This window comes from Pseudonaja textilis, chromosome 2, assembly GCF_049901715.1.
Source record: "Pseudonaja textilis isolate UNSWEBS1 chromosome 2, rPseTex1.2, whole genome shotgun sequence".
Classification (NCBI taxonomy): Eukaryota; Metazoa; Chordata; class Lepidosauria; order Squamata; family Elapidae; genus Pseudonaja; species Pseudonaja textilis.
This window is the reverse complement of record NC_141991.1, coordinates 242592726-243746158: the sequence shown is the minus strand read 5'-3', so window position 1 is coordinate 243746158 and position 1153433 is coordinate 242592726. Positions and strand designations below refer to the sequence as shown.

At 39.5% G+C, this 1153433-nt stretch overlaps 8 protein-coding genes, 3 long non-coding RNA genes and 1 other non-coding gene across 54 annotated transcripts in view; 6 read left to right on the top strand and 6 right to left on the bottom strand.

Annotated features, from left to right (window-relative positions):
- Positions 1-6403, bottom strand: part of MBD2 (methyl-CpG binding domain protein 2) — a 58850-nt gene extending 52447 nt beyond the window's left edge. The window contains exon 1 of the mRNA XM_026715052.2: positions 5700-6403. Within this exon, the coding sequence (XP_026570837.1) occupies positions 5700-5815 (116 nt within the window). The 5' untranslated portion in view covers positions 5816-6403. The remainder of the gene's footprint in view (positions 1-5699) is intronic.
- The window catches only part of LOC148127445 (uncharacterized), a 475162-nt gene extending 118492 nt beyond the window's left edge, over positions 1-356670 (top strand). The window contains exon 2 of the long non-coding RNA XR_015741519.1: positions 356577-356670. This is a non-coding gene — a long non-coding RNA (uncharacterized LOC148127445). The remainder of the gene's footprint in view (positions 1-356576) is intronic.
- POLI (DNA polymerase iota) lies at positions 9764-37452 on the top strand. 2 transcript variants are annotated; one of them, XM_026715065.2, is made up of 10 exons: positions 9764-10216; positions 12249-12374; positions 15742-15906; positions 23377-23529; positions 27810-28046; positions 29423-29601; positions 31060-31151; positions 32845-32978; positions 35166-35368; positions 36596-37452. In XM_026715065.2, the coding sequence occupies exons 1-10, from the start codon at positions 10105-10107 to the stop codon at positions 37268-37270; spliced, it is 2076 nt and encodes a 691-aa protein (XP_026570850.2). In that variant the 5' UTR covers positions 9764-10104; the 3' UTR covers positions 37271-37452. The 2 variants fall into 2 exon arrangements, with proteins under 2 accessions (XP_026570850.2, XP_087783617.1); XM_087927491.1 differs by having other exon boundaries at positions 10062-10289.
- On the bottom strand, positions 40324-51262 carry STARD6 (StAR related lipid transfer domain containing 6). Its single transcript, XM_026713661.2, has 6 exons — positions 51173-51262; positions 50519-50568; positions 46385-46511; positions 43169-43286; positions 41200-41293; positions 40324-40560 (listed from the first exon to the last, which is right to left on the bottom strand). Exons 1-6 carry the CDS (start codon positions 51260-51262, stop codon positions 40404-40406), a joined length of 636 nt encoding a protein of 211 aa, XP_026569446.2. The 3' UTR covers positions 40324-40403.
- On the top strand, positions 53227-71995 carry C2H18orf54 (chromosome 2 C18orf54 homolog). Of its 4 annotated transcripts, none has more exons than XM_026715101.2 (8): positions 53227-53341; positions 56075-56406; positions 57630-58310; positions 58831-58978; positions 63703-63808; positions 64434-64565; positions 68348-68418; positions 71213-71995. In XM_026715101.2, exons 2-8 carry the CDS (start codon positions 56124-56126, stop codon positions 71295-71297), a joined length of 1506 nt encoding a protein of 501 aa, XP_026570886.1. In that variant the 5' UTR covers positions 53227-53341; positions 56075-56123; the 3' UTR covers positions 71298-71995. The 4 variants fall into 4 exon arrangements, with proteins under 4 accessions (XP_026570886.1, XP_087783613.1, XP_087783615.1 ...); XM_087927487.1 differs by having other exon boundaries at positions 53241-53341; positions 63682-63808; XM_087927488.1 differs by lacking the exon at positions 53227-53341 and adding an exon at positions 53390-53978 and having other exon boundaries at positions 63682-63808.
- On the bottom strand, positions 63718-79972 carry LOC148127446 (uncharacterized). Of its 3 annotated transcripts, XR_015742412.1 has the most exons (4): positions 79169-79964; positions 75033-75103; positions 69891-73045; positions 63718-66267 (listed from the first exon to the last, which is right to left on the bottom strand). It is a non-coding gene; the product is annotated as an uncharacterized LOC148127446 (long non-coding RNA). The 3 variants fall into 3 exon arrangements; XR_015742410.1 differs by having other exon boundaries at positions 63718-73045; positions 79169-79969; XR_015742411.1 differs by lacking the exon at positions 75033-75103 and having other exon boundaries at positions 63718-73045; positions 79169-79972.
- Positions 77256-92068, top strand: LOC113445771 (uncharacterized). 2 transcript variants are annotated; one of them, XM_026715111.2, is made up of 9 exons: positions 77256-77479; positions 81349-81597; positions 83700-83906; positions 85595-85828; positions 86483-86636; positions 88346-88455; positions 88822-88935; positions 90419-90568; positions 91758-92068. In XM_026715111.2, the coding sequence occupies exons 1-9, from the start codon at positions 77396-77398 to the stop codon at positions 91890-91892; spliced, it is 1437 nt and encodes a 478-aa protein (XP_026570896.2). In that variant the 5' UTR covers positions 77256-77395; the 3' UTR covers positions 91893-92068. The 2 variants fall into 2 exon arrangements, with proteins under 2 accessions (XP_026570896.2, XP_087783616.1); XM_087927490.1 differs by lacking the exon at positions 77256-77479 and having other exon boundaries at positions 81159-81597.
- Positions 102195-207784, top strand: RAB27B (RAB27B, member RAS oncogene family). Of its 3 annotated transcripts, none has more exons than XM_087927486.1 (7): positions 102195-102362; positions 190467-190638; positions 198846-198931; positions 200119-200222; positions 202061-202184; positions 202608-203855; positions 204005-207784. In XM_087927486.1, exons 1-6 carry the CDS (start codon positions 102265-102267, stop codon positions 202795-202797), a joined length of 774 nt encoding a protein of 257 aa, XP_087783612.1. In that variant the 5' UTR covers positions 102195-102264; the 3' UTR covers positions 202798-203855; positions 204005-207784. The 3 variants fall into 3 exon arrangements, with proteins under 3 accessions (XP_087783612.1, XP_087783610.1, XP_087783611.1); XM_087927484.1 differs by lacking the exon at positions 102195-102362 and adding an exon at positions 167427-167635; XM_087927485.1 differs by lacking the exon at positions 102195-102362 and adding an exon at positions 167741-167782.
- On the bottom strand, positions 210237-260108 carry CCDC68 (coiled-coil domain containing 68). Of its 3 annotated transcripts, none has more exons than XM_087927482.1 (11): positions 240143-240243; positions 237471-237610; positions 236269-236355; positions 229738-229875; positions 228469-228594; positions 225829-225957; positions 222795-222877; positions 220685-220790; positions 217287-217370; positions 215287-215363; positions 210237-211105 (listed from the first exon to the last, which is right to left on the bottom strand). In XM_087927482.1, exons 2-11 carry the CDS (start codon positions 237588-237590, stop codon positions 211057-211059), a joined length of 999 nt encoding a protein of 332 aa, XP_087783608.1. In that variant the 5' UTR covers positions 237591-237610; positions 240143-240243; the 3' UTR covers positions 210237-211056. The 3 variants fall into 3 exon arrangements, with proteins under 3 accessions (XP_087783608.1, XP_087783607.1, XP_087783609.1); XM_087927481.1 differs by lacking the exon at positions 240143-240243 and adding an exon at positions 259990-260108 and having other exon boundaries at positions 210396-211105; XM_087927483.1 differs by lacking the exon at positions 240143-240243 and adding an exon at positions 259945-260103 and having other exon boundaries at positions 210396-211105.
- Positions 356671-382422: 25752 nt separating the features above from the next.
- TCF4 (transcription factor 4) lies at positions 382423-802369 on the bottom strand. Of its 31 annotated transcripts, none has more exons than XM_087927456.1 (20): positions 800678-800716; positions 798826-798917; positions 797024-797096; positions 663508-663569; positions 659522-659618; positions 583232-583296; positions 545410-545539; positions 545202-545251; positions 450819-450924; positions 441787-441920; positions 440266-440398; positions 436101-436168; positions 433425-433503; positions 430821-430897; positions 428340-428543; positions 402225-402360; positions 399633-399795; positions 392998-393227; positions 391499-391649; positions 382423-387748 (listed from the first exon to the last, which is right to left on the bottom strand). In XM_087927456.1, the coding sequence occupies exons 2-19, from the start codon at positions 798895-798897 to the stop codon at positions 391513-391515; spliced, it is 2016 nt and encodes a 671-aa protein (XP_087783582.1). In that variant the 5' UTR covers positions 798898-798917; positions 800678-800716; the 3' UTR covers positions 382423-387748; positions 391499-391512. The 31 variants fall into 31 exon arrangements, with proteins under 31 accessions (XP_087783582.1, XP_087783583.1, XP_087783577.1 ...); XM_087927457.1 differs by having other exon boundaries at positions 399645-399795; XM_087927451.1 differs by lacking the exon at positions 800678-800716 and adding an exon at positions 800041-800508 and having other exon boundaries at positions 382423-387741; positions 391491-391649.
- LOC113449567 (U6 spliceosomal RNA) lies at positions 590811-590916 on the bottom strand. Its single transcript, XR_003375844.2, has one exon. It is a non-coding gene; the product is annotated as a U6 spliceosomal RNA (small nuclear RNA).
- Positions 798912-908071, top strand: LOC148127444 (uncharacterized). 2 transcript variants are annotated; one of them, XR_015742409.1, is made up of 3 exons: positions 798912-799417; positions 862730-862854; positions 908025-908071. It is a non-coding gene; the product is annotated as an uncharacterized LOC148127444 (long non-coding RNA). The 2 variants fall into 2 exon arrangements; XR_015742408.1 differs by lacking the exons at positions 862730-862854; positions 908025-908071 and adding exons at positions 799644-799731; positions 815045-816044.
- The last annotated feature ends 245362 nt before the right edge of the window (positions 908072-1153433 follow it).

The window sequence follows — 1153433 nt, the reverse complement described above, 5'->3', positions numbered from 1 at the left end:
TGCTGTCTCTCTGAGCAGCACCTGACAGATTTTCTTTGGTCTGTGCTTGGAAACTAAGCAAACTTGGATCCATCCGTAACCTTCCCAGGAAATCAGCAGAGAATTCCAGGGCTGGAAAGTCAGCAGGAATGTTGAAAACCATCCCAGAAGGAAACAGTGACACACAGCGCTTGTTCTGTGGCCAAGAAAACTCCATCATGCGATCTCCAGGACTCCAGCTCAACTCAACGAACTCTTTGCCTTTAATTGTTGCTAGCTATGGAATCCTGGCACTGATCCAATCTAGGCTGAGAATCCTCCCACATTGTTGGAAGACTGGGGTGAAAGCAAGCTGACTCAGAGGAATAATGGCGTTGCCTGAGGCTACCTAGAGGCTACCTAGAGAGTTTTGGGCAGAAGGAAAACTTGAACTTTAATCCTTTGTGATTCATAATGAATAAGAGAGGCCTAAACTTGCCTACCTAAAATAAATGTTTCATACATCTGTAGAAATATCTTGAGGGTTGCAAAGCCATGAAATCATTTTTTTTTTCCCAAAGTGACTCCATGGAGAAGGGCCTTGGTGGTGGCAAAATATCTTGTTTGGTTAAGGGAAAGGTGATAATTGCAACCTTTGGTGGACTTTTTACTGAAAATGGGGGTGGTGGTGAACTTTGAACTACGGTTTTGATGAATATGGGGAAAGAGATAAATCATAGAGAGAGAGAATATAAAATAAGAATGTATTTATAACTGCTGTGAAGATTGGAAGAAGCAAAGTATACTGTAAAACTCACATGTTCTCAAAAGTCCAAATAAATATGCCCATTGGGTTAAAAAAAAAGAGAGAGAGAGGATTTCTGCTGCAAACTTGAAACAGACAGGTAAAAAAATGAATGTTTTAAAAACACAGATCAACTGCACCCTACGTATATGTTCTATAATATTTGTGTTTCACACGCTAGCACAGAAAGCAACCGTGTCCAAAAAGCAGCATGGAATTCTGCATGAAGACCAAAATAAAAATTGATCTTGCTCTGAACCCTAATTCTCAAAGTCTGGATTTAAACACCCATGCTTAACTCTAGTCGACATAATCATGGATTATTGAATAAACTAGTAGCAAAGCAATGTTAAACAGGGTCAAACCATATTAGTAGACCACAATACTACATTAATAATGAAAGGCTAGTTTTACTTTTTACAGTTGCAAATGCCTAAGATGTGGCTATTTGTAGAACCGCCTTATCTCTAATAAGCTGAGACATTCTTAAATCCTTTTTGGTCTTGGTGTTTCAACTGTAGACCGTTGAATCTGAATATGTCCCTTGATCCAAAACTTGTAAATAATCTCCTGTCTGACTCTCCCAGTTTTTTAAAAAGCTGATTTTCATTCTAGGGATGCAATCAGTTAAAAAAATACTCACTCTATTTCATTTGCTTTTGGAGTGTTTTTGTCTAGGTTGCCCCTAAAATGTTTCTGATTATCTTAAAGCCTGGAACAATTTCATTACTAGAATGGCAGATAATAAGTTCCAGTCCAATCCAACTTAGTAATAAGCAGATGGATAAATAAAATTGATAATAAATGTTAGTAAGTTAACTGATGTAAGGTGGACTATTAACTGGAGAGGACGACAAATGTTGAGTATTTGGCTGCAGAGTGCAATGGTTTCTGAACATCCAAAATGATGTGCCTGGATGATGCTCTAAGTCACACATATGTAAGTAGGCCAGAAAATCTGTACTCTCCGACCTTTTTGGCTTGCTTGGGCTGCACTCAGTGAAGAGAAATTGTTTCGGGCCTCATGTAAAGTGTATAATATAGTTCATGTATATGAACCACATCATAATGTTAAATGTTTATGTTCTTGGGAGTGGCGCATTACTGGCTATCCAGGGCTGCATACGGCCTGTGGTTTGGACATGGCGGTTTTAAACGGTTCTGAGCTCCTTTTAAGTTTCTGTTTCCCCACTTTAAAATGGAAAGTTAAATTCAGTGCCATGCTGGAGAAACTCGAAATGACAAACAGAAGTTACAAATCGACCTTTTGATACCACAAGATGCCCACCTCCAATTAATAAGGCAAGGATGCTGGTTTCTCAAAAGAGAAGGAGAGGACGTTTGGCTGGAACAAGGTAACCTCTCTTCCAGGGATCTTGTGTTAAAGCTGTCTTAAAACTTGACAGCTTTAAGATTTGTGGACTTCAACTCCCAGAATTCCTCCTCCAGTCATGTTAGCTTAGGAATTCTGGGAGTTGAAGTCCACAAGTCTTAAACTTGCCAAGTTTGAAGACCCTTGAGTGGTTCTGAAGGTTTGGCTCCCCAGGTGCAGAAGCTGCAGGGTGTGCGGTCTGACAGCCACAGGAAAGGCAGCTGCTACAACCTCAGTGTGCAGTGCGCATGCAACAGGACAGATGAAAAAGTATGTGCTATCACACCTGCCTTCCTGCCTTCCAACAAAAAAAAAAAAAAAAACCAACCAGTTACAGTTTTGTAAGTGTATCCTGAACAGAGTTCACAGTTTCTTTGTTTTCCTCTCATGTTTACGAAGGACACAGGTGCAAAATCCAATGTAAGCTTGGTATACTAAGAAACACACTAAACAGTGTATCTCAAACTATCACAAGAACAGCTTGAATGAACTTATATCACATCGCTGCCACCAATTCCCTGTTCAGATAAGGTACTTTCTTTCTGTGTTGTATTTTAAATACACACTCACATCCAAATACACACAGCTGTAAGCAGTAAGTTGCAAGTAGAGAAGGAAAGCAATTTAGCTGTTTCTTTTCCAGCTATTCCTTCAGTAAATATTACTTGCAAGAAATGTCCCAGGAGGGGAGGAGAGAGGAAAAGAGGGGAAGGGAGGGGAGGAGAGGAAGAAGGGGAAGGGGAGATGTTGGGTTTTGGGAGACACTGGTAATATAAGGTTTAAGTAAGTGTTCCATTCACCCACCCCCCAAAAAACTGCTTCTTTGTACCCAACTGAGCACCCAATTCCTTTTTATTTATTTTATTGATTATGTTGATCTGCAGTAGCAAAAAAATCAGGAAGAGTCTGATAGCATCTGACACATTTTATCACAAGGCTGAAGTTCCAAAAACACTGAGACCTTTTAAGAAAATCTGTTCATCAGAAAATATGTTACTCCCAGTTCGTAAGCTATTAGTAAAGACAGAACGTACAGCAATGCCACTAGTCTCAGCCACGGTAACTGGCGAGGATGGAGCTGTTTTCAGTTGGAAAGTGAAAGAGAAATTATCAAGTTGAAAATCAAAGTTGAAGGCCCTTTCAAGATCAGATTCCAAGGTGTTTTTTTTTCTGCCGTGCTCTCCAGCAGATAATAAAAATGGAGGAACACCCAGCCTTGGATTCCAGCCCACAAGAGCGAAGAATGGAATCATGGGAATATTATACAGGATTCCCTTCAAGCAGGAACAAGAATGCCAAGTTCCTTTGGTTAGCCAGACCTGCAATGAAGGTTGGTTTTTTTTGTTTTTTTTTTAATGTACCATCCAAAATTGGGGAGTGTCAGTTCAAACCTCAACAGTGGTACACCAAGGCTCATGGAGGAAAGAAAACCATGGAGTACTGCCTTGGGCTGAATAAGATGAAGTAGGACTGCCTTTGAGTATTAATCTGGGTTCCAGCAAGACGCTTCCCTCGTTTACTGAAGTAATCCGCTGCATTGTAAACTAACCAAACAGGCTGAGTTTGCACAGCTTGCTAAGCCACCAACTCCTGCCATCTACAGTGAGACCAACCAAGCGTGGCAAGCTGTTAGGCTTTAACTGTCTTGGTTAGGCTTGGGTGGGTGAGTGCAGAGTTTTCATACGGGTCACCAAGCACTCGGTGAGGCTTATGTTCCAGGAAAACCTCCCACTCTCCCCCCCAAACACCCAGCACATTGGCGAGGGGGGAGGGAAGAGGCCCGAGTGAACAGGACAGGAGGAAGACAGGAGTTTCCTCGTGGCCTCTCTCCTAACCCAACCTAGGAGAGCCACATGTCCTGGACTTCACTCCACAAACATTGCCAAGTTCACCTTATCAGGCACAGACTGCTAGGTTTTTCATTGGAAAAGGTGGCTGTTTTTTCACAGCGAGCTTCTCGGAGCTATAAATGGAACTATCCAAATAAACAGAGAGGACAAAAAAAAATATCTTTCCCCTCCCCTCCTCCCCCACTCCCAGTAGCCAGGCTGGACTATTAACTCAGGGGATATAGTAGAAAACACGTGGTCTCAGACATCATGAACCAAATGGAAAGAAATGAAATTGAAAGCACCTTCTTTTTGTCTGCCAAAGTTTCCCTTGCTGGATTAAAATGTTCAAAACGTGCAGTTCACTCAACCAGCCAAGTGGCTTGGAAAATCCAGCCTAATGCATCCCCCCCCCGAAGAGCACCACCGCACCCACCACCGGGGTGAGGACAGACGGAGGCTTGCCTCCCAACTCAACCCAACCCTCCCTCTCCTTTACCAGCTTTTTAAAAAACCTGGTTCCCCTACTTGGCAAGCAGAACAGCAGCCCAGAAATTTTATCCCGCCTCTGTCCTGCCGCTCATAGAGTTTGGAGAGGAAAGTTGAGGTATATCAGAGTCAGAAGTTTAGAAACTGTAGAGGCCAACCTGTGGTCTGAGATAATGCAGAGCCTGGCTAAATCTATCAGATGGCCCTTGCAGCCAAGAGGCTGGGAGGCAGAAAATGGGTTTATTTTCCCAAGGCAGGAAAATGGAACTTCAAGGAGGAGTGGATCGGGTGGTGGTGGTGGGGTTGAAGTAAAAGAAGGGAAAGGAGTGGTACCCGAAGGGAGCGATGCTGAGGAAATCAATCCAAGGGGGTGGAAAGGGAAAAACAGACCTATCTATCTATCTATCTATCTATCTATCTATCTATCTATCCATCCATCCATCCATCCACATATACATATATACATACATACATACATACATACATACATACATACATACACAGATATATACAGATATGTAAGTATGTATATATATACCCTAGGTACAAGTCTGGGGACTAACAGGCTGTCTCGCTCAGTGCAAAAAGTTTTAAGTTCGGAAAATTAGGAATGTCAAAAAAACCGTCCAGCTTTCCTGAAAGTTACGAGTTGCTAAACTTTTCCCCACTGATCCCCAGGCGCCTGAAAAGGAAAAGTGTGTGTGTGTGTGTGTGTGTGTGTGTGTGTGTGTGAGAGAGAGAGAGAGAGAGAGAGAGAGAGAGAGAGGAGGGAGGGAGGGAGAGAGAGAGAGAGAGAACTAGTAATAGATGTATAAGAGAGAGAGAGAGAGAGAGGGGAGAGAGAGAGAGAGAGAGAAAGAAAAAGAGAGAACTAGTATAGATTTATAAGAGAGGGAGAGAGGGAGAGAGAGAGAGAGAGACGCGGAGACGAAAGGCTTCTTCGGGCGTTCCAAAGCGCCGCTTCACCCAAAAGTTGGACCCTCTCCGGGGACGGGCCCCTCTCTAGCCATGCTCAGAGGCACCCCCGCCGCTTCTCCTCTGGCAAAAGCGAGAACCGGAGCATTTACGAAACCTCCTCCGGGGTTACGCCCTGACTCAACCCTGACAGCTCCAGCTTCCTAACGCAGGCGGGGAGGCCAGGTTCCCCGGAGTGGAGGAAAGGCTAAGCCCCGGGCTCCCTCCTTCGGCCCCAGACTTGCTCTCCTCTCCCCCCACCCACCCCCCCTTCTCCTCACAGCCGGCTCACCTGAAGTAGTAGACATCGCTCTTCCCGGCGCTCAGCCCCGATTTGCGGATGACCTCCTCTTTCTTCCACCCGGGGGGCAACGCCGGACAGTCCACTCTCTTGCCCCGCTTCTCCATGCGGTGGGTTCGGGGGTGCCCCTCGGCCAGAGACGGAGGAGTCGAAGCCGGGGAAAGTGAGGCGCCCCCGAACCGAGGCCTGCTGCTGGTGCTCCTGCTCCTGTTGCTGGCCAGCTCCTCGGCCCCTTCGGCAGGGGCGGAGGGGAGAGGTCGGCGGGACGCGCGCTGCCGGGCAGGCGCGTCGGAGCGGCTGTCCAGAGGCGGCGGCGGCAGAGGGAAGCCGTGTCCACCCGGGACCGCCGCCTCCTCTTCGGCGTCTGCTGATGCTGCTGCCGCCGCCGCCGCCGCCGCCGTCGAGCCCTTTCGGCCAGTGCCGGGAGGAAGAGTCGGGGCTGCGCGCGCAGGGCTTCCCTTCGGCCAGGCGGCGGCGGCGGCGGCGGCGGCGGCGGCGGAGCAAGAGAAGGAGGAGGCGGCGGAGGCGGCGGCGGCGACAGCGGCGGCTGGGGGAGGGGCGGTGGCTGCTGCTGCTGCTCCTGCTGCTGCTGCTGCTGCTGCTGCTGCTTCCGTAACTGAGCCTCGGAATCCGTGTCATCGGCGCTCGGAACCTCGGGGTCATAGAGCCCGCGCCGCACAGCCAAGGGAGGGGAGGAGAGTGGGAAGGATGACGGCGCGCCAGCCAGCCAGCCAGCGAGCCGCCGCGCCCACGCCCGGCCCAGCCCCCTGTCCCAGGCAAGGCAAGGCAAGGCAAGGCAAGGCAAGGCATTCCCGGCTTCCTAAGACCGCCCCCCCCCCGCCCTTCTTTCCCCTCGACCCCGGCCCGCTTCAGACTGGAGGGACGCCGGACGATGCTGCCCGGTTGCTTCCAAGCCGACGCCTTCCTTCGGGGACGGGCTTTAGGCGCCTTCGAGGTCGGAAAGTCTGGAATTCCTTTTGGCCGGGATTGAGATTTTTTTTAAGTTGAAGTTCAAGCCTTCGTTGTCAGAGGACAACCTGTGTGGAGTGAGATTGGCTGAGCCTCCCTTCGTGCACACGCACCCAACCCCGCCAACACAATACAACTCTAGAATGGAATAGAATGGAATGGAATGGAATAGAACAGAACAGAACAGAACAGAATAGAATAGAACAGAATAAGGAATAGAATAAAATAGAATAGAATAGAATAAGGAATAGAACAGAACAGAAGAATAGAAAAGAATAGAATAGAATAGAATAGAATAGAATAGAATAGAATAGAATAGAACAGAATAAGGAATAGAATAGAACAGAATAGAATAAGGAATAGAATAGAATAGAATAGAATAGAATAGAATAGAATAGAATAGAATAGAATAGAATAGAATAGAATAGAATAGAATAGAATAGAATTCTTTATTGGCCATGTGTGATTAGACACAAGGAAATTGTCTTGGTGCAAATGCTCTCAGTGTACATAAAAGAAAAGATACATTCATCAAGAGTCAGGAATCAGAAGGTACAACATTTAATGAAAGTCATAGGGTACAATAAGAAACTCCCAGGGAAGTCAGTGAATCTAACTAACCCAGTGAATCCTACTAACAAACACACAATCCTAATTGCACCATGCGAATTTTATTGCACGTCGCGCCCTGCAATCGGAAAAGGCAGGCGTGCGCGGGTTCATGTGCAGAGTTCTTTTTCTCCTTAGATTCCCCCCACCCCACCCCCGGGACGCTTAAGAGTCCAATGTCTTTGGAACTGAGCGGAGGATGAAGACGATGAAGATTGTAACTTTTAATCCGGACTTTTGAGACGGTCCAGAGTAGCTCTTTCTTTCATTGCCCATAAAACTAAAACCAATAGATTTCACATGATCTAAACTAAAATGAAACTTTCGAGCAGAGCTTCTTGAGAGTGGGTTCCCTGCCCCCCCTCAACTTCAGAGGCTAATAATCGGGGAGAAAGAACAGAGTTGCGATTGTCAAGAGGCTCTCTGACCATGTCCAAAGTACTCTCCCCGATCACCCCTCCCCCCCCAAAAAAAAACCCACCATCCTGAACTGGATCTAATGGGTGCAATTGGGACGTCCTGAAGAGCAGTACTTTTCGGGAGTCCAGATTTATACATTAGAAACGAAAGACCGCGTGGGTGGGCCGAACCCACCGAACTTCAGCCGGGAGCTGCCACACGGGACCTCAAAAAGGCGCGGGGAGAACCTTGAAATGTCACGAGCTTCCTGTTGCGAAAGTTTCCGGGCAGGAAAATTGTTCCCGGATCCTTCAGCAGAGGCCGCGGTGAGAGGTGCGGGGGAGGGGGGTCATTTGAGGGCGTAGCGAGCTCTTTCGGTGGTGATAGACTCGCAGGACCGGCGCAGCGTGCAACATGCTCACATTGGTGCAATATAATATCATGTAATGTAATGCACATATATGTATAGAGGATTGTGTGTTTGTTAGTGTGATTTTACAGGGTTGGGGACTTTTTTTTTCCACTGTGAGTTGAGATGTATTTATGTTGGGGGGGGGACGTGCACTACTTGAGGCTCAGCCAATCTCATTGTACACATGTTGTGCATTGACAATAAAAGATTGAATTGAATTGAGTTGAGTTGAATTGAATTGAATTGAATTTGAATTACAGAGGCGCGGGAAGAGAGAAGAGAGCTAGGCATGTAAAGGTTCGTGGGGAAGGATGACGGATCCCCTTCTCTTTACATCCACCCTCTTCACGGATTTTCAAAAAACTAGTTAAAGGCCTGTAGAAATGCCAGAAGTCGGTCTCCTTCCACTTGAAGGTCATTTAATGCTTCTAAGTGGCTCAAAAGGCAGCTTTCAAGAAGGGTAAGAGGTCGAAAGCCGTTTAAAAGAAGAGAAGCGATCGGCGAAGCTGAATGTGGACTTTCGGGAAAAGGCGCTTGCTCGGCAAACTTTTCCCTAACTTGGCTCCCTCTGATGTGTATTTGGCTCCCGTGAAAATCAAAACGCTACTCCGGAGAAGTTAGTTTCACGGGCTGCTATTATACAGTAGCTTAACGCCAGGGGGGTTAAGACTCACCTGTTGAGTTTCACCTGTTAAGTCAGGGAAGAGCTTTATAAAGTTGTCGTACGAATCCAGTTCCTTGGTAACGTCGAGTTCTGGAATATTGTTTCAACCCAAAGGTACTTTTTTCCAAAAGGCAACTCGACTTCTTGGCTTTTTTTTTCCTTTGAAAAGTTTTACTTCTTCCTTTGATGCCTTTTCAAAGAAAAAGAAAAAAAACCAAGAAAGTCAAGTTGACTTTTGGGAAAAAGCACTTTTGGGACAACCGTGACCTGGATGATTGAAAATTTCCACAGACAACTCAGAAAATGGGTTAGTTGATTCAATAACCGGATGAAACTGGTTGTGTGAACACACTGGCACACTTATGAACTAGCCATATTTTAGCCCTAGTGTATCGTTAGGGCTAATTTCTGATTCTTCATATTCTCCAAACCCAGAGCATCCTTCACTGTACTTGGCGAGGTCCTTATAATAGGCTAACCCATGGTTTAACATGAATAAACCACATTGGCTGGATGTACCCAGCACACACACGTTTTGGGTTGATGTGCGGTGGGAACCCAAATACTGAAATTCCCATTCAGATTCATTTATATATTAAAAAAAAAAAATCCGCGCTGTCCTTTTCTAATCAAAAGGATACAATTTTGTTCTTTTTGTTTCTATTCCCGAAAATAAAGTGTTGCCAAAGTCTCCGACCACAGTTCAACTTTGTATTTCGTTGCGAAACGGATATTTCCTAATATTAGAAAGGAAGAGGGATTCTCCCTCTTTGGGGTGGGGAAATTAATAGCTTTTATTCACCACCGTATATTCTAATAGCACACCAACGAGGCACTAGGCACCCTGGCCCTCTCAGACGTGGTTATCTCTTGTTAAGAGACAGATGGCTTTAATCCCTTTCACTTTCTTAGAAAAGCGAATTGAACTCAACGGAAGCGCCTGCACACTTTCGTTTTGCGCGTCAAGCCTTTGCGAGGAAACACGTGACTTGTTCCTGGGCCACTCTGAACCCGTAACTAACCCTAAGGGCTGAGTTCGCACGACCAGAGGGCTAAAACGATCCTAACTAGTCGCTGGTGAACGTGTGAACCCGCCGAGAGTGAGTCGCAGGCTTCAAAGAAAGAAGTTCAAAAGTGTCTTAAGCTAGGCCGGCCGAACGATCCGGAACCGGTCCCCGCATTCTCATTGGTGCGAGCGGAGAGAACAGAAGGATGATTGGACGGCTCTCCTCTTAAAACTCCTCCTTCCAAGGCTGGGCGTCTGAGTTCGGGCTCCGGACAGAGGCGGAGCGCCTTGGCTGGTCTGACCTGAACCGCCGGCGTTGCGTAAACGCCGCGCGAAAATGGAGGACTCGGAAGGCGAAGAAGGGGAGGAGACTGAGGCCGAGTGGCTCTTGCCGGGACCCAGCAGCGGACTCCAGAGAGATCCTCCTGGGGCCGTAGAAGGAGTCTCGCGTAAAGTCCTAGGAAATCTTCCTTCCACCGACTGCCGCGGGATCTAAGGCAGCCTTGGCCCTGTGGACTAGGAGTAGGGCAATAGCAAGGGAGCTAAGACCGGGCTGGGGTTGGGGGTATAAGTACGAATAAGTACGAGAGAGAGAGAGGAGAGGGGGAAGGAGAGGGGGAGGGAGAGAGAGAGATGGGGAAGTGGGGAGATAGAGAGAGGGGGAGATACATAGGGAGGGAGAGAGAGAGGGAGATAGATAGGAAGATGGGGGGGAGATAGATTGGGAGAGAGATAGAGAAATAGGGAGATGGGGGGATACATAGGGAGGTAGAGAGATAGGGAGAGAGAGAGGTGGGGAGGTGGGGAGATAGATAGCAAGGGAGAGGGGGAGAGAGAGAGGGAGATACATAGGGAGGTAGAGAGATAGGGAGATAGAGATAGGGAGAGAGATAGGGAGAGAGGGAAGGAGATAGAGAGTGGGGGAGATAAAGAGATAGGGAGAGAGAGAGAGAAATAGGGAGATGGGGAGAGAGAGATAGGGAGGGAGGGAGATAGAAAGGGAGGGAGATGGGGAGAGAGAGAGGGAGGTACTGGGGCCCCAATCTAGCCAAAATTTTACCTAGTAGGTTATGTGAGTCTAGGCCAAGTAGTTTTATAGTTCAGTGTGAGGTAGAAATTCAGAATAAATAAATGAAAATAACCTTGTCTCTGTGCCTCCCAATTCTGTAGTTGATATCAATAGTGCATTGGAGCTGATGGAAGATTTTCTTTTTGGAAAAAAAAAAGGGGAGGATTTTTCAGGAGGCATCTTCAAGGTCAGAGTTAGGAAAAGGGCAGCAATAGAGTTCCCTGCTTGCCCAAATGGGAAAACAAACCAGGATGCTTCCTGGAATTTTGCCCACTCCTGGGAAAGAGCAGGAGAGATCCTAAGTGTTGTTTTTACTAATGTGTGATTGACATTTCATCAGCTTTCTGCATCCACTCAACACTTTGAAATAGACACTAGTGGCCATGGCTAGGTTTGCTCTGTACGCTTGGCCAAAATGTAGTTGGCTTCATTGTAATTCCTTGTGCTGTAGAAATGCAGAAATCGAAAATTATTCTACAGGCTGAAGCCTGCACTTCCGTGGAAAGGAGTAATAATATTTCCCTCCAGATGCAAAAAAAAAAAAAAAGTTGTTTGTAACTGTTTGTATTCACACAGAGCTTGTTTACCAGGCTGGTTTGTTCAAATAACCCAGTTGCTGGGATCAATTGTCATTGAACAGGGGTGTCAAAGTCATGTCATACTGTGGACTTGACATATTGCAACTTCCCCCTTCACTAAAATGGGGGTAGACATGGTGCATCCAGCCCGTGGGTTGCGAGTTTGTCATTGAACAATATAGAATAGAATTCTTTGTTGGCCAAGTGCGATTGGACACACAAGGAATTTGCCTTGGTGCAAATATTCTCTGTATACATAAAAGAAAAGATACATTCGTCAAGAATCATCAGGTACAACACTTAATGATAGCCATAGGGTACAATAAGCAATCAAATCATGGTAGGAAACAGTCGATATAAATCGTAAGGGTACAAGCCACAAAGTTACAGTCATACAGTCACAAGTGGGAGGGGATGGGTGATAAGGAGTAATGAGAAGATTAACAGTAATGGTAATGCAGACTTTGTAAGAGTTGAACAGTGTTGAGGGAATATCTTACAACTGGGCCATAGACCAGCCAACTCTATTTACAAACTTGCACATGAGATGGGAAGATCCTTGGGATGCTTGAAGTTGATAGAAAGAAAATCACGTATGAACTATGGAGTGGTGTTTTAAACTGAAAACTACGAATAGACATTAAAGCAATGTAGGGTTTAATTTAACCAATAATGTATTGCTGTTAAAGCAGTCCAAAATTCAGCATCCTGATTTGAAGCCCAAACAGAAGTGATTGTGGCTATGCTGAGTGATGTGTTAAAGAGGCTGGAGATTAAGAGGTAATATGAAACAGGCTGTTTTTTTTTTTTTCTGAATGTCAAATTTGTTTGCAGGTTATCCTGGCCAAGCCGTGCCTAAAGGAAATGCTTGGAACCGAATCATTGTGCATCTGGATTTGGACTGTTTTTATGCCCAGGTAGAAATGATCTGCGATCCTGAATTAAGAAGCAAACCTTTAGGTAATTTCAGAAAGTTGGTGGGGAATGCTATTCCACAGGAAATGTTGTAGAGTCTCTATGCCTGAACTTCTTATGAGGAAACAAGCAAAATATATTTTGTTTTCTGTCATAATCAAGATAGCAGTGTTTGTTCTGGTTTAGCAATTCTTGTTGGCTGATGTGATGACCCAGAGCACGGCACAAAGGAAACACAGTAAGATAATCACTAGGAGTCCCTTTATTAGCTCCAACTTTGCCCGCAATGTCCTGGTTACCTTCTGGCTGGAGAAAAACTCTCCCAGGAACAGCCTTTGGCTGCAGAGAATCAAGGTCAACAAAACCTATAAGTCCAATCAAGGCCAAATGAGGTAATTAGTCTGGCAGGGCAGGAGCAAGAATTCCAGACGTGAAGGCACGGCAATAACTCAACACGGTTGGGAAGGTGCCAGGAACACAGATAACCAAAGTCAACACAAGATAAACTCACATTTGCTCCCAACAACTTGCTGCACGCAACTTCCTTCTTTATACACTGTGTTCCCAGCTGCAGCTAATAAAGGGAATCAGGACCCTTTGCTCCCCCATAAGCCACGCAACCCACGTTGCTCTCTTCTCTGTTCCTCCCTGCATGCCTAAGATGAAGAGGGGTGGACCTGGGTCTTCCTCTGAACTTCCTCTCCCTTGTTCTACCTCTCCTCTGCTTTGCCGAGATGACTTTGCCCTTCCCCAGTTTCCTCCCACAGCCAATGGAGCCAAATTCCCACTCCCTGTCAGCTGTTCGTCTTCCTTCTTGGATTCAGAATCTGACAAGGGCATGACAGCTGAGTTAATCATTAGGGCAGGATTCACACAGCATACTAATCCATAATGTGGCTTATTTGGTTCTGGCTTCATATATGACCCAGTCAACAGTCTAGGTCTAGGATTTAGTGTGCGGTCCATTGTTGCTTATTTAGTAAAAATCTGGTTAACACATAATAGAGTATGTTGTATATAATGCAACTCAGTTACTTGATTTGAAATGTCAACTGGATTCAGAAAACTAGGTCAACCTACTCAGATGCTTCAAACCATTTTGAGAAAAAAGGGCTGAGTTTTCAGTCTGATTCAGAAAAGAGATTCAGTTCTGAAATTCAATCAAAGTGAAACTCTGTGTGTTTTCAATTTCAGTCCTGGACAGCTATCAGAGCCAGATTGCCCACTTCAGTGTGGGACTGCTTCTCAACACTGAGAACAGTCTGTTTCAGGCTTGAAATGATACAAATGTTTTCTATCCCCGCTGTTTGAGTGCCCGGTTGAGCGGCATGGTGGCCTAATGGTGAAAACACCCACCTCCCACTCGGAATGTTGAGAATTCAATCCAAGGGTGTGGCAGATGTTTCTCTCCCAGGGTGCAAAGGGATAAAATCTGCTGTGAACTTCCATGTTGACGTCAGGAATGGCATCCGGCCAGTAAATGCTCAGCTCCTCCATCCAGTTGTCTGGACTCTACTCCAAATCAATTTCGGGGTCATAAAAAGGGAGTTTTAAAAAGGCTGGTATAGCGAATAAGGCATTGGAGTAGAGGGGAAACACTACTTTAGCTCAGGAAATCACACCTTCTCAGCCCTTATTAAGAAGATTATAACAAACCATTTGTGAAAATCTTGCAAGAAAATTGAATGAGCTTGTTAGGAATGAAGAGGACTCGAAGGCAAATAGAGACCTCCAATAGACCTACTGACAGCAGCCCATACACTTGTATACAAGCTAAGTAGTGTAACGTTATGAGGTGTTTTTTTTTTTATTTAGAAGTGCTTAGTTAGGAGGCTAAGTGTACATGTTGCCTGCAAGATACAATAGTTGTTTAGGAATTTTTTACACCCTAAATACCTGCAGTTTTTCTCGCTGCATAAACAATCGATGATCTAGAACAGGGATGTCAAACTCAAGGCCCGTGGGCTGAATGCAGCCCGCAGGGTGCTTAGATTTGGCCCATGGGGAGGGGGGGACACTGGAAATAGCAAAGGACCCACTCATGGTGCCTCTGACAGTGAAAACGGAGCTCATGTTCTGACCCAACCCTGTTATCCACAAGAAAATCTCAAACAAACGCAGCAACTCAAACCTACACAGCTTTAATCTGCAAATAACTTCTTTGTAGATAAAAGATGGCTTGCAGCCAATTAGTCCAACCAGAAATCGACAGAATTCTTCAGATAAGCCGGAGTCTTACACACACCTCGACAGAATTCTTCAGATAAGCCGGAGTCTCTACACACAATGCTGGGTCCTTAGAGCGTTTTTGCCTTTTGCAAAGGAAAAAACCTTTTGAAACCAGGCTTATATTCCCTGGAGGGAGAATACTCCTGAGTCGCCTATGCTGCTCCAGCTGTTCTCTTCTACGAATCATCCTGCGCTCACGTGCACTTGGCACAGGCTCCTCGGGAACCTCCTCATCACTGCTGCCAGCTCCCACAATCCCTGAAGGCAGCAGTCCATGGTCCCGGCCCCTCATCTGAGTCCTCGCTCTGCTCCACCATCCGCACCTGCTGCCAGCTAACCACAACAGCTCAGGAGGGCCACATGCAGCCCTCCCGGATTCCATTTTTGCTGACAGAGGGCAGCAGATGGATCCCACCAGCCCCGCCAGGGCCACCACAGATGCCCCCAACATGAGTGATGTTGAGTGTCAACTCATAAAATATTTCTATGGTCTTTTTAGATTTGCCAACAAAAAAGGAGGGGGGAGCAGTGGGCAGCTTGCATTCCATAAATGTTTTCAAAGATAGTTTCTAGGTGACCGAAGTTTCTGCCATGCAAAATTCTAACTGGAGAGTATGATTGATGACTCTTGGCTATGGATGTGTCCTATTCCTCTCCAGAGGAATATGTATTATGATGCACCCAGAGGGTGGCGGATAACCAGTGTCAAGGGTGACAATGAATGATGTGTCTCAGAGTTGGCTATACCCAGGCTGTGCCGGCATGTTTACTCCTAATAAATCTTCTTTAAGTTTTGGAAGTTCAGCTCGAGGCTCATGATTTAAATGGGGGAAACTGCCGGAGCCCTGACATTGAGCTGGCCATGCCCACCCGGCTATGCCCCCTCCCCAAGGTCAAACACAACCCTGATGCAGCCCTCAATGAAATTGAGTTTGACACCCCTGTCCTAGAACTTCTTAATTGTACTAATCAGCATTTGGCCAGGGCAGTCTTTGATTATATTATTATATTATAATAATTATAATTATATTATTCATCCTTTGGCACAGAAATGGGAAAAATTGGACTCGCAATGGTATATGTAACAGGATCTACTGTGATACGTACTGTGATACGTACAAACTATGGAAAAGTATTTGGCATGAAGTCACCTGTTATTCTTAATTGCTGTGTTTGCACCTAGGTGTGCAGCAGAAATACCTGGTAGTCACCTGCAATTATGAAGCCAGGAATTTTGGTGTGAAAAAACTCATGGGTGTGAAAGAAGCGAAAGAAAAGTGTCCGGATCTGATACTGGTTAATGGAGAAGATCTGACTAAATACAGGGAATTCTCTTACAGGGTTACAGGTACTGCTTTGATTTGATCCTTGGAACCCTGGAAAATGTTTTCTTGGGGTTTAGTTGCAATACGCCCTCTGCACCTAGAGACTATAAGTAGTCCTTGACTTACAACCACAATCGGCACCAGAAACTCAGTCACTAAGCGATATGGTTCTTAAGCAAGTCATCATCCATGCTTGATTTTATATACTTCTGTGGCATGGTCATTAAGCGAATTCTACTTGGAAACCACTTGTAGACTTTGTGCTTGAGGTGGGGCGGGGGGGAGGAGGAAACTTTGATTTGGAGTTTTACCAGTTGGATAGATTTGTTGTTATAGAAATGGCTAGTTTAAACTATTGTGTGAAAGTAAAAAAGTTGAGGTTTGATGCCAGTGCCTTATTTTACTGCCTCAAAGGGAGTCTGAAATCAATGCCTTTTTTCCTCTTCCCCCCTTTTTTCCACACTTTTCCCTTCCCTTTTCCCCTCCCTATTTTTTCCTACTTTTGTATTTTTTTTTGTATGTTTTAACATAAACTAATAACAGTGGTTAAATTCAGTGGTTCCACCTTTATCCACTAACTTTGCTTGTCAAAAGCCAGCTGGGAAGGGCACATATGGCAATCAGTAAACTCAAAGGTACTGCAACTATTGTAAATACACACCAGTTGCCATGCACCCAACTTGTGATCACATCAGGGCTGCTACCAGTTTGTATGTTCATTTTAAATCTGGTTCACCAAACCAGTAGTTGCAATGGCTGGCTGGCCTCGTCTACCCTGCCCCTCCCCTCCCAGGAGTCTTCACGTGGCCCATTTTGGATCCCAGGTCAGTGCAAGGCCCACACGGGGGCTCAGGGAGGATGAAAACTGGGCCCCCGGGCAGGGGGGAAACGGGCCTCCCAGAGAGTCAAGGAAAGTCTCCAGAGCTCAGAGAGGTGAAAAATGGGCCTCCCGGAAGTTCCGGAAGGCCGGAAACAGTTCTGGAAGGCCAGAAATGGGCCCATTTCCGGCCTCCACAGAGCCTCCAGAGCCCAGGGAGGCCATTTTGACCCTCCTGGAGACTCAAGGAAAGCCTCCAGAGCCTGGGGGGGGGGCAAAAATGGGCCTCCTGCCATGATGCAGGAGGCTGGTTAGGCCACACCCACCATGGTCACGTCCATCCAGCAACCAAGCAGAGAACCAGTTCCTAAATTTTTTGAAGCCCACTCTTGGATCATATGACTTTGGGGATGCTTTGATGGTCATAAGTGTGAGGACTGCTCACAAGTCACTTTTTTTAGTGCTACTGTAACTTCAAATGGTCACTAATGAATTCCTACATCTTTCCTTATTTTAATCCTACCTAGTGCTAACTCATAAAGCATGATTTATAAGTCACAATGGCTGAGTACACATTCCATATTAAATCCAAACTAATAAAAAACAACCCTGTGGTGTGGTTTAACATATTTAAATCTAGCCATTAAGGATGTAAACGTGAATTATCATTTAACAAATCATGCCAATCCAGACAAGTATAGCTTATTCATAACACGGTTTGGTAAACTATGAATTAGCGCATGTGAATCCAGTCCACGGTCACCGAATCTTGTGGTCTTGTTCCTTCAAACGTTTTTGACAAATTTCTAGCAAGCTTGATGTCACCGTTCACCAGAGGTTTATCAAGAAAGAAGGAGGTGTGGAAAGACTACAGGAATTCCTCTTTCTGCTCCCACTTTTGTTACACTTTGTGTAATCAAGCTAGGAGGCCTAATTGAGGATTTCCCTGAAGGAATTTACTGTGTATTATTATTATTATCTTTACTGTCAGAGTACAACATGTGTACAATGAGACTGGCTTAGCCTCTCTTCATGCACCACCCCACAACACAACTCACAGTGAGGACAGAAGTCCCTAACCAAAGGAATGATGTCATAGAAGTATGTTCTGAAGTATTGTCCCTTAAGTTCAACTGGGTTTCTCAGCAAGGGGTCAATCTGTTCAGAGCAGAGGTGGCTGTTAGGAATATAAGTCACCTAACAGGTGGCCAACTTTGTAGACATGTTGCTCTGACCCAGCCTTAGCAGAAGCAAGAAACTCCTTGTCATGAAAAACCACTCTTTATATACCTCTTGTGAATTAATGGCATTCAGACTCCAAAAAGTCCAGGCAATAGTCCTTCAAGGAGTTAATTGCAGTACAGACCTTATCAGTTCCTTGCAATAATTGCAAGGCCTTGAGCTCCCAGTCGAAAGGCTGCAAATTAAATTCTGGCAGGCAGTCTTTGTGGCACAAAACACAATGACCAAAATCTTCAGAAATACGAACTATTGTCTCCTACGACAACCATTCCCCTTTCCTTCTATTTATTCCCCAGACAGGGAGGGGCCATTCAGTGTCCACATGTGCTTTGCTTCCCGAGTCAATTCCTTGTCCTCTGTTGTTCCCCTCTCCTAACAGCTCTGTGCATACACACTTCTGGAACAGGCCCCAGCTGTTCTTCCTCGCTCATATTAGCCTCCAAAGGCAGCTGCCTCTCTGGTGGCTGGGAAATGTCGGGCGGCCCTGGCTCTATCTCTGCGTCCGACAGAGCCTACCCTTGACTCCAGAACTGGCCCAAGTTCCTCACCAACCTCCTCATCGTCCGATTCTGCCGCCAGATGCACTGGCATCTGATGAGCCACAGCACATATTTCTTATCTTGTTTGTATTGAATTGAGTCTCGGTGGCGCAGTGGTTAGAGTACAGTACTGCAGGCCATTTCTGCTGACTGCCAGCTGCCTGCAATTTGGCAGTTCAAATCCCACCAGGCTGAAGGTTGACTCAGCCTTCCATCCTTCCGAGGTGGGTAAAATGAGGACCGCAGATTGTTGGGGGCAATATGCTCACTCTGTAGAACCACTTAGGGCTGTAAAGCACTATAAAATGATATATAAGTCTAAGTGCTATTGCTATTTCAACAGGGCTTGTTCCTTTTAAACTCAGGATGGAAGCTCCATATGAGATTTGCTTAAATCAGAAATCAGCTTCCATTTTGGGATCCCGACTAAAGTGATTTTTCTCAGGAAGAGGCCCATGAGATGTAAACTGAGGAAAGAGGCACTGGGACATCTTATAGTGGCCTTTATTTGGGGGCAAAAGAATCTTTTCTCAAGCATCTCAACAATTTTGAGTGTTCATTGTGTATATATATATATGGGGGAGGGGAGAGCATGAGATAAAAATGAAAATTGTATCTCCGCCTTCCCAAAGTACAAATGAAGTTGAGGATGACTCAACAAGAGGTTAAACATTGCAACATCATAAAACACCGTAAACCTGTATAGTCAGAACATGGATCTCATTGGGCTTATCGTATACCTGTATAGTCAGAACATGGATCTCATTGGGCTTATTGTAAACCTGTATAGTCAGAATATGGATCTCATTGGGCTTATCAAATGTTTGCTCAAATGCATTATTAAAATAAAACAGAGCTTGAAGAAAGAGATTTCTAAAGGAAATCTCTGTAGGTGAAAAGCTCTGTAATCACCATTTGATGGGAAATTGAATAAAATGATAAAGGTTAGTACACACTCTGGACTAATTTACACAACTGGTTATGGTTAACTTACCCATAATTTGTTTGACTCAGTTTCCTGGATTTGCACCATATAGTAGTCCTCTACTTATGACCTCACTTGAGCCCAAAGTTTCTGGTTTAAGTGAATTTTGCCCCGTTGTCTGACTTCTCTTTTGCCACAGTTGTTAAGTGAATCTGGCTTCCCCATTGACTTTGCTTGTCAGAATGTTACAAAAGGGGATTGCATTACCCCAGGACTCTGCAACCGTCGTAAATATGAGTCAGTTGCCAAGGCATCTGAATTTTTATTTGACCACGTGGATGCTATAATGGTAATAAGTTGAAAAATGGTCACAAGTCACTTTGAAATTTCAAACAGTCACTAAACAAATTGTTGTAAGACAAGGACTACCTGTATACTGAAGTATAAAACTAACCATTAAAATTTTATAAAACCATGCTAGATTAAAATGTGTCTTTCTGGTTTGTGGTCCATGTTTTTGGGTGGGTGTGATTAAGGATAGATTTATCGACTGGTATGTGGCTACTAAGAGTTGACAACAACTTGATGGCACGTAATCAATATTTTGTAAACCAAGTCATTAACCAGGGGTCTTCAAACTTGACAGCTTTAAGACTTGTGGACTTCAACTCCCAGAATTCTCCTCCAGTCATGTTAGCTCAGGAATTGTGGGAGTTGAAGTGCACAAGTTTTAAACTTGCCAAGTTTGAAGGCTTTTGCGTTAAGCCATAAACCAGGTTTTTCAACTCACATTAGATTCACACCTCAGGCTAACCTACAAACCAGTCACTTGATCTGAAAATATAGAGAGAGACTTTTTAGATAGAGGTGTTCTGTGCATAGTATACATTAATAAAGTTATGAGCTGTCAAACTCATATTCCATTGAGGGCCGCATCAGGGCTGTGGTTGACCTCGGGGAGGCCTGACTGGGTGGGCATGACCAACTTGATGCCACTCACTGGGTGGGCGTGGCCGACTGGGTGGGCAGGGCTAGCTTGATACCACTCCCCAAACTGCTGGCATGTTTCCTCTTCGCCCTGGGTAGACCAGGCCGAAGCCACACTGACCCGATGTTTCCTTTTCATACAGGGTAAATTGGGCCAAAGTGATGCGGGCCAACCTCATACATTTTCCACGATGGCCCCCGAGCCAGATCTAACCACAGGGCCTTGTGTTTGACACCCCTGAACTATGACCTCTTCTGAATGGGATGAGACTTTAGTTCAGATCTCCTGAAGTTGTCCCAAGACAAGACTACAGTTTTACAGAAAGCATCTCTTACATATGCTCCAGAATGTCCCGTATGGCATTGGCCTGTATCTCATACGATTAGATCTATAGAGTTTGACCTCCCAGGCACTTCAGCGATTCATTTATCAGATTGTATCTTTATGGGTGAACCATGCTAAACCTCACTAAACCACTGTTGAACCTCATGCAATCACATTTTCAGTGAAAAATTGCTGAACATTAGATGCAAGCGATCATCCCTGCATATCTTCTGTAGACCTGGGCAAGGAAGATGTGATGACCCGGAGCATGGCACAAAAATAACAAAGTCACCAAAATAGATAAATTCCCTTTAATGCCTCCAACTTGGCTCCCAATATCCGATTATCCTCAGCGGGAGATCAAACTCTTCCAAAAACAGTCTACAAAGGGAAGAAATGCAGTCTGAATGCAAAATACAGATAAAGTAGAAATAAAAAAAAAACCAACACAAATCATGCTGAAGTAATTAACAGGGCAAACCAGGATAATAACTTGCAGACTTCCAAAAGATAACGAGGCACATACAGTTGGGATGCCAAAACCCAGATAAGCCTCAACAAAGATAATGCACTCTTTGCTTCCAGCAACTTTGCCATGCGTAGTTTTCCCTTTTAAACTGTCTTCCCAGCTGCAGCCCATGAAGGGGATCAGGGCCCTTTCCTCCCCCACAAACCAAGTTGCTCCCTTATCCATTCCTCCCTGTGTGCCATAGGATGAAGAGGGTGTGGCCTGAATGCCCAGCTGGCCTGTGCCTTTTCCCAGTTTCCTCTACAGCCACCATAGCCACATTCCCACTCCCTGTCAACTGTTTCACCTCCCCCTCAGAATCAGATTCCAACTGCAGCATGACAGAAGACATTGTGGATTGATTTGCCTCAATGGTGTGCTGGAGGGTTCCAGTTCTTAAAGGGCCAACATCTCATGCAGTGTATCCAATAGATGCCTCTAGCAAGCATCTGAGCATCTTTTGGCTCCTGAATATTGGGACAAGCCCTGAATCGAAACAAACTAATATAACAGTTTTGTATTTTTTTAAAAAAAAAAATAGATTGGAAGATGATCATGTGACCCTGGGACACTGCAACCGTCATAAATATGAGCCAGTGGCCCACATCTGAATTTTGATCACGTGATCATAGGAACGCTGCAAAGTTCTTCACTGAAAAAAGGCCATAAGTCACTTTTTAAATTGCCCTTGTAACTTTGAATGGTCACTAAATAAGCTGTTGTAAGTCAAGGACTACTTGTACATTTAGTTAATCGTGCCTCCTATGTATGTTTATGGCTCAGCTTATTAAATAGTTTAGTAGCATATAATACTTTGTACAATGCTAAACTAGAATATGGTTTGCTTGGGTGAGAGTTCAGGGTATATGTGAATTCATAGCCTTCAGTTTATAACCAGTAGCCTGTATTGTGTGAATTCAAACCAATTGTAGCCCTTTAATAGCCTTTGTTTATTAAAATGTGGTTTTTTTATATATTTAATATCTTTATTGCACAATTTCTATATTTAATTGGAAGAAAAATATGGACATTTTAAACTATATTTAAAACTCAGATAACAGATAATCAGAGTTGGAAGGGACTTTGTAGGTCATCTAGTCCAAGCCCCCGCCCAAGCGGGAGACCCTACACCATTTCTGACAAATGGCAGTCCAATCTCTTCTTGAAAATCTCAACTGATGGCGCTCCCACAACTTCCGAGGGCAACTTCTGTTCCATTGGTTGATTGTTCTCACTGTCAGAAAGTTTCTCCTTATTTCCAGGTTAAATCTCTCCTTGTTCCGTTTCCATCCATTATTCCTTGTCTGGCGTTTGGGTGCTTTAGAAAATAGCTTGACCCCCTCCTCTCTGTGGCAGCCCCTCAAATATTGGAAGACCGCTATCATGTCTCTCCTGGTCCTTCTCTTTACTAGACTAGCCAAGCCCAGTTCCTGCAACCGTTTGTTGTATGGTTCAGCCTCCAATCCCCTAATCATCCTAGTTGCTCTTCTCTGTACTTTTTCTAGAGTCTCAACATCTGTTTTATAATGAGGTGACCAACTCTCTTAACCCAGTGCTATATAGTAACAACTAGCTCTATACCCATGTTCACTAGAAAACTATGTGATCTGGCTTAGTTTTGGGGGAGAAAAATAAGGGGGGAAAAGTGTGCCTCTGCCTTCCAGCATCCATCAGTATTCATCTGGCTAGCATCCTGTCAGTGTGTGTGAGTTGAGGGCTTTTTGGAAACTGAAACATGGAAACTGAGACAATATTTGCTGTGTGAGCAAAAAGGAGACAGCAAAGAGCCTGGGCGTGGCTTAGCTCAACTGTTCTGTACTAAAGCTGGTTGCTGCTGTGAAACTAAAACGGAAACTCCTCTCCTCTGCTTGTGTTTTGCATTTGGAACAGATTCCTTTTCAGGTGGGGAGGGGGAGTAGAACTCCTTAGCATCAGACCGTGTTAATAATAATATAGGAAATATTAATGCTCTGATGGTCATTTCAAAAAATCCTTTCATAGTGAGTACCTAGAAGCCAAGAGGAACATACATGCCAAATTTCAAGATTTTAGGCTTTATGGTTCTGGAGATTTTGTGATGATATGTGAGTGGTATTTCGCTTTTATATAGAGAGATTATCATCTTTCTTTCTTTTTTTAACATTTTACAGAATTGTTAAAAACATTTACTCCACTGGTAGAAAGACTGGGATTTGATGAAAATTTTGTGGACATCACTGAACTGGTCGAAAGGAGACTGACAGAGTGGAAAAAAGCAAGCCTTCCTAACATCTCTGTTTCTGGTCATGTATATAATAATCAGAGTAAGTACTTTTTAAAAAACCTGTGATGACCCAGGGTGGGATACAAAATAAACACAGTCACAAAAACAGGTGAAGCCCCTTTTATTCCTTCACTTTGCTTCAAAGCTCCAAATATCCTTGACTGGAGACAAAAAACCTCCCCCACAAGCAGTTACAAAAAGGAAGAAATGTCATTTAAACTAAAAATGCCAATAAATTATAAAGAGTAAAAACAACACAAACCACACTGAAGCAATTAAGGGAACCCAGGCAAGATAAGGGCTTGAAGACGTCCACAGATATCGCAACACAAACTGGGAAGGACGCCGAAGTCAGGGAGGAATGACAGACTAGAGATATTTCCACGCTTTGTTTCCAGCACTGGCCCATAAGCATGTCCGTTCTTTTAACCAGTTCTCATAGCTGCAGCCCATGAAGAGAATCAAGGCCCTTTCCTCCCCTGTAGATCACACCATTCACGTCTCTCCCTTATCCTCTCCTCCCTGCGTGCCCTAGGATGGAGAGGGGATGGGCCTTGGTCTTCCTCTGACTGCCCAGCCAGACTTTGCCCTTCCCCAGCCTCCTCCACAACCTCCGGAGCCACACTTCCATTCCCTGTTGGCTGTTCCTCCTCTCCCTTGGAGTCAGTCTCCAATAGGGGCATGACATAACCACAGTATCATATTTGCACACCAGATCCCACAATAATGCTAGGTTGATAACAGAAAGCACATTTCCAGTATAGAATGACATTCAAGCTTGACATATAGGTAGTCCTAGGCTTACAACAGTTCCTTTAGTGACCGTTCAAAGTTACAATGGCACTGAAAAAAAGCAACTTATGACCATTTCTCACACTTATGACCTTTGCAGCATTCCCAGGGTCATGTGATCAAATTCAGACACTCGGCAACTGGTTCATATCTATGACTGTTGCTGTATTCCAAGATCATGTGATTGACTTTTGCGACTTTCTGACAAGCAGAGTCAATGGGGAATTCACTTAACAACCGGGTTATTAACTTATCAACTGCAGTGATTCTCTTCACCACTAAGGCATCTTAAAATGGGACAAAACTCACTTAACAACAGAAACATTGGGCTCAATTGTAGTTGTAAGTCAAGGACTACCTGTATACAGATAGTGCCTGACTTACAACCACATTTAGAAACCATTCAAAGTTACAATGACCCTGCAAAAATGACTTACGATGGGTCCCTGCACTTACGACCACTGCAGCATCACCAAAGTCAAGTGATGAAACTTTGGTTGCCCTTGGCAACTGACCTATATTTATAACAATTGCAACATCCTTAGGGTCATGTGATCACCACCTGCAACCTTCCCCGCTGTCTTCCAGCAAAGGAAAGTATCAGCTTTGGAAGCCATATCAGCGCCAGATGCTTCCACACTGCCACATTCTTGAGCCTGGGAAAATGGGAGGGGGGAATTTATTGGAGTGTATGTGGTTAGACCCAGAGGAGTAATACCTCCTTAAAAAAAAACTTTGGTCCAGCTGCCCCACTGGTAGCACCTCGTAAGGGCCCCTTTCCAGGGTTACAGGAGAGGATGGTCCACAGTTTTGAAGGTGGGAGAGGGCTTTGTGCCCCCAATGCCAGATAAAATGGTAGAACCATCTTCTAGGATAGGGGTCCCCAACCACCAGTCCCTAGACCGGTACCGGTCTGTGGATCATTTTTTACCGGGCCGCAAAGCTTGGGCGCCGCCATCTTGTTTCAACGGCACTTCTGGGTTTTCAGTTGCTTCCGGGTTTTTGTTTGGAAAGCTGTGTTTGGGTGCTCACAACTTAGTTTCGTCGAAGAGGGGGGGGCGGCTTCGAACGAAGAGCCGTCCCGATGGCGGTGGAGTCTCGTGTTACTCAGGTACCGGTCCGTGGAAGAATAAATAATTGTGAAACCGGTCCCTGGTTCAAAAAAGGTTGGGGGCCACTGTTCTAGGAGAAGGAAAACTCTGATTTCAAACCTCGTGGGAAACCTGTTTTTGAACCATTGGCATCTGGCAGACAGTACAGAATAATAAAAACAAGGACAAATAGGCTGAAAAACAGCTTCTATCCCAGGGCAGGAGCTCTTTTGAATTCTGCTGTATAGTGCAGTGTTGGTGTGGTGTGTGGGGTTTTTGGTTCAATGTGGGGGGGGTGAAGGATGTGTGTTTGTGTTTATTTTCATGGTCATGATGTGCACTGAAGATGGTGTTTGATTTCATTGTACGAGGTGCAATGACAATAAAGTAAACTAGCTAAATGAACTAGCTAAATATGAGCCAGCAGGGTACAGCAGCATCCAAAAAAGCTAATGCTATATTCACAGAGGGATACAATCAAGATCAAAGTAAGTACTAATAGCACTCTATAAAGCCTTAGCAAGACCACACCTAGAGTACTGCATCCAGTTTTGTTCACCACATTATAAAAAAGATGTTGAGACTCTAGAAAAAGTACAGAGAAGAGCAACCAGAATGATTAGGGGACCGGAGACTAAAACATACAATGAACGGTTGCAGGAACTGGGCATGGCTAGTCTAGTGAAGAGAAGGACCGGCAGAGACATGATAGCGGTCTTCCAATATTTGAGGGGCTGCCACAGGGAGGAAGGGGTCAAGCTATTTTCTAAAGCGCCTGTAGGCCAGACAAGGAATAATGGATGGAAGCTGAGCAAGGAGAGATTTAACCTGGAAATAAGGAGAAACTTTCTGACAGTGAGAAAAATCAACCAATGGAACACTTTGCTCTCGGAAATTGTGGGAACACCATCACTTGAGACTTTCAAGATGAGATTGGACTGCCATTTGTCAGAAATGGTATAGGGGCTCCCGCTTGGGCAGGGGTTTGGATTAGATGACGTACAAGGTCCCTTCCAACTCTGATTATCTGTTAACTAACAGAATGTGGCAGTGTGGAAGCGTCTGGTGCTGATATGGCTTCCAAAGCTGACACTTTCCTTGCTGGAAGTCAGTGGGGAAAGTTACAGATGGTGATCACATGACCCTAAGGATGCTGCAATTGTTATAAATATAAGCCTTGTGGCTATATCTATGATTGGAAAAGGCTTCAGGAGTCAAAATCCGGAGCTGGAGTCCCAGAAGCAGTTCGTGACTATGTACAATCACGTTCTGGTAACTCCTGCGATGCAGCTGGAACTAATCGTATTGGCTCTGCCTTCCATTAGACTATTCCAGTGAGGTGGAGATGGGGGAATCTGCTGCTTGGGTAACAGTTTGTCCTCCATATTAAATTATACAGGCCTCGTGCTCTGGAGAGAACACTCCAGCTTTGCATACAGCATTGAAACAACATGGGAAGTGGTAGTTACCGGTTTCATAGCACGATACCATAGTCTCTTGTGACTGAAGGATGCCAATTCAAAATGTGGTTTACATCATAGCATTCTTCTTCTAAGTCAAGGTCATGTTATTTCTGCACCTGGCTGAGGAGTGGTTGAGGGAACATCTCAAGTTGGGATGGATGGTGATTGGGGCATGTGATGCAATGAGCGGGTACAGGGGGTGGATTTGTAATATTTTACTTATTGGAGGGAAACCCGGAACTTTCAGATTTAGGATTTCCTAGATGTGCCAGTTTACTATTCTTCTAAACGGAACCTCTGAGAAGATGTCAGTCTCGGAGTTATTGGTGGGAGTTGAGATTTTCTGGAATGCTAACAGAAAGTCAGTGGGGGGAAACTGGATGCAATTTACTTAACAATTGGGGATGTAAATGGAGGACTAGTTGTACAGATATTTGGCAACTGACTCATGATCCTCATTTCAACCCTGAACTACAAATATTCTCCTTTATTGGTAAGAATAAATCTGCCAGGTGATCTCTTAAGACTGTGTTGGTGATCCTATGCCACAAGTGCCGGAAGTGGCACACAGAGCCATTTCACCCGGCTCACGAGAGGTCGCCCGGAAGAGCCCCACTGTGCATGCATGCGAGCTGATTGTCGGGTATCTGGTGTGCATGTGCAGGGGGTAGAGGGTGGCTGTGCGGGAGACACACGCACATGTGCAGGTGTGTGATGTGCGAGGGGGAAATTGCACGTGCATGCTCAAAGATGCACAGCACGTGAGGAGGGAGTCACATGTTCAGATGCATGGCGTGTGAGGGGGGTCACATGCGCATGTGCAGAAGGCACGGAGGAGCAACACATATTGCCTTCTGGGTGCTGGCATGCGAGCATGCACAAAGGGGCATGTGCGCAATCATCGGCACGGGAGCTGAAAAAGGTTAGCCACCGCTGTCTTAAGATTTCGTCCCCCCGCCCTCTTTCCTACACAGCTGTTGATTTTCATGACCCGATGCACAGGAGCCTAGCTATGGGATCTCAAATTGCAGAGGAGATGAGAGGTGCCATGTGCAGCAGGCTTGGGCTCACGGGCTGCGCAGGAGTGGCCACCAATAAAGTCCTCTCCAAGCTGGTCTCTGGGACCTTTAAACCAAATCAGCAGACAATTCTTCTGCCTGAGAACCGGCAGAACCTGATGGCCAGCCTTAGTCACCTAAGGAAAATACCAGGTGAGTTGACCTTGAGTTTGGAAGATAAGGTTGGGCTTGGCTTGAGAAATATTGTACCTTTTTTTCAACGTAGGCTTGTTTACATTTGATGTGTTACTATCTTGTAGATCAGGGGTGTCAAACTCAAGGCTCACGGGCTGAATCCAACCTGCAATGTGGTTGAATCTGGCCTGCGAGGCCATCCTGGTCTACCCAATGCATAAAGGAAAGATGGCCACGCCCACCCTGTTAACCACGCCCAATCAGACAGCCACACCCACTCAGTTGGCCATAGCTGCCAAGGTCAACTACAGATCTGATGTGGCCCTCAATTAAATTGAGTTTAACACCCCTGTTCTAGATGAAATTAAGATAACATTCAATGAATACCGGACTTTAATGTTGTCAGTGTATGAGAGTTCATAAATTGGAAAAGACACGTAACAGGTCAGCCAATGGGGACTGTTTGATGACTAAAAAACAGCCCCTGTTGTGAGCCACGTCAGATGGCTCGGAGCCTAGACGTGGCTTAGAATAATTGGGCTGTATATATAACAGTTGGATCTTTGCTTCTTTGTTTATATTGCTTCTGTGATTATGACTTCTGGATTCTTCTGGTTCTGATTTTTGCTGCATGGGTATTGTATACATGCATCATACGATATATTATTGTATGTAAAGAAGTTTCTTCTATAAATGAATCCTGCTGAATTATTTACTTGTGCACTGGTTGGATTGCTACAAACTCTTAACAAATATGCCCGTTTTAATATGGATTGGTGTGATTTCTTTAAACTTAGATGTGATTGTATTGTTAATATCTCTGTGCTAAAAGAAAGTTGGAAGTCACTTTTGTTACATTTGTTTGATGTATTTTGTTAACTTGTTTTGTCACTCCCTTTCCCCTTTGTGTTAGTTGGTATTTTAATGTACAGTGTCTTAAGTCCCACTTCAGGCATGAAAGCCACTGAGCCATGGTAGCACAGTGGTTAGAATGCAGTATTGCAGGCTAATTCTGCTGACTGCCAGCAATTCGATTCTCACCAGCCTCAAGATTGACTCAGCCTTCCATCCTTCCGAGGTGGGTAAAATGAGGACCCAGATTGTTGGGGTCAATAGGCTGACTCTGTAAAACCGCTTAGAGAGGGCTGTAAAAGCACTGTGAAACGGTATATAAGTCTAAGTGCTCTTGCTATTAAAACCTAATAAAGATATTATAATAAAAAAGGAAAATACCAAGTAAGATGAGGAAACAAATAAACTTGCTTTGGCTTTGATACATGCAGATAGGTGAAACGAGAGCAGGCGCCTTCCAGTTCTATATGAACTTCATTTTAGGGCGTGTGAGAATGATTCGTCTGGAAAGCTGTTATAGCAAACTCTCTTTTCTCGTGCAGGGATTGGCTTTAAAACAGCAAAGCGCCTCCTGAATCTTGGGCTCTGCACTGTGCAAGATCTCCAAGACTGTTCAGTTGAGATTCTGGAAAAAGAACTGGGAATTCCAGCTGCACATCTCATCCAAAAGCTCAGTTGGGGAGAAGACCATTCTCCAGTCATCCCATCAGGAGCTCCTCAGGTACAACTGAAAACTGTATCTGGAGACAAGAATTGCCCTGTCCCTTATGTCTGATAATTCTAGGCAAACTGGGGTTTTCCAGATGTGAAGACTATATACTGTAGCTTCTTGATTTCTCACTCAACAAAGACCAGGATTGTATAAATCAGACTTCAGAGAATTGGTGGTCCCATGCATCTGGGCAACTATCTTGAGAAATGTTGGACGTGCATAAGTGCACCATCGTGCCTCCCGTCCCTGTCCTATTGTCCCCATTTAATCATACCTATTTTCTGTATTCTTACTCATGTTTATACTTATACCTATTATTTTGCAAGAGACTGACAAATCAAATAAATAATTGAATGGACAGTTGCATTTCTCAGGAAGAGATCCTACATGCCCACATATTGGACTAAACAATTGTGGTTTGTTTAGTTTGGGCTTAAGTGGTTGCATGAACAAAGCTGTTGTGAGTTTATAAGCCATAGTTTATAACAATGCATAAGTATTTTTTAAAAATTGAAACTTCCATTCATGTTTTTAAAGACTGGCTGATGTGCCTTGATATATGACCTAGTATGCTGGAAAGGCAGTTATGATTTATTGAATAAACCAAGATTAGCATAAAGCCAATCAATTTTTTGAAATACATTGATCCTTCCCCCTACATCTCCTTCTCATTAGAACAGTAAGTATTGTAAGAAATTAGCACCCATCCTCTCTCCTAGAAAATTGAAATAGCCTAGGAAATATTAAAAAGGCAGAATATTTCCTCTAAAAAGAGAAGCAGAAATTCACCTCAGAAGCAGAAACTCACTCCCACCTTTGTTAATGGGTGGGCCATTAAGGCCTGGGCCACAATACTTTACATAACAAAGATCTGCAGGTAAAGCTATAGCAATTGCTAAAAGCCCTTTTAAGGGCATAAATCGTCCAGCAAGGCCCAACCAAGCTTGGAACTCAGGACAGCCTACAAGGGTTGCCCCTGCATGGCCCCATGGGGGTCTGACAACCAAGAATACAAGCTCAAATTCAAATCCCAACAGAGGGTATAAAACCCAGCCATTCTCAGCACCTCAGCCCTTTTTATTGATCTCTTCCTTTTCACTCTGGAGCTCCAAGCCATGTGGTCCTGATATTAAACCTTCCAAACAGCCTCCATGTTTTCAGTGTCTTTTTCCCCACTTGGAACTGAACCTAGAAGGATATTTCTCCCAACAGTATCTTATCTGTATTTTAATAAGAATAGAGGATTAATCAGAAAAAAAAATGTGTTTGATGAATCCAATTCACTGTTTGAAATACTGTAATATAATTTTATTGCATGGTACTTCTGAATTCTTGAAAAGGAAACATTGGTGTCAGAAAAATCAACTGAATTTACAAATACACGAATGTCTGCTGCGTATGTGACTTGTGCATTTACTGATCTAAATTATTATATTCATTGTTTTATTTTTAAACACTATACTACAGTCTCTCAGTGATGAGGACTCCTTTAAAAAGTGCTCTTCTGAACCAGAAGTTAAGAAGAAAATTGAAGAATTGCTCACTAATCTTCTAGACAGGTGATTTTAACTCAAATAGTTCCACAATATTTGGGGTTTGAGCAAGGTTTTGAAACTGGGGGCTGCATTGTGTATGTGTGAATATATAGAACGGGTGAAACAGTGGCACAATGAGATCACAAGTAAATATTCAGTTCCTTTTTTTAGTTATTTGCATACTAAATGCTTCAGATTTACACACTTTCCTCACCAGTGGTTCCTTCTGGTGGGGTAGTAATCCTTCACCTCAGGTGGCCTGGCAGGAGCATGAGAAAGGATCACCTGCAAATCCTCAAAACAATGTAAATTTCTGTTCTGGGGGGCTGGGTTTCCCTCGGGTGAAATTCAAAAATTTTTCCCTACTGGCTCTGTGGGCGTGGCTTAGTATAATAGCAATAGCAACCAGAGGTGATTTTTTACTGATTCAAATTATCCTTACTACCTCTCCCGAACTGGGCAAAGATGATTGAATTTCACCCCTGGTTTCCTGGCATATTTCTTGAGCTATGGCACAGACCACAATAGCAGAGAATTATACCCAGCATATATTAATTAGTTCAAGGAAGCCAGAATTAAGCAATAGCAACAGCACTTAGACTTATAGACCGCATCACAGTGCTTTACAGCAGTGGTCCCCAACCTTTTTTGTGCCGCGGCCCGGTACCGGCATCACAAAATCATCCGCGGCCCGGTACCAGCATCAGCACGCATGGCAAGGCGAGCCAAGCGACTGGCCAGCCAGCCGTCCCCCGCTTCTCCCCGCCACCTTCAACTCCTCCTTTGTACCTGTGTCGATGGGCTTCGGGACGGCTTCGGGACGGTCGCTCGGCTCGCCTTGCCATGCATGCTGAAAGAATCCTCGCACCTTAGTTTTGTTCGAAGCCGCCGCCCCCTCGATGAAACTAAGGCGCGAGGATTCTTTCAGCACCCAAACGCCGCTTTCTACCTGGAAAAGCTCACCGGAAGCACTTTTTCATCAAAACAAGATGGCGGCGCCCAGCAAACCGGCGGCCCGGTAGAAATTTTTCCACGGACCGGTACCGGTCCAGGGACCGGTGGTTGGGGACCCCTGCTTTACAGCACTCTCTAAACCAGGGGTGTCAAGCTCAAGGCTCACAGGCTGGCCCTGGCCCACAGAGTGCTTAAATCTGACTCGTGAGGCCAGCTTGGAAATATCAAAGTTTTGGCTGGCAGAGTCCGGCAAGAAACATCTGTCCCATTTTCTCTCCACTCCCCACCCCCACTTCCCATCCTCCCCACCTCGGCTGGCCCACGGAGGAAAACTACAACGCTGATCCAGCCCTCGAAGAAATCCAGTTTGACACCCCTGCTCTAAGCAGAGTCAGCGTATTGCCCCCACCAATCTGGGTCCTCATTTTACCAAACTTGAAAAAGATGGAAGGCTGAATCAACCTTTGAGCTGGTCAGGATCGAAAGAATCAAAACGCCTGGCCAGGTGAACAGAGTTAACCCGCAATGCTGCATTCTAATCCCTGCGCCACCACAGCTCATTCACCGCTCTACAATCTAATGATCTTCCTTACTGCTCCCTTTGTTCTGCAAATTGTTCATTTAAGAGGTTATACTTGTTGGTGAATTGCCAATTGGCATTAATGCTTGACATAGATGGGGAGGGAATACTTCTCTGTTTCTTGAGCCAGGCCAGACTGAAATGTGGACACCTTGGTTGTTGATGGCTCCGTGTTTTCAACAGGTTGTACAAAGATGGCAGAAAGCCCCATACCATCAGATTAACCATCCGCCAGTATTCTGCTACCAATAAATGGTTTAATCGGGAGAGCCGTCAATGTCCAGTTCCATCTCACTTGGTCAAGAGGATCGGTTCAGGTAACTGTATCTTCTGGGCCTTAATTTCCTCCTTTGACTTGATGTCCAAGACAGTTTATGAAGAGGGTATATTGCTTTTTTCCCCCACTCTCTTTTTTAAAAAAAATATTTTTAAACATTTTATTAAACAAAACAATTGAAAAAATTGAACATGGTGAAGTCGGTTTGATGTGATTTTGAGTCAATATCGCATTTATATACATATACATATACATATACATATACATATACATATACGTGTATGGCATTCAGCTTTGTTCAGGTATTTTCCCACGTCATTGTAGTTGTGCTTTTAAAGTTGTAGCAACGTTTCAGCAGAATCTCATCTGCCATCGTCAGGCTTCTGATGATGGCAAATGAGATTCTGCCGAAACGTTGCTACAACTTAAAAGCACAACTACAATGACATGGGAAAATACCCGAACAAAGCTGAATGCCATACATGTAAGTACCTGCGAAAACTTAAGAAAACATACATATACATACATACATACATACATACATACATACATATTCCTATAAACAGTTATTCAACTGTATACATATATACATTTGTTCATTCATATAATACATTTCTAACATCATTCGTCGTCTTTTCATCTCATTCAATCATTTACCCTTTCAACAACTCCTTTCCAACTTAAGACTTCCGTTTCTGCTCCCACCAATGATAGAATTTATCCAAAATTGCGTAGTATGCCGATTCATCTTTGTTTTTCATTTCTAGAGTTAACTTGTCTATAGTAAGATTTTGTTTATTACGTCTTCTTCACTTGGTATAACTGTCTCTTTCCAGTTCTGGGCAAATGTTATCCTTGCTGCAATAATAATGTGTATAATCAAATAAAGTTCATCTTTCTTATATTTTTTGACATAATTCATAATAGAATTCTGGTAGGTGATCTACTTTAAAACCCAACATTTCCTCCAGCCACTTCCCCGTCCTAAGCCAATACTCTTGCGCTTTTTTGCATCAGCACCACGCATCCTTAAGTCTTTTCTTCTGTATGTCATTCTAAGCCAAAAATAAAATAAAGGATTCCTTTTAGACAACAAGAACTGATAGGACACGGCAACAAAGGTGGCAAACAATTGAGTTTGAAAGTTTTATTACTCAGATGATGTATTTTACAGCATACAGTGATTCAGGATGTCCCATAAACAAAACTGAATTGACATGAAAAATTGTCCTTTCTTTTTTCTTTTTTTCTCCTTAGCATTCTGCCAAAAATAGCAGCACTCTTTCTCATTCACATAACATGCAGCACTAAGACTACATATATCAGCTTTTGTAACTGGCCCCTTTCAAATGTCTTAGGATTGCAACTCCCAACATTGCTAAGACTCTACTGTCTTGGAATTCTGGGAATTGTAGTTCCATCATATCTAATGGGTTGTAGGTTGCCCATTGAACAAGTCTTCATTTGAAGCAGATGTTCATGTTACTCATTTGTGCATCACCCCAGATCTTCAGCTGGTGCTCCAAGACAGAGTAATGTCCAATGTACAGAAAGTCCATTGCTTTATTTTACAAAGTCTTGTCCCAAATTCTCATTGCTTTCCTTGCCTCTGTTAGCCTCTTTCCTCTCAAGTTCACTGTCTCTTTGTCCATGGAGATCCTTCAACCTCTGTCTTTTCAATCCCAGCCAACCTGAACACTTTCTTTCATAGAAACTAGATCAGCCTGCTTGGGAATGTCGATTTTTTAAGCTCCTTAAGCTTGGAGAACAAGAATTCAGTTTGTCAGGTGCCAGCAAGTTCCCAGTTATTTGGCGCTTGGAAATAATCACTACTCAAAGGCATTCATTGTTACTCATCGTCTTCCCAGGGCTATTCTTGCAGGTTGGAGTCTTTACTGATTTCACAGTGTTGATGTCCCAGCTATTTCTTGCCTTTTAATGAGGGATCCTTGGTGGTCTCTGAGGTTAGACGTTGCATTACCCAAACTAGATAACATCAACAGTGCACTAGCAAGAAAGCAATCAAGTTCAGAGGGAACTCATTTCAACCCTGAGCTCCAAATGTTCTTCTTTCTTGGTAATTTTAACCATGCCTAAAAATCCCACCTATTTCCGCATGTCTGTGTCTGTTTGTCTGTCTGTGTCTGTGTGTATATAATGTGTCTGTGTGTGTATGCTTGTCTTCTTGAATAAGAGTCTGCTTACATGAATTTTTATTTATTTCCAGAGGACACCAGTGTAAAAGCTGACCTCGTTTCCATTCTTATGAAACTGTTTCGAAAGATGATCAATGTTGAGGTCCCATTTCATCTGACTTTACTGAACATTTGCTTTTCCAATCTTAAGGACCCACCAGCTTCGTCCAAGGAGTCTATTCAATTTTATTTGAGTCAGTCATCACCTTCTTTAAGCTCCAACAAAGTTCTTCACGTAAGTTCTACACTTCTTAATATACATAGAATCCTTGATTTGAAGCCATTCGTTTAGTATGGTTCAGAGTTACAACACCGAAAATTGTGACTTACAACAGGTCCTCAAACTTATGACTGTTGCAGAATCACATGATCTAATATCAGGCACTCGGCAACTAGCGTTTTATTTACAGCGGTTGCAGTGGCTCGGGATAATGTGATCATTATATGCAATCTTCTCAGTTGGCTTCTGACAAGCCAAGTCAAAGAGGAAATATTAATCCTTGTTTATATTTTTGATCTTTCCTGGCTTCCAACAAGTTATAAAACTTTCCCCATATTTTGTAGTAATCAGAATCATTCTTATTTTTTAATTCTTGTGTCAATTTATCCATTTCTGCACAGAACCAAATTTTCCTAATTATTTCTATTTCACCTGGAGTTCCTTTACATTTCCATTTTTGGGCATAAACTAATCTTGCAGCCGTGATTACATGGATTATTAAATATATTATATCTTTGTTGTATTTTCCCACATTAATTCCCAACAAGAAAGATTTAGGTCTATATTCTACTTTAATTTCACACATCTCTTCTAACCGTTTCTAGATTTTCTACCAGAACATTTGAGCTTTCTTACAATTTCACCATAGATGATATGTTCTATTTTCCTTGTTACACTTCCAACATATAGGGGATATATTTGGGTACATTTTAGCCAATTTAGATGGTGGAGAATTAAAAATATTGATTATCAGGCTTGTTTGTCTGTCTCTACCTAGGTGGATGAATTGGTTTGCTCCTAGTCTGTGACAGTTTTATAGGTGTCCATGTCTGCTCCTTCCCACTTTTCGATTAATATGCGTTAAATATTACAAGAATATTTGAATACATATTCAAACATACAGATACTATGTGAGGGACCCACAATTTATCATGCATATATGATTGTAGTACAACAAGTGGCGCGGTAACCCAGACGTGGAGCTCTCATCTCATAATCATGAGGCTGTGAGTTCAATCCTAGGTAGAGGCAGATATTTCTCTTGGCACACTGAGAATATATTTGCTGAATATAACTCCGCATTGGCAACAGGAAGGGCATCCAGCCAGTAAACACTGAGCTCCATTCAGTTGCATAGATTTCATCCTGCAAGGGGTTATGGGTTTGTTAAAAGGAGATGATATGATTGTAGAATTATTCTCTTTTGCATGTAGTTTAAAAGAGTTCTCATTTGCTATGTAGACAACAGAAGACAGAAACTCAGAAAACACAAGGATGGAACGTCAAGGGGAAGACAGTGATGTTTTATCAGAAGAGAGAAACACAAGATGTGTCCAATCTCAGCTCCACACTCCTTGTCTGCCAAAAGCAAGTGATCTTCAATGCCCAAGTCCACTACTTCCTGCTGGAATAGATTATGATGTGTTCAACCAGCTTCCAAGTGACATTAAGGAGGAAATATTCTCTAGTCAAAAGGTTAGAGATTCCACAGAGACTTTGTGGAGCCAAAGAAGATCTGAACTGGGGGAAAAATCACCATGCCATCCAAAAATGAAAATAAGCTCTATTTCCCTACATTCTGGAGACCTTGGTCAAAGTACTAGAACTCTGGCATTTTCTGGCATTGCACCCACAAACGAAGAACCACCAGTGGAAAGGCAAAATCCCCATGGAGAAGGTTCTTCCCAAAATCATTCAAGCCAAGGATCAAAAGTGGCCCTTCCTCCTTCTGTGGATCCCAAAACTTTTTCTGAGCTGCCTGCAGAGATGCAGAAAGAACTGCTAACCGAATGGAAGAGTCAAAAGTGTGCTTCCAAAATGCATGCCAGCAAAGTTGTGACACTTAAAGGAACCAAGAAAGGACAGGCGTCCTCTCCAGGGTCAAATAGTTTACTACGCTATTTCAAACCAAGATGACTACAATTTGGTGGAGAGACTAAGCTTATGTATCTGGAGATAAAACCTTTCTTCAAGCAAAGGTGTGTTTAGGGCTGGGAAATTTGACAACCGTCACTGCAAATATATTGTAAACGTATCAAGGTGGGAAAGCAAAGTCCACATGTCTACATATTTGCAAATAAAACAGACCTCCTGTACAATTTTGACACTTACATTCCTGAGCATGAAAATGGTTTACCATAGAATAAATGTCCCTTAAAATTTGAAGAATGGGTAGAGGTAAACAAGATGTTGAAATACAAAGCAGTCGCGGTAATTTGTCTCCATTTCCTTAGTTATAGATGCTAGAGGCTAGGGCACCATCCTGGTCTACTTTGATTTGTGAATGCTAATCGCTAGCATTCTTAGCGATGGCCATACTGGATTGAAAATCCTGGGAGCTGAAGTCCAGACACCTTAAAGTTGTCCGGGTTGAGAAATGCTGCTATAGGCTTACATATTCTTGCCAATGGAAGAACAATAGCAATAGCACTTATATACCACTTTACAGCCCTATCTAAGCGGTTTACAGAGTCAGCATATTGTCCCGCAACAATCTGGATCCTTATTTTACCGACCTCGGAAGGATGGAAAGCTGAGTCAACCTTGAGCCTGGTGAGATTCGAACTGCCAAATTACAGGCAACTGGCAGTCAGCAGAAGTAGCCTGCAGTACTACACTCTAACCGCTGCACCACAAGCAGGGCATAGGCCTGAGAATACAGGAAATCCTCCAGAGTAGAGAGCCTTTCTTTGGTCTTGGTTCCCACTCTCAAAATGGCCGTGCCACTTTCTAGAAACATTTTAGCAAGCAAATGTGAGACTGAGAAGAAGTCAGTTATAAGTATTTTGGGAGGGGGAGGACCGGGGGGGGGGACTTTACCAGTTCACACCTATTCGCTAAAACCGGTTGTTAACATTCTAAGCAGTTCGGAGAACCAGTTGTTAGAAAAAATCTCCTTTTGTTTTTTTCCAGTTTACTGCCCTAATCCTGTAGGGAAGGCAGTCCTTACATTCTGGTGTTGTAACTGCCCCTCCATTAATCCTCATTACATTCTTGGCAGGACTAGACTTCCTATCTCAGGAACCTCTCTGGAGTTATTTTCCTCTCCTTTGCTGGTACTTTGCTTGTGTGGAGTGACCATTCAAAGTTACAATGGCACTGAAAAAGGTGACTTATGACCATTTTTCACACTTATGACTGTTGCAGCATCCCCACAGTCATGAGAGGCCAGGCGAGGAGATGCGTGCTTCAATGTGAGCGATATTGAGTTGGCCATACCCAGCCAATAACATGACCACCAAGCCATGCCCACCACCTAAGCCATGTCCACAGAACCGGTTGTTAAAAAAATTGGAATCCCACCCCTGCGGGGGAACCATAGAAATGGCAGTTAGGTCAGTCTTTAGACTGATTCACCATGGTTTATTATTCACCATGGTTTGGTTGATCAGTAGATCTGCTTCCAGCTGCGTTTTAGAAACAGCAGCCAGGAAAGAACATAGTTTTCCAGCATCTTTTAAAAAAACTTCCAGTGTTGGAGCATTTACAACTTTTTTAGTTGTTCTGTCAGGAAATTTCTCCTTAGTTCTAAGTTGCTTCTCTCCTTGGTTAGTTTCCACCCACTGCTTCTTGTCCTGCCCTCAGGTGCTTTGGAGAATAGTTTGATTCCATGATCTTTGTGGCAGCCCCCCGAGATATTGGAACACTGCTATCATGTCTCCCCTTTTCATCAAACTAGACATACCCAGTTCCTGAAACCGTTCTTCATATGTTTTAGCCTTGAGTCCCCTAATCATCTTTGTTGCTCTTCTCTGCACTCTTTCTAGAGTCTCAACATCTTTCTTACATCGTGGCTACCAAACCTGAATGCAATATTCCAAGTGTGGCCTTACCAAGGCATTATAAAGTGTTATTAACGCTTCCCGTGATCTTGATTCTATCCCTCTCTTAATGCTTTTTTGGTGGCTGCTGCACACTGCTGGCTCATATTTAAATGGTTGTCCACTATGACTCCAAGGTCCCTCTCACAGTTACTACTACAATTAGCACGGCTTACAACCCTAAGTTCAAGTTCAATTATGGGCATCAATCAAGGGCTAACTGTGGTGCCTGTAGTCCTTTACATCAGGTATTGGCAACCTGAGGAAATTGCATGATGCACCTGTCCTCTTTTGTTGGCCTCTGAAGCTGCTTGGGACCATAACTGCCATAACTGCCAAAAACCAGCTGAATGACTGACTCCCTGCCATATTGAGATTGGAAACACCACCAACTAACAATCCCAAAGGTGCTTTTTCAGGAAGCAACTGAGCTTTCTTGGTTTTTTTTTTCTTTGTTGACATTTTGCTTCTCATCCTGAAAAAGCACCTTTGGGACAACTGTTATCTGGATGACTGAGAATCTCTACAGATTTTTAGCTATGCAATTTGGGATGAACACTCTTCAAATGGTGTGGGAGTAGGAACGGATTTCCAAGAGGAAAAATTGCAGACTACGGGAACCAGGAGCACTACTGAGGTGACCCTGAGGACACAAGATAAACCTCCAAGTGCTTCAATGACCCTCTAAAACCGGGGTCTTCAAACTTGACAGCTTTAAGACTTGTGGACTTCAACTCCCAGAATTCCTCCTCCAGTCATGTTAGCTCAGGAATTCTGGGAGTTGAAGTCCACAAGTTTTAAACTGGCCAAGTTTGAAGACCCTTGCACTAAAAGGATACAAATGACCAGCCGTCTGCAAGGAATATACATCCTTCCATTCCCCACCACCATCCAACCAGAGCTGAAGAAGCTTCTTGGATGAGAAGCGAAACATCTTCAGGAAAAAAAACCAAGAAAGTCCAGTTGCCTCCCGAAAAAGCATCTTTGGCACAACCGTGACCTGGATGACTAAGAATCTCTACAGATATTTACAAACTGACAATATTCTTTCCTCCAAATATGGAAAGAAGGGGCTGGGAAAGATGGCGGGTTTGCATCCCTCCCCCCCACAAACGTTGAGTGAAGTTCTTGACCCCCAAAAACCTTGCCTATCTCTTCTTGACATTAGACCAAACGTGGGTCTGTTTTGTATTGAAGACAAGCTTCCTTGCACCCTCTGACAGGGGATTTTATCTCCCTGATTGTCTCAACATCTTTAATCCACTCTTGCAATCGGTCACAAAGTTTATGAGGCTCATGGGCATAACGGAATTGATCACTGAAGGCATTAGAAAGCCTCCCAAATCCACCTGGACGACCATCATAAGTTTGGTGTGCTCTGGGTTCCTGAAAAAAAGAAGAATGGGGTTTTATCAGTAAGAGTTCTGAGGAACGTCCCTCCCCACCTTCTCTGAATCCAGTGTGGATCAGTGGATTTCAACTTCTGCTAAGTGCAGGGATTCCTATGACCTTTTCTTGCTTCTCTTCCCCTAGGGTCCCCTAACCCTAAACCCTGATCACAGTTTAAGCTTGGCTTGCAGCACTCGAATAAACTTTGGATCTGTTTTCTCCAACAAACTCTTTAAAGATGAGCATGGGAAGAATTACATCTACACATTCAGGTAACAATATGAGTAGTGCGATGGCCTAGAAGTGGAGCTCTCGCCTCACAATCAGGAGGCTGTGAGTTCAATCCTAGGTTAGAGGCAGATATTTATCTTTCTGGGCACAATGAGGATATATCCGCTGAACAGAACTCTGCATCCGGCCAGTAAACACACTGCTCCATTCAGTTGTCCAAAACTCCACCCTGCAAGGGATTACGGGATCTTTAAAAGTTTATGATTCGGGTAATATTATCAAGCCATCCTTCGGCACTTCTGGCAAATGAGTAGAGTCCGGTTCATTTAGAGTGCTTCCAGCTTTCAGGTTAAACGTTTTCCCAGGAATAAAAGTTTCTGCAGTGAAATAGCTCAAAATCCTTACCCTGGTAGTGGAAGACAGGCATAGCCAGAAGAGAAAGTGGTGCCCCGAATACAAGCTGGAGTTGGAGGGAAATTAGGATGAACCACACTGATGGCTATAAGAAAATACAAAGCAAATGTTGAAATCTGTTTAAACAGCCAAGCTGTCTGAATCTGACAGCCATCCAAATATGAAATCAGTGTCAACTAAAAAATACTTCTTTGGTCTTTTTTAGTTGTCATCAGAAAGGGAGTAGAGGAAAGCAGTGCATTCCTTAAATGCTTCAGATAATTTCTTTGGGAACCAAAGCTTCTGGCCCGCAAAATTATTACTGGAGACCACGATTGATGACTCTTGACTATGGATGTGTCTCATTGGAGAATATACATCCGGGGATGGGGGGAAGACCAGGGTCAAGGGTGAAATGAATCAATGTGTCAAGAGTCGGCTGCAACTGGGAAAGACTGACATGTCAACTCCTAATAAATCAATCTTTTTTACTGTGAGAGATGTGGCTAAAAACTTATGATTTGAATGGAGGTGCATATCGGAGTCCTGACTGCCAGCCGACTCTGATACATCATTCATTTCATTTAAACCACAGACCATGCTGATCATTGAAGTAAAAGGAAAAGGTGTTTATGTATCCAACAATGGAGTTCAGGTAGCTTTTTTTTTTCTTTTTGGCAGTTTGACACGATCAAGAAGTGTAGGGCCTTCTAAGCAAGCTTGTTAAGAAAATGAGTATTGTTAGCCTGCAGAACACACCTGACCAGAATGGGACAACTTACCTATAGTCAACTCACCATGGCCAACTCACAACTCAAACAACTCACTATAGAATAATTTAATTATTCAAAATAATTAAAAATTGTTTTAATTTTTATCATCCACATTTTAGTTTGTCCTTCCCTTGGCTTTCTTTATGATTCTATTAGAGTATTTCTTCAATATTAGTATAACTCTTGTCCTGCGGTAAATTGGCCAGTGGATAATTGGTCTCAACGAGTTATTTTGTAGACTCCTCCTGACAGTCCCTCTGATAAACTCTGACATAAAAGATAGGATGATGACATGATCTAGAATAGATCAGAGGTGTCCAACCTTGGCAACTTTAAGACTTGGCTGTAGAAGTCCACAAGTCTTACTTCCACTAGAAGTCCAGAGGTTGTCAAGGTTGGACACCCCTGGTGTGTGATAGATGGAATCTTATACCCCGTGAGTCCTCCAAAACTACTTTCTGAATAAATGAAACAGATTAAAAGCTGAAACTGACTTCTTAAACAATTTCACCATTCTGAATAGTGTTTCTCAACCTTAACACAACTTCAAGATGTGTGGGCTTTAACTTACAGAATTCTGAAAATTGAAGTCCATATATCTTTACAATAAGTTGCTAAGGTTGAAAAATGCTGCTTTAGACTCTTGAATGACTGGGAAAATGGAGCTGTTCCATAAGACTTAGGGTACCCAGTTTATCACTTAAAGCACCATCATCTCACCAAACCTCACCAAAGTAATAAAAAGCAGCAAAATCGGAGGACTTGCCACTCAAATGACTATCAACTGCAGTCCACTGGCAAGGCATAGAGATATGAGTCTGAAGGGACGTTATTTTACTGGGACAAAGAAATTAGTAGTTGTTATTATGTGCAAAGAATCCGGACCAAATTGTTAAGTCAAAAAAAATTATTGCACAAACTTATACATAAGAATCTAGTCAACAGAAGATTCTAGTCAACTACCATGTTAAATTTGGGGTAGATGAGGGTCAACAGAATTCAAGAAGGGATTGACTTCAACCTTTTATGGGAACATAACAATTCTAGGCTGATAACTCATTTAACTCTGCCCCCAGTTCCTCCTGTTCTTTTCCTTCAGTTGTTTAATTAATTGCATAGATCTTCCTTTCCTGAATATTTGGGTCTGCACACACATTTATCACTTATACACCATAATTTTTATCTTCTCCCAGTAAACAATTACTTACAGTTTGTTGTCATTAAATTTCCATCGTAGGTTTTTAAGTGCAGCATAAAGACAAAATCTCTTGGCGAAACCATTCCAAGGCCGTAACTGTGGGTAATACTGTGACAAATGAAGGTGTCCTATGGTTTAATTTAAAAAAGTCCACAAATGAAAATGCTGCCTAGTAAATTAAAACAGGTAGGCTGTCAGCTTAGAAAAAAAGTGTAAATCAAATTATGCAATTTTTAGCCTGAAATACTTTTTATTGCCCATCAGTGGACCTTATTTAAAAACTAGGTTTGTAAAGTCATTTTTTATGTTTGAACTACTTGTGAGTGACTTAAACACTATTCACTACAATTCTTCACTGAATAAATTAATACATATAACTGACACAGAACAAATATTCTTTATGTACCTATAAAGAATATGGCCTATTAATTTATAGAGGACTTCATATTTCTACATCCTGCTTACCACTAATCACCCATTCAACAAATCTGTTATGCAGAAGAAAAATGTTGCTTAAATGATTCCAAACATTAGATGGCCCTAAATAGAACTGCTGAGCGCCATGTTTTTAGATATGGTCGGTTCTTTTAGAAAAGATTTCCATGGTTGGTTGCAAGAACATTTCTTGTATTTTTAGAAACAATTCTATCTTTAGATCAAACTCATTGGCTATGTTCACATGTCCAACTTAGTTATTGAATTAATCCATATTTACAAGGTTGTTTACATAAAATACTAAATCATAAAGTAACAAATGGGTTAGGTTTCCTAACCGTGAGAACAATTAACCAGTAGAACAGCTTGCCTTGAAAAGTTGCAGGTGATTCAACACTGGAAACCTTTAACAGAACTAGCCATTTCTCTGGAATAGTATAGTCTCTCTTACTTGAACAGTGGTTGGACTAGAAGACCTACAAGGTCCCTTCCAACTCTTATTATTCTCTATTCTGTATTCTGTTGCTCATTATAACAATATTTTTAAACACTGACAAATTTAAAATGTGTGAATTTCAGCTCCCACAATTCCCCAGCTAGCATGCTAGCAGGAAAATTCTGGAAGTTGAAGTCCACGCATTGGTTAAAGTTGCCACAGTTGGAAAACACTGCATTATACTCCCAAAACGGAGAAGGAGGAAACTTTTCAGGATCATAGCAGTATGTCTATGCAGATATCAGACTTAAAACAGACTGCATATTGTGCGAACCTAGGCAAATTGTGTTTTTTCATGTCTGTGGAGATTCTCAATCTTCCTGGTCATGGGTGTCCCAAAGGTGCTTTTTCAAGAGACAACTGGACTTTCTTATTTTTTCTTGGAAGACTTTTCGCTTCTCGTCCAAGAAGCTTCTTCAGCTCTGACTGAATACCGGGGAACAGAAGGAGTTACATTCCTTGCAGACAGCTGGTCATTTGCATTCTTTCAGAGTCAATGAGGCCACTTGGAGATTTGCCTGGATCGTCTGAGTAGTGCAAATGGGTGTGGAGCCTTCTTGGAACTGCGGAAAGGACTGTGTTATGGAGCTGTGTTTTCTGCAAGATGTTTTCTGCCCTGTGTCTCTTCTCCATCTTAAACGGAAGTGCAAATGGTTCCTGTAGTCTGCAATTTTTCTGGAAATCCATTCATTCTCCCGCACCATTCGAGGAAGTTCATCCCAAAGTGTACGGCTAAATGTCTATGGAGATACACTGTTATCCAGATCATGGTTTCCCAAAGGTGCTTTTTCAAGAGGCAACTGGACTTTCTAGTTTTTTCTTTGAACATGTTTTTTTTTTTCATGCAACATGATAGTGTATAGATGATTTTAATGAAACAGCCAGCCAATTATGCACATCAATCACAAGGTAAAAGAAAATAGACAAAGGATCTACTTCACGCCTAACCACAATTTTTAAAACTATATTTGATAAATAGATGAACCCAAAACAGGAAGTTCACAAAACCAAATACATCATAGTTTTGCGTAATGTTTAAATACAGCTTTGGTTTTCCATTTTATCCTAAAGTGCACATTTTTCTTGCATAGACTTCAACTCCCAGAAATCCTGAACCAGCATGGCTGACTCAGGAATTCTGGGAGCTGAAGGCCATAAGTCATAAAAAGGGCCATTGTTCACCAGCCCTGCTGTAGGGGTACGTGGCAGTGACCTTGGAAAACAGGAGGACGACTACAGACTAGATCAGGGGTATCACACTCCGTTTCATTGAGAACCGCACCAGGTTTGTGTTTGACCTCAGGGGGCTGTGGTGGGCCCCATGAATCCCAGTGGTGGGATTCAAATTTTTTTACTACCGGTTCTGTGGGCATGGCTTAATGGGCGTGGCAGAGGGGAAGGAAATCTCCAGTCAGAGGTGGTATTTGCCAGTTCTCCAAACTATTCAAAATTTCTGCTACCGGTTCTCCAGAACTGGCCAGAATCTGCTGAATACCACCTCCGGGCATCGCCAACTCAATGTCACTAGTGTTGGGGATGCCTGTGGTGGGCCTGACTGCTCTGCCAGTGAAAATGGGCTCCCAAGCTCCGTTTTTGGCTCTGATGACATCCTGCAACCCTCTGACAGCAAAAATGGAGCTCGGGAGGACCACGGGCTCCATTTTTGCTGGCAGAGGCACTGCAGGCTGGTCCTTCACTGTTTCCAGGACAGCCCTGCTGGCCAGATTTAAGCACCCCGTGGGTCATATCTGGCCCCCAGGCCTTGAGTTTGATATTCCTGGACTAGATAAGCATCATACAAAGGGTATTTTAGTCCAGAGTGGACCTTTCCTTAGGTTTCCAGACAATGAAAGACAAAAGGAAAAGAGGGAGGAAAAAAATTCATATTCACAAAATTCTGTTACTGTACAGTTACAATAAGCTACAGTAGCATAGTTATACCCTCTTCGCTGGACTACCTCAAAAGGTTAATAGATAGCAATCACTGAGTGCCAGAAGGTATGCTATCTATAACAGAGATGGGGAACTCTGGCCCGTTTATGACTCGTGGACTTCAACTCCCAGAATTCCTGAGCAAGCACAGCTGACTCAAGAATTCTGTGAGTTGAAGACTACAAGTCATACAAACGAAAGTTCCCCACCTCTAATCTATATCCTCAAAATAACACCCCAAATTCAGCTAATTGTTGTCTTATGTTTCAGTTCCCCAAGAAACAGCTATCCTATGAAAAAGGCATAATTTGCTAAATGCTAAATTGCAGCGTTCAGCCGCTCTTCCTTATCTCACAGAATCACCTGGTCAATTCTTTCTACAATTTTATACGACTGCAATGATTTGTCCCACTTGCTGCGATATTCAGGCCGGAAAACAAAAGGGAATAATTTGACAGGCGGTATCTCCATCGACACTTCAGCCCGGTACCTGGAAACAAATATTTCAGGGTTAATTGAACCAAGAAGGATCACCAATGCATCTCTGAGGGAAGGTCTTTCTAAATTGTCTAGGGATAAATTGTCGTGGGGAAGAAAGTGTTTGGGGCGGATTTTATATGCCCCTGTTCTGACTCAACCTTAGCATAAACAAGAAACAGATTCCTTGTCCCCCCCAAAAACCCCTTTATTTATCTCCTGTGAATTAATGGCATTCACACACTGAAAACTCCAGGCAAGAGTCCTTCCAAGAGTTAAATGCAGTAACAGACCTTATCAGTTCCTTGAAATAATTGCCAGGCTGTGAACTCCCAGCGGTAAAGCTGAAAATTAAGTTCTGGCAAGCAGTCTCTGAGGAATGAAACACATGAGCCAAATCTTCTGAAATCCAAATTGTTGTCTCCTACAACCACCACTCCCCTTTCCTTCTGTTTATTCCCCAGCCAGGGAGGGGTCAATCAGCGTTCACGTGTGCTTTGCTTCCTGAGTTGACTCCTTGTCCACAGTTGTTCTCCTCTCCTAACAGCTCTGCGCATACATGCATCTGGAACAGGCCCCAGCTGTTCTTCCTCCCCACTTATCTCAGCCTCCAAAGGCAGCTGCCTCTCCGGTGACTGGGTAATGTCAGGCAGCCCTGGCTCTTTCTTTGCGTCTGATGCAGAGCATTCATCAGAGCCTTCCCCAGACTCCAGAACTGGCCCAAGTTCCTCCCACCCCCGACCTCCTCATCGTCCAATTCTGCCGCCAGCTCTGCTGGCAGCTGGCAGGCTACAACAGCCCCTTCTGCTGCTAAAAAGTTGAGAGGCATATGGACTCAATAAATAAATGAATTATTTTGTGGTTGATGGCACAGTCAGCCAGATGCTTTAAATGAGCGATCCCAAACTTTTTTTTGGCTTTGTGTACTAGTGAGGGGACCCTGGTTCCAAGCGGGCCACAGCCCTGGGAGTTGGGGGCTCCTGTTTTATACTGCATTTGGCATTCTTTGTCCTTCTCAAGGACCTGAGTTCTGTATTTGTTACGAAGAAGAAAAAACACAAGGAAAAATAATTCTTTGTGGGTGGAATGAAAGAACTTTTTTCTAAGTCGAAACAAGATAAATGATGGAAAACAGCTTTGTTATTTTTTCTTCTTCTTCCCACAACCAATCTTTTCTTTCCTAGACATCAAAAAAAAAAAGGATCAGCTCCAAAATATTAGCCCTTACAGGTAGTTCTCAACTTACGACCACAATGGAGTCCCAAATTTCTAAGCAAGGCAGTTCTTAAGTGAGTTTTGCCTCATTTTACGACCTTACTTGCCACAGCTGTTAAGTGAAACGCTGCCCTATTGACTTTTTTGCTTGTTTGGAGGTCACAAAAGGAGATCGCATCAGACCCCCGGATGCTGCAACTATCAAAGAGAAAGAGATCAGATCCGTTTCCACTCATATCATGGCACATACTGGTAGGTAATCCTTGATGTACAACTATTTATTCAGTGACTGCTCAAAGTTACAACAACACTGAAAAATGTGGCTTAGGAATCACACTTACAACCATTGCACCAGTCACGGGATCAAAATTCAGAGACACTTGGCAACTGGATCACATTTATGATTTATGGTTGCAATGTCCTGAGGTCATGTGATCCCCTTTTTTCAGGGGTAGCATTCAAATTTCTTAACAACTGGTTCTGTGGGCATGGCCTAATTTGTGGGCGTGGTTTAGCGATCATGTGACTGGATGGCCGTGGCTTGCCAACTGGGCATGGCTTGGTGGTCACGTGACTGGCTGGGTGTGGCTTGTATGTAAATATTGTAAATATTTATTTAAATATTTAATTTTTTATTTAAAAAAGAGCAACTTTTACCCAAAAGCAAAGCAGGCAGGCAGACTGAGTTTTTGCCAAATCAGGCAAAGCAGGTAGGCAGATTGAATTCCTCACAGAATCACAGATTCACTTGGAGATCTATCTATCTGCAAACTGCTACCTGAGTCTGAAAAATACTGAAAAGTAGAAGCTTCAATCCTAAGGAAGGTTCAGTTCTGCTTTTAGATTATTTAAAACTCAAGAAATCCAAAGATTTCCTGCTTTCTAGCTCATCTAAATCTCCTGGCACAGCAGAACACCTGATGGTCGAGGAAAAAGAAAAGGAAAAATAACAACTTAGCAGGCAAGTTTGATGGCGCGCATGCCAGGTAAGGAGTGAGTGGGTTGGGAGGGGAGGAGCCAGCCAGTGGTGCAATTTGCCAGTTCTCCGAACTGGGCCGAATCATGACCACCGGTTCTATAGAACTGGTCCAACCAGGTAGAATCCCACCCCTGCCTTTTTTGCAACTTGCTGATTAGCCAAGTCAAAGGGGAAAGCCAGATTTACTTAACAACTGGGATACTAACAATTGTAGTGATTCACTTAACAGACACAACAAGGAAGGCAATAAAAGGGCGGGAAAACCTCAATTAACAACTGTGTGCTCCAATCGCCGGCCCTCAAGACACTAATCAACCAATAGGAAGGCACCATATAAATATGACGCATGGAATAGCCAAAGCACACCGTCTGGTGGGAGGGAAGATCCCTGAGGATGGGCTCCAGCATGAGTCTGAAAGCTCAGAAGCAATGGTGGGATTCAATTTTTTTTACTACCAGTTCTGTGGGTGTGGCTTGGTGGGCGTGGCATGGCTTGGTGGGTGTGCTTGGTGGGCATGACAGGGGAAGGTTACTGCAAAATCTCCATTCTCATCCCAGTCCAGGGGAAGGTTACTGTAAACTCTCCATTCCCTCCCCACCCCACTAACCTGCTTTCCAGCTCCGTTCTCCTGTACAGGGCAACCAAAGAAGAGCCAGCCGATCAGCTGAGACTCGGGAGGCAGAGAATAGATGGGGGCGGGGCCAGTCAGAGGTGGTATTTGCCGGTTCTCTGAACTACTCAAAATTTCCGCTACCGGTTCTCCAGAACTCGTCAGAACCGGCTGAATGCCACCTCTGCTCAGAAGATTAAACTTCTGGCCCTGGGTCACTGACCCAGAGTGGGTCTTACAACATTCACAACTGTCCCAAAGGTGCTTTTTCAGGAGGCAACTGGACTTCCTTGTTTTTTTATTTCTTTGAAGACATTTCACTTCTCATCCAAGAAGCTTCTTCAGGTCTGACTAGATGATGGGGAATGGAAGGATTTATATTCCTTGCAGACAGCTGGTCATTTGCATTATGTTAGAGAGTCATTGAGGCCACCGGCGGGTTTGTCTGTGTCCTCAGGATCCCCTGAGTCGTGCAAATGGGTGTGGAGCCTTCTTGGCTGCAGAATGTTTTCTGCCCTGTGTCCCTTCGCTGTTGGAGACAAGCGCAAGGTTGTTGGGGATGAGACTGTGTTGTCTGCATCTCAAACCGAAGTGCAAATGGTTCCTGTAGTCTGCAATTTTTCTGGAAATCCCTTCATTCTCTCACACCATTCGAAGAGTGTTCATCCCAAAGTGCATAGTTAAAAGTCTACGGAGATTCTCAGTCATCCAGGTCATGGTTGTCCCAAAGGTGCTTTTTCAGGTGATGCTGGATGACTGAGAATCTCCATAGATATTAAGAACTGACTTGCTTACCAACAGAAATATGGGCCGCAATTGTGGTTGTAACTCAAGGACTACCTGTACTTAGTTTCATGAGATAGTTGACTCCTCAGCAGAAGAAGATATCAAACCACGCCCCCTCCTTTTGATTCATACAAGTCGTATCCTCTTACACTCAGGGTCTTCAAATTTGGCACGTTTAAGACTTGTGGACTTCAACTCCCAGAATTCCTGAGCTAACGTGACTGGAGGAGGAATTCTGGGAGTTAAAGTCCACAAGTCTTAAAGCTGTCAAGTTTGAAGACCTCCGTCTTACGCTATGTCTATTTGTGAATGCAGCCTTCTTTAGCTGTTCTTAGAATGGAGAAGCCGCTTTGAAAGCATCCTGCTTGTTGACGCTACTTTTCACAGCTCTGGTGGGTAAAATGCACTGGAAGCAAAAGTGATACTTACAGGATTCCTGGAAATTCTGTTGAAGGTTTGGCCAGGACATCCATATGTTTCTCAAATAGAGAAGAAAGGGAACAGGAATTAACCATCTGTCTTTCTGCGATATGCATATAATTTTAGCTGCATCAAGTATTGTTTTATTCCTACTAGCAAAACCGTGTACTCTGCAAGCAAACCTATTCCTAAATAAATACATACGCTGAATGAAAGGAATCAGTGGCATTTCAGAAGCTATGAATTACAACTCGGGGCACCTCTCATTTTAATTGCTCATTTGGCCCAAGTAATTCATTGGAGAAAGCTTTCTGTATTTTCTTATAATTAACTATCTCCTGCCTAGGAGTGACTATAGGGATTCTCAGACATCCAGGTCATGGTTGTCCCAAAGGTGCTTTTTCAAAAACCAACTGGACTTGAAAACATTTCACTTCTCATCCTAGAAGCTTCTTCAGTTCTGGAGAACTGAAGACACTGAAGAAATTTCTTGGATGAGAACCAAAGAAGCTTCTTGGATGAGAAGCAAAATGTCTTCATGGGAAAACAAAGTCCAGTTGCCTTTTGAAAAAGCACCTTTAGACATCCTGCCTAAACATATTTATTTGTTTGTTTGTTTGCAAGGGGCAACTAGTTCAGATAAGACAAACATACTTTTCTTACCGTAGATTTTACCACTTTCCATCCTTCTTTATCATGGAGATAGAAGAAAATTTTTGCGGAGACCTCTTCAGCATTTTTCCTATAATCCATCTAACTGGAAAGATATGAAAGTGATGCGTGTATCAATGGCATGGGATATCCCAACAGCAGGAGAGAAAAATAAGTTTTTGAAGTAAAAGTGTGCAATAGCACTCATAGAAACACACACACACACACACACACAAACACAAATGCTGAACCAGGGCAGCCTTTTTCAACTTGATGCCCTCTAGAGCAGTGGTCACCAACCAGTAGGCCGGGGACCACTGGTGGTCCATGAGAAAATTTTGGTGGTCCACAGAGAAATGTCCCCCCCAAAGCACTCCCCCCAAAGCAATTAATCCAGGCTGCGTGGGAACACAAGGCTGTGCCACCCACATAGCCCGCAGGAACACAAGGCTTGCATCGCTTGCATTGCAAACAACGCGAGGTAGTGACTGGAGGGGGGAAAGGGTGGAGGGGGGGCTTGCCGACTTCCCCCCCTTGCCCCACGTGCCTGGCCTGGCCACCGGGCTGCTTCTTTCCACTTCTTTCTTCTTCTGCTTTTGGCTGCACGCAAGGAAAGCAGCAAAAGTCTTTCTTTCTCCCCCCCAAACTCTGCCAGAAATGAGTCTTTGGGATCCTTCAAGGCATCCTGCTCCAAGGGGCTGTGCCAGCAAAGACTCCCTTCTGACAGAGTTTGGGAGAGAGAAAGAAAGACCTCTGCTGCTTCTGCTGCTTTCCTTGCATGAAGCCAAAAGTCTCTCTCTCTCCCCCTGCCCGAGAATGGAGGTGGAGACGGTACCCTGCGATCCCAAATAAAGAATGATTGATCAGTAGGAAAACGGGGTGGGGAATTTTCCTACAGACTTTGTTCCTGCAACCACTGTCAGTCAAAATTCATATCAGCGGTCCGCGGGATTTAAAATTATGAGTTTGGTGGTTTCCTGAGGTCCAAAAGGTTGAGCAGGGGTACCTAGAGCAGGGGTACCCAATCTTGGCAACTTTAAGCCTGCCGGACTTTAGCTGATTGGGGAATTCTGGGAATTGAAGTCCGTCAGGCTTAAAGTTGCCAAGGTATCCCTGCTCTAGAGGGAACTGGGGCAATAGTTCCCAGAATTCTCCAATCAAGATGGCCAGGGTGGGAATTCTGGGAGTTGTAGTCTCAACATATGCTGAAGCATGCCAGTTTGAAGGCTATTGTGAACTCACCCCAAAACCACTTCCTAATATTCTATCAACATTTCCACACGATTGTAACGCATCCTGCTTTCAGGAAATGCCTTGTAATACAGACTACTTCAAATCTCTGTTGGCTTTGTAATCCATGAATATCTTTGTGAATCAAGCTGTAACAATCCCTTTGAAAGATCAGTTAGATCAGAATAATAGTTCCCTCCTGAGTCCTACATTATATGGGTTTTTTGTTTTTTGATTGGCAGCATGAAGTGGTTTGCTATTGACTTCTCCCAGAAAGTTCTTTCGATCCTCCAGTCCAGGCTCCATGGATTTTCTTAAAACCTCGCTGGTCTTTTTAAAGCAGCACATAAAAATAGTTGAGGAGGGTCAGAATGGATGGGAGACCACCAGGAAGCCCTAAGACTCTAAGGATAACTGAGACAGACCAGGGAAAGCGGTTTCCCAGGACAAACTGCCATCAAACCATGCTGGCAATGTTATTTCTTTGAAAGAAGTGCAAACTGTCTTGTGTGAGTTTCCCGACGCTGCTGCCTTGCAGATATGCCGGGCAGCTGTGGAACTCCCGTCTTCTCGAGATCCCCGCTTGGCTTGGACGAAAGGGATCGAAGGCCTTAAAAGTCCCACCCCGGACACAATAACTACCATGCCCATGGCACTCGCCCTCACCTCGGAGCATCCCTCACCGCCTCCGCCTCCCCGGCCCGCTAGTTGTAACTGCGATATCCCAGCAGGAGAGGGCGGTGTGGCTGGCCGGCATTATGATGCCTTTCGGCCCCGACGCCTGCTGGGAGTTGTGGTTCCGGGCTCTCCGCTTGCGCCTCGCGTGAGCCAATGGGCGCGCGGCAGGGACGGAGCATGCGTGTTGGAGTCCAGCCGGCGCCATTGGCCCCAGAGCTCTGAGGGCTGAGGTGTTTTCAAACCGGCGGGCGGGAGATCTCGCCGGGGAGGCAGGTGAGGTCGAGGGGGAGAGCGGTTGGATTTCTTCTTTTATACGGCCGGAGGAGCCCGGAAAGAATTAGGGCAGCCTCTGAAACTGCCGGAATCCCTTCTCAGTTATAAAAACAATAAATGAGGCTGTTCTCCTGTTTGAGCAGGGGGGCTGGACTAGAAGACCTCCAAGGTCCCTTCCAGCTCATTCTATTTCTATTCTTATTCCTAATTCTGTTCTATTCTAAACTCTATACAAGTAGGCCTCGATTTACCACAGTTCGTTTAGTGACCGGATTAAAGCGGCACTGAAAAAAAAAGTGGCTTAGGACCATTTTTCACACTTAACCGCTGTGGTAGCATCCCCAGGGTCATGCAATTTACATTCGGATGCTTGGCAACCAACTCACATTCATGACAGCCGCCGTGCCCCGAGGTCGCACGATCCCCTTTTGTGACCTCCTGATAAGCAAAGTCAACGGGGAAACGAGATTCGCTTAACAACTGCAGTGATTCGCTTAACAACGGAGATAAGAAAAGTTGTAAAATGGGGCACAATTTGTTTCACAAATTTCTCACCTAGCAACACAAACTTTGAGCTGAATTGTGGTCGTAAGTTGAGGAGTGCCTGTATATGTTCTGAGATGTAACTTCTTTTCTGGTAAATGGAATTAAATTGATGGTTTAGGCATGAAGTTAATCTTAGAGGCATGGCAGAAACGTATAATTAACTACCAACAGTTGGTAAGTGTGTTATCTCAAGGGCTCTTATTCAGCAGTTGAATTGGATAGATGTACAGACATGCATAATATTAGATGGTGGTGAGATTCATTTACTATTGCAAAAAGCAGCTTTGCTTGCAACAGCTGACATCCAGCCGCTACATCTCTACTAACGCCAGCAAACAGCAACATCTGGGAAGGACTTGATAGGTCAGGGGTCTTCAAACTTGACAGCTTTAAGACTTGTGGACTTCAACTCCCAGAATTCCTCCTCCAGTCATGTTAGCTCAGGAATTGTGGGAGTTGAAGTCCACAAGCCTTAAACTTGCCAAGTTTGAAGACCCTTGTGATAGGTGGACAAAAATGCCAACTTCAGTCTGAACGTCTGGCTGGGCATGCAAACGACCATATTTTTATTTTTATAAAGGCCTTGGATGCAATCCCAAAACAATTGGAGCACCACTGGAACACCATTGGCATTAAAGACAGTCTCTGTTTTGTTGTTAGACTGACGTCTTGACTGACGTTAGAACTAAAGAATAAAGGAGAGACAGAATATCATGATATAAATTTTTTATGGAATAAATTTTACCAATGTTCGGAATGGAGAGGAGGGAGCCAGAACAGAAAATAACTAGGATTTGTAAAATGGAAAGTTGGTATTATTTATGCAAATGTAATTGAGTACAATGGATAAAATAAATGTATAAAAATTAGCAATGTGCGAGATTGCATGCTGTAAATATACTAGATAGAATAATTGTATACAATTAGAAATGCATGATGAGTATGTTATCTGTTTTATGCCTTAGTGTGTATGGCAAGAGACAATGCCAGGATGGTTGTACTGTGTCCAATATTTTAATATTTAAGTAATAAAATTTATAAAAATAAACAAAGACCATTAAACAACATCTGCCTATCCAAGTTCTCTGGGAAAGACTTGATCAGTGGATAAAAATACCAAATCCAGCCTAAACATTTGACTATGCAAACCAACCATACTCTTTTCAATTATTAATTAAAATTATTTTAAATAATAAAAGAATTTAGATTATTATTAATGCAGTTAATTGAAATAATAATTTAAGTTATTGAATAATTTATGGCCAAAAAGAAAACAACAAACAAAATGGTATCAATAATAATAGATGACTTTTAAGTTTGTCCAAATAAAGTTGTCTTTTGCAATTGGCGGATGGGGATTTTGGGAATGCAGAGATAGTTCAAGTGGTGCCTCAAATATTTTGGGATTGCAAAAGGCAGCTTTACTTGGAGTAACTTACATCTTGCAATAATACCTTTAACGCCATCAAACAACATCTGCCAATCTCAAGTCCTTCCCAGACTCAGGTGGATAAAAGTGTCAAAGCTAGTCTAAATATCTGGCTGACTGTGTGATGAACTATAATAATAAGAGATTACAGGGTTGAGGTGCTAATTATAGCTCTTTTATGAAGTAAATCACAATTGACTGGGGTCACAATATGTAAGATATATATTATATTTTTCCAACCCTGGTTGAATTCAAGCCTGGATAAACACAAAATGCTAAACTTTCTGTAGTCTAAAGTCTGGAACAGCCAGCAATGAGTTGCTCCAAATTGTTCTTCCTCTGCTTCATTCACTATAAATTCCTCTTCCTGTAAAATGTTGAATATAAAATCGGCATAGTATCTTTCTTGTTTTTACTTAAATCTGTAATACCATAGTTTTCATAAGCTAGTTGAGAACCCTGGGACAAAATAGTTGTATCAAACTATACAGTGTAGTTTCTCTTTCAGGATTGTGATTTAATTTGCTATCCAATTTAGCAAAAAATATTTTGGTTTTCTGTCATTAACTGTATAGTATACCTACCACACTATAAAACTACCACAGTCAATATAAATTATAAATGAAATAATTTAAATTATACCTCTTCTTTTCTGGGGGTGGGGGATGTATTAAATGTGAAAATCAAAGCAGATTTGAAAATGTATTATTGTGTCTTAGGAGGACTCTCAAAATCTGTATTTTCTTGCTTATTGACAGTTCTTGAAAGCTTCAGCAAAAGTTGCAGATGGCCCCTGAATGAAAAGTAATGTCCTGCTTGGTTAAAAAAAATAATAGCTGCTCTCCAGAAACAACTGTGTCATCTCTTCTAGCAAGTGGTAACTTTAAAAGTGGCCATGACTCCTTGAGTCACGGTTCAGTCCAATACAAGGACAAATTGTATAGCTCTGCATCTCAAGCTTTAGAGGCCTACATTAAAGATTTTGATCTCAATCTTTCATCGCCAGATGTCAGACCTGGAAAAATTGAAATTCTTTGGAGGGCTTCTGAAAATTTCAGGTCCTCAAAGGATGATTTTGAGACCAAGAGTGGTATGTGTATATGTTTCCTTTTCTGTAATGTGTGCGTGGAGGAATCTTTATTAGAGGTCAATCTGAAAATAACATCCAAATGCCAAGCTAATATATATTTCTTATTTATTCATTTATTTGTTAAATGTATTTATTAGATGTTTATGGTACCCATCTATAACCAACTCACACAATTTCCTGTGTTCCTTATACAAGTTTGGTGTTATTTGTATTCCCAGTGTTATGTATATTTGTGTTTTTTTTTTAATATGGGTTGGTACATTTCATGAAGAATATAAGTGAAAGCTAAGCCCATGTAGTTTATGACTTCAACTTCTTTCTTCTCTTCTTCCTCCTCTTCCTCTTCTTTGCCTTGATTTTCTAGAAGTATCTAATGTTATTTGGATTCCTATCTTGTAGTGCATTTGTGTTTTTTAATATGAGTTGGTGGTACGTTTTATGAAAATAAGTAAAAGTTAACCCATGTAGTTGATATGATAATTCATATTATTATTGTTGTTATTATTACATTCCTATATTGCCTGTACTTTGTAGAATTGGAAGCAATGTACATTATGCCTCAGCTTCTTTTTCCCCCAAGAAACAACTCTGTGACAGGGGTTGGGCTAAGAATTAGTCATTGCCTCAAAGTCACCCAGCCAGCAATATAACTTGAAATGCTGGACACTAATTTGTCTTTGCATATTTATGTTATGTTATTTATGTGATTAAATAGTCAAAATAATGTATTTGTATTCAGGTAGGACTGGTAAAAGTATTTGACAAAAAAAACCACATGTCTATCAAGAAAATATAGGGCTTCAGTTAGCAACTGCCAATGGCTGGTGAATCACCATTATCTCCTAAAATGATCCCTGTAGGTCCCGAAACCAGTTTTAACAGCTGTCCCAAACATTGCAATATCAGCAAATCTCCCAAGATTTCCGCATTGTCATATGAAAGTTTATATTGAGATAATTAAAATCTTCAAAATTTCAGCCTTTAAAGAATGTGGTATCCGGACCATCATTTGATAGCACCAATGGTTTGAAAAAATAGCTCATTTCTTGATGGAAAAAGTGTCTTTTAATCTCTAGAAATAAGCCTCAACATTAGAAGGAAAAGATGGTATAGAACGTTCTGTTGGCTGGCTGACTGACAAGAATGATTACAAGTAACTTTTGAAATATTTTTCTTTCTTGGAACCTGTAGATTAAGTCAAATTATGTCTCTTCTTGTTTTAGAAAATGCCAAGCAGCATAGACGTCTGGGAAGAAGAATTGTTTATGAGCCAGATATAGTCAGTCTGACTACAGATGATCTTTTAGCATTACCTGCAGATGGTTCCCTCTCTTTCAGGATCTCTAGGTCATTAGCTCAGAGAAGCAATGTGAACAGGAGGTCCTGGACAACATCTGCTTCTTGTTCTCATCCCTGGACTTCATCCTTCCACGATAAAGAAAAAGAAGATTCTTTGAAAAATTCCTTGCTTCCCTCTTCATACCATGAAGCTGGCAGAAAAAAGGGTACACGATATAAATTTCCAAAACATCATTCTGTGCTGCCGGGGAATGACCAGCTTGCCAACCGAGAGACCATGCTTCATAAGAATTATCCAAGATGGCTAACAAGCCATAAAACTGAGTTGAGCATTTCAGACCTCAGTAGTATTCCTGAATCCAAATATCCCATCTGGCTGAAGAACCACAATCTCTTATTGGATTCAAGTAATGAAAATTCTACACAGACCTCACATCTGTTTTTGCAAGATAATCAGGAGTTGATGGAGTTTCAAAATATTAAAAGACATAATGATATGTTGAGCCTAAAGCATGAATGTGATACTCAATCAAATTGCCCAAAAGATTCTCCAAGTGCCTGTTTTCTACTGCAGGGCTTAAGAGAGCACAAGGATCCGCTTATAGGTAATACATAATAGCATTTATTTTGATGCCAGACTTAGTCAACTTTTGAAAATGTCTCACAGTGATTAGGTTTAGGTACTGTGAAGACTATGCTTTGTTTATCAGTAATTTAATGAATAAAGTGCAATTGTTAATTTCAATTCTCAGAATTCTTCATGGGTTGGTCCTGGTTAGGGATTTCTGGTAGCTGAAATCCACTGATCTTAAAATTGCCACGGCTGTGAATAGGAGTAGCATTTAGACTTATATACTTCCCCACAGCACTCCGTCAGCATATTGCCCCCAACAATCTGGGTCTTCATTTTACTGACCCCAGAAGTATAGAACACTGAGTCAACCTTGAGCCCCATCAGAATCAAACTCCAGGCTGTGGCAGAGTTTGCTTGCAATACTGCATTTCTAACCACTGTTCCCGAGGGCTCCTAACCCTGCTTTAGACATTCGTATTTATTTGAAAGAATATACAATATGTATCTTATGCATGATATGTGACTCTTTAATTGTGACATAATTATTTTAGATGACACAGAGAAACTAATTCAGAAAGCAAGGAGGGCGCTGGAACCTTCAGCTGAGCAATCAACCAGTCTCCTGAAAAATGACGGCAGTCCATGTACAGTGGATATTCTAGAAGCAGAAAGAGTGTGGGATAACGTTCCAATTGGTTTGTGAGTATACAAGAATTCCATTAAGTTTTTTATGGATACACAGAGTGGGACTCTTCAGCAATAGCCTGAGAAATACCAGTTTCTTCAACCTGCTTGAATATGATAAAATGATGGCATTTGTATAAGAAACCTAAGAAGAAGACCCCTGTTAGACCCTGTTGTCGTAATGGTGAAACCAGATTCTTCATGAGTTTGTCCGCTCCCCTTTGAAAGTTGTCTCTTTCACGAGTGCACCTGTAGTTTTAACTGTATACTCACTATCTCTCCTGATCCCTCAGCCATTTAGCTTCATCAGCCGTCTCCAGATCATTGTATTAACAAAAGAACACAGAGTTCCAGATTCACTTCTCCCTAGTAGCTTGAGAAGCTACCAAATTGCAAGTGGCATCTGCAAAATTCTTCACTGCTATTATAACCTACCAGTCCCTGTTACCCACTGGCTTCACACTGGCTCAGTATCCCCCAAGGGGCAAATAATTTTCCTTGAAGATTTTTGGCCCTTTTCTCTATGCCACAAGCCAAGCCTGCTTATGTGTTCAAAAACTGGTCATTCCTTTTGTGCTTACTGCATTCTCCACTGGGATTCTCTGTTACAGGAGCACACAATGCTTTGGGAAGGTCAATGGCCAGGAACTGTGTCAAACGTGTGGACAGGGCTTTGTTTAAGGAAAACTGCTATGTCTTTTCTTTGAAAAATGTAACTTGTTTCCTTTAGGAACATTGCTCCACATTTAATGCAGAGGGAAATAGCTGTCAACATTCAAGGTCAGAAGGCAAAAAAAAAAAGAATTGGGAAATGCCAAGTTATTTCCCCACAGGCTTTATTAACCGTTGACATTGAATACAGATAGTCCTTGACTTACAACCATTTGTTTAATGACTATTCAAAGTTACAATGGCACTGAAAAAAGTTACATGACCATTTTTTATACTTATGAGCTTTGCAGCATTGCCATGGTCACATAATCAAAATTCAGACACTTGGCAACTGTCTCATATTTATGACGGCTGCAGTATCCCAGGGACATGTGATCTCCTTTTGCAACCTTCCGAGAAGCAGAGTCATTGGGGAAGCCAGATTCACTTAATAACCAAGTTACTAACTTAACAGCTACACTGATTCACTTAACGATTATGGCAAGAAAGGTTACAAAAGGAGAAAACTTGCCTGCCTTGCTTAGCAGCAGAAATATACATATATACACATACATAATTTATTATACCACTCAGTTCAGAGATACAAAGGTATCAGATAAAATACTAGAATATGGATGTGAAAATGAAAAGGTGTAGTAAATTCCCTTTTGAGTCATGTTCAACTCCTGGTGGCTTCATGGACACTTCCGTATAGTTTTCTCTTTCAAAATTACAAAAATTATTTGCTATTGCCTTATTCCAAGGAAGTTCTTCCCACTTCCCTTGTGACTTCCTATGAAAATAGTGAACAGTTGGGTTCCATCTCACTGTTGCTTGTTCTCTGATTCCAGTGTGCAGATGTTTCCAACATCATAAGAGGCATAACTACCTAGTTGGGGGAGCAATGCAAGTGGCACCTTCTTTAGTTTAGTTTCTTTTTGTCATTGCACCTCTTACAACGAAATCTTTAGTGCACATCATGATCATGAAAATAAATACAAACACACATCCTTTACACTCCACACACTGAACCGAAAACCCCCAACACTATACCAACACTGCACTATACAGCAGAATTCAAAAGAGCTCCTGCCCTGGGATAGAAGCTGTTTTTCAGCCTATTTGTCCTTGTTTTTATTATTTTGTACCATCTGCCAGATGGTAATAATTCAAAAAAAAGGGTTCTCAGGATAAGATAGATCTTGGAGAATGTTTTGAACTTTCTTAAGGCGGCAGGAGCTATAAACCTCTTCCAGAGAAGGGAGAGGGAAACCACTGATCTTCTGGGCAATGATGTTAACCCTCTGGAGTGCTTTCCTATCTGCCCCTGTGCAATTGGCAAACCATATACAGGTGCAGTAAGTTAAAATACTCTCTATGGTGCAGCGGTAGAAGGACACCAGCAGTTTTTCATTCAGTTGTTGTTTCCTGAGAAGTCTCAAGTAGCATAATCTCTGCTGGGCCCTTTTGACCAGGTCTTTATGTTCTGTATGGCTGTGCAGATTCTTTCAGTCCCTTTTAGTGCAGTTCAGGTAAGCCCAGTAAATGTTTTGAGGCAACCTGGGCTATGATAGAGCAATTGAAAGCACCAATATTTCTCATATAAATAAAGAAATAAGGAAGAACACAGTCAGGATCCTGGAAAGAACTTAGTAAACTAATATATTTTCTTGGCAGGTTTGGAGCATATAGGTAGCCCTCAAACTTCCATCACTAAATGGTGCAGTTGTTAAGTAGGTCATCATGTGACGGTGACTGATTTTATGATCTTTTTGCTGCAGTCATTATGCCAATCACATGGTTAAGTGATTTGTGTGGTTGTTAAAACAAAACCGGCTCAAGTCTCCCATTGGTTTTGCTTACTGGCAGCGGGCTGGGAAGATCACAAGCAGTGATCACACGATTCTGGGATGCTGCAACCATTGTAAATACATGCCTGTGTTCAAGTGCCCAAATTGTGATTATATGGCTGTGTGCATGCTGCAATGGTTGGAAGCGTGAGGACCGATTATAACTCACTTTTTTTCAGCCCCATCGTAACTGCAAACAGACAACAACAATAATAATAACAATAATTAATAATAATAATAAAGAAAGGTAATAAAAACTACCTGTAATCAGAAAACCATGGCCAGATTTATTTTTTTTTCTTTCTTTCTTTCTTTCTTTCTTTCTTTCTTTCTTTCTTTCTTTCTTTCTTTCTTTCCCACCTTTATTATTTTTTCAAATAAGGTGGCAATACATCTTTCTGCTCTTATTTTTCCCGCAACATAAGAAATGCATGCTTTATTCACCAGCTCACCTCAGCAACTTGCTTACTTAATAAATTTGTTGTACTTAAGAAAAGGCGGGAGAGAAAAATCTTTCTATGGCTCTGGAGACCCTTTCTGTGAGATCCTCATTTCTCTGAAGTCCACTCCAAAACCTTCCTGTTTCTCCCTAAAACCCCCACAATGAGTAGGCACTCCTGTTTAGTCAACAAGGTGACAAGTGCTGTGCAGCCATTCGCCTGGCAACAAAGTTGGGGGACAAAATCCACGTCAGCAATTCTTTGCTCATTCATTTTGACATTTGCTTATTTTGTTCCTTCTCTTAGGAAATTCTGCATTTGAGTTGCATTTTCAAAGTATGATTTTTATAGAGGATAGTAAATCTGGGAATAGATTCTTTGGAAAGATTGAAGAGTTGGAAAAATGGCAGCCGAGAATCTGCTTGTGCATTTTTATTATTTTTTAGCCATTCTGACCTAGTATATTTGTTGCTTGGTGAATAATAGCTCAATTTTCTAGGAAGGTACTTTGGTGTATGTGTGAGAGAGAGGGAGAAAGAGGGAAAGAAAAGAAAAGAAGAAAGAAAGAAAGAAAGAAAGAAAGAAAGAAAGAAAGAAAGAAAGAAAGAAAGAAAGAAACTGACCTCCTACTGCGAAGTGCCTTTCTGGGCACTGATAGTGGACTAAACAAGAAAAAGTTAACTTTACTCTTTCAAGCTAGAAAGCAAGGCTTAAAGATTCCTTGCTGTCCCACAAAAAAATATATGCATGCATAAATCTTAGCTAAGTGTAGTTCAATTTCTTTATTCAATTGTATCAAATAAAAACCTAGTCCAGCAAGAAGCACCAAAAAAAACCCCACAAGAAATTGCAATAGCAAACTGAAGCAACTAATAATTAAATCTTTAGTTACTAGAACTATATCTGAGTCCTTCTGATAAGGTGGGACGATCTGGTCCATCACCAGTGACCAGAATAGCACTTCATAATAAGTCTAATACCATTCTTAGTGTTAAAGGATGGAACTGACAGGAAATGGATACTGTATGCAAGAAGTCAAATTTGCCTATTTTCTAATGAACTTGGAAGGTTTGGCTCAAATCTACTATTTAGTAGTAGAACTGTTAATGTAGCCACTCCCCTGAGGGAGGAAGTTGTGATGCCCTAAGATAGGTGTATCTTGCTTTATATGAAAGCAATGCATTCCCTGACCCACTAACTGATGATGGGTATCTTCCCAGTTTTCCTGCTCTGTTGGGGACAAATAACCTTTCAGTCCTCTGGCTCTCATTGTTATATTCTCTGGTATTAATAACCTGGAGGCGTTTAGCTGGTGCCTGGTTCATTTTGTTGGATGGCTAGGTCAGGAAGAAATTGGGAAGCTTAGTCTCTTGGGCTCAGTGGAATCTGGCACTGGCCTCGATCACAAAAAGGATTCAGTTGTAGCATCACCTTGTTTTGATGGAATTTGCCTGGATCCCTTGATACCGAGAAAGCCCCTAGTTGTCCAAGTATCTTAGTTGAGATTAAAGCTATCAAAAAGGCTGTCTTGCAGGCAAGAATTTTAATGAGGGTCTATCTGATGAGTTTGAAAGGAACAGCAGTTAGAGCTCTCAAAGCCAATAACAAACCCATAAAGGAAAAAAGGATAAGCAGCTAAAAATTGAAGGGAAAAACAGAATGATTGGAATTTATGAATGTATTTATTGGGCTATTCTTGGATTGTAAAGATTCTTTTTTTCAATTATAGTGTGTAAACTTAATGCAGAAACTTTTTAAAAAGTGTTTCTTACTTCAGGTTCCTAATTTCTATCTACAGAAAATCTCCGGTACCTATATCCTGTGTGGAGGAGAATTCTCCACCAAACCCCAAGGCCAGCATGGTCAATAACTTTTTAGAAGACTGTTTGCAGAATGGTCAACAGGTAAATAAAACATGAAGGGGTGAACATTAACGTTAAGCCTGCATTAGTTAGAGCAGGGATTTCCAAAGATTTTGAACAATTGTCAATACTAGTTTAGGTATGTGGGTGAATGGTCTCAATTTCACTGAGGCAACAATAAAGCCAGGAATGCCAGCAAGTAAAGTGCAGAAAGAAAGTAAATAATAAGCTAAATAAAGGTAAAATATAAATGTAAAGGAAATTTAAATTTAGATTTGATTGTTTACATTTGACGTATCATTTACAATCATTTGTGCTGTTTCCCTCAACTACCTTGATCTAGCTTTAATTCCAGAAAAACTCATATTCTGGAGGGAATCATGGTGCCATACTTCTGTTTCAATATTGTCCAAATGCCCAGAGCTTAAAGGGAATGTTTTGGTTAGACTTCTTAACTATTAGGTTTCAAATATCTGATTGAATACAATATTTCTGTCTTAGGACAGAACAAAGGCTAAAGAAGAGATTTCCTACAGAGATTTCAGAATATTCTTTATAGGTAATAGGAAGTAAACATGGGGGGAAATTCAATTTTACCCCACAGTCCAAAAGTCTCATTTGGGAAAGATAACTTTGATAGGCAGAGTCTTTCTTTCTTTGATTCCAGGAGAGTACTTTTTCGGGTGGAAATCATCATGGTCCTGTAGAAGCTTTGAAACTTATGCTGTTTAACCTTCAAGCCGTTCAGCACAGCTTTCACAAAAACAAATCTGACAGATCAAAGGAAGAGTCCCCCAAAGTAAGCAGCTCTGTGAAAAACGAGATTCTCCATGGTGTTTAATTATTGTACGCTTATCTGCATCTGGCTCTGCACTATTAGCTCCTGACTGCAGGTCTGAGTTCCTAGATTTATTCTTGAGTGGTGAGACTTTGACATTTTCTCCCAAAGATGGCAGATCAGTGGATGGATGGATGTGTCTAAGGACCCATGAAGGAAACCCCCATATGTGGTTCTACCTTTAAACTATACAGTTCTGTGGAGAGAAAAAATCTTTTAGCTTCTCTGAATGCTTTGCATATCTTTTCCAGTGAGTGTTTTCAGTTTCCTGTGAGTTCTACTGGTAAATTATTGGAATCGGAGTGTAATAGTTACATTATAGTTTGGAGGTTCTATTTTTTCATTCTTATCACCTGATGTAGCCCTTCAGCTCTGCCTTTTAGAAAAGAGAAGCATCTCCTTTAAGGTCCAATTTGAGACAATGACAGCATTATATTGCATTCCCACCCACCCACCCCACGCGTATGAAAGAGTGATAGAAAGGGGAAAATAAAAAAGGCAGATGATGAAACAAGATCAAATAAAGAGAAAGGAAGTGTGCTAATACAAGACCTGGTAGGCAAAGTGTAGGAAGAAAAATATATAGGACCCAAGAGGGAGATCAAAATAAGGATTCACAGAAGGGCCCTTTTTGGGTGGTGGAAACATCTGAAACCAGCTGGAAGGCAGGTTGCACTGGAGAACACGAGGTGCAGAGCCCCAAGTGATGATGTGCCAGGAGATTCCTTATCCGTTTTCACCATCCTTTTCCTCCTCGTGGAAGAGCCAATGAGGGGAGGTGTGCTGGTTCACAAGTGGCAGGGGGGAAAAGCAGGAGTCTGGACAAGGAGCATGAAGATGGCATAGCTGTGTAGTTGGTGAGTTACCAGCCATCTTCTATTCCCCAAATAGGCAATCTGTCTCAAGCTTCTTTCAACCTTAGGGACCATGATTAGGCCAGGCAGCACTAACAATGGTCACCTCCCATTTCAAACCCAGAAACCGGGATTGGGCCAGCAGCCCTTGGGTATAAAAACAACAATAACTTGTCCGTCATCCTCCTGAAAACACCAGGAGATATCAAAGCCTCCTTATCCTATGTGGCAGCACATGAGTTATATTCCATCAGAGTTAAGGCAAATCTTGGCAAACCGGCTTGCCTCCGGGATATATATATAGGTTCCCCCTCACAGTTCTGAAGGAACCAGATAATGAAAATGGAGAAGTGCTATGGTAGGTTTGACAAGCATAGGAGGAAGACTGGGCAAGGGGTTGACTAGAAGACCTCCAAGGTCCTTTCCAACTCTCTTATTCCATGCTATTCTAACCTCTGGAGATGAGAAAAGATACTCATCCCACTTTCTTAGCCTTCTGAGTTCTGACTCAATGGTTAAACACATCTCTGTTCCCAAACTTTTAATCGTTAATGTTATGAATGCTGGATTGAATGTTGTTATGTATCCATTGACTTTTGTTTTTATTATTGTAATCTACCTCAGGAATAAAGAGGAATCCAGGGGATGCATTGAATAATCAAAGTAAAAGAAAAATAACGTACCTGTTTGGTCAATTCAGTTAATGAGATAATTGTGGCTACTTCATTGAACAATTAGATATAATTTGAGTGGTCTCTGTCCTACAATCAAAACGAACTTCAACTTTTTTCTCACCTCTCTGTCAAGTTCTCCCTATAATTAAATAGGCAGGTCATGCCTGGCTCACAGACGTTTACAAACACTTCCATTTAACAACAACAATAAAACCCCACACAGGCCTATCATACAGAAAAAAGTTAGAGAAGTGGAACTTGTAGGAATCTGTGGGTGTTATGCCAGAAGGAAACCAAACCCTACATTCCCCAATAAAGGTAGTCCATAATTGACCCCAAAGTTTCTGTTACTAAGCAAGACAATTGTTAAGTGAGTTTTGTCCCATTTTACGACCTTACTTGCCACAGTCGCTAAGTGGACCGCTGCAGTTCTTAAGCTAGTAACCTGAGAGTTAACTGAATCTGGATTCCCCATTGACTCTGATTGTCAGTAGGTCACAAAAGGTGAACACGTGACCTCTGGACACTGCAACCATCATAAATACATGCTAGCTGTCAGGCATCTGAATTTTGATCATGTGACCATGAAGATGCTGCAATGGTTGTGTGACAAACGGTGATAAGTCACTTTTTTCAGTGTCATTGTAACTTCAAACAGTCACTAAACAAATTGTCGTAAGTTGAGGACGATTTATACAAGTTATCTTCAACTTACAATCGACTGGTCACTTAGCAACTGTTTGAAGTTACAACAGACCTGCCCAATGGTATAGGTAGTCCTCAACTTACAACCACAATTGAGCCTAACATTTCTGTTGCTGAGTGAGACATTTTTTAAGTGAGTTTTGCCCCATTTTATGCCCTTGCCACAGTTGTTAAGTGAATCACTGCAGTTGATAAATTAGTAACCTGGCCATTAAGTGAATTCCATTGACTTTCATTGCCAAAAGGTCGCAAAAGGTGATCAGGCGATGACCTATGAACCAGCTGCCAATCGTCTGAATTTTGATCGCGTGATCATGGAGATGCTGCAAAGGTTGTAAGTGTGAAAAGCGGTCATAAGTCACTATTTTCAGTGCCGTTGTATCTTTGAACGGTCACTAAATGAACTGTTGTAAGTCGAGGACTACCTGTACTTAGCCCAGTTCTGAAATCCCAGCAGCTGTCCCCAGTTCTTCAGTCACATGACTGCATTTCAGATGGTCAGTAACCAGGACACATTTGCAGCCGTTTGCAGCATTACAACATTTTTGTTCCAAACCTGCATTTACTTCCAGTTTTCAGCAAACCTGGCCCGCGGCGAACGGTTGATTGACCTAACGACCACTGCAGAACAGGTTATAAATTTGGGTAGGTCATCTGGGTGACTCACCTTATACCCATCACAACTTACAACTATAATGGGCATGCTCCATTGAGCTCGTAAGTCAGGGACTACCTGAGAGTATCATCATCAAGTGTCTAGCATGGCAGAGGTAGGGTCATCCTTTGGGGCTGGGTTTTCCTCTGTAGGCCCTGCACCACAGATCATCAACCTTGAAGGAAGCAGGACTTCAGCCTATCCCACAATGGCAAAGGAGACCATTGAGCCCTCTGACCCACCACTGATGTTGGCTCATACGGACAGTGTTCCCAAACACGGAAACATTGTGTTTCATACGGGCAAAGTCAGAGAAACATTGTGGCAGGATTGGAAATGAGCTGTTCATGGTAGAAAACCCTCCGAGTTTACTGAGCTGAAGCAAAGTTTCAGGCAAAGGGATGAGAAAAACTGATCGTTGATTACAGGAAATATTAATAGCTAAAAGGTTGAGCAACAGATGACTAAATCTAGATTAGATCTACACACAGGCATATTGCAGGATTTAAAGTTTTGTTTAGGAAATAACTGAAGGAAGCACTATCCTTTACTGTTACTTATTTGCTTAGACTTCCTTGTGTTTTCTCGTACATCAGGAATCTTTGATAACATTCAGTGCCAAAGATACGGTAGATTTTTTTTTTTTTCATGGAATTATATGGAGCTCCAAATATTTAAACTTGAGTAAGCTGTACAATGAAATCATTCTTGTTTGTCAATACCTTGGAAAGTGAAACATTCTTTTAAACTTGACCTTTGGATTTTCCCTCAAAGAGAAATAACAACAATAATAAAATAACCTCCACCCCAGACTATGCTATTGAGCAAAGTTTCCTCCTTTTTTTTTTTAATAAGGTTTCAAGTGAAGATGAAGATTTCAAGTTAACCGATTGTGATATGATCCCTGTGGCCCAGTCTCTTCAGAGGTAAGAGGCGCTGACATTCAGAGGCTGAGATTTCCAGTCCAGCTACGCTGAAGTGTGCCTGGGTTTTAGTTGATGCTTTGAAGCACCCTTTCCACAACCTAGGAGGTTTAGGATCCATGCCAGTAGCCTATCCTAAGGTGACCTCATGTGGATGATTTCATCTTTTCCCCTCTTCAACTCTTTTCACGGAGAAGGGAAATCATTGAAATGTTGCCCGTCGAAGCTGGCATTTTCACTGAGAACGCACTAGCTCAGCACTGGAATGAGATGACTTACAGCATTGACGTGGATAGGTGGATGTGGACAGATGGACGCAGCTGGGCCAGTGTGACTGGGTGGGTATGGGTGGCTCGGTGCAGCCCAATGGATGGGGCCAATTGGGTGTAGCCGAGTGGATGCGGATGGGGGCAGCTGAGTCGGTGCGGAAAAAGTCGCCCTGGTTAACTGGATGTGGGGACAGCTTAGCATCCCACCAAGATCCCACCTCATCTCTCTGAACTGCTGGCAGCCAAGCATGCGCATACCCATCCACGCCCACCTGGCTGTTGTGAATCATCCTAGACCAGGGGTGTCGAACTCAAGGCCATAATGTGGTTGAATCCTGCATTGCCATCCTGGAAAATGTAAGGCGCCGGCCCGCGTCACTTCAGTCTGGTCTATCCAGTGAGAAGAGGAAATATGCCAGCCACACCTGCCCAGTCAGCCAGGGTCAGTGAGTGGCATCACACTGGCCACACCCATCCAGCCATGCCCCCACTCCCAGCTCTCCGAGGTCAACCACAGCCCTGATGCGTCCCACAGTGAAATTGAGTTTGACACCCCTATCCTAGACCCAGCTCAGTGACCCACAAGGCAATATCTGTGACTACCATATAGGGCCCTTCATCAGGATAGTGGCATCAAGTTCTCAAGCCTCAAGATAATTTTTTTAAATTAAAAATGATAGAGCAAGTTCAATAAAAATGAGAGAGATGTCACCAGTCTCATGACAATATGGTGTTCTTACAAGCACCCTGTGGAAAGAGGCTTGATGTTAGAGTTTGTCTTACAGTTACAGGTAATCCTTGATTAACAAATGGGACCAGAATTTCTGCTGCTAAACAGAAACTTGTCAAGTCTGAGCTACACCTGATTAGACAACATTTTTACCATAATTGTTAAGAGAATCCCTTCATATTATGAAGTACAAAAATATGAAAGCAAAGAATAGGACCCAGTGGGGAGGAAAAGGGGAAAGAAAAGTAAGGAGGGGATGGAGAAAAGAAAAGAGTATTGACTTCAGATTCTAGGTTTTAGTAGAATAAAGCATTTACATCGAACCTCGACTTTTGTACTTTTCCAAAACGATGCAAACTAGCCATTTCTATAGCAACAAATCAATCTAATTGGTAAAACCCAAAACCAAAGTTTCATTTTTTTCCCCAGTTCAAGCACAAAGCCCAGAAGTTGTCTCCATGTAGCAACAAAAGTACTTATAGTCTTTTCTTTAATCAAAACAGTTTAGTCATCTCTGTCAGCTCCATCAACTTCTGTAGCCATTCGTCCATGGTGGGAATCGAAATGTCCTTCCATTTTCGTGCATACAGTAGTCTTGCTATATCTTGAGAATCCCCGAAGTTGTTAAAATGAATCACGTGGTCGTTAAGCAAATCTGGCTTTCCCTAATGACTTTGGTTGTCGGAAGCTGGCTGTCAAGGTTACAAATGATAAATCATTGTAAATACTGCCAGAATGCTACAACTGTTGTAAATAATGCCAATTGCTGAGCTCCCCAATTTTGAACATGTGACTGTGAGAATCCTACAACGGTCTTAACTGCAAGGACCAATTGTAAATCGCTTTTTCGGTGCCACTGTAACTTCAGCGCCATTAAACAGTCACTAGATGAATGTTTGTAAGTTGAGGACCACTTGAAGTTTGTAACAGGTCCTATTAAAATGGTGTTTTTTTTAAAAAAAAATCACTGGGCTTTCCTAAATTACATGACAAACAAATGTATAATTATTTATTTTGTTATTTTTAAATCTGGATTGGATGGAGAAGAAATTGTGAATTTATTCCACTTGTAAATTTTAAGTTGGATTTCTTAGCCCTCCACTGAGCCACTTAAAACTTCCCTTTAGTTATCCAACTGGCCATGATAGGAAGCATGTTACTGAACTAAAAATTGAAGCAAATTCTTTGAGGCTTCATGAAAAGTAATCTCTGGGTCACTTTTTGTTGCAACCTATGGATATGCTACTCTCCTATCATTTTGTCATCATTACCAGTTCCTTTCACTCAAAGCACATAGGGCAGCAAGAATCTTCCAGTGAATCCTATCTGCGGCAGCATACTCTAAAAATATGCATATGGAGAAAGACTTGAAAAATGTAATTATGGGGTTTTTTATTCCATGATGTGTCTAAGAGCAATAATCCTTAAGCCTGAACAAAAATGCCCAAAGCCACATTAAATGATGCTTTTAGAGGTACATAATCTGCATTACGAGGAACATGTGGGGGCATTGACTTGGCCTGTTAGGAACTGAGTCCTTGGAATTTGGTAGTCTGGTTCACACATAATATAGTAAGTAACAATGTTTTGTTTCAGGGTGAGTGTAATATATAATATGTCCCTGATTGTGTGGACCAGGATACTATAGCTTGCTCAATAAATCATAAATTCCTAGCTTGGCAAAGACTATGAATGCTATCGTGGAAATTGTGTGAATGCTATCGTTAGTCTGTCAATTAACTTTATACGTATTTTTGTATACTTGCATTGTAAGCAGAATAGTCTTTTTCTTTCATAGAGCTTTGCATCATTTAGCTCGACTTAAAGGATTGGTGAACGATACAAGTGGTAGAGAAGAACCAACAGAATCGCTCAAGACATGAAGAAGCATTGATCATAAATATATCTACAAAATAAATATAATTTAAAACATCAATTGAATGGAGGGGCATGTATTAAGACACTCGTGAACTTCTGAACTCAGCTTTTTTCCAAATCTTGTATTTCTGTAAATAAGAATGTATCTAACTAGTCTCCAGAGGCATGTTATCTTTTATGAAACTTTGCCAGGCCCTAAGGAAATGTGCAAATTATAGAAAAGGGTTGCTCTACTTTGAGACTGTTACTTCCTTAATAGCTGTTTTCATCCTAGCTTGGTAGAAATAGTGAGCAGCACAGGCATCTGCTAAAGAAAAAAGCAAGCTTTAAGCTCTGAAAACTAATTTTATAATTTTTTACTATTCCTGATAACAGAGGCCAGAATACAAATGATTGTTATTAAATCAGATGCGGTATGGTTAAAAATAATAATTGTATAAAGGGATAAGGATAATCCAGATGATAAAATGAAGTGTTAAGGCAACATTATTGCAGAAATGAGTTCTTGTGTGTCACTGTAATAAATCTGCATAAATATAACTTATTTTTAAAAGCACAATTGTTCTGTTGGAATTTAAAATACCAATATCTCCAAAGATGGACTCTGTTTCCATTTTTTTATTCATCTCCCACTAAACCACAGATTGGAATTCAGCATAACAAATATTTTGGCTATACACAGAATGACATCACAATTCTCTGCTATCTAGTTTCTGCTATTCTGCATAATCTGCTTGCTTCGTATTTTAATTAACCAAGCTTTCTCCATACCTGAAAGGTGTTATGTGTCACCCTGGTTAAGCATGGACTTAGTGCCAGGCCTTAGATTAAACCATTCTCATCATGTGTTCAGCAATGGCTCCTCGTGAAACTGGAGAGAGATGTCAATTAGACTACTATAGAATTCAGTCCTGAGCCCAAAACTGTCCTTCAGGACTTGAATGAAGAGGTGGAAGGAATGCTTGTCAAAACTGATAGGTAAAGAAGGGGAAGATCGAAGATGGATGATATTCATTTATTAATTCATTACTTGCATTTGTATGGAAATCCCCTAGAATCATCAAGGACCTGGGTAGCTTCTCTATGTAAAATAAAAACCATATTGCAAAACCTACAACAATAACATCAAAAGGTATAAAGCCTCTAATCATTAATGGTTTAAAACTAACTAAAGTCACCCATCCCCAATATAGGACACCAGTTACTCCAGAGCTTTTATGAAAAGCAACCAAATTTATGGCCACTGTAAATACTAGCTTGGAGGAAATCCTCATAACCTCAAGAGCAAAGGTGGCCCAGAGCAAAGAACTGTCCAAGAAGATCTGCCTCTGAGACTATGGAGTCAGACTTTATGGAGTGACAACCACAGCCACCTCTCAACCAGCATATATTAAATGGGCAGATTCTACTTGGAGTAGATGGTTTTGAAGACTACAAAGATTGGGAGTATAATGAGTTTTTAGAAGCGATGATAGCCACCTGGTCTCAGAAACCAACCAGCATCTGATATCACTCCAGTATATGTCAATTGTGTACCAGCTAACACCTATCAGCAAGCAAGCTGCAACATTCTGCATCAGCTAGATCTGAGATCTCTTGTTCCCCTGGTAGATCAAATGAAATGGACCACTTTTGCTCTGGTAGCTGATCCAGGAAAGGGGGCAATTGGTACAACAACTGGCACTGACAAAGCTGGTCCTTGCTATGTTCTTCACTTGCTGTAGTAGCATCTGCTGTAAGACCAAGAAGACATCTAGAAGATGGAAGGAAAAATTGTGTCGAGAGATTAGAGAACTGGATTGGAAATGACAGAATGAAATTTAACTGAGACATGCAAAGTTTTTACTTGGGAAAAATATAATACCACAATACCAAATGGGGAACATGTGGCTTGTTAAGAGTAGTCTTTTGCAAATTGAACATGAGTCAGCAGTGTGGGAAGACTTCTGAAAAGAAAAGAGCTACATCAACAAAAGGATAATTTCCAAATTGTGGGAAATAATAATTCCTCTATATTCTGCGTTGGTTAGGCTCTGCCTTCAGAAAACTGAACAAGTGCATAGGCATGCAATGAAGAATGCTGGGAGTTGGGAACTTGATTTAATAACATTCAACAGCAAAATTATTTTAAAATTCAGAAAATCTAAAAGGGGCAGATACCTTAGAAGAAAACTAAGTCTTTCATGGAAAGACTGAAGGAACTGAGTATGTCTTGTTTTGAGGAAGGATAACAAGGGACTAGAACAGCCATTTCCAAATGTGAAAGAGACTACATAGAATAAAATCAAGAGCTGTACCCTCTCCAAATGGCAGATTTGAGTACAGGTGGTCCTTCCTTAACAACCACTCATTCATCGACAGTTTGAACTTATAATAGTGTTGAAAGAGTGATATTCTCAGCCGGCCTTTTAGGTCCTGCAGAGTACCCAGAGCCCGACATACTTGGTCCTCCAAGGAATGGAATAGCATAGCATAGCATAGCAGAATAGAATAGAATAGAATAGAATAGAAGAATAGAGTAGAATAGAATAGAATAGAATAGAATAGAATAGAATAGAATAGAATAGAATAGAATAGAATAGAATAGAATAGAATAGAATAGAATCAAAAGTTTTAGCTGTTGCAGTGTCCCTAGGAGTCGCATGATTGTGATCTGGGTACTTGGAGATCAGCTTGCAATGATATCGCAGCATCATGTGATCAGATTATCACCATTTGTGATCTTCATTGCCACCTTCCAACAAGAAAAGTCAATGGGGAAGCCAGCAGGAAGTCACAAACATCCATCATGGGCATCGCACTCAACTACAAGATGCTGGCTTTGACTTTAAAGCCCTACTTGGCACAATGGGCAGTATATTTGAGGGCTGCCTCTCCCAATGCATCTTACCAAATCCAACAGAGGTAACATGCCATGGCTTCCATGGGCAAAGGAGCTACATTTGGTGGGTCCCAGGCAGTGGTCCTTCTCTGTTTTGACGCCCAATCCTTCCCCTGAAGTGAGAGTTGTTTCATCACTTTGACTTTTTGATTGTGCCATCAGCCCTGGGAACTAAGTGGGCTACAATAATGGAAATGACTCTTTGCCTAATATTCCTTCTTTTTTTTAGTTTTTATAGTTTTCTTTAAATAAGAATTAAAATATTTTTTAGTATTTATTGACTACCTGACAGCCAAAGTCTCTTGTTATGAGATGGCCAGTTATATAAATTTGATCAAATAAGTAAATAAACAAGTTGGTTAATGTTTTGTAATTTAAAAAAAATTCCCTGGGGAAAAACAGAGAAGGTGGGAGATCTCTAAATTTGAAATATAAGTACATAAAAGTAAATAAGGGTAGAAATAGTCTAATTGTTGCCAGTCTACGTCATTTCCCCACCCTCCCATCCCACATAATCTCTTCAGATTGATGCATTTAAGGATTTAAAAGAATTGGCTGTTTAAGATGTGTTAGCTTGCAAAGAAGAAAGGATAGAAGGAATAAGTAGGTTTTTGAAAATAGGTAACTAGCTATTGTTTTTAATCAAGGATTTTCAGTTTGGCTATCACTGATAGGCCTGTCAGAACTTTACATAGTTACATAGATGTTACTCATAGACCACAGTCCCCATACTCACAGTCCCAATGTACGTGCCCAAGAATCAATCTGTACCCAGTGATGGGCTGCAACCGGTTTAATAACCGGTTAGGTGAGTGTGCGCTTTGTTCAAAAAATGCCCATTTTAAGCTTAAAAAGTTACCTTCTAGGTCAGCGCTGGTGAGTAAAACAGCTGAGGTGTGGCAATCTGCTGTGCTGCGTGAATCAGCTGGGCTAAAAAACGGATATATAGGACAGGAAATGGCAGGGGCAGGGGGACAGGGCCAACTGCTCACTGGAACAACCGGTTCAGTAGAACCAGTCTGAACCAGAAAAAGCATTCCCACCTCTGTCTGTACCACAACCTCTTGCCTTTTATACACCAAACAATCAAAATCATTTACACCCAGTCATACTCAGTCACGCCATACCCAACCAGAAACCCATCTATCCCCCACAGACAGCTATGCACCCCAGGGAGAAGCTTCTTCACACTTTGAAGACACTATGGCTAGTTTCCATCCTGCCTTGAGCAGAATGCTTTCTTTGCCGGACAGACAGGCAAGAAGCAATGGATGGAAACTAATCAAGGAGAGTACCAACCACCTGGAACTAAAACAAAATTTCCTGACAGAACAATTGATCAGTGGAACAGCTTGCCCCGAGAAGTTGAAGGTGCTCCAACACTGGAAGTTATTAAAAAGATGTTGGATAACCATTTGTCTGAAGTGGTGTAGGGGTTCCTGCCCAAGCAGTGGATTGGGCTATAAGACCTCCAAGGTCCCCTTCAATTCTGTTACTCTGCCAATTAAACCAGTCATATGGCAGGATGTAGTAGGTCTTGGCTCCTTGTTCATGTCCAGTTGAACAAGGGTGTGTGCTCCACACTGATTAATCTCACTGAAAAACTGCTGCACCATCCAACAAATGATGGCCCCCGCAGAAACTTACCAATCTTCAGCTAGGCACCCGTGAGCTGTTACAACTCCAACTCCTATCACCTTGAGGACTCTCCCCTGAAGTTGATCTAACTCGGGGTTCCCAAGTTGGCAACTTTAAAACTCGTGGACTTCAGCTCCCAGAATTCCTCAGCCAGCATAGCTATGCTGGCTAAGGAACTCTGGGAGTTGAAGTCCACAAGTCTTAAAGTTGCCAAGGTTGGGAGCCTCTGATCTAACTCAAGTCACATGCAAGCTACAAGACGCAGGGAAGTAAGAGAAACACAAAAGCTACAAGCCAATCTCCACTTACTTGATGTTCCATCTTTGTATCTCTTGCCAGAATTCCCACCCACCTGATGAGACGAGACTCTGGCCTGAAGGTCAGTGCGTGCAGTCCTGTTTGTCAGGGCAGCAGAAGATGCTAGTTCTGACCCAGGCTTCATCAAATGTAATAAAAAACAAACTTGTTTTAAAAGGAAAACCTATTTTATTGCAACACTGGGAATTGCTTTCATTCCCATCCAGAACTAATCTTAAACAGTTCCTCAAGATAGGCACACACCTTTCAGTACTGTGGAATGCTGCCAAAAACAGAAGTATCCAATTAATTATAACAGAAACCAACCGAAGTACCAGAAAAAACCAACCAGAGTACACAGAGTTTCAAGGAGGACTCGGAATCTATCGAACTATTTTGCTTCCTGCAAAGGTTTCATCATTGAGGTCTAACTTTTATCCCTTACGGGAGGAGCAATCATCTCCCAGCCTTACTCCCAAGTCGTCCCTCTTGTTTCAGCTGCTCTCATCTTCTAGCAGCTCTGCGCACACGCACACTGGGAACAGGCTCCCCTGGGTCCTCTGCCTCACTGCTGCCAGACTCCAAAGGCTCCGGAGACAGCACCCCACTCCCAGAGGGTCCTGGCCCCAGCTCTGCATCGGACGCACGACCCTCATCTGAGTCCTCTCCAGACTCCCGGACTGATCTCCTTTCTTCCCCATTGTCTGATTCCACTGCCAGCTGCACCGGTTGCTGGCGAACCACAATACTGGTTAAGAGAACCAGACAAGGCCTAGTGGCAGATCCTGGATGAGCCCCCAAAATTGTTGTCCCAGAAAGCTGTTTCTTCCCAGTGTGCAACTCCCAATAAACCACACACCAAGAGGGTGATACGCAAAGGCTTTATTCTGCCCAGAACAAAGGACAGAGGAGAATCATTCCCACTGGTCTGTGGAAAGGCCACTTCTTCAGCAGTACTATTTTAATAGGTTCTTTTCCAAAGAGCTCACCTAAAGCCAACCCCTCGTAAGGCATCCTAGAACCAGTTTTCTGGAACCACAGAACTCATAGCCAAATTTAGAAATAGATTAGTCATTATGAAAGCCTTCCTGCTATAAATTGTTCTGCTGAAACAGGGGATGTCCTCATTTGCATTCATGTTCACACTGACATTTTCATTACCAAGCAGTTATCATAAAATAAAAACCTGTTGCCTTCTTCATCTATAGAAGTATTGGTGATAGGACCAAGATATTTTTTTTCCTCCTTCCTTTGGATTCAGGCAAAATTGTACTTTGCTAATACAAAATGGATAATTTGGGATTTGAGCTGAACGAAGAAGCACCTCCAAGCAATTTCTCCAAGCCAGAAAAGATTAAACAAGAATGTCATGTAAGTTGCAATAGTTTACAATGTTTGTAAAATATTTAGAAAGCTACATTAGTTATTAATAGAAAAAAATATGCATTATAACATGAGTGGGGAAGTATAAAATCTAGAGGATGCACAACTAGACAATATATTTTCTCCCTCATTTCTAGTTAATCCAGAGAAACTGCTCGCTGGACCGAACTCTAAAAAGTAGCATTTCTCATCCTATTGAAAAGGGCAATTCAGCAGTTAGGTCTTCTGAGAGGTCTTCTGAAGTTGCTTTCAGATTTGTAGAAGTACATGATGAAAAGTAATTTCCATAATGCGAACATAACGTTTGTCCTGCACAGGGTATAATAAGCAATAGTGCTATGCATTGCAAACGGACAGATTCATGACAAGAGTTAGCTGAATTTGTCTTAGATTGTTAGATCCATTTAAATAAAATTCATACACTATAATTCTGGTTAATAAAAACACTAGGTATGATTAAGGAAAGTATGTTTGATGAAAACAACCATCATGATTTCATACCATTCATATGACAAGCTAAACCCACAAGATTGTGGCAGGGAAACCTATCTTACATGCCCCACACATACAAGTTGGCTCTTCCCACTGAGTAGCAGGAGCATTTAGAACAGGGGTGTCAAACTTGTGGTGTCGTGTCATCAAGTGATGTATTGTGACTTCCCTTCACTAAACTGGGGTGGGCGTGGCCAGCACATGACGCATCCAGCCCGCGAGTTTGACACCTCTGATTTAGAGTATGCAAGAAAGACATTAAATAAATATATTTGTTTATATATATTTATGTCATTTTTCAACTTTTATCTTAGTATGCCATTCTGGCATTTTTAATAAATTATGAAGCTGGCTTGTTTCTCAGTAACTATCATTAAAATAGGTCATCAATCTCAGGCCAGGCAGATATAATAAAACTTGTCTGGCTAAGGGGGTGTCTAGACAACTTTGGATATTACAAAGTTAATATTGATTAATTTATTATTAACTTTTCTTCCATGGTGGAAAAAAAGAAAAAAGGCAGAGAGAATTAATATTTGTTTTAGGTATTAACTCAAAACATCCTGTACTTTACTTAGAAAATTGAGCCAGCTGGGTTAGGACAAGATAATTCAATAATCGAGCTGAACGTCAAAGCTAAAAGGCAAGAGGAAAAGAAGAGCTTTCCTTTCTTGAGTAAAGCAATGGATTTGCTTCCCAAGCCCATCAATCAATGTTATCTTTGATCATTGCAGCAACAAAGCTGCCTGTTACTTCACTGTCTTCCAGAGCTGCCAATTTGATAGAACACAGATTCATAGGGCTGTAATTGGGGGCTCTTAGTCCAACTCCCGACTCAAGGCAGGAGATTTTACATCACCCCAATCAAATGGTTGTCCACTCTATTTTTGAAAACCTCCAGTGATGGAGCATCCACAGCTATTCCATTGCTAAATTGTTCTCACTGTCAGGAAATTTCTCCATATTTCTAGTTTGCATCTCTCTTTAACAAGCTTCCACCCATTACTCTTTGTTCTGCCTTCAGGTGCCATGTAGACTAGGTTGAACCCCTCTTTTCTGTGATGGCCCCTCCAACAACTGGAAGACAGTTATCATGTCTCCCCTTTAACCCTTCTCTTCACTAGACTAGACACACCTAGTTCCCTCAATCATTCATCCTATAGTTTAGCTCCCAGAACCCCTTACCATTTTGTCGCTCTTCGCTGCATGTATATCTTTTCCATCCAGCAAGTCCACAGAGTTTGTTCCAGAAAGTCAAGACAGCAGTCATGATGGTGTTGTCAAAGCTATGTCCATTTTCACACATGTAATTTTTTTTACTAAAGATTCTTGTTTTACAAATTTAGAAGCTATAGAAAAATAAAAAGAATGTAGAAAAGAGGGGAGGGGGAGGCTATATTGAGAGAAACAGGAATGACAGAAGAAAAAGTGAACAACAGCGTAGGTCCTGAAAAGAGAGGAGGAAAAAAAGAAGTATTTAAAGAAGTGACTTCTAATCTTCTTTTGCAGCAGTAATGAACATAATTAATACAGTTTCTTCTCTTCCGAATTGCCAATGTTTCCTACTTCCCAGAGAAGTTTGAATGAGTAAATCCAGAGTTCATCATTTTCAGGGAAAAGAACCATAAAGGCTTTCCAGTCTTTTGCAAAAGTAGTTATTGCTTCTTCCCTAATCAAACAAGCCAATTTAGGCGTCTTGACAAATTCTGTCATCTTCACGATCCGTTCCACATATAAGTATGTGAAACTAATTAAGGTCCTGTCAGGTCTGTCTACAGTTCTGGCTATCCAGATGCTGCCTTCAGGGACAGTGAAGTATTCTACACCTTTCCTTTTCTCCTAAGCTGAATTCTTCAGAAAATTCTTACTTCCTGCAAGAAAAGCAGAGAACAAAACCTGCCACTTTTACAGGAAGTAAAAGTCTCCTGTGCGCCTTTGAGTCTGTGTTGATTCCTGGCAACTGCCTAAACAAGTCCCTGCAGTTTTCTTGGCAAGATTTTTCGGAAGTGGTTTTTTTAATTGCCTCCTTCCAAGGACTGAGATAGGGTGATTAGCCCAAGGTCACCCAGCTGGTTTTGTGTCTAAGGCTGGGCAAGAACTTACAATCTTGCAGTTTTTCAGCCTGGTGCCTTAACTACTCCAAATGGATCTTAATTTTAGATGTTGATGCTTCAAACATCACTTCCCTTCCCTTTCAAACATCTGAATTCACTGTTAAATAAGTGATGGTGGATAATTTGATTCGGTTGGGTATATTTTATCAAAAATATACCCAAATGAATGTTAATTAGTTTAGTTAGTTTACTTTATTGATTAGCCCTTGGGCCATATCAAAGTGCAGAGTTCCGGACACAACATTACCAAAAGCTGATAGAAACAATTTAAAATGGAATTGAATAAAATACAATTTAAAATAAAATTGAGATAAAAATTGAGATAAAATATGATTTAAACTGAAATTGGAATAAAATACAATAATTTAATATATAAATAAAATATGATAAAATTATATTTCAATATCACCCCTACAATCTACCCCAATCAGTCCCACATATGCCGATCTCAACCAAACCATTTTGCTCAAGTACTGTGCTGTATTAGATGTTATTTTCAGATTCTGGCCGCACATAAGGTAAGCTGTTTTGATATGGGGATCCCAATGGGTCATTCATTTAGTATATAAACCAAGGTATCTGTCTCTCATCCTTCTTATACAGGCAACAATCAAATAGGATGGAAGCCAGGTTTTTTACCTCCACTGCTCCGCAAATGCAGAGACGTCGGTTATAGGGCATAAAATAGAATCTGTCATATCGTGTCAAGCTGTTCGAATCTCGCTTGTGTAGCTATCTCCCTAAGATGTTTTGGCAGTTGTAACTTTAAATAGGTGTACATTTTGAAAAATACATTTGTATTTGCTCAGCCATTTCAACTTACCCACCTTACTAAGGATAGCTATATCATTTTGTGCTTCTATATCCTTAATTCTTTGGGCAACTATTTTTTTAAATCATTCCCCTGTTATGCAAGAGACAGTAAGGCGTCAGCTTCTTACAAAATTTGTCAGTTTGGTGATCCAGGAGATTTGTGATTGTGATTTTACCTGCTCTAGTAAACATAACTCAGGGAATCTTATCAGTCTCCATTTCATTGATTTTGTGCCAATACTATATGCTCTAATTCTGGATAGTGCATGAATTGTATAAATTCAAAAAAAAAAAAAAGCTGAATGATAACATGCCCTAGAAAATATGGATGTTGGTACAGCTATGCAGACAGAGCGGGAATATAACAATATTGTTGTGACCCAGTTTTACACAGTTGCCTTTGTAATTCTTCCTTTTTTCTTCCTTTCTGCCCTAAAGATGAAAAAGAGCCACTGGTCTCTTCTCCATGTCTTTCTGGTTTGTCTGTTGGCCTCTGCAGTAACCACAGTGGTGGGGGTGTTGATTCTGTCTCTGGTTTATGCTAGCAACCCTGGCTTTAAAAGACAACAGCCTGAAGTGAATCTAGAAAATCATGGATCAGCTTCCCAGAAAATTCCAATAACATCTGCCTACAAGAGTCAGGTGGACCTCAGGTTCCAGTTTCTCCACCATCATACTAAATCCAAGGTATAACTGAACTATTTCTTCCATATTTGTATTGCACAGGCCAAATATTTGGGAATCTTAGTTTTTAAGGGTTTTTATCCCTGGCTACACTTCTATTTGGTGGAATTCAAAGAAAAGGTAGATTCTTTAAGTAAGGGCCTAGAAAAACTGAACAGCAAAAAACATATGGGTTAAAGCCAGGGCTATCACTGATCTGTAAGGCTCCTTTGTGCAATAAGTTTTTTTAAAAAAAAATTCAACGGAACTGAATGAATGAACTAAAGAAGCTTCTTGAATGAGAAGCAGGGGCAAATTGCTACCAGTTTTGCCACTGGTTGAAGGACCAATCCTGGATCTGTGCTTTATTGATGGACTCTCTAGCACTATGTCTCTCGATGACCCCAATTTGGGGATGTGTGGATTTCAGCTCCTAAAATTCCATAACCAGCATGTTGGCTGGGGCATCTTGGAAGCTGATGTCCACAGATCTTCCATTTGCAAGGCTGAGAGACACCACTCTAGTGTTTCAACATGTGCTTTCAAACTTTTTGGCACCAGTGATCAGTTTTGTGGAAGACAATTTTTCCACGGACCACCGGGGGCGGAAGAACATGCAACCTAGATACCATGTATGCTCGCCCACTGCTCACTTCCAACCCACCACAGACCAAAACTGATCTGCAGCCCAGGAATTGAGGACTCCTGCTCCAGTGTAATGTTCACTGACTGTTTCACAAATTTCAAACCTTAGTGAACTTTATCTGGAAGTGGATGCAAACCTCTTCCTTTCCGTTGCTTTTTTCTGAGTATAGACGCAGAACAAGCTCTGTCTAAACAAGGGGTCTCCAGCCTTAGCAACTTTAAACCTGGTAGATTTCAACTCCCAGAATTCCCCAGCCAGCTTTGCAGTTGAAGTCCACCAGGCTTAAAGTTGCTAAGGTTGGAAACCCCTGGTCTAAACCAGCGGTCGCCCACCAGTGGGCTGCGGCCCACTGGTGGGCTGTGAGAAACTTTTAGCGGACCACAGAGAAATCTAACCCCCGGAGCACTCCCACAAAGCAATTAATCCAGGCTGCACAGAAACACAAGGCTGTGTGGTCCACATGACCCATGGGAACCCTCCCCACCCACTCTCTCCTTACCTGGTAAACTTACCTGCTAAATTGCTATTTTTCCTTTTTCCAACCATCATCTGTTCTGCTGTGCCAGGAGATTTTGATTAGCTAGGAAGCAGGAAATGGTTGGATTTCTTGCTTTCTAGCTAGTCTTTAGATCTTCAGCTCAGCACAGCCGAACCTCCCTTAGGACTGAAGGTTTGCTTGAGGGCAAATTCAGTGCAGACTCACAGCAAGCAAATTTGAGAGACTGAGTTAGTCGATGGCAGATAGATCACTGAATGATTCTGTGAGCAACTCAATCTGCCTGCTTTGCCTGATTTGGGGTAAAAATTGCTCTTTTTTATAAAAAATTCAATATTTGCATTCATGGTGCATTGTGAGTTAATTTTGTGAGTTTGCTTGCTAGCAAATTTTATGAGTTTGCTTGCAAGCAAATTTTATGTGACAGACTGAGCTAGCCAATGGCAGATAGATAGATTTCTGAATGAATCTGTGATTCTGTGAGCAACTCAATCTGCCTGCCTGCTTTTCCTGATTTTGGGAAAAAGGTGCTCTTTTTTTTTTAAGAAAAAAATCAATATTTATATAAATATTAATAATATTTACATACAAGCCATGCCCAGCCAGTCACATGACCACCAAGCTACACCCACAAATTAGGCCACACCGACAGAACCAGTTAGTGGTCCCTGGGATCTAAAACTATGAGTTTGGTGGTCCCTGAGGTCCAAAAGGTTGGCGATCCCTGGTCTAAACAGTTGCTGCTCCAGGCTGCCTAAAACCACAAAGATCAAAAGAGATTCACACTGTGGATCAGATTCAATGATTAAAACGTTTGTTTCCATAGTTGAGAAATTAAACAGACATTATCTAATAAATTGGTATTAATCCACCAAGTGAATATCCTTTGATATCAAGAGGGAGCCAAGATTCATTGGATTTTTAAAAGCTATTTATTAACTGTGTTAAAGCCATTAATATTGTCATGCATCTACAACTTCCCAGGTACACCAGTTTCCAGGAGGTGTTATTCAGTGGTCAAGATTTTGCAGAAATGGCGATGAATACCAGAACAAGGAAGAAATGGCGTTTGGAACAAGTATCAACACTCAGCGTTCCAAGTTGATGTTTGGGACTCTGCTAATCAAAAGCAACGGATTGCGTGCTCCACACTGGCATTTCAATGCCAATGAACAGGGTTACCTCTTAAAGGTAATATTGAAAGTCGAGTTTCAATTTACCTAATTATTTTAAAATAACTGGAGAGAGGGAGAAAGAATATAAAAGTAACTAGCAAGTAGTAGAAGAGTGGAAGAAAAGAGCTTACTCTATTATCATAGTTGAGCTCAATTTATGATCATAGTTGAGCTAAGCAACACATTTGAGCTTTGCCCCATATTATGACTTTCTGGCCACAGCTGTTAAGTCAATCACTGTGGTTGTTAAGTTAGTAACATGGTTGTTAAGTGAATTCCCCATAGACTTTGCTTGTCAGAAGGTGATCAGTGACCTCTGGACACTGCAACTATCATAAATATGAGAGTGCCAAGTATCTGAATTTTGTTCATGTGTCCATTAAGATACTGCAGTGATCATAAGTGTGAAAAATGGTCTTGTCACTTTTTTCAGGGCTGTTGTAACTTCGAACAGTCACTAAATGAATGATTGTAAGTTGAGGACTACCTATATTGAAACACCTGTGCATATACATAGAGCACTTAATCCTTTCCACCCAAACAAACAGAACAAAATCCAGTAGCAGAGATTAGCTATGTGGGTGGCATTTTCTCCAAGAACCCTGTGAAATAATTCTTGGGAGATAAATCTGAATTTTTGAGTCTTTAACCAAGATATATCTAAAAATAATTCAACAGCACTTTGGTAAATAATCTGCCAGGTTGTGGAACAAAGGATAAGTAATGGGACAACTTACAGTCAAGACAAAAACTTGGGAACCTGTAAGAGACTGTTTGTGATGGAATGTAGTGAGGAGGTAAATTCTCAGGAGTAAAGGGGTATATTCCAGAGGAGTCAGAGGCAACTCAGCCTGAATATCATGTGTGTGTGCGTGTGTGTGTGTGTGTGTGTGTGTGAGAGAGAGAGAGAGAGAGCTTCTCTTTAATTGTTCACAGAGTATATTGTAGATGCAGATTGAATCCTCAGCCTGTTAAGATTTTTGTCTGTAGTTGGGAAACAATATAGAACTCAGTTTGTGTTATTCTTGGTATTGGACCTGATACTTTGTGAAGAAAGCATGCACATTCAGACTTGCAAGGTTGTTACTCAGTGGTAGAATTCAATTTTTTTTACTACTGGTTCTGTGGGCGTGGCTTGGTGGGTTTGGCAGGGGAAGGATACTGTAAAATCTCCAGTCAGAGGTGGCATTTGCCGGTTCTCTGAACTACTCAAAATTTCTGCTACCGGTTCTCCAGAACTGGTCAGAACCTGCTGAATACCACCTCTGTTATTACTATAACCTTATAATAAAAGTAGTACCAATGTTCCTAAGTCTGGTTTCCTAGTCTAGTCTATCATGAAAGCTGACTTCAATCCTGCAAATCTGAATATGCCTCTCCCATCACTCCCTTTATGTCCATGAGAACTAAGGAAAGTTTAGTCTGAGATGCTTTCTTGACATTTATGCTCCAGACTTAGATTCCTTTTATATGACCATGGCCTTGGTTGTAGCCACCTGATCCCCAAGGTTGTTCCTATTGTCCTATACGCATGATGACCTTTTTACGGCCATATAAATACATGTTTATGCAGATCATAAATTTAGCGCACATACTGTTCAAGCCAAATCAATTTCAGACTCTCATTTGCTTGTGTTGTTCTCTTCCCACATGATTTCCTGGTCAATTGTAATATATTGTTTTGCTGCCGTTGTGTTTTCACAGGGAACTGCATGGATTGGGGTAGTTGATGCTGGTGGAAATACAATAGCTACATACAACGTCACGGCAGGACAGATGATTTTCTTCCCTCGAAATACCTTGCATTGGGTCAAGAATATTGGTGCAGAAGAGTGTTTGTTCTTGCTGTTTTTTACAACCCACGAGGAGCTTCAGACTCTGGACCTTGATGATACATTTTTCTTGACACCCAAAGACATTGAGGCAAGATCTCTAAAGGTCTGTACAATGGGAATTCCGAATCCTATTTCTTAACAGATCCACAACTACTTTGACTGCCATTCTGAATAGGTGCTGAATAGCCTGCTCCTGGATACCTATCCATTGCCAAATTCAAATATCTCTCTGGGTAAGATATAAAATAAGCAAGCAGACTTTGGCTGAAGCTAACTTGGAGCATTTTTCTCCAGGCCTTCCCTTCAAAAGGAGAAATAATCAAAATCTTGTAGCTTAATATTTGTAAAAGAAGGAATGGCGGAACCTGAAGTCAGAACCTGAGATCTGAACCTGAGGTCAAAAGAGGAATCAGCTAGAGTCTCTAAGTAGCCACAAACAGTCTTAAGTTCAACTTCTGTTGAATTCTGTTGACCCTTATCTAGTGTCAAAATAATGCTAACCATTAGTTGAGTAGATTCCTGTGCACAGGCATGAGTAAATAAATCATTTTAACTGTTTGTGGCTACTTAGAGACTCTAGCTGATTCCTCTTTTGACCTCAGGTTCAGATCTCAGGTTCTGGTCTTTGGCACCTAACAATTTTCGCCATTTGTACTCCATTACCACTCACCTCTTTGTAAGCATAAATTAACTTTATTGGATGAAGTCATTGCCATTCCTGGATCCACTAAATATGATATTTACTTGTGTTTTCTAGCCTCAAGGTGGTATGGCTTTCATCCGGTCATTCCAAAAGCAAGCAGAAGACCAAGCCATCAATCTTCCACCCAACCTAGCAGAACTTGTTCAGAATGCCAACTACAACCAGTCTGCAGATATGCTTGTATGGCGGTACTTCTTTGACCTAAAAGGTACTACAGAGCCAGCAAGGGGGACATTACAGAAGAGAACCCCTTTTGCCTTATAGGACTTTTGGGCTTTTAATGCATCAAAGAGTGGTGACATCATCACATTTTCATGCATTGTATTTCCAATCAGATACAGAAATGTTTATCCTGGAAATAATATAGGAGTGTAATGTAATGTAATCCAGAAGGTTCTTTCCCAGGGAGAAAAGAGACAATAAACTTTGAATCTTTGGCATGCATGACAAGGGCGAAGAACCACCCTCCCGCCCTGAGAAGTTCTTGGGATATATCATACAAATAGTCATGCAAATAACTGTTTTGTCCGGCAAGATTTCTGTCTATAGGGAGCAATAATAAAGAAACTATTCTGAAGTAACTGCTCCGGTCATTCTTGGGCCTGAAAAGGAGTCTCTTAATTATATGGATCAACAGCCTGAGATAGGGCCTTCTCCCATATAAGCTACACAACAGTTGCAATCACCACCAGAAACTCTCCTGGTTGTGTAATATCCGGCAGATAGTATTTTGGCATTGGCTAAGAAGGCCTTTTCTTGCTTGCTACATTAAAGCATGCATTGGTATTGCTAAAGAATCAAAGAGTTCGAAGGGACCTTGGAGATCTTCCAGTCCACCCCCCTGCTGAAGCAGGAAACCCTACACCACTTCAGACAAATGATTATCCAACATCTTTTTAAAAACTTCCAATGTTGGAGCATTTGCAACCTCTGGAAGCAAGTTGTTCCACTGGTTAATTTTTTCTGTCAGAAAATTTCTCCTTAGTTCTAAGTTGCTTCTCTCCTTGATTAGTTTCCATCCATTGCTCCTTGTCCTACCTTCAAGTGCTTTGGAGAATAGGTTGACGCAAGATCAGGTCAATGTTTAAACTGTTTCTATTAATTTTGATGCTTGACATTCTTGCATTATTTAGGTCCTAGATGTTTGCAAAAAAAGTAATCTTTTTTGTAAATGTATATATGCTTGATACTAGTACTATAGACATGATAAATCCCAATATCATAATTCTGCTCTTTGCTCCCCCACGCCAAAATTGAAACCAAATCAAGAGGTCCTTCTTATTTTTAAGTTGAACAATGAAATCAAACACTTTTAAAATATAAATTTATAATCATATCCTTGTTAACTATAGAGTTTCTTCTATACCCTTTAAACCAGGTATGGAAAAGAACAGCAAAAATCCATACTAAAATGATAATATATTGAGAGCATCACTGTTAAATAAAGTAAAATAAAAATACCATCAGTTCAGCATCAATTACACCATTCTTTCTCAACATGATATTATTTTGAGAAAATATTTCTCCATTCCTAGCAAGCTGCCTCTCCCCATTGTTATTCACCAATGGACTTCAATACATTTAACACTCCGTTGGTAGCACCCCTTTGCAGTATTGAGCAGACGATAAATCATCTTGCAGAGTATCTATCTTCATTGCTGTTAATCATCAATGCCTAATTGGTGGCACGTAATCAATCAATCAATTAAAACTAAGATTTCCTGCAGGCAGAAAAGGTTTTGAAATGACTGTAGCAGGCATATATCAAAAATTCAACGTGGCTTCTACAAAATGTGAAAAACATTAGCTCTCCATTAAGCAAAAACAATACTACATAAAATTATGGAGCTAATATAAAGCCCTTGATCATCACTCAGGAGATTACCAATTTTTCCACTATGTTTATTTTCAATTCAGGATCTTCCAAATTCCAGTTCCCAGGAGGAGTCATCCAGTGGGCTCGGTACATAAAGGACGGAAAAGGCTTAAAACCCAACGAAAAAATTTACAGTGAATTTCTCCATTCGGTAAGTATGCTGTAAAAATTGCTATCTTACTCTGAAGGCTAGTTATGGCAGTCATTATCTTATTCGAATTTTATTTGGGGAGGGTGGTATCATTAAAAACTCCTATAAAATGTGAGTTTATATATGTATCCATTTGCAATATGGGAAATTATTCCACTGTTCTGCAGTTTATGGACTAAATAAGTAATTCACTCCAGACTTTCTGGATAACAGCAAGGTATGCATAGTATACCTCTGTGGTAAATACAATTATCCACAATCCATTAAAATTTAAAGGCAAATAATGATAAGAAGGATGCCGTCCTTCTTCAGCAATTTCCCCATTGCTACTATTGTGTATGTGCAAAATTTGTTTCTTCTTTTCAGAAGGAAGATGCTCTTACTTTAGCAACACTCCGCATCTCCAACAATGCTTTACGTCAGCCTCATTTCCATTTCAATGCCAATGAAATGGGCTATGTCATCAGTGGCTGCGGAAAGGTAATAACCCAAGTTTAACCACTGTGATGCAAGCCAACATTTCGCAAAGTTAAGAATTCTGGGAATGATATTGTAATTGAAGAGTCCTGGATAAGCTTTACAAGTAGCCCTTGACTTATAACCATTCGTTTCGTGACTACTCAAAGTTACAGCAGCACTGAAAAAAGTGACTTATGGCATTTTTCACATTTACAACAGTGGTGGGATTCAAAAATTTTTACTACCGGTTCTGTGGGCGTGGTGTGGATTGTGGGCGTGGCTTGGTGGGCATGGCAGGGTAAGGATACTGCAAAATTCTCATTCCCTCCCCACCCCACTAACCTGCTTTCCAGCTCCGTTCTCCTGTGCAGGGCAATAAAAGAAAACCCAGCCGATCAGCTGGGACTCAGGAGGCAGAGAAAAGATGGTGCGGGGGGCAGTCAGAGGTGGTATTTGCTGGTTCTCCGGACTATTCAATATTTCCGCTACTGGTTCTCCAGAACTGGTCAGAACCTGCTGAATACCACCTCTGATTTATGACCATTTCAGCATCGGCATGGTCACACAATCCAAATTGGAAGCTTGGCAACCCGTTCCTATTTATGTTGGTTGCAAACTTCTGACAAGCCAAAGCAGATTCCCCTAACAACTGTGTTACTACATTAAGAACTGCAGTGATTCACTTAACAACTGTGGCAAAAAAGGTCATAAAATGGGGAAAAAAACTAACTGAACAACTGTCTTGCTTAGCAACAGAAATGTTGAGTTCAGTTGTGGCTGTAAGTCAAGGACTCTGCTTTTCAGCTTCTGGTGAGGTAGAGTTGAGGAGGTAATAAAACAATCCATTGGCCCATGACAGATGGTACCATATCCATCAACTTATTTCAAAGAGTGTGATTGTCCTTCCCCAATCATCTGGCAGCTTTTCCGGATGAATTCACACAGCTTACTATTAATCAGGCAATTTGTTCATAAGAGGAAGCCACCAATGGTTCACTGTGAATCCATCCGCAGGTATAAGCAACGCAACGTGTTAATTTTGTAATGAGGATTGTCCTTGACTCACAATTACACGTGAATTTCCATCGGTAAGCAAGGTGGTTGTTAAGTGACTTATGCCTGATTTTATGAACTTTTTGCCATGGTTGTTAAGCAAATTAGTCCGGTTGTTAAGTGAATCACATTGTAGTTAAGCAAATCTGGTTCCCTGATTTGCTTAAGGTTGTAAATGATGAAGGTTGTAATGGCGAACCCATGACACTAGGATACTTCAAACATTGTAAATATAGGACAGTTGCCAAGCATTGGTATATTTCAGTCACATGTCCTTGAACATGCTGCGATGGTCATAAGGACTAGTTGTAAGTCACTTTTTTCAGTGCCATTGCAACTTTGAACGGTCACTAAATAAATGATTGTAAGTTAAGGACTTCCTGGAGAATAAATCAAAATCAAGTTTCTGGAAATACAAGTATTAATTTGTTCTGGTGCATCTTATTTGCAGGTAGGTGTTATTGTTTCATCTACTCTGTCTACTGACTTTACCATTGAAGTTGGAGATGTTGTGTTCTTCCCAGTTGGAACCCAACACTACATCAAGAACACATGTGATGAGGACCTACTTCTCATTTTGGCCTTTAGTACCAACAACCAGGTGAGACATCTGTTTGAATTCCTAGAAATTCTTCTATACATGCCACCAGAACCCTACAATTTCACTAGACCTCTCGGTTATTATGAATCAAATGCAAGTATTAAATGTTTGGGAGATCAAAATAAAACAAGTAACTGTACATTATGGCACGTTGCATATATTACTAAAATTGCTCTGTGCCCTCATCCACAATGCTGAACCTACCCTGGCTTCCTATGGTAGGTTTTGAGTTTTGCTTTTGTTCCATAAGATCTTCAATAACTACTAACCAGAGAGTCTGAGAAAACAGCTTCTCCCGTACAGAGCTGTGATCAGCATTGATTGAATAATGTTTGATTGAACTACTCTCTGTGTTTCTTATTAAGAGCCCTGATGGCGCAGTGGTTAGAATATAGTATTTCAGGCAAACTCTGACCACAGCCTGGAGTTCGTTCCTGATGGGGCTCAAGGTTGACTCAGTCATCCATCCTTCCAGGGTTGATAAAAATGAGGAGCCACATTGTTTGGGGCAATATGATGATATTGTAAACTGCCCAGAGGGAGCAATAAAGCACTATGGGGTGATGTATCAGTCTATGTGCTATCGCTATTTGTCTGGATCTAGGAGCGTGTTTCAGATTCAATTCCAAAACTATCAAACACCTTTGGCTGCAGCAGTAAATCAGTGCTCTCCAAACACTTAAACCATAGCTCATCTTCTCAAGCTGACTTGGCAGAAGACCTGTAGATAAGAGTTCAGCTAGGTAAGATCTTTAGGGAAGACAAAAATGACGCCTCACATATAAAAATTGACTGCCCCCTGCAATGTAGAATGCCATAGATTTCTACACTCAAGGGATTAAATCCTAAATTTCTTCTTCCTGCTATCCTGACTTAACACGAAGGAAGTGAGCCACTTAGAAGCCTTGGGCATCTGTGATGGGGTTACCCAATGGTGTGACCTTCTTCCTTGCCAAAGGAGGCTGCTGAAGAACCAGATCTTCACAGATCTTATAACAAACAGCAGAGTGGGATTCATCCAGATTGTGGGGAGGATCTCATTCCACAGGGCAGGTGCACCTTCTCATAATATTACATAATATTGCATATTATTATTCATACATTTACATAATATTACTTCAATGGTATATAAACATTGACACATACTCTGATATCTCCAAATATGTTATTTGTTTGTTTGTTTCGGCAGTTGCAAACTCTAGATATGGACGATTATTTCCATGCAACAGCAGACCAAATATTAGCCCAGCTGTTCTTCAAAAAGCAAGCTGAATTTAAGAAGATCCCGAGGCTGAAGGAGGATCAAGCAATTAATCTACCATAGCATCTTATTCTTATTCTATGTTTTAGATTTTAATTCTAATATATAAGCTATCTAGAGTTGCCTTTGCAACTGAGGTGGTACATCAGTTGATTAATTTTAAAAAATCAACAATAATAAAAGGACATCTCTATTAATTCTTTTTTTGTAAGAATGCCAAAGGAGCCTGTCATTTTCAAATCTCATGGTTGAATTTTATAATATACTTCAAATAAAATAATTTAACAACCAATATGGGCATCCCATTTTCGTTTGTGTTAGGTCATTGAATTTAATAGCTGGAACAATGAAGTGTATGCTATAATTGTTTGCCATATGTAAAAAGGGGGGATTTTCCCGCCTTTTTCTTCTGTGAATTCTGTATACTGTTTTAGGTTTACCTCATGATACTATCTTGTGTTCTTCCTCTTCTGGATGAGGACAGACTGCTATAAATTTAAATGTTAGATATATTTATATAAAAGACTATTAAGTTTATGTCCATGTCTCCTACTTCACCTGGATGACTGCTCCACAATTCCTTGACAATTTGCACCTGCATAATCTCTATGTTTTGGCTATAATTGAAGGCATTAGTACAGTTGCCAATCTCACAGAGTTCCAGCACATTTTAGGACCTTGATAGTCTTGAAAAAAAAGCTAAGCAGGATCAAGCTTGCTTAGTATTTCTGTGGAAATTCTAGGGCAGTAAGTTAGACTCAATAAAATATTCTGGGATATGGCATTAGCCAATCACTTACTTTCTTATTGTTGCTGAGAAAACTACATAAGTATATCCATAAAATTACCCACAGTCAAGCTTGACTTAGCTTGACCTTTCTCTTTTTAGAAGAAAATAGGCACGCATTATCTTAATTTGCTATTGGTCATTCTCCCAGTGCTGTGATAGATTCACTTTCTAAATCATTTTAAGGCTAAGCATCCATTTTAAAGCATCTTTAGGTCCTTGAATCCAAAGCGTTGCAAAGCATAACTACATGTCTAGATATATGGTTATACACACCACACACCACACACACACACACACACACACACAACATGTATCTGTGTATGGTTTTTGGATTTATATAAGGAAATGGCACACTATCACAGTGTTAATCCTAGGCACTGAATTCAAACTTCGCTGTTTCTTCTGAAAGTCATCAGGAAGTTGGCTTCTTGTTGAGTTGCTCAATTCATGTGTGATCAAATGTTTTATCAGTTGGAACTATACCGACAGTGCCATTGATTAATCTCTGGCAAGTACAGAACAAGGTACTTTCCAGCAGATGTCTCTCTTTAGCTGCTTTTTAAAAATATATATTGTTTAACTTAAAGCTTTGCTATATTTTGTTCTGAAAGAAACTGGTTCAAATGATATGCTTAAGTCATTTAGATGCACTCACCAGCACCCACAAAGCAAAACAGAATATTGTTCCTATTCTTAAGTAGCTCAACAGGGACAACTGTTCTTCTTCTTCTTTTTCTTCAGCGTTTGTCTCGCGCTCGGGCGAGGTCCGCTAATGTCCTTGAGTACTGCTTCCACGCCTCTCTGTCTGCCACGTGTGTCGGGTCTGCCTTCGCGATCTCTAGATCGGCCTTGATCGTGTCCATCCAGCGTTGTTTAGGTCTACCACGCGGTCTCGCTCCTCCAACAGTCACCTTCATTACAGATTTGATGATGGATTCTTCCTTGGCGCGGCTCACGTGGCCGAACCATCGTAGCCGGGACTGCCTCATGACCGTGGGGATGGGCACGACGTTGAACCGCCTCACGCACTTCTTCGCTCCTGACGCGATCGAGTAGGGTGAGGCCTCACCGACCATCGGAGCATTCGCATCTCCATTATCTGGAGTCTGCTTTCGACTTCTTTGGTCGTCGGCCAGCACTCTGCGCCGTATATGGCCACGGGGCGCACCACAGGGACAACTGTTAATATTTTAAAAATATCCATTCAGGAAACTTTATCATAAAATCTAAGCTCTATTGTCCCATAAAAAAATCTGAACCCAGTTGTTGGGATAATAATAATAATAATAATAATGACAACAACAACAACAACAACAACAACAACATAGACAGATAAAAATGCCAAATCCAATCTAAACAGCTGACTAACTATGTGATTGACCATAATAATTTTTTACATTCATAAGGCCTCCAAATCATAGAGACTAATACCATGGTGCGCACTTACACACACACACACACACACACACACACACAGAACACATGTAAAATTTTGAGTTCTCAATAATTCAAAGGATGGTAAGATCAACCACGTCTCAAAAAAAAAACCTGTGCAAAGAAGCCCAAATACTATATTTTAACCTTGTTAAACTGCAGGTTCAACACAAACTCATTATGTAGGTTCAATAGAGTATTTGTATTAGATATAATAGTGTCAGATTTTGTTTCGTATTCAAGCAACCACAACCATAGCAGTTTGATTCTTACACATACTAAGTCAAAACATAATTTTGTATAACATAGAATAACTGAATTATAGTTCTGGAAGGAAACACAAGGATCATTTAATCAGGCAAGAATCTTATATGTGCAAAATGGAAAGACATAACAATTTCCATAATGGAAGCATGGATGTTAAACATGGGGTTGGTGGAGATGGCAAAGCTGAACGAGTTTAGGACAACTTGCCACAAACAACTCGCCATGGCCAACTTGCTATGGGGCAAGAGTTACACTAATACTGACATAATGGTGGAATAAAAAGCATTAAAGAAAGGATGGAAAAGGAGGGACAAAATAAAATGGGAATGATAAAAATTAAAATACTTTTTAAAATTATTTTAAATAATTACACTGAATTGCTGAATTGTACCATAGCGAGTTAGCCATAGCAAGTTGTCTCCTTCCAAAGCTGACTGCTTTAATTAAAGACAAGAACTTAATCGCATGGAAACTGTTTCTGGGCAAAACAGAAAATGATGAAAAATTTGATTTTAGCTGTTGATAATTAGATAAACATTATGGCAATAGAAATGGTTTGTCTATTAGAAATGGAAAGCAAAAAGTTGTGATTGTAACTTTTTTGTACTCTTCTGCAGGGAAAAAGCCAAAAGTCACTGCTTCTCCCTCTTCTTTTTTTGTTTCAATATCTTTGGATACTTCCCCATTTCTCTTTTCTTTTTCTATTCTGATTTTTGCTTCTGTTGGTTTTTTATAATATAATAAATCTTAATACCTTTAAAACATCACGTAGTTCTTTAAAAGGAATGTAGTCCTTGACATTCAGGGAAGAGACTGCTAAAGGCACAGATGGTGTAGCTTTTCCCACCAAGGGGCACAAATATGAAACAGACACTTATTTATTCGCTTGCTTGTTGGTTTATGAAAATATTTGATTTTAATCCACTCAAGTGTGCTCAAATCAACTAATAGCTGGCAGCAGACATGTACAGATAATTTTTTATTTTAAACGTAAGCAAATAACTAGCACATTATCATCAAAGTGTGGCAATAATAAAAACACAAGGAGTAGCAGAGAGGAATTTTGGGAAGCAAATTACTTGCCCAATTACAAGTCATATTGTGGTTTGTTTGCTTTTGGCTTAACAAGTTGGTTGAATTCTGGTTTGTGGTTTAGCACAAAGACCACACCTTTTTTCTTTTCTTTTTTTTTTGTATTTCTTCCCACCGGTGGTGGGATTCAAAATAATTTACTATCAGTTTTGTGAGCGAGGCTTGGTGGCTGTGGCATGGCTCGGTGGGCGTGACAGGGGAAGGATACTGTAAAATCTCCATTCCCATCCCACTCCTAGGGGAAGGTTACTGGAAAATCCCATTCCCCCCTTGCCCCACTAACCTGCTTTCCAGCTCCGTTCTCCTGTGAAGAGCAACAAAAGGAGACCCAGCAAATCAGCTGGGACTCAGGAGGCAGAGAATAGATAGGCGTGGGGGCAATCAGAGGTGATATTTGCTGGTTCTCCAAACTACTCAAAATTTCCACTACTGGTTCTCCAGAACTGGTCAGAACCTGCTGAATACCACCTCTGCTTCCCACCCAAGGTTATGGTATGTTTATGATGCGATCATATCAATGGAAGCGGACATTATGACCCAGTAGGATCATTTTTGAGGATTAAAAAATAAAGCTGGCACGGATTTAGCACCACAATTGAGCCCAAAATTTCTGTTGCTAAGTGACACAGTTGTCAGATGAATTTTGCCTCATTTTTACGAACTTTCTAGCCACGGTTGCTAAGTTGAAACACTGCCGCCGTTAAGTTAGAAACACGGTTGTTAAATGAATCTGGCTTCTCCATTGACTTTGCTTGTCAGAAAGTCACAAAAGGTTGATCACATGCCCCCGGACACTGCAGTGGTCACAAATATGAGTCAGTTGCCAAGCTTCCGAGTTTTGATCACGTGGTCGTGGGGAATGCTGCAATGGTCGTAAGTGTGAAAAATGGCCCAAAGTCACTTTTTTTCAGTGACATTGTAACTTCAAACGATCACTAAATGAACTGTTGTAAGTTGAGTTTTTATGTTATGTTTTTAGGTATCTCTGGGAGAGCTTAAAAAAAATCAAACCACGGAACATAGAAAAAAATGTGCAAATATTTCTGCCTTTATATCCTCCTCGTTCCTTTCAGGCTAACGTAGTATTAAAAAATAACTTTCTGCAGGCTGATTAGAACTTAGAAATCTTCCAATCAATAACAAGAGTCATACAATAATAATGAAGCCTCCAAACAAAGTGTCAGCCCATATTGCATTAAAAAAAAAACTGAGAAAGAAATTGACAAATTTGTTTCCAAGATATCTTTTTTTCTAGGGTATATCATAGTTTACCGTTGCCCAGAAATAATTATATTAAAGTGAAACAGATTATCCACCAAAATCTCAGAGAGAGCTTATATTTGCCGTATTCTAAGCTTTTAAATTTATTTTGCAGGGCTAAAACAGGAGAAAAACTGAAATAGGGCTTTTAATCACTGGAATTAAATTGTGCTTTTTTGTCTGCATCAAAATGCGAAGGTATAGGAGACCAAGTAAATAAACAAAGGCACAGAAGAGGGTACAGTTGCGTGAAAAAGGATTGTGTTTGTGAAATCCTCAGCTCAATTTCATTTGCAGAGAGGGAAGAAGCATGAGAAATAATCATGATTGGCTATGCTTGTTACAGGCTCTTCTTTCAAGAGAACCTTTTGGTCCCATCTAAGGTCACTCTGCAGCCAGAGTGCTAACTGATCTAATTGACTGCATGATGACTTTCCTAACTGCTCAATAGTTAGGTGCAATCATCTTACTAAGAGAGTCTCTTTGAAAAACTAAACCAAAGGGAATTGGCCCAAAAGTTTTGCACTGGGAAGGAAAGCAACTACGTAGTAATAGTGATTCATGTCCGAGAACCCTTCTTAAACCCTCCAAAATATCCAGCAATAGTATTTTGGGACAGCCTTAACCAGCATGGATTAATTTGTGGAAACGCATCTATTGCCTAATGACTGCAGCAAGGCAGAATGCCTAGAGTCGTGTGACAAGGGCAGGAGAAAGGTTATTGAATGAATGTGTGGATGGATGGATGGATGGATGGATGGAATAACTGATGGATCAATGAATGAACAATGACTTTCAGAAGAAGGGTGATCTCATCCAGATAGGAAGCCAACTAAATAGTCACTGAGTGGGGCAATAGCAACAGAAATACCAGGTTGTAACTTGGTGAAGGTTTTTCCCGCTTGGGCACTGTCCAAATGTATATCTCAAAGGTGCTTTTCAAAAGGCACCTGATTTTTGTTTTTCCTTGAAGATATTTTGCTTCTCATCCAAGAAGTTTCTTCAATTCTGAAGTCCAGTTGCCTTTTGAAAAAGCACCCTTGGGACAACCATGACCTGGATGACTGAGAATCTCTATTGATATCCAAATGTGTGTATTTCAACATGATTGTTGCTGAAATTTTTGGAAGGTTAAATCTATATTTGAAGGGTACCAAGTACAGAACAGATTAGCCAAATGTCTTGGAAATAGCTGCAATATTGCTAAGCCTACAGGATAACATCTCATTATTTCTTGACCTTTCGTCTTTAGTTACTACATTTTTCAGAAAGGCCTAAAATATTTCTGATCTTTATAGCAAAGCAAGAACTTACTTTGATAAGGCCACAAAGTTATATTTTTGCTTTAGTGCTGGAATTTGTCTCATGTACCATTTTTTCATAATAAATCAAACAAACATGGACTTTTCATCTGCATAACTAACTTGGAGGTAATTATGAAAATAATATGACATTTAAAAAGTAACAGGAAGGCAAGATTGTTGAACACTTTAAAGCCAACAGCCTGGTTCTGACATTTGACTATGAAATATTTTGATGAGAAAAAAATTGATCTTCTGTTTTTGAAACTCCACTCTAGGAAGATCCTAGTATAATTCCATAAACACATGTATGGAAGGAACAAAATAAAAGCAGACAGACTGCACATACATCAAGAGTTGCTTAGAAATGGTACCATGGAAACAAGGAACATTGCCATGGCAACAGAGAAGCAACTGCTATGGTGAGATCTGAAAGGCCATCTAAACTTTCATAAGTATGCATGGTATAGTTCTTGCAAAGCTTCCCATGACTGCATTCGCACATCAAACTTCACTCTGTTGCTGAATCAATCCAGTTCCTAGCTTGGTAGCAGCTCTTGACACCACAAATGAGTACTCAAAGATCCTTGACAGAGTTTGGATCATCAACAATGTCTTGACTATTCAGCCTGTATTTTATTTTATGGGGTTTTTTTGCCAATATGTAGAACAGAGCATTTATTTGTTGAGATTTGAAGTTGCCATTTGTTTGACCATTCTGATACATAATCAAGGTCTTTTTGAAGGGTAGCAGTGTTGTCTGTGGTGTTGAATAGCTTTACATCATCAGTGAAGAGAACACAGTTGCTCTTGATATAATCACAGAGGTCACTTATGTAGAGTATGAAAAGAGTTGGTCCTAGAACACTGCCTTGGGGGACACCACTATTGACAGGTACAGAATTTGATAGGACGCTCCCAATTTTGACCATTTGTTGACAGGAATGCTTCTATCCAGTTATGCAGGTGTCCAGAGATAGCATAAGATTTTAGTTTTAGGAGTAGTTTGTCGTGTACCACTGAATTGAAGGCTTTACAGAAGTCTATGTAGATTGCGTCTATTGCTTTGCCCCGATCAAGTTCTGTAGTCCATATGTGTTTGCAGTGTAATAGTTGCAGATTACAGGATAGTTTTTTCCTAAAACCAAATTATTTATTAGAGAGTAGGTTGTTCGTTTCTAAGTGGAGGTTGATGGATTGGTTAATAATTGATTCCATGACTTTACAGGTGACGTAGCATAAAGAGATTGGTCTGTTATTTTCAATTAGGCTGGGGTCTTCCTTTTTGAAGATGGGGATGACCGTGGCTTGTGACCATAGGTTAGGCAAGGAGCTGGTCCTGAAAGATTTTTCAAAGATTATGCTTAGAGGTTCGGCTATGGCAGTGGGTAGCTTTTTTAATAAGTAGGCACATATTCCATCCAGTCCAATAGATAGAGATGGTTTTAGATTACATAGTGCCTTTTCAACATTGTCTTCTGTAAAATCAATATGTATTAGATCATTGTAGTAATTTGATTCTATCAGTTTACAGAAGGGATTATCTTAATATCTTCCTCAGCTGGACCACAATGCCATGCTATCAAATTCGATTGTGGAATGGTTATGATAATTGAATAATATTTAACTACCTCAATACCCAGGCCTCAGCCTCCTCTCTTCCAGCAAAATCTAGCTCAAGGATGTGATCCACCATATGTTATATCCCAGTAATAGTTGGACTGATCTGTGGCTTCCATAAAGACAAATCCTGAACCGGCCCTAGCACAAATGCTAAATTCTTGAGGACAGTAGGTTTGAGTTCTCAAACATCATACTGAAGATATACTTAGCCAGCTTGGTCAAGGAAGATATTGAACAACAGAATGAGCCAGTGTTTCTCATCCTTGTTAACTTTATTTATTTTTATTTATTTGTTTGTTTGTCAAACATGTACAAGATAACAACATAAACAGGAACAAAGGGAGTAAATACAGATAAATGGGGACAGTAAGACAGGGACAATAGGCACACTGGTGCGCATATACACTCTCCCTTTAAGGACCTCTTAGGAATGGAGTGAGGTCCAGGGTAGACAGTTTGAGGTTGAAGCTGTGAGGGGTTGATGCTGTAACAACGGAGTCGGGTAGGGCGTTCCAGGCATTGACCACTCTGTTGCTGAAGTTGTATTTTCTGCAATCGAGTTTGCAGGGCCTTACCTTGATTTTGTATCTCTTGTTTTTCCATTTATTATTGTGATTGAAGCTGAAGAAGTCGTTGACAGGCAAGATGTTATAGCAGACAATTTTGTGAACTATGCTTAGATCGGACCGCAGGCATCATGGTTCGGGATTGTCCAGGCCCAACATTTTGATCCTGGAGGCATAGGGAATTCTATTGTGAGACTATACGATGTATGGACTTCAATTCCCAGAATTCCCCAGTCCATACATCTTAAAGTTGCCAAGCTTGAGGAACATTGGTCTAGACCAGAGGTGTCAAATTCACAATGTCACAGCATAATCACATGACGTATCGGGACATTTTCCCTCTTCACTAAACCAGGCGTGGCTACTGTGTGACGCATCCGGACCATAGGCCAGGAGTTTGACAGCCCTGGTCTAGACTATTCATCTATGTAGTACTGGAGAAGGGAAGAGTTCCAGAGCCTGTATGGTGCATGTAGCCTCCATCCACAACTTTTGTAGTCCTCAAAGGTCAACTAGATTTGACTATTGAATGTCCATGAACAAATTGCTATTTGACTCAGAACGATTTGGGATCAGAGCACAGTTAGAACTAACTGGGTGCCATCAAGTCATTGACAACTCTTAGCAGCTACATAAATAGTCTTTCTTCATGTTGATGTGACCTTAACCTGATATTTCAAGTCTTCTAACAGTGCCCTGTCACCACGGACTCTATCCACCTTCCTGCTAGTTGTCCTGTTCTTCACTTTCCTTCCATCTTTCCCACCAGGAATGGAGTGTCCTCCTCTTCCTCCTCTTCCTCCTCTTCCTCCTCACTAAATCTTCATATAATGTGTGGAGGATAATCTGAGTCTCATCATTTTTGCCTTGACTGCCTGTGTGATAATCTATTCCATGATCCGTTGGTTTGTTTCCTTGACTGACCTTTAAATTACAATTAAGAAATTGAAAAAAAAAACCTATAAATGCAAAAATACAGCAGTGCACATTTGACCTTATTTTTTTTAGTTAAAGAAAGAAAAGGAAAGGAAAAGAGGTGCATAGAACCTCTGCCTGATTTGTCTATGGAGATTCTGTCGCCAAGGTCATCTCTGCCTGATTTAATTCATTTATTTGCCTTCAATTACCTCTCTGCAACAACATTCACAAACCGCAAGAATAGCAAAACAGAATACAAACAACATCCTATCCCTGAGGATATCCACAGTGGCCCAACATAAATATATAAATAAATTGCAGCTTCCGGATTGTCTGCCTCTTTTCTTGAAAAAAAAAAGGGAAAAAAATAAAAGGAGGAAGGATTTTTAAAAAAATGCCTGCCATTTTTTTTCCTTTTCAGCAACTGTTTCAGAACTCTTATATATTTGAATACTGTACATTCCATTCTAAGACGGTTGGGGCAGTTGACTGTTTGAATGTCCTTGTTGGTTCTAGGAGAGCCACCGAGCAGCCTGTTTACTGGTTGTCCAACATCTGGTTAGACCTGACTTTCCCTGGAAAGGTGACTGTTTGATGCTTATCAGGTTTAGTTACTGCAAACTAATTTGACGACAATTCTTAATTTTCTGCTCAGGTTGGGTTATAATATATCAGTCCTATTGATTTTCTAAGGCATTTGTTCTTTTCTACTCTCATGCAATTATCTCCCCCTTTATGTATTTTCTAAAAGGTTTTCATAGGGGAGGAGATTTGAATCAAGAGTGGCTTTGAACCAAATCTGGGTTGTGGTTGCTGTTTTGCTTCCAATATAAGCATCTTACACCTTTCTCTGTCTTCAGAAGCAACTTAGTATGTGATTTACAAGAAGTAACTGCAACCACTAGCACTAGGACCCCACAGACATCGTTCTGAAATTCTGGCTGGTAGTATGCCAGAGGTATAGATACAGAGCACCTCTTGCTATTACGCAAGGAAAGGGGTAGAACTAGCCTCACCCAGAGAAGCATCTTTTGCTTCCTGAAAGGTATTTCTCTACCTGCTTGATACCTGCAGCATCTTTACCCTCTCAGGGGCTTTATCTGAGTCTAAGCAAATCAGCTGCATTGCCAGATCCTCAGTTCTGTGGCTGCATTTCGCCTGCCTCTCAATACCTTTATTTTCTTATGTCCATAGAACAGACAGGAGCAACAGTGCCAGAGAGAAATGGGCTAGTTATTTTCCTGCTGACAGACTCCAGAAGAATAATTTCACATCAAAAGGTGTAAGTCAATTCTGTTTGCTTTTCCCCCCCCCCTTGTTTGGCATCTTCCCATCTTTGCAAAACATTCTCTTGTTTTCATGTCCATCCTCTTGGGGGGGACAAATGATCAAATGAAATATTTATATGACGAGGAGCCTACAAATCAGCCTTTGGAAAATGCAGTGTCTCCTTTGCTTGTTTGTTATATGAAGAGAGATGTTTTTTTTTTTTTCTGATGATTTTTTCTGCTCTTCTCTTTGGAAGAGATGTTCTGGAGACTAAGGCAGGAGGGGAAACCCTTAAATAGGGCCAAGATGACTTAGGTTAAAATCAGGAAGTAACCAAGCATGGGAAACCAAATCACTTGCCTCTCTAATCCAATTTAGTCCTGCTGACTTCAGTGAAATATATTTCAGTCTATTGGGTTTACAGTATGTATAGCCACGTTGGAGATGAAATTCAAGGGAGATTAAAAGCTCCAAGTTTGCAAGTGGCACAAAAAGGTACCCGTGAATCAATTCTCTAGTGCTGTAGAGAATGGTAGCCAGGGCCAATGTATAGGGAGAGTAATTATAGGGTGCCATAAGGGCTGTGTGGTATATGCATGGGTCTGCTGAATGTTGGTGTGGGATGTCCCTCAGAATATTTTGGTTTTCCAAAAAGGGGCGTATCACTAGACAAAGCATGTTCTGTCCAAAACAGATGATAAATCCTGCATTTGTGGAAAAATGCTAGAAAAAAGGGAGAGGGGGGAACAGGCATTAGGATCTCTGTGTTTGTGTGCTATGTATTATGTGGATCACATACAAATACATAGTTTCTCAACCTGGCAGAAGGTTGAAAGAGATCTTCAGCTATAGATGATCTATTTGGCTTGCAAATTCTTTCAGGGGCAATATTTGATTTTATGTCTACTTTATTCACCATCAGTGTTGTTACTCCAAAGTTGTCACTTCCCTTTTCATTAGCTGTTACTGTTCTCTCTAGTTTTGATGGTTGGATGATGATGCAAATCCATTGTAATTTGGATTTTCAAACAATTTGATGAAGACAGTGAATAGATATTGATTGGACTTAAGGAATATTCCCAGTTTTGGTTGGTTGGTTTAATGGGTGTGAGTACTGTCATGATAGTTGAGGCTGGCTTGATACATTACTCACCCATAAAAAGAGGACTCTGGATTTATAGTGTTGCATGTAAAAATGCAAGTAGAAAAATAGGGACCACCTTTGGTGGGAAAGTAACAGCATTCCGTGCAACTTTGGCCTTTAGTCATGCCAGCCACATGACCATGGAGACGTCTTCAGACAGCCCTGAAATTCTTTGGCTTTGTAATGGAGATGGGCTTGGTCTTTCTTTATGGAAATAAGAAAGTCATGAATCTATGCAGGAGTAGCAGCAGAGTCTCCAGCACATAGATAGGTGTAGAGAAGGAGACGTTCATACTACCATGTTTCTCATATAATAAGGCCAGGTCTTTTTTTTTTTTTTTTTTTGAGCCCTGAAAAAATGGCTAGGTCGTCTTTTCGGCAGTGACTTAATTCCCCCCCCCCTTGCATCTTCAGGCGGGCGGGCGGCGACAGCTTGGATGTTGACCTCGGCGTTGGTGGGGCACTTCGTATTGGGGTCAACGCAGGCAGCACCATATCCGGGTGTGCAACAAAAGTACTTCCTAACGGCAAGCCCCCCCCACCATTCCCCCCCATTTCACATGTTTTAATATAGGCCTTAATTTGGGGGGAGGGGCTTAATTTCATTTCATGCCTATAAAACATGCTGGGACTTCCTATTGGGGGAGGCCGTATTGTTGGAGAAACGGGGTAACTCTGTGGCCCCAACTACTGTGTTGCACATATACATGCCTAAAGCATCCGTGTGAATTTTGCTATCATCCTCCAATCAGAACAATCCCAACATGACAGTTTCCTCCCATAAACCACTAAATGAAGACCCATTCAACATATGGCAGCTATGAAGATGCCTTCATTTTATGTGTATGTTCAAAACAAAGTAAAGAACTGAGAATAGGTGTATTCTCTTTTTCTAAAGTCTTGTTGGGCTCACAGTTCTAGAAATTTCTTAAGAGGGACCCTGTATGCAGTGACAGGTAAGTAAGTATTTGTGATAAGGAACTCCACCGCCCTCCATAAACAAGGATGAACAAGTAGGAAGCTACAAAGGCAGTAAGCTTATATTTTGCTAGAATAACAACCAGATTTTCTTAAATTATAGTTTTGCTATCTTCTGAGCTATCAGAACTGTTATCAGAATTGTACACTTTTCACATTCTGAAGAGATCCTACCCATTGAAGTCCCACTGGAAGGCTTACAAAAAATCTTTCTTTTTGAACAGGAATTTGATCCTGTTCTTTATCATTATCATTATCATTTATTTTGGCTTGGTTTTCATGATTTGATCTCTTGGAACTATTCCTGCCTCCTAGTTCCTGGAACTAGATTGATGTTTCTGACTCAATCGTCCTAACAAAATTCCCAAAGGAACACCTCTTTTTCCACTATGGCTGTTGCCATTATAAGCCTATCTTGAATGATGGCGTGAGTGGTGGAATGATCTTCTCTCCTGATCATTCTAATAATTCTGTCTGCTAGTAGTAGGATTCAAATGATAAGGAATGAATAGTTGTTGACATGTCAAAGTTCAGTAGGTGCTAAAAGGTGCTATCATCTAGCCAACATTTCTTTAGTGTGATTCTTCCAGATGTGATGGTCAATTCCTTGACCTTTGCCCTTTCTGAATAGAATTAAGGAAAGTTGTGACTCAAAAGATCTAGACCAGGGGTGTTAAACTCAAGGCCCACAGGCTGGATCCGGCCCATGGGGTGCTTACATCTGGCCCACAGGGCCAGCCTGGAAACAGCAAACAACCAGCCAATAGTGCCTCTACCAACAAAAATGGAGCTCAGGGAGGCTGTGTGTGGCCCCTGGAGCCCCAATTTTGGCTGCAACAGCCTCCTGGAACCCTCTGCCAGTGAAAATGGAGCTTGGAGGGGTGTATGCAGCCCCTGTCACCCCATTTTTGCTGGCAGAGGGCTGCAGGAGGCTGTCGTGGCCAAAAATGGGGGCTCCATTTTTGCTGGCAGAAAGCTATCAAAACAAAGTAAAAACAATACAAAAGGAGAAATGTTTTCCCTTTTGCATTTGGGCATGCAAGAAGGGATAGGAAAGGAGAAAGCAAAAGGGGAAAGACAAAGAAGGAAAGATGGGAAGAGGGCAAGGAAGGAAAAATAAGAAAAGGGGGAGTGGGAAGACAGAATGAAGAGGGAAGGAAGAAGAAAAGGATGGAAGGAAGGAAGGAGGGAGGGAGGGAGGGAGGGAAGGAAGGAAGGAAGGAAAGAAAGAAAAGAAAGAAAGAAAGAAAGAAAGAAAGAAAGAAAGAAAGAAAGAAAGAAAGAAAGAGAGGAGGGAGGGAGGGAGGGAGGAGGAAGGAGGGAGGAAGGAAGGAAGGAAGGAAGGAAGGAAGGAAGGAAATTACAATGAGAGGGAGGGTCTCAGGGAAGTCCTAGCTTACCACTTGGCCACCACAGGTGCCCCTGACACAAGTGAGGTGGAGCTGGCCACATTGATCCCGAGCCCTCCTCGGTCAAACACAACTCTGATGCAGCCCTCAATGAAATTGAGTTTGACACCTCTGATCTAAACAGTAAGCAAGACTGGTATAGATTTTTTCTTGTACTGTACCATGCTTTAGCTAGTAGCAAACCACTGAAATATGTCTTTTAAAAGAAGGTTCACAAAGTCCCATTTAGGGGACAACATACAGCTCATGGGCCATCTATGACCTGCTAAGTTGCCTTGTGCTCCCAATAGTGGCTTGGAAAACTGAGTAACTTTGTCTCTGCCAAATGTCGCTGCCACCAGAGGAAGTGCTGCCAACACTCCAAAAGGCAGACTGTCAGGTGCTTCCAATGCCTCCAGGTGTCCTCAGTGCTGCCAGTTCTTGTGGTGCTGCTGTTCTGCTAGCAGCCGAACAGCGGTTCGCAGCTCACAATAATTTTTAATTTTATCAATGTGGCCTTTTTGCCTCTACAAGTTGTGCAGGTCTGATCTTCACACAGAACCTCCAAGTTTGGCCTTGGAGATACTAGATGTATGGGCTTTTCATTCTCAGCTCCACCTTTCATGAACTACTTCACAGACAATATGCATGCATCTTTAGGTTAAAGGAATATTCATTTTCAGTCAAGAATGTTCACTTCTTTTCCTTTCCATTTTATACACCTTTATTTTATATGCAATTTTTCTAATCTTTTGAACAAGCCTAAAATTTAATGAAAGCTATTCTCCTGGTATATCTAATATGAGCAGAAACAATAGCATTCTACTAGTGCGTTTATTTGGCCTTTTGCAGTGTGGTTCTCAGTCTGTAAATAGAAATGAAGTGTGCATTGTTGAGTGTCACGTTAGCAGAAAGAGCAGCCGTATTGTAAATATGTCCAGATAGAAGTCAGTTGACTGATTGTGTGGCATCAGATTACTGATGATTCTTAGTGGTCGCATAGATTGACCATCTTCAGTATGATTGGTCCACAACCTCAAATCTTCTAAAGATGTACTGCCAGGACAATTCAGTTCATCCATCTTGCTATGGGTTGCCCTCTTTCATCTTTCCCAACATTATGTCATATTTTCTATTCTGCTTTGTCAATGTCCAACTTTTAATTCCATAGAATGTCACCAGATATTGGAATTGTAAGTATTTACCTTTTAAATACATTGTAAGTACTTACCTTTTATTTAGCCAGTCAAATGAGTTGTTTGGTGCAGAAGTGGGAGACACAATCATCATGGGCACAGATTTCTCATCAATCTAGGTTGGCCATCACTACCATAATCTATATTCTTCAAAAGGCAGTGTATCAGAGGTGGTATTCAGCAGTTTCTGACCAGTTCTGGAGAACCAGTAGTGGAAATTTTGAGTTTGGAGAACCGGCAAATACCACTTTTGACTGGAGATTTTACAGTATCCTTCCCCTGCCACGCCCACCAAGCCACGCCAACAGAACCGGTAGTAAAAAAAATTGAATCCAACCACTGCGTGTATGCCTATTCTATTATCCATGTCTATATTCCACACTTTTTACAGAAATCTAAAAAAAATGTGAAGAGCTAATCATAGTAAAATAGCATTTGGATGTCGGGATCCAGACCAGTGTTTCAGTGTTATGTACACTGAGAGCATATGCACCAAGACAAATTCCTTGTGTATCTAATCACACTTGGCCAATAAAATTCCTTCCTTCCTTCCTTCCTTCCTTCCTTCCTTCCTTCCTTCCTTCCTTCCTTCCTTCCTTCCTTCCTTCCTTCCTTCCTTCATTCATTCTCAGCCTTGGCAACTTGAAGACGTGTGGACTTTAATTCCCAGAATTTCTGGCTGGGGAATTGTGGGGGTTGAAATCCACATATCTTCAAATTGTCAAGGTGGAGAAATATTTATCTAGGGTGGTCCTTACTTATATGCTGTTTGATGGGTCAGATTTAGATAGATGGGAGGATAGGATTTACAATAGAAGATAGGATTTCTATGAACTGTCATTCAGTTGGTAAAAATAAAAAAAACCCTATAGGCTAATATGTTTTGGCTTTAGAAAGCTGTATGAGTAGCCCTTGACTTAAAACATTTAGTTCATTTAGTGACTGTTCAAAGTTACAATTGCACTGAAAAAAGTAACATGACCATTTTTGACACTTACAACTATTGTAGCATCCCCATGGTGGATTTTGATCATTCATGTGATCAAAAGTCAGATGCTCAGCATGTGGTTCAAATTTATGATAGTTGCAGTGTCCCAGGGTAATGTTATCACCTTTTGCCACCTTCTGACAAGCAAAGTCAATGGGGAAGCCAGATTCACTTTAATAACCATGTTACTACTAACTTAACAAATGTAAGGATTCACTTAACAACTGTGGCAAGAAAAGTCGTAAAATGGGACAAATTCACTTAACAAATGTTTCACTTAGCAAAACATACATTTTGGGCTCAATTGTGGTCATAACTCAAGGACTACCTGTGCTAAAATTGTGGAATGGTTATAGGAAGTTATAAAAATAAACACACAAATCCTTAACCTGCACAACTTGTTGGCATTTTAATCCTGGATCCATGAGAATGACATATCCCAAAGTGGTGTTTAAAAAGTTTCTGTTTTCACTGAATTTTATTTATTTATTTATTTTATTTTGTCAAGATTATAAGATAACAGGTATTAAGTATAAACATAGTTATGAATACATGAAATGGATACATATAAGAAAAATAAAAAGAAACAATAGGACAGGGACAGTTGGTACGCTTATGCACGCCCCCTACAGACCTCTTAGGAAAGAGGTGAGGTCAATAGTAGACAGTCTAAGGTTAAAGTTTTTGGGGTTTGGGGAAGAAACCACAGAATCAAGTAGAGTATTCCAGACATTTACCACTCTGTTGCTGAAGTCGTATTTCCTGCAATCAAGTTTGGTGCGCTTAACCTTGAGTTTGTATCTATTGTGTGCTCTTGCATTGTTATGGCTGAAGCTTAACATTCATTGACAGGTAGGACATTGCAATATATAATTTTATGTACTATACTTAGATCAGACCAAAGGCAGCGTAGTTCTAGGTTTTCTAGGTCTAAAATTTCAAGTCTGGTGGCATACGGTATTCTGCTACAAGTAGAGGAGTGGGGAACTCTTCTTGTGAAATATTTCTGGACTTTCTCAATTGTATTGATATCAGATATGTAATGCAGGTTCCAGACTGATGAGCTGTATTCAAGTATTGGTCTACCAAATGTTTTGTATGCTCTAGTTAGTAGAATGACATTACCGGAGAAAAAACTATGCGGGATTAGGTTTACAACTCTTAATGCCTTTTTGGCAATGTAGTTACAGTGGGCTCTAGCACTTAGATCATTTGAGATGAGTATTCCAAGGTCCTTGACAAAGCTTGGGTCATCAACAATTCAGTTGTATTTTATTTTCTGAATTTTTGCCAATATGTAAGATAGAGCATTTATTTGTTGAGGTTTGAAGTTGCCATTTGTTTGACCATTCTGACACATAGTCGAGGTCTTTTTGAAAGGTAGCAGAATTGTTGGTAGTGTTGAATAGATTTACATCATCAGAGAAAAGAACACTGTTGCTCTTAATATGATCACATTTATATAGAATATGAAGAGAGTTGGTCCTAGAACACTGCCTTGGGAGACTCCACTGTTGACAGGTACAGGTACAGTGTCAACATCTTTTTTATAGTGTGGTGAACAAAACTGGATGCAGTATTCTAGGTGTGGTCTTACTAAGGCTTTATAGAGTGGTATTAGTATTTCCCTTGATCTTGATTGTATCCCTCTGTTAATACAATTTAGGATTGCATTGGCTTTTTGGGCTGCTGCTGCACACTGCTGGCTCATATTTAGCTGGTTGTCCACTAAGACTCCAAGATCCCTCTCACAGTTACTGCTATTGAGCCTGGTTTCACCCAGTTTATAGGTGTACTTTTGGTTTTTCTTGCCTAAGTGTAGGACTTTACTTTTCTCTACATGGAATTTCATTTTGATAGATACAGCCCAGTGTTCTAGTCTGTCAAGATCCATCTGGATCTTGAGCCTATTTTCTTGGGTGTTAGCTATTCCTGCCAGTTTAGTATCATCATCTGCAAATTTGGTAAATTCCTCTTCTATTCCCTCCCTCATCGAAGTCATTAATGAAGATATTAAAGAGTACTGGACAGAACCTTATGGCACCCCATTGCTTACTTCTCTTCATGTAGACTTAGACCCGTTAAGATTCTAAGTTCTGACCTGTCATGCCCCTGGTGGAGACTGACCCTGAGGGACAGGAAGAACAGCCAACAGGGAGTAGAAGTGTGGCTCCAGAGGTTGTGGAGGAGGCTGGGGAAGGGCAGAGGCCAGCTAAGTCAGAGGAGGACCCAGGCCCATCCCCTACCCATCCTAGGGCACTCAGGGAGGAGAGGATCAGGGGAAAATGTGGTCTACTCGGGAGAAGAGGACCATGATCCTCTTTATGGGTTGCAGGTGTGAGATCTGCATAAGAGTTTGGACCTGCCTGCTAGCAAATGCTGGAGACAGGCGCGTTTTTTCCTGGATGAGGTTTATCTTGGTTGGTGTTCTTGCAACGGACTGTACCTGGTTATCTTCTTGAAGCTTGTATCCTGGTCTGTTGTGGAACTTTCTTCAGTGTGGTTTGTTTTTGGTTTTTGCTTCGTTATCTGCTATTTGAGTTTGAACTGTTTGGAATGTTATTTTGAAAATAGTTTAATCTCCAACTGTAAACAACTGAACAGTGAAGCCAAGTTGAAGGCATTAAGGGACCTTTATTTATGTTTTGTTTTTTGTTATATTTGTGGTACATGCCGGGTCATCACATGACCATTAAGGTTGACTCCTAAACTTGAGTTCAAAACCTATGTTCTCTCTCCGTGGGTTCAAAACTTGTATATTTTTTTTCTCGTGTTTACTCTCTGTAGCACTCAGATATCATTATTTCTCCATTTTTAAAATAGTGGTTGTCTGTTTACATTCTCACCTTCCTACACTTATTTGAAGACTCTCTAGCTAACAAAGTCCTAATACCTGATAGCAGAAAAACCCTGCAAAGAGAGAACAGTATAATTACAATATATAATAGCAGTGGCAGACATACTTCCAATGAAGATTTTCATGTTGAATGTTAATATGCCTTTGAACAATCACTTTATTTAAATTCCTGAATGAGTACATAGAAGATTTTGAAGTTCTCTCAGCAGCTGGGAGTTAGCAGCATTAGTAGTTGGGAGTGCTTGAAAGCTGTAATCCACTAGCTGGATAGCACAGGTAATAGAGGTGAATTCCCTCTGAGAGTTCATTTAACTGGGATTATTTATGCCTCCCTATTAAATGTAATAAGGTCATGTTCAGATAAAAGGGAATTTAAAACTATCAAAGTACTTTGGGTTGCTAGCTATGTGTGTCATTGTCTTGTCAATCAGAACTCCAAACAGTGTTATCTGGACTGAATGTATAAAGTATCTTCAGAAAGTTTTTTTCTCTCTTTCAAATGTTTAAAAGAAATTGGTGTGTATTTCCTTTAAGGAGATTTAAACTAGCAAGTTCTATAAAGCAGGATTCTGCATTTCCCTCTTTTTTCCCTCTTACACTGATAGCACTGTTACAATGCTGGAAATATATTAAATGCAGCTTATGTTAATTTCTATAACAGAGATTCAAATATGGCATTCTCCAGGGTTGTGGGTAAATTGCTGGGATATTTCTGTATGTTATCCATTTTTATGGATATCATTTTTGTCATTGTTTCACCTATTTAAAATACATACCAAGTTGCAAAATATGGGATGGATCCAAAACAGACCTATTTCAAACATTCTGTCTGGAGAATTCTGGGAATTGAAGTTCACACATCTTAAAGTTGTCAAGGTTGAGAAATACTGATGCCGAGAAAGCACCTTACAACTTTGCAAGCTTCCTGGTAGGGATATGACACCTCCCTCCTCCCAATGCACAGCAAAACATTCGTTATGGGTCAATTCTTCTATTTTTCCCATTCTATATTTTCATGGCAAAATTTGGGGGGAGGAGCATATGACATGAAACCATCGTAAAATAAAATTAAATGTATCGATGTCATTCTATGTTTTCATTTGCCAAATGTTATAGATCAGGTGTCAGTCAGTGATCATCTCAAATGACTCTCTCAATATTGACTGGTAATGTCTGGAAAGTATTTAAATTTGATTTTGGATCTCTGTTTTGAAAGAGCACGTAAATGGTACAAAAGAAGCTTTCACCCAGGCTTTGCCAGCTGTGATTGAAGCCCCTTTCCCCTTTTTTCTTCCTTGGTTTGTTACCTTTGCCATCTTCATTTTTTCTTGTGCCATGCTTGGTTTCATGCAGCAAATCAAGGGATGTATTCCAAAAGTGATGGGAGCATTTCTCCTTTAGATTGTTTTATGTTTTATTCATTTTTTATTTGTACATTTGGGAAAAGCCTTAGAGAAAAATTCTCACCTTCATTTAAGCTGCACTTTTTTTCATCAATAGAAGGCAGTATAATATGACATATGTTTCTTCTTTCTCTTCTTCTTCTTCTTCTTCTTCTTCTTCTTCTTCTTCTTCTTCTTCTTCTTCTTCTTCTTCTTCTTCTTCTCCTTCTCTTCTTCTTCTTCTTCTCCTTCTTCTTCTCTTCTTCTTCTCTTCTCTTCTTCTTCTTCTTCTTCTTCTTCTTCTTCTTCTTCTTCTTCTTCTTCTTCTTCTTCTTCTTCTTCTTCTTCTTCTTCTTCTCCTTCTCCTTCTCCTCCTCCTCCTCCTCCTCCTCCTCCTCCTCCTCCTCCTCCTCCTCCTCCTCCTCCTCCTGAATTTGTCCCCAAGCATTTAGCAGTGATTGTTATGATGTGCTAAACAGATTGAAGCCCCCCAGACATAGAAGGGAGCAGGTTAGTATTCAACAAGCAAACATGTTGATATCCTTCATCACTTTTCAGTGAGGTTTTTATATAATACTCTCTATCACTCTTCATTCTGGATTCCTGCATGAGTGAGCATTTTGATTTGAAAGATCCATTAACCTGGAAGACATAACCCACCTATTCATTAAAGGAATTTAGGTCACGAGGGACTTAAAATGAAAGGCATGCTGTTACTATAAGCATGACTAATAGGCCTCACAAATTAGGAAACTAAGCTAACAAAGGGGAAAATAGGAAAGTTGCTAAGATCAATGTAGGATTTCTGCTTTGGTATGATGTTCGTAGCTTTCCATTTAGAATAATGGCTAGAAACTGAGCAAGTTACCTGGGAAATCAGGAAAGAACAGCTGGGATGTAAATTGATCTGATCATTGATGCATGCTGTCTTGCCTTTTGAGTATGAATACATTTGCATTACTTGCTTGGCTTTATAAGATGCTTACATCCATTTTCAGAATATATCCAACCACTTTCTTTGCCTGTCCCGCTATTGTCTTCTTTCAAGCTCCATTTTCTTCTTTAGCTGTTACTTTCTTTCTCCATCTGCTAGAGAAAAGATACAGATTGCTATTACAGCCTGCTTTCAGCCTAAATAAATACAAATAGCTTTGCAGCCCAGGCAAAAGGTCTGATATATCTTTTAACAGTGCTAATACATAGTTGTCATGCATAAAAAGCTACGTGTGGTAAAGATATTGGATCAAGGAAATCAGTCAAAAGGTAGATTAGTCATTTTTTTCTCAGTCCATCTAATTCCCTGACTACCTTGAGCTCTTAGAGAAAAGGTGAAGAAGGTGCAGAAGGTGAGGAAAGAAGGAAGGAAGGAAGGAAGGAAGGAAGGAAGGAAGGAAGGAAGGAAGGAAGGAATATAAATATTGCCTTAACTGTTGGTCTGAAAGTGAGGACCCACTTTTCTTTTTACCATTTATCCTCCATTATCCTATAACTGGGAAGCAGTGGCTCAGTGGCTAAGATGCTGAGGTTTCAATCAAAAGTCGGCAGTTTGGTGGTTCGAATCCCTAGCACCATGTAACGGAGTGAGCTCCCATTACTTGTCCCAGCTTCTACCAACCTAGCAGTTTGAAAGCATGTAAAAAAATGCAAGTAGAAAAGTAGGGACCACATTGTGGGAAGGTAACAGCCACATGACCATGGAGATGTCTTCGGACAGCGCTGGCTCTTCGGCTTTGTAACGGAGTTGAGCACTAACCTCTAGAGCCGGAAACGACTAGCACATATGTGCAAGGGGAACCTTTACCTTTATCTTATCCTCTAACTGCAGTGAGGCAATTTTGGTCAAGAGATATTGAACTTTTGTTCAGAATCAGGTGCAGTTCTTGAATTCACAAACAAAACTACATATTGGCATGTAGCAATAAGAAGCTTTCCAAAAGCAGCTTGAACATTCTATAAAGCAGCTTGAATATGTACAATGGACTTGCTTGTGCTTTCTGGGAAACAAAAGGATCTAGAAACTTGTACGTTCCTGTAGGATACAGGAGGTTGAACTGAGAAATACAGGAGGTTGAGCTATCTAGCTTCAAATGAAAATACATTGATTTAGGCTAGCTATAATTAGCATGGCTTTTACCCTGATCTTGATAAGTTAAAAAAAAATAGACTGAAGGAATGTAATGGGATTTTATAGGTGGAAGATCAAAAGTTAGATTAAGCAAGTGCTGTTTCTTCATAAATTAACTTGAGACCTGACATCATGGATCAAACTAAAATATTTTCAATTAATTAATGGGCTGACTAGTCTACTTAAAAGGATTTTTTTGGAAGATGAAAAAGAAAATTCAGATATTATGCCTTCAAGAGATGCAGATTAACAAATAAAATGTAAAACTGTTCGAATGTAAATATCTCAGTAAAAAATGTGTAGCCTTGGGCAAAAGGAAAAAAATGAAGTAGTATTATGGGTAAAAAAAATACCACTGAATTTGGTGGTGGGGGGACCCAAATTTATAAAAGAGAGTTATATTATGTGTTTAGGCTGCATTTGGGGAAATAACATTTGCTTCAATTTATGGCCCAAAAGACAACAAATAAAGTTCTGTAATTCATTTCTTCAATTATTTCTTGAAACTGCATTTTATTCTCAGATATGAACCTTTTTTTCCCTCCAAACCTGAATAAATTTGCTTTGTGTAAAATGAGCTCTGATAAACTCTCTCAAAAGTCTTAAACTTACATGTCATTGCTATCTTTTTTCAGTTCATGGAGAGACAAATATCCTATAGAAAAAATAATTATTACTCTTCAATTCATAAAACTGACTTAAAAACAAACACGAACGGGACTTCTAACTCAATGTTAATGAATCTCATAGGCATGAGAGGTCCAGTTCTCACACATGCAGGTCATAACCCAATGTAACAAAAGAATACTTACTCCCAAAAGGTGGAGATTTATATGAACTACTACTATAAGAAGACATCATTTATCAACAGGGATTAAACACTTCTGCCAAATCAGTTTCACTTCTGCTGTTTCGTTATTTACAATATGGTACCTTAGTAAAACATTTATGAGAAAATTGCTATTCTCTCTGGAATCAAAGAGAGAGAGAGCTGTGCAAAAAAAAAAAACAGAAGGAGAATAAATTGAACCAATCAGAATTAAGACACACAGATAACCCAGTTTGGAACTTTGAACAAAGTATTAAAATCAATGTGTGATTAACTTGTTTTACAGGAAGTAAATGAGGCCTATACGAAGCTTATCAGATCAAAATATTTTGAAAAAGTAAGTCAATTAAATTTGGGCTTACCAATTGTGTATAGAACTAGACAAAAAGAACTATTACTTCTATTTGGAAAGGGACAGATAGTCCTCGTCTTTACAATCATTCATTTAATGAGTGTTTGAAATTACAACAACACTGAAAAATATGACTTATGACCAGGGGTGGGATTAAAAACTTTTAACAACCGGTTCTGTGGGTGGGCATGACCATGTGATTGGGTGGGCGTGGCTTTCTTTCTTTTTCTTTCTCTCCATCCTCCATTTTGGGGCTTTCTGGACCTCAGGGAAGCCTCCGTGGGGGGAGCATTTTTGGTCCCAGGAAGTTTCCCTGGGGCTCGGGAAGGCAAAAAATGGAGCACGGGGGGAGGAGAGGTGCTGTCCCCTCCTCCATTTTTTGCTTTCCTGGGCCTCAGGGAAGCTTCCTGAGTGAAGCAGTAAGATGGCGAGGGGAATCCCGGCACAGCTGATCATAGGAACAGATGATGGGTGGGAGTGGGGAAGAAATACCCTAAGGAGTGACTGGGCAGGGGAGAACCCAGTCAGCAATATCGGGCATGCCCGCGATGTTGTGCATGCGTAATAAGGACTGACAGGGCAGGGTGGGGAGGGGAGGGCAGAGAGGGGTGTGACCAGCCAGGGGAATGATTTGCCGGTTTTCTGAACTGCGCGGAATCATAACAACTGGTTCTATAGAACCATTGTGAACCAGTAGAATCCCATCCTTGCTTATGACCACTCTTATTGTTGAAGCATTCCCATGGTCATGTGATCAAAATTTGGATGCTTGGCAACTGGGATTTATTTATATTTATAAATATATATTTATAAATATAAATTATATTTATGACTGTTGCACTGTCCCAAGGTCATGTGATCACCACTTGCAATCTTCCCAGCCAGCTTTCGAAAAGTACAGTCAATAAGGAAAGCCATCTTCACTTAATGACTGAATGATTCACTTAACAATTGCAGCAATTTACTTAACAATGCTCGTAAAAAAGAGGTTATAAAATGGGGCAACTGCCTTGCTTAGCAACAGATTTAACAACTGCCTTACTTGGCACTAGAAATTTGTGGGGGTCAATTGAAGTGGTTAGTCAAGATGCAGATACATTTCCACAGCAAAGGAGATAGTGGAATAATTTATTAAGCTTTACTCAAAATTATCTGGTAAACAGATATTGGATCCTGATAAGATTAAGGAGTATTTGAACCACTATACAACTTGCACAATTTAAAAAAAATCAACAGAAGGAAGTTCTTCATAAACCCATAACAGAAAATGAAACTAAAATGTCAAATAAAAACACTGAAACCAAACAAAGCTCCCTACCTTGAAGGCATGGTTAAGACTGTTTGATTAAACCATTAACTCAAGAAATGAATAAGATTCAGAAACTCCATGAAGTTCCTTCATCATGAAAGAAATTTCATCTCTCTGATCTACAAAGAAAGGAACATCCCCTACTGTCTAGAGTCATATAAATCTTTTTGTGGTTGAATATACACTTCAATTTTTACATGGCAATTCTTGCAAGAAAGCTTCCTTATTATTATTGGTATTAGAGCCCTTGGCAAGGAAGATACATCAACAAGACAAAATTAAAGGAATTAAATAAACAAGAACATAACTCACAATTATATGCAGGATGAGTTTGTACTTACAGCCATTAGGCCACTGGATAATGGAATATGCAGAATAATGGAATCTATTAGTTTTATTCAGTGTCAGACCAAAAAAGTTTAAAATTGATATGTAACTTAAGAGAAGCAATACTTGCACCAAATAATGGGATTTAATATTGCTGCTAAAATAATGAAAATTTGGGATTAATTGACCAAAAGAATAAAGATCTGTTTAAAAATAATTATTCACAGACTGGAAAATATACGGCAGCAGGTATTTCAAAATGGAAACAATTGTTTTGGTTAGGAAGAATTTTACGTATTGAAATGAGTATTCTAATAAAGCTTGAGTTTTTGTTCAAAACTATTTCAATCAAAATTGAAAGCATGGTATTAATGATTGGTCAGAGAAAAATAACATTATTTGATTTGGTCCAGTTAAAGAATGAGGTTAAGTTCATGGTACTGCAAGATTTGAAAGAAGCTGAACAGACCCAAATTTTATAGTACTGTATACTATCAACTTGGATCACAGATTGGATTATTAATTTATGGTTGAGATATCTGTGCTGAGAGAGCAGGACTGCTGCACAAATATCTTTGGCCTGTTTAAATTAAAAATAAATATCTCATAACAGATTATGCAATAATAAGCAGTGTATTAAACATCTGATATAAACAGAAAAAAAGAATTGATCTAGACCTATCACTTCTCATCTTGTTATTGAATATTTATTTCCTGATGAAGAAAGCAGAAATAAATCCTTTTAGGAGTGAGCCAACAAATTGTATATATTGAAATATATAATAAATTAATATATAATATGTTAATAAGTCAAAGATTTTGAGACTTTATCTTCATAACTACCAGAATCATCTGACTGGTTTCAATAAGCAGAATAATATTAAAAGAACTGCAGAAACAAGGGAAACATCAACTTGACTGAATTTGAAAATGTTATAAAATTTGAAGCATTTGCAGGTCTCATTTATTGTTATTGACAATGTGATTCAGAAACAGAACAAGGCAAATGCTGCATGTTTAGATGGATGCAGAATCCACATACAATAATTGATTTTCAACAATGGGAACTGCAATGGAAGAAGAACATTAATTTCATCAAATATACCTATAAAACTGGCATAAAAGATTTTATCAATGGCACATTGATTGCTAAAATGGACAATCTACTCTAAAAGTTGATAGAAATGTAACAATCAGACCAGAGACTTTTATCATGTTTGGTGGTAATGTTGTATTGCTCAACAGTTTGGGGAAGTGATTTATAACATAATTTTACAAATTCTAAGAGCTGAATTTCTTTTCCAACTTTTTTTTTTGTTCCCAATAGGACAAAAGCTTACACTCCTACAAAATAGAGCAAATTAGCATTGCGTTTGGTAACTTCTGCAAAGATATTTTACAGTTTCTATTAGAAAGTATGTACAGACTATGCCTTGATGTCCAAAAGTAATTATATATTTCCAAAGTAAATCTGACACAGAATTTAACTTAACCTGGAAACCATTTGGAGATTATAATTCTATATATCAGGGCTTGTACCACACTCAACATTCATGTTTATCTTAATATAAAGAACTAATATTCTAGTTTCAATCATTTAACAAATGAGAATAGGTGTTTAGCTGTTCAGATATAATTGTAAATTGTAACACTTAGTAATGGTATATAAGAATGACCTTGGGAGACAGGAAGAAGAGCTACAGACTAGGCAGTGGCAAGATAAGAGACATGCATTATTGATTGTAAACCTTTTGAGATTAAAAGTAACAGTAGCTACAGACAATATCTATAGCTCTCCTTCTTGTCTCCCCAAGTCTTTCCCACATACCATGGTAATTGTGTGTGAACAATATTTGATGCCATCTGAAATACCACTAATTAACTGGGTGTATTTTGTTGTATACACAAACCACCTTACATCCAGTGTGAAATATTGTCCATTACATGCAGAAATGGGCTAGAGAAAGATGAGAAAGGGCTTTCCACAACCCTTTAGGCAGTCACAGCAGGTTAAAAAAAAATCAGTTCAACATTCCTGCACTTTTTTTTTAATTAATTGAAATGGCGGTAGAACAAACATGGAACAGCAGTCTTTGAATAATTAAAAACATGGCAATATTCCAGAAATGCCAAGAGCTTAGTTACTAACATCACAGGATGTGCCCTTCCCCCCAGCCTATTGTTTGCAGGAATTATTCTGCTTGAAAATAAATGACTGTTGATTTATCAGTTATAGTAACTGATAATCCTCAGGATAGAAAAGTGGGCAGCCTGGTTACTTGGCAGGGTATTTTAAAATTTTGAGGGTGGGTATATTCACCAGCTTTTATCACTGTAAGACTTTGGAACCACTTTCCATTGTCGCAGCAGTATATTCTGGCACTGCAGAACTGATCTCTCTAAATCCTTTCCTATTGCCAGTCTGAGGATGCAGATGGGAGCAGATGATACTTGCCATCCCAAGCAGTGTAGAATTGTCCCTTGAGTTCTGGGAATTACTCCCCAGAGCTTCTTAATCCCATTAAACTACTAACAAATGTTTTAATTCTATGGATTGCTATTTAGCCTTTTTAGGTATATGCAGTTTTCCTTCTGTAAAATCTCAAATGTTTTTAAAACATTTAGAATCAATTTGCAATTGTTAATTGGTGGTAATATCCCCAATATGGGAGCATATTTTTCAGGAATATATTTTTCAGGAATATATTTTTCAGGAATACACTAGCCACATATGTATTCTAGCCATTTTGAAATAAGAATTAGTTCAGAAGTCAATACCTCATAAGAAAAAAACCCAAAATGTAAATTTTCTACCCAATTCAAAATAAATAATAAAAATCAAAGTGTATTTTAATTCTCAAATTTAAAAAAAACAATCCTTATTTGACTGTACTTGTAAACTGCCATAGGATTTATGTCACTCACATTAGCAGCAGGAAAAAGATTCAATTTTGCAGAAAGATCTGGATTTGTTGTGGATCAGCAAAAACTTTCCAACTCTGGTGGTTTAAAGATGGCTAAAACAAAACTTTTTCAGTCTTACCAAGATTAGACAAGGGTATGGCATGGAAGTATTTTTATATGAACTGTACTTCTAGTGCCGAACACAAATTTATAATGAGATGCTTTCCGCCATCCTATTGCAAGTATATAAATAAAATCATGATTTTATTTGACATCTTGAAACAATAAGGGCAATATAGCAAAACCATGGGTGAATTAAAAATATGTAGCAAATGATTAATGACTGGTGGTGGTGCAATTAGAAATAGCATTGACTTGACTAACAATCATTTTTTAATTCAGATCAGAACTAACTCTAAGAATAACAAATTGTTAACATTGCAATGTAGTCCAGGCAAGGAACTTATTCAGAAATATTACTTTCTTTCTCCCAAAATATGACCTACCTTGAAAGTAAGTCCTAGCTTGATTTTTACACATGTGCCCAATATAAGCCCTGCCCCCCCAAATAAGCCCTAATTAAGATCTCACCCACTCCAGAGTGCACGGATAAAAATTAAGCTAGGGTCAGGATGGGGGGAGTGCTGGAGCTGCCCTACTACTTACCTTTGGACAGTTGTAGCCAGGCCTGGCATACCCCGACACCTGCCTTGCCAGCCCATTTCTTCTACAGCCAGCAAGTCTGGCAAGGCTTTCCTAATGGCTTCTCTAGGTGATAACAAAGCTCTGGATTGATCCAGAGCTCTGTTATCAGCTGCAGAGGCCTTCAGGAAAGCCTTACTGGCCGCAGAAGAAGAGGTTCCTGAAGGCCTCTGACAGCGAAAAGGAGGCTGGGAGCGACATGTGCAAGTGAGGTTAATCAGTGGGTGACTTCCCCTGAAAATAAGACCTGGTGCCTTTTTTGGTGGCAAAGCAATATAAGACAGATCTTGTTTTTGGGGAAACACGGTAGGTTTATTTTTAGGTAGGATTACATTAATAGAATATCACAAATCTAAAAGTACATCTTTCCCCTCCTACCTTTATGGTCCAAGAAACTAGGGAGGGTCCTTTCTGAGACCATGTCCCCCATTCCTTCTGCAGGCTCAACTACCTATTACCTAACTATTGCTTAGTCTATGACTCTTCCTCCTGTCTCCCAAGGGAATTCTTGGCCTCCCGAGGTCATTACACAAAGGTAGCCAATCCAGAGATCATGCATTGAGTATGAGGATGTCCCACTTCTGATAGCAGCTCCTCTTTGGGTTTATGCATACATAGTGGGTATGTAGTTTGGAGAGAAAGTCATGTATCAATTGAATTCGGTGCAGGCCTGGTCATTTCTAGTTCTGTATCACCTTCAATGGGAAAACACGGCTTCCAACCTGGGATGGGCAGACAATGTTTTTTAAAATGTAAGATTGCATTCACCTCAGTGGCAAATGAGACCAAGAATGCCTGACGGGAGGTGAAAATAATATTTGAGGATGCCCTTTTTAAGGCATACAGGTAGACCTTGACTTGCAACAATTCAGTGACTGTTCGAATGACAACAGTACTGGAAAAAGCGACTTATGACCATTTTCACACTAATGACCATTGCAGCATCTTCATGGCTGCGTGATTTATATTTGGATGCTTAACAACTGACTCGCATTTATGATGGTTTCAGTGTCCTGGCATCATGTGATCCCCTTTTGCGACCTTCTGACAAGCAAAGTCCGTGGGGAAACCAGATTCACTTAACCATCCATGTTACTAATTCAACAACTGCAGGGATTCACTTTAACAACTGTGGCTAGAAAAGTTGGGAAATGGAGCAAAACTCACTTAACAAATTTCTTACTTAACAACGTAAGGCCTCAGTTCTGGTCATAAGTTATTGGAAGAGGGGCAATTTTTCAACCTGCAAAATTCTGTTAATGTAACCCTACAATAAAGAAAGTTCTAGTCAGGGGTGGGATTCTACCAGTTCGCACCTATTCGCTAGAACTGATTGTTAACATTCTAAGCAGTTCGGAGAACCGGTTGTTAGAAGAAATTACTGGCCTAATCCTGTAAGGAAGGCAGGACGGAAACATTCTGGTGTTGCTTACAGAAACTGCCTCTCTGTTAACTCTTATTACATTCTTGGCAGGATGAGACTTCCTGTCTCAGGAACTTCTCTGGAGTTATTTTTCCCTCCTTTGCTGGTACTTTGCTTGCGTGGAGTGACCATTCAAAGTTACAATGGCACTGAAATAAGTGACTTATGACCCTTTTTCACACTTACGACTGTTGCAGCATCCCCACAGTCATGAGAGACCAGGCGAGGAGATGCGTGCCTCAATGTGAGTGATATTGAGTTGGCCACGCCCAGCCAATAACATGACCACCGAGACATGTCCACCCAGTCACATGACCACCAAGCCACACCCACCACCTAAGCCATGCCTAAAGAACCAGTTGTTAAAAAAATTGAATCCCATCTCTGGTTCTAGTGCAGTGATGGCTAACCTTTTCGTCGTCGCATGCCGAAAGTGCACACACACGCACGCATGCCTGCACCCATAATGCAATGTATGCACAACCCCCACACACTCCCTATGCCCTCTGTGCATGCGCACATGACCCTCACGCTCTCCCCTCCCCCCTGCACATGAGCATGCATCTCCCACCTGCGCCCCACCCCCCACGCATGCATGGCAGATACCCAAAAATCAGCTGGCTGGTGAGAGGCGCGTGCGCATGCACAGTGGAACTGAGCTGGGGTGACGTGTGCCGGCAGAGATGGGTCTGTGTGCCACTTCCGGCACGTGTGCCATAGGTTCACCATCACAGCTCTAGTGTGTCTGGGTGTGCTTCTTGTCTGGACTACCTCACAAGGCTGGCATCTATGTTGCAAGTCTGAAAGCACATCTCTTCCTCTCATCTTGGAAGGAACTAGGGAGAGTCCCTTCTGAGATGTTTGCCATGCTCACATTCCTTCTGCAGGCTCAGCTGCCTCGTATCTTAAATGTATGTGGAAGATGCCTGAGAAATGCTCAGTTGTCAGCTGGCTGAAAATAATTTCCAGGGATGAAAATTTCCCCGCTTTATTTAAATCTTGTCATCTTAATATTTCCCTGATTTCATTACCTTGTCAACGAAAGTTCCATAAAAGAATTAACAAATGTAATCAAATCATTAAAAATGAGTAATAAATAGCAAAGCCAGGTAAAATGGATATCTAACAAGAATAAAACAATTGTCTGAGAGTGTGAGAATGTTTTTCTGTCTTATAATTGATAAAGAAATGCCAAATTTTTCCAAGTATGATTTCAAAAATTATTGAACTTTCTTATAATTGGCAACTTCAAATGACAAAATTGTGCCTTGGTGCTCTCTAAGCTTGGCAGTTTTCTTGCAGATGTTTCATTACCACACTGGGTAACATCATCAGCGCTAGAAGGGATGATGATAAAATGATAGAAATTACTTCATTATTACATTTCCATCAAATGTTGGAGTATTTGAGAACTGCTATAACAATCATAATTGAGATAATATACAAACAGGAAAATATTTTGCACTCATTTTCTGTAATTATGAAATTTCTTTAATTATGACAAATTGCTAGTGGCCAGGGATGAGAAGTATCCGGGTATTGTTTTAATTCTTTCTGTTGTAGAAAAAAGCAAACTAAATGATAATATACACTCTGCTTATCTTGCCTGGAGTGTGGAATCCCAATATTTTTGAGGCAGGCTTGAAATTTGATGGAGTTTGGAATTTCATTCTGGTGGAGAGTGGAGGAACTTGTTAGCCAGTTGGGAACTTTCTTGGATCATGAAAAAGACATTGGAGGAAGCAAATGTTTGCATAGAGTAGGAAATAATTTTAGAAAATTATGTCTAAGTGGGGTAGAAGTGAAATATATACAGCAATTCTGCTTTTTTAAAAAATATGTTCAAGATCCCTGAGGGAAGGGCTGTTTCCCTTGAGAAGAAGGAAAAACTTGGTATTCCTCAAATGTTTTAAACTACAATTCCCAGATTGCAATTTACTAAATTATATGCAAGTATTGGAGACAAAGTCTCTAGTTGCTTATATCTAGCATTGAACTTGAATATGTGCTAACATAATGTAAAAGGATGAAAAAGTGACTAGGAAGACATTTAATTTCATGCCATATAAAAATAAGGAGATTTTCTGTTCCGTTTTGCTTCTGCGTGGTATTCGAAAAGCACATTTTTCAGAGATGTAAACAGAACCATCTAAACATCAATCACTGAACATTTCTGTAAGCAAATATTTAGGCTGAAGGAGTGTATCTTTTAACTCTATCACACCTGTGCTTATGAACTGACTTCAGCTTTCCTTTGCTTTACATGCCTGGGGAAGGTCATAAATGTGAGGCTTGGTTATTAAGGCTATCTTCTCACCCACAAGTCATCTAGTTTGGTTTTCATGGAAGTGAACAGAAATTGGTTTTGCTGAACTAGGCTAAAACTAGAGCTTTTGCTTTCACATTTGCTGCTGAGTTAGGTCAACCTGAACCAGTCAGCCTGACTTCGGGAATTGAGGGAAATGTCTTTCAACAGATGAATATTTTCTGTGCCTGCTGGCACATTTCCCAGTGGAACAGGAAAAGGCAAGTTCCTCTCCTCAGTTAACTTGGTAAACGGTGGGAGAATAGGAGCCGGTTTTATGAAATGGTGAGACCTGTTTTTCCAGCATGGTGCATGATTAACAAAAGCCCAACTTCATCCTGGAAAAGCAACATTCTCTGCATCTCCTCAGTGGGAAACCTTTTAAACTTGTGTTTTGAATAAAACATGGTGATTGCGGATGATTACTGAAGATGCACCAGCTGTGCATCTTGGAGAGACAAAACCCTGAGCCAAAGAAAGACTTCTATTCTTGTCTATTGAAACATTGACCCCTTGGCTGTTTTTATTCTTCCTTCTAAGGTCGTCCTCTTCCCAAGGAACATCTGTGACAATGGGCAAAACTACACCTACAAAGGTGTCTCCTGTTCGTTTCACAAATGCATCCATACAACCTTTATTTTTCCTCTATTCACCAATGAATCTGGCTGCAATGACCTGTACCAGTGGTAGGATTCAAAGTTTTTTTACTACCGGTTCTGTGGGCATGGCTTGGTGGGCATGGAAGGGGAAGGTTACTGCAAAATCCCATTCTTTCCCCATGCCACCAACCTGCTTTCCAGCTCTGTTCTCCTGTGCAGGGCAACAAAAGGAGATCCAGCTGATCAGCTGGGACTCGGGAGGCAGAGAAGAGATGGGGGCGGGGCCAGTCAGAGGTGGTATTTGACGGTTCTCCGAACTACTCAAAATTTCTGCACCGGTTCTCCAGGACTGGTCAGAACCTGCTGAATACCACCTCTGCTCTATACTACTCTCTTACTCAACCCTCTCGTAGCATATATGGTTACCAAATTTAATGTAGAAATCTACCAAGTGTGGGCTGTCATACCTCAGTCTACCTGACTAACACAGCTCATGCGTGTTCTTCTGTGATTATTCTCTAGTTATCCTGTTTCACCATTTTTGCTAACACTGTTTATTCTTGTAGCTTTTGGGGATAGCTTGCTCCGAATCTTGTTTTCAATTATGACTTTTATTTCTCATCTTTTAATTCTACAGTCATCGTACAATATTTAGGCCTCATTTCTTATCAAATCGTAGCTGTTAATCTCATAGCCCTACATTCTTATTTGATGTTGGTCAAAGACCCAAATGATGATATCCCATTAAATTGATATACAAAATTATCAACTCAGAAAATGACACCTTCCCCCCTTTCTACTTAGTATTCTTGATGCTTGCATTTCCACATGGTTGAAAAATGGACCATAGATGGAGCCAATATGGCTTGGGGCCGTAGCAGCACTTTGGATTAATTGATAATGTTTCATTGCTTTGCAATTCATTGCCTCTGGTTATTAAGAAACACAAGCAAACACAAGCTTTGGCAGCACTGATTAGTGCTTCCTTGGCATCCCTGGATGCATTAGTTTCTATTCTGTAGGAATTTTTTGTTTCAAAAATTGAGGAATGTTTTTATTTCTGGAGGAGGCTGGGCTTGGTGGAACACAGTCTGTCATAACGTGATCCTGCGCAAGCTCTAACCGAATGAGTGACAGGTAGACCTATTCTGCTACTGTTTGTTTGAGCCATTCTTGAGGTTTGCTGGCCTGTTCCAGATTCTGAGGTTTTACCTCTAAGAAGGCTCAGCTAACTGACAGCAGCTAGATGACTTTAGCTAATATTGAAAAGTTAAGCAGGGTTAGACCAGGTGAGTTCTTGAATAGAAGACAACCAGGAAACCCCATATTACACTTTAAATTGGGAAATAAAATAAAAAAACACTCTAAAAAGACAATGGCATACCCTTATAATTGACCACAAAACTATGTGGATGTGAAGGGTCATCAGGGATTGTTTGTCCCCCAAAAGATTATCCTTTTGTTTAAAGCAGCAATATCCAACTTTGGCAGTTTTAAGACTTACAACTTCATCTCTCAGAATTTCCCAGCCAGCAATTGTTGGAGTTCATGTCCACAAGTCTTAAAGTTGCTAAAGTTGGAATCCCCTGGCTTAAAGCCTTCTTAACTCTATTCACTGGATTATAATTTCCAGGTTAGCTAGCCTATTGTCATGAAATTGTCCCAATTTTGGAAGCTGAGCAAGATCAGACGAAGGTACTTGCTGGATGGGAAATCCCTACAAAATCTTACGATTGTAGTCCAGACTGCCAAGTAAAATAAAAAACCAAGAAGTAGTCATGTGAGGGCGGAGCTGGCGCCCCAATGGTTGGACGGGAGATCTTGATTCTCCAAGATCACCATCGATATCTCAGCTGCTGGTCAGTCCCCATGGACCTAAACTGTCCCATAGAGATGGTGATTGACAGGGGCACGTCCTGTTGATCCCAGGGACATCGGAAAGTCCCTGGTTGATCCAGGGAAAGCCCTTTTTGCTGGCGGCAGAGAGGCAACCTTCCAAGCTGCTGAAGCTGAGACAGCTCCGGAACGGAAGAGATTGGAAGAAAGTGTGTCAGCTTGGTGAGATGAACTTTTACTTATTATTTCTTGGAGGGAACACCCTGAAAAAACGGAAGTGGACTAAAAGTGAAGAGGAAAGAGTTTAAGCGGCGTTTTGTTAAAGTGAAAGTTTTGTTCTTTTTTTCCCTTTTTATTGGAATTTTGAACTTGGCAAAGCTGTTTTACTTTAAGCTGGACTGGTACTTTTTAATCTTTTTATTTCTGTTTGTATTTCTTTCTCTTTTTTTAACAATCCTTTTGAAAATTATTTTAATTATTAAGACTCTTCTGCTTGACTTAAGATTTATTTTTCCCCCTCTTTAAAAAAAAGTGTGGGGGGGAGATTTTACTTTTTTTTTTTCTTTTAGTTCCTGGTTGTAGATTGAGGAGGGGGAAGTGAAAGTGAAGGAAAGTTTGTAGCACTGTCACCCAGGGGCTTGGATACATTGTTTCTTTTTCCTTTCAATAGTTTGTATTACAATCAAGGATTCTGAGCTGTGTATTGGAAAAGATAGAAATCAGCATGGCAGTTTGTTTATTCAGGTGCTCATTTCTGAACAGATAGCTGGAGTTTGGAGTTGAAGTTGAAAGAAAGAAGATTGAAGTGACCTTGAAAAACTCTGAGCTGACTTATCAAACAGCCTTGGATATTAGGCGGCAGAGGCTTGTTTTATATTAGAATTGATTTTTACCTTTTGCCTCCCTTTCTACCCCCCAGCCCCCACTAGTCGGGCTCTTTTTTTTTCTTTTTAATTGGATTTTAACTTTTTAAACCAGGAAATACAATATAAACCTTTTATTTTGGTTTTCTTTTTTGTTTATTAAAAGGAATATATAGAATATTTTTCCTTTTTCTTTTTGCCTTTTTCTTTTTTTACATCTACCATTGCAAATAATTGGATTAAGGTATACAAGTGCCTGAAGAGTTTCTTTTTCCTTTTTTCCTTTGGGGTGGCAACCGTTTGCCTTCATTTTTTTTTTTTACTTTTCCTTTTCCCTCTTTTTGTTTTCTTTTTTCTCTCTCTTTCTTTACAGATAAGCATTACAAGATGAGTAGAAAGACAAGAGCCCCAGCTTCTTCGATACCAAGTCCCTCACTATCTGGAGGACAATGATCTATACAGTCAATATTTCAACAGGAAAAAGAGAAAGAGAAAGAGAAGGAAGTGACATTACAGATGATCATGAAAGGAATTCAGAAAATTGAGCAAAAAATTGAAAGGACAGATGAAAAAGTGGAAAATATTCCACAGATGATGATGAAATATGAAGACAGATTCAAAAAAAATGGAGAAGAAGATATACAAAGAGATAAGAAAATTGGAGATATTGATACTTGTTTGAGCGATATTGAAAAGGGCAGGGGTGAATCATTAGGATGGAAAATAGACAAATCAGAATTTTACTTAAGATTTCAAAATATGGAAGAAGGGAAAGTGAAAACCTTGCTGAAATGATGGTAGAAATATTGGCAGAAGCACTGGAAATAACTAAAGAAAAGATGATGGGATGGATGAAGTGTTTCGTGTCTACACAAGATATGCAACAAGGAATAGACTACCAAGGGAAGTTCATATCAGATTTACTAAGAAGATTATTAATACACAGATACTCCAGGTGGCGAGAGAGAAAACACTAAAATATAAAAATAAAGAAACTGTGGTGCTGAAACTGATACCAAGAAGAGTAAGAGAGATGAGAAGAGAATATTTATTCTTAACTAAAGAGCTACTTAAAAGAGGAGTAAACTACAGATGGTTGATGCTAGAAGGCCTTTTGTTCACTTGGCAGGGACAAAGACACAGAATTGACACAGTTGGAAAAGCTGAGCTATTCTACTTAGAATACTTTAGAGAAAAGGAGGAAGAAGAAAGTAAGGAAGAGTCACTAATTGAATTCCAAGATGAGTGTATAGCAGTAATTGAAAAAGAAAAAGAAGGTGTAGTAGGTGGTGAACCCAGAGAACAACGAGAATTGAGATCTACTAGAGCAATAAAACCCTCTTATAAATCTTAATATGGATGAAAGAAAACTGATTACGATTAACATAAATGGACTTAATTCATCTATTAAAAGAAGGAAAGTATTTCACAAATTAGATAAATTAAAATTTGATATAATCTGCTTACAAGAGGTACATATTAAAAAGCAACATGAATATATACTAAAACAAGGAAAATTAGGGAAATTATTTATATCGCTAGTGCAATCGAAAAAAGAGGTGTGGCATTATATATTAAAGAAACAATTTTGACAGAACTAATTTATACAGATGTTGATGGAAGGATTTTGATGGTGGAGATCATGGATAACAGCGTTAAAACACTTTTAATTGCAATTTATGCCCCGAATGATAAATAAGAAGAATTCTACAGGAAATTACATACAAAAATAATTGATTTGGACTATGTTAATATCTTTATGATGGGTGATTTTAATGGAATAATTAATGACTGGTTGGACTATAAAACACAGAAAACAACAAAGAAAGTTAGAAAGATGCTACCAAAATCCTTCCTTCGAATAACAGAAGAATTTAATTTAAAAGATGCATGGAGAGAGAGAAATGTGGAAAGTAAGCAATATACTTTCTATTCAAATAGACACACATCCTGGTCTAGAATAGATATGATATGGATGTCAGCAGAATTATTGACTAATGTATGACAGATTGAAATAGAAACAAGCACATGGGCAGATCATAATCCAGTATCAGTTATTTGGAAAGGATACAAGAGGAGATCTAGATGGACTCTAAATAATATGATTCTGAAAGAAAAAGACTTTAAACAGAAAATAGAGAAAGAACTTGTTTTCTTCTTTAAAGAAAATAGAAAAGAGGATACATCTTTACAGAATCTCTGGGACATGATGAAGGCCTACACAAGAGGATTGATAATAGATTATACTAGGAGAAGAAACAGAAAACAGAAAAAGACATTTAAGACATTAGAGGATGACTATAAAAGACTGGAAAAAGACTTACAGAAGTCCCCACAAAAAAAGACATTAAAAATAAAATGGATATAATTAAACATAAAATGGGACTAATGGAAAAAGAGGAATTAGCACAAAAAAATAAAAGTGCGAAACAGAATTACTTTGAAGATGCAAATAAACCTGGCAGATGGATAGCTTATAAATTGAGAAAGGAAAGAGGAGCAAGAAGAATTAGCCAATTGATAAATAAAGAAGGACAGGTTTGTTATGGAAATGAGGAAAAGAAAAAATTATTTAAGATTACTATGGAAAACTATACTTTCAAGAGAATATTCAAGAAGAAGAAAAATCAAGCAATATCTTCAGAAAGTGAACTTACCTCAGATACCCAAAAATATTGAAACAATGTTAAAAGGAAGCATAACAATGGTGGAAATAACAGAAGCCCAGAATGCTGAGAAAGCTCTAGGTCCAGATGGGTTGCCAGCAGAATTCTATAAGACTTTTCAGGAAATATTGAATTTTCATCTTCTAGAAGTTATGAATGAAGTTATGTAAAGAAAAGAACACCAAAAACATGGTCACAAGCGTACATTACACTTATACCGAAGGAAGGTACAGACCTGCAGCAAGTTAAAAATTACAGACCTATATCTTTATTGAATTCAGAATATCAAATCTTTGCTTCAATTTTGGCAGAAAGACTAAAAAGATACTTAAATAATTTTATTCATACTGATCAAAATGGATTTCTGCCAAAGAGACAAAGACAATGTGAGAATCATTTTGGATACTCTGAAATATTATGAAACACACCCTGAGAAGCAAATGGCCTTGATATTTCTAGATGCTCAAAAAGCCTTTGACAATGTGAGTTGATTTATTTTATTGCAACTGATACAAATGGGCTTTGGTAAGAAATTTATCCAAGCCATTGAAACAATATATCATGAACAAACTGCAAAGGTGATGGTGAATGGAGAATTAACAGAATCCATAGATATAAGAAAAGGGACAAGGCAAGGCTGTCCATTATAGCCTCTGCTGTATGTGTTAAAAGGAATATCAGAGGAGAAGAAGAAATAAAAGGAATAAAAATTAAAAAGGAGGAGTATAAATTGCAAGCTTTTGCAGATGACCTGGTATTTATATTAGAAGACCCAATGGAAACAACACCCAAATTAACAGAAAAAATAGAAGAATATGGAAAAGTAGCAGGTTTGAGAATAAATAAAGATAAAACAAAGATATTAACAAAGAATATGTTAACAAGACAGAAGAAAGAATTGGAAGAAACTTTAAAAATACAGGTCATGAACAAGGTTAAATGCTTAGGGATTTACATTACACCAAGATGCAGTACCCTTTAACTATGTTAAACTGAAACAGCAGATTGCGACAGACTTGATGAAATGGGAAAAATTGCAACTATCATTGATTGGGAGAATATCCACAATTAAGATGAATATATTGCCTAGAGTTTTATATTTATTCCAGACAATTCCTATTCAATTAGGGAAAGAGTTTTTTGAAGATTTAAATAGAATTGCGTTGAAATATATTTGGCAGGGTAAAAAAGCAAGAATAAAATTAAAGCTGTTACAAGATGCAAGAATAAGAGGAGGATTTGCCTTGCCCAATTGGGAGCTGTATTACCAGGCGACAAGTTTGATGTGGGTAAAGGAATGGATAACACTAAGGAACAGTAGATTATTGACTTTAGAAGGTCATGACTTGCTGCTGGGATGGCATGCCTTTCTCTGGTATAAGGGAACTAAAACACAGGGGTATTTTAGAAGACATTATATTCGTGAGGTACTGTTTTTGAGTTGGGAGAAGATTAAAAGACAATATTACTTAAAAATTCCAATATGGATATCAACTATTGAAGCTTTTTCTTATCCAGTAATATATAAAAAGGAACAAACAGATATGGGGAGTTATTGAATGAAAAAGGTGAGCTATGCAAATGTTGCAAGAACAAGGTGTAAAAATGAATTGGTTTTCTTATTTGCAAATACAATCTAGGTTTGATAAAGACTCCAAGGTAGAAGGTATTTATAATAAGTTGACTGACTTAGATAAAATTTTGATAGGTACTGATGAAAAGTTAATTTAAAAACTTTATGGACATCTATTAGAATTTAAATTGGAGGAGGAGCAAGTTAAAGAAACAATGGTTGCTTGGGGGAAAAATTTTGGATATGGGATTGATTTGGAAAAATGGCAAAAATTGTGGTCTCCAAATTATAAAATGACAATGTCAACTGCATATAAAGAAAATTTGTATAAGATGTTTTACAGGTGGCACCTACCTCCAACAAGACTTGCGAGAAGGTTTAAGAATAAATCAGATAAATGCTGGAAATGTCATCAGATACCTGGTTCATATTACCATATGTGGTGGACATGTTCAGACGCAAAGAAATATTGGACTAAAATCCACACATGGTTGGAAAAAATGATAAAACAACATAGACTTTAAACCAGAGATCTTTTTATTGAGAGTCATACTGGACATATACAATAAAGAACTGAAATATTTGATTGTAAATGTTTTAACAGAGGCTAGAATTGTATTTGCGAAGAACTGGAAAAAGGACAAAATACCAATGCAGGAAGAAGTTATCAAAAAAATTATGGACTGTGCTGAAATGAGTAAACTGACATTTGAAATTAGAGAACAAGAAGACAAGCAATTTTACATGATATGGGATTTGTTTTATCAATGGTTGGATAAAAAGGCATGGTAATATAATAGACCAGATAATTTTGTGATAGAAATCTAATAGATTGATATAAAACAAAATATAGATATATCTAACCACTGGTTGAAAGTATAACATAAATTTTAAGATAAAACTTGGAACATCTCGTATAAAATGATGGAATAAATCATTTAGTCATGGATGATTAATAACTGATAAATAAATAAACATATGTTAGTTTGACAATGTGAAGACTGATATAAATTGTGAGTAAATGCCTACAAAAGCATAGCACAAAAGATACATAACCAGCTGACACACCGTATGTATATAAAATGGAAGAGGATTTTATGTTTTTATGTTTCTGTATGTGTATGTTTGTGTTTAAAAATAAAAACAAAAACTTTTTTTAAAAAAAACACCGACCAACCACCCTCCCAAAGCTCTTCCGTAATACTTCAATGAAAACTTGATCATTGTCAGAGATATGGTCAGACATTACGTTTCATTTGAAGGATGTGTTCAGTTATTCCATTCTTGGGTATTATCCTCCACATATCTAACAGGAGGAAGAATTCCATGATTAAGTGCTTCTCTGGACACATAAAATTGCTTACAGATATAAGAACGGGTGAGATTTAATTTTTGTATATATACTTACTGGCAATGGATATATTACACACACATCCATCACCAACCATAAGACAGGGAAGCTTTCTGGTTAAAGCAAGTGAGGATAATTCCTGTCATTTCAATTGTGTGCATAGTTTAAATAGCAGCTCTCCCTGTGATTTTTTTTCTTTTTGTCTATTTAAATTGAACACCTGACAGTCTATGAATGAGGCATTTTGAAGGTTGGCAGAAAGGCTGATGAAGTAGTTCAAAGGAATTCAAGAGAGGAAAAAACAGTGTGTCAGCATTTTTTAAAGCCTGTAGTGCTTCTACTTTTAATTGAATGAAATAGTTTTGGACCAGGGTGTCATCTTTAGGTCTTGGGCCTCTTTAGAGATAAGATCTTACCCTTAAAGAAAAGTATTTGATAACCAAGCAATCTTTAATCATTACTTACAATTGTTTCAGGTTTGACCGTACCATAGCTGCTATATAAATATTGACTGATACTGAACTGTACTGCAGTATTTATTTTACAGGTGTTCCTTTCTCATGAAATATTCTAGTCTGAATAAAGTTCAGCAATCTTTTAAAGCAATATCTAGTCATCACTATTAGCTATTAACCTGGTAAAGGGGCAGTTTTATACTCAACAGGATAGCTGATCCATCTAATTATTCATTCTATGCTGTGACTAGCAGCAGTATAACTGACTTTTCTGTACTAATACATAGAGTCACTTCACCAGTAATACTCCCAGTAAAGGCAATTTAATATAGACCATTATGCATTGTTTATTTGGTGAAGGATACACCTTACATTTTTCATTCCTGAATCAGCAAAGAGAAACTGTATTTTTAAGATACAGCTTCTCCTTCAACAAGTCATACAATTATAGGGTTAATAGAGTCCAACCCTTTGCAACCCAGCCTCTGAAACACAATGTCTACAATTCTAGAATTGTACAGCTCTTAGTGTCAGGATTTTCCCCTTATATTTAAAGGAAATATAGGTAGCTTTTATTCTTAGCTGCACTACCCCTAAAGCTTTCAGAACATTTCATCTCTTCAATGAATTTGTAGGCCTAGAAGCCGATTTCATGCAATGGTAAGTAGATTGTTCAGAAAACAAACCTGTAACTGAGAAGAGATTTTCAACTGGATTTTCAATATTTCTGACTCAATGCATTAGGCAAACAGAGGTGTGTTTTACATTCTACCACCCTTGATTGTCTAACCATACTTCACTGAATAAACTACCAATGGCTGGAATTGCAGAGGCATGTGTAGCCATAAACCGTGGTCTATAAAGGACTATGGCTGGCTACATACACATTGTACTAAACACAAATCAAGCAAATCACATTATGGCTTAGTGTGGAGGGTGAATCCCTTACCTCCTAGAACCTTAAAATGTCTTCAGTGCGCTACTTCATCACTGTAAAAATAATAAAAGGCCTATCTTCGTTACTGTTATTTGACACACATTGATTGAATGACTCTAGATATAAGTAGGATAAGTTTAAGGTTTATATGTATGATTTAGGGATCACAGAGTGCCTTAGCTTTATATGGAAATGCTGGGTGGTTTGAATAGTTAATTACAGAAGACTTCAGATTTCAATCCTTACTTTTAACCAAGTGTACTTAATTCTCTTCTACTTAGAGAATTGCAGTTCCTAACATTGTTGAATTTGTGGTGGGTGGGAGGGAGAAATGTAGGATAGTTTTTGTGGCTAAGTCATTGGTTGGTAATATTCTATTCTGCCTTTTAGATATCTAAAGTTTGTTCGTTTCCCCTATATGAGTTTTCCTTTCCATACAGTTAATTCAGTTTTCTGGTGATGACGGAAATCTTGAGATCAGAATCAGACCACCCCAAAAAGTTAAGGAGAAAGGACAAATAAGTGAGCAGGGCTTGAAGGAATCTTATAAAAGTGAGCTTATGAGTTTCAGTATTTCAGTTTAGAATAATTTACCATACTTTATTATCTGATCCTTTCTTTTTTCAACTGGAGCTGCCAAGAATTGAACAAAGGACTGTACATAGGGAAGCACAAAAATATCAAAATGGTTCAACCTACTTCAAAGATATTGTAAAACTTCAAGATTTTTAGAAATATATAAAAGCAAAAATCCAGTAGAAAGAGCAATTAGACTAATCTGACTGACACTGACAATCCATTGACCATAAAGTGAAGGTTTAAAGTTTAAAGTGATAAAGGAGAATGTTGTGGAGCGGCGGAGGAACAAGGCTGAGCCAGAGTGAACGTTAAAGGCTTTATTCTAAGAATAAAGGGTTGCCGCGTCTGCCTTCTAACTAGGCAGGTTAGCTGGCGGCAACGGGGCTGACACTGCCCGACAGCCGCCTTTTATAGACGGCTGTCAAATGGTGTCAGCCAATGGGAGCGGCTGGTGCTCCCGCTCAAACAGCGGACCTGGTTGGGGGCTCCAACCAGTCCCAAAGACATAACAGAGAATACCTAGAATAAAGGAGTATGTCTAAGTTAAGGACAGATTCAGCTTCTGTGAACTATCCCAGAACTGTGGTCCTCTCTTTTTTGCAACCAACAACACAATCCAACTCTTATTGTCACATAACCAGTGCAGAATTGTGCCTGCAGGCACAATTAAAGGGACAAGCCAGATAGTCCCATATGCCAAAGAAAAATTACATATATACATATACATTTATGGTTAACACTAGCGTAGTTACATTTCCACAGCCTTCCAATACCTCAGATCTTCCTCTGCATAAAAACATCCATTTTCTACATTGCTTTTATCTCATATTTTTTTACAACGTTTATGATGGCGTTTTTTGACACACTAAGTTTGACATTGTGTAAGATGCAACATTGCATCCCAGAGGCCAGTGACTATTGCACAAACTTGCCCTGTAGTTCTAAGCCATACATTTTAAATCGTCGTCAGCTTGCAAAATGTTCCATCAATAAAATAAAAATACCAAAGATGCCATATATATTATTCAGTGCTCCCCACCCAAGATAACGAACTCTCAAAAATGTGAAAAATCAGTGTTGCTAATTTGTTTGACTTTGTTTTGCTTTGGGTTTTATGTTGACAAGTTGCTGTAAGAACTGTTCACCTACTTCCTCTACATGGAAGAGTGGTGTCCAGGAAAATGTATGGTCGAGTCCATTCTCAGCCACAGAGACTATGAGATCAATTTATTCACTCTTACCCCAACCTTCTACTGGGGAAAAATGGAGAAAGTTGTGTTATTTACGCCACTTTGAATTTCCTGGAGGAAGCAGAACAGATATAGCTCATAAATATATAAATAACGTGGTTAGCTTGAGCCTGGATTAGAGTGTTAAGATTTCAAACGTAGGTGAGAATTGAGCAGGATTAATGACAGCATAAGAACACCGCTTTTCTGTGTGAATCTTTTGTCATACCAATAAAAAACCCACAATCATGTTAAAAATGCTACTGAACAGCTCTGGAGACTGGCAGAGTTATTGTCTTATTTGCAATAGCTAAAATATATTTACCACACCCAACTTTGCTCATTCAAGTTCTGTTTTACCAAACATTTGTCCTCTCCCACGCCCTCCCCTCCCTCCTCTCTCCCTCTCTCTCTCTCTCTCTCTCTCTCTCCCCCCTCCCAATATATATTGATACAGTATATTAATAAAATAATGGTACTTTAACTTTTCCCTACAACAGGGAGAATTGGCCACCCCTATTCTAGGTCCAGAAGATAAAATTGTTTCTTAATAAAACATGATTATGCTTTTACACATCAGCTCTACTATTGAAAACATCTGTTTATGGGCCTTTTAGTTGAATGAACACACTAGATCAACATTTGATGTGACGTGTATTACAACTTATGGGTGATCCTTTTCCTGCTTAGCTGGGTTGTGAGAAGTGACATTCCCAAATGTTTTTGGAGTGTATATACATTATTTTTTTCTCTTTTCAAGACCCCATGATGTTTTTAGTGCATGACTTAACATGCATAAAATATTCCACTGATGTGTTATGAGGTTGTTGCTTTAAGGGATGTTACAAAATGCTTTGTGTTCTAGAGCCCACCCAGTAATGTTCAGCTAAAGACAAATATTTGGATGATGTTTTCTTTGTTGTGTTTTAAAATCTGAAGGAATAATGGGATTCTTTAAAAAGCCACTGATTTTGTTTGTTATATGAAAATACAGGAACTGTACCATCACAAAGACATATTCATGTCTATTACAGCAACTCATAATGATTTGAATTATAGTCTGAATAATAGATGCTTATAAGAATATTTTATGCTATTGATTTCTGAAGGGCATATTTTACAACCCTTGTATAGCCAACCATCTTTGGAAGCATGTATTTTAATCCATTAATAACTTTTATCCTGTTTCGTCCAGTTTGCTCTTCAAAACTCAGCTTCATCGTTTGTGTTTGAAGGAGATTGGGGGCGGGGTGAGTTGAATTCCATTGTGTTACTGTAAAAATGTATAAGAGCAGCACAATTGGTATACATTTATCTGTCTATTTGTTTGACTTCTATACCCCTAAATCAATACAACCTCCCATCAGGTTACAATACAGTCAACAGAAAACATCTATACACAGTTAAAATTCCATGTTAAGTTTATATTAAATTAAAACAACCACTAATCAAATTACAAAAATATGAGAATAATAATGATATGTGAACACTGAAATCATAACCACACCAAGTACAAGCAGTCCTTGAGCTACGACCGTTATGGAGCCGGCCCATTATGGTCATAAGCTGTTAATGGACATAAAATATTTAAGCAGTGGTGGGATTCAAATTTTTTTACTACTGGTTCTGTGGGCGTGACTTGGTGGGCATGGCAGGGGAAGGATACTGCAAGATCCCCATTCCCTCCCCACCCCACTAACCTGCTTTCCAGCTCCGTTCTCCTGTGCAGGGCAACCAAAGAAGACCCAGCCAATCAGCTGGGACTTGGGAGGCAGAGAATAGATGGGGGCGGGGCCAGTCAGAGGTGGAATTTGCCGGTTCTCCGAACTACTCAAAATTTCTACTACCGGTTCTCCAGAACTGGTCAGAACCTACTGAATACCTCCTCTGCATTTGTGGCATTTTTAGCAAATCCCCAAAACAAACTTAAGTAAATTCAAGATAAAGTAATGATGGCTATGATGGGTGGAAACTAAATCAAGAACAGAAGCAACCTAGAACTAAGGAGAAATTTCCTGACAGTCCAAACAATTAATCAGTGGAAAAACTTTCCTCCAGAAATTGTGAGTGCTCCAACACTGGAAGTTTTAAAGAAGAGATTGGATAAACTTTTGTCTGAAACGCTATAGGGTTCCCTGCCTAAGCAGAGGGTTCGACTAGGAGACCTCCAAGGTCCCTTCCAAATCTGCTATTCTATTCTAAATATTCTTTGGAATAGTTCTATTTTAAGTCATTTCTGGAAGATTAGAAGGGATGGAGGAAGACTGGACTCTAAATGGAGGCTCTTCCACAAGGCCACAACAACTGAGAAATAATACTTTCCTTCCTTTTCCTTCAAGGTGTGTTCATGAATATTGTTTATTTCCGAGTAAGTCTAGTTGCCATTTAGCAACTCAAAGACTGGAGTGAAAATGTCTGGTCCTAGAAACAGAAGTACTTCTGTTGGAAAAGAGATTGGGGCAGCATGACCTAGTTGGTTTGCTTTTGCTGTAGTGTTGTTCTGAGAACAAGCTGACTACATAGCATTAGGTACTGCTCAGTCCTGCTTGTTCACCATTCTGTGATTAAACCATTACGCTGAGCGCTCTGTTTAGCTGCCTACAGAGCTGACAAGCATAAACAAAGTATATCACAGTATAAGTATTTGGGATTACCATTAACATAAACATAAAATTGGCTGGATGTCTCTGGGATGTTAACAATCTGAATTTCATCCAGTCATCCAGTTTAGAGGAAATGAAGGCTAGGAAGCAATGGCTACCACTTTGAATGGATACAACCTATCATTTTTTTTGAAACAAGCCAAGTGTAGAGTTGGTTTAACAACCTTGTAAAACCTAAGTCTGAAAAAAAAAATAGCCATTTTTAAAAACTAGTTTTTTCCCAACAAAACAAAACAAAATAAAATCCTCAGCATACATCAGATGTTATGACATGCCATTAAATAAACCTACAATACATTTCAAAGGGCTCATAACAATCATACAGTTAAGATGTGTGAAATGCCAGTCATAACTTGTCCTCCCATGTCTTTAAATGATTTTTTTCTGTAACTTCCTGTTCGGTCTTGCCCCGTGGGTTTCCACAAAATGATTCTACACTTGTCTTCTTTGCTGCTATTTTGTTATCTATCCCATGTGAACATCTGTTCATTTTATCTCACAGTTGTTTATTTCAGAGTTCTATCTGGACTATTCTGTTAGTTATATCAAAATATCTTAGGAAAGAACTGACACTTCTGTCTCTTAGTTCTTTAGTACCGCAGTAGTAGCTGAACAAACAATTTAATGAGTATGTGGAGAAGAATATTCTCTCCCCTTCCTCTTCCTCTCCGCTGGTATTTCAAATACTTTGGCTCACACCTTCAAAAACAGGATTAAACAATTCTGTGGGTTCCAATGGGATTTGTGCCTAGATAACATGTTCTGAATTTCAGAAAATATTCTGAGTCACAATAAATTGCCTAGATACCATGAGAAGTTCAAAACAAGGAGTATGAAATTAACAGGTCTGGACAAGTTTCAAGTTTTGATCCCACCATTTATCATTTTAGAAAGATGAATTTTCTAGTGTTCCTTTTTTATTCTTCAGTTTGAGAATAGGCTAATTTTTGTATAGTTTCCAGTGTAGAAGACCAAATTTGGTACCAAACAACTGGTTTAGTAGGACAGTGTGCCTACTTTCCTTGCTAAGTTGCTAATCTACAGTAAGGAATTTGGTATAGTATAAGGCAGTTTACTGTGTTATCAGGAGCCAACTGGACAGAAGAAGAATACATCCATCAAAATTGACAATAAAAGAAATCATATAATAACTACTTTAATTCATGTTAGAAAATATAAATCTTCTGGAGATTTTAAAAGAGGCTCAAAAGGACTTGCCTATTAGTTAAAAAGCAATTAAAAATATCTTCCAAGTGCGAGGCCTCTTGAAATGCAAGGTTTAGATTCTTTAGAACAACTCTGAAGCACTTTCTCTTTTTACACCCTGCAAATCTTGGTTACCTATGGGGGAAGGAAGTAACATTGTGTGTGTCCTAGGGCCACTGTGGTTTATACGTTTGCTATGCTGTTAATAAATATGCCCCTGGATTCATGTATTGCATTAATCTTGTTTCTTCAATACAGTACAGCTGGTTGGTTTTGTCCAATATGCTAAGCCATAAACCAGAATAGGATTACCTACCAGAATAGGATAAGATAGGATAGGATAGGATAGGATAGGATAGAATAGAATAGAATAGAATAGAATAGAATAGAATAGAATAGACCTTGAAGGTCTTCTAGTACAAACTCCTGCTTATGCAGGAAACCCTATACCATTTCAGACAAATAGTTGTCCAATCTATTCTTTAAAACTTCCAGTGTTGGAGCATTCACAACTTCTGGAGGCAAGTTGTTCCATTGGTTCATTGTTCTCACTGTCAGGAAATTCCTCCTTAGTTCTAGGTTGCTTCTCTCCTTGGTTAGTTTCCACCCATTGTTTCTTGTCCTGCCCTCAGGTGCTTTGGAGAATAGCTTGACCCCCTCTTCTTTGTGGCAGCCCCTGAGAACACTGCTATTATGTCATCCCTAGTCCTCCTTTTCATCAAATTAGACCATACCCAAATCCAGCAACTGCTCTTTATATGTTTTATAGCCTCCAGTCCCTTAATCATCTTTGTTGCTCTTCTCTGCACTCTTTTCTAGAGTCTCAATGTCTTTTTTTTTACATTGTGCCTGAATGCAGTATAAGTGTGGTCTTACCAAAGCATTATAATTGCCGAGCTTGCACTTTGTTTGAAGCCAGATTGATGTTATGGCGTAGTGATTAAGTCCCGGGGTGAACTTATCTGGGGTGTTGCCACAGATCCAGCTGACTACATTTTGTTACTCTAAATAAAAACAAAATAAAGCATTCCTTTTTCCTCTGAGCTAAGTACTGTAGGACAAGATCAGAGATAATCCAACTTCTGGGGCTGCCACTGTTCTTTGGTACAACTGGAAAACCAATTTCTAGAGCAATTTTCCCAGATAGGAAGAAAGAACTGTAGCTGGTAACAATGGCTGAAGGCTATTTACCACAAACCCACTGCTCTGGAGGAAAATGACCCACCTTAATGCATGATATTGCTGTGTTTTTCCTGAGAGATGTTCCCTTTTCATCCTTTTGGTACCTTAAATCTGCACGTAGAAATATTTGGAGGTGCAGAGAATTAGAGTTAGGATGAATCATTAAAAGAACCTAGGAGAACACCTCACATGTATAAGCTGCTACTAGATGTTCTGAGTTTTCTTTCCTTAGATATTTTTGGGGTGGGAGGGGAAGAAGTGACTGAGATATTTTAAAAATGATATGAAATCTATTTTAGAAGGCAGACTACAGTTTTTGCCTATTTCCTAAGCAAAAGCAAAAATATACCCAGAAATAACCAAAATACTTGTTGCATTACCATGTTGACAGGAAAGAAAAAAGGGTCTGCATGAAGCTGATTGAAAATAGAGCCTCGCCGTGATTTGAGGAAAAAAATCTTTTCCTTCATGAGCCCCATTTTTCCTTCAGCATCTTCTTAGCTTGGTGTAAATCCTCTTCAAGTTAGTTAATAAATAAGAGCACTATTATTGACAAAGGCAGAGTATCTGGAGGGTATAATAACAAGAAAAGTGAGAGCCCAAATCATTTTTCTTGTACTGCCAGTTGGCTGTTAACTGAGCTAACACACACACAGGGCCGGGCCCGGCAGTAGAAAAGCCAGCTCGAGTGTTTGAATGATAAAAAAAACATCTTTCTGATAAGGCTTTCTGTGTACCCATTCTGCTCGAATGGCTAAATATACAGTGGGGAAGAGTGAAATCAGGACAGGCTTATTCCATAATTATCCTATAATATTTTCTGTGCTCAGTTAAGAAGAAAGTTTCCTGCTGGAAGCCACAGGGCTTGAATCTTGAGAGAATCAACACAAGGATCTTGTGTGCCAAACTATCACAAGATCACAGAGGATCACATGGGCCTTTTCCTTCCTTTCAGGGCATATGATTAGAAAAGAACAAGTTCACAAGCAGATTGTCACAGGCTTCTAAGTACAGTAAATTCAAATGTCTAGAACAAGTTGTGCTGCTTGGAATTGGGAATAACAAGGTCAGATAAACTTTGTGGCCTGCAAAGGGTTTATGTTATAATCGAAATCCAATAGTTATGCCCAGGAGATGCTCCCTTGTGAGTTGTTAGTACAAATGGCCTGAGCTAATGATTTCCTTCCTCTTACACGCCCACGAGCTTTGCACTTCTAACATGATATCTCTGGGTGAAAAGGAATTAAGTCCGTCCACCCATTAAATAATGTGTAGCCAATGACTCATTTGCCTTTCAAATTGTTAATTTGAGTTACATTTTCTTATCATGAATAAAAACGCCTTGACACAGTGAAGTGAAATCAGTGCTTGTTTTATATTACAGATGGCCCTTGCTTGGCCACCCTAACTGGGAGAGGAGTTTACGTTGCTAGGTGAAGCGGTTGTGAGGCAAAACATCACAAGGTCCCCCCACTAAGCGATGGCAGTTCCAGCTGTCCTAGTTGTGGTCATTAGGTGATGATCTCATGCTTCTGCCCTGCCACACTTATTTTTGTTTCAGTTCCGTCCACTCGCCTATCTACCCTCCATATCTGCCTTTGAACTCAGCAAGCGCCATTTACTCTTGCTGCCTCCTGCCACCCTTCATCATCTTTTTCCTTCTGCTGCTGACAAGGCCTGCCTGGCTGAGGCCGTTGTGGACCCTTCGCAAGGTCTCCCTAACACCAGGCGAGGCTGAGCAAGCCCTTACACAAGCTAATGAAAGGGTGTTATCACTGTGTACTGTCAGCGGTGGGATTCAATTTTTTACCGGTTCTGTGGGCATGGCAGGGGGAAGGATACTGCAAAATCCCCATTCCCTCCCCACTCCACAAACCTGCTTTCCAGTTCCATTCTCCTGTGCAGGGCAATAAAAGAAGACCCAACCATTCAGCTGGGACTCAATGGGAGGTGGAGAATAGATGGGGGCTGGGCCAGTCAGGGGTGATATTTGCTGGTTCTCCAAACTACTCAAAATTTCCGCTACCGGTTCTCCAAAACCTGTCAGAACTGGCTGGAAACCACCTCTGTTGCACAAGCTCAGGAAGGCCAGTGGTTCAGTTGCCTTGGCCAGACATGCCTCATTAGCAAGAGAAAGAAGGTCACCCTGGAGTGACAGTGCTACAAAAACCATGTTTCCAGTATTATAAAGTCTGTCTTGTATGGCCCTCAGTAGGCAGTAGCCAAGTGCAGGGTGGCCAAAAGAACAGAGATGGGGGAGAGATAGACCAGTCGGGAGAGTTGAAGCACATGCTGTGGTCGTAAATGCAGCTGAATTATGATCACATGATCAGGGGAACGCTCCAATGGTCATAACTTCAAGTTGTAACTACTGTTAGTTCAGTGCCATTGCAGTTTTGAATGGCCACTAAATGAATGTTTGTTAAGCCACAAGTACTTGTATACTCAAGACTGCTTTGACACTTCTTCCTTCCTTCCTCCCTCCCTCCCTCCTCCCTCCCTCCCTCCTTCCTTCCTTCCTTCCTTCCTTCGAATTAATCAGGTACCCAGTTAGAACTTTAATTGATTCATTTATTAGTCAACAAATACATTATTAGCAAGCAATGATCGATTACAATCACTAAAGTAACTGTGAGAGGGATCTTGGAGTCTTAATGGACAACCAGCTAAATATGAGCCAGCAGTGTGCAGCACCGCCAAAAAAGCTAATGCAATCCTAAGTTGTATTAACAGAGGGTTACAATCAAGATCAAGGGAAGTACTAATACCACCCTATAAAGCCTTAGTAAGACCACACCTAGAGTACTGCAATTAGTTTTGTTCACCACATTATAAAAAAGATGACTCTAGAAAAAGTACAGAGAAGAGCAACCAGAATGATTAGGGGACTGGAGGCTAAAACATACAACGAACGGTTGCAGGAACTGGGCTTGGCTAGTCTAGTAAAGAGAAGGACCAGGGGAGACATGATAGCGGTCTTCCAATATTTGAGGGGCTGCCACAGGGAGGAAGGGGTCAAGCTATTTTCTAAAGCTCCTGTAGGCCAGACAAAGAATAATGGATGGAAACTGAACAAGGAGAGATTTAACCTGGAAACAAGGAGAAACTTTCTGACAGTGAGAACAATCAACCAATGGAACAGAAGTTGCCCTCGGAAGTTGTGGGAGCGCTATCAGTTGAGACTTTCAAGAAGAGATTGGACTGCCATTTGTCAGAAATGGTGTAGGGTCTCCCGCTTGGGTGGGGGGTTGGACTAGATGACCTACAAGGTCCCTTCCAACTCTGATTATCTGTATCTGTATCTAAAATGTAAAATCTGTCAATTTTTTTATAAGCCAAAGTTTTTAAAGTAAGGGAAGGAGACACTTCAACTGACACCTTAGAGAATTTATCATAATTCATGCTTTAATTGAACATGTTGTGGATGTCAACAAAAGATGCCCCATTGTTAAGGCTTGCAGAAAATGTGAAGAACACTGTGGTCATTTTGAAGGAACTTATCTTGTCGTCCTCAGTTCATGAGCTGGTTCTGGTGTTTCATTCTTGGACAATATAAATTTGATTTTTCACTAAAAAAAAAACCCTTTCATAATGGAGAACAATGAATCACCAAGGGTTAGTAGTTTACTCCTAGTTATGCAAACTGTTGTCTGCACACAGCTACATGAAATGTCGCACAGTTAAAAGGAAGAAAGGAAAGGCTGCACTAATTTTCAGTTATTACAAAATCACCCAACTTCCTGTTAAATTACAATGAAATAGGGATCAAAAAATATGTTTCTTCCTTTGTAAACTGAACATTGTATACATGGATCTGTTTATGGAATCTGAAATTCGGAGTCAAAAGATAATGTTGTCCATGATAATTGCCCCAGCTTTTAAATACTTGTACGATTATGGTTGTGTTAAGCCATGTGTTGTAACTTTTCCTGTTGACAGTGTCTTTGGAGTTGTAGAACCAGTTTTGCAACATTTCCCTCAGGTTTTCATCTTTGACATGTGGCGAAGGAATAATTCATTTGCAAGCAGAAATTTGTGTTGATCATTGTGAAGCTGTGAATGATCCACATATGCATGTTTTCATGTGTAACTTGTAGCCCTAACTTGCACTCCTTACTTGAACAGATGTGCCAATGGTCACGCATTACTCAACCCAAGCCATCCTATGGTGTTTTGTATGACTTCCTTCTTCTGCAAGTTTGACACTCTGAATTAATATGTGGCAGCTAATGGAAACAACAAAGCAAAAAATTGACTGTATTTATTAATACCTGTCCTCAAAATAGTAGTTATATGATGGGGGAAAGCATTGACACAGCAACAAGGACCTAAAATGCAGATTCTAGTCTGGGAATTAAGTAAAGTGAGATTTGAATGAGAATTTGGGGAGGGAGAACTTTCTAAACTTTAGCTGCAATCCTACAAATATAAGAGACTAGATAGCCATTTGTTGGAAATGGCATAGGGTTGACCAGCAGTTGGACTAGAACAGGGGTTCCCAACCTGGGGTGCTCGCACCCCCTGGGGGTGCAAGACGATATTCCAGGGGGTGCGAGAAAAGTCCAGGTAAATAATAGGATATTGGCTATATGTTGGCATTTTTATTTATTATGCAATGGATTAACTTTGTTTTCATTTTAGAGTTAAGTATCGTTATTTAGAGGCCGTCACATATATAGCTGAAAAGATTCAATCCTACCATATATTCAGTAGTTCCTAAAGTCTAAATTTCAGGGGGTGTGAGGTTCGAGTGAAATTTCTTTAAGGGTGCGGGGCGAAAAAAAGGTTGGGAACCACTGGACTAGAAGATTTCAAGGCTGCTTCTAACTCTATTAGTCTGTTATTTAAGTTTATTAACCCAAGTTCACTGAAGCCTATTTCCCCAACAGCACACACAGGCTACAATTCCCACCTTGATGATGTTTAAGAAGACTTTGAAATCTGCTGATTTCCCCGGCTTTGATTGGCCTTAATAGGATTTTAAACTGTTGGCACAAATGCCTTTCTCTGGGTGTACTGCACATCATATTTTACTTTTTTAAAAAAACATTCTTGCTATCTTTAATGTATCAGAATCATATGAGTTGGATGCCCTTTTAAATTTAGTAAATAACTTTTTCTCCCTAAAGTAAAATAACAATCAAGCTGATACAGCAGTTGCATTATGGCTTATTCCCTTTGGTAATATATTTCTACTCAGGATTATCTTTGGATTCTGAAAGGAATGTAGTTTTCAATGCCATTATAATTCAGGGTTCTGTATCAAGAGATTGTTGCTTGAGAAATACCAGCAGGGAGGATACAAGTCATATCTCCAAAGCAGTGGTGGGATTCAATGTTTTTACTACCGGTTCTGTGGGCGTGGCTTGGTGGGCGTGGCAGGGGAAGGATACTGTAAAATCTCCAGTCAGAGGTGGGATTTGCTGGTTCCCCCAACTACTCAAAATTTCCTCTACCGTTTCTCCAGAACTGGTCAGAACCTGCTGAATACCACCCCTGCTCCAGAGCCAGAATGGTCCAGACAGAGCCAGTGGGACTATTAGCCGGAAGGACTTTCTTGAGAATCATGTATGCCTGATTTGATGGCAGGCGGGCCCGTATGTTTTTCTCCAAGCAGATTGACCTTGGAGGAGATGGTTCCTCAGAGCTTTTGGGACAAAATCAACAAAGGGCTTCTCTCAGCCATGCTGTCAAACTCAGCTCCTTGAATTGGACTCGGATATCTAATGAGGGTTTAGGTGATGTGTGAATCCAACTTGTGGCTCTTAAATGACGATTTGATCTTGTGTCCCCAGTTATCAGCTTCACAAATAGGCCAGATGGAAAACACAGCAAGATGAGCTAATTCTACTTTACTGTAAGGGCTACGTTAATAGAATTTTGTATGTCTCGGCGTACAAATCTCCCATTGTCTCTTTTTTACTTTCTGATATCTTGATTTCTCTTTGTCCATTTTTTTCAATTGTGGGCTTCTCCTCCTTTTGTCTTCATTGTTCCCTAAGGCAGAAACCTCTTCTCCCAATTCTTCTCATAAGTGTCCATACTTGTTTTTTTCCCATGCTATCCACAGAGAGATTGCTAGACTAAACTCAGGAAACTGTTACAAGTGTTAAGACATGTATTGACAGAGAACAGGTGTAGACTTGAATCGCTTGCGTGCTTTACAGAGATGGCCTAAGATTCGGAAAGAGTGTCTTCTATCCTTTCTCTTACACATTGCATAACAAGGTAAATGAAATGGAATTAGCCATTTTTTTTTCTGCTCCACTTGAACAACGCATTTCATGGCAGGCTTGGCCGAACGATGGTAATGCTTGGCATATTTTTCTCCTATGGTGAATTGCTAAAAAGTGTTGTTATTCATGTTATGTGCAGAAAGATTTGCAATATATTTTGATACGCTGCAAAATGTGCTGTTCCTGGGAAACAAAACTCATTAATGATGCTCTTTTTTCAATCAGTTCCTACAGAGTCTTAAAATAATAATACATTGTGTTGGGGGAAAAGGATTTCATTTCACTTCCCTGCGCTGAAGAATTCCATGCAGTCCTAGATCAGGCAAAAGTAAATACATTTATTAAGAAACTGGGCTGTGCAGAGGTCTGTGATAATATTTGTTGGCAGTTTTAAATAACTTTTCAGAAGGATCACTTCAGTAACCCAGCGATAGAAGACATGTTTTGCATGCCAAAGATCTCAAGTTCAGCTCATGACTTTCCCAGTTAATAGGATCAGAGATTATGTGGTGGGGACATAGTCATCAGAAAGGACATCAGAATTTTCATGGATACTTAGTTTATGCCCTTCGATGACCTGGTTCAACACTGTGCAAATGAAGCATATATACACATTTTGGCTGGCTTGGGGTAATTTTGTATTTTATATGCGAATCAAACAACCACCTAGATATCTATTCAAGTACTTCTTAGGTGCTTTCTTTTTATTATTTCCTTGAAATTGTTTTAAAATGCACAGTAGCAAATAGACTTACGCATGTTGAGAGAAGAGGATAAGGGAGGGAAGGGAAGGGTAAGAAAAGGGGAAAAGGGAAATGCAGAAAGAACTTCTATATGTGCCAGCGAAGCTACAAAGCAAAATATAAAACCAGGGAGACATTTCAGGTTCTCGTAATACATTTAAATGACTGTTAAGACTGATTAGCAAGTTGATGAGGTAAATAAATATTACGGTGAGTGTGTTATATTATGATGATGATGGTTGGTCACAGTTGTTTAATGGAACTATGTTTAAAAGGTGGTCTAATCGATGTTTAAAATGGAGATTCTAAGGAGCACCTTAATTAAACATTAATTACTACCCATTCCATCAGAATCCTTGAAGGAAATCCATCTTGATAACAATTCAAAATCAGAGATTAAGAACTCTACTGTTTGGCTAAGTTAAATATAGCAGTCATTGCTAACTCTCATTCCCAGGTCTAGAATTCATAACTTTTATGATGCAATTTTATGTTTATTATATTTTACGATACCTTGGTGAACCAGCTACCTTTAATTTTGTAATGCTCATAATTGAGACCCAAAACATTCATTGTTTCTTGTTATTGTAATGATAAGTGGAAAAGATCTTGGGAGATTAGGAGATGTCGCAAAAGGAATGCAAAGGTAGGAAGCAGAATAGCCCACAACTGGATGGCAGGCAGGGTAAGAGGATCAGAAGTCTCACTCCCTAGTTTCTCAGATTATAAGGTGACAGAGGGAAGTGTATACTTTCAGATTTCCATGTAGCTTCACAATAAAGTAGAATCAGTTCATCTGGTTGTGATTCCAATCTAATTTACCTTGAAAGGCTGACAGTTAATAATGAATATGGGCCACTAGAATGAATATGTGGCCGGGGAGTGGCTGAGGATCAGAAATGACTGAATAGCTGATGATGACAATGCATACATGATATAATGAAGGGGGAAGTGTTCACTAAACTTACAGCACATGTAAGCTTTATATAAACAAATATATTATTTAATTATAGGTAGTGATATATTGACATAATATGTTCAATCAATATAGTCTCTATTACTGTGTAAGTTTTCTGTAGGTTGATGCCAGTTAATTGGCTCAATGAATTCGTATTAACATGCCAAAAATCTCATTGTAAGTGTTCATTATTAGAGGACAAAAAAAAGTCTTTTGGAAAAGTTTGTTGCAATTAACCAAAGCTGCTTATTAATAAGGTCTTTAATGGATCTTTTTTGCATCATCACAATGACCACTACAAATATTTTTCTGTTTACTATCAATTAGTATTGCTTCAATCCATTAAAGCCATCCGTTGTAAATTTTTGAAGCTGATTAATCCCTTGAGTCAACTGATTAAACATCTTATGACATTAAATAGATACTTTTCCTATAAGAAAGTACTATAAGAGACTACAAAACTGTCAGAAAGTAAGGAAAGTTTCAGAAATATTTTCTAGAATGTATAACTGTGTTTTGAATGTTTGCTGGAAATGTGATCAACATAAAGGGACATTTTATCATGCTGAATACATTAATTCAGAAGATTTTGATGATTAAAGTACAACTGAAACTAGAGGGTTTTTCTTTCTTTTGGGACTAATTGACAAGCAACTAGATAAAAAGACATGGAGCTTTGTTTTTGAATATGAAAACTGCAGCAAAAATGCTCAAAAGTAGAAAAGGTTGACACTTACTACAATCGAAAAATGGTTGGTGAAGATAACGGAACTTGTGGAGATGGCTAAATAAGCCTCTTTGGTTAGAGAAAAAAAGTATCTGTATTTATGGTTGACTGGAATCCTCTTATAGACTTTTTGCATGAAACAGGAAAAAATGCACTAATGATTTGTGGTTTTGATTACTAGAAAAAAAAAAGGAGATAATATAAAAATGCGAGCTTTTTTGTAATCCTAGAGTAAGAGACAATTTTGTAACTGTACTTACATTGGCTGAAAAGGAAATTGAAAGCTAATTATTTTCTATTTTTTCTTTGTCCATTTTGGTTCTTTTCTTTTTTTCTCATTCTTTACTACTTTTGCTGTTTGTTCTTGATAGTTTTTACGTACTTTGTAAATTAATAAAAATGTGTAAAAATGTGTTAAAAAAGAAAGGGGGAAGTGTTCGCTAAACTTACAGCACATTGTAAGGTTTATATAAACAAATTCTTAAGAATTTTCTGGCTGATTTTGTAACTGATTCCTTATCCCCCTCACTCTACCCAATATCATCTTAGAAATTTTCTGTTCTGTTAAGCCATCATATTTTTCTATAGATCTTTTTTTCTTCACTCCTTGGCATTTTTAAATTTGAAAATGGTAACCTGCTCAATGTGTGAAGAAATGGTAGTTATTCTTTTCCCCTACTTTTCATGAAAGGTTGCAGTCAATTATGTAATTATTATTTTAAAAAAATTGCAGGTCTCCCTAGAACATCTAGACTGAAGAATACAAGTAGATCCAAAGTGGCTAGGAATTTATATATGATATATTCTTAGCACTTCCATGTATGTTAAAGAACAATAGGTGATAAATGGGACTTTCTCACTATTAATCAGCCTACGTGCTTATGGACTTGCTTCTTAATAATATTGAAATCAGGCAATGTTCAAAAGAAACCATCATTTCTTTGTTTGTGGATGAGGAGCCTTTGTCATGCCCCTGGTGGAGACTGACTCTGAGGGAAAGGAGGAACAGCTGAGAGGGAGTGGAAGTTGTGGAGGAGGCTGAGGAAGGGCAGAGGCTGGCTGGGCAGTTAGAGGAGGACCCAGGCCCATCCCCTCTCCATCCTAGGGCACACAGGGAGGAGAGAATAAGGGAGAGAGGTGGTCTATTCGGGAGGAGAGGGCCTTGATCCTCTTCATGGGCTGCAGCTGTGACAACTGGATAAGAGGACGGACATGCGTACGTGCTAGTGCTGGAAACAAAGCGTGGAAATATCTCTAGTTTATTGTTCCCCTCTGAGTTTGGCGTCCTTCCCAATTTGTGTTCTGATATCTGTGGACGTCTTCAAGCCCTTATCTTTCCTGATTTGTGTTGTTTTTTACTATTTATAATTTAAATGGCATTTCCTCCTCCTTGTAACTGCTTGTGTGGGAGTTTTTTGTCTCCACCCAAGGATATTTGGAGCTTGGAAGCAAATTGAAAGAATAAAAGGGGCTTCACCTGTTTTTTGTGACTGTTTATTTTGTATTCCACCCTGGGCCATCACAGGCTTTTTCCTTTTTCCATGGATGCACATTTTGCCTAGGCATTCCAATTAGCCTGAATTCTGGATCAGCAATAAATCTATTTCTGTGCTTCAAGTGGCCCTATGTCTTAAAAAGGGGGAAATAAAGATCCATGTGTTTAGCAACTTCTTTATACATTTGGTTTTGCTTGCTGAACAAGAAGTAGGAAAAAGAAGTCCAGCGGAGATGAAGTAGAGGAGGACTGGTGTGTTGTTGCTAAAGATAGTTATCATTCTCTTTCTGGCTGAAGTGAACTGATTCTATTGAAAACTTGGCATGAAGTGAATGTCTGTGTTGCTTTGGTTCTAATGGCTTCAGGGGTGGGATTCAGCCGGTTCGGACTGGTTCGGGCAAACCAGATGTTAAATTTACTTCTGGTTCACCGAACTGATAGTTGAACGACCAGCTGGCCCCGCCCACCCCTCCCAGGAGTCTCCACGCAGCCTGTTTTGGATGCTAGTAAGTGCAGGGTTTGCAAGGAGGCTCTGGGAGGGTGAAAAACGGGCCTTCCAGAAGTCTGGAAAAGGGCCTGTTTCCAGCTTCCAGAGGGCCTCCAGACCCCAGGGGGAGCTATTTTCACCCTCCCAGAGGCCCGAGGGAAGCCTTTGGACCCTGGGGAAGGCAAAAATACAGCCTTTCCGGAAGTTCCAGTAGGCCGTACCCACCATGGCCACGCCTACCCAGCAACTGGGCAGCGAACCGGTTGCTTGGATTTTTGAATCCCACCCCTGAATGGCTTATTCATATATACAAATCATCACTTGATGTTACAATGACAAACTTGCATGTGTGACTTGAAATCTTCTGAGGTCGGTAAAATGAGGACCCAGATTGTTGGGGGAAATATGCTGACTCTGTAAACTGCTTAGAGAGGGCTGTAAAGCACTGTGAAGAAGAGTCTAAGTGGTATTGCTACAAAGTGATGGGAAAAGTCACTGGGTCTTTGTAATCAATTCAGTTGCATGTGTTTTTTTAGCTTTTAGAGAACTATATTTATTTATAATCTTTCCCCTACTCTTTTTTTTTAAAGAATTCAAAAATAAGTCTTACAATATGAGTGCAGGTCAGCACTAATGGTAGAGTTTGCTGGTAAAGTAAAATGAAATAATATGTAATAATAAAATAAATATGCCCAAGTAGATAATAAATAATATACAATAAAAAGATGAGCATGCCCAAGTAGGCAATAAATAATACATAATAATAAGGTACCTACCTGATCAGAGTAAAAAATTAAATACATAATAATAAGAATGACCATCACAGACTATTTCATATTTTTCTTAAATCCTTTCCCCATTTTTTTCCTGATACGTTTCCCTTATTTCCCTTCTCTCCCACTTTCTTGGAAGAGTTAAATCAATTTAATTCTGATTGGCTTATTGAAACCTGGCAGCAAGCATCTAAGTTTCGGTCACCATAAATCTAACTTGGTCCTATCAAAATAATTGAAAATTGCTCATCATGTGGAGGACCTACAAGTTCAAATAAGTAAAATTTTGCCTACGAGGCCTTGTGCAAGATTGCAGTTCCTCCAGTGTGGTGAGTACAATAGGAGATTTCTAAACCTGCATGGAAAAGGAACTGCAAATTCATGTATCTCCCCATTTCAAAGGAAAAATAACAATAGGCTACCTTGGCCTCTTCCCCATTTTGGTTGACTCTAGACGTGCAATGCAATTGCAACTGTGAATTCTTAGGTAGCATTGTGGAAGTTGCGGTTGAAATTATATTGGGGGGGTGGAGGGAAGCTGGAATGGAAGGCACTTAAAGGTTAACTTTCAAGGCAGTCTGGAAGACCAAGCTTGCTTTGAACAACTCACAAATTAATGTTGAGAGTTTAGTTATTCTGAGAATTTTGCATTACTATGAATCAATTCTGAATCTGTTATGGCGTCCAGCTCAACTCATGAGATATGATCCATACTTCAATAAAACCATTGTTAAGAATCAATCTGTCTGACTCTCTCCATTTTTAAGACATAATTGTCCTATGTTCCAAGCAATCTCTAGTTTTTCTTTTGTTCCATTCATCTCAATAAAAAGATTCCAAAACTGTTTTTTCACGTAGAAAAATGGCGACATTGTGACATTTGGCACAGATCTCCTAAAAGATAAAATTAAAGTTCCATCTGAGGCTCCTCCCGTGTTGACTGGAAATTAATAACAGTACATCTGAGTTAGACAGATCAAGAATTTCTAAACAGAAGGCAAAGCAAAAAAAAAAAACCCTTATTACATTCTTGGCAGGACTAAACTTCCTGTCTCAGGAACGTCTCTGGAGTTTTTTTTCCTCTCCTTTGCTGGTACTTTGATTGTGTGGAGTGACCATTCAAAGTTACAATGGCACTGAAAAAAGTGACTTATGACCATGTTTCACACTGACGACTGTTGCAGCATCCCCACAGTCATGAGAGGCCAGGCGAGGAGATGCGTGCCTCGATGTGAGCAATATTGAATTGGCCACGCCCAGCCAGCCACATGACCATCAAGCCATGCCCACCAACTAAGCCATGCCCAAAGAACCGGTTGTTAAAAAATTTGAATCCCACCCCTGGTCTACATGTGTTGATGACCAGAGAGAATCATGAAAGGACTGTGACCAAATGAATAAGGCAGATAACTGCTGCCATCTTCTTATCTCCCAGACACAGATTATACCTGTTGCTGATAACCAGAGGATGGGAAAGAGCTGGGAGAGAATGGATCAGATATCTTCATGAAAAGAAAATATGTCTCAAATGGTGAGAGGAGGTTGAAATTGACTAAGATCCAGGGAGGAAAAAAAGTATTATTGCACTCAAAACAAAAAAGTGGGAAGAGGGATCCATACCAACTTTTCAACATTTTTCCTATAGTCATATCCTGCCTCGGCCTCCTCCCCTTCTCCAGAGTAGTGTTGACAGGATCCAGGCATGGGATATATTCAGCTCTGCTTGGCTGTAGACTGAATAGAAAAACAGAAGACACCACCCCTCTGGGCTACCGTCTCCATTTCTTTCATTCAGTTGTGGCTGAATTAGGCTGCCTTTTTGATAGCTCCTCTGTTTTTTTAATAAATAGAGGGACACTGTCAGGTTAAATTTCCTTGGATGTATGTTTCACCAACAGTCCTAAAGGGACTTGAGTCACGAGAGGATCTAGTTTGCCTTCATGCTTCCTTCACACAGGAAAAAGAGGAAAACATTTGGAAAGGCTGCAAAGTGAAGGAACCGACCGTCAGCTGGTTAGCGCCTTCTCCCCTTCTACGAGGGCTATCCACAAAATAAATTACGTTTTGCGATAGAAAAAAAACAAAGTGTAGGAAATTTTTTTTATTATATACACTTGAAAGTGACACTCAAATACTACTTTTCAACATATTCACCAAACAAATTGAGGCACTTATCATAGCAGTGAACAAGCTTTGTAATTCCATTGTCATAAAATTCAGCCGCCTGAGATTTGAGCCAGTCAGTCACGCCTGCCCGCAGTTCCGCATTGTCATCAAAGCGCTGTGTTCCAAGCCAGGTCTTCATCCTCAGAAACAAGTGGTAGTCGCTTGGTGCAAGATCAGGGCTGTAAGGCGGGTGAGGAAAAATCTCCCACTTGAAAGCATTCAGGACTTCTCGAGTGCGATTTGCTGTCTGTGGTCGGGCATTGTCACGCAAAAACAAAATTTTTGAGCTTAACTTTCCTCTACGCTTGTTCTGAATTGCTTTTCTTACGAGGATGGAAATTTCAATCGGTTTATGGTTATTTGCCAACAAAAACCTTATCACCGATCGCACCTCACAACTCGCGGGATTTTCAATTGCAGCACACATATCAAACGTTTGCTGTGAAATAACGGGCAGCGATACGAACCTCCCACTAGCACAACTAGATGCAGACTGAGCGGTGGATGCACAGACCAAAGATGGCTGCACTAGCTCCACCCCTTCTTGCTACAGACGAAAACGTAATCTAATTTGTGGATAGCCCTCGTATTTCCAAGGCCAACTCTATCTCTTGAGAATAGCAGGAGACCACCTTGAATTCTTCTTTGAGTACAGGTAGTCCTTGACTTAACAACCACAATTGGGACTGAAACAACTGTCGCTAAGGATGCAGTCATTATGTAAGTCATGTCCAATTTACAATCCTTTTGCCACAGTCCTTAAGTGAATTAAACAGCTGTTAAACAAATCCAGCTTTCCCCATTGACTTTCCATTGACTTTTCTTGTTGGAAGCCCTCGGGCAAGGCTGCAAATGGTGATCACATGACCTCAGGTTCCTGCAGCCATTGCAAATGCATGGCAATTTCCAAGCACCCAACTTCATTTGCAATTACCTTTTGAGGCTTTCCCTCCTTACAGAGGGTGTCAATGATGGTTTTCTGCACAACTGTCAGGTCAGCAGTCTTTCCCATGATTGTGATTCCTACTGAACCTGACTGAGAAGCCATTTAAAGGCTCAGGAACCCTTTGCAGGTGTTATGGCTTCATTAGCTGATTAGAGTGGGACACTTTGAGCCTAAAATATTGAACCTTTTCACCATATTCTAATTTTCTGAGATTGTGGATTTGGGGTTTTCATGAGCTGTAAGCCATAATCATCTCAATTATGACACATCACGGCTTGAACTATCTTGCTTTGCATGTAATGAGTCTATCTCATATATTAGGTTCACCTTTTAAGTTGCATTACTGAAATAAATGAACTTTTGCATGATATTCTAATTTTTTGAGTTTCACTTGTATACTGAAACCAGTATGGGAATGATTTAGAGTTGGTTTTCCTTTAAGCAGTGCCAATATGATGTACTCAGTAAAGAAGTTCTTTGAGGAGGATTCTAGTCTCAGAGTGCTGATTTGCTTGGGTTCATTAGTTGGAACTTTGACATCCTTTTTCTCTTCAGCATTTTGGATGGCTCTGTACCTTATCTAAAATATCTGTGAATTTGGGAAAACTTAGCTTAATCTACTTTACAAACTTGTTTGGGGGATAAAATGGGATGCATGTGGAAAAAACAATCTCTCATTTCAAAGTTTTTGGAAGAAATATATGGCAAAAGTTGTTATTAGTACTTATTTATATTTTTCTGTTTACGGAATTCAAAGGCTTTGTTTAACTCTGTTGTTTCTACTTCATTAACAAGAAAAATTGATTTGCAGTTGAGCTTTTTCGTAAAGAATTAGAAAATTAATCTCCAATAATTTAAATATCAATAGAAATGCTGCTTTATCAGCAATTCAAGTAAAGAACTGAAGTATATCTTTAAACCTTTAAACCTGAATGGATATTTAATTGGCATTTTCCATCTTTTGCATTCTTTCCTACCAGTTGCTAAATTGTTTATTCCATTTCCGCCATCTGCCTCAAAATTGAAACATTCAGATATTTGCAATTCCAACCTTGAAATGATTTCATCTACTACTTTAAGGGGGGGTGGGAAAATATACAAATAGGAACAGAAGGATGATAAACATTGCCTACAAACAGCCCCAGTGTGGGAAGTGGGGTGTTGATGAGGTATTGCTCTCTTTAAAAAACTGAGCCGGGCTGGAATTAAAATGGAGATGCCCACAAAAACTTGGTTCTTGTTTGTAATAATTTGGCTGATTGTGAGGTACTAATGAGTCAGCAGTGCTGAAGATTCCGGTTTATTGTGCACAAGCAGTGTGCTGATACGAGGCATGATTGCATTAATGGACGTAGTAAAATTAACAGACAGATTAAACCTACTTGGTACTTTTGAATTGTTCAGCCAAAGTCTGAATCCAGGTTCCAAAGCTAGGTTCCGATTCTTTCTTTGTTAAAAAAGGGAAAAGCCAGAATTTAGCTTCGTATGTTGCAGCAGGTTTTTGCTTCTAGTTCCAGGTTAGTTAAAATATACATTGAATGACTGAATGAATAATTACATGGAGTTAACTAGAAACTGAACTGGTTTAAAGTGAGTTAAAGGTATAAAGGTTTAAAGTTATACTTCTGATTTCTTCACTGCAACATCAGAAATAGAGAGGTGAAGCAGAGCAGGCCTAGACACCTAACTTTACATTGGAGGACAGGTAGTCCTCAACTTATGACCACAATGGGGACTAGTATTTCTGTTGCTAAGCAAGGTTGTTGTTAAGTGAGTCACACCCAATTTTACGACCTTGCTTGCTCCAGTTGTTAAACAAATCCCTGCAGTCCTTCGGTGGCTCAGGTGGTCGTTAAGCAAAGCTGACTTCTCCCCCCATTGACTCTGCTTATCAAAAACCAGCTGGGAAGGTCACAAATGGTGACCACGTGACCCTGGGACACTGCAACAGTTAGAAATATATGCTGATTGCCAAGTGCCTGAATTTTGATCATGTGACCATGGGGATGCTGCAATGGCCTTCTGTGTGAGGACCAATTGTAAGGCACTTTCTTGTGGGTCATTGTAACCTCAAAAGCTCACTAATGGAATGATTGTATGTATCATCTTCTACTTCCAAAGGTGTGATGACCCAGGGTGGGATACAAAATACACACAGTCACAAAAACCCAGTGAAACCCCTTTTATTCCTTCATTTTGCTTCCAAGCTCCAAATATCCTTGACAGAAGACAAAAAACTCCCACACAAACAGTTACAAGAAGGAGGAAAAAAAGCAACACAAACCAGGCAAGAGAAGGGCTGGAGGACGTCCGCAGATAACAGAACACACACTGGGAAGGATGCCAAACTCAGAAAGAAACCATAAACTAGAGATAATTCCACACTTTGTTTCCAGGGTTCACCTGTACGCATGTCCGTCCTCCTATTCCGTTATCACAGCTGCAGCCCATGAAGAAGATCAAGGCCCTCTCCTACCGAATAGACCATGTCTCTCCCTTATCCTCTCCTCCCTGCATGCCCTAGGATGGAGAGGGGATAGGCCTGGTTCCTCCTCTGACTGCCTAGCTGGCCTCTGCCCTTCCTCAGCCTCCTCCACAACCTCCAGAGCCACACTTCCACTCTCTGTCGGCTGTTCCTCCTCTGCCTCAGAGTCAGTCTCTACCAGGGGCATGACAAAAGATTCACATCAGTTCAAATAGAGAGAATCTCCTTCTTCAAACTATAATAACTTTTTCTGTCCGGTTCTAGAACAATTTTGGCTTTGAGAACTAGCTAGAATTATCTCTTATTGATCATCCGCTCTTGTTAGATTCTCCATTGAGTCAATGGGAGAATCCAGGTTGGGGAGTCTTTAGCCTCATTGCTCTACACCAGAGGTCTCATTCTCACGGCCCACGGGCCAATTGCGGCCCGCAGGACGATATCCTGTGGCCCCCACCATGATATGAAAGTATATTAGTGCGTTCTCCATGCGTCGCTAGCTGGCTAAACACTTCTATGTGCGGCCCAGCCTCACCCAGCCTCTGCCTCCAGCGGCCCCCAGGTAAATTGTGTTTGAGACCCCTGCTCTACAGACTGAGTTGAATTCTGAGGACACGCCTCCCTGGCAACGGCGCCCAGTTTTTCAACTCAGTCTCAGCTCATTCAGACATCCCTTAAGGGCTCTGAATAATGGGATTTTAGAAAAACTATATTACTCCCTGGATTTTCCTATCGTTTTGGAATTGTGGAAATGTTTGTCCGACTTCGTCAGCTCAGCCGCTTTTTGTTTTTCGCGCTCCTTCCATGCCCTTTTCTTTTTCTGTTTATTTATTGTTTTACTGTTTTGTGAGGATTTTGGAAGGACTGTGGACCCAGAGGGTCCTGGATAGCCTGTGTTGATTTTTTGCATGTTACTTCAAAAGCTTGTCTAGATATCAGGACCAGCAGTCTAGACATATCCAGGTGATCCCCCCTCTCACTTTTTTTGTTACATATTTAGACCTCTCAGCTGCCTATTAGGTCTGTGTATAAACACGTCACATTTCTGAAAATACTGCTTGGAAGTGCAGGTGGTACCCTCCAAAGTACAACTCAAACTTTCTTTTTTCCCTCAGAGATACACGGCTCCATTTCTGAATATCATTTATGCTGAAGTATTCCCTTCCTTCTCCCAGAGACTGCCGTATTTGTTTCAGTAACTGAGCCAAAGAAAATACCAATTTTATTAATTTATTATTTTAGTATTTTCTTTTATTAGTTTTTTTAATCTATTATGTTTTTAATATTACTGTAAACCGCCTTCAGTCACCATGTGCGAATAGGCAGCAATATACATTTCTAATAATAATAATAATAAAATATCCTTCTTCCCCATTCCTCTCTCAATTCCAACTGTCTAGAAATCAATTATGATTTCTATAGGTCCAAATCTAATCTGTATATTAATTTAAAGCCCCTACACTTCTCTAGCTCTCCAGCTTTACCGCCAACTAAATAATAAACCTTATGTAGTTCTTTCATAAATTCCTCCTCCCCCCCTCCACCCCCCCGCTACTCCTTTCCCTTCCCCATTAGAAATGGCTTTCTGGACACCCAGCATATCAGATGAGAATTAAAGAAGAAAAAGCTTATTTTAAAGTCTGATGCCAATCTTAGTACTTGTGCCTTGATAGAACATGTGATGAGATGACAGCAGCCAGTTTGCATAAAATGTGAGCAGTTTATGACTAACCCCTTGACTGAACATGACGAGCTTGTTCATTATGTAAAACGTAGAATTCTAGCATCTCGATAGGATATGGAATTGTATCCTTGGTAATGTGTTGACAGGTAGGACAAGCTTGCTTGCTATACTTCGCAAAATGTGACCATTTTATCACCCTGTAGTACAAGCACACTACAGTCAATCAGCTTGACTTTGTTAGCATGTACTATCCTGCAAATATTTTTGTTTTAATTGTCTCATCTATTTCAAAACACTTTCCCACAAAGGCTCATAAGGCAGTTGCAATCTTGCTATCCTGAGGATTAATACAAATGGCAGAAAACATATCTCCTTGTTTAGATCACTGAAAACAACCGAATAAAGACACAATTGGGAATGAAATGACATGACTACTACCATCATTATTCTTGCGATGAATCCTGATCATGTAATCCTGGTTATTTATCTGCTTTCCAGATGCATTCACATTTTACCTTCCCCTACTCATTGGTCAATATGGGCATTGTTCATATCACTCAGGAATTGTGGAACTAAAAATCTGGTAGACACCAAAATATGGAAAATGTCTAGTTTTCTTCTTCTTTACTTCCTCTTTTACTTCTTCGGGTGTTGAGGGAAATCCAACTTCTGGTTCTTGCTCTTCCGGCAATTCTGTAGTGTGCCTTTGATGTTGTTTCTTCATTTTCTTCTGGGTATGCCTCATGTTCTTTAACCTTCTGTTTTTGCATATGCCTGGTACAATATGGAACCCGAAGACATCCTCTCCAGGTGAACAAACTACTTTATTTGCTATTTTTGTATGTAGTTTAAGATTGGTTCGATGCCAATGGTTTCTCTTATGGTCTCATAACTGATTTTATTTCTTCTGGTTATTCTAGCAGCTTTCCACAAACATCCAATTAACTTTATAATTAGTATCCATGTTTGGCACTGGTAACACAGGCTGGGATGAATATGCTTTGTATGATATTCTTCTTTGGGCTGATAAGTACTGTCTTATGTTGTAGGAGTGAAGCTAGTTTTCTCAATACAGGTAGTCCTTGACTAACCACAATTGACCCCAAAATTGCTGCTGTTAAGCGAGATATTTGTTAAGTGAGCTTTGCCCCATTTTATGACAGTTCTTGCCACAGTAGTTAAATGAATCACTGCAGTTGATAAGATAGTAACATGGTTGTTAAGTGAATCTGGCTTCTCCATTGATATTGCTTGTCATAAGGTTGCAAAAGGGAATCACACGACCCTGGGATATCGCAACAGTCATAAGTATGAACCAGTTGCCAAGTATCTGAATTTTGATCTCATGACCATGGGGATGCTACAAAGAGCGTAAGTGTGAAAAACGGCGATAAGTTACATTTTTCAGTGAAGGGTCACTGAGTGACCTGTTGAAAGTCAAGGTCTACCTATGCTTGGTTTGCCTTACTACTTTGTATGTTGATCTCTTCGTCCATTTTACCATCTTTGGTGAATGTTGTTCCCAGATACTTGATGTGATTAACTGGGTGTGGCACAAAGGCAACACAGTCAAATAAGCAATAAGAGTCCCTTTAATATCTCCAACTTTGCCCCCAATGTCCAGGTTACCTTTGGCTGGAGAAAAACTCTCCCAGGAACAGCCTTTAACTGTGGAAAATTCAGTCCAAAACAAGGTACACACAAACTATAACTTAAAATCCAAACAAACCAAACAAATATTTTACCTCCCAGCTCCCCATAGCAGCTACTTTTAAATCCTGATGTTCACTATAGCCATTGTAGCTAATATCCGTGTATGGATTTGGTATTTTTCAGAAGCTCCTTTTCTTCATTGAGACAGTAATGTTATTTGGGGCTTGGGATGTCACAGAGAGATTTTTTTGAAGATAGATAGCTTCTCTCTCTTTTTTAATAAGGCAACTTCAAGTCATCCCATGAAAGTAATTAAAGAGAGATACAGGAAACTGAAAAAAAAAAGTTCTATCTTCATAAAATGTAGAATTATATGCCTTGAAATGGTTATCATTAACTCAAATATCCTTAAAAGAAAGCAAAAGAAATTGATAAGGGATAATAAACTTATCAATGGCAACTAATCAAGACAGATATTTCCAATATATCAGAAAGGAGAAAGATTGCTATACTCCCACAGGAAGAGCCCATAATCTAATTCTTTTCAGGTAGGATGGCTGGCTAAAATGATGGAATTTTCTGAATCACAAACAGTCATATATAATTCCAGAATCTGCCTGTTTCAAAATGTTTCTGAGCCAAACGTTGCCTCCAAATACCTAGAGTTATTGAAAACATTTTTACTCCTACATTTTTGCTATAAAGTAACCACAGGACTCGAAACAGAAGTTACAGTTTGAGCTGCAAGGTAGAAGCTTGCGAAAAGAGAAGATAATGGATTCTTCTTGTTGTTATTGTTATTAAATTTATTTGACACCCATCTCTCCACAAGGTCTTTTACAACTCTTTACAATTTTACAACTTCTTTACAAATGCCACATTTGCTTTGTGACCGTTGTGTTTGTTTAACAACCCGCTACAAAAATCATGAAATTGGGTCTGATCACATGATGATCTGTTTTATGTGACTTATGATTGTAATTGTGTCCCCCAATAAACTCAGGGACTTGACTTTACTTTATTGTCATTGCACTTCATACAACGAAATCAAGCACCATCTTCAGTGCACATCATGACCATGAAAACAAACATAAACACGCATGCTTCACACTCCAGACATTGAATTGTAAACCCCCAATACCACACCAACACTGCACCATACAGCAGAATTCAAAAGAGCTACTGTCCTGGGATAGAAGCTGTTTTTCAGCCTATTTGTCCTTGTTTTTATTATCCTGTACTGTCTGCCAGATGATAATAGTTAAAAAAAAAGGGGTTCCCAGGATGAGATGGATCTTTGAGAATGTTTTGAACTTTCTTAAGGCAGCAGGAGCTATAAAGCTCTTCCAAAGAGGGGAGAGGGCAACCAATGATCTTCTGGGCAATGACGTTAACCCTCTGGAGTGCTGTCCTGTCTGCCCCTGTGCAATTGGCAAACCAAACAGAGGTGCAGTAAGTTAAGATACTCTCTATGGTGCAGCGGTAGAAGGTCACCATCAGTTTTTCATTCAGTTGTTGTTTTCTGAGAAGTCTCAGGTAGTATAATCTCTCCTGGGCCCTTTTGACCAGGGCTGCAATGTGAGCACCCCAGGTCGGGTCCTCTTTTAGGGTAACACCCAGAAACTTAAAACTGGCCCCTTGCTCCACTCAATCTCCATTGATAAGCAAGGGCTGGATGTCTGATCTGTTCTTTCTCTAGTCCACTATAAGCTCCTTGGTCTTATTGGTGTTGAGGACCAAGTTATTGTCTCCACACTCAAAAGCAACTGGTCTACCTCATCTCAATAGGCAGACTCATCCCCACCCCAGCCTGGAGATGAGTCCCACCACTGTTGTATCATCTTCAAATTTAGCAACAGTATTAGTAGACTATGTGTACAAGAAAAATTTCCAAGAATTTGTGCCTATGAACAGTACTTCTTTATATAGTTAGAAACAAAAGACAAAAACACCAGGCAAGGAAACATGTCTCCTTACAAAGCACACTGAAATCTAAGAAATTGAATGAAGCTTTGCAGCAAGTTATCACTTGTATTTTCAGTCCACAAACAACAACAGAAAGAGGCTTTTAGTAGCGTAAAGAGAAATTTTCCAAGGGTGTCTTTTAAAAAATTATTTCAATTTGTTTATTTAATTTTTTCTACTTAAAGCCCACTCAGAGCAGAATGTTTGATACATCGTCATCAAAATGGTTCAGTGATACAAGTTGCAAAGGTGCTTTTTTTTCCAAGAGGCAAATGGACTTTCTGGGGTTTTTTTTCTTTGAAGATGTTTTGCTTCTCATCCAAGAAGCTTCTTCAGTTCTGAGCTGAACCTCACCCCCCCAGAAAGTCCAGTAGCCTCTTGAAAAAAGGCGCCTTTGAGACAACCATGACCTGGAGGACTGAAAATCTCCATAGACATTTTGCAAATTAGGTGTTGTGCTACTGCACAGAATATCCTACCCAGCATTGGCAGCTGCAGCCACCCCAAGCACAGATCTCTTTACAATCAGATAATATAATATTGGAAGAAATTTTCCTGAGTTTGTTCCTTTATGAACCTTTTATGCTTAATTTCACTTTGAAGCTCCTGCAGCTTGATGGGTTTATTTGTATGCCTCTAGTTAAAGTGATTGTCCTGGATCCTGGATCCTGTCTTCCTGCCTTAATAGGTTAATCCTGTCCTAGGACTTTTGTCTTTTCTATCCTGGGAATTAACCTTGTCAGGCGGGGAGGAAAAAGGGAGTTTTGGTTTACCTTGGAGAGTTTATTTTTAGCCTGATTCCCCTTATCTTGATGGCTCTACTTATTTCTGTGGTCAGCTTTTGTTTTTAACAGCTGTTAGCAAGCTGCTCCGAGTTTTTTCTTTCAGCTGGTGATTCTTGGTTTTCTTAAAGGGGAAAGGGCTGGCTTGAGTTTCTTGGTACTCTTTTCTGAGGTTTCTGGTGCTGTGAGGTTTCTGGCATTATCCTTTTGGGGTATACTTCACACAACAACCAGTTAAAATATTATGTTATGTGGCACAAACAGGAGCTTAATCCATGGAGTATTTTTTTTCCAGAGCACCTGAGGGCAGGACTAGAAGCTTGTCAGAGGGAGATTCATCCTGGAACTAAGCAGAAATTTCCTAACAGTGAGAACATTTAAACAATGGAATAGGTTGCCTCCCAGAATTGTAAGTGCTCCGTCGCTGGAGGTTTTCAAGGAGAGACTGCACAGCCAGACAGAAGATTAAATTGTTTACTACTCAGGAGCCAAAAAATGAAAAAGGAGCGGTATTGTTTTTATTGCCAGGGAGGATATAATGAAGACAATCTGGTCAATGGCTGAATAATACCAATTAGGTGGGAAATATTATTTCCTTTATTTATTTATATCCCACTTTTATTATTTTTACAAACAACTCAGGTTGACCCAACATATCCTATACAACTCCCCACTCCTTCCCCCCAACAACAACCCTGTGAGGTGGGCTGGGCTGAGAGTAAGTGACTGGCCCAAAGTCAACTAGCTGGCTTTCATGTTAAGGAGGGACTTGAATTCACTGTCATGGCTGAGGTGGATTAGAATTCACTGTTTCCTGGTGACTGGCCCAAAGTTACCTAGCCAGCTTTAGTGCCTAAGATGGAAGTAAAATACCTGTGTTCAGAGTCCCAAAGTCACCCAGCTTAGCTTTCATGGCTAAAGCAGAACTAGAACTCACTCTCTTGCTTTCTAGCCTGGTACCTTAATCACTACACTAAAAATATTCCCTTTATTTATTTTATAATAATCTTTTTGTGCATAACCTTTTCTGTATGGGCAATAACTGCACGCTTCTACCCTACATATCCCGTTACTGATTCTTCTAGTTGAAGATAGATTTGGGACCTCTGCATAAATGAACTTTACCCTACAGTTATATGGAAGCTAAATTTGGACTGTTCCACATTCATCAAGTCAGAAAATATTTGTCCATATTTAAAGGTCAGATTGGCTGCATTCATTCAAGTCTTAAAATTTGCTACAGTCACTCAACAATGAATTGAATTGACTACATATCCAGAGACCCAGCTTTATCAAGTCATATAACTGCAAAAAAAAACACACATTTTTTTCCCCCCACAAATAGTAATCTGCTTCAGATCCTGCCACGCAACATGGGAAGGTCAGGGACTCAAAGTGAGTCATGAAAAGAAAATTTGGCACAGAGCCTGCATGTATTTCCTTATCCGTCTTCTATATCAGTAAATACTTTGTGTGGCCTGATTGCCTGAAGAGCTGGTTTGGGTTTTATCTTAGCTGTTTTGGCAGGAGATGCAGCCAACATTAAGTGTGTGTGTGTGTGTGTGTGTGTGTATGCATGTGTGAGTAAATACATTAATTAAAGTGACACCTTTATCAAATACAATATAAACCGGTCTGCTAAGACAAGGAATCTGAAGAGATCCGTGGCCTTCATGATAGCTCTTTCTTCCATTTGGGAGCCTTAAAAAGAAATCTTCAGCCAACCTTCCAAAGAAACCACACAGCTCGTCTCTCAAGACTTGGTCACTTTTATTTTTACAGGTAGTCCTCGACTTACGACCACAGCTGAGCCCAGAATTTGTGTCGCTAAATTTGTTCAGTGAGTTTTGCCCCGTTTTATGATTTCCCTTGCCCCGTTCGTTAAGGGAAATCGCTGCAGTCGTTAACTTAGTAAGGCGGTTGTTAAATGAATCTGGCTTTGCCCATTTGACTCGGCTCGTCCCAACGTCCCAAAAGAGGATCGCACGCTCCTCCCCCACCAGGACACTGTCATAAATACGAACCCATGGTCAAGCATCCAAAAGTAAATCGCGGTGACCAATGGGTCGCAAGTCTGAAAAAGGGTCACAACCAAGTGGCCCTTTTTTTCCCAGTGCTGTTGTTCAAAGTTACGAACACTGATGTAAGTCAAGGACTACGGTACCTTTACCATGGAAAGCAATCAGTCGGCCACCCAAGGAACAAGGAAGATGGTGCAAGCGGAGGGGGGGGTGCAGTGGTTAGAGTGCAGTACTGCAGGCTACTTCTGCTGACTGACTGCAGTTTGGCAGTTCAAATCTCACCAGGCTCAAGGCTGACTCAGCCTTTCATCCTTCCCAGGTGGTTGCAAAATCCAGACCCAGATGGTTGAGGGACAACAGGCTGACTCTGCAAAACCTCTTAAGAGAGAGTGCTGTAAAAACATTGTGAAGCGGTATATAAAGTCTTCAGTGCTATTGCTAAGGTTTCACAGCGCCCTTGAGTCCTCCACTCCGCGCTCTCTTTTTCCCGGGCTACCTTCAGCCGCACCTGTCCTGGCCGGGGATCGGGAAGGAGGGAGGGAGGGGAGGAACGCCTTTTCTTCCCCTCCCGTCGGCCTGTAGAGGCAGCAGCTTCCCCGAGCCGAGGGCGGTGCCAAGTTAGAAGCCGACTGACTTTTTTCGGCACTCTAAGCCGCCCAATTCTCCCCGGTGTGTGTGTGTGTTTCCCTCCCCCTTCCTTCACAACCGCCCCATCCCCGTTTCCAAAAAGGTGGCCGGGGGAGGTGCCGGGAAAGGCGGAAGGAAAGTACTTGGCAAGCGGGCATCCGAGCCAAAGAAGGAACAAGGCTTCCCCACGCCGGTAAGTTTTCCTCAAGATCGAGAGTCGGGCTTTATTGGGTTCCGAAGCGGGACGAGGCCGGGAGTCGATGGGTCGGTACCTTCGCTGCAGGAGCGAAATCGGGGTCTCTTCCAGGGTTGCAAGGCCGAGGAGCTGAAATGCAGCGAGGTTTGGCGTTGCGTGAGATTTGTGCGCCGTATTATATATAGCAGGCTGTGCATCGGAAAGTTTTTTCGAAGGCAGGTTTTTGTTTTTTTTAATTGATTTTACTTTTTGCAGAAAAACACAACTCTCTTTTTGTGGCTCCGTGGGGGTTTGCCTGTCATACAAACCCTCAAGGGTTTAGAGTGGGGTTTTTGCACCCCCCCTCCCCTCCTTGTAGCCTGTTGCTACATTTTAAGGAGGAACTTTACAACATCAGAAACCGTCGCGGGCGCGAAAAGCGCGCCTGCTGCTCTTCAATTCCTGGGAGAAATGAATTTTTAGCCGTTTCTAAAGTCACTCCGAATTCTCCCACCATTCCCGTTAGGAAGTAGAGCTCTGTCGTCTTCTACTCTTTTAGCGTTAGGGCTGTTGATTTTGAAGATAGTGATCTCTGCTGATGTGTACAGGAAGTGTTGTGGTTACTTTAAAGAAATGAGCCCCAACTACGGAATCCTGTTTTAGACAAAGGTGAGGTAGGTTGTAATCCCTGTTTATGCTGTTTTGGAAGCCCTGCAAATCCTGGCTTACCTCTGAATAAGGCATACAATATAGTTGCACCTGTTGGGGTTTCCTCCCATGGTGGGTGATGGATATTACCAGGAGCCACCCTGGCTTGTTGTATCTTTTATGAGCCAGGATCCTAATTGTTAATGATGTGGTGCAGTTTGTAGGTGCACTTTTGAACACTGTTCTAGCACAGTGCCTGAATGAGTGAAGGAAATACATCAGGAAAACTATAAGAAGGCACAGGTTTTTGCCTTAAAAGTGCCTATGCTGATTGACCTGCCTGGATGGGAATGTAAAACTAGTTACCACAATTGAATAGAAAATGCAATATATTGGCATAACAGTTAAGTTATCAATGGGCACTTTCAATCTGTTGATTTAATTCTTTGGACATTTTTCAGCTGTTGTCACAGAAAGTGTGTCCACCTTCGAAAAGAATAAGGCTTTCCCCTGAGTAAATCAGCATAGTATTATATGCACGACATACTTCAGTTTATGTTTCAATGCCTCAAAATGAAATTGTTTCTTTATTACTACAAACTGGTGGATTTCAGTAACGTATATGTTAAGGCATTTACAGTTATAGAGACGTTCCCACACTAAGTTGCCATTTGCTTTCATAAAGTCTGTTCAACAAGCTGTAGTGGCTGGGCTTAGCCACCAAGTACGATTTACAAATATTATGTAGTAGGTTCACATGATGCAGCCCTTAGTCAACCACTTAGTGCAGAGGGGGAAATCTACCTCCTCAAAGGTAATTATCACGGAATTAGTTCTTAGTACTGTAGAAAGTTTCTTGAAGACTTGCCAAGATTAATCCTAAAACAATTCAACTAGGACAAATTGTGCTGGTTTTACCATTTTGAACTGAAAAGCAACCTAGAAACTTAAGGGGCATGGCAGGGAGGAGGTGGGCAGCAAGGATGTCAGAAAAGTCAAAATGGCTGCTAGGAGTACACAGTACATCTTTTTATTAAATCTCCATATTTTTAAGCAGCTAGCTTCACTGATGATTGCTTATATCCTGATTTCATTTTCATCGTTTTTTACTTTCAAGTTGCCCAAGTAGATTTTTATAGAAACCTAAAGGAAATTAATGTTCTGATTTTATATGTCAAAATGTTCTAAGTTGCATCATTACTGAGGTTGCTGAATCTTGGCCATTGTGCACGTATGGTTTGGTGACTTTTGCTTTTCTTTATGAGAAGCTTGGAAGTCACTTCTTCGGGGATAGTTGGGTGAATGAAACAGCACAGACACCCTTTTTAAAATACAAGCTCTATATGAGAAAGACAAGCTGGCATCGTTTCAACAATTTCAACCACTGCCTTTTTTTTTTTCATCTTTGCTCTTCTTTGTGTGCATTAAGTTGGGCTTAACGCTTTTGAACGCACCACCACATCCCGATTTTCTTGCAGATGAATTTGGGGCAGTAAATGGCTAGCCACATTTCATTTTGATGAAACTCTTCTATCGATTTTGCTGAGATTCAAGCCTTGCTATTAATCCTCTCAAGGGAGATTGTTCTGAATTTCAGGATATTGGCCTATCTTTAAAAAGTTTCACTACATGAGCCATTGACCACAGGTGAGCTTATCAAAACTGTTCTCCACTGAACCTTGAAATATCCAAGAATTACAACCCCCCCCCCCCCACTTTTTTTTCTGCTGTTATGCAAAAGTTTGGGGATTAATTGATGCTCTTGAAGAAAGACTTCAAGTAAAATCCTAAATAAATTCCTGTACAGTCTCGTCCTATGCCTGGCTACTCATAATTTTTGTCTCTTTTATATGTTTTTCTGTTATTGTTTTTATATTATTCTTTAAGGAGAATAATTTTCAATTCAGAATTGTGTTCTTTTGAGGTAAATATGAGTCTATGATGTATTGAAGTTACAGTCTCGCATGCAGATGAGTGCTTTGGATTAAAAAAAAATAATCCAGAGTTTACATGGGTGTATGCTCAGCCCCTTCAAGCAGCCAAATTTTATTCCCCTGGGCACATACAGCTGCCATGTGATCCTGGGAAAAGCCATACTTGGTCTGAAGTATCCTTAATAAGACCACGTGTTTCCATTCAAGCTCCAAATTCCGTCTTGCCCTTCAAAGCTGAAACAGTGCACAATCCTAGGAAATATCTCACGCTGGACTTAGTGTGACAATAATCTTTTATTTCATGCTATGTCTGGGTGCTTCCTTGCTTCCAAATTTCTGTTTCTCCTGGAGAATTCTCCCTTGTGCAGCTTTTGGGTGACACCATGTGACAGAGAGAAGGAGTTCAACAATTAATTTCTCCTACTTTGAGACACACGAGAGAGTTTTAATTTACTAAGGCAAACTTCACTTAATGGAATGTGGCCTTCCACTCAACAACCATTTCTTTTTCAGATGTATATATGTTTGTATGTGTGTGTGTGTGTATTTTTTTTTCTTAAGTTTTTGCGGGTACTTACATGTATGGCATTCAGCTTTGTTCAGGTATTTTCCCATGTCATTGCAGTTGTGCTTTTAAAGTTGTAGCAATGTTTTGGCAGAATCTCATCTGGGAAAATACCTGAACAAAGCTGAATGCCATATATCTCTATCTCTATCTCTATCTCTATCTCTATCTCTATCTCTATCTCTATCTCTATCTCTATCTCTATCTCTATCTATCTATCTATCTATCTATCTATCTATCTATCTATCTATCTATCTATCTATCTATCTATCTATCTATCTATCTATCTATCTATCTATCTATCTATATTTTACACAGGCTTTTTATCTTTAAGCCTCCTGGAGTCACTGAGAATGAGTTGGGTGACCTTATAAATTTGCTTAAGTAAATAAATATAGGATGGATTTTTCAAAGTTGCATTTTGCTTGTTCACATTGATTCAGTTGCAACTTACAACTTGTGTTACTCACAACTTGTGTTATTTTATTATTTTATTTAAATTCCGCCTTTGTACAAATTACTCAAGACGGTGAACATATCCAACACTTCCTCTTATATTCCCCATAACAGCAACCCTATGAGTGGGTTGAACTAAGAGAGAATGACTGGTCCCAGGTTACCCGTCTGGCTTTCATGCCTATGGCAGGACTAGAACTCACAATCTCCTTGGCCCAAAGTCACCCAGCTGGCTTTCCATGCGTAAGGTCGAACTAAAATTAATGGTTTCCTGATTTCTAGCCTGGTGTCTTCACGACTAGATCAAACTGGTTCTGTTTCTTACTCCCAAATGAATGTGTTCAGTGGTGTAACACAATGAACGGATTAGACCAGGGCTGTCAAACTCCCAGCTGGTGGGCTGGATGCATCACCGCCTGGTTTAGCGAAGGGGGAAAAAGTCCTGATATGTCATATGATGTCGCTGGGACGAGGTGAGTTTGACACCCCTGGATTAGACTCAGCTAAAAAAATTGTGCCAAATGGTGCCCGGCATAATCTGGAGTAGCCCGCTCTAGATTATGAAGGACAAATTTGAGTCTAATCTGTACCATGCAATTTGTAGGTAGTAGCCATGCTCTATCACCTCACTACCTCCTGATATAACTGATCGTGCAGTTACAGATATTGGGAATTCAGAAATGATTTCAGAAAAACACAAAGATCTTCTCATGTGAACCATCATGTATGGTTAGACCTATGACTTCCATTGCTTCGTCTCACTTCTACTGCACCTGGTCATTTATGGCTGTTGTGTCTGTACTTCTTTTCAGAGTCAAGGCTATGGTCTGGTGGTGGGATTCAAATTTTTTTACTACCAGTTCTGTGGGTGTGGCTTGGTGGGTGTGGCAGAGGAAGGATATTACAAAATCTCCATTCCCTCCCCACCCCACAAACCTGCTTTCCATCTCTGTTCTCCTGTGCAGGGCAACAAAAGAAGACCCAGCTGACCAGCTGGGATTCGGGAGACAGAGAATAGATGGGGGCAGGGCCAGTCAGAGGTGATCTTTGCCAGTTCTCTGAACTACTCAAAATTTCTGCTAGCTGTTCTCCAGAACTGGTCAGAACCTGCTGAATACCACCTCTGCTATGGTCAGAGAAGAATGACCCATGTAGCAGCATGAAACTGAGACATGTCAAGAGATAGCAGAGAAGGACAAAGAAGGAAGGAACACACTGTACAAATTAATGGTCATCCAAGCCAGGGCTGCTTCTCTTCCTGGGCTAGTTACCATAGCAAAGGATGAAAAGCAGCTGATAGAGATTAGGGATGGGAACACAACCCTGTGATTTTGATCTCTGAAAAAGTTGATTTGAATCAAAGTTGAAAATGCAACAGCGTGAGAAAAATGTAGCTAACTATGTAAAATCTTTTATCTGTTTGTGCAGAGTTCAGTGAATACGATTTTTTCTTCGCAACAGTTAAGTTGCTATGGGTGCTATTTGATAATTGAACACAATTCTCCCATTTAAATAGTAAAGATAAGGCATCACTTCTTATTAAAAGTTTATCAACTTTCATTATTATTTCCATGTTGTGTAAGCAAGAAATTCATGGCTGTAAAATAGCTTTTATGAGAGAAAAATATAATTCTCCATGTTTCCCCTCCCCATATATTTATTATGGAATGTTGCATGACTGGCACTCTCTACTTTTGTTTGTAAAATAGGCCTCTCACAACCGGTTCTGCCTTTCTGGTAAATAAAATGTGTGTATCTGTATGTGTTATAAATAAACATAGTACAACCTCCTAGCTCTGTGGTATACAGATGATTAAATGATTCAGACTTTTCTTCTGTCCTTAGGAGACAAAAAATCAATCTCACAAGAGATAAACAAAATCACACTATTTTAAAACAAAGGTTAATATAAATATAAAATATTTTTAAAAATTAACTCTAGGTGTTAAAACATAAACTTTTAAAGGTAACAGTGGGTGGATTTCAGATCTATTCAGATCACAGTAAAACAGTTGGTTAAAGATCTATGGAGAATCTCAGTCATCCAGGTCATGGTTGCCCCAAAGGTGCTTTTTCAAGAGGCAACTGGACTTTCTGGGATTTTTTTTTGGAGACATTTTGCTTCTCATCCAAGAAGCTTCTTCAGCTTTGACTGGATGATGGGGGATGGAGAGATTTATACTTCTTGCAGACAGCTGGTCATTTGCATCCTTTTAGTGAGTCATGAAGGCCACCTGGAGGTTATATCTGTGTCATCAGGGTCACCTGAGTGGTGCAAATGGGGGAGGAGCCTTCTTGGAACTGTTGAAAGATCTGTGTTGTAAACTGGAGATAGATGATGTCATATCCAACCCCTCTGTTGAGAGAGGGCTGTTCAATTTTGACAAATTTTGTCAAAGAGGCCATCTATGACCAAATGAAGGTTATCTCCTCTCCTCTCTTCTTCTCTCTCTCCTCATCTCTCATCTCCTCATCTTTGTCCTGTCCTCTCTTCCTTATCATCTTTTCTCCTCTCTTCCATGTCATCTCCTCTCCCCATATTTGTTCTTTCCTGTCCTCTCTCTCCTCTCTTCATCTTTGTCCTCTCTCCTCTCCTCTCCTCTCCTCTCCTCTCCTCTCCTCATCTTCATCCTGTCCTGTCCTCAACTTTGTCCTGCCCTGTCATCTCTTCTCCTCTCTTCCCTGTCATTTCCTCTCCTTTCCTCTCTTCTCCTCCCCTTCCTGTCATCTCCTCTTCTCTCCTCTCTCCTCCTCTGCCTACATTATTTAAGAGGGTGTGAACTCACAGTGGTATAATGGCAAGTGTAATAGAAGTGTGTATCTCCATCCCACCAAGACTGAGTATAGTTTTCCTACTTGCCAGTGCAGCCACCTGTACATCTGATGCAAGATTTGAATCCAAACTGTCCTTAAACTGTTTTCTTAAACTGTTCAGAGCAGCGGTTGCCAATCAGTGGGTCGTAAGAAAATTTTGGTGGGCTGCAGAGAAATCTCACCCCCAGAGCACCCCCACCAAAGCAATTCATCCAGGCCGCGCAGCCCACATGCCCGTGGGAACCCTCCCCGCCCACTCACTCCTTACCCGTCAAACTTGCCTGCTAAATTGCTATTTTTCCTTTTTTGTACCATCATCTGTTCTTGCTGTGCCGGGAGATTTAGATTAGCTAGGAAGCCGGAAATGGTTGGATTTCTTGCTTTCTAGCTAGTCTTTAGCTCTTCGGCTCTGCTTTTAAGCATAGCCGAACCTCCCTTAAGACTGAAGCTTCTATTATTCAGTGCAGACTCATGGCAAGCAAATTTGAGACACTAAGTAGCTGATGGCAGATAGATCACTGAATGATTCTGTGAGCAACTCAATCTGCCTGCCTGCTTGCTTTGCCTGATTTTGGGTAAAAGTTGCTCTTTTTTAAATAAAAAATTCAATATTTACATTCATGGTGTGTTGTGAGTTAATTTTATGCGTTTGCTTTCAAGCAAATTTTATGTGACAGACTGTCCAATGGCAGATAGATAGATTTCTGAATGAATCTGTGATTCTGTGAGCAACTCAATCTGCCTTCCTGCTTTGCCTGATTTTGGGTAAAAGTTGCTCTTTTTTTATAAAAAAAAAAACAAATATTTATATAAATATTTATAATATTTACATACAAACCATGCCCAACCAGTCACATGACCACCAAGCCACACCCACAAATTAGGCCATGCCCACAGAACTGGTTAGTGGTCCCTGGGATTTAAAATTATGAGTTTGGTGGTCCCTCAGTTCCAAAAGGTTGGTGGTTCAGAGGAAGGTTAAACGAGGCCATTTTTAATCCCTAAATCTGGAGCCTCTCTTCATAAAATGTCTGGTTACTATGATCTGGTTCAGTTTATTGTTTTCACCCAATACATCATTGCCTTCAGGCATCTATGTGGCACCTGCACAATGTCTCCTATTGTGACATTAATTGTATAAATGCAATTAATATGCAAGTTTAAGGAACTATCCCAGCTCCAGCAAATATCTATCCTTTGAATCTGCTAGTGCATCTCAAGATAACGTCTACATGTGGACCGGTGAGAGCTTATTTTGAGAAGCAAGAAGTAGTTCCAGGAAAGAGAGACTTATCATAATCAAGACTTAAACACAGGGGTGGGATTCTAACACTTCACACCTATTTGTTAGAACTGGTTGTTATCATTCTAAGCAGTTTGGAGAACCAGTTGTTAGAAGAAATTACTGGCCTAATCCTGTAAGGAAGGCAGGAAGGAAGCATTCTGGTGTTGCTTACAGAAACTGCCTCTCTGTTAACCCTGATTACATTCTTGGCAGGGCTAGACTTCCTGTTTCAGGAACTTCTCTGGAGGTTTTTTTCCCCTCCTTTGCTGGTACTTTGCTTGTGTGGAGTGACCATTCAAAGTTACAATGGCACTGAAAAAAAGTGACTTATGACCATTTTTCACACTTACGACTGTTGCAGCATCCCCACAGTCATGAGAGGCCAGGTGAGGAGATGTGTGCCTCGATGTGAGTGATGTTGAGTTGGCCACGCCAAGCCAATAACATGACCACCAAGCCACATCCACCACCTAAGCCATGCCCACAGAACCCATTGTTAAAAAATTTGAATCCCACTCCTGCTTAAATACTTAATTTCTTTTTACACTTTCATGTTACAAGAGCTGCTGTTGCATTGCATGAATGTATACAATAATTTGATCCATACAGTTACTATCAAGTCTCCTTTGGTTGTCAGAGTTCCTAGAGTCATTTCAAAGTGACATGTTCATGGCAGGAGGGTTGTTTTAATATAAATCCTATTAATAAAACTAAATGGAGGAGTATGTTTTGTTTTAACTGCATATTCCTTGTGATTGCAAATATATTCTGGTGTATATTTACTTTACTCATTTTGTATAACGTTAAGTGGTTTTTTTGTATGTGTGTGACTTTGAGTCAGGGATTTTTAAGCAATATTCCAGAAGTGGTTTGCCACTGCTTGCTTCCAAGGGCTGAGAGAGAGTGACTGGCCTTTGTGCCTAAGTCAGGACTCGAACTCAGGGTCTCCTGGTTTCTACCTTGGCACTTTAACCACCACACCAAATTGGCTCTTGCTATTTGGTAAATGTTGTTTAGTATTGATTTTTTTTTAAATATTACTGTGGTTGGGGACACATAAATAAACATGTTTGCTTGTCGTGTAAGTTAAAGGTATCAACAAATGGGGGAGAGTCTACATTTTATATAAGAAAAAGGATCCCAACTTTTCCATGGTTAGAAGCAACACAAGACCTGAAATCTGTATGTTTTTGAAGTGGATAGATTTTATAACTTTCCTTTTGTTTTTCTGACTAACTGGGAAAGTCTCAGGGAAGGGTGGTTTTTTTTTTTTTTTTTGGTGCATTTAGGAGGCACTTGTTGCAAAACAAGATACCTAGGAGAGGAAAGTAATATTGGTGATTCTCTTGCCATATCTTGCTGAGCAATCTGTTTTTTAGAGATTGTCTCCCTGCAGGGCTCACTTATCATTTCACAGTCAGCCGGAGAAAAACTGCTTTAAAGCTACAGGCTGATGCAGAAACACAGAGGCAAGAGGAAAGAGGCCTGATCCTTTCTCTTGAAGAACTTCTTGAATGTACAGGTAGTCCTCCACTTACAACAGTTCATTTAGGGAGAGTTTGAAGTTACAGTGGGAGTGAAAAAAAAAAGACTGTTGCAGTATGGTCACATGATTAAGATTCAGACCCTTGGCAATTGACTCATATTTATGATGGCTGCAGTGTCCTGTGAACAGGTTTTGTGACCTGATAAGCAAAGTCAATGGGGAAGCCAGGTTCACTTAATAATCACGTTACTAATTTAACAACTGCAGTGACTCAATTAACAACAGGGGCAGGAAAGATGGCAAAGGCCACTTAACAACTGAGCAACAGAGATTTTTGCCTCAACTGTGATCGTACGTTGAGGGTTACCTCTGTGTTTGGCCCCTGCACGACAGTGGAGTAGATTGGTTGCAAGTCTGGTAGAAGATGCCTTATCTTCTGCTTGTTGGATTCTTTGGCTCCAATTTACTGCTTCGATTGAATCAGGTTTCCCTAGAAAGGAAAAAAAAAATCCCCTGGGATTTAATGTGGTTCTAGTCTAGAAGCACACCCAGCTCAGCTGAGGTCTGCAATGATTATACTCTGCCTACAAAGGAGCAGCATTTTACTTAGTTGCTCAGCTTGCGTCCTGCGTTATGTTCATGCTGCACTATCCTTTTGTCTATAACAATAATCCAATGAAATAGCTGGGCTGAGAGAGAGCCTCTGGCCCAAAATCACCCAGGGAGTTCCCCAACTGAGTATAGACCAGAGGTGGTATTCAGCAGGTTCTGACCAGTTCTGGAGAACCAGTAGCAGAAATTTTGAGTAGTTCAGAGAACTGGCAAATCCCACCTCTAACTGGCCCCACCCCCATCTCTTCTCCGCCTCCTGAGTCCCAGCTGATTGGCTGGGCCTTCTTTGGTTGTCCTGCACAGGAGAACGGAGCTGGAAAGCAGGGTAGTGGGGTAGAGAGGGAATGGGGATTTTGCAGTATCCTTCCCCTGCCACTCCCACCAAGCCACACCCACAGAACCGGTAGTAAAAATTTTTTGAATCTGACCACTGGTATAAACCTTCTCTCTTGTCACATGGTTGCCCCAGTGCCAGCACTTTACCATGATGCTGGTATATGGTGACATTGAACAAGTTCTGCCTCCTGGAAAATCTTTTTAAGTAATAGAAATTCAAGACATGCCAAGACCAAAGAACCTATTCTTTAGTGTATCCTCACATTCTCTACAGAAATATATGAGAAGTAGGTTCTAGGTAGCACAACTTGCTGCGGGACAAGAGTTACACAAATATCAAAGAAACGGTGGAATAGAATCATTAAAGGATGCAAAAGAGAAGAACAAAATTAAATGTGAATGACAAAAATTTAAATAATTTGTTAAGTTATTTTAAGTACTTAAGTTGAATTGTTGAATTGTCCCACAGTGAGTAGGCCACGCTGAGTTGGCCACAGTGAGTTGACTGTGATGAGTTGTCCCATTCTGGTGAGAGCATGCAAAAATGGCCCCAGGAAGCAAAAGTAGTCTGGAAATATAACTCTTGTAGAGCATAATATGGCAGCACCCCACTGGCTTTTTTATATTCCTAGATGTACAGATGTAAGATAACATGAAACGAAAGGATGTGATGGGAAACATTGTCCTTTCTTCATCTATCTCCAGTTTTTGCCCTTATCCCAGTTCAAAGGTAAAACCCGTCAGGAATGGAAGATGGGCAGAAATATGCCTGACTGCTGAGTTATAATTCATATTTGAAGTACTTAAGAGCATTTGCGCCTCGTTATGGCAAAAAAAAAAATAAGCTAGTTATTAAGGAAGCAGATGGGCCCAAGAGAGTTTTATGTAAGATTTATTGATGTTAAGCAGTGTTAGACCTGGAAACACGTCCAAATTGCGTTTAAGAGTGTGTATGCTGTAAATACTCTAATCTTCATCTGATTCTGAAATGAAGTCAATATCTGTACCTGCTGAATCTTTAATAAAAGATTAAGGCATCTCAATAATGAAGGGTCTCTGCTTCATCTGAATTGCAAACAATGAGAGATTACCCCAAAGAAGTAGAGATGTCGTCCCTTAGATGCTGAAGCCCAGCTGCTCAGGGCATTAAATGACATCACGAGCATCTTGGATTCTGACATTAAGCATAATAGGTGTGGTTCTTGTAGGGGGCATTATCTAAGTTCCTGATACTAAGGAACTATTAGCCAATAATCTAGATGGGAAGTTCCAGAATTGTCAACTATAGCAACCAAATGGTCCTTGACCTAGAATCATTGTAGCTGGTGGAATCAGTCAAAGCTATCTGAAATTGCTTCAAGCCACTAAGACTGAATGAGTATCTAGTGACAAGGTTGAATGGAGAACTCTCAGCCTATTTATAGGTTCCTTCAGTCTCATTTTGGATTTGTTTCATCAAATACATGCCAGTCTACCAACGCTCCAGTGAATTAGGATAAGGCCTCCATTAATTGGATCTCATGTGGCCTTCATCTTCGACAGTATTTTAGCATCTACATTGCTATGGTTGGCTTTTATGGTAAGAAGAAAGGGGGCTTAGCATTATCAATAATATTGAATTCAAGATAGAAGTCCCATTTTTTCCCATTGTTAGTGTGTAACAGAGAAACTGAGGTATCTACTTTCAGATACCGAAACTCACTGGCCAACTTTGGGCTTTCTCAGACCAACCTATCTCAAAAAATTGTTGTGGGGATAAATAGGAAGAAACACCTTGTACAGCACTTGGAAGTTCAGCACATCAGCAGTTAATTTGTATCTGCTTGTTGTATTTCTAAGTGTCATAATTGGTTTAATCTGTAACCACTCACCCAATTAATTCAATCAATCTAAATTAACTTCGGATGGATTAGAAAAAGGCCGCCGTTTTTCTCTGACTTTGCCTCAAGATGAACTGGCCAATGACGAGTTCCGAGGGGAAAGAGGTTGTCAAGAAAGATTAATTTTTAAAGATGGGGTTGTTGTGGCAGAGATGAGGCCCACTGATCCTTGGAACTGCAGTTCTTTCTACTGGCAGAGTGGAAATGTTTAATTTGTTTATTACATTTATACACTGCTCATCTCACTCCCAAGTGATTCTGGATGGTGTATAAGGTTGAGATTCCTATTTCTTAAAAGGAAATGAGGAATTAGCTGTGAGGGAATCAGTAAGCATCTGAGGGGATCTAAGTCTTGTCTCTTCAGCATCGATGGTAAGCTGGGAATATGGATGCCGGCATCTATGTTAGTGTTCACATTTGCATAAGTCCAACTACGGGCAGACCTGAAACAAAAAGCAAGTGAGAAATAGCTTTGGAGGAAATGGGCTAATCAAGGAAGTTAAGGGAGGAAGAGATAAAAGCTTCAGCAGTTGTCAGAAAAAGGGTTTAAGGAAACAAATATTTTATTCCTCTAGAAAGCCTTGTTTAATGTCGCTGTGTAAGCCACAGTCTTCCATTTGGGATGGAACATAAGCCTAGAAGTTCTCCAAGTACTTTTCACAGACTCCGTTTAAAAAACTGTAAACTGACATCTCAATGCAGAAAGCAAAATAAAAAACCAGACCTTAAAAAAGAAAAAAAAGAACGTCGTTTCTTGCTTGTGAAAAAATATGTCACATGAAATGTTACAGTTGAAAACATAGAGGGAACGAGACATTTCATGGTAGCAAAGAGCCAGGGTCTCCAAATGTGGGAATTTGAAGCTGGTTGGGGAATTCTAGGAGTCAAAAGTCCACAAGTCTTCAAGTTGCCAAGTTTGGAGATCCCTGGCCTTGAGGAAGAGCAATCCGGGGGAACAGAGATATTTCATCAAATGTAGCTTATAACAAATGCCTGTTGTGTACATAAGAGTTTACTAGAAAATGCATGTGATAATTGGGCAGGACTTCAATTGTGTAGTCACAGCTGCATCTTGGATTTTGATCCTCCCTGTCTTGCAGAAACCTTTGCTGGTCATTCTACTGGAAAGGAAATATGTCAAATGTACATAATTTAATAACGTGAATAAGCTATTTCTAAGAGCTTCCTGTCGACAATTTAGTGTTTATTTTCCCTTCGATGTTACAAATGAGTTGAGATAATACAGCAATCCTAACTTTGAGCTGCAAAGTACCAGGCTAGGGAAGGCTGGTCAAATACCATGGTTCCCCGAAAATAAGACTTGATTTTATATTTCTTTTGCCACCAAAAAAGACACCAAGTCTAATTTTTTTTGGGGGGGGGGTCTTCCACTGACTCACCTTGTGGCAGTGGCACTAATAGCCCTGCCCAGCAGGAGCGGCCAGGGTCACTGTGCATGTCATTCTGGAGCCTGTTTCTCAGTTGCAGAGGCCTTTCCTGAAGGCCTCTGATGGTGAAATGGAGGCCGGGGGCGACGTGTGCAAATGGCGGCAAGTGGCCGCAGAAGAAATGGGCTGGCAAGGCAAGGCAGGTGTTGGGGTGTGCGAGGCCTGGTAAGTAGGGCAGCTCCCCCATCCCCATCCTAGCTTAATTTTTACCCATGCACCTTGCCCCACCCCTGCACCCCGGACTGGGCAGGTCTTAATTAGGGCTTATTTCGGGGGGGGGGTAGGGCTTATATTGGGCACACATATAAAAATCAAGTTAGGACTTACTTTTGGTGTAGGTTGTATTTTGGGGGGAACACAGGTACAAGTAGTCCCAACTTATGAACACAATTGGGACTATTAAGCAAGGGGGTGATGAAGCGAGTCTTTTGCCATGGTTGTTGTGTGAATCACTGCAGTTGTTAAGCAGCCATGTGGTCATGAAGTGAATCCAGCTTCTCCCCATTGACTTCGCTTGTCAGAAACCAGCTGACAATTCGCAAATGGTGATCATTTGACCTCAGGATGGTACAAATACATTCTAGTTGCCATGTGCCCAAATTGAGATCATGTGACTGTGGGGAACACTGTGATGGTTGTAAGTGTGAGGACCATTTTTCATTGCCGTTTTATAGCCCCTTGGCTATAAAAAGGCACAGAAGAGAAAGGTGATTTAAATTAAGAACAAACTGATGGGCTTATGCACGCCCCCTTTATGGACCTCCTAGGAATGGGGTGAGGTCCACAGTAGACAGTTTGAGGTTGAAGCTGTGAGGGGTTGGGGCTGTAACAACAGGGTCAAGTAGGGCATTCCAGGCGTTGACCACTCTGCTGTTGCTAAAGTTATATTTTCTGCAATCGAGTTTGGAGCGGTTTACCTTGAGTTTGTATCAGTTATTTGCCCGTGTGTTGTTGTGATTGAGGCTGAAGAAGTTGTTGACAGGTAAGACATTGTAACAGACAATTTTGTGTACTATGCTTAGATCAGACCACAGGCGGTACAGTTCTAGATTGTCCAGGCCCAAAATTTCGAACCTGGGGGCATAGGGAATTCTATTGTGAGTGGAGGAGTGGAGTACTCTTCTCGAGTGTTAATTTTGGGTAATGAAACGCCTGCAAGAAAACAACCAGGGTCAGAGAGTATCCAGGACCCCTCATTTCAATACTGAGCTACAAATATCCTCCTCTATCAATTATTTCATTGTCTGTAGCCAGGGTTACGACCATGTGTTCTTCACAGGAGGTTAGGTCAGGAGTGTGTGATTCATCTTGCTACTGAGCAAGATTGAAAATGGAGAAACTCAAGGAAATAGATACGGTCTAAGGGAGTCTGATTAATGCCTACTAGAAACTTGGCAACAAACAAGAACTTTGTTAACAGCGATTGCCGAATTGCACTGGCAGCAAGGAGGAATGCAAGCCCAACTTTCATTGTACGGGCAGTCCTTGAATTACTGTGGTTCATTTAGTGACCATTGGAAGGCACCGAAAAAAAAGTCTGATGACCACTCTTCACTATTAGAATAGAACAGAATTCTTTATTGGCCAAGTGTGATTGGACACACAAGGAATTTGTCTTGGTGTAAATACTCTCAGTATACATAAAAGAGACATTCATCAAGAATCATAAGGTACAGCACTTAGTGATAGTTATAGGGTACAATAAGCAATCCAATCATACTAGGAAACAGTCATTATAAATCCTAAGGATACAAGCGACAAAGTTACGGTCATACAGTCCAAAGCGGGAGGGGATGGGTGATAGAAGTGATGAGAAGATGAATAGTAATAGTAATGTGATAGTAATGCAGACTTAGTAAATAGTTGGACAGTGTTGAGGGAGTTATTTGTTTAGCAGAGTGATGGCATGTCTAGCTGTTCTGGTGTGCAGTGCTCTATAGTGTCATTTTGAGGGAAGGAGTTGAAACAGTTTATGTCCAGGATGTGAGAGGTCTGTAAATATTTTCAGAGCCCTTTTTTCGATTTGTGCAGTATACACAAGATGGAAGGCAGGTTGGCAGTAACATTCTGAAATTAAGGCTTTTGGGGGCCATCCTCTGAGATGGTCTGTTCCATGTGGAGAACATCTCACATCTGGATCTGGGGCTCCTATAGATTGAAGGCACATTGGTAGCCATTGTTTTTTCTGCAGTCCTCATTACTTTCTGAAGTCTGTGTCTGTCCTGTTGGGTTGCAGAACCAAACTGGACAGTTATAGAGGTGCAGAGGATAGACTCGGATTACAACGGTTGCAGCATCCCCATGGTCACATGATCAAAATTCAATGGCAACTGGCTCATATTTATGACCATTGCAGTTTCCCAAGGTCATGCAAACCCTTTTGAGACTTTTTCACAAGCAAAGTCAATAGGGAAGCCAGATTTGCTTAACAACCATGTTACCAACTTAACAACTGTAGTGCTTCACTTAACAACTGAGGCAAGAAAGATCGTAAAATGGGGCAAAACCCACTTAACAAATATCTTGCTTAGCCACAGAAATGTTGGGCTCAGTTGTGGTTGTAAGTCGAGGACTACCTATACATTGTATGTTCGTTTGACAGAGCTTACAGGTAGTCCTCGACTTGGCGACCACAGTTGAGCCCACAATTTATTCATATTATTGCCAAGTGAGAAATTTGTTAAGGGAATTTTGACCCCATTTTATGACTTTTCTTGCCACATTTGTTAAATGAATCACTGCGGTTTTTAAATTAGTAACACGTTTGTTAAGTGAATCAGCTTTCCCCATTGACCTTGCTTGTCAGAAAGTCGCAAAAGGAGAACATGTGATCCCGGGACACTGCAACAGTCATAAATGTGAACCAATTATCAAGCCTCTGAATTTTAATCACTTTACCACGGGGATACGGCAACGGGCACAAGTGTGCAAGATTGACATAAGTCACTTTTTTCAGTACCGTTGTAACTTTGAACCATCACTAAATGAACCGTTGTAGGTCAAGGACTAACAGTATTTGTATTGTTGCAACAGAATACACATCTTGTTTTCATTTTGACCTCATAAAGATTAGTAATAAGCACCTACAGGATAAGATGCTTAAAACTAATCACAGCTGTCACAGGATATGACTTGTGTTTCCAGTTTTGATTCTTAATTTTAACAAAAGGCATCAAAAGCTTGGATTCCTTTAAATCTGTCTGGAAAGTTAAGTACTAACACCCCCAAATTCTATAAAGAAAATTTTGATGTTTGCTCCTATGTATCACAGGGCTCCCTACACTTGGGTTACGAAATATTGTTTGCAAAATGGGGTTGTAAAAATATAGAAGCTAAAGTGTTTTTAAAATGGAAGAGCAAAAAAGTTGTGTTGCACTTTGTATTTTTTAAGTATGTTTAAGAGTTTATCTTAACTGTAATGATAAAAGACCAAAGATCCATTACTTTGCACACACACACACACACACACACACACACACACACACACACACACTGTATATTTAGTACATGAGCCTTCCAGAGATGCTTAGATGAGATGGGCAACCATACCATTTGAATAAATAAATACTACATTATATTATTAGACCCTATAGTATAATTTACTTCTCACCAAGTGATCCTAAATGATGTCTTGTATTTTATGCTGACCGTAAATGAATATTGTAATAGAAGTGATAGCTATGGTTTTGATTTATATGCTGTTGAATCACTTAGGGAAGTTTTCAGTAGCATAAACAATGGTAAACTGCTAATGGTAAGGGCATTAACCAACAAGACAAAAAATGTACATAACAAGCAACAAGTGATAAATCTTGATCATAATCATCATAAAAATATGTTCATCACAAATCATAAAATACAACAATTAGCGATAGTCATAGGATACTAAATAAGCAATCAACATAAATCATGAAGCAATATAAATCATAAGATACAACCAACAAAGTATAATCATAAGATAAGGAGATAGGTAATAGGAAAGATGAGACGAATGATAGTAATACAGCCTTACTAGAGAGTTTGACAATGTTGTGGGAATTAGTTGTTATCAGGGTATGCGGGGGGAGGATTGTCCTTGTGTCTGGTTGTTCTGGCGTGCAATGTTCTACAGCAGGGCAGTCAAACTCCTGGCCTGCGGGCTGGATGTGTCATGCGCTGGCCACAGTCATGCCCTGTTTAATGGAGGGTGGGGTGGGGAGGAAGTCCTGATAAATCATGTGACGCTGCCATGATGACCTGAGTTTGACATCCCTGCCCTGTAGCATCGTCTTGAGGGTAGAAGTTGAAACAGTTTATGCCCAGGATGTGAGGGACCAAAATTTGTCAAGAAGCATATTCTCCATTTATTTATTTAATCCGTAAGCAGAGTATATATTGAGGCAAGCCGGATTTGAAGATCAGTTTCAAACTGGCAGAAGAAAGGTGAACTACCTGTGCTGTAATGATGACAATACCCTGATATGCAAAAATGCAAAAAATCTGCCATCCCTGGTATTAAAGATCAAAAAGCAGAAAAAATAAAAACATGGCACCAAAATTAAACATGAAGAAATCCAAATTAGAAGGTGTTTTTGAATGTCTAGGGCTTTGAACATACTACATGATTGCAGCTCTTTAAAGCAGCCGTGTTTTCCCCAGCATCTCCCCACAATTTTAAAAGATTATCAGCAGGTGTTATGTTTGCGCCCCAGGACATACGAAAGCCTTTACTTTGCATTATGTCCAAACTGTTGCACCGCTCTATAATTTATAAATACAATATGCCTGTTAGAGCTGATTCTTAAATCAGATGGAATTCTCACTTCTACTAACATGATTATCCCCGATGAGATGAACTTTACTGTGGCTACATTGGCATTTTGAGGACTGAAACCCACATTTTCAGTGTCCAGTTTAGAATAATTGGAGACAGCAGAGATTTCTCACAGGCATTTGGTTTGAATAATGGATTCACAGAATTTGACAGCTCCAGGGTGTGGAAAAAAAATAGAACTAGAACTAGAATCCCATAACTGGCTTTATTGGAAAGTTGCCAACGCGGATGCCCAACTGAGTCTGCTTAGGGAAGAGACACTGAGCTGTCCTCTTTGGCACAAACAAGAAATAAATGGGGAAGGAATGCTTGATTGTCAATACACAGAGTTTCTGTTGTTCATATGGCAGATCCCATGCTTGTCTGCATTACTTCTGGGGTGGGGCCGAAAGGAAGCAAGAAAGCACAACATATTCTTCAATGTTTCCTTTGTCTTTCAAATCTCATGACAAGTGGGAGAGTGACAGAAATGTAGGGAATGATCTATTTTCCACTGAAATGATATCTAAATCCAGACCTATGTATGAAATGCAGAGGTGTCTGCATTTTGACCAGTAGAATTATAGTTCAATGTGTATGGAGATTCTCAGTCATCCAGGTCATGGTTGTCCCAAAGGTGCTTTTTACAAGAGGCAACTGGACTTTCTGGTTTTTCTTTGAAGACATTTTGCTTCTCATCCAAGAGGGTTCTTCAGCTTCTCTTCAAAGAAAAACTAGAGAGTCCTGTGGCCTCTTGAAAAAGTACCTTTGGGACGTATAATTTGTTCTGACCTAGGCTTCCCCAACAGCACAACGCTGAGACCTCTTCTGGATAAACCCTTTTTATTTAATTTACAATGGATTTCCTCTCCAACAAAGTCCTGACCAACAGTCTTTCAAGATAGTTCCCAATTACAGATCAGGCTTGGAGAGGGGCCAGGCTGATATCTTTCAGACGCTGCAATACTTGGCAAGCATGCCGGAATGAACTAATTGTTTCCTGCAAAACCCCACTCCCCTTTCGCTCCTCTTTATTCCCTAGGAGAGGGGCCATTCACCATCTACCTGTGGCTTGACTCCCAAGTCGGCCCTTGTTCCTCAGCTGTTCCCTTCATCTGGCAGCTCTGCGCATGTGCGCATTGGGAACAGGCTCCAGCTGTTCTTCTGCCTCACTGATCTCCGACTCCGAAGGCAGCTGATTAGTGTCAGACGGCCCTGGCCCCATCTCTGCCTCCAACACAGAGCACTCATCAGAGCCTTCCCCAGACTCCAGGACTGGCCCCATGTTACTCCCCAACCTCCTCACTGTCTGAATCTGCTGCCAGCTCTGCTAGGGCCACAATATAATTACAGTTGTTGTACAGGTAGTCCTCAATCAACTGGAGCCTGCTCGTTTCGGTGTTGTGACAGTTGTAAAACAGTTGGTCATGTGACTGACTTTTTTGTGTCAGTTGTTAAGCAAGCCAAGGGTTCACTATAGGCATGGTTTTGCTAAAAAAGAAAAAAAAAAGCAGAAGTGATGTCAAAACCATTGTAAAATTTGGTCTTGTGACCATGGGATGTTGGAAATGGTTGTTTTGTTGAGTGCCTGAAGTTTGGTCATGTGATCACAGAGGAGGCCGCAGCCATCGGAACTTTGAATCCGGGCCATAACATCCCCCTTTTCGGGTCAATCATAACATTAAACAGTTGCTAAGTGAATAGTCATAAGTTGAGGACTACCTGTGTACATGAATAGTTTATGATTAAATAATCTCTTTTCCAGAGAGAGACAACCAACCCATTAGCCTGATTACAAACTTTGAAATTTGGGAGGAATCTGCCAAATTCTGATGGGACGATAGAGAATGGCTAATTTCAAAACATCTTTATACTCCTAATGCAAATTAATTTTTTGAACACAAAATATGTAACAAAACATTTAAAATTCAGTGGTTTAAACTTGCAATTCTATTTATCAGGCAGCTGGTGAATGCTCCTTTGAAAGAGAGCAAGTGTGAACAGAACTTTTACATAATCGCTAGTGTGATTATGATTTTATGAACTGTGTGTGCTTGTATGGAATGCGTGGGAGAAAAAAGGGATATTTCATTGTTTGTTACCTAACCTTCATGCTCAATTTAATTCTTTACCAGCTTTTTCTTAAGTCGAACCAGAAAAACAAATGAGGTTCCAGATGCAACAATAACAGAAATATTCAAAATGCATTTAATGAGTTACCAGTAGTCTTCGACTTGTAATTATAATTGTGGCTGGAATTATGGCCATAAGTCTTGACGGTCATGAAGCAGATCGCCATGTGACCATGCCTGATTTTATGACCTTTTTTGTGGCATGTCACATGCTAAGTGAATGGTTGTTAAATGGAATGGCATCGTCGTGAAATGAATCCATTTGATCAAATGGATGCTTTTTGCTGGCAACCAGAAACTAATAACTTGCTGAAAATCACCCTCATTGGGCCATAGGATGCTACAAACAGTGGCAACACAAATTGATTGCCAAGCACCCAAAATGCAGTCATGTGAACATGTGTTTGTGTGTGTGTGTGTGTGTGTGTGTACTGTTGTCAGAACTCCAGAACCAGATCATAAGTACCTTTTGGGGGGGGGGGAAGGGGTCTTTCATAACTTTGAACGATTGCGAAGCGACCAGTCATTAAGTGAGGACTATCTCTTTAATTCCAAAAAAGACACTGAGCTCTGAAATAGCAAAGAAATGATGCTTCTTGCCAGCAGAAATTGGAGAGTGGTCAATAGGTTTTTACGATTTCTTTATGATTTCATAATTTCAGACAGAAAGAAGTTAGTTGATTAAAGCTAACAGGGCCGGAAGGCCAATGGTGTGAATTATTAGCTGAAACTCATCAGGTAGTAGGATAAAGTCTGACTCAGCTGCATGAAGAAGTAAGATAATAAAATCTCCAGTAATTGACTTGGAGGTTCACAGCAAGTTAAGTATTTCTATCTTTGTTCAGGAAGACTGCGGAATTATGGACACAGTTAGTCTAAGGCAGGGCTGTCAAACTCCCGGCCCATGGGCTGGATGCATCATACGCTGGCCCCGCCCATGCCCAGTTGACATTTCACAGACTTATGTACCTAACAGATAACAGACAGAGTTGGAAGGGACCTTGTAGGTCATCTAGTCCAACCCTCTGCCCAAGTAGGAGATCCTACACCGTTTCTGACAGATGGGAGTCCAATCTCTTTTTCAAAGTCTCAAGTGATGGCATTCCCACAACTTCCAAGGGCAAGCTGTTCCATTGGTTGATTGTTCAGACTTCAGAACGTTTCTCCTTATTTCCAGGTTAAATCTCTCCTTGTTCAGTTTCCATCCACCTTCAGGTGCTTTAGAAAAATAGCTTAACCCCTTCCTCTCTGTGGCAGCCCCTCAAATATTGGAAGACCGCTATCATGTCTTCCCTGGTCCTTCTTTTCACAAGACTAGCCAAGCCCAGTTCCTGTAACCGTTCTTCATATGTTTTAGTCTCCAGTCCCCTAATTATTCTTGTTGCTCTAGGATGCAGGTGGGTCGAATATCTGCACTTCAAAAGCAGGTTGTAAGTCCCATTTTCAGAGTCCATTATAACTTTGAACCGTGACTAAGTGACGGTTGAGGACTACTTGTATTAGTTCTTAATTGACTTTTAGAACTGGAAATGGGTATGGATTAGTTTAATATTTCTTTTTTCTTTTTCTTTTTCGGAAGAAGATTGCTAAATACGTAAAAGTAAGTTCTACTTTACCTGATTTGGAACTGGAGAAATAGCTTTCTTCACCAAATACCTTGTGACACTAGGATTCATCTGCAATAGACACTAAAGCCATTGTAGTGTAGTGGTTATGGAGATTATGGTTATGGAGTCAGCCATCAAATCTCACTAGATGACTTGGGCTGCTCAGTTAATCTACTCAAACCTATCACACAGGGTGGCTGTTGTGAGAATAAAATGAAAGGAAGTTTCTGCATAACTTGCCTTGAGCTCCTGCATTAAAAAGAACAAATACATCTAATAAATCAAATCTAACAAAATCAATCAATCAATCACATGCACTTTCATCTCAAACTATCCCACACAATTATAGTATGGATGAAATGAAAGAAGTACTCCCGGTAGTCCATTTTCAGCTCCTGGAAAAAAAAACACAGTGTATCTAGCCTAAACTTTAATGACAATTTAGTACTAATATGTTTTATGATTTTCCTTGTCTCTGAAGCCTAATTTTCTATGGCAAAGATACCAGAATATCCAGCATAACAATAAAAACAAACTAAATCACAAACTGAGCGAGAGTAGGAAATCCACAGTGGCAATAAAAACAGATGTTCCTTTGTGTATAAACAATTCAGGGGCCCATTTTTTTTTTTTTTTTAAAAAAAGAAAAGCCTGATGCCAGAAGAAGATTATTCAGGAGGTAGAGCCTCATCTATGCTGAGGGACTAATAGAGAAATTCGGTCAAAAGTGGAGCAGCGAGTTGATAAGCGGTTGGATTCAAGGGAGCTAATACTGCATTCCTACCGGTCCTTCATGCTTAAGTTCTGTTCTTTTCGTTCCTTCCTACTAATCTTCCTTTTCTCCTGATTTGCAGGTTCATCCAGGTCAGCACTATGACTGATGGGGACTATGACTATTTGATCAAACTCCTGGCCCTTGGGGATTCTGGGGTTGGAAAGACCACTTTGTTGTACAGATACACAGACAACAAGTTCAACCCAAAGTTCATCACGACAGTAGGCATCGACTTTCGAGAAAAGCGTGTGGTGAGTTTCTTCTTTGTTGTGTTTGTATGTGTGTGTGTGTGTGTGTGTGAGAGAGAGAGAGAGAGAGGTGGGGAGGCAGAAAGGTCTTCCTGAAGCTTCCATTCTCTCAAAATAAATCTTTTCAACATCTCAGTGGGACAATATCTGCTTCCTTGTGTGGGTTTTGCCCTGCATTTTGTGGCCTTCACCTGAATTGTATGTCCCCCTGACCAGTCTTTTCGCTTAGTCCAAAATGGCGTTTGTATATTGTTTCATCTCTTCCCAGGGTATAGGTCACCCACAACTTACAGCTGTAATTGAGCCTGACAATTAGATGGTAATAGTCAGCAGATTTCCATTTGACTGGAGCTGTTTTGATGACTTTTTTTTTTCAGCGGTCATTAAGCAAACCCAGTGGTCCTTAAATAAACTCCATTGTTCACTGTGGAACAGTTTTTGCCCAGAAATCAGAAGTAAACACCAGTTTCTGGCAAAAGCATTGTAAATCACGACCATATGACTGCGGAGCTCTGCCATAATTGCAAATTGTTTGCTGAACATCCTAGAAGAGGAAGAGGAAGAGTAGAGTAGAGTAGAGTAGAGTAGAGTAGAGTAGAGTAGAGTAGAGTAGAACAACAGAACAGAACAAACAGAACAGAACCTTGGAAGTTTTCTAATCCTAAATGTGAACATGTGACCAAGAAGGAGGGCAATGTCAGAACTTAAAAACTGGATCACAACATCCTTTTTTGGGAAAAGTGTTGTAATGACGAGGCAGTCGAGTTGTTTGATCATGAACAGCTGAATCATGATGATATTTATTGGAGTATAGTCTTGTATTTATATACATTTTTAGTTATCCTCCATCATTGGTTAACTTTGGTTACTGCTTAACTTTCGTTACTGTTTAGTACAGTAATCCATACAATTAATTATCTCTAGTTAGAGTCTAACATATGTTTACTTCCCCTCTCTAATCCCCCTTTATCCATAGATTAGTGACTTTGTTTGCCTGAGTTGTATTTGCTTGGAAACATTCTTTATCTGAGGTTTGCCATCCGAGATTGGAACATTCCTGCAATTACAACTCTACAGTTTTTGTCCAGAAATCAGAAGTAAACACCAGTTTCTGGCAAAAGCATTGTAAATCACAACCATATGACTGCGGAGCTCTCTGCACAGGGCCATAATTGCAAATCGTTTGCTGAACATCCTAGAAGAGAAAGAATAGAGTAGAGTAGAGTAGAGTAGAGTAGAGTAGAGTAGAACAGAACAAACGGAACAGAACCTTGGAGGTTTTCTAATCCTAAATGTGAACATGTGACCATGAAGGAGGGCAATGTCAGAACTTCAAAACTGGATCACAACATCCTTTTTGACTCATTTTCCCTACATCCCATAAGAAAGCGTGCCACCCCCTCTGCAATCATGGTCTTCTAAAAATAGTATTCTCTTGTAAGTTAAATTCACCCATTCCTTCAACCATACTAAAGAGGCAGCAATATAATACAACTCCTAATTTGGTAGTTCCAGTCCTCCTCTGCTCTTCATATCCTGCATTGCCTTTAAATTTATTCTAGGTTTTTTCCCTTACCAAATAAATTTAAGTTATTTTGTTGAGTTCTTAAAAAAAAACAACTGTGTAATTTAATTGGGATCGTCTGAAATATAGAAATTTTGGAAGAATATTCATTTTAATGGCAGCGATCCTGCCTAATAATGAAAGTTGCAGCTTACCCCATGATTCTAAATCCTTCTTTACCTGTTGCATCAATTTATCATAATTATTTTCCTTGAGTGTCTTACAATGTGCTGTCAACCATATTCCTAAGTATTTAATTTTCTTTGTCATTTGTATTTCCATAACTTCTTCTAACTCTATTTTCTGTTTTTCTGTTAAATTTTTAGTCATTAATTTAGTTTTCTTCCTATTAATTTTGAGTCTGCTACTGCTCCAAATTGTTCTAATTTATTCATCAATTTTTGTCCTCTTTCGATTGGTTCCTCAATAAAAAAAATCATATAGTCCGCAAATGCTTGCAATTTATATTCTTCTTTCTTAACCTTTTATATCTGGGTTCTGTCTAATTCTCATTAATAATGTTTCTAATGATAATATGAAGAGCAGGGGTGAGAGTGGGCAGCCCTGTCTGACTCCTTTTTCTATTTTTATTGGGTGGGTATATTCCCCGTTTATTAAAATATTAGCTTGTTGTGTATCATAAATAGTTATTATAATATTTTCAAATTTGGTGCCTAGATTCATATTATAAATTTTTTGGATTAAAAATTGCCAATTTAAATTGTCAAAGGCCTTCTCTGCATCTAAAAACATAAGTGCAATTTGTTTTTCGGGGTGAGCTTCATAAAATTCTAAGACATCTAGTACTGTTCTTAAATTGTTCCTGATTTGTCTGGTCGGGAGAAATCCATTTTGGTCTTCATGTATATGCGTGTTTAGCATTCTTTTTAATCTGCTTGCTATAATAGAAGTAAATATTTTGTAGTCGATGTTTAACAGTGAAATTGGCCTATAATTGTTTATATATCGAGGGTCCGAATCCTCCTTCGGGATCAGCGAAATCAATGCCCCCCTCCATGAGTCCGGCATCCTGGCTGCCAATAGAACATCATTAAAAACTTCTACCATAAAGAGGTCCAATTTGTTCCGCAATTGCCTTGTACAGCTCCCCTGGAATCCCATCTGGTCCTGGGGTTTTGTTGTTTTTCTGGTTCTCTATTGCTGATTTCAATTCCAACCAAGTAATGTCTTTGTTTAATAGTTCTACCATTTCTTCCCCAATTGCTTTATCCTTCACTTCATCTAAATAGTTTCTTATTCTATCCTCATTAACATCTTCCTTTTTATATAAATCTTCAAAATACTTATGAGCAATTTCTTTTTTCTGTTCTATCTCCTGCTGTATATCCCCTTTACCATCTATTAGCTGATATATCAATCTCTTTTCTTTCCTTTTTTTTAGTTTATAAGATAGCCATCTTCCTGGCTTATTAGCATGTTCGAAATAAGTTGGTCTAGCCAAATTCAAATTTATAATCATTTTCTCTTGTTCAATTCAATTCAATTTATGTTTAGCTATCATTATCTGATTTTGCAATTTGGAATCCTTTGGGGTACTCTGTAAATGGGTTTCTAGTTCCTTAATTTTTTGTTGTAATTTATCTTGCTGGGCATATTTTTCCTTATTCCTCTTGGCATTATAAGAGATTGTTATACCTTTTATTATTGCCTTCATTGTATCCCAAATGTTTTGTTTCGTGGTTACTCCATTATCATTTTCCTTTAGGAAATAATTTAATTCCTCCTTGAGTTTGTTTATGCTTAGTTCTTAAGGAAGTATTGTGGATCAAAGCTGAAAAGTATTTGTAGGATTTCCAGAATCTCTAGATTGGTACACAGACATTTGTAGAAATTAATGAGAACAGTGAGGATATTTTTTGAGGGGTGTTATAGTTAAAAACTTGTGTATGTGTATGTATGCACAAGTGTGTGTGTGTGTATGCGCACGTCCGTGTGTGTGTATCAAAATGATCTTCCCTTCCTTGATTTATTCAGTCTAGCTCATCTCACAGCCATATAGTATCCCATGCTGGTGGGATTTAGATTTTTCATAGACACACACATGAGACACTGCTATTCTGGAAGCCTCCACGTGTTGTGTTTGCCACTATTCGACTGCTGCATTTTAACTCATGTAACTCAAAAGTGTTTTTCGCAGTGCATAACGGAGGCAACCTTACACTGGTTTTCTCTTAAAGAAGATCTACTGAAGGTGCTGTGAGACTGCAGTAGAACTATTGTTTTGATACGAAAAAAGAGTTATCCGAAATTTTTAAAAAGGGTTCTCGAATGCAATTTTGCCTACTTGCTTGGCTAATGTTATTAAAGGACACAGAGCCAGATAAATCTATGTGTGCATGTACACAAAGGCATACACACTCATACCTGTTAAGTTTATTCTACTTCACTGTCAACAGTACAAAGATTCTGTAGGTTACAAATGAACCTTTGCAAAAACAAGAGTGATTTCGAGAGCTTGAGCTACCATAAGAAGCTGTCCGTAGAGATAATGAAGCTTTGTTCTAAAATGCATTTTCCGCATACAGATATTATTATTATATGTTTTCTTTTACATTTATACAATAATAATTATGACTATGTTATATAATCAGGACAAGCTGTTATATAGATAGAGAGAGAGATCAAGATAGAGTGAGTTTTGTGGAAGTAATGTTTCTTTTCTAAATATCAACTATATCTTCTGACACAAGCAAGCGGCTTTTTCTGAAATGTTCACCTACTTGGGAAGCCAAGTTCTCAGCCTGTTGCATGCTAAATTTATACGTTAAAGAGCTTGTGATTTGTGCCCACGTGTGTTAACCTCAAAACACAACCTTTTGAATCCTTGTATATTCATTGCTGGCTTTGATAGGATGGGAACTGCATGTCTTTCTCACTGGCTCAGGGTGGTTGAGATTGTTACTCACGATCCAGTTTCCCACGGAGAAGAATAAACAATAACATTTGCCAATACATCTCCTCAAAGACTTGATCAGACCATTAGACAGTTGAACCTCAGTCAAGGATATGTTTAGGGAAGAGTGGGTCCCTATTAGGTGGCAACTGGGCATGACCTATCTGATTAATAATAGCCAAACCTCTAAACATAATCTTTGAAAAATCTTTTAGAACCAGTACCTTGCCTGACCTATGGTCACAAGCCATGGTCACCTCCATCTTCAAAAAGGGAGACCCCAGTCTAGTTGAAAATTACAGACCAATCTCCTTATGCTGCGTCACCTGTAAAGTCATGGAATCAATTATTAACCAATCCATCATCCTCCACTTAGAGACAAACAACCTACTCTCCAATAAACAATTTGGTTTCAGAAAAAAACTATTGTGTAATCTGCAACTCTTACACTGCAAAAACATATGGACTATACAACTTGATCAGGGCAAAACAATAGATGCAATCTACATAGACTTCTGTAAAGCCTTTGATTCAGTGGTACATGACAAACTACTCCTAAAAATAAAATCCTATGGTATCTCTGGACAACTGCATAACTGGATAGAAGCATTCCTGTCAAACAGACAACAAATGGTCAAAATTGGGAGCGTCCTATCAAATTCTGTACGTGTCAATAGTGGTGTCCCCGAAGGCAGTGTTCTAGGACCAACTCTCTTCATACTCTACATAAATGACCTCTGTGATCATATTAAGAGCAACTGCGTTCTTTTCGCTGATGATGTAAAGCTGTTCAATACCACAGACAATACTGCTACCCTTCAAAAAGATCTTGACTATGTATCAGAATGGTCAAACAAATGGCAACTTCAAATCTCAACAAATAAATGCTCTGTCTTGCATATTGGCAAAAAAAATCAGAAAATAAAATACAAGCTCAATAGTCAAGATCTTGTTGATGATCCAAGCTCTGTAAAGGACCTTGGAATACTCACCTCTAATGATCTAAGTGCTAGAGCCCACTGTAACTACATAGCCAAAAAGGCATTAAGAGTTGTTAACCTAATCCTACGTAGCTTTTTCTCTGGTAATATCACACTATTAACTAGAGCATATAAAACATTTGCTAGACCAATACTTGAATACAGCTCATCAGTCTGGAACCCACATTACGTATCTGATATTAGACAGCTGAGAAAGTCCAGAAATATTTCACAAGAAGAGTTCTCCACTCCTCTGCTCGTTGTAGAATACCTTATGCCACCAGACTTGAAATTCTAGAACTAGAAAACCTTGAATTACGCCGTCTTCGGTCTGATTTAAGCATGGTATATAAAATCATACATTGCAATGTCCTACCTGTCAATGAATACTTCAGCTTCAACCATAGCAACACAAGAGCACACAATAGATACAAACTCAAGGTTAACCGCACCAAGCTTGATTGCAGGAAATACAACTTCAGCAACAAAGTGATCAATGTCTGGAATACTCTACCCGACTCTGTAGTTTCTTCCCCAAACCCCAAAAACTTTAACCTTAGACTGTCTACTATTGACCTCATTCATCCCTTTCCTAAGAGGTCTCTAGGGGGCGTGCATAAGCGCACCAACGTGCCTACCGTCCCTGTCCTATTGTTTCTTTTATTTTTCTTTTATTTTTCTTATGTGTACCCATTTCATGTATTCATAATTATGTATACACTTATACTTATTATCTTGTAAACAATTGACAAATCAAATAAATAAAATAAATTAATAATCTGGGAATCTTGTGAAGTGACCCTTTACTAAAAGGGTGTCTATCAGGTTTTGTGCCTTGTATCCTTAAAAGGTGTGTATCTCTCCTTTAGATCAGGGAAGTCTGTGTTTGTCCTCTTTATCTTAATTATTGAGGTAGGATTGCAGATAAGAGGGCAAGGAAGAGTGATCAGCAATAGAATGATGCAATCTGCAAGATTTGCAAGGAATTTCTTCTAAGTACAGGGATGTGCACTACAAAGCTTGCTAAATTACACAGAGTTTGCCTCAGCTGGCTAAGTACAGATCTCTCTCTCTCTCTCTCTCTCTCTCTCACACACACACACACACACACACACACACACGTCCACACCACTACTTTCTTACAAATCTTTTGTGTTGCCAAACCAATAGAACAGCTATATGTCTCCATAAAAGTAGTTGCTATATTCACGACTTTAAGAGTTTGCCAGGCTGTAAGGATTGTAGGCAAAAATATACTGCTTTTAAGGTATATTTAGAATAGGAATAGAATAGAATAGAAAATATGGGATGGAATAGAGCAGAGCTGTAAGGGACCTTGGAGGTCTTCTAGTCCAGCCCCCTGCTCACGCAGGAGGACCTATACAATCTCAGACAAGTGATTGTCCATTCGTTTCTTAAAAATCTCCAGTGATGGAGTGCCCGCGATTTCTGACTTTTGATGCTATCTTTGGGGGTGTCATTTAGTCTCTGCACATTTTAAAATCTCTAGACATTTAATTGGAATGAAGGGAGGGGGGAGATGTATACTTTTGAAAGACAGTTCCTCTCGGTGAATTATTGAAGGCCATTCCCCCGACCCCACCCAAATTTTCTTTTACCCAGTCTCGTGCTAAGCTCTTTGGCCATGAACAGACCTCTCTCTTTCACTTGCTCAGAGCCATCTGCTGCTCCAGCCTTCATTTATCATGGAGAATCTCAAGTGGAACATAATCCTCATTTCCTTGGACCAAAGACATATTATGTTTCTTCCTGGGTGGATGGTTGAGTCACCTCATTAGTTCAGCATCTTCTCTACACCAAAGCAACATGCTAAATTTTCTATGTATGTACAGGAAAGTAAATACGCAGCAGCTGTGCTGTTTAGAAAGATATTACCTAAGAACAGCATATAAACAAAGAAATTAGTTTATTGTTACAGTCTTAATTGTCCAAAGTTCAGACACTTTGCACCTTAGCTGTGTGATAGTGACTAACTTTTTGGAGACCGCAACAGTCTTCAGACTTATTTGTAAAAATAATAAAGATGGGATACAAATAAATAAAATCCTGTATTAAGAATTCCAGTCTGTTGAATTCCAATTTACTGCTTATACATTCATCTTTCAGCCTTCAAGGAATTTCCATCTAATTGTCCCACTCAATAACTCTGTAAGGCAAGTTGAGAGAATGAATGTTGAAATGCCTCCAAAACGTTGTATAGACAAGTGAAGAGACACCAATTTCCAGTCTAATGTTGTAAACGTAACATTTAAAATGTCCAAACTGATTTTCATCTTCTGATGGCTTCAGAGACAGATGGTGGTTTTTTTTCTGGCAATCTTCTAGGCAACATTGCAGAAGTGGCCTGACATTGCCTTTTCCTGGGAAGTGTTTTTTGTGATTTCTCAAGTCTAGCCTACAATCTTTGTGTTCATGGAAATTTCCTAGCCGTGAAGTGGAGGCCCATAAGTCTTAAAGTTGCCGAGGTTGGACATCCCTAATCTTGAGACTTGTACTTCCTATATCAATATTGTATTTCTAACTGTGTGCCCTCCTTCAATAAATGTAGGGCTGGCTGCCAAAATTAATTGTGGAATAAAATCCATAGGATCATATGATGTTTAGCATCTTTGCCTATCCTGCATTTTCAGTTTACAAATCATGACTTCACTTTTAATTAACTTTTAAATAAACATTTGTTAAAATAAACAGTACTAAAATAAACAGTGAAGCTTTTTTTGGTATGTTTCAGGTGTACAACAGCCAGGGGTCAAGTGGTTCTTCTGGAAAAGCCTTTAAGGTCCATCTGCAGCTATGGGACACAGCTGGGCAGGAGAGGTAATATTCAAGAACTTAAAAGTCCAATGCAGAAATAATTGGAAGGGGAAATGAACAATATTTTTTTCTATTAGATTCTGTCATTTGAATGCAGGCAGGTTTTCAAGAAGAGATTTTTTAAAATTATCATTTTATACATCATATTACTGTTTACAAGGAATCTTAAGACTAGTTCTTAACTTCAATTATTTGGAATTTTGAATAAAAAGTTATTTGAAGCATTTAGGAATGTCGGATTTCAGGGGTACATTTGCTAAAAGTCGCAGGAAAATGGGTAGTGCCTGCAGTTTACACACACACACACACACACACACAGACATCAGTAATGGGATTCAAAAATTTTTACTACTGGTTCGGTTGGCGTGGCTTGGTGGGTGTGGCTTGATGGGCGTGGCTTGATGGGCATGGCAGGGAAAGGATACTGCAAAATCCCCATTCCCTCCCCACCCCACTAACCTGCTTTCCAGCTCCATTCTCCTGTGCAGGGCAACCAAAGAAGACCCAGCCGATCAGTTGGGACTCAGGAGGCAGAGAATAGATGTGGGTGGGGCCAGTCAGAGGTGGGATTTGCCAGTTCTCTGAACTACTTAAAATTTCCGTTGCTGGTTCTCCAGAACTGGTCAGAACTTGCTGAATACCACCTCTGACACACACACACACACACACACACACACACACACACACACACACACACACACACACACAAATACTGTACATACTCAGACATATATATATGTGGTGTGTGTGTGTGTACGTATACAAACACAAGTTCTCTGCTTGAAGGTGTGTGAGCCATACACTCAGAAATTCTATGTCCCTGTGGATGGACCCCTGACTATTATCTCCCTGTGGGGGTTTCCTGTTCATCTTTTTGATATTGAAAGGGAAGTTTATATAACACAAATCCCCATTGGAATGGAACAGTTCATAAGAGAGAAAATGGAAATCATCCCTGGGGCTGCCTTGTAACCTGAAGGAAGATTTGTGCTTGAGCAGTCATTCTGGATAAGGGTTGACTACCCCTGTAAAGAGAATATTGAAGCTTTGCCTTGTCATTTGCCTGCTTGCTTGCAGCACTTTTCAAAAACAAGTTCAGCAATGAAATGTTTACCTAATACCCCTTGCTTTCTTCTCCCTGATAGCTCGTGTTGTATATTGATCCTTTTCACTCCTTTTTCTCCTGACAGATTCAGAAGTCTCACCACAGCATTTTTCAGAGATGCCATGGGCTTCCTGCTAATGTTTGATCTCACCAGTCAACAGAGCTTCTTAAATGTCAGAAACTGGATGAGTAAGTGGGAAAAGCAGCTGCCTCTCTTAGCCTTCAGCTCTTTAAGCTTCTGTGGCATTGAACCTGCCGTCTTCAATGCGACAGCTGTCCCCACAAAGAGTGGGATTATGTAAGCTATCCCTGATACAATTAAACACTCTGCCACAAAAGGCACGCAGGTACCTTAGAAGCGATGCATGCTCCTCTCAGAAGTGGCATTCTTTGCCTTGGCCACTGGCTGCAAGGTATCTTTTATGGAAGCTTTAGGAAACTTTGACCTAACAAAGTTGTTTTTCCACTCAGGCACAACTCCCTCCTTGAAGCCTCTAGCATCACCCACCATGTCATGTTTCTGCAAAACGCTGAACCCTGCCCAAACTAGTTTAAACATTACCAAAAGAATGCATGTGAATTGCTTAAAATATATGTATGTGAGTAACAGGTAGCCCTGGATTTAACAACCGTAATTTAGCCCAGAATCAGGGTTAGGGTTGTGGTCGTTATTGAGTTACTATGTGACTGCACCCCATTTTACAATCTTTTTTGTGGCAGTTGTTAAGCAAAAATGGCAGTGATTACATGAAGGCCGTGGTCACTAAAGCAAACCTTTTTTTACTCAATGAGTGATTGTTTTTTTTTTTGCTGGAAACTGGAAGTAAATGTCAGAATAGCATAGCATATAGCACAGCACAGCACAGCACAGCACAGAAGAGAACAGAACAGCACAGCACAGAACAGAACAGAACAGAACAGAAATCTTTATTGGCCAAGTGTGATTGAACACACAAGGAATTTGTCTTTGGTGCATATGCTTTCAGTGTACATAAGAAAAAATACATTAATCAAGAATCATAAGATACAACACTTAGTGATAGTCACAGGTTACTATAAGCAATCAAATCATACATGGGTTACTAATATGCAATCAAAAATGAAAACAAATAAAACAATATAAATTGTAAAGATACAAACAATATGGTTATACTCACAAGTGGGAAGATATAGGTAATAGGAAGGATGAGAAGAATAATAGTAATACAGTCTTACTAAGTAATTTGACAGAGTTGTGGGAGTTAGTTAGCAAAACTCACCCAAAATTGGTCTTGTGACTGCAGGCTGCTGCAAATGCTTGTTGCTAAATGGCAATAGAAATAGCACTTTGACTTATATACTACTTTAGAGTGCTTTACAGCCCTCTCTAAGCGGTTTTACAGAGTCAGCCTACTGCCCCCAACAATCTGGGCCCTCATTTTACCCCCCTTGGAAGGATGAAATGCTGAGTCAACCTTGAGCCTGGTGGGATTTGAACTGCCAAATTGCAGACAGCCAGCAGTCAGCAGAAGTAGCCTGCAGTACTGCACTACATCACCACGGCTCCTATGCCCCAAATGTGATCATGTGACGGAGGGGGGGCACAGCCAAAGCAACTCCAGAACCAGGTCATAAGTAGCTCAGGAGAGGTCTATCATAGCTTCAAACGGTTGCTAAACAATACCAGTTGTTAATCAAGGACTACCTGCTTTATTCTTGTTGCAGCTGTGATGCAGAGAAGAAAAGCAATTCTTATTGGCATTTACAGATTTATTATCTCGATGTTAATTTGATTGATTGGATGGCCCAATGTATTCTGGGTAATAAGACACTAACCATCCTATTTGTATCATAACATTTTTTAATGTAAAAATAGGTAATGAATTTGCACATACTTCATCTATCAGCCTTTCCCAGCCAAGTTGAGCAACACAACTGGAAGATACCAGGTTAGGAAAGGCTGAGAGAAACTATGATTTCTGCTCCTCTTCTGTTTCCAGGGAACATTTCTGCACTCCTTACCAAGTTTTTACATTTTCTTTCTTTAGGCCAGTTGCAAGCAAATGCTTATTGCGAAAACCCTGACATTGTATTAATTGGAAATAAAGCTGACCTATCAGATCAGAGGGAAGTCAATGAAAGACAAGCCAAAGAACTTGCAGACAAATACAGGTAAGGCAAACAAACATGTTGTCCTCTCAGCTAACTCAGGAGGCATTGATGTACCCATCTGAGTGATGCCATAGGTGGGATAAAGGCACAATGAAATGGCCAAGACATTTGGTTTCAGAGGAAGAAAATCAAGTCTAATTTTTATTTTTTTTCCTGTTGACGTGAATGATTCTTCAGGTAATCCCCATGTGGCTAAGTACTGATGCTAATATAATTTCTTTTTGTGAGAGGGGGAACAGGGATGAGTTCAGCAGACTTGAGGTCCTTTCAGAAAGTGACTTGATATTCTTAACTGTTGAATAAAGTCATTTTGCTTTTGAGAACTAAATGCAAGCTCCCCTTTGAAGGAAAACCTGTAGGTTATTGTTATAACTGTTCTCTCTTGAAATATCTTACCATACTTCTGATGTTTTCCTGCCATAGCATCCCATACTTTGAAACAAGTGCAGCGTCTGGCCAAAATGTGGAGAAAGCTGTGGAGACACTCTTGGACTTAATAATGAAACGAATGGAACAGTGTGTTGACAAGTCTCAGCTCTCTGACACAGCCAATGGTGGAAGTTCAGGAAAACTGATGTCATCTAAATCTGATGAGAAGAAATGTGCTTGTTGACTTGGCCATTCAGGTTGAAGAAAAGGAATGAGAAATCAGAAAGCAACAGAATGACCAAATACTAAATTCAACCTGGAACTCCATGGACCAAATGAGACTGCTGTTGTTGTCTTAAGCAAACCTGATTTTTTTTTCAATGCTGAGAAATCATGCTTCTGCATCCTAACAGGTGTAAACCATCTTCGTAGAAAATTCAGAGGCTCTTTTCTTCTTCATACAATAGGCGACTAAATACAGAAAAATATCTGCTTTGGGGACAGGATCATTGAAATGTTAGGACACACCTTTACAATAAAACAAGGGGTTGTCTTCGTTGGCCTGAGCCATCATTTCTCGTATCTCTTTGCCTTCTGTTGTAACCTACATTGTATGTTTGCTAACAGGTGATGAAAAAACACCCCGAAGAATATATTGTGTGGCTCATTGTAAAGATCTTTATGGTTTTGAATACCAAAAAGTTAATTGTTGTTTTATTCAGTTGGCTATTCTCATAAGGTAAGATCTGATTAAAATGGCAATATAGTCATTAGGTGGCATTATACATAGGTGGACTGTAGAAAAATGTCCATACAATATAGTACAGTGTTGGAAAACATACAAACCACAAGGTTTGCTCAAAGCTGAAAAGTACAATGTGCCTTGAAATACTTGACCAAGTATTTCATTGGTGGCTCTGAGAGTGATATTCTAATGAAATCCCCTTTCATTGAGAGGTCGTATGTATTTATTAAGTTCTATATAGATACAGTTAACATTTCTAATTAGTTCCAATGTTCTTATTAACACATACTTTATATGTACACAGAAGTTTATTTTTGCTTTTACTTTACTAGCAGAGCACTTCCTAAACATGAAGCTATGTTCAACGTTGATCTGGAATATTAGCTGTCAGAAGCAAAGACTTGATTAACTATATAACACCTTTCTGTTACTTCCACCACTTAAAATGAGAAAGGCAGGCAGGGCCAGGAACAAAAAAAAAGAGGAAGTCCCAATAATAATTTTGTCACAGTAGAAATACCGTTAAGTGAAGGATATGTACACTTTAGAGCAGGGGTGTCCAACCTTGGCAACTTTAAGACTTGTGGACTTCAACTCCCAGAATTCCTCAGACAGCAAAGCTGTCTGAGGAATTCTGGGAGTTGAAGTCCACAAGTCTTAAAGTTGCCAAGGTTGGACACCCCTGCTTTAGAGGCAAGCGTGATAGGATGATGGTGGGAAGATGATGATGATGATGATGATGAACCAAATGCAGCTTTAAAAAAAAAAAAACAGACATTGTCTTTCTACTATGCACCATTTCTCTGTGATGCCATTTCTGGTTTAAAAGGTCTACTTTTGCAGTTCAGCCATTCCAAAATTGTCTGCAACTCCCTTCCACCATTTTTTAAGTTTAAGAGTTCGTTTCACCAGGTTCTTCATGTTATCAACCGAAAGCAAAAGAGTTGTTTCTAATATCAATCACAATGCTCTTCATCAGTCTCTCAGTAATTAAAATACATATTTCTGTTTGCAAAACGTGAGCACATTTCCCAAAAGGAGAAATAATGTAGAGGAATATATTTGTGGTGATACCTTAATTTTCATTTTTTTTATTCCAATATTGTGATACCTTCAGTACACTTTTAAATGTTTACCGCTTTTTGTAATCTGTAGAACTCATTTTCAGAAATGGAAAATTACAAAATCCCAAAGGTGTCTTCACTTTTTGCTAGTGTTAATTGCTCAGCACTTATATTGGGAAATACTAATGTTTTTGTCTATGAAATCTGGAGTGTATTTGCTTGAGTTCAGAATGCTTTGCTTGAAATCAAGGGCTGGGGGAATACACTTAACTAGTGTTTCTCAACCTTGGCAACTTTTATGATGTGTGAACTTCAACTCCCAAAATTCCCCAACAAGCATACTGGCTGAGGAATTCTAGGAGTCCACCTGTCTTAAAAGTTGCCAAGATTGAGAAGCAATGTGCTTAACTAAGTATAAAAAAATGAGAGATTCTTTATGCATTAGCATGTATCTTTTTTTCTATATGGCCCTACACTGTGAGGAATATTTCATCTCTTTTTCCTGCAATTCTGCCATTTTATAACAAAGATATTTTAGCTTCCCAATGGAAGAAGAGAACAATACATCCTTAATATTTCTCAGCTGTTAATACCTACTCAGTGCTTTCCATTGCATAACAGTAAACAGGATTGTCTGTTGCAAAATTTGGGCGTATGGCTGACCTAGTGAAGAATCTCAGCTGACTTATTGAAAGCTGCTATTCAGAACTTTTCTTACATTTAGTTTGACAGTTTTAGATCTTCTGGCTTTGTAAATCTGATCCAGAGGCACGAATATATTCCAGTTGTATTCCAATCTCTCACACTACCTTACATATATTTTGTTATTTACTACCTTGGAGTAGCAACTTAAGAACTCAAAGCTACTGCTAAGGCACAATTATCATTGGCCATCAACGATAATTGCAATCAGGTGCTGGGTTATCTATTAGCATTCCTACCAGATCTGCCCATGCTTCTGTCTCAGCGTAATACCCACGAGTGAATGTTTTATGCATGCATGTTAAAACTTTTGATATTGTGTACACAGAATATTCCCTGGCATTAAGTAAGGCCAAATAGCTGTTGGTTTTGTAGCTGTCATTATGCACACCTGAACTCCTGCATGCATAAAATGTAAATGTTTATAGGGAACATTTATGAGCACAATGTTGAATCCACACGAACATGTTGACTTCCCAGATCGGCATTATATCATCTCATTTAATAGCCTTTGGAATTGGCTTGATGCAACTAAAAACTTGCCAAGATGGCAATACTGGAATCCATCTTGCATTTTCAATATAAACCCAAAATAAATTCCTTATCACATCCTTCATTATCTTTCTTTCCTTATCTTTCTTTTATGGTCCTATTTCATCAAGGAGATCAGGAGATAGATATATATATATATATATAGTATATTGATACCAAATATATTGGTGTAGGTTATGTTGCATATTGTAGTTCATAATTGGCGCCTCACCAAAGTAATCCTACATATAATTGAATATTGAGGAATAATTGTAATGACAACACGTTATGCTACTTTTTCCAGTCTTCCTTTTGACTCCTTTCGAGACATGGTATGAAATTCCCTCTTCTGACTTGGTTTCATGAATATTTGAATCAAAATATTGGATGTATGTATGATTAATATACCCATAGCTGTTCACTGCTTATACCCTGTAGTCCAAAAGTATTCAAATGTAATGAGCCAAGTTCTCAAGTGCTTCTGTTGTGCCTTTGACCATCCACAAAGCACACTAAGTCAACAATTATTTTCATAAACCATATATAATTGTTGAGGTGAAAAAATCGAGATAACTGTTAGTTCCATGTAATCATTTTTGCCTGTCTTTATCGACAACCATTGGCATTACATTACTGCAGCTCATACTGCGCACAGCTTGATTTCTATGTAAGGATCTCTGTTTGCTTCATTAAAGTTTGCTCCTCAGAGCAAAACTTGTCCGATGAAATGCACACGATGTCCCTAATAATTACTGTCCATGGGATAAATCAATATATATTTAAGAGAAGGTTGTCCTGTCACTGAAAATACGTTTCTGTACTTGCCCAGCAGCCTCTTAACAAAAGTCTTCTCTACCAAGACTTACATCGTGTCCAAACAAGCCATTTAGCTCCTGTTTTGTTATGAAAATCCACCTTCCCCAATACAGTTAAGTGTTCTGTAGTCTGGTATTACATGAAGTGACCACTGAAACTGTTCAGCCTTGTTGGTTTCTTTCTCCAGTCCAACTGAGGCAGAATTGGATAGTGTCCCTCAAGGTCAATTTCCTAGATCTGCCCTTGAAGTTCAAGGTTAGAAATCAGGAGGAGTTTGGCTACCGTAGATTAACATGGCTCTCCTCCGACAACATCCTCAAAGGTTGGAAGGAATTCTGCCATGTTTTCCTTTCTCTAAAATAAATGCTTGATAGCAGCTCTTCTAAAGGTCAAACTAAACGTAACCCTAATCACGTGGTTATGGCTGATACAAAGGGGATTAACAGGGGGAAAGAAAAGTTATCACAAACAGAAGCACCATTGCAATCACATTCTCAGAAGGGGTGAAGTTGTGCAGTCTGTCTTATGCTGTCAAATATTCAATAACTATAGCTCTCTTCAACTCAGACCATTTAGCACAGGGCTGGCTCTCCAATCTTGGCAATTTTAAGACTTGTGGACTTCAGGTCCACAAGTCGTAAAGTTGCCAAGCTTGGAGATCTCTGATTTAGCACAAAGTCTTTTATGAGATATTTCTTAAGAAACATGGACCCGTCTCCTTCGTACACTTACAAAGACCCTGCCTGAAGCTCTGCTAAACTTGATTCCACGCCAACTTTTAAATCAAGAAGCTTCTCGAATCTTAAACTAACTGCCTTCTCTCTCTCCTGCAGTGGGATTTTCAGTGTATATAACTGTATAATTCAAGGTACTTTTATGTATTTCTCACAAATATATTTATTGAAATTGTTCTTTTCAGATTTTGATTCAACACTAAGAGCCTCCTGAACCATCAGTTGCTTTTTCCCCCCCTTTGGCTTTTTTGCTTTTTTTTTTTTTGCTTTTAGTGTGCCCTTAACTTAGGTAACTCTGAGCATGTTTTCTGTTAATCTTTGAGACGGTTCTGTAGAAATTAAAGATTTACATTCTTTGCGCTAAGTGTTTGAATTATCTCTCTCTGGATGGACTGCACTGCCAGCCTAGCAGCACCAGTCATTAACCGTGTTGTATTACTACTACTATGCTGTGGCTTTTCAGTGATATATAAATATGTATTTATATGTGTGCACGTGTGCGTGAGTACACACATATACGTACATACTATCAGACTGTATCCATTGGTGTCTGGGTTTGTACAATATGGCTAAGGAATGTAATTCTGTAGTTTTGTTTCTGCACTGTTCTTTTGAAATTAAAAACTATTCATTTTTAAAGCAGCTGTGGATTATTGTCTTGAAGAGCAAACATGATCTAACGCAGTGGTCCCTAAACTTTTTCAGTCCATCACCCCCTTGGTGCCACAAACTCATCCTTGGTGCCCCCCACCCAGGGGTGGGATTCATATTTCTGTGGGCATGGCCTAATTTGAGGGTGTGGCTTGCTGGTCACGTGACTGGGTGGCCGTGGCTTGCTGCCTGGGTGTGGCTTGCTGGCCACATGACTGGGTAAGTGTTTGGTGGTCATGTGACTGGATGGGTGTGGCCAGGTGACTGGAAAACCAAATAAAAGTGGTCCTCACTTAATGGCCGGTTGTTTAGCAAGTGTTCTAATTTATGATCCCATGGCTACTTGAGCTATTTTTGGAGTTTTGACAGCCATGCACACACATATACACGCACTCCCTTCTAATCCTGCTGGAGCAGGTCATTGGACTAGAATCGGCAAAACATCTCTGATTAGATTCTAGTAGTGAACAGAATCTAATAGAGATGCTTTGCTGATTCTTGTTTGTTGATTTATTTGTATTTCTTTATTTTATGTTGCTGAATTGCATGGACATGTGTCCCTTCTTGTGCACAGCCCAGAAGCTTTTGTGATTCTTTGCAGCAAAAATTACTGACCTCTGGCTTTGCTCTACTTTTCAAACGTGCCGCCACTGCTGCGTTCTAGGTGCGGGCCCCACAGGTCCACCCCATTGAGCCCGCTGCACTGGATCGACCTGCCCAAGCAAGTCCGAGTGGAGCGGTGCACTAAGTCAATGGGGTGAGCCTGAGAGAGGGAAAGAGAGGGAGAGAAAAGAGAGAAAGAAAGAAGGAAGAAAAGAAAGAGAAAAGGGAAAGAAAGAAAAAGGGACAGACAAAGAGGGGGGATGGAAGGAAGGGACAGAAAGAGAAAGAAATAAAGAAAGGAGGGAGGGAGGAGAATACCCAACCTATGCAGGATCCGGCTTTATTTAACCCTTAAGTTGTTTATTTGTACATTTTTATCTTGCTTTTTGCTGTATAAGTGATGGTGAACCTTTTGTTGTGGTGTGCCAAAGCGTGTGTGCGCTGGTACTACAATGCAATGCGCCCCGTCCCCCATGTGCAGGCGTATGCAACACCCCCTGCTCCCTTATCTGCACTGCACATGCGCACAACTCCCAGCTGATTTTCAGCCCGTTTGAGACCTTTTTTGGCCTCCCAGAGGCTCGAGGGAAGCCTCTGCAGCCTTTGGAGGCCAAAAAACAGGACCGTTTCATCACTTCTGGTTTCGTCACTTCTTGTATTTCCGGAAGGCCCATTTTTTGGCTTCCCCGAGGCTGCAGAGACTTCCCTTGGGCCCCTGGGAGATCGAAAAAGGCCTCAAATGGGCTGAAAAACATCTGGGAGGCGCTCACATGTGCACTGCAGGTAAATTTGGCTGGGGCTCATGTGCCCACACAAATGGCTTTGCGTGCCACCTGTGGCCCACGTGACATAGGTTCGCCATCATGGCCATGTAAGATTGGAACTTTCCAGCTTGGTAGTAGGGGAAGGGAGATAGTTCTGTGTGAGTGGTAGGCGCATGCGCAAGGATGCGCAGCTCCATTTGCATAAGTAGTGGGCGCTTATCAGATTTTCTGGTTGCTCAAGTGTAGGGAGCAAGAAAGCAGAAAATACCCCCAAATAGGCACACATTTAAGGCAGAAAGGCTAATGCAGCTGCTCCCTGAAGGGAGTGGTGAGTTCTCTGTGGTGAGCCCTGCCTTGGAAAACATGATGTTTTTGAGAAAGTGAAGAGAGAAGGTTGGAATGAAACAGAGAAGAAAGAAGTTTCATTGCATTCCTGACTCATTCCCAGGAATCCAGGTAATCAAATCATGGTTACACTCATTACGCTGACAAGGTTGCCTTCAGCTAAATTCATAGTTTTTATACACAATGTACACAAGCTTACCTTACGGTCTTGTGTCTTAAATAATGGATTGAACATTGTACCAGTTATTTATTTTGCTGCAGTGCAAAAGATGGTCCAGCTGGATTTAAGCATAAATCTTGCTGTGGGCCAAAGAACCACCAACTTTACTTTTCATTATCACACTGGCCACTGGCCTTGAGATCTTTAGATGCTGTTCTTATCCTGATAACTATACCATGGAGCTTTCTTGGTTTCATGGCGTTTAGATTGTCCATTTCGTCATTACGCTTTGACAGTCTTGGCAAGCTGCTCTTGAAAGGTAATCTGAGGATGTTATCATCATTATAGATAAATAAATAATTTATTCATTTAATTATGGGGAAACTTGCTCTTGCGCATAAAACAGGGCCTAGCCAAATGTACGATCTGTTTTTATAGAGGTATAAATGAAAGATACATCTCTCTCTATATATATCCACTGCTTGATGAACTTGCCTTAGAAGAGCTCAATGCACAACACTTACATTTTAGCTATTCTAAATCATGACACAGGGATGGCTTCAGGACTGTGGCTCCTCTGTGCTTAGAGGCCCTTCCCAGAGGGGTTTTACTTCCTTCAGAAACATCATTTGCAAAATTATCATTTTACACAACAACGTGATAGTTTGCCAGATTCAAAAACACTAAGGTGAGTGTGTGGGAATGCTGCAAAGGGGTATCTCCATTCAAGGTTTTCTAAGGCTCGCTTTACTCATAATTCTCCATAAAATATAATACTAAGAGCTGCAATTTGGTGTGATGAGAGGGGTTTTTTTTTCTGTTAGATTGATGCAATCTCCACACAAGTGCTCATTCATCTTCTTTCTCTCTCTCTCGCCTGGTATCCATGATCAGGAAGAGAGAATTCTCACAAAACTAATATTAGTCAGTTGTGGATCAGCTGGACGACATATTTGAGCTTCACATCATATATTTAATCCAGGTGCCTTAGTCCACCGTAATATTCTTCAGTGTAGATTCAGATGCCCGTTACAGAACTTGCAGGAAGTAATTGGTCCTTATGAATTAATGAGCTCTGAAGCCAATGCATTTCCATCACTGGTAGGAACAACCACAGTGCCTCTAATAATGGGCCCATAGATGACTAAAAATGGTCTATCTCCTTCCAATATGTCCCAGCCTCCTGGATGTCTTCTGTCACATCTCAATTTACTTCTTCCCTTAAGAAGACCATCTTGAGATTCCATTCATTAACTCAAAAGATGATTTTTGTTAGGTGATGCCGAAGTGCTGGTAAATCCAATGGAAATGCATAGAAAAGTTATTTTGGAAAGAGATAACCATCCTTTTAGTGGATCTGAGGAAGGTTCAGACCTCGTAGGAATAGTTCAATGGTGTAGTCTGGATATTACATTATACGGCAAGTTCTCATCAATCCTGGAACAAGACAGAGAAACTTTTAATTGAGCAAGATATCATTTTGAGAAGTAGAGTTTAGATCAGGGGTATCAAGCTTAATTTCATTGAGGGCTGCATCATAGTTGTGTTTGACCTGGGGGGGAGGGGGAACTGGGGTAGGTATGGCTAGAGAGGGCATGGCCAGCTCTATGTCACTCAGGTTGGGCATGCCTGTCGTGGCTTGAGCGCTCTGCCAGCAAAAACAGGCTCCCAACTCTGTTTTCAGCTGCAACAGCCTCCTGCAACCCTCAGTCAGCAAAAACGGAGCTTGGGAGGGTCGCATGTGGCCATTGCGAGCTCCATTTTCAGCTATGACAGCTCCCTGCAACCCTCTGCCAGTGAAAACGGAGCTTGGGAGGACTGCACAGGTCCCTCCTGACCTCCATTTTTTTTTCTGGCACAGGCTCCAGGAGCTGGTCTTTTGCTGTTTCCACGATGGCCCTGTGGGCCAGATCTAGGCAACCCGTGGGCCAGATCCCACGGGCCTTGAGTTTGACACCCCTGGTTTAGATTGTGGAAATTAATCCTGTATTGACACTATTTGAAAACTCTGGAAGGAGGAGTTATTTCAGAGATCCTAAGAACTATGTTAGATTAGCCATTGTGAGGTTCAGTTGATTTAGCTTAGTTGCGTCATAAAGATTAACCAGGAAGCACAGTGACAATATCTGTCTCGATATAAATAAAGATTGCAATACAGTGGTATTATTTGGTTCTCATCATTAATTGGTTCGGGGAATATTCGGGGAGTATTCAACGAATACTAAAAACAGTGAGTACCAAAGAATTTTTCCCCATAAAGAACAATATAGTGAATTACAAATTCTCGCCAACAAGTTCAACCTTGTGCGTTGAGTACCAAACAAACAAGTCCTGGGACAAAAGTGTCATGTCAAAATGCACTGAGTACCAAATTTGATGAGTTTCAAAGAGTTGAATACCAAGGTACCACTGTAGTCTGAAAAATGTTTCTTTAAGTGAAAGGTGGACCAGTCTACATGGCAAATAAATTCCAAAGAACTTAGAATTTTAACATGCTCTGTTACTTCATATTTTGTTAGTGATTTTTTTTTAGTTCAGCAATAAAGTAGATCTGAAGTTTAACTTGTCTTGTATAGATCCAATTTCATGACTATTGTTTTCACTCAATAAATAAATTCATGCATTACATTATACTATGTTACATTTAACCATGGTTCCCTGAATAAACAATAACTATTGATTGGGTTCACACAACATATCAACTCCAAAATATCAACCAAACCAGTATTATGGCACATCTAAATCTAAACCATAATTTTTTTAAAAAGTATTATTTTTCCTGAACATTTTAAAAGGAAAATAGAGAAACAAAACCAGAAAAGAAGCATTGTGCTGTAAACCTATGAGCAAAATTATAGTCCAAACATGGTTCCTATATGAGATTAACTTTTGTATAAAATTTGTTCTTCAAATAGAAATTTTAGACTTCTAAGTACCGTGTTTCTCATATAATAAGGCCGGGTCTTATTTTTTTTGAGCCCTGAAAAAATGGCTAGGTTGTCTTTTCGGGGGTGACTTAATTCCCCCCCCTGCATCTTCGGGCGGGCGGGCAGCGACAGCTTGGATGTTGATCTCACCGTTGGTGGGGCACTTCGTATCGGGGTCAACACAGGCAGCACCATATCCGGCTGTGCAACAAAAGTACTTCCTAACAGCAAGCCCCCCCCCCATCATTCCCCCCCATTTCGCATGTTTTAATATAGGCCTTAATTTGGGGGGAGGGGCTTAATTTCATTTCATGCCTATAAAACATGCTGGGACTTCCTATTGGGGGAGGCCGTATTGTTGGAGAAACAGGGTACTTTTCTACAAGCCCATTAATTTTATAGAAAGAATTGTACATGCTTTTTTGTTAAAGGTAGCTGTTAATGTACTGCATTAACATACACACAGCCTTTGATAATATTCAGTCAAAAGATGACAGGTTGAAAAGGGAATTCAACTTTTAGAAATCTTTCTAAAAAATCATTTTGAAGCAGGAAATTAAAGTAGCAAACAACATTTTGAAAAATTCAAACCAAATTACTATATCTTTGTCTCCACCTTCTGGAGAATCTGCACACTGCAGAGGTTTAGTCCTTCGGTTGATTCATAGAGCAAAAATTTTGCGAGCTAATTCATAGGAAAAACACTGAGCTCTACATATCCTGTCAACTACTCCATTGTCTAGCCCAGCTCGTGGAATTTTTCATACACAACCTGTAGCACAAGAAGTTCAGCTTGTACATTGGCTGCTGAAATCCAACAAGCTTAACCAGGTCCGGGGGCTTCATATGTACACCATGCTAACCTAGGATTGTTTTAATCTCAGGATTTAAAAACTTTGTGGGAACGGATTGATTATTTTATAATCCAATGTATCATGTTAACCATAAAATGAGTTAAATTAGTAACCAAGTTTAGGATCATAGATAAAAATAGTGATTGCCTTCCAAAAGTTATTATCTGTCTATATAAAAGCAAAATAATCACTCACGTATCATCAGAAAAACTCCAGAACTGTAAAGCCTACAAACTTGAAATTTGGCTTCTAAGTGCTCACTAAGAAAGGATTTTTTGAAATGACCATCAGAGCATTAGTATTTCATATATTATTATTATTATTATTATTATTATTATTATTATTATTATTATTATTATTATTAGTAACATGCTCTGATGCTAAGGATTTCTACTCCCCCTCCCTACCTGAAAAGAAATCTGTTCCAAATGCAAAACACAAGCAGAGGAGAGGAGTTTCAGATTCAGAGCGCTAAGCAGCTTTAGTACAGAATAGTTGAGCTAAGCCATGCCCAGGCTCCTTGCTGTCTCCTTCTTGCTCACACAGCAAATACTATTTCAGTTTCCAAACAGCCCTCAACTCTCTCACACATTGACAAGAGGCTAGCCAGATGAATACCGATGGATGCTGGTAGGCAGAGGAAGAATTTTTTCCCCTGATTTTCCTCCCCAAGAACTAAGCCCAACCACACCGTTTCATAGTGAAGCATGGGTATCAAGCTAGTAATTAATATATTACTTGTTAAGACTATCCTTTCCCAATCTAAACCCTTTTGAAAGCCTATCTTCTGGACTGTTGGCTATTCCTGCCAGCTTGGTGTCATCTGCAAATAGAATAGAACAGAATAGAACAGGACAGAATAGAACAGAATATAATTCTTTATTGTCCAAGTGTGATTGGACACACAAGGAATTTGTCTTGGTGCAAATGCTCTCAGTGTACATAAAAGAAAAGATACCTTTGTCACGAGTCAAGAATCATAAGGTACAACACTTAATAATGGTCAAAGGGTACAATAAGCAATCAAATCATACCAGGCAACAAATAAAACAATATAAATTGTAAAGATACAAGCAACATGGTTATAGTCATAAGAGGAAGAGATAGGTACTAGAAAGGATGAGGGGAACAATAGTAATAATACAGTCTTAGTCAATACGCTGACAGTGTTGTGGGAATTAGTTGTTTAGCAGAGTATCCTGTCTATCCGCTCATCCAGATTATTGATGAAGATGCTAAAGACTACTGGGCCTAAAACAGATCGTTGGGGTACCCCACTGCTTGGGGTACCCCTACTTCCTTCCATATAGGTGCAGTTGCATTGAGGACTACATGTTGACTGCGGTTGATTAGTCAGTTAATGAATCCATTTGTTGGTGATGCTGTCTAACCCACATTTTTCTATTTTATCAAGTAGTAGGTTGCGGTCTACTTTATCAATTGCTTTATTGAAGTCCAAATAGATAACAACCACAACACTCCTTTGGTCCAGGGGTCTTCAACCTTGGCAACTTTAAGACTTGTGGACTTCAACTCTGAGAATTCCTCAGCCAGGAATTCTGGGAATTGAAGTCCACAAGTTTTAAAGTTGTCAAGGTTGGAGACCCCTGCTCTGGTCCACCAATTTTGTCACTTTGTTAAAGAATGCAGTAAGATTTGTCTGGCATGATCTGTTCTTGATAAATCCATGTTGAAGCTTTGAAAATTTTCAGACATTTTTTGGCAGGGTTGGGAGAAAAGAAAGAAGCCCACATATGCTGGTGTTTAGTCTTTCAAATCAAAAGAACTTTAGCGTTTCTAAAGATGTAATCGTTAAACCACCATAAAAATAACGTACCTTGTGCAAACAGCTTTGGAAATTTTTGGTTTTGATTGGCTCTTGTAGAATTCCACTTGACACTTCAGTTCCTTGTTCTAGAAATTATATAAATATATACATCATATGAACCTCAAATATTAAGACAGATCGATGCTCAGCTTTTTTGCCTGCATGTTCTATAACAGTGGTAGCTAACCTTTCTGGGCTCCTGTGTGAAAAATTCCATGCACTTGCACACTCTCACTCACATGCCAGCACCCAGAAGGCAAGCGTGCTCCCCCATGTTCCCTATGCATGCGTGCACAATCCACCCACTCACCCACGATGGCCCCTTACCTGCACTGCGCCTCACAGCTGATTTTCGGCCAGTTTGAGGCCTTTTTCAGCCTCCCAAAGGCTTGAGGAAGGCTTCTGCAGGCTTCTACAAGCTTTGTAGGCTGAGATCTAGCCCCGTTTCATCACTTCCTGTTTTTCTGAAAATACCGGAAGTGACAAAACGGGGCTAGATTTCAGCCTACAAAGCTTGTACAAGCTTGCAGAAGCCTTCCTCAAGACTTTTGAAGGCCAAAAAGGCCTCAAACCAGCTGAAAATCAGCTGTGAGGCATGCACATGCGGAGTGAGGTAAGTTTGCTTGAAGCTCATGTGCTGGCACAAATGGCTCTGCGTGTCACCTGTGGCATGCGTGCCATAGGTTCGCCATCGTGGTTCTATAGGATACCAGCAAATTGCAACTAACTAAAAAGATGGGATAAACACAGGTAGTCCTCAACTTACAACAGTTCATTTAGTGACTGTTCAAAGTTTCAACATCACTGAAAAAAGTGAGTCACGACAGTGTTTCACACTTACAACCGTTGAAGCATCCCCTTGGTTACAGGATCAAAATTCAGGTGCTTGGCAAATGGCTCATATTTATGACGGTTGCAGTGTTCCGGGGTTATTTTGTGACCTTCTGACAAGCAAAGTGGGGTAACCAGTTTCACTTCACAACCCTGTTACAAATTTACCAACTGCAATGATTCACTTAATAACAGCATTTATGTGGCAAGGAAAGCCATAAAGGGGAACAAAACTCACTTAACAAATGTTTCACTTAGCAACAGAAATGTTCTGTTCAACTGTGGTCTTAATTTGAGGACTACCTGTAGAAATGCCTCATAAATGTCATCACAAGACAGGCACCCTTGCGGTAGAGACAGCAACGCCTAAACTTGATCTTGCAAATTCCTAATTACTGAGAACACTGAAAAACCAAATGACTGAATCTGATTTAGATCTTGCAACATTCTTGTATTCTGTTGGAGCATACAGAAGGCTTGCCATAATGTTTAGGAAAGTGTATCAAAAACGATGTGTCCTGAAATTGATCCATGCAGACTTTGGGGGGTGATGGGGAGGAATGATTCAGCATAATGAATAGAACAGGTCTGAGTTTTCAAAGAGCAACAATAAAAACAATACAAGCAGAAGTGGAATGACTGTGGAAAAAGAAAGCAAAGATAGTATCAAGAGTAGTAATAGATGCACTGGGTGCAATTCCGAAACATCTGGAGAACTACTTGAAGAATATAAGCATGGAAAAAATCACCATCAGTCAATTGCGAAAGGCAGCTTTTATTTGGAACAATGTTTATGAAGATTCTCAATCATCCAGGTCATGGTTTTCCCAAAGATGCTTTTAAAAAGCCAACTGGATTTTATTGTTTTTTCCCCCTTGAAAATGTTTCACTTCTCATCCAAGAAGAGCTTCTTCAGTACAAAACTGAAGAAGCTTCTTGGATGGGGAGTGAAATGTTTTCAAGGAACACCCCCCCAAAAGTCCAATTGCCTTTTGTAAAAGCACCTTTGGGACTTTGTTTGGAGTAGCTTACATCCTGCAGCAACAATAACTTTAACACCATCACACAACATTTGACTATTCCAGGTCCTTGGTAGGTGGATAAAAATGGCAAATCCAGTCTAAAGATCTGGCTGACAGTCTGCCGAAACATAATAGTAATAATAATAATAACTTTACCTTTACTTGAAGCACTGCTACCTGGTCTTTTAAGTTTTCTATTCTTTCATCCTGATATTTCAGTTCATTATTCAGCCCCTCGATCTAAAACAATGTGGAAAAATTATTTAGTAGCAAAATTTGCTAGAAGAAACTTCGAAGTCCATGCCTTCAAAATTCATGAGATTATTTCACAGCAGGAACCACTCCAGAGTAATATTTCACATTGCCAGAATTATATATACATATGCATATACATATACATATGCATATACATATACATACATACATACATACATACATACATACATATAGGTCTTGGCATGTTCGGGTCTTTTCCCGTGTAAGATTGAGAATCTCAATCTTACAAAATCTACAAATATATGTATGTATGTATGTGTGTGTGTGTATGTATGTATGTATGTATGTATGTATGTATGGTATTCAGCTTTGTTCGTGTATTTTCCCATGTCATTATAGTTGTGCTTTTAAAGTTGTAGCAACGTTTCAGCAGAATCTCATCTGCCATCATCAGGCTTCTGTATTGTGTTCGTCTGTATAGAAGCCTGATACGTTGCTACAACTTTAAAAGCACAACTATAATGACGTGGGAAAATACCTGAACAAAGCTGAATACCATACATGTAAGTACCCATGAAAACTTAAGAATATATATATATATATATATATATATATATATATATATATATATATATATATATATATATATATTTTCTGAGGTTCTCGGGTATTTGTATGTGGATCTTTGGTTGTTCGGGTTTTCTCCCGTAAGATTCAAGTATCTAGGCAACGTTTCAATGAAGTCTCATTCATCATCTTCAGGCTTCTGTCTCCGGCTCTGTGCTTCTCAGGGAAGAGGTCCAACACCTCAAAGCCACAGGACATGAAATTGATTTTAAAAATACCAGAACTATCGCCAAAACCGAACACTTCAACAGCAGAATAATCAGAGAAGCCATAGAGATAGAAAAACGCCCACACAGCATGAACAAACGAGATGACACCTCCCGCCTTCCAGCCATTTGGAAACCCGCCCTCATGAACAGACGAGTACCTAACATGAAGAAGGACACCGAACCCACACCCATGAGAGCCACACAAGATGCCACCACCACACTTCCATGTAGAAAACAGACTCCCACCCATTCAGAAAATGAGAAACGACCATGGACCAGAAGCTGCACTGCAGCTGCATCACTACCCACTTCAAACCCCTCTGAGCCATACATGAAGCAAACCGACACCCACTATGAAGATGCAGCAGGACCACGAACTAGAAGCCAAACAGCAAGATCACAACTCTCCAGCTCAAATCCCCCAGCAACTAAGACTAACCTGAGCACAACCAAGCCCCCACCTGAACAGAACACGCCTCCAACCAATCAGAACACGGGCTAACCCCCAACCAATCAGAACACAGCCAAACCCCTACCAATGAGAACACACCCCCACCCAATCAGAACACAGCCAAGCCCCCATCCAATCAAGTCCCACCCCCACTGGCAGTTAAAAGGAGGAAGCAGCTGCAATCTCCATTACTCTGAGAAGCACAGAGCCGGAGACAAAGCCTGAAGATGATGAATGAGACTTCATCGAAACGCGTACTAGATACTTCTCGAATCTTACGGAGTGGTATATGTGGGTGTATGTATGTGAGTGTGAGTGTGTGTGTGTGTGTGTGTGTGTGTGTATACCGAAGTTTGAAGAATGATGTACTATAGAATCATATCATTTACAATCAAAAGTATTTTCAGATTTATCTAGAATTATAGGCAGTCCTCAGCATATAACCTTATGGAGCCAGCCCAATACAGTTGTGACAATAGTAAAACAAAGTCAGTCATATGGCAAATCTGATTTTACAATGTTTTTTGGTAGCGGTCATTAAATAAACCAATGGATGCGCTATGGACATCATTTTACCAAAAAACAGAAGTGCTATCACATGACCGAGAAATGCTGCAAATGCAGTAAATATGACCAAAGTTGCTAAGCATCTGAAATTTGGTCACATGACTGAGGAGGGAACCATCAGTCAAATCCAGATCGTAAGTCCTATTTTTGGGACCATTATAACTTCGAACCCTAACCAGTCATACATAAGCTGAGGACTACCTCTATATTAAGCACAATAGGTTGTCTCAAATGCCTTAAAATAATATGGAAGTGGGCTTCCTCTTAAGTCATCTTTGAACTTTGAACATACAAGTGTTAGATAGCTACTCGTATTGCCATATTTGTTCAACATTACTACATTATTGCTTTTATCATTAATATCTGTATGCTGCCTGCAGTTTACTGAGGCAACAAATAAACGGAATAAATAAACATCTGTTATGTAATTGATTTTAAATCTTATTTTTTCAAAACTGAATGAAAAATAACTTAGGTTTATGTTCCACCTTTTCTCCTCAGCTCAAGGTGTTTTTATATAAACCCCTTCATTTTTTCTCTCACAGAAAGAACCACTTTGTGACAGAGAATAATTGGTCCATAGTCACATGAGGATGAAAAGTTTGACAACTACAAGACATTATCCTTCTAAAAAATACAGCTACAATTTGGCATATTATAATTTTTGCCAACAATTTTCACTTAGTTACTCCTTTGGATGGTGAGTGTGTACATGTGAGTGGGTGGGTGTGTTTTTGAGGAAAAAAATATACAGATGTGTATTAAAAATACAAAAAAGGACAGACTAAAACTTTTGACTTTAGTTTTAATATTCATAATGAACTGCCTATATATGATTAGAGATATAACTTTTCTCTTTGCTTCTTGAGCTTTCATGATTTTTATCTTCAAAAGTGCCCCTTTTTCTGTTTTTATATTTTTCTGTATTTTGTCCAATGATTAATTGGATAACTTTTTCTCCCAAATATCTGCATCTCAAATATTTGAGACAGATATGCAGTTAATTGTGTTAATTAATCAGATAGTTATACAATATTACAGAGCACAACAGCAGGAGCTATTTAAAAATTAGACTACATTAATCCTATATTGTGATGTAATGGGTGTACATGTATGTATAATAAGTATTATATTTCAACATAACTTTTAAATATAAATGCATGACTGCAATACACGAATAGATTTGCTCATATTCAAATCAAAAGCAATAATAGTCTGATTGAAGTGTTTTAATTGACTAATGGCCAAATAATTGGAAATATTAACAGAAAATTATCCTGTGCAAAGGAAGAATTGTATAATGGTTACAACATCTCCCTTTTCAGTTCCTACATGTTGAAGGGAGGGGTCTTCTGTAAATCTGCTAATCCCCCTTATTTCTCAGTCCTTCCTTCTCGCACATACATGAAGATGATTTCACCACATGGTGACCTAAACTCAGAGAATGGCTTGGCTCCTAGGATATTGAAATAGATGATTCAAACCTGGTGAATCAGATTGTGCAAGTGTTGGTGCTGAGAATGGATGACGTGATCCAGGTGAGTAATTTGCTCCTGAAGAACACACATCTCTGACTGAACTTTTACACAGCTGGAACAAAGGAGAAAGAGAAATCAGCTAATGCAGGGGTCCCCAACCACCGGTCTGGGGACCGGTACCGGTCCGTGGAACAATTTCTACTGGGCCGCCGGTTTGCTGGGCGCCACCATCTTGTTTTGATGAAAAAGTGCTTCCGGTGAGCTTTTCCAGGTAGAAAGCGGCGTTTGGGTGCTGAAAGAATCCTCGCGCCTTAGTTTCATTGAGGAGGGGGGCGGCTTCGAACAAAACTAAGGCGCGAGGATTCTTTCAGCACGCATGGCAAGGCGAGCCGAGCGACCGTCCCGAAGCCGTCCCGAAGCCCATCGACACAGATACAAAGGAGGAGTTGAAGGTGGTGGGGAGAAGCGGGGGACGGCTGGCTGGCCAGTCGCTCGGCTCGCCTTGCCATGCGTGCTGATGCTGGTACCGGGCCGCGGATGATTTTGTGATGCTGGTACCGGGCTGCAGCACAAAAAAGGTTGGGGACCACTGAGCTAATGCATGCACTGGAAAAGCATCAAAGGAAGAAAGATGAAGACTAATTGGAATAAAGCCATTGAGAAAATTTGCATGAACTTTATGGAAGATGGACACTTTCTTATTGACCAAATGGGCAAATGGTGATGAAATGTTCATGTTAAGAATCAAAGAATAAACCATTGCATGTCTTCATGACTATCAGGCAGCCAGATTTGTTCCCTCTTCCTTCATCTCCCCTGAGTCACACCAGTCTTCTCTAGATAAGCATAACGTCACCCTTGCTGCTCCATTTAAGTTCTAAATTTGCGATTGGTTAATGTGATTGCATTATGTGCAACTACCCAAATTTCCCTGAAAATAAGACTGGGTCCTATTTTCTTTTGGGACCCAAGATAAGCACTAGGGCTTATTTTGGGGTGGGGGTGTCTTATTTTTTCCCATGTACAGGAGGCCCACTTCTTCTGCTTCCTCGCAGCTGGGCAGGAGGCTGCGGAGTGTACCGGTGCCACCACCGCAAGGCAGGGAAGGTGGAGCTGCTCCATGTGCTCCAAACCTGGCTCCCGTAGCCAGGCTATCCATGCCCCAACACCTGCTTTGCCTCGTGGCCGTGGCACCAACACACCACTTAGTCTCCTGCTCCGTTGCGGCCACTAGTAAGCAGAAGTGGACCAGCAACCATGTGGGCTCCTGCTGCACGTGGCTGTTAGTGCTACCGCCATGAGGCAGGTATCAGAGCATGGATGGCCTGGCTGCAGGGGCGCTGAGGTAAACCGGTACAGGGCATGGGGGCAGTTCTACCATCCCTCTGCCTTACCTTGTGGTCGCGGCACTGCAAGCAACCAGATGGAATGGGCTGCTGGATAGCTGTGCTTTTAAGTAGGGCTTATTTGGGAGGTAGAGCTTTTATTAGGCGCACACATAAAAAGACACTAGGGCTTATTTTCAGGATAGGTCTTATTTTCAGGGAAACAGGGTATTATATGAAGTCTCTTTTGTGCTTCTTTTCCTCTCCAAAATCCTGAACCTCTGCTTTATCCTCTGGTACCGTGTACGTTCTATAGCCTCACTTTGCAAATCAACTCTTTTTTATTGATAATTTGCCTACTGGAATGGGATTGACATGCTGTTTTGTAAAAGATGCAATTGTATACAGACTACACAGTCTATAGCCTGAGATGTAATGGGAGGCATTTGAAGTCAAGATAGAGAAGAGCTAGAGAAGAGCTACTCCCACCATCTATCATGTGCAGATTTTCCAGAGTTTCTGACCTAGGAGTGGGGTATATTTGATGCAGTCTATCCCACTTGTATTGAATGATACCATCAAACAGTATTTCCTTATGAGATCAGGTGAGAACATGTCATTTTATAGATTTACATTTTTCTTTCAGCTCTTGTATAATTTACAGAGTGGTCTATCTTTTATTAACACAAAGATTCTCCTCTGCTTTTAAAAACCTGGCAAGTATTTAAAGGCCACTATTGATTTAGGTTTTGAGCTTTAAAAAAAAAAAAGTTTTTGTGAAGTTCACTAACCTTTGAGCATTCTCAGCTTTTGACATCATCTGATGCAACTTCTTTTTTAAAAGCTGTTTCTTTTCATCCAGTGTTTTCTTTTCCTAAAGAGGGCAAAGGAACAAGGATTGTGCCTACTGTACACTTTTCTTTAGCAATCATCATCATCATCATCCGAAGTTCAAGCATTCCTCATCATTCACTTTCAGGGATGACCACAATTCCTGGCAAACTGCAGATATGCAAACCCTCATTGCTGGAAGAGGAGAGATAAAGTCATCCTACAGTATCCTAAACATCTGCTGGGGACAGGAATCCATATTAAAATGGGTTTGACCAGAATCTACTTGAATGTTTTTAATCTAGGGCAGTTCACCCTTCCTTTAGTCTAAGGTTACCATCAGAATAGAGCTGGAAGAGATCTTGAAGGTCTTCTACTGTAGTTCAACCTCCTGCTCAGGAGACCCTGTATGTGTGGAAGAAAATCTGGGGTGCCCTTTGTAACCCTCTCTTGTCCCTGTCATCTCTAAATCTCCTAGCTATATGAGGGAATCAAACTGAGTGGCCTAGAGGTGGAGCTCTCGCTTCATAATCAAGAAGCTGTGAGTTTGATCCTAGGTAGAGGCAGATGATGGACACGCTGAAACTATATCTGCTGAAAAATACTCCGCCTTGTAGACAGGAAGGGCATCCAGCCAGTAAACACTCAGCTCCATTCAGTTGCCCAGACCCCACCCTGCAAGAGACCTTGGAGGTCTGCTACTCCTATCCCCTACTCAAACAGGAAACCCTACACAATTTCAGACAAGTGATTGTCCGGTCTCTTCTTAAAAACCTCCAGTGACGAAGCACCTACGATTTCTGAAGACAAGCTGTTCCACTGGTTCATTGTTTTCAGTGTTAGGAAGTTTCTCCTTAATTCCAGATTACGTCTCTCCTTAATTAGTTTCCATCCACTGTTTCTTGTCTTTTCTTCTAGTGTTTTGGAGAATAGGTTGATCCCCTCTCCTTTGTGGCAGCCCTTCAAATACTGGAACACTGCTATCATGCCACCCCATGTCCTTCTTTTCACTAGACTAGCCATACCCAATTCCTGCAACCGTCCTTCATATGTTTTAGTCTCCAAGCCTTTAATTGTCTTAGTTGCTCTTCTCTGCACTTTTTCCAAAATGAATTACTGTTATTCTTAGGAACAGTTTTCTTAACATTGATGTTTCCTTTTAAATCATTTTAAAAATGGTTTCATTCAATAACCTGAAAAAAATATTTTTTAAACATTTTCTGTTTTCAAAGTAAACATATCCATTTCCTCAGTCTCCCCATGTCAGTTTTGCCAGTTTTCTGATCCTCCTTTTTTGTTCTTCAGTTTGTCTGAATCTTTCTTAAAATATGATGCCTTCATTTCTCTCAGATTCTATGAGGGGCATGTTTTATGTAACATGTCCAACTAGGATTGGACATCTCGAAGTAGTTGTCATGCCCCTACATATAATCTTTATATACTGTTGTTGCTCTCTAGCCCCATCTAGTGGCTGGAGGGACAAATATGCCTCAATATACGATCTTTATATACTGTTGTTGCTCTCTAGCCACATCTAATGGTCGGAGAGACAAATACCAATTATATTGTTTGAAGCTGACCCAAACCCTTTACCCATCAGCCTGAACTCTCAAAACAAGTGCATGCTGGGAAGCCAGACTCTATTTCCTTTAGCATTTGGAGAAGGCAGAAACACAACAAAGAATCCAGCTTAGCTCATCCTGCAAACAGAGCAACTATGCTTTGTTAATTTAGGCTTAATCCAAAGTGTTGGATGAAATGTTATTTCAAACTCCAGGCCACCTTAAACAAAAAGGGAATCTTTAGAAACAAATTGATGTTTTAGTATCTTGCCAGAGAGGGCAGTTCCATCTAGTAAAGGAAGCCTACCTAACCAGAAACTTGTCACAACTGAGAATGCTACAACTATAATTTTGATGAGTTTAGCTGTTTCAGGACCAGAGGTGAACATCATGTATTTGATCGCTTCCCATTTCCAAAGCTTCTCAGTCCAAATCCTTTGCTCAGATTCTATTAATGGAATGTGATTCCTTTGGCTTCCAACGTAATTACAGAAGCATATGGTGACTTGGATTTTTAGATAACACACTTATTGCAGTAACTCTGTTTGCTTCACAAGTGTCACTGCTTATTAGTGAATCCACTGAGATAAAAGGCCTTGCCGGGATGTTTCAATAACAACAAAGAATGAATATTGTAGGAGTTCAGATGGCTGTCACAAATTGGCTTTCTTCTGTTTCCTGGGGAAATGATAGCTCACCTCAACAGCTTTCTGTTAAACACCTACATTAAAAAATGGTTTCTTGCCTCCAGATCCCACACACTGTCACAGACTTTAATGTCAAATAGAGAGTGTCATGCAAAAATCTACTTATTAGTAAGGAACATGTAAATATTTGTCATTTCTAGTTCCGGCTTGAAAAGAAAAGGTAAAAAAAGCTTCACCAGTTGAAAAGTGTGAAATTAATCATCAGTTTCATAAAAAAATATCGCAGTATTTGACCTGACATGAGTAGTACAACTAACAATACTATGTATATACAAGTAGTCCTTGACTTACAACCACAACGAAGCCCAAAATTTCCATTGCAGTTTTAAAGCAACTTTTCTTGCCACAGTTGTTAAATGAATCACTGCAACTGTTAAGGTAGTAACATGGTTGTTAAAGTGAATCTGGCTTCCCCTTTGATTTTGCTTGTCAGAAGGTCACAAAAGGAGATCACGTGACCCCAGGACACTGCAACAGTCATAAGTATGAGCCAGTTGCCGAGCTTCAGAATTTTGATCACATGACCATAGGGATGTTGCAACGGTCATAAGTGTGAAAAACAGTCATAAGTCACTTTTTTCAGTGGCTGCTGTAAGTCAAGGAATGCCTGTGTTTCTTCATTTAAAAAAAAAGGCCGCTGAAATGGTTAGGAAGCTTTGGCAGTCATTGGGACATGGCGAAACAGGAGCCACAAACGTACGTGACCGACACGACTTCAATTTCACCTCTTTCATCCTTTGTACTCGTTTTTCCAGTTCTTCAATCTGGCCATATTTCTCATTCAGCTGTGTGCTTAGCTGTCTGAGGCTGTCTGTGCTTTGCTTTAAGATCTGCTCTTGCTCAAGGTTGCGGGCCTGCAATTAGAAAGCGAAATCAGGGCTCTGAAGAATTTAGAAACAGATTGTATCATGCTATTAGCTCAAGGCAAGGCACACAAACTGACGCTTGGTGTCAGTAACACCAGCACTCTGAATACAGCCATAAGGTAAAGGTAAAGGTTCCCCTCACACATAGGTGCTAGTTGTTTCTGGCTCTAGGGGATGGTGCTCATCTCTGTTGCAAAGCCGAAGAGCCAGCATTGTCTGAAGACGTCTCCGTGGTCATATGGCCGGCATGACTAAATGTTGAAGGTGCACGGAATGCTGTTACCTTCCCACCAAAGTGGCCCCTATTTTTCTACTTGCACTTTTACATGCTTTCAAACCTCTAGGTTGGCAGAAGCTGGGACCAGTAACAGGAGCTCACTCCGTTACGTAGCGCTAGGGATTCGAACTGCCGAACGGTCGACTTTTCTGATTGAGAAGCTCAGCGTCTTAGCCACTGAGCCACCACGTTCCTGAATACAGCCATAGGCCAGTCCTATTTTCAGAAAACTCTATAAGGACCTGTTCCCCATAGTGGACAACCTGACATCACAGATTTGTCTGGAGTTCTCAGTTTCTCTTTGGTGATTCCTACTTGGAATCCCTTCCAACCACAACTGCCAAAAACTGAGGGTGGAACTGACTAATATTCTGAGGTAAGAAATACACAAAACTAAAATGTTAACACTAAACTTGATTTAGAAAAATGTCTATCCTCTATGATGGCCTATCATCTTTTTAAAAAGTGCTTTAATTATATGGAATACACAAAGTTCCCAACTGGAAAATAGCAAAATTATAGAGTTGAGCTTGATGGGGATAGTAATGATAATGTCACCCTTACCCACTAGCAGCAAAATTGTACTATTGGTACTATTTTTGCTTTCTTTTGTCACAGTCATTCTACTTCTATTTGCAGGTCTTTGTGTAATTTGTGATTTTCTCTAATTCTTTCTCCTCTATTCTGCTGTCTCTAGATACTACCATGTCTACTATCAACAATTCTTAAGTATTCTCATTATTATTATGTCATAGAAGGGGAGACTTGAGATTTTTGCCTTAATGTACAATATTTTTAAAAATACAGACAAATATTGTGCATGATGGTCCAGTGCAACATGGAATCTTATTTTTCTAGTTCTCCAAATAATCCCTCTTTAGACAATTAGTCCATGATAATTTCATAAAGAGGCACTGTGTTTCAAAGATTCTGGTCATTGGTATTTGTATTAAATTTGGCTCACTGGTCAAAAAAAATAAATGAAGAGGCTCACACCTCAAGGCAGGTTACAGTTTTTGAGGAATTTACATGATCTTCCAGTGAGAGGTGGCTGGGTTGAGTAAAATTGTGCCTGAAGTCTGTAACTTTGAAAAAAGGTCTAGCCATGAATTTTAGTGGCAAAGAACTTATCTAAACATACAGTAGGTACTTTGAATATTAAAAGTCCTTAGTGCTCTCTGAGCTTTGTTGTTTTCCTGCAGACAGTTCATTTCCCAAATTAGGTAACATCATTAGTGCTGATGTTGTTACCTAATTTGATGTTGTTGTTACTTAGTTTGGGTAAAGAGAACAGCAAAGCTCAGAGAGCACCAAGGATCCCTATTTCAACCCTGAAATGTTCTCCTTTATTGGTATTTCAAATATTACTATATGAGAAATCTACAATTGTGGAAGAGAACAAATGTTTAAGGCTTGTTTTAAATGGTCTATTCCATTTCCGTGAGATTTGTTTGTGACTTTCACCTCTCAGTCAGGAGCTCAAGACAACATTCACAACATTAGTTTCTGTTTTTCCCTACAGCAATGACTCTGTTCCATGAGACCAAATATTAGATGCCTTGTCATGTGATGAAGAGAATTACTGGAAGAGGAAAAGCTATGCTGTAGCCCAATGTACAGGGAGAGACGGTGAATACCAATTTTGCTGGGGTGAATGGAACGGTTTGTTTTCTTATTCAGATTGATTTCTCACAAGTTCCATTCGAGAATCCATTCTGGTTTGTCTTTGGGATAGTCTGCATTTTTAAATCGAAACATGTTCAATTCATATTTATATATATAGAGAGAGTTTCTCTGTAACAATGTATGAGTCGCTATGTCTTTAAAACAATCAATACTTTCTTTAACGTAGATCAGTGAAGCTCACGTCAGTATGTAGACTAGCTTGTAAGTCTGCTTGCTTTGAAGTGTGGATGAAACAATGTTGTAGAATACCCCTGGAGTTGTCCTCTCATCCCTAATCATCTTTTCAAAATATCCAAAAGTTTCTCAAAAACTTTCTGGAGAACTGTGCTTTGCATGACACTCCAGGCAACCGTACCTGCAGTTTTCTTGGCATGATTTCAGAAGTGCTTTGTCCTTATCTTCTCCCCACAACTCAGATATCCTCGTTCCTATGGCAGATGCCCTCAACAACACATGGCCTCATTCCTAAAGGCAGAACTAGATCTCACAGCCTCCTAGTAAGCACCACACCAAGCTGGCTCTCTTACATTTCATACCTTCATTGTATTTATGACTCCTTCGTGTCTTTTCTTCAGGTCTTCAGAGCGTTTTGTGTAAGTCTCATGCAGCTTTCGGGAGCCATGCTTCACACACTCAGCACCGGTGGCCCTTAAAGCTTCGAGCTGAAAAGGACGCAATGAAAGGACAGATTATTTAAATCATTTCTCTTTTTCAAAAAAAAGGATCACATGCCATATTAGAGTATCACATACCATATAAATAAGTTCTCAGTATGAAATATTGTATGAAAATTTATGTTTATTTAGAACATTGATTGACATGGGGTGGAATTAGTTCACTCTGGGCATGATATGCTCTGTTTGGAATCAAATTTAATCTTTTCGTATTTAATCAGATCAATTGACCCGTTTTGGGGTAAGCATGTTGAACAAACAGGGTCTCTTCTTTAAAATACAAAGAATATCTCTTAGAGCAGGGGTGTCAAACTGGATCCAGCCCGTGAGGTGCTTAGATTTGGCCCGTGGGACTGCCCTGAAAACAGCAAAGGACCAACCCACAGTGTCTCTGCAGCAAAAATGGAGCTCAAGAGGGCTGCGCACGGCCCTCCTGAGCTCCATTTTCATTGGCAGAGGGTTGCAGGAGGCCGTCCCAGTTGAAAACATAGTTCAGGAGCCTGTTTTCACTGGCAGAGTACTCGGGCCGCCACAGGCGCCCCCCGACACAAGTGATATTATGCTGGCCACGCCCACCCCAGCCCTTGAGGTCAAATACAACCTTGATGTGGCCCTCAATGAAATCGAGTTTGACACCCCTGTCTTAGAGGGGGGAACTTTCAGCCTTGTAATATTTCCCCCTGCTCCTTCAATTTCGGAATTTGACTGTGAATTTTGTAACATTTTTATAGTGCCTTTCTATCTGCCTTTTTAAAAAATTGTTTTAATCTGTTTGGCTGTTTTATATTGTTTTTATTTTTGGTAAGCCACCTGGAGTCTCATATATATACATATACATATACATATACATATACATATACATATACATATACATATACATACATACATACATACATACATACACATACATGCATACATACATACACACACACGCACAAGATGGGTGGCTATTTAATAAATAAAATAATAAAAATAGTTTTATCAGTTCAACCATTTACACATGTTGGATTAGTTTCAAAACCAATAAAGAATCAAATAACCTTGAAAAACTCATCATAAAATAAAAATGGATCTCCTGTATTAAAGACACAACAATATTTTTTTTTTGAAATTCCAAAAATGGAAGCACACCTTCATCTTTAGCTTTTCGTTTTCTTTATTCATCCATACTAATTCTTCTTCTGCTTTGTTAATCTTTTTTAAGGTCTCCTCGTTCTTGGAAGACAGCATCTCTTCCTCAGGGACCAATCCAGATTCTGTAACATGTAGCTAAAATGAAGAAAAGAAGTAAGGATACATCAGCTCTTCCTACTTCTGCCATTTCTCTCTTTTTTCCTTTTTTTTTTGACTCTGTCTGCCTTTTATTAAACTGATTTGTACAATTTGCTGCAAGTGACAGATGCAGTTTATTATTCATTCAAATTCTTTGAAATCTTAATAGAACTGCACAATGCTGAAATTTAATAAGTATTTTCTTTTGTGTGCATGGTTAACCAAACGTGCTGTAAAAACGTAGCCAAATTGCATGCATACTATAATATTTTTTATTAATGGAAGAATGGTTAATCCAATAATACACCAATGCCAAACTGGAAACAACACGAGGTCTTTCAGAGCCTTTATTTCCCTCATTTGTTTTCCCAGGGTGGAAAAGTAAACAGAATTATTTTTCTAAGCGACCTTAATTTGAAATATAATTTATCACTAGAATACCCAGCAGTTCCAAAGTTTCCCCTTTGATTATATATTGATAACCCTATCATCCATGATTAAGATCCTTTTATATTACTTCTTTCTAATATAAAACATCCTTTTCCCTACCTAAGTTGTCCTGAATACAGTTCAATAGCAAAATAGGAGGCAGAAGCATTATGCATGCAACCTTGAACAAACTGTACTATAAAACTGTGGTATAAATCTAATAAACAAACTATAATGTGTCAGATTTATTGTTTTCCCCCCTAAAGGGGATATTCATGCAGATTACTCATTGACAGATTGAGGAAGAGCCACTGCAGTAAATGATGAATGCATAGGTGTCTGTTGGAGTTGGGAATGGTATCATATAAAGGTAATCCTCAACATACAACCACAATTGAGCCCAAAATTTCTGTTGCTAAGTGAGAGTGTTAAGTGGGTTTTGCCCCCATTTTACAACCTTTCTTGCCACAGTTGTTAAGTGAACCAATTAACAACTGTAACTTGTTATGTATGAAGTGTTAAGTGAATCACTTAACAACTATAGTAATACAATTGTTAAGTGAACCTTGCTTCCTCGTTGACTTTGCTTCCCTGAAGGTTGCAAAAGGAGATCACGTGACCCCCGGGACACTGCAACCATCATAAATGTGAGTCAGTTGCCAAGGGTCTGAATTTTAATCATGTGATTATTTGGCTACTGCAATGGCCCTGTGAAAAACGATCGTGTCACTTTTTTTTAGTGCCATTGTAACTTCAAACGTTTTCCGATCCAGGCTTCACAAAATCACAAAGCAGGTTCCTCATCCTGACAAAACCCATTTTTCTTAGGCTAATGTGAATTCCTGTCATTCACATCCAGCAAAGTCCTGGCAAACGGTCTTTCAAGGGTGATTTACAACCACAGACCTTATCAGGCTTGGAGAGTTGTCAGGCCGATAGCCTCCAAGCGCAATGCTGTAGCAGAAAATACTTGATATGGAAACAAATCTTCACCCTAATTAAATGAACTCATTGTCTCCTGCAAACACCACTGCCCTTTCTCTCCTTTTTATTCCCTATGGGAAGGGCCATTCACCTGTGCCTTTACTCCTGAGTCAACCCTTGTTCCTTAACTGTTCCCTTCTCCTGGCAGCTCTGTGCATGCACACAATGGGAACAGGCTCCAGCTGTTCTTCTGCCCCACTGATCTCTGATTCTGAAGGTAGCTGATAACTGTCAGACAGCCCTGGTCCCATCTCTGCCTCCAACACAAAGCCCTCATCAGAGCCTCCCCCAGACTCCAGGACTGGCCCATGTTCCTCCCCAACCTCCTCACTGTCCGAGTCTTTAATCCCTAAATCCTTTAGTTTTTCCATTAATATTCCCATTGCTTTCTTGCCTTATATCTCTATTCAATACTTCCAAAGCAAAAATGGATAACAATGGTGACAAGGAGCATCCTAGTCTAGTCCCTTTCTATATTGCTTCAGATTTTGCTGGTTTCCCATTCACAATTATCTTTGCCTTTTCTGAAGCATAAATTATTGCTGTATACTTTCAATAAGTGAATTGTAACTGAATCATTATCCATTTGATAAAATTCTCACCAAAGTCACAACTCATAAGATTATTGTTATAGGTAAAATAGGAGGAGGAAAGAGTATTAGATTAGCCTAGACTAGACTAGACTAGAATTGAATTGAATTGAATTCTTTGTTGACCACATGTGGTTGGACATACAAGGAATTTGTCTTGGTACAAATACTCTCAATATACATAAAAGAAAAGATACATTCGTCAAGAATCATATGTTTGCTGCTTTGAATTATTTATAGGAATATAGGATATAGGATAAAAATAAAGTTCATATCCTTCAAAATTTTAAACAAGAAAATCCCATTCAGATCATGAAACCCTTTTTCTGCATTGTAAAAAATAAATGGTGCTTCTTTTTCACTCTTACTACACGTATTTTCAATACACTTTTAATATTATCCTGCAGCTGCCCTTTAGGTTAAAAAACACAGTCATCATCTTCTTTTAAAAGACCCCATAATCCCTCACGGGGTGGAGTCTTGGGCAACTGAATAGAGCTGAGTGTTTACTGGCCAGATGCCCTTCCTGTTGCCAATGCGGAGATTGTTTCAGCAGATATATTCTCATTGTGCCCAGAGAGAGAAATATCTGCCTCTACCTAGGATCGAACTCACAGCTTCTTGATTGTGAGGCGAGAGCTCTACCTCTAAGCCACCACACCACTAGCTTAAAAAAAAATCCCCAGTGATCTTCATAAATAAAGTCACGTAAAAACATCTTCATTTTCTCAGTTAAAATCACTGTAAATAGCTTATAACCATTATTCAATAATGATATCGGTAATGATGTTGGCAAGGTCAAATCTTGAATACATGTATTGGCTTCCACCCAATGTCTGGTATCATATATTCATCACATGTTGGAAATGGCTGTGGTAGTTCATCTTCAAAATGTTTATAATCAAAAGTTGTTGATCCATTTGCTCCAAACACTTTCTCTATAGTAGTCTGGTATAGCCACTGGCTAACAGGAAGCTGACTTAGTCAATAAATAGATTGTCCTGCTCATAATCCTGGCACCACAGCCAACCCATTGGCCAATATGTCTTCTCAAAGGTGAAGTGATGGAGGTTGGCTGCCTCCACCACTCCTTAGGTTTCACCCATAACTCACTTATGCCAGTTGCTCTTCTTTTAGGGCCTCTATTTTTCTTGGGCCCAATGCAGCCACATATTCTGTGACATCTTTAGACTAGACCTGAGTAAGTGGTAGACAGACGTCACCAGAGAATAGATAGCATGAATTTTTGAGGCCAAATGTCCCACCTATACTTTCATCCATGCACTGAACCCAAGAGAATTTAAACTTCTAGCAAAAATGTTTTTTCCCCCCCCACCTCTCAACCCATGCAGTAAAATATCATCTTCTATTTGCTCAGCTCCCCAGGGTTTAATTTTTTGAAAGCATTCGCACAACGGACCTGATAAATAACAGCCCCAATTCCCTTAGGGCAATCTTTTCTGCCTACAAGATTAATTAGTACTCGGAAGAATGCATCAGGCTGCAAACTCATTCTGACAAGGTTTGCAGAACAGGGGAATTAGAGGCAAGTACAAAGCCAAAAATGCCTCAACATGCTTTATGAACACCGAACTCATAAGAGCCTTGTAACCTTTGCTTAAGGAGCACCAGGGTTATAAGACAAATTGTCAACATTGCTATTTTGCTAGTGTGACAAAATGCACAGCACATGGATTATGGAGTTCCGTAGTCCTCTTAGCAGCTTTTTAAAAAAAATGTACAGGAGCAGGTTGAGTTTGGCAAAATTGGAGAGAATCAAGAAGTGGGGATTAATCAGCAAATCTCCATGCAGAAGGACAAGTTTCTGGGTGTTATCTGTTCTGACCTAGGCTTCCCCCACCAACATAAAACTGAGTCCTTGTCCCGATAAGCCGCTTTTATTTGATTTACAATGGATTTCCTCTCCAACAATGTCCCTGCCAACAGTCCTTCATGATAGTTCTCAATTACAGACCTTTATCAGGCTTGGAGAGGGGCCAGGCCTATATCTTTCAGACTCCGCTATACTTGGCAAGCATGCCGGAATGAACAAATTGTTTCCTGCAAAGCCCTACTCCCCTTTCGCTCCTCTTTTAGACTCTAGGGGAGGGGCCATTCACTGTCTACCAGTGGCTTTACTTCCAAGTGGGCCCTTGTTCCCCAGCTGTTCCCTCCTTCTGGCAACTCTGTGCATGTGCACACTGGGAACAGGCTCCAGCTGTTCTTCTGCCTCACTGATGTCCGACTCTGAAGGCAGCTGATAACTGTCACACGGCCCTGGCCCCATCTCTGCCTTCGACACAGAACACTCATCAGAGCCTTCCCTAGACTCCAGAATGGCCCATGTTCCTCCCCAACCTCCTCATTGTCTGAATCTGCTGCCAGCTCTGCTGGCCGCTGTCGGGCCAAAACACTATCATAAAAGAGGACCTGACCTGGGGTTCTCATATTGCAGCACTGGTCAAAAGGGCCCAGCAGAGATTATACTACCTGAGACTTCTCAGGAAACAACAACTGAATGAAAAACTACTGGTGACCTTCTACCGCTGCACCATAGAGAGTATTTTAACTTACTGCCCCTGTATATGGTTTGCCAATTGCACAGGGGCAGATAGGACAGCACTCCAGAGGGTTAACATCATTGCTCTCTCCCCTCTTTGGAAGAGCTTTATAGTCTTAAGAAAGTTCAAATCATTCTTAAAGAATCCATCTCATCCTGGGCACCCATTTTTTGAACGATTACCACCTGGCAGATAGTACAGGACAATAAAAACAAGGACAAATAGGCTGAAAAAACAGCTTCTATCCCAGAGCAGTAATTATATTGAATTTTACTGTATAGTGCAATATTAATGCAATATCAGGGGGTTTCAATTCAATTGTATAGAACTCTAAGGATGTGTGCTTGTGTTTTATTTTTATAGTTATAATGTACACTGAAGATGGCATTTATGACAATAAAGTAAAGTAGTACTGCATTATTAAGAGTCAGTTTGGTGCAGCTGGTAACACACTGGGCTAGGAAATCAGAGATTCTGCCTTCTGCAGAAGGCATGAAACCAGGTAGATGGACCTGCCTGGACCAGTCCTAATGTTTCAGCTCTAGGAAGAAGAAAACAGCAAGCTGTTTTTTGCAAATCTTGCAAAGAAAACTACAGGAACAAATCCAGACAAGGCCCAGGAGTTCATTCTGAAAATATTGTTGTTCCTATTTACATCTAGGCTACCAGATGGCTCTGACTAGATTTGATACTTTTGATCACTGGATCCTTCCCAAGTGTCTATGGAGATTCTCAGTCATGTGGTTGCTCTTTTCCAAAAGGCAATTGGACTTTCTTGGGGGGATTTTTGTTTTGAAAACGTTTGGCTTCTCATCCAAGAATCTTCTTCAGAACTTTGGAAAAAGCATTATCTGGGACGATCCTTCCTAAGGATCTAGAACAGCTAAAATCACTATTGAAATATTCTGCCATTCTAAAGTAATGTGAATTTTGAAACTGATATGTGGAGATTCTGTTCATTCTATCAAATGCCAAACAGTTTTCAAGAGCCTTTGGGGTATGGAATCAAGCACACAAACCCATACTGATCAGATTTTTTCTGACCATTCATTCAGCAACTATTCAAAATTATGATGGTACTGAACAAAGTGACTTATGAGTTGGCCCCATAATTATGGCCACTGCAGCACCCCTGCAGTGATGTGAGCAAAATTTGGGTGTTTGGTAAACTGTTCAGCTTTACAACTGACTGTAGGGGTGCTGCAGTTGCCTCCCGTGTCTATCTTCCTCCACACCCAGCCCCCTGTGGGATCCTTGGGCCTACCTTCCAACAGGCTGGCTCCCCTAAGTTTTAGCAATAGCCCTTAGACTTATATACCACTTCACAGTGCTGTGCAATACTCTTTAAACAGTTTACAGACTCAGCGTATTTTTCCCAACAATCTGGTTCGTTGTTTTACCGATTTCAGAAGGATGGAAGGCTGAGTCAACCTTGTGCCGGTGAGAATCGAACTGCTAAATTGCAGGCCCTGTACTTACCTGGCATCCAAAATGGGCTACGTGGGTACTCCTGGGAGGGTCAGGGTGGGCGGGGCCAGCCAGAGGTGGGATTTACCAGTTCGCCGAACTAGATATAAAATTAGTTAGCAGCCCACCCCGTATCGATCTATCCTTGGTCATTTCAAAGGAAAGAAAAATAGGACAAACCTAAAGGATAGTATAGACTTGGTAAATCTGGCAGCGTGCTGAATGCCGGGTGAGAGTGGATTGGTCTGATGAACATAATTTTGGCTCCTGGGGGGCTTTCACAAGTCTGAAGGTCATCCATGCTATTGTGCAGAAGAGATCTATCTTATTGTCTGCACGACACAGAAAATCTTTCATACCTTTGAATCCAGCGTGCCATTTGCAATGCTATGGTTGAATTCCTTTTTATATAACAGAGGCTTCACTTTTGCTAGCGTGGAACGAATCTGCAGGGGAAAAAAACCAAACAAACTGAAATGGTTATGGTTTTTAAGGGGAAAATGTCTGATGTAAAGAAAGCACCAAGAAGCCTGTTTTAATGTTGATAAATAACGTAAAACAAACCAGGAATACAGGTAGTCCTCGATTTACAACAGTTCATTTAGTGACCATTCAAAGTTACAGTGGCACTGAAAAACTATTTTTCACACTTAAAACTAACTTATTGGCTACAGTGATTCACTTAACAACTGTGGCAAGAAAGGTCATAAAATGGGTCAAAATTCACTTAACAAATGTCTCACTTAACAACAGAAATTAGAGGCTCAATTGTGTTTGTAAATCGAGGACTACCTGTAATGTTTTTTAAATATTATGGCAATTGTAAATTCTCTGTTTATTTACTGATACTTTATTTTCCATATACTACGGCCTCTTCCCTCTTCTTTTTCATTTTCTGTGGCCATTCATTTTATTCTTTAAATGTTTTTTTTTAATTAAAATTAAACAAATAGAACTGAAAAGTTTCTTTTGCTCACAGCAGGAATCCAAATTTAAACTCCATGACAAATCACTATCTAGGCTCTGTTTGAAGACATGCATTAATGATCTCTTCTAGAAAACTGCGCCACTGTCCATTGTCCTCTGTTTGTTTTTTAATATTCAACCAGTCTTCCTGTAACTTCAAATAATTATTTTGTATCCTGTATTCTGGACAATAAAGGACAAGATTATATTTCCCTCCCTCAGTTATAAATTCTCAAGGCTAAATATATCCTTCTTTCTGGTTGGACTTGATTTCCAAGCTTCTAATATTTTTGATCTAGACATAATATGCAAGTCAATATGTATGTGTGTGGCTATTGTTAATTATCATTGCTAAAGCAATATTCTGGATAAAACACATGAACTGAGTCTTGTGTACGTGTGTACACACACACAGACACACAGACACACAACTCACTTCACATGTTTTATGTAGAATATTGCTTTATAGTGACAATTAAAAGGATCTTAAATAACTAAAGCCAACATTCCTTGAGATCTTGGACTGTCCATCCCAGACATTTAGCATAGACCAGTGGATCTGGTTTTGTTACATGTTCATAAAAGAAATCTGTACCGTTTTAATATATTCTGTTTCTTCAATAATCTCAGGCAAGGTAAATCCACAAAAGAGGAAAGGTTCTGCTGTCTTTGTGTTCTCTCCCAGACGATGTGTCACCTCTAAAGCGGTAGACATTATCCAAGTTTGGAGATAATCTGTAACGAAAGACCACAGATGAATGTAATAATTAAAAAAACCTACACGTGACAAAGGCTCAGATTCCAATCAGGAGACCAAATAAAGAAACCCTGAAGAAACGCATGACACAACAGGAGAAGAACAGACTGCTTCAGAGCATGGTAAAATAGAGTAAAGATAGCCTTTGACTTACAACCAGTGGTGGGATTCAAATTTTTTTACTACTGGTTATGTGGGAGTGGCTTAGTGGCGTGGCTTGGTGACGTGGCTTGGTAGCGTGGCAGGGGAAGGATACTGTAAACTCTCCATTCTCATCCCATTCCAGGGGAAGGTTACTGCAAAATCCCATTCCCTCCCCATGTCACTAACCTGCTTTCCAGCTCCGTTCTCCTCTGCAGGGCAACCAAAGAAGACCCAGCCAATCAGCTGGGACTCGGGAGGCACAGACTAGTTGAGGGTGGGGCCAGTCAGAGGTGGTATTTGCCGATTCTCCAAACTACTCAAAATTTCTGCTGCTGGTTCTTCAGAACCGGTCAGAACCTGCTGAATATCACCTTTGCTTATAACCACAACTGAGCCCAACATTTCTGTTGAAACATTTGTTGAGTGAGTTTTGCGACCCTTCTGGCCACAAGTTGTTAAGTGAATCACTGCAGATGTTAGCTTAGTAACATGATTGTTAAATAAACCTGGCTTCCTCGTTGACTTTGCTTGTCAGAAGGTCACAAAAGATGATTTTTGGGACACTGCAACCATCATAAATGCATCCCAGTTGCCAAGCACCCAAATTTTGATCATGTGACCAGGGAGATACTGTAATGTTGCAAGTATAAAAAACAATGCTAAGTCACTGTTTTATGAAAAAGTCATAAGTTACTTTTTCAGAGCTGTCATAACTTAGAATGGTCATTAAGTCAAGGACTACTTGTACATTCTGAATTAGTAAAGAAAAGTACTTTCCTAGTTGAACTCCCAAGTCCTTGAGTTGATTTATCCTATAAAATGTTTAGGAAAGGAGTGAACAATATTGTCAGTGTTCCAAATCTGATTCAAGATGGGTTCGGGGCTGACAAATATATGACCTTCCAGATGTCTCTGAGCTATTCTAACCTTCCTGTTACATTGCTGATCATCAAATTAAGAGCTGGCATTCAAGGGCATGTATCATGCATTGAACTCTGGCTTAGGACCATGATAGGCCTAAAATAATAACACCTTCCTTTTGTCTTCCGGTTGTTTTTCAAAGTTAAATAAAAAGTATCACCTTCAGTTTATTAACTTTGATGGCCAGTCCTACTATTAAGCTGAGCGACTAAGCTTAATCAATGACTTAAGATACTAACGGAAGAAGTCAAACCTGGTAAGAAGGAAAGTATTGGTGAACCATTTGCTTTTGTTGAAGGACAGAGTTGTCTAAATTACATGGTCTGGCCCTCTCTGAAGCATCCTATCAGATTAAGCTGCCAATCTAGTCAGCTACAGATACTGACCAGAGAAAGGTCCAAGCAGAATTTTAAAAACTGGTCATCTGGCACCATATTCCGAATTAGAACAGCAAACACACATTGGCAACTGGACTGAAATATAAGCTATCCTAAGATTCGGTTCATAATTATAAAACCATCTTTATTGTAAAACCCAGTTGAAGTGAATTCAGCAGGGGCCTCGCTAGTTATTATACAATCTAGGGGAACGGAGCAATTTATTTGGCCAACGCATCAGAAAACAACACAGATGTGAAATCTGATTGTGTCACAAAAATTTACAAAGCCTTTGGCTTCCAGCATTTAAATGCACATTTTCAAGACAATGTTAGATATGGTCAGATAGCTAAATCAATAGCATTTCTATTCTGTTCTAAAGACAACATTATTAAACATTTATCTTTAAAATACAAAGATGTCATTTATAAATGGAACTAACATCACCAGATTGCATAGTCCTAGTAAATGTTTCCTTATAATATGTTTAAATACGTTTTTAAAATAGTTTAGTTTACTTTATTGTCATTGCACCTCGTACAATGAAAATAAATACCATCTTCAGTATATATTATGATTGAAAATAACCACAAACACACATCCTTTACATTCTATACATTGAATTGAAAACCCGACATTGCATTAATATTGCACTATAAAGTAGAATTCAATAGAGTTACTGCCCTAGGATAGAAGATGTTTTTCAGCCTATTTGTCCTTGTTTTTATTATCCTCCAATGCAAATTGCTATTATTTAATGTAGTAGCCCAGTTATCTGTGATCATTTAATCTGGGGATACTCATGTTTTTTGGGATACCAGTAATGCAACTAATGTTGGATGAAACATGCAGTTTGCTTGGCTACAATCCTGAGAAAGTGTTCAGAGGCCTTGAGGAGATAAACTCTGCCACTTGTGGGCTAGATCCCTTCCTCACCTGGCTTGTAGTGCTGTTGGGGTGGGTATATGAGATTGCTGGCTGGCACAGGCTGGATTGTGAATATCTCATTGTGGGAGGGAAAAGGAAATCAAACAAAAAATCAAATGCACAGTACAGTATATGTGGTACCTTGCTCTATAGTAGTAACTGTGAGAGGATCATGGAGTCGCAGGGGACAATCACTTAAATACGAACCAGCAATGTGTGGCAGCAGCCAAAAAAAACCCAACAGAATCCTAAGTTGCATTAACAGGGGGATAGAATCAAGATGCAAAGTATTAGTACAGCTTTATAAAGTTTTAATAAAACCACACTTAGAATACTGCATCCAGTTTTGGTCACCATATTATAAAAAAGATGCAGAGACTTTGGAAAGAGTGCAGAGAAGAGCAACAAAGATGGTTAGGGGGCTGGAGCAGAGGTGGTATTCAGCAGGTTCTGATCCAGTTCTGGAGAACCGGTAGTGGACATTTTGAGGAGTTCAGAGAACTAGCAAATCCCTCTGACTGGCCCCGCCCCCATCTATTGTCTGCCTCCAGAGTCCCAGCTGATTGGCTGGGTCTTCTTTGGTTGCCCTGCACAGGAGAAGGGAGCTGGAAAGCAGGTTAGTGGGGTGGGGAGGGAATGGAGATTTTGCAGTATATTGTTCCCCTGGAGTAGGGTAGAAATGGGGATTTTACAGTATCCTTCCCCTGCCATGCCCACCAAGCCATGCCCACAGAACTGGAAGTAAAAAAAAATTGAATCCCACCACTGGGCTAGAGGCTAAAATGTATGAAGAATGGTTGCAGGAACTGGGTTTGTCTACTCTAGTAAAATGAAGGACTAGGGTTAACATGATAGCATTCCAATATTTATGGGGCTGCCACAAAGAAGAGAGGGTCATCCTATTTTTCAAAGCACTGGAAGGCAAGATAACAACAACAAACAGTGGGTGGAAACTAATCAAGGAGAGGAGCAATCTAAAACTAATAAGAAATTTCCTAACATTTATTTGTTGAGATTTGAAGTTGCCACTTGATTGACCATTCCGATACATAGTCGAGGTCTTTTTGGAGGGTAGTAGTATTGTCTGTGGAGTTGAATAGCTTTACATCATCAGCGAAGAGAATGCAGTTGCTCTTAATATGATCACAGAGGTCATTTATGTAGAGCATGAAGAAAGTTGGTCCTAAAACACTGCCTTGGGGGACACCACTGTTGACAGGTCCAGAATTTCATAGGACGCTCCCAATTTTGACTATTTGTTGTCTGTTTGACAGGAATGCTTCTATCCAGTTATGTAAGTGTCCAGAGATACCATAAGATTTTAGTTTTAGTTGTAGTTTGCTGTGTACCACTGAACCAAAGGCTTTACAGAAGTCTTATATATTGGCAGAAAAAAATCAGAAAATAAAATACAAGCTGAATAGTCAAGACCTTGTTGACAATCCAAACTTTGTCAATGACCTTGGAGTACTCATCTCAAATGATCTAAGTGCTAGAGCCCACTGTAACTCCATAGCCAAAAAGGCGTTAAGAGTTGTTAACCTAATCTTACGTAGCTTCTTCTCTGTAATATCACACTACTAACTAGAGCATACAAAACATTTGCTAGACCTATACTTGAATACAGCTCATCAGTCTGGAACCCATATCATGTATCTGACATTAACACAATTGAAAAAGTCCAGAAATATTTCACAAGAAGAGTTCTCCACTCCTCTACTCATTGCAGAATACCTTATGCCACCAGACTTGAAACTCTAGACCTAGAAAACCTAGAACTATGCCGCCTCCAGTCCGATTTAAATATAGTATATGAAATCATACATTGCAATGTCCTACCTGCAAATGAATACTTCAGCTTCAATTATAACAATACAAGAGCACACAATAGATACAAACTCAAGGTTAACCACACCAACCTTGATTGCAGGAAATACGACTTCAGCAACAGAGTGGCCAATGTTTGGAATTCTCTACCTGACTCTCTGGTTTCTTCCCCAAACCCCAAAAACTTTAACCTTAGACTGTCTACTATTGACCTCACCCCCTTTCTAAGAGGCCTGTAGGGGGCGTGCATAAGCGCACCATCCCACCATCCCTGTCCTATTGTTTTTTATTTTTCTTATAAGTATCTATCTCATGTATTCAAAACTATATTTATTCTTATACCTGTATCTTGTAAGTGATTGACAAATCAAATAAATACTAAATACTAAAAAAACAATTAACCAGTGGAACGGCTTGCCTTCAGAAGTTGTGGTTGCTCCTCATAAGTAGTTTCTCATAACTAATAATACTTTAAAATATAAGTGAAATGGGGAGGAAGTAATTGGAAGCAATTAAGCAAAATTTATAATTGTGCCCATAGAAGCATGATACCTATTTGAAAAGGAATGTGTAAAATGTTTAAGACTTAAATGAATATTAATTTTAACGATAGAGTTTAATTGCTATGGATTATTGTTTTAATTATATTATAAACTTATAATTTTTTCTTATTTTAAAATACAGTACGTAGCTTTAGAATGTACTACACAGAATCCGAATGAAAATTATGTATTATTTTAAGTGTTAAATTTAGGGGAAAGATATAAAGGTGTCATACTCCAATCAGTGATTACAGGAGAAATTTTGTGTTAATGAGAAAAGATAACAGACAGCTGAAACAGAACAGACAAAGGATATAAGTATAATGATTTAAATTGAGATGAAATAAATAAAACAGAATTAAGAGGGTGAAAAGAGGGGAGAAGTTATATAAAAAATATAGAATGGTAAATAAGATATGAAATGGTATATAAAAGTGAGCATGAATTTGAATTTATGTCTGTACAAAAAGATGTAACCTGGGACTAAACTGCTTTCCAAAAAATATATTTTATGTTTTCATGTTTTGTGTTTTGTTTGTCTATGTTTGTTTATTGAAAATTAATAAAATTTCTTTTTAAAAAAAGTTGTGGTTGCTCCATCACTGGAGGCTTTTAAGAAGAGATTAGATAACCGCTTGTCTGGAATGGTATGTGGAGGTTGGACTAGAAGACCTCCAAGGTTCCTTCCAACTCTGCTATTCTATTATTCTAATATTCATGAATTTATTGAATACTCATCTTTTTTTAAAAAAAGCATTTGCAGATTAAGAGTTACCTTGTGGTGAGATGGGTGGCAAATAAATGTAAGAAGAGTTATTGAAGAATTATTGAAGTGTTAATAGAACTTGTTATTGAAGTGATAGATGTAGTAGTATTGTTACTGTATTATTATTTTTATTAGTTTTTGGCTTGTGTTCTTTTAGAGCCAAATGATTGAAGTGTGTTGATTGATCCCCGGGAAGTATTTTGGTAATTCAACTCCTTAAAATCATTTCATCCAGAGGCAGCTACTAGTATCTTCATTTCCATTTTCCAGCAAATTGAATTATGATGATGGTTTATAAAAAAATATTTATTATTAAGTTTATGTTTTGGGTTTGTACAAATACTCAGCATTTTTTAAAAAAATTAAAACATACTGAAACAATAAAACCACTGCACCTAAAATTAAAAAAATAAAATATTGTTAACCTAATGAACCCTTGACCAAAACAACGCATTTCTGTTTTCCCTAAGACCTGGGAAATGAAAAACTACTTGAAGCTTGCAACAGCCATCATTTATTTTGTCCCTGATTATTGGGTCTGTGTTTATTTAATCCAGGAATCAGGATGCAACCTACACTTATTAGTCTCAACCTAAGTGTTTCATTTGAAGCAATGAAAGAAGACTTGTCACGTTCAGTTGTTACTCTCAGAATGAAAAAGATCTGTTGTTAATTGGAAAAATAACTCACCTGCATGACTTAATAAAATGTTCTGGGGATTTTGGTATCTTTTACATACACAAACACACACACACACACACATGCTTTAGCAGGGACAATATCATCTACATTGATGGTGGCAGTTGCCAAAAGTAGAAGTCACACCCAACAACATTCTTGCAAATGACTTCTGATAAGAAGTTAAGGAGCAACACCTACTTGGTATTTTTCTTTCTCTATGACCTAAATCTAAATAACAACAGTCATGTTTAAAATAGCATCCTAGGAAGTGATGAAAGTAGATAGTAGAACCAGTTCAGTCTAGTGGTTAAGAGCCCAGACTTGAAAGCAGGAGACTGTGAATTCTAGTCCTGCTTTACTTAGTTTACTTTATTGTCATTGCACCTTGTATGATGAAATCAAACGCCGTCTTCAGTGCACATCATGACCATGAAAATAAACACAAACACACATCCTTCACCCTCCACACATTGAACCAAAAATCACCGACACTGCACCAACACTGCACTATACAGCAGAATTCAAAAGAGCTCCTGCCCTGGGATGTTTTTCAGCCTATTTGTCCTTGTTTTTATTATTCTGTACCGTTTGCCAGATGGTAATAGTTCAAAAAAAGGGTTCCCAGGATGAGATGGATCTTTGAGAATGTTTTGAATTTTATGTTTTATGTTGAGAATGTTTAGACATAATGTTTAGACAGAGTGGTCAATGTCTGGAATACTCTACATGACTCTGTGGTTTCTTCCACAAACCCCAAAAACTTTAACCTTAGACTTTCTACTATTGACCTCACCCCTTTCCTAAGAGGTCTGTAGGGGATGTGCATAAGCGCACCAATGTGCCTACCATCCCTGTCCTATTGTTTCTTTTTATTTTTCTTATATGTATCCATTTCATGTATTCATAACTATGTTTATACTTATACCTGTTATCTTACAGTATAATCACTTGACAAAATTAAATAAATAAAATAAAATATAATAAAAGCCAACAAGGTGACCTTCAGTCAATCACTCTCAGTCCAACCCACCACACAGAGTTGTTGTGTGGGGAAAATAAAGAAGAGAAAAGTACAATGGATATGTTTGCCACCTTGAGCTGTTTGTAAAAACAATAAAAATGGGATACAAATAAAGAAATACTCTATATCCGTGATGGTGAACCTATGACCCGTGTGCCACAGATGGCACACAGAGCCCTCTTTGCGGGCACGCGAGCCATCACCCCAGCTCGGCTCTGATGCATGCGCGCACGCCTCCCACTGGCCAGCTGGTCTTTGGGTCTCTGACATGCATGAGGGGCACCCCACATGCAGGGGACATGCATATATGTGTGGGGGGTGGGGCATATGTATGGGGGGGTGCTTGCAGGGGTGGGATTCTATAGGTTTGCACCTATTCGCTAGAACCGGTTGTTTACATTCTAAGTAGTTCGGAGAACTGGTTATTAGAAGAAATTACTGGCCTAAACCTGTAAGGAAGGCAGGAAGGAAACATTCTGGTGTTGCTTATAGAAACTGCCTCTCCATTAACCCTTATTATGTTCTTGGCAGGACTAAACTTCCTGTCTCAGGAATGTCTCTGGAGTTTTCCCCCCTCTTTTGCTGGTACTTTGCTTGTGTGGAGTGACCATTCAAAGTTACAATGTCACTGAAAGAAGTGACTTATAACCATTTTTCACACTTACAACTATTGCAGCATCCCCACAGTCACGAGAGGCCAGGCGAGGAGATGCGTGCCTCGATGTGAGTGATGTTGAGTTGGCCACGCCCAGCCAGTCACATGACCACCAAGCCACGGCCACCAACTAAGCCACGGCCACAGAACCGGTTGTTAAAAAAATTGAATCCCACCCCTGGGTGCATGCACGGGGAACGTATGCGTATTGCATTTTGGGGGTTTGCACACATGCACGCGCATTCAGTTTGAACACTCAGTGCCGAAATGGCCACCACTGCTCTATATACTAGTGAAGGTTCAGTAAACACCTGATGCCTTCAACCTTGTTGGTGAATGTCTACATCTGGAATGAAAAGAGAATGTTAAACTGCTTGTCGTAGTGACTGCAGCTATGGCAAACACGGCTAATTATTATTATTTTACTAGAAAACGAACAGGCAAGTTGTGCCACACCCATTCTTTCTTACCTTCTAAGAAGACATTTACTTTTAAGGTTTGCTTCTCCCCCTCTGGCCAGGCCAGGATTACTTTGAAACAAACTGCTACAGAGCCACTAATTTATTTGCTAACAATGTCCTGGATTGTGTGTGAAGCCGAAAGACAAATACAAGTTTCTTTAAAAATATTGTTTTGCTTCTTAACATACTATGGTAGGAAGTTAGCATCCACCCCCTCTCCTAGAAAAATGAAATATTCTGGGAAATATTTAAAAGGCAGAATATTTCCTCTAAAAAGAGAAGTACAAACTCAGAAGCAGAAACTCACCTCAGAAGCAGAAGCTCACTCCCACCTTTGTTAATGGGCGGGACATTAAGGCCTGGGCCACAGTATTCTACATAACAAAGGCCTCTGCCCATCTCACCATCTGGCCTGGGAAGATTGCATCAGCCAGCACTCAGGTGAAGCCATGTGGTCCAGACAAAGGCTACAAAGTTAGCTAAGACCCCCACCCCTAGGAGTCTGACAGCCAGTGGGATATGTTTCTTACACAGGAACAGGAAGCACTAAGGTGGGGCGCAACAGAGGGTATAAAACTAAGGGACTCTCAACAACTTGGTCCTTCTTTTCCTTTACCCAACATCTTGAAGCGTGGGATCGTCCTTTTCACTCTGGAGTTCCAGGCCATGTGGTCCTGGTCCTCCATTAAACCATCTTTCCAAACAGCCTCCATGTTTCCAGTGTCTTTTTCCCCACTTGGAACTGAACCCAGAAGGATAATTCTTGCAACACTATCTTTCCTTTTTTTTCCTTTTGGTGATGCTGTAAGTGATCATGTAATGGTCACATGATCAAAATCCAGGTGCTTGACAATTGGCAGGTATGTCTGCAGTGTCCCAGGGTCATGTGATCCTCTTTTGCGACCATCCGACAAGCGAAGTCAATAGGGAAGCCAGTTTCACTTAATGACTGCGTTTCTAACATAACAACTGCAGCGACTGGCTTACCAGCTTTGGCAAGAAAAGTCGTGAAATGGGCAAAACTCACTAGAACAACTGTCCTGCTTAGCCACAAAAATTCTGGGGTCAATTGTGGTCGTAAGTAGAGGACTGCCTGTAGACAGTGGCAAGATATCCATGTGGCTAAAATAAAATTATATTCTCTCCAACAAAATCAGGTGATTATACAAGTCTGTTGGAATAATATTATCAGGCCTATTGTCAAGAGTTAGCAAATATCCACTCTACCCCTGAATGAAACAATTTGTTTCATTCAATTTGTTTGGCAATTTTATTAGCTTTGCATGAACTGGGATGGAAAATATTTGACTATGTCTTTTGAATGTCTGAGGGCAGGATGGAAATTTATAGATTTGTTTGCTCATATGTACATGGTTTCCTTTGACACAGTTTCTTCTGGCAGCCTAATGCTTCTTGAGCTATTTTATTTCAAGTAGGCCTCACCTAATAGTAATATATAGACTATCTGTTCAAAACACTATTAGGTGATAGTATATCGCTACCAGTTCTCTAGAACTGATCAGAACCTGCCGAATACCACCTCTGGTGTGTACACATAATACCTGATACATATCTTCGGCTCTGAGAAGCACAAAGCCGAAGACACAAGCCTGAAGATGATGAATGAGACTTCATCGAAACATTGCCTAGATACTTCCAATTTTACACGGGAGAAACCCCAAATCACCAAATATGTGTGTGTGTGTGTGTGTGTTTTCTTAAGTTTTTGCGGGTATTTATATGTATGGTATTCAGCTTTGTTCGGGTATTTTCCCACGTCATTATAGTTGTGCTTTTAAAGTTGAAGCAACGTTTCGGCAGAATCTCACCTGCCATCATCAGGCTTCTGTATTGTGTTCGTCTGTGTATACATATACATATACATATACATATACATATACATATATTTGAACAGGTAGCATGTGTTCATACCAGAGATGGTGTTCAGCAGGTTCTGATCAGTTCTGGAGAACCAGTAGCAGAAATTTTGAGTAGTTCGGAGAACCGGCCAATCCCACCTCTGACTGGCCCTGCCCCCATCTATTCTCTGCCTCCCGAGTTCCAGCTGATGGTCTGGGTCTTCTTTGCTTGCCCTGCACAGGAGAAAGGAGCTGGAAAGCAGGTTCGTGGGGTGGGGAGGGAATGGGGATTTTGCAGTACCCTTCTCCTGCCACGCCAACCAAACCACACCCACCAAGTCACACCACGCCCACCAAGCCATGCCCAGAGAACCGGTAGTAAAAAAATTTGAAACCCACCACTGGTACACACACACACACACACACACACACACACACACGTATACATATACACACATACATACATGTGAGTGAGTGCGTTTATTGAACAGGTAGCCTATATGTTTAAAATATGTATTTATATATTTTGTGTGTGTATATAAAATATATATTTATATCGTGTGTGTCTGTGTATAATATACATACACACACACACACACACACACACACATACATGTTCAATATATATATTGAACTACCTGTTCAGTAGGCTTCCTGTTCAAAGCACTATTAGGTGAAGTCTACCTGAAATAAAGTAGCTCAAGAAGCATTAGGCTGCCAGAAGAAAGTATGTCAAAGGAAACCATGTTTGGAATGTGGTAGGTCATATTATTCCTGCCAGAGGAAAGAGCCAGCTCTGCTATTAGGGGAAAAGACGCTGCCTCAGATGACAAATTCTTCAGGAACCTTCTTCTCCTTCAACATTTAAAGCCATTGTGAAGTCCTTAGCAGCTATAAAATGCCCCAAATTTACGATAGGGTGACACTGTTTGCTATTCTTCTTTGATGATAGAAATGGCAGCATATGGTTGGATCACAAATGAACTGGAAAAGCTAGGAACATTTCCACCCTTAAAAGTTATATGGTAATTAATGCTGTGTGGATTCAGCCTTAAAGTGCCATAGTGATGCCTCTGTCAACTAAAAAGATGCCCCTTTGGTCTTTTTAGCTGTCAGAAAAAGGGAGTGGGGGAAAACAGTGCATCCCTTAAGTGCCTAGATAATCACCCTGGCAGCCCAAAGTTGTCGGAATGCAAGAAAATTACTGGAGAGCCTGATTGATGACTCTTGGGGATGGATGTGTCCCATTGGAGAATACACACCCAGGGTGTGGGGGGATGATCAGAGTTAAGGGGGAAATGAATGATGTATTTTAGTATCAGCTGCCCCCAGCTAACACCACTATGGCCACTTCTAATAAATCAATTTGATTTTCTCTGAGATGCGGCTAGAGACTTATGATTTGAATCGGGGTGGATTTGTTGGAGTCCTGACAGCCTCATGATGATGTAGATCACTACTGTTAAATGACTTCTGTCATCTAAATAACCCTGAGAGGGGGTTGTATTCAGGGGTGGGCTTCAAAAATTTCAGCAAGGGGTTCTCTACCCAGTTGCTGGGTGGGTGTGGCCATAGTGGGCGTGGCCTAGTTGGCCTCCTGCACCATGGCGATGGCGGGGGGGGTGTTTGCCCTCCCCAGGCTCTGGAGGTTTTCCTCAAACGACCGTGAGGGTGAAAATGGCCTCCCTGGGCTCTGGAGGTTCTCTGGAGGCTAGAAACAGGCCCATTTCTGGTCTTCCTGAACTTCCGGGTGGCCTGTTTTTCACCCTCCTTGAGCCTCCACGCGCACCTGTACTTACTTGCATCCAAATGGGCCACTTAGGGACTCCTGGGAGGAGCGGGCTGGGTGGGGCGAGGCCAGCCAGGAGTGGGAATTGGGGGTTCTCTGAAGTTTTTCAGGGCCAGAGGAGGCAAATGCTCAACTTAAGATATCTGCTTCAAACAGAATATATTTCCTAATTTATATATTTATATTTGTGTATATTAATTTTATAAATAGCTCAAGGCAGCACACATATCCAGAATGCCTTCCTTCTCCAATTTTCCCCACAACAACCCAGTGAGGTGGGCTGAGCTGAGAGAGAGAGACAGAGACAGAGTGACTGGCCCAAAGATCCCCAGTTGCCTTTCATGGCTAAGGCGGGACTTGAACTCATGGTCTCCTGCCTTCCAGCCTGGTGCCTTAACCACTAAACCAGGGGTGTCAAACTCATGTTATCATGGCAGCGTCACATGACGTATCATGACTTTCCCCCCCTTCACTAAAACGGGCGTGGGCATGGCCAAGCATGTGACGCATCCGGCCCACGGACCACGAGTTTGACAGCCCTGCGCTAAACCAAACTGGCTCTATCCATGAGCTCAGGATTACAAAGGAAATGCATGCTTGCAGAAAATATAGAATTGGTGCTGCCAGGCCTCTTATTTAGCCTTAAAAACAATTCTCATATTTTCTGCTTTATTAGGAGTTGACACGTCAGGAAACGCTGACATGTCAACTCCTAATAAATCAGCCTTTTTTTCTTTGAGAGATGCAGCTGGAGACTTATGATTTGAATGGGGGTGCATGTCGGAGTCCTAACTCCTGAGGCTTTCGCATCCCTCTCAGCAGAGTTGGATATGCCAATTCTACTTGTGAAGCTGTGCCATTAAGCCTTAAGTAAGCCTTGTGTCATGTTTTACAAGAGGCTATTAAGGGCTGAATTCAGCCTGTCTTTTACACGTTTACTGACATTTATCCTCTGGCTTAGCCTCACCCAGAAGATGTCCAGAGTCTGTGGTTAAAACCATCAAGGTAGCAGCTGCGACAGTGCCATCAAAGCCCCACCCTGGTTAAAAATGTGCCATGCACATAAATTGCACCATGTTGGCCCACTTCTCGCCTGGGCTTTTCTTGCCACGCCTTGCCACGCCTTATATTCCAGCTGTTATGCATCGCTCATATCCTGAAGATTATGAGCAGGCCTTAGCATCCTGGAATAATCCTAGCCATAGTTTAAGGATAAAGTGAGTTTGACTGTTGATTTGGGTTTTAAATACAGTTAGTCCTTGATTTCCGGTTGGATTCTCAGTTACAACAGACCTCCCACAGCTACTTATGATCCCGTTGTCCCAAAGGTGCTTTTTCAAGAGGCAACTTTCTTGTTTTTTGTTTTTTGTTTTCCTTCGAAGACATTTCGCTTCTCATCCATTCCATTCCCCAACATGCAGTCAGAGCTGAAGAAGCTTCTTGGATGAGAAGCGACACATCTTCAAAGGAATAAAACAGAAAGTCCAGTCTGGGATCAAAGTCCACAAGTCTTAAAGTTTGGGGACCCCTGCCATAGACATTTAGCTATGCATTTTGGGATGAACACCCTTGGAATGGCGAAGGAGTATGAACGGATTTCCAGAAAAAAATTGCAGACTACAGGAAGCATTTGTGTTTCAGTTTGAGATGGAAACAACACAAACTCATCCCCAACAGCTTGTGCCTGGATTCAACAGTGAAGGGCAGAAAACATCCTGCAGAAAACACAGCTCCACAACACAGTCCTTTCAGCAGTTCCAAGAAAGCTCCACACCAGTGGTGGGATTCAATTTTTTTTACTACCGGTTCTGTGGGTGTCGCTTGGTGGACGTGGCAGGGGAAGGATACTGTAAAATCTCCAGTCAGAAGTGGGATTTGCCGGTTCTCCAAACTACTCAAAATTTCCACTACTGGTTCTCCAGAACTGGTCAGAACCTGCTGAATACCACCTCTGCTCCACACCCATTTGCACGACCCAGGGGACCCTGAAGAAAACAGACAAACCTCCAAGTGGCCTCAACAACTCTCTAAAAGGATGCAAACGGCCAACTGTCTGCAAGGAACATAAATCCTTCCATTCCCCACCATCCAGTCAGAGCTGAAGAAGCTTCTTGGATGAGAAGCAAAACATCTTCAAAGAAAAAACAAGAAAGTCCAATTGCCTCTTGAAAAAGTACCTTTGAGACAACCACAACCTGGAGGACTGACAATCTCCATAGACATTTATGATCTGGTTTCAAAGTTCTGACTGCTTCCTTTCCACGGCCACATGATTACATTTGGACTGTTTACCAACCAGCCCAGTTTTATAGCTGTTTGCAGTGTGTCCCACTGTCATGTAACTACCATTTATAACTTTTTTTTAAAGCTGGAAATCAGTATTTGCTTCCAGGTTTCTGCAAAAGACAGCCATTGGGTATATAAGTTTGCTTAACAACTGCTACATTCACTTAGTATCTCTGGCGTTGGCTTAGCCACTATGGCAGGTGTGTCAAACTCAAGGCCCGTGGTCCAGATATGGCCTTTCGGGTGCCTAGATTTGGCCCATAGGGCCAGGCTGGAAATAGCAAAGGACTGGCCTGCGGTGCCTCTGGCAGCCAAAATGGAGCATGGGGCGGGGACTGCGTGCGGCCCTCCTGTGCCCCGTTTTTGCCCTGGACGGCCTCTTGCAGTACTTTGCCAGCCAAAATTAGGCATGGAGGAGGGGGCTAAGGGAAGCCATCCACACCCCATTTTGACCAGCAAAGTGCTGAAGGAGGCGTCTATATTGTCTACTCCCCGCCTCACTGGCTGGGGAACTACAATGCTGATCTGGCCCTTAAAGACATCCAGTTGGAACATACAATCATATGTGGTGGCAATGCCCCAAAGCTAAAAAAATACTGGGAAAAATTGAGGAAATAGATACAAGAAATTACAGGGTATGATATCGGATTTGAACCAGAAACGTTTTTATTGGGGAAAGGAAAATTTAAAGAAACATACCCAATACGTCATACAACACATAATAACACCGGCAAAAATTGCTTATCCTGAGAGCTGGAAAGTAGATGAGGTACCCTCTGAGAACATGGTAATAAACAAAATACTTGATTGTGCCGAGATGGATAGGCTTACGAGGAAACTGAAAGGTAAAGAGGAGCCTGAGTTTTATGAGATATGGGAAATGTTGCATATATGGTTAGAGAAGCAAGGCTCGATACAGAAAAGAATTGTAAATATATGTAACGCTTGACACAGTACTGTTAAAATGTAAATTAATATGTATTTTTGAAATAAATAAAATACTAATAATAAAAAGAAGAAGAAATCAAGTTTGACACCCCTGCACTACGGCAATTATTTAACATCTGCTGGAAAAAAGATAATAAAATCAGTCACAATGACATGCATTTTAAAGTTATTGTAAACCACCCAAACATAGTGCAACATTTTGCTACAGGTTCCGTTTGTGCAACAAATGCAAACAATGGCTAGCAACTACTTCAATGTCTGCAGCTATTTCAAAAGAATGAAATTTGAGAGGTGCTTACAATAAGAACCAAGGAAAGTGTTCAAAGCAGCTCTACAAATCTTGAAGAAGATTCGCTTTCTTAAAGGATTCAAAAAGAGGTGCTTCACACACGGCCCTCTGTGTTTGAAGACATCTCTTTTGAAGGATTTGCACAGCCTTAATTCTCTAAATACCTTGGAAATCTTCAGACTGAAAGAACGAGGAAAGAGAGAAATAATTCAAAGAATACGAGGATGCAATCTACCTCCCTTTTGAAGAGAAACCCGGTGTTTTGATCGTTTGCATCCACACATTTATTATTAGAGGAATGTTACTTAAATTGTTTGTCCAAGGACTCCCAGGGAGTCATTTAAATCCCTCTCAGAGTCCTGCAAAATATTGAAGATATTTGCAAAAATTGAAAACAATGCCACTCTTCTCATTTTTTTCTTGTCAAAAGCTGTTGGGTTTTTCATGAAAAAAAATTTATGTTAATATTGAATCGGATTGTTATTATTTCTATATAATTCAAAAAATAGTGCACAAATGTATCACTTTTCATTTTTCATATGACAAATCTTGATCAGTACAAACCATGCAAAGCTCCTTTGAGGTCCGCCGTAATTTTTAAAAACAGGAAAAGTAAGGGTTTTTTTTTTTAAAAAAAGAAACACTGCATTAGGCTATTGCCACACACTAATTTCTCAAGCACAAGAAATTTCAGGAGCATTTGTACAAACTAAAGAAAAGGTGCATTAAATCAGATCAAAGGAAAGCATGCAGCTAGAATGAAGGCACCCTATGAGAATTTTGTGATAATTCAGTGTACAGCTAAGCAGCAACTAGGACAGGGGTGTCAAACTCAAGGCCCGCAGGCCCGATCCAGCCCATGGGGCTTAGATCTGGCCCGTGGGGCCACCCTGGAAACAGCGAAGGACTGACTCACGGTGACTCTGCCAGCAAAAATGGAGTTCGGAAGGGCAGCGGCCCTCCCAAGCTCCATTTTCGCTGGAAGAGGTTTTCAGGAAACCATCGCAGCCTAAAATGGAGGTTGGGAGGGCTGCAGGTATCCCTCCCAAGCTCCATTTTCGCTGGCAGAGGTTTTCAGGAAACCATCGCAGCCTAAAATGGAGGTTGGGAGGGCTGCAGGTATCCCTCCTGAGCTCCATTTTTGCTGGCAGAGGTTTGCAGGAAACCGTCGCAGCCTAAAATGGAGGTTGGGAGGGCTGCAGGTATCCCTCCCGAGCTCCGTTTTCAGCGGCAGAGGGTTGCAGGAAGCTATTGCTGTCAAAAACAGAGCTCGGGAGCCTGTTTTCACTGGCAGAGTGCTTGGGAGCCACCACAGGCACCCCTGACATGAATGATGTTGAACTGGCCACACGCACCCTAGCAGTGTCCACCTCGGCCCCCTGAGGTCAAACACAATCTTGATGCGGCCCTCCATGAAATAGAGTTTAACATCCCTGAACCAGGAAGTGAAGCCCTAGCAGGAGGAGAACTACACAGCCCTAATTTCTAATCCAAGATTATCATAAAACCTACAATGACCTAGTTAAAAGCAATGTCCCAGGAAATACATTCTCCTTGCCCTAGTACTGGTAGTGATAGACAGTGGACTTTGATCCAAGGGGGAGGTTCTCAGAACCCAGATACATATTTAAAGCAGTGCCTCGGGGAAACAAAATGCTGGCAGAGTGCCATCCAGCTACGTTTTTGTAGGTTTGTATTTGAAGGACCTGCTATCTAGCAACATGGAGAATGGAGAACTTCGTCAGTGTGGTTGGGGTTACATGGATATGGCCAGTAATTGTGTGGAAGTTGCCCTTCATTTGTTTTCTCCCACTTGTGCCATCATTTTGCACATAGTTCTGGTTGATATATTTCAGGACACACACAGTAAAACAAAAACAAGGCTCTAATGCAGGTAGTGGTGGAAGGAATGAGAAGAAGAGGATGAGCAAGAGCAAAATGGATGGGCACAGTTACAATGGCAAGACTGCATCTTGGGAGACTTGAAAAGTTCAGAGAAAAGCAACTAAGATGATCAAAGGCCTGGAGACTAAAACATACAAAGAATGACTGCAAGATTTGGTTTTGGCTCATCTAAAGTACAGAAGAATTAGGGGCGACATGATAGCAGCATGCCAGTATTTGAGGGTCTGCCACAAAGAAGAGGAGCTCAAATTATTCTCCAAAGCACCAGAAGGCAGGGCAAGGAACAATGATTGGAACGAAGGAGAGACTTCCTAACAATAAGGACCATTAGCCAATGGAACAGCTTGCCTTCAGAAATCATGGGTGCTCCATCACTGGATGTTTTTAAGAAGAGTCTCTAGACAGTCACTTATCTAAAATAGTATAGGTTCTCCTGCTTGAGCAAGGGGCTGGACTAGAAGACCTCCAAGGTCCCTTCCAGCTCATTCTATTCTAAGACCTGAAAGAAGACCTATTACCTTAGGGTTAGATCCAACATGGAGAACATCTACCTATGTAATTGCTAAGAATCAACAACGATTTGATGGCACAAAATCAATTTTTTTTAAAAAAAGACTGATAAGCTTTTTATTCTAGAGTTAAATCTATGGTTTTCCCCAGTATAATGAATGGCTGTGATAGTTGGACCATAAGGAAGGCTGAGCAGCAAAGAATCAATGCTTTCGAATTGTGGTGTTGGAGAAGTTTCTTAAGAGTCCCTTGGACTGCAAGACAAAGAGGTGAGTCAATCCTAAAGGGAGTCGACCCTGATGGTTCTTTGGAAGGACAGATGCTGAAGGTGAAGCTCAAATACTTTGGCCACCAAATGAGAAGAAAGGACTCGTTTGGAGAAGGCACCAAAGTTGGGAAAGATGGAAGGCAAAAGGAGGAGGGGATGGCAGAGGTTGAGATGGTTATAGGGTCATTGATGCAATGAACATGAATTCAGAAAAACTCTGGGAAAGAGTGGCAGAGGCGCAGGGGTGGCTGACATGTTGTGATCCATAGGTTTTGAAGAATTAGACATGACTTAGTCACTGAACAACAGAAAGCTTCTATTCATCTCTCACTCATACTAATTGGCAAGGAATCCCTAAAATCAGCTTTTTTCCTCTCTGTTGGCTGAACCTAAGACTTTTTGCAACCAAAGTCCTTGGGTTCTTTCTGAGCCACCAGTCTTCCTATGTGCTCCCTCCCCTTGAGATGTTTCCACAATGTGAGATTTCAACAACCAACATCCAAAACAGTGGTGGGATTCAAATTATTTTTTACTACCGGTTCTGTAGGCGTGGCTTGGTGGGCATGGCAGGGGAAGGATACTGTAAAATCTCCAGTCAGAAGTGGCATTTACTGGTTCACCGAACTACTCAAAATTTCCACTACTGGTTCTGCAGAACTGGTCAGATGTGGTATTCAGCAGGTTCTGACCAGTTCTGGAGAACCAATGGAAGAAATTTTGAGTAGTTTGGTGAACCGGCACATACCACCTCTGACTGGAGATTTTACTGTATCCTTCCCTTGCCACACCTACTAAGCCACACCCACAGTACTGATAATAAAAAAATGTGAATCCCACCACTGCGCTGAATACCACCTCTGATCCAAAAGATGAGAAAAGCACAGAGCCACTTGCTAACAAACTTTCCCGATTGTGCAAAAGAATATAAGGAACAGCAGCAGCAGAGACTCGCAATATTTCAGATAGAAGCAGAAAATGTGGGGTCAGAGAGAGGCAGCACAGATAAGAGAGTAAATAGCGAAAAGAGAGAAGATTAGGGCTGAAGTTTCATAGAGGATACCAGATGGAAAAATTGCACAGCATTCTATTTTTACACCACAAAAAAGATCAGGTTAGCATTCTTCTCTGCAGCGTGGATGAAAAATATAGATTTGTATCAAGTTAGTGACATATTGCTGAGCAAGGATGGAGGGGATTGAATCTAGATATGGCACCACATCTTCAATACACCTGTGTCTGTGGGGCTATTGAGATGTTTAGGGGCTTGTAAATCTATCTATATAAAAACGAAATACCACTCACGCATCATTACAAAATCTCCAGAACTGTAAAGCCTACAAACTTGAAATTTGGCACGTATGTTCCTCTTGGCTTCTAGGTGCTCACTAAGAAAAGATTTTTCAAAATGACCATCAGAGCATTAGTATTTTGTACAGAGGTGGTATTCAGCAGGTTCTGACCAGTTCTGGAGAACTGGAAGCAGAAATTTTGAGTAGTTTGAAGAACTGGCAAATACCACCTCTGACTGGAGATTTTACAGTATCCTTCCCCTGCCACGCTCACTAAGCTACGCCCACAGAACCTGTAGTAAAAAAATTTGAACCCCAGCACTGATTTCATATATTATTATTAACACGCTCTGATGCTAAGGAGTTCTACTCCCTTTCCCCATCTGAAAAGAAATCTGTTACAAATGCAAAACACAAGCAGAGGAGAGGCATTTCAGTTTTTCACAGCACCAAGCAGCTTTAGTACAGAACAGTTGAGCTAAGCCATGCCCAGGCTGCTTGCTGTCTCCTTCTTGCTCACACAGCAAATACTGTTTCAGTTTCCAAACAGCCCTCAACTCTCTCACACACGGACAGGACGCTAGCCAGATGAATACCGATGGATGCTGGTAGGCAGAGGCACAATTGTATTTTTCTTACTTTCCTCCACAAAAACTAAGCCCAACAACACAGTTTCATAGCGAAGCACGGGTATCAGCTAGTTTCTCAATATATCATGGTTCTTTGGAAAAACAGCTGTCATATTACTGTGATTGAAATCTGCATCTAGGTTTAACTGCAGGAAGTTTCAGTGTTGGGAGGCAACCTCAGGACATCAACAAAATATATTTATTTAATCCTATGATATCTCCAAAGTGGTTGAGGCAGTTTATATGCAATAATTAACACTGTTTGGGAATTATCCTGAGCAAAGGCTGGGTTCCCTTAGTCCTAAACTATTCATCTAGTCTTTCTTGGCCTGGTGTCCTTCAGATCTGTTTAGAGAACATCTTCCAGAAATTAAAATAGGCTTGGCCTATTCCTGAAAATTTGGAGTTTCAATCTCAGTGCAGCTGGAGGGCATCAAGTTGTAAGTTCCCAGCTTTTAGGGTAGGAAAACAACACATTGTCTTTCATGACTTAGCCAAAGATCTACTTCATCCAAGATCGGATGTCTACATTTTATGAAATTATTTGCAAACTGTTCAGTGGGTCTGGTAACCAGGTTAGTGAGGTTACAAGGCTGCCATCTTCAAGACCTTTAAGTTTTCTTGACAAGATTTGCAGTGGTTTGTCTTTGGCTTCTTCCTACAAAATTGAGACAGAGGCCCTGAAGTCACCCTTTTCTCTGTCATATCCATCTGAATGAAAAAGTAATCTAGATTTGAAAGTTGGGCAGGGCAAACTTAGTTAGCTCTTGGATAGGAGACCACCAGTAAATTTCAGAGTTGTAGGCTAGCCCAGGGGTCTCCAACCTTGGAAGCTTTAAGCCTGGCAGATTTCAACTCCCAGAACTCCGCAGCCATTCTGGAAGTTGGAGACCGCCAGGCTTAAAGTTGCCAAGGTTGGAGACCCCTGGGCTAGAAGGTTTGAAGTCAAAAGGACCTGCTGGAATGTAGTAGTTGGGGAAAACTCCTTCACTGACCAGAAGAAAGCAGGAAACCTTAACACCAATAGGTAGGTAGGTAGGTAGGTAGGTAGGTAGGTAGGTAGATAGATAGATAGATAGATAGATAGATAGATGGATAAAGATGGATGGATGGATGATGATGGTGATGATGATGATGAAGAAGAAGAAGATAGATAGATAGATAGATAGATAGATAGATAGATAGATAGATAGATAGATAGATAGATAGATAGATAGATAGATAGATAGATAGATAGATAGATAGATAAATAAATAGATAGATGATAGATAGATAGATAGATAGATAGATAGATAGATAGATAGATAGATAGATGATAATAGATAGATAGATAGATAGATAGATAGATAGATAGATAGATAGATAGATAGACAGACAGACAGACATGCAGGGATAGATAGATAGATAGATAGATAGATAGATAGATAGATAGATAGATAGATAGATAGATAGATATGATGGATGGATAGATGGATAGATGGATTGATGATGATGATGATGATAGATAGATAGATAGATAGATAGATAGATAGATATGATAGATGGATAGATGGATTGATGATGATGATGATAGATAGATAGATAGATAGATAGATAGATAGATAGATAGATAGATAGATAGATAGATAGATAGATAGACAGACAGACAGACAGACAGATAGACACACTCATACACCCACAACGCCTATAGCTGTAATGGAACACTGAAGTGCTTTCTTTTCAGATGAAACCCAGGAAGAAAAATACATTTTTTCCTAGACATTTTAACCGCCTTCCTAGCACTCTCCCCTTCCTCAAAAGAGACCCAAAGCGCCGATGCCCCCACCAAACCGCCCCCTTTCCTCCCCTTGACTCCCAAACTGGCTTCTCGTCTTCGTTCCCACAACCAAGACCCGCGCACCGCCTTTCCCGCCGATTCCCCCACAAGGAGACCACGAGGTTTCTGAGGCAAAGCGGCTGCCGGGCTTTAACTGGGGAGTTTCCCCCCACTCCTCCCATTTCCATTCAGCCCCGAAAGCTTTCGCCTTGTCTCTCTGAGCGCCGGCCTACCTTACGGGGTTGTTGTGGCTGGGGAGGAGGAGGGGGAAAAAAAGCGCGTCGGAAAGGAAAGCAACCCGCGGAGAAATGCACCAGCCATAGTTCGAGACTTAGCCAGGGAGACGCCGCCTCGCAAAAAAAGCGGGAAGCCTGATCGCGACCCACCGGCTTTCTACCCCACCCGAGGTCGGCCTGACAGGATTAGCCGCCGCTCCTGGCTCTTTACCTGGGCGGTCTGTTTGCCGACGGGATTCCCCGCCACCTCGGACGCTCCTTCTCCAACTTCTTCTCCCGGCCGCGGAGTTCCGGCCGGATTTTGCCCTTCGCTTTGGAGCTGGGCGGCTCCTTCCCGGCGCCCGCCCTCAAGCGCTCGGCGGGATTCCTTCGCTGGCCCTCCGCCGCCTCGGCGGCGGGAGGCTTCTCGAGCGGGAAGGAATGGGCCGAGCGCTGGATTCACACGTTGCAACGAGATACGCGCGCTCGGAGATTCGGGTTCTGGAACTGGGGTTGCGGGGTGTGTATGTGTGTTTGTGTGTGTCCCTGGTGCTGAATTAAGTCCGTTTTCTGAGTTCCCGGTTGGATTAATACAGTATGCTAAACCCGGTTAAGCGAAAGGCAGAACATTCGACAAAAGGGTTCTGTTCTCGCAACAACCATCCCGCATCTTAGTGGGGTGGAACAAATTGTGAAGCCCCTGCAGGTGGGCCGTAAACTCCCCTCATGGCTTGGCTTTGAAGGGTATTCTTGCTTAAAATGTGAGTGGCTTGCTTGGACTTCAATAGGATGTTATACTACAGCGCTCTTTCTCCCTCTCCCTCCCCTCCATCATCTATTTCTTCCTTCCCTCCCTCCCCCTCTCTCTCCCTCCCTCTTCCTCTCCTCCATCATTTATTCCTTCCTTCCCTCTTTCCCTCCCTCTCTCTCTCCCTCCCCTATCATCTATTCCTTCCTTCCTTCCCTCCATCTCTTCCTCCCTCCCTCCCTCCCCTCCCTCTCCCTCCCCTCCATGTCTATTCCTTGCTTCCCCCTCCATCTCTCCCTCCATCTCTCCCTCCTCCCTCTCCCTCCCTCCCCTCCATCATCTATTTCTTCCTTCCCTCCCTCCCTCTCTTTCCCTCCCTCTTCCTCTCCTCCATCATTTATTCCTTCCTTCCCTCTTTCCTCCCTCTCTCTCTCATTCCCCTCCATCATCTATTCCTTCCTTCCTTCCCTCCATCTCTCCCTCCCTCCCTCCCTCTCCCTCCCCTCCATCATCTATTCCTTGCTTCCCCTCCCTCCCTCCATCTCTCCCTCCCCTCTCTCCCTCTCCCCTCCATCGTCTATTCCTTCCATCCCTCCCTCCATCTCTCCTCCCTCCATCATCCCTTCCTTCCCTCCATCTCTTCCTCCTCCTCCATCTCCCTCCTTCCCTCCCTCCCTCCATCATCTATTCCTTGCTTCCCCCTCCCTCCCTCCATCTCTCCCTCCCTCTCCCTCCCCTCCATCTCTCCTTCCATCCCTCCCTCCATCTCTCCCTCCTCATCATCTATTCCTTCCTTCCTCCATCTCTTCCTCCATCCTCCTCCCTCCCTCCATCATCTATTCCTCTTCCCCCTCCCTCCTCCATCTCTCCCTCCCTCCCCTCTCCCCTCCCTCTCATCGTCTATTCCTTCCATCCCTCCCTGTGTTAAAACTTCCTGTTATAGGTATATATGTATTATTCTCAAAAGTGTGAAATGCACGTTAGGATGTCCACACCTGGGTAGGTCAGAATCCCGGCTCTTCCTTTTCAGCATTGCTCTGATTTCCAGGGGAAGGAACGGAGAAGAAGAAAGAATTGCAGTTAGTTCTTGACTTATGACTATAATGGACATAACGACTTATGGCATTATGGTCATAAGTTGTGACATTTGAACCACCTGATCCCCCTCTTTTTACAACCTTTTTTTTGCGGTGGTCGTTAAGCAAACTCATTGTTCACTAGGGGCCAAAAATCAGAAGTAAATGCTGATTTCTGGGAAAAAGTCATCAAACATAACTGTGGGACTGTGGGTCGCTGCATAGGGCCATAAATGTGGGTCATCAGCCAAGTGCCCCAAATGCAGTCACATGATTGGGTGGCAGCCACCAAAACTTTGGAACCAGGTCATAAATATTCGTGGGGCAGTCTGTCATAACTTCAAACAGTCACTAAGTGACAGGTCATAAGTCGAGGAACAAGCAAGGTTTGCTTATTGATTTCTCCTGGAGAAGGAGCCACACTGCCCCACTGATACAGAAAAAGCCGCAAGGATGCTCTCAGAAGGGAAACATTAGCACAAAAGTCCACCTCCAAATTGTTGGAAGTGAAAAAATGTATCAGGCACATTTCTTCACATGTGGTGGACCTGCAATGCTGCAAAAAAAAAAAAAAAAAAAAAGTATTGGAGGCTGATCCAGGTGGAACAAATGGTGGGAGAGTATATTTCATTTAAGCCGGAATTTTTTCTCCTAGGCATAATACCAGAAGGATATAGGAAGGACTTAATTTATCTAATAGTACATGTGTTGACAACGGCTAGAATAATATATGCGCAATACTGGAAGAAGGAAAGCATACCGCCAGAAATAGAGATAATAAGGAAAATTATGGCCTGTGCAGAATAGGACAGGTTAACTTTACAATTAAAAAACCAGGGGGAATCTGAGTACTATGAAACGTGGAATAAATTCTATCAGTGGTTGCATAGAAGAAGGCAAGGTCGGAATATGAGTAGTTATGATGATTAGAATAATTAGTACACAATGTATCAAACAAGACGATTGTAAATGGTGAAGTAACATTTATATATGTATAACAATTGTGAGAATGGCTGCACCGTGTTGCATTCTTATAATTAAAATAAAGTTTAAAAAGTCACTTTATTCTACGCATCTTACTAAATAAAAATGCAATACATTGTTATTTATTTATATAGAGTTCAATCCAATTTGGGCAGCTCACAGCATACAAATAAAGCAACAAATAAACCAAGATGGCAAATCTGGTTAACAACAAACTGCATCCAACCAGGACTCCAATTAACCTCATCCAAAGCCTTGGAGAAGAGTTGAATTTTAAGCTTTTCAGAATGGGAGCAGCCCAGATTTTGTGAATAATCCACATTTCACAGGGCAGGTGCCACACAACAGAAAAGGCACACTTCCAGAATTGTGATCAATGGCATGACTTAACTGAAGGAAACTGCAGCTACAGCACAGTGAAAACTGGTAAAAACAAATTACATTCCTGCAAATTAAGTTTTAAGTGGTGTTTTTAATGGTTTTCATTTTAGTTGTTCATCTAAAACTATTCTGTCATTTTTAAGTGTGTTAGCCACCTAGAGTCATGTATGTGAAATGGACAGCACTATAAACAGAATGAATGAATGCATAATATGAAGGTACTAAAATTATAGCTTTGCAAAAGGCATGCTTCTATATGGGAAGTATTTTTGTCTCTGGCATCCTATATCTGAACCATCTAAGAATTGTCAGTAATCATTAGATTGTTTTGAGTAATAGCACTTACCGGAGGAGCAGGATTTCAACCATTGCTACTACTAATAGTTTCACCAGGTAGGTGGTTGTCCTGAAGCCTTCCAACCAATGGAATTTGTGCATGCAAATATGTTAAAAAAGAAAAGCAGCTGATTGGTTTAGCAGCTGTCATATTCACAGTCCAGTAAGTGTACTTACTAGGTGTTTCCATACTTGTTATATCTTTTTTTAAAAAAAATCTTGAAAATAAACTATGTAAATTCCTTGGTTGAAAACTTTACTTAATAAGTTTGTGGAATGTTCCTTCTAGGCACTCATCAGAGTGAACTGTTTGTTATAAAACTCCTTCATCTATTTTAATCATAAAGAGCTTTGGTTCCAAAAATGCAAATAATTGACACATGCAACTTGATAAAAAAAAAAAATCAATGCCCTTTTAAACATAATTTCTGTTTGGGCCACTCCTTACATGAAAGTAAAATCAGATTTAAATCTCCTTGTTTGATTTGTCAATACAGGAAAGGCAGGGCTTGGTTTCAAAGTCTATTGCCACTGGTATATATGAGTCTGGAAGGAGATCCTGCAATCCACTTCCTGTCAATTTTGTTCCAAGAATAAGGGTATATGTGCAAAAAAACTCATCTTAGTTCCCAGAAAATATATACAGGTAGTTCTCAACTTGCAACCATACAGGACTTAGGATCATGGTGGACACCAACATTTCTGTTTCTAAGCAAGGCAGTTGTTAAATGAGTTTGCCCTATTTTACAATCTTTCTTGTCCTTGTTACGTGAATCACTGCAGCTGTTAAGTTAGTAACACAACGTTTAAGTGCATCTGGCTTCCCCATTGACTTTGCGTGTTCTAAGGTCACCAAAAGTGATCACATGACCCACCCATCCCCCAGGACATTGCATCAGTCATAAATATGAGTCAGTTGCTAAGCGTAAGACTTTTGATCACATGACCAGGGATATGCTTCACTGATTGGTTATAGGCCATTGTATGGTCAAACTCTCACTAAGCAATAGCAATAACGCTTAGATTTATAGTGCTTCACAGCCCTCTCTAAGCAGTTTACAGAGTCAGCCTCTTGCCCCCAACAATCTGGGTCCTCATTTTATCCACCTCGGAAGGATGGAAGGCTGAGTCAACTTTGAGCCTGGTGAGATTTGAACTGCCAAATTGCAGGCAGCTGGTAATCAGCAGTACTGTCAGTAGCAATCAGTTAGCTTGCAGTACTGCACTCTAACCACTGCACCATCGTGGGTCATTCACCATTCACTAAATGAATGGCTGCACATTGAGGACCACCTGTAATTGGGACCTGTTGCTAAGCAAGACAGTAGTTAGGGAGTGGCACCCAATTCTACACCTGTTTTGCCATGGATATTAACCGAATCACTGCAGTTGTTAAGTGAATCATGTAGTCATTAAGTGAATCCTACTCCCCCCACCCTGTTAACTTTGCTTGACACAAGTTAACTGGGAAGATTGCAATTACAATCTTTGACTCCAGGATATTGCATCCGTTGTAAATGCATGCCAAATTTTAATCATGTAATTGTGAGAATGCTGGAAAGTTTTTAAGTAAGTACGTAGGTCACTTTTTTCCCAAGACCATTGAACTTTGAACTGTCACTAAAGAAATAGTTGCAAGCCAAGGACTATCTCTACTGAAATCAGTTCATTCTAGCTCAAGCACAACCCAAGAGTAAAGTGCAGTCTAATTCAGTAGTAGAAGCTGCTACACCTAATGGTAACACCCTATCATTGGGTGTAACATCTAAAACAATGTATCTTAACCTTTGCAACATTAAGATGTGTAAACTTCAACTCCCAGAATGGCTGCCTGAGGAATTCTGAGAGTTGAAATCCACACATCTTAAAGTTGCCAAGATTAAAACACACAACTAGATCCGGAAGAATAGGTCAGGGATACACATAGGTTCTTCTATTATGATTGGCAAAACTCAGAAGTTGACTTTAGTATAATTGTGTGTGAAATGAAAGCAAAAATTCCAGGGCTTTTTTTTTTAATGTTTCAAATTCTCTTCCTACTCTAGATACAGTGAGTAGTTATATTTATAATCAGAAGTCATACTGCAATTTCTTCAAATCTTTCCGTGTGATGCTTCTAATCTCATGAGCCTGCCTCTAATCACACAATTTTCCTCATGGTACCTAATTTTCTTTTTTCAAGTAGCTAAGTAGGGTGGTATTCGAGATATAACTGTGGAGAAGAGACAGCATGGATGATAACATTACCACACAGGGTTCCGATAATTATTTTGTTAGAATTTTGTATTCACAGTTATGCACATCCAAATATATACTACGCACTCTCTTAAATATGTATATTATACACATGTATGCCAACACATTTATGGGTTACATGTGTATGTATGTGTATGTGTGTGTATATATGTGTGTATGTATATTTTATGAGAAAACTATTAAAGGTAAAGGTTCCCCCCACATGCGTGCTAGTCGTTTCTGGCTTTAGGGGGCTCATCAGTGTTACAATGTGCCCATTGAAATTGGGATGGGCTTTCCTCTCCTTTGAGTATTTGGCTCAAATACTTTCAACTCTGATTCTCTGATGTGCCCACGAGGCTTTTTTGGTATGGACTGTGTTGTTTGAATCACATTAGGACCATCACAGACTCTTGAAACAAATTTCTTTGCAGAACAACTGAGCATTCTGTTCCTAGGAAATTTGGATTATAATGTTCCTATGTATATCTAAAACATGCATATTTACACCATGAGATACTGTATCTTGGGATCATGTAATTGATGGAAAGACTGTAATTTCCTAAGTAGGCCACTGCCTCATTAATCAGATAAGATATTATCTGGAATACCTGCTTTGTTTGACTCATATTTCCTCCTGTTCTTACACATCCATGAGGCGGCCTCCACATCTGTTTGGATCAAGTAATTATATCTTAGATGTGGAATCCTTGGTGCTGTCTGAGCTGTCTTCTTGGAGTCTTCTTGATGATAGGTAATATCATCAAGGTTTTTCATCAGTATTCCTCTTTTGGAATTTTATCTGAGAAGGATGTTGATAAGATATTGGAGGTGGGGATCAGATAGATTTCAAGACAATATCCACTTTCTTGATTTTGTTCTTTGCTGAATTCAGAATACCTTCCAAATGTGGCCAAATTAGAGATGGAAAAAAAAAGGTGGTGGATAACAGAGGGAAAGAAATGATATCATTAACCAAAAATAAAAAATGCTATCATAGCATGGTTTGCCAACATTGTATGGAATATACCAGGGCTTATCATTTATCATGCAACAGTTGATATGGGAAAAATACTTTGAAGCAAAAACTATGATCAGCCAAAAAATATATGGGTAGAAAAGTTTGTATCTTTAACATATATATTAGGAAAACTGAGCACAAATTACAAATAATGGCAAGCAACAACTCTGTGGATTTTTTAGAATGTAATTAATTAATATGTGTAGCCACCCACCTCAATCAGTGACTCTGGGCAGCTTACATTTCAAAAACATTCCAATTAAAACTACAACTAAAACCATTTTAAAACAATAAAAAATGAACATCCAAATTAAATATACATAGCAGCTGAGACACTTAGCCACTTAGCAATACAGCCAGAAAAATCTATTTAAACATCTGAGAAGAAGAAAGATTTGGACTGATTGGTAGATCCCTGGAATAAAATATTCTCAGCATGACTACCGATCAGCTGATGTATCCTAATTTGCCAGCCCTGATGTTTTTCTCATGATAAGCTAGTTCAGTGGTGAGCAGCATATGACTCTCCATATGCCTCTGAGTTAGCTCTCAGCTTCCTCCTCCACTCATGTGCTGCCTGGAGTTGTGGAGAATTAAAGTTCTGCAGCATCTTGACTGCCAAGGATTTAGGCTACCCCACCACCCCCATACTTACTACTAGTTAAATACACATGTTGATCCACTGGCTCCCAAACCATTGTGGAACTAATCTATCATCCTGTTGTTTTAGTATTCCTCTGGTAAGTTCCACGGATGAATTTTGACATCTGGCAATACACATAAACTGCAAACTAGAGGTAATTGCTCATTCTTGTGAGGTTAGACTAAGGCAATGATTTTGAAAAATGCTCAGCATTAAAGGATATGTTCAGGGAATGAAAATATTAGCAATAGCACTTAGAGTTATATATCACTCCATAGTGCTTTCCAGCACTCTCTAAGCAGTTTCCAGAGTCAGCCCCCAACAATTTGGGTCCTCATTTTACTGACCTCAGAAGGACAGAAGGTTGAGTTAATCTTGAGCCAATGAGAATCAAACTCCTGACAGTGAGGTGAATTAGCCTGCAATATTGCATTCCAACCTCTGTGCCATCATGGCTGCTTTTTATTTTATTTTATTTTTTATTTATTTATTGTTGGTTGTTGCACAACAAAAATCTCTATTTTATCAGGAGAGGGTTCCTTCAAGTAGGGATGTTAAATATCTAAAAACTTAAGAGGGGTATGTAGTTGTCAGTGAAATATGAATATCATTGGTGGAGTGGGCACCACATACCCACATCCTCTCATGATGTGGCAGGTGATGGAGGCACCCATATTTGGCCATGGAATCCAACAACTCAAATCTGGTTCTAGAATAGGCCCTTCTTGAGAATTAGAGTTGAGCGTTAGAGTAGTCTGGCAAGATTCTGTCCATATGGTGTGAGGAAATAACTATACTTTGGCTGGATTGTTCTATATTGGGGATGTCAAACTCCTGTCCCATGGGATGGATACGTCACATACTAGCCATGCCCACTCCCAGTTTAGTGAAGGTGGAGGAAAAGTCCTGATACATCACATGATGCCGCCATAATGACATGAGTTTGAAACCCCTGTTCTATATAATTCTTGGGCTGGGCCTCACATCAACCTGGACGTCCTCAGTCAGATAGGTCTGAGTTTAAAATCTTGCTGCCAACTCATAAAATATTTCTATGGTCTTTTTAAAAGTTGCCAACAGAAAGGGAGGGGGGTGCTGTGCTGCAGCTTGCAAAACAGAAAGTGCATTCCATAAATGTTTTCAAAGATAGTAACTAGGTGACTGAAGTTTCTGCTGTGCAAAATTCTAACTGGACAGCATGTTTGATGACTCTTGGCTATGGATGTGTCCCATTGGAGAGTGTGGATTATGACACACTCTGGGAGGAGGGGGGAAACAGGGTCATAGGTGAATAGTAAACCATGTAAGGCAGAGCCGACTGCACCTGGGAAAAGTGCTGACATGTTCCAATAAATAATTGGATTTCTTTTGAAATTTGGCTCAAGGCTCACAAACCAACTAGGGCATCCCTTGGAACTCTGACACTTGCCTTCTTAAGAAGGCAGCAATGAATGGGATCCCTCACCCACTGACACCATATATAGGTCCTCTCTATACTTCTGTTATCTTGGATGGATATCTTTCTGTGGCAACTCTGGATATTCATTATCTTCCATTGGTTTCAATGGAAATAAAAATTGAATAATAAAAAAGGTCATAAGGCCTGTGGAGAAATGGAGAAAAAGGACATGGATCCTTCCTTGGGACTTTTCTATGTATTTTTGGTTGCACTGGTATTCATCAATAGAGCCCCTTTTTTTCTTCACTACTGTACTCCTTCCTTAAGCTCACAGAAAAGAAATTGAGTTTTAAATAAAAAAACTTCAAAGCCAGACAAGAATGTCATCACTGCTCACTGCAATTATTTAGCCCTGAACATATGGTGTTTCTTTGACAGCCATTAATTATTCATATTACTGTTCACATGATAAGAAGGAACACTCTGTGACAAGCTCTGTACCTGACTAAGCTATCAAATGCAAATTAGTCAAATGAATCAGACCTCTATTAAGTTTTTAAAAAAGACACTGTGAAAATGATGAGAACAGAACAGAACAGAACAGAACAGAATAGAATAGAATAGAATAGAATAACAGAGTTGGAAGGGACCTTGGAAGGGACCCTCTGTTTAGGCAGGAAATCCTACATTACTTCAGACAAATGGTTATCCACTCTCTTCTTTAAAACTTCCAGTATTCAAGCATTTACAACTTCTGGAGGCAGGTTGTTCCACTGATTAATTGTCCTAACTGTCAGGAAATTTCTCCTTAGTTCTAAGTTGCTTCTCTCCTTGATTAGTTTCCACCCATTGCTTCTTGTCCTGCCCTCAGGTGCTTTGGAGAATAGCTTGACTCCCTCTTCTTTGTGAACATTGGAACACTGTTATCATGTCACCCCAGTCCTTCTTTTCATCAAACTAGACTCCCCCAATTCCAGCAACTGTTCTTTATACATTTTAGCCTCTAATTTGTCCAAGAAGGTCCCCAGCCAGATACAGTAGTAAAATGCTTGCAGCGTGAGACATACGATTGATTCCTAAGTTCTCAATTATATCAGCAGGAAGGGTGTCTCAAGTTTGATCTTACTTATTGGCTTTGCATAATTCATTGCCTCTCAATTAATTTTCGTTTTCTTTTTGAGGGCAAATCTGAAAGATAGGACACACCTTGACCTGGAGCAATCCTCCAGAGATTAGATTGGTTCTTACTTCATGATTTTTCATAAGGCTCCGAAGACATAGCTTTGACTATGAGACCAGACCTGAGAATCTGCCTGAATAGTATACCCTGATTAAATAGCAGTATTGAATGTTGTTGAATGTTTTATAATTCAGATTCTGATTATATTTTATGGTTTTTAATATGTTTTTAAAGATGATCTTATATTTGTTTTTTACATCTTTTCATGTTGTATTTTGTTTACTATTTTTGGTTGTATTTTAACTGCTTTGAGCCATACAGAGTCATACATTTGAGACAGGCATCTATACAAATTGAATTAATCAGTCAATCAATAATAAACAGAAGGAGATCCTAACAAGGAAGCTTTTTCCTATAGCCACTGTTTAACCCTTGCAGGTGATTGCAATCCTAGTTCCCTCTGTTATAATCTAGAAAGGATGGCTTATGCTTTTGAATGTTGGGGTTTTTATTTGTCCAAGCTCCAATTTTTTTGCTGACTGCTTTAGAGAAGCAGATCATTCAAAACCCAAGAAGGTTTCTCAGCCCACAGAATGCTGAACCCTTCTATTTTGAGGGCTAAAGATAGTGGTGCTATTCTACCGGTTCAGCCCGGTTCAACCAAACCTGCCACCCACCCCGGTTCCTGGTTTTGAAGCTCAGCTGCTTCGCGTGGCACAGCGGATTGCCGCGCATCAACTGTTGAAGACACAGGGAGAGTGCAGGATAGCAGGAGAAGGTCAGTATCAAACCCTCTGTGTGTGCACGCAAAGCGCACCCACCAAGCCACACCCACAGATCTGGTGGTAAACAAAATTGAATCCCACCACTGGGCAAAAAAGACCACCAGGTGAGGAAAAATGTGCTTTGAGTTTAGATGGAATGTAGAAGCTGTTGAAATGGGAGAATGAAAGGTCTAATATTATACTTCTCTCGAGAAAAAGAACAGGTAGGACCAAGGAAAGAATTCAGGATAGACATTACAGGGAAGTTCTTACCAGTAGAAGCCATCATTAATAGAAACAGCAGCCAAATGTGATAGTTGTCCTTCCCTGAAGACTTCAAACAGTAAGTAGAGGATCAATGGTGGGATTCAAATTTTTTTACTACCGGTTCTGTGGGCATGGCTTGGTGGGCATGGCTTGGTGGGTGTGGCAGGGGAAGGATACTATAAAATCTCCATTCCCGCTCCACTCCTGGGGGAAGGTTACTGCAAAATCCCCATTTCCTCCCTATCCCACTAACCTGCTTTCCATCTCCGTTCTCCTGTGCAGGGCAACAAAAGAAGACCCAGCCGATCAGATGGGACTCGGGAGGCAGAGAATAGATGGGGGCAGGGCCAGTCAGAAGTGGTATCTGCCAGATCTCTGAACTACTCAACATTTCTGCTACTGATTCTCCAGAACTGGTCAGAACCTGCTGAATACCACCTCTGTAGTGGATCACTTATCATAAATGTGTTACTGTACTGAGCACTAGGTATTGGACTAATATTTAATGTTCTAATGTCTTTTCTTAAATATTTATCATTCTTAAATATTTTTTGATTCTATGTTCTGATTATCAAAGAAGTCCCTTTTACAAACCAAGGTCTCCTCAGTGTGGTTTTCTTATTTTTCCTATCGTTAATTTTACTTTTAAACTGATTTCAAAAATGTATTGTTCTTTATCCACATCTGATATATTAATTACTTGCTTTGATTATCATTATGTTACTTAATTGTTTGAAATGCTTTGTCTCTTTTGGAAATTGCCTAGAGTGCTATATTATAGAAAGGAGCCATATGTCAGTAATAATAAATTATGATCATCGTGATATTGGATAAAACTTGAGTTGATTCTAATCTGTCAGCACGTGTTGAACATTTTTCAGAAGGAAATACATTATAATAATACATTTTATTAGTGCACAAATTTGAGTTGAATCCAAATCAATAAACTGTAGCCCCCTGAGATACCAATCTCTCTATTTTGTCTTACCAGTTAGTAAGAACAAATATCTTTTTAAAAATATCCACAGGAGAGTAGCAGAACACAAACTAGCTTCAAATTGTGTATACTTTATTCAGAGGTGGTATTTAGCAGGTTCTGACCAGTTCTGGAGAATTGGTAGCGGAAATTTTTAGTAGTTTGGAGAACTGGCAAATACCACCTCTGACTGGCCCCGCCCCCATCTATACTCTGCCTCCCGAGTCCCAGCTGAAAGGCTGAGTCTTCTTTGGTTGCCCTGCACAGGAGAACGGAGCTGGAAAGCAGGTTAGTGGGGTGGGGAGGGAATGGAGATTTTGTCGTAACCTTTCCCCAGGAGTGGGGAGGGAATGGAGATTTTACATTATTCTTCCCCAGCCACGCCCACCAAGCCATGCCCACAGACCCAGTAGTAAAAATGTTTGAATGCCACCACTGGTGCAAAGGGATCAATGAACCATAAACTAGCTGAGCTGTTAAATATAGAATATTAATTTCACCTTGTTCCATTGTCTCCCAAACTAGAGAATCAGTCCATTTTCAGCTAATTCTAATTAAACAAAGGCTGAGTCTTAACGTCAGAAAGCCCACTCTACAAACTTGGAGGTCAGTGTTTATAATTAGCTGATGACATATCATGATGAATAAAGAAACACAGGGGTAGTAAATAGCAGCATTCAGACTTTTCGATGACACCTGTTCTTCCTCAGATGAGGACAATTCCATCTGTTCGGTAGATCTGCCTTGTTTAAGGAAGCCCCAGCCTTGTAAACAACTTGTCAGAGGCTGTGGGGGAACGTGACAAGGGCATGTGATTGATGAACGCATCTCTGACTAGTTCAGCTTATCATTGCTACAATAAAGATATCCCTCTGAGTTTGATGTGAGAGGACTGAAGATGTACGTAGGAACCATAGAATGACAAGTGAGATGGCGAAAATGGGGAAGCAACTGGTAGAATGTGTCTGCTCATATGGAGGCGGTTAAGCCAGATTTCTCTGATGTCTCTGATGTGACAAAAGACACTCCATGGGGCTGCCCTTGAAGGCCACCCGAAGCTTCAGCTGGGTCCTGAATTTGGGTAGTGCTGGCAGTGATGGGCCTGTCTTTGTAAGCCCATGTAGCAGCTGCTTTGTGAGCTGTACGGGCTGACAGTTTGCTTCTGGGTATAAACCAAAATAGCAATAGCGCTTAGACTTATATACTGCTTTACAGTGCTTTAAAGCCCTCTCTAAGCAGTGGTGAGATTCATATATTTTTACTACCAATTCTGTGGGCATGGCTTGGTGGGCATGGCTGGGGAAGGATACTGTAAAATCTCCATTCCCACCCTACTCTGGGGGAAAATTACTGCAAAATCCCATTCCTTCCCCACCCCACTAACATGCTTTCCAGCTCCGTTCTCCTATGCAGGACAACCAAAGAAGACCCAGCCGATCATCTGGGACTCGGGAGGCAGAGAATAGATGGGGCAGGGGCAGTCAGAGGTGGTATCTGCTGGTTCTTCAAACTACTCAAAATTTCTGCACCAGAACTGGTCAGAACCTGCTGAATACCACCTCTATCTCTAAGTGCTTTACAGAGTCAGCCTATTTCCACCAACAATTTGGGTCCTCATTTTACCCACCTCAGAAGGTTTGAAGACTGAGTTAGCCTTGAGCCTGGTGAGATTTGAACTGCCAAATTGCAGTCAGCTGGCAGTCAGCAGAAGTACTGCATTCTAACCACTGTATCACCACGGCTCATGCTAGTATTTTGTTATAAAGCTCTACTAGGCATAGGAGCTGGTTTCTTGGACCACCTATTCTCTATAGAACAGGTGACTGCTATAGAATGACTACTTCATTCTGGCAGGGTTGATATGTTCTGGGTTCCTTTGATTAAACAAACATTGATTCAACAAACACTGGGATCCAAGATCTACCTATTCTCTGTTACAGCTCTGCAGAATGGGGTGCTCTTTCAGATTCAAATACCCTGTCCCCCCTCTGGTGTTTCAAAGGGTCATAAAGACTGACAGTACTACTGTTGCAGCAACCCCACGGGATTGTGGGGAAAAAAATACAGGTCCAGTTCCAAGCCTGGAATAAAATGGAGGCTGAAAGATTCTGTTTATTAGTGAACAACCAATATATACATAGTGTGCAGTTCTGGGATAGCTGACAAAATGGAGTTGAGAGTGGATGGGTTTTATACCTTCTGGATTCTTATGGGGTCATGTAGGGGTCATGGCTGGCTCTATAGGCAAAAAGGGGAAATGCAAATCCTAGGCGTTTGTCTGAGCTAATCTTGTCAACCTTTGGCTTGTTGCTTAACTGAAGTTTCTATCTGACCCAGTCTTTCTGAATGGATTGCCAAATCTGCATTACTAAAAGGTGGCCTCCTCTGTTTCTGCTTGGTTTCTATCTCCCTTAAGTTGCTTTTTCCCATTTCTCCTTGAGGGGAAATAGTCTATTCTGCCTTTTTAAAACATTCCTCAAAATATTTCATTCTCTAGGAAGGTGGATGGGTGTTGACTTTCTACAATGGTCATGTGATCAAAACTCAGGCACTTGGCAACCGGCATGCATTTATGATATTTGCACTGTCCCAGAGTCACACAAACACGCTTTCTAATCAAAATTCAGCTACTCAGCAAACAGCGTGGATTTACAATGGCTGCAACGTCCTACGTGGGCTCATGTGGTCACCTTTTGCAACCTTCTAACAAGCAAAGTCAATGGGGCAGACAGATTCACTTAATAACTGTTTTACTAACTTAATATCTGCAAGTGATTCACCGTGGCCAGAAAGATTGTAAAGCAGCACAAGATTCAAGTAACAGTTCTCTTGCTTAGGGGACTAGAGACTAAAACATACGAAGAACAGTTATAGGAGCTGGGCTTGGCTAGTCTAGTAAAGAGAAGGACCAAGGGAGACATGATAGCAATCTTCCAATGTTTGAGGGGCTGCCACAGGGAGGAAGGGGTCAATCTATTTTCCAAAGCACCTGTAGGCCAGACAAGGAATAATGGATGGAAACTGATCAAGAACAGATTCAACCTGGAAATAAGGAGAAATTTTCTGACAGTGAGAACAATCAACCAATGGAACAGCTTGCCCTCGGAAGTTGTGGGAGCATCATCACTAGGACTTTCAAGAAGAGATTGGACTCCCGTCTGTCAGAAATGGTGTAGGGTCTCCAGCTTGGGTGGGGGTGTGTGGACTAGATGGCCTACAAGGTCCCTTCCAACTCTGATTATCTGTTATCTGTTATCTGCTTAGCAACAGAAATGTTGGTCTCTACATGTAGGGGTGGGATTAAAAATCCCAACAACCGGTTCGCTGCCTGGTGGCTGGGTGGGCATGGCCATGGTAGGTGTGGCCTACTGGAACTTCCGAGAGGGCTGTTTTTTGCCTTCCCAGAGTCCAGAGGCTTCCCTTGAACCTCTGGGAGGGTGAAAATGGCCTCCCCCGGGCTCCAGAGGCGCCCTGGAAGCCAGAAACAGGCCTATGTCCAGACTTCCAGAACTGCTGGGGGAGGGCTCTTTTTCACCCTTTATGCAGATCCTGCACTTACCTGCATCCAAAATGGGCCGTGTGGAGTCTCCTTGGAAGGACAGGGCGGGCTGAATCCCACCCCTGACTACATGCACTAAAAGGTGTAAGCATGCAATTGTTTTTATTCGCACTATAAATAGGAATAGCAATTATAACAATTGTGGGTAATGTTTACTTGATTGTTGGTCTGACCAAAAGAGAACAAAACGACTCCAGCACTTCTCCACCAGTAATCTGCACTCAGATCAGCATAGATTAACTCCAAGGTTAACTTCAGAGCAACAATCAAGTAAACAATATTCCTATTAAGAAACTGCCAAAGAGCCATCAGTGAACAGCCAAGCAAAAAATCTTTAAGACCGCCCCCATCCTCACACAGACAACCATTCATCAGAATATAAACTGACAGCAAAGAGCACGTCTTACTAGGACTGATGATGTTACCTAGTTAGGTAATGAAATGTCTGCAAGAAAACAAGCAAGCTCAGAGAGCACCAAGGATCCCTCATGTTGACCCTGAGGTACAAATATTCTCCTTTATTAATATCATAAAGTCCCCATTCAGGATGCTTTCTGTGATAGAATTTGTTGAACTTTTCCAGTCCAAGTTTCAAATTTCTCTGCTTATGGGGCTCCCTCCAAGCCTGCATTTGTTAGATGACTTATATATTGAATTTGAAAAATTAATTAAAATTAAAATGTACTCTAGATATAGTAAACTCAAATTATTTGTACGTGTGTTGAAAAGTCACCATTGATTTCACAGTTCGCACTAACTTATAATGTTGTTTGTTTGTTGGGTCTTAACATAATATATGAACTCAGCCATCGTGGCTTATAAAATGTGGCACATTGATTAGCACAATGTGTGAAGGCAAACACTTGTGCCTTATTAAGCCACATAAATCATGGTTTAGCATTATATAAGTGAATTTGAATTTGAAAAATTAATTAAAATTAAAATGTACTCTAGGAATTTGAATTTGAAAAATTAATTAAAATTAAAATGTACTCTAGATATAGTAAACTCAAATTATTTGTACGTGTGTTGAAAAGTCACCATTGATTTCACAGTTCGCACTAACTTATAATGTTGTTTGTTTGTTGGGTCTTAACATAATATATGAACTCAGCCATCGTGGCTTATAAAATGTGGCACATTGATTAGCACAATGTGTGAAGGCAAACACTTGTGCCTTATTAAGCCACATAAATCATGGTTTAGCATTATATAAGTGAATTTGAATTTGAAAAATTAATTAAAATTAAAATGTACTCTAGATATAGTAAACTCAAATTATTTGTACGTGTGTTGAAAAGTCACCATTGATTTCACAGTTCGCACTAACTTATAATGTTGTTTGTTTGTTGGGTCTTAACATAATATATGAACTCAGCCATCGCGGCTTATAAAATGTGGCACATTGATTAGCATAATGTGTGACGGCAAACACTTGTGCCTTATTAAGCCACGTAAATCATGGTTTAGCATTATATAAGCATCAGATCCAAGTGTGTGAAATATCTGTCATAACACCATCGTCATGGAGACCATGTAAATATTTAACTTTCATCATCAGCCTCCATCAAGATCCATAAAGGTTGTTCAATTGTTGCAATGCTACCCATCCAATTATTTCAACAAGTTTTCTATTGATTCCATTTACGGGAGCAATGTAATAGCAGTTTTCTTTGATGGATGAACTCAAATTGAACATGAATTACTTCCTTCTAGACCTCTAGCAGGCAGACTGCCAGAATGTCACACATTGGTTTTAACATGGAGAAATACCATCATCATTTACCTCCTTGAATATTGCCACAATCTCATGATGAAATGGCCTTCAACCTTTGAATTAGATCTCATCTCTGAGGAAGAACTTTGCACACAATGTTTTAAGAGAGATACACTGGTATCTCTCTTAAAACTGGTATTCAACCAGTTCTGACAGGTTCTGGAGAACTAGTAGCGGAAATTTTCAGTAGTTCGGATAACCAGTAAATACTACCTCTGGTTGGCCCCTCCCCATCTATTCTCTGCCTCCCAAGTCCCAGATAATTGGCTGGGTCTTCTTTTGTTGCCCTGCACAGGAGAATGGAGCTGGAAAGCAGGTTAGTGAGGTGGGGAGGGAATGAGGATTTTACAGTATCCTTCCCCTGACATACCCACCAAGCCATGCCCAAAGAACCGGTAGTAAAAAAAAATTGAATACCACCACTGGATAGTGGGTGTATCACTTAGAGCCATTATTAAGGGGGGAAAATCCTTTTGCTAATCAGGATTTCTGGAAATTAAAATCCCAACATCTTTTCAGGGCAACTAATTGGAGAAAGCATTTAAGGAGAAACCAAAGGTGCTTTTTCAAGAGACAACTGGACTTCCTTGTTGTTGTTTTTTGGTTTTTTTTTTGAAGACATTTCACTTCTTATCCAAGAAGCTTCTTCAAGTCTGACTGGATGGTGGGGAATGGAAGGATTTCTGTTCCTTGTAGACAGTCACAGCTGGTCGTTTGCATTCCTTTTAAAGAGTCATTGAGGCCACTTGGAGCTTCATTTGTATCCTCAGTGACACCTGAGTCATGAAAATGGGTATGGAGCCTTCATGGAACTGATGAAAGGATGGGATTATGGAGCTGTGCTTTCTGCAGGCATCCTGGATGTGCCTGCCTATAAAGACAAAAGTTTAAAAAGAAAATAATGACTGAAAGTAAACATGCTTGAACTGGTGAGCAGGTTTAATTGTTTTTAAATGACAAGGCTCTTTAAAAGAGCTTTTAAATTTGACTAGGTCCGGACCTTGAATCTTTGCCTGAATAGGAAATGCACAATTTTCTTCAGACCAAAGAATACTCTTGGAATTTAAGTAGATCTGAGATGCAGAAATTTATACAGTTTCTAGAATTTTGCAACTGCAATCTGGTAGTCCCTCTTTTGAAAAAAACACACACTAGGAACAGGGTCCAGGAGCCAGAACAACAATAACAACAGAATTGGGGCAGAGAAAAGACATCATAAATTTGTTCTGATTTAAAATAAGTACAATCAATACAATCAGTTTTTACATGTTTAATATTTCCCTTCGTTTCACATTAAGCATAACAATTCAGTTGCAACTTTGCAGGAGATTGGAGCTGAAGTATATTTCTATACTTCAGCAACACCTTCTGCCTTGCGTGTGTTAAATTCTTTAAGATCAAATTTAAAAGGGCAAGGACGCAATCCTAATCAGTGCATTCAAAGAGCATGCCTTTGATCTTAATTAAGTTTAATTACCATTCAACATGCTACCTGTGTTCGGGTAGAATGGTGTTAAAACAATCAGGTTATTCTTGTAATCAGGTCTGAATGGATGTTGTACAAAGTTGTGTGTGTTCGTGTCTGAAAAAACATACTCCCGCTGCTCCACAAAATTCTGTACATGGGAAGAATGGCAGCTTGGCACAATTAGGAAGCAGCTGTCATTGAAACAGCGTTTTTTCCAAAGCAAATATGATGGCAACAACGATTCAGTGCCAAAACAGTAGAATAGCACGCCCTTTACTTTCCATGCTCCTGCACTGATGGCTTTAAGGGAAGGAAAGCCAATGGCTGCTTAGAATTTCAGATTCTATTTACCTACCCATCCCTAGCCAGCCAATCAGGGCAGGTGGGAGGGGCCAGAAGTCGTGGCTCAAACAGACGAGATGGTAGCAATCAAAACTCCACCCACATTTTTGTGTCTATGTATTTTATGTATACATGTATGCATTCTATGTGAGCATCCTAGTGTCAGGATTCCCAATTAAATCGTGAGTCTTGAGCCAAACTTCCAAAACTTCAAAGGATTTATTAGGAGTTAACATATCAATATGACCTGGATGGAGCCGATTCTGAGACATGTAATTCATTGTCACCCTTGACCCTGGTTTTCCCCCATCCGCTCTGGGTGTATCATAATTCATATACTCCAATGAAACACGTTCATAGCCAAGAGTCATCAATTCTGTTCTCCAATTAGAGATTTGTGCAGCAGAAACTTTGGTTGCTTAGTTATTATCTTTGCAAGATATTAATGGAATGCACTTTCAGTTCTAAACTGCTGCACTGCTCTTTCAAATTCCTCCCCACCCCCTTTCTGTTTCTGACAAGTCTAAAACAGGCATAAAAATGTTTTATGAGTTGACACCTAGGTAACCTTCAGCAGGTGTTAATGCAGTTCCTTCTAGACTAGCTTGTCTTCTGGTTTTCTTGGTTTTCCTGGTTTCTATCTGCTCACTATGAAAGCGATTTCCATTTTCCAACTTTCCCTATGAAAGCAGCTGTCCCCCAACTGTTGCCTAAAGAAAACAAAAAGACCAAACACCTTTCCACCAGCAATCAACATCCAGGTGAGCATAGATTAAATCCAAGATTAACATCAGAACAACAATCAAGAAATAAACATACCCCATTAAAGGAACTGCCAAATAAGCTGATATATAAACAGCTCAACCAAAGAACCTAGAACAGGGCTGTCAAAGAAGATAGGCTCAAGATCCAGATGGATCTTGACAGACTAGAACACTGGGCTTTATCTAACAAAATGAAATTCAATGTAGAGAAAAGTAAAGTCCTACACTTAGGCAAGAAAAACCAAAAGTACACATATAAACTGCGTGAAACCAGGCTCAATAGCAGTAACTATAAGAGAGATCTTGGAGTCTTAGTGGACAACCAGTTAAATATGAGCCAGCAGTGTGCAGTAGTATCCCAAAAAGCCAATGCAATCCTAAGTTGTATTAACAGAGGGATACAATCAAGATCAAGTGAGGTACTAATACCACTCTATAAAGCCTTAGTAAGATCACACCTAGAATACTGCATCCAGTTTTGGTCACCACTCTATAAAAAAGATGTTGAGACTCTAGAAAAAGTACAGAGAAGAGCAACCTGGGTAATTAGGGGACTGCAGACTAAAACATATGAAGAATGGTTACAGGAACTGGGCATGGGTAGTCTTGTGAAGAGAAGGACCAGACATGATAGCAGTCTTCCAATATTTGAGGGGCTGCCACAGAGAAGAAGGGGTCAAGCTATTTTCTAAAGCGCCTGTAGGCCAGGCAAGGAATAATGGATGGAAACTGAACAAGGAGAGATTTAACCTGGAAATAAGGAGAAACTTTCTGACAGTGAGAACAATCACTTTGCTCTCGGAAGTTGCGGGAGCACCATCACTCGAGACTTTCAAGAAGAGATTGGACTGCCATTTGTCAGAAATGGTGTAGGGTCTCCTGCTTGGGCGGGAGGTTGGACTAGATGACCTATAAGGTCCCTTCCAACTGTGATTATCTGTTAACCCTCTGTTAAACTCATGGCCCATAGGCCGGATGTATCACGTGCTGGCCCACCCCCGCCCAGTTTAGCAAAAGGCAAAAAAAAGTCCCAATACATCACGTGATGCCACCATGGCAATGCGAGTTTGACACCCTTGCAGTAGAATATAAACTGAGAACAAATCTCATGCCTTAATAGCACTAGTTGGGTAATGAAACATCTGCAAGAAAACAACCAAGCTCAGAGAGTACCACTCTCTTTAAACCCCTCATTTACCTGTCATTTAAACCCTAAGCTACAAATATTCTCCTTTATTGTTGCCTTATTCTCACAAGATGGGCTGCTCAGTGCCATTTTCTCCACAAACACACTATTGTCCTTAGACCGCCAACAGGAGAGATTGATCTGAGCCATATTTGGAGTGTCAGAGCTCAACCAAGAGCGTGCAGATGGATAATATGACCACGGCATTTCTAGAACCTGTGTAACAACTTCTACTTTTAATGACTGCTATTGGCTGCTAAGATGCCAGCAAGAAAGGTTTCTGCCGGACATATGACCAATTGGTAGCCCTGGTGAAAAATCTAGCACAGCCTACGTTGGATGACAAAAATATTGCTAGTGGTATTATATCATGTATTTTTTCCTCTTTTACTTAGGAGGAATTTAGAAGAAGTCAGATATTTAGTCCAATCCAAAGCAGCAGCAGGAATTCTCTCATGATTTGCCCTAGTAATTAAACTGCTGATGGGTGCAAAGAGATGCTACCACGTCCAGCATAGCATACTGTATTGGTGAGCAAGTACAAAAGAGAAAAGGAGAAGAAATAATTGAAGATAAGTCTCTCTTAATCATTCGGATGAAACAGCCATATAGAATACAGGTCTAAATCAAATTAAACCACAGGATTGCATTCTCTGGATATTTAATGCTTTTGTGGGACTGGCTAGAACATTGGATTTTTGTAATGCTCGGGAGATCACTGCATGTCCAGCATCACAATAAGGATTAGAGTTCAATGAAACCTCCTCCCTTTTTTTTTTGTTAAACTGATTGCTGAGGAAACGCTTCTGCTTAGCCCATAATGTGACCATGCACTGCCACCTAATGTTGATTTTCTTAAAATACAGGAAAGATCTCAATTAATCAGAGGAATAAAACTACTTTTATAACAGCAGCAAAGCTCTGCCTCCCAATATCCTGAGACGTATGATGGTTTTTCTTACATCTTCGGAAGTTAGCTGAAAAAGAACGGGCAACTCTTAAGAATAATAAAAGCGCCAATTTGGTCTAGTAGTTAAGATGCTGGCCAGGAAACCAAGAGTCTGTGATTTCTAGTCCCAATTTAGGCATAAAAGCCAGCTGGGTGACTTTGGGGCTCTCTCACAGCTCGACACACCTCACAGTGTTGTTATTGTGGGGAAAATAAGTGGAGAAAAGAATGTTAGGTTTGTTTCCCAGCTTCGGTTATTTACAGCATAACAATAATAAAAGTGAGATAAAAATCTGAATAAGAAACATTCAGCAAAAGGACAATTGCTTTGCAGACCAACTACTTGGATCTGAGATAAAATCGACAAAAATGAAATTAATACAGTGACCAAAGTAGGACTTTGACCGAATGCCAGTATTTTGTTATCTCTGGGACTGGTCTCAAGGTTGACTCTGTTTTCTTAAAGCTTTAAGATTGGCAGCATTGAAGCTGATCACCTGACCAGTTCAAAGAGATTAAAGTTTCCATAAGCAAACTATACAGTCTACTTTTCCCCATTGTAAACACATTCTGGATCAGAGGCGGCATTCAGCCGGTTCTGACCAGTTCTGGAGAACCGGTAGCGGAAATTTTGAGTAGTTTGACGAACTGGCAAAAACCACCTCTGACTGTAGATTTTACAGTATCCTTCCCCTGCCACACCCACCAAGCCATGTGCACAGAACTGGTAGTTAAAAAATTAGAATCCCACCACTGTTCTGGATGCATTTCAACCAGCTGAGGTGATCTAGGGAAGCTGATATAGGACATTTCTCTTCTTGTCTGCCTTACATTGAAAACCAGCATACCAACTGGATTGTATGTTTTACCCAGGAGTGGGATTCTAATGGTTCGGACCAGTTTGGGCAAACCAGATGTTAAGTTTTCATCTGGTTCGCTGAATTGGTATTTCAACCGACCAGCTGGTCCCAACCACCCCACCCTTCCCAGGAGTTTCCACACAATGCAGGTAAGTGCAGGGTCCACGCAGAGGCTCTGGGAAGGGGAAAAATGGGCCTTCTGGAAGTCCAGAAACGGGGCTGCTTCCGGCTTCCGGAGGGCTTCCAAAGCCCGGGGAGGCTGTTTTTGCCTTCCCAGATGATTTTTCCTACCTAAAATTCCCTGACATAAAGTTTATTTAATCTGTAACTTGCTCTAACCAATTCCTAAAATTCCTATATAGGTAGATGGATGGGTGGATGGATGGATGGATAGATAGATAGATAGATAGATAGATAGATAGATAGATAGATAGATAGATAGATAGATTGATAGATGATAGATAGATAGATAGATAGATAGATAGATACATAGATACATAGATAGATAGATGATAGATAGATAGATAGATAGATGATAGATAGATAGATAGATTGATTGATTGATAGATGATAGATGATAGATGATAGATGGATAGATAGATAGATAGATAGATAGATAGATAGATAGATAGATAGATGATAGATGATAGATGATAGATAGATAGATAGATAGATGATAGATAATAGATAGATAGATAGATAGATTGATAGATGATAGATGATAGATGATAGATAGATAGATAGATAGATAGATTGATTGATAGATGATCGATAGATAGATAGATAGATAGATAGATAGATAGATTGATAGATGATAGATGATAGATGGATAGATAGATGGATAGAATGTATGGATGGATAGATAGATAGATAGATAGATAGATAGATAGATGATAGATGATAGATGATAGATAGATAGATAGATAGATAGATAGATGATAGATAATAGATAGATAGATAGATAGATAGATAGATAGATGATAGATGATAGATAGATGATAGATAGATAGATAGATAGATAGATAGATAGATAGATAGATATAGATAGATGGATAGATAGATAGATAGATAGATAGATAGATAGATAGATAGATGATAGATGATAGATAGATAGATAGATAGATAGATTGATAGATGATAGATAGATAGATAGATAGATAGATAGATAGATAGATAGATTGATTGATAGATGATAGATGATAGATGATAGATGATAGATGGATAGATAGATAGATTGATAGATAGATAGATAGATAGATAGATTGATAGATGATAGATGATAGATGATAGATAGATAGATAGATGATAGATAGATAGATAGATAGATAGATGATAGATAGATAGATAGATAGATAGATAGATAGATAGATGATAGATAGATGATAGATGATAGATGATAGATAGATGATAGATAGATAGATAGATAGATATAGATAGATGGATGGATAGATAGATAGATAGATAGATAGATAGATAGATTGATAGATGATAGATAGATAGATAGATAGATAGATAGATAGATAGATAGATAGATAGATGGATAGTAGACAAACAGAATTCTATTTGCTCCAGGCCACCTCTATTCCTAATTTCTATCTGAGGTCTGTAAGATGACTAACTCTTTGTTACTTTTATCAGCTTTCTAACCACCCAGAATTGTTACAAGCTTTAAGTGTGCATATTTCCCAAGAATAAGCATTCTTTGTTCTTTCCAGGCAGCCTCCAAAATAACAGGCTTCCTGGTCTCATTTCAAGTGTATACCCATAACCTTGTTTGTTTTAGCAGACACTCCAATCATTATACATGACCCCAGCACATTACAACTATCATAAATAGTTGCCAAGGGTGCTCCCTCCCTCTCTCTCTCTCTCCCTCCCCAGAGGCAAATACCACCTCTGAATGGCCCTGCTCTCGTCTATTCTCTCCCGAGTCCCAGTTGATTGGCTGGGTCTTCTTTTGTTGCCCTGCACAGGAGAACGGAGCTGGAAAGCAGGTTAGCGGGGTGGGGAGGGAATGGGGATTTTGCAGTAACCTTCCCCCAGGAGGGTGGAGGGAACGGGGGATTTTACAGTATCCTTTCCCTGCCACGCCCACCAAGCCATGCCATGCCCATCAAGCCACACCCACAGAACCGGTAATAAAAATTTTGCATGTCTGCCTGCCTGCCTGCCTGCCTGCCTGCATCTATCTATCTATCTATCTATCTATCTATCTATCTATCTATCTATCTATCTATCTATCTATCTATCTATGTCTGTAGTCCTTGACATACAACCGTTCACTTAGTGACCTTTCAAAGTTACAATGGTCTGTATATTGTCTATCATCTCTCTGCTTTTCTGTCTGTCTGTCTATCTATCTATCTATCTATCTATCTATTATCTATCTATCTATCTATCATCATCATCTATCATCTATCTCTGTCATCTATTTATCAGATCATTTTGAAAGGTAACTTTTGTGTGGAGTTAAACACAATGAAACTCTCTTTTGAAGTACCTGCCTTGTTACAGTGACTTCAACAAAAGAAAGGAATTGATATAAAGAAATTCTTTAGCGGTCTCCTCTTTTGCTGTACAGATCCAATAGATGTCACCCATCTAAGCACTTGCCAATATGCTAAGCTAAGACAACTTTGCCATTGTCTCCTCTAATGGGAACTATTGCCTCAGCAGGAGGAAATGAGTTTCTCTGCAGGCTTAACATTTCCCTGATCCAGGCCAGGGTGCTGAAGCAGTTCAGATAATGAAATGAAATGAATTTTAAATTGCAATAGAAATGCTGTTTAGCGAACCTGAAGATACGTATCTACATTCTGGGTAAAGCAAACAGCACAGATGTTTGCGCCTTTAAAACAGTATTTCCCCAAGTGGAAGGAATATCTATCACCCAAAGCATGCCCAAGAAACGTTGATGGATGACAACCCAGTGGTGGTGTAGAGGGAATGAGAACAAGTGTGGAGTGGAAACTGAGCAGAAATGTGAGGCTTCAAATGTTCATTGAGAGTGCAATTGTTACAATGTGGTATTAGCAGCTCTCATGCAATTTACCAGGGTTACACAAACATTTTGTCCTTATTTGACCTAATGGGCATGTGTGGACATTCACACATGCATACATTTGCGCAGGTGTCTGCATAATGTGCATCCTTCTGTATCCATGCTTTTTAGAACAAACAATATTAATAGAACATGCCACCTTCATGCATTCATATATGTGAATAGGAAACCCAGATCAGGCATATCAACTGCCATACACTACACCCATTGTATTGAGCGCAGCCCAATTAAATATGTCTGTGTTTGGGGGGGGGGAGAGATTTAACATAAGAAATTGTCCTTTCAAATTGTTCTACAATTTGTTGAGAGAATGTATCTGAAGAGTTTCATTCTAACTAAAAGAGGAAATAAATATATTTAATAAATTAAATATTAGAACACTTAATTAATTAAGAACACTTAATTCTCTCAGTGCTTCCTTCTATTACCCATGTAGTTGTGGCTGTAGTATTACTATTCATCCTTCTTATTATCTTCTTTATTCCCCCTTTTATTGGCATCACAATCATTATCATCATCATTATTATTAATCACGCAGTCAGCCAGATGTTCAGTTTGGGTTTGGCATTTTTGTCTACCTATCAAGTCCTTACCAAGGACCTGGGATAGGCAAATCTGGATGTTTGATGTTGTTACAGATATCGTCACAGGATGGAAGCTGTTCCAAGTAAAGCTGCCTTCTGCAATTGACTGATGGCAACTTTGTCAATGCCTATGTTGTTGTTGTTGTTATTATTAGTATTATTATTGTACACAAAAATGACAGTATACACAGCAGATGAGATAACCATGCTGGGTTTCGTATCACAAATCACTAGTCGAACACTTCCCAAGTGTTTAGGACTGTGTGATGTATCGGCGGATTATGCAAGCAGATCCCAGTAGGGTGGCTTTCTGCAGCTGACCAATGGTGATTTTGCCAGCACCAATTGTTTTTAAGTGCTTGCCTAGGTCTTTAGGCACAGCACCCAGTGTGCTGAGTACCCCTGGAACCACCTGCATTGGTTTATGCCAGAGTCTCTGCAGTTCCATTCTCAAGTCCTGATATCTGGTGAGTTTTTCAAGTTGTTTCTCATAGATGCTGCTATCACCAGGTATGGCAATGTCGATGATCCACACTTTTTTTCTTCTCCACAATTGTGATATCTGGGGTATTGTGTTCCAGAACTTTGTCAGTCTGTATTTGGAAGTCCCACAATAGTTTTGCATGCTCATTTTTGACCACCAGTTCTTTGCTACAGGCAGATAATAGTTGTGACACAAGTTCCAGTGGGCCATCTGAGCGAGTGTTGTGATGTTGTCTGTAGTCAGTCTGAGCTATTGTCTTGCAACAGCTCAGTATGTGATCAAGGGTTTTATCCACTTCTTTGCAGAGTCTGCATTTGGGGTCATCAGCAGATTTTTCTATTCTGGCTTTGATTACATTCATTCTGATGGCTTGTTCTTGGGCTGCAAGAATCAGGCCTTCTGTTTCTTTCTTCAGTGTTCCATTGGTCAGCCATAACTAGGTCTTTTCCTTATCTACTTTTCCTTGGATCTTTTCAAGGAACTGCCCGTGCAGTGCTTTGTTACACCAGCTGTCAGCCCCAGTTTGCATCGCTGTTTTTCTATATTGATTCTTGGTTTGCTGCACTTTGAGCAGCTTCCTCTTGTTGACCTTGATCAAAGCAACACTGTCTTTCACATAATCTGCCAGAGCGTGCTTCTCTTCTTTGACTGTCTGCTTCACTTGCAAAAGTCCTCTGCTGCCTGCTTTTCTGGGCAAATATAACCTGTTGACGTCACTTCGCGGGTGCAGCGCATAGTGTATGGTCATCAGTTTTCTTGTTTTCCTATCCAAGCTGTCCAGCTCTGCCTGTGCCCAGTTTATGATCCCAGCAGTATATATGATGATGGGTATGGCCCAAGTATTTATAGCTTTGATGGTGTTACCACCATTCAGTTTGCTTTTTAGAAGTTTTCTGACTCTTTGTGTGTATTCTTTGCTGACCACATTTTTCACTTGCCCGGCCTGATATTATCCAGCTGCAGTATGCCCAGGTATTTGTAGACTTTGGGTTGGTGGCACTTGATGGTTTGTCCATTGGGCATTTCAATTCCATCACTTTCTATGATCTTCCCTTTCTTCAGTACCACTGTGGTGGATTTGTCCAGGCCAAAACTCCATGCTGATGTCAGTGATGAAAATTCGAACTGTATTGGTCAGTGACTGGATTTCAATTTCTGATTTTCCGTATAACTTCAGATCATCCATGTACAGCAGGTGAGAGATTTTCTGTGAATTTTTAGCAGTTTGATAACCCATGATGATGATGATGATGATGATGTTGCTTTTGCATGTACACTGACAAATTCCTTATCAGACTAAGAGAATAACAGATTTGGAATGGTCCCTGGAGGTCTTCTAGTCCAACCCCCTGCTCAAGGTTGTCCAACATCTTTTTAAAAATCTCCAATATTGGAGCATTCGCAACTTCTAGAGACAAGTTGTTCCAATGATTAATTGTTCTAACTGTCAGGAAATTTCTCCTTAGTTCTAAGTTGCTTCTCTCCTTGACCAGTTTCCACCCATTGCTTCCTGTCCTGCCTTCAGGTGCTTTGGACAATAGATTCACCCATTCTGCTCTGTGGCAGCATCTTAGACACTAGAATTAGATAGATATTGGAATTAGATAGATATTGGAATCAGATAGATATTAGATGGCCAAATAAAGTATTCGATTCAACTTAAATGTTGCCATGAGAAAGATTAGGTTGTTATTCTTTTTAGCACTGTTCCTGCATATTTCCTGATTTTTTGCATTCTATTTTCCTAAGGATGCTATTAATCCTTAATGCAATTATGAGTTTGTGGTGGTTGTTCTTGTTCTTGTTGTTCCAGATCAGGATGCTTGATTGGGAGTGTCTGGCCCAAACTTTCATACTTGGCTTCTGTATTTAAGAGAAAATTTGGATCTGCCTATTCCTGGTCCAGCATTTTAACTGCTATTGTGCTCCATACTGGCTGCCCCAAAAACAAACAAATACTTTTCTAAAATAAAGATTTATGATAGTATGAACAGGTTTTATTCCAATGCAAAGTCGAATGTGAATGATGGCTCTTTTCCTTTCCCAAAATGATTAAATTCACATGCACAAATTTTCTCTATCATATTATGAGATAATTATTGTAATTAGTGACTTAATTTGAATCTAGAAGCAATTTTCTTTTCTTCTTTTCCTCTCCCTCCCTTCCTTTCTCTCTCTTTTCTTGGAAAACTAAATTAATTCCCTCGGAAACTGATGAGAATTTTTCAAACTGGAAATAAATGTCAGTAATAAATCAAGAGATAAGGGAGTGGGAGAGATTATTCTGCAATTAAAGTTTACAAATTAATTCCATTTCAAATCCTTGGAGCTTAATGCCAAAAACAAAAATTACAAAACACAAAAACCAGTAGCTAAATCTGCACAGGAAGTCTGTTTGGATTAAAACAAATATAACAGAAAGGGTTCTGGAAACACGCAGGCAGTAATCAATATTGATCTGCATATTAAACAATCCAAGAGATTTCAGTGCTACTTTTTTTTTTTCCAAATTGAGATATTATATTAAACAAAAGCATCAAACCTGTAACAATAGCTGAATGGAACCTGGACAGGTGACTGGGAAGTAGATGAGCATACTTGCAGTTTTACCCTAATGAATATAAATTTCATTAGCTGATAATTAAAAGGAAATTATACAGACATTACACTCACCGCCAATAGCATAAGTGATGAAGCTATATGGTGCCACAATTTCAGTTCCCTCATTGCTGTTCTCCCCATTGCTCCCTTTTTTTTGTCATTTTGGTTACCAAAGCAACCAAATATAAATAATGAACTTTGTCACTCTAAAAATGAAGTATTGATGTGTTGGTAGGTTGTTAAAGCTTAGTGCTGCGGCATAAAACAATAATGTTAAACATTATTAGTTTTTTAATTATGCCAGTTAATTAGAATTGCTCCTGTTAATTGCCTGCGATTTCTCTCTGGGTTTTTTTATTTTCAAGGTGGAAAAACTTTTGGGGTGTGCCTCCTCCCAATCTTAAGGATATGATATTTTACATACATGCATACAACTTTTATTTCTGTATCTGTCTCATGCATGCGCATGCACATGTATGTATATTTGTGTATGAGAGAGAGAGATTAATGGTTTGGCAAAATGAACTCTCAACTACGCTCAAAAGACTGAAGTTGGGCTGTGAATCCCACAGTGTCCACACAGGGGTGTCAAAATCCACAAGGCAATTGTGTGGCATTGCAATCAAAGGCCTGCTTGTTTTTGGATACGGAGCACACACAAACCTGATTGATTGATTGATCTTGCAAACAGAACATAGGATAACTGAGTTGGAAGGGACCTTGGAGATCTTCTAGTCTTATCCCCTGCTCTAGCAGGAGACCTTATACCCATGATGGTGAACCTATGGCACACATGCCACAGGTGGCACAGAGCCATTTGTGCCAGCATGTGAGCTACAGGCAAACTTACCTCACAGCTGATTTTCAGCCAGTTTGAGGTCTTTTTCGGCCTCTCAAAGGCTTGAAGAAGGCTTCTGCAGGCTTTGCAAGCTGAAAACTAGCCCCGTTTCATCACTTCCTGTTTTTCTGAAAAGACCAGAAGTGATGAAACGGGGCTAGTTTTCGGCCTGCAAAGCCTGCAGATGCCTTCCTTTGGGAGGCCAAAAAAAGACCTCAAACCAGCCAAAAATCAGTGGTGGGGGTGTGGGTGATGATTTCGTGTGCATTCCTAGGGGGCGTGGGGGGGTCACGCACTGCTTTCTGGGTGCTGGCATGGGAGTGTGAGCATGCAAACGTGCGCACAATTTTCGGCACAGGAGCCCAAAAAGCTTAGCCTTATACCATTTTAGACAAATAGCTGTTGAGTCTCTTCTTAAAAAGACTCTAGTGATGGAGCATTCACAACTTCTGGTGGCAAGCCGTTCCACTGGTTAATTGTTAGATGTTGGCAGCTTCAACCCCAATGTTGCTACAGATACTTTCTCTTGATGATACTGTCTTTTAAAAATTGCTTCTCTTTTAAGTTAGTGCAACGTGAACAGTGGATAATATCAACTCTTTGGCCTTTGCAGAAATACATAATCCCTGTTTATTTCACATGTTAGTGGCAAAGGCTTTTGCCCTGATGCCAGGGGGGAGACAATGGAAGTCACCTGTCCTATACTGGGAAAATGTAAAGAGAGATCCCACCTACCAGTGGCTCCCATTTTATACACCTAGACAATCCTTATGTGTACTCTCTGACATGCTATTATTAACCATATGTATGACATATTTAGGTGATTTTTGTCTATACAGTATGTCAATTTTAGTGGATTTCTTTCTGAGACTTTGCTTTTGGCAATGTAATTTAACAATTCCAAAGATTATCTGTCAGGCAGGTACATATTATATTTTCTATTAAAAATGTCCATAGCAGCAGTGGCATTTCTTTACAAAAATTGCTGTATATGCACACGAACATTTAAAAAAAAAACAATTAAAATGTAATATAATCTGTGTGAGTATATAAATAATATATACTGGATGTATACACCAGTGGTGGGAATCAATTTTTTTTACTACTGGTTCTGTGAGTGTGGCTTGGTGGGTGTGGCAGGGGAAGGATACTGTAAAATTTCCATTCCCTCCCCATTCCTGGGGGAAGGTTACTGCAAAATCCCCATTCCTTCAAGACCCCACTAACCTGCTTTCCAGCTCCGTTCTCCTGTGCAGGGCAACAAAAGAAGACCCAGCTAATCAGCGGGGACTCGAGAGACAGAGAGGAGATGGGGGGCAGGGCCAGTCAGAGGTGGTATTCTGAACTACTCAAAATTTCTGCTACAGGTTCTCCAGAACTGGTCAGAACCTGCTGAATACCACCTCTGGTGTACATGATCTGTGAATATATAGATAATCAAAATAGATACATAGATGACCTGTGTCTCTTTGTATGGGTGTATACACACACATACAAACCCACACAGATTATCTATATACAAGTAGTTCTTGACTTACAACAGTTGATTTAGTGACTGTTCAATATATAGTAGATCATTGCAATTTGTTGTGGTACGGTTAGGAAATACGGGGCATGAGCCATTGCTGTTGACCAACTATATAGTTATACCAGTTTATACTTATATGTTTATATGTTATGTTCATACTTATTCTTGTTTTTTTCATACATAAACTAAATAAAAAATAATGGGACTCACTCCAGCCTGACAAAAGATAAAGTGACAATGACTCTCTCCCGAAGTGGCTGAACTACAATTCCCAGCATGCCTCTCACTATTGGCCAAGCAAGCTGAGTTCCAGTCTTGATCTCTGTACCCCAAGGAAAAGATTATTAGCTCCATTTGCACCTGGACAGCAAATGAATCCCATTGCTTCATCAATCATAAAACAGCGATTAGTAGGCAATGATCCGTCAATAATGAAATAGCTTCAGTAATTAGTACTAATATACCACACGCTTATATTGATTGAAATGCATGTGTGTAGCTGAACACTAATGAATTTAGAAATACACGGAGATATCGACAAAAACCGCTCCCTCCCACTGCTTTGGGGCAAAGGCAGTTATATTAGCACAGGGTTGCCACCGTCTACATTATGTTGATACTTGCAGAGCATAGATAGGAATATTCTATGACTGCTAGTTTGGATTGATAGAGCTGCAGAAAGCATCAGGAAAAAGAACACACAGCTTTCAGAGGTGTGTTGATGACCACTCCCTCCATTTCCAGGACAATCACTTGGGGGAAAGTTGGACTTTAACACCTGCTCTTCCAAGAAACATTCTCCAAGTTTGTTTTGAAATCTTTCAGTTATAAAATGGATCAGAATACAGAGGAATAGAGTTGGAAAGGACCTTGGCGGTCTTTTAGTCCAACCCGCTGCTCAAGCAGGAGACCCTATACCAGTGGTGGCTAACCTTTTGGGGCTCCTATGCCAAAAATTGTGTGCGCGCTTTCGCTTGTACGCACGTGTACCAGCACCCAGAAGGCAATGTATGTGCCCCACCCACCCCCTGTGCATGTTCGTGCAATCCCCTCCTGCCACCACCCCTTTACCTGCACTGTGCCTCCCAGCTGATTTTTGGCCTGTTTGAGGCCTTTTTTGGCTTCCCAGAGGCTTGAGGGAAGCCTGTGCAGGCCGAAAAATAAGCCCGTTTCGTCACGTCTGGTATTTCCAGAAATATAGGAAGTGACAAAACGGGCCTATTTTTTGGCCTGCCGAATCATCTCTGAGGCACACACATGTGCAGTGATGTAAGTTTGCCAGCGGCTGGCGTGCCGGCACAAATGGCTCTGTTTGCCACCTGTGGCATGTGTGCCATAGGTTCGCCATCATAGCCCTATACCATGTCAGACAAACGGCTATCCAGTCTTTTCTTAAAAACCTCTGGTGTTGGAGCAGCTACAACTTCTGAAGTCAATTACTTGTTCTCACCATCAGGAAATTTCTCCTTAGTTCTAGATTGCTTCTTTCCTTGTTTAATTTCCACCCAGATTGCTTCTTGTCCTGCCTTCAGGTGTTTTGGAAAACAGGCCGACTCCCTCTTTTCTGTGGCAACCCTTTGGATATTGGAACACTACTATCACATACCCTTCCTGTTTAAGTCGCTGCCAAGGATGGTAGCCCCAGGACAAACATTGGAAATATCCATGCAGGGAGAAAGCCATTGGATTACTGTTGCCTGACCAGTGTCATGTCCCCGTTGGAGCCTGAATCTGCAGAGGAAGATGAGCTGGAGCTGACGGAGGTCGAAGGGGCGGCTTCATTGGCTTCGGAGGAATGTGGGGAGGACTGAGAGAGGGCAAGCAGTGGCCATGAAGAGCGACAGAGCTCAGGAGATGAACAAGGACCGATCCCTCCTGACCCTGATAAGGCAGGAACAGCACAGGCCAACCCAACAACTCGGGAAGAGAGCACCCTGTCCCTCTTCACAAGGCACATCTGGGGACTGAGATGCTGTGGGGAGGGGCATTTATCAGGAGCAAACATTGAATTGATAGAGTTTGATGTGCCTGTGCAGACATTTGGAGCTTGCACGACTGCTTCCTTCTTCCTTACTTGTGAACTCAGTGCCTTCTTCCTGACTTCGTGAACCCGGTATCTTGTTCCTTTTTTTGCGGACTCAGAAATAACTGTGCATTAGCAGGTTGATTAACCAGCTATTTCAAAGCTAAATTTAACTGTCTATTGTTGCTAACAGAAAATTCTTGATGAGGATGAAAGATTATTCAGCTTTGATAGGAGCTCTGGGGTTTAGTCACTTTAAAATTTATCTCCCACCCTCCCAATCCCTACCCCAGGCTAAAATTTCTTTTCAGACAACAAATGAGGGGATTGTAAAGGGGATTTAAGATGCAAGAGTTGCTATTAGCTCCTGATTTGCTTTGGAAATTTCAAAGCTTTGGCAGGACTCAGTCCAAGAATAACACCGAGAGATAAAAGAATTCCTTTGGCCTTGTTATGTGCTGAAATCTCCCTTTCAATTTCAAAACCTTTTATTCCCCTGGAAAAGAAGCTCTGTTTTTTTTTACCTTATGATCAAAATGCTCGGGACTTTCCTTTTCATTTATTGTATTTGCATTTCTGAGCTTCTTCTTGTTGTTGTTGTGAAGTGACTGATAATGGCAATCTCTCTACACCAATGACTGCATGTTTAAGGGTCACTCTGTTAAAATACTGAAGTCTGCAGAAGATACAACAGTCATTGGTCTCATTTGAGATGGTGATGAGTCTGCATATAGACGGGAGGTCAAACAGGTAATCCTATGGGGCAACTGGAACAATCTGCAGCTGAACATGCTTAAACTGATAGAGATGAGGGTGAATTTTAGGAAAAGCCCTACTCTAATACAGGGCCACCAACCTGTGGACCACAGCCTAATACTGAGCCATGGTTTAATTGGCACTGGGCCACAAGTGTGGCTAGCTGGAGCACATACGTCTGCACATGCGCACAGCCCTACTCACTCAAGTGTCAGTGCGAACATCACAGGCGCTTGGGATGCACGCACACACATGGACATGTTCCTGCCCCTCCTACAAAATCATTCCCTCTTTCCCCCCCTCCCCCCCAGTGTGGGCTGTGGTCTATGGTTGGAGAACTCTGCTCTTACTATATTTGACAGCATATTCTTCAAGTTTTGGGATTCTATAATCTTCCAAGATTTACATTAGAAGGAGTCCCTGCAGATTTTACTTATTGCTCACTATAGGGGGCAGTGCTCATCTCCATTTCAAGGCCATTGAGCCAACACTGTCCAAAGACATTTCCACAGCCATGATGTCTTGGAGCACTATTAATTTCCCTGTGAAGTGGTACCTATTTATCTACTCACATTTGCATGCTTTTGAACTGCAAGGTTGACAGGAGCTGGGACAAGTGCTCAGGTCTCAAAGCTGAACTGCTGGCTTTCTAGCCAACAAGCCCAGCGTCTTAACCACTGAGTCATGGTGCTGCCCTTCCTAACATTAGAACTTCCATCATTAAAGAGGCACAACAAAGAATGCTCTTCCTACATCAATTGCAACCAGCCTTCCTTCTCTAGAAAACCTTTGCTTTGTGTGGGACAGAAGGAGGGCTAAGCAAATATCTATAGACCCCTCACATCCTGGTCTAAACTATTTCAACTCCACCCATCTGGATGCCCCCATAGAGCATTGCATGTCAAAATAACTAGATACAGAGACAGTTCCCCCCCTTGTGTCATTACTCTGTGAATACTTAATCTTTACAGTATTACTTTATGTCTAAGTCAGTGGTGGGATTTTTACTACCGGTTCTGTGGGCATGGCTTGGTGGATGTGGCGTGGCTTGGTGGGTGTGGCAGGGGAAGGATTCTGTAAAATCCCCATTCCCTCCCCACCCCACTAACCTGCTTTCCAGCTCCGTTCTCCTGTGCAGGGCAACAAAAAAAGACCCAGCCAATCAGCTGGGACTCGGGAGGCAGAGAAGAGATGGGGGCGGGGCCTCTCAGAGGTGGTATTTGCCAGTTCTCCAAACTACTCAAACTTTCTTCCACCGGTTCTCCAAAACTGGTAAGAACCTGCTGAATACCACCTCTGGTCTAAGTATATTTGCCCATGTTGTATTATTAATATTATTATCATTATCATATTCTCTACTGCTCCCTTTTATTGTATCATATTATGATGATTATTATTCTGTTGCTTTTCATATACATTAAGAGCTTCTGCACACACATATACACAAATGTGTATAATCACATTTGGCCAAATAATTCTAATTCTAATAATTCTAATTCTAACTCCAACTCTAATTAATTCTAATCTAACTCTAACTCTAACTCTAACTCTAACTCTAACTCTAACTCTAACTCTAACTCTAACTCTAACTCTAACTCTAATTAATTCTAAATCTACCGTAATTCTAACTCTAACTCTAACTAATTCTCCTTCATCAATTCAAGCTGGTTTATCCTCTCCATTCATCAGGCTTCAGTATTCTCTTCCTGCAATATTTTTTAGGGTGTTTAATCTTTTCTCCCTATTTTTCTGGATAGCACTGCAGAGAAGAAGAAGAAAAAATGACCTTGCCAGTTACAAACCAATTCATCTTTCACGACACCAAGGGTTAGGGTTAGGGTTAACTTTAAGATCTATGGACTTCAACTGTCAGAGTTCTCCAGAATTCCTCACGTCTTAAAGTTGCCACGGTTGAACCCTCCTGTTCTGCACCAAACCAGGGGTGAATTCACTGTTCAACGTGTGTCATGCAACCCACCCCAATGGCTCATTGCAATGAATTGTGGCAAAGCTGTGTGCGCATGTCACACAGCTATGGAATCAGATCCACCGCTGTGCAAAATAGTTCTTAAAAGGAGTCTTGTTTTTTTGTTGTTCTCAGAACAAAACGTTTAGAAACGTTGAAAAGGGATGCTCTCCCATTTCATCACTGAGACCAATTCAAAGTTAAACAAGCCCCAGGATTATTTTGGAAGAAAACACTGCTGTGCCACTGGCTTCTGTTAGAAGTTGAGCAATCAGTTTTCTTTCATCCTGTAACACTGAAAAGTAAATTTTTAGAATCACCGATTTAGGAGGGTAGAGATACATACATTTTTGAATGTTCCATCTCCTCTCATTTAAACATACTCGTCATCCAATCCTGGGGATTATTTGCAAGCAATTGCCAGATTTGTATTCTGATCTCTCCTTCCACCCACCACCCATCACAAACAAGAAGATGGTTTTCAGCCTCTTTTTTTATAATCTGGTTGATTGGCAAATTTGACTGAGAGGAAGTATAATCATGTCTGATTTTGCTTGTTGCTGACTCAAAAGAGGCATCAAGGAGTACAAGTAATCCATTTATGCCCATTCTTGAAATATTTTTTTAAATAAAAATATCCTTAGCTTTTCTTTTATTGTGCATTAGTATTTACATTACAAAGGTCCTGCGTTTCTCTACATTTGGAGTTATAGGCAGAACATCAGTGTCTTTACAAGAGGATTGAAAAGTTTCCTATACGCTACAAGCAATTATTTCAGGATACTGGAAAAAGATCTAAGAAATTGCAACTTTGCTTCTCCGTTCTAAGGAAGCATTGGATTTTAGTTTTGGCAGCAGCGTCCAATGTCATCTTGCAGATATATAAAGATTTTAAATATCATTTAAAAGATATTTAAATGCGGCCATTGATATTCAAAGATGAGAGTATGACACCAACTGGAAAACTAAAATGTTCAGAATCTCTTAAACTAACTTTCTGGATCCTGGACATTGAACTAGCTTACTTATTTTCATCATTCATTCATTTATTCTCATACAAAAGCCATGATTGTTCAATGAAGATGAATTGTTGCCGTTTCAATTTGAGGGTATAAGGTATGGTGACTCAGGGGTTTAACGACACTAGAAAGGGTCTCTGCTGCAGTGGTTCGAGTCCAGCACTGTGTGTTGGAGTGAGCTCCCGTCACTCACCTCGGCTCCTGTCCATCTAACAGTTCAAAAGCATGTTCTATGTGAGTGGTCAAATAGGTACCACTTCAGTGGGGAGATGAGTTGGTGCTCTATCCAGGCAGTTAAATTCCTGCTGACACTGAACCTTCCCAGCTGCGATGCTCATTTGTGTGGGGGCTCTGGAGGAGGGAAGAGAGCCTTGGATGACTCTGTGGGAAGAGCAGCTTTCTTTCTAGTGCAAAACTAGCTCACCCTCTTGTGGCACACCGTGGAAGCATGGAAGCGTGATCCTGATAGAGCTGGTAAACAAGCAGCTCAACTACTACACTGCAATAGCGGTTTTCTTTGCTTATGTAATAATGCCATATACTACTAATAATATTAATTTAAGGGTTTATAATCCTTTTTTTTATTGTTAGGTAATTTGTTAAAATGCTCTAACCTGACAACCAGTGTTCGAGACCCAAGTGTCATACGATGGGGTGAGCTCTCATTACTTGCTCCAGCTCCTGCCCACCTAGCAGTTCAAGAGCAAGCAAATGCAAGTAGATAAATAGATACAACTTTGTGGGAAGGTAACAAGCAGACAGATTTCAAAACATGACATAAAAAGCATACATATCAAACAAGATGAAACCTAAATATCTTACAAGCTGCCAGGAGCTCCTTAATAATGACAGCAAAGATACCCAAGGATTGCAAGCAGGGGCGGGATTCTACCAGTTTGCACCTATTTGCTAGAACCAGTTGTTAACATTCTAAGCAGTTCGGAGAACCGGTTGTTAGAAGAAATTACTGGCCTAATCCTGTCAGGAAGGCAGGAAGGAAACATTCTGGTGTTGCTTACAGAAACTGCCTCTCCGTTAACCCTTATTACATTCTTGGCAGGACTAGACTTCCTGTCTCAGGAGCTTCTTTGGAGTTTTTTCCCCCTCCTTTGCTGGTACTTTGCTTGTGTGGAGTGACCATTCAAAGTTACAGTGGCACTGAAAAAAGTGACTTATAACCTTTTTTCACACTTACGACTGTTGCAGTCGTGAGAGGCCAGGCAAGGAGATGTATGCCTCGATGTGAGTGATATTGAGTTGGCCACACCCAGCCAATAACATGACCACCAAGCCATGTCCATCCAGTCACATGACCACCAAGCCACGCCCACCACCTAAGCCATGCCCACAGTTGTTAAAATGTTTGAATCTCACCCCTGATCAAAAGTTTCCACAGTACACAATGCCAGGTTTTGCGCAGAAGCTCCCCACAAATCCTAAGCTTTTTGTCAAAACCTGGCACCGGGACTTCATGGCTCTGCTAAGGTCGTGAAACTGCAAGATCTGACTTGGGCAGACACGTAACTCTGGCAAGGGAGTTGCAAATCTAAGACTTCCAGAGTGAGCAAATTTTAGCGGCTACATGAAGTTTCCTTCCTTTCTCCATTATTCAGTAAACAAGAGTTAAAAAAAAAAAAGCAGGTGAGCTCAGAATGAGCTCTAAACTTCTAGATTTTTCTTAATATGAACGGGAAATCAAGATATGTCACCAAATTCCTCACAATAACAACCATCTTCCTCATTGCCACTGCATACTCAAAAAGCCCATTCCCAGGATGTGGGAAGTCCTAGGCCAGTGGTGGCTAACCTTTTTGGGCTCCCGTGCTGAAAATTGCATGTGCGCTCGCTCTCGCATGCTCGCATGACAGCAGGGGTGGGATTCAAATTTTTTAACAACTGGTTCTGTGGGCGTGGCTTAGGTGGTGGACATGGCTTGGTGGTCATGTGACTGGGTGGACGTGGCTTGGTGGTCATGTTATTGGCTCGGTGTGGCCAACTCAATATCACTCACATCGAGGCACGCATCCCCTCGCCTGGCCTCTCATGACTGTGGGGATGCTGCAACAGTCGTAAGTGTGAAAAAGGGTCACAAGTCACTTTTTTCAGTGTCATTGCAACTTTGAATGGTCACTGCACACAAGCAAAGTACCAGCAAAGGAGGGGGAAAATATTCCAGAAAAGTTCCTGAGACAGGAAGTCTAGTCCTGCCAAGAATGTAATAAGGATTAATGGAGAGGCAGTTTCTGTAAGCAACACCAGAATGTTTCCTTCCTGCCTTCCTTACGGGATTAGGCCAGTAATTTCTTCTAACAACCGGTTCTCCAAACTGCTTAGAATGTTAACAACCGGTTCTAGCAAATAGGTGCGAACTGGTAGAATCCCACCCCTGCATGCCAGCACCCAGAAGGCAATGCCCCCACTCACGCCCCCTGCGCATGCGCACACAACCCCTGCCACGTGCCATGTGTCTCTGCTCATGTGTGCAAGACCCGCCCTGCACCCTGCATGTCTCTGTACATGCGCACATGTCTCCCACGCACCCCTTCCCGCACATGCGCGCCAGATTCCTGGCAATCAGCTGGTAGGTGGGCGGTGCACGCGCAATGGGGCTCTTCCAAGTGACCTCTCGTGTGTCAGCAGAAGTGGCTCGCGTGCCATAAGTTCACCATCATGGACCTAGGTGTACAAAATATACATTGCACATCAATCCAGGCTTATTTATCTCAATTACGTTTCTGTGGTTTTTTTCCCCCCTGCTGTTTCAAGATACAATAATTGCTGTTTTGATTTAACAGAGTCTACTGCTCAAAGGAGAAATACCTATTATTCAAAAATCCAAGGCGTGTCAAATGTCATAATTATCCTTCCAGCAGACATCCTTGATTTTATATGAAGATATCTACTAAACCTTCACTCAATTTGATCAAGCATGTTGTGGGAACCTAGTCTCAGTTTGTAGCTAAAATTCAATGTATATGGAGATTATCAGTCATCCAGGTCATGGTTGTTCCAAAGGTGCTTTTTCAACAGGCAATTGAACTTTCTGGTTTTTCTTTGAAGACGTTTCGCTCCTCATCCAAGAAGCTTCCTCAGCTCTGACTGCATGGTGGGGAATGTGAGGATTTATACTCCTTGCAGACAGTTGGTCATTTGCATTCGTTTAGCAGGTCATTAAGGTCACTTGAGAGGGGGCAGTTCTGATGGCCTCTTTAACCCCTCTTTCAAACCTCTCTGTCCAAAATATGGAGTTTGCTGTCTTCAAAAGAGCCTGTGTCTTTTAAATGCAGATGGGCTGCTGAATCTAGTCTGATGTGTTTGTTCTCCTATGTTGTGCCATGTGTTTATGAAGTGGTTGTTTTGTTTCCATAATGTACAGATCTGCACATGGCTCATTGCATTGTACTGCATATACCACGTTGCTCAGTTTACGTCTGGGTGTTTTATCTTTAGGGTGTATTCTTGGGTTTGAAGTGTGCACGCATGTTATATTGGCTGAAGATCCTTCTGAGCTTTTCCGATACGCCTGCAATGTACAGAATGACAACATTGCTTCGTTTATTGTTCTCGTCTCCTTTACTGTCTGCAAGGAACATAAATCCTTCCAATCCCCACCATTCAGTCGGAGCTGAAGAAGCTTATTGGATGAGAAGAGGAATGTCTTCAAAGAAAAACCAGAAAGTCCCATTGCCTCTTGAAAAAGCACCTTTGGGACTAAAATTCAATGGCTGATTCTCTTGGATACCTCCAGCAACTAAAGGAAGAGTAGCAACTAAAGAGAGATTCTTTTCAACAGCAATAGCGCTCAGACTTATACACCACTTCACAATGCTTTATAGCCCCTTCTAAGTGGTTTACAGAGTCAGCATAATGCCCACAATAATCTGGGTCCTCTTTTACTGACCTCAGAAGGATGGAAGGCTGAGTCGAGCTGGTGAGACGTGAACTGCTGAAATTCTGGCAGTCAGCAGAAGTAGCCTGCAGTACTGCACTCTAACCACTGCACCACCACGCCGCTTATCTTTTCAGTGATAGCATTCTAGTCGAAGGTGGCTTTGGAAAGCCGCAAACAAACTTAAGCAACAAGATGGCGCTATGTCAAAGGGGGGAGGAAGTTAACAAGGGTGAAGCTCTTCTTGCTTGGCAATCAAGTGAGGACTAAAGGATCAGCTGTTAAATTTCTGTAAGCTTTTTTGCTTTGAAAGACACAGGAACAGAGCCAACTCTTGTTACATTTTTTTGTGTGTGTGAAGAGCAACAGCAGCTGGGTTGGGATAAAAGACTTGATGAAACTCATCCAGAAGAGCTAGAGCTTAGTAGGAGAATCTTGGCAGAATTGCCACTTCTCCAACCTTAGATTTAGACTCTGAAGAAAGGACCCAATCACCAAGGCTGCAAGAGAACTTCTGACTTTGGGATGAAAAAAATAGAGGAATGGGACAACTAGACACAGCCAACTTGCTGTGATCAACTCACCCACGGCCAACTTGCCATTGGACAACTCGGGGCAATTTAACAGTTCAATTTCATTATTTAAAATGAATAAAGAACATCATTTTAATCTTTCCCATTCACATTTCATTCTACCCCTCCTTTTGCATCCTTTCTTTAATGATTCTATTCCACCATTTCTTTGATATTAGCGTAACTCTTGTCCCACAGCGAGTTGGCTGTGGCGAATTGATCGTGATGAATTGACATAGACCTTGAAAGAAGGGGCAGAAATTTAGGAAGTGTATCTTGTGGCCTATTCACTAGCAGTCTGTTTCTTTTAATTAGGCCAACAACCACAATTCATTTTAAACAATGCTATTTCAACTTAGAGATGATCAGGATGTTCCGGAATATAAAACGCTCTGAGCTCCTTTAAATGCTGCAGCAACATCAATATTAGCCCAACCTGGATCACTCTGTGCTTTGAACCCAATCATTGCTGTGACCTTCTGAATAACTTTCTTTCTAATTGAACTTTGACAGTTCTTGGTGTCCAACCCAGTAAACCTTGCTGTAGGTACTGTCACATCTGTTTTGCTTTGAATCTGGAGCCCTATTTTAAACACACTCTAGCCCTGTGATGGCGAACCTATAACATGTGTGCTGAAAGTGGCACGCAGAACCATCTCTGGCGCGCGAGCCGTCACCCCAGCTCAGTTTCAGTACACATGCACGAACACCTCCCACCAGCCAGCTGATTGTCAGGTATCTGTTGCGCCTGAGCATGGGGTGGGGGGAGTGTGGGGGAGTCACATGGGCATGCGCAGAACCATGGGGGTCGCATGTGCATTGCATTATGGTGCAGGCATGTGTATGTGCGCACACGCACACTTTCGGTACGTGATGATGAAAAGGTTAGCCATCACAGCTCCAGCCAGTGGTGGGACGCTGCCGGTTCGCCCCAGTTCTCCTGAACCGGTAGCATTGGTGAACAGTTGTCCCCATCCCCCGCCCCTTCCTCTCCTTTATTTCCTTGCTTTTTTTAGCTCAGCTGATTCACACGGCACAGCGGATTACTGTGCCTCAGCTATTTTACTCACTAGCGCTTAAAATAGGTGGTTTTTGAATGCTGTACACACCAGCTCTCATAGAACTGGTAGTAAAAAAAGGTTGAATCTCACCACTGACTCTAGCCCAATGATTTAGCATTTAGTTCTTGTTTCTGTTCAATATTTTCTGATTGTGTTTCTGGTCCTGCTGTTTGAGATGTAAGACAGGAGAGTCCACCAAGTAGACAGCAGCATAAACAACCGAGTAGGAACTGCTTAGCTTCCTGTTAAGTTTGCTATTTTGCTGTACAGTTTAAGATTCTGCCTTGTTAAAATGCTGCTCTCCTCTTCTGATAGCACCTTCTTCCCCACATTGTATCTGCAATTTCTGTCTCTTTTTCTGTCAGTCTTTATACCTTTTTGTCTAAAAACAAAGAGAAACAAAGATCTTAATTATACCCACAGTGATTATTCTCCGAAGAAGTCCCCAGTAATTAAATTTTAAAGAAAGAAATTATTTAATGAGGGTTTTTTTTCTGCAGTTACAGCCAAGCAATACATATTCATGGAGATGGTGATTAAGATGAAATGGTTCTAATTTGTATGACTTGATAAAAGCCCTTACTTTACAACTGTATTTTTTTAATAATTGTGTAATTACACGGAGAAGGATCCCTGTAAATATCACTTGTTTCTGAGGAGAATGGCGGACAGAGATATGTTTCTTCTCAAGACGTCTCCAATGCTTCTTATATCAGTTAAAAAGCCAATAGTTATCTTTGAATGTCACAAAAATATGCACACTGGGTTCAAAATTCCAGGTGGTGGTTGTTACTGGTACTTGACTGTTTTTGTACTTGATAGCTGGCTTTTTGGGGGATAAAATGGCCACCTGGCTTCTACAGTACTTTTTTTTTTTTTTCGCAGTCTATACTTCCCCAACTTGATGCTATCTTAGATGTATTAATACTGCAACTCCCAGAATTCCAAACTGGCTTTGATATGGAATTCTGGGCACAATAATTGCAAAATTTGGAAATAGAAATAGATGTCAGGCGCAAAGCATCAAGACCATACCTTAAGTTCCAGCAGAAAAGATTCATTATTCAAGCCTATATACATAAGAATCTAGCCAACTAACAGTCAGCACTAAATTGGCAGGAAGGTAACGGTCAAAGGAATTCAGGGAGGGCTGGATTTGGTTCACTTTGCAGCAACATTACAGCTCTAAACTAATGACACATTTAACTCCACCCCCCAGTTCTGCGTGCTCTTCTCCTACATCAGATTGGGGAAGGTATTTTATTCTTAATCCCAGCTAAGGGTTGGTTCAGTTTCCTTATTGCATTTTTAAATCCATAGTCTTATTGAGTCCTGTTAATCCCTTCCTCTTAAATTATAAATGTGGTGACTTTCCAAAATACATGTATGCTACGTGCTTCAGCATTTTATTATTTGGGTTTATTTTTTTATCTTCTCCTTTACCCTTTAATTTGCTGCCCTTTAGATTTGGGGTATCAATGCCAAAAGCATATTGCCAGCTTATCCTATCTAACGATAAGGGCGGTTCTAGATGGGGAAGGTTGTAGAGTGATAAAGTTAGGAAGAGGCCATCATTCAGCCTAATAGCCCAGTCTGACCATCTGCTCTGTGTGACAAAAAATACAATCATAGGAATTATGGGATGCCCCAGTGCAGTATTAGTAGCAGGTTCATGCCACCAAGAACAATGCTCCAACTGTCCTAGGAGGATAACTTTAGAACTAAATCCTCAACAATCAATAATACAATTATGTGCTTTTTCCTTCCCAAAGTTGCTTTCTCAAATATATCCATGTTGAACTAAACAGCAAAAACTGTGCTTGTCTTAAGGTATCTTGCCTAGTTGTCGAGATGTGATTTTGATCTCTTGGAAATAAGGAGACTAAAATTATTTACTGATCTGTAAAAGGACTTGAATTGCAGAAAATGAAAGGTGAATGCAAAGAGTAAGGAGATATAATAGATTCACTGAATATCGTAGATGATCTGATGATGCCTTAAGCATGTGCCTTCTTCATAGCAACCCTAATTTTAACCAGTACACAACCTTTTAAGCTTGATAATCACCTTTTTAATGCTGAGGTCATATCACAGGGGCTTTGACAAGGGAGCCAAGTTTTGCAAACTGGTATAATGTTGTCCTGATAGGTGTGACCAGGCCTAAAACTTTCTTTTAATACATACGTAAACTGCGAAAATGTCCCTTGCTTCAGCTTTCTCTGTATCACTGCAGTTTCCTGAATTCTTTTTTGGAGGTGCAGAGTACTTTGCAATACACTTCAAAAGTACTGAACTACATTGAATCATAGTCATTGGCACTGAATTTTTCAGTACAGTAGGGGAGGGGAGAAGGAAGGGAGGGAGGAAGGAAAAGTGGGAAGGCAGGAGTGGAATGGAATCATAAATGTTCTCAGCAGAAATATAGATAAAACGTGATACTAACCAATTAAGAAAACTTATTCAATGAAATGGAAATAACAGAAACACATTTTAAAAAAATCTGCAACATTTGCAACGTAAACTTTTTCCAACAATTCACATTTAAAAAGTATTTTGAAATATACTTATTCAGCCATTCACACCTTTTGCTGATTATAAAAATCTGAAAACTGTAAGGAAGGTCACCTGGTCTTTACAAAAGTTGGATTTTTCGGGTATTTCTGTGCAAATGATAGTCATAATTACTTCTGGTTTACAAGTGCTTAAACTTTCTCCCATGAAGAAGAGTTAAGAAAGGAAGGGGTTATTTTTATGCCATGTACACTTTCCGATGCCTCTCTGTGTTTTTTTACCAGATCTGCAAATATACAAATTTTAGATAATTGTACAACTAAATCAATTAATAGCATTCTTGTAGGAAAAAAACAGCTGAAGGGGGGGGGGGCAGAGTTAACCATATCATCAGATTAGAGTCCTTATGTTTCCACAAATGGCCCAAATCCAACCCCTCTTGAATTCTGTTCTAAATTGGCATCTTATATGGTGCCAGTTTAGTACTGAACTTTTTTTTATTAGATAATATCAGGATTAAGGATTAAGACTATCAAGTTGCAATTCTAAAGATTTATTGCTCAAGCCCATACACAAAAATCTAATCAACTAAAGTTCAATACCAAATTGGTACCAGATAAGAGTCAACAGAATTCAAGACGGTTTGGATTTGGACCATTTGGGAGAATGTAATGATTCTAAACCACTGGTGGGATTCAAAATTTTTTACTACCGGTTTTGTGGGCGTGGCTTGTTGGGAGTGGCATGGGAAGGATACTGTAAAATCTCCAGTCAGAGGTGGGATTTGTCAGTTCTCTGAACTACTCAAAATTTCTGCTATCGATTCTCCAGAACTGATCAGAACCTGCTGAATACCACCTCTGGTTTAAGCTGATGACTTATTTAACTTCATCCCCAGTTCTACCTGCTTTTCTCTTACAGGAGTGTAAATTAAAAGTTGGATTGCATAAGGTACATCCCTGGGCGTAACAACAAATGTTTAACTACCAGAAAGCAATCAGAAGAATCCTATTCAAAGATTCTTATTAGCAGCATTTGTGCCACATAGTTACTGAAAATCTAAGAGCTCAAATAGCCATGGCTCAAAAGACAGAGAAAGTCAGCTTTGAGTTAAAGGCTATCTGCCTGAAAACAGATGCTAATCTAATGATTTCTGTGTCTTTGGAGAAATCCCAAGGAACCTGTTTTGAGACGTGTTTAAAGCCTAAAACCAACTGCTTAGGAACACAGTGGCTCTCATGGTTAGGAAACTGGCTGGACAAGCAGAAAACCTGTGTTCGAGACTTCAGTGCTGCCATGGGCCAGAGTTAACTCTCATCCTTTGCTCCAGCTTAGGGGTGGCATTCAAATTTTTTAACAACTGGTTCTGTCAGCATGGCTTGGTTGGTGGGCGTAGCTTGTTGGTCATGTGACTGGCTGGGCGTGGCCAACTCGCTATCACTCACATCAAGGGGCGCTTCTCCTCGCCAGGCCTCTCGGGACTGTGGGGAATGCTGCAATGGTCGTAAGTGTGAAAAACAGTCATAAATTACTTTTTTCAGTGCCATTGTAACTTTGAATGGTCACTAAATAAACTGTTGTAAGTCAAGGATTGCCTGTATAAAAATACAAAAAGCTTCTCTGCTAGCAAAAAGCTGCCCTAAATACCAATCATTAGATTAAAAATACCTGCAAACCAGAGTTACAAATCAGGAAGGGTGCCAAAGCACCTTGAGGAATTTAAAATAGTTAAAATGCAGTGATAACTATCAGCAGCCAACTCTTGCTCATAAAGTGAAACTCTTTAGCAGAGAGGTCATTTAAACTCTCCAGAAAGAGCACACCCAGGAGAAGCAATCCTTAGATCGATTTGCACCACTTAAAGACACCAGTTGCTCTCACTCACCTCTCACGTTATCCTAAGGAAATCATCCAGATCACATGCCTCTCAGAAAGGCAGTAAAAAAAATCAGTGCCAAGTTTGCATCCTGCCTCTTGAAATACACCCCAAAAGGACAGTGCCAGATACTCCTAAAGCAGTGAAGGAAGGCCCCCTCCTCAGATAGAAATAGAAACCATGAGGCAGGAAAAAAATTCAAATACAATACAAATAATTAAATCACAACAGTAGTTGTTGTTAAACCAATTACCAGAACAAATAGACACACGAATTCTTAACCCAATTTCTTTTCAGGAATAGATTAACCATTTTCCTTCCAAACAAAGCTGAATAGAGAAAATTATCCCATCAATAAACACAGGATTAAATGTCACCAAGCACAGAATTAAACTTCACAAAAACCAGTTTTACACCAAAACTCAGAAAGAGTATGTAAAATCATGTTTGAATGTCACTCTTTCCAGCTAACCAAGAAGACTTGCTAAATGTCACTCATCTTAGTTCCTTGTCATTAAAAGCTTCTTTCCAACAGATCTGCTTCATTATTCAATTATTTCTTCAAAGTGCTAATCATTGCATCCAGGCTGGAAGAACTCCAACAGGGGAGTATTTCCTCCCAACAGCAGTGTAAAAAGTTTAAAACAACCCTTCTCCTTTAAGAAAGTCAAGCAAAATACTAGCAAAGGAGAGAGAAAAAACTCCAGAAAAGCTCCAGAGACAGGAAGTCTAAGAATACTGCCAAGAATGTAATAAGGATTAACAGAGAGACAGTTTCTGTAAGCAACACCACCAGAATGCTTCCTTCCTGCCTTCCTTACAGGATTAGTCCTGTAAAGTGGAAAAAAACAAAAGATTTATTTCAACAACCGGTTCTCTGAACTGCTTAGAAAGTTAACAACAGGTTCTAGCAAATAGGTGAGAACCAGTAGAATCCCACCACTGCTCCAGCTCTTGCTGGAGACATGATGGGAGCCCCAACTGGATGTCACCAGCTAATGTTTTCAACCCTGAAGTAACTCGGTGCTTCTGACACAAGTGCGATGTGACCAACCACATGGGCATTTTTACTGTTTTCAAAAGGACATCTGTCCTAAATTTTGGATTCACAACACACATCCACCTGCTCCCCCAAAGCAGGCTAAATTATCAGCTCTTTATTCGTAAATCTAGGATTTATCTATTAATGTTAAAGGGCGCTACAAACTTGTGCTTCGCAAATGCAATTTGACAAACGGAATGTTGAATTGCATGTTTTCCATGGATTCTTGCAATCCATTTATATCATATTTGGGAAGGGGGCTGTTTTTCTTACCACTCATTCTCCCAATTACATATGCCCTGTGCATTCAGTGTTAAAAGTGGTAGTTTTCTCTGATTGAGATTCCTAAGCAGGCTTTAATAATAATAATACTGCTATAATCTGCAGAGAGGAGATGAAATTTAAGTGATGTTACAGAAGGGATAATTAAACAGGGGGAAAAATATGTTAGGGCTGATTTTTCAAGCAAGGTTGCAAGTGATTTTCTGAATATCTATTTTGCCTTCTGCACCATGATTGCATTTGGTAAATCCCTAGGTATGTTTTCAAAACATATTGTTCTCTTTTATTATATATAGTGAGAGATGAGGATAATCAAGTTGTGTAGCAACTTGCATTCATTTTGCCTGTAGCGTAATACATTTAAGGGTTCTATAGAATTGCATTTAATTTTACTTGAAATTGACCAGTGAAGCCATTTGCACCCATACACAAAAATATGCCTCACCCCACCCACCCCTGCTGAAACTCTTTTGCAACTTTTTCTGTCCTTGTAGAAAGTGCGTTGAAGATAATTTATCAGTAATAGGGCTTCAAAAATTTTAGCAACAGGTTGATGGGTGGGCATGGCCATGGTGAACGGGGTCTAATCAGTCTCCTGCACCATGGCAGAGGGGCTGTTTTTGCTTTCCCCAGGCTCTGTAGATTTTCCTTGAGCCTCTGGGAGGGTGAAAACTGCCTCCCCCGGGCTCTGGAGGCTGGAAACGGGCCTGTTTTCACACTTCCGGGAGGCCTGTTTTTCCCTCTCCCTGAGCCTTCATGCAGGCCCTGCACTTACCTCGCATCCAGAAATGGCCGCGTGGAGATTCCTGGAAGGGGTGAAGTGGCAGGGGTGGGGTGGTAGGACCAGCCAGTGGTTCGCCAAACCAGCCATAATATTAGCAATGGGTCCACCTGAACCTGAGTGAACCCATAGCAGCCCATCCCTGCATAGCTCTCTTGCAAACTCTACCTCCAGGGAGCATCCCATGTGCATTTCAAATTAGCTGATTTTCCCATACAAAAAGCGAAGCACAAATCATCTCGACACACACACACAATAACAGAACAGGTATTTTTCTTCATCCCAGGTTCAATTTACTCCTTGAAAGATTTAGGAAGAGGAGAGCCGAAAGAATCGATAGCGAAAACTCCCAATATCCATGTGAGGCAAGAAAACTGAAGTATATAACTTCCAGTATAAAGATAAAAAGTAAAAAAAAAAGTCAGCTGATTTTTGCTACTCTTAATGCCTCAGAAAAATCTTCTCCGATCAAGGTATCTTTCAGTTCTGTGAATCTCAACTTTTAAAATTTTTAGCAGGAGTTGGTTGCTGGGATTTGCAGGGTTTCGGGAGAGCCCCTAGCTAAAATTCTGTGTAAATTCCCAAATAACGCTTCTGGCTGGCCCCACCCACCCCGCCTCTGTGGGAGCTTCATCATTGGAAGCTCTCAAGAAGATACTGGGCTGCCATCTGTCAAAATGGTGTAGGGTCTCCTGCTTGGGTGGCGTGGGGGTTGGACTAGATGACCTACAAAGTCCCTTCCAACTCTATTAATCTGATAATCTGTCAAAAACCAATGGATTAAAAACAATATTAGTAAACAATGGGGATTGTAGCCATTTTTACAAGTTCAGATTCCAGACTTTATAAGGCTTTCCTCGTGATCTTGGAAACCATTCTGGAATTGTCAATGCCAAATTTGAATTAATTAATGAAGTGAGGACTAAATCGGCAAGGACTGCATGAATACAAAATGTGATGAATCTTGTACACGGAAAGCAACGCTTTGGATAACGATACGTGGAATGACTTTGAGTAAGAATCGTGCATATTCATGCAACCAAATAATTGAATGGTAGGTACTCCAGGGCTTATTGAGATGAGGGCGGCCAGCTCTGTAATTTGGGAAGTCAGGAGTGATTGTCTTTATAATGAACCGGGTGTCTTTTAAGCCAAATGCAGTAACAGAATATATTTGTTGAAGCATAACTTCATGTACAGACTCCATGACACTCGACATAAACCTAGAGAGAATACAAATATTATACTAATGCTCAGAGTCGGGTTTCTTACAGTTGGGCAAATGTTTTTGTTTTGTAGATCATGTTTTATTGAATATTAGTTACTCTAAGTGATCCAATTAAGCAAAAAAGAAGATAACACAAATAAATTAAATAGAGTCAAAGGGCAGAATATAAATTCAATGAGTAGGAAGCCAAGAAGCAAATCAAATATATCAAATCAATATATCAACTGCGCCACTGGGGTTATAACAGAATAACAGAATTGGAAGGGACCTTTGAGGTCTTGTAGCCCAACCTCCTGCTTAAGCAGGAAACTCTATATCATTTTAGACCAATGGTTATTCAATCTCTTCTTAAAACCTTCCAGTGTTGGAGCATTTACAACTTCTGGAGACAAATTGTTCCACTAGTTAATTGTTCTAACTGTCAGGAAATTTCTCCTTAGTTCTAGATTGCTTCTCTCCTTGATTAGTTTTCATCCACTGCTTCATGTCCTACCTTCAAGTGCTTTGGAGAATAGCTTGACCCCCCCTGTTCTTTGTGGCAACCCCTGAGATATTGGAACACTGCCATCATATCACCCCTAGTTCTTGTTTTCATTAAACTGTACATACCTAACTCCAGCAACTGTTCTTTATGTTTTACCCTCCAGTCTCCTAATCATCTTTGTTGCTCTTCTCTACACACTTTCTAGAATGTCAACATATTTTTTACATTCTGGTGACCAAAACTGGATGCAATATTCCAAGTGTGGCTTTACTAAAGCATTATAAAGCGGTATTAATGCTTCACCTGATCCTGATCCTATCTCTCTGTTAATTCAGCCTAGGATTGTGTTGGCTTTTTTGGCAGCTGCATTCATGTTCATATAGGTGGAAATCAGGACAATGTTCAGCATTATAGGTAGTCCTTGACTTACGACTACAATTAGTGCCAGAATTTCCATTACTAAGCAAGGCAATTGTTGAGTCACAATGATTTTATGACCTTTTTTTGCCACAGTTGTTAAGTGAATCACTGCAGTTGTTAAGTGAATTGTGCAGTCATTAAGCAAATCTAGCTTCCCCCAATTGACTTTGCCTGTTGGAAGCTACCTGGGAAGGTTGCAAATGAACACTTGACCTCAGGATGCTCCAGCCATGATAAATACAATCCAGTTGTCAAGTGCCTGAATTTTGATCATGTGACTGTGACTATTGGTCCTAAGTCACTCTTTTCCATTGTAATTTTGAACGGACACTAAACAAAAAGTTGTAATTCGAGGCAATACTACTGTCAATTCTGAAGTGAGCTTGGCGGAAGCCATCTTGTGCTGCCTCATAGTTGCCACGAAGCCTGAGGGGAGGAAGGGAAGGTAGAAGGGAGAGAGCCCAGCTAACAGTCAAAACAAAAACTTTTCCTGCAGGAACCAAGGTCATCATACTAGGTGGCTATTGAAAGAGGAGAAAAGCCTGCCAGCTATATTTATTGGACAATGTGACTGGTGACATCTGGGGAGGGGGGATTTTCATTCTTTTAATTAGATGATAATGGCGGGAAATTTTACAGTTGGGTTTCATCAGCTGTGCCGATATGATGCATCCAATAAACATCTTTTTTGAGGAATCTACCTGCCTAGGAGTTCTGTTTTTGAATGCTGTATTGCAAATGTTGATTAGATTATTTCTTGAGAAATTCGGGGGCGGGGAGGAGAGAGAGAGGGAGAGAGGGTGAGAAATGAAAGTTAGGCAAGGATTTTTTTTAATAATGCTAAAACATACTTCCAAGAGCCAAACTCAACTTTTGAAGTTGTTGGTGACATTGATACCATTTTGGGGAGTAAAGTTAATAAAATGGTTTGCCATTTCCTTCTTCCCAACTTCTGTGAAAGGCATGGCATAGAAATCTCTACCGCTGGCACCAAGCTGGCATTATGTGAAAATATTTGAAAAACCCCTGGTAGTTATAGCAGGCAAAAGTTATAATATCTTTGGTTCATACATTTTCTCAATTTATTTGACTGTTCAAGGCTACCGAGCCAATGCCAAACAAGATTACTGGGTCTAAAAAAAAAAAAATCTATAAATGATTGTTATAAAAAGAAAACCAGTCCCCATATTATAGTGGTTTATTCTTTCATTAGATCACAACAGAATATCTTTGACCAAATATTCCCCTTGAGACTTCTTTTGATGATTTATGGATACATTTCTCCTCTTGTCTAGCAGCTGGGAAAGCAAGCATTTTCTTCCCAAAAGATAGGAATACGTGACATTCACCCCAACTCCATGAAATAAAGAACATATCAGCACCCATTTGTACCCAACTCAGAAAACTATGCTTGCATTTTTATTTTTTGGATTTATTAAGTCATTGTACAAGCTACGATTTCAGCATGAAAGAAATTGGCCAAGTGTGGCATGATAGCAGAATGGATTTTGTTCCAGGCACGTTCAGTAAATCCTCATAAGCTTGTCCTTTATTAGGCCTTGGTAATATAGTAAATAGAGAGCTGTAAACCTTTCAGAATCAGGTTAACAGTTCAAGTAAAACAGAATTGGCAAAGAGTAAATTGGAATTTATTGTTGCCGAAAATAAAAGACTTATTTCTTTCGAAATTCAGCTCCTGGAACCTCCAAACTGTAGTAACTCACATGCGGGCTTCTGTCTCTAAACGCATGTAATCCTATTCTTCGCTCATTCATGGCTATCCTGAATTCAGGACCATCCAAATTGGTGGATCGTGTGAAGCTTGAGACAATAAAAAAGTACCCCTGAATTAAAGAATTGTCATATTTACCGATTCAAAAACTTGGTTCACAAAAAGTGCTTAATTAAAATATGGTTTTGTTTGATTTGGGGAGGGGTGTGTGTGTGTGTGTGTGAGTCTGTCTTCAAATCATTCTTGAGTCCTCACAATTACCTGGATAAAGCCCAAGAAATAATTTGGTCTTGTCTTCTTAGGCCTGAGAAGGTATGACTGGTCCAAGATCACCCATCTGTGTCAAGATGGGACTAAAACTCACAGTTGTCTTGTTGTGGCCCAATTTCTTTAATCACTGCATTGATTTAGGAAAGTTGATGTGCAAACCATGTGATACCCATCCTCCTCCTCCTCCTCCTCCTCCTCCTTCCTCCTCCTCCTCCTCCTCCTCCTCCTCCTGCCATATCTGTCATCACACGTTGGTCATCACATGTTTGCAATCCTATTTTTATCAACCAGCCACACAAAAAAGTGCTGCTGAGTTTTGTCCAAATCAGTCCCTTAGATTTTGAAGCCATGATGTTCTTCGTTTGCCTTCAATCTTTCCTTCCTTAACAGCTGCTAGAATTGTATTTGCTCAAAACTGGAAAAATTAAAAGATTCCGATAGAGGAAGAGGTGATCATGAAAATATTGGAATGTGCAGAAATGAATAGATTACCAGTGCCAATTAAAGAACAAGAATTAGAATATTATATGATATGGGATTTATTTTATAAATGATTGGAACATAAAATAAGAAGTTAAATGAATATTGTTATAATGATAAGATATATAAGGTTGAACAATTTTTAACATGAATGTAACCATAGTAAGAAATTTATATTAAACATAAATATTTGCACAAGATATATGTACCTAGTCGAGACATTGTATAACTGAAAGATGGATTCTTTTGTGAAATAAAATAAAAAATTTCAAAAAAAAAACCCTTTCCTCGGAGGATTAAGTGAAGTAGCTGCATTTTTCTGGGTGTCGCATCACATGCCCCTACTTTGGTTTATTATTTAACCATGGTTAAAAAAAGATCTAATTTAAAATTAACCCTGACCACACCTGTACAAGCCACTGAATGAAGATAGCCAGCTTTGGAGAAAATACAGGTAATCCTCGACTTACAACAGTTCATTTAGTGACCACTTGAAGTTATAATGGCACTGAAAAAGTGACTTATGACCATTACGCCAACTCAGAAAGCTCAAACTGCCCAAGGAGCTGCTGATCCAGTTCTACAGAGGAATTATTGAGTCTGTCATCTGTACCTCTATAACTGTCTGGTTTGGTTCTGCAACCCAACAGGACAGACACAGACCTCAGAGGATAATTAGGACTGCAGAAAAAACAATTACTACCAACCTTCCTTCAACTGAGGACCTGTATCCTGCACGAGTCAAAAAGAGGGCTGTGAAAATATTTATAGACCCCTTCCATCCTGGACATAAACTGTTTCAATTCCTTCCCTCAAAACGATGCTATAGAGCATTGCACACCAGACCAACTAGACACAAGGACAGTTTTTTAACCAAACGCCATCAGTCTACTAAACAGATAATTCCCTCAACACTGTTCAACTATTTACAAAGTCTCCACTACTATTACTGTTAATCTTCTCATCGCTTATCATCCATCTCCTCCCACTTGTGACTGTATGACTGTAACTTTGTCGCTTGTATCCTTACGATTTATATTGACTGTTTCCTGGTATGATTTGATTGCTTATTTGTACCCTATGACTATCATTAAGTGTTGTACTTGATTATTCTTGACTCTTGACGAATGTATCTTTTCTTTTATGTACACTGAGAACATTTGCACCAAGACAAATTCCTTGTGTGTCCAATCACACTTGGCTAATAAAGAATTCTATTCTATTCTATTCTATTTTCACACTTATGATTGTTGGTGCCCATGGTCACGTGATTTACATTTGGATGCTTGACAACTGACTCACATTTATGACTGTTGCAATGTCCTGGGGTCATGTGATCCTCTTTTGCGACCTTCTGACAAGCAATGGGGAAACCAGATTCACTTAACAACCATGTTACTAATTTAAGAACTGCAGTGATTCACTTAACAAATGCGGTGGGAAAAGTGGTAAAATGGGGAGCAAAAATCACTTAACAAATTTCTCATTTAGCAACATAAATTTTGGGCTCAATTGGGGTCGTAAGTTGAAGACTACCTGTATATGTTAAAGTACATTATTGAGTTGGAATAAATATATAGAGTACATATTAAAAACAATCTAAATTCGACATGCCAGTAACAATCTCATTACTCATGTAAGTGTTTTGACCCAAACCCTTTTCCAATAAGACAAACAATAATCAAAGGGAACAGAAAGCTTTTAATGAGTCTTACAAATCCCCAGTTAAAAGGCTGCTGCAAACTAATTAACCTTGATAAGCATAAACCTTGCCAAAGCTGTACAAGACTGCCAAGAATCACAGATAAGAAACATTTCACAACACAAGAGTCTTCAAATACCAAATTAAGATACTGGAATGTCCACGAGGCTGAGTTTCAAAACTTCTTTGCTTCCTGCAAAGAACGTTCACTTCACAACTGGCTTTTATCTTCTTGAAGGAGGGGCCATCACCTTGCAGCCTTACTCCCAAGTCGCCTGGGCTGTTGCAGCTGCTCTTTCCTGCGAGCAATCCTGTGCGCATGCGCACTTGGCACAGGCTCTTCGGGAACCTCATTGCTGCTGTCAGCCCCCACAATCTCTGAAGGCCACTCCCTAATGGTCCTGGCCCCTCATCAGAGTCATCGCTGTCCTCAGCTGTCAGCAACTACTGCCAACTAACCACAACACTAAGTTACTTTTATCTCACTATTACTCTCACTAAAAAAAAAAGGTTTGAATATTTTGGTAATTTCAAAAAACTCCAAAGTCTGTTTAATTATGGCAATAGAACATCAGAGCCTGATATTTAACATATCTTTTCCAAATATTGTAAAAACATTCTGCAACCTCCACTTAAGAGTAATGTGAGTTGCTGTTTGTTTTAAACCAAGTGAAAATAGCTTAACTCCTGTTTGACTTGATTCTCTGCTTTTACCATTTTTCTACTAATAAAAAGGAATTATAAATGATTTAATTAAAATTCATGACTCATCAGTGGTCTAATTATTTAGGCAGTTAAGTACCACATGTCAGAAAGATTTTTACTCTTTATTCTATCTGCTCCCATTAAGCCTAAAAAAACCCCCAAAATACATAAATAAATTTGCCCAGTTAAGACCTACCTTTATGATATTGTTAGTGTATTCCAGGTGATTTACTGGAGAATGCATATCAGAGATTTTCCCCAAAGGAGACAAATTATACCTATACTATTGGGATGTATTAAATGGAGGTGCAACTGTCTTGATTATGTAAATGTTTCCTACTATGGTTTTGCTTGATTGTGAACAGATAGTCTTGTTAACAACTAGTCATTTAGTACATAGATAATAGAATAGAATAAGAGAGTTGGAAAAGACCTTGGAGGTCTTCTAGTCCAACTCCCTGCTCCAGCAGGAAACTCTATATCATTTTAGACCAATGGTTATCCAATCACTTCTTTAAAACTTCTAATGTTGGAGCATTCACAATTTCTGGAGGCAAGTTGTTCCACTGATTAAGTGTTCTCACTGTCAGGAAATTTCTTCTTAGTTCTAGGTTGCTTCTCTCCTTGGTTAGTTTCTACCCATTGGTTCTTGTCCTGCCCTCAGGTGCTTTGGAGAATAACTCGACTCCCTCCTCTCTGTGGCAGCCCATGAGATATTGGAAAACTACTATCATGTCTCCCCTAGTCCTTCTTTTCATCAGACTAGACATACCCAGTTCCAGCAACTGTTGTTTATGTATTTTGATCTCCAGTACTCTAATCATCTTTGTTGCTCTTCTCTCTACTTTTTCTAGAGTCTTAATTTTTTAAAAAAATCCTTTTTTACATCTTGGCAACCAATACGAAATGCAGTATTCCAAGTATGGCCTTACCAAGGCATTATAAAGTGGTATTAACACCTTCATGTGATCTTGATTCTATCCCTCTGTTAATGCAGTCTAGAACTGTGTTGGCTTTAAATGGTTTATTTAAATGGTTGTCCACCAGGACTCCAAGATCAAAGTGATTGTTCAAAGTCACAGCAGACTCCCAAAAAGGTACATATGGATTTTTAAATTCTGATGGCTGCACACAAACATTTTCACAATGACATGATCAAATTTTGGGTGCTTGGCAACCAATGCACATTTACAACTGTTTGCTGTGTCTCACAGCCACATGGCTGTGATTTTTGCCATGTTTTAGCCAACTACTAACATTCACTTCCGGTTTCTGGCAAAAAACCAGTCATTGGGTAGACATGTTTAACAAGCGCCACATTTACTTTAACAAGCACTGCAAAGAAGAAAATATGAAATCAGATGCAGGGATCCACGACTCAGAAATGTAATTCTGGGCACAGCTGAAGTCATAAGTCAAGGAGCACCTATATATGAGATCATTTTTCTGAATATCGTTCACCCAATGTGTTGTAAACCTGGGATGGGGCTTAGCGAGAAATTATCCATTTCATCTAAAATAATCACATGTATCCTTTTATTGGTTATATTTAAATGTGGATGATATATTATATTTTTATAATTTTTGCGGTTAAAAATTTACTTCGGGGGAATCTGTAGAAAAACTGCATATGGTCATCAAAATAATGAATCTAACTATCCTCTCTCTCTGTCTCTTTCTCTCTCTCTCTCTTTTCTTGGAGCAATGTGCACAAAAGTTGATAATTTTAAGTACAGATGTAACCTCAAGTTTAATAAATGGAATATTTTCACAAACACGACAAAGTGAAATTGATAATTTCACCCATCACGATTGCCCTCATATGCATGCTCTTTCATTGTTTTTATGTTTTAATATATGCTGCTTTAGTCTCAGGCTGTAAAGCTGTGAAATAAATTAGTATGTGAAACTGAGGTAGAAATGTCATCTTGGCATGAGCTAGATTCTATATCAAAAACAAGCTGATGTCTAAAAGTTTCTCCGTTTGGCTGAATTCAACTTGATATAACAGGAACAAAGACATTTAAAGCACGGTGGCTAAAGATAAAAGGATAAATAAGCATTGGATACAGACATACATTCTAAAATTATGATGAGTGACAGGAGAAATGGCAAGAAGACAAGATAATGCTGCCGCTATTGTAGCAAGCGCTAATAATAACTAGCATTTGGTTATGCAGAATATCATAACAAAGTGTGTGTTTTTTTTAGTGTATGGGTGGCATTGGAGTTAAAATAACTCTCGCAGGAGTGAATGATTGGCAAAAATATTGGACATTGGACCAATATCTCCTTGTTGGGAATAGGAGAAAAAGAAAGAAAGAAAGAAAGAAAGAAAGAAAGAAAGAAAGAAAGAAAGAAAGAAAGAAAGAAAGAAAGAAAGAAAGAAAGAAAGAAAGAAAGAAAGAAAGAAAGAAAGATTTGAGGTGAGGGACAGATCAAAACAGTTCCTGATTTATATGGCATTGTTTTCTTAGTCAGGTCTAGAACATAGAATAATAGAGTAGGAAGAGAGGTTGGAGTATTCTAGTCTAATCGGCAGGTAACCTTATACCATTCCAGACAAATGGCTGGACAATCTCTTCTTAAAAACCTCCAGTAATGTAGCACCCACAATTCCTGGAGGCAAGCTGTCCCACTGATTAATTGTTCTCATTGTCAGGACATTTCTGCTTAGTTCCAGATTAGATCTCTGTTTAATGAACTTAATTCTTGTACTGGCTCCAGGTGCTTTTGAGAATAGGTTAATCCCTTCTTTTTCTATGATAGACCTTCAAACACCAGAAGACCTAGTCCTTCTTTTCGTTAAACTAAACATACCCAATTTCCTCAATTGTTCATCATATGGTTTAGTCTCCAGATTCCTGATCCCCTTTGTTGCTCTTCTTTAGGGTCCAAAAATCTTCTTTGTATCATGGTGACCAGAACTGATCTACCTTGGGCTGAAACCCACCTTCCTGATTCTTGAAAATTGAGAGAAGAGATGAAAGAGAAAACAGAAAGCTCAGCTGGTAGGCCCCACAATGTGGAATGAACAGAAGGCCTGGGCGCTTTAGGTAAATAATTTTTCTGGAATACCATTTTTTTTTTCTCTGCCAAAACCAACCACAGTCCTTCCCACCCATCACAAACCTGTTAAGAAAAATGTCAATGAACGTCAACTATGCTAAGAACATTACATTACATATTTGATTGATTGCTAACTGAACACAGGACAGTGTACCAAACTATTACAAACTGATAATGTAAGACAGTGTTACACAACCTTTCTGGGTTGGCAGCCCAGCATGATGGGGAGGCGGGGAGAGAAAGAAGGAATGGTTAACAAATTATTGAAAAAATATTAAAAACAATTGAACACAGTGCGGCTTTCTGGGCCATCATTTTGGCCATACAAGCTATAATATAGAGATACACATAACGGTTAATTTCTTTTTTCCCTTATGTTATTAGTATAGTGCTAGCTGCATATTATTTCTATTTACATTTATATACAATTATATACACACTTAAACCATCTTTTATACTCATGCATTCGCATCATCTCGTATTTGTCCATTATATTCCATTCTCTTTGGTTAACAAAACTTTAACTTTTATTCCTATAAAGCATCAACCCTTTCTTTCTTTTTTCCTTGACTCTAGCCATTGATACATTTTACTCCAGGCTTCATAATACTCTGTCTCACCCTTATCTTTGATTTCTAAAGTTACTGTCCATCTCTGCACAGACTAATATTTTCCTTATTATTTCACTTTCTGTAGGGGTACCAAAGAAGGAATGGTTTGGTGTGGGGGGCAGGTGCACGGGTGTGCACAGCTTCATTTGTGTGAGCAGTGGGCATGTGTGCTCATTGCTCGTGCAAAGGGGGCTGCAAGTGCCAGCACTAGATGCTTGTGGGAGTTGGGCTGTGCACGTGAGGCCAAGTGCAAATTCGACACAGCCTGGTAGTGGGCTGTGGCGCATAGGTTGGGGACTCCTGATGTAAGACATAACCAATGTAAAGTAATAAAACAAAAAGCCACACAATAGAGCAGATTATAAAACCAAGAGCAAAACTAATTTTAAAAAAAGTCTAAAATGGTTAAAAGTAAGGCTAAAGGTTACAGTTATGGAAGATCATAAAATAGGAGCTGATGAACTTGGCTCAGGAGGGAATATTGAAAAAGCCCTTCTGGTTGGGTTGGGTTGGCCTGCCTTGCCTCATTGAACATCTGGCTAAGAACATCGGATGAGAATTATAGTTTCTAGGTATTAGATCAAGATAGATTTATTCAGTGGAGGGAGACACACTAAAAGTAGAAAGTATTTTGAGGATTGTGCTTGCATGAAAGAAAAATAGAGATAGCATGACTGGCTGAAGAATTCTGGGAATTGAAGTCCAGAAATCTTAAACATTTTATTTATTTTATTTATTTATTCGTCAAGCAAGTATTAGATAACAGGTATAAGTATAAACATGGTTATGAATACATGAAATGGATACAAATAAAAAAGAAACAATAGGACAGGGACGGTAGGCACATTGGTGCGCTTATACACCCCCCTTACAGACCTCTTAGGAAAGGGGTAAGGTCAATAGTAGACAGTCTAAGGTTAAAGTTTTGGGGGTTTGGGGAAGAAACCACAGAGTCAGGTAAAGTATTCCAGACATTGACCACTCTGTTGCTGAAGTCGTATTTCCTGCAATCAAGTTTGGTGCAGTTTATCTTGAGTTCTATTGTGTGCTCTTGTATTGTTGTGGTTGAAGCTGAAGTATTCATTGATAGGTAGAACATTGCAGTAGATAATTTTATATACTGTACTTAGATTGGACTGAAGGCGGCGTAGTTCTAGGTTTTTCAGGTCTAAAAGTTCAAGTCTGGTGGCATAAGGTATTCCGCTACGAGTAGAGGAGTGGAGAACTCTTCTTGTGAAATATTTCTGGACTCTCTCGACTGTATTAATATCCGATGTGTAATGTGGGTTCCAGACTGATGAGCTGTATTCAAGTATTGGTCTAACAAATTGCTACGTTTGGAGACCCCTGACCAAGTAGGCACCTCCTTAACCATATTAGAGATTTGTTTGCAAGAATAAATACAATCAATTAAAAAAAACAACCGCAAAGCAAAACACGTTTTTTTCTAACTTACCAAAGCAATAATATGCATTCTTTTTCAGCTAAACATTAGCTACAGCTACAGTCCCTTCTTACCAACAGCAAGTTTTATTGTACATTATGATGGAGATGAACATTGTTTTTATAATACTTTCTTTTCTTTCTAAACCTTTGATTAATCTTTTTTCCCCATTTTCCACAAATACCTATTTGAATCAAGTTCATTGGTCAAGGCTAATGAAGGCAATTACTGAGGGATTTTGACTTCTGGGGAAAATAAATTTGGTCAGATAATGCTGCTATTGATCTATTTTTAATCTCTTTTCAACAGTTCTCTCTTTTTTAAAAAAAATAACTTTTGGTTTTAGAAGCAGAGTTTATAGGATTCAAATGTAGCAAAAGTAAACAGGGCAAAAATATGGAAACTAATTCATTTTAATCCAACGGAAGGCTGATAATCCAATTTATTGGACTTTGAATTGTGTCAGCTAAATTAACTTTATTAGGTGCTTAAAAACACAGCCTGTCAGCTGAACGATGAGTAAGAAAAGCCAGTCAAAAAATATTGAGTGGCTACTCATCTAATACTTTAATTTAAATATGTATTTATTATGCATTAATCACATTAATATGGCCATCTATTTCATACAAGATGACTTTGGACAGCATAAACTTAATCCCTTCCTTCCTTCCTTCCTTCCTCCCTCCCTCCCTCCCTCCCTTCCTTCCTTCCTTCCCATTTATTTTTAGCAGTGAGGATATTCAAATAGAAATAGGACAAGTGGAGGGGAAATGGTTGATACTCAGACTAGTACATTTTTCAAAGAGGTTTTGCTCAATTCATTTGAACAGCTAAAAATTTTTTCCCCAAAAGAGTTTGTGGCTACTTGCTAAACTCACTCCCATGCTTTACAGGAAGGAAGCAGTGGAGAAATATAACGTACAAATCTCCATATAATGCTTAACTCCTTGTCCATTCCACCTAATGCAGGGTTTCCCAACCTTGGGAACTTTAAGACATGTGCACGACTTCAACTCCCAGAATTACCCAGCCAGGTCCATGTGACTTAAAGTTGCCAAGATTGGGAAACCCTGATCTAATGCAGGCAGGGTTGGGATTCTAACGGTTCTGACTGGTTCGGGAGAACCCCTTGTTCCGATGTTCAGCTTGCTCTGAACCGGTTGGCTGTGATGAGGAAGTGGGCCTGCTCTTTTCTGTGCTTTATGCCTTTGTTTAGAGCACAGCTGATTCGTGCAGCAGAGCAATTTGCCACGCCTCAGCTGTTTTCTTCACAGAGGCTGCAGTTGTAGGTAAGTATGGGCTTGCCTTTTTTAAATGCAGAGCGCGCACACGGGGCATGGGTTTGGCTGGTTATTATGCCAGTGGAATCCCACCCCTGAATGCAGCTCTACCTTTCCCAAACCTGGTGTTAAGCATGGGTAAATGAGGAAATCCAGGCAGTTCAAATAAAAATAAAGGTTTATTGCAAGTTTATGTTCTCTATAAGAATAGGAACTACACAGGGTAAAAGCTGTGGTCTGGACTTAGATCTCCTGTGGGTGTGAAGTAACTCAAGACTGATGACGTGCTTGACCCTTGCCTTGGGCTCACCCTGGTCATTTCCTACATTGTGTTCCACAGATGTATTTCTGTAGAACTGTATTTCTTATCTCCTTGACCACATGAAATACAATAGGAAGCTATACTAATTAATGCAATTTATATTCAAAACCACTGGTAGTTGGTCTATCCTGAAAACAACAGTACACTGTGATCTAGCAGTGCAATTAAAGCATACCTGGGAATCTTGCTCTGTATCTGAAATGCTTGGTACTTATTTTGTTATCTTATTCTATAGACCTGGAAGTAGCATCACCCTACTTGAATTCCTGCCTTTGATTTTTCAGTATTGTACTGGGCCCTGTGATCTTTTTCCATCCACATTTTTGTAACAATATCACTCAAGATGATGCAGTAGCTTTTATAAATTTGTTAAGGTAGCTAATTTGGTACAGAGGTTGAGGCCCTGAGCTTGGAACCAAAAAACAATAAATTCTAGCTTTCCCTTAAGTAAGTGTGAATGTGGTTTCCTTTGCCTAATTTTACCTACAAGTAAACTAGGGAGAAGTTTGACTAAGACATTTCCTTAATTGATTTTCTTGGTTTGGGCTCAAACCATGCTTATCTGACAGTACTTCCTTCTGTCTTTCAGCGCCATCCTCTATGTCCTTTACAAGGCCAACTCTAGTAGAAGTCAGGGTGGCTTCATCCATGCCTTAATTTTCGTCATGTGATTAGAATTGTGAAAACCAGGATAAAGCAGACTTCTACCCCATGGTCTATCTCAACCATACTGTTCTATATTAACATTCTCCAAATCCTGAATTCTGATTGGTCTGCACGGACCACAATCTGATTGGCCGACTAAGAGGCTGTGATTAGTGCGCTAAGACTCTACCGTGTCTATGGGACTGATCTACCTGATCTAACACATACATTACTAGCTTTCAAATCTCATAAGGCAGTTGGAAGCCTGCCTTATATGCACACCCATGTATAGTGCACTTTGAATCATTTTGGGTTGCCCCCCCAGGGGTGGGCTTCAGCCAGTTTGCACTGGTTTTGGCGAACTGGATGTTAATTTTATGTCCGGTTTGGTGAACCAGTAGTTCCAATGACAGGCTGGCCCTGCCCCATCCCACCCCTCCCCTTCCAAGAGTCCCCATGCGACCTGTTTTGGATCCCAGGTAAGTGCAGGGGGTGCGTGGAGACAAGGGAGGTAGAAAATGGGCCTCCCAGAGGTTCAAGAAGGCAAAAAAAAAACCAGGCCTATTTCCAGCCTCCAGAGAGCCTCCGGAGCCCGGGGAGGTTGAAAATGGGATAGTGCAGGAGGCCAAGTAGGCCACACCCACCATGGTCACATCCACCCAATAACTGGGTAGAAAACCAGTTGTTAAATTATTTGAAGCCCACCGTTGATTGCCTCCCTAGTCTTGCTGCCTTTTACTTCCCCGTCATACTATTGTGAGTGGAGTGGTGCATGAAAGAAACTCTAACCCAGTTGACACAAAACATAATACCTGCATCAGGCAAAGGAAGTCGGTCTCAGAAGAGGCAGGGGGATCAGAGAGAGGTTGGAGAAGCCCCAAATGCCACTGTTGATAACATGGAAGGTAAGCAGTATCTGTACATTAAAATATAAGCACTTCCAGCTCGTGGAGTTGAGCACAGCAGGATGTCCCTCCAGGTAATTTATAGCCCTACTGTTTTTATTATCTAGTATCAGTAAGAAAATCAATGCTTGACTACATTTATGGGGCCATTTAGAACTTCAAAGCAGGCATTTCTGCTCGAGAGGAGGTGATTAAAAGGCTCACCCACCAATGTCTTTCTGTGGATTCGCGTCCCTTTTTCCCCCAGCTACGTTCCCTGATGGTGCTTTGTAGGCAAAGGGTAAGTATTCAAAAAAAGCGTTCAGTATCCTCTGAGGTGTGATTGGTGACACTAGAGCAAAACAACGACAACCACCACGAGCCTTCTGAGATCACTCTCGGTGGAAAAGCGAAAGAGAAGGCAAGCCTGACAAAAACGATTCATGCTTCAGAGTTTTACTTTTCTAGGTCCGCGTGGGGAAAAAAAAAAGGACTCTCCCTAGACACCTTTCCCAATAGGAATGGATTTTGCTTCAGATTTATAGCATCGGACTGCATCTCTCTGCCATACGAGCTAGGCTGAATTTACAGTGCCAATTCGCCCTGTTATAAAAAAAACGCAGGCCTCATTCAAGTTCAGCTCAAATCATAATGACTATATTGACAGTTTGCAGAAATGATTGATCGTGGCTGTAGGATCCAATTTGAGTTGGTCACTAAGCTTTCTGGCTTCCGCGGGAACCCATCACCAGGGACCTTATAAAGAACAGTTGCTGGGATTGGGTATGTCTAGTTTGATGAAAAGAAGGACTAGTGGGGGATGGGATAGCAATGGTTCCAATATCTCAGGGGGGCGGGGCACAAAGAAAGAGGGAGTCAGGCTATTCTCCAAAGCACCTGAGGGCAGGACTAGAAGCAACGGGTGGAAACTAATCAAGGAGAGAAGCAATTTAGAACTAAGGAGAAATTTCCTGACAGGTAGAACAATTAATCAGTGGAGCAACGTGCCTCCAGAAGCTGTGGATGCTCCAACACTGAAGATTTTTAAGAAGAGATTGGACAACCATTGGTCTGAAATGGTATAGGGTTTCCTGCCTGAGCAGGGGAGGCTGGACTAGAAGACCTCCAAGGCCCCTTCTAACTCTGTTCTTCTGTTAACTCCTCTATCTCCAGAATATGCGCACTGAGCTATTCATGCATATATGAATATGTACCTATTTCAGAGAGAGAGAAGTTCCCTGAGGATGGGCTCCAAGATGAGCCCAAATGTTTGGAAGAACAAACCTCTCGTCCCAGTGACCGACTCAGATTGGATCCTGCAATATTATCCTGGGACACACACATTTATTTTCATTCTCAATCATTTCCAGTGTGTGCTCACCGAAACTGGTTGTTACATCGCTTGAATCTCACCCCTGCTTATCTCCCCCGCTCATGTCACTTGACTGTTAGTGGGTCAGATTCTTGTAGAGAGCTAAAGCTTGCAATAAATATTGATACTCCTAAATCTCCTGGTTTCCCTGATGCTTGGCAGCTTTACTACCAAGGCATTGTTTTAGCTCTTTCGTTTTCCTCAGTTTGACTGTTGGAGTTATGAAGTCAGGCTATATCAAATCAAAAGAAATCCATTTACTGTATGTTTTACTTTGGAAGATCTGAACTACAATCAATACAAAATTCAAACTTATGGCACATTCAAAATAACATAAGGCACATAGCAACACCCAAATCAAATCAAACCTTTATTGTAGCCCAGAAAATACAACAATAAAATAGATACACCTGTAATTAAAACCTGGACCCACAGGGAAAAAAAAGAACTTCAATCAGAAATTAAAAAGCTAGAACCAGACTCTGGAACCCACAGAAACCAAACCTGTCTCTACCCATAATAAAACAGCATTATTGATGTATGGGGATTGCTCTTATAGATTTAGTCTGGAGACCTTCCAGGATATTAAATTTAAATAAAAATGTAAATTGGAACATTATAAAGAAGCTCTAAGATGACCTCGGCAAGAAAAACCTTGCATGCTGCAGAAATAAAATGTGCCCCCTTTGTACAGAAGAATCTCAAGAGGTCAGAGAAGAGCAAAAAAGATGATTATGGGCCTGAAGACGAAAACATACAAAGAACGGTTGCAAGAATTGGGTACGTCTAGTTTAATGAAAATGAGGACCAGGGATGACATGGTAGTAGTGTTCCAATTTCTAAGGGGCTACGGCAGGGGTGTCAAACTGGCGGCCTGCAGGCCAGATGCATCATGTGTAGGCCACACCCACTCCAGCTCCATGAAGGGGAAAAACATCATTAACAGGGGTGGGATTCAATTTTTTTAACAACTGGTTTTGTGGGTGTGGTTTAGTTGGTGGGTGTGGCTTGGTGGTCATGTGACCGGGTGGAAATAGCTTGGTGGTCATGTTATTGGCTGGGTGTGGCCAACTTAACATCACTCACATTGAGGCACGCATCTCCTCGCCTGGCCTCTCATGACTATGGGGATGCTGCAACAGTCGTAAGTGTGAAAAATGGTCATAAGTCACTTTTTTCACTCCCATTGTAACTTTGAATGGTCACTCCACACAAGCAAAGTACCAGCAAAGGAGGGGGAAAAAAATTCCAGAGAAGTTCCAGAGACAAGAAGTCTAGTCCTGCCAAGAATGTAATAAGGGTTAATGGAGAGGCAGTTTCTGTAAGCAACACCAGAATGTTTCCTTCCTGCCTTCCTTACAGGATTAGGCCTGTAATTTCTTCTAACAACGGGTTCTCCAAACTGCTTAGAATGTTAACAACCGGTTCTGGAAAATAGGTGCGAACTGGTAGAATCCCACCCCTGGTCATGAAACTCACATGAAGACACCGTGACACAGTGAGTTTGACACCCATGGACTAAGGGGGTCAACCTATTCTCCAATGCACCAGAAAGCAAGAAGAAACAATGGATAGAAACTATTCAAGGAAAGAAGCAACCTGGAATTAAGGAGAAACTTCCTAACAGTGAGAATGATTAGCCAGGAGAATGGCTGGCCTTCAGAAGTTTTGGATGCTCCATCACTGGAGGCTTTTAAGAAGAGACTTTTAAGAAGAGACTGGACAGCCACTTGTCTAAAATGGCCAAGCAGTGGGGTTGGACTACAAGACCTTCAAGGTCCCTTCCAACATTTGTCTGATAAATGTGCACACCAAAACAGGGAAGCCTGGAATTGCACCCCAAGGTATTCCCAAGTTGCCTACCTGTTCTATGGAGATTACCTACCTATTTATGTAACCTACCTTTGTGTCATGCAAACCCTAGCACTGGGTTTTTTGAAAATTTACTATGAGCTTTTCTTTTTAAGCAGCACCTTTCTCATTCTCCATCTGGGAGACAGACAAAATTACTACATCGTCTGCATAGAGCAAGGATGGAATTGCTCAATTTGCTAATGTTGGAGAGTGCTGATTAAGAAGGTGAGGGAGCCCGAATTACTGAATTGATGTACAAATTTAAAACACAGGAAAATTGGGGAATGGAATATAACTGCCTTACCCCTCTTTTGATGGAGACAGCTCAAGAAAGGTCTCCCTACAGGAAACATCTGACTCTCAGTGAGGTGTTAGAATAGAGTCTGGATATGAAGGAACAATCTTTTATCCACGGAAGGTTCCTGAAGTTTTTGTCATAGCCTCTCCCTTGGAATCAGATAAAAGCTGATTTGAAATCCACAAAGGCTGCAAAAAAAGGAGCCTTTGAGGGTGAATTTTTCGGCTAAAAGTCGCAAGAGCAGATAGTGGTTTAAGGTTGAACAGTCTTCTCTAAATCTTGCCTGTTTTTCAGCAAAATAATATTTTCACTTTAGACCTGGTGCAAGAATTTTAAAGACCCTTAGCCTATGATTTGCTTATTGCATTAAAGGCAAGCTAATTGGTCTGTGGCTGGCAGGGATAAGTCTATTTCCTGTATTCTTACAGACAGGAATAACTCATTCCATTCATATGGAAAACATGAAACACTATTAATATCTGTAAAAAACAATTGCAGCTAGCATTGGGCGCCACCAATCTTTATTTACATTTTTTTATTAGCAACTCCGAACGAACGAAATTGCCTCGAGAAGCTTTCACAGATTTCAATTGCACAGTGAGATCCATAGTCTTGGCTCGATAGGTAATCCTCAATTTATGACCACAATTACGGCCATAATTTATGTTGCTAAGCAAAGGTGATTGTTAAGTGAGTTGCACCCAATTCTATGACTATTTTTTTGCAATGGTGAATCACTGCAGTTGTTGAGTGAACCAAGTGGTCATTAGCAATAGCAATAGCACTTAGACTTATATGCTTACCACTTCATAGTGCTTTACAGCCCTCTCTAAGCGGGTTTACAGAGTCAGCCTATTGCCCCCTACAATCTGGGCCCCCATTTTACTGACCTCGGAAGGATGGAAGGCTGAGTCAACCTTAATTCTGGTGAGATTCAATCTGCCAAATTGCAGGCCACCGGCAGGCAGCAGAAAGAGCTCGGACTCTAACCACTGTGCCATCGAGGCTCATTAAGTGAATTTGGCTCTCCTTGACTTTGCTTTTCAAAAGACAGATGAGAAGGTTGCAAATGATGATCGCATGATCTTGGGATGCTGCAACCATCATAAGCACATGCCAATTGCCAAGGGCCCAATTTTTGGTACCATGACCCTAAAGATGCTGTAAACTGTTAAGTGCACAAGCTGGCTGCATGTCACTCTTTTCAATTGTAACTTTAAACGTTCACTAAACAAAGAAGGACTACCTGTATACACAAAAGTCCATTTTGAAGAAATCACCATTTGGGAAGGGAATCCCCTCTGGATTATTTAACAGTTCTGATTTAAAATGTTCCTAAATTTCCCCAAATATCTGCAGATATTTAGCAGATGTGATTCCCTGAAGGACAGCGGTTAACCATTCAGATTTTCATAAGCTTAGCTGCTGCAATTAATCTTCCTAGTCTTCTCTCGGCACTTTTTCCTTCTTAGATTCTATAAGTGCTTTATAAAACTTCTCATGCTCTCTGAGTGATTGAAAGCAACCTAATGAGTTGTCAGATGGAAAAGTAGATACTGTAGTAAGAAGGGCCTTTTTTTGCTTCATTACCGTTTGTGTCAAACCAAAGTTTTCATCACAGAGGAAGAGGGCTAGAGCTAATGGATGAAACTCTAGATAGTGAGGCCTGGAGAGAAAGTGGATAATGGACTTCTAATGCAATAATATCTGTTCGGAAAAGTCTGCTAAACAAATCTGGGAATAGAGTTGAAGAAGCAGCAGAAGATTTTTGAGTAGCAAAAAGGAACTATGCTGTAATGACGAGGCAGTCAAGTTGTTTGATCATGAACAACTGAATCATGATGATCTTTATTGGAGTCTAGTCTTGCATTTATACACATTTTTAGTTATCCTCCATCACTGGTTAACTTTGGTTACTGCTTAACTTTCGTTACTGTTTAGCACAGTAATCCATACAATTAATTATCTCTAGTTAAAGTCTAACGTATGTTTACTTCCTCTCTCTAATCCTCCTTTCAGTTAGTGACTTTGTTTGCCTGAGTTGTATTTGCTTGGAAACATTCTTTATCTGAGGTTTGCCATCCGAGATTGGAACATTCCTGCAATTACAACTCTACAGAACTACTATAATCTAAGACAGTGTCGCTCAAACTTGGTGACTTTAAGATGTGTGGACTTCAATTCCCAGAATTGCCCAGTCAGTCAAGCTTGAGAAACACTGAGCTAAGACCTCTGTAAGATTGCAGCCTGTTCTAACCAGGGGTGGGGTTCAAATTTTTTTACTAATGGTTCTGTGGGCATGGCTTGGTGGATGTGGCTTGGTGGGCATGGCAGGGGAAGGATACTATAAAATCTCTATTCCCTCCCCACCCCACTAACCTGCTTTCCAGCTCTGTTCTCCTGTGCAGGGCAACAAAAGAAGACCCAGCCGATCAGCTGGGATTTGGGAGGTAGAGAATAGAGGCCAGTCAGAGGTGGTGTTTGCCGGTTCTCTGAACTACTCAAAATTTCCACAACCGGTTCTCCAGAACTGGTCAGAACCTGCTGAATACCACTTTTGGTTCTAACCCTCTCCTTGGATCCTGGATGAAATACACCAAAGCTGTTCAACCCTTTGTGGACCCCAGGGTCATCCAGCTGCTTGTTTTCATGATGCTGTAGAAAGTCAACACCTACTACCCTCCTGGGAGAATGACATATTTTGAGGATTATTAAAAAGGCAGAATATTATATTTCCCTGAATGAGAAATGGAGAAACATGTTTTTTTAGAGGTAGGAAGTAGACTCAGTCTTTCTTAATAGCCCCAGCAGAAACTGAGGAGGTCAGCTTTTAGAAATGCAGAATTGGCAATCCATTCAAGACAAGATATTGTGAAACTTCCTGCACGAAAATCTGAACAAAGGCAGAATGGTAGGATTAGCCCTCACTCAAGATGCCACATAGGACAAAAGCCATTAAGCCACAATGGGAATTGCCCAACATCTTTTCAGAGCAGTCCAAACTTCAACCAAACTTAGCTCAGACAAACACTTAGGATTGGCATTTCCTCTTTTGCCTATAGAGCCAGCTATGACCCCTACATAACCCCTACATGACCCCATAGGAATCTGACAACAGTCAATAGAATACATGTTCTTGCACAGGAACAGGAAGCTCAAGTGCAAAGCTCAAAGAAGGTATAAACTCTCTCTCTCTCTCTCTCTCTCACACACACACACACACACACACACACACACAAACTCCATTTTGGTCAGCTGCCCAGAACCAAAAACCCTGGTGGTTCTGTTTCATCAATAAACCATCTTTCTAATCAACCTCCATGTTTCCAGTGTCTTTCTCCCAGCTTGGAACTGAACCAGGTGGATATTTCTTTATGCAATGCCTTTTCTCTTTAGCGCTCCTCTTCCATATTTTAGTGTTTCTTCTCCAAGTCTCACCTAGCATCCATTAAACTCTCTTCTCAGTCCATTTAAGATTGACCAGACTACCTTTCTCTTAATAGGAGGTGGTCCTCCACTTAATGATGGCAATTGAACCCAACTTTTCTGTTGCTAAGGAAGACAGTTGCTAAGTCAATTTTGTCCCATTTTACAACCTTTCTTGCCACCATTGTTAAGCGAATCACTGCAGTTGTTAAGTTGGTAACACGGTTGTTAATTGAATCTGGCTTCCCCATTGTCTTTACTTGTCAAAAGGTCCCAAAAGGTGATCACATGATCCAGGGACACTGCAAATGTCATAACTGTGAATCAGTTGCCAAGCTTCTGGATTTTGATCAAATGACTATGGGGATGGTGCAACGGTTATATGAAGAATAGTCATGTCACTTTTTCTTAGGACTGCTGTAATTTCAACTTCAGATCAGAACAGGATAGAACTTGGAGGGACCTTGGAGGTCTTCTAGCAGGACACCTTATACCATTTCAGACAAACAGCTTTCCATTCCTTCTTAAAAACCTCCAGTAATGAAACACCCACAATCTCTGAAGGCAAGACATTCCACTGGTTGATTGTTCTCACTGTTAAGAAGTTTCTCCTTAATTCCAGGTTGCTTCTTTCCTTGATTAGTTTCCAACCATTGGAAAAAATGTAGTCCATATAAAAATGCAGTCAAAAAATGTAGTCCATTTTCTACATCTACTGAAGTTATCTACTCCTCTGTAACCACTGTAGGATATTTACCTGCCAACAACTCTTTCATTGCTCAGCTGTTTCTCTTCAGAATTATGTCTGATCTAAATATGCCTTCCTGGAAGTTTTAAAGTTTCATCCCTCATGGTTCCAACTCTATCTTTGTTCTTCTTCTGTGAACAATATATCTTTGTTCTTCTGTGAACACAAACACACACACACACACAAACACACCACAGAGACGCTTCCTTATTCCGGGCGCCTCATCCAGAAAACTAAGCACAGCGGTAGAAAAGAATATTTCGCTTGGATTGTTTTTCTCCTTCCAACACCCGCTCTAGAATTCACACAGATGCAGGAACACGTGTGACCAGATAGTGCCAAAGCATAGCTGGCTACTGGCTTGTCAGAGTGATGCTTTGGTCGTAGAAGAAGAAATATCTTCCTTGGAGAGCGCTCTTCATTTTGCTGATGGATTCAAAACAGAGCTATTCATAAAAATAGAAGTATTCAAGTCAGCCCAACAAAAATGCTTAGAGAAAGATTTCAGTATGATCTAAAATATTTAACTACAGAAGTAGCAGAGAACGTTGTGTAAGTGGTATTTGTCAGAACGTTGTGTAAATGGTATTTGAACTGAAGCTTAGAATTCATTTTCTTAATGTGAACCTTAATTGATTGATGGATAGATCGATTATGTGCTGTCAAGTCGGTGTTAACCCCTAGTGTCCACATCGATAGATTGTCTCCATGATGATCTGCCACCTAATCTGATTTTCAGGTCTTCCGACAGTGCTCCCGTCACCATTCCAACAACATCATTAACCTAAATACATGAACCCAATAATACAATACACAAACCAAAAACCAGTTACCCTTTGAAATGCACACTTCTCTGAATTTTGCAGCAGCCCCCCCCACCCCCAGTAAAAAAAACACATAGCAGGCAAACCTCTGCTCAAATGAATACATTAAATTTAATGGAATAACATACAATATCATGAGAAAATTGTTTAAAAGCTACACACACACACACCCCTTTTATAGGGAAAATGGCAAACAAAAACACGTGTTTGGAGATAAAATGAACAATACTCTCATTCCTTCACTTCTTTTATCTCTGACTGGTAGAGATTTTGGACAAACCGGACCTGGGAATAGAAGATCGGGAATAGAGACATTTGCCCTTCTCTTATCCTTGATCACAAACCATTTGCTCAGATAACAAGAACGTTATGAAAGACGTCAGTTCAGCAGATGTAGGTAAAATGAGACACTATTTTCTAGCATAGATATACAATATTATCCTTTTGATTGCTAAAAGGCACCATATCTGAAATTCACCTGCCAGATTCCTCAGTATAACTCACTAGATATATGCATCAGGAGAATGAAACAGAATAAGTGGGATAGATCCTTCATATCTCAAAGACAGACAGGCAGATAGACCTCTCTGTGTGTCTCTGTGTCTCTGTCTCTCTCTGTCTGTGTGTGTGTGTGTGTCCCCAATAGCATTTACTAGAAAGAACTGATCATTGTGAAGTTTGCAGCAGACATGGAAGTTGAAATTAAGTCCAACCTTCAAAACTAGAGTTCTGAAAACGTCTTAATGACACCAAAAGGCCCAGGTTATTTAAAAACCATATTTTTGTCCACACTAGATGGCAGTGTGGTATACAATCAAAATATCTAACTTTTGGTACCTCAACAATATAAAAAAAGCTGGAGGAAGTTTGCTTCTTAACATACATCTGTTATTGTCTACTTCCACATTTCTCTTCAAGAATGTTTATGATAGAGATGACAACTAGCTCAACATTTCTTGGGGTATAACGATGGATGGCACAGATCTCAACATGAAATGTAATTTTTAGCTATTAGCAATATTCCCCAAAATGATTCCCCTGAAATGGTATGAGAGAGAATCAAGCACTGTCTAAATTTTTAAAAACTTTAGAGGTTGATGTAAAGAAGGGTTTTTTTTTTTAAAAAAATATTTATTTAAATATGTAGATTTAAAGAGTCAGAATAATATGTCTCCTCTCAGGCAGGGGTTAGAGGTGACAAATCTTAAACATCCTATTGAGATACCTGATTTATATCTTTCTGAATCAAATAAAAAGACAAATATTGGCAGTAAACGGACGACATGAAATTACTGTATGGTTGTGTGGAAAGTTGATCACCACATTACAAAAAAAAAAATGTTGAGACTTTGAAAAAAGTGCAGAGAAGAGCAACTAAGATAATGAAGGGCCTGGAGACTAAAACATATGAAGGACAGTTGCAGGATTTGGGAATGGCCAGTCTACAGAAAAGAAGGACTAGGGGTGACACGATAGCAGTATTCCAATTTCTAAGGAGCTTCCACAAAGAAGAGGGAGTCAATCTCTTCTCCAAAGCACCTGAAGGCAGGACAAGAAACAATGGATGGAAACTAATCAAGGAGAGAAGCAACCTGGAATTAAGGAGAAACCTTCCTGACAAGTGAGGACAATTAACCAGTGGAGCAGCTTGCCTTCGGAAGTTGTGGTTGATCCATCCCTGAAGTCTCTGAAAAGAGACTGGACAACTTTCCTGAACGTGTTTCATAGACATCTGAAACAAAAGTTTTGGAAAACCTCAAAATCACAAAAGGAAAAGCAGCCATTCAGATTTAGCTGGTAGCATTAAAGATGTTTGCAAGCACCAAGTATTCTTTGAAGCAGAAGATGCAGTCAGTTTACCATGCAGTGTGGAAAAAAGAGGGGTGCTGTCTTAGTGCCGATCATGTCCTAACTTCGTTGGGAATCATTGAATCTGGGAAACAGCTGATTTTTCAAAGTTTGATTCCTTCGTCCTCATCATCCTCTTTTAATGACTCCATAATCCCTTGCAAGTCTCAGTCTGGGCAACTGAGTGGAACTGAGTGTTTACTGGCAGGATGCCCTTCTTATCACCAGTGCGGAGTATTTTTCAGCAGATATATTCTTAGGGTCCCCGTATCTGCCTCTCCCTAGGATCGAACTCACAGCCTCCTGATTGTGAGGTGAGAGCTGCGCCTCTGGGCCACTGCACCACTCAATCTGATTCCTTCATATAGCTAGGAAATTTAGAGGTGATAGAGACAAGAGAGGGTTACAAAGACCACCCCAGCTTTCCTTCCATACATTGCAAGCCAAGGCATGACTCATTTTTTTTAACTGGCAGGGGCAGAATTTGCTCCAGAAAAATGGACTAGGAGTAAGGCAAACAATCTTGTTGGATTTACTGTAAATTTAAATTAGTTTGTATTAAATTAAGTAAATAGAGTTTATACGATGTCTCCCTGGGTATGCCTTCAGCCTAATGAAAAATTATAGCCAGGGAAAACTTTTAGGTGGGGGAAAGGGAGGGCAGTTTTGCAGATTGTGCTAAAGGCTTGCTATCTTTCTTCTTATGTTTCCCTATTAATTCAGTGGCTGCCAAAGTTACTTTCTGTATTGAGTTTGTTCCTGATGATTTTGTTACAAGATGTGACTGGGTTTGCTATAGTGCAGCGGTCGGCAACCTGTGGCTCTGGAGCTGCATGTGGCTCTTTCATCCCTCTGTTGAGGCTCCTTGTTGCTGGTCGGCTCCACAATTGATAGGGCTTTTATTTAGGACAGGTAGAAGAAAAAGGATGCTGCACTAGGAGGAGACTCTATGGTGGGGGAACCGGACTTCCGGTTGGCAGAGGAAAAGAGAGGATGACGTGCTAGGAGGAGACTCTATGGGGGGGAACCGGACTTCCAATCGGCTCCATAATTGAATGGTGGGGCTTCCAGTTAGGACCTTTGTGGCTCTTTGAGTGTTTAAGGTTGCCAGTCCCTGCTTTAGTGGGTATGTGTAATTTTAGATTATTCTGGCCATATCATGTGGGAGAATTCACTGAAGAAGGCAATTGTGCTTGGAAGAGTTAGTGGTAAAAGGAAACCAGGACTCCAAAGAAGACGGTGACTAGACACCATCAAAGCTGACAACGGCCAGAGCATAGAAAAACTCAAAGAAATAGTGCAAGATAGGAAAATATGGAGACTTGGCCCATAGAATCACCAAAAATCAGATATGATTGAATGGATAACATCACTACCCTCACCACCTCCATCATCATCATCATCATCATCATCATCATCATCATGGAACTTCACAGCCTTCAGCTTGGATCCTCTTGACTTCTGCAACATTCAAGGAACATGCATAGCATGGCCAATGGATGAGGGAAGCTGAGCAAGGAGAGAACCAACCTAGAACTGAGAAGAAATTTCCTGACAGTGAGAACAATAAATCAGTGGAATGGCTTGCCTTCAGAAGTTGTAGGTGCTCCATACTGGAAGTTATTAAGAAGAGGCTGGATAGCCACTTGTCTGAAATGGTCTATGGCAGTGATGGTGAACCTTTTTATTGTGGTGTGCCAAAACCACGTGCACGCCAGCACCCACAATGCAATGCACCCCCTCTGCACATGCGTGCACAACCCCCCTTCCCTGCACTGCACATGCACACACCTCCCAGCTGATTCTCAGCCCATTTGAGGCTGTTTTCGCTCTCCTGGGGCTCGAGGAAAGCCTCTGCAGCCTCTGGAGGCCGAAAAATGGGCCTGTTTTGGCACTCCCAGTTTCGACACTTCTGGTTTCAGCACTTCCGGTCTTTCCGGAAGGCCTGTTTTTTGGCCTTCAAAGGCTTCAGAGGCTTCTCTTGAGATCCTGGGAGGGTGAAAAAAGCCCTCAAATCGGCCAAAAATCAGCTGGGAGGTGCGTATGTGCAGTGCAGGTAAGTTTGGCTGGGGCTTTTGTGCCCACACAAGTGGCTCTGCATGCCACCTGTGGCATGCGTGCCATAGGTTCGCCATCATGGGTCTAGGGTCTCCTACTTGAGCAGGGGGTTGGACTAGAAGACCTCCAAGATCCCTTCCAGCTCTGCAATTCTGTTCTGTTCTAATTATTCAACAGAGTTCAACAGACTTTGGAAAGCCATAGGTTGTCCTCCTACTCTGGATTTAGATGAGAATCCTTCCCCAGTCCAGCCAGACCTTCTCACCATGGCTACAGCATAAATATAAACAGCTAAATTACAGACTTTCATTTAAAACTCTCCAGCCTTACCTACTGTTTTCCACTGAGCTCTTTTGATCCCATCTTTAGACTTTCATTGGTCACAGATCATAAATTAGGACAATTATCACTCCAATAATTATTGCTGTAATTATAATCTGTTATCTAAAGCAAAAGTCACCATTATTTTATGACCCTGAAGCAAACGATGAGTCGGTTCTCTGATCTTTCAGTGGACAAACAGCAGTAAACAAAATGATAAAAGATTTGAGTCTATTGGAATAGGTTCTTTGAGATGAAGTCTTTCTCAGCTGAACGGAAAAACTGAAGGATAACTCAATACTTGTTCTGCAAGTTTTGGGCTCTTTGGATAATAGATACATTGACCAGCTTGGCTAAATTCATGTCTCTTGGCGAATAATGAGGGTATATAGGTAGTCTTCGACTTACCACAGTTCAGTCCCTTCGAAGTTACAACGGCACTGAAAAAAGTGACTTGTGACCATTTTTCCACACTTATGACCATTGCAGCATCTCCATGGTCACATGATTTACATTCAGATGCTTGGCCACTGATTCACATTTGTGATGGTTGCAGTGTCCTGGGTGTCAGGGCAGTGATGGTATTCAGCCGGTTCGCACCGGATCGGGCAAACCGGTAGCAAGGATTTGGCATGGGTTGCTGAACCGGTAGTAAGTTCTGGCTGGCCATGTCCCCAAAACCTGGTCGCCACTGGCTCGCTCACCCCGCCCGCCTGATGTTCGCCTAAGGTATTTCTTTCTTTTTTTCCCTCCCCACAATCAGCTGTGATCACCTGTGCCAGGATTCCCCTTTCTGAGGCCCAGGAAGGCAAAAAATAGAGGGAGGGGCTGAGCCATTTTTTGCCTTCCTGAGCTTCAGAGGAGCCTTATGAGAGGAAAAATGCCCCCCCCCCCGAGGCTCCTCTGAGGCTCAGAAGGCCCAAAAAACAGGTGGGACTACAAAAAAGCAAAAAAAAAAAAGCAAAAAGCCACACCCACCCAGTCATATGGCCATACCCACCAAGCCATGCCCACGGAACTGGTAGTAAATTTTTTTGAATCCCACCACTGTGTCAGGGTTCTGGCAATTGCCCTAATTAAATCATGAGCCTCGAGCCAATCTTCAAAAATATTGAAAAGATTTATTAGGAGCAACATGTCGGCATTAACCTAAATGAAGCCAACTCTGGCATACGTAATTTACAGTCACCTGTGACCCTGTTTCCCCACTCCCACCCAGGTGTATCATAAATCAGATTCTCCAAGGAATCTGGGCTGGGTGTCATCAATCACGTTCTCCAACGAAGGATTTTTGTGGGCAGAAGATCTAGTAGCCTCGCTACAATCTTTGTAAGATAAGCATGGAATGTACTTCTGGTTTTAAACTGCTATACTGCTCCTTCAGATCCCACCCACCCCCGTCTATGGCAACTCAAAAACAGGCATAGGAATGTTTTACGAGTTGACACTGAGGTCATGTGATCCCCTTTTGCGACTTTCTGACAATCAAAGTCAATGGGGAAACCAGATTCACTTAACAACTGTGTTACTAGTTTAACAACTGCAGTGATTCAATTAACAAATGTGGCAAGACAAGTCATAAATTGAGGCAAAACTCAACAAATTTCTCACTTAGCAACATAATTTTTGTGTTCAGTTGTGGTTGTAAGTTGAGAATGACCTGTACTATTGATTATATCAGTGGGAGAGCTGTTCAGATACTTTAGAACTGAATGCAGAGTAAATTTGATATCTGTTTAGTTTTGATTTTCAAAGCAATGTCATTGATGTACCAACTCTTCTTTTTTACAGCAGTGTTACTCAAATCTTCACAGCTTTAAGATGGGTGGACTTCAACTCCCAGCATTCCCCGGTCAGCACAGGATTTCACCTCTAAATATAGAGATAGACTTTGTCCAGGGCACAGAGTCACAACACAACTTGGGACAATTTGTATAATTTCTGGGTTTTAAGAGACAATTTTGATTGTCAGGACCTTTGCTACCCAATTTCAGTGTGCAATTCTAGGTCTCATTTTCTGGGAAGTTCCTGGGTCACGAAAACTCTTCTTTTTCCAGCTTCTACTCCTATACAACTCACTTATTTGCATGTTTTGATTTTTTTTTTTTAAAAAAAAAATCCCATCAGGAAATCCTGCTGTGTGATCTTGAGCTGGTTTGGAAGCCACAAATAGGGAGTTGAAGACCCCATGATACCTGCTCATTAAGAGTTAAACACAACTATTTGTCATCCTGTAGGAAGTTAAAAACCCACCCCACTCCTAGAAAAATGAATTATTTTAGGAAATATTAAAAGGGCAGAATGTTTCCCCTAAAAGGGAAGCAAAAATTCAGCCCCCCCATCTTTGTTAATGGGCCATTAAGGCCTGGGCCAGGCTACATAACAAAGATCTACCTCCTTCAGGCAGAAGCCATTTAAACCCTTCATTGCACCATCCACCAAGTTTCAGCCAAACTTAGCACAGACAACCTACAGAGCTAGCTATGACCTCTGACAGCAACCAATCAGGATACTCTTCCTGTGCCCCACGAAGTTTAAAGCCAGAGAGGATATAAAACCCAAGGACTCTCAGCATCTCTTTCCTTTGTCTTTGCCCAGGAGCTCCAAGGCATGTGATCTTGTCCACCATTAAACTTTCTTTCCGAGCAACTTCCATGAACCCACTGTCTTTTTCCCCACTTGGAACTGAACCCAGAAGGATATTTCTTCCAACAATTCTTTCCCACAAGTTTCTCTTTATCCCGATTTATCAACCAAGTCTGGAACATTTAAATTATTATTTCCAAATATGTGTTTTCCATTGGTATTCTTACCTAGAAATGCAGATCTCAGATGTATGTGACAGTGGAAGCAGGAATATTCAAAATTTTGGGGCCAGATATAACCAGATATTTATGTCGTGTTTTAAATTGTTGATTTATATAGAACAGTGGTGGCTAACCTTTTTAGGCTCCCATGTCGAAAATTACGTGCGCACTCACATGCCAGTATTCACAAGGCAATGTGCCCCCCCATGTCTCTGTGCATGTGTGCATAATCTCACCGTGTTCCATGTATCTCTGCGCATGTGCACATGAGCATCCATGCACATTACGCACCTCTGTGCATGCGCACGTATCTCCCGCACGTCCCAACACCCCGCGCATGCTCACCATATACCTGACAATGTGCTGTCGGGTGATGCATGTGTGTGCGCATGTGCTGTGGGGCTTTTCCAGGTGACCTCTCGCATGCTGGCGGAAGTGGCTCTGCAGGCCACTTCTGGCACGCATGCCATAGGTTTCCCATCACAGATATAGAACTTTTACCAATAAAAATGCTTCACAATTCAGTGATATGGCACCCTTCAAGACAACTAATCCCACTAACTAAACTGTGAAATGCAAATCAATCCTTCTGTATCCACTATCGTAAATGATATTTCTACCTATAATCACCAGATGCTTTCAAAATGGCTCTTCTCCTTATACGCTTTCTCCAGTCTATTCGGTCTGCTTTCTGAGACTTACAGTACAGAAATTGGTAGATGGTAGGGAAAATAAAATAAAACAAAGACCGCAGCCTGCTCAGGAAGCTCTTTCTATAAAATACAGTCCATTTTTTTAAAAAAAGGGGAAGGAAGAAAAGACAAAAATAGATTTTGCAAATTACCAGCCCAAGTCTAGCTAAGATCAAAACACCTGCAGCAGTTTGTCTGTTTCCCTTGCTCCCGTGCCCGTTATTTTTGGCAAGGAAAATGTCCCCTGTCATTTCAGTGCCAGTGTATAGAAAGGCATTAGTTGTGATTCTCTGATATTCTGGTTCATTATTTAGCGATTATTTGCAGCAGGAATGAAGTAACTACAAAAGGATAGGCATTTGAATGACGGGGAAAATACAGAATATAGGAAGGGGATGAGCTGGTTGATGAGGGAAAAAAATACCCCAATGATCCTTTCTGCTTTATGAAGCATTTTCTTTGAATATAAGGCTTGGAAATTTCAGTTTTAGATTCTCCGGTTTTATCTTTGAAATTTCATCTAGCATTGGTATCATTCGTTTCAACAAAGAATTAGATGCGTTTGGTTGTTTTTTTTTCCTAACACCTGCTCCATTCAAGGAACACAACATTTCAACGTGGATAAGAGACGATAACTGGAGGAAGAAGGGAAATGGAAAGGAAGCAGTAAATATAATCAGATTATCTTCCTCATCTGTTAGTAAGGATACCAGATCCAGGTTGAAAAAAAAATTGATAACCGTCTGATAGGAACCAAAAGTTAGACCATTCTGTATTGTCATGCTGCCATTTTGGAGTCCACAGTGGATTGGTTGTTCTAGATTTATTATTTTTAAAATTGTTTTTATTGCAGTTTTCCAAAAATACACATCTTATTTATATTCGTTACAGTGTTTTAGCATCGACAAATACACATATCTTATAGATCTTACCATATACACATCTACATTGATAATTTCTTAAGGTCTCTTGTTTTATTTACAACCATCTATGGATAAGCTCACATTGGAAATGAAAGACAAAGAGGATTCCGATTATTACGCAATATGGGATAAATGGTATGAGTGGAAAAAAATAGATATAAAGATTAGGAAGAATAGGTTGTTCTAGATTTAAATCATCCTGCTGACTAGACAATTGGGGCAAGGAGAGATGACTGTGCTAATCCATCTGTAAGGGGTTTGGTTGTGGAAGCATGAAAGCTAACATTAACACCAGCAACTAGGAGCAAGTGGTTTTAGGCTGATGTTAGGCTCCTGGCATCTATCAAAAAACCCAAATCTTTTCCGAGCACAATTCTCTTGAGTAAGCTTACTGGTAAGAAAAGGTTGTGATTATAAGAATTCCAGCAATTGAACTATCTCCCATTTAAGTTGGAGCAGATATTTCTTTAATTCTTTCTATATTTCCTCTCTGCGAACAGGGGAAATGTCAAATCTTTACTTGCAGCCTACGTCACCATCTCCTGAAATTTTATCAGCCTGGGAATTATTTGTTATCTGATCTCTTCCACAGTTTTCTGATCTTTTGAGCACCTGAAGCATCGGATCTCATGACATGTGATGTCATCATTCCTTCTATTGGATATGTATTTATTGCATCTTATAGATATGGAAATATCCAAGATATGTCACCAGGGCAATTTGTTCTCTCTCTCTCTCCCCCTCCCTCCCACTCTTTCTCTCCCTCCTTCTTTCTCTCCCCTCCTCTTCCCCTCTTCCTCCCTCCCTCCCCCCCACTCTCCATGCATATTTTAAGTCAAAACCAGACATAATATTTATAAGCGACTCAGGCAGACACTACTAAAAGGAAGAGGAGGAGATACATCACAACCAGACTTACACCTTCTACTAGTATTACTATTTAATGCAATAAAAGCAGTTCCAGTCTTCCTGTGGAGTTGATTTTTTTTGGTCTGGTCTACCTACTGGGGTTGGCACATCTAGTCTAAATGTAAATGTGTATGTGGGATGTCAGGGAGAAATTTGGGGTTAGCATCTAGCTAAATTAAGTCAAGGGGAATTCATGTCCACTTGAATGTGAATGCTACTTGCTAGGGGTAGAAAAGGTGAAATTGGCCTTGTGTGACATGTTAGTTTGCCTGCCTTCTAATATTCAGTAATATATTTGCACTACTATTTGAGTTGATTGCTGAACTGATCCATTTGAGGGTTTTGCAGAATATTGTGTGCCATGAACTCAGCAACTAGTCCAGGTTTTCATCTGTTGAAATCTCAGGTTAACCCTAGCCAGGCTTACCATAGGCAGAAGGAGCCACTAAGTTTGAAACTCTTCACTTGTTTGTATGAATTTGGCCAAGGTGACGATATGCAAAAGCAAAACAAAACATTATCTCCTCCTCCTCCACCTCCTCCTCCTCCTCCTCCTCCTCCTCCTCCTCCTCCTCCTCCTCCTCCTCCTCCTCCTCCTCCTCCTCCTCCTCCTCTTCTTCTTCTTCTTCTTCTTCTTCTTCTTCTTCTTCTTCTTCTTCTTCTTCTTCTTCTTCTTCTTCTTCTTCTTCTTCTTCTTCTTCTTCTTCTTCTTCTTCTTCTTCTTCTTCTTCTTCTTCTTCTTCTTCTTCTTCTTCTTCATCACAGGAGGAGAGTAAAAACATTTAGAGTCAAGCCTGAATCTTCTCATTGCTTCGGGACTGATAGGGAAAGTGTAGAACAGCATGAATCAGTTTTGGAACGCACAGGATAATGACAAACAGCTTCTTTTTCTTCTCTTCTCAACTCCAGCATTGTGTCTTTGACTCTTTGACCAGTATTGATATCATCCCTACTGAGAGACAGTGGCAGAATGCTCCGGCCTGGGTTAGCTCTTCAGATTGAGATAAATTCTGCCTCTGTCTCCTTTCTGATTACAATGACATCAGCCTGCATTAGGTATTGGTGCCTGGTTATCCCCAACCATGGTTGCTTGTTTTCCTTTGCAAGAGTCATCGGAGCTATTTCTCTTGTAAACAAACCCTATTTCAGGGAATAGCCACAAGCATTGATTGCCTTGCTATCAGTTCAGAATCTTCAAAGGGTTGTGATAACCGTTAAGCCTCTTTCAGCTGTTTGCTACCCAGGCATTTTTTGGACCTGTTGCCATGGAGACATGGCACAGGTACCACTTTTGCTGGCTGGCACACACGAGCAAAAGTGTGCCCAAATGGCTTAGCCTGCCAGCTAGCCAGCCAGGATGGAGATACAAAAGCCACAGCAAAGCCAACAACCGAAAAGGGAATTCTTCAGATGGATTTGCTTGGGTGTGTTGCAAAAAGAGGAGAACAAAAGAGCTAAGTAAGAATAACAGATAGTACAAATATAATCAAGCTCTCTGGGCCATTGATGAAATCCATGAAACAGGGAAGGGGACGTGGGCAGGCAAAGTATTTCAGAAGAGGAGGAGAGAGATGCAGCAATATTTCTGGGCCACAGGGATTCCCCTGCACACAAATCTTTCCGCTTTCAGGACCTCTGTGCATGCAAAGAGATGGATGCCTAGAGAAGCCCTCTTGCAGTGGTGGCTAACCTTTTTGGGCTCCTGTGCCAAAAATTGTGTGCGTGCTGGTGTGTGTGCGCTTGCATGCCAGCACCCAGAAGGCAATGTGCACCCTCCCCACGCCCCCTACGTATGTGCATGCAATCCTGCCACCACCCCCACATCCCCCCTTACCTGCACTGTGCCTCACAGCTGATTTTTGGCTGATTTGAGGCCTTTTTTGGCCTCCCAGAGGCTTGAAAAAAGCCTCTGCAGGCCGATTAGGCCTGTTTCATCATTTCTGGTCTTACAGGAAGTGATGATGAAATGGGCCTATTTGGCCTGCAGAGGCTTTTTTCAAGCCTCTGGGAGGCCGAAAAAGGCCTCAAACCAGCCGAAAATCAGCTGTGAGACACGCGTATGCGCAGTGAGGTAAGTTTGCCTGTGGCTCATGCATGCCATAGGATCATCATCGTGGCCTTCTTGCATACAGAAAGATGAATCTATGGAAATCCATGGATCTATTACAGATCATTAAAAGAGAGAAACTATACATAGTTTTCTACTACGACCACAATTGAGGCCAAAATTTCTATTGCTGTGCAAGACAGTTAAGTAAAGTTCCCCCCCTCCCCATTTGGGGACCTTTCTTGCTACATTTGTTAAGTTAATCACTGCAGTTGTTAAGTGAGTAACAGGGTTGTTAAGTGAATCTGTCTTCCCCACTGACTTTGCTCATCAGAAGGTGACAAAAGGTGAGAAAAACACAAGCACACACACACACAAGCACACTCCTTAGTGTTACACCTTAGAGCAGGGGTCGCCAATCTTTTGGACCTCAGGGACCACCAAACCCATAATTTTAAATCCCGCGGACCCCTAATATGAATTTTGACTGACGGTGGATTGCTGATGTTGGTGGGAAAGTTGGCCCCATATTCCAGAGCTTCAATAGTCACAGGACTGGTCCTTTAGTCATCCCAGAGCAGTTGCTCCTCCACCCGGGTCCACCAGCCTGCCATCGACTGGAGGATCTGTTCTGGGATAACCAAAAGTCCAGTCTTGTGACTATTGCAGCTCTGGAATATGGGACCGACTTTCCCACCAATGTCAGCAAGCCACCCCGGGGCGGATTTCCCTCCCCTGCTGTTGGTCTTACCTTCCATTTCTAGCTCTCTTGGCTCTACTCAAGGTAAGGTTTGCACTCACCCGAAGGATGGGGGCCAGTGGGTAGGTGGGCCCTATGGGTGGTGCAGCCTTGTGTTCCCACACAGCTTGGATTAATTGCTTTGGGGGGGGGGACATTTCTGTGTGGACCACCAAAATTTTCTCGTGGCCCACCAGTTGACCCTGGCCCACTGGTTTGCGACCACTGGTCTAGGAGACATTATCTGGCTGGCGATAGCAGTGTAAGTGGTGCTGCTCATTTGGTAGCTAAGAGGAAACTGTCTTCAAATTCTAAGTTCATTGTGAGCTTTCTTGCCACATTTACTAAGTGAATCACTGCAGCTGTTAAGTGAGTAAGTGGGTTGTTAAGTCTTCCCCACTGACTTTGCTTGTCAGAAGGTCACAAAAGGTGAACACATGATCCCTGGACACTGCAACCATCATAAATGTGAGCCAGCTCTCCAGTGATCACATTGATCACGTGACCATGATGACACCATCCTAAACCATCATAAGTCATTTTTTCCAGTGCTGTTGTAAATGAACTGTCACTAAGTGAATGGTTGTCAGTCAAAGACTACCTGTATATCAATAAAGAAGAAGAAAAACCCTGACATGTACTTTACCAACATTTAGGTAGTAACCAACAGACTGAGTATCACTTATATGTTGAAGCAGTGATAGCAAACCTTTTTGTTATGGCGTGCCAAAAGCATGTGCATGCCAGCACCCACAATGCAATGTGCCCCACCTCCCCTGCGCACCTCCCTTACTTGCACTGCACATGCACACACCTCCCAGCTAATTTTCAGCCCATTTGAAGCCATTTTTGCCCTCCTGGGGGCTTGAGGGAAGCCTCTGCAGCCTGTGGAGGCCAAAAAACAGGCCCGTTTTGGCACTTTCAGTATTTTCAGAAGGCCTGTTTTTCAGCCTCCAAAGGTTGCAGAGGCTTCCCTCGAGCCCCCAGGACAGCGTGCATGTGCAGTGCAGGTCAGTTTGGCTTGGACTCGTGTGCCTGCACAAATGGTTCTGCGTGCCATCTGTGACACGCATGCCATAGGTTCACCATGATGGTGCTAAAGCATTTGTCTTCTTTAAAACTATTCTTCGTGAGATTACATCTGCATGTTGGAGAAGTTGGAGGCAGGGGTGGGATTCTACCAGTTCGCACCTATTCATTAGAACCGGTTGTTAACTTTCTAAGCAGTTCGGAGAACTGGCTGTTAGAAGAAATCACTGGCCTAATCCTGTAAGGAAAGCAGGAAGGAAACATTCTGGTGTTGCTTACAAAAACTGCCTCTCTGTTAACCCTTGTTACATTCTTGGCAGGACTAGACTTCCTGTCTCTGGAACTTCTCTGGAATATTTTTCCCCTTCTTTGCTGGTACTTTGCTTGTGTGGAGTGACCATTCAAAGTTACAATGGCACTGAAAAAAGTGACTTATAACCATTTTTCACACTTACAACTCTTGCAGCATCTCACAGTCATGAGAGGACAGGCGAGGAGATGCGTGCCTCGATGTGAGTGATGTTGAGTTGGCCATGCCCAGCCAATAACATGACTACCAAGCCATGCCCACCAACTAAGCCACGCCCACAGAACCTGTTGTTAAAAAATTTGAATCCCACCTCTGCTTGAACTTGTGTCTTTGACAAAAGACTGCCCGTTTTCTACTCAGCAAAGTATTATTAGCAAAATATCTGGGAAATCCTGCCAAATTTGGAAAGTTTACAATATGGCAAGGTTTCTTTCACTCAGAAATTAGAGGATGAAGAGGTTCAAAGGAAAGAATCAGAGACAGTGTTCGCATGACAAATGAAACCAGAAACAAGCCAATCAAACGCACTAGAGTATACTGTATCCTCCTTCTTCTTGTGCCATCTTCATCTTATTGGCTATCCTATTTTTATCAACAGCTGCACAGCCGCATGAAAAAGTGCTGCTGAGTTTTGTCCAAACCAGTCCCTTAGATTTTAAAGCCATGATGTTTTTCTTCTGCCGGGATCTCCTTTGCCTTCAGTCTTTCTCTATCATTTTTCTGGTGTCGCATCACACGTCTGAAATATTCTAACTTTCGCTTTTTAATAGTTTTGATGATTTCCCTTGGCTTTCCCAGGCGGCTTATCACCTCCTCATTTCTGATTTTGTCAACCCAGCTCATACGTAACAGCCGTCTGGAAAATTCATACTTTATGGGTCTTATTAAATTTTGCATTTATAACCCACCCATCTGCCCAGAGCTCAAGATATTGATATATGGAGGCTTGATGGAGTTAGCCGAGATGGCTAAATTGATTAAAGAGAAGATCATAAATTAATTTTGTTTCTCCTTGGAAACCACTTTTTGTGCTTGAATTGGGGGGAAAATGAAACTTTCATTTTGGGTTTTCTTGATTAGATAGATTTGGTGTTCTAGAAATGGCTAGTATAAACTATTATGTAAAATTAATAAGTTGAGGTTTCATGTTATTATCTTATTCTTATACTGCAGCAAAAGAAGTTGGCAGTCAATGCTTTTCTCTCTCTCTCTCTCTTCCCCTTTTCTTCTATTTTACCTTCACCTGTCTTTATATTTCTGTATTTTATGCTTTGTTAAAATTAATAACAATTATTAATATTAGAATATACCCTACATGGAGAGTATCTGCTAATACTTCTGCAAGGTAAGTCAGGCTGCATAAAATTTGAATTCTGAAACTACAATGTCATCTCAGTATCTCAGATCGTACAAGTTCAACATTCATTTTGAAAATTGTTTTGTTAAACATGTAAAGTTTCAGCAGAAAACAAACCCCATCCACCGATCCATCCCTTGTAAACTGCAGCTGAAGGCATACATTTTTAAAAAAATAAAAAAAATCTCTTGATTACTCATTTTCCGTACTCCATCATCATAAAGGAGAAAATTGTCCTATGAGCAGCTTATATTTAGAAGCCTGGTAAAATGATTAATAGCAGCAACAAAAAAAATAATAAAACAAAGAGACCTGGGCCAAATCAAGACCTGATTAACAGAAACTCAGAATAAATTCATTTTCCTTGGCACGGGAGCCTCTATCTGCTCCCCACCAACACACACACACACACACAACCCAGTGGTGTGTTTCTTAGCAGAACTGCAGCCTAACTGATCAAAAGATGAAAACTGGGAACTTCCCATTTTGAAACAATGCAAGCTGGATAAGAAAAAACAAACTCAGTCACACGAATCTGGCAATGATCAATTTATAATTTTTGTTCCCAATGTTTCTTCTAAAAGAAATGTGGATGGAAAAATTTAATTACAGTCATTATAGCAAGCCCGGATTAGCACTGGAGTGATTTATGGTGTGTTTCAAACAAGCATGCAAGATCAAAGACAGAAGAGCATGTTAGTTACCAATAAAACTAAAGACTTGGCACTAATGCATCTCAATTGCTTTATAACGTTTTGATTTAACACCACCTTGGCAAAAGCACCCATGGGTTGGGTGTGGGGAAACGTGCTATTTCTGATTGCTTAAACTTGATGACAATTATTTTTTAAAGAAATTATGGATCAAGAAATCTGAACGGAAATCATGTTATGCATTGCGACGTTCTAAATATAACTATCTCAATCTGGAGTAGTGCAACTGAGTTTGTTTACTTCAGTTGCAGGGCACCTAATCTCAAAGGCCCTTTGTGGCTAACAAAGCCAACATAAACTAAACACATCCACTAACTGACATACACATATACAGACAAGCACACATAACTGAAGCTCATCAAATAGAGCTGTGAGTCTCACATGATCCCCAGCCTGAAAAACATTTCTGAATGAAGAAGTATCACACTATTCAGAATCATCAATGGGTATTTCCCAGGAACCATTAGACCCACAAACACAAATTCATCTTTGAGAGATTGAATCTCACTTTGTTCCTCTCCACTTAGACCAGGAGTGTCAAACTTGATTTTATTGAGGGCTGCATCAGGGTTGTGTTTGACCTCGGGGGGCGGGGGGGGCAGTGTGGGAGTGGCCAGATCAACATCATTCATGTTGGTGGCCCAAGCGCTCTGCCAGTGAAATCAGACTCCCGAGGTCCATTTTTGGCTACGATGGGCTCCGGCAACCCTCTGCCAGTGAAAACAGAGTTTGAGAGAGCCACGTGTGGCCCTCACAAGCTCCGTTTTTGCTGGCAGAAGTGTCACGAGCCGATCCTTCACTGTTGGGTGGTCCCGTGGACAGACCTAAGCACCCCACGGGCCAGATCCAGCCCCTGGGCTAGAGTTTGACACTCCTGATCTAGACACTCATAACTTCCAGGCTAACAGAAACAGAATGACAAGATTTGAAAGGGATCATAGAGTCTCCTAATCCAATTCCATGCTGAAGCAGGAGACCCTATACATTTCAGACAAATGGCTGTCCAGACTCTTCTTAAACATCTCCAGTGATGGAGCACCCACAACTTGTGGAGACAAGTCATCCCACTGGTTAATTGTTCTCACTGTCAGGAAATTGTACTGATGATACTGGACTTCATGCCAATGATCTCTCCCAATGGTTTCAGTAGAAGTTAAATGGAAGGAAGGAGGATTAAAATCTAGATAAAGTTCTCTAGGTGGAATTGTCTATCTGGAGTAGAAGTCTTTTGGTGGAATATTTTGCCCTGCCTCATGGACTGGAACCACCCGTTCAACAAGGAAAAGCCCCGCAAAATAGTAGCCCTACTCCTGTCCTTCATGGATGGTCCAGAAGGATGTCATGGTTGATATCAAAAACACTAAGAAATCAAGGAGAAACCAAGAATTGCACTTTTTAGATGGGCCAGTGACTTTTTTCCTCAGCTCTTTTTCATTCAGAAACAGTAACTGGAATTTGGCCTGAACAAGTGTCCATTTTGTGTGCCTTTTGAAGGGGTCGCCCCAAAGGTCCTTTCATAACCATGACCTGGATGAAGGAGAAATTCCATAGATGTTGAGGGGGTTGATAAGCTTCTCCCCTCCCCCAAGCAACATACTGACAGGCCCTATCTTGAGGGTGTGGGGTCAAATAGGACAATATAGTGGCCATTGACTTCAATTGAAAGTTACCCATTTGTGTGGGTGTGGCAGGCATAACACACATAAAAAGGAACATGGATTTGATCAAGTGGGAATGGGCACCATCTTTTTTTAAATATCCTGCTTTGTCCAGTGGGAAGAAATCTCATTGCTGTCAACATTTTGGACTGGGGCAGTAGCAAAATATTGACACCTGTCTCCTGCCCCGTTGCCCTGTTCCTAGCTTGATCCAATTAATCAGTCACTGTAGCTGTAACTTGCCCCAAACTGGATGGGACTTGGAGACAGAGCAAAACAATTCATATTTCTCTGTCACAGTAGATCCAAGGATGAGTTTTTAAATAAAGAGAAGGTGCTCAAAATCCTGAACCTGAAATGGAGTAAGTGGCTTCACATGATGCTTTTAGATGGGCCAATATTACATGCCTGACTGGTGGACTTACTTAAAAGAATAAATTATTTTTTTAAAAAAAAAAAAGCAGGACCAGCCTGAATGGTACTGGTCAAAAGGTGACATCTGGAAAGCCTAATTACCTTCCAGGTGTTTTGGTCATACTTAATTAATTCCTTGAGTGCTGAGAATATGCACACCTGGGGACCTAACCAGGGAGGGGCATTTGCAAACTGCACTTAAAAGCTCAGGTCCTTTTGCAGACAATCACTCCTTTCCCATCTTGGAGGAGCTGGGAGAATGAAAAGTCCAGGACAAGCCAATGAGGAAGCAGCAAAGAGAAGGAAAAATGGAGGCAACAGGTTAAGAAAAATGCCTTATGGGTTTTATTGTCCCCCTCCTTCTCCAAACAATCCTGGAGAGCTAAATGCTGATCCATTCCTAAATGAGAGCTGATGATGTAGGAAAATTCTATCCTAAGGTTTGTTTCAGAGTGAACTGTTACCTGGAGCAGCAAGTACCAAGATGGTGAAGAGTCTGGAATGGGTAAAGGTCCCCCCACTTTTCTCTTATATTTATTATATTACTTATATTTATAGTTAAACAATGAATATGTTTGACCTATGAAAAAGACAAATGAGGAGAGTTATCTATCATCTATCTGTCTATCTTTCTATTTATCTATTGTCTATCCATCGTCTATTTATCTATCATCTATCTCTATCTATCTATATCTATCCATATCCATCTCTATGTATCTATCGTCTATTATCTATCATTTATATCTATCTATCTATCTATCTATCTATCTATCTATCTATCTATCTATCTATCTATCTATCTATCTATCTATCTATCTATCATCTATCTATCTATCTATCTATCATCTATCTCTATCTAACTATCTCTATCTATCTCTATCTTTTATCTATCTCTATCATCTTTCTATCCAATGTTTATGGTTAAAGGATGAGAATGTTTAGCTTATGGAAGAGACAAATATGGGGACAAATCCTCATCTTCCTCTCTCTTTCTCTCTTTATTTTATTAATAGGCCACTCCTTCCTGAAAAATTCTGGATGACCAACAGAAACATCACTGAGCTAAACAAAAAGAGAGAGAGAGGGGAAAACCCTTTAAAATTTATCATTCATCTGTAACCCAATGCAATATCAAAATTATACTAAAAAGAAAACATTTGAAGGCAAGTCTTTGCCAAATTCATACCATATCTTCAATCCTGACATTCCCTCCTCCTTCACTTGGAGTAAATGGTTTATAAGTGTGCTCAGGAAACTCAGACAGGACAGAAAATGCCCTTCTTTCCATGAGACAAGATTTCTGCAGTGTAGGAGCAGCAATTAAAAGAACATTCACTTCGGAGATCCCATTAGGTGGAATTCTCATACGGGGAGATTCCTTATGAGACCTCCTTGCAGGGGAACTCATAAAAACCAAGATAGCAGAAGCCCCTCGCCTTCTCTATAGTCATGGATGCTCAGGATGTTGCTTCCTTGCAATCTTCTCCTTTTTTTTGACCCCTACTCCTGCAGATAACACTGTGTATATTTTTGCTTTAAAAACCAGCTCCGACATTTTACAAAAGACCTTTATTAGAACAAACATCCCGGCCCCCACTCCGTTTTCCTCAGTTATCAAATGACATCCAAAAATAAGGCTAGGCCCTGACTGTTTCTTTAAAGGGAGAGACAGTACAAAAAGAGGTATTTCAAAGTATTTTCTCCATCTCCTGGAGTTTGTGGTTTTTGAGCAGAAGGATGTTTTTTTGTGGGGGAAAAAAGACAGATCCTTTCCACCAATGGTTACACTGAATGACTACATCTGGGAAGGAGTGCATTAGTCATATTGATGCTTTTAATTAAGTGGTGGAGACCCATTAAAAGCACTCTTCTGTCCTGGGATCATTGCTCCATCCAGCAAATTTATTCATAATGTACTTAATTCTAATTCTTTTGCTCACAGGAAATTCAGCTTAACAGCTTTAGGATAGAAAGGTAACTTAAGGATATTTTTCATATCATATGGCTGGAAATTGTAGAATGAGGGATCCCAACCATGGTGTGAAAATAACCAAACATCTGATGTGACATACTTGACACATACACAAAAACACAAGTGCACACATACACACACACACAAGCACACTCCTTGGTGTTACACCATCGAGTGTCCTGACGTCACAATGCACATTCTGATGAAACCTTGGCTTCCTGTGAATGCTCCAGATCCCAAAATATCTGGAGGACATTAAATTGAGGATCCAGTGAAAACTTGGCTTTTCTGACGGAAAGTCTTTAGATGATTATAGGGAGGTGTGGGGATTTTTCAGGAGAAAACATAATATTGTCTAGGAGACATTAACTGGCTGGCAATAGCAGTATAAATGGTGCTGCTCATTTGGTAGCTAAGAGGAAACCCAGAGGTGGTTTTCAGCAAGTTCTGACCAGTTCTGGAAAACCAGTAGCGGAAATTTTGAGTAGTTCAGAGAACCGGTAAATACCACCTCTGACTGGCCCCGCCCCCATCTCTTCTCTCCCTCCCGAGTCCCAGCTGATTGGCTGGGTCTTCTTTGGTTGCCCTGCACAGGAGAACGGAGCTAGAAGGCAGGTTAGTGGGGTGGGGAGGGAATGGAGATTTTGCATTATCCTTCTGCTGCCATACCCGCCAAGCCATACCATGCTCACCAAACCACACCCACAGAACTGGTAGCAAAAATATTTTGAATCTCACCACTGAGGAAACTGTTTTCAAATGCTAAGTTCTTCCACTACAATAAATGAAAACGATGTTGTTTTCACCCAAAACAAAAACAAAAATGGATCCGCATTTTCATCTCATCCCCAAAGAGCTGACATCATCCCAGGACTGAAAGAGCCTTTTGTGTGAATCAACTAAGCAGATTTTTTAAAAAAGAAGGTTGAGATGATATTGAAGTTACGAATCTCAGTGACGTTATGGGTGACTCAAGAGAGCCTTTGTCTGTTTCTCATGCAGCCAACTGAAGAATGAACTTGTGAGCCAGCTATCTTTATTGCCGAGAGGAACCCACAAGCAGCGATCAAAGGGCCTTGTGAAGATTATAGGGAGGGAGGAAAAGGAAACATGAAAAATGCAGGAGATGTTACCTCATAAGGCCCATCCAACATTTATTTCATTAAAAAAAAGATGTACTTAGCATGGTATCATCCAGATGTTTGGAACTAAGTCCACATCATCTTTTCTGCCAGGCCATGGTTGTTTGTGTGCAGTGGGATTTGGAAGCCAAAGCATCTAGAACAGGGGTGGGATCCAACCAGCATAACAGCCGGTTCGGTGAGCGCACGCTTTGCATGCACGTGCGCACTATTTATAAATTACCAGTTCCGGCAAGCATTCATCTTCTTCAGATGATGGCGGCACTCAGCTGTGCCGCGCAAAGCAGCTGAGGAGAAAAAAGCCAGGAATAAAGCACAGCTTAGAGCCCGAATGGCGTGGGTGGGCCAAATAGAAGACCAGAAGATTGTTGCAGCGTACCGATTCGGTGTCATTTGCTCTTTGGAGCTACTAGTTCTATAGAACCAGGCTGAACCAGCAGAATCGCACCCCTGATCTAGAATGTCTCGACATACCTGCCTCTAATTTAAAAGGAATCCACACTTGGATGATTGTGATTGTAGCTGGATTACATTTCTTTTCGTTTCTTTTCGTTTCTCTTTCTTTCTTTCTTTCTTTCTTTCTTTCTTTCTTTCTTTCTTTCCTTCCTTCCTTCCTTCCTTCCTTCCTTCCTTCCTTCCTTTCTTTCCTTCTCCTCCTTCCTTTTTTTCTTCCTTCCTTCTTCTCACCCTCTCTCCTCCCTCCCTCCCTTTTTTATGTCTTTATGTTTATATAGCCAACCATTTTTCAACAAAATCTGTGTGGCTCCCAATCAAAAATTGAAAATCATTTTAAAATATAAAACTCAACCAATTAAAACATTTAAGACAACATGGGGGAGAAAAAAAGATTGTTTGCTCCTATTCATCTACCTGTAATTTGAAGCAGTAAATTCCAGTGCACAGTGAGCTATTTATCTAGACCAGTTTTAACTCTAGAATTTGAAACTTGCAAATATTCTACTGTTGGCTTTATATTCCATTCCCCACTTATCCTGTCAGAGCTGAAGAAGCTTCTTGGATGAGAAGTGAAACTTCTTAAAAGAAAAAGGAAGAAAGCCCAGTTGCCTCCTGCAAAAGCACTTTTGGGACAACACATGACTTGGAGGACTGAGAGTCTTTACAGACTGTTGGTTTTATATTATTTCCATTGTTTCATCCATTGGAAAATATATTCTTAAACTTTTGCATTATGAAAAAATCTATCCAGCCCACAACGCAATAAATCCAGGCTGCTGTTGAAACTCACAGGAGGAAGACTTGTAGTACTCATGGGAACCCATGCCGCAGTGACAAATTAAGATATGGAGGTAAAGGAATTCAGGAAGTTTGGATTTCTTCGTTGTTGACTAGAAAGCTTCCTTTAAGACCTGGGAGCAGTGAAATAATGTGGAAACTGTGATGAGTGCACCCTGCATCCTTGCTTATTCAAATGAAACCCATCTGCTTTCCATCTTCAGTGTCATTCAGCTATTGCTTCATTTGTCTTCCTGAAACTAGTTTTAATTCTGCTTTTCCTCATTGGTGAATTCATTACAGGTTTTTTTTACATCTGTATATAATGCTGAACAACCTGGAACAAGTTAGGAGGAGGAGGAGGAGGGGGGGAGGAGAGGGGGAGGGAGGGGGAGGGGAGGAGGAGGAGGAGGAGGAGGAAGAAGAAGATGATTTTATTAATTGGATATAATCCATTCTGAACTCAAGATGATTTGTTAATTAATTTTCTCAATATTAATGATAGTTTTTATCCTAGTAAATACTAGTTTACTATGTACTAATAAACAGTAAAATGAAGAGAGAAATGGGAGAAGAGTGATAAGAGAAGGCACTGGATTAGTTATGAAGTAGAAGGAGAGTCAACCTATGTAAGAAAGTAGTCCTCTAATGAAGGTGAGTACCCAGGTGATCATCCTATTCATTCATTATCCCAGTCTAGACTAACTTGGCTTTCACATGGCTCCTACAGAACCTCCTTTTGACATGTCTATGTAGATTCTCAGTCATCCTGGTCATGATTGTCCCAAAGGTGCTTTTTCAAAAGGCAACTGGACAAAGGGAAAAATAAAGTCCAGTTGCCTTTTGAAAAAGCACCTTTGGGTCCTTTTGACCTCTCTACATTGCCTTCTGTGTTGCGGCCCGACAGCGGCCAGCAGAGCTGGCAGCAGACTCAGACAGTGAGGAGGTTGGGGAGGAACCTGGGCTAGTCCTGGAGTCTGGGGAAGGCTCTGATGAGGGCTCTGTGTCAGAGGCAGAGATGGGGCCAGAGCCGTCTGACAGTTATCAGCTGCCTTTGGAGTTGGAGATCAGTGGGGCAGAAGAACAGCTGGAGCCTGTTCCCAATGTGTGCATGCGCAGAGCTGCCAGGAGAAGGGAACAGCTAAGGAACAAGGGTTGACTTGGGAGTAAAGGCACAGGTGAATTGTGAATGGCCACTCCCATAGGGAATAAAGAGTAAAAGGGGAGGGGGTTAGGAGACAATTTGTTTAATTAGTGTGAAGATTTGTCCGTGACTCTCAGAGACTCCTTGCCAAGTATTTTCTGGTACAGCGTTGCGCTTGGAAGCTATCGGCCTGGCAACTCTCCAAGCCTGATAAGGTCTGTGGTTGCAATTCACCCTTGAAAAACTGTTTGCTGGATATGAATGATAGGAATTCACATTAGCCTAATAAAAAGGGGTTTTGTCAGGACAAGGTGTCTGCTTCGGGATGCTGTGAAGCCTAGTTTCTGACTGAATGGCACTCAAGGAAGATCTTGACCCCTGCCTGCCCATCTATACAAACTATATTTGGGGTTGTCCCCCCATTTCTGCTTTGGAGGGCAAGTCTCTCTTTCATCCTAGACTCCAGATCCAGACCCCGAGCAACCAAAATCATCCCAGATGTTATTCCGATATAACTCAGGGACCCAGTTCAAGAGACGGCATCCAAACATCAATTTAACACGAGGACCGGTTACTTTCAGAAACATTTACCACAATTGGGTAATTAAGTTTGCGAGCGCGGGCGTGTGGAGGAGGGGGTCTGTGAACTGCACATCCGCCAACCTTAGAGGGCTGACGCATCATATCCAATTAAAAACAAATCTCCTTTGGAATAGCAGAGCTGAACTGGTTGGGAAGAGGCGTGCCTTTGCCGCTTGGGGCATCTCTGTTTTCAGTCAAAGTGTGGAATGGCTGCCAAAGCCATTCAGTGTTATTTCCCACTGGCTTTAAGGAAATTTACATTTGTGGAGACAGGAAAAGAATAAAAAAAAAACCTGCTCAGGGTTCGGATGTAATTTGGGGAGTGGATTTGACTTGGGCTGACATGGGTGAAAGAATTAGAGCAGCTGGCTGGCTAGGGAATGCTGGGAGTTGAAGTCCACATGTCTTAGAGTTGCCACGTTCTAGAAACACTGGATTTTTCTAATTCAGCATCCTCTTCTAAAAAACAGCATCCTCTTGTTTGTCATGAATTACAAACTGTGGTGAGGCAGGGATGGACCACATTAATTTTTCTTCTTCCGTTTAGAAAGTGGTTTATGCATGACAGAAGGAAAACATCAACATCCCTTCTTTTAAAATCTTTTAAAATTTTTCTTTCTGCAAAATCACAGTGTCAAGTCTTTCACTCACCAACTTATCTGTGTTGTATTTACACTTTTCCAGCATAAATGTTTCCCTTGCACTTGAAACTTTTCTAGGATAAATGTTTTCCTTGGGCTTTGGGATTTTAAAGGAAGGGTGCTGGATTTTGATGTATTAATAATGGCAAGCAATATCCCCCCACCAAAGCCTCTTTTGTATGCAACTCTTAAAAGCAGCTCAGCTACTCCTGTGTCTTCCTCTGATACACCCCTCCTTCCGATTTTTGTAGGATGTTCTGGATATAGGCATTTTAGGTTTGTTTCAGGCTGACTGAAGACTTTTTTTTTCTTCTTTTAAATATCCGAAGAAAATTCTTTAATAGCCAAAGAAAACAAGGCTGCCCCTTTTAGTAGCCTGATATTTGTAGCTTGCTGCTGCTCAAACATACTATTATCCTGAGAATTGCAGCTGCTCGATACATCTGAAGATTCAAGCCATCTGGAATTTCCTCTCTTCCTCCCAACTTTTTCTATAAGATTCCTTTATCAGATCCACTGACTGCTTTCTGCTGTCATGTCCATATGGATCCTATAGAATCTGGGCCTGCTCTCTCTTGCAAATTTCCCAGGGAATGGAAATGGTCAGCCCTCCACTGACAACTCCCTGTTGTTGCAACGTTCTACTCGTTTCCTGAAATTGCATTAAGAATGTGCACCTGTGTGAGTTCCAAATAGGTGGAAATCGACACCAGCTATCCCACACACCCCAATGCAAGGAACAGGTTCACTGAACTGCTGAAATTTAATGGTAATCTTTGGGTGGCTGGATTTCAAGGCTTCACACATTTCTTGTTTAAAACATATGCTGTTACTTTCGGCCTGTCCACAGATGCCAAAAGAAGGAGGGGTGGATGGGGAAATGTAACTTGTTCCTTTTTCTAATTTCCTCGGAAGACTGTTTTCTAGGATCATCAGATCACTTCCACATCTGTTTTGCTGGGAAGATTTTTTTTTTTTAAAAGAAAGAAATATAACTAGATATGTTCCAGCTCATCACAGACTAATTTTTCTTTACCAAGAGACCAGATGACATTGCCTATGGCTTGTGTACCTGAGGATGGAGCTCCGATAGATGCCTCCTGGGCAAAGAGAGGAAGGAACAGGACAAGCTAGGATTCCTTCACTGGTCTTCTGTTTTCTTTTCTTTTGTCCTCATAGAAAAGTAAAAAAAGTAGAGTGGGATCCACTGAAGGACCCGTGACCAGTGTCGACACTGTCAAACTACTAAGTCTGCATTACTATTACTATTAATCATCCCATCCTTCCTTTCACCCATCTCCTTCCACTTATGCCTGTAACCTTGTTGCTTGTATCCTAACAATTTTTATTGACTGTTTCCTGATCTCAGTCATCCAGGTCATGGTTGTCCCAAAGGTGCTTTTTCAGGAGGCAAATGGACTTTCTTGTTTTTTCTTTTTCTTTTTTTCAGAGCTGAAGAAGCTTCTTGGATGACAAGTGAAACATCTTCAAAAGAAAAAGACTATCTATCTATCTATCTATTATCTATCTATCATCTATCTATCTATCTATCTATCTATCTATCTATCTATCTATCTATCTATCTATCTATCTATCTACCATATATTTCTATTATTCTATTCTATTTTCTATTCTATTCTTTCTATATCTATCTATGTCTATGTCTATCTATCATCTATCTATCTATCTATCTATCTATCTATCTATCTATCTATCTATCTATCTATCTCTCTATCTATCTATCTATCTATCTATCTATCTATCTATCTATCTATCTATCTATCTATCTGTTAAGTTTGGGTAATGAGAGGCTGAACCAGAGCATGAGTGCAACAAATACTTTATTGTAATAATAAAGGACTGAACGTGCTAGCCAAGCCTGGAACTGGCTCGCAGCGATCAGCGACTGGTTGGACCCCGCAGCCTGCTTTTATAGCTGGCTGCTGGGGAGAACTCAACCAATGAGCGAGGGGAAAACCGCCCCGCAACGCGAACGGACCTGAGTGGGAACTCCTAGAGTTCCAGGGACATAACACCCTTCCCCCAGATGCGAACACGCATAGTCTTTGAGGTAGGCAGGAGGTTTATGCTGGCGCCCAGAACGGCGCAGCTCTGGTGGGTTGTCTGTCAGTTCAGAGTCTGTAGGGGAAGGCAGGATCGGTAGGGAGTCACTAACGTGCCCCTCGGTTCGGGTTGGCTCGGGACTCATAGGGCTGGTCACTGGGGACGTGCTCCCGTTGACTGGTTCGGACTGGTCAGCCATCTGGACGTCGCTGTCCGTGTTCGGATTCCTGGATCGGCTGCTGGTGTAAACAGGTCACGGGATTGGTGCTGATGTGGGGTTGATGCTGTGGCCTCGCCCCGGTCTGTAATTCTGAGTCACTGCTGACGAGGGTGCTGTGACGCCTTCGCAGCTGGTCCAGGTGCCTTCTCCAGATTCGGCCGTCCTCCAGTCTGACCCGATATGACCTGGGTCCGGTGATGGCCACGATCTCGCCCGGGATCCACAGAGGGTCTCCAGCGAAGTTCCTCGCGAATACGGGTTCCTGTAAGACAAAATGCCTAACCCCCGATGTGGAAGCGAGGGAGAGTCAGGGCAGTAATGTGGGTGAAGCCTGTCCAATACAGTCCTCAGGCGTCTGCCCATCAGGAGCTCAGCTGGGGACTTATTAGTGACTGTGCACGGAGTTGAGTGCTGGCTCATCAGGAAACGCGAGAGTTTGTGGTGCCAGTCATCCTTGCTGAACCTAGCTAGGGCTTCTTTAGTGGTCCTAACGGCTCTTTCAGCCAATCCGTTATTGGCAGGATGAAATGGGGCCGTGAAGATGTGGCGGATGCCCAGGTTGGCAGCGAAACGGCTGAACTCGGCTGATGCGAACTGTGGGCCATTGTCGGAAACAATGGAGTCAGGCAGCCCGTGTGTTACAAACAGGCGAGTTAATACCTTGGTAATTGCTAGTGTGGTGGTCGTGGATAGTTGTGCCACGTCAATCCACTTAGAGTAGGAGTCCACGACCACCAGGAACATTTTTCCGTGCAACGGGCCGGCTAGGTCGATGTGAATTCTGGACCACGGAGCGCTGGCGCTTTCCCAATTAGTGGGGGTGGCAATTGGAGGGGCTGGACGGGATTCCTGGCAGGGATGGCAGGAGCTTACCCATCTGATGATGTCTTCGTCGAGGCCCGGCCACCATACGTAGCTGCGTGCTAATGCCTTCATTCTGACAATGCCAGGGTGCCCCTCGTGCAACGCCTCCAGAACTCGGGTACGCAGTGAGGTCGGGATGACCACTCGAGTGCCCCACAGCAAACAGCCCTGCAAACTGGATAACTCCTGTAGGCGGGTCTTGAAGGGTGTGAATTTGTTTTCAACATCACCGCCCGGCCACCCCCTCCTCACCCAGTCCAGTACCTGGGCGATCGTTGTGTCAGTCTTGGATTTGGCCGCAATGTCAAGGGCAGTGATGGGGAGGTCCAATTGGGTGACCTCAAAAATAGCATGGACCGGAGCAGGGTCTTCAGCTGGAGCCGGCAGGGGGCAGCGGCTGAGGGCGTCTGCGTGGGACAATGTTTTTCCTGGGCAGTGTATGAGTCTATACGAGTAGGCCGCTAGGAAAAGGGTCCATCTCGTCATTCTAGGAGACAGGACTTGAGGGGTCTGTTTGTCCCCAGCTAGTAGACCCAGGAGAGGCTTATGATCCGTGACCAGCTCGAAAAAGTGGCCAAAGAGAAATTGTGAAATTTCTTCACTGCTGCGACAGCTGCTAGAGCTTCCTTATCGATTTGCCTATAATTTCGCTCTGTCGCAGAGAGCGTCCTGGAAAAAAAAGCGATGGGAGCCTCGGAGCCATTGGGGAGCCTGTGGCTTAACACAGCCCCAATTCCAAAAGGGGATGCGTCTGCTGCTAGCACTAATGGAAGGTTGGGGTTGAACTGAATAAGGACCGCCTCTGTCGTGAGTAGTGATTTGACGGCGCGAAAAGCGGAGTCTTCTTTGTGACCCCAGTGCCAAGGCGATTTTTTATCCAACAGTCTGTGCAGTGGTTCTGCCACTGATGCTTTATGGGGCAGGAAGGATGCGTAAAAATTCAATAGCCCCAAGAAGGCCTGCAGTTCTGTTTTGGAGGTTGGAGTGGGTGCCTCGTGAATTGCCTTAACCTTGGACTCCAGGGGTGAATGCCTGAGGCGTCAATTTTATAACCCAGAAAGTCCACCTGTCTAGTGGCAATGGCACATTTTCTTTTTTTTAATTTGAGGCCATGCTGTCTGAACCTCTCTAACACTGCTCGAACTCTCTGGAAGAGTTGGGGTCTGTCCCTGGCCGAGACTAAGATGTCGTCGAAGTAGGGTACTACACCAGGGAGGCCCTGCAGAATCCGCTCCATGAGGGATTGAAAAATGCCTGGGGCAACACTTACGCCAAATTGGAGACGCTTGCACCGGAAAGCACCCCTGTGGGTGACAATGGTCTGGAGTTCCGCTGTTTGGTTGTCAACAGGGAACTGTTGATACGCTTGAGACATGTCCAATTTGGCAAAAATGCTGCCAGGTTCAAAAGTGTGTAATAAATGCTGAATGACGGGCACTGGGTAAGCGCTAACTTGTAAAAACTTATTAATTGTGGTCTTGTAGTCCGAGCAAATTCTCAGGCTACCGTCTTTTTTGAGGGGTGTGACAATGGGCGTCTCCCATTTGGCGAAATCTGTTGGCTCAATGACCCCTTGTTTTAATAATTTATCCAATTCCGCATCTAATTTAGGCCGAATAGCGAATGGGACTCTACGTGGTTTTAGCCTGATTGGGACTGCCTGGGGGTCGACTGAGAATGAGATAGGGGTACCGTTATAACACCCCAGCTCTTCGCTGAATACATCTGAGTAATCAGCGAATAAGGAGTCAGTGTCGGAGTTTGAGACAGCATGGACTCCTGTTAGCCCTAGGCCGAGATGGGGAAACCAATCAAGCCCCAAGAGTGTGGGGAGATTGCCGTTAACTACCACTAGAGGTAGGTGACCTTTGAAAGTTTTAAAATTGACAAGGAACTTGCCTCTGCCGATTACAGGAATGTCCTTCCCCTGGTAGTCCTTCAGGCTAAACTGGCACCTCTGGAGCCGGCTTCTTGATAGACTGGGCTGTAGCCTCTTGAGGGTGCTCCACGAGATAATTGAGAGCGCTGACCCAGTGTCAACCTCCATGCGACAAGGCTTACCTTCTAACAAAACGGAGAGAGAGATTTTACTAATGGAATGGTAAGGGTGCTAGGCATGGTGGTGAGTGCGACAGTTCAATACTTGCCTCTGAGGTCCAGAATGTGAAAAGGAAGGGTGCCTTTGTGCCGAGTTGTGAGAGGCTTGACAGACCCTCGCGATGTGCCCTTTTTTGTGACAGATGTTGCAGGTGGCTCCTTTGAATTTGCAGGTGGCCCTCGGATGAGATCCACCACAGGATAGGCACAGGGTGATGTGCTTGGGTGGACTGATGCTTTCTTGCTTGGCTCCTACCTGCGGTTGTCTGGCGTTGGTGAGGCGGTGGATGTCGGTTTCATCACTGGGGTCTTCCTCTATGACCACCTCCTCAGAGTGGACTGGAACTGTCGTTGGCTTGGAAGTAGGACCATGGATTTCGGTGGCTGAGTGTGCTGCCAATTCTGCTGCCAGGGCCTCCTCGACGGCTTGTGCGAGGTTGAGGTCCTTCTTAGCGAGTAGGCGCCTTTGGAGGTGGAGATCCTTGACTCCGCAGACTAGCTGATCGAGGAGCATGTCCTCCAGGTAGGTTCCAAACCCACAATGGAGTGCTGCGGTCCTGAGGGCGGCCATGTACTGGTTGATGGTCTCTTTGTTTGATTGTTTCCTCATACGGAAAGTGAATCGCCTGGCAATCTGTGAAGGTCTGGGAGAATAGTGGTTAGTAAGGATTTCTAACAGTTCTGACCATGGAACGTTTTTTAACTCACGTGGAGCCACGAGTGCTGTGGCAGTGTCAAAAACGATGGCTCCACAGTAGATCAGGAAATATGATTTTTTCCGGTGCTCCCCTGCATCAGCCAGCCCAATTGCGTCGATGTAATGGTTAAAGCGGTTCTTGTATGACTCCCACTTCTCCTCATCCGGCTTGAACGCTGGGAAGACTGGATTGGAATTCATAGTGAGGAAGTCGGTTGTACAATCTGTTGGAAAAAAAGATCTCTCTGGGGCAGCAGCAGAAGGTTTCTAGTGCCTGTGGCAGGCAAGCGATTTCAGCTCTGGAGAGGCTTTTCACAACCCTCTCTTTCTCTCTGGGCTAACACGAGGCTAGGCTGCCGGCCGTTGGCAGCGTTTTGAAATTCGCGCCTGCGTGGGCGTCAGTGACTTCGAAATACAGCACCGCGCTGTACTTTTAAGGCAGAAATTCAAATGACAGCCGTTTGAATTTCGCGCCTAAAGAAACGAGCGGCTGCGGCTCGCAGCGCTTCACTTTTCCTGTAGCTGGGCTAACAAGCGGCTACAGACGCTTCTCACTTTCGTTGCTTGCTGACCGCTTTCTCTGGCTGCGGATCAGCGTTTTGCTCTTATCGCCTGCCGATCGTTCTCTCTGGCTACGGATCGGCGATTAGTGATTCAGTGGTTGCATTGTGCTTCTGGTAGCCATCCCATCCTCGTCGCCAGTGTTAAGTTTGGGTAATGAGAGGCTGAACCAGAGCACGAGTGCAACAAATACTTTATTGTAATAATAAAGGACTGAACGTGCTAGCCAAGCCTGGAACTGGCTCGCAGCGATCAGCGACTGGTTGGACCCCGCAGCCTGCTTTTATAGCTGGCTGCTGGGGAGAACCAACCAATGAGCGAGGGGGAAAACCGCCCCCGCAACGCGAACGGACCTGAGTGGGAACTCCTAGAGTTCCAGGGACATAACACTATCTATCTATCTATCTATCTCTATCATATATTTCTATTCTATCTATTATTCTATTCTATTTTCTATTCTATTATTTCTCCCTCCCTCTCTCTCTCTCTCTCTCTCTCTCTCTCTCTCTCTCTCTCTCTTTCTAGGTTGTCCTCAACAGTTGTTCATTTTGTATTGAAGCTATAATGGCACTGAAAAAAATGACTTACAACCACTCCTCACACTTAAAACCATCACTGCGTTCCCACAGTCACGTGATTAATATCTAGGTGCTTGGCAACTGGCATGTATTTACGATGACTGCAGTGTCTTGGGTGTGTGTGTGTGTCACAAGATCGCCATTTCCAATCTTCCCAGCCAGCTTCCCACAAGCAAGATCAATGGGAGAAGGCCGATTTGCTTAAGGACCATGTGATTCACTTCAGAACTGCGGCCATAAAGATTGTAAAATGGGGCACCTTGCTTAGCAACTGAAATTCTGGCCCCAATAGCGGTCATGAGTTGAGGACTCACCTGTACCACAATTTGGTCATTACAATGCAGGAAGCACAGCAAAAAAAAATTGCATGGGGCCACCACATTATCAAAACATGAGAAGTGCTGACACCTTAAGAGGGGAATTGGAAAAAGCCCGAAGTTTCTTTTTAAAAAATCATCCTTCTCAGGATGAACCTCCAACTGTGCAATTTATAGTTTTCGTACATCTGGGAGATTCTGCCCTTAACAGAAATGAGAAAGTCCTTTGCAGATAAATCGCTGAAGTCTTACAAATACTTTAAAATATTGCTTTAAAGATTTAAGAGTTAGCTCATTTATCTGTATTATCATCATTATTATGCAGCAAATCTGTCTTATTTTGCTACTAAAGTAAGTTGAATTGACAGCAGATAACACGCCTCCGCCATCTTGTGTTTTGGTGCTTGTTAATCTCTGATTATCGTTAATGATCTTTGGGTCCCTTTTATTCCACATTATTCAGGAATTTCACATAATCTTTCCATTTAAGTGTGGCTAGAGAATCTTTTAATCCACCGGGGTATGTTTATCCTCCTCAGGATTTCATCCATATTTCATTGAAGGATTTTCCTCTCTGAATTTCCTCTCCTCTACATCCATCATCCCTTGACACATGCTCACTCATGCACATATGCAAACACAATGCATTAATTCTAAGAGTTCGCCTTGCTATTTCTTTGATTTTTTTTTTTACATCTTTAAATCTGAATGGTGATTTTAGCATCTTTCTGTCCAAGCAAAGATGCTTCAGAAGCTGCATACAGAAGGCAAACAGTTTAGTTATCGTTCTCCAGAAGATGTGTCACAAGAATCTTCATCCTTGCGCTTTCTAAATATATATAAATGGCCTGTCCTGCCAAGTTTGGTATGGATGAGGCTCAGGAATGGGATGCAAATATTTTTACTACCAGTTCTGTGGGCATGGCTAGGTGGACGTGGCCATGTGACTGGGTGGGCATGGTTTCTTCTCCTTTTTTTGCAGCATCTCCCTGTGCTCCGTTTTTTTTTTTTTTGCTTCCTGGGCCTCAGGGAAGCCTCGTGGGTGAAGCAGTAAGACAGCGAGGGGGATCCCGTCACAGCTGATCATCATAACAGCTAATGTTGGGAGGGGGAAAAAAAGAAATACTGGTTCGGCTGAAACAGTAGCTTTTTTTTTACTACTAGTTTGGCGAATGGTAGCATTTTTTAACTACTGGTTCACCCAACCGGGCCCAACCAGTAGAATATCACCACTGATGAGGCTTCTTCCTTGGTGGTTCCTTGATTTGAGCATTCAGTTCAAATCAAATCTTTGTTACAATCATAGCTCAGCCTAAGGAGATTCATACAATCAGATAAGCAGGGATCGACACTAGACAAACAATCAAGCAGAAAGCAATGTTCTAATGAAGTAGCTGCCAAGGAGAAAAACCTCATAAGAAACAGCAGAGCAAGACACATGCACAGGCAGGAAACCTCACCAGCACTCATACGGATGTTGTTATCCAGTTGGGTAATGTAAATGTCTGCAAGCAAACATCAGGCTCAGAGAAGACCAAGGACTCCACAGTTCAGTCCTGACCTACATGTGTTGCCCTCTCTAAATTGGGATTATAATATTTGTACTGGCAAGGAATTCAGGAGCACCAATTAGAAAAGCAGATTTACTTTGATGGGCATTAACTGTCCAGAGATTCTTTTTACCTGACTTTTTAAAGCAGACGTGCCAGGGTTCAAGTGGGATTTTCTAAGATAGGATGAAGGACTTGGGAAGTATGAGAAAATACACATTTTCTGCCTTATTTCACAGATAGTCTTTATTCAGAAAGACCTTCAAAACTGCTGGGCAACTCCTGGGAATAAATTGGACTGGAATTGGGCTGGCTTAGTGGTATGCACCAAATAATCATTCTGTTCCACTCTTTGTCGGTCTTTGAAGTTCCTCTCTGTCGTTATCTAAATACTGAAAAATTATATCATAAAAAATATCCCTTGAACTGAACTGAACTCTTCATGGCTATATGAACAAATCTGTGTGATTTTCTTGGCAACATCTTGGAAGCGTTTGCCATTGTTATAGTTCAGGATGTCTCTCTGTGCATTTTAAGGTCCCAAACAGAAATCCCTAAAGCCCTGGGATTTTCAAATGGACTTCTATCCAAAGTATGCTCCATGTCACTCATGCATATCTTCTCCAAAATCAGACAAAGTCAGATCCAAGCTGCCATCTGCTCTATTTGAGGCTTTCAATCTGAACGGTGATAACTTCAATTCGTGATTGCCAAATAATGGAATAATAATTAAGAGACGTGGCATGCTTTTCACTTTGGAAATGTCTATGGTTGGGCCTCCAGGGAAGAAGATCTGAACAAGACCTGGACAATGGACAATACATTTTGAGAATCATGAAACAGGGACAGGCTTTTAGGGTCTAAGTCGGGGCCTTCAAACTTGACAGTTTTAAGACTTGTGGACTTCAATTCCCAGAATTCCTCCTCCAGTTGGGTTAGCTCAGGAATTCTGGGAGTTGAAGTCCACAAGTCTTAAAGCTGTCAAGTTTGAAGACCCTTGGTCTGAGTGATAAGAAGAAGAAAAAAATAGTCTGAAAAGAGGATGAACCAAAACTCACCTTGTTAAAGTAAGTCTAGACAAATTGGCAGCTCCCTTAAGTAGTCCATAATGCTGGGAAAAGTGAAAGGATGAAGAATTGGGTGACCAGCAGCAAGACGAATGGACTGACTATAGCAAAAAATTCAACACTGAGAAGCCTAAAATGATTAGTTGAGGCCAGAGTATTGGGGAGTCACTAGAAGTTTTCAGTGAGTTGGTGGCTCCTCCTTAATCCATCAATCAATGAATCAGTCAATGAATTAATCCAACAGTTTAGCAAGTGTGTATGTGTGTACATGTGTTTGTGTGTGTGTGTGTGTGTGTGTGCTGAGATTCTTTTGCTCCTTCTCATGCATGTTTGAACTGCAATCTCTTGACACTGTCAAAAATATGCTGATTTTATACCTTCCTTCCATTTTCCATCAAGACTATTCATCCTTTTCCTTTACTGTGACATGCAAATAAGAAGGAATAACTTTTCAAAAGTGACAAATGTAAGGCACAAATATAGGAAAGGCCCGATTTGTGGGTATGTGGAAGGAATCCAGCTATCCTTGTTTGACCCACAAATTAAACACGAGTCACCACTATGATGTAGCTGCTAAAAAAAGGCAAATGCTATCTTGGGTTGCATTAAGAGGAGCAAACCATCTGGATCAAAGGAACTGTTAGATCCCCATTTGGAAAATAGTATCCAGTTCCAGTCAACACAGTTCAAAAGAGACAGCAACAGATTATAGCAAATTCAGAGGAAGGTTGCTAAGATAGCAAAATATCTTGAAATAAAACTATAGGCAGAAAGTTTAAATGATCTGGGTAAGTGGTGGGATTCAAAACAATGTTACTACCGGTTCTGTGAGCATGGCTTGGTGGGTGTGGCAGGGGAAGAATACTGCAAAATCCCCATTCCCTCCCCACCCCATTAACCTGCTTTCCAGGTCCGTTCTCCTGTGCAGGGCAACAAAAGAAGAACCAGCCAATCAGCTGGGACTCAGGAGACAGAGAATAGATAGGTATGGGGCCAGTCAGAGGTAGTATTTGCTGGTTCTCTGAACTACTCAAAATTTCCGCTACCGGTTCTCCAGAACTGGTCAGAACCTGCAGAATACCATCTCTGATCTGGGTGTGTTTAGCTTACAAAAAAGAAACCCACTTAGGGGAGATATGATAGCAGTGTTAAAATATCTGAAAGACTGCCACTCAGGAGGAGAAATGGATTTATGGTCTAGTTTCTCTAAAGGGCAGGTTAAAACTACAAGGAAGAATGTTCAAACTGGAGTATTAATTCACTTAGTGCCAGAAAAAAGTTGGTAAAGACAAGCTAGTTGTTAGTGTTTGGGGATAAACCCCCAAGCAGAGTATGCAGCAGCAGTCAAGCCAGGCAGGCAAATGAGAGAGAGAGTGGGCCCAAGAGTATACACACACTGGAGACAAAAACACTGTTTGTGGTTTTAAAATAGTTATTTAATAAATGATTAGCACAGAGATCAAGAAGTGTCATTCAGTCCATATATCATTATCTAGTATATCCATCCAGTTATCAAGTCCATTAACAGTAAATACAATGTCCTTATCTGCTTGTATATCTTCTCCTTCTGATACCTTTCTCTCAAGGACAACGCTGAATCCTCAGCTCACCATGCAAACAGTCCTTGTGTTCAGTTGAAATAGTATCTGGCACAGTAGCCTCCAAAAGTAAGCAGATAGACGTTCCAACACAGCAGGCAGCAGACCAGGAACAGTAACCAGGTGCATCCAGAAGCAGGGTCTATTACGTTTCCCTTCCTACCTATATTACTGCCTGCAACCGCACCCACAATGACATTGCAGTTTCTTGTGCTTAAAGCTACAAAACACTTTAATCTAGGTTTACATATTTATTCAACCCAAACCTGGTTGGTGTATCCATATACCCAACACTAGTGTTGTCCAGATATATCTGCCAAGAAGCCAGAGGCATGATTTGGTCAGTGCAGACGATCAGTGTTGGGAGGTCTACTTCATTCTGCCGGATCTACTTAGATTAGCAATGAGAGACATCCTTTCCTCAGCCATTCTTCCTCTCTCTCCTTTTTCTTGGAAGACTAGATAGGAAAGATGGATGACTTAAACTGTGTTTAGATGTTCCCATGACATGATGGATTGTTAGGCATGGGTGGTTAAATTTATTTAATTTATCTAATTTATATAGCCACCCATTTTACAAGCAAATTAATTCTCAGTGATCCTGTAAGGACCACCTACTAACAAACTTAAGTCTTATCTTTTATTTTCCAGACACTGAGTGTCCCTTCCTTCTGCTCGGTGCAACTATGAATGTTTTGGCATGCTGTGTTAATCTGAGCTTCAGTCTTTGAATCAAAGGCTTGCTAGCTGAAATGTTAGAGGGGGAAAAGAAGATGCAGAAGGGGGAAAACAAATACACTGCTCAAAAAAATAAAGGGAACACAAAAATAAGACATCCTAGAGCTGAATGAATGAAATATTCTTATTAAATACTTTGTTCATTACATAGTTGAATGTGCTGACAACAAAATCACACAAAAATTATCAATGGAAATCAAATTTAGCAACCCATGGAGGTCTGGATTTGGAGTTACACTCAAAATTAAAGTGGAAAAAAACACTACAGGCTGATCCAACTTTGATGTAATGTCCTTAAAACAAGTCAAAATGAGGCTCAGTAGTGTGTGTGGCTTCCACGTGCCTGTATGACCTCCCTACAATGCCTGGGCATTGCTCCTGATGAGGTGGCAGATGGTCTCCTGTGGGATCTCCTCCCATACCTGGACTAAAGCATCCCCCAACTCCTGGACAGTCTGTGGTGCAACGTGGCCTTGGTGAATGGAGCGAGACATGTTGTCCCAGATGTGCTCAATTGGATTCAGGTCTGGGGAACAGGCGAGCCAGTCCATAGCATCAATGCCTTCGTCTTGCAGGATCTGCTGACACACTCCAGCCACATGAGGTCTAGCATTGTCTTGCATTAGGAGGAACCCAGGGCCAACTGCACCAGCATATGGTCTCACAAGGTGTCTGAGGATCTCATCTCGGTACCTAATGGCAGACAGGCTACCTCTGGTGAGCACAGAAATGCCACCCAACACCATTACTGACTCACCTAAAGAAATGCCACCCCATACCATTACTGACCCACTGCCAAACTGGTCATGCTGGAGGATGTTGCAGGCAGCAAAACATTCTCCACGGCATCTCCAAACCCTGTCACATCTGTCACGTGCTCAGTGTGAACCTGCTTTCATCTGTGAAGAGCACAGGGCACCAGTGGTGAATTTGCCAATCTTGGTGTTCTCTGGCAAATGCCAAACGTCCTGCACGGTGTTGGGCTGTAAGCACAATCCCCACCTGTGGACGTCGGGCCCTCATACCACCCTCATGGAGTCTGTTTCTGACTGTTTGAGCAGACACATGCACATTTGTGGCCCCCTGGAGGTCATTTTGCAGGGCTCTGGCAGTGCTCCTCCTCTCCCTCCTTGCACAAAGGTGGAGGTAGCGGTCCTGATGCTGGGTTGTTGCCCTCCTATGGCCTCCTCCATGTCTCCTGATGTACTGGCCTGTCTCCTGGTAGCACCTCCATGCTCTGGACACTACGCTGACAGACACAGCAAACCTTCTTGCCACAGCTCGCATTGATGTGCCATCCTGGATGAGCTGCACTACCTGAGCCACTTGTGTGGGTTGTGGACTCCATCTCATGCTACCACTAGAGTGAAAACACCGCCAGCATTCAAAAGTGACCAAACCATCAGCCAGAAAGCATAGGAACGGAGAAGTGGTCTGTGGTCATCACCTGCAGAACCACTCCTTTATTGGGGATGTCTTGCTAACTGCCTATGCTTTCCACCTGTTGTCTATTCCATTTCTACAGCAGCATGTGAAATTGATTGTCAATTAGTGTTGCTACCTAAGTGGACAGTTTGATTTCACAGAAGTGTGATTGACTTGGAGTTACACTGTGTTGTTTAAGTTGTGTTCCCTTTATTTTTTTGAGCAGTGTATATCCACTGGATTAAACAAACTGCTAAGCTTTTCACTCTGACCAGGGTGCCCTACTTGGCAAATGCTTATCCTTGTTCACTAGCATTTTTTTTGGGGGGGGGGGTTGATATAGTCATTCCTCCTCCTCCTCCTCTTGCTGTCACTAACAGTATCTCATTTACCCAGAACAGACAGTATTCATCAGGCAGCCTCTAACACACTTTCGGTATTAATGAAGTTAAAACCATGGCAACAAAATAGTTCTGGCCTATTTCAGATTATTTAATCCTCTTTATCTTGTCTTTGAATCTTGTGCTTACACGTTATTTAGCACATTTCAGTAAGTATCGGCACACTCAGAAAAACATCTGCACTAAAAGTTGGCTTTATGGCCAGGCTTCCCCCCAACCTGGTACCTTCCTGATATATGGGGGGCAATCAGAACTCTTGGACTCGCCAGTGAATGCGTCCATCACCCTCCCTGTCTTCTGGAATATCAGCAAATCACTCGGCTGGGGAAAGCTGGTTGATAAAAGGATATACCAACTAAATCTGTTGGGCTCAGATCAGGAGTGAGATTCTACCAGTTCGTACCTATTCGCTAGAACCGGTTGTTAAGATTCTAAGCAGTTTGGAGAACCGGTTGTTAGAAGATATTACTGGCCTAATCCTGTAAGGAAGACAGGAAAGAAACATTCTGGTGTTGCTTACAGAAACTGCCTCTCTGTTAACCCTTATTACATTCTTGGCAGGACTAGACTTCCTGTCTCTGGAACTTCTCTGGAGTTTTTTCCCCTCCTTTGCTGGTACTTTGCTTGTGTGGAGCGACCATTCAAAGTTACAATGGCACTGAAAAAAGTGACTTATAACCATTTTTCACACTTATGACTATTGCAGTGTCCCCACGGTCATGAGAAGCCAGGTGAGGAGATGCGTGCCTCGATTTGAGTGATGTTGAGTTGGCCACACCCAGCCAGTCACATTAACAAGCCACACCCACCAACTAAGCCACGCCCACAGAACCAGTTGTTAAAAAAATTGAATCCCACCCCTGGCTCAGATCATACTGAATTTCTAATGTCTGAATCTACTCTGCTGCTTATAAGTTGGGACAAAACATTTTGGTCATGATTTAAGGAGCTATCTTAGCAAACAGAAGCCCTTTGGTAAAACAGCTTTGTTAGGTTTCTGAAAAACAAAAATACAAATGCTGTGATTGGGTGCACTGTAATCAGGGTCGTCCATGGGGGTAAAAATAAAAACGTCTGTAAGATGGTGGCCACAAAGATGTAATTAAATCCCCTTCTCCCTTTAACAGGAATCTCATGTGTGAGATGGAGTGAGGTTTAATAAAATGATCGTAGCCATTATTGACCTCACCCCATTCCTAAGATGTCTGTAAGAGGCATGCATAAGTACACCATTATGCCTACCGTCCCTGTCCTATTGTCCCCAGTTATACGGATAAACTCATGTCTATTCTTATACCTATCATCTTGTAAGCGATTGACAAATCAAATCAAATCAATAAATTATCTTGCTTTTTTTTTTTTTGACCCAAGGTAAAGATGCCTGTGACTACAGTGGTTTTATTTAGTAATTTGTAGTCATATATTTATTTTTCTGTAAATTATATGCCTTCTGAGCTTCTGGCATGGTCCAGCCTATATTTCATCATCTTCTGTACTAGGCTGTGATGGGAGGGAGGACTTGGCAAATGCTTTGTTGAATTCAAGGCTTTCCATGTCTACCATATTCCCCTGGTCAAGTGGTCTCTAAAGCCAAAAAAAAAAAAATATTGGGGATCAGGTTCTTTTGGCATACCTCATTCTGGATTTTCGCACACTGGCTCCTTTCAATCAACACATTCTTTTCTAAAGGCTGACAAGTCAACTGCTTAATAATCTGTTCTGGATTTCTTTCCAGGACTGACATAAAATGGATTATTTTGTAATTATACTCTACTTTTCTTTCCCTCCCCGCTTTTGAATGGAGGAATGACATTTGGTGCTCTTCAGTTCTCTGACACTCTGCCCAGCCTCTTTGATTTCTCAAAGATCACAAAAAGGGTAACATCTACACGCTCCTTCTAGATTATGAGATGTACAGGTTTAATCCGGGAGATTTAAGTTCATGCTTGGTACCAGGTCTTTACTTAGTTGTGTGTCTCTCTCCCCCACATTCCCCTAATCAGTTGTTCTGCTTAAGTCTATTTTAGTAGAGCTTGTCTCTGGGGAAACAACCAAACAAATGAGAAGTTGAGGAACCTACCCTGTCCTTATCACCTGGTACTGTTCTAAGATAAAAAGGTAAAGGTTCCCCTCCCACATACGTGCTATTCGTCTCTGGCTCTAGAAGGCAGTGCTCATCTCCGTTATAAAGCTGAAGAGCCAGCACTGTCCGAAGAAATCTCTGTCATGTGGCCAAAATGACTAAATGCCAAAGGCACACGGAATGTTGTTACTTTCCCACAAAAGTGGTCCCTATTTTTCTACTTGTATCTTTTTACATGCTTTCGAATTTCTAGGTTGGCAGAAGTTGGGACAAGTAACGGGAGCTCAGTCCGTTATGTGGTGCCAGAGATTCAAACCGCTGAACTGCTGACCTTTCTGATCGACAAGCTCAGTGTCTGAGCCCCTATGTCCTTTTTGGTACTGTCCTACCATCTGTCAACTTTGAACTGAACCTGGCAGCAACCATTTTCCTGTTCCTCGGTTGCCACACAGAGGGGGAAGTGGGGAAGGAGGTTGGAATGCCTTACTAGAGATAACAGAGAGGTTTCTTGTGAGAACCAAGGTCATCTCTACTGGTAATGGATAAGGTCGGGGAAGGAGTGCTTGGAGAGCCCACCAATTAACCCAATTGGCCAATGTGACCTGTGACACTTGGGGGATGGGGTTACCTCCTAGTTTAATTATACTGAAACCATGGGAAATAGATTTAGAGTTGGTTTTCCTTTGAAGCTGTATCGATAGGATGTACTCATTAAAGAAGACCTTTGAGAAGGAGCCCAGTCTCAGATTTCTGATTTGCTTGGTTTCATTAATCAGAACCTTGACACCATGTTTTCTAACCAAATGTCCACTTTCTTCCTTTTACTATTAAGGTGATATTATCTAATACATTTTAAAGGAAGGAATAAAGCAAAGATTAAAAAGTGCCTCCCCATTTCCATTTGAAAAGTTGCACACATGAAGTAAAGTGTGTGTGTGTGTGTGAAAGAGAGTGGGAGGGAGGGAGGGAGGGAAGGAGTGAGAGAGAGGGAGAGAGAGAAAGTATGTGTATGTGTATCTATGTCAAATTGTGGCCTGTGCATGTTCTAATCCCTTTCCATTCACTCTCTAGGACAGTGGAGAAATGCATACACATTAAGTTAAAGTAACCCATTCAATTAGGCAAATCATACTACTGTGCACAAAAAGTGAAATTTGAAAGGGTCTATTCTTTATATTTACTTTGTGTAGCAAATGCTTAGGACTGAGTTGGCTTTTTTTTCTTCCTGAGATGGAGTGACAGCCAAGAGATAAATGCTCAGCACACAAACAAAGTTTTTCCTCCTATAGCTTGTCCATTTGGCTACAAAAGTGAGAACTACCGAGGTTGCAATTCTACAGCCACTGACTTCAGAGGAAACCCCTGACTAGACACGCATTATGATTGCACTTTTTAAGTACTTTCAGATGGTAGGAAATGCGCTGATTGTTAAGAAAAACTTCCTTGCAGTAAAACAGTAGTTCTAAAATGGAACCCACTGCAAAGGCCTCTTTAGAGAAGCTAGGCTATCATTTCTAAGGGGAGGATTGAACTCAGGGCTCTAAACAGCCCCTTCCAAATTAACAATGCCATATATACTGTATGAGGGCTCCTTGGTATTCTCTGAGCTCAGTTGTTTTCTTGCAAGTGTTTCATTATCATTATCAGTAGCACTGGTGATGTTACCTAGTTTGGTAATGAAACATCTGCAAGAAAACGAACAAGCTCAGAGAGCACCAAAGACCCCAAATTTCAATACTGGGTTGCAAATATTATTCTCTATTGAATCCATGGTGGTGCAACGGTTAGAATGCAGTATTTCAGGCTGACCTCTGCCCACTTCCAGGAGTTTGATCCTGACTGACTCAAGGTTGACTTAACCTTCCATCTTTCTGAGGTCAGTAAAATGGGGACCCAGATTATTGGGAGCAATATGAGGAAGTTGTAAACCACTCTGAGAATGCCGTAAAGCTCTGTGGAACAGTATATAAGTCTTAAGTGCTATTGCTATTCTATATATCTGCTGCCCCTGCTCCTTTCTTCTCTTTGTTTGGTAAAATCTGAAAAAATCGGCTCTGTCTCATCCCATTTTGACTCTATAAAACTCCAGGCTATGTTATTTAAATGCTTAGTGTAAATTTGTACTGCAGATCAATCTGACTTCAAACGCTGTTGAGATTTTGCATTAAGTTTTTGTAGTATACAAGTGTTTGTAAAATTTTATGCTTTACAAGAGCCTCCCAAGAAGAAGTGAAGAATGTTGGCAGTTTCGTTGTTTTGTTTAAGGTTGCCATAATGCCAAAGTTGAAAAAGTAGGGGACTAACTTGAATAAAATTCATGAGCCCTACCCCAATCTTCCATATAGTCCAAGGACTAAGAAGGGGATGGGGCTGTATTCTCAAAGGATTGACAGATTGTATTCTCAACCTAATGCATGGAGCTTTGAGAAAATGCTTGTCTGAGTTTGTTGGGTTGGAGCTTGTTACCTGGAACACTGACACCAATATTAGTGGTATATGGGAAGAAGCACAAGTATATTATGTTTTATTTATTTATTTACTTTTTAAATTTTTTAATTTATTTGATTTGTCAATCGCTTACAAGATAATAGATATAAGCATAAACATGATAAGAATACAGGAAATAGGTATGAATAAATGGGGACAGTAGGATAGGGACGGTAGGCACGATGGTGCACTTATGCACTCCCCTTACAGACCTCTTAGGAATGGGATGAGGTCAATAGTGGATAGTTTGAGGTTAAAGGAGTGGGGGTTAGAAGATGTAACAACAGAGTCAGGTCGTGCGTTCCAGGAATTGACCACTCTGTTGCTGAAGTCGTACTTTCTTCAATCAAGTTTGGAGCGGTTTACCTTGAGTTTGTATCTGTTGTGTGCTCTTGGATTGTTGAAGTATTCATTGACTGGTAGGACATTGTAGCAGATAATTTTGTGTGCTACGCTTAAGTCTAACCGTAGGCGGCGTAGTTCAAGGTTGTCCAAGCCCAAAATCTCAAGCCTGGTAATATAGGGTATTCTGTTGCAAGCAGAGGAGTGTAGTACTCTTCTTGTGAAATACTTCTGGACTTGCTCGATTGTATTAATATTTGATATGCAGTGCGGATTCCAGACTGATGAGCTGTATTCGAGTATTGGTCTGGCCAAAGTTTTGTAAGCTCTAGTTAGCAATTCGGTATTTCCAGAGGAGAAGCTTCGTAAGGTTAGATTTACAACTCTTAATGCCTTTTTGGCAATGCTGCTATTATTAGACATGGGCAACACAGAATCTGATTGGAGTAGCATCAACTGGATTAAAAAGCCATCACCACCACCAACCCACAGCAGAATATTTTTCTCTAACCCACAAATCTTGCAAATCTAGTTTAAAAAAAGAACATCCCGATTCAGGTTCAGCATGTGCTGCAGAGCTGTGGAAGGCGAGGAGAAGCAGGTTGAATTCAGCCTAGATTATTTCTAGAGAGCAGCAATATTTGTTGGTTTGACCAACTAGAACTGATCAGCCATTTCCCTCTAATGGTTCAGAAAAAATGCTTAGTATTTCTGCTGCGGTGGCAGCTCTCCCCGATTAACAAAGCACAAAAGCAAGCTCTCAGCAAAAATCCCGCTAATGAATCTTAAACACACATACACATGCATGCACCACACACAAACACCCTGATATTGCCAGTTAGGATGTGTCGGATGTGTTGCCATACTGCTAAAAGGTTTACGAACCACGCTGGTTTTGTGTGAAATAGATTTTGGCCTCCACCACGAAAGCGAAGTCCTTGTTTCTCCATGGCCAATTTCTCTACTCTTGTCACTTTCGTTACATAAATGTTACAGAGATTTGGAGCAGTGGGAGAGCGGGGAGTTAATCTTCCTATTTTGCATAAGATTTTTTTCAGCTTTACATCCATCCATCCTGCTTTTTTTTTTTTTTTTTTTTGTGAGGGATACCAGAGTACAATCTGATTAACCTCAGATTACAATATGGTGCTTTTTAAAGTGGTTTTCTTAAGGCAGGGGGTGGAATAGGTTTTTTTTTTTTTTCCAAATTGTCACTTGTGGTGTTCGGCAAGAATGTGGACCAATTTGATAAGCGTCCCTCATCTCAACAATCTGCATCTGAATTTTCTCTCGCAGGAATACTTTAGTGGAATATGTACAGTACATGCCGTATTTTCTTTGAATGACAGGCAAAGGGCTTGGTTTAGGGTAGGGGTGGGCAAATTTTTTTGGCTCGGGGGCCTCACTGACTTTTAAAATTTGACAGACGGGCCACCACCTGGTGTCGAAATGCCTGTCATTACAAATCAAAATCAAATGAATGCAATCATTCAATCATTCACATCAAACCTTAATTTTGTATCAATCTTCGGCGGGCCGGATTAAAAAGACCAATGGGCCGGATGTGACCCGCGGGCCATAGTTTGCCCACCCCTGGTTTAGGGTAACACCATATAGTTATTTAATTTCCACCCCACCCCCACCAATCAATGTCTGAACATTTTATGTCTTGTGTTAATTCTTGAAAAAAATGGGGGGGGGGGGTGAGAATCATCAAACCCTCAATTGTCAATAGCACCAGAACTTATAAAATTGATGTCAAGATTCCAGTGATCGCTCTAATTAAATCATGGTTCTTGAGCCAAACTTCAAAAAATTTCAAAGGATTTATTAAAGGCGACATACTGGCACTTCCCTGTATGAAGCCAACTCTGGCATGTGTAATTTACAGTCGCCTGTGACCCTGTTTCCTCCCTCACCCCTGGGTGTCTCATAAACCAGATTCTCCAATTGAACATGGGTTGGATGTCATCATTCACGTTCTCCAGTTAAATGTATTTCGGGGCAAAAGCTCTGGTATTTTAGTTACAATCTTTTAAATATAAGAGTTGGAATGTACTTTCACTTTCGAATTGCTGCACTGCCCTTCCAGATTTCCTTTCACCTCCCTCCCCATTTTTTATGGCAAAACATAGGAATGTTTTATGAGTTGGCAATCAATGTAGTTGAATGCACACTGAATCTTGGAGAAAAACTATCTCATGGTTACCAAATGAAGAGGTTAACTTCATTTTGAGGAAGAAAGAAAAAAACAACCCAACCCAGACTTCATATAAACATCAAAGTGGAAGACACTGTTGATTTCAACTTCCTTTCCATGTGTTAATGCCTTAATGCTGAAAGACATCTCTGCAGTCCTTGGATTTGTCTTCCTGAAGATGACAGTCCAAAAGAGCAGTTCTATATCTGAGAACATTTTGCAGAATCTGGTCTGAGTTGGTCACCAGAAACCAAAGGTTTATTCTTCCAAACTTTCAGGCTGGTGCTGGAGCTCATGATCATGAGGGAACTTCCTTCCCCCCAGAATTTGCCCAGATGCTGGGCTCCAGCATGAGCCCCAAAGCTTGGAAGAATAAAACTTTGGTCCTGATGACCAACTCAAATCATGCTCAAACCAACCCTGCAATGTTATCCCGGGACACCTACATTTACCTTCATTTGTGAGAAAACTTTGTGTGTTATACCAAAGGTGCTTTTTCAAGAGGCAATTGGGCTTTTGTTTTTTTTCTCTTTTCTTTGAAGAGGTTTCTCTTCTCATCCCAGAAGCTTCTTCAGCTTCTTGAATGAGAAGTGAAACATCTTCAGAGAAAATAACACACACACCAGAAACTCCAGCTGCCTTTTTAAAAAGCTCCTTTGGAACAATCATGAGAATTTCCATATACGGTTGTGTGTTTAGAGAATTTTTTTTGCTTTTCCTGATAGCTCTCCAAAAATGACCAAAAACACCCTGAAAAAGGAGGAGCTACATTTTGATTTGTATCATAACATCTAGCTTAATTTTTCTATAATAAAGGAGTAACAAAATAGTCTGAAAGGCTAAATAAATTCTTCCTTACTGCTATTCTTCTCAATTCTTTTGGTGTTTAGAGCTAGCGATCTTTTCTTCTCAATTCTTTTGGTGTTTAGAGCTAGCAATCTTTTCTTCTCAATTCTTTTGGTGTTTAGAGCTAGCGATCTTTTCTTTTCTTATTTTCCCCTCATTTCTTCTGACTGTGGTGCTGGCAAAATAATGCATAATGGTATGTTAATCGATGATTATAGGGCTGAAAACAGCAATCATAGAGTTCTATGCTGTAGTCTTGCAATTATAACTTGTGAATGAAGACCATTGTGGGTCATCTTTTAAAGAACCACATATTGTACAAATATGTGTACGAAATTTGTGGCTTGTTAGAGGTTAGTGAACACTGGAGCCAAAGCATGTTTTTATTACATTTTATTTGTAGAAAATCAAATCCAAAGCAATAGCTTATAAAAGATTTTCATTGCAATATGTAGGCCAGGACTGAAATTGAGTGGCTGCCTGATGTTGCTACCACAACTTGGCAATCATAGTCAATGACGTGGGAAGCTTAGACAGGAAGGGCTAGTGGCCCAGCTCAACTGTAGGACAAGGCTCAGGATGATGCTAAAAAAGAAATTGAGGAGCATGTATTCTTATCTTTATCTTCTTTCCCTGTCAAGATTTGTTATTTTCATTCCTTTTCTGACTTCCATTTCATCCCTTTGTCTATGGAGATTCACAATCATCCAGGTCATTCGGTTAGAACCGAAGAAGCTTCTTGGATGAGGAGACATTTTCAAAGAACACCAAGAAGTCCATTTGTCTTTGGAAAAAAAACACGTTTCCTCCCTTTCTACTTCTAGTTCTTCTACTTCTACTCTCTTTCTACTTCTTTTTGTCTTGGTTTCTTCTGATATCTCCTTTTCTATTCCTCATTTCTGCCTACTCTGCCTCTCAATTAGATTAGAGCAGAAATTCCCAACTTGGCAATTTCTAAGTGTTAAGGTCTTTAAATCCCTGGATTCCATGTAGTCATGGATGAGAATTCTAGGTGTTGGAAGTCTACACACCTGAAGTGACCAACACTGGATTACACAACTCCACACAAAAAATCACAAGTCTACACTAGAGCAATTCAGCCAAATTCAAGATCATTTTTCTACCTAAATTTATTTAAAAGAGTGGGAGATATTTGTTACCTTTTACAATGTACATATTCTGAGAGCCAAAAGGATTGTAGCTTCAATATGTAAATTGCCAAGTCCAAGCTTGGGAAATTGTTCTGGATTGGGTACTATCAATACCCTAAACCCAATGCATCTTTGCAAAATTCAGATGATGGCATTGAAAAGTTGTTTATAACGTTAATGTATGATCAAAATTCATTGCCCAATAATAAATGGCATCAGCTTAACAGTCACAGCCCAATATGTGACTTCCTGAATTTGGTTTAACCTTTCCCTAAAAAGGGGTGAGGGAATCAACTAACACATGAGAAAATCTTCTGGACTGGTCATTTGCAACAGGCCCAACCAAAATTTATTACTTCTTTTCTTTTAACAAGATATAAATACAAACAGCATTTATAATGTACAACTTCAGTGAATATCTCATTGGGGACAAATTAAGATGATCTGCCCACTTCGATCCTTAGCACAGCTCAGTCTGCAATACTGTAATAAGTCACAGTTCTGCCTAAAAATACAAAAATGATCTCAACCCGTACACGAAAGTATTAAAGATGGTGATCAACAGCAGTCTTGTGCGTGACTTTTTAATTGCTCCAATCTTTGCATTTAATAGATTAACCCTTATTTTTTTTCTAATAGTTCAGTTTATTTTTGCATACAGCTTAGCACCTTCTTGATGTCTGTCCATTGTTCATAGGTGCATTCAATTGTCTCATACATTAACAGATTTCCATTAAAATACAGGTGCTGTATTTACAGAAATTGATGGTCATGAATGCAATTTTACATGTATGTAGCACCTTTCATTCGGGGAAAAAAAAAGAGAACTATACAGAGGAATTACAAACAATTTGTTCCACCCGTTGAAATTCAAGTCAAAGGTGGGCCAGGTCAACAACTATATTACAATGCATAGCCATGTTACACAACCATTTAGGCCGAGGAGGACATGTGCTTTTATGTCCAGAAAGTAGATTTTTTAATCAACTACCCAGTGCAAAAGAAAAAAGAAAAAGTGAAGAGGCCTCTAGAAGGAATCATATTCTGAGAGAGGAACTTGGGTGATCACAACTTCAGTTTTACACATCATCTGGAATGGAGCACTTCCGAGAACACTTTAAAAACCCATTGCTTTTGGAGTTGGGAGGGCAGATGACAGCGCCACCTATTAGGTCATTCCTAGGCAGTGACTCCTTGTGATACCTACAGAAATGGGACAATGCAAAATGAAATGAAACGAAAGTGTCAGAAACAAGTTTATAAAAATGGCACATTTATTGCTACAGAACAGTCATGTACATGACGGCATCAAATAACTACAAAATGGGAAACATAAAGGTCTACAGCAAGCTGTGTGTTTCGCTTTGGGGGATCTCCAGCGCACAACCTGTTTTAGACACTTCTATAAATCAGAAATACACTGAAAACATGGGGGGAAAAAATATCGAGGCACTCAGCCACACGTTGAAAAACAAAGTGTAACTGTTGTTATCTTTTTTTTTTTAATCTTTTTGTCCCTTTTATCATTTTTCCCTTTTTTATTTAATTTTTTTCCCCTCCTTTTAAAATGTTGCAGCTATGGGTACAGTCGCAAAAAAAAGTTCCCCGCTGCGACCTCCAACTTAAAAAAAAAAAAAAGAGAGAGAGAAAGAAATAAGGGGGGAAAAAAACCAGAAGGAAAAAAAAAAAGGCTATCGTACAATTTCATCTTGGTAACACATATGTAAAATAACATCTTTTAAATAGTAAAATAAAGTAACAAACTTTTACTTAGAATGATTCCAAACATCTACAAAGAAGAAATATTCAGAATCTGACAACCCCGTCCCACCCTTTCACCCCCAATATTTGTGGTATAAAAGGATTGCTCCTGTGAAAAATAAGCCAAATATACTTTTTTTTTTAAATTTAGGCTTTTCTTTTATCCTACTTGGGTGTACTAGTCTATTTTATAGCAAAAAGGTCACTAGACAAACAAAGCTTTGTAACAAAAAGGCAGGCACTGATACATGGTAAACCTCTGCTTTTCCGTATCTTCACTTAGTTGCATCACAAGTAACAAGAATGAAAAAGGCCACAGTTCATATATTTTCACCATTACATAAGTCTATAATACTTGAAATGAGTATGGTCAAACCAGCACTGCACAAGGGTGAATCAGTTTCAAGTCCCATGAGAAGATGCTAGGAAAATGAAAAAAAGAAAGGAAGAAAGAAGGAAGGAAAGAAAGAAAGAAAGAAAAATCTTGGTGCCCCCACTGTGTTGGAATTCATTGTATTCCATCTTTAGAAAAATCTTTTTTTTTTCCTTTTCGTATCAGTCAGTGGATTAAGCTTGACTTGTGCTTTTTCTCACCCGATAAAATTCTCTTCGTTTGTGGCAATGTACTATTATTACACGGTCTGGCACAGGTTGCACTGTGCCTGTTGAACAGAACAATGAAAATTTCGAAATTGCTCCACATTCCTCCCACTCTATCCCTACCCGTCCCCACCCTTCCAATGAAATCAACGAATAAAACAAATCGGAAGACTGCATCAATTACAAGTTGCATCACTGGTTGAACTGACAGTTGTATAAACATTAGTGTCCTTTGCAGCTACACGTAAGACAAATGTAAAAAATAATTAAAAAAAAAATCTAGACGAACAGATTTCCTTAATCTGTGTATTCATAAATTACTTGAATGTGGAGGTGGATCATTCATTACACGTTGGATAGATTTCTACAATTGTAGTGTCCTTGTACTGTTCATTGTTGTATAACAATATGTGGTTTTTCCTTCGTACAAGTGTGCAAAGCACTCCAAATCTGCTGAATTTTCTGACAATCGTGGAAGCATCTCAAAATCTCAACACGATGCTTTGCTTCGAGCTCAAAAGACTTGCGGAATATATATGGAACACTTCAAATTCGAAACAACTTGCACACCTCTACCTCTCGGTCATTAAAAGTCATTGCCAGATCTTTTAACAAATGACAACTCCCACTGTGGACAGCAGCAGTGAAAGTTAAGCAATTCTTGATGTCTTATTTCTTAGGATCACATACTAAATTAAAGCAAGCAGAGGAGGGAGGGGAGAGGGTGAACAACAGAAAACATCATGACTGATTAATTTTCAAGTTTAAATTCCATTATGGAACAGGAAACCATGTCCAAAACCACAGAGATTAGATTACTGTTTTATAAACAACTAAGCCTCTATTGGTTCTATGTACATCACCATTTTCATTCCTGTTTAGAATCATCTCTGCTGTTCAAATGTACAGAATGGCTGGTAATGAAAACCATCTTTTTATCAATGTTCTGTGACTGCATGTTTCAAGATTCATACAATGTCATCAATCTGGGCAATTATTAAAAAGACGGCATTTTGATTTTGTGTTGATAGCTCTCTCTTATCCAAATTAAGTTTTATATACAGAGCAGACGATTTGAAAACTTTGCATTATGAATGTAAACAAGCAGAAATGCTCACACTGATGACATCAAGATGGAAGTTAACGCCTCTTTGATTTATCCAGGTTTTTAACGCAAAGTTATCCTCTGAAATAACAACTTCCCATTAAAAGTATTAGAATTGTTTTTTATAAAAAAACTTTAATCCTAAACTATATTAATAACTTGTCTATTAAAAGAGAATCCTCCAATGTTTAGAATACCAGTACTAAAAGAATTAGGTTTAAGACAAAACATTTTCATCTACACATATTCTATTAGAAGTATGGCATCTGCGATGAAATACTCATTTCTTGTTCTGATTTCAACTTACACAGTCTCTGCTCTGTTATGAGCTTAATCCACCTCCACATTTGAGAAACTTATTAACAAATAATAGTATTTTTAAAAGTTTTACTGCTACTGAACATATTTACAATTTTCAACACATACAGGTAATCAAAATGTTTATGGATATGGAAAGGGTGGTTCACATGGCAAACTACCATATTTGTTCTTTTAGCTTTTTCAGTAACATAAAATTAAGATTCTTATTTCTCACTATTTCATTTAAATGAGATTTTGTTTCAACCACAGTTTAAAAAAAAAGCAAAAGTTTGATACAATGTATTAAAACACATAATAACAAGAGTCTACATGTAAAAATATAACTTTTACATACACAATTTCAAAATAATGATACGTTTGCCATTTTGTTGCATAAAATTTACAAATGTATTTTTTTTTTCATTACTATGTAACTGGCAAAACAGGAGAACAGATGGAAAGTCTATAGACCGTTTTCAATGGGTATATGGCATTTACTCAGTGTTGATAGGTGGAAAATCTATTCAAACCGGGAGATTTCGTTTAAAAATAACATGCCAAGTTTGCGTGGCTATTTAAAAAAAAAAAAATCAGAAGCTTGAACCCGAGACAAAAAGATGCTGACAAAGACTGAATTGGGAGCAATGTCAGTTAATTGTTCTGTCTCCCAAAGTAAATCTTTGGAAGATTCACTGTGGGTGCTTGTTGAGATGCCCTGAAATCCAATTATTGGATGAGTTGCTGTGTCATAAGCTTGATCTATACCAGGGGTGTCAACTCAAGACCCGGGATGCTTAGATCTGGCCCACGGGCCATCCTGGAAACAACAAAGGACGGCCCGCGGTGCTTCTGCCAATGAAAATGGCCTCCCGGGCTCCGTTTTCACTGGCAGAGGGTTGCAGGCTGTGGCAGCTGAAAACGGAGCTCGGGAGCTCGTTTTTGCTGGCAGAAGCACTGCGGGCCGTCACAGGCACTCCAACACATGTGACATTGAGTTGGCCACTCCCACCCCGGCCCCCCAAGGTCAAACACAACCCTGATGCAGCCCTCAATAAAATCGAATTTGACACCCCTGATCTATACTTTCTATAATGTATATGCGTTAAGTAAAAACTTGGTTCATACTGGCCAGAAAAATACTGTTCTACTCCCTCCTCCTTAAGAAAGTGCAACTTAATGCTTTAGAACGGGTAAGGCTTGTTCTAATGCTGTGTGACAGTTGGATATTGGCGTTTTTTTAAAAAAAAATGAACGGAGGAGGCAGTATATGGTCTGTCTTTCAGGAATACCCTTTAAAATGTTTTTTTTTTTTTTTTTCAAATCAAACTCTCATACGACTAGCAACTGTCCCCCCCCTCACCCGGCCTTCGACCATGTATTCTGAAACACCTCGATGCATATTGTATTTAAGCTACACACATTAATTTAACATTTCTACTGGTTTGTTAAATCACAGCCACCTTTGATTTATGTTACATTTTTTTGATGATATAAACATTGGAAGGCACAGTGGTAACATTGTAGCATTCTAACCTTGTACCTCTGAAAATCTTAGAAATAGGGTCTAATGAGAGCAACAGTTGTGGTTTAGAATTCTCCACCACTCCACCCCAAAATTCAATTGCCTGGGCCATTTTCCCCCAAACTTGTGTTGACTGTAGGGGAGGGACTAGAGCCCCTCAGAATTCCTAACCGACATCCCAGCAGCAGTCTGGGAAACCATAGTACCGAACTTCCTTGGGGCTTGGAGGTCTCAGCAATGTGGCTTACGCTTATCGACATGAGACATACCTGATCTAATCCTGTATTCTCCCCAAAGGATTCAAGAGATTGCTTGCTACTTTTCTGTAGGCATGACAAGCAACCTCAGGGTGAGAATTCATCCTGGAACGGCCCCTCCAGCAACAGAGTTGGCACTACAGGTTACAATAAGGAACCGAAGGGGCCAATGGGGGAAGAGAAAGAAGACGTCAACAAAAACTTATTTACAGTAAAATCTTTTTTTCTTAAAAAAAGTTAATCAGTACTTTGTTTTTTCTTTCTTTTTTTTTTACAGGAGCAAAAAAGTCGGAAACAAATGAACAAAGCTTACCATAGTCACTAATTTTAATATATATATATATATATATTTATATATATATTTATATAATATTTATATATGTGTGTTTGTGTCCATGTGTTTTGTATTTTGACATAGGTCTATAAGATCCATCTGTTCCTCCTACCCTAAGGAATGGCTAATGTCATTACTTCAGTTTTCATTAGGACGTTTGCTGGTTTTGTAAATATTAGGGTAGCGAAGCATCCCTTTTTAATATCCAGTAAGTATAAACACTAGTTGACTAGTACACCAATGAAAACGTTCATTTTTTTTTCTTCAGAAGTACACTTTTCATTATTGCAAGTTTACAATTTTTAAATTAAATATTTTTTTTTTCAGACTTACAAATTAATTATATTTTTTTTTCCAAAAGAAGTTTAGGCACAAATGCATTGTCCCACAGTGTGGAGAAGATTGCCGTTCAGTCTCCTGGCTGTGCATTGACAGCTGTCAACATACTCCTTGAAACATTCCAATTGATATGTTGAAAAGAGGTTGTCCCTCAAGTTGCACTTTTGTTTTCTTTATTTCAAAATCAGGAATGCTGAAATCTCTTGCGTCTGTGATTCGTAACTACTCAGACTTGTCTTATTATATTACAAAAAAAGGGAGGGGGAAGGGTTAAGTGTTTATATGTTTTTTTTTTTAAGATAATACAGCTGTTTAAGGAAGTGGTCTCTGGTTTATGTGAAGAAAATGTGGCAACTTGGACCTGTGAAAGAAGCGGAAAAATTTCAGGTCAGCTAAAATGCAATCATCTTTATTATTCTTAATTTTATTTCATAACAACATATTCAGCATAAAAAAAAAACGGTTTTGGAAGCTGTTTCCAACAGTCCTTACTCTATCACCCAAATGAAGAGGCTTACTGCTCTTCTGGAAACATGTGGAAGATTTTTCAAACTTCAGGTTCAAAATACAGAGGCAGAATAAGTGGACTGAGCATGTGCTGAATCCTTACAAGATGGTTGAGTCTTGTGTCCCAAAGGTGCTTTTAGAATAGAATAGCTTTATTGGCCAAGTGTGATTGGACACGCAAGGAATTTGTCTTGGTGTAAATACTCTCAGTATACATAAAAGAAAATATACATTCATTTTTGCAAGAGGCAACTGGACTTTCTGGTTTTTCTTTGGCTTCTTCTTCCTCAGCTCATCTTCCTCTTTCTGGCTTCTTCAGCTCATCTTCTTAGATGAGAAGCTAAATGTCTTCAAAGAAAAAACAGAAAGTCCAGTTGCCTCTTGCAAAAGCACCTTTGAGACAACCATGACCTGGATGACTGAGCATCTCCATAGATGTTAGGTCTTGTGGTTAAGGCCACTAGAAGCCAGGAGAATGCGAGTTGTAGTCCCACCTTAGGCATGAAAGCCAGCTAGGTGATGCAGGGCCATTCACCAGGAGACTGAGTTCTAGTTCTGCCTTAAGCATGAAAGGCAATAGGGTGACTTCGGGCAGAATAAAAAACAAATAAATGAAACGAAATAAAGGTAGTCTTTGACATGGCCACAATTGAGCTCAACATTTCTGTTGCTAAGCAAGGCAATTATATTAAGTGAGTTGGACTCCATTGCTACAAATGTTAAGCAAATCACTGCATTAAGTGAATCATGCAGCTGTTAAGCAAATCTGCCCTCCCCCATTGGCTTTGCTTGTTGGAAGCCATCTGGGAAGGTTACAAATGATGGTCATGTGACTCCAGCAGACAGAGACTGTTATAAATACATGCCAGGTGCCAAGTGACCGAAATTTTTTTTAAAAAATAATTTATATTGAGTATATACATTAAAAACATTGAATAAGGTGGTCTTCTTTGACATACATTTCTGTCAATACATTTTGCATTTAGAAAGATAAAGAAGTTATGTACTTTTATATAAATTTATATACATATATACATTTAATCTCTGTAATTTTTAGATCTTTCTCATTGTTCCTCAAATATGAGGTCCCTCACCTTTTCCCTATTTCACCTTAAATTCTTATTTCAATTTTATGAACTCTCTTTCATGTCCCTCCAGAAATAAAATGTATTCCATATTTTATGGTATTCTGATTCATCTTGATCCTTCAATTCTAATGTCAACCTATTCATTTCAGCGCACTGTAATATCCTATCAATCGTAACATCCTCACTAGGGATTTCACTTGCTTTCCAGTTTTGGGTGAATATCAATCTTGCTTCTGTAATTACATATAAATTAGATAGCAATTGGCTTTGCTAAATTTCTCTTCCATTATTCCCAGTAAGAACAAATCTGGTTTGTAACGAATTTTTAGCCCCGTCATTCCCTCTAGCCATGACCAAATTCTGTACCAGAACCCCTGAGCTTTTTTACAGGACCACCACGCATGATAGTAAGTGTAAGTTCTTTCAAACACTTCCAACAATTGGGTGATTGGTTTCCATACATTTTGGCTAGCCTAGCTGGTGGGAGATGCCACCTATAAAACATCTTGTACAAGTTTTCCTTGTATGATGTAGCTAGTGTTAGGAGCCTCTGTGGCGCAGTGGTTAGAGTGCAGTACTGCAAGCTGCTTCTGCGGCCAGCTGCCTGCAATTTGGCAGTTCAGATCCCACCAGGCTCAAGGTTAACTCAGCCTTCCATCCTTCGGAGGTGGGTAAAATGAGGACCTAAATTGTTGGGGACAATATGCTGACTCTGTAAAACCGCTTATAGAGGGCTGTAAAGCACTATAAAGTAGTATATAAGTCTAAGTGCTATTGCTAGTGTAATCTTTTTGTTTCCCTCCCAAGTTTGCTGCCATGGGATTTTGACCATGTGACACTGGGGATGCTGCAACCGTAGTAAGTGTGAAAACTGGCCATAAGTTAATTTTTTTCCAGGGCTGTTGTAACTTTGCATGGTCACTAAACAAATGGTTGTAAGTCTAAGGATTACTTGTACAATGGAAGGAGGGAGATACCGACATTGCTAAAGTTACTAATTTCCCAGTAGGATGAACTCCTGTTGGTGAAAAAATTCCTTCAGTAAAGAAATTCAGGGAAATAATTTTAACTCCATTCTTCTTGTTCCACATCTACAAAACCCGCTGAATTTCCTGTAACCTGTTTGGTAAATTATCTGTTAGTGACTCAGTCCTGACATATAAATGTGTTCCCATTATGTCATACAAATAGAACATTTTTATGAAGTATTCTGGGGAATTTGGGGAACATAGAATAAATTCAAATTGGCAGTTATTGTTGTTGTTCTGTCAGAACGCTGGCAGGATCCAGCCAATGTGTGTAGCCAACCCCCAGAATGTTTTCCATGTTCATTAGGTATTCTGATGCTATGCAACAAGAGAAACAAACACGTTCCTAATTTGTGATTGTGTCTGATCTGGTCTAGATTTCTTCCTCTCACTTAGACCCATATGAGAAAATTGAGCTACAAAGCAATAAATAAAGGGATATAATAAAGACATGACAGGGTGGAGTTAGTTGTTCACTTAATTAAAAAAGAGAGCAAGAGAAGCTAACAAATAAAACAGAATGTAGCAAAAAGCAATTCAAATGAGGTATTAAATTAAGACGAAAAATAGTATTGGATTAAAAAAAAAGAGTGTTATCTATGTAATTGATGAATATGGAAGGGTTTTTTTGGTTGCCTTTGAGTCAATCTTGACTCTTGGCGATGGCCTGCAGTGTCCCTGCAGTTTTCTAAGCAAGATTTGGGAAGTGGTTTATCTTTATTTTTTTCCTCCTACGACTGAGAAGAGACTACAGATAGTCCTCAACTTACTGCATCACAGTTGTGACCATAATCTCAGCTGTATGTTGTTATGGTCGTCAGTTTTTCTACCATTTTACATGGGGTTGTTAAATGAACCATGTGTTCCTAAGTACAAAGCACGTGGTCATTAAGCAAATCATATAACTGGAAACCTGCATCTATTCTCCTGAATGGGTGTTTGTTTGGGATTTTTTGGTCAGAAACTTGTAAAAAAAAAAGGCTAGCAACTGGTAAAAAAAACCCTTCCATTGCAAACTGCGATCATATGATCACAGCATGCTACAAATGGTTGTAAATGTGAGCTTTGTATCTAAGGCAGAACTAGAACTCACAATCTCCTGGTTTCTGCACCATGGAAAGGCCCTTGTGGAAAGAAACAGTAGAACAATATTTGTTCTAAGGAAACTAATAGCCATGGTATTACTGTCACTAGGAGGAGACTGGTGAATAGAATAGAATAGAATAGAATAGAATAGAATAGAATAGAATTCTTTATTAGCCAAGTGTGATGGGACACACAAGGAATTTGTCTTGGTGCAAATGCTCTCAGTGTACATAAAAGAAAAGAGACATTCGTCAAGAGTCAAGAATCATAAGGTACAATACTTAATAATAGTCATAGGGTATCTAAGGCAGAACAATCAAATCATAAGAAACCACTAGAGAGCATTTCACCAAGGCAGCCGTCGTCGTCGCCATCTTGAATTAATGGTCAAGACATACGTACCTTTTTCCTTTTTTTTACATCTGCCCCATATGATTAGATGTGTCTCCCATCCCAGGGTGGGGTCCCGCCAAAGAAAGTGGAGGAGGGTCCGAAGATACTTTCTCTTCTTCCCTTCTTTTCAAACACGCCGCTTTAGGATTCAGATTTCTTTCTGTGAAACCAAAATTTAAGGTAACATTAAACAACTTATAGGGTTCCAAGTAACATATCCATAGCAAATGAAACTCTGAGGCAGGTAGACTCCTCAAAGAATAAGTTTATTGGATAGGTCATATTGGCACGGGCTGGTGAAAACTGACTCTGACTATTCCCATGGATTTTACCTAACTAAAAGTTTTTCACTTTCTCAAAACAGTCACATGGTCCAATCAGGATACTGTCCAATTGCTAAGTCCCCTCCTTCCGTGTACCTGCAGGAATGTCCTTGATTCCCAAGAGAAAGTATTTTGTTTGACTACAAACCCCAACTATCTCTATTGCCCCCACCCTGTCCTTCTTCAGGGTGTCAGTGCTAAAGTCTCAAAATAGCCTCAGTCTGGCTAGCTTCAGGGCTGACAACAACCTTTAAAGCCTGTGGCCTAGCTACTTTGTGCGTTCAAGTATGACATCTTGCTCATCCTGCTGTCAGTTCCTTCAACTGGCCAGGAATCTCCATTATAAAGAGAAATAATTTTGATTCTCTGAATCTCATATCTCTGGCTAATTTTCCACTTAAAGATTGTCTTCATTTCATCTCCAGGTCTCGCCCATCTCAATTTGTGACATTTGAGATAGAGATTCACCTGTATTTCAAAACAATTGTTAATTCAAACCAGAAGTTTAAAGTTATTTTAATCACTGCAACTTAGCACTGGTATTGTACAACGTAATTTATCTACAGTACTAAACATAGTAACCCCCTTAGGAGTTTGGAGTAATAATCATCACTGGATTGATAACACAATTGACAATGAATTTTGTGATACTGGTTTATTTCACTTTATTCCTTTATTAAATTTATATGCCACCCATCTTACTGTCATGTGACTCTGGGCGGCTTACAAACATCGTAAAATAACAAAAATTAAAAATGAGATAAATAGAAATTAATTACGTTAAAACCAAAATACTATGGGGTAGCATGTGATTTTCTTCCTATTCCACTAACCACCTCCAACGCATAATGCCCCCATCTTATAACTGAATTATAAATGACTTAAAATTGGGGACTTGCTTCTTGGGATCCAAGCTTTATTTTAGCCATTTCAATTATACTACTTTGTAGTGTAAGGATGATCCTTTCATAGCAGTTTAACATAGCAAAGTGGTGCCCTGGCCTGTATGGCTTCAGACCAAGGTTTTAACAAGCATCCTTATGACCTGGAGGCATCTAATCCATCACCGCATCATTAGTGAAGCACAGTAATCCTTCTAAGATCTAAGCTTTCTAGTCTTTCTTCAAAACATCTGAATGAGGTTGAGATTTGCAGAATGATTGTATAAAATTAGCCGTAACTCACCTCTGACTTGCTGCTCTAAACTGAGGATAACTGCTACAGCTTGATGTAAGATTAAAAGTTTGGTCTGGGGCTTGTCGCTTTTTAGATGGAGCTGTACCATCCGGCCCAGCTCTTTGAAAGCCTCGTTGATGTCACGGACACGCAGGCGCTCACGGGCGTTGTTGGCCATTCTTCTTTCCTTCTCGCGCTCTGCTTTTTGTTCCGGAGTAAGATCTTCATCGTCATTATTGCTGAGAGGGAACATTAGCACAGGATTTTCTAATGGGGTTGAAACTTCAGGTGTTTTATCAACATGTTACTCTCTTTCAAAATATGAGCCTTACTTAAAAGGAACACAGGAACATAAAGCTTTAGCTGCATTGAATAGTGTGAATGAGCAAAATGCTTCAAAAACAGTCATACGTGCCAATATATGGTTTCATTGGTATCTGTCAGATTGAATGTAATAAACAGTACATACATCAGTGAAAGAACTACAACTGTAGCATGACTTTTGATATATTCAAGACATTGGTCTGCAATCGTTCTAGACAAAATCAGAGACTTTTCCTTTGGCTTAATGGATAAAGTAAGTCTTTAGTAAGACTATTAATATTATTCTTCTCATCTTTCCTATTACCTATCTCCTTTTCTACTTATGACTATAACTTTGTTGCTTGTATTTTTATGGTTTATATTGTTTTATTTAGTTTCCTAGTATGATTTATGTAGATTCTAAGTTATGATTTATGATGAATGTGTTTTTACGATGACTATGATCATGATTTTTCACTTAAAGCTTTTATGTACAATGAGAGTTTATGCACCGAAGACAAATTCCTTGTATGTCCAATCACACTTGCCAATAAAGAATTCTATTGTATTCTATTTGCAAAAACAAATTGGAATTTTGATGGTATATATGCTGACAGCAGCAGAATATTCTATGCACAAAAATGGAAAGATACTTTGATTCTCACAATGGATAAATAGCTGCAAAAGTTGGAATTAGCACAGATGGCTAAATTGACTGCTTTAATTAAAGAAAAGAATGCAATTCATTTTGTTTCTACTTGGAAACTGTTTTTGGATTTTGTGATTGAGACAGAAAAAACCCGAAACTTTTACATAATAATACATACTAGCCATTTCTATAACTACAAGCCTATCTAATCAGCAAAAACCAAAATCAAAGTTTCATTTTTTATTAACCTTAGCCATCATTATTAACCTTAGCTATTTTTTCCTTTTACATAATAATATATACTAGCCATTTCTATAACCACAAGCCTATCTAATCAGCAAAAACCAAAATCAAAGGAAAAAGCTGAGGTTGTATTTTATTACCTTACTCTACCGCACCAAAAAGAATTGAAAATCAATGCTACCCCCATTTACCCTACAGTTTTTCCTCTTCTTCTCCTCCTCCCCTATTTTCCCACTGTTTTCATTTTTCTTTGTATTTCTGTAGTTTGATAAATTAATAAAATTTGGAGAGAATAATTGTTTTGAGCAGGTCTTAAAATCTGATTCCAAAAATGTGCTTCAGAATGCAGGTGGGCACAAGGGTTCTGTGCAACCCTTTAAAGCAGCAACGTATTATTCCAGGATAGTTGGAAAGACACATCTGCTTAAGAGGGTGCAATAAGATGCTGTTGAGTGTGCCTCTATGCATTCTGAAATATCTTTCTGGAATTAAATCCAAGGCACTGCACAGCTCTAATAGGTAAAACATGTTAAAACAAAAGCTAAGGTTGCTCTTGTAATACACGCATATGCTTTTACTTATATGTATTTATTTATACAGTGATCTTAGTTATTATTAACCTTAGCGATTATCTTTTTTCCTCTGTAGGATTTTTATATTATGCTAAAAGGTAATTTAGCCTGCAGCTAACTCAGGTTTCTCAAAATGTCTGAAGGATACCAAACTTTGTACAGAGCCTGCTAAAATCCAAAACAAAGGGGCAAAGTAGGATGTAATGATACTTGTTAACCTGTGTCTCTTTCTCTTTGCTTTAATCAGAAATGGCAATTCTGTAATAAGGAAGCCTGCACTGATCTAAGGAAGCTGAAATCTACACTCAGCCATATGGTTCACTGAAAACTTTGGATCGGTAACTGTGCTTCAAGGAGAGCCAACTGGGACTTCTGGTTTGAAGGGCTTCGGCGACAGACAGAAATCCACGATCGTGTGTGGTTTCTGTCTGGGCTCGCTGCTGGAGCACCCCGAGCTGGCTGGTTTTGGGGCTAAGCCACCCCGTAGAGGTGGTGAAGAAGGGGGAGACTGCCTGCAGGGTTGAGGAGAGCCGCATCTCTCCTCCTCAGCTGGCCATTACTCCCTTTCCCGAAGGCGGTTGCAGCGGTGGTCAGAAATGGCCACCACAAAGAAGAACTTGATCGGAAAAGAATGTGCAGGAGGAAGATAAGAAGTGAAAGTTTTGGCTGACTGGGTTAAATTGTAAAAGCAGCAGCCAAGGTACCCTGGAATTTAAACTTACAAAAAATAACATCGCTCCCAAAGAAGAGTCGGAAGCAGCGAAGGAAAGTGAAAAGGGAAAGGTTTGGCTTTTTTCTTCTTCTCTCTCCTTCCCTATACTGACAACTAAGAGACTTAAATAAGAAATCGGAAAAATCCACTTTGACATCAATAGGCAATTAAGCTGAAAATAAAACAAAATGCCAAAGGGATAATAAAGATTTCTGGACATTAAAAACTTTCTTTTTCATAAGCAGGAAGGGAGAGAAAAAGAATAAGGGCAGGATTTGGAAGAGGGAGGAGACTGCCTGGAATTAAAAAGAATCTAAAGTAAAACTTCAACAAGACTTCTAAAAGATACATTTTAACTGAAACTTTGCAACTAAATAGTAACCCCAGGAAGAGAAAGTGAAAAAAAAGAGCAAAAAAGAAACAGCTTGCGTGTATTTGGATTATTTGGTGATCTTTGGATTTTTGGTTATTATATTTGAATGACTAAAATCAACTGGGTGGTTGTTTACAAATTTATACAATGGCACCACTTCTGGATGAATTGAAAATGGAACTTAAAAAGTACAAAGAAGATGCACAAGAAGGGAAGGGTTCTTTTGGCTTCGTCTTTCAATTTTTAGAAATGGAGATTTGGAACTATAAGAAACAAGAAAAGACTGCAAAACAAGAAGACTGGGACAAAGAAGAGGCCATCTTTAATTAACAAGTAATTCTATGTGGGGAAGAAAAAGGAAAGGGGGGAAAGAGAATTGAGAATTTAAGACTTAAAAAAAACAACCAAAGAAAAGAAAAATAATTCAAAAAATAATATAATACTGGAAAGCAACAGAAAAGGGGAATACAGAAGAGAGAAATAGAGGTAGAGAGACAAGTGGGTAAAAAGGGGAGAGAGAAGAGAGGGAAGAAGGAAAGGAAAAGAAGTTACAAAGGACTGGAGCAAGATATAGAGAAACAGGACCTAATTAGAGATAATGGGTGAAAATCTAACTGAAAAAGGGATTCTGTAAAGGTACATAAGATTGTATTGTTATATTAGTAATAGAAATAATTTTAGAAAATTGGAAACAACGTATGATTAAAATGAGGGATAAAATAGTGTAATTTAGTGAAATGTTTGTGAATAAAATAAGTGAAATAAAATAAATGAGAAAATTGAATTAGAAAGGAACGGGAACATTTTAATTAGTTAATATTTTATAAAATATAAGTAAAGAGGGGGGGAATTAACTATGGAAAGCTTATAATTGTTCCCATAGAAGTATGATATTTAATTGAAAAGTAATGTTAAAGATGTTAAGACTCTAATGAATATTAATATTAATGATAGAATTGAATTGGAATGGAATGTTGTTTTAATTATATACATTTATAATTTTTTTCTTTTTTTAAGAATACAGTGTGTATTTTAAGAATGTACCAAGCAGAATCCGAATGGAAGTTATGTATTATATTGAATGTTACAACTTTAGGGAAAAGATATAAAGGCGTCATACTCCAACCAGTAACTACAGGAGAAATTTTGTTTAATGAGAAAAGATAATAGATAATTGAAACAGGACAGACAAAAAATATAAATTCAATGATTGAGCTATGCAAAAAATGTGAAATAGTAATAAGATATGGAATAGAATATAAAAATGAGCATGAACCTGAATTTGTGTCTGTACGAAGAAATGTAACCCGGGATTATGCTGCTTTCAAAAAAGATATTTTATTTGTATTTTTTTTCTCTTTGTGAAAACTCAAATAAAATTTACAAAAAAAAAAAAAAAGGAGAGCCAACTGAAAGAGCTGGGAAGGAGATATGACACCTTGAGCTCTAGGGCTCATTTGTAAACAACATAACTCTAATTCTTTATTTCTGCAGTGAGTTATATGTTCCTCCAAACGCCACAAATTTATGCTGTTTTTTAAGGAACAAAATGTAGTTAGTAGAAGGATAATAAGCAGTGTAGGGGCCTTGGTGCTCTCTGATATTTTCTTGCATTTTTTGTCTTGTTTATTTGTAAAAAAGTAACGGTAAAGGTTCCCCTTGCACATATGTGCTAGTCGTTTCTGGCTCTAGGGGGCGGTGCTGATCTCCGTTACAAAGCCGAAGAGCCAGCGCTGTCCAAAGGCGTCTCCGTGGTCATGTGGCCAGCATGATTAAACGCTGAAGACGCACGGATCGTTGTTACCTTCCCACCAAAGTGGTCCCTATTTTTCTACTTGTATTTTTTACATGCTTTCAAATTGCTAGGTTGGCAGAAGCTGGAACAAGTAACGGAAGCTCACTCAGTTACGTGGCACCAGGGATTCAAACTGCCGACCTTTCTGATCAACAAGCTCAGCATCTTAGCCACTGAGTCCCTTATTTATTATTAGTATTTGTATCCCACCTTTATTATTTTTACAAATAGTTCAAGATGGTGAACATATCCAACACACCTTCCTTCTTCTCCACAACAGCAACCCATCAGTGAGTTGGGTTGGTCTGAGAGAATGACTGGTCCAAATACACGCTGTTAGCTTTCATGGCTAAAGCAGCACTTGCTCTCCCATTTTCTAGTCTGGTGCTCTAATTACTAGATCAAACTGACTCTATAGTGCATTGCACTGATGATGTTACTTAGTCAGACAATGAAATGTCTGCAAGAACACAACAAAGCTCATAGGGTATTAAGGATCCCACTGTCCAACTCTGACCTACAAATGTTGTTTTCTATTGATAATGAGCAATATCAGAAATCAAATTGGCCTTTGTCCACTTAGTGTTGCCTTTTCCCTGGAAAACTGGATGCAGATCTTCTATTTGTTTATTTGAGTCTATATTTATGTAATGAACTATTGTCCACAGAATGGCAGTTGAGCAAAGAGCAGTATGACCAAAGGAATTCTAGGATCTAGATGATGATGAAAATGGTGATTGGTGGATTTTATTTCTCAATTTGTATTTTTCCTTCATGCTTAAGAGCACACTTGAGAGGGTTAGTAGTAACAATCAATCAATCAACAAACATACAATAAACATGAGCAGTTAATATCTGACAACAGCATTAACCAATCTGAATTAAAATGGTTTAGCTATATGATCCAATATATATTTCTTTCATTGCCACAATATGAGTTCTTTGTAGATACTTCTCAGAGCCTACTTAAATGCACTTCTTTGGCATTAGGTCTGCTGTGTTATGAGGATTTATATCATGTAGTATTTTACACACGTAGAAATCAGAATACAATTTTTATGCATTCAGGCATCTGGGAATCTCTCAAGGCTATTTCATAGTTCTTGACTGGATTACTGATTCCTTCAGCCACTGAATGCAAGAGATTGAAATAGTTGCATGCTGAAGGAGCAAAATGTTATCCTAAGTGCATATTAAATTAAATTTTATAAATTTTTATTTATTATTTCTGAGACTTTCCTGTATTCTGCTCCATTTTATAAAACCCATGCACAAGGAAAGATTGGTTTATTTAACACTCAACAACTGTTCTATCATTCAGATAAAAATCTGAATGTAATAAGAAGATTCAGAAGCTTTCTTGCTGATGAAATCCAATATATTTTATGAAAAACATAAGGGACAGACTAAAGGTCAGTGGTAATGAAAGAAGAATCTTGCCTACTCTGGCCATCAATGCCTGTAAGCAAGAAACAATGGTCTACATAAGGGTTCCAAATTATTATTGGGAACAAGAGTTGATGAATTTATTCAAGTTTCTTTCCAAATCTTGGCAATCATCTTAACAATTACTTCTGCTTAAATTGGACAAGCTACTCTGATTTATCCAGCTTACTGTTATGATTAGTTATGTTCTTTAAAAAAATCTAGGAAGGAATATGTTTATTCCACATAACTATTATAAAATAACTATTATAAAAATGGCATCTGCTTAAAATTTTGTATGTGTTTTCATAGGTACATCAGACCACTGAAACTGACTCCAATGTAAGTCTATATAGCTCTGTCCATACAGTCCGTCTTTTTCCCAAATTCAGCCCTTCTAGAGTACAAGCATCCAAACAGATACTCTTTAGTACTTCCAGAAAGGGCTATGAGTTTTCTTTGTTTGATTTTGACCAGCAGGAAAAGAAACTCCAGAGTTTCTTCCTGTTCTGTTCACTTCATCAAAATCCAATAAAGGAATTAAATGAAGCGACACTATTATATACGGTTACCTAGATCTTGACCTAGTAATTGATTTGATATCCTTCTTGTCATCATCTAACTTCTTGTCCTCGGAAGCTTTCGTGTCCTGGAGGTTCTCATCTCCTTCGTCATCTGATTTGATTTCAGAACTCCCTGAAGATATGCTTTGCCCTTGAAGTCCAGTTGGCATGCCTGAGAAGAAATGAACAGAAGCACAGGTCTGTATGCGGGCATTCGTACAACACATGTATGAACATGCATATCCCAAATAGTAACAATGTTTAAGAGTTGTGTGGATGCTACACTAACAACCTACTTGCATTGCAAAAAGAAAAAAAGACAGTCCATTTAATGAAAACAGCTATTAAATAGCAATAGCACTTAGATTTATATACTGCTCCATGGTGCTTTCAGCTCTCTGTGAGCAGTTTACAATGCCAGCATATTGCCCTCAACAATCTGGGTCCTCATTTTCCATTGTTTCAAGGATAGAAGGCTGAGTCAACCTTGAGCCGGTCAGGATCGAACTCAGTGGGCAGAGTTAATCCACAATACTGCATTCTAACCACTGCACCACCATGACTCTTTTAAACCTGTTTCTAAATAGTTTTGAAAGAAAACTATTAAAATAATAGAAAATAAATTAAATAAATATAGTTTTAAAAGAAAAAAAATTGCTTTCTATGAAAAACAGTTTTCCGTCTGTCGCTGGTGTAGAGTTTGTGGTAGGAGCAGTATTTTGGCTAGAAATACACTTGTTTCTTCTGCTCTTTTCTAGAAAAAGAAGAGAGGCACCATGAAAAGGCTTCCATGAGTATTTCTCACATCTTACTCAGGAAAGTTCCAGAGCTACAGGTAGAGATGAACAGACACTTTCCATTCCATTACTGTTGCCTTCTTTCTTTAACATTGAAAGTGGGTTTCATGAAGTCATATTCAATGCAGATTTTTTTTCTTTTTGCACTTCATCTTCTCATCATCTGATAATCCCCCCCAAAACAAGAAGAACTTGCTGCAAGCGAAAATACTTCCCTCTAACATTTAAAAGTAAGGTAACAATCACCACTACCACTGCTGTCTTCAACTAGCTTGAGAACCATTGTTCTACAGCGCTTTTCTTGAACAAAGTAATTAGATCTCTTTTTGTAAACAAGTCTCTCAAATTCCATCAGGAGTTTCATTTGTGCCTGTTCTGTTGGAACAATCCCAATTTTTTTTAATCTATGGAACAGACTGGCTGGTTGGGAATGCTAAAAGTGTTAGGGGAAACTGGAGATTAGGTAATTCCTATTTGTTTCTTTTAGAGCAAGTATGGGAGACCCATAGGCCCACTGATTTCTCTTCTGTAGCTACCAATTGCCAATATTCAGCAATATTGTTTTTCATCATTTTGTCTCAGGATGTAGAGAGGCAACCCCAACAATGGGAAAATGAACAGTCCCCACCAACACCTCACCACAAATTTCAATCCTGCTGGTCTGCTTCCAACTAGTGAGCCATTGTTCCCTTTGAAAGTCCTACAGGTAGGCCTTGATATATAACCATTCGAACTTACAACAGTGCTGAAACAACGTGACTTGCAACCAGTCCTCACACTTATGATCGTGGCAGAATGCCTGCCGTCATGTGATTGCAATCTGGGTGCTTGGCAACCAATGTGCAACTTATGACAATTGCAATATCCTACAGTCAGGCAATCACCATTTGCAACCTTCCCAGATGTTTTGATGGCAGCATGATGATTGCATTTCATCCAATCAATCATTCAATGAAACAATCAATCAATATTCTGCTTTGCTTTGATCCCAATTTCAATCTTAGGCACTGTTTTTGAAGATTTCATCATGTTTCAGAAAGAATTATTTAAGTGCAGAGCGAAATAAATGTGATTGTGCATGCCGGGATATTAGGTTTAACATGCCACCTTTAATAATTCAAATAATAATTCAAGCCGCATTGATAACTAATCTGGCAAGTTATCATCAATTTACCTCTCCATATAAAAAAAATCAATTTACCTTTCCATAGATAAAAAAAATCAATTTACCTCTCCATCTATACGGGTCTTTCAGGAGGGGTGTGATTTGAATACCGAACAAGTCCACTCCTTCTCCGTGGCTACCCTCTTGACATATGAAGCCCGCTGTCATAGAATTGGTAGTATAGATCAGGGGTCTCCAACCTTAGCAACTTTAAGACATGTGGACTTCAACTCCCAGAATTCCTCAGCCAGCAAAGCTGGCTGAGGAATTCTGGGAGTTGAAGTCCACATGTCTTAAAGTTGCCAAGGTTGGAGACCCCTGGTATAGATTATATCGATCAAAGCACATGACCAAGCAATATTGTTGTCAGTGTTGGTATGCTACCAGTTAGGAGTGGTTCGCCCAAACTGGTAGTAAAAAAGCCTCCAACAGTCAGCTGAGAGGAGAAAGAAGAGAAAAGCGTGGGATCGGCCCTCCTACCCGCCCGGTGCTTTTCTCTTCTTTTTCCTCTTAGCTGACTGGTGCTGCAGGCCTCAGCTCGGAAACCTGCGCACGTGTGTTAGGTGCACACGCATGTGCGCGTGATCACCGAACTGGCAGTGGAAGAGGTAGATTCCCACTGCTGGCTGTTGTAGATACCTCGGTAAGGATCCGGAGGCTGGTTTAAGTCAGGAGATGTTGCAGACTGCACTGGCAGCTGTGGAACAGGAACTTGGTTTGGCACAAGCGAATGGCTGCCACGGAGGCCAACGGCATCTTCACGATGAGCCCCAACCTGCAAGAGAAGAAGGAAGGAAAGGTGTAAAGAGGACCGTTTTAAGCCATTGGGTCTCCTACTCAATAGCTTGGGGAGATGCTGGAAAGAAACACAGGCATTTATACATCATGGCAAAGTTTCCTTGTAGCTTTTCACTAGAGGGCGCCGAGGCACTGTGATAGGTATATATTGTATGTATATACAAAAAAACACTTAACAGTCAGTAAGGCGCTATGAAGCACATTTAGTGACAAACACAGCAAAGGAGCTCAGGCAGGTAAAACATCAAATTGTCTCTCCCAGGGTAGTGCAATAGAGAGGCTGATTCGTACCCATCTGTCTTCTATCATGTCCGCCAACAGATCTGACAATTATCTTAATGCCCATATGCTTAATTGTGGGCTTCTCAATTCCCTCACTGCTATCAGAAATCCTGCAGGAATTTCAATTTGGCATCCAACTTCCCTTTTAAGGGATAGGATTCTTGGGCAAGCCACTTTCTCCCTGTTTTTTCTCTACTTTTATAATGCCAGCTAAGCTTCTGACAAGGCAACTAGTGAAGCATTGCAAAAACTCCCTACTACACGATTTGTAGTAGTAGTGGTAGTAGCAGTACTAATAGTATCATCATTGCCATCCCATCCATCCCCCTGGCTTTTCAGAAACCAGAAGCCCAGATCCAGAGTAAATTAATCTTCTCTATTCTATCATTAGCCATAAATTCCAGCTCCAAGCTGGAGATGCTCTTGCCAATATCATGACTCCAGATAATATATCTATCAAAATTTTATTAACCACACCACTACGGCCATCATTGTAGGCGTGAAGGTGTCGGGGTAATGGCGCTGTTGGCATAATTGATGGAACTAGCTAAATGGAAACATTTTTTTGTTTTCTGTTTTTGTATGGCACAATGTTCAGTGTGTCTGTTAAGTTAAGCTGGTTACAGGATTAAGAAAAGATACTTAAGGGCACTATGTTATTTTTTTACACAATGCAGGCTGTACTCAATACGATAAGACAACTTACTCAAGGTTTAGCCATTCAAAACACTGACTCAATAGAAGCGCTATTTATGTACCACTGCCACTATTATTGCTGTTGCCACTACAGCTATCACCAATGTGTCTACAATGATTAGGTGTTGTACAAACATTAAACAACAAGAAAAAGCTCTGCTTGCAAGCCCTCAGTAAGCAGACGTATACAGGAGGAAGAGGGGAAGGGACAACTAGGAGAACAAAGCCAATCTGATAGGCTGTGATGGTGAGATGCATTATGGTAGGAGCTGCTGTTGAAAAATCAGATGTAATGGTTCAAAGAACTGAAAAGGAAAGAAACTTTGGGTGGAAAGAAACAGGATAATCCTTAATTTAGCCAAAATACTGGGTTCAAGAATAGGAAAGACCCCAAAGGGTCTTGTAAAGTTAGAAGATAAAATAGATGTTTGACCAGCCATCTTGCATGGCAATTAGGTGGGAAGAAAGACTTTGACTAAGCACGTTAATGAAGACCTCAAAAACTTCTTGAAAGGTTGGTCTCATCATCTTCAACTATCAGAAAACTCAAGGAGGTAGCAGTGTGTAGAATTCTGCTATGTTGTACTTAAACAAGGGAATACTCTTAAAATCATTCTATGTTCTTTCAAACCAGTCTTCTCTAATGTCAAATTCTTTTGATGTGTTCTTCCTTCCTTCCTTCCTTCCTTCCTTCCTTCCTTCCTTCCTTTCTTTCTCTCTCTCTTTCTCTTTCTCTTTCCTTCCTTTCTTTTTCTTTCTTTTTGTCTGTCTGTCTTTCTCCCTCTCTCTTTCTTCCTTCCTTTTTTACTCCTCCCTCCCTCCCTTCCCTTCCTTCTTTCTACTGTATGTTGCCCATTTTCATGACTTGTGTTGGGCCACAGTCCCATTATCCCAGCCACTGGTTACACTAATAGGAATTGCAAACATCAGGTTAATTGCAAATATTAGGTTAAGGTCCAAGCATGCATTTCTTTTAAAAATGCAATAATTATTTTTCACACTTTTATTTTGAACATGAAGACCTTGATTTCTTTGCATTCATTTTTTTAGTCAAACACGTCCTCATCTTAATCCTACTTTGGATGGTTTCATTATAGACCAGTAGTAGTTACATAGCACTGTGGGCCCAACTCCAAAGAGCTGTTGTGGAGTGCAAATGTGGCACCAGGTGCATCTTTTCCTGGACAGGAAGCTTCCCTCTGCTCTTGGGAAAAGATGTGGTGGCTTGCTTGCTTGCTTCCATCAAGGCAATTCTAGCAGGACAGGTAGTCCTCGGCTTATGAACACACGTGAGCCCCAAATTTCTGTTGTTAAGTAAGACATTTGTTAAGTGATTTTTGCCCCATTTTACAACCTTTCTTGCCACACTTGTTAAGTGAAACACTGCAGTTAGTAACCTGGTTGTTAAGTGAATTGGGCTTCCCCATTGACTTTGCTTGCCGGAAGGTCGCAAAGGGGGAACATGTGAGTTGGGACACAGCAACTATCATAAATGTGAACCAGTTGCCAAGCATCTGAATTTTGATCATGGGGATGCTACAAAGGTTGTAACTGTGAAAAACAGTCATAAGTCACCTTTTCCAGTGCCGTTGTAACTTTGAATGGTCACTAAATTAAACTGTTGTAAGTCGAGGATTACCTGTATACCAAATCCAATGCAATAAGAACAACACACAATATACAATAAAAGAAACACACACACACACACGCACACGCACACACACGGCATGCGGTGGCTCAGTGGCTAAGATGCTGAGCTTGTTGATCAGGAAGGTCGGCAGTTTGACAGTTCGAATCCCCAGCGCTGTGTAACGGAGTGAGCTCCCGTTACTTGTCCCAGCTTTTGTCAACCTAGCAATTCCAAAGCACGTAAAAAATGCAAGTAGAAAAATCGGGACCACTTTGGTGGGAAGGTAACAGAGTTCCGTGCGCCTCTGGCGTTTAGTCATTCCGGCCACATGACCACAGAGACGTCTTTGGACAGCGCTGGCTCTTCAGCTTTGTAACAGAGATGAGCACCGCCCCCTAGAGCCAAAAATGACTAGCACGTATGTGTGGGGGAACCTTTTCCTTGAACATCACACACACATACATACACTACGGATGCAATAATTAATATCATTTTCTTGACGTTCTAGCCAGTTCCAAAGTATGAGAAACATCATAGAGAACGCCCACTTTTGATCTTCCTCTTACCACATCTGCAACAGACCTTCTTTGTATTCTCAATTGATCCAGATTTTGTAATACTAACAGCCTAAGCCATATAGGGCTTAAACCAGCTCTTGAATTAGCTTTAAAGAATTTTAGAGAGATGCTGCACTTGCTTCCTAAATGCTGAAGGACCTTTGGGGGATCAAGTCCAAAGTACTTCACACTCTTATAACCATTTTTACTAATATTCTGAATTCACCAACTCAGAAACAAGTGTAATTTTACGTGCATACATACAATGAGCAAAATTAAAAACACAGATAGATAATGATAAAGGATGATGAATGGTACTTTATTTCAATGTAATTTCCTGTTAAATCTAGCATTTAACCCATTTATTTCTTACGCTGGATCTTCAAGAAAAAAGAAATGAGGCATAATGACATAAAAGGGCAATCCAATGTGACAATTAGAGAATCTATCTAAGCCTTGTCATTCTGGTTGACAAATAAAACTTAAACCAGAGTTTCTTAATCTTGGCAAGTTTAAGACGTATGGACTTCAACTTCCAGAATTCTGGGAATAGAAGGCTACATGTCTTAAAGTTGCCAAAGTTGAAGGATATTGAGTAAGGCATTTAACATTCCAAACAATTATCTCTTTCAATTCATGGGTGGAGGTAATGTAAGAATTTTATCTGGTTCGGTCTTTCATTGTGACACAAACTGGGAGTGTGGCAGAGAAAGGAACATATTACTCGGGCAAGGATTTTTGAGAGATGTAAAAACTTTCCAGAAGTTTTAAAGGTATAGCACCTCAAATTAAATCTTCTAAAGAAGATTTCAAAATTTCAGGTTTTGAGAGGATGGTTTTCGGTGATGAGAAAGTTATTTAGATTCCAGAATTAAGAATAGGAGGCAAAGGAGATCATACACAGCTATTTTAATCGGATTACCTGCCAGATTTGATCTGGTCTGGGGGAAAAAAATCTGAATGGCCACTTGATAGGAGAGCATGGAGAAACAGAAAATAGCTTTTGTTTCTATCCAGTAGTCATTCAGGTATCTATGGGCCAAATCACCATACAACAGGGACAAAGAACTAATCCAACCATAAGCTGCCATTACTAAATAAGGCAGCCCTCATCCTATACCTGTTCATTTGAAGTTTATTACTGAAGTTTATTACTTACTTAAGGACTGTACACTTTTCTCTGTTTTTCCCCCCATTTCATTTCATCCCACTTTCCAAACTATCAAAATTATTTTGATTATTGTTTCTATTCAGTATACCATTAGCTATCCCAGGTGATTCCATGTCATCTGCAAATTTGATAAGCATTCCTTCCACCTCTTCCTGAAAATTTCAAGAGTAGAAGATACCTCTCTCCAAGGTGATGCACAACCATGAGCATCTGAATATGTTTTTTCAAGCCAGATATGCAGGTACTTAATTGTCATGCTGTTCATACCATGAAATAAGAGACACCTTGGTGGAAATTAGGCTTCCACCTCCCTGAAGATGGAAGGGAAGGTTGGGAGGGGAAGGTTTTAATTTTTCAACAGATTATACTCGTAAGTATTTTGAAAAAAAAATTGAGAGGGAAACAGAGAAGAATTGAAGAATGCAAAGAGTTTCCTTGCATTTTAAGAAGTGATCTGCCAAAGTGATATGGTTTACATCAAGGATCTTCAAACTTGACAGCTTTAAGACTTGTGGACTTCAGCTCCCAGAATTCCTCCTCCAGTCATGTTAGCTCAGGAATTGAGGGAGTTGAAGTCCACAAGTCTTAAACTTGTCAAGTTTGAAGACCCTTGGTTTACATGAAGTGAAAAATTCCACGAGTATGGATGTCAAGTGACCATAGTTGTATCAAATCAAACCAGAATTTTGTCGTGTCCATGCTATGAAAACAAGTGAGCTCCAATCTGTAAAAGTCAACTCCAAGTATTTTTTTTTCTTACTCTACGCAGACATGCCTTTATTTACCGGGCTTATATGCTGCTCCAATCACTGACTAGGTCTCAGATTTTTACAATCTTACTATTATGTAAACAGAATTAAAACAGGTATGTGTATATACCTAGAAATATACACATCAAGCCGGCAAACATTAACAAATAACCTTGTCTTCTGCCAATAAACCTTAACTGTGCTACTGAAATACACAATACTAATGCAGTACAGGCCTGTTTTACTTAACATTTATTACATTTATGAATCCCAACAGTACTGAACAAGTTTGACCCTTCATGGGGATACTATTCCAAGGGTTGGGGGCAGCGATTAAGAAGACCCTATTCCAAGTTCTCTGTAGATAACAATTTTAAGAGAGGGGATCCATAGCAGCTTTTTCTTCCTGGCCTAAATAGTTGGGTAGAATTTTGCGGATAAGAGTCCCCAAATATGTATATGAAGGGATAGAGAATTAGGAATATTCAGGCTGAGAAATCATTTTGCTGTTCTGCATTTATCATAACTGGTGGCTTGTCTACATCTCTGGTTTTATGGCCCAGTCTTAACTCAGATCTTGGATTTGAGCAAAATCTGATTTTTCTGTTCATGGAAGAAAGCCAAAAAGAAAGATACTGGAGGAAAACGTTGAATTTTTTAAAAATGAATATTTTCTACCATTTGGGCTTCATGGCCAACAAGAGGGTTGTGACGGCTATTCTTCTGGATGAGAAATTATTTTTCATTATGTTTTTGGAAGATTTGATTCCTGCTTGCTTTATAATACATGATCTAGGTCTTTGATTATTATGTGTATATTTTTGATTGAAACTAAGGACTTGGGGATTTGTAGGCCATTCAGAGATACTTGATTGGACTGGCCCATAAGACAAGTAAGTAAATAAGTAAGTAAGTAAGTAAGTAAGTAAGTAAGTAAGTAAGTAAGTAAATAATAAATGAGAGGAACAGTGGAAACATATTTACAATAACAGAGGAAGAAGAAACAGAGGAAGAAGACTCTCACTAAGACTGTTTCATATGTCAATTTATTCAACCATGTGATGAGCAAATGTATCCACAAAACGAAGGAAGATCTGAGTTATTCAGCTCCCTTTTCAAATAATAAATATGAATGTTTTGCCAAGTGCTGATTGCTCTACTTCTATGTAGTTTGAGAAGAGTCGAAAGGTCAGCCTGGGCCATGATCAAGCTACTTTTTGCAGGCCTTGAAGACTTCCAGATGTTGAGAGCCTAATTTATTTCTGAAGAAATGGCAAATAATTATGGCAAGGCCGGATGATGTAAAGGAATCCACGCAGTCCTGCTCTGGTACCATTTGTCTATGTAGAAATCAGCTTTGTGCTGAGTCAGTTTGTCAGGCTCAGAATGATTTATTTGGCCTTCTGATGGGTTATCCTTGCACCTGCCGGCTGATATCTTTTCAATGCTAATGTCGGAAATGGTGAGGATGACAAAATGAGAATTAGTTTGGTCTAGTGGTTAAAGTGCTGAAACCAGAGAGCCTGTGAGTTCCCGTCCTGCCTTAGGCATGAAAGCCAGCTGAATGACTTTGGGCCAGATGCTCTCTGTCAACCTAGCCCATCTCACAGGGTTGTTGTTGTGAGGAAAAGAAGAGGAGGAAGGAGTATCCGGTATGTTTGCTGCCATTTGTTACTCATAAAGTAACAGGCGTAAGAAAGAAATCGAACCACAAACAAACGAATAAATAAATGTGATTTGGATCATCTGAGATCAAGGTAGTGGTTCTCGCAGTTTTTCTCTTTGTTTGCGATTCTCTCCTGGAATTACCTGACTTCTTTTCAGAACATTTCATTTCAGAACATTTTCAACTAAATGTTATCTATAGTCTCTCTCTTTTTCTCTCTGTCCCTTGAGTCAATTTTTGACATCTAGTGACTGCGTGGACAAGTCCCTGAAGTTTTTGGATGTGGTTTGCCACTGCCTCCTTCCTAGAACTGAGAGGGACTGGCTCAAAGCCACCCAGCTGGAGTCTCTAGCCTGATGCCTTAACCACAATACCAAACTGGCTCTCCAAATTATACCTCGAGAAGAATAAAAACAAATTATTCCAGAAATATTCGGATTCACTTAATTCAAGTTGCCCAACTAGGTAACGGTGCTTAACAGACTTGGGCCGATCTCAAAAAATGAACCAGAATAAAACCTGGTTTATGCTTGGATGAAAATCAACCAAGAAATAAATCCCAGGGCTACAAGGAAGATTGGAAAATTGTAAACCTTCTCTGAAAAATGGCAAAGACCACTTCATTGTTGCCAATTAAACTACATAGACATATCCACATAGTCTTGTGAGTTGAGCTGAACTTAAGCAAACCTTTATCGTCACCAACATCCTTAAAAAAACAATGAGTATCCAAGAGCCCAGGTGGCACAGTGGTTAGAGTGCAGTACTGCAGGCTACTTCTGCTGCCTGCCGGCTGCCTGCAATTTGGTAGTTCGAAGCTCAAAATAGACTCAGCCTTCCATCCTTTCAAGGTCGGTAAAATGAGGACCCAGATTGTTGAGGGCAATATGCAGACTCTGTAAACCTCTTAGAGAGGGCTGGAAAGCTCTGTGAAGTGGTATATAAGTCTAAGTGGTTTGCATCATTCCCAGATGAAAGTGGGTTGGTGATAAGTTAAACACTGTTCAGAACAAAATTCCCCTCTCCTGGTCTGGGATTTTATTAACACTCCTATTTCTTTTAGTCTTTGCCGGCAGTCCTATCAGCCAAAAGGAATTCTTTCTTCTGATGTACATTAACTCAACTCAATCAGTGGAAGAACTTGCCTCCAGAAATTGTGAATGTTCCAACACTGGAAGTTTTTAAAAAGACTGTTTGGGTGGGGGGGTTGGACCAGATGACCTACAAGGTCCCTTCCAATTCTGATTATCTGTTATCTGTTAATCAGATATTGGATAACCATTTGTCTGAAGTGGTGTAGGGTTTCCTGCCTAGGCAGGGGGTTGGACTAGAAGACCTCCAAGGTCCCTTTCAACTCTGTTATTCTATTCTAACTGCCTGCAAGATCCTTTGATGTTTTGCTGGGGGGACATCTCAAGCCACCTACCTGTTGCAAAGAGGAAAAAGTCAGTGAGATGGACAGGTGAACTTTCGTTTACTTCCTCCTACTCTCCAAACTCTCACTTCTTGATTGATTCTATAACTTCAGCATAGCTGGAGATGAATTAGCAATGCAGTTTTTGCCCGATCTAATGCCCAGCAAAGAACAGTAAAGTTGGCAATTAGGAGTATTCGTATATATAACTAAGGCCAGTAACTGGGATAGCAAGAGGAGGAAGGAACAAAGACAGAAAACCTATTGGGGAGAGAATCTGACAAAAAGTGGCTTGGCAGCGTAGAGGAAACCGAGTGCTCATTCTGGCTCATGGGCCTTGTAGTGAGGAATATTGAGTTACAGCACTTGATTTGGCTCAGGAAGCTTCTGTTTCTTGATCATTAAGATGCCACAAGAGCCCTTTTCTTCTTTGGTTACAAAGGACAACATGAAAACTACTCAGCTGTGAGGATCACTGCAGGTCAAACTAAACCAGGGATGAACTAAATGTTCCTTTAAATAGCTTATAAACAGTTACTTACTTACATTCCCCCTCCTTACTCAAAAATAATTGTCGAATCTGGATGAAGAGGTTTTAAAACTTTTTCCATTCTTTCATTGTGGTACCGAGCTTTGCAAATCACTATTTGCTCCCAATGGCAGGTCCTTTTTATCTGCATATTGCAGGCAGTATAGTGAGCAGATTTTGCTTGGGATTGCCAATAGATTAAAAAAAAACAAATAGCAATCTATGTGAGGTCAATCTGGATTATACCTTGAAATAAGAAAAAAAAAAACTCATACTCCCCCTGTTAAGAGTAATATGCAGTCTGAACTAGAATGGCTTCAGCCAAGTCGCCCCAACTAACTTCCTTAATAATGTGTCTCATCAGATTGTCTATATTATAAAAGCAAGAAGAGATAAGAACTGATATACTGAAACTCATGGAGAGTACTGTCAATAAATAGCAGTCTAAATGGGCCTCCCTGCACTGAAGACAGTACAGTAAGACTGATCTCTAAGTAAATTTAAATAGGATTACAAGGTAAATGTATTTTCCTTTGCCAACTCCTAATGCATGACTTAAAGAAGTTACTACGAAGCCTAAAACTTGTGGTATAATGCGTAGCCTCTCTTTGGCTTTCAAAGTACCAAAAAAAAATAAAAAATAAAAATTCTAATGAAAAAGAAAGCTCAGCTGAAAATAAATAAGATTATGGTCAGAAAAGCTTTCAACAGAGCAAGGGTGTCAAACTCGATTTCATTGAAGGCCGCATCAGGGTTGTGTCTGACCTGGGGGGGGGGGCATGGTCAGCTCGACACCACTCGTGTTGGGGTGCCTGTGGTGGCCCAAGCACTCTGCCCGTGAAAACGGGCTCCCAAGCTCCGTTTTCAGCTGCAACGGCCTCCTGCAACCCTCTACCAGTGAAAACAGAGCTCAGGAAGGCCACCCTTCCAAGCTCCATTTTTGCTGGAAGAGGCACCCTGGGCTGGTCCTTCCCTGTTTCCAGGGCCGCCCTGCAGGCCAGATCTAAGCATCCCCCCCAGGCCGCATCCAGCCCCCGGGCCTTGAGTTTGACACCCCTGCTCCAGAGGCTGTTGTTGTGCGCAAGACGGAATATGAACTGATTAAAAAAGCTGCTGCCCAAGGGCACTGAAATGTTCAGGTGTAGATGAACACAACTAAGAGAAAGGACCACAAACCTTCCCAATTCAGAAAGCTGCACCACGTGCAAACGTGAATGCACAGAGGGATGTGCTATGTAAAGCAAAAATGGTTTGCTGTCGGAAGAATGATTTTTCTCCCTCCCCGGTAATGTCTGGCTAGATAGGAACTAGCCTATATCAACTCCTTAGAACTTGACATACGGACATCCACCATCAGGCGCTTCCATTACCAAAGAAGCCACACCTTTAGAAGAAGCACTTTAGTTATGAATGAAGATGATGGCCACGTTGCCTGTGGACAAAATGGAATGAATGGGATCCTTCATTTGAACTAATCTTGGCTGTCTCTCTCTTCTGTGGTTTATGGAGTCTGAAAATCTGGATGATAGTTTCCCCTGAGTTGAAGTTATTACTACTGAATGTCAAGTAACTGAATGGGAGAAGCAGCAGCCCTACTTCAGCATCTCTCAATGGTTTTTGATATTAGGGCAAAGCATGCTTTGAAAAATGATCAGTAAAAATGATTCAAGGCAGGATTGGCTTGTAATTGCATCTAGGCTCTGGAATTTTATTTGTTGCTTATATGTACACTGAGAGCTTATGTACTGGAGACAAATTCCTTGTGTGTCATCACATTTGGCCAATAAAGAATTCTATTTTATTCTATTTTATCCTATCCTATCTTATCCTATCCTATCCAATCCACTCTATTTCTATTCTATGTCTATGCTATGTCACATAAGTGCATATCTGATTTCTTTACCAGTGGTGGCACAAAAGGTTTAGCAACCAAACTCAATGGTTCAATATGCAAAACAGAATCTTTCAGACAAAGATTTGGGGAAAAAAACCCTTTAATCTGTCATATTCTCCATCTCTCTTTTGTCTCTGTGAACTGGATTCCCAAACTCAAAGCAGAAAGAAGGGCATTGGTAAACTTTCTAAAACTGAAGTTCTGAGCAATCAAGAACCTGCTATGTAGTTTAACTTCAACTGAATCACAAGTATTTAAGCAAACAACTAGATTATTTTATTTGGCTTGGATATCTTTCTTGGCTTGGTTATCTTCTTGAACGTGGATTTTCCTTACACACAGTATTCACATGTCTATGTTTCTGTACTCTGGTGGTAGACTACCTCTGTACAAGCAAGCACAAGAAGCTTATTCACATTAATTCTTAGTATACATATTTGATACATGAGATCATTTGGCCCCAATAAACAGAGAAGGAAAAGTTGATGTATTCTCAGTTTAATTATGCAACCATTGATACAGAAAGATGTTTTTAGGTGTCTTTGAATTGTAATCTCCTCCTGAAATTTCAATTATACCTAACAACCTCAAAGGGCTAAATTTCAGTTTCGAGGACTCTGCCTGCTATCTGTTATATCAAAACAAAGAAACTTATTTGCTCTAAAGTAGAAAAAAATATTTAGTCCTAAAAGTGCATCTTTAAAAGTGGTAGGAAATACTCATCCAAATGTTAACTTTTATTACACCCAGATGGGCACTCTGAAGTTTGTGAATTGTGGGCAGCAGATAAAAGCTGTAAAAAATTAAAACAATGGAAGGTTTCTTATGAAGTTATGAGAAGTGTATTCGGCTGTTGCTTAAAGTTAACTCTTTCTTTCTAAGAGAACTTCAAACTTATGCTCATTTTTGCAATGTGATTTGAGAATTAAAACCAGTTCCCCGAAAAAAGAAAATGGGGAACAAAATGGATGTATCTTTGGAATTTGGCATTCTCAACCAAAGAAAATATGGCAGTATTCACTTACTAAGTGCACAGAACAATTATACAACTCACAGCCTGGGAATCTACATTCAATCCTAATTGTATGTCTAATAAGCTGCATTAAGCCCCAAGGATGCTTTTTCAAAAGGCAACTGGGCTTTGTTTTTCCTTGATGATGTTTCGCTTCTCATCCAAGAAGCTTCTTCAGTTCTGACTGAATGGTGGACCATGGATAACCTTGCAGTCATCTGATCATTTGCACTCTTTCTGAGATTTGTTGAGGCCACTGGAGGTTTATCTCTGCCCTCAAGGTCCCCTCAAGGTCACCTCAAGTGTGCAAATGGGTGTGGAATCTTCTTAGAACTGCTGAAAGGACTGTATAAAGTCCAGTTGCCTTTTGAAAAAGCACCATTGGGACAATCATGACCTAGATGATTGAGAATATCCATAGATATTAAGCTCCATTAAGTTTAATGGGGTTTAATACAAAATATCACCCATAGTTTTGCAGCTCGAGGCTTATACAACCTACCATATGACTTACTTCTGAATGGAACTATAGAAATACAGAATGGATCTCTAGAAGCATTAATACATTGGCTGTCAATGTTTATTTTAAGTTTCAGTCTCTCTGATGTATAATCATGTACAGGGGTGGGATTCAACATTTTTAACAACTGGTTCTGTGGGTGTGGCTTAGGTGGTGGGCGTGGCTTGGTGGTCATGTGACTGGGTGGACATGGCTTGGTGGTCATGTTATTGGCTGGGGGTGGCCAACTCAATATCACTCACATCGAGTCACGCAACTCCTCGCCTGGCCTCTCATAACTGTGGAGATGCTGCAACAGTCATAATTGTGAAAAATGGTCACAAGTCACTTTTTTCAGTGCCATTATAACTTTAAATGGTCACTCCACACAAGCAAAGTACCAGCAAAGGAGGGAAAAAAAAAACTCCAGAGAAGTTCCTGAGACAGGAAGTCTAGTCCTGCCAAGAATGTAATAAGGGTTAACGAAGAAGCAGTTTCTGTAAGCAACTCCAGAATGTTTCCTTCCTGCCTTCCTTACAGGATTAGGCCAGTGATTTCTTCTAACAACCGGTTCTCCAAACTGCTTAGAAAGTTAACAACAAATTCTAGCCAATAGGTGTGAACTGGTAGAATCCCACCCCTGATTGTGTATATATGTATATTCTCTTCTGGTAAGAGAACAGAAATAGATACAAGGAAAGGAAATCAGAGGGAAAAACTAAACTGTACAATATTTTTAAGGAACAGCTAAGTTTAGTTAACCAAGCCACTCTAGCATCTTTCCAAGATTGGCATGTTTGTATTACACAACAATATACAATTAAACATTTTGTATTATATTTGGTTTTTGAAACAGAACTTTGTTCATTACCCTCATGTTCCAACATAATATAGGGAATCTGAGTGATTTTTCAAGGCTTACCAAGACAAAATCACACAGACAAAAGTTGTGTCTTAAAAGATTCTGAATGAAAAATATATGAGCAAACGACAGGAAGTATGTCACCTTGCTGGTTAGGCAGATATAATGTGTGTTTGTGAGCAAACCTTCATGGATTGTTTATTGAGGAACATTTTCCATTTTCCAATCATTTTTTTTTTTAAAAAAAAACAAAGATTCCATGAAGAGAAATGGTTAAATCTTTCTCTAAGGCCATAGCCTCTTTTGCCTGAAATCAACCACTGCTGAAAATCAAAGCAGGTCTTGGGGATGGGTTGGAGGCTGGGGGTGGGGGGGGGGGGGTCAGAGGAGGAGAGAAAAAAATCTCTAGATCCAACAAAAGAAAGTTATTATTAGACTTTCAAGGATAACTAGCAAAATGTGCATTTTCTGCCGAAACTGCTGAAGTCGGCTTTTTTCTTTTGGTTTTCTCCCAGTTTCTACATTCAGAATGCATTGGGAAAAAAATTGCAATTATGCTCCTGTCAATCAAAGACGATGATGTCAACCGGTCTGTAGGTAAGCGGATTTCTGGTGTAAACAGCACTGTAAAACATGCTGCACAAGACGTGTCTAATTTATGTAAGAAGTTTGCTAGTCTCGATCTGGTTTTTCTTCCTTTATTTGCAGTCCCTGACCAATGCAACACTGATTCAAAACCTCAAGTGCAGAAAAACAAAACCTGAAGCAATCAATATTGAAAAGAGAGTGCCAATTGACTTCTGCAAACCGTAGCTGCTGCAAGAAACATAGAGGTTGCCAAAATTAGGTCTGCGGAAGGAAAACCATAATCTCTTGCACAGAAAGGTGATTGCAATTTGTCACAATCAAGTTTACGTGTGCCAGGCAACAGGGAAGTAGAATGGCGGTATAACAATACATGGATTACTGATTCAACCTCTGTATCTGGGCATGCATGTGTATGACCTTGGCATGGGAGATGGATCGGGTTTCTAAGGATCTGGGAGACATAATTAAAGCAATTATTCACATTTTGGAGAATACAGCTAAACAGAAAAAAAGTATGAAAGATTCCTATGCACATGGTAGTCTCTTGACAACAATGTAAAATGAAATTGAAGTGGACATAATAATGAACAAGGAAAAGCTGTGGGAGAAAAAAAAAGAAAAAGGCAAGAGAACATTGAAGTACATTACAAGAATCCAAGATCGTCCAAATATGTAAACTGGGTGGAAAGCCCATTTTGTTTAAAGCCCTTATAAACTTCAAGTTTGTAATAAGAGAATAACGAAGGACACCTCACCAAAGTCAGGTTCTCACACTCTGCGCGCATGTTGTTGGTTCAAATTATTCACTCTTATTTAACCAAACTGAAAGTCTTTCATCTCCATGCTACACAGTAATAGTTTCCATATGAGTGGTGGCTAAGCTATAAATAAGATCAAAAGCAAAAGAAAGGACTTCGTTGTAACAAGGGGGGGGGGCTGAGTGTCTGTGAGTCAGTCTGAGCAGCATTAAATCAAGAAAAAAGAGAAAAGTTTTAACAGGTTTTTTTTAAAAAAAAAACAGAAAAGCACCACAGGGTTATAAACAGCTTTCTAAAAGCTTATGAAAATACATTCTGCGAATAGTGGTCATATGCAAAATCTATTTAGGCCTAACTCAAAACTGGCAGAGCGGAGGGTTTCGTCAGTAAGAGAGAGCGAGGTAGAATGCCACGTTTTAAATCTAGGCAGAGACCAACTATAAATGGGTAGGTGGGGGTGTGTGAGTGGATGGGAAGCAATTCTTGTCAGTCTTATATTTGTGCATGCTGTTAAGAGAACACAGCATGGCACTGCTCCGTATATTTCTCCACGGTCTTTCTGTTTTGTTTTTAAGACAGGGCCGGGTGGGTGGCCTCAGGCAATCTATTGTCATTATTATTATTATTACGATTATTATTATTGCTCAACGCAGGCCCATGAACTCCAAGTAAAAGGATGTTTTATTTGGCACTGCAGATCAACTCAATGGCAAGAGCCAACTTCCCAAACCAATTTTCTTCTGGAAATGTAAAAAAAAAAAAGAATATTAAACTGGAGTCTCTACTGGACAAACAGATGTTAATAATAACCAACGGGCGTGTGTGTGTGTGTGTGTGTGTGTGTGTGTGTGTGTAGATGCATTTCCTCTGCTGTTTATAGACAGCAAATGGATGGTTTTGTAATGTTTTAATACATCAGAGGAGAGCTTTGTCTTTCAGGATGCGATTTTATGGAAGGTGCTTTCTCAGTCTACCATTTCCGTTCATTTCCTGTGTTCCAAGAACACATTAATGGGGCATTCTGACATGCTTTGGATAACCCACAGGTTGCAACAACTGTTGTGTTGGAAAAAAGTGAGGAAAGCTATCAGAAGAAAGCAATTGCTTTTTTGTGCTGTCAGTACAATAAGGGCAGCGACATTCTGCCTACAGGGATAATTATTCATTTTATATACTGGTGGAATCAGGAGAGGTTCAAGATCTGAAAAGCAAGAAGGTTAAGGATATTAGCATTCAGCTTCGAGTAACGATCTATCGATAAAAAAATCACTGAGTAAAAATAAACCATGAAATTATGTAGCTGGTCAGATTACCCTCGCGTCTCAGCTCATTTCTCTTCCTTTATCCCCCTCCCCACTTGTTTTCTGAGCACCTGTTGAATGGTGACTTCACCTCTACACCTTGAGATTCAGACATTTTACAAAAACGGCTTTTTAACCGAAAGCCAGCTGTTTCTTATCTCTTCTACAGGGGGAAACAAGCATCAGGACAGTGCTGGAGAAAAGTTAACTCAGGGGCATCCATTATTCTCCAATAACTTTCACACACACCCAGCTGTACAACAAATCTGTCTGTATATAGAAAAGCATGGATCAAGGGCTAATGTGAAATTAAAACTTGGAAATGGAATACTAGTATTTTAACAATGCATCTAATTAGGTCGTTGGAAATGAATGAAATCATTGTATTAGGATTTTAAGTGTCTTTAAAAATAATGATTGGATTCCGCTTTTCCCCAATCAACAACACAATCCTTAAAAAAAAAAGATCTTAAGTGTATGATATAATTACACAGAATTGGTAATACTAACTAAATTAGTTAATCCTTAAACGTATAAAATGATTTGCTGCGGTTGCTTTTAAAATGCTCATTGTAGTGAGATGCTCATTGCCTTTTGTGAAAGAAGTCTTTTTTTTTTAATAAAAAAGCAGCATGATTACAATAACTATTTGTATTGTTATGATAATATTAAACAGGATATGTGAAGAGATTCTTACATTAATATGGTGAAGATGCAGCTTTTAAAATAATTTTATATTGTTTTCTTCTTTTGATTTGGATACAAGTGCCAACCTGCCTCCCAACTGCTACGATATTTCCTAAGGGTGAATTATAAATTAATCTAATGTTGATGTTTAAATAAAACATGTCTACTACCATGTGGTTTTCCTATATGTTATCATACTGAAGGAATCAGGCACATTAACAGCGGCTTAAATACTAACTTAAAAGCAGGTTAGATTTAAGGATGTTGTTCTACAAACAGAATAAATTCTAATCACAGCATCCTAGAATGGCTCCTAAAATGAAATAAGAAATGACTTTTGCTGATTTTACACTCTCCAGTTTTATGAACCATTTTTCATTGCTCTGGATCCAGTTTTGGGGTGGGGGAGGTTGCAAATGAGGGGACAATTTAGATCTGAGAATTCTACTAAAATGACTCCTCGTGTATTCCACAAATTTCATTTTCTGTCATACTCAAAATTGCAATTTGACACTCTGGAAGGGCTTTGAAGAGAGGCTGTTACAGTCTTCAGTTATCTGAAATGCTATTTGCCCCCTATAAATGTCAAATTATTAGAATCTTCTTCAAAAATTAAACTTGATGCACCCTCAACTTCTGAGTTAGGTAGACAGCAGCCAAAATATTGGCCCTTTTGAGAAGATGCTTCTGTATGTTACTATATAATGTATTGCCATGGTTTTTACAGTAGATACCAGGTAAAAAAAAATATTTTCAGTTATCCAGACTATCTATTCTCAAAATAACTTTCTTTAGGCATACTTTTCAATAGAAGTCATAGTGGTATCATGTACATCATTATGCAGATGACATAAATTATGTAGTTTGTGTCAGTCATATGATCAGGTGAGGGATGTATAATATGCAACTTATAACAGGGCTGTCAAACTTGCGGCTTGCGGGCTGGATGCATCATGCGCTGGCCACGCCTACACCCAGTTCAGTGAAGTGGGAAAAAGTCCCGATACATAACGCGAAGCCACCGTGACGATGCAAGTTTCACATCCCTGACTTATATTCCTGTGTCCGATACAGAGATGGGGCCAGGGCCACCTGGGAGTTGTGTGCTGACTCCGGAGTCTCCAGAATCTGACAGCAGTGAGGCAGAGGAACAAGGGGGAGCCTGTTTCAGTGCACCCGTGTGCGGAGCTGCCAGAAGGCAAGAATAGTTAAGACAAAAGGGGAGACTCCGGAATAGGGCTTGGAGGTGATTAGTCCTCCCATAAGATATAAAGGTACTTAGTCCTCCCATAAGATATAGAGGAGGAGCAAAGGTACAGGAACCTTTGCAGGAAGCAACTTTGTTTGCTCTGTTCGGATTAAACCTTGAAGCTCTGTGTGGACATTGTAATCCGTTTGGTTTTTTACAGTTAATTTGGCACTTTAGTTGTTGGCAGCAATTCAAAGGAGATAAAGGTGGGTGCTTATCTCGGGACACTGTTTGGGATTCATTACAGGCTGGGAATGAACATAATTTCCAGCCATTGAAATAAAAAGAGGGTTGTTTGGACTAAGTGTGTGATTAATTACGGTCTCAGGAAGCCTTGGTCAGAACACCTCTATGGCCAAAAGTATGTACAATGGATTGCATGCATGGCACACATCAGAGTCACTAAGGGACTGGATGGCAATGCAATTAGTGAGTAGAGATTGGACAGCTGGTATACCAATTCAGGTAAAAGGAGAGCTAAGAGATCATTTATAGACCTGGCTACTCAGAGATAGTCTCCAAATAATTAGAGGGGAAGCTATCAGAACTACCCTATTCCATTTTATGTTTGGGGTGGAAAAAAAGATTAAAGGCACAGTCCTGGAAGCTCACCAGCTAGCTATAAACTAAATGTTTCTGGGAACTAGTTAGCTGCTTTCTTTCAGAGAAGCTTGTCATTGGAACAAGGACTGTTACAGGAATGAGCCTGTGGCTAGTAATTAATCCTGCAATCTTTTGAATGGTAGTGAAAGTAAATAGGAGTTAAAGGCTGTGAACAAAAAAATAAGCCATAATTTAATACTCTCACCGAAATCCCAGAAATGATTCTATTACAGAGGTTAAAGAATGCTTGGCTTAGAACTGCAGTATTATCATTTATGCTTACTGTATTAAGATAAAAGGGAAGGAACTCCTCCCATCCGCTTACTCATCTGTCTCCCTGCCCAAAGAAATGGAAAAGAAGAAAGAAGGAAAGATGAGATGAAAATTATCTTTTGGAGAAAAAAAAAAGAGACTTCCTTTCACTTGAATGAAGTATTAGGAAAACGTAACTGTCAATATAGAAAACATATTTTTACCATTTGATTAGCAAATAAATAAATAACCCTGCTTTCCCAAACAGCTTGTATAAAGAATAGATTTAATGCAATTAAACAGAAAAACAGAAGAAGGAGTTTAAAAATGTTATCAACACCCAGAATTGGGTTAAAGTTGGGAATAAAATTATTGAAAATTAAATATGAAACCCAGGATTGCACAAGAAAAAGAGGGAAACATTCCAATGAATTACTTCCTTCCTGAACTTTGTACCCAGAAAAAAAATTCCTCTCCATACGTTTCTTTTGGGGAGCGACCAAATATTGTGAATTATGGGTTATGGTATTGTGGTGAGATAGGGCATTTTGGGGGGAAAAAAAGCTTTTTAAAAAATAAATAAAAATCATCTTCATTGTTCTGAAAAGGTTTATGAGGACTGATCAATCAGGAAGAGAGAAGATCCTGAATCCTAGGAGAAACACCTGAAGGAGCGGAATATGTTTAATTTGAAAAAAAAAGAAAAGTGAGGGAAACACGAACAAAGGTCTATAAAAGTCTAAAAACATTGCCATGTGCAACTGGGATAGGTCTTATCTTTTTCCAAAAGGGAGATTGGGACAAAGACTAACAGATTAAATGAAAATAAACCGGATGTGAAAAAATTTCCTGCTGGTAAGAAATATTAAGGGAGCAGGAAAGAAGACAATATACCTGAAAAATTGTGGCCTATCTATCAGGGATCGGTTGTGGAAAAGTGTACCAAGCAAAGGACTGGACTCACTGATGTGAAAGATCTCTTTTGGCCATTCAAAGTTTCTAATTCGAAAGCGAAGATAGATTAAGAGAGTGGGGTTGGGTGTAATAGAAAAAAAAATGGGGCGGGGGGGCGCTTTACAAATCTTTGCATTCTATTCTCACTGGGTACAATTTTGGGAGGTTGAGTCAGAGGCATCCTTCTTTTTATGCTCTTTAATGCAAGGCTGTCAAACTCCCGGCCCGTGGGCCCGATGCGTCGCGTGCTGGCCACGCCCATGCCCGATTTAGTGATGGGGACAAAAAGTCCGGAGACGTCATGTGACGCCGCCGTGACGATGCAAGTTTGACACCCCCGCTTTAATGTATTTTTCTTCCTGTTGTTGTTATTGTTGTTGTCCTTGTTGCTGAATAATAAAATAGAGCATATTGGCTTTGTCGGCCTTGTGTTGATTATTTGACCAAAAAAATATATATCTTTCTGTAAGCTTATAATCTAGGCAAAAAAATAAATAAAATCAAGGCACTTTTGATATATTTCTCCTCCCCTAACCAAGAGGTCCACAGCTGACAAAGGAAGAAGGTGTACAGTGGGCACAGAAACTCCGCCAGGCCGCTCTGAACATGCTTCCGGTCCATACCTCCCACTGATACTTTATTTACTGCAGCTGGCCAACATTTTATTGCCTGTTTCATGTATTAAAATTCAAAATGTGGAAAACATTACCAGTGTCCTGCTTGATTCCACCTCCCCCCCACCATTCAACTTCCTTTTCAGCATGGAATATATCAAATGGTCAAAGGCTAACTTAAGACTGACTCTACTCAAAAACTATTTCCTTTGTTCTCGTGTTTTTAACTTCGAAATTCAGACCAGTTTTCCACAAAGAAAAAAAAAAAATAGCAGCAGCCCTGATGCTTTCTCACAAGTTACAGTTTCAGACAGGGAGGAACACTGCTGGTGAATGACCAAGAACCTCAGCTTTTTTCCCCTCTGAAAGAAAGAGTGACATTTGCAAAGCAATTTGGGTGACGGGTTTTCTATTTGGGGGGGAGGCCGAGGTGGGGGTAGGATTTCAGACATCTTCTTTTGGTTCTGATGCTTCCATGTTAAGTGTTCAATTGTTTTAGGCTCCTTTAAATGCTTTATGAATTTTATATCAGCAGGAGAGATCCTCAACAGCAATAGAGCTTCATGCTTTATTTGTGGTGTAATCAACATTCAATAATCAAAGCAAACCAAAGCTACAAATAAGTTTCAAATGATGGTTCTGTTTTTGGAGGAAGTCAAACTCATTGGCCAGGTATTTCCATGAATGCTATATATGCACAGCAGACTTTTCTAGGGTTCTCTTCTCCGCCCCAATCTTTCTTCAGCTACATCTGGCGTATAAGTACATAAGAGGGAAGTATATATTTATGGAACAACTCTCTCTGAAGTGATGCCCTGGGTGCATGTTGCATCAGTTTAACATATGCAAAACAAAGAAAAGCAAAAAAAAAAAAAAAGAATACCAAAGGGAGGGAAGGAGAAAGAGAGAGGGGGGAACCTTCTCCTTTTCTCTCTTGATTGAGAGCAGATATACAGGAATAGTTGCAAGTCACAGATCTGGCTTTTAATAGAGCCAGATTTCTACATTAAAGGCAGTATTATTTGAATGTGATATGGTATATGTGGCAGAATTTCCCCATTGCTTCCAGTTCTGTATATCCAAGAGCACTGAATACATCTCTTGATAGATGACAGCAAAGGTAGCGTACATTGCAATCCAAACATTGGAGAACGTTCAGCCCACGCTACAAAGGAACAGTCTGTATCCAATAGATCAGGGGTGTCAAACTCAAGGCCCGCGGGCCAGATGCGCTCCACATAGTGCTTAGATCTGGCCCACGGGATCGCCCTGGAAATAAGCAAAGGATCGGCCCGCGGTGCCTCTGCCAGCAAAAATGGAACTCGGGAGGGCTGTGTGTGGCCCTCACGAGCTCCATTTTCCCTGGCAGAGAGCTGCAGGAGGCCGTCACAGCTGAAAACAGAGACTGAGAGGGCCACGTACAGTCCTTGTGGGCTCCGTTTTCACTGGCAGAGGGCTGCAGGATGTCGAACTGACCATGTCCACCCCGACCACACTCACTCAGCCCCCCTCCAAGGTCAAACACAATCCTGATGCGGCCCTCAATGAAATCGAGTTTGACACCCCTGCAATAGATGATTCAATGCATGGTCCCATTTTTGGTAGGGAAGAGATTAAAATAGGTATCTTTCTCAATGATGAACTAGAAGCAATCAATTTTCTTTTTTGCTGTTTATAAGCATCAATGGTCCAATTTTATCTTTTAATAAGGTATGGCTGGGGGAGAGGTTAATTTTCAGAGGTGATCTCTGCAGAGTTCCTTTATGGAAATGGTCCTTTTTTCTCATTTTTAATAACAAAACTATGCAGTTAATAAATACCCCCAAATTTCATGTTTTTCATCTTGATATGATTTAGGAGACTGAATACATCACCAAATCTGACTTGGAACTATTAAAGCTGGACAATCTGTGAAGCCTTCAGACTATGAAGATTAAGCTCATGTTGGAATGACAAGTACGGAAGGCCAAGTGCATTATTTACTTGTCCTGTTGTTTCCAAATATAGTTTCTTGATGTTTCCAGCATTTCTCTTAGCTCAGAGTTTCCCAACCTTCCGGCAACGGGTGGGTGGGGAGAAAGGATTGTTTGTGTGACTGCTCACTCAAGTGAAGATGTGCACGAGTGCTTGCCCGCCACTTCTGCAGCCTGGGGGTTGGGGATCCCTGCCTTAGCTGACTAAACCCATAGAGAGTATTCCATTGCTATATATCAGGGTATCAATTTCTGGTGAGACTGATACCTCAAACGGATGCCTTTTGCAGGGTCTTCAGCATTCTTTCCCATTTTTTGATAATACTTGTTCAGAATTCCCCAGCCTACATATGCAGTGAAACTGAACAGGTGCAAACTGTCTGTGACTAAAGAGACATTTAGATAACAATAAGAATGCACACTGCTCTATTACATGTTTTATATTCTCTCAGAGCTGTAGTTTTCTACAACACTGCTTATAAGAGATTTGTTATTTATCCCAGAAAAACAAAAAAGGGAAATGAATCTAACAAGCTACCCAGAGAATGCCCACTGAATCAGATAACTGATTGGAATGATCAGCAAGACAGAATGTTTAATATATATATATACAAAAAGCTAAAATGGACTAAAAGTGGCCAAATTTAGATTAAAAACATATATTCTAGAAATCTGTAATGACTGTGAGCGATTAAATACAACTTCAGACAGGTGCCATTATGAAGCATATCAATATAATTCATCCTGGTTTTTTTTTTTTAGGATTCTACAATTTCTCTTTCTAGATTATTCTTTCCTTACTAAAGCACTTAGTGATACTATAGACCATGGGGGTGTCAAATTTGCCGCATCACGTTGCCGTCACACGAAGTTTTTCCCATTCGCGGAATGGATGCATCTAACCCGCAGGCTGCCAGTTTGACACTCCTGCTATGGACTTTGTTACCTGCCATTTTTTGTTTTTTCTTCTATCAAATGAAACAGTTTTTGCTTCTACAGTTCCAAATTATAAACACCCAAGTAACTGTTTTCACAGCTTGTCCAGTTGAACTTGTCAATGCTATTTTGATCTTTGCGCTAAATCTACAACCCATCAGGTCCGGCAGAAAAGGTATATTCTGGGTTCCATCTGACAGGACCCAGATTACCTGACTTTTCTACAGTGGCTCCCACCCTCCATCATACCTCCTTGCTCCCAAGGTGATGTTAGCCTGCGTGCCTGTTAGTCTTCAGTAAGGTCTTGTATATGCGGTTCTTGCAGCAACTTTGGGAGCTGATAGGGAACCTGTGCAATTGTCATATAGGCAATCCTCGATGTATAACCACAATTGAGCCCAAAATTTCCATTTCTAAGCAAGACAATTGTTAAGTGGGTTTTGCCCCATTTTATGACCTGATCACAATTGTTAAGTGAATTAATGACTTTGTTAAGAAGCTGTTAAGTGAATCTGGCTTCCCCATTGACTTTGCTTGTCAGATGGTCACAGAAGACGATCACATGACCTCAGGACGCTGAAACTGTCAGAAATACATGCCAACTGCCAAGCATCCAAATTTTAATCACAAGTCCGTGGGGATACTGCAACAATTGTAAATGTCACAAATGGTCATAAGTCCCTTTTTTCAACTAATCACAATAGGGAGGGGCATATCAAGTTGACAGATAGGAAAAAGGGGGCGAGATATATTCATAGCAACCTATCAGGGTTGTTGAGAATGACCATTCAAGCACATGATAGTTTTTGATAGATGTCTAATTGTTGGTTTCATATTGGAATCATAAATAAATTAACCAGTTGATTATATTCAGCATTTTGTTGAGCATTAGAAAGGCATCCATACTGAAACCTCCCCTCATTTCTTATTTTTTATATGTGTTAGAACTTTAAATTTCCAGAATTCCTCCTCAGCATGACCATGAAGAGGAAGCTGATTTATACATGTAGTACAGATACATGGATTATATCAAATTACCTATTTTAAAGATTATCTATCCTGTCCTGCTCATAACACTGTTTACAAAAATGCATGTTAACTGAATTCAAATACAGCATGCTAGTTTGAAAAGTGAAAAGGTAAAAATAAATAATCAACGTTATATAGCTTGCTATTCCAACTCAAACAATTGATGCACATGCCAGTTTTGTACCCTACCGTTTCAATCCAATTATTCTAAATAAAGAAATTAAGATGGCATTAGGAGATTAAGTGAAGGTCGCAAGAATGGATAAGAGAGATTTTAGGTTTCTTAAGCATTCTGCTCTGTACTAATACAGTAGATTGGATGTTTAGATATTATCCCCAAGCCGCATAGAAACTGCTTTCTCTGAGCAACTCCCATATAACTGGGCCAGGTTTAAATGCTGAGGCATTTGGATACAGGGCAATGTGATCAATGAAATTGCTTGACAAAGAACAAAACATGAATGAAAAGCAATGGTAAGGAAGGGTAAGGAAGAACAAGGCCTTAGTCCTGCAGACCAGAACATCTCCAATTCAGACATTAGTTTAACATGTAGGAACAAAACCTGTTCCAGTTTGGTGCAAAGGGAACCAATGTTAACTGGTTCACAGAGGTACATGCGTGGTTGAGATTCATGTTTCCAAAATGCAGAAAATGTATGAGTTCAAAGGCAGTTGTTCCCCGGGAACCTACAGCAGTGAACATAACTTTATCTCCTCCAATTTTCCCCCACTGCCCTTGAGGTAGATTAGGCCAAGAAAGAGCAATGAGCCCACTGACCTTCCATGGCTGGGTGTAGACTTGAACCTGAATTTCAGAAGTTCTAATCCAACACCTTAACACTTTTTGCAGGCAACAAGCTCCTAGTCAATAACATATTGTAATGATGTGTGGAATGACTTTGGGAGGAGGGAGGAAGAGATGCTGCCTAGGGAACAATCATATAAAAGAAGGCCTAGCCTGAGGTTGCATTAAAGGGCAGTGAAAAATCTTCAAAAAGAAACCTCCCTATTTTCTCAGTCTGTAAAGGAGATGGTGAGAGATTTGTACTTTCAGACTAATGAGGTTCTGTAAATGGGGCCTCATAATAGATAAGACTTAGCTCATTTTATGGTGCTTCCTGTCTAGGCTGACTGGGAAGGCTGATTCCTGCTTTTACCCCTTCTCTTCTTGCTATCCAATGCCATATTTCCACCCCCCCGCATTTGCAGATTCCAGTTGGTAGGTTTAATTCTAGAAACATACCTAAGGATATTGTTTTGCATTTTTTCCCATCTTGTATTTGTGCCAGACATAGAAAGAAGCCAAATATATTTCAGCTAAAAATATTTCAGAGATAGATTTTAGGAAGGACTAATGCAACAGATTAGCAGCTTCTTGCTAAGCAGATTCTTTAAAAGCATGGGCTAAACGTATTCTAAGCATGATAAATTCTATAACTAAAAAAAGCAATACAAGAGAAATCAAGAGATGCATTTTAACATATACTGTGGAAGAGTAGTTATTACTTATGCAATAGAAATAATAAAGGTAGCTTAGTTTGTCATTAAGTACTACACTGACTTTCTACACTTTTGGCTATACAATTTGGGATGAACACCCTTTGAGAATGGTATGAGAGTAAGAGGAAAAATTGCTGACTACAGGAACCAGAAGAACTACTCAAGTGACTCTGAGGACACAGATAAACCTCCAAGCACTTCAACGACCCTCTAAAAGGATGCAAATGACCAGCTGTCTGCAAGGAATATAAATCCTTCCATTCCCCACTATCTTGTCAGAGCTGAAGAAGCTTCTTAGATGAGAAGCAAAACGTCTTCAAAGAAAAAACAAGAAAGTCCAATTGCCCCCTGAAAAAGCACCTTTGGAATAACCACGACCTGGATGACTGAGAATCTCTACAGACTTTTACACTGCCTTTCATTTCTGCAACACTAAATTGTACTGGAATTAAAAGCTTAGTTAAAAAAAAAAAAGTTTAAACATCGCAATCATGCATTATTTAACGTTATTTTTTTAAAGAAATCTGTAGTGTTGAATCTTTGTGGCTTACCATTAGTGAATGTCTATTGGCTGAAAGAAGGCCTGTCCCATATCCTGATCCGAGGCCTCCCATAGCTCCATTATGAGAAGGGCCTATTAAGCTATGGAGGTCGCTATGACTACCAGGCATGGCAGTTGAAGGTCCCACTGCATGGTTCCGGAGAACATGAATAGCATCGTCCAGTCTTTCCAAGCGGTCTTCGATTCGGCTTTGCTGATAGTTTATGACAAAAAATAAGAGAGCATCAGAAAACGTAACAGACTGTCTCCTGTTTGAGCAGAACTCACATAAATGGTGGATCATATATTTTGCACTGCTACTGCTGTGTGTCAGGCAGTTGAAACCGAAAAGGATTGCTTGTAGCTGAGCTGTTTCTGAATCTGTTTCACAAACAGATTTATTAAGGGTATGCTGCTTAATTTTTTCCCCTTTGCTCACCAAAATACTGTAAATAAAACAACTGACACCCAAAACTATCCTGCTAAGATACTATGAAAATTCTGTTTTCATTTACATGGGCAAAACAGTTCATGTTTGCTGCCCCAGGATCCTGAAATATTTTGTGTCAGAAATATCAAATTGCCATGACCTATTAAATTATTTCTGTATGCTAACTTCTTATCTAAGGCTTATTTACTTCTCACTGTTTTAACTGGAGCTATGAAAATTGATATGTGGAATTCTATGATCAAAAATAGCCTGCATTCGGACATATATTCCAATACTCAAAAAGAAGAATAAGAAAAAAAATACAGTATTTTATCCATTTACAGCACAAACATCTAAACAGGTTTCATAACACCAGAGCAATTTAAATAAGTTAAACAAGTACATTGCTGTCTGGGGAATTCTGTGAAGTCCACCCATCTTAAAAGTTCCTAAGATTGAGAAACACTGGTTACTGGTCTGTCTAAAAAACCTAATCGGGTTTTTAAAAGAAACAGTCCCTTGAAACCACCGATAATTTTCTGATTATTTAAAGTGCAAAGAATTATGGTGGGCATTGTTATTTTATTTTTTTAAGGCCGAGACTTAAGATGATATAAGGTAAAGCAATGTGTCTGGATATATTCTGCCAAAATTCTTCATTATACAATTCTCAAGAATGTTTCTGAAGTGGCTACTTCATTCTTACTGAAACCACATGGGAAAAAAGACTGGTGTCAACATCCTTATTTAATATATTATGCAATGCTCAGTGGAAAAACACTACTTAATTTCCACCTAATGGAAATGGTGATGTTCCTTTCTTATTCTGAATGTGGCTTCTATATTAGGACCATTGTACAACTGAAGCTCCAAACTTTCTCTTAGCTTCAGAAATGTTTTCTCATATGGCATTGGGGGCATTTGTGGAAATATATTCTTTGAGGAATACAAAAGGAAGACAATCCGAGGCACCTTTTGCCACGACACTAGCTGAGCAACTCTTTGAAGGCATTATTCACTTCATCTTGGCAAGCTTTGATTGTTTATCATTGTGACTACAAGACTCATAGACTTATGTGGAAGAGGCAATAACAAGCTAATACCATTAACCTAAGAAAGTAGGTGTTCTCTCTTCTTGTGGTAACATCATTCTGGAACCCAACATTCAAAGCAATTGTTTTAATTAAGTCCACAGGCTCTGAAAGGCGGTCTTGACAGTTTTGATGGGCATATATAGCTCAAGGACACCAATACGAGGTTATCTCTTGCCAGAAATATTACCATTGGCATTGGCTCTTATATTGATATTTTGGAAATATAACTGGGTAGCAGAATATAGTTTACATAGATTGATATAGCTTGATGAACTGATATAAGCTAAGATGCTCTCCAAAACAGCAGTACATCATCTTCTTTACAGTTATAAAAGATATTGAGAATGTTACAATGCATGCACATTACGCATATATGCAACACACTGAAACTGATGAATATTAAGAATAGCTTATTATGCTATTTTTTTCCATATACAGTTGAGGCTTGATCATCTTCCTGATTAAGCAAAGTGATCTGTTCATACTTCCATTTACTTATGGGAAAATGAGCCCTTTCCCCCACAAAAATACTATACTTACATTAGGCCACTCCATCATTTTGCTTTTTAAGCAAACTAAGTTTGATCTTCTTGTTTTTCTTCTACAAGTATAGATTCCAACCTTACACAGTTCATATTAGACAGCATGCCCTATTTCCATGTGTGGTATTTTACTACGTAATCATTGCTGAAGAGCTAAATATCTATGGAGCTTCTCAATCATCCAGGTCAACTATGACTGAGAATCTCCATAGAAATTTAGCATTGCTGATTAGCTTATGCAAGAGAGTATATAGAAATCTGTTGTGCTCTATGGGTGGATCTCCTATTTAGAAATGATCAGGAAAAGAGTGCACTAATTTGTGTTACGCTCCATTAGGAAAATGGATAGGAAAGACAAGAAGACTGCAATAAGATATTAACAGGTAGTTAATATTGAACAGGTAGTTCGCCATTGAAAAACATACCAAAGAATGTAAGGGACCTTCATAATTAGGAGATGATGATGCTTGCCCTCCATTTCTAGACCAAACAGCTGTTCCTGCTAATAGTAAAATGGGAGTTACAATTGGAACTATGCAAACAAAATGTCTTTCAAAGACACTGAATAATACCGTAGATATGTACATAACATTTCCCAACAGTCATATTAAACCACATCTCTTGTGCAAAATGTTGAAAACAAATATTTATTATGCAGCCCCACCCAGAAGCCACATCATGTCTCCAAACTGCATGCCAGCATATGAGATTTCATCTATTTTGTAGTTGTATATCAGAAAGCAAGTGGAAATTGATATATATTTAAAATAAATAAATAAAAGAATTGTAGCAAGATCCTGTTAGTTTAACCATAGCAGGAGGCATTATCGATAATTTTCATTTATTATTATCAGAGAAAAACTCTGTGGCAAGTTTGTTGATTGGTCTATTGGTCTGTAGCAATGCAGTTTTTACTTAAATGTTTACATTCAATGCATTCTAAAAATGTAAATTCTAAATTCTTGTAACTCTTTTGTTTTATTTAAGTCTTTTCAATCAACTACTGTGACATCATATTTATTGCTTTTTAAAAAAGAGCAAAATACAAGTGTCAATAGTATAATAAATTAGTTTTCTAAGAAAATCTCACTGAGTATTCTAGGATCAAGTGGATTTTTAAAAACTCTCTCCTTACAGAATGTGTTTATGAAGTACAATAATTTAGATACTGGAAAAGATATTTCTGTATATGGTACAATAATTCACTAATACTGAATAACTATGAAGACAGAAGACTGTTTCCTGGCTCATTTATGGCACAGTCTTTTTTCATGAAGTAAAATCACTGGGAGATACATCAGTCTTCTTTAATTTGGGGTCCTGTAGCCAATCAATAGGCACACATTATTGTTGTAACACATAATTCCTGGTTGAGCAAGTTTAATGCACATGAAAGCAAAATATTAACTTTTAAATCTAAATTAAGGGATTAATCATCCAGAGGTCCTTTTAGATCTTAGATGAAAGTTTACTCTGGGACAATAACAAAAATAGTATCATTTTGGAAATAGACAGAACGGTTCATATCAATCTCTGCTGTCAAGATATTACATTGTTGACATTAAGTATGTTTTATGGAATAATTGTTTAACTTAGATAGCCTTAGGATATTTTTCTTTTCTTCTCCATTTATTTATGATACACACACACACACAAAAGCATATACACACAATCATTCCCTCAGCCATATAAACTTTGCTGCATGGAATTGAAATACTTTCCAGACACAAGACAGACTTTTCTGTCTTGAACTTCAATTGGTATTCTTTTTACTGATAAGATAAAAACTGATAGTAACTCCTCTCTTCCTGCCTGTCTGAACTGCAGGAAGTAAGGCTGTGAACTTGCTAGATTGGAAAATGTAGTATACATGATGTTATGACTGTCTGCTAAATCTCTAAAGTCTTGCTTACTCATGAATTAAATATTCAATCTCTTTAACCTTGGCATTTATTCTCCAGTACCGTGTAGGAATGCTTTGTTTTTGCCATGAAATCACCCTTAGAACAAGTTGAACTATATTATAGGAAGAACATAATAATGGAAGAGGAGACCATATATTAGAAAGAGTCACACTTTCCTTTTAGCAATTCACATTTTCTCAAAAGGAAGAGCTTGGAAAGAGGAATACATTCAGACTTATATGCAGTATATTCAGAGTAAACCAGAGTAAAATTTCTGTGTCATGACAAACGGACAAATGTATTGATTAGTTTTAGATCCAACCCAATGTATTTTATATGTATCCAACCCAACGTATATTCTATTTCCTTAAATCTTTGGGGAAACGTAAGCCCAGTAATAGCAATAGCACTTTACAGCCCTTTCTAAGTGGTTTACAGAGTCAGCATATTGCTCCCAACAATTTTGGGTCTTTCTTTTACCCACTTCGAAAGGATGGAAGGCTGAGTCAACCCTGAACCTGGTGAGATCTGAAGTGCCAAATTGCAGTCAGCTGGCAATCAGCAGAAGTAGCCTGCAGTACTGCACTCTAACCACTGTGCCACCAAGGTTCATTATAATTAGTAATAAAGTAATAGTAATAGTTGCCTATTATTGTTGCAATAATTGTATATTGTTGCATTTGCAATAATTCTTAAATTCTTCTCTCTGCATGGGTTAATTAATTTATTGTGCAATATCTATGTCATTAATGCATGGTTTCAGAAAACAAAATAAATGGTGTACATAAGGGATGTTCAGAAACCAAGTTGAATATTCAAGAATCAAGGTTGTTTACTATGCAGCCTTGAGTTAAGGTAAAGCATACCTTAACATATTAGCCTGCTCCCTGGAACCAGCCTACACACTTGTACAGTAGGATAGAAGACTTTCTCAGCCTTTCATAGAGATCTTCATGCAATACTTTTATTTTACTATTAAGCCCTGAAATGTTAAAACAGGCGGCAGTCTGAAATTGTTTCCCAGAGAACTGAACTTTCTGATCATGCTCAAAAGCATTATTTTAAAGATTTTCTTGCTATTTCATTAACTAACTGTTTGGTAAAATATAATTTTAACCACAATACCTGAGAGAGAAGGGGGTGAACCAACAGGAGTTGAAGGATTTGATGAAAAGCTGTTGTTGGTATGATCTGGAGAGTAAATCTTTAAAAGATGATACAGAATTAATCTAAAGTCACTTGGAATGGATACAGACAGAGGATTGGCACTCTTCATTATAAATATACTTATACTTATAACTCATAAGATGAAAAGGATGCTATGAAGAACATGAAACCACTATGACAAAAACGCTATGAGGTAATAAGACAGTTGTGATGAAGGACAGCTTGTGGGAGGTTTTAGTTTATCCCTTAGATTAAATTATCATAGTAGGTTCTACAGTACTAAAATATGTATACTGTACATATAAATGGAGGGGGGAATCAGAAAATTACTTCAATTTAAGCTAAATATCTTAAATTATTATAGAAGTCAAGTTTTGTAAATAAAACATTGAAATATAGAATAGTGAAAAATACTTATTGAAGTAAACTCTACAAAATAGAAGATGGAAAAATTATCCCGACTGATGTGTACAACTGCATATACATGGCTGAGTAAGTATATTAGAGTTTTTAGTTAAGATTCTCAAGGGTTTATCTACTTAATACCCTGAATGGATAAAACTTCTGTGATCATTTGGGACCTGATTAGAAATCATAAACATCATTAGACTCTTATCTTGTCAAATTATCAAAGCAGACCATGCTGGGAATTCATATTGGCCACTATTTAAGCTGGGCTCATGAACTTTTCCTTAGGGTTCTGCAGAGGCAATTAAATTAATTAACCCCTTGATCATCTCTCAGTTAACCAATGCCTCCAGGCACCAGTTAAAGTAGATTTTGTACTGTATCCATTATTTGGGAGTTGTGCTAATTTTTGTCTTTGTAACATATGTTAGCTGGACATGGAAAACATCAATTCTCACGAGAACCCCATTGGAACCCCACTCTGCACAGAAAATACATTACAGTGAGAGTTCATTTAAAAGTCAACGTTAAGTTTTAATTTGTAGAAATGCACTGTGCTGTATATGTACTTAATGGATCCTTACCCAAATCAGAGATGGAAATAAATAGAATGGGTGGCAATTGGAAGTCAAGGCTGGCTTTTAAATAACTGCAGCAAAACAGATTGAGAGGCCCTTTGATCTTTTTATCCTGACTTCTGGGAGTCTGCTTTCCCATATGCAGTGCCTAAGCAGATAGTATATCATCCAAATTACTGAAAGATGTGAACTGGGGAATGATGATACGGTTTCGGATTACAGATTCATCACCTCACCAGGAAGTAGTAATTCTATGGAAAAGATTCATAAGCTTGGTCCCTGCCCGCATGGGTGGATTATATCTCCAAGGACCTATGCATAAAAAAGCAGGTTCCTTTAGGGAGCTGTTCAAAGGCCTTTAAGGCTAAAAAGGGAAATTCAAAATTCAAAATCCTATCCCACTGCAGTGAGACTTACCCCCTTTTACTAATGGGAGACTTGAAAGACACAGTTGAGGTAATTTGGCATTGAGATCGGGGGTGGGATCCAAATTGGTTTACCACCGGTTCGGTGGGCGTGGCTTGGTGGGTATGCTTTGTGCGCGCGCGCGCTTTGTATGTGCACAGAGGCATTCCTATTCAATTTCTCCTGCACTCTCCCTGTGTCTTCAACAGCTGACTTGCGGCAATCCGCTATGCCGTGCGATGCAGCTGAGCATCAAAAGCAGGAAATAAAGGTCAGTATGTAGCCGAGGCGGGCAGGTGGGCCCAGCAGCTGATCGTCAGAGCAAACTGGTTCACTCCCAGATGATCTTTGGAGCTACTGGTTCAGGCGAACCGGGCCGAACCGGTAGAATCCCACCCCTGATTGAGATAGGGATAATTTTTGAATACTGCCCACTCAGGCTCTAACGTAAATGTACAGCAAATTCATATTTAGGAGCTATTCAAATGATTCCATCTATCCAGATTAATTAGGGTCATGTCCCCAAAAACTTTACAACCCTATTTCTATGATGTAAAATAGGCATCTGAATCAGAAATTTTAACATCCTTACAGGATGTAAACTCTCAGCATTCTTTGGATGAAAATACATAGTCCTTGGATTATGACTAATCCCCTTAATGTTACAAATGACCCGAAAAAGAGGACTTATGACATGGATCTGAAGTTCTGATGGTACCTACTCTCCCAGTTGTGTGACTGCACTTGGGTGCTATGCATGTCTGTTTGCAGTGTTATGTGCCCTGTTTCATAGTGGCTTTGCAGAAAGCCAGCATTGTTTTTTTCACAAAAACATGCCATAACAGGTTTGCTTAATAACTGTGGGGTTTGCTAAATGAGTCATTTTATGACTGTTATGACCAAAATGGACATTACAGTCGTAACCTGAGGACTACCTCAAATTCAAATAGTTTTAAATATGGTTTAGGCTTCAAATGAGACCAGGAAACCACTACAGGGCAGGCTTGGCTACTGAATCATGTAACATAAACTTCTTACGATTTCCATGTGAATGGATAACGATAAAGCACTGCCTTCAATTAAGAATTTATCTCGAGTTATCTAGATTTTGCAGAGCGATGTGTCTTGACATGCTTTTATTCTCAATTATTTTAACTGGCCACGATAGATTTGTGCATATGTGGTTACTGATTCCAACCCAAGTTCATGCTATTCAAATCATCCAAAGCAAATACTTTCTTACAGATGCAAGTGCTTTTCCCAGCGCATCGCCTGTCTGTGAACTTCCTGCAGCTCCGCTTCCTCTGTTTGCTGAAAAACAAAACACAAATAAAACAAAACACAAAAAAAACACACACATGAAAACAAGAAAATGAATCTTTTTTTCCATACACTGCACCCATATCCATAATTCAGCTGCATTTTAATGGTGAGTTATACAAATCGTAATTTGCATTACTATTATTAATTATGGTGGATTTCATACATCTCAAACATACCTCTCATATTTCATGTTCAAAATGTTTTTGTTGCAATCTATTTCAATCTAGTCTTCTTTCTGTGGTGAGTGAGATACAGAGCAGTGGGTCTTTGTACAGTATGAACCTAGCATTTTACAAGAAGAGAACTGCAAGGCACCCTAGATGTTTTATTTTGCCATTCTCTTTTTGGCTAAAGAACAGAAGGCCTTATTCAACTGTTTTCAAACTGTCATCTATAGAGATGGGAGACTGAAATCAGCACAATTCCATGTTGTGTCCCCCTTAAAGTAAAGACCTAACTCATTGCCTCTATCCTACATTTAATCATGCTGAGGAAGCCAGATGTCTTATGTCAGTCCTTTGAGGCAGATAGCATCAGGAAGCAAAGGCCACAACAATTATTAGAATTTTATCATTAGAAGGCATAGTAACTGAGATTTACTCAACCTCCTCTTATACTAAAGGAGAAACTAAACACGGGAATCTTGAGGTTTTTCCCCTCACCCTCTCCTGCCTATCTGGGCTAAGTAGTGGTTTGGACAACATTTTTGAATCCCTTCTTCAAAACCATCTCCATGCCTGCTTAAAACTTGGAACAAAATTACTCCAAATAAGGCATTCTGAAAATCTGAAATCACCTCTCACTGGGAATATCTGACTTTATAGAGTTGCTATTGTGTGGAAAAATATGAGGGGGCGGGATACTGCCGTGAGCTCCAGTACAAAAGATGAGATATTATCTAATAAGTAAATAAATAGATTTCACAGTCCGCTTTTCAGAACCAAGAACAACACATGGAGTTACTTCTGAATAGTTCTTTTATTGTTGCTTGCCTACAAACAGAATCTTGCCCAAACTAAAGCAATTATCTGCCATAAGTATAGTCTGTGAATTGCTTGGGAGAATCTGACCTTGTTTTCTTCCTGTTCACCAGACTTTCAATAGGGAAGGGACCTTAAGAGGTCTAGTCCAACCCCTTGGTTAGGCAGGAAACCCTACACCACTTCTGACAAATGGTTATCCAATCTCTTCTTAAAAACTTCCAGTGTTGGAGCATTTACAACTTCTGGAGGCGAGTTGTTCCACTGATTAATTGTTCTAACTGTCAGGAAATTTCTCCTTGCTTCTCTCCTTGATTAGTTTCCACCCATTGCTTCTTGTCCTGCCCTCAGGTGCTGTGGAAAATAGCTTGACTCCCTCTTCTTTGTGGCAGCTCCAAGCCCTCTGGGGAAAAAGGCCATCTCTCCTGTGTTTCCAGACTACAATCAACTACACTGCTTCATGTAACTTGCAAAGGTAACAGATGGCTTTGCATAAGATAATTCAGAAACTATTTGAGTGATCCCATTGTGATCCACACATAATGCCAATGAAGTGGGGTCAAGAAAACTGCGCACATGAATTCATCAGGAATAGAGCTCCACTCAAAGCCTTTATCTTTATGAACTAATGGTGTGACCTCAAGCCTTGTGTTCTGTCCAACTCAAATAACATCATCAAACCCTTAGCATGAGGGAGCTAATAATTAATCCCATCCTTTTTAAATGTACCAAAAAGATATGTCTGTACCGGAATGTTAAATGCAACTATTTTCATAAGGGTGAAATTATAAAGGTGATATTACGATAATTATAATCCCCATGTTTCTAGCATAATGTCTAAATAATCATCTGCATTAATGGATTTGTTTGTGGATGCCCTTTTTATAATTGTATGAAATATTTTGTATATGCCAAGGTTACATTAAAAATTGTTCTATACAAGTTTCACTGGCAGGAATATAATTGTTCTGACCCAGCTCCCCAAACATGACAAATGTGATGTGAACTCAAAAGATTCCTTTATTAGGAATGCTGGCCATCCCAGCAAAAAGTTTCTCTCACAGACTAACAAGTCAGTCCAACTGGAAGATAAATAGTTGTCTGTCACACCTATTCATCTCCGCCCCCTGCCTTTTATCCCCACAGCTAGGGTGGAGCTTCGCTAGCAGAGGTGGCTCCTCCTTCCCCAGGACCGGCCCATAGATTTCCATGCTCTCCTCTCCTCTGCCTTCTGCACATCGATGCATCAGGCACTGGACCCAGCTGTTCCTCTTCTTCCTCATCAGCCACCTCCAGATCTGGGGGCTGTTGACTCTCCATCAGAGGGCTGAGGGATGGCCCAGGCTCCCTTCTCTCTCCCTGCCAGCTCCATTCCTTCTTCCTTCTCGGAGCTCCCAGATTGCCCTGATGCTGACCCTGACTCCCACACCACCACCTCCTCCTCCTCCTCCTCTCATTTGGCTGCTGGAGGGGCCGGAGGCCGACAGGCCACAACAATAATGGTTTTGCAATCTAGAGCCAGCTACACCAAACAAACAAAAAAAATTGAGGACTACTCTGAGTTAATAAATGCAACATCTAGCCTGTTCTCCAGTCTCTAACTTGAATGGGAGCAACGAGTACATTCAGGAAATAGAAAACTTCAGCCAATTTGATATTTTCCTCAGATAAGATGTACTGGCACAGCAGGATAAAATTCATGTCCCTCTTGTGCCATATGACAGTTTAGCACCCCACTGCACTGGAAGCTTACACTAGTAAAAAAATTAAGTGCAGTATTATGTGACTGTTCCCATAATGAAATCACAATAAAACCAAGGCTTCAAGGGAAGGCGCACATCATGTTCCCACTAAAAAAGCCACATACTGCTATGTATCTTGCAATTCAAAAATGTCATTTAAAGTGAGAGTAGAAAGTGGGATTAATACATGAATGAGGCAGATCTTCTGGACTAATCTTTAGCATATGCTACATTAAATCTTTGTTAGTAAGTGGCTGCTTAAAGGCTCTGAATCTTTGAAAACACACAGAAAATACTTTGCATAGATTGAAGCATCGCCTGAAGTTAATATCTTCCAGGGTTTTTTTTTTTTTTTAATGCCGTGTCGACTCCTAGCGATTGCCTGGACCCATCCCTGTATTTATCTTGGCAACATTTTGGGGAGTGGTTTGCCCTTGCCTTCTTCCTGGGGCTGAAAGAGATTGACTGGCCCCAGGTCATCCAGCCGGTTTCATGTCGAAGGTAGGACTAGAACTCAGAGTCTCCCAATTTCTAGCCTGGTGCCTTACCCACTAGACCCAAGTGCTTCTGTTTTAATATCCACCTAGACCCATGATGGCGAACCTATGGCATGCGTGCCGGAGGTGGCACGCAGAGCCCTCTCTGTGGGCATGTGAGCCGTTGCCCCAGCTCAGCTCCACCGTGCATGCACATGTGCCTCCTGCTAGCCAGCTGGTCTTCGGAGTTCTGCTGAGCATGTGTGGGGGGACGGGGTGCAATATGGTGGGGCGCATGCACAGGGATGCATGCGTATGTGGGGATGAACATGCATACGGGGAAGCGCATGCATGCGTGGGGGTGGGGCACATGCATGGGGCGCATGTGCGGGGGACGTGCGCATATTGCATTTTGGGGGAAGTGTGCACTTTGGGCACTCAGTGCTGTAAAAATTAGCCATCATGGACCTAGACAATTTCCTTTTGCTTGTCCTGCAATTTTCTCTTAGAATATCACCAGTTAACAATTATTTTCTCTTCAAGTTTCTGTCCTTTTCCAGATTGCAAGTTAACTTTGAGAGAGCAGCCAAGAATGAAATTTAATAATACAAGTTTACTTTTTTGGAGAGCAAAATCAGACCAGGCAAATAAAAGGGGCTGGATTATTCACAGATCAAACTCTTAACCCTGCACTCTTGTTGACTTGAGTTTCCAGTCAGTATAGCAAGAGCTCCAACCAAATATCCTTTTTAATCTGTGATTACACAAAAAGCAAAGTTTTCTTCTATGATATCTGATCAGCTCCACAAGCTCTTTCTCCAGAAAACAGACGAGGAGAAACTGCCGGGACTTGCCTTCTTCAATGTAGTAAGAACCCTACAACTCACCCATTATACTTTCTGTTCCGTTTGCCGGAGGTGTACAGGAAGAAGCACTGTAATGGGTTGTGGCACTGCGATGGAAAGTGGACATTGGAGGAAGACTGGAATTGATGTCTGCTGAGGAGTGTGATGGGTAGCTCTGTGGCACATAGCAGGAAAAGACAACATTTTAGTTAGCAGGTGATGGTTGTACAGAATTGCTGATTTTCTCGTTCATTCATTCATTCATTCATTCATTCACTCACTCACTCACTCATATTTATATAACTCACATATAAGTGACTCTGGGCAGTCTCAAAAAAATTAAAACTCCATAAAAACTATTTAAAAAACCCCATCCCACCTTCCTTAGCAGCAACAACACAGTCAAATCAGCCATTTGATTGGCTCCATCTCCATTCATGATCTTCAGACCTGCTCACGAAACCACGTTCAGAAAAGCAGCAGGCTGCAGGCTAACTGAACGTCAGGGGAGTCCTGTCCCATAAAGAAGGTTCACTGTATAATGGAACCACTATTTTTAGGAGATCTCTTATTGCCTATAAACAACCTTGATCACCCAGCTTGGATGGAAAGGTAGAATATAAAAAAAACAATTCAGTGACATCCCTCAGGGGGATTTTTGGGGGGTTTGAACCCTTGTTTCATCCTAAAATCTTTGATATGTAGCTGAGAGACCCACAGGCGTTAAGGTATAGCATGACCTGTTCCAGAACCCCAGCAGAACATAAGAACAGCGGATCAAAGAACAAAACTCCATTGTAAGGCTGTAAAAATTGTTCACATTTATGTGAGTAAAGGCCGTTTTAAAGATTGTCACGCAAGGAAGCATCTTCAAAGGAAAAAAAAAAAGAAAGCATCCTCAAGACAGGGTTCTGCTGCATAGAGTTAGCTTTGCTTGGCCTCCTCCTCATTTTGCAATTAGGATTTAAAGTCTCACACATGTGGGAAAAAAGATTTTATTTTTAAACCATGAAATGTACAGTGGTTTTTCTTTCTCTCTCTGTGTGTGCATGTTGTCCATGAAGAGACACCACATTTCTTCATTTATAATTCTGCTTTTGTCACATAGTTTTTCTTCAGAGGTGGTATTCAGCAGGTTCTGACCAGTTCTGGAGAACCGGTAGCAGAAATTTGAGTAGTTCGGAGAACCCACAAATCCTACCTCTGACTGGCCCCGCCCCCATCTATTCTCTGCCTCCCGAGTCCCAGCTGATTGGCTGGGTCGTCTTTTGTTGCCCTGCACAGGAGAATGGAGCTGGAAAGCAGGTTAATGGGGTGGGGAGGGAATGGGGATTTTACAGTATCTTTCCTCTGCCATGCCTACCACAGAACTGGTAGTAAAAAAAAAATCTGAATACCACCACTGGTTTTCTCTTAAGCAGTGAAATCCATGGCTCTTCTCTTCCAACAGAGATAAACATGAGTGTGTAAGAGAAAGTGGCTTAAATTGGTTAATAGTTTATCTTTTACATTTGGGCCACACACACACACAGATTGACACCTAGTGCTGATTAGTAGCCTTACCAAGCGGTCATGAGGATGAAGACTGCAATAGCTACTGGACTGTGGAATATGAGATGAATTGCCCAACATTCCTCCATATCCAGGAGGATTCATTCCACTGGATGAGTTCCACGGATCACTGCTGTGGTGGCCGTCTGCAAAATGTACAGAAGAAAATATGGCTTCTCTGAATACACAGTTTTCTCACTAACATTCCGAGGTTGTGTTTTTTTTTTTAGCAAATGTTAAAATTAGCATTCTAATAGGGCTTGACGAAGGCCTTATGTACTATCCAGTGTTGGATAGTAGCTGACAATAAAAGACAGCAAACACAAGTAGGGAAACTGTGTTGTCATCCTTTGTCACATGGGAGCCACACTAATCTTACGTAACTGCATGAGCATGATTTTTTTAAAAAAAGTTTTCTAAACAGGAGTGCAAATGACATTTCTGAAATTACCACTGATTAGTCAGAGATATTCTGTGCAATTTTGAAAACATTTGTGCTATTTTTATCAGAAACCTACACAGTTGTGACCTACATTGTTATTAATCCTTGCTCAATATGTTTCTTTAAAAGAGCATTTAAATAAGAGTCTAAATAGATTCTGGGGTTTTATTTTATCACACAAATATTTTGATTCCAAGACTTGACTTTTTGGCCAACTTCATATCCCAATGTCATATATAAAATATTTATGAATCAGAACAGAGATATGTATGATTTAGGAAGATGATCAGAAACTTTTCCTATAGACAGACATTTACCAACAAAAGCTAATTGGAAAAGATACATATTTAAACTTAAAAGAAATTTGTCCCCAGAATTTTGTCTTTTCTACCTTTCAGTTGATGAACCTTTATTTTTTGATCTCAGATACTTGGTTTAGGGGAAAAGTTGGGAGATAGCTAAAACGTCATTATGCTTTTAGGGTTATAGATCAAAATACAAGGATCAGCTAAACAGAACTCATTATTTTGCAATAAATTTTAGAGTAAAATACATTATGAGCTATTTTAAGATAAGGCGTAAACACATCTATTTTCTTCCTGACAATAAATTGGTGCCTAGTCTCACAGATTAACAAAACAATCTGGAGTGTGTTATTTGAGTTTTGATTATCCAGAAGATATCTAATGTACTACTTATCAGGTGATCCAAGAATATTAAGCAGTTATGTTTATCCACATGAAAAGTACAATAAAGTCAAACTTTCAATAGTATAAGCCACAAGGGTAAATTGTAAGGCTCTGGGGATGTTCCTGAATCTGCCTTCCAATATCCTTGAAGGAAATTAAATCAAGGAAGCATAAACACAGTTTGAAAGTTGGAAGTATGGTTGCATATCATATTTGTGGGTCAAATGTGAAGCTCTGTCTGGTTATTGGAATCTAATTGTTTCTGCCTTGCTGCAAATTTATTTGACAATAACCCAAAACTCTCTTTGAACTCAACTTTCAAGAAGACAGCAAATTGTTAACAACCATTGAGGAAGCTGAGCTATACAGAAAGTAATCTTTAGCTTAAGTTAGAAGGATCAATCCGTGTCTACTTTCTATCTTTAATAAATCTATGTCAATACACTCATCATAATGGGCAACATGAAACAATTTTCTCAAAGATTTTGATTGGATTGCTCATAAGGGGGTAACCGTCTAAAATAGGGGTGTCCAACTCGATTTCAATGAGGGCCACATCAGGGTTGTGTTTGACCTCAGGGGTCTGCGGTAGGTGTGACCAGCTTGATGTCACTCAGGGGCGCCTGTGGTGGTCTGAGTGCTCTGCCAGAGAAAATGGGCCTCTTGCAACCCTCTGCCAGTGAAAATGGAGCTCATGAGGAGCTCCTGCAGCCCTCTCTGAGCTCCATTTTTGCTGGCAGAGGCACCGAGGGCCTTTGCTATTTCCAGGACGGCCCCATGGGCCAGATCTAAGCTCCCTGTGGGCTGGATCTGGCCCCCAGGCCTTGAGTTTGACACCCTGATCTAAAATTTAAATAAGGAGCTGACCAACAATAAATGTAGCTGGGATATAACCGACTCCTCTCTAGCACAGAAAAAGGGTGCAATCTCTTTAAATTACAGGTAGTCCTCAGCTTATGACCACAATTGAGTCCAAAATTGATCTTGCTAAGTGAATCCTTTTGCTCCATTTTACAACTTTTCTTGCCATGGAATCATTGCAGTTGTTAAGTTAGTAACATGGTGGTTAAGACAGTGAACCAATGGCTTCCCCATTGACTTTGCTTGTCAGAAAGTCGCAAAAGGAGACCAGGTGACCCCGGGACACTGCAGCCGACATAAATATGAAGCAGTTGCCAAACACCTGAATTTTGATCACATGACCATGCGGATGCTACAACGGTCGTAAGTGTGAAAAACAGTCATAAATCACTTTTTTCAGTGCCATTTATAGCTCCAGAGAGTTATAAACACAGCACAAAAAATCATCGGTTGCTCTCTTTCTTCTTTGGAAGAGAATGCGAAGAGCAGACTCCTCTCTAGAACATTAAAAATCTCCACAGACCGTTCTCATCCTGGACATTCATATTTCGAACTGTTACCATCAGGGAGGCGTTTTCAGTATCTTTAAATGTGGACTAATAGATTGAGAAACAGTTTCTTTTCCAAGGTAATAATTGTCTTGAATCAAACAGTGCATTTGTGATTTAGTCCTATTATTATTATAATTATTTTAATTTTTAAATACTCTGTAGTGTGATTGTGATGTGGTGTTTGGGGCACTGTGCTGGAGTAGCTTTCAAATTTCATTGTATTCATGGAATGCAATGACAATAAAGGTATTCTTCTATTGTCGAGGACTACCTGTACTTTTGTCATTCTGTATAATGTAACTGGTATATGTTTGCCCATTGAAAGGCATCGCTTCCAAAATGTGTATGAAGGGTGATACTTTTAGCACGTTCTAATTTTTAAAACTAAAATTCACTTTCAAGTCCATGGTGTGTAAACTTGATCAGCACTAAAGAAACTGATCTCCCTTTTTTTTAAAAAAAAAGTGTGCAAGATGCTTTGCTGGTTTTGATTAAAGTTCTGGTAAGATTACTCATCCTATGAATGACCAGTGAGATACACCTTGGCCAGCTTACAAAGATGATGTGAAAGTGATGGCTTCCCATTGGTATGTGTTCTAATTACCTGGTATTCAGTAATATATCCTAATTCCACTCCCACCTTTTATTTTTATCATCGGAACAACAGAATACATCTTTGGTCAGACTAAGAAATAGTAACTTGCCCAAAGCCAGACACTGAGTTGGCTAATTAAATGAAAAACTGCATCGGGGTGTCAAACTTGTGTTGTCATGGCGTTGTCACGTAACGTATCATTCCCCCCCCCTTCGCTAAACCAGGTGTGGGCGTGGTCAGTGCATGACGCATCTGGACCATGGGCCACAAGTTTGACACTCCTGATCTACATGGTGGCTTGTCTATTAGATTGAAATACTCTAATCACTATACTGGCTATAACTGAATATATTTAGCTAACATGGCTAACAGTTACTGACAGACACATTAATTATAAATTTCCTTATCACCAAAGCCTTTTGTATATAGTGGGGTAATATATTTATCAATGTTCCACCTTTTGAGAAACTTCCAACATGGATATTCCTTGCACCACAGATTTCTGCAGAGGGAATACAGCCATTTGATTGGTCTGCTTTGGATATCTAATGGATTCATATGGTTTCCAGAGGATCCTTGAGGAACATCCTGTGGTCTTGGTTGGCCTAATTGAACCTTGAAATATAGAGGTGGCTGTGCCTTTTACTAAGATTGCTCATAAGAAGCCTCTCCTATTTTTCATCTAGGAGCGCCATCGTCCACTGAAAAGCTTTGGGAGTTGAAGCAGTACATGGGATGCCTAGAGTGGCAATTACATACAACAAGAGAAAATACAACTGAAGATATTTATAAATTCAACTTCAAACCTACTTGATGGCAGTAAGAGCAGTAAAATATCAATTTTCCATTATTATCAAGATATAGGCTGGGGACCATGAAGCAAATTTGGCCAATAGTCGAAGTTTAGTTTAGTTCAGGGGTCGCTAACCTTTTGGACCTCAGGGACCACCAAACTCATAATTTTAAATCCCACAGACCAGAGACCCTGGGAAAATCCCCCCAAAAAATCTGCAGGAAAATTCTCCACCCCATTTTCCCACTGATCGATCATTCTTTATTTGGGATCGCAGGATACCGTCTCCAGCTCTGTTCTCAGGGGGAGAGAGAAAGACTTTTGGCAAGGAAAGCAGCAGAAATCTTTTTTCCTCTCCCTCAAACTCCTCCAGAAATGAGTCTTTGTGAGACTTGTCATGTCAGTACAGCATCTTGGAGCAGGATGCCTTTCAGGGTCCCAAAGATTTGTTTCTGGCAGAGTTTGGGGGAGAGAAAGAAAGACTTTTGCTGCTTTCCTTGCGTGTAGCCAAAAGCAGAAGAAGCAGAAAGAAGCAGCCCGGTGGCCAGGCGAGGCACGTGGGGCTAGTGGGGAAAATTCCCGCCTTCGCCCTTTTCCCCCTCCCTTCACTACCTCATGTTGTTCGCAATGCAAGTGATGCCAGCCTTGTGTTCCCATGGTCCATGTGGGCTGCACAACTTTGTGTTCCTGCGCAGCCTAGATTAACTGCTTTGGGAGTGACGTTTCTCTGAGGACACCAAAATTTTCTCACAGACCACCAGTGGTGCCCAGTCCACTGGTTGGTGACCACTAGTTTAGTTTTACTTTACTGTCATTGCACCTTGTACAATGAAATTAAATACCATTTTCAGTGTACATTATGACTATGAAAATAAATACAAACACATATCCTTCACATTCTATACATTGAATTGAAAACCCCTGATATTGCATTAATATGCAGTAGAATTCAATAGAGTTACTGCCCTGGGATAGAAGCTGTTTTTCAGCCTATTTGTCCTTATTTTTATTATCCTGTACCGTCTGCCAGATGGTAATAGTTCAAAAAATGGGTGGATGAGATGGATCTCTGAGAATGTTTTGAACCTTCTTAAGGCAGCAGGAGCTATAAAGCTCTTCCAAAGAGGGGATAAGGCAACCAATGATCTGGGCAATGACATTAACCCTCTGGAGTGCTGTCCTATCTGCCACTGTGCAATTGGCAAACCATATAGAGGTGCAGTAAGTTAAAATACTCTCTATAGTACAACGGTCAAAGGTCACCAGCAGTTTTTCATTTAATTGTTATTTTCTGAGAAGTCTCAGGTAGTATAATCTCTGCTGAGCCCTTTTGACAAATGCTGCAATGTGGCCTGGTCCTCTTTTAGGGTAACACCCAGAAACTTAAAATTGGCCAGAAAAAAAATATACTTTGTTGAGACTGGAAAACCAAACTTGGGGAACAAGAAGCAATAGCACACTTTTCAGTTAGGATTTTGATACGGGAATGCAATTGCATTGGTTGCTATTGTTAATGCCTTATAATGATGTCTTGTCATGCTCCTACTGGATCTCTCATGTACCTTCAATACTATCGATCTCTGCTTCTTTCTGGGTTATCTGTGAGGGTTGGGAGCAAGGGAAACATGACACACTTCCACACCAGCTGGGCAGAATCAAGGAAACACAGATTTCAGCAAGTTCTGTTTATTGCTAGTTTGGTGGTATATAAAGAATGTCAAAAACTGCAAAGGAAGTTTTCCACCCTCCTTCATAGTGCTTTCATTAAGGTGGAGTCTTTTTGAAGTATCTGAAGTGCTTCTTCCTAACTTTCTGGCCACCTGGGCTGAATCCTTGTTTATATGATAAGCTGCTGTCTTTTGATTGTTTATGTCTACTCTCCCTTTTCTTATGAAAGCCTGCATTTTACTCCCAAGGAAAGTAGTCCCAGGAGGTAAAATGAGGATGACATGACATTGGTGCTGTTGTGGATTATGAACTATTCTTGTTTAAATTACATTTGGGGGGCTTTAATTCTCAATAATATTGATGCTTTAATTCTCAATACTATAATGCTACTCAGAGTCAGTCTCTGAAAACTCCAAGCAATGAAGAAATGTGGGAAGAAATAAGTGTAAACAAATCTCTATATTTTAACAAAAGGAAGCAGCAAAAGAAACACAACATTCAAAGAAGCTAGTACCCCAAAGGAAACACAAGGGGTTATCACAGGATAAGATCAGTAAATAAGTATTATACGAATAAGTCACACATAACTGTTTATTTAAACGTTTTATTTTTGTTTTTCCCCTAATCGTTTTGTTTTTAAAAAATATTATTTATCTCATCTCTGCTATTGGTAATTTTCCTGCTTGTGGTAACTTTTATTCATAAAGAAAAATTCTTTTTTTAAAAAACCATGGCATGAAGTCATACAGTTTATCGGTCCACTTCTGGACTTTCTTTTTCACTCTGTTGTATTTGTATGTCAAGCTAAGGATAGGAACTATCAACACATCTGGCTGACATGAATTCTAATTCATTAATTAAGTTGGTTCTGAACCTATTTCCTGACAAGTTAATTAGGTGACAATGATGGCTGTGAAAGGTGGCAAAAAAGTTATTCTCTGGAATGAAAAAAATTTTTTTTACAGAACATTCATAACATCAGTTATCTGCTAATAAAAGGGTCTGATATCTTTTCTACAGTGATGTAACAGAAAAGATAAGCAAGAAACTTTTGAGAAATTAAAATATCTACAAAAATATCCCAAGGGTGTCTTTTTTTCCAAGAGGCAACTGGACTTTCTGGTTTTTCTTGGAAGACATTTTGCTTCTCATCCAAGAAACTTCTTCAGCTCTGACTGAACTGAAGGATCCTTCCATTCCCCACCATCCAGTCAGAGCTGAAGAAGCTTCTTGGATGAGAAATGAAACGTCTTCAAAGAAAAACCAGAAAGTCCAGTTGAAAAAAAGCACCATTGGGAGAGCCATTACTTGGATGACTGAGAATTTTCATAGACATCTACAAAAATAGTTTTGCCTTACCTGATGTTCTATATATGGTTGAGCCAAAATTCTAATAATTTGGCTTCCTTGCTGTTTTTGTCCCCCCCCCCACCGTCTCATTATTCTATTGATTTCTATCTTGATTCATTGACTTTTTATTTTAGTACATTAGTTTTTGTATGTTGTGAAAAGCTGTGTAGGTATGTTTGCATAAACACGCAAAACACTGTTCATATATTACAGAATCAAACTCAGCCAATGAACAATACATAAATTGAATCAAAAAAGCTCAAAGGGAGAAAACGCTGGCAAATTCCCCCAATTATACATGAAGCTTAGTTATAACTGAGAAGATTTAAAATTCAGTCAATGAAGGAAAAATGATTCAAAGAAAAATGCAGTTATTTTTATTTTATTTATTTTCTTATTACATTTTTATGCCACCCCTCCTCTATAAGGTGGTGGTGTTCAGCAGGTTCTGACCAGTTCTGGAGAACCAGTAGCGGAAATTTTGAGTAGTTCGGAGAACTGGCAGATACCACCTCTGACTGGAGATTTTACAGTATCCTTCCCCTGCCACGCCCACAGAACCGGTAGTAAAAATTTTCTGAATCTCATCACTGTCTATAAGGATCTACAATTTAAAGGGAAAAAAAAACTGTACTGAATTTAAGAGCCAAGATGCCATTCCATAAGGAAGAGCAATGAGACTAGATGAGGCAAATTAAAATCCTTGCAAATTTCCCTGCCTGTTTTTTTCTAGTTGCGTTGGTTTGTAAAAGTGGGTTTGTGGTTTTCATGGAGCTCAAGCAATAATATTATTAATAAATACAGCTGTGGAATATAACGTTTTTAGTATCATTTTTTTCTCCATCAATGATTGGTTTACATGTAAAGTCTCATTTCTGAGATTATATTTAAGGTGAGTGAATGACTCCTCTCCACGTGTGACTGATTACACTGAGGTTTTTCCTGATCAATTTAATTGCTCTATCAATTGAATATTGTTACAAACCATTTGACCTACAATGCTAATATTATTAGATCATTCTTTGAACTGGATGCAAAGAACTGAACACGTTCATCCCATTAGCTGTTTTTATACAAAATATTTTTGTGTGTATCCAACACTAGGGCTTCAAGGTTGTGATTGAAACCATGCCAAAGGGCAGTAAGGCCCACTGAATATGATTAGACTTACAGCATGCATCAGATTGTTTTGCACATCTTGCTGAAAATATCTGTAATCAAGGATTTCCACTAGAGAAAATTAAACCTATCATTATTTCTTGAGCACTATTATGCGCCATTGGTGTTCAGAGTTCGGAATGCTGCATTTCAGATCTTACTCCTTAATTTCAAGTGGAAGGAAGAGGCATACAGATACATTTTTCTTCGTGTTTACCACTCTTCCCAATGAATAGCAATAGCACTTAAGACTTATCTACGCTTTACAGCCCTCTCTAAGCTGTTTACAGAGTCAACATATTGCCCTCCAAAATTTGGGTCCTCATTTTACCCACCTTGGAAGGATGGAAAGCTGAATCAATTTGAGCCTGGTGAGATTTGAACTGTCAAATTGCAGTCAGCAGAAGTAGCCTGCAGTACTGCATTCTAACCACCGCACCACCATGTTTCAGTGTTAAGATCTGGGTAAGGGACAGCTCCATTTTGACCCAGGAGCCCAGCAATTTATGTTTACATCAAATCATGAGCACATTTGCCATGTAGGAGTCTGTGTGTCTGAATTCAAAGTACTATTATTTCACTATATACTATTATTTCACTCCCAAATATGTTCGCTTCCATAAACATTTGGAAGAGCAACAAAGTCAGCAACGTTGCATATTGTGAATTCGTATTTGGCAGCAAAACCGACTGTACAAAATGTTTATTAAAAGATCCCTTTCAATCTGCAATATGTCTTGTGGCCTTGATCGTCCTTTATCTGTCTGGCATGCTACTATGTTAACCTCTTCGCTTTGAAAGAGAAATCAAGATTGCCTGGAATTGTCCATCTGGCAGGAAACTCTGTAAACAAAGAACTGAGCTCAGGACTTCAGTGTCCTGTCCAATGACCCTTAAGGACACGCATCAGAAAATCCCTTCTTTGATAACATCCTACCTTGCATGAAGAAAGAACTAGGAAAAGTGCTGGCTGCTGGTTTTGAGGATGGATAGCCGGGCGAATCCCGATTGTAATCGGCAGTGCTTGCAGAAGGGGCATAAACCTATGGACAGAAAAAACAAGACCAAAAAATTAAATGCACTAATAGCTTTCCAAGAATTGGAATTTTTAAATTTGTTAAAACTGTACAGCACCACTATATGATTCTCTTTATTGGTGCATGACTGTATTTTAAAACCTACTTTAGCAAATATTGAATCTACCAGCGAAACTCTCCTCTTGTAACCTTCAATTGGATAAAACAGTGCATCGCAGGGAAACAATCTTTGCAAATGTTAACTCAAATGGATTATCTCATAAAAAACGAGCCCAAAATCTGGAACCCCTGACTACTGTGGGACTGAAATTTGGCAAACATATGGCCTTTTCCGTATCACTGCCAGTCATCCATGATCATGTGATCACCATTTCCAATGTGCCCTGCCAGATTCCCACAAGGAAAGTCAATGGGGAAGATGGCAGGAAGTCAGAAGTTTCCTCCACTCCCACTATTTTTTGCCTGCCTGTGGTCATTCTGTTTCTTTTTTAGGTCAGGAAATGTCTTTGAAACTATGACCCAACAGGTCACGGTTTGTCTAGTCGATGATAAAACGACTAAAATTTTCTCCATGAAAACCTCTCCTATTGAGGGATCACACACCTATGTCCCCTTTTCAATGAATTCAGATCCTGGGAGTATGCACTTAAAAGGCCCACTCTAAATCCAAATATATATTCACAAAACACATAAACTTATCCCTCAGGATGGTTTTTTTTTTGCCATCTAAGTAGCATTTTTGTGGTAAAAGTCTACTCAATGAGATATTAAAGGCTCATAATTTTACTGTGGAATGCCAGCTTCTTATTCAGTTATTTTTTTTAAAAAAAAAATCTTTTTGAAAAAAATAAGGATGGAATCATGACCCTCATAGAAAACACAAAACATATTTGTGACCCCTTAGGAACAATGGAACATACATCAGTTCTGAGATGAAAAGGCATACCATCAGCATACTACCAGAGAGCCATTAAGTTTTATGAACAATCTGTTTTAGATCCTCCTCCAGTTTTCTTCAACCACAAGGAAGTTTAGACATAGCTTGGGCCAAGTCACCTAGTGAAAATCTGTGGTTGACAATGGAACTGAATCCTCCAGAGTGTCTCCATTCTTAGTCTGATGCCTCAATTGTACCACACTGGCTCAATCCTGTTTATTTTTCTGTTACACATTTTCACCCCTCTGTATTATCCTTTACTGCCTCTGTTCTCCAATGTGAAAAAAGGCTGTGGAAGCACTTTCCTCAACATGCCTTCTCTTGGGACTTGAAGCTCTGGAAGCCAATGAAGCTGCTGACCTCAGGGAAATGATTTCACAGTGAAAGAGAAGACATACATTCTGAAGTTTGATATTATTGCATGCCCTAGCACATTGTTCAAGAATGAAATATGGTAGTTTGAAAAAATAAATAAAGTGCTTAGGTTAGGCTGCATCTATTCAACAGACAATTTCTTCCATCCCTGAAATGAAATCTATCTGGCCCTGGAAATCTGAATTTATCTGTACATCACACTGGAGTTAAAAACCCAAACACGATTATTATAACTAACTTGAATTTAGACTGTACTACAAATGAATGCAAATTTGAATTTAATCTGTACTATTTTAAAATGAAGAATGGAATCGCGCATGATTGAATAACTGGTATGCGAGGGAGAACAAAAAAACTAGATCAGAATGTTTCTTCTTGATTGTATTATTTTGAATAGACAAATATTATTATCCTATGGAAGATACACAATCATGCTGGTTCTTCTAGCCATATTAATAGCAGAATGCAAATGCAATTTACTGCCCAAATGCCTTATCACTGCAGAACTTTGTATCTGCTCATACTTCCTTATTTTCCAACCCACAAATTCATCACCACAGGGAGGAGGAATTCTGGCAGAAAATATGATTGAAACAAGCTGTAAGAAATAAAATAGGAGTCGACATGAGAGATACCTATGCAGTTAGTCCTCAACATACGATTGTGATGCCAGTTTTTATGACCTGCTTTTATGACCTGTGGTCATTAAGCAAATCCATTGCTCAGGAATGTTTTTGCTGAAGTATTGGTTTTCAGCGAAAATATCATTCACGCTCAACTGACCATGGGATGCTGCAAACAGCTGTAAAGGCAGACCAGTTGCTAAGTGCCCAAAATGCGGTCATGTGACTGTGGAGTGGGGAGCAAGCCACTAGATCTTCAAAACTGGGCCGTAAGTATCTTTGGTATGGGGGGGGGGATGTTGTAACCTCAGTTACTAAACAACCAGTTGTAAGTTGGGGACTATCTTTACACCAGACAGCATACATAACAAAACCATTTAGGCTGAAGCAGAATTTCTGAACTTGAAAAGGAAAAAAATATCGTTCTACAGTATCATATCTGCTGCCCCTGAAGGTCAATACTCTGTAAGGCATAGTGTATATCTGGAAGAATTGTAATATCATGAAGGTAATTTTTAAAAAGTCTCTAAACTGATCTATTATATGGAAGTAGAGTTCAAACATTAACGGAACAATGTAAGAAACCATCAAATCATTCCTTTGTTCCCAAGACTAGAAATGGAATTTCAAAAGCATGACTCAAAAGCACTGAAAGTTCTAAACATATCCCAGGATACTAAACCTGCTCTTTTTTTGAGAAGCTCAAAATAACTAGTAAAAATCCAGATCAGCCCAGGACCACCAAAGCAGTGTGCATACATTTGGGGGGTGAGGCACCTCTTTTTTAGTGCTCCGCATATTTGTGCGTACAGTAAACTTAGTAAATATGCCAAAACTTCATTTACTTAACATTTGTTTACTAATAAGCAGACATTTCCCCCCCCTAACAATTCTTTCCAGGGGTGAAAGCAAACTCTATTTAAAAACTTTGATTTCTTATAAGTGCCTGGGCACTTCAGAGTTCCTGGATAATTATTTTTTTAAAATTTGTTGACTATATATACAGCTATTTGTATATTTAATGTTTCTGTTTTTTTAAGATCTTCCAATTCCAGATGGTCAGGAAGACCAAAACATTCTTATTATCTTGATGAAAAGGGATACTTTCCTGCCTTCATTTTGAAACAAGCAAGGAAGGATATCACAAACTAGCCACAGTCTTATTGGGATATTGACATGCTACAGTAAAATGAATGGAAAAAATAATCACAAAGCCAGAAGGGGAAAGAAGAATACAAATATACATCTTACAAACAGGACAATAGTTCACTTCAGAGAATAAAAGCTGCAACCAAGGAGAGAGATCCTAAAGATAATGAATGATGACCATAATAAGGATACAATGCTTTAGTGTATACTCCTGCACAAATGTTCTCAGAATATTTTAATGCTTGGATAGAAAGCACTGTTTTAGTCCTGATCATAATTATTATACAGAAGTAAGTTAAAAGACTTTTTGGGGAAGTATTTGAAATAACTGCATTTTAAAGAAAGAGCAGATGCATAGAATCCAAAGGATGGGAGAGTGATAGATGGTGATGTCATCTTTAATGCTTTGTCCATTATGTTTTTGTTAATTATTTATTAAGCAATTTTATTATAGGCATAGCCCAAAGGACAATTCAACTCCTTTTTTAAAAAAAGAACCAGAAGTGTTGCTATCATAATTAACCACTTGCAGATATATCCACGTAGGCTAAGAGCAGTGTAACCGTGCAGTCCATCCCATTTCTATAATCCATTTTCTGGATTCAGTTTAATATCACATCAAACCAAAAGATAATTTTATCTGGATGGGAGGACCTGGCTCAACTGCGGGCCTGCATTTATTTAAGTTGTGGTTTGCAAACTAACCTAGGAGAAAATGTGAGTGAATTCACAGGGTTTGGCTAAAAGCATCCTCGAACATCAGGAGCACAAACAAAGGCAGTGCTTCTATGATAGACCTGGCTGGGCTGTTTTCTGGTCTTAGGCTGTGCCATCTGGAATGGGAAAGTTTGCTTTCTCATTCAATACACTCCACCGGAGAATAACAAAGAAAAGTCACATTTAGGTTAATGGCTCCTTTAGGGATTGATGTGGCAAGCAGTAGCAATCACTTCACATTCCAAATGAATGAGAGACTGGATAGCTGAACACTGTTTCTCAACATAAAATATCGTGCACGCGCACCCATGTGCACCTCCCCAACCTATTCAAACAATGAAGACTTTTTCCTCTAATTTCTTTGCTTTATGTTTGGGGATAGCCTGGATAAACACCCATATACACAATATGTTTCCCTGAGGATGGTCTCCAGTACAAGTCCGAAAGCTCAGGAGACTAAATCTGTTGACCGACCCAGAATGGATCCTGCAACATTATACTGGGACACCTGTACTTGACTTCATTCTCTCTCTCTCTCTCTCTCTCTCTCACACACACACACACACACACACACACACACAGAGTACACTTGTGTGTTCAGCAATGAAAAGCTCCTCTTGTAGATGTTTATCCTGGACTTGTGTTGGTCTTAAGTCTTCTTTGTAAGGTGCAACAGAGGACAAGAGGCGTTGAAGTCCAGCCTGAACAGAATCCAGTAAGAGGATTGTGGGAACTGCCTTCAGAGAGGTATGTTATGTAGAATGAAATGGAAAAAAAAATCTGGAATATCACATTTGTACTGGCAGAAAGTCTCTGTGTTTTCCATATTCTCATTTATAAAAGTTTCCTGAATATAGTAAAAGGTTGCACGAGGGAGAAGAATATGTGAATCTTTTCTCTACATACACATGGAGAATTTTTAATGAGGATTTTTGGAAATCAAAAAGAAGGACTGGACAAAAATATACCTGATTATTTTGCATAATGGGTAGAAGTTGTTCGAATGTGGTATCATGGGGATCTGAAATAACAAAAATTATTATAAATGTCTGTGTTCTAATAGTTAACTGCCCATAAGAGAACATTCAGTACTTCTGGGATATGAAGGAAATAACCTCAGTAAAAAAAATTCTCTCCAAATTCTTGGAAGTTTCTCATAATTGGGGTTTGCAACCTAGAAATGCAGATCTAAAAATATTCCATCCTTTCCTGGGAGCATCTGTCTATTATAAATAATATGGTCTATTTCAGGAAGAATAATTTTGGTCCTCAAAACCATTTTTACAAATGGCAAAATCTGCTATGCACCCCTTTCTATATGATAAAGCAAACTGACCTGATTATGTTACATTACTATTTCCTGACTATTAAGCAGAATAGCAGATTTAATATCATGAATTTATAGTTGTAGGTTTCAACTTATATATTTTCCTGATTTGGATGTGATTGGGATGTGTGCTTGGCTTGTACTTGCATGCAGGCGGACTCCTTTACAGGCAGTGCTCAAGATATGACTGTTCATTCAACAACCATTCAAAGTTATGACAGGGTACTGACAACTGGCCATCATATAGAACTCCCATGGTCATGTGATCGCAATTTGGATCCTTTGCAAATGGTTCACACTTACAACAGTTGTAACATCCTGCAGACAAGTGATCACTAATGCCAACCTTCCCTGCTGGCTTCCCATAAGTCAATTGGGAAACCAGCAGGGATGGTTGGGAGTCAATCCAATAAACTGCTCACACTGCTTTTTCTCCTGAGAAGCCCTATGACAGAATACAAGATTCCAGGGATCTTGTACTCCTCATAGCCCCCTCCCATCCATATCCACTCCATAGCATGTTGTTCATCTGTCCACAGAAGGACCTCACTAGCCCACTCATGTCCCGAGCACCCACTCATAGCCCTTGATAGACCACTGACGGCATTTCCATACACACACACACCCAGCACCAGTACATCCCCTAGCATTCCTTGCTTGGGACTTCTACTTCTTCCAATTTGAGGACTCACATGAGCCTGGGGCCTGGACTGCCAACACTAAGCGATACAGTCATATGATATTGTGCTTTACAACTGCATCATTTAGAACAGAAATTCTATTCCAATGGCTGTCATAAATCTAGGATCACCTACATGTATTTTAACAGGACCAAGTTATAGGATTATGTGTACTATGGATACAATTCCAATAGCACCACTAAATGTGATATGAAAAAAAAACTACATAGGTTTTCTTTTAACTTTGAAGCACCCATAAGGACTGTTCATTATACTGAGAGGAAAAAAACTGTCTAGCTGAAAGTTACTTCCTTGTAAATTAAGCCCAATGGTTTTTGCTTTTTCTTCAGAGCAATTTTGGACAACTCTGTCCTATCCTCTTTATGACATTTCTTCAAATACTTGAAGACAAGTTTTCCCTAAATTTTCTGTCCTCACAGTTAAACATAGCCAACACCTTCAACTACTCCTCAAAGGTTTTTCCTTCTAGACCACTTATTCTATATTTCATTTTTTCAATGAGATGCCCAGAAACGGATCCAATATTCTAGGAATGTTCTGCTCAATGCACAGTAGGGAGGAATATGTATTTGTCAAAAAGATAAATAGTCTATTCTGATTGATTCTTAGATGGGACTTTAAGGCTGACTACAGGTCATAAAATTCCAGACAAAGACAATAGCAATCCAAAATACTATTTTAATTATGCATAAAAACAAACGTTGAGGTCCCTTTGGGGGAGCTTTTACCTACCGTATAGCTGCTTTCATTGGAGTTATACCAATTAAAATGCTGAAGGACACTCTAGAAATGACCCTCAAAATTTTGTCTTCTGGTAGGACCACCCAAGGAAAATGAGGATAGCAAAGTGAGATGAGACAAGCAAGAAGTTCTGAGCACACTGGAATGCAACTATGCAGAGGATGAGGCAGTTGGTAGGCTTTCAGTGAGATAAAGAAATAGGTGTGTTGAAGATGTTGGTTAACTACCATTTTTCCATTTTAGGAGTACAGCAGATAGACCAAAAGAAAGCAACCTTGAATTGGAAGAAATTATTTTCTAAGGCAAACCAAAGAGATGGACTGTGATCTGACTAAGTTGAAATACTGTACATAAATAAGATGTATCTGACTTATATGTTGTGGAGCTACCTAGAGTTTTTCCAGACTTAGGCAACCTAAAAAATCATTCAAACAATCAACAAAAATAATTGATAGTGATCCATACATACTATATAGTCAAAGTAGCAGTGGAATACCACCAATGTCTTCTGCCATATACATTTTTAATGGTCCAAATGAAGCTTATAGGACTTACTCTTAGCATAATGACTATGATGGTCAAATTGACAGGTATTCAACCTTTTTATAGTAGGAGACATGGAAGTCAGGATGCTATGATTTTTATCCAACAATGTTAAGAGCATGGAGAGAAACTACTCTGGACTCATCTTGGCGTATTATTTGGCATATTGTATCATTGATTCCTGGGAAGAACATCTCTCCTATGTAATTTTAAAATCTGCTTAGATGGAGAGATCCTTGCTGCTGTTTGATCTGGGTAAAGAGATATGATACTTGAATTGTTCTTGAATTGTTCTTGAATCTTGATCCAGAAGATTCATAATTGTCATCTAAATAGTAATTGAAGCAGTAGGCCAGGCTCCAAGAATGCTGAACTTAAGACTTAAGAGGGAAGTGATCAGTAGATCTTAAATCTGAAAGAACTGTAGACTTTGCTATTGAGGCTTTCCTTGTCAAGGCTGAAGTTAAAAGGGGAAATAGGAAAATCTAGGAATTGCAGGAAATGGGGCCATTGGGGAAAATGGGAGTCATCTGTTCTTTATCATATAAAGGCAGAAGAAAAAAACTCAAAATTATTTGAACTATCTGCCCTCAGTGAATTAGCTCTTGAGGATAATCATCACTGTTTATTCTTACAGAAAGTAATGATGAAATAGGGAATATCATAATCCAAATACTGTATGATGACAGAGAATGGGGTCATCTAATATGTCCCACTGTATATCTCAAGTACACTAAATGCAGAGATACCTAATAAGAGTTCAAGATTTTCATGATAGCACAGATAAACTGGTCAAAATGTCCAATGAGGAATCAGTCAATGCATATAATGCAACGCAATCTAGTATCTTCAGACTCCTTTATGTTGATTTATTTTTCTTAAAGAAGATGGAGACACATAATTTGTATGCTTTATTCCTCTAGTCTGTTTTATTGATGGTCATCATGTTAGAGCCAATGGCATCACTTACAAGAAAGTCAATGAAGATTCAACTGCAAGAGAATCAGATACTAAGAACATATTTTTTAGGCATAAAGACTCAATTCAGATGAATTTTCAGTATTCAAGCCTAATAGACTGCAATACTTTGCTATAGCAGGACTGCTTGATTGATCGCTTAGAAAACTAGAGAGAACAATCCCCAGATTCTGTCATAATAGATTTAGTACTAAACAATGGTAAAACCTATGAGCGGGCAGTAAGAATTGTTTCTGTGGTCCCACTAAAACATGGTTTATTTCTAGAATGTTCTGAGGCATGTGGTCAACTCTGGGAAAAAATAGTCTTGTTCTTAGGTGTTACCATTACATCTGAATATGGACGTTGAGTATGTCACATTATTTTCTATCATCTTTAACATACTTTACACAGAGATTTTTTTTTAAACATCCCCTTTCATCACTTATTTACAAACAGAATGAGGTTTCTAAACAAATTATTTCAAATATTTACACCTTGGTACATTCCAGCTCTAATCTCTATTTCTACAGAAATTTTACTGCCTCACCACTTCCATATGCTAGCAACCATTTGAAACCATGCCTCAAAGAATTCACTTTGTAAATAGCAGGGCAACAAGAATGTGTTTTTGAATATTTTCAGATGAGCATAATGCAAATTTCAATTCAGCTATCAACTCAAAATATTCATTAATATGAGCAATCATACAGCACAATTAATGAATTCTTGATTACTGGTTGGTGGAAACATATTTGTCAGGTCACAGTAATTGCAAAATTAACAGCAAGTTTGGAAATTCGTTCAAAACAACACAAACTACAACGTCAAAAATGTACAAGAAAAAATGGCACTTAAATATAGAGTATATATATTTTTTTACTGTTTATATGTATGCACATACACTTCTGGGAAATATATTTACTGGTATCCACTTATGAAGTTGAAGTAAGTTTGTTAGGGCAATTATTACGGAAAGTCCACAAATTAAATTAAATTACAAAATTCAGATCTGAAGCAACTGTGGCGGTCCCACCTTGAGAAAAAAAAAGAAAACCTGAATAAATATAGGGTACCAAACTGTCAAAGCTATGGGACTATCAACTGCAGTTGCTAGTATTAAAACAAGAGATGATAAAATGTTTATGGACCCTTCAACTGCTCAGAATGTTACACAGAGGTCTGGATGCAATGAAGGGAAAAAGCAGATTTATCTTAATGGAAGTCACTGTTTACATTAAAAATATAAAGTTGGGGTATAAAACAGAATGATACACAAAAAGACTGTTGAGTATGAATGAAGTATTCATTCTGTATTTTCCGTAGCATCTGTTTGTGTGAATAATTGTTCAATAAGTATGTTATGTATTTTTAATCTTTTAAAAAATTAATTTAACTTAACTTTGTTTAGTTAATCTAAATGTGCAGATACTCATTTTACAACATTCGGAAAGCCACTAGGGAAAAGTTTTGTTTTGAAGAAAAGAATATACTATTTTAAAAAAATGTTGGAAGAAGTTAACCAGTTTGCAAGAAATCTGCTTGAACAAATGTTGAAAGGATTATCCTAAAGTGCTCCTAAGATTGGAATCAATTCTTCAGTAAGGATTGACTTCCTGGGAAAATTAGCTATCTATATTTTGCCAAAGTTAAAACTGAGGAAAGAACGGCAAAAGTTATTACTTATCAATTACCCCAGGACTGCTTAGTTAACTCATCTACACAGAAGCAAGCTTCACTGAAGTTAGTGGAAAAGGAGGAGGAGGAGGCGGGAGGAGGAGGAGAATAAGAAAAAGAAGAGGAGGAGGAGGAGGAGGAAGGAGGAGAAGGAGAAGAAGAAGGAGAAGAAGAAGAAGAAGAAGAAGAAGAAGAAGAAGAAGAAGAAGAAGAAGAAGAAGAAGAAGAAGAAGAAGAAGAAAATATTCAGTTAGAAAATAAAACACTAACACTTTATTAAGAGCACATTAGACTGTCTACCAATAGATTAATCAATCTGAGATACAAACAATAATATAAATTATGTCTTAAGACCTCATGACAAACAGGAAAATCTCTCCAATCTCATTCCTAAACATTTACATTTCGGGTATAAATCAATTTTGTAATGACACTGCCTCAGACAGAGCTGGTGTGCAATCTGGGGATGCTCCCAGACTCAGGGCTTCTACTCAAAGAGCAGATGGCACCTACAGCTAGGAAGACCTTTGCACACCTTCAGCTTGTGTGCCAGTTGTGTTGGACAGGGAGGCTCTACTCATTTCCCTCCTGTCCTTGTGACTTCTCATCTGGATTACTGTAATGCACTCTACATGGAGCTGTTCTTGGAGATTATTTGGATGCTTCAACTGACGCACAATGGAGCAGCATGGATAATAAATGGACTACAACTTGGGGTACTGCACTGGTTTCCAGATGTGCACCTGGATTCAATCAAGGTGCTGGTTAATCATAAGCTCTTCGTGGCTTTTGATTATGATATTTGAAGGATTTTCTCTGTTTTATTTCTACCCTTCCAATCTGGTCAGGCAGGATGGACGTATTTCAGTCCCATTGACCAAAGAATACCATTTGGTGAGCCTAGTAGATGTATCTTTTAGTCATAGTCCCACCTGATGGAACATTCTCCCTCTGGAAATAACCTTGAATCTGTTGACTGTAAAGCCTCAAAGCCCTGGTTTTGTGCCAGGTCCTGGGACCCCAACTGTGTTCAGGGACCTATTTCTTGGTTGAATTATTGATTTGGGTTTGATATTTCTTGGCTCCTTTTGCATTTTAATTTTTGCAATGCTGGTAATAGTGTTAGGTATCCATATAAATTGTATCCATATAAATTGAATATACTGTATAAACAAGCAATCACAATGTAAAAAAAGAGAATACGAAAGAATGAATACTAAGAGAGGGGCACTGAAAATACCAAAAGCATATAATCTAGGTCTGGATTTTAATTCTAAATATCAGAATAAACAGCTAGGTCCTTGTTTGATACTATAAAGCGGACTGGGCCACATTTTCTTCTCTCTCAGCTGCAGAAAATACTGAGAAAATATATTCTACAAATATACTTTATTCCAGAAGGTGCAATGGACGTGATAAAAGCAGAAGGAAGGAAGTGGAGCCAACATATACATACATACTTGCAAGCAGTGTAATACCCTCAAATCTTCCTACATGTGACATGCCTGTTATTTTTGATTCTAAAACCTTCCAAAACCACACCTGGAAAATTCAATAACCAACTCTCCCAAAACATGGCAAGATTTCCCTGCACATTTTCAGCAAGGAAAAAAAAAACCCACCCAAAACCAGTTAGAAAGCAAAAAATTAAGCAATGGTTCCACAACCCAACCCAAATCTCTCCAGAAAAATACCCACCAGCTCACTTTCACAACTCAGTGCTTCTTCATTCTACTCACTATAAACCTTTTTAAAGGCTGATAAAATTATATTTAAAAAGTCTGATCTTTATGCTATGCAATGCAATTGTCCATGTATAAAATACATGTACATTAAGATGATTTCCAAGCTTTTACATTTTTAAAAAAATTGCAGCATTCACTTGTGCTCCTGAACAAGCATGCAGAGATACAAAACATTTGCTCAGGCATCAAAGAGATGCGTGCCATGATAGCAAAACAGTAGTAAAAACAGCAAGAGATCAAAAAGCGAATTGGAGGTATGCAAATGTCCTAACTCAGGCAAATGTTGAATGCTTCTGATGTTTTCCCCAGATATTGATATTTTATGGAACTCATGCTTGGTAGCTTTTGAAGGAAACAGTGCTGGCTATTTAAGGAGACAGGGGCTTTTAGATAATGTGTAAACTCTCCAAAATGTTGTGGTTGAGACAAAATTCAATACATTAAAATGGAATCAATGAATGGAGCGAATGGAATTTCTTATTATCAAAAACAACTTTACAAGGAGTGGATATACATCAGGTTGGAAATTGGATTGAGACTTGGGCCATAGGCTGAAAACCTCTGGCCAAAGTAGATATTATTGATCTATCTTAACGCGTACTGCAAACTGGCTGCAAAGGAAGATTTGGATATTCTCCAAGGAACAGTGGTTTGAGATGGAGATATGATTCTTTATACGGATCTTAGCAGACCACATAAAACAGAATTTGCAAGCAAACTCTGGCCATCATCCAGAGATCTTAACTCTGATCTACTGTATTCAACAAGGAAGCAAAAGCCTGATAAGTCCTTTTAATTCTTGGCAAATGTTCTGAAAATTAAAAATCAAACCATACTAGTTAAACCCTCTTTCCCCTCTAATTGGCTGGCAATTCTGCAAGATATTACAAAGAAAAAAAGCAAGCCGTTGGCCATACATATACTGGAAATCATACTACCAGGTAGAAAAATAAAACAGGTAAAACAGGTAAAATATGACAGCAATTTTGAAATACATTTAAATAAATGTGTCATTAAGAAACCTAAAGATAAAAACAAAAACGTGGACAGCATAAAAGTTTAATTAATAAATAATACATTGCTATGTGCTCTCACTGGTCTAGGATTCCAGTCTGTAAACCACGTTCTTTTCTGTAGGCTGAGCTGGGAAACTTTTGACTTTTAGAGGTAGATGCTGAGTAGAGATTCTCTCTTGGCTAATATATAGGCAAATCTTAAAATAAAGATGTCATACGTTTGAAAAGCAAATGTAATGATTTTTAAGTCTGCTCGAAGAACAATGCTATTTATGCAACAACTCTTTTGTGATTTTTTTTTTTAAATATGGGATTCAACACAAATTAGAGATTGTATCACGTAACAGAGAATTTCAGAGAATGAGCAAGAATATCAACTGAAATAACAAGAAGCCACTGAGGGGGAAAAAAAAGAGGTATGAATGTTCACTGGAATCCCAAAGCTTTGCAAGAAAATCTCCAAACAAGAGAGATTTCGCCGATCCTAAAAAGAAGAGAGAAATTTAGAGGGGCTGCTTCATGCATCCACCTCTAAAAGTCAAAAGGTTCCCAGTTCAGTCTAGAGAAAAGAACATGTATTATAGACTGGAATCCTAGAAACAGTGAGAGCACATAGCAATGTATGATTTATTAATTAAACTTTTGTGCTGTCCATCCTATAAAGCAACCCTGGGCACCTTGTAGACTATTAATATGGGAGTTTTTTAAGTGATTAGGTGTCAGTTGGTTTTAAGATGTGTCCTTCTCTCCCATAGAGATTAGAATACCTTCTCTGAAATAGGGGTTTATTTCTCTGTCAATACATACACAAAAGAATTAACACTAGCTTGGTGAGAATATTGGCTCAAATCTTTGAAATAAAAGAAATATATAAATTTTTTTGCATGCATGCAATATACATGCAAATTACCCCAATATGAGACTACATTTTTTTCAAGAAATGTTGTCATTTTGCTACCTGTGTTGCTATTTATATCCCTTTGATAATTTTAACCCTTCTTGCCTTAATAAATCCCAGGGATCTCTCTAGATAGTCAAACACTTAATAAAATATATAATTAGCATTTTTGCAAACATTTTAATAAAATAATGCTTTATATTTCATCTTTTGTACAACAATGCCAATTCCTTCCTTTATTTTTTCAAACATATGGTACGAGGTGAATTAAAATTCTTGAGTGTAAACTGAATTTTGAGCTTACATGAAATCCATCCCCTTTTGGAGTGACATTTAAAGTTTAACATGTCTCTTGGAGAGTCTTTCATATTTTTCACATTAATTATTGTCCAATGTTAAGGTATCATAAGAGCTCAGAAAGTACAATGTGATATTAATTTTATATTTCCATTGAACTAAAAAGTATGTCATTCCTAAGAGTTCATTTTTGTCTGATGCCTTGAATGTTTATCATAAGCTGTGATTTATTTTCAGCAATCTTCCTCAACTAGGCATTCCAAGAGCTATCCAGATAATGCTGAACCTTTTGCTACACTAACTGTGAATTTTGCAATCCTAACATATCTGGAATTAGGGAGCAGTGACTTCATTCAGTATGAAGGAGGGTTCAAACCAAGTTTCAGGGAATGTAACCATAACCTTCTGCCCATGTGGGAAATTTCTAGTGAAATCAATAAGAAATACTTACAGAGGGATGCTGCCTATATTTTTCAGCTAAGTGGAATTCCTAGTTTTCTGCAGAAAAGTTTTAGGAAACAGATCAAATTGTAAGCAGCGATTTTATGTCTCTGGCTGCAGCAATACAAGCAAAAAAAAAAGAGGCTTAAAGCACAGCCATAATGTTATGGAATCAAAGCTGATCATCCATCAGCAATGTTCAAAAGGGTTTGTCTTCCCTATAGAATCCTTTGCTTTTATGTTAGTTTCTGGTCCTCCCTTGTATGCATCCCCTGCTGAGCATGAATAATCATAAGCATCCTCTAGTCTTAAAGAAACGACAGTATAGAAGGAGCCGCAGCACCAGCCTTCTAAAAGGAAGAAATGATATTATTGTGTTACCCTCCTACTTGGTCTTGAAAGCACTATTTTGATCTTGAAGGGATAAACTTCTCTAAACTGCAGTGAACAGTCAAGTCTGTATTTTTGCTATGTGTTAGGAGCAGATTCACCATTTTCTGGACTAATCCAAGGAAAGAAAGAAAGAAAGAAAGAAAGAAAGAAAGAAAGAGAGAAAGAAAAAGGAAAGAAAGAAAGAAAGAAAGAAAGAAAGAAAAAGAAAGAAAGAAAGGAGAAAGACAGAAAAGAAAGAAAGAAAAAGAGAAAAAGAAAGAAAAAGAGAAGAGAAAAGAGAGAGAGAATGAAGGAATGAAATGAAATGGAAAGAAAGAAAGAAAGAAAGAAAGAAAGAAAGATAGAGAGAAACAAAAAAGGAGAAAGAGAAAGAAGAGAAGAAGAAAAAGCAAAGAAAGAGAAAGAAAAAGAAAGAATGAAAGAGAAGAGAAAAAGAAAGAGAGAGAGAATGAAGGAATGAAATGGAAAGAAAGAAAGAAAGAAAGAAAGAAAGAAAGAAAGAAAGAAAGAAAGAAAGAAAGAAAGAAAGAAAGAAAGAACATATGCCTAATTTACCCCACATGTTGCTGGTGGTGATTTGGACTTAGGGGAAGAACGGAGGTATGCGGGGTGGGAGCTGCTTGAAGGGGAGGGAGGAAGATGATGAAAAGACCAGCACCACAAGTGAAGCACATTACCAGCCCAGAGTGGAAAGGGCCGGAAGGAAAACCCACCCACCTCACCCTGCGTTTATTCTATCAACCTGCAATTGCAGCAATCAAAGCCATATGTCGGCTCTTCCAGATCTTTCTCACAGGACAAACATGCTAAAGGCCTAGGGCCTGGCATTGCCATCAAATAGTAATTGATACCATATGAGCCACGGAACAGAAAAAGCACATACAAACTCCCCCTGCCCCACGAGAGGTATGAAATTGCAGGTCCCGCTGAGAGGCTGAGTGCACAGTGCACCATGGAAAACAAGTGTACATAGCTATAGTAACCACCTGCAAGTCAACAAGACCAAAAGGACTCCCTGGCGAAGAGGAAACCGTGGAGGTTTTAACGAGAGGTTAAAGATCACAGGAGGTTAATGAAAAGGGTTATTTGGCACCACAGAAAATGAAGGAAGGTGTAAGGATGAACACAAGGGTGGGGAGGCTTGCTGGGATGGTATGCACCCTGTTTTCTAATCACACTGTGTGTTTTGTTTCCTAAAAGGATTTTGTGCTAAGAAAGAAAAATGTATGCTTGTGTGCGGGAAAGACATATTTTTTCTCTAGTGAGACCGGTCTATCAGGGTAACCTGGTTTATCCAATTATGGGACGGAGCATACTGCTTCCATTTTTTAAAAAATTAATCTTTATTACACATTTTTCAAACATTTATACCACATTTCCATTTTTGACAGTGCATCAGAGTCAGCTTCTTTCCTACATACTTTCATTTTCCTTTTCAATTCCTGGTATATTTCTCTAATATTTGTACATTTATATTTACCTTTTTATAGTTCCTTATATATACATCTCCTGCAACTCTTAAGTAATTTTATACTTTATACTATTCTTTACTTTTCTCCTCTAGCCATTCATACCATATGTCCCAAATCTTATGAAATTGTTTCCTTGTTTTTTAACTCCATTGTTAATTTGTCCATCTCCGCACATTCAAGCACTTTTTTTTATCACCATATCTTCTGTAGGGATATTTGTTTGTTTCCACTGTTGTGCGAAAACAATTCTGGCCCTGTCAGTATATGGAGTATGATATATTGATTTTTTTTTACTTAGATTGTCCTTTATTATACCTAATAAGAATAAGTCTGGTTTCCACTCAATTTTTTTGTTTAATAATCTCCTCAAGCCATTTCTTTATCCTCATCCAATGCTTCCTCACTTCTTGGCATGTCCACCACATGTGAAAAAATGTTCCTTGTTTATGTTTGCACCTCCAGCATGCCGCTGATCTATTAGGGTACATTTTTGCTAATCTTGCTGGTGGTAAGTGCCAACGGTAGAACATTTTGTATAGGTTCTCCTTATATGCCACCATCATTAATTTATAATTTTTCCCCATATTCTAATTCAATGTTGTAACCAAAAAAATTTGGCCCAAATTATCATATTTTCTTTGATGATTTCTTTTTCCAATTTAATTCTCAAAAATAATTATATAATTTAGTTATCATTTTCTCTCCTGATCCCTGTAATATTTTATCAAGTTCTTGTTGTTCTGTATAGAACCCATATTGTTCCAAATCGTTTTTGTATCTTGCCTGAATTTGGAGATATGGCTGCTTCTGTTTTTTTTTTTAATTTTCTTATTTAATTTTCAAATTTGTCCTTCTGGTTTACCAGCCTGAAAAAAAATGAAAATTATTCTTCCCGAAATAAAAAAAACAAGTTCACTATGAGAAGAAAGTGTTTGGTGTTCAAAATATCTTTATGGAAACCTCTTTATAGAGAGGTTTGAAGTTTACTTCGAAGTTTACCACCTTTATAGAGGTGGTTCGAAGTTTACTTAGAAGGGATAAAAAGATCAAGATGCTCAAGTGTTGTCTATTTGATATCAATGAACAGGTAGCCCTCCTCTTACCATTACAATTGAGCTCAATATTTATGTTGCTAAGTGAGAAATTTAAGTGAGTTCTGCCCCATTTTATGACCTTTCTTGCCACAGTTGTTAAGAGAATTGTTGCAATTTAGTAACATGGTTATTAAATGAATCTGGCATCCCCATTGACTTTGCTCATCAGACAGGTGCAAAACAGGATCACATGAGCCCAGGACAATGCAACCGTCATAAATATGAATCAGTTGCCAAGCCGCAGAATTTGGATCATATGACCATGGGGATGCCTCAACTGTCATAAGTGTGAAAAACAGGCGTAACTCATGTTTTTCATGTTTTTTAAATTTGAACGGTCACAAAATGAATGGTTATAAATCGAGGCCTTCTTGTAATTAGGCAGTCTTTCCTACCTTCAAAACCCAAAATCTCCTTCCTGTTGTAGTCTGCCGGCAGCCTGTGGAGTTGGCAGCAGAGTTGGACAGTGAGGAAAAGCATAGGCCAGTATGGGAATCTGGGGAAGGCTCGGAAGAGGGATCTGCGTCCGACACAGAGATGGGGCCAGGGCCATCTGAGAGTTATGTGCTGACTCCGGAGCCTCCAGAATCTGACATCAGCGAGGCAGAGGAACAGGGGGAGCCTGTTCCCTGTGCGTGCTTGCACAGAGCTGCCAGAACACAAGAACAGTTAAGATAAAAGGGGCAACTCGGGAATAAGGCTTGGAGAGGATTGGCCCCTTCCAATAAGACATAAAGGAGGAACAAAGGGACATGAGCCTTTGCGGGAACTTCATTCATTCTGATTTAGAGTTTAAACTCTAAAACTCCATGTTAACTTTGTGATCCATTTGGCCTTATACAGCTAATTGGCAATTTAGTCATTGGCAACATTTCAAGGGAGATAAAGGTGGGTGCTTATCAGCCTTTTCCCGAAAATGTGGCAGGCTTCTGTTGGACTATTCACAAACTGTTTGGGACTCATTACGGGCTGTGAATGAATGTAATTCACATCCGTTGAAATAAAAAGAGGGTTTTGGGGACTAAGTGTTTGATTGTTACTGTCTCAGGAAGCCTTGGTCAGAACGCTTCCAAGGTGAAGTGCATAGCTAGAAAACACATTGCACATCTGCCCTTCATTATTAGTCGCAGTTCTATCGCCATTCACTGCTACACAAACAACAGCCGGATTCTAAACATACCCTAAGCATTAGCAGTATCGTTCCCCCCCCCACCCCCCTTATCCCACTGTATATATCTTAACTCCACAGATCAAGTCAACTTAAAATATTTTCCAGATGGAACAGCTAAATTCTACATCTTGTGAACGCCCAAAGTTAAAAAAAGGTCAGCAAAATTAAAAAAAGAAAGAATTAAATGCAGCATGATGTCATTCTTGTGCAGTAATTCTCATTCCACGACAATAATAATGAAAATTGGACATGCATAGCCTCTATTCATTTCCCGCCCGTTCGTTTTCCCATTTCTTCAGTCAATACATTAGTTTTGTGCTGCCCCCCCCAAAACCACAATCATCAGAATGTATTTTTGAAATTGTCCAGGATCTGTTTCAAACCTTTAATCTAGTTATCGTCCTCCTTCACATTTTGTCGCAATTCCTGACTGCTTTGAAGAAACCATTAGTTTAAAGTGAGACTCCCAAATGGAGTCCTTTGCAATTTTTTCAAAGCGCTAACCAGCATGATTAACGATCAGGCATTGTAGAAACAGGAAGTTGTATAGGCACGCCTTGATTCATTTAGCGACCATTCAAAGTTACAACGTCACTGAAAAAAGTGACGTATGTCTGCTTTTCACACTTAGGAGTGTTGTAGCATTTCCCTTGGGTCATGTGATCAAAATTCAGATACTTGGCAACTGTCAAAAATATTTATGACAGTTGAGAGTCCTGGAGTCATGTGTTCACCTTTCGCAAGCTTTGGATAAACAAAGACCACAGGGAAGCCAGATTCACTTAACAACCGGGTAACTAATTTACCAACTGAGATGATTCACTTAACAACCGTGGCAAGAAAGATTGTAAAATGGGGAAAACTCACTTAACAATTGTCTGTCTTAGCAACAGAAAATGTTGGGTTCAATTGCAGTCGTAAGTTAAGGAACGTCTGTATAATGGACCTTCTTCAATTCGGTTTACAACTTGGTTAGGAATCTATCCCTTCATCACAATGATGTCTGTGAATTTTGTGTTTTATACTATACATTTCCTTCTGGTCACGCCCAAGAGGGAAGAGGGGAATAAGAACTATCAGTGCCGGAGAGACATGAAGGTGTATGCGTGGAAAGGAAATGTTAGGTTTTTATTCTCCATGCTATACTGGCACACTTCGACACTAGCCTGACTCTGTATTCCACCTGAATTTATTTTAAGGTTCTTTTAATTAAAATAAGGAGGATGAAGAGGAGGAGGTAGCAGCGACATGCTGCAAAATAACAAATCTTCTATTAATTTTAAAAATTACCCTTGGCTACACATCTTCCCCCAACACATTATTTAAAAAAGAAACATAGTGAAGGGGTTATGCCACTTGCATAATGTGATTTAAAAAAAACAAACAAACATATCTCTGAAATGTTAGACAGCATCTTGTCAAGCCACCTATTCAGTTTCGTAGATAGGTATTTGTGATTGGTTCTACTCACCAAGGATGCCACTTTGTGAGAGTGCTCTCAAATGTTTAAACCTCATCACCAGCCAAACTGAATTAAAGATCCTTGTTGAACCTTGTTATAAAATGGATATTGTGTCACATGTGCCATACTATAACCACCCACTGCAAATGCGCTTCTTTGGCCTGATAAATTATACATCTCTTCAGCCTACAGTATGCTTTTATGCATTGACGGGGTTACAAACTAGTTAGAACCATTTTCTTATTAAAAAATTAATGATAATTAAGATAATGTACACCGGGGTCAAAGATTTTCCTTTGGATTACCTGTAAGTGAACCACTGTTAATTTCCGTAGAGATCTTAATTGGAATAATAGAGAGGCAGCAATATCTAGTATTTGTGTTTAGACCACTGAAGGATAACCAATGGTTAAAACTTGAATTTGATGAATAAAAATCAAACATTTGTACAGTGCTTATGGCACAAACAAAGTTAAAAATTCATTCATTCACTTATGGCAGTGGTGCCGAACTGCGTGGGAGCACCAGAAACCAGAAGTTCAGCTTCCTAGCACGCACATATGTGCCAGCCACCTGGTCTTCTAACACGCATGTGCACGCAAGCGCACACAAGTGCACACAAAGACCAGCTGGCTGGCACACACATGCGTGCTGGGGAGCTGCTCTTCCAGTTTCCGGCACTCCTGTTAGTGTGAAGACCAGCTGGCCGGCATGCACATTTGCACAGGGAACTGCTCTTCCATTTTTCCAGCACTCCCGCATGCGCAAAGACAAGTTGGCCAGTGCGCAAGCGTGTGGCAGAACTCAGAAGAGCAACAGGCAACAGCTGGTGTGCCTGGAGAGATGGTTCTGTGTGCCACTTCTGGCACACGTGCCATAGGTTCGTGGCAATCCATAAATAAGCCATGATGGGCCTGGACACTCTTCAGAGAACCTGGTCCTTAGTCTTTAGGGCATGAACTGAACAAAATCATACCGTAGTCTTCATTTAACAACTGTCTGAAGATACAATGCCCTTCCCCACAAGTTACTTCTGACCCCTCCTCGAATTTATAACTGCTGCAAACCCACACCAATGGTCACATGATCGCATTTCAGGTGCTTGGCAACCAGTTTGTATTTATGCAGTGGTAGCGCAGTGATTAGGATGCAATACTGCAGGCTACTTCTGCTACCTGCTGCCTGCCTGCAATTTGGCTGTTCAAATCTCACCAGGCTCAAGGTTGACTCAGCTTTCCATCCTTCCGAGGTGAGTAAAATGAGGACCCAAATTGTTGGGTGCAATAGGGTGACTCTGTAAAACCGCTTAGAGGGCTGTAAAGCATTATGAAGCGGGATACAAGTCTAAGTGCTTATTGTTGTTGCTATGATCGGTTGCAGCATCCTGCCAACGCATGACTGTGTTTTGCAAGTTTTTTGCAGGCTTCTGGTAAAAATAGCACCACTACCCATACAAAAGAATGGATTCATGGCTGTGTGGTTCACTTAAGAACTGCAGTGATTCACTTTATGATTGTTGAAGAAGGATTGTAAAATCGAGTCAGGTCATGTGGTGAGCTGCTTAACAACCATAATTAACTTATGATCAAATGTCTGGTCTCCATGTGGTTGGTAAGTGAGAGCTACCTGTAGTTGTGCCTGTAATTTCATTGCTAGAACACTGTGGTGATAAATATTAATGGATATGTCTGGAAGTTAAGTTTTGAACAAACTTACAGGTTATAAATAATCTTTCAGGAGAAAGAATCTCTACCTTCTTGTTGGTATCTTGTGCATGAGCCAAAGGAAACCACAGCTCAACATGAGCCATGAATGCATTGCAATCAAAATGAGCCCATATCCAAATTTGGAATTTCGCTTCTGGAATGTCCAGGAAAGAGGATTAGGAGTGGCATCTCACAAAGGATAATTCTACTGCACACCCTAAAAAACATCTGATTTTGCTCCATGTATATCCCGCACATTTTGATAGAATGAGGATAACGGTTCCCCAAGAAAGTAATATTAAAATGCAGGCCAGAAAAACCTGGAGCACACAGAGTATAGATTTCATTTTGGAGGCTAACGGGAAAGTCTGCTGATAAAAAAAAAAACCTCCTAGCCGTGGTTTCCAAAGCAATATTGCTAGGCACTTTATTACTTTTTCTTCCTTAAATTTATAGCTTGTGTTGGACCAAAATTGAGGGCTTGGGAAAATTTAGTGCTCGATCATAGTTCTAGCAAGTTCCATGTTTTTTTTTGGGTGGGGGGGAGAGAGGGATAGATAGATAGATAGATAGATAGATAGATAGATAGATAGATAGATAGATAACAAATAATGCTATACTAGATGGCACAAAACAATAAAGTTCAGATCCAGTTTTGATCTCATAAGCATGAGGAAGGAAAATAAATAGGATCACAATATAGATAGGAGAACATATATATTTACATAACTGATCCTTTTCAGAATCAGCAGCATTATTCAAAGCACAGAAAAGAGTAAGGAGAATGTGCAGAAGAAAATATCTGTTTCCTGCTTCTATTTTTTAAAAATAGATAACACAAAGTGGCAGATATCGACCTCCTCCTTCCTCCTATTTCCCCCACAGCAATGATCCTAAGGGTGGGTTGGGCTAAGAGAGAGAATGACTGGCCCAAAGTCACCCCAGCTTTTTTTATATATACATATACATATATAGATATAGTCTTTAAAGGAACAACAACATGTTAAACCATTTTGATTCTGGCAAGGGTGCAACTTAGTTTGACTCAGAAAAGGCCTCAAAACTTCAGTTTTTTGAGAGCGGAAGGCGTGCAAAGGAAGAATGACAGAAAACAGAAATAAATGTGATGACAAACAACATAGGTGTAATTTGGCAGAAATGTGAAGTTGGCTGCCATATGCAAATTTGTATTTAAATTTAATTTAAGCTAGCATTAAAAAAATGGGTAAAGGAAGTAGCAGGAGGAAAGGAAAAAGAGAAATAAAGAAAGACCTGTGTTTTCCTTTCATTTTTATATCAGCTATGTGGAATTTTTCTTAGCCAGAATTTTTTTACAACGTTTTTGTTTTTCAATGTCCATATTCTGTTTACAAATACAAATTTTTTAAAAAAAGATATCAGGCATCTGCCCACACTCTTTCTATTCCTCACCTCTTCATCAGAATTCCCACTTTCTGAGAAATTTGGTCATTAGTACTAGTACAATGTGGATCAAATTAATTTTTAAAAAGATACCTTTAATTAATTGGCTTTTATCTGTTTCTGTGAAGTAACCCTCTAGGAGCTCCCTGCTGCGTTTCTTCTATGTTTTACAAATATTGAATTTTATAAACTGTAAGGCACATAAAGCAGCATTTTATCAGGAGAGGCTAGAATAAAATGTCACTAAACACAGATGTGACTGCTGAAATTCTATTTATGCCCTTCTTATCTAAAGATAAAAGTTAATACTGCAACTTGAATGTATGGCAGAAATTACCAGAGTTTGGGTCAATATTATTTATTTGTATAATTCCCTTGAATATCAGTTTTACTGCAGAAAATGGAATTTGTGAGACAACTGGATGGTGGAAAGGAAAATATTACTATATCTGCTTTATTCCTCCACAAAGTGTTGACACTTTGGGGGAGGGAGGAATATTGTGGGTTGCAAATTTGTATGCTCAAACTTATATAACTATCATAACTAAGATACAGATAGTCCTTGATTTACGCCTAGTCGCTTAGCTACCAAAGTTCTGATAGACCTGAGGGATACTTACAACCCAGATTTGAAATTCTAACAGTTGGGATCCTCCCACAGTCATGTGACTGCCCTTCGATTGCTCCGCTACCAGGATGCATTTTCAGCTGTTTGCAGTGTCTTGCAGTCACGTGATTATGATTTATGATGGTTTCCCTGGCATTTACTTCCAGTTTTCAGCAAAACCACACCCAGGAGAATGGATTTATTTAATGACCATGGTGATTGGCTTGCAAAAAATAAATCATAAAATCAGGCTGCTCGTGCCTGTTTTACAGCCATTATGACCATAATGGGCAGATTGCATGATGGTGATAACTCAAGGTTATCTCTATTCATTGAGTCACAAGGACATAATTTGAGAGTGAGTAGAGATATTAAAATGAGTCAGGAATCAAGACCCTAACTGAGGGTAGCTCCATAATTTCAAAAGTATACATTGTCCAGTGTGTTTTGTTTCTCAGTCATATCTGAATGGTTGTGAAGAAAGGCTTTTGTACAAAATTACTTTTTGTTTTCCTTACTGAATACTGAACTTGTTACCTAATGGAGGTCCATATAGTCTGCTCCATCAGGTCAAAAAACAAACAAACAACCCCTGCCCACATTAATGTTGGTTCTTGGTTGAAGAAGTCTATCCAAAGTAATTTCATTGCCTTCATTACAGAAGACCTATGGAACCAAAGTAGACAATAGATATGTTGGAATATGATGTCTTATTTTTAAGGGAAATTGCCTGGAATGGATCCATTTCTTTTTACTGATCTATACATTTTTACTGGTGGAATGGAGGGTGAAGTTTTAATAGACTCCCTTCTCCTTCTCCAGAAGTCTAGGTCCTGTCACGGATGTCTTGCAGGGAAAATCAGCTAAATGGACCTCATCTCAGCCCTTCATGGCAGGCCTGATCAGGAAAGAGGACCACAAGGATTCAGAAATGCTCCTTATTGTTTCAGGGTACAATAACGGAATCTTGATAGCTCGTCAAAGATCTCCTCTGCTCCATCTTATAACTGAGTGAAATCAAGGTCGGTTTATTCCGGGTTTGTTGTGCTTTCCATTTTTACAAGGACCGAGTTGCCATTTCACCTCCTTTAATGGTTTTTCTATGCCAAGGTTATTTCTACATCACCATCTGCCTTTCAATCAGGCGGGAATGTATGGAATCGCCGTTCTGCTTATAGGGGGTCCATCCCAGAGAACTTACTGGTGGGTACCAACTCTGGCTCTTACTGGTTGATCAGATTGTAATTTATGACCCATAATATTTTAAATGAAAACTTATTGAAGGATTGAGTACAATTTTGGATACTACAATGAAAGAAGTGTATCAATAGTCTGAATCAGGTCCAAAGGAAAGAAATACAGAAGGAAGAATTCAGTATACAAAGTTGGAAGGAGCTGAGTGTAGGGTTTTTTCCAGAGCAAAAAAGATAACAATAGTTCTGTTGAAATATTTATTAGGCTTTCAAATAGAACTTATTTGTGCGTGTGTGCATGTTTTCTTATGTTTACGTGGGTATTTATATGTATGGTATTCAGCTTTGTTCGGGTATTTTTCCACGTCTTTATAGTTGTGCTTTTAAAGTTGTAGCGACGTTTCGGCAGAATCTCATCTGCCATCATCAGGCTCGTGTATTGGGTTCGTCTTCATCATGTGTGTCAGGCTTTCACAGCCATTTCTGTTTTAAATTTGGTGCTAGCCTCGTGCTTTGTTTGAATGTTTTTTTCTTCATCCTGATTGGTTGTAGAGTTTCAGGCCATAGAGATTGAAAAATGATCTGAAAGCATGAATAGAAGAGATGACTCCACCAGACTGTCAATTATCTGGAAGCCTGCACTCACAAATAAAAAAATCTCCACATCACAAGCCAAGCAAACACCTGGGCACAAACAGACCCCCCCTGATACCTCCAGCCCAAACACACCCCAGCCAGCCACCCAGATGAAACCTAGCTTCCTAATAAACGATAGCCAGCCATTCACCCAAAGCCAAGCCACGCTGAAAGCCCCCAATACACAAAACACAATGTTGCCAGCTAATCAAGACAAAAAAACTCTACATAATAGACAGTAGATATTAGAAACACCAATCAAGCAGAACACAGCAAACTCCAAGACTAATAAACACAGACCAAGACTCCCAACCAATCAGGATGAAGAAAAAACCATTCTGGCAAAGCAGTAGGCTAGCACCAAATTTAAAACAGAAATGGCTGTGAAAGCCTGACTCACAGACGAACACAATACAGAAGCCTGATGATGGCAGATGAGATTCTGCTGAAACATCGCTACAACTTTAAAAGCACAACTATAAAGATGTGGAAAAATACCCAAACAAAGCTGAATACTATACATACATACATACACACATACACACATACATACATACATAAATGTATTAGCCAAGAACTCAAATGGACTTATCCAGAGAACATATACCTAACTGAACAGGGTCAAAGTACAAGAAAAGGATTTTAATGAAACATTAGGGGGGAAAGATATTGAAAATATGTATGGGCAACACTAGTCTTAGAAAATAATGGGATCTTTTTCCTTCAGGCTTATGTTATGAACAGCATCTTGACGGCCATGCATCATATAAACTAGAGATGAAGCTTTCCTGCCCAGGTAGGAGGATGGACTCTGAATGAGAAGGGAAATGGGATGACAGGAGCATCAGGTGCCAAATTACAATAATACAATGTGAAAAGAAAATGCTTACTCTATATGTCAGAGGAGATGTCAGTACCCATTAATAAATGTATCTATTAAGTCTGCTCTTATTCATGAGGGACATTTCCAAGTTAAACTAAAATAAATTATCTTTAATTAAATGGAATTGTCATCTTCCTCCTGCTATCTTCCCCAATTATTACGTCCTAATCAGTCCTTTTGGGAAAAGGCATGAGAGGCCCATCGACTATAAATGATTTGTCTCTTCATCAAATAATGGCACTTTGGTTTAATTGGAGAAGACTTGCACCCTGTTTTTAATAAATGGAACCAAACAAATAAGACAAACAAGCAGGTATCTTTATGCGTCACCATCCACGTCTACAGTTTAAAAAACTAAGAAAAAGCAAGTGAACCAAAAAAAGTGATTTGCCCAACTGAGAATTGATTTAATTTTGTCCTGAAAGTGACAGTAACGTTATAGTTGTTCTGAACCAGAATTGTTGGGAGTCAAGTGACATATAAATAATAATTTTCAGATGATTATAACAATCATAACAGGCACCTTGGGTGTAATCCCAAAATAACTGGGGCATCACTTGAACATCATTGGCATTGACAAAACCATCATCAGTCAATTCCAAAAGGCAGCTATGCTTGGAAGAGCTTATATCCTGCAACAATAACTTTACAACATTAAACACTCACATCTGCCCATTCCAAATCCTTGGGAAGGACTCGCTAGGTGAACAAATCCAGTCTGAACATCTGGCTGACTGTGCAACGAAACACAGTATGTTAAATTTGAATACCATCCAACTAACTCTCAACAGCTCAAGTAGCAATAGCAATAGCACTTAGACTTATATACTGCTTTACAGTGCTTTACAGTCTTCTGTAAGCAGTTTATAGGGTTAGCCTATTGCCCCCAACAATCTGGGTCCTCATTTTACCAAACTTGGAAGGGTTCGAAGGCTGAGTCAACTTTGAGCCGGTCAGGATTGAAGAAATCGAACTCTTGTGAGCAGATTTAGCCTGCAAATATTGCATTCTAACACTATGCTAACAAGATAAGCAATTTTCTGGGCCTTACTTAAATTTAATACTAAACTGATATATTTGAACAGTATAGAACATACAGACTTCAGATAATCTGTAAGCAATGTGATGTATCCATGCATCTGACTGAATGGGAATCCTGAATATATATATATATATATATATATATATATATATATATATATATATATATATATATATATATATGAATATATGAATATATGAATATATATATATACAGTCATCTCTCTCAGCCTCATGCAAGACAGCTTCCCTACTCAAAGCCACATGTGAAACTCATCACATACCAGGTTAAACTTTTCCAGAAGAAATTCCACAGTGCCTTTGAAAAACCTGTTCCATCGTTAAACAGTTTTTACAGTTAGGAAATACTTCCCGATGCTCAACCTACTTTTCTATCTTTGCTTCATCTTAAAGCCAGTGCTCCTTATATTGAAATGATGGTTCATAAAAATTATTCGCTCTCTTCAATGTTGATTCTTGAATATTTGAAACACACAGGCATCAATCTGCCTTCTTTTGTTCCTCTCCTCTATCATTTTTCAATCCCTCGTGTGACTGAACAGAATGGAAAAACTATCATGTGGGAGATAGAGATTTCATGAAATGGTTGCAAGCCACAGTAGATAAATTGATATGGTTGGGTTTATATATAGTAAGCAAAATATTTAGATTTCCCATGCCTGTAACCTTCTGATTTATCTCAGAAGATGAAATTATATGTAATAAAAATAAAAATGGTGCTACTGTAAGATTACAGGCCTCCTGACAAATTCTATATTCCCTTGTAAGTGATGAAGAGTTCATCCAAGAGATTCCCTGGGATCAATCTGCAGAGATTAATCCTGCATCCATGCTGCTACTGGTAGCATCCATACCCTGCATCCATGCTACTATTGATAGCTGAATTATATTGAGACTTAATTACAGTGAAAATAGACAGGTGTTCATTATTATTTCTAGTTTTTAAGTACATACATTAAAAAAAAAAGAATCCCACTCAAATCCCCCTCAGTCAATATTTATATTTGGCTTTGTGAAAAGTTGGCATTCCAGTTAAAATGAAGAGAAAGAACTGGGAGAACTGGAGGGCATCAAAGCAGAAAGCATTTGTTTGATGTTCAAAAACTAGCTGAATTCTTTACACAGCTAAAATAATAATCTTGATATGTGATTGATTAAATGGAACAAAGACACATAATCACAACACATTTTGGCTTTTTAACGGCATATAAATGTGATCGTCAGTGTCCTTGGTCACCTGGCTGATAGATGATCAGAATCTGCTAATCTCTAGTATCCTTACACAAATGACAATTTGCAACATGGAGCAGATAAACATTTCTACAACTTTTGGTGAATGATGTCAGGCTGTCAGTCCTTTGAGATATACCAGGCAGGAATCACACCTTACCAAAAATACTAGAACTTCTTTGAGTTGGCCTATAACAGAATCTTGCATGCCTGACAGAAGTTTCTTTTTCTTTCATTTTTATACCAAAGAGAATTAAGTTAAGGTACTCTTGAGTTTCCTTCTTATAACTTACGTGGTTGCTAGGAATATAAAACAATTTGATACACACCACCAATGAAAAAAAAAGAATAATACATAAAAATGTATTTAATATAATGTCAAACTTCTTTCAATTAGTTTGGGTGAAAATAATTTTCCTGCTACAGCTTCCTATAGTATAGTATCTATCCTTCTCTCTGCAACCATATAATCTGAATATTTGTCAAAAAGATGTTATTTGTTTCAAAGGAACTGAGAATCTAAATGAAATTAATTATTACTGCAAGATACACAAGCAGAAGTAGTTGATTCTTCACCTCTTATTTGCTTCATTCTCTTAATAGCTCCCTGAAGAATGTTAGTAATATACCTGTTTAACGGAAGGGTAAAGTAGGGTTGGGATATAATAAATTTGAAGACCTAAGCACCATATTAAATAACTGGTAGTATAGGATAGGAAGAGTACGATGCCTTTGAATCTGATGTTGGAGAAAATTCCTGGAGAATTCTAGGGACAGTCAGGAAAAAAAATCAATGAATCATCAACAAATCAACCCGAGTTCTCACTCAAGACATAAATGTTGAGGCTACTTGAGGTACATCAAGCAAAGATGGAAAAAGTAGTAGTGGAAAAGATGAAAGGAACGAAAAGAAGAGCAGCAGGGTGAATAGACTCAAATAGAATAGAATAACAGAGTTGGAAGGGACCTTGGAGGTCTTCTAGTCCAGCCCCCTGCTTAGGCAGGAAACCCTACACCACTTCAGACAAATGGTTATCCAATCTCTTCTTAAAAACTTCCAGTGTTGGAGCATTTACAACTTCTGGAGTCAGGTTGTTCCACTGATTAATTGTTCTAACTGTCAGGAAATTTCTCCTTAGTTCTAGGTTGCTTCTCTCCTTGATTAGTTTCCACCCATTGCTTCTTGTCCTGCCCTCAGGGGCTTTGGAGAATAGCTTGACTTCTTCTTTTTTGTGGCAGCCCCTGAGATATTGGAACACTGCTATCATGTCTCTTCTGATCCTTCTTTTCATCAGACTAGATATACCTGATTCCAGCATCCATTAGCCTCCAGTCCCCTAATCATCTTTGTTGCTCTTCTCTGCATTCTTTCTAGAGTCTCAACATCTTTGTAACATCATGGTGACCAAAATTGAATGCAGTATTCCAAGTGTGGCCTTACCAAGGCATTATAAAGTGGTATTAACACTTCCCGTAATCTTGATTCTATCCGTTTATGTAGCCTAGAACTGTGTTGGCTTTTTTGTCAGTTGCAGCACACGGCTGGCTCATATTTAAATGATTTTCCACTAGGACTCCAAGATTCCCCTCATAGTTACTACTCAGTTACAATGGTGATGAGAACACTGCTGGGAGACTTGAAAAAAAAACCCAGGTTAGAGATAGATTGTCATGGAGAAAATATATCTACTGTATGTGGTAGCTAGAATTGAAAATAATTTGATGGTACATAATCAATCAATGAATCAATCAATTAAAAATAACAAAGAATATTGGACTTGGACTTGTTATATTTGATTCCTGATGATTTTGTTGACATATCAAGTAAAGTGCATTCTTCCCTGTTGCATTTTTAACTTCCTCGTCCAATCTAAAGCCCTAGAAATTCATATAGCTGTGATCCTTTTCTATTTGGCTCTCATTTTTATTTTTATTTTTTTGGAATGGATTTCAAACAATATAGGCAGTCTTTCCTTACAGAGTATTCGTTCAAACTGACCATTCAAAGTTATGAAGGTGCTGAAAAAGGAGATTTATGGCCAAGCCTTAAAGTTGTGTCTGTCAGTGTCGTACACCCCTGCAGTTATGTGATTTGGATGCCTAACAACTGGTGCCTATTTACGTCTGTTGCAATGTCCCATGGCTGCGTAATTGTCATTTACAATATTTACAATATTCACAGTCAGCTTCCTACAAGCAAAGTCAATGGCAGGAACCAGCAGGAATTTAGCAAGTTGCAATTGTGTAATGTTGTGCTAAACAACCATGTGTGTTTCACTTAATGACCACAACGAGAATTGATACCAAAAGTGTTTCATTTTACAATTGTATCACTTAGCAATGGAGTTACAAGTCCCCATAGCTGTTGGTAGATGTGGACTTCTTGTATTATACTTTAAGTCAAATCCCAAACAGTTTAAACAAGCACAAAAAAGATAATTCACAAAGTTCTTTATGTTTGTGGTCCACCGACAGCCTGTGGAGACAGCAGCAGAGTTGGACAGTACGGAGGAACATGGGCCAGTCCGGGGGTCTGGGGAGGATTTGGACAAGGGCTCTGAGTCCAATACAGAGATCAGGCCAGGGTCATCTGGGAGTTTTGTGCTGACTCCAGAGCCTCCAGAATCTGACAACAGTGAGGCAGAGGTACAAGGGGAGCCTGTTCCCACTGCGCGCATGCACAGAGCTGCCAGAAGGCAAGAACAGTTAAGACAAAAGGGGCGACTTGGGAGTAAGGCTTGGAGGTGATTGGCCCTTCCATAAGACATAAAGGAGGAGCAAAGGGACATGAACATTTGCAGGAAGCAACTTTGTTTGTACTGGTCGGTTTGAAACCTGAAGCTCGGTGTTGAATTTGTGTTCTGTTTTGGCCTTGTATAACTAATTGGACATTTAGTTATTGGCAGCATTTCAAGGAAGATAAAGGTGCGTGCTTATCAGACTTATCCTGAAGGACATTGGCAGACTTCAATGGGACTATTTACAAACTGTTTGAGACTCATTATGGGCTGTGAATGACTAAAATTCACTGCCGTTGAAATAACGAAAAAAGGGTTTTGGGACTAATGTGTGTTTGTTAATGTCTCAATAAGCCTTGGTCAGAACACTATGAGGTTAATAGCCTTTTTAAAAAACCATTCATTCATTTGAATGTATGGTTGTTAATATTAGATGTCTCTGTGATTTTACAATTGTTTACAGGGTAAGAATTTATTGCTGTTTTTATCCTGTATCAGTGATGCACCTAATAACAGACTTGTGATATATATATTTACTACTATACTGCTTTTTGGTCTATAAAGTATCACTGTTTTGTGGGTATAATTTACTTTCTCCTTCCCTCACTCCCCATTTTGTTTTCCTTCTGAACATGCCTTCAAGTAATAATAAAATAGATTTCAATACAAAAAAAATGCCATCACATTTTACAATGAGTATCACTGTATAGTCACAAACCCACTGTTTATTTCGATGAGGTACACAGCAGTTATCAAAACAGGCATTACATGCTATCCTTAATGTCTTTTGGCCACTTACTACAGCTTTTTATGCAATTGCATTTAATGAAGATCATATTTTTTAGCTTCTTGCCAATTTGAATGTTATGGTACAGGAACTAGATATAAAGTTATACAGATAGATCAATGAATGTTTAAAACTCCACTGCAGAACAGAAAGCAAACAACAGAAAAGCTGAACGTGTGCACAACATAAATGATTACTAACTGTATAATTATTTCAAGGAGAAATGATAGTTTGTGCATGGGGTAATGAGATCCAGGAAAAGCATTTGTCAGTTTGTGGCATCCTTATCTCTTGATAACCATAGCTTACTATAAAAAGATGGTCTGAAAAATACTTCCATAGTTTTGCATTATGAATTAACATAAACACATTTTTATTCACTTTAACTGAATTTAAAAAAGGGGGGAACAAATGAAATTTAACCAGATGAAAATTACACAATTCTCAAAAAAGTTTGGCGGGCAATTACAATCTTTCCTTTCTTAATTTATTTGAACTTGGCTGAAGCCTCCTAGACACACTACATGACATGACTAAGTAAGGAATCTTTATTATACAATAAAACTGAAGCCACTACAGCAGTCAATTGCCCATAAATCCTCTTAGTTTAAAATTCAATGCTTCTTTTTTCCGCCCCTTTTCATAGCTTAATCAAAATCCTGCGTTGTGTTTCTCATGTGTGTTGTAAATTGGCAACTGGTTATTGAAATATTCAGGAATCCTGGTCTGAGAAACTCTAGTTTCCAAAATATTTCCCACACCAGCCTTCTCCAAACCCAATAGCAGTCCAAACACCAATGGAGAAGACCAAATTGAAAAAATAAAAATAGAATCTTTGGAAGCTGTGAAGTGTTTACAATTCGGCCATGAGTATTGAGTCAATCCAAGATTATTATTACATTTAACATCCAATCTATACAATTAATAGCAATGTCTTAGGTTGCACATTTTAGACTATTTTGCAATATATTTGATATTCAGAAGTTGATCAATTGGAAAGCCAATAAGGTTTTCCTTAACCATTTAAGGAAAAAGCACCTAGTCCAAGAAAAAAATGTATTTCATATATAATATATATTTTGGCTTATTGGCTTTCCATTTGATCAACTTCTGAATTTTTGTATAGCAATATTGAAAAGCTCCCTTATTTGGAGTGGGAGGAAAACAACTATCCCTACCATCTTATGATATCTTATTTCCATCTCCCTGCCATCTTATTTAATAATTATAACTAGTGAGTTTGTTAATTTTAGTACCATTTCAAGTAAATTGATGATCCAAGCTCTGTAAAGGACCTTGAAATATTCATCTCTAATAATCTAAGTGCTAGAGCCCACTGTAACTACATAGTCAAAAAGGCATCAAGAGTTGTTAACCTAATCCTACGTAGCTTTTTCTCTGGTAATATCACACTACTAACTAGAGCATACAAAACATTTGCTAGACCAATACTCGAACACAGCTCATCAGTCTGGAACCCACATTATGTATCTGATATTAGCACAGTTGAGAAAGTCCAGAAATATTTCACAAGAAGAGTTCTCCACTCCTCTACTCGTTATACAATACCTTATGCCACCAGAAAATTCTAGAATTCTTGAAATTCTAGACCTAGAATTACACCTTCTTCGGTCTGATCTAAGTATGGTATATAAAATCATACATTGCAATGACTTACCTGTCAATGAATACTTCAGCTTCAACCATAACAACACAAGAGCACACAATAGATACATACTCAAGGTTAACTGCACCAAACTTGATTGCAGGAAATACGACTTCAGCAACAGAATGGCCAATGTCTGGAATACTCTACCTGACTCTGTGGTTTCTACCCCAAACCCCAAAAACTTCAACCTTAGACTGTCTACTATTGACCTCACCCCTTTCGTAAGAGGTCTGTAGGGAGTGTGTATAAGTGCACCAACGTGCCTACCGTCCCTGTCCTATTGTTTCTTTTATTTTCTTATATGTACCCAATTCATGTATTCATAACTATGTATATACTTATACCTATTATCTTGTAAGCGATTGACAAATCAAAATAAATAAAAAATAAAATAAATAAATAAATTTTGAATACATGGAATTTAATTAGGTGGATATACAGAGACATCTGAGACTATCACAATGAGCAAATGCTTAAGCCCTTACCAGAACTATTCTTAACCTGACTATTCTTTAATATCTCAGCCCTTAGTTGATCAGATATACAACCATATTATAGGATTCCCAGATAAGAAATGATGGACTTAAGATAGCTTTGCAGAAAACAAAATGGAAAACTGTAGCTGAATGAAGAGCCACTGAGCAGACTAGCAATCTCCAGACAAACAGAAGGCTTGAGATCACCCACAAGTCCTCCGGGCAATTGCTCCTCATGACGAGCATGCAAGATGGCGGTCTCCGGCAGGCTTGGAGCTATGGGAGATGAGCAAACAGTGATCTTATTCAAACTGTAGTCAGCAATTTTGAAAGGATATTGGATTCACATACTTCCTTTTCTAATTACTTTTGAAATTACTTATCTTTCAGCTATTAGGGACCTTTGGATGAACCAGGTGGAAGGAATCAGAAAAATAAGGGTTTTTTTTTTTTTTCAATCTTTAGCAAAAGAGGTTTTAAATGTAACTTTAAGGATTTAAAATGTTTTTGGAATAAACAGGAAAAAGTTGTTTAAAACGTTGATTTTAGAAAGTCACCTATGGACTAAGGGTCCAGATAAATTTGAAACTTGTTTGAAAATTTGTTTTTGCATTAATTATGAAGAATCCTTCATGTGGGAAAATGGTTTTGTTTTGAATTCTTAAAAGAAATTAGACAGTAGAGGGAACTAAAGAGTATAATTAAAGGAGAAAAACACTCAAGCTCAACTTACAAAAATCAAAATGAAACAAAACATTTTAACATTGGTTATACCGAAGAATATTTTTGAGCAATGGACCCATAAGGTAATTTTAATAATGTCTGCCTCTATAGTGTTTAAAAGATATGGAACAGAACACGTTTTACCTGAAAAGACTGATAAGAGTTTTGAAAGTGGATATTAAAATGACAGGCTACAAAAGAAACTAGCCGATGTCTTAATAAATAAAGGGCTATATAAATAATAGATACAGATAATCAGAGTTGGAAGGGAACTTGTAGGTCATCTAGTCCAACCCCCAGCCCAAGCGGGAGACCCTACACCATTTCTGACAAATGGCAGTCCAATCTCTTCTTGAAAATCTCAACTGATGGCGCTCCCACAACTTCCGAGGGCAAGCTGTTCCATTGGTTGATTGTTCTCATTGTCAGAAAGTTTCTCCTTATTTCCAGGTTAAATCTCTCCTTGTTCAGTTTCCATCCATTATTCCTTGTGTGGCCTTCAGGTTGACCCCCTCCTCTCTGTGGCAGCCCCTCAAATATTGGAAGACTGCTATTATGTCTCCCCTGGTCCTTCTCTTTACTGAACTAGCCAAGCCCAGTTCATGCAGCCATTCATTGTAAGTTTTAGCTTCCAGTCCCTTAATCATCCTGGTTGCTCTTCTCTAGAGCCTCAACATCTTTTTTATAATGTGGTGACCAAAACTGGATGCAGTACTCTAGGTGTGGTCTTACTAAGGCTTTATAGAGTGGTTTTAGTACTTCCCTTGATCTTGACTGTATCCCTCTGTTAATACAATTTAGGATTGCATTAGCTTTTTTGGCTGCTGCTGCCCACTGCTGGCTCATATTTAGCTGGTTGTTTACTAAGACTCCAAGATCCCTCTCATGGTTACTGCTATTGAGCCTGGTTTCACCCAGTCTATATGTGTACTTTTGATTTTTCTTGTCTAAGTGTAGGACTTTACTTTTCTCTATACTGAATTTCATTTTATTAGATATGGCCCAGTGTTCTAGTCTGTCAAGATCCATCTGGATCTTGAGACTATCTTCTTGGGTGTTAGCTATTCCTGCCAGCTTAGTATCATCTGCAAATTTCGTAAGTTCCCCTTCTATTCCCTCATCTAAGTCGTTAATGAAGATATTGAAGAGTACTGGGCCTAAGACGGAACCTTGTGGTACCCCACTGCTTACTTCCGTCCATGTAGACTTAGACCCATTAAGGCATACTCTTTGCCAGCCAGTTGTGAATCCATCTAGTGGTGGGTATCTATTCCACTTTTCCAACCAAGAGAGTGACTTGGATAATCTTCCTATATTTGATTTACAAAGGTTTTGAAGAATTTTGTGAGAAGGGACAAAGAAAAAATGATTTGAATAGGCTCTGAAATGGAAAGTATGTTCAATATGATTCCATGCGAGAAATAATTTGTTTAGTAGCTAAGACATTTTTATTTTATTGTAACTGTAATATGTACTGTTATCTGTGTTATTGAGATTTTCTTTTTTATTGCTCATTTTTGTAGTTTAATATTTTTCTCTTTTTCTATAATAATTAAAATTGAGACTACTTACTTGTAAACTTTGAGGCACAATCTAGGTTTTATTAATTGGAAAACAGGAGATGCAAAATTGAATGAACTCTGTTTGGGTTTGCAGAGATGGGTCAGTCACCTACATCTTGTTTGGATAACTACATATATAAAATTCCCTTTACGTGTCCGTCTACTGTTTGGTGAAATTCTACAAAGCAAGCGATACCTAGGAAACAGAAGTTTTCCTAAAAACCCCAAGTTCAGATTTTTTTAAGGTTGTATTTAAATCTCTGTAGACATTACAGAGATTTTACTCAGACAGCTTATGGGGAACAAAGCTTTGCTGGGTTTTCATATTATTGGGATCTGGATTCTCAGGATGTATTCCAGTTGTATTCCATCTCTACGCTTGGAAGACACTGAAACACTGAAAGAGTAGACAGTTTGTGGTTGAGATGTAGTAATCACTCCCAACTGAAACAATGCCGTTACATGACCAGAATGTGCTGAGTTTTGCAAAGCAACCACTTTTATTAGTAATGTGGCCTATAATCAGCAGAAAACATGTGACATGAGATACCTTTCTTCCCCTTCCTCCAAAGCTGGCAGAGAAAAATGATGGAGCTACATAACTCTCTTTATACACTACCCGGAGTCCTTTGCTTGAGATGGGCAGATAGAGAAATTGAATAAACAAATATCATTCTCACTGCCAGCCAATATAAGAATTTCATACCTATCGTTGAACTGACAAAAGACAAAATGATTTAGGGACTGAGAAGGACCCTTTGAAAACTGCAACCATCCAACCAGCAGAAGAAAAGTCATATGTTATAAAATATGGGTGGAAGATCCTTAAGAGATAAACTCTGGGTCATGCATACTGTCAGATTCTTAGCCTGTTCGTTCTATTAATTAAGGTAACAATTAAGTGCAAAAAAGTGTTCTACATCTTGAGGTCTAGTGCAAATGCCAAATTACAGAAAATAAATGAATGTCAATGCATGAGAACAACATGACACATGCTCAGGCAGTCATATTACTGCATCCCAATCCCATGTCATGAACTATATATAGTTCTTTGATTTCGTATTTTGTGCCTTCGAGTCCTGGTGGCTACACAGACAGGTTCTCAATCCCAAACAGGTAGTCCTCCACATACAATCATTTGTTTAGTGACTGCTGAAAATTACAATGGCATTGAAAAACGTGACTTACAATCGTTTTTTACACTTGTGACCATTGTACCATCTCCATGTTCATATGACCAAACTTTGAGCGCTTGCCGTGTATTTATGACACTGTTCTGGAATCACGCGATCACCATTTATATCCTTCCCAGCTGGCCTTCTACAAGCAAAGTCAATGGGGAAAGCCAGATTTGCTTAATGACCACATGATTCACTTAACAACTATAGTGATTTGCTTAACAATTGTGGCAAAAAAGTGATTTGTTGAACAACTGTGGCAATGGGCACAACTTGCTTAGCAACAACTGCCTTGCTTAGCAACCAAAGTTTTCGGCTCAATTGTGGTCATAAGTTGAGGACAACCTGCTCTTATCAGTTGGTTATGTGCCATCAAGTCAGTGTCAACTCTTGGCAACCACACAGATTTTCTCCATGATCACCAATCAGATAATCCACAGGATGCCAAATGCTACATACATGTATAAATCTATGCAGCTGATAAAATTATATCACAACAAGCAACAGCAATATAATTGTAATGAAGGGTGCTAAAGTCCATGGACTTGTTTCTCTCACTTAAGTAATACATCCTACTCATTGGCTGTGTTGCCTAAATATTCTGGGAATTGGGTTCACAAATTATCTGGGGTTACAAAGTTGGAAAAAACTGCTAGCCAATGTAGCAAGTACAGAAAAAAATTCATTTTAAAGCACACCAAGATGTATGTCTCTGGTACAAACATGAAATAATGGGCAAATCATATGGGCGCAGCTCTTCTGCCAAATAAGTCCTAACCCTAAATTTCACAGTTGTAAAAACTAAACCCTTGGACTGTGCTCAGAAACACACTGTAAGCAATACAATTGATCTTTTTGCAGTTAAGAATTCTTTCTAACACAAGTTAACTATAGGACTTTTGATTGATTAAATAAGTATGTGTCTTCAGTAGAATGAATAATTTAACACCTCTCTCCCAAATCGACCAAAATAAAAGTTATCAGCCGAAAGAAATATAAAGTATACATATAAAGGGAAGAAATAATAGACTTCTCTTCAAGTTCAAGTTCTTATTTGAGCAGTAAGCAAAAGAAAGTATTTTTGCTGCACTGATGTTCATACTAAGCATTGCTCAATTTAAATCAGGGTCTAAAGCCAGCATTTGAAATAAGCTTAGGAAAACTAATAATAGAAAATTATGGTGTTATTGAGTACAAATGTGATGTAGTTTATAGAGAAATGAAGAGGTAAATTGAGGTAAAGGAGGAAGTAAAGAAAAAGAAGATAAGCATTGTTGAATGAACAGAAGCATTTAAACCTTAGGCAGATGTTTGGGACAGACACAAATAAGCTGACAAATATTAGGCAATATAAAGAGTGTACAGATTTGATATTCTCATCAGATGCAATCTTTTGCATTTGATAGATGGCACACAACATAATTCAAAAACAAACAATATTGCCCTAATAGCCATTATTTAACGTTCGTATAAATATCACGACACAGAGGGACATTTGGAAAGGCAGGAAAATAGCCTCAAAATACAAGAGAGAGAGAGAGAGAGAGAGAGAGAGAGAGAGAGAAAATTATCCAGTTCAGACCAGGACAGGAATCATTGAAATTGCTATCCAATGTCTATAACATGTCCAGTAAAGTAGAACACACTTCTCCACAGAGAATGGGAGATTTAACACTGAATTGCTCTTACCTGTTAGACAGTTCTTCCCCTAATTTTCAGCTGGAATCTGCCTTCCAGTAATCTGAATTCATAAATTTATATCCTATACTCTGGAATGATAGAAATCACGTTGATCTTTTTCTTCCTTCTATCTTTCATCTTCAGGTATCTGAGAATGTTACTATAGTTCTCCCCCAATTTTATGTTACCAAGCTTAAACATTCTCAATTCCTTCTATCTCTGCTCACAGAATTAACGTCTTATCTGTCTGAATATCATTCTTGCTCACCTTTGAACTCATCCCAATTTGTCTGGATTCTTTTAAAAAGTGTGATGCTCAGAACTGGACCCATACTTGAGGTAGAGTCTGATTCATGATTATGTTAATTTTTAATAACCAGATAGGTAGAATTCCTCCCTATATTATGAGCAACTTATAATAAAGTATAACTATTACTTTCTAGGAGATAGTAACTCGCTTAAATTTTATTTGCCTTTTCCACATGGCTGAGTGATACTTAGTTCAAAAATTGTGTCAAGCCTATGAACCTATCACATGCAGATATCACTGAAGTCATCCAAGCTTAATTAAGAACATAAGTGATGCTTCTGGAACAGCCTCCTGGCCCATGTAATTCAGCAGTCTGTTCCAGTGGCCAACCATATGCATAAAAGAAGCCCACTAGTCTCTAACAGATGACCTTCAGAGAGTCACACTGCCATTAAGACTAATAGTCATTGATCCCCATGACTTCTATGAATTGGTCCAATGCGTTTTTGAAACCAGCCAAGCTGATAGACGGTACTTCAATTCACAAATACTAACTCTGATTCTCTGCAAAGGTATATTAAGTTATGCACTGTTTATTAATGACTAACAGTTCTACTTTAGTTCTTTCCAAGTATTTACTATTAATATGGAGAAGGAAAAGGGTAAGGTGATGATGATGCTAAAAAACAAAACCAGTCACTTCCAGAACATGACTATGAAGGATTAAACAATCCATAGTGGGATGACGGAACAGATAGGCAACCTATCGGTCCTACCAGATCACCCAGAACCTCCACAAGAAGGTTAAAACTACTTTGATTGATAATGGCTACCACAATAAAATCTGTGTTTTTCCTCCTGCTTCTTAAAATCCTGTGAATAAGGCAGATGTCTGTCTGAGTCTAGTCTGCATTTTTCCATCTGCCGTGGACTTTAAGATATTTATCTCTTGTTGGTTATGCAGCTTGCAAATCTCCATTATCTTCCTCACTCTATATAACCTGGCAGGTATAAATGTTCCTTGTCAGAAACAACAGCATCTATTCTTGCTAATAATGTCTGATAATTACTATTACAAATAAGAAAATGTAATCTGATTGGGTTTGTAAGTAATGTTAAGGTAACATTCCTTTCTATTTGTTCATTTGGTAATGCAAAGGGAAAAACTAACGCAGATTACTTTTGATGGTCTGATTAAGAATATTGACCTATAACTTCATGTGAACTAGACTTATGATTTTGAGTAATAAAAAGATAAATTTGAATGGCCTTTTAGCCCATTAAACCCATTACCCGCTTCCTGTTTCAGAAATACAAGTTAAACATACAGGCCTGTTTCCTCCACTTATAACAAACCAAGGAAAGGAAACCACCATTTCTCTGCATAACCATTTTGACTGCTGTACTTCTCTTACTGGTAGGAATTTTCTCCCTTTTGGTTGGGCTTGACTTTCTTTTTCTACATCTCAAGTATGGAAAATGAAGAAAAGGTTTTGATTACCTTCTTTGTGGCTATTATTTATGTACTTTACTAGGTTTTACAGGTCATTCCAATCACAAATAATTGAGTAGTGGCTTAAAATATGAAATACAAAATAAGCAACCTAAGACTATAACAACAGATGTGACACAAAGAACATCCGTTGCCTGCCAAAAAAATATTGCAATGTCAGAGGGAATCCACAGAATCTCAGACTCCAAAGCCTGCTCAGATAACCATATTATAATGGCTTTCCTTTAAAAAAAAAAAACAGCAAGGGAGGAACTATATGGATATCTGGGGGATTATGACCCCAAAGATGGAGTATTCTGAATGAAGGGATACAGAGAGAACTTATTCCACCAGATTCTGTTGAATGAGTAAGATATTATGGGAAATAGGTGATCTAGTAGATAACCAGATCCTGAATCAAGAAAGGCATTTAAAGGTACCCTGAATTTCACCTTAAAACCAAGTTCCGGTCAGTGCAGTTCTTGCACTAAATGAAGAAGCACATGTAAGTATTTCAGCAGCTAGTTGTAACTCCCCAAAAGACCAACCATGTTGCAATATTTCAGAACAGAATAACAGAGTTGGAAGGGACCTTGGAGGTCTTCTAGTCCAACCCCCCTGCTCAGGCAGGAAACTATACCATTTCAGACAATGCTTGTCCAATCTCTTCGTAAAAGCTTCCAGTGTTGGAGCACTCACAATTTCTGCAGGCAAGTTCTACTATTTAGTTGGAAGATGTCTATTATCCAAGTGACTATGAGAAGAATCTTCTGTTCTAAGAGAGAACAGGCTGAAGCTGAAGCAGCTAGGTGAAGGCCTTTCTAACTACAAATACTTCTTGCTCATAAAGCAGCAGTTGTGATTCCAGGTTTACAAACTAATTCCATGTGGAGCAGCACAACTCCACCCAGATTTTTAAAAAAGGCATTTCCCTTGAATCAGAAAGCTGCAGGATTCAAAGGCTGGGATTAAATTTAGTTCTGTTATTTCTCATCCTACCTGTTCAACAACAGTAGCGACTTCTAGAAGTTGAAACACACCACAACAATGTCATAGCTTCAGATGGCTTCACCCCATGGTTTTATGTAATGTTACATAAGAAGAGTTAGCGCCCTGATCCCTGCAGGACACTGAGGAGCCTTGGGCTCAGTCACTCTGCTCCAATTCCCACTGGCTGGAAAAAGAACTATTGCAAGATAGTACCTCTTACTTCCAAGTCTTGGAGGCAATCAAAAATGGATTATCTTAAATCAATGGTATTGTGGTGTCAGTTCCTTGAGGTAGGACACTTTAAGAAACTGGCATAGCAGGATTCCAGGAATTGAAATGACCATTGAATATGAAGATCCTCTAAGTGGAAAGGGGCTTTCTAAATTTTGTGTGTAAATTGAGAGTCATGATTTTTTGCAATAACTAAGTTCTTTATCTAAAAACATAGTCTGGAAAGAGTTGTGCAGTCTCCTACGCTAACAGCAGTTCCTTTGTAAGAAATAAAATGAACCAATTGGTATACTAATGAAAATGGTCCTATATCCATTTGCAATTGGATGTTCAGTAATAAAATCCAACAAAACTATGGTCCAGGGGAGAAGGGAATGGCTAGAGCAAATCAGTCAGCTTAGTTATAAACAGGATGAAACATAACTTTTGACATCAGCTCTCATCTTGAGTACCAAAATTCTTTTAGCACAAGACCCTTTGTAGGATTCATTTTCTATTTATTCAGGAAAGATCCAATAACCAAATAGCCCTACTGCAGAAGATAAAATGAATGGTTGCAAGTCCTTGGCATGGCTAGTCTAGTGAAGAGAAAGACCAGGGGAGACATGATAGCAGTGTTCCAATATTTGAGGGGCTGCCACAGAGTGGAAGAGGTCAAGCTAATTTCCAAAGCACCTGAAGGCCAGACAAGGAATAACGGATGGAAACTGATTAAGGAGAGTGTCAACCTACAAATAAGGAGAAATTTTCTGACAGTGAGAACAATGAACTCATGGAACAGCTTGCCTTCAGAAGTTGTGGGAGCTTCATCGCTGGAAGCTTTTAAGAAGAGACTGGACTGCCATTTGTAAGATATGGTATAGTCTCCTGCTTAGGAGGAGGATTGGACTAGATGATCTATAAGGTCCCTTCCAACTCTGATAATCTGTTAAAATGCACATTTTTCCTATTTATACATAGCAGGTTCCTGTGAAGACAGTCTAGGACATTTCTAAGGAAAAATAAATATACTGAAGGATGAATCTTCTGAAAAAACACTATATTATCAGGAAATAACATTATATATTTGTTTAAAATACTGCTGTTGGCCATTCTGACTGCAAACTACTACTAGGTCAAATTAGCCATGATTACTATGAAATTGCAAGCATTAGTTTTAAATAGTAACATAAAGAAACACAGCCTATACTCTACCATTATCCACAAAACATGTGAGATTAGTAATATTCATCTTCAAAATAAAGTCTGTACCAGATATTCTTTCACTATGGACAATTGATCCCTACTGATACATGTATTCACAAGAAAACAAATCCTTACATACACACACACACTCACACACACTTGATGTATATGGCAACGTTTTAATACAAATGGGTATATATTCACTTCTTTATTTTTTCAGAAAGTTGACTTAAATAGTAGAGTGGCTATGGTTAGCATTCCATCATGGATGTGGATTTCTAGCTTACCATAGTCCAGCATACAAAAATTTTTGTATTGATCAGACTGCATAAGTAATTTCTATAAATGTATTTATTTCATTTTATTCAATTTAGGTACCACCCAATTCCATCTGCCTCTGGGCTGCTCACAATACAGTACCATTAAAATGAATATAAACCGAACCAAGACTGGATCCAGGCACAACATGCAGGCAAAAACAAAAATTACCACCACATAATTGAGGTAAACTACAAATGATTAAAACCCGGAAAATAACAGGTACAAATTTAAGTGCATTTCCATATATTCATGGTGCAATCCAGTCGTGTCCAGGAATAGCTTGTGAAGTTCAATAAAGATTTATTTCCAGGACAAATACAAGCAATCCTACAATTTGATTAAAATAGTTTAAATGTTTGAGTGTGCTATATTTATTTAAACTGTTTACATACCACATTTCCTTTGCTTTTATTTGTAGAAGGGTTCTTTAATTTAATTGGACTATTTTTTAAAATATGCATGTTCAATTATTTAATAAGATTTCTTCTCCCATTTCTTGTAGACTTGGGTGCTCCTAAATCAGCTCTGAAATGTTTTCTCCAATCCACTGGAGAAAATTTGAGCATGTCGTAGGAAAAAGCACAGGAGCGGATGGATGAAAGGAATTTGTTCCACTGTTGGGACACTATTCCATCAGTGGATGAACAAACTGGATATAACTCATTATTAATCAAATGCTATCAAATGCTTAAGATTAAGGTGCATTTTCAGAGGATTAATTTGGGCCAACCAGTCTCTCTAAGCCTAAACTACTTGTAGGTTGTCATAAGGATAATCTAACTCAATGAATCTTGTCATGAGCAGCTTAGAGGGTAAAATCCAACAAATAAAAGGGTAGATATAATGCAGAGAGGAAAAAACGGGGGTAGCGACACATAAATGTTGCCAACCATTTTCCATTTGACTAAAAACATTTACAAGAACCCACTGCCTGTATTCAGTTGTGTTTTGAATACAAAACATTTCCTCTATTGCCTACCGGTATGTTCCTATTATTGTCACAATTTATAGTAATTTCTGGATTTCTGCACCAAGTTTGAAAAGCTCCTTTTTTATAATCTCCATCAGTTGTACAGATTTCTGCATTAGTAGTACTAGCTGGAAAGCACTGAGTCTGCAAGGATAAGGAACATGATAAATGCATGTATTTTCTAAATTTGCTTACATGCAGACAATTTATACGCAGAAGTTAATTTTGCACTGTGGTATTTGTGGAGAGAGAGAGATGGATACATATACATATAAAAATATCTTACAAGATGGCAGTTTTAATTAGATAAGGTTATTGTGTAAAAAGTGTAGTTACTTCTATGAATTCAGAGCTAACTAAGAATATAATTAAGCTACCTAGAAGTTCTACAAGGCTTCTGATACATCGAGGATTTGGGGCTTAATCATTATGGAATATTATTTGGCCTGCCCTATATGAGACACATAAATACATTGTGAATGAAAAAACTGTGTAGAAATGTTAAAACAAACAAATATGAATGAGTTGAGACTATGTAAGGAACTGTATTTAGCAAACATTTGCCATCCTATAGACTGTCCTCTCTTTAATACTAGCTAAGCTAGCTTTTCAAAAGATACATGAGGATGGAGAATGTTATTCATAGGTCTAGAACAGGGGTGTCAAACTCATGTTGTCATGGCAGTGTCACATGACGTATCGGAACTTTGCTAAACTGGGCGTGGCCAGCACGTGACATATCTGGCCTGCAGGCTGGAAGTTTGATAGCCCTAGTCTAGAATGTAACTCATAGTCACGCTCCCAACTTAATCCCAGGTGAGCTTGTTTTCACCCTTGACTGGTTGGAATTAAATTGTTTTTTCCCCTGCTTGTTAACAAACAGAACTAATCAAAGGCCATCACTCTAAAATAACTTTATTTCTCCAACACAAAGACAGTCAAATCAAGAGTGGCTACATTAGGATAGAACTATAGTATTCCTATCCTAGTCAGTAGTTGAAAAGCACTATTTGAAAACAGAACAAAATGACACCAAAATAGCAGCTGCCTGTGGTAGCAAATAGCAATAATCTGGCATAATAAGAGAAAGATTTTTGTAAAGCTGTCCGTTTGTATTAAACCATTTATGCTTTAAATTTTTATTCCACAGAATTCCATGTATGCTGATAGCGATATAGGGATGGATTGTTTAACTGCATGTTTAAGTGGGAAAGAAGATTTAGATTCACTGACTTAGGCGACTTAGATTTACTGGTAGATTTTAGGGTAATTTTCAAATGGGTATTTTAAGAAGAAATCTCTTCCCAGACTGAAACTGTACTGTACTAAAATTTGTACTACAACATGAATGAGGTCTGGATGCATAGCCATTCATTTTTATATGGGATATCTTTTTAATAATAATTGGAATAATATCTAAAGGCCACTAAGGAAGATGCATTGAAGCTAGTACATGATGAAGGCTTACGGAATACCAGAGTCACCAAACTAGCCTACAAAAAAAAACCCCAAATGAGGAACAGAAGAGACACATGGCTAAACATAGTATAACATGGCCACTATGTACACGTACACACACACACACACACACAACAGGCAATGCAGACAGCAATAAAATCTGGCAATGGCTAAGAGCAGGAAAGTTGAAGAAAGGGATGAAGGGAATAATTCTGGATGTAGAAGACCGAGACTTAAGAACAAATGCATATAAAATCAGAATTGAACAGAAAGCAATGAAAAGCAAATGACATCTCTGCAAAGCAGCTGAAAAAAAGAGTGGACCACTGGATCAGCTAGTTAGTTGCTGCATGAAGATTGCACAGATGGCTACAAACAACGGCATGACAAAATAGCAACCCATGGTACTTTGGAATATATGCAAGAAACACCATTTGCCTTGAAGCAAGAATGGATAGAACCCAAGACAGACAAAGTAATAGAAAATGAAGAAGCTAAAGTGTTGTGAGATTTTAGATTTATCAAACAGATAAGTACCTGCTACACAAGCACCCGTCTTAACAAGCATTGATAAGAAAGACAAAAAAGCATGGACAGTGGATGTAGCAGAATCTGGAGGCAGCAGAAGAGAAGAGAAAGAACTGAAGAAAATTACAAAAAAAAAAAAACCTTGCAAATTGAAGCAGAACAACTGTGGCAAAAGAAAGCAAAAATAGTGTCAATAGTAATAGGCGCCTTGGGTGCAATTTCAAAACATCTGGAGCATCATTTGAACACCATTGGCATTGACAAATTCACAACCAAGTCAGTTGCAAAAGGCAACTTTACTTGGAACAACTTACATCCTGTGATACCTTAAACACCATCACACAACTTTAGCTAGGTCCTTGGGAAGGAGTTGACAGGGGGATAAAAATGCCAAATCCAGTCTAAACATCTGGCTACTGTGTGACCAGCTATGATAGATTAAATTATAATATCTGGGCTCAGAAAAATATATATATTTGCAATATGTTGTGGATGGTAGGTTGTAAGATTCTAGTTCTTAGAAAAGTGAAGTCCATTTATTCTTGTAATTACATCTCAGTATACTGCATCCTCAATTTACAGTGATCCTATGCATATACAACAGTCCTCAACTTATGATAACAACGAAGCCCAAAATTTCTGTTGCTAAGTGAAGTTTTGCCTCATTTTACAACCTTTCTTGCCACAGTTGTTAAGCTAATGCAGTTAGTAAAGTAATAACAGTTGTTAATGGAAACTGCTTTCCCCATTGACTGCTTGTCAGAAAGTTGCAAAACGGAATCACATGACCCTAGATGCAACCGTCATAAATATGAGTCAGTTGCCAAGCATCTGAATTTGGATCATGTGACCATGGGGATTCTACAATGGTCATAATTTTGAAAAACTGTCATAAGTCACTTTTTTTTCAGTGTGTTGCAACTTTGACTGGTCACTAAATGAGCTGTTGTAAGTCGAAGACTACCTGTATAATTGTGAATAAGTCCTATTACTTATGGAGTTGTTCCTTCATAGGAGACATGTGAAAACAGATCTTAAAGCTGAAAACACATTGGTTCCAGTGCCTTAAAATGATTATATTAATATTATATGCGAAAACACATATTGGGGCTTGTTCTCTACAGGATAAGAATGAATTATGGATTATTCCCGATGCATCCTTTAAGATGTATGGTTCTGTTTTTGTACAGTTAATCAAATTCCACTGATATTAGATTGATAAGTATGTTAACAGGTATGCCTTTCCATGTAAGCCAAAATAAAACTAAGCCAAATCAAGGCAAGTCTGAATAAGTTGACTGGAATTTACTTCCATGGTAAATTTTCATAGACCGATATCAAGAAGAGACTGAATCCATTATGTTGCTCCTTCTTGCTGCAACCGATTTCAAAACTAGACACGCAGGATTGCTTATTTGGTAAATGGGATTACCAAAGACAAATCTGAAGATATCATCTTACCCTTCCAGCGGTTGGATATTTAATACTACACCATTTTTTTTCCAGGTGTTAATAGAAAATTCAATTTTACATCACAACAGCTGGGATTGTTTTAAATAGCACAGCTGTCAGGATTTGAAAATAACTAATTTAAACATGGCCGCTGTGCTGAAAACTAGTTGAATGAAAACATGACCGATCTTCACATATTATTCCCTCTGCCAACCAAACTTCCGGTATGACTGGCATTGCAAAGATATCTAATAACAGGTTTCAGTCTGTTATTCAGTCATGCTTTGGCTATGGTGAGTGCATGGAATTTATTGCCCATAGAGACAGGAAAAAGGGTCACTGCCATTACTGTAAAAATTATCTGTTTCATATCTGCTTAATTCTGCATTTTTAATCATAGAAATAGAGGCGTGTAATTTTAGAAATGGGTAACTTTGCCATTAATCCGAAGCGCCAGCATTATATAGTCCATGCAAAAATTGCAGGCAGCACAGAAACAGTTTAACCATTATTTTTGTAATGGTTACACCCTCTTTCCTTGCTTATTCAGGGAAGTAATGCATTAGCTGAAAATAAATCCAAAATGGAACTAATTTTAGTTCCCACAATCCTAAAACAGCAGCAATTATTTAGAGATTAAAGAAGGATAGTAAGAGTGCTCAATTCTGAACTAATAGAAACAAGAAAAGTTTTTAATTCCTATGCGAGGAGTTGCCAAATTTAACTACAGTTTAGAACTCCCACTCTCTGCGTTGAATATCTAATGTCGTGGACTGCTGAATATGCCCCTCTAATTTACAAAGAAGATTCTTCTCTACAAAATTGAACAGGGAGGGTAGAACAGGTTGATATACTCTTAATATCAACCTACAAAAGGAGCAGGAGGTGGGGGCTCGGGGGGGAGAGGTGACAATTCAGCCTTAGAGGATTATTGGGAGGGTTTACAAAATGTGCAAGGGATGTTTTGAAGATGTATTTTAGATTTTACCATTATTTAACAAAAACATGGGTAGAGAATAAGCATGGCCTTATGGTTTATGAACTGTTTTGCTCATATCACCGAACGCGTAACAGATGTTGTAGGACAGAACAAGATTATTCCCACAAGAGAAACCACAATGGAAAACTACACTGTACGGGTTGCAAAGACTATGCAAAGCTCACTTCACTTTTAAGACAGCAAATTAAGAAATATGAATTAATACCATTTTTTATTAAATTTCAAAAAAGACATCATTTATCTATAATTCAGTTACAGAAGCCAGTGTAGCAGGCTGCAAAACCAAACGGCTATGCAATGAATTGCAGCAGATATGAAATCACAATTCCACATTTAATTTTTGACAATACAACCCAGTGTTTTCAGTTCAATTTGCATCCAGATTTACTTTGTTTAAATCAAGGGACATGGCAAACATGGCAGTCAGTTAGTAACTGGGCACTTCTCTATGTCTCAACACCAGAAATTTAATAAGCGGTGAACATTACGGAAAATATACATTTTAATTCTGAGTATTTAATTCTGAGCTCAACAGCTATGAACATTACTGAAAGCTTCCATGCTAATCAAAACTAGCATAATATGCCAGAGAAAATTTCACTAAGAATGCAGTCCTATGCATGTCTACTCATAAGTTCAATTGGATCCAAGAGGACCTCCTTCCAATTTAGTTTTTTTTTTTTTATCAGTGCTTAAGTTTATTTTCTTCTTTCTTAATCCCACCTTATAACCGCTCTCGAAAACTGCCTAAAGGATCATTGCTATTACTCTGTTATTCTGTGCCTACTGGAATTGTTGTAACAGGTGCAGCGTTAATAATATGCTGGGCAATCAACTTTTTTCCACTGATCTGTCAGTTTAGCTTAATAATGCCATTAAAAGTGTAAACATTTCTGCAATCCATATTTAAAAGTCAATAAAATAATGGGGTGCACTACTTATCTTTTTAATTTTTTTAAGTAATACATTTGATTATTTTAATCATGTCACTCCTAACGGAGTTTAAATATGCAGGCAACATCACTGTAGACTCCACTCTCCCCCAGCCCTTCCCCCCATCAACAAAACAATTCCACAATTCCACTTTGCTCCCTTTATCCTTTAAAGCAAAGATGATTTAGAGACAATCAGCACAATATTTTCTATCATTCTTAAACTGCTGTTAAGGGCAAGAAAAATATGCGGAATACACGATGTATTAAAAAGAAAAGGACTTTAACAGACTGCATACGTGGTGGAATCCACGCCAGAAAAATTAAACAACTTTATAATAATAATTACAAAAACTTCTTATAATTACAAAATTACAAAAACTTCTTATAATTACAAAAACTTTGCTAGAAGTATGTGGGTAGGTCTGTATCTTTATATGCAGATGTCCAGACACAGACAGATACATCGCTTCAAAGTCAAAATCTTTAAAATTACAGGCTTTGGTCTTATATCAGCCTTATTGACAGTAGTCAAGATTTGCAAAGTCTATAATTCTCACTAAAACACAAAGGTGAAAAAGCCACATCAAATGTTAGCCTGCATTGTTAACATGTTCTCTGTATTTGCAAGTCCCCTCCAATGGAAGCAGCTGGAATCTAACATTGTCGTGCTGCCCCACCAATTATATCAACATGGCCTTCTCTCCAAACAAGCGTAATTTGGTATCTATGAAAGCTCCCCTTTGGGATCCTGAGAATGATAGGCAAGGACTACATATTTCAGGGGCGTATAAATAAAGACAGTCCCATTTTCATTCATCGATCAGCCTTACACTGCTCCTGTTTGGCTTGTAGCATCTTAAAAGCTCAAATACCCGTTAGTGCTGCACAAAGCAGTATTTATAGTAGCCCTGTTTCTGGTTAGGAACCTATTAAGCCCATGCAGGTGTACAGAGTTTCCTCCATTTTCAACTTCATAGATCTTTTGGGTCACCGTAAGAATCAAATAAAAGCTTTTGAGGGAAATAAACCAGATACACAGAAGTATTTCCCTCCTTCTTCTACAGCCACATACACTTAGTTTCCTGCCTTTCTTTTAGTTGTCTGTATTATATGATACAAATGGAATCATAAACACAGATTGTTATTGTGGCAAAATGACATTTCTAAAGACAACTGTGGTATGGTAAATTATGCAACTTTAACCTGGGGTAAGTTTACAACTATGGGTATTTTCAGCTCTTCCTCTAATGCTTGAGAGATGTAAGACAATTCCGATCCATGAAAGAAAAAAAAAGTTTCTGTGAATTGCATACTTCTACCGTGATTTCTGTAACCATTTAGTTTTAACAGGGATAATTCCTCCAAATATTTTTTACCTTCTGCATGTAAAGAGCAGTTGACTAATTCCGATCACAAACAGTAATAAGAAAAGCAATAAAAAGGAACATATAAAATTTAATAGCTGTCCGATTGACATCTGCAAGATTTTAAACTGTGCATGTGGGCATATATATGATACAGACAACATGACTGAGATTCAATTTCCAGAAAATATGCTTCAATTTCCAGAACAAAAACATTAAAATATGGTAATCAATAGAATGCTTGATTTCTGGAAGCTGGGGTATGAAACTGAGTTTTCAGTTTCCTTTAGCATTATCAGTCAGCTTCATCTGTGTTCTGTAGAACGTACATTTTCCCGACATGTGTTTTAAGACAGACATCCTTTATGTGTATAAGAAGCTTGTCAAAAGCAAAGCTGGTCTGACAGACAACTATTCAGACAAAACAAAAGTGGAGACGATCCACAGTCCAGTTAAGCTGAGTTACTGGAGTTTAACCAATTTATCCTCAGGGACTGCAAGCCAAACAAAATTGTTTTGAGTCAACTTCACTGGGTTACAGATCGGGCTTATAATATTCTACAATTTATCATTTATCACAAATTCTCACAGAAGGTACATGAGCTTTTCCAAAGACACCCTTTGCTCTTGCACTCTCTAAATACATACACAACACACACAACACGTAAAGGAAGCCAGGAATATCCCTATGATTCTAGAGAGTCATGTCTATTTTTTTTGTTGCTTTCTCTAAACACATCATGGTAAAATGCAGTGCTAAACCCTTGGTCCTTGACATACTATGGCAATTTTACAGTAAACTGAGTATATAACATGAACCAGACATGGTGTATTTTCAAACAGGAAGCAAACTGCTCTTCTGCACAATTTCTGCGAAACACTTGGAAAGGTATTTCAAAGGCTCTACTGGGAATGAGCATTTTCAAACCAATCTAATTCTCTCCTTCTCCCACCCACCCCCCAAAATGTTTTCAGTCCAGAATTGGAAAAATATATTACTTAAGGACACCATACTAATTTACCATGTATGGATCATCAATTCATTATTCCATAAAACAACCACTATTTCATTTGTAAGAGTTGTAGAATACAGATTTGCTTCTAAAACAATTGCAACTTTATACATTTATAATAAAAAAGTGCTCTGCAAATTATTCATTGTATTTTTTATTGCAGTAGTGTAAGGCTACATTAAAAAATGAGGACTGAAATTGTATCCTAAAGCATCTATTTGTAAAAGTACAAAAGCTTAACTTTGGTAATATAAAGAAACAATATCATTGTTATATCAGCATTCAGAAAATAGGAGCTATCTGAGATAGATTGTTTTTTTAAAGAAAACTTTAAATATGAAATGTTTTCTGTTTTACTTGTGACACTAAAAAGTGGAACAGGATAGGTATACACATGGGATTTTAAATATTAAAAGTATTAGTATATACTAATCTTTTCTTATTATTTCTTGATATTAATAAAATATTTACAAAATAATTTATTACAGATTAAATTACATGTTGAGTTGGGAGGTTACTATAAGTTAAAGTCTTAACAAAAAGCCCTTCCAACTTGTTACATAGTTTACAGCTACAAATTTGCATAGATGTATATGAAAATAAATATAAATAAGGTATTTATTATATTGACAAATTGCTAAAATAATTAGATTTCATGCATAATAATAACATGATACCTTAAATCATACAGGCCTCATGGTTTTTAATGGACTGTATTTTTACTAAGATTTTTGACATGTTATTGGATAATGGTCTGTGAATATTTTATTTCTGATTTTCAGTTTTTCCAAACTTTAGTATCATAAATGGAGGATATGGAGGATAATTTGAACTACTGGGTATGTTTATCTTAGAAAAACAATGGAAATACAGGAATCTAATTGGCAGATATTTAATTTTACAGGAAAAGAGACAACAGTAAGTGTGATTTGCCATTACACATATTCTTTATCACCTGTATATAAATGAAATAAATGTACTGCTTGTTAATAAACAGAATTAATTATATTATTTGGCCTAGCCTGTTAGTAGAAACAATACTATGAAATATTTATTTCTTATAACTCTATGTGGCTGAAAAATGTTAATAATAATAAGAACAGACAGAATGCAAACACAAAAACACATTAGCATTTCGTTTTTTTGATTTGAGAACTTCACAAATAACTATTTGAGAACCACTATTTGTTGAGATGGCTTCACGCTTGTCGGTATAATGTACAAAAAAAGAGCAATTATGATAATTATAGGGCTCTCTATATGATTTATCACATGCACATGTGGGTGAGAATCAATGATGAGATCTTAAAATACTATTAAGTGAAAGTTTTGCCACTTTTGTTTTCAATTTCATTTGCAATATATGCCACCGTTGCTGTCTTCACGTTCTTTCAAGTATGTCATTTGATCAAATAACTGCTTGCTAAAATCTCAGCCATGTGCAATTAGGAATTCTAAACATGTGATTAAAAAAGTGAGACTACAGAATTTCAGACCATACATGCCAAAAGAGATATCTTAATGTCTTAAGAGTTGGGAGAAGCAATCTTTTTCAACTGCAGAGGCTTTGTTGATAAAGCTATTACGCTGAGATGTTACATAACAGAAGCATGCATTACAAAAATAAATAGAATTTTTTTTTAAAAATCTAAGCATGACCAAGAAAGGGAGCGTCACATATATACCACACATGTTTATTCATAGTTTTTTTTTCTGAAATTGTTCTTTCTTTTTTTTCTTTTTTTAAAAGAATACCTCAATTTTAAAGAAACATTTCCTTGCTAAAAAGAAGCAGATAAATATGAACAACAGGTGAACTGGAAAAAAGGAAGTACCTAACTTCCTTAAACACTATGATGCCTTTATACAAAAACTGATTAATTTAAAAGTCCCCAATTGGTCAGATGCCTTTTGCTTTAAAATAAAAGCAACAAAGACCTCATTCCCAAACAAACCCTTCTACTCACTCTAATATAAATACTGAAAGGTCTGGAATGATTTTGCCATTTTCCCCACTTTCGTTTATTCCCAGAGATAACCTACTTCCTCTCTAGATGTTCTCAGTTCAGAGAGTTCAAACTGAATTTAAAACAAACCATTGGCTTGTCGGGAGGGGAGAGGAGGAGGAGGAGGATTTTTAAGCTACATCTTATATAAAGTTAAGAAGGCTCCTAAAAAAATTACGTAGCCTGTATTTTGGTTGCACAAATTGGGAGAATGTGCAACACTTGAAATGAAATCTAGCACTTCCCGACAGGCACTCTAAACAAATTCAGGCAGGGCATACACAGCATCTGCAAGATGCCTGGCACCAGATCAAGAACTGTACAACATCTAATTGGAGCAAGAATAATACTGGCCATATAAAAAATAATTCCTCTTCAGATATATACCTAGATGTGTGTGTGAATGCACATGTCCACTCCATGCGCTCACACACAAGCAATTCTTGTTTTCTCACCCGGTGCCAGAATTGTGGCCTGATCATGATCCTTAAACGTGCAATTACGATTGACGTTTCTTCAGATAGGTAAAAATTTAGATTTCTCCAGTTTGAGGGAATAAGTCTGCCTTCTGCTGATATACCCCCAATGTTTATTCTCTTCGCTACCAAACAGGCACACAGATTCCAATGCACGTGAAAGTGTGAAGTTTGTTGCCTTTTTCTTGAACACACACCAACAGATTTGTTTTTAATAAACGTCGTTTAACAGTTCCTATAAATACATTTCATTTGACAGCTATCTCGGTGGTACAAGTACCATCTTCCTGTTCTGATTCTTTCTATCCTCACCTCCAAAAATCAACCCTACATGAAAATATTTATTAATGGGTGAATAACAGACAAAGATAACTTGTAATATGATGTCATATATCCTTCTGTTTATCCACAAACGAGACAGAATACATTCCACTCTGCTGAAGACATATGTGCCAGGTGAACATTTTAATTTTTTAGAAAGTTTGTAGCTTTAAAACCACAACACTAAAACAGTGACAGCTTGAATTCATATATCACATTTGCCCATCAAAACTACATTCATGCATTTTTTAAAAATAGTGATGTTAAAATAGTGGCCAACTCATTATTTCCTAACCTTGACAGTTTTAAAACAATATCATTTCCCATAAAAATTTATAAACTCTACATCCAATGCATAAATTAGCTGTCTCGTGTACGGATATAAAGGTTTGTAAATAAACCTCCAATTATTAAAAAAAAAACCCGCAACAACTCATGCAAAGTGATTCATAGTTCTCAGTTAAAATGAAACATTTTCCTTAACAAGTTGCATTACTCCCTAATATCCTTGAGGAACAATATAATAAATTGACAAAGTTTATGGTTCTTGATTGTAACCAGATATTCTGTAACCAAATAAATGGAGAAAAATATTAACCCTTCTAAAAGACGCTTCCATGAGAAGGATAAATTTGGTGTATAAAATAATATTAGCTACCTATATGTATTACAATGTGTGCATAACGGAGTGTGTTTTTCTGCAACACACATTCATAAGTATTGTGTAATTTATTTTGTGCCAACCCCCTACTTTAAAATGGGCCTTGTTTAAAACTGTAATAGTTCCCTTTTGGCCTAACTTGCTGTACCCTGATTGATATCAGATGCAATGTTAGAAATTGAAACAGCACAGACTTCAGCCTTCCCTTTTCTCGAGAACTTTAATGTATTATTTTCTAGCTTTTTCAAAAACATTAAAATGACCATTAAAATAAAAAGAAAAAGAAAATCTTTCTGAAGACATAACCAAAATATAAAAAAATAAACAATCTTCCTGATGGCAGGTAGAAAGCCTTTCCTGAAATTGTACACAAAACACCAGGATGCACTGCTTTTTTTTCTTAAACAAAGTACTTCTAATGGAAGCAAAAGCTCAGATGCAAGGCACAAATTCTACATCATTTATGCGATGTTGGCAAGAATTTCTCTCTCTTGTTTTGTAATTTTGCATCATCATTATTCTTTTCATTGCGTTTCAGTCTCAAATTCACGTTCTACATCAGTTTTTTTCCCCCTCTGTCAGTTAATTCTCAATCCCTTCAGCTGCGGAGCTGAGGCTGGGATTCGGGAAGCACCAACTCTTGTTTTCAAGGGAAAAACAAAACAAAAACAACTTCTCTGAACAGACAACTGAACACTTTCTGGTGGTTTAAAGAAAGCCCTTATTCCTAAACACAATTCGAAGAAATAAACACTAGCTTAAAAAGGAACAAGCTTGAGTTAACTAAGTTAAGTTAAGTTTCAGGTTGCAAAATCCTTTGCCAACTGACTGAAGGCATTTTCTGAAATTCAATTTTCTTCCCTTACCTTACGATACCTACGCTCAATACTACAACATTAGCAAGAATTAGATAGCTCAGGCAGAAGGTATTCTGAAGCAGCCCAGAACAACTTTCCAAAGCAATAAATGCAGCAAATGACTCTCATTCGTACCACAATAAAACTTGTCAAAATTACACCTTTAATTACAGAGCGAGCTTACCGCTTTCCCATTATAGTAGTACATCAAAGAATTTCCTCCCATGCCTGGAATTGTGTATGCACAATACATGGTCTTGAATTCTTTTTTTTTTTTCCTCTCCAGTACCACTCTAACAACTTTTATTTCAAACTCGCTGTCCCTTTTTTCACAACAATTCCTTCAGTCGCATTTTCCCATATGGCCAGGCCAAGCATGGTGAATATGCAAAGCAGGAAGAAACCATTCCTGACGTTAGGGGTGCTTGGAAAGGGGGGGGCGGCGGCTAGGAGTCTTCTCTGAGACAGTTAACTTTCCAGAGCAAATCTGGAATTCTTCCCAGTCCTGATTTAGCTGCAATTCCTAATGCAAAGAGAGAGAGAGACAGAGAAAGGCAGAGCTTCCACTGGGTCCCTGGATTGGTCTACTTGCTGGAATAATGCTGATTCTTAGTGCTTTTTTTTAAAAAAAAACCCCAAAACCTTAAATACTACTACTACTACTACTACTAATAATAATAAAAAAGTTGCCTTCACTCTTTTCTTTCCTAAAATTTCCACTGATCTGCCTTAGGGGTAAAAAAGTGGAATAGGGTCAATTATTGAAGAGAATACAAATGCAGTTAATTGACTCCCCCCCCCTCCTTCTCCCACTCTTTCTTTTTTGTTTTAATTTGATTAAAAAGCGAGTGGCAGGAAGGGAATCGTATGATGCACATCTAATAACTGTACCATCTGTCTGTGCTGCTGGCTGCCTCCCAGCATTGTATGCAGCTGCCTGAGAACTCGACTCAGGGAAAGGGGAGGGGGGAGGACTTTTTTTTTTTTTTTTTTTAAAGCCCACACGTCTCTCTGACCTCGCTGAAAAGGAAAGAGGAGCCAGTGTTTTCTCACAGCCTGCTCGACTACCTACAAAAATACAGGGTTGAACGTGAAGCAAGGGAAACACACACAAAAAAACCCCTGCTCCAAGCCTAGGGTGCTGTTGTGGGGTGGGTTGGGTGATTTATTACTATTATTAATTCTTCTTCTTCTTCCTCGTCATTATTTTTATTTTTATTTCCCCCACCCCACCCCCCGACTCTCTCTAAATCCCAGGCTTTTCGGTTGGAAGCAGGAAACGGATTGGAAGCGTTAGAAGTTAATTCAACTACAGAGCTGGCATTGGCTTCAAGGGGAAAATCAATTGGGAAGGGAACCTGATCTTGCACTTGCTTGTTTGTTTATTTCGGCTCGGGGGTGTTTTTTTGCGGGAGGGGGGAGAAGAGGAAGAGGGGGGGGACAGGAGAGGGAGTTTGGCGATGCACGTTTTGGGTTGCTTAAGATGATGACCCAGCCTTTGAGAACTTTCCTGGAAAATAGAATTGGGGGGGTGGGGGGGGCGGTTTGGGGTTGGGAGAGGGATCTTTTCCCTCAGCATGGATCTCATCTAACGGTTCTCCAGCTTTTCATGTATTGTTACCCTCAGCCTACGAAGACAAATAAAGCATGTTCAGGGCACAATTCGATGCCACTGGGTAGAGACCGACTCTGATTTTTTCTTTTACGCTCTGCTGTCTAATCCAAAAAAGCAAAAAAAAAAAGTGTGTGTGTGGGGGGAACAGGTTTAAAAGGGCTGGCTGGGGAAGGGGAGCGCAAGGGGGGAGAAGAATGGGACTGGATTCAGCTTGCCAAATTCAGAGCATCAGAGTAAAGGGGTGCCCCTGGGAACTGATCCCAAATGAAACTAAATAATTTGCATATGCTGAAGCAAATGCCATCTGAGCATAAAGCTATTCTCCAGAATCAACTTTAATAATTCAAAGCACCTATTTTCCTACCACTCAACATGGTAACAAAACACATACAGTATTAATAAACAGCAAGAGATGGCAATGTTAGTCTTGAAGTAAGTCCTTTCTTTCTTTCTTTCTTTCTTTCTTTCTTTCTTTCTTTCTTTCTTTCTTTCTTTCTTTCTTTCTTTCTTTCTTTCCTTCCTTCCTTCCTTCCTTCCTTCCTTCGCTAATGGTAAAATTTTATTTGGTATTCTCTATGAATCAACATAAAGAGTGCCAGCCGCTACACAGATTTTAGAAAAAAGAAGAGAGAGCAGAGGGCTTTCTCTAACTTCCTTGTTCTGTATTTATTTGGGAGGTCCTAAGAGACTTGAATAAACAGTTCTTGAATTATAATCACACATTTCATTCAAATTTCATGCTTTGAGGGTTTTTTTTTTCTTGATTAGAAGAATTAGTTGTCAAACGGACTGGATCACATTGCCAACCTTTAAACTATTTTTGTGCATAATATAAATGGCCAGAAGTCAAAATAGAACAAGTATCCATGTAACAAAATGTAAATTCTCAAAGGAGAGTGGGGTGATAATAGTGATGGAGAATCAACAGCACGCACAGTTTATGTATGTATGTATGTATGTATGTATGTATGTATGTATGTATGTATGGATGGCATTCAGCTTTGTTCAGGTATTTTCCCACGTCATTATAGTTGTGCTTTTAAAGTTGTAGCAACGTTTCGGCAGAATCTCATCTGCCATCATCAGGCTTCTGATGATGGCAGATGAGAAGCCTGATGATGGCAGATGACATTCTGCCGAAACATTGCTACAACTTTAAAAGCACAACTATAATGACGTGGGAAAATACCCGAACAAAGCTGAATACCATACATGTAGGTACCCGCGAAAACTTAAGAAAACACACGCACACACACGTTTTATTTGAATATATTGGTTGAATATACACAATTTTAATTCCACTCTGTTTCTGCACACAAAGTATTGTTTCTTTATAAGAGTGCAGCTTCAGATTTTTTTTATTCACACAGACGGATGTAAATGCAGGGGGGAATTCCCCCAAAGTTATGGATTAGTAGATTCCTCAGAAATATGCAATTAACATTTAATTCTAATAAAAGTTTACCCCAAACTAAATTTGATTGATATCTAAGCTTCTAAATTCACTCTAATCAGTTCATGGTCACTGAAACAACCCTCTAAAATCGGACTAATACTATAAGCTTTAATTACTGGCATCAGATAATTATGAAATTTCATATTATGATGTTTATAGGAAAACACAAATTAATGAAGTCTGATCCCATTGAACAGTAGGCCTTGAAATAATGACCTTTCAATCCTGAAAGTGACTGCAATTCGAGCTATGGTTACTTTTGACAAGTTAGGTTAATGGATTTTTAATTACATTTGGACAACTATAAGCCTTTATTAAAGTTGGATTCAAGAGATATCCCTGCTCTTCCTTTTGATGACAACCCTTCCAGTATTTCCCACATGTTTAAATTTGATTAGCATGTGTAATGTTCACATAGATTTCTTAGATCAATGATTTCATTTGGCATAAAATGTCTTCCTATATATTCTTAAATATGAGATTCTTCTCAAGCACTTTCTGGATTGAGATCCACAAAGAAAATCAAATTGCTCAAGTTATCCATCTAGTCCTTAGATGCATTACAAGTATTCCATTTACATAAATGAACATTAGTACTTCCAGTTCATATAACCCTTTTTCCTTACCAATACAGACTTATGGACTCATCATTCACATAATAATATGATAAGAGTTTCTATTGGATAAATTACAGATTGAGACGCAAAGAAAAAGAAACTATTTTCTTGCTTGTTCAAAGACACAGCCATGTGAATTGTGCACACATTCAACAACATGTTTGCACAAGCACAGTGTTACAAGGGAGACAGCATTTGTACAGTGGACATTGAAACAATTAAGTAAATACTATAAAAGTGAAATAAATCTCCTGTCTTTAAAAACTGCTCAGTCATTATAGTCAAATGTCCAACCCATCAGGTAGGTTTCCTTTCCTCAGTTTTTTTACCTGACCCACAATATAAAATCTTGATTTAGATATGAAGGAACAAACTTGCCATGCCCTGAATAATCTCCCCTCATCTGTCTGTCTGTCTGTCTGTCTGTCTATCTATCTGTCTATCTATCTATCTATCTATCTATCTATCTATCTATCTATCTATCTATCTATCTATCTATCATCTATCCTAAGAAAGCCACAATCGAAGTGAGTACATCAATGGGAAGGAATTAGACTTAAGTAGCACATGGCTTAACATATAGGTAGTCCTCAACTTACAACATTTCATTTAGTGACCATTCAGTTACAACGTCACTGAATAAAACCAACTTATGACTGTTTTTCACATGTATGACTATTGCAGCATCCCCATGGTCACGTGATCTACATTCGGAAGCTTGACAACTGGTTCATATTTATGACAGTCGCAGTGTCCTGGGGTCATGTGCCCATCTTCTGAGACCTTCTGACAAGGAAAGTCAATGGGGAAGACAGATTCACTTAACAACTGTATTACTAATTTAACAACTGCAGTGATTCAGTTAACAAATGCAGCAAGAAAAGTCATAAAATGGGACAAAACCCAATTAAGAAATTTCTTACTGAACAACATAAATTTTGGGCTCAGTTTTGGTCATAAGTCGAGGACTGTACTCTACTTGTTTGGGTAACCAATGTTTAAGAAACGTTTCCCGGGTTCACACTAAGGCATTTTATTATAGTCAGAATTTTCCATAAAAATGGAGAACTCAATTCATCCCACTTTACATGAAAAATGCTTCATGGGCCAGGCCCAAACTTACACAGGGTAGCCCTAGAGTTACAACCATAATTGTGAGAGGAATTTATGTGGTTGCTAAGCAAGACAGTTCTCAAGTGAGTAGAGTTCAATTTCACGACCTTTATTGCCGTGGTTGTTAAGCGAATCACTGCAGTTAAGTAAATCCTGTGGTCTTTAAGTGAATCCAGCTTCCACATCGACTTTGGTTGTCAGAAGCCAATTGGGAAGGTGGGTAATGGCAGGATGCTGCAACTATCATACATACGTGCTGGTTACCAAGCGCACAAATTTTGATCACGTAGCCATGAAGATGCTGCAGTGGTCGTAATGGTGAGGAACAGTTGTAAGTCACTTTCTGAATGTCGTTGTGACTTCAAAGAGTCACTAAACAAATAGTGAGGACTGTTTAGTCAAAAACTTTCTGTAATCTTTTTTTTTTTTTTTACAAATTACAGGGTATATAATATGTCTTCTAATTACAGTCAGTCTTGAAACAGACACCAGCTATTAACCCATTTCTATTTCTTGAAGAAAGAGTTCATGATTACTATGAAATAAAAGTTCATAAGGGAAACAACACAAATACTTCAGAGAGATGGGAGAGAGAGAAATGAGAAAAGGAGGCAGCCTTCAGAATGGACAAGGAACTAGTTGAAAGTCACTAAAATCTGAATAATTTTTGAGATTCTAAAAAAGAAGCACGTGGTTCCAAGCTTTTCATCATATTCATAAAAGTTAAAGATATAAATAAATAATTACATACATAAATCAGAAAAAAAGATAATTTCAACCGTGCTAACATTGTTTACTCATTTCTCAAGCAGATCAATTTTAGGGAGTTCACGCTGTAAAACTGAGAATGACAAGTCACGATCATCAAGAATCAAAACACTACAGTAAGTGCTTAAAGACATTTGTTTAGCAATTTATTAAAATGATGATAATAAAAGTGGATATCTATGTTTTAATCTCCTAATGTGGTGCTGCTAAATTTGCATCTGAACACAACTACTTAGATAATATCATTGAGCCAAGCAAAGCCAGTAAGCTATACTTAGTTGATTCAAAAAGCTGATAGTAGAACAGATTGCCCAAATGCCAAGTTCCACTTATTCCAAACAATATGGATGCTATCTCAAATATTGCTGTTACATTAATATACACACCTACAACAACTCAATATAGTCATCTAATGTTATACTACAGTATGTTTTTTTACTTAGACTTATTTATCCATTCAGATATATAATAAAAATACTGTCTGATTACCAAAAGAAAATGTTTACAATTTTTACAGTTTTACAGCTCTCGATCATGAGCTATAGCATTGTTATGCTTAACCATCTCCAGTAGAGGCACACAAAATATTTTGAGTTCAGATTTCTTGCTTTGAGTTGGAAACAGCTGTTTTGACCACCTTACCAGAAGTGCAAACTCAGCTGTCTCAAAGTGGAAATATTTTTGATTAAGTTAGAATGGTTTCAAAACATTCTGCACGCTTCTACTCCAGAATCAACGCAAGTGCTTTTTGTTTAAAATATTTTATTTTTATATGTTATGGTACCATTAGCCGCTCTCTTTTCTTCACTGCTCTATGTTATACACAACACAGGATCAGTAACAGAGACTCCAAGGAATATACATTGGGACTCAGATGCAGATGTAAATGCTTCTCTGGAATTAAAAAAGGAATATTATGTGGATTTTCAAAAATTGGTGCTAACACATACCTTCTGACAAATCACTACCAAATTTAAGTGATTTATTTCTGAGGATTCTGAGTATCACTCAAACATGAGCTTGGAACCAGCATGCATTTTCAGTTTCTGCCTTATAGCATTTAAGGTATCATTTCAAATCTTTTATTAGTATGGAAAGAAAAAAAAAGTGGACATAAGACGATTGCATTTTATCTGAAAACCAGTGCAATGTCTTTGCATTCCATTCTGTGATCCTTAAGAGTAGACCCCAAGATCTGACAACCAGTGCAATTTCCTGCTGGCTAGCACTTACAGAAAACATACTCAACATATATAAAATGTATTATTATTATTTATTAGATTTTTAATCCTACCTTTATTATTTTATAACTGACTCAAGGTAGTGAACATACATACTCTTTCCTCCCCCTATTTTTCCTACAACAACCACTCTATGATATAGGTTGAGCTGAGAGAGCGTGACTGGCCCAAGGTCACCCAGCTGGCTTTCAGGGATACCTGTTTTTCAACAAATGCACCAAAGTAACTATCAAAAGGCATGGACAAAGAGCTCTTCCAAACAAAAATTAAAATTAAAAAGCAACCCAATAATAAATACGTAAGTATGCCACCAGATTCCCACAACAGTGTCAAACTATCTAAAAAGGCAGTATTATCATCATTATTCTCATCTTCCCTATTACCTATCTCATCTTCTTATGACTATAACTTTATTGCTTATCACTATTGTTGTATGTTCATTGAGAGCTTATGCACTGGAAACAAATTCCTTGTGTGTCCAGTCACACTTGGCCAATAAGGTATTCTATTCTATTCTATTCTATTCTATTCTATTCTATTCTATTCTATTCTATTCTATTCTATTCTATTCTATTCTATTCTATTCTATTCTATTCTATTCCATTCCATTGCATTGCATTGCATTGCATTGCATTCCATCCATCCCATCCTATTTCACCTCCTATCATATCCTATCCTATCCTGAAAAGTCAGCTAAGATATTAATCCTCTTCTAAGAAATAAATAAAATCTATTTATTATCTATTTCCCCCAGCTTATTCTGAAATGAATCCAGTAATATTTATGGTGGCATATGACTAACAAAGTCACACCCAATAAGGTATCATTTATAACCATTCTAATCTAGTCCATTGTAGTTGGCCAACTGCATACGCTTTAATTCAACATGAAAGACAGTAGGGGATATCAATGTTTTTATCACCAATTGCTTTGCTCAGAATTTTTGAACTTTCTATCTAGTTATTTATTTTGGAAGTTAATCATCACTCTATCCTTATTATGCAGTCTATCTTCTCTGATTAAAATAAATCAAGGTTTTACTAAGTGCATTTGTGAATATTAGGGAGGAAAAGTAGAAAGCTAAGCGTGTTCAGGAGAGTTCTAATTTTTAAAATTGCTCTGGTGCTTCTGGTTTTCCATTCTCTTTAACTACCATGCTAATGCCAACAATAAGTAGTACTTTCAAATGGAAGCAATCAATATGTTAAATTTGTCATATGAATAGTTCTACTTCTTCCAGGTGTATAATTCTGTACCCTGATGCTGCTCAGGGTGCAACTAGTGTAGAGTTGCACACAACCTACAACATGATTACATGACAATTGCTACTTATCTGGGATTGTATAAACTGAACAATGTGTTTGCAAATGCTAGAGTGTATAACTAACTTCACATATTATGTTGAGCCATGACATGCTTAACATGGTTAAATTTATTACCCAAAATTGGCTTGGATTACCTTACATCCTAAGCTGTGATAGGCTATGCATTACAAATTATGACTGAATTTATATAAGACAGTCAAGTTAAAACTAATAAATCACACTTTTGTTTAATGGAATGCATTGACCATACAATTGAACTTATGGCTGGTGAATGCATTTTTCTTGTGAGTTATAATATATGTGGTTTCTTCAAGAAAATGAGTTTCGAAATGCAGGAAGTTTCAATAACAGGAGTCACAAAACTTGAATTTTGTTGAACAATTTTGTTGGCACTCATGATCAAAATACCCTAAAATGAAACAAAGAATCCAGCATGAGTTAGTTAGAGATTATACAGATATTCTATTGCACCTATTGCTTTATTCTTCTATGGTATCATTTTGTCAAATATAATTTTGTGAAATATAATATAGATGAAAAAAAAGATAGAAGTTGACAAAATGTTGAAGGGTAAAAAAAGGAGGAGAAAGAAGGAGAAAGAGAAGAGGAGGAAGATAAAGAAGATAAATTCCTAAAATCATATAGATCAGATAGATAGATAGATAGATAGATAGATATAATAGATACTGTAGTAGATAGATACTGTAGATAGACAGAGATATACAGACAGGTATGCATATAAATGTGTGTATGTGTATGTATGCATGCTTGTATTTATATGTGCATATCTACATATATATGTAGATGAATATCTTATATGTCTATCTCTGTATGTATGTATGTATGTATGTATGTATGTATGCTTATGTATATATAGCAAAAAGTTTAATTAATTGAATCTTTTTAATAACACTATCCCTCTATCCACCAGAGGGATGCAGCTTGTGACTAACTATCTATATGAAGTTCCCAAAACTATTTTTGACTGTCCTGAATGCTGATTTTTTGTTTTGTTTTCTGATATTGGAATTAATGTCTATACATTCCACATTAATGATTCATCTTGAAATCTGGGGAGAAAACAAGAAGAAGAAAGAGCTTAATGAGATGCCAAAGATTCACTTACAATTGGACTCATCTTTCTTTGACTGTGCTACAGGCCTAACAAAAAAGACAGAAGGAGCATTGCAACTGGTCATAAGAGTCACAAATAATTTTAAGAAAGAACAGTTGCAATATATATAAAGAGCCATGTATGCCACCAGTAAATACTTTCAAAGAGAAAAACTGAGTAGTTCTTATTTTTGAAATAGTATGCCGCTGATATTATTGAAGAAGGATCAATATTATAGTCAATGTAAGCTGACAAAACACATTTGTCTATTACATGACAATGAAATTTAGTACAAAAAAAAATTCATTAGAATTTTGTATTTTTAAAGCCTGTCTTTCTAGTGGCTATGTTTTGGTAGTTAAGTTCTCAATGAAATATGTATCTTTTTTTCTTAAATTGTCCTAGAAAGGAAGATCATTAGTTGTTGTAATAAGGTAGGTTTATCTATAGGATTATTTAGCTGTAATCCCTTCAAAAAAACCCTATATAATAAAGCTTTTTTTTTAAAGAATTTGCTTTACATGGAAATGCTAAGATGTGTTTTGTCTTCCATGTTTATAGCAACATATATTTTATTTGGAATTATTGTTTATTTAACATGTGTAGCTCACTCTTCACCATTGTGCTCATTTATCATCCATTAGGTCAACTCTGGTTCTTTGCAACTACCAGTCCATGCAGTTTTCTTGGTAAACCTGTCATTGCCTTTTTCCTCGAACACAAAAAGACTTTTCCTAGTGGCTTTGTGCTTAAACTGGGACTAGAACTCAGTTCTCCTGGATTTTAATCCAGTATCTTTAACCACTACTGTCCATCAAACTAAATCTCAGTAAGGAAGGCCTGGATATTGAAGAACTACATATTTCTTTTTATCCTTCTCTATTCACCAACTTTTAAATCGCTTTATACATCTTTCTGAGTTGAGTGCCACATCAGTGTTCAACTGCATTTGGTTTTCTCCCTGAAGTATGTGTGCTAAACAAAACTTTATGGAAGCCTATCATTCATATACATAGCCATGTCCTCAACACATACTAGACAAGATATGTACATTTTGAAGGGAAATGCTCATTTAAGAACGCGTGCCATGGATAGGGAGAGGGAAAAATATTTCTGAGTTTATTGATTACTTTTACTGGACAGGTTATTTCAACTATCCCCAGAAAAATTCATGCAATGATGGGATACATCATACCGATAAATTCTTCAACTAATGTTAACTTTTTAAAACCAACTAACAGTGGATACTTCCCCAGCCCTACCAGAACATGAAGTCTGTTGAAGGTCAGAGCATTTTTATGCAAAAACTACCACTGTCTGTAACACACACACACGCACGTACGTACGTACACACACACACACACACACACACACACACATCACACCAGTAATGGTGATTGAGCATCCTAATGCAAATGAAGCTGTAAAGACAAGAACCCAAATGTTGAGCTGAATTCAGAACTCAAGGTAGATAGCACAGAATAGGAGCAATAAAGGACCCAATCAAATGACTTTTTTTTTTTTACTAGTGGTCATATAGTTCTTAAAAGTAGGGATTTTGAAGAGTCATCTTTTAATATCTATTAATTGTTTTGATGTATTGAAATATTTCAAAGGCACTGTTGCTCATAGTGATACTTAAAAAACGTATTTTTGTGAGCTGATCTTAGGGCGTTCAATCTATGTCACAGAAGATGAAGCTTCTTATGAAAAATTCTCTTCTTTCCCTTCACCCCTTCCTTGTGCCCTCAACATCTGCTTTCCTTGGAATTCTTTATGACAATGAATTCCTTTTACATCCATTTTAGCAAGCCAGAGAGAAGTAACAATGAAGATAATTCATAGATGGCATCACAATTTCCTAAAATTACATTATATAAATTGCATCCTTTCTAGACAGTGTTAACAAGGGTGTAAACAAATCGATTCTTATTACTATCTCTCATAGTAGTGCCCAGTAAGTCAGTATTTGAGATTGAAGGTTGTTTTTTTTTTTAAAAAAAAAGATAAAATCACCAATAATTTTAAACAATCAATCCTATGGCCACTTTATGGACGATAATCGCTAGTGTACATGCAGTGCAACAAAATGGTTCAGTAAGAAAATGATTTAGTCCTTGCTCTTAAGTTCTTAATCACAAAACATGAGAAAAGCAAACTACAGTATTAATTAGATCAATGATATTCAAGTGCGGAGAAAATTGAAGTGGCAGAAAAATGAATACAACACTCAACAATGATGATCAGCCCTATAATGAAAGATAAATTCAGTCAAATATAATAATCACCTTACTGGAACCATGTATGTTTTTCATAATACTATAAATAATAACGCCTATGTAGAAATAACATTTGGCTTGACATATTGAATATGGATAACTGCAATATCACCACTGCTCTTCAAGACCATATTTGTATGAACAAATATTTGTCTATGTCCCAATAAACTGTCAGTGTGTCTATGCATGTACGTATATGCACTGTTTCTATTATCTTGAATCAATCCAATGCAAAGTGAAATTATAGAAGTTTACGGTGAAGTGCAGGTTAGTAGACAGACAGATTTGACATTCCAATCTAGTCTTTCTGCTGCTCTTTCATGCCCAAGGGAGGACTAGAACATCCCAATTCAGCATTTTAAACATTACACTGCATTAGTTCTCTTAAGAGATATATGCAAGGGTGAGCTTCAAAAATTTTAGCAAAGGGTTCTCTGCCCCGTTGCTGGATGGGCATGGCCATGGTGGGCGTGGCCTAGTCAGCCTCCTGCACCACAGCGCGGGGGGGGATGTTTTTGCCCTGCCTGGGCTCCGGAGGCTTTCCTTGAGCCTCCAGGAGGGTGAAAACAACCTCCCCGTGCTCTGGAGGTTCTCTGGAAGCTGGAAACGGGCCCATTTCTGGCCTTCCTGAACTTCCGGGAGGCCTGTTTTTCACCCTCCTAGAGCCTCCACAGGTGCCCTAGACTTCCCTGCATCCAAAACAGGCCGTGTGGGGACTCCTGGGAGGGGCAGGGTGTGGTGGGCGGGGCCAGCCAGGAGTGGGATTTGAGGATTCTCCAAACTGCACAGAATATTAGCTAGGGGCTCTCCCGAACCCCTAGCAGCCCACCTCTGGCTATATGCATCTGTGTCTTTTTGAGGGAGAATAAGAGAATAACAGAGTTGGAAGGGACCTTGGAGGTCTTCTAGCCCACCTCCCTGCTCAGGCAGGAAACCCTGTACCATTTCAGACAAATGGTCGTCCAACCTCTTATTAAAAGCCTCCGGTGTTAGAGGCAAGCTTCTGGAGGCAAGTCATTCCACTGTTTAATTGTTCTCGCGGTCAGAAAATTTCTTCTTAGTTTTAGCTTGCTTCCCTTCTTGAATAGTTTCCATCCATTGTCTCTTGTCTGGCCTTCAGATTCTTTGGAGAATAGATATACTCAATTCCTACAATGGTTCCTATAGAACCTGCTGCCCTAGTCATATTTTTGAAACCTCTTTTGGTTTAAAAGAGGGGGTAAAAGAGGCCACCTATATTAATATTGAACAGCCATCTCTCAACAGAGGGTGAGGGATGTCAGACCACTTATCTCCAGTCTGCACCCCAATCCTTTCAGCAGTCCCAAGAAAGCTTCACTCACACCCATTTGCACTCTGATTCAGGTGACTCTGAGTAACAGATAAAACTCCCAAGTGGCTTTCAATGACTCTCAGAGAACTAATGACCAGATGACTGCAAAGAATATAAACCCTTCCACTTCCTATTTTTCAGTTAGAATTGAAGAAGCTTCTTGAATGAGAAGTGAAATGTTTTCAAGAAAAAAAACAAACCAAAAGTCCAGTTGCTTTTTGGAAAAACACCTAAGGGACAACCATGACCTGAATGATTGGGAATTTCCATAGACACGTAGCACAACTCAGAATTACATACATTATTCTTTCCTTGAATTAAATAGAAGGTTGAAAAAGTAAAGCAAGAACTGGAATGATTAGATTTATAACAAGCTCTTTCTTTAGGGCCTGAATGAAGGTTCTGTGAAGATTTCTCTTCATTTTATCCTGTCAACATCAACTCCGTGCTCAGTCATGACTAACATCTTGACTTATTTGATTCACCCTCAAGCCCTGTTCTCCTGGATGCCCCATTCCTTTCTTGGAAATCAACTGCTATACTACAATCAATCCATGCTACTGAAAGGATAAACTGTAACTAGCAGAAAATAAGTCTCTAAATCTTGCTTTACCATTCCTCTAGCAATGGATGTGCCCAATCCAAAATCTGCTTGAATTTTCATTATGTCTGAATTTCCCATGACTCCATCTTACGCTACACAGACATTACAAAATCATCCAAGATACAACTCAGCAAGTTATCTAAGGAAAATTTTAGATAGTTTGGACATCATTCCTTAGAAGCTACTTGCACTGTCAAGATCTGATTTATCTTGAGTCTGGAAAGGAATAGAAGTTAGTTTTGTGGTTAAGTCCTAGGAATTGCTTTGTCACTGCGGTCAAAGAGTAAAGTTCCTAATGAGCTCAGGTACTTAATTCTGATAAGTATACCTTTTATTTTAAATAAAATATTTATTTCTGAATCCCCTCTACTGGATTATTTAATTATCACAATTAGTTAAGAAATGGAGTTGACTTAGTGCTGTGTTGGAACACTTGTAAATGATCTTAATTTCCTACCCAACTGCTAGCTGTGGCAGATACCCCATTCTTAAGGTGAAAAAAAGAGGACCATCTAGAGTGCACCGGATCAGGGGTGTCAAACTCAAGGCTGCGGGACGCATCTGGCCCGCAGGATGCTTAGATTTGGCCCATGGGGCCACCCTGGAAACAGCGAGGGATCAGCCCACAGGACCTCTGCCAGCAAAAATGGAGCTCAGGAGGGCCACACACCAGGCTCCATTTTTACTGGCAAAGGGCTAGCAAAACGAACTAAAAGCAAAACAAAGGGAGAAATGTTTCCCCTTTTGCATTTGCACATCCAAGAAGGGACAGAGGAAAGACAAAGAAAAAGAAGGAAAGACGAGAAGAGAGCAAAGAAGGAAAAAGAAGGAAAGAGGGGAAGAAGAAAGGAAAATAAAGAGTGAAGGAGGGAGGGAAGGAAGGAAGGAGTTTATGAGAGGGAGGGGAGTCTTGTAAAATCCTGCCTTAGCACTTGGCCACCACAGGTGCCCCCAACACGAGTGATATCAAGCCAACCTGGGCATGCCCCCCCTGGCCCCCCTCAAACACAACCCTGATGCGGTCCTCAATGAAATCAAGTTTGATGCACTTCTACTAAAGTGCATCCTTAGCCTTGAATTCTCACATGAGACGATAATATCTACCATGGAAATATGTAACTAAAGAGAGTCTGGCAATCTGTCCTACTTTGCAGGGAGGGAGGTACAAAAATTAATAAGCAAGTCTATTGACAACAATAACAGATTAAATATGCTTCAGAAAGCTTTTTCCCATTACAAACTAGATCTTAATCATCTTCATAAAATTTAAGTGGAATAGCACATTAGGTAAGAGCGTAAATGAAGGAAATATGGTAGCATGCATAAACTTTTACTCAACTGCAGTGGCCTTCTCTAACCAGATTACTTCTCCATTTAAAGTAGTTGCAAACATCTGTGATTATACTCTCTGCTTTTTAACACCAACCATACTTTTATGGCATTTAAATCCAAGATATTTAATGCTTTCGATAATGTTTGCAATAACTGGGATTTTTGCACTTTGCTTGCCCTCGACTATTTCTTTTAGTGGGCAGCTATTAACTGAGTGCTGTCTGAACTTTGGTAACACATCACAACATGTTTTAAGCTTTCCTGCAAAAATATTCCGTGTCAGACAAAGCTACTTGAAATGCAAACATTTGTGATAAATGGTCCAAGAATGGGTTGAAAAAATACATACATCCACACATATGCTGGTCTGCCTATCTATCTCTGTGTGCATATACAGACATACATGAAAATGAAATCGTGGAACTTCTCAGAAAAAATGGCAATGAAATAGTTAACAGACATATGCCGTATAATTAGGAGATGCATTAATGATTATGAATAGTAAATGATTTGGTGCAAGAAAAAATATGTAGTCAAAAGGGACATGTACCTATCTTACATGTTTGTTAGCAACTGTATAAAACTAGAGATTTTTGCTATTAAGAATCCTGCATTATTGGTGTAAACACTTCCAAGGGTACATCAAATTGTAATCTTTCATACGACATCCATCAAACCAGGCTGGAGATTTTGACAAACATTAAACACAGTAAGGAGGCAATTATGTATGCATGATTTAATCTGCAACTAATTAATATGCAAATTTATTCATATGTTAGTTACTAAATTAAAAATGCAAAGAAGCCCTTATGGTGATTCTCAAAATTTTGCACAAACAGAACATTTAAAATGTAAGAAAAATGAACTTTTTTTAAAAAAAATCCTGCATACTTACAGCCTTTTAGAAACCTGTTGCATGAAGAAGATTAAAAATACTTTCTTTAATATTGGGAAACAATAATGGAGCTTTAATTTGATGTGAGACTGTGGTGAAAGAAAGGTTTTCCATGTTTCTATCAAAGTCTTATGAGATGCACACTAATTAGCAAACAAAATGTATTTCAAAGCTAAGTCAAATAACTTGGAAATATTTTGCAGCATATAATAGAATATCTATCCATCTATCTATCTATCTATCTCAAAGCAAGTTACTTGTTTATTCTTTAAATATACATGCTGTGCTAAATTATTTTTTCTTTTTTCTTTGAATGAAGACAATACTTTCAGACTAGGCTTATTAATATTTTGGAGTAGTGAAAGCTAATCAAATCCAAAGAACAAGAAGGAATCGAAAGAAATCTTTTTTAAAAAGTGGGGTTGGTTTCAATATGCATCATGAAAAGCATGACAATTCAAATAATGAAAAGGAATTATCTGAAACAGTTCCAATGTAGGTTGTTATAGCATCAATCCCTCTCTTCCACTGCATGCTTTAAAACATGTTCGTTTTAAAAAATTTTAAATGTAGCACTTACTCAAAAGGAGAAGGATAATTAAATTATATGTGTAACCTTTATATTCTCTGTAATGCTGGATACTTTTGAAAATCTCCAAGATATTCAAACTACGCTAGCAAACACTCGCACATATCTTTGTCACTCAAAAGGGTTTTTGTTTTTTAATGTATACATGGTGTTCACATAACAGGGACGCAGAAACAAGATTCCTTAGTCTAAAACAGAGACATGTACAAAATAAAAGGCACAATCAGCGTTTCTCACCAGCTGATTCTGATGTGGTGAACTTGGCTTATATTTATTTTTTCTGAAAACTGAGAATAGGTTCACAGAGAGAGTAATTCTATTCATTATATCCCTAATGCTTAAAAAAAAATCCAGAAAGTTAAAATACTGATTACTTCTGCATTCCTGGTTTAATTTTCTTAACTCCTGTTTTTTTTTTTTTAACTATGCTTAGGCCAAACTGACAATAGACTTTCCAGGTCATGTCAAACATGGCAACTGAATAAAGAGTGAATACTACAACTCTACCCCCACTGTGTACTATAAACAAACAAGACTGTTTGATACCCTTTAAAAAATAGAAGTGATAAGCCTTTGTATAAAGCTCAGAAATGAACAATCTAATGGAATTTAATAGAAGAGATGTGCTGAAGGTGTTAAAAGATAGGGAATGATTTGTGATGAGAATAAAGAAAGATAATATGGAACTATGTCACTGCAAAACAAAAACAAACAAAACAGCTTTACAGTAAACTGTCCAGTTTGAACTCTAATAATACCGATCACTTTATTACTACCTAAGACTTTTAAAACTATCTTATATTTTACACTGTTCTTATAAATTCCCATGATAAGCTCTGATAGAAACAACTTTCCATTGGAGGAAAGCAAAATCTGAATAAACAGTTTTGTCATGGGATAAGAAGTAAGCTTGCGTTACTGTTTAGTAACTTGAAACACAAGACGCCATTTCTGTTAAGTCCTGAAATGAATGTAAGGCTTTTAAAAGCTTAAACATACACATTTGTGCATTCATTAGGCAGTGCTAAATCTAATTTGTTCTCTTTACTGTAACAGGAAGCACATGTTTAGAGCAATCTGTTTCCTCATATGAATGCTTTCCTGTCTGTTTAAAAAGAAAATCAGTGCACTTTACCCCAAGTAACCAAGAGGTGATCGTAAATATCCCTAAATAGCATTAAACAGATATGAAAGACATTAACACTTCCAGAATGCCAAAGTAGTATTTTTTTAAGGGGGGGGAGGGGAAACCCTAACAGATGCTCCTAGGTCAAAAAGTGAAATGTGTGTTTCCTGGAAGAAAGGGGGGAAAAAACCAACCCAGTCTCATCAGAATCAAAAATGAACTGTGAGTAAAGACTGGAGTATCACACAGCAAAGAAAAGGATAAAGACAGGATGCTATCACTCCCTTGCGAAAGTTTAGGTTGTAATGGAAAAGCTCTGTTAGCTTAGAACCCAGTCTAACAAATCTGTATATTTTATAATCCACAAGGTGGCAATGGCAACCAATGAGGGTTATCTGCACAAATTCACTCCGGGGCCTACCATCTTCTCTTCTTGCAAATGATTGGAAGTCTCTGGACTCTTCTAAGCAAACTGAAAAGCAAAAGGAAGGAAGGAAGGAAGGAAGGAAGGAAGGAAGGAAGGGAAGGAGGGAGGGAGGGAGGGAAGGAAGGAAGGGGGGGGGAGGGAAGGGAAGGGAAGGGAAGGAAGGAAGGAAGGAAGGAAGAGGTGGGGTAAACTTTGCTGTGTCAGCTTGGGTCTGGCCTTTCCCTTTTGACTTTGCATCACATATAAGCGTTGTAGCCCCCCACCCCAAAAAAGAGGAAAAAATCCTAGAGAAAACCCCACAAAAGTATAGCATCATAACTTGTAGTAAAAGACACTTCCATATGTGTGTGTGTGTGTGTGAACACAACATATTTTGTACAATATTTGAAGCTAACCTGTTGAAAGATAGAAGACAAAAATAAGTTGAGGAGAGGAGATACTTGAATGCATTCTAAAGCGTTTGTGCAAATAATATGTTTTTACTCAGGACTTGTAATGCAAAAAAAAAAAAAAAAGTGTGGGAATGTATTTTTGTAAACAAAATAGGACTGAAACTTTTCAACTGAATGCTGATTTCATTTGGTTAGCATAGCAAAGAAATGGGTAAAAAGGTCCATCTTTCTAAATTTGTTGACATGCAATACATTCCAACTGCAAAGAACAGTAGCATTAGCCAGCTCATTACAAACAGCACTGATAGCTTATTAAAATGCCCATTTAGTAGCTTTCTAGAGTCCCGATAAAGTCTTGTCCAAATCAATAATAATTGGGCATTCCCAAAAGCAACATTTATAAACTGAAAGCAGTTTAATAAAAGAAGTATTTATAAAGTCAGTGTCTTCCAATAATATTAGTATGTTGCTCAAGTCAGTCCAGAGCATAAAATACTGTATTTCTTTAAAAGTTAAGAAACTGTTTCTGTGTGAATGTAAGTAAATTAAAATGTAAACATCATAATAAGCTTTCAAGCTTCTCCTTTATTTATTGCATTTATCTCCTGTTGCAATTTAAAAAAATAAGAGTTTTGGTCCTTCTTGGTATCATCTGGAGAGTTTTGCTCATATTTGTAAATGTCAAAACTGTTTCAATGGTATCTCTGATAATGGTCCGTAGGAATTATTTATACCATACATTCCTCTCCCTTTTTTGCCACAGAATCCTAAATGAAGTTGTGCAATACAAATTCATCCTTAAAGTAATACACCCAGATGCATGCAAATATTTATAACATCTAACCTAAACATTTTGAAAATAAAAACAGATCCAGGAAACATGCTCATGACAAGCAGGGACAGAATGACTTTTTGACTTTCTTCTCATGTGCTGTGCTAGTGAGTTTCAGGAACCAGTAAAGAACTAGTAGAAATGTTAAAAACAACATTAAAATAATAAAGGTATTACTGAAAACAATTGTTTTATACCTGTAAATATATCGTCTTAAGATATGTATTAAAATAAAAAGATTAAAATGCAAATAATTTACACTCAAGCAATGCCAGTGAATCTATGAGCATTACATATATTTTTGGCCAGGTACGCAGAAAATGATGTTAATGATGGCTGGGTTTCATGTGCAAAACTCCTTTATGTTTCTGTGTACATGCAAATTATTACTCCGCATTATAGTAAAACACTTTAATGGATATTTTCTTCACAGCAAATAATTGGATTGGATTCAATATTGGATAAGCTTAAGTGAAATATGAGGTAGAAAGAAAATGGACTTTTCACAAAATTTGAAATAGGAAGGATGAGAACAAGGATAAATCCCATTGTACAAGCTGAGCTCTAATCCCTGTAATATTAATTAAACTGCTATGAACTTTGTTGTAAGTACAAAAAAGGAAAAGAAAGAAAGAGCTAGAGAGAGGGGTATCTTTTTTTGGTTGGGATTATTTAATGATAAAAGCAAAGGTATACATATATTTATTTCTGCACTGCAACAGAAAAATCTATTAATAAATGTAAAATACATAACAGCACTTTAAGGCCTCACAGTGATTCATTTACTGCTTATTTTAAAGCTGAATCTCACCCGATATCAAGACTTCTGTAAACCTTCAAGTGCATTCTTCTAAGAACAAAAAGGGTTTTAAAAAACCCCATCATTATTTAGCTCATTAAAACCTCATATGAAATGGGCTGCAGATCTTCACACTGCCTTAAACCTAAAATGCTGCTTCATAAAATATCTGAAAGCTAGAAAGTGCAATTTTCTTAATTTATAGAATATAACAAAAATCCTCGCTGTTTCATGACAAAAACTTATGACTCAAAAAACTCTCTCCCCTGCATTACCTATTTTCCTCTGAAGAGGGAGACTATGTTTAAGTAAAATTCATAGCAGCAACATTAATACATCTGTGTATAAAATGCTAAGACATACCCTAAACCGATTGCAATGCCGTTTTTCTACCTAGAGTTACACCATATAAACCATGTTAGTACTTTGCCATACGAGCAAATTCATTAAATACCAAAAATACATGTCTCACACACTTTTATGAATCCACTGTAAGGAGGGAGATTTCAACCTAAAACAGCCTCAACCAAATCACAGCAGCAGTTTCAATGTTGCTTTCCCAAAAGGCTTTGGGTTCTTTATTGCCTATTTTGGTTTTAAGCAACAGGACATCTTTTAAAGCTACACTACACTGAGGTGGCCATGATAGAGACAGGGAACCATGCATTTATTGCATCTCATACACTCAAAGGTTGACATTTTTCAAACTGCATACCAGAATATGTACATTTTACTTATATGGATACTCACAAGGCTTACTAAGTAAAAGAACTGGTATTGTAGTTGTAAGTATGGGGAAAAATTGAGACAAAATATAGATAGAACAGAACAGAACAGAATTGAATTCTTTATTGGCCAAGTGTGATCAGACACACAAGGAATTTGCCTCTGGTGCATAAGCTCTCAGTGTACATATAAACAACAAGTAATATACTAGAGTCCTAAGAATAGCTTATATGAGAGGCAAACAAACAGGTATTGCAAAGTGTGGTTAAAAAAAAATATGGTGGCCACACCGATGAGCATTGTTTTTTTAGCCATATTTTGCAGACACCCCTGAAGGCAGATCTTCTGAAACACAGCTTGATTTATACGCTGGGGTTTACAAAAAAAAAAACTGGGGGCACTAAATTGTGTGCCTGAACTATATTGGATTTTGGGTTTGAATGGCAACCGGCTGAATTATGATTACATCACTTCCAAGTAAAGTGGCAATCTCTTTATCTGTTAACTACTTTATAGATTAATCCATAAAGAGGAAACTATTCCTGTCTAAAGTACTGGACAGAGGTGACTCCTTCTTGATTTATTACAGGTTCCAAATTGAGAAGACAAAGAAAATGAAAGTCTTCTGCCTTGTTGCAGGCCATCTGACAATCTCAGCTCAATTTAATCCCAGTCTAAAATAAAAATCAACCTCAACTTGTCATTAAAAACAACCCACGTTGCTATGATATACATATTTTTATACTGACCAATTTGATGCAGAAAAAACACTTTGATAAGATACTTTGAATCAGAAATTTGTGGGTTTGAGTCAGAGATCTGAAAATTCAGGCAATCAATTTATGTCAAACCACAATTATTCAGACTGAAAACTCTGATTTAAAAAAACATCAACTCGTGTGGCAAAAAAATTCAAAGAAAGATCTTCAGGAGACTTTACTGCAAAAATAATTTGCATGTTATAAAAATCATATAAAATGTCAAGCGAGGCCAACCTATAACATCAATCATGGCAAAAAGTTACAGATGATATTTACCACCACAGCTGGAGTATAAATTGATACCAAAGCTGCTTATTGTGTGGGTTTTTGTTTCCATTCAACTCAGAAACCTCATCCCATTGTTTTGAAATCCTGACGATCTATACATAGAGCATATTGTGCATTTCTCATAACAAGTGGGAACCCCTGAATGGAAAACAAGGAGGTAATGATTTTTCCAGACTCTTCCACAGATGGTATAAGAGAGGAAGCTATTCCATAAAGGCCATCCAGGGGGGAAAAAAAGGATCAAGAATCCCCCCCCACCTTTTCTAATAATATTTGTTTATATTTGCATGCAAATACACAATTTAGTGATTGTTTGGGATATGTTTAAAATACGCGTGCGCACACACAGTTGTATTTTTTGTATATGGTTCATGAAGAAAAATTAAAAATTAAAACTAGAAAACAGTTTGGAAAACTTTAAGCAGAAGTGTTAGTGGCTTTACACCAATACTACGTAAAAAATTTTTATGAGTACTAAACAGGAATTTAATTCCCTTTATACACTTGAAAAAGAATATTCAATGAATCATTAAGCAAATATACAGAGGTATGAAAGATCTAATAAATTAATAGCTTCTTGACTAAAATAGCTACAACAATAAAATATTACATATTAAGGATGACCTAAGTAAATTAATAATGATAATAAATAACATGAAAAAGGTCATTGACTGTATAATATTATCTAATTCTATTGGAGGGAAAACGTTACTTGTTATAGTGATACAGTTTTTCCTAATATTAGGCATTGCTAAGTTGTACCATTAGCCCTCAAAGTAATTATAGCACTTTAAATGTATGAAAACAGGTTAGCCTTCCAATCTAGACATCCTGTAAAATACAGAGTTATTTTCCCCAATATTACTGGAGATCTAAATTGATGTCTTCTTCAGTAAAAATATTCCAACTTCTTTCAGTGAAGCTATAAAATTAATATTAAATGATCTAATAATAAAATTAATATTAACTGATCTTAAGCATACATTACTTCCTTTTCTTGTTTGCTTTTTGTTTTGTTTTCTCCTTCTTAACATGTCTTTTTAAATTTCATTCCAAATATTTTGAAATAAGGTACAAGCCATATTTATCATATTAAATATCTTCTCAAGGTTATTCTCAACTGTAAAAGCCCATTTTGCCTTTATTATTTTTACAAATAACTCAAGGTGGCGAACATATCTTCCTCCTCCTATTTTCCCCACAACAACAACAACCCTGTGAGATGGGCTCAGTTGAGAGTGTATGGCTGGCCCAAAGTCACCCAGCTGGTTTCAAGGCAGGACTTGAATTATTGGCCTACTGCTTTCTAACCTGACACCTTCATAATATGTTTTATTATTTTTGACTTTTGTCTGTTGATCTTAAAACTTGAAGGTGCACCCAATTATTTTAGTTTTCCTGTTAAAAGTTTCAACTCCATTAGTAGTTGACGTTCTGGAAGTATATTCAGACAAACTGCAGTGGTATTTAAAAAAAAGGTGGTTGATATTGTACAGTGAACAATTTGTAACAATGGTTTAAATATAGGCTTCATTTTTTTGCCCTTCCAATTTAATCAACGGGATCAATATGATTATGTGCTACCAAGTTGGTGTCAACTCTTAGGAACCACACGGAATTTCTCCAGGAGGGTGTGTTCACAACCTAGTCTTTCAGGTTTTCCAGTGATACACCCTTAATTGCTGTAATTGAATTGATCCATCTATTGTTGCTTATCCTCTTCCCCTTTCCCAGCATTATAGACTTCTCCAGAAAGCTGGGTCTTCATGTAATGTGTTTACAGTATGATAATTTGATCATTTGTGCCTGAAGTAAGAAGTCAGGGTTGACGTATTTAATGATTCATGTGTTGTTTTCTTGTTTATTTATGGCATTCTCAAGAGTCTTCACCAAACTTCAAAAGCATCAATATTCTTTTTAACTTTGCTTCTGTAAAGTTCAACTTTCATTTCCATAGAATCACAAGAAAAATCACTGCACAATACTAATCTTTGTAGGTATAAACATTCCAGCATCTGAACACATTGTCCAAGGCCTTCATTGCTACTCTATCCAGAGCTAATCTGTGGTATATTTCTTGAATTGCAGGTTCCTTTCATGTTGATAGTTGATCTTTAAAGATAGAATTAATATTAAACATGAAAGTGGTGGATAGCTTCTAAGACTGATTGCTGTACTTGTCATTAGTTTGGTCTTTTTTATATTTAATCTTAATCCCATTTCTTTCACAGTGCTCCTTTCATTGCTAGAGCTTGAGATAATTTATATTTCAGCTATCAGAGTAGTGGCATCAAGGCAGTGATAATTAGTGTCACAATGCAGATTACCCATGTTTTTCCACCACTTCTAAAATCACACTCATCTTCCAATCCAGCTTCCTTCAATATATGGCCCATGGTATAGTTTAATTAAATAAGGAGAAATCACAGGCTGTCCTTGACTTACAATGACAATTGACCCCAAATCCATGTTGTTAAGTGAGACATTTATTATGTGAGCTATGCCCCATTTTACAACCTTTCTTGCCATAGTTGTTGAGTGAATCACTGCAATTGTTAAGTTAGTAACAAGGTTGTTAAACAAAGCCAACTTCCCCATTGACTTTGCTTGGCAGGAGGTCGCAAAATATGATCCCATGACCTTGGTACACTGCAAACATAATAAATATGAACCAGTTACCAATTGTCTGCATTTTGATCACATGACCATGGGGATGTTGCAATGGTCCTAAGTGTGAAAAATGTTCATAAGTCAGTTTTTTTCAGTGCTGTTTTTAATTTTGAAAGATCACTAAATGAACTGTTGTAAATTGAGGACTACCTTTATACAGTCCTTTGTCAACCTGGAGCTAGTCTGTTTCACCATAGTTTTATACTATGATTTTCTTATCTGGGTAGGTTTGTGTGAAGGCAATGAGATGTTCTGGCATTGCCATTTTTCTATTTTCCCTAGCTTGCATCAATGTCTGGTACTCTAATCACGGAATAGCTCTTCATCAAGGTTGCTCATTATCATCTCTTATTATCAATTTGATATCAGAATCAAAGTCACACATGCGATATGGGCAGCTATATAAATGGAATGAATGAATAAATCAGTCAATAAACAGATTGTGTACAATGACAAACCGTGGCCTATGAGCCATAAGAGGCAGCTCTTTTACTGCAATTTATGATGTTGACTTTGCAAGCAAGCAAAGGAATTGCGCACTCTGAAACTTCTCTTTGCAGCAAAAAGGGTAAATCTCTTTTGGAATAAGTTTGACTCCTGGCGATTTCATGGTGACATATATCCATTTGTGTTGGTAATAATGCTTAAGTGGTTTGCCTTGCTTCTGTCTTCTGAGTAGAAATAACTTAGCTTGTTTCACCCTTTTACTTATGTATTTTTCTCTCTCTCTCTTTCTTTTTAGGAATGGCATGCCGCTGGTTAGATATTAGCCATTTGTAATCTCAACCCTTCAGAAGCTTAATAGCAAATAGTTATAGTATTAATGTAGAATATAATATGCATTTCTATATCTAGAACAGTATGGTTTGATAGCCTATCTATCAAATTTTGCCATGAATAGGTATATCAATATCTTATCTGGAACACCAAATTGATGAGGTAAATACAGCAAAAATTTAATAAATGGCTAGTTGCCTGGATTTTTGGAAACAGAGTTACTGTATCTGTGTTGTATCTGACCATATTTACAAGCACTTCAATGCAATTTCAGTCTAGTTCAAACAGAAAGAGACACATGCAACTTTATCATGCCAGATTTCACAATGTCAACACTAGGATCCTGCCTCCTATACTAGTCAGGATATAATTTAGATGAAGTCTAAGTTCCATTTCTTTTCTTTGAAATTTTTACCTCTAATTACAGCTTTGTATGGATGTCATTGAAATATTTCATTTAATAAATTTATATGGCTGCCTGCCCCATAAACATAAAAGGTTATAAATAGAATAAAAATATATTAAAACAATCAAAATTAAAAACAGAAATAGAATCATATCCAATAATAGCTAAGAATAATAATTTAACACAGGCTTGACCAAAAATGGCCTTATTCATACTGGCAGGGCCCTAGGCCTAACGACTGTTCTTGACTTTTGTCCTACTCTTTGTTATTTATTATAAATAAACATTTTAAACAAAAGTAAATATCTGGTTTGGTGTTGCTGAGCTCCCTTTTGGGGAATCTTGGGAGAACCTTTTTTTTTTGTAGTGATGTGACATCAAGAACCTCAAAGCCAACCCTGGCTGATTCCCCATTTGAATCCTACCCTTTTTAAAAATTAATAAAAATAACATAATAAAATAGTTAAAAAAATGTTTCTTAGAAACGTTCTAAGAAGCACAAAGAACCTTCAAGGTTCATTTCAATTCCTGAAGCAAGGTCCCTGAAGATAAAACAATGGGAGTTTTGGAGCTTTTAATTATAACAAAGGCTTGGATTATAATTATTTATACTTCAAAAGAAAGTAAGTAATTTAAAGGTACTCATTCTCGATAAAAAAAAAAGAGTATTCTTCTATTCGTATCCATATTATCCATAATTTCAGGCTTTGAAATTTACAGTATTGCTGGCATAATAGAGACGTGTTTAAAAGAAACTGTATTGGCCTTACACAGTGCATATACGAGGTATCATTGTCTAAACGGGGATACGCATGAATACGATTTCACAGCTCAGTATTCTGAAAAAAATAGTAGAAAACCTCTAAAGAAGACAGCCCATCAGTTACATACTGCTTAGAGTAGAGGAGGAAATATTTTAAAAAACTGAAGCCAGAAGAATAACTATACCTGTCTAGAAACTCTATATTGCTCTATATCTCTGTCTGTCTCCGTCCATCCATCCACTCATCCATCCATGCACTCCAAAAGAAGCAAACCCAGAAAAGGGTGCTTCAAAACACAAAGTAAAACCAATGCCTGCTTCAAAAGAAGAGTGATAAAAATTGCTCCTTTAAGTACCTTCGAAACAATAAGAAGCATTGTCATTTGAAAAACAGCAAGATTGATTTCTATTATTCCATCCATTGGAACTGACTTCTTCAAGCATAACAAAAGCTCACTTTTAATAAAAGGTAATACTGAGACTTTCTAGGATCTACCTTAAATGTATGCACAGCGTAAACATGTGACTTGAAAATATATTTAGCTATGTGCTGTTGTATTCAAATTTACACTGTGAAAGATGTTAGCCTTGATAAAACAGTGTCTTGAAGGGTGCAATGCATTAAGGACTTAATTTTGACATCATGGAAAAAAAAGTTGCACAAAATACAGTATAATTAAGCCTATGAACACACAAATGCACACAAATTCTTGTTTTCATTCTCTGTTGGCTCTATATTGTTTCAATGGTTCAGCAATCTCTTGAAATAAATACCGTATTTATCGGCGTATAACACGCACAGGCGTATAACACGCATTCCCTTTAATATGCGGCGGGCGCAGCGTCACGACGCTGCGCCGCCGCTAGGCACTATTGGGAACGGGACATCAGCGTATAACACGCATACATCATTTGCCCCCTATTTTCAGGGGGAAAAAGTGCGTGTTATACGCCGATAAATACGGTAGATCTTATCATGAGATCCTTGGGACAGAGTTCATAAATTCAGTCATCAGCAGTATATACTACTGTGGTTTGCAAGTAGCTTTAAAGTAGCTTTTTTGATACCTGGCATGGTTCACCATAAGCATGCTGTGTGATTGGCAGAAGCACAGATGTATTGCATAGATAATTTGTCATAACACCTGAGCAGTGTTTCGACAGGGACTTTCAAAATCATGCTGGATCCTAGGAAGGCTAGTTGGCACATTTCAGTCTTCAGGCAATCAAAGCACACATGGAGTGAAGTTGATTTTGAACTTGATCTAAAAATGTCTTGTATACATATATTTAAAAATATGCAGAGAGAAATATATGTTTTTACTTTCTCTTTAAGTGTCCTAAATTTCTGTCATACTTGCCGCTTATCACTAAATGGCACTGTGTTATTTATTATGTGATATCCAGAATCGTTAAAACAAACAAAAGTATGAAAGGAATCATTTCATCTTAAACAATCATTCTTTCTATTACTATTTACTAGGCAATTTACTAGGCTATTACTATTTACTAGGCAATCACAAAATAGGAGTACCTTTGCAGTCTCGTTACAACCTATATATGCAGAATACATAGGTAGCTCTTGTTAAACAAGCACTCATTTCGTGTCTGAAGTTATGATGGCAATAATCGAGGGGAGCTTCGAATGGGTTTTCATGGAAACAATTGCTGCAGTGTCAGGTTTGGCCACTTGGAAATTGGCTCACAGTTATGACATTGCAGCGTCACAAATGATCAACATTTGTGACCTTCACGGCCCGCTTCTGACAAGCAAAGCCAATGGGGAAGCCAGCAGAAAATCATAAATTGCAATTATTGTTCTTCAGCAAGAACTACCTGTAAGTGACATATTACTTCCTACTGTTGCAAATGTGAAGAACGCTCTCTCCTAAATCTACACAGGAGAAAATGAATAGGTTAGCATGACAAAGGTATTCATCTATTGTACATTTGAATATTGTCCATGTAAATCCAACTTTGAATGGAGGACCACAAGTTCCCTATCTTTAAATAAAAAACTTTCTAAATTAAAGTAGGCAAACCCAGGCACAAGGAAATAATAAAAGTAGAACAAATTTTATTTAGATTTAAGATAGACCTGTGTACATATCTGTTTGCAGTTATGTGTGCCGTTTACTTTACATTAAGTGCAGTTAAAAGTAAGAAAGTATGAGCCAGAGATACTAAATATATAAGAAAAAGAGATGGAAATACAGCATTTAGTTGGAGCTATTCACTATAACACTCCATACTTTTCTTCTTATCACCAAACTAGTTTTCTTTTGTTATTTAAACTTCTTGCCTTTCTATCAACTACATGGAACAATGTTCTTGATTGTCTTCTTCTTGACTTATTTACTATTCCTTCCTGTATTTATCTTCTAGTTCCTCCTTATTTTTGCCAAAATCATCTCAACATTTTTTTATATTGTAATTCAGTTTTGGAATCCATCCACATTCATTCGGCACCCACTCATTCTTGGCTCCATCTTTTCTGGTTTTTTTTTCATGCATCTTAAGTATGCCATTCAACATACTTTTATTGTTCCATAGATGCACCCCAATTCTCACTTCCATTTAATAAAGTGGGCAGATGCACAGTTCTATGCAGAGATGCTTTTGCTTCTTTCAACAAACATTGATTCCTGACATCTTTTTATAAAGATCTGCACATATAAATATTTCCCAAGTATTCACCTATTTTACTAAACATTCTATCAAAGAACATAAATTCCTCTATAGCTGTAGCTCTTCATCATTTGTGCACAACACCTATGCAAAAATAATTCAAGTCTATTTTGCCTTCTGCACACCAACAAACACACAATAAACTAATTTTACATTCACCCCTTCTTGACATAGCCACACTGAACTTCTTACATTTTACTCATCATTATCTCCTGTAACCTTTCAAGCGTAATTCTGCCCAACACCTTCCAAGGGATACTTAACACACCAAACTCAATGCAGTTTTTGCCTCCATTTTTGTTGTCTTTGTTTAGCTCTCTGTATAGGAGAATAATGAAGATATTCTGCTAATGTTGAAGCAAAGATACCCTTCCTCACACATATGCATTAAAAAAAATCTGCATAGCCCATCACAGCTAAACCATAAACCACATTTTAATATTTTTCCATTTACATCATCTACAGCTGCTGTCTACCATTTGTCAACCTTCTTTCCACATTCATTGCTAACAATTATGGCATTTGCTTCAGTTCCACTTTTCAACATATCACCATCATCCCTATACAAATTTCTAGACCACTAGTTGCAGCATTCTCTCATTTCAGTTTCTTTCCTCTTTGTTTAGACTTCTTTTTTAACCTCCAAAACAAATTCAAAATCACTTTGTGGTTTCTCATAATTGTTCTTCTTTGCTCTTTTCTGCAGCATACATTCTTCCTCACCCACAAACTCATTCACCTCTTTCTTCCAGCAAACATACTTTTTTCCCAGACAACCAATTAGAATAACGTCTTACAATCCTGTGGCATTCTGGAACACAACTCTTCTTCTGCTGTTCTTAGCAGAGTTCTTTACATCCATTTCCATTAATCGGGTTTGGATTTAAGACAGATTTGTCCTTACTTAATCCTAACTGGGACCAACATTTTTGTCACTAAGAAAAGAGGTTTTTAAGTTCAGCAATGGAAGATGGAGTAGTCCCAGCTGTAGTCATTAGATCATGTCAGTCTTACTAAGTAAACCATACAGAAAAAGTGACCAGATGAGCTAGTTCTACTTTATTGTAAAGTTACGTCAATAGAATCTTGCAAGTCTAAAAGTACAAGTTTCCCACCATTGCCTTTACAAACTGAGATGCTTGGGAGGGTCCCTTCTGAGATATTTGCCACATTTTTTTCTGCAAATTAAGTTGCCTTGTGTCTGACCATTCCGTAGGCAGTATCACTTGGCTCTGTCTCCCAAAGTCTTTCCTACATACCATTACAGGCCAAGACTGTGGCATCATTCGGCAATGCACATTTCTCCTGCATTGTTGCATTCATACCCACTTCAACTTTCCTCCATGTACTTTTCTCCCCACAACTCTGCCTTTTTAGCCATTCTGTGTTTTACCATGCCTACTGTCCTAAGCTGACTTTTGCCATTTTCTTCCCCCTACTGCTGACAAGGTGTGCCTGGCTTGGCCTTTTAGAAGGCAGCTGCTGGCTATGAAAGGGCTTCAAGAGGCCTCCAAGACATTGAAGCTATGCTAGGCTCAAGAACGGTATCCGTAATCTCAGGAAGAAGACCAGTTGCTACCACTACATGCCTCATGAAAGGCCAGGTCAGGCATGACTCATCAACATAAGGAAGAAGTGAAGGTCACTTGGAGACATCAGGTGCGATGAAGGGGAAAATAGCAGGTGTAGCCAAATGAGGGGGAGATAGGCAGGTGAGGGCTAAGTACCTGAATTTGATCATGTGATTGTGGAATTGCCAACAAAGCTAAAATTCTGAGGAGTATTCATGACTACCATTTGTTTAGTACCACTATAACTTTGCTAAATGACCATTTGTTCAGCAACCAATCAAAGATTACATGTATGTTCTAATAGTTTTATCGCACAAAATATGTACTGCATATACTTTATCTTCCTGCAATCATGCTAGCTCCACTCATTTATTTCACTTCTTTCTTTCTTCAATGTCTGTATTTCCCAAGACCTATTCTAAGCAACTAGTATGTCCCAAATTTAGAACATTAATCACTGTTCTATTTCTCAATCTTTTGTTACCAAGACCCATAAATAATAAAGCACATTTTTATATATTCATTCCTTTCCCACATGAATAGATTGGAGTTGGAAGCAGAATTTCCCAATCACTTTTTTTCTGTATTCTGTTGTCTTGTTCTCACACTCATTCAAGCCACGTAATTGAATGTTTTTACTTTGCCTCATCTTTAGTCAGGTGTTACACAATTTCCCACAAACTCATGTCCAATTCTTCCATTATCATCATTTTTGGGAATGCAACATGAAAGTACTACCAATTTACACACAATATTCCCTGCTTAAAAGTAAGGGTAGTACCACTCTGGTTTGACATATTTTAGCCAGTATTCCACAAGTGGTACCAAGCATAATTTTAGTCTAGCATGCTCACATTATTCCAGAAGTTAAGACTTTCTATTTTAGAGATTATGTGGCACAGTCACATACTGTTGTTCACATTCCATTAATTAGGAAGTATGTGTAATTGTACAGATAATTAGGATTTGGTAAATAAATAAAACATTAAATGGTTCTGATGGTACAAAATTCATCCCAAATTTTGGAGAAGTGAAACAAGATGTTTGCAACTATTAAAATAACGAATCGTAGTAAACTGAGCTAATCTGATATCATAATATCATAATATCATAAATTAAGATTTAATCTGTTGCATTGAATTGTCAAGTTATATGCAGATTATAATTCCTTACACTTATCTATGGTTAAGGGTAAAACTTGTGCTGTAAATAACACAAATAACTACAATTACAACAAACTACAGCAGATTATATACAAATTATTGTAAATTCTTGCAATCAATGTAACATCAAAGTGCACGTTGTGTTAAAATATTTATAATAGTGTTCATCTACCTTTTTAATGTTTTGCTTTATGAAAAGTGAATTTTTCCATCTCTGAATTGGTAACCCATTCCTGCTATTTTTCCGGATTATAGGCAATAATAGTAAATATTTTGTTAGCTATATGGCTAGTGGCAATTCATATATGTCTGATACATAAATTTGTTAGTATCTATCAGTATGCAAGTCCTTTCCTATGGATAGTTAACAAGAAAATGAGTATAATTCAAACATAAATTCATAGAATCAATGGTTATTAAAGTATGAAGGTTATATCTAAGTTTGGTTAGTTTTCAAGACAGTCAGTTTACAATTTCATTTAAATATTATAATTTAAGAACAAGTCTTGAAAGAAAATCTCAATTCTCTCAATTCTCAAAATATTCTTGGTTTTATTGGCTAGAGCAATTTAGGGTAATATTCATATCATCCTTCACCATTGGGTAGGCTAGTTGAGGGATGACCCAAAAGCTGCATGTCAACGTTTGTGAAAACTAGATTTTAAAAGTCCGTGTCAGGGTTCCGGCAGCTACTCCAATTAAATCATGAGCTTCGAGCCACACTCCCAAAACTAAAGAGGATTTATTTGAAGGTAACATTCTATGTCCAGCACTAACCTGGGCGTAGCCAACTCTGAGATACATACTTCACTGTCACCCTTGATCCTGCTTTCCCCCCCCCACCCCTCTGGGTGTATCATCCAATGCAAAACATCCATAGCCAAGAGTCATCAATCATGCTCTCCAATTAGATATTTTTCGAGGCAGAAGCTTCAGCCATCTAATCAGTCTGTGAAGAAAAGATGAACGGAATGTACTTTCGATTTCACACTGTTGCCCGCTCTTTGAAACATCTCCTCCTTCTTTCTGTTGTCAACTATAAAACGTGTATACAAAATGTTTTATGAGTTGACAGTCTGACTGAGACAGTGAAGCAACCTCTTCCCAAGCCATTGGTCAGCTTGAGAAATGTTTAAAAGGTAAGCTCTATTTCAAGTTGGATTCAAATCCTAATGATTACAGGAGAGCATCTGTGTAGAGGTTTTCTGGTAACAACATAAAACTGGTTTCTCACTGTCATCATTCCAAATCTAGTCAAATTGTCACAATACTGCCTGATAGTCATACTATTCCGTTTTTAATGTAGTATGATTTTTGCTTAGTTTAATAAAATTAGCCAAGTTTGGCTAAAGATTTCTACTTCCTACTTGGTGACTCCTGCTATTTTTCTTGAAAATATTTTGTCTTTTCCTGGTATGTTTGTTTTCAACTTCCCAGTTTACCCAATTGCTCTGAAACTCTCCCATCCAAAGACTAATCAAACCTTAAACCAGGGGTATCAAACTCAAGGCCCGCATGCCAGATCCTGCCTGTGATGTGGTCAGATCTGGCCTGTGGCGTATCCTGGTCTACCCCAGGTGAAGAGGAAAGATCAGGCCAGTGTGACTTGGGCCCAGTCTACCCAATGCGAAGGGGAAACATGCCAGCAGTTTGGGGAGTGGCGTCAAGCTGGCCACATTCACCCAGTTGGCCATGCCTCCCCAGCCCCCGAGGTCAACCACAGCCCTTATGTGGCTTCAATGAAATTGACACCCCTGCCTTAAACCTTTCAACATTTTATAGATAAATCTGGATCTGCTTGAGATATAGAGACCTATGCTATTTTGGTTATATTTCTGCATGTTTAAATAGCCAGAGAAGTAATGACTTCTGGAAAATGTCTACAGCTTATTTCAAATGACACACTATTGGATAATGCATCAAGGAAACGGTTATGGATGTTGACGAAATTACTGTGGATCTAAGAATACTGTATGTAGCGTAAGTTAGACACTACTCTGTGGTTATCAGTGCTTCTCCATTTCCCACCAATACATGATTGGTGCTTCAAGAAATCAGCTTTAGATTGTTTGTATTTCAACTCTTAAAAAAGCTTTTACAGTTGTTAATCAAAAGACAGTGAAGGAAATTAAATGGATATTTTTTTATATGAGAGAGATATGACAAGGGTCCTTAGGGATCTGTGCTAGAACTGAAGAACCTTAGCTTGTTTATGGATGACCTCAAGTGGTTAAGACAGGTCAAAGTAGCTGACACCATCAAATTATTCAGGGTGGTAAAATCAAAAGGAAATGGCAAACAGCTTTAAAGTGATCCTTCCAAATGTTGCATATGGTCTTTAAAATAGCAAATGTCGCTCAATGTAAGCAAACATAAATTCCTGCTCATTGGCACAAACAACTAAATTTCATGCATTCATTAATGAAATCAGGACTGGCATTAAATGATCCAGAAACGCATCTGAAAAGGTGGATAATTCAGTGAAAATGTAACCTCTCTGGACAGCAGCCAGTGATAAAGGAGCGGGAGGCGGCAAACTCTACAATTGGGAATAACGAAAAACAGGATTGGAAATAAAACTGGCAATGCAGTAATGGCTTTATGTACAATTCGTACAATTTTTAACAATATTTATAGTGATCACCAAATCTGAAAAACAACAGAGATGATATAAAATGATTTATGATGGAGAAAATGTACATAAGTTTTCTTCCGCTTTCCCAATGTCAGGATTCTAATTTCATTTATATTAAATTAAATGCAAGGATGACTAGGGATCTTTATGCAACACCAAGCTGAGCGATTAAACTTGGTAAGATTTGGTGATGGTCATTTATTTAGAAGGGGCTAAACAAACACATGGAGGAAACATATCACTATATATTACCCTCTTGAATCAAAGAAAGGTTCCCAAATTCATTTGATTGGCTGCTAGATGTTAAAGGATGCTGGACTAATTTATTGATTGATTGACTGATGTTAAATTATAAATATTAGATGGATCATTGGCCTATGCCATCACAGTTCTTCTTGTACTCTTAGCCAAATGAAAGAAACCATTTGAAATACGCTCAGGAGCTAAATGAGGAAGAAGAAAAAATACCTTGCAGCAACAAACAAACATAGATATGTGTATTTCTACTATCAAACAAATGAATTGAAAATCTACAGATTTTCACGGTCCTTTATCGATATGTTGTATGAATCACCAATTACAATTTGCTTTACAATGAAAAGATTGATTTTCGTTTTAATTTAAAGGAAAAAAATCCTCAGTTCATTTCCAATCTACCAAGAAAGTACAATTACATTGTCAATTTACATTGTGCATTGTTTATGCAACATAATGACATCATATACTACAATGTGACAAAATGCATTATTTAAATGCATTGTGCCATACAACAGGGTATATTATTCTTTTCAAAACCACAGCCATTTACTGATACATACAACATTAATTTGCTATTGTTTATAAAGGGGAATAATTGTCAAAGACAGTTCATAAAAGAAACTACGAGAATTCCTTAGGGATTTCCTTTTTTAGACAACATACAATTTATTGCAATATATCTATAATGCAGTAAATCAATCAATCAATCTATCTATCTATCTATCATCAGTGGAAAAATATTTTCTTTTTTTCCTCAGATGAATGTGAATGTATGTATGCATGTATGTATGTATTCATCTGAGGAATATATATAGGTAGATATAGATATATAGATATTAGATACTAGATATTAGATAAACAAATCTATAATCAACATCTTTTTACAGTGAATCAAATGCTCTTATTTGTTTTTTAAGTAGTACTAGCAAATAATTACATGTGAAATACCCCAGAAGAGTTTATCAATAGCAAAGTTCTAGCAACTAGTTTAAATAGCATTCTCCCAAAATATTTGAACACTTTAATCAAATTGACAACTTATATGTCTATCCATCTCATATTTTCTTTTCATGTAAAACTAGGCACCATGTAGCATTCTTAAAGTTCTAACAGTATTGTCTGCAAACAATCAGATTCCAAAGCAAAAATATTTTCAAAACAAAACTCTAAAAAAATATGCTGTGAAAACATTTATAAAAATAATTTTTCAAACCTTAAAAGAATATAACATTACCTTTTATACATTTGAATGTTATTTATATTGATTTTTTTAATAAAAAACAATTTTATGATACTACAACATGTTGACGATGTACTCTATAGCAATTTTAACAACATCAATGTTATTTTTACTAGCTTCTTGCAAAATATGAACAGCTGCAAACTATATTTCATCTGCGGTTGTCTTAAAAATGATTAGAAATCAAAGTATCAAGTATATTACATTTTCTTCTTACTTCAAATGCTGTTCAACTCCTATTCAAATATTCATAAAAACCCCAACAATTACACACATACACACACACACACACACACACACACACACACACACAAAATATTTCTTTGCCCTGAATTTTCCCCTGACAGTCAAGAAAGCTAAGTAATTTTCCTGTTAATCATTTTTAGTTTTGGAGTATTTCTCCTTCAACAGATGTGCGGAAGTTAAAAAATCTACACCATAACTCATGTATGAATTTAAAACAATGATTTCATTCCTTTAACTGTTCACTGCACTCAGGGAATACTAGTAAGAACATCTAAGATATTGAAGACTAGCCTACTTACTGCTGAAAGCATCAGATAAATATGAGATAATAGGAACTGGCTAAACATCAGTAGTCACAAAATAATAATATTTTATTTTATGTATCATTTTATTCAACAAGACAAGAGCAGAATCTCAAATCAAAACAAATAGTTTTGCAATATAAAATATTATTCATATCTGGCTCTCCATCACTTTATAATTATCTTTTAAGTACAACTTATATGTTAAGGTAAAATAGGTGCCATCACCATTTCAAATTGGTATCACCATACTTGAATAATAAAAGAACCCAGTATTCTACTGTTTAGATTTAACACTATGGTCCCAAACACATTTGTTTTAAGATTAAACTTCAAATTAATCAACAAGGTAACTGAAAATATAGAATACTCTGATTTATTTCAGAGGAAGTCTTTTTATTTTTTAAAAATAGAATAATAATATGCAACAAGGAACAACACACACATGACCATTATTTTCTGCAGGAATTAATTACCCCTAATTTATAAACTTTCTCTTTATCTACCCATATATAGTTTTTACTGCAAAATAATTTAAACTTATGCTAGTAATTAATTAGGATATTGCCCCAAATTCTTCATAAACATATCATTTGTTAATAGTGAAAAATAGGACAATTGGAGGTTTAATAATGCTTTAATTTATTACTATATCCTAGAATTCTTTTGATAATACCTGAAGCCTACTGGTTGACACCTGGAATCACACACAGCAAGAGAGCTATTTGAACAGAATATAGTTAACAGCTCTAATTCAGAAACTTCACTGGAAAAATGAAGATGTCCTTCTATTCTGGGCTCAGACCCATGCATAAATCCCTCGCACAAATCTCTTTTAACATGCAAATCCATAAATCATCAGAATGCTGACAAAGAATTTAACCAGCTTGTGAAACTAATGCATATTCTGTCTGGAGTTGGATACTGATAGAACTATCCAAAACATCACCCATCACCAATTTATTTTTGGTCAAAGGAGAATAATTTATGTAGTCATTTCATTTATCCATACGATGATTAAACGCTCAGGACAATCATTGATATCATTTGTAAATTAGTAACATGACCAATGGCACCTCGTTTACTTAAAGGCACAATAGAAATACCAATAGCAAATTGACAGGGAGTACTTACTGACGATGGTAAACCTGGAGGAACTTTTCGAACTTTCTTTGTTTGTACTTCTGAAAGAGGAAGATAACAGGGGAATGGTGAGAGGCATTTCTGCAGCCTCAGACCTTCACAGTCTGTGATTTAGCATTGAGCTTAGCGTGTCTTTATCAAGTCGTATTAAGACAGTTCAGTAAAAGTTGCACATTAGAAATGTAAGGAAGTAACTCACCAACAGAAGTGCTGTGCAGAGGCCTCCTTCGTGGATTATTGCTAGAATACTGATAGTACTGAGAACCAGGTTTGGTAGGAGAAAGAGTTCCTGGGTTGCCCATTTCCATGTCACCTCCAAGGAGACTTTGCTAAAAGATTTTTGAAAAATAAGTATTGTTATATCTAACTTTTCCCCTATTTCCTTTTCTATATGCTGATTCAAATTAACAGCCAATAATATGTAAGGGTCTGTAACAAGCAAATTGTTGCAAGCAGTCAGTCAAAATGCATTTCAGCGTGACTGTTTTAAATATTACAAAAAGGTTCTTTAAAAAAATAGACAACAATTTCACTATTACTGAAAGGAAATGTTTAAATATTTAATTATTAATTGAATTTATTTTTTTCTGCTTAATGATGAGTATCTCTTTTTAATTTTATTATCAAAAGATCCAGAATTCCTTATTTTTCTATATTATTTAGGATGAATAAAATACATTGTGTTCTTCAATACAACTTTTTAGTCTAATACTAATGAGCAACCGCCAAACGATTTCATTCTGAAGAAATAATCATTCTAAAAAACGCGTTTGTGTCCAATAAAACTATTTTTAAAAGTGGCTTATAGTTACCATAAAAATGTGCCAATCAAGTATATGGTCATTGAAGAAGCCCTCAGAATAATAATATATATATTTTATTGAAATTAACTGTTGTTTGGCTACATTTTTTGGAACAAGGAACAGAGATTGAGGAAAAAATAGTGAACAGAAGTTATTTTAAAAGCTACTTCAATATCATACTGTTACAATAAGAATGTTAGCATCCAGAAATACAAAAAGTACTTACTTATGAATGGGTAATAGTTACTACTAATCCAGAAGAAATGGAATCTGAGCACAGTAACAAGGAAAAACCCGAGTCTGACATTTTCTAAAAATTCTATTACTATAACTACATTGCAACTTACCCATAATATATAAATCCCCTGATTATACTCTGCACTGAACACATTGTTCTTTTAATTTTTCTGATATGCAATAAAACAGGTGCAGATACTACCATTTATATGATGAAGAAATTTCCCATTTAATAAAGAAATTTCAAAATTAAGTACCAAAAATCTAACTTTATCGTTACTTGTAATCAACTTTTACTGACTGAACTAATTACTGTACTTGATAAAGTACAGAATGTGTTTTCCCTAATCTAAATTCTAATCACCATGTCACTCACAACAGACTTAGTAATGCTTCACTAACACACTATTCACATGCAAAACACTCTAAATAGGCCAATTATGACTCTGCCCCTGTTCCCTGGTTAACCCGCTGAGAACTGAAAAATTTCACAAGACAGTCACCAACTAAAACAAAGACTCCTTGTTTTAAATTAAGGCAGTCTTTTTGATTCCTAAATAGTTCAACAAAGTACCATGTCTTTGTCTGAAAGCAGTTGGTCAAATATGACCTATGAGCTGGAAAATATATTGGAAAAAATAAGTAAATAAAATAAAATTTAAATATAACTTTTGCATCCTTGGAATATACGTATATTAAATGTCTTTCCCTAGAAAAGCAAATCGTAAATTTGTTAGTAGTAACTTACAATCGAGACTATATGTACTGAACCTTTATTTCCAATTTTATACGAAGTCAGAAAGGAGTTTTTCACATCCAGAACTCAAAATAGGAAAAGCATTAAAATCATCTTCTTTGTAGTTCTTAAAAGACAGTAATAATGGTTGCTTTTGGACCAAAATAGGGAAATTGAGAATATGCTGTGCTAACAAACAGTTTCAAGCAAATTTATTCATTAACGTTGATTGTTTCTATATAATAAAACTTATTGAACTTTAGTATGGAAAGCCCACTGGAATACATCTTAGGAATCAGACATGTTAGAATATGCATCTTATCAATTAAATGATTTCTGTGGACATGTATCGTCTGTCTGTTAAACAGCCAAGTTTAATTTTTGATATGACTATGGGGAAAAAATTAGTTGCAAGTCTAAAAAAAACAAACTCTTTGGGAAAAAAAGACAGAAGCATGCACATAATAAACATACATAGAAAATGGTTCCAAGCCACAGTTTCAATTATTTAATTGTATTCTAGCCACTTTGTAAAGTAGTTCACAAGTTACTACTTTAGCTACACAAGCCTTCAGTTCACAAATATGCCAAAATACTCTTTACGTTGTGATGCTTTGTAGATGAAATGTTTGCTATGAAAACTCTGTGGACTACTTTACTAGATAGATGCAGTATTTATCAAGCACAGTATGATATATACACAGGATAAGGCCATGTGGATCTGATGGAGTGGTTTGTAATCCATGACACTTCTAGGATTTTAAGTCATCAGGAAAAATATAAATATAATACTCCCCAAAAAGGGTCTTCAAAATAAGATACCAGTCACACAGACCAGCATATAGTAGCCCTGACTATAAACAAAAAATTAAACAGCACTATATTCCATTTTTTAAAAAAGAGTACATAAAAGTTACAAAACTTTATTAAAAGGCAGACCATAGTGTGGCATGGCAAAACCCACCCATTTTATTTTTCATTCAAGAAGTGTATTTATATTTTGCAAAATATTAGATGATATATAATAACCAAGCATCTTTGGAATATATAAATTTGTGTATGTTTAATCAATGCATCCAAGGAGGGCGGGGGAAGGGACGGTAGCAAAACATTACTAGCTTATCCTTCCAGCTTTTCACTTAAGTGCCTCTAATGTGGTCTTTATTTAAGTCTTTGTTTTTCATTGGAACAGCTAAGTCATTCTTCTGAGGCAACAAAACATGCATTTATGTGCTCTTGTGGGGGCTTCTCTAAGTACTCCACTGGGGAGAAAGAAGATAAATATATATCTATTCATTCTGAGGTACTCGTAAATAGAACAACAACCCCTCTACTATTGCTCAATCATCGCTAACATCTTTTAGCTGAAGAACGCTGAAAAATCATGAGGCCACCATTTAACATTTGAGCTTTCTCAACTTAAAAAAGGATAATCAATTATGAAATTCAAAAGCTAAATTCTAAGAATTCATTTTCATCTACAAAGGCCTTGGAGTTTGGTTTCTGCACACAAACACACACACACACAGAGACAGAGAGAGAGAGAGAGAGAGAGAAAGAGAGAGAGAGAGAGAGAGAGAGACAACCTTTAGTCAAACAATTGAATTGTTCAATGTTTTCTATTCATTATTGTTATTGTGTTCCACTGCTTTAACAGTGGAATAACTGTTTGAAAATTTATATATATACTACCACATTGAAGTTCATTTCTGGAAAGTTACTTGAAGCACTCTGAATTAGGAAGGCAAGGTAGAAATATTTTAAAAGAATATATATCAGGTGAAACTTTGGGTTAGGTTCTACATGGCCCTTCTGCTAAACCTCCATCTGCAACGAAGTGTGTGACTTTTACACAATGCCCTCAAACACAAAAGTGATTTCTGCAATACCTAGGAAAAAGACAATGAGCAGGGCATTTATGGAAGAGCTCTAAGGCTATGATTCACCAGAGAGTATAGGAGTAGAATATGCTCAGCTTTCACAACTTACACTAAATATTTTTCTAGCCAAAAGACAGATGTCTACTAAGAGAATACAAGCTCAGGAATTGGTTAAAAGCACAGCCAAAGACACAACAATAACTGTAATCGTAAATGTGTCACCCATACCCCTCAGTATGAATGAATGTTAGAATATATTTAAAAGTTGTTTTGATATAAAAACTTGAATTCCTTTATAAGGTTGATTATGAGCTTGCTATATATAATGCAACTTATTTGGGACCTTTCTTCTTTCCCTTTTTTCTTTCTTTCTTTAGTTCCTTTTTTCTTTCATTTTAGTCTTTATTTTTTATCCTGCCCCAGCTTTAAAAGTCTCACCTAAATATATGAAATTATAAATTAAAGCTGAATTTTAAGAATATGTCAAATTTTAAAATAGAAAAATAGAGGTTGAGTGTTAGCATTCTCAATGAAAATAATTGTTTGAAGCTAAATAAAGTTTTATTCATGCAAGTACAATGTAAACATATTTTTCCCAACTATAATACAAGGAAATACACCCCTCCTCCATACTCATTCTTAATATGGATTAAAATGGGTTGAGTGCTGCCTTTCGTAATGAATAATTGATTTACAGAAAAATAAATGCCCTTGAACATAAGGCACATTGAAAGAAATTAATATAGTTAAAAAAAAAAACAATGAGGAAAGAAAAGAGATTGAAAAAAACTTTCTGGCAAAGGGCCTGTTGACTGGACTTCCTGGAATGAGTTCCTTTCTCTTTCTCATGCTTATTAAATTCTGATCAGATATCAAACTACTTCATGTAGAACAGAGAAAAACAGTCTTATATGAAACCAGATTACATTTCTTTTCTAAGCACTTGTCAAATTATTGCGAGCTGAGTACGTATTTGGGCCTTTTAGCACACTAACCAGCTACATTTCTGCAGTACCTTCACCACATATGTCATCTATTGTGACTGTGGGCCATATTTTATTCTCCATTTATGTAGTAAACAAAACATTACACATTAAAGATTTAAAATACTGGACAAAGTTGCATTAGAGTGAAAGGTAAGTAAATAGATGATATCTCCTAAGACTTGTCAATGCTATATGGTCCTGCTGTAACTCTTGTCTTCAATATAGTCCTGAGGGCACAACTAGCAACTAAGTTTTAAATCAGTACTGTTTAAGAGGTCTATCAAAAGAAAAACGTCATTATCATATAATTATCATATCATTTAATTTGCACATCCAGGAAAGTGTAACACAATGAAAAAAAACTGTTTTTTCTTGAATTAAGTGAACGAAGGAATCAACCTAGAGTTTAGCAACATTGGGGAAACAACAGCACTATTATGATAAAGACAGTTTTAAAAAATGACTTATAAAATATCTTTAGGTAAAGAAAAATTATATCCTATCTTCTCAGCCATATGAATACTCCAGTAGGTGTCACTAGGCATTTCTATAATATGTTGAATGGAAAGGAGAATGTATATCAGCACCATTATTACAAGAAAACCAACAGTCCTATGCATATTTTCTGGGATTAAAAAAAAAAAAATCCAGCATGTTTAATGAGATTTGTACAAATAATACACTTCACGTCCAACGATCATACAAAGGACAACTTATTCCCTTTTCTATGTGATTTTTTTCATTATGTATTTTGATATGCCCACTTGATTAACAGAAATAAGATAAAGGAGAAAAGATGAAATGCTGTTAACTTCAAATATGAATACTTTGAGTTGGAAGTTCCCTTCCTCATTCATTTACTCTAAGTAAGAGCATTCAATTTCTTTTTAAATTCCATAATCAAGTAAAAGGTGAATATATTGTATATTACAACAATGGTCACAGAACAAGAAAGGGTACATTCAGGAGTAGAAACTTCGATTTTTAAATAAGTAAACTGTCTATGCAAAGAAATGGTTGAGATCTGGAGAACTATAGACAGAAAGCATTAAAGCAGTGGTCGCCAATGGACACTGGTGGTCCATGAGAAAATTTTGGTGGTCCGCAGAGAAATGTCCCCCCCAAGGCACCCCCCCCAAAGCAATTAACCCAGGCTGTACAGGAACACAAGGCTGTGTCGCCCACATGGCCTGCCCACCCGCTGGTACCCAACCTTCGGCTAAGTGCAAACCTTACCTTGAGTAAAGCCATGCGAGCTGGAACTGGAAGGTAAGACGAATGGCGGAGGAGGGAAATCTGTCGGGGTGGCTTACTGATGTTGGTGGGAAAGCCAGTCCCATATTCCAGAGCTGCTGTAGCCACAGGACTGGCCCTTTGGTCATCCTGGAGCAGCAACTGCTCCACCGGCCTGCCATGGACTGGAGCAGCTGCTCCAAGATGACCAAAGGGCCAGTCCTGTGACTATGGAAGCTCTGGAATATGGGAGCAACTTTCCCATCAATGTCAGTGAGCCACCATCAGTCAAAATACATATTAATAGTCCGTGGGATGAGTTTGGTGGTCCCTGAGGTCCAAAAGGTTGGTGACCCCTGAATTAAAGCACTTCTGTACAAAGGGTTCATCTTGGACCAACTGCCCTGTATGTACTTTTAAAAGAGAATAAACAGTTGCAAATTCCATGAAGGTAAAACCTGTTTCAGTTTTCAGTTGTAACCTAAGCCTTAAGTCAACATGGTCAAAAAAAGCTACATTTTGTGCATTCTGCAGAAGGGAGAAGATAAGATTAGCTGCACTTTGCATTTGATAAGGATTAGTTAAGACTCTCTTTGGTCATAACTGTTATTTTTATCCTGCTTCAGGTTTGTAGTTTAAAGTTAGCCAAACTGGAGATGCAGGAGGAAAGATTTAGTTTCCATTACCTACACACGGTCCTTTTGATTCCTGCTTTAAACTTGGAAAGAGCAGATCAATAGATGAAATAAATATGGTTGCTCCTGTCATGTGTGAATTCATTCCAGATTCTGGAGCAAAACCAAATGCAACCTTTGATGCAACAGAATGAATCATGTTGTCTCAAGCAAGGAAATAAATGTAACTTGGCACTTGTAATAGAATTTAAAGGCCTGAAAAGGCTCTTTAAAAAAAAAAGTTACTTTGTTTTGAAGCAAAGTGTCAGATGTCCAATTCTTTTACAATACATATTTTGATAAATGAATACATAGTATTTCAGAGAGGCTCCCCCTCATGCATCATGTTGGAATAAGCTATTGTGTATTAATGTCAATGATAATTATTTTAATTGTTCTCTATACTCCCCTCTTCAATTGCAGTATCTCGTGGTAGAGAAGCAAGATTAAATCTCCTATTTAAAAAATATCAATGATGAATTAATTTCCCTTAATTGCATACTTTGAACATTGAACATAATAGATAAGTAGGCCCATTATTTGTCTGGTAGCAGATTTATTTATATTGGAGGGAGAATAATAATGGCTTAATCCTGGACATCATTTGGCTGCTATTTACACATATATAAATGATAGACTGTCTATAGAATTAAATTCGGTAATACTGATATTGTCTGTAAAACAAAACCCAGATGGTGAAAAACCCTCCCTTTCTTTTCCATTAAGAAAAAAAAATATTGTTTTTTTTATAAATAACTTAATAATTGTTCTGAAAGTTGTCATCCTATCATAACACCTGATTATAAACAGCATTTGTTCAATGAAGCAATAGAAATAAGAATTCTGCCTTGAAGCCATATTGTGATCAATTAATTCTCTGGAAATCCCTTTTAATTTTCCCCAAGTTTTCTTCTGATTTTCTGCTTCACATAGAATATTCTAGTTCACCCTTTTTAAGAGAGATTTTGAAGTTATGCATTAAGAAGCAAAGACAACTGCTTGATCCTTCCCCCCTCTATTATATATATATTCTCATCATTCTACAGCCTTTTTGGTTATCCACAGACTTGAAAAGGAAAACATGTGAGCATATCAAATTGATTGATTGATTACAAATTCATAGATAGATAGATAGATAGATAGATAGATAGATAGATAGATAGGCAGGCAGGCAGACTGACAAGACAGACAGACAATTTTAAAGTCTTTAACAAGTTGTTGCAATAGCTCAGGAATCTCAGGAGCTGCTGATTCACACAATGTTGTTAACAACTGCATCTAAATATTGCCATTAGTTACATCGGGCAGATGAGTATGTTAAAAAAACCCCACATCATTATCCACCTGTTAGTCCAAGTCAATATTCCTGCTTCCATCCAATTTTTCCAATTATCTTTTCCCCCAAATTTGGGATTTCCACACCCATTTAGCATGAGGAAAAGGTTTGAATCCCTTTTTCTAATTAGACATTACATTCTACAGTCTTCTAACCAACGCAATTGTTTCCAGAAATATCAGTATTTTAATATATTTAGATCCTAAAACTGCCCATCCAAACCAAGCTGCCATATACTATATGTATGTTTCAAAGTTGCCCAAATTGAAAAATTAATGCTCATTGTTGGCTTCCAGTGTTTAATACTTAACAATATGTAAGCATGATGGTATAGTTCCAATTAGGAAAACTAAATTCTCACTCATTAATGGGTAATTGCGTTTTCTGTAAAGATATTCATGGAGTTAACAAATCACATGGAAATTTTCTAAACATTAATTTTCTGAAAATATTTCATAGAATAATAGGGTTGGAGGGGATCTTGGATGTCTTGTAGTCTGGCTCCCTACCCAAGCCAGGACCTTTTCTTGAAAACCTTCAATAATGGATCATCCATTCCAGCAGGCAAGCTGTTCCATTGCTTATAGTTCTGTGTCAGGAAATTTATCCTTATTACCAGACTGGATCTCCTTCTGACAAGCTTCCCATCTCTGTTTCTATGTGGCAGCCCTTCAAGTATTGGATGATCGCTATGCTGTGTCCTCGTCTTCGCTTCCTTAAGCTAAACACACCTAGTTCCTTTAGACTTTCTCCATAGGATTTAGCCTTCAGACTCCTTATCATCTTTGATGCTCTACTCTCCAAATATGTAAGCACTCAAGTCCTATTAATTCTTTAAAAGTGAGGCAGATTATAAAGCCTTGCATTGCTTACTAAATCAGCACCCATCCTGGTGGAGAATTTGGCCTGTAGCAGATGCTACTGCCCAACTAAACTATTGAAAAAGAATATAGATAATTTGCGACTTGTTTCCCTATGGGAAATACAAAGAAAATTTTCTTTCCTAGAATAAAGTAGAGGTAAGTGGAATGCCAAGAAGCCTGGGAGAGTGCAGTAGAGAAGGTTTAGTAATTTTTCCTCAAAAGAGGTAGAGACCAACCAACATTCTGGACATACATTTTGCAGTTTGGGACACTGCATATATGTAGCACTTGTTTTAAAAACTACTTAAACAAAATATTTCATATTTTCTTGACATCAACCACCTAGCTGAAGGGGCACAAATGCTTAAGGAGGTGCAGATAAATGCTACATTAGTATGCCAATAGTATCCAAAGTTATAGTATTATTATTATTTGACAATTTATGTACCACACAGTGCTTATAAAATTACATGCACAATGGAAATGTACATTTGAATAGCTAGAGGCTCAAAAGCAGGCAACATCTAGAACAAAACCCTTATAAAGGATTAAGGAAAATTTTTGCTCCACCGCCTTACATTCACGTGTATAGAACTCTGCAATGTACTTTTTTTTCAACTAAATATATGTGTAACCCCCCGCCCCACCCCAACTTTACACAAGTATATGTTGGGGACTGAGACAATAGCTGTAGGTAAAAGACAAAGACAACTCTATCTACCCTGCAAAGGTCTCAATATGCATTGAATTTCCTGAATTTACTTATGAGCAAGAAAAACCAATATTATATTGAATAACTGAGAGTATACACTAAATCATTTAACTTCAAATCTAAATGTCTTTTAAAAGTACAGCTTAAATTCTCCATGGTGCATGGTGGAAAACTCAAAAGAAAGTATTAGATTATTCTAATTTTTTTTATAGATTTCTTTTAGATTTTAGATTGCATAATAAACAGAACATCTAATATTGCTTATGGAGCAGAAAACTTGCTACATCATCAATTCTCTTTCCTATAAGAATCATCTTCCCCCAGTCATTTATTTATTTATTTGTGGTTCAGCAACAAAGATAAAAAAAGAGGGCCAAGGCAAAAGGTGAGCTTCCTCTTTAATTATAAACAATATACCAAGCAATGATGTGTAATTGTATTAAAAAGCTCTTCCCTGACACAGTTATGTCAAACAGCCCTTTTAGGTAATTCGGCTATTTCAAATGGTATTTAGGATCAAATGTGTACTCTAATAAGATCCGTCAATGAATGATAACAGTAGAAACTAAAATCAATAAAAAGACAACCATGTTCTTTGATATATTGTAAATAGTTATACCTCTGTGAACCAACATTCATTTGCTAAGGAACACGAGGAATAGATTTCTGAGCAAACAAGGGTACAATGATCATAAACATTGCTAAAAAGGTGCTAACTGAATAATGTAAAGATAAAAGACAATGTACTTTCAGAATCTTAATACTTTACTTCAAACATCTCAAAGTAAAGTCAAAATCAAAACTAATTTGAATCCAAATATGTATCTGTAAACTGCATATACTATTTAACAGGTGAATAAATAAAGAGCAGTATATTGGCTGGTACCATAGTTTCTAAAACAAAAACCCAAACTTACACAGCATAGCATAAGCATCATGAAATTAAAATTGGCTTTTGGATAGCTTTGTGGCAAGTCAATTAGCTGGTTTGTAATGTTTCCAACATTAGTAGGTTGAGGTTGCATTGCTAAGGCTGGTGTTTCAATCTATATCTTGTCTGTCTTATTAATATGTTTTCTGAAAACCCTGATTGACCAAAGCCATAATGGCTAATAGATGTCAACATCTATGGGCCCATTATCTAGTGAAGATCCTGGCGTAGGGAAGATTGAACTTGGAAAATAAAAGGAATAAATGTAAAGGTCATACATGAATGAATAAAAATGTCATATGTCTGTGAAAGTAATAGTTCTGAACAAAGCTAACTAGATGTTCTGGAATGAACCATACATGATGAAGGTGTAGATCTGACTAGACAAAAATGACTAGAATATGCTTTATGTTTTGGAAGACATTTGGTCTACAGACTAGTATAAGTCTACTTGCCTGCTGACTTCTAAGATGCCCTCATTGTGGCTCTCTATAAAAATAAGGGAAGCAAATCAGACTGAGGAAACTAAAGAGGCATTTCACTGCTGTCCATCACAAGCAAGATCTTTGTTCACATTCTCCCAAGCAGATTTGTCACTGCCTTGGCAGAAGTGTGGCTTTCAGCTAAAACAGAGAACACCAGGTATGATATATGCAATGAGGCAAGTCTAGGAAAATTGTATTGAGAAGAACAAGCCTTTTTACTCTATCTTCATTGACTTGACAAAGGCATTTGACACTATGACAGGAAGGCTCTCTGGATTATCAGGAGATGTCATGAATGCCTAAGGAAATTTGTGAAGTTGATTCAACTACTGCATGATAGAATAAGAGCCATGGTGGTGCAGTGGTTAGAATGCAGTTTTGCAGGTTGCAGACTAATGCTGCAGACTGCTGACTACCAAGAGTTTAAGTCTCCCTGGGTCAAAGTTGATTCAGGTTCCCAGTCTTCCGAGGTTGGTAAAATAAGGACCCACATTGTCGGAGGCAATATGCTCACTGTATAAACTACTGAGAAAGGGCTGTAAAGCATCATGGAGTGGTATATAAGTCTAAATCTAGTGCTATAGAATGGCAGGACAGGTTCTTTACAATAGTGATACATCAGCTGCACTTGCCATTTTCAATCGGGGTAAAAGAGGGTTGTGTGATAGCCCCAATGCTATTTAATCCCTTTTTCACTTGCATGTGTTATCCATAGTCCAAAGGAGGAAGTGTACATCAAATACTGATTGAATGACGCTCTTTGACCTTCATTGCTTGAATGCATGGACAAAGTATCTCCCCGGTATTCAAAAAACCTTTGCAGATGACTGTGCACTCCTAGAGCACAAATACACTGATTTACAGTTGATGCTGAACAAATTCTCAGAAGTTGCTATGCTCTTTGTCCCACCAGCCTGAACAAGACTAAAGTATTCACCAGCCAATGCCAAATACCAAGCTTGTAGAACCCCCTACAAAATCATTGTTGATAACACCCAGCTGAAAATGTAAACAGCTTTGAATACTTGGGGAGTGTTATTTAGGACAATGGGTTTTTTTGAAAGGAAATTAACTCCAGGATCAGCGAGACCAGCCCGGCACCAGGGCAGCTGTGAACTGGTGGTCAATCATATGTATCTCTACATATGTATCTCCACAAAGCTAAAAGTCTACAGAGCTGCAGTGATCCCACTCTCTTATATGGATATGAGTCCTGGATTCTACCAAAGCCTTATCAAACAACTGAATAAACTTCATGTGAACTCTCTACTCCATCTTTGGCATCTTTTGGTAAGATCATGTCCCCAATTTGGACGTCTTGGATCTTGCAGAGTCCCTGCAAGATCCAAGACCAGATCCCACCAGCACAGAATCCCTGATTATCAGAGCTAGATAATCTGATCATTAGACTATCAAAATGAATAACTGCTATATGCTTTTCCATTTGTTCTACAGTGTACTGGATCTGAGCAGAGACCTTGAAGTTAATCATGCAAGCACTACAAACCATACACCACTAGGACATGCAGCTTAAGGAACTAGAAGCTGCAGTTGCTGTCAAAAGACACTGGCAAGACCTGTGTTATGAAGCTCCCATCGACTTTGAAGACAGGTGTCATCAAAAGCCAATAAAAAGTCCTGAGCAGCTTCACACAATAACACTAAAAGTTACTACAATATTGGACTTCCAATGCCTACATTCTGCTAGACTCTGTGCTTCCAGGCTGGGACTGCAGAGTCACTTCAGCACCCACAAATGAACTTCTTAACAGTGCATCTTCTTGAAACTCAAAGAAATATTTTCTTGCAGGCACATGGGAAAGAAATACATATGAAAGCAAGACTGATTATTTCGGATGAAAGACTTAAAAATAATTAGTGTAAGAATACAAAGGTGATGAAAGGTACTAAAAATGAGAGGTACAATGTAATATAGAGATCATGTTCAAATGAACATGAAAGAAACATAAAAACTGAAAGAAACAACAGTGAAAGACTGAAAAGGGCAAGTTCTGTGTGAAAATGAATGGGCAGTTGAAATAAGGAAAATATGTGGAAGCTTCTTGTGGGGAAAAAGATTTTACAAAGTGCCAAAAAAGTGTGTGATGTTTTGCTAATGGAAGGTATTTAACAAGAATGCGTGGTGCAGTGATATTGAAAAAAAAGGTTTTGGACATAAAACAACAACTGCATATAAAAGAATTACAACAAAAAATAAGTATAAGGTCCTTTTGATGCTTGTAGAAAGAAAAAGTAAATTGCTGGCAATGTAGCCAAGTAGAACAAGGAACAATTAAGATTAAAGGAGTCAGAGAAACCACAGAGATTTTCCTGAAAATCAAATATGGTTTTGGAAGTAGGTGAAAAAGGCTAAACAAAGGATTTTTCTGTACCATTAAATGACATGAGCTCCTAGAAAGGACCCCAGAAAAAAAAAACACTTTGTTGGGTTTGTTGGAATGGGCAGAGATAGCTTGTGATAGCTAGCATCTGGAATTGCAATTCACAAAGCAGATACTGCCGGCACCCCTGCATTCTGCATCAGATGAAGTTTCTGAATATTCTTCAAGGATAGCCCCTTGGTAAAAGCATTGCAATACTCCAGATATGAAGATAAGAAGTGATTAATGTAGCCATAAATGATTCACAGAAGAATACTGAAATAAATAGATAAATATTTTTTTATATAAAATTTTTATTTTTACAACAAACATACAAACAAAACATAGAAACATAAAACCATCTTTCAATTATATACATACAGTGTGTCAGTTGGTTATGATCTTTTGTGCTATCCTTTTTTATTAACCATTACTCACAAGTTGTATAAATTCTCCCCTTATCAATCTAACATGTGCTTATATAATATTAATCATTAATCATTCATTTGACTAAACTATTTTTCCTTCATTCTATACGAGATATTCTAAATTTCATTATAATTTAATCTTATACATTCATCCAATGGTTATGTATTTTATATTCTATTCTATATCAAACTATTAACTTTATATTGTAAAGCTTCCAAATCTATTTCTTACCATGTCTTTTTATCTAACCATTGATAAAATAAATCCCATATCATATAAAAATGTTTATCTTCTTGTTCTCTGATTTCAAATGTCAATTTACTCAGAAATAAATAAATAAATATTATTCAGAAGCATGTAAAGAAATTCATAGATTCAAGTGTTAAAAAATAATCCATTCAAAACCATTATAAATGCAGTCTTTTAAATGCACTCTTCTTTAAAATTCTCTGTCACAATTCTCTATCTCTCTGTCCAAGATAGGTAATAGTAAAAATCTGTACAAACATAGCTCTTGATATTTTTGGTACTGTAAAGAAAGCATGTGACAATTCAATAGATGAGAAAAGTAAAGCAGTTCATGTAACATTATTAGGTGGCAAATGTGTGAATGGGAATATTACAATTTGGGGAAAAAAACCTGCCCAGATCTGCACTGCTGGACACATTTTATGCTAGTCCCAGACACTCCGGATTTTGCATAGATCTCAAGAAAACTTGGCCAAAACTCATAATTTTTAAAAAATAGATAAAGTTTTTTTTAAAATCTACGCTTAACAGTATAAATAAAATTAAGAATTATGAAACTAATGGAATCTAAGCAAAAAGGTAGAAACTCATATTCTAGTGATTAGAGGATTAAAATCTCTTTGGCTTCAAATTGATAATTCTTTACATTTTTTAATAGAATTTTAATTTCCAACAAAAACATGACATGCAAATTATGCAGAATCTAGAAGTTCTTTCTCTCATAGTAGACATCAATAAACATTTGTAACTTTTTACAGTGTACAGTATAAACTACTTTTGCACAGCTCTACTCATAGCAAAAGCATTTAGACTTATTATACCGCTTCACTGTCTTTTACAGTCCTCTCTAGGTGCACCCAACAATCTGGATCCTCATTTTACCAACCTTAGAAGAATGAGTCAATCTTGAGCCAATGAGAATCGAACTGCCGGCACTTGGCAGAATTAGCCTGCAATACTGCATTCTAACCACTGCACCATCAGGGCTCTAATGGCGCCTCTGGTTTAATAATTAAAGTCCCTTGTCCTTTCCTCCTATCTCTTTTCTGGTAGGAAGAAAAAGGAGCCAAACTATCACAAAATAATAAAGAGAACTTTCAAAAACATAACTGTAATGAAGCTTCCCTTTTGCAAATATGAATTTATCTACATGTTTTGCTAAGTTCTATTTCAAATATAATTGTCTCTGGATCCATGGTATTTACACCATACAAATGCAGCAATATACAGTATAGTACTATGATAGAACCGGTGGCACATGTGCCAGAGGTGGCACGCAGAGCCCTTTCTGTGGGTATGCGCGCCATTGCCAGCTGCTCTTCTGCCTGATTTTCCAGTTTCTGGGTCTCCATGTGCATTCCGGTTTGGGCACTTGATGCCGAAAAAGTTCACCATCACTGGTATAGTATTTCAATACCATTTGTAAAATAATAACTACAACTACTATTGCTAAGATTAATTACTATTACTAACATTAATAAAAAATGAATATTTTTCACTCATTTCACTGTGGCAGTAAAAATCATTTTTGTTATTACAAGAGAATAAATATAACTTAGTGAAACTAAAAGCACCTCGTTGAATAATGCCAGGAGACTTTGCTGTGGTGTGATGATCCGGGGCAGAAAGGCAACACAGCCAGATAAGCGATAAGAGTCCCTTTATTATCTCCAACTTTGCCCCCAATGTCCCGATTACCTTCTGGCTGGAGAAAAACTCTCCCAGCAACAGCCTTTGACTGTAAAAAATTAAGTCCAAAACATGAGCAACACAAACTGTAATTTAAAGTCCAAACAAGCCAAACTGAAGTAATTAGTTTGGCAGAGCAGAAGCAAGAATCTCAGGCTTGAAGGCACGGCAAAACTCACATGGTTGGGAAGACACCAGGAACACAGATAAGCCACGACAACACGGGATAAATTACTTTGCTCCCAGCAGCCTGCCGCACGCAGCCTGCCTTTCTTATCAACTGTCTTCCCAGCTGTGGCTAATGAAAGGAATCAGGGCCCTCTCCTCATTCGTAAGCCATGCAACCCACATTGCTCCCTTCTCCTTTCCTCCTTGCATACCCTAGGATGAAGAGGAGGTGGGCCTGGTTCTTCCTCTGAACTTCCTCTCCCTTGTTCTATCTCTCCCCTGCTCTGCCCAGCTGGACTTTGCCCTTCCCCAGCCTTCTCCACAGCCAATGGAACCACACTCCCACTCCCTGTCAGCTGTCCAACTTCCTTTCCGGATTCAGACTCCAACATCACATTCAGACAGGGGCATGACATGTGGATTCACATGGTCTAAGACTTCTTCCAACTTTTGTATAGATGGGGACATGGTTTTTTTAAGTACCTTTATTGGACAAATCCAAAAGTATGCTTATACGTATATATATATATATGTATATGTATATACACATACATATACAAATATGTAAACAAACTGTGTGATAGTTTTTTGCATATAGAGAAAATACAACATACTGATATTTTCTTCTTTCCTCTCTAACCAAAGACTCTCATCATGGTTTCAGTGCTCTAGTCATAGGAGAAAGGAAGTGATTATTTGCATATTTTCCAAGGACTGTAAATTTATTTTTTACAAAGACCATCTGTTGGCCATGGATCACACATTGGGAAATACTGATGTAAATAATGATACTTCAAATAGTGAAAGTTAAAACCTGAATAAATAACCCTGCTAAACCCCCATTACAAGGTATTCAGTCGTCCACCCCACAAACATGTACATTAAGTTGATTTGATCCTTTAATTAATATAACATTGCTGGAAAGATTACTAAGTGAACCAATCTGCTGTTGAATAAAAGTTGAGAATCAAGAATTTATTAGTAGCACTCTCATCATTATGGGTGCTATAAAGTGCATTATAAACCTAATATTATAAGAAATTCCCTATTGATGCATATCATTTTACCATATGGTCTATATACACTGCTCAAAAAAAATAAAGGGAACACAACTTAAACAACATAATGTAACTCGAAGTCAATCACATTTCTGTGAAATCAACTGTCCTCTTAGGTAGCAATACTGATTGACAATCAATTTCACATGCTGTTGTGCAAATGGAATAGACAACAGGTGGAGAGCATAGGCAGTTAACAAGACATTCCCCAAAAAGGAGTGGTTCTGCAGGTGGTGACCACAGACCACTTCTCAGTTCCTATGCTTTCTGGTTGATGGTTTGGTCACTTTTGAATGCTGGCAGTGCTTTCACTCTAGTGGTAGCATGAAACGGAGTCTACAACCCACACAAGTGGCTCAGGTAGTGCAGCTCATCCAGGATGGCACATCAATGTGAGTTGTAGTTTGCTGTGTCTGTCAGCATAGTGTCCAGAGCATGGAGGCGCTACCAGAAGACAGGCCAGTACATCAGGAGACATGGAGGAGGCCGTAGGAGGGCAACAACCCAGCATCGGGACTGCTATCTCCACCTTTGTGCAAGGAGGGACAGGAGGAGCATTGCCAGAACCACGCAAAATGACCTCCAGCAGGCCACAAATGTGCATGTGGCTGCTCAAATGGTCAGAAACAGACTCCATGAGGGTGGTATGAGGGCCCGATGTCCACAGGTGGGGGTTGTGCTTACAGCCCAATACTGTGCAGGACATTTGGCATTTGCCAGAAAACACCAAGATTGGCAAATTCACCACTGGTGCCCTGTGCTCTTCACAGATGAAAGCAGGTTCACGCTGAGCACATGTGACAGACTGACAGGGTCTGGAGACCCTGTGGAGAACGTTCTGCTGCCTGCAACATCCTCCAGCATGACCGGCTGAACACACCTAGACCTACCTACCTACCTACCTACATACATACATATATATATATATATATATATATATATATATATATATATATATACACACACACACACACACACACACACACACACACAGACACACACACACACACACTCACACACAGAGACAGACACACACACACACACACACACACACACATAAGCTCCGAGAAGCACAAAGTAAGCTCCGAGAAGCACAGAGTAAGCTCCGAGAAGCACAAAGCCGAAGACACAAGCCTGAAGATGACGAATGAGATTTCGTCGAAACGTTGCCAAGATACTTCCAATTTTACACGGGAGAAAACCCGAATAACCAAAGATCCATATATATGTGTGTATGTATGTATATGTATGTGTGTGTGTGTGTATATATATATATATACATACATACATACGTATGTATGTATGTAGGTATATGTATATGGCATTCAGCTTTGTTCAGGTATTTTCCCACATCATTGTAGTTGTGCTTTTAAAGTTATAGCAACGTTTCGGCAGAATCTCATCTGGATGAGCACAGATGAACACAATACAGAATCCTGATGATGGCAGATGAGATTCTGCCGAAATGTTGCTACAACTTTAAAAGCACAACTACAATGACGTGGGAAAATACCCGAACAAAACTGAATGCCATACATGTAAGTACCCGCGAAAACTTAAGAAAACATATATGTATGTATGTATGTATGTATGTATGTATGTACACACATATATCACTTAATTTATTCTTATTATATTATCATATAATAATATGTGCAATATTTTATAGTGATATAAAATTCCAAACTCTGGTAAGCATTGTTTTACCCTGTTACTGTTTTTACACACTACTTCATATTAATCAAAGGGCCATATTCTGTGGAGCTCACTCAGAAAAACTGCTGAAAAATAGATGTGAGGAATTGAAAAAGGAGAAAAATAAGCAAAATGTTCTGAAAAACTAAAACTGAAAAATCCTTAAAGTAAAGCAAAAAAAACAACTCAAACCACAGAACTGCCATTGAATTTGATAGAAGCCATATACAACCCATTGAGTGCCTATTAGCAACACACAGAGAAAAACTAAAATATGGTTTTGTTTTGTTTTTTGTTGTGTGCGTGTGTCCATTTCCAGCACCTTGCTGACCTGAACGTTTGTACAAAATGACATTAAGCAAGGAATAAAAAATTTTTTTTAAAGAAATTAATGCCATATCAGAGGTAAAGAGCTGTTGGAAATGTGAAGTATAGTTAACTGCCAACCACCCTTAAGTTTAAAATGATTAGGGCTGTGAGTTGAGTGTTTTTAATTGATTAACTGTTTTGTCATTATCTGATTAATGAGCCAATTAAAATAAATATGACAGTACCTCAATACAGGTGATATATTGAGGATACTTTAAACTGCAGCATTCCTTCAACTAAGCACCATGATAAATAACCAAATATTTGTGCTGATAAAAACATCTCGATATGCTCTTTTAATTTGTAATACCAGATGCAGATCTGAGTTGACCATTATTAGAGCTGAGGGATTAACTGTGTCCTTTTAGAATCTCAAGAAAAATCCTCCTTTTCTGAAGATCGTATTTTAACTGGGAAGAAATTCTTCATTCTGAAAATATAAAACTCACTTATGTGGTAAATGATTAGTTGCATATCTATATATGCATGCATGTGTGTTTGTGTGCAGTAGAGAGATCCCTCACATCATTGTATTTGCCACCTTTTATATTTTATATATATTTTATCAATTTGATTCTAATTTCTTCGAGTATTGTGAACCGCCTAGAACAGGGCTGTCAAACTCCAGGCCCACGCCCACACCTGGTTTAGTGAAGGGGGAAAAAGTCCCAATAAGTCATGTGACACTGCCATTTTGTGAGTTCGATACCCATGGCTTAGAGTCACTGAGAAGCAGCTAGCATAGAAATTTAATAAATATTGTTATAGTTGCCTTTTTGTTTTTCTTAAATATGTCAGCAATTAGCAATATGTTATATATGAACTAGGAACCAGGATAGTAGACAATCATTATGCCTTTCTTTTGCATAATTAATACATGTAAACCAGGTGAAATAAAATCATATCAGATATTGTAATATTGCTATATTTCTATGACAATTACAAATCAATGTGATTTTGCAGCATATTTGTCATCATATAGACTTTTTTTTTTCCTGTTTCCTTGCGACTACCTGTCTGACTGCAATGATATATAAAACAGTCAGTTCTTTACGTTTCAAAATGTTGTTATATTTCTTGGATAAATTTAGCAAGGTTAGTTTAGTTTCTAATATAATGGCCTGAATTACGATTTTCCTTATTTTAATAAAAGATTCAGTCACATCTGGTCCACAGGCCAGAGTTTTACACCTCTGATCTAGATAATTTGGGACTACAAAATGAAGAATTTCCAGATAGCATTATTTCAAGAAAATACTTCATGTAACTGATTGGTAAACTATGATCCACAAGAGCTAATGCATTAATTAAATGCCATTAGACAGATTGGTCTAGTCAATGATGGCAAACCTTTGGGACTCAGCATATCAAAAAAATGCCTAACTTGATTTTGCTGGCGCCTCTCTCTCTCTCTCTCTCTCTCTCACACACACACATACATACACACACACACACACACACACACACACTGAGCAAGAGAGAAACAACTTTCCCTATCTAGACTACCACGAACAATTACAGAGCTGAGAGCAAGCCTAAAGTACAGGCCTTGACTTCAGCCTTAGCATCACTGCTGCTACTCAAAAGACCACCACAAGGATGAATTGTTTTATAATTTCACTATTTTAAGCCACCCAAAGTCACTTGATTGAGTTGTATGTCTATAGAAATGGAATTTTATTTAGAAATTTTATATAGCTGCCTATTTACTCACAGTGACTCTAGGTGGCTTACACACAGAGTATAGAAAAAAATAAAATAAAATAACACCACCACCACCCCAACACACAAATAAGGGATCTATTCCACTCTTGGTTGCCCAAGTCCACTAGCAAAACCTTCAGGGACTTACAAAAAGAGTGTAGGGATGATATTCCAAAGGGAGGGAACCATTCACAGAGAAGGTCCTTCTTCTGGGTCCCACCAGATGTATCTCCTACATCTGAATGAATGAATGAATGAATGAATGAATGAATAATTCAATCAACCAATTCCTTGGATAATTGATTGCTTACATGGCCCAATGCTTCCTGGCATCTGCTGTACATCACTTACCTTCAAGTGATGTTCTCTTTCTAATGACAGGGCCTTACCCGAGGCTGCTCCATGTCACACAATACCTTCATTCTTGAAGTGGATTTGGAGAATGCTCTTTTGTGGCCTCTTCAGCCCTATTCTCACACAATTTGTGGAAACCACTAAAGAACAGGCTCCGTTCTCACATAGCCTCTCAAAATTGTGTAAGAATGGGGTATGCTTTTTAGAATAGTTGTTGACAGGTGTTCATGAATACTAACGTGTCACCCCAAAGGACGTGGCATATTCTTTTTGCATATGTGTCATAGGTTTGCCATCACTGATCTAATTACTTTTGTATGAATAACTATAATCACTAACAGGCATTGGAATGAAATGAAATTTAGGAATTGACCATACATTTTTTTACAAACAGGGACTCATGAATAAAATGCCTATATTGAGGAAACACAAGAACTGGACATGTATTTGTTAGATTTATAAGCTTCCCCACTCTATTATGCTTCTGGGCATCTTGTATTGTGAGGAACACAATAAATAAATATAAAAACATATTAAAAACATAAGGATCACTAACTCTACAAGTGAGATTGGCAGTATCTAAATTATGAATTATGAAATCAAAAGGAAAAAAATCAGAAAAATTGAACAATCATTTAAAATAGCAAAACTTCACACAAGGAGTCTGTTACTCGCTCGGAGGACAAGGCCAGCTTTTAAAACTTCATTTAAATAAGCCACAATTGGGGATAGTGGGTAGGACCTTTGAATCTTGGGGAAAATGATGTTCCTATTTCAGAGCCTCTCAACTTCCTCCAAAGCAGTTACCCATTTATAATTTTTAACGTGACAAATATTTACTTTATTAAACACCATTACAGCAATATGATCACTCTCGATGGATTGAAGAAGGCTGCATGAAATGCATTAAGTGCAATTGTGAATGTAATTCTCTTTCTAATTCTAATTCGAATTGTTGTTGTTGTTGTCTTTTCCCATTCCTCTTATTTGACTTTCCTCTAAAGATTGCCCAGTAAAGAAAAAGAAATTATTTCTGATTTACAGGATAAATCCATTAATATCAATATTTTCAGCATATTCAGTTTATGAGAACCGAGTTTCCTTTTTCAGGGTGATTAAACCATTAATGGTCTTTCAGGATCCATTAGAAGGGAATATGTTCCTTCAGATATGACAAGTGGGTCGTAATTGGCATGGGGCTCTTTTGCTCATGTTGCCAAGTAGAGCCCCTGTTTTCTTCCCAAACGTCTATTCTGGTAGCATCATCATCACCTTCCTCTTCTCTAGGCTATCCCCAGCATGACTTAAAGGCGCTAAGCTATTTACCCTTTTAGCTAAATAGCTGCAATTCAGAACTATGGCAGCTGAGTTATTTTCTCTTTATCCCCAGGAGGCAAAGAGTGAAACAGGGAGGAAGTGAACGGAGCACAAAGCAACAAGGAGTTACTGGAGGGTGGAATTGTTAATTATTTCCAAAGCTTATAATGTTTAGGGTTGTTAGCTTATTATCTGTCATCCCTAAATTCATTAAAAGAATATTCAAACCCTTAACTTTTCAAACATTCTCTTTAGCTCACTGCAATTATGTTACGTACATCTCTAGTATTTGCCATTGTATGGGGTTAGTTAATGCATAGTCTGTGAATCCATATGTTCCAGCAGTATGGCTGGCTTTAAAATCAGACATGCCCACATCAATTATATTCAAGAGATACATTCATTTTATTGAACATTATCTGGATTACTTGTCCCAAGATAGAGAGGGAAAAAACAAATAGTTGGGAGCTACCCACATTTTTCATCTAAACCATTGCAAAAAGCATAGATAAAATATGCTTTTCTATTTTATCAAAATACTAATCTTCTAAAGCTCGAATATCTCCTTTATGGAAAGAAAACAGTTAAAAAGACCATAGTAAAAGGTGTCCAGATGAATAACTTAAATAATTTTAATATATTACTACAATATTATGGTAGGTAGCACAGTCAGCCAGATGTTTGGACTAAATTTGGCATTTTTATTTACCCATAGGGTCCTTCCAAAGGACCTGGGTTAGATAGATGTTCATGATGTTAAGAGATATCATTGCAGGATTTAAGCTGTTCCAAATAAAGCTGCCTTTTGCAATTGACTGATGCAGATTTTGTCAATGCCGATAATGTTCAACTGGTGCTCCAGAAGTTTTGGGATTGCATCCAAGGAACCTATTATTATTGTGATACTATCGTTGCTTTCTTTTGCCACAATGGTTCTATTTCTAATTGCGGGTGTTTATATTTTGTTATCTTCTACTGCTTTCTCTTCTTCTTTGCCCTCTTCAGTCTCTGCCACATCCACTATCCAGATATTTTTGTCTTTATCGATAACTGTTAAATCTGGGGTGCAATTCGGCAGGAGTTTGTATATTTGCATTTAAATCCCGCAGAGCACTTTAGCTGCTTCATTTTCTATTACTTTGTCTATTTTGTGGTCCCAACATTTCTTGCTTGCAGGCAAACTGCATTTTTTGCAAATATTCCAATACATTACTGTTGCTACTTTGCTGTGCCATTGTTTGTAGGTGGTCTGTGAAATTTTCTTATAGCAGATAGGTGATCCACTATTTCTTCAGCTTTTTTGCAGATGTGGCATTTGCTGTCTCTTTCTGAGTTCTCAATTCTGCCTTTGTATACTTTTGTTATTATAATGGTTCACAAAGGTTTGACATAAGGGGCAGCCAGATGTTTAGACTCAATTTGGCATTTTCATCTGTCTGTCAAGTCTTTCCCAAAAATATGGAATAAACAGATGATGTTGTTTGATGGTATTGTTATTGTTGTTAAGCTGTTCAAAGTAAAGCTGTCTTTTGCAATTGACTCATGGTAATTTTGTCAATGCTGATAATGTCCAAGTGGTGCCCAGATGGTTGTTTATTTTTATTTTTTTATTATTATTATTATTATTATTATTATTATTATTATTATTATTATTATTTAAAGTTGCAATCCATTCAGTGGTAGGATTCAAATTTTCTTACTACCGGTTCTCTGGGCGTGGCTTGGTGGGCATGGCTGGGAAAGGATACTGTAAAGTCTCCAGTCAGAGGTGATATTTGCCGGTTCTCTGAACTACTCAAAATTTCCATTACCGGTTCTCCAGAACTGGTCAGAACCTGTTGAATACCACCTCTGAATCCATTCCATGTGACCCTTGTGCCATGTTGAGAGAACAGGCTTATGGAGATGACAATCAATGCCAAACTGGAATAAATAACAGCATCAGAATCCATTGGTTAATTTCTCCTGTTGAATAAACTCTGCCATAAATCATGCTAGAACTACTAAAAATATGGATGAAATGATAGTAAATTTAAATACAATATCAATAGCAGCTCGGATAAATAGGTAGGCAGGCAGGTAGAGAGGATAGATAGATAGATAGATAGATAGATAGATAGATAGATAGATAGATAGATAATTTCCAATGATAGAATTATCATCCTCCTTTATATTTCAAGTTCTATTTAGGATGTGGAGGGGAAAAATTACAGGTTAAGCTACTGAACAACTGGCAAATGTAGCCCAGCAGGAGGGCATACTATTCTTGGACACTTGAAACAGCTGTGTTTATTTTCAATGTCCAGGATATTACTAAAGCATTATTTCTTTTTGTTTCAGAAGGCAACATTTTTTCCAGAATACCTATCTTCCTCTAAGCATGAATTTCATTGTTCTGCTTGTCTAGCAATAACAAACAATCTCTCTGTGTATGGATGGACGGACATGTGTGCATAAATTATACATACGTTCTCTTTTGTATGTGCTGGTCTAATTCATTACTTACTCTCCCTCAGTTTATCTATGTAAATGAATCTGACCAGTATATGCCTATTTAGAAATTACTGGTAGTTCCACTTAGAGTTAGTTCAATATTTAGGTTACATGTGGGTTCCGTTATACACATTTCTGAGTAAATGGGGCCTAATCTTTGGAGTTGACCACACTCAGATAAAAACTGGAACAACTGTCCTTACTTGATCACTATTTTGTGCTTTATAAGGAAACTTGAGAAATGAAAATAAAACCAACTTATGCAGGAATGCCGTCTGTCCAACTTCAGCTACAGCTGTCAGTTGGAGAAAAAAAAGTAGTTTAATGAACTCTATTTGTGTTTCACTAGAATCCATATCACAAAAAGAATCAACTAGCAGAGAGGTGGGGTGGGGGACTACTTCACTACCTAATAAATTTTATTTATTAAAATATTTATACTTCACTTTTCTGGCTTAAATAAAGGCACAGATGTACACAAAAACATAACTTAACATATATGTTTGCTGTTCCATAATCATAACTTAAGATCTGAATTTACTGCTGTACCCAGCCTTGTATAACACATCACACAGTAAGCCAAGTATTAATTGCACAACTTTAAAAAATAAACTTAAGAATGTTTCAAAGTGTTTTTTTTTTGAGCCCCATATAGCCTATCTATATAATAAACTGATATATATAAACAAGAAAACTCTGTAAGCCTTTGATGGCATATTTCAGGACTGATTAAATAATTATAAATGAACATATTATGTTCTAATTTGCAGTATTTATAAATACTTGTTTAACAATGTGGGGTTTTGCTGGTACCCTATGTTGTTGTTGTTGTTGTTAGTCACAAAGTTACATCCGGCCCATCGCAGCGATGTTCCTCCAGGCCTTCCTCTCCTCTTCCATCCCCCAGAGTCCATTTAAGCTCACGCTGAATGCTTCAGTTACTCCTTCCAGCCACCTCATTCTCTGTCGTCCCCTTCTTCTTTTGCCCTCAATCATTCCCAGCCTTAGGCTCTTCTCCAGTGAGTCTGGTACCCTATTAAGATCTCAAAATTCTAACTAGGATTAGGATGAAAGGTGGTATAAAGATATACTGATTAAATAAATAAAAATATATAGAAAGTACAGTGCATATAGTTACGATCCCTGACTAGCCTAGAAACAGCTTGAAAAATCTAACTGGGTATTTTTAGGCAGCTCTTGACTCCCAGCAAAGAAAATATACAGTTAATTTTCTGGTTTTATTTATTTGTTTATTTACATATATTTATAGGTGCCTGTCGCACAAACGATCTCATAATAATATCTTCTGGTATTAGTTAACAACCGAGCTCCAAAGCCCATAGCAAAAAGACATATTTTCAAAGTTTTCTGGAAAGTAACAGGATCTCTACCTGGAACTCCACCTGAAAGTGTCATGGCAGAGAAAACGGATTTCTTAGATTCCTATAGATCAGAGGTCTCCAAACTTGGATTCTGGGAGTTGAAGTCCACAAGTCTTAAAGTTGCCAAGGTTGGGGACCCCTGCTATAGATGATACTATTTTTCCTAAAAACCAGGAGGATGCCCATCCTGTCAGGTTGGTAACATGGACAGGGACAAATGGGGACAGACAGTCCTGAAGCTAATCTAGCCTTAAGCCATGTAGGTCTGCCTTCACAAGGAGAGATGGGCATTACACGAGAAAATGTAATCCTTCTAAGCTATTTATTAAATATCTGTGTCAACAATCTCTTAGAAATTCTTCAAAAGAATGAGTGTTCTTTCCATGGTAGAACATTCCTCATTGCTGGAGTAACTTCTGAACAAACTGCTGGTGGTGAAGGAAAGCTTCGTGGAAATAATAGAGATGAAACAAGCATGATTATATCATCCCTTACATCTGGCCCCTGCACTCTGCTGTATTAGATCTTAGTCTAGACTCTGCCTCAACTTTCCCAAGGGCCATCAGCATGACAGGAAGATAATTATGGCATAGATATAGTTTCTACCCAAGTGTTAGATCTTAGCGTAAAGCATGGATGACAACTATGGCCTGGGACACCCGTCATTGGAGTTTTTGTCCTCCTTTTTGCATTTGGGAAATTTGAGTGTTTTCCAGGGGCAAAATACATTCCTTAATCCTTGTAGATATTTAATGACTTCATTTTACCCCTTAATACTCCTGAAGTTTTGTGCTTCCATTCAATTTTTGATCACAATCTCAACAAACTATGAGAAATCTGGTGGAACTATCAAACCTTCTGAAGTTGCACCACCCTCCCCTTCTGGGAGTTGCAGTCCAACATCTTAAAGTTGCTAACATTGAGGACACTGGTCAAAAGTGTGCTTCACATTAGAAAAGGCCCTTCTAAGGGAGCTGATACACTCACAACACATACAAATGACTTATAATTAATAAGTTAATAACATTTCAGTTAGCATTAGGTCAATTATTTAACTTTTCTGATTTCATATGCCGCCAGCCACATAAGGCACACGACAAAGGTGTTTTTAACTTTCTTGTTTTGATCAGCTGAAATATTTTCACATTCATCATAAATTTATCATAAATCTGTTACCCTCAGAATTTATTCTACTCCCTAGCCATGGAGGTTATGAGAGGGGGTAGAAGGAACAAAAAGGGAGAAGCCAACAAGATTTAAGAAAAAAAAATCAATTTTTCTGTTTTTTGTTTTGTTTTATTTGATTTAATGCTGCATCAATACAGGATTTATGTGTTTTTATACATAGGGAACAGGAGGAAGATTTGATAACAGGTACAGATAACTTGCTATGAGACCAAGCAGAAATCTACTTATTTGACTAATAAAAAAAAACAAACTTAGTGATTTGTAACTGAATAGCTAAAATGAACTCTTGTGTCTCCAGAGGTCTGCAATATGATCTTCACAAAAGGTAGCTTGCCAATTTAATTGAGGTAGCAGTTATTTAATTTTTTTATAGACAGGTATAGCTTTCAATAAAACCACATATGCCTATAATACTGCAATGGCAGATGCGGCTCGATTATTAGAGATGGGCTCGGGGGAATATACACAACGGATCTTGAAATTTGTAAGCAGCTGTTTAGAAAGGGGTGTGTGTGAAACATTGTAACACATACACACATGTTCCTTAAGTACAGTAATGTTTTCTTATTTTACTGCAGGTATGTTACAGAGATAAAATTTAATAACTTATTGAATACACTTTCTTGATATTTATCATTAAAGTACAAATATCTCTGTCTATCATCTATGTATTATCTATCTATCTATCTATCTATCTATCTATCTATCTATCTATCTATCTATCTACTTCAAGAAACAATATTTCTTGCCTTAGTGATTTAGTTTAATTATGCAGAAGAAGAAAAATGAAAAAAAAATGACTCAAGAGCAATCAAGAAGGTGTAAGTTTATATAAAGCAAAAGTTAAAAGTGCTAATGAATCTACTCCTTATCTAATTCAAGGGAGTAACCACACATGCAGCCATGAAATTCGTGTCACCTCCTGCTTTTCCTCACACGGGAATTTTTATGACATCAGCATAATAAGTATAATCCTTAAGAGAAATCTCAAACAAAAACAAGTAAAAGCCTACCAATTCTGATGGACAAAGATAACCCTTGAATAAAACTTCGCCATGATTTCGGTATGAAAAACATATGTTCCCCCTTTTTTAAAAAAAAAAAAAAAAGCTGGTTCTGGGACATAAAATTTAGTTTTAAGCTTAGATAACTTTGTGTCCTAGAATGCTATTAGCTGATCGTCTCTGCTGTACTAACTGTGACTTTGATTTGAGGGGAGGGGAGAGAAAATTTTCATATTTTAACTATGTTTCATTAAATGAACTACATAAGGATACTCTTGAAAAGTTTGGGGAAGTGATAACTAGCATAAAAACTATGTTCCTTTGCTTTGTATTGGGTATCCTTAAATCTGTGAGCCCCGACTCACTATTCAACTAAGTGATTTGGGGCCAAAATTATGGGAACTCCTTTGCCCCTATGAATGACAAGTGTCATTGAAACCCGTTACATTAATAACAATCTAATAATCCAATATTGTTATCCAGGACAGATTTTTACAATACAAGGGTTGGTTATGTTGCTTATTGTTAAATATGACAACTTCTTTTGTTAATTGCTTTACATGTCAAATAAAATCTGTTCAACTCAATTCAGTTTTGATTTTATACAGGGTTGTTGTTGTTGTTTTGGCTATTGAACCCCACAGCAATATTTCTTTTATTAAATGTTGTCCTTTATTCCTTGTCTTTCAGTTTACCTCATTTTTTTAAAAAAATATTGTCATGGCTAATCCAGGATTCCAAGGAAGGAAAGGATGATTTCCTTATCATCTGTTATTATCAGTATGTCTTTTGGGTGTGTTAGCAAATTTTACTACTAATGACTGGTTGTTTGTCGCTGAACTTGCGAAGGAGTCAAGGTTTTCAGGAACTGAATTCACAGTCTAAGTAATTCTCTTTTACAGAATTATTGCCAGAAAAGCATGCCATGAAGGATTTGCTGGGGGGAGGTGTGGCTAATGAAGTACTGAACTACTTAAAATGTTGGTAGAAAAAATATATAGAATTGTTTACACAGACCAGCAATCTTTTCCAGGCTACTTTACTACTGGGTTAATATTTCCCATACTGTTTCATTGGCAGAGTTATGTGTGTATATTCTAAAACAATCCATTTCACCACTAAATCTACATTTCCTTTTACTCCGTGTATAGAGGAGTCTTGTTACAAGATATACAGACTAAGCTTCACCATAAATAATGTTTGATGCACATCATAATAAAATGCTAAATTAACAAGCTTTACTCTGAACTCGGTATTTACAGTTATTTATACATTTCCTGGTGAAGAGTGCTCCAGGGTTCGAAAATGTGACCACAGCAATTAACATGCCATATAGCCTGTTGATATAGAAAGGGCTGCATATTTCGAAACTAAACTGCTATTATTACTGAGGCCACTATAAAGACTAGGAACAGCAGCAATTACTGTTTGCAGTGTGTCCAGATTTAACTTCAGATGGTCATCTACTTCCCTTTTGCTATTCAATTGCCATTGTTTGTGTTGCCCAGAGGAAAAGGAAATAAGGGTCTTTTGATGGTAGATAGAACCAATTCTATGGCCTGCTAAATCATTTAACAGCTGAATTTTTCAACTAAAAACTAGCGTTTGGGTTGTGGTTGGTTTTCCTTCTCAAAAAAGACATTTGCTTCTTTTGTGATTCTTTTTTTTTAAAAACAAAAAACAAGACTGGAAGCATGTTTAGATGTTCTGGGAGCAATTTTCAGGAATGTTTCCAATAAATTCTATAGAAAATGAATGAATGGATGGATGGACGGATGAATATGATTGGGATCAGGCCATTGCTTCATTATTGTAAATCATTTGACAGATCAATGTTTCTTCATCCTGACAAATTTAAGAAGTTTGGATTTCAATTCCCAGAATTTCCTAGTCTGAAGAATTCTGGAAATTGAAATCTGTGCATCTTAAGGTTGCACTTGAGAATTCTTGACTTCAGTATTGCATTTTCCACTTATTTCTGCATTTGTGAAACTGCATATCCAGAGCAGAGCAGAGCAGCCCTGCCTAACTGATCTTTAGGAGATCCCCAAAGGCCTTAGCTGGGTCAGATCCAGTTAGCCTTCGGCTGAATAACTTTCCGGTTCCATCTCATAGTTTGGTCCTAAAATGTCAGTGCAAGCATTTCCCCCCCCTTCTTCAGTGTCAAGTAAAGGAATTTACAAAGAAAAGGAGAGAAGAGAAAGAAGTCACTGTAGCAATACATATGATATTCAGAAGGGCAAAGCTGTGACACTTGATTGTTGAGTGACAACTGAGAGAACAAGAGAATGGGGTAATGTAAGGACAGAAACTGCTTTGAAACAGGTAGTATGACAATGAATTGGGAATATTCTAGACCTAAGAAAGCTCTACATCTACAAAAAACACTCCTACCATTCACTACTCTACCAGAAGCCCTGGACAACAGGAACCCAAGTTCCTAAGTGATAAAAATTGTCCTCTCACATATTCCATAGCTAAGAGAAGAAACATAAAAGATATCTATGGAGATTCTCAGTCATCCAGGTCATGGTTGTCCCAAAGGTGCTTTTTCAAGAGACAAATGGACTTTCTGTTTTCTCTTTGAAGAGTTTTCGCTTCTCATCTTCATCTCTTAGCTGAAAAAGCTTCTTGAACGAGAAGCAAAACGTCTCAAAAGAAAAACCAGAAAGTCCAGTTGCCTGTTGAAAAAGAACTTTGGGGACAAACTTAAAAGATGTTTCAGATATTTAATAGGACACATTGCTTCATGCTACAGTGAAAACATGCATTACAGGTAGTCCTCATTTAGTGACAATTGAGACCGGCAACTCAGAAGGACATGGTCGCTATGTGAAACATTGCAGCTAGGTTTATGATCTTACTTCAACTTTCCTTTGCTTTGCAAACCTATGAATTGATCACCAGGGTTACTGTATCACCATCATAACTATGAGTGATTGCTAAAAAAAGGCAGGTACTAATGTATTGAAATTAACATCTCTGAGCAGGTTTATGTGCTTGCAACAGTTTTTGAGACCAGAAAGAGCTGCAAAAAAGAACCTAAACTTTCTCTCTCTGTCCCTTCCTTCCAACATCTGGTAATGTTTATTTGGGGATTCAACAGATCTGTAAGTGAAGGTCCAACCTGTTCAGCTTTAACGAGAATAACTTCTATTCATCTTTCAGATCCTCTCAAGATTTTTCCATTTATAAACCTTTCACTTTTTTCTTCAACGTTTTGCTACAAATTGAAGATGTCAGATAATCCTTACAAAAACAAAAACACCACCTTTCTTTCTCTTACTGTTGAAGTTATAATACATTTTGCCATATTGTAGTAACAGAATGTTAATATACATTGGCGTTTCTAAATTTTTTTTCTGTTTTTTAAAACATTTCATTGGATAGGAAGTTGAAGTATTTCTACATATTTGAAAGAATGGTGTTAAAAAAATAAGGCACTGATTATCTTTAACCCATAATAAATAATATACGTTTTCTTACGGTATACTTCTACAAATGCCAAGGCTTCAGTTTGCTAAACAAATATAAATATTTCCAGATTTCACATTCATATGATTTAAAGAAAGGAAAAGTCTGAATGTATTTCAAGTTACATTGCATTGGGTTCTAATGCTGGATAGATCCAGTGAATCAAAATATTTATATTGCCAAGGAAACTAAATTCTGCATGCAGAGAAATCAGCATAATCCAGAGTTCCCATTCTTCATTTCAGCCACAAGTGAACCAACCCTCAACTACAACTGTGATGGAGCAGGTTCTCGGATGAAACTTAGGATACCATGGGCCAAATCCTAAATCTGATGCAGAATTAAAAAATGCATGGATCAAAATACTCTATAAATACGTAATTGGGTAACCTAGAAAAAGAGAAATGAAATGTATCTAGGCAGAAGGTTAGGAGATCATGTGAGTTCATCAGGATTGGTCAGTCTTGACAAATCTTTCCAAATGAGCAGGATCACTTTCTTTCAGAAGAAGTCTAGAAAAGTCCTCAGCTCAGTTTGGGACAACCTCTGGATCCTCCATTTGTCTGTGCAGTCTTTTCAAAGGCAAGAAGAGATACAGGTAGTTCTTGACTTACAACCAGTCGCTTAGCAACTGTTGGAAATTACGACGAGATGTTCCTGAGGGTACTTGCTACCCAGTTCTGAAGTTCTGATTGCTTCCCCCGGGTCATGTGACCACATGTTGGGTGCTCAACAACCAGATTGCATTTTATTTTATTCTGTTCGTATACCACCTTTTGGTTAGATAGTGTTATTGATGCAATGGACATGAATTTTGGCAAATTCAAAGAAACAGTGGAGGACAAGGGGGGCCTGGAGGGCGATGGTCCATGAGATTGCAAAGAGTCGGACACAACAAATGAACAAAAACCCGCCTTTATTACTTTTACAAGCAACTCAAGGCAGTGAACATAATCAATACTTTTTCCTCCACCTATTGTCCCCATAACAACAGCCCTATGAGATGAGTTGGACTGAGAGAGAATGACTGGCCCAAGGTCACTCAGACAGCTTTCATGGTTTTAGGTGGGACTAGAACTCTCAGTCTCTTGCTTTTGGTGTCTTAACCACTAGACCAAATTGGCATTTACAGCTGTTTGCAGCCTCTCATGATCATGTGATTAGATTTTATGATGGTTTTGCAAAAAAAAAAAAAAAGCTTCATAGTAAACCACTGGTGTGTATTAAAGTGGCTGCCTATATAAAGTGTAAAGACCACCATTCATAAAATTGGGTTAGTGGCATGGGTCACCTGATTTTACCACTGTTACAACCATAATGGGTAGTTCCATTGCATGAAGTTTCACGGACTATCTGTACATTGCCGGAAATGGAGCATAGACATTGAACTCTTTTAGTTAAATCTAGAGTCCAGCTTTTGGAAATATCTGGAACAGATTAAAAACCAAACAGGTTTGCACTACGATACAACTTTATCGGATAGCAACAATTACATACATAGATTTATGTCTGAATCCTATTAGCATTAATGCATTGAAGTGGTCTTAGTATTATGGGGGAGGAAAGGGAAGGGGAAAAACACTTATTAAGCAGCAGTCAACAGTGCTAACCATGATGGCCTTGAAAATACCTTTCTGGATTCTCTGAGTTCCTGTGATATGACTGGATGGGAATGAGAAGAATGGTAATTTTCTTTCTATTGTAATGGCTATTTCCAAAAAGTGATACTTCTGGGTTTTTTTTTTGTTTGTTTTACATTTGTTGATTTTGTTAACCATCTTGTTTTAACTTCTCTTGAAATCCCTGCACATGGACTTCTGTAGGATATGCTGGGTTTTTCTTTTTTCCAAAAGGATAGGCTTCACTCTGATCATGTCACACACTTGCACAAAATGCTGAGACTTGCATTGTATGCAATGAAGCTGTCATAACTTGTTTCCCAATCCCTCATTCCCACTATTGGATACTTCTGTTATTATATTAGGACAACACAGGATTTGGACATATTCTTGAGAGATCTCCCCTTTTTCACTTCATGCTAGCTAGCTGATGGACAACAAACACACAAGCTTAGAAATGAATGGGGAAGTTCTAATATAAGCTCTGCCTCTATAGACCTCACTTAACAATCATTCAAAGTTTACAACTGACTCCCCCAAAAGTTACTTAATCTGTCCCTGAAGTTATGACTGCCCTATCCTCTCCCTATGTCACATTTTGGAGCTCGGCAACAGGCTCAAATGTATGACTGGTTGCAGCCTCCCAAAGTCACGATGGTTTGCAACATTTTTTGCTGATTCATAGAATTCTTGTCAGTTTCTTCAAAAACTACCCATTCGGGAGAATCGATTTGCTTAATGACCAAAGTGGTTTGCTTAGCAACCATGTAACTCATTTCTGATCATCATAAAAATGGTCATAAAATCAAGTTAGGTCATGTGGTGGCCCACTTAATGACTGCAATGACTTATTACCAAAATTGCAGGCTCAGTTATGGTTGCTAAGTTAGGTGTGAGTCTGGTTTCCATTATGTCTTAATAGGTGGGGAGCTTTTACTTACTATTGTACTGATGAATTTACTTTTAATTTGGTTTCCACTTTACGCTCTTCTCTCTCTCCTTCTCCCTCTCCTCCCTCTCTCCCTCCCTCTCTCTGTTTGTGTGTCTGTCTGTTTCTCTTTCTATGTGTGAATCTTACTGAATTATTCTGACAGTTTCAAAATAATCTTATAAGCCATCCTGGAACTGAAAGGCATGGAACCCCTTTTTCAGTAACCAGGGAATTGTGTTGTGGTGATGGTACCAGCAAAGATACAGTTAAAAGTAAATTAGAAAAAAAAATCATAGGCTTTAAGTTTATCATGGTAGCTAAATGATCTCCACTGTCACATTTGGATATCATTCACTGAGGAATAAACACTAGAATTATTTTCTTAATGCCACGTTTGTGGCCTTTCTGAGGACATTTTGTTGGATCATGCTCAGGCAAAATTCAAACAGACAGAACCCTTTATTTGATTCAACAGTGATTAAAAATGGAATGTAGACTTATCTTATATGTTAAAAATGATATTAGGCTACCTTCTAAAAGCCAAATCATCACTGACTGAATTTGACCCACGTGCCAATGTAGGTCAGTGAGGCCCAATTTTAGAAAATCAGATCTGTTTTAAGGAACTTTGTATTTATTGATGGGAACTTATTTCCCATCAATTTTAATTTTGTAGTAGCTTACTTTAATGGCTGGGCTTTATATGACCTGACTATTTGGCTAACATCTTGTTTTCTATATTTTGTAGCAGGTGATCCCTATTCTTAGATTATTATTATTTTGCCCCTTGGCCATTTTCCAGGAATGTTTGAATATGAGCTTCTCTCCAATGTAAATTAACAGCGCTGAAAAATATCCAGCCGCTTCCTTATTTTGAGGACAATCAGAACTAAGTTGGTGCCACGGAAAAGATTGTTTCCTCAAACATCTGTTTCAGGGATCAGTTATACACTGTTGAACTTTAACTGACACTATCATCTCATTGTGGATTAAAAAAGTTATGAACAATTTGGATACTAGGAATGGCAACTACCGATTGCCATGTGTTTACTGAGCAGGTTGTAAAGTCATTAAGATTTCACAAACATCAGAAAACAGCAGTATCAGAGACCAGGAGAGAGAAGGGGGAGGGAAGGAGGGGAAGAAAAGAGAAAGAGTGGAGAATGGAGAGTGGAGAGAGAGAGAGAGAGAGAGAGAGAGAGAGAGAGAATGAGAATGAATCAATGTATCAGCTACTAATAAATGGCACAACATTCAGTAACTAGATAAAATAGTTTAATAGTGGGAGTAGATATAAGACAATATGGACTGACGTAAAGAAGTAGAGGAATACAATTCTTTTAGAAAAAGCAATATTGCATTCTGCTGTTACACAAGGGAAAGTAGCGTGTACATAAGATAGAAGATTAGGAGACGGTTGTAGAAAGACTGGCTAAGAAGCTACTTGGCTAAAATCAGGACCTTACAGACAAAGGTATCATTCAGAAGATAAATCTCCTTCACCTAGGTAACAATACTTGTTTCACAGAATGACTTACTTTTGCTGGGAATTATGGGAGGCACTTATCCTCAAGTATATTTACAACAACACATGTCCGGAAACAAAAGGAATTATAAGTTAGCTCAATAAATGAGTAACATCTTATGAAAATGGTGCAGAGTAGCAGCACGAAGGAATACATGAAGCTACAATGAAAGCAAAGTAATTTAAAATATGAAAATATACTGCCCATAATCCTTTATTGCAGATGACACTTATTTTGGAAACAGCCCTTTTATTTTAATGAATTTCGAATGCCACAAATCGTTTAATAGGCTGGTTCTATAAAATCACAAATGGAGAAATGAGGCTCCCACTGCACTTTTCTTTTCTTTGTTTCTTTCACACATTCAAGAAATATAAGTGACAGTTTTAATCCGATCTGAATTAATCTGATAAATACTCCTCCTTTTTTAAAAGGAAAAAGAAAGAATAAAAGAAACCCTGCAGAAATGACAATCAGCTACCGTCCAAACCAGCCCCAAAACCACAACCAATAAAAAAGCAGCTCCCCGCTCCCCTAAATTACAGCTTATTCTACCTGCAGAAAGGAAGCATGTCACCAAACTTCTCCTCCTTTCTTTTGATCCTTAGAAACCAGATACAACAGAGCAAACCTTACACAGGAATTGAAAGCTTTACACTAAAGCCACACAGCATTACATTGTTCGCTGCCAAAGCTATCTGCTCCCAAGCATTTCAACGGGCACATTCCAAAGCTTTCCATTGCTCTGAAAAAGCTGTAAGTTTCTTTTCCTGGGCAATTCCTTCCAGAAAACAGGGATGAATTATATTTGAGAACACATGCAAGCCCCTAGTTCTTGACCAAAGCAGTCTCATGTCTCATTTTGCAAATCTCTTGCTACTAATCTGGATAGAATGGATAGAATATCTGAGTAGGCTGGAGAATCAAAACTTGCAAAAAATGAACAGATGCACAAAGGCACTGGAATGCCAGCTCTGAGGAAACATTAATACTAAGTATGTGTACTTTTCAAGACGAGGTTCTATTTAATGACTTGGACTGTTTATATTTTGCTATGCTTAATTAAGCAAAGTAGCTGAACTCACCTACCCCAATCCATTTCAAAAATCCTCACACAGTTTCTCTCTGCTGCTAAGAAAGTAATGGTCACGATAAATTAGGGAAGAGAGAAAAAAAAAGCTACGTGGCTCTTCTCTCTTTAAAATACGTAAAGTTTGAAAGGGGTAAAAAGGGGTAATTTTTTCCAAAGTAAGCAACTGTTTTTTTGGGGCCGGAAAGAAGTAATCAAATAATACAAACAATAACTGTCCCTAAAAAAAAAACAACTACGGAAGGGAGAGAGAAGGAAGGAAGGAGAATAAAGCATTCTGAGGAAGTAGTAAAACTGGATTGCAGGACATACCGTATATATATTTTATCTTGCAAGAAGCTTAATATTTAGCTACTGATAGAAATTTTAGATGAAGGTACTCACTGTCTCTGAAAATTTAAAAGTATGCAAATGCAAACTATATAGTGGCACAAACACACAGGAGCTATACTTTTGTATTACATTGGCATTTTATTATTTAATTAAAATACTCTTATTTTTCTAGCTCACACGTTTCCCTTGAGACAATTTTTCTGTTAGCCTGCTGGCCTTGACTTCCAGCCAAAAACAATTCAGAAACAAAAAGAGACAACAAATCATATTTTCACAGACATTTTTATCTCTCAATAGAACCCTGTTTTCACACAACATCCTACAGACTCTATGGAAATTATAATTTATTGTTATAGCCATCCAAAAGCAGTATGGCTTAAAAATCTCCACTGCTGCCTTCTACAAACCCTGACGATGTCTAAAGTTGGACTATTCATTGTCCAGGAATTGTCATTGGGCAACAACAGTGTAATCTTTTGAATGAGACTGATAAACAGTTCACCAAGAGTACACCAGAATATCAACCTAGAAATCAACAGAAATCCAGAAAGTAAGAGTAAAACAATTTAATGTTTCAAACACTATTGAATTATCCTTGAAGATTCTTTGAAAAGACACGATATATGTCAGAAAGATGGATAGTACATAAAAATGGGATCACCTATTACTTCATATCATCAACTGATTCTTACCTGATGGCAACCTTGAAGATTTGAGTCTCGTCCATATGATGAATAAGAGCTTCTTTCTGTTTTACCTGTTTCAGAGGAGAGAGAGAAGTATTATCTGATAAGACAGTTTCCTTAATCTATTTTATAAAAAGCCTCTCATCTTTAAGCCATTTTAATAGTAATTACATATCTACCGTCTTTGGTCTTGGTAAATATATTTTGAATCCACATCACCACAGAATGGCACATGTTCCTCATCTCAATATCATAATTTTCTAACCACAGAAGACAATCAGAATTTCCTCAGATGATGAGCTTCTACCCTGTTTTGAAACTCAGGAACTTTATGCTTCTGCTCATGACATGCAATTGGTGAAATCCTCCCAATATTAAGGATGGTAACTAGGAGAAAAGTTCATGGCTGCTTATACCTCAAAATGAAAATAAGGGGCAACCCACGATAGACCTCCATTTATTTTGCTTAGCCTGGCCTTCTAGTCCTTTTGTGAACTCCAATGGCGTACTGTTCTTGACCATTATTCTTCGGTAGACCTGTGCCATAGAACTTCTAATGGGCTTTGCTTTAAAATATCTTCACTGCTTGCTATGATTACATTTCTAATTGGAAACGCCATTCAAATCTCCAGAATAATATATGTGAGGCAATCATTTTTAAAGGAGGAAACAGAATCTCTCTTTTCCTTTTCTTTCTTACCCCCAAAAACTGTGTGAATTTATTTTTATGAGCACAGCAGTAAGGTTATCCATGTCGTGACCTGACCATAATAATTCTCACTGATTACACTTGCAGTCACCGGTGGGGTCAGAGGTAATAAATCAAAAACTCCAGATGGTAAATTTAGCAAAGAAACCCCTCACAGGTCTGATTTTTCACTCTTTCCTAGTTGAATTCCCTATTGAATGACTTGATCTCTGCAGCTACGCTCCAGAAAGAGTATTTTATATTAAAATATATCACTCTCTAACAATGTTTCAACTTTCTCAGAATTGTAGGAGACACAAATAGGCTATGATATTTCATGCCAATTCTGATATTTTTCTTTGATTTTCCTGCATGATCTTAACGTTTTCTTTAAAATGTCAACAGCACATGATTTAGTTGGATATGGACATTGTGAATCAGATGAAAATGAAATAATTGTTATTGGATGTCCAAAACAATGTATTCCCCCTCCATAACTTTTGGTGGACAACAGTAATGACCCTTGGGTGCCCAGATCTAATATAATGCAAAGTTCTGGTTGTTTCTGCAATCAAGCATATAATAAATTGCAATAACTAGCTACATATAGTACAGTACATTACCCCTGTAAATGAATCATTTAATTACTATCACATACTTTGCAAAACCATCTTTACTTTAAAGGATATTATTTTATTACAGAATATTATACTCAGTCTGGCTATTATTGAAATACAAGGTGTAAGAAAAAAGACCAACATTTTAATTTAATACAGAACAATAGTTTAATAAACTAAACTGTTTTCTTAAAGTGTCAAATTAATTTTTTTGAAAAAAATATTTAATTAAACGCACATAAGATTTTATTTAAGGTTTTACCCAATGAAGTTGGGATTCAATTAAAATAATGACTATGAAGTAAATTCATTCTATAAGGTTCTGTATTGTGTAAATATGATTTCAAATTGGCATCTATAGATCTACAATATTATATGAAATTCTACTTTCTTTCAGTTTTACTCTGTTAAAAAGATGGGAGTAAATCGCCTATATACATTCCCCTGAAAATCTACATCAATAACATTAATATAAAATTATAACTCTACTTTTATTTGACTAGTCATTTTGAATTTAGCTAAAAAAAAGGTAATTCCACATGCTTTTAAAGTTGTCTTGTCATAACAGAACACCAAACAAAATACTACAAGTTGAATTTATCTACATGCCCAAGGATATAAAATGTGACCCATTTTTTTGTGATTTCATAAAAAGGATCTTTTCCTAACCGTGATGAAAACTACAGATAGGAAAGTAGAAATACTGAATTCACTTGAGATTTTGTGCATTATGAGTTAATGTGACGGGGGGGAAGATGTCTATAAACAACTGATGAAACAGGAAACAAGAAAAAAATATCCTAAACAGGAAAGGAATAGTACAGGTTTTACTTCAACTTACACCTACAAGGTGAGTTTCCTCAAACTCAACCAGGCAAAAATACATTTTAATGAGGAGATGGGTGAATAAAGCTAACAAACTCAACCTACTGAATAAAGAACCAGGCAAATGAATTTCATTTACTATGTGAGTACCTGTCCTCCTCCTCCTCCTCCTTACTATCGTATCAGATACAAACTGTCTCATTTTAATTTCAGTGGTTAAAAAATATTTATCTAGATGCAAAAATAAAACACACTGCAAATTACAAGTTGTCAGGGTTAAAAATCTACTTCTATTTCTGTGGGGGAGGATAAGAGAACAGCACAGACATGAATCATTCTCAGTAATTTGAATGTTTCCATGACATCAATGGGCACTCGTCCAGGACTCTGTCGAAGCTTGTGAGGTACCAAAGAGACACAGAAAGCAGCAGGAGATTGACTTCTTCTTTTTTTTTTAAGGATTATGCTCCTTGTAAAGATTTCATCTGTAGCATCCATTTTTACTACCAGACAGATAGCTTTGGAGATCAGGAATGAGCATATTTCATCCCGAGAGTATAAGCCTTTAACTTTATTTTTGTACCCCAATCCAACCAGGAACTTGTCTTTCCTTCCAGTTAAGAACAGAATAATCAAATTTACATGAAACTCTTTAGGGACGTGGAAGGATGTGTGTGTATAGCATTCGTATAGATGCACTATCAATTGTCATTGTGAAATAAGCTGACTTTTTTGGGGGTAGATGTCATTTAATTCATGGAGGGGAAAAAATCATTTCAAAATCAGCTACTTTCTTTATGTTGATTTTCTGCTTAGAACTCACTAGCATATTTGTTTCACATAATAAAATTTGGCGGGGGCTCTCTAAATAACTGTCTGTGTGCATAAATTTAACACACAAAAAAAACCCGAGCTCGCTTGGAATATTTATACTTACTTTGCTGTGTCCATCGTTCTCAGGTATTACAAGAAGGCAGCAATTCTAAACGTGCATTTGTGGGCTAGGATGCTATAAATTGTGATTTCTTAAAGGGATTGTGCATGAGGGTTCGGTTTTGAAAGAATCGACAACAATGTAGAAACTCGACACATTCACTGCGGAATTTTCGAGACAACCTTCTAGTACCAGAATGCGGCAGCCGCTGCGGATATTTGTTGGCACAAAGACAACAGTTCCAGTGCCAAGCCCCATGGCTACGACTACTCGAAAGAGGCATAAGGGTAGCATTAATCGCTCAAGTCTTTTACTGCGTGGAGTATTGCTGTCCATAGTTTTTTTTTTTTTTTAAGCAAACCTTAAACGTACCAGTTAATAATTTGCATACTAACCAAAAAAAGGGTACTGTTCTATATCTGGTTAGATTTCCCATTACTAGGACCAATATTACACTGACTGTTAAATACCCAAAAAACCCAACAACTATGTTGTGATAGTCGAAATAAAACTTACAAGAGAAAATGACCCAAACAATGACTTACTATTATACAAGTGGGAACCCTGAGAGTGATTCAAAGGAAATGCATTATTAATTATACTAATACCTTTTTAAATAAATAAACAGACAGAATACACACCAGCCAAAATACATACAAAGAAAAACAGAATGAACTGCCAAAGCTTTTCTCTAAGGTATAATACACATACAGACACTCAATAAACACCCAAGAAATAAAACAAGAATCTCCTCTAAACTCAGTTGCTTACTATGCAGTTCCAAGCATCTGAGATTAACTGTAATCAAAATGAGGAAAAGAAATAAATAAAAAAACAACCAGCACAAAAGCATTGTAGCATTTCCAGTCAGTCCATAAAGAAGCCGGTTCTTCTTAGTAACATCCTCTGAAAAATTAACTGAATTAACCCCAAAATTCAACTCCTCTAACTCTCACATAACTTTTTTTTCCTCCTTTTGTTCTGAAAGAAAGGTCAGCTTGTCTTTGCTCTACCAATAGATATCTTGCTTCTACATTTGTGATACTCTTATATTTTAAACTTTTGTGACAGTTGGATTCAAGAGGCATAGTGACATATCTTCAAATATAGATTGACTTCAGATGGTTGAGGAACATTTATATTCACATTCTTGGTTTCACAGCCACACTTCTGTCTGGCCTAAATTGCTTATTTCATTGCTGGGGATTATTCATGCTGTAATTTTGAATTGCTAGGCATTGGGGACGGGGGGAGCAAAGAAAAGGGGCGTTGGTACTTACCTGACACGCCCTTTCTCTGTGAGCTGTGAAGAGCATCCATTGTTTGGGATGATGCTTCTGTCGCTCGTTTGATAGGCTGGGCTTTAATTGAGAGGACGCTCCTCCTCCTCCACGGGACTCCTCCCTAGCACCCCCAGTTTTGGCGAAGTCGAAGTGATGAAATATTTCTTCTCCTTCACCCTTTCTAATACTTGGCCGGAATAGCATCCCACCAGACGAATAAGGGTGGGGATGGATGCTCTTCACAGCTCACAGAGAAAGGGCATGTCAGGTAAGTACCAACGCCTCTTCTCCAGATGAGCTGTTCAGAGCATCCATTGTTTGGGACATACCAAAGCTTGGCGTGTCCTACGGGAGGGCTTCCACCTGGTTCGGATTCCCCTTTTCTTGGTCCCTATGGACCCTTTGTAACACTTTCCTGTCAAAGGCAGCCTCTGTAGAGGCGAAGACATCATTCTAATAGTTTATAAATAAAAGGCAATGGTGAGGCCCATGTTGTCGCCTTGTAAATTTTTGCTATTGGCGCTTGTGGCCCACGTTGTCAACTTCGCAGCGCTCCAGGTCGAGTGAGCAGTGATGCCCCTGGGTACAGGAAGAGATTGTATCTCATAGGACTTGGGAATTGTGCTCTCAGCCACTTACTGGTCATTGAGGAAGGGGTCTTGCACCCAATGGTAGGTGGTTGAAAAGAAACGAAGAGAACCTTTGTTTCCTAACACACATGCAGTTGAAATATATGCAGAAAGCTCACCTTACATCTAGATTGTGGCATTGTCATGCCAGATTTTATGTCGGTTTCAGAGAAATGTACGGGAGTATCAGTTCCTACGGTCTGTGGAAACCCAAAATTATCTATGGGTGAAAGATGGATCTGGACTAAGGACCACTTTGTCTGTGTGAAAAATACAGAGCTCCCGTCTAACTGACAAGACTACCAGATCCAAGATGTAACTGGCCAATGTAATGGCAACCAAGAGAACTACCTTGTACGTTAGGAATGGAGACGCATGGTCTACATGGGCTCAAAGGGAGTTTTCTTGAGTGCGGTAAGGACCTTGTTGAGGTCCCATGTGTGATCTAAATGCACTACAGGAGGCTGTAAGATTGTAGCCCCGTGCAAGAAAATGGCATATGCGTGCATGATGAGAGATGGATTGCAAGTCTCTCCTAATGATGACCGATGCTAAGGCCTCCCCTTTGCCTGTTTATATGAACAAGATAATAATGAAATGTCATATAAATAACACTGCCGTCTAACAGTCCCCTGAGATGAACAGCCAGAGCCATCAGAACCTTCGTAAGAACCTTGGGCAGATGACAATACAAAGGACAGTGCAATGTATTCAAAACGTTGAGTATTATAACAAAAACTAAGTTTTGCTATGTGAAGATCTAATTGGAATGTGGGGATGGGCCTTCATTAAGTCAATGGAGGGTAGAAAATCGCCCCTTCTGAAGCTCAGAAGTATGGAGTTCAGTATACTCATCTTAAGCCTCCTATGAACTATGGATCAATTAAGTCATTTTAAAACTAAAATTGCCCCTGCTGATCTGGTGCCACAGGTTGGTTGCCTGGATCTCCAATAAATGAACAATAGCTGTCTCCATCATGCTCCCTTTAACAGGATCCCCAGAGAGAAGGCAAGTAATGCAAAGGTTCTGGGGAGAGGATGGAAATTCTATAGCCAGGCCTAATCTTCTGATACCTCTAACCCAGGAAACAGAGGTAGAGGCATCCCATCTGTCCGTGAAAGGCTTGAGCCCTACATCAATAGGGCCACAGTCGTGAGGCCTATGTTGTGCCTTGGAGACTCTATTTCATGTTCCTCAAGAGATTCTTTTGCTCTGCCCTCCCCTTCAGTATCTATCTCCAGATCGGAAACTATCTGACTGTTGGTGATTCATGCATCCAGACGGTCCCTGGAGTCTGGAGAGAAAAGGTCCCTGGTAGAGGGAACGAAGGAACCCTCCAAAAAGCTGGGAAGGACTATTTTGGGGTCTACGAAAAGAGAGGAATTTATTTTCTGCTTCTAGTCTCTATCAGAGATAGGTCGTGGCACCATCAACCAAATTATCTCCCTATATTGGGGAGGAAGCAAGCTTCCATTAGTTGTGTGATATCTGCTTGCCAATGTCTGAGCCACAGCAATAGGCAAGGAGTAACCTGAGATGCCCTGGCTTGAGCAGATAATTTAATAGAGTTTTTCAGCGTCCTTGTGTGCCCTGATATTGGAATTTGAGATAATCTCCCTCAGATGGCAGAGCAACCTGAGAGACGATCTAGTAAAAAAAAGGGGGATGAGGCTGACTCCGCTCTTATGGCCCTCACATCAGATCGACATACCCTACATGGAGACAACTCGACCCTGTATATCCTTTGACTTGAGAGCCTCTTCTGTTTCCATTGGAATTGCAGAGGAGGATGATAATTGCCATTATTGTTTTATCTACTATCGCGGTGATGAGAAATTTAGCAGAATGAGAAAACCAAATTAAAAATTTACTATCATATCCTGTAAGAGGGGTATACGCCACTGAAGAGACCTCTTGTTTCTGGATGAGGTCCAAGAACCTCTGTGGGACAGTTATGACTTCCTCTTACATTATTGGTTGGGAGAAGATTAAATCATCTGACCCCCCCTTATAGTAACGATTGTTGGGCCGAGGGGAAATGGAATATCAAGGCAGGAAGTAGGGTTTTTTTTGGTGAAACAGTAGAGACTTGAAAAAAGTCTGAGGGCGAAACAGACCTGAAGGTCGGTGGTCTGGCTTAAAGCCTTCAATGTTTGACATGACCCCCTTTTTAGGGGATCCGCCTCTGACAGATTTTGGTCACAGTTGTGAGTAGACCCTTCCTCAACCTGTTCCATCTGGTCTCTAGTTCTCCCTCATCCTGTGCATCATGTGAATGTGTAACTGAATTATATAATGCTCCCCTGAAGGAGGTACCTGCTGGTAATGAAGGTCTATTCTGCATAGCAACTAAATCGAGTGAGAATCAAGGTCAGATTGTGGAGGCTGCCTAGCCATCAACTTCTACTGTGCCCCGGCTGCGATGCCTCTTCAAGTTGCCATGTCCCTCCAGGCCTTCAATTTGTCAGGGATATCCTCTGGGAGGAGGAATTCTGGTGTGGTCCCACAACTGTCTGTCAGGCAAATAGCGCTGCTGAAGGCCTAGGTTGAACCAGTCTCTCTGAGGCTCTCCTGGATGGCGTTGAGAGATCCAGGGATGGAGGCAAGGTGAAATATGGAACATTTCACAAATTGCGTGTCATCCTTGCACATGGGCCATGCTAATCTTCTCTGTATCATTCCAATTTTAGTATATGTGCTACTGAAGCGAGCACTCTGGAACTGGGACCAGCCTGGCTGGGTAAGAGGACTGAGACTTCTGTTCAACCTCCCTCATGCATTTTTTTTTTTAAATTTAAGATATGCTCATCTAACACATTTTGGTGTGTCTTGGCATCCTTTGTTGCCTTAGAGGTCTCTCTAGGACGTTTTTACCTACTTTGAGTTGGTTTATTGTCCTCTGGGGTATTTTTGGTTGCCCTTGAAGATTCTGACCTAAAGCCCACAAGGTGAGATATCTATATCTATGTATCTATATGTGTATGAGATATTAATGGACTGTTGACTGGTTCAGGGGACTGATATAAACAGAGGCAGGGAATCCTCTTGATATTTGCTCCCCCCCTGCTGCTGTTTAATTCTGTGCGGCCAACAGTTTCCTCCTTAATGAATAAGGGCCCAAAATAGTATAATTATATCTGAATATCTATCTATCTATCTATCTATCTATCTATCTATCTATCTATCTATCTATGCACACATATGAATTAGGGTGATTTCTCTTGGGTTCCAGGAAGGAGACCCCTGCTTGGGGAAAGAAAAGCGTCTCACAGTTCCAGAAATAAAATGCAGATCACTACCGCATGGTTAGTGAGTCTGCAATGGCACCAGCCATTATCTCTTTAGGCGCGTAGTGAGTTAAATCAGCTCAGCAGCACTTCCACACCTTGTGGGGAGTTGATACTGCAGTTTCCCCTTGAATAAAAAGGCACGGTGAGGCAGATGGGCGCTGATGCCCCCACCCCAGACGGTGTTCCCAGGGGAGAGAAAAAAGCTTCGGACCCTCTTAAAATGGAGCCTCGCGCATTGGGCGCAGGTGGCAGCAATCGTAGCGGCGGCAGCGATCGTAGCGGCTTGGCTTGAAAAGATCATAATGTGAGTTGTTAGCCATGCAGCTGAGGTGTTATCACCTCCTATCATCCTGGGGGCGAGAGATCATTATCTGAAGCTACGGTGAGCTCCCTTGGCTCGAGTTATATATCGTAGGGGGCTGCTTGACTCATTGAAACTAAAAGCCTTAAAGGAGTTGTTTAGAGTTTAAAGGCAAACCTTTTTGTTGACTCCTTTTGAAGCCTTTGCTATTCCAGCCAAGGGAAAGGAAATTAAGCTGCCTATATCCACGAAGGCTGAGCAAAAACTGGGGATGGGAGGGAGGAGTCCCGTGGAGGAGGAGGTGCATCCTCTCAATTAAAGTCCAGCCTATCAAACGAGCGACAGAAGCATCATCCCAAACAATGGATGCTCTGAACAGCTCATCTGGAGAATCCATGGGGAAGAGATAGAAAGGGTAAGCTTTATGTTGAGTATCAATACCTTCACCCACTGAAGTGCCCATCATGGTATACGTGGGAGATTTATGCTTGGAAAATGAGACAATCTTGTCTTCATATGCTACCTATAAGGCAAGAAGTTTTAAAAACAAAGGTGTTACATATACTGAATAATAGATTTCTATAAGATATCTATAGGATGTCTATCTATCAGTTCTCTCTCGAGTGACTGGAATGTATTTAGGAAACATTTCAGATTTATTATTTCCATTTCTATTCCTAATTTACTTCCTCATGGGTAAACAATGTATTAAGACATATAGAGGGATTAATAAACCACATGCACCATTCATTCATTTGTTCATTCATTTCTTCATTGATAGCTCTCCAGTGACTCTTTACAATTTTATTTAGACAACTGCACATATAAACTACTCATGTCTAATTCTGCTTCATTGTTTAGAGAAATCATGTCTATTAGGGCTCTCCTAGTCTTTTGTGGTAATACATGGCATACAGTAATAGAAATGCAGAGCAACATAGATTTGCCTAATTCATTGGGAATTAACCAAATAACTGGGTCTCCACTACAGTCTGGGCCATTACAAATAAATAATGCCCCCACAAGGTTAACCACTAGTCAAACTTAGCATGTTGCCTGATTGCAAGCAGAAAGTTTTACTTGACCTGATTAAATGGGTTGTGTGAACATAGCCATTGTGAGTTTCATTAATGAAACATAATCTAACAATTGTGAAGTATAAATCCGGTTTCATGGCATTATGGGGGATCTTCGTTTGTTTGAAAAGAAAGCAATTGGGGACCTAGCATTTTTTCTATGACACTTAACTAAACCATAACTTGGCAGAGATCCTTTTCTTATGGAACCTTTTGAAGTATTTGACTGAAGCTTAAACATTCAGTACTAGACATTCATGAAATGTGATGCACAAAAGGATCAAAGACTAACCCCAAAGGACTCTTCCTGGCATTTTATAATAATATAAATTTGCTCCAAATTTCTGGTTTATTGACGTAAAATGAAGCTGCATATCAAAGAAATATAATATTCAACATAAACATAGAAACTACCGAACACAGAAGCAAACATTAGCCTAACATTGACTCAACTTAGAGGCATTATTAAAAAAAGAAAAAACAAGAGTGATCTTTCAACTATGGTTTAGCAAGAATGAGAATGTATAAAATAACCTTTCCTTTTCTTTTGTTCAGCTTTCTTCATTTTTGCCTGTGCTTTAACTTTAACTTTAGAATAACTACATGGGATGCACTGTTTACTACTATTGTAATCAGAAACTGTCTCAAGGAAATGTTTTGATACCTTGATGTAAAAGGGTTTTATAAACGATGATATATTTGGTTTTAACTATAACCTATTAAAATTCAGATATCACAGAAAAACATTGTTAGGACAGAAAGAAAAAAAGAGGGCACAAAATGAAAGCAAGAGAACATGCACCATTCGCCCAGATCAAATGTTGTGATATCCAACTCAAGTCATCAACATTGGCATTTCAAATCAATAGATGGACCCGCAACAATCAAAGGTCTAAGAAATTGATATGCCCCAGAGATACAGCAAAAGGCAAATGCACATGAAAAACTTTTAATGTATACACTGACATATATAGAGATGGATTGTTCCTAAAGAGACATTAAGTTGCCACTGTAATGTGCTATTACAACGGGAGATTATACAGTTTAACATACCACATCAGAAGATAAAGACAAAGCAAAGCTTAAAGGTGCACTTAATGTAAAGATCTTTCCAGATGGACAGTTTTTGGTGTCAGGCTGATTCAATGTTTCTGACACCTACAACTCGCAAGGGGACTTTGCAAACTCCCGTGTTGATTCTGTTAGCCTAAATAGCTGACTGAGGGCTTAGTCAGGACAGCATATGTGGCATAAATGAACATTTGTGCAAAACCTCGATATTTGTGGATGCTTTTATTTTTGAAGCTCTTTTACTCCAGCATACATTGTGGTGCAAATCAGTCACAGAAACTGGTACTAGTGAAAATAAACCAGTGTTTGTTTGGTTCTAATCTTAACATCTGATGCACATAAGCCATCAGTCGTATCTTTAAAATCTGATGTTTTCATCTAATTGTGGTTTGTTGGGCTCAAGAAATATTTTTCAACTTTGACAAATGACATTCACTGTATGACCATCACACTTCATTTTAATAGAATATATATACCGCATGAGATACTAATTTGTCTATAAAATTATGGCCTTATACTATATTTGAATAGTTCTATTCATTCTTTAAAAAAATAGTCAGTAAACATTTCTTAATACACCATGCAGGAAATATTGATTTATATAGCTGATACAGGAACTAAGAATACAATTGTAACTTAATTCTAATTCAATTAACTTTTTTTTTTTCTAACACATTTTTTGTTCCAATGGCCTTTGAAGCAATAATATTACCTTTGTGATAGATCTCTAAATTTGTTTATCTCATAGGAACTGCTTATTTTATGCAAATTAATCTCAATTCATTCAGATGTTCTTACATATGAAGAATTCCATACCATTTCTTACACCAATGATTTAAAGCAAATGTCTTGATATATCCATTATCAATTTCCTATCAATTTCAAAGTCTTCTTTGACACAAAAACTTTTGTGCAGGTATAATGTAAGACGGGGGTATCAAACTTGATTTCACTGAGGGCCGCATCAGAGTTGTGTTTGACTTTGGGGGGGGCAGAGTGGGCATGACCAGGATCACTCATGTTGGGGGCACCTGTGGCAGCCGATGTGCTCTGCCAGTGAAAATGGAGCTCAGGAGGGCCACCTGTAGTCTTTGCGAGCTCCATTTTCTGTTGCAACTGCCTCCTGCAACCCTCTGCCAGCTCCTGAGCTCCGTTTTCACCAGCAGAGGCACCACGGTCCAGTCTACTGTTTCCAGGGCAGCCCTGTGGGCCAGATCTAAGCACCCCACAGGCCGTATCCATTCCCTGGGCCTTGAGTTTGACACCCCTGTTTTAAGACAACATCTCAAACTAAAGCAGTGAAATGCTGATTTTAAAAATCTACAGAAAAATAAATGAATCACAAAGGTTCTTTTTCAAAAGGCAACTGGACTTTCTTTGTTTTCCCTTGAAGACATCCAACAAGCTTCTTCATTTCTGACTGATTGGTGGAAGATGGAAGGATTTATATTTCTTGCCATCATCTAGTCATTAACACTCTTTCTGAAAGTCTTTGAGGTCACTTGGAAGTTTATCTGTGCCCTCAGGTCATCTGAATAGTACAAATGGGTGTGGAACCTTCTTGGAATTGCTCAAACTGCTGAGACCTACGGAGATGTTGGCTTTGACATTTCAAAGGAAATGTAACATACTATATTTTTGTTTATTTGTATTCTGCTTTATTATTTTTATAAATAACTCAAAGCAGCAAACATACACAATACTCTTTCCTCCTATTTTCCCCACAATAAGAACCCTATGAGATGGTTTGTACTGAGACACAGAGTGACTAATCCAAAGTTACCCAGTCAACTTTCATGCCTTAAGTGAGGACTCTTGTCTTCTGGAGGTAGCTCCACTTCCAAGGCCTTGCTAGATGGCAAGATTTCAGGCAATGGACCTGGAGTGTTACTTCCTTATCTGACTTAGCGAGACAGATGGATGTTCTTAGGGAATGGCAGTAATACAAATAACCAGCTACTGTACCAGGTGGGGATTTAAAGGTTATAACCAATACCTTGAGTTGCACCCAGAAGAAAAAATGGAGAATGAAATTGGGGTGGTTATCATCAATAGAACATGCTACTAAACAGATAGGATTTTTTAAAAATATTGAACTAGTTCCTGTCAATAATAAATATACAAACTGAAAGTGTTTGATAGAAACAGTATTTCAGTGGAAAACACATATCTGAGACCCTCCATCAGATTATTCATCTCAGAAATATTTTTGGGGGGTGGGTGGGGAGAATAAAAGGCTTTTTCCCTTTACACTTCTCACATCAAGAGTAAGTATCATGCGATTCCCTGATTTTGATTTCAAAAATCTCATTTGGCCATGTCAAGATCTTGGATGAGATTCCAGCTATTAAGCAAGAAATCTCAGCTATGTTAAATTTGGCTGGGTTATAAGTGTATTTTTGGAAACAACTGTGCTCTTCTGCCTGTGGGTGATGCTTTAACAATAATTTTTCTCAACTTATTGAAACTGAATTGCAGTTCAAGAAAAAAAAAAGAACCACTCTGGACTAGAAATTTATTTTTATTTTGAAAAAGTTATACCTAGTTCAAGGAAAGTAAATGTGCATGGGTTATTTTGGAATCTTAATTAAAAGAACTGGATTGGATCCAGATGTAGGTACATAGTGTGAGTTATTGGAAGCAGATTTTTAAAATTTCTGCTCCATTCACTGACCACATTTTGGGTTTGTCCATCATATCTGTCTCCATTTAATAACTAATTCCTTCAAATAAGTTGCTTTTTTATTGAGTAAGTACAAGAACTGTTAAATTTGGAATTTGTGCAAAATATGTTTATTTTGCACAAATTCCAACAGTTCTTGTACTTACTCAATAAAAAAAGCAAATTATTTGTTTGGTGATAACAGCACAAGAAGTTAATATTGTTGCTATTTATGATTGGTTGGAAACCTCAGATTTTAGTCAACATGGAAATAAATTGATCTCAAAGGCTATAGAAGCAGCAGGATTAAATTGGACCAATAAACGTATATAACTTTAAAAGGGTAAATCGCATTCCTAGAGGTATATAATAAATAAAAATGTAGCCCTAACAATGCTGAACAGTCTAAAGATAAATAAATTTTAAAAAAAACCATTGTAAGACAGTAGTCTAATACACTTCTTATGGGCATTTCATAGAAATGTGTTTGGCCAGGATAACTAAACTGTTTTCCTCCAGGGGGAAAACAAAAGAATAAATCTGGCAACAGTATAGAAATGGTTTCCTTAGAAGTAGTCCATGGATGGATGGATAGATGAGAGAGGGAGAGGGAGAGAGAGAGAGGGAGGGAGACAGATGGAACCTTAACTTATTTAAGTGCTAACTCTGAAAAAATGACAACAGGATATAAAGAGAATAATCTGAGAAAAAAATGGATTAGATTAATTCTAAACCTTGTCTAAAAAGCAATTCAAGGATTTTGGCTGGAAAGAGACTAAGTTGGGAATCACACTTATCATTTGCCCTCTCTAAATTTTTAGCAAAACGTAAGTGTGAGCACAATGCCTCTAAAGATCGATTTGTAAATTTTATCTTGAGAGAACTAGAGGAACTCTCACTAAGGAAAAATTCTGTTCTGCCCAGAATATATGTTTTTCTCCTGTCCCTCACCTTATCATTTTCCAGTATCAGTTTTATATCATATTTTTGCTTACATCTGTCTGTCTGTCCGTCTGTCTGTTTGTCTCTCTATCTATCCACTTCAAGAAACAATATTTATTGTCTTAGTGATTTAGTTTAATTATGCAGAATAAGAAAAATGAAGAAAGACATCTCAATTATTTGGCTGAAAATGATGGGGAGTTTTCCCCGCTTACCAGCACTGTTTGTTCTATTACACCTCTACCTACTTCTCAGTGCCATAGATAATGACTAGTTCTGGTTCATTATTCTTCTACCATCATTGTTTTCATCACCTTCATCATCATCATTTTGTATTCACAAGGATGATGCCAGGAAGCATTGCCTGTGTTCTGGCCACATACAATAGTCTATTCTTCTTAACTGTGCTATGATTAAACCTAATTAGGAAAAACTGGACACCCACAGGGAAAATAAATAGGATACATACATCAATGTACATGCACTCTAACTTATGTAGTTGAGTGAGATGTCTGGAGAGAGCATATTTATTTGTTTATATCCCACCTTTTATTTTATTTATTTTTTTATAGAAGGTAGAGAATATACCTAATGCTCCTTCCTTTTCCCCCCACCCCCAAAACCCTTTGAGTGTTGTGGTTCGCCGGCAGCAGATGTGGACAGCTGAGGTCTTGGAGAGCGAGGACTCAGATGAGGGGCCTGTGGGTGATGCAGTGATGTGGCCAGGACTATCAGGGAGTGGAATGCTGCCTTCAGAGATTGTGGAGGCTGGCAGCAGTGATGCAGAGGACCCCAAGGAGCCTGTGCCCAGTGCGTGTGCGCGCAGGGCTGCTCAATGGAAAGAGCAGCTGCAGCAGCACGGGTGACTCAGGAGTAAGGCTGCAAGATGATGGCCCCTCCTTTAAGGGATAAAAGCCAGCCCTCAGAGGTGGGATTCTTTGCAGGAAGCAAAGAAGTTCTTGCACTTCAAGTTCTCATGGATGTTCGGTTTATCCTGGTTTGTTTTCTGAGATTTTTGGCTTTGAATATTTCCTTGCACTTAATCTTGTATTCTTGGCAGCCTTGCACAACCTTGGCAGGGCTTGCTCTTATCTGGGACAATTAGTTTTAATAGTGCTTTGCTGTGAATGAATAGAATTCACAGAGGTGCATTAAAAACGGTTTTGTTTTTATCTATGTTTTGCATTTGTTTGATTTGAACGAGGCCAGAACATTGAGTGGGTTGAGCTGAGAATAAGTGATTGGCCCAAAGTCACCCAATCGGCTTTCATGCCTAAGCGGAACTTGAACTCACAGTCTTCTGGTACCTTGTTCACTGGACCAAATTGGCTCTCATATAGAAGGGTGGTATTTTTGTCACGAAGTTACAATCCTAATGCTTTGGCATGGTCGTCATATTTTTTTTAATGCTATTTGCTCTTTGATGTTTAGGTTAAAAAAAACCACATCACATTAGAGAATTTGATCACTGCCACAACTTCCATGAAAAAATTACATAGGCTGGGTTCATGCAAGAAAAACCCATACTATCTTAGGAGTTACTCTATTATATGATCCGAGGTGCTATGTTCTGTAAATTAAGGTTTATGGTTTAATGTCTAGATAACAGTGGTTTATTCAATAAATCACAGGAAATCAAAATACTGTCTTTGTGTAATATATAAAGGAAATTGTTAAATACTCAAAGCCTATTAAATCAATTCAATTTTCATTATAATAGCCCTGTAGGATAGATTGTCTTTTTTTATCCCATGTTATAAATTGTGATACTAAGAAGGAATGTTTTACCTAAAGGAATCAGTTCACAGTTCAAACTTCAATGATACATTTTTCTCCCTGATTTTCTTGATTACCATGCTACAGCATGCTAGTTTTCTCTTATTAACAGTTTCTTCTATCCAAAAAGAGTTTCTCTGCTTACCTGTGTTGAAGAATTCGGACTACAAATGCACAATGTCTGTGTGAACTCATTTTCTCCATGTAATTCACGAAAAAAGTAATCTGGCATTAGAGATATTATGTCAGGGGCTGAGATCACATCACACACTAAGTCATAATGCTGCTTTCTGGTTTGTAGCTTTGTGTGTTGTGCGAATTTGAGTTTACTTAACGTGGTAAGGAAACTTAACTTTCCCCATCAGTATAGGTATGAAATGGTAACCATATCTCAGTGGTTAGGTGAACCCAACCTGTGGTGTTCAAACTGATATTCAAGGAATGCTTCTATATCTATAAATGATGTGTGAGCATCTGTTTGTTGAAAAGGATTCTAGAGAAGACAGTCTGAGCTGGTTTTCATTACTAGAAAATTGTGCCGAGAGGCCAGATGAGGATATTCACAACATTACAATTATTGCAGTGTAAGAGTAGTAGTGATGGTGAAACTGTCTTTCAGGGAGCTTTTTCCAGGACAATTAGCTATCTCATTGAAAAACAGATTACACCCTAAACATCCAGTCCTTCTGCCCACCCATAAAAAATTTTGATGGGTTGTCCAGGTTAGTTGTTGAAGCTACCAGAAAATCACTGGAATCTTAAGAAGATATAAGCTGTAAAAGCAAAACAGAATAAAGCTGGTCATAGGATTTTCTTCCTGGATGTGAGGATATACAATAAGATTACTGGATATGTATGTATGTATGTATGTATGTATGTATGTATGTATGTATGTATGTATGTTATTCAGCTTTGTTCGGGTATTTTCCCACATCATTATAGTTGTGCTTTTAAAGTTGTAGCAACGTTTCGGCAGAATCTCATCTGCCATCATCAGGCTTCTGTACTGTGTTCGTCTGTTTTATATATGTGTGTGTGTGTGTGTGTGTGTGTGTGTGTATTTATGTATGTATATGTATGATATTCAGCTTTGTTTGGGTATTTTCCCATGTCATTATAGTTGTGCTTTTAAAGTTGTAGCAACGTTTCGGCAGAATCTCATCTGCCATCATCTATACAGACGAACACTATACAGAAGCCTGATGATGGCAGATGAGATTCTGCCGAAACGTTGCTACAACTTTAAAAGCACAACTATAATGACGTGGGAAAATACCTTACATATAAATACTAGCGAAAACTTAAGAACACACACACACACACACACACACACACACACATATGAGGTAAGAGAAATAAATACAAGTGATGAGTTACAATGATTGACCTGCTGGGATGTTGGCATTGACATGTCAAAGAAAATGTAACCTATTATATTTTTGTTTGTGTGTTTTTATCCTGACTTTATTGTTTTTATAAATAACTCAAGGCAACAAACATACACAATACTTCTTCATCTTTCTATTTTCCACACAACAACAATCCTCTGAGGTAGGTTGGACTGGGGGACAATGACTAGCCCAAAGTCACCCAGCCAGCTTTCATGCCTAAGAATTCAGAGTCTCCTATTTTCTTGCCAGGTATTTTTTATTTTTATTTTTAACTGAAACATTTCTTTCAGAATTATTTCAGGAAACATTACTTATCCTTTCAATGTTATTCTTACTTTCCTTTCCTTATGTCCCACGCAATAACAGCTCACCCCCACTACTGTGGTGATTTTTAAAAATATATTCAGAGATAAGCTAACATTGGCCTGTTACCCCCAGACACCCAGTTAATGCCTAAATCTTTACAGAACTATATTGATGATTCGAAGCTTTCAACACTAAAATGTCGTACTCTGCATCTTAAAACCTTTTGTTTCAAGAAATCTAGTTATTAGAACGCCCAAACAATAAAGTTTCTTTGAAATTGGCATTCCATTTTTGATCATACCTGGGTAAACTGAACTTCTGTATAAAAATAATAATATATGTATATTACAGAATTTAGGACATTTTACATTTAATCTCAACAAGACAAAGTGCCAACTTTATTCAGGAATAACAATTACACAACTAATGAAAAGGGTTATAGTACACATTTCCAACAGAGTTGAACAATGACATATTTGATAATTCATCCAAAAGGTTTGAATTAGCATTATCCAGCAGAGGGCATCCATAAGCTAAAAAGATAGTTACACTTGAGACCTGTTTGGGGTTTTATTTTGTTTTGTTTTTATGCCCCCCCCCCCTTATTGGTACAGGTATGGAAATGGAAATATGGGGAAAATTCTCACTTCATTTAATAAGCAGATCACGGTAAAATGCATTGTGGGAAATAGTGCACCAAAATAGTTTTCTGTTTATGTGACACCTGTTTTCTTTAATTCCAATGAAGTACATTATGTTAAGGATTCTTTGAAAGTTTCACAGACTTTTTTTTTCATAATCAAACTTCATTTTCTTATCCACCCCCCCACCCCCCAAGATAATGCGCTTTGTCCCCCAAATTCATAAGAAGTGTGACTAAAATGAACGTTAAATGTTGTTAGGATTGATAAAGAATTCACAAAAGCTACTACGATACATCATAGTAGGAGGTGGTGCACTGAAGCTTCGAAATTAGCTAAGGTACAAGCAGATTGAAATCAGATTAGGTCATAGGGATGCTTGTTGGTTGATACAGCAAAGATACTAAATTTGAGATTTCTATAAGGACTGGTAGTAGCAAATGAATACACACATAAAAAACTCTTCCTCTCCATGAAAACCTCACAAACACACCTATTTTGTAGCAGGAGGAATCCTCTAGCATGTTTTTTTTCCTCTTCTTCATGACCTATTATTTTGTAACCTAGCTTAAATTAAGTCCATCACATGTCTTAGATACTCAGAGAAATCTAAGCATTCTATGTAACACCATGTGTTAAATATACATTAAACAAAAGCAATAGTCTCCCGCTTTCTTACTCACGAGCACTCATACTCTCTCTATAAAGCTGGAGTAATTTGTCTGTGAGTTCACTGTTTTGTAAACTGGTTTAAACTAAGCCTCAGAGAAATCTGAAGTATCCTATGTAACACCACATATTAAATATATAACAATAATTTCTCTCTCTCTCTCTCTCTCTCTGTCACAAACATACATACACGCTAGCAGTGGAATCCTACCTGTTCCACTACCGGTTTGGTGATCCTGTGCGCATACGTGCATACCTAATGTGCATGCCCCTAACATGCGCTTTCCCCACACCAGCTGAGGTCTACAGTCAATCAGCTGAGAGGATAAAGAAGAGAAAAGTGCAAGGGTGGGTGAGAGGGCTGATCCTGTGCTTTTCTCTTCTTTATCCTCTCAGCTGATTGTTGGAGTCTTGTTTTACTACCGTTCGGCTGAACCAGTCCAAATTGGTAGTATACCTTATAAATCTGGAGCCATTACTCCAGGTTTATAAGGTATACTACCATGTTAATCCATGAAGACCCTATAAAATCAATCAAATCTACCTACCAAACTACCTACCTACCATTTATTTACTTACTTACTTACTTAATTTGGCTATCCATTTTACCATAGGGTACCTCTGGGTGGCTTTACAGTCATAAAATATATATATCTTTACATATACATTAAAATATAAATAAATTAAAACCAAACTTTAAAATCTAAGGACACGTGTGGAGGGTGGGGGGGAGGGGAGGGGAGGGGAGGGGAGGTGGGATCTGTTGTTACCCGACCCACCACCTCCACTGTGCTCTTCCCCCACTGGGGTCCCAGTCCCAAGCCAACTGGAGGAGTCCCTTCTTTAGGACCTTATGGAAGGATAGGAGGAAATAAGCAGAAGGGGCCCAGCAACAGGATACCAAGACTTGTAAAATAGGCATTTTAAGTTACATGTAGGTCATAATAAATAATACTTATTGCTTGGCCATGGTGAGTTGCAATGTTGCTGCATCAGTTGAAATGAAAAGCTTTTATTATTCCCAAACACTTGATTTCAGAAACATTTGCACAATCTGTTAAATCCAGACAAATTTAAATGGTTCTGACATGCAGCCTGTTAGGGTCAGTGACAAGGATAATGCCTCCGTTTGTGGGTAAAATTTTGTGGCATATAGGTCACTCTCTTAAGGGGAATCAACTGTATCTTTCTTCTTTGCATTTCCACCACAATCCTTCATCCTGCAGCCTAGAGCTGAGAGTGAAATGCAAGAAAGAAGTCGAGTGCTCAAAGCAAAAATCTGCTTCCAGGACAATCCATTATATCTGACAAGTTAAATGTTCCATGCTAGACCATATGGCATCAGAGCAGGGCTGATGGTGGAAGAGGAAAACTCAGCAAATGCATCACAATTAAGGAGTTTGACTACAGACTATGTATGTGTGTGTGTGTGTATGTGTATGTGTGTATTCACCCCTCAATATTTTAGAGATAGATAGATAGATAAATAGATGGAGACCCAATTAAGACACTCTATATAATTTGCCAGCTCATAGTTCACCAGAATGTTTTCTTTAACGTTATGGCTACTATCACTTAGAAGAGGGTTCTACACAGTGGTGTGATTCAACTGGTGTAACAATTGCACGAATCAGCTTTGCTTTGCTAAAAAAACCAGGAAATAAAGCACAGGAAAGAGTAGGGGTGGGAGGGTGTGGGCCAAATGCTCACCGGAACTACCAGTTCACGGGAACCAGTCCGAACCACTAGAAACCCACCGCATGTTCTACATGGTTCCCTGCTTACGGATCTGCTTCCAACTCTGGAGCCTTTTTATATGTCTTGATGCTACATGTATTATCCAGGGATAATTAGGATTAACTAGAGACTTCCTTAGATATTTGGTTGGTAATGAGGAATTAGAGTAAGATTTAGATGTACTGTGTGCTCCTTGGGTTGACTGAGAAGAAATGGCTTCTCAGGGGAAATAAATTTGAACCCACTACCGTAGGATAAAAGAATCTACAGGCTGATTCTGAGATGGAAACTAAACCCTACCATCTAGTAGGAAGAAATGGCATCAGTGTCTTTAATTTCAGTCATCAAGCAGGTATAGAAGTACCTTGCTATTAGACTTCATTGTCTTATTATATTTGCTTGTAAGTTCATTGTTTTCAATTATACAACTGGGTATTATAGGCAGACAACAAAGTTTATTGTTTATATGCATAAAGATTTGTTTTCAGAGCAACTAATTTGAAATAAATTAATGGGTTAACTACAATATCAAAATCAGTCAATGATAGAAAAAAGAATAACAGGAAGTTAGCCCATCATATTATTTACAGACAATGGAATATTTATGGCCATGTTCTAAATCAGTGGTCCCCAACTTTTGTTGGGGAGGGGAGGGAGAGGGAGAGGTGAATCAAGCCACATGAAAGGTGGACCGGTGTGCATGTGTGCGTGCCCAGCTCCAGTTCCAAATAAGCTGGGGACCCCTGTCCTAAATGACCAATAGCTTTTTTAAAAAACTCAATACAGCAAAACTCTCATGTTCTTTGCCCCATACCTAAATTATAAAATATTATTGGATGATATACTTTTTTGAGATGGGCAATATCTTCATCACACAAACTTTTACACAAGTAGACAAAAAGTGTGACCATTTTATATTGGGAGCTGTATTATGTATTTTTGTACAGATTTTTTTTTCTATCTGCAGATGAATTACTTACCAATTCCAAGTTAAGGCCCATGGACAAAATACCTCCAGTCAGAGGTGGTATTCAGCAGGTTCTGACCAGTTCTGGAGAACCGGTAGCGGAAATTTTGAGTAGTTCGGAAAACCGGCAAATCCCACCTCGGACTGGAGATTTTACAGTATCCTTCCCCCGCCACGCCCACCAAGCCACGCCCACAGAACCAGTAGTAAAAAAAAATGAATCCCACCACTGCCTCCAGTGTGTGTGGGGTGAGGTGGGGAGGGAGCATCTACTTTCCACTCAGTTTTACTCTTTTCCAGTCATTAATTTAGAGAAAAAAGGCAAGGAAAACAGACACATCTATTTATTCCTGTTCTCCTCTTGACAATTGGTCTCTGAGAATAAACTCTGATCAGCATAAGCACACCATCCTAGGTTCCTGGGAAGAACCTGATGCATATGAAGGCCAATATTAGCTAAAAAGAACTAATGACTGTAATTTCACATTTTGTGGTATATAACAACAACAATAATTGTAATCTTCCGTGGGACAATAGGAGCCCAATGGAGAGACACAGCCAGTGTAGTACAGTATGTTATTGTGTAGAAATTGGACTCAGATCAAAGACACACAGATTCAAGTACCCATTCAGCCTCTGATATTTATCATTTATTTAACCAGCATATATTTTACTTAGCAGCCAATATAACACAATTGTTTTAACTGCCTGGGTCTAAGTACTACTGAGTCTCACAATGAACAAAGGTCTACTGTTCCTTCTTTTAACCAAACTACCCACAGCTTAATGTAGTTATTCTGATAATTTATAAGAAAGAAGTAAAAAAAAAATAATGAGTAATATGACACATTGTTCTTTTTTTTCCAGCTGAATCTGAAAAAAGGAATACACATTTTGAAGAGACTACCCAGAAGCCAAGTCTAGAAGATTATTTTGTAAAGAAAAATCTGAACTATACATTTGTTTAATTAACCTTTCCAAAGAATGTGTACAAGAGTATGAAAGGATTCATCCATTCAGACTGAACTTTGTAGAATTATTACTTATATAGCATTGTCTGGCTATTTTACGAATAGACATATACAGATAAACCACATTTGCACACCATTCAAAAGAGACGATCAAAAAGCTAAGAAGGAAAGACCAGAACACATCATTTTCAGCAGTCTACAACTAGATAAGCTGGGATTAACACCAGACAAACAATTAAGTAGCAAACAATACCTTAATGATGGATCTACCAAGGAGAAAATCATATCCCCACCAACACTGGCAGGGCGAACTGCAGTAGTTAAACCTCACACTCATTAACAATGATGGTATAACCTTGTTAGGTAGTGAAATATTGCAAGCAAACCACAAGCTTGGAGAACACTACGAACTCTCCATGCTGTGAAGCCTATTTTAAAATTATGGGATAATTTCCTGTCCTCACTCCAATCTGCCTATGCAACTAACACTCATAGCCTACTTGGCAAAGACTAACTATGGGGAACACTCCTATTAGCTTTGTTTAAACTGCACTAAAGTGGGGAAAAGGACTCCCAAAGAAAGTGATACCGCATAAAAAACAATCCCTTTGCGGAACATCTCCAAGTACTCTCCTTCCTTGTAACTAGAACATTCTATTAACATAAGCACAGTGAAGCTTATCTAATTACATTTCTCTGACCAGCTATTATAAGCAAAGCTTTGCATTACAAACTGAATCTTTCAAATCAGCAAAGCTTCAGTTTTGCTTGACAATTTTTTTTTTCAGAACAGTAGGGAAATGAATGTGAGAATTAAGTCATCCTAATTCTTCAAGAGGTTGTATTAAATAGGTGTCTTTGTCCACCTCAACACAACATACAAATCCAAGAATTTTCATTCGCCATGATTTGATTTATTAGGCCTCAACATAATTCAGTTTACTTTGGGGAAACAGAAAACAAGGGGAATGTAATTATGAATCTGTAGTAGCAGAACAATAAGAGGCAGGTATGAATAGGTAACTTTGTCAAAATGAGCCACCAAAGATTGCTTGGTGAGCAGCAAGTAAAGTCAGAGCAAGTGAGGAGAGGAAGGAAGGAAGGGAGTGAGGAAGGAAGGAAGATTTTTCACCCCACATTTCCTTCCTTTTCCAGGTTTTAAATAGCAGGAAAAGAAGTATTTCCATATTTTCCCTTAATACTGTCCAATTCATATAGCCCATTGGTGGCTAACCAATTTTTCCCGTGCCAAAAATTGCGCACACCAGCACCCAGAAGGCAATGCGCATGGACCACGCTCCCTGCGCATGCATGTGTGACCCCCCGCACGTGGCGTGAGTCTCTGCACATGCACAGGCATCTCCCATGCCCCCTCGCGCATGCGCACTAGATTCCCAACAATCAACTGGTGGGTGTGCGGTGGGCATGCACGCACAGTGGAGCTCTTCCGGATGACCTCTCGCATGCTGGCAGAAGTGGCTCTTTGTGCCACTTCTGGCATGCGTGCCATAGGTTCGCCTTCATGGATATAGCCCCTCCCCATTTGTTCAAGGTTACATTACCAAATTTAGTGGAAATAAGGTCAAAATTTTGTGGCAGAAATTAAGGATGGGGAGAAAGGTCTGGAAGTTTTCACCCCCAAATGCCTTCCCACTTTATTTCACTATTATTTTGATGAGGGTAGCTACAATGTCATGATTCTGAAAAGCAGCCGTTTTCCCCCCACTGAATTTCAGCATGGTGAAATTGAAGGAAGAGGAAGGACTGAAACCTGTGGAAATTACAACTAAGTTCATTTAGTGGCTGTTCAAGGGCACTGAAAAAAGGAATTTATGACTGTTTTTCACACTTACAACCACTGCATCATCCCCATGGGGACATGATCCAAATGCAGATGCTGAAACGGAAACTGACTCACATTTATGACAGTTGCAGTGTCCTGGGGTCATGTGATCTCCTTTTGCAAACTTCTGACAAGAAAAGTCAACTGCAATTATTTACTTAAACAAGAAAAGTCATAAAATTGGGGAAAATTTACTTATGTTTAATTAGCAACATACATTTTGGGCACAATTGTGCTCATAAAAGTTGAGGACTACCTGTATACCATAGTCAGTAAATATACCCCAAAATTAATTTTAAATTTAAATTATTATTAATTTAATTAATATTAATAAAATTTAAAATATTTAATAACCTAGTTAAAATAATTAATTTGATTTCTGTTGCTACTCTCACCGCTTTAATTAGATCTTACACACAGGCACACACTAAAGAAGCAGTGGATACAAATTGGCAGAGGTAATAGAAGTACTCCTCATTTAGTGACTAACTTGTTTAGTGATGATGGAAAAAGTAACTTTGTGACCAATCCCTGCTTTTACAAATTTCACATGTTGCCTAAAACAAAGGAAATCTCAAGCATGTTTCCACTTAGTGACTGCTTTGCTTAACGACCAGGCTGCTGATCCCAATTGTGGTTGCTGAATGTAAGTAAAGTATTCCTAAAGGCAATTGGACTAAGTAAAGTATTCTATGGAGATACCCCTAGAGAGATGGAAATAAACTGTTCCATGTATGAGCATCATCATTTAAAAAACTATAGTACATAGTACAAAATTGCAGTGCAATCAGTTCACACTACAAAGACAGCTTCAGCAGAGAATGGAAGTAGAGTTTTAAAAAAATCCCAAAACCCTGAAAGAGAGATACAGTTATACAATTCACACTACTATAATGAGGCAGGTCCTTTATAAACCTAGCTACTGTATACAGATCAACATTTTTATTGCTAATTAAAATGCCCATATGGTATAGAAATACCTTATCCAAGAAACTTCCAAGTGCCTTAACTGTCAGCACTGAACCTTTGTAATGCTAACATTGTTATCTAAAATTCTAATGTAGTCTGATTTTGAAAAGCTGTGTTCTTTAACCATTATGAAATACAATTAACACTTTAGGCTAAATATGTATTTTACCAGAACTCTGAGTAAGATAATCACACTTGCAGTTAGGATGAGACTGTAGTGAAAAAAGAAAATCTAACACACTGTCAGGGGCAGAATTTTCTCCACTAACTTGAGCTTCCATAATTTAATGGCATGAAAGGAAAATAAATGCAAATTTTAACTCTGCAGAGGACAATGTGCAATCCCACATTGCTGTTAATATCACAACAAACTAAGTGCAGCTGTTTCTAGAGGGGTAGCTGCATTGATTGGCTACAGCAACATGAACAAAAAAAATATGCGGCAACTGAAAGAGTTAGCATGGCAGAAGCTTTCAAAATTTCAGTTGACATTACTAGATACAAATATAAAAATATCCTCTGTTAATGCAGAATCAAGATCACATGTAGTGTTAATGCCACTTTATAATGCCACTTGGAATACTGCATCCAATTTTGGTTGCCACGATGTAAAAAAAGATGTTGAGACTCTAGAAAGTGTGCAGACAAGAGCAACAAGGATGATTAGGAGACTGCAGGCTAGAACATATGGAGAATGGTTGATGGAATTGAGTGAATCCGTGGAATGGCTTGCCTCCAAAAGTTGTGGGTGCTCCATCACTGGAGGATTTTAAGAAGACATTGGACAACAATTTGTCTGAAATGGTATAAGGTTTCCTGCCTGAGCAGGGGGTTAGACTAGAAGACCTCCAAGGTCCCTTCCTCTTCTCTTCTCTTCTCTTCTCTTCTCTTCTCTTCTCTTCTCTTCTCTTCTCTTCTCTTCCCTTCCCTTCCCTTCCCTTCCCTTCCCTTCCCTTCCCTTCTATTCATAACTGGTTCAATAACTGGTACTAAGTCAACAAGGACCAGCTACAGACATTCCCTACCTATATTTTAAAAAGTGCGCATAATAAGCAAGAAAATGTTCTGCCTTAGCTTGGTCCCTTACCTTGGTTATCTCAAAAACAACAACTCTCCAAAATTCTCTAAGGTATCAGATCAGAATATTTGATCTGGTGCAATCCTAATTTTATATAAACAATACTAAGGTCTAACTATTAACTGAAAGACCGAGGGTACATATCCATAACTACTTCATGGACGCCTTTTGTCTTTTGGGATACAACTGGTAAAGAAACAAATAATTAAGATACACACTCTAGCACATGGCAGAATAGCAACACAAAAGCCCTAGAAATCCATGGAGATTCTCAAACATCCAGGTCATAGTTGTTGCAAAGATTTTTTTTTTCCCCTAAAAGACAACTGGACTTTCTTGTAGTTCCCCCTCCCCACCCTTCAAGTGTCTGTCTGGTGTACACTTGCAATAGTCCATGCCCATTTATTTTAGTTCAGATCCAAAGAAGCTTCTTGGATGAGAAGCGAAACATTTTCAAGGCAAATAAATGAATAACAAACAGTCAACTCAAAAATATTTATCTTGTCTTTTAGAGTTGTCAGGAGTGGAGGGAGTAATGCATACCTTAGATGAGCTTCTGGCATGCAAATTATTACTGGAGAGCATGAATGAGGACTCTTTGCTATGGATGTATCCCATTGGAGAATATACATCCAGCGGGTGGGGGAAGACGAGTCAAGGGTGAGATGAATGATGTGTCTCAGTAACACCAATATATTCACTCCAAATAAATGATTTTTAAAAACTCTTGAGAGATGCAGCTAGAGACTCATGATTTGAAGGGGGTGGATTGTCAGAGCCCTGATACAAGGAAGTTCAATTGCCTTTAGGAAAAAGCACCTTTGCGGCAAAGACTCTGGAAAAAAAATATTCAGAAGTCATGATGTGTCTATATCTAAAAAGTTCAAAAAATACTGCAAGCAATAGTGTTCCCTGCAACTCTCTAAGGACTTTGAAGGAGAAGGAGAAGAGCAGCTTGATCATAATGCAGAAAATTTGTGGGATTGCTAAGAGTTGACACTGACTTTAATGACACATGTTTTATATATGCAATTGTGAATCTTTAAGCAAATATAACACAAAATATGCTGTATAATAAGAGTTGAATTCCTGTTCTTGCAGAGAGCCCTTGCTTTGACTTTGGAATCCTTAACTCCACAAACCGAGTTTATAAATAACTTTTATATTTGTTACTTCCCTCTGCAAATCACAAAATATGTACTTCCTTGACTGACAGGAAAACAATGTATTTCCATATCAACTTCTGAAGCGTAAGGACCACTAATTGTCCACAGGCTGCATAGATGATTCAAAGAAAAATCAAAAGCCTGTCTCTGGCCAGATCGGCCTGATCTAGGTGGCTTCAGGCTGCATACTACAGAAGCAGCAGAAAGTCATCCTGGAGAAGGAAACTGAGCAGAGGACAGTAGCAGGAAGCAGCCTGAAAGTCAGCAACAAGGAAAGTAGGCTAAAGCATGCTAAGAACAAAAAAATATTCCAAAAGATCCACAGATTCAGACACGAACAGGTTCTGGTGCAGCAACTGAGGAACCAGAATACAACAGCAGAACTTCAAGACATTGCTCCATTTGTCAGGCAGAAGAGTATTAGAGTCATCAGAGCTTTCAAACAACATCAGCTGGTGTGTTATCAAAGAGGTAACTTGCAATCAAGTTTTGATGAATCTGGAAACTGAGAGATACTGAGTTCTTCGGGATTCAACAGGATCATCACCTCAGATTTAGATATGGCAGTTAGATATGGATTACAGAGCATTTTTTGGGACAACCTTCCCTAATATGTCAGATTCCTACATTCCAAGGAATATACTTTGATTTCTCCAGGGTAATTATGACACTTGTACTTGATTTGAATATTCTCATTTGTAAACTGAAGTTCTTTGAAAAGAGAAAGAGGGTGAGGGGAGGAGAGGGAAAGAGGGAGAGGAGGAGAGGAAAAGAGAATAGATCTCTGAACAAGATGTTACAACCTTGCGTTTGGGCTAGTATTGAAAATTTTAAAATGTTTAAAAAATGAAATGTAGCCTATATATTCATTTCCATCAAAACAATTGGAAATCTTAAATGATTTATGAAAAGATGTTTGGGAAGCACTACTATATATACTTTTACAGCTAAAGAGTATTTGAGGGCTTTTTGTACAGTCTTCAAATGTTTACTATCATCCTGCTCTTGTCCATATTGACAAAGCAGTTTAAGAGGGGAGTTCAGATAAATGGAACATTATTATAAGAAGTCTGTAATAACAAATGTAGTCTTATATCAGCTGCTATATCAGTGCTGGAGATTTTTTCTGCCTTAGGCTCAATTCCGCACTGGCAAAAAATTAAGGAGGCATGATCTAGCAAGAATGACAAAGGCAATGTGAGTGCAAGGAATGGGGGGAAAAAATGGAACTATAAACATTTATTGATTTATTTCAGTTTGAATCATGTGCATATTACTCAACATAATTCAAATGAGCTTCTTCCCAAGTAAAAACCTTTAATGGTTATAAGCATACAATCATACTTTGAGTATATAATAATATCCTCAAAAATCAAATAAAAAGATGAGCGTATGAAGGAAAGTTTCTAAAAAATATATAATCTTATGTATTAACAGTGAGAGGATGCAATATTATTCAGAAGTTCATGGGATTCCTTTTCCTAACTTTCTCAAACACGCTATTTTTTCTCTTCCCTTCCAAAATCTGGAGCCCACACACTTTTGAGTTCCAATTAAGATTACTGCATACAAGAATTCATTTTATTTCATTAAGTGCAGACCCAAGAAAGTGGGATTCCATGAAGTTGCAAGATGAAGGGTTTTATAAAGTAATGAGTAACAAATAATAACTAGAAACAAGAACTGATAAAAGACTTCCAATACTGGTGGGAAAGATCAAAAACATGATGGTGGATTGATTGTAGAGGTGACACAAATATAATTTTATCATATTTTATTTATCCATATATTATTCCATATATTATTGTATTTCATGCCAATCTCATTTTAAATTGTATTTTATTCCAATTCCATTTTAAATTGTTTTTTATCAGATTTGAGTAATAATTTGTGTTTGGAACTCTGCAGTTTGATACGACCTTTATTGATATGACTATTTATTGATATGGCTAATCAATAAAGTTAACTAAGAACATGATGGAGCACACCAGTGTAGAAAGTTAGCACCCACCCCTCTCCTAGAAGAATGAAATATTCTAGGAAATATTAAAAAGGCAGAATTCCCTGGATGAGAAAAGGAGAAACATGTTTTGAAAGAGAAAGCAGCTTCCTGCAGCTCTCTGCTCCCCACTTCAGCTCCAGGGTGATGGGATTAAGACATTAGCCCTCAGGACATGATAGGATTAGCCCTCTACCCATCTCACCATATGGTACCTGGGAAGATTACATCACCTAGAAAGATTCAATCAAGCTTGGGACCCAAGATAAACCTACAAAGTTACTACCCCTGCATGGCCCCATGGGAGTCTGACAACCAATCAGGATACATTTCTTGCTGCAGGAACAGGAAGCAAGTTTAAAGCCCAACAGAAATCTGTTATAAATCTCGCTCCCTCCCTCACCCTTGTGCTTTTTTTGCCCAAGACCCCAAATCACGTGGTCCTGCTGTCTTCCATTAAACCATCTTTCCAAGCAATCTCCATGTTTTCAGCGTCTTTCTCCCCAGTTGGAACTGAATCTAGATGGACATTTCTTCCAACAGCAGATTGTTTTAGAGAGATACCAAGGCAGAGGACAATCAAAACAAGGAAACAGGCAAGGCAATATGGAAGCAGAAAAGGATATATACAGCAAACAAACTTCTACAGGGTAGACCCACCCTAGGAAAAAAAAAAATCACCTTTCTCTTCCTGATACCTAATAGACAACATTGGCCCTTAATCATTCTTTATTTTATTTATTTATTTTGATTTGTCAATCGCTTACAAGATAATAGGTATAGGTATATACATAGTTATGAATACATGAAATGGGTACATATGAGAAAGGGCGTTGGTACTTACCTGATACGCCCGTTCTCTGTGAGCTGTGAAGAGCATCCAGAAGTGGGAGGTGCTTCAGTCTCTTCTGGAAAGGCTGGGCTTAAAACTCTGGGACGCTCCTCCTCCTCCACGGGACGCCTCCTCAGCATCCCCCAGTTTTGTGAAGACTGAGTGCCAAAGTCCGGAACTCATCACCTAATCTGGATCCCTGACTGGAACGGAACCCCACCAGATGGAAAGAAAAGGGTGGGGCTGGATGCTCTTCACAGTTCACAGAGAACGGGCATATCAGGTAAGTACCAATGCCCTTTCTCCCATGAGCTGTTCAGAGCATCCAGAAGAGGGACATACCAAAGCTTGGCCTGTCCTTAGGGAGGGACTCCGTCTGGATCGAAATCCACTCCTAAACTCTGTGGACCCTCTGCAGGACTCTTCTGCCAAATGAAGCGTCCGCTGAGGCATAGACATCAATTTTATAATTTCCGACAAAGGGCGATGGTGAAGCCCATGCTCCTGATGTTGCCACACTCCTAGTTGAGTGGGCTGTAATGCCCTTAGGAACTGAGATGGACTGGAATTTGTAACTTTTAGCTATGGTGGCTCTCAACCATCTACCAATGGTCGTCGACGACACTTTGTGTCCTAAAGTGGATGGGTTGAAGGATAGGAATAGAGCATCAGATTTTCGAAATGCCGCTGTGCAGTCTAGATAGATGCTTAACGCCCTTCGAATGTCAAGTCGATGCCATTGATGCTCCAGTCTATGAGATGGTTTCAGACAAAAATTTGGAAGCACCAACTCCTGCGCTCTGTGGACGACTGAATTTACATTAGGGGTGAAGGATGGATCCAATCTGAGCCAATGTCTGAGCCGTAGCAGTCTCTGTGCTGATACATGAGATGCTATGGCTCTAGACGAGAATTTGACTGCATTAAATGGGGCGTCGGCGGAGAATTCTGTTGCTGCAATAATCTTAGCAATGTCCTGGTGGGCTCTGACATTTGACTCCGGCAATATATCCCTCATGTGGAAGAGCCATTGTAGGGAGGACCGTGTAAAAAAGGACGCAGCTGTAGCTGCCCTAATGGCCCAGTCATCAGAAACACGCGCCCTACGGAGTGCCAACTCTGCTCTCTTTTCCTCCAGTCTCAGGGCTTCCTCGGCCTCGTTGGGAAAGGTTGAAGAAGAGGCCAGTGCCACAATGGGCTCATCCACCTCCGATGTTTTGAGAAAATTTGAAAACTCTGGTGCCAAATTATATCGTTTATCGTACCCTGTTGGGGTTGGGTAGGATGCTGCTGATGCCCATTGATTTTGTACTAATTCAGCAAACATACAAGGGACAGGAATAGTTTCTACCTCATTAGCCGGTTGTGAGAATATTAGATCCTCGGATTCATCCTGAGACCCTGTTGACAATAGATGAGGGCTTGATGTGCCTGGTTTAGCGATGTTCTTTGCTTTGAACAGTAAAGATTTAAAGAGGTGCGGACGAAAAAGGCCAGAAAAGGTAGGTTGGTCCGGAATGAGGCCTTCGTCATCCGACATTCCTCGTTCTGGTGGGTCAGCCCCTGACAACCCCAAGTCCATCTGATGGATCGACCCCACCTCCATGGGAACATCCTGGTCATCTAATTCCACGTCCTCCCAAAAACCCTGGACTGGTATGTCAGGGATATTGGGGAATATCTGAGTTTGATGATGTCCCATATGCGTAAAGGATCGAGCAGACAGGGATCCCGCTTCTGAAGTAGCTGAAAAGTGTCTGGTCCAGATGGATTGCTGAACTCCAGCCACAATGCCCTTTTGTATGGCCATCTCCATCCATTGCCTCATTTCAATGGGAATAGTCTCAGGTAATCCCTCCTCTTGTCTTAAACCGGCGGCCATGGGGGGTGAAGGTTGCCTCTGGGATTCGCCGGGCAGTGCTGATTGGAGGAGATATGCCTATGGGAGGCTGTCCAGAAATAGCCTGTCTGGACTGGGTGGATAAGTCCAAGGGCCCCAACAATGTACTTGGGCCCTGATCCGATTGTTGTGTCATAGCCATCTTGTCCGCCTCCCTGGCCCGTTTCTGCAACTGCCTTTCCAAGGCTTGGTGCTGTCTATGAGCATCCTAATCCGCCACCTTAGATGCCTTTTTGGGGCCCACTGACTTATCTCAGGACTTACTTGTCTTGGAGTGGAAGACGTTGTCACCTTCCATTGTGGAGGACTGATTCTCGTGCCTCTAACTTTAATTTGTATTTAAATAATAATAATAATAATAATAATAATAATAATAATAATAATAATAATAATAATAATAATAATATTTGTACTTAGGGGTGATGCCTACCCCTGTGGTTGAAAGTAGAATGCTTCTCCAGGAGTGTAAGTCTATACACACACACACACACACACACATATATATACATATACATATATGTGCCTATATCTACATGCAAAACTGTGTATATGGGAAACAGTATCGAAGAGTTCCCCAACCAGGGAAACCCCCAAGCGCTCCAAGCAAGAAATATTCTGGATCCCTGGTCCCCAACAAGGGAAACCAGCTATACAGGGCCTGGATGGATCCTTTCCTGTCAAAAACATCCCGCTGTTTGAAATGGCACTTGCAGCTTCACTCCAATGTAATGATCCAAAAGCAATTGCAAAAGGAAAAAATTCCTGTTTAAGGGCTAGCCTGCTTGTCCAACGCCAGCAAGATAAAAGAGAAATAATGCCAGGGAAGTGGAGTGGGAAGGTACTTGCCCCGGTCCTCAAAAAGGAAACCAGCGAGGAATGGCGCCTGTGATATTTAGGCGCAAACTTGAAGCCAGCCATTGAAAATGGCAGGAAGGCAGAATCTCCAATGTTAAATGCCTGAGCAGTTTAATGAGCCGCTGCTGCTGACTCTCCAAATTGTCAGATAAATGATCCTGTCAGTCGAAACGGCAAGGAGAACTGAGCCACGGCTGCGAGTGTTCCGCCAAGATCACAGAGATAAGACGATTGGGGGATTAGATAAGCTAATTGCCTGAAGCGGCCGTCTCAGGCTGCCTGCGGAGTGTCAGGCTCCGCCAACCATAAAGAACTGCTCTCAAACTGATCGGGGGGATGACCTAATAGAGCCACAAGCCTTGAAATCGCCAAATTAATTGGGGAAAAATTTACAAGCTGAATTAACCCAACAGCCAACCTGAATTTTGACTAGCTGAATCAGAAAACCATTCCAGTCAGGGAGTGCACAACCTCTTGCCACAAAGACTGAGCTAAAACTGGGGGACACTGGGGAGGTGTCCCGTGGAGGAGGAGCGTCCCGGTGTTTTAAACCCAGCCTTTCTGGAAGAGACTGAAGCACCTCCTACTTCTGGATACTCTGAACAGCTCATGGGAGAAAAATAAAAGAAACAATAGGACAGGGACAGTAGGCACATTGGTGCGCTTATGCATGCCCCCTACAGACCTCTTAGGAAGGGGGTGAGGTCAATAGTAGACAGTCTAAGGTTAAAGTTTTGGGGGTTTGGGGAAGAAACCACAGAGTCAGATGGAGTATTCGAGACACTGACCACTCTGTTGCTGAAGTCGTATTTCCTGCAATCAAGTTTGGTGCGGTTAACCTTGAGTTTATATCTATTGTGTGCTCTTGTGTTGTTATGGTTGAAGCTATTCATTGACAGGTAAGTCATTGCAATGTATGATTTTATATACCATACTTAGATCAGACCGAAAATGGTGTAATTCAAGGTTTTCTTGGTCTAGAATTTCAAGTCTGGTGGCATAAGGGATTCTACAATGAGTAGAGGAGTGGTGAACTCTTCTTGTCATTCTGTAAATATCTGAAAATTCTTTTGGCCACACCATATGTGTGCAACATGAAATGTATGCAACTAAGACATAGAAAGGAATATACATTATAACTGACTGGACCATTTGCCTGATTCATATAGCAGAAGTGGGAAACCCCTATCATGTTTCTCCTCATACAAAACACATGAATGCGAGTATTAATCTCCGAATAGGAAACAAAGTACTATGTAAATCATCCATACTGACCAGGGTTAAGCTGCTACCAGCAATTTCATTTAGCCAATTGGGGGGATTTAATTCATCTGAAATTGTTAGATTCAGATTTATTTAATACAGAACATAATGTGCTAACAAAAACAAAAATCACACTACGATGAAAAATGCCAATTTGCTCTTCTCTCTCTAAGCATCTACCAAAAGGTATCCCACCTTCTCCAGCCATTCAGCAGTCTCACCTCCATCATAACTACTTATTTGGGCTTGTGGAAGAACTGTGAATTTAATCAAACGGGGTTTGATCCTTCTGCCTTTGTGTGGGAAATGTTTCCATTAACCTTAGTGGGGTTACACTTGCTTAAGTGCTACTGAAGCAAATGAAACATCTGTGCATGGTTGTTCTTTTTCTTAAAAAAAAAAAAAAAGTCAAATGTTTTTATTTTTATTTTTAAATAAAACTGTTCATTCCAGAATTATAACATTAGAGCAAACATTTTAAAAATATACTAAGAAGTAGATTGCTGCTGGATATTTCTATATATTTTTAGAAATATATGAGAGATATTAAGAAGGAAAGCTCTATTTCAGTGTGTATGTGTATAATCACAAACATACATTAAAATTGCATGTGTACCATGTACATTGAGAAAGTCTTCGCCATTTTCAATTGCTACCTTAAAACATCAAATTCTGTACTTCAAATTATTCTTAAGATCCTTAAAACACCAAATCCCAGGTCCCAGATGTTGTATTAGAAACATGTGAAATAGCAAAGCCTTCATTGGGTTAAAAAAAAATACTTACTTGAGTCTTCCCATACAAAGCCATCTTCATCAGAAAGTATGTCACTTGACTGTCAGCTAAAAAGGCAGGACAGTTGAGGGTCACTCCATCAATTGACATTTTTGTTCAGCTTTCAGAATTGTCATCTGCACTGAGCACAGTGCATTGAATGGACTCAACTGACATCGGGATAAGCTGTGTTCCTAGGCTTAACAAATTTATTTAGGCATTTTTGGACACTTAGATGATAGATTAGATTAGATAGATAGATTAGGTAGGTAGGTAGGTAGGTAGATAGGCAGGCAGGCAGATAGAGAAGGAAGGGAAAGACACTAGTACTTTAAACTATTGGAAGATTCAGGATGCTGATAAGACTACACCAGTAGTGGGTTCCTACCTTGATCACTACTGGTTCTGAGGGTGATCGTGCATGTGCACATGCATACCCTAATGCACTAATCAGCTGAGAGGATAAAGAAACAAAAAGCTAGGAGCGACCCTCTCACTCACCTGTTGCTTCTTTTATCCTTTCAGCTGATCATCAGAGGAACTGGTTCAGCTGAACCGGTAGTTTTTTTTTACTATACGTTCGGCCAAACCGGTAGTGATTTTTACTACCGGTTCATGCGAACCAGGCTGAACTGGTAGCATACTACCACTGGACTACACACAGATAGTTTTGCCATAAAGTGATTGGGCAATAGTAAAACTCTGCTTTTAAAAATGAAGGTATCTCACTCAAATACATGGTAAAAGTAAAACTACAAGTCCAGGTATGAGAGAGTTTTCACAATCAGTAGAAGAACTTTATAAAAAAGATATGAAAAAAAAACCCTGCACTTCTCACAGTAAATTAAGTAGTTTTACAAAGGAGGCAATAAGATTTGGCAAAGCACTAATGAAAAAGATACTTTGAAATGAATTGGAGCTCTCTTTGCTTTATCTTTTTTAATGGATTTTCTAGCTTTGTGTACCTGATTCCAATGATTCCAGATGGCTTTACATATGCAAAATAATAACAGTAACACTACTTGAACACATCAGCATTGACAAAAATCACCATCAGTCAATTGCAAAAGGAAACTTTACCTGGCACAGCTTACATCCTACAATGATACCTTTAACACATCAAACAACATCTGCCTAGTCTAGGTCCTTAAGGAAAGATTAAATAGGTGGATAAAGATGCCAAATCCTGTCTAAACATCTGGCTGACTGTTCAACAAACCAAAATAATTTCTTTATATGATTATGTGCTGTTATCAACAGGAGAAAAACAGCAAAAATGAAGGTATCCAGGTACCTTATGGAAATAACATCAAGAGTCTGGATGAAGATGATCACTACAAATATGTAAGGATCCTTCAAGTTGACAACATCAAGGGCAATGAAGGCAACAAGGGTAGAAGTGACTACATCATAAAATGATGAAAAACTTAAAGTCCAAATTCACTGAAGAGAATGGCATCAAGGCATTAGATACACAACTGGAGTAATGACTGGACTCAAGCAGAAGAACTAGGGTGACATGATAGCAGTGTTTCAATCGCTAAGGGGCTGCCACAAAGAAGAGGGAGTCAAGCTATTCTCCAAAGTACCTGAAGGCAAAACAAGAAGCAATGTATGGAAAGTAATCAAGGAGAGAAGCAACCTAGAAATAAGGAGAAATTTCTTGACAGAACAATTAATCAGAGGAACAATTTGGCTCTAGAAGTTGTAGGTGCTCCAACACTGTAGATTTTAAAGAAGAGATTGGACAACCATTTGTCTGAAATGGTATTAGGTTGCTACTTGAGCAGACGGTTGGATTATAAGACATCCAAGATCCCTTTCAACTCTGTCATTCTGTTGTCAGAATTAAAAGTCCTGAATAGGAAAACCAGAAAAAAAATGACAATAAATTATATCCTTCATCCATGCAGCAACACTGACAGTCTCTCCTTATCAAGGATAATAGGTGGGAATGGACTACTGCAAGTACATCAGACAGTTGAGGAAGAAAAAAGGGCATTAGAAGGATATCAGAAAGAGAGTGAAGAATATGTACTAAAGGTAGCCATGAAGGCTAACTGAATACTAGAGGGGCCAAGCTGGACTATAAGAAAGACCAAAGAAAGAATAGAAAAAAGACATGGCAAGTATTACTTGCTCAGTATATTAAAAAAAAATAGCAGGCAAAACAGATATCAACAAGAACTGCAATAAGAGAAAGAGAGTTGAAGAGAGAGGGGGGGCTAATTCTGGTTGCAAAAGAGCAAGCTTTAAGAACAAATGTATACAAAGCTAGAATTAAGAACACAGCAATAGCCAGCAAATGTTGCTTCTGAAAAAATCCAGAAAAAACAGTGGACCATCTAGCTCCACAAACACAAAGCTTCCTGACCGAATCCAGACCATGATGTGGTCAGATCCAGCCTATGGGGCCATCCTGGCAAATGTAAGGGGCTGGCCTGCATCACTTCAGCCCAGTCTACCCAATGTGAAGAGGAAACATGGGCCAGCATGGCTTTGGCTTGGTCTACCCAGTGTGAACAGGAAACATGTCAGCAGTTTGGGGAGTGGTGTGAAGCTGGCCATGGCCACCCAGTCAGCCACACTCTCCCAGTTGGCCACACCCTCCCACCCACTCCCCAAGATCAATCACAGCCCTGATGTGGCCCTCAGTAAAATTTGAGTTTGGCGCCCCTAGCTTCTAGCTCCTGCAAAAAAATTGTTCTCGACAACTACAGAGAAGAACATGATAAAGTAGAAACGATAGCATAATGGAATACCTGCAAAAAACGCCCCTTGCCTACAAGCGCTCTGGGACTTTAGAATTCAAAAAGGCAAGCATATCCCAGACTTAACAACTGCTAGTAAGAAAAACAAAACAAGTCTGGATAGTGGACATAACAGAACCCGAGACAGCAGAATAGAGGAGAAAGAACTGAAGATAATCATAAAACATAAAGACCTGCAAATAGAAGTAGCATAACTATAGCAAAAGAAAACAAGGATAATGCCAATAGTGATAGGCACCTTGGATTCAATCTCCAAATATCTGGAGCATCACTTGAAAACAATCAGCACCTAACAAAATCACCATCAATCAATTGCAAAAGGTAACATTAGGAACAGCTTACTTCCTGAAATGATACTTTTAATATCCTTGGACAATAGCATCTGCCTATTCCAGGTCATTAGGAAGATCTCAATAGATGAAGAAAATACTAAATCCAGTCCAAACATCTGGCTGACCATGCAATCAATAATAATACTGTAGAACCCAAAGAAAACAATACTCCCCCACCAGCAGGAAAAAAAAGGACATGAAACCTGGAGGAAAGTCAGATTTTAAATGCGCTTTCAAAAGTTTATTGGTAGGTATCACAAACATCTATAATGATTTCTAAAAAAACACAAACTGTACTTTCTTCTCAAATTATGCAAATGTTTATGAAATTGGTACTTCGGAATTATCTCGGCTACTCCAAAACTTTAGAATTAAAGCAGATCAGCATAAAAGCACCAAGTTCAATCAGGGATTAAACATGTCATCAAGTTAACATTGACCATGTTCGTTAAATAATTTAGCAATAGCACATAGACTTATATACAGCTATACATGCTTTACAGCCCTCTCTAAGCGTTTTACAGAGTCAGCATATTGCCCCCAACAATTTGAGTCCTCATTTTACCCATCTCGGAAGGATGGAAGGCTGAGTCAACCTCAGTCAATTTACTCTCTTTTGGAATTTCATTAATAATGGATTTAATGTGGGAAGCCCATCTTCCTCTCCTCTAATTCCAATTCACACTTCAGTTCTGGGTTTGTTATCTATGGCATCTGAAACATGGAATGTGTTAAAAACAACAACAAAAGAGCAATTCTGGAGCATGCAAGTTAGCACCTAAGTGTAGTGAGGAGAAGCAAGAGAAAAATGGGGAATGCCAACTGCACATTCATAACTTTACTGACCTACATCAATGTCTGAAATGGCCTAATGTGTGAGTTTGCTAGGAATCATTAGCTTGCTATTATCTGGCTCACAGTAATAATTTAGGACTGGGAGTAAGACCTATTGACTACATTTTTGAATGGAAAAGCATAGAGCAGCATTTAAGAGTAACACGTATAAAATGGAAGGTTTTTCTATGTGGCACAAAATAAATTCATTCATTCGTTGGTTTAAGCTTGAATACATTTTAAAAATCATATTCGTGGATAGTAACTTAAGTCAACCTTCACAGTTCTTGAAAAAAGATAACCAACCAGGGTCAGTTGATTTGGGTATTTTGGGTAAGACACATCAGGAATCCTGGAAGAAGATACTGGCAATTAATTTTTATAACATTACCAAAAACATGTCTTTGTAATCACCAGAACTGGAGCTGGACTGAATGAGATCTTTATCATTTACCATGTTCACTCATTTTCTTGGATTGCCATGTTAGTTAAACAACTTATTTTGATTAGATTTCTGTTGTTTCCCATAAACACATCAGCAAACCATACATTGTCAATTATTGCTTTCTAAATGCCTCTTCAACTATGGATAAGACTGAAGCTTTGAAATTATTATTTATAATGCCCCATTTCTAGGCTCAATCTCTACAAAACAGCTTGTTGCTACATCATTGTTCAACACTTTTACCCAAATTCTCTTTTTTGTGCTTAAAAATGGAAGTTTGAATTCTATAAAGTTTGTTCTATCGAACTAGCTAACATGAGAGCCAATTTGCTGTAGTGGTTAAGGCCCCAGGCTAGTAATCTGAGTTCTAGTCCCACCTTAGTCACAAAGCCAACTGAGAGACCTTGGGCCAGTCACTGTATCAGCCCTAGGAAGCAGGCAATGAAAAACCACTTCCGAAATCTTGCTAAGAAAACTGCAGGGATTTGTCTAGTCTCGAGTCAGGTGCCAACACTGACTTAAAGGCACAAGCACACACAGATACAATACCAGTGACTCCAAAGAGATTTTCTCACAATTAAATGTACAAGTTTGGCCTTCAACTATTAATTTTATGTTTCAATTGCAGATTTTATTCATTTTATTTGCAAAAGACTAAATAAACAGATAAGATTTTCTTCATGGATGGTTAGTGCAGGGGTCCCTGGGCCATGAACAGGTACCTGTCCGTGGCCTGCTAGGAACTTGGCTGCACAGCTGGAGGTGAGCAGCAGAGAGCAAGTGAAACTGAAATCATCCCACCACCACCCAGTCTGTGGGAAAAATATCTTTCACGAAACTGGTCCCTGATGACAAAAAAGTTGGGGATCGCTGTCATAGCCTATAATTTAAAGTTGCATGCCATATACCAGGGGTTGGCAACTTTAAACATTCAAAGAGCCACAAAGGTCCTAATCTGGAAACCCCCATTCATTTCTGGAGTTGATTGGAACTCCGGTTCCCGCACCATAGAGTCTCTTCCTAGCATGAAGTTCTTTTTTCCTCTACCTGTCCTAACCAAAAGCCTATCAATTGTGGATCCAACTGGAAAACCCGCCCCTTGCCATAGATTCCCCTCCTGGTGCACTGTACTCCCACCCCAACTGGAATTTCCTCTCGACAGGAAGCCACAGCAGAGGGATGAAAGAGCTACATGCAGCTCCAGAGTCGCAGGTTGCCAACCCCTGCCATATACAAATGAGATAAATACTCTTCTGTGTTTTAACTGAAATCGTTCTTAAAATGTCCTACCTTTACCTTTAATTTTTCATGAAAATGTTGGGTTTTGTAGACTCAAGAAATGATGATGTGGGCGTATGTAGGCAAAGCACATTAGTATGAAAAATATTTGCCCTTTAATAGAAAACTTCTATAGTAATCAATGACACCGGATATGAGCTAAATAAATTCCAGGACAATCCAATTCAGACGTCAGTCTAAAAATTATTTCAATCCATATTTTTTAGATTATCTAAAAATAACTACAGCATGATAGGTAAACATAAGCTGAATAAATAATTACCTTCCTACTCTAAATATATTATGTTTCATTTATTTATTTTTTCATTCCATTTTTGGCCTCAGTATGAGGAAATTGTGATTGATTATTATTTGGGAACTGTGCCCACAACACATCCAACATTAAATATATCTGTATCTATTTTTAAAAAATCTGTACAAATTATAAGTTCAAGTATAGCCAAATATAGGAACAATTTATTAAATATACCTAGCATAACAGCAGAAATATAAAAACATCTAGACTAGAGGCAAAAATATTCAAACTCCGAAATAGCTGCTGCTGATAATACTAGGCCTCATTTAATATACTTCATAGCTTGAAAATCATTATGTGTTAGTTAAGACACTAAGTGGGATCTGGCTAAAATGGGTAATCAACTAGATTGATACATTCATAAATTTGCTGTAATAACAAGCCACTTTAATACTAGAACATTCAATTGTAGTTACTGGATGAGCTCAGCTAAAGGCAACTTTTGCCGTTTAAGTTATAGTTTCCCTGTGATGCTATTCCAATCCTGCTTACAAGAATATCAAATAAGAGGCATTAAACTCTTCCATCAATCTGAAGTCTATCCACAGGTGGATTTAGCAAGCTTTACCACTGTTCTTTCTCCAATGAGTTTAATTATTTAGTTAACAGAGGCTCATCTTAGTACCATAAGATGTTTAGGTCATAGCTGCTCAGTACATAGAACATAGAATAGCATAGTTGGGAGGGATTTTGGAGATCTTCTAGCCCAACTCTCAGCTTGAGCAGGAGTCCCTATATCACTTCAAACAAATGGCTATCCAGGCTCTTCTTAAATGCTTCCAGAGATGGAACACCCACAATTTCTGAAGGTCAAGCCATTCCACTGGTTAAACTGTGAGATGGACAGCAAATAAATTTAATAATGAAGAAATAAATGCATTTTTGCTTAACCTCTACTTGCCAGCCAAGAGGGGGTCTCTACCAAAATCATAGGCCCAGATGAAGTTAATCTTATTTCAAGCACAATATTGTATAATACTGTTTGCAACTATGCATGGCAAGGAAATATTTAGTCATAAAGCCTGCTAACCGTATTACAATTTATCGAAACGTCTTCACGAGCATTTGTTGGAAGCATGGCAGAAAACAGAATTTTGCAGATGTTCTCTCGTGAGGCATACCCTCAGCAACCAGAATTTAACAGAAAGGAAACATAAAAGAAAAACAAAATGAAAACTAAAATATTGCAATCAGCCACCAGCAGAATGCAACTTAGCTTTACCAGAAAAAAGCAAAAGCCAAAGCCACAACAGAGTTGGTTGGCACAGGAAAATGCTATATAGTCCAGGCACCACCCTATTCCTGCCTGCAATGGAATTATGGGCCTGTGACCTACCGTGGTCTTCCACTTGGGTGAAAACGATCTGGAACAAATTATATGCTTGGAAGTCTGCTGAACCTGGAGGACGTCAAATGAATATAAACAGGATGGCAACTGTTTGGTAAAAAAAATCTACATCAGATGAATTTGAAAAGAGCAGTGTGTGTGTGTGTGTGTGTGTGTGTGTGTGTGTGTGTGTGTGTGTGTATGGTATTCAGCTTTGTTCGGGTATTTTCCCACATAATGACATGGGAAAATATCCGAACAAAGCTGAATACCATACATATCAATACCTGTGAAAACTTAAGAATATATATATATATATAGAGAGAGAGAGAGAGAGAGAGAAAGAGAGAGAGAGAGAGAGAGAGGAAACATTCTCTACGTAGGAACATATTTTCAAAAGCCATTTCAAGTAGATGTTTCATGCCTAGATTCAAGGATAAATGCTTTCATGTTTGGTGTGAAAAGAGAATCAAAATAATCCATCTTCTCGTAAAGGGTGATAGAAAACAAAGTGTGTACTTCAACCTTTAGTAATAAAAATTATGATAAGTATTTGGGAAGACATCTCAGTTAAGTTAGTCTCAGTTAAGTGGGGAGGCTATATTCCCATATCTGCATGTGTAAAAAACAGAAATATGAATTGGACAAACAATTCAAATTATGTCCTTCCTTCTGAAACAATGTCAGAACTTTAGTGGAATTACATGGGATAAAGTGATCCATGGATTTCAAAATCAATAATTTTCCTACTTGTCTAAGTGAATCAGATTTCATAATAACTGTTTTTGAACAACAATGTATTGAGAATTTCTTCCACAGTTTTCAATAATATAAAGAAGTGTGGGCAGGTAGTTTATTGTATGCTATTTTAACCAGATTAGTGAAGAACTTCAACATTAAACTTTAACATATTCAAATAGGTTAAAAGTTTGTCTATATTTATAAAGATGAATGTGAATATACATCAGGACAAACCATAAAAAATGAATAACCTATAATATTTTGTGAGAATGGGATTTTGTTTCATGTTGTAATGGAACAGAAAATGGCACAAATTCATCAAGAATCAAGTACATTTATGTTTAAATAAAATCCTCAATACAAAAATAATCAGTAATTATTACAGACTATATATGACTTACATCTAAAGTGAGAAATAAATAAGAGTTTTAGAGTAACAAGAAATAAAACAATAAATTTTATTTCCAAAATCTAATCTCCTTGGGGGGAAAATTCAGTCTATGTAGTTCTGAAAAGTATTTATGTAAGAGTCTTATACTGTACATACTTAACCAGAATAAGTTTAAATAACATTTTTTTTTCAATCAACATGTGAGAGTTTGAAGCATTCACTATTAAACAGAATATATTTTAAGCAGCTTTTCCCTCAATACACAAACACACACAAACACTTTACTAAACTTATTATCTTATTTTAAATTATGTACTGCTTTATGTACGTTTAAATATTAAACATTTTAATATATCAAAAACGTTGCTGATACTTTATCACTAAGACATTTAAGGCCTACAAACTGCTTTTCCTACTTTTGGGGTTGGAATAATTATATTTCACTTCTAGTTGATATGGCAAAATAGGCAGCACCTATTAATTCAAAATGATTACACACAAGTCCCAACTTTGAATTGCAACATTAACAGAACCATTTATAAATGAGTTATTGCCCGAAATACTTGCTCTTATTTTTATGGTAAGGATTTGAAGAAGGGGACAAAGAAAACCAGATGTTGTTCAGAAATCAGGTATAGCTGCGATGGACATGATTTCAATAATTTTATAAAACAAAAGTAACAGATTGCCAGACCATCTAAGCCATTAATACAAAGACAGCATAGAATAATACATTTCAACACAGTAATATTGTACGTGCCGCTGAATTGATGCTATATCAGAGCAACGCTGCAAATACAATTCCACAGAGAAAACTGAAAACATTTAAGGACTGCCATTGTTTTCCAAATTTACACTTTTTACCTTAAAAAAAAACTACCTTTAAATATTGAGGAAAAGTAGTCTCCAGAGACATAATACTAGTAGAGTTAACTTAAGAGAAAGAAATGGATTCAAATACGTATCAGAACACACACACACACACCCGCCTTACTACTCAATAGTATTTTGGAAATGTATAATGGAACAAAGAATAAAAATAAAGTTAACACTAAAAATGTTTAACAGATATATATGTATTGTTAACAAAGTTGTGGGGAGAGGGAATGGTTTAAAATAACTGTTTTTGAATCTTTTTCATTTTACACTTTTCACTAATCAAGCTTATTTTTAAGAGGGTGGGGAAATGGAGTTTAAAGGGTTAAAGCTCCCTACCATTAATTTGCATCTGGTGCTTTTAGTGTGTATGTGTGTGTGTTTTCTTCCCTGAAAAGTTGGCAGAGCCACCGATTTTCCATAATGCAAGCATTTGGGAATTGTGAGCGGAATGAAACCGATCCAATCTCCTGACTACGACATGAATTTTCATTAATTACAACCTTGTCAGCAAAAGCATTATCAAAGCTGAATATGAAAATGCTAATGAGTTCTCATTTGCATATTTTTCTTTGTTGGAATGTCATTAATTATTACATTTTATGATGATGAATGCAGCTGTCGAAGCTCTCCGATGCATAATTAGCCATCAGAATGCCAGGAGCCGATCAGCATTTTTGGGTAAAAAAAAAAAAACACCCAAAAACAAAAACCAGACAAAAAAAAAAAACCAACAACAACAAATTTCACATCAACCTCTTTCACTTCTCCCTTCTCACAAGCAACTCCCCTCCACTCAAAAAAAACAACAACAAAAAACCACCACACAAAGTTGGCTCAAATGAAGATGGTTTAGCCATCATTTGTACTTTGGAATAGTTAGCGTATAAGAAATAGAAAGATTTCTCTTAATTTTACGACCAAGTTATTTTGTTTTTGCCGATCTCGGTCTTATACAATCGGAGCAGCTCTTAATAAAAAAATCGTTATTCCAGCTTAATTAATGCCATGCTTAATTATAACACCATGATGTCAGCGGTTTTAATTAAGTATTGGCTCTGTTACAAAAAAATCTCCTTGCTGCAGAAAAGAGTCACTATCCGCACATTTGTGCAAATCTTTTCACTCGTGATTGAGGGGTGGTGGTGTTTGAAGCAGTAATTCTTACTGGATTGTGAATCATTTCAAATATCAACAAGCATTAGATCTTGCATAAGGAAAGAGATGTTGGAAAAGAAGCCTGATTTTGGGGGAAGGATGGCATGGGGGGGAGGGAGGGAGGGAGAGAGAGAGAGAGAGGATTATTCCAGCATATTACTTGAATTTACTTTTAGCTTTTACCTATTTCACCACTTTTTTTTGAGCTGAAGTGTAAGTGAAGATGACAAAACATGGCTCATCCCCTCTCAGCCACTGGGAACGGTGTTTATAAGTAAAAAAGGAAAAACAACACAGAGCAGATGGGACCATTACACATGACCAAACCAATCAATCACTCATGAAGGGCCCAGGTGCAGCGCAGCCGCGCAGCAACGCACCATTTCACAGTCTGTCAGACACATACACATGGTCGTACATGAGTGACCTCCTCACATCCCCCAGGACCTCATCTGGAGTGCTTCTCTCCTTTGCCCTGCCTAAGATCCAAATGACGTCTTCATAATCGGCTGTCTCTCGATCGACTTTAGCTGGGAGACAAGGCACGGCAAGGAAGGACAATGAAGGCCATCATCATTTTCATATATGAATACTTCTTCTTCCAGCCCTACCATCTCCTCTACTTTGCTTATATAAACATTTCTTCCAGTCACCAAATGAGGGAGAAAAGCAGCCAATTTAGCCAACGAAAGTGGAAAGGACCGGTGTTCTTGATACACAGAGGATAGACGGGCGGACTGTGTTGCTTTTTTTAAAGACAAATTGAAAGGCGCATTTCTTTTTTTTACCTCTAAAATTTCTTTTTACATGAAAGATGCTAAATCTATGCTTAGGTTTGATTGCAACAAGCATTTCAATCTCTATTTCACACTAACATCCAAAGCCCAATACTGCCAAATGAACATTTCCACTTTATTTGTTCGATGACTTGAGTTACTTATGAAGTAATAAAGGTGGGATAAAAATCTAATAATAAAACAAAAAATAAAAGTTTGATCGTTCATTATAAAGGTAAACCTGAAATAAAATGATCTAATAGACTTATTTAGTGGTCCAACATTTCTCTTCAGTCTTGACTTTTATGTCAATATCCCAGGCTTTCCTTTCAGTAGTAAGTAGTATTTTGTGGCCAGAATAATTATTCGGTCTTTATTGCATTAAGTTCTTTCTTTTACTTGTTCAGGATTTCTGCATATGCTATGGCTACATTTGCCTCTGTTGTTCCAAAAAGATAAAATGACAGTAACAGGCTTAATCCAGATGCTCAAAGGTTAAAGTAGGGGGGGATGCGATCTTTGTGTGCTCATTGTTTGGTGAAAAGACCCTCTCCTGCCAGATGCCTTCTAATGCGGAGGGTTATGGGTGCATTGGTGGAGACCGCAAAAGACAATGAAATTCTTGCTGATGGGAGGGTGAATCCACACATTTCAACAACAGAGTGGTCCACTGGATTACAGCCCCTTCTATGCATGAAAACACTTCTTTATTGATAAAAGAACAATGCAAGATCATAGCAAATTAGCTCTAAAATAGGTATAATGCGTACATCTTTAAGAAGAAAAGCCAACCCTAATTTTATTGTATAATGTTTATGCATAAGGAACCATGAGGAAATTGTATATCTGACTCATGAATCAAACAGATGCAAAGGGCTCTTATCTACTACATGAATTACTGCAAATATGACTGTGTCACACTCCAAACTGTTGGGGAAACAGTCACTATCAATCTGCAATGATAACTGCTGTTTTATATTTCATGTTTTATATTTCACTGTTTGTAATCTCTTTCCACAACCATATGAATATCCAGAGAGGCACAAACTTAATATCAATTTTTAAGAGAATATTCAACACATCAGGTAAAGTTCAGAATAACTTTACTAAAGTCTATGTAATAATAAATTTGTAAAACTTTAAGATTTCAAAAGGCTATTATTTACTAAAACGTCCTAACAAGACTACACCTTTGGAAAGACTCATAAAAACACAGCTATTCAATAACTTTTAACAGAAAATCCCCCCTGACTCTAAAATGACTTTTTCTGAGGAACCCAAACACAACACCACAGTATAATAATAGTGGAAACTCATTTAGATTAAACTGTAAACAATTGTTATGATGAAAATATTGAAGTAACTGATCATTTCATTTGAGAACTTACACTAGAACGTATAAATCTAATATAACATAGATTCAACTGTTAAACAGGTGATGTCTGTTGGTCAGAAGTATGACTGGAACGTCTTTGTGCATGGACAGATATTCAAACATAGCCAGAAGAAGCAGTTACATGAACTTGAATTGGAAAAGAGGTACTTTACCAACTATGCTACCATGCACTTATTTAGCATTTGTGTGGTGGCATTTTATCTGAAAAATTTATCTGAATCTGAATAGAAGTTAGAAAGGTAGCCCTCAATGTATGACACGTCACTTAATGCTGTTCAGAATTATGATGGACCCCAAAAGGAGACTTACAACCCAGATCTGACATCCTGATGGTTGAGGGGGCTCCTGAGGTTATGTGACTCCACTTAAGGTTCTCAGAAATACAACCCCATTTAAAGTCATTAGCAGCCTTCTGGTTTTCAGCCAAACTAGGCCACAGAGACACCAATGGCTTTGCTTAATGATGGTGGTGTTTGCTTAACAACCACTGGAAAAAAAAAAGGTCATAAAACCAACCCCTATTATGACCATTACAACTTGCAAACATAACGGGCAGGCTGACTGTGAATGTGTAACTCACATACATTCACTTACAATTGTTTACCACACAAAGTCAAAGGGGGCTTAAGTGGGCTTTCTTGTAGGGTTTTGATGAACTGATACGTTACTCAGTAAATAAGCCCAGCCACCTGCAAACTGGGAGCCCCCATGGCTCTGTTGTGTGCATGTGAGTGGCTGAATGTGAGAGAAGGCACGGTGCCATCATCTTTCCAAAAAAGAAAAAGCTATTTGTTGATCTGATCATTTTTGACAACTTTTCCTGGGTATGCCCAAGTATTCCTCTCTGTGTGTGTGTGTGTGTGTGTGTGTGTGTGTGTGTAAAGGTAGCAGAGAAAATGATTGTGAATCATTTCAGAGGGTCATGCATGAAGTTGGTTATCGATTTGCTCTATTTCCACAAGGCTGTCATAATAGGAGCCATTTAGAATAGAATAGAATAACAGAATTGGAAGGGACCTTGGAGGTCTTCTAGTCTAAAAGGTCGCCAACCTTTTGAAGCTCAGGGACCACCAAACTCATAATTTTAGATCCCAGGAAACCTCTAACTGGTTCTGTGGGCGTGGCCTAATTTGTGGGTGTGACTTGGTGGTCATGTGACTGGCTGGGCATGGCTTGTATGTAAATATTATAAATATTTATATAAATATTGATTTTTTTAATAAAAATATTGATTTTTTTTATAAAAAAGAGCAACTTTTACCCAAAATCAGGCAAAGCAGGCAGTCAGATTGAGTTGCTCACAGAATCACAGATTCATTCAGAAATCTATCTATTTGCCATTGGCTAGCTTAGTCTCTCAAATTTGCTTGCCGTGAGTCTGCACTGAATTTGCTTGCAAGCAAACCTTCAGTTCTAAGGGAGGTTCGGCTGTGCTGAGCCAAAGACCTAAAGACTAGCTAGAAAGCAAGAAATCCAACCATTTCTGCTTCCTAGCTAATCTAAATCTCCCGGAACAGCAGAACAGATGATGGTCAGAAATGGAAAAATAGCAATTTAGCAGGCAAGTTTGTTGGGTAAGGAGTGAGTGGGCGGGGAGGGTTCCCGTCGGCCATTGTGTTTCTGTGCAGCCTGGATTAATTGCTTTGGGGGGGGTGCTCTGGGGGTGAGATTTCTCTGCGGCCCAACAAAATTTTCTCGCGGCCCACCAGTTGGCGACCGCTGTTCTAGTCCAACCCCCTTCTTAGGCAGGAAACTCTACACCACTTCAGACAAAGGGTTATCCAATCTCTTCGTAAAAACTTAAAAATCTAGATTCATTACAATGCAGATTTAGGACTGGATATGGAATAGAGAAAAATTAATTGCATTGCTTGAAATAAAATGAGTAAAATACACTAGGCATTTTTGTCTATGCTTCTGAAAACAGTTACATCAAGGTCCAGCAAATTAAGGTTTTTTTATATACACAATAATTTACAAAGTACCCAGCCGCTCACAAATGCAAGGAGACATACACACACAATATTTAAAAATGTTAAAAAGAGTATCACTGAAATTGTCTTTTATAATTTAGCAATGCTCTGTGTGTGTGTGTGTTTTGTGTTCATGTGTGTTGCTAGGGATTATAAACCTAAAGCCTTAGAAACTGATTAAAATCTGGAATTTCAGAACAATTTGGGTTACCCCCTCTGCTTACTGAAATATGAATCTGAAATATGCGCAGATCTTCGTTTGCAAAATTTACAACTTACATTGTAAGGAAAAAGTATAAGAAACATTACAAACAGCAGAAGATGTTGCTAACTTCAGCCTCTTGCAAGTGGTAATATGGCAGAATAACAAGGTAGAGAGAGAACTTACGATGTTTACATATACCATACAAAGTGGCCTCCTCTATTTTTTAAAAAAATCATTCTTTAACTAATTTCACAGGTGAACAAAATGTGACAGTGACAGATGAGTGAGTCGGTACCAGGTTACACTCATACTCCTTTAAGGCCAAGGGAAACTCCCACCGTAATTTTTCATGAAACCACTTCACTCAGAGTACAGATAGTTCTCGACTTACAACCATTCATTTAGTGACCGACATTACAATGGTAGTGAAAAAAGTGACTTATAGAAATGATAGCAATGGCACTTAGATTTATATACCACTACAGCGTCCTTTACAGCCCTCTATAAGTGGTTTACAGAGTCAGCATATTGCCCCAACAATCTGGGTCCTCATTTTTACCTACCTCAGAAGGATGAAAGGCCCAGTCAACCTTGAGTCTAATGAGATTCGAACTGCCAAATTGCTGGTAGCTGGCTGTCAGCACAAGTAGCCTGAAGGGTTCCATTCTAACTACTGTCCCACCAGGTTCTTATGACTATCATGCAATTGTTGCAATCTTTAAGTCAAGGGTCACCTATATAGAATGCTCTTCTAGGTTTCTGTGATATTTCTTTTAGAAATCACCCCATGTATGAAGGCAATCTAAACTCTTAGCTAACGTTTCTTTCTTTTTTTAATTATCATTTTAAGAGGGCAAGCGTAAGTATTTTAATAAAGCACAACTAAAGGAATCTGACCTAAACGTTCCTTCTCTTTCCAAACTGGTTCTTCAGATTGTCTCTTTCCAAAGATCTTTATATTATCTTGAATAGTATAATAATTAATGCGTAGGTATAATATTACATAAATAAAATTCATGTTCCTGCAAAGGGGTTATGCCTGATAGAATAAGAATTGGCAGGAGCATTCCTCTGTTCTCTACTACAAGGGATCTAAACCCCTGGGGTATGTGCGTATCCCCACTTGCGTGAGCAGGTGAGCATGGCACTGTGTGTGCTCCATTTGCACGAGCGGCAGGCATACAGGCCTGCCGCTCGTGCAAATGGAGCTGCATGCACCTGCCAGCCACTTGCGTGAAATCATCCCCTTCTCCCCCCCGCCGCCAGTGTGCAAAATTAAAAAGATTGGGAACTCTGCTCTCCCAGAGTTGTATCCAGCTCCCTCTATCTACATAACTACACATACATGCACACACACAAACACACCGTATCAGTAGCAAGACCTCATTGGCGCAGAGCCTCGGTGGCACAGTGGTTAGAGTGCAGTACTGCAGGTTACTTCTGTTGACTGCCAGCTGCCTGCAATTTGGCAGTTCAAATCTCACCAGGCTCAAGGTTGACTCAGCCTTTCATCTTTCTGAGGTTGGTAAAATTAGGAGCCAAATTGTTGGGGGCAATAGGCTGACTCTGTAAACCGCTTGGAGAGGGCTGTAAAGCACTGTAAAGCAGTATATAACTCTAAGTGCTATTGCTATTGACCCTTGCAATTCTTCATGTCAGAACTTTTAGATAAAAAAACCCATTCCAAAGAGATCTGTAAGGGGCGTGCATAAGTGCACCATCGTGCCTCCCATCCCTGTCCTATTGTCCCCATTTAATCGTACCTATTTTCTATATTCTTACTCAGGTTTATACTTACACCTATTATTTTGTAAGCGATTAACAAATCAAATAAATAAAATAAACAGTTTTAAAAAGCTCTATAAATTAAATAAAAATGTTTTTTTTTTAAAACAAAACATCAAAACCTGCCCTAGAATACACATATTGAAGGTCAAACGTTCTTAATTCTTTTCAGCTAGTCCTTCAAACATTCAGCCTTTTTTTTTCCCACACAACTGTTTCAACCAATTTATTTTAATTGGATTAAATTCAATTTATGCAATATAACCAATTTTACAACACATATGAGGCATCGCTGCAGCAAGTGAAACAACTCTTTGGTATTGGTTCGAGCTGCTTCGGCGATAGACAACCTATGAAAAGTTCAAGAAACAGCTGTTTGGAACCATGTGCTTCTTTAATTTTTTTTTCCAATGCCTGATAATATTTCTTTCTGACATTAGTCCTTCCCTTTCTTTACCAACAAACTCTGAATGAAAAATAAAACGTGCCGCAGGTATGTTATTGAAAACAAATGTTTACAATGGAAACAATGTAAATCCCTCTCCTCCAGGATGTATTATAATGATACAGATGGCTACTGTACACATTGTTAAGGACTCCTTCCTTTGAGCCTATCTTGAAAAGTAAGATTTGAGTATCTCTTATACCAGGGGTCACCAACCTTTTGGAACTCAGGGACCACCAAACTCATAATTTTAGATCCCAGGGACCACTAACTGGTTCTGTGGGCGTGGTCTAATTTGTGGGTGTGGCTTGGTGGTCATGTGACTGGCTGGGCATGGCTTGTATGTAAATATTATAAATATTTATATAAATATTGAATTTTTTATAAAAAAAAGAGCAACTTTTACCCAAAATCAAGCAAAGCGTGCAGGCAGATTGAGTTGCTCACAGAATCACAGATTCATTCAGAGATCTATCTATCTGCCATTGGCTAGCTCAGTCTGTCACATAAAATTTGCTTGCAAGCAAACTCACAAAATTAACTCACAACACACCATGCATGTAAATATTGAATTTTTTATAAAAAAGAGCAACTTTTATCCAAAATCAGGCAAAGCAGGCAGATTGAGTTGCTCACAGAATCATTCAGTGATCTAGCTATCTGCCATCGGCTAGCTCAGTCTCTCAAATTTGCTTGCCGTGAGTCTGCACTGAATTTGCCTGCAAGCAAACCTTCAGTCCTAAGGGAGGTTCGGCTGTGCTGAGCCAAAGACCTAAAGACTAGCTAGAAAGCAAGAAATCCAACCATTTCCTACTTCCTAGCTAATCTAAATCTCCTGGCACAGCAGAACAGATGGTGGTCGGAAAAAGGAAATAATAGCAATTTAGCAGGCAAGTTTACTGGGTAAGGAGTGAGTGGGCGGGGAGGGGTCACCCTTGTGTTTCTGTGCAGCCTGGATTAATTGCTTTGTGAGGGTGCTCTGGGAGTGAGATTTCTCTGCGGTCCACCAAAATTTTCTCACGGCTCTGCCACAGGTTGGCGACCACTGTTCTATACCATTTATCGCACACTTTTTGTGCTGTATAAATTCATACCATTTAATCCTACACATGAAATACAGATCTAATGAAGCTCATCCTAACATTTGATACAGCTAATATTCAAGTTATGATCAGAATTGGACTAGGACTTCCATTGCTAAGTGATGCAGTCATTAACTGTCAAATTTTATGACATTTTTGCCACAGTCATTAAGCGAATCACCACTGTCATTAAGCAAATCATGTGGTTGTTAAGTGAAAGTGGTTCTCTTCCTCCCCTCCATTGATTTTGCTGGCGGGAAGCCAATTGGGAAGGCTACAAACAGGAATCATGTGTCCCTGGGATGCTGTAACCATAGTAAATATATAGCCCAGATTTTGATTACGTGACTGCAAGAATGCTGTGACAGTCATAAGTGCAAGGACCATAAGTAACTTTTTCCAGTGATGTTGTAGCTTTGAACAGTCACTAAACAAATAGTTGTAAGTGGAGGACCACCATTACATCTAAAGAGGCAGGTACATCATGGAAACAACACGGTATCACAGAAAGGGATGCTCTCATTTCAAATGAAAGAGACCAAATTATTTTAAAGATTTAATTAAAATCTATGTCCGTAAGATATTTCTTGGAAACACAGGAATTGCACACACAGGCATGCGCGCGCGCGCACACACACACACACATATTCTAGCAAGAACAAATGAATGTCTACCAAAGTCATTTATTGTGGTCAAAACTGAGTGATGGGGAAATTGTGTATTCCAATATAGTTACGTTACAACTTTCCCCAAAAATATACCTAAAAATGCACATCAACACCATCATATTATGAAGCTAATGTAAAATATCTGAACCAAACAGTAAATGTTATAGTAAATTTTATAATTGTAAACATAAAACCATGAGAATGGTGTGTACACACACAAGCAAACACACACACACACACACACACACAAACACATTCATTCTTAAACTACATTAAAAATAAACTTTGATTCTACATTTGTTTTAATTCAGTTTGAAAATAATTGTGCTAGATAAGAACATGGTATCACAGAATACATTCTGTGTAAATTAAATAGAATGAAACATACATCGTATTGTGTTCCTATGTATAGCAAGAGATATATGCCTAGAGTTGTAAGCTTATGTGGGGTTTCTTAAAAATCAGGAAGGAGAGAAAGAAATCCTCAGTATCAACTTCTATTGAGATGCTATGCCCGGATCGCCTCAAAACAAGTCCTAGTAAGTTGCTGTTAGATAACACCTTCCTTATTGGCACATTGCATTCTCTGACATTGCTTTCAATGACATTACATGATGGAAGACATATGTTTAACTCCTAAAAGAAAGCCAGACAGACTTCAAAGCCAGCTCTTTCTTCCAATGCATTACAGGTGTGAACCGCATGAGTCATGGCAGAGTATCAGCTGGGATAAAAGCTTTAAATACATAATATATAATGTGATCATGATCCACACATGTGGATACAGGGAATCAAAACTAGGCACAAAGCAACTTTATCTCACCCAAGAAGAATGTAGCCCAATATGGCTACCAACGGCTGAATAAAACAAGATCTATTTGGTATGGATTATGTTTTCTTGACATTATTCATATATACCTCAAAGGATATCATTAACTACCAAAGGAGACAGCAGAGAACAAAGAGATATTTTGAGAGAATTAGGAATATCTCTTGATTCATGTTTCATGCTTTGCTTGGAGATGTCCGCAATTGGGAAGGCAGCATCTACAATAATGGTGGCCAGTATTTAAAATTGGAATCATATAATTGGAAACACCTCAGTATCTTTCATTTCGTTCCCTTGCTTAGTGAAAGATCTGCTAAATATTTCAGACAGATATGGTAGCACTTCAATCTAGAACATTTGAAGATTTCCCATGAAGGGGAGTGTATCACTTCATGAACCAACCAATTCCATTGGTTGATGGCTCTGATTGTCAGGAAATTCCTCCCCAAACCCATGTTGAATTTAGTTCCCCGAAGTAACAATCCATAGATTCCCAAGGCAAAAAAAGCAGCGCCCTGACTCATCATCAACAAAACCCTTTTAAGTGTCTGACAATCCAAATGAGAAAAATATACCATTCTATATGAAACATAAATCACAAAAGAATGAGATTATAGGATCCAATCTGGATCGGTCAACAGGACCGGAAGTTTAGTCTTCCAAGCTTTCAGACTCGTGCTGGAACCTGCAACATTACCCCGGGGACATGTATATTTGCCCTCATTTGTAATGAGACTATGGTTAAATATTCTAACAGATTGTAACAGGAGAATCAAACTCAATTCCATTGACGGCCGCATCAGTGTTATGTTTGACCACAGGGGTGGATGGGGTGGGTGTAGCCAGCTCATCACTCATGTTGGGGGCACCTGTGGTGGCCCGAGTGCTCTGCCAGCAAAAACGGGCTCCCAAGCTCTGTTTTGGACCACGATGGCCTCCTGCAACCTTCTGCAAAAACAGAGCTCAGGGAAGCCATGTGCAGCCCGCAGGAGCTCCATTTTTGGCCATGACAGTCTCCTGACACCCTCTGCTAGTGAAAGTGGCCTCCCTGAGCTCCATTTTCACTGGCAGAGGGTTGCAGAAGACCAAAATGGCCAAAAATGGAGCCCAGGCAGGCCGCACGCAGCCCTCCTGAGCTCCATTTTTTATATCAGAGGCATCGTAGACCAGTCCTTCACTCTTTCCAGATTCAGCCCACAGGCCTTGAGTTTTACATCCTTGGATTAAGATTAAATATTCTAATAGGATAATCCTCACCACAGGAATCTGTAATAAGCTGCAATGTCGTCAAAATGACACATGTGGTGACAAAATACAAATGGCGCGGAGATGTAATTGTGCTCTGGCATCTCATGCAAATACATGAGTTGTGTCATTCGTGTGATGTCATGATCATATTGTTTGTTCCTTCTTGCAATTTGTAAATTACAGGATTTTTAAAATAGATCTCGGTGCATGGGATCACTGGTGCTCCCTGAACTTGGTTTTTCTTGCAGATGTTTTATTGCCCAACTAGGTAACATCCGCAAAACCATTCCCTTCTAGCACTGATGATGGACCCCACAGGTCAACCCTGAGCTATAAATGATCTATTGATCTTTGGTGTTAAACTATGAAACGTGTTATAATATTGTTATTGATTTTTGTACATTTCTAACCTTACTTATGAAAAGTAGGGTGAATAAACTGCCTAGTCAACACTGACTAAATGAGTCCAGAGAAGGAATAAATCACACACACAAACACCCTGCTGCAGATGCCAATGGACACCTCTCTCTTGTGAATCTTCTGTCACTGTTTTTCTCCTTGAGTTCAAGAAACAGATACTCAGAAAAAAAAGAACAATATGCACTTGACTCCCTCAACTTCGGCTCTGAATGAGATGTTTTTAAATAACAGTATATTTACATGATGCATTCAGTGCAGACACACAACCAGTGATGTAGTTAAGGCTATGTAATAAGGCTGAAGACTAAGTCAAGTTGGAAGCCACAAGAGCAAAGTCGGTCATTCATCTTGGAGCATGCATAGGATCTAGAGTGTGGACTGAAGAAGTACATAAATTGATGGTGATATTATCCATTCAGTTGTGTACAATTCTTGGCGATTCTATGGGCCAGGTCTATCCACATCTTCCTATCTTGCACTACTTTGCATTCTTCTATACTCTGGCTGGTGTCCAGCCACCATGATTTTGGGCTGTGTGATTTCCATTTACTTCTAACTCTTCCAAACATAATTGCTTTCTCCATTGAATTCCCATGCATATGCCATGGCAAAAAGTCACACAAAAAAAGTTTTGTAATGGCACATAAATTGCAACTGCTTTTATTTTTTCTTAAATGTATTACTCAGAGTACAAAATGCTATAACTGCTTTATCCCTTCCCACTTGTGAACTTATATGTGGAACACAATAGTCATGGTTTTGCACAATACACAAAGCAAGTTTATTTGTGTAGATAATAACTGTTTTTAAAACATAAGCTAAAACTGTAGGTAACGTAGTTATTGCATGTTGAAATTATATCCAACAATTACAGTTGGCAAGAGTTGTATCTAATTCATTTATGTTATCTATTAAGGCAGTGTAATGCTCGGATTTAATTCGGAAAAACTTACTTTGGAGTGCATAAAAGGGCAAATGCAAATCATTAAAGCTGCTATGCCTTTTTTTTGCTGGAATCAAATCTGAAGCACTGAACAGACCTATTTATCTATTATCCAAAATTTGCATGCTGTATTTGCTGTTATTCACATGGAAACCAAAGTTGTTAAGAACAAAAATAAACCATACAGCTCCTAATAAAATTGTAACAAGCTTTGCAGTCCCTTGGTTGCAAAACAATAGAGTCAACAAAATCAAAGCAGACCAAACCACAGTTATCTTTCATGCTTTCTATAAAGGAAAAGCAACAACTGGTTTTTATTTTTTTTACCGGGCAGTGAATATTTGTCAGAAAGAGTGTTGCATGGCCTTGCTTTGCTTTGTGAATCTCACCTTTGCAACAGACATATAGTTAGTCCTTGACTTACAATCACAATTAAGCTCCTAATTTGTGTTGCTAAGGAGATGGTTAAATGAATTTTACCCCTTCTGACAAACCTTTCTCGCCACAGTTTTAAATGAACCACAGCAATTGTTAAGTAAGTAAGATGGTTGTTATGTGGTTCTGGCTTCCACACTGCTTCTCAGAAGGTTGCAAAAGATGATCATATGATCCCCAGGACATTGCAACCATCGTAAGTATGAGTCACAAGCATCTGGATTTTGATGTGATCATTGGGAATGCGGTAATGGTCGTAAATATGAAAAAGCTACAAAAGTTATCGGAAAAAGCTATCACTGTTTTCAGTGTTATTCTAACTTCCAACAGTCACTAAATGAACGATTGTAATCTGAAGTCTTCACCTTTATGTGAAGCTAGGTCATACACTCAGAAAGGAACATTGTACAATGAAAAATAGGATACAGACAGCACACAGCAAAATGGTAATTAAACTAAGTTCTAGAAGTTCTTCTTTAAGTATAATAATTTCACCAAATACATGTTCCTCCTTTAGGGAGTATGGAAATATAATCTATTTCTTTTCCATTAAACATGGTAGGGGAGAGAAGGGGAGGGAGAAGAGGGGAGGAGACAGAGGGAAGGGGGGGAGAGGGAGGGAGAGAGAGGGAGAGGGAGGGAGAGAACACAGAATACTTGAAGAGATATCCTTATATTTATAGCCTGTTAAATAATGAGTAAAAAAAGATGACGGGGATTACACTTCACTCTTGTTTAAATATCAGCATAAATTTAACTGGGCAACGACTGCAATTGTTGCTGTGGTGTTAGAGGTTCTAATATATGCTAAAATTATTAACAATTCAGGTATTAGTCTCTTATAGAAAGGCAAAGTTTGCAAACTGGACTTAGCAAGTGCAGTATCAATTAGCACTAATTGATCCATTAGTTTGATTGCACAGCTTGTAGAAGAGTGTGAACTTCATGCTTCTAATTTACTGCAATTTAATATTTGAAACAGAGATTGCAAGTAGCTCTACAGATGAGTTCCAACAACTAGCAGATCCTGTGGACTTCACTTAAAATTTGAATGCTTTAATTAATCAGAGGTGCAATTAAATTTTTAAACCCCGAGTTGTAAGGTTGCACAAGTACAAACTTATTCAGGTGAATTATTCATTCAGAAGAACATTCATTCTTGTGTATTTTTAGTCAATATAAGATGAGGCCAAGATTACTTATCTAGTAATTTTTTTTACTAAAGAGCAATAAAAGTCCAGACAAGCTAGGATCATGTCATCTGCGAACCAAGAAAAAAAAAACCCACCATCTGATAGGGAAATGCATCTTTTGTGTGGGGCGTCAGCTACAGACTACTCTAGATAAATTATCTGGATCCCTTTCGGTTCTGTGAATTCAAGTCTCAGCATGGAGCGGAAATAACATTGATTTTACTGATGAGTTTTGTTGGGATCTGAATAGGATTTAATGCAGCCTTTTTTAGATCTGCTAGCCCTTTCAATGGTCGTCAGTAGCACAACAACATTCTTTTGGTAAATCTCATATTTATTTTATTTCTTCAATTAAACAGCAGCCCAACATAGTGAATTTTACAAGAATTCTCTCTTAGGAAGACTCCACGTTTTAAGAGGTAGTCCCAATCTAGAGTTACAGGAGAGGGAAAAACAGCCCACTGGCCAATCACTGTTATCCATCTATTCAAGGGTCATCAGCATGGGTTCGTCCATCGTGATTTTCAGTAAACTTCAGTTATTTCTCACGTGGGGGGGGGGGGGAATTACCTATGCAGAAGTGACTGTGAATAAGGAACTTTTAAGGCTCATGTACGATTGGATGGATAGGTAGAGGTTATGCCAGGGGTGTCAAACCTGCAGCGTCACGTCATTGCGTGACATATTGAGACTATTTTCCGCTTTGCTAAACTGGGGGTGGGTGTGGCCAGTGCATGATGCATTCAGCCCATGGGCCATGAGTTTGATACCCCTGGATTATGCTATAGGAGGTCCACTGCTCATTGACATTTGAGCTCTCATAACTCATTCCTTCATTACTACGCTTTTTTCTTCTGTTCAACGATTCTTGATGATCGCCTGAACAAGTTAATGCAGTTTTCTTGCCAAGGTTTTCCCAGTATTGATTTTCTATCAACTCCTTCCTAGAGCTAAGAGAAAGTGATTGGCCTAAGGTCACCCAGTCAGCTTTGTGCCTAAGCCGGGACTAAAACTCATGGTCTCCCAGTTTCTAACCTGATGCTTTAACTACTACGCTAAATTCTCACTAGACATTTAGATAACTGCACGGTACAAGGGACTTCCTTTGAAGACATTTCAAATACTGCAAAAAGTTGTGGTCCCCCTAATAGATACTGGCCACTATATGTAAGGCCAGCACTGCAAACCCGCAGATAGGTACCAATAATTTCCCAGGGGCAATTGAAAGTGCTATTTTTGACCTAAAAGATCCTCAACCTCTTGACTCCTAAGTATTTGTTGGATTGCCTACTCCAAACTTAACTGACCAATCCTATGAGATCAGTCACTTTCTGAAGGAAGAGTGGAAGAAAGCCAGCTGAAAGCCGCCGACAAGCTTGGCTTCATTGGCCAAGCATGGATGCTTGTTTGAAAGCCTTTCTGGCATTGGAACGTTGTGTTGGGTCTTAATCAAGTTGGGCTCTTCCCCCTGCTGGACTGTTTTTGACTTTGCAAAGCATTCTGCTAGTGGTTTGCCTCTTTTAAGGACCCAGCTGTGTGGTGATCCTCCCAGGACCTCTCCCACCCATGAGGTACCCCACTTCGCTTAATGACCTGCATATTGGCATCAGGGAGAACAAAGGGTGGGGTGAAGCTGCCTCACTTAATGGTTATCACCACTTGCAGTTGTAATGGGCAGGCTCCGTTTTGATTTTAGGACTACCTGTATAACAGGAGTGTTCAAACTTGTAGCCCGCAGGCCGAATATGTCATGTGCTGGCCATGCCCACCCCCAGTTTAGCGAAGGGGGGAAAATGTTGCAAAATATCATGTGATGACATGTCATCACGAGTTTAACACCCCTGCTGTATAACATAGAAAATAAAGTATCTTTAGCCAAAGAAGCCTTACATCGTAAGGCCACTTCAAATATACGTTCATGTTATGTCTCCTCTTGGAAATTCAAACGAACAAACATAAAGCAGCCGTTTCACAATCAAATCAAACTGAAGGGAGTAACAAGATAACGGCTGGCAGAAACTGTTAGGACTCCCCTTCGAAATTCAAACAAACAGAGAGCTCTTTGCTGTAACGTCCTCATTCAAAAATCATTTTGTTCCTGGCAAAATGCACCAGCTCAGCTGTGTCCTTTTATACCCATTAAGGCAACGTGCTAATTAACTGGCTTGCCCTTCAGATTAACGTTTCCTGGTTCTGACGTCAATCCACGATCTAACAGTCATCAGAGTCAAAACTCCCAACAGGACCGATCCTTCCAATCACAACATGTTCATATACAAAACATAAATTAACTATTTTAACACTATCAACTATTTTATTTATTGATGCTGAAATAGTTTTACATTAACACTTGTACACTAGAGATTCCAGTTCCATCACTCTCTATACTGTTGAATATTTACCTGGATATAATTTACTATCCACTTATAAATAGTAGCCCCCCATACATTTATTATCATTGGAGTATCTATTATATCCAATGCAAATAAGAAAGGGTCTGGAGCACTTCAAGACTGCAGGCTCATAGCTACAGGTAAATATTGACACTCGCTGTTTTATGTGGTTTAGATACATGATATTTATATTACAATGGTTTCAGTGGGAAAAAGAAAACATTGTCTGATTTGAATTGTGCATCCATCCATGTTCTCCAACATGACAATTTGGATTTCTTTACATGTATAATTTAGAACAATCGTAAGGATTATGAAGCTACAATAGTGTTGCACATCACACTTTCCCAATGGTTAATACAAAAGGAAGACAAATGTTGTGTTTTCCAAAAGAATTGGAGCCTAAGACCGTCCAATTTATAAGCTGAATCAGATGGATCAATTAAGAAGTCTAATGAGGGGAAATTCCTAGTGATTAAACTTGCCATCCAACTGAAATGAGCCAGAAGATGCAATTTATAATTTAAAGTTAAATCTGAAAAATCAAACCTGGATCAGGTAATTAGAATACCTGAGGAGAAAAGAGGATATAATCTTAAAAATATTTAATTCCTGATAATATATTTTACAAAAATATTGAGGAATACTACATATCCTCTAACCTACCTACAATAAAAGTTTCATTTTTAAAATATTTTCAATTCAAGAAAACATATTGCTACTGCTGATGAACACTACTGAAATTATTCTAACAAAATCTGTTTTGATAACGTGCTAGCCATAAAAGTCATGAATTCTGATTTGGACCAGGCAGATTTAACAATCAATATCAGTTTATCATCTGTGAACAATCCTCCTTTTTTCCTTCATATTTCTTCCTTGCATGTTTCAAAGAATAAATCTCTTCATCTCTTTAACTGAACATGAACATAACCAACACAATTCTAAATGAGTTCTTCTCCCAATCACTTGATTCTCACTGTATGTCCCATTCCAACAGTCAAAGGAGTAGGTCCTTTAAACATACCCCAAAGAATCTCCACTAAGCAGGTATCCAATTATCTAATCTTGCTTGTAGCTGATCCAATTGGGAGCAACTTCCTGACAGTCACATATCCATCTCTGAATTAGAAGACAAACAAAACTTCCAAGGAAAGTTAACTCATTGTCAGCTAAATGTCACTGATCATTTTGGTGATGGACCACTTAGTAGTAGTAGATTTAATTTTTTCTTTAAAATTAAATAAAAACCCGTTAGAGCAGGAGTGTCAAACTCCCGCACCGTGGGCCAGATGTGTTACGCGCAGCCCCCCCATGCCCGATTCAGCGAAGGGGACAAAAGTCCTGATATGTCAAGTGACACCACCATGACATGAGTGATACCCCTGCTTTAGAGCCAGTACTCCAGTAAAAAAAAATGGTGACATCCCAGCAGATTCCATGTATAAATTCTATTTCAGGTCAAGGAAATAATACTATACTATATCCTAGACATGGGCAGGAAAGTCTACTCAAACTTACAAGACTGGGATGATCTGATTTCTAGCCTCCCAAGCTGTTATACAGAACTGCCAGGAGGACCTGAAGCAGAAACATCCATACAACCCTATTCAACTTGGTTTCCAGGAAAGGGCAGCATACCTGTAATCCTCAACTTACAACCATTCATTTAGTGACTGTTCATAGCTACAACATTGTCACAACATCCTCTGGTCACTTGATCAATATGTGTTTGGTCCACTGGCATGTATTTGCAGCGTCCTGGAGTAACACGATTTCCCTCTGCAATATTCTCTGCTGGTTTCCCCAAAAAGTCAACGGAAAAGCCAGCAGGGAAGATTGCAAGCAGGGGGAGGAATGAAGAAGAGCTGAAATCCTTCTGTGAACCTGCAGGAGTGGAGCTGAAATCTTCAGTTCCATTTGTCCCTTAGTGCATGGAAGAGGGAGGGAATCCTTCAGCATGCTTCAGGAACATTTGAGAGCAAAAGGGATGCCTGCTAGAGGATTTCAGGTACATTCAGAGCTTAAATCTTTCATCAAGCAGATCTGTTGCTCCATCCATTTAATGATGTAGGATAGGGATGTCAAACTCGCAGCCCGTGGCCCAGATCCGTCACACGCTGGCCATGCCCATGCTCCATTTAGCAAAAGGGAAAAATTCCTGTGACACCGCTGTGACGATGCAAGTTTGACACCTCTAATATAGGAGATTGCCTAACAACCACAACTATTACATGAGCATCTTGCTTAATGACTGCTTTGCCCAACAACTGAGATTCCAGTTCCCTTTGGAGTCATTAAGTGAGGACTACTGGTATCCTTTATAGTAAAAACATCTCTAGACTCAACAGAAGCTTTTTTTCCCCTTGACCTTAGACTTTATTCTAACGATCAAACTACTTTTACTTACAGTATTTCCAAATATATCGTTCTTTTAACAAAAGAAATGAATCACTGTGTGTGTATCTATTACTGCCCTAAGGATCATGACTTCAACAGAGTCATTCAGCCAAATGGATTTTGCTTTCACAAATGAATCTTTGCAAAAAAAATATTTCCTATCATAATGCAGATGTGTCGTATATCCCAAGTCATCAACTCCTTTTTGAAATAAATACTGTTGTCTAAATAATATGAAGATTATATGATAAAGAAATACCTTTGGAAATGTTTAATATTAAGAACCAATTCATAAGGCATTTTTTTCAGTCAAAAGGCAAGCCTCTGAATGATTTCCTGGTTGGCTAAGATTTTCTAGAAATTGGATTTTCCCTCCTCTATGAATATTTTAAAGAAGTCACTTATAGATGCCTTTTAATGCGAGAACAGGTGTGAGCTCAAATTCCCTCAGCAACTAATATCAGCTCAGCTGAGAGAACAGCAGTAAATTCTTATTTCAAAGCTAAACTAAGTTCATCTTGATAAGAGCTGGAGGCTCATTAACCATTAAAATGCCATATATACATGTTCTTCTCAAACCATTTTTCTGGTAAAATATCATCTGGATTTGCAATTCAGAAATGTAAACATGGAGAGGAACATGCAAATAAACCATCAGTGCACCAAGGTAGTTATGCTCTTTTCAGATGAAGAAGTCAACATCGTTTTGTGATTTGAACCTTTCAGTTTAGTTCACAAGTATTGGATGCAAGCTTCAACTATTATGCTAATAACTGCAACACTGTCTTAACTGAACTGCTGACAGTTCAACACATACTATGTAAATCTCTCTTTTTGTGTAAGTTGTCGAAATTTAGTTTTGGAGTAATGAGGCTTTCAGCAAAACTGTTACCTAGAATTGCAATTAAATGTCAACAATCCCAAATCTCAGAGGAACCTCAAGAACCTAATACAGAATTCTTCCAAGCCACTCTAACACTTCTGTAATGTTGTCTTTATAAAAGACATTCTTTGAGATTCATCTTCTGTCTAATTGTTTTGTTCATTTGTTCAGCAGGAAAACTTGAATGCCTTTGAATTTATGCACTTTGAGTTGAGATGCCAAATTCCTTTTAGATACAGATACAGATTAACAGAGTTGGAAGGGATCTTCTTATCCAACCCACCCCCCCCACCCACCCAAGCAGATCCTACACGATTTCTGATAGATGGCAGTCCAGTGTCTTCTTGAAAGCCTCCAGTGATGAAGCTCCCACAATTTCTGAAGGCAAGGCAAGCCAACCCATTGGTTGATTGGCTCTCACTGTCATAATGTTTCTCTTTATTTCCAGGTTGAATCTCTCCTTATTCAGTGTCCATCCATTATTCCTTGTCTGGCCTTTGGGTGCTTTAGAAAATATCTTGATCCCTTCCTCTCTGTGATAGCCTCTCAAATATTGGAACTCTGCTCTCATGCCTCCCTTGGTCCTTTTCATTGCTAGATAGGATTTCTGTTTCATGGGTGTTTGAAGAAACAGAACTCTGAAGGCTTCAACATCTCCAAAGAGCAAGGGTCTTCAAACTTGTCAAGTTTAAGACTTGTGGACTTCAACTCCCAGAATTCCTGAGGTAACATGACTGGAGGAGGAATTCTGGGAGTCAAAGTCCACAAGTCTTAAAGCTGTCAAGTTTGAAGACCCCCTGCCCAAGAGTAACAGAAGGGACAGATCTTTAAACTTTGCTTTTGATAGCAGGTTGCTCAATCAATATGGGATTCTCTGAACTGGAGAGCTTCAGTTTTCAGAACTGAACTATCGGGTTTTTTTCTTTATCTCTCTAAAATTTGACTGCCAAATATCCAAAGTTTAGCTGCCAAATGATACCAGCAGAGTAATCTTGACATCTGTTATACTCCAATCCAGGGATATATGAAACAAATCAAACATTCATTTTTCTAGAACTATCCAGTGGTTCAACAGAGGATTAAGAAAAATATGGTTGTCACAGGACTTCTTTACAACTGACCCAGAACTTACATTTAAATAAAACCTGAATGGTTTTACTTAAAGGCTCTCAGTAAAGACATATCTGTGAAGCAAACAATAAGACAATAGACAATTAAAATGAATTATATTTACTTAGTTACTTCATTAAAAAATGCATGGCTACAAACAATATTGCAACCGAACAGTACACAGGGAAGCATTTTTATTATTATTAAAAAGGCATTTAGAATTGGGTAACTGCAACAGTAAATTGAAAATGTTAGAAGTCCTCTTAATATTAGTTTTCCTCTAGAATTACTTTCAAATCAGTCCACAACTTCCCAGTTCCTTCTGAATAGTCCTGATCATACTACTACTGTATTTTTATTTTTAAAAGTACAGTTATAATCTCTTCTTTTTGAATAAATGCTAACATGGGATACAAAAATATTGGAACGTCATTAAGTCGGGCTAAGTTTCAGTATGCAATCTTACTTCAGAAATATTTACACCATTATAGCAGCATTTTCCTTGAATTATACAGGTAGTCCTCAATTTATTAAGCCCAAAATTCCTGTTGCTAAGTGAGACAGTTGTTAAGTGAATTCTGCCCCATTTTACGACCTTTCTTGGCACAGTTGTTAAGTGAATCAATGCTGCTGTAAAGTTAGTAACACGGTTGTTAAGTGAATCTGGCTTTCCCCATTGACGGTGCTTGTCAGAAGGTTGCAAAAGGTGATCACATGACCCCTGGGGACTGCAACTGTCATGAATATGAACCGGTTGTCAAACATCTGAATTTTGGTCATGTGGCTATGGGGATGCTGCAATGGTTGTGTGAAAAACGATCATGAGGCACATTTTTCACTGCCATGGTCAAACGATCACTAAACAAACTGTTAAGTCAAGGATTACTGTATAATAGAATAGAAATAGAAATAGAATAATAGACTAACCCTACACTACTTCAGACAAATGGTTATCCAACATCTTTTTGGATAACTTCTAGTGTTGGAGCATTCACAACTTCTGGAGGCAAATTGTTCCACTTATTAATTGTTCTAACTGTCCGGACATTTCTCCTTAGTTCTAAGTTGCTTCTCTCCTTGATTAGTTTCCACCCATTGCTTCTTGTCCTGCCCTCAGGTGCTTTGGAGAGTAGCTTGACTACCTCTTCTTTGTGGCAGCCCCTGAGATATTGAAACACTGCAATTTTTAGGCCATCATTTTGGTTCCTTATAAAGCAACATGTTTTGAACAATTCTCACTGCTCCGTGGCAGGAAATATAAGAAAAAAGTAAAATTAATCCAAATGTCCCAAAGGTGCTTTTTCAAGACAACCATGACCTGGAGATTCTCCATCGACATGCTAAACTAAATGGAAACCTTGACATATAAGAAAAAGAAAAGGAAAAAGAAAAGAATTCCAAAGCCAAACATACCATATGCACATGTCCCTCACTGCATCCTCACTTCTAAATACACAATGTAGACATAAATAGATTCAACAGGATATGATTTAAACCTATATAAAGTTTATCAAAAAGTAGATTCTTCAACAAGGTAACTTATCATTTAGTTTAAAAATAAGGATACTGAATGATATTTCTTGTAGGAAAAGTAGCTTCTTCTAGGAAATAACGTGAAAGCATTTTCTTCCCAATGGAGGACTGTTATTTAAATAGTAGACAGATCTCCACATATTCAGTGTTCTGTTTCGTGATTAGAAACAATTATTGAAAATGATTAGAAACATTGCTGAACATTTTTAAAATCTGTTTTCCAAGGTCATTTTATTTGACAAAATTTGTAATCTTCAAACCAGGTTCCAACTACAGATTGTGGGAGGATTACTTCTTATTTGTGCAATTTCCTCCCTGTATTTAATATTCAAATATTACTGACAATCAAGAGGCCACACTACACATCTCATTTAGAAGACAGCAGCTGAGAAGAAAGGGTTCATCTTTACATGGTGTTAAGTTAAACTCAGGCTAGCTAGAAAGCCTTTGAAGCAAACCAACCTAAATATTCCTGCTAGGCAGACTGAGCAGAGGAACTGAATTATAATGAACCACCAGCTGTCACAATATGACCACAGTAACCAAATCAAAATATCAGCCACTAACCCAGATGAGATTCAAAAGGTCAATGTATAAAGCCAGCAGCTTTCTTCAAGATCATCCGAAACCTCGGTCTAAATCCTAGCAGTGAAATGTTCCATTAACCCACAGGGAGTATAGAAACAAGTTGCTATGTATTGGTAAATGATTTAATGTACTGGCGTGATAACCTAGGCTGATAAGAACTCACAACAGAGGCATCTGAAAATTGAACAGCAAATCTGGAATGGCATGTATCTGTAGTAATATATTCTACCTCCTATATAGTGTCAGAAAACATGGAAACATTCTTACTGGCTCCACCGTGCACCATTGATTTATCCTTCAAAATAGAGTGTAATTGATTGGAAGGACTACAACATCTTAGAAATGAAATTTGACTTTGGCCATGGCAAATAAGAGTTTTAAGCTTATTCCCACAGCTAATTATTTCATGGTTTGAAATTAAGACCATTTAGATTATTTTTTGCTTGGCTTCCAAACGATTTAAAAGCATATGAAATTGAAATTTGCAATGTAGATTCACAGTTGCCACACAACTTTAAGGATCCTATGAAAATCCACCATCACCCAAGACTAGGCACACACGCCCCTAACTACCTCAATTCCAACTACTGCTGGCCTTAAATGTAAGCTACTCAATGCAAGAAGCCTTGCGAATAGAATACCTGAATTTCTCCTCTTACTAAATATGGCTAAATTCGACATCACATTTGTCTGTGAAACATGGCTCAACGCATCTCTCCCTGACTCCATTACCACAGTAAGAGACTATCATGTTTACCGATCAGATCGTGAAATTCGTAGAGGAGGTGGTGTTGCTATCTTCCATAAAAAATCCTTACATCTAAAAAACATCCAAGTTACCCAGGAGCTTGCTCTTCCTGAGACCATCATCTGTGAACTATCCTTAAATATCGCATTTCGATTCTTACTATGTTACAGAGCATCTGATTATGACATTGAACATGTAAACAAGCTAAATACACGACTAACATGGGCAGCATCCCAGCACCCACACCCTTTTATCTTTCTTGGTGACTTCAATCTACCTCATATTGACTGGAGCCTAAATGAATGGACAACTGAACCCATACATGCAACCTTCTACAAAGCTGTTACAAATCTGGGACTGGAACAACTAGTAACCAACAACACTAGACTAAACAACTGCCTCGATCTCATCTTCTGCAATAGTTTGAATTTAATTTACAGAATACAAACTAAAGAACCCTTTTCCAGCAATGACTACAATATGATTGACTTTTGTCTTAACATACGCCCACACAAAAATCATCACAATGACGTAATCCCCAATTATAACTTCAAAAAAGGCAACTATGATCTTATAGACAACAATCTCTCATCCCTTGATTGGCAATCTCTATTCACTGGATGCAATACTGTTGAAGACCATTACAACATATTTTTACTGGAAGTCAAAAGAGTCATCAAACTATATGTACCAACAACAACTCCCAAAACAAAATAAAACAGATTACCCATAACAATAAGGAAACTTCAATCCAAAAAGAGATCACTCTGGTGGAAAAACAAATCTGGTAATGTTGCCCATTTCAAAAGCCGATACAAAAATTTATGCCACCAGATAAAAACTGAATGCACCAATTATCACATTAAGCAAGAGGAAAACCTTCTATGCACCAATTTCACCCGTTCTTTTTTCAATTTTGTAAACAACAAACTAAAGGACTCAAGGTCCATCCCACCCCTCATAGGACCTAATGGTAAAGACTGCAACGATGACACCATTAAAGCCAACATCACATTCTTCGGCTCAGTATTTGTAAACAACAATGGATCATGCCCAGTATTTCCTAGCCGAACCACAGACAACTACAATGATCTAATACATATCAATTTTACAGAAGACAATGTTGAAAAAGCACTATGCAAGCTAAAACCATCTCTATCTTTTGGACTGGATAGAATATGTGCCTACTTCTTAAAAAAGCTATCCACTGCCATAGCAGAACCTCTAAGCATAATCTTTGAAAAATCTTTCAAGACCAGCTCCTTGCCTAACCTATGGTCACAAGCCAAAAAGGGAGACCCCGCCTAGTTGAAAATTACAGACCAATCTCCTTATGCTGCGTCACCTGTAAAATCATGGAATCAATTATTAACCAATCCATTATCCTCCACTTAGAGACAAACAACCTACTCTCCAATAAACAATTTGGTTTCAGGAGAAAACTATCCTGTAATCTGCAACTCTTACACTGCAAAAACATATGGACTACACAGCCCGTGTTATTTTCTGTTTCCCAACAACTTTCTTCAATGCATTGTCCACACATATTTCCCCAAATCATGGTTTCATTTCACGTGGAGACAGCTGGGCTAATCTGTGCACCAGTGGTGGGATTCAAATTGTTTTACAACCGGTTCGGGCATGGCCCGATGGGCGTGCTTTGCCTAACGCCAGCACGCAGCTTTCCCCATACCAGCTGAGACCTGCAGCGCCAATCAGCTGAGAGGATAAAGAAGAGAAAAGCACAGGGGCCAGTGAGAGGGCTGATTCTGCGCTTTTATCTTCTTTCTCCTCTCAGCTGATTGTTGAGGATTTTTTCCTCCTCTCAGCTGATCGTGGGAGGCATTTTTACTACCATTGGTGTCCACATATATGTAGGAGGGAGTGTTTGGGTGTGTGTGTGAAGAGACTACTTCAAATCAGAATATGAACTCAATTGTGTGTGGGGGGGGGGGAGTGACAAAGACATGCAGTTTCTCAAGCTGATACCAAACTTTGTGCCAAGGAGTATAGATTGAACAAATGAATCTGTGTACCTTGGTAGAAGTTTTAGTAAATGGGGAAATGGAGAAATGCTGGTAGATACAGTAGATAGTATGTGGTCTATTGCTAAAAGTGAATGCTAGGAATTAAAACAGAACGTGTTAATACTGTTTTATAATGCCTTGGTGTAAGACCACACTTGCAATATTGCATCCAGTTTTGGTCGTTACCATATAAAAAGATGTTGAGACTCTAGAAAGAAGAGAAGAGCAACAAAGAGGATTAGGGGACTGGAGGCTAAAATATATGAAGAATGGTTGCAGGAATTGGGTATGTCTAGTTTAATGAAAAGAAGGGCTAGCATGATCCAATATTTAAGGGGCTGCCACAAAAAAGAAAATCTATTCTCCAAAACACCTGAAGGCAAGACAAGAAGAAATGGATGGAAACTAATCAAGGAGAGAAGCAACTTAGAACTAAGGAAAAATTTCCTGACAGAACAATTAATCAGTGGAATGCCTTGCCTCCAGAAGTTACAGGTGCTTTGACTCTCCAATACCATAGTATATGGTTTCCTGCTTGATCAGGGAGTTGGACTAGAAAACCTCCAAGATATCTTCTGTTGTTATTCTATTATTCTGAATATTCGTTGAAAGAAAGAAAAAATTGTTGTGTATAGAAACCCACACTGCCCACATTACTACATGGAGGTAAGAGTTGGGTATGTCCAGAGAAACATAAAAGGAGTCTGGGTGAAGTAGGAATTGTCTGCTTGTTGCATCTGAAACAAGAAAAAATTGGGTAAGGCTGAATGTGGGCCAAATGAATATGAATTAAATACAAAATTAAAAAGTGTGTTGAGGTGGTTTAGACATATTGAGAGAATGAATGACAATCAAACTGCACAACCACATGCTAATTAATTTACTAAAATTAAAGTCGTAATTTCAAATGGCTTAAATATTTCGAAATAAAATGATAGCTAAAGCAATAGACTAAACGTATGTGCGATGTATTAAAATATGGGCTATCAGTATTAACGTATGTCAGGGATATGTTAGATTTAAGTGGCCCTCCATTGATATGCATTACCTCTGGATGAGTTTTATAAGAACTTTATTTCTATAAAATAAGGATGACAATTACTGGCATAATTATGAGCAAACTTATACTTGAGATTTAAAAAAAAAATCTGCTTTGAGAGCTGTATGAATAGGAGAAAATTTTATAGGACTCTCATGTTCGGTGAATACTGAAAGCACCTGAAATAAAATTGCTAAAATGGAACAAGCACCCCCCCCCCAATCTTTGAATATTTAATATTAAGGGGTCTAAAATCAGATAACTCCACTTAGAGAAACTGTATTTTCTAAGCTTTGACAAACACACTCAGAACCAAAAAAAAAAAACAAAAACCTAAGCCAGTATGTCAAATTGCTGCATCTACAGATGTGTGTGAAATATTTAAACCAAGAACGACTCCCATAATTACCATTGTTTTAATCCTCATCCTTCTTTTAAATAATAAAGCATACCCAATAGGGTTTAGGATATAAAACAGTCCTTAAAATGATCATGCCCGAGTACAAAAGAGCTTTTCCTGATCAAAGGCATCTCTCTGTGGCCTGTGTAAAATTATCTTTCAACATGTTCGCTCTGGGAATTCTACAGTTTCTCGCTCACTGATCTCATCTTGTAGACATTTCTGTTACTTTCAGGTAAAACCCTCTCATCTGCCATGCAGTTGCAACTCTCTTTTAAATCTCTTTGAGGTGGCAAATGTAGCATTTCATAATCACAAAAAGTCCATGTTTCAGAGCAGACAACTTATCTGAGAAAACAACACTTTCATTAGGGCCTCGTACATAAACAGAATATTTTTATCTGATGCAGAGCATTAGTTGTTCCTTCTGACTAGATCTACAGGTTTCAGACTTCCTTCCACTGAAGGACAAGATTACTTTCTGTTACATACCTAGTATGGGGACAGGAGTCTGAGCTGAGGAGGAATACTTTGGAAAAGAAGGAACTGAGGATAGTATTTTGCTTTTTTAAGCTCCACAAACTACTGGCATTTATTCATTTATAAAATTTATTAGCCAACCACCCAGTAAATCTGGGAAGCTTACATGGACATTGTGGTAGAATCACTAGCTCAAGAAGAGGGGAGTACAGAGACAATCCAACTTGGAATTGGTTTAGGGAGAAGAAATACCTGAAATCAAACTCCTGATCTATATCTCCCATTTCCAAAGGGAAGGCAGACAGTCTGGTGAAGTTCTTATAGTATAGGTGATCAACAATAAATATCTATTTGAGCCTATTCAGGTGTGGTTCAGGTTGTGTGCACCTGACAGATGTTAAGGACAAGAGGAAATTATTTCATGCACTTCTCCTTCATCACTACTTCATTTCAATATACTGCAGTTCAACTCCCATCATTCTTAGCCAACATTTGTCACAATGAATGGGGATAATGTAGTAATACAGACAGTTCTGGAGGCTCCTCAGGTGGTACATGCAACACAACTATTAGATAGACTGCATCGATTGCCAGTTTACTTACAGATCCAATTTAAGGTGTTGGTTATCATCATTAAAGTCCTTCATGACATGTCACCAGGTTATCTAGTGAATGGTCTTGCCTCAATCGGACTGGCCTACGCCACTCACACCAGCAAAAGAGGCCTTCTACATTCTCTACTGGCCAAGGAATTTCAGCTAGCAGAGTCTAAAGGAAAAGCCTTCTCTGCCAAGGTCCTGCCCTCTGGGACATCTTGTTGCCATAAGTAAGACCCTCCTCCATCCTTCCATCCTTCTGGAAGGTCCTTAAAAGCTGTTAGTGCTTTTATATTTATGCTTTTATGCAGTGGTGGGATTCAAATTTTTTTACTACCAGTTCTGTGGGCATAGCTTGGTGGGAGTGGCAGGGGAAGGATATTGTAAAATCTCCAGTCAGAGGTGGTATTTGTCAGTTCTCCAAACTACTCAAAATTTCCGCTACCAGTTCTCCAGAACTGGTCAGTACCTGCTGAACACCACCTCTGCTTTTATGGAATTATAAGACCTTCCAAAATCACTTTGAAAAGTGAGATGAGAGGCATATAAATTTAATAAATGATAGCATGCACCAGCTTTTAAATTTTTGCAGCAGACTTTCTGCAGGTGGGCTCAAGAGAGTTTTGCAGGTGTCAATGAATAGAGATTCAGCAAAGTGATTAATTATTTTAACATAAGCAAACAAGTAGAGAAAGTCAGTTGTAATTAACAAAGAAAATCTTAAACTCTAGTAATACAAAGTGTAGACTGCATAAGAAAGATCACTGGTTTTAATGCAGATGGAACTTTATTGCAATAACACATTTGTAGGAACCTACAAAGACTCAACATTTCCAAAAGAGTGAAATAAAACAAAATACAGGGATACAAAATACAGAGATGCACTGCCTAGAATACAGGGATACATACTGGTCATTTTAAATCAAGCAGTTCTGATGGAACCAACAAATAACAATTGTTTTCAGCAACTACAAAACTCCAGCATTTTAGATTTTAAATTAAATTTCGAACAAGTGTTGTATAAAACCTGTCTACTTGTTACATGCTTCAACAATTCTAATCAGGATGCAGTGACTTCATATTTCATAATGCTATGAAATTCTCCTCCATGCTTAAAAGAAAGTCCTCTATTATACAGAAGAAAGCATTATTTTCTTGGCAAAAAATGATTTTCAGGCTATAGTGTTCTCTGTTAAAATAAGCCAAAACAGGATGTGATAAACCTTAAAAGTTGCTAAAGGTACAGTGAAAAGGTCAATCCTGAAAGCATCATTCAGCACAGTGGGCTTCACAGAAGACCATGGTTACATGGAAAGATTATATTTACACTGCCTGAAGTCAAATCTAATAGTGTGAGTTAAGAAGGGCGGTTCAGAATTTCTTTGCTTTTTTTGGCTCAAACCAGCTCTTTGAAATGGCTGTAGCTACATTACTTGTGTGTGACTGCACACACATTTCTGCAAGCTTCAACACTGTCTCTCATGTTAAACAACTCACAAATATTTCCTAATAATAAAAGACAAGGAATATTTCAGGGGCATATACGAGTCCTAGAATGATATATCACAGTTACAACTCATTGCTTTCTTTGGCTCAGATTCAGTTGTTTGAAACCGAGGCATCTCAGCTAGTTCACTGACAAGTGCAAGGAAAAGGGTGTGATCTTGGCCAAAGAAAAGGATTAGTAATATTTTTACATCATATATTTATCTTAACCCAACTCATTTATCAGGCATGATTAAAGCTGCTATCTGCACTTGCAAATAATTAAAGACTTTCTTTTAACAGCCAGAATTATTACTACGGAAAGCGATCCCTGTAAAAGAGAATGATAGTGACCAAGCGTTATCCAACTGTGAGGGCACACACTTTGCAAACCCGACAGGCTGCCAGAAGTGGAACATACTGTAGACAAGGTCAGACTTAATGTAGAAGCTAGCCGCCCAGAGACTAAAAGTCCCTATAGGCAAATTCACACTGTTACATGAAGAAAACAACAGTTTCTGATTGCTGAAAGCAAATCCTACATATCCACTGGAACATTTGTTTGGACTCACTGAGCTTTTTCATACATTTTCCATTTTATCATTTTTACATCTACAATATGCTAGCATAAAAATAACATACATATAACTAACTTTTTACAGATGAGGTGTGCTCAAACGCAAATGGAAACAGAAGTGTCATAATAAGACAATCTCTCCCTTTCCCATAAATATAAGTCACATTTCAAACCACGAAATCTAACATATGAAAAACGAATTGACATCAATTAAAAGCAAGGTGATATATCCAAGGACTGTGCCAAAATATGGTAGAAGTGCTCTTCACTCCATAAAACATTTTTTTCCTCCCCTTTCCCCTTTAAACATTGCAGCTTCCCCCTCCCTTCAAATCTTCTCCAGAGAACCCCTAGTTTTATCTGATGGGTGAATACAAGAGGATTTAACACTGTTTAAAAGGAGGTATGAAGGATAATGGAAATGAGAATTTTGTATTTTTGATTTTAAAGAATAAAAATGTTTAAAAAATAAAAATAAAATAAAAGCAGGTATGAAGGAAATCAGGCTACAAGCCACATATTTGCAGATACTTATTCTAGGCAAAATATTTGCAAACTTTAACATGGACATTGGTTTATTTCATGGGATAATTAGCATTCCTGGAGATGTTTTAGAATGTAGTGGTAGTAAAAGGAACATTATTTCAGTTCAAAATAAAAAGCACAAGCAATTACAAACATTCAAGGGTAATAGAAACATTAATTTCTTCTTACTTTGTATTCTGGAATTCACAAAAGGAGGAGATAGATTGTCATGTGATCCAAGGTCCCTGTTTGTCATATGTTCATAAGAAGGTCCATCTCCATAGTTCTGTAAATAAATTGGTAGCAGTTTAAATGGAATATACACATGCAAATGTCTTAGCTATTTCTCAGTTATTATAACTAGAAAGGCACTTTTTCAATGGACTGATGAAATTTGAAGATAATTATTCTAATATATTAAAATATGTGCTCATATTTATGTTAATAACTCAGATATTAGCCAGCAAAAATGACATTTTCTATCCTGTCCAAAATGAAAATGTATGTCTTTGCAGTTATGGTCTCAAATAATGAGAAACATGGGAAGTTAAAATTAAATATTTTATTTAAGGAATCATTTTTATTTCCAATACAGGATGCTAAGATACTCTAGACTGAAATTAATTTTTTTGTGCTGAGTCTTTCACTGGTTTTTTTTTTCATTGTTTTGATGTACTAATTTGCCCATGCAATCTGATTTGTTTTAAATTCATTCTACTTTCGTTCAGATCAATTTCACTTAAAAATTTATGTACTGCAGTTTATACTGTACCACAATAAGAAGCAATGAATTTATGCTTTACTGAAAACAAAGCAATATTGCATTTCCTATTTTACTCTAAACTGGCTCGGCATTTTTTCCTGAATGGAATTTGCTGGTGTTCTTCAGAACCTCATAATCCACAGGCAGCTCTCCATACCTATTTTACCACAATTCCAAAAATTTAAAAATATTTCAGAAATAGGTAAAGGTGCTCCATAGGTAATGGTGCTCCATAAAAACGCTATTTTCCTTTTGACTTGAAAACATTGCATAGTTTAACTGTATGGCTGTTGGGTGTCTTGAATCTCATGAAGACAAGAAACTTGAAGTCAAATAAAGGGAACGCTTCAAATACTTCTATTCATCAGCCGAAACAAGTTTTATTTTAATTTTAGTGCCTTGTGTAATAGTAATGGGATTAATCATAAAAATATACCTGCTCAAAAATTGCCCATGTTTTCTTTTTTCTTTTTCCATTTTTTTAATTTTTAATACAATAATTCCATCTTCAGTTGAACAGTGTGTTGTCTGGGTACAAGTATCTTTGTTGAACAGTAATCAAAATTTACAAAATTTACATTACATTGATATTAATTCTACAATACTGAAATAGTAATATTCCACATTTTATTCTACAATATTAAAATAATAATATTCAACATAGTAATCCTAATATTTGTGTATCTTTTTAACATATTTTCTTTATTTTGTTTCCCTGTTTCTAACTTCCATTTTTGTTGTTTAACCATTGCTTAAATAAATGTCATATAATATTCAGTTTGCTCTTTCTCCTTAATTGCAAGCGTTAATCTGTTCATTTCTGCACATTCTAATATTTTCCTAATCACATTCTCAACTGTAGGTATCTCTTCACTCTTCCAGCTTTGTGCAAATACAATTCTAGCAGCAGTTAATATATGGATAACTAAATATGCATTTTCCTTACTATTTTGGGGGGTAGAATCCCCAATAGAAATATTTCTGGCTTATATGCTGTTTTATCATTTTTTTCAACCACGTATGTATTTTGTCCAGTATTGTTTTGCTTTTGGGCAAGTCCACCACATGTGATAATATGACCCAGGTATCTGGTGGCACTTCTAACATTTAGCTGACTTATCTTTAAACATCTTTGCCAACCACGCTGGTGCAAAATGCCATCTATAAATTGGCCATGTTTTCTATGTCAGTTTGTGGTTGTCTAATAGTCATTTGGATTTTTCCAGCCTAGAACTGATAGGTCTATATAAACAGACAGATGAAGATGGTAGTACTTTAGGTTACAGCTGCAGTTCTAATTTCTGCCAACTGTCAAAAGAACTTTGATATTAATATGTTCCACTTCCTGAGTCTATTGAATAGTCTGAGTGGGAATGAAAATGTGATCTCTGTAACATGAGAAGAGATAAGTTTCAGTTCATTGGCATATAATGCATTTGAATGTCAAGCTGTTGAAGGCCTGGCTTGCTGTTGGTACACTAGAAGGTACCCTTATGCATATTTACACATCATTATTAGAAGAAGACTGTCAAAGGACATTCCAGCCCTTTAAATGTGGTCAATTTTCAAGATTCAGAGATCATTTCTTGGCAAAACATAACCTTTTGTGATCCACAAAATATAGAAAAAGTCTTTCTGTGAAAGAAAATGCAACACCTTACATTAAAGTTAGGGCAGTGCAATCAGTTATCTACAGTTAAGTGCTAAATTAAGACAGAGTGAGGAAGTTGAGACTATCCTTAAAAGAATGGCAAAAATTCAGGTGTTTTAGAGTTAGTAATCTGCATACATATGCCAAAATGTAACACTATTGCCTCCATGAAAAAGTCTATTTCCATAACAATAGTAGTTTTTCAGGATAGCCTAAATAACTACTGGAAGTTTCCTGCAAAGGTTTGTTCTTAAATGAATGGCATATCAATATGCACTTACCTTTACAAACAGGTAAGTGCATACAGATATGTTAAGTCTGCTTATAGCACAGTTGGGCAAATATGGATCCTTTACGAGCTGTGGACTTCAACTCCCAGAATTCCTGAGCTATGAATTCTGGGAATTGAAGTCCACAGGTCATAAAGAGGCCATAGTTGCTCGCTGTGGTTTATAAACAACAAAGTTTAGTCAAGTAAACTTTTATCCATAGAGACATACCTAACTAAATAACTGTTAACTAAATTTAATGACAGATTTTAATTATGCATTGAACTTATTGCTGTGTTTTCTATTTTACCTTCTATCTATGGGTGCTTTACATAGCAGAAAGGTAAAAGTTTAAATTTAATAAATAAACACAGAAAATGCCCTGTGCGTTTGTGCTATGCACAAGGAAATACAAATAGTCAAGTTGGGTCACATCAACCATAAAACTTGGCGTAAAATTGTGATTAAAATTATTCCAGAAGATAAAGAATTTGCAAATTTGTGCAATACATCTATAACTTACTATCTTATAACTTTAATGTTGTGTAAGCAGCCCAGAATCATCTGTGACGAGGGCAAATAAAATGAATAATGATAACAACTTTTAGTAAAGCTTTTCAGATGCTTAGTTACGTTGGAATAAACTTAAAAAATGGAATGAATAGTTAGTATTCATACTAGATGTTCTGAACTTTGGACCTATAATAATACTTAGACTTACATACTGCTTCACAGTGCTTTTCAGCCCTCTCTAACTGGTTTTCAGAGTCAGCCTATTGCCCCCAACAATCTGGATCCTCATTTTACCCTCCTCAGAAGGATGGAAGGCTGAGTCAACCTCGAGTCTGGTGAGATTCAAACTGCCAAACTGCAGGCAGCCAGCAGTCAGCAGAAGTAGCCTGCAGTACTGTATTCAAACCACTGCGCCACCTCAGCTTTTATAAGAACTAATTCATACTGTACATACCTCTGAAGTACTGATTTCTTGTTATTATATGTTATACTTTTATTTTTCTGTTTAATAACTAATTTGAACACACATACACACACACACACACACACATTTTTCTAAAAAGTTAACATGGAGAGTTAAAACTCCTAGCATCCCAAAAGTCCCATCTTCATATTTAATATTTTGTCCTGGAATTAAATATCTGGGAAGACCCCTACAACAAATGAGAAATCAACAGCCAAATAAAAGGGGAGGCGAGGAATCCAGGCAGCTTACAAAGAGAGATAAGGAATGATAGCGACACATAAGACAAAACATTTAATGAGGCTTCTTACTACTTCCAATCAGAAACACAGCAAATGTCAAATTCAACTTTGAGATCAGATTTTTTTTTTAATGCAATCCTGGGAAGAGGTTGCTCTACAGCCAAACTTGCAAGTACATTTTCCTATGCAATCAGGTGCACAATTCCCATTTAGATTTTAAATTTGCATACAGAGGAAGGCTGGTGAGGAATAAAAAAAGATTAGATGTACTTACCCTGGATGGGCTAGGATGTCCTCCATTCCCCCAGGACCCTGAGCTAGTTCTGTCTTCTACATCTAGGGACAAAAAAGTTCTTTAGGCTTTATTGCAATAATTCTTTCCTTTTGTATAGGCACTTTTAAATTAATGTTTCAAATTAATCTCCTGTTGCCTTTAATTAAGAATCAGGCACAGGGCTACTACAATGATAGTGGCTTCTGACCCAACCACTTAAATTAACTCATTTAAATTCACAGCAGAAATGAACTGGACCCTCAGGAACCCAAGGTTTGCACATAAAAAATTATTCCAGTCTTTCAGAAGTGGCTGGAAGTCACTGACTCAACTTGAATTGAAACCTAGCGTAGAAATGCATAGCCTCAACAATGACACCAATGATAGTGCAAAACAAATAAAGAGGCAAAGTGTTTTTAGATAAACATTTTGCTTCCCACTTTTCTATAGAATATTCCTTCTTAAAAGCAGATTTCAGAGACTGGTTTGGGAAGCACCTCTTTCGTATTTTGAATCTGTAATGGATTTAAACCTGCTATTTAAAAGGGAACTTCGTTCCTCTTCAAATGGAAGACAATCAATTATTCAATATGGCCTCATTCTAATTTGCAATAAAGATGCTTATTTAGCTATGCCATGCTGTACATCAGGAAAAGAAAGTTCTGAGTTAAAAACCATAAGCCAAGATGTGCCAGGCCACAGGATGGAGATCTCAACTGAGTTTTGCTCTGAAGGTCTGAGGAAAACTTGTCATGAGCTGTTGGAGAGAAAGTGGGATATAAATCTAACAGATAAATAAGCCTAAGAGATAAAGGAGAGGAAATAAAAGCAAGAGGGAAAAGCCCAGCACTGAATCTCTGTCCCACAGTGGGATGTGGGAAATGTGGAGTACAGAAGACCCACTCCCCGGCAGCACTCTGGCGGGGGGCCCAAATCCTTCTGATTGAGGCACAGCCCGTAGATGGTGTGAGGCTGGTGGTGGCCCCCAGCACGCCAGGACTGGGTCTTCTTGGAGTTGGGTTAGCATATGCCTTAATATGGTTATTACTTGAATCAAGCCTTATACAGATAGTCCTCAACTTACAACCACAATTGAGCCCAAAATTTATGTTGTTAAATGAGGTACCTGTTAAATGAGTTTTGCCCCATTTTACAACTTTCCTTGTCACATTTGTTAAGTGACTCCTTACAGTTGTTAAATTAGTAACATGGTTGTTGAGTGAATCTGGTTTCACCGTTGACTTTGCTTGCCAGATGCTTGCAAAAGGTGATCACATGACCCCCCACAGGACACTGCAACCATTAAAATTTGAATCAATTGTCAAGCATCTGAATGTAGATCATGTGGCCATGGGAATGCTGCAACAGTCATAAGTATGAAAAATGGTCATAAATCACTTTTTTCAATGCAACTTTGAATGGTCACCAAATGAACTGTTGTAAGTCGAGGACTACCTGTAGTTTATTTTTCCTACAAATAATTGTGTTCTTATATTCATATGCCGTCTTTCCTTTGAGTGCTCAGAGCAAGGTCCTGAAAATTAAGTTAGCCTGAGAGGCAAGGACTAGTCCAAACTCAGCTAATGAATTTTCATGGAGACCTCACTTTGGTCTTTTAAATCCACCAAATTGTTTTATGTAGACAAAGTAAAGGTTTCACTAACTTCTCTCCAAACTTAAATAATAGGCATTATGCTGGCCAATGGGCTTCAGTGTAAAGAAACATAAAATAATGCATACTGGAAACAATTCTGCATGGAGCCTTGATGGGATTAGAGTCAATGGGACTGATCAAGGAAAGGGTCATAGAGTGTTCAGAAAATGAGAAGAAAAAGAATTTAAGGATTAAGGATCATTACGTGAAAAAAGTGCTAATATTTTAAATTTATTTATTAATAAAGGTAAAAGTAAAGGTTTTCCTGTCCAGTTATGTCCAACTCTAGAGGGCTCTGCACATTCCATTTCTTAGCCGAGGGAGCCAACATTGTCCGAAGACATTTCTTTAGTCACGTGACCAGCATGACTATATACTGAGGCAAATTGACTGCTGTTATCCTCCCACCAAGAGAGGTACCTATTTATCTACTCACATTTGTATGCTTTCAAACTGCTAGGTGGGCAGGAGCTGGGGCAAGTAATGGAAGCTACCCCCCATCATATGGGGTTTGAACCCAGCCTGCCTATTTTCCAGCTGACAAGTTCAGTGTTTTTAACCACCGAGCCCTCATGTCCCCATTATTTGATTATATCCCACCCCTGTCTTTTTTTATAAATGACTCAAAGTAGCAAACATACTTAACATTCCTCCCTCCCTCTTCCTATTTTCCCCACCACAACAATCCTGTGAGGTGAATTGGGTTGAGAGTGTGTAACTGGCCAAGATCACTCAGCTGGTTTTCATGCCTGAGGTGGGCCAGAATTCACAATCTCCCAGTTTCTAACCTGATGCCTTTACCACTAGACCAAACTGGTTCTTACATATAGATATAGATACAAACAACTTTAAATAACATATTAAATTTTATATAACATACTATATAACAGCAGCTATATATAATATGGTATATTGACATATCTCTAAGGTAATAATTTTAGTGATGTGGTAATAGATAAAGATGCAGAAAAATGCAACCAAAATGATGAATTAACAACCAATATATTAGCTTTGAATTTCAGTCAGCATAGCCCTAATATATCTGAAAAGGACCATCTTAAAAAAAAGATTGCTGAAACTGGTGAATATTAAAAAACCATCTTAGAGCTTTGGGGAAGTTATGGTTGAAAACTCTGAAAATTCAATAATAACAGTAACAATAATTAATATTCAGTGCCTATGGATACTGCTGAGATGTATGAATTAAAATGTACCCTGTGGGGTTTCTATTAATCTCTTTCCTGACCCAAGATATTAATCCTGTTAGTTCTGCAGATACTGGATGGACTTATTACTTCCTATAGAGAAGTGTTTGTGTGTCCAGAATTTTGGAGAATCATGAACCAAGCCCATAAAAATCCTACATTTGTACTTTTCTTTGTTCCACATTTTCAAATAATTTGCAAAAATCTGGTACAGTTCTTTATGAATCTTCATTTAATCAACTCTTTTCAGAACAGAAAAATGAAGAGAGGGAAGAAATACTTTCACGTGAGAAACTTTAAAAAGGGCAGATTGTGTTATTTTCTAGTTTTACTGAGATAGGCTTAAGAAGGAAACAGAGTAGTTGCTTTAAATGCAACTTAAGATCGTTCATAGGTAGTTAGGCAGTGCCTTGTGTTCATGGGGATACACAATGGCAGTTGCATCAAGGCTCAAAGGAGAAAATAAAAGTCCCTCAGCTCTAATGTCTAAGGTAGCATCCAATATATATTTGTAGTACATTAAACACTACAGAAATAGCTTGCCTGACTACTCATTAAAATATATATTTAAATTCTCCAATGATTGACCAGTTAAGAAGCAATCTAGCAAAGCAAGAATAACTTTAAAGCTAGTAAGTCCTAGTGAATTTTTCCCCACTGTATTAAGTTTGGAAGAATACAGAGAACTTCATATACTTTGTTCTGAAATGCTCTTGTTCCTAAGATTCATAAATGTGTTTATGATATACTTTTTAGAAATCTACTCAAAATCTCTCTCTTCAACTAGTTGTTCTCTGCATAAATGTTGTACATGTGATTTTGGTTTATTTCTTCTTTCACTTTTTAAAGTGAATGGGTCATTTTATACTATAGGTGGTCCTCATTTAAATAACTACTCATTCAATGACCTTTCAAACCTATGATAATGCTGAACATTATGTGCATGACTGTTACTCTGTTCCTGTGGTCACGTGATCACAATTTACAACCTTCCCTTCCCACCAGCAAAGTCAATGGGGAAGCCTTCAGGAAGCTGCAGTTGCATGATGACCTCTCTGATTTGAATTTAACATTGGCAACTGGGACTGCCAGAGTGGTTGTTGCTAAATGGCATGACTTACGACTCTGTTGCTTAGCAAAGGCATTTCCAGTCCCAATTAGCATTATTATACGAGAACTACCTGTATTTTATGCCGTGGTAGCGCAGTGATTAGAATACAGTATTGCAGGATGACTCTGCCCAACGCCAGGATTGTAATACTCTTTACTAAAGAGTAGATTAGCTGCCATGAGCAAGAGAAAAATTGAACAAATCTAACTTATCACATAAGTAATAGAGAGACTTATGTCTGTTTTTTAGATGTGTGATGATGTACAAAGATAACCATAGGAGCTTGGCAAAGGTAGCATAATTTGGGGAGACAGTTTTTAAATCACTTTAAGGCTAGTAAATAGCTACACCCTCTGCAAAATACTGAGAATTGTGAGCATCATGGCGTAATAGTTAGAATGCAGCCTGTTCCCAGTAGTTCGATCCTGACAGCTTCAAAGTTGACTCAGCCTTCCATCTTTCTGAGGTCGGTAAAATGAGGACCCAGATTGTTGGGGGCAATAGGCTGACTAGGTAAACTGTTTAGGGAATGCTGTAAAGCAGCATATAAGTCTAAGTGCTATTGGTTGAATCTATTGTTTTTATCCGTCAACTCTTCAGACTGACTAATAGTGCAAACTGATATTCATTCAGTGAATAGAGTGAAGTACTCTGATGGATTATAGCACATAACCAGTAAACTATATTACACAGCTAAGGTCAAAAATATGGCCTGAATTGAGAAAATGCCAGAAATCTCTGGTTTATACATTGTCTTTAAATTAAATTGACAATTCTGTATTAATTTATACTGTCATATTTTAATGGGACTTGCAACTCAGCTTTTAAAGTGGTCGTTAGCTGAAACCCTGATTTGTGCTTCTGATCTTATTGTAGCTTTCTTTTGCTTTATAGACCTGTGAAGGTTTTACAGTTACTTTTTTTAATCACTCTTGTATCTGTGAATGGCCACTGAAATAAGACAGTCGCTAAGTGAAGGGACTTGAAATGGGTTGTGAGAAAAGGAAAGATCAAGACAGCTGTGGTTAAAGTTAATGAGACCCTTGAAGTGCATAAGTGAGAATTTTAAAGAACAAATGCAGTTTGCATAGTGATTTATGGAAGTGGTGGGAGAACAGTTTGCAGAATATTCAGAGGTAAATGGCATTGGTGTAAATTAGATTTAAGTATGTTTCCTTTTATTTTCTGACTTTATGCTTTTTATTCCTCGTTGAACTATTTCTTACTCTCTTTGGGTGTTTTGCGTAACACTGCTTACCCATAAGAGAATAGGATGATCACTTTGTAAGTATGAATTAAATCCACACATTTTCACTTTAGATTACTTTCCAGGAAAAATCTTGCCATTGATTTATTAAAAAGGGAGGCTACAATATTATCTGACATTGATTCATTTTGAACTATATTAATCCTATTAATACAAAAAAAATCCTCTAAAATTATCAAAGCTAAGCATGTAAATGATACAGACTATGAAGTTGAATTATCTTTACTATGTGTTTGAAACTGTACTGCACAATTGAAAAAGAGGCTTGCTTAAACCAAGACCTTTTCTTTTTTTTCTTCTTTTTTTTCCCTTGCATTTTATTGTGTTTGCTTGTTAATAATGTGTTTCTCTGCATCCCCGTTCCTAATGTCTTCATGAAACATTCAAGTGCTAATAATGTTAGAAAGACATTCCAGGTAAATATTTAATTATGTATATTTTTTAAAAAATAGGAATAATTTAAATGACAGATCAGATCAACCATTGCATTCACTTAATTAGAGACAGCTTTTTAAAATCATGGGTGTTACGTAACTGATTATTAACTCTTTTCTTTTTACTTTCATTCAAAGCACATCCAAAATCATAGATGAAACTCTGAATTACCTGTCAGTAGGTTTTATGTCTGGGTTCCTTCCCCATGTCATCTATTCCATTTGGAAATTTGCACTGCAGTGCCCAATGGAAATGAAAAATGGGTGATTCTGAATTTAAGACCTAGGATAGACAACTACAAAAGAGCATCGTTATTGAATCCTAGTAATCTATATAAAATTTTTAGTTAGCATAGTTTATGTAACAGGAAATTTTGCCTGGGTTTCCAAATCTTGAAAAGCCATTATGAAATCTATTTAGTGTTGGGTTAGCATGGAGCAGCGTGACTTAGTGGTTAAGAGACTGGGCTTCTCTCAGTTGGAAAGTCAGCAATGTGGGTTCGAGACCCAAGTGCCATGCAATGAGCTAACCTCCCGTCTTCGCTCCAGCTCCTACCAATCTAGAGTTCAAAAGCATGGAAATGTGGCTAGATAAATAGGTACCACTGCAGTGGGATGGTAACAGCACTCTGGAAATATCATGGAAATATCTTCAGACAGCACTGGCTCAGTGACCTTGAAACGGAGATGAGCACCACTCCTAGAGTCGGCAACAACTAGAGAAGTAAAATCCACAGGGTCTCTTTACCTTTTCTTAACCTTGGGGTAGCATATTATGTGCCTTCGAGTAATTATGGTTTACTTAATAAATCAGAGTTAAGAATTTCAGGGCTTACTATTCATGGTAATGTGTGAACCAGTCTTAAGATTTGTAATATTTTTTAACTTCCCCAACTTTGATGCTCATTTGAGCATCATATTACCCCCCAAAATCTGAAGACCCATATTGTTGGGGACAATATGCTGACTCTATAAACCGCTTAGAGAGGGCTGTAAAGCACTGTAAGATGGTATATAAGTCTAAGTCTTCTCTCTCATATTTGCCTCCTGAAAATTCTATTTCCTCGAAAATAAATTAGAAACAATAATGGCCTGATTATTTGAAAAGTATATCAAAATTTCAATGTGATATTAATGCATATAGCTTATAAGCATCTAGAAATGTTTACAGAATAAACTTTACATCACTACACTTTATGTACTAAGTGACAGAAAATTTGAAACCAGCAGTAAAAGCCTCACCATGGAGAATTTAAACATTTCTTGAAATACAGAAATACACTGCTCAAAAAAATAAAGGGAACACTTAAGCAACACAATGTAACTCCAAGTCAATCACACTTCTGTGAAATCAAACTCTCCACTTAGGTAGCAACACTAATTGACAATCAATTCCACATGCTGTTGTGCAAATGGAATAGACAACAGGTGGAAAGCATAGGCAGTTAGCAAGACATCCCCAATAAAGGAGTGGTTCTGCAGGTGATGACCACAGACCAGTTCTCCGTTCCTAGGCTTTCTGGCTGATGGTTTGGTCACTTTTGAATGCTGGTGGTGCTTTCACTCTAGTGGTAGCATGAGACGGAGTCTACAACCCACACAAGTGGCTCAGGTAGTGCAGCTCATCCAGGATGGCACATCAATGAGAGCTGTGGCAAGAAGGTTTGCTGTGTCTGTCAGCGTAGTGTCCAGAGCATGGAGGCGCTACAAGGAGACAGGCCAGTACATCAGGAGACGTGGAGGAGGCTGTAGGAGGGCAACAACCCAGCATCAGGTCCTCTACCTCCACCTTTGTGCAAGGAGGGACAGGAGGAGCACTGCCAGAGCCCTGCAAAATGACCTCCAGCGGACCACAAATGTGCATGTGGCTGCTCAAACTGTCAGAAACAGACTCCATGAGGGTGGTATGAGGGCCCGATGTCCACAGGTGGGGGTTGTGCTTACAGCACAACACCGTGCAGGACATTTGGCATTTGCCAAAGAACACCAAGATTGGCAAATTCGCCACTGGTGCCCTGTGCTCTTCACAGATGAAAGCAGGTTCACACTGAGCACAAGTGACAGACGTGACAGGGTCTGGAGACGCTGTGGAGAATGTTCTGCTGCCTGCAACATCCTCCAGCATGATCAGTTTGGCAGTGGGTCAGCAATGATGTGGGGTAGCATTTCTTTAGGGGGCCGTACAGCCCTCCATGTGCTTGCCAGAGGTAGCCTGACTGCCATTAGGTACTGAGATGAGATCTTCAGACCCCTTGTGAGACATATGCTGGTGTGGTTGGTCCTGGGTTCCTCCCTCAGGAGACCATCCGCCACCTCATCAGGAGCATGCCCAGGCTTTGTAGGGAGGTCGTACAAGCACTTGGAGGCCACATACACTACTGAGCCTTATTTTGACTTGTTTTAAGGACATTACATCAAAGTTGGATCAGCCTGTAGTGTTTTTTTATCACTTTAATTTTGAGTGTAACTCCAAATCCAGACCTCCATGGGTTGCTAAATTTGATTTCCATTGATAATTTTTGTGTGATTTTGTTGTCAGCACATTCAACTATGTAATGAACAAAGTATTTAATAAGAATATTTCATTCATTCAGATCTAGGATGTCTTATTTTTATGTTCCCTTTATTTTTTTGAGCAGTATATTTAAGTAGTCTAATCAAAGTGGACCTTTTCAACTTTGTTCACAGAATTTCACTGGCATTTCCTATACTACAAATAAGGCAGATTGAGATTCATAGTTCAGCAACATCTATTTTAACATTTGCAAATCCATAACAATCAAACTTACTCGTTACCCTTTATCCAGTATAAGTAGTAATATTCTGACATCAAATATGCATTTTTGTGTCCTAATTATAAATACATTTTATAAGAAATAATCTGTTAACGTAGCACAATGCATTTCTGTTGTGGCTGGAAACCCATCCAATATTTGGAGATTAACTATTTTCATGCAGGTGAACCCTTTCAATCCAGGATATATAAATTGGCAATTATGAATTAATTCTGGATTGTGTATGATGGAATGAAGAAATTTTAGCCAAAAAAACCTCTGAAAATTCCACTCTCAATATAAACTTCACTACAGTAATGCCTACCTATAAGAACTCCAGGTTAAATTATGACAATATATGCTACTTAAATATAAGAATGAATAGGATACTTATGCCTGCAATATTAGTGTTCTTTTTTTTTTCCAGAAAACTGTAAAAACATGCTACAACCCAACTCACATACGCCTCCAAATACTGTGTCACATTGATTTCACCCTTCAGTTGAGACCATCAGCCTGAAAACCTATAATTTCTACCTGAAAAAATGCACCTGCTTTATCATTACTCTTCTCCAGCTATAGTGTACATCTGAGCAGTTCCAAATGTTCAGTGTTCTAACTGCATAAATTTAACTGTAATGCCAAATCAGAAAATAGGCTTGTTTTTTCGAGGTAGTGGGGGGAAATGAGGGCATGAATTTCTACCCAAATTTAGAAAGAAAAGATTGAGACTACTGGAATGGATTTGTGTGCCACAGACTGTTTTGAAAGACATTTAAAAGGAAAACTAGAAATGCAACTATCAGTTCTATTTCAAACTACACATTACTTTCAAGGCACTAAAATAATTATACCAGGTTTTCTTTTTTTAAACTTATTCAAAGATGACATAAGTGATTCTGTCACACAGAGAAAGGATGTTAATTACGGGGGCTTTGCTTAAGAAGACAGGAATGGGGAAATGTTTGGAAGAATTATGAGGGGTGATGATGATCAAAATTTGGGAAACACAAATTTTAGAAATTAGCATGGTTTTTAAGGCCAGGAAGGGGATGTGCTGAAATGACTTTGATCTTCAACGGTTCATCAATAGGTACAATATACAAATTTCATGAAGTTCATTGTAGTTTGTTCATTTAGATCAGGGGTGTCAAACACAAGGCCCACGGGCCAGATTCGACCTGTGATGTGGTCAGATCTGGCCTGCAGAGTGGTGGTGTTCCAGAAAACCTCCACTCCAAACAATAACTCCGAGACAGACATCTCTCAACAGTTCCGTTTTATTTGGCACATCTGAGGAATCCCAAATTTGAAAGTTCCAGGGTTCCTTGCAGTAAGTAAAAACTACAAATCCACCTCCTGCATCCATCATCGCATCACACACCCCAATCACCATCCGTCCCAACTTGAGACACCCCCTCACCCAGATGCAGAAATAACATGACCTTGACTTAGAAGAAGAATGCTATTATGTCTAACCACATACACTCCAAGAACTTCCCGCCTGGTGTCAATATGGCTTCCAAAGGTGACATGGGGCCATCCTGGAAAATGTAAGGGGCCGGCCCACGTTGCTTCAGCCCGGTCTACCCAGTGAGAAGAGGAAACATGGCAGCATGTTTGGGGAGTGGCGTCAAGCTGGCCAAACCCACCCGGTTGGACACGCCCAAGATTTCTTTAAATTGTTCCATCTGATCCTCAGTGGATCACTTGAGAATCAAACCTTATACAGGTAGTCCACAACTTACAACCACAATTCAGCTCAAAATCTCTGAGTTGCAAAAGGTAATCGCATGATCTAGGGATACAGCAATGGCTATAAGTATGAACCAGTTGCCAAGCATCTGAATTTTGATCACATGATCATGGGGATTCTACAAAGGTTGTAACTGTGAAAAATGGTCATGTCACTTTTTAGTGCCGTTGTAACTTTGAACAGTCACTAAATGAACTGCTGTAAGCTGAGGACTGCCTGTACCCTGTATCACAGAAAACCTTTCTACTTTCTCTACTTATTTTAAGGTGGTTATCGAGAAAACATCTTGATCTGAACAGTAAACCGAAGAGCAGAAATAAATCTCTATTAACATGTCAATGATTCAACATTAGAAGATCGGTAGTGTTGAATTCTTTCAAGGCTCGCTAGATCCAATGCATTTTTGAAGCAAAATGCTTTTATGGCAACATATTTTTAGCTGAGCTTCAATTTCTGTTACTTGACATACAATGTTGGGTAAAGAAAAGTTAGGAATGACAGTAAGAAGAAACCTTTATCATGACATAAGCAAATGCTCTTTTGCAGCTCTTAAGCAGTTTTAATTATAGGTTTACAACATTCGGGGCCTTTTAGCATATTATAATTTTACCCACTGATCTGAAAAATGGTAAGCAATCAGTCCTGTATGTTATCTTCATAGCTCGTGCCTAAGCTTTCAGCCAATTTTCTTTGTATTTAGACTTAAATGTGCAAACCACACTATATTAGTCTGCAAAGCATCAATGAGAAGGCTTAATTAAGTAACACTGACAGATAAATCCATTTCTTTTGCAGTAATCAAATCAAAGCAGGTTGACATAACACAGAAACTTAATACAGTTATTCCCTTGTAATTGGAAAAAGACCCTTTACTTCTCATTAAAGCAATCTTCTGGGTATTGGTATAATAAGACATCTCAGGGCTTTAATATTATGCTATAAAAGTCTCAAGATACAGGCTCCCCTAAGCAAACACATAAGATTATCTAATTTCTTCATCACAGAGGAACATATCATTTATATTATTTTAAAACTGTTAAATTATTTATCTCATCTAGAGTTCAAAAAATAATGCACTAGTACAAAAAAAAAGTATAAAGACATAAATGCTGCTCTCAAAATGATTTTAGAATTAGATGGAAATAGCGGGTGGAAAGATTAATTTTTAATCAAAGAAATAGATTATGGGCAGAAGATTTAGTAATACTGGGCACTTTTAACTAAATTTTACTACACTTTTAAAAAGAATTAAAACAACATTTTACTTTTGGTGGAGTTGGAGACTTGTTGAAAGTCTGGAATTTTGACCGAAAGATAAAGAGACCAAAATATAGTCAAAATAATTTGCACATATTGTTAAATATCAGAATTGTGAAGATAAGCTATATCCAGTTTCAAGCTAAGAGTGCCATTGCTGCTTCTTATTTAAAATCTTATTCTGTTTTAAGGAGCTGTGAAAGGACACACAGAATGCTTCTCATCAGCACAAATTAACTAAATATAAACCAGTGGCCAGGTATCTCAATTTTGATCTTGTGATCATGGGGACACTGCAATGGTTGTAAGTGTGAAAAATGGTCATATGTCCCTTTTTTCCCAGTGCTGTTGAACTTTGAATGGTCACTAAATGAATGGATGTAAGTCAAGAACTGCCTGTACATCAGCCATCACAGAATTAAGATAAATGAAAAAAAAATCCTGCTGCTGCTACTACGATCCAACTGGAGAAGAAAATACAAAAGCAATTTCTTTTCCACGAAATTAAATAATAATTTTATAATTCCCTCTAGCAAAGGAAGGAAAAATACAATTTAGCTCGCCATTTAAGAAACAAATTAAACTATTCTATATCTATACATACAATAGCAGTCCAGATAAACCCTGCCCCTTGTTTATGTTCAGTGTCTACAAGACTGGTGGAAAATTTCATTAATACTCATTAGCATGGAAACCAACATGTACTGTACGTTCCCTCTCATACATATTTCTTCTACAAACCTCCATAATGTGCAACAAAGAAGCCTAAAGATACATTCAGCACATACCAAGGAAATATTTCTTCTCAGTTTACATTATATAATAGAAACAGACAAGACCTGGGGGCAAAGGCAATTTTCCTACATGGGTTCTGCTATTTGAAGCAAAGTCACTCACTAGGCAAAATCTTTTTTCTAAAAGTTAAATAGCAACACCAAAAGAACAGTCTTGAAATAAAAAGGGACAGTTAACCTAAATGGCAAGAATACTTAGAAAATGTAAATAAATGGTAGTGTTTCTTCTGCTTTGTAAGCTCTATCAAAGCCCAAAATGAAAATATTAATAAAGTTCTTCACAATTATTTCTTTCATAAAACCTGTTCATGTTTCTACAACTCTCTTTGATCAAAGGAACATTACTCTTGTGACTCTTGGATCAGAAGAGAAATAACATTGACAGGACTGTATGTAGAAAGGAATTTCAAATATGAAAGAATCATATCACCATCTTATTTTTATCTCAGACTCTACAATAACATAATTTATAATTTGCAGGTGTTGAATGCTTACAATTTTATTGAGACCTTTTCTTAAAATCTTTTTTTATATATAATTTGAAGGCTTATTAAGAATCAGATAGATAGATAGATAGATAGATAGATAGATAGATAGATAGATAGATAGATAGATAGATAGATAGATAGATACAGACGGACAGACAGAAGACAGATAGACAGACAGAGTTAGAAATAGAGAGGGGGGGGAGATAGGGAGAGAGAGAGATATTTCCTGAACTAAACCATTTCTAATTTGAATTAATCTTTGATTTTGTTCTCCATCTGAAGGCCAAAGCAATAGCACTTAGACTTATACACCGCTTTACAGTGCTTTACAACCCTTTCAAAGCAGTTTAGAGTTGCCCCCAACAATCTAGATTCTCATTTTTACCCACCTCAGAAAGATGGAAGGCTGAGTCAACCTTGAACCTGTCAAGATTGAACTACTGGCAACTGGCAGTCAGCAGAATTAGCCTACAGTACTGCATTCTAACTATTGCACCATGATGCTCACAATTCTCAGCATTTTTGCAAAGGGTGAGAGACTGTAACTATTTAACTAGTCTTAAAGTGATTTAATAACTGTCTCCCCAAATTATACTTTTTTTGCCAAGCTCCTGTGTTATCTTTGTACATCATCACACATCTAACAAAAAGTCTCTCTATTACTTATGTGAAAAGTTAGATTTTAAGTTAGTTTTTCTCTTCCTCGTGGCAGCTAATCTACTCTTCAATAAAGAGGTGAGTAGGACAATCCAGATAAATTGTCAAAGTAGACAATTCTGATTGATATCTCTGCAACTGTTTTACAGCAAAGGAGGACATTCATAGACCTTAATACCTGCATTGTTTTGGGTCCTAAGGGAGTAAATCAGTAAATGGCAATAACATTATTTACCTTTCAGCTGCTGCTCTATTAAAAGCACATCCTTCTTAAAAATCGCTTACCATATAACAAGATACAGTTGTTTCCAGAGCACAAGCAATGTAAGACATGTTCTAGATTTTTATTTTACCTTTTGTTGTTATTTAGTTTTTGGTCAATTTAGCTCATTTATTTCTATGTGAGTTTGGAAAAAGGCTAGTTACATTCTACTAACATGAATCTGTCCACAGAAAGCCATTTCCAGCTATGAAATTATATGCTCAAGTGGTTGATGTTGTCTTTTGCCTGCTCTGTGTATTGTTCAAATCAACTGAACCGTGTTCTTGATTATGTTCATAACTTCCACCAAAGGATACTATGGGTTTCTGTCTTGATATGCACGAAGTTCCTGGGAGGCTTATCATCTATGAGTGAGTAAGTTTATTTCCATCCAAAAGGTTCCAAAACAGTGTTCATCCCATGTGCCGTTTCCCTTGCCCCTTCTTCGAAGAGCCACTCTTCCATTTTGGAATGGCACCAAGCTACCTCCTCTTTAGAGGATTGCTCCTGCTGCTCCTGTTGCTATTACTATCATGTGTACAGCATTGGGGAAGATGCCAGAACTAAGGGGAGTGAAGTAGACTGGAAATTCAGTCAGCCTGCTGTGAAATGTAGGTAGGAAAAATTTGAATTAGCATAGATGTGTGAAGATATAGCTGCGTACTGCATGTTGTGCAGGATTTAAAACAGTGGGAAGCTCACACGCTTTAAACCTATCAACATATAGTTAGCTTTTGTCAAGAGTTACTAATTTTGAGTTTTAAAATAGTCAAACTTTCAGATACGGGCTGATTAGTACTTGAAAAGGTGGAGAAAAGAGGGAGAGAATCAAAGTAATAGAATTAATTGGGTTAGATTCACTAATCCCATTCTGAGTATGCATTACTTAAGGTTGTGATTTGCCTAACAGGAAATCTTACATTTATATTTTGTATTTCCTGTGCACAATCCTTATACAAAGAATTATTTCTTTTCAGATATTTTCTTTTTTACTGGGCATATTGGAATATTTTCTCTTTATACAACAGATACCTCATTTCCATTTCACAAGCAAGCAATTGTCAACTGAGAACAGGATAAAACCCTAGTATTGGGTATATTTTATGGTTATATTCCTTTTAAAGAGACTAGGTAATTTTTAGTTTAATATACAGGTAGTCCTGTATATGACCACAATTGAACCCAATATTTCTGTTGCTAAGCAAGGTAGTTGTTAAGTGAATCATTGCAATTGTTAAGATAGTAACATGGTTTCTATGGTTGTTAAGTGAATCTGGCTCCCCCCATTGACGTCCCTTGTCAAAAGTTCACAAAAAGTGATCACATGACCCTAGGATAGTGCAACCATCAAAAATGCCAAATTTTGATCCTGTGACCGTGGGATTCGTAAGAGTGAAAAACTCTCATCACTTTTTTCAGTGCGGTTGTAACTTCAAACTATTGCTAAATAAATTATTGCAAGCCAAGGACTACCTGAATTAGATACTTCTTTAATTGTCGACGAAATTCTCTTTTCAGCTGAGCTGAGTCATTCTTATATAGTACACGTGCTAAATTTTAAAATGGCTCATGTCTTAAACTGGGTTAGTGAGCAGAGCTAGGCTAATCCATTTTTGGATTTATTTTTCCCATTAGAGTATATATAATTAAATCTCACCAAAGGGGATTAATTGATTGGATTTTAGGAGCCTTTTTAGGAGAGACAGAAAGAAAAGGAATAAATCTTAACTATTTTAAAATAAGCGTTCGTGCATCTGTTATTTAAAAAAAAGTTATTTGGTGTCACTGAGAGTCAGGCTGTCTACAAATTTAAAAAAAATACTATCATCATCATTAGAAACCCATTTGGAAAGGAAGCAGAATTCTCCTAAACACCTTGAGAAAAAAACATACCATGATGCCCCTTTTTAACTGCCTTTTGACTTAATCCAATAGAGTTATCAAGGACAGAATTCCTGCCCACTCCTGAATAGGAGAGTATACAATATTTCTGAGAGTACAGCTAGTGTGCTCAACTCCCAATTCATTTAGTGACTGCTCAAAGTTACAGTGGCACTGAAAAAAGAGACTTATGACTATTTTTCATATTTATGACTGTTGCAACATTGTGATGACCCAGTGTAACACAAACCTAACAAAATCCAAAACTTAAATAAATGTCCTTTAATGCCTCCAACTTGGCCCCACTGTTCAATAATTCTCAGTTGGAGATAAAACGTACTCAAAAATAGTCTTCAAAAGAAAGCAATACAGTCCGAACTTAATGAGCAGATAAAGGTGAAATAAAAAACCCAAAAAACTACAATGATGAAATTTCCACAACGGAACAGGATAAGTAATTACCAAATTCAAGGAGATAACAAGGCACAGTCTGTTGGAAGGACACCAACCAAGATAACTTCAACCCAAGATAAAACACACTTTGCTTCTGGCAACGCTGTGTTGTAATTGTCTCTCTTATGTACTAGTCTCCCCAGCTGCAACCAATGAGGAGGATCATGGCCACTTCCACTCACATAAGCCAAGCTGTTGTCTTCTCTATTCCTCCCTGTGTGTCCTAGGATGCAGAGGGGGTGGGCCTGGTTCTTCCTCTGACTGCCCAGCCAGCCTCTGCCCTTCCCCAGCCTTCTCCACAACCTCCAGAGCCACACCTCCACTCCCTGTTGGCTGTTCCTCCTCTCCCTCAGAGTCCAACTCTATCAAGGACATGACAAACATCCCCATGGTCACATGATCAAAATTCAGATGCTTGGCAACTTGACTCATATTTATGTTGATTGCAGTGTCCCGGCGTCATGGGATGACCTTTTGAAACCTTCAGATAAGCGAAGTCAATCAGGAAGCCAGATTCACTTAACAACCAGGCTACTAACTTAACAACAGAAGTGATTCGCTGAACATCTGTGACAAGAAACAATTGTCTCGCTTAGCTACAAAAAATTTGCTTCAATTGTGGTTGTACATCAAGGACTACCCGTAGAGCAAATCCAGAATGCCATCAACAATATCAAATACCATATTCATGGTATTTAATAAGTGTCACCATATAATGACAAAAACAAAAATAACCAAAATGCTAAGAAATTCATGCTTTATGACCAGAAAAATGGACCTGTGTAATGGAAATCCTAATAAAGCTTTTTCAATGATAGCTCAAACTATCCCCTATAAATAATCATTTGTAAAAGCCCTACAACCATCACCTACAAAGACAGAACAGAACATTTCTTAGGACGCAGCATTCCCTACAATGTTAAACAAAGCGCCATTCATTGGATTCAATCAAAGCATTCTGAGCAGGTGGTCTGATCATTATTTTAGTTGAGCTTGCCAATTTCTTGCCAAACTAGCAATAATGCCTTGATATTTGGCTTAGTAGGCCATGAAATATTAGGAAGAACGGTGCTCAGGTAATTAAAGCTTAGATAATGAATTCCTAAAGTTGATATTTTTAATTTTTTTTTTCAAAATTAGCTATCAGTACAACAGAAACTGGAATCAGGCATAAAAAGCAAGCTGCACAGCAAGCGTTCCTAAAATGAGGAATAATACTAAAAATATTGTTCTTAAAAAACTCAGGAGAGAGAAGATTTCCCCCTCCTCAGTTTTCTTCAGTATAGAATTCAAGATTTTCTGATTTAATCATTTGTGTATAATTGAGGGTCCAAATGCTGACCTTCATTTAACTTTCAATTAATACTAATAATATTTTATTATTATTATTATTATTACTTCAACATAGCCTGATTTATAACAAGAAGGGAAAATTTCAACTTGCTAAAATAAACTGAATAATCATATGGTATAGTATTTAATAATTTGCTACACAGTTACGCCACATTAGTAATCTCATTAAAAGTTGGCAACACAACCTTAATACATCATTTCAAGAGAGAGAGAGAGGGAGGGAGGGAGGGGGAGAGGGGGAGAGGGAGAGAGAGAGAGAGAGAGAGAGAGCTATGGTTCCCATAAGACTTGGAAGGTTAATGCTGCTGTTCACATACATTATATAGCTTATTTTACAGAATAAGCATCCATAATGAATTAAAGCATCGCATTCAAGTGTCTATATTGATCATGAAAATGCCATTAGAAAAAGAATTAAGGTTGAAATTTAATTCACTGAGCAATTTCCTTAAACGGTATTCAAGAACCCAGGAAAACATATGACCTTATAAAGGACTCCGCAAACAGCAAAACTCAGCACGAGGTATGGGGAATGCTGATAACCCTTGAAAATTCTGGTGCCAAAAAGTTGATTACAGGATAGCAACCAAGCCATGTTCCTAAGTTTTCAAAGCTACTACTCCCATCTATTTGTCAGTAGTCGGACACATGGAAATGATTAAATAGAAAGCTGCTGAACATAGAAACCACTATCCAGCATTTTGTTCTACTATTTAGTATCTGAGGAACAGAAGTAAACAGACCCATAGCACAAAAGACCATACAGAGTCCTCAACGTACAACCCCAACTCAGTTCAAAATTCCTGTTGCTATCTGAGATGGATAAATGAATTTTGCCCCATTTTTACGACTCTTTCGTGCCAAAGTTGTTAAGTGAATCACTGCAGTTGTTAAATAAATATGACTTCCCCATTGACTTTGCTTTTCAGAAGGTCGCAAAAGGTGACCTGAATTTTAATCACATAAACCATGGGAATGCTGCAATGGTCGTAAGTGTGGAAAAAATGGTCACAAGTCACTTTTTTCAGTGAAGTTGTAACTTTGGTCACTGAATGAACTGTTGTAAGTCGAGGACTACCGGTATTCTTGCCTCAGTTTTCAATTAATTGGTTTGTAATGCTGGATAACTGGAATGAAAACATAGTCACTAAGTTTTCTTCCCTGTCTTATTCCTCTGATTGTTGTAAGCACTTTATTGTATTCACTTTCATTTGCTATACCTGGATAGTAGCTTGTAGATTTCCTGGATATAACTGTAATGATTATACCTTTAAAATTATAAATAAAGCAACCTATATAAATAAATAGCTTAGTAAAAGACTTGAAACTGTGGAGGGGGGCTGAGAGACACTATCAGTAGCAAATTCCATTTTCACCGGAAAGAAAGAGAGGTCTGGTTTCCTAATGATTTCTCTTCTAAAAAAGCAAGAGATGGGGGGGGGGAATATAAACACAAAAATATATACAAGTACCTTCCAAATAGTCTTCTGTCTTTATAGAAGAATCATAAACAAAACAAAACAACGCAACGCAATACAACGCAAAGCAATGCAAATGCAATAAAATATCAGCCCAAGATGGAAACAGAAGGAGGTAGGGGACAAAACTGGATGGGGGTGAGACAAAAAGACTAGGCAAATGGAAAGAGATTGGCTGGCGGGGAGAAGAGAAATAATGTTTAGTCATTAAGAGTTAAATTTACCAATCAACCAAAGTCCCAATTGGCAAAGCTTCAAAGGCAACCATGCTTTTTGGAAGCATTATCTGCAGTCATTTGCATCTCTTATTGTTCCTTTGTTTTCAATAGCTACTTCTAATCTTATCATAGTAGATTTTTTTCAATTTTCAGGTAGTTATTAGGGAGGAAAGGAATTGTCATCTATTTCATTTAACAAATACTGTATTTCAGAAGAACTTGTAATTCAATGTTCAAAGTAAGATAATATATAGAATCTACAAGCCTGTTTCCAACCATCACAGAAGCAATTGTACTATTAGGAGCCAGTATTTTGATATCATTTTACTTCTCTCTTATAACCTCTTAACTAAAGTAAAATACCATTAATTTCCTGAAATTACTTCTTTATGACATTCACCACTTGAGTTCAATTATGGGCTATATAAATTCAATATTACTTTATTAATCCATGCTTTTCATAGTACATTTACAAGTTCACCCTTTCCATCTTTTCAGTTAGGGCATCAGAATTAATTCTCAAAAAAAATAATAATATACAAGATATAAATAATATATAAGCAAAACAAAACTTAAAGAAAACAACCTTGTCTCAATTCCTAATGATGCAGCAGTATACTAAAAGTAATTCTTTAGATTATAAGGGAGATTAAGTGCAAGCAACATTGAAATAATAAGGAAAGATAGTAGGAAAAGGAGAATCCAGTGAAATACCATATTTTAAAGGTATCTTTAACCACATGGATCAACATGTGGTTGAACAAAAAAAAAAGACTCTGTACTTTAAGATAAATACTAGGAAGGGGGGAAAAGTTTTATAGAGAAGGTGATTTTCCAACATTCGTACTATCTATCTTATATGTCATTTTTCCAAAAGGAAAAATGATGTTTCTTACATTTTTAAAAAATATTAACAGGCAGACTTACTATCTCATAAGAAACTCATTCTGAAATTGATCTTCATAGAACATGCTAAGTCCTGCAACTAATTTCAACAGTTTTTGGGAATATAACAATATAGATAACATTCTGAAAGACATGATGTGCTATTATTCAACATCCATAAACATTGTAAATTTTGCACCACCGTTCAATATGCACTTCATTCCTGTTTCTTATGAAAATATCTACAGACCCCTCACATCCTGGACATAAATTGTTTCAACTTATACCTTCAAAACAATGCTATAGGGCACTGCCCACCAGAACAACTAGACACAAGGACATTTTTTTCCTGAATGCCATCACTCTGCTAAGCAATTCCCACAACACTCTCAAACTATTTACTAAGACTGTATTCCTTCTTCTTCTCATCCTTCCTATTATCTATCTCCTCCTATTTATGACTATAACCTTGTTGCTTGTATCTCTACAGTTAATATTGTTTTGTTTCCAAGTATGATTTGATTGCTTATTTAGTAACCTATCACTATCACTAAGTGTTATATCTTATGATTCTTGATAAATATTTATTTTTATTTTTATGTACACTGAAAGCATATGCACCAAAGAAAAATTCTTTGGGTGTCCAATCACACTTGGCCAATAAAGAATTCTATTCTATTCTATTCTATTTCAGTTCTGGAAAGTTATTTTTCAGACAACTGAATTAATCAAGAGGTTTTGTGATTGACAGAAACTTTTGAGGAGATGATAAGATTTGAAGTATATAACGCAGAAGATCTATGGAGTCTTTGATGTTCTCTAAGTTGAGTGTCTGGTTACAGATGTTCCATTATCAGACAGCACTAAGATCTCAACAGTTCATCCCTGAGCTACATATATTCTCTTCTCTTGGCAATAATAACGGTAAAATAATGGACTAGATAATTTGATTAATAAAGTATGATATTGTTTAATAATGAGTTTGTCAGGGAGAATTGTTACAAAACTTCACTAAGCACTGGTCCAAGAAGCTTTTGAAAAACAAGAAACTTGATTATGCCTCCTACATAAAAAGTAATAAAATCCAATAGAATGCTGGCTAGATTTTGACCAGGGTGACAATGTCAAGTTTGTATATGAATAGTGATTTCTAACTGGAACAAGTGTAGAAAAATTCTATTTGTATCTACCCAGAAATGTGTTTCACTGAGTTCAATGTAATTTGCTTCTACATGAATACATGTAGTAGCCTCCCCACAATCTGGTTTCCTCCAGATGTTTTGGATCTCATATCCCATAATTCCCAGTTAGTACCACTGCTGACCTTATTGCTTTGGGAATATGGGAACTGAAGTATGACATATTTCATACATAAGATTGCAACCTTAATACAGTAATCATACTGTATTAAATGTGACATAATTTGTTTCTCTCCCTACCACCACATATATATTAGCAGTATATTGTTGCAATATATATTTCCAATAAATAAAATGAATTTATATTATTAAAAATTGCTATAGCTGCACATGTACCAATTCTAACTGAAATGAATAGGCTCCCCAATTTATCTGTATAGCACATTTTAAAAATTATTCTGTTCATTTTTTTCCCATTCCCACCTATACTTTCTTCCCCCTCCATTCTATAGGCAGTCCTGACTTACGACTGCAAATGGAATCAGATTTCTGCTTGTAAATTGTTACTGTCATAAGTCAAGGTACCCACATGACCGAATCTGATTTTACAACATTTTTTGGTGAATCTTCACTGAATCTTCACTGTGATCATTAAACAAATGGCGCATTCATAAGTGCGAACCATTCTTCTGAATGGATGTTTTTTTGCAGGGGAAAATGCCACAGAAATGGCAGGCATTTGATCTTGGGATGTTGCAACCAGTTCTAAAGGTGCACCAATTGCCCTGAAATGCAGTCAAATTACGGCTTCATATTCCACTCTTAAGAATTTCAAAACATCAAACAATGCAAATGTAGCATCTACCTGCAACTCATTAAAGCAGCTATATAAAAAAAAAAAAAACATGGCATCTTTAAAACATGTCTGTTTTTCCATTTGAATTAATGAATAACCTATACTGAAGTTTAGTGTGCTGACTCCATCTTTAGGCTAAGCCTAAATTGCAAACCTCTTGACCATAATGCAATTTTCACAAATAAAAACCACAGAAATCTTCAATACTATCTTACACTTTTTCTACACTCAGTTTGATAAAGAGTTTCAGCAAACTGGAAGGCTCGCATATTCCTTTGTGGCATTTTGTTTGGTCCAATAAACAAATTGCTTAATTGGGTTTTTTTTTCCCATCAGAGGAAGAGGGAGAGATTCGGCTACAACACAGCAAGGCCCTATTACTTTTTTAAAAATAGTTTTAAATACATCTCCCTGGATAAGATTTGGTAACAGTAATGGTCAGAAAGATATATTCTAATTCTTACTTGGATTATGCTTCAAACCATTAATCTTTGCACTTGGCAGGAGGCAGTCAGTGTGCAGAATTCTTTGTATATTCAACTGTGAAACAGATGGTTCAAACCGGTTGGGGAAGCCCAGAGAAAATTTTAAAAGGAGTGAGAAATCTGAAAAGTTTAGGAAGCATTGCTGAAAGCAAGAATGAGATGTACCGTCACAAACATGCCCTTATGACAGAAGGAATGCACTTACTGCGAGAGCCAAAAATTAGCTTCCTGTGTTTGGAAGGATAGAAGCTCTATTGCTGTTAAGAATTCTTTTGACTCCCGTTTGTGTTTACACGTATAAACCTTATGCCATTTCTTCTTCTTTTTTAACTTTAACACAAATAAAATGCAAGGGAAATCATAAATGGAAACGCAATTCTCTCAACTGCTGCTTTGGGCCCTAAAATACACAGATGTAAATGAAAATACATGCTTGACATTTGGTAGAGCCAGTTTTGTTTAAGACTGCCAAACACAGAAAGGAAGTTCAAGTGTTGGATAAATGTTAGAAGAGCTGTGCCAAAACCCTAGTGATAATATATACATTTCTCTGTTTGTATGTGTGCCTGTGTGTGTAAATTTTTCTGTCCACTGAACAACTAAATCACTGGACTTTTCTTTTTTCTCCAAATGATGTTAATCAGTATTCACTGGCAGTATTGTATCTATTTCATCAAGATGTATAGGGCTGTTGTGCTGAGTCACATGTACAAGACATTATGACATTCTGAGGATCTCAATTTTCATTTCATTTCTTTTCACAAATAGCTTTCTGGCTCTCATGTTTACAAAGAGCAGCTTGCAAAAATAGTGGAAAGTATTTACTGAAGGAAGAGTTCCCTGTCTCTCCGTAATGACTTTTGTTCACTCTACATCTTCTTTTTTTAACAATTTCACGTTTGTTTGTCCAATCCTTTCTTTTCCTGTATTCCTATTTCTTTATATTTTACAACTTGCTTGCCCCTTAAAACAGACTGCAAAAGCTGTATTGTAAAAGTAGATGTACATATACGAATGTGCTTATGTATGTACCATTCTTCCTTTATTACAAACCATACTCTGATTCTTAATTTTTGTCAGCAGCCTAATTAAACTTATTTTTTAAAAAATCATGATAAAACAGAAATGCCAGTCTAAACAAAGAGAGATGTTTTAGTAAATACTGAAAGTTTGAATAATAATGAATTATATCATTCTTTTGGGGAGTAATCAGTCTGAACAGTATTTTCCTTCTAGAATAATTTTTATTTTTTCAAAAGTAAAATAAAATATACGCATTGCAACTTTAACAAAGTGCAATTTTTTCATCCTGTAAAAGAGTCATACCTGAGTTGACAAGATTAATAGAGACACTAAAACCTGTGCACTACTAAAGCAAATAGACCTGCTCAAATTGTACTAATTTACAATGAACACTGTAGATTGCTTGGTAATAATGGAAATCTCAGTTGCTTTCTGGGTCATTAGAAAGAAACTTTCTAAGGTGAAGGTAATTCATCCTTATAGAGCTATGCTAAAAGTCACAGAATCTGTAGCATAAGCTATACCTTTCAGAAGGATAAGAAGACTTCAGAAAACAATTTTTGGTTCCTATCAGATGTATTCCCCAAATAAGGAATCATATCCAATTTGAAATATTATTTTCATTGCTTTAGAAGAATATATAGAGTTTTTTTTACCCAAACCTTAGCAACTGAATTTAACACCATTGGCACGCCAAAGGCAAGGCTATGGAAATATTCAACCCTGGGAGCAGCAATTTTGGAGACTGTGGTGTGTGGGTTGTCAGAGATATGTATGTTGAGTCACTACTATTAGTGCATGAATCTGTTTGATTTTGGTAGCAGTGATAAAGATAGAACTGGCAATGATGTGCTTGGGCCAGCCTGGATCCTATGAGTGCAGTTCATCACCCTGATTTGGTCTGGGTATCAAATAGCTTCCTCTACTTGTCGATTAATCCTAGCCTTGGAGATATTTTAAAGAAAGGTTCCATCTCATTCATCTTCATACAATGCTTATCTTGCATGGACTGCTCATTTCGAGTCATACCATAACATTTCATTTGGATTAAGATCAAGGCTCTGATTTCCAAAAATGTGAAAATTCTAATCTTTTGGGCATTCTGTTTCTAATATTTTCCTTCTAGAATAATTTTTTACTTTTTCAAATGATTTGATAAAATACTAACTGGATAGCCGTGCTTTGCTACAAAATTATGTGATCGGGCTTAGTTTTGGGGGAGGAAAATAAGGGGGGGGGATTCTGCCTCTGCCCACCAGCATCCATTGATATTCATCTGGCTAGTGTCCTGTCAGTGTGTGAGAGTTGAGAAACTGAAACAGTATTTGCTGTGTGAGCAAGAAGGAGACAGCAAGGAGCCTTGGCGTGGCTTAGCTCAACTGTTCTGTACTAAAGCTGCTTGCTGCTGTGAAACTAAAACTGAAACTAAAACTCTGCTCTGCTTGTGTTTTGCATTTGGAACAGATTATATGCATTCCAACTTTAGCAAAGGCTAATTTTTCATCCTGTAAAAGAATCACAGTGCATTTATTTGTATGTTTGGCATTGTTGTTCTGTTGCATGACTCTCATTTATTCAGGACAGATATCCAATATCTTTCCATAGAATTTTCTAGTATGACCCCCAGATCCGTTGTTTCCTGAATTGCAAATTGTCTAGCTAAGGAGTCCCCAACCTTTCTGGCTTTCCGGACCAGCGGAAGTGGGGAATGGGCGTTGGTGGAAGTTACCCTGAACGCCCTTTCTATCTATGCTGTGAGAGAGCCCAGGATGGGTTGACTCCTTCCTATGAGGTCATTTAGCTGAGTCTGTACTAAGATATAAAAGCCAGCCCCCGGGAGAGACCCCAGCTTTAGCAAAGATACTTGACAGAATGAAAGGTGTCTCTGAAAGCACAAAATGAATACAGAAATATGACTTACCCTCTCCGGACAAATCAAGGGAGGGGCTGGGCTCTCTCGCAGAATAGATAGAAAGGGCATTCAGGGTAACTTCTACCAACACCCATTCTCCTCCATGCTGCATCGAGAGCCCAGGATGGGACATACCAAAGCTTTCATGTCTACGGGCGGGTCCTCGTCTGGCTCATCACATTGACTGTTAAACCACTTGTTGAAGCACCCATCTGCCGAAGGCTGCAGTCGCCAAGGCAAAGGCATCCAGATGATAGTGTCTGATGAAAGGAGGTGGGGAAGTCCATGTGGCTGTACGACAGATCTCCTCCAAGGGTGCTTAGGCCACCCAGGCAGAAGTGGCCGCGCTTCTGGTAGAGTGCGCCATCAGACCTCGAGGAACCGGAAGGGACGCAGCTTTGTAGGCCTGCTCAATGCAAGATCTGACCCACCTGCTAATAGTAGGAGAAGAGGCCTTGTGCCCCAAGTGAGAAGGGAAAAGGAAACAAACATGGCTTCTGACTTCCTGAAGGATGAAGTGCGCTTAATGTATATTCTAAGAGCCCTTCTTACGTCTAGCGTGTCCCACTGCCTCTCTAAGTCATGCTGCGGGAGGGGGCAGAAGCCAGGCAAAACAATGTCCTGGGACCTGTGAAACCAGGTGTTAAACTTTGGAAAAAATGAGGGGTCCAGACGGAGAACAACCCTATCATCGTGAAAGGAACAAAGGTCCTGTCTGATGGAAAGAACAGCGAGCTCGGATACTCACCTGGCTGAAGTGATGGAAATGAGGAACACTACCTTCAGAGTCAGGAAATGGAGAGACAACATTCTAAGGGGTTCAAAAGGGGGGCTTTGTAAGGGCATTAAGGACCACATGAAGATCCCAGGAAGGATACCTGTGAACCACCGGTGGGTGCAGGTTGGAAGCCCCTTTCAAAAACCTCCTGACTGAAGGGTGATTGGGATAAGGAAGGAAGTGAACCCCATGAAAGAACTGAGGAGAGGGCCTCAACCTGCCTGTGTAAGGTCTTGGGGGCCAAACCTTTCTCCAGATCATGCTGAAGGAATCTAAGAACCTCTGCCAACTCGACTGAAGCAGGAGAGAGACCCTCCCTAAGGCACCATCGGGAAAGGGCCTTCTAGGTGGCATCATAGATGCGCCTTGTAGAAGGTTTGCGAGATGCCAGGATAGTGATGATGACCCTGGAAGATCAGCTTCCTCTAGCCGCTGCCGCTCAAGTGCCACACAGTCAGCTTGAGCCACTGGGGCTCTGGATGGAGCAGAATCCTCTGATGAAGGGAGATTAGATGGGCTGGGATCCTCCAAGGAGAAGCCACCGATAGGTTGACCAGGTCCGCAAACCAGGGCCTCCTTGGCCAATAGGGAGCCAGGAGGAGGAACTCCGCTCGTTCCTCCAACATCTTCCAAATTACTACCAGAATGATGGGAAGTGGGGGCAATGCGTAGAGGAGACCATTGGGCTATCTGCACCGAAGAGCATTGGGCCCCTTCGCTCCCTGGCAAGGAAACCTGGTGAAGAATCTGGTGTTCTGGGCAATTTGAGGAGTGGAGAAGAGATCCACCTCCGGCGTACCGAATCTTAGGGAAAGGTCCCTGAATAGAGACGGAGGAATGGACCATTCTGCCTGGTCAACTAGGCTCCTGCTAAGCCAGTCGGCCTGGGAGTTGTCGACCCTGAAGATGTGGTCTGCCGAGATCGACAACAGGTGTTTCTCTGCCCATAACCCCAACTGTAGAACTTCTCCCAAGAAGGCTCTGGACCTTGTCCCCACTTGCCGGTTGACATGAGCCATTGTGGCCATGTTGTCCAAAGGACTAGAACATGAGAGCCAGTCACTGAATGGCTGAAATTCTTGAGAACTAGAAAAATGGCTCTGAGCTCTAGCCAATTTATGGGAAGGGTCTGCTCTGACCTGGACCAAATGCCCTGAGCTATCTGGCCCTGCATATGGGAACCCCAACCCAGGAGGCTGGCATCAGTGGTTATCACTAGCCTGTCTGGGACCCTGAACAGAAGTCCCTTCCAGATTAATGGAGAACGCCACCAATTGAGAGATCTCCGTATTTGTGGTGGTGGGTTCCTGCTCATTGGTAGTGTAGCGGGAACCAATGGAGTAGATGGAGTGGAAAAATCTGTGGCTCTGGAGATATGACAGGGTAATTTGCAGATCCTGATGGGCTGCATGGATGGAGGAGGACAGAAACAAAATGTCATCCAAGTAGCACTGGATCCTCACTGGAACAGAAAGCAGAGATGGCATCAATGCTGCCAGAACCTTCGTGAAGACCCTTGAAGCCAATGAGAGGCCAAAGGGAAGTGCTCGATACTGGTAATGGGTGTTCTGATAACAGAAACGGAAAAACTGGCAATGATAAGGCCAAATGGGGATGTGGAAGAGAGCCTCTGTGAGATCAATGGAAGAAAGGAGATCGCCCTCCAGAACGCTCTCTTAAAATAGAATGCAGAGTCTGCATTTTAAATCGCCAGAATTTTACCAATTGGTTGAGAAATTTTAGATCAAGGATGGCTCGCCACCCCCACCCCCCGAGGTTTTGGTAACGATGAAAAGATGAGAGTAAAGCCCACGTTCCCATTGAGGGGGGGAACAGGTTGAATAGCTCTGATTTCAAGAAGGTGTTGAATGGCCTGATTCATTAGGGCTTGCCTTGACATGTCCCGAGAGACAGGACATATCAAATTTTTTTCTAGGGGTGGTGTTAGGAAGTCCAATTGTAACCCTGACCTAATAGTGCTGAGCACCCAGGCCTCCATTGTTGACTCCTCCCATTTGGAGGCAAAGAAGCCTAGGTGACCTCCGATGGGTGGAGAGAATGAGGGATTACTGAGATTAACAGAAGGAACAACCCTGAACCCTGGGAGCTGCTTGAAGCGAGGAAAAAGGGTACTGAAGATCGCTGGTGATTGCTATCTAACAGAACGCTTTCAGAGACACAGCTACTGACTAAAAGGAGCTGAGTCAAAATCTGGGGTCTCTCCCGGCGGCTGGCTTTTTTATCTTAGTACAGACTCAGCTAAATGATGTCATAGGAAGGAGTCAACCCATCCTGGGATCTCGATGCAGCATGGAGGAGAAGAGGGGGGGATGGTTCTACACAAACAGCTGGCAAATGCATGCACACAACTGCATTTCCACAAGCGACAGGCACACATGCCTTCCACTTACACAAATGGAGCTTTGTATGCATGAACACACTCGCCCGCTGCTCAGGCAATTAGAGCTGCACACATGCATGTGTTCATCCACCGCTTCCTCAACCCAGTTCTGCACAGACCACGGTCTGGTTCTGGGCATATATATATATGTATAGGTATATGTATGTACACACACATACATACACACACAGTATATACAGACAATTCTTTAGTGGGTGGCTTTTTAAATTATTATTTTCAAATATCCTTATTTGCTTCCCTGGGTTCTTTCTGACCTCCAGGTGTATTAGATACCTTGCACTTGAGGTGATTTCATTGGCGGTCTTGGGAAGACAAACAATGATATTGCATTTTTTGTATTTGTACAGTATCTATTTGACTATGACTTAGCTTTGAGTCGTAATATGCTTCTACAAACTAGTGTTCTGAAAATCAAACTTTGATGGCAGCAATGAACATGTGCAATTTTAATAGGGGAAGGCTGCTCAGATCTCAGGTTGATTGCCAACTTACTGACTGGACATGTGAATAAACTTAAAAGAGATTTTATCTTAGGGCTTTTCTAAAAACAAAAGGCATCAAAGTTGACTGAGACTGTTCAATAAAGGCATGACACTATATTCGGTTGCACATGTTTTTTTTTTCAGCTGGACTCTTTTTCTCTATTAATAGACTTAGATGAGGCTCAGAGAACATTGTAGGTCACAATACATAAGCATTTCAGATAGTTCTAAAGGATTCATAATCTTTCTCTCACCACTGTAGGTAAACAGCAACAAAAATATTGTCTAGGGAGACTCAGATAACTTTGTTTACAAATGCCTTTTTATCTGTTTAGACTAGTATGCCAGGTGCAGACCTATCTAGAACTGCACGTTCTAGTCACAAAAGCAACATTCCCAAGCTTGACTAGTGCCAATGTATTTTGTACAAGGCTGTCTTTTAAACATAATTGGAAAATGTCCTTGACTCAACATGCAGGAATCCAAAATATTGGTAGTGGCCAAGGAGGTGCAAGTTTTGTACCATTTAATATTGGAGTGGGAAATCGGGTTGGCTTGACCTGATTAATTCTTGAAAAACCTACGTTGGCTCCTCCTAAGCAAGGCATTCTACCTTAAATATCAAAAGCTAGGTTTACCCAGTATCAATTGCAATCTCAGTATTCAGTAGCTACCTAGATCCACTTGCTCCCCGCTTTCCCCCATTTTCTTTCAAGGTTCCCATGTTTTTAATCTATTCAACCAGCTCTTCCCAATGGTTCTGGACCATTTCAATTTGAGCCAGTCAGTATGTCTCTTTTTTAATGTTCTGAAAATGAAGCTGTCAATAAGACCATTCAGGAATTTTGGTAATGTTGCCATCTTTGCAGAATTAGTTTTCCAAAAGATCTGAACTTATTCTTTGAAAATTCAGTAACTTAGTTTAGAATTATATTATTCAGATAGTCTATCTAGCTTGGCAGCCTATGGCACATTCTTGCAATGGTACATTTATTTTTAATTATTTAATTTTAAAAATTCTCTTCTAATGCAATTTAGTAGAAGTCATAATTTTCAATAAATACATTTTGGGATAATACCAGTTTCAAAATAGCAGGTAAATAACAACTACTATTAATTATTGTTCATGGGCTAGTAATTTAATATTATATTACAAACAAACATTTTTGCAGAAGGGATTTTATTTGCTTGAAACTGTGCAATAGTAATACATTAAATAAAAATGTCTTCCGATTTCAAAGTCTGTTTTGCATACACAAGTGGCATCCAAAGCTCCTGAATTAATATCAACACTGAAACCTGTTTGGGATTATTCTAAATTTACACATTTTTAACAAATACAAAGCATTACCATGTTATTTGCAATAGCTCTGAATATACAATTGAATAACCAACATAAACAAAGCAATGGTAAACCATCTTAAGGTGAGACTAATTGAACAGAGTTTCTTTAATGCTGATTGGATAACTCAGATAAAGCTTTTTAAAACTTTTAATTTCAATTCATTATGCTAGAAACATAAATAATACGATTGTTCATTTAAATTTGGGGAGACAAGTATGGTTTAAAGATATGTGAATTTGAATGACATGCTGCAAAATTGGAATTATAGTATAGATTAGACAAAAGATAAAAGATAATATAACATAACACAATTTTATTGTAGATTTTCTACTACCTTAAAAATGAAAATCAAATTAAATTCTTGTTGCCTACTCTCAACAAAAAGTGTATATCTACCCAATCACATATATAACACACATATGCACGTGCTAAATACATGAAAATCTATGGATTTACTAAGCAGGAAACATAACAAATAAAAATATTCTTTTATGATGAAAAGGCAATGTCACACTAATTATCTCTATGTATTCTGTTGATAAACTGACTCTTTATGATGTAAATGAAAGACCAATCAATATTATTTCATGGTGTGGTTGAAGTTCAATTTTTTATTTTTTTAAAAAATAGTTTTGTTTTGTTTTACAAAAATACATATTTTTCCTTTCTGTGTACCGAAACAATACATATTAACTAATATTTTCAGTAGGATTCCCAACACAACCTTGCATAAGAGGAATTCAACTTCCTTTCATATAAGAAGACTGTTCAACTTTGAAAGCAACAGGGCAGATTGAACCTGCAGCATTTGAGTTTATATTTACAACAGAATTTGCAAACATACCCTAAAAAGGCGGACAATCACTGAACAGACCAAAGCAACAGAACTTGAAGAAGTTCATTTCAACAGATTCCTTATGATCCTCTTGCTGATTACAAAGCCATTCAATTCTAATAACCATTGCTCTTTTGAATACAGTAGTTGAGGTATTTTTATAGACCTCCAGAACCCTGTTTACAAATCCAGCAGACCTTCACCCACACTGAAACCAATAAGCAGTAAACAAGACAGTCATCCAGAAACATCCCTAGATCCTTGAAGATATCCTGAAATTTGGGAAACTATTTCTGTCCAGAGCATATGCTTAAAAACTGCTTTAAAGTGCAAAAGAAACGAGGTGGTACTCACCCATATGCTCCTGATGCCATCGTGATTCAGAAAACATTATTGAACATTTAGCATTGTATTAAATTTGGAAACCCCAAGTATATTATTGACTCCTGCTTGCTCATAGCAGTCAATAAAGCAGAAATTCCTTTCTTTAATAATTGAAAAATTAACAAGAGTACCAAAATATGGTAATCTTAGTGTTAGAAAAATTTCAACCTCCCCCATTAGGTATTATTATAAATTATTATTTCAGAAATAAATTTAAATAAAATACTGAATTTAGATATATCAATTATTCTGTTGCCTTTTGAGACCAGCTGTCTTGAGTTCTCCCCAATTGTCATTTATTCCATCATGATATCTGAAATATTTTCATCTGAACTACTGTCTGGGCTTGCCTCCCTCCAACTTGTCTTCCTATCTTCTTGTCATTTCATTTAGATAATAAAAAATGTAGCAAATTAGTAATATGCACTTCAGAATTAAGACTGTTTTGTAGATTCTCGGAGAACAGCAATGTCTACATGTTCCTCCAGGCAAAACACTTCTAGCAGAAAGAGCTACCTTTTGAAGGGAATTCAAAGTGAATACTACAGGATCAAAATTTTATCCAGCTAGCTGTAAAAAAATGTGATTTCCAAAGTACCTCTTTAAATTTGGGCACTGGTAAACGAGGTTAAAGCACTTATCCATATCCATAACAGAGATATGGAGAACCGTCATGTAAAAATATTCTTTATGATATCATCATATGTTTATACCTACAATGTACAGAACACCCCATAAAAGCTTCCCTTCTATTCATTCTATTGGCTCTGAATCAACTACTTTCAAATTACCAACTCATCATGACCAATGATGGGAGAAAAATGAGGAACAAGTTATTAAAAAACACTATAAAACATTCACCAACTCCCCAAAGTGGATGGTTTTTTCCCCCCTCCAAATTATCCGATAGATTAAGACAATTCTGACAGGACCAGAAGGTCCTGCAGATAACCAGATTCCAAACTATAAAGAGCTGTATAAACTACCATTTGAAAGTGCATCTAGATGTTAATCAATAGGTAGTATAAACTACCTACCGCAGTCTTATACAATTTACAATTAAAATTCAAAGTTCCTCTCTAAATTAAAACAAGTTACTCCATCTTGTTATCATTGGCAAAACATTTGTTCATCTCTGTATTTCAGTAAAGGCTCTTTATAATTTTGGCAAAAGAATAAATAACAACAATAGCAGCAAAAGAGCAGGTTGTTTTTTTTTTTTTAACAAAGACACATAATGGCCTCAAAAGAAAACATTTACTGTAAAATAAACAAAGGGAAGCAGTTTGTAGATTAAAAACCTCTTAGAAGGAAGCATCACTTCTGAAAGGGGGAAAAATAACTTTGCAAAGGAAAACAGCTGGAAACAGGATGCTTTTTTACTTTCATCCTGACTGCTTTGATAGACCACATCCCTATATCATAAAAAGGCAAAAAAAAGGTATCAGCTGTATCTTATCTCAATAAAGAGAAGAGAATGGCTTTGTAGATTAAAAAGAAACAAGTTTAGAGAAGGAGGGGGCTCCTGCACAGAGAAATCCATGAAATAGTACAGGAAAATTACAGTAGATTTGTTATCTCTTTTTCTTTTAAAATGGCTTAAATGAGTCTGGTTAGTTGTTCATTTGGGGTACCATAATGGAAGTGTTACCAGTTTGCTGGACTATAGCTATTTTTCCTTAAAATTCTCTTGAAATATTATGTACCTTAAGACAAAAGGATTTTTATCAGGCACTTTTATATGTCAACATTAGTAGAAAATGTGTTTAAATCTGCAGTATTTTGGGTAACAATCAACCAATGGAAGAGCTTGCCCTTGGAAGTTGTGGGAGCACCATCAATTGAGACTTTCAAGAAGAGATTGGACTGCCATTTGTCAGAAATGGTGTAGGGTCTCCCGCTTGGGCGGGGGGGGGGGGATTGGACTAGATGACCTACAAGGTCCCTTCGAACTCTGATTATCTGTTATCTGTAACCAGGGGTGGGATAGACAGGGTTAACTACCGGTTCAGGATTTACGAGCTTCCCTGCACACTGGAGCAGTGCGCCTGTAAATCGTCATCAGCATGCTGTGTGCAGAGAAGCAGCCTTTGAAACAGCCCTCTTTTCCTGCTTTTTTTAACTGCAGCTGTGCCTCGTTCAGCAGCTGAATTTGAAAAATCAGGAAATAAAGATCAGGTAAGAGCCCAGGTGGTGGGTGGGCAAAAACATCAGCAGACATAGAACCGGTTCCATGTCTGCTGCTCTTCAGAGCTACCTGTTCTGCAGAGGTGGACAGAACCGGTAGAAACCCACCCGTCTGTAACAGAAATTGCATCTTATTCTTTCTTTAAAATAACCGATGCAGGAGATGTTTGCAGGACTTATCCTTCCATTAAAATGGGAAAAGCATCATCATACTGTAAGCTCCTTCCCTGTAGCATATGGCATAATATCACAGCAATGCAACACTATGTCATTTTAGCCCACTGACTTCTTCCAATGGAAGCCTCTATATAAGACAATGATTTTTTTTTTAAAAAAAACACATTTACCCGAAGTCTACAATTCATTCAATCTCCAAGTTAAGGAATTCTGTATAAAGATGATAGTGTCAAAATAGAATACTTAAATATCTGCAATATTCCTTAAGGCTGAATTCTATTTTCATAGTAGACAGTTTCCTATTAAATTATCAGAAAGTAAATTGACTGAAAAAAATGCAGAACAGGTGAAAGTAAAAAATATTTAACATGAACCAAACAAACCAAACAAAAAAGGAGCCACGGTGGTGCAGAGGGTAGAGTGCAGTACTACAAGCTACTTCTGCAGCCAGCTGCCTACAATTTGGCAGTTCAAATCCCACCAGGCTCAAGGTTGACTCAGCCTTCCATCCTTCCGAGGTGGGTAAAATGAGGACCCAAATTGTTGGGGGCAAGAGGCTGACTCTGTAAACTGCTTAGAGAGGGCTGTAAAGCACTATAAAGCGGTATATAAGTCTACGTGCTATTGCTATAATATGCTAAATTTTTTAAAAACTGTTCAAACACTCACTAGCAAATATACTAACTGATTAACTAATCAAAGGCCTCCTTGGAGGAAATGTAATTGAACAAAATTTGGCAACTATTTTGGAAAGTTTGGACAGTGATCCTTCTAGTGGGAAAATACTGTTTTCATTCAACTAGCAGAATACCAAGACAGATAACAAGCAGAATACCAAGTTTGATTCAAATGACCAACAAAAAGCAGGTCACACCAGACAAACCTTATTGCACTCTTTGACAAAGTTGTGAAATTACTGAATCAGCAAATTGCTGCAGAAACACAATCCTCAATTAATGACAATTGAGCCCAAAATTTATGTTGCTAAGTGAGACAGTTGTTAAGTGACTTCTGCCCCACTTTTCTACTTTTCTTGCCACTATTTTAAATGAATCACTGCCGTTCTTAAGTTAATAACACGGTTGTTAAGTGAATCTAGCTTCCCCATTGACTTTGCTTGTCAGAAGGTTCCAAAAGAGGATCGCATGACCCCAGGACACTGCAACCATCATAAATATGAACCAGTTGCCAATCACATGACCATGGAGGGGATGCTACAGTCCTAAGTGTGAAAAATGGTCAGAAGTCACATTTTTCAGTGCATTGCAACTTGGAGCGGTCATTTGTCTATCTGTGGAATCATTCCAAAGAACCTGAGATAGGCAAATCTGTTATTTAATAATGTTAACAATATTATTGCATGATATAAGCTGTTTTAAGTAAATGACTGTTTGCAAAAATGACTCATGGAAATCAGCTTGCTGCCAATGGTATTCAAGTGGTGATCCCAATGTTTTGGAATTGAATCCAAGGCACATATTATTATTGATACTACCTTGGCGTTGTTTTGCCACAATCATTCTACTTCTATATGTAAGTTTTTATATTTTGTTATTTTCTGTAGATAGATAGATAGATAGAGAGAGAGAGAGAGAGAGAGAGAGAGAGAGAGAGAGAGAGAGAGAGAGAGATAGTTGTCTTTATTGGCCAAGTGTGATTGGACACACAAGGAATTTGTCTTGGTGCAAATGCCTTCTCTTCTGCAAATGCCTTCTCTTCTGCAATACCCAGGTATTGCAATGTCTGTTATTTAGACTTTTTTGTATTTTTATTTATAGTTAATCACAGAGCCAAACAGCTGTCAATGTCCTTCCCAAGTACCTGGAATAGACAGGTGTTGTTATTTGATGCCGTTAAAGGTATATGCTACAAGTATCTAGCCTGATACAAAATGACTTTTCAAAATTTGATGGAGTAAGGTATTTAGAGTGTATGTAATTTTTTGGTATTAGATTTATTTCCTGCTCTAATGTTAGTATTACTGAAATATGATTGCAGTGTTTAGACACGGTTTAGAATAGTGCTGTGATTTGATAAGATTAGCACAACCAAAATCCTGTAATCTATTTCTGTAAGTTTGCAGTCAAGTGACAGAAGAGCTTTTATTGCAGCAATTAGAAAAATCTGTATCAGAAAGAATTTCTGAACAGGTATATTATCTACAAAAAAGAAAAATGCACAAAAGAAACCTGATTCTTCTGGAGCCCTCCACTATCAGCTTGTCACATAAAAATATAATGCTCAGGGGAATTGAACATTGTTATCTTAAACTTTATATCCAATAACATTGAGTGGGAAATCAGTAACTGCTGTTTTGAATGAGAAACACTGTTTAAATTTCAGAATGTGAAAATAAATAGACTAATCCAAAGGATATCAATGTCTACAAAGCACACAGATAGACTACCAATATCAAGACAACAATAATTTACCGGGCTATTGAAATTGTCCAATTCACTCTTGTTAGATGAATACGAGTCAATATAACAAAGCGGTTATGATGGAAGGGCTCCTTGTGACTGAAGACTTTTGTGATGCTATCTATGGAGACCAGAATGGAAAGCTGAAAAAAATACCCCAAAAGTTGGGAGTGACAAACCACTTTGGTATTACTGCTAAGAATAGGAAAACACATCCATGAATTAGGCTCAATCTAAGGGCAACTTGAATTATATTTAGGAATATAAACATCTATGTTATTTCATCTTCTATTCTTCTTTGTCCTTGTCTATATAATATGGTGGCTTTCTTTGATATTGCTTTACAACAACAGATCATTATGTTCTGACTACAGCAGCAGAAACAATGGCTTCCATTTTTTTGTGTTTGGGGAGGGAGAGATGGAACAGGTAGATATATTTGGAATTGTAAAAGCAATGCCATTGTTGCTTCCATGAATACCTGCCCTGGGAGGTATCAATTCACAAAGCCCTAATTTCACAGAAAGGTGAACAATAATTATAACCAGCCACAAAAGAGAAAGTGGAAGGAGTCATACGCCCCTACCATCACCACCACCAATTAGTTTGAATGGGCAGTTCTCTGTTACTCAATATGTAAGAGACAGTTTGGTGTAGTGGCTACATTTCTGTGCTAGAAACTGGGAGCTTTCAAGTTCTACTCGCATGGTTTGGAATAGGCGAGTTTTGGCCTGCCATTCTCTTTCCAACAAATGACCTCAGGGTTCTATATGCCTCATGAAGGTGGCTTCTGGACTGATGTGAGAATCCATCTACCACCCACCCTCCGTCCCCCACTCTCCAACCATCCATCTTTTTGGTTACCATATGATGCATTATTCTCATTGTGTTCTTTTGTCATTTGTTTATTTTGTTGTTCTGTTTACACTCTTTTCATTATTTTTTTTCCTTTTTATTATTGTAAGCCCCACGGTGAGATAGCTGGAAAATAAATTTAACAAATAGTAACTGTGAGGTTGTCAAGAAACAGAATTCTTGCTGACTAAAGAATAGCAGAGAAGAGTTTAGTTTACTTTGTCATACTGCACCTCGTACAATGAAATTAAATACCATCTTCAGTGTATGTTATAACTATGAAAATAAACACAAGCACACATCCTTCACATTCTATACATTAAATTGAAACCCCCTGATATTACATTAATATTCCACTATACAGTAGATATTGCTAAGAGTACAAGTAATCCTCAAATTGCAATGGTCCATTTAGTGACTGCTCAAAGTTACAACGGCACTGAAAAAGGGTGTTGGTACTTATCTGATATGCCCATTTTCTGGGAGCTGTGAAGAGCATCCAGTGATGGAAGGTGCTTCAGTCCCTTCTAGGAAGGCTGGGCTAAAACTTGAGGACACTCTTTCTCCTCCACAAGACTCCTCCTTAGAGTCCCCAGTTTTGTGAAGCTGAGGTATTGATACCCTATATGCTTAGTAGATTGGAATGAGTGCCCCCTTGTTTGTTAATATGGACCTTTGTAGTTATGTTGTCTGTTAAGACGAGCACGTGTTTGCAATGGAGATGCGGGAGGAATTGTTGGAGTGCCAAGTACTCCGCTCTCAGTTCTAGCCAGTTGATATTGTGTGCCTTCTCTGAATCCATCCAGAGGCCTTGCACTGTATGTGATTGGAAGTGAACCCCCATCCCACTAGACTGGCATCTGTTGTAACAAATGACCTGTGTGGATCCTTGAAATGGCATCCCTTGTTGATTTCAGGTCGTGTCCACCATCACAGAGACCTGAGAATGGTTGATGGAACTTTTATGTGAATCCTGGCATTGTCTCTCCCGGTGCATTGGTATGGCAACAGGAACCACTGCAGGGTTCTTGCATGGAACTGGGCCAAAGGGATAATAGAAATACAAGAAATCATTTTTCTGAGCAATTTAGAAGTTGCACCTTCCTAAGAGTTCTGATCTGTTGAGCCAAATCTCTAATGCTTTCTTGTCTATCAGGGGAAAGGAAAACTTTGCCTTCCAGGGTGTCAATGATGGCGCCAAGGTGAATGAGTCTAGTAGAGGGTGTTAAATGAGTTTTTGACCAATTGATTGAGAACCCATGTTGTTGTAGGGTTACAAGTGTAGTTTGAGTGTTTGAATTTGCTCGATTGATGGAAGATGCCAGAATGTCATCCAAGTAGCATTGAAGTCGAATGGACCTATCTCTGAGTGATGCTGCCAAGGCAGCCAAGACCTTTGTAAAAGTTCTGGGAGCTGAAGCTAAGCCAAATGGGAGAGCAATATATTCGTAATGGACGTTGTTGTAACAGAAACAAAGGAATTTGAAATGTGAGGGATTTCAATTGGGATATGTAAGTAAGCTTCCATGAGGTCTATGGAGGTAAGGACATCATTTTTTTCTGATGCTGAATAAGATGGATTGGAGAGTGGTCATTTTAAATTTTTGGTAAATTAAATATTGGTTTAGACGTTTTAAGTCCAGGATTGCCCTCCATCCCCCCGAACTTTTAGGGACCATGAAGAGGTGCAAATAAAAATCAAGACCTTTTTGATTAGAAGGGAGAGGTTGTATGGCCCAGATCTCAAGTAGATGTGCTATGGCTGTGTCCATGAGAAACCTTTTTTCTGCGTCCCTGGAAATTGGGGACTTCATAAAAAAATCAGGGGTGGGTGGGTGGAGCTGAACTCCAGTGCCAGACCAAATCGTACTGTGTTCCTGACCCATGTGTCAGTGGTAGAGGAGTCCCATTGGTCGGCAAACATTTTTAGGCAACCGCCAATGGGAATCCCGTTGTGGTTGTTACTTGGACCTGCGGAAGGGCCTAGATCCTGTTTCTTGAAATTGTCTCCTAGGATGGAGTCCCCTTCTATATCTGTCCCCAGGTTCAATTCTATCTGTTGTGTGAATCCAGGCTTGTCTTTGAAATCTTGGATAGTAGGATTGGTAGAAGGGGCGAAAGGAACCCCTATGAAAGGGCTGTGGTAATCTGGACTCTGATCGACGAAAAAGAGAGGGAAGAATTTTCTTTGTGGTTCTGGTTTCAATTCTCGGAGATGGGAGTTGAGGCAAGCTGCCACTTGTGCTTGACGTCTGCCTGCCAATGCCTGATCCAAAGTAACCTTCTAGCCGCAATTTGGGAAGCAATCGCCCTAGAGGAAAATTTAACTACATCTGCTTCCCCTGGAGTATTTAGCAGGGGAGGGGTATCCATATTATCCAGCCATGGGGTGTTCTTGGCCTTAAAGTGCAGGGATTTAAATAATTGTGGGTGGAATAATCCTGTAAATACAGGGAAGTCAGGTGAAAGGCCTTCATCATCTGACATCCCCTTTCTAGCGGATCCACCTCTGACAATACCTGGTCAACAGTGTGTACCCACCCCTCCTCCATTTGATCCATTGGATCCCCTTGATCTCCCATATCCTGTGTGTACTGAGGGTCTCTGACAGTGGGCAATGATAGTTCTGTGGGGAGGGGTACCTGATGAAAATGTGGATCCATGATGCCCAGAGATCATTCAGAAAGAGATCCGCAAACCAAAGCTGAGGGTGTTCGTCCTTCCTGAATAACCTGTTGGATGCCTGCTGATATGCCCTTCTGGATAGCTAGCTCCATCCACGCCCTCATGTTGGCAGGGATTTCCTCCAGAAGTTCCTCCTCTAGTCTGAGGCCAGCTGCAGTTGGCATGAATGTTGCCTCTGGGGCCTTCCTTGGGGAGAGAATGTTAGAAAGAGCTTCCTGGGGAGGTTGTATCAATATGCTGCTCCTCTCTGGATAATTCCAGAGGGATGGTTGGAGGGTTCTGGGCCTGTGAGGTAGAGGGTACGATGAGTGGTGAAGAGGTGGGCTGTGCAGCTGCTCATGTACATTTTTCCAGCTGCCTTTCTAATGCCTGATGGCGTCTGCATGCATCTTTCTCTGCTGCCTTAGAGGTCTTTTTGGGCTCTGTGGACTTATCTCTATTTTTAGCAGTTAGTCTAGATCTGGAGTTGTAGTTGCTGGCCATGGTAATGCCTTTGATAGATTAGCAATGTAAAGAGGCTATGAAATTAGGTGGCTGGAACACCTAGGGGCCTGCTCCCTTAAGGGGCAGTGGATCCTGGAATAAATAGTTCCCCGATGCCTTTAGCAAATGTTGTCTCCTTGTTCTGTTTTGCTTTGTTATCTATCTATCTATCTATCTATCTATCTATCTATCTATCTATCTATCTATCTCTATGTCTACACACACACACATATTTTAATAACTTAAAGATTTTAATAACTTAAAGATTTGTAGAATTTAAGTCAATCAAGTCAATTTTTGAATAAAGTACTTGTAATATCAAATATGGAGACCAGAACAACCCCCTCCAGACCTGGCACCTATATGAGGGCACAGAGGTCTGTAACTGATAATTAGATCAGTTTAGCTGCACTTATTGCCTGTGGAATCCAGCAGTTCAAGTCCTCTATCATCCAGTGGACTGGTGGTAGGGACCCCTCTTCCCAGGTCCCCAAGAAGGGAAACCTTATTGGGTAACTTGCCTCACAGACGGTAACAATTACTCAGCAGATTTAACCACGCAGCCTTTAAAATGGCAGCCGCCTCGTGGCAGAATGAAAATGAAAGCAGCTATCACTGCCTGGCCTGCTGAAAGCAAAACTGCTCAGCGGGAAGGCGCAGGGGCTAATTCCCTGCCCTGAGGTGTTCTGCGAGGAAAGCCTTGTAATAAAAGGAAAAAAGGCTACACTTTTAAATTGAAGCTTCAAACCTCGAAGGGACAGAGCGTTTACTCAACCAGCTGGGAGATTGGAGAGATAAGCCTAAGAGATAAGTTTAAGGCAACGTCTCTGAAACTAGAGGCTTTTATCCTCAGGGCAGATTGGAAAGATAAGCGTTTGTGAGGCTTTAGCCTCGGGAGGCTGGAACGTAAAAAAAAACCCGAGCAAAATGACTTTTGGAGGTTCCCAGGGGTGGTGGGGGTAGTTGGTGACAGAAACTATGGTTTTACCTGACCTGACAAATAAATTAGCTAAATCGCCAGTGTTCTGTTCCAACCAGGAAAACAATAACACAACCTGTCTGAAGAAGGGCTGAGCTAAAACTGAGGACACTAAGGAGGAGTCTCGTGGAGGAGGAGGAGTGTCCTCAAGTTTATGCCCAGGCTTCCTAGAAGGGACTGAAGCACCTTCCATCACTGGATGCTCTGAACAGCTCATGGGAGAAATGTAACTTAAGACTGTTTTTAGTACTTACAACTGTTGCAGTGTCTTCATGGCCATGTGATCAAAATTCAGATGCTTGAGCAACTGACTCATATTTATGACAGTGTCCCGGGGGTCATTGGATCCTCTTTTGCAACCTTCTGACAAGCAAAGTCAATGAAGAAGCCAGATTCATTTAACAACTGAGTTACTAACTTATCGACTGCAGTGATTCAATTAACAACAATAACAAGAAAAGTCATAAAATGGGGCAATTCAACAACTGTCTTGCTTAGCAACAGAAATGTTGAGCTCAATTGTGATTATAAGTTGAGGACTAACTTGTGAAAGGCTAGCATGTTCAAGTCATTTGAATCTCTGGAAAGTTTCAGTTACTTTTATGCAGTCTCATTATGCTCTTAGCCTAGGATCTCAAATGACTGTCCTCAAAATGCCCCAAGAATCTGGCATTCTGGTGAAGAGTGTTGCAAATCCTATGAGATTTCAGCAATTATTTGTCTCTTTAATAAAATTTTGGTTATATGAAGAGACCTATGCTAACAAGACATTTGGCAAATTAAGAAATGATGGGAATTTCTATATATAAAAGTGAAATACCACTCATGCATCATCACAAAATCTCCAGACCGTGAAGCCTACAAACATGAAATTTGGCACGTATGTTCTTCTTGGCTCCTAGGTGCTCACGAAGAAAATATTTTTTGAAATGACCATCAGAGCATTAGTATTTTGTATATTATTATTAACACACTCTGATTTTAAGGAGTTCTACTCCCCCTTCCCACCTGAAAACAAATCTGTTCCAAATGCAAAACACAAGTAGAGGAGAGGAGTTTCCGTTTTAGTTTCAGAGCAGCAAGCAGCTTTAGTACAGAACAGTTGAGCTAAGCCATGGCCAGGCTCTTTGCTGTCTCCTTGTTCACACAGCAAATACTGTTTCAGTTTCCAAACAGCCCTCAACTCTCTCACACACTGACAGGACGCTAGCCAGATGAATATCGATGGATGCTAGTAGGCAGAATTTTTCCCCTTATTTTCCTCCTCAAAAACTAAGCCCAACAACATAGTTTCGGAGCGAAGCACGGGTATTGAGCTCGTAAGAGTTAAATGATCGCACTTCAATTAACCCTAGAAACCATCCCTACAGTGAAGGCTACCAACTTAACATGGTACCTGACAGTTTTGTTCAGTCAATTTTTGTTGTCTGTCGTGTGTTATGTAATGCAGATATATTTTCTCTGCTTTCGTAGTTATTAATACATTTTTCAAAAAACACTGAAAGATGGGATATAATTCTCAAAAAATTATAAAAAAATGAAAGGTAAATTATAGAAGACTGTGATTACTATTTACACCATGAACTACTGAAGATTAAGTTCAAATATTGTGAGGGTGATAATGAAAAATTTCCATATTAATGATATTTTAGTGTGAACATAGATATGATTCTCCCTATTTTCCATTTAGGCTCAGTGCTAAGAACAGAGTTTTATGAAATGCATATCCTTATTTTACAGGTAATATAAACTGGACAAGTAAGATCTGCAGGACAACTGATTAAATCTAGATTACAGATTGGTGAATTTTAAGAGAAGAGGCTTTATTTTGTCAATTATACTTTTATAAAGAAAAAGATTATTTTAATTTTCTTTATGTAATATTGGCTGCTAATTCATTTTATATAAACATCTTGAAGTTTGCCCCTGGAAAATCCTTTGTATCTCAAACTGATCCCCAATTAATCCAGTCATTGCAATGCCAGAGACTGTGATATCAAACTAGTTTACCAGTGCCTGTACACCCAAACATTCAGTCAGGGGACGTGAATTCATGTGTCATTGCATTTTAAAATCACAATCCTTATACAGGAGGGAGAAATCTATAGTAAATAAAGTCAAAGGTTATAACCAATAATTCCTTGACTTTATCCTTTTTAATGGCAATTTGGAATTTGTCGTAGTAGAGGTAGTGCTTGACTTACAATCAGAATTGAGCCCAACATTTCTGGTGTTAAGTGAGGTATTTGTTAACTGAGTTTTCCCCATTTTAATAGATTCCTTGCCGGTATTGTAAAATGAATCACCGCAGTTGATAAGTTGGTAACCTGGTTGTTAAGCGAATCTGACTTCCCCAATGACTTTGCTTGTCAGAAAGTTACAAAAGGGGATCCATGACCTTGGAACTCAGCAATGGTCATTAAGTACAAACCAGTTGCCAAGCATCTGAATTTTGATCACATGGCCATGGGGATGCTTCAAAGGTTATAACTGTGAAAAACTGTGAAAAATCTTTTCAGTGCCATTATAATTTTTTTCAGTGCCATTGTAACTATAGGAACTGTTCCAAGTCAAGGACCTTTATGTAATAATATGAAATGTACATTTCTCTTACTTCCCCAATGAAATAATAAAATAATAAACAATGACTATCAAATTCATGCATATGTTCTATGAAAAGTGCTTGTTTTAAAATCCAGACATTTTGAAATTAGAGCATTCTCTAGTGGGATTTTATTTAGGGCAATATTATGAAGCCTATGAGAGCCAGTTTGGTGTAACGGTGAAGGCATCAGGCTAGAAACTGAGGAGAGCATCTGCTCTAGTCCTTCATAAAGCCAACTGGCTAAGCTGGGGCCAATTGCTTTCTCTCAGCTCCAGGAAGGATGCAATGGCAAAGTCCTTCTGAAAAACCTTCCCAAGAAAACTGCAAGGACTTGTCCAAAAGTCTCCAAGAATCAAACACAACTGAACAAAAGGAAAATGAATGAAGCTTAGATGACCACATATGTTTCTGCTTTTAATATTGACTTCTGAAGGCCGTACAACTAAATCCCAATGTGGATGAAATTCTGTTCCCTTTGGTGCAATTTATGAGGGTCGTTTCATTTTATCAAAGAAATGCAGGCTGCATCGACAGGTTAACCGTTGCCTCTTAAAGATTAAAACTAAGAAAATCAAGCCCCCCAGATGCCACCAAAAGAAAATGGGAAAAAGGAAGGAAGGAGGGTCTTAATCAATCTTACAAGCCCATCCTATGTTTAGGTTGTATCTATTTCGGTAGCCCAGTTCCCAATAATCTTAATACGTCTGCAGCTTTCTGCTGTCTTGCATATGGGTAATAGCTATGAACTTTTTAGGTGACTATTCTTTCACTTTGGTTTGTTCTTATGTGGATAAGAAAGGCAAATGGCACCAAGGAAGATACTTATAGAACTCCTTTGTCATTAAGATCTTCCTTTGTCCAAAACTTGCAGTTTCCTATTTTACAAAAACTGGTACAATCCTACGTGGCAAGCAGAAAATTGGTGGAAACATGGGATGTGATTCTTTGTGTCACTCTAAACATCCTGAGGAAAGTGTAATATGTACTCAGATATCTTCCATCTGTGATGAAGGATCATGGCTTTGTGGTGGTGGTGGTGGGGAGATGGTTTAGGAACAAATGTCTTAAAGTCTAGATTAAAAATTCTTTAAGCCTCTTTGGTGTGCTTTTAATCTATGGTCTAGAGCAGTGTTTCTCAATCTCACCAACTCTAACATGTGCGGACTTCAGCTCCCAGAATTCCCCAGCCAGCATGTTGACTGGAGAATGCTGGGAGTTGAAATCCACGTATCTTAAAGCTCCCAGAATTCCCCAGCAATTTTAAAGTTGCTGAGGTTAAGAAACATTGCTCTAGACTAGGGGTGTCAAAGTCAAGGCCCGCAGGCCAGATCCGGCCAATGAGGTGCTTAGATCGGGCCCATATGACCATCCTGGAAACAGCAAAGGACCAGCCCGGGTTTCCTGCTAGTGAAAATGGAGCTTGAGTGGGCCACAGAGCGGTTGGGCCTCCACAGCCATCCCCAACGTGAGTGCTAACAAGCTGGCCATGTCCACCTGGCCCCGAGGTCAAACACAACCCTGATGCGGCCCTCAATGAAATCAACTTTGACACGCCTGCTCTAGTCTAGACGATCTCCACCTCAAATTCATTAACAAAAATCCACTCACATTTTCTTTGAAAATAGAGACAGGAAAAGTCCTACATAAAAGTTGAGGCTCACTAATGTTCATTCTCCCCAAACAGAAAACTTTGGCAGCAAGTTAATACAGAAATAACTCATTCATGCTCTTTCCCCACTTTTCAGAATAAAATATATGTGAAAGTTTCATGCATATTTTCTACTTCCTCAAGGAAGGGTAGACTTGGTACATAACGCTACAGCCTGAAACTGACTTTTACTTTATGCTAGAAAGAGGAAGCTGACCACAGCCATCTACTGTTTAAAATGTAAAGTGAAAAAGGAGATACAAAAGCAATACTGATCACAGATTTAAAAGCCAACTTTCCTGTTAAACGTCATTATTTTTTCTCTTTTTTTCCTTGTTTATTTCAAGGCAGTAGACTCTACAAAATAATTAGATATCATTTATTGAAGTGAAGCATTTTCTGTGGGTTAGCTCCCATGCCCTGATGTCCTTGAATGAGTTGTATCACCTTTCCTCATATAGTCTTTCAATTAGTTATTTCTTAGTTTGAAGGAGATTGTTGATGCAGAGTAACCAACTATCTATTGCACTTGCCCTTGAGAAGTAGTTTTAAGTAAGCAAACTGGTCTTAACTGAGCTTGCTCAGTAGCATATGTGGGGTTATAGAGAAAGAGTATACACAAAGCCCTTGTTCCATTATTGCCAAGCTATCCAAAATTGGTCCAGTTTGGAAAACTGGATTTTAAAAAATAAAATAAATTAGAGATCTGTGAGAATATGAACTGTGCCAAGTTTTAGTAGAAGATAAGATGGATCACTCATCCCTGGGTGATAGATACATTATGGATTTTATATTGCAGCACAAACAGAAGGATATGCAAAAAAAAAAAAACACACACCACCCTGTAATTGTTTTTAATCTAATCATTCTTCCAAGTTCACACTCCGTTGACTTCACAACAGTCAAGTTTTTGATTGATGAAAACGATATTACTCCTTTGTTCCTAGCAGCAGCATCCTGTATTATCTTAAATAAGCCAAAAAAATGTAATGTAATCTATCAGAAATATTGAGAACTTTCTGTCATCAGAGATGGCAAGGTTCCTATAAGGATTTAACCCAATAATTTTCAATGTCCATAATTTGAAAGCAATACTTCATAAATTTATTTAAAACCTCAGTGCACTATTTCACTTAATCTTGTGTTAAGGTCCTAATTTAACCACCATAGTTTGCCTTCTGATAACCCAAACTGTATCTTCCTGGCTGTCATCTACATATTGTACTCTGATTCTACATACTGTACTTCATTAAAGTACTGAAGCATTCTCCAACAAAGTTTGATTATGGGTAGCACATGGACAGAGTGTTATTGTTTTCTTGGTAATAAGGAACTGTTGGTATTGCCATCTTCTACTCTACCCTCCTAGTCTTCCATAAAACTTCTATGACCTGGCTTTTCCCCCAAGTGTTGGGATAAAATTGGATGACTGCACAGTTGGAAGTTTGACTTGGTGCCAGGTTTTAGTTGTTTTTAATGTGCTTAGTTTGATAGTTTTAAAGTGGTTTTCCATGGTGCTTTCATTTTCTATTGGGAGCCGCCCAGAAATAATTTCAAGATGGACAACTATAAAAATGTTTTAGTAAAATAAATAAAATCTAACAGGATTTTGTTTTGTTCCCCAGTCTATTTTTTTTTAAAAAAATGGATTTCTGTGGGCCTCCTAACCCCAGTTCTAATTTACTTGACTATTCCTCCCATTTCAAATTCAAATTTACCAATCCTGGGCCCTTCAGAAACCCCCCCATTTTAAGGACCACTCTCAAATAAGAAATTTGATATTTGCCATTGTTGCATGGTTCCATTTAGAAAACCTACTACTTGAACAGGAGGTACTTCCCTTCCTAACTTGTCAGAGAGCCATCAATCCTTCTGCAGGGTGGGGGGAGCGGGAAAGCCCAGGCCCTTTTATTTATAAGTTACAGCTCAATTGGAACAATAAGCGACAAATAACAAAAACAGACAAAATAAAATGAGTCAACTAATTCATTGCCAGACTGGGGTCTCAAGATGGGCTGGGGTGGCCCCTTGGGAGTCTCACTGCTTCAAGCACAATAGCAGCAGGACGTGCCTCATTTCCTGAAACTGCTCAACATGGCTCTCTCTGCGATGTTTATAAACTTCCTTCCTTTACGCATCAGGCTCTCAAACTGTCGTCAGTCCTTGGGACTAATAATATCCTGTTGATGCTTGAATAAGCCAATTCTTTCTTTTTTTAAACATATCCCTGACTTTTTTTTTTTACCTTTTTTGTAGCTATTTTGCCTACCCATTTATCAGTTGAAAATGCTGAATGAGCAACGTGCAGGCATATGGAGCTGACTCTATGCTTGCAAGCATACAACCTATGTGTATATTAATCTCAATTTAGCATAAACTCAAGGCACATTTCACCTCAAGGCATCTGCGGAAAACATAATTGGGATTTAGTAGGATCCAAATTGGGGGAGGGGAGAGATAAGGAAGAGCAGACAAAAGATGATGCATTTTTAATGTCTGATAAAACCAGTGCTTGGGACAGGAAGACTTTCTGTACCGCATCATAACAGCTTTTGTCCATTCACTACTAGAACACAGCAGTGCTTTCAAAACTTCTCTGTAGACTAAATTGCCAATAAACCTCATGAAATAGAAAGCTGCCACACTCAAAACTAGTTTGCAACTGCCTACAAGAGGTTTTTGTTCACCAGTCATTAAAACGAAGGCAGTTTTTAGGGAAGTGTATCAGACAGTATTAATGTCACCCCTCTACTGTAACATTCTATGCAATTCCACACGTTGGCAAACTTAGAGCTCCTCAGAATGAAATACATATTTTAAGTCAATCTGAGATTTGTATACATATTTTTTTCTGATGTTCATTTTTTGTGTGCAATATGACTGCAAAATATGATAGAAAATACAAACATAATGGTATACATCAAAAGCAGCATATTTTAATATAAAAACAAGTATACATGATATCATTGAAGGTATTGAGAAAAATGAAATCAAAAAGAAATAAATAAATAAAACTCAGAAGCATATAAAAAGTTTCAAATCACCCTAAAATGTTGAATTCTATAAAAATAGTGAACATAAATGCACAAATGCAAGTACTTTTAAAGAAAAGGTCTTGGAGAGAATATAGATAAATTTCACATGTACATGCCCATGGATGAAATATATATTTCAAAATTACAAAATGTGAAATTAATAGTATTTTTGAGGAGAGACTTGGAGTTTTGATTAGCTGACCTGAAAGCACAACAAAGAGACCCTCTGAAGACAAGTATTAATTATGACTCATGAGTGATGGGCAGAATATTTTGACAGCTGACTTGGAAGATACCTTATTAATAATAATAATATTGCTCAGGGTTTCTTACATTCAAAGGTCAATAAAAAGCTAGATATCAAACGCAAAAGTTCAGGGGCACAAACAAGTGTCAGTTCAAAAGATTTATCACTCAAGTAAAAATTTATTAAAATTTCAAAAATAAATTTATTTTAAATTTAAATAAATGTATTGCACAAGAATTTAATCAACTAATTTACAAGACTAAATTGGAATTAGATAAGATCAAGAAATTCAAGAGAGGTTGGACTTGGACCTTTTGTGGGAATGTAATGACTCTATACTTATGATTTATTTAACTCCGCCCCCAGCTCGGTCTGCTTTTCTTCAACACTAGACCAGCAATAGCAAACCTTTTAGGATTGCCATGCTAAAAATTCAGAAAATTCCTAACTTGACTCTATTGGCATCTCTCTCTCTCAGAAGGAGGGGGGAGAGAGAGAGGGAGAGAGAGAGAAAGAGAGACAGAAAGAGAGAGAGAGAGAGAGAGAGAGAGAGAGAAAGAAAGAAAGAAAGAAAGAAAGAAAGAAAGAAAGAAAGAAAGAAAGAAAGAAAGAAAGAAAGAAAGAAAGAAAGAAAGAAAGAAAGTTCTCTATCTGACCAGGAAGTCTCAAAATGGCAGACAACATGGAAAAGTCAAAACACATGCTGGAATAATTAAATAACCAACTGCTTCTGCATTGCTATAAAATAACTAACTGGCTGAATCCAAGTTGCCATCATAAATCAACTCAAAAGAAACTATTTTATTTTTAGTAAGGCTTTTCTGTTTTGTTTTGTTTGATTTTATTTATTTATTTTATGAGACTATAACTGGGCAGAAATAATAGCAATATGCCGCTTCTAATTTACAGTTGGCTTAGGAGCTTGTTCTGAAGTTTGTACAAATCAATTACAGTTAATTAGGGAATTCCTGGTGTGACCATTTGTACTGAAAAGGAAGAACTGCAGATAATGCAAAATGTTCAATCATACATTGGCATATTGTTGATATTGCTTAGTATTAAATATTTAATAGAACGAAGGAGAGGCAAAGTACATGCCCGTGGATGTGTGAAAATGTTTCAATTATTTCTAATTAATTGTTCCAGAACATTTTACTCCTGGTAAATTATTCCAGGGGAAAATCCAACCAATACTCCCTTCTAGCTTTCAGAATAAACAAAGTAATATTAGGAAAGTTAACTCTCTTTTATAATTTATTTGCTAAGGCCATGACAGATAGTATACATTGGAATGACTGCAGAATTGAGAAAACAGATCAGCCTGAAAGAAAAGGCAATATTCAGGCCAGAATGTACCAATTATCAGAGTTTGAATGGGTTACTCCTTTGCCAACTGCAGCAACACCTGAGCCACTGAAGAAAACCGCAGTGAAAGAATTCTTCATATCCACATGTAACAACAGGTTTTAAGGCAATGCATCTCATATCAATAATTTTATATGGGTTAAGGTTTTGGCAAAGTCTATTTTCTCGTTCACAGAATTCCGAATAAGCTACTCCTAAAAAGAGGAGTTGGAACTAGCACTCATTCTTTTGTGGTTTTATCCTATTTCACCAATCAAGACTTTGACTTAGAATCAGTGTAATTATTTTTGTCTTTACTTCAACCTCAGCAGGACGTTCCTGGTCATCCAGTAAGTGCATTTTAAGTCGTTTCCATCAAACCCTGTCATCTTATGGGACCCAGGAGGTACATCTACTTCATTGCAGTACCTGCTCTCTGGAATGATATTTCTGCCCCAAAGATTTATGAGGCTCTCACTCTTCTGGGAATTATTGAAAACCTGATTGTTCTCCCAGAGAGTGGGATAAAATGATTTGGAGTACCGTTTTGTTCTTCTACTTGGCCATGTTCTCTTAAATAGGTATTTTCAATCTCTTTTTCTCTTTTTCTGTCATTCTCTCTCACCTCTGTAAACTGCTGAAAGTCATTGAGGATTTGGATGGCAGAAAAAATGGATTAAATAAATAAATTAAACCAGAGATGCTGAGATAATGCTTGAAGTTAGACTTCACTGCATCACTTGGTCAAAAACCAAACAACTTTATAGTGATCTTGATATGATGAGATTAAAAGCAAAACAGATGTCCTGAATATGCATCCTAATTTCCAATCCAATAACTTACTCTGTAAGATTGGCATTCTTGAATTGGTTATTTTGTGTAATGCCCATTGAAAATGGGTTAAGGGGATTGAGCTGACATTCAGATTTTAAAAATATAATGGTACTGCATATGTACCGACATTTCTTAAAATTGGACTTGGTTTTAAGTCTGCATTATGAAATTAAGAGCCAAAATAGATAACTTGACACAAAGCATATAGCTACTAGAGGTTTTCTTTCTTACATAATTACAGGTAACATAGCATTTGAGGAAGGGGGGCTTAACTCTTCTCTTCCCAGTGCAGAGTGCAATTGACAGTAATGGATAATTTCATCTTAAGGAAGAAAGGATTTGACTCTGGTATTGTGCACACTTGTAATTAGTGAAACAAAAACGTGACATGTAGAAACATGATACCTAACCAGAGAACGTTTAGCTTGGGCCTTAGGCAAGCAAACAAAAATTCTGTTATAATTTATTAGGTTATGATCATATCATTATAGCACATTAATATAGTTGTCTACAGTATAGCTGCAAAGATTACAGTAAATTTAAGAATTGGAAAGCATACTAACTTTTTCTCTTAAAGTAGATCTTCTTGTCCTTTGCAAGTGTTAAACTTCTCTTACCCAGTGTCAGCCCTACCACGTAAACCAGGCAAGAAATATGACTACCCTGTTTCCCCCAAAATATGACCTACCCTGAAAGTAAGTCCTAGCTTGATTTTTTTACATGTGTACCCAATGTCCTATTCCAAAATAAGCCCTAATTAAGATCTCGCCCACTCCAGAGTGCACATATAAAATTAAGCTAGAGTGGGGAGGGGTGGGTGGAGCTTACCTTTGGACAGTTGTAGCCAGGCCTCGCACACCCCGACACCTGCTTGCCAGCCCATTTCTTCTGCAGCTGGCAAGGCTTTCCTGAAGGCCTCTGTAGCTACTAGATCAATCCAGAGCTCTGTTATCAGCTGAACAGGCCTTCAGGAAAGCCTCGCCAGCCATAGAAGAAGTTCCTGAAGGCCCCTGACAGCGAAAAGGAGGCTGGGGAGCGACGAGCGCAAGTGAGGTTAGGCAGTGGATGATATCCCCTGAAAATAAGACCTGGTGCCTTTTTCGGTGGAAAAAAAATTGGTGGAAAATAAGACAGGGTCTTATTTTCAGGAAAACATGGTAGATTGGCTGATTCTACCTTATTAATAGAATCTTACAAGTTTGAAGATAGAAACTTCCTGCCACCACTTTTAGCTGTTTTAAAACAATTAGGGCAGGTCCTTCCTAAGTTTCTTGCTCTGACCATTAATCTATTGGGATGCCTCACTCTCTTGTCTGTTTCCTAGGCAGTGTCTCTTCCCCTCATACCCCAAGTTATCCACACACTACATTACATTCAGATTCCAGAGACCATCCTTTCACCCTGCAGAAGCTTCCAAAGCCCTCTATATTTCTCGAGACAAAAACTATTGATATATTCCACCTATTATTTCTTTCTTCTTGCTTCTCTGCCTCTTTTATCCCTCTCTTCTTATTATACTTTTACTGTCTGGAAGTAGATTCATTGCTTTCTCATACTTCTGGGCAGATCAGAATTATTTTAGGGAATATGCAATGTAATTATTTGCCTATCAAAAATTATTATTATTATTATTGTTGTTGTTGTTGTTGTTAATCTTCAGTTTGATTCACAGTCCGAGACTGGTAAAAACTTATCAGTTCAAGTCCTAACCAAGGACCTAAGAACTGTTAAGGTAGTGTCTGAGTACATAGGCAGTTATTCTTCTTGTTGTTATATTATATTATGCTTCTTATTCCTCCTCCGCCACCAGTAGAGTCATTCCAGTCTCTTTCTCATAGCACACACTAGTTGTCTTCCTAGTATCAAATTTGTCAAAAGAAATCTTATAGTTTGCTGTTCTTCTTCATCACTTTTAAGATAGCCAAGCAAGTATTCAACCCTATTAAGTAGGACTAATTGTGCGAATTTAATTTAATTCAGCTATATCAGTGTCCAAAGAATTATCATAAGCTAAATTGGAAGTCCTTATACTTTATTTAAAAAATCCTTGTTTGATCTTATAATAAATACATTGCAGCAATCTCAAATGATATTTAATTATTTATTATTATCATATTGGTATATACCATTTCCAATTTTCACTGTCCAATAGATTTTGTTTTGTTTTATTTTAAAAAGGGGCAATGGCTATAAACGGTGTGTGCCCCATGGGTTTCAGCACAATTGTCTTAAAGAAAGTCATCCCAGTGAAGAGGATGTTTAGTACAGTCCACTGAAGTGAGCATAGAATTCTACCTTCTCTTCATTATAGCACAATTTCTACTATGATTCTCAGGATAAATTCATATGCAAAACATTATGAAATGGTGCCAGCAATAGAACTACATGGCATTGATCCCAGAAACAGAAACAAAGATTGTTGGCATGATGTTCCCTCATCAGCAATATTCTCTCAAAGCATTTTCACAGATATCTGTCACAGCAATTATGGCAGAAATTGCCCCATGATAGGAGGGAGAAACCATGTCTGATAAACCTCTTGTTCCATTTGCATTTACCTCTAAGAGAATATGCATGGGATTACAGTGTAGGTTCAAATCCTAATTTTGCTATGTCCCTGGTTTTCATTGAGGTTCGATTTCCCACCACTGAATCAGTGTAACATACGAAGAACCATTGCAGGAATTGGGTATGTCTAGTTTAATGAAAAGGACTAGGGGTGGTATGATAGTAGTGTTCCAATATCTAAGGGGCTGCCACAAAGAAGAGGCAGTCAACCTATTCTCCAAAGTATGTGAGAGCAGGATAAGAAGCAATGGGTGGAAACTAATCCAGGAGAGAACCAACCTAGTCCAAGTGGAAAGTAATCCAGGAGAGAAGGGGAAATTTCTTGACTGTTAGAACAATTAATCAGGGGAACGATTTGCCTCCAAGTGTTCCAACATTGAAAATTTTTAAGAAGAGATTGGGCAATCATTTATCTGAAAAAGGGCATTGGTACTTACCTGATACGCCTGTTCTCTGTGAGCTGTGAAGAGCATCCAGAAGTGGGAGGTGCTTCAGTCTCTTCTGGAAAGGCTGGGCTTAAAACTCTGGGACGCTTCTCCTCCTCCACGGGACACCTCCCCAGCATCCCCCAGTTTTGTGAAGACTGAGTGCCAAAGTCCGGGACTCATCACCTAATCTAGATCCCTGACTGGAACGGAACCCCACCAGATGGAAAGAAAAGGGTGGGGCTGGATGCTCTTCACAGCTCACAGAGAATGGGCATATCAGGTAAGTACCAATGCCCTTTCTCCCATGAGCTGCTCAGAGCATCCAGAAGTGGGACATACCAAAGCTTGGCCTGTCCTTAGGGAGGGACTCCGTCTGGATCGAAATCCACTCCTAAACTCTGTGGACCCTCTGCAGGACTCTTCTGCCAAATGAAGTGTCCGCTGAGGCATAGACATCAATTTTATAATTTCTGACAAAGGGCGATGGTGAAGCCCAAGTTGCCACTCTGCAAATTTCATCTATGGAAACCCGTGTAGCCCATGTTGCTGATGTTGCCACACTCCTTCTTGAGTGGGCTGTAATGCCCTTAGGAACTGAGATGGACTGGCATTCGTAACTTTTAGCTATGGTGGCTCTCAACCATCTATCAATGGTCGTTGACAACACCTTGTGTCCTAAAGTGGATAGGTTGAAGGATAGGAATAGAGCCTCAGATTTTCGAAATGCCGCTGTGCGGTCTTGGTAGATGCTTAATGCCCTTCGAATGTCAAGTCAATGCCATTGATGCTCCAGTCTATGAGATGGTTTCGGACAAAAATTTGGAAGCACCAACTCCTGCGCTCTGTGGAAGACTGAATTTACTTTAGGGGTGAATGATGGATCCAATCTGAGAACCACTCTGTCCGCATGAAACAAGCACAGGTCCTTTCTCATCGACAATGCTGCCAATTTGGAAATCCTCCTTGCTGATGTGATCACAATTAAGAAGACCACCTTATATGTTAGGAATTAGAGACTAGCGGTTCTTAAAGGCTCGAACAGGCCAGTTGTAAGTGTGGTTAACACCTTGTTGAGCTCCCAAGTGGGAAAGCGGTGAATTACAGGAGGTCGTAAGTTTGCAGCACCCTTAAGAAATCTGCAGACATGTGGATGGTGCGTTATGGAACAAAGGTCACCCCAGGATATCACCGAGACTAAGGCCTCCACCTGTCTGCGTAAAGTATTTGGAGATAGGCCCTTGGTCAACCCCTCCTGTAAAAAGTCCAACAATTGTCTGATTGATGGGGTGGTTGGGTCGATCTTAGACCCCCGGCACCAGTGACAGAAAGCGGACCACGTGGCCTCGTATATACGATTTGTTGAGGACCATCTGGATGCTTGTATGGTGATAATGGCATCCTCTGAAATCTGTTGGGTCCTTAAATGGCTCTGCTCAACCTCCATATGGCTAGGCTGAGCCATTGTGGGTCCAGGTGAAGTACCGGCCCTTGCGAGCGGGAAACCCTTGACGGTGGAATTTTCCAAGATTGTTCTCTCAACAGGTCCTGTAAGTCCGTGAACCACATTCGCCTAGGCCAGTAAGGGGCGACCAATATCAATTCCGCTCGTTACTCCAATAACTTCTGGATCAACCTGGGTATTACAGGGAGTGGAGGAAACGCATATAGAAGTCCAGGAGGCCACTGACATCGCAGGGCATTGACGGTCTCCGCCCCTTGAGTCGGGTACCTTGAAATATACCAGGGCAATTGGGCGTTGAGGGGACAGGCAAATAGATCAATCACCGGTTGCCCAAACCTCTGCACTGCTTCCTGGAAGACAGATGGGTGTAGGCGCCACTCTGTCTGATCTATCATGGCCCTGCTGAGCCAGTCCGCTTGTGTGTTTAAGGCCCCTGCTATGTGTTCTGCCTTGAGAGAAAGCAGATTGGCCTCGGCCCACTTGAACAACCTGTCCGTCTCCAGCATTAGAAGTTTGGAGTGGGTACCCCTGTCTGTTTACGTGGGTCTTGGTTGTGATATTGTCTGTCAAGACCAGAACGTGGCGTGATTGGAAAAGGGGTAGAAAACCGTGTAACGCCAGATGAACTGCTCGCAGCTCCAACAAGCTGATGCTTTGTGATTGTTCGGAAATAATCCAACTTCCCTGTGCAGTGTGGGATTGGAAGTGAGCTCCCCATCCTACCAGGCAGGCATTGGTTGTGATCGTTGCCCTGCAAGTTTCCTTGAAAGGACACCCCTTGTTTATCGTGTTTTCCGACCACCAGCGGAGCAATCAGAGAACATTGTGCGGTACCTTTATCCGGACATTGGAAGTGGCTCCTCCGGATCGCTGGAAAGGTAGCAGGAACCATTGCAGATGTCTAGAATGGAATCAAGTCCAAGGCACAATGGAAATACAAGAAATCAGTTTCCCTAACAGTTGAGACAGAACTGCCAGGAAACCCTCTTTAAGGCTCTGATCTCTCTGACCAAAGACTGGGTACTATTCAACCTGTCCTGAGAGAGAAAAACCTTGTCGTCCACAGTATCTATCACTGCCCCTAAATGAACTAACCCAGTTGAAGGGACTAAATGGCTATTATCCCAATTTATGGAAAAGCCGTGACCTTGAAGGGTCTCCAGAGTAATCTTGGTATCCAAATTTGCTTGATGTCTGGAAGATGACAAAATTAAAATATCATCCAGGTAACATTGTATACAAATAGATTTGATCCTGAGGGAGGCAGCCAAAGCCACTAGGACCTTGGTAAAAGTCCTAGGGGCCGAAGCCAGACCGAATGGTAGGGCGATATATTCGTAGTGCCGATCACAATAGCAAAATCTAAGATATTTGTAGTGAGCAGGTCTAATTGGTATGTGTAGATAAGCCTCGGTCAGATCTATAAAGGTAAGGACATTGTTCTCTCTGAAGCTGAGTAGAATGGACTGGAGGGTAGTCATCTTGAATTTTCGATAAACCAATGATCTGTTCAGATGTTTGAGGTCCAGAATTGCCCTCCAGCCCCCCGAACTCTTTGGGACCACAAACAATAGAAAGTAACAGCCTTGACCCCGTTGTTCAGATGGGACCTCTCTAATGGCCCAAATATGAAGAAGATTTTTGATAGCCTCCTGCATCAACGCTATCTTAATGGAGTCCATGGACCTAGGGCTCCTAATGAAAAAGTTCAGGGGGGAGGATTGAAACTCTAGTGCCAAACCAAACCTAACAGAGTCCCTGACCCACGCATGAGAGGTGGAGCTGTCCCATTGATCAGCAAACAATTTTAGCCACCCTCCAATGGGAGCTGCTGTCAAGGACTCACTTGGGGCGACGAAAAAATTGCCCTCCGGTACCTCTGGGGTTTCTTCTGTTTTGGCCCGCTGACCTCTGTTGTAAGATTCCGACCTATCCTGTCTAAAACTGGGTCTGCAGCCTGATGTTCTCTGCGATCTGGGAAGGTATGGGCCTTGATAGTAGGGCCGAAAGGAACCCCTTCGAAACGACTGAGGCGTTCTGTTTTCAGACCTCCAAAAAAGAGGGGGAAGCACTTTTTTCTTGTTTCTATTCTCAATAAGCAGAACACTGTCAAATAATTTATCCCCCAATATTGGGGCTGATGCCAGGTTGCATTTATGCTTGGTACCCGCCTGCCAATGTCTGAGCTGTAGCAGTGTCTGTACTGATACGTGAGATGCTATGGCTCTAGACAAGAATTTGACTGCATTAAATGTGGCATCGGTGGAGAATTCTGCCGCTGCAATTATCTTAGCAATGTCCTGGTGGGCTCTGACATTTGATGCCGGCAATATATCCCTCAAGTGGAAGAACCATCATAGGGAGGACCATGTAAAAAAGGACACAGCTGTAGCTGCCCTAATGGCCCAGTCGTCAGAAACATGCGCCCTATGGAGTGCCAACTCTGCTCTCTTTTCCTCCGGTCTCAGGGCTTCCTTGGCCTCATTAGGAAAGATTGGAGAGGCCAGTGCCACAACGGGCTCATCCACCTTTGGCTTTTTGAGAAAATTTGAAAACTCTGGTGCCAAATTATAATATTGTTTATCGTACCCTGTTGGGGTTGGGTAGGATGCTGCTGATGCCCATTGATTTTGTACTAATTCAGCAAACATACGAGGGACAGGAATAGTTTCTGCCTCATTAGCCGGTTGTGAGAATATTAGATCCTCGGATTCATCCTGAGACCCTGTTGACAATGGATGAGGGCTTGATGTGCCTAGTTTAGCGTTGTTCTTTGCTTTGAACAGTAAAGATTTAAAGAGGTACAGACGAAAAAGGCCAGAAAAGGTAGGTTGGTCCAGAATGAGGCCTTCGTCATCCGACATTCCTCGTTCTAGTGGGTCAGCCTCTGACAACCCCAAGTCCATCTGATGGATCGACCCCACCTCCATGGGAATATCCTGATCATCTAATTCCACCTCCTCCCAAAGACCCTGGACTGGTATGTCAGGGATATTGGGGAATATCTGAGTTTGATGATGTCCCATATGTGCAAGGATCGAGCAGACAGGGACCCCGCTTCCGAAGTAGCTGAAAAGTGTCTGGTCTGGATGGATTGCTGAACTCCAGCCGCAATGCCCTTTTGAATGGCCATCTCCATCCATTGCCTCATTTCGATGGGAATAGTGTCAGGTAATCCCTCCTCCTGTCTTAAACCCGCAGCCGTAGGGGTGAAGATTGCCTCTGGGATTCGCCGGGCAGTGCTCATTGGAGGAAATATGCCTATGGGAGGCTGTCCAGAAATAGCCTGTCTGGGCTGGGTGGATAAGTCCAAGGGCCCCAACCATGTACTTGGGCCCTGATCTGATTGTTGTGTCATAGCCATCTTGTCCGCCTCCCTGGCCCATTTCTGCCACTGCCTTTCCAAGGCTTGGTGCCATCTATGGGCATCCTTATCTGCCACCTTAGAGGCCTTTTTGGGGCCCACTGACTTATCTCGGGACTTACTTGTCTTGGAGTGGAAGACGTTGTCACCTTCTATTGTGGAGGACTGAATCTCATGTCTCTAACTTTAATTTAAGTTTTTTTTAAAAGATATTATTCTTATTGTTGTTGTTGTTGTTGTTGTTATTATTATTATTATTATTATTATTATTATTATTATTATTACTACTACTACTACTACTACTACTTAGGGGTGGTGCCTACCCCTGTGGTTGAAAGTAGGACGCTTCTCCAGGAGTGTAAGTCTCTCTCTATATATATTTCTATATACAAACACACATATATATACATATACCTATATCTATATGTAAGCCCGTATATATGGGACACAGTAACTAAGGGTGCCCAGCAAGGGAAATCCCCCAAGCGCTCCAAGCAAGAAATATTCAGGATCCCTGGTCCCCAACAAGGGAAACCAGCTATACAAGTCCTGGATGGATCCTTTCCTGTCAAAAACATCCTGCTGTTTGAAATGGCACTTGAGGCTTCGCTCCAATGTAACGATCCAAAAGCAATTGCGAGAGGGGGAAAAAATCCTGTTTAAGGACTAGCCTGCTTATCCAATGCCAACAGGCTAAGAGAGAAATAATCCCAGGAAAGTGGAGTGGGAAAGTACTTGCCCCAGTCCCCAAGAAGGGAAACCAGCGGGGAATGGCACCTGTAATATTTAGGCGCGAACTTAAAGCCAGCCGTTTAAAAAGGCGGGAAGGCAGAATCTCTGATGTTAAATGCCTGAGCAGTTTAACGAGCCGCTGCTGCTGACTCTCCAAAATGTCAGACCAATGATCCTGTAAGGAGAAGTGAGCCGCGTCTGCGAGCGTTCCGGCAAGATCGCAAAGATAAGACAATTGGGGAATTAGATAGGCTAATTGCCTGAAGCGGCTGTCTCAGATTGCCTGCGAAGTGGCAGGCTCCGCCAATCACAAAGAGCTGCTCTCAACTGATCGGAGGGATAACCTAATAGAGCCACAAGCCTTGAAATCGCCAGATTAATAGGGAGAAAAATTTGCAAGCCGAATTAACCCAAGAGCAAACCTGAATCTTGACTAGCTGAATCAGAAACCGTTCCAGTCAGGGAATGCACAACCTCTTACCACGAAGGCTGAGCTAAAACTGGGGGATGCTGAGGAGGTGTCCTGTGGAGGAGGAGGAGCGTCTTGGAGTTTTAAGCCCAGCCTTTCCGGAAGAGACTGAAGCACTTCCCACTTCTGGATGCTCTGAACAGCTCATGGGAGAATGTATAGGTTTTCCTGCTTGGGCAGGAAGAAGATCTCCAAGGTTTGTTTCAAATTTGTTATTCTGTTATTATTACAGTTGGAATGACAATAACTTCATTGGATTTTAAAAATCACGCATGCAAAATGAAGCAGAACCTTCCTGAACTAAACCAAGCTTATTTCCAAAGACAGCTAAACAGAAACTTCTAGAGTAGCCACAACCAATACAGGAAGATAGTAACTGTTTTGTAACCTGCAGACAACAAATACAAATGACTCAAAACTTGTCAGTTTTAAGACCCGTTGCTTTCAATGCAAATACAGTATTTCCTCATGTGCTTCTTGTTTACTTTGAAATCAGTGATGCTTAGAACTGCTTAATTTTGGCCGGATTAAGCCTACCATAATTTTATAATACAATGCAAAATAACATGAATGATGCAAAATAACATGTGGAACGTTGTTATGCAGAGATGTGAATTATACACCACCACAAGGTTTTTGTTTTGCAAAGAGACTTTAAAATCTCTAGAATAAATGAAAAATTTATTGAAGAAAGCATTCAGAAAAAGCCATTGGAGTAGTATTTATGAACCTCATGGACAAGTTCTGAAGTTTGGCTTTTACTGTTGCCTTCTAATATTATTTCTACTCCTTTAAATGTAAATGTAAAAAAAGATACCATAAGAATTAAACCACCAAATTGCTGAAAAAAAGACAAACTATTTAATTTGATGATACAAGATGTTATTATATTAGAAAAATGATGCAAGTGAATTTGACAATTAGCAATTTCCAATTCAGCCAAGATAACTCTTTAATAATTCTTTGTAATATATTTCTTTGTAAAAGGTTTGGATGAGCTACTGTCATCCTTCCTACGTCTAATTTTCGCCCTTTCCAAGTGCAAAATTAATAATGCTTTTTATTCTGCTTTTGATGTTATGCACATGGTTAAAGAATCAAGGTTGCAAAATAACTACATAGATCATGATAATGTTATCATTAAAGCATAATTTGACTCATCAAATGACTTCATATAAGAAACAGATTTGGATATATTCTAATACTGTTTTATATAAGGAAATACTACAAGAGTGCCATGGATTGTTAATAATTGCTTTGGAGTGTTTCCAAATGCCATAATTAAGCTATATAGAAGGAATATGGCAGTCAGAAAATACATGAACAATTCCAACTATATGTCTTGCTGAGCTGCCACGATTATATCCCAAGTAATACACTTCCCACTTTCACTCATTTGGGGTAAAACTAGTGGCACTCTAGGAAATTACACAAGGAATAGCTTTACATTTTTTTTAAGTGGAGCAACTATGCCACAACTGTATCACAATTACATAAATATGAAGGGTGATTTTTTAAAAAGAATATAAACTACTAAAATAAAATTTAAAAAAGATGTAAATTATTATAAGAACATCAGTTTAATGTGGTGGTTAAGGCATCAGGCCGGAAACAGTTGAACTCCCACTTTAGGCCCAGCTAGGTGATCTTGGGCCAGTCATTCTTTCTTAGCCCCCAAACGGAGGCAATGAGGGACAACTTCTGAATTGACGTTTATCTCTGGTTTCGATGAGATAAGGTTCCAGAGCATCACCAAAAAGCTTATCGCCCGCGAATGGAACTGAAACCAGCTTCCATTTACGGTGTGACTCCGCCTGCCAATTTCTGAGCCATAACAGTCTTCTTGCTGTTATTGAAGATGCCATGGCCCTAGATGCAAATTTGGCGGAATTGAGAGTGGCATCTGCAGTGAATTCCACCGCTGCAATAATCTTATTAAGGTCTTGGTGAGACCGAAGGTTAGATGTAGGTCTTGGTGAGACTGAAGGTCAGATCTAATCTGGAGTTGGTGCAGCCACCTTATGGATGCCCTTGTGAAAAAAGGATGCTGCTGTTGAAGGCCGAACAGCCCATGCAGCAACAGAATATCAACAGAAGGCACTGCCAGGGCATTGTCCAGGGCTGCACTGATGTAGAAACGCTTACCCAGAGAAGATGGGCGAGGACCTGCCGAAGGGGAAGCACACTGTTCCTTGACCATGTCCAGGAGCAAAGTGGGAGAAGGCAAAACCCTTGCATGCACTACAGGCTTGGAGAAGAATAAGTCTCCTGGCTAGAGGGAATTCCCTGTGGCTCAGGAGCCAGTTCCTCTGGCGACAGTGGCCAAGGCCTTGCTGAGTAATGGCCTGAAGAGAGAAGGATTGAAGACCAACGCAGAGGATGTCTGCTCTAGGTGAGAGTCCTCTTCCTCTGAAAGATTTTGGTCAAAGGTCTCACCCTAAATCAGGGTGATGAGGCAGGGAACTTATATATTGAGAAGAGAGAAGGGCCTGAGCCCTTTCCAGAGGTTGAAGAATTTGCTTGAAGCCTTCAGCCAATCCCTGCCTAATGGCCAATGAGACAACATCTTGGATATCCCCTGGTCTATGCTCAAAGGCAGAGGCAGAAGGCCAAAGGCCCACTGCTGTGGGAGTAAAGGTGGCTTCAGGCCTAGATTGAGAAGAGGGTTGAGTCCTGGAGGGAGGGGGAGGAGCATAGGGCCAGAAGCCTGTTGGAAATAAGCCCAGATCTGCTGAGATCCTGAAGATCAGATTGTACTGCCAAAGCCTCAGGAGACTAGGATGGAGGATGGAAAGGCTCAAGATAACTTCTCCTCCCCGGGAGGGCTTGGCTGGGGCCCACGGATATCATCTGAAACATGCTGTAATTGCACTCCCTTCTGTTGAATAGTTCTGTTGAACTGCCTTTCTAGGGCTGCATGTCTGCGCTTTTCTGCCCTCAACTCAGCCTGAGTTTCCTTCTTAGGGGCTAGAGACTTAGCTCTGATTTTAGCAGCCACCTCCCTCTGGACCAATTGGGAGCGTTGCCTATGTCTTTTTCTCTTATTGAGCTTAAGAGACTGCTCCACTGGGGGGGGGGGGAGCTCTGCCTGACCCTTATCTTGCTCCATTGTAGAATAAAGGCTCTTGCGATGGAAAGAAACTGTTTGTAAATTTTTCTATTAAGCCCCTTAGGGTATAAATGGCCCCTGGGCTTACAATATGGACACTCACCTCGTGGTGGAAGGTTTCAATCCAAGATGGCTGCTGACTATCAGAAACAGCCTCCGAGATCGAAGAATCGCTCCTTAGGCTATAAAGAGCCCCGAGAGAAGTAAGCAAAGGAAAGGGCAGCCTTCGGCCACACGATCAGCTGGCTGATGCTGTTATCGGTTTGCCGATCGCTTTTTAGACCGCTCAAACTGCAGGCGTGGGGGAGGTCTACAGATGCTGCCCAACTTGCCTGAACAGCACTCTGACAACGCTGCTCCCAATGCTGCAGGAGAGAGAGCCCTGCTATCCTGGAAAAGCAGCTGCCTTGGGAGCTGTTTGAAGTGAGGAAAAATGGTACTGAAGATCGCTGGTGAGTGCTAACTAACAGAACGCTTTCAGAGACACAGCTACTGACTGAAAGGAACTGAGTCAAAAGCTGGGATAACTTCCGGGGTCTGGCTTTTATATCTTAGTACAGACTCAGCTAAATGACATCATAGGAAGGAGTCAACCCATCCTGGGCTCTCGATGCAGCATGTAGGAGAATGCTAGATTCTACAGCATTTAATGAGTTTTAGTTTTAGTTTTCTAACTTCAATAATAAATGTTCTGACCAAGGCTTTTGAGATCGTATTTACGCATATGCTTATTTTAAAAACAAGTCTTGTTTTATTGCAATGCTGGGAATTATTTTCATTCCCAGCCAGTATGAATCTCAAGCAGTCCCTCAAGATAAGCACCCACCTTTCTTCCCTGTGAAGTGCTGCCAATAACAGAAGTGTCAAATAAACTAGGGAAAAAAAACAACCAAAGTACAAAGAGCTTCAAGAATGAATCTAAACAGAACGATTTTGCTTCCTGAAAAGGTTTTGTCATCTTTGCCTGTCCTTTATACCTTATGGGAGGGGCAATCACCTCCCAACCTTACTCCCGAGTTGCCCCTTTTGTTTCAGCTGCTCTCACCTTCTAGCAGCTCTGTGCACACATGCACTGGGAACAGGCTCCCCTGGGTTCTCTGCTTCACTGCTGCCAGACTCCAAACGTTCAGGAGGCAGCACCCCACTCCCAGATGGTCCTGACCCCATCTCTGCATCAGACGCAGGACCCTCGTCTGAGTCCTCTCGACTCCCAGACTGATTCCCATTCTTCCCTACTGTCCAATTCCGCTAAGATCTGCACAGGCTGCTGGCGAACCACAACAATAAGTTTATTTATTAGATTTATAGTTCAACTTCGCTGGGGATAGCAAGAAAAAAAATAAGTGGATCACAGAGCAAATTAATCCACGGTTCTCACTTGAGACCCTTCAAATTGTCTTATTTTGGACATATCATGATAAAATCTACTCTCCTGTGAAGTCTATCTTTCTGGAAAAGGTGGAAAGAAGAGAAGATAATCAACAGCAAGATGGATGGGCTCAGTTAGCAGTGATGTTGGAATGCACCATTGAGAAGAAAGTCCATTTATGTGACTGCTGAGAAGCAACACACCTACACAATTTATATTATATTAATTGTACTATGTACGAGTATGTATGTATGTGTGTAATTATATATACATAAATACATATTATATAATTTTTTATATAAAGTATTTTGATATCAAATATGCCCAAGTTAGCTTCTTATTTCTGTAACTATCCAGGTTTGCAAAGCATGAACTAGTTAAGATGAAATTTGCAGCATATTAAACTGCAATTAATTCATTCTTATGAAGATGTTATCCTTCTCAACTGGGTGCCTCCAATGTGGGATTTCAACTACCATAAACCCCAGTTTGTATTTTTGTTCTTTTATACATTCTATCTCTCTCTCTCTCTCTCCCCCTCCCTCCCTCTGTCTCTCCCTCTGTGTGTGTGTATTCATGTCTGTTCGTCTGTGTAAAATCAAATAAGTTTCTTTCACTATTTTAAAGACTGGTCAACATAAATTGACTTCTTAAATGTGTTTAAGCTTCATATTTATATGAAGTTTGTATTTCATATTCATCCGTATTCATACTTCACTGAATCATAGGCAATGTAATAGCAGTGACAAGAAAAGCTAAAGAAACATAAAAGATCACTGCTGGTAAGGTTGCTGTAGCCTTCCACTGTACATACTTATTTATTATCCTATAGCCTTGCTTTGGAAACAGGCCATATTCACATGGAAGACAAAAGAATGCTTTCTGCCAAGTTTGAAGAAATAAGCATCAAATATGTATGCGGGTCTCGTAGGAGGCAGTGTATTTGGTTTTGTGATTTTATGCCAGATTTTGTGCAAAATTCTACACGTACAAAATCTCAGAAGACAAGCATTGTAACTGATGTTTCTGACACAAAAAAGGAATAAAGTAGAAATGATATTATGTTTGTAAGTCTTATAACCATACAGACAAATCCTTGTTTTGCCCATTTATAAATGTAGATATTATGTGGGGATTCTGGTCTATCTTTTTAACTGCTTTAACCCAATAGATAGTTTACTGCACAGTGGAGAGTTGGGCAGTTGATGAGTCATCGAAGATTTTGGTCATTTTACTTGGCTGGTTTTGTGCAATTTGTGTTGGATATAATTCACCTATGAGAACCAGCATGCTCCAAAAGAAAAAAAAAGTATTAAAATATATAAGTAAAATAAATTGTCAAATGTAATTTTTTAATATACAATCTTATAAAATTACACTGAAATAGCAAAATTTCAATCTATCTAATGACTGAAATTTAAGTTTGGTGAATTGTTTGTTTTGATGACTTTATTTCTATTGATATATTAACTCTCAGAACACATAACAAAAGACACAGCAGTGGAAGAAATCAACAATCAAATCTGATCAACAGCCTACACACAAAAAAAAACCTGTTTCACAAGCATTGAATTTGATCACTTTAAGTCTAGAATATGAAGCAAAATCAATCAACTTCAATCAGTTAATTAATCACATTTGTATGCCATTTGATTCCCAACAATACTGGGTAGCTGTTCTCAAAATGTAGCATATGTATTCAGCTATGAAAATGACAGCAGTCAAAACAGAAGAAAAAAGTTTGAACAAAAAGATATATAAGTAATGTACACATTACAAATCATAGTGCATGGCTTTGGTATAACATGATAAACCATCCTAGGAAGAAAAAAAAGGATTTACAAATTACAGTTTGTATAGGATTTGTTTACCTATTATATAAAGCCAAAATAATTAAAGCACATGATGGTTTAATTTAATGTGTGAAGATATTGTTCAAAACTTTGACACAAGATTGGATGAAGGAATAACCTGAAAATGAATGCCACCAAAAAGGTACATTACAATATGATGTACTTAAAGAAAAGGAAATCAAAATTTTGCACCTGTCAGATGCAAAATATCAGGTCCATACATGAAGTTCCAATTAAACTGATTTATTGCTAAACATGCCTATGTACAAAAATCACATCAACGAAGATTTGCACCTGCTTGGGGTTAGATAAGGGTCAGCAGAACTCAAGGAAGGTTAAATTTAGTTTGCTTGAGGCTATTAAAGAATTCCAGGCTGATGCCTTTTTTAACTCCACCCTTAGGTTCTACCACTCCTTTTCCTATAACGCTCCAAACAAGTCATTTTTTTTACTTAAGAGTTTTGCTGAAAAGATGAAATTACAGTCTCCATTTAATGATGAATGATTATAGTTATGGCCTGGCCTTGGAGTATGTTGGTTGAAGTTCAGTATACCTAACAGTGTGATCCAATATCATGAAAATGTAATTAAGACATATAATGCAGCATATATTAAAATATTATCCTTAATTATGCTGATTGCCAGTTCAAATATAAACTTCATACTGACTGTACAAGTTGCCAGAAGCTGGTTACAATAGAGTTTTACTGAATATCCATTCTTTATTTCTGCTTAAGGAACTCTGTATTTTTGCAATTAGAAAATATTCCTTAACATGAATTATATTGATGATTTTACTACCATACAGAAATGAAGGCAATCTTCAATCCCAAATGCCAATGGCTTTATTCTAAAAGTCAAAACTTTATAACCTGCATGTTTTAAATATTTTTTTTAAATTAGTATGCAATTAAAAGTAAAAATGAAAAAGAACCTATTGAAAGGTTATCAAATTCCCAGTGCTCCAAAAAGAACAGAAGATTTGCACATAAATATATATATACCAACTATAGTATTATGTTGCCCCCCCCAAATACCAACCATATACATTAATGCTCATTTTAAAAATCCTTCATCCCATTCTGCTTATGTCAGCATGGTTTTTAGACTTAAGCAGCAGTCCTTCTCCATAATGTTAGTAACATGAATATACACTGTAGACTGAAATATATCCCAGCAATATGGAACTTGTTTTCACTTTCCTTAAGTCCAGGTATTAAGTCAGTTGACTTTAATGTAAAGATTTTAGATGGATTTAAGGGTTGAGGTTAGACTATGGTTTTTGAAGCTTTAATGTTACTGTCTAAAAACAGAATAATCTATCCCAGTCAAAACATACCGTGATTTCATTTAACATTTAGATTACTAGCAATTTCAAAGAACTGACACTGTCTTGATTTGTGTTTGTTTTATTTTTATTTTATTTTTTTATATAAGGAACCAGTGGTACAAATGTCTTTTTATTTCTTATGTTACCACTGCTAAATTGCTAATAAGTTTTCAGCTTTGGAAAGAGGAACAACCAACCATTGTTTCACCCTGCAAATCTATCTGATACTGGAACTAGAATCTTTCCAGCTTGTTCTAAACTTTTCCCTTTGCCAACTTTCTCTTTAAATCCTAAATCTTTCGTACTGTTTTGGTAACACATAATAAAATGGTGAAGTCAGTAAATAATTAATCAGCTCAATTGTTCTTCACACCGATCGAAGTATTTGCACTGATTTACACCAGAAGCCCAGTTCTGACAGGATATTATGGATGCAATTTCTGATATGAATTGTACCTATATTAACCCAGATGTGGGTCAAAACATATGAATGTACTTCAAAGCTGCAGACATTTCAGTAATGCTTTAAAATAACAAACTTTCTTTCATTTTCCTTGTATTCAAAGATTTCCTTCAAACCTTTAATTGGATGTGTAAATTTACAAAACAGAACCCTTAAACATCAGAATACACTTCTTGGAAAACTGATGAATCAGATTTTTCAAAGATATATGGAAAAAATAATTAAAATTAGTAAGCACAAAGTATGAGTGTAAAACTTGCTACACTGAAGTGTAATGCTCATAATGTGAAGAAATTCTTCATATTCTAAAATGTGGTATGCACACAGGAAGTGTTTCATACAGCAACTGAATAATTGGATTTGCCTGAAAACTGAAACAAGTTCTGTTTATGTAATTTATACATGGCATCGACTGTTTGATTTTTGATTGATAGTGAAATAAGAGGAAAAAACTGATTCTGTCTTATTATAAAATGTTGCATATTTATAATTTTGTTAAAAAAGCAGTAATCAGAGATTTATACTTAAAAATTATTTATTTTCTTCTCAGTTTGTTAATAGCTATATGACTATCTTAAATTTTCTATCAAACCCAGGTTTAAAGCATTTCAACAGGAAACTGGAAAGAATTTAAAAAATAAAAGCAATTCATTTGTCAACCTATATGCTAAATTTACAATAATCTCAAATGTTATTTTTAACAGCTGGTACCAACTTCTGCTAACACAGAAGTGTGATTATGAAGCTGACAATAATCCTGAAAATTCACGATTAGGTTTTATTTAACAGGTTTGAGTCATTAATATTGTTAATAAAATTTAATTCACAGATTCAATTAAACAGAGATCCTACCCAATGTTCCCTATTCAATTTTTTTTTAATACACATTTTACTAATGTCTGGGGAGTTCTGTATTTATGAATGCTAAAGCTTTAAGGATAAACCAAGTGAGGGGTGAAGCAGTAGGCCATATCATTCCCAACTGCAGTTAATGATGGAAGAAAGGCCCAACAATTAAAACCTTGTTGATTAGTGTACTTAGGAATGTTCAAAGGTCATGTGTTAAATGAGCAAGGAAATATTTAGAAGAAAATGACAATTAATTTGAGCATTTAGTGTAATTTATATAATAATTTATCTATCTGAGCCCTGCCTTTTTGCACACTTTGTATGTACGTTGAATACTGAGAATTCCACACAGGTCTTCCTTCTGAGCAATATAAGGACTAATCTCACAAAGTTGATTCAATAAAACTAACAGCTGTTACTGATTTTTAACACTGACTTTTTGGCAAATTGACGTATGTTGCCCTGCTTGGTAAATGTGACATAGATGATCTGAATCTCTCAAAGTAAGAAATTACCTCCTCATCTACAACTATCCCATTACAACTGCAGTAATATACAGGTAGTCCCTCTGCTTACAACCACAATTGAGCCCAACATTTATGTTGTTAAGTAACACAGTAGATAAGTTGTAAAGTGCCCCATTTTGCAACCTTTCTTGTCACAGTTGTTCAGTGAATCACTGCCATTGTTAAGTTAGAAACAACTGTTAAATGAATCTGGCTTCCCCACTGACTTTGCTACTCAGAAAGTTACAAAAGGATTGTGGCACATTGCAACCTTCCTAAATATGAGCCAGTTGCCAAAAATCCGTATTTTGATCATGTGGCAATGGCAAGGCCACAGTGGCTAAATGTAAAAACTAGTGATAAGTTAATTTCCTGTGTTGTTGTAACTTTCAAATGGTGATGAATGGTTGTAAGTCAAGTATGAACTAACTGTAATAAAGCTTCAGAAAGAGGAAATTGCAGAGAAGACATCAACCAACATCCATTCCATAATTATTCATTTCCTAAGAAACTTTTTCAGCCTAAGCTTATTGAAAAAGAAAGTTCTTTTTATGCCAATGTTTATCCTCATGTTGTATTCTTGGAACCCCTAAATCTCCAGGAAAAGGAAAGTGAGGCTGAGCTTCTGGACAAATGCTGTTGGTCAGACACTCCATATAAGACTGTTCCCTATTTTTGCAACAGTCATATAATGCTTCCCTTTATGTTCAAGCCTGATAACTTTGGAGCACTGGTGTTAAATTAAGCTGTTTACATCTTAGCTGAATACTGTAATTAAATCTGTTACTGGAATCAAGTAGGATAGCCGAATATATAAATAAATAAAAATAACAATAAGGTAAAGAAAGATAACAGCAAGCTTTTAAAATCAATAAGAGCTTCAAATATAATACAGTGAAGCCTCTGTAATCCGTTCCAGGATTTTGGCCGCAACCCGATATGGTTGTGAACAGAAGCACATGTATGGACAACCCCCCCCCAAAAAAAAATGGTGCCGAAGGGGAAGTTGGCGCAGAAAGGGAATCTTTCTGCACTGATTTTGTTCACCACCTGATTTTTTAATTATGACCCAATTCAAAAATCAGGTGGATTTTTTGTTCCCCACCCAATTTGGTCGCGAACAGAAGCATTTGCGACCCAAGGTTCCACTGTACACCAAAAGCAAGGAGTTCCAATTCAGACAGGCTTCATTCTTCTGCAAGATCTCTTTAGAGATTATTTTCTTGAGAATAATCTCTAAACCCATATCCATTTGAGTTTATAATTATAACCTGCAGAATCATTACAGGTAATTTTCGCTTAATGACAGGTCAGTCAAGTACTGTTTGAAGTTACAAGCCACCCCCCAAAGAAGCGACTTACAGCCCAGTTCCCACCCCAGGGTCACATGACTACATTGTGGGCCCTTAGCAACCACCTCACCTTTAGAGCTAGTTATAGCATTCTGCAGTTACATGTAATTTGTGAAGTTTCTTGCCAGTTTCCAGCAAAACACTCTCAAAGGAATACATTTATTCACATAACAACCAGGGCATTCATTTAACAAACACCAACAAAAAGTCATAACATTGGGTCTAGTCATATACGGGTGTTTGACTTATGACTATTATTATGTACAGTAGAAATTTCTGGCTTCATTATAGTTTTAAGCAGAGAATTATCTTTATTGACTGAAGCAGTTTTAGTCAATAGAAATCAAAGCTCTACATTTGTATCAGATAAGGCATAGGTTTAAAAAATAAACTTTTGGCTGTCTAAAAATGCAGGTATTTTTCCTGTCACCTGCAACATGGAACAACACAAATAAATAAGTACTATGCCTACTTTTCTACTCCATATAAGAGTAGCTCCCATAGAAACGGTCACCAACATAATAAACTTTGTTGCCTTTTGACACTGGATTGGGAACTACTTAACAATAAGGATTATGAACCCTTGGGAAATATAAAAGATTCAAAAAGAGCATGATTTAGCTTTAAGCAAACCAAACAGCTGCTTACAGCGGCAGATCTAAAGGAAAGCAAAAACCTTATGGAAGCCAAATCTTAACCAGCAAAACTGGGTAATTTTGCTGACAAGAGATAGTAAAAGTTATTGCTTTGCAAATTGAGGTCATAGCATTGAATCTATGCAAATAAATAAATGCTACAAGCTCATAGGCTAGATAAAGTTACAAGGGATCTCTTTTTGGGAGGAAGGGGTATTTATTTTTATCAAATTTTAAAACCACCCATCTTCCTCACAGAGGGATTCTGAGCGATGTGCAAATAAAATATTAAAAAATAGTATACAAAATTTAAAAAGAAGCAAAGAATTCAAAAATGCTGAACTGATAAGATTTTACAAAGGACAATAACTGCATCTACTCATCTTAATGTTCTGGGAACTTGAGAGGATCATTTTTTCCCCTTATTTTAACTTCTTCTAAAACAATTAAGCAAGGTGAAAACTGAACCATTAATGAAAAAGTTTCAGAAAATGGCCTTCAGAATTCCAGATTAGTGGAAAACATACGTACTATCACCTGCGCTATTTTTTATTTATTTGTACCCTATGTTATTTATATAAATTACTCAAGGTGGTGACCATATCCAAAAGACCTTCCTCCTCCTATTTTCCCCACAACAACAACCCTTTGAGGTGGATTGGGCTGAGAGAGCGTGAGAGAGCGACTGCCAAACACACCCAGCTGGCTTTCATGACTAAGGCAGGAGTTGAATTCACAATCTATCACTTTCTAGCCTGATACCTTAACCACTAGACCAGGGGTGTCAAACTCAAGGCCAGCGGGTTGGATCCGGCCCATGTGGTGCTTAGATCTGGCCCATGGGGCCACCCTGGAAACAGTGAAGGACTGTTTCTTTATATTAAGACGAACTGAGCTCCGCCAATTATTTACCATTTCTTGTTCAGATTTCATTCTGTCCTATGCCGCTGAACAAGAGGCTAGATCTCAAATTGTAACAGAGACATTTAAATGTGTATCCAAATGGTTCAGATGGCAATCTTGGGTCTGGAAAACCTAGTGGGAAATCTCACACGAACAGACTGTCTCCTGGCATGTCTGCACTTTTAATTCTGCTCTTGGCCTGTACCAGGAAGTGCAGAGGCGTGTGCTCAAGTGAAACTGGGTTTGGGGAGAGCTGGAAAACATTGTCGGAACATTTCTTAACTTGCAAAAACATTTAGATAAAACCAAGGACCCCAGTTTTGACGTACTTGTTTTGTTGGTTCACGTTTACACATCTCCAGTGAAAATGTCAAAAGTTTCTAACTTGGCATTACAATGCAACACAAAAAAAGAAACATTTAGAAACTAAACTCAAATCTACATGGAAGGCTGGGTAGAAGGGGAGCACGCTAACATATTTGGTATGACATTTTGAGAGTTGGTGTTTGTAGAAGAATTATATAACTCATCTCCTTTGCTGTAAACAGCAGATACAACAGCAGATATTCTAGACACATCCACAAGATATGAAAACACACAATTGTCTGGAAGAATGATATCCAACTAAGAAATCAATCTTATTACAGGGAAGTATAGATGAATTCTCATTCCATTAGACCAGTGGTTCTTAAACTTTTTGAAAGAATCGCCCCCTTGAGCCATTGAGGAAGTTATCATCATCCCCCTCCCCCAACATAACCTCTCAATCACAACACAGGGAAATAATTCTTCAATTTACGCAAACAAGTTTTTTGTATTCTTTAAAATTGTCATCAGGACATATCGATGCAAATAATTTATTTCCATTCTTTTTCCCATATCTCAATTGTGTGAAAAATTCTGATACCACCCATCACTTTACTCCCAAACTTTGTGATACAAGTATTTAATTATTATCTTTTTTATTCAAGACACTTAAATGCAATGACCACTGAAAACAAAATTCAGTTGCAAGAAAATGACATTTAACCAGTAACATTTAATGATTTAATTACAAGTGAATTTTAAGATGCCAAAAGACATATAAAAAGGGCATAAGAACAAACCGCAATGCAGGAACTAAGAATTTCAAGACAAAAACTCTGAAACTAAATTAAGATTTGAGGAAAATATATATTCATGCACACGCATCGCCCCTGTTCCATCACCCCCCTGAAAAATGAAATTGCCCCCTGGGGGGCGATATCACCCAGGTTAAGAACCACCGCATTAGACCAGTGGTCTGCAACTTTTCCAGCTTGGCCGGGTGGCGGCAGCGGGGGTGGGGTGGAGGTAGGAGCAGGCATGGTTTCATGCACGCACAGCTGAATGCATGCTCATATTGTCCATGGTCCAGTTCTGAATGGGCTGAGTCCCAGCAGACTAGAAGCACTTACAAAATGGTGGTGCACAATTTTTTTCTTCTTTTGTCTCTAGATCAAATTTTAAACTGCCAGAATGAAGCCTTGTTGTTGGCCAAAAATAGGTCATTATCAGTATATGTTTCTTGTAGTAGCCGACACTGCAGAAGATGGGCCAGGTTCTGTATCTCTCCACATTCACATAGCATGTTATTATCCACTAAGAGCCTCCACTTGAGCATATTGGTTTTACATTTGGATACTCCAACCCTCAACCTATTCAGGGTCCTCCAGGTACTCTTATGGAGGTCCAATCCTTCGGCCATATTGCCCTTTAATGTTATTGCTTGCTCAATGGTCTCCTTCCTCCATCTTTTAATTTGATTTTCTTCTTGTGTACCTTCAAGAATGTTTGTTCGTGCCATAAAACTGTTCCTAGATCTGAGTCAGCAGGCGAATGTTTGTTCAGAGGATGTTGAAGATCATTCATTCTCATGCTTAGCTTTCTCAACATCCGCCACTAGTTCTCTCCTGATCTTCGGTGAGGCAATGTCAGCAAGAGGATATACTTTTTCAATTAGGTGCACAAATTATTTTCATAAATAGATAGCATGCACAGGGACCATGCTGATGCAAACCACTATCAAACAAAATGGATTTTGGAAAGGAGATAAAATTATTGTGGCTGTGAAGAGTAAGGATGTACCGTGCATGTTGTTACATTTACTAAACTTTAGGGAATCTTTTCCACCTGGACTCAGCAAAGAATCCTTGTATTCCCCATGAGAATCTTCTTTTAAAAAATTATATCAGATTTTCAAAATACTTCACATACCTACTTATCTAGGGATTAGACTGATTAAAGACAAAAAGACGTATTTCTGAATAGACATGTACAGGATTATATGACTAAAGATTTTACAATCATGCTGAGTGCTCTATATTTACCTGCTGGTTATTTCTATTATTTGGATTTATATATATTTATTTGCCATGCTTATTTTTGGAGAGCAGCCCCTTTATATACAGTATTTCAATATGAAACCTCCTAATGGAAAAAGAAGTAAAAACTGTGTTTAAATACTTGGGATGATGAAATTGACAATATTGGAATTACTTTAACTCCTGCAGGTATAAACAAACACTGTCAGCCATTTTACAAGGATGCTGAATTGTGCTGCCTGAATTTAAGCTAGATGATTATTTTGCATACATTCATAATATATTTCCAGGAACTGGCAACAAATCAAACTATGTTATGTCCCATCAAAGCCACAAAAGAATGAATTCCAAATAAGAGATATAAAATTAGCTAAAAGTGAAATGAAACAAGGAATCAGCCATAACAGGTGAATAGGAAATTAAATATGTCTAGTTTCAGACAAGAAATCGCTGATTTGATGGGTTTATGGCAAGGCATTTTGGCAGAAGAAATGTGGAAACTGTTTCAATCAATTATTTTAAAACCAGTGTTCATAACTGATATTAGATACCTAGCTGGCTAGAAATTAATGTAGTGCACCAAAACCTGGAGAATTTAATGAATCAGCTATTTGTCATAATTTTAAAAGTTGATCTCAGTTACAAAGATTTTGCTATTTAAAGAGACATTAGCGAAAAGGAAATACTATGCCAAAGGAAGTTTTTTTTAAAGGTCACCAACAGCAGCCTTCTCAAATAAAGACTTGAATGCATAATGAATTTCTATGTATTTATCCTTTCATGTTGTATAATGCATCACCATTATTTGTTTTCCTACTTTTGAGCTTTTCGGGAACAAAATTACATACTAATGCTCATCAAAAATAGTCAGATAAACCAGAGGTGATATAGAGGAAATGTTTTTTAAAAAATTTCTGTCTAGGTTTGTTTTAAAACTTTCCCTGTTGGAGACACAACTGGTGGTGGGAGGACTTTTTCCATCACATCTCTTTCTATGCTCAGGAAGGGAAGGAATTTTACTCCCTTGTTGACTATAGGAGTAGCACTCATCTCGGTTTCAAGGGCAGCTGTGCTAGCACTAACTGAAGATATTCCTGCAGTCGTGTGGCCAGCATGATGTCACAGAGCACTGTTTCCTCCCCATCGGAGTGGTATCTATTTATCTACTTGCATTTGCATGCTTTTGAATTGATAGGTGGGCAGGAGCTAGGTGAAGATAGGAACTCACACTGTAGTACGACGCTCAGGTCTTCAACCTGAGCAGTCAGCTTTCCAGCCGACTAGCCCAGTGCATTAAACCACTGAACCACTGCAAGTTCAAAAGGGAAAAAAAAATTCACAGCCTGTGTGGAATGGATGCTGTGATAGAACTCCCCCTTTCATATCTTACTTCTAGCTCTTTACAATCCGGTACAATGATTGTTTTTGCTGATTGGTTTCAGTATAGTAACTTTTGCATTTGTACGAAGCAAATGCTATATTCCATCCTTCTTCCGGGAGCTCATAATGGCTTACATGCATCACAACTGTATGAGGTAGTTTCTGTCAACAATATCCCCAAATCACATATCTGATTTTCCACAAATCCGGATGTGAATGGAAATTTGGATTTTGTCAGATTAGCAATTTAACCACAACATTACACCGGCTCATCCCAAACAGAGATTTTATTATTAGTTAAGTGCATCTTACAGTTTTTATCTTGCACCACATTTCCAGAACGCTGAAAGAGCTTTATATGACTAACCACTGTCTTCCAAGAGTAAAATGTGAAAAACTGAGATATGAGTGCAAAAGATGCTGTAACCTGATAGATTATTCTACAGACTCATAGAATTCAGGATGTAGTTTCTATTAAGGGCTGCTAATATGTCTCTGAGAAATGCTTGATAGCAAAAATCCTTTCTAATTCAGGGGGACAATATATTTGATAACAAACTTCACAGCTGAAGTACTGTAGCCAATCTCTTGTGATAAAACTAAAATCCTCTAAAAGTCTGAACTTATATTGATTGTATAGGCACAAGCATCTACAGAAGCTCATTCCTTTTTTAAAAATGATAATAGCACCCTGGCACAACTTCCACTCTTTTTATATGCATAAACAATGTCATGACACATGCACAAAATGGGGGGCACTTGAAATGTGATGCTTCTGTCATTCTGCCCCCCCCCCTCCCCAGATTCCAGATTAGTTGTTCTTCAGAGTAATTTGGGGTAATTTGGACAAAGCCTGGGGATAATAGGGCAATTTGCAATTGCTTGTTTATGGCTTAAGGATTCAGACATTTATAAACATTTGCTCGACCAATACTCGAATACAGCTCATCAGTCTGGAACCCACATTACATATCTGATATTAACACAGTTGAGAAAGTCCAGAAATATTTCACAAGAAGAGTTCTCCACTCCTCTACTCATTGCAGAATACCTTATGCTACCAGACTTGAAATTCTGGACCTAGAAAACCTTGAATTACGCCGTCTTCGGTCTGATCTAAGTATGGCATATAAAATAATACATTGCAATGTCCTACCTGTTAATGAATACTTCAGCTTCAACCGTAACACCACAAGAGCACACAACAGATACAAACTCAAGGTTAATTGCACCAAACTTGATTGCAGGAAATACGACTTCAGCAACAGAGTGGTCAATGTCTGGAATACCCTACCTGACTCTGTGGTTTCTTCCCTAAACCCCAAAAATATTAACCTTAGACTGTCTACTATTGACAGTCTTTCCTAAGAGGTCTGTAGGGGGCATGCATAAGTGCACCAATGTGCCTACCTTCCCTGTCTTATTGTTTCTTTTATTTTTTTATTTTTCTTATATGTATCCATGTATTAATAACCATGTTTTTACCTATACCTATTATCTTGTAAGCAATTGACTTACATACATACACACACACACACACACACACACACACACAAATAAATAAATAAATAAATAAATAAATAAATAAATAAATAAAACAAGAGAGTCTGGGGTAGGTGGCTGGGTGGGAGGTAAAGGTAATGATATTATTTGAGTTCCACCAAGGGATAAATTGGGCCAATCAGTTTAAGAACCATTGTTCCAGACAGTGCTATGCCTGGAGAGAGAGAAAAAAAAATTGCCTGTGATGACTTCTTGAATGCTTGACATCTCACATCATGCAAACAATTTTTGTAATTGGATTGTATTTTATTAAGTAGATTTTTATCCTGCCTTGATTACTTTACAAATACCTTAAGCAGAATACGTGCATGAATACTCCATGTCTCTCCCTGTTTTTCCCACAACTCTGTAAGGTGAGTTGGGCTGAGGGAGAGGGACTGGCTCAAAGTCATCCAGCTGCCTTTCATGCCTATGGTAGGAGTAGAACTTACAGTCCTCCTGATTTCTAGGCCAATACCTTAACCACTAGACCAAACTGGTTTGGGGCATGGATATAAAAGTGGATAGATTCTCCTGGCAAATATTTCCATTACTGGAGAAGTCAATTAAATAAAATCCATTCTCTACTGTGATCTATTTATTTATACATTCATCATTCCTCCTAAATATGCTAAATTTAGTCCTAATGATGTCATATAATATATCTGGGTATATGCATAATTTTGTATTTATTTATTTTATCATGTTTATGTAGTGTATATTGGAGGTGGTGATATTTTGAGAGCTGTATGCAACAAAATTTCATTTTAAAGTATGCCGATTGGTGTATGTTCAAAGTGACAATAAAGTTATTCTAAATCTAAGCCTAATTTGAATAGAGTTCCAATCTAAAATGCTGCCTTTAGTACACAAACTGGGTTGCTCGTGCGGCTGAAGGTACCTACAAACTCAGTACATCCTCTTTTTGGACTAACAGATAAGCGTTTAAGTAGATAAAAGTCAAGGCTGCTGGAACATATGAAAGCAGTTACAAGAGAAAAGGAGATAGTCCCAGGTAGGTTTAAAAGGGATTAACCTTTAGAAGCATTATATTGTGTATTTTATATTGCTGAAATCACACCTAACATTTCTGAACATAAATTTCCATCTTTAAAAACTAGTACAATAGTACTATGTAGATGCAAATTTCAGGATTTGGATGGGCTGTGAAATTCAAAATATTCTTCACTCCCTTGTGATACAGAAGTAGTATATTCTACAAACAAACTATCCTAAATCAATTTTCCTTTCTTTTCACTAACAGTAAAGAGAGAAGACAAGCAATTATTGACTTACAACTACATTTGGAACCAGAATGTTCATTGCTAATCAAGGTAGTTAAATGACCATTTTTTCCACAGTTGTGAAGCAAATCACTATAGTAACTTACCATAGTAAGTTAATAGTATGTTCTGCAAGTGTTAAACAAATAATAAATATTGTTCAAGTGTTAAAAGAACAGAATTATGGAGGAACCATTTATAAAACAAAGCAATATCATGCTATAATAAATATAAACCCCTCTCAAGTAAGGTTAATTATTTCTGATCAAATAATATGCTATATATGGATACAGTTGGAAAAAAACAATATCCAAGAACACAACAAAGGGAACAGAGTAGATTAGAGTAGGAGTAGGAGTAGGAATAGGTTTATTTTCACTTTAAATGTACACTAATCAGCATACATTAAAACAAAATGTCATTGTATTCACCTCACAAAAAATAACCATTATGCATATTCCCACTTACAAACACATATATGAAACAGAGAAACATCACCGTCTAGTTTAGATACATGGCGGGGAAAAACAATCCTGTGAGTTTACAAGATGGATGATGGCATAAGGAACAAAGCTGTTACAGAATCTAGTGGTCCTACTATACAGTAGATATTTCAAAACCTCCTCCCAGAGGGGAGCAACAGAAACAAACCACGAAGTGGGTGTGTGGGGTCTCTAACAATGCTTTGAGCTCTAAGCCCATAGTGCTTATAAGCAATATCCTGAATAAGGAGAAGCAAGTTTCCTATAATCTTCTCAGCTGTCCTTACCACTCTCTGTATGAACCTTCTATCTGGAGCACTGGTGCCCCCAAACCAAACAGTGATGTAGTTTGTTAAAATGCTTGCAGTTAAGGAAAATAATCAATTTCTAAAAGCCTAGTTAGGTAAGTTACTCCCTCATCTTGTCAGTGATCCCCACAAGATTTTATTTATTCATCACATCTATAAGGCTGTCAACCACATACCTACCTACCTACAAATATATAAATTTATATAAATATATAAATAAAAATAAAAACTGACAGTCTGGCTCCAACACTACGGGAACAGCCAGGTCTTCACAATTTTCCAAAAAGTTTGGTTGAGGCCATTTGTATCATTGCAGAAAACTGTACACTGTTCCATGAGGCAGGCATTATGACAGAGAAAGCATATTTTTAGAATGCATCAGATAACATTATTTCATTGAGAAGACCCACAACATGGCCACTTTGTCAGATCAAGAGGGAGAGGCAGAAACGATGGGGAAAGGCAGTCCTGAAAGTACAGGTAGACCTTGCTTTATGACTGGTCATTTAATGACCATTCATTGTTATGACGGTCACAGAGTGGGTACTTTATGAAGTGTGTTATGGCATACTGCTCCCTCCCATAGTCATGTGACTGCATGTTGGGCAACTCTGTTTTATGACCCATTGTGACATTCCACAATCATAGACTGTGATTTATGGTTTGTTTGTTTGTTTGTTTTGCAACAGTGGTGTTTGCTTAATCACCACTGCAAAAAAGACAAGAAAATGATATCCTTCGTCCTGGCAGTGGGAGAAGCTGCAGAGAAGTCCATGGAGCAGTAACTCCATGAGAAGAGATAAATAGCTTCCCCCAACTCCATTTTGCTGTTTCCCCAAGATAAAAACCAGATCCAATGATGAAGAGAAAAATCAACCCAAATCCCCACTACACATTCATCCATTAAAAAAACCCTGGATCACATCCATGGTTCCCATGGTGGCCATAAATTCTCACATTTCTTCTGAATCGGAGCCTTGTGAAGACAGGTTAAAATTTTCCCGCCTAGGGAACTCCACGACCAATTCCATGTGTTTCATAGCCAGTGGTGGAATTCAAATAATTTAACAACTGGTTCACCCAGGGTCAGGTTGGCTGTCATGGGAAGCATGGTCCATACCCATCCTCCAACTCCACTGCACATGTGGGATGAGCCTCCTGCGACAGCCAACCTGACCCTAGGTGAACTGGTTATTAAATTAACCCCCCTGGCTATCAAAGTGGATCCTGCGTGTTGTGCTGCGCTGCAGTGGAGAAATGGGCAACGGAGCAGCCAGCACGAAGGAAGGAGAAGTAGGGAGAAGAGGGAAAGTGGACTTCTCCTTCCTCATGCCAGCCATTCTGTTGCCTGTTTCTCCATTGCAGTGCCCAGGATCCACTTTGATAACGGGATGGGGGAGGTAATTTAACAACCAGTTCACTTGAACCAGTGTGAACCAATTGAATCCCACCAGAATCTATGGTCATAATCAAACTGCTTAGGCATAGGAGTTGCATAGGAGAGTAGTACACAACCAGCAATTCAATTTGATCCCTACTATTCACACTCAGTATTCAAGTATGCTGCCTAAAACATCACAGCAATATGCAATGGATCACTTTTCCTGTGCAAGAACAGGAGGTTCATTTTATTATACTTATGCTGTAGAAGGAAAGACCAAGGCCCAGAGAACAGTGGGGCGTCTTAAAAACTAAGCTGAAAATCTAAACTAGGAACATCTTGATTAATCAATCCCTCTTTTGCACACTATGCTACACTTTACAGATCAGAAATATTTTTTATACAGGATTCATGTTAGTCTCTAAATTTGGTTGATTTCTTGCAGACATTTCATTACCCAATCAGGTAACGTCATTAAGTGTTGTTTTTTTAATTTATCACATTTAGGTCTTACCCAGCACACTTTCTAAGTGGCTTTGGGTGGTTTACAGATAAAAAGTCACAAAATCATCATCAAAATACAGTTAAAACATAATTAGAATTGAACAACAGATTCATTCCCCACATAATTCTTTGGCCTGCAGCTAATGTCCCAATGTTGTCCACAGCCTACAGCATACATACCTGCTTAACAAGAAGCTATATATTAATGCTGAACACATGATATTATGTATTATCTTAGGTGCCCTTCCCAAAGCATTTAGCAAATACTAATTAATCTGCCTGCTAAAAGATTAAGAGGAAAACTTTATTATAAATTGGCAAGAGTCCTTTTCATATTAACAGCTATATTGCTATCGTATATCTAGGCACCCAAGGATCATTTAACGCAACAAACCATTAATTAAGACTTGCTTTCCTCTGCACAGGTTTTGTCCATACCTATAAAAATAATGAAAGCAAGTGGAAAATCAAGACAGTGGGCAGTTTTGAAGTAAAAGTTCGTAATGATAGTTAGATCCTGGTAAAATTTGTTAGAATTAAAGAACCTGTCAGGGCTGCCTCTGTTCATTTCCTAGAAAAGTAAGCTGAAGTTATATGATAAAATCATATTTCAGTTAGTCATACTTCACTTAACAACCAAGCTGTCAACCCTATTTGGGAGTCACTAAATGAGGACTCCATATACTCTTCTTTAAATAAATATTAGCTACTCACTCCAAAACGAAAGCCAAGATAAAGGTGAATAATTACAAATCAATTTGATAGGAAAGATTCTGCCGGGAAAAATAGAAAGACTGTTTATTTCTTGCACAACTGATTCGCAAATAGAGGCCAGTTCTATAGACCTTTTGTCAACATTGAATTATTAGGCCTACGTGAACCTTTGAGAGATTGATTCAGTTCAATGAAGTTTCAAATTACCATACACTTTAGAACTGTGACTGATGGACCTTGTTGGGTTCCAAAGAGAATTTAAAGTTGTTTCTGAGGCTCAACTGAGGCCTTAGTTGGTACCTGACACAAGAACATGGCTTACTAGATCAGACTTATCACCCACCTAGCCCAGAGTCTGTTCTCACAGTGGCCAATCAACTAGAAAAGACAGCCCTCTAGTCTTGTGTTTCTACTTATTTTTCTGAGATTGTCACGTGCTGCCTATCTTCATTAGGTTTTCTAAGATGTCAGGAGGATGGCCATAGCTGGTCAGCCAGCTTGGTCCATCCTGAGAAGGACCCCCTCAGCATAGCAGGAATTGGCTGTGTTAGGGTTGAGGCTTGCAGACAATTCTTTGCGTTAGGAGAAACAGTAGTGAGATACAATATCTATACAATATCAATAACCCTAACCCTAACCTAAGCTGGTTATCTAGAGAAGAGCTCCAGCTTGTTGGTCCAAGGGTCCAGATAAAGTAGATAGAGCTAAACCTCTACACCTGAATGTTCAACAAAACAGGAAGCACAAACCTCCCATGGATGGTGGAAGTGACATAATAGCTGCTAAAGAATGCGAAATATTATTATCAGCCTGGTCTCATCTTTGAAGACCATTAGATTTATAAATATTTAACAAATTCTTCTCATAATTTATGAAAATGTTAGCTGAAACTAATTTCATTTTAATTTCTTTAATAAGCCAAACTGAATTAAAAGCACTAATTTGAAAGTCTGTTCTCCCTCCCTCCCTCCCCCCTCTCTCTCACCCCCCAATAGGTAGGCAAACGTCAGGATAATGAATATGAGAGACTTTGTTCTTATAAATAGGAGATGCTCCATCCAAAAAGAATAAGCTTCATCCCATTCCTGAGTCTTTTCTGTTATTTCCAATTAAAAGCATCTTCAGCAAATGTTCCCTTCATCACTTACCACTTATTTTAAGAAAAGGACAATCAAAATGACTAATTAATGTTCAGTCCAGTTCTGACTATTCTTATACACAACCCTGAAATGTACCATGTTGGGTCCCAAGAACAAACTGTGCTAATGCTCATAATGGAAAGCTAGATAAAAAAGAAAATGTATTTTGTCTGTATTGCAGAAATACCAAAATATATACAAGTGTGAGTCAGTTATTCCAAAAATACTTTCCATGAGTGGCAAAGCAGATAGGACTACTGCCACAACACTTCAGCAAAATTAACAGATCTGAATTTTTCATTGTATATGTAAAAATATCTAAGACAGTCTTAATGGCCTCCAGATAATGCAGAAACTAAGTTCTGGAATGAATTCCCAACCAGCAGTCTCTGGTATAACCTTAACAGTTTACCAGGTTAGGAACAGGTCTACTAACTCTCTTAAGAGTTAAACTCTACTGAGCACAAATCTTTTCTTTAAATAAAAAGGAAAAGACAGCTTAACGTCTCAGTATTTTGGATTGCAGGCAATAGTATCAGCTTTCTTTAATACTCATTTGAGAACTAGTTGCCTGTGGCCACAAGTATTCAACTTCTGGTGAGACTAAAGCTTAATGAGTCATTCTCTTGATACATAATACATTTTTCAATCATTTCTAGAGTCCAAAGAGTTATTTTAGCTGTATCGAGGGACCATATATATCCAGGAGGATTTTTTAAAATATTTTCTTCTTCAAACACTGCACCAAACACATTTCATAAATCGGGTTTTTAAATCTCACTTATATTTTTGTTGGAAAATTCTCTTCACAGAGTGCAAAATTGTTAAATCCCCAGCTCCGTCTGGCCTATACAAGCTACTGATATGATGTAGTGTTACTTAATTACAGTAGTTTTAAATTATACTTTTTCTCAAAAGGTTGCCATAAGTTACTTTGAAAAATTAGCCAAATCTACAAATATATTGCAGTTAAGGAAACCCTGCGTGGAAAAGAGATTCCTGGGGCATTCTTTTGGATTCTCATCATTACAATTTAGAAAACAGTCCTTAACTGTCAAATATTTAAATAGGCATAAACAATAGATTTTCCCATATTAATAAAAATGAAATTTAATATGTTTTACTACTGTAATTTGAATTTAAGGTCACTAACCTACTGATAGATCCAATTAAACTAGAGCTGAGTTTCAATCTAGCACAAATACCAAATGCAGGTCATTTTCATGAGTTATCTTTCAGGATCTTCTAAAAGTAAAGACAAAGGTTTCCCTCGTCCAGTAGTATCTGTCGCTACTCAGTTTCCTAGCCAAGGAGCCATTGTTGTCTAAAGACACTTCTATGGTCATGTGGCCAGTATGACTACATGCCAAGGGCACACAGATCTCTATTAACTTTCCACCAAAGTGGTACCTATTTATCTACTCACATCTGCATGCTTTCAAACTATAAGGTTGACAGGAGAAAGGGCGGGAGATTATCCAGTCACGTGGTCTTGAACTGGCAACCTTCCGATCGATAAGCCTAGCACCTTAACTGCCACCATGTTCCCTAGGGTCTTCTACAATAATTCAAAAATCATTGGCAAAAATAAGGGTGAGGACAGACTTTATATAACTTCAGTGATGGTTAAGGGATATCATTAAGACACTAATAGAGAAATTGTTGTAACTGGGAAATAATCAGAGTAGTTCTAAACTCATCCAAAGCAGGATAAACAGCTTTACCTTCCATACTGCAATTAAAAACCCTTAATAGAACTCTATGAATCCAAAAGATTTTAAATAAATCTTTTGAGATTTTTGAAATCAAGAGTGCCGCTAGTCCTTGACTTAAAGACTACAAAAAAGATTTTTGAAATTTTGGAATTTTCATTGCTTAAGGAAAGCAGTTGCTCAGTGAGTCACAGACAATTTTACAACCATTTATCCCACACAGAAGTGAATCACTCTAGTTGAGTGGATCATGAGGTCATTCAACAAACCAGGTTTCCCCCTATTGACTCTGCTTGTCAGAAGTCAGTTGGGAAGGTTGCAAATAATGATCATGTGACTCTGGGAAACTGCACTATCATAAATACATGTCATTTACCAAGTATCTGAATTCTGAGCACATGATCGTGGGGATGATATGATCGTTGTAAGGGCAAGCACCAGTCATAAGTCACTTTTTTCAGCACCACCATAACTGAACAGTCACTAAACAAATAATTCTAAGTCAAGGACTACCTGTACTGGTTTCAATGACTGAGAAAGACTGCTGGTGCTATCGGTCCAATCATGGTGCTTTAGAGATTTAGAGACAACCTAAGAAAAATTCCTTCATTCAACTATTTGTTTTATTTTCTATCTTCCATCCACAGAACTAAAGAGCAGTTTTGTGCTTGTCTTAACTAGAATTACCTTTTTTTTTCATCTCAGGGAAAAGATGACTAAATTTATCTCCCCCCCATCCTCACCTTTAACATCTAACTGTCAGTTACATATCACATTCACTGGCAAATAAAATTCTGTGCCTAAAACTTCCTAAAATATTCCTTAATATTGGATCTGTATCTTTCTATGTCTCATTGCAAAGAATTTAAGGGCAGTTTCTAGGTAGCATAAGAATTTAAAGAAGCTGTTTCTGTGAAATGATGCAGTGATCTGTGTAAAATGTGGCACCCTTCAGTTTTTTTCGTTAACATAGCACATTCTAAGGGAAAATTTTTTTTCAAAGGAATGAAACTCAAAGCCCCTTATTAAAATTATACACACAATTATTCTAAAATTTCCAAGGTATTCTATCCTATTCTGATAAAAAGAAGAGGGGGGAAAAGGGGGAGGGAAGAAAAAAGACATGTTTTTTTTTCCCCCAGGATTGTTAATATGATTCTGGAAACCCTTTGAAAGAAGCAGTTTTGAAACATGCAGACAAAACAGCTCTTTTAAAAATCTTTAAAGCAGCCGATTCATTTGAAAGGCTATCAGGCAGCTTCAGAAGTTGTTCCTGGCTGTTTCTCCATGCAAAGACACTTTGCGTTACTTTCTTCCTGAAAAATGAAGTGGCTGTCCAGGCCACCCATGTAGAGATAGCCAGAAGAAGCTACTGAAGGAATTGCATGAGCTTTATAAACAATATGGCTCGTTCAACGATTTAGAAAGAAGCATTTTAATTGCATTTCTAAGTATTGTGAACAAACTTGTTTGAAAGACTTGTACAGCCAGTGGTTGTTGTGCACTTCAAGTCTTCGTGGAAGTTCGGTCTATCCTGGTTTGGTTTCGGAGACTTGTGGCTTTGAATATTTCCTTGCACTTAATCTTGTGTTCTTGGCAGCCTTGCACAACCTTGACAGGTTGCTCTTATCTGGGACAATTAGTTTTAATAACGCTTTGCTGTGAATGAATGGAATTCACAGAGATGCATGAAAAAGATTTTGCTTTTATCTCTGTTTTGCATTTGTTTGATTTGAATGAGGCTTGGGTCAGAACAGTGGTGTATTAACCATTAAGCAGACTACGCACGTGCTTAAGGCACCAGGCCAAAGAGGCACCACAAAGTTGAGAATATGGCTTTGTTTGTACAGGGGTGGGCACCAAGATTTGTCAGTGCTTAAGGCAGCAGTGAGCCTTAATCTACCACTGCATATAGCCCTTCCCAACGAAGACCACCCAGAAGCTGTCTGTCTGTCTGTCTGTCTGTCTGTCTGTCTGTCTGTCTTACTATCTACCTTCCTATGTATCTACCTTTCTATCTATCATCTACCCACCTATCAAATTTAGAGACCACTTATCCCATTCACAGAATGACATAGAATTATGGAAGCATTTCGGTAGGATTACAAACGTCTTGAGAACCGCATTGTAGAATTCCAGGTTCACTGCAAGGAGCTGGCTATTACCTATAAAATCCTTCAAGGTGTAAGATAAGAGTTATTCTGCAGGACTACCAATCTCCAACTCTTTCTGCAATAGCATGGGCATGCTTCAGGTTCCTTATTTGAAACAATGGCATCTCCAGAAAGTAGGATATGTGCCTTTTTTGACTGAGGCAATTGCCTTTGGAACTATGACTCCTTCCACCTTCCAAGATCTCATTAGCTCCAATTTGTTGTGAGCAAAATTGTTTTCAGTGAGAGGGGTGGTTATATAATTTTGATTAACAGGTAAATAAAATAAACCGTGTTAGTCTTCAGGAAGGTTTTGAACACCAGGTTGTTCTTCCAGGCATTGAGGCCAGGAGATCAGACACAGTTGTTGTGATCTGACCCTATTATTCTCGATGTTGGTATTTTTTGTTGGATATGGTGAAATAGGTCGATAGTTGTACACTGTCTGGAGTCACATTTTCCTGAGTTGGGTGGCCGCATAAATCCTTAAATAAATATAAATAAATAAAAGGCAGCCAGGTAACACTATTCAATAAATAAATACATTTGCCTTCCAGGATCCAAGGTCAGGCTCAGCTCTCTCCCAAACTGATACACAATGGATGAACCAAGAATCTGACTGAAAAGCAGGAAAAGCAGTCCTAGAATTCTTTTTCTAACGTGTGATTTCTGAACACTACAACATTCCTTAATGCACCAAAAAGTGTACTTATATTCATGTAAAACATGATTAAAGTTTCTTTCTTGGTCAACCATATTCAAAAATATTTTCACAATTATATTTTTTTCAAGGACTTGTTTTGTCATTCTTGAACAAATAAATCTATTCAAACTACAGCATTCACAGAATTACTTATTGCTAAGTTTCTAAAAATAATTATCAATATTAAATATTCTTAAATATCCAAAACCATTTAAAAATTTTTTTTAATTCTGTATGTATTACATCTTTCTATCTAGAGGGGATTCAAAGGACATAGGAAAAGAGATAGAAATGGAGAGGAAATTATGAAATTATGAACGAGAAATAAAAAGTTGAATTGGTATCAGCGTACAGATGTCTTCCTAACCCTTAAGTTGAATATTCCCCAAAAATGTGAGCAAAAGGCCAAATATAAAGAAAGAAACTTTTAGCAGTCTTTTAATCTCACTATTTAAATTCACATTGATATTCAACACCATTTTAACAGCCTTATAGTCAAAAATAGATATAAGACTATCATAACATTTCATGTTTCTTTCTTTAAAAAAAGAATGTCAAGAAAAAGCTCGTGGCAAGTGTTTCTATCAATCACAGTTGGTGAGGTGGGGATGGGAAAATAACAGAAAAGGAACCACTTTTTTCCCCTGGCGTGGGTTGGAGAGAAAATTGTGTTCCAACTCCTAAAGAGAAACATTTACTCAAAGTTTCTGCTCTGACTCTAGACAGCTGTGAGTTTCTGGCAACTTATGACAGGTTGTGTTTTTCTACAATAAAATATGAGTTACTCGCTGACCTGTCACTGTCAGATGAATTAGAATTGTTACCCATGGATGGAGGAGTTGACATAATAGAAACATTTCATTAAAATAACTAATTATAACTTCCAGACATGTTAAAGCAATTTGTTTCTTTGCTGTGGGTTTGTAAGGAGCATTGGCATTTTTTAAAAAGTGCTAAGAATATATTCCATCAAAAGCCAAGGATCTGCTAGGACGGAGTCGCCAAACTTTTGGACTTCAGGGACCACCAAACTCATAATTTTTGATCCCAGGGACCACTAAATGGTTCTGTGGGTGTGGCTGGGTCATGTGACTGGTTGGGCATGACTTGTATGTAAATATTATAAATATTTATATAAATATTGAATTTTTTATAAAAAAGAACAACTTTTACCCAAAATCAGGCAAAGCAGGCAGGAAGATTGAGTTGCTCACAGAATCACAGATTCATTCAGAAATCTATCTATCTGCCATTGGCTAGCTCAATCTGTCACATAAAATTTGCTTGCAAGCAAACTCACAAAATTAACTCACAACACACCATGTATGTAAATATTGAATTTTTTATTTTAAAAAAGCAATTTTTACCTAAAATCAGGCAAAGCAGGCAGATTGAGTTGCTCACAGAATCATTCAGTGATCTATCTATCTGCCATCGGCTAACTCAGTCTCTCAATTTTGCTTGCCGTGAGTCTGCACTGAATTTGCTTGCAAGCAAACTTTCAGTCCTTAGGGAGGTTCGGCAGAGCCAAAGATCTAAAGATTAGCTAGAAAGCAAGAAATCCAACCATTTCCTGCTTCCTAGCTAATCTATATCTCCTGGCACAGCAGAACAGATGATGGTCAGAAAAAGGAAAAATAGCAATTTTAGCAGGCAAGTTTGCCAGGTAAGGAGTGAGCGGGCGGGGAGCGTTCCTGCCAGCCATGTGGGCAGCACAGCCTTATGTTTCTGTGCTGTCTGGATTAATTGCTTTGTGGGGATGCTCTGGGAGTGAGATTTCTCTGAGGCCCACCAAAATTTTCTCAAGGCCCACCAGTGGGCTGTGGCCCACTGGTTGGCAACTGCTGCTTTAAAGTATCATCATGTTTGTTAAGATGTACTACAGAGGGGTTTCCTGCTAGGTATGCCATCCTTACCCAGAAAGTTAGACGCACCGAAAAGTACCTGTCTCAATTATCATATTCTCATTGAAAAGGGTATTCCATTTTAAAAGCAATGTTATGAAGAGAAAAAAGAGTTGGACTTCCTTTCCAGATAGATGCAACATCTGTTTGCTTTCTTGCATCTGGGATCAAGCATGCTGTAGAAGTAGGCTGACAATAGCATCTTCCTATCTGTGGTGGAATGTAGTCTGGATTCCCAAGAGGGAGGGGCTGCATTCCAGACTTCAAAGAGACAAGGAAGCCCAGTTGGGAGAAATAAAGTCTCCTCCTTAGCAATTCTAGTAAGACTGAAAAATGTCTATGTGCTTGTCAAACGTATATATCTGCTTCCTGTGATGGTTGTGTACCACTATCAGCAGTACTGAAAGGTACAGGATGCATCTAAGGAAACCAAATGACTCTACTATGGTCATATAACCAAGAACCAAGAACAAAAATGTTCTAAACTACAAGTAGACTTATAACAACACACAGCTTTCTCCACTGTAAAGACTACTTGATCAATTTTGTTATCTTTCACATGAAGAAATTGGATCAGATTATTAAGAAAGGAGCAGGATCTTGTTAAGCGAGATTATGAATTCCATGGACTGGGCATTTGAACATCATAGTGGTAACATATTACTTGTGAACTCTGGAGCTGCCTAATGCCTTTCAGGAGCTCTTTCACTGTGTTAGTAAAATATACCACATCTATATTACACAATGCAAAAGGATCCAGAAATACAAAGGCATTTTATAATTGCATCCCCTATAGTGTGTTCACTGCATGCAAGACAAATGTGATACTCTTTAAAAATGCAGAATACAATGAAGTATGGAACTTGGTAAGTAGAAGTCACATTACTGTAAAAAAAGATAAACACAACCCTTGAAATATGTTTAAGAGTAGCTCTATGTCAAATGAATAAAATTCCAAAATGTCAAAAAGTAACAAAAATATATTAAATACTCTAAGTCTATAGCATAGCATTGTTGAAAAAAATATTTGCGAATGAATGAAGAATGCCTAAAGTCACTAAAAATAGGACATATTTTTAGTTCTCAGATTCAGCCACCATCTCCATCCAAATAACCCATCATTTAAAATCATTTGTTTTGAGAAAAACATAGCACAGGGAGAAAACATTTTGCGCTGTATCTTTTCCATAGAGCTGTCTCGAGTGTCCAGGTTGGGAGGAGCTCCAGTCTCGGCTCTTCCAGGCTGAGCTTGAAAATTGAGGAACGCCCCTCACCGTCACATGGTCCTCGGGCACTCCCCAGTTTTTGCTCAGCCTCGTGGCTAACAGGCTGTTTTTCCCTTGCTCCGGTCGTTCAACATTCTAGGCCTCTTCTCTCATCGCTTTCACGTGGATCACCGGCAGGCAGCGCAGGAACTCAGGTTTGAACTCCCAGGGAGTGTTTTTAATATCCGAGCCATTTCTTTAAGGGAGAAAACGAGCGCTCGAGCGCTCCCCCCAGCTTCGTTTGCCGCCCTAATCGCTCCCGCGAAGGCCGCTGTTTCTGCCTGCCTCTCCTCGCCTTAGCCGCTGCCCCCCCGCGAACGCCTTCTAGCCCAGGGTGCGCTTCCTGGTTCTCCCAAGGGCTCTAATCTTCCCTGGGAGTTTACCGCCGCTGGGGCTGCCTCCGTTACTTGCGGCCTCCATCTTGGGCCCCCTGTGGCATCCGCCATCTTGGGTGTGCCCTGAACGGCCGCCATCTTGGGTGTGCCCTGGAATGGCCGCCATCTTGGGTGTGTCCTGGAACGGCCGCCATCTTGGGTGTGCCCTGGAACGGCCGCCATCTTGGGTGTGCCCTGGAATGGACGCCATCTTGGGTGTGTCCTGGAACGGCCTCCATCTTGGGAGGGCCGCATGGCCGTCCGCCATTACTAGAGGCCCTTTTACAGGCCGCAGCCTTAACTGACTATTAGGCAGCCTGGGATTCCCTTGTCTCAGCCTGTCTTTTATTCTACCAACAGGCCTCCTGCAGAAATAGGGTCTGTTGGCCCTGCAGCCTTTTCCCCAGCAGGCGAAGTAGCAGCTCTGCCCCCTCACCCCTTCCCGGTCCGTCCGGCAGGGGTAGCTGCCTGGCGTTCACCTTTCTGGCTGATTGGTCTCTGGGCTAGGCCCTGGTTCGTACCAAACCTCTATTTTAAACAGAAAAATTTTTTTTACTAAAAGGGGGCGTGGAACGTGCGTTGGGATTCCCGGCCTCCCGTAGGCCGCATCCAGACCTGGTTTCAGCTTACATTATTCCCTTCTGCCTGCGGCCCCAGGGTCATTGGTTTTTTTCAGAGGCCTACCAGTAGGCCGCATTGCTTCCTGACTCCTGGGCAGATCCTGGGACTGCTCAAATACCTTGCAATTCTGCCTAAGTCTCCCCCAACTAAGGAGTTATTTGCTTGCCATGTCCCTTCCCGGTTCGCCCGGCAGGGACAGCTTGGCGTGCTCATTCTGGCTGATTGGCCCCGGGCTAGGCCCTACTTCCCAACACGTTACAGAACAATTCTGTGGCCTTGACAAAAAGGGGTGCAACACGAGCACTGGGAGTTCCAGCCTCTGCTTAGGCTGTACCCAGACCCGTTAACCGCCCCGCATTAACCAGAAAATTTTTTCCTTTTTTCTCTCCTCTCCAGATGGCAGACGACAATACCTCTCGTGGCACTTCTCTGAAGGCCAAGGCCAAATCCCACCACCTGCGCAAACAGGCACAGGAACCATCCAAAGCTTCCCAAAGGGATGCCCTCAGGCGACACAGGGCCCTCGAAGGGAAATTGACAGACGCTCTCAGGAGTCAAGCTCTGTGTCCCGGGACCCTTCCGTTCCATCAACCTCCACCCATCCTCCTCTCCCCCCCTCCTGCTTCTGCTTCTCCCCACAGCCTGGACAGGCCCCTGAGGTCACCTTGCCCACCACTGCTGTAGAACTGCGCCCGGAGGAGTCTCTCCCCATGGCGGAAATACCCGAAAACCTAATGCAGGCTATGGAGCTGGCCATCCGGCAAAGGGTAGCGCAACAGATGCAGCAGCTGGCCGGTCTGGCTCCTCGGCCCGCGGCCCCCGAGGCTCTAGGATCAGCGGCCTCGCATGGTCAGGCAACTCCCCAAGAGGACTTAACCTTACCTTTGGAGTTGGAGGGAATGGAGGCCCAAGAACCCGGGACCCTTCCTCTTTGGGGACGAGCAGGACCTTGACATGAGGTCCCTCATAGGCAGTGAACTCTTTTCGGGAACAGGTCCCCTAGAAGGGGACATGTCGGAGGACGCAGGGCCTCCCTCCAGGTCAGCCCGCGTTTCTAGGGCTCTTTAAACCGCACCTATTTAGGTCCCTCCTGTTCAAAGCCAGGACCACCTCGGGCCTGAACCCCTCCCCACCCAACCCAGCGGCGGCAGGGGTTCCTCCCGACTCTCTCTTCTCCTCAGCCCGTGGCGAAACTGAGGTGATCCCTGTCCCGCCCATATTCTCAGACATGGTTTCTAGGCAGCTGGCCTCCTCGGGGCCCCCTCCCCCAACGCCCAGGACAAGCGGTTTTTTAACCTGGAACCGCAGTTCTCCACCTTGCTCGACCCCCTCCCGTGGACGGGCCCGTGGTGGGCCTGGTTTCCCGCTCTACTCCCAGCGACTCACCGATGCTCTCCAGCCCGAGGACAAGCGAGCTGAACTGGCCCTGTGCCGCGCTCACCTCTCTGACGCTTGGGCAGTCAGGGCTTCCACTGCCGCGTCGTTTTTCACCAGGTCTTCCATCAAGTGGCTCCAGCAGCTCAAGCAGCATGTCCCCACAGCCAATCTCAGGGCGCACCAGGACATTGCCAAGATCCTGGCCGCGGCCGAGTTTTGCAGACGCCACCTTCCAGGCGGCAAAGTTCTCCACCAGGGCCATTTCGTCCCAGGTTACCGCCCGCCGTCTACTCTGGCTCCGCCACTGGCAAGCGGACGTTAAAAACAAGACTAAGCTAGCAACAGCCCCATCTCTGGGGGAAGTTATTTGGACCGGTTCTCGACCCATTCCTGGCCGAGACCCGGAACAAGCGCAAGTACCTCCCTTCCTCTCTAGGAGGTCCGACTTCAGAGGCTCCCCCTCTCCTCGCCAGGGTTCTTCTCACTCCTCCTCCTTTGCCAGATACTACCGATCCTCTCCCTATAGATCTCCCTACCGAGCGGAGCCGGATGGGTCCGGAGGTACTTCTTCCAGGAAGCCCTCCCGGGATCCGGGAGAGGTTCGTTCCGGCGTTCGATAATGCAGTCGCCCTCAGGCGCTTGTCCTTTAAAAAAAAAAAAAAAAAAAAGAGGAAGGAGTGCGAGAAGGCCTTCTCTACTCCGACCTTTAACCCCTGCTTGCAACAGGCTCCTACCCCAGGAGCACTCTTGTCCTCCTCACCCTGCCCTGGGCAACTGGTCGGCAACACATCTACCCCCATTCAATGCTAGCCGGGGTCCCTTCTTGCGCTCCTGGGCCTCACACAGATCTCTGCGCCTCCTCTCCTTCTCTCTGTCCCAGAGTTCTCCCAGGGGAATTCCCAACACGGGTCGATCTTCCCAGTTTCTTGAATCCCGGTCCCAGTGCACACCTGTTGGCCTCTTTGGCGGGACTGCCTCCCGGATAGCTCCGCCTCCTCTTTAGGCCCCTGGTTGAGACATTCCAACATCCAGGGGTTTTCTCCTGTTGGGCATGCCTTCCAGCGGGTCATCAGGGTTCCAGGAGAGATTCTATTCCAGACGGGGCCCCACCCGCAGGACTAGCCAAGCTTTGGTATGTCCCAACCTGGACACTCGAGACAGCTCTATGGAAAAGGGCGTTGGTTCTTACCTGATACGCTTCTTTTCGTAGAGCTGTTGAGAGTGTCCAGCCCCACCCGTAGGCCGTCTGGTGGGAAACCTGGCTGTTCGACCGAGCAATCTAATATATTTTTTTCCTGAGTGTGATGAGAACAGGACTTTCCTTCTCGTCTGTGCAAAAACCTGGGGAGTGCCCGAGGACCATGTGACGGTGAGGGGGCGTTCCTCAATTTTCAAGCTCAGCCTGGAAGAGCCGAGACTGGAGCTCCTCCCAACCTGGACACTCTCAACAGCTCTACGAAAAGAAGCGTATCAGGTAAGAACCAACGCCCCTTCTCAGTGATCAAAAGTTAATGTCTAAAAGATTATCTAGAACTTCGACCAAGTATTCGACGTTAACATTCATAATATTTAGAAATCAGTATATTATCAGACTGAATTTTGTTCAAAACCAGCCAACCAGAGGAAAGAGAGAGACACAAATACACACAAGAAAATTATCTTCAGAACAGTGAAGGGGGAGAGATCACATATCATCTACATACTCAACTCAACATGGAAAAGAGGCTGCACTTCCTCTGGAAGAACATCACATATGTAAGTTAATGGAGACAAGCAAAACAACCTTGTGTTCCTTTATTATAACTATTATGATCTAATTCTTAAGTTTGCTTCACCATTACAATTATCACTTAAAATCTACAGACATGAACAAATATTGAAAAACAGTCCATATTTTTTAAAAATTTTTAAATTTTATTAAACAAACACAAAAAACAAAAAGATACATTAAAAACATCGAACATGGTACAATCCTCCTAACCTACATATTTGTCTTACGTTGCTTAATCACATATAAAAATACATATTTACATTCTATACATAGTATTATACACACACACACACACACACACACACATACACACTCTTAATCATTTCATCTTTTCTGACCAACCATAAAACTTATCCCATACTTTGTAATAATCCGATTCATCCTTATTTTTTAATTCATTTGTCCATTTCTGCGCAAATCCAAATTTTCCTAATTATTTCTGATTCATTTAAAGTTTCTTTACCTTTCCATAGTTGTGCATAAGCCAATCTTGCAGCTGTGATTATATGAATTATTAAATATATGTTATCCTTATCATATTTCCCCATATTAATCCCTAACAGAAAAAACTCCAGTCTATATTCTATTTTGATCTAATATACTACTTCTAACCATTTCTGTATTTTTTGACAAAATTTTTGGGCTTGTTTGCAATTCCACCACAAATGGTAATACGTTCCTTTTTCTTTGTTACACTTCCAACATGTGGGGGGGAAAGATTTGGGTACATTGTGCCAATCTTGATGGAGGCATGTGCCATCTATAAAATAATTTATATAAATTTTCTTTAAACGGTCTAGCCAAAGTCATTTTTTTGTTTCTTCCCCATAATATTTGCCAATCATCTAAATTTATACTATAGCCAAAATTCTTCATCCATGCCACCATCGTTTCCTTTACTTTTTCTTCCTCCAATTTACATTCCAATAAAACTTTATATTTTTTTATCAATTTCTCATCGGTTCCTAATAGTACTTCATCTAATTTTGTTTTGCATCTGCTAATTCCCCATTCTTTCATATCCTTCGAATGTCTCGATTGGAGTTGCAAATAAGCCCACCATTCTATATCCATTCCTTGATCCTTCAAATCTTGTCTGGATTGTAGTGAAAAATGGTCCATATGTTTAATTCCATCCAAGACTTCTTTTTTTTTTCCCACATGTTATTTCCACTTATCTGGTTTACTGGGAGAATTATCATGTGATCAGTATTTCAGAAGATAAATAGTCCTTTGCTGAATTAAGTTTGTTCACATTTCAACCCTAAACCAACATCTGGTGCTCTCAGTGTCCAACACATTGCTCATTAACTTCCAACACGCACATTATTTTCTACCGAGACACACACCAGTGACTAGGTTGAAAATACTGTAGAAAAAGAAATGCGGTGGACTATTTAGACTGTTTTTATACAGAGCTCAATGGGCACAATAGTGCTGAATACAAGGCTGCAGTTCAATTGAAGTGTTCCACTGTCATCACAAACAGCTGCAGAACCCTCAGTCTCAAATGCAGCCTTCTCATTCAAGCTCATTTCTTCCATTGTTACTTATAATGTGATCTAAAGGAACATTTGCAGGATTTCATAGAAAGTTTAAATGTTGTTTGATGAGAGCCATTAGATATTTAAATCTGAAACGAAAGACATACAGTAGGCAAGGCAAGCAATTAGCACACACCTAAACTAGAGCAGAAAACTTCGCAGCTATTATCCTTCCCTTGTTTGTTGCTAACATTTGTTTGTGTGGCACCATAACGGAAATATGCATTCCCAAGGGGAATGGGAAAGAATATAAAATATTAGAATATCCTTTATTGGCCAAGTGTGATTGGACACACAAGGAAATTGTCTCTGGTGCATAAACTCTCAGTGTATATCAAACAACTAAGTAATATAATGATAAGATACCAATAGTAGAAGACAATCGGAAAGATGAAAAGGATAATAGTAATACAGCCATACTACATGGGTAAATATCCTTAGACATAAGACAGTCCTGTGGGAATTAGGTGTTCAGCAGGGTAAATGGCATGAGGAGGAAAAACTATACCTGTGTCTAGTTGTTTTGGCATTCAATACCCTATAGCAGCATCCAAAGGAATTGAAACAGTTTATGTCCAGGATGTGAGTGATTTGTAGATATTTTCTTGGCCTCTTTCTAAAGAACACCAGAGGTTTGGATCTGGCCCTCTTATGCCAAGTACTGTATTCTTTTTCAAAGATTTTCTATTTCTTTTAAAGCAAAACAGATATGTAAAGGAAAAGAAGGAGGGGAAAAAAACATCCCTTCCTCTTTTTCCTCCCATAGACCTATAATGAGAAGAAAGACAACACATAGCATAGAATATACATCAATAAATATACTAAAATACCTAAGATTAGGCTCCGTATCATGTTAAGGCAAACCTCAAGCCAAAACTCAGGATTTTGCAAACCCCAAGTAGTTGGATTCACACAACTCATTAACCCAAACAAACTGCATTATGCCTCAGAAGCAAGCTTAAAAAAAGAAAGGATTCCTACCACACAACATGCTGAGAATCAGTATCTGGAGCTATTCTCTTCATACTCTACATAAATGACCTCTGTGATCACATTAAGAGCAACTGCATTCTCTTCACAGATGATGTAAAGCTGTTCAATACCACAGACAATACTGCTACCCTTCAAAAAGATCTTGACTATGTATCAGAATGGTCAAACAAATGGCAACTTCAAATCTCAAGAAATAAATGCTCCGTCTTACATATTGGCAAAAAAAAAAAAATCAGAAAATAAAATACAAGCTGAATAGTCAAGACCTTGCTGATGATCCAAGCTCTGTAAAGGGCCTTGGAATACTCATCTCTAATGATCTAAGTGCTAGAGCCCACTGTAACTACATAGCCAAAAAGGCATTAAAAGTTGTTAACCTAATCCTACGTAGCTTTTTCCCTAGTAATATCGCACTACTAACTAGAGCATACAAAACATTTGCTAGACCAATCCTCAAACACAGCTGATCAGTCTGGAACCCACATTACGTATCTGATATTAGCACAGTTGAGAAAGTCAAGAAATATTTCACAAGAAGAGTTCTCCACTCCTCTACTCATTGTAGAATACCTTATGCCACCAGACTTGAAATTCTACACCAAGAAAATTTTGAATTACACCATCTTCGGTCTGATCTAAGTATGGTATATAAAATCATACATTGTAATGACTTACCTGTCAATGAATACATCAGCTTCAACCATAACAACACAAGAGCAAACAATAGATACAAATTCAAGGTTAACCGCACCAAACTTGATTGCAGGAGATACGACTTCAGCAACAGAGTGGTCAATGTCTGGAATACTCTACCTGACTGTGATTTCTTCCCCAAACCCCAAAAACTTTAACCTTAGACTGTCTACTATTGACCTAATGCCCTAAGAGGCCTGTAGGGGGCGTGCATAAGCGCACCAAGATGCCTACCGTCCCTGTCCTGTTGTTTCTTTTATTTTTCTTATATGTACCCATTTCATGTATTCATAACTATGTATATACTTGTACCTATTATCTTGTAAGCGATTGACAAACCAAAATAAATAAAAATAAAATAAAAACAATTTCCTACTGATATCTCCTAAAGATACTAGCTAGTGATCTAATTATCAGTGCTATAGGAAAGACATCGGTATTTCTCAGATATTTTTTTTTTACTGGGAGGACAACTGACTGACTGCAGAGAGCTGGTGCATAAAAAAAATTGCTTTTGCATTCTCAAACTTTCAAATGGAGGAATTCTGCAGTCAGCCACACTTCTAAGATAAGAGCTATCCTTTAACAGTTCGTATATTTTATCCAATTCTACTTTGGATTTTGTTCAGACGAGCTAATGCCAGCTGAGTAAACTGATTATGCAGAAGCTTCAGAAGAATATCGGTCCCAACGCCTCTTTGCTTTAGCTTGACTCCTTCCATATACACAGCGAGGGCAATAAGCCAGAAATCACAGTTACTATAGCTTTCCAAAATAAATGTCCAAATGGAAAAGTATGATTATTAGCTTCCAGAAAAAGAAGGCATGAAGCAACGGGGCAGGGATGTCCAACCTTGCAACTTTAAGACTTACGGACTTCAATTCCCAGAATTCTGGCATTTCAAGTCCACAAGTCTTAAAATTGCCAAGTTTGGGGACCCTCTTAGATAAGAGATAAATAAATCTGATTTGGTTGTCATTAACAGTTCCCAAGCAGGAAATACTTGCCAACTATTTGCTGACTTTTTACTTTTTCACTTTGACAGATGGGCCAAAATAAAATTACAGAAGCCACATGTAGATACATGATATCCATACATACAGACTGGGTGTTGGTAAATTTACCTGAGAATGCCCTTTCTATAGATGCTGCTAGAGAGCCCAGGATGGGTTAGACTCCTCCTGATGACATCATCAAGCTGGGTCTGTCTTGTATAAAAAGAACTGCCTGTGGGAGTTCCCCCCCCCCCCACAGCTTTGGCGAAGGTACTTGACAGACTGTAGGAAGTGTCTCTGAAAACCAAACAGAATCCTTAACATTAACATTAACACATCTTACCATGGTCCGGATGAAATAAGGGAGGGGCTGGGCTCACTAGCAGCGTCTATAGAAAGGGCGTTCTCAGGTAAATTTACCAATGCCCATTATCCTAAATGCTGCTGCGAGAGCCCAGGATGGGACATACCAAAGCCTGCATGTCCACGGGAGGGTCCTCATCCGGCAAATCTCTCTGAAGTTGGAACCACTCACTGAAGCATCTGTCTGCCAAAAGCTGCACTCCTCGAGGCATAGGAGTCCAGACGGTAATGTCTAATGAACAGAGAGGGGGAGGTCCATGTAGCCGCACTGCAAATCTCCACTAGGGGTGTCCCAGGCAGCTGAAGTTGAGGCACTCCTAGCAGAGTGTGCCGCTAGGCCCTGGGGTACTGGAAGTGCTCTGGTTAGAAGGCCTGTAAAATGCATGCCGTGATCCACCTACTTAAAGGTGGGAGGAGAGGCTTTGTTACCCTCAATGGGAAGGGGAAAGGACACAAACATGGCCTCAGTTTTGCTAAATGTGGAGGGACATCTGATGTAAATTCTAAGCACCCTGCTAACATCTAGGGTGTGCCACTTGCGCTCTAAGTCGTGGAGCGGAAGGGGACAGAAATCAGGTAACACTATGTGTTGGGATCTGAGGAACCCAGTATTAATCTTAGGTACAAAAGGTAGGGTCTAGATGTCTTTCCTGACAGACAAGGCTACCAGGACCGAAATCCTTCTAGAAGGGATGATCGCTACCAGAAATACCACCTTACAAGACCAAAAACTGCAAGGGAATTGACCTCAGTGGATCGAATGGGGCCTTAGTCGGCGACTGCAGTATTTAAAGAAGTCCCATGTAGGATCTCGATAACCACTGGAGGCCTCAGGTTTGTAGCACCCTTCAGAAACCTGTGGACCATGGGATGTCTAGACAAAGATTCTACTCCCCACAAGGATAGAACAGAGGACAAGGCTGCAACCTGCCTCCGCAGAGTGTTAGGTGAAAGTCCCTTGTCTAAGCTCTCTTGGAGGAAGTCCAGCATCTGGCAATTAAGGCCCCGGAAGGGGCAATGTCATATTTACGACACCAATTCCAGGTTGCATCGTAGATGCAGTTGGTGGAGAGTCCCCTGGAGGCTTGGATAGTTCTTATTACTCTGGAGGAATGATAGTTCCAGATCAGGGATCCCCGCTCAATCTCCAGATGGCCAACTGAAGCCACTGGGGCTCTGGAAGCAATATTGGCCCCTGTCTGAGCAACACTCTGTCTACCAGAATCCTCCCAGGACTGGAGATGGAATGGTTTACTAAGTCTGCGAACCATGGCCTCCTGGGCCAGTGAGGGCTACAAGTATAAGTTCTGCTCTTCTGCCCAGTGTTTCTGGAAGAGCTTCGGAATCAGGGGCAGAGGAGGAAAGGCATACAGGAGTTCCCATGGCCAAAGGCTGCATAAAGCGTTTATTCCCTCCACCCCCAGAATCGCACACCTGGAGTAGAACCTCGGGAGTTGTGTGTTGTCCTGGGAAGCGAGGAGATCCACTGCTGGCAATCTGAAGCGCTCTGACAGCTCCTGAAATAAATCGGGGTGCAAACACCACTCTGCCTGGTCAGTGGTGGCTCTGCTAAGCCAGTCAGTCTGAGCACTGGCCCCGCCTGCAATAGTTTGTAGTAGGCCAGCAAAGGGGGACTGGTCCCTGGTTGAGGGTTGAAAAATTCATAGCAGCCCTTCTGCTAGGCCCTGTCTGATGGCAATGGAGACTACACCTTGGATGTAGTTGGCTCTGCCACCAAATGATGGATCTGAGGGGCGAAGGCCTGTAGCGGAGGTGAAGGAAGCCTCGAGTTTAGGTCAAGAACACCTTGGGCCATGGAGGCCCAAGCTGAAGAGAGATCCCAAGAAGCCTGTTTAAAAATTGGGGCCTGATTAGGTCTAGAGGCCCGAATTGTTCTTCAACCGGCTCTGGAGACCGGGCTTGGGACCCCCCCCCCCTGTTGTCAAAAAGGGTCTGGAGTGTTTCATCCAACCCCCTGGAAGTACCTGCCTGAACAATTGGAGGGTAAGATGGTTGGGAGGCCTGATGCAGCTGACCTCTACCTACCTTTGCACTAACTGAGAGTGCTGTCTCTTTTTCTTCCTCTTGGTTGTCCAGGCCTGAAAGCTCTGTTGAATTCTATCCTCCTCCATCGTTGGTATGGACAAGCACAGGAGGTGCTGAGAGCGATCCTCACTATGTGCTGCCAATGTAGAGGCCTTGAATACAGCCTGCTGTGGCGTAGGGGTAGGCCGTTGATGAGTGTGGCCACTTAATATGGCTGCTCGCCACGTGCTCTGAGGAGAAGACGATCCAAATTGGCCCCTCGCACAATTTCAGCCTGCGATGGCTGATCCTCACTCTATAGGCAGAAAAAAATGCCCCGAGCGGCGAAATCGGCAGTCAAAAGGAAACGGCGTTGTTTGCAATCAGCTGTGAAGCGCTATTATTTCCATTTCGATCTTTATGATCGCGCTGGCCGAATTCGCTCAGGGAGAGCTGCAGGGGAGGGCCTATGGCTTCTCCCTTACTTACAGTTTCCCTGGATTATTGGATGATTCCCTGTGTTGCAGAAGAACGGAAGCCCGCTCTCCTGAAGGCACAGCTGCACCGTGTCCCTGGGAGCTGTGCTGAAGGTTTGTAATCGCTGTTCCGAATTTTCTGTTGCTGCTTTGCTAAATTGCTTTCAGAGACACAGCTCGATTGTCATCAAAAGAAGCTGAGTCAAAGCTGGGGGGAAACTCCCGCAGACAGTCCTTTTTATACAAGACAGACCCAGCTTGATGACGTCATCAGGAGGAATCTAATCCATCCTGGGCTCCTGGGCAGCAGCATTTAGGAGAAATTGGCAAAATTGCCTCTAAAGTATAAAAACTGTGCTACTCTGATTCATTCCTTAAGTATAGAATTGTGTGTACAATTTATTCCATTATAAAGGAGTACTTTATACCAGTGGTTCCTAACTTTTGCTGCATGGCAGTACAGCTGGTGGGGGAGGGGAACTGAGCCGCGTGAGCAGCGGGCCAGTGTGTAAATGCATAGCTTAATTCACGTGGCCCAATTCCAAATAGGCCACAGCCCAGTAGTGGGCCATGGCGGGGGAGGGGTTGGGGACTCCTGCTTTATATTTTCTATACAGAAACTCTTATTACTCCAACATTTCAAACAAAGATGTCTGCTTACTTTACTTAGAGGTATCTACCTGTTGGTTGATATTGAATATTCCTGCTAATCTAATGTCCACCACTCTGCCTATAGAGGTAGTTCTCAACCTATAGCCATTTGCTTACTAACAGTTTGAAGTTATAGTTGTACAGGAAAAAAAAGTGGATTATGATAAGACGCTTACACTTATAAACACTACAGCATCCCTTTGGTCACATGATCCAAATTTGGGGTCTCGATAACTGGCACGTATTCACAACAGTTGCAGCTTCCTGGGAACACACGATTGCCACTTGCAATCTTCCCAGTAGGATTCCAATAAGCAAAGTCAATGGACTTACTTAACAACACGATTCACTTAACAACCATGGCAAAAATGATAATGAAACAGGGCTCAACTCGCTTAACGATCACCTTGGTTAGCCACAGAAACTGGTTCCAACTATAGTCTTAAGTCCTGTATGCCAATCAAACAGTCTTAAAATCAGTTCATGGGTATGAAAGGTTTATGAATCACTTGATTCAATCTATGTGCTACTTCATAAAACAGAAGAAACTTTCATTGTATTCCAGGGGTGTCCAACCTTGACAACTTTAAGACTTGTGGACTTCAACTCCCAGAATTCCTCAGCCAGTTGGACACCCCTGTTGTATTGTATGGTGTTCTAATTTTAAAACTAGCAGATAGCAAAACTTTGAAAATTAATTTCATTAAGGTATATGGTTCTAATCCCCCAAAGCAAGTGATCTTAAGGATAACTTAATATAGTTATTCATAGGCATACTTTATTGTCATATTTAGATTGCGCATCTATGTTGTACAACTGTATGTTTGTAACCCTGCAAAAGGGGGAAGCTGGTTCTGCTGTTTCAAAGATGCTTCATATGTTCTCCCTCTTGCTTTTGCTGACTTGTCATGCTTTTGGTCATATTTAATGAAAGGCTGAATCTATATATCACTCTCTGCCAGATCTGGGACCCTGTTTATTTTTAGAAAGCTCAGTTATACGGATTGCCATACTCACGTTCAACTAATATAAATAAACGCCTTTCCTACCAAGGAAGGGTAAACAGGTTGCAGGAGCATAAAGAACTGGGCAGTTGGTTTTTATGCCTCTGCACATCTTTATGCATTAAAGAAAGTGTTTAAACAAGATTTCAGCCAGGAAGGTATCTCTTAATAGGTATCCATCAATTAAGGACACGTAATAGAGAGTAAACCTAAAGGGAAACAGTGGTATTTACTTTCTGAACAAATACAAATCAGATCTGCTTCTTCAAAAGGAAATTTCTGTTCAGGCTTTCTAATATTGCCACACACACATACACACACACACACACACACAAACACACAAACACACAAACACACACACACACACACACACACACACAGAGAAAGAGAGAGAGAGAGAAGAAGGGAGGGAGGGAGGGAGGGAGAGAAGTAAACACCATTTCAAAACCTTTTTTTAAACTTCACAAAATACTTGCAAGCTACAAAATTTAGGGTGCACATCTTCCTCAGTTATAGTGACATGAATCCAGTGAACTTAATTTTTTAAAACAACGGGGAAAGCTGGAAATGGGTTGGACCTTCCTTGTGTTTTTCAACCTTGACATTTTTAAGATGTGTGGACTTCAACTCCCAGAATTCCCCAGGGAATGCTGAGAGCTGAAGTCCACATGTCTTAAAAGTAGCCAAGGTTGAGAAATGTTGCATTAAAAAATGCTTGAGGTAAAAGGGGGAAAAAAATTTTTTTTTTAAAAAAGATCTAAATCTCCACAGTACACTGTGTTCTTTTTTAGTGAGTTATACCAATGCTGCCTTTTGCTAATAAGCATTAGGGAGCAATTAGAGCATAATGACTGTCTAAATCTATTATCAGTGTACATAACCTTTCAATATTCAAAGATAATATTAATTTGAGTAAATTAGCAGACCACATATGAGACCAAATATATTTCTTTAGCTTCTTGTTCTCACATAAATGATATTTCACTTTGGATCGTAACTTGTTTAATAAGGAAAATTAGTTAACATCATCTTCTCTATATTCCTACATCAAAAAGAGGTTAACAGAAGAGATAAGTGAAACATACCGTTCTCGTTAGCGATTTTAATCTTACAAATAACTTCTGATAATTTACAGGAATGATGTGCTTTTGTCCGCTGTTTTTTTATGTTAATTATTGTTTGTAAATGAAGTTTCATCTTTTCATCTCTTTGTTCTATGTTTTTATATGGTGATACTTGCAAGAAACAGCATTTTCAACTGAATACCCAAAATATTCTATATTTGTAACCAGGCATATTTATGAATATGAACCATTCTTTGACTTCACAGTCCTATTTTAAGAAATCATGACAAGCAGAGAAAGAGTTATTACTCGATTCTGAACTGCCCATTCCTAAAAAAAGAAAATAAGCACTAGGCATTTCACATTTATTACGAATCACCAGCTATCAAATCATGAAATATTTGCTCAGCCTTACAGCAGAATGAGCAAATTTTTGAAAGTTCAAAGCTACTTATACATTTTTACAAGAAAAAGGGCTACACAGCAGGTAGGATGTTCAGAGATTTTATTTTCTAAGGCTTAAACTATAGGCTTCTCACCTTAAAATGGAAGAAAACTGTACTGCAGTTTCAAAACAGAGATATATGATTGAAATAAGTTCCTATAAAGAAACACAGTATATTCTGGCTCTTTTTAATCACATTTTAATGTAAAAAGAAAGATTAAATTCTATCTATCTATCTATCTATCTATCTATCTATCTATCTATCTATCTATCTATCTGGATTTATTTAGATGTAACTAAGAAAGATATGTGCCCTAAATTCTACAGCAGATCTAAAAGATAAAAGTTTCCATGTCCAACTCTAGGGCACGATGCAAATAATAATAACAACAACAACCTTTACTGTCATTGTACATATATACAACCAAATTGATTTAGCCTCTACTGGTGCAATCCATAACAAAAATACAAGACAACATAAATAATCTAGAATATGGTCCTTATGCAAGTAATTAGGGAGAAACCAGTCATATGTTTCCATGTATGCATGGAGTGATTGTAGTTGTATTTAGGAGCCTGACAGCCCATGGATAAAAGTGATTTTTAAACCTGTTTGTCTGGCTGGCTATATTTCTCTGTCTTCCGCCTGATGGTAAAAGTGAGAAAAGCCACTGACCAGGATGTGAATCGTCCCTGAGTATCCTTGTCTGGCATTTTGGTGGTTTGGAAAATAGTTTGACCCCTTCCTCCCTGTGGCAGCCCCTCAAATATTGGAAGACTGCTATCATGTCTTCCCTGGTCCTTCTCTTCACTAGACTCGCTAAGCCCAGTTCAATGAATTGTTCAATGAACTGTTGTAAGTCAAGGATTAGCTGTATAACCAGCATAACAGAACTGAAATGTCCCTGTTGGTTACTTTTACACATGAATGTTCAATTACCATTTGTTGGGTCATTCTTTTTAATAATTTTTTTTAGTACTTTCAAATGGAGCTACTAACTCTGAATCCACAATCAAGGTAAGTCATCAAATTTGAACAGATCCAAAGAAAACTGGATTGATTACACTACTCTGAAACAAAGCAGAACAACAACATGTTTCCTTACATTTTGTTTTACCAACAATTTACATCTGGAACTATTTAATAGTGCACGAAATCTGACTCTTAACGTAGCTACTTTTCTGAAATCCAGTGAGGGTGAATTCTAACAACATCAAATCCATTCAACCATTACATGCAAGCTTGAGCCTGAAATTATGTAGATCAATATTTAAACTCCCTGGGTGTGTATTTTAAGTTACCTGGCCTGATATGTTTTGAAGATACCATAAAATGTAATCTGCAGGATCAAAAATAATGTCACTTCAGCCAGGTATCAAGCTAATTCACTGTGATTTCATAGAATGTTAAATTTCCTAACAAACATTGCAGCAAACAATATATTGTAAACACTATTTGAAAGAGTATTCTTTATAGACATTTAACATTTAAGAGAAAAATCTCCATTTCCTGCTAAAAAAACTTCTTTAAAAGCTTGTGATGTAATTTGCGCAAGAAATGGAAAGGAGTATTGCCAAGCAAAATGTCTTCTATATAAACAGAGTTTTCTGAACCATGGGAGAAACTTATTAATGTCCTTTGAAGCAAAGAAAAATCTTTGAATAATAACCCAATAAAATGTTCTAGTTATGATTCTTTGTTTTTCACTTCGGGTTTTTTTTAAAAAAGAGGTAATAAAATTAGAGTGAAGTTGCTCCAATATATTATCATGAGAAATTCAAAGTGATGTAATTCAAATATAATTAAAGGAAAGGAAGGATATAAATCCAATGAATGTAATAAATGATTGCTGGTTCTCAAATGCTGAGCATATCTGCTAATTTAGGAAGCCTTTTAAGTCAGGAACTTCAAACAACAAGAGATCAACATCATTCTTGCCACACAACTATGCCTTTTACCCATCAATCTGCTGCCAAAATGTCAAATACTTTTTCCAAACAACATTACATGAACAAATAGATTTATTTCAATTGAGGGTCACTTTCCCTTTTAACAGTGTTGAGGACAATGTGGTCCAGGATAAAAAAAAATTTTTTAAAAAAATCTCCAATTAAAATTAAATTTTAACCAAAATTAAATTTAAAACAATTCAATATTCTTGATTTCAGACCTATAAAATAAGTTGTCTTTTCTGCACTAAATTTCAAGAATTTAATTTCACAGAAGTTCTACGGTGTTTGTGAGAAATCAGTTTTGCAAAGTCACTCAACAATAGGGCTTCTATATCTGGACTGCAAAGCCCATATGCTCAACACATGGCAGCAGGAAGTCATCTGGATTTTGCAGTGCAGATGTGGTACAATTAATTTGTGAGAAAGAAGGAGTTGTCAACAATGACAAAGAGGGAAGGGAAAGTAACAATACAAAGTTATAGAATTCAACTTTTGCACCCTGGATTCAGACTATTACACTACTCAGTAAAAGCTACCAGGAACTTTTATGTACATAATTATCTCGTTTCTTGAAACAGAAACATGTTTATGGATGCTATAGCTCCTAAGATTCAAGAAGACAAAAGAAGAGTAGCATTATTGTTAACTGTCAAGAATGAATAAAAAACAGAAATACTAATCAAAAGAGGGGGAGGGGGAGTGTTGTGGGAAAAAAAGCCAAAGGCATCAATAAATATTGATGGGGATTCTAAGGCCATTCAAGCTGAAAGGGGGCCACCACTTGTGGCCCATGCAAAACATACTTATGACCACAATTGAGCCTGAAAGTTCTGTTGCTAGCAAGACAGTTGTTAAGTGAGTTTGCCCCCTTTTATGAGATTTTTTGCCACAGTTGTAAAGTGAAACATTGGAATTGTTAAGTTGGTAACACGACTTTTAAATAAAGCTGGCTTCCCCATTGCTTGTCCGAAGGCCGCCAAAAGTGATCACGTGATCCCGGGACACTGCAAGCATCATAAATGAACCAGTTGCCAAGCCTCTGAGTTTTGATCACATGACCATGGGAATCCTGCAACAGTCCTAAGTATGAAAAACAGTCATAAGTCACTTTTTTTCAGTCCCATTGTAACTTCGGTCAATAAATGAGCTACTGTAAGTCAAGGACTACCTTTATGAAGTCAGAACCCACTGGAGGTGTCCATCTGAAGTATATGGAGTGTTCAACTACAAAAACATAACCACAAATATCACCTGAAGTGAATCTACTGCCAAAGAAAATTCGACCTATCCAGATCTTGACAATCAGGTGAATAAAGATTAATGGACTGAACATTTCATATTGGTTTTATGGTTTTATGCAAACCCCAGTGTGCACATGTCACCTCTGCTGCAGGAGTTGCATTGGTTGCTGTTTTGTTTCCAGATGCAATTCAAGGTGCTGGTTGTCAGCTTTAAAGCCCTTCATGGCTTGGCTTGGGTCTGGGTTATCTAAGGAAGTATCTCTTGCCAGTCACATCTACCTGACCTATTAAAGTGACGAGGCAGGGAATGTTGCATGCCCCACCCCTGAGCGAGATATACCTGGTGGGACCCAGAAGAAAAGCCTTCTTTGTGGTGGCTCCGTCTCTCTGGAACATAATTCCCCCAGAGATTAGAATGGCCCCCTTACTAATACTCTTCCAAAAGGCACTGAAGACCTGGTTTTGCCAGTGGGCCTGGGGAACCCAGAGCGGGATGCAGCCCATCAGGTGGCTAGTGTGATCTGCTGTCATTGGGGAGGGGGGTGGGAGTTGGTTTTTGATTTTGTTTTGTTTTGTTTTTTGTTTTCCCAAATTTTGTCCTATTGTACTTTACTAATTTCTTCGATCGTTTTTGTTAGTTTTTATTATTTTTATTTTTTTGTTTTAAATATGGCTTTACATTGTGTAAGCTGCCTTGAGTCGCCATAGGCGAATAGGCGGCAATATATATTAATTAAATAAATAAATAAATATTACCTAATCATTTTTCTATCAATTCCACAGCGGAAGAACTGCTGTTCAAAGAACAAAAGGGCTGCATCTTAAGGCTGTTCTCTTCCACAGAAGGACAGAATCCACTGGATGATGCCACCTATAATACTAGCACTTTAATAATCAAGTTGAATGACTGTATAATATTTAGAACTACTGCTCCATCACAAAATGCACTTCGCAACAAGGTAACCTGGCATAACTTTCATGTGAGGTCTCATGCTTCATGGAATAGCAGCTTGGCCATAATAATTAAGCAATCCTAAGGTAAACAAGGATCATACCTGCGTGGTTACAATAGGTGTTCTTTAATCTTAGGTCTATAAATACCAGAAAAATTATTTTGAATATGGCTACAATAAAAATTCCTTTTAATATTAAGTAAGGCCTTTTAAATTGTGATTATTCAGCTTGAACTAAGGCAATAATGGAATCAATCTGTGGATGCAATTAAAACAAGTCCCCTTAAAAGTGGAATGTGTAAGTATGTTGCTAATATGCAAATGACTAAATAACTTAATTATCTGAAATGAAGTGCACGTATAACCACAGACACTTAAGTTGAATCATGATAATGTTATAGATTTCCTTTTAAATTTTTATTAACAAACAAGAGGAAGTAAAGCAACTTTTATATAGCTCTATACATACACATTTTATATATGTACCAATATTCCATTCATTGCAAGAGGAAAGCAGGAATAATTACTTTCTAAAGTAACAAAACTGAGCCAAAGCTCTACAGTACAATTTTTGAAGACAAGCTTATTTTCTTTGCATGAATATGAATAAAATGTATTTCTTAATCTGAAATAAATTAATTTTGGACACACATAGTAACAGAAGTCAAGGGATAATTCTTAAATGCCAAGCAAACTCAAAAAGGTTGAGCGTATCTACACCTTTTTTGAAGTCTTTTTTTTTCTTAGTATCAAAAGTAATTTGCATGTGTCAAGTGTGAGATTTGCACATTAAAACACAATTCAGTGCTTCTTTGGGTAAATAATATCAGAATAATATTTTAGGCTGAAGAGGCAGATCCACAGAGCGGATCTAAAACTCTCTCAATCCTAAACTGTTAAGTAAGTTTTAGGAAACCAATCACATATTTTTTCTCAACTGCTTCACTAGTATATACAGAGTGTAATTAGCACACATATATTGCATTCCTTAGATTTTACAAATTTGTTAAAGACAGGATGAAAACAGTCTTATCAGAACCTAGCTGAAGTTGACAGAGGCCTTCCTACTAACTTCTTTTAAGAAGCAGATTAGATTATAAACTAAAGGAAAAGGACAAAAAGTCTACACAAAAGCACAAACTGTAACTCAATCGAATCCCAATTGAGAGTCTCATGTTGAATATGAGAAGCTTCACAAATCACTTACAAAATTCCAAGAACTCATTGATTCATCAATATTCATTCTTCTTCCCTCCGTGCCTTCACTGTAGCTGAATGTAGCATAAACGTGTACATGATACAGAAATGAATAAGACAAATTTCTGGATTTGATTTTGAAGGAGGCTTCAAACCAAATGAGCAACTCTCAAATGCCCACTTCTAATCTTTACAATAGAAAATAAAATGGGTGTGAAGTCCTCCACATGGAAGGAAGGAAGGAAGGAAGGAAGGAAGGAAGGAAGGAAGGAAGCAAACTGTCTCCTCTTATTTCACTATTGATCAGGATAAACACACTCTGAGCATTCTTTTTTCAACTTTAGTAACAAACTAGCTATAAATAGCTATAAATTTGAATGTGCAATATGACCAAAGGTAAATTTCTGTATAGCAACTAGTACCTTTTGTAAAATGTTTGCTGCTCTCTTAATGCAACATAGCCAAAATATATTATGTTCCTAAATAAATAGCAACAGAAAACAAAAACTGGCAAACCTTTCATATATAGCCCAGAAATTTATCAATTATCTGGGATATAACTTGGACAGGGGGAATTTCAGAGTCATAATATCATACTTAAAAGTATCAGTGTTCTTTAAAAACCTGAATGATTAAGTAGAACAATCTTTGCTTAAATTAGCAATGTTCATCTACTTAAAAGGTTTTAATTAATGCATCAATGCCTTTGAAAGAATCAATAATTTTTTAAATCTATAAAAATTTGGAAAAATAAGCTAATAAAATATCTCATACCAATAATATTTTAAATAAGTAGAAGGTAGTACACAAAGACCATTAAGTGGATATGAATTGCCCTGGCTTTCTTTCTTTAATATGCCTTTGGCTTTTGGAGTGAATTTTGGCTTCATCAGATACAAAATTTTTCGCCCTTTGTACTCAATCTACTTACAACACTACTTCATGCACACGGAAGAAATAGGCTCTACCCCTAGAAAATTCAGTTTCCACATCTTAAAATTAAAAAAAAAATATTTTTAATTAAACCATTTAGTACCAGTTCTTGCTTTAGGAAGAAGACATGTTTTTTGACCCATTCATCCCCAATGTTGTATGGAAATAGTCCATTGCAGGGGTGGCATTCAAATTTTTAACAACCGGTTCTGTGGACATGGCTTAGGTGGTGGGCGTGGCTTGGTGGTCATGTTATTGGCTGGGTATGGCCAACTCAATATCACTCACATCGCATCTCCTCGCCTTGCCTCTCATGACTGTGGGGATGCTGCAACAGTCGTAAGTGTGAAAAATGGTCATGTCACTTTTTTCAGTGCCATTGTAACTTTGAATGGTCACTCCACACAAGCAAAGTACCAGCAAAGGAGGGAAAAAAACTCCAGAGACGTTCCTGAGACAGGAAGTCTAGTCCTGCCAAGAATGTAATAAGGCTTAACGGAGAGGCAGTTTCTGTAAGCAACACCAGAATGTTTCCTTCCTGCCTTCCTTACAGGATTATGCCAGCAATTTCTTCTAACAACCGGTTCTCCAAACTCCTTAGAATGTTAACAACCAGTTCTAGAGAATAGGTGCGAACTGGTAGAATCCCACCCCTGGTCCATTGCTATGTTATTGTTTTTCTAGGATGTTCTTGATGCAGGATACCAGTTTCTTTAGTGGCATCATTTACAATAAAGTCTTTCACACCATTCCACATCCTCCTTAGCAACCAAAAGAATGCACCTCTTAAGGAATGAACATCAATGCGCTGTATCAGACAACCTACTCAAAAGCTCAGTGGTGTTTTATTTCAGGAAGGAATTTCTTGAAGGTGAAAAAGAAGTGACAGGTAAGCAATGCTTCCTCGTAAATCAGAACTGGAATTACAAAGGTTAAATAAATATGTCAAATTATTTAGATAAATAAAAATGAAACTTCAAATATCAAACAAGCTTAAAGATGTTGCCTTATCAATTTCAGCAAAAGTATTATAAAAAAAATGATTTTGCAATTCAATTTATCATTTCCTTTTTGGATATATCAAGCGATAAAGACAGTTACCCTATTTTTGCAGTCAACGCAAAATCTGACATACCTAGAACATTCATATGCTATGTGGCTTATTATTCCCAAGTGAGTAACTCGGTTACCATCACATGCAATTGTTTAACTTCCATAGAGAGAGAGAAAATCTCCTTTATAATAGTCAATCTTGTTGTGTAATATTTGTATGCACTTTACGAGCCATCTTTTTCCTAGTTTGTTGTTAATCCCTTGAGCAGAAAAAGAAGCTGGGTAATGCAAGACACATACAAATGCCTAATCTTGATTCTAGACCACAGGCATAACTGGTCTACTCAAGTCTGCTACATATTCTTAGAGAACGAGATTGATTTGTTACCCATAAATCATATATACTTCATGAATCAAAGGCAGCCACCTGGTGAGGGATCAAGAGCAGTATCATGCAAGTGGTGCATGATAACCAGTTTGAAATTTTCTACAAACTGAAGCAGAGTCAAGGGCTGTAACTTCAAAGTATAGCCTGGGTAGACTTTTTTTTTTTATCTATCACCTACTGATTAACAAGGATAAGGAGGAGGTAGATCTGGCTAAATTTGTTAAGGAGGAATGTATAAGCTATGTCAGACAACTTCATAAAATACCTTTAATTTTCTTTTGGATTCAAGCTTTAATCTATCTTCTCACAATTCCTGGTTTTTTTTTTTGAGTGGTCACTGATGTGAGCTAATTCTTTGTCTACCACTTGACACAAAATAATGGTTCATTCTTCATTGCAAGTATCCTGAGCCACCCAAAGTCAGCTGGAGTTAGTCAGCATAAATTGAAGTAAATAAATAATACAGTAAATACTATAAAGAAATCCTGTAATTTTGGCCACATCACCTCTTGCTTACTGCCATGTACCCTATGTGCTTTATCTTTAAAAAAGAGTTGAAAAGTTGAATTGGTGTAATATGTGGCAGACTATGCAGTTCATCTATGTAAATTGCAGGGACACTACGTGGACTTAAAAGAACTACAGTAGTCATTGCTTATCAAGCAGAAGTTAAAGTGTTGGCATTGACTGTAAAGGTCAGGAACAAGTAACCAGAAGTTGAATTCAAAGCACTAAAAGTTTATTACATGCTTCCTATAGTCAAGAATTTAGTCTAATGGCCAAGCTGAACTGAAGCTAGATAAGGGTCAACAGAATTCATGGGGGGGGGGGACTGATCTTGGGTCTCTTGGGGCTATGCAGCAATTCCAAACTGATGATCTGTTTCACCCCGCCCTCAGGATCAGCCTGCTCATCGCCTACAGTAAAGTCCTAAACTATGGGATTAGCTCTCCCTTTGTGAACCTGCCATGCTAAAACCTCAACCGTTCCAAGATCTGTCACACAAAAAAACCATTCCAACAATATTAAAGGTAAATGTTCCCCTCGCACATATGTGCTAGTCATTTGAGGCTCTAGAGGGCGGCGCTCATCTCTGTTTCAAAGCTGAAGAGCCAGTGCTGTCCGAAGACATCTCTGTGGTCATGTAGCCGGCATGCCTAAATGCCAAAGGTGCACAGAATGCTGTTACCTTCCCACCAAAGTGGTCCCTATTTTTCTACTTGCATTTCTACATGTTTTTGAACTGCTAGGTTGCCAACCAACAATATTACAGCAACTTAATTGGAATTGGGAAGGCGATTTTATTTTTAGTTGCTAGAATTAGAAACAAAAACAACCACATAAATCAATTGTCAGTTGTCTAATGTTCTACTCATGAATCACTTTTTACTATTTAATACAAGGGTGCCAAACTCAAGGCCCGTGGGCCAGATCAGCCCACAGGGTGCTTAAATCTGGCCCATGTGGCTGGCCTGGACATAGCAAAGGATCAGCCTGCAGTGCCTCTGGCAGCCAAAACAGAGTGTGGGGGAACCACACATGCCTCCCACCCTGTTTTTCGCCTGGGCGACCTCCTGCAACACTCTGCTGGCCAAAACAGGGCACCCCTGATTTAACACAATCTCACTTTAACTTTACTCATTTCCCTCAGAGTACATGAAATGGACGAATGTGTTTATACAACTACACACACTTTTGATAAATCCTTTATATTGTGTTATTAAAATTACCAGTTATGCTAATGAAGCTTGATAAACAAAGTTGCTTTAGATATTTTAAGGCGTATCTATAATTAAAAAAAAAGTATTTTAAAAGCTACAATGTGACCATATTGTTCTGAGTGTTTACTCAATGATAATTGAAAATTCTGCCATGTTAACTTCCTAATTAGATGTCAGGCACATTTTCAAGATCTTGTATATTTCAGTCATGGATTGGCATACAAAGGACATTGTCACTATCTTTCATTGACCAAAGCTGCTTAATCAAATCTTGACATCAGCATGAACTTGAAATACAGTCACCATCAAGCTGCCACTAGAACCAATTAGTTGATCCAGTTTTAAGGACAGAAATAAAAACTGGAATATAAATGAGGATGTTAAAAGAGGAAATAGACAATGTCTATTAGTTAACAATCTAGATTATAAATTTAATTCTTTGATATTTTCTATTTACAAAATACTTCATTTCGAGATCATAAATCTTCCTTTCATATTAAAAAAAAACCCAAATTTCTTAATTAAGTAAATATGCTTAGGTATTAAGTAGAAAGAAACCAAATTAGGCATTGTCAGGTAGACATGTTCAAACACTTTAGGACAAAACTTAACCTAACACTCATAAAGTAAGATTTGTTATACTGTTTCTTTTTAAAAAGAGAGAGAGAGAATAAAGCTGAAAAAAGTGGTGCTAATTATAAACAAGTAAAAAAAGAATCCACAAATGTTTGCTAAGTACAAAATGTTGCATAATGCCAATTTGTTTACTTTAAAGTTGCTTTCATTCCAATTAGTTTTGACCCACTAACAAATGGGGCATTTTATTTTCAGTTCTATTTTTAATTGCAATTTAATATAAAATTATAGTGATAAATTTATATCAAATAGTTGATAATCAAATGAATAATAGGTGATGTGCTAAGATGACCGCAGGGTATACTCATACATATATAGTGCTAAATATATTTTTATGAAAACGAACACTGTTTATGTTAATGGCATTTACTTCAACTTAAACTGATCACTAGCCACAGATTTGATCCTATCCAGAGTTATACAATATCAAAGAAAATATAGATTACTTAATGAATTTTATCCCTCTCCCCATGGAGTCAATTTAAATTCATGTTCCAACAAAAAAAAAATTCAACCAAAAACTGTTGAAATGTGCAATATTGTTATACATAATTCTGTATGTGTCAGGGTTAAAAAAATCACTCAATTGAACAGATTTAGGAAAACACGTCCTATTTCAACTACAGGGAGCAGGTTTAATTTTAATCTAAACATGACTGCAAAGAACGGATTCTGACTACATTCAGTATACTGAATTTTCAGTAAAATTGGGTGAGGGGAGAGATTGTGGCCATCCTTATCTGTATTAATTTGTTCTGTAGCAAAAGGAAATAGAAGGTGACAGAAAGTTATGTTAAAAATAGACAGGTATATTAGACTGCTAGAAGACGAAGTTACAAAGCACAGTTCATTACAAACAGAACTCACCAGGTTTGCTGTTGATACTCTGTTAAGTCACATATTTGGGACATGCAGATGTACAAACTATCATGCTGGATGACTTAACCACACTTGGCCAGGTGTACACATTGTTCTAAGCCACAAGTCAACCATATAATGACTAAATGTGAAGTTAGAACTAAAGAGTTACTTCGAAGTAATTTCTACCACCTTCACTATTTCATCATGACTGACAAAGATATGTTTGTATATTTTTTTCACGTATATTCTTGAAATGTAAGAAAATCAGCACATGTGGCATCTTATGAAGAGCCACAACTCTTCTGTCAGAAAACCAACAGGTTTTCTGTCTGTACCAGCTTGTTCCATGTTATACCTGAGCATTATAAAAATATTTTTTTAAAAAAAGGATAAGCTGAATGTTTTATAATGAAAGCATCCCTGACAACTACCTGTCTAACATATTATGGAAAACATCCAAGGAAACTAATAGCCTAATTACTTATCTGAATTTGTAATTATTTTTTGAAGTTAAATCTAGCAGGCATAACTAAGAAATAGGTGGTGTGGTTCACATGGATTTGGGGAGAAGATCAATCAACTGCAATGATGGATACAGTTTTGCTTGCCCCCAAATTTAATCTCTAGTATATCTAATTAAAGGGATCATTTAAAGGAACTCCTGGGTTAGCAACCATAATTGGAACCAGCAACTCAGTTGTCAAGCACTGCAGTCACTAAGCAGATAATCACGTGACTGTGACAGGTTTATGACATCACCTCTTCAGTCATTGAGTGAAGCACCACAAAGTAGATATCATGTGACCACATATTCTCCATTAACTCTGTTGAAAGCCGGTTGTGAAGCATAAGAATTGTGATCATGTGATCGTGGGATACCGTAACAGTCATAAATGCAAGGCCAGGTCGCAAAGCTGTCATTGTAACTTTGAATAGTTGCTAAACCAGGCAGTCAGTGAGTGAGGACTATCTGTATTAGATTATTTGTGCCTGTAGGTGAGAATACAAGAATGCCTCAGGTGACCCAACAGAACCTGTGGCTGTAGATTCACACCCCAAGTTTGCTCAAATGCAATACACACGCACATAAATAATTGATACAAGCCAGGCTAGTAACCAGGAGGCTGTGAGTTCTAGTCCTGTCTTGGACACAAAGCCATCTGGGTAACTTGGGGTTAATCTCTCTTGCTCCGTGCTAGGAAGCAATAAATTGCAAAGCATTTCCAAAAATCTTGCCAGAAAACTGCATAGATTCGCTCAAGCAGTTGCCAGGAAGAAGGGGGAAAAATGAAACATTCAAAGGGATAAAAAAAATAAAAATAACTGATATTGTTATCAGAACAGAACTTTTGTGCTGTTTTTTTCTTAATAGTGCTTCAGCTCCCTTAAGAATTCTAAGATGTTATTACAAATATTAGATGTTCAGAGTGATTATAGCCACTGTTCATCAATCCAGACCAAGAGGCTGATGTCTCATCTCCCATCTAACAAGTTATTACAGTATCTGGCCTCATTCCCTCTCCTTCAAAGAATTGCTGCAGCCAAGAATGCCACATTTTGCCACAAACCCTTGAAATTCATCACAACAAACAGATTGTACACTGTTCTCTTCATGAATTCTTCTAATCCAATATACTTAAATCAAATTTATCAACAGATACACAATTCCTAACTATAGAATACTTCTGGACTATGGATCATCCTTAAAATACACCCTTAAAAGTTTACACTTTCATATAAGGTGGAGGGGAAATAACTGTATTTATAATTACTATAGAGAGCTGCTGACCCAGATATAAGCAAACTCATATTTTCTCTCTTTGTATGTGTTCCTGGTAGTATCAGATGGGTGGATGAGAGTGGGCTACTTGGGAGTCCTCTTTGATCCTCAACTCATGATGACAACCATGTGCAAATACATTTTGTACCCCATTTATGTTTATTACTGTATCACAAAGCCCTACTTTGGTCATGCTTTGGTCATCTGCCAGTTGAACTAGTGCAACACACCCTACATGGGATGCCCTTGAAAACCATCTAGAAGCTGGAATATAATTATAGACACACCCCTGGTACACAAGTAATTATGGATGCAGCACAGTCTTCCCATTGGTTTTCAGGTGCAATTCAATGGTTTTTAATCTACAAAGCTTTTTGTGAAATTACCTGCGATATTACCTACATCTGTTTTACAAGTTCCAGCCATGTGGGAATCAGAAGACCTCACTTTCCTGTTGCAGTATCTACCTTCTGGACAGCTCCTTCACCCAAAGATCAAGAATTATGCATAGTTTTCAGCCAATATGCCTATTTTCAAACAAGTACTGGGGATTGTGCATATCTCTGCTTAATGTTTAATAAATACATTCTCTGAAAAACATGCAAAGTCCCAACAGCCTTTAAGAATGTATGAATTTTAACTCAAAGATTATATATATATATTTTACAGATGAACTTTACGGAAACTTTACTTCAGAGATAAGACATCCTCTCACCCACAAGTCTACAGTGTACAGTGAAGTACCCTGTAGCATTTTACCCAACTGGCAGCATTATGCCATAGAACAGAACAGCATCATTATAAAAGGGAAAATAATAACTCAAGAGAATATAATGACTGAGGGGGTGGTTTATGTGGTTTATTTGTTGCTTAGTTATACATGAATTTTACACACTGAAAATTGTAAACTATGACTTATGGATCATTGTTAAGTACAAATGGGACACTGTGACATAAAAATGCTAGCTTTTTTCAACCAAACCATTCTGCCCACATTAAACCATTTCATTTATTATTTCGTTTTATAAATTTGTTACAAAATTTGTTACTAAAATGACTTCAAATATTCCGAATCTATTTGGCTGGACTTGTTTTGGACCAGTTTGAACAGGTATATAGCCAAGTATTCAAATTATACATAATTGTAAAAGAAGAGCAGACAGAGATGGGGGTGAAGTTAAATGCATCATTAGTTCAAAATCCTTACACTGACACAAGAAAGCCAAGTCCAACCCCCCGAATTAGATTAACCCTTATCCAGTGCTAATTTACTGTTAAACTTTAGTTGATCAGATTCTTGTGTATAGGACTTGAGTAACTTTAAAAATGGTCCTAATACTTCATGCCCAATAATTGAATATTCAAAATCAAAATATATGTAGTCTACCGCAATGTATTTACATTATTATATTATACTACATATGTTGTATTATACACTGCTCAAAAAAATAAAGGGAACACTTAAACAACACAATGTAACTCCAAGTCAATCACACTTCTGTGAAATCAAACTCTCCACTTAGGTAGCAACACTGATTGACAATCAATTTCACATGCTGTTGTGCAAATGAAATAGACAACAGGTGGAAAGCATAGGCAGTTAGCAAGACATCCCCAATAAAGGAGTGGTTCTGCAGGTGGTGAGACAGACCAGTTCTCAGTTCCTATGCTTTCTGGCTGATGGTTTGGTCACTTTTGAATGCTGGTGGTGCTTTCATTCTAGTGGTAGCATGAGATGGAGTCTACAACCCACACAAGTGGCTCAGGTAGTGCAGCTCATCCAGGATGGCACATCAATGTGAGCTGTGACAAGAAGGTTTGCTGTGTCTGTCAGCGTAGTGTCCAGAGCATGGAGGCGCTACCAGGAGACAGGCCAGGACATCAGGAGACGTGGAGGAAGCCATAGGAGGGCAACAACCCAGCATCAGGACCGCTACCTCTGCCTTTGTGCAAGGAGGGACACAAGGAGCACTGCCAGAGCCCTGCAAAATGACCTCCAGTGGGCCACAAATGTGCATGTGTCTGCTCAAACAGTCAGAAACAGACTCCATGAGGGTGGCATGAAGGCCTGACGTCCACAGGTGAGGGTTGTGCTTACAGCCATGTCTCATGCCACATTGCACCACAGACTGTTCAGAAGTTGGGGGCTGCTTTAGTCCAGGTGTGGGAGGAGATCCCTCAGGAGACCAACCGCCACTTCATCAGGAGCATGCCCAGACGTTGTAGAGTGGTCATACAGGCACGTGGAGGTCACACACACTACTGAGCCTCATTTTGACTTGTTTGAAGGACATTACATCAAAGTTGGATCAGCCTGTAGTGTTTTTTTCCACTTTAATTTTGAGTGTAACTCCAAATCCAGACCTCCATGGGTTGCTAAATTTGATTTCCATTGGTAATTTTTGTGTGAGTTTGTTGTCAGCACATTCAACTATGTAATGAACGAAGTATTTAATAAGAATATTTCATTCATTCAGATCTAGGATGTCTTATTTTTGTGTTCCCTTTATTTTTTTGAGCAGTATATTAATATTAAATATCGCATTGCATTGCATTACATTATATATTATAATCTCGATTTACGACAACTGTGCCCAAAATTTGCATTTGCTAACAAGACAATTGTTAAGCTAATTTTGCTCCATTTTATGATCTTTCCTGTCAGAATTGTTAAATGAATCACTGCAGCTGTTGGTAACACACGTTAAGTAAATCTGGCTTTCCTCCTGACTTTTCCTGTTCAGAAGGTTGCAAAAAGGGGACCTTCTGACTTTGGGTCACATGAATCTGAGTCACAGCTATCTTAATCTTAAATACATGCCAGTTCCTAACTGTCCAAATTTTGATCATGTGACCATGCAGATGCTGCAATGGTTGTAAGTGTGAAAAATAGTCATAAGTCATTTTTTTCAGCGCTGTGTAACTTCAACAGTCACCAAATGAATGATTGTAACTCAAGGAGTGCCTGTATATTGCAATATATTAAATTAAAATATAATAGCCTAGGAAATAGAACAGAAATAAGCTGAGCTTGTGGTCCTTGTATCAGAAAGGGTTAGAAAATAAAAACAAAGGTCATCATCTTGGAGATTTAGTAAATAAATAATTGCACACAGAAAATGTATCGTCAGATTATGCAGATATGGTTTAATATGAACATTTTTTTCTTCAAGAATGAAGATTTGCATATCCAAAAAGTCTGAGCCAAGCTGAAAACTTCTCAAAATATTTACCAGTAAAGAAACTGGTGACTGATTGTCAAATCTAGAAGCAACAGCAGGTATAGCAACAATAGGAGGACATAATTCAATCAGGATTTTGGCTGATGTTGTAAAGTATAAAATGATTCAAATTGTTTACAAACAGCAACACAACTCCCAAGATTAAATTATACCCTTGTATTTGATCAGGACTTGTACATTTTTTTTTCCTTTTTGGATCATAAAATCATTGTATAGTTATTTTTATTCTAGGTCAAATATTAGAGAAAAAAATCTAGATGAATTATCTTTATAGAGATGTCTATGATAGATATAAATTAGAGACTCTTTACTATTAGACCTCTACAAAATAACTCTTCAAACAGTAGTTAAAAGTGCCAGTCAGTATGTATCTGCTTGAGAACAAAGGCAATAGTGATCACCAGGATGATGGCAGGTGACAACTTAAGGTTGAGTTTATACTTGATGCTAAACCATTGACTATAGTATGGGTGAATCTACATATCTTCAATTGCAACCAACAAACACTAAGTTACGGACCACACAAATACATAAACAGTGAAATAATATTAATCTATTTACAATGATTTATTTTTCCAACGGAACATCTCTCATCTGGAAAAAAAAAACACTGAAAAGAACCATCTTCTATTATTTAAATATTTTCCATTATGGACAACTTCCAAATGTGTGGACTCTTAGTTTCAGAATTCAGAGCTGTGCTTATTAGGGGAATCTATGCTGTGTTTTTGAAAGTTGCACCAGTTGCAAAACAGAATTATCCTGGAACAAGACTTCAGGAAATATGTATAAAACCCTCAATTATTTTACATATAAATAGAAATGCTGCAAATTATGGCAGTACATAGCAAGAATTAGTAAAGTCATTTTTTTAATTGTTTTCTTCCAGGCCACAAAGAATCCATTGTGTTACATTGATTGTGGGCAAGTAATTTTTGAAGACTCCTTTGTGATTCTGTTTCATAACACACTGTCCTCACATCAATTTAATCTGAAAAGTCAAGTACTGCAAAGAACAACTAGCTCAAGAACATACGATGATACAGATAGGAATAAATGAATTCTTTCTTTTTAAAGAAAAACACCCTTTGCAAAAGTATGAGGTCTATGAAATTTTTTTGCATGCACTGTACCATAAAACAATGAACACCTAACTTAGATCTGAATTGCACATGTTCTGTTTCAGTTTTTTTTTTTCATTTATATTCCTGCTGTTCTATTAAACTCAAATGTTCTTTACAATCAGTTACACACACACATACATACACATATACAAACACACACACACACACACACACCTTTTTCACCCAGGACACCTTTGTAAATACAGCTGCTGCTTAAATTCACAAGCTACAATACTTTAAAAGTGGATGTTCCTCTAGAAAGAGGCTTTAAACTCTGCTAACCAGCATCAAAGAATTTTGAATTGCAAAAGTCAGCAATGAAGGCAAACAGAGCCTTAAAAAATAATTAGAGAGGATGCTAAATGTGCTTACAATATGCTTTAACAATATGACACAAACATCCTAACTTTGAAAAAAAACAGATGCAGTTAATAAATCCCATGCACCAAATATTTCAAATCTATGTCAGCTCTAAAACTTTGTTTTATTGGTAGGGGAGATGGGAAAAGGAAGATTATTAGTTGTTCATGGTGCTTTGGAATTTAATGGAAGGTTATTAAATAATGTGATTTATCTTTTTCTTTCCTATTCTCCCCTCCAAAATAGAACCTCCAATAGTCTAGCAAAGATAATATTTCCCAAATGAATAAATAAAACTTATTTTCCTATTTAAGCGTACAGAAGCATTATAGATAGATACAAAAGGTATTAAGCAGAAAGGCTACAGAAAACTACAGGTACCTCCAATTATTCAGTAATTTTGTCAAAATTCTTGTTAAAATTCTACATGGATTTGTGTGTGCGTGTGTGTGTGTAAAGTTGTGGGTAAAAATGAAAACTGTACCACTACTTTATCTTTCCTTCACCATGAACACACTTTAAGAAATATTAACAAATAAAGGTAACCATGTTATGTACACAACAAAACAAAGTCATCGTCAAATACCAGAGCTGAACAACAATCTGTATTAGAACCAATCAAAATATTGCAGAAATCTGCACGTTTTAGAGTATCCATATGATTAGGCAGCACACAAAGCAGGGTTGCAAGAAGAAACAGATGAAGATTTGCAGACAAAGTGCATAAATCACTACTGAGGGCTGCAGAAAACAGATAACATCTAGAGTTTTGGGGATGCAAGTTCTGAAAAGTCTGATATCTTCTGATGTGAAGAGTTGCTACTAACAGTTACTAATCCACAAATGTCCCAACTGATGAGTCAGTTTGAGGGAAAAACAATAGAGACCCTACAGCAAAAGTCACATTTTTCAATGAATCAATAAAATAATTAAAATTAAAATTAGCTAATTCAAATTCTTCAAAATCTAATCTACTCAGGAATCTTTTTACCTCTGTAAAAGTAATGATGTAACAGTAAATGGGAAGCCAATGCATTTTAAAACTTTGTTGCTTTAAATCAGGAGTAGGCAACCTTTTTATACCTACCGTCCACTTTTGTATCTTTGTTAGTAAGAAAGTTTTCTCTAACCGTCCACCGATTCCACAGTAATGGTGATTTATAAAGTAGGGGACAAAACCCCTACTGCCCACCATGAAAGCTGGAACGCCCACTAGTGGGCGGTAGGGACCAGGTTGACTACCACTGCTTTAAATCATAGTTAAATATCCTATAGTACTGATAAAGCCATATTTCATTTATCAGAAACTTGAATTCCAACATCATCAACTACTTCTTCTGGGTTGAAAATAATTGACAAAAGATTATCCGAAAATCTGATACCACCAAAGACTCTTGACTAATAATTTCAATCTTCAGTTGGTCCTGACATCCACGAAACAGACAGGAATACAGATAGTCTTTGACTTATGACCACAACTGAGCCCAAAATTTCTGTTGTTTTAAATGAATTTTGCCTCAATTTATGACCTTTCTTGCCGCAGTTGTTAAGAGAATCACTGCAGTTGTTAAGCTGGTAACACAGTCATTAAATGAATCTGGCTTCCCCATTGATTTTGCCTGTCAGGAAGTCACAAAAGTTGATCATATAACCTCGGGATGCTGCAACCCAGTGGTAGTATGCTACTGGTTTGGGCTGGTTCGGCTGAACCAATAGTTTAAAAACCCTCAGAGGATCAGTTGAGAGGAGGAAAAAAAAGCCTGAGGAGAGAAAAGAGAAAAGTGCAGGATCGGTGCATTTCTCTTCTTTTATCCACTCAGCTGATTGGCACTGCAGGCCTCAGCTGGTATGGGGAAAGATGTTAGGTGCAATTGCACGTGTGCACGATCACCGAACTGTAGTGGAACAGGTAGGATCCTACTGCTGCTGCAACCGTCATAAAAATGAGCCAGTTGCCAAGCATCTGAATTTTGATAATGTGACCATAGGGATACTGCAATAGTCGTAAGTATGAAAAACAGTTATGTCCCTTTTTTCAGTGTCATAACTTTGAACAGTCACTTCAAGTAAAGGACCACTTGTATAGTTATAACAACAAAACATTTCAAAGAAGTACGTCTGAGGGTTTTTCATTCTAAAATTCCAATATCTTGCAGCTAGGCTTCACAAAATCACGAAGCAGGCTCCTCATCCCGACAAAACCCCTTTTTTTTCTTAGGCTAATGTGAATTCCTATCACTCACATCCAGCAAAGTCCCAGCAAACAGTCTTTCGAGGGTGAATTATAACCATAGAGCTTATCAGGCTTGGAAAGCTGCCAGGCCAATAGCTTCCAAGCACAATGCTGTACAAGAAAATACTTGGCAAGGAGTCTCTGAGAGTCACAAAGAAATCTTCACATTAATTAAATGAACTAATTGTCTCCTGTAAATACCACTCCCCTTTCGCTCCTCTTTATTCCCTATGGGAGGGGCCTTTACTTCCAAGTTGACCCTTGTTCCTTAACTGTACCCTTCTCCTGGCAGCTCTGCGCATGAGCACATCGGGAACAGGCTCCAGCTGTTCTTCTGCCCCACTGATCTCCAACTTGGAAGGCAGCTGATAACTGTCTGATGGCCCTGGCCCCATCTCTGCCTCTGACACAGAACACTCATCAGAGCCTTCCCCAGACTGCAGGACTGGCCCATGTTCCTTCCCAACCTCCTCACTGTCTGAGTCTGCCACCAGCTCCATGAGCCGCTACCTTCTAATCATTCTGAGACATAAACACAACTGTTACTGGTTCTCTCCATATTATCTTTTGACTCTTTATGAAATAGGGAGCATGATTCTCATTATCATTACTGAAATAAAATTGAATTTCCAGTCTTATTCACTACATATGTTGACTAATGGGGTACCATTGTTTCCTTTTAAAAAATATAATACGAGTATATTAGTTCAGATTTAATTCTATATGTTAAGAGAGACTAGATTAGATATCCTCAGGTTAGGACTCTGTGTGTGTATATTCACAACTAAACTCTGAAAATCGACAGGATTTGATGCCAGGGAAATGTATATAGGATTTGAGCCATGAACTTTCAGCAACACACAATAAACCTATTCTGAATGTATTTGTATAAATATGCAAAGTGCCTCCAAATTAATTTAATATTTCCTCTAAGGAGCATTTTCATGCATGATTAATTTATTACACAGAATATCATTTCTTTGTAAAAAGGAACCATGCATCCTATGTATGTATCAAATGCAATAAATATATATCTTCCTCTTTTGCTGCACACACAGAAATAATTACCTATAATTAATTTGTTACATACATCAGATCTTTAGAAACCATATTCACTAATCATTCAGATACTCCACAGAGTTTAATACTGCTTTCAAACTTCAGTTTGTTTTATCTGATTTCTTACAGCGTCCACCACACTGACAAACATTTATTCAAGAACAATTCAATAAATGATCTTTAAAACCTAGACTATTAGAAATACACACACTGTTCCTGATTAAGCAATTGCAGTTCTGTTATCTTGGCTTCTGGGAATGGATCTAAATAGCCTCATAATATCAAACACTGTAAACCACATGCCTGGGGCCACCAGGAGAATATACTTTTCTGTAGGCTCTGTTAAATCACAAACTTCCTGATATAAAACATAGCTTGCCATTAGTTGTAAATGTTTGATCCACAATGCTTACAAAATGAGTATGTTTATAGTAACAGATTAACAATTAATCTTAAAACAAAACAGTTTATGAAAACCTAATAACCCATGCATGCATAAAAAAAATCAGAGCGTTAGTGTACAGTTTATTATGTAACTGTTATTTCTGAGAATTAGTTTGTTATTTAATTCATTATCTCTTAACAAAGACAATGATTTCTTCCTTTTTCTAAATAAAAGAATTTGCTAACCAATTCTGAACTTTTGCTGAACATTTTTATTAAATGTTAAAAGATTTCATTGCTGTGAGTTTTCAAATTAGATAAATATATGTGAACATATATGCCTATTGCTGTATGAATGCCATTAGCCCAATTTAACATTGTATATTATTATTATTATTATTTTGGTCAGGAAATGATATGACCTTACATAAAATGTAATGAATCATGAGTTAACCAGCCATGTCTAAGGCTACAGACATGTAAAACCCAATGATGTCTGGATAGTAATATCAATACCTACCAATACAATCAATTTCTCCACTTAAAAAATTGGGTTTAGCATCTGTGTCCTAGTCAACTATCAGCCACACAAAGTATTTCCTGGATTCCGGTGGAACAACAAAATGAACAATTGTCTCTGAAAACTTATATGCTTTTCTTTTGCATATAAAGGAAATATTACCAAAACGGGACTCACGGCATTGATTAATGAACAAATGCTAATACACACTAATACAAATTATTTAGTTCGTAAATCCCACATTACTTGTTACATGTAAGCCTGATCCTCAAACCAGGTAAGATGAAGCAGTAAGAACTCAGAAAAATAAGTTTCAATAACAGTAATCAGATTTAATTTTTAAAAAGTTTGATCAACTAGACAAGAGAACAGATTTTAAGTAAATAAATTTTCAAATATGCATTATTAAACAAGTAGCTCTACTGGCAACTTGTATAAATGAAATCAATGAATCTATCATTGATCACACAGGCTCATGCTAAAATAAATTAGAATGCCATATTCCTATTACAAACTTTACCCTTTTTTACTTTTTAAAATATGGTCTTAGTCTTATAACATTTTTAAGGAAGTTTCATTTTATACTGATCCAATAATAAAATAACAGTAATTTCCTCAATTTTGCATTTAGGTTGCCTTTCTTATTAAGTTTTAGTCATTGCTTACAAGCAGGACTACAAATATTTTGTTATAAATTCAGAAGATTAAAACATGTTCAAATATCCAAAGCACACCACGTGCTTTTTTTAACCTAAGATAATATAGGGCACTAATTTTGCTTTTAATCTGTATTTCAGGCTCATGTACCAAAGATCTCTTAAGAAATGATACATTTATATATAACTATTTTCGGAACGGGTCTAAATAGTACATTATTATTATTGGAATTATTTTAATAGCATGCATAAAGGACACCATTTTAAAGCATTTTATTAATATTAATCATATTAAATACAACAAATATAAACAAAATTAAACAAAATTAAATTTCTAGATTAAACAACTATGCTACAGTGAATTCTACACTAACATGAATAAGTACACTACAAAATATTTCATATATTTACATAAACATTCCTTAATTACCAATTACATAACAGTTCTTACTGACCTCTGCTTGTAGGCAAAACTATTTATGCTTTTGTTTTCGAGGAAAAACAGCCACATTTCTATTAACTTACACTCAGAATATTACATGTTAAAGTCTGAGAAGATTAAGGGGCATCAGAAAATCAAAGCATTTAAGTGTTAAGTTCGGGGAATATTGTCTCAATAGAAATACTGTTTTGGGGAATAGTTTACATATATGACAGAAAGACTTTAAAAGTGAAAAAATGTGGCATGCAACTAACTATCTTGTTGAGTACTTCCGGGCCTGGTCACACAGTAACCCATAAATTGTTTAAATGGGAATATGCCTAACCTTATTATGATAAAACATAGATGGGAACTGGAGTTCTTTTTATGTAAATAACCATTATATAAATAATGGAAAAAACTAGAGCATTAGGATAAATCTAAAAAACACAACACAAAGAAAATATTTAAAATACCAACATCCACTATGTAAGAATCATTTTAAATGATGCATGTATTTTCAATTTATGAGCTAACTATATTTTTGGTGCAACATTATATTTAAAATAGTAATATTATGCATTACAGTAATTATAGTTATAGATACTAATAAAGTCCATCTTCATATTATATCATACTTTCTACTCTTCCCTTAGTGAAGTGTTACTTTTACTCATGTCAATCTAATTGTGTAGAGTTGCAACTCTACACAATATAATTATGTTATCTGAAATGGATGACATTTTTCTGATTTTCTTTATGTTCATTTCTATGTGTCTGCTTATACACATGTATACCCAAACCAAAATTTATTTCTTAAAAATTAAGTATCTTTTAAATGGATGATTATATTAGATAATATCTAAATTTTCCTAATGTTTAGAATATAAACATCCATTTTTGCATATTTCTATTTTCTTCAAATAGACCCATTTATTGTTATTTAGCAACAGAACTAAAATAACTGTATCACAGTATTTTAGTCCCACTGCTCTTCCACCTGATAATATTGAGGGGAAAATGTATCACATCTATATTGGGATCAGTGAGATAGCTCTAAAAGTCACAACAATGGGTAGAGAAGTCAATAAGAAAGAATTTTTTTTAAAGTTGTCAGATTTTAATTTTTGCTTCAGATTTTAAAATCTGTAATAACCTACACAGAGCACCTGTCACAGAGTAGGATAACATTTGAATAAATAGATATTTCAGGAGATCAGTTTGAAGAAGGAAATTTCATTTAAGAACCTCTTTTTAAACACCTAAGGAATAAGTTTTATTCCACAAATGAATACAAAAAGGCTCAAAGAAATGCAATTTTGAAATGAGGTACTTATCATTTTAAGCTGAAAGGATTTAAAACTAAATGATATCTATTCTATGATAGAAAATGTCAGTCAATACCTATCATGAATATATCTTCTTCCATTTAAAAAATCCTACATTAAAAAAAAAAAGCTATGTCAAGGCAAATGCTGAATTAAAACACTTCTTGCTGATATAATTTTCTCCCCATGGGAGGGAATTTTCTCTATGAGTAAATCCTATGGGAACCCAATCTTAAATGGTTCAGCTCACACATAGAATTATCACTTCTTTATGAGAATCAGGGTTCTAGCAAAGAATTTCAACATGTGACACAAATTAGCATCCGCAAATAAACCAATGAAAATATCAACCAAGCATTCCTATAGGTCACTAGCAAACCATGGCAAAGATAACCTATTTCACTTTCCGGAATAAATATATCAACTATAAAGGAATAAAGAACAGAGCAGTTTTAGGCTCAAATGATACACCCAACATCCCAAGGTACTACTCATACCTCCGTCTTAGGTCTCCTATTTCAAATGGTTGAAAGGATGGATGGACATAGCATGACATCTAGAAAGAGACTTAGAAGGACTTATCAGAGGGAACATTGTGGGGGGATCTGTACAAGCAAACATTTGGAAAAGTTGGGCTTCTTAAAAATTGCCACGACTTGTGCGCTGAGACATCCTTAAGATGTTCTTGAAAACATATGTGAAAGCAAATATTTGTGCAGGGGGCAAAGAAAATCACAAGTAGAAGGAGAAACTAAATGAAAAATAACCTTTCTTGAACATAGCTGAATATTTCAGCTTGCAGATGTTACCAGGATCTCAATAGAGCCCTGGTTTACCATAATTTTGCTTTGAATGTTTTTACGGCTAACAAAAAGCAGTCATCGTCATAATGCTGGCAACCTTTCTGAAGGCTGTGGAAAATTGTCTCTTACTATCCTAAAGTCACTGGCAAAGAATAACGCAACCTATAGCCTACAGTATTCAGAGTCAGGGTAGGCACCTAAACATTATTTACACGTTCCCCGAATCTCCCTGTTAAGGTCACCAGGCATCTGAACCATTATGGCTGGATTGTTTTAAAGCTCTCTGTTGAACACCTGCAAACATCAAACAAAAACTGCTGGTCCTTTAAAGCATTGACAAAACCCTTTCATGTGAAAAATGTACCCTGAGAATGTCAGGCCTGTGGCTCAGGTTACACTCGTTTTTCCCCTCTCTGCCTTACAAGTTCTAAAAGTAGCAAAAAATCACATTTAGCAAATTAAAACTTTAAAGGGAATCCAGGCCTGTTTTATTTTCGTTCACACATTACATGCAACACCAGATCACTTTGTATTAAATGAACAGTTTTTAAAAATGCACACATGCAATTTGTTTGCAATATTCTGCTTTATACTAAAAAAATCTCAAGCCAGTTCTTCCCATCCTTTCATCAAATGAGTACCCATTTTAAGAGAGATATAAACAGATCTCCTAAGTAGTCTCTCATCCAACCCTCTAGGTTGCTTCGGATTCTGTACAGAAAACAAGTAAAATCCAAGTTTCAACTGGACACAATGTATTTATTTAATGCACTTATCCATGGACCAAACTATGACATTAAACTACAAGTAATGCTGGGTTTTCTGCAGCAATAAGTGTGTATATTAAAATGACATCATAAGAATACTTCCTACCACTTTATAACAGAACCATATTTCGACTCAGCATAACAATAATGCAACTATAAAGTACTAGGATTCGTCTACATAGCTCATTTGTCAAAAGCACATTAAGAAACAATAAGATCAGGCAACAAAGTATAGTAAATATAACTTCAGGTCACAAGTTTTCTTTAAGATTTGGCAACAGATTCATAACATATTGCCTTCTATCAATTTGTCTTCCTACTAAATGATTCATTTTAAAAGCTATTCCTTACTGATTAAAAAAAACCTATGTCATGAAAAGCATTCTGTGTAATCATACAAATCTCTATGGTCTTGACACATTGTTATTACTGATACTTAATCAAGTGAACTAGAACATAAAACTGTTTAGTATATTCTAATGTTATCTCATTCATGAATAGGAAATCAGTTCATCAAATTCAAGAGCTTACAAGATGTATCCAGAACTTTGGCCTTAAGGTGACTTAAGAAAAAAAAATAGCATGGTTTTGAAATCTTTTCAGTTTAATTTTACTATCTTACTTTGTGCTTTTGTGTTTTCTTCTTCTTTTCAGTTATTTGCATATCAAAGCAAGATGGTTGCAAAAGCATATAATAAAGCACTTTTTTTTTTTGCCTAGATTTCCAAAAGGTTTTTTTCATCCTTTTAAAACTGTTGATAAAATAGTCTCTGAGGAGACTATTAAGCTAAGGCAAATTCCTAAAAATGAGCACCTTGCTAATACTTGTTAGAACAGTAGTTATCTATAGTATTGATTAAATGTAAAATGATTTATCTGGCACAAATAATTTACACTACTTATGTAATGAAAAAATATCCTATTATATATACATTCTTTAAAAGATTGTGCTAGAACAACTGTTTTTTTATCAGGATATCATGTACTGAAAATGTTATAAAAACATTCAAAATATTTTTAAGGAAAACTATTTAAAATAATTAAATATATACTAAACTGGGCATTTTATTTCTTATTCATTTGAATTCTTAGTCCAGGCCTGTGAAAACCACTGGGAATTTTGCTATTGAATTTGATAACAGGCTAAAGCCGTACACAGTAACTGATAATGAACTTGTAAAATCTTATCAAAATTTAACATCTGGTTCAGAGATGCTCCTCTCATAAAATTTTGGTCAGTAAACAGTTATGTGCAATTGCCAAAATGTTGAATACACCGCAGCTATTTAATTGTAAATATATTAGAAACATATCCGAAGGACAACATTCAGTAATGCAGGAAACACTATAAAATACAATTACTGAAGGAAGAATAGTTCAGATGCATCTTTCACAGAGCTAGCATGACAGAAAATGAATTATCCCCAATACATAAACATATTCTGTATTCCACATTCAATTATTATTATATTCAGAGCTTCCTGCATCAAAAAACCAGACCCTTTCTTTGGGTCACAGAGAAAATAACTATTTGCAATGAATATAACACATTTTTCAACACATACACAGATAATAAACATTTGCATTAATATCAACAGGCTCTTTTTTCTCCCCAAAGCTGTTACGATTATCAAGAAAGTCACTGTAATAGGATTTCAGCTTATAGTCAGAAGAGTTGCCCAGACAGTAGCTAATAGATGGCCAAATTTGTATATGCTAATGCTTAGAACAAATTAGGATGAAAAGAAAAAAAAGAGGATGGATACCAAAATAGAACTATAAAATGGTTATTCCTCTTTGCAAATATGAAAATAATTGCTACCCTGGATTTTGCTTATGGAACAAAGCGAAATGTATGTTTTAAAAGGTTTTAAATAGATCCTGCAAAATAAATATTTTTTTTTTTACGTACACATATATGTGCATGGAGTTCTTCTTCCTAAGATACTAAACATTTGGCAATATGAACAATAGAGCACTTCAACTGATCTTGATATAAGTCCTTAATCCAAGCTAAAGTTATGCTCCCCAAACTGATGCCAACTGTACATGTAGGATGGATATATATATATATATATATATATATATATATATATATATATATATATATATATATATATATATATATATATAAAACACACACACACACATACACACACACACACACACACTTTAAGGACACTTCAACTGAATTTCAAACAGAAATTGTACATACTTGAGCCACTAAAGTGTCCACTCGCCAAAGAAGTTGGTCCATTCTTTCCACTGCTGACAGGAGGTGAAAACATCTAAAAGAAAACAAAGAGGTATTATTGTTGGTAAGCAGAATGATTATTTTTTCCTATGTTCAAATTCCATTCAACATTATACAAAAGCTGTCATCGTGATTTTGTTTAAATATGAAATCTCTCTCCCATCACTGCCTTTGCAGCCACACAGTTCTTAAAAAAAGCTATATTCTTTTTCCCCCCCTCTCATGTTAGTTTCACGCATTCCCCAAACAATATAAGATAACGTGGTAGGAGGGACTCCACAACCCCACACACATATCAGCAAACGAAAACCTTCCTAAAAACATTCAAACGGGGGAGAATAAAAAGTTTATCACTGAAACCTTGGTCATAAATGAAGTTATATCCATTTCCCTCCTCTGTTAGGATTTGCCTCTCATAAGTGCCCTGGAAACTTCCACCTGCCCTAAATTTTCACCTCAGTTTTTAGTGCAAGAGCAATTACATTACACTCAAACTCACTCTCGTTCCCTCTCTTCTTCCCCCCCTCACTCTCCTGCGTTTATTTCAACCCTAATTGGTTTTCATCTTCTTCTACGTGTCTAGTAGATAATACACACCTTCTTCCTGAGTCAGAGACTACAAAAAGCAAAGGGAGAAATGAAAAAAAGAACAGTTAGCAAAGTGGGATCTACCAAACTGCCTCAGGCTATAGTTCCCTGTAGCCAAACTTCTCAAAGCCATGTCTGGAAAGGAAGTCTGAAAGGACCACAGCAGAGCTAAACATCTTCCTTCTCTCTCCCCCCCACCCACCTCCTTGGATCCTAATTTCCCCCTCCCACAGTGGAAGTCTTTAAAGAAACAAATGCATCCTATATGAAATTGACTTATCTTGCTTCTCTCCCCACCCCCCCCACCAAACATGAATAAATAATAAAGACTTCTGAAATATTGGAAAGAAAGTGGGGAGTGGGAGAGATTAAGAGTGGAGGAGAGAACCGGCTTTTTGCGGGGGGGTGGGAGAACAATCCAAGGGTGCAGGGAATAAGCAGCTACTCAGGATTTGGTTAATATTAGGCCTTAGAATCAAGACAAGTTATTTTAAAAGTCTATAGGTAAAATAAAAAATGAAAAATCACACACACACACACACACACACACACACACACACACACACAAACAGAGCTAGCCATCAATGGAGGGAGGGTGGGTGGGGGGATCCACAGGAAAGTTGCAGCCCATTCACTGATAGCAGAGCAAGGTGAGTTTTCAGTGAAAACTTGAAGCTTAGGCTACTTCTGGATTTCCTTTCACTTTTCAGGTGGCAAAAAATGAAACAAGGGAAGAACTAAAAGTACACTGTAAAGAAACTGATTTACCCATCAGTTAAATGGCATGCCAGCCATTACTTTTAGAAGGCAATGCAGCACGTTAAGTGATAATTCTTATACACAGAAAATAATGAGAAATATCCGGATTTTTTTAATTTTATATATATATATATATATTTTTGACAGGATGTGGGTTCATTTTGGAGAGGATGTCCAATGCTAAGAACACATCCCAATAAATGGCAGACCTTTAAGTCCATCTCCTTCAGATAAGATCCTAATCAGTAAGTAATAGAGCGTGCATATTTACCATGAATTAAAAACGCTGATTAAAAAAAATCACTGTTGTACTTAAAAAACTCAGTTTGGCTTTGTTTTGGTTTAGTTTAACAGACTTTTTCTGTGCCTTTTTTTTTTTTTAACAGCTGTTGTTCATTTCCACCGTTGTTTCTTACCGCACTGAAATCCAGTAAATCACTGAGTTCTTTGTCCGTCCCTAAGGCAGCCATTCGCTGTTGGTGATGCATTTTAGCAAAATCACACAAACCTAGAAACATGGAAATAACCGCAATCAGAAACCCAATCCCGAGCCTTGCAGGAAACAACAATCGGATTTTTTTTTCTTCTTTTTTTTGTTTTTGTTTTCACGAGACTTAGGGAAAGAGGTGGAAAGGGAAGCGAGGGAGGGAGGGGTGTGTGCGGAAAGGCGACAGGCGACAACGAGGAAGAAGTAAGACAAGAAAAGACGAGACCGTAGTTCTAACGAACCGGGCTAAACTCGGTTAGCAGCTACTCTTGACCCCAAAGGCGGGAGCGACACAGAGAGAACAGGAGCCGCGCTGTTCCGTTTAATGCAACAGGAGGTTCAAACAGGAACGAAGAGAAACGTAGTAAGAGTAGCAAACTACAGGCACCGTTCCCCCAACTTTTATTTTTTGTTTTTTTAATTTCTCGGGCAAGCTCCTTGTTTCCCCTTTTCCTTTCCACTCCGACGACCGGACGCTTCCCGAGGATTTGATTCAAAGAGCGAGCAACCAAGTCCTTAGAGTAAGCCAAACGCACACTCGGGTCGGTACATGGGGACGGAGGAGGAGGAGGGGGGGCAACATAAATGGATGGGAAAGGTGTGGGGTGGAGGGGGGAGAGGAGGGAGAGAGAGAGAGAGAGAAAGAAAGAAAGAAAGGACCAGAATCCGCCTTTTGATACCCAGCCTGGATAGTTTAGTTTGGGTTTTGTTTTTGTTTTATTTTGTTTATGGGTCTGATTAAAGGAGGAGGAGAAGGAAGAGTTTCCCATGGATAACCCAGATTTATTGAAAGGTAGCCGGAGACTGGAAAGTAGCGAACTACTGACACGAAAAGGTATTCCAGGCCCTGCTGGCAACAAAGTCACCCGTTTCTTTAAAGCAAACAATTGGAAGGAGAGGAGGGGTGAAAAAGGCCATTGCTACCCCGGGGAGGGGGGGGAAGAGAGAGAGAGAGAGAGAGGAAGAGAGAGAGAGAGAGAGAGAGGAAGCAAATCCCGCGTGTTTAAATGGAGCACCGCTGGCACTCGTCCGCCGCTCTTCTCTATTAGGACCAGCCACAAAACTAAACTCCAGCCCAAAACACATTTGTTCCCCCCCCTCTCTCTCGTTTTTTTTTTTAAAAAAGGGCACCTCCGGTACCTACCGGCCGAGAGTGACGAGAAGGGGGTCCCTTTCCGACCACAGCCCCGAGCTCTGGATTTCATTGCTCGAAATTACAGCATCCACCAACCAACCGCACATACACACGCAGGAGAGAGGGAGAGGGAGGGAGAGAGAGAGAGAGAGAGAGAAGAAACCTCGCAGGCGCCACGCGAAAGCTCTCCCTGAACAGGAGCGGAGGGAAAAAAAAAATTGAGGAGGAAAAGCCGGGAGAAGAAAACGCGGCGGAGGAGGGAGGTAGCCCTGATTCCTAAAGCAAACTCTCTCACTCTCACTCTTTTTTTTTTTGCCTGCCTTAGGGTAAAAGAGGGGGGGAGGGAAGGGGGAGAGGAGGGGGGGGAAACACAAACAACTCCCCCCACACCAAAAAAAAACCCCACACGCACAACAACAAATCCGCACAAGAAAGCCGGATTGCAAGTTCAGAAAGGGGAGAAAAGGGGGAAAAAAAAAAAAGAGGAGCGCGAGCCGCCCCGTTCCCTCAATGGCAGTTTTTGGCCTCGCAAAGGATCCCCAACACTAACAAACACGCGCACGCATTGCCCCCCTCCTCGCTCGCCCGCCCGCTCCAAGGAAATATATAGATGTACACCATCAACGCAATAAAAGCAAACGGGCACCTCGTTTTCTTCCATGCCCCTTGCTTCCCGTCGCTGGAAACCAACCTACACGCTGGCTGGCTGGGTCCTTTTCTTTCTTTCTCTCTCTCTCCTTCCTTCCTTCCTTCCTTCCTACCTTCCTCCCGCCTCCCGCTACGTCCCCAGTCCCCAAGCACTTTTTAAGATTTATTATATTAAAAAAAAAAACATTCTTCCGCCGTTCCACCCCAAAGACAAGCCGAGGAAGGTGATTCTCCCCTGCAAATGCACGTGATGCAAAGGTTTCTCTTCCCCCAGCCCCGCCCGGACCCAGACCCACAACCATTGTTTGGTGGGATACTTGTTAAAACACACACACACACACCAACACCATCAGTTCTTTTTTGTTTTGTTTTGTTCGGTGCATCTTTTCCCCCTCCACGCCAGGGAAGGCTGCGTGTTTGTTTGCTTTTTTTAAATAATCTGGAGGTGAGCATAGAGAGAGAGCGCGCCTTAATGGGAAACTTCGGAGAAAAACCGAGCGTTCCCAAGCAAGTTTTGTTTGAAGAGATTATTTGCCAAGCGCTCTCCTTTACTTTTTTTTTTTGCAAGCATGGTCTACTTCGCGAAACGCAGCCAGCAGGCCTCGCACCGGTCGCCCTTCCCAGCCTCCCTCCCCACACGAAAACCACGAGTGAGAGTGGTTTGCCCTCCCCCCCCACCCGCGAGATTGAAGCTAAATTCATTTTCTTTCCAATAGGCTTTGCAGTTCATGCACACGTTATTTATTCCGTTTAGGCGCTCCTGGTTTAAGTCAGTGTGTGGCTGGCTGGCTGGCTACCTCGTATCACATAAACAATGCAGTTCAATTCATATTGCTAAGTTGTACCAAGTTTAAAATATATATACACTGGGATCAACATGAAAGAAAAAGAAAGCAAAAGCACTCTAAGAGGAAATTTTAACTTTACCTTAAATGGAACAATGTGTTCACAATATTCCAAGGAAATGTATTTTAGGGGAAGCAAAGAGAAAAGTCTTCTTGTAAAAGGTGCTTTATGATCTCATGTGTATTTGACTCTCAAAAATAACGAAGTCCTTTTAACACGGACTCCGTCTCGTTGCAGAAAATACTCCACAATTATTATTATTTTTTTAAAAAAGGAATGAAACCCCCGGAGGAGAAATTCAGCTTTGTTTTGGATTATCCACAATAAAAGTCAATTGCCAAGAAAAGTTCGTCCCACCTCAACAAAACAAAATTAAAAACCAGCCAAAAAATAATAATAAAAAAGCACAACAGTTTTTTTTTTTTTAAAAAAAGGAAAATCCGGTCACTTTTTCCCCTCGTGTTCTTTCGTTTACAAACACATGCCCGGCTAATAAGCTATTTTAAAAAAAAAATCAAAATCAAAAATGATATCGGTTGCTGCACGCTCCCCACACCCTGCCCCTATCTCTCTCTCTCTCTCTCTCTCTCTTTTTTTAAACCAAGAGAAAAAGTCTTAAACTTGCTCCAAACTTTAGAAATCTCTCCTCTTTCTGACCATCACTACGGACTCCCCCACGGAGAAATTGATAGTAATATGTTCCCCTGAAAGATACATTGTAATCCATTCACATCCGGGCAATGCAGGGGTGCTTATAAAAGGCGGGGGGAGAGAAAGAGAGAGAGAGAGAATAAGCTTCAGCTCCCGCCGCTGCACGTTGCTCGCTCCTGCTGCGTCGTCTATTACAGAAAATGACGCCGCCAGGAGGGAGGGAGTGCAGAGAGCATAGAGAGGTAAACAGCCAGGCTAGAAAGTCAGCTAAGATGGAGGAAACAGAACTCTGAAAGAGGAATATAACCAAACGTTGAAGGAGGAGCAGAAAAGTCTTGAGGTCTCTCTCTCTCTCCCCCGCTCTCGCTCTCTCTCTCTTTTTTGGAACGCGCACGCTCAGAGATACCTCCGAGCTGCGGCTCATTCAGCCCCTGGCATCGCGCAGTTGCAAGCTGTGGAGACAAGCAAAGGGGAAATGGAATCAGAGTTTTATTTATTTATTATTATTATTTTTGCAGCCTGGCTTAACCTTTTCTTGCTTTGATGATTCCTTTCTGGCTTTGGTGTGGGTTGGGTTTGCTTTGCCTGAGGGCACTGAAGAGAGGTTGGTTCCCCAAGCCAAGTCCTAAAGTACCCAAAGTTGTAGGAGGACCTTCTTTTAAAATCTTCTCCCTCCTCATAGTGACCGACCCTGAGGAGGGTCAGACAGAGAGAGGGGAAGTGATTAAAAAAAGATACCCAGGACTTCAAACAGGTAGCAGTCTGTTAGCCGCGGCTGATCTTTAAAAAAGAAACAGGATCAACAGATGGATCTTAGAGCAAATCAACTCACTCAGATTCTCACTCAAGGCATAAATGTTGAGGTTGCAATTATCTTACATGTTATGCAAAGACCCAGCTTCAAAAGAAGGCTTTAATGTTGGAAAAGGGGCAAGGAAAGAGAAGGAAACGAAAACCAGCAAGCAAGATGAATGGACACCATTATAGTTGGTGATGAGTGCATTGTTGGGAGACTTGAAAGACGAAGTTAGGGCCAGATCGATCATGGAGAAAATCTATGTGATTGCTAAAAGGCAACATGAATCTGACAGCAAATAATCATAATCAAGCAGTGTAGGGAGGCTTTCCCATCAACAGTCTAACTCTTGGTTCTTCATTGTAGCATCAAGGGCAAGGGTGGATTTGATATAAATTGTGATTTAATTCAACTCGATTTAAATCATAATTTTTAAGAGCAACTGTCATCTCTGTCCCACAGCGGCTCCTCGTCTGACCTGCTGTTGACTCACCGACAGTCCCATTCACTTCAATGGGACAGCTGGTGATGCAGCAGTGACACAACAAAGTGAGGAACGTGGTGGGCATCAGGTGAATGGATGCCCGCTAACAGGCACTGACATGTTGGATCTGAAATGACAGGTGCTCGTTTTAAACATAAGGACTCATTCTTGCTGGTAGTTAGAATCTTTAATATTATTTGAAAACAAAATGAAGGTTTCCTATTTAGAGTGCAGGTTATCTCAGCTTGCAGAGCTTGGATTCATTGAATGGGTTTACCAAAAATGTAAATATTGCAGAATATGCAGCCTCGTGCTACATAAATAAGCTCCATTTCATGCTGAATAAACTAAATTATTAATGTATCTTAAATAAAAAAAACTATCTTTAGATAGATTTTTACCCCAAAATCATTTTATTAAAATAAATTTGATAAAAATAAAAAAAAATCTGATTTAAATTTTAAAAATCTTATTTTTTTAAAAAAAATCATCTATTGTTTTTGGTTTCCACCAAGATTCTTACCTTCTTAATGTAGTGCCACCTTGAAAGGGCCTCTAGAGCCTGGATTCCTCTACCTGCTTTCTACAGGTACCCAGACTCTTCCCCAATACAAAGTCACTCGCCAGGTGTCTCAGTGTCCATCATTCTGGTCGTCAGTCCATTCTGATCTCTCAGAGCACCTCTACTCGGCCAGTTCAGGTCTCCACTGTCCGCCAGGATGTCTGGCACTCCCCTCTGTTCCTGGCTTGCCCAGTTGTCTGGGTCAGTTTGCCTCCGTCATATATGGTGTCCTTTTATTTATTTTTTTTATTTTATTTTTTTATTTGTCAAGCAATTATAAGATAACAGGTACAAGTATAAACATAGTTATGAATACATGAAATGGATACCTATAAGAAAAATAAAAAGAGGACAGGGACGGTAGGCACGTTGGTGCGCTTATGCACGCCCCTTACAGACCTCTTAGGAAAGGGGTGAGGTCAATAGACAGTCTAAAGTTAAAGTTTTGGGGGTTAGGGGAAGAAACAACAGAGTCAGGTAGAGTATTCCAGACACTGACCACTCTGTTCTGGTCACTCACTCACCCACTCTGGTCAGTTCATCTCCACCATCACCTCTCCCCTCAAAAGTCTTCCCACCAAGACCTGACAGAATCCCCTTCTTTTTCCCACCTCTTCTTCCCTCAGCTCCATATCTAATTAAAAATTCTAACTCTTCAATTTCTAACCTTGTCTGAGATAAATGCCCCCAGCCCTAACCTTTCAGTATTCCAGCCCACTCTCTCCCCAAAAGTCTTCCCGCCAAAAACCTGAGAGAACCCCATCTTCCCCAATTTCCCTCTATCTTCCTCCCTCAACCTAAGGCTCCAGGGCTCCAGACCTCCCCGCTACATTAATGTCATATATAAAAAAATAAGAATGGAAGTCTAGCATGCAGTAGAGTGTCAGATTCAAACAGATTTTCAGTAAGTATGTGGTGCTACAAAGATTCCACAGACATTTTTAGAAAATAAAATGTGGATGGGTGCATTTGAATGCCTTCTCAAGATGAGTATTTTGCCATGATGGCTATTTTGTGTAATATCACACAATGATGATAGATTCATTTTGGTAATGGACCTAAAACCCAAACATGTTAATTTTCTTAATAAACTATTCATAAACAAAGTATTGCAGGTAATTTTAAATTCATACAATTTATGTTGATGTTCAAGTGACATTCAGAAGTGCTCTAATGGTCTCTCTCTGAGATGGCCTTGGGAGTTTGTTTTAATTACCTATACCTAACAAATAGCAGTTGGACAAGCAAAAATGGGGTCTAAGAAATGACAATGGGTTTTGTTAGAACGCAGCAGCTTTGGATCCATTAAACAGATCTGGTTGTATCAATTTCTGCTGATCAGTGAACCTGTTGAGCAGAAATTCTAAATGTAGCTGTCAGCCCAAAAATGTTAAGCAAGTCTATGCTTAAAACTGCACTACATTTCTACAGGAGGCATCAAGGCAATGGTAGAATTCTGAGTGTATGTTCCTTCTTGGATTGGACCCCTGTGTGCAAATAATTACCTAGCAAAAAGGACTGGGAAAAAATGGAGAAAGAGGAATCTCAGAAGAAAATAGAGAATGGATGTCAGGTGTTCTTGGAAAATAACCATATAGAATCAAACCTAAGCCCACAAAAAATATTCTCAATTCTATTATATCCATTTCCTTATAGTGTTAGTATAGGGAATCATTGTTCTCTGCCACTTAGGATTTCTGAAAGTTGTGAAGTCTAGCACATTTGGAGGCCATAAATTGTTGACACGCTTTGTTTGCATCCTTGTGACACTTTGCATTCAGAAAATACATTCTAGCTACCAACCAGGTGGAACATTTTTTCCTTCAACAATATTATCTTTTGGCCAAAATCTTAAAAGAACTTCATATGTAAGAAGGCAGATGTGCCCCTTCTAAAGGTATACCTACTGCCTAGTTTTTTTATAATTTATGTCTCTTTTATAAAATGCTTGTTGGTGAATTTGGAAATCCTGATAAATAAAGATTTCATTGACTGGATTCAAAGAAAACAAAGATTTCATTGATTTCATTTATTGCTCAGTGCAATAAATTAGGATTTGGTCAGTTAATTCCATAGACATGGATGTGTACCCAGCCGAAAAGTAAATCAAACCCCACCCATCCCCAATATTTAAGCCCTACATTTTGAGGAGCATAACTATTTATCTTAATAAAATAAGAGTACATTTTACATGCCATTTGCATATATTAGACTTTCCTTTACCTATATCCTGCCTCTTAACATCTGGACAGGACATAAGGCAATTTTCAGGCCACTATATTAAGTGTCGCAATAAAATAACATGGCTCCAGGTTATCTGAGGAACCGTCTCACCCCAATGAGACTACTCCCATGCCACCAATGATGGCAAAAGGGGCATGCTGTGGGCTTTTCTAAATCATGCCCATCGAGCCACAAACTGACCACTCAAAGGCCGTTATGAATGGAGCATTTACTATATAGTAACAAGTAAACATATTTGCATGTTATAGGAATGCAGTTTCCAGATGATTATAAAGGAATCCCCGCTAACAAGAAGAGCAGTTGGAACCAGAGGTGGTATTCAGCAGCTTCTGACCAGTTCTGGAGAACTGGCAAATACCACCTCTGGACCTACTCCCATCTGCCTCCCGAGTCCCAGCTGATTGGTTGGGTCTTCTTTGGTTGCCCTGCACAGTAGAACGGAGCTGGAAAGCAGGTTAGTGGGGTGGCGAGGGAATGGGGATTTTGCAATAACTTTCCCCTGCCATGCGCACCAAGCCATGCCACGTCCACAGAACCAGAAATAAAAACTTCTGAATCCCACCACTGGTTGGAACCCATATCCTTAGAGGTGTTCTAAGATCCTCTTCCATTGTATATGTATCATCAGAAGCTGGAAAACCAATTCTGGCATAATGTTGTGGAGATTCTCAATCATCCAGGTCATGGTTGTCCCAAAGGTGCTTTTTCCAAAATGCAACTGGACTTTTTCAGTTATTATTTTCCTTTGAAAACATTTAGCTTCTCATCTAAGAAGCTGCTTCAGGGAAAAAAAAAAACAAAGAACCAAGTCCAGTTGCTATTGGAAAAAGCACCTTTGGCACAACCATGACTTGGATGATTAAGAAACTCCATAGATAACCTGCCGTATTCACTGAAGTAGCTTCTTGGATGAAAAGTGAAACATTTTTCAAAGGAAAATAACCAAGAAAGACCAGTTACCTTTTGGAAAAAGCACCTTAGGGACTCTGAGAAGATGATTTAGTTTGGATCCTTGCCCTGAGCACAGGTTGGAGCCACCGACTTCAGTGCCTCCAAACCAACTGTAGGTTTTTATGTTAATTATATTGATTTACTTAGCTGCTTTTGTAATGCACTGCTTGTAAAATCTTCTGAGTACCTTCAGGATTTTTAGGGCCCTTCAACAAAAAGTAGCTTTCCAGCATTATTGTTTTACAGAAACCAGCCTTCAGATGTGTCCAAACCAAGTTGACACTAAAGAAAAGCTGAAAAGTGAAGAGTTTTGGATTTGCCCAACAGCACTAGCCTTCTCCAGTCTAGTGACCACCTTAAATGTGGGCACTATAGTTCCCAGAATTCTCAGTGTGGGCCCCAAAGACAATGCTAGCTGAACCTTTGGACACCATAAAATTCCAAAAGCTAATTGGGAAACCGTATAATTCCAAAAACATAGTTGGAGAAAGCCACATTAGATTCTTGTGCAGGAACCAATGCTGGTTCTCCGCTGAGAAAATGTTATGTTCCTCAGCCTTGTGTATCAAAACCATTCTTCTAGCGATCATCTCTTGACCATCTTTCAGCTTAAAAAAAAAATAGCTATAGCCCAAACCAGTAGCCTGCTTCAGTATTGTGATCATTTTCTTTTCCTTCAGATGGATGAGTTTATTGTATTTATATCTGGCCTTTCTCAGGAAATAAATAAGACTTATTAGAATTACCCATTAAATGAAGGTTTAAATCTGGAGTTTTCCTGTCTGGAAAAGGAAGCACTGCATCTTTGATAGGTTTCCCCTTTTCTTGATTTGTATTTCTTTGGGAGCATTTACTCAGGGTTTCTCTCACAAGTATGCATCACATACCATTTAAATCATGATGTTCCCAAACCATTCCAGTGTGTGAAATCCAGAGATATTACAATGAATAACATACCTATACACAACCAAAAAGTAATAGATGGAAGCTAACTTGGTGATTTGGGGCTCATCTTTCTTTCTCAACCCAACTTTACTTCACAGGGCTGTTGTAATAGGAAGAAAATGAAGGAAAATCTCTGTGGTAGCTGATCTCAGTTCCTGCTGGAAATCAAGATATACAGTTAATTGAATAAGTTCATATCACAAGAAAATGTACTGGTTTTCTTCTCACTGTTTGTTTCTGTTTCTTTGTCCAAAGCAGAGTAACCATCTTATACTCTACCATTTTATAGCCCACTTGAATGGCCAGATTTCACCATGGATCAGCCAAAACTAGCACAGCTCAGATTGTTATCCTGTTCACCAGCCAACAGGACAGGGCAATGTAAGAATGAGCAGGAAATGTGCATTTTAAATAATTTGATAGCGATTGCATTGCATATGCAAATCTGCAACTTTGTAATATTTGCGTAATTTATTTAAATGGTGGTTTGACTTTTATACAATGGAAATCAGTAATTAGGCAGTACTGAGACTATAAAGCGTGTTTTGATATCTGGATGTAGAATTCAAGGATCATTTCTTTGTTTATGATATATTTCACCCCAAATGTCTTGCTTAGTTACCATACTCCCCATTCAAAAAGCTTGTCTCCTGAGACTTTTGCATAAACTGTTGTTAGCTTTTGTGTTTTGATGCTGCTTCAAATGCCATTGGAAATATATTTTTTTGATTTGACTTTTTCAAGCATAATATTCTTCTCATGTGACATCAATATGCAAGTTACTTTTGGGCTAGGAAGAGAGGCAGAAGGGTTGTAGAGCATTTCCGGATGAAAATAAAAATGGAAAGCCAGCCATGATTCTATACATGTTCTTTAGTATAACCAATATAAGTTTGTTTAATCAATATAAGTTTGCTTCTCCCAAACACAGAAAACTAATTATAGTTAATTAAGTACCAGGGAGCCCAGATCAACTCATGATAACTAATCCTGTTTATGTGCCCTTCTTCATTATCTTTCATTCTTCAGTCTTGCCAAGTGTAGTCATTTAGTGTGAGTTTCTATTTGTTGATTATTGTATCACATCAAGGGGCAATTAATATTTATTTGGTTGAGGATGAATAGATTTTTCTTGCTGTCCATGGAACTCTTAGTAACTGTCTACAAATTCCTAATTAAAAGAGTTTTTCCATTCTTTCCACTCCCTTTCACAGTGTTTAGCTTTCACAGCCTTACCATTTCCACTGAAGAAAAAAAAATGTTTTAATTGTTCTAATATTTAGTTTTATTCATCTAAATTGTGGTATAGTCAAAGATCCAGAAAAAAAGAAATTTTGTTTACAGTTAACCAAATATTAACAATTGAAAAAAAACTATATAAAATATGAATATGTTTATCCAAGTAAGTGTTAAATATCGAACAGCAGTAGGGAAAAAGCAGGATTTAGTGACCTTTCTGGAGATCATGGGCAAAGTTTCAGTCAAGAGAAGGAAATGTTCTTCATCTAAGCTATCATTGCTGTTAATTAAGAGGGGAACTATTAAGTCTGCTTGGCAAGCTGAGTAGAAAGAACACTACGGAAGCCATTTGAGACCAATTCAGTTTTCCTCAATGGGCAGAGACCTAGTTAATCTTACAATGGCGTACTGTTAAATCTCCCTTACAGCAACAAAGATGACAGAATATTGAATCCAGCAGATGTGAGGGATTTCCTATGAATTGGGTATAAAATATTGGCTACGTACAACTGTTTAGAGAGACTCTATACAGATATATCCTACAGAAAATAGAGAATTTAGATTTTTCTGGATTTTGTTCTCAAAACCGAGCCCATTCTTTCAGTTGCCTCAGATTTCTCTCAAAGCAAATAACAGTCAAATATTGAGCTGATAAAAGCTATAAAATTTTATGTCCAGCTCTATAACCATTTTCCAAGATGGCAAATATTTATCTGGGAAGACAGATCTGGGAAGACAGAGAGCTGTCAACAAATCTGTGCCAAACTTTCAAGCAACAGAGTTATACTCAACCTTCCATAAAGATTAAGTCTAGATTCCAATCTCAATAGAGAATTCGGTGCACATTGGAGAAACGTCAACAAAGCTTGTAGAAATTTGGACTGAACAGCTTCAAAAGGGGTTAACTAATCGTAATTAGCTATCTGCATGCTACATATCAACTGACTGTTGTTGTGTACTCTTGAATACTTGTATTGTTTGAACATACCAGTAATTATTACAGTTACAGTTGACATAGTTTCCAGGCTTTACCTCATAGGTAGGTTTGTACCACTTAGGCAAATCCATAACAAATCCAAGAAATAATAAGCTATATTTATTTTAAAAAATAGAAAGCCATACCAAAGAATTTCAGCAACTATAGTAATTCAAGAATAAGCTGTATGTATTCAAACCATAATCAAGCCCTCTTATGTTTTATTTTCCTTCCTGTTCTTCTTGGCATCATCTTTGAGTAGGCTGGCTTGTCTCCATCTAGCCTTTAATTTTGTAATAATCTGAATGGGAGTTATGTTAGTTTTCCTTGATTGTATCAAAATTAACTATTTGCAGAATAGTTTTGTGGCCCCAGGTGGTTCTTTCGAGATCACAGAGGTTTCAAAAGTAGCATTCAGAAGAAGAACCTTCCAGAACCTTGATTCTTCCAGAATGGTCAGGAACGAGAGGTCTTTGGGAGAAAATCACAGCTGTAGCTGGTGACTAGGCTTTCCTTTGATGGTAGAGACCAAGAGTTTGAATGAAATACCAACTTTCATTTAATGGGAATAGCAGTATCATCATTATCAGGCTTGTTCCAAAGGTGCTTTTTCAAGAAGCAACTGGACTTTCTGGTTTTTCTTTAAAGATGTTTCACTTCTCATCCAAGAAGATTCTTGAATGCGAAGCTAAACGTTTTCAAAGAAAACCCAGAAAGTCCAGTTGCCTCTTGAAAAAGCCCTTTTGGGATAACCATGACCTGGATGACTGAGAATCTCCATAGACAGCATTAGGTTTGTTGGCCAAATTGAGAGGTGAAACTCAGATTTTTATCAAGATTTGACCCAAAGTTTAGTATAGATGCTTAAAAGGAGAGTGGGGCCTTGAAGGACAGGAGGAAGAGCTATCTTGATCCTAGTGGACAATCACTTAAATATGAGCCAGCAGCGTGTGGCACCAGCCAAAACAGCCAATGCAGTCCTAGGCTGCATTAACATAGGGATAGAATCAAGATAACATGATTAGTATTAGTATTGCTTTATAAAGCCTTAATAAGGCCACACTTAGAAACCAATGCCATAGAGACCAGAACCACTTTTATTGTAATAGTTTATATCAGGGGTCTGCAACCTGTGGCTCTGGAGCCACATGCGGCTCTTTCAGTCCTCTGCTGCGGCTCCCTGTCAGCTGATCTCACCACTGTCTGGCCCCTCTCCCCTCCCCGTCACTCCTTGCCTAGTCCACACATCCAGTTCTGGTTACCATATTATAAATATTATTATATTATTAAATTTTCTGCACTCTGGAAAGAGTGCAGAAAAGAGCAACAAAGATGATTAGAGGGATGGAGTCTAAATCATATAAAGAACAGTTGCAGGAATTGGGTTTGTCTAGTCTAGTGAAAAGAAGGACTAGTGGTGAAATGATAGCAGTGTTCCAATATTTAAGCGACTGCCACAAAGAAGAGAGGGTCAACCTATTTTCCAAAGCACCAGGAGGCAAGGTAAGAAACAATGAATGGAAACTAACCAAGGAGAGAAGCAATCTCGAACTAAGGAGAAATTTCCTAACAGTGAGAACAATTAACCAGGGGAACAGCTTGCCTTCAGAAGTTGTGGGTGCTTCGTCACTGGAGGTTTCTAAGAAGAGACTGGACAGCCACTTGTTTTGTAATGATCTCCAAGATCCCTTCCAAGTCTTTTCTTCTGTTATTTTGTTAAGGCAACAGTAAAATTAGAGGGACTTGAGTCTGGGCCAAGAAAATGAGAAAACAACTCAGACAAGTGCTTCCCTTGTTTACACAAAGATAAAGTGAGAGACAAGAAAGCACATTCAGATTTGCAAGATTCTGTTGCTATAAACCAGGGGCCTGCAACCTTAAACACTCAAATACCCATTTGGACCAGTTTCCCACAGAAAAGAAAACACTGGAAGCCAATAATTTAACAACCGGTGTGACTGGGAGGACGTGGCCAATTCAACCTCACTCACTTCTACCCAGTCACCTTCTGCTCTGGAATATGGAGTGAGTCTCCATCCCCCACCACCACCCTTACCTTCTCAGGCCAGGCAAGGAGTGATGGGTAGGGGAGAGGGGCCAGACAGTGGTGGGATCAGCCGACAGGGAGCCGCAGCAGAGGACTGAAAGAGCCGCATGTGGCTCCAGAGCCACAGGTTGCAGACCCCTGCTATAAACTATTACAATGAAAGTGGTTCTGATCTCTATGGCATTGGTTTCTTGGTCTGCTTTACCTTGCAGGGCTGATGGAGAAGAACCAAGATGCATCTCAGTTTTCACTCCCTTTTGAGGAAAAAATGGACTCTATGATACCCTAAGAAACCATAAAGGACTTTATCTTTTGATTATTTTCATGCAATTTTGCAATGCCAAAATAAGAAAAACTCCATTGATCAATAGAGAAAATAGCCAATTTCTCCAACTGTCTGTTTCTGGAGATCAGATTAAAAATTAACCACTTCAATGAAGGCAACATTTAAAAAAACAGTTGATAGGTTTTCTTTTAGATGATAAAAGACAAGACACTGCTGAAATCTGTTTCTATAAATCTAGACTGCAGCTATGCCAAGGTGCTATCCTGCTGCTTCCCAAATAGTTTCCCATGGAAGTTCCTAGCATATCATTCTGATCCTTGTTATTATCCTTACCCTTGATGCATGAAATACGCTCTTCAAGGGTGTGTCTGCCCTTGAAGACCCCTCAGAAGCTTAAACTGGTCAGAATACAGCAGCACAGGCAGTGATGGACATATCTCGGGATGCCCATGTGACACCTCTGCTCTGCAAGCTTGCCAATTTGCTATCAGATCTATTTCAAGGTGCTGCTGCAACCTATAGAGCTTACAATCCAGTTGTTTGAGGGATCACCCATCTCCCATGGTGTCTTCCTGGAAAATATGACTTGGCAGAGTTGGTGTACTCTGGGTCCTTAAATCAGATAGTATCATCAGTCCTCTTGAAGGACACTTTCTCTGTAGCAGCTCCATCCCTCTGGAATGAGGTTCTCTCTGAGATCCAAGTGAGTTCCACCAAAATGACATTCCAGAGGACCTTAAAGTCCTGACAGTTCTGCTGGGCCCTGGATTAGAATATCCGGAGATTCTTGTTTCATATTAGTGATATATATTCCGTGTTGTCCATTGGACTTGACATCTTATTTTTCCCCTTTTTTCTTGGTTTGCATGGTTTTTGACATATTAAATTGCTTTCCTGTTTAAAGTACTGTGGAGCTGTTCTGGAGTAAAGCATCACCTAATTGATTAAAATAAATGACTAAATAAATCTTTCATGATCTTGTCTAGATTTGACGCTGCTGTCTTCTCCATCATGTCCATTTTCCCATCTCTGAGCTCAAGAAAACAAACTTACTTCGCCACCTTCACTTCCTTGTAATCAATTCTAAGTTCACTAACCCTGCCAGGTGTTTTCATTTTTGTCTTCTGAATATTTAGGGTTATTTTTCATTTCCATTTTTTACTTTCATAAGTAAATAGAATGGAACAATTAAATGTAAATAGAAAAGCAGGGATTCCAAACCAATTGACGAGTAAAATAAAACCATTTTTCCGGTGTTGAGCCCAAAGCGAATAATGAGGAGAAATGACATAAGCAGATAGTGAAATTTCTTCTGGGAGTGTTAATCAGAACAGTTGTTAACTTTTCAACTACCCTTTTTGTTGTGCTTGTAAGCGAAGTTTAATTTGTAGAATGGAACAGATGAAGCACTTTTATTATCTAAATGTTGCTTCAGATTAACACACTGCCAAGAAGGCAGCTTTGTTACAGAATAACGTTAATGAACTGCCGAGGTCAGCTTTAACTATATCTGTGTGTTCCTCAAAATGATCCCCCTCGGGATATTTCCACATGGAACCATTTCTATTCCTCAGTTCCTCCCAAGTGGATTGAAAGAGACTTGCCAATAGCTCTTGTTCCGTGAGAAGACGATGAGTTGGGACAGCGCAGGTCCCTTTTTGCCACCATGACACTAGTCACCCTGGAAACAGCGAAGGACTGGCCCGCGGTGCCGCTGCGCAGCCGTCCTGAATTCCCTTTTCAGCTGTGACAGCCTCCTGCAGCCTTCTGCCAGCGAAAACAGAGTCTGGGCGAGCCATGCATGCTCCCCCAGGCTCCGTTTTCACTGACAGAGGGCTGCAGGAGGCCGTTGTGGCAGTAAACAGAGCCTTAATGAGTGACATTGAGCTAGCTATGCCCATCCTGGTCACGCCCACCCCAGTCGCCCAAGGTCCAACACAACTCTGATGCGGTCCTCAATGAAATCAAGTTTGATACCCCTGAAGTAGCGTCTGGGCCTCAGGAGAAGTGACTTCCATTGATGCAAAAGAGCAGATGAAAGCAGATCAGCCCATCTGAAAGCTCTGGATAGGGGTAATGACTTAATCCTCTGAGATGTTTCATCACATCAGGGTAGAGTGACATGTCTGTGAGATGAATTGACAGTCATCTGCAGAGACCTACTAGTTAGTTCTCTCTAGCTCAGTCATTCAATCATATCTTGCCCAAGCTGCTGCAGATCTTGGGAAAGTAACAACCTTCTCGCTTCCACTTCTCACAAGGGAGAAATAAAGTAAATCAATGGTGTATCTCTCTCTCATGTTCTTAGTATATGTTATGTGTCTTTATTAATTCGCAGAACAACAAGCCATCAGCCTGAGCGTCTGTAACAGGAGGAAGTTGACTGGATATCCATCTATCATTGATCCTGCTTTAAAAGACCCACAGAGAGCTATGAAATTGGCATGCTCTCATGCCATCCATTTTGTTACTACATCCTTTTCTAAGCCTAATGCCTTGTGCTAATTGTTGAAGCAGAGGAGAAAAGTGATAGGACTTAAAACTGGATATTTTTTAGGCTCTAGAAATTCAAATACATTGTAAGGATATATTCCTAGCTCCCCCATTTCCATGCCACTGGAGTACAGGTAGTTCTCAAGTTGCAACAGCTTGTTGGAAGTTAAAACCCACCCCTCTCCTAGGAAAATGAAATATTTTAGGATATACTAAAAAGGCAGAATATTTCCCCTAAAAAGAGAAGTAGAAACTCAGAAGCAGAAGCTCACCCCACCTTTGTTAATGGGTGGGCTATTTAGGCCTGGGCCAGAGTATTCTACATAACAAAGCCCTCTACCCATCTCACCACATGGCCTGGGAAGATTGCATCAGCCAGCACTCAGGTGAAGCCATAGTGGCGTAGACAAAGCCTACAAAGTTAGCTAAGACACCCACCCCTGGGATTTTGACAGCCAATGGGATACATTTCTTACACAGGAACAGGAAACACTAAGGTGGGGCCCAACAGAGGGTATGAAACAATTGCACTCTCAGCATCTTGCCCCTTTCCCCCCTTCTTTTCCTTCACCCAACATCTTGAAGCATGTGATCGTCCTTTTCAGTTTGGAACTCCAAGCCATCTGATCCTGTCCACCATTAAACCATCTTTCCAAACAGCCTCCATGTTTCCAGTGTCTTTTTCCTCACTCGGAACTGGACCCAGAAGGATATTTCTTCCAACAAGTTCAAAGACCGTTCAAAGTTACAACAGCACCAAAAGAAGTGACATGACTTCACACGCTTACATCCCCATGGTCACGTGATCAAAATTCACACACTTGTATGCATCATGTATTTATGATGGTTGCAGTGTCCCTGAATCACATGATTTCCTTTTGTGACCTTCGGATGAGCAAAGTCAATGGGGGGCAGCCTGATAAAGAGTTTGCAGCAGAAATTTTCAGGTCAAGAAAACATACAGATGACTGATTCAGCAGGATCATTAACTTCTTTATAAACATATTACTATGAGTGAAGTTTACAATACCATTTGTTGCTGATCCCACTGATCAGCTAGGTCTTCTTTTGTTGCCCTGCACAGGAGAACGGAGCTGGAGAGCAGGTTAGTGGGGTGGGGAGGGAATGGAGATTTTGCAGTATCCTTCCTTTGCCATGCCCACCAAGCCACACCCACAGAACCGGTAGTAAAAAAATTTGAATCCCACCACTGGTCTTTTGCCATGCTTACTCATTGGCTGACATTTTTTTTACTAAGCTCCATTCCAGTTCATCAATATACTCTGAACGAGCCAGATTCACTTAACAACAGTTTGACTAATTTAACCACAGTGATTCACTTAACAACTGTCACAAGAAAGTTCATAAAATGGGGCGAACCTAGCAACAGAAACTGTGGGCTCAATTGTGGTTGTAAGTCGAGGACTGCCTGTACCTAAAACCTCTTCCTGCCACACATAAAGAAGAAGTAAAAGCCATATTTGGACTTTAGTTTAGCAAGTTGTGAAGTCCAGTAAGTGTAGTTTGCACTCAGTGATTTATGTGATTTAGCATGATTTGCAGGCGGTCAATTTTATTCAACACTCATTCAACAAAAATGAACAAATCATGACTTTATGCATTGTGTGAACCTATCCATAGACCCACAAAACCCATTATCAAGACTTGGCCTGGCAATTAACACAGCATTAAGGCAGAAGATTACATTATAAATGTTAGGCATATGTATCTTCTAAGTATATTTGTCGTTCCGAACGTTCTTGACACTACAGGGACCACAGAGCATGCCCTATGATTGGAATAGTTACCTAAGTAACTTCAGATGGATAAAGAAGCAGTGGGCAAAAGAAAAGAGACAGTGTATGCAGGTATACGAGTGTGTATTTATGTGGGCTATGTATGCAGACACACACACACACACACACACACACACACAGAGGGCAGTGCTGAAAATTCTAAGGTCAAACATTCTGCCTATCAATGGAAACATTTCTTCTAAGGATTTCAATCTGTGCCACCAATTATCTGCAATTTAAGCATTATACAAAAGGACACAAATTTGCCCATGGTGATTATTCTTCAAAGAAAATATTATGCTTCTTTATTTATATAAACTTTAGATGAATTCAGTTCCCTTCCTTCCTATCCCCTTACTTTTTGTGTTGTATTATAAGCCTTTGGGCAGGGGTCTCATCACATACATATGCATGTATGCATGTGTTATTTATTTATATGACTACCCATCTGAAGTAACTGATGATCATCACGTCCATTGAACAAAAAGGATAATGAAACTTTACAAATGATGTTACTCCTAAAGGTATGGATACTTAAAAGTAAGCTTCTGAATTATTACAAAATAAACAAACTGATTTCCAACTTTGCCAACCAAACAGTAAATTGGGTTACTCTTCTTTCTAGTTGGGGGATGGGGGATAAACCTGGAAGAAGGTAGACCGCCATAGAGAGGCCTACAATAGGGTATTTAATGGTCTACATCAGATATGTCACACGCTGGCTACACCCACCCTCATTTTATCGAAGGGGGAAAAGTCACAATACCTCATGTGACAACAACATGATGCTGTGAGTTTGATACCCCTGGTCTATATGTATTAGGACATTGTATTTGGTGCATGAATGCTATGCCTAGCTGGACACTAATAATATCTATGGCATTCAACATGCTCTTGAGTTTAGTACGGAACTGCAGACCTCATGGTTGAAATATCTGGATGAAATTTTGGATTTCCTTAGTTCCCCCCTGTCCTGTTCCTGTTGTAATATTTTGCCCAGTGAAATGCCCCCACCGTAGCCTGAATCTGCAGAGGAAGATGAGCCGGGATTGGAGCCAACGGAGAGCGAGAGGGTGGCTTCGTTGGCTTCAGAGGAATATGGGGAGGAGCAGGCCAAGTCAGGCCAGAGCCTTTCAGGATTAGGATGCTTGTAAGCAGGGAGGAACAGGAACAGGAGGCTAAGCAGTGAATATGAGAGACAAAGCTCAGGCAATGAGCAAGGACCCTCCTGATCCTTGAGCATGGAGAGTGGAGAGAAGGCAGGAACAGTGCAGGCTGACCTGATTACTTGGGAGGAGAGCACCCCGCCCCTCTCCACAAGGCACACCTGGGGACTGAGACTTAAGGAGACACTGTGGGGAGGGGCATTTGTCAGGAACAAATGCTGAATTCATGGAGTGTTGTATGACATTGCTGAGGTCGAACATTTCCTGGACTTATTTTATTTCTTGCTTCCTGGACTAATTGACTTATTGCCTTGCCCTGCTGGATTTCTTGTTTTGCAGCCATTGTGCTCACAGCATTGTGCTGGACTACTTGCAGCCAGAGGCTTCTGGAGGGGTGTGTGTGTGTGTGTGTGTGTGTGTGTGTGTGTGTGAGATCACTTTGCTCTGGGACTTGCCAGAAACATGGGAGAAACATTTGGAACAATAAAGGGGCAGTTTGAACTGTTATTTGACTGTTGCCTCTGTGCTTCACCCCGGGTCATCACAGAAATTCTGATTTCCAAATAATAAGCATTTTATACCTACTTATGGTTAGATTAGCTCTGATTTTATTAGTACTGTATTTTGGAAGGTGCTGAAGACTTAGCTTTGACATCGTGTCCAGGGATGCAGTGGTAATATGGAGGCTTTGTAATTGTTATGTTAGTGTACCTCAATCCTGGTAGCTTGAAAATGCATGGATTTCAACTCCCTGAATTCCTCAGCCAGTTAGGCTAGGTTGGAGTCCATATATTTTCAACTTGCCAAAATTGAGAAACAATGGATTATGCTGTTCATCAGATGGATAGCATAATCCATTGTTTCTCAGCTTTGGCAAGTTGAAAATGTTCATCAGATGGACAACACTCTTCTGCAAATTAGGGTTTTAATGGCTTTTAATGCTGGTGGTTCAGGGTTAAAACACATTTTAAAAAAACTGAGCCCTGGTGTCACAGTGGTTAAAATGCAGTATTGCAGGCAAACTCTACCCATAATGTAGAGTTTGATCCTGACCAGTTCAAGGTTGACTTAGCTTTCCAACCTTCTGAGGTTGATAAAATGAGGATCCAGTTTGTGGGAGGCAACAAACCACCCAGCGAGTGCTTTAAAAACTAAGTGCTATTGCTATTGCTATTTAAGGGGTTTTGTTCTTATAAGAGACATGCGGGCGCAGTGGCTAGAATGCAATACTGCAGGCTACTTCTTCTGACTGCCATCTGACTGCAGTTTGGCAGTTCGAATCTCACCAGGCTCCAGGTTGACTCATCCTTCTGAGGTTGGTAAAATGAGGACCCAGATTGTTGGGGGCAATAGGCTGACTCTGTAAACTGCTTAGAGAGGGCTGTAGAACACTGTGAAGTGGTATATAAGTTTAAGAGCTATTGCTATTATAGTCTGGTTATTTATTTGTGTTTTGTGTTTTTTTAACTAGTATATATGAGGTAGTCATACAGCTCACATGACATGAGATAGCAACTATTTTATCTTATTTTATTTATTAAATTGTTAGCACATATTCATTACTTTATGAGTAACTCAATACTTATTCCTCCTCCTATTTTGCCCATGACCCAGCTTAAAATTGAAGAAATTGATAAAGAAATTTTGGATTATCCCATATAAACTTACATCCAGTTTTAAATCTGAATAGAAAATAACAACTTTATTGTCACTTTGAACATGCACTAATTGGCATACATTAAATTTCATTGCATACAGCTCAAAGGGTCACCACCTCCAATAAACACGACAAAGTAAATAAATTCAAAATTATGCATATATTCGCATATATGACACAGAGAAACAATACAATCTAATTCGGATGTATACATGTACATGTCAAGAAAAATGAATTTTGCGAGTTTACTAGAGGGATGGCATAGGGAACAAAGCTGTTACAAAATCTGGTAGTCCTGCTAGAAATACTTCAAATTCTACCTGTGGTAGAGCTACCAGATTTAAGCTTCAAAAATACAAATGTTGACTAGATAACCGCAAAAAATTATAGTTTTCTCTATTTACTTCTTCCCATTCTGAAACTTTGGGGTTTTACAGCCCAGTTCTAGTATCCTAAGATCAGGTAAAGTACAAGAAGACCTGAATCTCCTCTTAAAGCTCATCATTTTTTCATCATCTTTTGTGTGTATGCATGCGCGCGCGCGCGCGTGTGTGTGTGTGTGTATACACACACACACACACACAAACACACACTATTCAGCTTTGTTCGGGTATTTTCCCACACCATTGTAGTTGTGCTTTTAAAATTGTAGCAACGTTTCAGCAGAATCTCATCTGCCATCATCAGGCTTCTGTATTGTATGCGTCTGTGAGTCAGACAACTGTAAAAGTCTGACTCACAGAGATTCTGCCAAAACGTTGCTACAACTTTAAAAGCACAACAATAATGATGTGGGAAAATACCTGAACAAAACTGAATACCATACATACATACATACATACATACATACATACATACATACATACATACGTACTGCTCAAAAAAATAAAGGGAACACTTAAACAATACAGTGTAACTCCAAGTCAATCACACTTCTGTGAAATCAAACTGTCCACTTAGGTAGCAACACTGATTGACATGCTGTTGTGCAAATGGAATAGACAACAGGTGGAAAGCAAGACCTCCCCAATATAGGAGTGGTTCTGCAGGTGGTTACCACAGACCAGTTCTCAGTTCCTATGCTTTCTGGCTGATGGTTTGGTCATTTTTGAATGCTGGTGGTGCTTTCACTCTAGTGGTAGCATGAGACGGAGTCTACAACCCACACAAGTGGCTCAGGTAGTGCAGCTCATCCAGGATGGCACATCAATGTGAGCTGTGGCAAGAAGGTTTGCTGTGTCTGTCAGCGTAGTGTCCAGAGCATGGAGGCACTACCAGGAGACAGGCCAGTACATCAGGAGATGTGGAGGAGGCTGTAGGAGGGCAACAACCCAGCATCAGGACCTCTACCTCCGCCTTTGTGCAAGGAGGGACACGGGGAGCACTGCCCGAGCCCTGCAAAATGACCTCCAGTGGGCCACAAATGTGCATGTGGCTGCTCAAACGGTCAGAAACAGACTCATATCATGAGGGTGATATGAGGGCCCGACATCCATAGGTGGGGGTTGTGCTTACAGCCCTCCATGTGCTCGCCAGAGGTAGCCTGACTGCGATGAGATCCTCAGACCCTTTATGAGACCATATGCTGGTGCAGTTGGCCCTGGGTTCCTCCTAATGCACGACAATGCTAGACCTCATATGGCTGGAGTGTGTCAACAGTGCATTGATGCTATGCACTGGCCCACCCATTCCCCAGACCTGAATCCTATTGAGCACATTTGGGACATCATGTCTCACTCCATCTACCAACGCCACGTTGCACCACAGACTGTCCAGGAGTTGGGGGATGCTTTAGTCCAGGTGTGGGAGGAGATTCCTCAGGAGACCATCCGCCACCTTATCAGGAGCATGCCCAGGCGTGGAAGGGAGGTCATACAGACACATGGAGGCCACACATACTACTGAGCCTTGTTTTAAGGACATTACATCAAAGTTGGATCAGACTATAGTGTTTTTTTCCACTTTAATTTTGAGTGTAACTCCAAATCCAGACCTCCATGGGTTGCTAAATTTGATTTCCATTGATAATTTTTGTGTGATTTTGTTGTCAGCACATTCAACTATGTAATGAACAAAGTATTTAATAAGAATATTTCATTCATTCAGATCTAGGATGTCTTATTTTTGTATTCCCTTTATTTTTTTGAGCAGTGTGTATGTATGTATGTATGTACACACACACACACACACACACACACACACACATATAAGCTCATCATTTTTCATCATCTTTTTTTTTGTGTGTGTATATACATACACATATAGAATTCTTTATTGGCCAAGTATGGTTGGACACCCAAGGAATTTGTCTTGGTGTAAATACTCTCAGTATACATAAAAGAAAAGGTACATTCATCATATACATATACACATATACATACATACATACATACATATCTGTACTACAACATTATTTATTATATCTATTTATTAATTAGATTTTTATCCTGCCTTTTATTATTTTTATAAATAACTCAAAGTGGTTAATAAACATAATACACATTTGTTCTGATATTTTCCGCGCAACCATAACCCTGTGAGGTGGGATAGGCTAAGAGACAGTGATGGGCCCAAAGACATCCAGTTGGTTTTTATGCCTAAGATGGGACTAGAACTCACAGTTTCCAGGTACCCAAAGTCACCCAGCTAGTTTTCATGCCTAAAGTGGGACTAGAATTCACAGTTTCCTGTTTTTCTAAGCCACCACCTTAATCACTACACCAAATTGGTTCTTGGTATGAAGTTATCATATGATATATGAACATGGAAATTCATAAATAATAGATGTACATGGAGGGCCATATTAAGAAGAGGTGTGATACGTCAATATTCCAGAACTTGTGTTGATTTTTGCTATAGTGGAAATAACCAGATTCTTTTTTTTTTCTTTTTTGCATCTGACATGGCTGTCTGAGAAGAAAAATGGTGGGCTTTGCTCCTGTAATCTTCTCAAAACAATAAAGGCTTAGGGGTTTATCTTAGTTGTCCTTAAGGAGGTGTTTGCATTTCTATTTCTTTCTCATTTTAACTCTTCTTCCAGTCTGAACAGAATCTGGGCATGACAATATGAACAATTGTGCACCTGCCCATGTTCTTCAAGACGTCCTTTAATTATGTAGCACAGAATCAGTGAATCAATTAATAATGTATCACCCACATATTGCTTAAATCTACACCCCACTCCCGCACACAGTCTGACATCAGTTAATTTGTGCGTGCAACCCCCAAATTAGTTTTGTCAAGGATTGGTCGCTAAGTAGCATGAGAAGGTTCCAGCAGAATTAAGAGGGGAAATCAAATACCTTTAGCTCTGTAACAGAGGCCTCCATCTGCTTTTAACTGTGCAGAAATATCATTAGTTTGAACTTGATAAGACACAGGGTCCACTACAATGCTTGGTTTGGAAAGCAGCATGACTAGTAACTGTACTTTGACAATGGTTGCTCCAAGTTTAATAAATACATAATTTGAAACTTTTGAAAAGAGCAGATGCTCCATTGTATGGCTTCTAAAAATAATAGAGTAGAGTAGAGTAGAGTAGAGTGGAGTGGAGTGGAGTGGAGTAGAGTAGAGTAGAATAGAGTAGAACAGAACAGAACAGAACAGAACAGAACAGAACAGAACAGAACAGAATAGAAATTATTGACCAAATGAGATTGGACACACCATGAATTTGTCTCCACTGCATAAGCTCTCAATGTACATTCAAGCAACAAGTGATAAATCATGAATATAATCATAATCCAATCATCATAAATCATGACACAACACTCAGTGATAATCATAAGATAACTAAATAAAAACAATCAGCATAGATCATAAGATGCAAACAACAACGTGATAAACATAAGATGCTAAAGAAATAGAAAGATGAGAAGGATCACAGCAATACAGCCCAATATGGTTTGATATCCTGGGGCATAAACAGTGTTGTGGTAATTAATGGTTTAGCAGAGTGATAGCATGGAGGGAAAAACGGTCTTTATGGCATACAATGCTCAATAGCATTGTGTAGAGGGAAGAAGTTGAAACAGTTTGTGTTCAGGATGTGCGGGAGTTTGTAGATATTTTCACAGCCTTCATTCTGGCTTCGCAGATTGGCTCCATCAAGAGCCATGGTGGCACAGTGGTTAGAATAGAGAACTGCAGGCTACTTCTGCTGGCTGCCTGCAATTTGGCAGTTCGGATCTCACTAGGCTCACGGTTGACTCAGCCTTCCCTCCTTCCAAGGTTGGTAAAATGAAGGCCCAGATTGTTGGGGGAAATACTGTATGTTGATTCTGTAAACCCCTTCGAGAGGGCTGGAAAGCAGTATATAAGTCTAAGTGCTATTGCTATCACCCAAGAGACTGATCCTGATACGGAGTGTCATGAAGCGGGAGCAAATTCAAGGAAGAAAAATTCATAGGCTTAGTGCCTTTTCTGAGAAGGAGAGGCTCACAGTGGTTTCCTGTCTGAAGCAGGAAAATGCCTTGTGCTGCCCAGGGGTTAGTACATTAAAGCAAGACATTAACCTGTGTTCCCTGCTCTTTTATCCTGAAGAAAAGAGCTTTATTACTAAATCCTGCAGTGCAATAGTAGACAGGAAAGACAGAGTAATCCTAACACAATTGTCATGGTGGGTAATCTGAATTTCTCTGGCTTGATTCTTAAATAGTTCACCATGCCTCTGTTCTCATTCAGCATTATACTATGTCGCTGGCTTTCCCACTCTGTTTTGTTTCTAAGGGTTTGGTACCATTTCTATCCCTCGCGTCGCTGGTGCTTAAATATTATTTTATCTTTATTTTATTTATTTATTGGATGCTTCTGTCAACTATAACTCTTTTCAGATCCTTCTATTGCCACCTGTCTGGCTTGCAGTTTCTCTGCTGTTGTGGAATTATCCCTTATCTTCTCCCTTGAAGAAAAATCCATTCCCATTTTCTCTGTCTCCTCTCTCTCTCTCTCTCTCTCTCTCTCTCTCTCTCTCGGTGTTTTCCTATCTCAGACATTTCCCCCTTCATCCAGCCCCAAACCTCCTATTTCCTGCCTGATTGTTCTCCTTCGATGTTTCATTGCCAACTAAGATTCACTATGCCAAAGGCTGATCTGCTCTTCATTGCTTTCGAGCCTCCCTCTTCTCAGTTACTGTCAACAACATAACTTTCCACCATGGTGACATGCACAAATCCTTTTGGTTTTATCTTCAATTTCTCCTTGCCCTTTGTCTACATATCCAGTTCGTTGCCAAGGCATATTGTACGTGGAAATGTACTCCCCCTTAAAGATCAGTTACACAGCTTATGGATGCTTTTTGGCGTAGCTTTCTTGACGAAGAAGCTACAGGCATCCACAGCTCATAATCTTCTACTAACTTTGGCAAATGTACCACCTCTTTTAAGGTCTGGCTACAATGATTCATACTTCAGTTCAACCATTTCTGACCTGGTGGGCTTCAAATGCTATTCCTCTCATTACCACCCACCCACTGCCTTGGCTTATGATCATGCTAGCTGAGGGTGAAGGAAATGGTATTTTAACTTATGTGGTTGACACTAGCTTGGGGATTAACAGAATAATAGACTTGGAAGGCATATTGGAGGTCTTCTAGTCTGACCCCTGTTTAAGCAGGAGACTCAATATGATTCTGGACAAATGACTGTCCAATCTCTTTTTGAAAACCTCCAGCGATGGATCACCCACAATTTCTGAAGGCAAGACTACTTTCATATTCAGATAAAATTACTAAAATCAATGGCAAAAGGAACTGAGTAATTTCTGTTGTAAAAACAGAAGCCAAATTATTAACTGGTGCTGTCTACTAAGATATATTACATGAGCATTAGGGATTCTCAGTTTTTGGGTGGCTGAAACGACAACTTTCTTTTGTAAACATTTTTATTAAAAGATTTTACACAGATAATGAGAAATATATTGAAAAAAGAAAGTAAAATATAAAGTAAATGTGAAAAAGAATAAAAAGAAAAAATGGAAGAAAAAAGATAGAAAAAAGAAAAGGAAATAAAAGAACAGAAAACACAATCTCTATGTTTCTGTGTGTCTTTCTGTATGTTTGTAAGTAAAGAAATGGCTTCTAATCTTCCTTTCAGCAGTTCTACATATAATTCTAATTAAAACTCTTTCTCAAACATTTAATCATAATTCCCTTCTTTTGATAATCTACTTGTTCCAATCATCCAATCATCTAAAATCAAATCAAATCATCAAAACCATAAGTCACAACATCCAGAGGAGGATTCTAGTTATTGATACATGTCTACAATGGCCCTTTTTGCTTAGAGGAAGGCCATTGTAGACATTCATCAATAATGTCATCAAGTCAGTTGGTCTTTCTAAGCAAATTCTGTCAATTTCACCAACCAACCATATCTTCCACAGTAGTTGGTAGTGGGACTGGAATGACATCTCCAGAAAATATATCATTTAATAATTCTCCTGCACTTGACGTTTTGGTGAAAATTGAGAGTTTGGAGTGATTTTGATCTTAGTATATAAAATCATACATTGCAATGTCCTACCTGTCAATAAATACTTCAGCTTCAACCATAACAATACAAGAGCAAACAATAGATACAAACTCAGGGTAAACCACACCAAACTTGATTGCAGGAAATACGACTTTGGCAACAGAGTGGTCAATGTCTGGAATACTCTACCTGACTCTGTGGTTTCTTCCCCAAACCCCCAAAACTTTAACCTTAGACTTTCTACTATTGACCTCACCCCTTTCCTAAGAGGTCTGTAGGGGGCACGCATAAGCGCACCAACGTGCCTACTGTCCCTGTCCTATTGTTTCTTTTTATTTTTCTTATATGTATCCATGTATTCATAACTATGTTTATACCTATACCTATTATCTTGTAAGCAATTGACAAATAAAATAAAATAAAATATAAAATAAACAAATCATCTAGAGTAAATAGAAGAGAAGCTGGAAGGGACCTTGGAGGTCTTCTAGTCCAGCTCCCTCCTCAAGCAGGAGAACCTATGCCATCTCAGACAAGTGACTGCCCAGTCTCTTCTTAAAAACCTTCAGTGATGGAGCACCCACGATTTCTAGAGGCGAGCTGTTCCACTGGTTCATTGTCCTTACTGTTAGGAAGTTTCTCCTTAATTCCAGCTTGCTTCTCTCTTTGATTATAACTGTTTAGTAGAAAGTAGACTACCTATGCCACAGAACTACCTTGATTCTTTATAACTGTTTAGGTAGAAAGTAGACTACCTATGCCACAGAACTACCTTGATTCTAGCAATGTGCTCCATAGAGGGCTGCCTTGAAAGAATGAATAAAATAGTCAACTGCTTGCAAGAGCGGTTTGGCCACAATGAGATAAGCCAAGAGCTGGCAGTTCTCAGGACAGTGATGTCAGTTATGTCAACAACTGGCAATCATTTGGCATCAAGTTCATGAGGTGCAGAATAAAGAGTCCACTGAATTATAGGAAAAATGGGTTTAAACTGCATTTTCATGCTGACAGAAGGCATTCAAATTTTCAGCTGTGGCTTCATTCTAGTTTGCAATAAAGATTCTTATCTAGGCATGCTATGCTTGATGGACCTTAGTGAAGTTAAGCCATGTGAAGTCAGGAGACTGAAACTTATCCTTGAGGTCTGACCTGGTGAGCCCGACAGTTGAGTTTTGGTAGTATTCCTTTTTTTTTTTCAGGGGTGCTTCAGTAATTCTCAATATGTTTACCACAGAAAATATGGTGAGGAGTTTATGTCCATTTGTTTTGTTTCAATCTATGTACTGCTAAAAGTTAATTTGCAATGTGTTGTCATCTTGATTATAATGAGATTTTTAAGACATTTAGGAGTGTCTTCTGTAAGGAGGCAGAAACATAGACAGATTAAAGCTAGTACAAGCTCTAAACAGTACTTCACAAGCTTTTCCTTTAAAATTTCCTTTCCTTTGAATTTGAATGTTAGATTAAATAAATTGCATAGGTAAATAAATTAGAAAAAATTGAGGACTTACTGTACACATAGTCCTTGACTTACAACCATTCATTTGGTGTCTGTTCAAAGTTGCAACGTCACTGAAAAAATGACTTATGTTGGTTTTTCACACTTATGACTAGAGGTGCGTTTGAGCCTTTAACTCAGTGGTACATGAGTTAAAATTAAATTCTTATGGCATTTCCGGATCCCTTCACAAGTGGATTCCTACTTTCCTGTCAAACAGGCAACAAATAATAAAAATAGGAAACGCCCTATAAAACCCTGCACCAGTTATCAGCAGTGTCCCCCAAGGGAGCATTCTTGGACCCGCACTTTTTACACTCTATATAAATGACCTTTGTGATCACCTTATTAGCAACTGCATCCTCTTCGCTGGTGATGTCAAACTATTCAATAACACAGTCAATGCTATCATCCTTCAAAAAGACCTTGATTATGTGTCTGAATGGTCTAACAGTTGGCAACTCCAAATCTCGACCAACAAATGCTCTGTCCTACACATTGGCAAAAATTATATATATACCAAATACAAGCTAGGCAGATATGACCTTGTTGATGACCTTCACTCTGTCAAGGTGGTGTTCAGCATGTTCTGACCAGTTCTGGAGAACCGGTAGTGGAAATTTTGAGTAGTTTGGAGAACCAGCAAATACCACCTCTGACTGGAGATTTTACAGTATCTTTCCCTGCCATGCCCATCAAGCCACGCCCACAGAACCGGTAGTTCAAAAATTTGAATCCCACCACTGCTTATGACTGTTGCTTATCAAAACCCAGAGGCTTGACAACTGGTTCATATTTATGATGGTTGCAGTGTCCTGGGGTCGTGTGATCCCCTTTTGCAAACTTCTGACCGGCAGAGTCAGTGGGGAAGCCAAATTCACTTGACAACTGTGTAACTAATTCACTTAACAACTGTGGCAAGAAAGTTCATCAATGGGATGAATCTCCTGTAGTAACGGAAATTTGGAATTCGGTTGTGGTTGTAAGTCAAATATTTGCACAAGATTATATAAGACAGGATGACAGTTCAGATCCCGTGGCTATACAAATCTTCCAGATTATGCCTTTAGAACCCCCAGATAAAGAATTAACACTGTTCAACTATTACAAAGTTTGCACTACTGTTACTGTTAATCTTCTCATCAGTCCTTATCACCCATTCCCTCCCACTTGTGACTGCATGACTGTAACTTTGTCGCTTGTATCCTTACGATTTATATGGACTGTTTCCTAGTATGATTTGATTGCTTATTGTACCCTATGACTATTATTAAGTTTGTATCTTATGATCCTTGACTCTTGATGAATGTATCTTTTCTTTTATGTACACTGAGAGCATTTGCACCAAGACAAATTCCTTGTGTGTCCAATCACACTTGGCCAATAGAAGAATTCTATTCTATTCTATTCTATTCTATTCTATTCTATTCTATTCTATTCTATTCTATTCTATTCTATCCCACCCCACCCCACCCCATCCCATTCTATTCTATTTTAATTGAAGAGTTGAAAACAAATGATACAGCCAAAGATCACAAAATTTTTGAACTTCTGCCTGAAATCATGCAAGATTAGTACTGCCTCAAGATTTTATTGATTTATTTTCTACATCAATTGTTTTTCTGGAGGAACCCACTGGATTCTAAATATCTTTTCCTTCTTCACAAATACATTTTTTAGTTTAGATGACAACTCACAATAAACCATACTCTGGTATTTCTTTTTAGTTTTTAGAGTGCAAGCTGAATCAGCCACCGCATGGATTGATTGTAAATTCTGGTTTATGGCATAGTAGCCCTTGACTTACAACATTTCATTTGTTGACCATTTAAAATGAACAGCATGGGGAAAAAAAATAACTTATGATAATTTTTCACAGTTACAACTTTTGCCGAATCCCCATGCTCACGTGATCAAAATTAAGATGCTTGCCAGCTGGTTCATATTTATGATGTATCCTGGGGTCATGTGATCAATGTTTATGACTTTTTGACAAGCAGAGTCAATGGAGAAGCCAGATTCATTAACCACGGGGCTACTAATTTAACAGCTGCAGTGATTCACTTAAGTGTGGCAAGAAATGATGTAAAATGGGGCAAAACTCACTTCACGCATGTCTTGCTATTTTTAATAACATACATTTTGGGATCAATTGTGGTCATTTGTTGAGGACTACCCATATAGTATTTGATGCCAGCTACCGCTGCTTATTCAGTAAATCACAAAACAAACTTGGTTTTGGATGATGATAACATCCAGTCAAGCCGTGAAGAGTCTTTGCACCTCAGCTCCTGAGGTTTAAGGAAGTTCATTAAACAAAGCCTCTGAGTGGTACAATGGCCTAGAGGTGGCGCTCTTGCCTCACATTCAGGAGGCTGTGAGTTTAATCCTAGGTAGAGGCAGATATTTCTCTTTCTGGGCGTGTTGAGATTATATCTGCTGAATATAACTCCACATTGGTGACAGGAAGGGCATCTGGCCAGTAAACACTCAGCTACATTCAGTTGCTCAGACTCTCCCCCGCAAGGGATTATAGGGTCATTAAAAGATGATGGCAATTGAAGAAAGCCTCTATGGATGTGCTCTTTCCAGAAATGCTTATTTCTGTTTTTTAGCTGCCAAGAAAAGCCTTTTTTTTTAAAAATTCTTTCATATTTTCAGTGTATTTTTGGCTTCAGATTCAGTTCCATATATACTTACTGCTGAAGAAACATGTACACCATTAAGTATCCTGATTTGGCTACTTTTATTTTAGCTTTTTTTTAAAAAAAACCCATGTCTTTCATTTACGCTGAATGAATAAATATTGGTTCCACTAAATTGTCTTGTAAAACATTGCCCCTCCCATTCTTGGCTAAAATGCTATATCATTTCCAGTCTTTATAATTGCAACTCTTCTCTGCCCTTCTCCTATCATGTTTCTCACTGCTGTCCAAAAGTGTAGCACTAAAATTGCCATTATTGTTGACACCATCTGATGTGTTGTTTGCGTATATCTCAGGGAAGAGATTCAGTGCTTCCAGTTGATAGCAAATGCAGTTTTAAAGGCACAAGCACTCCTAGGCTACATCAACGTAAATACAGTTTTCCAAATCGGTGGGAATAATATTTCCACTTCATTTATGTAGGAAAGATCTGGTTCTCGGCTCTCACTTTAAGAAGGATTCAAACTACAACAAATCCCTAGAAAAACACACAAATAATGGCAGAACTTTAAGCTAAATCTAAGGGGGGGAAATGGAAGCAATTGGAATATTGTGGCAGTGTGGAAGCGTCTGGTGCTAATATGGGTTCTTGAGCCTGGGAAAATGGGAGGGGGGAATTTCTTGGAGCATATGTGGTTAGGCATAATAGCATTCTTCTTCTAAGTCAAGGTCATGTTATTTCTGCACCTGGCTGAGGAGTGGTTGAGGGGATGTCTCAAGTTGGGACAGATGGTGATTGGGGCATGTGATGCAATGAGGGGTACAGGGGGTGGATTTATAATATTTTACTTATTGAAGGGAAATCTGGAACTTTCAGATTCGGGATTTCCCAGATGTGCCGGTTTACTACTGTAATAAAAGGAGACTTTCAGAACATGTATGTCTCTGAGTTATTGATTGGTGTTGAGGTTTTCTGGAATGCTGACATATTGAGGGTGTAATTGGAATATTATCCCTTGAGAGGTGAATTATGATTTTTGTTGTTGTTCAGTTGCTAAGTGAAGTCCGACTCTTTGCAACCCCATGGACCATAACATGCCAGCCCCGCTGTTCTCCACTGTATCATGCAGTTTTCCCAAAATCATGTTTATTGCATTGATGATACTAACCATTGCATCTTCCAAGGCACCCAGAAGGCCAGACAAGAAATAATGGATGGAAACTGATCAAGGAAAGATTCAACCTGGAAATAAGGAGGAACTTTCTGACGGTGAGAACAATCAACCAATGGAACACCTTGCCCTCAGAAGTTGTGGGACCACCATCACTTGAGACTTTCAAGAGGAAATTGGACTGCCATCAGTCAGAAATAGTGCAGGGTCTCCCACTTGGGCAGGGGGTTGGATTAGATGACTTACAAGTTCCCTTCCAACTCTGTTAAATCTGTTAATCTGTTAAATTTAGCCACCTTCTGCCATCCCTTTCTCCTTTTGCCTTCTGTCTTTCCCAACCTCAGAGTCTTTTCCAATGATCTTCTCTTCTCATTAGCTGGCCAATGTATTTGAGCTTCAGCTTCAGTATCTGTTCGTCCAAAGCGCATAACACCCTTGAAATACCACACAAACAGAAGACAAGACATGTTGCCTGTGTCAGTGTTCCAACTAATTAATTAACTCCAAACCAATAAACTCAGAGCCAAGCATTTCCTCAAAGTTCCATTTTATTAGAGTTGTCATATTGGCATGTCTGAGAAAACCCGAATCTGAGAGTTCCGGGTTTTCCCTTCCCAAAAGAAAACCAAAGATCCATCCCCCGCATCCATCAGTCCATTACATGGCCCAATCAAATCTTCATCCCAACTGGAGACATCCCTCCAGTCACTTGCCTCCAGGTGCAGGGCAACATGTCCTTGACTCTCTGAGAAAGAATGTTGTTCTCTCTAATCTTCTACCTCACTATGAAATCCCCCCTCCCAAATTCCCAGGCACTGAATATGGCAGCCTCAAATCTTCCAAGTAAAAAATGGCTTCCAAGGCTGACAGCCTGTTGCTCTAGAATGCAGGACAGAGAATAATATATTTAAATTTTAGCATGGAAGAACCAAACTGAATGTTAGGGGGGGAAAAAATCTTCCCAACAGTACAAACAATTCAATAGAGGAATCCATTGCCCAGAAAGATAGGTTGGTCTCTCTCTCTCTGGAAGAGCTCCAGCAGAGACCAAACTGCTATAGATCAGTGATGCTTTAATTTAGATGCCTGGACCCAGCAGGAGACTGGACTTGATCACTTAAATAGCCCCTTTCAACTCAGAAGGCTTTGCTTTAAAGGACTAGAGAGAAAAATCTATGTCAGTTTTCTACAGAGGAGCATTTAATAATTTATTTTATTTTTTTATTTTATTTGTCAATTGCTTACAAGATAATAGGTATAAGTTTATACATAGTTATGAATACATGAAATGGGTACACATAAGAAAAATAAAAGAAACAATGGGACAGGGACGGTAGGCACGTTGGTGCGCTTATGCACGCCCCTTACAGATCTCTTAGGAAAGGGGTGAGGTCAATAGTAGACAGTCTAAGGTTAAAGTTTTTGGGGTTTGGGGAAGAAACTACAGAGTCAGGTAGAGCATTCCAGACATTGACCACTCTGTTGCTGAAGTCGTATTTCCTGCAATCAACTCTTCCCCTCTAACTTCTATAGATCAAAACCTAGCTTACTTTGCTATTCCCTGGTGAATGTCAGCATTTTAAGATGTTGTGCAATCTTGATGGATTCTCTTCTAACACATTAGGGGGAAAATCCTATGTTTGGAAAATGCCCAGGATAGAAGAAGAAGGAGAAGGAGAAGGAGAAGGAGAAGGAGGAGAAGGAGAAGAAGAAGAAGAAGAAGAAGAAGAAGAAGAAGAAGAAGAAGAAGAAGAAGAAGAAGAAGAAGAAGAAGAAGAAGAAGAAGAAGAAGAAGAAGAAGAAGAAGAAGAAGAAGAAGAAGAAGAAGAAGAAGTAGAAGAAGAAGAAGAAGAATTATTTTGCTTTACTTCAGCAGTGGCAACACACATCTGAAGGATTCTGTCAAAATGTTCTTTTTTCCCCAAAGACTCTTCAGCAAGTTGTCTTCTGCTCCTCGTGCTATTATTTAGTTTATTTTGAGATGCACTATTTACTTTAAAGACAAATATATTACAGCTTCATCACTGGAACTTCTATAGCTCAGGAGCATTTTTATGAGAGGATATTTACCCTGTAAATTAGCCATCTGCTGCTGATTGAAGAAGGAGGAAGGAATGTCAGGTAAAGGAGGTGGGGGAAATGAAAGAATGGGTAGGCTTACCAATCCTTTTTAGAACAGGTCACTTTGCTTGATGATGAATAAATGTTATTCCCTTAAAAATCATCATTTGTATCGCAGTTCTTTCAAGATTCAGTTTCCAGATACGGTTTCCATATGTTTTGAATTTCAGCAGCTGCTGCTGTTCATCAGATTTGTTAAAAAGGCTTTTGATCAGAATGAAACTGAATCTAAGGTAACATTCTTTATTTTCTCCTTCCTAAGTTTATGGGCATGTGTAGGTTATTATGAGGGGTGATGACAACTTGACTGGAAGTGCAAAATGTTCAATAAAAGAATCTGTTTTTAAAATTTCATCAGGAGACCTTTAATATTTCCTGAAATACTAGCATCTCAAAATGGGGATAAAAAAATAACAAGGTTTGGTAATTTAGGTTGTGGAACAATAACTGAGCAAATCCATTGCTTGAGAAATAAAGAGAGAGAAAGGGAAAAAAACAGAACTAGAGGAAATACATTTTATAGACTCACCATTACATTATTTTATAAGGTTTTTTAAACTTTAAAAATGATTTCCTAACATAAATCTCTCTTTCTCTCTTCCTCTCTCTCTCTTCCTCCCTGACTCTTCCTCTTTCTCTCTCTAACACACACAAACACAAACACACACCATTTCTCAAAATATGTCTAGGAAATGCTTGGCTTTTAAATATACTATATGTATGTTCACATACACAAACACACACACACATCTCCCTGATGGAGGTAACTTAATTGAGTTTTGCTGTGCAAAAGCCAACTCTTAATTTACTTGGAATTCATATAGCTTCAAAGCCCATCCTATCAAGATTCAGGATCCAAGTCTTTGATTTCCATGGCAATCTTTACTATTGAATTGAACTTCCAAATAATTGGCCGGGGTGGGGTGGGGTATTTTTGAGATCCAGAGGAAGACTATGTCTGAACCAGCCTCTATATCAGATGTTCTAGGGCTCTGAAGGCTAACAGAAGGAATGTAGCTTACAATTGGACTGTGAACATCAGCCTCATAAGATACATGTCTTGCATGGCCATTTCTGAATCAAAATATTAAAGTCTCTGGTGTTTGACCACTGTGATTTTTGCATAAGCAAGGCAGATACGATTAAAATTTGGAGAAGGGAAATTGCCTTTGAGGTAATCAAGACTGAAGTGCTGACCATAAATATAACACTACTGTAATGTTATAGTAACAGAATCTTGCAAATATGAAAATATCTCGTCCTTCTCTTAAGTTTCCCTCCTGAAAACTAGGACTGATTCTTTTGGAGATTTTTTTCTCTATCCCCACTCCTTCCTTGGATTCAGATTTCATTTATCAAATCTTTGTCTAAGTTGCAGCTCTTCATCCTGTCTCCCAGGATCATTCCCACCATTACAGGAATCCAGAATTAATGGTGGCTTCATTAGAATGTAGCTGATGGTATTTTACTTGACTGGCATCCCTTTGGATAAGATCCAGACTACATTCTCATTTTTAATACATTCAGCATGCCAAAGTCAGCAACTAATTCATCCAGTAACTGTGAATTATAACTATCAAATAAAAAGGCTAGTTGTCCATGTCTGAGGAGAATCAGACAGTTGCTGTACAATTAAGTGATTTAAAAGACAACACAAAACTCCAGAATGTTAATTAACAAGAGATAACATAGACACAACCCTGGGCCAACAGCTTTTGAAGAAATTAAATAACTTCTGTTTGTAAGACAGGCCATCCAATATTCAGATGATGATCTTCTCTATTCTTCTGCCCAGTTGGAATAATCATAAACTATATAAAAATGAAATATGAGACAGAAGATATTATTCCAGTAGTTATAATGGGGAATCTCACAGATCTCACTACACAAAAAGCCAAGAGCAAAGTTTACAGGAAACTAGCATTGGATAAAGTCCAGTGTCTATAGTAAAGGAGCCAATATATTTCCTAAACACATTTTTGCTGCCCTTTTTTTTTGTTTTAACTACTCTAAACAATTTGGTCTGGTCAGCAAACTTGGCCATTTCACTCATGCACCAGATCATTTATGAAAAAAAGAAAGAGCACTGATTCAAATACAGATCCTTGAGGAAGATTGCACTTCAGTTTATGTAAAAGGATGAGCAACAAGGCTGTTGACATTTTCCAAACCTCACGGCTACATACTCCATAATCCCAGGGCAACAATGAGCAGTCAGATGTTCCTATTCCTGATCTGTACTTTGGGAAGCCCCCCTCCCCCACATTCCTAGAGAATGAAATATTTGGGGGAATATTCAAAGAGGTAGAATATTATATTTCTCCAAAGGAAAAATGGAGAAATATCTTAAGAAAAGCAGAAAGCAACCCAATCTTCCTGCCATAGGAAAACAGCTTGAAGAAGCTGACCTTTAGGGATGCAGATTTTGTACCCATTCAGAAAACCTGGGCCAATTTATTCATAAACAATATGCCTTTAGCCACAGCTCCCACCAAAAGCTGAAGCTGATGGGATTACGAATTGACATCCAGTGGTGGGATTCCAATTTTTTCACCACCGGTTCTATGAAAGCATGCTTCATGTGGGCTTCACATGCACATGTGTGCTTTGCATGCACATGCAGCAATAAAAAACCACCCACTGTCACTGCTGGCGAGGTGAGCTGTTTTTTTTAGCTCAGCTGAGGTGTGGCAATCTCCTCTGCCACATGAATCAGCTGAGCAAAATAAACCCAAGGGAATATAGGACAGGATAGGTTGGGGGCAGGTGAGTGAGATCAGCCAGAAATGGTATTTGCTAGTTCTCTGAACTTGTCAAAATATTTGCTACTGGTACGCCAGAACCAGTCCAAACCAACTGAATGCCACCTCTGTTTACATCCCTCCATCCAAATTCTCAGGACAGGACAGGATCTTTAGGACATAATAGGATTAACCCACCACCATTGAAATAGTAAAAAACACAAGGCTCACTATCCCCTGGAGCATCTCAGTCACCAAATCCCAGAGCCCTACAAAAATCCATCCACTCATTCAGCCATTTTGTCAGCCACCCCCAAAATATGCTGCTGTCACTGAAGTTTCTGGGAAATCAAATAAACACAGGCCTTCTTTCCTTGTAGCCAGCCTCCATTTTATGTCCAGCGTTTTTCTCCCAGCTTGGAACCCGGACTGGATTTTTCTTCTCACAGTACTTACTCCACTTTTAAAACTCAGTTTCTGATCTTTGAGAAAACTTCACCATTTCTCTAATGTTGGCTTGGCAATGATATAGAAAAGAATCATGCCACCAATTGTGCCCTTAATGAATAAAGGTGTTTCCTTCCTAAGGAATTTGTGATGAGTTATTACAAGCAGGAGAACCAGTTTAGTGTAGTGGGTAAGGCATCAGGCTAGAAACCAGGAGACCATGAGTTCTAATCCTGTTTTGGGCACAAAGCCAGCTGGGTGACCTTGGACCACTCACTCCCTCTAAGCCCCAGGAAGGAGACAAAGGCAAATCACTTCTGAAAAGCCTTGCCAAGAAAACTGCAAGGATTTGTCCAGTTTCCAAGAATGATTAAATGGAAGAAAGAAAAATTACAAGCAGAGGCAAAATCAGGTGGTCACAAAGTTATTCTACATATTTGAAAAGAAGTTCACCCACTCACCCACCCATCATTGCCCTTAAATGATCTGGTGAACTGTTCTCTCGTTTCTACATTAAAAATAGGAAAGGAAAGAATAGTTACCCTAGAAAACTGCCTTGCAAAAATAGGTCAGATTTACAACTATTCAGCAGTCTTTAATGAGAAACTTTGCAAAAAAAAGTTTCAAAGTTTTGAAGAAAAGTAACTCATGCTACTATCTCAACCTACTTCACTTAATGTAGCCATCTAGAGAAGGGGTGTCCAAACTTGCAACTTTAAGACTTGAGGACTTCAACTCCCAGAATTCCCAGACAGCATGGGGAATCTAGAATAAAATGGGAGATCTACATAAAATCCATGCAAGGTTCCATTTTCAGGTTTATCTAACATATAGAGCACCTATGTTACTTAACTAATGTTACTTAACCTAATGTCCGGAGTGGCTTAAATTCTCTGAAAATCCTTTTCCTCAATCTGAAAAAAAAAAAAACAAGATAATATAAATTAAGTAATGGATCGTGCCTAAGAATCTACTTTTCTTTTCCTCTTTGAGTTCATCCATCTCATACATTTTTCAAAGGAGAGACATATGGATAAGAAGAGCTAAATATAAGGAGCTCCAGTATTTAATTTTACCATGTTTCCCCCAAAATAAGACCCTGTTTTTCCCACCAAAAATGGCACCTGAACTTATTCTGGGGGGATGTCATCCACTGACTAACCTCAGTTGTGCACATCCCCCTGGCCTCCTCTTCACTGTCAGAGGCCTTCAGAAACTTCTTCTGCAGCCGGCAAGGCTTTCCTGAAGGCTTCTGCAGCCAATAACAGAGCTCTGGATTGATCTGGAGCTTTGTTACCAGCTATAGAGGCCTTTAGGAAAGGCTTGCCAGGTGCAGGAGAAATGGGCTGGCAAGGCAGGTATCGGGGTGTGCAAGGCTTGGCTACAACTGTCCAAAGGTAAGTAGTAGGGCAGCTCCAACCTTCACCCCCACCCTAGCTTAATTTTTACCCGTGCAAAAAATTTGGGGGTAGGGCTTATATTGGGCGCACATGTAAAAATCAAGCTCAGACTGACTTTCATGGTAGGTTGTATTTTGGGGGAAACAGAGTATATTTGAAATGCCCGCCTTTTAACTGCCAACAGAGGTAAGAATTAGCCCCCAAATATCAGATATCCTGTATTCTAGGATGCTTCCAGACAACCTCTTATAGGGTATATATCTTCATAAACTATCCCGTCTTTCTATCTTACCCAATCACAAGACAAATTAAAGATCTATTGTTTGTGAAATATACTGCCTCATATTAACCCAGCTGATGAAGTTTCATAGGACAACAGCTAATTGGTTCAGCTCCTTGCTAAGTTAGGAAAATAGATGCTCCTTCAAGAGGCAACTGGACTTTCTTGTTTTTCTTTGACGACGTTTCATTCCTCAGCTCTGAGCTGAAGAAGCTTCTTGGATGAGAAGTGAAATGTCTTCAAAGAAAGTCAAGGAAGTCCAGTTGCCTCTTCAAAAAGTATCTTTGGGACAAACATCACCCGGATGACTGACAATCTCCATAGACATTTAGGAAAATGGAGTTTACCAAAAATAGCTTAGACTGTAAGCTATTGAAGTCTCATTAGCCACGGCCATCTCACCACGGCCATCTTGCCATGGGCATCTTGCTGTGGGACAACATACTCAAGGTGATAAATGTTATCCACTACTGTTTCTTTGACATTATTTCTGTGGACAAAAATGGAAATAATATCAAACAAATAATTGTGGATAACATTATCATGTTGAGTTATCCCATGTGGAATTTTCCTTAAAAAAAATAATATTAAAGTTTTACAATTTTAAAAACAAATCATATTTGCAATTTTTGTAGTACGTTGTGGCACAGGATTTTCTATATTCATTTACTTATATGTATATACATATGTACATCAATTACATTTACATTTTGGATTATCTTTTGTTCCTGTTCTTTAACCAAACATACAATTTCTCCCAGACCACATAGTATTCTTTTTCTTCCTTCTCCTGCAATTCCATTGTAAGTTTATTCATTTCCGCACAATCCAATATTTTTTTTTTTATTAACATATTATCTGTGGGACTACTCTCTGATTTCCAGTTTTGAGCATAAGTTATTCTAGCTGCTGTCAATATGTGTATTATTATATATTCAATTTCTTTCTTGTAATCACCTCTAATTATCCCTAATAGAAACATTTCCAGCTTAAGTTCTATTCCCCGCCCAGTTATTTCTTGTAGACAAATTCTTATTTTATTCCAAAATATCTTTGCTTTAGAGCACAATGACCACATATGAAAGAAGGTGCCTGGTGTCTTTTTACATTTCCAACATATCGGGTTCAAATTTGGGTAGATTTTGGGCAATCTCACTGGTGCTAGATGCCAATGAACATTTTGTAGAGATTTTCTTTGTATGTGGCTGCCATTGTTATTTTATAATTTTTTGTCCAAAGTTTTTTCCCAATCCTCTAGTTGTATGTTGTATCCGAAATTTTTCATGCAGGCAATCATTGCTTGTTTTACTGCCTCCTCTTCTTTATTAAATTTTAGGAGGTAATTATATATTTTGGATATATAAAAATATTTTGCATTTATAAAAATTATAAATTTTTCCTCTGGTCCTAATAAAATTTTGTCAATTTGCTGTGGAATTTTATCTATGCCAAATTCTTCTATATTTTCCATTGGGAGTTGTTCCATGAAGAGTTGGCCACGGCGAGTTGTTCCAGGATGAGTTGGCTGTGGTGAGATGGCTGTAACAAGATGGCCGTGACAAGCTGGCCACGGCGAATTGTTCCCTTCCATCCTCAGTTGGCTGTTGCAGTATTTGCTTAAACTGTGTGCTTGTTGGAGGTGGTTAATGGAGAAAGATTTCTACACTGGTAACAAACTATGAGCAGAAAAGAGTAAGGAGGAAAATAAAGCGGTATGTTTAAATGAGAGGGGACAGGCAGCAACTTTCCAAGTCTTAAACCTGAATCATGGAAGCATCAGGGATACAGATATTCTTATGTTAACTTACGAGCTAATTTGGCATGAGTAATAGGTGGGCTATTTCCCCTCCCCCCCCACAAAGCTGGTATTAAGAATTGCTAATACTGGATGCTAAATCTCAACAAAACAGTTAAATGTCAAGCCAAATAGTTTGAACTAGATTTCATAATTGTTTCATAAGTCAGATACTTCCCAATGAATTATTCCATTTGTAATTTTGCTCCTGTCCATCTCTATTTATCTTAGCAGAGATGAAAGCAGCATAGTTACTCCTTTTATTAATTTTAATACCCACGGAAATAAACTGCTTTTCTGCAACTGATTGCTTAAACACGTAGATTATGTATGAAAATGTAAAACATTTTCTATCCTTTGTTCCGTAATATTTGTCAATACATGTCTCTATTTCAACTAAACTTCCCACTGAAAGAAAGGTGTACTGCATAGTAGAACAGCATGTAAAGCCTATTTTGGATGAGATTTCCTTAATAATTGTTCCAGTGTGTTTCAATTCAAGAAATTTTTTATAATAGACGCTTGAGAGTAAAGCCACTGAGAATAAGTGGGGCCACTTTATTAAGGAACTTCCCAGCCTCTCTGTTGTTTAGCTACTTGATTCAATAAAATAATGATAAAATATCCAAGAGGATATAGAAATTAATACTATGGATTAATAAGGGGCTTAAATATGGGGACTTCCTAGGATCGCATAGTTTGAAATAAATTACATTGATTAATCTTCATGGAAGCATCAGAGTATAATCACATTTTTTTAATGCAGTCTTTTATACATTTTTCTACTATACCCAAGTAACAATGCAAAGCTAGACTGAACTCTTTAAAAATAAGCCAAACTAATGGCAAGATATATTTCAATATAAATTACAAATGCAGAATAAACAATCCATCTAAAGTAGGGCATGCTACTTATGTCTACTATTAATCAGGTATTATCTTTCAGCAAAAATAGTTTTTGTCAGACTTAGGTTAAGGCCATCAACAATTTTACATCAAGAATATAATGCACATTAAAATACTTTTGTGTTAAGTGTTATATGGAAATTTGTTTAACTTGAATTGCTAAGATTTTTCCAGACTTCAATAATACTCTCTACAGTAAACATGAGAACATAAATGAACTGTTAAATTTCTGCATTCAGAGTACTATATATTACTTAAACTGAGAATTATATCATTGAGTAATATAATGTATAAACATTTTGAATATATCAAATGCTACAATAACAGAAAGTAGTTGTTTGAGCAAAGCATTTCCCTAATATTTTTTCACCTGTGATGATTCAGTCATCAAACTTAACCATACTTTATTAAACACATAAATATTAAGCTAAAATAAAATTTACAGGTGGTCCTCATTTAGTGACTGCTGTTGGGACTGGCAACTCAGTCTTTAAGTGAAGCAATTACTAAGTGAAACAATGGCTGTATTTATAATCTTTGTTCAGCTTTCCTTTGCTTTATAGACTTGCAAAAGTTATAAATGTAAGGATTGGTTGCAAAGTTACTTTTTCATCATTGTTGTATGTTGTTGTACATTGTTGTACAAATGGTCGCCATATAAAGCAGTTGCTAAAACGAGGTCCAGGCACTATACATTATGTCTTCTTGTTCCAAAATATAGATTTGACAGATTTTATCTCACAGTGCTAAGAAGAAGAAGAAAGCTTCTGTGAGAAGGATGGAAAGCATAGTGAAGCATTGTCAAGAGATATGGGAAATTAGGTGCTAAGTCTTATACAGTTAACAAAATTCTTTGTATTTTTGGGTGGACTTCCATCTTCCATTCTAGTAGAAATATCCCCACAGAATTCTCCTATACAGGGAAAAAATGTTTGGAGAGTTACTTAGCAAAATTAATTCCTTATTTCAGGAAATACATTTTGGCTTCTTGGTGAATTCTTGATTCAAAATATCTGTTGTTGTTAATGACATAATGGGAAATGCTATATCAAATTTGGCAGGATCTATTCAAATGACCAATGAGGCAGTTCAGAGAACAGCAAGGCAATCTGTTCTCTGGGCTTTGGCCACTGCTGTTTCTACTTCTGGTGTTTCCACCATTTCACCTGGAGATTTATGGATGCATCTGGATTTTGTAAAATAAGAACAGCATGAAAGTGCAGCCATTGCTGACCAAACAACAACGGATTAATCTATTGTAAATGCAAACCTGATTGAACCCACCATAAATCACAAGGCTAAGCCTCTTGACTATTCAAAGAGCAAGGCCGGCCATCTGGCCAAAATTGAGACTTTGGGCTAATGAGTAGCTTGGATACCTCCCATTTTGTGTTATCTGGAAGAATATTAAAATAGGAAAATATATTTTTTTTAACAAAATGGAGGTGAGCTAAAATTAAACCAGAATTAAAGTTCTAAATTAATTCAGCAGCATTATTTTACATATTACTGTTGCTTGCCTTGAATGTATTGATATCCTAGTGTCTTCTTGTGTGTGTGTATAATGATATTATTCTTGCTATTGTAAATGTAGCCCTAGAATGAATCCACATATTCAAATTTATCATCACTGATTTCAGTATCAAATGATCATTTTCACTTGTGGAACACTGTGGACCTCCCAGATTAAAAAAAAAAACATGGATAACTTTTATTTTCAAAGTAAGTCTCTTGAGAAACAGCTTGCATATTTGATTATTATTATTTGATAAGGCTGTAGAAAACAATGAAGAGAGTGAAAAGTGTTTTGAAAAATATTTTATTTCCCATGGAGTACACAGTACAAGACAAGTGTTTTTAAAAGGGCTTTTTTTGAAAGCAATAAAATAACTTACCTTATGTGGTTAGAATGTAAACTGGACCTTTTTTCACACTAGTGAAAATTCTCAGAAAAATAGAAATGTAAAAAAACTGATGGCAGAAAAAGACCTAGTGGTTCATCTAGTCTATCCTTTGAATTTACATCCACAAAATAGATTACGTTTTCATCTGTAGCAAGAAGGGGAACACAGCGCTTTGACGACGAAACGGAACTGCGGGCAGGCGTGACTGACTGGCTCAAATCTCAGGCATCAAAGCGCTGTGTTCCAACCCAGGTCTTCATCCTTGGAAACAAGTGGTAGTCGCTTGGTGCAAGATTGGGGTTATAGGGTGGATGAGGAAAAATCTCCCACTTGAAAGCATTCAGAACTTCTCGAGTGCCGTAGTTCGGGCATTTTTAAACTTAATGCACCATTGGCGCACTCCACCTTCAGTGATGATGTTGTCCCCATACACTTCACACAGTTGCCGATAAATTTCAATTGGTTTATGGTTTTTTGCCAACAAAAACCTTATCACTGATCACACCTCACAACTTGAGGGATTTTCAATTGCAGCACACATTTCAAATGTTTGCTGTGAAATAACAGGCAACGATACGAACCTCCCACTAGCATGACTAGATGCAGACTGAGCGGCAGACGCACAGACCAAAGATGGCCATGCTAGCTCCGCCCCTTCTTGCTACAGACAAAAACGTGATCTATTTTGTGGATAGCCCTTGTATTTGTTTTATGTTTAGTTTTTATTTATTATTTTTATATTGTATTAATTTTTCTTTTATGTTTTTATTTTTAATTTTTGTGGGATGATGGACATGGGTTTATGCCAAGCATGTTTAAACTCAGTTACTGATTATTGACTCCACTACCTCTGCTGGAAGTTGTTTCTAAGTTTCCACTACTCTTTCTGTGAAGTAAAATCAAAATAGAACTGGAGGGGATCCTGGAGGTCTTCCAGTCCAGCCCCCTGCTACAGCAGGCCCTCCTATACAATTTCAGACAAGTGACTGTCCAGACTCTTCTTAAAAGCCTCCAGTGATGAAGCCCCTAACAACTTCTGGAGGGCAGCTGTTCCACTGGTAAATTGTCCTAACTGTTAGCAAGTTTCTCCTTAATTCAAGTTTCTTCCCTCCTTGATTATTTTCCATCCATTGTTTCTTGTCTTGCCCTCTGGTTCTTTGGAAAATAAATTGACCCTCTCCTCTTTGTGGAAGGCTCTCAAATAATGGAATACTGCTATTATGCCCCCCTAGTCCTTCTTTTCCCTAGACTAGCAAAACCCAAATTGTGCAACATTCTTCATATATTTTAGTCTCCACGCCTTTAATTGTCTTCTTAGTTGCTTTCTAACATTAGTTTTGAATTCCCTCCTGTCAGTTTGAGTGTTCTGGATTTTTGCTTAATATAAAGACAAGGATAGCAATAACAACTATGGCTTTATATCTTTATTGCAGGCCCCTTTGAGGTGGTGCTGTGGATGTCCTATAGCCTAGGCCAGTGGTGGGTTCCTGTGCCAAAAATTGTGCAAGCACTTGCACTTGCGCGCTTGCGTGCCAGCACCCAGAAGGCAATGTGTGTGCCCCCTGCCCCCTGCGCACGTGTGAACAATCCCCTGCCACCGCTCCCTTAGTGCACATTGCGCCTCACAGCTGATTTTCAGCCAATTTGAGGCTTTTTTTGGCCTCTGCAGGCTTTGCAGGATGAACAATAGGCCTATTCCATCACTTCCGGTGTTTACTGGAGTGATGAAATGGGCCTATTATTCATCCTGCAAAGCCTGCAGAAGCTTTTTTCAAGCTTCTGGGAGGCCGAAAAAGGCCTCAAACCAGCCGAAAATCAACTGTGAGGCGCACACATGTGCACTGAGGTAAGTTTGCCTGTGGCTCATGTGCCAGCACAAAGGCTCTGTGTGCCGCTTGTGGCATGCGTGCCATAGGTTCGCCATTGCGGCCGAAGCTATAGACATTGAATGAACAAACAACAGTATTACTGAACAATTTTGACATCAAGATTCCACACCTCTGATTCAAATGACCCTAAGGACCCCAAGTAACCTCAAGGGCCCTTAGAGAGTGTTAAGACCAGATGACTGCAAAGAAGCACAATCCTTCCATTCCCTCACACACACTATCCTGTCAAAAGCTATCTTTCCATCCCCCCAGCATCTAGTCCAATGATGACTAACCATTTCCACGTTGCTTGCCAAAAGTGCGCGTGCTTGCCTGCACCCATGATGCAATGACGTGTGCCTCTGCGCATGCACATGCAACCACTCACACGCTGCATGCCTCTGCGCATGTGTGCACATCTCCCACTGCACATGCATGGCAATCAGCTGGCTGGTGGGGGGCGCGCGCTCACATGCTCAGGAAGGGAACCTTCCGAGAGACCTCTTGCATGCTAGCAGAAGTGGCTCTGCGTGCCTCTTCCGGCATAGGTTCACCATCACAGATCTAGTCTCAACTGTCAGTACCTGTCCTTCCCTCTCCCCCATCATCTAATACAACTAATAGCAATAGCACTTAGACTTATATACCACTTTACAGTGCTTTTACAGCCCTCTCTAAGCCGATTACAGAGTCAGCATATTGTCCCCAACAATCTGGCTCCTCATTTTACCCACCTCAGAAGGATGGAAGGCTGAGTTAACCTTGAGCCTGGTGGGATTTGAACTGCCAAATTGCTGGCAATCAGCAGACAACAGAAGTAGCCTGCAGTGCTGCACCCTAACCACAGCACCACCATGGCCCTTAAAGCTTCTTGGATGCAAAATCTCTTTTTGTTCTTCTTTCTCAAAAAATCAGTCTAGTTGCCTTTTCAAAAAACAGCAACCTACCTTTGAGACAATCTTAGCATTCGTTTTCACTTGAATAATGCTGGTTCATAATGTGTTGACTTGTTACACTGGAGATAAAGAAAAGATGGCAATGCTAGCATGTTTTCCTTGACATAGCTGCCATCTGCTTAACAAGGATGGGTTGTGAGATGGGATAGATCTCAAAAAATGTGCCCACTCTTAATGGGGAAGTGGTACCCCATTCGAAGTTAAATATCTTCAAATGTAGGTCGATCTGGGATGGGACTTCAATAGCCTCACTGAGCCTGCTTAGGGATGAAAAATTGGGTATCAGCATGCTAATGATGCTGAGCCTTAAACTAGCAGATTACCTCACCAGCAGTTTAATGTAAAAATTGAATAAAAGGAGAAAAGGAGTTGAGTTTTGAGATACTTTCCCCTTCAGATTAAAAAAATATATCTGGTATCATAACTAAATTCCCCTTTCAAAAAAAAATATATATAGAAATCTTGGCCAAGCATTTTTTGATCATGCAAGCAAAACTCAAGAAAGAAAGGTCATAAGAACTGAATACTACTAACCCTTGATTATGATCCCTGTTGATAGCATAACTAAAGGTTACATTCCATATATTAGCATTCTAAGCAATAACCCCAGTGCTGTACAGAAGCTGCCATGTGATTAACACAAGAGCTAAGATCTTTAAGTTAGGCTCCAGCATATCCACAACTATCTCTTAGTAATTGTCAGCCCCTCTAATATGCAGTATTTAATGTACTATTATTTATTTAAAAAGAAAGAAAAAGGACATTAGTAGTCTGGAAAGCAAAGAGCCAGTTTCCAAAATTATCTTTAATCCAAGAAAATCCTTTCTGGATGCTTGACAGGTTGATCACCAGATGTTCAGACTGGATTTGACATTTTTATCCACCTATAGAGTTCTTCCCAAGGATTTGAGACAGACAGATATTGTTGTTTGATAAAAGTATTGTTGCAGGATGTAAGCTGTTCCAAGTAAACCTGCCTTTTGCAATTGACTGATGGTGATTATGTTAATGCCGGTGTTCAAGTGCTGTTCCAGATGTTTTGGGCTTGCCCACAAGGCATCTATTCCAGTGGTGGGATTCAAATTTTTTACTATTGGTTCTGTGTGCGTGGCTTGGTGGGGGTGGCAGGGCAAGGTTACTGTAAAATCTCTGTTCCCATCCCACTCCAGGGGGAAGGTAATACTGTAAAATCTCTGTTCCCATCCCACTCCAGGGGGATGGCAGGTCCTTCTCTGTTTGAATTCTAAGGTCTCAGAGCACTTTAGCTTCTTCGTTTTCCACTCCTTTGTCTATTTTGTGAGCCCACCAGGTATTGGTTGCAGGCTAGTCGTATTTCTTGCACATATTCCAATGATGTCATACCACTATTTGTAGCCAGTCTATGTCAGAGGTCTCCAATCTTGGCAACTGTAAGACTTTTGGACTTCAACTCCCAGAATTCCTCAGCCAGCAAATCTGGCTGAGGAATTCTGGGAGTTGAAGTCCACAAGTCTTAAAGTTGCCAAGGTTGGAGACCCCTGGTCTATGTGATCTTGCATCAGCAAACTATATGGTCCACTGTTTATTCAATGTCTTTGCAGAAGCAATATTTTTTAAGGCTAAGTCTTGTGCAGCTAGAATTAGCCCTCTTCTCTTTCTTCAATTTTTTTGCTCTCAGGTATTGGTGAATCTTGTTATCTGCTTTACCTGCTAGTTTGTGTGTTTGTATGTCTGTGTCTGTGAGGGTCTATGTGTGTACTGCCCATGTAATATATTGCCTGATCAATGTCTCTCTTCTGTTTTTCATTTGGTCTTTCTTACAGGCCTGTTTGGTCTCTCCAGTAAGCCTTCTTGGTACACCAGCTTCAATGCATCTTCTTCAATGTCAGATATTCTTCCAGTCCCCCTTTTCCTTTTTCAACTGTCTAGTATCCTTCAGACCAGTGGTGGTATTCAATTTTTTTTTAATACTGGTTCTGTGTGTGTGGCTTGATGGGCATGGCAGGGGAAGGATACTGTAAAATCCCCATTTCCACCCCACTCCAGGGGAAGGATATACTGCCAAATCCCATTCCCTCCCCACCCCACTACCCTGTTTTCTAGATCCATTCTCCTGTGCAGGGCAATAAAAGAAGGCCCAGCCAATTAACTGGAACTCGGGAGGCAGAGAATAGATGGGGCGGGGCCAGTCAAAGGTGATATTTGCTGGTTCTCCGAATTACTCAAAAGTTCCACAACTGGTTCTCCAGAACTGGTCAGAACCTGCTGAATACCACCTCTGCTTCAGACATTCCACGCCCACCTATTTTCCTTGACAAGTAGTTCTATCAACATTGCTGAACGACATGATTTACTATCATTATTTTTCTAGTGTGGTTGCTGTGGGGCAGGGTGAGCTGCCATCACATGTTCCAGCTCCCACCAACCCAGTGGTTCGAAAGCAGGTGACCACAAATAGATAAATGGGTACACTTCAGTGGGCAACTTCATGGGGACACGAAAGGAATCCCCAACTGAGTGTCCCCTAGGCAATGGTGATGTCACTGGCAAATTCTTTTACCATGGAAGCAGAATAATGCTTCTGATACAGAAGCCTTTTTCTGGTATTTCTATCCAGGGCTTTTAGTTCTGCTTGAATCTAGTCCAAGCTGTGTATCTAATAATTGGAACACCTGGAATTGCCCAGGTGTTAATTGGCTTGATGGCATTTTCTCCTCTAAAGTTGGACTTTAGATCTATTTCACTCTCATGAGTGAAGAAGATCTTCACTCTAACCTTCTTATTGACCCCAGTATGCTTGATGTTGTCAGCTTGAAAGATGCTCAGGTGTTTGCAGTGATCATTATTTTTCTGTTTTCAGTCTTGTATATTTGCAATGGGTAAACATCTTTTCTTCTAGTAGTTCTGCAACTGCTGGTTCTGATTGCTGAACCAACAGTCCTGAATCCTGTAGCTTATTTATCACTAGATATCCAGGAACTCCAATATCTGATAATATTACCTAGTTTGGCAATGAAACATTGCAAGAAAACCACGAAGCTCAGAAAACACCAAGGACTCTACATTTTAATTCTGAGATACAAATATTATCTTCTATTGGTACTCCAACATCTAGACCAATCAGTATAGGGTTATTTTTGTAAATTACATCTCACCATATTATTTATGGGAAAGGTGTCAGGGTTTCAAGTAATAGATCCATTTTAAGCAACACTCCAAGACAAGTAGATTCCTCAAAGAATAGCTTTATTGGAAATATCATATTGGCACATATCTGGTGAAAGCCAACTCTGAAAAGTCCTGTGGTTTTTCACCTAATTAAAAGTGAAAGTTTTTCTCTCAACCCCAAACAATCAGTCACATGGTACAATCAGGTGTTGTCTGATGGTCTGGTGACATCGCTCCTCCTTCCTCCGACCAGGTATGAGAATGTACTTGGTTCCAAAGAGAAAGTATTTTATTTTGACTACACAACCCGAGCTATCTCTAATCCCCCCTCCCTATCCCTCAGCTCCAATGTGGCAGCACTGAAGCTCCAAGATGGCTTCAGCCAGGACAGCTTCAGGGTTGACAGGCTGCCCCCACCAATTGAAATTTAGAGTTGCCACCTGCAAGACAAAAACATACAGAGGGAAATTAGTTAAGGCTCAACTTAACACTCCCCCTTCCTTCCCCCAGAGGCCCCTTAGGCTTCTGAGCAAACTCATCATGAAACTGAACAACCTAACTGCACTCTTCATCCAACTCCTCCGATCAGACCTATGCAGTATGCAGTATGCAGTACAGCTGAACTCCAGTCAAGATGGTGGACATAATGGGTATTCTCCTGTTTTCAACACACAGCCATGTGAGAGTGATTAGATTGAAAGATAATGTGACTGACCCAACGTCACCCAAACAGTTTCTGAGCCTAAGGGAGGAGTGGAAATCTAGAATTAGAATTCTTTATTGGCCAAGTGTGATTGGACACACAAGGTATTTGTCTTGGTGCAAATGCTCTCAGTATACATAAAAGAAGAGATACATTCATTAAGAGTCAAGGATCATAAGGTACAACACTTAATAATAGTCATAGGGTACATTAAGCAATCAAATCATATTAGGAAACAATCAATATAGATTGTAAGGATACAAGCGACAATGTTACAGTCATACAGTCTACTCCAGTACCTTCACCAAAACGCACAAGCGGTTCTTCGTGAGGACTCTGGAGACATTTGTTATAAAACTTACAATAACTGCAGCACTACTTCGAAAACTTATCACCTACCCAGTTAATTACAATGTTCTGGAAGTTGTTCAAGACAGAGATCTTCCAGACAGCATATGGAGGTTAGTCTGTTCTCACTATTTTAATTATTACCAGCATTTATCATCATTATTACAGCTATTGGTTAATTATTGCTCTGTCTGGCTTTTATGATATTAGCTTTTATTGTGGATGTGTTGATTTTTGCATAAACTGCTGTAAATCTGTATTGGCTTAGGCAAAACATAAGTGGGATAAATGCATAAATATAATATGTATATTGGTAAATATTTTAAGGAAGATAAGCACTCTGGTTGGATAAAGAAAAGGTCATGGAACAATATTATCTTTTTACTTTCTGTTGTTTTAGTTGTAATCACTGAGTAATCACTTTCTTTGAATAGCCAGAAGACATTCAAAAGGTCAAAGGTGCTCATTGTCCTAAAAAGGTTGAAGACTCCTCAACCAGATGCCTTTAAAACATTTTTTTTCCAGACAATGATAACATGTTCTCTGTGTATAAATTGGCTGCTGACTTGGAATAAGCAACAATAAGAACTGATCCGACCACTTCAAAATCCTAGGAAATCCTGAACAAAAGAAATGGACAGATGTTTAATGCTCATACAGATAAATTAAAGATAATAAAAAGTAATAAGACAATGCTTCAATTACCTACAAATCCTGTTTATTTCCTGTTTATTTCTCTATACAAGCCCAGCTTTTGTTGGAAGGAGGTTCAAGAATTTTCCGCAATAGGGAAACTTTGTTAAGCTCAGTTCCAAATCAGTTGATTGTAGTCAGAGATCAGTATAAACAGAGTGCTCTGTGAATGAATGAGTTAAAATGGATAGATATATAAATATAGATGATATAGGTATAGATATTCTATCTTAGTAGATGATGAACAAAATAAAGTTTAAGACAGTGTTAAAAACATTTTTAAAACATCTATAATTCAGGTCCATATTAAAATTATAATGTAAATACTAAAATATCAAATATGATAACTTCTAAAATAAGCAGCATCTGAGCTGCGGTGGTGCAGTTAGAATGCAGTATTGAAGGTTGACTCTGTGCACTGCCTGGAGTTCGATCCTGAACAGCTCAAGGTTGACTCAGAATTCCACCCTTCCAGGGCTGGTAAAATGAGGACCCAGATTGTTAGGGGCTATAGGCTGTCTCTGTAAACACGTAGAGAGGTCTGTAAAGCAGTATGAAGCAGTATGTAAACCTAAGTGTTATGGCTGTTGCTATCTGAGCATAGACCAAATTTGGGTGACCAGGAGATCTACTAATCAGAGGCAATATGTGTCAGATTTGGATGTCTCCATAAAAGGAGCAATGAAGAAGAACATATTCTGTACAGAGAGTCCTCCATTACGGCATAACTGTGGCCATTTCTCTGAGCACCTGAAATGCAGTCATGTGACCATACAAAAGAGGAGTAACCATTGGAAATTCAGACCCAGATCGTACATCTCCGTTTTCATGTAGGTCGTAACTTTGAACGATTGTTAACCAGCTGGTCATAACTCAAAGACTGCTTATAGTTTCCACCTCTCTGGAATCACAGCCTTTCAACTTGCTAAATCTATTTCATTCAGAAGAGACATTGGAAACAAAGAATGCTCATGCCCACATCCAATAAGAGCTCACTCATGTTCTCAAAAAAATAAAAATAAATAAAGCTCTAAATAGTATAAAAATTAAGCTCAGCTGTTCTTTCCATCCTTTTTTCAGAGAGAGAAAAAAAGAACTTATGTTCAAAAGTTCCATAAAGAACTAAACTCCTGTTTTCACTTCAAATGCTGGTAAAAGTTACAAATGACACTTTTGAAGAGGCATATTTTCTACCCTGTCATCTCTTTTAAATGTTCATCAGTGCCCACAAGGCATTCTGCCCTCTCCGTTCTTTTTTTTTTTTTTTTGAAAAAAAAGTTACTTTAATAATAATAAGAAGAAATAAAAGAGAAAGCCGGCACACCACATAGATTCTAGCAACATTTCTACTTCCAAGAATGCCTCAAGACCCCATGTCACAATCGCTCTTGAAAAACAAGATTGAGTGGTGTCACTTTCTGACCTTGTTTGAAAGTGTGTCCATTAGGCTAGAAAAATAGCCTAGGATGCTACATCACATTCTGGACAATTAGAGGAGATTCGTCAGATTAATGTCTGACAAGTGGGGGTCATCTAGTACCTGTAGCCATCAAGGCAGCCATTTTAGGAGAGTGCACACACCATGCTCTTAAACTCCAAGTGTACAGAAAAGCTTGCCTACCAATAGGCAACACATCTTTATGAAAATGAATGCAAGGGAGAATTCTGACATCTCCAAAAGCATAATTTAGAAACAAGTAGGAGAAGAGACATTAATTAGTTTACCAAGAAAGAGGTATTAATGTCATCTTAACAATTTCACATTCTTTTAAACTTTAATTTAATTGTCAGAAACTGTACAGTGCTGCTCTTATCTTCCATCTCCTTATTTTCAGTATTTTCCTCACTGCAAATACAATTACGATGTCTGGGATGCCACAATCCAGGCAATATCTACACAGCAAAAGGAAACCCCAACATTTTGCTGCAATGTCCTTGGCTCTCAGGAGCAAAGATCCATTCAGTTGCAGCGCAGAAGATTTATTCAAACCAATACACATTAATCTAGGCAACTAAAGTTTAGTACTAAATTGGTGCTTGATAAGGGCCAACAGAATACAGGAGAGGTTGGACTTGGATTGTTGGTGGCCATGTAATAATTTTAAGCTGATGATGCACTTAACACCCACCTCAGGTCTGCATCTTCTTCTCCTACATTAACTCTGGTCTCATTTTATTCATTCTGTTACCACCTTTTTGGGTGTGGTCACTGGTATGCCTATATATTTTTCTTTGAGTGCCCTTGAATCAGTCTTGACCTTGGCCAATTTCATGGACCTTGACTTGCAATTTCCTTGGCAGCTCTCCAGAAGTAGAATGGGACAATTTGGTGTGGCCAACTCACCATAGGACAACTTGCCATGGTCAATTCACCACAGGACAACTCACTGTGGGAAAATTCAATAATTCAATTTAAGTATTTGCAATAATTAAAAAAAACCATTCACACTTCATTTTGTCTCTTTTTGCATCCTTTCTTTAATGACTCTATTCCACCATTTCTTTGATATTTGCGTAGCTCTTGCCATGCAGTGAATTGCCATTTGGCGAGTTGGCCATGGCAAGTTGTCCTGCAGAAAGTTGGCTGCAGCAAATTGGCCATGGCAAATTGGCTGTGATGAGTTGACCGCACCAAGTTCTCCTAGACCAGAGGTGTCAAATTCAAGCCCCAGGGGCCAGATCCAGCCCATGGGGTGCTTAGACTTGGTCCACAGGGCCACCCTGGAAACAGTGGACTGGGCTGCGGTGCCTCTTCCAGCAAAAACAGAGCTCGGGAGAGCCACGTTGGCCCTCCCGAGCTCCATTTTCCCTGGCAGAGGGTTGCAGGAGGCCATCACAGCTGAAAACGGAGCTCGCCAGGGCTGAGTGAGGCCCTCCCAGGCTCTGTTTTCCCTGGCAGAGGGTTGCAGCATGCTGTTGCAGCCAGAAACGGAGCTTGGGAACCTGTTTTCACTGGCAGATCACTCAGGCCATCAAAGGCCCCTCCAACACAAATGATGTCACCTGACCCTGCCCACCCTGGTCCCTCGAGGTCAAACACAACCTTGATGTGACCTCAATGAAATCAAGTTTGACACCCCTGTCCTTGACCCCTCCAAAAATGGTTTGCCATGATTTTCTGGCATGTTTGTGGATTTTCCGGACTAAGGATAGTGCAAGAATCTAAGCAAGAATAACAAGCTGGACTTCACCATTCTAACACTTTACACCACACTTATTCTTATTAATCATATACCAGTCAGTGCCGTTTTAGCTTAGGTAATGCAATAACCCCAACAATATTGTTACTTACGCTTCACTGTGTCATTCAACCCCCCAAAATAGACTTCATTGAATAACGTGTACATACAATAACCAAGAGGTTATTCAAAGACATCTGTAAAATAAAACTCAAGTGATGATACCTCTTTGCTCTTAAGATGCTGGAAACTTTTGGCTGTTTTTGACTTCAACTGACTTACTCCTGCTTTATACCTGCTTTACAAAGGGAAGGAAATCCAGCTGCGCATACCTTTCATGTTTACAGTTGTGGCCGAGCTGTTTCCAAAGGAAACAAAAATACAATCTCCTTCTTCCTTCATTGCCAAGAAAAAAAAATAAACAGAAAAAGTGAAAGGGCTGAAGTTGAGCCTCAGCCACTGGCATATGGAGAAACCAGAATGTTAAAGTAATGGCCTATTCTCTTGTATGAATAACTTCCTAACAATCTGCTGAAGGAATGAGTTTGTATCGGGCTGAAACCCCAAATCACCATATTTTTAATTTGCCAAGCACCTGTGAAAGGATGCAGCTGCAAAACCCTGGAAAAACAATGGGAACTGTGACAGTTCATTAATATAAACCAGCAACTAGAGGTATTTGGGAAGAGTCACTGATATAGAATTACGCTGGAAGATACATTGGCAAGTCCTGAAGTATACCAGGCAAAGAGCTAACTAAGATTATAGATGGGTGTACATCAAAAAAAAGATAAATATGGTCTGATTAATTAAATATCAGAATTGTGGGGGGAGAAAGTGCAATTCCCACTTCTTTTTCATTCTCTCTCCTCACCTCCCTGTAAAATTACAACCCTGTGCAAAATTGCTTAGGAACATGTTTGTTATTGGACTTGATAGGAAAGACTCCACTCCAGTGATAGTAGGCATAGATTTGCACTGACAATAAGCAGGTGTTAATTGCTGGAAATCATATATAGGAACTGTATCAGTAGTGATTAATGGTTTAAAAAATGAAAAGCTAGACCTAAAATTTAATTGGAACTAGTCTTCTGAATGCAAGTCCTTTCTCCTAATTCCTTGTCTGTAGGGTCTGCAATTATGTACAGGTCAAGGAAGTTAACTCTGCACCTGCCCAGGAATACTTTTATCTATTGTTTCACCTCTTCAGAGGTTGAGTGTTCTCATGGAAAGAAATGTGGGGCTCAGCTCCAGTGGCCCTTGGAACAAATTTAATGGAATTTTGAACAAATATATGTCTATATACCATATGCTAAACCCATAGACTGTGGTTTATATACCATGATGACTGGATTCACATACAGTCGTAATCTAAAACAAAACCATGGCATTCTTGCTTAGTGAACTCACTATGAAAAGGTTGGTTGCTACAAATAACCAGCTGACTCTGGAAAAAGGCTAAGATAGACCAATTTTATTTCTTTTTAAATTCTATAGTTCTGAAGATTAGACTCTGTAACTCCAACTTGCTACAGCTCACCAACTGTCCTTTAATTGCTAGGGGACCCAAAATAGTCTCTCAAAAGCCAGTCTTAACAACCAAGAAGATTAATAAAGGAGAAGGTGGCTTTTATTTATATCTTATATACCTGTCAGTTTTGGAAAGATGAAATAGAAGATCTATCCTAAGTACTAATTTGCCAAAATCTGTATTCCAGCCTCCTAAAAGTCCCCCTTCCCCCATTTTATTATTGTCAAGATGCTTGGGAATATTGTTTTTTTATTTCTTTTCTTTTTTTTCCCAGTCAAAGGTACGACTGTTTCGCATCTCTCCATTTTTATGTTACCCAGTGGTTAAGATGGAGGCCTGGAAACCAGAAGACTGTGAGTTCTAGTTCCAGTTTAGGCATGAAAGCCAGCTGGGTGACTTTGGGCCAGTCATTCTCTCTCAGCCTAATCCACCTCACAGGGTTGTTGTTGAGGGGAAAGTAGGAAAGGGGAAAGAGTATTATGTATGTTTGTTACCTTGACTTACTTATTTTATAAAGGCAGTGTGTTGTTTTTTGGGTTTGCCATAAGATGTATGAAAAAGCAGACAATGGGAACCAAAAGTGGCTGAGGAGGAACATGTTGCAAATTGGAGTAGTTCTTTCCATAGTTTTATTTTGTGGTGGTTTTCCATCTTCCTAAAGGATGGGTTCCATTTAGCGTTAGGGGAAGAGTTAGTCTTCAACAGAAAACAGCTGGAGATTTTTCCTTTAATTGCTCCATAGAACTGCTGGGAGAGGTTTTCAGTCAGCATTGGACAAGGTAGCACTGATATGTTCAGGATAGCCAGTTGCACGCTTCCATCTCTGGCCAAAAATGTGATGATGAGTCCTCAGTCTTGGTCCAGTACTGGAGGTTGGGAAGGCCTGGATGAGAAAAACAAACAAACAAACAAATCTTAAAACTAAATCCTAGTAGGATGAAGTGCTTATGGATTTGAAAGCCTACTGAAACTAGAAATATCCCACCTTTAATTCTAGTTTGGAGTTATGTTCTCCATAATCTACTTAGCTTGCAATTTATGGATTCTCCTAGATTCAAGGTTATTGTCAGAGGTGGTACTTGCTGGTTCTCCTAACTACTCAAAATTTCCTCTACTGGTTCTCCAGAATTGGTCAGAACCTGCTGAATGCCACCTCTGCAATATAGACATGTGTTCTGTCCCTGTTCACACACACACACACACTCACATACTGATGGATTTTAACATTTTATCTAACTACCGCAAGCCCCTAATGTATAGGAACATGGTAGCTCATGGAGTTAGGATGGTGGACTGATGATTGTCAGGCTCAAGTTTGAGACCCAGTTGCTGCCACGTGTGAGCTCCGGTTATATGCTCCTGCTGATCCAACAGTTCAAAGATGGGTGATCAGGAGTAGATAAATAGGTGGACAACTTAATCATGATATGAAAGGAGCCTCCAACTGGGCGTGCCCCAGGCAATGGTGATATCACCATTCAATCCTTTCAACCCAGAAGCATTTCTGTGCTCCCAACATGACTGTAATAGTGGTAGCCCTGAACATCATTTCTCCTCCTCAGTCAGTCAGTCTCTTCAGCCAGCCCCTCGTCTGATCATTTGTTTGTTGGACTTTCCGCTGGCCGTTCCTGGCCTCTCCTCCTCCTGCCCTGTCACATAGCACTTCTCCTTGTCCCTCTCTGAAGTTCTGGGTTTCACCTATTCCTTGTCTTCTGAGATGGCATCCAGGAAAGCCATTACAAAAGGAACGACTCCACCTTGCTGAAATCTTCATTCCACAGAGAGAAGCTTTGTACAATCATTTCATCTCACAATTCAGGTTGGCCTACTGGCAGAGGTTTTTCAATATGTGAGGGGATGCCACACCTACTGTATGGACAAGAGTATCTCACCACTGGGCATGCTGACCAGTGGTGGGAATTGAAATTTCAAACAAAGAGGGTATCATATTGTCAACTCCTAGTCTATATATACCAAAATTCAGAACAAAAACGCCATTGTGAATTTCTGCACAGATATTCTGTTTGGCTTTACATATGTCACTTAGACTTATATACTGCTTCACAGTGCTTTTACGGACCTCTCTAAGTAGTTTACAGAGTCAGCCTATTACCCCCAACAATCTGGGTCCTCATTTTACTCACCTCAGAAGGATGGAAGGCTGAGTCAAACATGAGCCTGGTGAGATTCGAACTGTCAAATTGTAGGCAGCCGGCAGTCAGCAGAAGTAGCCTGTAGTACTGCATTCTAACCAATGCGCCACCTCAGCTCTTCAACTTAGGACCACAGTTGGTACCAGAATTTCCGTGGCTAAGCAAGTTAGTTGTTAAGCAAGTTACACCTAATTTTACAATCTTTTCTTGCTGTGGTTGTTAAACAAATCATTGCAGTTGTTGTGAATCTTGCAATTATTAAGCAGATCTAGTTTCCCCCATTGACTTTGCTTATTGGAAGCTGGCTGGGAAAGTGATCCCAGGTTGCTACAACCATTGTAAATATGTGTTAGTTGCCAAGCTCTCGAATTTTGATCATGAGATTGCAGTGATGGTGACATCATTCACAATGGTCATGAATGCAAGAACCAGTCACTTATTTTCAATGCTATTATAACTAAACCAATGGTTGTACACCCAGGTCTATCTGTAAGTTTACTTTCATCCATTTCAAGTGCCCTGTTATTTCATAAAAGGAACAGAGGAGGAAGAAATTGCAACATTTGCTGTGGTTCCCAGCCTAAGATGACTGTCCCTATAGAGATTGGGTCACACACTTCAGTCTGTTTATTCCATTTACCCTTCCTTCCTTTCTTCCTTTCTTTCTTCTCTCTCTCTCTTTTAACATTTAACAAGAACGCAATAAGAACTACAGCCTACAGTTTGATTAAGTGCAATTGTCACCCCATGTAGCTATTACAAATTGCAGAGAGTAAAAAGATATTGCGGGACGATTCACATGGCAGAGATTAAGGGCTGCTAAGAGATGTAGGCTCATAGACGTTAATCACTAGTGAGCTTGTGGGTGTGTATTCACACATACACACACATACTTCTTTCCAAACAATTCAGGCAGTTTTTGAAAGTTTATCTCCAGAGTAGAACAGATTTTGTCTCATGACACAGTTAAACCAATCAACAATTCAATAGGATGTAGTGTAGTACTATATTAGGGTGTAATTAGCTTGTATTAGCACGTATTAGTATAATAGCATGAATTACAAAGTCTCTGATATAATTACCAGGACAAACATCATATGTCAGCTATCTACTTACCTTCTATAGGAAAGACGTGCAACCTATTTTCAAAGCCACTCTGCAAAAGATCAATTCAGGTTATTATTAAAGAGATAGCTAGACTTTCCCTGCAACTTATAGTCTGGAGTCTGGACTTTTTGAATCGTAGAACCCCAGAATTATAGAGCTGGAAGGGACTTTGAAGATCTTTTCATTCAACACCCTGCTCAAATCAGTTTATACCATCTTGGACAAAAGGATTTCTGATCTTTTCTTGAAAACCTCCAGTGATGAAGCACCCAGGAGGCAAGACTTATATGTTATGGATCCAGTAGGATTCCCACCATTGTCTGCACACATCAGTAATGTTACTTACAACATGGCTCTGCAACCCAACAAGACAGACACAGACTTCAGAGAGTAATTAGGACTGCAAAAAAAACCACAACAAACAAACCTACAATTGCTACCAACTTGCCTTTCATAGAGGACCTGTACACAAGTCAAAAAGAGGACTTTGAAAATATTTACAGACCCCTCACATCCTGGACATAAACTGTTTCAACTCCTACCCTCAAAACAATGCTATAGAGCACTGCCCACCAGAACAACAGACACAAGGACAATGTTATGATGTGTACAGAATAACCCTTGAGTAACAAGGACATGCACATGGAAACGTTTATGACAGTAGTTATGAATAATTATTCAGCCACACACAGCTACATTAAATTGAATTAAAGTTTACTTTAAGAAATAGCACAGTCCAATAAACAGTCCAGGTCATATACATTTTACAGTCCAAAGAATATCCAATTACAAAGTCTTCTTACTGGTTGCCTTTGTCATTTACAGCAAACAAGGATATCAAAGTATAAGCATAGTATAAATACAACCTTAGATAGCAACAGAATGTCAGAAATACAGAATGTCAGAGAGACAGAATATCAGAGATACAGAATGTCAGAGAGAGCAAGCCATGATCTCTAGCTCCCTCTTATGGCAATTCACAATACAATCAACCAATCGGAACATAGTACAAATCAATACAGTAACTTTGTCTTAAAGCTACAAACATACATTGTTGGTTTATAAATTGCCAACTCAACTAATTGATGGACAGATTCCTAGCAGACAGTTTTTTTTTTGAAGCATCCTCATGGTCACATGATCCAAATTCCTATGCTTGGAAACTGGCATGTATTTATGACAGTTGCAGTGTCTGAGGGGTCATATGATCTCCTTTTGTAACCTTCTGAAGTCAACGAGGAAGCCAGTTACATCTAATAACTGTGTTACTAACAACTGCAGTGATTTTACTTTACTACTGTGATGAGTAAGGTTGTAAAACAGGGAAAATCATTTAATAACTATCTTTACTTAACAACAAAAATTTTGGGCTCAGTTGTGGCTGTAAGTCTAGGACTACCTTTATCTTCTGATAACAGCTTGCTACACTACATGTTATTCTTCATAAAAAAAAGTTGTACCTTGGTATTTTATTTATTAAAAAGAGATTATTTATTTATCCATCCTTCCATCCATCCATCTGTCCAAGTTATATATGTTGAATCATCAATTTTATTGTTGAATGTTAACCATCTTTGCCTCTTTTAAAATTTTATATATAGTTTTTATGTTTTAATATTTTATTTGTATATCATCCAATTGTGCATGAATGTAAGGGAGATGGGCAGTGTCTGAAATTGGTAGATAGATAGATAGATAGATAGATAGATAGATAGATAGATAGATAGATAGATAGATAGAAAAGGAGATAGGTAATAGGAAGGATAAGAATAGTAAGTTAAAGGAACGCTACACCATTTTATCAAGTCTCATCTGATAACCAAGCCAGTTTCCTCTTAAACACCCATTTCTGTTTCTAGATTCTACCGCTTCAGCCTTCTATCACCATTCCTGGCAATTTCATGTTGCATTTTGCCATCTTTGGCGCCAAGGCCACATTTTCCCATTAACTGCCACAATTTTTCTTAAATAACACATGTCCAGATGATCTAATGTTGTTTCCTTTTCTTACACAATTTACTCTTGCATTCATCATTTAACAGAGATCATGCAAAAATGGGACAGGAAGCTTTCCAGCTTTGTCTCAATTAACATTCAGCACTTCATTTAGAGCGGTCCTTTGAATCTACCCAAGCATTTGGCAGAGACTCCTTGACCCAACTTGCTCGTTTAAGATAGTCACGTTAAATATTATTTGCATGTTGATTGTCTCTTTTCTGAAATTTCTCTTTTAGGTTCCAGGTAGAATATTTGATTTTAGATTCTTGTACATGAGTTCTATTTCACTGTATTTTCAATTCAGAGCCAGTTTGATCTAGTGGTTAAAGCACTAGGCTAGAAAGCTGGAGACCATGCGTTCTAGTCCTGCCTTAGCCATGAAAGCCAGCTAGGATGACCTTAGTCTAGTCACTTCTCTCAGTCCAACCCACCTCACAGGGTTGTTGTAGGGAAAATAGGAGAAGAAAGGTGTACCGGATATGTTCGCTACCTTGAGTCATTTGTAAAAACAATAAAGGTGGGAAATAAATAAATAAATAAATAAAGACTGGTCTAGATTTCGAACATTGTCTCAACCCCAAACTTAACTGAATTTTTTTTGGAAATTCTATTCTTGATTGCTTGCAGGTTTGAAAATTACTTTAACTTTGTGGTGGGCTGGAGAGAAATCTCACCCCCAAAGCACACACCCCCAAGGCAATTAATCCAGGCTGTGCAGAAACACAAGGCTGCGCCACCCACATGGCCCATGGGAATCCTCTCCGCCCATTCACTCCTTACCCAGCAAACTTGCCTGCTAAATTGCTATTTTTCCTTTTTCCGACCATCATCTATTTTGCTGTGCCAGGAGATTTAGATTAGCTAGGAAGCAGGAAATGGTTGGATTTCTTGCTTTCTAGCTAGTCTTTAGGTGTTCAGCTCTGCTTTTAAGCACAGCTGAGCCTCCCTTAGGACTGAAGGTTCTATTATTCAGGGCAGACTCATGGCAAGCACATTTTATGTGACAGACTGAGCTAGCCTATGGCAGATAGATAGATCACTGAATGATTCTGTGAGCTACTCAATTTGCCTGCCTGCTTTGCCTGATTTTGGATAAAAGTTGCTCTTTTTTATAAAAAAAAAATCAATATTTACATGCATGGTGTATTGTGAGTTAATTTTATGAGTTTGCTTGCAAGCAAATTTTATGTGACAGACTGAGCTAGCCAATGGCAGATAGATAGATTTCTGAATGAATCTGTGATTCTGTGAGCAACTCAATCTGCCTGCCTGCTTTGTCTGATATTGAGTAAAAGTTGCTCTTTTTTATTAAAAAAATCAATATTTATATAAATATCTATAATATTTTCATACAAGCCATGCCCAGCCAGTCACATGACCACCAAGCCACACCCACAAATTAGGCCATGCCCACAGAATCAGTTAGTAGTCCCTGGGATTTAAAATTATGAGTTTGATGGTCCCTGAGGTCCCAAAAGTTAGTGACCCCTGTTCTAGTCCAACCCCTTGTTCAAGTAGGAGACCCTATACTTTTTCAGACAAGTGGCTGTCCAGCCTCTTCTTAAAAACCCCCAGTGATAAAGCACCCACAATTTCTGTAAAAAAGCTATTCCATTGTTTGATTGTTCTCACTGTTAGGAAGTTTCTCCCAAATTCCAGGTTGCTTCTCTCCTTGCTTATTTTCCACCCATTGATTTTTGTCTTGCCTGTGGTGTTTTGGAAAGCTTTCTTCTCTGTGGCCATCTCTCAAATACTGGAATACTGATATCATGTCACTCCTTGTCCTTCTTTTCTCTAAACGAGCTGTACCCAGTTCCTACAACCGTTCTTCATATGTTTTATTCTCCAGGCCTTTAATCATCCTAGTTGCTCTTCTCTGCACTTTTTCCAACGTCTCTTTTTTGCACATGTGGTGACCAAAACTGGATGCAGTGAAGACCGCCGAGGATTCCTTATTTTCAATCATCAGCAAAGGTAACCTGAGAGAAAGACAGCTAGTTCTGAAGTGGAAAACATGCCATGATTCATAACAGAACCAGACAGATTTTACAGCACATTTTGGTATTTGTTTCAAAGGAGGGAAAGTTTCTAATGGGAGGTTATTCATGAAAAATCTGTGGGTGACATTTTGGAATCTGGGATTTCTGCCAGAACTCAAATAAAAGGATGATAGGAACAATAACATCTGCTATTCTTGCTAAAATCAGACACAGATATGTCATTTTTGCAGTACATCTAGATAGTTATGTCTTTCTCAGTGATCAATATGCACATTTTTGTCAGATCAGACGGTAGACAGGAGAGTATTAATGATGCCCAAGATATAAATTACAGGTAGTCTATTGTTATAGGAAATACATAGAAAGTTGTGTCTGAATGCAGGACCATTTGGGGAAGATTCTGAGTGGGTTTGATTGCAAAATCAATCACAATAAGGAGAAAACTTTATCTCAGAAGATGACATAATCTAGATGTTTGAAAAGGTAATTCAGGACATGAACAGGATGAGTTAACCTGCACTTTTCGCTCTTCTCGTCTCCTATTTTCCATTATTCTCGTTTTTCTTTATATTTGTGTATTTTATATTTTGATAATTGAATACAGCTTGTAATCAAAGGTCCACACAGCCCAAGGCTGAAGTAGTGTACAAGCCAAAGCTGAGCAAAGATTCCCCTTAACTATGGTCTCTAGCTATCAATGTATCAGGAAATGTAAGTCCAAGAGGATTCCAAGTCAGGATCTTTTCCTCAGAGGCAATGTAATCTCACCCAGAGAAACAGAATGGGGAGGGATAGAAGGATCTTAATGTATAAACAGTAGCTTCATTTTACTCCAGTTCAATTTAAACTTGTTCCCTCCCATCTAGATCATCATGGCGTCCAGACTGGTCCAGATTTTGACAGCATCAGCAATGCAGGTGGCAGAGGGCTGTGTTGTGGCCTACAGTGGTCAGCGGCACTAGCAGCAGATTTGGCAGTGGAGAGGTTGGGATGGAACATGGGCCAGTCCTGGAGTCTGGGGAAGGCTCTGGCGAATGCTCTGAGTCAGAGGCAGAGATGGGGCCAGGGCCATCTGACAATTATCAGCTGCCTCTGGAGTCAGAGATAAGTGGGGAAGAAGAACAGCTGGAGCCTTTTCCCAATGTGCCCATGCGCAGAGCTGCCAGGAGAAGGGAACATTTAAGGAACAAGGGTTGACTCAGGAGTAAAGGCACAAGTGGATGGTGAATGGCCCTCCCATAGGGAATAAAGAGAAGCAAAAGGGGAGTGGTGTTTGCAGGAGACAATTAGTTCATTCAATGAGGGGGAAGATTTGCTCCTGACTCCTTGCCAAGTATTTTCTGCTACAGTATGGCATTTGGAAGCTATTGGCCTGGCAACTCTCTAAGCCAGATAAAGGTCTGTAGTTGTAAAATCTCTGGAAAGACTGGTTGTCAGGACTTTGCTGGATGAGAGGAACTCACTTTAGGAGTCTGCTTCGTGATTTTTGGGAAGCCTAGGTCATAACAGGTTGCTGGAGGCCATTGTGGCAGAAAACGGAGCTCGGGAGCCTGTTTTTGCTGGCAGAGCATTTGGACCACCGCAGCACCCTGACACAAGTGATGTCAAGCTGGCCACGCCCACCCCGGTCCCCCAAGGTCAAACACAACCCTGATGCAGCCCTCAATGAAATTGAGTTGACAGTCCTGCTCTAAATCTACCCCCACAACAGCATTCCTTAAACTAGACTGTATTGAGAAGAGAGAGATTGTGACTGGCCCAAAGGCATCCAATAAGATTCCCACTTAAGGCTTTTTAAATACAAATCTAACTTCTTAACCCAAATTTATACTGGTCCTTTTTGTACTTAGGAAAATGTCAGAATGTCACAAACATTTAAGCATCTTAAGTAGGCATCAATACACTGTGTGTTAATTGATGGCATGCAGGAAGCAGCATAGTGCTTGGAAATCACTCTACAGATCAACAGTTCTTGCTTGCATGGAAGAACATTGGATGCCTGGAGTAACGTTAGTGTAGGTTGCACTTATCAAATACCGGTCAAAATGTGTGAAAAGAACTGACAGGGTTCTTTCCTTAGCACACAATGTTGCATGTGGCACAGATACACCTAGGCTTAGTAAACTAGTTTGCACCTTTTCTATATCACTAAAGAGTTTTATATGAAAGCCTTCATTGGCCAAAGTCATGATGTTGTGACCTCCATTGGCATTGGAGGTCAATTTCTCTGAGCTCAAATCTACAACTTAGAATGTCTGTGGAGACTCTCAGTCATCTGGAACGTGGTTGTCCCAAAGGTGCTTTTTAAAAAGGCAATTGAGCTTCTCATCCAAAAAGCTTCTTCAGCTCTGACAGGATAGTGGGGAAGGGAAGGATTTATATTCCTTGCAGACAGCTGGTCATTTGTATCCTTTTAGAGGGTCGTTGAGGCTACTTAGAGTGTCAAGTCTGGTCCGTGGGTCTCATAGAGAGGCGAGGCACAAGTAGTGAACAACAGCTCTTTATTTAGCGAACAGATTCTGAGACAAGAACCCCAGCTGCGGCAGCTCTTTTTATAGAGCTGGCTGCGGCTAGGCAGCCAATGACAGGCTTTTGAGCTTGCCGCGCTTGGTTTTACCCAACCACGGCAAGCCCCTTACGAACCAATCAGGAGTGCTTATCTCGTCCAATCGTGGTCCGACTCTCCCGGACCAATAGGAATGCAGGTCTTCAAGCCTGCTAGTATGGAACATGGAGGTTTATGTTTGTCCTCAGGATCCCCTGAATAGTGCTCCTGGTTCCTGTAGTTTGACCAGCTGTCTACAAGGAATATAAATCCTTCTATTCCTCACCATCCAGTCAGAGCTGAAGAAGCTTCTTGGATGAAAAGCGAAATGTCTTCAAGGTAAAAGGAAGTCCAGTTGCCATTTGAAAAAGCACCTTTGGGTGCAACTTGGAATGCAAGAGGAATAAAGGGTAAAAAGGAATTTAAAGGAAAAATGCATATATTCCATGTCTGTGATTCTCAGAGAGAGCAGGGGTGGGATTCTACCAGTTCACACCTATTTGCGGTTGTTAACATTCTAAGCAGTTCAGAGAACCAGTTGTTAGAAGAAATTACTGGCCTAATCCTGTAAGGAAGGAAACATTCTGGTGTTGCTTACAGAAACTGCCTCTCCTGGCAGGACTTCCTGTCTCTGGAACTTCTCTGGAGTTTTTTCCCCCTCCTTTGCTGGTACTTTGCTTGTGTGGAGTGACCATTCAAAGTTACAATGGCAAAAAAGTGACTTATGACCATTTTTCACACTTACGACTGTTGTAGCATCCCCACAGTCATGAGAGGCCAGGTGAGGAGATGCGTGCCTCGATTTGAGCAATATTGAGTTGGCCACGCCCAGCCAATAACATGACCACCAAGCCATGTCCACCTAGTCACATGACCACCAAGCTACGCCTACCACCTAAGCCACACCCAAAGAACCAGTTGTTAAAAAATTTGAATCCCACCCTTGAGAGAAAGGGGCGAAATGTAATAGATTTAATTATTCATCACTTATTTTATTAGGTTTACAAGGTCACCCAACTCTATAAAAATGGCAATTCTGTCTGATATTGTGTGGCTGGAAGCTAGCTTTTTCAGTAATGACCTTGTCCTTCTGGAATAATTTGCCCCTGGAGATCCAGCTGATCCCCCAACATTGTTAATAAATAGGACACCTATTTTTAAGACCTTTAAGCCTGAATAACTGTTCTGTGAGGTCAACCTGGTGCTTATCTTTTGGATTACTTTAATGGTTAATTAAAGGTTAATGGTTAATTGCTTAATTAGTTGTCCATGTTATAGTTTTAGATTTATTTCTAATAAATAGAGCCAGGGTGGTACAGTGGTTGGAATGTAGTATTGCAGGCAAACTCAGCCCACAGCCTGGAGTTCGCTCCTGATGAGGCTCAAGGTTAACTCAGCCTTCCATCCTTCCAAGATCAGCAAAATGAGGGCCCAGATTGTTGGGGGCAACATGAAGACTCTATAAACCGCTTAGAGAGGCCTGTAAAGCACTGTGAAACGGTGTATAAGTCTGAGTGCCATTGCTACTTCATGTAAGTGGCCCAAAGGTTTTTTCAAAAAACCTTTTAAGAAAACTGATCAGATATAAATGTAAATTTATACATTCTGTTCTAATTTTGAACAATGGTAAGGCTGCAAGTTTAGATTGTGTAACTATAAAGAAAAATATAGAAGTTTGCTCATGGATGACCTGTGCAAGTTGTGTATGAAGAATATATCTCTGCTTGTTGATTGGAAGAAGCTGTTAGTATTCCTCATTATAAGGGGAAGGATAGCAAGACTGAATATAAAAGGGGGATTAATTTGTTAAAAGTTTGGAAACTTTAATACCTCACATATCGGGGCAGAGGTTTTGCCAATTTGAGAAAGGTTAAATTATACCCTTATTTTAAAGTAATTTCTTCCGTACTGTGCATCTTAGCTTTTCTTAGGACTTTATCATGTTCTTTTGAAGTATATCTAGATATCTCTGTCTGTCTATCTATCTATCTATCTATCTATCTATCTATCTATCTATCTATCTATCTATCTATCTATCCATCCATCCATCCATCCTTCTTTCTGTCATATATTACACTGTTTAACAAATCATTAATGAAATATCTGTCCATCTATCTCCTCTCTCTTTGTCTCATATCTGTCTGTCTATCTATCTATCTATCTATCTATCTATCTATCTATCTATCTATCTATCTATCTATCATCTATCTATCTATCATCTATCTATCATCTTTCTATCTAACATTACACTGTGCAACAAATCATTAATAAAATATCTATCTATCTATCATCTATCTATCTATCTATCTATCTATCTATCTATCTATCTATCTATCTATCTATCTATCTATCTATCTATCTCTTTCTCCCCCCTCAGCATATCTTTCCTCTCTCACTGTGGATGGAGCAAACACACTGAACAAGGAGAAATAGTTAAAATATACTTTCTTAACCCTGCAAGATCTAGAGGGCAGAGTTCAAAACATCCAAAAAAAGTGCCCTCTTTTAATGACTGTCATTATATTTTGATGTGTTTAATAATACAGCAGAGGTTAAATGAAACATGAAAAAAGGGATGTACATTAAAATTGAGATAACTCTTCCTTCAGTCAAGTGGAACCCAGCAGATGTAGCTGCACACTGTAATTGCTGCCTGCTTCCTGTCAGTCTGATTAAGTTGCATTGTCCCGGTTCCAAGTGTAAGAATCAGTGGCTTCCCATAGGGCACAGCATGGGACAATGGGCTTATCACTATGCACACCTCCTGTTTGGGCCTGGTAATGGTGCAGAGATGCCATATACATTGATGACTTATAAAACCAATAGCGCAGCACATTAGGAAAGAAAATCGCAGCTTATCTACCCAACAGTCCAGCCAGGGATCCATTCTCCTCCTCCACATCTCCTTCTCCCTCTCCCCCCCGCTCGCCCACTTCTGCATAGATAAATTCCTTAACTCAGCATTCCATATCATTCTGATATTGTTCAGAGGCTTCACCTTCATGCTTGCCTGTTTTCACACACTCCCTGCAATCTTTAGAAGCGGCAGCAAACCTCCCGTAAGCTTGTCAACAACCCTTCCTATAACAGATTTTTATTCCCTATTTGCCACAGTAGAGAGAGAGAGAGAGAGTCGGCAGGAAACTCTCTTCCTCCCCCCTCGAAAACCAGGTCTTAATTACAACTTATAAGTGCCCTGTATCCATTTTAAACTATTGAAGCAAATCATGATCGGATCAGGGAGGGAGGGTTAAAATCCAAATGGAGAAAGAAAGGAAGGTTATTATGCAGTAGGATGGAGGAAATCGAGGCATAGAAGAAACTGGAGAATGTGAGTTGTAATCGTGCAATGTTTTACCTCAGGGTTTCTTATCTGTGGCAACTTTAAGGTATGTGGACTTCCAGAATTTCCCATCCAGAGATAGATAGATGGATGGATGGATAGATAGATAGATAGATGATAGATGGATAGATGGATAGATTCATTGTCTGCTCTATTCCAAATACCGGAACAAGGATACAGAATAGTAAATTTGATGATTTAAAATCAAAATGAAAGAGTAAAGGCCATAACATTCAATTAGTAAAATCTGTGCATGTAGAGCTTCAGAGAATATTCATTGCTTCCCTTTTTAAAACGGAAATATTTTTGGTAGCATGGAATTTTCTCCCTAAACTTACTGATTCTTATTTAAAAAAACAAAACAAAACTAGGAAAATGCCACCATTTCTCCTGACTGCTCTTGCTTTGGGGTCATTCCACTTACCCTATCCTGGCTCTGCCTTTAATTTATTTCAGGATTAATCACTTACGTAATGCCAACCAATCAGACACTGCGCATATGATGACATCAGAACAGGCTGAGTTATTTAAAATTCCTGAATGGAGAATTAAACTGTGGAAAACAAATTCAAAATGTAATTCACTACTTCTGAAAATGTTCATTCAAGAGAATTCAGCATGGAGGGTTTTTTTTAAGTCCCAGCTCTGGAAGATGCTTATTTCCCCAAGAAGCTGGATTTAGTTTTGTTCTGTCGCCAGTAAAGAGACTCACAGACCGGAGTTGAATTCAGCTCTTTAATAATAACAGTAACTTCAACTGCAGTCGAACCACAGCAGCCCTTTTTATAGCGGCTGCTCCATGGCTCGCAACCAATGACATTTAGTTAAACTTCCCGCTGCTATTGGAGGCCAATCAGGTACTAACATTACTAACCAATTGTATTGTTGCTTCTGTTAACCAATAGGAACATCGCCCTAGAAGTCTTTATTTAAATACACTACAAGCTTTGCTTTTTATTCATAGCTGAAAGTTAAGAGTTTGAGCAACTAAAGTTAAAAGTGGGTATTAGAAGACTTCTAAAAACACATGTTTATGTTTCAAACTTAGAAGATATATCCCACAACAGTGGTGGGACTCATCTCCGGGGGTGGTGGAGTGGGGAGAATGAGTCTGCCTATCGAGATGAGGTGGACTGGTTGCTTTCGTGGTATGGAGACAATAACTTGGTCCTCAACACCAATAAGACCAAGGAGCTTATAGTGGACTATAGAAGGAACAGATCAGATATCCGGCCCTTGCTTATCAATGGAAACTGAGTGGAGCAAGTGGCCAGTTTTAAGTTTCTGGGTGTTAACCTAAAAGAGAACCTGACCTAGGGTGCTCACATTGCAGCACTGGTCAAAAGGGCCCAGCAGAGATTATATTACCCGAGACTTCTCAAGAAACAACTGAATGAAAAACTGCTAGTGACCTTCTACCATAGAGAGTATCTTAACTTACTGCACCTCTGTATGGTTTGCCAATTGCACAGTGGCAGACAGGACAGCACTCCAGAGGGTTAACGTAATTGCCCAGAAGATCATTGGTTGCCCTCTCCCCTCTTTGGAAGAGCTTTATAGCTCCCGCTGCCTTAAGAAAGTTCAAAAGATTTTCAAAGATCCATCTCATCTTGGGCACCCTTTTTTTGAACTATTATCATCTGGCAGATGGTAAAGAATATTAAAAACAAGCACAAATAGGCTGAAAAACAGCTTCTATCCAAGGCAGTAGCTCTTTTGAATTCTACTGTATATTGCAGTGTTGGTGTGGTTTTGGGGTTTTCGGTTCAATGTGTGGAGTGTGAAGGATGTGTGTTTGTGTTTATTTTCATGGTCATGACGGGCACTGAAGATGGTGTTTGATTTTGTTGTACGAGGTGAAATGACAATAAAGTAAACTAATAACTAATAATATAGAGGATAAAGTAAACAAATAACTAATAATATAGAGGATACAAACAACTCTTATAGAGAGCTCTCCTGGTACTCTCAGCCTGGCTTCTCAGTGCCAATTTGTCTAAACAAACTACTCTGAACAATGAGACAATTTTTCTAGTATGTGGGGAAAGTCCATCAGATTTGAAGCTTCCTTCTGCAATGTCAAACTTTACACTGAAATAAGAATGAAGAGGAAGTTTTATTCTTAGATAAATAGGACCTCAGAGAGTTTGAAGAGGGAAAGTGGAATGGAGAGCAGTGTGTATGGTTAGTGTCATGCTTTTCAACACTGATGCCTAAGGGAACCCATTTCATGTGAACTGTTTTCTTCAGGGGTTCTAGCGGGAATTCAATGGAACACCATCAACTTTCATGGAGATTAGATAAGACTTCCAGATCTTATTTTTTCCCCAAATGAATATAGATTGTTCCTTAAAACTCGTGCAGCTCTTCCTGGATTGCAGCTGTTTACTCTAAAAAAAGAAGGTTGGTTGTGGAGTCCTTGAGTTTTATTGTTCATGCTTGCAGGTGTTTTGTTATCTGACTAGGTAACATCATCAAGTTCAAGACTTATCCTCATCAATCAAGAAGACACACTGATGATATTACCTAGTCAGTTAATGAAACATCTGCAAGCAAAAATCAACCTACGAGAGCATCAAGGACACCACAGTTCAATCCTGAGCTACATATACGCTTCTTCTATTGAGACTGATGGTTCATTTTTCTTTTTTTCCAGAGGTGTTTCTTTACCACAGTTGACTTGGTCATATTAATTCCTGCTTTTTGAGAAATATAACAGTAAAAGCCAGATGATTATTTACTTCCTTAGACTCTCCCTATATAACATTAAACCCACATAAATCTCTGGCTTGCAGGCAGGATCAAGGAGAAGAGCCTTCCCTTCTGTGGAGTGCTCTATCACTGGAGGTGAGAATTGCTTCTACCCTTCTGGCTTTCTAGAAGAGGATTAACATATAGCTTTGCCGGTTGGCTTGGGGCTGCAAGGGGGTGCTCATTACTGGAGGTGGTGGTAAGAAGATCTCATCCCATGCTCTCTATCTTTTAGACTTGGTGTTTGTATAGTTTTAAAATTATAATTTGCATAGTTGCAATATTTTATTTATTTATTTATTTATCAATAGGTTTTTATGGTTTTCCATCAGTACAAATCTTAGTTAATTTTTCAATAGCTTTGGCATCAACATATAATATTATCTTACATTTCCATCATCTATTCGTACATATCATTAATATATATTGCCTTTATTTACAATTACTATTATTTTTCCTCTTTAACCCCTTTGGCTATCTATTTACATATTATGTATCACTCTCTTGAGAATTCTCTTCTAATCATCCTTTCTAATTCTTATCTCTCTTTTCTAGCCACATGTACCATCTATGCCAAACTGAGTAATATTCCAATTCTTCTTTTTCTCTTATTTTTAGTGTGAGCATATCCACTTCAGCACAGTCTTCTATTTTTTGTAAAATTAGTTCTTCTTTTGCGACCATATGTTCTTTCCACACTTGCACATAGGCTATTCTGGCCGCTGTCAATATATGTAACATTAAGTATTTTATCATTTTCTGATATTGTTTTTGAATTATTGTAATATTTGTAACAGTTGTAATATTTTCATTAGGGGGTGCAATGGCTCAGTAGTTAGAGACTCTGAACTTGTCAGCTGGAGAGCTGACAGCCTGGGTTTGAGAGCCAAACTCTGCACAATAGGGTGAGCTCCTGTTCCTTGCCTCAGCTCCTGCCCACCTAGCATTCAAAAGCATGCAAATGCAAGTAGATAAATAGGTACCAGTGCTTCAATGGGAAGATAACAGCATTCCATGTGCCTCGACATATAGTCAGGCTGGCCACATGACAATGGAAATTATCTTTAGACAATACTGCCTGAGATGAGCACTGTGCCCTAGAGTCAGAACGACTAACAAGGTACCTGTACCTTTACTTAATGTTTTAATTATTTTCCTACTTGTTTTTTTATAATCTGTAAGCCACTCAGTCACCTTATGTGGGAGATGGACAGCATAACATTTAATAAGTAAAATAAATTCAGCTTGCCACTTTTTTTGTGGTAACTGTTCTGCTTGGTTCCTCTAACGACAGTGCCTGAAAAGTGAACCAAGTGCAAGATTAAGAGGTAAAATATAAATGTAACACAAAATTTAGGGGTTTTCCCTGTCCCCACTCCCCACCCCTTACTATCTATTTTCTCCAACGTAAAGTTTTTTTTTCCATTTTTGTACCCTGCTTCCTTTTTCTTTCTTTTACTAGTGTGTCATGCCCCTGGTGGAGACTGACTCTGAGGGAGAGGAGGAACAGCTGACAGGGAGTGGAAATGTGGCTCCAGAGGTTGTGGAGGAGGCTGGGGAAAGGCAGAGGCCGGCTGAGCAGTCAGAGGAGGACCCAGGCCCATCCCCTCTCCATCCTAGGGCACGCAGGGTGGACAGGATCAGGGAGAGACGTGATCTACTTGGAGGAGAAGGCCTTGATCCTCTTCATGGGCTGTAGCTGTGACAACTGAATAAGAGTATAGACCTACGTACTGGCGAATGCTGGAAACAAAGCATGTAAATATTTCTAGTTTATAGTTCCTCTCTGAGTTTGGCATCCTTCCCAGTGTCTGTTATCTGTGGATGTCCTCCAACCCTTATCTTGCCTGGTTTGTGTTGCTTTTTTCCTTCTTCATGTAACTGTGTGGGAGTTTTTTTTGTCTTCTGTCAAAGATATTTGGAGCTTGGAAGCAAAGTGAAGGAATAAAAGGGGATTCACCTATTTTCCGTATCTGTGTTTGTTTTGTATACCACCCTGGGTCATCACATAGTGTCAGTAAAGATATGACACAAGTATAGAACCATATATTAAGTCACAATGGCTGATATTATTTTGTAATTTTTATAAGAAATAGGCTGGCTGGAACAAATCATTTTGCAACCACTGGAATAGAAAAGAAAGCAATTAGTACATCTAAAAATGCTCAGCGAATGTATCAGAACTAGAGTTATTGGGCAGATAAGAAGTCTTATGAATTTTACTGTTTCTATCTGACAAAAAAAAGATGATGCCTTAAGGCATGGCTGACTAATAAAGAATATTGCAACCCATTGATAGAGAACCTCTTCTTCATCTCAGTTGGCAACCTTGCTTATTAGCCCGCATTCCCTTTCAATTTAGTTGCACAACTAAACAGGGTCTGTGGAGTACAAGATTTGTGGTATTTCCAGACTCTCCTTGCAGTTATGAACTAGCTACAGACTTCGATCATATAGAATCTGCCTCATTGCTATTACTCATAGATGATGTTTTTGATGCAATTGCAGCAGCTAGTAACTGAAAATAAACAAACTGAATCTTATAAAAGTGGTTAAGATTAAGATTAAAACTAATCTAAATTGCAAAAGCCTTGCTGAAGAAGAAGCAGAAATAATGGAAGGATTGTTTTCCATAATTTATGGGCAATACAGAAAATCTCTCTCTCATGAGCCTGACAAACAGACAAGGAATGCAGAAACTCCTTACGTGACTATTTCCTCTGAACATCATGTCTGTACAAAGCCATACTGAGATACTGACAATATCTTGGATAATCACATTCTAAGGTGAAATTGCAGAGGCCTATCTACTTATACTAGGCATATAAATGTAATAAAAATAAGCAAGTGAGCAAACAAACAAATATGGTATTCCTACTTATGGGAGCTAGTTGGTCAAGCCTACCACTCATGTTTACGCTTTGGGTACAATCCCCCAAAACTGGATCACCTCTTGAACACCATCAGCATTGACAATATCATCATTGGTCAACTGCAAAAGGCAGTTTTACTTAGAACAGCTTACACCCTGCAACAACACTTTTTTAAAAAATAAAGTTTTATTTGGGTTTTCACACATACAAAATACAAGTAAAACATCTTTTTTGACAATAGCATGGTCCCGGGTTGAACTTCTTTATACAGACACAAAACTCAATTTCGTGCTCCTTTTTGTATTCTATTCCATATCTTATACTATTTTACATTTTCTATATAGTTTTCCCCTCTTTTGATTTTCTCAATTTTAATTTGATTATCTCATCTCAGTTCAAATCATTATATTTATACTTTTGTCTGTTCTGTTTCAATTTCATATTATCTTTTCTCATTAAACAAGTTTTCTCCTGTAGTTACTAATTGGAATATGACACCTTTATATCTTTTAATTACATCTGTTCAACTCTTATTTAAACTTCAATATATACCTTAAGTTTATGACCTTCAATATAATACATAATACATAATTTCCAATCAAATTCTGCTTGGTACATTCTTATAATACACACTATATTCTTTTTTTTAAAAAAAAAAGATTGTAAATATAAGTAATTATAAACCCTCATTCTGTTCCAGTTCAGTTCTATTATTAATAATAATTAAAATCTTAACATCTTTAACACTTCTTTTCTAAATATCATACTTCCTTAAAAACACATATAATCTCCATAATTATTTTTTCCCTTATTTCTCTTCACATATGTTTTATAAATCATTAAATATACCTTTTATTACATTTATTTATTGACAAGCATTCCACTGAATTACGATAGCTATTTTATCAGACATTTTAATCATACATTGTTTCATATTTTCTAAAATTATTTCTGTTTCTAATATAACTATACTATCTTATATACCTTTGCAGAATCCCTTTTCCATTAAATTTTCATCCATTATCTCTAAATAGGCCCCGTTTCTCTCTATTTTGTAAGTACTTTATGACTTCTTTTCCATTCTTTCTTCCCTCTCATCTTCTCCCTCCCCTTTTTACCCCCTTGTCTCTCTATTTCTAATTCTCTCTTCTGCATTTCCCTCTTCTGTTGCTTTCTGATTTTATACCTATTTTTCACTCTATTTTTTTTGGAGTTGTTTTTCCCAATCTTAAACTCTCTATTCTCTTTCCCCACTTTCCTTTCCTTCCCCCATCTAAGATTACTTGTTCATTAAGATGGCTTCCTCTTTGTCACAATCCTCTTGTTCTGCAGGCATTTCTTGTTGTTTCTCATAATTCCAAATCTCCATTCCTAAAAACTGAAATATGAAGCCAAAAGAACTTCTCCCTTCTTGTGCATCTTCTTTGTACTTTTTGAGTTCCATTTTCAGTTCTTCTAAAATGGAGCCATTTTAAACAGTTTTAAACAACCACCCGATTGATTTTAATCATTCAAAACAATAACCAAGAATCCAGAAATCATCAAGTAATTCAGATAGTCCTGAGTTATATCTTCTTATTTCTTTTTCGACTTTCTCTTCCTGGGATTTTTGTTGCGATATTTCAGTTAGAGTGTATCTTTTGGAAGTCTTGTTGAGATTTTGCTGTAAGTTATTTTTTAATTCCAGGCAGTCTCCTCCCTTCCAGATCCTGCCCTTTTATTCTTTTTCTCTCCTTTCCTGTTTTCAAAAGCTTTTAATTATCCAGAAATCTTTATCCCTTTGACTTTTTTTCAGCATTAAATGCCTATTAATGTGAAAGTGAATTTTTTTTCCAATTTCTTACTTAAGTCTCTTAACTGTCAGTATAGAAAAAGGAGGAAAAAAACCCAAATCTTTTCCCTTTTCTCTCTCCTTCACAGCTTAAAAACCTTCTTAGGGAACAATGTTATTGTTTTTTAATAGTTTCAATTCTAGGGTACCTTATTTGTTGCTTTTGCTGTTTGACCCAGTCAACCAAAACTTTCTCCTCTTATCTTCCTCCTGCACATTCTTTTCCAGTCGAGTTCTTCTTTGTGGTGGCCATTTCTGACCACCACTGCAACCGCCTTCGGGAAAGGGAGTAATGGCCAGCTGGGGAGGAGAGATGCAGCTCTTCTCAACCCTGCAGGCAGTCTCCCCCCTCTTCACCATCTCTACGGGGTGGCTTAGTCCCGAAACCAGCTGGCTCAGGACGCTCCAGTGGCGAACACGGATCAAAGCCTCGCAGAGACGAGGTTTCGGTCTGTCACTGAAGAAGCTCAAACCAGAAGTCCTCCCTGCAATAACACTTTTAACACCATGAAACAACATCTGCCTATACCAGGTCTTTGGAAAATAATCAATAGGTTGATAAAAACACCAGATTCAGTGTAAACATCTGGCTGATTGTGCAAACAACAACAACAACAACAATGTATTTGTTTAGGGAAATCTGTGAATGCCAGGTGCATTTCATTGAAAAGTGTAAAAAACCATGTGAAAAATAGATAAATGAATGTTTATACTATAATACATCTAAATTATGGAATATCTTTAATGTGACATAACTGGATAGGGCACTTGGAAAAACCAGATCTGTATGAGAAAATGAAAAAAAGACATCTGGAAGAAGACACTATCCAAATATTGTTAGGAGAACAATGTGTCCATTGTTCTATCAAGAATAAAACAAAAGAACCTATTCTGAAAATGATCAGATTGCACCTAAAATGCCGCTTCAGTAAATGATTGAGGCAATACTGTAGATAGATAGATGATAGATAGATAGATAGATAGATAGATAGATAGATAGATAGATAGATAGATATAGATAAATAGATGATAGCTAGATGATAGCTAGCTAGCTAGAGATAGATAGATGTTAGATAGATGGATGATAAATAGATGATAGCTAGATGATAGCTAGCTAGCTAGAGATAGATGTTAGATAGATGGATGATAAATAGAAAGATGATAGATGATAGACAATAGATAGATGATAGATAGATGATAGACAGATATAGATAGATAGATGGATGACAGAAGATAGATGATAAATAGATTATTGTTTTTTTGCACCAAGATGTCCAATGAGTGGCTTTGGCAGAATTTTCACAGCTAAAAGCCAACTATCTAAAATGCCTGTCTAAGCATGGTGCACATATGTGAATCATTAAAACAAAATCTTCCTATTACCTGAAAAGCAGTAGCCAAAGAAGATTTAAAATATTACATCTGGAGAAAGGCGTCCTTTTGTTCTCTCAGCTCTGAACTGAAATTTGGGTAAGTTTCACCCATGTTGCTACTGACAATGTGCAGTCAGGATGAAAATAAAGCATCTAGGTGTCCAGATGGGCAGCCAAGCAGGTAGTAGGAACAGGTAAACATAGTGTTAAGTTTGATAGAAAGTTGCCAGCAGCTCTGTGTGTTAAGTAGTGATTATTTACAACCTCCAATGTGATCAGAGGATGTAAATAACAAGGGAAGGGGAAGAAAAAAGAATCCTATTTTCAATAGTGTTGAAAGAGAAAGAAAGAGATTGAGAAAGAAAGAAAGAAAGAAAGAGAGAAAGAAAGAAAGAAAGAAAGAAAGAAAGAAAGAAAGAAAGAAAGAAAGAAAGAAAGAAAGAAAGAAAGAAAGAAAGAAAAGAAAAGAAAAGAGATGAAAGAAAGAAAGCTTCATTTGTTTCATAGATAATGCCATGGAGAGTGGCCTTCTCAGTGTGCCAACTATCCAGAAACCCTACAGGATAATAAATTGGTCCTGATGCTGGAGCTGATTGATGTTTGGCATAAAATCTATTCCTCTGAGTTTACTTCTTCCTTCTGTTCACCAGTTTCAAACAAATAATCTTGGGCTGGATTATAAATACAAACATAGACATAGGCATGCATTCCACAAATATGTAATTGTGGAACTGTTTGAACTGTTAACTATGCAAACCCCCGGCTTTCTTTTTCACACTTTAGATATAATAATTTTTTTTTTAATTAGAGAAAAAAGGGCACAGAGATTTGTTGATTTTATTCCCACAAGCTAATAGCAAGCCTTATTTATTATACTGAAGATTTGTAACCCTGGCCTCTGTCTCAGTTACAAGTTTTTAAGCTGGTTTGAAAAAAGCTGACTGCATAATCAGTTTTAAAACAACAGTTATCTCAAGCCTTATCACTTTCAGGTGCCTTCATTTTATCCTCATCCATCATGACTGGAGTCATGGAAAGTGTTCCGGACTAGCAGGCTCGTAGCCTGCAAATCTGATTGGCCGCTGATAACCGATCGTGATTGGTTGCCATAGACTGATGCGATTGGCCAGTAAACGGGCTGCCGTGACTGGCCCTGCCAAGAGCAGCAAACTCAAATCGCCTTCATTGGCTGCCTAGCCGCAGCCAGCCCTATATAAGGGGCTGCTGCGGCTGGGGTTAGTTGCTCAGATCTGAAGTCACAAATAAAGAGCTGTTGTTGCTATCTGAGTCTTGCGTCCATTCTTGAACCGTCCTCCCAGATATAACAGAAAGGGCCATTTAAGGAAGCACCATATATGATATGGACATTAATGCAATTGAGCAAGTCCAGAGGTCTTTCATGAGAAGAGTACTCCACTCCTCTGCTCGCAATAGAATACCTTATGCTAACAGGTTGAAATTTTGGACCTGGACAACCTAGAACTACGCCGCCTATGGTCTGATCTAAGCTTAGTACACAAAATTGTCTGCTACAACGTCCTACCTGTCAACGACTACTTCAGCTTCAACCTCAATAACACACGGGCAAACAGTAGATACAAACTCAAAGTAAACCGCACCAAACTCGATTGAAAAAAACACGACTTCAGCAACAGAGTGGTCAATGCCTGGAACTCACTACCTGACTCTGTTGTTACATCCTCAAACTCCCAAAACTTTAACCTTAAACTGTCTAACGTGGATCTCACTCCATTCCTAAGAGGTCTGTAAGGGGGCGCGTAAGCGCCCCAGCGTGCCTACTGTCCCTGTCCTACTGTTACCATTTATTCATACTCATTTATTATGTATATACCTATACCTGTTTATACTTATATGTTTGTCAGCTTTGGAAGCCATATTCCATGCTGCCAGATAGCCTGAGAAAGTGGGAGGGGGGTGATTTCAACTGAGTAGTTCTAAGTAGACAAAATAACATTCTTTTGTTAGTTCAAGTTTATTAAGTGTGGCGCAGGATGGAAAACGGATCTTACTTTGGGATGGATCGTGATTGGTCCATGTGATGTAATGATGGGGAAAAGGAGGATGGATTGTAGTTTGGGACATTGTAGAAAGTCCAGGAAATTTTTAGTTTCGAGATTGCACAGATGTGTCAGGTGCTATTCTAATAAAGTTACTTTTGAGATTATGCTTGTCTCGGCGTTAATGATTGGAATGGACGTTTGCTGGAACAATGACAATGGCAATGTTTATATGTTATGTTTATGCTTATACTTATTTTCTCATACATACTTGACAAACAAAATAAATAAATAACTTAAAATAAGTAAAATATATGTTTTTCCATGAATATATGGACTGGCTTGATGAGATTGAGAGCAATCTAGGTTGTACATGTAGTCCTCAATTTACGATCACAACTGAGCCCAAGATTTGCTAAATGAGACCGTTGTTAACTGTGTTTTGCCCCATTTTATGACCTTTCTTGCCCCAGTTGTTAAGTGAAACACTGCAGTTGTTAAATTAATAGCACGGTTGTTAAGTGAATGATACTTCCTCTTGCCCATCGAGTTTACCTGTCAGGTGGTTGCAAAAGGTGATCACAGATTCCAGGACAATTACAATCCTCATAAATAGGAGCCAGTTGCCAAGCACATGAATCCTGACCATGGGACTGCTGCTACAGCCGTGAGAATGAAAAACGGTCATAATTCAGATTTTTTTCAGGGCCGTTGAACGGTCACTAAAAATGGTTATAAGTCAAGGACTAACTGTACTTCCAAAAATCTTTCTTCTATCTGTATTCTACTAGCTCTACTATCCGTGCTTCGCTACAAAACTATGTGGTCGGGCTTAGTTTTGGGGGAGGAAAATAAGGGGGAAAACTGTGCTTCTGCCTTCCAGCATCCATTGGTATTCATCTGGATAGCGTCCTGCCAGTGTATGAGAGAGTTGAGGGCTGTTTGGAAACTGAAATAGTATTTGCTGTATGAGCAAGGAGACAGCAAGGAGCCTGGGCATGGCTTAGCTCAACTGTTCTGTACTAAAGCTGGTTGCTGCTCTGAAACTAAAACTCCTCTCCTCTGCTTGTGTTTTGCATTTGGAACAGATTTCTTTTCAGGTGGGGAGGGGGAGTAGAAGTCCTTAGCATCAGAGCGTGTTAATAAGAATATAGGAAATACTAATGCTCTGGTGGTCATTTTGAAAAATTCTTTCTTAGTGAGCACCTAGAAGCTAAGAGGAACATATGTGCCAAATTTCAAGTTTGTAGGCTTTACAGTTCTGAAGATTTTGTAATGATATGTGAGTGGTATTTCGCTTTTATATACATAGAATTAGGGGAGAAATGAATTGACAAACTGGAAAGTTAAAAGAGGCGGAGTTGGAAGATTCACTCCATGAGTGATGGTGGTGCTGTGAAAACTGCAATACAGACTATTGCATTGTATTGTGTATTATTTAGTGTACCATCACAGGGAAGTATCTTCACTTTTGTCCATATATCCACCCTTCTGCCACTCAGCATGTAGCTTGAACGTTGAAATTTGGCTTCCAGTCTGAATAAATTTAATATAACGTAAAGCCTTAATAAAGAATCACGTTCACATTTGGTTCCTTTAGAATTTCCCCTTTATTTGTAACAGCTGAGTAACTTTAATTCTCCTCATCTTTGTTTTGTTTCTCTGTTTCATTTCATTATTATTTGCTTTGGTTTGATTCATTTTACTTACTTCATTTGGGCTTTATAACATTGAAAACAAAATGAATCAATCTACTACTCACTGAACCCATTTCCAAATGGGCAGCATATGAAATATTAGACAATCAAAACTTACACACAAACAATGTAAGCTTTCCTTTTGCTGTGCAATTTGATTTCTAAGTATGCAAGCTGTTTAGCTCATCTCTCTCTCTCTCTCTCTCCCTCCCTCCCTCCCTCTCCCCCAGTCTATGTGTGGGCCCTGAAAATAAAATAAAACATTACCCAGTTCAGAGTGGCATTATTTGTAATGACCAGTGTTCTGCAGATGAAGTCCTTTTCATAAGTTCACATTCAGTTACAATATTTCTTACATTTTACACATTTACACACATAGGCACATATGTGTTGGGAATAAAGTAGGCAGAGAACAACAATCCTGCTCGGAGGAGTAAGCATTCGCACTAAAGGAGTGAAAGTGATCGTTTATGGAGGAGATATAATATCTTGAAGAAACTCTAAGGAAAAACAACAAGCACTCACTTCGGTTATAATCTTATTTAGAAACCTCCAGTTCATTCACAAGAATCCACATTAAATACAGTATACTGTGTCAGCAAACCCAAGCCATTTAAGAGCATCTAGAGAGAGCTGCTTTATGCGTCCCCAAGTAAAAAATGACAAAATGCAGAGTCACTGAAATAGCTCATTAACAGTACAACCAGTTTCTTTTTATTTAACACTTTTCTCTGCTGAAGATGAACATGCTCCAGTCTGAAAATAAGCCAGAATGTATATACATCCTATTTCCATTCAATTTCTTATTGTTCTAATACATACTTACATACATACATACATACATACATACATACATACATGAACAATAAGCAAGAATTACTTGATAGATGGGGTCCACAGCAGAGGTACCTACGGTATCATGATGGCATAGTAAGTTTTCACACTGTATAACTGCCATCTTTTACTGAGGGCCACAATTCTGCTGTTAGGTCAAATAGGATTTAATTTACTACTTTTACTTTCAGAAACACATGGCCTGGATTTGTAGGATGGGACAACTTGACCAGAAGTGGTATTCAGCAGGTTCTGACCAGTTCTGGAGAACCGGTAGCAGGAATTTTGAGTAGTTCAGAGAACTGGCAAATACCACCTATGACTGGAGATTTTATAGTATCCTTCCCCTGCCATGCCCACCAAGCCATGCCCACAGAACTAGTAGTAAAAAAATTTGAGTCCCACCACTGATATGCATGCTATGGACCAGTGGTGGGATTAATGTTTTTTTTTCTTCTGGTTCTGTGGGCGTGGCTTGGTGGGCATGGCAGGGGAAGGATAGTGTAAAATCTCCAGTCAGAGGTGGGATTTGCCGGTTCTCCAAACTACTCAAAATTTCCGCTACTGGTTCTCCAGAACTGGTCAGAACCTGCTGAATATCACCTCTGATGCATATATACATACACATAATACATACATACATACATACATACATACATACATACATGTATTCTAGCTGCCAGGGTCCAGGAAAAGGGCCTCTTTTTTTTTTACTGTAGCTCTGCTCCTCTGAAAAGTTGTGCCCCTCAAGGTGAGATACACCTCCATCCTCTTGACCTTCTGGAAGGGATTTACAACCTGCCTGTGCTGATTGGCCTGGGGTCCTGATTGGGTGGGTGGGTGTTCTATATTGGAGGTGGTTAGTTGATTAAGAGAAGACTTCATCTACACCCTATAGTATTCGGATTTAACTCGTTTAATTTCTGCTTATTTAATAGTTAAAAGTTTTAATGTTTGTACCTATGTTTTATGATGTTTGTAAACTGCCCAGAGATGCTCGATGGTGAAATGGGCAGCATATACATAAAATAAAAAAATAAAAAAAGACAATAAAATAATGAAATAAAATGAAATAAATGATATAATAAAATAAAATGGTAGCCACTGACTGCAAATAAAAGGGCTCCAAGTGCTTATTTCTGCATGTATATTATTAATATTCCAATAGTAAGACATTAGAGCACACATGTAGGAATGCTCAATCAATAAACCATCACAGATTTATTTGCATGTTTATTTATTTGCATAAACAAACAGTTTATATGCATAAACATATTCTAAAATCTTTGCATATTTAAAATCACCCCAAAGCTCAAGATCTGAATAAATGGTTGCATTCAACTATCAAAATTATATGAATGAATAAAACCTTAATTATACAGTTAATAGACTTTGCATTTACTCCTTAACACTATAAAGAATATACAGATGTATAAAATGTAGTTGTGCATGTACTAGAATAGAATAGAATAGAATAGAATAGAATAGAGTAGAGTAGAGTAGAGTAGAGTAGAGTAGAGTAGAGTAGAGTAGAGTAGAATAGAATAGAATTCTTTATTGGCCAAGTGTGATTGGACACACAAGGAATTTGTCGTGGTGCAAATGCTCTCAGTGTACATAAAAGAAAAGATACATCCATCAAGAGTCAAAGATCATAAGGTACAACACTTAATAATAGTCATAGGGTACAATAAGCAATCAAATCATACAAGGAAACAGTCAGTATTGATCATAAGGATACAAGTGACAAAGTTACAGTCATAAAGTCATACTAACAGATATCTTTGTTTGACCAGTCTGCAAAGCAATTTAATTTAGTAGGTGGATTAACCATCATGTACTGTAGGTACAAATATTCTTCAATCGGTCCATTTTCTGCTAATTTTCTTTCATCACTGCATTGTGATATCATCATATGCAATCTAAACAAGTAGTCATAGGGACATAATTGTTCCCTGCTACAACACTGGCTTGGTTGAAAAGATGTCAGGCCAAACTAGTCAATGACACCAATGACAGCTTCACCATTGACAGCAGTCAATGACAGCTTCACCAAATGAAGCTTGTTTAGGACTATGACATTACTCAGAACAGCCCCACTGGAAATGGTCAAGTTTTACTTCAAGGTGGGACCAAAGTAACTTGCTTCATTTCAACTTCAAAATAGAATTCAAAGCCTGCACAATCTCAAGCCCAAAATGTTTGAGGTTAGAAAACCAGAGGTGGTGTTCAGCAGGTTCTGACCAGTTCTGAAGAACCGGTTGTGGAAATTTTGAGTAGTTCGGAGAATCGGCAAATACCTCATCTGACTGGCTCTCATCTATTCTCTGCCTCCCAAGTCCCAGCTGATCGGCTGGGTCTTCTTTTGTTGCCCTGCACAGGAGAACGGAGCTGGAAAGCAGGTTAGTGGGGTGGGGAGGAAATGGGAATTTGCAGTAACCTTCCCCCAGGAGTGAGGAGGTTATGGGGATTTTGCAGTAATCTTCCCCTGGAATGGGGTGGGAATAGAGATTTTACAGTATCCTTCCCCTGCCATGCCCACCAAGCCACACCCACCAAACCACACCATGCCCACCAACCCACGCCCACAGAACCCATGCCCACCAACCCACGCCCACAAAAAATAATAATCCCACCACTGTAGAAAACATCTCTTTGCACATCTCTACTCTCAATCTCTTGAAGTATGATGGAGAAAAGAGCAGGTATGACCAGTAGGTGGGCTGCACTTACATTAATAACCCGTTTGCTGGTTGTGAACGCATGTCATATAAATTGCTTGTTGTTTCAGAAGATTGAGTGAAACAATCAGTCAAATAATATGAAGAGACCTCAGAGTCATCAATAAACTAATCAAAGTGCATCTCTTTTTCATAATTGAATAGATCCAGCACATATCTGGAGTTGTTGAGGCTAACAGAAGCAACATAGCCCTTAGTTTCCAAATATATGCCTTTTACCAGGAATATAATTCTGCACTTTTATATGCAGTAGCTGAAGAAGAAAAAAAAGATGTGTGTGTAGGGGACAGTTTGGGAAAAAATATATACAAAGTCTAACATGAAATTATATTGGCAATTAAGAAAATAAACAATTATTAAGCTTTTAAGCAATCATGCCTTAAAATCATATTTCTTAAAGCCCATTAAATTCTTAAAAAAAAAACCTTTTATGCAAATAGATAAATATAAATTGTTTACTGCAAACAGAGCACTATTGACACTTTTTTCATTTTAGAAACAATTATAGCTGATACTTGAAAAGGAACACGGCAAACAACTCTTCAAATTGATTCTCAGATGGCAGTTGGTTACATACAGCAACAAGCAAAATTAAGAGAGTCGCACAAGGTCATGTTGAACAATTATTCATCACAAATTAATGCAGAACAAATATCTTTCCCATAGCCTGCTTCTCACATGGACTTTTGCTTAAATGGGCATTCTCTACTGCACTTAACACAAATGATTGAGTATTTAATATGCTCTATAACCCTTTTATGCACACAGTCTAGAAAGCTACCGACAGTATCATGATGGCATAGTAAGTTTTCACGCTGTATAACTGCCATCTTTTACTGAGGGCCACAATTCTGCTGTTAGGTCAAATAGTGGATTTAATTTACTACTTTTTCTTTCAGGAACACGTGGCCTGGATTTGCAGGATGGGACAACTTGACCAGAGGTAGTATTCAGCAGGTTCTGACCAGTTCTGGAGAACCAATAGCAGAAATTTTGAGTAGTTCGGAGAACTGGCAAATACCACCTCTGACTGGAGATTTTACACTATCCTTCCCCTGCCACGCCCACCAAGCTACGTCCACAGAACCGGTAGTAAAAAAAAATTGAATCCCACCACCGGTCCACAGCATGCATATCAGTGGTGGGATTCAAATTTTTGAATGTATGTATGTATGTATGTATGAGAACAATAAGAAATCGAATGGAAATAGGATGTAGAAATCCAGCATGTTCTGACCAGTTCTGAAGAACCGGTAGCGGAAATTTTGAGTAGTTCGAAGAACCGGCATATACTACCTCTGACTGGAGATTTTACAGTATCCTTCACCTGCCACCCCCACCAAGCCAAGTAGTAGTAAAAAAAAAATTGAATTCCACCACTGAACTTAACACAGCCAACTCTCAGTGGCCACCTCATCACATCCACCTCCCCATGGCCAACTCACTGTGGCCAACTCACCACAGTCAACTCGCTGCAGGACAACTTGCCACAGGACAATGTATCAATTCAATTTAATTATTTAAAATAAATAAACATTCTTTTAATTTTTGTCATGCCAATTTCATTTTGTCCTTCCTTTTGCATCCTTTTTAAAATGATTCTATTCCACCATTTCTTTGATTTAGGTATAACTCTTGTCCTGCAGTGAGTTGTCCCATTCTCCTCTCCTCTCCCCTCTTGCTCCCTTCTGCTCTCTTCTCCTTTCCTCTCTCCTTCTGTCTCCTCTCTTCTCCTCACCTCTCCCATTCTCTGCTCCACTCTTTTCTCTCCTCTCCTCTCCCAATACCTGCTCTTCTTCTCTCTTCTCTCTTTCCCATTCTCTTCTCCTCTCCTCTCCCATTCTCTGCTCCTCTCTCTTCTCTCCTCTCCTTTCCCATCTCTTCTCTTCTCCTCTCTTCTCCAATTCTCTGCTCCTCTCTTCTCCTCTCCCACTCTCTCTCTCCTCTCTCCTCCTCCTCTCCTCACCCATTCTCTCCTCTCGTCTCTCCTCTCTTTTCCCATTCTCTTTTCCTGTCCTCTCTCACTCTCTTCTCCTCTCTCTGCTCCTCTCCTCTCCAATTCTCTGCTCTCTCTCCTCTCCTCTTCTTTCCCATTCTCTTCTCCTCTCCTCTCCCATTCTCTGCTTCTCTCTCTCCTCTCCTCACTTTCCCCATTCTCTTCTCCTCTCTTTTCCTCCTCTTCTCTCCCATTCTCTGCTCCTCTCTCTCCTCTCCTCTCCTTTTCCATTCTCTTCTCCTCTCCTATTCTCTTTTCCTCCCCATTCTCTGGTCTTCTCTTCTCTTCTCTTCTCTTCTCTTCTCTTCTCTTCTCTTCTCTTCTCTTCTCTTCTCTTCTCTTCTCTTCTCTTCTCTTCTCTTCTCCTCTCTTCCACCTCACCAATTTGTCCTTTTGTAGAAAGCTTATCTATGAATTTATTTAAGCTTGCAATCTGGCTGTGAATCACCAATAAAGCTTTGGAGGATTTGGATTTGGATTCCGTCTGCTTCAAAGACCAGTTCAGTTTTGAATCCCACCAAGTCAGCGTTTGATTTGGCATTCACAAAAAGGGGGAAAAAAACCCAAATAGAATAAAGTCTAGATTGCATATCCAAAGGATAGCCTGAAATAAAATCTGCTCTATGTTTATGCAGTTGAGTGACTGATAGCTCAACTGCAGCAATACAAAGCCGTTTAATCAAATGGCTTCTAACGGTGGAACTGCTTGTCAGAGATGTTGGCGTTTGGGCTTTGTAGCTTGCAGACTTTCCCCAGAGGAGTATTTTTGCATTAGTCAATGTGGGCGTGATTTGTTCCAGCAAAACATGGAAAAATAGCCAGTGCCACATAATCTATTCTGCATCAAGTTTATTTCACACAACAGTTAGTCTCTCCTAAAACAGCTACAAACCTGATACCATTCAGAGCATGGAAAAACTCAAAGAAATAGTGAAAGATCAGAAGATGCGGAAAGACCTGGGCCCATAGAATTGCCAAGAGTTGGACATGACTGAATGGATAACATGAAAATAACTACAGACCTCTCACATCCTGGACATAAATTGTTTCAACTCCTACCCTCAAAACAATGCTATAGAGCACTGCACACCAGAACAACTAGACACAAGGACAGTTTTTCCCTGAACGCCATCACTCTGCTAAACAAATAATTCCCACAACACTCTCAAACTAAGACAGTATTACTATTCTTCTTCTCATCCTTCCTAATAGCTATCTCTTCCCACTTGTGACTATAACCTTGTTGCTTGTATCTTTAAAATTGATATTGTTTTATTTGTTTCCTAGTATGATTTGATTGCTTATTAGTAACCTATGACTATCACTAAGTGTTGTATCTTATGATTCTTGACTCTTGACGAATGTATCTTTTCTTTTATGTACACTGAGAGCATATGCACCAAAGACAAATTCCGTGTGTGTCCAATCACACTTGGCCAATAAAGAATTCTATTCTAAAGAGTTCTATCATCATCATCATCATCATCATCATCTCTTTTTCTTCTTCATCTCCTCCTCCTCTTCTTCTTCATTGTCATCAAAACAAGTACAGAACCAGCAGGATGTACCTTGGAGAAATGTTTCACTATCTCATTATTTCTTGCTTACTCAAGGCAGGTACCAGAAGCTTTCCAACTGTTGTTAGGTTCCAACTCTCATTATTCTCAACTAATATGGCCAATTAAGCAGAGAGCTAGTGATATCTAGAGGGCCACTAAATCAGTGGTGGGATTCCAATTTTTTTACTACCGGCTCTGTGGGGGTGGCTTAGTGGGCATGGTGTGGCTTGCTGGGCGTGATGTGGCTTGGTGGGTGTGGTGTGGCTTGGTGGGTGTGGCAGGGGAAGGATATTGTAAAATCTCCATTCCCTCCCCACTTCTGGGGGAAAATTACTGCAACATCCCCATTCCTTTCCCACCCCACTAACCTGCTTTCCACCTCAGTTCTCCCGTGCAGGGCAACCAAAGAAGACCCAGCCGATCAGCTGGGACTCGGGAGGCAGAGAATAGATGGGGGCGGGGCCAGTCAGAGGTGGGATTTGCCAGTTCTCTGAACTACTCAAAATTTCCACTACCGGTTCTCCAGAACTGGTCAGAACCTGCTGAATACCACCTCTGCACTAGATCTTTGTTCTACATCAGGAGTGACAAACTCGCAGCCCACGGGCTGGATTAATCACACGCTGGCCACACCCCACCTTCGTTTTAGCAAAGGGGAAAAAAGTTGTTATATGTCACATGACAACAATGTGTCATCGCAAGTTTGACACCTCTGCTCTAAATAATCTTTCCTTCCGTTTTTATCTTTTAAAAAAAAATCTTTAAAATTTTTAAGGTCATTATATCTAGATTTACCTACCCAGTTCAGTCTCAGCTACTTCATTGTTACTTCTTGCAAAGATGCTTTATTAACCAGAAATTTGTTTTCCTTTCCTGAGTCCAATTGGCCAAGTTCTTCTGGAATGTAAGGGGAAGATCTCATAGTACATTTCTCCCCAGATAGCAAAACTAAAATAGTAATTAATAAAACAAGGACCTCTTTGCTATCTCAAAACCTGCTGGCTGAGGCAAGCATCTCACAATGCCCAATGGTAGGGCTGGCATTCCATAAGATGATACAGGTAGTCCTTGACTTACGATCACAATTGAGCTCAAAATTTCTGTTACTAAGTGAGACATTCCTTAATCGCTCCATTTTACGACCTTCCTTGCCACAGTGGTCACTGCAGTTATTAAGTTAGTAACATGGTTGTTAAGTGAATCTGGCTTCCCCATGGACTTTGCTTGTCAGAAGGTCGTAAAAGGAGATCACGTGATCCTGGGACACTGCAACCGTCATAAATATGAGTCATGTTTCCAAGCCTCTGAATTTGGATTACATAGGCATGGGGATGCTGCAACAGTTGTAAGTATGAAAAAACAGTCATACGTCACTTTTTTCAATGCCAATGTAACTTTGAACAGTCATTAAATGAACTATGCTAAGCCGAAGACTACCTGTATTAGGGCAGGGTTGCCAAACCCAAGGCCTGCCGGCTGGATCCAGCCCACAGGGTGCTTAGATCTGGCCCATGGGACTGCCCTGGAAACAACGAAGGACCAGCCTGCAGTGCCTCTGCCAGTCATAATTGAGCTCCGGAGGGCTGCCCCGACATCCTTGATGTGATGATCCAGGGTGAGATACAAAAGCAACAAAGTCACAAAAACAGGGGAAGTCCCTTTAATTCCTTCAACTTGGCTTCAAAGGTCCAATTATCATTGACTGAAGAAAAAACTCCCCCACAAACAGTTGCAAAAAGGAAGAAATTCCATTCAAACTCAAAATACATATAAATTATAAATAGGAAAAAACAACACAAACCACACTGAAGCAATTAATGAGACATGGCACGGATAAGGGCCTGAAGACATCCACAGATATCGAAATACACACACTGGGAAGGATGCCAGAACTCAGATAAGAACTGACAGACTAGAATTATTTCACACTTTGTTTCCAGCACTGGGCCATGAGCAGTTTGTCCTTTTAAACAGTCCTCACAGCTGCAGCCCATGAAGGGGATCAGGACCCTTTCCTGCCCCCGTAGACCACACCATTCACATCTCTCCCTCATCCGCTCCTCCCTGCATGCCCTAGGATGAAGAGGGGATGGGCCTGGGTCTTCCTCTGAATGCCCTTCCCCAGTTTCCTCCACAACCTCTGGAGCCACACTCCCACTCCTTGTCGGCTGTTCTTCCACTCCCTCGGAGTCAGATTCTAACAGGGGTATGACACTTGAACTTCATTTTTGCTGGCAGAGTGTCAACTCGTAAAGCATTCCTGGCCAGTTCTCCAGTTGTTATAGGCGGGTGGGTGGGTGGGTTAGAACTGATGGAGCAGCTTGGTTGCTATGACCAGAAGCACATTCCATGCATACCTTTCTCCAGATTGTATCCCACGTTACTAGAGCCAACCAGAGAGGAATGTTTTCTATAGCCCACGAAAGTGCTGTAGAAACTGTGATTTATGACACACCCTGGAAGGAGTGGGGAAACAGGGTCATAGATAGGCAGTAAATTATGTGGGGCAGAGCCAACTGCACTTGGGAAAGTGCAGACATATTGCTCCTAATAAATAATTGGATTTCTTTTGAAACTTGGCTTGAGGCTCATACATTAATTAGGGCATCCATTGGAACCCTGACACAGAGAGCTGCAGGAGGCCATTGTGGCTGAAAACAGAGCCTCAATGAGTGACATCAAGCTGGCCACACCCACCCTGGCTATGCCCATCCTGGCCCCCTGAAATCAAACACAACCCTGATCTGGCCCTCAATGAAATTGAGTTTGATACCTCTGCGTTAGAGCTAGAGATCTCCAGGTGACCACCAGTTGACAATAAAATGATACAAAATTGCCACTCTTCCATTTTGTGGTCATCCAGAATTTTGCAGCCCTTCCCTGGCAGAACTAATTTAGATATTCCTGCCAAGCAGAAGCTCAATGCTTGACTTCTTAATCAAATGTGATGTGCAAAAACATAGAACAATATTCTAGCACAGAAGCAAAACAGAGATTTGGTTCCCAGCTCCATGGATGCTTGATCGCTGTCCCTTGTGATGCAACAGTGTGATAGCAGAGTTAAAGGGAATGCAGGAAGAAGTCCTGCCAAAATCAGCCTTTTTCTCCATTCAGCTGACCGCAGCTTCCACTGGAAAGCAGCCATTAAACAGCCAAGGGATACAGATGCATATGCAGTTTACCGTGAATAAATACATACATTAGTACAATATTTCCACCTTAGCTTGTTTATTTTTGTTTATTGATTTACCTAATTTATAGAGCCAGCCATTTCACAAGCTAGTAATTCTGGGTGGCATACATCATAACCAAAAACCCAGATATCTAAAAGCATCATCCTATCAGGAATATTAAAAACATTTTTAAAAAACTACAAAAGCGGCTAAAACTAGAATAACCGATAAAGGGATGTTGATAGTAATACAGCCACCTCACTGGATCCACCAGGGTCTCCAGGCCTGCTGATATAAATGGGTCTTGAGAGACCTGTGGAAGCTTAGAAGCGACAAGACCATATTCGCTTTGGATGGAAGAAGATTCTGCAGTTTGAATCCCACCACTGATGCCTACAATTGTGTCAGCTAGAAACAGCAACGAAAAAGAAAAACTGTTGAACATTCATTAAACTGAAGCTCAAGCTCATTTTTTAAAAAAATTCTCCTTAGGATTTGATAAACTGCCTGAAGTCGCTCCATATTTTATATTCAACCTCATTGTCCCAATTTTATTGTCATTGTAAACAGACCAGAGGTTCCATAACAAACAACCGTAAGACCGATCCAATCACAATGCAGCTAATCTATATGTACATAATCTTTTATGTACATATCCTTCATGACATAAAATACTTTTCCACCATTGTCTGAGATGAGGAGGTTGGATCCAAAGCCAAGATCCACTCATCAAACAGCTCCAGTAACTCTTCCAGCAGTTTTATGACAGTCTAATCAGTTTCAAAAGTTGTCTCATATTCCTTATAAAGGCACACTGAGCTGAAATAACATCGTCTTCCCTTTTAGTAACTACCTGATGTCATATCCTGAGGAAGTTCATAATTCAATGGGAAAATTTCCAGGAAGGAAGAGGGAGATGAGGTAGAGAAGAAACAGCTTTGTACAAAAACAAGGAGCAATCTGCAGAATCTCCTTTGGAAGAAAGCTGCTTGATAATATCCCACTAAAAGCAGTTGTGGAAGGGGAGTTCAGCACAGTGGAACTGGCTAATTGATGGAGATGTTTGCTGTTGACTAATGAGATCTCAGATGGAGTGAGGAGCTTTGAAAAGCCCCGTTTCCCAGCCCACCTGGAATGAACAGCTCAAACCTAGGCAGGCAGCAATAAAAAAAACCTACTCTGAGTAAATTCTCCTGTAGTTCTTGGTTCCTATAAGTCAGGGGTCGACAACCTTAAACACTCAATGAGCCACAAAGGTCCTAACTAGAACCCCCTCCCCCCATTCAATTATGGAGCTGACCAGAAGTCTGGTCCCTCCACCATCAAGTCTCGTCCTAGCATGGCTTCCTTTTCCCCTCTACCTATCCTATCTGAAAACCTTATCAAATGTGGAGCTGACTGGAAAACCCGCCCTTGCCATAGAGTCTCCTCCTGGCATCACTTCCTTTTCCCTCTACCTATCCTATCTGAAAACCTTATCAATTGTGGAGCTGAGTGGAAAACCTGCCCCTTGCCATAGAGTCTTCCTCCTGGCATGCCATGCTTCCGCCCCACTTATTGAAAGTTTGTCTTAAAATTGTGGCACCTACTGGTGACAGGGAACCACAGCAGAGGGATGAAAGAGCCACATGTGGCTCCAGAGCCAAGGGTTGCCGACCCCTATAAGTCTATACCTGAAACAAATATAATCATTTTGTAACTTGTCATCTATATCTGTGCCTGAATGTTCAAGGGTTCTCCAAGGCCTGAAAAAAAAATATTTCAAGGGTTCCTCCAAATTCAAAAGATCGAAAAGGGCTACAATGAACCCTCATTTGGTAGCCTCCTTCACCTCAGAGATTAAAGACTGACAGTGAGGATAGCAAATTTTATGGATAGAATCTCCCCAGGTATATCCATTTGGCTATGAATAGTATGGGCAAAATTCTGTCTATTATGTGCAAGCAGATAAAGAACTGTCTGAATTGTTCTTGAACCTGGCCTGACAAGATCTTAGTGTTTAGTCCTACAGAAGATCTGAGCATATAGAGCAGTGGTGGCATTCAACATTTTTTTACTACTGATTCTGTGGGCATGGCTTGATGGGCTTGGCAGGGGAAGGATACTGCAAAATCCCATTCCCTCCCCACCCCACTAACCTGCTTTCCAGCTCCGTTCACCTGTGCCTGTTCTCCATACCACTCAAAATGTCCACTACTGGTTCTCCAGAACTGGTCAGATCCTGCTGAATATCACCTTTAATATAGAAAAGTTGGAGGTGGAATTTGGACCTATGCTTCTGCTTTCATGCATACCCCTTTAACTCTCACATGGGTAAACTAAACACTGGTAAAAGCTAGAGTCCACCTACATTTATACTGCCTTTTCCCAAACTACCTTTTTTTCCCTCTCACGTTCATTAAAGTCAAATTTATAAAGACCACACTCTGATATGTTGGAACCGAATTTGCTGTTCCCATTAAATGTCAGCAACCTACAACCTGCAGTGGCTCTGAAATCAATAGAAAGTGAAAATTGCCCAGCAAACTTAGGAGAAATTATGGTTAGAAGGTCTTGGAAATACCAAACAACAGGTGCAAAAAGGTATTTGGCCACTATTTCCATTTTACAACAATTACTGTTTTTTTTTAAAAAACTAATAATAAAAAAGGAAGGACTTAGCTTTGCAGTTCAAAAACATTGCCCGAATCATAAAGAGCTGCTAATAACAGTTCAGCATTTTTATTCTCAAATCATCTCTCTATTTAAATTAGTTTAAGGCTGCTGTTAGATCCTTCAGTTTTGATACAGGGCAGAGTCATTTTTCACTTGTTTATCTATTTCCTTCATAGTCATTATTGCTCATTGAGTTTTTGAATTCTTTAGGGGCATTGATTTCTTGCATGTTTGGCTTGTACAATCACAGCAATTAAAATTTAACAGATTAACAGATAATCAGAATTGGAAGGGACCTTGAAGGTCATCTAGTCCAACCCACCGCCCAAGCAGGAGACCCTACACTATTCCTGACAAATGGCAGTCCAATCTCTTCTCGAAAGTCTCAAGTGATGATGCTCCCACAAACTTCCGAGGGCAAAAATACAACAAATGCTAATACCATGTTTAACTGGGAAAAAAAGTACATGAATGGAAGAGAACCTTCCTTCCTTGGGTGTAAAAGTTCAGTTAATCCACTCAAATGTAAGGGTGACAAGCTTTTTTTTTTTTTTTGGTGCTTTTTAACAAATCACCCTTCATATATTCAGCCATAACCATTTCCTATCATACAGACTTGGGTAATTTAACTAGTGTGATTTGAAAGGCTATTGACAGATCCTGGACATAAACCAGAGGTTTACAATCAGGGATTTAAAAGATGGGTTATTTTTCAGGAGTAACTCACAAGGTCCCAATATGCTGCATATAACAGAGCAAGATGAGCCTACAAAAGGTATAATACAATTTTCATACAGCCTGCCTTTCTTATCAACTATTTTCTCAGCTGTGGCTAATGAAGGGAATCAGGGCCCTTTCCTCCCCTGTAAACCATGCAACCCACGTTGCTCTCTTCTCCGTTTCTCCCTGCATGCCCTGGTATGAAGAGGAGGTGGGCCTGGTTTTTCCTCTGAACTCCCTCCCGCTTGTTTTATCTCTCTCCTGCTCTGCCCAGCTGGACTTTGCCCTTCCCCAGCCTCCTCCACAGCCAATGGAGCCACACTCCCATTCCCTGTCCAGCTTCCTCCTCAGATTGAGACTCTGACAGGGGCATGATAGTGGTATTTATTTTTCTACTTGCATTTTTACATGCTTTCAAACTGCTATGTTGGCAGAAGCTGGGACAAGTAATGGGAGCTCACTCCATTACATGGCGCTAGAGATTTGAACTGCCGAACTGCCAACCTTTCTGATCGACAAGCTCAGCATCTTAGCCACTGAGCCGACATGTCCCTTTATTCACTTGTATATTAAGGGTCATTCCTTATTTCAATGTTTTTATGGTCACAGCATTTTTCCTCCTGTTTTCCAAAGGACTAGGAGAAGGTATGTGATCCATGACTTGTGTGTAAGCCATATATGGCCATTCAGCACCCCATATGAAGCCAATGTAAGGCAAGAGTCAGTGCAGATGTTTCTGGCTTGGGAAAATAGAAGGCTTCAACAGAAGAAGCTTCAACAGAAGACAAAGTAACTAGATATTCTTGGTGATAACAGAAACATGAGTTTGAGAGAAGTCAATGAAGCAAGTATGGACAGATATCTTGCTGAAATGATGTTCATCAGTCATCATGGAATATCTGAAACAACAACACTGTGAGATCATGTTGCCAAAATTAAGCATTACAATGGCTGATTGTTTTCCCTTCATTGATTGATTGATTGTGGGCCAATATATAAGAGTCCACATGGATTTGATGTCAATCAATCAATTGAAGACTGCCTAACATCAGTTAAAGTAATCAAAACATTGTCAATTCTTAGCAGTCACATAAATAGATGTTCTCCATAACAATCTGTCCCTAACCTATTCTTTCAGGTCTTCCAACAGGTTTTTCCTCCCCACAGAATATATTTACTTTATAAAATATCACAGAAGAAAACGGGCAGAAAGCCCTTAGGACAATTTTTCCTGTTCCCTGCCTAAGAAACTTTTAAAACCATTAAAGTCCAAACTATACTGCAAGAAAGAAAAAGAGAGAGAGAAAGAAAGAAAGAAAGAAAGAAAGAAAGAAAGAAAGAAAGAAAGAAAGAAAGAAAGAAAGGGTAAAGGTAAGGGCAGAGGTGGTATTCAGCAGGTTCTGACCAGTTCTGGAGAACCGGTAATGGAAATTTTGATACCACCTCTGACTGGAGATTTTACAATATCCTTTCCCTGCCATGCCCACCAAGCCACGCCCACAGAACCAGTAGTAAAAAAATTGAATCCCACCACTGGGTAAGGGTAAGGGTAGGAAGAGGAAGGAGGAGGAGGAGGAGGAGGAGGAGGTTGTTATAGGTAGTCCTTGACTTAAGACAAGTTACTTAGCAACCATCTGAAGTTATGACAGATCTCTACTTATCACCTGGATTCAAAGTTGTGATAGTTGTGATGTGGTTTTGATTGTGTGATTGTGGCTACCACCCTGTTCTTGAATTCTTCTACAGATAATGAAATTGAAATTGAATATCTGTGAAGATTCTCAGTCATCCAGGTTGTAGTTGAAGCTGGTAAATAATGCTTTGTCTAAGCTCAGAGCTAACTAACAGCCTGAGCATATGTAGTTGTTTGTTTCGCACATTGGGCCAAACTGTGGTTTGTTAACCCAACCATAGTAGCCTGATTCACATTGAAAACAGCCATACATCATTGTTGTTCAGTCGCTAAGTCATAGACCATAACACTTTGCAACCCACATGGACCCCAACACTCCCACTGTCCTCCACTGTTTCACACAATAAGCAAAGATCAGTGGTTGAATAACCTCATCTGAATTCATATAATTCAGTCAAAAGATGGCTTGTTTAGTTCTGACAGCAAGCTACCCTAGAGGCTTATCAATCAAGATTTGTGGCTTAGTGTTACTGTATATGTGGTTACAGCTTTTTCAACACCTGTGATTAAAATAAACTTCACGACAAGTAAGCAGGACATGTAAACACTATGTGTGCATGTTGTGTCTTTGTGAAATAGCGAATGTCTGGGAATTGTTGTGAAAATGTTTATGTGTGTTATTGCTTCATCTTCCACCACTATTTGGTATCTGTGGTATCATAAAATAATGCAGATCCAGTTACTGGGGTAACAGCTCTTGTTTAGCAAGTTCATTTGCAATGGAAATGAGGCCTGGGTCAGCTGTTGTACTTCTGTGAAACAGATCTGGCTTTGCAAAGCTTGTATTAAATTTACTTTCTGAGTGGTTCCTTTGCAAAAAGGCTTTGATCTGTCAGGACTTTGGCCTGGACAACGTAACCTTAATTGCTGATATAGTTGCTGTTTCCAAAACAGCTCCAGGAAGATGAAACTGATGACAATCAAGAGACCGAAGATGGTTGGGTTTAAAAAAAATATATCAAAGGGAGCCAAAAAGCAGGCTACAGCTGAAAGCTCAGGGATTGTAACTGTTAAGACCACTGAACATTGAATTTGTAAGCCTTCTTCTCAAATTGCGGGTCATCTCTAAGCTCAGACAAATCATTATTTACTGGCTTCAGTTCTGCAAATACTCTGCCCTGGGACTCATCAGCCACCGGCAAAGCAGAAGAAAGGCCTGCTTTGCAGGGTGGCTGCAGAAAGGACATTTTTCTTTAGTAGAAAAGGCTGCGGGAACCTCAGCTACTGTCTTTTGTTCTTCCAAGCCAAATTTCCCTTTGTATCTTAGCTGTGATGACCCGGGGTGTGGCAAAAAGGCAACACAGTCAGGTAATCACCAGGAGTCCCTTTATTAGCTCCAACTTTGCCCCCAATGTCCTGGTTACCTTCTGGCTGGAGAAAAACTCCCAGGAACAAACTTTGGCTGTAGAGAATCAAGTCCAAAACAAGGTCAACAAAAACTGTAACTATAAGTCCAATCAAGGCAAAATGAGGTAATTAGTCTGGCAGGGCAGGCCCAAGAATTCCAGACGTGAAGGCATGGCAATAACACAGTTGGGAAGATGCCAGGAACACAGATAACCAAAGTCAACATAAGATAAGCTCTCTTTTCCATTCCTCCCTGTGTGCCCTAGGATGAAGAGGGGGTGGGCCTAGGTCTTCCTCTGAAGTCCCTCTCCCTTGTTCCACCTCTTCCCTGCTCTGCCCAGTCAGAATTTGCCCTTCCCCAGTTTCCTCCACAGCCAATGGAGCCACACTCCCACTCCCTGTCAGCTGTTCATCTTCTTTCAGACTCTGGCAGGGGCATGACATTAGCTTTCTTTTAGATAAGATAAACTTTATTGTCACTTTTTTATGTACTCAATGGCACACATGTACACATATGCATATACATATACATTCAAACACGTATACATATATCAAGCAACAGTGGTGGGCTGCAACCGTTTTAACAACTGGTTCTGTGAGCAAGTGCAGCGTTCAAAAAATACCAATTTGAGACCTCTACAACTTACGTTCTAGGCAGCCCCAGTAAGTAGAACAGCTGAGGCATGGAAATCCACTGTGCTGCGTGAACCAGCTGAAAAGATGGAAATATAGGACAGGATAGGGTGGGACAGGTATATATATCCTTTTAGAAGATCATTGAAGCAGGTGGAGGTTTATTTGTGTCCTAGGGTCACCTGAGTATGGGATGAACACAGAAGTAGTATTCAGCAGGTCCTGACCAGTTCTGGAGAACCGGTAGCAGAAATTTTGAGTTGTTCGGAGAACCAGCAAATGCCACCTCTGACTGGCCCTGCTCCCATCTATTATCTCTGCCTCCTGAGTCCCAACTGATTAGCTGGGTCTTCTTTTGTTGCCCTGCACAGGAGAATGGAGCTGGAAAACAGGTTAGTGGGGTGGGGAGGGAATGGAGATTTTGCAATATCTTTCTGCTGCTACACCCATCAAGCCATGCCCACCAAGCCATACCACACCCACCAAGCCATGCCCACAGAACCATTAGTAAAAATGTTGGAATATCACCACTGGATGAACACCCTTTGAATGGTGTGGGAGTAGGAATGTATTTCCAGAGGAAAAATTGCAGACTGCAGGAACCAGGAGCACTACTCAAGTAAACCTGCAAGTGCTTCAATGACCCTCTAAAAGGATGCAAATGACCAGCTGTCTGCAAGGAATATAAATTCTTCTATTCCCCACTACCTGTCAGAGCTGAAGAAACTTCTTGGATGAGAAGTGAAACAGCTTCAAAAGAAAAATGAAGAAACTCCAATTGTCTCCTGAAAAGCACCTTTGGGACAACCATGACCTGGATGACTGAGAATCTCTACAGACTTCTCAATTCATATGTTACAGTTTTCATTTATTGTAAGAATATTTGTTATGGAAGCTCCTCAGAACACAACACAAAATCTTTCTCTTCTCTTTGAATGATAGTGCCACCCTTACAGGCTAAACCAAATGTTGTTTTTCTGCAATATATTGCAATAGTGTCTTTCTATCTATACTATAGTAATTCTTTTGAAATTTGCATATTCGATGTAGCCTAATTTTTAATAATGAATTTCCTTGGGGTGGGGGGAGAGGACTGATCTATAAGTGGATACCCCAGACCCTTCATGGAAATCAAATACAATGGCATCTCATGCATCCTATAAAAACACAGACCTTAACAGTGAACTGGAAAATCTTGATTTATGTTTAAAATCACTTTGGCTCATATTCAGGAGTCTTTTTTTTAAAGCATATTTTTTCTGTCCAACAATAAAATCACTGCTACCTGCACATATCCATTCTAGAACATTGTTAAAAATGGCAGGCTAAAAAGATCAGCAAAATCTTTCAAGGATGTTCAATCTGTATAATTCCATTAATTTTAGCCATTAATAGATGCATTTAAATTTGCAAGATTATAAATTTGTAAGGTACAGTTCAATCTCATCTTTGCTTTCTTCCTTCCCCTTCTTAGTGGTTCCTTGGTGGCATTTGGACAGGAAAGGAGATGAATTTCAGGAAAAAAAATCGGCAAGCTAAAAGCTTTTGCCATCAAACAGTTACAGAGGCGTTATCCTGATCCTGCCCTCTTCCTTAAAAATGAAATTTTGTATATTGATGGCATAATGATTGCCCTCTAGTGGAGCAATCTACCAACTTCCAGAAAATGCCAGGATAATTCAGCTAATGAATTTGTATTTTTTTTCCTGTTCCCACAAATATTAGATAGTTGAATGTCTATTAATGGGCTGAATAGTTTCCTTCTGTCTTTCTTTTTTTATGAATCTCAGCTTGCAAGGAATTGCCAGAATCCTGAACATTTCTTTCCTCTTTTTCCTCTTTCATTCAAAAGGTAAACTAAGATTTGCTCTTTCCCCAGATCTCACTGCTGTGTGGCAGACTCCAAATCCCTGAATCCCCCATTTCTCCTCCCCACGACAATATATGTCATAGAGAAGGATTAGCCGTGCAGTTCTTCAGCAATACAGAAGTTTATAAACCCAATAACCCAAGAGGTTCCTTCCAACCCATGTATGAATTTTGAATTAGCACTCGCAAATCTTGACTAATATTTGCAATGGAAACGGTACATCAGCCAGATTAGCAAACTTCATAGTAGTTTGTTTGCAGTCTTCAAAGGGATTCAGAAAAGGCAAGCTGGGATAAGGAGGGTTGAGAGCAAGAAGCCAGTTTGTGAAATCATCACCTTCTAATGAAGAGTTTAAAAGTTTTCTCTTCTGGCTTGGCTAACTTCTCATTTAAATATTTATTCAAGAGTAGCTCTCCTGAAATTTACAGCCAGATTCAATGAAGGTAGGGTCCCTTCATTGGGGTCAATGGGATTTATTTGCACAAAACTATCTGTAGGAACTACAGATCTACCTGTCTGAATTGTGCACAGAACAATATTAAATTCCAAGGGAATTTCATGTACAAGTAGCGCTCAGCTTACAGCCAGAACTGACACCAGCATTTCTGTGGTTAAGGAAAGCCGAGGTCTCTTTGCCCAGCTAATTGTCTGGATTGTCCCAAAGGTGCTTTTTTCAGGAGGCAACTGGACTTTCTTGTTTTTTCTTTGAAGATGTTTCACTTCTCATCCAAGAAGCTTCTTCAGCTCTGACAGGAAAGTGGGGAATGGAAGGATTTATACTCCTTGCAGACAGCTGGACATTTGCATCCTTTTAGAGCGGGAGTGTCAAATTCAAGGCTCGGGGGCCAGATCCAGACCAAGGGGTGCTTAGATTTGGCCCAACGGACCACTCCGAAACAGCAAAGGACTGGCCCGCAGTGCCTCTGCCAGTGAAAATGGAGCTTGGGACGGCTGTGTGCAGCCCTCCCAGGCTCTGTTTTTGGCCATGATGTCCTCCTGCAGCCCTCTGCCAGTGAAATTGGAGCTCCTTTTTCACTTGCAGAGGGCTGCAGAAGGGCGTTGCAGATGAAAACAGGGCCTGAGAAAGGCGTGTATGGCCCACCCGAACTGTTCTCACTGGCAGAGGGCTGCAGGAGGGTGTCATGGATGTAAATAGAGCTCAGGGGCTTGTTTTCGCTGGCAGAGCATCCAAGCCACCATAGACGCCCCTGACACAAGTGACATCAAGCTGGCCACCTACCCCGGCCCCCAAAGTCAAGCACAACCCTGATGTGGCCCTCAATGAAATTGAGTTTTATGCCCCTGTTTTAGAAGGTCGTTGAAGCACTTGGAGGTTTATTTGTGTCCTCAGGGTCCAGCTGCCTCCTGAAAAACCATCTTTGGGTCAGATGGATGACAGAATTCTCTGGATTATTTTGCAACTTTTTGAAGTGTGCGGGGGAGTAGCTTTATAATTGTAGCGTCAACTCATAAAATAATTCTATGGTCTTTTTAGAGTTGCCAACAGAAAGGGAGCGGGGAAAGGGGTTTGAAAGAGCAGTGCGGCAGCTTGGAAATGGAAAGTGCACTCCATAAGTAGTTTTTCAAAGATAGTAACTAGGTGACTGAAGTTTCTGCCGTGCAAATATCTAACTGGAGAACATGATTGATGACTCTTGGCTATGGATGTGTCTCATTGGAGAATATGAATTATGATACACCCACGGAGTGGGGGGAAACCACGGCCAAGGGTGACAATGAATGATGTGTCTCAGAGTCAGCTACACCCAGGCAGTGCCGGACATGTTAACTCCCAATAAATCCTTTTTAAGTTTTGGAAGTTTGGCTCAAGACTCATGATTTAATTGAGGTAAACTCTCGCTTGCATTGATTAATCTTTCCAAAAGGATGCAAGAACACAACACACCTGGTTATTATCCAAATGGGAAAGCCCAGTGTTGAGGACCACACCGGGATGTTGAAAAAAATAATCTAGAAGAAGGTAGATGCTAACTGAGCCCAATTATATGATCTTTTTGCCATGATTGTTAAGTGCATTGCTACAGTTGTTAAATGAATCATGTGGTTGTTAAATGAATCCAGATTCCCCCGTTGCCTTTGCTTGCCAGAGGCTTCTGTTCTGACCAAGGCTTCTGAGACTGTAATTATGCACACACTTATTTTTTTTAAAAGTCTTGGTTTTTTTTGCAATGCTGGGAATTATGTTCATTCCCAGCTGGTAATGAATCTCAAACAATCTCTCGAGATAAGCACCCACCTTTCTTTCCTGTGAAGTGCTGCCAAGAACAGAAGTATCAAATGAACTAGAAAAAAATCCAAGAGAAGTACAAAGAGCTTCAAGAATGAATCTGAACCAAACGAACAACTTTGCTTCCTCCAAAGGTTTCATCATCCTTGCCTGTCCTTTAGACCTTACGGGAGAGGCAATCACCTCCCAGCCTTACTCCTGAGTCAGCCCTTTTGTTTCAGCTGCTCTCACCTTCTAGCAGCTCTGTGCACATGCGCACTGGGAACAGGCTCCTCTGGGTCCTCTGCCTCGCTGCTGCCAGATTCTGAAGGCTCCTGAGTCACCACCCCATTCCCAGATGGTCCTGGCTCCATCTCTGCATTGGACACAGGACCCTTGTCTGAGTCCTCTCCTGGCTCCCTGACTGATCCCCGTTCTTCCCCACTGTCCAATTCTGCTGCCGTCTGTGCAGGCTGCCGGTGAACTGCAACACTGTCTGGGAAGGCAACCTCAAATGCAAACACATGACCCTGAATGCCACAACCATTATAAATACATGTAGATTGCCAAGTGTCTGAATCTTGTAACCATGACCAAGCTGCAAGTCACTGCAAGTTTTTCAGTGCTGTTGTAACTTTGAACAATAAGCTGAGGATCACCACACAGGTCAGCACACAGGAGCATGCAGAGGTCAACTGTGGAACTGTCAATTCTCAAGTGTTAGAATCTAAGCATTTGTGTGTTACACAGGAAGAACATAATCACAACCAGAAACCTAGGGAGAGTCTGAATTGTAGATGTGATATAACTAATAAAAGCAAGACAACCTCCATCCCTTTTGTCCATGTAACATGACATCAAACGGAGGGATTTCCATGGGAACAATATTATTTTGAAGAAAGCTTTGGATCCCTCAGGTGGCTCTGGTCACAGCATTTTGCAAAATGACATTATTGTGTGTGTCATAGTTCTGGTAGCATTGCTCTGGTGTTTTCCAGGTTGGCTGCAGATGCAACTGGATTAAACAGCTGATAACATAATAGGATGGGGAGAAGTCATCTGAAAAACAGCTACTTTCGAATGTCTCAAAAGTGTTTTGTTTTTTTCAAGAGGCAACTGGACTTTCTGGTTTTTCTTTGAAGACGTTTTGCTTCTCATCCAAGAAGCTTCTTCAGCTCTGACTGGATGGTGGGGAATGGAAAGATTTATACCTGAAGAAGCTTCTTGGATGAGAAGCGAAATGTCTTCAAAGGAAAACCAGAAAATCCAGTTGCCTCTTGAAAAAGCATCTTTGGGACAACCATGACCTGGATGACTATAGAATCTCTCTAGACTGCTACTTCTGAAGTTCAGATTTTTAGTCAGAGCCAAACCTTCTGGACAAAGGGGCATTTAGGAACATAGTGCCAACATCTGGCCCCAGGAAAGTCTTCTAGGAAGCAATTTGGCCTTTGGGCTCAATTGTCTGCTCTGTGTTTGTGAAGTATTCTAAATTGGTGCCCATTGATAAATTTGTGCAGCAAATTCAATTTCCCCGTTTGGGCTAGATTTTCAGCATGGTCTCAATTCTGTTACTGAATAACTCATTGTCTGGGTTTGCACAATACATTAAGCTATAAATTAACCACAGTTGACATAATATGCTAGGCTAAAAGAAAAAAAAAAACTAAGATCGAATCTAAATAAGCTTAGCCTGTTGTACCAAATGCAGATGCAGTGTCTTTAAGAGCCTTGGATAAGTGTGATGTACAAACACAGCTGGCGTATGAAACTCTTCCTTTTATGTGTCCTGAATCTTCATTCAGCTTTATTAAATGATATTGGGCTCCAACGTTTAGGAGAGAGAGGATTTCCCCTCTTCACTTCCTTCCCTCCACAAATAATTGTACGAAGATAATCACGCTCGAGTTCAGCATGACCCCTAGTGATTCCATCCTTGTAATTTTCTTGCAATGTTATGAAACTAGATTGCTACTATCTTCTAAGATATTTTTTTTTCAACTTCCCAGTGTAGTCCTCAACCCTGGAATTTCACATCTGGGCAATAACCAGGTGTGACATGTCCTTGCTTCCTTTTTGAATAATTAGTCGAGGAAAATGGGACCACCCTAAACTGAGACACATAATAAAAAAAAAATCTACAATCAAAAAGCTGGGGAAAGAGACCCCAGGCAAAATCTGGCACAGAATACTGGATTGTCTTCTCGGAACAACTGGGAGCAACTGGGAAGATGTTTCAAAGCCCTTAATGCAATGTTTCTCAACCTTAAAAACTTTTAAGATGTGTGGACTTCAACACCCAGAATTATCCAGCAAGCATGCTGGCTGGGGAATTCTGGAAGTTGAAGTCCACACACCAAGGCCTTAAAGCACTGAAGGAATCAGTTTCTCCCATAGAACTTCTTCCATTTTCTGCTCTGTTACCCCACTAAAACTTTAAGAGGACAGTAGCTTCTTCCAGAGATCTTTGGAAGGGAAAGTGGTACTGTCATGGCAGTAGGCGGTAACTTACTTACTTACTTACTGTATGTATGTATGTATGTATGTATGTATGTATGTATGTATTGTGGCGCAGTGGTTAGAGTGCAGTACTGCAGGCTACTTCTGCTGACTGTCGGCTGCCTGCAATTTGGCAGTTCAAATTCCACCAGGCTCAGGGTTGACTCAGCCTTCCATCCTTCCAAAGTGAGTAAAAGGAGGACCCAGATTGTTGGGGGTGATATGCTGACTCTGTAAAAAACCACTTAGAGAGGATTGTAAAGCACCATAAAAGCAGTATATAAGTCTAAGTGCTATTGCTACTGCTACTTATTTATTTATTTAATTTATATGCCATCCATATTACCAATTGTTTTTGGCAGGTATAAAAAGTCATCAGGCTGGCCAGAAATCAACCTTTTTCCTTCAAATAATTTGCTCATCTTGACTGACCTGACCAAACTGTATTAACTGAAAATGAAATTCATTCTCTGTCTCTCTCTCTCCTCTCTCTGTCTCTGTCTGTCTGTCTGTGACAATTCATCTTCATGACTTCTGAGGATGATAATCCATAACAAAGGGAACCTGAAGATAATACATCCTACAGATCTCACTGAATATCCTGGTTTAAAATCTCATAAGTTTTAAGATTGATAGAGAGTACCTTGAAGATAACTATTGAAGTAGAGTTGTTGAAATCTTGAAGTAGAGGTGCTATGTGGGAGAAACATGAGAGTCTCAGTGTAATCTGAGTTGCTGCATTCTGGACCAATTGGAGCTCCAGATGGTCTTCAAGGGAAACCCCAGGGAGAACTCAACGCAATAACCGAGGGGTGTGAAAATCAATTTCATTGGGGGTCACCTCAGGGCCCTGGTTGACCTCAGGGGGTGTCTGGGGGACATGGCCAAATGAGTGGGTGTGGCCAACTGGCTGGGCATGGCCAACGACACCAGTCCTCAAACTGCTGGCATTTCCTCTGCACTGGGTAGACCAGGCTGAAGTCATGCTGGCCTGATCTTTCCTCTTCACATTAGATAGACTAGGATGGCCCCATGGGCTGGATCTGACCATATCGCGGCATGCATCCAGCCCATGGACCTTGAGTTTGACACCCCTACAATAACCCAACAAAGAAATGTGTAAATCACAAGTGTTTCCAAATACCACATTTTGTCATGTAAATACATTTCTGCCATTGCACTGGTCTTTCTTTAAAACTTTATTTTTTCTAACTTATTAAAAGACTTCAGACTTCTGTATAATTCATTTTAATGGACCCTAAGTTCAGGTACCTTTTAAAAATGGTTATAAAATAATAAAAATTTATGTAGTAAAAACGTCTATATTCACACAGTGGCACACAGAGTTTCAAATGAAGGAATGCATTCCCCAGACTAACATGAATATGATATCTAGAGATACAATGCCTCAATTTGAATGACATGTGTCCTTTACAGACGTCATTTCCACAATATCCCAGGATTTTTTAAGTGTTTCCCTTTTCACGGGTACTGCTGATTTTTGGTACATTAAATCAAAGTTAGAGATTTAAGGGCTTGGTAAGGAAGAATAACATAGATAGGTGGGGTGAGCCTTTAATGAAAAAAAAATGGATAGGACATGAAACAGGATGGTCCATAGGAAAGGTAAAGTAAAATCAAGATGGTGGATGCAGTCATGTGATCAAAGCTCTAAAAAGGGGTGGGGATTTGAACACATGATTGTGGCTGCCATCTTAAATATATTGAATCTCTTTGACTTCCTGCACCTCCCGCCCCACACCCATAAAATAAGAAAAATATGATTTTTTGTTGTTGGCCCTGGACTTGCATGGCTCCCAAATCCATTGGGATTGCCTATGTCTTCAAAAGATAAAAGGTCTTAAGCATATGTATCCTTCACTGTTTATTTCTCTATTAATCCTCTTTTGGATTCCTGTTGGCAAGGCTGGAAAAGACCTCAGCATGCAATTTAGAGCAGGTATTATCAGAGGTGCCAGCGTACTGTTTGCTGGACTGAAGGGGTTTAAACCAGTGGAGGGATTCAAATTTGTTTACCACCGGTTCGGTGGGCATGCTTTGCACGCACACAGAGGCTTTCCTCCTGACCTTCTCCTGCACTCCTACACTCTCCCTGTCTCTTCGACAGCTGACACGCGGCAATCTGCTGTGCCGCATGATGCAGCTGAGTGTCAAAAGCAGGAAAGAAAGGTCAGTATGGAGCCAGGGTAGGTGGGTGGATCCAGCAGCTGATCATCAGAGCGAACTGGTTCGCTCCCAGATGATCTTGGGAGCTACCAATTCGGACAAACCGGTAGAATCCCATCCCTGGTTTAAATCCAAAATTTTCTTTATTGGTTTCTATGATGGCCCTTTTGCTTTGCCTAACCCCCATTCTCTAATAGCAATAGCACTTAGATTTATATACCACTTTATAGTGGTTTACAGCCCTCTCTAAATGGTTTACAGAGTCAGCATATTTCCCCCTAGAATCTGGGTCCTCATTTTACCCACCCGGAAGGATGGAAGGCTGAGTCAACCTTGAGCCTGGTGCAATTTGAACTGCCAAATTGCAGGCAGCTGGCAGTCAGCAGAAGTAGCCTGCAGTACTGTACTCTGACCATTGCACCACCGTGGCTCATTATAGCCCATTGTTTCCAGTTTCTGGATGTTTCCAACTTCCGTGGTTCCAACTTCCATGGTACATATCTTGTTATAAATGTGTTGAATTCTTTTAGTTCAATTGAATAATTAATAGGGTATAATTTGTTTCAATCTTTTCTCCAGGATGGAAATACGCCTTTGTTCCTGGCAGTACAAAATGGCCACCCTGAAGATAGCTTGCAATACTGCACTCTAACCACTGCACCACAGAGGCTTTTCATAATACTCACATCCCATCCATCTAAAATTATCCTATCGTTAGCACATGCCTATTTTTCCTTACAAATAAAATCACGTGCTTTTGAATTTTGATGTTAAAAACCACCACCACCACCTTGGGAAGAGTCAAAATATGCAAATGGCAGGATTTCTTAATAAGCTCAAGCTTAGAATCACACGTGCCAGCAACATAGGAAGAGTTCAGCAATTGGAAGCCACGTTGGGCAAAATGAAACCACGGCCAATGGCACCACTATCTGCCACGAGATCCCCACTTCTACCAGTTCCTCTTTGCAACAACCAAGTCTAACACCTGGTTTGGTCCATAGTGGCAAGGCAGCATCTCTACTGTGGTAACAATTTGGAAGCAGGATGCTGAACAAGATATATACACGATGTCAAATATTGGCTGCACACTTCTAAGCCAATCACTTCTAAATAAATTAACCATGGCACTGCCTAATATGATCCACCTGCTTTCTTCCCTGTGCTGTTCCAGACGTTACCTGAACCCCCCTTTGATTAAATGTCAAAAGCATGCCTTTTGCCTGCAGATTTCACTGAAGGCGGATAACAGAAAGGTTCCTCCTGTGTGTCTCCATAAAACTGAAATAAATTCCACTGGCATCTTGTAAATTTTTATTTTCTACAATGACTGCAGGCCCCATCTGCGACCCAGCTGTTATTAGAAGGGAAAGCATTGGCCCTTCTGCATTACAAAACAGCATAGAACAGTAATTGCCAGTGGAAGAGATTAAGTGTAGACACTAAAAATGTTTACTCGCAATGAATATGCATAACGATGGGTAGGAAACAGCACTGGAAGATTAAAAAGAGAGAAGGGTTTGTTTACAAGGCTGGGAAAAAAAGAGAAAGAAATGGAATGTCACTTGGCCCCAAGCCTGAAATAGGAACGAAAAACCTTTGGGCAAGGCATTAGGGAGAAAAACAGATGGTTTCTGAACCTTTTATTAGATAGAAAAATCATTAATCAAGCCCAGGCTGGAAATGGCAGGGTTTTGGGTAGTTCATATTGTAGTTTATTTTTTCTTAAAGTGACAGCGTGCCTTTTCTACCTTTTGTGTTCCCTTCAACCACAACACACACTTTTTGTGTGTGACATGCCAGTGGCGCGGCTCCTTCCCACCAAATGCATTTTTATTTTAACATTCTGTATCAGAAGCATGTCTAACTTAAAGGCCAGGCTATAGAAGCAAGCTGTTTTGTAAAGGAAATCCCTCGGTAGGGTTTCGTATTTCAGCACCTGTTTTGCCTGTATAGGAAAGCAGTTTAAAAGAGGGGGTGGGAGTGAAGTGGGAAACCAGAATGAAAAGACTGGAAAATATATTGGCCTGCTGTAATTTTTTTTTTCCTTTTAATGGTTGTTTAATTTCAGGAGGCAACAAATGCCTGCAAACTGTCTTTTGCAGGGAAACCCAGCTGTACATACATCTCTTTGTTCTGTGGCAAAATATAAAATAGACCAGGTCTGGAAATGTTAGGACACATGGCTTCTGCACCATTGGTGCAAGAAAAAAACTAGACTCTCAAAAACTCGACTTAAATGTCAAGAAAAGCAAGCATGTGTGGGTGGAATTCCCATGTCAAGAAGTGTCACGAACTTTGAACTTCAGATGCCTCCTTCTTCTTGTAGTCCTGGATCCAACTGGGAGGCTAAACACATGTCTGGGTTAAACCATTTCATACAGCAAGTGCAGGGTTATTTATTTATTCAATTTGTATGGCCGCTTATCGTGCCCTAGCAACACCAGGTCACTAACAACGCATAAAAATACAATTCAAAGTAACATCAAACCGGCAAAAGAACTTACGCAGGAGGTTGAAAGCATCTGTTTACTTTTGCTTGCTTTCTTCCCTTTCCAACTTTCACATCCATATGAGGTTGTTAAAAAGACCAGTTGGGTCAAATTGGATCTGGGTATACAAAGCTCTTCTTTGAACTTGCCTATGAACCTCTTGGTTTATTCCACATTTACCATTCCATCTCAGAATAGAGGACTCTTTATTGAAGGTCATGGATTATTATCTAGTATACAAGTCCAGTGTGGGTTGACAAATACATGGTTTGATTCTTCTTCTTTTTTTGCTTTCTAGTTTAGGGCTGGGAAAGAGGGATGGCTCAAATGTCTCTCTACTCTAATCCAGCACTAGGAGGGGGAGAGGTAGAGAGGGAGGTAAGAAGGAAGGAAGGAAGGAAAAGAGAGAGAGAAAGAGAGAGAGAAAGAAGGAATGGAGGAAGGAAGGAAAGAAAGAAAGGCATGAATGAAAGAAAACTTGTATGTCATTCTATATACATAGCAAGAGTAAAGTGCAATGAATGTAATCTATATTACAGGAACACCGTAAAATAACCTCACATCCTGAGCTCCTTGGAAGAAAATCAGGATAGAAATATGCGTCACTGCTGCCATCAACAATAGATTTCCACCTTCTGGTTTGAACTGAACCATATCTGTAGGCCCTCATTTGTTTGAGCTGCAGTATTATTTAAAATTACTTGATGGATTTAACATGCTACCGGTGATGAAATATTCACCGGATTGGAGTTTATCCTGAAATATTCATCCTTGAGCACATCTTTATAAACATGTGCAGAAAAATGCCGAAACATTGGGAGAAAGTTTTAGCCTGGTCTTTTTGATATGCTTGTTTTATATAAGTATTTTTTTTTAAAAAAAAAAGACAATTAAAACATATGGAGCTGATTCTGCCTTTCAGGAGGCATTGAAGACATGGGAGATTTCATGGGGTTGAGACTTGGATAATTCACTGAACCAGGGATGAGTCTGAGGTAAAAATAAAATGCAAAATTTTGAATGAAGATAATGCTTTCAGAAGTTGTGGGTGCTCCATCACTGGAAGTTTTTAAGAAGAGATTGTAAGCCATTTGTCTGGAATAGTATAGGCCTCAAAGCATTGTCAGGAAATCTCAGGGAATCTTTACCTGAGAATGATTTCCACTGGAAATTGGAGGATGGAAGATAAAGAATAGATTTAAAACTATTCAGGCTTATTGTCTAAACCAATGTTTCTAAACACTCTCAGTTGAAAGTATCCTTTAATGTCTCAATAAGTATTTCATGGTGTCCATAAACCAGAATTGGGGCACCATAGTGCTCAGTTTGGGAACTGCAAGTTTAGATTTATTTATTTATTGGATTTGGAGGCTGCTCCGTTCCTTGATTAGAGTATTGCTTTTTGGTTGCTCATTGTCTTGTATTAATCCCCGCTTATTTAAATGTTGGCTGCTGGACACATTGTGTTCTTGTCAGGCACAAGCAACTTGACCCACACATGTAGAATTCAATGCTATTTTATTACATTTTGTCTATTATACAGAAATCTCCCAGATTGCCAGCCTCAGACTAGAAACAGATTGATAAAGCCAGGAGTGGGATTCTACCAGTTTGCACCTATTCACTAGAACTAGTTGTTAACATTCTAAGCAGTTTGGAGAGCCGGTTGTTAGAAGAAATTACTGGCCTAATCCTGTAAGGAAGGCGGGAAGGAAACATTCTGGTGGTGTTGCTTACAGAAACTGCTTCTCCGTTAACCCTTATTACATTCTTGGCAGGACTAGACTTCCTGTCTCAGGAATTTCTCTGGAGTTTTTTTCCCCTCCTTTGCTGGTACTTTGTTTGTGTGGAGTGACTATTCAAAGTTACAATGACACTGAAAAAGTGATTTATGGCCATTTTTCACACATACGACTGTTGCAGCATCCCCACAGTCATGAGAGGCCAGGGGAGAAGATGCGTGCCTCAATGTGAGTGATATTGAGTTGGCCACACCCAGCCAATAACATGATGACCAAGCCATGTCCACCCAGTCACATGACCACCAAGCCACGCCCACCACCTAAGCCATGCCCATAGAACCAGTTGTTAAAAATTTTGAATCCCACCCCTGGATAAAGCTCTATGAAGCTTAAGAAAACTGCACAAAGACTTGAGGCTAGTTCCATACTTGATCATCTGACTGGGTGTTTCCCAACAGTTCTAAGTCTTTTTGTTTCCTTCCTGGGTTTTATATTGTCACTTTTGAAAGGTGTTAAATGGGGTTTATCTCTATGTGTCTATTGATGGCTGATTTGTGTGAATGTAAAGTTTCCAAGAGTTCCCTAGTGTTTTGGATTTGGCCTGATGAGGTGATCTAGTTGGATAATGAAACATCTGCAAGCAAACAAGAAAGCTCAGGAAGCACCAAGCACTCCATAGTTCAACCCTGAGCTACAAATATTATCCTTTATTGGGAGCCTTACGCTATTTCTCCGCCAAAATATGATATAATGAAGACAGGAAGAGAAGACTGAGAGAAAAATGAGAGGGTTAGACACAGCTTTGAGGTGATGTCTGATCAAGCCTAAATAAAATAGAAATCTGTTTCACTCAAATGTAATACATAAATTGATTTCTTCACAGGCTTCCTTCCATTCCACATATACGTAAATGCCAATTAATCATAAAGATGCTTTTGAGGCAGGTTCAAGTCACATATCATCCTGGACTTGTTGTACAACAGTATGGAAGTCACCTTCTTAGGCTGTGAAAATACAGCTTTAGCAGCTTTTTCAAAATTGTATTTTGTTTTTAAATGACAGCTTAAATAAACATTACAAATGGCATCATTAAGTTTGAAAAAATAGTCAACAGCAGGTCCAATATCAGAAAAGTGATATCAAAAAGTGTCCTGGAATTCTTGCTTGAGTGGGTGGGATGTGTCTCTTCCATGCCTCCTGAGAATTCTCACTTTGAACAAGGGAGAGTGAAAAATATTACCTTTATTCCTAAAATTAGACAAGATGAAAGTCAACAAGGGGGCGGGGGGAGGAAAAGGTGAAGGGTTAGACATCAAGACTGTAATTACCCTGGAGGATCTGCCTACACATTTCCTAATTTATTTTAAATTTGAACACCAAGATGAACCTGGTGAACCACATTTGAAATGGAAAGGGGAAAAAAAAAACAAGAAAGGAGGGCTGAGAAGACCGAGAGTGTGACATAATCTTTAAAAGAATAGAGTCGTCCTGATTGCTAGCATCATATCTGGAGTGGCACATCATTAATAACACTGGCCAAAAGAGAGGGAACATTTTACCAGCTGCACTGAATTATTTGATAAATTGGAATTTTTAAAATGACTTCAGAGTTTCTATCAGAAAAGACAGGTCTAGGGGAAAGGGTCAGGATAAAAACATTGGAGGTGTGAGAGGAAAAGAAAGAAATAAAAATTGCCGACAGGTTGGACTTAAGTCCTAAGGACTTCATGGATATAAACATATCCATAGAGTTCTCATTATCATTACTATAAAAAACACAGAAGCCCCTTCTGATATCTGGTTAATATTACTCATATTTTAACATCCTTTCACTTGTAGATCATGTATTCAGCAAATCTTTGAAGAGGGATGTCGAACAGGATCTATATTCTTGAAGTGGTGGATGTTAGTTCACTATGTCTGCCACTGCCCCCTTTATGTTGACATCAGGACCGAATTAATGCTCAGGTCTTATATCATTTGAATTATCTTCCTGCTGATGAGTTTATAGCTATGAGTAGTCAGGCTGCTATTTTTACTTTGTTGTCTGAAACTTAGAAAGAGATTCCAAGTTTTTATTGTAGCCTTTATTTTATCTTGATCTAATATTCTTACAGCTAGCACTTTTAAAATAATTTTCTATTCTTTTTCTTTATTTTATGCTCTGCTATTATGACTTCTGGTTACAACAGCAAATCTATTTACTTACATACTTTTTTATAATGATTAAAGTGCAGTACTGTAGGTTATGTGATGACCCGGGGTGGGATACAAAACAAACACAGTCACAAAAAACAGGTGAAGCCCCTTTTATTCCTTCATTTTGCTTCCAAGCTCCAAATATCCTTGACTGGAGACAAAAAAAAAACCTCCCACGCAAGCAGTTACAAGAAGGAGGCAATGCCCTTTAAATTATAAAAAGCAAAAAAACAACACAAACCAGGCAAGATAAGGGCTGGAAGACATCCACAGATATCAGAACACACACTGGGAAGGACGCCAAACTCAGAGAGAAACAATAAACAAGAGATATTTCCACGCTTTGTTTCCAGCACTTGCCCATATGCATGTCCATCCTCTTATCCAGTTGTCACAGCTGTAGCCCATGAAGAGGATCAAGGCCCTCTCCTCCCGAGTAGACCACGTCTCTCCCTTATCCTCTCCTCCCTGTGTGCCCTAGGATGGAGAGGGGATGGGCCTGGGTTCACCTCTGACTGCCCAGCTGGCCTCTGCCCTTCCCCAGCCTCCTCCACAACCTCCGAAGCCACACTTCCACTTCCTGTCGGCTGTTCCTCCTCTCCCTCAGAGTCAGTTTCCACCAGGAGCATGACAGGTTACTCCTGCTGAATACCGTCTGCCGGCAATTTGGCAGTTCAAATCTCACCAGGCTCGAGTTTGAACCTTCTATTCTTCCGAGGTGAGTAAAATGAGGATTCAAATTGTTGGAGGTAATATGCTGACTCTGTACGCTGCTTAAAGAAGGCTGTAAAGCCTTGTAAAGCAGTACTTAAGCCTAAATGCTATTGCTATTGCTAATACTATCACTTACTCGACAATATTTTTTATTTCATAAGGAATATTATCAGTCCAAAATAAGAACCCAAGAACCTTTGTATTCCAAAGCATATCTCCAAGTTTCCCTTGGTTCTCATCAGTGAAACTAAGGATAAATTAACGTAATTTGAAAGTAAATTTAATATGGTCTCTTGTTCATTAATCTTACAGTAGCCCAGTGCCCTTAAGATTGTGTTGATGGGAGCTTCAGTTAGTCCTGTGCTTCTGTGGAATCTTCATGGAGCAAAACAACAGTTTTTATTTTACAAAATAACAGTTCCATGGAAGAACTGTACTCATGAATCTTGTTACTGATCTCATTTTAGTAACTTAAAGGGGAGGGGAAAAATATTTTTTTCATATATTATGTTATCCTAGCTTTTCTTTCAAAAGAAAAGCAGGAATTGTTCCCTACTTGAGAAGATTAAAATTGTGGTGACTTCCTCTCCACCCACCATGAGTAGAGAACAGTTAAGAATGGTATCACTACAATCTATCTACATAATTTGCAATCTACTTTTAAGACTAAGAGCAGATGAGCCATAGTGGTGCAGTGGTTAGAATGCAGTAATACAGACTACTTCTGCTACCTGCTGGCTGCCTACAATTTGGCAGTTCGAATCTTACCAGGTTCAAGGTTGACTCAGCCTTCCAACCTTCTGAAGTTGGTAAAACAAGGACCTAGATTGTAGTGGGCAATATGCTGACTCTGTAAACTGTTTAGATAGGGCTATAAAGCACTGTGAAGTGGTATATAAGACATAAGATCAGCCTTTTCTGCTTAGGCCAGGGATCTTCAACTTCACAGCTTTAAGACTTGTGGACTTCACAAGTCATGTTAGCTCAGGAATTCTGGGAGTTGAAGTGAACAAGTCTTACACTTGTCAAGTTTGAAGACTCTTGGCTTAGGCCGTTGCTATTGAGTCTATGACAATTCGCCATGGCCAACTCACCATAGCCAATTCACCACACCTAACTTGCCACAGCCAACTCGCCATGGTCAACTTGCTGCAGAACAACTTGCTACAGTCATCTCACTGTGGGACAACTCTCTGTGGGACAAGAGTTACATTAATATCAAAAAAAAATGATGGAATAGAAACATTAAAGAAAGAATGTAAGAGGAGGAACAGAATAAAATGTGAATGGCAAAAATTTAAATATTTTTTATTTATTTTAAGTAATTAAATAGAATTGTTACATTGTCCTGGTGAGTTGGCCATGGCGAATTGTCCCACAGTGAGTTGGCTGCGATGAATTGGCCATGGTAAGTTGGGCACAGCAAGTTGGCTGTGGCAAATCGTCCCATTACAATTGCTATTATGGGCACACATCACTTTCCCACTTTCTGCCCACAGTAACACGAAGCTTCCTTTCCTTGCTTTAAGCTTTCCAACAATCTGCAGAGGAATATAGAAGCAAAAGGACAACCCTATACCCTTTCCTCTTGATTATTGCACAAGCAGAGTGAAGGGAGAAAAAGAAAAGAAAAAGGGTCTACATCAAAGGAGATGGGTAGGAAGGAGGAAGTGAAGGAATCCAGGTGTGCAAACATCTGGGAAAACAAAGGAAAGGTGTTAAGTTTGAGCAATGAGAGGCTGAACCAGAGCATGAGTGCAACAATACTTTATTATAACAATAAAGGGCTGACCGTGCTTGCCACGCCTGGAACTGGCTCGTAGCAATCAGCGACTGGTTGGACCCCGCAGCCTGCTTTTATAGCTGGCTGCTGGAAGAAATCAACCAATGAGGAAAAGGGGAATAACGCCCACACAAAGTGAGTGGACCTGAGTGAGAACTCCTAGAGTCCTCAGGACATAACACCCCTTCCCCCAGATGCGAACATGCATAGTCCTTGAGGTAGACGGGGGTTTGTGTTGGCGCCAGAACGGCGCAGCTCGGGAGCATTGTCTGTCCGTTCAGAATCAGTCTGTGACGGTTGAGCCGGCAGTGTGTCGCCAACGCGCTCACCGGATTGGGCATCCTCGGGACTCACAGGGTTGGATACTGGGGCGAGTTCCCGTGGGCTGGATCAGGCTGGTCAACTCTCGGGCGCTGTTGTCCGAGTTCGGGCTGACCGGGCGGCTGTTGGTGCGGACTGGACGTTGGGTGCGATGAGGCTGAGAGGCGGATGAGGCGGTTCCCCTTCGTCTGGTGATTCTGGATTTCTGCTGGCAAGGGTGCTGTGGCGCCTCCGCGGTTGGTCTATGTGCCTCCTCCAGATGCGACCATCCTCCAGCCTGACCCTATACGATCTCGGCCCGGTGATGGCGATGACCTCGCCTGGCATCCATAGTGGGTCCCTGGCGAAATTCCTCGCGAATACAGGCTCCTGTAACATAAAATGTCTAACCCCGAAGTGGAAGCGAGGGAGAGTCAGGCAGTAATGTGGGTGAAGTCTGTCCAATACAGTCCTCAGGCGCCGGCCCATCAGGAGCTCCGCTGGGGACTTATTGGTGACTGAACAGGGGGGTTGAGTGCTGGCTCATCAGGAACCGTGAGAGTTTGTGGTGCCAGTCATCCCTGCTGAACCTGGCGAGGGCTTCTTTGGTGGTCCTGATGGCTCTTTCCGCCAACCCATTACTGGCAGGGTGAAATGGGGCTGTGAAAATGTGGCGGATGCCCAGGTTGGCAGCAAAACAGCTGAACTCTATTGATGCGAACTGTGGGCCATTATCGGAGACGATGGAGTCGGGTAGCCCATGCGTAACGAACAGGCGCGTTAACACGTTGGTGATTGCTAGTGTGGTGGTCGTGGATAGCTGTGCTACATCAATCCATTTGGAATAAGCATCCACGACCACTAGGAACATCTTCCCATGCAAGGGGCCGGCCAGATCGATATGGATTCTAGACCAAGGGCCGCTGGCGCTCTCCCATCTGGTAGGGGTGGCAATGGGGGGAGCAGGACGGGATTCCTGACAGATGTTGCAGGAACTTACCCAATTGACAATGTCCTCGTCTAGACCCGGCCACCACACGTAGCTGCGTGCTAATGCTTTCATTCTCACGATGCCAGGGTGTCCTTCGTGCAACGCCTCCAGGACTCGGGTACGCAGCGAGGTCGGAATGACCAGTCGAGTGCCCCATAGTAGACAACCCTGCAAACTTGACAGCTCCTGCATGCGAGTCTTAAATGGAGTTAATTTGTTATCAACGATGCCACCCGGCCACCCCCTCCTCACCCAGTCGAGCACCTGGGCGAGCGTTTGGTCTGCCTTGGTTTTGGCGGCGATGTCAAGGGCGGCGATGGGCAGGTCCAACTGGGTGATCTCGAAAATGGCGTTGACGGGAGCGGGGTCTTCAGCCGGAGTGGGTAAGGGGCAGCGACTGAGAGCGTCGGCATGGGACAGTGTTTTGCCTGGGCGGTGAATAAGTTTGTAGGAGTAGGCCGCTAGGAAGAGTGTCCACCTTGTCATTCTAGGGGAAAGGACCTGAGGGGTCTGTTTGTCCCCTGCCAGTAGGCCCAGGAGGGGCTTATGGTCCGTAACCAGTTCGAAAAAATGGCCAAAAAGGAATTCGTGAAACTTTTTCACGGCCGCAACAGCTGCTAGGGCTTCCTTGTCGATCTGGCTGTAATTGCGTTCCGTGGCCGAGAGCGTCCTTGAGAAAAAGGCGATGGGAGCCTCGGCGCCATTGGGAAGTCTGTGACTAAGGACCGCCCCAATTCCAAAAGGGGATGCGTCTGCTGCCAGTACTAAAGGAAGGTTAGGGTCGAATTGGATAAGCACCGCCTCTGACGTGAGTAGTGATTTGACGGCGTTAAACGCCTGGTCTTCTTTGTGCCCCCAGTGCCACGGTGACTGTTTGTCCAATAATCTGTGAAGGGGTTCGGCTACTGAGGCTTTGTGGGGCAAGAAGGATGCGTAATAGTTCAGCAGCCCCAAGAAGGCTTGCAGCTCCGTTTTGGAGGTTGGAGTGGGAGCCTCGTGGATTGCCCTGACCTTGGACTCCAGGGGTGAATGCCAGAGGCGTCAATTTTATAACCCAGAAAGTCCACCTGTCTAGTGGCAATGGCGCATTTTCTTTTTTTAACTTGAGGCCATGCTGTCTGAACCTCTCTAACACTGCTCGCACTCTCTGGAAAAGTTGGGGTCTGTCCCTGGCCGAGACCAAGATGTCGTCGAAGTAGGGTACTACACCAGGGAGGCCCTGTAAAATCCGGCTCCATGAGGGACTGAAAAATCCCTGGGGCAACACTTACGCCAAATTGGAGACGCTTGCATCGGAAGGCACCCTGTGAGTGACGATGGTCTGAAGTTCCGCTGTTTGGTTATCAACAGGGAACTGCTGATACGCTTGAGACATGTCCAATTTAGCGAAAATACTGCCCGGCTCGAATGTGTGCAATAAGTGCTGAATGACGGGCACAGGGTGGCGCTAACTTGTAAATATTTATTGATTGTTGTCTTGTAGTCCGAGCAAATTCTCAGGCTACCATCTTTTTTGAGGGGTGTGACGATGGGCGTCTCCCACTTGGCGAAATCTGTTGGCTCAATGACCCCTTGTTTTAATAGTTTATCCAATTCAGCGTCTAGTTTTGGTCGAATAGCAAATGGAACTCTCACGGTTTTAGTCTGATTGGGACTGCCTGGGGGTCAACTGTGAATGAGATGGGGTTCCGTTATAACACCCCAGCTCTTCGCTGAACACATCTGCGAAATCAGCGAATAAGGAGTCAGTGTCTAAGGTTGAGACAGCATGGACTCCTGTTAGCCCTAGGCCGAGGTGGGGAAACCAATCAAGCCCCAATAAGGTGGGTAAATTGCCGTTAACTACCACTAGAGGTAGGTGACCTTTAAAAGTTCTAAAACTGACAAAGAACTTGCCTCTGCCGATCACAGGAATGGTCTTCCCCTGGTAGTCCTTCAGGCCGAACTCGCATCTTTGAAGCCGAGGTGGTAGATAGGCTGGGGTGGAGTCTCTTGAGGGTGTTCCACGAAATTATTGAGAGCGCTGACCCTGTGTCAACCTCCATGTGGCACGGTTTACCTTCTAGGGAAACGGAGAGAGAAATTTTACTAACAGTGTGGCAAGTACGCTTGGCAAGGCGGTGCGTGCGACAGTTTAATACTTGCCTCTGAGGTCCCGAGTGCGAGGAGGGAGTCTGTGTGCCGCACTTTGGGGGTTTGGCAGACTCTCGCGATGTGCCCCCTTTTATGGCAGTTGTTACAGGTGGCTCCTTTAAACTTGCAGGTGGCCCTTTGATGCGATCCCCCACAGGCTAGGCACAGTGTGATGTGCTTGGGTGGACCGGTGTTTTCTTGTTTGGCCCCTACCTGCGGCCGTTTGTCGTGGCGAGGCGGTGGACGTCGTTTTCGTCGTTGAGGGTTTCCTCTGCTACCACCTCCTCGGAATGGACTGGGAACGATGCCAGCTTGGCGCTTGGGCCCTGTATTTCGGTGGCTGAGTTCGTTGCCAGCTCGGCTGCCAGGGCCTCCTCGACCGCTTGTGCGAGGTTGAGGTCTTTTTTGCTAGAAGGCGCCTCTGTAGGTTGAGGTCCTTGACCCCACAAACTAATTGATCGAGGAGCATGTCCTCCAGGTATGTTCCAAACCCGCAGTGCAGAGCTGCTGTTCTGAGGGCGGCCATATATTGATTGATGGTCTCCTTACTCGATTGCTTCCTCATACGAAAAGTGAACCTCCTGGCGATCTGTGAAGGCCTGGGAGCGTAGTGGTTAGTGAGGATCTCAAGCAACTCGGACCACGGGGCGTTTTCAACTCTCTAGGAGCTACGAGTGCTGCGGCAGTATCGTAAGCGGTGGCTCCGCAGTAGATTAGGAAATAGGATTTTTCCGATGCTCTCCCGCATCTGCCAGGCCGACCGCATCGATGTAATGGTTGAAGCGGTTCTTATCGATTCCCACTTCTCTTCGTCTGGCTTGAACGCCGGAATACTGGGTTGGAACTCATGGTGCTGGGAGCGGCTGGGCTACCTGCGGGAAAAAATCTCTCTGGGGACAACGGGCGCTCGTGGGTTGCAAGTGAAATCAGCTCTGGAGAGGGTTTTTTGCTATCCTCTCTTTCTCTCTGGGTTAACCACATTGGCTGTTAGCCGTTGGAGGTGTCTAGATTCGCGCCAGCGTGGGCGTTAGTGACTTACTACAGCGCTGTGCTGTGTCTCTCTTGGTTTGAAATTCAAATGACACCCGTTTGAATTTCGCGCCTAATACTGAGCGACTGCGGCTCGCAGCGCTTCACTTTACCCGTAGCTGGGCTAACAAGCGGCTACAGACGCTTCTAACTTTTGAACCAGACCGCTCTCTCTGGCTGCGGATCAACGTTCGCTCTTTTTGTTGGCTGGCCGCTCTCTCTGGCTGCGGTCAGCGTTTCTCTTGTAGTCGGCCGATCGCTCTCTCTGGGTTGCGGATCGGTGACTAGTGACTCAGCGGTTGCATGGTGCTTCTGGTAGCCATCCCACCCTCGTCGCCAGTGTTAAGTTTGAGCAATGAGAGGCTGAACCAGAGCATGAGTGCAACAATACTTTATTATAACAATAAAGGGCTGACCGTGCTCGCCACGCCTGGAACTGGCTCGCAGCAATCAGCGACTGGTTGGACCCCGCAGCCTGCTTTTATAGCTGGCTGCTGGAGAGGATCAACCAATGAGGAAAAGGGGAATAACACCCACACAAAGTGAGTGGACCTGAGTGAGAACTCCTAGAGTCCTCAGGACATAACAAAAGGCATGGGGTCTACTAAGGAAGAAGCAGTTCTAAAAGGAAAAGAAAATGAGTTAGTTCTCACCAAAGTCACTAGCAAGCTTTGCCACTCCTGTATGAATAGAAAGGGTGAGAAGTAAGGGAACCAAGAGATCTTTGGGTTGTAGTGCAGAATTCTCCAAGTATCTACTAATGACACCCTTATAAGTCTTTTATGATCACCTCTCAGATCTTTATCTAACAAATCTCATTAGCTCTGATAACAAGAAGCTCTGAGAACTAGTGAATCAGCCCTCTTCCAGAACATTATATGTATAAAATGCTTTTACTTCATAACGGACCAATCATCTGAATATGTTCATCCTGAATACATTCATATGTTCAAGTGAAGTGTTAATATTACTTTATAATGCCTTGGTATGGCCACACTTTGAACATTGCATCCAGTTTTGGTAGTTACGATATAAAAAAGATGTTGAGTTTTTAGAAAGAGCAGAGAGATAGAGCAACAAAATGATTAGGAGATTGGAGGCTAAAACATACCAAGAATGGTTGCAGGAATTGTCTGTGTCTAGTTTAATTAAGGACTGGAGGTGGCATGATAGTATGTTTCAATATCTCAGGGGCTTCCACAAAGAATAAAGGGTCCACCTATTCTCCAAAGCACCTGAAGGCAGGCCAAGAAGCAATGGATGGAAACTAATCAAGGAGAGAAGCAACCTAAAATTAAGGAGAAATTTTCTGAGAGTCAGAACAATTCATCAGTGGAACAGCTTGCCTTCAGAAGTTGTGGGTGTTCTAACACTGGAGGTTTTTGAGAAAAGATTGAACAACCATTTGTCTGAAATGGTATTGAGAAGGAGGTTGGACTAGAACAGGGGTCGCCAACCTTTTGGACCTCAGGGACCACCAAACTCATAATTTTAAATGCTGCAGACCACTAATATGAATTTTGACTGATGGTGGCTTGCTGATGTTGGTGGGAAAGTCGGTCTGATATTCCAGAGCTGCAGTAGTCACAGGACTGGCCCTTTGGTCATCCTGGAGCAGCTCCTCCAATCCATGGCAGGTCGGTGCACCCGGGTGGAGGAGCAGCTGCTCTAGGATGACCAAAGGGCCAGTCTTGTGACTACTGCAGCTCTGGAATATGGGATTGCCTTTCCCACCAACGTCAGCAAGCCACCCCAGGGTGGAGTTCCCTCCCCCACCATTGGTCTTACCTTCCAGTTCCAGCTCGCTTGGCTCTACTCAAGGTAAGGTTTGCGCTTGGCCGAAGGGTGGGGGCCAGCGAGTGGGCAGGCCATGTGGGCGGTGCAGCCTTGTGTTCCCGTGCAGCCTGGATTAATTGCTTTGGGGTGGGTGTGCTTTGGGAGGGACATTTCTCTGCGGACCACCACAATTTCCTCATGGACCACCAGTGATCCCCGGCCCACCAGCTGGCAACCACTGGACTAGAAGACCACCAAGGTCCCATCCAACTCTATTATTCTATTATTATTATTGCTCAAGGCCGAGCCTCTTGTCTCCTCCCACAGGCCTAATTCTGAGGGTTACCTTTAACTTCAGAGAAGATAAAGTCTTTCTGGGATAGAATTCATTGCCCTGCATTGGGAGATTGGTCTCCTGTGCAATCAGGATCATCATGCTTCTTCACGGTATTGACATATGCCTAAAGTAGGTCCTCAGTTATGTTCTAGATTCATTGCATGTTCTAGAACTAGGACACTAACCAGTGATGGGATTCAACTGGTTTAACAACCGGTTTGGTGAGCATGTGCACAGCATTTGAAAACCACTCATTTTCAGCTCTAATGCTTACCTTCTGCTGCAGCCCCGGTGAGTAAAACATCTGGGGCGTGACAATCCGCTGCGCCACATGAATCAGCTGGGCTGCAAAACATGGAAATATAGGACAGACTAGGGCAGGAGTGGGTGGGAATGCCCAACTAATCGCCAGAACTACCGGTTCGACCGAACCAATCTGAACTGGATGAATCCCACTCCTGATTATCACCTGCTTTATCACAATGGGGCAAACTCACCAAGAAAATAATCAGCATGTAATCACCTCATTATAACCAATACGCAGAGCTGTAGGATTGTCAAATATGGCAAAGGCCCAGAATCAGGTTAAGCCCTGATATATTTGGCACCGTGAGAAGCAAACCAGTTTCTGAGACAGCTCTTCTCCCTAAGAGTTCTGGAAGTATAGGATTAAAACAGAAGTCCACTTTCCACCAACTTTGCCATCAGAAAAAAATAAATAAATCCTTGCCTTGTGGGTTGCACATGGGCCTTATAATTCATCTGCAGCCTAAGGAATGACATTACAGCAGCCTGTAAAAGCCCCCCAGAGCATTTTCCTCTGTCACAATCCCTGTTGCATAAACATCTTGTGCAAGAGAACGCCACTTTTCCAAGCCCAGCCTTCTCTATTTTCTTTCTGAACATGTCTGAAAATATTTAACTCATGGACAGATAAACTCCTTCTGGAAAAGCTGTGTGTCTGGGGAATGACTTGGAGGAAGCATGCTTGATGAGTTATGAGAGGATTAAAACACATCCTGTTCTCTCCCCGCTCCTCCTCCCAACGCTTCTTCCATTCAGAATTCACTGAGGCTTTCAGGAGGATTCTGGCGTTCTTCAGCCTTTCAGCTGATGGTCGTGTGTGTACCTTCTCCAACACTTCTGAGGAGGAAATGAAGCAGCAAATGTTCCCCGCCCAGGTGGGAATCCCAGCACAAGAATATTTCCCATTCATCAGCTGTTATTGCGCTCATCATTGCATTCATTTTTTTCCCCATGTCTTTGATCCAGATTTCATTTCCCAAGCATCCCAGATGTTTTGTCTCTCTCTCTCTCTTTCGGATTAGAAATGTGGATTTTCGGAGAAGCTTGAGAAGCGAAAAAAGTCCCACCCCACCATGCAAACCTTAAAACCATATAATGGTTTACATCATTTCCCCCAGTTTACAATCCTCTTTGTGCACCATAACTCAGTCCATAATTAAGAATCCCTGCTGAGCCATAAATTCTGTAGGATAGGCAAAGAAGCAGGAGGCCAAAGAGGCAGTTTCAATTTGAACTTGCAGAGAACTGTTTCTAAAACAAATGACTTCTGCTCTTCTTGCATGTCTTTTGTTTTAAATTGCAATTAGGATAATTAATAATAAATAGGTCACTTTCCAATGTTATGCATCCTATTTAGCTGCCGTTGTCAAGCCTTGATGGGATCCTACTTCATAGAAGAATGGATTTACTTGGGTTTGAAGGATATGCCTAGAAGATATAAACAAACATCTCATTTCCTTGAGAAAACCACACTTGCACAAAATCTCAGTGTTCAGCCAAACAGTGAAACTTCTTCCCTCTGATGGGGTTCTTTTCATCCTTTCCTTCAAAAGGAGTTGCATCTTCTATTTATTATATGTTCTGAATCAATGAGAGAGAGAGAAATCTCCATTCTGATCCTTCCTGATGAGCTGGCTGGGACCTTCATGGTTGCACTCTGCACTCTACACAGAGTATTTGGGTAGACAGAGAAGGATATTTGGAAGTTGCAATTGGTGTAGAATCCAGTGGCACAAGCAGCTTTGGCATTCCTAGGGCGGCACATATAACACTTCTGATGCCTGAGCTGCGTTGGATGTTGGTTTGTTTTTGGGTCCAATTCAAGGTGTTGGTTATTATCTACAAAACCCTTCATGGTGTGGGACCAAGATACTTGAGGAACTGTCTTATCCCAATTACAACCCAGCCCACCTAATCAAACAGAGAAGGCAGATGAGTGATGAGTAGCTACTAATAATCTTGTTTCCATGAATGTATGTGATCTCCTTTTAAATACATGCAGTCTTTAATGCCATCTTTGAGTAGCAAATTCCTTAAGTTTAACTATGAGTAAGATGGAAAGAATGATGTCCTTTTATCTCTCCTGAAATTCCCATGATTCAACTTCAGGGATAAAGGAGAAATCTGTTCACTTTCCGCATTCCATGAAAAGTTGAATAACTTTTTATGATGACCTCAGTTGCTTCTTTATTTTCTTAAGCTTCCCAATATTGTTTTTTTTTCCCAATGGGAATTGCTCTATCATCTTCATTCCTGTGCTGCCCATTTTGCTCCCTAAATATTAGTGTTAATGTTTTTAGGAACAGATTGTAGGAGATGACCAGGCTGAGTTTGAAGGAGGGAGTCAAATGTGTCATAAATCTTGCATGCTTGCAGGAGATCTAAGTCCAACCCACCTTTGATTGCCGTTCTTATCTACCGCTTATTTTTCTTGACTTTTAATTGGTCAGATTCTTGTAGAGTTTAAGCTTGCAATAAATCTTTAAACTCATTTGTACTGCTGAATCTCCTAATATCCCCCTCCTTTTTTCCTTTGTTTTTCCTATTGTCCATTTATATTTCTTTGATGAAAGTTGGTATTTCTTATTGTTCTCATTTGGGCAAGTCCTTGCAGAAGGAAGTATTTCTTACTTCAATCGCTTTCTTGACTCAGTTGATTAACCATGCTGGCATTCTCTTGAGCATGATTTCATCATAGGGTATAAAAAGAAAACATGCAGAGAGCCTCGTATACTTGATTGAAATAGATTTTCTCAAAAAAAATCTGTGCAGTGTAATTACATGGGGAGGGGGACGGACAACACCCCCCCCCATGTAATTACACAAAACCAAAAGGGATGCTCAAGTTTGTGATGATCTAGTTCAGCCTCCTTGAACTTGGCACCCATTAAGTACATGGAGACTACCATTCTTCAAATTTCCCAACTAGCATATCTGAATGTCCTCACAGGTAAAAAAAAAAACTGAACTAGACTCTCTTGGAAATGAAAATATTTCAAGGCCAGACAACATTCATCACTCAGCTTCTTTGGACAATTTACAAGGATTCCAGTAGATTAACTGGTTGGGTTATACCTTGGCAATCATGCAGGCGTTTACATGTGTCAGAACGTCTATGAAGCATCCCCTTTTAACCAAAACAATAGAGGAAAGATGCATCTCTTATTAAATAAGTCAGTGGAAACAGATGCATGTAGTAAAGAGATAGTCTGTTAGCCTCCTGCATTTGTTAGTGGATCACTCTTGTGACTGCTCTTCTTGCTCAATTGCTTTTTAGAGCAGAAGAGATGCTTGAGCTTAAGGTATCAAAGGCACAGACGGCTCTCTATCAACACAGAAGCTCAGTGACTGAGCTCCTAGGAAACAGACATTGCTTTTTTTTTAATCAGGAAAAATAGATGGGGAAGGCAAATGCACAAACGGGAGGCCATTTGTTTGGGTTAAGGTATTTTCATCTCTGACTCAGCAGGAGGTCTGATGGAAGTCTTATCCGAGGTCTGAAGGGTTGAATGCAACAGAAGAGATTCAGGATCCAATCTCGATCAGTCACTGGGACCAGAGGTTTTGGCTTCCAAGCTTCCGAGCTAGAGAGAAAGTCCCTGAAGATGGGCTCCAGCATGAGTCCGAGAGCTTGGAAGACAAAACTCATGGTCCCAATGACCAGCCTTGATTGGATCTTGCAACATTCTCCTGGGACACCTACATTCAGATTACAGATTAACAGAGTTGGAAGGGACCTTGTAGGTTATCTAGTCCAAGCAGGGCACCTTACACCATTTCTGACAAATGGCAGTCCAAATCTCTTCTTGAAAGCCTCCAGTAATGAAGCTCTCACAACTTCTGAAGGCAAGCTGTTCCACTGGTTGATTGGTCTCACTGTCAGAAAATTTCTCCTTATTTCCAGGTTGAACTTCTCCTTGTTCAATTTCCATCCATTATTCCTTGTCTGGCCTACAGGCGCTTTAGAAAATAGCTTGACCCCTTCCTCCCTGTGGCAGCCCCTCAAATATTGGAAGACCGCTATCATGTCTCCCCTGGTCCTTCTCTTCCCGAGACTAGCCATGCCCAACTCCTGTAACTGTTCTTCATATGTTTTAGTTCCAGCCCCCTAATCATCCTGGTTGATCTTCTCTACACTCTTTCTAGAGTTTCAACATCTTTTTTAAAAAAATTTGCCTTATTCAGAAGAGATTCAGACTTTAATTCCACAAAGAAATTAGCTACTCTATGTTCAGAAAACCTCTGCTTCCACATCTTTTAAAATCTTTAGCAATGGATACAATGGCATTATTATCAAAGGTCTATAAACAAAGGGCTCCATTTGAATTTGTTGTTTATTGTTCAGTTGCTAAGTTGTGTCCTACTCTTCTGGATCCCATGGACCAGAGTACACCAGGCCCCCATGTCCTCCACTGTCTCCCAGAGTTTACCCAAATTCATATTTATTGACACTATCTAATCATCTCATCCCTTGCCGTTCCCTTCACCTTTTGCCTGCAATCTTTCTCCATTTGAACAGTTGGCTGTTACAAAGAACAATGTTCTTTGTTACAATGGCCAGGACAGTCTCGCTCAGCTTTAGCTGGTGCATCAGGGATTTGTGTCCTTTTGCAAATCAGGAGACTTTGGCAACAGCTCCTCATAATCTCACACTTAGATTACTGCAATTTGCTGTACATGAGCAACCCTTGAAGGCTATTAACAAGACAAACCATTTCAGAAAGCTCCTCTCTACTCACTGAATGATGAACATCTCTATGTCAGGATTTCACAGATTTTGCAGGTTGCCCATAAATGATAATAGCCAGTTCAAAATGCTGGCTGTTACCATTTATGGTTGAGATCTTCATTACTTTTGGACAGTCTGACTTGTTAGATTTTGCCTGCCCACTCAATGCTGATTGAGAAAGTAGATGGAGAACCCACCTTCTGGAGGGAATCCAGAAACACTCCTTCCTATTGGGACAACCTACCCTTTAACATTAAGATACAGGTAATCCTCGATTTACAACAACAATTGAACCCTCTCTATTGCTAAGCGAGACAGTTGTTAAGTGAGCTTTGCCCCATTTTATGATCTTGCTTGCCACAGTGAATCACTGTAGTTATTAAGTTAGGAACTGTTGTGGTTAGCCGGCAGCAGGTGCAGATGGCTGAGGAGAGCAAGGACACTGATGAGGGGCTAGGACCATCAGGGAGTGGACTGCTGCCTTCAGAGATTGTGGGGGCTGGCAGCAGTGATGAGGAGGTTCCTGAGGAGCCTGTGCCAAGTGAGTGTGCATGCAGGATTGATCGTAGGACACAGCAGTTACAGCAGCACAGGCGGGAGTAGGGCTGCAAGGTAATGGCCCCTCCCTGAAGAGGATAAAAGCCAGGTTTGGAAAAGTGTTCTTTGCAGACAGCAAAGAATCTCTGAAGCTCAACTGGTGGACATCTTAGTTCGTGTTTGGAGAATCTTGAAATCAGTTCTCATATCTGGGTTTTTAGCAGCTTTGACAAACAACTTGGCAAGGCTCTTTCTTCTTTCTCGCTTCACCCCCTTGTCAGTTTTCCAATATATCAATACAACAATCTTTTGTCAGTGCAGTTTCAGGCTCTAAAGCATTCCTTCTTGATCTGTTTTGTTTTTGGGTACTCACTGAGTTTGAAAAATTATGTTCTGACCAAGGCTTCTGAGACGGTAACTAAGCACATGCTTAGTTAAAACAACTCTTGTTTTATTTCAGTGCTGGGAATTATGTTCATTCCTAGCCTGTAATGAGTCCCAAACAGTCCCTTGAGATAAGCATCCACCTTTCTCTCCTTTGAATTGCTGCCAACAACAAAAGTGCCAAATGAACTATAAAAAAACCAACCAAAGTACAAAGTCTACACAGAGCTTCAAGGGTTAATCCGAACAGAACGAATGACTTTGCTTCTTGCAAAGGTTTCTTCACCTTTGCATGTCCTTTATACCTTATGGGAGGGGCAATCACCTCCAAGCCTGACTCAAGTTGCCCCTTTTGTCTCAACTGCTCTTGCCTTCTAGCAGCTCTGCACACACACATACACTGGGAACAGGCTCCCCTGGGTCCTCTGCCTCGCTGCTGCCAGACTCCAGAGGTCCAGAGTCAGCACCCCACTCCCAGATGGTCTTGGCCCCATCTCTGCAATGCTCAAGTCCACTCCAGACTCCCAGACTGGTCCCCATTCTTCCCCACTGTCCAATTCTGCTGCTGTCTGCACAGGCTGCCGGAGAACCACACCAAGTTATAAGAAAAGTGGAATTCTTAGTCTTCATTAAAGGGAATAATCCAGTGTGGAAAAAGATGGACTGAGTGACTTGGTGGTTTTGTAAAAGGAGCATTTGGGCAAGTGAACAAATCCATCTTAGTTTAAATAAGCAAAGCATCGTTCAGAATGAGATTTGGACTTGTGATTGTCTAAATGACATTTGCTCATACAGGCAGGTAGGCCTTGACTTACAACAGTATATTTACTGACTGTTCGAAGTTACAACAGCACCTGAAAAAAGTGAATTATGGCTGTAATTTCACCCTTATGACCATTGCAGCATCCCCATAGTCTTGTGACTTACATTCAGATGCTTGACGACTGGTTCATATTTGTGACCGTTGCAGTGTCCTGAGGTCATGCGTATCGTATTTTGCAACCTTCTGACAAGCTTGCATGAAGAAGCCAGATTCCCTTAACAACCATCCTGTCAGTGCTCCAACAAATCCACCCCCCATTCAAATCATAAGTCTCTAGCCGCATCTCTCTGAGAAAAAAAAAAAATTATTAGAAGTGGCTATGTTGGTGTTTGCTAGATGCAGCCGACACTTCATTTCCTCCTTGACCCTGGTCTTCCCTCCACCCCCCTGGATGTATATTCTCCAATGGGACACATCCATAGCCAAGAGTAATCCATCATGCTCTCCAGTAATATTCTTGCACACCGACAACTTTTGGCTGCCAGGGTGATTATCTGGGCACTTGAGGAATGCATTGTTTTCCCCCACTCCCTCTCTGCTGGCAGCTACAAAGACCAAAGGAGTATCTTTTTAGTTGACACATGCTATTAAGACCCGCAGCGATTCACTTAACAAATGTGGCAGGAAAAAATCGTAAAACGGAGCAAAACTCACTTAACAATTTTCTCATTTTGCCACATAAATTCTGGGCTCCATTGTGGTCATACGTACTACCTGTACTACACCAGGCTTTGCCTAGGCAGATGAAAAGAAAAGAATGACTGGGATCAAGAATACAGTAGATCTCAGCTCACCGGTGCACAGCCAGCAAAGTAACTCTTTAAAGCCTGAGAGAGGCTGCCTTCTAAATCTGCAAAGTTTCACTGGCCCCTCTTTTCCTCTAGATGTATATCAGCGGAAACCATTTTGATGTTTCCTGATGCACTTCTTGTCTCCTGCCAATATTTCTTAGCTAGCACTAAAACTACAGGTGTTTCACTTTTAAAGCAAGTAGGGTTTTTTTCCTCCTTCCTTCTCTGGTTATCTTTTAAATAGATCCGATCCAAGAGGCTGCAATTATCTTTTATGGCCTGTCTGAGTTGTGTCATCTCAAGGGTTAAAAGAGGAGGGTGATTGCCTGAGACCTTGCTCTTCTCCCATCTGCTGGGTACCTTGAAACCCATTTGTAAATTAATTTTTTACTCGGAATGCGTGCTGCCACGTAGAGTTGACGCTGGGTACCATGCCGATGGCTTGCCAGGGCTGCTTCAATGTGTCTCCAGTGACACCCAATTGTTCTTGCTGATTGTAAATGCTGGAGAGTAAAATCATTAAGTATGTATGTCCATTCTGCTTTGTTGCTCCAAGCCTGAGACCGTAATGATCATCACATACTTTAGCAAATAAAGTTGACACACAGGTCCTTAACAGCTGTAGCATGTCCACCGGACACTGTTGGATTCCAAAGTTCATACAACTGGGGAAAAAGCAAGCGGGGGGTATTGTGAAGTGGCCAAAGTATTGAAATCAACAGCAACTGCTTCATTTTTCTTCTAAGAACAAAAATATGTCTTCCCAAAGCGGCTTTTTTCAGGAGGCAACTGGACTTTTTTGTTTTTTCTTTTGAGATGTTTCACTTCTCATTCATGAAGCTTCTTCAGCTCTGACAGGATAGTGGGGAATGGAAGAGTTTATATTCCTTGCAGACAGCTGGTCATTTGCCTCCTTTTAGGGGGTCCTTGAAGCACTTGGGGTTTTATCTGTATCCTCAGGGCCACCTGAGTCATGCTCCTGGTTCCTGTAGCCTGCAATTTCTTTTCCTCTGGAAATCTATTCCTACACCCACACCATTCAAAGGGTGTTCTTCCCAAATTGTATAGCTAAAAGTCTGTAGAGATTCTCAGTCATCCAGGTCATGGTTAGCCCAAATCCCTAATATTCAGGAATACTAATCCTTCCATTCTCCACTGTCCTGTCAGAGCTGAATCTTGCTGGGATAGTGAGTTGGTTGAAGGTGGACAACTTTTGATGTGAAGACCTGGAAGCTCATCACAATGTATAGAGGTTTCCAGCCCCAAATCCAAGATCCAGAGACTGTAAACCAACCAGAAAGAGGTAGAGACTGGTGAGCGTCAAAGCCATGATTGTGGATGAAATCCAGAATATCCATTGGGAGTACACCAATAAGATGGCATCCAAAGATGAACTGGTAAGAAAATATTTGAGGCAGCAACAGACAAGGGAAAAAGACCAAGCAGAAGAAGTGCATGGCAATGGCCTCCCCGGGCTCTGGAGGCCCTCTGGAACCTGGAAACAGGCCTATTTCCGGCCTTCCGAAACCTCTGGGAGGCCTTTTTTCCTTCCCATAGCCTCCGCATGGGCCCTACACTTACCTGGGATACAAAATGGGCTGCGTGGAGACTCCTGGGAGGGGTGGAGCAGGGCAGGAGGGGCCAGCCAGTCCGCCAAACTACCAGTTTATTTAATTTTATTTATTTATTTGATTTGTCAATCGCTTACAAGATACAGGTATAAGAATAAACATAGTTTTGAATACATGAGATAGATACTTATGAGAAAAATAAAAAGAAACAATAGGACAGGGACGGTAGGTATGATTGGTAGGCATGATTGGGGGCATGCCCCCTACAGACCTCTTAGGAGGGGGGTGAGGTCAATAGTAGACAGTCTGAAGTTAAAGTTTTTGGGGTTTGGGGAAGAAACCACAGAGTCAGGTAGAGTATTCCAGACATTGACCACTCTTGTTGCTGAAGTCATATTTCCTGCAATCAAGTTTGGTGAGATTAACCTTGAGTTTGTAACTATTGTGTGCTCTTGTATTGTTGTGGTTGAAGCTGAAGTATTCATTGACAGGTAGGACATTGCAATGTATGATTTTATGTACTATACTTACATTGGACCAAAGGCAGCATGGTTCTAGGTTTTCTAGGTATAGAATTTCGAGTCTGGCGGCATAAGGTATTCTGCAATGAATAGAGGAGTGGAAAACTCTTCTTGTGAAATATTTCTGGACTTTCTCAAATGTGTTGATATCAGATACATAATGTGGGTTCCAGACTGATGAGTTGTATTTGAGTATTGGGCTAGCAAATGTTTTGTATGCTCTAGTTAGTAGTGCAATATTACTAGAGAAAAAGCTACGTAAGATTAGGTTAACAACCTTAATGCCTTTTTGGCTATGTAGTTACAGTGGGCTCTAGCACTTAGATCATTAGAGATGAGTACTCCAAGATCCTTGACAAAGTTTGGATCATCAACAAGGTCTTGACTATTTAGCTTGTATTTTATTTTCTGATTTTTTTTGCCAGTATGTAAGACAGAGCATTTATTTGTTGAGATTTGAAGTTGCCATTTGGTTGACCATTCTGATATATAGTCAAGGTCTTTTTGAAGGGTAGCAGTATTGTCTGTGGTGTTGAATAGCTTTACATCATTAGCGAAGAGAATGCAGCTGCTCTTAATATGACCACAGAGGTCATTTATGTAGAGTATGAAGAAAGTTGGTCCTAAAACACTGCCTTAGGGGACACCACTATTGACAGGTACAGAATTTGATAGGACGCTCCCAATTTTGACCATTTGTTGTCTGTTTGACAGGAATGCTTCTATCCAGTTATGTAGGTGTCCAGAGATACCATAAGATTTTAGTTTTAGGAGTAGTTTGTCGTGTACCACTGCATCAAAGTCTTTACAGAAGTCTATGTAGATTGCATCTATTGCTTTGCCCTGATTGAGTTGTGTAGTCCATATGTTTTTACAGTGTAATAGTTGCAGATTACAGGATAGTTTTTTTCTGAAACCAAATTGTTTATTAGAGAGCAGGTTGTTTGTCTCTAAGTGGAGGATAATGGATTAGTTAATAATTGATTCCATGACTTTACAGGTGACGCAGCATAAGGAGATTGGTCTGTAATTTTCAACTAGGCTGGGGTCTCCCTTTTTGAAGATGGGGATGACCGTGGCTTGTGACCATAGTTTTAGCAAGGAGCTGGTCCTGAAAGATTTTTGAAAGATTATGCTTAGAGGTTCTGCTATGGCAGTGGATAGCTTTCTTAAGAAGTAGGCACATATTCCGTCCGATCCAATAGATAGGGTTGGTTTTAGATTGTGCAGTGCTTTTTCAACAATGTCTTCTGTAAAATCGATATGTATTAGATCATTGTAGTTGTCTGTGGTTCAACTAGGAAGTACTGGGCTTGATCCATTGCTGTTTACAAATACTGAGCCAAAGAATGTGTTAAAGAGGTTTGCTTTGATGGTGTCGTCATTGCAGTTTTTGCCATTAGGTCCTTTCAGGGGTGGGATAGACCTTGAGTCTTTTAGTTTGTTGTTTACAAAATTGTAGAAAGCACGAGTGGAATTTGTGAGTAGAAGGTTTTCCTCTTGTTTAATGTGATAATTAGTGCATTCAGTTTTTATCTGGTGGCATAGATTTTTGTATCGGCTTTTGAAGTTGGCAACGTGACCAGATTTGGTTTTTTTGCCAAAGTGATCTCTTTTTGGATTGAAGCTTCCTTTTTGTTATGGATAATCTGTTTTTCCTGATTTTGGGAGTTGTTATTGGTACATATAGTTTGATGGTTCTTTTGATTTCTAGTAAGAATATGTTGTAATGGTCTTCAACTGTATTGCATCCAGTGAATAGAAATTGCCAATCAAGGGAAGAGAGATAGTTGATTATAAGATCATAGTTGCCTTTTTTGAAGTTATAATTTTGGCAAACCAGATGTAAAATTAACATCCGGTGATAGATGTAGCAGTGTCAAGTGGCAGCAACATTAGGAAGAAAACATATGAGAAGCCTGGAGAAATATCAGGGCCTGAGGAGGAACTAGAGAGGTAAATAAAGTCCCAGTGCTGTAGGAACACTTGGGGCTGTGATTCCGAATCTGGAAGAGTAGCTCCAACAGTTCCAACAGATCACAGGAACAACATCAGAACTCTCCATCCAGCTATGAGGAATAGCTAAGATATAATGCAGAATCCTCAAACTCCCAAGCCTCTGGCAGAGAGCAAATGATTAAGGAACACTCAGACCACCCATAGGGAGTGAGAAGCAGTGGTGGGATTCAATTTTTTTTACTACCGGTTCTGTGGGTGTGGCTTGGTGGGCGTGGCTTGGTGGGTGTGGCAGGGGAAGGATACTGTAAAATCTCCATTGCCTCCTTACTCCTGGGGGAAGGTTACTGCAAAATCCCATTCTCTCCCCACCCCACTAACCTGCTTTCCAGCTCCGTTCTTCTGTGCAGGGCAGCAAAAGGAGACCCAGCTGATCAGCTGGGACTCGGGAGGCAAAGAATAGATGGGGGCCAGTCCGAGGTGGTATTTGCCAGTTCTCTGAACTACTCAAAATTTCCACTACCGGTTCTCCAGAACTGGTCAGAACCTGCTGAATATCACCTATGATGAGAAGGGATTCCTTTTTTTAAAAAAAAAAATTCACTTCATTTCTATTGATATTGAAATTCATACATCAAAGGCAAAAGCTTTCAGGCCCATTGCAGCCAGGACTTTGCATTTTTCAGCCATGAAATCTGCCTTGTTTGATTTCACCCTTACATGCTTATCTCTCCATCCTAAGATCTAGAAGCTTACCCGTTCTTGCTCTTTAAGTGAAATTGGTGTTTCTCCATCAAGCCGAATAGTGTATTTGGTACTGTGTCCAGAATTATTCTGTCTGCTCCTGCAGAATAATTCCTAATACATTTTAATTCAGCTATTTTACGACTTAGTCACGCTTTCTCTTCATATTGGTCTATGAACAACATTTACTGGAACATGTATATTTTTGCAAACACTGCATTCTACATTCAAACATATGTACTTTTCAGGTTGATTTTACCCTTTAAAATCAGATATTTTTTAAAAGAAAATCTGAATAGTCTCCTTGCCTCAGTTGTACTCTCTCCCCACATCCTAATATATATTTGCTATCCTGGGATAAATAGTTTCTATGAATCCACTTTCATGTGCCTCGAAGAAAATCAAGGGAAGAAATGTTATTTCTACCCTAGTCCTTCTCAAACAATCCATTCCTGCGATATTTGCAGGCTATCAAGTGCTCATTAATCATATTACCAATGAGCACTGATTTTTCAGATTGTGCTAATTAGACCTCATTTGTCTCAGGTGAAAGAACTTCCATGATCAAAACCTGCCCAGTGCCACGAACACTCGGGAAGGTATGCCAGTCAGAAGCAATTACGGCTCTGCCTGTGTGCCACATTCGAACACTGCCCACTTCTGCTGCTGCGGCGAAACGTCTGTTAAGATTTCCATTACAAAGTCAAATAACATCTTAAAGGGATTTATTACTCAACCATAACACTGAGCTGGCTTTTGGCATCTCAGATCAAAGCAATGAAGGGTTCTGAGGATTTGCTTTTTTTTTTTTTTCTTCTTTCCTTCCTTTCTCTTACACCCGATCACATCGCTCACGTCTAAGGACACCTAAATAAGAAAGGAACCAATTGGTGTTTATTGATCGAAGAACCTGAGTGTTTTCATTTGATCAAATTAAAACGTACGGTTGTTTTAATGAACTACAATGTTAAAAAGAGAAGCCCCTCATAATTCCGTGGGAGTCAATAAATACAGGGGTTTAATTTATTTTTTAAATGGAGACACTATTCCACCCCCAGATTTCAGTGCAAAAGTAAAATATCAGCTACACGATCTTGTGTAGTTACTCAGAAGAAAATGTCATTCTGCTCAAAGGTTACTCCCAGGGAATTGTTTTGAACACCACAACTTTAGTCTCTCAGCACTACAATTAATAGAACTTAGAACTGCTTAACTTTGGTTGTGCTGAGTTCTAAAATCTTCCTTGAAAGCCAAATAAAGCATCTTCCTTAAAAGCTAAATAAAGCATCTTCCTTGAAAGCCAAATACATAAATGTAATAATTATAAATTATAAAAATGTTCTTGTTCCACAAGACTTCACATGAGCTTTTCAGAAAGAGTGGGGAGTGCAAAAGCCCTTACATATTTTATGCTGATGTGCTTTTAACTATTTGATATGGTTTTAAATGCGCTTTTATTATTGTTTCTGTATATTTATTCAGAGAGCTGCCCTGCGGGAAAAAGACATGTATTGTAAAGCCTGGATTTAAATGACAAAAAATTAAAAACGGCAAACCAGATTCAGTTCTTATGAAACTGAATCAGATAAAAGAATTTGTCACCAAACAAAATCTTCTTGAGTCAAATTAGAATTAACCAAATTAGATGCAATGAATTCTGAATTTTCATAATCTCATGTTTTCTGAGAGGAACTGAGAGAATCTTCCAGTGAGATTCAATTTCATCAGGGGTTTAAAAAAGGAATAAAATGTGTAGCAGCTAAAGCAGGAGCTCCTCTCCTCTTCTCCTCTCTTTTGCTCTCTACTCCTCTCCCCTCTTTCCCTCCTCTCCCTCGTCCTCTCCTCTCCTCACCACTCCTCTCCTCTCCTGCCTTCCCCTCCTCTGCCTTCCACTCTCATTTGATTGGTATGATGGGTAAAAGAGCAAACATTTCTTTCCATTACCTGAGACAGAATTTTATTTAGACTAGATCAATTTTACCCTTCTCAAAAAAAAAAGTGCAACAACGATGTGCTTCTTGTTTCGTTTAATGAGAATTCAAGGTAGACCTTGTAAGGCATTATGGATACCCACAAATGACTTGGACCAGACGGTTTTTGCCCAGCGAAACCCATGAAATGGAGGCATTAATTAATATTTTAGTTTTGCTATAGCTCCCCCACCTCACAGTCCCTAGAGCTCTCAAGGTGGCTTTATTAAAATGCCTCTTTAATTCCATTACTTTCTTGGTAGACACAGTGTAATGGGGAATAGTGAAGCATCTACAAGCATAATTATATTCTAAGCATCACTAAGGACTTCAGGCACTGTAGACATCTGTCAGATGCACAAGACAAGACATCAACAATATCTGAAGAGCCCCTTTCTTGAATACCAAAGAAGCTGTTTGAAGACTAAATCAGGAAAAGTGTGATGGCCTGGTGCATGGATTCTGATATCTTATCTAGGAAAATGAGGTTACAATAGTCTTTCTTTATCCCTAGCTAATGAATCTGGAGGAATAATAGAAGTGATTCAGTTGGACAGACAGCACATTCCTAGCTTGGTTAGCTAGTTAGAAAAAAAAAATATGGAAGATATAGCTGTACACGAGAGCAGAAGGGAGCAAGTCATAAAATATGTATTGTGATCCAAACATTGGCCCTTATGCATACAGATAATGCTCGACCTACAACCCACAGTTGAGCCCAAAATTTCTGTTGCTAATTGAAACATTTGTTAAGTAAATTTTGCTCCATTTTATGAACTTCCTTGCCACTGTTGTTAAGTGAATCATTTTTTTATTTTAACTACCCCATAATCCCTTCCAGGGTGGAGTCTGAATGGAGCAGAGTGTTTCACTCTGTTCCACCTGGAAGGATCCAGTAAATGGGCCTCTTCTGTCATGGCACCTACCCTGTGGAAGATGATCTCCTTTGAGATGAGACTGTCCCCATCCTTGGTAGCCTTCTAGAGCAGTGATGGCAAACCTTTTTGTTGTGGTGTGCCAAAAGTGTGCATGCGCACGATAGCATACACATGTGTGTGCCGGCACCCACAATGTAATGTGCCCCACCCCCACACGCATGTGTGCATAACACCTCCCCTGCCCCCTTACCTGCACTATGCATGTGTGTGCCTCCCTGCTGATTTTTGGCCCATTTGAGGCTGTTTTCACCCTCTGCAGTCTCGGGAGGCCAAAAAACAGGCGTTCCAGAAATACCAGAAGTGCCCATTTCCAGCCTCAGGAGGGCCTCTGGAGGCCGTTTTTGCCCTCCTGGAGGCTCGAGAGAAGCCTCTGGAGCCTCTGGAGGATGAAAACGGGCCCATTTAGATACTTCCAGTATTTCCGGAAGACCTGTTTTTCTGCCATAGGTTCGCCATCACGGTTCTAGAGGGTCCTCAAAATGTGGTTATCTCAGAAGGCCTGAAGACCTCAGGGAAATGAAGAGACATTGAGATAGGTATATTGTCTGTAACACCAAAGTTACTCCCTTCTTGTCTTTTTAAAATAACATTGATGTTCTTATTAGGGAATGTTTTTAAAGTTTGCTTTCTATGTTTTCTTTTGTAATGTACACCACCCAGATTCATGCGTGTGAGATGGCGGCTATGTAAATGTGAGGAATAAGCAAATAAAGCCTAGACAATCTAATTGAATTTATTATAATTAAGCAGAGTGGGGGGATGAGGAACTATTACTCATAACTTATTTTTCCCTGCATACCCTTACTCTCCCCCCCACCAACTTTTCTGCCACCAACATTATCTTTTTTTAAAGACGGGGTTAATTATACTTGGAGGCTCTGATCAGAGTGAAAGGGCATCTACAGTAAGTTAAAAGAATCTTCTAGAGTAACATTAGACAATAAGAAAACCCAAATGTAATTAAGAAGGGAACTTCTGAGAATCTGCAGAGCATGAGGAGGTTGAAAACCAAGTCTGAAGTGGCTCACAGTTAGGGACAGTTAAGCATTCTTGAGATGCTTAAGACAAGTGGAAGTTTGCATCGTTGTTCTTGATGCTAACACACAGACACACACACACATACACACACACTGACTGTCTTCCCCCATTTCTTTGGAACTGACTGAATAATTTTAGACCTGCCAGCCTCTACTCAGTAATTTTCACCCTCTTACTTAGCACCAGACCTCCTTCTTATAGTCCTGGACTATTTGCTTACACCCATTTGTCTGTGTGTTTTGTTGGCTGTGCAGTATCTTACATCACACAGCCTTATAATTGTTGTTGTTTGTGATGATGTGTTATATATATATATATATATATATATATATATATATATATATATATATATATATATATATATATATATATATAACATCATACACACACATACACACACAAAACATTCTCTATCATTGTTTTTCAACACCCCAGTGTATAATTTTTGTGCATAATCTGCAGCAATTTCTCTCCCTAATTATTATTATTTTTTCATCCTAGATGTGAGACTTAGCAACCAAGAAAGGTGCTAAAGAGAGACAAAACTTGTGTGGGTGGCTGGAGATTAGCCATTTGGAAATCTATTCCTTGCTTTGTACCACAATCTGTTTCCACATTTCCCTTCCAAGTTGTTTCGTGTGGGTGCTGCCATTCAGAGATCTTTCATATTGATCCACGAGCTCACTATGATTCAAGCCGCTTATCCTTGAGTACCCTCAATGAGATTTTTTTTAAGCACGATAAATGCAAAGTAGAGTTAACGGTTCATGGGCTATACGCTCACTAATGGCTTAATATGCAGCTTCATATGGTTGCGGCTCAAAAGAATGGACACGACACTCTGGGCAGGATCAAATGTGACATTCGGTCCACTCGAGAAGCAAATTGAGCTTCCTACTGCTCAGCCAACAGTACTGCTCTTGTCCCGAGTCCCAGCTTTCTCTGATTCCAATGGCAAAGCACTTGAAGACATATCTGGTAATGTCCTCCAAGAACTATCAATATTGGCAAGCCAATTCCTCATTTATTTGAACAAACTGCTTGGTCCTCTTTAAGAAATAACAAGCAGTTTGCAACTAAAAATTTGCTCTGTCCTTTAACTGCCAATCTTTGACCCATGAAAAAAGAGTCCTTGATATTCTTGGAATGGTGAACGTATGGGCACATTTGCGAAACAGCTATTGTAGTGAGTGTGGCCTGTCACAAAACATTGATTTAACAGGGAAGGCCAATTACAGATAAAGCACTGGGTTATGTCCCCTATCATTTTTATTTTTAAACAATCTTGCAACCAGAAGCTGGTATTTTCTTTGCAGTCTGCTAAGCTTCCCATTTGGTAACATTAAAATATCTTAAAATATGAAATGAGATCAGGTGTGACATGGAGCCTGTTGGATACTAAAAGGCGTCTCCAAGGAATTCAGGCTCCTTGAGTTTACTCTTTTTTATAGATAGCATATACATTTTATTAAGAGTTTTAAAAAGAACATAAAAACTAACCCGAATTAATACAGAATGAAGAGAACAAAGAAAAAGAGAGGGAATTTAGTTTAGTTTAGTTTATAGTCATTGCACCTTGTACAATGAAATTAAATACCATCTTCAGTGGACATTATGACTATGAAAATAAACACAAACACACATCCTTCACATTCGATACATTGAATTGAAAAACCCTGATATTGCATTCATGTTGCAAAATACAGTAGAATTCAATAGAGTGACTGCCTTGGGATAGAAGCTGTTTTTCAGCCTAATTGTCCTTGTTTTTATTGTCCTGTACCATCTGGCAGATGGTTATAGTTCAAAAAAAGGGTGCCCAGGATGAGATGGATCTTTGAGAATGTTTTGAATTTTCTTAAGGCAGCGGGAGCTATAAAGCTCTTCCAAAGAGGGTGGAGGGCAACCAATGATCCTTTGAGAGGCAATGACGCTAACCCTCTGGAGTGCTGTCCTATCTGCCCCTGTGCAATTGGCAAACCATACAGAGGTGCAGTAAGTGAAGATACTCTCTATGGTGCAGCGGTAGAAGGTCACCAGCAGTTTTTCATTCAGTTGTTGTTTTCTGAGAAGTTGCAGGTAGCATAATCTCTGCTGGGCCCTTTTGACCTCTTTTAGGGTAACACCCAGAAACTTAAAATTGGGCACTTGCTCCACTCAGTCTCCATTGATAAGCAATGGCTGGATGTCTGATCTGTTCCTTCTATAGTCCACTAAAAACTCCTTGGTCTCATTGGTGTTGAGGACCAAGTTATTATCTTCACACCACAAAAGCAACCGGTCCAAGGAAAAAAAGGATGAAAAGAAATAGGCAGGAAAAGCTTTTGATTACTTCTGCAGCAAATACAATTACAAATTATCTCTTACTGCAAGATTACAAAAAAGCTTACTGTTTGCTATCCATTTTTAAAAACATTGAAACCACAAGTCATAAGTGCATTTTTTTCTGTTTCACGCAAAAAGTTTATAAAAGGTTCTTCTCATTCGTTAACATGTCGTTTCTCTAATCAAAGAAGCTAATTTAAGTTAATCTCTTATGACAACAATTGAGCCCCAAATTTATGTTGTTAAGTGATGGATTTGTTAAGTGAGTTTTGCCCCTTTCTTGCCACCATCCATCATTTTGACCAACCATTCTTCCATTGTGTAGCATGGAACCTTTACGCTTTTGTGTACATAATAATTTTGCTGCAGTTTTCATAAATAAAAATAAAGTTCCATGAACATTTTTCTAGTTACCTGTCCATTATCCCAAAAGAAAGGCTTGTGGTTTCAATTGTGTTTTAGTCTTTAAAATCTTCTGGATTCCTGTTATATATTTGGATCCTTTTTTGAGGGGGGGTGTTCTTTACATGTTCACCAAGCATGATAAAATGTCTCTTCATGTTGTCCACACAGCAAAGATTCAAAGTACCTTTATACATTCTGGACAGTTTTTCTTGTGACAACTAACAATACATATTTTCTTAAAAATTCTCTTACAGTTAGAACAAAATAGAAATTTTGATCCTTTTAGCCACATATTTTCCCATTGATCCATTTATAGACAGGTAGTCCTCAGCTTATGACAACAATTGAGCCCCAAAATTTATGTTGCTACGTGAGGGATTTGTTAAGTGAGTTTTGCCCCTTTCTTGCCACCGTTGTTAAGTGAATCATTACAGTTGTTAAGTTAGCAACATGGTTGTTAAGTGAATCTAGGCCCCAGGACACTACAACCATCATAATTAGGAATAAATTGCCAAATGGCTGATCACATGACTATGGTGATGCTGCAGTGATTGTAAGTGTGAAAAATGGTCATAAGTCCCTTTTTTCAGTGTTGTAACTTTGAATGGGCACTAAATGAACAATCAGCTAATTTGTCTTTTTGTCTTACCTCTACTGTAATCAAAATTTTAGCCCATTTTTTCTCTTATTCTCATATTTCAACAGAAGTTTATATATTTTAACAGAAGTGTTTTCAGGCACAATCTACATTTATGTTTATTCTATAATCTAAGAATAACCCATCTGACATAATGATTTTTAAAATCTATATTAACCTTAACTTTCTCACACTATAGAATCTCAGATCATGTTCTCCTAAACTCTAATTTCCTAACAACCTCCTCTTTCTCCTCCAAGTTAAATAACAGGCAGCAAAATATAATTTTAAATCTGGTGGATCCAATATTCCTCTTTCCTTTGCATCTTATGGTAACTTATGTTTAACTTCTAGTTTTTTCTCCTGCCACAGATATATCTTTCTGCGCTTGTTTAAATGGTATATGGTATCAAAACAGGTCTGATTTTTTTTTACATAAAACATTCATCTTAATTGAAGAAATTCTGCCCAACAGTGATAGTTGTACTTTGTCTCGTCTTGATATATTTTTAAAATCTTCATTCCATCTGTATGATCTTGCATCTTCATGCTTTTGTTGACCTTTTTGTCTTTTGTTCATTAATCTTAAAACCTGCTAATGCCCGAAGTTCTTTTAGTTTATTCATTAAAAGTTCAGTTCCCTTTAGAAGGTCTATGAAAATCAATACCAAGTCATCCACAAAAGCTTTTCACTTCTATGGCTCTTTTAATTTTTATACCCATCAACCTTTCATTTTGTCTTATATTTCTGTTCAATATTTCAGAAATGTGAATAAATAAAAGAGGGGGCAGTAGGCAAGCTTAACCTGTTCCCTTTTGTATCTCATAATTTGTTTGGCTAAATCCCAATTAATAATTAGTTGTACTGTCTGTGAAGTATAAACTGATTTCACCATGCTCCCCCAAATTTATTATCTTCTAAAACCTTCATCAAAAAAAGTCTAATTCAAATTGTCAAAAGCCTTTTCTGTATCTAAATGATCGATGAGACTTTTCCCCCAGTTTTAAATATTGTTTTAAATATTCCACAATATCCAACACAGTATTAACTTTATCTTTCAACTGTCTTTTACATAAAAGTTATATTGATCCTCATGAATAAATGCAAAATTATATGAAACCTTTCAGCTAAAATCATTGTAAACAACTTGTAGCTGTTATCAGAAATGATATTGATTTTTAAATTTCTTGCTGAAGTCAAATCTTGTCCCTCTTTAGGTATTAATGTATATTAGACTCTTTCTATTCTGTGGTACCTTTCTTTTAGAATATAATTCATCATGTTTTGTAAAGGTTGTAAAAGTTCATCCTCAAAGAACTGATAATACAAACTTGACAGTTCATCTGATCCAGGCATCTTTTCTGGTTTACTCTTTTTAATTGCTTCTGAAACTTCCCATATTGTTATTGGTCCATTCCTAATTTGTCTTTGTCTTTGTCTGTAATTCCCGGTAAATTTCATTGTCTAAAATATTAATCTATTTTCTCAAAAGGAATATTTTGTCCTTTATGCAAATTAGAATAATATTGATATAATCTTTTTGTATGGTCATATTATCCATAAACACAGTATCTCCCTCTTGTAGTTTCAATATTATTTTATTTTTACCTTCTCTTCACAATTTATAATTCAGCCATTTCCCTGGTTTATTTGCAAAATCAAAATTTCTCTGCTTTGCATTATTCAATTTGTGCCCATTTGTCTTATTGTTAACATAGCCAATGGTTACTGTAAAATCCATCTGAAATCTCTGTCTTCCAATTCTTCTTTATATCTTTCTAAAAACCTCTTGCTTTCTGAACAGAATTCAGCCTAAACTTTGGAGTCCAAGTGGACAGTCACTTAAATATGAGATAACAGTGTGCTGCAGCTGCCAAAAATCCAACATAGTCCTGGGTTAGAATCAAGATAAAGTGTTAATAACACTTTATAATTCCTTGGTAAGACCACCAGTTTTGGTCACTTGGATATAAAAAAAATGTTGAGACTCTAGAAAGAATGCAGAGAAAAGCAACAAAGATTATTAGGGATATAAAAAAATGTTGAGACTCTAGAAAGAATGCAGAGAAAAGCAACAAAGTTTATTAGGGATATAAAAATGTTGAGACTCTAGAAAGAATGCAGAGAAACGCAACAAAGATGATTAGAGAACTGGAGGCTAAAATGTAAGAACAATGGTTGCAGGAATTATGTATGTCTAGTTTAATGAAAAGAAAGATTAGGGGTGACATGAAAGCACGTTCTAATATCTAAGGGGCTGCCACAAAGAAGAGGGAGTCAAGCTATTCTCCAACAAGCAATGGATGGAAACCAACCAAGGAGAAAAGCAACAAAGAACTAAAGAGAAATTTACTGACAATTATAACAATTAATTAGCGGAATGACATGCCTCCAGAAATTGTGAATTGTGAATTTGCCAACACTGGAAATTTTAAAGAAGAGATTGGATAGCCATTTGTCTGGAATGCTATAGGATTTCCTGCCTGAGCAGGAGATTGGACTAGAAGACCTCAAATGTCCCTTCCAACTCTGTTATTCTGTTAAAAATCACATCTTCCAATTTATAAGCTATAAATTGTCTCAAGAAGACAAAATAAAAAGAGAAGACTCTTTTTCCTCCCTGATTATTTTTATTGTTTCTTACACTTTCATTTTAGTAGCTCTTCAACCATGGCTCCAGCATGTGTCTAGTTTGGACCAGTTCGGGTGAACCCCTAGCTCCAAAGATCAGCTGGGAGTGTGAAGTGAGTTTTAGGATCTTTTTGTCTTGGTTGTTAAGCAAATCACTGAGGTTGTTAAGTGAATCATCTGATATTAAGCTTCTCTCATTGACTTTGAACATTGGAAACTGGCTGCAAATGGTGATCATATGATCTGGAATGCTTCAACCATTATAAATACATGTCAGTTGCCAAGGATCTGAATTTTGATCATAGAGATGCTGCAACAGTTGTAAGTGTTAGGAATAGAAAGTCACTTTTTTCAATGTTGTTGTAACTTCAGGTGGTCACTAAATGAATGATTGTAAGCAACGTCTACCTATAATTCTTTTCACTGAGAATTATAGAATAGAAGAGAACAGAACAGAATGGAACAGAACGGAATGGAACAGAACAGAATAGAATAACAGAGTTGGAAGGGACCTTGGAGGTCTTCTAGTCCAACCCCCTGGTTAGGCAGGAAACCCTACACCACCTCAGACAAATGGTTATTCATCTCTTCTTTAAAATGTCCAGTGTTGGAGCATTTACAACTTCTGGAGGAAAGTTGTTCCAATGATTACTGTAATTGTTCTAACTTCAGGAAATTTCTCCTCAGTTCTAAGGTGCTTCTTTCCTTGATTAGTTTCCACCCATCGCTTCTTGTCCTGTCCTCGGGTGCTTTGGAGAATAGCTTGGCTCCCTCTTCTTTGTGGCAGCCCCTGAGAGCCCCTGATTATAGAAACTGCAATCCAATACATTGGTTAAAAGTTGTCCTATCTAGTGGTAATAGGAATTACAAACAAAATGCAAAAACATAATGTTTTCCGTGGATATACCTCCATTCAAAATTGAACTATTTTTCCTTGCCACACATGTAGATATAGGCATGTCAGCAGAAGTCAATGGGAGTATTTGAAGGAATCTCAAGGAGCGAAGAAATATAATATCTGTATATTCTTTTGTGAGTGGGTAGGTAATATGCTAACATGTGTTTATCAAACAGTTCTGAAATTTGCAGACCGCGTAGCTCTTGTTAACTTGTCACATTGCATTTCACATTGCATTTTCTCCAGCGTTTTTATTTATTTTGCATCACTCTCTCTTCCCTTCTCCATTTATACTGTTGTTTTTCATTGCTAGAATTTTGAGCAGTTTGACACACCCCGAGTCTAAATTAAAGATAATACTGCAGTGTGGATGTTTAAAATGCATGCCTAACCACTTTCTAACTCCATGGGTATGAAATTCAAAAACCCCTCTTATTAAAGACCCTTTAATATTCACTTCAATTCGAAAGACAAATATGAACAGAAACACAACCAAACAAAGTACTGTATTCAAATCATTGATTCACAATATTTAAATTTCCAGCTAGCCTCCAATTAGCAGGCTTTCCAATATTTGAACAGAAGACCATTTTAATGTAATTACAAACACATTTTAGGCATCTAATTTTTTTGCATAATTAGGTCCCTATTAAACTATTTATGTAGCCTTTTTTTCATCAGAAATAGAAAAAGCAGAACAATTTTATTCCTTACTGTTACAATAATTAACTATGTAAGTAGAACAGCATATTAATAGAGTATAATTTGTTTACATTTAAAAGAAAATTGTGTTAGATTAGCATAGCAAAAGACTATTTTCATATCCAGGCAATAATATGCAGGCCTAATAGCAATTTACAGTGTAGTTAAAGAATATTATTAATAAAGTAATACAGTGTAATTCTGTTTGCCCCAACCATATTTCACAATGTCCTTAATTACAGTTAATTCCATCGAGGCTAATTTGGGTGTTGTTAAGCAGTAGACAGAGGAATCTTAAATACAACCTTTGTTAATAATGAATTTTGAAAGTTACACTGGAGCAAACCACAATAAAGAGATATAGAAATACATTTTATCTATTATTTTTCCCCTCCCAGAATCTTGATAATAGGGGTCAGTCAATAAGAATACTTAATTGGCAACTAGGAAAAGTTTGGCTGTAAATGGAATTTTGTTTTCATAGACATTTAACAATGAGACAGCCAGAGTGTCATCACAACTTAGGAGTGGAAGAGCTGGTCTTGAAAGGTATTTAACTGAGTGTTTTTGACACTTGTGAGGGTGAGCATTCATTAAAGTTTACCACCACCTGGTGAAGGCAGCAACATAAGATCCATTCATTGCCATGCTGCCACAAATGTGAAGCTCCATGGCATAGGAATACAGAAGGCTGGTTTATAGTACTTCGGAATATTTCTCCAATTTACCCATTAGGTTGTTACTAGCTCTAATCTCATCTTTGCTATTGTCTGTTAACAGATTCATTTCATGGGTATTTCTAATAATTGAATCTGGGGCCTTCTTGTATAAGTCATGTGCTCTGCCTTGCGTATTAAAACTGAAGGCTTCTAATCACTAAACTTAGGCATGGAATTTCAAGTTGAGATCCCTTCAAGATTGGTCTTGTAGCAAATCTGAAAATTTGGAAAGGAATGTTTTGGTTCTCTTTTTAACAATGACTTTGGTTGTCGAATAAAAACCCAAACTCCTCAAATACTACTTTGCTGATTATGTTTAGACGTAGCTGGAAACCTGTAAGCCTCAGGCTGTTGATAACATCATCAGCAAACTATAACGTATTTGTAGTATGACTAGATTTCAAATTAAATTCTGATGGATATAGTATAGACCCAGTTTGGTACCAAATGTTTTAAATATTAGCTTAGTTCACTCTGCTAACCTGATTTATTCAATGTGTTACAAGACTCTGGGGAGAATTAATATTGTCTTCATCTCCATCCCTCATTATACAAAATTTTAAAATATTGGTGAATATTCGTATTCATAGATGAATAATGCCTGATTCAGACAAATATCAATATTAGAATTCATCAGGAGGAATGATATTCCTTATCTATAATGAATGCTGCAAATTCTTCTTTTAGGTGATTTTGCATTTACTGGTTGATCGCTGAACTCTTCAATACCCACAAGATTCACTTATGGTTGCTAAAATCAACATATTGCTATTCGTCATATTTTGATTATTCTCTGTAGTACGGTCACTCAATGTCTATTATGTTCATATATATTTCTTTCTTTTCCTTCGATCAGGGATTAAATATTATGGTGGTTATCCATCTGGTCATTGATCAATAAAGGTCAGCTTAGTTTCAACAGAGTTTCTGGACATTGTGGTCATTTTCACATAGCCAACAGTCTCTCCCATAAGAGCTTAGAAGGGTTAGTACACAATCTAGCAAGTGACCTCATCATTGCTGTCCTCCAAACACTCAATATATTCCATAAGATAACCATAGGTCTTTCAAGTATGCCCATTCTTTATTGATATTTCAACTTCTCAGTTTAAAAAGCCCGGTACAGTGATGGAACTGAAGCTTATTCAGAAGCTAATTGATCCTACTTCAAAGAATTGCTCAGACAACCATATCATGGGAATTTGGAAGTGCGATGATAATCCCAAAACAGTAGAAATCAGGACTATGAGAGAGACCACTGTGCCTTCTATCCACATGGGAAAATACATGTTTTAGTAAAAGAAGTGCAGTCAAACTCAGGGCCCGAGGCCCAGAACCAGCCGTGGCATGGTTAGTTCTGGCCCATGGGGCTGCCCTGGAAACAGTGAAGGACTGGTCCACAATGCCTCTGCCAGTGAAAACAGAGCTCAGGAGGGCCACACGTGGCCCTCCCGGGCTCTGTTTTCACTGACAGAGGGTTGCAGGAGGCCATCACAGCTGAAAACGGAGCTCGGGAGCCCATTTTTGCTGGCAGAGTGCTTGGGCTACCACAGGCTCCCTCGACATGAGTGACATTGAGCTAGCTACACCCAACCTGGCCACGCCCACCCCATCACCCTGAGGTCAAACACAACCTTGATGTGGCCCTCAATGAAATCAAGTTTGACACCCCTGTGGGATGTCTAGTGGGAAGTATTTCTTCTTAAACTTTGGGTCAAGGCAGGGCAGTTGCTACCCATCCCAGTGGGATGAAAAGAGCAAGGAGAGGGGTCCTTGATGCTTTCTGAAGTTGGCTCTTTTCTTGCAGATATTTTAATACTAGCTTGGGTAGTGAAACATCTGCAAGAAAATAACCAAGCTCAAGGACCTCTTATTTCAACCCTGAGCTACAAATATTCTCCTTTATCAGAGTAAGGAAATTCCTTCATCTCTAAAGAGCTATTTCAGGGACTGCCAGATTGCTTCCAGAATCATTTTACAGAGTGAAATGAATAGCATATAAATGTAATAAATAAATAATAGTAATGGATCAAACCAGCCCTTTCAATAGATGATTCTTTCCAAACAAGGCTCTTTGATTTCAATTGAAACTTATGATTTCAATAGATGAATCAATAGATGATTTGTTTTATCAATGTTTAAGTAACAGAAACAGAAGTTAGAACATTTAAAATTATAAGAGAGGGATTAATTTTACCATGAGCGTTCATTATGATATGTGTATTATCAATATGATTTAGTAATAACAATTAAGTATTAATATTATGTGGAGAAAATATTGTTATTATATGATCACTATCAGTGAACATTATGATGATGATGATGATTATTATTATTATTATAATGATGATGATGACTATTGGTCAAATTAACAGTAACCAGGCAACATACTGTTTATATAGACATTGAAATTGTTGCTCTTTCTTTATACAGTAAAAATAAAAAATCTATTTTTTAAAAAAATTGATGATTCCTTCCAAAACAAGGCACTTTGTTACTGGGTGGATAACATGTTTAAATACGGTGGTGTAGATGTTTCTCCTGGAAGAGATTTAGGTAAATCACCACACTGAAGCTTCTTCATGAAGCAGTGTGAATTTCTTGAGCTTAAAAGTGAATTATAATAACTGTGTTGCTTTACTTTATGGATAGTCGTCATTTTGCAGCCACAATTGGGATCCACAATTCAGTCATTAAGCAAAGCAGTTGATTATGTTCTGACTCCAACTTTCCTTTGCTTTACAGACCTTCAAAGGTTGTAACAGCAATGGTTGTTCATAATGTTACTTTTACATCACGATTGTTAACTGCAAATTGTTGCTAAACATGGCAGTTGCTAACCAACGACCACTTGTAACGTCTTTCTTGGGCTGATTTGTGGCAGTTTCAACAATCAGAAAGAAGGGCATGTTCCTCAAAGAAGAAAGAGTTTCGATCTCTGTGGTGCAAAACATTTTGTTGAAATGCATCCAAGCATATCACCCAAGCCATCACCAGTAAATAACCTCTAATATACTTAATAGATTTATTTTTGACAATGTAATAAAACATGCTCAAGTCTAAGACATCCTCTGATTAAAAGAAAATTCCAACCCCAGTTTCCTAAAATGCTAGACAAGAGACTGAGTTGGTATCGTGATAGGTAGTTATCAAACTATCTCTGAAACATCTATTAGGATCTTAAATTATATTACCTTGTACAATAAAAACCACACATCAATGAGAAAAAAAAAGCAAACCGTTTGGGTGAGGCTCCAGGCTTTTCCTGTTTTTTTCTGTTTCTGTTGTTGCTGGTTTTTGCTTCTTATTTTTTTAATTTTTGTATGGTATTATTTTCATATTAGGGTGGTGAGCTGTCCAGAGTTCTGCTTTTAAAATGGGCAGCCAAGCAGGTATTTTAAATCAATAAATTCAAAGAGGAGAGGACCATCACTGGCTCCTGGTTGTGATAACACTATATTATTCTCTGAATCACGAGCAGAATAACTTCAATAATAGTAACTGGGGAGCGATTGAGACAGAAGGCCTGCTGATGGCATTTGGTTAGTCATTGCATGACTGCTGGGTTAGGTCCAGATGGCTGTTCTGGTGTTTTTATTCCTATAAGTCAGATGGAACCTTTGGATGTTGAAATGCAAGAGTGTCATAACATCTGATAGATAGAGATGCCTTACCAACATAGTCTATACACCAATGGAAAAAGAAAATCTCATCTTGTTATTTATACTAAACATGTTTGCAAGGCTACACCACTCTCCATTTGCCCCAGTAATTCAAGCTAAACTCTGAAGTGATGGGATTTTACAACTAATTTTATATCAGCTTGGAGTTTTTGAGACCTTCTATGAACATTGATTAAGAAGCATTTTAATATACTTGGTGATACATCTTACTTTTGCATTTATAGATAGGATGTGCCTTGATTTGTGCTTTCCAAATGCTATATAACGTTTAATTTGCTTCCTATTTCATTTCCAGGGAAGCAGGCTGTTCTCTAACTAGTCAGGCTTGGACTTAAATCCAAATCTGACCTGAAAAAAATAGGGCAAATGTTTTATAGACCCTTAATTCTGATTACACCAAATGTTTTTTGAAGACATTGTTGATATATTTTGAATGCTGCCATCCATTCTATATGTATAATTTGATCACTTGTTCTACAAGAACATTTGGGTCCTTTAAGATAAAACATTGGCCATTTGGACTTTCATGTGTACATAAAAAGCACATATGCAGTTGATCCATGAGCCTTGGTGGCACAGTGGTTAGAATGCAGTACTGAAGGCTACTTCTGCTGACCGCCAATTGCTCGGCAGTTTGATTCTCATTGGCTCAAGGTTGACTTAGTAAATTGTATAGATTTCCCTTTTCATGGAAATGTGAGAAGTTTAAAACAAAGTTTTAAACATTTGTTTGACATTTTGAAGCCATATTTGCTAAGGCTGACTACTTCATAAATTAATTCAACTACCACAGTGCTGAGTTTAGGTTATTTGTATTTTTCAACCCAATAATGACTTTAAAAACTTTAACTGACGTTATGATGGGAGCAAAAAGAAGGGAAACATTGACCAAATCAAAACAAACAAACAAACAGAACCAGAAAGGAACAGAAGAAAAAAATGTGAAATTAAAAAAAAGGTATCAACTTGTAACCATTGAAAGAATAAACACAAAAGAAAACTTCACATTGTCCCAAAGGTGCTTTTTTCAAGGGGCAATTGGACTTTCTTGTTTTTTTTCTTTTGAAGACATTTCGCTTCTCATCCAAGAAGCTTCTTCAGCTCTGACAGGATAGGTGGGAATGGAAGGATTTATATTCAAAAGAAAAAAACAAGAAAGTCCAGTTGCCTCCTGATAAAGCATCTCTGGGAGAACCATGACCTGGATGACTGAGAATCTCTACAGACTTTTAACTATACAATTTGGGATGAACACCCTTGGAATGGTGTGGGAGGAGCAATGGATTATCAGAGAAAAAAAAATTGCAGACTACAGGAACCAGGAGCATGACTAAGGTGACCCTGAGGACACAGATAAACCTCCGAGTGCTTCAACTACCCTCTAAAAGGATTCAAATGACCAGTTGTCTGCAAGGAGTATAAATCAGAGGTGGTATTCCAAAGGTTCTGACCAGTTCTGGAGAACCGGTAGAGGAAATTTTGAGTAGTTCGGAGAACCGGCAAATACCACCTCTGACTAGAGATTTTACAGCATCCTTCCCCTGCCATGCCCACCAAGCCACAGCCATAGAACCGGTAGTAAAAACATTTGAATCCCACCACTGGTACAAATCTTTCCATTCTCCACTATCGCGACCGAGCTGAAGAAGCTTCTTGGAGGAGAAGTGAAACATCTTCAAAAGGAAAAACAAGGAAGTCCAGTTGCCTCCTGAAAAAGCATCTTTGCGACACCCATGACCTGGATGACTGAGAATCTCTACAGACTTTTAAAACTTCAGATTGTAACGACGAGTTAATCAGCGATCACACAGAATCAAAAAAAAAGTTCATAGATCAAAAATGAATGCATGTATTCAGTGCAGGACTTAAAACACTTTTCACAGCCCTGTGGATGGTCCATTTTCAGAAGCAGCCCCATGGAGAAGGTGTTTAAGCATATGGCAATGAAGGTATTAATTATGGTCACCAGGGCTTCTCATTCCCCACTGGACTGCCACTAATAGAATAGACTAAGATGGCTAAAGCCCCAGACTGTGACTTCTACTCGTTGTTCCAGCAAAAATTATGAGTTCAGGGAGACCTCAAGTTCTGGAAAAAAAAGTGTATACACTTTTTAACATCATAACTTGTAGCTTCTAATTTAGCAGTCACTGATTATGATTTATGCATATGTAGATATCACAGCAGGCCAAGGGTGATGCCCAAACCATTTTGCACAGAAAATATTCAAGAAGGGACAAGTAGAAGCAAAATAAACAAAAGTGCCCAAACTTAGATGGAGTTCAGGAGATTACACAATTAAAGCAATATAGTTGAAATCTTGTTGGAGAGTGCCATACGTCCCAGTGGGAGGATATAGCAAATAGTTTAGAATTACAATATGTAAATAATTAGTGGTATAAAAATACAATACACAAGTAAGTTTTGTGTCAGAAAGCAATTAACTAAAGGGGTTTCAGTTCATAAAATTTCTTTTACCAGTCATATTGAATTGCAAGGAAGTTTCTCCACCCCCCCTCTTTTTTTTCTTTCTTTCTTTTTTATTCTTCAGAAACAAAAATCATACAATGGTATCCTCTCACTTAAAAAGATAAATAATTCCCTCATTGAAATATACTGCAGAGTCATCTCATAGTAAATAGTGAATAGCAGCAGTATTATTATGCTTATAACTAAATGCAGTTCAAACATGGAATGAATGAACCAATACAACAAGACATTACAATAAATTATACTGTTGTTATATATAATGAGGCTCTAACTAAAAGACCCTATGACAGATAATAATAATATTAATATCTATACATTCAAAGTTATAATTAGGAATATATTTATGTAAACAAAAACAACTTCATGGAACCTTTGAAAAAGAATGTTCAGTGCTTTTCTAAAACTTTATTTTTCAACTATAAGCCTTCTATATTTTAAAGCACCATCTTTGAATATGCTGTAGAATAAAATAGAATAATAAAATAGAACAATCAGGATGATTAGGGGACTGGAGACTAAAACATATGAAGAACGGTTGCAGGAACTGGGCGTGGCTAGTCTAGAAGGACCAGGGGAGACATGATAGCAATGTTCCCATATTTGAGGGACTGCCACAGAGAGGAAGGGGTCAAGCTATTTTTTGAAAGCACCTGAAGGCCAGTCAAGGAATAATGAATGGAAACTGAAGAAGGAGAGATTCAACCCAGAAATAAGGATAAATTTTCTGACTGTGAGACCAATCAACCAATGGAACAGCTTGCCTTCAGAAGCTGTGGGAGCTTCATCACTGGAAGCTTTCAGGAAGAAGTTGCACTGCCATTTGTCAGAAATGATGTAGGGTCCTCTGCTTGGGCAGGGGTTTGGATTAGATGACCTACATGATCATTTATATTATATTGAATTTATATTGTCTTTTGTTATCCCACCAGTCTATGCCACATTTAAACCCTTTTTCATTTTCTAATCAGTAACATGGAACTCAGGCTCATCCTTTGCTACAATACTTTTTAACATGCAGAAATGCAATATTAGTATTTTCAAGAATTATACTTACAAACAGAAAGCTAGATTTTGTTATCTAATGATGACACTTTGCAATACAAGTAGTCCTTGTTTTAAGTACAGTCATTCATTTAGTGACTGTTCAGTGTTAGAATGGCACTGAAAAAAAGTGACTTACAATGTGCAACTGGACTTATGCTTATAACCATTACGACATCTCCATGATCACATGAACAAAATTTGGCTGCTTGTATTCATTTCTTTATGACATATATTGTATCTGATGTTTTATGATGAATGTATTTTTACAATGACTATGATAATCTATAATCTATCACTATTTTTGTATGTACACAGAGAGCTTATGCATTGGAGACAAATTCCTTGTGTGTCTAACCACATTTGACCAATAAAGAATTATTTTCTATGTATTTATGATATTGTAGCACTCCAGAGTCATTTGGTTGCCAGATATGACCTTCCCAACCGGCTTTTGACAAGTAAAGCCAATGGGAAAACTGAATTTGCTTAACAAGTGCATGATTGATTTAACTGTAGTGATTCTCTTAACCATGCAAAAAAGGTCATAAACTAGCACATTTTATTTAAAGACATAAGCTTTTGTGAAGTCCTCAAATATAAGAACAGCAGAATTTCCAGGTATTATTATTATTATTATTATTAGTAGTAGTAGTAGTAGTATTAGTGGTATTAGTATTACTATTAGTATTAGTAGTATTACTATTACTATTAGTTAATCTTTAGTGAGATTCACAGCCTTTGGGGCTGGTTGGTAGCTCAACAGCTGAAGTCCTAACCAAGGACTAGGAACTGTTCAGGTAGCATCGGAGGATATAAGCTCTTCCAAGTAGGGTGGTTTTTTTGTAGAATCAGGGTATTCAAGTCTGATAAATTCAGGATTTCCAAATAGCGATCCAGCCCTTTAGGTATTGCTCCAAGGGCTCCAACCACAATTGGGATAACACACAATTTCTTTTTCCAAAGTTGCTCAACTTCAATTTGTAAGTCCTGATACTTTGTGATTTTTTCCTTGCTGCATGTCTACAATTTGTGCATTACCAGGTATTGCAATGTTAATGAACCAAATCCTTTTCTTCTCAGCTATTGTTATGTCAGACATGTTGTGGACCAAGTGCCTGTCCATCTGAATTATGAAGTCCCACAAGATCTTGACTTTTTCATCCTCCTCCTCCTCCTCCTCCTCTCCTCCTCCTCCTCCTCCTCCTCCTCCTCCTCCTCCTCCTCCTCCTCCTCCTCCTCCTCGTTGTTATTCCCATGTTCCTCACTCAGCACGTCATCTGGGCATCCTGGGAGAGTGGTGGGTCCAACATCTGGAAAGGGCTAACATTATGCCAGACTATGTTATACAACAGAAGTGCTGGAAAAATATTTTATTCTCTCTTGCCTGCATTCATGTCTCTCCTTTTCGCCCAAAATGTTTATAGATCCTGCACCTGACTTCCCTCAATGCCAGCCAGTTAAAAATGTGCCTCTGGCAGCTATTCTTCCCCAGTGACAGTTTCAAATGCCTCAAGATGAGTAGCCACGCTGACCGTCACATTTTTTATTTTTTATTTGGGTGGAGTGGCCGACATCAGGACTACAACAGTACGTCTTTTATTCTGAATAAAGACGTGCAAAATTATTGACTTGGCTTGGCTTCATAGGTTGGGAGGAGAGCCATTCCCTCCCTCTCCAAATAATAGAATCGCTCTCCAGCCCATCCACTGGTCTTTTCTCTCCCCCCTCCCCTGGCGTGCTGATATCCCCAAATAATTACAATAAAGCTTCTGCCCCCTTTTAGGATATTTGTCATCGTTTTATCTTAAGCCAGAAAAGATTGAATGCAGGGAGATCAAAACAGCAGACTGATAGCTTATATCCTCAGCAAGTGCTTATCAAGGGTAATCCTCCAAGATGGGCTGTTTCAAACGTGACAAACTGCCTTCCCCTCTTCCTCTGCAACAGGAAATAAAATCCCAAACCCGTAATAATACTCTCTTCCCCCCTCCCCCCAGATGCACATAAAGGAACAAGTAAATAAGGCCTTAGAGGGTTCTAACTGCTCTTAGTTTAAGAACTAAACCTCTGCAACTTCTCCCCTGCCAGCCAACAGGATTCATTGCTTGAACCTGCAAGTGGCTTGACAGCTCCATTCTGAATGTATAGGAAATCTATGAGGTAATACAATGATATGCCATGCCATGCAATACAAGGCAATACTATACAAGAAAATACAATACTATACATGACAATACAATAAGTAATAGCCTAGCATAATACAATACAATACCATGCCATGTCATGCTATACCATACCATACTATATAAGACAAGACAATAAGTAATAGCATAGCACAGCATAACATAGCATAATACAATGCAATGCAATGTCATACCATACAATACTATACAAGACAATACAATACAATACTATACAATACAATACAACAAATAATAGCATAGCCTAGCATAATACAATGCAATGCAATGCAAAGCAATGTCATGTCATGCCATGCCATGCAACACAACATAATGCAATGCAATGCAATGCAATGCAATGCAACACAATACAATGTAAGGCAGTGCAATGCAATGCAATGCAACACAATGCAATACAATTTGTAATAGCCTAGCATAATACAATACAATACAATACAATACAATACAATACAATACAATACAATACAATACAATACAATACAATTCCCCCAGCTTGGCACAATGTTTCCCAACCTTGGAACTTGAAGATGTACAGGCAAGTCCTCAACTTACCATAGTTCATTCAGTGACTATTCAAAGTTACAAATGCAAAGTTACCAATTGACTTTTGCTCGTTTTTCCCACTTACAACCATTGCAGCATCCAATGGTCATGTGATAAAAATTCAGAAACTTGGCAACCGACTCACATTTATGATGGTTGCAGTGTCATGTGATGCCCTTTTGCAGCCTTCTGACAAGCAAAGACAACGGGGAAGCCAGATTCACTTAACAACCAAGTTACTAACTTAACAACTGCAATGATTCACTTAACAACGATAGCAAGAAAGATCATAAAATGGGGGGAGGTAAATTCATTTAACAACTGACTGTCTTAGCAACAGAAATGTTGGGCTCAGTTGTGGTAAGTCAATTTAAATGTTATTATTTATCGATGTAATGTTTTAATTGTTTTTTAAATAACTGTAAGCTTCCTAGAGTCACCTCTAAATGAGATGGGCGGCATATATGTTGAATAAATAATACAATACAATAAAAAAAATCCTTGTGAACTTCAGATGGCTTCTATGATAGAATAGAATAAAAAAATTTATTGACCAAGTGTGATTGGACACACAAGGAATTTGTCTTGGTGCAAATGCTCTCAGCATACAAAAAAGAAAAGATATATTCGTCAAGAGTCCAAGAATCATAAGGCACAACACTTAATGATAATCATAAGGTACAATAAGTAATCAAATCATACTAGGAAACAGTCAATATAAATTGTAAGGATACAGGTGACATTCTATGATAATCATGAACAATGGTTGTAAACCCCTAGATTGTTGCTATCACAAATTGTGCAGGCCTGTTCTAAGCAATAATATTGCATTGTCTGGACATGAGAGTCTAGACCCCTTTTCATGCATCATTTCCCGTAAAAGAAGGAGCAGGCAACTTTTTTCTATGGATGGCCAAAGCTGTTTGTTGAAGGACTGCTTGGTAGCCAAAACTGAACAAAAAAAACCTAAATGTAAAAAACAAAAGTAATGGGGATAGCCATTGTTTCTCTGATATTCTGCTCTTTTGTTGGAAGAAATATCCTTCTGGGTTCAGTTCCAAGTGGGGAAAAAGACATTGGAAACATGGAAGCCACTTAGAAAGATGGTTTATTGATGAACAGGACCACATGGCGTAGAGATCCTGGGTGAAAAGGGAAGAGATGCTGAGAATCCCAGGGTTTTATACCCTCTCTGGGCTTTGAACTTCCTGGGGCACAGGAAGAGTATCCTGATTGGTTGCTGTAAGAGGTCATAGCTAGCTTTGTAGGTTGTCTGTGTGCTAAGTTTGGTTGAAATTTAGTGGGTGGTGCAGTGAAGGGCAATTAAATGGCTCTGCCTGAAGGAGGTAGAACTTTGTTATGTAGAATAGACTGGTCCAGGCCTTAATGGTCCATTAACAAAGGCAGGAGCTAAGTTTCTGCTTCTCTGATTTTCTACTTGTTTTTTAGGGGAAATATTCTGCCTTTTTAGTATATCCTAAAATATTTCATTTTTCTAGGAGATGGGTGGGTTTTAACTTCCAACACTTTTTTCTCCAAGGAACAAGTAGGGGAGATGGAACAGATAATTCTTACCATAGGCTTAACCTAATGTTTTGCATGATGCTCAGGAAATTAGGCAAAATGCACCAGGAAAATGGTGCAAAGACAGACAAGAGACACATTAAACAAATCTAATGTTTGTTATTTTTGCCCCCAAAAAACCCAGAAGTAAATGCCAGGTCTTGGTTAAAAACATCACGTGGTCATGGGATCATGGGTTATTGCAATTACCCCTGGTGGAGGAAAGCCAGTTCATCTAATCTTGCCCAAGAAAGCTGAAATTGCTTGTGATAATGAGGTTGTCCATTCAGTGGATTCCAACTCTTGGCAATTCTATGCGTCAGATCTCTCCAGAATTTCTTTGAGTTTTTCTATGCCCTGGCTGGTGTCAACTTTGACAGTATCGAGCCATGGTGTTCTTTGATAGCCTGGTTTTGTTTTACCATTAACTCTTCCAAACATAATTGTGTTTTTCCCAGTGAATTCCCCTGCATGACATGGCCAAAATAAGTGAGACACAGTTTTATGGTTTTGACTTCTAGTCTGGTGTTATGCCTTCCAATATGTGCTTTGTTAGTCACCTTTGGTGTCCAAGGAATACACAGGAGCCTTCTCCAGCACCCCAGCTCAAATGAATCAATTTTCTTCCTGTGTTCCTTTTTTTTAGGTCCAACTTTCAAAACCATAGTTAGCTACGGGGAACACAAGAGAGCAAACTAACCTGGTTGCCAGGCTGATGTCCTTACTTTTCTATATTTGGCTCATGATCATAATTTCTGTGTGACCTAGTGCAATCCACCTTTTATTTCTTTGCTGTATTCAGCGCTTTGAGCTATCTGTGATCCTAAGAAAGTGAATTTTTCCACACTTTCTATCTCTCCATCATCAATTTCTATTTTTATGTTTCCTTTCCTGGTGGTCATGAGCTTGGTCTTTTTGATGTTCAGGAAGAAACCAAAATTCTCATTTTCTTCTTTGATTTTCTTGATCAGATGTTCCAGGCCTTTTTGGGGTTTCTAAGAGGAGAGTTGTATCTTCAGCATATCAATGATCATTTGATTGATATTTGTACGTTAATAGATTAAGATGGTTCCTGCCTGACCTTAGATAAGTTCAATCAATCTAATGCACACATTTAGAAGAGACTGGATTGCCATCTGCCAGAAATGATGTTAGCGCTGACTTTCTGTTAGCCTTCATTTGAACACGTAGGAATTCTAGCAATAAACTATATTATTCACAGGATTTGTTGTGAATAGGTACGTTTATTTTCGCTTGTTTTCCTTCAAACACGGCAACAACGGATATACTGGATAAAGTCAGTGCTGAGATCATTCGTCTCTCAGTGCAATTTATCATGCAGCCCCACCCCATGTAGCTAACTAACATCCGCCCTCCCCATTAGTCCTACATGCCTCCATCCCACAATTCTAAACGCAACTAATTACCAAACAGAATGTGGTTTCAATTCCTGAGTCGTGCCATAACTTCCCCAATGATTGTTTGTGTTTCGTTTTGGGTAATGAGAGGAGTTGGAGTAATAAACCTTCTCCCACCCCATCCTTGTCGCATGTTTATGCCGATACGAGATGGGTTGAACCGGGATGGGATCTTCGAAAGCAAGAGATGTTTTCTGATCAAGTTAATATATTATAAATGGCAGGATTGGATGTTCATTCCCCAACCAAGATAACGTCTTCAGCTTCACTCCAGGAGATAAACTGGTAGACTCTTGGAAGCCCAACAAATGGTATAGGTCCTCCTGCTTGGATAGGAGGTTGGAGTAGATGACCTACAAGGTCTCTTCCAACTCTGTTAATCTGACAATCTCTCATACCACTCAATTCTTTCTCTTTTTCTCAAAAAAGTTTTTAAAGACATTCACAGACTCAGGAAGGTGGAGGAAATCTGGAGACAAACTTTTATATAGAATAGAGATATCACTGATAAGGTTTCACCACAGAGTATTCCTCCAGATGATGAGAAAGACTTGAAAGAGAAGGGCCTTCATTAAATCCTGCCTTCATATCTAATGAGGTGGACAAATTCAGTCTGGAGAAGATAGTTCCATAGGTGTCGTGGCTCCGATTCCCAAGCCTGTGCTGTTAGAGGAAGAGGACTCAGAAGATGAGGAGGAGGAACAGGGAATGCTTTCCTCCCCAGGACCTTCCTCTCTGGCAATGCCTTCCTCCCTGATAATGCCTCAGGTTTCATCAGACAACCGAGAGGAACAGCCTGAGATTAATCAGGAGGAAGGCATATCGGAGCAACCCCTTACAGGCAGTCAAGAGGAAGAATGTTGGCTTGATTCTAGGCAGCGTCGTATGGAGAAATGTGAGCAGCAACGTAGGAGGCGTGGGAGGGTCAGAGAGTGAGTTGAGTCATTGAGCCACACCCCACAGGGGATAAAAGTGGGTATGTTGTCGGCTGGAACTTTGTACAGGACAAAGTTTGATCTTACTTCAGGTTTTCTTTGTGAATGATTTTTGTGGTCTGCCTTGTAATTTTCTATAAGTAGCTTTTTACTTGTTATCAGTTCGGACTCGGCAGGCAGAGCATGTTGGAATGCCAAGGACGTTATCAGTTCCAAAGAATTAACTCTGTGAAGTCCGAGCCAGCCTGCCTGCCTGTGTTTGTGTGAGTTTGTACTCTTTCATCTTTTGGAAAGAAGAAAGGTGAGACAGAACACCTATACGTATCCAATCTTTGCAGAAGAATCAAACTGTTTAATCTTCAACATAAAAATAAAGAGACAGTGATGGTTAAAAATGTGTTTTTCTTCAAGTGTTTCTGCAAGTGGTTTTCTCTCCTTCTATGTTATGAATGAATGGGATTGAAATTAAATGTGCTAATTGTGGATGTTTGGAAAATAAAACTAGGCCATTGATCCAGCATATGTAACCTTTTCCCCATCTACATCTGGAATAATCCTTAGTTATTCTCTCCAAAGCTGGGGCTAAGAGAAGAGATTTTGTAGAATTGCTTTTATAGTAGGCTAAACCACCATTGACTTGAAAAAAAATGAATCAGCTCTTTTTAATGGTACTTAAGATGACCTTCTAGAAACCACAGGTTCCCAGCATTTGTTATATACCATGGGTGTCCAACCTTGGGAACTTTAAGACCTGTGGACTTCAACTCCCAGAATTGCTGACTGGGGAATTCTGGGAGTTGAAGTCCACAAGTCATAAAGTTGCCAAGGTTGGACACCCTTGCTTTACACAAAGAGATGAATCCCATTTTTTCCCTTTTTCCCCTTAAAAACCACAGGATTCGGAAGACATCACAGGTGGTATTCAGCAGGTTCTGACCAGTTCTGGAGAACCGGTAGTGGAAATTTTGAGTAGTTCAGAGAACCGGCAAATCCCACCTCTGACTGGAGATTTTACAGTATCCTTCCCCTGCCACACCCACCAAGCCATGCCTACAGAACCAGTAGTAAAAACATTTGAACCCCACCACTGGAGGACATGTTGATGACCACATTCAAATAGGGCATCTTAGCACCCATTTTAGAAGGTAATCAGAATTTTGAAGGGGTGGCATGAGAATATTAAGCATTCTGAAAAGTGCTACTTAGAAAAGAATAAAATAAGAGCACGTATGTTGTATTCTATCCTCTCAAGGGATGCTTTGGAAGCTACAAAATGTATTTTGGAATTTTCTAGTTTTCTAGCACCCCTTGAGGAGATAGGATACCACATGTGATGTCTTGTTAATTCTTTTCTTCACTGATGCTCCCCTTTTCTACCTATTTTGGGGGAATAAATTCTATCTTCTTAATACTAAGTTATGAATAAATAAGAATGAAAATGGATCAAACTTAAGTCTTCTTTTTTCCTGATTAAATAATTAGGTTTTAGGAGGTTGTATCAGTGCCATTCTGGCCAGTTGGTGATTCCATATGGAAATGATAATGGCCTGGCTCCTTTCATCCATGCAGAGATTAATGAAAAGCATGTTGAAAAGCTGAAGTGTGACAAAAATTATAAATAGCTGCAAACAGTGAGATGGAATAAATAAAAGGTTAAAATCAGTGCATATTTTAATTTTGGTGGGTGGATGGGGAGATGGGTTCCATGTCCTACTAAAAGACTCATCATCTGTCTTATGGAAACCATACCCTGCCTTTATGCTATGTCTTAATTTTAGCAAGGCATGCTTGAGTGTACATGCACGAAGGACTATTGACAGTGATTAATAAATGATAAGTACTTTGTTAGAGCTGAAGTCAGCTCACACCACAGCAGAAACTTTACTCCAGCTCCTCTTTCATGCAAATGGCTAGTCATTTTTCTCAGCTATGATCAACATCTCAAATTCTAGATCAGTAGAATTTGAGATGCCTTGGCAACTTGGCAACTTTTCTCACAGTTGAAGCCCACACATCTTAAAGCTGCCAACGTTGAGAAACATTGATCTAGATGATACATCTTGAGACATCAACAGCAACTATCATCATCATCATCATCATCTAGAACAGCCTTCTCAAGCTCCAGATAGTTGGGATTTCAAATCCCAGTATTTTCATCCACACCCATTGTCTCTGGAAGGTTGATGTAGAATGTCTATAGAGATTCTCGGTCATCCAGGTCCTGGTTGTCTCAAAGGTGCTTTTCTAAGAGGCTTTCTGGTTTGGTTTGGTTTTTTGAAGACTTCTCTTCTCATGAGAAACAAAACGTCTTCCAAGAAAAACCAGAAAGCCCAGTTGCCTCTTGAAAAAGCACCTTTGGGATATTGATGTAGAGTGAATCTACAGCATTTCAGGATATTTTTGGGGTGGGGGTGGGGGTGGCGAGAAGGGATTAATCTGTATTGAAAAATAATCTTGAATTTTCCTGAAAATCCTTTACTGGCCAGGCTTCCTTTTAGGGCAGGGGTCCCCAAACTTGGCAACTTTAAGATGTGTGGACTTCAACTTCCAGAACTCCTCCTCCAGTCATGTTAGCTCAGGAATTTTGGAAGCTGAAGTTCACAAGTGTTAAAGTTACCAAGTTTGGAGACCTCTGTTTTAGGGGATAAGAATAAAGGTGCAAAGCATAATCCATTAGCATAGCTTTGCATAGAAAATCACGGAGTCTCAGGTTCAGTCCCTAACATTTCTGCATAAAAGATTGGGTAGCAGAGGATGTGGTGTGTATAGACCAAGGCCTATGGGAAACTTGAATATAGAATATGGGTCTTGATGCGCCAATGCTCCAAATACTGAGAGAATAATCAAGCAAATGCTTGATTTTCAGCACAAACCTTTGGTACCCCATTATTATTCAGTGGTAGTCAGTATTCAGCAGGACCTGTCAAGTAGCATACTGAAATCTTCAGCTTCTCACACTGACATCTGGGAAGGCAGCAGCAAGCAACATGTTTGACAGGTGACGCGTAGCAGCAGTCAATATTTGACTGTATGAGACTTGCCACATTGTTTATTAAATTATTTGCAAATCATATTCATTCTCCAATCCAAAAAGATACTTAAACAAAGGCTAATTTTAGATGTTACATGTTCCATAATGTAAATGCTGGAATGCTGTTCTTAAAACAAAATTGTGATTGTGAAATTTGAAAACGGATGATTTATTTTAAATGTGTAGACTTCTTTTCCATTACAGCAATATGGAGAGATGTTCCCAAATAAAAACTATACTTATAAATATTGCTGGATGGAACTAACAGTAGGTGATTTGTACCACAGATAATCAGGGTTATTTGATAGTTCAGGCAAGTAATGGTAATTATATACCACAAAAGATAATAATAAATTTGTTTTGTATCCATAATGTTACCAGGAAAATCCTATGGATGTACAGCATTCATGAAATAACCAGAAATCTTGAAGAAGGCTTCATTTTACTGACCGTAAGATTCAGTTTTGAGCCAGATTCAGAGGTTTGATGTTGACTTGGTTCATTCTGGATTGAAATATGGATTTTTCTGATCCAATTTATTGGGTACAGTTGGAACAAGATTGATTAAAATAATGTCATTGTCTTATTTTAGCAAAATGGACATTTATTTATTTATTATGTTTATTTTTTATTTTTTTTCAAGTAAACTAATTTTAAATTATTATTTTTTGTTTAATTCTTATTTTTTTAAAAAATGTTGGGTGATAGAAGTGTTTATCCTAAGTATGTTTAAACTCAGTTACTTGTGATTGATCCATTACCTCCACTGCAAGTTGGTTCCAAGCTTCCATTATTCTTTCTGTGAACATTTTCTAACATTACTTTTGAACTTTCCACCTCACAGATTGAGGTTATGCCCCATGTTCTTGATTTTGGCTTAATAATAGAAAATATTATCTTCCAGAACCTTATTCACACCATTAATATATTTAAAGGTTTCACTCATATCCCTCCTTTCTCTGCTGTTCTCCAGGCTGTACCTGTTCAGTTCGGTGGTGGGCTGCAACCAGTTTAACAACCGGTTCTGTAAGCACAGCTTTGCACTATAAATTCCACACACAGAACAGCACACACTCTGCTACAGAGAAGTTCTCTGAAGAAGGGCTCCGCCACATGGTCCGAAAGCTTGGAAGGCAAAACCTTTGGTTCCCATGAGTGACCAAGATTGGTTCCTGCAACATTATGCTGGGACACATATATTCGCCTTCATTTGTGCAAATCATGTGGGTTGTGTATATGTTTACTTCTCTTCTGTCATGTTCTCACCATACGTTAAGTAATAATAATAAATAATAATAATACAGTACACTGATTTTATGGGAAGGAGAAGGTTTACTGATTAAAATCTAAGTGTTTTGCAAAAATATTGACTCCTTAAATCATATTTGGAACAGAAGCTTCAATGAAATATGTTTGGTTTTTGCTTTTAATCTTAGCTTCACAGTTCCATTGTCCTCTGTTGAACAAGAGAAGAAACTACACACAGTTCTAAAATCGCAACAGGCGAAGAGGCAGCAAATAATCCTTCTTTCACAGCACAGCTTTCGGTTCCCAGGGCTTCATCCACTGTGCCTTTGGGAGATCAGAGGCAGAAGATTTTTTTGCCCCCCTCCTGCAACTTAGTTTATTAAAAACCTTGAAACTTAAAGCTAAATCTTAAGCAAAGTCTAAGTCTCATACTGGCAGCCACTGAAGTAAATACAACAGTAGGTAGACCTAATCTCTTAGACTCTGCCAAGATGGTAATTGAATGGCCACATCCCGTTTTAGCTACAGAACAAAGATCAGCCTTTCTACTAACCTCCTATAACTTTAATTCTCAGTAGGCTGCCTTCAATGTCATAAAGAAATGCATTGCAACAAGGCAAAGTATATTACCCTGGATAGGTAAGCGTTCCTTCTCTTCCTCCGTCGATACAAAGAGATAAATAGTTCTAACATTACAATTTTGCCACTTTTAGACTCATGGTGGGTTTGCTCTCTTTCTCTCTCTCTTTTTAAAAAAGCTAACTGGAAAAATGAATCATTGCTCGATGAGAGAAGCCAATATTTTTTGCAGCAAACACAGACAAGATGACTGATGTTTTGTAGGAAGTAGGACATCACTGAACTTTGCCTTTTTTTAAGTCAACAATGTTTTGTTTTGGCTTTAGATACCAGGCAGCCTTTGACATTGCAGTTCATAAGTGATGGTTAGGTTACCATGAGGTGTGCTCTCGTAAGCTGGGCCTCATTCAGCAAATCATGGCTAGCAAAACATGGTTTTGCATCATGGGCGAACCAAGTCTTTTGCATTTACTATAGGATATTGGTGAAACATGCTGGTAGATATGTCCATCAATACTCCTGTTCATGTCCCTGCATTTTTTGTATTATTTTATTTTGTGTTTATTGTATTATTTTATTTTATATTATTTTATTTTATTATTTTATTTTATTTTATTTCATTTCATTTCATTTATTTATTTTATTTTATTATTTTGTTTTATTATTTTATTTCATTTTATTTCTTTTTATTTATTTTATTTTATTATTTTGTTTTATTTTTTATTATTTTATTTTTATTATTTCTATATCTCAAGCAATGACACCAGGTGTCTTACAATTCCTCTTGCTATTAAACTGTAATATCTACAGTGACGTGTCAATATCTTCCCATAATTTTTAGAAATAAACCTTTCCATTTTCCAGGCTAACTGCTCTCAATTCACTGAAACTCTTCCTGTTTGAAAAAGTGCCTTTTGACCACATACAGAAGAATTACATCAACACCCTTTTCAAAGGGTTTACATTAAAAAATATTCATTATAGTAACAATCCAAAACATTATTCACAAATATATTATTGCAAGATATTGTGATTTCTGAAAGTGCTAAGGTAACTTTCCACAAGTAGGGAAGTTGAAAATGAGTGCATTTACTACAAATATTATTGCCATTGAATGCTGCACTGGAGTGAAGTTCTGAACCTTATTTAGAAGTCACACAAATTAAAATTCCCAGGAAGAATGGAAGTGGGGGGGCTTTTTCATTGATGATAAGAGAGGAAGAGGGCAAGAACAGCAGTACAGGTAGCTCCTTGACTTACAACCATTCATTTAATGACTGCTCAAAGTTGCAGCATTACTGAAAAAAATGTGATTTACAACCAGGGGTAGGATTCTACCGGGCTGGACTGGTTTGGATGAACTGGTATTTCCGGTGAGCATTTGGCCCCGCCCACCAGCACCTGCTCTTTCCTGTGCTTCATTTCCTGGTTTTTTAGCGCTGCTGATTCACGCGGCAGAGCGGTTTGCCATGCCTCAGCTGTTTCAGTCACCGGAGCTGCAGTAGAAGGAAAGTAATTGAGTTGAAAATGGGCTTTTTAAAATGTAGAGCATGTGCGCGCACTCACCGAACTGGTTGTTACACCGGTTGAATTGCACCACTGCTTACAACCATTCCTTGCACTTACAGCTATCACAGCATCTCACCCTCACACGATCAAGATTCGGACACTTGGTAATTGACATGTTTTTATAATGGTTGCACCATCTCGGGAAACAGAATGGCAACTTGGTGTGACCAACCCACCATGGCCAACTCACTGTGGGACAATTCAACAATTCAATTCAAGTATTTAAAGTAATTAAAAAATTTTTTTTAATTTTTATTGTTCACATTTCATTTTGTCCTCCTTTTGCCTCCTTTCTTTAATGGCTCTATTCCACATTTCTTTGATATTAGTGTCATTTTTGTCTTGTGGTGAGTTGGCTTAGATCAGGGGTGTCAAACTCAAGGTTCGTGAGCCAGATCTGGCCCAAGGGGTGCTTAGATCTGGCCTGCAGGGCCACTCTGGAAACAGCAAAGGACTGGCCCATGGTGCCTCTGCCAGCTAAAACAAAGCTTGGGAGGGTCACAGGTGGCCCTCCGGAGCTCTCTTTTCACTGGCAGAGGGTTGCAGGAAGCCATCACAGCCAAAATGGAGCTTGGGACCTCATTTTTGCTGGCAGAGTGCTTGGGCCACTATAGGCATCCCTGACACGAGCAGGAATGGGATTCAAATTTTTTAGCAACTGGTTCTGTAGGCATGGCTTAGTTGGTGGCCATGGCTTGGTGGTCATATGACTGGGTTGATGTGGCTTGGTGGTCATGTTATTGGCTGAGCATGGCCAACTCAGTATCACTCACACTGAGGCACACATCTCCTCACCTGGCCTCTCATGACTGTGGGGATGGTGCAACAGTCATAAGTGTGAAAAATGGTCATAAGTCACTTTTTTCAGTGCCGTTGTAAATTTGAATGGTCACTTCACACAAGCAAAGTACCAGCAAAGGAGGGGAAAAAAACTCCAGAGAAGTTCCTGAGACGGGAAGTCTAGTCCTGCCAAGAATGTAATAAGGGTTTCCAGAGAGGCAGTTTCTGTAAGCAACACCAGAATGTTTCCTTCCTGCCTTCCTTACAGGATTAGGCCAGTAATTTCTTCTAACAACCGGTTCTCTGAACTGCTTAAAATATTAACAACCGGTTCTACCGATTAGGTGCAAACTAGTAGAATCCCACCCCTGGACACGAATGACATTGAACTGGCCACACCCACCCCAGCCCCAAAAGGTCAAACAGAACCCTGATGTATTCCTCAATGAAATCGAGGTTGACACCCCTGGCCTAGGCCCTTTTTAAATGCTATTGTAAGTTCTAATAGTCACTAAACAATTAGTTGTAAATTGAGAACTACTTGTATTGCAGCCTGAAAATAGGTATGTTAAGTTTGAGCAATGAGAGGCTGAACCAGAGCATGAGTGCAACAGTACTTTATTTACAAATAAAGGGCTGACCGTGCTTGCCAAGCCTGGAACTGGCTCGCAGCAATCAGCAGCCAGTTGGGACCCCGCAGCCTGCTTTTATAGCTGGCTGCTGGGGAGAACTGACCAATGGGAATGGGGGAATAACGCCCACACAAGTGAGTGGACCTGAGTGAGAACTCCTTGAGTCCTCAGGACATAACACCCTTCCCCCAGATGCGAACACGCATAGTCCTTGAGGTAGCTGGGGGTTTGTGTTGGCGCCCGGAGCGGCGCAACTCGGGAACATTGTCTGACTGTTCGGCATCAGTCTGTGACGGTTGAGCTGGCATAGTGTCGCCAACACTCTCTCTGGACTGGCATCCTCGGAAACCACCGGGTTGGTTTCTGGAGTCAAACTCGTGGGTTGGATCCGGTTGATCAACTCTCTGGGCGCTGTTGTCCGGGTTTGGGCTGACCGGAACGACCGCTGGCGCAGACTGGTCACTGGGTGCGATGTGGCTGGGTGGCGGATGGGACGGTTCCCCTCGACTGGAGACTCTGGATCCTTGTTTGCGAGGTTGCTGAGGCGCCTTCTGAGTTGGTCTATGTGTCTCCTCCAGACGCGACCATCCTCCAGCCTGACTCTATATGATCTCGGCCCGGTGACGGCGATGACTTCGCCCGGAATCCAAAGTGGGTCCCCAGCGAAATTCCTTGCGAATATCGGCTCCTGTAACATAAAATGTCTAACCCCGAAGTGGAAGCGAGGGGAGAGTCAGGCAGTATTGTGGGTGCAGTCTATCCAATACAGTCCTCAGGCGCCGGCCCATCAGAAGTTCCGCTGGGGACTTATTGGTGACTGCACAGGGGTTGAGTGCTGGCTCATCAGGAACCGTGAGAGTTTGTGGTGCCAGTCATCTCTGCCAAACCTAGCGAGGGCCTCTTTGGTGGTCCTGACGGCCCTTTCAGCCAACCCATTACTCGCAGGGTGAAATGGGGCTGTTAAAATGTGGCGAATGCCTAGGTTGGCTGCAAAACGGCTGAATTCTACTGATGCGAACTGTGGCCATTATCGGAGACCAAGGAGTCGGGTAGTCCATGGGTAACAACAAGCGCGTTAACACGTTGGTGATTGCTAGTGTGGTTGTCGTGGATAGCTGTGCCACGCCTATCCACTTGGAGTAAGCGTCCACGACCACTAGGAACATCTTTCCATGCACGGGCCGGCCAGATCAATATGGATTCTAGACCAAGGGGCGCTGGCACTCTCCCATCTGGTAGGGGTGGCGATGGGGGAGCAGGACGGGATTCCTGGCAAATGCTGCAGGAACTTACCCAATTGACAATGTCCTCGTCTAGACCCGGCCACCACACGTAGCTGCGTGCCAACGCCTTCATTCTCACAATGCCGGGTGTCCTCGTGCAATGCCTCCAGGACTCGGCACGCAGCGAGGTCGGAATGATCACCGAGTGCCCCACAGTAGACAACCCTGCAAACTGGACAGCTCCTGCATGCGAGTCTTAAAGGGTGCGAATTTGTTATCAACATTGCCTCCCGGCCACCCCCTCCTCACCCAGTCGAGCACCTGGGCGAGCGCGTTGGTCTGCCTTGGTTTTGGCGGCGATGTCAAGGGCGGTGATGGGCAGGTCCAACTGGGTGATTTCAAAAATGGCATTGACAGGAGCTGGGTCTTCAGCCAGAGCGGGTAAGGGGCAGCGACTGAGTGCGCCAGCGTGATAGAGTCTTGCCCGGGCGGTGGATAAGTTTGTATGAGTAGGCCGCTAGAAAAAGCGTCCACCGTGTCATCCGAGGGGAGAGGACTTGAGGTGTCTGTTTGTCGCCGCCAGTAGACCCAGGAGGGGTTTATGGTCGGTGACCAGTTCAAGAAGTGGCCAAAAGGAATTCGTGAAACTTTTTCACGGCTGCAAACAGCTGCTAGGGCTTCCTTGTCTATTTGGCTGTAATTTCGCTCCGTGGCCGAGAGCGTCCCTGGAGAAAAAGGCGATGGGGGCCTCGGCGCCATTGGCGAGTCGGTGACTAAGGACCGCCCCAATTCCAAAAGGGGATGCGTCTGCTGCCAGTACTAAAGGAAGGTTGGGGTCGAATTGGATGAGCACTGCCTCTGACGTAAGTAGTGATTTGACGGCGTTAAACGCCTGGTCTTCTTTGTGCCCCCAGTGCCACGGTGACTTTTGTCTAGTAATCTGTGTAGGGTTCAGCTACTGAGGCTTTATGGGGCAAAAAGGATGCATAAAAATTTAGGAGTCCCAAGAAAGCTTGTAGCTCCGTTTTGGAGGTTGGTGTGGGAGCTTCAGGGATCGCCCTGACCTTGGACTCCAGGGGGTGAATGCCAGAGCGTCAATTTTATAACCCAGAAAGTCCACCTGTCTAGTGGCAATGGCGCATTTTTCTTTTTTTTTAACTTGAGGCCATGCTGTCTGAACCTCTCTAACACTGCTCGCACTCTCTGGAAGAGTTGGGGTCTGTCCCTGGCCGAGACCAAGATGTCGTCAAGTAGGGTACTACACCAGGGAGGCCCTGTAAAATCCGCTCCATGAGGATTGAAAAATGCCCGGGCAACACTTACGCCAAATTGGAGACGCTTGCATCGGAAGGCACCCCTGTGAGTGACGATGGTCTGAAGTTCCGTTGTTTGGTTATCAACAGGAACTGTTGATATGCTTGAGACATGTCCAATTTAGCAAAAATACTGCCCGGTTCGAATGTATGCAATAAATGCTGAATGACGGGCACGGGATAGGCGCTAACTTGTAAATATTTATTGATTGTTGTCTTGTAGTCCGAGCAAATTCTCAGGCTACCATCTTTTTTAGGGGTGTGACAATGGGCGCCTCCCACTTGGCGAAATCTGTTGGCTCAATGACCCCTTGTTTTAGTAGTTTATCCAATTCAGCGCCTAGTTTTGGTCGAATAGCAAATGGAACTCTACGTGGTTTTAATCTGATTGGGGCTGCCTGGGGGTCAACGGTGAACGAGATGGGGGTTCCATTATAACACTCCAGCTCCTCGCTGAACACATCTGCGTAGTCAGCGAATAAGGAGTCAGTGTCTGAGGTTGAGACAGCATGGACTCCTGTTAACCCTAGGCCGAGGTGGGGAAACCAATCGAGCCCCAATAAGGTGGGTAGATTGCCGTTAACTACCACTAGAGGTAGGTGGCCTTTAAAAGCTCTAAAACTGACAAAGAACTTGCCTCTGCCGATCACGGGAATGGCCTTCCCTGGTAGTCCTTCAGACCGAACTGGCATCTCTGAAGCCGGGTAGTAGATAGGCTGGGGTGGAGTCTCTTGAGGGTGTTCCACGAGATTATTGAGAGCGCTGACCCTGTGTCAACCTCCATGTGGCACGGTTTACCTTCTAGGGAAACGGAGAGAGAAATTTTACTAACAGAGTGGCAAGTACGCCTGGCAAGGCGGTGCGTGCGACAGTTTAATACTTGCCTCTGTGGTCCCGAGTGCGAGGACGGGGTCTTTGTGCAGCGCTTTGGGGGCTTGGCAGACTCTCGCAATGTGCCCCTCTTATGGCAGTTGTTGCAAACGGCTCCTTTAAACTTGCAGGTGGCCCTTTGATGTGATCCCCCACAGGCTAGGCACAGGGTGATGTGCTTGGGTGGACCGGTGTATTCTTGTTTGGCCCCTACCTGCACCGTCTGTCATTGGTGAGGCGATGGACATCGCTCATCGCTGTGGCCTTCCTCCGCTTCCACCTCTTCGGAATGGACTGGGAACGCTGCTAGCTTGGCGCTTGGGCTCTGAATTTGGTGGCTGAGTTCGTAGCTAGCTCGGCTGCTAGGGCCTCTCTACCGCTTGCGCGAGGTTGAGGTCTTTTTAGCTAGCAGTCGCCTCTGTAGGTTGAGATCCTTGACCCCACAAACCAATTGATCGAGGAGCATGTCCTCCAGGTATGTTCCAAACCCGCAGTGCAGGGCTGCTGTTCTGAGGGCGGCCATATATTGGTTGATGGTCTCCTTACTTGATTGCTTCCTCATTCGGAACGTGAACCTCCTGGCGATTTGTGAAGGTCTGGGAGCGTAGTGGTTTGTGAGGATCTCAAGCAACTCGGACCACGGAACGTTTTTTAATTCTCTCGGCGCCACGAGTGCTGCAGCGGTATCAGTAAACGGTGGCTCCGCAGTAGATTAGGAAATAGGATTTTTTCCGATGCTCTCCCGCATCCGACAGGCCGACCGCATCGATGTAATGATTGAAACGGTTCTTATACGATTCCCACTTCTCTTCGTCTGGTTTAAACGCCGGGAATACTGGATTGGAACTCATGGTGCGGAACGGCTGGGCTACCTGCGGAGAAATCTCTCTGGGACTACTAACGCTCGTGAGTTACAAGTGATATCAGCTCTGGAGAGGTTTTTTTGCTACCCTCTCTTTCTCTCTCTCTGGGTTACCACGTTGGCTGCTAGCCGTTGGAGGTGTCTTGATTCGCGCCAAAAAAAGTGGGCGTTAGTGACTCTCTACAGCGCTGTGCTGTGATTCCTACTGGCCCGAAATTCAAATGACACCCGCTTGAATTTCGCGCCAAATGCAGAGCGGCTGCGGCTCGCAGCGCTTCACTTTCCCCGTAGCGAGGCTAACAAGCGGCTACAGACGCTTCTAACTATTTGACTCAGACCGCTTTCTCTGGCTGCGGATCTGCGTTTGCTCTTTTGATCGCTGCTTTCGCTAGCTGACCGCTCTCTCTGGCTGCGGATCAGCGTTTCCCTAGTTGCCAGCCGATCACTCTCTCTGGGCTGTAGATCGGTGGCTAGTGACTCAGCGGTTGCAAGGTGCTTCTGGTAGCCATCCCATCCTCGTCGCCAGTGTTAAGTTTGAGCAATGAGAGGCTGAACCAGAGCATGAGTGCAACAGTACTTTATTTACAAATAAAGGGCTGACCGTGCTTGCCAAGCCTGGAACTGGCTCGCAGCAATCAGCAGCCAGTTGGACCCCGCAGCCTGCTTTTATAGCTGGCTGCTGGGGAGAACTGACCAATGGGAATGGGGGGAATAACGCCCACACAAGTGAGTGGACCTGAGTGAGAACTCCTTGAGTCCTCAGGACATAACAAGGTATATATTTTTTTCTGATTAGTAAAGTAGATATCCAACTTTGGGTGTGGGTTTGTGATAATTTTTTTGCTCAGCAACGTAAGCCTCCCAGAATTTAGCGCTAAATCCACAAGCAACTCTCAAAGCACAAAACCGAGGAAAGTAATGAAAAACAGGTGCCTTTCTCAAATACAAATCATTGCTTGGGATGCGCTAACATTTGAATGCATTCCTTCACAAAAGCTGAGCATATGCAGAAGATGTAAGGCATTCAAATTAAAACCAGAGAGATGTGCTTGTATCATGTAGCTCCTATAAAAATGGGTGTAGCCCTTACTGTGACTTTGAAACTGGGAAGTATACCCGACCCTCACAGTTGTGGATGGAACAGGTCCCAACTTTTGTATTAAGTTCATTAAAAATTAAACTTTCATTTTGCATCCTTTTGGGACTAAGATGGAGGAGGAGAGAAGAGAGTGAGTGAGACAGGGAGAGACAAAGGCACCCTGAGGATTTGTTGGATTAAAAACACCCATATTGAAATAATAAATGGATGGAAATTCCCACTGAAATTTCATTATGCATACTTTGTGGCTCCCACTGCTGTTATTTATTTACTTTCACATGCTATGTAGCTTTGCAGTGAAATCCTAAATCACAAAGTGTCACTGAATGTGAATCATAGGTCCACAAAAATCAGTGGGGTAAAAGATTGTGGCACAGCTACAATCTGGGGGATGAATACATTTGATAGGGTGATATAGATAGGTAGGTGATATTTAGAGAAATATGATAGATGACAGATAGGTAGGGAGTGTCCTGTCTTTGTTGGAGTCTGATTCTGAGGGGGAGATTGAGCAGCCGACAGGGAGTGGGAGTGTGGCTCTGGTGGCTGTGGAAGAAATGAGGGAAGGGGACAGTCTGGCTGGGCATTCAGAGGAAGGCCTAGGGCCACCCGCTCTTCATCCTAGGGAACATAGGGAGGAACGGAGAAGCGAGCAATGTGGCTTACGAGAGAGAAAAAGGCCCTGATCCCTTTCATTAGTTGCAGCTGGGAGAACAGGATACAAGTGGGGCGTTTGCACACAGCTTCTTGCTGGAAGCAAAGCATGCATTTTCTTCCTCAAGGCTTATATGGGTTTTGGCGTCCTCCCAACTGTGGGTGCTGCATTATCCTTTGAAAGTCTGCAATTTATCATCTTGGCCTGCCGTGTTAATTACTTCAGTGTGGTTTGTGTTGGTTTTTTTAATTTCTAATTATCTTTACTTTGGGTTTGGACTGCATTTCTGCCCCTTGTAGACTCTTTTTTGAGGAATTTGATATCTAGCTGAGGATAATTGGACATTGGGGCCAAGTTGGAGGTATTAAAGGGAATTTATTCTACTTTGGTGACTTTGTTATTTTTGTGTCATGTCCCGGTTCACCATAGATAGGTAGATAGAGATGATAGATAGATGATAATAGAGATGATAGATAGATGATAGGTAGGTAGGTAGCTAGGTAGGTAGATAGATAGATAAATAGATAGATAGATAGATAGATAGATAGATAGATAGATAGATAGATAGATAGTTAAATGATAGATCCGTGATGGTGAACCTGTGGCACACAGGTGGCACACAGAGCCCTCTCTGCAAGCACACGAGCCATCACCCCATCTCAGCTCTGTCACATGTGTGCGCATGACTCCCACCGGACAGCTGGTCTTTGGGTCTTTGCTGCACATGTGCAGGGAGGGCAGGGTGCATGTGAGAGATGTGCGTGCAGGCACGGGGATGGGGTGCATGTGTGTGGGATGCACATGTGGGGGTGGGGAGCATGCATGTGGGGTGGGGCACATGCGCAGTGGATGCAAGCACATGCTTGAGGGATGCATGTACATTGAATTTTGGGGGTTTGCACATGTGCATTTGGGGGACCTGGTGCTGAAAAGGTAAGCCATCACTGTGATTGATTCTGTATGTGTGAATGAATGGAGGGTTCTGAATGGAGAAATGATAGCTCACAGGTCTTGAGGAACATATCCGCAATCAGGTAGTCTCAACTTTTGTCCCCACATGGGAATAGAACTTCCATCACTAACTCACTCATTCAGTGAGTTGCACTCAATTTTAAGTCATTTTTTTGTTGCGGTTATTAATAAAATTGCATGATCAATAATCTGGTTTCCCCTCCACTGACTTCGCTTGTTGGAAGCTGGCTGGGAAGGTTGCAAATGGTGATCACGTGACCCTGGATTGTTACAACCATTGTAAATACATGCCAGTTACCACGTGTCCCAATCGCGATGACATGACCACAAAGATTCTGGGATGGTCCTGAATGGAAGGACTTATCATGCACCACATTTTTAGCACTATCATACATTTGAATGGTCGCTAAACCAAAGGATCATAAATCAAGGACTACCTACACAGCTGAATGCTGACCTGAGACTTAAGTGCATATAATAGTAGATTCATAAGGATTTTATTTTATTTTTTTGGTATGTGACTGCAGAAAAGCTGGTGTCATGCCCCTGGTGGAGACTGACTCTGAGGGAGAGGAGGAACAGCCGACAGGGAGTGGAAGTATGACTCCAGAGGTTGTGGAGGAGGCTGAGGAAGGGCAGTGGCCAGCTGGGCAGTCAGAGGAGAACCCAGGCCCATCCTAGGGCATGCAGGAAGAAGAGGATAAGGAAGAGACGTGGTCTACAGGGGAGGAGAGGGCCTTGATCCTCTTCATGGGCTGCAGCTGTGACAACTGGATAAGAGGACTGACATGCGTATGGGCCAGTGCTGGAAACAAAGCATGGAAATATCTCTAGTTTATTGTTCCTCTCTGAGTTTGGTGTCCTTCCCAGTGTGTGTTCTGATATCTGTGGACATCTTCAAGCCCTTATCTTACCTGGCTTGTGTTGTTTTTTACTCTTTATAATTTAAACGGCATTTCCTCCTTCTTGTTACTGCTTGTGTGGGAGTTTTTTGTCTCCAGTCAAGGAAATTTGGAGCTTGAAAACAAAGTGAAGGAATAAAAGGGACTTTACCTATTTTTTGTCACTGTGTTTATTTTGTGTCCCACCCTGGGTCATCACAGCTAGCATAAGAACTTCCGATTTATCTCTATACTCTCTTCGATCTTCAGTTTATTAACATCCATGGATTCATGAGAATGCTTCTTCTTTTATCCCATCTTTTGTAAGGAACTTTGTCCAAATATGGGCACATCTATCCACTTGCTTCCTGATACTAACAAATCTTTTAAATATTTTTTTAATCTCACTCTTATTATTTTTATGAAAAAGGGAAGGGTTATATACCTAATACTCCTTCCTCCAATGCAATTCTAAATTGCATTAACAGAGGGATACAATCAAGATTCAGTGGCTAAGATGCTGAGCTTGTCAATTAGAAAGGTTGGCAGTTCAGCGGTTCAAATCCCTAGTGCTGTGCAATGGAGTGAGCTCCCATTACTTGTCCCAGCTTCTGCCAACCTAGCAGTTCGAAAGCATGTAAAAAATGCAAGTAGAAAAATAGGGACCACTTTGGTGGGAAGGTAACAATGTCCCATGCACCTTAGGTGTTTAGTCATGCTGGCCACATGACCACGGAGACATCTTCGGACAGCGCTAGCTCTTCGGCTTTGTAACAGAGATGAGCATTGTTCCCTAGAGCTGGAAATGACTAGCACCTATGTGTGAGAGGAACCTTTGCCTTTACTTTTACAATCAAAATCAAGTGAGATACTAATACCACTCTATAAAACCTTAGTAAGACCACACCAAGAATACTCCATCCAGTTTTGGTCACCACACTATAAAAAAGATGTTGAGATTCTAGAAAGAGTGCAGAGAAGAGCAACCAAGATAATTTGGGGATTGGAGGCTTAAAACATACAATGAACGGTTGCAGGAACTGGGCGTGAATTGTCTAGTGAAGAGAAGTACCAGGAGAGACATATATGATAGCAGTGTTCCAATATTTGAGGGGCTGCCACAGAGAGGAGGGGGTCAACCTGAAGGCCACACAAGGAATAATAGATGGAAACTGATCAAGGAGAGATTCAACCTGGAAATAAGGAGAAATTTTCTGACAGTGAGAGCAATCAACCAATGGAACAGCTTGCCTTAAGAAGTTGTGGGAGCTTCTTTACTGGAGGCTTTCAAGGAGAGATTGGACTGCCATTTGTAGGGTCCTCTGCTTGGACTAGATGACCTTCAAGATCTCTTCCAATTCTATTAATCTGTACTCCTCTTATTTTCCCTGTGAGGTGACTTGGGCTGTGAGAAAGTGATTGCCCAAATTCACCCATCAAGGTTGGTGCCTAAGGCAGGACCAGAACTCACAGTTTCCTTTTTTCTAGCCTGGTGCCTTAACCACTGGACCAATCCTGCTTCTAAATTATACACTTTTAAAACTTTAGGGAAATAGAACTCAGCTTTGGTAGAACCCATGCTGATTTTTTTTCTTCAATAAGACCCATCCTTCTTTATTCCCCAATATTGTATGTTTAATAATGATTTAATAATTTCAATTATTTAATTTAATTTAAAATCTTATGTTGCTAATTGGAAAAACATTAAACCAAGCCTTGGGGAGCATGTTTTAAAAATTGGTGTTATGTTGGCTACTTTCCAGTTTTCTGGAAAGTCTTAACTATCTGTTACCCAATATGTTTTCAATTTGTCAATAAAGTCTAAAAATTATTTTCCCATCATTATTTTCCTTAGATTCTTTTCCAGTAGATATTCACTAGAGCACATCTATCTTGTACTTCATCTTCTCTAACAACAAAAGCCACAAACAATTCATTCAATTCATTAATTCAGTCTCTAGTGTTTCTTTATTTTTCAATAATCCAATAATTCCTTTACCAACTTTCCTAATGTCTTTTGTGCTTTTTCAAGAGGCAACAGGACTTTCTTTGTTTTTCCGTGAGGATATTTCGCTTCCCATCCAAGAAGCTTCTTCAGTTCTGAGTAAATGGTGGGGAATGGAAGGATTTATATTCCTTGCAGTCATCTGTTTGTTAGCACTCTTTCTGAGAGTTGTTGAAGCCATTTGGTTGTTGAAGCCATTTATCTGTGTCCTCAGGGTCACCTGAATAGTGCAAATGAGTTTGGAAACTTTTTGAAATTGTAGGTGTTTCATACTTCAGAACTAAAGAAGCTTCTTGGATGAGAAGTGAAATGTCTTCAAGGAAAAACCAAGAAAGTGAAAAAGCACCTTCGGGACAAGTTTCCTAATATTGATATATTAAAACTTTTCTTTTAAATGATAGATTTTAATGTTACTAATGACATACACTGAAAGCCTCTGAAAACATACACATGCAACATCAAATTTAAAGCAATTAAAGATCAATATTCCATTAATCAAAAATTAGAATGTGAGACAATATGGAAAACAACTGAATGGGAAATACTTTAGTGATATCAGACAGACAGAAAGAAAGAAAAATGAAGCCCGACTTCTGAAAATTGTTGCAGAATCAGTGTGGAATACTGGTGTCATATTAGGTGCAAAAACTGACCAGGTTGATTCATGAAAGGTCCAAGTCAACAACTTTACTGTGTCTCCCTACATTACAAAAAATTCTTTAGATTATTTGCCTTCCCCTGGGAACAACCAGACAGAGATTCATGGAACTTAGGGGAGGTCAGTTTTAAACCTCTTGCAACTGAGCAAGGATTGAAGGCTAGTTCCCTGCTTGACCTCTTCTTCCTGCCTAGCTGGGAGCTTTGCAACTCATTAGATACTTGCTGAAGTTCCTGAAGAAATAGGGGTCTCACCACTATTTTGGGGACTCTTTTGACTTTTGCTGCTTTTGTTTCTTATTGTTGAATGATGATTTCCTCTGGGGATGGAGATGATTGGATGATGAAAATAAAGACAACTAAGTGGAGATATTTCAGAAGGACACTAAGAAGATCATTGTCATGATCCCGACTAACAAACCTAAGCAAATTGGAACTCTGAGGCTGAGATCTTCCTCTAATAAACATGTTTATTGAGCACATCATATTGACATGATCAAATGGAAAATCAACTCTTAAGTGTTTTCCACAGTTTTGGTATAATTAAAATAGGAAATAACTCCCTCCCCAAAAGTCACAGGTCACGTTGGCCAATTAGGTGGGCTCTCCAGGTACTCTTCCCCGTCTCTGTCCACAACCTGTAGATATGACCTTGGTTCCTATGAGAGAGTTCTGTGTTTTGTCTAGCAATATATTTCATCCTCCTCCCCACTCCCCTCTCTGTGTGGCAACTAAGGAATATAAAAATGGCTTCTGCCAGGTTTGATTCAAAGTTGACAATCATATTGTTTAAGCTCTCCTCAAAGATTGGACATCTAGAATAATTATGTCATTATCCAGTGGTACAGATGTTCATAACAGCTTAACATCCGGTATTCTATCTGGATTTGGGCCCTAGTGAGTAAAATGTTTTTCTCTCCCTTGGTTTTGTCAGCAGTGTAGGGACTTCATTGACCTTAGAAAATTCCTCAAGTTTAGCATCGTTCTGAGACAATCCCATTGATTTCAACAAAACAGTTCTTAAATAAATGATCTGAGAACAGAATTCTTAATTCGCCTGCACTTCCATTATCTGCAGAGTGGAAATAATAACACCTATTGCACTGAGCACATCAATTAACATTTTTTAAAGCCAGATGATCTCTTGGGATGGACAATGTTGCTGAAATGGATAGTTTGCCTGCTGATTTAATGCTTTTATGGAGTGATTAATTAGATGTGTTGCCACTTTTACTAGACTTTGTAGATTGTTAACTGCCTTGCTTTCTTGGGGTAGCAGCTTCAGTGGTTTATGCACAAGGATGATATTCTTCCCTAATTTACTAAATTGCTTGTCATCAGTATAAGGGACCTGCCCATTTCATTAATTATGGAATGATTAAGCAGCCTACTACATCTCCATCAAGGTATTCATTTAGCTGTCTTTTACCCAGAATATTAAGTATATTTGCCATTAAAATATGGGGTATAATCACTGCTGGGGTCTTGTCAGGAATTGAATAAAGACTTAATTTGTAATACATACTTTATACATACTTTATAATATCATATTTTTAGAACCTGTAGAACCTCTCTCTGTCTCTCTCTCATCTTCCTATCTTATTAGTCTTCTTAATGTTAGCAGCAGAATATCAATTATTCCAAAACTCTCAATTGTACATATAATCTTTAGAAAACAGAAAGAAAGAGAGAGATATTGAAATCCAAAAAGGATGATATATTTATGGAAAGACAGCCAGATCCCAAGTCTGTCTTCACCATCTTTGGTATTCTCCTGATGTATGGGTGCCAATACTTAGACCTTTCAGACAGTCTGATCATTCAACTTGGTTGGAGATGACTGTCCAGAGTTTTTTAAAGTTTGACAATGCTCTTTCAAAAATGAACCTCTTTCTGAACAAAATAGGCATTTATCTCCTTCTCCTCGACATGCTTTGAAGAAATCAGTAGGTGATGTGATGAACTATTTGGAAACGATAGATCTAAATTTTTCTAGCATGGTCTCTCCTGTTTTTCTTTGGGGTGTTGGCTTTAAATCAGAAATAAGGTAACCAACCCCTGGAACATAAACTGCTCCTATCCTCATTAACACACACACCCTGCAAGATGCTGCAAAACTATTGCTTTGAACTTAAACTTTTCAACTAAATTATATGAAGGTTTTAAGAATGGGAAATCCATTGAGATTTGTCTTCTAGACATTCTTGATCCTTAATTTTGAAAATGGAAATGAGAAAAAATCATGCCATGAATATGCTACAATATTGCCAATTAATTTCATTGGTACCATCTCAGGTTGCTCTAGGGCCATATAGACAGTGGTGCTATTCAGCAGGTTCTGATCGGTTCTGGGGAACCAGTAGTAGTTTGAGTCCTCACTCTCCTCAGCCATCCACACCTGCTGCCGGCTAATCACAACAGTAGCGGAAATTTTGAGTAGTTCGGAGAACCGGCAAATACCACCTCTGACTGGCCCTGCCCCATCTATTCACCACCTCCCAAGTCCCAGCTGATTGGCGGGGTCTTCTTTTGTTGCCCAGCACAGGAGAACGGAGCTGGAAAGTAGGTTAGTAGGGTGGGGAGGGAATAGAGATTTTGCAGTATCCTTCCCCTGCAGTTGGGTGGAACGGAGATTTTGCAGTATCCTTCCTCTGACATGCCCAGCAAGCTATGCCCATAGAACCAGTAGTAAAAAAAAAAATGAATCCCACCGCTGCATAAAGACAAAAGAAAGTTTCAGACTTCAGATTATTTACCCATAAATCTCTGTTCCAGACAATTGTTTCCACCCCAGAGTTCATTGTGGAATATACAAGATTGCATCTGAGATTTTTAAATTTTATTTTTAATACAGGCATTCACATAGGAAAATACATTACAGCAGAATAAAACAGCTTGATGGCTATATCTATGCTCTAACATGTGGACAAGCGTACTATTTCTAATAATTATGGCAGAGAGATATTGAAAGATAGAGATTGCTGAAATGATAATTTTGATTATGAATCTAAAATAGATAGAAAGCTCCAAGCTGGTCAACAACATAAGAACATAGTTGTATAAAATAGTTGCTATATGTTCTATCCAAAGAGGCTCTAACCCAGCAGGTTCTTATAGCATAATTAAACTGAGGAATAATTATTATTGAATTATTGCAGAACTACATGCAATTCAGGGGAATAAAACATCTCTAATTGGTAATAAAGCCATCCCAGCCATTGGTCACAAATCCCAGTTTGATAAGCACCATATTTAGGATTAAATTTGCTATGAAATTCTGAAGAAGTACCACACACCATGCATATATCAAGATTTTGATTCAACAAACATTTTTCAAGTTCATTCTTTTTGAAAGAACAAGATAAATGGACCATTTTACTGATGGGGCAACAAGGTGATTTAAGAAAATAAAATAGGTAACTTTACTCCTGGAAAAAAGCATCAAATTACACTGGAGATCCTGACCTAATATTACCTCAAGATGTATCCGTTCAGCTCCGTTCTCCTGTGCAGGGCAGCAAAAGAAAACCCAGCCAATCAGCAGGGATTCAGGAGGCAGAGAATAGATGGGGGCGGGGCCAGTCAGAGGTAGTATTTGCCGGTTCTCCGAACTACTCACAATTTCTGCGACTGGTTCTCCAGAACCTGTCAGAACCTGCTGAATACCACCTCTGTTTACACCATTGAAACATTCTGAGGGTCGTGGGATCAAAATTCAGGCATTTGACAACTGGCATATATTTGTGATAGTTGCAGTGTCCTGGGGTCATGTGATCATTTTTGGTGAACTTCTGACAAGCAAAGTCAATGGGAATGCCAGATTCGCTTAACAAGCATCTTACTAATTTAACAACCGCAGTGGTTGTTTAACAACTGTGGCAAGAAAGATCATAAAATGGGGTGAAAAATTCACTTAACAAATGTCTCATTTAACAACAGAAACATTGGTCTCAATTGTGGTTGTAAGTTGAGGACTATCTGTAGATCATTAGCAGCATAGGTTCTTAAGCATATTTTTCAGCCCCTGAAGCTGCAAAAATGATTCTGCTGAAATTCAGCAGCAGTTGGCTGGTTTATTTAGAGAAAACAGTGTTGGGAAGTAAATATATTAAAAAATGTCAATTCTTTATTGTATTTATTATTTTATTTACTGAGGGTCATATACTGGTTAATCTGGATGTCTATTTTGATTTAACCCAAAGCAAAGAAATAAAAAAAATGCTGATTTTCTTTATAATCCTACTGCACCACACTGTAATTCCCAGAGCATATTGATGATGAAATATATAAGCACTGGCTAACAAAATATAATCATACTTTATATAAGTATCGGTAACTTGTATGAACCCTGCTTGGACTGCATCTCAGCTTAATGGACTTGAAGCATTTATTGATAATTAAATATATACTTTTGTTTGGTTCAACTCTCTGTACAATAAAAGGGAAAAAAAAATCCTTGAATTCTTAAGCACCCGTTTATCGGCTCCCCGGAATCAAAGTGTGTTGTAAAGAATGTAGGCAGAACTGGCTGTAAATTGTCTGGAAGTCATAAATTAAAATTAAAGAGTTCAAATATGATATAAAATCATTTAATCTGGATGATTTATGCTCATTCTCAGATGCAATTATTTACTAACGCTTCTGTTTATTGCTCTTTTGACTTTTTTAATTACTGCATTCCAAAAATTCAATTACAGAGTGTAGTATATATTTCAAGCAATAGTATTGTAAATAAAAGGGAACCAATTAATAATGTGCTTAGTCTAGCAGAGCTAAATCAAGAGCAGTAAAAATGCCCTGTAAGTTGATCAAGGTTGGAGAACTAAGGAAAAAGATCTCACCTCGTTGTTGTATAGCTGAAAGAAAAGACTGGGCATTCTTTATTTTGAAGTTGATGTTGGGAAAACTTCCCTCATTGTTTTTCTTCTATAGATTGTCAGCCATGTGAAACAGTAAAGCGATGAATGATTGGAACTTTTCTTGTTTTGAAATAATGATCTCGGTAATCATGGGTTAAGGTGCATTACTTCTACTTAGTATGGAAGGTTAGAATATCCCCCTTTTCAAAACATCCATGGAACCATCTCAAGCTGGTAAAGAATCTAGCGTGAATCATGGAATCATTGCATTTGAAAGGATCTTGGAGGTCTTCTACTGCATTTTTTTGACCAAGAAGGAATTTTCAGTCCATCACAGCTTTATCGAACCAGAGTTGGTAGAAAGATGGGTGGCTATATAAATGTTTTAAATAAAACAAATAAATGAAACTTTTATTGGCTATCCAACCTTTGCTTAAAAGAGTGCCCAACCTTTGTTTAAAACCCCCTGGTGATAGAATACTCACAAGTCCAGGAGACAAGCTGTGCAAGCTGTTCTATGCTTAATAGCTTTCACAGTCAAGAAATTCCTCCTTATTTTGAATGGTGCTCCTTCTATAAAATCCCACCCACTGTTTCTTGTCCCACTGCAGACACAACAGAGATTAAATCCACACCCTCTTCCTTGTGATAGTATTGGAAGACTATTGTCATGGCTCCCTTTAATCTTCTCTTCTTTAGACTCAATATATACAGTACTGTTAATAATTCTCCATAGGATTTAGCCTCCAAGCCCATCATCATCTTGGCTTCTTTCCTCTGCACTCTTCAGGTTTTTTTTTTTTTACAGCCTTCTGGTATTGTGAAGATCAAAAAACTATGCTGTATTCAAGGAATGGTCTGCCCATTAGAATACAGAGTGGAATCATCATTTCTTGTGATCATGACATTATGTTTCTGTTGATCATCTTCTACCTAGCATATTCCTGCAGGTGCAGGGTCATTGAGTACCATTTTGCACAATCAGCTGCGTCTCCAGGGCTCAGGCCAACGGCTTGCCTATCTTTGTTGATGGTGTCTTGCCATCTCTCTTTTAGATGCCCATGAGGTCACCGGCCATTGACTTCTAGCTTGTAGGCAGTCTTGGCCATGGTGGAAGGTGCTGCTCTCTGGACATGTCCATACCAGTGGAGATTACATTATGGTTCTGTTGATACAAGGGGATACAATTGAGATCAAGTGAGGTACTAATACCACTCTATAAAGCCTTAGTAAGACCACACCTAGAGTACTGCATCCAGTTTTGGTCACCACATTATAAAAAAGTTGTTGAGACTCTAGAAAAAGTACAGAGAAGAGCAACCAGGATGATTAGGGGACTGGAGGCTAAAACATACAATGAACGGTTACAGGAACGGGGCATGGCTGGTCTAGTAAAGTGAAGGACCAGGGGAGACATGATAGCAGTGTTCCAATATTTGAGGGACTGCCACAGAGAGGAAGGAGTCAAGCTATTTTCTAAAGCACCTGAAGGCCAGTTAAGGAATAATGGATGGAAACTGATCAAGGAGAGATTCAATCTAGAAATAAGGAGAAACTTTCTGACAGTGAGAACAATCAACCAATGGAACAGCTTGCCCTCAGAAATTGTGGGAGTGTCATCACTTGAGACTTTCAAGAAGAGATTGGACTGACATTTGTCAGAAATGGTGTAGGGTCCCCAGCTTGGGTGGGGGGTTGGACTAGGTGACCTACAAGACCCCTTCCAACTCTGATTATCTGTTATCTGATACAGATCACAAATTGTACTGGATCTTTGGATGGGTCTAGTCACTTCTTGGTTCTGTGGTGTACCAGAGCATACAGTTCACCTCATTCTCTGAGGAGCATTAAAAACTTTTTAAATCTGAAAGGACTTCCTGGAATGAGGAATTACAAAGAGATAATGAACCCACTTATCTGTAAAGACTGAATTTCCACAAGTGTCAATTCATGAAGCTTCCCTGACCTGCTCCCAAGTTGCCATAGGCAGGGGGGTGGGAAATTGCACCTCACAGCTACACCAAGGAATTTTCTTCTCAGTCATAACAAGACGCAGTCTGGCCGAGCAAGTCAAGGCCATCTCCACGGGGACCAGCAATGGCTGGAGGGAGTGACTTCTACAACCCATGAAATTACCTCGTTGGGGAATGTGACTGATGACATACTTTGGGAGGAGTGGGGGAACAGGGTCAGAGATGAGGAGTGAAGCGGGTGAAGCCAGAGTTGGTTTCACCTAGGAAATGCTGACATGGTGCTCCAAATAAACATCTGGATTTTTATTGCCAGATGGTTTGAGACTCTTAATTTTGTTAGGGTGCTGGTCGGAACCCTGACAACAAGTTTGTCTGCAGAGGTATTGATAAACAGGGAAGTATCGAGAAAGCCATTGAATATGGCTTGGAAAAAAAAGTCAATTTCCATAATTTTTGGAATGCAATGTCATTGAAGGAATTTCTTCTTAAGTCTTGATTATCTTTGCTTTTTTTTTGGGTTGTCTGATACCTAGGGCTGAAATCTCATCCATTTCCAAGCAGTCTAAGGCTTACACCACAAGACCAGGAAGCATGTTTCATGGCCATTTGACAAAGTAACAAGCTGATCTCTCTACCATTGGACAACTACATCCATTTCAATCATCTCCATTTCTTCCTTTTCCTGTTTAAATTTCAGTTCATTCCATTTTATTTCATTTTAGTATACATTCTTTAAAATATCCTTTTGCACAAAAACATACATTTTACCTAAAATGCATGCTTCAATGAAATTCCCCGGGATATGGGTTTGCAACTCATTTTCTCTATTATAGAAATTTCTTGCACATTATTGTCATCAAGATGCATCTTTCACTTTTGACTGGCGAACTACATTGCACAGAATCCAGGGAGAGAGGAATGTAGAAGTCTAACTGCCTTTTGGGTGACTTATTGGTCAGATTGGGCAACATTTGCTAAGTTGCTATTTACTCTTCCCATGGAGAAGCACTAAACTTATTAACAAGAGCACTACAGGGAAGTTGAAGAACCTGCTGTCAAACCATCTCTAGGTTCTTAAATGTGTCAGCCTTCAGCTGCTGGTCTCCTACGCACAAACAGCTGGAGATGAAACTAGCTTTAAAAAAGTCTCTTTCCTGATTTCAACCTCTTATTCCACTTTGGATATGGTGATAGACTGAAATACAGTATGGATCTTATTTTCTTTGGCCCCCAATTGATAGATTAACCCAGAGGTGGGATTCCACCAGTATAAAACCGGTTCAGTGATCACGGTGATCATACTTGGCCAATAAAGATTTCTATTCTGTTCTGTTCCATTCCATTCTATGTCTTGTTTCCCTTCCCTTCCCTTCCCATTCCCATTCCCATTCCCATTCCCATTCCCATTCCTATTCTATTCTATTCTATTCCATTCTATTCTATTCTACATCCTTTCATTCTATTCCCTTCCCTTCCCTTCCCTTCCATGTTCTGTTCTATTCTATTCTATTCTATTCTATTCTATTCTATTCTATTCTATTCTATTCTATTCTATTCTATTCTATTCTATTCTATTCTATTCTTATTTTTAGCTGTATTAGGATGTCACGTGTCTAAACATGGCTGTGAATGGCTGCTTCACCTATGAACATGAAATGCACATAAAAATTTAAAAGCAACAAGTTAAATGCATGCTAGAATTCCAGACCAGAAAATCAAATATAGACTGTCAATTGTTCTTCCTTCCTTAAGAAAAATAAAGTGGGGGAGCATAGCAGGAAAATGTGTGTAAAAAGAGTCATAGGTTTATACACTGGATTTATCATTGTAAAAGTTTAATAAAAATAAATGTAAGCATTTAGGAACATCAATTGGGAAGAGAAGGATCTCTTTCGATGAGTGCTTGTGATTAAAAAGAAAAGAAAATTGAGGTTACTTAAATTCCATAAATAATACACAAAATCCCAAGTACGTGGATATCACTTTTAGATCCAACAAGGAGCAAGATCATGAGCTGGAATTTTGCTTGTATATAATTGATTCAAGTACTTCTGTGGTAGCTCTTCATGAAATTGTACAAAATAAACATCATAGTTATTTAATCAGGATGGAAATATGTATTTATATATAAAGCTGGATCTCTGATGTCACCATCAAAAAATGGGAAAGCCTGCACATGGTTTGAGGGGTTGTCACAAAGAAGAGGGCGATCAACTATTCTCCAAAACATCTGAGGAGCAGGAAAAGAAAGAATGGATGTAAGATTAACAAAGATAGTAGACTAGAATAGAATAACAGAATTGGAAGGGACCTTGGAGGTCTTCTAGTCCAACCCCCTGCCTAGGCAGGAAACCCCTACACCACTTCAGACAAATGGTTATCCAACATCTTTTTAAAAACTTCCAGTGTTGGCACATTCACAATTTCTGAAGGCAAATTGTTCCACTGATTAATTGTTCTCACTGTCAGGAAATTCCTCCTTAGTTCTAAGTTGCTTCTCTCCTTAATTAGTTTCCCTCCATTGTTTCTTGTCCTGCCCTCAAGTGCTTTGGAGAATAGCTTGACTCCCTCTTCTTTGTGGCAGCCCCTCAAATATTGGAGCACTGCTATCATGTCTCGCCTAGTCCTTCTTTTCATTAGACCTGCAACTGTTTTTCATATGTTTTAGCCTCCAGTCCCCATATCCAACCTAGATATCTAAAACAGTTATCCTGACACTAGAATTAAGAAGACATTTCCTGAGCAGTGAGAACAAATAATCCAGAACTTGTGGGTACTCCATCACTGAAGATTTTAAGAGATTGGACATCCATTCAGATTACAGATTAACAGAGTTGGAAGAGACCTTGTAGATTGTCCAACCCCCCACCCAAGAAGGAGACCCTGCACCATTTCTAACAAATGGCAGTCCAATCTCTTCATAAAAGCCTACAATGATGAAACTTCCCCAACTTCCAAAGGCAAGCTGTTTTATTGGTTGATTGTTTTCACTGTCAGAAAAATCACTCCTTATTTCTAGGTTGAATCTCTCCTTGATCAGCTTCCATTCATTATTCCTTGTCTGGCCTTTGGGTGCCCTGGAAAATAGCTTGACCCCGTTCTCTTTCTGGCAGTCCCTCAAATACTGTAACACTACTATCATGTCTCCCCTGCTCCTTCTTTTTACTAGACTAGCCATACCGAGTACTTGTAACCGATCATCATATGTTTTAGCCAGGGGTGGGATTCAAATTTTTTAACAACTGTTTCTGTGGGCATGGCTTAGTTGGTGGCCGTGGCTTGGTGGGCATGTTATTGGTTGGGTGTGGCCAACTCAATATCACTCATATCGAGGCACGCATCTCCTCGCCTGGCCTCTCATGACTGTGAGGATGCTGCAACAGTTGTAAGTGTGAAAAACAGTCATAAGTCATTTTTCTCAGTGCCATTGTAACTTTGAATGGTCACTCCACACAAGCAAAGTACCAGCAAAGGAGGGAAAGAAAACTCCAGAGAAGTTCCTGAGACAGGAAGTCTAGTCCTGCCAAGAATGTAATAAGGGTTAACAGAGAGGCAGTTTCTGTAAGCAACACAAGAATGTTTCCTTCCTTACAGGATTAGCCCAGTAATTTCTTCTGACAACTGGTTCTCTGAACTGTTTAGAATGTTAACAACCAGTTCTAGTGGATAGGTGCGAACCAGTAGAATCCCACCCCTGGTTTTAGCCTCCAGTCCCCTAATCATCTCGGTTGCTCTTCATTTGTCTGGTATAGTAGAGTGTCCTGCTTTAATAGGGGGATAAGCTAGAAGACTTCCAAGTTCAGTTATTCTGTATTTTGTTTCTAGGATGCTACTTTCATAGCAGTTCCATTCTGGGTTACATGACTAGGAAGAGGAACAAATGGCTGATGCAGAGTGGAGGAGTTGGCAATATTCTGAGCTACTGCCCATCTACTTCTTCCCTGGGAAATTTTTATGTATGTTTCCACTCTGTACCCCCTAGCCAAATCCATCCCATTTTAAACCCAATTTTTTCTTTTGTTGGCTTCTCCCACTGGACCAAATTTGATCCCAACTATGTTAGTTTTCAGAGGGTTATCCTGCAGGTCCTGAATAGCTTAATTAAAATATGAAATGAAGCTACATTGCCTAACAAATAGCTCTCATTATGCTAACTTTGCTTAAAAAGCCTTTTGACACATGGACACTAATAGCCATAACATATGGAGATAGCTCAGCAAAATGAGAAAGTTGTGGCAGCAGCAGCAGCAACAAGACCATGGACATCAGCACATTTTGAATGGAGCCCAGAAATAAATAAAACAAGCCAAGAGAAAGGAGAATGTGAGAAAGTCCAGTGCACGATTGCCTGTTTGTAGCATCCATTTAGATTCATCTGAAGATTTGATTTAGGAAGTAGGTTTCTCTTGAAATGTCAAACTTGATTTCATTGAGGGTCATATCAGGGTTGTGTTTGACCTTGGGGGAAATGGGATGGGCGTGGCCAGGTAGGCATGGCCAGCTCAACATCACTCATGTTTGGGGTGCCTGTGGTGGCCCGAGTGCTCTGCCAGTGAAAATGGGCTCCTGAGCTCTGTTTTTGGCTGTGACGGCTTCCTGCACCCATCTGCCAGCAAAAACAGAGCTCGCAAAGGCCACATGTGGTCTCCCGAGCTCCATTGTCAGTGGGGCTTCCTCCTGTAATCCTTTGCCAGTGAAAATGGAGCTCTGTTTTCACTGGCAGAGGCACCACGGGCCTTGAGTTTGACAACCCTGTTCTAGAAACAAGCTCTGTCCAGTGGTATACTGAAATTTACTTTCTGTAGCTCAAGAGCTTGTGACTTGTGGATCAAAAAGCACAACCTATATTGAGGGCGCAACAGCTTTGCACTTAAAGTGACATCTTCCTCCTTTCTGCTCTCGCAAATGACTTAACCAATCTCATATAAATAGGAAACATGATAAGTCTTCCTAACCTGGCAGATAAACCATGTGGATATCACCAAAAGTTAATGAAGGCAATTGAGAATGAGGTGAATTCATGGTTTAATCTCCAAATTATAGATTGTTTTGTTTGTTCATGCAACCAAGCATGCATAATCAGAACCTTCCTTATCTTGCATCATTGCAAAGATCAATGGTGATCCCACAAAGTGGAAATAGCACTAGTAATGGCACTTAGACTTATATACCGCTTCATAGTTCTTTAATGCTCTCTCTAAGCAATTTACAGAGTCAGCATATTGCCCCCAACAATTTTGGGTCCTCATTTTACCCACCTCAGAAGGATGGAAGACTGAGTCAACCTTGAGCCTGGTGGGATTTGAACTGCCAAATTGCAGGCAGCTGACAGTCAGCAGAAGTAGCCTGCAATACTGCACTCTAACTGCTAAGCCACCAAGGCTCATGCTGATCTTGAACTTAATCCCGAGATCTCCAATTTACCAGTACATTCTTTCTATCTTATCCAAATCAACCTTAGAAGGTAGCCAAACCAGGACAGGTAGATAAGCCTGGGAGAGACCCTGATTCAAAACCTTGAACAAAAATTGCTAGTAACTGCAAGTTTGACTTAAATGAAAAAAAAAAAAGGAACTGACTTGCTGTAAAGCAACTTCTTAAGTTTGATAACGTGGGAACTGCGGTTTATTTGCCCTTTTAAAATTGGCACATTCCCTTGTATATAATTTACATCACACAAAGTGATGATCGGTTTCAAGGCATATATAGTAAAGCTTTGTAACCAAAAGCCTCAATTAATAAAAATAAAAATAACCCCCTCCCAAAATAAATGCTATCAATAAAATGCAAATGGATGTAAAACTGCATTAACACATATTTACTCAAATAAAGAAGCAATTACTTGTGGCTGAATCACCATAAAAGGTAGCTATACCAGGACAGGATAGAAAGACTGTAAATAAAATGAAACTAGGAAGATTTATTATTAAATTAAAGTCACTTAATTACTTCAAATGTTAAATATGCAGTTTTCTGACATTTAAATGATATTTTTCACCAAAATTAAAATGAATTGTCCAGCCCAAATTCCCACTTCTTTACTGAGAAGTAAATGTCAGACCAAAATTAAAGTTAAGTAGACCAATGCTTGCTATACTTTGGGAAAAAACCAGGGAATTTAATTAATCAATAAACTACCTTTTTTAAAGTTTTTGAAATATTCGGCCCTTCTAAAGGTATAGTAATTTCACTGATTAAAGGCTGCAAAGATAACATCGCTGGTATAAGTCAAAGGGGAGGCTTTGGACTTGGAAACACAATAACACCATCTGTGACTGAGGAAAATCAAACTTCAAAATATATTAGCAAATTGCTTTTTTAAAAGCATGTAAACATCTTCATAAAATAAAGATTTTCTCTTAGGAAAATGCCAAGTCATGTCATGGATATATCTGAGTGTTTCCTATGTTGATTTAGAGTTGCAATCACTATTTAGTGTCTAAAGATACTGTGGGAAGAAATATCCAACTGGTTCAGTTCCAAGCTGGGAGAAAGACACTGGAAACATGGAGACTGATTGGAAAGGTGGTTTAATGATGAACAGAACCACCAAGCACATGGTTCTGGTGCAGCTGACAAAATGGAGTTGAGAGAGAGGGGTTTTTATATCTTCTTTGAGCTTTGCACTTGAGCCTCCTATTCCTGTGCAAGAACATGTATTCTATTGTCCGTAGTCAGATTCCTATGGGGCCATATAGGGGTTATGTAGGGGTCATAGCTGTCTCCACAGGCAAAAGAGGAAATGCAAATCCTAGGTGCTTGTCTGAGGTAAGTTTGGTTGAAGTTGGGCTGCTCTGAGGGTGATGCAATGAAGACTTATGTTCTGAAAGAGTGTTGGATAATTCCTATTGTGGCTTGATGGCTTTCATTCTGTTTTGGCTCTTGGGTGAGGGCTAATCCTATCACTCTGTCTTTGTTCAAACATTGCTGCAGGGAAGTTCAAAATATCCTGTCTTGAATGGATTTCTGCCTGAAGTATTTGCTTTGCCTATGAATAGAGCTATCTAGTTTTCAATAAACTCTATCTCTTAAGTGCTGGCATCTGCTGTGGGCTATTAAGGAAAGTGGGGGGTTGCTTTCTGTCTCTAAAAACATGTTTTTGGGAGGGCGTCGCTGGCGTCGCGACGATACGGCATGCGATCTTAAAGGTCTGAGATCGCTGCCAATATCTTTGCTCCTGGATGGTCCAAACGGATCTAAACCATCCTGAAGAGATGGTGAATGTAAAGAGCGCATCCTGTCGATCTGGGGTATGTGTATGTTAAGAGGGGACCAAGCTTAGAGTCTTTGCAGCACAGGCCTGACCTGCCCCAGAATTTCAGAAGCCTTATCTGGCTGTTCCCAAGGGAATGCAGTCAGTGTAGCAAGGTTCTTGTAACATAGATGACTAACAATAAAGCTTCTGCTTGAGACTATCCATAAGTGGTATAAATATAAAACAATTAAATATATATATAAATATAAAACAATTAAAATTACAAAGGATTAAATGCAAACTAAAAAAACATGGACTCTGAGCAGAGCAGAAGTGGTGACTTTTCTGTCACTACACCAACCATCTAATTCTAGAGGAACTCCATTGGGGCACCAGGCCAGAAGTTAAGGCTCTTCTGGAAGGTCAGAAGAGTGAGGGCAGATCTTACTTCTGGTGGCAAGAAGTTCCAAAGGGCAGAACTGTGGTAGAAAAAATTCTTTTCCTTGATTCTACTAACCAAAATTATTCAGCGGATGGCTCCATAGTAGACTCCTTCTGCCAGAATGAGTGGGATGGTCCCATTGGGGCAAGATGGTGATATATCCTGGACCAATGCTTACATTTTGTAAAATGGGCTGCTCAGCACCATTTTCTTATAGCCTTTACCGTTTCAACATCTGGCTGTAGAATTTTAAGGCATTGACTGAAAAGATGGACAATTAGATTCATTCTTAGTCTACCCCAAAAGGCAACTAGGCTTTCTTTGTTTTCCTTTAAGACGTTTCACTTCTCATTCTTCTAGGCTGCATAACCAGAGGAATAGAATCAAGATCACATGAAGTTAGAAAGATACTGAAACTTAGAAAAAGATATATATATAATTGAATTTAAAAAGGAACGAGATAATTAAAAGCAAGGTTGAGAAAATTAAGGGAAGGGAAAAATTATTGAGAAAATGTTAAAATAGTAATAAGATATGGAATAGAACACAAAGATGAATATGAAATTGAATTTGTGTCTGTATGGAGAAGTGATAACCGGGGACCATGCTATTCTCAAAAAATGATATTTTATTTGTATTATGTTTTGTGAAAACCCAAATAAAATTTTTACAAAAAAATAAAAGATCACATGAAGTATTAATACCACTTTAGTAAAGCCACACTTGGAATATTGCATCCAATTTTGGTCACCACGATGTAAAAAAGATGTTGAGAGAGACTCTAGAAAGAGTGCAGAGAAGAGCAACAAAGATGATTAGGAGACTGTAGGCTAAAACATAAAAAGAACAGTTCCTGGAACTGGCTATGTCTAGTCTGATGAAAACAAGGAGTAGGAGTGACATGATAGCAGTGTTCCAATATCCCAGGGAGATATTGCTACAAAGAAGAAGGAGTCAAGCTATTTTCCAAAGCACTTGAGGGTAGAACAAGAAGCAATGCGTGGAAATTAATCAAGGAGAGAAGCAATTTAGAACTAAGGAGAAATTTCCTGACAGAACAATTAATCAGTGGAACAACTGACCTTCAGAAGTTGTAAATGCCCTAAGACAACTCTTTTTAAGAAGAGATTGGATAAGAATTTGTCTGACGTGACATAGGGTTTCCTGCCTAAGCAGGGGGTTGGACTAGAAGACCTCCAAGGTCCCTTCCAACTCTCTTATTCTAAGAAAGAAGCTTCTTCAGTGCTCTGAAGAACTGAAGAAACTTCTTGGATGAGAAGCGAAATGTCATCAAGGAAAAGCAAAGAAAGTCCAGTTGCCTTTTGAAAAAGCACCTTTCGGCCAACCTTTTGGATGACTGAGAATCTCCATAGACATTCCTAGTCTACATTTGCCAATTTGAATTTATAAATGAGCTTGTGTTACTTTTTAAAAAATTGTATGCAAATTAAGACCATGGCGTGTTTCACCCTTGCTTCAGCACATGTAAGTTTGCTCCTGTAGCATTTGTCTGCAACAGTTCAAAACAGCTGTTTCTTTTCATGGGGTAATGTGGCATCCATGTGGCTCCAGAGAAATACATGACTGATTTAAGTTATAGCTGAAAGTTGCTAAGTTTGGGACACTGAATTCAAAAACACTTCATGACCTTAATGTAAATACCTATTTTTCTTTTAAAGAATGCACTGACATTTGCTAAAATTGCCATTACATTGCCAATACCTTACAATTGATAAAAGAGCCATGGTGGTGCAGTGGCTAGAATGCAGTAGTCTGTAGAGATTCTCAGTCATCCAGGTCATGGTTGTACCAAAGGCGCTTTTTCAGGAGGCAACTGGACTTTCTGGTTCTTCTTTGAAGACGTTTCACTTCTCATCCAAGAAGCTTCTTCAGTTCTGACTGGGTGATGGGGAATGGAAGGATTTATATTCCTTGCAGACAGGTGGTCATCTGAATCCTTTTTGAAATCCAAGTTCTTTAAAGACCCTCAGAAATGGATGCAAATGACCAGCTGTCTGCAAGCAATATAAATCCCTCCATTCCCCATCATACAGTCAGAGCTGAAGAAGCTTCTTGGATGAGAAGTGAAATGTCCTCAAAGAAAAAAAGCCCAGTTGCCTCCTGAAAAAGCACTTTTGGGATTAGAATGCAGTATTGTAGACTGACTCTGCTCACTGTCAGCAGTTCGATCCTGACTGGCTCAAGGTTGACTCAACCTTTCATCCTTTTGAAGTCAGTAAAATGAGGACCCAGATTGTTTGGGGGCAATATGCTGATTCTGTAAACCACTTAGAAAGGGCTATAAAGCACAATAAAGTGGTATATAAGTCTAAGTACTAATGCTATTACAATAACTGAAGAAATGTGGCTGCTAAACATGAATTTGAAATAAGAGTTATGTTTCTTCATTACAAAATGTATGCTTCCTGCTGTACATGTACAAATTACTTTATTCACTCCTGATTTATTAAAAGTCTTTATTGTCACATCCCCAAACATTTTTCTGCTCCAGTAAAAGCTGGAATAAATTCAGTACATTAGGGGCCATTTAAAGCTAGAAAAGGCCAGCATAAAAACATCCGTTTTTAAGAGAAAAGCTGTTGAATTTTTTTGTGGTTAGGTCCAACCTTGTTTGATTGAACTGCAATGTGTCTGAAGCAGGTAGAAAAAAGAAGGCAGGGATAATGATGATTATATCTCCATGCTTGGAGTTATCAAGCATCAAGTTAGTGCTCCTGTAGCATTTGTGTCAGAAGCATTGAGGCACTTATAGATTGAAAAGATTAGTTAGTAACATTATTGTTGCCTGGGGGATGCCTAGTTGGAGGCTTCTTTCACATCCCTGGCAGGAACTGGAGCAAAAGACAGGCACTCACCCTGCCTTCCTGGTAGCACTCGGGTCTTGAACACGGGCTTGCTAACCTCCAACCAACCCTCTTAACCAGTGGTGAGATTCAAATAATTTAACAACTGGTTTGCCCACGGTCATGGGAGGCATGGCCCATCCCCATCCTCCAGCTCCACTGCACATGAGGGGTGAGTCTCCCATGATGGCCAACCTGACCCTCGGTTGTTAACTTACCACCCCACTACCAAAGTGGAACCTGGGCGCTGCGCTGCGATGGAGAAACAGGAAATGGAGAAGCTGGCCTGAGGGAAGGAGGCGGAGCAGGGAGAAGAAAGAAGTAACGCGGCCTTCTCCCTCCTTTGTGCCGGCCACTCAATTGCCCATTTCTCCATTGCAGTGCAACACAGCGCCCAGGATCCACTTTGATAGTGAAGGGGTATGTGTGTAATTTAACAACCGGTTCATGTGAACTTGTGCGAACCCTCTGAATCCCACCACTGATCTTAACTACATGAGACATTGTGCTCTGAAAGTGCTGCTATAAACCACAAGACATTTTTGTCATGTTTATGTGGTGTATATATTGGAGGTGGTGACCCTTTGAGAGCTGTAGGAAATTAAATGTCATTTTAATGCATGCCAATTAATGTATATTTAAACTGGCAATAAAGTTATTCTAAGTCTTAGTCTAAGTCTTAGACTAGATTGTTTGCTGTTGCCATTGAATATGTTTTCTTAATGCAACTATTTCATTAAATCCTGGCAAATAATTAGAAAGATGTTGGAGAGAATAGTGTATAGATTTACATCTGAAATAACTTTTAGCCAGTATATAAAAGTTGTAATGGTGAGCACATACCTGTGCAGTCTCCAGGAACCGATCTCAACTCAGTAACCCCTAACTAATTAACCTACGTTGTATCTGAGAAGAGTATCTTCTGTCTTTGATTTCAAGACCATCTTTTAATGTTTCTCTCCTACTGCAGGGTTTAAATTACAAAAGCACCATAATTTCACAGAAGTGATCAAATAGGGTGAATGACCACTGCCGTTTTCCCAGATATAGACAGCTTGCCTGCAAATTTTTTAAATCTTTGAAGTCAATGAGTTGGCTGACCTTAAATTAGGGTATAAACTTAGCTTCAGATAATGTAATTTTGTCAGACAGATCTTTCAGCCTATAAATACCATATCCTCTCCGTGTTTCAAATGTCTTATTTACCTGTATTTGGGAACAAAAGATCGTCTGAAAATGGTACACAATCCCTAAGCATCATCTCCGGGAATAGGTTCCCTACTGTTTGTGAGTCTTTGTGGGGTAGAATAAAAAATATAGCAAGTCGATACATTTTGTTGATGCTGGATCTGTTTACTTCCAGTTGCGAGGTGTTAAAATTGTTTGACTAAGTCGTCATTGAATCCCAAATACACCAAATCCAAGTATGGCTCTTTACCATTGTTGATGGTTTTTGCCATTTTCCAAACACTCCTTCCCCTTAAAATTTCTAGGGTATTTTCTATCTACCTATGATAAAATGCTTGACTCTTCTAATAACCCAGAAACTGTAAAGAATGAGATCTCAGGGTTCTTGGTGCTCTCTGAGTATAATTGTTTTCTTTATGAGATATTTCATTACCCAACTAGGTAACATCATCAGTGGAGTCAGGTTTGCTCTCTGTTTATATACAAGTGGCTTGCCCTGTCAATGTTGGTGGGAGAAGTTTTGGTGGTTCCTTGTATGGGATGAGAATTCTTGAAAAAGTAAGTATGATAAGATTTGCCTCTTCCATGTGTGGCTTTATATTTCTCTTTCATCTAGCACAGGGGTGTCAAACTCAAGGCCCGGGGCCCAGATCCGTCCCGCAAGGTGCTTCAGTCTGGCCCATGGGGCCACCCTGGAAACAGTGAAGGACAAGCCCATGGTGCCTCTGCCAGTGAAAATAGTCCTCGAGAGGGCTGCTCTGTTTTAACTGGCAGAGGGTTGCAGGAAGCCACCACAACTGAAAACAGAGCTTGGGAACTGCCACTTTCACTGGCAGAGTACTCAGGCCACCACAAGTGCCCCCAACACGAGTGAAGTTGAGCTGGCCATGCCCACCCTGGCCACACCCACTTGGGCCCCCTGAGGTCAAACAAAACCTGATGCAATGAAATCAAACTTGACACTCCTGATCGAGCATGACTTTCCACTGAAGATGATTCCATAGGTCCTTGGGTCACAGACACAAAGTTCTGAAACATTGTCCAATATTGTCCTCTCTGACTAGACTAGGGGAAAAATAAGATTATATTGCTGTAATAATCCCCACTCACTTTTCCAACATTTCGCTGGGGTTTGTGCTAAAGAATATGACAACAAGTAGAGCCCATGGTTCCTGTACTTCAAGTCATCGCTCTGCAGCAGATAATAAAGCATTTAAGTCCATTTTACATGTCACATGATCTCCGATCAAGATGTAAAATTCATCTCTTGTCCCTTGACTCTCAGTTCTGAAACACAGATGAAACATTGTGTAATCCCACGCTGCCACGAATTAGTTCTAATTTGATTAGAAATGTCCCACCAGGGCATCCTACTCTGTTCAGATTATGTATAATTAATGCTGCGATCAATTAGATCTGAACAGTTAGTCCATCTAGAAGCAATAACAAGAGCTCTGATATTTTTTTTCAAAGAGTTTCCTTAATCCTCTTGTTCTATTGCTCTTTATGATGAGATAAAAAAAAGTTCTTCAATTAGGACAACATTATGTTTCCTGCAACTGGGGAAAAACCCCGTATGGTTACATGTTACAACTATGTAAATGATATATTGGTTTAATTTTGCTAAGTGTGAGAAGAAGCACAGCTATTTTTCAGTACCAGGGGAATTTTTTTCCAACCTACGCTGAAGAAAACGTATTATACTGTGACTTACCTTCAGTTCTTCTAATTGAGCAGGCTACAGACTACATTAGCAAAGTAGGCTAAATATGTTCAAACCAAATCCCTGGGGAAAGGTGGGTTAATTCCACAAATATTCAGTTTTCCACCAATTCAGCATTATTATATTTTCACTTAACTGAAAAAGTTAAGTAATTTGATATGTGTTGATTTGATACATGAACTTTCCAAGTAATTTGCAAAGTTCAAGATCTAATTGAAAATTGATTTTCACAATCTGTTTGACTCGGCAACTTCAGTAGGAGACTATATACATACATATATACATATACATATACATATACACATACACATACATACCTATACCTATACCTATACCTATACCTATACCTATACCTATACCTATCTATCTATCTATCTATCTATCTATCTATCTATCTATCTATCTATCTATCTATCTATCTATCTTTCTATCTATCTATCATCTCTATCTATCTATCTATCTATCTATCTATCTATCTATCTATCTATCTATCTATCTATCTATCTATCTATCTATATATAATGTCTCACCTGTACCAACAATGTGAGAAGTCCAAATTTCCAACTGAAAACAAACAAGCAAGCAAGTCCAGTAATTAGAGGGTTAAATTCCTTGAGCAGATAAAGTTCTTGGCAGTCTCACACAAGCTATCTGCCAAGTCAGACAAGAAAGCAGAAATATAAATCACAAGCTGACACCGCACACAGGATACTACGAAGCTTCTCTCACTAAGTAACACGTTGTCCTAAACAAGTTCCCAGAGCGAACACACCCACTTTTATTCCCTGTGGGGCGTGTCAGTCCCTCATCTCAGTCTCTGATTCGTCTTTTCTTTCTGCGCTGCAGCTCACACTTTTGCCTGCGCCATTGCCTCGCATCAAGCCAGCATTCCTCAGCTTGATCCTCAGTCAGAGGCTCTGATATGCCCTTCTGATTATCTGCTGACACCTGAGGCACAATCAGGGAGGAAGGTCTTGCCGAGGAGGAAAGTCCTGGGGAGGAAGGCAACTCCAAATCCTCTAACAAAGCAGGCTCAAACCTCAGAGCCAAATCCTCCTCTTCCTCATTGTCCAATTCTTCATCCTCTAACAAAGAAGGCTCAAACCTCCGAGCCACAACATACATACATATATATATATATATATATATATATATATATATATATATATATATATATGTATATGTATATGTATATGTATATGTATATGTATATGTATATGTATATGTATATGTATATGTATATGTATATGTATATGTACATATATATTTGGTTATTCGGGTTTTCTCCCGCGTAAGATTGGCAGTATCTAGGCAACGTTTCGATGAAGTCTCATTCATCATCTTCAGGCTTGTGTCTTCGTCTCTGTGCTTCTCAGAGTGATGTGAGCTTGCAGCTGCTTCTTCCTTTTAACTGCTAGTGGGGGTGTGACTTGATTGGGTGGGGGCTTGGCTGTGTTCTGATTGGGTGGGGGTGTGTTCTCATTGGTAGGAGGTTTGGTTGTGTTCTGATTGGTTGGGGGGTTGGCCGTGTTCTGATTGGCTGGAGGCGTGTTCTGTTCAGGTGGGGGCTTGGTTGTGCTCAGGTTAGTCTTAGTTGCTGGGGGTTTGAGCTGGTGAGCTGTGATCCTGCTGTTTGGCTTCGAGTTCGTGGTCGTGCTGCATCTTCATGGTGGGTGTCAGTTTGCTTCATGTATGGCTCTGAGGGGTTGAAGTGGGTAGTGATGCAGCTGCAGTGCGACTTCTGGTCCATGGTCGTGTCTCATCTTCTGTGTGGGTGTGAGTCTGCTTTCTGTGTGGAAGTGTGGTGGTGGCATCTTGTGTGGCCCTCATGGGTGTGGGTCTGGTGTCATTCTTCATGTTAGGTACTCGTCTGTTCATGAGGGCGGGTTTCCAAATGGCTGGTAGTCGGGAGGTGTCATCTCATTTATTCATGCTGTGTGGGCGTTTTTCTATCTCTATGGCTTCTCTATCTCTATGGCTTCCCACACAGCATGAATACCTCAGAAAATATATGTACACATACATACTTACATATATATATATATATATATATATTCCTGTGAGATATTATGATCAAATATATATATACATACATACATACATACATTCCTGTGAGATATTTTTACTTATTAAAAATGTGCCCTGTGAATGTGCATGCATGCATGTACATATATATATAATATATATTCTTGTACTTATTAAACTATATAGTCAAATGAAATGCTTCCCAACAGGTAGATATATTGTGGCATTTTTTAAATATAATGAATTGTGAGATTCCAAATAATATTGTGTTACTGAGACAATTTTCGCAGAATGCTCCCTTCACTCCCTGAAAACTTTTCCCTTGTAAAAGAGGTTTTTGTTTGTCTTCTTTGTTTTCAGCATGCTTGAAAACTTCTTTTTTTGTTTGGTTGTTAAATTTATATGCCACCCATGTTTCCTAGAGACGACTGTAGGAGGTTTACAACACGACAAGATTCATGGGAAACATGAATGCTCGACAATGAAGCATATTGTGGCTTAAAGATCTGTGTTTGTGACTTGGCAAATGTGCGATGCCCATATGTTGGTCAACAAAGAAGAACATATCCTATTGACAACCATCAACAGTCAGTAGGAAATCACATTATAAGAAGTGTTTTGAGTTTTCATTATTTGGGAAAGCAACAGAAGGAGCTGTTGATTGTATTGTGGGTTTGTGGGTTTTTTCTCCTAGACAATTTTCCATCAGTCCGTAGTCTCCCAAACTTCCACATTTCCCATTCTTGAAAAATAAAATACTAGGTGAAGGGTGCAGACTGCAAGAGCGAGAACAACACATTGAAAGAATAGTCATCCGTGAACACAACTTGACTCCTTTGTAAGTCAGTGAAAGAACATCACACTCCAACTTTTAGTATTTCACTGAAAGAACCTTCTTTTGGACTTCTTTCCCTTGAAAGCAAATCCTTCTTTTGAAAACAGATCCTTGTTCAATTCAAATTTAACAAAAACTAGGAAGAAAAAAAATGCAGGATAATATTTTGGCATTTAGTTTCTCCCCTCTTAGTCATCCATTAGGACTCCCTGCTGAATTGAAACTTGTTCTTTTCTTTTCAGGGAAGGACAATTCATGTCTGGGATCATCATTTTCCACTGCTTATTGTAACCCACCTTGATAATTGCTTTTTGTTTTCTCCTGCATGTATTCCTCCTTTTAGAGATCATTGTCGACTTAGGACCATTCACTTAATGACTGTTTAAAGTTACAAAGAACCTCTCTGGGGTACTTATGATCTATTTCCGAAGTTCCGATGGCCACCTGTCCTCGTGGTCTCATAACATTAAGTTGGCTCCTCAGTAACTGATATGTATTTATGGCTGTCTGCAGCATGCCTCGGTCACATGACCACATTTTAGGACATTTCTTATAGCACTTATTTCTGGTTTTCAGCAAAACCAGCCCATAGCAAACCATTGGTTTGGTTATTATCATTGGAATTTGTCCCAAAGGTACTTTTCAGAAGGCAACTGGATTTTCTTGTTTTTTCTTTGAAGACATTTAACTTCTCATCCAAGAAGTTTCTTCAGCTCTGACAGGATAGCAGGGAATCGAAGGATTTATATTCCTTGCAGATGCAAATGACCAGCTGCCTGCCAGGAATATAAACCATTCCCTACTATCGTGTCAGAGATGAAGAAGCTTCTTGGATGAGAAGCGAAACGTCTTCAAAAGAAAAAACAAAAACAAAAAAAGTGCAGTTGCCTCCTGAAAAAGCACTTTTGGGACAACCATGATCTGGATGACTGAGAACCTCTTCAGACTACCACTGGCATTTGTTAAAAAAAGGCTTCACTAACAAATAAACACATGACAGGAAATTAATACCACCACTTATTGCTGGTATTATGCATTTACTCACTGAGTTTTAATAAACTTTTCTGCACTGATAATAGTTCCATCCCAACAACAACAAAAATTCCTACTTTCTGTATGCATATTCCTTTCACTTATTTTGAAATTGTTCACATTTTGCCAGAGTAGAGGTTTCCAATTTCAATTCAAAATATCCAATTTTTTCCTCAAAATATTATTTTTTAAATTATTTTTATTGAACAATTTTTCACGATTATAACAGCAGGACAAATCTGAAAAAAAGAAAAAAGTAAAAAGAAATAATGAACAAATAAAGAAAAAAAACAGGAAAAAATGAATAAAATATTTTTTTGTAATAAGTTTTTATTTTATTTTATAACATACAAAAATTCCAATTTCAATTGAACAGTATGTTGTCTGGGTACAAAACATTTTAGGAAATAATAATCACAGTATTTGCAACAATATTCATTGCATTAATATCAATTATATTAATGTTATTCATTCATATAATAATCATGCTATTTGTTTAACCAAGTTAACATACCTTCCTTATATCACTAATCTTTTCATATACTTCCCTGTTTCTAGTTCCTGTTTTTGTTAGCTAACCATTGATAAAATAAGTCCCAAGTCCAAAAATATTCAGTTTCTTCCTTTTCCTTAATTGTAAGTGTTAGCTTATCCATTTCTACACATTCTAATATTTTTCTAATCACATCTTCATCAGTTGGTTGCTCTTCGCTTTTCCATTGTTGTGCAAATACTATTCTCGCTACAGTCAATACATGTAAGATCAGATATACATTCTCTTTAAATAAAAGATTTAAAGAAAAATGTAAAGAAAATTGGAAAATACTCCTTTAAATTTTTAAATAAAATCTTTTTAAAATATTTTTATTTAAAGATTTAAAGGAGTACTTTCCATTCTTCTTTACATCAGCATTTATGTTATGTCCTATTTCTGCAAGTTACATTGTGGCAGATTCTCCTCAAATTCTAAATCAAACTTTTTTTTCTTTTTAGAGATGGAGTTTTTTCCGCTCCACCCTTGAGCAAAATTCTTTAATTAAGAACTGTACCTGATCTTAAACAAACAAACATTAGTGTAAAAACAAACAAATAAATACAACAATAAACAAATAAAAATGCTAACTCTAACATAAGCTCGATGCTTATTCATACACAGTAAAGACATCTCCAATCCATTCACTTTAACCACTGACCTCCATGTCCCCTTTTTCCCACCCCACCCCCTCTGCAAAAATGCAAAAACATTCAAATGCATCCTTGTTTACAAACACCAGCTTGACATCTTAACAAAGCAGCAGAAATCTTTCATCTTGAATTTGCAGATGGTGAAGCAAATCTCCACCTGGCCTCCAATGGGATTTGAACTGGTGACCTCGGAGGCATATGATCATAGGAAAAAGGAGCAGCCGCAGCAGCCGCAGAAGAAAGGATGTCAGCATTCTTCCTGAGAGGTATCGTGAATAATATCCCAAGCCATGCTGTGACAAGCAAGGTGGAACATTATCCTTCTGAAATCATAGTATAGTTATGTACTTAAAAGAACGCACCAAAGTGGGAATTGTATTACAACGTTTTACATGCCAACCATTTCAATAATTCATGGAATTTTATTATTCAATGGGCAATTCCCAACAAAAGCCAATCCATGCTGCTGAAACCCTCAGGAATATTATGTTTCTTAAATGTTACACATGTCAGCCTGTAAACCAAGGTATGAATATTTTAAAAAAAAAGGTCTTCATGTTTTTTTTAAATTGTTGTTGTTATGTGTATACATAGTATTCCTGGCATGGCTCTCCCATCTTTTAAGGTAGCCAAGAAAACAAACAAATAGGTCATCAAAGAAACCAGTCCAGAGTTTCCATTCAAGGCACAAATGACCAGGATCAAAGTATCCTACTTCAGATGCATTCTTCTCTGGAGAAGACTGATGTTGGGAAAGGTGGAAGGGAAAAGAAGAAGACAACCAGAAGGAGCAGTTGAGAACAGATTGTTCTGGAGAAAACTTCCATGGAGATGGGCAGCTATATAAGATAGATAGATAGATAGATAGATAGATAGATAGATAGATAGATAGATAGATAGATAGATAGATGATAATTGAGGGAGAAAGAAAGAAAAGAAAGAAAAGAACAAAGAAAGGAAAGAAAAAAGAAATAAATAAAAGAACAAAAAGAAAGAAAGGTAGATGGATGGATGGTTGGGTTGATGGATAGTAAGATCGATAGATCGATAGATAGTGTTATCAAAGAGTTGACACCAACTTAATGGCTCATAATTAATCATCTATATAGCAGGGAACACATAAAGGTTAAAATTATTTCATTTAAGAGTCTGAAATATTCACCTATGTTAAATAAGTTTGGGATACCTAAGCATTGGCTAACCTTTATCAAAATTCCTCTGAATACTATGCTAACAGGAAATACATGTACTGTAACTTTGGAGCTTCTTCCTAATTCTTTCTTCTTTATCAACCTATTTCAGACTTTGGACACAATTTTGGACAGTACTGGATATGAACATGTCTGATACAGATCAATTATTATAATAAACTATTTATTTATCTATTATTTGTAAATTCTTCCATTTATGCTCAGATGTGTGACAAGGCTGAAAGAGACTGAGAGATCCAAGATTTTCCGGTAAGATGAATATAAATTTGAGCCTACATTTTCCCACACCATACAGATTAATATTAAATTCTATTGATTGCTTGATATATTTTAATGCAATTACTTGTTTCATTTCAAATTTGGTCTATATCTTGATTTTCTCATCTAGGTTTTCAAAACATGACAGTTACATCAGATAATCATAAAGAAATAAAGCACAAAAAGGGCCATATTACATAGTAAGTCCTGATAATTTCATAAATATTTTCTAGGTATCACTAATTTATGTTCTTGTTATTTGTTTGAAAACAGTCAAACCAGAGGAACAAAATTCACAGCTCTAAACACATTCCAATATCGAAATAGCCTTTCCTCAATATATTATATCCCAAGAGAGCTTCTGGATATGCACTTAAAATTTTTTTAGAGAGACAGAGAAAATCTTTCGTGAATTGCAGTGCAGTGCAGAGGAAGTCAATTTTAACAAACAATGCACTTTTCCAATATCTTCATTTGGGTAAGAGGATGTTTCTTTGAATTCCCAAGCCATCTGAGAAGGGTTTGTTCAACCCATTTTGGCCCCAAAATAAACTTAATTGGCTAGCATTTCAGGCAGGGGTGGCCTACTGCGGGTTCACACGGTTTGGGCAATCCTCGAGCTAGGATTCCACCGAGTTTGATCAGCCAGCAAATCCCAACCCTGGCTGGCCCCGCCCCACCCCACCCCTGCCCCTCTCCTCCCAGGAGTCTCCACATGGCCCGTTTTGGATCTCAGGTAAGAGCAGGGCCCGCATGGAGACTCGGGGAGGGTGAAAAATGGGCCTCCTGGAAATTCGAGGGTCCATTTCTGGCCTCTGGAGGGCCCCCGGAACTGGAGGAGGCAGTTTTCACCTTCCTGGAGGATGGAAGAAAGCCTCTGGAGCCTGGGTAGGGCAAAAACTGGGCCTCCTGTAAGGCCACACCCACTCAGCAACTGGGCAGAGAATTGGTTGCTAAAATTTTTGAGTAATGCAAAGTAGTTAAGGCTTCCTCTCTCTGTGGACAGAGTCACACTTTTTGAAGGAAAAGTTTGCATTATGGCTTATAGGAGATTTTTCAAGAGGCAGGTGGACTTTCTGGTTTTTCTTTGAAAACATTTCGCTTCTCATCCAAGAAGCTTCTTCAGCAATAGAAAAGCAAAACACCTTCAAAGAAAAAACAGAAAGTCCAGTTGCCTCTTGAAAAAGCACCTTTGGGACAACCATGAACTGGATGACTGAGAATCTCCATGGACACTTATAGTACAATGATCCCTATATTTCCTGTATCGATATTCAAGTACTTGAGCCATGAAGAGTTCAGAAAGATGCGAAGAGAAGCAAGTTAGGGACTTCATCATTGCCGTTGACCTAAAATGACACAGAATTAAAAAAAAACTTTCATGGATAATAATGCAATTTAACAAGAATGGTGCCATAAATAAAATTCCATGTCTATCTGCTATTTCCCCAGATATTGGTATAGTATTATTCTGACTACAGGCTGCAATGGGATGCATGGATGGTGAATAATAAATTAAAACTGAACTCAAGCAAGATAGAAATGGTGATGGGTTATCCTATAGTATAGACATTCTTTTCTTCTGGATGAGGTTATACAACACCTCTCAAAAAGATCACATAGTTTGAGAGTGCTCTTGGATCCTGGTCCTGCCCAGGTGTTTTTGGATGAAGCTATGACAAGATTAACCTTTCCATAAAAAGAATGATAGCAAAATAATGGTTTATCAGCTGCCAATCTCCAGAGTAGACCATCAAATGGTGCTTTCTACAGCCAGCCATGCTGGTTCTGGGAGTGGAAGTTCACAAGTCATAAAGTTGCCATTGATGCCCATCCCTGCTATATGGTAACTGCAATTATTTCAATATACAGCAGTCAGATTGGTGTCTGGGGTTATTTGGAGATATCATTTTATGCCTGTTCTTAAAACTCTTAAGTGCCAACTGCTTCCAGATTTCTGGATGAAATATAAAATGTTAATTATCAGCTTCACAGACCTCAATAGTTTGTGCCTTTTCCTGAATAACCCCCAAGAGCCATGGTGGCATGATGGTTAGAATACAATATTTCAGGCTAATTCTGCTGATTGCCAGCTCAAGGTTGACTCAGCCTTCCATCCTTCCAAGGTTGATAAAATGAGGACCCAAATTGTTGGGGGATAATATGCTGACTCTGTAAATAGCTTAGAGAGGGCGGTAAAGCCCTATAAAGCGGTATATAAGTCTGCTAAGTGCTGTTGCTATAGATCAGAGGTGTCAAACTCAAGGCTTCCACAGGGCCTTCTAAGAAGTGCTTAGATCTGGCTCACAGGACCACAAAGGACTGGCCCGTGGTGCCTCTGCTAGCAAAAACAGAACTTGGGAAGGGCTACGACTTGCTCGACAGCCTTCTGCAGCCCTCTGCTAACGAAAAGGGAGCTAGGGAGGGTACCACAGCTGAAAACAGAGCCTGGGAGGGCCATGTATGGGCTGCAGGATGTTGAGCTGGCTACACCTACCCTGGCCACACCTACTCCAGCCATACTCACTCACCCCCGCTGAGGTCAAACACAACCCTGATGTGGCCCTCAATGAAATCGAGTTTGACACCCCACTATAGATCATCAAGGTGATTAGAAGAGGTCGATTTGAGGGTGCTACGTGCCTTGTAAATATCAGGAGTAAAACATTATTTAGAAACGTTCAAAAGAGCCATAGATAACAACCATGGCTTTTATTAATCTTATTCAGTAGTTTTAAAAGGTTTTACTATCAGTTGATTTTAATCTGTTTATATTGTTTCCTTGCCTTCAAATAGTTTAAATTTTAATGTAAACTGCCCTGAGCTATTTAATAGTGTGACAGAAATGAAATGATATTATACTCTATTACTGTATAATAATGTTACATAATTCCTCTTAGTAGAGTTTTGAAATTAAGTGTAACAAATCTCTTTTGTAAGGGGGGGATTTTTATCAGCCATTTCTCCGCGGCCAATTTTAGTGGAAAACACAGAACACTTTTTCCCCCCTCTTTTTAAGTTATATAAGAAGAAAACTATTACTCAGCCTTACAATCACCATCATCAAAGTGATAATTGCAATCATGATCATGGTTATTAATGTGGTGTCATTAGATATGTGCTTCAGAGAGTCTCAGGCAGTTTTAAAATGCCACGTCCGATATTTTTGATATGATATGCTATTTTGACTGCAACCATTTAAATGACAACTAGATGACAGCAAAAAGTGAACAGGTTGTATATCCCTTTGTTGCCATTTAGTGGCCGTTTAAATTTCTGCAGAGCAGAAAAGAGCCCTAGCTAAGGTACGTGTGTGTGTGTGTGTGTGTGTGTGTGAGAGAGAGAGAGAGAGAGAGAAAGAGAGTCAAGTTTCCTGACTTCTTACACCAGATACCTACTGGATAACATCTGCCTTTACATCTGTTTCCACCCCTCCCCATCTACAGCCCTGAATTCTTTTCTACAAAGGTTAAGACAGGCATGACTTCTGAAAGGACATAATTTTGCCTCCACCTAATAAAGTGAACAATCCTACTTATAATCATATACCTGCTAAATAATTGGATCTTTTTTTTTAAACCTTGTAGTTATCCTTGTAGTTATTTTTGCAAGAGCTACCAATACAGGAGGGAGGAATATTTAGCCCTGTAAAAGTGCACGAAAGAGCAGATGTTAATATTCTTTGCAGTAAGTCGAATTTTGATCTATGGAAATCTGCCTTTTCTCCCTCAGGAACACTCTTCAAATCACTACACCTTTGTGCAGTTCTGGCTGGTTTTAATCATGCCAGCAAATGCTAATTCATGTCCTTCTCTGAAGCTGCACTGGGGGCATGTATAATGCACAGCTATGTTTTTTTTTTTTTTTTAATATTCTGGCTTTAGGAAACTTTCTCCAGCAATAATTAGCAGTCATCAAATTGCTGTGTGTTTGTTACCGAATCTCTGCATTTGGGGGCAGTTTCAGAGTTTGTCAGCTTCCCCAGGTAGACTAGACATGAGCTATTTCTATTTTATTGTAAGGCTAGAATCTTGCAAGTCTAAAAGTACAAATCTACCACTATCTCCTTTACTATCTGAGAAAGCCAGAGAAGGTTCCTTCTGAGCCTTCTTTCTCTGTCCATTTTGTAGCTCTGGGATATGCCTGCTCTTATCTGATCATTCCTTATGCAGCATTTCTTTGTCCTGTCCATCAGAATTACATACAACTTTAAATACAACATTAAATTAAATTTACATTAAACACAACTTCAGCAACAGAGTGGTCAATGCCTGGAACTCACTACCTGATTCTATTGTTACATCCTCAAAAACTGTCTACCGTGGACCTCACTCCATTCCTAAGAGGTGTGTAAGGGGGCGTGCGTAAGCACACCAGTGTGCCTACCGTCCCTGTCCTATTGTTTCCATTTATTCATACTCATTTATTATATATATATACTTATACCTGTTTATACTTATAGGTTTAAATGTTATGTTCATACTTATCCTTGTTTTCTCATCCATGCTTGACAAACTAAATAAATAAATTCCATTACAGAGCTACATTCTTGCTTATTCTCAGTATCTAAGGCTTACTGCAGTAAGTGGATTTAGTTTGGCTGGGGAAGTCTGGGAACTAAAGTTGCATATTTGAGAAACACTGATCCACAGTATGGAGTTCCAAGGAGAATACCTTGGGGTGCTTTCACAGAATAGAGGAGCAAACTTCTGCTTATATGCTCATAAGATTATCAGGTATCTAAAACAGGGAAAGGAGGGCACGGACAATAAGAAAATAGGACAAATTAGTGTGTGTATAGGGGGAGAACAAGAAGGCACAGTAAATATTAATTTTCTTGACATCCACAAGAAAAATTACAGAGAAAAACTGCAAAATATATTTTACAAAATATACTTTCACAAACATGGACAGCATATGAAATACTTTTTCTAGCACCAGAAAGCCTAGTTTTTCAATTTTTCAGTTAGGAGACAAAAGCATTTGGCATATGACTGCTTAAAGTCTTGTCAATTTCAGGCAGTAGTCCAAGCTGGCTAGAAAGTACTCATCAAAGTCAGAGTTGTTAACTTGCAGTTAGCCCTTATTAGGAAGAGCACAACAAAGAAAAGCTACTCAAGAAGAATTACTTTGAAAGACAGACAAATCTGACAAATCTGATTTAAGCCTTTGCCTGTTGGACAAAGACTAGGTCTTTCACAGGTCATTAGGTAACCATGTAATCATGACGGTCCCAAAGGTACTTTTTGAAAAAGTAATTGGACTTCACTTCTCATCTAAGAAGCTTCTTTAATTCTGACTGAATGGTGGAGAATGGAAGGATTTATATTCCTTGCAGTGGGATATAAATGGAATCATTCCATTCTCCACCATTCAAAATGGAAGAAGTTTGAATGAGAAGCGAAACATCTTCAAGGAAAAACAAAGAAAATCCAGTTACCTTTTGAAAAAGCACCTTTGGGACAACCATGAACTGGATGGCTGAGATTCCCCATAGACATGTAATCATGACATTTGCCTGATGACGAGAGTACCTACCTGCCATTTTAGCAGAATTGCAGCTTGCTGTAGATTATGTTGTTTTCCCAACAGCAATTCCAATAGAAGTTATGTTTCAATGTCTTCTTTAATGACTGTGTGGATGTCTGGAAGGTTGTAGATGACTGGAGAAAAGAATGTACAATGAGATACAAGGCATTCAAATCCAATATTTGTCCATATTGTAATTATACTTTATAGTGTACACCTAGGAGTTTATTTTGATTGATTATCAATTAAGGCACTAATGACACCTAGCAACCACATAAATTTTCATTTTTATATAGATGATACATGTTATACTCAGGGGTGGGTTTCTACTGGTTCTGTCCACCTCTGTAGAACTGGTAGCTCTGAAGAGCAGCAGACATAGAACCGGTTCTATGTCTGCTGATGTTTTTGCCCACCCACCCACCCACCCATCCAGACTCTTACCTGTTCTTTATTTCCTGATTTTTCAACTTCAGCTGCCGAATGAGGTACAGCTACAGTTAAAAAAGCAGGAAAAGAGGGCTGTTTCAAAGGCTGCATCTCTGCACACAGCATGCTGATGACGATTTACAGGCATGCGGCTCACAGTGTGCAGGGAAGCTCGTAAATCCCAAACCAGTAGTTAATCCTTTCATATCCCACCCCTGGTTATACTCTTCCTAACTGTAAAAGTAACACCATGTCTTCTTTGTTTTTATGTTCTGAATAATAAATGGTGTTATCTTGTGTCTGAAAGTTTCCAATTCTGGTTTATCTCAATTTGCTGATGCCAAAATGTCGATTTGCAGTAATATAATTTCATCTTTGTATTGAGCTATCTAGGATTTATGCTTCTTAGGTTCCACTTTCCCACTGCAATTCTCTTTGTATTCAGATTTTCTTTTCCTAAATGACAACATAAACAACTAGATGTCTCAAAGGTTTTAATCTAGGCACATCATAAACACCATTAGAACTTTGAAAGATCCTCAGCTCTTCGTCAGCAGAATGATGAGTGCCATTCAACCTGAAAGGCCCATCATCCATCAACCAATTTCATATTTTTTATCCATGTTGCAGTCTTGGTAAAAATACAGGGATGTATCATTTACCATTGCCTTCTCCTAGGCAGTATGAATGGATGACTTTCCCATTGTCACCAAAGTGATCATATGCATCCAACATCTTCCTATATTGCTGTTGTCCACTATAGGTACCTGCTTCCTTTAGCTGGGCAGTTGGAATGACCTTCACACCTGGGGAGGCCCTGTGAAAATTTACACTCTTGGTATATATTCCCATCATTCTATGCTCAGCTCTTCCAGTAACACCCTGTCACCATGATGAAGCAGCTGATCAGGACTTAGGGAAAAAAATAGTTGGATACAGAGACATTCAAATATAGGAAGTTCCAAGTTCTCCACATTTAATTCACTATTTGACAGGGGTAGTTTATAATATTACCTTAGATTTATATTTAGCTCCTGAAATATCCTACTGTATCATAACCCACTTGCTGCAAAATTCAGGCAGTAAAAAGTGCCCTAATTTGGAGCACAATGGAATGTGGGTTTCACCTGCAAAAAGGGATAGTTTGCTGCAATGTGAAAGGAGCAACCAAACATTTGCCTGAATCTATTGAACTTTTCTAAAGATATGAAAAATATCAACAATGGACTTTCTCATCTTGTGAGACCATAGAAGAGAAAGGATTTAGACATTAGAAAAAAGTATGAATGATGAAAAACTGACCACAGTATAGGAACTTCGGAAATATAACAAGATCATAAATGATGAATAATTTCTGAACACCTAGAGATGTTTTTCCTGCTCCTGTTTCTGTTCTGCAACCCAACAGGACAGACACAGACTTCAGAGGATAATTAGGACTGCAGAAAAAACAATTACTACCAAAACAATTACTACCTGCTATCCATGGAGGACCTGTATACTGCACAAGTCAAAAAGAGGGCTATGAAAATATTTACAGACCCCTCACATCCCCGACATAAACTGTTTCAACTCCTACCCTCAAAACGATGCTATAGAGCACTGCGCATCAGAACAACTAGACACAAGGACAGTTTTTTTCCCCCGAATGCCATCACTCTGCTAAACAAATAATTCCCTCAACACTGTTCAATTATTTACAAAGTCTGCACTACTATTACTATTAATCTTCTCATCACTCCTTATCACCCATCCCCTCCCACTTGTGACTGTATGACTGTAACTTTGTCACTTGTATCCTTATGATTTATACTGACTGTCTCCTAGTATGATTTGATTGCTTATTGTACCCTATGACTATTAAGTGTTGTACCTTATGATTCTTGATGAATGTTTCTTTTCTTTTATGTACACTGAGAGCATTTGCACCAAGACAAATTCCTTGTGTGTCCAATCACACTTGGCCAATAAAGAATTCTATCTTCCATCTATCTATAAGATAACAAGATCATAAATGATGAATAATTTCTGAACCCCTAGAGATGTTTTTCTTGCTCCTGTTTCTTTTTTCTACTTGCCAGACAGACCATTCCCTATTAATCAACTTCTAAAACTGATTAATTAATATTTAGGATTCGAGTATGCATTATATAGGATTTCATTGAATTAGGAATGATTGTGGATTGCATCCACTTTTGGTCAACATGATTTTTTAACAAAAGAAGTCAAGACTCTAGAAAGAGCACAGAAAAGAGCAACCAAGATGATTAGGGGACTGGAGGCTAAAACATATGAAGAAGGTTTGTAGGAATTGGGTATGTCTAATTTAATGAAAAGAAGGACTAAGGTGACATGATAGCAGTGTTCCAATATTTGAGGGGCTGCCATAAAGAAGAGGGGATCAACCTGTTTTCCAAAGCCCCTGAGGGCAGGATAAGAAACAATGGGTGGAAACTAATCAAGGAGAGAAGCAATTTAGAACTAAGGAGAAATTTCCTGACAACTAGAACTATTAATCAATGGAACAACTTGCCTCCAGAAGTTGTGAATGCTCCAACACTGGAAATTTTTTAAGAAGACAGCAATTTGTTTGACATGGTCTAAGGCAGGCTTGTCCAACCCGTGGTCCGCGGGCCGCATGCGGCCCAGGTCGCCTCATAATGCGGCCCAGTGCCCACCCCAACCTTCGTGCCAGAGCCAGCGAGGAGGAGGAGGAGAGGCAGGCGCGAGGCGGGGTGAGGCGAGCGCCAGGCCAAGCAGCAACAGAAACGGCAGGCGCCGTCAGAGCACCACCTCCTGCTGTTGCCACCGCTGCCACCGCTGCCGCTTCTGCCCCCGCCGCCGCTGCTTCTGCCCCCAACCCTGCTGCTGCTTCTGCCCCTCCACTGCTGCCCCTGCTGCCGCTTCTGCCCCCCGCCGCCACCGCTTCTGCCCCCCGCCACTGCTGCTTCTGCCCCCTCCGCTGTGGCCCCGCCCTGCTTCTGCCCCGCTGCTGCCGCTGCTTCTGTCCCCACCGCTGTCCCCGCTTCTGCCCCTGCCACTGCTGCTGCTTCTGCCCCTGCCATCGCTGCCCCCGCCACCACTTCTGCCCCCCACTGCCGCCACCGCTTCTGCCCCTGCCGCTGCTGCTGCTTCTGCCCCCACCACCGCTGCTGCTTCTGCCTTCCAGTCCTGCCTCATCCAGCCGGGCCATTTGCAGGAGGAGAGGTAGGCGCGAGGCAGGCAAGCTTTCTCCCCCCTGCCCCGCAAAATTTGGCCCAAAAATAAACTGTGATAAAAAAAACCGTGATAAAAAAACCGTGATAAAAAATAAATAATTTTCAATAAATAATTAATAATAAATAATAAAAACATCTCACTAACTTCATTTCCAAATAAATTTAATATGTTAACTATGTTTTCTATGGTTTTTTTGGATGATCAGGTATCGTTACTGTTATTTTATTTTATGTGTGGCCCAAACCAAATTTTCATCTTCTAATGTGGCCCCGGGAAGGTGAAATGTTGGACACCCCTGGTCTAAGGTTTCCTGCTTGAGTAGGGGGTTGGACTAGAAGACCTCCACGATCCCTTCCAACTCTGTTATTCTGGAAGAAAGAAACCTGACTGAGCTAATAGAATAGACCACATCTCCCATCCCAACCAGATTGTGAGGAGATCTTGGAAATGAAAAGTCCCTCAATCAACCAAACACCAACCAGTTAATCTGTAAAATAAAATAAAAGAGAAAAAAAATAATACCAGGACTAAGAAGAACTCTGCTAAAATTTTTACTTGTCTAGTAAACTTCAAGCAATTAATTCCTTCTCTTCTGTTATTCCCCAGCACAGCACCTAGAATTTAAGAAACTATGCCCTAAAATAAGCTTATGCCTCAATCAGGGGTGGTATCCGACAGGCTTAACTACCGGTTTGATGATTTAAGAGGTTCGGTGACTTATGATGTGCTTCCCTGCACGCTGCACGGCCTGTAAATCGTCATCAGCTTGCTGCCTGGACAGCTGAGCAGCGCTGAGTGTAGAGAAACAGTGTTTGAAAAAGTACCTTTTTCCTGCTTTTTCAACTGCAGCTGTGCCTTGCACAGCAGCTGAGGTTGAAAAAGCAGGAAATAAAGGCCAGGTAAGAACCCAGGAGGATGGGTGGGCCAAAACATCAGCAGACATAGAACTGGTTGTATGTCTGCTGCTCTTCAGAGCTACCGGTTCTACAGAGCTGGACAGAACTGGTAGAATCCCACCCCTGGCCTCAATTAGCTTACACTGACTAATTCTGTGGAGGCCAGCATGTGCATGACAATGGCCACTGCAGAGGAGAACTGGTAGCAGAAATTTTTGAGTAGTTTGGAGAACTGGAAAATCCCACCTCTGACTGGCCCTGACCCCATCTATTTGCTGCCTCCCAAATCCCAACTGATCGGCTGGGTCTTCTTTGGTTGCCCTGTATAGAAGAATGGAGCTGGAAAACAGGTTAGTGGGGTGGGGAGGGAATGTGATTTTGCAATAACCTTCCCCCTGGAGTGGGGAGGGAATGGGATTTTGCAGTATCCTTCCCCTGCCACTCCCACCAAGCCACTCCCACCAAGCCATGGCCACAGAACCTGTAGTAAAAAGTTTTGACTCCCACCACTGGGCCACTGACTTCAGAATAGAGGGGCAACTAAACTATCTATGTACTGTTTCTGCCCAGTTATATTTAATATATGCAGCACAAGTTTAAAAAAACATGGGGCTTTGATCACCAACCTTTCCTGCTATTCTGAAGCCAGGGATGGTTTCTGAGCAGGCCCATAAGACATGTAAGTAGCTGCCTTCACTAGCCGGGTCAGCCAAATTCATAAATCAGAATCTTGCTGCATGAATCATAGAACTGAAGCATTGACTCATAAGAATCTTCTGTCAGACTTTCTAAGAAAAGCAGACAAGGAACACGACCAGATGAGCTAATTTTACTTTTTCAAAGACTACATTAACAGAATCCTGTTAAGTCTGAAAGTATAAACCCCTGTTGCTCTATAGAAGATGCACTTTCCTGTATGTTTCATCTTAGATGGACACACCTAGAGGAGAAGAATACTCGTGTGCAAATGCTTTTTGTTGATTTTAGTTCGGCGTTCAACACAATCATTTCTCAGCATTTGGTGAACAAACTGGGCCTATTTGACTTTAATACTCCTCTAAGTAACTGGATACTTACCTTATTTCCTCATTGATAGGCCCCAGTTTGTGTCAGTTTCTTTCTTCTTCTATCCTGACCACTTTTTACAGAGGCATGTTTGGGAGCATTTTAACAAACTGCATAACGTTTTGGTTTGGTGGCAGCAGTGCCTCAAATAGAAAGTCCATACAGAGAGTGGTAAGGACAGCTGAGAAGATTATAGGGAAAGCTTGCTTCCTGATATTCAGGATATTGCTTATAAGTGCTATGTGCTTAGAGTTCATTGTTAGAGACCCCACAAACTCACTTCACAGTCTGTTTCTGTTGCTCCCCTGTGGGAGGATGTTTATGTAATGTATATTGGAAGTGGTGACCCTCTGGGATCTGTATGTAATGAAATTTCATTTTAATGTATGCCGATTAGCATATATTTAAAATGACAATAAAGTTATTCTAAGTCTAAGCTCATGGTGGCATTCAGAGCCCTCTCTGTGGACACGTGTGTCATTGCCAGCTGTTCTTCTGGTTTCTGGTGCACACATACCAGCTGGGCACATGCACACTGGTCAGCAGGTCTTTGGTTTCCGGTACTCCAGCGTGCGTGAGCATTCCAGTTTTGGCAGTTGGTGCCAAAAAGGTTTGCCATCCCTGGTCTAAGCCACCCCCATTACAGTTTGAGAGCTTGGGTAGGAGATCCCTTTGGAGTTCTTGCTCTGCCCATTATGCAGCTGTAGGCTATGCTTTCTCTTATCTGACCATTCCCTAGGGCAGGGGTTTCAAACTGGCAGCTCATGGGCCAGATGCGTCATGCACAGGCCACACCCATCCCAGCTCTATAAAGGCAAAAAACGTCATGATATATTGCAATATGTCATGTGACGCAATCAAGTTTAACACCAGTGCCCTAGGGCAGGAGTAGGGAAACTTGACTCTTCTATCACTTATGGACTTCAACTCCCAGAATTCCTGAGTGAGCCATAAAAGGTTCCCCATTCCTGGCTTATTGGTTTTTCAGTTGTGAGGGAAATCAATTTTTGACTTGAATGGGACTGTTTAATATACAAATGTAGGACATATTCTTTATATATATTCTTTATATGTCCTACATTTGTATATTAAGCAGTCCCATTCAAGTCAAAAATTTATTTTCCCCCACAACTGAAAAACCAGTAGGCCAGGGATGGGGAACCTTTTATGACTCACTCAGGAATTCTGGGAGTTGAAGTCCATAAGTGATAGAAGAGCCAAGTTTCCCTACCCCTGAGCCTAGGGAGTACCTCATCCCTGTCTCCAAGGTCATTCCTACATACTGTAGATAGTCCTCGGCTTACAACAATTCATTTAGTGACCATTCAAAATTACCATGGCACTGAAAAAAAGTAACTTCCATGTTTTTCATACTGATGACCATTGCAGCATCCCCATGGTCGTATGATCAAAAGTTAGATGCTCGGCAACTGACTCCTATTTATGACCATTGCAGTGTCCTGAGTTCATGTAATCATCTTTTGCGACCTTCTGACAAGCAAAGTCAATGAGGAAGCCAGATTCATTTAACAACCCTGTTGTCAACTCATAAATCGAAAGTACATTCCATTCATATTTTCTTCAAAGACTGATTAGATGGCTGAAGCTTCTGCTGCAAAAAAATCTAATTGGAGAGCATGATTGATGACTCTTGGCTTTGGACCTTTTTACATTGGATGATACATCCAGGGGGGTAGGGGGGAAAGCAGGAAAAAGGGTGACAGTGAAGTACATATCTCAGAGTTGGCTATGCCCAGGTTCGTACCGGATGTAGAATATTACCTTCAGATAAATTCTCTTTAGTTCTGGGAGTGTGGCTCAAAGCTTATGATTTAATTGGAGTAACTGCCGGAACCTTGACACCTGTTACTAAGTTAACAGCTGCAGTGATTCCCTTAACGACTGTGGCAAGAAAGGGGCAAAATTCACTTAACAACCTTTTTGCTTAGCAACAGAAATTTTGGGCTCAGTTGTGGTGGTAACTTGAGGACTACAGGACAAGAATCAATGGATGGAAACTAATCAAGGAAAGCAACCTGGAACAAGGAGACACTTCCTAACAGTGAGGACAATTAACCAGTAGAACAGCTTTACATTTAGAAGTTGTGGGTGCTATATCAATGGAGGCCTTTAAGAAGAGTCTGGACAGTCACTTGTCTGGAATGGTATATGGCAGCGGTCGCCAACTGGTGAGCCGCAGCATACTGGTGGGCTGTGAGAAAATTTTGGTGGGCTGCAGAGAAATGTCACCCCCAGAGCACGCCCCCAAAGCAAATAATCCAGGCTGCACAGGAACACAAAACTGCGCCACCCACATGGCCCGTGGGAACACTCCCCGTCCACTCACTCCTTACCCAGCAAACTTGCCTGCTAAGTTGCTATTTTTCCTTTTTTTTTTTCTCCTGACCATCAGCTGTTCTGCTGTGCCAGGAGGTTTAGATTAGCTAGGAAGCAGGAAACGGTGGATTTCTTGCTTTCTTAGCTAGTTTTTAGATCTTCGGCTCTGCTTTTAAGCACAGCTGAACGTCCCTTAGGATTGAAGGTTCTATTATTCAGTGCAGACTCACAACAAGCAAATTTTATGTGACAGACTCAGGTAGCCAATGGCAGATAGATAGATCACGGAATGATTTTGTGAGCAACTCAATCTGCCTGCCTGCTTTGCCTGATTTCGGGTAAAAGTTGCTCTTTTTTAATAAAAAAAATCAATATTTACATACATGGTGTATTGTGAGTTAATTTTGTGAGTTTGCTTGCTAGAAATTTTTATGAGTTTGCTTGCAAGCAAATTTTATAACTGAGCTAGCCGATGGCTGATAGATAGATCTGAGTGAATCTGTGATTCTGTGAACAACTGCCTGCTTTGGGGTAAAAGTTTGTCTTTTTAAATAAAAAATTCAATATTTATATAAATATTTATAATATTTACATAGAAGCCATGCCCAGCCAGTCACATGACCACCAAGCCACACCCACAAATTAGGCCACACCCACATAACCAGTTAGTGGTCCCTGGGATTTCAAGTTATGAGTTTGGTGGTCCCTGAGGTCCAAAAGGTTGGCGACCCCTGGTATAGGGTCTCCTGCTTGAGGAGGGGGCTGGACTAGAAGACTTCCCAGGTCCAGAGCTGGGGCTGCTGGGGATTCGCAGGGGTTCAGGAGAGCCCCTAGCTAAGATTTTGTACAGTTCGGGGAATCCCCAAATCCCACTCCTGGTTGGCCCCGCCCACCCTGCTTCACCCCTTTCAGGAGTCCGCATGCAGTCTGTTTGGATGCAGGTAAGTGCAGGGCATACATGGGTCTCCGTGGGGAGGGTGAAAAATGGGCCTCCCAGAAGTTTGGGAATTCTGGTAATGGGTCCGTTTCCAGCTTCCAAAGAGCCTCCGGAGCCCAGGGAGGCCATTTTTGCCTTCCCGGAGGCTTGAGGTAAGCCTCCAGAGCTTGGGGAGGGCAAAAGTGTCCCCCCCTCCCATGTTGCAGGAGGCTGACTAGGCCACACCCACCATGGCCACACCCACCCAGCAACCTTGCAAAGAACCCTTTGCTTACATTTTTGAAGCCCACCCCGCCAAGGTTTCTTCCAGTTCTATTCTGGTTGACTGATTGTATTACATCTTCGTACCATCCCAGTCAGATGGCTCTCCAACCTTTGCCTGAAAACTGTTGTCATGGATCAGGAGGGATGATGTTCTACTGTTCAGTGTCTTTTACAATCAGAAGTTTCCTCCTTATTTCAACCTTAGACCATCCCTAATAATGTTGCTACCCATTTATTCTTGTCCTACCCTGGGATGCTATGGAGAATAAAATCCATACCCTCTTCCTCATGATATGTAATGTGTATGTAGTCATCACCCTATATTTATTTGTATCAGTATTAATTTTAAGTTTTAATTAAATGCATTCAGTCTTTCTTTTTTTTTCTTTTTGCATCACTTCTGTGGAGCTGTCAAGGTGTGAATATTAAATTAACCATATGCCTAAAATATCCTCACCCCCCTTCCCCACACCCACTATAGGGACTTTCACTACTGTTTCAAAGTAGCAACAGCTGCTAATCTTTAAAGGCAGTTGATCATAATAAACCAATAAAAATAGGTAAGTTGCTCTGAAAGTTTAATCAGTAACATATTTAGCATGACTGATTTCAATAAACTGCTTATTTTCTTTTGCTCTCTGGAAATTTGGTATTTTGAAATTAAATTGCAAAATGGATGACCTAACATTGCTGGTCTTGATCCTAAGTGGAAGAAATTTGAGTGGTTCTGTAATAATGGTAATAAATTGATCTGCTCTAACTGTTAATTAATCAGTAGGGGCCAAATTTAATTGCTGAGGACCAATGTAAATTAGTGAGATTGTCAGCTGAGGGAAATGCTTGTTTAGTACTGGAGACTATTTTAGTCTGAGTATTGCTCTCAGGGAAGCAAAAAATATTACTATTCTGAACATAGAGAGGTTGCTTACTCTTAAGTAAAACAAATATGCTATGTTCAGCATCTCAAATGATGGATGCCTTGAGGAGATAGCGATATTGTATGTGTGTGTGTGTGTGTCTGTGTGTGTGTGTGTGTGTGTATCCCAAAGGTGCTTTTTCAAGAGGGAACTGGACTTTCTGGTTTTTCTTTGAAGACATTGAAAAAGTTTCTTGGATGAGAAGCAAAATGTCTTCAAAGTAAAACCAGGAAGTCCAGTTGCCTCTTGAAAAAGCACCTTTGGGACAACCATGACCTGGATGACTGAGAATTTCCATACATGTGTGTGTGTATAAAAACCAATAACTTGATTCACCAATCATCACTGAGTTTATTAATCAATTCAAACCCATTTAGGAAATATTCTGAGCTAGCATTCTAGTTTGAGATCATCATCATAATTCATTATCATCTAAATGAGATTGGATTCACATTTGGAACTAAATTTTGTCCTGCAATATTTGGGTCATTTTACTATGTTAATATAAAATTGATGGTATCTGGACAAGCCAGAATCTGAATCTGTGGCATGCAAAATCACTCTTTTTCTTGAATCCAAATGTGCAGGAAACTCTAAATGGGGTTAGAGATAAATCTGTCAGATAAGAGGTCCTATGGAACACCTTGTCAGATGATTTGGAATAATTGTGATAAAGATAGGAAATGCTAGCAAAATACAAAGGTTTGGTCAAAGAGAAGGAACTCTATAACTGAATTAATGCAGGATGAGTATACAAATTTCTTGCACTCCTTTGCCAACCTGGAGCCAATCTGTTTCCCTACGTTCTGTCTGTACTGGGACTTCTTCACCTATATATACAGGTTCTCACCAGGACAAAGAGATGTTCTGGGAAACCTGTTGCTATGATCATCCAGCAGTAGACTGGCTGGTCTAACAACATAGCCATAACAACAGAGTAGATCAGGGGTCTTCAAACTTGGCAAGTTTAAGACTTGGGGACTTCAACTCCCAGAATTTCTGAGCTTACATGACTGGGGGAGGAATTCTGGGAGTTGATGTCCATAAGTCTTAAACTTGCCAAGTTTGAAGACCCCTGTTCTAGATCATAAGAAGTGCTAATATCGCTTTATATTGCACTAATGCCACATTTGAAATGCTGCATACAGGGTACAAAACTGATGCTGAGATACTAGGAGTATCAAACTCATGGCCTACAGGCTGGATGTATCATGCGCTGGTCACACCCACCCCCCATTTTAATGGGGGGTGGGGGAGTTGCAATATGTCAACATGACAAGCCGAGTTTCACACCCCTGCCCTAGAAAGTATGCAGAGAAGAGTAGAAAAGATGATAAGGGGTCTGGAGGCTAAATGATATGAGTGGTAGAGGGAGTTAGGTATGCTTACCTAATTGTAGAACAGGATTGGGCAGAGGGACATGATAGATTTCTTCCAGTACATGAGGGGTTCTAACAGAGAAGAAGGGATTGACTCCAAAGCAACAGAGGGAAGGACAAGAAGCAATGGGTAGAAGGCTGTTAAAGAGAAATCCAATCTAGAAATAAGGAGAAATTTCCTGACATGGGAGCTATTACTCAATGGAATAGCTTGTTTCTGGAGTTATGAGTGCTCCATCCCCAGAGTTTTACAAAAACAGACTGGACCATTTGACCTAGATGCCATAAGGTCTCTTGCCTTGAGCCGCAGGTTGGACTACAAGACCTTGGAAGTCCCTTCTAGCCCTATGATTCTATATTCTGCAAGGGTTTTCCTTTATTTTTTGCCAGATGATTGCAAATATTGCTGAACACCATCAGTCATCACTAGTCAATCAATCAATCAGATGAGCTGCATGGTCCCAGGCTAGCCAGAACTACTGTGGCATTATCAGCAAAGGGCCAAAGAGTTAGTTTTATTGTCTGCCCTCCTGCAATGTCAACTGAAACATGGGCTAGGAGATGAAGTTGTCAGCTAGCATAATTATCAGGTAAGAGATCCAGAATGGTTTAGAGTGGAAACAGCTGTGGTTTGATTTTTCATCAGAGCCATTTGACTTGGAGTGGCAACAGAAACAAGAGCAAAGCTGGACATATGGGGAAAGCCTGTATGATTATCATGAATGGAGTGGAAGAAACAGCTTCTGCCAAGAATTCTAGCTATGTAGTAGCTGGAGCATCAGCAGGGCTAGTCATCCTGAAAACAAGAGCATTTTGTAACAATGGAATAATAGAGTTACCAGGTGGGTGGTTAATTAATCAACCTTTCTAGATTTCTCAAAATTATCTAAAAGTTAGTTGCGTGATAGTGAGATGGGTGGCATATAAATTTATTTATTTAATAAAAGCAGACACGTGTATAACAGTCTCCAAAATATCAATTGAATGATATCTTGTTTTAGGGTACCAAAGCTACCTAAACAGCTAACTTGGCTGATCTCGAAAAACAAAATGGGGTGGAAAAATCCAGAAAATTTCAAAGTGGTCAGTTTGATGGAGAAGTAAATATAATTCTGGAAAAAGGCAGTAACTAACTACTTATATATTGTTACCAATGTGGTGCATGACACAAAGTCCAGATCTTTGTTTACTTTAATTCAGACCATTCAAATGTCTGTGAGCCAGGGGTGGGATTCAAATGTCTTAACAACCAGTTCTGTGGGTGTAGCCTAATTTGTGGGTGTGGCTTGGCAGTTATGTGACTGGGTGGTCATGGCTTACTGGGTGGTCATGGCTTGGTGGTCACGTGACTGGCTGGGCCTGGCTTGCATATAAATATTGTAAATATTTATGTAAATATTGATTTTTTTTTAATAAAAAAGAGCAACTTTTACCCAAAATCAGGCAAAGCAGGCAGGTAGATTGAGTTGCTTGCAGAATCACAGATTCACTCACAGATCTACCTTTCTGCAATCTGCTGCCTGAGTCTGTCACATAAAATTTGCTAGAAAGCAAACTCACAAAATCAATTCGCAACACACCATGTATATAAATATTAAATATTTTTTATTTAAAAAGAGCAACTTTTACCCCAAATCAGGCAAAGCAGGCAGGCAGATTGAGTTGCTTGCAGAATCACAGAATTTATTCACAGATCTACTTTCTGCAATCTGCTGCCTGAGTCTCCACTGAAAAATAGAAGCTTCAGTCCTAAGGAAGGTTCGGCTCTGCTCTCAGGCCACTTTTCTCCCCCCCACCCAACCCCCTGAATACCACCCCTGACTGGGCCTCAGGGACGCCTCTTGGGCGAAGGCAAAGCAGTACAACAGTGATTTAGATTAGCTAGAAAGCTAAAAATCTGATGATTTCCTAATCTAAATTTAATCTAAATTGTACGGCACTAAATTGTGATAGTTCGAACAGCTGATAATCAGGAAAGAGAAGGAAAAATAGCAACTTACCAAAAATTAGGTGAAGGGCCAACATAGGCAAGTTGGATGGTGTGTATGTAAGATAAGGAGTGACTGGGCAGGGCAGGTGGGGAGGGGCAGGGCCAACCAGTGGTGCAATTTGCTGGTTCTCCGAACTGCACAGAGTCATAATAACTGGTTCTATAGAACCAGTCGGAACAAGTAGAATCCCACCCATGCTGTGAACATCTTTTAGTTCTTCCGACATTCTCATCAGGAAGTTGTTGCAAAAAGCATTGAGTGTGCCAAAAAGAAGAATACTTTTATTGGTGATTCACAACTTTATTAAGTTTTACAAAATGTACACAAGAAATTTAAAAACTAGAGGCTGGGTTTTTCATCCTGAGATGGAAGCAGAAAGCAAACTTCAGACAATGTAGACATACAGATAGAACATAGGTTGGTAAAGGAGTGCAACAAAGCTCTATACTTGCCCTGCATTTATTTAGCATATTGTATACATGCAATATATTTTAAGGGAAATTGGATTAGAATTAGTGTAGTTTTAAAATTTGAAGAAGAAACATCAATAATCTTTGCTATGCTGATGACATTACCCTGGTACCCAAAGTGCAAAGAATCTACAAGCCTTAGTATTAAAAGTCAAGGGCACAATGAAAGAATGCAATTAAAATTAAATATAAGAAAAACCAAATTAATGGTAAGATGTAAAACAACCAGCTTTGGAATTGACAATGAAGAAATTAAAGTGGTGAACAATTTCTTCTCTTAGAACCAACCTTACAAACATCAGAATTGTGCAAGCCAAGGCATTCCTTGTGACACTTTATGGAAGTGAATGTTGACTTTAAAGAGGTGGAATAGCAAGAGTATTGACACTTTTTAACTTTGGTGTTGGAGAAAATGCCTGAGAATATCACGGATAGCCACAAAAACAGCCAATCAACCTAGAATTCTTACTCAAGGTACAAATGTTCAGGCTGAGAAACTATGGAGATTCTCAGTCATCCAGGTCAAGGTTGTCCCAGGTGCATTTTCAAAAGGTAATTGGGTTTTTCTTTGAAGATGTTTCACTTCTTATCCAAGAAGCTTCTTCAGCTCTGACAGGATGGTGGGGAATAGAAGAATTTATACTTCTGGCAGACAGCTGGTCATTTGCATTCTTTTAGTTGGTTGTTAAGGCCACCTGAAGGTTTATATGTGTCATCAGGGTCACCTGAGTAGTGCAAATGGGTGTGGAGCCTTCTTGGAACTGTTGAAAGGACTGTGTTGTAGACTGGAGATAGATGAAATTCAGGCTGAAATTATTCTACTTTGGATAATTATGTGAATTCTCTCTGAAAGAAGGCTTGAAGATAGTGCTGGAAGATGGAATGACAGTAAAGAAGAGGATGACTCAAGGCAAGGTTTATTTATTTATTTATTTATTTTTATTTATTGGTTTGTCAATTGCTTACAAGATAATAGGTATAAGTAAAAACATAGTTATGAATACATGGATACATATAAGAAAAATAAAAGAAACAATAGGACAAGGATGGTAGGCACGTTGGTGCGCTTATGCATGCTCCCTACAGACCTCTAGGAAAGGGGTGAGGTCAATAGTAGACAGTCTAACGTTAAAGTTTTGGGGGTTTGGGGAAGAACCTACAGAGTCAGGTAGAGTATTCCAGGCATTGACCACTCTGTTGCTAAAGTCATATTTCCTGCAATCAAGTTTGGTGCGGTTAACCTTGAGTTTGTATCTATTGTGTGCTCTTGTGTTGTTACGGTTGAAGCTGAAGTATTCATTGAGAGGTAGGACATTGCAATGTATGATTTTATATACCATACTTAGATCAGACCGAAGACGGCATAATTCAAGGTTTTCCAAGTCTAGAATTTCAAGTCTGGTGGCATAAGGTATTCTACAACGAGTAGAGGAGTGGAGAACTCTTCTTGTGAAATATTTCTGGACTTTCTCAACTGTGTTAATATCAGATACATAATGTGGGTTCCAGACTGATGAGCTGTATTCGAGTATTGGTCTAGCAAATGTTTTGTATGCTCTAGTTAGTAGTGTAATATTACCAGAGAAAAAGCTACGTAAGATTAGGTTAGTAGGTTGATGGACTATGTTACAGAAGCTATGAGTACACTGGAGAAGACTTGAAACATTACATTAGGGACAGATCTCATGGAGAAAATCTAATCATGTGCTTGCTAAAAGTTTATTATGACTTGATGGCACATAATCAATAAATCAGGTACCGTAAGTATTACCTTACACCAAGTACTCAGTCCAGTCTCAGCTTTTCATCAATCAGGAGGCTTTACTAAAAATCACTCATACCCTTGTCATTTTATGATTGGATTTTTGGCATGAGCTTTATGTGTGGCTGTATCATTGAAGATCATCTAGAAATGTCAGCTGTATATTCAGGTTAGTTATGGGCTCAGTTATGGCTTGGGATATGAATATTTTTTGGAACAGTTTATTCCTGGATATCTGGAACAGACTCTTTCCCATTACAATTTTGAAAAAACAATTCTGTTGTGGATAGAATTGGGCCAGAAAATTTTTCTGCAATTTTGTTTACAATTCTCCATCTATTTGATAGAAATTCAATTGCTTTACTTTTGTGGCTATTGTTTTTGTTTTCAAGGGGAATAAAAGAAATTGGCAAAATTCTCACAGGTGGGAAATGGAGTTTTGGCACCTACTTTAGGGAAAGGTGGCCAAGTTAAGAGGAAATAGCATTCTTGTTATTCACAGGGGTTCCATTTCAGCAATAACTCTGAAAATAATAAAACTGCAAATAATGAGAACTTGAGTGAATGGGAATTGAGGGTGTGGTTAAATGCTTAAGTCTGTGGCTATTCTCTTCTTCTCACGAGCTTTTCCTCCCTCTTCTTCCCATAGTAGTTGCCAATATTTGTTCCTCCTAGTTCTTGTTTGGTTCTGTCTCGTTGGGCCAGTTCAGTCACTAGGCTTCATGTGGCTTTCTCAGAAAAGTTGGCCTTCTTCCCATTTTGTGGAAAATGAAAACGATGCCCATAAGTCAAGCTTTGGCTGGTGGGTCAGTGGTGGGCTGCTGCTGGTTTGGACCAATTCTTGTGAACCTGTCATTCCAACGATCAGCTGGCCCCACCCACTCACCCCTGCCCTATCCTGTCCTATATTTCCATCCTTTTCAGCTCAGCTGATTTGCATGGCACAGTGGATTTTATGCACCCCAGCTGTTCTACTTACCTGTTGTGGTTCGCTGGCAGCCTGTGCAGCCGGCAGTAGAATCAGACAGTGGGGAAGAACAGGGACCAGTCTGGGAGTCTGAAGAGGACTCGGATGAGGGTCCTGCATCCGATGCAGAGATGGGGCCAGGACCATCTGGGAGTGGGGTGCTGACTGGAGCCTCTGGAGTCTGGCAGCAGCGAGGCAGAGGAACAAGGGGAGCCTGTTCCCAGTGCACATGTGCACAGAGCTGCTAGAAGGTAAGAGTAGCTGAAACAAAAGGGGTGACTTGGGAGTAAGACTTGGAGGTGTTTGCCCCTTCCCTAAGGTATAAAAGAAGTGCAAAGGTAGATAAACCTTTGCAGGAAGCATAGTCGTTTGTTCTGTTCAGATTAATCCTTGAAGCTCTGTGTGGACTTTGTACTTTGATTGGTTTTTTATAGTTCATTTGGCACTTTTGTTGTTGGCAGCAATTCAAAGGAGAGAAAGGTGGGTGCTTATCTCAAGGGACTGAAATGAATGAATGAATGAAATGAATGAAGGAATGAATATAATTCCCAGCATTGAAATAAAACAAGAGTTGTTTTAACTAAGCATGTGGTTAATTATGGTCTCAGGAAGCCTTGGTCAGAGCATTACTGGGGCTGCCCTGTAGAGGTTCAAATTGGTTTTTTTGAATGCTGCATGTGTTAGGTGTGTGTGCTCGCAAAGCACACATGCACGGATGAAGCGCTCTGTCACAAAACCAATTGTTAAGCCAGTTGCAGCCCACCACTGATCTAAATTCTCCCTTCTTCTTGAAATTCTTCAAACTTCAACCCAGAGACCTTAGCAGCTGCTTGAGGAAGTCATATCTGGATATGGAACCAGGGGACTGTTGTGCTTCTAAGGGACTTCCAATCAATCAGCTGGGGCATTAAAAACAAATGTGTGCAAACCAAGCAGTATTATTTCTAACTCTTTGGCAACATGTTTGGATTTGAGGAATTTTCAACTCTAGGTTTCCGAAATTCTGTATGGTTTTACGTTGTCCTTCTGAATGTTGTGGGATTTACTTCACTTAAAAACATGCTTTAAAGAACAATTTCTGGAATGCTATATCTTTCTCCATTCCCGGGATTTGTAGAACCATAAAAAATACAGAATGTGGATATGACTGAAGAATCACAGGGTTGGATGGGGCCATTGAGGCAATCAAGCCTAACATCTTGATCAATGCAAGAAATCATATTAAACAGCCCATTTAGATGGTTGTCTGGGTACTAATTGACTGCATCCAGTCAAAGATTAGGCTTATGGTAGGATTTTTTCCCCCTGTTAGGACTCTTTATTTTTCCTAATATTCAACCAAGTCTGCTTTCCTGTAACCCAAATCCATTATTGCTTGTCTTACATTCTGGAGCAGTGTTTCTCACCCTTGGCAACTTTAAAACCTGTGGACTTCAACTCCCAGAATTCCTCAGGCAGCATAGCTACCTGGGGAATTCTGGCAGTTGAAATCCACAGGTCTTAAAGTTGCCAAGGGTGAGAAACACTGCTCCAGAGTGATGAAAAATAGGTCTGATTTCTCCTATGTAATTTCCTTTCAGATATTTGAACACTACTATTGTATCTTAGCCACCTTTTCTCAAAGATGTCCAACTCCTTCACTCTGTCTTTGTAGGACTTACAATAGTTTGATGATCCTTGGACCATCTTCATTTCCTATCACTGAACATGTTCCAGTTTCTCCCAATCATTCTTAAATGTAATGTTTTGAACTAGAAATAATTGTGTGTCTTACCAATACTGAATAAACCAGGACTGTTATTATCTGAAATAGTTAACTACTCTTCCCAAAAGTATCAAACCAAGTGTCTTCCTTCCGGGAAAAAATATATCCATTTTCATTTTTTTAAAGTGAAGTTTCTGGGCCATAGCATTGCTAAAAATATATTTGGGAATATTTGGGCATAGCAAGAAGATATCTGAAGAAAGTTTTCAAGAAGCTGAGTTAATATTAGCCTGATTCATAGTTTGTTTACTGTCCCTGTACATGATTATAAGAAGTGGAAAAAAGCCTAATTTTTATAACCATGAAAGTTGGACCACTAAGTCTTTTATGTCACAAAATTGTGTTATACTATATATTGTTGTTCAGCATATGAGCCATGGTGGCACAGAGGTTAGAGTGCAGTACTGCAGACTACTTCTGCCGACTGTCGACTGCCAGCAGTTTGATCCTGACCAGTTCAAGGTTGACTCAGCCTTCCATCCTTCCAAGATTGGTAAAATGAGGACCAGAGGTGATATTCAGCAGGTTCTGACCAGTTCTGGAGAACCGGTAGCAGAAATGTTGAGTAGCTTGGGGAACTAGCAAATACCACCTCTGACTGGCCAGCCAGTTGGTTCAAATATGGGTTTAGCAAACCAGATGCAAATTTAACATCCTGTTCACCCAAACTGGTCCCTGGGCCAAACTCATTTAGCAAATGTCTCCCTTAACAACAGAAATGTTGGGCTGTATGTTGAAGACTACATATATCTCTTGCTGGGCTGCTTCTTCCCTTTGACATCCAATCTGGCTCTCTACCTTTTCCTTTTTCCATTTTGGTGGCAACAGCAACGACAAACAAGTCAAAGATGCTGCTAGAAATAAGCACAACATTCATCTTTCCTAGACAGTTTGGTACTTGGCAATTATAAAAGCTGTTCACGAGTGCATATTAAGCTTTCTCGGCAACTGTTTTGTGTGGGGGCAGGGAGGGGGGCAAGGGAGGGGGGAGAAAAAACTTTTGCTTCTAACATTTAAGCAACTGTAAAATCAATTTCCTTGGCCCAGCCTGTGCACTGAAACAATTACTATCTATTAATATCAGGTTGGCACATGTAAGATGTGTGCATAGAGGAAAGATAGCACTCACCATATAATTAGTTTATCAGGAGCCCTGATGCACCTGCAGCAGTTCAGGTTACACTGGAATTTTCTCCCTTTTCTTTCAGAGGCAGCCAATCCTTTCTCCAAGTACGGGATCCTACAGACAAGAAAAAAACACACAGAAATGGCAGGTTAATCCTTTCCAGAACACCGACAGAAATTTTCAGGATCAGCAATGCTAATTTTCTTCCTTCATATTTTTGAAAGAAGGGTGGAAATGCTATTCTGCAGTAATTATGTGGACAACCTGCTGAGCAAAGTTTCTATCAAAGCCACCTTCCCTGATAAATGCTCTACCTATCTGTTCCCATCATGATAGATCAACAGTTTCAGAATAGCTCTGTCTTCCTCTGCACAGGGATGTTTTTCAGATCCATATTAGTTAGGATTATCATCATTTCTGTGAATTTTTCTTTGAAAAAGGAGCATTATGCACTTTTAAGAGACTGAAGTAATTCTCTTGGTTGTTCCTTGTTTCTTTCTTTAAAAATAAATCAACATGTTACAGTGATTGTCTACTAAAATTCTTTATTTGGGTAGCTTTAGACCAATAACTAGCATTCATTTCAATTTATCCCACGTGTTTGTTTTTAGGGGGAGGAACAGAGAGAAGGAGTGTTATATATGCCATCATAAAAGGGAAGAGGAGGAGGAGGATCAAATAATTAAATAAAACAAATTAAAAACATCAATCCTATTCAATTCTACATCCAGGATTTATCAAATCCAGTGCATACTCGTCTTTCTAAATTCCATCCTCTGCATGTGTAAATAAGAACAAATCTTTATTTTATGACATAGGTAGTTTGAATAATCCACTTTTATTTGATTTAAAAAAATAATAATCTCATTTTGTTGATAGAAAATGGAGAAACGGTTACAGATGGGTGAACAGGTTTCTGAGAAGTTCTGCAAATCTGATTGAACTGTGTTTAACTTTTTTTTTTAATGTGTCTATGTCACTTAAGGAGGAGTTTCCAAACTTATTTCAGAATGGTGATCTTCCCAGTTCTTAGACAAGTGATATGCTTTGAACAAATGACATGTTAAATACCATGATAGAGTGCTGTATGTGAAGAAAAGGGCTTTTTAGAAAAAAAGATCTGAAACATTTTTCAAAATAAGCAATATATCATATCAAAATACCATCATTTTCTAGCTTTGTTTCCCTAGTGGGGGCGGGGTGTCCCCTGAAATTGATCGTTCCACCCCTGTGGTCTTCATCCAGTATGAAATCCACCTTTAAATGTAGCCAGAGTGAAAGGCTGGAGGAAGCTGACATACTCTACTGAATATCAAAGGACGGCTGGGGCAGCCTGAAGAAATGGCTTGGTTCCAAATTGCCATCCATTTTGTTCCGAGAAATTAAGAATTATTAAGCGATGCTTTTAGCTTCCGAGGTAGACAAAGTTACAATGACCTGCCAATGTATTATTTTGGAAGTGCTGATCAGATCAGGCACAGATGGGCCGCACAGAACTCTGATATTCAGCTTGGAATTGGAAGTGTTATCCCTGGGATGGTAAACAAGTTCATAAGGACTGTAATGAGGCAAAAATTGCTATGGTAACAGACAAAGAACAGTCTGGAAATCAAAGTGGAGTCTGCACATGTTGCTGCAAAGGTACTGGAGTGATGTGTTCTGGTATAATACTTTGGCTTGGTAGGAGACATTTTCAGGGCCTTTCATCTCTAAACGTTTAAATCCACATGTCCTTGTATTGTACAGCAAACTTACACCTGTGTTGATGAGACTGTCCCACATTTACACAAGTTGCAAAATTTCTTCATTATTGACTTGAATATTTTCATTTATTGCTTAATATCTCCTTTCAAGACATGTGCTGTTCACTAAGAAGCTGATGGGATTCCAAAATGCCTGAAGGTATCACTGAAGTCATCCATGAGATCTTCTCAAGTGTGGAAAGAGCAGATCTTCTATAAAGGAAATCAGGCAAGGGCCATTGAGTCTTTGCAGAGAATCTTTTTGCCTAGCAATTCCAGGAAGTTTGAAATTTCAGAGCCCGTTCGGTCTAGTGCTGAGGCACTAGGGTAGAAACTGGGAGAGGGTGAATTCTAGTACTGCCTTGGCCATGAAAGTGAGCTGAGTGATTTTGGGGCAATAACTCTCTCTCAGCCCAACTCCCTTCACAGGAGGAGGAGGAAGGAGTATGATATGTTCACTACCTTGAATTTTTAGAAATGTTCACTGCCTTGAATTTTTCGTAAAAAGGATAAAGGAGGAAAATCACACATATATGCATACCCTGTTTTCCTGAAAATACAACCTACCCTGAAAGTAAGTCCTAGCTTAACTTTTACTTGTGCACCCAATATACGCCATATCCCCAAAATAAGCCCTAATTAAGATCCCACCCATTCCAGAGTGCACAAGTAAAAATTAAGCTAGGGTGGGGATGGGGAGTGGAGTTGCCCTATTACTTACTGCTTATTACAGCTACTACAGTTGTAGCTAGTCCTCACACACCCGAACGCCTGTGTCACTGGCCCATTTCTTCTGCAGCTGAAGAAGAAATGGGCCAGCAAAGCTGATAAGACATTTTTGAAGGCCTCTGACAGCAAAAAGGAGGCCAGGGGTGATGTGCGTGAGGTTAATCAGTGGATGACATCCTCCAACAATAAGACCTGGTGCCTTTTTTGGTGGCAAAAAAATATAAGACAGGGTCTTATGCAATGAGCCATGGTGGCACAGTGGCTAGAGTGCAGGACTGCAGGCTATTTCTGATGCCTGCTGGATGCCTGCAATTTGGCAGTTCAAATCTCACCAGGCTCAAGGTTGACTCAGCCTTCCATCCTTCCGAGGTTGATAAAATGAGAACCCAGATTGTTGGGGGCAATAGGCTGACTCTGTAAATCACTTAGAGAGGGCTTCAAAGCACCTTGAAGCAGTATATAAGTCTAAATGCTATTGCTATTGCGATACATACATACATACTTGTCAAAGGAAGAAAAGAAAGACTTATTTGCAAAAAGTTTGATCTAACTGTCAACACAGCAGTTTTTTTTTAAGTTAAACAAAGCTGGAAGAGACCCTTTAATTAGTCTATGCATTTTTAAAGAGCAAATGCAACAGCCTCCCTGCCCACCCAGTTACCTTTGTAGCCCCCCCCTTTACTTGTGGCTAGCATTTTTCTTGCATGCCAGGACAAAGAGATTCCTTTATGTCCCTGACATCTGACAATTGTCTCTTGAATTCAGTGAAAGGAGAAATTTTAGTGAGTTCAAGTCTGCATATCTTAACGTTGCTGAGAAACACTGTTCTACGAGTTGAAAACTAGAACATGAAACATAAAGTGAATGGTCTGGTTTCAAACATGTTAGATTTAGATGCAGAAATATGAGGTAATAGTTACACCTCAGTTTGAAAGCCACAGTTTTCTGCCTTAGGATCCAAAGCTCTCTACTTTCTGTTGATTCGCAGTGATCTGCACCTGTGACGGAAAGCTGCTTCCATCAAAGGAACAGGGCTCCACTGTCAACTTGCAGCTTAGATCTGAGTAAATGGAATGGTTAACTGCCTCAGTCAAAGGCAGTTTATAATGTAACCTCCCTAAAAGCCAAAAATCTTCCAGCAAATGTGGGCATGTTGGGCCAATGCCCTCCTGCACCAAATGGAGACCATCCAAGGCTGAAAGCAAAATTTGCAAAGATGCTGAATTACAAACATTTGTTTTTCTGCTAGGTTTGATATATGAGCATCATCCCATTTTCTCCTGTGCCTGAGCATACGAGAAAAGAAGTTTCCCCCCATCACTCTATACAGAATAGTAGAATTGGAAGGGACCTTGGAAGTCTTCTAGTCCAAGAAAGAACAAGAAAACATGGTTGGAAAATAATCATGGAGAGAAGAATTAAGGAGAACTTTCCTGGCAGTATGAACAATTAACCAGTGGAATGGCTTGCCTTCAGAAGTTGTGGGTGCTCCAACACTGGACATTTTTAATAGCCATTCGGACAGTTGTTTGCCCAGAACGATCTCCTGCTTTTGCAGGGGATTGCATGAGAAGACCTCTGACATACTTTCCAATTCTGTTCTCCTGTTAATTCCACCTATACCCTATTTCATTTCAGGCAAATGGTTGTCCAATCTCTTCTTTAAAAACCTCCAAGTTTTATACTTCTAAGTTACAATTACTACCAACCTGCCTTCCATTGAGGACAGTATATTGCACAAGTCAAAAAGAGAGCTGTGAAAATATTTACAGACCCCTCACATCCTGGACATAAACTCCTACCTTCAAAACAGCTTCTATCCCAGGGCAGGAGCTCTTTTGAATTCTGCCGTATAGTGCAGTGTTGGTGTGGTGTCGGGGGTTTTCGGTTCAATGTGTGGAGTGTGAAGGATGTGTGTTTGTGTTTATTTTCATGGTCATGGTGTGCACTGAAGACGGTGTTTGATTTCATTGTATGAGGTGCAATGACAATAAAGTATACTCAACTAAAAAAATGATGCTGTAGAGCACCACACACCAGAACAACTAGGCACAAGGATAGTTTCCCCTGAAAGCCATCACTCTGCTAAACAAATAATACCCTCAATACTGTCCAACTATTTACTAAGTCTGCATTATTACTACTATTAATCCTCCCATCCTTCCCTTCATCCATCTCCTCCCATTTATGACTGTATGACTGTAACCTTCTTGCTTGTATCCTAACAATTTTTATTGACTGTTTCCTTGTATGATTTGATTGCTTATTGTACCCTATGACTATTATTAAGTGTTGTACCTGATGATTCTTGACTCTTGATGAATGTATCTTTTCTTTTATGTACACTGAGAGCATTTGCACCAAATTCCTTGTGTATCAATCACACTTGGCCAATAAAATATTCTATTCTATTCTATTCTATTCTATTCTATTCTATTCTATTCTATTCTATTCTATTCTATTTATCATTATTATTAATCCTTAGCCTTTTATTTGCAATAAGCTTTATTGAAGTTAATCTAGGGCAGGGGTGTCAAACTCATGTTGTCACAGTGGCATCACATGATGTATCAATACTTTTTTCCCCTTCACTAAACTGGGCATGGGTATGGCCAGCACATGATGCATACAGTCTGTGTCACCGGAGTTTGACAGCCTTGCTCTAGAGTATAAATGAGAAAAAAACTAATATAGACCTATTCATTTTATAGATGGGAGAATTGTGAATGAAATTTAATATTGAACCCATGTCACCCTGTCCGATCAGGAAAATACTGGAGCAGGGATCCCTGTCTATCATAGGTCGACCATGTCTCATTTCACATGTTTATTGGAAATGCACTTGGCTTGGTTTCCACCACATTTGTATGATCCTCACATGGCTTGAGTTGCAGTGAATCAGACATGGTGTGGCACATCTTGACCTTGCCAAGGGTGAATGTGTATCTCATCCTTCAGTTAGATGTTGACTCATGGCTGCCATGGTAAATCTTACCATCTGACAATGGTTTGGAGCTCTCATGATCCAAATTCAGTCCCATCTGTGCCTTTGGCGTGCTTTGCACAGTCATAATAAACAGTATTGTGAAACATGGTGAATTGAAGACAATGAAAAGAGGGAGGGAGAGGGAGAGGGCAAAGGAGAGAGAGAGAGAGAAAAAGAGAGAGAGAGAGAGAGAGAGAGAGAGAGAGAGAGAGAGAACACTTAAATTATATCATTTAAAGCATCAGATGCAATGGAACTCATTTCCAGATCAATGGAAGGGGATTTAACCAGGCAGAGCAAACCTATTGCTTTTTTGGAGTGTTTCGGAATTGGAGTGCTATGTCAAGCCCTAAAGCTTTGATAGCTTGCAGACTGACAGGGCAGAAGCACAGAAGGGAAATATTCACTGTATTTCAAGGCTTAAGGGGTGGGGGGAGGAAAAGAGCCCTCTGCCTTTCCATATTGCACTTAGTGGAAGGGAATAAAATTAGAACAGCTCTCTAACTTCTTTTTCCGTTTAGAGAGTTGTATTCCTTTCCTGATTTATCTCTACAATGTCCCTTTACCCACTTTCCTAGTCAGATGTTTGGTCTTCTCAGCCCTTTGAGGCAGTGGTGGGATTCAACCGGTGTAGCAACTGGTTCAGTGAGCGCACGCTTCGCAGGAATTACCAGTTTGCTCAAACCGGTCCAAACTGGCTGAAGTAGGCATAGTCAGGAACAAGAACAGAATCAGATTTTGTTGTTATAGGGCCGTGTTGGTGAACCTATGCCACACGTGCCAGAAGTGGCATGCAGAGCCATTTCCTCCGGCACGCAAGAAGTCACCTGGAAGAGCCCCACTGCGCATGCACGCGTGCTGCCGCCCAACAGCTGATTGTTGGGTATCTGGTGCGAATGCACAGGGGGCGGAGTGGGGTGCGCTGGATATGTGCTCACATGAACAGGGGCATGTTGCATGCGAGGGGATGACGCACGCATATGCAGATGTGTGGCGTGCGAGAAGGGAGTTGCACATGCATGTGCAAAGACACGTGGCATGCAAGGGGGGAATCATGTGCGCATGCGCAGTTGTGCGGTGCATGAGAGGGGAGTTGTGCACACATGCGCAGATGCATAGCACACGAGGGAGGGTCACGCATGCATGTGCAGGTGTGTGTGAGGCCCAGCATGCATTGCCTTCTGGGCGAGCATGCACGCAATTATCAGCACGGGAGCCGAAAAAGGTTAGCCACCACAGTTATAGGGCATGTAACATAAAATCATAGGGCTGGAAGGGACCTCGGAAGCCTTCCAGTCCAACCCTCTTCTCAAGGCAGGAGCTTATACCATCCTGATCAAATGGTTGTCCAGTCTATTTTCGAAAACCTCCAGTAATGGAGCACCACAACTCTGGGAGACAAGCTATTCCATTGATTAATTGTTCTCATTGTCAGAAAATTTCTCCTTACCTCTAAGTTGGATCTCTCTTTAACATGCTTCCAGCCATTACTTCTTGTCTGCCCTCTGTTGCCTTGGAAAATAAGTCAATTCCCTCTTCCTTGTGGCCATCCTCAAGTACTAGAAGACAATTATCATGCCCTTCTCTTTGGTAGGCTAGACATGCCTAGCTCCCTCAACCAGTCATCATACAGTTTAGCCTCTAAACCCCTTATCATTTTTGTGGGTATTATCTGCACTTTCTAGGTTATCAATGCCATTTTTATATCATGGAGACCAGAACTGGATGCAATATTCCATGTGTAGTTTCACCAGGGCAGTATAAAGTGATACTATCAATTCTTGTGATCCTGATGCTATCTCTCTCTTGATGCAATTCAGGATTGCACTGAATTTTTCTTTGGCAACTGCAGCTCATGGATGGCTCATACTTAATGGTGGCCTGTTAAGTAGACTATTCTGAGTTTCTTTCTTGTACTTTCTTCTTGCCCGGGGCTGAGTAATTTTTCTTGAGCCTCTTCTTTTCTTAATGGTTCACTTATCTCTTGCCATCTTTACATTTCATTACCCTGGTGGCAAAAGTAGCAGGAGGATAAATTAAATGCTAAATTTCTCCTCCTATGAATGCAGGGGTGTCAAACAGAAGATGTGGTTGGATCTGGCCCATGGGGCCATCCTGGAAAATGTAAGAGGCTGGCCTGCATCACTTCAGCCCAGTCTACCCAATGCGAAGAGGAAACATCGGGCCAGTGTGGCTTTGGCTCGGTCTACCCAATGCAGCAGTTTGGGGAGTGGTGTCAATCTGGCCACACCCACCCAGTCGGCCACGCCTGCCCCCCAAGATCAACCACAGCCCTGACGAGGCCCTCAATGAAATTGAGTTTGACACCTCTATATGAATGTGACCATCTTGACCTTAAGAAGAAAAATCTAAACCTCAGTGTTGTTCCTGGGATGCTATATGGTTGTAAAAGACTCTTTCCAATTGTAACATAGCCGTTGGTGCTTTAGTTATTCTACTATTTATGCCTGGCAGTCTTTCCATAAAGTATGAAATCATGTTGCAAGTTTAGAAATTGCAAAAAGGCAGCTCATGCCATCGATCTTCTTGTCCACACCATTCTTTCTAAATCAGATTTGTAGCGCCCAGCAAAATTATTGTTGGGAGCACAAATATAGTGCTTCTTCTGTACAGTGTTGCTGATGAAATCATGTGGAATTGACATTATGTGGAGGGAATGTGTGTGTGTGTGTGTGTGTATGAGTGTGTGTGGTGGGTCTGTATGTCCCTGGGTAATTTTTTTGGGGGGGATAGGAAATTTGACCATTGACATATTTAGAGATCTACTCTGTTAAGAGAATTAGTATTGTCTGCTCCTCTATTTAGTTAGTAGTCGAGCTAAAGTATTGTGATGGGAGCCTTTAAAACCTCCTCAATGAAATTAGAGGTCAATATTTTATAGGAAGGACAGTTGCAACAACCCTGCTCAGATTCCAAACTGCTGGCACATGTTTTGATTACAATGAGATTTCTGCAAAAGAGGAAGGAGAGTACATTCAAACCAGAGAGCTGGTCTTTTTTTGTCATCCTCTTGAAACTAAGCTAAACTGCATGTGTGTACACACTGCTATTTAGCATGCATGCCAACATATTCTCAGTGCAATTAAAATGGCTGCACTATTTATTCCTTTTTCCTGATGTCTCATTCTGATCTGTTCATGATGAGATGGCAGGCAAGTTCCTGGATGAACTACCTATCAAATCCGAGGAGATTCTATTTATTACTGCATCCCAAATAAATTGCCCAATGTGTACTGAACCATATGGAAATGTCTCTGTTGAATTTGGCAACACAATTGGGTGGAAACCAGGTTGATTTTTTTTGTCCCCGTTTTTCTTTTTTTTCTTTTTATATCCTAGATTGGCTGAGGAAGAAAGCTCTAACTGGGCAAAGCAATCAGCTCTCAGGACCATAATATTGTTTCAATGGATGTTACCTAGCACAGTACTGCTATGTGTTAAAAACACCAAGAAGATCCCAAGTGTTTGTTAACTCCATTGGTTCCTGATGCCCAGGGCTAAAGTCTTCTCTTCAAAAGGGCCTGTTGGGTGTTGAGAGATAAAATGGGTTCTGTGACCATTTCAGAATTTTAGATTATAACCAACTACTTCATTCTTCAAATTAAAATCTTGAATTTCCTGTTTTTAAAATTCATTTCGGGTTCTTTTCAAGACATTTTCTTTGCAATGGAATTCGTGCCAGGACATTTAAACCATTTCAATGATATAGACTGAAACAAAACAGAACAAAACCAAGTAAGGATGGTTACTATGTGCCCTGGCTGAAAAAGAAAAACAGATGGAGCGGTGGAGTTAAGCATGTCATCAGCTTAGAATCTCCATGTTGCCAAAAATGGTACAAGTATAATCCCTCTTGAATGCTATTGACCTTTATCTGGCATCAATTTAGTCCTGAATTTTAGTTGACTAGATTTCTTGGGTATAGGGGTTGAACAATAAATCTTTTGAACCATGATTTAATTTAAACATCCTGATTGTTTGTGCCTGACACTGAGTGGATTTGTATATATAAATATACAAATCCAAATTGTATATTTTAATGTGTGACTCAAGAATGAATGGGAAATTTAAAAGTGAAGTTTACAAAAGTACCTAAAACAACTGCTGTGATTCAATTCAATTCAATTTCATTGCAGTAATAGAGCAGTACATAATGGTCTATGTAATATTTTGTCATAATGAACAAAATAAAATTAAAGCAGAGTTAAAATACATTTGTAAAACAACCTAACTAATATCTATAAATGAGGTCCAGAAAACAGCCTATATTAAATTAGAATGTAAATATTAAAATTATATTAAATACAATAACATCTAAAATTATAGCAAAGCGAAAGTATGTAAAACAGATGTGAAAATACGAACAAAGTTGGGTCAATGGGAGAGGTAGAAGATAATTGCTGTGGTCAGACAGAAGACAATCTTGGTAGGTAAAGAGAAAAAGTAACTGGCTTATCATACAAGCAAAAGGGACATCCAAAACAACAGGTATGTTGGCGTGTATAAGTACACACACATGTAATTGCTTATGTGATGTTTAAATTCATTTAGAGAGACTGAATCTGTTAATTTTCTTCATTTTTCCTGTAATGAACTGCAGGAAACAAAAATTAGATAGTTATATCATTCAACTGTAGTCTCTGACAATCTCTACACACAACCTGCAAAAAAAGAGGCATTCTTCTCTGTCTTCCTCAAATAATTTTATTAAGATTTGTCTCAAGGTTCCAAATAATAGACCCATAGCGAGCAAAAATCCGAGGCAGGTAGATTCCTCAAGAATAGCTTTATTGAATATATCATATTGGCATATATCATATTATCTGGTGAAAACCGACTCTGAAGGTTCCCACAGTTTTCACTTAAGTAAAAGTTTGTCACTTTGTCTCAAAATAATCAATCACATGGTCCAATCACACTGCTTCCTGGTTGCCTGGTGACATCACTCTGCCTTCCTCTGACCAGGTGTGAGAATGTCCTTGGTTCCCAAGAGAAAGTATTTTGTTTTGGCTACAAAATTCCAGCTATCTCTACTCCCCAGTCCCTATCCCTCAATTCCAGTGGGGCAACATTGAAGCTTACAAGATGGCTTCGGTCAGGTCAGCTTCAGGGTTAACTATTTGTTTGACTCCAGTAGCAATTGAGAACCTATGCATTTCTCATGGGTCAATGCTTCAAATGGTTTCAAATTTCAAGCATGGAGTGTCAACTGGCAGCATTTGGGCCAAGCTGTTCCATGAAGCAATTACATTTGGGATGAAGAAGCATCCTTATCAGATAGGAACTTTGAGGTCATAACTGAATTGCAAGTGACAGTTTGTCAAAAAAAAAAAGTAATGTCTGATGCAGTCCAGGTTTTACTAGACAGGAACAAAAATATTTGCTTAAGATTTGCTTGATCAGCCATGTATTTTTTTTAGTGGTTGTACGTTTCTAAAGCCCCAAATTAATTCCACTTTCTGCCCTGTTCTTCAGTCCTGGGTAATTCTCTTTCTTTCTTTCTTTCTTTCTTTCTTTCTTTCTTTCTTTCTTTCTTTCTTTCTTTCTTTCTTTCTTTCTTTCTTTCTTTCTTTCTTTCTTTCTTTCCTTCCTTCCTTCCTTCCTTCCTTCCTTCCTTCCCTTCTCCTCCTCCCTCCCTCCCTCCTCTAATGGTCCTTATCTTTTGACTCTCTTCAGATTGTAATTTATGATATAGCCTCTACATTTTTAAACACTGGAATATTATTTTTTAATAGTGGATTAAAATTTGCTATATTTTGTTTCTGCCTAGAAAACTAGCATTTGTAACTCACAACTCTACAGCCCATCGTAGGTGAGAATTTCAGAGGTATCATTAACCATAAAGTATTCCACAATAATCATAACTCTCTTTGGGTTCCAAATCAGGCCATTTCATTGGATGAACTCAATACTCAGGCTTCGTGCACAATGCATTTGTCTATCTAATTTTTCTCCAGTGCAAAAACATTGGTGGATAGCATTCACACTGCAGACACTAGAGAAATGTATTCAAGTTTCCCTTTTTAAACAAATTAATTTTAATATAAAATTAGGATGAGAATATCATCCTTCGGTTTTTATATATCTCCAAATTTCACAATGTTCCTACTTTTAAAAAAAGTAGAAATGCATGCCTCCTTTACAATTACAACACATTTGTGAATTGTTTCAGAGTGGAAATAGCCTGGTCTGACCACCTTAATTTGCATCAAGTGTTTAGCATAGTTTGTTGCTGCAGGATCAGAACATCAGTAGTTTCCAACTGTCAAAGATGAGCAACTCAATGCTGTTCCTGCAGATACTTGAAGGAAGGAAAAGGAAGAATTTAGGAGGCATGCAGGCTCACAACTGTCCTTCTGAAGTAACTAGCAAAACTTTCTTTTTTAAAACCAGAACTCATCGTGTACTATAATTCAGTAAAAAGGAAACATAGGATGTCCAAGGCTGTTTAAAAAACCAAATGTGAATTTTGCCTCTAGAGGTTGAAAACATGATCCAAGGAGAAGCTGCATTGTGGATGATAAGATCCAGTCAAAGAGCTGAGTGCCAGAATGAGACAGTAACTCATCCACTTCTGCCAAGACTGGAAACTGGGCTCCGCTTCTAATACCAGTCCAACAACAGCCACCTTTGGCACTCCTAAACTGCTACTCTAACCTTGCCTAAACCAGCTGTGCTTCGCAAGAGCCTGCAGAATTCTGCCAAAGTTGGGGAAAGTTCAAGTTCAGTCTCCCATCTTTTTTGATAGCAATCCATGTGTCCTTCTGTCTCATAGGAGCTGCAAAATCCAGTTGCCTGGCTGGTGAATTGGCTGAGCAGTTCATTTGCTTAGATTCACAACATCATGTTGACTTACAATTATCTTTTAGCCTATGTTCCCCAGGATACAAACAGGGGATTGAGGATGTTCTTGTTTTTATTTCTATGCCTGGATTCCAGGGACGGCCTTTCATCAACTCTATTTGTGATTCTTTTTTTTTATTAGAGATAAGTTCTTATTTCCTAGCGAGGATCTGAAGATGTCTATTTATGCCTCCACCATCTCAAGAGTTGATTGCTACAATACAAACATATTAAGACTATATAGTATTTTTTGGATGAAGTCTACATTTTCTGAATGGCCATGGGACATTAGAATAGAATAGAATAGAGTAAAAATAGAATAGAATAGAATAGAATAAAGAAATTAGAATAGAATAGAGTAGAATAGAATAAAGAAATTAGAATAGAGTAAAATTAGAATAGAATAGAATAGAATAAAGAAATTAGAATGGAATATAGTAGAATAGAATAAAGAAATTAGAATAGAATAAAATTAGAATAGAATAGAATAGAATAGAATAGAATAGAATAGAATAGAATAGAATAGAATTCTTTATTGGCCAAGTGTGACAGGACATACAAGGAATTTGTCTTCAGTGCATATGCTCTCAGTGTACATAAAAATACATTCATCAAGAAAATTAAAATACAATACTTAGTGATAGTCATAGGATACTAAATAAGCAATCAAATCATACTAGATAAATAAATAAAACAACATAAATCATAAAAATACAAGCAACATGGTTACAGTCATAAGTGGGATAGGTAATAGGAAGGATGAGAAGAATAATAGTAATGCGGTCTTAGTAAATAGTTTGACAGTGTTGTGGGAATTAGCTGGTTAGCAGAGTGATGGCATTCAGGAAAAACATTATGAGAATGTTTCAACAGCAGTTTACTATCTGAATAGGGTTTGTATTTGTGTTTTAGAATAGAAATAAAATATTGACCCAAATATACCTTTAAAAGGTTTTTAATTTCTCTTTGTGACACTTGACTTCAAAGGAGGAAATTGCCAGATAAATAACCTAGTCAATAAAATCTGAATGCTGTTTAAAAGCTTCATATAATCCATTTCTCTTTATTCATTTTGTGGTGTTTTTTTTAATTAAAATCAGAGATAGTGATAAAGATCTTGTGTATAATAAATACAATCTACTGAAAGTTACATCGGAATTTGGGGAAAACTTTGGACCTAAAACTAGTCAATGACTAAGTCTCCATCTTTTTCTTAGTGAAATGTATTGGTGACTTTTTGAGGCAATTTATTTATATGCATTTCTATTTATTTCCAATTTAATTTACTTTGGAATAACGGCGTTTAGGACTACAGCCTTAATCTAATTGAATTTATTCTCTAATTCTCTCTGAATGGCATGTTTTGAGACATTTGCCCTCCTGTTTTCTAGGCATACTACAGTTACCTGCTCTGAGGTTATAATAATAAAGCAAGCTGGTTCTTAATCAAAATTAATGTTCAGCACTCTGCATTTATGGAACCCTAAACATTTATAACATCCATAATCTTACAAGCGCAAATCCCATTTTTCAGTGAGTAGAAGGGAGACATGGAGCGCTGACTTATATGTATTTCATCAGAAATAAAAACCCCATAGAAAATTTAAGAACTTATTGCAAGGTGCATAGATTGCAGGATCCAATATGGTCAGTCACTGGGACCAGAGGTTTAGTCTTCTGAGCTTTCAGACTTGTATTGGAACTCATCCTCGGGAAACTTCCATCTACCAGAATAGTAGCAAGAACCATTTCTCTCTACCAAGTTCTGATGAGAGAGAAGTTCCCTACGGATGGGTTCCAACATGAGTCCGAAAGCTCGAAAGATGAAGCATCTGGTCCCTTTGACTGACCTTGGTTAGATCCCACAACATTATCCTGGAACATGTATATTTGCCTTCTGTTGTGGTTTGCTGGCGGCCTGTGCAGACGGCAGCGGAATCAGACAGTGGGGAAGAATAGAGACCAGTCTGGAAGTCTGGGGAGGACTCGGACGAGGGTCCTGCATCCGATACAGAGATGGGGCCAGGACCATCTGGGAGTTATGTGCTGACTCTGGAGCCTCCAGAATCTGGCAGCAGTGAGGCGGAGGAACAAGCCGACCCTGTTCCCAGTGTGCATGTGTGCAAAGCTGCCAGAAGGCAAGAGCAGCTAAGACAAAAGGGTTGACTTGGGAGTAAGGCTTGGAGGTAATTGCCCTCCCATAAGGTATAAAGGAAATGCAAAGGTAGAGAAATCTTTGCAGGAAGCACAGTCGTTCACTCTGTTCATATTAAACCTTGAAGCTCTGTGTGGACTTTGTATTTTGTTTGGCTTTTTACAGTTCATTTGGCACTTTAGTTGTTGGCAGCAATTCAAAGGAGATAAAGGTGGGTGCTTATTTTAAGAGACTGTTTGGGACTCATTACGGGCTGGGAATGAACGTAATTCCCAGCGTTGAAATAAAACAAGAGTTGTTTGCACTAAGCTTGTGCTTAATTACAGTCTCAGCCTTGGTCAGAACACCTTCATTCTTAAGGTGCATAGGTGTATACTGGAAAGGCCAAACTACATTGACAGAAATATGGGTTACAGCAGGGATGTCGAACTCAATTTCATTGAGGGCTGCATCAGGGCTGTGGTTGACCTCGTGGGGGGGGGGGGACATGGCTGACTGGATGACCGTGACCAACTGGGTGGGTGTGGCCAACATGACACCACTAACTGGGCATGGCCAGCTGGGTGGGCATGGCCAACTTGGTGGTGTGGCCAGCTTGACGCCACTCTGCTGGCATGTTTCCTCTTTGCACTGGGTAAATCAGGCTGGAGCCACATTGGCCCGATATTTGTTATTCACATTAGGTTGACCGGGATGAAGTGACGTGGGCCATTTTTCAGGATGGCCCCATGGGCTGGATCCAACCACATCTGTGTTTGACACCCCTGGCTTTCAGCAATACCCAGAATTGTATCATTTCTAATTTCACAGGATAAAAAAAATCATATACACTGCTCAAAAAAATAAAGGGAACACAAAAATAAGACATCCTAGAGCTGAATGAATGAAATATTCTTATTAAATACTTTGTTCATTACATAGTTGAATGTGCTGACAACAAACTCACACAAAAATTATCAATGGAAATCAAATTTAGCAACCCACGGAGGTCTGGATTTGGAGTTACACTCAAAATTAAACTGGAAAAAACATTACAGGCTGATCCAACTGTGATGTAATGTCCTTAAAACAAGTCAAAATGAGGCTCAGTAGTGTGTGTGGCTTCCACGTGCCTGTATGACCTCCCTACAATGCCTGGGCATGCTCCTGATGAGGTGGCAGATAGTCTCCTGTGGGATCTCCTCCCATACCTGGACTAAAGCATCCCCCAACTCCTGGACAGTCTGTGGTGCAATGTGGCATTGGTGAATGGAGTGAGACATGATGTCCCAGATGTGCTTAATTGGATTCAGGTCTGGGGAATGGGTGGGCCAGTCCATAGCATCAATGCTTTCGTCTTGCAGGAACTGCTGACACACTCCAGCCACATGAGGTCTAGCATTGTCATGCATTAGGAGGAAGCCAGGGCCAACCGCAAAAGCATATGGTCTCACAAGGGATCTGAGGATCTCATCTCGGTACCTAATGGCAGTCTGGCTACCTCTGGCGAGCACATGGAGGGCTGTGCAGCCCCCTAAAGAAATGCCACCCCACACCATTACTGACCCACTGCCAAACCGGTCATGCTGGAGGATGTTGCAGGCAGCAGAATGTTCTCCATGGCATCTCCAGACCCTATCACGTCTGTCACATGTGCTCAGTGTGAACCTGCTTTCATCTGTGAAGAGCACAGGGCGCCAGTGGCGAATTTGCCAATCTTGGTGTTCTCTGGCAAATGCCAAATGTCCTGCACAGTGTGGGCTGTAAGCCCAACTCCCACCTGTGGATGTCGGGCTCTCATACCACCCTCATAGAGTCTGTTTCTGACCGTTTGAGCATCCACATGCACATTTGTGGCCCGCTGGAGGTCATTTTGCAGGGCTCTGGCAGTGCTCCTCCTGTCCTTCCTTGCACAAAGGCGGAGGTAGCAGTCCTGATGCTGGGTTGTTGCCCTCCTACAGCCTCCTCCACGTCTCTTGATGTACTGGCCTGTCTCCTGGTAGCGCCTCCATGCTCTGGACACTACTCTGACAGACACAGCAAACCTTCTTGCCACAGCTCTCATTGATGTGCCATCCTGGATGAGCTGCACTACCTGAGCCACTTGTGTGGGTTGTAGACTCCGTCTCATGCTACCACTAGAGTGAAAGCACCGCCAGCATTCAAAAGTGACCAAACCATCAGCCAGAAAGCATAGGAACTGAGAAGTGGTCTGTGGTCACCACCTGCAGAACTACTCCTTTATTGGGGATGTCTTGCTAACTGCCTATGCTTTCCACCTCTTGTCTATTCCATTTGCGCAACAGCATGTTAAATTGATTGTCAATCAGTGTTGCTACCTAAGTGGACAGTTTGATTTCACAGAAGTGTGATTGACTTGGAGTTACATTGTGTTGTTTAAGTTGTGTTCCCTTTATTTTTTTGAGCAGTGTATATTTTTTCTACTAGCAATGAATGAAACAAATTCAGGTCCTCTGCTGTTCTCATTTTTAACTTCAATTCATTCTGTTCCTTTTTTTTTAAAAAAAGAAACCACACTAAAATCTTGTTTCATGAGCAAGCACTCACATTTTTTTTATTGTTTTACATGACATACCCTATTTTTGCAATCTGAGTTCTTGTTTTCTTGTTATATATGCTGTATTTTTGTACAGATTATATTGCAAGTACCTACTTTAAATCCAAATTCAGAAAAGTGCAGATTTTAAAATACAATGACATTTCAATTTGTGTATCAGTTCAAAAATGTGACAGTAAATAGGATTCCATTCAAACAGACATGAAATAATTTTTCTCCCACCATGATCCCCTATCTAAAAATAGCTGCAGTCAGAAAATTTAACTTGGGGAGGAGCAGTTTAGTTTATAATTGACACCCTATTTTCAGAATAGTTCTTCCAATCTGATGATAGAACATCAATGATAGAACATGAAAACATATTGTATTACATGACATAAATACTGTATGAATATGTTGATTGATGTCTAAAGAAAGTTAGGATTTGTTGCTTATCAGTTGATTTTAAAAAGTCTTTCTTATCCTGTGGCTTACATTGATTGATTGATTGATTGATTGATTGATTGATGATAATTTAGTCATCTACTTATTCACAGTGACTCTAGGTAGCTTATAGATAATAAAAACAAAAAATGTAGAAAAATAAATAATAAAAATAATATAATAATAACCTCTCACCCCCAGTCAGCGACAACATCCATTCACATCAATCATTTAATGGACTCCATCCCACTCTGAGTTCCCCAGGCCCAGTGGCAAAACCATGTCTTCAGGAATTTATGAAAGAGTATAAGAGTGAGGGCCAGTCTAACTTCTGAAGAGATGATATTCCAGAGAGAAGGAGCCACAGGTTTAAGGTAAGCTGTCCAGAGTCACTTGATAGTGAAATGGATGGGAGGTAAATTTTATAAGTAATTCATACACACATACATACATACAGACAGACAGATATACAGACATACAGACATACATGGCAATAATTCTTACCACAGCTCCTGATTCTAAAAAGAAACCTTTGCCATCATCCAATAAAACAAGTCAAATTATGTCCCATTATTTATTTGTTTGTTTGTATGTTTGTTTGTATGTCTATGGAGATTCTCAATCATTGAGGTCATAGTTGTCCCAAAGGTTCTTTTTTTTTCAAGAGGCAACTGGACTTTCTGGTTTTTCATTCCTTAACTGTTCCCTTCTCTGGCAGTTCTGCACATGCACACATTGGGAACAGGCTCCAGCTGTTCTTTTGCCCCACTGATCTCCAACTCCGAAGGCAGCTGATAACTGTCAGATGGCCCTGGCCCCATCTCTGCCTCTGACACAGAGCACTCATCAGAGCCTTCCCCAAACTCCAGGACTGGCCCACATTCCTCCCCCCAACCTCCTCACTGGAGGGCCACAATCAACTCCCAGTCTCCTACTTTTTAGCCTGGTGCTTTAACCACCGGATCAAATTGGCTTTCATCTTATACTCTCTTAGCATATAAAGTTTTGCTGACAAATCTTGACTGTACCTGTGATTGATCACTTGAAATTTTCCATTTTTGGAAATAAATGGTGACCCTCCGCTGAGCTGCCTCCCTGAATCACCAAAAAATAGAGAAAAAGCCTAATTAGTATTAGTATAATGGAGAGGAAGCCAAACACATTGCTCGACCACTGCCAAATAAAATTAAGCCCCAATTATTGATAAATGAAGAGTGGATTGTGCTGGAGCCTGGCCTGCAGTCGGAGGAAATACATCTGTCATTTGGCCTGCATAGGAGTCATTCATGTGTGGCATAACATCCTGTGCATCTATCGTGCATCTGCAGATTTTTGTTGAAATTCACTTAGCTGTCTAACTAGATTCGATCTTCAGTGCTTTGTAGGTTGCGAGGATTTGGACTGACAGATGCAATGCTGGGCTGAAATGGTGTGTGACATGACTAGCTGTCCTGCATATTAATTATTATCGAACCCATCACAGCTGAAGCTTCAAAACTAATGGTCTGTTGGTCCTATCTGGGTTTTTGTATGCACGCAAATGTGTACATTTGAATGCATCTTGTACATTTAGCAATTGCTCTCCTTGCTCCAGGGCAAATAGGAGGCAAACTACAGATCAATGGTCCATTGTTACTGAGGGCATTTACTATTAATGAGAAATTTAAAATAGAGGTTTTTGAAGCCGTGCAGCAGACATGAAGGAAGCCTTCCCTCACACTTCTTAAAGCTTTCTGCAAATTGCAAGTTCTGTAAATTGAAAGAAAAAATGGGTGTCGGGAACCAAAGGAGAAGGAAAGGAAGCAGTGTAGGCTGTTTCATAAATCTTAAATTGGTAAAACAGTATATTAATTCTATTGTCAAATGCAAATGGAAAACAAACATTTGTTAAGATGATAAAATTGTAATGTCTGGCCTGATTGTTTTGAAGCTGGCTCAAACCCATCAACCGCAAGACTTATTTATTTGGCTGCACTAAAGTTTGATTTAAAGTTCATGTAATTTCATCATCTTATTGTACAGAGAATTGAAAATAAATGTCACCTTCAAAGAACAGAGCTAATGGAGTTTTCACTCGCTTCCCCACCTCCAAGAATATTCAAGACAATATTTTGCAAGCAAGGGCTTTGTGGAATCTTTTTTTTTTTTCCTGAGCAATTTCCTTTACATTCTTCCTTTCCTGTAACTGGATCGCCTGTTTCTTTTACAACACCTCAAAGTTTCTAAAAAGCTCATTTGGGTTTTTCCCATTTATTTGTTTTCATCTTTTAGGTATAATAAATGTGACTCTAATATAGAAATGCTCCTTTCCTTCATATCTTCTGGAACTGCTATTATTCTATTATTTTACTACTTTAAGTAGTATATACTACTTAATGTACTACATTATGTACAAAGGATGCTAATGGCTTAAAGTAAGATCACAAAACTGTAACGCCAGAAATGACTGGGATTGTTACTTGTCAGAGAATAGATTGTTTTCAACTCTATTTCAGCCCCATAATGGCCTTGAGCCTCAAATGTTATCTGGTTTATTTCTCTATTCTGTAAAAGGGAAGCAATGGGAACCAACTTAGCTGAGTTGAGAAATGTTATCATAAATAATAGCCTTGATATGAATAGAGGTTACATATGAAGTTAGGTCTACTTCAAGAATGATATACAACACTTGGTTACTTTCTATCTGCCTAAAGTAGGTATAGATGTGAAATAATTCTACCCAGAGATGATGCTGAACTTGTGGGCAATACCTCAGACCAATGTCATCTTTGCATGTATACAATTATTGATTCTTTCCGATTCTCGCATAAATGCAATATCAATTTTCCTCCAAATAAAACTTTGGCACCAAATTGCCCATAATGATCCATTATGTTATGAAAGTTCTCTGATTCTTACTGCATCTCAAAATATAGAGAAGAATGCAAACGAAAGGCAGGGGAGACATGATAGCAGTGTTCCAATATCTCAGGGGCTGCCACAAAGAAGAAGGAGTCAAGCAGGGGTCTCCAACCTTGGCAACTTTACAACTTGTGGACTTCAACTCCCAGAACTCTGGGAGTTGTAGTCCACAGCTTGTAAAGTTGCCAAGATTGGAGACCCCGCTCCAAAGCACAGGCACTTTCTTATGTACAGACCAAAAGAAGCACCACCAATGTAAGTGGTCGCTGAGTTTTTCCATATCCCCCTTCTCACAAGTAAATGTGTCTTCTTTAGTGAATTAGGCAATCACATTTATAAAGAGATTGTGAGTTCTAGTCCTGTCTTAGGTACAAAAGCCATCTAGATTCCCGAATGCCATCACTCTGCTAAATAAATAATTCCCTCAACATGGTCCAACTATTTACAAAGTCTGCACTACTATTACTATTAATCTTTTCATCACTCCTTATCACCCATTCCCTCCCACTTGTGACTGTATGACTGTCGCTTGTATCTTTACAATTTATATTGAATCTTTCCTAGTATGATTTGATTGCTTATTGTACTCTATTATTATTAAGTGTTGTACCTTATGATTCTTGATGAACGTATCTTTTCTTTTATGTACACTGAGAGCATTTGCACCAAGACAAATTGCTTGTGTGTCCAATCACACATGGCCAATAAAGAATTCTATTCTATTCTATTCTATTCTATTCTATTCTATTCTATTCTATTCTATTCTATTCTATTCTATTCTATTCTATTCAGCTTTGGGCCAATTACCAGGATACTGTGAGTTCTAGTTCCCACCTTAGACATGAAAGCCAGCTGGGTGACTTCAGTCCAGTTATTCTCTCTCAGTCCAACTTAGCTCACAGGATGTTGTGGGGAAAATTGAAGGAGGAAGGAGGATTATGCATGTTCGTCCCTTTGAGTAATTTATAAAAATAATAAAGGTGGGATAAAAAAATTAAAGCAGGAGGACTATGAAATCTTTTCTAGAGATTTTCAAATATTTTACTTTAACCCTGAAAAATACCAATTCATATTTAGGTTGATGAGAGTAGGTACTTATATATTCTTACAGATTTTTGTTGACTCAAGTATAAATGCAAGTATATTCCTAAAACTCTAAGTTAGGTAATAAAATTCTCGTTCTCCAGTTCTCAAATTTTGAATCATTACTACTCAAGCAATATACCTATTCTTTGATATGAATCTTGAACCATATTTAGGTTTCTTTGATTTAAATTTCATGGAATTTGGGTTTCTTGCTTTTATATATATATAAAGATAAAAATCCAAAAATCATTTTTTTAAAAAAGATCATATCTACATCCTACACAAGTATCTTTTAGGTAGGTACATAGAAAGCAAAATTGTTTCACTTTCCATTTTATTTTATCTGCTAATGTTTTCACCCTCTTTACTTTCATGTGAGAATACACATTGTTGTACACATACCCATGTGTACAGAAGAAATTGCACTAAGCACTTCTGCTGAATAACTCTTGTATTTTGACAATGACACATGCCAATACAAAGGAGTCAGCTCTTTGTACACCATTTCTACCATTGTTTGATGTCAAGGAGAAGGAGGAGGAAAAATCCCAAAGAAACAGACTGTCATAAAATTTTATAGACATTTGTAGGTATTACTGAGAATGCAGAAATGATTTCTATACTTTCAATTAAAAACCACATCTCATTGTTAAATAGGAATGTGGCACATCACATTTCTAATTTTGCAAAGGAAATACAAAATTGGCCATTGCCAGAAGGTTTACTCTTCTACCCACCAAAGATAAAAGAGAATATATATTATGTTATATGGCTTCTTGAGTGACAGCTGACTCTGGGTGATATGACAGATAAAAGTCTCCAAGCCATCCTGCCCCTTGCTGCATTGCCCAACCTCAGCAGATGCACCCCAATAGCTTCCAATACTCCATTTATTCATTTCATGCACTGTTAGCCTCTTTTTCCATCCACTTGGTCCAGCACTATCATCTTTTCTATAGATGCTTCAGCCCACACGATGTATCCAAAAGAATGACAATTTTTGTTTTATTATTCCTGTTTCCAAAGAGCAACCAGGCCTGATTTCTCTAGTATGAAATGATTGATTGTCTAAGGTCCCTGTTAGCATATCATTTGTATATCTGTAAATATAATTTGAAAACTAGTTTGGTGTAATGTTTTAAGGCACCAGCCTAGAAACTAGAAAGTCCTAGTCTCACCTTTGGCACAAAACAAGGACTGGGTTACTTTGAACCAGTCATCTCTAGGAAGAAAGCAAACCACTTTCAAAAACGTGGCCAACAAGACTGCATTGATCTATAGTTCACCAAACTAGCTGAGAGGGTGGGAGGGAGGGAGAGAGAGAGAATGAATTTAGATAATTGTAAAATTTAAATTCCACTGAAAAAAGCGATAATGTTTAGAAGAAATAAAGGCAAAAGGAAACCAGGCTGTCAAGGAACATGATGGCTGGATACCATCAAAGCCAGAGCATAGAAAAGCTCAAAGAAGCAGGGCAAGATTGAAGAGACCTGGCCCGTAGAATTAGGTTTTGGACTTGACTAAATAGATGTCATCATCATCATCATCATCATCATCATCAAAACTTAAATAGAATCACAATATTTCTTACTATAGAGAAGAAGATTGTGTCTAGGGTGATCGGTATGTTCTGGATATCCCCTATAAATTATCGGTCTAATCATTTACCCATTGGATTGGTTTTTGATGATTGATCATGTGCCAGCAAGTCATTTTCAACTCCTAGTGACCTGTTCTTCATATAGAGGAATATTGTCCGACAGTTTTTGCTTTTCAACAAGCAAACTATCCACAGACCGTTATGCTGCTGGTATGCAAGAGCATAACAGAATGTCCACACTAAAATACTGGCATGAATAAAAATAAAGATAATGATTTTTTTTAAAAATTGCATGATATGTGATTTTTTTTAAAATCAGGAAGTTCAATAAAGTGCCATCTGGATTTTTGTTTTGTTTTGTTTTTAATAATTTCCTAAAGGCAAATTATTTCCTGGAAGGGACAGTTCTAATCTCCAAGGGGAAGCCCTTTCAGAGCAATCACATGGCTATAGAAGAACAGTATTACCTAATCTCAAGTCCCCTAAACCTGGAAGTATGGATCCACCAGTAATTCTTCCCACAGCTGTTAAGACTGCTGGTAGTCCTTGACTTATGGCTATTTGTTTCCTGCTGTTTGAAGTTACAATGGCATTGAAACACATGATTTTTGACCATGTTTCATACTTAAAGCCATTGTAGAATCTCCATGTGTGTTAGCCTCAAAAGCCATATTTCATTTAGAAGCTTCAAGGCTGCCACATTGAGTGCCTTGGAATTTGGGAGGGGGGATTTTCATAGAGGGTGAAGATTAGACTCAACAACATTCTTCTCATAGAGTCAAGGACAAGTTACCTTGCACCTGGAGAGAAGTGGCTGGAGGAATGTCTCCAGTTGGGACAGTGTGGTTGATTGGACACATGATGGACTGGTGGGTGCAGGGGATGGGATTTTGACTTTCAATCAGGAAGAGAAAACCCAGAACTCTCAGATTCGGGTTTTCCCAGAGGGGCCAACATGCCTTCTTCAATAAACTTTTTACTTGGATGAACTTGGTTTCTGAGTGCTGAATAAAATGGGGAGTTTCATTGGAATACTAACACATGGGTTTCTTTTGATCCACGTGGATCAAAATTCAGACGCTTGGCAACTGGCATGTATTTATGATGGTTGCAATGTCCCAGGGTCATGTGACTGAACAAGTGATTCACTTAAAACTATGGCAAGAAAGGTCATAAAATGGGGCTAAATTTACTTAGCCTTGCTTAGTAATGGAAATGTCATCATTCCAAGCAATGAATCCAATTGAATCAGGACTCCAAAGTGCCATTCAGTCTTGAAAGACCTTTCATTGAGTACATCCTATCGGCACTTAGAAAGTTGAAGCTAGCTCTGGGTAAATTCCCATGCTTCAGAGTAATAAAAAGAATAGAAACTTCTGGAAACCCCACCCCCTTCAGGTGTCTTGGGTCACATTAACCAATCAGTCCAGCAGTAGCTCCCCCCGTCAGTCTCAGCAGATGTTCGTTACCATGATCTTGGTTCCAAAGCTGGCTGAGGAATTCTGGAAGTTGAAGTCCACAAGTCTTAAAGTTGCCAAGGTTGGAGACCCCTGGCCTAGTGGACTCAGGCACCACATTCCAGTCCTTTCTAATTCCACCCCCGCCCCCAAAGTAGCAACTAAGAAAGCAAGTGAAAGTCGTTTCAAAGTTGTCAGGAAATTTTGGGCTCTATTGTGGTCGTAAGTGTTGGACTACTTATAGAAGACTAATCAGAATTTATTTTCTTCCTCATATATTAGACCTTGATCTACTGATTGCTGAAATCACCCTATAATGGTAGAAAGAGCAGTGAGAATGCCTCCTGCCTTACCTAACATAAAATACAGTTTTGAGCAGCAACAAAATACTATACGACAGGTAAGGGCTACCAAATCCCTATTTTTCTCAGGTGGGAACTGGATGCAAGACTATTTAAGGATGGCAATTGCCTGAATGAGTGTTTTCCTTATGAACTACAGAGATTTCATTTTCCATAATGAGAGGGCTACTTCTTCCCTGCTGTTCTCATTAGGAGTAAAATGCCTGTTGATACCTAAGGACTTTTCTCTGAGATGTAGATATCTGGACAGCTTTAATGTCCCTTTTTGCTCTCCCCTCCAGTGACTTGATCTAGATGAAGGATCAACAATCCGGTGCCTGCCATTCAATCTTAATAAAACATTCTGGGCAATTTTAAATAGTTTGAAAAATATCCTATATAGTTTTATTCATCCGAATGGAACCAGAGATATTGCCTCCTTCTGCATGGGTGTCTGAAGAAAGACACTCATTCAAGTTGTACTGTAAAATATGGCTGGGCAGATCATTTGAAAGAGGTGATTCTATTTATTTATTTATTTTAATTTGTCAATTACTTACAAGATAATAGGTATAAGTATATATATAGTTATGAATACATGAAATGGGTACATATAAGAAAAATGAAAGAAACAATAGGACAGGGATGGTAGGCATGTTGGTGCGCTTATGCACGCCCACTACAGACCTCTTAGGAAAAGGGTGAGGTCAATAGTATAGAGTCTAAGGTTAAAGTTTTGGGGGTTTGGGGAAGAAACCACAGAGTCAGGTAGAGTATTCCAGACATTAACCACTCTGTTGCTGAAGTCGTATTTCCTGCAATCAAGTTTGGTGTGCTGAACCTTGAGTTTGTATCTATTGTGTGCTCTTGTGTTGTTATGGTTGAAGCTGAAGTATTCATTGACAGGTAAGTCATTGCAATGCATGATTTTATATACCATACTTAGATCAGACCGAAGATGGTGTAATTCAAGGTTTTCTAGGTCTAGAATTTCAGGTCTGATGGCATAAGGTAGTCTACAATGAGGAGAGGAGTGGAGAACTCTTCTTGTGAAATATTTCTGGAGTTTCTCAACTGTGCTAATATCAGATACGTAATGTGGGTTCCAAACTGATGAGCTGAATTCAAGTATTGGTCTAGCGAATGTTTTGTATGCTCTAGTTCAGGCTTGTCCAACCCGCGGCCCACAGGCTGCATGCAGCCCAGGTCGGCTCATAATGTGGCCCAGTGCCCACCCCAACCTTCGTGCAAGAGGACGAGCCAGCGAGGAGGAGGAGGAGGAGAGGCAGGCGGGAGGTGGGGCGAGGCGAGCGCCACGCCAAGCAGCAACAGAAAAGGCGGGTGCTGTCAGAGCGCTCCTCGTGCCGAGGCAGCCGCAGCCCAAGAGTCCCGCTCCACCACCTCCTGCTGTTGCCACCGCCACTGCTGCCGCCGGAGCTGTTGTAGCGGCTTCTGCCCCCGCTGACGCCGCCACTGCTGCTGCTGCTGCACCGAGCCTCCCGGTCCTCGCCTCCCGGTCCTGCCGCATCCAGCCGGGCCATTTGCAGGAGGAGAGGTAGGCGCGAGGCAGGTGAGCTTTCTCTCCCCCGCATTCCTTTCTCCCTGGCTGACTATTTTTATGATATCTTATGAAAAAAATGTTTTCTATGGTTTTTGGATGATCAGGTATTGTTACTGTTTTTTTATTTTATGTGTGGCCCATACCAAATTTTCATCTTCTAATGTGGCCCAGGGAAGGTTGGACAAGCCTGCTCTAGTTAGTAGTATGATATTACCAGAGAAAAAGCTATTTAGGATTAGGTTAACAACTCTTAATGCCTTTTTGGCTCTGTAGTTACAGTGGGCTCTAGCACTTAGATCATTAGAGATGAGTATTCCAAGGTCCTTTACAGAGCTTGGATCATCAACAATGTCTTGACTATTCAGCTTGTATTTTGTTTTCTGATCTTTTTTGCTAATATATAAGATAGAGCATTTATTTGTTGAGATTTGAAGTTGCCATTTGTTTGACCATTCTGATACATAGTCAAGATCTTTTTGAAGGGTAGCAGTATTGTCTGTGGTATTGAACAGCTTTACATCATCAGCAAAGAGAATGCAGTTGCTCTTAATATGATCACAGAGGTCTTTTATGTAGAGCAGGGGTGGGCAACCATGGCCCTTTTATGAATTATGGACTTCAACTCCCAGAATTCCTGAGCAAGCCATGCTAGCTCAGGAATTTGGGGAGTTGAAGTCCACAAGTCATAAAGGGGCCATAGTTGCCCACCTCTGATGTAGAGTATGAAGAGAGTTGGACCTAGAACACTGTCTTGAGGGACATCACTATTGACAGGTACAGAATTTGATAGGACACTCCCAATTTTGACCATTTGTTGTCTGTTTGACAGGAATGCTTCTATCCAGTTATGCAGGTGCCCAGAGATACCATAAGATTTTAGTTTTAGTCGTTTGTCGTGTACCACGGAATCAAAGGCTTTACAGAAGTCTATGTAGATTGCTTCTATTGTTTTGCCCTGATTGAGTTGTGTATTCCATATGTTTTTGCAGTGTAATAGTTGCAGATTACAGGATAGTTTTTTTCTGAAACCAAATTGTTTATTAGAGAGTAGGTTGTTTGTCTCTAAGTGGAGGATAATGGATTAGTTAATAATTGATTCCATGACTTTACAGGTAACGTAGCATAAGGAGATTGGTCTGTAATTTTCAACTAGACTGGGGTCTCCCTTTTTGAAGATGGGGATGACCGTGTCTTGTGACCATAGTTTTTGCAAGGAGCTGGTCCTGAAAGATTTTTCAAAGATTGTGCTTAGAGGTTCTGCTATGGCAGTGGATAGCTTTTTTAAGAAGTAGGCACATATTCCGTCCGGTCCAATAGATAGAGATGGTTTTAGATTGCGTAGTGCTTTTTCAACATTGTCTTCTGTAAAATTGATATGTATTAGATCATTGTAGTTTTCTGTGGTTTGGCTAGTAAATACTGAGCATGATCCATTGCTGTTTACAAATACCGAGCCAAAGAATGTGTTAAAGATGTTGACTTTAATGGTGTCGCCATTGCAGTCTTTACCATTAGGGCCTATCATGGGATGGACCTTGAGTCTTTTAGTTTGTTGTTTAGAAAATTGTAAAAAGAGTGGGTGGAATTGGTGCGTAGAAGGTATGCGCAAGAATGTATGTTGAGACAAAAGTCAATCATATTGTGGTCACTGTTGGAAAAGGGTTCTTTAGTTTGTATTCCATAAATTAAATTCGAACTATTGCAGAAGATGAGATCAAGGCAGTTGTTAAGTCTAGTATTGTTGGTTACTAGTTATTCCAGTCCCAGATTTGTAAAAGCATTGTAGAAGGTTGCATGTATGGGTTCAGTTGTACATTCGTTTAGGGTCCAGTTAATATGAGGTAGATTGAAGTCACCAAGAAAGATAAAAGCGTGTGGGTAGGATGTTGCCCATGGTAGTAGTGAATTTAGCTTGTTTACATGTTCGATGTCATAATCAGGGGCTCTTTAACATAGTAAGAATCAAAATGTGATATTTAAGGATAGTTCACAGATGATGGTCTCAGGAAGAGCAAGCTCCTGGGTAACTTGGATGTTTTTTAGTAAGGACTTTTTATAGAAAATAGCAACACTACCTCCTCTACGAATTTCACTATCTGATCGGTAAACATGATAGTCTCTTGCTGTGGTAATGGAGTCAGAGAGAGGTGCGTTGAGCCATGTTTCACAGACAAATATGATGTCGAATTTAGCCATATTTAGTAAGAGGAGAAATTCAGGTATTTTATTCACAAGGCTTCTTGCATTGAGTAGCTTGCATTTAAGGCCAGCTGTAGTTGGAATTGAGGTAGTTAAGGGTATGCGTGCCTAGTCTTGGGTGATGGTGGATTGGTTGAAGTAGGGTTGTGGTTGAAGGTTAAAGCTGAGTTGTGGGTTGTGTGACTTACTTTTGATACAGTCGGCATGGTAGTCAATGTACAGGTCCTTCTCTCCATTGTCTAGACATTTTTTGAGTTCAGTGCAGAGTACACAGGAGTGGGCACGTTGCTGTATGGCTAGGTCAGGGCGAGAACAGAGGTTCTTATGGTTGGTGTTGCTTTGGCAAGTGAATTTATAGTGTAAATGAATTTATGTTTGCTTGATGACCCTGCAGAAGCATGGAGCCACAGAGCCATCTGTTTTTGAGCTCTTGGCCAATGCAGGAAATGTCAAGTATTTCATCAGGGGAGATGCTTGATGCTTGATAATCACTTATGATGTTTTGAACAGTTGTGATGTCATCATTGTCATTGATGTCTTCTAGACCAAATAAAATGGCATTTGGACGTTTCTGTTCACGCTCAACAGCTTCTCTGATGAGGATTGGGATATCATTATTTGTCTGATTTATGTTTTTTTGTGGATTGGGTCATGGATTGGGCTGTGGTTGTTGGGTAGAGGTGTGGTTTTTAGCTATTGGATGTTCAGGTTTTTGTGTTGTGTCTTTTTTTTCAAGGTTGGATAATCTTTCTTTCAAAGTGTCCAGGGATGCTACTATGGTGTCAAGGGATGTTATTCGTGTTTCTATGGTATCAACTCTTTCAAACAGATCCAGTTTGGGTCTGCATGATTTGCAGAGATATGGAAACTTCTCAGAGTCTGTTGAAGCTTCTTGGATGAGAAGCAAAACATCTTCAAGGAAAAAACAAAGTCCAGTTTCCTTTTGAAAAAGCACCTTTGGGAGAATCATAACTTGGATGACTGAGAATCTCCACTTCTTGGCAGAGTTCTGAAAGTGTTTTCAATTGCCTTCTACTTTTTTTTCTTTAAAAAAATTCCAATTTAGCCTAAAGGGTCTCTTCTGTATATAGACTTCCTGCTCTCATGTCATCTTTAGTTTAGAACCAGACAACCTATGATCCATTGGGTTTCCTTTGGAATGTCATAATTGGGTTAAGTGTGTGTGTCTGTGTCTGTGTCTGGGTCTGTGTGTCTGTGTGTCTATACATCGATACACATGACCATGATTTGCAATGTTTTTTGCCAGTTTCTGGGGGTCGTGATGGTCTTTGTGGGTTGCGTTGCAAAAAGGCCAGAAATTTTTCATTCTCTAGGTGCTTGTCTTTGCCCAATTACCTATAACTCCAAGCTCAGTTGAGGGCTACCCGAATGAGGTTTGTCTGGTTCCACCATTGTGGTTTTGCTTTTTAAAAATCCGTCAATCCTGCCCGAAAGGCTTTTGTGTTTGTTGTTTTTTTTTTTTTTTTTTTTTTTTTTTTTTTGGAAGCAAAGCAATGTTGAAAGAGGACAACATTCCGATCCAAATTCAATTAGATTGGTTAACAATCTGGGCACTTTTTAAAGTCATATCCACTATGGAAAGTCGCCTCCCTCCCCAACACAGACATTTGAAGCAGACACCAGCTGCCTAACCTACAAAAGAAATAGCTCTGTAATATATTAACAAAAGTATAACAATCATCAACATTTACTCCAGACAAATGGTATGCGATATGCAGAATTCTCTTGTGCAATTTGACAAAAGCTCAGAAGTTATTTCTAACCTGCACTAGTGAATATACATTTATTGACAGCACCAAATTTATTTATTTAATAGTATATGTCATCCACCCCAGTATATAAATATCTTGGGCAGTCGACAGCGAAGAGTAATAAAAAAAGCACCCACAAACCACAGAATAAATACATCCAACTAAAAAAGATCACACAAAATCAATCAATCAATCAATCAATCAATCAATCAATTAATCAAAGGAACAAATCAATTTAAGCAGCTTGCAGAATTCAAACAGGAAAGGAGCTGAATGTTCTTTTGAAGAAAGCATGTTCTAAAGAAGAGGTCTCTGTTAGGAATGTAAGTCACCTAACAGTTAGTTGGGTTGGAAAATATATAAACCAGGATAGACATTTTAATACTGTCTCTTTAAGGAAATGCTAAAATTGTAATTGGGTGTGGTTCCTCAAATGGCCATAAGATGGAGCCAGAAACTTGGGTTGCATTAGTTCCTGTTCTGGTGTTTCTGGAGAGTGTTGCCGTTCCTCCATTTTTCCCTACTGACTATTATTCTTGTATTTGATGTAAGTCTGTTACTGAACTGTTTTGATACTGGACTTTGTTATTTGGATTATCCCTGGACTGAAAACTGACTGCTTTAACCGTGAATGACTTGGACTGTTTGTTGAACTTTGCTTCAGCATTTTATGCTGAAGTAAAAACCTACATTTTACTATACATTGTGGCTGTGTGCTGTGTGTGTGTTATTCTTCACTACTCTCAGTATGTCTCCCTAAATGCACTCATTCTCCTAACGGGGAATTACCTCAACACTGGTTATGGGCCCAGGCCATACCAGGCTCAGATAACTGAGAGTTGGTGTGAATACACAGTACTGTATACAGACAGCTGTTTACTATTTAATTGTGGTATACTATCCTGGTAAAGATGGCACAAGACCCTTCAACAAGTCTATCACTGATAACCCAGTTGGATGGAACAAACTATAAGATAAGATAGGATAGCATAGGATAGGATAGGATAGGATAGGATAGGATAGGATAGGATAGGATAGGACAGAGTAGGATAGGGCAGGGCAGGGCAGGGCAGGGCAGGGTGAGATGAGACAAGACGAGATGAGATGAGATAAGACAAGGCAAGATGAGGCAAGAAAAATAAGATAAGACAAGATAAGATGAGATGAGATGAGATAAGATAAGGACAAGGCAGAGCAAGGCAAGCTGTAATGTCACTTTTTTCGGTGAACACACTGGCATTAAAAAGAATGAAATCCTGATGCCCATTCTCAAAAGTGTGTGTGTATGTACATGCTATATGCACACACACAAACACACACACACACATTAGTTCAGAAATTATTTCACATTTTGTTTTATATACTGCACCTTACGTTTTAAGCAAGGATGGTGGTGATGGTGGTGGAATTAAATTTCTTGATCTGAACTGCAGATTATTGAAAAGTCACTGATTAGTAAAGTTGACCCCATTTGTTTTTTCTTGATCTTTTTTTAAACAACAACAAAAACTAAAACAAAACACCGAATTACAGATATTTAGCCTTCCCCAGAAGATGTGTATAATAAATAGATTAATTTCTTGTAGTTTTTTTCAGGAGCTGGCAGATCTTTCTGTTATCTTGATTAATCTGTTTGTAAAGCAATGGCTGCTTCTGGAAGGGGGAAAGGTTATAGCAAGCTGCCTGGGAGAACATTGTAGAAGGATTGCTACTTTGTCAAATGTTGTAATGCGTTATGACGTAGATCAGCTGTTGTTTTCCAGTCTGGGAAAACCTTGTAGAATCTCATTTCTCTGACTGTATTAAATTATCTATAAATGCTGTTGTTTAACGTGCCTCTCTCCACCTCTTTTATCAAAATGCCAGGATGGAGATATCTTTAGAGGATCTTTGGGTTGCACTTTTATATTTTCCTCAAAGTTCATTAATCATCAAACTTAATAAGTATATGGTTGGGGAAAGAACAGTTACTATAGCAATTCCCACAGTAACACTGGAATCGTGCAAATGGTCATCCTTTGTACAAAGAGCTATCATTCATGAGCTCCTAACCCTAGTTCTACCAAAACCATAGTTTCAACCCCTCAGAAAAAAATAGGAAGAGTCACTGTTTGCCCTTAAGAAATTAGCAGGTCAATTTCATCAAGATACTTGGTCTAGAAATCAGATAGAATCAGATTACAGAACGGATTTCTTTCTGTGGGATACTTGGTGCTCTCTGAGCTTGGTTCTTTTCTTTCAGATGTTTCATTTCCAAACTAGGTAACATCATCAGTGTGCTAAAGGGTCTTCTGTCAACATTTGAATGGCCTGTGTTTCAAAGGCTGTGTTTTGAATCCTCCAACCAAAGCACATTCATATTTATATTTTAATGTATATTTGAAAAACATACCTACATTATCAATAGAAAAAGAATACTTCAATCAGTCGAGGAGCCCTAGTGGTGCAATGATTAGAGAACTGCAGGCTAACTCTGCCCACTGCCAGGAGTTCAATCTTGACCAGCTCAAGGTTGTCTCAGCCTTCCATCCTTTCGAGGTCAGCAAACTGAGGACTTGGATTGTTGGAGCAATATGCAGACTCTGTAATCTTCTTAGAGAGAGCTACAAAATCCCCTCAAGCGGTATACAAATCTAAGTGCTATTACTATTGCTATCCACCAAGACCACTCCCACCAACACTGTCAGGGCAAGCCACTAATATATACTGTAAAATGAGAGCAAACCATGAATCCTACTAAGCACTAAGAACTTTCACAATAATCTGAAGGACTGAATAGTCCTACCAAATACCGACAAAAGGTGAATCTTCCTCCTCCCACCCCTTTCAATAAACCTGAAATAAATAGCTGCCCTTGAGAGACACTGTAACTGTACGATTCCTGCATTTACTGTTTCCAGTCATTTAAAAATGTGTGAAATACTGTAATTCGGTGACTTCTTTCCCCCTCTCCCAGATATATCGTGTTCACTTTAAGAAAGTAACTAATGTACTGTATAACAATGCATTGTATTTTTAGAATTGTCCAAGAAACAATTATAGGTTCCAGTGACTACATGGGGTGGTGGCAGTAAATAAGATATTGTACAGAGACATTGATTTATAAGAGGCTACAGGAACAGGAGGGGAGGGACAGAGAAACAAATAGCGAGATATGCCAAGACAGCCTTAGGGATAGTGAGGGGAGGGGGAGGCGAGTGGTGGGAAGAGTTCAGTTCCCAACAAGATGCAGTAAGAACAAAAATCCAATGAAAGCTGAAATATGTGTGTGCTACAGTCCATTAAATCTTCCCAGTGTCTTTGTATGTGGTGGTATCGGTGTTTGTTAGAGGCTGAGAAAGGAAAAGGAGCTACTGAAAGGGGAGACAAAATTTGCCATAAGTAATACATCCATCCATCAGTGTTGAGTTACAAAACTTGAGCAATCTTTTCAGGGGTGATAAGTTCATTCTTTACTCTGTTTTTGATCTTGTAGAAGGAAAGAACAGAAGGCAGGTTCAGATCATTGAACCTCAGACCACTGCTGGTTTGTACGATGGTCTGTTTGATGTCACATCTTCATGCTGATCTTCTCCCTAGACCAAGAAGATCCAGAAGATCCAACAAATGTTGGTGGCTTGTTTATGTAATCCATCATGGAAGATAGCTTCAAAACACCAGTGTATAACTCTAAATAACGTGCTGGAAGCTTCAAGTGATTCATCATACAACACCCCATGAAGTAGCAAATTTAGCTATATATATATATTATGCTTTTGTTGCTGCAGTGGTTACCGATTTCTTTCTTAGTCCACTTCAAATGATTGGTTGTTACCTCTAAAGTCTTAAATGGCTCTTATACAATTTCTGGCCCATCCTATGCTTCCTTGCAGGGTGAGGCTCTACATTATGTGAAGCCAAGGATTTAGGAATCCTATGATAAGCCTTTTCTGTTGCTGCTTCCCTGACTTGGAGAATCTTGCCACGTGGGATATGAAATCCCTAAACAATCTTGTTTTAGACAAATCACTTAAAACCTAGTGATTCCATTGAATTAATGTTGTGGAGATTATTGTCTAGAGAAAGATTTGATCTCTGCTCCTGTTTTTATTATATGCATCTCTTTGTAAACTGCCTTAAGTCCTACGGGAATTGGGGCCCATATAAAATCATGTAACAAATACATAAATAAACCTCCTTACCCTACACAAATGTAGACCCTTTGCATAGAATATCATGTAGCTGGTTTCTTCCATTCTTCCAATGAGGTTTTAATCTCTCCTTCTCTCTATTTATGTCTCTCTCTGCTCCTTCTTTTCAATTCATTCCTTGTCAATCTTCACTTGTGAAACTTCTAGCTTCTTACTGTCAGGCTATACTCAAGAATGACAAAGAACAATCCAGTCAAAGTCCAGTTCTTTTTTTTTGTTCACATCAATAGACAGAATCTTGGCAGACTAAACCTTTGCTACTCTTATCCTAATGGATATACCCTGGGACATTCTAGGAGTGACCACCCCAAATTTCTTCTTCTAGCTTCTGGTCAGCTCCAGACTGTGCTGCTTCTGTCTGCCCTGCACTATCTGAAATGTGCTCCCTCCTTCCTGGGAAACTGTCTCTTCACATCCGCTAACTCTCTGCGGGGACACTTGTCCCACACTTACATCCATATTGCCTAAGAAGCCAACTAATGCTACATAATTATCCCTTCTGTCTTGTTTACTCATGAACAGTCTTTCTGCTAATAGTCGTAGAGATCTTTTCTTACTCGTTCCAACAGCTTTCTTGTCCTTTCTTCTTTACCTCTTCTGCCTTGCCACACTTAATGTTGAGGTCCTATAGCTGACTTTGGCTTGGTTCCCAATTTCCTCCCACAGTTTATTCTCTATGTCAGGGGTGACAGACTCATGGTGTCATGACATCATCATGTGATGTATTGGGACTTTTTCCCCCTTTGCTAAACTGGGTATGGTCAGCATATCATGCATTCAGCCCATGGGCCAGAGTTTGACAGCTCTGCTCTATGTTCTCTTTGTTTGTCCTATCTCTACATTATTTTATTACAATTTTTACTGAAATCTAGTTTCAGTGGTGCGGTCAAAAGAGAAACTCTTCCTCTTATCAATAAGTTTCTTCCCACCCAACGTTGCCATGTCCTACAACATTGTTTTCAGCAATATGTCATTTCTGATTCACTGGGCAGAACAAACTGGACCATAAACATAGCCAAACTGGACCATAAACATGTCAAAGTAGAATGTGGTTGGATAGTTATGGTCATGAATGCAAGCCATGAATGGCTGCCTGGATGAATGAGACCACGAACCCTTGAAATTCAGCTCCTTGCTCGAAGTAAGCATGCACCCCAGAATCCTTTGCAGTATCCCATGAAGTTTCACAGCTAGGCTTCCATTGGCTGTAGCTCTTCCTATGCCACCTTTTGCATAAGAAAGCAAATAAATGCAATGACAGAACCCTTGAACGCATCCAGCTTCAACATGCTTATCTCGTTCCCTCTTTCAGACAAGCTGTGGTGTGGACAAACTATACCTTATGTAGGTGGGGGGGTCAATTAAAGGATAGAGGGAGGTTGCTTATGTATAGAAAGGGCTGTCTTGGGGCAGTGGTTTGCATTTAACAATGCCCTGTTCTCTGCCATTGCAGTAAGCCTCTGGTTCTCATATTGCTTGCATTAGTTAGGGATTAATGGCTCCATTCCAGGTTAATTGCATATAGATTTAGGAACCTGATCTTACACTAAGTAGTGGCTGGAACAGCTGTGTCTGAAAGTAAGCAAAATGTTAGCAGGTGCCTTGCAAACACTGATATATATGGCTCCAATAAATCAACCTCTGTTCTGAGTGGCATTCTCTAAAACAATTCTGCTATTCAAGATCAGGGCCTCACCTCATCAAGAGGAGCATACAGGGCGTGCAAAATTGAGAAGCAGTGCTAATTTTGTTTTCTTTCCTCTTCATACAGGAAATGTGAGATTAGGTCTTGTCACTTGGGCCTGGAAAATGAAACTATTATTTATGTTCCAGGAAGGGTGGGGGAGTAGTATAGGGTGGTGGTGGGGGAGAGAAGCACTTATAGGTTAATTCTTTCTAACTCCTTTGCTCTCTGACCAGCCACCTAAGAACTGTTTGCACAGGCAAACTTCCAACCGACATCACCCCCAAGTGCCATTTCTTTGCCCATTTATTCTATTTATGAACAAAGGCTCTGTGATGAATTCATAAAACTCACAGTATCCTTGCTCATACTCAGATATTTGCCACCAATTCATACTTAGAAGCTGGCCAAGATTCCGGAAAGCCACTAATAAGTCACTGAAGATCATTCTGGGATATGATCTAGCAAGCACTATAAGACCAAAATAAGATGAAGGCCAACTAGTATTATTGTTAACCTTACACTCACAAAGCACAGGGCACAGGTTTGTCCTTATGAAAGCACCTATATAGGCAGGAGAAAAAACAATGGATGTATACTAATCAAAGAGAGAAGCAACCTAGAACTAAGGAGAAATTTTCTGGCAGTTAGAACAATTAATCAGTGGAACAATGTGCCTTCAGAAGTTGTAAATGCTCCAACATTGGAAGTTTTTAAGAAGAGATTGAATAACCATTTGCCTGAGGTGGTGTAGGGTTTCCTGCCTAAGCAGGGGGTTGGACTAGAAGACCTCCAAGGTCCCTTCCAACTCTGCTATTCTACATTCTATTCTATGTGTACCAGTTGCTTTCTCTGCTAATTTCTGAAGCTTTGTGTGATTATGCCAGCCTGATTCTGCTCCTTATATTAACTAACCTAGAATATATGATAGCAAGCCATAAACTTGACCTAATTACATCTTACCCAGAAGAGGCCAAACTGTTACAAACTGCTTTGTCTGTCTGGCATTCTACCCAAATCAATGTTGAAGGAGTCCTGAGACAACTGAAACTTGTCAAGCCAGCTTCTCATCCTCATAAACTGCAACTTTTAAAACAAGGAAGAAAAACAACACCCCACTAGGAGAAGTCAGTGAATAGACTTCGGTATCACACCAAATCTTGCATCATATAGAAACAAGTGGAAAAATGAGACTTTGGATTTTGGCACTTGGAGGCTTTTTAATTTTGAAGCTGATGTTGGACATGTCATTGATTCTTTCAGCACAACGTAGGCTCTTGGTTGGACAATTTGGAGGCTGCTGTGGTGTCCTTTCCTCATCACTGCAATCTCAGCCTTATGAAAGAAGCAGAGGCACAGATGCCAAAATTGAATTGTCTTGAAAACCTGGAGGGTATCTGACTTGACAAGATGTGTATCTTCAAGACTCTATCCTCTCCATCACTTACGTCCCATTCTTGCTGGCTGAGGAATTCTGGGAGTTGAAGTCCACAAGTCTTAAAGTTGTCAAGGTTGGAGACCCCTGCCTTAGACCACAGTGTTTGAACAAAAACAATCATCCCAAAGATGCTGGAACCAAATTGGTTTCCCTTCACATTTCAAAGTGCAAAGTGCAATTAAGTCATAACCATTTTTTTTTTGAATCTCCAATTTGTTTACAGATTGACAGAGTTGGAAGGGACCTTGTAGGCCATCTAGTCCAACTCCCCCCCACTCTGCCCAAAGAGGAGACCCTACATCATTTCTGACAGATGACAGTCCACCTTCCAGTGATGATTGTTCTCACTGTCAGAATTTTTTTCCTTATTTCCAGGTTGAATATCTTCTTGTTCAGTTTCCATCCATTATTCCTTGTTTGGACTTCAAGTGCCTTGGAAAAATAGCTTAACACCCGCCCCCTTTTTTTCTGTGGCAGCCCCTCAAATTTTGGAACACTGCTATCATGTCTCCCCTGGTTCTTCTCTTCACTAGACTAGCCAAGCCCAGTTCCTGCATTGTATGTTTTAGCCTCCAGCCCAGTGGTGGTATTCAAAAATTTTTTACTACTAGTTCTGTGGGTGTGGTTTGGTGGGCATGGCAGGGAAGGATACTGTAAAATCTCCAGTCCAAGGTGGTATTTGCCACTTCTCCAAACTACTCAAAATTTCTGCTAATGGTCCTCCAGAGTTGGTCAGAACCTGCTGAATACTACCTCAGCTCCAGCCCCCTAGTAATCTTGGTTGCTCTTCTCTGCACTTTTCTGGAGTCTTTCCAGAAAGAGAGCACTGAATTGAGAGTACTGGCTGATTCACGCAAGTGTCCTCATTGTGTACAGAAATAAATCGTCTGGTGAAAGTTCTACCTTCTGATGGCCTGAGATTAAATAGGAGAATTAACAATACGCTTGAACACAGGAAATGAAAGTGAGTTACACTTCTTGTATTCCTGCTTATCATAGTTAAATCCTGAAACTGCTTTCCCCTTCAGACTCCTGCAAGGGTCAATTCTGGGTAAGAACTGCTGTTCTGCACCTCAGCATCCGTTCAGGGATAAATTTGGCTTCTAATCAGGGCTGACAATTAGACCATACAGTTAATATTTTTACAGCTGTTTTATTAATCACACATATAGTGCACCCAGCCAGGATTTGTTGGAGATACCTCAGGAAAATGAATGATGTAAATAACAGATGGAGGCAGAATTTTCTTACAAACAGGCATGAAGCTATTCCCATCTTATTTAGAAGGAATTTAAATAGACAGATTGCAGATAAACAGGCGGACCCCCCCCCAAAAAAAAAGAGAGAAAAAAAAGGGGGGAAGGAGAGAAGGAATCCCAGAAGAGGAAAAAGAGATGGGTAGTAGAGGAAGCAGATTTGAATATGGATAGAGAACAGCTCTTTTTATGTACTTTCAGTGGAAGATGAAAAATCGGTCTCACTTGAAAAACGCTCAAATTAATAGCTGCAATTGAAAAGACAGCCATGCCAAAAGTTGCCACATCACCTCCTTTTCCTGCCCAGTGGGCCTTTTTCAAAACAGATGGCACAGAGGAGACAATGCTTACTCTAACGTTCATTGCAAATACCTCTTTCTAGCCCAGGCTCTTTGTCAGCGCGGGCCCTTCCTGCTCTCTGCCTTCTTCTTAGCCTCATTGACTTTTTCCAGGAAAGAGGATATGGAGCATTTTGCACAGATTGGGGCCCTGAAGTGCTTTGGCAGATCTGGAGACAAAGCCATTTCTGCAGCTCGGAGGGGAAGAAGAAGCAGAGTTGAAGGGAGGGGAGGTCTGTGCACGTTTCATGAACGGCTGGCTGAGCTTGAGACTTAGCTGGGATTCTAGGCAAGACACATCCACTTTTTCTATTGCATTGCATGTCTCTGTTATGTTGTACTTTCTGGAACTATTTTGAGACATATTGTTTACAAAGAACTTGCATTGCTGTCAGTCAAGATTCAGGATACACGTCACAGCCTGGTTTGCAAATGTTTGAGTGTCCTGACTATTTGGGAGATGCTTCAAGGGTCTTGAAAGTCAAGTGGATGCCTTAAGCACTTGAACATCTTAATTACTCAGTTTATCTCTTAGCCACCCTGTAACACTCGAACTCTCTCCATTCCCTCCCTGCCCAAAAAGCTGGAATGTTGGCCCCATTCACTTTGGAATGCTCTAGAGGCTTCATATCAGTGGTGGGATTCATATTTTTTTTTTTACTACCGGTTCTGTGGGTGTGGCTTGGTGGGCGTGGCAGGGGAAGGATACTGCAAAATCTCCAGTCAGAGATGGTATTTGCCAGTTCTCCGAACTACTCAAAATTTCTGCGACCGGTTCTCCAGAACTGGTCAGAACCTGCTGAATACCACCTTTGCTTCATATAGAAATAAATAATAGCCATTCCCAGATCATTTGCAATTATTAAACTCATGTTTAGTTTAGTTTTACTTTATTGACATTGCACCCTGTTCAATGAAATTAAATGCCATGTTTTTATTTAGTACTGGAATATTTTGTTTTGCTGTAATAAAGCTATTTGAAAGTTCAGCTTTCCAGCATTTTAGAAAAAGTACAAAACAGCATGAAGAGAGATTTGCATTCAATATCTCCCAACCCTTTCTCTAACAACTACGGAGATTCTTTAGAATCTCCATAGTTGTTCTCTAGAATCTAAAGTATATGGAAGGATAAATTTTGGTATAATCCAGGACCCAGTATCTCTTCAAAAACAGCTTCCAATATGAACAATTTTCACTTTCTCAAGGGGTAGTTTGGATGATAAATTTCATTGAATGCTCTTAATAACATTATCCTTAGATTGAATGAATCCAATCTGATGATTTTGCAACTTTTTACACTTGAAATTCAAGTTCAGATCAGACATTGGGAGCTCAAAGCATCCAATCTGACTTTAATAGAGTTTCTGACCTCTAGAAGGAAAAGAGGTGTTTCAAGCTCAGAACATACCATTGGTGAACATGAAACATTTTCAGAAGGGCTTGGACATTGTGAGGATACTACAGTAAGGTCAAAATAGCTGTATCGAAGTCAAAACAAAGTTTTCAGGTCAACATGGGACATTTCAAACTTGAAATAGTTCAACTTGAAATGCTTTGCATATCATTCCATTTTTTAAAAAATGATTTATTGCAACAAAATATTCACTAATTATATTCTACCTATATGAATCCCCAACAGAAAGTGACAGTTCCTATTAATAGTTTCTACTAGTTGCTATTTTAATTTCCAGAATATTGCTTTAAATTGTTTTTATGTCTAGGTTTCATTATAAATTATCTTGGGCATCCACATAGAACTGTTGGGTATAAATAATATTTAACGAATATTCATTCGTTTTCATTTTTGAATTTGTGCCATATCTTTCTATTAGTACAAGCATTTCAGGAAACATATAACAGATTTAAAAAATTATACAAATGATGCAGCTAAAATCAAAACAACAAATTAAAATTGTTTCCTTAAAATATTCATCTTCATATATAATACCGATATTATATCTAGTTGAGAAATTTTAAAAAATGCTAATAAGGGGTGATTCAAAGCACCTCAAAAAGAACTGATTTTGATTAACTACATTGAGGTACGTAGTTTGCTAATATTTGTCTATAATAATCTATAATAATCAATAATATTACAAAGCTTTTGATAATTCTACCACCTATATCATAATGGAGAACTCAAGCAGAGATTTAACTTTAAATGAGAAGTGATCTGTATATATGATAAACTCAGTTATGCAGCAAACTGTGTCTTTCCCAGTGCAGGATACTGGATATTTCTGAACATGGTACAAGGCAATCAATCAAGACTTCACATTGCTTATGCAGACCCATTTAAGAGTCTGGTTGTCCACCAGCAAAATGATCATTGAAACTCTCACATCCATTGCTGCCCACAGCCAACACCTTCTTCTCCATATTTCCTACCTCAAAGTCAATCTTTTCTGTTATTCCATAAACTTTTCTCTGGTGTGGTCAATAGCTCAATAAAAGGAATCACTTTTCTCATTATATTTAAACTGATTAGTTTTGCTGTCTTAATGAAAAGTAAGACTCCATCTGATGGTTTCAAATGCTCCATTAGAATTCACGAGGGACCTGCTCCATGTAGCTGACCTAAGCAAAGGTATCTGGCAGAAGTCATGTAAAGGTCACACAAGACATGATGTCATCCTGCAAATGTAATTTGGACCATTCCAGGATGACATCATGTTTAGTGGACACTCCATACACTCCATCTGGGGCTATCCTTGAAGCATATTCAGAAGCTACAGCTGACAGAAAATGCAGCTACATTGGTAATTCTTGCAGTCCCTAGGATGGCCCATGTGGCACCCCTGTTGCATGAGATGCGCTGCTTGTCAGTTTGCTTCTGGGTCTAATTCAAGGTGTTGGTTATCATGTTTAAAGACCTTCATGGCATGGATCCAGGTCACCTGAGAAACATTTCACCCAATGGGATTGACAACCTCCTCATGCTGACAGAAGGAACATGCCGTGGACCTCATCAGTCAAGGATTTCCACCTGATAGGATCCAGAAGAAGAGCCTTTTCTGTCCTGGCTCCCACTTTGGAACATCATGCTGCTTGAGGTGAGATCCGCCACCATCCTCTCAGTTTTCCAGAATGGCCTTAAAACTGGGTTTGCCAATTGGCCTGGAGTCTCAATGGGGTCAGTGGTGAAGACGCTGAGCTTGTCAATCAGAAAGGTTGGCAGTTCAGCAGTTCGAATCCCTAGCACTGCGTAATGGAGTGAGCTCCCGTTACTTGTCCCAAGATTCTGCCAACCTAGCAGTTCAAAAGCATGTAGAAATGCAAGTAGAAAAATAGGGACCACTTTGGTGGGAAGGTAACAGTGTTCCGTGCACCTTCAGTGTTTTGTCATGCTAGCCACATGACCATGGAGACATCTTAGGACAGCACTGGTTCTTCAGCTTTGTAACGGAGATGAGCACTAGCCCTAGAGCCATAAATGATTAGCACGTATGAGCAAGGAGAACCTTTACCTTTACCCAATGGGATTGTTCCATGCTGGGCATGGTTAATGGTTAAAGAAGACTTCACCCCTACCCTGTTATATACAGTTTCCTTTCCGAGCTAATCTTTGGTAATTTTTATTTATTTTTATTTATTATTTTAATAGCAATAGCAATAGCACTTAGACTTATGTACTGCTTTACAATGCTTTACAGCCCTCTCTAAGCTGTTTACAAAGTCAGCATATTGCCCCCAACAATCAGGGTCCTCATTTTACCCACCTTGGAAGGATGGAAGGCGGAGTCAACCTTGAGCCTGGTGGGATTTGATCTGCAAAATTGCAGGCAGCTGGCTGCAGAAGTAGCTTGCAATACTGCAATCTAACCACTGTGCCACCAAGGTTTAGTAATGTTTATTTTGTTACTTTTTTATTGTTGAAAGTCATGAAATACTTTCAGGTATTTCAGATTCAAGTTGATGGTAAGATGGGTGGCCCATATAAATAAATAAATAAAACTAGATGTACATGATATCATTCACCTTCCTTCTGTCAACTCTGAAGCTGACCTGACCGAAGCCATCTCAGAGCTTCAGTGTTGCCACACTGGAGCTGAGGGATAGGGATGGGGGAGTAGAGATAGCTGGCATTTTGTAGCCAAAATAAAATACTTTCTCTTGGGGACCAAGACATTCTCACACCTGGTCAGAGGAAGGCAGAGTGATGTCAACAGGCAACCAGACAGCAGTGCGATTGGACCATGTGACTGATTGTTTGGGTAAGGGAAAAAAAGTTTTACTTTTAATTAGATGAAAACCATGGGAACCTTCAGAGTTGGTTTTCACCACCCTATGCCAATATGACATTATCAAATAAAACTATTCTTTGAAGAATCTACCTGCCTCAGAGTTTTGTTTGCTGTGGATATGTTTCTTGGAACCCTGACACCTTCTACTCCTGTGAATATTCCTGGATCTACAGCAATGACTTCCCCTTTAAAAAGCTCTCTGCAAAACTGTTCTTAATGAAGATAAGAATCCATTTTCTCTAAGCTTTCCATAATACTAAGGTATTTCAGCTCTTAAAGCCTTCACTGTGAAAAGTGTTGAATAAATGGATGAAAAACATCTCTGTACAGAGATGTGGATATTTGTGTGAAATATATATATATATACATACATACATATACATACATATACATACACACACACACACACACACACACACACACACACTAGCTGGATACCCGTGCTTCACAATGAAACTTTGTGATTGAGTTATGCAGGAGAAATTCAGTTCACAATCTGTGGGCTCAGTGGTGGTCGGTGATTGAAACACATAAGGAAATATCGCTCCCTTTGCCTTGAATCCAAAAATAGTTCCATAGGTGGAAGGCGTAGACATTTTGGTGGGGTACTGACATTTAGTACTGTAAGGAGACCCAGACCACTCCTGAGTGAAGGATTGGAACATCTTCCAGTTTGAACTGAGGAAACAGAATGTGAGGCAACTGGCAGTTAAAACAGAGTTCTTTTCAGGTGGGGCGGTGGGGATAGAACTCCTTAGCATCAGAGCATGTTAATTACTGTATAATAAATACTAATGACCTTATGGTCATTTCAAAAAAATCCTTTCTTAGCGAGGACCTAGAAGCCAAGGGGAACATACATGCCAAAGTTCAAGTTTGTAGGCTTTATGGTTCTGGAGAGTTCATGATGAGTGAGTGGTATTTGGCTTTTAGATAGATAGATAGATAGATAGATAGATAGATAGATAGATAGATAGATAGATAGATAGATAGATAGATAGATAGATAAGTTCTGTGATTCCACTCCCACCCCCAGAACCAAAAAGCAGAACAAAACAGGATATTCATATCAAGCCTGGATTGTCTTGTATTGTACAGTCACCTTCTGTTGTTTGGGCACGACTGTTCCTTTGAGGAAGAGAACTGCAAACTCCAATTTCAGCACAATACTAATGTAATTGAACAATGGCAAAGATGAAAATTTTGCAGTAAACAGGAAGCTTTGTGTCATGCAGACTGGGGTGATGTGATGTGCTTGAAAGAAAGGGAGTTTGGTCACTGAGGGTGAGGCATGTGTAAAATATTTGATTTCTGTTACATTGTGGTTAGACTGGAGAAACCACAAGTGAGTATTTAGCAGCTTCAGCTGTGTCTGTTGTTAACCCTCAGAAAGATCAGTTAGATAACAGGCAGAGCATCTCTTCTCATCAATCAAAGTTTGGTCCTGAAACTCTCACAATGAATGGGGGCAGGAATCAATAACACAGAACATGCTTCAGAGGAACATCCTGACTTGGAGGATGATATTAAGGCAAGGTGTTGGATGTAAAGCCTACAAGTTTAATGTGAGAGCTGAGGAGTGCGTGAAAGGCTTTGCTTTTTTTCAAACAGCTGTGTGCATGAAATCCACTATGACTTTTCATAGGATTTGTTATTAAATATGACCATACTCCACTGCCCTGGGCCCTTAAAAAGTTTCAGAGTTCAATTGCTATTATTGACCATTTCCCATGGTGCTGAGCTAAAAGGATTACTTGAATGCATCTAGAGAAAACAAAATTGGGGAATACCGACCCACCTTATCCCTCATTATTTCCCCAATATTGGCCAGTTGATGTCTCGGGAAGCAGTGCATGAGTTCAGTGGTTCATTTCGATTGCTTATTGTTGACACAATCCTGCTTTCCTTCTAGAAGTTCCATTTGGCTATCATATTACCAGTTGTAACAAAAGTGCTTTGCTATCTTGCTAAAAGATGTGTTCTCCAAATGTCTTGGGATTGCAATTCCTAGGAAGTCATGCTGATGGAAAATTCTGAGGATGACAATATCAACATATCTAGAGGGTTATACTAAAGAGAAGCCTAGTATGTTGAAAGGAGTGGGCTGTGACAATCACTCTAGCCTGGGCAACATATCATAGATAACTTCATGTTGTTTCTTCTATTCAATTGTGTATGATTCTTGAAGAGGGCCTGGACAAGTTTATGTAGTTTTCTTGGCAAGGTTTTTTCAAAAGTGGTTGGCCATTGCCTCCTTCCTAGGGCTGAAAGAATATGACTGGCCCAAGGTCATGACTTTGTTCTTAAGATGGGACAGTATGACTTTGTTCTTAAGATGGGACTAGAACTCATGGTCACCTGGTTTCTAGTCTCAAGCCTTAAAGCTACACCAAGCTGATGGATCCATAGATTAGGTCAATTCCTTGGTTGGTCATAGCAGAAGATCCACAGACATGATATAGCTAGATTAGAAGTTTTATTGCAGGTATCATCTGCAACAGTTTATTGTCTACTGCCCATAAGAAGAGGTAGAATGCTTGTATAGCATTGGGGTTTAAATTCTTTCCTTCTTCCTCTTGTCTTTCAAAACGAATGTTTCATATTTCATGTGGCACTTGGTGGCCATCAAACTGAATGATTGATTTATATACATATGATATCCAATTCTGGCTTAGAAACATCTGATTCACACTTTAACTCTCTCATGATGAGTTGATTATAGTGCTCAAGATCCCTTTCAAATCAGCAATTTGGTAGCTGTAAAATTGGGGTTGATAACAGAAGGCTTTCATAATTAAGCAAAGTTGGCAGCAGCTCTGACTTTGTTAGAGAAATAGTGGCTAAAATTCCAGAAGGGTTTACCTTTGCTTTTTCACAAAAAACTGTTGTTAAGAAACTGCTATTTTTTTGAGACGGACAAAGTTTCGACTAAGAGAGACTTAGAGAAATTCAGGATACAACCATCAAGTTTGCACAAGCTCTTCATGTGACCATGGACATTTTGGAAATTGAATAGAGTGAAATTTGTTAACCCTGCAAATCTCTGTTTACATTTCATTAAAAGATCAAATGCTGTTGATTTCAAGAACCTCATATCCCTGCAGTAGGTATGTTGAAGTGAACTGTCATAACTTCTTCCATGAAGTTTCTTAACCAAACACTACAACTTTAGAATTTCTTAGTGTGACCCCAAATACTGGATGTCTTCAAAAACTCTTTCCCAAGAAATAAAAGTCTTGGACAATTTCACTCTTATTGTCAAAATATTTCAGGTGTAAAACTCAATTGAGGTGTGAGCTATCACACACACAAAAAAGCGTATTAAAGAAAACACTCGCAAAGCTAGAGTTGATGTTACATAGGTATGTGCATCACAGTCCTTTCATATATTTTTTTAAAAGGAAGCAGTATTGGAAATTTCAGCAAAGGAAGAGCATAAAACGACAGTTATTCACTCTTCTTCCCCACTTAAGATTTTCTGTCCTCCAGCTGCTGTTCCAGCTATGAGGTTTTTCCATAGATGCAAAAGGAGCTCAGAGAATATTGTGTGCTTGTGTAACATCAAGATTGGCTGTGAAGCAAGTGGTAATCACCATATCTTATGGCAGCACAAGAGACTTCCATAAATTAATTACACATAGTGTGAAAAAGTATTTCCTGTTGCCAGTTCTGACAAAACTGCCAACTATTGGGTGATCCCAGTTGTAACAGAATGGGGGTGGAGAAACCAACAATCTTTTGCATCCATTCATAATTTTATCTATCTCACTGAAGTCCTCCCATTGTTGCATTATTCTCTCTTCTAAACTAAGACACTGAGAAGCCATTTTAGGAAATTTTAACCCAATATGTTCTTTTTCTAAAGCACAGTTGAATCGTGTAAGCATCTGGGATGACTTCACACACAAATCACTTAAGCTAAGCCAACTTGGCACACACCCTTATATTTGGTCTCTGGAAATGTTCCTTTGCTGAAGAGAGACTGAAACAAGACCTGGATGCCTTAAAGATCACTTTTAAAACTGAGCATACAATTTGCTCCTGGCCCTTCGCTTGGCTTTCTAAGGACCCTGGTGGCCAAATATTTGTGCACAAATTACAAGATGTTAAAGATCATCCTTATTCAGTATGCTGGTGCTTTGTGTATTAAACAGGAAGACAAACTCATCTGGCACAAGCAGCCATGGAACTGTATGGACTTGCTATTGTATTTGTAGACTGGGATTTTGGTGGTCTTGCACATGGGTTGGACAGATAGAGAGATGGGGCTGATTTTCAAGGCTGGAGACTAGCTTCACCACCAAAGGAGACAGAAGTTTCAACACTGGAATACTTTTAAGAAGAGACTGGACAGCCACTTTTCTGAAATGGTATAGGATCTCCTGCTTGAGCAGGGGATTGGACTAGAAGACCTCCAAGGTCCCTTCCAGAATGATTACTCTATATTCTGTAAGTGGGGGGAGGAGAAGAAGAGCAAGGAGCAGATGGATCTGGATCAGGGGTATCACACTCCATGTCATGCCCCCATCAGAGTCTGAATCTGAGGGGGAAGATGAACAGCTGACAGAGAGTGGGAGAGTGGCTCCATTGGCTGTGGAGGAAACTGAGGAAGGGCAAAGTCAGGCTGGGCAGAGCAGGGAAGAGATAGAACAAGGGAGAGGGAGTTCAGATGAAGACCAAGACCCACCCTCTCCTCATCCTAGGGCATGTAGGGAAGAACACAGAAGAGAGCAATGTGGGTGGCATGGCTTATGAGGAAGAAAAGGGCCCTGACTCCCTTCACAAGGCACATCTGGGGATGGAGTTTAAAGGAGAGGCAGTTGGGACAGGTATTTGTCAGGAACAAACACCAAACCAACTAGTGTTAAAGAGTTGTGGCCTGCATTCCAGACATTCCTCCTGACTGTTTGAACTATTGCTGTGCTTCTGTGCCTTGCTGGAATTATTGGACTCGTTATCTTGCCCTGCTGGAGTGATTGATTGCAGTCATTTCACTTATAGCATTTGGACTAGAGTATCTGCAACCAAAGGCTGCATCAGATTTGTGTTGGGGGGCATGGCCATGGTGGGCATGATGTCACTTGTGTTGGGGGGCACTTGTGATGGCCCAAGTGCTCTTCCAGTGAAAACAGGCTCCCAAGTTCCGTTTTTGGCTGTGATGGCCTCCTGCAACCTTCTGGCAGTGAAAACGAAGCTCAGGGGGCCACACACAGCCCTTGCAAGCTCCATTTTAAGCTGGGACAGCCTCCTGCAACCCTCTGACAGTAAAAACAGAGTTCAGGAAGGCTGTACATGCCCCCCGCAAGCTCTGTTTTCACTGGCAGAGGCACTGTGGGCTGGTCCTTCACTATTTCTAGGACAGCCTCATGGGACAGGTCTACGCACCCCATGGGCTGGATCCTGCCCCTAGGCCTTGAGTTTGACACCCTTGATCTGGATGATGCCAAGATCTAAGAGTAAAAACCTAGAGAGAAATCCACTTCACTCACACCCTGATTATTTCTCTTGTGAGTGGTTTGCAAAAGATAAAGGATATAACTATCTTCTAGCTGCCTATACTGAAGAAAAAAAGACTATCAGATAATAATAATAATTAATAATAATCATTCACTGGAAACTATGCCAAAAGTTTGGATTTGAGTATAGTAACTTCAGGTTACTGGGAACATCAGGTGGAGAAGGTTCTGGAGAATGAAAAAGTCAAGATCTTGTGGGACTTCAGAATTCAGACGGACAGACATTTGGCCCACAACACGCCTGACATAACAATAGTTGAAAAGAAAAAGGGTTGTTCATTGACATTGCAATACCTGGTGATGCGCGCATTGTAGACACGCAAGAAGAAAAAATCATAAAGTATCGGGACTTACAAATTGAAGATGAGAGACTTGGAAAAAGAAATTGTGTGTTATCCCAATTGTAATCGGAGCCCTTGAAGCAATACCTAAAGGGCTATTTCACTATTTAGAAATTCTGAATTTATCAGACTTATGATACCATGATTCTACAAAAAAAACACCCTGCTTGGAACAGCTTATATCCTCTGACGCAACCTGAACAGTTCCTAGGTCCTTGGTTAGGACTCGAGCTGTTGACCTATCAACCAGCCCCAAAGGCTGTGATTAAATATAATAATAATAATAATAATAATAATAATAATAATAATAATAATAATAATAATAATAATAATAACAACAACAACAACAACCTTAACCTTAACATTAACATTAACATTAATAATGTGGCCATGGGCCTCTGTGCCATATTAATACCTGAACTGGAGCCCTGCAATGCCTCTGAGTTGTATACACTTGTAAAAAGGGTTCAAAACTATCTATTTGGTCAGCATCAGAACTGCATGATTGAATAGACCACATTTTGTGCAGACAGCATTAGACCACAATTGTGGAAGGCTGATTTGCTTTTAAGACCTGTTTCTAGGATCAGTACTTAAGATATTAACTGATCACGGGATCCCTCAGATGTGTTCCAATAAGTTTAGCGCAGAAATCTCTGCACCTGTTTGTCTGGAATTTGGTATGTTTCATTTTCTCAGAGGAGTTTGCTGTTCCTTAAAAATGCATCCAATCCCATCAAGCAGGAAGCAGCTACAGCTGTTTGTTGACCTGCCAGCCAAGTGAATGGAACATAGCAAAGATTCCAAGTGGAAATACAAATTTTCAGTCCAATCACAGAACCCACAAATGGGCCAAACTGAACTGGGCAGTTTCCAAATTGTTGAAGTGGTTTGGGTCTGACTTGGTGATGTGTGCATGTTTGCCTAATTTCTACTTTCAAGTCCCAAAGGATCCTAACAAGCATTTTTTTAGAGGCTGAACAATCTCTTAAACTCTAGAAACATGTTAACTCTAAAAATAATCTGGGCGAAATGTTTTTTATTTTCAAAATGTGCTTCAGAATGGTAACTGTTATTATTGTTATAGACACCTTTCCAGACACAGATTCATTTAGGTATTTAATCTGGGAGGGGGAGGAGGGGAGATCTTGGCACAGAAAGACAATTTCATGTTAATGTTAACAGATGGTGCTATGGCACAGTTTGAGCCGGCTAGTGTAAATGTAACCTTTAGTAACAGTTTGAGGTAGTTATATCTGCAAAATAATAGCTTTGATTCACCTAAAATAGTTGGGCACTTAATTCTATTGATGCAACCTAAAAGAAATCTAAAGAATGTCTTTTCTGCCATCTGATGGCCGGCTGCTCAATTTCAGAACAATTCCAAGGAACTGCTGGAGGGCCAGACAGACTCCAAAATGATAGCAATAGCAATACTTGGACTTATATGCCACTTTACAGTGCTTTACAGCCATCTCGAAGCGGTTTACAGAATCAACATATTGCCCCCAACAATTTGGCTCCTCATTTTACCCACCTCGGAAGGATGCAAGGCTGAGTCAACCTTGAGCCTGGCGTGATTCGATCTGCCAAATTGCAGCGGCTGGCAGTCAGCAGGTATAGCCTGCAGTAGTGCACCCTAACCACTGCTCCACCCTGGCTCTTAAACCAACCAGATAGTCCTGTAGGACAGTGATTCTCAACCTTTTCTTCACCATGGACTCCCTTTAAATATCTTTTGTTACCATGGACTCCCAAGACATAACTCAAGATTTAAATCATAACATTTCTTCAAGCAATTTTGCAGCCTCCCTGTGACATGCAGAATCATTAGAGTCTCCTCTGATTGAAATGATTAATAATATAGACTGTGAACATTGTTTGCAATATATAAATATATTTCGGTTAATATCAAATATGTGATTACAGATAGCAATAGTACTTCGACTTATATACCGCTTTGCAGTGCTTTGCAGCCCATCCCCTAAGCAGTTTATAGAATCAGCCTATTGCCCTCAACAATCTGGGTCCTCATTTTACCCAACTCAGAAGGATGGAAGGCTGAGTCAACCTTCAGCCTGGTGAGATTTGAACTGCCAAATTGCAGGCAGCCGGCAGTCAGCAGAAGTAGCCTGAAGTACTGCACTCTAACCACTGTGCCAGCATGGCTCATGATAGATTTATTCAAAGGTGATTAGCAATTCCAAACATCCATTGAAGCATGGAACATTTCACGCCAAAGGGATTGACCCACTCCACACATTCTGTTAGAAGGTGCATAGTGTGGACCCCCATTAGCCAAAGAATTCCAGCTGGTGGGGTCTTTTTCTGCCATGGCTCATTGCCTCAGGAACATTGTGCCCCACAAGATGAGGTATATCCCACCTGTTAAGTTTGAGCAATGAGAGGCTGGACCAGAGCATGAATGCAACAATACTTTATTTTACAATAAAGGGCTGACCGTGCTTGCCAAGCCTGGAACTGGCTCGCAGCAATCAGCGACTGGTTGGACCCAGCAGCCTGCTTTTATAGCTGGCTGCTGGGGAGAACCAACCAATGGGAATGGGGGAAAGAACGCCCACATAAGTGAGTGGACCTGGTGAGAACTCCTTGAGTCCTCAGAACATAACACCCCTTCCCCCAGATGCGAACATGCATAGTCTTTGAGGTAGACGGGGTTTGTGTTGGCGCCGAACGCCGCAGCTCGGGACATTGTCTGCCAGTTCGGTATCAGTCTGTGATGGTTGAGCCGGCATAGTGTCGATAATGCTCTCTCCGGACTGGGCATCCTCGGACCCTACCGGGTCGGTTACTGGGGCCGAGCTCTCGTAGGCTGGCTCAGGCTGGTCAACTCTTTGGGCGCTGTTGCCCGAGTTCGGGTTGACCGGAACGACTGCTGGTGCAAACTGGACGTTGGGTGCGATGAGGCTGGGTGGCGGCTGAGTCGGCCCCCTTCGGCTGGCGACTCAGGATTCTTGTTGGCAAGGGTGCTGAGGCGCCTTCTAAGCTGGTCTATGTGTCTCCTCCAGACGCGACCATCCTCCAGCCTGACCCTATACGATCTCGGCCCGGTGACAGCGACGATCTCGCCCGGAATCCAAAGTGGGTCCCCAGCAAAATTTCTTGCGAAGACTGGCTCCTGTAACATAAAATGCCTAACCCCGACGTAGAAGCGAGGAGAGTCAGGGCAGTATTGTGGTGCAGTCTATCCAATACAGTCCTCAGGCGCCGGCCCATCAGAAGTTCCGCCGGGACTTATTGGTGACTGCACAGGGGTTGAGTGCTGGCTCATCAGGAACCGTGAGAGTTTGTGGTGCCAGTCATCTCTGCCAAACCTAGCGAGGGCCTCTTTGGTGGTCCGGACGGCCCTTTCAGCCAACCCATTACTCGCCGGGTGAAATGGGGCTGTGAAAATGTGGCGAATGCCTAGGTTGGCTGCAAAACGGCTGAATTCTACGGATGCGAACTGAGGGCCATTATCTGAGACCAAAAAGTCGGGTAGTCCATGTGTAACGAACAGGCGTGTTAATGCGTTGGTGATTGCTAGTGTGGTGGTCGTGGATAGCTGTGCCACGTCTATCCACTTGGAATAAGCGTCCATGACCACTAGGAACATCTTCCCATGCACGGGGCCGGCCAGGTCGATATGTATTCTAGACCAAGGGGCGCTGGCGTTCTCCCATCTGGTAGGGGTGGTGATGGGGGGAGCAGGACGGATTCCTGGCAAATGCTGCAGGAACTTACCCAATTGACAATGTCCTCGTCTAGACCCGCCACCACACATAGCTGCGTGTGCTAATGCCTTCATTCTCACGATGCCAGGGTGTCCCTCGTGCAACGCCTCCAGGACTCAGGTACGCAGCGAGGTCGGGATGACCACTCGAGTGCCCCACAGTAGACAACCCTGCAAACTGGACAGCTCCTGCATGCGAGTCTTAAAGGGTGCGAATTTGTTATCAACGTTGCCTCCCGGCCACCCCCTCCTCACCCAGTCGAGCACCTGGGCGAGCGTTTGGTCTGCCTTGGTTTTAGTGGCGATGTCAAGGGCGTTGATGGGCAGGTCCAACTGGGTGATTTCGAAAATGGCGTTGACAGGAGCTGGGTCTTCAGCCGGAGCGGGTAAGGGGCAGCGACTGAGAGCATCGGCGTGGGATAGAGTTTTGCCCGGGCGGTGGACAAGTTTGTATGAGTAGGCCGCTAGGAAAAGTGTCCACCTTGTCATCCTAGGGGAAAGGACTTGGGGTGTCTGTTTGTCGCCGGCCAGTAAACCCAGGAGGGGCTTATGGTCGGTGACCAGTTCGAAGAAATGGCCAAAAAGGAATTCGTGAAACTTTTTCACGGCTGCAACAGCTGCTAGGGCTTCCTTGTCTATTTGACTGTAATTTCGCTCCGTGGCCGAGAGCGTCCTGGAGAAAAAGGCGATGGGAGCCTCGGTGCCATTGGAAGTCTGTGACTAAGGACCGCCCCAATTCCAAATGGTGATGCATCTGCTGCCAGTACTAAAGGAAGGTTGGGGTCAAATTGGATGAGCACCGCCTCTGGCGTAAGTAGTGATTTGACGGCGTTAAACGCCTGGTCCTCTCTGTGCCCCCAGTGCCATGGTGACTTTTTGTCTAATAATCTGTGGAGGGTTCGGCTACTGAGGCTTTATGAGGCAAGAAGGATGCATAAAAGTTCAGCAGCCCTAGGAAAGCTTGTAGCTCCGTTTTGGAAGTAGGCGTGGGGCTTCGTGGATTGCCCTAACTTTAGACTCCAGGGGATGAATGCCAGAGGCGTCAATTTTATAACCCAGAAAGTCCACCTGTCTAGTGGCAATGGCGCATTTTTCTTTTTTTTTTAACTTGAGGCCATGCTGTCTGAACCTCTCTAACACTGCTCGTACTCTCTGGAAGAGTTGGGGTCTGTCCCTGGCCGAGACCAAGATGTCGTCAAGTAGGGTACTACACACCAGGGAGGCCCTGTAAAATCCGCTCCATGAGGGATTGAAAATACCCGGGCAACACTTACGCAAATTGGAGACGCTTGCATCGGAATGCACCCCTGTGAGTAACGATGGTCTGAAGCTCCGCTGTTTGGTTATCAACAGGGAACTGCTGATACGCTTGAGACATGTCCAATTTAGCAAAAATGCTGCCCGGTTCGAATGTGTGCAATAAGTGCTGAATGACGGGCACAGGGTAGGCGCTAACTTGTAGATGTTTATTGATTGTTGTCTTGTAGTCCGAGCAAATTCTCAGGCTACCATCTTTTTAAGGGGTGTGACAATGGGCGTCTCCCACTTGGCGAAATCTGTTGGCTCAATGACCCCTTGTTTTAGTAGTTTATCCAATTCGGCGTCTAGTTTTGGTCTAATAGCAAATGGAACCCTACGTGGTTTCAATCTGATTGGGACCGCCTGGGGTCAACAGTGAACGAGATGGGGGTTCCATTATAACACCCCAGCTCCTCGCTGAACACATCTGCGTAGTCAGCGAATAAGGAGTCAGTGTCTGAGGTTGAGACAGCATGGACTCCTGTTAGCCCTAGGCCGAGGTGGGAAACCAATCGAGCCCCAATAAGGTTGGTAGATTGCCGTTAACTACCACTAGAGGTAGGTGGCCTTTAAAAGTTCTAAAACTGACAAAAAACTTGCCTCTGCCGATCACGGAATGGCCTTCCCTGGTAGTCCTTCAGGACGGAACTGGCATCTCTGAAGCCGGGTAGTAGATAGGCTGGGGTGGAGTCTCTTGAGGGTGTTCCACGAGATTATTGAGAGCGCTGACCCTGTGTCAACCTCCATGTGGCACGGTTTACCTTCTAGGGAAACGGAGAGAGAAATTTTACTAACAGTGTGGCAAGTATGCCTGGCAAGGCGGTTCGTGCGACAGTTTAATACTTGCCTCTGTGGCCCCGAGTTCGAGGACGGGTGTCTGCGCAGTGCAGCGCTTTGGGGGCTTGGCAGACTCTCGCGATGTGCCCCTTCTTATGGCAGTTGTTGCAAATGGCTCCTTTAAACCTGCAGGTGGCCCTCTGATGTGATCCCCCACAGGCTAGGCACAACGTGATGTGCTTGGGTGGACCGGTGTGTTCCTGTCTGGCCCCTACCTGCGACCGTCTGTCGTTGGTGAGGCGGTGGACGTCGTTGTCGTCGTTGTGGGTTTCCTCCACTTCCACCTCTTGGAATGGATGGGGAACGATGCTGGCTTGGCACTTGGGCCCTGAATTTCGGTGGCTGAATTCGTTGCTAGCTCGGCTGCTAGGGCCTCCTCGACTGCTTGCGCGAGGTTGAGGTCCTTTTTGCTAGCAGGCGCCTCTGTAGGTTGAGATCCTTGACCCCACAAACTAATTGATCGAGGAGCATGTCCTCTAGGTATGTTCCAAACCGGCAGTGCAGGGCTGCTGTTCGGAGGGCGGCCATATACTGATTGATTGTTTCCTTACTAGATTGCTTTCTCATACGGAACGTGAACCTCCTGGCGATTTGTGAAGGTCTGGGAGCATAGTGGTTAGTGAGGATCTCCAGCAACTCGGACCACGGAACATTTTTAATTCTCTCGGCGCTACGAGGGCTGCGGCGGTATCATAAACGGTGGCTCCGCAGATAGATTAGGAAATAGGATTTTTCCGATGTTCTCCCGCGTCTGCCAGGCCGACCGCATCGATGTAATGGTTGAAGCAGTTCTTATACGATTCCCACTTCTCTTCGTCTGGTTTAAATGCCGGGAATGCTGGGTTGGAACTCATGGTGCTAGACAGCTGGGCTACCTGTGGAAAAAATCTCTCTGGGACTACGAGCGCTCATGATTATTAGTGATATCAGCTCTGGAGGGTTTTTGCTGCCCTCTCTTTCTCTCTGGGTTACCACGTTGGCTGCTAGCCGTTGAGGTGTCTTGAATCGCGCCAAAAAAAGTGGGCGTAGTGACTTCCTACAGCGCTGTGCTGTGTTTCCTACTGGTTCGAAATTCAAATGACACCCGTTTGAATTTCGCGCCAAATGCAGAGCGGCTGCGGCTCGCAGTGCTTCACTTTCCCCGTAGCGGGCTAACAAGCTACAGACGCTTCTAACTTTTTTTTTTTTTTTTTGAATCAGACCGCTTTCTCTGCTGCGGATCAGCGTTTGCTCTTTTTGATCGCTCGTTTTGAGGGCTGACCGCTCTCTCTGGCTGCGGATCAGCGTTTTCCTTATCGCCAGCCGATCGCTCTCTCTGGGTTTCGGATCGGAGGCTAGTGACTCAGCGGTTGCAAGGTGCTTCTGGTAGCCATCCCATCCTCGTCGCCAGTGTTAAGTTTGAGCAATGAGAGGCTGGACCAGAGCATGAATGCAACAATACTTTATTTTACAATAAAGGGCTGACCGTGCTTGCCAAGCCTGGAACTGGCTCGCAGCAATCAGCGACTGGTTGGACCCAGCAGCCTGCTTTTATAGCTGGCTGCTGGGGAGAACCAACCAATGGGAATGGGGGGAAAGAACGCCCACATAAGTGAGTGGACCTGAGTGAGAACTCCTTGAGTCCTCAGAACATAACACCACCTTTTTGACCTTCTGGGGGGTGCCTTAAATCCTAGCTCTCCCAATTGGCCTGGTGCCCCAATGGGAGCCTGGAGGTGGTTAGTGGATTAGAGAAGACTTTATCTTTACCCCCATTGTATATCATCTCCTTCCATAGCTATCTTGTTAATGTTAGTATCCATTGTTTTAATACTTTAGATTGTCAGTATTTTTATCTTGTTGTAAATGGCCTAGCATCTCTTAATGGCAAGATGGTTGACATATACATTTAATCAACCAATCAATCCTCTTTCTCCTGCCTCTGATTGATTTAGCCTTCAATCAGCTTATAATGGGATGGAAGTCAGTTCACTCTGGAATGGTAAGGATCATTAGACTGGTGAAAAGAACTTTAACATACCAGAAAACAAGTCCCACCATTTGTTTATGTGTGTTGAAGCATCACACGCACACTTCCAAATAGGGGAGAGAATCCTAGCCTGATCGCAGCAGCAGAATCCTGTTAACGTTGCTGGTTCTAGACTTAAAATAGACACATAACATCAGAAATGTCATCAAAAAAGTGCGACAAAGAATGTTCTTTCTGCATCCACTCCAGAAAGCTCAAACTTCCCGAGGAGTTGCTGATGCAGTTCTACAGAGGAATTATTGAGTCTGCCATCTGCACCTCTATAACTGTATGGTTTGGCTCTGCAACCCAACAAGACAGACACAGACTTCAATGGATAATTAGAACTGCAGAAAAAACGGTTGCTACCAACCTGCCTTCCACTGAAGACTGGTATACAGCATGAGTCAAAAAGAGAGCTGTGAAAATATCTCCAGACCCCTCACATCGTGGACCTAAATTGTTTGAACTTCTACCCTCAAAATGTTGCTATAGGGCACTGCACACCAGAACAACTATACACATGGACAGTTTTTCCCTGAATGCCATCACTCTACTAAACAACTAATTCCCACAACACCATCAAACTATTTACTAAGACCGTATTACTATTCTTCTTCTCATTCCTTCTATTACCTATCTCCTCCCATTTATGACTATAACCTTGTTGCTTGTATCTCTACAATTTATATTATTTTATTTGTTCCTATTATGATTTGATTACTTATTTAGAAACCTATGACTATTACTAAGTATTGTATCTTATAATTCTTGACTAATGTATTTTTTTCTTTTTATGTAACTGAAAGCTTATGGACCGAAGACCAATTCCTTGAGTGTCCAAAAACACTTGGCCAGTAAAAGATATTCTATTCTATTCTATTCTATTCTATTCTATTCTATTCTATTCTATTCTATTCTATTCTATTCTATTCTATTCTACTCTACTCTACTCTACTCTACTCTACTCTACTTCTACTCTACTCTATTCTCACCAGTTCTGAGTATAGCTTATCACATAGTCAGAGTATTGGGGCTGAGCAAGAATTTCTTCCCAACACTTTCTTTGTTTCTGAAGCTTAAAGCATTTTTATCTATAGCTTGACTGATTATTGATTTTAATTAATTGATTTAATTGACCTACGGCTGCCCAACTCAGACAACTCAGGTGACTCCAGGTGACTTACTGCACTTTGTACATGAAGTTGTAATTGTCTCTGCATAATTTCTGTGGCTTTCTACACAGCACCCTATCAAGGTGGCACTTTTAGCTACTGGTTCAGAACAGCCATCCTGCTTCATTAAGTTCAGTGTCCTTCTTTACTTGCGATGCAAAAGCTCCCAAGTGCCAAAACAAAGCACATTGCCCCCAATGTTTTGCTTTGAGCAGTGCATTGCCTCCGATGCTCCAAGTGAAGTCTTGAAGTCCTGTTTGCACACTCCTGTGTGAAAGAGGAGTGAGGGAGAGGATTGCCTGTGTGTAAGATAAAGAGAAACTGTTTTTCTCTCCTTGATGTCTCTTCCCATTGCTGGTTATTTTTAAAAGAAAACCTCTTTCCAACATGGTGTCTTTGCCAGGTATCCCTCATGAAAACTTCTAAAGATTCTTATAATGAATGCACAAGTAACTATTCATGGGGTAATGATCTGAAGGAATGAGGAAGAAAATGGCGGATAATATTGTGACTGATAAACTCAAGAGAAAAGTTTTCGATCAGTGTGTGCTACCTGCTCTAATCTATGCTGTGAAACATGGATACTAACCTCACAATCGATACAAAAGCTACAAGTAGTGCAAAGAGCCACTGAAAGATACATGCTTAGCAGTAAAATCTGTAGAGATTCTCAATCATCCAGGTCATGGTGTCCCAAAGGTGCTTTTTCAGGAGGCAACTGGACTTTCTTGTTTTTTTCTTTGAAGATGTTTCACTTCTCATCCAAGAAGCTTGTTCAGCTCTGACTGGATTGTGGGGAATGGAAGTATGTATACTCCTTGCAGACAGCTGATCATTTGCACTTTGGGGACAACCATGACCTGGATGACTGAGAATTTCTACATACTTTTAGCTATACAATTTGGGATGAACAGCCTTTGAATGATGTGGGAGTATGAATGGATTTCCAGAAAAAAAATTGCAGACTACGGGAACCAGGAGCACTACCCAGGTGACCCTGAGCACACAGATAAACCTCCAAGTGCTTCAACGACCCTCTGTAGGGATGCAAATGATCAGATGTCTGCAAGGTATATAAATCCTTCCATTCCCCACCATCGATCTCCATCCAATCTACAACACAGTCCTTTCAACAGTTCCAAGAAGGTTCTGCACCCATTTGCACCACTCAGGTAAACCTGATGACACAGATAAACCTCCAGGTGACCTAAAAGGATGCAAAGTACCAGCTGTCTGCAGGGATTATAAATCCTTCCATTCCCCACCATCCAATCAGAGCTGAAGGAGCTTCTTGAATGAGAAGCAAAATGTCTTCAAAGAAAAAAGAGAAAATCCAGTTGCCTCCTGAAAAAGCACCTTTGGGACATGCTCAGCATTACAAGACAAGACAGAAAGACCTGCACATGGATTAGAGAACAAACGAAAAGTATACAATATCATCAAGAAATGGAAATGGGCTGGTCACATAGCCAAAAGCACTGATGACAGGTGGGCCAAGGCAATGGATCCCACTTGATAAAAAGCATCCATGGAAGAGACCTAAAACAAGATGGAATGACAACGTCAGCAAATATTGTGGGCCCAATTGGCAAAAGGAAGATCAGGACCATATTGGTTGGAAACATTTGGAAGAGACTTTCATCTTGAAGTGGATAGACAATAGCTAAGATGAAGAAGGAGGAGGAGAAAGAGGAGGAGGTGGAGGTGGAGGTGGAGGTGGAGGAGGAGGAGGAGGAGGAAGAAGGAAAAGGAGAAGGAGAAGGAGAAGAAGAAGGAGAAGAAGAAGAAGAAGAAGAAGAAGAAGAAGAAGAAGAAGAAGAAGAAGAAGAAGAAGAAGAAGAAGAAGAAGAAGAAGAAGAAGAAGAAGAAGAAGAAGAAGAAGAAGAAGAACTCAGAACAGGATCTCATGAAGCAACCAAATGAATTTGTGCCAACCCAGCAGTAGTCCAGAATGTAATTGAGACATAAGGATTTCTAGTCTCATAGTTACTTTAGCAATGTTTTCCCCCCTTTCCTTCAAAATAGCAGAAATCCATGAAGTACACTATCTGAACAAATATAGCTTACCGTGAAGCACCAATCCAGAAATGCAAAGCCAATGTGGGGCAGAAGGAAGTAAATCTTTTGATCTAGCACTGATGATAAAAATTTTCCATAACTTCAAATACACCCATTAGACAGCTCTGAGATAAGGCTGAAATTCTAACCGCTTTGTGAATCTTGGCATGTCTGTCTTCCTTACTTATCATAGCTATTTGAATCTCAAGGCTTTACTGATGTTTGTTGTCTAATGTGAGACTCAGCAGGAGCCCTTGAGCAATTTGAAAATATGTCATCTCTCTCTCTCTCTTTTTAAAGACTATCTTCTGCTGGGATGTCTGTATCAATTAAATTGATAGGAAATTGTTCAAAATAAACTTTTGTGTAATTTCCATTCATCTGATTTTGACAGATGTTCCAGATTCACTCAACATCTCCTACAGAAGCACATAAGCCTTGTGTGTATCTACGATACAGAAAGAATGAAATTTTCCACTCATGGATATACCGTGGTCTGGAAATTCTGAATAATAATATTTCTGTCCAGCCCTTCCTCTGCATAAAGATCAGAGCAGCTTGGGTAGTAGATGTATTAAGTGTAATCATCTAACTAATCATAAATCCCTGTTTATATATTTAATTTCTAGGGGAGTAAAACAGACATCAGTGAACAATTAGCAGCTAAAATTGGTACACAACAGTGATGCAAAACCGGATTCAATTTACCCAAGAAAGTGGGTCAAAATACAAGCTACAAACTTTTTGATTCAGGAAAAAAAATGCACAATACCAAACAAAGAAATCAGATAATGGAATATGATAATCTTCAGAATATCACTAACTGATTATATGCCATCAAATTGGTGTCAGCTCTTAAGGGCCATATAGGTAGATCCCCGCCCCCCAGGAACATAACGTATATGGTGCCAAATATAGACTTCCTTCATGTATAACCATGATAAAGCCATAGTATTTTGAAAAGACCATAGTTGCTCATGCCAGATATAAAGAGAAAACCCGAAGAATGAGTTTACGTCTCACACCAAACCAAAACCAGAATTATGAACTGTGGTACTGGTTCGTGGTGATGGATCCAAAGGTGAAGATGATAACAAAAGATCTTCATTTGTCTTTAACTGAATAATTAAAGATGTTTCCTCAGTGCATTTCAAAAGACCAAGGAAGGTTTTCCCTTATGGGCAAAGATGCTCGAATTCTCCTGTCAAGAAGACCAATGTCATTGTTCTGCAACTTTGTGAAGAAAGACTGTGTGTTTGGGGAGGAGAAAAATGAAGAAACAAGAGTTGAAAAAGTTAGGATAGGAGAGAGGGGGCGGAGGGAAGGGAAGGAAAAGGGAGGGGAGGGGAAAGAGGGAGAAGAGTGGGAGGGGAGAAGGAAGGAAGGAAGGAAGGAAGGAAGGAAGGAAGGAAGGAAGGAAGGAAGGAAGGAAGGAAGGAAGAAAAAGAAAGCTGTTAAAACAAGCCACGGGTGGCATCAGACTGAAGAATGTTATCTGCTACTGTTTTATCAATATATAGTACAAATTCTGTCTCCCAGGCTATCTGTGGCACGCAAGATAAGATTACCAGTGTCTTTTTCAACTGGCTATTCATCATAGCACAGAGACTGCACTATCAAATCATAAAAGATCATCTGAGGGTTCAGTGCAGTTGATCTGAAGGTCTCTAAGGAGAGGAGTAAACAAACAGCAATTAGAAGCAACCTTAACATCACCACCATACTTTCTAATGCTAATCGGTGTGGCATGTGAGGGAAATAACAGAATGGAGAAAAAAAAAGTGATTTAAGGATTCCAAGTTGAAAGCATAGCAGCAATGGATGTTACAGACACCTGGATGGGCATAAAGCTGAAGTCTGGCTTTTAACCCCAGCTCATATCTAAGTCCAACCTGGTATTAAAACAATAGCCTTAGGCAAGCTCCATTTATTTGCTTTCACTTAGCATTTAATCTATAAAGCTTTGCATTCGTTTTTTCATGGGACTGAATATACAAACTAACTGTTGAAATGTTAATTGCATGAAACCACTGAATTGTTAGGCATAACAATTTATTGCTTTCTATAGATCTCTTTAACTGGTGTTGCTACCATCCCTGCTATAACATTATTAAAATGTTGTTAACATAAAACCAGTGATGGGATTCAAATATTTTTACTACCGGTTCTGTGGGCATGGCTTGGTGGGCATGGCGTGGCTTGATGGGCCTGGCAGGGGGAGGATACTGCAAAATTTCCATTCCCTCCCCATCCCACTAACCTGCTTTCTAGCTCCATTTTCCTGTGCAGGGCAACAAAAGAAGACCCAGCCAATCAGCTGGGACTCGGGAGGCAGAGAATAGATGTGGGTGGGGCCAGGCAGAGATGGTATTCCAAATTTCTCAGAATTTCTGCTAACGGTTCTCCAGAACTGGTCAGAACCTGCTGAATACCACCTCTGCATAAAACAGAAGAATATAAGGCTTTTGTTGTTATTGTTAGTTGCAAAGTCATATCCAACCCATCGTGACCCCATGGACAATGTTCCTCCAGGCCTTCCTGTCCTCTATCATCTCTCAGAGTCCATTTAAGCTCACGTCTATTGCATCAGTGACTCTATCCAGCCACCTCATTCTCTGCCGTCCCCTTCTTCTATTGCCCTCAACCTTTCCCAGAATTAGGCTCTTCTCCAGTGAGTCTTTCCTTCTCATTAGGCGGCCAAAGTATTTGAGTTTTCATCTTCAGGGTGCTTGGTGAACATCAAAGCCAAAGTAGCAAAAGCAAGCATGGCAGTTTTTATTGATTTATTTTTATTTTATTTATTTTGTCAAGCAATTATAAGATAACAGGTATAAGTATAAACATAGCTATGGATACATGAAATATATACATATAAGAAAAATAAAAAAAAGAAACAACAGGACAGGGATGGTAGGCACGTTGGTGCGCTTATGCACGCCCCCTATAGACCTCTTAGGAAGGGGGTGAGGTCAATTGTAGACAGTCTAAGGTTAAAGTTTTTGGGGTTTGGGGAAGAAACCACAGAGTCAGGTAGGGTATTCCAGACATTGACCACTCTGCTGCTGAAGTCGTATTTCCTGCAATCAAGTTTGGTGCAGTTAACCTTGAGTTTGTATCTATTGTGTGCTGTTATTGTGTATTGTTATGGTTGAAGCTGAAGTATTCGTTGACAGGTAGGACATTGCAATGTATGATTTCATATACTATACTTAGATCGAACCTAAGGTGGTGTAGTTCTAGGTTTTCTAGGTCTACAGTTTCAAGTCTGGTGGCATAAGGTGAGATGTGGGTCAACAGCGCACTCCTGAAAGAAACAAACATTTTAGGAGTGATGAATAGGAATAGGAATGCAAATGAAAAAGGTTGCCTGCGCTTGGTTTCTCAGATTTGCACTGATATACCATACCATCATCTTGATGCTTAAATTGCACAATGATTGTTGTGTTGCCCTTTTCTAAGAAAGGTTAAAGGAGATCTGTAAGGAGCGCTTAACACATGTAAATGCATACCTCTTTAAACTAAACCAGCATGTTAAATGGCCCATAAATTTCACAAGTAATTTTTTATAGTGGGGGAAAAAATCTTTTCAACCAATTGTCCACCTGCTTCTCTCTCCCTATTTCTCTCTTGGCATAATTAAATGCACCAATTATCCAATTACAATGTGAAAATGCTTACCGAATAATCACATATTTATGTTTGTGTGCATGTATATTTGCATGTATATATATGTGTGTCTGTAAAAGTCTGTAAAAGTCTGACTCACAGAGGAACACAATACAGAAGCCTGATGATGGCAGATGAGATTCTGCCGAAAGGTTGCTACAACTTTAAAAGCACAACTATAATGACGTGGGAAAATACCCGAACAAAGCTAAATACCATACATATGTGTGTAAGCATATATACTCTGTGTGTGTGTGTTTGTGTGTATACACACACACACACACACACACACACAGAGTGTGCATGTATATAAGTATTTGTATTATCTATCTCTGTATAAAGTGTACAATTAAACCTTTAGCTTACTGTGTGGTTTGAGTTGATGACTACACTTGAAAAACTATGCCAGGTTCATGCAGCAGGTGAGTGCCACTGGAAAACTGAGCTTGATAATTATGCCACCAAAATATACTTTTCTTTGTTGTCCACGTCTTTATCATAATCCCGAGGTCCTTCCTGGTGTGTATGGGGCTACAAAGAGTTCTCTGTCAATGCTCTGTGCTTCAACAGCTGTTTTTTAAATCCTCCAATCAAAATTCATGTATATGTACTGTATATTTTAAAAACACACCTACATTATGGATAGAAGAGAATATTTGTATCAATCAAAGAACCAAGACTATTCTCACTGACACTGACAGAGCAAGCCGCTAATATATACTGTTAGTTTGGTAATGAAACATCTGCAAAAAAAAAAAAAAAAAAAATCAAGCTCAGAGAGTACCAAGGACCATATACATCTATATTATGATTTTTTTTTTCTGTGAGGGATTTTCCTACAAGAGTAGGAAAGAGTGAGGGATTTTCCTACAAGAACACTCTTAGAAGCAGTTGTGAGTGTTCTGAAGTCAGGATACAGGACAGTAGCTGGGAACATAAACATAAATCTCTTGATCCAAAATCAGCATCCGGCTGCTATAATATACTTTCTCCTTATTTTCCTTTGCTGGGAATAAGAAGGGATAGAGAAGTTTCTCTATTGGAGTTGATATGTGAGATAGCAAGGAATCATAGAGTGATAGAATCACAGAGCTGGAACGGAAGTTGGAGATCTTCTAGTCCAGGGATCTTCAAACTTGACAGCTTTAAGATATACCACCTATATCACTATATATATATATATATATTTTCTGAGGTTCTCGCGGGTATTTGTATGTGGATCTTTGGTTGTTCGGGTTTTCTCCTGTGTAAGATTCAAAGTATCTAGGCAACATTTCGATGAAGTCTCATTCATCATCATCAGGCCTCTGTCTTCAGCTCTTGCTTTTCAGAGTGATGTGAGATTGCAGCTGCTTTTTTCTTTCCAACTGCCAGTGGGGGTGGGACTTGATTGGGTGGGGGCTTGGCTGTGTTCTGATTGGGTGGGGGTGTCTTCTTATTGGTGGGGGGCCTGGCTGTGTTTTGATTGGTTGGGGGGTTGGCCGTGTTCTGATTGGCTGGATTTCTTGCTGCCCGGCTTCGAATTCGAGGTAGAAATAGAAAAACGCCCACACAGCATGAACAAACAAGATGACACCTCCCGCCTCCCAGCCATTTGGAAACCCGCCCTCATGAACAGACGAGTACCTAACATGAAGAATGACACCAGACCCACACCCATCAGAGCCACACAAGATATCACCACCACACTCCCATATAGAAAACAGACTCACACCCACTCAGAAGATAAGACACGACCATGGACCAGAAGCTACACTGCAACCTCATCACTGCCCACTTCAAACCCCTCCGAGCCATACATGAAGCAGGCCGACACCCACTATGGAGATGCAGCGCGACCTCGAACTCGAAGCCGGGCAGCAAGAAATCCAGCCAATCAGAACACGGCCAACCCCCAACCAATCAAAACACAGCCAGGCCCCCACCAATGAGAAGACACCCCCACCCAATCAGAACACAGCCAAGCCCCCACCCAATCAAGTCCCACCCCACTGGCAGTTGGAAAGAAAAAAAAAAAGCAGCTGCAATCTCACATCATTCTGAAAAGCAAGAGCCGAAGACAGAGGCCTGATGATGATGAATGAGACTTCATCGAAACGTTGCCTAGATACTTTGAATCTTACGCGGAAGAAAACCTGAACAACCAAAGATCCATATATATATATATATCTGAGGTTCAGCTCCATAGGCTCACCTCTACACCTCACCTCTACAAAACCTCTACAAAACCTAGCCAAATAAGTACAGCCCTATGCAGAATCCATCAACTCACATGTAAGAAACTCATTCCAGTTCATCGAGATCGTAAAGAAACAAAACTTACAACACAGCAACCTACTAGTGAGCTTCGATGTCATATCCCTCTTCACCCAAGTGCCTATAAAAGAAGCCTTGACAGCCATCCAAAACAAATACAACCCCTCCCCAGCACATCCTAGATCTGACCAACCACTGCCTATCCGATACATACTTCACCTACAATGGACAAAAATACAAACAAATAGAAGGAGCACCCATGGGATCACCCCTCTCACCTGTCATCGCAAACCTCTACATGGAATACTTTGAAACACAAGCTCTAGAAAAATATGACCACAAACCCAAACTCTGGCTCAGATACATAGATGACACTTTCATAATCTGGCCACACAGGAAAGAAAAACTGAACAACTTTCTCACACACCTCAACAGCCAACACCCCAAAATACAATTCACCATGGAAACAGAAGCTAACAATCAACTTCCCTTCCTAGATGTCTTAGTATACAAAAAATCCAATGACACCCTAAGACACACCATTTACCAGAAGAAAACACATACAAACCGCTATCTACACACACTCTCACACCACCACCCAGCACAGATCAATTCTGTAGCTGAGACACTCATCTCCAGAACAAAATGCTTAGCCGACGAACAACACCTAAAAACTGACCTACACACTCTCACTAATGTACTAACAGCCAATGGATTCCAAAGAAAGAAGATTACCCACCTAATCCAAAAACAAAACCCAACCAAAATCCAAGACAGAGAACAAGAGAACGGCAAAGCCCTCCTCCCATATATAAAAGGCACTACGGACAAAATCAGCAAGATCCTCCAAAAACACAACATTAAGACAGCATTCTGCACAAACAGAAAAATATTCACCATCCTAAGAAACCCTAAAGACAAAATCAATTTAGAAAACCAAGGAATATACGAAATCCCATGCCCCACCTGCCCCACCACATACACCGGACAAACTAACAGAAGAATAAGTGCATGCATTGAAGAACACAAGAACTCAATCAAAAAAGGACCGACCTCTTCCCTGGTCCAACACTTCAAAGCCACAGGACATGAGACTGACTTTAAAAATACCAGAACTATCACCAAAACTGAACACTTCAACAACAGACTAATCAGAGAAACCATAGAGATAGAAAAACGTCCACACAGCATGAATAAACGAGATGATACCTCCCACCTACCAGCCATTTGGAAACCTGCCCTCATGAACAAACAAGTACCTAACATGAAGAATGACACCAGACCCACACCCATGAGGGCCACACAAGTTGCTACCACCACACTTCCACATAGAAAGCAGACTCACACCCACACAGAAGATGAGACACGACCATGGACCAGAAACCGTACCGCAGCTGCATCACTACCCACTTCAAACCCCTCCGATCCATACATGAAGCGAACTGACGCCCACCATGAAGATGTGGCACGACCACGAACGCAAAGCTTAACAACAGGATCACAGCTCACCAGCTCAAATCCCCCAGCAACTAAGACTAACCTGAGCACAACCAAGCCCCCACCTGAACAGAACATGCCTCCAGCCAATCAGAACACGGCCAACCCCTCAACCAATCAGAACACAGCCAAACCCCCAACCAATGAGAACACACCTCCACCCAATCAGAACACAGCCAAGCCCCCACCCAATCAAGTCACACTCCCACTAGCAGTTAAAAGGAAGAAGCAGCTGCAAGCTCACATCACTCTGAGAAGCACAGAGCCAAAGACACAAGCCTGAAGATGATGAATGAGACTTCATCGAAACGTTGCCAAGATACTTCCAATTTTACGTGGGAGAAAACCCAAATAACCAAAGATCCACATACAAATACCCGTGAAAACTTAAGAAAACACACACACACACAAACACACACACACACACACACATATAATATATATATATATATATAATAAAACTTAAATGTAGTTGGCAGTTCAAATCTCACCAGGCTGAAGGTTGTCTCAGCCCTCCATCCTTCTGAGGTGGGTAAAATGAGGACCCAGATTGTTGGGGGAAATAGGCTGACTCTGTAAACTGCTTAGAGAGGGCTGTAAAGCACTCTAAAGTGGTATATAAAGTCTAAGTGCTATTGCTATTGCTATATACTAAAGGTTCCACCAGCGTAACAAATCCCTGTTCACTTTGTACATATGTCAACATCATACACATGTATAAAAGGTGAGACATTGATTGCCCTGCCATAACCAACACAATTTTGATTACACACACACACACACACACACATCATAAACACCAGTGGTTGTTTTGTGAAGTGATATATTCTGGCACTTATAAATTACGGCATTGCAAGAGGTTAACAGTGTCAAAATATGTAGCATCTATATACATATTTTTCATTCTGAAGTTTCAAGTTTATTGCCCAGCACCTCTTAGACATAACAAGAGTGTATAATTTTCATCCTCTTAGTGCAAGTGAGACTTCACCCGATGCTTTGTGCATGGCTGGACATGGTTGCTTTCTGCACAAATTCCCCATCCTACTTCAGGCGCAACATATGTGCTTTAATTATCAGGAAGTTTCTATTTACCGATTTGCATCCTTTTCTGATGCAATCACATGCTTTGTCTAAGTGGCTTTAGCAAAATTTTCAGTGAGTGTTTCTGATGTAGGGCTGCTCTGTTTTTATTCCCACTCCCTGCAGCACCCTATTAAGAAAATAAATTATATAAAGGGCACCCAATGTGTAGTTTAGGGTGTATTATGATCATTGCATAATACCATTTGGATTATTGCATAAAACCCACCGCTGTAAATTAATTAGATTGGGCAGCCCTTAAATCTTGTCTGGTTGAGTCAAGATACCATTGCCACTTTTATGAATTCCATCATCCCTTTGTGGTGTCACCTCACTGCCAAAGGGACGACAATTTTACCACTGGTGAGAAATAAAACTGAAAATTGGCATTTGGCTTTTTTAATCAGATAATTATTTAAAAATAAAATAAAATCACAGCACGAATGCAAAATATACTTTTCTGTGGTTGTTTACTTTTTTTTTTTTTTTTTGCTTTCTCCATCTGTTCCAAATGAGGTGTACTGTTAGAGATGCCAGTTACAAGTCTGCTCTTATGAATATACCTTTAATGGATATTTCAGCATTGTTTGGGAACAAAGATGTATAGGTGATACCCACTCTGTTGGACATCTGGCTGCAACATGAGCCTCATTAAACTACATCTGTAAGTGTGGGGGTTACTTCTTTACACAAGAGTGATCATAATGAAAGAGTCGGAGAACGGAGTTATTAATAGCGCCAGGTGCTAGGTGCTGTCAGTTGTGTATATTGAACAAACACCTATAACAAATTGGTTAATGGCTACCATGCCAAGGTGCCAAGCAGGCTTAGACTAAGAGAACAGTGAAATGGTTATTTATAGAATTTGTTTTTCATCACAGACATACCATATGTATCAATTCTAAATGATTAGACGGGAAGAACAAAACTGGGAGGGGTGAGCGGGCTTGGAGGAAGGGAAAGTGTAAGTCATCAAAGAGTCATAGCTGTGAAAAACTGATATTTTCAAAAATACAAGAATCTGAACTGGAGGGTGTCATCTAGCTAACATTAAGTCCCATCGATTCCATTGGGATGTTTAAAAGTATACCTTCAATATTTTTCTACTAAAATCTTTAAGATGACTTACTGCAGCAGGGGCCAGGAGTGACCTATTGTGGACATATTCAAAATCAAATCAAACCAACATATTTCAGGATAAGAATTGGCATCCTGAAGTCCTCAGAGCAATAGGTGGCCTTCAGCTTCACTTCAGGTGGGCATCATGCTGTCCAGGAAACCAGCTCAGGTTTTAGTAAGGAATAACAGTTTCTTTCCTGCTATTTGTCTATGGAGATTCTCATTCATTCAGGTCAAAGGTGCTTTTTCAGAAGGCAACTGGACTTCCTTTGTTTTTCCTTGAAGACATTTCTCTTCTCATCCAAGAAGCTTTTTCAGTTCATCAATTCTCAACTGAAGAAGCTTCTTGGATGAGAAATGAAACATCTTCAGGGAAAAACTTAGTCCAGTTGCCTTTTGAAAAAGCACCTTTGGGTTTCCTACCACTTGCTATTTGGGAAGGATAAAAGATGCCAGAAAGAGGAGACAAACAGGGGACATCAAAGGCAGGAAGGCTTTTTACACCCATGTTTGGCTCTGCCCCTGTTTTTAATCCCCGCTATCAACAAACCTATCATATGATCTCAATCGCAGGAGTTTTAAGAGAACACGGCTCTGACTGTTTTGGTAAAACTGTGACTTTGGGAATCTTTTCCCTATATTTATAAACATGGGGAAAGGATATTCATCATTTAATTACTTTGCCTGACTTCATGCAGCTTTCCCCAACTTGTACTGTTGGGAATGAAATCATTTCACCAAGCTGGCTGGGAAATTAGGTCATTACAGTCCCAGGCTATCCGGAGAACATCATCTTGCAGAAGAATGGTCTACTGGTTTGAAACCAAGCTCAATGAAGGAAGGTCACCTCGTCTATAAATAGACTTCTAGCCTGGGATCTATTTTGCAAGATTTGCAGGCAAGGAGTTCTATGTACAAAGTCCCCAAAGTTTCTCTGGTTGAGTGATTTCTCCCCAATGAATTAACCACCATGGGAAATAGAATAAGTGGCAGGAAACATTTGTATAGCTTCCCAGCCTAAAGCTTCTCTTAGTCCTGAGCACTAGAAAAATGTTTATATCTACTGTGCCTCGTTCTACTTGCTAGAGAAGGAATTTCAGAATGAGGGAGAAAAGGAGAGATGGATCGAAGACCCACTTTTGATATTTTTTCCTTTCTCGGCATGCTGGTTCAGTGTAACATAAGTCATGTTCACAAAAACTTTATACATTGTTATCAACATCAGGACATCTTTTGCATCTCCTTACATTTTTCAGTATATGTATTTACTTATTCCTTTACCATTACATCTTACTCTTGCTATAGATCAATATCTTTTATCCTTACACATCAATCTTCTCCATGGTGTATTTATATATTTACATATTCCCTCATTCTTTTCCTAATTGCCATGTTATTTTCTTTTTATTTCTAAACCACTCATCCCAGGCATCCCAGGCCCTATAGTAAATTGAATCTTCTCTGTCTTTTATTTTCATCGTTAGCCTGTCCATCTCTATACAATCTATTATTTCAACTTATTTTCCAAAACACCAGAAAGCAAAACCAGAAGCAATGGATGAAAACCAATCAAGAAGAGACTTTACAACCTGGAATTAGGGAGAAACTTCCTAACAGTGAGAACAATTAACGAGTGGAACAGAAGTTGCCTTCAGAAGTTGTAGGTGCTTCATTACTGGGGTTATTTAAGAAGTGACTAGACAGACACGTGTTTGAAATGATGTAGACTCTCCTGCTTGAGCAGGACGTTGGACGAGAAAACCTGTGAAGTCCCTTCCATATATATCTATGTCAGGATTCTGGCTGTTGCCCCAATTAAATCATGAGTCTCGAGCCAAACTTCCAAAACTTCAAAAAGATTTATTGGGAGTTAACGTGTCTGGCACTGCTTGGGTGTAGCCAACTCTGAGACACATAATTCATTGTCACCATTGACACTGGTTTCCCCCCCAACCCCTGGGTGTATTATAATTCATATTCTCCAATGAGAAACATCCATAGCTAAGAGTCATTAATCATGTTCTCCAGTTAGAATTTTGCACGGCAGAAACTTCAGTCACCTAGTTACTATCTTTGAAAACTATTTATGGAATGCACTTTCGATTTCCAAGCTGCTGCACTGCTCTTTCAAACCTCTTTTCCCTCTCTCTTTCTGTTGGCAATTCTAAAAAGACCATAGAAATATTTTGTGAGTTGACATTCAGCTTCCTTCACTTCTTGAAGGTGACCTATACAACACAAAAAGAAAACAAATTTAATGCAGGTATGGGACTTAGGGTTGACATCTATGGAGATGCTCAGTCAGCCAGGTCATAGTTGTCCCCAAAGTGCTTTTTCAATAGGCAACTAGACTTTCTTGTTTTTCTTTGAAGACATTTCACTTCTCAACCAAGAAGTGCCTCTTGAAAAAGCACCTTTAGGACTAACCTACATAGTATTCAGTGATGTCTGGATGTGTCCAACAGCTACTTAACTTCTGCTACTACTACTAAATTAGCATCAGAAGCAGTTCTGTGTTGGAAGGCCTAGTTGATGACATCACCTTTGCCCAGGGGATGTTATTTTCCCACCAAAGTGGTACCTTATATACTTGCGTTTGCATGCTTTTGAACTGCTAGGAGGTCAGGACCTAGGGCGAATTGACGGGAGCTCATTCCATCCTGTAGCTCGCTCTCAGGTTTCAAACTGCTGAACTCTTGACCTCTCAATGGTCTTTTGACTCAGCATCCTAACCACGTGAGCTACCCTCAGCTACTGCCAAGCACTGATTACCTGAAATCTGTTACCAGTGTAACATTTAATATCTTTATATTGTGACTGACAAGTTCTGCCAACAGAGCAATGAAACGTTCTCTAATCACAGCATCTCCTGGTAGGGCAAAGAGGACTTGAAGCTAACTCTTCTCTAAAGTGTTTGTCCCCCTCAGGGATTCTGCTCTGTCTATCCCCCAAAATAAAAGGTTGTATGGTTGTTTTATCTTTTGGTTGGTCTCAGAATGATATTTTCTTTTAGGGAAAAATATAATGAGCTAGATAGTCTCTTAAAGTTCTCCCTATGCTTCATTCTCAGCAACTAACTTTAGCACATTCAGAATGGGGCATCCGCCTTCCTTTCCACACAAGAAAATATCAACCTCTTTCCTGAAGCTTGTCACAGATATTCTTCATTCTAGGCTCAGTTTTTCTATATGTTTTATTACTTTTGGTCACCAAATCAAAAGTAGGTTTATTTTAATTTATATTTAAATTTAAGGGTATGTGCTTTGTAAACCCTCATGTGTTTTTTCTTTTAATAGTGAACTAGTCTTCCTGTAAATTTTGTTCTGTTTTGTTGAAAAACAAGGTGGTTACCAGCTCTCTGAAAGTGGGGGAGGGAACTCTTCCTAACAACCTTATTTTGAAGGAATGTAGCTCAAAAGCACCTGCACCATTTGTTAGGAAATTTGGACCATTTCCTCCATTATAAAGCATTTTTTGCATAATTCATCCTATTCTGGTTTTAAAATGTATCGTAGCTGTTTATTTATACTTTCCCATGCTAGGAAGAAATGGAAAGGCTATGGTCCATGTTTTCCATTTTATGCTTGGACGGCGACCATGGATCATCCAAAGTGGTTGATCTCCTTTCAGAGCCAAGGTCCAGCTGTGATTTGGTTGGTTCTTGTGCATCATCATCCTTAATGTCCATCTGGTTTCAATAATTTCAAAATAAAATAGTGTTTGGGGTCCCCACACAGACCTGAAGCTACAAGCTGCTAACTGTCCAGAGCAGTGATTATTGGAATGATTTCCAGACTTCATAAAGGAGGAGAGTATATTTGGGAGATATAATCTTAAGGAAAAAAATAACGGTGTGAATTTAAGGCAGAAACCTTTGGCATATCATGTCTTTGCTATGATTGTGCATTTTCTAGTGATATTGGATCTACACAGTGGCGAGGTTCAATTTTTTTTACTACTGGTTCTGTGGGTGTGGCTTGGTGGGTGTCGTGTGGCTTGGTGGCTGTGGCAGGGGAAGGATACTGTAAAATCCCCATTCCCTCCCCACCCCACTAACCTGTTTTCCAGCTCTGTTTCTCCTGTTCAGGGCAACAAAAGAAGACCGAGCAGATCAATTGGTGCTCGGGAGGCAGAGAAGAGATGGGGGCAGGGCCAGTTAGAGGTGGTATTTGCCAGTTCTCCAAACTACTCAAAATTTCCACTACCAGTTCTCCAGAACTGATTAGAACCTGCTGAATACCATCTCTGGATCTACAGCCACTTAGAGTAGTCCCATGGCAAGATAGGGAGCAAATAAATTTAACATAATAATAATTGACAGAAGTTTGGGTTTGAATGCAGCAAAAATCACTGGGAACACCAAGTTGACAAAGTTCTTGAAAATGAATAGGTCATAATCTTGTGGAAATTTTGGATCCAAACAGACAGATATCTGGCCCAAAACATGCTATTGTGGAGAAGAAAAAAAAATCTGGTTCATTTATATTGCAGATGATTGAAGAGGAAGTGATGATTTTCATCACAGAGGCTGCAGTTGAGGGTATGTGTGTGATTTTTTAAACGTGGAGCACATGTTTAGTGTGAATGTGCATGAAGTGAACCAGTGGTGTTACCAGTGGAATCCCACCTCTGCCCCTGGTCCTTCTTTTCATTAAACTAGACCATTCCCAATTCCAGCAACCGTTCTTTATGTGTTTTAGCTTCCAGTCCCCTAATCATCTTTGTTGCTCTTCTCTGCACTCTTTCTAGAGTCTCATCTAGAATCTTTTTTACATCATGGCAACCAAAACTGGAAGCGATATTCCAAATGTGGCCTTACCAAGGCATTATAAAGTGATACTAACACTTCACATGATCCTGATTCTATCCCTCTGTTTGCTCAGTCTAGAATTGTTGGCTTTTGGTGGGGGAAGCTGCAGCACTATACAATGATCAATACTAATAATAATATAGCAAACCTCAAATTTCACAAGACTTTGTGACGGAAAGCCAATATAAAGCCATTCTATCAATTAATTTTCTTTATATTATATTTCACGTTGCCTTGGTGCCCTTCCCCATTAGAATGTACATTTTAAGATATAAAGCAAGTTCAGAAAAGGCCAAATGGTTAATTGCCCAGCTGAACCATCAACCATGGAGCAAATGAGGATGTTTAATAGCAGTGTTAGAGGCTCATCCTTGCATTCCTCTAATCATGGAGAGAGAGATGCCTTGCTAACAGTTTCTAAAGGCTATAGCTTCATAATGCTTGCTGTAGTTTAATGCTCAACCCATCAGACAGGACACCTGAATTTCTTTTTAGCCATTGCAGTTATAAACAGTTTGATGCAAACTACTTGCTGTGTAAATAATTTGCAGTACTTTGTTGGAAACATTGCTAACAATGAGGATCTAAAGCTGCGATCTGCACAGATCTTATTGGCCATGTTAAACTACTGTGGGAACCACCCTTCCCCCTTCATCTAGTGAGCATTGTCCTCCCTGTTTCTTTTGTCTGGGCTGTCAAAATAACCAGCCTCCTGCCTTTTTGCAGATCTAAAGTGGTCATTACATGCACTCCGTATATATGCAGACTAAATATTCCTCTGGAAAACCGCTGAACTTGTTTCTGAACATGACTTTAATAGTCTTTTGAATGTCTTCAAATAAAAGGAGTGGTGCTCTTGTCAATTTAAGTGGAAAAAAAGTCAGATTGTAGGTTGTAGGTTCTAGCACCACTAGGTCACCTACAATGTTTTGCTGACAAAAGAGACTGCAGTCTGTACTTTTTCTCTTACTTTTCATGAAAGTTGTCCTTTTGCTCACTTCAGTGTCATTGTATGTACCCCGCTGGCTACTTTTGGGTACCTGTGGCCACTCACTGCTAGGACAACCACTCTCTTGGCAAATATGGACTTGTCTTCATGTGAGAGAAAAATTGGTGAGAATTCTACTTGCTTCCCTTATCAAACTCAAGTAACATGTCCAGAGGTGGTATTCAGCAGGTTCTGACCAGTTCTGGAGAGCTGGTAGCGGAAATTTTGAGTAGTTTGGAGAACCAGTAAATACTACCTCTGACTGGAGATTTCACAGTATCCTTCCCCTGCCACACCCACCAAGCCATACCCACAGAACCGGTAGTAAAAAAAATTGAATCCCACCACTGAACATGTCCCAATTGGGGGAGAAGGGAGGGGAGAGGACAGGAAAAAGTGGGAAGGAGATTGCTCAATGTTATCCAAAATCTCTTCATGGGACCGGAAGGTTTAAACCAAGGGAATCATGGCCCTTCTATGACTTGTGAACTGCTGAGCCAGCATGGTCCATGGTTCCCCACCCCTGCTTTAAACCCATGCCCAAAATTAAATAACCTTATTGACAGGTTGGCAGGACAGAGTAGTCATGCAGTATGAAACAGATAGGAAAGTCCCCATCCCATTTGACCTACCCCATGTCCTTTACTTCACTGACCTGTTATCCAAGCCATTTTCAGACTGTAGTGGACTTCCCAAAGGTTGATAGACCCATATTTAGAAATAGCTTGAATGGAGTTAATTGGACTTATATTGGTGGGATGGAAGGATGGATGGATGGATGGATGGATGGATAGATAGATGGATAGATAGATAGATAGACAGACAGACAGACAGACAGAGATATATAGATATAGAAAACTCTGGTGTAGTTTTGTGTTTTAGGTTTTGAGTTTAAAATGAATGGATTTTTCCCCTTCATATATAATATCTGAGCATTTTTTAAAATTAGTAAAATATCACAACTAGAAAAAGTATTTTCCCCCTTTAGGGTTAAAAGAAATTGAAATAATATAGGGGAATCTCTTAATATAAATTATGATAAGGATTCAATAGTAAACAGAAGCATATATTATTCCCTACAGCAAGGAGAAGCAGAGATGGTCAAATTAATTCTTTTATCAAAGAAGAGAAAATGTTTAACCTTGCTTCTATTTGGAAATTGCTTCTGGATTTTGTGCTTGCAATGAAAAAAAAATGAATTTTTGTTTTTTGCTAATGAGATAGGCTTGTTGTTATAGAAATGGCTTGTATACATTGTTGTGTAAAAATAAAAAGTTGAGGATGTAATGTTATTATCTTCTACCGTGCTAAAGAGAGTTGGAAGTTGGTGCCTTTTTCTTTCCTTTTTTCCCTTCTCTATACCATATTTTTCTTTTTCTTTTCCCTCCTAGTTTTCTATTACTTTTTTTGAATTTCTCTTTGCATTTTATATTTTGAAAAAATAATAAAAATGTGACACTAAAAAAAAAAAAAGAAAGAAAGAAATAGCTTGAATGTTAGGTCCCTGGCACAGATAACTTCTACGCCTACAACTGCCCTCTGCCCTCTGGTGCTTTCCATCTGAAATGGATGGATGGATGGGTGGGTGGAGATCCTGTACCAATGTTGCCATCAAGCTTTTGAGCAGAGGGACTAGATGTCCTCCAAGGTCAGAGGTGGGCTTCAAAAAAATTTAGCAATGGGTTCTCTGCCCAGTTGGTGGGTGGCCGTGGCCATGATGGGTGTGGAGTAGTCAGCCTCCTGCACCACAGTGGGGGGGGAGGGGCATTTTTGCCCTTCCTGGGCTCTGGAGGCTTTCCTCGAGCCTCTGGAAGGTCAAAAAACAGCCTCCCTGGGCTCTAGAGGCTCTCTGGAAGCCAGAAATGGGCCCATTTCCAGCTTTCTCGAACTTCCAGGAGGCCCATTTTTCACCCTCCCTGAGCTTCTGTCACATACCCTGCACTTACCTGCATCCAAAACTGGCCACATGGGGACTACTGGGAGGGGTGGGGAAAGGGTGGGCAGGGCCAGCCAGGAGCGGGATTTGGGGGTTCTATGAAATGCACAGGATCTTAGCTAGAGGCTCTCCTGAACCCCTGCAAACCCCCAGCAGCCCACCCCTTTCCAAGGTCCCTTCCAGCTCTATTCTGAATCTGAATCTGATTCTGGTCAGTGACTTGAAAGGTGCTAACGCCTCTATCCTAAGCACCCATCAGAGTTGCCTGTTCCACCACATGTTAAAAGCAGTGATTAGCAGTTATTTATTCTGCTGGCAGGAAATGCCGGGTAAGAGGAGAAAAAGGCAAGGGAGAATCAACTGATTACTGCCCTTAACGTGTCCCACATTAAAGCTAAACCACCTGAAAACATCAGAACAGCCCTAGTTGAGCAGCCTCATCACTGAAGCAATCTAGAACCTGGCCATCCGACGAATGAAAATGATGCCATCAGGCTTTTTTTAAAAATCATCTTCAGAAGATACAGATGCAGCCACAATGAATAGCTGTAAGACTTTACAGCAAGATTGAAACTAATGAGAAGAAAAGCCCATTCTGGGTTTCTGGTAGGTTCAGCAGATGTATAGATTATGCAGATGTTTGGAATAAACAAAGGTGTCAGAGATGGGGCTGCCTTTAATTTTTTTTGGGGGGGGGGATGTGAATCTCTCCTGGGCAATGCTGCAGTTGCTATAGCAATTGATTAAAGAATAATTTTTTAAAGTCTAAATCCTAATTGTACTGACAACAATCTAAATGCGGTTAGAACACTGAGTCACATTCCAGATTATGCGTCTCAAATAAGGGCTTAATTTAAATTTAACAAGGCAGTTATTATACAGTATGTTAATTCAATGTCATTTGATTTAAAAAATCCTCCAAAAAAACAACCCTTGTTGCTTTAGCATTCGCACCCCCCTTATTAAGTTAGATCTGTAACCACTGAATGCCAAAATGTTGGTTGTGTACCTAGCGATCAGAATTAACATACAGTAGTTGCTTTAAACTGAAACATATTAAAGAGAGAGTTTCGGGGGTTTATTATGATAAGTGACATTGATTCAAAGACATGCCATTTCTAAAATGTTATACAGGAAGATGTGGGGAACATACTGTACATGAGCATTTAAATTTCCTTTCCTTGAAGTAAGAGCCAAACTAACTTTGATTTATTGAATTGAATAAAAAGTAACTTATGACTGTTTTTCACAGTTATGATTGTTGCAGTATCCCCATGGTCACATGATCAAAATTCAGGTGCTTGGCAACTGGCATGTACTCATGACTGTCCTGGGATCATGTGATCACCATTTGTAACCTTCCCAAATAACTTCCGACAAGCAAATCAATGGGAAAAGCCAGATTCACTTAACGTCCGCATGGTTAATTTAACAACTTCAGTTAAAAAGGTTGTAAAATAGAGCAAATCTCATTTAATAACTGCCTTGCTTAGCAACAGAAATTTTGAGGTCAAATGTGGTATAAGTTGAATACTATCTATATGGTGGCCCTCAGAACCTTTGGTTGTGGCTTCTTCTGAATGTTGTTACTTAATGACAATTTTAATGGGACAGAATGGGGAAATTAAAGATTACAGTGTTGTAATAATAGTTATAGTATTTATAGTCATAGTAGTAATAACTATAACTTATTATAGTAATACTTTGGGCAAGAATTTACTTTCATTGACATTCAAAAACCAATTGTTACTCTTGGGCTCAAAAAAAGTTATGTAATTCTGAACTTGGTAAAAATGATGGCAAGTTGATCGATAAAATCTTCTTGTTGACATAAATAGGCATTTCCAAAAAGAAAAAAATAATCTCTCTACATTCACAAAATGTGCTTTGAACATTTAGCATTTGCCTTGTGAAAATCTTCTCAAAGTTTTTTTTCCATTCTTGACATATTTATTCCCTGATTATGGAAAAATGCTGTAACATAGTAAATATGCCATATTTTATTATAAAATGTATTTAATGCACAATTGTCTTTGACTTTTTAACAGGTAATTGAGTTATATAAAATACCAAACTAATATAGCCAGGGGCTGTACAGTATTACAAAATTAATCAGGTAATATAATAATAGGAATGGGAATTAATTTGTTTATCTTTCTATTAACCTTTTCTAAATCAACCTTAGCAACACACACAGACACACAGATATGCACACCAAAATATTTCTGCTTAAATGAAAACGATAGATAGCAAAATAATATCACCCCAAAGAAATAATATTCTAAAATTACAAATAATGGAAGAAGTAAGCTAAGCACATAAATATACAAGAAAGATTTACCATCATCACAACAATAAATCAAAAGAGAGTTTTGTATTTTTTTAAAAATGTCTACATTATATAACAAAGTATGATGATGCTTTTTATATACTTGATCAAAAATGAATTCACCCTCAATTCACATCCCAGCAAATTTTAGACCTTGCTGGAGATCTATAAGAAATCTTTGCTGCTATATGGGATCTGCATTTCCACAAATATCCAAGTACACACTCATATACACTCAAACGCAACAAAGAAAACAATAGGTTTGCTTATGTTTGAGCTATCTAAAACAAATCAAGAAGTTCAAACAAGTCATTTACATGATACCCAATCCATTCTTCGGACGTTTACTGTAGAGCTCTGTTCTGACCTCAAACCACTTACTCAGGCTTTTTATTTGGGGGTATGTGTGTGTGTGGGGGGGGGGCAGGGAGAAAAACAATTTGGGTGTGCAATTAATCCTATGAAGCAAAGTTTGCAAATCACACACTTCCCTGTTCTCAGTTAATATAACAGATTGGATAAGAGAACTGAAGGAAAATAAACTTCATTAAAGCCAACCTTCTAAAGATCTTTTTTTTTATACAAAAAAATAGAATGATTTCCATCAAGCCAATTTAGAGAAGATGGCTTGCTGTCTCTGTGTCTGATTCTGCTTTCATTTTGCAATCGTGAAATTAACCCATTTGGCATTTTGATAATGAATAGATCACTCAATTCAGCATCAAATGCAACTAACTAATCAGTGTTTCCCAGGAGTTTCCTCAGTGGATTTCAGATAGGATTCAACACATGTAATAAGGTGTTTGTTTTTTTGGTGTAGAGAGTTGCACAGCCTGTTTCTAAGTTGATGAATCAGTGTATTGTGCAAATCCAGAAAATCGGTTAAATCCGTAACCAAGTCGTATGTTGTTCAATCACCATTTTTATGACTCAATATATCCCAATTGAAAAATCAGGGAAAAAATAATAATAATTAGACTACCTTCAAGCTAGAAATGAAAAGCAGAAGTGGATATTCTGAGTATGTACGATCCATAACTTTTATATCAATATATTATTCTGCTTCTTGATTATTTAGTCCTTTAAGATTAAAAAGAAATTCAGTTGAAATATGTTTCAACTGAAAAATGTTTCAGCTGAAAAGCTTGTGAAAAATAAGTGTGAAATAGGAAAGCATTTCTACTGAATTGAGAAATAATATGACAACTAGGAACCCTGGGGAAAGAGGAGTATCATTTAATCTGTTTAGGAAAGGAGATGAGTAGTTAAGAAATATGAAATATAAGCAAACAAACTTTAATTAAGATTCCACTAGCCAAATGGAAGTTTCTTTTCTGTCTTCAAGGGGAGACCCATATAAAATCAGAATCAGAATCCTTTTATTGACCAAGTTTGATTGGACATACAAGGAATTTGTCTTGGTGCAAATGCTCTTAGTATACACCAAAGAAAAGATACATTCGTCAAGAATCATAAGGTACAACGCTTAATAATAGTCATAGGGTACAATAAGCAATCAAAATGTTAAAATGTTTTAAATCTGCAGATTAAAGCAATGTAAGTGCTTAGAATTTCAACTGAGTCCATCCATCATTCACAGCATGTGGCTCAGATCCTAGATATGTCCATGATGTCTGAATGTAACCCATCTATCCAGTAAGATCTGGAGAAAGACCTTGTAGGGGTCCATCCTCAGGAATCTTAACCTCAGACCTTCTCAGTGATGCCTTACTGAGTTACAGATATCATTCTTTCCAACGCACGCTTATGCACATACACACACACACACACACACACAATACACCAACCCACCAACACCCCTTAATTACATTTCCAGATAGGCATAAAATTTGGCTTTTTAAAAAGGCATTTTTGGTTCAGCAAGCACATGCAATTGTAGAACACTGATTATAATTATTCTTTATGTATTTATTTATTAATGAAATGTATTTGCTGCTCATCTCAATTCTGAAGTGACATTCAGTGCAGTGGTTGGATTTAATTTTTTTTAATACAGGTTCTGTGGGCATGGCTTGGTGGACATGGCTTGGTGGACATGGCAGGGGAAGGATACTGCAAAATCCTCATTCCCTCTCCACCCTACTCACCTGCTTTCCAGCTCTGTTCTCCTGTGCAGGGCAACAAAAGAAGACCCAGCCAATCAGCTGGGACTCGGGAGGCAGAGAACAGATGAGGGTGGGGCCAGTCAGAGCTGGTATTTTCCGGTTCTCTGAACTACTCAAAATTTCTGCTATCAGTTCTCCTGAACTGGTCAAAACCTGCTAAATACCACCTCTGGTTCAGTGGCTTACAAAACAAACAAATAAATAAATATAAAAGTAGTTAAAATTAATAAAATGTAAATAGAGACCTGAAACGGGGGGGCGGGGGGAATGGCTCAGGGGGGGATGGCACTGAGGTGGGGTCTTCTCTCTTATCCTGTCAACCAACTGCCAACCCCAGTTGGGGGCCACAGGTCTGGTGGAATCTCCAGCTAGAGTGGGAGGGAGATGTGAAGAAGGGACCAAGCTTAGAGTCTTTTTTTTAAAATGATTTTCTATTAAATATTATTAAAATTCTATTAATCTTTAGTGCTTAATAAACATTGTGTTGTCTGGGTATTTAATGTGCTTAACAATGCAAATTTACATTCTTAATCTCCACCTCTTTTTTCCCCAACCATTGGTAAAATAGGCTCCATGTTTGATAATATTCTACATCTTCTTTCTGCTTAATTTTCAATGTCCATCTATCCATTTCTGTACAATCGAGTATCTTCCTGACTACCCCTTCATCTCGTGATATATCTTCATTTTTCCAGTATCATGCGACTATAATCCTCACTGCTGTTCAGGATGTGAGGGAGATCTGGCTGCGACATCTGTCACCCCCATTGATTGCCAGGGTTGATTCGGCTGATCTGGCTGGCTAGGCAGGTGTCCCCTTCCTCCCTCACCTCTCTATGTGTGTCCTTCCCAAAGCGGCACACTTGGTGGAAGAGGACGACCACCCTAGACAGAAGAATTGTATTGATCTTCGGTCAAGGGTATATGATAGCTGTGGTCCCCTGCTAGAACCTCCAAACAAGCCAAGCTTAGACTCTGGCTGCATTTTCCTGGGAAGGGTGAGGTAAGGCTTCAGGGAAAGTAAGGAGCTGGCCTTACCTCCCCATAAGCCTTATCTCACCCTTCCCAGGAAAATGCAGCTGATCTGGCAAGATTCTTGTAAATAGGAATTGCAATAACGAAGAAGTGATTTTGATCAACCCACAGTGTGGGCTTGGTTCCTTGTGCCTGGCAAAACAGGTTTTAAGAGTCTTCTGAAAGACCAAAAGAACAAATCTCACTTCTGGCAGCAAATGTTCCAAAGGATAGAGGCCACCATGGAAAAGGCTCTTCTTCTCAACCCCACCAACTGAAATTCCTTGACAGATGAGATCTGTAGCAAGCTCCTTCCGCTGGAGTGAGTGAGGTGGGCCAAACCCATTGGGGCAAGACCAGGGGTGTGATTCTACCAGTTTGGAACGGTTCGGGCAAACTGGTAGTTCTGGGGATCATTTAGCTCCTCCCACCCACCCCTGCCTTTTTCCTGGGCTTTATTTCCTTGTTTTTGAGCACAGCTGATTCACGCAGCAGAGTGGTTTGCCGTGCATCAGCTGTTTTACTCACTGGGGATGCAGCAGAAGGGAAGTATTATAGCTAAAAATGGTCTTTTCTAAACACTCTGCATGTGCGCAAAGCCCACGTTTGGCATGCGTGTGCATGAGGCGCATGTGCACACGCAAAGTGCATGCTCACCAAACTGGTTGTTACACCAGTTGAGTTGCACCACTGGGCAAGACTACTCCTCAGATACCCTGGTATTTGAGAGTCAGATACTCTTCAGATCCAATCAAGTTCTGTTTGCTTTTAATTTTCTGACATTAATACTGTAAACCTCTCAGGGTCTCCAGAAGTGAAGTGGTATAACAGCAGCAATAATAATAATAATCACAACAATTCCACGGTAGATCTCTTATGCTGAAGAATAGGCATTTAAATTATAATGGAAGTTCAGGAATCTTCTCTGTGTGATATTTCTACAAGATTGAAAGAGAAACTCTCTGTTATGAATGCTAAAAAAGGGGGCACCAGTGCAAAATCAGGACATTTGAGAGATATATACTTAATACCATTCCTCTCCATGTAATTGTAATAAGAGAATCGCTTTCAAACATCAGAATCAGTTATGATTTAATCTCAAAGTAATTATGAATTTAAGGGTATTACATTAGGCTAAGATTGTTTCAGAAAGATTGGAGGGAGAGGACATTTTTTGCAGATTTCTTTACCATGCTGCTATTTTTGCATAGGATTTAAGGCTCTCTTTTCTTAAAAATTGGAATTGCTGCTATTTTTGCATAGGATTTAATGCTCTTTTTTAAAAGGAGGGGGGGATGGTGATTAAAAATATGTTGTGGGGGACTTGGGATGGTTTCTCTTTGTAGTTTTTGTTATGTTTTCTAACAGAAGGAACTCCCCTAAAATTCTGGAATTTTCACATGAAACTTTTTTTCAAAGACCCCAACAAGCCTTGAAGAACAGGAATCCATTGTTGCCATGGGAAGAGCAATAGTTCCCCAGTGCCACCTTCTGGAATTGTGCAGAACTGAAATAGTGTCCTCTTTTTATATCTCTTGACACAAGACGATATTTTCTGAGAGCTTCCAGGAAAATTGACAAGGATATATTTCCCAAACTCCCCATACCCCTGACCCTTCCTCCTGTTGATATTCTGACATACCCCATTAGCAACGCTGGATGAAAAATGAATTGATATCAGGGCTGAAATAAGAGGTCCTTAAGTGTTCTTTGAGCTTGGGCATTGCACGACGCAGAATGATTGTGCATTGGTGTTGTTACCTAGCTTGGGCAATGAAACATCTGCAAGAAAACAACCAAGTGCAGGGGACAGCAAGGAACCCTCAAAAAATGAATTGAAGTGGCTCCATAAAACCAAACTCCGTCAAAGAGGTCTGTCATTCCTTGCCAGCTCCTCGTGAGCCGGCCATATCTCTCTCTCTGCCTCAGTTGACTAGTTAAACCAAAGAACTGAAGAAGTTCTACCTGACTGAAAAAATATATTAAAGCATAGCTACTGGAGGGAAGATTTCATGGAACTCTTTATTTGCAGAGAATTTGCCCATATGGATTCCGGGAGGTAGAATTTTTTTCCTTTCAGTCTTCTGCAATCATTCTGTTATAAAAGTAAAACAGATGTGCCTGTCCCAAAGAGAATTATATCAGTAATACCTTGCAAGTGTGCCTGTTTATTTATGTATTTTTATTTGCATCCCACCTTTATTGTTTTCACAAATAACTCAAGGCAGCATATATGTCCCACACAGCTTCCTCTCCTATTTTCCCCACAACGACAACCCTGTGAGGTGGATTGAGCTGAGACTGAATGATAGGTCCAAAGTTACCCCACAGGCTCTCTGGTAAAGGCAGAACTAGAACTCACACTCTCCTGCTTCCTAGCCTGGTGCCTTAACCACTAGACCAAACTGTCTCTTATTTCTCTTGTCATCTCAACTGTTGTGCCCCTCTTTTTAAGCACTTGAAATGCTGGAGATTTTGTCTTGACATGACAGCCAGAGACATGCCCAATTATGTGCTAGAGGGAGAGAAAAAATAAAAATATTTATACCTTATTTAACTTCAATAAACCAACAGTTTTAGCAGTAAAGTCTATTCTGCTCTCATTTGTCTGAATGAGAGTGAAATTCTCTTGGGATCACAAATCCAGCTTTAGAGTCTGTGTTTGCAGATTCTACAGAGCTCTATAGAAACACCAAAACAGATTTCTACTTACATTTAACACATACAAGCACAGTTACTATCCAATGTGGTGTGATTTGACCAGGTGTGGGCTTGGTGAATACAGGGAGCAGGTTTTACATGGATGACTATATCTTTCTGCCCCTCATTCATTCTCCAAATAGATATACCTGGATTGTTTTTGTTTTCCTTGTTTAAACTTTTCTCCCTAATTTTCCTTCTTAACATTCCATAACTCCAAAATTAGTAATATCTATATTTTTACTAGGAAAGCTGGCATACAGACAGATCATGTAGACCGGGGTATCAAACTCAAGGCCCATGGGCCAGATTTGGCTCACGGGGTGCTTAGATCTGTGTAGTAGTGGGTTTCTACCTTGATTGCTACCAGTTCAGTGGGTGATTGCACATGCGCTCACATGCATGTGCACCTCTAACTTGCATGCACATACACACGCTTCTAATATGTGCGTGCATGGGCTCCTAACACACCAATCAGCGGAGGGGATGGTGAAATAAAAAGCTAGGAATGACCTCTCATCCACCCCCATGCGCTTGTCGCTTCTTTTATCCTCTCAGCTGATCGTCGGAAGAACTGGTTCGGCTGTACCGGTAGTGAGAGGCTTGTAGGAGGCTGTTGCTGCCAAAAACAGAGTTCCCATTTTTTTCTGGCAAAAATGCTCAGGTCACTACAGGCACCCCTAATACAAGTGATGTTAAGCTGGCCAGGCCCACCCTGGCCACACAAACACCCCGAGGTCACATGCCCCGATGCAGTCCTTAATGAAATTGAGTTTGACGCCTCTGATATAGACAGATCTAAATTTTCTCCATGCTATCCCTTTCTCATTTAAAGACTAATTTCCCCCTAAATTCTATAGGCTGTTTTATGCCTGGTGATTGATCTCAAGCACATTCAATGTGTCACACCTCCTCCGTTCCATTTTTAGGCACATGGCTGCATGTGTGCATACATACCCGCATTGCACCATTTTAACTAAATCCTTTTATTTTAAGAATAAAAGTCTCACTTTTAAAAAGCTTTCCAATTCTGCTTTCAGAGGCATAATTCCAACATAAACTAGTATGCTAGGACATATATTTGTCTAAAACACCTAAACACCATTTCCAATTAGTCCCATACCTTGCAAAGGGAAGAAATCATGGGAAGAAAGTAGGATTGATGGAGCAAAGAAATCCAGGCACAAAGAAATCTGGGCGATACCTAGAACAATAGACAATTGTCCTGAATAGTCTCCTGCTTGAGCAGGGGGTTGGACTAGAAGACCTCCAAGGTCCCTTCCAACTCATATTCACTGTCCAACTATTTACAAAGTCAGCATTACCGTTACTATTAACCTTCTCATCACTCCTTATCACCCATCCCCTCCCACTTGTGACTGTATGACTGTAACTTATGATCTATATTGACTGTTTCCTAGTATGATTTGATTGCTTATTGTACCCTATGACTATCACTAAGTGTTGTATCTTATGATTCTTGACTCTGGATGAATGTCTCTTTTCTTTTATGTACACTAAGAGCATTTGCACCAAGGCAAATTCCTTGTGTGTCCAATCGCTCTTGGGCAATGAAGAATTCTATTCTATTCTATTCTATTCTATTCTATTCTATTCTTCTGTTGTAACATCTTCCTGTCCCATAATGTCACCAGCAACATGGGGAGGGTCAGTAAAAACTGGGGAAATTGTTTGATTATAGCAATAGAACTTAGATTTCCATACCTCTTCATAGTGCTTTACGGCCTTCTCTCAGCAGTTTACGAGTCAGCCTAGTGCCCCTCACAATCAGAGTCCTCATTTTACTGACCTTGGAAGGATGGAAGGCTGAGTTGAACCTTGAACCAGTCAGGATCGAACTGCCGAACTGCTGGCAGTCAGCAGTCAACAGAAGTAGCCTGCAGTACTGCATTTTAACCCCTGTGCCACCATGGCTCTTATAAAGCATTATAAAACAACTATGAGAATCAAAGTAGTGTGTGATGTAGTAGAGGTACATATGTCCTAGAGATGAATGCAATTCCTAAAACAACATCAGTGTTGTTTTCATTAGAAATATTTGCCATGCCTTTCACATGGGATGTTCTCTGATTTCCCCATCGAGACTAGAGCTGTGGTATTCTCTGAAGATCTTGCCATTTAAGGATTAACCAGACCTGATCCTTCTCATCTTCCAAGACCAGAAAAGGATGGCCACACAATGCTAGGACCATCGATAATAATCTTAGTACACCTTTAAATGTCCCAAATCTAGCTCTTGAAGAGGAAGCTAGTGGAACCACGAGGGTGTTGCAATTCTTGGCTGATTGTTGCTACACATATCTTTCCAAGGGTGCTTTACATTCCCATATTTGTGTGCAAATTACAGTTTGATCTTGTGACTTTCATGTAACCTGCAGACCTGGTGGAAACAGTCACAAACGTTATACATTACGGTATGCAAATGGTTTCAACAGGAAACAAATGGGAAAGAAAACTACTTGAGAATGAAAGTTGTTATATAGATTCAGCAATAAGTTTTTCTTCCTCTTGTGCTTCGAGAAAGAACATCCATTTTTGGAAACTTTAATATAGGAAAATAATTTCATTTGCTATTTCTCATTCCCCTCTCCCTCCTTTCCTTCCTGCCCCGTGCAATTCCTTTTAGACGGAATGATTATTTCACCACATAAGCACTTTTTAAACACCACTTTTGGTATTAAATGCCAAATCACCAGCTCCTTTGCAACTGGCTCATTAGTTATTAATGAAGCAACATATTTGTTCAAAATTTATGATAGTTGATTTGCTTCCATTGCCCTATGAAATATTAACATAGCATTTGTACTTGCAACCACTTTGCAGGCATTAGACTGAGAATGTTGCATATTCATGAACACTCATAAATGTTTAAGAAGACAACATAGAAAACATGCGAGCTGTCAGGCAGCCAGTAAAAAAAGGCATATTTACAGTGCTAATAAGTATTTGAGTTTATAGGATAAAATGGCAAGTTACAAATTAAATGAATTTCAGTTTGCCCATTGCAGCCATCGGCCCCAATCTTCCTCTCTCACTTCCAAAGCTTAAGTCAATTTAGGAAGCTGCCTGCCAGTTGAAACTTCCCCTAGGCAATAACAAACTCTTTGTGGTAGCTTAGTTCCTAGAACTGGATCTAGCCAGAATTATGTTGGATATATTATATAAGAAGTCCATGGAATTGTTGGCACAGTGGGAAAGAAGATTGTTTGCAATTCTAAAATTTTCCAACTCCTAACATTTTTTCCCCCTATCATTGCTGCCATAAAGTTATATGTCTGAGATGAACCAAAATGAGAAACTGTGAAGCTCATTCAACACTCAAGATAAAAGAACTGTTTTTTTAAAAAAATAGGGATACTATGAAGCAGAATCAGTAATCAAGTGGACTACACTGAGCAGGGATAAATAGGAATAGAAAGCTGATTTTCTTTCTAATCAGCCTACCTAAAGACAGTCAGACAAGGGCTGAAATTTGAAAAAGCAACAACTTAACAGTCAGAAAATCTCATGAAGAAACATGCAATTTCTGTTCAACACCTGGAGAAGGTGCATGTTTCTCCATGGGGTCTTCTGAATAAAAACACAAGGGAAGAGGTGGATCTTGATGTCAGATCCAACATTTAATTCTTGGAGTCTCTGGCTAAAGCTTTAGACTTGTCTCCAACTACATAGGCATTGATGCTTACCTACACTGCCAAGGAGTTGATGGATTAAGTGTAGGTGGCAGGTGGTTGATAGGCACACCTTCAGAGGTGGTATTCAGCAGGTTCTGACCAGAAACAGAAATTTTGAGTAGTTTGGAGAACCAGCAAATACCACCTCTGACTGGAGATTTTATAGTATCTTTCCCCTGCCATGCCCACCGAGCCACGCCCACAGAACCGGTAACAAAAAAATTGAATCCCACCACTGCACACTCCTAAATTTCAGCTAGGTGTTGTGTGGGGATGTGCGTCTTGTGCTTTGTTGTCCCCCTGCCAAAGTGTTAACATGCGCAGAAATATAAAAGCAACAACTATGCTGAATGACAAAAACACATGTTCACTGACGTTCAGTGCAGAGGTGGTGTTCAGCAGGTCCTGACCAGTTCCGGAGAACCGGTAGCGGAAATTTTGAGTAGTTTGGAGAACCAGCAAATCCCACCTCTGACTGGAGATTTTACCCTACCCTTCTACTGCCATGCCCATCAAGCCATGCTCACAGAACCGGTTGTAAAACTATTTGTATCCCATCACCGGTTCAGTGACACAGAAATCTAATCCAGCATTAACGTTCTGGAGACAGTCCTGGTTAAACAAACCAAAGTTCTTCTTCCATAGAAGTATGTGAGGATTTTTTTTTTTAAGAGGCGGGGAGAGAAGATGCGCCTTCAATGATAAATCAGGTTCACAACTTGAGGGACTTAGTGGTTTTTCTCCTGGAGACCAAGTGGTAATGATAGCCAAAAGGACATTTGCAAAGCTTCAGTTATTAATCCAAATTTATTCCTTGATAGGGAAGGATACCTTCCAAAGAGTACATATGCTTCAGTTATAACAGGATTGGCTTACTCATAGTTGTAATGCATTAATGGTTTTTTAAAGAAAATTTGCTTCTTTAAAAACGTGTTACCCTTGTTCCAAATTATGAGCTCACAACTCATTTCAAGCCGCTAGTTATTGCCTTTATCAAGCAGAAGGCCAAAAAGGTGGGAATTAAATATATCAAGGAAAAATATTCAATGAAAAATTAACTTTTGCTGCTAGCAATTAAAAGAGACAGGAGTGTATAAATTACACACACACACACACCCAAAAAAATGTTTTGTGGCAAGCTAACTTTCCTTCTTCCCTAATCCCTATTTACATTTTAAATTAGTTTATCAAATTTGAGACTATGTAGCACAATTTTGTACCTCAGTACTGCCTTATGTCTAAGGATATTTATTAATGTAGTAGAACTGTTTTACTATTATCCTTCTCATCTTAATCTCAGCCATATCTCTTGCCAAAGCAACTTTGCCTATAGAGCGGTTCTACAGTTGTTTGAAACTGTTCCACATATTTATAAAGGATGGAATATGAGGAAATGTTCTGGTAGACATTATTATGTTTGAATGTGCCCTTCCCCTTCTTGCCTTTAGATCCAAGGGAAGTGGGGGGAAGAGAAATTTGAGATGTTTTCTCAAATTACATTCCTGCAATTTCTCTTGTCTGTCCATTGTCTTGGTTATGGCTCTTCTTCCTCTTTCTCAGAATAGAATAGAATAGAATAGAATTTTTTATTGGCCAAGTGTGATTGGACACACAAGGAATTTGTCTTTGGTGCATATGCTCTCAGTGTAAATAAAAGAAAAGATACATTCATCAAGAGTCAAGAATCATAAGGTACAACACTTAATAATAATAAACATAGGGTACAATAAGCAATTGAATCATACTAGGAAACAGTCAGTATAAATCGTAAGGATACAAGCGACACATTACAGTCATACTGTCACAAGTGGGAGGGGATTGGCAGTAAGGAGTGATGAGAAGATTAATAGTAATAGTAGTGCAGACTTAGTAAATAGTTGGACAGTGTTGAGGGAATGATTTGTTTAACAGAGTGATGGCATCAGGAAAAAACTGTCCTTGTGTCTAGTTGTTCTGGTGTGCAGTGCTCTATAGCATCCTTTTGAGGGTAGGAGTTGAAACAGTTTATGTCTGGGAGTGAGGAGTCTTTAAATATTTTCACAGCCGTCTTTTTAACTCATGCAGTATACAGGTCCTCAATGGAAAGCAGGTTGATAAAAATTGTTTTTTCTGCAGTCCCAATTACTCTCTGAAGTCGGTGTCTGTCTTGTTGGGTTGCAGAACCAAACCAGACAGTTATAGAGATGCAGATGACAGACTCAATCATTTCCCTGTAGAACTGGATCAGCAGCTCCTTGGGCAGTTCGAGCTTTCTAAGTTGGTGCAGAAAGAACATTCTTTGTTGTACATTTTTGATGATGTTTTTGATGTTAGGTGTCCATTTTAGGTCATGTGATATAGTAGAACCTAGAAATTTGAAGGTCTCTACTGTTGATATTGTGTTGTCTAGTATTGTAAGAGGTGGTAGTATGGGAGGGTTTCTCCTAAAGTCTATTACCATTTCTATGGTTTTGAGTGTGTTCAGTTCCAGATTGTTCTGGTTACAAAAACGAGGCAAATTGTACAACTTCCCATCTGCCTGCGGATTCATCGTTGTCTTGAATGAGACCAATCACTGTTGTATCATCTGCAAACTTCAGTGTTTTAACAGGTGGATCATTTGAGATGCAGTCATTGGTATATAGGGAGAAGAGAAGTGGAGAAAGCACACAGCCTTGAGGGGTGGGTGGGTGCTGTGCTTATTGTACAGGTATCAGATGTGATTCTGTCTAGCTTCACCTGATGCTTCCTGTCTCTTAGCAATCCTGTCTTCTAGGGGTTATTCGCACAGCCCATTACACTTACTATGTGTTATTACCCTCTATAACTAAGAACTACCCTCTCTGATCTAATTAGGCAAACTGAATATAGACCACTATGCAATTTCATAGGAAATAAGTAGAGCAAATATAAAGAAAATATTAAAATGATTACATTTTATGCAGTGTTGCCATAAGGAGAAAACAAACCCATTAGGCACCAAGGAAATGTTTGCAATAAACGGCTAAATTAATTTTTTAAATTGCCTATTTTAAATTTATGGATGCTCAAGGAAGGAAGTTAATAACCATAAGGCATTCACTTGTAACTCAATAATTTTTTAAAGTTAAAAATAAAAGTACACTGCGGTGTACTGTCCACATTTCAAGGAGCTGCTCAGCAGTTATTTTAATTTCATGTGCTCTTTATAATAAATGTCTTTTGTCTATTGTTTTTTAATGTGCTTTTGTGACCCGAGGAAAAAACATACTTAAGCTGGCAAGAGTAAAAAAAAAATGATAGGTGATTGTCAAAATTAACAAAAGAAAAATGAAATTGGTTAACATTTCCTTTGGATAACAGATGCAAAATCTTCCCAAATAGTGTTTGGAAATGATTCTATAAAAATAAATTTCAGAAATCCTGGAATGCTGAGTCACAGTGAGGCTAAAGCCAATTAAAAAAGAAAATCAACTATAGATAGTGCTTGACTTATGACCAGAATTGAACCCCAAAACTCCGCTGCTAAATGAGATAGTGGTTAAGTAATTGTTGCCCCATTTTATGATCTTTTTTTTGCCACAGTTATTAAGTAAATCACTGCAGCTGTTAAGTTAGTAATAGGATTGTTAAATGAATCTGGCTTCCCCATTGACTTTGCGTATCAGAAGGTCGTAGAAGGTGATCATGTGACCCGGGGACACTGCAATCGTCATAAATATGAGTCAATTGCCAAGCATCTGAATTTTGATCATGTGACCATGGGGATGCTGCAATGGTCATTAAGTGTAAAAAATGGCTGTAAGTCACTTTTTTCAGTGACATAACTTCGAACAGTCACTGTGTTGGACTTTTTCAAGTAGGAAATGTGGACAGGCAGGAGGGTGATGAGATTAGTACCAGGGATATTTATTTATTTATTTATTTACTTACTTATTTATTTATTTATTTTTATTTATTTATTCGGAGTGGTGAGGTGGCCTAGAGGTGGAGCTCTTACCTCAGGAGGCTGTGAGTTCGATCCTAGGTAGAGGCAGATATTTCTCTCTCTGGGCACAATAAGAATATATCTGCTGAATGTAACTCTGTATTGGAGATAAGAAGGGCATCTGGCCAGTAAACATTCAGATCCATTCAGTTGCGTGGACTCCACCTCGCAAGAGATTATGGGGTCATAAAAAGAAGATGATATTTATTTATTTATTCAATTACTATGGCGCCCAACTCAGACTAGTGACTCTGGGCCATGAAGAAACATAAAATCAGTTAAAACAAGTAGAAACTCCATACAAATATACATATCAGCTGAGAAAAGTTATAATTCTGGTTGTCGGTATAACCAGGAAATGGGGCCCTTAACACACTTACAAAGTTAGAAGACTTAGACTTAGAATAACTTTATTGTCACTTTGAATGTACATTAATTGGCATACATTAAAATGAAATTTCATTGCATGCAGCTCTCAAAAGGTCACCACCTCCAATGCACACTATATAAACATGACAAAGAAGTATGCAAATACCCACCTACACACATGTGTTATATGACGCAGAAATAACAACACCGTCTAGTCCAGATGTATACACGTACATGGTGAGAGAAACAAAACTTGTGGGTTTACCATGGCATAAGCAACAAAGCTGTTACAGAATCTGGAAGTCCTGCTAGAAATATTTTGAACCTTCTTTCCAGAGGGGAGCAACAGAAACAGACCATGAAGAGAGAGCACCCACAAGCCATCAAGCACCTCCAGGGTTGCCTACTATGATTGTTTCTCCTTGCTAATTGACAGATCAGGCCTTAACTCTTTCAGAAAGTTCAGTAGAGCGAAGGCCAACCTCATCAGGGAGTAAGATGTTTCATAAGGTGATGGAAATGGTAAAGGCTTTCTTCCTAGAACCCACCAGCCAAAATTCTTTAGCCAATGAAGTCTGTCGCATACCTTTCCTGCTTGACCACAACGAATGGGTCAATATAATTGGGACAAGATTGTTGTTTATGACACCTTGCAATAATGCAGGAAATGAGCAGGGCATGAGTGCAAACAAAAAGTTTTCTCAATTCAGGAAAGGGTGTGTTTGTGTGGTCCAAAGATAAGGCCTGTCTTTGCACCCCAATATTTTGTATCTTAAGTTAAATACTTTCAGAAAAAAATACAATTGAGTACTGTTTTGTAAGCTCAGATCAAGGTATTTGTTTTGAGATTTGGGGCCCTAAATTGTTAATATCCAAATGATCTGAAGGAAGTTGGGATGTCTTATCACAAATCATATTTCCACAAATCTTGAGAATCAACCAAGAGTTCTCTTATTCTTTAGGGTTAAGGTTGCTTTAAGAAAATTGGGAGATCAATCCTGGCTGCTCTTTAGAAGGCCAGATTCTGAAGATGAAACTCAAACACTAATAAGAAGGAAGGACTCACTGGAGAAGAGCCTAATACTGGGAAAGATTGAGGGCAGAAGAAGAAGGGGTGGCTGGATGGAGTCACTGAAGTAGTCGGTGTGAGCTTAAATGGACTCCAGCGATGGTAGAAGACAAGAAGGCCTGGGGGAACGTTGTCCATGGGGTCACAATGGGTTGGACACAACTTTGTGACTAACAACAACAAAGAAAATTGGAATAGTTTTCATTTGAATAGTCTGGGACCTGAGTAGTTCTCTCATTCAGACCTAATAATCAATCTTCCCCGGTTAAATATGAGACATGTTTGACATAAAGGGAGGTTAAGTAGAAGGCATTTGAAGAACCTCAAGATGGAGAGAGCTGAAGTGCCTTTCCACCACTCATGTTTCTGGGATTTCTAAAGTAGCAATATTTCATCTTCAAAGAATTTTCTTTTCTGAATTACACATTAATTTGTGGACAATCCACGTACCAATCTTCTTTGTATATACAGGTGAAACTCAAAAAAAGTTCATTTATTTCAGTAATGCAACTTAAAAGGTGAAACTAATATATGAGATAGACTCATTACATGCAAAGCAAGAGGGGCCAAGCTGTGATGTGTCATAATTGAGATGATTATGGCTTACAGCTCATGAAAACCCCAAATCCACAATCTCAGAAAATTAGAATATTGTGAAAAGGTTCAATATTCTAGGCTCAAAGTGTCCCACTCCAATCATTCCACATTCCACTCCTCACACACCATGTGTCTTTGCGCATGTGCATGTGATCCCCCGTCCTCTGCCACATCTGCACATGCGCATGCAATTCCCCCTCATGTGCAGCGCATCTGCATGACATTCCACCCCTCGAACAACGCATGTCTTTGTGCACGCACATTTGATTCCCCCTCCTGTGCCACATCTGCGCATGCGCACACAATTCCCCCCCATGTGCACATCTCCTGCACACCCCCGTCCGCCCCCCTGCGCATGCGTGCCAGATACCTGACAATCAGCTGTTGGGCGGCGGTGTGCATGTGCACGGGCAGTGGGGCTTTTCCCGGGTGACCTCTCACATGCTGGGGAAATGGCTGAGTGCCACTTCTGGCATGCGTGGCATAGGTTTGCCAACATGGGCCTATACCATTTCAGACAAATGGTTGTCCAATCTCTTCTTAAAAACTTCTAGTGTTGCAGCATTCATAATTTCTGAGGGCAGGATGTTCCACTGATTAATTGTTCCAACTGTCAGGAAATTCCTCCTTAATTCTAGGTTGCTTCTCTCCTTGATTAGTGTCCATCCATTGTTTCTTGTCCTGCCTTCAGGTGCTTTGGAGAATAGCTTGACTCCCTCTTCTTTGTCACAACCCCTGAGATATTGGAAGACTGCTATCATGTCACCCCTACTCCACCTTTTCATTAAACTAGACATAATAACAGAATAACCTATTTGGAAGGGACCTTGGAGGTCTTCTAGTCCAACCCTCTGCCTAGGCAGGAAACCCTACACCACTTCAGACAAATGGCTGTCTAATCTTTTCTTAGAAACCTCCAGTGATGGAGCATTTGCAACTTCTGGAGGCGAACTGTTCCACTGATCAGTTATTCTAACTGTTAGGCAGTATCTCCTTAGTTCTAGGTTGATTCTCTCCTTAATTAGTTTCCACCCATTGTTTCTTGTCCTGCCTTCAGGGGCTTTGAAGAATATCTTGACCCAGGGGTGGGATTCTCCCAATGTAACAACCGGTTCGCTAATCGTGTGCTTTGCATGCATGCACAGCTATCGCAATTACTTACCTTCAATGTTACTTTGGGGAAGTAGCACAGCTGAGGTGCGGAAATCCGCTCTGCCACGCGAATCAGCTGAGCAGATATAAGTCAGTACAGCACAGTGGCGAGCGGGTGAGCCCACATGTTTGTCGGATCGAACCGGTTCAGAGCCAGCTGATCATCGCAGCTAGGGGTTCGCCAGAACCAGTCCAAACCGGGAGAACCCCACTCCCGGTTTGACCCCCTCCCACTACCTGTCAAGTGTTCTTTCCTTCCCCTCTTTTATGCAGCTTTGACTGTGAAAATGTAACCCAACTCAAAGTAACACTGTTCTCGCTATGAAATCACCTGAAAGCTCTGTGTATTAGTCTCAGCTTGATTTGAACGTTCCTTGCTTGGCAACCAAATTGCAGACTGTCGCAACAGATTAGTATATCAATAATCTGGTTATTGAAATAAGAAATGAAGGAGATGAACTATGCCTCCTTTATCCCACTGAACCACCCAGGCTCAAACACTGTACAAAATCCATCTGGTAATGGAATTCATGTGGCAAACAGCAACTTGGATAGGAAAATAATTATTTGCTTTCTTGCACTAGAATTTGAGGAGCTGCTTTATCTGACATTACAATCTTTGATGTTCCTAATCCGTGACATGGTGTACTGTCATAGATTAAGGTATTTAAATGAAAGTTGAGTTGCAATACACAACCCACTCCACAATTTCTCAAAAATAGCTCCCCTTAAAGATCCCAATTTGCTTCGGATTTTTTGGGGGTAGAAGATAGTAAATGTTGACAAACTAGCAACCTTCCAGAGTTGGAGCAGATAACAGATAATCAGAATTGGAAGGGACCTTGTAGGTCATCTAGTCCAATCCCCTGCCCAATCATTTCTGACAGATGGGAGACCAATCTCTTCTTGAAAGTTTCAAGAGATGGAACTTCCACAACTTCTAAGGGCAAGCTGTCCCATTGGTTCTCACTGTCAGAAAGTTTCTCTTTATTTCCAGGTTAAATCTCTGCTTGTTCAGTTTCCATCCATTATTCCTTGTCTGGCCTTTGAGTGTTTTAGAAAATAGCTTGACCCCTTCCTTTCTGTGGCAGCTGCTCAAATAGTGGAATATTGCTATCATGTCTCCCCTGGTCCTTCACTTCACTAGACTAGCCAGGCCCAGTTCCTGTAACCGTTCTTCACAAGCACTCAATAGCTTGTGGCAACCCCTGAGATATTGGAACACTGCTATCATGTCTCCCCTAGTCCTTCTTTTCATTAAACTGGACATACCCATTCCAGAAACTGTTCTTTATATGTTTAATCATCTTTGTTGCTCTTCTCTGCACTCTTTCTAGAGTCTCAACATATTTTTTACATTGTGGCAATAAAAGCAGGATGAAGTATTCCAAGTATGGTCTTATCAAGGCATTATAAAGTGGCATTAGTACTTCATATGATGGTGAGGGAAGCTGTTTATAGGTCTGGACCAGAAGAAGATGGTCTAGATGAGAGAGGAAAGGTTTCCCAAAACTCTATACAAAGACTATCATTTATAATGATTTACAAAACCCCAGTAAGACCACATCTGGAATACTGCAAACAATTTTGGTCACCATATTACAAAAAAGATGTTGAGACTTTGGAAAAAGTGCAGAGAAGAGCAACTAAGATGATTAAAGGCCTGGAGACTAAAACATGTGAAGAATGGCTGTAGGATTTGGATTTGGCTAGTCTAAAGAAAAGGAGGATTAGTCATTAAGTGAATAATAGCAGAATTCCAGTATTTGAAGGGCTGCCACAAAGAAGAGGGGGTCAACTTATTCTCCATAGCACCAGAGGGCAGGACAAGAAACAATGGTTGGAAACTAATCAAGGAGAGAATTAAGGAGAAACTTCCTAACAGTGAGGTCAATTAACCAGTAGAACAGCTTGCCATCAGACGTTATGGGTGCTTCATCAATGGAGATTTTTAAGAAGAGACTGGACAATCACTTGGCTGAAATGGTATAGGTGTCAAGCCCAAAATTGACGTAAGTGTAGCCATTTTAATTAGTCTTAGTATATATTCTTTTCCTTACTTTCTCTGTGGCAGTCATGGGGGGAAGGGTTTCGGGCTTGCCACATTCCTAAGGGGGGGAGGAGTGGAGATAGACAGAGTTGTTGAGGCTAGGTGACCTTTCTTCTAGTGGGAAATGAACTGTCCACGCTTGGGCCCCTTGAGGTGGAGATTTTTTACATCAAGCAATGCTGAATTATTTCTATTGGAGAATGTGACTTTTGGGGGTTGTTTCTAACTTGTAATATTATGTGGTAATTCCGGGTTGTGTCAGATCCGAAATTATCATGGACTTTGCCGATTTGATGCTTTCCTAAATAAAAGAAATCTTTTTTGAAGATGGACTTTGTTCTTTTCTTTTTAAATGGATTTCATCACTGGATTTCATCACTGCTGGAGCAAGTGGCTGGGCTAGAAGACCTGCAAGATCCCTTCCAGCTCTATTCTGTTCTGTTCTGTTCTGTTCCATTGTATTCTACAATCACAGTGAATATATTTGTCAACTGAAGGAAGAGAATTTTAAGAAGGCCACCAGGCGATTTATGCCTTCAGATCGACACAGGTAGTCAGTCATCTACTTACAACTATTCGTTTAGTGACTCTTCAAAGTTTTTTCAATGGCATTGAAAAAAATGACATGACTGTTTTTCACACTTATGACCATTGTAGTATCCCTATAGTCACATGACCAAAATTTGATGAGTTGGCAATTGGCATGCACTGTCCTTGGGTTATGTGATCATCACTTGTAATCTTCCCAGCCAGCTTCCAATAAGCAAAGTCAATGGGAAAGCCAGATTCACTTAATGACTGCATGATCTATTTAACAACGGCAGCGATTGGCTTAACCACTGTAGCAAAAAGGTTATAAAATGGGGCAAAACTCACATAACACCTGCCTCACTTAGCAACATCAATTTGGGATGCCATTGCAGTTGAGGATACCTGTAGGTTGGTATTGGCTTGGTTTAATATTTGCATTGTACCCAAGTTAGAGCGTTCTCATAGCAATATACTGGTTTATAATTCATTAAGTAAAAGTTTATAGTATTGAATAGTATATTGAATTGATATATAAAATGTTAATCTAAAATATGCATTTGTAGGGATATTTACAGGATTTTTTTTCTTTTGAACTCTTCCCCTTTTTTCTTCAGGACCTATTCTAAAAAAATGTGTCTCACTCCCCTTCCCCTTTCAGCATTTGATGAAAAATTTGATGAAAAATTTGCTGCATGGTGAAATTCTTTACATTTAAATTGGAGCATTATAATGTCAAAATAATCAGCAGGTATTAATCAGTGTTTCAACTCGGTAAATATTTTCTAGTTTCCATAGTGATTGGCAAGCTGATCTATCAGGGGGAAAAAAGTACCTATACTATCTACACTATTATCACTTGCTATTAATATAATCAAGAAAACATGCTTCAGATCGACTAAAAGAAGAAGAAACACTATTAATTAACAGATTTATAAAACAAAGGAAAAGGTGGCAAATGGGTATGTGGGAATTGGTACAAATACATCTAGGAGGCAACACAGTAAGATTTATTTATCAGTTGTCATTTTAGTTTTATTTCTTTTCTGTTTTTTTCCCCTTCTCCCTTTTTGGAAAAGAACTCCCATATCTCTCAACAACTGTTAAGACTTCACACACACACACACCCCAAATTTGCAAATTTCACAAAAACGTAGGTTCAATTGAGAAGTGCCACAAAAATGTTGAAATTTGGGGTAGGTTTAGGGATGGGATTCTACTAATTCGCACCTATTCACTAGAACCGGTTGTTAACATTCCAAGCAGTTCAGAGAACCGGTTGTTAGAAGAACTTGCTGGCCTAATCCTGTAAGGAAGGCAGGAAGGAAACATTCTGGTGTTGCTTACAGAAATTGCCTCTCCATTAACCCTTATTACATTCTTGACAGGACTAGACTTCCTGTCTCTGGAACCTCTCTGGAGTTTTTTTCCCCTCTTTTGCTGGTACTTTGCTTATGTGGAGTGACCATTCAAAGTTACAATGGCACTGAAAAAAGTGACTTATGACCATTTTTCACATGACTGTTGCAGCATCCCCACAGTCATGAGAGGCCAGGCAAGGAGATGCGTGCCTCACCATGTGAGTGACATTGAGTTGGCCACACCCAGCCTATAACATGACCCCAAGCCATGTCCACCCAGTCACATGACCACCAAGCCATGCCCACCACTTAAGCCATGCCCACAGAACCAGTTATTAAAAATTTGAATCCCACCCCTGGGTAGGTTCCTGTGTGCATCCAGCAGTCTGGTTCATCATCCTCATTTTCAAAAGACAACGTCTCTTCCCATTCCCATTCAAATAAAACACACATATTTTTTTTTCTTCTTCTTCTTCTTCTTCTTCTTCTTCTTCTTCTTCTTCTTCTTCTTCTTCTTCTTCTTCTTCTTCTTCTTCTTCTTCTTCTTCTTCTTCTTCTTCTTCTTCTTCTTCTTCTTCTTCTTCTCCTCCTCCTCTTCCTCCTCCTTCTTCCTCTTCTTCCTCCTCCACCTCTTCTTCTTCCTCTTCCTCTTCTTCCTCCTCCACCTCTTCTTCTTCTTCCTCCTCCTCCTCCCTCTTCCTCTTCCTCCATCATCATCAATATCATCATCATTATCACCATTGCATTTTCATTGCAGGGTCAACAAGTGCTATCTTGTGCAATCAAATGCAGCATTTGGGTTTGTTTTTATTTTTGTTATTAATTGATTAATTTGATATGCTACTCATCTCATTCTGAAAAAGGACTTTGGGCAGCTTGGAATTAAAGTCATAAACATAAAAGCAAAAATATAAAAACATTAAAGACAAAGACAAGAAGGGCAAGATCAATACAGCCATAGCATCTACTCAGTTAATCCACCAACTACTTCCAAAATTGAGTGCCCCTATTAAGGTTCCAGAATCACTGGTTTTGACATCTTCTGGAAGACCAAAATGTTGGTGGCAGACTTCAACACAGGCAGGAAGTTATTCCATAGAGTGGGAGCCAGAGCAGAAAAGGCCCCCCTTCTAGGCCCTGTCAACCAAAACTCTTTGACCAGTGGGACATGTCACTTCTACTGGACTGAGTGAGGTGAGCCAATTCCATTGGGACAAGACAGCTTGTCAGATAACCTGGTCCCATGTCATTAAGGGCTTTAAAGGTGGTAACCATCACTTTGAATAACATGTTAACCAACACAATAAGCAGCATCACATGGCCATGACATGGGGTTACTTTAAAGTGTTCTGTTTCTTAACCCTCCTACTGTATGTGCAGTACCTGTTGACCAAGGAATGGCTTGATTGTTGGTTTAATGTGCTTAACACAGATTATCGGTTTAACAATCCCTTAAGCCTACTGGTAGTTCATTTTTCCCTCTGCTCTTTTATTAAATAAAGATCCATTTCTACTTTGAGTGGGATATTATCTTTGAAGCAAAAATGTTGTAGCTGGTATCCTAAGAGAGTCATCCTAAGATTATTCTTTTTTTTTTCCTCTGGTGGTTTTAAATGGAATTCATGAAATAACACAGGTTATATAAGCGATTAAAGTAAGAAAGCTAGAGAACACATTTTGAATTCCAGGATCTGAGAATTGGAAAGGGTCAGTGAGTTCAATGTATAGCAATTCCCATTGGGTTATACAATCTCTCCTCTCTGTACACCAATGGTCACATTCAGTCTCAAAGGTGCTTTTTCAAGAAGCAGCTGGACTGTGTTTGTTTGTTTTGTTTTTGAGTAAGAAGGAAAAGTCATTTATCTTCTCACCCAAGAAGCTTCATCAGTTGTGTCTGTAAGGTGGGTATTCTGTTAAATACCAGAAATTTACCAACTGTATAGCCTTTAGTCGTTAGACTTATATATCGCTTCACAGTGCTTGACAGCCCTCTCTAAGGGGTTTACAGAGTCAGCATATTGCCCCCAACAATCTGGGTCCTCAAAGGATGTCTACTTCTGCACCAAAGCAATGGTACAATCTTTCTAAAATATATAAATACCATTTAAAACTTAGCTCTGCACATCTAATCTGTGTCTCTGAAGCATGACTATCTTACTTAACTCCAATTGAGGAGCAACTAATATAATTAAAGGCCTGAAGACTAAAACATATGCAGAATGGTCGCAGGATTTGGGTTTGGCTAGTCTAGAGAAAAGAAGGACTAGGAAGGACATGGTAACAGTATTCCAGTATTTGAGAGGCCACAAACAGGAGGGCGTCAATTTATTTTCCAAAGCACCAAAAAGAAACAATGGATGGAAACTAATCAAGGAGAGAAGCAATCTGGAATATTAAGGAGAAATTTCCTGATAGTGAGAAAAATTAACCAGTGGAATAGCTTGCCTTCAGAAGTTGTAGGTGCTCCATCATTGGAGGTTTTTTAAGAAGAGGCTGGACAGTCACTTGTCTGAAATGGTATAGAGAGTTGGACTCTCCAAGGTTCTTTCCAGCTCCATTCTGATTGAATTCTTCTGTGCATTTCGTCTCATTTTGTTTAAATAAATTATCACTCTTTGTATTCTTTATAAGCAAGGAGATGAGGAACACCTTGCATTTGACTGGATCTAGAGTTGAAGTGGATGCCTTCTGATTTGGTTTGGAATTTGTTTTAGCTCTTCATAAAATAGCCTATTTGATAATACTCACATGCATCAGATTTTGCTAAGAATGGCAATATGCCAAATTTCTCCTAGACATCAAATTGACAGGGCAAAACTAGCCCCATTAATGCAATCATCCAGTCTAGTGAATGCAAATAATGAGTTCTGCTTAGATCCAGAAAGAAACAAAATGTAGTTAAATCAAGAGTTAGAAGTACACCAACCTTGATTATTACATTCTTTAATACATACACCCTCCATAAATCTCCAAACACCAAAGAATTATGAAATCCAGCCATCGAGTGCTGTTCTATATAACATTTGCAAGATCTCATGGTGAGGTAGCCAAAACCTTATGGAATTTAGCAATTTCATAAAATCTGGATCATTTTCTTTATTTATTTGATGCTTCTACCAAGTGCTTGGATGTAAAACATTGGCGATCTCTTTTATCTGGCCTTGAGCAGGGGGTTGGACTAGAAGACCTCTGAGATCCCTTGCAGCTCCAAGTTTCTATGTTCTGTTTCCTAGATGACATCCGTCAAGCCTTAGCTTCTTCATAGGGAAGCAATGGCTCCAATTAGAAAGCTAGAATTTATAAACTTTTCCTCCTCACAATTATTCCATTATAGCTGTACAAGAATGAATTAGAAAACATTCCTATGGGCCATAGGGCCCCTTAGCCCATTATACCCCAAAAGCCAATTTGTTGCCAAAGAAACCAGAGGAGGTTTTTATGTTCTCCGTTTCACTCAAAATGTGTTTGACAAACCATTAGATTTCTAAACTTTGCATTTAATTCCCCCCCCCCCACCCCATCATATCAATATAATCTTGGAACAAAGCCTTGTGGCATTTCCTCATTTGCAGCAAGTACATGGCAGGATTCCCACAAATATTACAACTTCAGGTCATGTTATTTTTTTTAAAAAAAAAACACCAAATACTTATTTAAAAATAATACGATGGAAACACAGAAGGTTAAACACCAAACGCAATATCTTAAGCAAGTCTTTCCAGGCACATCTGTTGGGATATATCAAGCCAAATATTACGTATCTTTGGTGGCAAATTCTTTGAAACAGAAGATGCGTTTTCCTAGCAAGAGATGGATGGAAGAAGATAAAGGATTGAGTTTACTGACCAGGAATCTGAACCTACAAGCTGCTTTGCTGAAGTGCCCTCTAACCCTTTTGCATTTTATTCTGAGCTTCTTTTATTGGAGGCTTACATCTTACATCTGAGTGTAAGAGCTCCCTCTGTTTCAAACCAAATGTCCACTATAAATGGACTCTACAATGTTAGATCCAACATTGACTTCCTTAGATAGAGATTCCCTTTCAATATATACTCCTGATAGATCTTCTAAGAGACTCTCCATAAATCCTTCCTCCATGGAGCTAATTTTTCGTTAGATCCGTTTAAAGGTTGCATCCCTTGCTCTACCATCTTGTGACAATGAATTCTATAAATTTATTTGGTATCCTAATAGTGTAACAGATGGATCTGTTTACATTCAGCATGGGATTTCCCAGCAATTTGAGAACTGGACCACAATGTATTTATTTATGGGTGTCCTTTATAGACAATTAAAAAAAATTAGAATATAAACGTAGGCCAAAACAATGCATTTACAACAGTAAATAAATCAGATTAGGGGTACTTCCAGAAAGGGCTTATTTTATTTTTGCAATTGTTCTGGCTCAGCTCAGAGGAATCCTGCTATTCAGGGACCTTTTCATAGAAAGGGAGCATGAAGGGAATTCCAAAGGTGTTTTGTTCCAAAAGGAAATTGTACTTTTTAAAAGTTTTTTTTCCTTTGAAAAACATTTCCCTTTCCATCCAAGAAGCTTCTTCAGTTCAATTCAGAATTGAAAAAGGTTCTTGGATGAACAGCAAAATGTTTTTTCAAGAAGAAAACCCAAGCAAGACGGGTTTGCATTTTGGAAAGAGCATCTTTGGGAAAACCATGACTTGGGAGGTTGAGAATCTCCACAGACAAGGAGGGAACAACGGCACAATTTATGTGGGTGGATAGGATAAGGATATCTGCATCTGTAAGCACCCAAAATCACAAAGTAACAAAAGACCAGAAAATAAACCCTGAAAAATTAAAGCAGGCTTAAAACTACAGTGTGAAATTAAGGCAAGGATCAACAAGAGAGAACAAATATCACTGCACTTCAACTCTCAACAACCTTAGCAAAAATAGCTCATGGACAGAGGTCGGATTCAATTTTTTTTCTACCATTTCTGTGGCTGTGGCTCGGTGGGTGTGGCAGGGGAAGGATACTGTAAAATCTCCAATCAGAGGTGGGATTTGCTGGTTCTCCAAACTACTCTAAATTTTTGCTACTAGTTCTCTAGAACTGATCAGAACCTACTGAATACCACCTCAGCCCATGGAGAGAATGTGGTGGGTTCTTCAGCAACATCTGAAAGACAAGTTGCCCATCCTGATTCACTTGCTTGGATTCAGTAAAGGACATGCATTCATCTTTCTTAATCGGGCTGAAAGGTAGTTCAAGACAAACCAATAGTTTTAAGAGATTAAAAGAATTTGACAAAAATCTGCTAATATGATAGGGAACCTCTAAGGAAAGGGTGCTAAAAGGGGTAGCAGACAGCAACCTCACTAAACTCTCTCCTGGCAAAATAAATACAGATACAGATTAACAGAGTTGGAAGGGACCTGGTAGGTCATCAAGTCCAAACCCTCACCCAAGCAGGAAACTCGGGCCTACACTATTTCAGACAGAGGGCAGTCCAGTCTCTTCTTGAGAGTCTCAAGTGATGGCGCTCCCACAACTTCCGAAGGCAAAGCTGTTGGTTGGTTGTTCTCACTGTCAGAAAATTTCTCCTTATTTCCAGGTTGAATCTCTTCTTGTTCAGTTTCCATCCATCATTTTTTGTCTTGGGTGCTTTGGAAATCAGGTTGACCCCTTCCTCTCTGTGGCAGCCACTCAAATGTTGGAACATTGCTATCATGTCTCCACTGGTCCTTAATTTTCTTCACAAAATCTTTTGTAACTAGCTACACTGACTGTAACAATAGGCCTAGGCAAATCCCACTGCAGCCACTTTGTGAGTGTGGCCATGAGGTCAACACCAAGAAGACTACCTACACTCAGGGCCGGGCTTGGCCCTGGTGGGTGTGGCCTAGTTGGCCTCCTACACTATGGCGGAGGGGAGTTTTTGTCCTCCCCAGACTCCAGAGGGTCTCTGGAAGCCGGAAACGGGGCAATTTCTGGCCTCCCTGAACTTCCAAAAGGCCCATTTTTCACCCTCCCGGAGCCTCTGTGTGTGCCCTGTACTTACCTGCATCCCAAACAGGTTGTGTGGGGCCTCCTGGGAGGGGCAGGGAGGGGTAGCCAGGAGTGGGATTTGGAGGTTCTCCAAACTGCACAGAATCTTAGCTGGAAGATTTCCTGAACACCTGCGAACCCCCAGCAGGCCATGCCCTGCCTGCACTGTATCTTCTCAGCTGTATTAGGGGATTTTTTTTCCCTGATATTTTTAAAGTATTTAAAATATTTCTATCAGAATCATCCATATCAGCATCCATCAGTTAAACAACCCCCCTCCAAAAAAGAAGGCGGGTTCTAAAATAGCATCTGCATTTTGTATCAAAGTATGTCAGTATGCATGAACAGGAAGTAAACGGAGGGCACCATGGATTAGAATAATTAAGTATTTCAGGTAACAGAGGTTCTGATAATGATGGCCTTCTTCAGAGTAAGGATTTCTACCTGAAGATCTTTAAACTCTTCTCCCATTCCAATATGATCCTTTTTACAATCTTAAAGTAACTGGAATAACATTGCTACCTTGTTATACCCATATCTTAACAGCAGCTGGAGAACCAGTGCTTATTTTATTTTATTTTCCCTGTACTGGTTGATGAATACCATATAACTATCTGTAATAACATACAAAACATTTGCTAGACTAATACTCAAATACAGCTCATCAGTCTGGAACCCACATTACGTATCTGATAGTAACACAGTTGAGAAAGTCCAGAAATATTTCACAAAAAGAGTTCTCCACTCCTCTACTCATTGTAGAATACCTTATGACACCAGACTTGAAATTCTAGACGTAGAAAACCTTGAATTATGCCATCTTCAGTCTGATCTAAGTATGGTATATAAAATCATACATTGCAATGTCCTACATGTAAATGAATACTTCAGCTTCAACCATAACAACGCAAGAGCACACAATAGATACAAACTCAAGGTTAAGCGCACCAAACTTGATTGCAGGAAATACGACTTCAGCAACAGAGTGGTCAATGTCTGGAATACTCTCCCTGACTCTGTAGTTTCTTCCCCAAACCCCAAAATCTTTAACCTTAGACTGTCTACTATTGACCTCACCCCTTTCCTAAGAGGTCTGTAGAGGGCGTGCATAAGCGCACCAACGTGCCTACCGTCCCTGTCCTATTGTTTCTTTTATTTTTCTTATATTTACCCATTTCATGTATTCATAACTATGTATATACTTATACCTATTATTTTGTAAGCAATTGACAAATCAAAATAAATAAATAAAAAATAAAATAAAATAAATAAGGAAGAGAGCAACTTAGATAAGCTCCAGCAGTAGCAATCTCGCCTGACATCTAAGTGATGTTGATTTTGTTTAGCTGACAACCTCATTATGGCGTATAATTGCTAGGCAATCTCCTAGCAAAGACTGGGTTAAAAATGACTGGAAGATGCTTGTTCTTCTTGTTATTAATTAGTACGTGTCCACTGCACCAAATCCTGTGCCCAAAATTCATTTGTTATGTTCATCCAAATGCATGAATAGCTTTTGAGTAATTATTTTCCAACACCATCTAATACCTCTTTGCACATCAATTAAAAATCCTTTTAACAAGGAACTGCATTTTGTTCAAGATCAAATGCCTAGACCAAAGCCGTATCAATCATGTAAAGCTAATTAGTGGGTCTGCTTTATATCATTTGTTTTACTTTATTATTCTATTATACATTTCCTAATGAAACCAAATGAACAATTTAAAAATCTTTGTTCAATTAATTGAAGGCTTAAAGGCCAGTCACTTTACCATACTTTTACACCTTTTTTTTTAAAAAAAAAAGCTTTCTGGCTTTAATTTAAAAGGAAATATAAAATCTTAAATTGAACAAAAAATCACAATCAATTCTATCTGTTTGAGTTACCTGGAAAATTTCTCTAAAATAATATTTTTAATTGTTGGCCAATATTTCATTATTCCTCAGAGCAGTTTGCTGGCATTTGCCTTTCAGAAGAAACAGAAGCAATAAGAGGAGCTTTTCTGAGAATTAAGCTTGTGAATCAGAAATTGTGAATTCGGCACTCAAAGGCTACAAGGAATTTAAAGCAGATTAGGGGCATAATTTTGCAAAGATGGTTTATGCTATTCTGTCCATAGAACTGAACTTCATGATTCAAGGAGCAGTACCTGTGAGAACCTGTTATTGTGCAGAAATTTATCTTGTTTATAGGTTTAGGAGCAGGATACTTTTCTTGATCGATTTTCGTAGAGAGATATTTCATGTTTCAAAGCCACATTTCGAAGTATTTTAACTTTGCTCCAGAAGCTTCAGGATTCTTTTGCTTTTGTTCTTGCTTAACTGTAGCACAGATGACAAGCCAGCAGATATTTCATCAAGCTTGTATTTGTAATTCTTGATGGGTTAGGGAGCATTACTTAGGGTGATAATATTTGTCTTTGATTGTTTTGGCTGTTGCTTTTCCCAAAGGTGCTTTTTTAAAGAGGCAACTGGACTTTCTGGTTTTTCTTTGAAGACTTCTCCTCCAACAAGTTTCTTCAGCTCTGAACTGGATGATGGGGAAATGGAAGGGTTTATATTCCTTGCAGACAGTTGGTCATTTGCATTCTTTGAGCAAGTCACTAAGGTCACCTGGAGTTTAATCTGTGTCATCAGGGCCATCTGAGTGGTGCAAATGGGCATGGAGCCTTCTTGGAGCTATTGAAAGGACTGCTGTAGATTAGAGATAGATGATGTTGTACCCCTCCCCCTCTGTTAAGAGAAGGTGGTTCAATTTTGACATAGATGGCGTCTCTGATCCCTCTTTCAAACCAGCAGCCCCCTCTGTCCATCTTCAAAGAAAAACAAGAAGTCCAGTTACCTCTTGAAAAAGAACCTTTGGGACAACTATGACCTGGATAACTGAGAATCCCAACTCACATTTGGCTTTGCTTTATTTTTTTAATTTTTTTTGGTTGTATTATGTTTTTTTAAGCAGGAACTATCACCCAGAATATCCCAACTTCTGGACACAAGTCATTCCACTGATTAATTGTTCTGTCAGAACATTTATTCTTAGTTCTAGGTTGCTTCTCTCCTTGATCAGTTTCCATCCATTGCTTCTTGTCCTGCCCTCAGGTGCTTTAGAGAATAGCTTGACTCCCTCTTCTTTGTGCAACCCCTGAGATACTGGAACACTGCTATCATGTCACCCCTAGTCCTTCTTTTCATTAAGCTAGATGTACTCAATTCCAGCAACCATTCTTTATATGTAACAATGATAATTGCCCTTAATAATCAAATACATTTGAAATTGTTGACATTGCTCTTCTAGCCATTTTGATCTTTCATAATAAAATTTAGTACAGTAAGCAGAGAAAGTAAAAACAGCCAACATGGAATTCACCTGATATGCGATTCTAGGAAATGAGATATATTTCATAAATTTAGTCCTTACTACGTATGTTTACCATCAAGCCCATACCATAAAAACTAAATTACTGAAACACATTCCTGAGATTTCTACATTAGATGATTCCCACACCAACAGTATATAATTACAATAAATCACGCTAGTTCATGTTGGTGGGGTGAACTTCATTTTCTCTAACCAGCTTATTCAAATGATCCTCTTGAGATGTAAGAGTGAATCTTTTTTAACTATTAACTGACAAAACAACAGATCCTTAGAGGTCTGCTATATTATTCCACCCTTGGATTACTGGATCCAGTTCTGGTCACCACAATACAAAAAAGATAATGAGGCTCTAGAAAGAGAACTGAAAAGACCAATGAAGGTGATAAGGGATCTGGAAGATAAACCATACAATGAATGATTGAGGGAAGTAGGTATCTCTAGTCTAATGAAGAAAAGACCAGGTGTGATATAATAGCAGCCTTCCAATACTTGAGAGGTGTCACAGGGAATCAACCTAGTCTCCAAAACACCTGAGGGCAGGACAAGAAGTTACCGGTGGAAGATCATTAAAAAGACATCCTACCTAGAATCAAGATAAATGTCCTGACAACGATAACCATCTATCAGTGGAAGGGCTTACCTCCAGAAATTGTAGGTGATCCATCGCTGGAGGTTTTCCAGAAAAGACTGGATAGTCATTTGTCCAAAATAATATTGAGCCTTCTGCTTGAGCAGGTGGTTGGACTAGTAGATCCTCAAGGATCCTCCTGATCCTATTCTATTCTAAGTTCTATACATAGAGGATAGTTTGGAATTGTATTGCTGTTATTAATAAGAGCTGTGGTGGCACAGTGCTTAGAATGCATTACTGCAGGCTAGCTCAATGCTCGCTCCAGGAGTTCGCTTCCAAGCAGCTCAAGGTTGACTCAGCCTTCCACCCTTCCGAGATTGGTAAAATGAGGAGCCAATGTTGGGAGCAATATGTTTAGAGAAGGATGTAAAGCACTGTGAAGCAGTGTATGTGTCTTAGTGCTATGCTATTTTGTTTGTGCCAGCAGAAAAGCAGGCATGATTGGCTGCTCTGGCAGCTGTCTTCAGTTTCAAAGAAGTAGAAAGTTTCTTGACTGGGTTGTTCCCATTATGCTCTGACAGGAAAATATTCCTTTGAGTTTTTCAGTCTATGGAAATTTTTCTCAGCTGTCCAGCAAGAAAGAATTATTTGGTTATTTTATCCCATTTATTGTTGTCCAGATGGTTTGGGGAAAAAAAAATCTACCAGGTACATTTTAATATGAGGAGACAAAAGTCGTGTGCTTTTGAAGCCATGTTCTGATGAGGTAGAAAGATAGATGACCATCAACTAGCAAGTCAACGGGTAAGACTGGATTCTCTAAATGGAGGAAGAACTCACTTAACAATGACAATGATTTGCAATCTGCAAAAGAGAGGTTGTAAAGATTGAGAGCTAGTAGATACTCCTGACTGGTTACAGACAGTGTTGCTCTAGTTCCATGTTTTTCAATCTTGGCAACTTTATGAACTGTGGGATCTAACTCGCATGCTGGCTGGGGAATCCTGGGAGCTGAAGTTCACAGATCTTAAAGTTGCCAAGGTTGCAAAACGCTAGTCTAGTAGAGGATAACTTACTAAGTTTGTGTCCGACGATACAAAATGAAGTAATAGCTCCTTCATTCACAAACTCGCAGGTTTAGGCTACTAGGGAAAGAGTAATCAAGCAGAATCCAATCCTTATTAAGAAGGCCTGAGCATTCCATGTATACTTCATTAGATAGCATTATTTCATTTGCCCATACAATGAAACAAATATGAATGTTAAGAGAGATGCAAAATAGAACTTGAGCATCAAAGAGAGCGTCATTGTTCTTGCCCTCCAAAGGGCCAATTATTCCTCTTAAGTCTTTTAGTTTTTCAAGGCTGACTGACTAATTTAAAGGATAAAAGTATTAGCCTTTCATCTATAAGATTCAAGTACCAGTCCTCCAGGCACACCAAAGAAATGCAGAGTAGGCTTCTCTTCAGTGTGTTCCTGAATGCATCATTATAAGAGAATAGAAGAATTAAACATTATCAAAGAAGAGAATAGGAATACATGACAATTGGCTATATTTTTAAGTCCAAATTCTGATTCATCAGCAAAAGCAGAAAATGAGGCTTCTTTTTGGGGGGGAGAGAGCAAGCTTTTGCAAGATGAATATTTTTGAACCTTTAACTACATTGCAATCACATACTCATTCTTTTAGCTGGATTAAAACAAAAACATTTATAAAGTTGACAAAATTGGAAGGGATCTTGGCAGTCTTTTAGTCCAACCCCCTGCTCAAATATTATAGTATAATATTCTGGACAAATTGCTCTTCTTAAATTTCTTTTTTAAAAACCTCCATTGACGGAGCACCCACAACATTGGAGGCAAGTTGTTTACAGATGAATTTTTCTTGCTATTAAAAAAAAATCCTTCTTAATTCTAGGTTGAAACTCCCCTTGATAATTTTCCATCAGTTCTGCCCTCAAGTGCTTTGGAGAATAGGTTGACCTTCTCATTGTGACAGTCTCTGAAATATTAGAAGATCTAAGTATGGTATATAAAATCATACACTGCAATGACTTACCTGTCAATGAATACTTCAGCTTCAACCATAACAACACAAGAGCACGCTCAAGGTTAACCGCACAAACTCAAAGTTAACCGCACCAAACGTGATTGCAGGAAATACGACTTCAGCAACAGAGTGGTCTGGAATGTCTGGAATACTCTACTTGACTCTGTAGTTTCTTCCCCAAACCCCCAAACCCCCAAAACTTTAACCTTAGACTGTCTACTATTGACCTCACCCCTTTCCTAAGAGGTCTGTAGGGGGTGTGCATAAGCACACCAACGTGCCTACTGTCCCTGTCATATTGTTTCTTTTATTTTTCTTATATGTACCCATTTCATGTATTCATAACTATGTATATACTTATACCTATTATCTTGTAAGCGATTGACAAATCAAATAAATCAAATAAATAAAGATTGCTATTATGTCCCCTCCAGTCCTTCTCTTAGACTAGACCAGGTGTGTCAAACTCAAGACCCATGGGCTGGATCTGGCCCATGGGGTGCTTAAATCTGGCCCATGGGGCAAACCTAGAAATAGCAAAGGACTGGCCTGCAGTGCCTCTGGCAGCCAAAATGGGGCATGGGGGGGGGACACTGGGGGCTGTGTGGGGCCCTTGCACATCTTGTTTTTTGGCCTGGATTGCCTCCAGCAACACTTTTTTGGCCAAAACAGGGTGAGGGGCATGGGGGGGGCAGTGTGTGGCCCTTCTGTACCCTGTTTTGGCTGGCAGGATGCTGCAGGGAGTGTTCATCCTATCTCCCTCTTGGCTGGCCTGTGGAGGAGAACTACAGTGGGGATCCAGTCTTTGAGGGAATCCAGTTTGACACCCCTGGACTACACAGTTTTAGCCGTTTATCACATGGAAGACAGTTCCAATTTCTGGTCTTAGCTGAGGACCCAATTTAATGTGTGAAGAACCACAATGGGTAGAATGAAATTTCTAAAGGGTTGGGAATATGTTTTATGCTGGGCTGAAAAATTGCAGAGCTTGTGAAGGATGTGTAGGGAATCACTGTTATGTTTATTATATTTATATTCTATTAAGTCATGTTATGAATTAAATTGGGGTTACATAGCACTACAGCTCAGATCTTAGGAGATCAAAATTTGTAACACACTCAGAGGTGAACTTGAAATCATGCATGAAGGAAGGTCAAGTCTACAGGAGATCACCAGGCTATGGACTGTCCTGCTGGTTATAGTGTGGGTAGATCTATGCATAACTGAGAAAAGCGGATGGACTGCAGTATATCTAATTAGATTCAAAAAGTGGGTGGTAAAATGATCTGATTTCTGGGTAGCTATTGGGAAAGGTAGAAAACCTAACTTCTTTACCCAACTGGTATCCTCTCCTTTCTCTAGGACATTTTTCTCAACCTTGGTAGCTTTACGATGTATGGACTTCAATTTCCAGAATTTATCAAGTCCCAGAATTCAATTCCAAGAATTCTGGAAGTTGAAATTCACCCCTCTTAAAGTTACCAAGATTGAGAATCACTGCTCTGAGAATTGAATAATTATCATTAATATGCCCTTTCTCCCCTTCTTCTCCACACTCTTCTCTTCCCCTTCCCTATTTCTCCTTCTTGCTTTTGTACTTTTTTGTGCATTTTTTGTATGTTATATCATAACTTAATAAAATTGTTATAAACAGAAAAAAATGATGCAGAAGAGACTTTCTCCTTAATTTGCTCAGATTTTATGCCTTGCTAAGAGTGATCTTTGCCTTACAAATACAGATGGACTGCTGAAACCAACTACCTTCTGTTTATAACACAGTCCTTTCAGCAATTCCAAGAAGATTCCACACCCATTTGCACTCTGATTCAGGTAATCCTGAGGGCACAGATAACCCCCCTCCCCCAAGTGTCCTCAATGGGTCTCAGTGAGAGAGCTAACGACCAGATGATCACAAATGAACATAATCCTTCCATGCCTCAATCATTGCATCAAACTGTCATAATCAATACAATCAACACACAATAGATGACACTCTGTGTGTGTGTGTGTGTGTGTGTGTGTGTGTGTGTATAAGTTTTCATTAGGCGTTGATTATGTTTTTGATATTGCTGAATTCCTTCCTTGATCTTTGGTTTGCAAGATGAATATCCACATTGCATTCTCTGCGGGATTGTAGCATCACTTCAGTTCAAATTATTATATCCTCTAGGAAGTTCTAAAATGAAACACAGCATTTCTAAATATAAATCTAGATATTTCCTCACTATTAGAGCTATGCTTCACATTGAGGTCCCTATTATTGATGCTTAAAGTTGAGCATTTGATGATGATGATTATTTTATATTTATATATATCCCACCTTTATTATTTTTAGAAATGATTCAAGCCAGTTGCAAGTTGACCTGACCATGCAAGTTGCATGATATAGCATGCCACTGATTTTATAAACTGGTGTCTGATCTTAAATTGGACATCGTCAACCTTAAGCCAGGAAGCAGTTCCTTTAAAATCTCATAAGCATCTCGCAAGTTCTAGTTATTTACTGAATTCCAAGTAAATTGGCAATAGCTTCTTTCTGGCCAATATATCACTCACTGTTTGGGACACTGGCAATTAACACAGTTTCATCATCAAAGGCCTAATCCTTAAAACATTCTTCCTCCAGCATCAACAGTGGAGAGGAGCTTGCAATAATTTTCTGCTGCAACAGGCTCCTGTCTTGGCAGAAGGATCTCCTGGCAAATACTCGAGCCAGGTTTTAGGCTATGGTAGGCAATGGATTAAAACCAGAAGGTTTTGGCTTTGAAATTACATCTGAATAGTTAGGGGGTTTTTTTGGAAAGCTCTTCTTCTTCCAAACTTGCTTTGCTCACACCGATTTGGGTTTTGTTCAAGTCACAGGGAAAAAGTGGAGAAAGCCCTAAAAAAATCCATGGATTTCTCAAGTTGCAGGCTGAGGAAATAGGGGAGTGGTTTTCAATTGCACTTCTTTACAGAACTCCTAGGGAATGGCCACAATGTGGAGAAAAGCAATTATGTGTGTCATAAGCAAAGACAAAGATGAAAAAATGGAGAGAGTCCAAGCATACCATCAGATGTAAGCTTCAAAGAAATGTCCCAACTCCAAATTCCTGTGACACAACTGGCTCCAATCCTTGTCCCTTTCCCTTTCCAAAATGGAGAATGCAATTGGGATCATGGCCACCAAGCTGGATTTGTTGGATAAGAGGTTGGAGACAATGACCAGCAACGTGCAGATAACCACAACACTGGAAAATATCAAAGGGTTTTTCAAAGTGGAAACTATCACAGAAGGCTGTTATCTAATTCCAACAGAACTTCCTTAAAGAAGCCTTACATTTTGAGATGCCAAATATGCCCTTGCAGGCAAGCTGATCTTAAGAACTCAAGCAAGGTCAGACAGTGGGGAGATGGTAGATCACCAGAAATTCTATAGAGTAGACTGGAAGCAAAACAAAACTCCAGAGGCAAAGCCAAAATCAAAAGTGACCAAGAGTTGAGATTGAAGAATTATTGACCTTTTTATATATGCAATCTAAGTCCTTGGAAGTGTTGGATGTTTATTTATTTAGCAAATGTTTATTTGTTTCTTTGGTAAATTTATACAGCTACCATCTCATTACATTGGTGGCTAATAATATTATGAAATCATAACCGCAAGGGAATTTGGGCAACAGATCCAGAAATGGTTAGGAAAAACGGTTGGATTAACATTTAGAATTCAAATCAGAATTATTTTTGCTAGGAATTATAACAGAGGGATATAGTAAGGGGTCAATATATTTAATATTACATATTCTGACAGCAGCGAGAATTGTATAGCCCAGCAATGGAAAAGTGAAAATATACCATCAGAAAGGGAGATAGTAATAAAAAAAAACTGGTTTGAACAGAATCCGATAGATTAACATTAGAACTAAAAAATAAAAGGGAGACAGAATATTACAAAACATGGAACAGATTCTACCAATGGTTGAAATTGAAAGGTTGAAGTTGGAACAGGAAATAATGAGGCCAAGTAGACCCAGAATGTGATGTATTAAAATGAGTATATTGGTCCAAGAAAAACTGTACCAAACTAGCAATGTATCAATAGTATATACGCTACAAAAACCTTACTTTGTTCTTTAACCTTGTTCTCCAAACAGCTCTGCAGGTATGACACGCCACAGGAAGAATACTGCAGCCACTTACATATTGACCATTGAGAGGAGAAGAAAAGACAAAGACATAGAGAAGTTTCTATATAAATCAGTGTTTCTCAGCCTTAGCCACATTAAGATGTGTGGACTTCAACCTGCAGAATTCCAGGGCTGAAATGAGGAATTCTGAGAGTTAAAGTCCACACATCTTAAAATAGCTAAGTTTGAAAAACACTGATAGAAACTATACACATATACTACTTAATAAGCACAGAAGTGTGTTTAGCAACAAGTGAGATAATTTAAATAAAAGTGTAACGGTTGTCTCCAGATGTTTGCTGCTGATGGGCAAATTCTAACTGTCTGTTCCCTCTTGATCTTTATGTTGGACTTAAATTTGGATTGGATATACTTTAAATAGAACAGGGGTGTCAAACTTGTGGCTCGCAGGCCAAATGTGTCATGCGCTGGCCATGCACATGCCTGGTTTAATGAAAAGGAAAAAAGTTGTGATGCATCATGTGATGGCGTCATGATGACATGAGTTTTACATGCCTGGAATAGAGGATCCCTCCAAATGCAAAGCTAGGTATCACAGGGCCAAAAGTCTAGAACTTCATTTCCTGGAGGTCACTTATAAGCTTAGGAGGGCTCATCTCTTCTTTTTTCTGATGCTTTCTCCTCCTCTTCCTCCTCCCTTTCTACTGTTGGAGAAAGCAGGCAGAGCTGATGGGGAGAGAGTTAAGCATGTCATCAGTTTAGAGTCATTACATTCCCACAAATGGTCTAAGTCCAAACCCTCTTGAATTCTGTTGACCCTCATCTGGCATCAGTTTAGCATCAGACTTAAGTTGACTAGATTCTTGTCAATATGTTGAGCAATAAATGTTCTGAATTGCAACTTCCAGTGTGGTCCTGATCTTTTGTGCCTGACATCTGCTACATAAAATGCTCCAGTGAGAAGAACAGAGTCTCCTGGGTGTTTTTTTCAGCTTTTCACATGTGCTACAACCATTGATGAATATATTAAAGGGAATGATAGTATGGGGAGAAATTTGATTAGTATATTATGGTTGAAGGATCATAGGAAAAGAATTTGGGGGGGGGAACCAAATTCTTTTTTGTTTTGGGGTGTTGCATATTTGACATATGTAACACCACCACCTGAGGTGAGCCAAAATCGCTGCCAGTATGTTTCTGACTGCAGTTCAAGGTGTTGGTTATCACCTTTAAAGCCCTTCATGGCTTGAGGCCAAGTTCTCCAAGGGACTTCTTCACCAAGTTATTTCTATCTATCCAATTTGTCTGGTGGGTTGGGTACGTTATGGGTTCCATCAGCCAAGGAATGTCAACTGGAATGATTCAGGAGATGGACCTTCTCATCCCTAAATCCTGCCTTCTAGAATATTCTTCCTTCAGAGATAAGGTTGACCCTCAGCCCTGTTGGTCCTTTGTAAGACTATAAAGATTTGGGTGTGGACTGGGCTTTTGTTAACCCCATTTCCAGGCTGCATGCTTAGCAAAAGCACTTAGACTTACATACTGCTTCACGATGCTTGCCCCACAACAATTTGAGTCCTCATTTTACCCACCTTGGAAGGAGGGAAGCCTGCGTCAACCTTGAGTGGAGTGAGATTTGAACTGCCAAATTGCAATCAGCCAGCAGTCAGCGGAAGTGCCTATAGTACTGCACTCTAACCACTGCACCACCACAGCTCACAATTTTACAGCAACCATATATATTTATTTAGTATTGTTTTAATTGTTTTAATTCTTTGATAATATACATCACCCAGAATCACTTGTTGAGATGGATGAATATAGAAACCAAATAAATTAACTTCTGGTTGTTGGGAAGAACTGAACTGTAAAAGAGTATGATGCATACATCACTATGGTGTTTATGGCATGTACTTTTATGTCTAACACATTTTAAATACGGTAAGTATTATGAAGCTTCTGGAGCCTGTAATGTTTTTCTGTAGAAATCTCTATAAAATACATAAACATGACCAAGTGTAGTTCTTTGATCTGTTCCAAGTATCTTGTTTCTCACATTGCAGAAATATCGACCTGGTCACTTCCTACAATAAAAGTAGAAATCTCGCTCTATTTCGGTATGTTATTGCTACCCCCTGCCCCCAAGATTACATTCAGAGAAACTAAAAACATCTTTCTCTGAATTTCACTGGAGAATTAGTATGCTTTGCTTTGTTTCCCCCAAAACACAGTCTGTCCATGATAGTGAAGATTTGTGATAGGCTATATATGTCAGGAGTAATAAAGAAAAATGACCCTCTGAATCTAGACATAAGAAGGAACCTTTCATCATGTCTACAGTTTTCTGTCATGCACTAATAGGATCATACTAGTAATTTTGTTTTCACTAATAGGATACAATGAATAATATAATTGTATTAGGAAGTTTTAAAATTACATTAGGAAAAAGACAAAGATTTGAATGACATAATATAAATATGAGTTTGCTTTTTTTAAAAAAGAAAAGAACCAGAAATATGTATCTATAACTTTACTTTTCAAAAAACAGGTATTTCAGGACCTGATTCCATTAGATATTCATAGCGCATTAGTCATAGAGATATTACTGTTCGTACAAGTATATTTGATTCACTGCTTCTAGTTATCCCAGAATGGCAGACATCTTTATCATTTGTGGATATGGATGTACTTTGACAGGGATGCATCTTCTCAACTTGGATATGCATCCTCCATAATGTGTATTTTAGCCCCTCAGCCTGCCTGTCTAACAATACATAGATGACTAGTACAATGTGTTTTCATTAAGAGCAAAAAGTGAAATACAGAGGCTATCTGAACACTGTGACTACTGCTTAAGCCTCAGTAGAATATATTCAGTAGAGAATTGCATTAAAAAAAAAACCCAAACCAAGACATAGTAAGAACTGAAGAGGACAGGGGAAAGTACCAAAGGCAGCTTTGTTTTGTGTGGGAAAGCAAAATATTTAAGGAAGGATGAATTAAATACTCTCCCAAATGCATTGTGTAAAACTGGAAGGCTACAATCAAGATGTGCCAGCCTTAATACACCAGTGTTACATGGTGCCACTGGCATGGCAGAAGGATAAATATAAAAAAAAACATGTGTAGAAGATGACTTGAAAAAAGACTAAAGTCTAAAGATGACGTGAGAAAGTTTAAAGAGTGTTTTTAAAACTTATTAATTAAATGAGAACTGTGTGAGAAAGACCTGGGGAGGTTGGATGAAAAGAGGTTGCCAAGAGGATGGTCAGATAAGAGAGAGTAACCCACAGCTAAATAGGGGGAGGGCAAGAAGTTCAGAAAGACCTCTCTAGTTTCTTGAGGGAATGTGGGTGCGTGGGTGGGTTGAGAATTGCACATTCACACTTCCAAGATTCTTTCAATGTAGCTTGACAATAAAGTAGCTCATCTGATTATGATTCCTATTTGTTTTATTCCTCAACGTCAATCTTTCAATATCAAAGTACAATTCTCCCACCCATCTCCTTCGCAGCTCACCGAAACTAGGGAGGGTCTCTTCTGAAACCTCTTGCCCCGCTCACTATCAAGTTGCGGGTTACACTGTCTCTTACTTGTTCCCTTGAGATACCGTCTTCATCCAGTATTCCAAGGTCTTTCTCACATACCGCTATAAAAGTGGTGGGATTCAAAAAAATTTTACAAACCGGCTTTGTGGGCGTGGCTTGATGAACATGGCATGGCTTGGTGGGCATGGCTTGGTGGGGTGACAGAGGAAGGATACTGCAAAATCCCTTTCCTTCCCCACCCCACTAACCTGCTTTCCAGCTTTGTTCTCCTGTGCAGGGCAACAAAAGAAGACCCAGCCGATAAGCTGGGACTCGGGAGGCAGAGAATAGGGCCAGTCAGAGGTGGAATTTGCCGGTTCTCCAAACTACTCAAAATTTCTGCTACCCAGTTCTCAGAACCTGCTGAATACCACCTCTGCATTACAGGAATTCAACCCACAGTATGCTGACTGGGAAATTCTGGAAGTTGAAATCCACACATTTTAAAGTTGCAAGTTTAAAAAACAATGGTCTGAAGCCAAGGCACTTTGAATCAAGAATGGTAGAGGAATGGCAGGGATGGTTTGATGCAAGGATTGACAATGGGGTGCCACTCACATCACACTTCCAACAAATCAAATAAATATTGCCCAATATATATCCTGCTAGAACACATTGAAAACTCTTTGAAATCTCAGAAGATTTAATTATCTTCCTTTTCCCTTTCTTCCCAAAGACATGTGAGGTTGGTTGACTATCCTCTTCCCAGGAGGCAGTTGGTTAGGTACTAGGTTTAATGATCCCTACCCTATATTTCCTGTAACTAATCCTCAGGGGAGGGATTCCACCAGTATAACAACTGGTTCGGTGATCACACGCACACTCCATATTTAAAAGAGGCAAGCCCGTACTTACCTTCAACTGCAGCCTCTGTGAAGAAAACAGCTGAGGTGTGGCTAAGTGCTCTGCCATGTGAATCAGCTGTGCTCTAAACAAAGGCATAAAGTACAGGAAAGAGCAGGGGTAGGCAGGCGGGCCCACTTCCTTGTTGCAGTGAACCAGTTTCAGGTGAGCTGAATATCAGAACAAGGGGTTTGCCCCAACTGGTCCGAACAGGTGGAATCCCACCCCTGCAAATTCTCCTTTCTGCTATTATTATAAAACCTTTTTCAATAACCCATGCTCAGACTACATTCCTGCTGACAAGAGATCCATGTAGATTCATGAAGGCTCCCAGACTACAGGCCACATGCATCATGCACTGGTCATGCCCACACCCAGTTTAGTTGAAGTGGGGAAAAGTCCTGATACGTCACGTGATGCTGCCATGA

Coding starts and splice junctions, on each gene's coding strand:
- POLI (XM_026715065.2), top strand. CDS start 10,105: ATGGAGGACTCGGAAGGCGAAGAAGGGGAGGAGACTGAGGCCGAGTGG. Junction 12,375..15,741: donor ATTAAGAAGCAAACCTTTAG/GTAATTTCAGAA, acceptor GTTTGCACCTAG/GTGTGCAGCAGAAATACCTG. Junction 15,907..23,376: donor ATTCTCTTACAGGGTTACAG/GTACTGCTTTGA, acceptor AACATTTTACAG/AATTGTTAAAAACATTTACT.
- STARD6 (XM_026713661.2), bottom strand. CDS start 51,262: ATGGATTATAGGAAAAATGCTGAAGAGGTCTCCGCAAAAATTTTCTTC. Junction 46,512..50,518: donor ACAGAATTTCCAGGAATCCT/GTAAGTATCACT, acceptor ATTTGTTTCCAG/GTACCGGGCTGAAGTGTCGA. Junction 43,287..46,384: donor TTGTAGAAAGAATTGACCAG/GTGATTCTGTGA, acceptor ATTAAACCATAG/GACACCTTCATTTGTCACAG.
- C2H18orf54 (XM_087927487.1), top strand. CDS start 56,124: ATGTCCTGCTTGGTTAAAAAAAATAATAGCTGCTCTCCAGAAACAACT. Junction 58,311..58,830: donor GCACAAGGATCCGCTTATAG/GTAATACATAAT, acceptor TAATTATTTTAG/ATGACACAGAGAAACTAATT. Junction 63,809..64,433: donor GTTTGCAGAATGGTCAACAG/GTAAATAAAACA, acceptor CTTTGATTCCAG/GAGAGTACTTTTTCGGGTGG.
- LOC113445771 (XM_087927490.1), top strand. CDS start 81,235: ATGGATGTTGGTACAGCTATGCAGACAGAGCGGGAATATAACAATATT. Junction 88,936..90,418: donor TCATCAGTGGCTGCGGAAAG/GTAATAACCCAA, acceptor TCTTATTTGCAG/GTAGGTGTTATTGTTTCATC. Junction 90,569..91,757: donor CCTTTAGTACCAACAACCAG/GTGAGACATCTG, acceptor TTGTTTCGGCAG/TTGCAAACTCTAGATATGGA.
- RAB27B (XM_087927486.1), top strand. CDS start 102,265: ATGTCCATAGAACAGACAGGAGCAACAGTGCCAGAGAGAAATGGGCTA. Junction 198,932..200,118: donor GACACAGCTGGGCAGGAGAG/GTAATATTCAAG, acceptor TTCTCCTGACAG/ATTCAGAAGTCTCACCACAG. Junction 200,223..202,060: donor AAATGTCAGAAACTGGATGA/GTAAGTGGGAAA, acceptor TTCTTTCTTTAG/GCCAGTTGCAAGCAAATGCT.
- CCDC68 (XM_087927481.1), bottom strand. CDS start 237,590: ATGTCTACCGCTTTAGAGGTGACACATCGTCTGGGAGAGAACACAAAG. Junction 215,364..217,286: donor TAGCAGTGCTTCAAGTAAAG/GTAAAGTTATTA, acceptor TATAATTTCTAG/AACAAGGAACTGAAGTGTCA. Junction 211,106..215,286: donor TCCAAAGCTGTTTGCACAAG/GTACGTTATTTT, acceptor GTCTTGTTCCAG/GATTGATGAGAACTTGCCGT.
- TCF4 (XM_087927451.1), bottom strand. CDS start 800,101: ATGAAATCCAGAGCTCGGGGCTGTGGTCGGAAAGGGACCCCCTTCTCG. Junction 545,540..583,231: donor ATCTTCAAGGTTGCCATCAG/GTAAGAATCAGT, acceptor AAAATCTTTTAG/CAAAGTCTCCTTGGAGGTGA. Junction 399,796..402,224: donor GCCTCCGGATCCTTACCGAG/GTATCTACAACA, acceptor ATTTCTTCTCAG/GCATGCCAACTGGACTTCAA.